The sequence below is a fragment of the Pseudonaja textilis genome, chromosome 3, assembly GCF_049901715.1.
Source record: "Pseudonaja textilis isolate UNSWEBS1 chromosome 3, rPseTex1.2, whole genome shotgun sequence".
NCBI classification, from domain to species: domain Eukaryota; kingdom Metazoa; phylum Chordata; class Lepidosauria; order Squamata; family Elapidae; genus Pseudonaja; species Pseudonaja textilis.
In genome coordinates, this window is record NC_141992.1 from 166,816,204 (window position 1) to 167,969,636 (window position 1,153,433).

Here is a 1,153,433-nt window from a genome sequence, read left to right on the forward strand (position 1 = left end):
CTCTTAAAATACTTTGGAAGGAATTGTGTTTTCTTTTCCTTCAGAATACCAGTTTTCCTTGTCTACTGTTTCTTTGCAAACCAAACTGAGAATGATTACTAGATTCACTAAGCATAAAGCAAGAGACCTATCCATTTTGTACATTATCCATAATACAGCAAGAACTATGGGTACTTCATTTAACCCTCTGATCTCAGTGTACATAAAATTGTACTCTTGTATTGAATCATGGCTATTTTGTTTCTACATTCTGGATATTTATAAGTAAGTCAACAATTATAAGCCAATCAGCTATACTATTGGTATAAATAAATAGGTTAAAGGTTAGTTAACTATTAAACCCATTTTCTTTCCTTGTTCATGAACCATGTTTTCCTGTTTTGGATAGGCTATTATGGCATAAAGAAAACAATGCAACTTTTTTCAACCAAGTAACCAGGAGTAAACAAATGATTACTCCTATTTCTAAACCTATCTCATAACCCAAAACCGTCTGGAAGAAAAAGCAAAAGACATTTATGTATGTTCTAAGAGACATCTTTTCAAACATTGTTTTTTTTTAAATGCTGTTGTAACCAAAATAGCTCCTGCAATTATGATACCCTTTAAGTGAAATTAAAAAGAACTTGACAAACTTACAAATGGAATGCAATTCAACATGGGTTCAGGTTGGGAGACATTTGTAGTCCTGCTGAGTTTTCCAGTCCTGAATAGAAGGATCTGCGAACCATTTGTCACAAGATTTCATGTTTGCTAATTGCAAAAAGAATTTATATGTGAGAACAAGTCATCTTTGGAATACATCGTGCTGATATATTTATACTTGCTGGTGCCAGCATGGGAGCCAGAACAGATAAATGGAATCACATAACTGAGTCTGGAGTTTATTTCCACCAGAAGCGGATTTGATTGTCAAGGCAAAGTGAAGTCATAAATAGTTAAATATACACCTACATACATATGTGAATGAGCATACTCAAGAGCCTTGGAATATTTGGTTCATTTTAAGAAAGATGATTACAATGTCTACCACAGCTACAACAGCTTTTCACAAATATAATTGCAGAACATAGCATTGGGAAACAAACAAAATGTATAACAGGCATATGCAGCTGAGATGCCATCATCACTGGATTATTTTTGTTGCTATAGATATAAATAGAGCAACATGAACTAAGACACTTTACTGATAATTTATGCAAAAGTGAAACTGCATCTGCTATCCTAAACCATTTCTTTTTATTCTTCTAGTGCTATCTTCTAAGGCTAAGCCAGAAACATCAAAGAATCAGCAATCAGTTATTCAAAATGGAAGACAGCTAACGGGGACCTAAAGTCTACCCCTGCACTGTCCAGACACTAGACTCAGGAATTAGGCTCATGAAAGATCTGGCGTGTCTAATTAGAGCAGGCAACATTTTTCAGACTAATGATCCCATTTAGCTTTTGATGATGGACTGGGAGTTGCATTTCCCAAAGGAAATGGTTCTAACAAGTACAAGTGAATGTGGCTACTTCAAAAATAAAATTTTATTCATTTAACCATTTTAGTTTGGGCCGCGAGAACACTTGGCCAAAATAATTTGTTCAAAATGTGGCAGCAAAACCAGAGTATCCGGTGCAATCTAAACACATTATGTTAAATAACAACAACAAATATATATATATAAAATAGTTGAACTATTCTCACAATATCCAATCAAATATGATGATGATGATGTCTAATAGGCATCATTAAAATTGTCCATAATCAACTTAGGCCAAAGAGACAATGGGAAAGGATAGTTTTCACTTGCTTGCAGAAAAGCAAGGAGAACAGTGCAGAGTATATATAGAAGAAGAGAGTTTCCCAAAAAGAGAGTACCACAGAGAAGATCTGTCATCTCATTCACATCTTGTTTACTTCAAGAGGAGATGGCAGTCTCAACAAGCTCTCTCCAGATGATAGACACAGCGTAGCAGATTCAATTTTGGCAGTTGTGATTAGAATTAAGATTAATACAGTTAATATGATTACACTTTATGTGTACTGTATGTGTATTTTTTCTGCATTTTGTGATTCTTTGACAATTTAGCTGAAATAACTAGAAGATCTATAAGTGTATCAAATACATTCCTGTGGCTTACATGAAGATTTATTTCTCTGTGGAATCTATGTATGATATATATCAGTGTTTCTCAAACTTTGCAATTTTAAGAGGTATGTGCTTCAATTACCAGATTTCCCAAAATTTTGGAGTCACACCTCTTGAAGTTATCAAGTTTGGGAAAAACTGGTGTACATCATGATGTAGTATGAGATAGGAGTCATTGCTGAATCTTCCTGTTACACTATTTGCATCCATGTGTGAATTAGAAAGAATAAATGCATTTGAATGGGCCTTTTGGTCACTGTATATTTTCTATTCCTGTTTCAAGTGATTTAGAGGAAAAAAAGAATGTAATTCTCATTTATGAAAATAGATACTCCCCCAACACTATATTTACAAATACCTTACAAAGTTTCTTACAGCAACTATTGCCAAAAAAATTTGGCCTCAAGCCTTTAGGTTTCATTTTATATCAGAGAGCATTTTCTGGGGTACTCATAGGAGCTCAAGCTGTGTGTTTGGGCGGTAATTCCAGGTGGGGTATTTAAATTTGCTCCAAACATAATACAGTCTGTTCATTTGAATAGAGGCAGTTTGCAGGCAGCTTATGACAGAACAGCTATTTTTTCAAACAAAAATACATTTGTGTTCAAACTCAAGGTTGACATTTGGCTGAATTTATAAGCTCTGAACAAGAGAAAAAATAAGTATTTTATCAACTACTAATATTTAAGGTGGCTGAAGTAATGGAGTTGCAGAAGGACCCAATCACACATTAAGGGAAATAACAGAACAAAACTGAAAGATTTACGGTAGCTTTTTTTTTGTATCATAGATATGTTTGCATATATTTGTTGTTTCACATTTTGAATTCTTTTTGCAGTAGGAAATTTGAGGCTATAAGAACTGGTTCCCATTGGCATACAGAATACATGTAAACTATGTTATTTTGTATTGATCCTGTTTTGAAGACAAGTGTACAAGTTGTTTGGGTGTCATGAAGATCCCTGCTGGGTGGCATCTTGATGCAGAACTAGTAAGACCACCAAGCAGTCTGCTTGCTAGAAGTAGCCAGCTGCTTTATAACAATTAGGGTCTGAAAACTGCAAGAGGAGAGCATCAAAGCCTAACAGTAGATTTCTAGAGACAGTACAGGGGTCAAATGGCAGAGATCCAACCAAGCCTCTGAGTTGTAACAAGTCTTTTTTGGCTTAATCTTTAATTGCTTTGGCTCTCTGGGATTTGCCAGAGTTTCGACCTCCCTCTCCGATATGGGCTAAGGATCCTTTGCCAAAGCAAGAACTGCCTCTTTCACAGATCAGAAGGATGCCATTGTCATAATATTATGCTATGATGTTAATGTATACCTGAGAGGTCTCTGTGCATGTTGATAAAACTAGAGATGTGTTGATTGTTGGAAGTTCCAAGAACCTGCTATATAAATAAGTCACTTTACTGGAATGTTGATATCCAAAATTATAACTGGATTCTATAAGGGGAGTGAATGTTTGATCAACATTTTAACTGAAATTACATAGCGCAACAAATCCAGGCAGATCTACCAAATATTGTTCAAAATACAAATAGTTTTTTCCATTGATTCTTAGAGGATATCTATGAATTAGTGGTTGCCAATTTGCTGACACGTGGTTGTTTTTTTTACTTTTTATATTCTTTGTATGTTTAGATATTCAAAAGCAATATACAAGTTCTTTGAGAGCAGGACCAATGTTAGACATCCATGTGCTGAAGCTTTTATTTTATATTACCTTAGAAAAGTATGTATAGGGGAATCCACACATACAACATCAATTTACCATTAAGGTTACTGCCAACTCTAACAAAAATCAGGAGTCAAAGCCAACAAGTCTGCATAGCAATTTTTTTTGCCCTTTCTCAAGATAGAAACTGGGTAGTCCTTGGGGTGATTAACAGTCTCTGAAAATCACTATGAGATGAATTCCTAGTGGCATGACAGAGAAGAATGTTATTATTATTTTTCTTTATCATGGGTGATTTGTTCATTAGTGGCACCTATACATTTGTCTACTGTCAGTCATAGTGGTTTCTCTTTCCCATTCTTGATCCCCATCTACTCTCTCTCTCTCTCTCTTGCTTTCTGGAGTAGGATGCAGGGACATATAGCATTATGGGACTACTTTAGGCATATAATTTTACATTTGAAAGAAATGCATCACTTTGGTAGGAATAATATGGACATGTTTTATTACCAGATCCTCTCAATGATTACATAGAATTTTTTTTTTAAAAAAGGATGCTGCAAAGTAATAGTAAAATGTCCTCATTCTGCATCATTATTCATTTGGAAAAGAGTTGGGATGGATTTCTTTCATTTTTTTTTTTTTTGCACAAATGTGTTTCAAAGTACTATCTGTTTATTTTGCAAAGCTGATGGTTTATTTAAAGAAGTCTCACTGAAGGCACAATGCATTCACCTTGTCGACTTTAATAGAGGCAGAGAGAGCGATTAGAGTGCAGCTGTACTTGCGCTGCCAGAAACCAAGCCTCAGAACGTTTCCAATGTTGATAGACTCGGCTCGCAAAACCTTGTCAAATAAATCAAACAGTTCTGGGGGCAAACCCATGTTGTTTTAAAGCCACGAAATGGGGCAGTGGGTGTGGTTACTCACATGGCGAGTGGTGAATGTGTAGGTTAAAAAGCATTTTGCTGCATTGCTTTTCAGCAGATTGTTTTGGCCAAGTGTCTACACTGCACAAGCCAAAACTGTGGCCGGTATTTTCACAACAGAGCCAGGAAAAACAAGAGAGGCTTAGCCTGTGAAAGAGAAATGGAGAAATGAAGAAAGAAAGAAAGAAAGAAAGAAAGAAAGAAAGAAAGAAAGAAAGAAAGAAAGAAAGAAAGAAAGAAAGAAAGAAAGAAAGAAAGAAAGAAAGAAAGATGCAGTGAAGGCAAAACAGTAGTCCTCCTGCCATTGCTTTACTCAATCCATATGTGGGCTTAAACACAGGAAATACCCACCAGTCACCGCAATCAAGCTAAAGGCCTGTGCACCAGAAAGTGCCTTGTGGAACTAATTGGATTCTATTAAGGTTGTCACTGACATGGGAAAGCCTTCTGAAATTCCAAATCAGAATGTTCAGGCTTCCAAGATGGAAAGAAAAGGATAGCACTTTGAGAGCCAATGATTAATGAAAATAGAAGAGTGATGTTCAAGTAGCTTGATTATGAATGTTTTCCAGAAGCAAACAAATGTCACTTTGCCCAACAAAACTTATCCTTGAGGGTACACTTACAATTTACGTTGCTCTTAAGCCATTTATAGGATTATTTGTATTTTCAAAAAGACTTTGTTACCAATCCACATAATCTTTTTTCTTAATAAGGGTACATGTTTGACTGAATCTGTCATGGGACAATTGTAAATATGAAGTCTACTAAAATTAAAGTCGAAATCAACACCTTTCAAACAATTTCCAAACACAAGTGTCTGCATGCACATATAAAGATGCAGATATAAATATATACCATTTTTTTAAAAAAAACATTACTAAAATAAACATTACTTTAAAAAAAATACATTACAGACTTAACTATTAAAAATTGAAATTAATTACTAAAAAGGTATATTCATAAAATGGTATCCAAACAGAAACACTCACAGTAATCCTTTGTAAAAGTACACAAATAGTTCTTACTGATCCCTGAAGTTTGTTTTGCTTTATTCTATTATGTTCTTGTTATTTAATCTATATTGTAGGAATACTTGATTGGATTTGACAACTGTTACAACTTTATTATTGCCAATAAATTTCAGTCATCTGGTGAACATCTAATCTGTGGATTTTGTTACTTTAAAATAGAAAGGGCCTATATCTATTTTGTCATATTTTCTACCACTGAACTTACACGGAAGGATACATTTTATTAATTTAAATCTATCAAGCATAAAAATAGATTTATTGCATCATTTTATGTAATCTTATTATATAAGTCTAGTTATTTTTAAAATGACAAACCTTTCTGTATACTGACTTATGTGGATATGTTAATCAACCTTCAGAAGTCCTCTATGACATTCTTGTTTATATGGGCACCCAGTGGAGGCAGTGGCAAAACATACACATGTTGCGAGGCCTGTGATTTTGAATGCAAGGCCTATGATTTTGTGCTAGGCATTGAGACACAGGACATAAGGTCAGAATTTGTTTATGACAGTGATGCCAATGATTGCAACTGGCATTTAATAATATAATCTCCCAATATATGTGGAAGAAGAAGTTCTCTCAGCTCAGGTCTATTTGGCCTTGCATTGATGGAAAAATGCCTGTTTCTGAGAATATCAGCAGATATTTTACAGTTATTTGATATCTGCCTTATTCAACATCATGAATTAATTAAATGAGTCTAGAAACTGCCTCATTAAGAAAAGTTAAAGAAACAAGAACTGATCTGAGGTGGATTGAATCACCCTGAATTATGACCGATTCTATCTTTTTGGAATATCATCAGGACTTGTTTGGTGATTTCCAGGGGAAGTATAGTGAACCAACGACAGTTCTACAAAAGCAGAGCCAACAACTACAGCAAAGACCAAAGGACTGGTGAGTAGATTGAGGCCTTGGAGCTTTTTTAGATAAGGAGAGGACAGGAGATCACCCACATGTGATCCTTGCTAGATTGCAGGATAGTAGTTTTCCACAGGTTTAAGTGCAGGAAGAAGGAGGAATCAGTTTGCAAACTTCATTTTCTAATCACTTTTGGAAATTGCCTATTAATCATCTAACTTGATCTTTGGAACAAGTTTGAAAAATCTTCATTGTGTAGGTTTATCTTCAACTCTGAAGATAGATTACCGGTAATTATACACTTAATAACTTTTCTTTTTTCCTGCACTTTTATTTTTTTATTTCCATTTTTTTCTCTAAGTTTAGTTTGTATTAGTTTTTACTACTGTAATTCAAATTCTTAATAAAAATTCTATTTAGAGGCTAAATTATTCAGTAATCTGAAATCTTTTTCCTTGTCATCAAAGTTAAACTGGATACTATTAAAATTAGTAGACCTGTCCACCTATTACAAATGATTAATGTAAGACCTACCGGTAGAAGGAATATAAATTAGGCGTTCAAACTTAGCACTTTGAATAAAGTTCACTTAATCCTGTTGACTCTTCTCATAAGATTTCCAGTCATATGTTTTGGCTTCTATACTGAGAAGACTCAATGGTTGCTGAGTTTTGTAGGACAAGATCTCATAGAAAATGTGTTGCCATGGAGGTAATGAGTTCAAGACAAGGCTGAGGAGTACTGGCAGTGAGAACAAATCAAAATAAACAGCAAGAAAAGTAAAAACAAGAGAATAATTGTAGGACTGCTGTACTTTATGGGAAAAAGAAGAGGGTCAAAGGCATCCATGATTTTGTGTTCAAGTCACTGGAATCTTGGGCATCTGCAGGAATTAGAGATTTTGTCAAAATGATAAAAACATACCCTGCAATACCATAACACAATTTTTGTGTGTGTTAAGCCATGATTCAAATTCAAAAGGAGTTTGCACTGAAAATTCAGAATTCTCATTTCTCATTTGTCCCCTTTTATTTCTCCTTTGATGCCCCTGCTTAGACTCATATATAACCTGTGGGTTGCCTATGTGGATAAATTTAATTGTGTAATAAGAGTTAGCATGACCTCCATACATTTATGAACATAGAAACAAGGTTGAAGAGTTCTCAGAATTTCTCCATGAAAAGGATAACTTAATCCCCATTTTTAAAAGATAGGGCCTCTTCTTGCTGAAAAAGCTCACATAAGTTCTTTAATGGTTACTCTCCTTATAATTTATTTGAACAATGGGAAAAGAGAAAGGTTGTTTATTACTAAAGAGAAGATCTTACAATAAAAGAAGGGCATTCATATATATATATATATAGTCCACACTATAGACCAGTGGTTCCCAAAGTGGTCGGTACCGCCCCCTGGGGGGCGGCGGGATGCCTTAGGGGGTGGTAAGAGGCAAGGGGGCTGGCAGGGGGGCGTTAAGAGGTGACAGGGGGGCGTTCGAGGTGCCGGCCCCACAGGCTCACTGACTGCCGGCTATGCAGCCCATTGACTCTCCAGCCAGCCGGGCTTGCACGCAGGATGCGGGTGGGTGCAGCTGCGGCTCTCCAAGGTGCGTGGCTCGGTTCGGTTCGCCTCTAGGTGGCCGTCCCAGACCTAGAACCTAGCCTCCCTCTTGCAGCCCAGTTCTTCCGACCGAGCCCTGTGCTTGCTTGCTTGCTTACTTAGTTTCCAAGTGATCGTTCCCTCCACCTCCGCCAGTCTGGGCTGCTTCCGCATGCCTTCCTCCCCCTGGGTAGAGCATAAAAATGGACGGAACGCTTCACTGAAGTTGGAAGTCTCTGAGCGTTTGCAGAGTAGCTCCCCTTGCTTGGCCCGATGGAAATAGACCTTGGGTTGAAGCAAAAAGGATGAGGTCATCTGCATCGCTGCCCCTGGGAGGTTGGCATTGCAAAATTGGAGGGGGCAGCTGCAGGGGGGTGGAGAAGGGGCAGGGGGGCAGCTGCATTAAGGAGCAGGAAGATCTTAGCCATGGTTTATTCATTGACTAAGCCAGAATCAAACAGCATGCTAAACTCTAAACCAGAATGGCTGGGTTGATATATTCAGCCTGTGTTTCTCAACCTTGGCAATTTCTGTGGACTTCAATTCCCACTCTGGCTTTGCTCTACTAACTTTTTCAAAGTGCCACTGCTGTTGCATTCTTTCTTTCGGTCCGTCCATTCATCCATCCATCCATCCATAGGTCTGCCTGTCTGTCTGCCTGCCTTTCTGTCTGTCTGCCTGCCTGCCTATCTACCTATCTATCTACCAATCTACCTACCTACCTACCTGTCTTTGTCTGTCTGTCTGTCTGTCTATCCATCCATCTATCCATGTTCAAAGCACCAGCCCTGCAGGCACACTGGGAAAGTAAAGCAAAGCCAGTCTGGGAGGGAGGGAGGGAGGTAGACAGAGAGAGAGACCTGATGCATCAGATTGAAATGAGGCCTAGTTTAGACTGAGGCCCTTTTCCACACTGAAACATTTTTGCCAGCACATTGAAACATCTTTGGCTTCTCTTAAAGGTTTTGCGGACAAAACATGGTCAAGACTATCAGGAAGCTCTCACATTTTGTTGAGGCTTTAAGCAGGATCCATTGGACCAGATCTCCATTCTAAAAATTACTTTTCCCCAATGTATTAATTAAAGTGGCAATTCTGAAGAAGGCAAAACCAAAATGTACTGGTAGATTACAAGGAGAATACACATACACACACACACTCCCTTCTAACCCTGCTGGAGCAGGTGATTAGACTAGAATAGATATCTCATTATCTTTCTCCTCCCTCCCTCCTTCTTTATTTCTTTTTCTTTCTGTCCCTTCCTTCCAAGCCCCCCTCTTCTTTGTCCCTTTTTTCTTTCTGTCCCTTTTCTCTTTCTTTTATTCTTTCTCTCTCTCTCTCTCTCTTTCTTTTCTTTCTCTCTCTTTCCCTCTCTCAGGCTCACCCCATTGACTTGACTTACTTGGGCAGGTCCCTCCAGTGCAGCAGGCTCAATGGGGTGGACCTGTGGGGCCAGCACCTAAAACGCGGCAGTGTCGGCATGTTTGAAAAGTAGAGCAAAGCCAGAGGTCGGTAATTTTTGCTGCAAAGAATCACAAAAGCTTCTGGGTTGTGCACAAGAAGGGACATGCAATTCAATGCAATTAAGCAACATAAAATAAAGAGATACAAATAAAACAAATCAACAAGAATCGGCAAAGCATCTCTGATTAGATTTTATTCACTGCTAGAATCTAATCAGAGATGTTTTGACGATTCTAGTGCAATGACCTGCTCCAGCAGAGTTAGAAGGGAGTGTGTGTGCATGTGTGTGCATGGCTGTCAAAACTCCAAAAACAGGTCAAGTATCTCTGGGGAGGCCAATCATAAATTAGAACACTTGCTAAGCAACTGGCCATAAGTGAGGACCACGTGTATTTGGATTGTCAATCACCTGGCCACACCCACCCAGTCACATGACCACCAGATCACACCCACCCAGTTATGTGACCAGCAAGCCATGCCCAGCCAGCAAGCCACGCCCACCCAGTCACATGACCAGCAAGCCATGCCCACCCAGTCACATGATCAGCAAGCCACACCCTCAAATTAGGCCACACCCACAGAAATTTGAATCCCACCCCTGGGTGGGGGTCACCGAGGATGAGTTTGTAGCACCAAGGGGGTGGTGAAAAAGTTTAGACGATCAGATGATGATACTTGTGAAGATGATCAGATGATGATACTTGTGAAGATAGTGAAGTATTGATGACACTTCTGTTGTGGCCCGCCAGCTGCCAGCAGAGCTCTTGGCAGACTCCGACAGTGAGGAGGATGTGGAGGAATTTGGGCCAGTCTTGGAGTCTGGGGAAGGCTCTGATGGGTGCTCTGTGTTGGAGGCAGAGATGGGGCTGGGGCTGTTTGATATTTCCCAGATGCCTATGGAGTCAGAGATAAATGGGGAGGAGAAGTGGCTGGAGCCCATTCCAGATGCCTAGAACTGTCAGGAGAGCAGAACAATTAAGGAACCAGGGCCAATTTGGAAGGAAAGGCACATGTGGATGCTGAATGGCCCCTCCCTGGGGAGTAAATAGAAGCAAAAGGGGAGTGGTGGTTGCAGGAGACAATTAGTTCATATTTCTTGTGGAAGATTTCTTTTTCAGAGTTTGTGCCTCACAGAGATTCCTTACCAGGTATTTAATTTACAGCTTTGTGACTGGAAGCTCTCAGCCTGGCAACTATCCAAGGACTGATAAAGTCTGTTCTTGCAATTAACCTCCTGGGAGAATTATTGCTGGGACTTTGTATGTGAATGCCATGAATTCACAGTAACTAAATAAAGAGGGGTTTTTCAGGACAAGGAGTCTGTTTCTTGGTTCTGTTAAGCCTGGTTTAGAACAACTTCCCCAAACCATGAGATGATCCACCTAGCAACTTTATGTAGATGTTAAACAGAAAGGAAGAGAGTAACAAATACTGAGCCCATAAAGGAGAGGCTGTGTATAGGATTTCTTCCCCACTATCAACATTGACTAGAACTAAGCCCAAACAAAGAAGACCAGCACAATACCTTGCTGCCTACCCCCAACTCCCAGATCAAAAGTCCCTCAGAGGTGATGTAGAACAAGGTTGGATACACAACCCCCTTCCTACTCACACTAGAGGTCATTCAAGAGTGCAATCAATGCCAGACCTCCGGTTTGAGCTTCTTCAGCGACGGACCGAAATCCGTGATCATGTGCAGTTTCGATCCGTGCTAGCCACTGGAGCTCCCCGAGCCGGCTAGACTCAGGGCTAAGCCATCCTATAGAGTTGGTAAAAAGGGGGGAGACCGCCAGCAGGGTTGAGGAGAGCTGCATCTCTCGTTAGCTGGCCATCACTCCCTTTCCTGAAGGCAGTTGCAGCGGTGGTCAGAAATGGCACCTCAAAGAAGAATTTGACCAGAAAAGAATGTGCAGGAGGAAGATAAGAAGAGAAAGTTTTGGTTGACCGGGTTAAACTGAAAAATCAACAACATAAGGTACCCTGGAATTTGAACTATAAAAAATAACATTGTTCCCAAAGAAGATTTTGAAGCAGCGAAGGAGAGAGGGAAGGGAAAGGATTTGGCTTTTTTTTTTTCCCTTCCTTATACTGATTTAGCTATCAGTAAGATTTAAGTAAGAAATTGACAAAAATCCACTTTGACATCAATAGGCATTTAAGCTGAAAATAAAATGTCAAAGGGATAATAAAGACTTTTGGATACTCAAAAACGTTTAAAAGCAGGAAAGGAGAGAAAAAGAATAAAAGGCTGGGATCTAGAAAAATGGAGGAGACTGCCTGGAACTAAAAGGAACTTACAGTGAAACTTTAACAAGATTCCTAAAAGATACATTCTAACTGAAACTTTGTAACCAAATAATAGAAACCCAGGAAGAGAAAGTGGAAAAAAGAAGCAAGAAGAAACAGTTTTGGATTATTTGGATTACTTGGTGAGTTTTAGATTTTTGGCTATTGGATCTAAAGGACTAAAACCAATTGGGTGGTTGTTTAAAAGTGTTTAAAATGGCATCACTTTTAGAAGAATTGAAAATTGAACTTAAAAAACAGAAAGAAGATTCACAAAAAAGAAGAGGTTCTTTTGGCTTCGTATTTCAATTTTTGGAAATGGAGATCTGGAACTATGAGAAACAACAAGAAACGCTTGTAGAACAAGAAAATTGGGGCAAAGAAGAAGTGATCTTTAATGATCAAGTAATTTTATGTGGGGAAAAAAAGGAAAGTGGGGGAAAAAGAGTGAAAAGTTTAACATTTAAAAAAACAACCAAAAAAAGAGAATAGTTTGAAAAATAATTACAATATTAGGAAGCAACAGAAGAGAGGATCACTGAAGAGAGAATTAGAAGTAAAGAGACAAGGGGGCAAAAGGGGGAGGGAGAAAAAAAGGGGGAAGAAGGAAAGGAAAAGAAGTTATAAAAGACAGAAACAAGATATAGAGAAAAAGGAAAAGGGTATAAAGTCTATTTAGAGATAATGGGTGAAAACTTAATTGAAAAAGGGATTCTGCAAAGGTACATAAGATAATATTGTTATATTAGAAATTTTAGAAAATATGAAACAATGTATGATTAAAATGATGGATAAAATACTTATTGTAATGCAGTGGAATGTTTGTTAATAAAAAAATGAAATAAAATGAATGAGAGAATGAAATTAGGAAAGGATGGGAACATTTTAATTATTAATGATTTATAAAAATATAAGTGAAGAGAAATATAAAAAAAATCAATTATGGAAAGTTTATAAGTGTTCACAAGGAAGTATGATATTCAATTGAAAAGAAATGTTAAAGATGTTAAGATTCTAACTAATATTAATGATAGAATTGAATTGGAATGGAATGAGTGTTTTATTTACTATTGTCATATATATATATAATTTTTTAAGAACATAGTGTGTATTTTAAGAATGTACCAAGCAGAATTCGATTGGAAATTATGTACTATATTGAATGTTATAATTTTAAAGGCATAAATTGAAGTTTAAATAAGAGTTGAATGGGTAAAATTAAAAAATATAAAGGTGTTACACTCCAGTCTAGTAACTACAGGGGAAAATTTGTTTAATGAGAAAAGATAATATGAAATTGAAACAGGACAGACAAAAGTATAAATATAATGATTGGAAAGACATTGAAATTTAGAAAAAGATATATAATTGAATTTAGATATGAGATAATTAAAAATAAAATTGAGAAAACCAAGGGAGGGGAAAATTATGGAGAAAATGTTAAAACAGTAATAAGATATGGAATAGAACACAAAGTTGAATATGAAATTGAGTTTGTGCCTGTATGAAGAAGTGATAACCCGGGATCATGCTATTCTCAAAAAGAGATGTTTTATTTGTATTATATGTTTTTTTGAAAACCCAAATAAAATTTATATCAAGAAAAAAGAGTGCAATAATGCCACCTCAATCCCATATCCAGACCTGAACTCCAGATAATCCACTTCTTCCGGAATCTAACCATCTTCTATCTACAACACAACCACTTTTTCTTAAACCTTCTTTAGAAAGGCGAGGTTGGAAACTGAATGACAATTGTCCATAATATTGGAGTCTAGTGATGGACCTTGAGAAGAGGGTGAATCACCATCTTCATAAGAAACAGAGGAATTACCCCATTGCTCAAATAGGAATTAATCATGTACTCACATCTGATAACAGGAATGCCACTATTTAAGGCTAGTACTGACATTGTGACATGACATTCTGGGAATGAATTCTGGGAATAAAAGATCATCTTCTAGTTGCCAAGGCTGAGAAATGCTTTAAGTCAAAATTAATGTTTATAAATCAGAATGGTTGCAAACATGCAAAAGAAACAAATCACAATATGGCTCTGCGTGATTTGAACCCTAATCCTTTTTTCTTCAGGGCCCCAAATTTAGTCACTGAAAGTAGGCCTGGAAAAACTTCCCTTGAAACACTGCTAGGCAGCGTCAGTGGTATCAAACTACAGCAAGCAGTGGTTAGACTCAGTATAATGTACATGTGTTTGTACAATTCATATGATCTTTGTTTACTTTTTCAGATTCAGAAGCATCAAATGTTAAGGAGGCCAACTTATTTACCAGCCTGGGAAAACCTGCATGCTTTCTGTCAGTAAGGAATAGGCCTTAACTTTAGAATCTGTTTTAAAGCAGGCAGTTAATATGATGGCATTATAAAGACTTTCCCATATAGTAACAGCTGCCATGATTTGGCTCATGAGTCTATTTGGGAAGGATAGAATTATGAAATTGGAGTCTCTGAATGTGGCATGATCAGAAAGCTAGAGCAATTACTGCACTTTCCTATTTTTGGATTTTAGCCATTTAAGGTTCAAGGCGAGGGAAATTATGCGATCATCTCTCAAATTAAAAAACATTTTTAAAAATTAAAGGACAACTTATGCTAACATTTTTTTAAAAAAAAATAGTGACTTAAAACTATGCTTGCTGTTGTTGCTTTCCAGGGCATATTTCTGCAATTGAAATATGTCAATATATTGCATTCCTTCTAAATTTTGCTGTATCAGGGCTTGCCAGAATAAAATCCTTGTAACAATATTACCTGTCAGTATGAGAATCATGTGGAAAATATCAAAAAAAGTTGAAGCAAAAGCCAAGCAATATGCTCCCTTGCTTGTGGAAAGTTTGCAACTGAAGCTTATGTAATATTTGAAGAAAATGCAAGGGGGAAAGTTTTTTAATCTGTGTTCCAAACTCTCTTACTGAAACTTTTAAATAGCGCTAGATAACACAAATAGGAGAAACAGTAGATATGCTACTGAACAATGTGCCCCCTTGTGGCATTAGATAGAAAGATGACAATGTAGGGAACAGCATATTTTGCTGATGTTTACAGTATGTTGAATTATAAGATATGTTTTTCCTTTATTTTTCTTTTTGATATAATATGGACATTAACCATATTTTGGTCCTAGATGAAACCCAGTTCTTTTTAATGATAGAAAAAATGCCAAGTTGTTTTTTGTTTTGTTTTGTTTAAAAGAAAAGTTCTGTTTTGTCACAAATAGACTAGAAGAATTATAAGTAAAAAAGTCCATTTCTCATACACCCAGAATAAGTAGGTATTGGTATGAACTTCACATTTTATATGAACTTTACATTTTATATTACTTAGATTTGTATCATGCAGTTCTGATATTATCAGTTTGATATGCTTTTTCCTATTTTTTTCCTTATGATTTCCTCCCTCCCAAATACGAAGAGCTTAGCTTTTTTCACAGCATGTGCAGATGCAGTTGATAAGCTACCCTTCACACTCCCCAACTGAAGTTTATTTTAAGTCTATGTTAATTCCAGATACGTATTTTATTCAGATTGATAGACTTCGGAGGAAATTAATGTGTCAAGATAGGTCACCAAGGATTTCATTGGTTAAATTGAGACCAGTTGCAATGTGCTGGGGTTTTGTGATCATCATTTGTGACCTTCCCAGCTGGCTTCTGACAAGCAAAGTCAATGGGGTAAACCAGATTCACTTAACAATTACAATGATTGACTCAACTCTGGCAAAAAAAAAAAGTCATAAAATTGGATTCAACTCACTTAACTACTTTGATTTAGCAATAGAAATGCTATTCTCAATTGTGATCATAGGTTGAAGATCTTTTGTACTGTCCAGAAGATTCCTTCTGAGCATTATCTTCACCTGAAAAATCATGAAAGTATATTCAAAAGTATATAGTTATATCATTTCTTTTTTGGCTCTCAGCCTCATAAAGCCTACCGACAATTTCCAGAGATTAGATTTTTTTTAAGCCCAAAATCTAGGGAAAATAAAAATGAATCTTGATAAATACAGCAACAAAAATTCAAATCTTGAAGTATAATGATCTACACTAAACAATTTTTTGTGATGGCAAGTAAAAAAACCTTTTTAGTTGGCCAGTTCAATTTCCCCGCTTGTAGAATAACTTTTTTTTCTTTTTACGAACCTGTTATCCCTTAATTTGGGGTAGCGTTGGCTGATTAAATGGAGTTGAGTGTTTATTGGCTGGATGTCCTTCCTGACACCTATGTGGAATTCACAGCAGATATTTTCTCTTTGTGTCCTGATAAAGAAATATCTGTTGCTACCTAAAATTGAACTCTCAACCTTCCTAATGGGAGATAAGCATCTTCATCTCAAGGTCACCATGGTAACTGTCTTGTAGAATAACTTTAAATAATATAAAATACTGTCATTCATTGGGGGTCTGAGAAACCTCACTATGATAGGCTTGAGTTTTTATATTGAATAGTAACAAAAACCAATAAGATGAGTAGTTTCAATATCTAACTGCTGCAATTTAAAACACAGTGAATGCCACTAAAGATTGGTTTTGCTTGCATTGTAGGGAATACTAAAACAAGTCTGTAGATTATTCCTATACAGCAGTCCTGTTTATGAATCTTTTAATTTAATTTCTTCTACAAAACTTTTATACTGCAGAGGAGATTACTGTTCTGTTGCACAATTCAGTCAGCTAATCTGATACTATCATGTAAAATTCTCTGATAGGAAACAGAATTTATGCTTTTTACAAAGATGGCAAATTGTTGAGATTCTGAGGCACTCTGACAGTCAGTTTGTATTCACTATTTGTTTTCTATAGGCAGAACAACACCCATGTCATCCCAAAAGTTTTATCCATAGAACATCCCTCTAGAAGTTTGGAAGTACAGATGCTGTTTGGCAAACCTGAAACAAGCATCAGTGTTTTTGTTTGTTTGTTTGTTTTGGTGAACAATGGTTTCTGCCTTGCTATTTTCCTATGTATCACATTTTTACATGGTGTGTTTTGATGTGGAGTGGTGAAAATTGACTAGCTGCAAATGTAGATCTCTGGTTAATGTCCTGTAATTCTCATCAATTTTATGCATTGCTCTGACTGATTTTGACAGCATGACTATTCTTGGAAATATTCACTGTGTTCTGAAATCTTATTCATTTAAAAAAATTGTCTGAGGAGCAATGACTCACAAAATTTCATAAATGATTCTGCAACTTTTATCAAACTGACAGGTAGCAATGCCTTTTTCTGACAAAGGTCTTTAGAAAATTTGAGAATAGAATGACCCAGATCTAGAATTTGCATAGTAAGAATTCTTAAGGACAAAGAAAGCCAAAATGTGTAAGATTATATGGAATAGGACTATCTCAAATCATCTGTCATTATTTAATGAAGTATTCGCACCTCTGGCCCTTGTTAACTGAACTGTTACAAATAGGAAATCACTTCTTTTTCACATTGAACATGACATATTAGATACTCGTTATAAACAAACTAAAAAGAGACAAACTTTGTTATTTGTTCATTAAGACTATACATATTTTCATAAATGCACACAAACGTATAAAATAAGAGATATTGAAAACAGGGATACCAATACCACAATACCACTGTATATAAATCATAGCGCAGCAATAATGCACAAAATCTGGTATATTATATTTGGGTCTGGCCAAATACTTCAGAAAGAATATCGTGGAGCTAGAAAGGTTTCAGAGATGGGCGACTAAGATGATCAAGGGGCTGGGGCAGTATGCTTAGGAAGCAAGATTTATGGCTTTTTAATCTAGAAAGCCTGGTTTGAGCCAGTTTCATGTCGTAGTTAAGGCATCAGCATAGAAACTGAGAAACCATGAGTTCTAGTCCTACCATGGGTACAAAGTCAGATGCGTAACCTTGGGTCAATCACTTTCTTTCAGCCATAGGAAGGAGACAATGGAAAATCACTTCTGAAAAATCCAGACAGGTTTCTAGAGTTGGACCTGACTGAATGGAAGAAATAGAAATCTAGAAAGAAGGTAAATGAGGCACCATACAGTACATGAGTTTGATGTATAAAATTATACACAAGGTGGATAAAGGCAGGGGTGGGCTGCTGGGGATTTGCAGGGGTTCAGGAGAGCCCCTAGCTATGATTCTATGCAGTTTGGAGAACCCCCTAATCCCACTCCTGTCTGGCCCTAATCCCACTCCTGTCTGTCTCCCTCCCAGGAGTCCCCATGCAGACCATTTTGGATGCAGGTAAGTGCAGGCTGTGCACGGAGGCTCGGAGAGGGCAAAAAAAAAGGCTCCTGGAAGTTCGGGAAGGCCCATTTCTGGCTTCCAGAGAGCCTCCGGAGTCCAGGGAGGCCGTTTTCACCCTCCCGGAGACTCGAGGAAAGCCCAGGGAGAGCAAAAACACACACACCCCGCCATGGTACAGGAGGCTGACTAGGCCACAACCACCATGGCCACACCCACCCAGCAACCGGGCAGAGAACCCTTTGCTAAAAGTTTTGAAGCCCATCCCTGGATAAAGGTTATTTTCCACTTCCCAAAATAGTGGAATGAGACATCACCTAATGAAATTAAAAGATCAAAGAATGAAGACAGACAAAAATAAATATATATTTTACACAGTACTTAACTAAACTTAACTGAAAATTGCTTCCATGAGATCTGATGATGGCTATTTCTTGTCTAGATTCAAAGAAGAGTTAGACTAATGTATAGAAGTCATTGGGATAAATGACTATTAGTTCTTGATGGCAACATGACTGCCTTTGAAGGCTACCTGCTGGGAAATTAGGGTGCTTTGTTTTGCAGTTGGTTGGCCACCGTGAGAACAGATTGCTAGCATAGAAGTGCTGGGGAGCCATTGGAACACTTCTTATAAAAACACCCTCTTACAAAGACAAACAAACAGCAGGAGATTAATTCTTAGAGAACTACTATTTTCCAGCTTTGGCAAACATATCAACAGCACATGCTGCTCCTAATAGTTATTGAGATGAATGTCTGGATTCCATGCTTTTTTTTTTCCCAAAGATTCTTTTCCTGTTTTCTGTCAGCCATTTCTCATTTAGAACATCTTTTTGATTTAACTTTTGTTGGCTAGAAGTATTTTCAATGATGATCATATACCAATGAGTAAACCAGCTTACTGGTTTAGTTGTCTCTTATCCAGAGGTCAAGATTAAATTTCACTTGATGGATGCTTCAGGAAGACACTCATATCTGTGAGACAGAAACAGCTCCTTGTATTTCTGTGCTTTTTGTGGGGAACTGATGAATTTTCCTGAACATTTTTTTGCCTGGCTTTTGAGGTGTATAATAAAAATCATGTTATTTTTACTTCCACATTACCACTGAAAGTCATATTAAATTCTTCTTTTTACTCTATCAGATGCGGATTGCCTGAATAATGTTCAAAGAAACATAATTTCCCACTTGATATCTATTAGTCTCATATCTGCATTTTATGGTCTCTATCAGTTGCTGCCACAATAACCAGGCTGGCAAAAAGGGGGTCTTAACAGTCTTGTTACCCTTTATGTTCCCTGCCCTATCTCAAATCCAAATGGATTTTTACATGTTGTCTTCTATGTGCATATACCTGGATACCCTAAGCATTACAGAGAGATGTCTTCAGTATGATGATGACGTTTTATTGTAATTTTTTCTTAAGTTTCAAATGAACCTACTGTCAACCCTGAATCTAACCTGGGTGAAGCTATCTTGGAGCTTCAGTGTTGCCACCTACCTTTCTGTACCATGGGACCATTATTCCATAAGCTTTTGTTTGAAGTTAGAGGATAGATTTTTATCTACTACATGATAACCTTTCAGGTATATTTTTAAAAAGTGATCATATTTCTTTTCAGTTATAATTTTTCAGAAGAAATATACTGGCTTGCTTTAGGCTTAGTTGTCAGTCCCTAATCAACCTCCTTCCTGCATCTGTTTCAACTTCTGTTTCAACATCATAATTTAAAAATTATTATCAGTCAGACCATATTTTCTTTTCAATGCTTTCCCATGCATTTTGAGCTGCTTTTCTCAACAGTTTCTCCTACCAGAAACATCTACTTTTTTGCCCTCCAAGAGTTTGATTGCACTATTCTTAATTTACCCTAATATGCCAAATATTTGGAAGAATTCCAAAGTCCCCATTGCTTCCAATTTGTCAAGAAAATATTTCTTTTTAGGTAGACTCTACTTAAAGACGATCTTTCTTCATCATTTCTAGAAGAGAGCCAGTTTGGTCTAGTGGTTAAGGCGTCAGGTTACAAATCCAGAGGGCATGAGTTTTAGATCTGCTTTGGTTATGAAAGCCAGCTGGGTGACTTTGGGCCAATCACTCTTTCTCTCAGCCCAACAGACCACACAGGTATTATTGTGGGAAAAATAGGAGGAAGGTGTTTTGGATATATTTGCTGCCTTGAGTTGTTTGTAAAAATAATAAAGGCAAGACATAAATATAATAAAGATACCTGTTCTGCTTATTACTGTCTGGATGACATAAAGCAGACAGAGTTAACTCCACAAAGCATCCACACAAAGTCTTTTTTATTGGTTCATCATGCATCCTTAACAACTCACATTTATGATGAGGTTCTTCTTAATGTCCAATCCTTTGCATATCTGCATTATGGTGTAGAAAGATAATAACGTCTCATCCCTATGATGATTAAAGCAGCCGCATGGTATGGTGGATTCAGGCAAGAGTGAGGGAGCCTCCCCCAACCCAACAAGGGTCAATTTAGTGACCAATCCGGATTACAGACATGACCACATGACATGGACTACATTTCCCAGGATTCCTTTACTACATTTACCATGATGCATTCCCTTAAGGGGCCAGCTCACAATTCCTAACTAACTATCCCAAATCCCATTAACTCTAAACTGTCTGGACAGCACAATACCAGAATTTTTTTTTGAAAGAGCTTGTTCCCTGGAACAGCTGGAATAGTTAAAGTCTCCCATTGCTACTACCTCATTTGTCTTTGAAAAATCCGCAATAGCACAATTTAAGTTTCCTTCCTTTCTTTTTTCCTTCCTTTCTTCCTTCCCTCCCTCCTTGTCTCTCTTCCATAGAAGAAAAAATTATCCTAAGATTGTTCATATAAATAAGTCTAACTATTTTCAATCCAATATTTTATGTAATATTATAAATGGTGTGAGAATACACCCATTAAACTACACCTAATGTCCCCCTGGGAGAGAAAAATGTTTTGGGACCAGCAGCGACATACTCTAATCCAGATTATTTATATTAGAATAAAAAGCAACATGCTTAAATTTTTACTCATGTAGAAAAGGTACATGGAAACTTCTATATAGGGTTCAGATGCCAGCTGCTGTTTTATGTAAGATTGAAAGTTTTTATTTTTATTTTATTTTATTTGGTTTGTTAATTGCTTACAAGATAATAGGTATAAGTAAGAACATAGTTATGAATACATGGATACATATAAGAAAAATAAATAACTTCTCTGATAAAATAAAATAAATTTTAAATATTTTAAATAAAATAAAATAACTTCTCTGATAGAGGGGAGGGAGTGTTCGAACACATTGTAAAACATATAAATGATAAATATGCAAGATTAAAAAAAGACAATAGATTTCCAATGAGTTCATAAACCTTTCAACTACTCTACATGGCAAATCCCAAAAATTTTACAGTGGCAAAATCTACCTACAATACATGTAGTAAGCATTTTTAGTAGTCTAAACTGAAGAATTTTTTTTAAAAAAATTAGTTTTTAATTTTGCAGCCATCCTCTGATCTAGACAGATAATCCTTTTGAGAGCTATTCCTTCTGATGGGTTCATCATATTTCCATTCCTATGTTCTGCTTTATAATTGTAATTTCTTCCTTGTTAGGATGATGTGATAACTTTAGTGGATGCAGACCACTTAGACAGTAGCCTTGAGGAAATGAGTTTGTTTTACTGCCTTGTCTTATTTATCTTTGTTGCAAATTACCCAATGCTTTGTTTATGTAGTTAGAAGTGAATTCTTTTTTTTGAGCTTTAATTGATGCCCATCTAATGCAATTCCTCCCCACCCCCCAAAAAACAACAGCTTCACACAAGTGACTCTGTCTTTGGCTTCAGATCCCTAGGGCTGTGAGAGTCTACTGCATAAAAATGGAGTGACTAAATATATCACACAATATGAAAAGGTTTGTCTTACACTCAAAAACTCTGGTAAAGCTGTTTTCCAGCAGGGCAATTTTGTTTATTTTCTGACTGTGGGAACACAGCACTGTAGTAGTTTTGCAGAATGTATTTAAAAGTATTTAATTGTTTTATACCCCAGCATATCAGGCAGAATTCTAATCTCACATTCAGTATTCAAACCCACTAATTCAAAACCACTAATCATATTGCATAATTAGCAAAAGAGACTGAAGAAGTAAAGACAAGCTAATAAAATAATTAATATTAGTACAGAAAGGAGAAATAGTTATAGTAAACTCAATAACAAATAAAGCTCTGCTGACATACTACTTAGACAGTTTAAAAAAATACCTGCACAAGCCTATAAGATGGCTATAAATGACCTTGCAATTCATATCCAGAATGTATTTAAGCAGGAAGTAAAACATTTTCCCAGTGGATGAAATAACATTGACTTTTGCCAATCTAAGCAAGGCTGATTTAAATTTTACATGTGGGTCCAAAGGCTTGTTCTCCCTCAATTTAATAACTTGCAAAGCTGGACACATTTCAAATGAAAGGGAATGCATAGTTCTTAAGCCCGGCACTGAATGTAGCTGCCGTGCATGTAAACAAGTAAACCATTATGTTTCTTATTGAGATAGAGAATACAATGATAAGTGGGGACTTTTATAAAACAAAGGGCTTCCTATTGCGAGTGTGGATAATCTTCCAGAAAACCCTGTGTTTTGGCAAATCACATCAGATTAATCTCTTAGGCATCTCCTTCCATTATCAAATTTCCGCTGGCTATCACAGTGGCAGCCTTATCAGGCACCCTCTTTTCAATAGCAAGTCCATTCCTAAGATTTCAGGTGCTAGCCTTCCATACTCCCCAAACAGGTGTCTCTACTGTTTTCAGGAAGGAAAGGTCCCTGCCGAGAAGCCTGGGAAAGGGCAGGGGTATCACTCACTGTTCTACCTGAAGGAACAGGTAACAGGAAACTGTTGATTCAGTGAATTGAACTTAATTGGCACACATTACTCAGCAGTAAGTGTTTTTGTGAATTAAAATCCCTTCAAAAATGTCCTGCAAATGCCTTTTCTTAAAAAAAGAAAAGGGGGGCGGGAAGAAGGGTAAAGGAAGGAAATCTTAAACAAGGGCTGTTATTCTTACAGTGGTATTTTTCCCAGATATATAATAATGATGCACTGAAAATATGACTGATGGAAGACATCATAGGTTACCTTGGTAGTATGAAGGATACAAGGCAGGTTGTTGAGTTGCAGAAAAAAGGTGGTTGATATTCCAATCAAACATACATGGTGCTCTCAGCAGCTGCAAAGTGTGTCTTTTTCACATTTCAGCATCCCTGAATGAAATTAATGAAATTGGGCCAATCAGTCTGTCTGTAGAATGATCTAAAATGATGAAGAAAGACAAAATAGATTTCCAAAAAGTGAAACAAGGGGAAATACAGGATGATTTGCTGGATTTAAAACAGCTCTTGTATTCAGTTCTTCTTCATCCATGTGATTATGCAAATCACATCTGACTGGGTGAACCAATCACTGTTTCTTGGCCTAACTGACCTTGTTGTGAGGAAATGTGCAGACAGGGAAAAAAAATCCATTTATTTAGCTTGATGTGAAGTAGTGCGAATACCAGGCCCCATCTCCCCTTCACCCCCTTTTCTGCCTGTTCCTTTCCAAAAGACTTTTACTTATGGCCCTGAATACGGCTTCTGAAAAATTGACATATACTTGAGTGTAATAAAACAAAGGTATTTGAAGACAACTGGAGTAGCTAGTCTGCTTTCAGTTCTCACTTTGACAGCAGGAGTACAAAAACACAAAGATGGGTCCCCAGTTATGCTTCATGGGTAGGAAACATTTGATAAACTCAGGCCTTGGCTTCCGGTGCTCCACAGCAAAAGCTTTGTTTCATCTCTGAATGATTAAATGCTCTACAGAGCAATTATGAACTGGAGGAAGGAACAGCCAACTCGCTCCAGGTTTCCTCAATCAGCCTGATTGAATTTCTCAAAGGACACTATCAGCAGTCCTCTCAGTGACTTCTCCTGGAAAAGGTTGTACCTTGGAAGTGTGCTTTTCTTTAACTGCTTGATATTTCATCTCATTATGCCCAAATGCATGACTTAGAAGAATTATACTTTCTATAAACTTCCAAAACGTTAGATTACGTCCAGTTAGATTCAAATGACCAGCTTGAATATAGCCTCTCAGATATCATACTGAAATGTTCTGAGAACACTTAATACTTTTGAAAAATACAGTACATGAATATAGATAAGATATCGAGATTTTGTATCACTTATTTCTTAGTTTAAATTAAATAAAGTAGATATTATGAAACATGCAATTGTAAAATAGTTGCAAACTTACATGTGTTTACTGAGAAATACAATGGAAACTCTGGTCACAACCGTAATCCATTCCAGGACTTCGGTTGCAACTCGATTTGGTCGTGACTGGAAGCAAGACTGACTGCACATGCACAGACAAAAGAAATGGCGCGGAAGGGGAAATCACCATGGCTGTGTTTGATCGCCACCCGAGGATGTGTTTGCAACCAGATGCAAAATTTTTCTGAAATTTTTGGTTGTCACCTGATTTGGTCATTGTCAGAAATGTTTGTGACCTGAGGTTCCACTGTATGTTGGTGTCTACTAGCACATCAGTACACGATTCTAGTTGTAATTAGTTTATATTTAATTGAATTGTTTTTAAAAAAATGCATATTATTAATTGCTGACTTGGGGCAGAGGATGTGTATTGATCTTTTGAATTATGCTTCCATAATTGTATTATTTTCAATTTATTGCTTGTATGATAAATTAAACATAATAGACTTTTTTTTTTACTGTGTGCTTTCATAGGCAGGGAAGTTTACAATGCTTTCTACCACAGAGTAATTCTAGCAACCTAAGATTGCTAGTTCAATTTGTTCATGCATGTGCACTATCCACAGTACACCACAGGGTGCACTACCTGGCTAGTAGCATTTAGCAGAATTTGGGTCATCCTGGCTTTCTTCTGTTGACTTTGTCTTATATCTGGGCAGGTCTAACTCCAGCTCCCACTTCTTCACTGAACGTTGCTCGCTTTTCTTGTATTGGTGTGGTACCTATTTATTTACTTGCATTTTTATATGCTTTTGAACTGCTTGGTAGGCATGACCTATCGGCAAATGATGGGAACTCACTCTACCATGTAGAGCTCAAACCACTGGAAAGCCAACCATCTCTGGGCCAACAAATTCAGCGTCTTCAAGCCACTGCCCCACCTCACCACCTCATAATAAACTATGAAAAATAATCTCAGAAACCACCAAAAGACTATTACAACCACATGGCATCACCATAGCACACAAACAAACTAAACCTTCAAAACAAAATCCAGAAGCAAATAGGAGTCATATACAACAGATTCAGTGTAAGGATAGCAACTGCCACTATGTACAGTGGGGGCAACAGAACAGAAGTGGTATTCAGCAGGTTCTGACTAGTTCTGGAAAACCGGTAGAGGAAAATTTGAGTTGTTCAGAGAACCAGCCAATACCATCTCTGACTGGTCCTGCCCCTATCTATTCTCTGCCTCCCAAGTCCCAGCTGATTGGCTGGGTCTTCTTTGGTTGCCCTGCACAGCAGAACGGAGCTGAAAAGCAAGTTAGTGGGGTGGGGAGGGAATGAGATTTTGCAATATCCTTCCCCTGCCATGTTCACTAAGCCATGCCATGCCCACCAAGCCATGGCATGCCCACCAAGCCACACCCACAGAACAGGTAGTAAAAAAAATTAATCCCACCACTGAGACAGAAGACTAGTAGAGTGCCCCCATGAACACTAACTAACAGAATACATGATGAAAACTCCTTAATTTCACAACACATGGACAGACTGAACTATAGTTTTAATTGAAAACTGTGAATATTCTGTCCAAAAATGGTAGAGAATTCCTGGAAGTTTGACACTCAGATAAGTCAGCCACCAATAGGCATATAGAAATAAACCATATCTACCTACCAATCAAAAGAGTCAGTCAAAAATCCAAAAAGGATTGCAGGAGGAAGTTATTAAGAAAATATTGGAATGTGCTGAGATGAGTAAATTGACATTTGAAATTAGAGAGCAAGAAGACAAACAATTTTATATAATTTGGGACCTTTTCTATCAATGGCTGGATGATGAAATACAAAAATAGAATATTTAGAATGTTAGGTAATAAGGAATATTATTGACTTTTCTTCTCCCTTTTCTTTTGCTACTTGACATTACATTTATAAAATGTTTTTTTTTCTTTCTTTTTTCTTAAGATAGAATTGGTATGATTATATGATTTGTTATAGAATAAATTACTTAAATTATAGTTATCTCATAAGGCATGATTGAATAAAAGTATAGTCAAATCTTTTTTTTTTTCAATAATGATATGTGGATATATAAGTTTGAATTGATAACAAGAGTTATTATGTAATGTAATTGTAATTGTGACTACGAAATGAATGCACAAAACTGATGAACCAACCGACACACTGTTTGTATATAAGTATTGAAGAGAGCAGATGTTTTTATGTTTTTGTTTGTTTGTTTGTTAAAAAACCAATAAAATTGTTTTAAAAAAAAAAAAAATCCAAAAAGGAAACAAAAGGACCCTCCTTACCACCAACCAACACCCAGGTAAGCAGAGATTAACAACTAGACCCACAATTAAGGAGCAAACAATACTCCAATCAAGCAACTAAAACAAATAATCTAACAGTAAATAACAGTTTAATCAAGAAATCACGAAGACTATTCCCATTAATACTGACAAGGTAGGCCAGATGAGTGCAAACCTCACTCCCTACCAGCACTGATCTTATCTAGTTTGGTAATGAAACATCTGCATGAAAACAACAAGCTCAGAGACCGCCAAGGACCCTGGAAGATTTTAAAAGATTAAGAAAGCATAAAAGCATATGAATGAAAGGCCTGTGCCAACACCTTGAACACTTTAAAAATATGTCCACTAAATCGATTAAGAACATGTATGAAGCACCTCTTATTAATAGTTCACTAAGCCTTTTCTAGCCTTGCACAGCTGTTTTTAACTTCTTTCACTTGTATGCATATGCCCAGTTCCTTCATTTCCAGTCAAGTGAGCCTAGGAATTAATGAGTCAGAAAGAGATGTTTTATTTAACAAGCCCTGATTTATATTTATATTATATTTCTAAAACATAATTATCTGTGAAAAAACAGCTGTTAATTTTATATGCTCTAATTAAAATTGATTATTTTTAAAGCAAGATGTGATCTGCTATATATCTCTGATAGGTTTAATTAAGTCAAGGTCCTCCATTTTATTGGAAATGAAAAATAGTGGCCTAATAGTCATTTGTAACACAGAACTGTTAACTTCGCTTAATATCTTTCTTAAAACTGATATTAAACCATAATTTCCTGCTGTAATAATAATAAAAAAACTGTTTAATTTTTAAATGGGATATAAATACTGTGGAACACTTTTTCATTCTTAGGTGATGAAATGATTTAGCAAGTGACTAATTCACATTTACAACCCACCAAATTCCTGCAAATCAAAATATTAGCAACACTTTCTATTTAGACAGGGAGCAATGACTTGAAAGTGGCAAGAGCTGAAACACACATGCCCAAAACAAACAAACAAATAATACACTGTGTAATTAAAACAAAAATAAAGAGCCTTGAGGCACTTTATAGGCTAAGACTAAGTTATAGGTGCTATAAAAGTCTTTGTCCTGCAAGGAATTTGGAAAGTTACCACAACAAGCTGTGTTCATAGGAAGGTTTTTTCAGTGTTAGAAAATAAAAGAAAAAAAGTTTTGGGCTTAATGCAAAAGCAAATCAGAGAGAGAAATAGACAGAAGTTAGACATATTAAATAGAATGGCATATTGCTAAAAATAAGACCTTAAAGCACACTTAACAAAAGCATCTTAACATTTGCCTTCACATCACACTAATTTTCTTAACATACAAAACAGAGTTTTTTTGATTATCAGAAACCAAATTCTAGAAAGCAAATTGATATTCTACCAATAAATTCATCATTATCCAAAATCTACTGAAGTCACTTATGGGATAAGTTCCTAACACAAGTACATTTTCTCCCACTGATTTTTAAACGAAGGAAAAAAAGTGCAATAACGATGACCCAGGAATTGTCTCACTTGTTAACATTTGCTGGGCTTGTAATTGGGAAACTGGTCCTTAAGGTGTTAACAAGCTGAGTTTTCTCTCATTCTAGAATGTTTATACCTTCTAGTTGAGTTGATTAAGGCCAGATGGCCCAAGACATTATAAGAATCAAGAAAGGTGGCACGTTAAGAGACTGTGTCACAGATTTAGGATTGTGAGAAACTAGAAAAGAGAAGAAAATTGGAAAGCACAAGTAAGAGTAAGAAACCAGACTGTTGAGAGAAAAATCCTGTCTAGTTTTAATCTGGAGTGAGATCTTGCTTATCTGACAGTGAGAAGGACTAGAATTAGGCTGTTTTACAGCATTCACCCTAATTCCCGAACAATTTATGAATGTTGTGAAAACTGTCTAATACTATCTTTTGCTGCTATTGTTACAGATTACATTGTCTGTTCTTTGCTGGGTCCATCAGAAAAGAATGCTTATCTTTCAGCTACTTGCAGTCCTCTTTTTACTGAGTTATGCTCACTGCACCTTTTAATAATTACATTCAGATGTGAAATAAGTCTTGAACAGCACTCTGATATAAACAAATGATGATGATGATGATGATGATGATGCCAAAAATCTGGTTTAATATTCATGAGTCATGGTTGGCACTCCAAGAATATATGTGTGTTTTCCCTCAAAAGGTTTTAGAAGCAAGGTAGAATTCCCATAATTATTTAATAAGAGCTCAGAAGATAGTACCTTATTTTTTGAGTTTTTTTGAATTGCACACATGCACACACACACAAAATTCTACATGCTTCTAGTCTATTGTATTGGCCCGTGGGAATTTAAGTTTCCTGGACAAGCTGTGGCACAAAGCCAGTTAGATATTCAATCAGTCCACTTACCCCTCCAACACAAAAACAACCATATCAGGGGATAGCAGCCTCTTAGCTGTGTGTAAGAAACAATTGAGAAAATTGACCCAAGGAGAAATTATACTCTCTTAATAAAATATTGCTTAGATAGGTGGGTGGGAAGTCTGACGACATAGTTCAATCAATGAGAAAGAAAGTTTATAAAATTTTGGGAGAGAGCCACCCAAAATGCAGGATTTTGATTCTACAGAAACAGTATTTGTTTGTAGTATAATAAGGTCATCTTCATTGAAAAGATTAATATTCAGAATGCAATTTTGGTGATATTATCCATAGAGATAATATCTTCTATATTATTTGTCTTCTTTCCATGTAGAAATTAATTATTTTTTCAAAATTCTTTATAAATAGGAATTATGGGGATTAAAATTGGAAAAAGTGAAGTAGACAGATTAATAAATAAATATAAGCTAAGAAGTTGAGCTTGTAATATGCTTATAGTTCTATATTAATGCTATCTCTCTTGCTGATCATTTCTTTTTTACTGGCATATAGATAATGTAATGCCAGATAATGTAATGGTGAAGTCAAATATAACTTATTCAACAAACAATATTTGTGAGCCAGGCTTTAATGCATTGTATATTATCCAAGTATCACCTTACTGGCATAGTCACTATTAGCTGAACAGATGTGTAGCACTGCAAGGCTGTTTTAAATTATTTTTATCTCTTAGAACTAGTTTGCTAGTTAGGCGTAGTATATGTGGCAGCAAATGGAAGATGCCTTGTGCTCAAGAACAGAATTTATTCTGCAAGCATTCAAATCATATAATCCAATAGTCCTTGTAAGAATATGTCTGCAGCACTTTTACCTTCCTTGCTGAATATTTATGAGATAGGAAAGATATTTTTGCTCTTTAAAAGTGGAGCTTTGCTTATAAATGGTTCTATTAGGACTCTCTGTGGCGCAGTGGTTAGAGTGCAATATTGCAAGCTACTTCTGCTGCAGCCAGCTGCCTACAATTTGGCAGTTCAAATCCCATCAGGCTCAAGGTTGATTCAGCCTTCCATCCTTCTGAGGTGGGTAAAATGAGGGCCCAAACTGTTGGGGGCAATATGCTGACTCTGTAAGCCGCTTAGAGAGGGTTGTAAAGCACTATAAAGTGGTATATAAGTTTATTGCTATTGCTATTTCATTTTGTTCCATTGGCTGAGTGACAATTATTTTCTGTGATAGCATATGTGAATAAGTAAAGAAACATCAATTTATCCAAAACAATCAAGGAGAGGAATCAGAAGCAAAGTGATCATAATTCTGAAGATAAGTCAATTTGCAGCTGCTTTCTTTCCTTTTATGAACAAGTGAACATGATTTGGGAAATTATTGCTGAAGAGGTGATATTATTCACCTGTTCAGAGTAAGATTGACTTGTGTTCTATTTTTATACATTTAAGATAATGCATTAGTTCAGTTTTAAGTGAAAAAGTAAATTTCTTATGATGCTCCTGAAGTATTTGGTTTCTTATGATGCTCCTGAAGTATTTGGTTCTTGTAGAATTAACCATTCAGTTCCAAATTAGTTCATATTGTATGCTTTTTGACCTCTGATATATAGATCGAATGCCTTCTTTTAGAAGTGTGCACCTTTTTACACAGCTGGCAAACATATTCTAGCTAGTAAGACCATTTGTAATTCTCGTTAACGACTCTATTTTTTAAAAAAGTTGGTTGAAAAGTGATAATGCCACAGATCTAGTAGTCATTAAGAAGGTTTTCATACTCCTTTAGGATTAATTTGCAATGACCCAGAGTTCTGTATTTGCTTAACACAAGCAGTGGACCACTTTGATGTTATCTCCTTCTATCAACAATAGCATTCAGTTCCCTCCTGGGCTAAAACAGCTCTTATTCTTCTGAGAATTAGCTGTATTAATCATTTTGAAGTCCAAAAGCACATGATCATAAATTTTGTGTTGTATGAACCTTACTTAGCAAATCCCTGGGCTCCCATTTATCAACCTTCCCCCCCTTCTTCCTGGATATTTAGTATATAGAGGATAATTTATTTCTGAGGCAGCACCTTGTGATATTTCTGATGTCCAAGCAAAGCTAGAAAACTTTCTATAAGAAATAACTACAGAATAACTATTTCCTTATTTCTGCATGAAAGATAGACAACACTTAGCTACAGTCTGATTCCCCCAAATGGTTGGAATGAAAAACACAGGGCAACCCTCTAGGGACTGAAGTTTCATTTTTACTTTAAATATAATATATTATTACAAGGAATACACTCCTTAAACATAATGTTGGTTAAACCAAATGTTTGTGACTTAACTTAGCTTTGCCTAGATTCACATACTACAATAGCTGAAACCTATGACATATTATGTCATAAGATACGTGTATATTGTATATAAGGTAGGTGTATATTGATTCAACAGCATAAAAGTAGAATAAATATTACAGAAATCTAAATAATGTGATTTGCTGCTTATACAGGAACCAAACTAATTATGCCAATTTGTTAATCATTTTATTATGGTGATGGTTAAAACAAATCTTATTCAGCATGATGTATGAATCCAGTTTTCATATATATGATTTTAAATTTTCTGTATTATGTATTGTTTACTTTGTATGTGGTCTCAAGACAGTCCATATTTAACATCTTAAACACCAGAAGCATAGCAAATAATATCTGGAAAAAGTAAATTTGTCAAATTAGTTTACAGTTTTTTTCTATAGAACCTAAACATCAGTAATCAGCCTACACTTCTTCACTGTTCAGTGATAGTGAATCAGAGAAAATATTCAGTCTATTCATTTCATTTTAAACCAATCAAGTCAACCATTAGCCAGATTAACAAAAGCATTTGGAACAGAGGTGGTATTCAGCCGGTTCACACTGGTTCGTGTAAACTGGTAGCAAGGATTTGGTATGGGTCGCCGAACTGGTAGTAAGTTCTGGCTGGCCATGCCCCCAACCCGGTTGCCCAGTCACCGCTCACTTGCTTGCCCCACCCATCTGATGCCCAATGCTCTCTCACCCTGTCCACCCGATGCTCGCCCGCCCAGTCACTCCTTAAGTTATTTTTTTACCTCCTGACAATCAATTCCCCTCGCTTCTTACTGCTTCACGCTGAGGCCCAGGAAGGCAAAAAATTGCCTTTCTGGGCCCCAGAGAAGGTTCCTGGGAGCAAAAATGCCCCCTCCCAGAGGCTCCTCTGAAGCCAGGAAGGCCCCGAAATGGAGCATGGAGGGATGCTGTGTGCCCTCCTATGCTCCATTTTTTGCCTTCCTGAGCCCCAGGGAAGCTTCTTGGGAGTAAAAACGCCCCCCAGGGGCTCCCCTGAGGCCAGGAAGACCCAAAAACAGGGTGGGGTGGGGGTGGTACTGTAAAAAAAGCTATGCCCACCCAATCACATGGCCACGCCCACCTAGCCATGCCCACAGAACCAGTAGTAAAAAATTTTTGAATCCCACCACTGATTTGGAAGACAAAAAAGTAGAAGTTAAATCATAAGTTGTAGTCATGTGATGTTTTGCTTAACTACCAAAGTGGGAATGGTGTCGTTAAGTCCATCATGATGACAGGAAATTTTGCTTTGCAAGCTTAATATTTAGAAATGGAGTTGTAGATCCCAACTGTTACTAAACAAGGACTAATTGTATTGCATATTAGGAAGCAACAAATGCAGCATGTCATTAATAACCAAAAGTTATAGAAATATGTAATTTCTGTGCCCACATACGGATACGTTTTGGGAACAATGTGCTATACCTTCTGCAGTCCTAGCTCCTAACATTTAATGGCCAACTGCAAGACCCAGCTCTCAACTTTTTTCTCTTCAATTAACCATACTAGATTAGGTAGATAGTTCTCAAGTAGAGGATTAATATAGTAGCATGAACAAAGATCATGTTTAATGTAGAATTTTGGGTGCACTTTGAGCCCGATTGTTTGCTTTCAGATGCTGCATTGTCCAGCTAGCTAACATCAGTACAAGTGAGTGTGGGGTTAGTTGCCTGTGTGTATATCTATATTCTAGTAGCTATAATAGTTAACCCTCAGCTACATACCGGTATATTCTACTTTATTGAAACAAAGATCATTTTACAGACCTTACTATTACTTAAATTTAAATTGCATTTTATCTCTACAATGTGGTAAATAGTTCATAATAAAGTACAAATAAAGAAAGTTTAATTAAGTCTCAGAAACATATTTCACAAACATATTTTAAAGTAGTACTATCATATTTTTAAAAGCTCTGGTTAATGTAGAACGTTAATTCTGTTACAAATAGAAACATAATATTTATATTTATTTTAAATAAGCTGAATAATTATTGTGTCTTGGAAAAAGTTTCATGAAAACCTAGTTGAGGAAGAATAATCTCAAAAAAAAAAATCAACAAAACATTTAAAGTTAATAGCTCTAATATGTACATTGTAGATTCCACTGGAGTTCTTTCCATCAGTTTCTGGGAGTTCCATTTTGAATAACAAATAAAAAGATATGACACTCTGCTTTTGGTGTGTGTAATGTAAATCAGAGATAGCAGCAGGACTGATATGTCAGTGTTATTCTCCAACATCTACACCATCATAGCATGTGATGGTGCAGCATATTTCCCTGAATTAGCAGAAAAACATTTGAAAGCACAGACATTACTCAACCTTTCTAGTTTCATGTTGGGATTAACTAAGGACTGTGTTTTTCAAAACTCTTACACCCATATGGTAAACATCTGGTTTTTGAAGAGTGTTCTGTTCTAAACTTATCTGGATATCACTTTCTTACATAGTAAATGCTTCAGCCCTCAAACTACAACAGAGACAACAAAAATGATCAAGAAGTTGCTGGAGTCAGCAGAATGAACTTCAGCATTTCCTTCAGAATGTAATTTATATAAGTTTAGAAAGCCTCACATGATGTGAAAATTGAACACTATACTATACAATATGTCTTGGTCAATTACTCTATTAGGATATTAAATGGGGAAAAATACATAATTTGTGACTTCTCTGAAATGCTTGTTGAAAGGCCTACTTGTATTTACTCCAGAGGTAGGATTATTTCTACAAGCCATCACTTCTCATCTATGCATATCCAGTTCTTTTGTTCTACATACATACATACATATGACTTACAGGTGCTTAACCTCTGCAAACATAGCCGGGAATGTTGCCTTGTGCATGAAACCCAGTTGTAACATTTCCACACTAGTGATTTATAGCACAACCAGGCATTACTGTATAAAACTAAAGGTTGTCTTTATTAGTGATTTCATCACCATTGTGCCAAGGAAGCTGCAGATAGACTTCCAAAGGAGGCTTGATTTGTTCTAACAGAATTGTGTCAAAGATATAGATTATGCAGTGATCTATTTATAACCAGCCTGACCTTTATTGATACCTAGAATTTATTTTTGAGTTTTATTTTTTTCCATCATCCCCATTTACCAACCCTACTAACTTATTTTAATTACTATTAATCTTCTCATCATTTCTATCACCCATTCCCTCCCACTTGTGACTGTATGTCTGTAACTTTGATGCTTGTATCCTTACAATTTATATTGACTGTTTCCTAGTAAGATTTGATTGCTTATTTGTAACCTATGACTATTATTAAGTGTTGTACCTTATGATTCTTGACAATATGCACCAAGCATATGCACCAAGACAAATTCCTTGTGTGTCTAATCACACTTGGCCAATAAAGAATTCATATTCATATTTTAATAAAAGCAATTCATTTCTAAGGAAACATTATAATCAGTTAAAAAGATTTCCCTTCAATAAAGTGAATGATGCTAACACCTTTCCCTTCTCTGCGATCTGTATGTTTTAATACAATTCCGTGTCCTTCAGAGCAAGTCCTACATGCTTGTCTGCTTTTATAAAGCAGATAAAATTATTCTAACAGGGAGCAATTACTTCAAAGTAAACATATGTAGAATCTAAATATAAGGCTAATATTTTTATTCTGCGACTTGTACAGAAACTGTGTGCTTATGTTTTTAAAAAAGATATCACAAAAATTCTGGGGCATCCAACCAGTAAATGCTCAGCTCCATTCAGTCGCTCTGACTCCACCCCAATAAAAAGGGATTACAGTGTCATTAAAAAAAAACACCTCTTTGATTATGTAACAGGGGAGGGGAACCAGATTCCTGATATGTAGTTTCAGGAGCTGATGTTAAATTCTAAGAGTGTTTGCCCACATTGTTATTCCCATATTATATCTAGGGAGATTCTCAGTCATCCAGGCCCTGGTTGTCCCAAAGGTGCTTTTTCAAGAGGCAACTGGACTTGTTTTTCTTTGAAGATGTTTCACTTCTCATCCAAGAAGCTTCTTCGCTGTCTAGTCAGAGCTGAAGAAGCTTCTTGAATGAGAAGAAAAATCTCATTTTGCTTTAAAGAAAAATTTCATTTCTTTAAAGAAAAACAAGAAAGTCCAGTTCCTTCTTGAAAAAAACCAACTTTGAGACATCACCATGTTATGTATGCCATGCACAGCTTTATTTATCTCTAACATACCTCCTTTATCTGTTTTGTTCCAACCTAAACAGCACAATTGATGTAGTCTTTTCTCAAGGAGAGTTGTTCCAACCTCAGCCTCAATTTTGGTTGACTTTTTCTAGATTTATAATATCCTTTTTAAGATACAGCAAGAATAAATGAGAGTAATACTCTCATATGGCCTCAGTGCAGATATGTATTAAAGCATTATATTAGAAGTTTTGTTTTAAATTTGTTTCTTAATAATTCTAAGCATGAAATTTGGTTCTTTTGTTTTACAGCAGCTGGAAACCAGATGGATGTTATCATCAAGTTGTTTTACTATGCCTTCAAGTTACTTACTTAGTCAGCCAGTGCCAGTTCAAATACCATTACTTCGTAAGTACAGACTTTTTGAATCGACCTGCATCAATTTATAAATGATTTATAGTAAATAATATTTGCTATCTTGAAGCCTATTTTTTTTAGTTAGAGTTCTTTACAATTCCCTTTTTTAAATCTGCCTGAACAGCAAATTTACTCACTTTACTGCTTAGCCTTGATCCTAGATACTTTATATGCAAGTAGGAAAAAAAAAATTGAGATCTCATTTTTCAAATCTTATCACTAGAAAATTACAATTTCCTTCTACTCTTTACTTCCTGTTTGTTGTCCATCCTTTGATTTGATTAAGGCTCTTTGAAAATCTCTTTGAAATTGTGCAGTATCTGTTGAATGATCCTTGTCTACCAGTTTATTGACAGCCACAAACAAATTTAAAAGGTTGAGATGCGTTAACTTAGTGAAAATCCTACTGATTCTTTTCTACATAGTCATTCTTACTCTTTAATAATACTCCACAGAACAAGATTAGATTAACTTGCTTCTAGTTTTCCACACTGTCCCTAACTCTTTAAAAACAGGCATATAAGTTGTAAAACCATGATGTTTCCCTTAGTGACTGCTTCGCTTAATGACCAAGTTGGTGTCGCAATTGTGGATGCTAAATAAGAACTACCTATGCTAAAATAGTCTTTCACAACTACAGTATCATTCACCCCATTCCAAACAATCACTGGAATATTATTTTAAATAGAAAGGGAAACTACTGCACTTTAGAATGCTAGCATATATTTTTAAAATATATAGATTCTGAGGAAAAAGACAGGAAACCAGAATACTAGGGCTTTACATGATTTTAAAGATAATTTGAAAGAATTGGCCTTTTAATATTAATGGAATTTTAAAAACAGCCATATTTAAAGTAGCATTTTTCAGCCTCACATGTAAACTGAAAAATATTGTGTTTAAATTTTAATTTATTATTTTATTTGTTAAATATATTTCCTGCTTATCTTGCTGTGAGGCTACTCTGGATAGCTTAAAACAACAAAATAGAAAAAAAAAGATAAAAAATCAATGTAGTAGAGATGTTATTCCCATATCAGTTCTGAACAATTTCTTTTGAATAATTTTTGAAGTTTGCACAGCTGTAATTAATACGATGATGTTAACAGTTTGTAAATATAAATAAATATATTTAAACATATTAAAATATATTGCAAGATTTGTACACTGAAGGAATTAACATTTAATTATTTCACTGGTATCTGGATACCCTGTGAGTAAAACTTGATTCTGAAGGATGCTATATTTTAAAAAGAAATACTGAAATAACAATGAGTTGAAGCAAAGGAAAGTGCTCCTATGGGTGCTAAATGGATTTCACCAGATAAAAACATGTGAGAGATGTTCCATTCACTTTTTCTCAAAAAGTAACTTTATTTATGATGACCACCAGACCTCGGGATAGTGTGTCTAGTGAAAGTTTCTCAAGCTTAACATCTTTGTGTTGTTTTTTTTACACTTGAAAAGAAAGATCGTAAGTTACCTATAAATCCAGTTTGGCAATGATACTGAAAGGTCACCTGTGTATATTGTTTATCATGGTATTAAGTTGACTCTAATGGTTTCAGTGATTCCCTGGCAAAGCAAGTAGAAGTTCTTTTGGTCACCATGCTGTCTCATAAATAATTGACCAGAGTTTAAAATTGGTCATAACCTTTGGACAGAATAAAGTTCTTCCTCTTTTACAAAAAAATAAACCATAAAACAGGCAAATAAAATACAGAGATTCAGAATAAAAAATATTCATTATTACATATAGTAAAACATTCATAAACTAGAGGAGACATAAGCATCTTACCTCCTTGTTTGCATCCATCGGAGAATTTTCATGATATTCTTTAAATTACATCTCCAATCTGGTAAAAAAATATCTCACAATTCCTTTGGCTAAAGTAATGGGTAACCTCAACACTTTTGAAAGATAATAGTTTGGGGGTCCTCGAGTAATTTGCTGGAGTAATTGTGTCTCGTTGTTTTGTCTGCTACTTTATACTTCTGGAGTAATTTTTGAAATAGAGTGAAATAAGATTTTGTGATTGACAAAAAAAAGAGAAATTCCATAATTAGCTGGATAGCCTATATTACATATTATGAAACAGGAGCAAAGTGTTTATGTTATATTATTGTATTTTTACTGAAAGGAAAATGGATAGGTTCTTCTGAGATGTTTGCCTCAGGTGTTAAAACAACTTGACTGGCCTTAGGAAAACTACACAGCTTGACATGGATTTTTATATCCCAGGTAGCAAAATGACCTGGAATAGCCCCGAGAGTCTGATTTCTAAATTCCATTCTTTGCATTTGGAATATAGAATGTCATTTCCTTGTAAAAATGTTATTCTTCCATCTGTTACCCTCACAAGAAAAGGGATAAATGAGTTAACACTGTACAAAAAGACAGCATGTCACTGGAGTTTGGGGAATGGATAATCTAGACATAAATATATAATTTGATATTTTTAAATAGGTAGTATTTATTTGTACCTGGTCCATCAGTTGTGAACCTGTCTGATATGAGAGTAATGAACTTTGCTAAATCATGTACTTATCACAACTTTCTTAGACAACTGCAACATGCTCTGTATGGGGCTGCATTACAAGAGTACTTGGAAGCTTCATCTGGTATAATAGGTAATACTTTGTGTAGCATCCAGCACTTGCCAGAGGGAACATAATGCATATGCATGATAGGCCCCACATTAATTTCTTATATCCTTCTGAATTAGTGGTGGTATTCAGCAGGTTCTGACCAGTTTGGAGAACTGGTAGCAAAATTTTGAGTAGTTCGGAGAACCAGCAAATACCACTTCTGACTGGAGATTTTACAGTGTGCTTCCTCTGCCACACCCACCAAGCCATGCCCACAGAACTGGTAGTAAAAAAATTTGAATCCCACCACTGTTCTGAATGCAATTTAATGTGCGGGTGTTAATCTATAAAGCCCATAAGTTATATTCAGGATAGCATTTGACCATTAGAATTGGCTGGATTGGTTTATCTTGTCAGGAGAACCAGGTGGTGGTTCACAATTTTAAGGAGGTGCAGGAGATGGAGAACTTCTAGGCCTATTATTAAAGGCCTATTAGCTATTAAAGATCACATTAGCTCTGAATTTTTCTGCCTTTTTCCTTTTCTGCTTCTGGAATCACCTTAAAACTGTTTTGGAACTCTTCTGACAGAAACTGAGAAGTGACATATACACTGCTCAAAAAAATAAAGGGAACACTTAAACAACACAATGTAACTCCAAGTCAATCACACTTCTGTGAAATCAAACTGTCCACTTAGGTGGCAACACTGATTGACAATCAATTTCACATGCTGTTGTGCAAATGGAATAGACAACAGGTGGAAAGCATAGGCAGTTAGCAAGACATCCCCAATAAAGGAGTGGTTCTGCAGGTGGTGACCACAGACCATTTCTCAGTTCCTATGCTTTCTGGGTGATGGTTTGGTCACTTTTGAATGCTGGCGGTGCTTTCACTCTAATGGTAGCATGAGACGGAGTCTACAACCCACACAAGCGGCTCAGGTAGTGCAGCTCATCCAGGATGGCACATCAATGCGAGCTGTGGTTTGCTGTGTCTGTCAGCATAGTGTCCAGAGCATGGAGGCACTATCAGGAGACAAGCCAGTACATCAGGAGACGTGGAGGAGGCCGTAGGAGGGCAACAACCCAGCATCAGGACTGCTACCTCCACCTTTGTGCAAGGAGGGACGGGAGGAGCACTACCAGAGCCCTGCAAAATGACCTCCAGTGGGCCACAAATGTACATGTGGCTGCTCAAACAGTCAGAAACAGACTCCATGAGGATGGTATGAGGGCCCGATGTCCACAGGTGAGGGTTGTGCTTACAGCCCAATACCATGCAGGACACCAAGATTGGCAAATTCACCAAATTCACTGCGCCCTGTGCTCTTCATAGATGAAAGCAGGTTCACAATGAGCACATGTGACAGACATGACAGGGTCTGGAGACGCCGTGGAGAATGTTCTGCTGCCTGCAACATCGTCCAGCATGACCAGTTTGGCAGTGGGTCAGTAATGGTGTGGGATGGCATTTGTTTAGGGGGCCGCACAGCCTTCCATGTGCTTGCCAGAGGTAGCCTGACTGTCATTAGGTACCGAGATAAGATCCTCAGACCCCTTGTGAGACCATATGCTGGTGCGGTTGGCCCTTGGTTCCTCCTAATGCAAGACAATGCTAGACCTCATATGTCTGGAGTGTGTCAGCAGTTCCTGCAAGACAAAGGCATTGATGCTATGGACTGGCCTGCCCGTTCCCCAGACCTGAATCCAATTGAGCACATCTGGGACATCATGTCTCGCTCCATCCACCAACGCTACGTTGCACCACAGACTGTCCAGGAGTTGGGGGATGCTTTAGTCCAGGTGTGCAAGGAGATCTCTCAGGAGACCATCTGCCACCTCATCAGGAACATGCCCAGGCATTGTAGGGATGTCATACAGGCATGTGGAGGCCACACATACTACTGAGCCTCTTTTTGACTTGTTTTAAGGACATGACATCAAAGTTGGATCAGCATGTAGTGTTTTTTTCCACTTTAATTTTGAGTGTAACTCCAAATCCAGACCTCCCTGGGTTGCCAAATTTGATTTCCATTGATAATTTTTGTGTGAGTTTGTTGTCAGCACATTCAACTATGTAATGAACAAAGTATTTAATAAGAATGAATTCATTCATTCAGATCTAGGACGTCTTATTTTTGTTTTCCCTTTATTTTTTTGAGCAGTGTATTTTGAGGTCTGGTATACTGTCCAGTTTTTTATTACTTTTTTTAGTATATTGAGAAACTGGGGCAGGGAGGGTGGGAGGGAGAAAAGAAAGGAAGAAAGGGAGGTGGAAGGAAATTTACCTCACCACCAGCTTTCCACATGAAAACCCATTGGGAAACCAAATATCTGTTGATTTATGGCAGACGTCCAACCCATGGCCCTGGACCATGGGTTAGCTCCACAAGGTAATAAAAATATATTTAAAATTATGTTAAAATTATATAAATGTTATTTATATACACTAACTGTATTAAATATTTTATTACATGAGGCCCAAGACTATTCCGTTTCACTCAGTGCAGCCCAGGCAAACCAAAGGTTTGGACAACCATAATTTATGGTATAGACAGAAAACCCAGATAGAAAAAAGCATGACTACCTGACATTACATATGTATAGTATGTACATATATGTGTATACAAAGAATCTATTCTATGTAAGACATCAGATTTTGTTTTCTGGCTCTTTCAGATATGCTTGCCGTATGTGAAAGAGCCATATTAGAAAACAAAATGTCAGTATCATAGAATATTTATAAATTATGCATAGAGCTTAATATATGAAAATCTTTATATCTTAATTTTGGCAAAAGAATTGGTTATCTGCCATTTCATATTTCTTTCCAATATTGCATATAATTATTATTCTTGGATTCATATATATTTGTACTCCATCTAGTGATGTCCAATTTCATCTGATTGGCATATGAATGTAAATTCAACTATCTGAAGTTTTCTGACATTACATCAAATCTTATCCTTTGAAATATTACTTTAAATTTCAGATTTATGCTTGCTTACTTACTTGACATACTTAGCAATAAACATTGACATCAGTAACAATAGTGACTGTCCTGCAGACTTACTATATTAAAACAAAATCATTATTGTTCTGGTGACAGAATATTCATTTTCTTGCTAACAGATTACAGAAATATAAGCCAGTTTACTCTTGAGGTAGGGTGTAAGCATATTTCTTTGCCATAAAAAGTTACAGGATTTGGTGAGGTTTCATAGATGCCACTAAGTTCTTTGCACTGTCAGTGCTTTGTCAAGGGAATCATTTCCAGGGCATACTCCACAGCAGCAGTGATATGTGAGGCAAATTGGCAAACAAGGCTTATTTTATTGCTGCTAATGTTAATCATGATTCTGGAAGCCTTTTACAATTCCATTTCAATGATTGATGACTAGTCCCAACAGTGAAATAGGTTGATGATTGTAATGTATGTTTGCCAAAGTGTGGATTATGATCCTACTGCACCATTAAAATCGTGTTTAAAATTATGAATCAAAAAGTTAGGACAAAATTTATGCATATTTAAATCTTTTTACAATTATATCTGTAAATTGCCAAAAGAAAAATATGTATGAATTAACAGTTAATAAATTTAGAATATTACTTTTAATTTAACTTGTAGATTAATGTTTGCTATTTGAAGTATGCAGATCAGCTTAGATCCAGTTCACATTTCAGATTCAAAAATGGAATGTATTATTCAAGATTCCAATACAAAAATAGCCTTGATTCAAAGTATTTATTAATTAATTGGCAGTTAAGATTTAATTGCAGACTATAATAAGAGGAGGAGTATAGCAACAGTACTTAGACTTATATACTGCTTCACGGTGCTTTACAGCCCTCTCTAAGCAATTTACAGCATGATATATTGCCCAGTGGTGGTATTCATCTGGTTCCCACCGGTTCCCACGAACCAGTAGCAAGGATTTGGTGTGGGTTGCCAAACTGGTAGTAACTTCTGGCTGGCCATGCCCCCGACCTGGTCGCCCCTCCCCTCCCCTCCCAGCCAGTCCTTATTCGACATGTGCAACATCACGTGCATGCCCACATCGCTGACTGCATTCTTCACTGCCCAGTTACACCTTAAGGTATTTCTTTTTTTCTCCTGACAATCAGCTGTTCCTATGATCAGCTGTGTGCGATTCCCCTTGATGTCTTACTGCTTCATGAGGAGGCTTCCCTGAGGCCCAGGAAGGCAAAAAATTGAGGGAGGGGGACACAGCCCCCCACCCCTTCGCGCTCTATTTTTTGCCTTCCTGGGCCTCAGGAAAGCTCCCTGGGGGCAAAAATAATCCCCCAGGAGGCTTCCCTAAGGCCCAGAAGGCCCCACAATGGAGTGTGAGGGGGTGCTGCATGCCCCCCTCCAGGCTCCATTTTTTTCTTTTCTGAGCCCTAGGGAAGCCTTCTGGAAGCAAAAATGCCCTCTAGGAGATTTCCCTGAGGTCCAGAAGGCCCCAAAATGGAGGATGGGGGTGCTGCATGCCCACCAGGCTCCATTTTTTTCCTTCCTGAGCCCCAGGGAAGCCTTCTGGGAGCAAAAATGCCCCCCTAGGAGGTTTGCCTGAGGCCCAGAAGACCCAAAAAACAGGGGAGGGGGTTGCTGCAAAAAAAAGCCACTCAGTCATATGGCCACGGCCACCTAGCTATGCCCACAGAACCCGTAGTAAACTTTTTTGAATCCCACCACTGATATTGCCCCCAATAATCTGGGTCCTCATTTTACTGACCTCAGAACAATAGAAGATTGAGTCAACCTTGAGTTAATAAAGATGGAATCCCTGGCAGTCAGCAGAATTAGTCTGCAATACAGCAATTCTAACCACTGTGCCACCATGGCTCCCTTGAATTATTTATAAAAATAATAAAGGTAGAATGAAAAGAAATAATGAAAATAAATAATTTTCTAACTGCCTATATCTGATCTTGGTATCCTTGATATTTTTTTATAAGAGAGACATCTCTAAACATCGCTTCTTAATTTGATTATATAGGATGAGCAGAATATAGTTTGAAGATACAGAAATTGAGCTAGGGTTATTTTTATTTTATTTTATTTGTTTGTCAAACATGTACAAGGCAACAAGTACAGGTACGAACATAAACATGAACAAAGAAAGTAAATACAGATGAATGGAGACAGTAAGACAGGGATGGTAGGCATGCTACTGTGCTTATGCATGCCCCCTTTATGGACCTCTTAGGAATGGGATGAGGTCCATGATACACAGTTTGAGCTTGAAGCTGCAAGGGTTTGAGGCTGTAACAACAGAGTTGGGTAGAGCATTCTAGGCATTGACCACTCTGTTGCTGAAGTTGTATTTTCTGCAATCGAGTTTGGAGCAGTTTACTTTGAGTTTGTATTGGTTGTTTGCCTGTGTATTATTGTGATTGAAGCTGAAGAAGTCATTGATAGGCAAAATGTTATAGCAGACAATTTTATGAACTGTGCTTAGATTGGACTGCAGGTGATGCAGTTCCAGATTGTGCAGGCTCAAAATTTCGAGCCTGGAGGCATAGGGAATTCTATTGTGAGTGAAGGAGTGGAGAACTTTTCTCTAGAAATACCTCTGAACCTGCTCAATTGTATTAATGTCCAATATACAGTGCGGGTTCCAGGCGGATGAGCTGTATTTGAGAATTGGTCTGGCAAAGGTTTTGTATGCCCTAGTTAATTCAATGTTGCCGTTGAAGAAGCTTCACAAAATAAGGTTAACAATTCTTAAAACCTTTTTTGGCAATGCTGTTACAGTGAGCTCTGGGGCTTAGATCATTTGAGATAAGTACTCCTAGGTCCTTGACAGAATGAGGGTTGTCTACGAGATCGCTTCCGCCTAACTTGTATTTGGTGTTCTGATTTTTTTTGCCAATGTGTCGGACAGAGCATTTGTTAGTTGAAATACCCAACTATTAAATTGATAGTATTAAATTGATACTATTAAATTGATAGCAGGCTCATGCTCTGAAAAGGTTTGCATGCTTACTTCCCCCACTATCTCCGCCACCTGCCTTATCACACGCACATGCATAACAACTGACACACCAATCCTGCTATCTCATTGTCAAACCTACATAACCCCAACAACATATCCGCAAACTCAAGCTCTACACCTGGACTTCCATGATCAAACTCTCAATCTCCATTCTCCAGGCACAGTGATATTACCTAGCCCACTTGCCTGTGATTAATGCTTCTTCTCTTCCAATTCATGAAGTTATTCCTCTTACTTGGACATCTGGTATCTAATGAATGTTATCATGTTGGCGGTTTGTCCCTCCTTTTCTTCCTGCCTGCCACTTATCATCCAATCTTACCCCATGCTGCAAGTTGTTCCATCTTTATTGCTCCTATTTTTCCTTCTTTTATTTTACTTACTTTATTGCTATGCATATTATCCAATTTTCTTCAACAGAAATCCATTCTACAACTACACACTCCATGTATTTCACAATTCCTCAGACTACCACTATCACCCAATATTTGTTTCAAGCATTAGAACTCCTCAGCCATTTTCAGTATTCAATTTATTGGCTGGATGTCATTTTTTAAAAAGACTATAAAAACCTTAAGTTTTGTTGAACCTGGGTACTAAGTACACTGTAGAAAGTACACTGTTCAAGTTCTTTAAAAAAAAAAAATCACGTTTTTCTCCCCGAACAGAGTTTTTAATAAAAATCAAAGAACCAGTTATTATCTGAGCAGTTGCAATTCAGAGCTGGCTGAATATTGATGACAAGAGCAAAACCTATCTTTTCTGGTAATGTTCCAGTTTGTAATATTTGTGCCACTTTTTTAAAAAAACAAGAAATGTATATATTAGGACTTTTGTGCATATAATACTTTACAATGTAGAGAAACACTATATGCAATAGCTGAACTGTATTATCTTACATTCACTCTTGCAATGAAAACTTTTGATTTAATATAAAACAAAACTAAGACAAAGGTGTAGAAGTAAAATGTAGAGGGATATTTTGTTTCTTGGTGAGTGGCATAAAAAGAAATGAAGGGAATGCCTAGCTAAGATTGGCAATTTAACTCTCCACCTCTGAGAGCCATTACCTGCTGCATACCTGAGAGAAGCACCACAGAAGATGACCAGAAGGACTGCTGGCAGCCTGTGGGTTGTGAGGATGAGAATTTTGCTTTAAGTTTTTAGATAAATAGTGTTGAATGAATGTTGTTTGTATTCGGTTGTTTTCTTTGCTTCAATTACATTTCCATAATTTACACTGCATGTGATTTTTTTTCTTTTCTGTTTGTGTAACATTATTTATATAGGGACATACTTTTGATTCTGTAACAAACCACTGCATTAAAGCTCTGGAACATATGAATACCTATCTATCCTAAAGAAATATTATCCATTCTGATCATGCAGATCTGGCTTTCATGGCACTCATGATTCATATTTCTATCTCAGATGACAAAATATGGGTTATTGTTGCCCTTAAATTTGACATCAGGTGAGCAATTATGATTTTAAGCTTTCTGCTCCTTTTTATTTGCCCTTTTTATTTTTTATATATTATAACATTTGGGAGGTCAACAACTAAGTGAAATCTGTTTCATAAATATCATAAAAGCAAGCATATGAAAGAAATCAAAAATGGGAAAAAGAAAGAAAATCTGCAATAGAAATCTCTGAAGCAGCAGAAAGTGCATAGATATAACACAAACAAAGAGACATCTTCAGCCAGTAAATCATGCAGCCCACTCTCCAGATAGATATAATTATTTGGAATATGGTTTACAGATAGAGATTAAAAATGAACAGCTAATATAACTTTGGGATATATGTTGATTTTAGAATCTGGACGTTTTTATATTGTCTCAACCTGTGTTCGTTAAAAGATTCAGTAGTACCTATTTTAATGTTCTTTACTGAATTTTTATATAGATATAATAAATACAAAGCAATATGAATATTGAAATTGAAATGAGCTTAAATGTAAATGTCACACTTCATTCTGACTAGTTGCTATACAGTAGTGTCATATTTTCATGATGAACTCCATTAAATAGAAAGTATATAACAGAAAAAACTTCATAGTTTAGATTACTTTAAGCTCCATTTTGTTTCACGGTTAATAATAGTAAATAATTTCAGTGTACTTTCTAAGGAAGAATTGATGCTGAGATAAGCTCTCAACTTAAATATCCCCAATTCTTACCCACTATTTAATTCAAACACATTAATGCCATCAAAAGGTTTGCTTGATATCCATAATTCACATAAACCTGATGTGGTGCTCTATTTCCAATTTAAAAAATGCCACAGGTACAAAACTAAGACAAATACCATATCATGGTGGCAAATTGCACAATTCAATACTGCTTAATTAAAAGAACCACTAATATCAAATAAATATCTAAAAGAGTTGGATTTGAGAATGTTTCCCAAATCTGAAGTAAATAATGAGTTAAAATCTGTTATTCATTTAATCCAACTGCCAAATATACTTTATTCTTTCTGCAAAATTATTCCAATACCCAGATAGAACCAGCTGTTAAATTTAAATGGAAACTGCCCATTGCACACTGCATTCTGAAGAGCTATTTGAAGTAATATAAATGTCCTGCCGAAGTGTTTACATTTCCTAACTGTTCTTTCTGCACTTCGTTTGCTGAATAGGACAGGTTTAAGTAGATTTAAAGTGGATAATATTTTTAATGGTATTGCGTCAATGGTTCCAGTTTTCTATACAACCTCTTCTATGGAAACCCTGAAATAAATGTTACAACATTGACAATAGGCTACTCCAATCTGCAAAATAAAAAGTATAATAAAGCATACATGGCTCTCTCCTTAAGCAATTCATTTCAAACAGATTTAATTCCAATATATTACTGACTGAACATATGCAATGCAATGTAATGACAAGATTAAGCAAATCAACTTTTTGGAAACATTTTTATTGTTACTGTTCAACTATCAATATCTTACAGTATCTTTCACTCAATTTCTTTCAACAAAGCTTTTGTAAAAATATCCATGGAGGACTACATTATTATGCAAGCACCTAGAAAAAGATCTATGGCAGTTTGATTTCATCTATTTTATGCATATTTTATGTTTATGTTATTTATTTCCAAATTCAGGAAGACTGGAATTAAAACACTAATGGGCAATCTTGTGTAATTTGAAGACAATTTCAATTTGAAATAATGTGATAAGGACTGAATTTTTAAAAATAGGAGGGGCCAAGATGAAAAATATAACAAAATGGGTACAGTTGTGGGATTCAAAATATTTTACTGCCCAGTTCTGTGGGCATGGCTTGGTGGGCATGGCGTGGCTTGGTGGGTGTGGCTTGGTGGGTATGGCAGGAGAAGTATACTGTAAAATCCCTATCCCCTCCCCACTCCTGGGGGAAGGTTACTGCAAAATCCCATTCCATCCAAACCCCAGTAACCTCCTTTACAGCTCTGTTCTCCTGTGAAGGGCAACAAAAGAAGACTGTTAGGAATGATAGTCACCTAACAGTTGGGTTGGAAATATACAAACCAGGATAGTCATTTAATACTGTATCTTTAAGAGAATGCTGTATGATTGGCTGAGGTTCCTCTGATGGCCATAAGATGGAGCCAGAAACCTGGTTCTTTCTCCTTGCATTTCCTGTTTTGCCATATTGCCTGATCGTCATTCTACTTGGATTGTTGTGAGTCTTGCAACTGTTAGAAAACTTCATTTACTGAACTCTGTTTATGATACTTGACTTTGTTTTTGGATTATCCCTGGACTGATACTAACTGCTTTAACCGTGTATGATTTGGACTGTTTGTTGGACTATGTTTACCCATTTACTGGAAGTAAAACCTACATTTTACTATTCAGTGTATCTGTGTGCTGGTTGTGTGTTATTCATCACCACTCTCACTACGTTTCCCTGAGTGCAATCATTCTCCTAATGGGGAATACCTCAACAAAGGCCCAGCCGATCAACTGGGACTCAGGAAGCAGAGAATAGATGGGGGCAGGGCCAGTCAGAGGTGGTATTTGCCAATTCTCTGAACTACTCAAAATTTCCACTACCAGTCCTTCAGAACTGGTCAGAACTTGCTGAATACCACCTCTGAATGGGTATTACCAAAGGAGAAAGTGAAACAAGAGCATGGATGAATCATGTAGAGATCAAGTACTGCGAAAGAGCACGATGAATTACAGTCATCAACAGTGAGAACAATTAACCAGCACAAGCAAGAGACCCTATACCATTTCAGACAAGTGATTATCCAGTCTCTTAAAAACTCCAGTGATGAAACACTGACAGCTTGCTGTCATAAGTTGTCGGTGTTTCATCACTGGAGTTTTTAAGAGACTGGATAATCACTTGTCCGAAATGGTATAGGGTTCCTGCTTGTGCTGGGGATTGGACTAGATGACCTCAAAGATCCCTTCCACCTGCATTCTGATTGATTGATTGATTGACTGACTGGGTAGCATCAAATGAAAAGGCAACAGTTTTCAACAGGCAAAATTTGGTATGGAACAGTATCATACCGAGGTTCATTGACACAGCCATTATTTTGGGAGCAAAAGAGGTGTGTATTCTACATATTCTAGAACCTCAGGGAATGCCACATGTAATCTAGGATCAAGGGCTGTCTTCCCCCCAAACTGTAAAGGTTAGCTAAACATTTTAATACATTCTGATTTGAATAAACTCAGTGAGAACTTGGGCAAGATTCCATGGATGAAAATCCTAAAGGGGAAAACAACTCAAGAATCTTGGGAAACTCTGAAAAGTATGATCATAGAAGCCCAGATCAGCACAATACCACGGAGAAAGAAAAACAAGAAATCCAAGAAGAAATCAGCATGGCTGCAAAAAGATCTCTGTGGCAAAATGAAAGAAAAAAACGACAAGTACAAAAAATGGAAAGAAGGACATACAGCTAAGGCAGAATATCAGCAGATAGCCAGAATCTGCAAAGACAAAGTCAGGATAGCAAAGGCTCAGAACGAACAAAGACTTGCAACAAAAGTCAAAGATAGTAAAAAAAAGTTTTTTCCAACATATCAATAACAATAAAAAAAATCAAGGAAATAGTTGGTTCACTAAAGAAAGAAGATGGCAAGGAAGTAACAGGAAACAGAGAGAAAGCAGAACTGCTTAACTCATTCTTTGCATCGGTCCATGCAAAACGAAACTATAGCTCAACCCACCAAAAACATAATTGTAACAGACAGACCAGAAATAAAAGTTAAAATAAGCAAAAAAATAGTAAGAGAACACCCTTCTGATATTGATGAACACAAATCACCAGAGCCTGATGGATTACATCCCAGAGTTTTAAAGGAGCTGGCAGAGGTCATCTCAGAACCACTGCACCATATCTTTCAAAAATCCTGGAGCACTGGGGAACTACCAGAGACTGGAAAAGAGCTAATGTGGTTCCCATCTTCAGAAAAGGAAAAAAAAAAACAGACCCAGGAAATTATAGACCAATCAGCTTAACATCAGTACCCGGGAAGTTACTGGAAAAGATAATAAAAAAACAGATCTGCCAACATCTACAAACAAGTAAAGTAATAACTAGCAGTCAGCATGGGTTTGTTAGAACAGATCATGCCAAACCAATCTTATTTCATTCTTCAACATAGTGACTAAATTAGCAGACCAGCAAAATACTGTGGACATAATATATTTAGATTTCAGCAAGGCATCTGACAAAGTAGACCACAACCTACTTCTTGGTAAGCTAGAAAAAAGTGGAATAGATAGCACCACCATTAGATGGACTCGCACCTGGCTGACAAACAGTACTCAACGAGTAGTCCTTAATGGGTCTAAGTCTACATGGTGGGAAGTAAGAAGTGGGGTGCCACAAGGTTCCGTCTTAGGCCCAGTACTCTTCAATATCTTCATTAACGACTTAGATGAGGGAATAGAAGGGGAACTTACCAAATTTGCAGATGATACTAAGCTGACAGGAATAGCTAACACCCAAGAAGATAGGCTCAGATGGATCTTTTTTTAATAAAAGTTTTATTTAAGTTTTCACCAAACATACAAATACAAATAAAATATCTTTTTTTAAGAACAGTGTGGCCCCGTGTTATCACTTCTCCATACAGACATAAACTCAATACATATTTATCTTATACATTCTAATTCACATCTCATAACTATTTTTGCATTTTTTTTCAATAGCTTTTCCCTTTCTTTACTTCCTATAGCCTTATTTTAAATTATCTCATTCCTTTCTTAATTCAATTACATATCTTTTTCTAATTTTTAAAATCTTTCTAATCAATGTTTTTATACTTTCATCTGTCCTGTTTACAATTTCATATTATCTTTTCACATAAAACAAATTTTCCCCTGTAATTACTAGACTGGAGTGTAACACCTTTGTATCTTTTTTCAAATCTTATTTAAAAATTTAAGTTACCTCTTTCCAGTTATAACATTCATTTCCTAACCTCTATTTTATAATACCTACCTATTTTCAATCGAATTCTGCTTGGTACATTCCCTTAAAATACACACTAAATTCTTAAAAGAAAAAAATATATATGTATGTATATCAGTGTATATATGTATAACAATAGTGAATGGAATAATTATTCTATTCAAGTACAGCTCTGCAGTACTTTTACATTTCTATTTCTTTTAACAAACATTACCTAGTAATATCAGTTGTCTTTCATGTTAATCATCTATATTTCATATTTTACTTATTACGGTCTTTAAATAAAAAAACCAAACAATCGTTATTAACAGTAGTCAATAAAGTTATTATTCTTATTCAAGTTCATCTTGTCAACTGATAAAAATCTTCCATGTTTCTTTTCAGTTTTTTTAAACGTTTTTTTTTTTAAATCATTGAGAGGCTTATTCTCTTTACAAACAAATATTCCACTACACATCAATAGAAATTTTTTCTATCACTTTAATCATCTAACATATTTTCTAACCCTTTTCTATTTCTAATATAACAATGCTATCCCATGCACCCTTGCAGAATCCTCTCCTTAAGTTAAATGTTAACCATTGTCTCTGTGTCTTTTAAATAGGTTTATACCTTTAATTCTTGTATGTTTTTCCTGTACCTCTATATCTTGTTTCTGTCTTTTGTAGATTCTTTTTCTTTCCCTCTTCCCTCTGTTCTTCTCCCTCCCCTTTTTATTCCCTTTTCTATCTGGTTCTCCCTTCTGTGATCCTCCCTTCTGCTTCTTCTTGATATTATGATTACTTTTCAAATTACTCTTTTTTTGGTTGTTGCTTCAGTGGTTAAGTTTTTAACTCCCTTTCCCCCCTTTCCCTTTTTTACCCTGCTTAAAATTGCTTGGTCATTAAAGATGGCTTCTTTGTTGTCCCGCCCTTCTTGTTCTGCCAGTGTTTCTTATTGTTTTTCATAGTTCAAGATCTCCATTTCTAAAAATTGAAATACAAAGCCAAAAGATTCTCTTCCGTCTTGTGCTTCTTCTTTTTGTTCTTTAAGTCTCATTTTTAACTGTTCATGCCATTTTAAAAATTTTTAAACAATCCCCAATTGATTTTATTTTATTTCATTAGGATCCTCCATCCAAAATTCCAGGAATCATCCAATAATCCAAAACTGTTTCTTGCTTCTTTTCTCACTTTCTCTTTCCAGGGGCTTTGTTATCTTATAACAAAGTTTCACCTACAATGTATCTTTTGCAAGCCTTGTTAAAATTCCACTATCAATTTTTTTTAAAGTTCTAGGTGGTCGCTTCCATCTTCCAGATTCCACCCTCTTTTTTCCTTTTTCCCTCCACTTCTTTCTTTCTTTTTTTAAAGAAAGTTTTTAAATTATCCAAGAATCTTTATCCCTTTGACACTTTATTTTCAGCTAGAAATAGCCTATTAATGTCAGAGTGGATTAGTATCAATTTCTTATTCAAATCTCTTCTTCTTAATGTTCCAAATCAGTTAAAGCTGTTGATATTAGAGGAAAAAAAGCCAATTCTGTTTCCTTTCCCTTTCTCAGCTTAAAATCTTTTTTAGGAATAGTATTAGTCTTTAAAATTCAGGTTCCAGGTACCTTAAATAGATGTTCTCCATTCAACCCGGTCAGTCAAACTTTCTCCTTTAAACTTCCTCCTGCACAATCTTGTCCGGTTGGGTTCTTCTTTGAGATGGCCATTTCTGATCACCACTGCAGCCGCGTTTGGGAAAGGGAGTAATGGCCAGCTGAGGAGGAGAAATGCGGCTCTCCTCAACCCTGCTGATGGCTCCCCCTTCTTCACCACCTCTACAGGGTGGCTTCAGCCCTGAGTCCGGGTGGCTCGGGGTGCTCCAGCGGTGAGCATGGATCAAAACCATGGACGATCGCAATTTTGGTCCATCACCGAAGAAGCCCAAACTGGAAGTCAGCTCAGATGGATCTTGACAGACTAGAACACTGGGCCGTATCTAATAAAATGAAATTCAATGTAGAGAAAAGTAAAGTCCTACACTTAGGCAAGAAAAACCAAAAGTACACATACAGACTGGATGAAACCAGGCTCAACAGCAGTAACTGTGAGAGGGATCTTGGAATCTTAGTGGACAACCAGCTAAATATGAGCCAGCATTGTGCAGCAGCAGCCAAAAAAAGCTAATGCAAACCTAAGTTGCATTAACAGAGGGATACAATTGAGATCAAGGGAGGTACTAATACCACTCTATAAAGCCTTAGTAAGACCACACCTAGGGTACTGCATTCAGTTTTGTTCACCACATTACAAAAAAGATGTTGAGACTCAAGAAAAAGTACAGAGAAGAGCAAGCAGGATGATTAGGGAACTGGAGACTAAAACATATGAAGAACGGTTACAGGAACTGGACTTGGCTAGCCTAGTAAAGAGAAGGACCAGGGGAGACATGATAGCAGTCTTCCAATATTTGAGGAGCTGCCACAGAGACTAAGGGGGCAAGCTAATTTCTAAAGTGCCTGTAGGCCAGTCAAGGAATAATGGATGGAAACTGAACAAGGAGAAATTTAACCTGGAAATAAGGAGAAACTTTCTGACAGTGAAAACAATCAATCAGTGGAACAGCTTGCCCTCAGAAGTTGTGGGAGCGCCATCACTTGAGACTTTCAAGAAGAGATTGGACTGCCATTTGTCAGAAATGGTGTAGGGTCTCCCGCTTGGGCGGGGGGGGAGGTTGGACTAGATGAGACTAGATACTAGGTCCCTTCCAACTCTGATTATCTGTTTTCTGTTATTTGCCAAAATTCTTCAGGACTCACATTTACAGAATCAGATAGTTAGCTTACTTGCTATAAAACTGATAAATCTATTTTCCTGTTTGCAACTCCTTTTGAAATTCTTTACCGCAATAATCTTTGACTATATATAACATATATTTTATAATGAGCAGAGAGCAGTGTATGTAATTTAATGAGCAGAAAAATTAGAAGCTAAACACATACAGTTTTTTCTCCTCACTGTGTATAGATTTTGGGTTTTAATGAAGAATATTAGTTTTCTTTAGAATTGTCTCAAGTGTAATTTTGGGCATTCCTTGCCTCCTTTCCTAGTAACAGAAGCAAATAGTTGTTTCTATGCACCATTTATATAAACATTCAGGAAAGTGATTAACGTTCATTAATGTGCCTTGCTCATCTGTGTTGTTAATATTCAGTGTACTACTTCAGGCCCGTTCATGTTCTGTGATATTTAGTAAACTGTTTTCACTTATACATGTGCAATTTTTATTATCTTGCAAAAATAATGTTTTTACACTTCTGTCCACCTCAGTATGAACTCTGTATATTAGAAAGCTTTTTATTATTAGTTCTTCATAGAAACATTATAAATGCTGTATTGTGTGATTTCATAACAGAATAATAACAGAATAAGGGAGTTGGAAGGGACTTTGGACACATTTTAGTCCAACCCTTTCAAGCGGAAAACCCTATATCATTTCAGAGAAATGGTTTTTCAATCTCTTCGTTAAAATCTCCAGTGTTGGAGATCCACAACCTCTGGAGGCAAGTAATTCCACTGATTAATTGTTCTAAATGTCAGAAAAATTCTCCTTAATTGTAGGCTGGTTCTCTCCTTGATTAGTTTCCATCAATTGCTTCTTATCCTGCCTTCAGGTGCTTTGGAGAATAGGTTGACCCCCTTTACTCTGGGCAATCAACAAAAGATACCAACTCCATTTTAAAAAATGTATTATTATGTTTCTACCCCACACTACCAATTAAAGCGCTCAAAGAGCTTTTCTTGGGGTCATCTCTCATGGAAGAGAGGCCTTCTCTACTCAATAGGGACAAGGTCGGGAGAGAAGGGAGGAGCTTGCGCTGTGACGATACAGTTTGCAATCGAGCTCCTCGATTGCAGCCGATATCTCCGTTATCGGCCGGTCCAAACGGACCTATGCTGTCCCGTAGGGACAGCTATCGTGAAGAGCGTATCCTGTGGACTCCGGGGATATCGCAAAATCCCTGGGAGACCCGGGAGAAGCTCTTTTTGCTGGCAGCGGAGAGGCAGCCCCCATGCTGCTGAAGTCGGGGCGGCTCCAGAAAGAACGGGTCTGAAAGAGAGTTTGTCGGTTGGGTGAGAAACTTTTTTTTTATTTAATCTTTTGGAGTTTTGAAAGTTCACTCTGATTATTAGAAGAAATCTGTGTGATTTTTTTTTTTTTTGACAAAACTGACTAAGCGGCGTTTTTTCAAAGGGAGACGTCAAAGAGAGGCTTTATTTGCTTTTTTTTTTTCTTTGCTTCTGGACTTCATTGTTACTTACTGGATAACTGGACTGTTCCTTTTTATATTTATACATTTTATTCTCCCTTTGGATTTTTCATATTATTATTTTTTTTAGGTTAGAGGCTCCCTTTGTTTATTTTTTATTTCTTTTTTGCCTTTATATGTTTGTGTATTCCTTGCGGGCTTTTTTTTTTTTTTTATTCTAATTGAGAGGAGGGGGGAAAGTGAGAACTAAGAAACTTTGTAACACTGCCAAATAGAGGCTTGGAAATATTTTATTTGAACTGGAAAGTGGTGAAAGACTTCTTCTCAAGGACATATGCTGATAAGATAGAGGAAAGCGCCTTGTAGAATATTATTACAGGTGTCTTTCTGGATTCTTGTCTATAATTAAACATTTAAGGCTTAGCCTTGAAGCTTGTGGGAAAGAGAAGGGAGTCATAATTAGAGCCTTGGACAATTAAATAGAGTGCAGTGTATTGTGGCTTACTTTTTTTTTCTAATCCCTTTTTTTAGTTCTGCCACCCCCTCCACCAGCATCAACCTATATTTCTATTCTAGTACCGATTTCTTTATTAAATGCAGATTATAAAATTTTTGCTTCAATATTAGCAGAAAGACTTAAAAAGTACTTGAATAACTTTATTCATCCAGACCAAAATGGGTTTCTGCCAAAGCGACAAATCAGAGACAATATGAGAATAATTTTGGATACCTTGGAATACTATGAGGCGCATCCTGAAAAGCAAATGGCTTTGATATTTTTAGATGCCCAAAAGGCATTTGATAACGTGAATTGGAGATTTATGTTACTTTTAATGGAACAGATGGGCTTTGCTAGAAGATTTATTCAGGCAATAGAAGCAATTTACAATGAACAAACAGCTATGGTAATGATGGAGGGAGAATTCACAGATCCTATTAGTATAAGAAAAGGTACAAGACAAGGTTGTCCTCTTTCTCCCTTGCTATTTGTATTGACTTTGGAAGTGTTGAACAGAAATATTAGAGAAGATAAAACTATAAAAGGAATGAAAATTAAAAAGGAAGAATTTAAGTTACAAGCCTTTGCAGATGACTTAGTCTTTATCCTGGAAGATCCTATAGAAACAGCCTTGAAGCTGTTAGAAAAGATAGAGGCATATGGGGAGGTGGCCGGTCTGAAAATTAATAAAGATAAAACAAAGATTTTGTCAAAGAATATGTTGCTAAGACAAAGAGAAGAACTGGCAGAATTGTTAAAAATTCAAGTTACAAATAAGGTTAAGTATTTGGGGATATACTTGACGCCAAGATGTAGTACATTAAAGGAGAACAATTATATTAAACTTAAACAACAGATAGCCCAAGATCTGAAGAAATGGGAAAACCTGCAATTGTCATTAATAGGAAGGATTTCAACAATTAAGATGAATATTCTACCCAGAATTTTATTTTTGTTTCAAACAATACCAGTTAGGCTTGGAAAAGACTACTTTGAGGATTTAAATAAAATGGTTTTGAAGTATATATGGCAAGGCAAGAAAGCAAGGATAAAGTTAAAGCTTTTACAGGATGCCAGAATCAGAGGAGGGTTTGGCCTGCCTAATTGGGAGTTGTACTACCAAGCTGCAAATTTGATGTGGGTTAAAGAATGGATAACATTAAGGAAAACTAGATTGTTGACATTAGAAGGTCATGATTTGTTGCTGGGTTGGCATGCTTTTTTATGGTATAATGGAACCAAAACACAGGGGTATTTTAGAAGACATTATATACGGGAGTCTCTGTGGTTAAATTGGGAGAAGACAAAGAAACAATGTTATTTGAAAATTCCAGTTTGGTTATCGACGATAGAAGCGTTTTCTTACCCTATAATTTATAAAAAGGAACAAACAGTTAGCTATGGGGAATTACTAGATGAAAAGGGTGAACTTAAATCGATACAAAAATTAGAGGAACAAGGTATACAGATGAATTGGTTTTCATATTTGCAAATACACACAAAGTATCATGAGGATTCCAAAACAGAGGGATTTTATGATAAACAAACTGATTTAGATAAGATTTTGATGGGTACTGATGAAAAGGTGATTAAAAAATTATATGGTTACTTATTGGAAATTAAGTTGGAGGAAGAACAAGTTAAAGAAACTATGATTGCTTGGGGGAGGAATTTTGGATATGGGATTGATTTAGAGAAATGGCAGAAATTATGGTTGCAAAATTACAAAATGACAATGTCTACAGCCTATAAAGAAAATTTGTATAAGATGTTTTACAGGTGGCATTTTCCCCCGACAAGGATAGCAAGAATGTTCAAGAACAAATCCGAAAAATGCTGGAAATGTCATCAGAAACCTGGTTCATACTACCATATGTGGTGGACTTGTGAGGATGCTAGAAAATACTGGACTAAAATCCACATGTGGTTGGAAAAAATGACAAAGAAGCACATAGACTTGAAACCGGAGTTTTTTTTATTGGGAATCTTACCAGATGTCTATAGTAAAGAGTTGAAATATTTGATTGTAAATGTATTGACTGCGGCTAGGATTGTATTTGCAAAAAATTGGAAAAATGAGAAAATTCCATTGCAGGAAGAAGTTATAAAGAAAATATTGGAATGTGCTGAGATGAGTAGATTGACTTTTGAAATTAGAGAGCAAGAAGATAAACAATTTTATATAATTTGGGATTTTTTCTATCAATGGTTGAATGATGAAATACAAAAATAGAATATTTGAAATGTTAGATAATAAGGAATAATATTGAGCTCATTTTTCTTTTCTCTTTTTTGGTATTGGATATCATATTTATATAATGGCTTTCTTTTTCTTTTTCTTTTTTTTTTCTCTTATTTAGGATAGAACTGGCATGATTATATGATTTGTTTTAGAATAAATTACTTAAAATATAGTTATCTCACAAAGGCATGATCGAATAAAAGTATAGTCAAATTTCTTTTTTTTTTAATAATGATATGATGATTTATAAGTTTGTATTGACAATAAGAGTTATTATATAAGGTAATTGTAATTGTGACTATGAAGTGAATGCACAAAACTGATGAACCAACCGACTCACTGTTTGTATATAAATATGGGGGAGCTGATGTTTTTATGTTTTGTCTGTTTGTTTGTATGTTAAAAAACAATAAAAAAATTTATATATAAAAAAAAATAGGGACAAGGTCATCCTGAACAGCATTTCTGAATGGATGTCAGCAGATGAAATAAGGATGGAGAAATATCGTCATTTTGCCACCTTTACTTCTATGAAGTAATCCCTAATATGGAAATCTAGTTAGACTTGCTTTGACTTTTCCTCCAACAGGCCCTCTTTTGATTGAAAACATTCACAAGAGGAATGGGAAATGAAGCAATTTTCATTCATTTTGTCATCTCCTCTATCATTCATCTTACATATCCAGAAATCAGCTCTGAAATATTTTTTTCTTGTCCAAGCAGATTTGTACAAACTCTGGGGAGAAACTTTTAATCCACATATTAGCTAATAGCATAACATGTACATTTTTGACATAAAGTGTATTTGACTTGAAAAAGCGTTCAAATGATTCCTTTTATATACATTTGGAGATGCTACAATTTTGGGAAGTGGCTACCCTACGTGATGAAATAGCTTTGTCACAATTCTTACATTCTCCTACCTGTAGCATCCATTTTGAAATTGTTTTCAGGTTGAAATTTCCAGTAAGCGTTTGGAAGAAATGATGCTGGAAAACATTCTTCATGCTTTCTTAAAATAATTCTGACCAAGCCCTGATGTAATCTACTGCTTTGTTTTCTAAATATTGCTCAAGCCTAAACCTCTCAAGGACTAAAACACTAAAAAGCCAGCAAAGCTAAATACTAAAATCATAAATTAAAACAGTTTAAATATATAAGGAAAGTGGGAGAAACAATTTATAATGGCAATTTTGTAACTTTAAAATGTTCATATAGCTAAAAATTAGAATAAATTTAGAGTTATATCATGATTTACATTCATCTCTTTGAATGCTGTCCCATTCCATCCTTGTAACAGCCTTATGAATTAATGAAGCTTTAATTTATCTAAAGGAAATTATTGTATGGTGTTAGGATACCTGTATTCACTGTTTTTTTATAAGTAGTCCTCAGGTCACAGTAGTAGTTGGGAGCAAAATTTCTCTTGCTATGTGGTGAAGTAGAAACTTAAGAATGGTGTTGGTTGAGACTATTGAAATTCCTAGCCTTCTACTTTAGTTCTGGTGCCACCACTTCCAACACTAATGAGGAATTGGCCAAAAGGACAATGATGGCGAATAAATAGGTGGATGGGGGAAGTTGTAACACCCCTGTGGTCTTAAGTGCGAGTCAAGCCACAATATTTTGATCACATGACTGCAGGGGACCATAAGAGTCATAACTTCAGGAATCTGGTGTAAGTAACATTTGTTTAGTGCTGACATATCTTCATGGCAGCTGAACCAATGGTTATTAAGCAAGAATGACCGATACTGTGTTTTTAAGTCTATAAGAATATTATTAGACCCTACCACTGAGATCTGACAAGTCCCTACTTTCCTAGCCTTCCAAAAAAACCTTGAAGACCTGACTTTTCCCACAAGGATTGAAATACTGGGAGTTTTGAGCCCAATATAGTTGTTCCTGGACATGCAGTAATGTGTTGAGTAGGGAGATGCAAGGAATTTTTATGTTGGTTTTTATGCTTTTTATGCTTTTTATTATTTGTGAACCACTCTGGGCTATGTCACATAAGGTGGATGGTTAGATAAATTTAATAAATGAATAAGTAAGTACCTTGAAAGGATCAATCAAGCATTCTGGTACAAAAATACTGTAGAATACTAAGCAAAGAAAATTACCCACTTGGTTTCTGAAGAAACTAATTCTGAAGCAGATTTTTGGCTAAGTCCTTATTAACCTTATCTTCCATTAATCACATGTTGGTTTCTAACTTCATCCTGTTGATGTAAATATTTCATTAAATTATAACATTATTTAAAGAAAAACTGTATTTGTGTACATTGGCATCTTTCTCCCATATGGAAGAAACAGCAGATTAAATAGTTAGAACATGGTGGTCTATTGACAGCATGATCATACATTAATAGTCTAGTGCAGGGGTATCAAACTCATGGCCCGCTGGCCGGGTGTGTCATGTGCTGGCCTCGCTCCCATCCGGTTTAGCCAAGAGGAAAAAAGCTCCGATAAGTCACATAACGCCGCCGTAACAATGTGAGTTTGACACCCCTGGTCCTAATTAAAGCTATTCCAAATCATTACATATCACTACATCTTGTGGAATTCATTTCCACAGAATAATGAAGCATTATATAAAGAAATATTTCCTTTTTGTTGTCCTGAATCTGCTGCCAAATAATTTTTGCCAGGTAATCCCAAATCTAACCTTGAGATGAAAAAAAAGTCTTCCCTTCAAATTTAATCTAAGAATTTTTTAGGAAATAAGGTTGCATGTTATATGTTTGTGTTCTTACTTCTTTAGCACAACATTTTTTGGAACATCTTCATAAATCCCTCAGTAAAATAATAAAATCTTGACTCATCTGTGGAATTATCCTGTGGAAATAAAGTAGGAAGATGGGCAAGGAGGGAGAAAAAAAAATCTCCAGATTTTGTCACCCTTGAAATATGACCAAATCTACTTTCACTAAACCCATTAAATAAAAAACACTTGCTATTATTAAAAGAAAGCTTGAAAGTGTAAATACACTCATTCTCAATGAAATCAACACCATCAACCTGATTTGTAACTATTCCCTTAATGCTGCCATAAAGTTTATTGCACTAAAAACACTGGTCTGACATATTGCTTTCCTCTTCCACAAGATGTGTTTCACCTTTTGTGGCATTGCTACCATAAATCCCAGGATCCAACAGCCCCTTGTCTGCAAGTGATTTCTAGTGCTATCATAAAAATGAAACAGACAGCTTAATTTGAGTTCCAGACTTAAGGAAACCTAACTAAAATATTAGCATAATTTCACAGAAGACAGAGGAAATTGTTTAAATGTGTGTATTAGAGAGTGTCTGCAATTCAATCCATTCTGTCAGTAAGCTCTTGGGTGCCACCCAGTGAATGATTTAACAGTATTGTTAAGGTGGTCTGTAGACCATGATAGACCATGTTTATATATACGGCTCTGAAGAGAGGCAGTCCAGAAAGAAGAAAGTAAGGATGTTTTGAAGATTCATGACATGTTCATAATAAGCTTTATATCTTCTCTGGAACATTTCTGCAAGACAAAGCAGTCTCTTTAATTTGTTTCATGCATCAATAGTCAGGACATTTTGTTCTTATACATGTTGTGTTTTTCCGGAGAAATTAATCTGGAGTTTTACACACACACACACACACACACACACACACACACACACACGGCTTTTTTGAATTCACACAGGAAATGAGAGATGTTGCAAAAACCCCAAAACTAAATCTGCTAACTTTTACTCCAACATACTATTTAGGGAATGAAACTCTCCTGTTTGGGTTCAATATGGTGGGTTTTTTTTAGGATTTACTAGTCTAAACATATTATATCTGAAAGAGAAAGTTCTTTTGGCATAAGAAAATTTATTATATTAATGCCTGGGCAGAGACATCAAAAGTTTAGAGAGGATTCTGTAGTAGTTACTACATTTACACTACAAAAACAAGATAAAGTAAATAGTATTGACTTGATTATGAAAATACTAGAACTAACACAATGGCAAAACACACTATAAAGAAAACACCAACAGATAATGTGCTATTTCAAAATTTGTGTTTTATTTCTAATGAGTTTCAGGCAGCAATGGATTGTTAGAGAACACTCTGAAGTACATAGACTTCATTGCTGTTCCTTTTTTTCAAGAATTTTATTAAAATTATCCTAATTTATAGATTAAAATAAAAATGACAAGAAAATGGTGAAAAGAAAAATAAGGAAAAAGAAAAGTGTAGGTATAGGGGGAAAGAAAAAAAGCATTGATATCCAACTTTTTTCAATGCAATAAAGTACAAAAAGAATTATATCTTTAACTTTTTACTTTAATAAAGTAACAAATATTATCATTTTCTGTAAAAATAAACTACATTAGTCAGCAAAATCCAAAATCAAGAGTTCATTTTTTTCAGTCTCGAGTTTCCAAGTAGAGTCAACATATGCAATAACAAAATTCCAAATATTTTTTGCAATTCCTTGTCTAGTAATCCTAAAAGAAAAACTTCAAGTTTCAATTGTATGTTACTTTTGAGAATCTTCTGCGTTATAACATGGATCTGGAGCTTCACTGTTCCATTCTGTATGCAGCACCAGTGATCAAGAGGGAGGGAGAGAGGGAGGGAGGGAGCGAGGGAGGGAGTGACAGAAAACAGAAAATATGAAGGTTTTATATAAGGTTTTGACTATTATGAAAAATATATAGATTATAGAAAAATGTTTCTAAGTGTACAATAAGAGGGTAATGTGCAGTGCAATTTCTGTAAAAGAAAATTTAAAAATACTTCTTTATATTTTCATTAATTCTTTTTTTCTGTACTTTTCTCTTTGTCTTTTCTTTTTTCTGCTTTTTTTCCTTTATTCTAAAAATTAGTTTCTTAGCTTTTGTCCACCTTGTTTAAAATCTTAATAAAGCCATTTTTTTTAACAAAAAAAGGACAATTGTTTTGTTTCATTCATGATTTACCTAGATGTTTCAAACCGAAGAAAAGTATTTCTGTTAATTGTATTAAATTTATATTTATAAATAGCATAATGTTTGTCTGGTAATAGAGTTTATTAATGTCAGCAAGTTATCAAAAGGTGTGTTGAGAAATATGGCCAAAATTAACATTAATATTGAATGTGTATATATTTATCTTCAGAATAGGGAGGAGTTTAGAAACCTCTGAAATCCCATTGGGAAACTAGAAATATAGAAAGTAAAAAGAAGATATAGGTTAAAAGTAAAGTGATGTACCAAGACCAAAAGAAGATAAGCACGATAATTATGGCATGCAAATTAACTGGTCTTGAAGGCTTTTATACCATATCAAAGGAATTTAAGCAAGACTACGGACTTTGGAATAGATGCACTGAGCATGTCCTGAAAGCACATAATCGTGCCCTTGTCATATCTAATTTAGAAAGTCTAAAAATTTCAGCTGGTCCCAAACCACCCATATGCTTACTGGGCAATCTTGATTATGCCTATTTTACCAGTGCTGCAGGAGCTGTATTTATTATTAGTGCATTCCAAGCACAATTTAAAATGCTATTTGCTATTTTAAAAGTCCTATGTGATTCAGGCCTTAGGGAATTAGCACACTGCTTTCCCCAGTTTAGAGAAGAAAATGATAGAGACTTAAAAAAAAAACATCTGGAAGCCTTATATGGATTTTTTGTTGAAAGACGAAACGATTGAATTGATTATTTAGGGATTAAGAAGCAAACAGTCTTTATTCATAAGTAGGTTGTATTTTGTTAGGAGGGATCTTTCCCAGAGGTGTTGTATTAACAACACAAATTTATGTCACATACCATGATTTCCCAGTTGCCCAGTAGCTTGATGGATATTCCAATGGGAGAATCTTGGCAGAGAAAGTAAGCACAACACCCTTGCCAATCTTGATTGAATCAGTCAAATTGAATAAGAAAACATGTATTTCTGTCCATTTTTGGTACGTATATTCTACACTGCATATAGTTAATGTGCTTCAAAACATCTCACATTAATTAAAGGAAGGTATACTATAAAGCTAATAAACAAAAAGACAAAAGACACATGAGGGAAGGAAAACACAAGCAAATATTTATCCTTCTCTAGACAGGGTAATACCATAGTGATCCTTTTAATAAATGGATGAAACGGGATGAAAAGACACTTTCCTTTTTGGTTCTGCAATTTCAGGACCAACAATTAGAAGGAAGAGAAAATTCTTACGATTGTTTTTTTCACTAATCAATGAATGGGTTAATATGTTCTCACCTTTGGAAAACAAGCACACAGCCTACAGTGGGGAATGGCTACAAAAAAGATAATTTACTTCTTGTTGTCAGGAAGGGAGTAGGGAAAGAATCCAAGGGAGTGCAGTGGGTGTTCTGTATAGAAATCTACATACTCGAAATCCGGCAACCGGATTGGCTAAAACGCACTGCCACGGATTGGCTGAGTGCGCGGCACTGATTGGTCGCTCGGGATCGCCCGCGATTGGCTGAGCCGATCGCGGGCGATTCAAACGACCCGATTAGCGCAGCACTCAGCAGAAGGTCTTTAAGCCGCGCTTTTTCCCCACTTCCCGTCTTGTGTTTTACCCGAATAAAGAGCTGAACCAAGTCACTGCCTCGGCGTCCTTTGTGCGTATGAGATATACGACACTGGCGGCGAAGGTGGGATCCTAGCAAATCCCACACCGCACGTGGCCCACGGAACCGCAACCGGCAACATGGCCAGCGGCAACGTGCCACCCGCTCCTTTCAACGCCGCTACTGAAGAATGGGAATCTTACATCGACCGATTCCTCATGTTCTTGGAGAGCAACAATCTCAAGGGACGCGAACGGACAGAGAAAACGGGCCGTTTTCTCACGCACTGCGGCCCCGCAGTTTTCAAAATGGCAAAAGCCCTTGCCAAGCCGCTCGATGTGAAGGTCATGGACTGGGACGACCTCGAACCCCTGCTGAGGAGCCACTATGCACCCGCTGTGCCCACCCTCATTCGTCGGCACGAATTCTACCGCCGCGACCAGAAGCAAGGTGAGAGCGTCCAGCAAGTATGTGGCAGAGCTCAGGGACCTCGGAGGGCTATGCGGGTTTACCGATCTAGACGAAGCCCTGAGGGACCGCTGCCGTCCTCGGCCTCCGGGATTCCGTCCTGCAAAGCCGGATCATGGCAAAAGGCGACATCTCCCTCGCGGATGCCCTCGCAGACGCCACGGCAGCAGAAGCGACCCGGAGATCCGCAGCCCAACTGAAGCAACCCAGCACCGCAGAACGGACCACCGCAGCCGCGACCGGCGACAACTACCGAACAGCCACCTCCACGCACCACGGGCGACCTCGAGTCCTCCTCAGGCTCGGAAGACGACGAGGAAGATGTCCATCGCATGCAGACGGGGCGCGACCGGCGCGACCCACGGAACCGAAGATCAAAGTTCCAGTGTGCCGGCTGCGGGGTGAGCATCCAAGGTCAGAATGCCGTTTTTTAGACGCGATCTGCCGCCATTGCGACAAACGGGACACATCGCAAAGGTCTGCCGCCTAAAGAGGAACCACAGCCCCGCCACCGAGACACAACCCCCGAAGACGCGACACCACCAGGCGCAACAACACTCCACCAAGAAACCGCGATCGGGACAGCGAGAGCCGCTGGAGCAGGGAAGCGAGGAACCGCCGTTTACACGGAAGCCGCCAGCGTGAGGAAACCCACCAAACGGTCATCGCCGGCCATTCCTCCAACTGGGACAGCCGGAAGGTCCACGTGGAGGTCGAGATCGAGGACCGCCCTGCAAAATGGAAGTCGACTCCGGTCGTACCTGTCCATGGTCGCATGGCGGAAATTAAGCGACTAGTACCTTCCATGAAGCGGCACGAGCTGGAGAGCCAAACACTCGTCCTCAAAGATTACCAGGGGAATCGCATCCCGTGGTGGGGACCGGGCACTTCAAGGTCACTTTTAAAGGGCGCACCGAAATACTTCCGCTAACAGTCGTCGAACGAGACCGCCCCAGCCTATTGGGACTACAATGGTTTGCGCCGCTGGGACTAGAAGTGACCGGCACCAACCATCGCGAAGCAGACTGGGAGGAACAGCTCAGTGCGCGACTTCCAGGAGGTCTTCGACGGGAACCCTAGGCAAGTGCCGGGGCCCCCAATATCGCTCAGCCTAGACCCCACCATTGCACCCATCCGCCTCAAACCCAGGCGAGTACCTTTCGCCCTCCGACCCAAAATCGATGAGCAATTAAACAAGCTCATCGAACAGGGAGTCCTCGAGGCCACAGATCATGCCCGATGGGAGACCCCCATAGTCACCCCGATAAAGCCAGGCGGGTCGGTGAGAATCTGTGGGGACTACAAGGCCACCCTAAACCGCTACAACAAAGCGCCTACCCGTCCCAGTAGTACAACACCTCTTGCACTCACTGGGAGGAGGCAGGGTCTTCGCCAAACTCGACCTGGCACAAGCCTATCAGCAACTGCCGGTAGACGAGGAAACCGCCGGCGCAGACAATAGTCACACACCGGGGGCCTTCCGCTGCAAGAGGCTGCAATTGGAGTCAGCGTAGCCCGGGGTATTTCAAAGCCTGATGGAAAGACTCCTCCGGGGCATAAAAGGGTGGTGCCGTGCTTTGACGATGTATTGATAGCCGGGCTGATCGGAAACAATTAGAGGGCCGCCTACGGGAAGTACTGAGGAGATTCCAAAACGCGGGGCTCAAGGTTAAGAGAGAGAAGTGCCAACTGCACACAACAAGGGTCGAGTTCCTGGGGTATTTACTAGATCAGCATGGAATCCACCCCACCGAGGGCAAAATAAAAGCCATTAAAGAAGCCCCGAAGCCCCGAAACAAAACGGAATTACAAGCGTTCCTGGGGTTAATAAATTTCTACAATGTTTTCCTGCCCCAAAAGGCGACCGCGGCGGAGCCATTGCATAGGCTGCTCGACAAGGCAGCCACCTGGACGTGGGGGAGACGAGAAGAGGACGCCTTCAACAGAACCAAGGACCTTCTCACATCAGGCGCTGTCCTCATCCAGTACAGCGAGACACTCCCCATCACGGTAACGTGCGACGCATCCCCTTTCGGAGTAGGAGCCATCCTCAGCCACACCTCGCAGACGGAAAAGAAGCGCCCATCGCTTTTTTCTCGAGGACCCTCTCAAAACCGAAAGAAACTACAGCCAAGTGGATAAGGAGGCTTTAGCCATCGTCGCGGCCGTAAAGAAATTCCACGAATACCTTTACGGCAGGACCTTCACCATAATCACGGACCATAAACCACTGCTGGGAATACTGGCAGGAGACCGGGCCACACCAATCATCCTCTCCCCAAGGATGACAAGGTGGTCCAATTCCTTGCCGCCTACAATTACCGGCTAATCCACCGCCCGGCAAAACAATTCAGCACGCAGACGCCCTCAGCCGCACACCGTTGCCAACCCTGGACGACGACCCAGCACCAACCACGTCTACCCTGAGCATCGAGACCTTACCCAACCTACCCCTGACCGCGTCAGACATTGCCCTAGCAACCAATAAAGACAGACGTCTGGCGCAGGTCCTGAGATGGGTGGGGAAAGGCTGGCCAGAAAAAGAGGAAGACAGCGAGTTCAAAGCTTACCGGAGCCGACAAACAGAACTGTCAACACAAAAAGGTTGTTTATTGTGGGGGACAGGGTCGTAATCCCGGAAAAATTACAAAAAAAGTCCTAAGCATGCTACACGAAGGGCACCCGGCATCGTTAGGACAAAAGCCCTGGCCAGAAGCCACGTCTGGTGGCCAGGGATGGACAAAGAGATCGAAGCCTGGGTAGCCTCCTGCAAGCAGTGCCAGGAATCAAGACCAAACCCCCCGCCGCCCGAGCCAAGAGTGGGAAACCCCAGGGGTCCATGGTCCCGAATCCACGTAGATTTCGCGGGACCAACCAAAGGACACACCTTCCTAATAACCGTAGACGCTTACTCAAACTGGCTGGAGGTAAGCAACATGAAGACGACCACCACAGACTCCGTCATCAGAGAACTCAGCAAACTCTTCGCAACCCACGGCCTCCCAGATGTCATCGTATCGGACAACGGCCCCCAGTTCACCGCACTACCGTTCGAGAAATTCCTAGCAGAACGAGGAATCCGACACGCATTAACAGCGCCGGCACACCGGCGGCGAACGGTAGAGGCGGAGAAAATGGTCCAATTCACAAAAAGACCATCCAAAAGATCGAAACCGCGACATACAGGACAAGATAAATCGAATGCTCCTAATTCAACACATAACCCGAGTACCACAACAAACAAGAGCCCAGCGGAGCTATTAATGGGAAGAAAACTGCGATCCCGCTCGACCGCCTGCACCCCACATACAACCCGGAAAGACCCCTGATTCTACCAGCAAACACAGAACATTCTCACCGGGAGACAAGGTTTACGCCAAAACCTCACCGGAGACCCCTCTGGGTACCGGCAACGATCACCCAAGCAACAGGGCCACTCTCGCACCGCCTCCAAACAGCTGACGGACGAGCGTGGAAGCGCCACATCGACCAACTGAGATCAAGAACCACCGCGGGAAACACAACCGACACGCAGATACCAGGTACAGAAGGGAACCGGCAGGACACCAACCAAGAGGGGAGGGAAGACCCCAAAGAACAAACCCACCGAAAAGGAACCAGCAGTACTCACCACCTGAAGAACCGGAGAACGACCCACTCGAAGCCTCGCCTGGAAGGAGCAGCCGAACCAGCTCAACCGACCCGGAAGCCCGAGCGGGAGCAGCCAAGCCAGCTCAACCAGCCCGGAAAAGCCGAGCGGGAGCAGCGGAGCCAGCAGCTCGACCGACCCGGGAAGACCAGGAGGAAGCCGCGGCGAGAGGCCTGACTCACCCTTCCAGGCGGTTCCATCAACGAGGCGGAGAGCGACAGGAGTCCCACCCGAACCGGCCAACAACCAGATGACAACTGACCAACGCAAGTCAAGTAGGAAAATACGGAGCCCGCCTACCTCACGGGACTACGTCACGTAGGACCAAACCAAGAGGGGAGGGGTGTTCTGTATAGAAATCTACATACTCGAAACCGCAACCCGGATTGGCTAAAACGCACTGCCACCGGATTGGCTGAGTGCGCGGCACTGATTGGTCGCTCGGGATCGCCCGCGATTGGCTGAGCCGATCGCGGGCGATTCAAAACGACCCGATTGGCCGCAGCACTCAGCAGAAGGTCTTTTAAGCCGCGCTTTTTCCCCACTTCCCCGTCTTGTGTTTTACCCGAATAAAGAGCTGAACCAAGTCACTGCCTCGCGTCCTTTGTGCGTATGAGATATACGACAGTGGGTGACAGTGGTTGACTCAAGAAAGAGAGACCGGAAGAGAAGCAATTCTGCTTCAGAGACAAGTTTAATGGACAGTTTTATTGAGGAAAAGCATGAGAAGAATAATTATGTAGTAAAGTGACTGTCTAAATACTTCTACATTAAGATTCGGGATAGGTTAAACCTATATGCTGTATTCTATAGATTCAGTTTTGCTTATATAATTTTCCAAACTTGCTTATTGAAAACTAATTTTTAAGTACCATATAAGGCTAACTATTGACTTCATGATCAAATTGTCAATCAGCAGAAAGATTTTTGACACAGATGCAGACATTCAAACAAATAGCACTAACTTTTGAATACTAGCTGACAATGAGGTCACTAAACCATAAGAAAGATAAATCTGGAATACCAAAGTATCATATACTCTAAACTATCTATCTTTACTTAGCAGCAATCATTGAAACATTTTGCCTTTTCTTCATTGCCTTTTTCTCCCAATATTTAAGAACACAGTGGAGTAAAGCTCCAGATAGTTTATCTTTGCCACAATAGATAGCTGGGGCTCCTAGAGCTGCCTGGTGGTTTCTTTAGATCATAGGAGAGAAGAAAATGGGACTTACCTTATGAGACAACACTTATCCGGCAGCAAAACCTCAAGTCTCGCAACTGAATTTGTAAAACAATTCCATTGTAAAATTTTGGGCTCAAAATTAGAGTAGCAGTAATTAGAGTAGAGTAGGAACATTCCTTCCCTTGGTATTAGATCCATGATGGCTCACTTACATTTAGACATGCAAGGCATTTTCTGTGTTCATAGTTATCATTTAATAAATATTCATGTAGAGCAATACATGAATGTTCTATCTTTCTCAACAATAAATTCAGTTATATTCTGGGGTTCAGTAAGTCATTCACATATATTTTTTAAAAAGGAAATGACAACATGCCTAAGGTAATTGAATATGAAATACTAATATGACAATCATATTTAATTGTGGATCCTTGTTGAACAGATCAGCCGAAACACCCTTGAATTGTCTTCTTCTCTGGTTTCCCATAGAAGCTACTGCTACACAAATATATTTTACTATGTGGTTTCCTAATGTGCTTATTTAGTATTACTAAATGGGGAAAAAAACTTGGCCTGAATGTTTATATTCTAGATTGTTATCCAGAAATTATATAATACCTTTTGTTATAATAGCCAATTTTTTTTTGGGGGGGGGGCAATACTAAATATATAAAGTTCATGAAGATGCCATTCTTTTCCTGTCCAAACAGCAGATAAATTTTTAAAATAAATACATAACATTTAAAAAAATGACAGGATTTTGTCAGCATAATCTCATTATGCTTGTAGCCATTACAGTCAAAATTAGTTTCCTTTGCCTTAGTTTGAGTTGGATTCAAAACAGCTCTTCGAGGAAAAGGATCATTATATTAAGGTAGTCAGTTACTAAATTGAGGTTCCTATTATACCAAGTATGCAAAATCATGTTTTCTTAAACTGTAGTGGATGAGATGAATAATCCAAGTATTGTTCAATGGCTAAATTAGACATTTCCTTCAGATAAATGAACTATAGATAGCTAATGAAAGGAAATGTACAACATTTGAACTAAACTAACAACTGTCTAAAATTAAAATTCTAAAGACTATATTTCCAAATTCTGGGACAATTCCCTATTGTTCAGGAATACCTCTAAAAATGAATGATTATAAATGAATGATTATAAATTATTTAGTTAGGCTAGAACAGTTTTACACATGCAGTCCTGATGTACCATAGTATTCCACATATAAGCATTTTATAATTCAGAGCTTTTTGTTTGTATAGTTTGGCACCTTGCCTCTAAATTCTTTACAGAGAGAATTTGAAATGATAAAATAGTAAGTTAACTCCAACATTTTGTTAGATTAAGAAAATTGTCCATCTATTTCAGATCAGAAAAATCCTAAAACAAACTTTCTCCTTGTCCTAGTAGCTAGAGGAGCAAATTCATTTTTTTATTCTTATTTATTGAACTAAAGATTACATGAAATCCTGTTCATATATAATAATATCACAGTATATTTAGCATACTTCCTAATTTCAAATGTGGGAGATGTTGCTCTTAAAAGATTGCTAGTTTTGTCATGCAATTACTTTATAAGTAATGCTACTTTTAAAGATCAGAATCATGCAACCCATAGTATTCTCTGTGATATTCTTTGGAAGTGAAAGTCAGACTTTGAAGAAGCAAAATAGCTTTTAAACTTTGACATTGGAGAAGATTCTGGATAGCCAAGAAAAGTAACAAATAACCATCAAACAAATCAACCCAGTTTTCTCACTCAAGGAAGAAATAATCAGGCTCAATTTGTCTACTTCAGACGTATTATGAAAAATCCTAGCTCTTTGGAGAAAGCTCTAATGCTGCAAAAAGTGGAAAGAAGAAAAGAGGATAACTAGCAGCAACCAGAGGTGGTATTCAGCAGGTTCTGATAGCGGAAATTTTGACTAATTCGGAGAACTGGCAAAACTACCTCTCACTGGCCCCGCTTCCATCTATCCTCTGCCTCCCAAGTTCCAGCCGATCAGCTGGGTCTTCTTTTGTTGCCCTGCACAGGAGAACAGAACTGAAAAGCAGCTTAGTGGGATGGGATGGGAATGGAGATTTTGCAGTACCCTTCCCCTGCCATGTCCACCAAGCCACGCCCGCCAAGCAACACCCACAGAACCGTTAGTAAAAAAAATTGAATCCCACCACTGGCAGCAACATGAATGTATTGTTATAGTAGCAATGAGTGCACCACTGGAAGACCTGAAAGAGCAGGATATAGATAGATTGTCATAGAAAAAATCTAATTCTAATAAAAGGAAAAGAGAAAATTACCAAATCATTCAGATTAGGTAGGCATCTTTTTGGAAACAATATTGTGAATGATAGCCATGGTTTAAAGCAGGGCTGTCAAAATCGTGGCCCGAGGGGAAAAAAGTCGTGATACATCATGTGACGCTGCCATGACGACATGAGTTTGATACCCCTGGTTTAAAGAAGCATGTAAATTATTGTATAGGAAATATAAGTTAGTTCATTTGAGGACTCAAAAATTGTTGCCCTATGATGCACTGTTCAGGTCATAATAGCAAGACTTTTAGTAATATAAGATGAAAAAGAAATTCTTAGTTGCAACTAACATTGCTAGGAAGATGACAATTCCACTTAGTCTCTGTCCTGTGTGAGAATTTCAATCACCATCTTATACAGGTAGTTCTCAATTTACAATTGAGCCCTAAATTTATGGTGCTAAACAAGACAGTTGTTAAGTGAGTTTTGTCCCATTTTACAACCTTTCATACCATAGTTATTAAATAAATCATTGCAATATGGTTGTTAAGTAATCTGGCTTCCCTATTGACTTTGCTCATCAGAAGACAACAAAAGATGATCATAAAACCCTGGGACATTGCAACTATCAGAAATACATACCAGTTGCCAAATTTTGATCATGTGACCATGGGGCTGCTGTAAAAGTCATAAATGTGAAAAATGGTCATAAGTCACTTTTTAAAGTACCGTTGTAACTTCAATCACTAAACAAATGGTTATAAGTTGAGGACTACCTGTATGTCACTGAATAGAGTGTTTGTAAGGGAAGTGGTACAGGGGGAAACTGGCAGACCAGTAAGACTTTGGAGCTACCTTCTTGCCTATTTTCTCTGTACTGTTAACTGTTCAGACTCATAGTTTGCAGAAAAAATGCTGCAGCTGAGTTAACTAGGCACTAATCTGAAGCAAAGTCTTAGTTGCAACTTAAGTTGGAGAACTCCAATTTCCCCATTGTTTGAACACCATACTCACTGTAGATCAGGGCTATCAAACTCCTGGTCTGTGGGCCAGATGCTTCACATGCTGGCTACACCCATGCCTGGTTTAGCGAAGGGAAAAAAGGTCCCAATACGTCATGTGAGGCCACTGTGACACCCCTGCAGTAGATGAATGGATGCATAATTATGATGCTACCAGCACTATGTGATATAAACACTTCACTGCTTTAGCAAGAAATTTCATGCCAACATTTCTGTACTCAGTATCTCTCATAAGTACTCATGGGAATGTCTTTAACACAGGAAGTTGTTCATGAACTTTATTATTCTAAAGCAAATACATTGGTAGCCAAAAAAAGAAGGGAAACAGCCAACTCTCACTTCTTTCAGGACATCAGCATTAATATTAAACAGGAAAGCCAAGACATGCTGCATAAGCAGAAAAGCACTAAAATGTAGGCTGGTATTTTCTTACTTTGCTATATAGGAAAAATTATGGAATGCTTCATTGAAAAAAGGGTAATGCAAGCTGATGCACAGTAATCAATGTCAGAGTTCATGGGAATTCAGCTTAGAGACTGAACCAAAGCTCATTGGATAGATTGCCAGGTATCTTTGATATTCACCCCAAATCTCTAATTCCTGGAAAAAGTATAATGAAATAGAGAAGAATGGTGTAGAACAAACATTTCTCCTCTAGTTCCTTCATAATTGAGCATATAGCCCCATTCTTTTTTCTTCTTCTTATCTCTTTTGGATTCCTCTGAGAGGAAATTTAGCTAAAATAATGAAATGAAAACCACAAGTTCTATTTCATTTGATTCAGTGAAAAACAAGAACTTGATTCCAACTTATTGACAAAGTTTTTCCTTATGAAATGTTGTAGATGGAAATGAAATCCTAGAATGACTTCATGGAATAAACAAACCTTATATAAGTGGATTGAGGCTCTGCTGCTGTACAGAGAAGACTAGATAGTTGAGGATGGCATTGAAGTTGCTCTACTAAATTTATTCTTGCCTTACTAAAAATAGTATATAATTATTCCTTCAGAAAGAAATAGCAGATTTTTCTCTTACTCTGATTCAGCTCATCTGGTGTTTTTCTTTAACCTAGCTGACTGACGTTGGGCCAGTTACTCTCTTTCAGCCCTAGGAAGCAACTAACTTCAACCATTTCTGAAATCTTGCCAAGAAAACTACAGAGAGTAGTCAAAAATCAATGCTGACCCCATTGCTCCCCAAAATGTATTCTTAATCCTGATATATACTTCAGACTGAAAAATAACAGATGATAGTATTGTAACTTAGACAATTGTGGACATTCTTAAATTTAAAAATTAAGATCATAAAAATTTATAATCTCAGGCAGAATTTCTCTGTGAAATAGTAATAAATTCTAGTGTATATTATCTCTCAACTATCCAGGTTGATGTGTGTATATGCCAACAGAGAGATATATTCTGATGGCTATGCATGTACATAAATATATATGGGATGGGGAAAAGTAAGTCTACTTAAAGCATGCATTATCAATTTCCACATTTACCCTCAAGAAAAACTACCCTAATTTTAAACAACCATCCTACAAAAAAACACACAACAGGACAAATACTATGTTTGTTAACATATTTTCAGGAAATCCAGGGTAATGCTCTCATGTTTAAGATAAACTACTCTGGAAAAAAATCAAGCTTTCATTTCAGATAAATTCACTATTTTAAAAATAATACTCAAGGGCTTTTTTAATGGTTAAGAAAACAATTATAAAAATATAGCAAAAATGTCATTGATAAGCATGTATTTTATGAAGGAGTGTTTTTAGGAATGATGAGTTTTGAGGAATTGGATGAGACTTTCTTCCAAAAGAGCAGATTTTTGGTAAGTTCTCCCAAAAAATAACATTAATACAATATTACCACTGACCAGATGGTAAGCAGCAAAGTTCCCCCAAACTTCTAGAAAGATATTGCAAATTGCCAGAGAGGTAGAAAATAAAGAGCAATAAAGAGCAGCAATCGCATATCAAATTTGCATATAAAGGTAAAAAGGCCAATCTCTCTAAGCTACTTATATTTAATCTTCACACTTGGCTTTCAGAGAACAAGAATATCAAGCTAATTAGAAAGAGTATCTTATACTCAATCGACATACATATCTAAAGATGATCAACATATTCTCAAAGTATCCCCAAGGAACAAAATTCAGTATGTGGCCTGTATTTTGCATATTGCAATTTAGAATAAGGAGTTAACCTGCCCTTGGGCCAATATGGTGTGTTACCATGGCAAATTACTTTCTGCAAAGGGTATGTCTGACTTTCTCTAGATTGCAGGCATAATATTTACTTAATGTTGCTAATTAGTGTTTTACCAAATCCTGTTAATTCGCCTGCTCACTCCAGAGAGTAGATAGCTCTCATGTAAACTAAGACCATATATTTTCTTCTACCTAACTTCAAACTCTTTCCAACAAGTATGCTGTCAATCATCCTTCTCTCAACACTTGCTATCTTAGATATTTCTGCATTTCCACACTGTTGAATCACAAAACATCCTGGCCGCTTGCATCAAAAAGATAGCTCTAACACATAGGGAGACAGACTTTGATCTTGGTTGTCCATTTCAGGGTCAAAGGCTTGTTCCCCACCCCCAACGGAACTGCTCAATTTAAATAGGTCTTTTCACTTACTATGAAACCAAATGTTTTAGGGACAAAAACAAAAAAAGAAAAATTTACATTTATGAAAATATACATTTCCTCTTCTGTGATTTCTACAAAGGTACACATTATATATTGATTCCCCAAATACTGTAATAATGGTATTACTACAGAAATTTGCATAGAAACCAAACAATCATATCTGAGACTCTGAGAAATGCAGAAAACGAATCAGTAGGTTTTGCAAAATATCATTGGTTGTAAACAAAAGATAAAACCCACAATAATTTAAGACAGAAAGGTTTACTTTTCTTTTTGTTTATTAAAATGGTTCTGAACTTCATTTTATTTTGTTCTACAGCTTTCAGTTCAGAATATATGCATCTTTTTGTATTTTGAAAAGACTGCCCTCCGGTGCATGACACAGGAAATGGCTCCTTCAGTATAGTTTGTCCTCCATTTTCCCTCTGCTATTTTAACATTAAAACTTGCCTACACTAAGCCTTATAGAACAGCATTTCTTATTTCCTTCAACTCTGTAGAACAGCATTACATACTTTTCAACAATAAGAGTGCTTTGGACAGGCATACCCAGTTCTTTTCCTTGGCTACCTGCAAAAAAGCAGTGTGCAAGGACAGTGACTACAGACATCCAGTTATAATACAACCAACATAAACCATTTGTATTAAACAATTTACAGTAATTTAGTATTATAACCGAAATATGTTTTCCCTCCTGAGTGATCTGGTAGATGAAGATAATTTCTTCCTATTTCTTAATCCATTGAAAATTGTAATGTTGTTGTTGACATTTTTAGGACTGTCAGTGAACAACAATATTAAGGGAAGTGAGTGCATGCAGCCTTGGATCAGGACTAGATTTTAGGTACATAGCTTTTATTGACATTGCTTTGGAATTAGCTACCTGTAGTCATTGCTTGTCCCCAAAGGGTTTATTGAAAAATAGTGGAATTTCTTTCTAAGAGGCTGATAATTATGAAGATAGAGTTGGCTTTTTTAAGGATAGCTATTCAGATGGAAACCAATATTAAACTCATTTCCATAATTCATTGTAATGCTTGATAATTGATTCCGTTTCTTAAAATGAAGAAATTTTATATATGCTTTCATATACGCTGATTTGTCTATGTTCTGTCAAGTTGTTTTCAGCTCCTAAGGACCATATAGATAGATTTATTTCTCCTCCTCCTCCTCCTCCTCCTCCTCCTCCTCCTCCTCCTCCTCCTCCTCCTCCTCCTCCTCCTCCTCCTCCTCCTCCTCCTTCTTCTTCTTCTTCTTCTTCTTCTTCTTCTTCTCCTCTTCCTCCTCCTCCTTCTCCTTCTCCTTCTCCTTCTCCTCCTCCAGCTCCAGCTCCTCCTCCTCCAGCTCCAGCTCCTCCACCTTCGTCTTTTTCCTTTCACTTTTCCCAGCTTTAGAGCCTTTTCCAAAGAGCTGGACTTTGCATACTGTGTCTGAAGAAGGATAGATCACAATTAATTATGTTGGGTATTTTGATTCCACTAAATTCATTGCATGATCCATGAATGCACCAGGATGCATGGGGAAGGGGGAGGGAAATGAGGATGTTTGGGGCCCTCTACTGTTAAAGTTGTTTGGGTCTGTATTAAGACTTTTTAAAACATTTAAAGGAACCACCTATCCTTATTTTTAAAATAAAAACAATCCCAATCCATTTCTTTTATATTTTTTTAAGCCTAGAAAACTTGTTGTATCTTTTTCTCAATAAAGATTGGAAAAGAAAATACATTTCCATGAAATAATCTGTTATTTATAATCTATATGCATTTTCTTTATTTTGTATACCTTGAATATTGAACAAAAAGAATTATCTATCAAAAAGTAATTGTGGTCAGATTTAAATAAAGATCAATGGTATTTGTTGGAAATCTCCACCAACTAACCTTTTCCTGTAAAAAGGATCCTTTTGCAAGGATTTATGAAATCAACTCTTCGGTGGCTATTAACAATTTTTTTTAGAATTACTTACGGCTCATTCTTAATTATTAATACTACATTTTGTACATGTTTGCTTCAGCTCTATTTATGGATAATGATGATACAGGTTTTTCTGTCGGCAGGAAAGATAAACTGAGTGTGGGCAGTTCTTTAGTCTTTCAGAAATGAGCAAATAAAACTTTCAAATAATAGAAATACATTTTATTTCTTAAAATCACAATGGGGTATATCTAGCCTTACTTCTGTATTACAAATTGTGCAGAAATAATTATTCATGTGTTCTTTCTCATAAAATTTCTTCAGGAAATTAACTGGAACTATGGGCAATTCTTACTAGAGTGTGATTTATCTGGATTAACCCACCCACCCCAAAACCCCCGCAAAGCAAAGCAATTTATAGAAATAGCAATTATAATGAAGTCCTTCCTTTGGCTCACAAAAGAAATAGAATTCTTTTTCTGGAATGGCAACATTTCTAGATATGTCCCATTTCTAGATATGGCATTGTGTTCAGGATGCCTGTCATATCTTAGTTTATTTAGGCTGCTAAAATCTGTCAGATAAATGAATTGATACCCGCTGTCAAAAAAAAAGAACATTACAAAAGCAATAGGAACATTTGTGAAGAGCTTTACAATAGATTGTGGCTTCGCGTTGATGGCAACTGTGTTCTAAAGCAGCAGTCCCACACTTTTGAGCACCAGGGCACCATGGAAAACAATTTTTCCACAAAGTGGGGGAGCGTGGTTTCACATGCTACTTAGATCCCATGTGTGCACAGTTGCTTACTTGCACGGCCCAGTTCCTAATGGGCCACAGACCAGTCCTGATCCACAGCCCAGGGCTGTGGGGCCCTGTTCTAAATGGTAGAATAATAAACAGATCAATGTCACTTTTTTGTGTAGAGAAAAAAAATACTAATGTTTCATTTTATGCATAGATCATCTATATCCATTTTTGCTAGAAATTATGATGTGAACAAATCACCTGGCCCTATAGTTAAAAATTGGAATGACAGCCCTGCAACATTCATCAATATTTACCCCAATCTGCATACAATTTCAAATTTCATTGACATTTAAAATTAATTGTTAATAGTATTATCCTCCATATATTAACTGTTTCCCCATTTATCATATTAAAAATTACAGGGTATTTTGAGGTTTCTAAGCTTTCTGGGGGAATGCAGTGGCCCTTGAACCTCAAGCTATAACACCTTTAAAATAATGTATTAATTTTCAAACAAAAAAGACTGGAATCACTTTTTGTGAAGTGCATGGTTTCTTTTGCAAATAGAAGAGACCAAGCTATAAAATTACTTTCTTTACTACCATTTTATTTTTCTAATCAGCTAGAAATGGCATATATTGCTTGCATTTAATTCAACAAGGCTGAGTTTGTGGAGAAGCTTCTGTAAATGTAATCCTTTACCATGGGTTTTGCATTAGACATTTTCTCAAACCAAAGAAGCAGCTCTCTCTATTGGTGATATTAGAATTTTAACATTTTTGTAATTAAAGTGATAATTTCATGCATCATTTAAACCCAAGTGCATATTGGCATTTCCATTTAATATTATGAATAGGATGGAGGAAAAAAGCTTCTTTCTTTTCAGTATGAATGGTACAGATCTGTGCACCATTTAATAATTATTAAGGAAGGAAAATGTTAGGACAATTTCTTCCCATAGTAGCAAACCTGAATTGTTGAAGTTAAATTGTTCAAGACTAATCAAGCTAATCCAAAAGAGAGGAAATTCACCCTTCAATTCCCAACAGATTCTCTTTAATTTTGCAGCTACACTGACAGGTGGCCTCATCACTCTTAGCTATACAGACCACCTTGAAGATATCAGCACCAGCAGCCTTTGAAGTCAGAATAATCAGCAAGCCATTTGATACTCTATCAGATGAAATAACCTTGTCCGAAAAGGCTAGCTCTCAGATGTACTGATTGTCTATCAGATGGGAGGTAGGGGGATTCACTTGATATACTTTACTAGTGCAACTTACGGACCTTATAGGAGAATGTAGCAGATGCTTCTTTACAGCCAACATCTTTTTAACATGATGACAACCGCAGATTGCAAGAGATTCTTTTAAACCAGTGTTTAAAAATAACAATGAAACGATAGTGGAGCACCTGCTATGAAACCCAAGGATAGTTGAAGCATAAGATGAAGTTTATGTGAAAGCAAAGAGGCAGGTCTGCATGTGTTTCCAAAAATGGATCAATAATTGTGGCAGAAATTAGCTGTAATACAGTACATGCAATAAATTTAATAACTGGTTCTCACCAACCAGGTTGATCAGATTAGATAACACCATGTAGCTATTTTTTTTTATATCCTTGAAGGTTTCTGCTGTCTGTTTCTTCTTACTACTTACTTCATAGTATGCCAGGTGAAGAAATAGACTTCACAAGTTGTACTGAAATGGTATTTTATTGATATAGTTGTTGAAATTGAATATTGAAAGCATGACTGGGTTTTGCCTTTCTTATGCTCTATTTCTACTGAGATACTAACTAATTGGTTGACATCATTTGGGAGGATCCTCAAACATTCTTATTTCAGCTAAAGTTCCTCTAAATTTGGCAGATCTTCATTGCCAACAAATATACATTGTTCTACTAACAATAGGATGACTTATTTAGCAGATTGCCTGTCAGCAGATTAATAGTAAAGATCAACCAGATGCACTTTTCCACAGAATCTTCAACCTAAAGTGGTAGGTTCATAGTGCATTGAGGAAGAAATTCTAGAAACAAATCAAAACATTTTTGCATGATTTCCGCAGCTTCCATTAAAGGCTGGGAACAAAGTATTCTATTCCATGAAGTGCACAACTTAATGAAGAAAAGCCAGTTAGTCAAGTCAAAAGCCAGCAAGACACTAGAGTCATGGAATTATTTAAATCAATTGATGGATCTAAAAAATAACTTATAGCAGTTACAGAGCAAAACTAGAAAATTTCATCTCTAGATTAAAGACCCATCCTAGGGAAGGTCAATATATTCAGGAAAATTGATCACAGTTCCAGGTCTCAATGTGTGTGTGCATGGGGTTCAAATATCCTTTCAAATATTATTTATAGCCTGTCAGCAGATCAATAATAAAGGCCAACTAGATGCAGGGGTGGGATTCTACCGGTTCTGTCCGGCTCTGTAGAACTGGTAGCTCTGAAGAGCAGCAGACACAGAACCAGTATGCAAAATGTAAATCAATGAACCAGTAGTTACACCAGTCGGATCCCACCCCTGTATATATTTTAAATTTAGATAATAATTTTTATTATTTTTGACATATAACAAGGTAGTAGCATCTTCTCTCTGAATTCAGAAAGGAATGATTGCTGTCGAGGGAACAATGAGTGCTCAGCCCCAGAAAGCTAAGTAATGTATTGGCAGCTGTTAGTACAATCTGAAAGTTACTGACCTTCTTTTCCTTCAGTGCCTGGTGCTTGCAGATGTTTTATATCATGAGGTTTCACATGAGTCCAGAACTGAGAGCTACTGTCTGATTTATGAGGACCAATGGAAACAAAATTTCTGCTATTACCTTCAAATAAATCCATGATGTGCTTGACAGCCAGCACCTGAAGCAGATACTTGAGTATTTCATCATCACAACTTTTGACAACTAAGAGGCATGTGTCTTTGATTAGCCTCAAATGAAGTGTTGTTTTAAGAAAGATTACCAAACATTTCAATGAAGGTAAAATTCATACTTTGACTCCTTGGAGTAGTCTAAAAATAATACGTGGTAAATGAGAAATGTTCACTTTATGATTAAAAATTGAGTTAATCCTGGGATTTCATGTAGAACAGACCTGTTAAAAATATATTTAATCCCTTAAGTATTTCATGTTATTGATGTTAGCCCTATAAGGTAGTCCAGATGAGAGGCACAACCAGAAGTAATAGTTCTGATTGTAAGGCTACATTAACAACCTTTTGCAACAGTAAATGCATTGTTCTGTTCCCTTTCCCTTTACTCTATGGAAATCTAAGGATGATCTGTTCCGAAATATTTCCAATGCCATTTTCCCTTCTGTGGACTGAGACATGTTTTACATGCCAGTTGTCTAGTGTGCCGCTTTTCTTCCTGTTTCCCTAGGTGATTCCCACATACTATTAGAGTGATTTGTCAGGCTGAGTTTTAAGTTTGCATTAGGTTGCTGAATCTTTTATCTCTTGATGAATGATTGCCTGAAATCAGACACCTTCAGATGGTCCAGCAAAAACTTGGTTTTTGAGAACTTATTTTCTAGTACTGAAACCATGACAAGAGTGTACTATAGAAACTATTGAAAAAAGACAGAAAACTTTGGACAGGTTTTATACTTCAAGAGTATAATAGAGTTGGAAGGAACCTTGGAAGTCTTGTGATGCAACCACCTTGCTTAAGGAGAAGACCCTATACCATTCCAGTTAAGTGGCTGTGCCCAGTCTCTTTTTAAAGGCCTCCAATGATGGAGTACTTATAACTTCTGAAGGCAAGCCATTCCACTGGTTAATTGTTCTCACTGTTAGGAAATTTCTCATTATGTCTAAGTTGCTTCTGTCCTTGATTAGTTTCAGTTTTCTGTCTTGAAACTTTATTGGTTAGATTTATATTTTACCTTGCCTTCAGAAGTATATATATAGTTCTGGTGCACCAACTTAACTTCCACACCCTAAGCACTTTCTTTTCCAATTATCAAAATTATGTAATTCTCTACTTTGGGGTGCCAGGTGGTCTTTTACCTGCAAGTTTAGTTCTTTCTCCATAGGCAATGTACTGTACATTTCACTTGAATGTGTTATTTGCTTTCTCTGCCTGATTTAATAAGAAATTATCTTTTAATCTTGTTTTTGTTTTTTCAAATGATTTAAATTTGTTATTGCATAAGTCTCATCCATTATGGTTATGTTATGTATTTAAAAAGTGGGTTAGATATATTTAAAAAAACTAGCCAAGGGATAAATCAAACAATATAGTACCCCAAAACATGTCCATCATCTGAAAAAAATAACCAAAATATACTCTTGTCAAACAGCTCCATGTACTCAATTTCTGAAGCCGGTAGAATGTGCTGCTTCTCACATTTATAGTTTAAGACCAGAGTACAAAATATATTTCAGAATCCAAGATTTTTCTTTGATTTTTGAATATCTACTTCCTTAGATATAAAAGATAGAAAAAAAGTGTTTTTTTTAAATAAAAAAAACTGATATAATTCCAGTTAGATATGCTCTTCCGAAGCAACTTTACCTTATAGCATTGTTCTTAAAACACATGAATTGAACCAAGATTTTCTCATTCATCCAGGCAAATTATGTGACTTTATTGCACTAGAGAAAAAGCTTTCTGGCTGATTTGTGTTACCTTAACTCTGTTTCTACTTTCTAAACAAAAATCTTCTGTTTTTATTGCTTTTATTAAACTATGAAAATTAATTTAGAATTACTGAAAAGGCAGAAAATAAAATGTATAATATGTAACCTCTTAAATACAATATATAAATGAAACACTGTGCCTCTTGAAATATATCTAACAGTCTCTCAATATCCAATGGGAAAAGGGGATTAATCATAGAAAATTATAAATGTATTGTTTCTTTCCAATTTGAAAATATAAATTAGATAATAAAGATGACTGGGCCAGAGTGCCCTTCTACTTTCTAATCCAGCCAAACTGTCAGATCCTAATTAATCACTGCTGTCAGCTAGAGAAACTTCACATTAGTGTGTCAGAATGAAAAGTGTATCATCACCATCATGTGGTTGGTTGTAGGCTACCAACCACTAAAAATTCCTCCAAGAATCCATTACTGTTTGTAGTAATTATTACTTATATGCAGGAAATGCTTAGATTGTCTGATCAAGACTGAACACATAAGGATGAAATGAAAAAATCTGCCTATTATAAGATTTTGCATGTGGAGCTTTATTCTTTGTAAATGTAAATGCGGCCCATTTCTGATGCTTGGATTTAATACTATGCACTTACTTCCCTTACACAGAATAGCCATCATTACTGTGTGCTAAGTTTCACTGTTGATGGATATTTCTTTTCTTTCATTGTTGCTAGAAAGCATTTTATAGAGGAAATTCATCCCCAAACACAAAGGATATGTGATCTATTTTTTTTCCTCATTAACAAAGCAATAGATTTGATGTAGCTAACTAAAAAGTATCACTTTTTTTCAAATCCTACAAATTTAGAATTCATGCATAACAGATTTCAGAAGTTGTGTAGTTACTGATGAGTAGAGCAACAAAATATTTATGCTACAAAATTGTCCTTTCTTTACTCAGAGTTCCCTATTAAATAGTGAAAATCAATATGCAAAGTGACAGCCAGTTTATATATCTCTTTCAGATGCCTCTAAACATTTACTGTAGTGTTTATTCTTCCTGTTCCCCACCACTCAAATTAACTCCCTTCTTTTAGACAGAACAAACTGTTAAATATCAATCATAGCACAGAGTCACTGGCAGGAGACAAAATATCAGAACATTTACAAGCTCCTGGATTCCAGTAAATGAAAGGATGTACCTTCGGCACCATCTCAGGCTACAGGCTGACATGTCTGTCTGCACCCCCTCAACCTGACCTTTTAATGTCAGCTGTAACAAAGGCTAGGTTGTCAGCTTTGCTGCTGCACCTTTGAGAAGGTAACTGTATCATCTTCATGAATGATATCTCAGTCACATTCATGGCATGTCAGGAAGTCTTTAAAACTTACCTGATCAAAACAGCAGCATTTTCATATTGACCTTGAAGAGCAGATCAAATATTGTCACTTAGGAACTACAGATTATTTCCTTCTTTAAGACTTGTCAAGGCCAGTTTTGAAATTAAGGATTTGCTGCTCTTGACAGACTGAATGGCCTTTGAACGTTGGTGGTTGATTTGTAGTTCTGATAGTAGGAGCAGGAGAAGCATGATTTCTGTTTTTCCATAATCCTGACATAGTGTTCCTAAATTACAGAAATACTTTAATCAGAAACAAATACCAGCCAGAACAGAAAAATTGTCTATGACTCTTGCATTATTATCTGTCATATATTCATGAAATGGAATGAAATGGAATGGAATGAAATATTTGTCATCATGCTGCAAGAATTCTTGGCAGCAGCAAATGGAAGGGAATGCAGTTCTTGCCTAAATCAGTTGCCTCAAATTACAGTCTATGGACTTTTTCCTCAGAAAACGACACATGTAAATCAGCCAACTCTCTCTGGATTGTTCTGTTTCTTCATATTTATTATTGGACTTCGGTTTCCATTCCATGAATAGCTGGTTTAGAACAGAATAGAATCTGGAAAGTAGTTTTTATAAAGAAGATGCTAATTATATGAAATTTCAACCTGATACTTTTAATATTTTATTGTAAGTATTTAATGTTTTCAAAAAAGCATTAAAAGCATTTACTGTACTGTACTATAAAAAGTATTCCTAAGTCTACATATATCTAAGGTATATTATTGGTGTTGGTTGGTTCTAAGTTAGTGTCAGTCCTTTATAATCAATCAAATATTTATTATAATGATAGACCAGCCTAAGGAGGATGGGATATAAGCAATTCATATTAAAAAGCCAAAAGCTAAGCTACTATTGAAATATTAAGAACCCCCCCAAATATTAAATTTTATATATCATTTTATATATAATTATATGTATGTGTATGTGTATGTACATATATATATATATATATATATATATATATATATTCATTCTTAAGTTTTCGCGGGTACTTACATGTATGGCATTCAGCTTTGTTCAGGTATTTTCCCACGTCATTGTAGTTGTGCTTTTAAAGTTGTAGCAACATTTCGGCAGAATCTCATCTGCCATCATCAGGCTTCTGTATAGTGTTCATCTCTGAGTCAGTCTTTTACAGTGGTTTCAGATTTAAATTTGGGGCAGCCTATTGCTGTGCCAGAATGGTTTTTTTCTTCATCCTGATTGGTTGCGAGTCTTGGTCTGTGTTTATTGGTCTTGGAATTTGCTGTGTTCTGCTTAAGAGGCAGTTTCTGTAAGCAACACCAGAAAGTTTCCTTCCTGCCTTCCTTACAGGATTAGGCCAGTAATTTCTTCTAGCTACCAGTTCTCTGAACTGCTTAGAATGTTAGCAACCGGTTCTAGTGAATAGGTGTGAACTGGTAGAATCCCACCCCTGGTTGGTTCTCTCCTTGATTAGTTTCCATTCATTGTTTCTTGTCCTACCTTCTGGTGCTTTGGAAAATAGGTTGACCCCCCCCCCTCTTTTTTGTGGCAGGCTTTAAGATATTGGAACACTGCTATCATGTCACCCCAGTCCTTCTTTTCACTAAAGTAGACACACCCAATTCTTGCAACTGTTCTTCATATGTTTTAGCCTCCACCCCGCTAATCATCTTTGTTGCTCTTCTCTACACTCTTTTCAAAAATTTAACATCTTTTTTTTATATTGTGTGACCAAACCTGGATTCAGTATTCCAAGTGCTCTTACCAAGGCAAGTACTAACATTTCATGTGATCTTGATTCTATCCCTCTGTTAATGCAGCATAGGATTGCATTGGCTTTTTTTTTTTTTTTTACTGCTACAGCACATTGTTTCAGTGTCATTGGTGAAATGGCCCTGGTAGTTATACCTTATTTTGAATGTGGTCCCTTCATGAAACATACATATTAGATAACAGTCAATCCAATTTTTCCAACAATGTCACTCATAAAATCAAATAAAATGAGCGATCCAAGTCCAGCCCCTCTTGAATTACACTAACTCATATCTAGCGTTAATTAAGTGTTGACCATTAGTTGACTAGATTTTTGTGTATAGATTTTTGTGTATAACTGGAACTTAATGCATGGTCCTGATTCTTTGTACCTGACAATATATAACTTTTTCTACATAGCTATTCATTAAATCATAAGCATTCTCATTCATTACATGAGTCCTCAATTACTCAATTATCCCTGAACTATTTATACTTAAGAAAAATAGTTTCTTTGATTTTGTATTCTGTCATTTATTGTGACACTATATTTTGAACAAGCACACAAGCTCCATGTGTGTAACATTCTAAAGCAAAACCAGATGTTGGACAATGCAGATAAAATGAAATGGTAGGTAAATCAGAAAGTAGTTGTCACATAGTATCATACTTTGATACACTTTACTAAAATCTAGGTTATTGCTATAATGTTCAGCAAAATTTAAATTTCATAATATATGTAAAGGTGGCTCTATGCCAAATATAAAAATGTAATCTAAAAGTAATTGTCTTGAATATGAATTGATTAGTTTATGATATAGTGAAGAGAAACAAATTTGAAGAACAAAACAAACATCTGACAACAAAAATGTGGGCATTACTGACATGTTTCAGAGTCTGGATATTATCATAAGTAATTCCTAAAATTCTCCCAGAGAGCTTTCAGATTTGAAATTTAGCAAAAGAATGGAGAGCAACACATAAAGAATCTATTTTAAAGGTTTGTCTAGTTGCCAGTGCTTGGGAAAAAATTAATTGTATGCAGAGACATGAAACAGTAATACTTCACACATGAAAGTTTATCCCTTCTTGCCAGAAAAAACAACAATAAAGCCAAGTAAGCAAAGATTTCTAATCGGTTCAGCCCATTTTTTCCCTACTGAACTGAAAACTAGTTGGAAAAGAACAAACCGTATGTGTTTCCATGGCAATGTTCTAATACAGAGAGATGGATGGTGTGCTAAAATCATAGGTCCTTATATTCTATTTGCATGATATAGTGGAAGGACCAACCCACAGACCTCCAAATATTGCTAAATTACAGTTCTTAATAGTGTACAATATGACCAATGGGGAGAATAGCTGGGAACTTTAATCTAAAAAGTTACATATTTCTTTCTCCAATATACAACCAAAGGAAGAATTAGGTAATCAGTGTTCTCCAAATGTCTTGGCCTACAATTGTAATAATGTCTGGCTATTGACCCTGTGGTTGGAGATTATAGAAGCTGTTACAAAAATCTTTAGAGTAAACCACATTACCTACTCTTCGCTTAGGAACCCCTAGGTTAAACATAAACTATAATTCACTACACGCAGCTTTGGTTGTTATATTTTATTAAGAAATGTTTAACATGGAGTATTATATAGTTTCATAGTGATAATGGCTTACCTGTACAATTTTTAATTGTAAGGACACAGTAAATAATACTATTTTCAGGATCAACTACTTTCATAAAGGATTTTGAAGCATATCTGAAATGCAGAAAATAAAGGTTTTTATTTATTGTCTTACCTGTTCAAAAGGGTTCTAAAGCTGCTTTTTCAGGAAGCAACTGGACTTTCTTGTTTTTTCTTTGAAGATGTCACTCCATTCCCCACTATCCTATCAGAGCTGAAGAATATTTCTGGATGAGAAGTAAAGTGTCTTTAAAGAAAAAAACAAGTCCTGTTGCTTCCTGAAAAAGCACCTTTGGGACAAACATGACCTGGATGACTGACAATCTCTATAGACTATTTTTTGAGATATGGTTTTTAAAAAAACCTCTCAAGATGACAGCATGATCAAAGGTCTGCTATGTTTGTTTATTTTGTGAATATGTGGAAAGGACAAATGGGCAGAACTTTGACTGCACTATCATGATGACCCTCTTGGGATTTATTGACCACACCTTGCTTCTTAAAGATGATCTGTGGTCTTCCAAAGACAATGGGTGCATAGTTGCAGCTAATGCATAGTGTTTTCTGCTACATAAACAAAAGGGTAGACTTAGTACTTTTAAAATAATAAGAAAAAGAAAAAGAGGGAAATGGGAAAAATGAAAAATTTTGATTTTCAAAATAATGAAAGAGAATTCACAAAATGACCTATGCAAGGAAACTAAAATAAACATGGCAGGTAACCAAATACTTGACTAATAAAAGATATTAACTAGTTGCCAGAAGACAATAGGTTATGGAATAAGGTCAACTCATATAGAGCAGACTGATTAGCATTCTTGGCTGTACCACTAGAAAAACTCATTTTACACAATTTGGTTCCATAGGTTTCCTTTTCATGGAATCAATGCCGTTATCATAGTTAGTCAAAGCATTGAGAATAACCCATAATATTTTAACTTTTTCTGGCACACATACTTAAATACTTCTAGCCACTGATAGTGCAATTAATAGGACCTATTAATCGTTTCATTTGCCAACTTTTTAATTTATTTTCTGTAATGTCTTCAACACATACACCTAGTAATAATGGTGCCTAAGACTATATCTTTTGGTAGACATTACAAGTTATCCCACAGTTGAAATGAATTAAATGCTCTGTTCAAAATGATTCCTAGGCTGAGGGAGCTAATGGGTTTCACCTGCAATAACTCCAAGCAAAGTCCATTTGGGACAACAAAATGTACCACAGCTAATCTACTTTTGCTATATCCCAGTTTTGTTTTGTTTTTATGCAAAATCTCCTGGAATGGAAGCATGTTAAAGAAACTAAAATTTTATTCAGTAATGTTAAATTTATGCTTCATTTATGATGAAAAAATATATATTTCAATTACAGGATTAATTTAAATAGACTTTGTAGAATGATGTGATTGGCTTAAACATTTCTTTTCCCCTCTTTTCCCAAGCTCTAGCTATGATTAAAACAACAGGATTCTTGGTGATAATTACTACCATGTCCATGCTTAATTTTTTAACATGGTTTAATGGCTGTCATCTTTACAGAATCAGAGCTCATGATACAGTGTCTTTAATACAAGACAAATATACTTTGCAGAGCCAGTTTCCAGAATATCTATATCTGCTTTGTTTTACATTGTCCTGGAGAAAGGATGTAGTTTTTCTTATTTAACAAAAATTAATACTTTCTGCCTAACCCTCCAAGAGATGGTATACAATATTTAAAACAAAGTAAGCCCCAATTAAAATAGTGAAGTCCTAAATCTGCCACACCAACAGCATCAAACAAAACAAAGCAGATGTTTTAATTATTATATTTAGGCTGCAACATTCCAGACAATTTTTGTATCCCTAGTTGTCTGGATTTATGAATATTTAATTATAATGCATATATTTAATGTAGAAGACAATCACCCTTAAAATTGCACCTAGAAAATAAAGTTGAGTGCCAGAATACATCTGAAGAAGTTATGGCATTTGTGCCAGGATCTTCTATTTAAATATACTTACTCACATGAAGTGAGAACAAAGATAGTTTCCTGGGGTGGTTGGGAGATGATTCCCATTCATTGTCTTTGGTCAGGTGTTCCTTCAATGGGATTCTGAAACTGTGTCTACCCTGCACTCAAAACAGTCTGCAGGATAGGTTATGTGCCACAGATGGCTCTACCCTCAGCACTTCACTGGATCCATTCCCTGCCCTTCCTGGAAACTGCTCAGAAAAATCCAACTGACCCGGAAATTTCAGCCAAGTAGGGGTAATATCCTTAAAATGGCTGTATCAAAAAAAAAAAAGATGTATTGTAGACAAGGTCTATGGTATTTTGAAGTTACCAAAAATATAAACTCTGATCCTTGACTTTAAGTACACTTAAAACTTTGCAACATGGAAGTGCATAAATGGAGACGCAATCTATATGTAGCAGACCTGCTGGAATGCATCTTTTTAAAAGTGCCATTATACTGAATAACAGGCATATCTTCCAGATCTGCTATTTCAATAGGGATTGCAACACTGTGGCAGAATTGAGATTTTGTACCTCTCTATATCTAGTGGATATATTCATTCTCTGGCAGACAAAGTCAGCACCAGAAAGTGAAGGCCCAAGCAACAGATATGGTAGAGGATCATCTAGCACATTAGAAGATCCAAAGTAACTTTAGGCAGAGACATTGTTTACTACAATTTGTTCTGGTTCATTTGCATGCATCCTAGTCCATCTGATGTTAAGTTTAGTCATTTATGAATTTTTCTCACTGGTGTTACGTACATGTCAGAAGGGGCACTGGTCTTGCCTGAGATGCACCTTCTCAGATGGTGGACACAGGATCCAGGCATGGGATATATTCAGCTCTGCTTGCCTATAGACTGAATAAAAAATCTGAAGACACACCCCGTCCAGGCCACCGTCTCCAGTTCTCAATAAAGTTGAGGTCTTCTTGAAATCGCTGTAACAGTTCCATCGTTTGGCACAGCCCATAGTTTGTACCATCCCATACACCCAAGACCATAGAGGCCTGTGAAAAAGGATGGGACTGGATCCTGTCTCCACCATCTGAGAAGGTGCGTCTCAGGTAAGACCAACACCATTTCTCCAGAGTGATGTCAATGGTCGTCTGTCTGCCTGGATAGTTTTGATGACTTGAGAAGAAAGATTGGTGCCCCTCAGTATCTGCTTCTCAAGTGTGAGGCGGCCAGTTGGAGCCACTGAGGTTCTGGATGTTGGATTGGCCCCTGGCTGAGGGAGATCCTGTCGGGGGAATCCTCCATGGTTGTGACACTGACAGACTGACCAAGTCCACAAACCACAGCTGTCTGGGCCAGTATGGAGCCACAAGGAGAATCTCTGCCTTCTGCTACAGGGTCTTCCTGATGACTGCCGGAATGAGGGGTAATGGAGGGAAAGCTTAAAGGAGCCCCTTCAGCCACTGACAGTGAAGGGCATTGACCCCTTCTGCCCCCTGCAATGGAAACCTAGAGAAAAAATGAGGCAATTGATGATTTGTTGCAGAGGAAAAGAGATCAACTATTGGAGGGCCAAATCTGTCTGAAATCTCCTGGAACAGAACTGGGTACAGGGTCCACTCAGAGTGATCTATTGTGGACCTGCTCAACCAATCTGCTGACCAAAGCTCCCTTGACTTCACTGGACAGTTGTCCTGTAGTATGGGGTACGAAAGGAATGACAATAAAAGGGTGAGAACCTGGTCTTTCCTTTCCTTGAAACTGACGGCAGGATCTTGCATTTGTCTTTGGACTTGACCAGAACAGGATCTAACGGGGCACCAAAGAGTTTGCCCCCTTTGTATACTGCTGACACCAACTTCCACTTCCTTTTGGTGTCAGCCTGCCAATATCTGAGCCATAACAAATGGTGAGCCGCTACTGCCGATGATAATGTGTGGGCTGCAAACTTCACAGAGTTTAGTGTTGCATCTGCTGTGTACTCAGCTGCTGCAATCACCTTGTTGAAATCCTGTTGGGCTCTTATGTTGCTGGTCAGTACCTGCCCCTGTATTTGACGTAGCCAGATTAAAGACACCCTGGTAAAGAAGGATGTCACAGTGGCAGTGTGTCCATGTTAGTTAGATTGATCTTTGTCTGAGGAGACCAGGGAATAAGGGTCAAGCAAAATCAAGTCAGTCCCTAGAGTCTGTCTTGTGTTATGTTGACTACGGTGGTGATGGCTGGAGCACCTAACTGAGTGGATGGGAAACTTTGTTGTGTTTCCCCTGGAAGCCTCTGTCTGATCATCTCAGCAAACCACTGTTGCACCTCCATTGGCATCAATTGCGCCCCTAAAGCTGGAGGGTGGAATGAGTCAGTGACAGGCTTGGGTGCCATGCCACCTACACCAGTCTGTTGCCATGATGTGATGGGTACAGGTGGAATAACTAGTGCCATTGGGGTTGAAACACCCCAATAAGAGCAACCCAGCATCTCTGAACTTTGAGGATCACCACCTGACTACCCCAAAGTATCTGCAAATAAGACTTCCTGCTGGGGGTCAACCAGATGACCTGTCTGATCCCCCTGGGCTCACTTATTCTTTATAAGAGGGCTAATGTGTAGCAACTTCTCCTGCTCTTTTGTGTTCTTTTCCACCTGTCTTACCAAGGCTTTGTGGCCCCTTTACTCAGCCTTCTCCTCTGCCTTGGATCTCCTGGTTGCCCTGGCTCTGATTTTGGTCACCGCCTCCTTAACTGAACCTCCTGAATGAGAAGACAGCCTCCTAGATTTGCTGGTCCATTTTCCCTTTCCCTCATGCTGGATTTCAGGACGTGCGGAGGAGAAAGCATGGTGGAAGGATCATCCATTGTTTTTGTGACTGGATGCCTTCACCACTTGTCTATCCACCTCTACTGTTGTGGTCTCCCTTGAAAGTGGAGACCTAAACACTATTCTTGCTATATAGGTAGATTCCAATCCCTATAAAAAATGGTGGGTGCAAGGCACTGAGAAGACCTAACCTGCACTATCAATGAATCTGGCAACCTTGAATTGACTTTAAAACAGCCAAACCGAAAGAAGAATATAAACAGTCCTGGCAGCTCTTCTAGCAGCCACTGAATGAAAGCCTGATGCCACTGAATGAATGAGAAAGCCAAATGTTGCACACTATGGCTGAGTCTCCATTGAAACTCAGGAGAAAGACAATCACAGGGCTGCTTCAAAGATTCATGGCCAGCTGCTGATGTCACTGAGTCTATTAAGCCTCAAAATGGCGTTCCCGGCAAAACTGTTCTAAAACTTGACAGACTGATGTTAATGCTGATTTCCCAGCCAGGCAGATAAACGGCAATAGCTGGGTTATTTTAGTCCTCTTAGCCACGGATTGCTTCAAATTAATAACAGACTACAGTGCTTTAAATTGTCCAGCTCTGGTTACTGTTATTTCGAATCTTCTTTGCTTCAAAATGGCGCTCCTGCCAAAATTAAATGCTCCGATGACAGAGTGAAGCCAGAGAACTGTCACAGGGAGCCACTGCTCTGACTAGGCAACACTCCCTTCTTGTGCAGGTGGCCTATCAGGCAGGTCAACACTAGACGCCCCCAATACCTTCCTCTAGACCCTGGGTGTATTATCGTGAGACTGTAAAAAATCCAAAAACCGGTGCTCCACTAGCCAGCAGACAGGTGTGAAGCCAGCATCTTCATTTTGCAGCCACTCTGCTCTCTATCTCTGTGCGAAGGAAGCACAAAGGCAAACCAAAGCCTCTCGTGCCTCTAGTCCCTTTAGGACTGTTGGTGGAATTTAATCCAAAGAAAATTAGCCTGATAGCATCTCTCTGTTTTTTAAAAAACAGAGAAGCTATCAAAAAAAGCAGTCTAGTTAAGCTGAGACTAAATAGAAGAACTGGAGATGGTGGCCCGGAGAGGATGTGTCTTCAGTTTTTCTATTCAGTCTATAGGCAAGCAGAGCTGAATATATCCATGCCTGGATCCTGTTGACACCAGTCTGGAGAAGATCAATGTCCAGCACATTTCTTTTCTCAAGTGATAATATAAAAACAAATATCAATCAATTCAGATATAGAATCCTAGAAGTTAATATTTTGAAACAACCATGAAAATCATCTACTTCAGTCTCCAGACCAGTGTAGATTACTACTACTATTACAGATGGTCATCCAACCTTTGTTTAAATACTTTTTTTTTTAAACAAGTTTTATTGATTTTACAAACAAACAAACAAACAAGACAAAACATCATTAAACATTAAAGACATAAAACCTCTTTCCATTGTAGATCCTTACAAGGCAGGTAACATATTGCTTTATATCACATACTTATAATTTATCCCATTTCCAATATTTCCCTCTGGCTTGTTTATAATTATTCTCATCTAGTCTTCTTCCGAGATTTTATTATTTAATTCTTAATTAAACACACAAACATAAAACACAGACATAAAAACATAAAACTTTCTTCTAGAAAGTAACTTAGCCCCAGATTACCTCTTTTTGTATGGACTCAATTGTATTCACGCTCTTCTTATATACCATTACCCATCTTATTTACCATTCTATATCTATTATATAACTCCTCTCCACTTTTGCCTCATCTTAATTCTGTTTTATATATTTAATCTTGCTTTTTTTTAAAAAAAAAATTTTTTATATCTTTTGTCCATTTCTCCATTTACATCCGTCTCATTTCCAATTTAAGAAAGAATAGTTTCCCCTGGAATCACTAATCGGAGTATGATGCCTTTCTATCATTCCCCTAAATTAAAATTTAAAATAACACCTAAACCCCAATCAGATTCTGCTTAGTACATTCTACTATTTCAAAAACCAATACTACAATAATAAATCCATAACAATCAACACATTAATCCATTAAACTCTATATTCAAACTAATATTTTAAACATTCCCTTTAGTATTTTATTAAAACTTATTATCATTCATTATTAAACCTTTTAAAGTTATACCTTGATATTTTAGCCTTTTATTAGATCTTAAAAAGTTCTGGTTATCTACTTATAATACAAATACCACTATTACAATACTCATGTGTACTTTGCAGAATCCCCCCCCCCTTTTTTTAAAAAAAACCCCATATATTACCCATTATCCCTGAAAAAAATTTCCTTATCTCCATCTTGTCTTATATCTTTGTAACTTTTTTCCCCCTTTTCCCTTTCCTTCTTAGCCCGCCTAAACTTTTTACCCCCTCCTCTCAAAACCTCTGCCTTCTTGATTTCCCCTTTCTGCATTCCTCTTTCCTTTTGCTTTCTAGCATTCTGTTGTTTTTGCATCTTCTTTTTCTCTTTCATAAACATTTTTTTATTTCTTAAGTCCTTCCTTTTCGCTCCTCTCTTTCTCCTTTCTTTCTTAGTCACACCGTTTAGTTCATTAAAAATGGCTTCTTCTTCCTCGGCTTCTTCCAGCTGTTGTTTAATTTGCTGGCACATGACAAGCGCCATATCTAGAAAACAAAGGGCTTCTCCCATAACATCTTTGCCTTCTTTCTTTGTTTTTAGATATTGTTTTTTTAGTTCATCAAGAGATAGAGCCATTTTAAACTGTTTCTTCTTCTCTTTCTGTATCCTCTTCTTAAACCAATCAGTTATTTCCAAGCTTAAAACAGTTCCCAAAAGTTCCAAAGTCCCACAGTCATCAAACAGTCCAGGCAGAGTAGAAGCTTCTTCTTTTTACAGTTTGTCTTCTAGGGGTGAAGTCAAATTAGGGAAAGAGAATTCTCTTTATCTTCAAGGCATCTCCTCCAGCAAAGTCTTAGAGTAAAAATTTGTTTTCCCAAGCCTCTCCCTTCCCACTTATAACAAAGGAGTTTAGGTTTTACCTTCTACCAAAAGGCTGGTTTCCCTTGTCCATTTGTTAATTCCATAGGGGAGGGAGAGTAACTTCCCCTTTTCGTCACTTTTCTTCGCAGCTGAAAACATCAATCGGGAACATTATAGCTTCCAAGTCATTACTTTCCCAGGTGTTAAATATATCCTTAAGGTCCCAGTTCAACCAAGAAAAAACTTTCTTTAAAAAAAAAAAGAAAACTCCTTCTCCCTCCTGCGCATTCTTTATCCAATTGCCGGCTTCTTTATGGTGGCCATAAAAAGACCACCGCTGGACCGTCTTGAGAGAAGGGGGTTATTGCTGGCTGGGGGGGGGGTTGCGATGCCCCTCATCCCCGTCCGGATCCCCCCTATCTTCAGCTGCCCCAACAGGGCAGCCTTAGCCTCCAAATCCATCAGGATCGGAGGCACCAAGGCGGCTAGCACAGCAGGAATCGCAGAGAAGGCGAATCCCTGCTGTCACCAAAGCCGACAACTGGAAGTCCTTTGTTTAAATACTTTTAATGAAGATAATTCCACCACCTTCTGAAATAACCTATTCTAATATTGAACAGCTCTTATCACTACATTTTTTTTCCATTATGCCCAACCAAAGTATACTTCCTTCTAATTTATAGTATTTCCTCTCATGCCTCCTGGAATAATTCTGAAATTCACCCCCATTGTTAAAAACCAGGTAGATAGATGTATGTGTAATAAGCAAGAATCATTATCAAAGGGAGAATTATCAAAATTAGAGAGAGGAGAAACATTATTTCAGTCCTGAGAAGCAAGATAATATTAGGAAGCAGATCAGGCAAAGCTTCCTTGATTAGTGGATTATAACAAGGAAGGAAGGTAAAGCACAATTATATTAACAAAGTACTGTTATTATCAATAAAATATAGTGTGTGTGTATATATATAATTCCTTGTTTGTCCTATCACACCTGGGCAATAAAGAATTCTATAGTTTATTTAGTACATATAAATATAGTAGATCTGCTCAGATATACTTATTAGAGCTATCACCTATTTTCCTTCCCATCCTCCCTCCCCTCCTCTCTTTCCCATTATCTATCCATATTTAAGAGAACAGGTAAAGAATCCTACAGAGGTTATCCCAGATGATATGCAATTACTCTTTACTATTCTCCAGAGCTTTCTACTTAACAAAACAAATCAGCACAATTGTGCAAGAGAGGTTCCATAAACATTGACAAAAGCCTGCAATTTTGTTGCCCACTTCATGCCTAATGGCCCTCCAGATGTTGCCGATGTAGACGATACTGATTGGGGTTGTGGAAATTATACTTCAGCAACATCTGGGTGAGCATAGGTTCCTATTCTTGAACTAATATGTTGCTTCCCTCCCCCATTTGATCTCTAACCAGATGTCATCAACTAAAACCACAGCAGCTGTAGCTATGACGAATCCAAGCAGGCAGAAAGCCAGACTGATTGCAATTCAGAAAGATAACTCAAAAGCAAATCCACTGCTCAGTTATTTAAAAAATTGTATCCACATTTTATTATTGGAGGCATGGAGAAAAACTATTCTAAATATTGCAATTTTGAAATAGCTGACTTTTAGTAAGTTAGCTTTCTCAGCTTGCTTTTTAACTTTCATATGAGGTGCACTTTAGAAACAAAATACAGCCATTGCACTGACCTTTTCAATATCCACTTATTTTCATGGCAAAATAAATAATACATGAAAGTAGGCTATATCAAGATACCAGTAGCATGATAATGGTGATCCTTCCATCACATATTAGATCTATCTAGATTTAGTCCACGTATTTAAGAATCTTTTTGAAAAAGTAGGGTGGAAGGCAGGCAACCCAGCCCAAAAAAATTATGAACAAATAGCAAATATTCTAAAATTCAATTTATAGCAGACATCTGTACTGAAAAATAATTGAAGAAACCATGTCCCAAAGATTTTGCAAATCAAGATATTTCCATCTGATAATGATTCGCCATGCCTTACATATAAGTTAAGTATAGGGAAGAAAATAATGGAAGTACATCTAAGAAAAAAAAAAGCCTTTGCCCATTGTTTAATTTATATGCTCTGTGTTATTATTCATTTTCAGAAATAATATAGGATATTAGTGCCGTGATAGTATCATTCTTATATGCAAATCATTTCTAAGTACTAAACTTGTATGTATGAATCAATATGTGTAACTCTCTGTTCAATTATCTTGGATCCTTACAATTAGCACATAACTATTACATGTTTGTTGCATTGAACTGAGAAGATCATGTGGATTTTGTAAAATGCTCAGTATCTCTATATCTCAGTACTATTTTCCATAGTAAATGCCCTTGGATTCTCTTAAAAAGAGTTGATGTTTTCCTTGGATTTCACAATTTAGAACCCCTTAATTTTGGCTCTTTTCCCTGTTTCTCTATCCCAGAGATTTAGTTCCCTCAAGTGCCTTGGTAAATGTTTAATTATTTAAAATGAAGTAAAAGCCGTTTGGGGCTTGCAGAAAAATCCTGGAAATATTGACTATTGATCCAGCTGCACAGAATCAAATGACTTGAGAAAACAACTCCTCCATTTTTACTTCACTGAGGCTGCAAGCAGACACTTTTAGGATCATTACCTCTTGTCGACAAAATACAAGCAATGTAAGAACATGTGCAGGTAGGTTTTGAACCCAATGAACTTTGTGCGGTTTGAAAGGAAAACAACACATGCACACACATACACACTTCTGACTTGTCATGAAAGCATCTCTTCCTCACTGTAGCAGCGATTTATGGCTGAATAAGGTACTTCAGATGTTCCTGTGATTCCAGAAGTCATCACAATCTGTTAGGATCTTACTGTCCAGGCTGTCATGATTCTGTGCAGGAAAAGGTAAACAACACACATTTCTGTATAACATGAAGAAGTCAACATTTTTCTAATTGTAGATGTCAGTACTGACAGCCAGAATTCAGTCCCTTAAGTAGAATTCTATGGTGGAAACAATGTAAACACATTTTAGACTGTGTTCAATTAAAGTCAAATTGCATAGGCAAAGAGAAAAAGGGATCCACAGTCTTTATTTTTCCTTCAGGATATCTGGCTAATTTCCAAGAAAAAGAAAAAAATATAAAATATGGATGAATGTGTCTTTCCATCCCTCTCCCAAATATAAGCCATAGTAGGAGCTACTGGACAGAAAGAATGTTGTTAGAGTGTTTGAAAGTAACACATTTTCCATCGTTAACTATGATAACTAATTGCATTTTGCACTCTTTACAAAATAAAAATGTCTCTCATAAGTTCTATCCTGAAGATTCTTTTGAAAAAGTGTTTGTATAAGGGATATAATGTAAGATTGTCTGGACAAATTATGAACAGCTATATAAGCACATAGCAATCAATCAATCAGTCAATCAATTGTATTAACACAGTAATAGAGGAATGAATGTTATATTCTCTTATTTATTTTACTAGTTGTTAGTATTCATGGATATTAAAAAAATCAACATGCTCTGTTAAAATGCCAGTTTTTTGAGATGTAAAAATGTCAGAACATGATAAATCAAAAACTTTTCTCACCTTTAATATAACATATAAGCTGTACAATTCAATTGAAAAAACAAACTAAAATATTCTTTGAGGGGAATAACAAGTAGCAAAAGTACAATGATTTATCTTGGCCTGATTTTTTTTGCATCTTTTTTACATCTCAAAAAACTGGCATTTTCACAATGGTGTATCGACTTAGTATATTCATTATATTATTTTATTCATTTGCTTCATTCTGTTCTTGTTTATGTTTTTAAACTTTGCTGGTCATTGACCAAAGAAATATTATTGATTGACTGATTCATTGATTTATATAAGCACATATTATATTAGCAGCTTCATATGCTAGAAACAGGTAGCCCTCAGGAGACAAAGGGAGAAAACTTATCTATCCACCTCATGCCCTTATTCTGGGAAGTATACACTGTTTCAGGTGATATACTAATATGGCATGATTGCTTCGATATCTTTGTTGTGATTGTTATTGTGACTAAGTTTATGGTGGATCAATGGTTACAATGCAGTACTGCAGGCAACTTCTGCTGACTGCTGGATGCAGTTCGGCTGTTTGATTCTCACCAGCTCAAGGTTGACTCAGCCTTCCATCCAGAGGTGGTATTCAGCCAGTTTGACAGGTTCTGGAGAACCAGTAGTGGAAATTTTGAGTAGTTCAGAGAACCAGTAAATACTAGCTCTGGTTGGCCACTCCCCCATCTATTCCCTGCCTCCCGAGTCCCAGCTGATCATCTGGGTCTTCTTTCATTGCCCTGCACAGGAGAATGGAGCTGGAAAGCAGGTTAGTGGGGTGGGCAGTGAATGGGGATTTTACAGTATATCCTTCCCTTGGAATGGGGTGGAAATGGAGATTTTACAGCATGTTTTCCCCAAATATAAACCACCCTTCTTCAAAAAAAAAACAAACCAAAAAAAAAAAAAAAAAAAAAAAAAAAAAAAAAAAAAAAATAAAAAAAAAAAAAAAAAAAAAAAAAAAAAAAAAAAAAAAAAAACCCAAAAAAAAAAAAAAATAAAAAAAAAAAAAAAAAAAAAAAAAAAAAAAAAAAAAAAAAAAAAAAAAAAAAAAAAAAAAACACCACCAAACCCCCCCCCCCCCCCCCCCCCCCCCCCCCCCCCCCCCCCCCACCCCCCCCCCCCCCCCCCCCCCCCCCCCCCCCCCCCCCCCCCCCCCCCCCCCCCCCCCCTTTTTTATCTCTTCTTCCCTGCCAATATTTTTTTTTTTTTTTTTTTTCCCCCCCCCCCCCCCCCCCCCCCCCCCCCCCCCCCCCCCCCCCCCCCCCCCCCCCCCCCCCCCCCCCCCCCCCCCCCCCTCCCCCCCCCCCCCCCCCCCTCCCTTCCATGCCCACCAAGCCATGCCCACCAAGCCACACGACACCCACCAAGCCACACCAACAGAAGCGGTAATAAAACAAATTGAATACAACCACTGCTTCCATCCTTCCAAGGTCAGTAAAATAAGGACCCAGATTGTTGGGGGCAATATGCTGACTCTGTAAACCACTTAGAGAGGGCTGTAAAGCTCCATGAAGTGGTATGTAAGTCCAAGTGCTCTTTCTATTAACAAAAAGGATACTGCATATTGTAATATTAACAGTACAATGTAATTTCATATTAATGATGGAGGGAGAAAGAAAAGGCATGGGAAGTGATATTAGAAGCAGAATTTGTGCTAGTCTATAGCATAATAAAGATTTAATTTGATAATTAGAATGGCTCTAAAAATAACTATGTTATTCAACATATATTAACAAATTTGTTAGTGAAAAAGGTGCATAAACATTCTTTCAATCATCCACTATGCATGAGAAAATCTACAGTTCTAGAGATCTTGACAGATTTTACATTCTAGGAATATAGCCAGGAAGAGCATACACACACACACACACACACACACACACACACACTGGTTGACCCAAAGTCATATTAACAGTCTATTAATTCCAGGCCCAAATGTCTCAATAATATGACAATTCCAAAAGAAATATGACAGCAACAAGCTTTTATTATATATTTGAGGAGGATTGAATCTATTAATTTCATTTTTAGATCATAGGAAATTGATCTGACATTGTTTTAAACATGCTTTGTTTTAAACCCAACCAAATATACTGGGTTTCATAAATTCTGTCAAATTAAACCTTTCTCAACACATAATTGTAACCTGTATAATGGTCTTTCTGGATGCTCTTGCCAAAGAAATGCACTGAATCTCTTCCTAATCTATTTAAAATAATGTAATTAAGTATAGGAAGCTTCCCCAATGAAAACCAACCTTTAATTAAATTAATCTTAATCATATTTTTCACCCCAGATATTTAAAGAAATTTTGATCTTGTCTAGATATTTTTCTTTTGATTTTATCAAAAAGGGGATACATTCATATTTTTACTATCTTTATGAGAAATCTTATATTAGTGCAAACAAAGAACACAGTCTAAGATCCCAACTCTAATTCTTGTCTAAATTCTTGCTATGACATTGAGTTTAATTTACTCCAATTTATAGGTAATCAGGAGATCAAATTCATGTGCTATTGAACCAAGTGTAGATATTTCTGATCTATATACTAGAATTTTATACTCTATCTCGACTATTGTAATTCCATTTGGTTTTTTTTTCAGAATTTCTGATTAGAGAAGCAAATAGTTGTAAATCCTTTTAAAAAGGGAGGGGAGGAGAAAGATGGCATGCTTGATATGTACAGATACCAAATGTGTTTGTTTGTTTGTGTGTGTGTGTGTACATACACACATACTGCACCAGTTATATGTAATGTAAATTGACCTAGGAAGAAGGCAGGCCATTAAAATTATTTGTAGTTTAGTGATTGGATAAATCATATCTCTTCAAATAACTTGCATAGATTTTTTTTTAATATTAAATACCAAAATTAAACCATAAAGTGCTTCACAGGAAAGTGCCTCAGTAAGGAGACAGCAATCATCAATCTGATTTGGGGGTGGGGGGGTGGGGGGGGGTCTGAAATTTTCTGTAGTATACCAGAATAAAACATTTACCTGGCTCTCAGATGTGTGGCTTGTGAAATATAAACTAGGACTGAAAGTGTGTGAATTACCAATAAAGGATAATATTTTTAGCTCAGGGTTGAAATGAAGGATCTTTAGTGCTCTCTGAATTTGGTTGTTTTCTTGCAGACATTTCATTACCCAAAGTAGGTAACATCATCAGTGCTGGTCTGACCTAACATCACCACTAGCACTGATTATGTTATCTAGTTTGGGTAATGAAATGTCTGCAAGAAAAAAACCAAGAACAAAGAGCACCAAGGACATCTCAATTATGTGAATTACAAGTAAATTAATAGTCTTCTCAGCGATAGTGTTCATCTATGCATTAGTAGGTTAAGACTGCCCTCTGTTGTACAAACGAAGGAATGCATCAAATATAAACAAGATTTGCCTTAAAAATCTGTAGTACTCACATTTATCAAAAATGTGATAAAGGAAATGTGGCAATATACTATGTGTGTATATATGTAATATATACTTGAATATTTAATAACAAAAATACAAGATTACAATTTAAGAACACTGTCGTTTGTCACTACTCTGAAATATATATTTATCTAACCAGGATTTTAAAAAACATTTTAGCAGGTAACAACCCTAGAATATTATCTTATTCAACAGATATCAACTTCAGTCTGAGTAAATCATAAATATTGTACAATATGAAAAATAAAGTCAGAAATTAAAAAAAATGTTTTTCCTTTTTTTCAATGTAATTTAATTGATGGGTATTTATCCAGAGGGCAGGTTTTGTGAAAGGGAAAGCATACTTCTTAGATCCATAACCTTGTTCTTGCTTCTTAATCCAGACATAAACACTGTACTGGGCATTTTTTCTTCCTGAAATAACAATAGATGCAGAAATAGATGCAGAACTCTGAAACTAATTGAAGTCATTTAGGTGACCAAAGATCTGCACTGTAGTCTATTTTATCTTCTCTGAAGAGTTATTTACAATGCTTGATTATGTACACCCATGGAAGTTCATTTTCTAAGTATGAAGATGATGGGTTGGAGGGTTCTGCAGATGAGATCTTTTTTATTTTTAGGACTTCTCATCCATGTCTGTTGCTGCACTTCTACGGACCTATTCAAAATATGTTGTTGTACCAGCATCTAACTAGACATCAGCTCCTAAATGCCTATAAAATGTGAGCAAAAAACACTGTAATATGCTATTCAATTGGCATGAATATGAAGAAGCCTTAATAAAGCCTTTTGGAACTCGGGTTTAATTAATTGAGTTATTGAGTTATTATTGCAAGGATACTCATCTGTGTTCATGTACTGGTCTACAAAGGAAGGAAACAAATTCTATACTGAAGAAGATGTAGAGAAACCCTGTTATATGCATTAATTTCAATATACGGAGACCTTCAAAGTGGATAGTACACCCAGTCCAGTGGTGGTATTCAAATAAAGTTGCTACCGGTTCGGTGGGCGTGGCTTGGTGGGCACGCTGTGCACACATGCACACTTTGCATGCACGCGCGTGCCAAATGTGTACTTTGCACAGGTGCAGAGGCATTCTAACTCTCCTGCTGCAAGCCTGCACGATGCTGGTCACTGCAGCAGCTGCCACGCGGCGCTATTGTGCACCGCGCAAAGCAGCTGCACTTTAAATTCTGGCCATAAAAGTGACTATGGGAGGCCGGACGGGTGGGTGGGCCAAACACAGAGCAGCAGAGAGAACTGGTTCCATCTCCACTGCTTATTGCCGCTACCAGCTCTCCAGAACCGGTCAAATGCCACCACTGACCCAGGAACCTAATAAGTAGATACTTCTATAAATATAACTGCATTAGATTGCTTGCTAATTTTTAGGCAAAAATCAATTTGAGTGCTACTATATATGAGTATTACTATATACAATAGCAGAGATATCAAAACATTTCTTTGATATATTCTATAAATTAGAATTTATGGAGAAAGGGACATTGATTATCTGTTTACAGTACACAAGAATATATATATATACTGTATGTATGTGTTTATAAAAATATAAAAACTGCAATTAACATAGGAGATACTTCATTCCAAATATCAGTAGTATAGGAGCTGTGATCAAACATTTTTTTAATAAATATGCATGGAATAAGCACCATTAAAATCAATTTTTACAACCACATAGGAAGAATGAGGTAGTTTTGAGCTACTACAGGTATTAGCAAATCAATCCACTGAAAATTAATAGTGGCTTTTCTGAAAAAGTAATAAAGGAGTAGGAATAGATTTTGACTAAGTATATAAGAAAGGAATTATTTATTGAAAAATCTCAATTTGACTTTGATTTCAGACTTTGAGAAATATAGGTTACTTTCCTCCCTTCAAATGTCCTCCCAAATTTCGGTTTATTGAAATGTCTTCATAACTCTGACTTGATTATTTTTTCATTATAAAAATGTATAAATGTAAGGTGCACTTGGATATAGTACCAAATCTCATCAAAATCTATAAATATTTTCCACTTCAAGAATTGTGTCTACTCACTTTCCCCCCGTGTTATGGGTATAATTTAGGCATCACATAATGCTAAAATATATTTTGACATGAATTTCTTAATTTTTTAATGCTATGGTGGGTGATTGTCAGAGAAGAAGGATATATGACTTTCTCAGAGGTTTAGAGGAATCTCATAAATATTTCTTACATTAATCCAGAGATTTTTATTCAATATATCAGGTTGAATGCAAATGTACCCACTAAATTATGGTATGGATCATTTATGAATTGGACCCTATCTATTCAAGGAATTCTCAATTCATTAAGGAGGCATAATTTTTTTATGAACAAGCTAGGTCTAAATCTCTGAAAAACATGGCTGTTAAGAAGAATTTTCATTCATTATCTCTAATCTGCAGTCATTCAGGCAGACTTGATTATATTGGCAATTAGTAAAATGAGTCTGATACAAACATTTGGCAGCAAATATATGTTCAAGGTTATTGTACACTGCCACATGTTCTTCACATTTTAATTTTGAATAGTTACATTTTGCCAGTTTATCTGCTAAAAACTAATTTTTAAAATATAGTTAGCTGTCAAGCCCAATCATTTCCATTCACATCTGAAGATGTGACATTTGTCTAATAGTTTTTTTTACTAATTGGTGCAAGCAATTAAATTGATTAAAAAAATAAAACTAAAATGTAATAAAACAATGTAATTAAACAAGAATTATACAATACACACCAGAGGGCAGTCTTGATTCATGATATCTATTGCTATTTACTCTTAATAGGTGATTTTAATCTCCCTGTTAATGGCTTTGAGACAGTAACAAGAACAAAAGTACCACTGAATGCACTAAAGATCATTATTTATCAGTATCCCACAATACATCCAAGAAAATCATGATTTCGAACATAATTCTTTTCTTTGTTTGGTGGTGGCTTATTATTCAAACCATTGTGAACTGGAACTCTGTGAATTACGTAGAAATATGGGGATTCAATCCAGGAAACTTCCTTGATATATAGCAATTTGAACTTCAGTTTCCAGAGTTTGAATCCAATACTTTAATTTACTACTTTAATTACTACTTTACACTTGTTGCCTTTCAAAGTTGCAATGTTTTTTTCAAAAGTTTGGCACATATCCAAAATATGCATGAAATGTTTAAAAATGATTGTTGTATATAATATGATTGAACATTTACATGCATTATTCTGCACCGTTGTCTTCTTTTCTTGTTTCTTAATGTTTCTTACGTAGTAGAAGAAGAAGACCATTTGGTGGGTGGGAATAAGGGTACAAGTGATGCTTCATGGATAATGGCATAATTGTGCAAGTGATTTGAATTATATAATTTGCATCAGTCATGTGGTGAGACTGACGTAAATTACTTCATTTACATGACTGCTATGATTTGTGTAGAATCACTATAGTTTTGTCCACAAGTCACCCTAATCCTAACCCTAACCCTAACCCTAATTTGCTTTTAATTTACAAGTTATGACTAGGTTTAGCCTTTTTTCACCTGTAAAGAGAACAACGACAATTTAGATATAGCTCCCAGTGACATTTCTCTGGACTACTCCCATTAAAAAAAACAGTACTGTGATAAAAGGGATATAGAGAACATGAAATGTTATATAATGAATATTATACAATATTTATTATTTATAAACAACCACCCTGTTTCTCCAACAATATGGCCTCCCCCAATAGGAAGTCTCAGCATGTTTTATAGGCATGAAATGAAATTAAGCCCCTCCCCCCAATTAAGGCCTATATTAAAACATGCGAAATGGGGGGGAAATGGGGGGGGTTTCCGTTAGGAAGTACTTTTGTTACACACCCAGATATGGTGCTGCCTGCATTGACCCCAATACAAAGTGCCTCACCAACGCCGAGGTCAACATCCAAGCCGTTGCCGCCCGCCCGCCCAAAGATGCAAGGGGGGGGGGGAATTAAGTCACCCCCGAAAAAACGGCCTAGCCATTTTTTCGGGGCTCAAAAAAAAAAAAAAAAAGACCCGGCCTTATTATATGAGAAACACGGTATTATATAGGTGCTCATTTTAACTGATCACTCTGCTGAACACCTAATTACCACAGTACAGTCTTATGTCTAAGGATATTTACCCATGTAATATGACTGTATTACTGTTATACTTCTCATCTTTTCTACTTTCTTCTCTTATTAGTATCTTATGATTATATTACTTTCTTGTTTGTATGTACACTGAAAGCTTATGCACTGGAGACAATTCTTTATGTGTCCAATCACACTTGGCCAATAAAGTTATTCTATTCTATTCTATTTTATTCTATTCTATTCTATTCATTTTGTTTTCTGATTTTGGTAGCATTGTGGTGCCATTTCTTTTGTTTTTGAATTTTTAATATATAGTATATAAAACAAACATCTTAGTATTATCTGGGTTAAAACTTTTCTTTGATGTTGGTTGTTCTTGTTTTTTGTTTAATTAAGCTTAATTAATTAAGCTTGGCTTAATTAAGCAATTGTATGTGGTATTTTGGTTGTACAAATGGCAGCTACTAGGAATGACCCTCAGACAACTGTGGATCTACCTGGAAAGAGGAATCTTGATTGATTGCAATTCTTGGTAGGAGCAGTGGAGGGTGGGGTCTCCAACATTTCATCTCAGCGTTCTATTTTGTTAAGCACATCTTGGTTTTAACTTAATTTTTTTATGATTTTTAAAAAAATCTTAAACAATTTTAATATAACTGATTTTCAGACAAATGAATAACAAAGAATATTAATCATTTCCACAGGTTAAAACATTTAGATTTGATTGTCAAAATCAGTCTTGCTAACTTACAGGACAAGAAATATGTTTGCAAATTTTTTTTAATCTCTGTAATTGAAGATGAAATAATATGTATAAGTTCAGAGTTATTTTGCACATGAAAGTTAGGTTTTAAAGATAAAACATGTTCAGATGTTCAAAACATTCATTTTTCACAACAGAGAAGTGGGTGGCAGCTTGGAATTGTGCTAGTAGACTGGGCTATTGAGGCTAAATCCAGTCCAGTGCTCTGTGTAGGAATCCAGGAGTAAATAGGTATCTCTTTTGGGCCTTCTTCAATATATTACACAAAATTCACCATTTGCTTGGAAACTATTTCCACAATGATCAATTAGTTATACTCACTATCTGATGATCTGCATTCTAGAGATGAAGGCTATCATAAACTCTTTGATTTTTGTCTTCCCTAAACATCATTTTTCTTGTTTCATAAGACTTAATTTAAGTTCCTAAAATTTGTTAAAGAAATGTCCTTGAATTATAGAATACGAACATGTGTTCCTCTTGTTACTTATGGGAATAAAGTGATTACACAACATAGCCATATAAAATACTCTACTCTATATATTAAATGAATTAAGAAATATATTGCATTATTTAGGCTAATGTGATACATAAAAGGAGAAGGTTTAATCTTTAATATTATGATGAAAAGTAGGCTACTTCATATAACTATGAACGACACATGGAGCCAGTTAGCAAACTGCTATGGAGCCTGCCTTCGTTCCTTTGTTCTTGTTGCATTTATCTACAGCAAATTATTGAAAAAGTTCGTGTTTTAAAAAAGGGGGGAAGGGTATTCCTACTGATAATTTATGAAACGCTGTTATTCCTCTACCACCCTGAAATGAAAAGCTATTTAAATAAATTAAATGTTTTAAATACGTTAATTAACCTAATCAAGAGCCTGGTTGTTTTCCAGCCTACTTTCTCCTCCTCCTCACTGGAATTTATTAATCATTTAAAACTTTTTGTATGACTTCTACAAGTAGAAGAGTTCCATTCTTTAACTTCTTTTTCCAGTCTCTAAGATTCATTAACCAGTTGCATGTGGATTTAGGTCCAGGTAATAGCCAAGGTGTATAAGTAATTGTTTTATATAGTGGTGGTTTTGGGGAAGCAGATGTCTCCCTTCAACTCATTGTTGAATCCTGGCATCTCCCTCGACAAATGCCTGAAGTTTCTTTGGCAAGATTTCAGAAGTCACAGCAGAGGAAGGCAGAGATAGTCCTTGATTTTTAACCACAACTGAGTCCAAAATTTTGGTTGCTAAGTGATTTGTCTTTGCTTTCTTGCTGGGCTGAGAGAGAGAGAATAACTAGTCCAAAGACACTCAGCTGGCTTTGTGCTGAAATTCTTGTTTGACTTGTGTCTAGTCTGGTGCCTTAACTACTACAAAGCATATATACCCTATCTTTTATCCCATTTAGTGTTTTTCTATCTTGTTGTACCTCTAATTTGAAACTCTAATGCAGGGATGTCAAATTCAATTTCATTGAGGGCCACACCAGGGTTGTGGTTGACTGGGTGGGTGTGGCCGATTAGATGGGTGTGGCCAATTAGATGGGTTGCATTGGGTAGACCAGGCTGAAGCAACAAGGGCCAGCCCCTTACATTTTCCAGGACAGCCTCCAGGTCGGATCCAACCACATAGCAGGCTGGATAACAGATAACAGATAATCAGAGTTGGAAGGGACTTTGTAGGTCATCTAGTCCAACCCCCCACCCAAGCGGGAGACCCTACACCATTTCTGACAGATGGCAGTCCAATCTCTTCTTGAAAGTCTCAAGTGATGATGCTTCCACAACTTCTGAGGGCAAGCTGTTCCATTGGTTGATTGTTCTCACTGTCAGAAAGTTTCTTCTTATTTCCAGATTAAATCTCTCCTTGTTCAGTTTCCATCCATTATTCCTCGTCTGGCCTTCGTGTGCTTTGGAAAATAGCTTAACCCCTTCCTCTCTGTGGCATCCCTCAAATATTGGAAGACTGCTATCATGTCTCCCCTGGTCCTTCTCTTTACTACACTAGCCAAGCCCAGTTCCTGTAACGGTACTTCATATGTTTTAGCCTCCAGTCCCCTAATCATCCTGGTTGCTCTTCTCTGTACTTTTTCTAGAGTATCAACATCTTTTTTATAATGTGGTAAACAAAACTGCATGCTGTACTCTAGGTGTGGTCTTACTAAGGCTTCATAGAGTGGTATTAGTACCTGATCTCGATTGTATCCCGCTGTTAATGCAATTTAGGATTGCATTAGCTTTTTTGGCTGCTACTGCAGACTGCTGGCTCATATTTAGCTGGTTGTCCACTAGGACTCCAAGATCCCTCTCACAGTTACTGCTATTGAGCCTGGTTTCACCCAGTCTACATGTGAACTTTCGGTTTTTCTTGCCTAAGTGTAGGACTTTACTTTTCTCTACATTAATTTCATTTTGTTAGATATTGCCCAGTGTTCTAGTCTGTAAAGATCCATCTGGATCTTGAGCCTATCTTCTTGGGTGTTAGCTATTCCTGCCAGCTTAGTAACATCTGCAAATTTGGTAAGTTCCTCTTCTATTCCCTCATCGAAGTCATTAATAAAGATATTGTGGATCTGGTCCATAGGCCTTATGTTTTTCACCGGGGCTCTAGTGAATAAAAGAAAAAAATTTTATGTGGTCTTTCCATTTCTGAAATGCATACCTTGCTAAGCTTACCTGTCACCAACATTATATTCCTAAAGTACCTTCTGAAAATATTGTTTCAGTTAGTTTTCATAAAGTAAAGTTGGAACTTCAAAATATTTATAAAGTATTAAGATATATTTAAAATAGCTTCATCCCTGTCATGCCCCCATTGGAGTTTGAATCCAAAGAGGAAGACAAACAGCTGACAGGAAGCAGGAGAGTGGCTCCATTGGCTGTGGAGGAAACTGGGGAAGGGCAAAGTCAGGCTGGACAGAGCAGGGGAGAGGTAGAACAAGGGAGAGGGGGTTCAGAGGAAGACCAAGGCCCACCCCTCTTCATTCTAGGGCACGCAGGAAGAATGGAGAAGAAAGCAATGTGGGTTGCGTGGCTTACGAGGAAGGAAATGGGTCTTCACAAGGCACACTTAGGGATTGAGTTTAAAGCAAAGGCAGATGGGTGGAGTGGTTGTCGGGAATAATTGCTGAGTTTATCTAGCCTTGGCGGCTGTTATCAGAGTTCCTGGCATTCTCCCAACTGGTTTTATTTACTGCCATGTTACTTCACTTCTGGAACTCCTTATCTTACCCTGCCGGATTTATTACTTTATTTTGCCTTGTTGGATTTATAATTTAAAGTTTTCTGTTTACAGTGTTTGGATTGGAATATCTGCAGTCAAAGGATGTTGCAGGTTTGTGCGGGAGTTTTTTTTTCCAGACCGGAAGGTAATCGAGACATTGGGGGAAAAGTTGGAGCTAATAAAGGAACCCATACTTAATTCTTTGGCTGAGTGGCCTTTGTGCCACGCCCTGGGTCATCACAATCCCCTTTATATTTTATGCTGTAATTGAATCTATATTATCCATCCTTAACTTAAACCGCAAATACAACTGATTTATTCCTGTGGTGACAAAGGATACCTGTGCTCATTCAAAGATTGCTGAACTGCAATTCCCATCATCTTTTACCATTGTTCATACTGCCCCCTGCTGGCATGGGAAATCCCACCATATAATATTTAGAAGGTCTGAACTTCCCATTATCTATAATAAAGAATGGCTTCTGTAAAAAAAAAAGTTGCTTCGGGATGTAATATAATATTTATTTGTTTGTTTGTGTATTGATTTGTATGCTGCTTCTATTCAAGTGGCTTACAGCAAAATTACAGTAGTGTCAAACTTCCTTTCTCATAAAATAGGTTTAATTTTGTCATCAAGAAAAAAAATCTATGTTTTTCATGAAGCACCATTCCAGAATGCTTTCTATTCCCTGCTTATCTCAGAGAGCTACCATTAAAAGAAAGAGAATAAGTAAGGGAGAGAGAAGAAAAAAAAAACCTCCTTGACCTAGTTGTAAACAGATTCATAGTCATACTGTATATAAACATAAACTTTAAAAAGTATTGAATTTTTCAATGATTTTTATCCAGCTATCACCAACCACTCAAAATATTATTGCAATTAAGGTTTTAATATAATGTATAAAAATATAATTATTTACATTTATAATATTGTTTGCATATAGAACAGTATACAGTTAACATTCTATAAACCAGAAAAGCTCAAGAAAAAACACTTGTGATATAAAAGGCCAACTTACATATAACTATCCTAGACATAAATAAAGAAGCTTGTTATTTCAGAATAAGGCAAGCTCACATTTTAAACTCTGTAGTACAGTACAGGAGTAAAATTAGTTGTCTCGATTCAACAAGAATATGCCTATGACTTTGATCCATGACCTACACATTGCCTGGCTATGTGTACACTTGTCTTAAACCCAAGTAATCTGATTTAACACTTTTGTGAAATAGACTGTGAAGGAGCAACCAGATACAATCTTTTTGTCTTTGATTTTTAAAAAGAAACTGTCTAAGGTGACAGAAGTAGTCTTGCTATTGCATAGCTGCCAAGAACATAAGATCAAATATATTATAAATTTGTGTTAAGGACTAGTCTAGAACACTATTTTCCTTTGGTATACAAATAACACTGTTTGGGATTACTTCATATATCATTTGGTTCATGCTATTAATTTTAATAGTTATCCACCTGTATGTCTTGTTAGTCAAAAAGTTTTAGGACTGTTCTTTAGAAAATGATGCAAAAATGCCTTTTTACAGCTACCATTTTTTCTGAGATTTGAAGAGCTCTCCTTCCTACTTCATATTACACATTGCATTTTAAATGCAGTTTTCTTTCCAACTGAAGAAGCAGTTTAATTGTTTTTCATTGTTTCAGTTTGCTTTGGTTGATAGAAGACAATGTAATTGCTAAGCACATCCAGCAAGAACAGTCTTTATTTTAAGCTGTAGTTCCACATAATCTGCTGACTGTTGGGACATCTTTGGTGTCGGATTCTGGTCTTCCTGAAACCACAAATGGCCAAGTCTGTGAATTTAAAATATGTTTCCATGTTAGAAAGAAAGATGACATTTAACAAAGACCAATTTGCTGCAACATAATTTCCACCCATATTTGACAAAACAAAAACAGAAGTGTTTGCTTGATCAAAAATCAGATGCGATACATTTGAATTTATTAAAGATGATTTATTAAATTTATTAAAGATGATTTATTAAAGATGATTTCCTTGCTATAGGATGTTAACAGCATTAAACAACATGCTAAGCTAATATAATGCATTAGAATTTTTACTGTATAGACTACAGCAAAGCAAAAACTCTCCAGAAAATACCTTGCTTAAGCCCATTATGTAGCTAATATTCTTGTTCTTTTATATAAACTGATTGACTTTGAAACAAGCTTTTGCTGTAAAATTATTATTTTAATCCAAATATATACATTTCTTTTGCTGAAACATTGCCAAAAGCCTTTAATGTGGACACTTTTTTGTCCATATTCTACGCACAACTACTTATGTAAGCAAGTTTTGTGGAAATGGAAATGAAACAGCTTCTATAGTTCCTTTATACAAAAGCAGTAAGAGGGTTTAATTTCTAGCCTATGGATGAGAGAAATATTGATTTGTTCAATCAGGCAGGAAAATAAAAATGACCAAAACGTAATTTTATTATAGCCATTATAATAGGAATAGTGCTTTTTAATTATACAAACAATGATTGTATGATTATCATTTTATTTATTTATTTAATGTTTAATTATCTATTTTAAATGAACAAATTGTCCTCGACTTATGGCCATAATTAAGCTCAAAATGTCTTTAATAAGTGAGTTAGTTAAGTGAGTTTTGCCCCATTTTATGACCTTTCTTGCCCCAATTGTTAAGTGAATCAATCAAATTGTTAAGTTAGCAATATAGTTAAGTGAATCTGGCTTCCCCTTGACTTTGCTTGTTAGAAGATCACAAATGCTGATCACATGGCCATGGGACATTGCAACCATCATAAATATGAACCAGTTGTCAAGGGTCCAGATTTTGACCTTGGGTATGCTACAATTGTTGTGTGAAAAACATTCATAAGTCACTTTTTTCAGTGCTCCGATAACTTCGAATGGTCACTAAATGAATACAAGTCAATCTTTATATACTTCATATTATATAAAATACGGGTAACTAACAATCAAATATACAAATAACAAAAGATACAGTGAAATTAGAAGTTCTTGCATGCTACCAGGTGCCATAACTCTCCACCTCAAGAACACAAATGCTGAGTTCATTTCCTATCCTGACCCAACACCTGGGGGAAAAGCTCAGTCTTAATGGCTGTCAAGGAAACAAGAAGGTTGGGGCATTCCTCCATATCTTAGAAGTGGGGTGCCTACTCCATAGCCACTGCTATGGGAAATTCTATTTCCTAGGTCTCACTAGATGCACTTAACGCCAGGAGGCCTGCAGACTATTAAATTAAACCATTCCTTAAGGTATCGGCATTTTCTACAATTTTGTTATATAAATTAGTTTAATTTGCATACAGCAATTTCAAGAAGCTTGTCCAATTCAAAATTTTCTAGAATGCCTGCCTTTTTTTCTTTACAAACTAATTTTTTCATTATAATATAAACTAATGTGGTGAAATGGGTTGCAGTGAGAAACCATTAAGTAGGAATCTTTCCAAATAAGGTTGTTTCAATAGAACCTAATGTATGTGGACTAAACCACTTCAAGGAAAGCCAGGAAATGAATACTGTATAAATTATGGTTCTCCTACAGTTGTATTGGTTATTGTGAAAAATTTACAGAATGAATACACATAGTCAAGGCCGCCATTTAAATTAGGCATTTTGACAATGCCTCTTCTAGAATAGTGCTTATATTTTTTAAGAGAGCATTCTAGTATTAAATGTATTCTCCTTTCTTGAAATAAGTTTTTGGGGCTTTCTTAGTTTGATAAAATACCGCAGTTACAAAATATTTCTTAGACATATTTTGTAGTATCTTCTGCTATATGTTATAATCAACATCTGCATAGCTTAAAAACTGCAATCATTAAATGCAAACATGTCTATGTAAATGTTGCTGTTACATAGATAGAAATATTTCTGGAATCAAATCTACATGAAGATATTAACTGTTTCTCTTTGGAATGTGTTAAATGCAGTCATGTATAATTGGAGATGTTTAGAGAAGGCCACCTGTATCTCCTATATATATTGTTAAATCAGATCCCATACAATTCAGATATGAAAAACCTGCTAATTTTCAGAAACAGATCACTGCCATGTAAATGAGAGTTCAATTTCAATATTCCTAGACTTAAGCTATCAATGATTACAATAGTCTTTTATTATTTTAGCCTAGAGAATAATCTGTTGTGTGCCTTTGGCATTTGAAGTTTTTAATAGATATTGGATTGCAAATGGAAAAATGGAAATAGCAGAATTGTCAAAAATATGAAGAAAGGTTATGGCAAAATGTATTATCATAGTTTAGCCATAATTAGGTACAGTCCCAATTGCTTCTTATCTCAAAATATGATGAAAGTTGAATAAGATATTTCTGTATGAGAAATAATTAAAAAGAACTGGACTTTGTAGTTTAGAAACCAATAAAAAACAATTTTTTTTGATTTCGAAGAACAGAAAACTAATGTTGCTCATCTCATCTAACAGGGCAGTTAGGTCTTTTTAGAAGCAAACTGGGTTGAGAGCCATAGATCCTTGCATTTGAGTCTACTGAAATTGTAGGAGAGATTTAGTTTCTCCCAGCCAATTGCTCTACTAACAAATAGATCAACCCTTCATTGATTCAAAAAAGGAGATCCTGCACTTGCAGAAAAATGCTAAGAAAACAAAAGGAAAACTCTGCTAACAAAAGCTGCAGCCACTTAAAAGCTGAGGGATAATTTTTCAGGCATAGAGGGATCTAATATTCTTAATAATACATGTTTAAAAGACCCTTGAAAGCCTCCCTCCAGATAATGTCAAATCCAATTAAGAGCTCTCCAGATATGCTTACACTTCCTATTCGCACTTCTAAGAGTGGCAGGCTTTTAAAAAGTGTCCTTATCTTTGTATACACAGTTGAAGTGTCTTTTGAAACATGTAGTTGCTCATCACCCTGGAGCAATTCTCATGTGTGGAACACGAGAAGGTGTTAATAATACTTGCAGACAATCAAAAATTCAACAGATAAAACCAATGCTGTGTCTACAAACCAGTCCTTTATTGAGAACTTAGGAAGCCAGTGAATGAACCATTCACTGACTCAACTTACAAATTCTTGAATGTCTCTTTTAAGTCAGATATTAGTTTATTAAACATTGATTGTATTTGGACAAAAGCAGGACGAATGTTTCTAAAGAGGGGAGAGCCAGATACATAATTTACAGAGTATGAGATACGTATTCTAAAGAGTATGTATACTGTATAGAGAATACAAATACTGTATACTGTACACATTCTGTATCCTCCCAAATTTCAGATTCCTCACTGACGGATTACAGAGACACTCCTTTTAGCCTGTCGTATTCTCCTGTCTCCTATAATATCTCTTATCTACAGGAATATTAACTTGAACTTTAAAAAATACACATTTATACAGAAACAGATACTTCAAGACCGGCCAACCTATGTATGTTCCAGGATTGCAGAAACACCCTGCCCGTGTTCGGAAAGCACCGCCGTCCTGCCAGTGGAATCGAAGTCAGGCTAAGCCTGCCTTCCGAATCTGATCTTCCTCAAAGGGTTCCGAGCCCACTCACCAGGTTGACAGGATGCACGTAGCCCTTCTCATAGCAGTCTTCTTGCAGCAACTGCCGCAGGTGGGCGATGTAGCTGGAGGCCAGGCGCAACGTATCCAGCTTGGAGAGCTTGGTGTCCGGAGGCACCCAAGGCAGGCTGGTTTTCAGGCGCGAGAAGGCTTTGCTCAGCACGCGCATGCGGGCTCGCTCGCGCGCGTTGGCCGCGTTGCGCTGCGACTGCTTGCACTCGGGCGTCGAGCTCGCGGCGCTCCGACCCGCCGCCGGGTGCTTTTTAACTCCGCCACTTTCTCCGGTCCCGGAGCCTCCCTTCGTGCGCTTCTTTTTGCTCGCCACCGCCTCCTCATTTTCCTCCTCCTCCCCACCCTCGTCTTCTTCCTCGTCTTCTTCCTCCTCCTCCTCCTCCTCTTCTTCTTCCTCTTCAGCGGCGGAGGAATTATCCAGCGAAGGGCAAGTTTCACCTCGGGGACGCCGCTTAGTGCGGGGCGCCGCCCGGTACTCCAGCTGCAGCTCCCTCACATCCATCCGAGGCTTCGGCAGCTTCTCGGAACCACTCGGGGAACCTGCAGGCATGGCCCAACCGCGGGACGCCAGAGACGGGCGCCAGCTAGAAGGCGCCCCCTCCGAAGAGGAGCTCCACGACGGCTTGCGCTGGTTCTTTGGCGAGGGGGTGTATATATATATATATATATGTGTGTGTGTGTGTGTGTGCCAGGGAGAGCGGGGCAAACCATCTGCGCTGGTCAAGGGGGGGGGGGCGCAAAAATGAGCAGCCCGCGTAGCGGCGCGACGAGGGCAGACTAGACTCTGCGCACGTCAGCCGTCCCTTCGACGGTCTTTGGATCTTTCCCAGCCCCTCGGGATCCGGAGAAACGTGCTGAGAGGAAGGAGGAGGTGGTTGGAAAGCGCCCAACGCTCGCCGTTGAAAAAAAACCTCGCCTTAGCCGTGGTGAGCTGCTGTCCATGTTCTGTCGGGTATGCGCTTACTGCAGGGGTCCCCAAACTTGGCAACTTTAAGACTTGTTGGAGTTCAATTTCCAGAAAGTGTCTTTTATGTTTTCTTTTATGTATACTGAGAGTATTGCACCAAGACAAATTCCTTGTGTTTCCAATCACACTTGGCCAATAAAGTTACTCTACTCTCTACTCTACTCTACTCTACTCTACTCTACTCTACTCTACTCTACTCTACTCTACTCTACTCTACTCTGGGAGTTGAAGTCCAACAAGTCTTAAAGACAGGTTGGACTTCAACTCCCAGAGTTTGGAGACCTCTGGTCTACTGGCTGAGCCTCTGAAATTTAGATGGGAGTCCAATCTAGTGGGCGACCAGGTCAAAGCGAAGAGGGGGGAATGCCAGCGTGCTCAAGCCGAACTAGAAGCGATCCCATTATTTAGCAAATTCAATTACATAGGAGCAAATGACGCTGGAGGGCGCCGCTCCTGAGATGATTTGAAGTGGACGGATCTCCCACTCCCAAGTTTGAGCCTTGTGGTGTTAGAAGTCGGTGGACAGATCTGTCTGGTCCTGTCCTGTTTCCTGAGACGTCGGGGCTTTTTTTTTTTTCTTTAGTCGGATTCGATTTCCTTCCTAAAGATTTAGGAAATCAAGGGAAATGTGTTTGGATGGAGTTTCCAAAGTCATTCTAGAAGTTGCAGCCTTTAGCCACGTCTAGAATCGACTGGATCTAGGGCTTGCATTGAGAACTGGAGGCAGTGGGCTGGCGGAAAATCCCTCACACTCTTCTTTGGATCATCATAACATCTGTTAGAACCGGAATGAATTCTTTGAACTCCTTCCTACTGTGGACAGGAGCGACTTTTGGAGAAACAATGTTAAATTTCATTGATATCATAAATTGATCTCAAATTAGATTCTTTAAAATCAACATCTGATTTTTTAAAAAACCAAAATGAACCTAACCTGTAGCTAAAGTACATGGAGGCTAATTTTTAAAGTCAGATTTGCATGTTATGGATATTGGCAGGCTGGAAATAATAAAAGGAAAGAAATGCGCAAGGCAATAAATAAATAAAATTATCAAGAAGCTGGTGAAAAAGAAGTAGAACCCTTGATATGCAATTTAACTCAATCGTTTTTATTGCCACTTTACAGATTTCCAAGAGTGTGGGAACTGTTCTTAAATGTATTAAACTTTATTAGAATAAAATGGGCTTTGTGTGAAAGCCTTTAAAAATAAGGGAGTAGGCACACAGAATAGTACTTAAAAGAAAACCCCAAGGAAATCAGTGATATAATTAATTTTTTAGTGATTGCATATAACCCAGGTGATCTATAATTGATCTGCATTCACTTAGATGGAAACAAACACTTTATTTCTAAATAAGAGCCATTCATTCCAAGAATACTTTACTTTGAGCCTGACTTCACTACTATTCCACCTGGCCAACATTTCTTAATACTGTAAGTAATTTAAACTTTAAACCATATTTTAAAATATGGGCTTCAGCAGCTGCTTAATGTAACACATTTGCAAGGTAAATTCAAGGCAATCCAGTTTATTTTCTGAAATTAAATTTCAGAGACTGGAAACTGAACTGTCAGTCTCTGAAATTCATCAGTGGCAGTTTCAACACTGTTCTTTGTAAAAAAAATGTACGTATGTTTTCCATATGTATTCATTTATTTCCATATAGTTGTGCCTTGTTTTCCACAACTGAACAAAATTGTAAAACTATTAGAACAATAGCCTCAAAAAACAAAGAAACATTCAAAAACATCAGCAGGAGCAGGCAAGAACCAAATATCCACGGTGCTGAAAAAGTTTTCAGAATCCCCTTGCAGGAAGGCAGTGAACTCTCAAGAGAAAAAGTTATTGAAGTTTTGGCGCTGCCAAAACTGCCCTCCCGAAAATGTTTCTTAATGGGTTTGTCTGAATCGAAAAAGTTGTAGAAGATCTCGCAACGTTTAATGTGGGTCTTGTTCCTGGCTATTTTCACATAGACCTGGATTCAAAACGAGAGTTTTCAGCGAAGATTTAATTCCACGTAGCCCTTCACTGCAATGTCATGGAGTCTCATATTGGAAATCAATTGCAATGGATGATTCTCAAGCATCGCAATAATATAAAAAGCTAATCTTGCTCCCCCAGACTTACTTACCTAATGTGAAATTTTATTCGCATGTTCCTTTTGCAAAAAAACCCCCAAAACAAAAACAAAACGGCTTGCCGATTTCACTCTTCCTACTTACATAGAACGGATCGAGGCTAAGCTTAGATCTAAGATGACATTGGGGTTTTTTTTGGGGGGGGGGTGAAACTTGAAAAACAAGTTTTTGAGAAAACCAACATTTCGGTGGAAACTAATATTGGGAATAAGGAACGTCCTGTTGACCCTCACAGTTCATCTCTCCAGACATTGTAGCTTGTCCTATCTGCTTCCGTCCAGGATTTTAAGGGATCGGTCTGCTAGCAATTCCATTTCATGCACGTTCCCCTGGAAATAAAGGGAACTGACTTCAGTGGGTTTATCGCAGTCCTGTGGAAATCCAGCAGCATATCTTTCTAATTTAGGAAGCAAAATGTGAGACTCCTCGAACGCGGTCCTGAGCTGTGGAACCAACGGTGGTGGTGGGTGGGTGGGACTTCTACTGAAAATAGATCCCTCTTTTCACGTCTGAAGTCCTCCGAGTCCCGTCACCAAAGCCCTGGGCTTGGATAAGAAGGATCCGACCATCCTCACGAGACTCTCCTTGGAGGAGAGCGAATGTGTTCCCGAAGAAAGAAGGGCACTCACAATGGCTGGCTTCGTGGGACGCACCTTTTGGCCATGTTTAACTGAGATCTGGCTAATGCCCGAGAGACCCAATTTTCTGGACTGAAGGAACAAGACTGCTGTTTGGTTCGTGGATGTACGTGACTTCATTAAGCCACTGGCTATTTATTGAATACATTGGGACTCACACAATAGAGCCAAGCTGGAACTGTGGCAGAGAAGCCACCAGGGGTGTTTCCCAGGAAAATCAGATGTATTTTGAAAGGGGGGCTTAGACTGATGGGCATAGCAGGTGAATAACGATGGGCCTCTGCAAGCCTTTCCTTCCACCCGCTCATCTTCCCACCAGCTTAGCGTTGGTACCACTTTCACGCCAGCTTTGGTTCCTGGCGCCCCTTCACGCGAGCTGGCTAGAGAGCTGGGGTGGGGAAAGGTGGCCGGGCGATCCGTGGCTACCGCTGGCAGACGCAGCCAAGCAGCTGCTCGGGAAAAGGAGCGGCCCCGTATCATCTCAAGTTCACCCTCGACCCAGCGTATCTAAGGAGCTTCCCCCCCACGACCTCCCCCACCCCCGCGCAACGCTCATTTTGGCTGGGAAGGGGGGCGTCGGTGAAGCAGAGGGAGGGAGAGCAGCAGCTCCGGGCACCAGCGGGAAGGAAAGAGAAGAAGAGGCTGCAAGCGAATCAAGGGGGGAATGTTCCGGAGGCAGAGGTAAAGCTGCAAAGTGAGACGAAAGGAGAGAGGAAAGGAGAGTGTGTGGGAGGAGAGAAGAGGAGCAGAGAGGAAAGGAGAGGAGAGGAGACATACCCAGGGTCCTTTTTGACTTGTTGATGCAGATGTAGCCGTGCTGCTTCTTCACAAAATGCATGGGAAGGAAAGAGCAGGGTGGTTTTAAATCCTGTTCTTGAATACTCACACATACGCACTTGTACTTATTCATTTACACTTATTCATTTACATACACATTCACTGCCCTTTTTACTACCTCCTGTGAGAGATCTGGACGAGAGTATGAAGCCCAGCTTGTAATGCCCGAAAAGGCAGGGAATAGACAAACAAGGAAAGTATGTGAGGTCTAACTAGTCTTCTTAAAATAAAATTTAAAATTTGTTGGATGGCAGAGAAAATCTAAAGGAAGGCTTTGCTTCCTGCAAGGGAGGAGGAAGGGAGACACACACACACACACACACACACACACACACACACACACACACGGGGGGGGGGGGAGAGGGAGGGAGGGAGGGAGAGAGAGAACAAGGATAGGGAGAGTATGGCCCCTCCTGTCCTTTAAAATGATAGGAAGTGGAGCTGGTCATTGACAAGAGTGGTCCTTCCAAAATGGTCATGGACATAAGCCTTTCTAAATTCAAACACCAGCTTCCACATTTGATAATAGTTCCAATGAAGACCCCAATCCAGCCACCTGAGAGGTCAGGTAGAAATCTTTCCTCCTCTTTCTCCCTAAGTTATAGCCTGCAAGGGGGGGGGGGGGAGTGGCAAAACAGTCCCAAGGAAAGGTGCCAGCCAGCCAAGTTTCCGTTTCATGGTATTTTGTTCCATTCTCTCTTCCATAATGATTTTCCCATTTCAGCTATTTAATTTGCTTATTCTTCTATCAATATGTTATCTGCTTTCATAAAAATGAGGGGTTGGAAGATATAGCCAGTCTATTTTGAAGTACTTTGGTAACTTGGGTTAATAGAATGAACTTTGGCTCAAATAACCAAGGATAAGACTGATGATAGATATTTTCCCCTCATAAAGCAAAGATTGGCTTGGGGACTTTCCCAGGACTTTAATCAGGATTCAGTTAATGTAGTCTCTCTCTACCTTAATTTTCCCAGTTATATGGATAAAATGGAATTCATTACCCTTTTTTTCAGTGTTTGATGTGTGGAAGAAAAAAAATCTACTCTGAAGTCCTTGAGCACAACGCTACCTTCTTTTCAAACCGCTGTCCTCCATGTGCTTTGAGTATAACCTGTCTCACTTATCCCAGACATACCATTGGCCATTCTGGCTGTGGAGGATTAGAGTTAAGCTTCAGCACTTCCCCAGTTGGGAAGTACAGCCTCATTCCTAAATACAGATAAATTGTTTTGATTTGGTACACATTGAGGCTTCTAGTCTGAGTACAGCAAAAAAAAAAAAAAAACCTGCAGAAAACTGGCTCTTACCTTGGGGGCACATGGCAAACAAGCTTAGGTAGGGGTGGTTGGACCAAGTCCCAGACACTTAATCCTGAATAAGGTTTATGTCACTTTGGCAGAAATACATGTGAATTCCCAAGGCATGAAGGTTTAGTAATTTTTGTACTTCTTTACCTAGCCTTCCTGGAAATTCCTGGAATTCTTCAGTCAATGTAATAAAAAAAAACATAGACAGTTGACTATGAGAAAAATATTCTGATTCCACCAATGTTTCTAAATGTTTTTAGATCAGCTATAACAGCGTAGATCCTCTCAATAGGGGCAAGATTTTAGTTGTTAAAATCACAACTGCGACAATGTCAAGACAGGTCAGGAAAAATTCCTTAAATCTCTCAAGAAATAAGGAGAGAGAGAAGGGAGGAGAGGAAAGAGGAAGAGAGAGAAAAAGAGAGAGAGAAAAAATATCTTGAAAGCCATATATAGGCATTGACTGTATGTAGTGCATTAATCCATCCTTTATTCACACAGTCCCTAAGCATGGTAGTAGTTTGACTTTGATAAAAGAAGGTTGTGAATTGGGCGAATGACTCTAGCCTTAGCCAAGAGTAGCATAATGCATACAATTTTGTTCTCCAGGATTTTTCCTTAAAGTCAGATATTATAATTGCAAACCTTAAATATGGAAGAAACAGGAAAGGCGAAACTGGCACCGATTGTTCAGCTATGGCTATACATTACCAAGTTACTGTTTTATTTGGAGAGAGAGAAGAATTTGCCAACCTACAAGTCAACCCCTACCAAATGCAGTGGCAGAGATCATTATGCTTTGTTCCAAGACCTCTTTGATAAACTTTGTTGGGAAGAATAGCTTAAAGAATGGCAATTATTGTGCCAAGTAAGAATGGCAAATAGAATGTCTGTATTTTTATAATACATTCAACAGCATATATGAACTCACCTCATATGTTTAAGTTGTGATCAAATATATTAATTAACTCAGAAAGTAAATTATTTTAAATTAACTACTAGTGAGCTTGTGCATACCCAATAGCTTAAGTATTATTTCATGGCTGGGCAACTATGTAGCCCACTAATTACAGTGCCCAACATCACAAGCTGAACTCCCTAAAATGGCGGGAAGTTGTTAAATTGTTCACAGGTCAATCCAGACTTATGATGAAATGAGCTGTAGCTCACAAAGTGTGTGTCTTTTAATAAAATATAGTCTAAAATTTAGTCTAAAAGGTGCTACCTGACTCCTCATTTTCGGCTACTATAGATGAACATAGCTGTCCTCCTGAGATATATTAATTGCTGAGAGTTCTCTTTCTACCCTAATTACAAATGGCCAGTTTTTCTCAGGTATCCCTAATGTTCAACACTCTTTCCCTGTGGAATAAGCAAGAAAACTCTTAAAATACTTCTTGGCGCCAGAAGAAAGCTCTTGTGTAATGGATATCTTGTGGTGTGAGAAAATGGATTCTGGTTTCATTGTCAGCCAGGATTGAGAAGAAAGAGGGTGAAGAAAGCCATTCCTTTAAAAAACCACTCTGAGTGTCCCTGAACTTTACGAATGATGCTCCCATTAAGACCCTTCCTACTGATGGTTAGGATGGCTTAGGATGGTTTGATAGATTTCCTTCCTTTTTTAAAACAAATTGTGTAAGGTGATAACTAATACTTAGCAATTAGATTTCTCTTCCTGAAGTTTGAGTGGGAGAGGGAAACTAGAGAGGGATTATCTTAATCCCTCTCTCAACATTGGCTGTCTTTGCACTTGGCTTACAAACTACAAGGCCATAATAAACCATATTATGCCTTAGCAAATTGTGCGAAACCAATATACAGTTTTTGTTTTAGACAAGTTCATAATGTGAAAATGAGCATTGTGATTCATGACTTATAGCCTAGTGTGCAAACGCAGCCATTTCTTTGTTTTCACTGGTATAGGTGGAGCTTGTTCAAGGCCCAATAATCCAGGGAGGATGGACAAGAATGACTCAGGGCCAGGCATGTTCATGATTATAGATAATAATTTTTGTCTTATTATTTTAAATCTATCTACAGTAAATGTGCTTAATATCAGGGCAACTGACCATACATGTGTTGACATATTGCACTTTATCTTTGTGTTTATATATTAACAGTTGTCAGGCATTAATTAGAAAGTGGCACAATGAGGACTAGATTAATAGAAATCTGGACCTTCTGAAATTTTGGCGTTGACTTCAAGGATACTACTTCTGTGGAGGACAATGCAATAATTCAGACTGGAATTGACTAAGGCAAAGGGCATAGGTGACTAGGAATAAAGGCTTCCTGATCCAGGAAAGACCCCAAATGTACACAAAATAGATCTGTTCAGATGTCCTGCTTACTTGCCCTTTAGGTGAAAACTGTAAGCCAAGGAGGCCTATCCAATTACAAACAGGGGAAGGCCAAAGGTAAAATATATCTGAAGTCAGGCCTTCATTTTCCAGAGATTATGTCTAAACTTGTTTATCTTTATCCAGAACCTCATAGCTTCCAGGTTGTGGAACAGAACTTTAACTGCATCTCCTACTTAGCACAGAACTGAGATACAGCTGGATATCTTTGATATATCATTCTGAGGAAGCTGATGATATTCCTAAGCAGTTTCATGTAGGTGCTAAACAAAAGATGTATAACAACTCTCAGCAAAGAATCCTAGATCTCAGTGTCTCACCCCCTTACTACCACTAACTGTAGCTGTTCATTTAGGAAAAGGGAAAACCAACGTAAAACAGTGTGCCTCCACTGTGTTGCTTATCATTGAATCAGAAGTACAAAAGAAATAATGGTATCAAAAACTGCTGATCAACTGAACAAAATCAGCAAGTTTGTCTACCCCTTGCACAGCTTTCACTATAAATGGTCAATCAGAGAAATCAGTGTAAATTCTGTTGAAATATCGAGGGTTGAAACTAGGCTGAAAAGAATCCAAGTAATCCATTACTTTCAGAGTTGTTTGTAACCACAGGACTATATTAAAGGACAGCTCTTAAGATTTCAGCCCTGAATAATAAAATGGCTTAACTTACCAAGATTAAAAATATATTTTAATATTTGCAAAATAATATTGAACTTAATACTTTCATAATGCTGGGATATTCCTCTAACATTTTCACTGCAGACACCATGGCCTGATGACAGGGATTAAATATGGTGCATAATTGATTTGAGTGCAGCAGTCTTGATACTGAGAACATGCACCTGTCAACCAGATGTGTGCCTTGGTAACAAGGCTCAAAAGATCTATTTTCTCTCTCAGATTTCCTGCTTAACTTTTCAATCCTAAATGTTTCAAGTTAAGCATAAAAAGCGATTTCATCACTGAATCTGTATATGGTTTTGCCTGGGATCTAGAAGCTAATGGGCTTCCCCTGATCATCAAGTTGTGGGATCTAGCAATTTTTCCCACTCAAGAGAGTACATCTGTTGCAGAAAGTCATCTTTCAGACTGCAGTATTTTATTAGCAGGGAGAATGACCCTCCCTAGGGATTACCGGTATCTGCCTGGTTTGGATGAACCCCAAATCTCAAACAGAAAACTAAGTACTGGTGTGAGACTCAGTTCATTTTCAAATCAAGGGTATTCAACCAGAAATAAAGAGAATATGAAGTCCAATTAGTGGTTTATGTTTAATAGTCTAATATTATGCCTAAACAGTATACAACTTCTGTAGGGAAGCTTTCAATAAGTGCAACATATGAGGTTAGGTAGGGAGGTGAGAAGGTGGACTTAGTTTTATGATTGATGCCTTGTCTTATGTTCCAAGCAGGGAATGCGTTGATAGGGTTTCCACTTAGAGTGCTTTTGGGGAAGTCACATTTGAAGCAGTTTATTATGAAGGGATTTTTTTTACCGCTCTTTGCATTCTGAAAAAAAGTTTATGGAGATTCTGCTATAACTTTTCCTTATTCCAAATTAAATAAACTGTTAAGTACAAATAAGTGGAAAGTCATCTCTGCTTTGTTGCAGTCCTACCAATTGATTCTATGTGGTTGTTACTTATTGATTTGTACTTTATATTATTGAAGTTATACAATCCATAAAACTCAGAATATATTTAAATGGTGGCAAAATGGTGCAACTGTCTAGGTCTTGATTTTGCAGATAACTCCAATAAATTGAAGAATTTGCTTATAACTTATGATTGTTTCTTGAAAGAAAATACGATTGACTTTCACAGCTGCAGGGAACATAGAACGTTAAAGAGATTGGGCTTTGATCTTAACTAAAACATGCTGTAATGGTGGGTGGGAATGACCTTGGAAAACAGAGAAAATAGCTACAGCCAGGGAAATGGTTGAATAAGAGACAGCCTAGCCAGCAGCAGGAATGTGGGCATGGCAAATGACTCAGAAAAGACCCCCACCTTAGTTTCTTATGTTGTAAAAGCAACAAATTAAATCAACCTTTACTGTCGGAGTACAACATGTACAATGAGGTTGGCTGAGTCTCCCTTCGTTCACCTACCCCCAACACAACTCACAGTGAAGACAAAAAAGAAAAAAATCCCTAACCCAGTGAATCCTACTAACAAACATACTATCTTATTGCACCATGTGAACTTATTGCACAATGCTCCGGCCCCACAAGTCTATCATACTATGTTGACATGAAGTTATTTTCCATTCAGGAGTCTGACAGCCCATGGGGTGAAACCGTTCTTCAGCCTATTGGTGTGGCAGGCTATGCTTCTATATCTCCTATCTGATGGAAGGAGAGTAAAGAAGTGCTGATCAGGGTGTGAGTCATCCCTGAGAATTTTCCTCACTCTTCTAAGGCAGCGAGCTCCAGCAATGTCATCTAATGATATCAGGGGACATCCTACAATGTTTTGTGCTGTGCTCACCACCCTCTGTAGTGTCTTTCTATCTGTGGCTGTCAAGCCAGCATACCATACCATAATGCAATGTGAGAGGACGCTTTCTATAGTGGACCGGTAAAAGGAGGTCATCAGTCGTTGTTCCACTTTGTTCTTTTGCAAGACCCTAGGAAGTGGAGTCTCTGTTGGGCCTTTCTGGCTACATGGGTTGTGTTGATTTTCCAGGTGAGATCTTCGCTGAGGTAGACTCCCAGGAATTTAGAGGAGGAAACTCTCTCCACAAAACCCCCCTCTATGTGAAGTGGGGCAGGTTCCTCTCTCTTCTTTTGGAAGTCTAACACCATCTCCTTTGTCTTGCTGACGTTCAGGTGCAAGTTGTTTTCTAGGCACCATGAGGTTAATTTTTGAACCTCCCTCCCCCCCCATATGCTGTTTTGTCTCCACTGTAATGAGACCCAATACGGTGGTATCATCTGCAAACTTAATGATCACAGTGGATGGGTAAGGACTGAGCACGCAGCCCTGTGAGGAGCCAGTGCTAAGCTTCAGGGTGATGGATGTGACAGACCCAACCCTCACTGTTTGTGGCCGGTCCCTCAGAAAGTTTTTGATCCAGTTGCAGATGGAAGAGGGAAAATCCAGGTCAGTCAGCTTTTTGATAAGGATGCTTGGCAGGATAGTATTAAAGGCCAAGCTGTAATCAATGAAAAGCACCCTGACATAGTTTCCGGGTTTCTCCATTTGGCTCACTACAGAATGTAAGGCAGTAGCTGTGGCGTTGTCTGTCGACCTATTCCCCTTGTAGGCAAACTGGTGTTTGCCAAAGTCCAATGGGACGCATTTCCTAAGGTGTTGGAGAACCAGTCTTTTGAAGCATTTCATCACTACAGACATTAATGCGATAGGTCTGTAGTTGTTAAGGCAGTTAATTGCTGTTTTCTTCGGGACTGGGACAATAGTGGCTACTTTCAAGCATGATAGAACACAGGCTGTTTGCAAGGAGATGTTGAAATCCTTGTCAGTAAACTTCATAATCTGATTTTTTTTGTACTTTATTTGTTTTATTATTTTAACATATGCTTTTATTATTAAATCTTCATTTACAAAATGCAATGGTTGGAGAAGGAGAATTTGAACTTGACTTATAACTTAAGTGAAGAGAGCTGTGAAATATGTACCGAAAATGGCATGTTGACAGTTAAACCAAGGTATCACTAACAAGATAATTAAGGATGCCATCCAGCTGAATTTCAGAACATGAGCAATTGCCCATTTAGTTGTAGAGACCGTTTTCATGGCTTGCCCTATTTTTCAATTTTTAATTCCAGCTTGCATTTTAAATTCACTTTCTTCATTTAGCATTTCAAAAAACCCAGAGAGATAGTGAAATTGCATATATCTGTATAGGTAAGGCAAGCTTATCTTCGGGAAATGTGTATTAATTAATTTATTATGTTATATTAAACCATAATAATAACTATTATAACAAAAATGTATAATTAATTTATATTTCAATGTTACACAAAAATTGGTAAAACTCGGTCCAAATTAAGAATGAGTTTATTAGTAATCAATATGATATCAAATTAATTATAAAACTTTTTTTTTTAAATGACACTTTTTGAAAAAGTTTGAATTCTGTAAACTCAGAGAGTTTGGGAATTAGAGAATAGCATCATTCAAAGATCTGGGTATGAATTGATAGCCGTTTTTGGGAGGAAAAGGATTTATAAAGTTTGAAGGGATTTTTAATGCAAAATCTATTTACCTTTTGGGGGGGTCTTTTTTTCTCCATACATGAGGGATACCCAATTAAAATCCAGGTGACCAGATGATAGCAGCAGTCAAAACATGAATTTCACTCTGTTGGATGTTTCCCGGTTAGTCTTATTTATCCATTTCCAATATAATGTTTTATTCCCATCAAAATGGTCTGTATTTTCTTTGTCTCTTTCAGTCTTCATTCATTGTTCTATTTGATCAAATTCTTTGGAAATAATAAAACAACAATAGTAATGGGGGACTTCAATTATCCTGATATCAATTGGAAAACTAATTCTGCACTAAATGAGAAATCAAATAAGTTCCTAATGAACTAGTTGACAACTTTGTTGTCCAAAAGGTAGAGGATGGAACTAGAGGGACAGCCATACTGGACTTAATTCTTACAAATAGAGAAGAAGTGATAGAGGGAGTTGAAACTGCGGGGTGAGAGTGACCATGTCATACTAGAATTCAACATAATACAAACACAAGCAATAGAACATAATGACACCAGAGTCTTGGATTTTAAAAGAGCTGATTTTAATAAACTCAGAGAGAACTTGGGAAAGATTCCATAGATGAAAATCCTAAAAGGGAAAACAACTCAAGAATCTTGGGAAACTCTGAAAAGTATGATCATAGAAGCCCAGACCAGCACAATACCACTGAGAAAGAAAAACAAGAAATCCAAGAAGAAACCAGCATGGCTGCACAAAGATCTCTCTGGCAAATTGAAAGAAAAAAAAAGGCAAGTACAAAAAATGGAAAGAGGGTCATACAACTAAGACAGAATATCAGCAGATAGCCAGAATCTGCAAAGACGAAGGCAGGAAAGCACTGTGCAGGTTGGAAATTGGCATTATTTCATTTAAAAACATAAAACAAATGGCTGATACACAGACACATATCAGTGCTTATGCATGCTGTATAATCAAGAAAGCCCAAGAATACCAACAAAAAATAAGCATATGATTTGATTGTGTGCCTCACATTAAGCTGTGTAATGGGCTTTGAAAAATGGGAAATCTAGAACATCACATTGTCCTTATGTGAAACCTACGTACAGGTCAAGCAGCCACTGTATGGCTTTCAATATGGTGAAATAGACTGGTTCAGAGTTGGTAAAGGAGTCAGATAAGAAGATATATCCTTCCTTGTTTATTTTACATACATGCTTAAACCATACATGGTTTTAGAATTGGTGGAAGAAACATTCATAACCTGTGTTCTATTGGTGACACTACTCTGATAATCAAAAATGCAAAGGAACTGCAAGTTTCAGTAATAAGTGTTAAGGAACACAGTGATAATAGGGGACTAAATTTAAATATAAAGAAGACCAAACTAATAAAAACAGATAAAACAATCAGCCTTAATGAGGCTGACAATGAAGTAGTGGGTAGATTCTATGTTTTAGCATCAACTATCAACAGTAAAAGAACAAGCAGTCAGAGAATATACCACCAGCTAGTACTTAGTAGAGTTACCCAAAAGGCCTTGGAAAATTTATTCAGATGCCATGATAGGTCTACATCCATGAAAATCAGTATCATACAAGTAATGATAATTCCTGTGACAGTCTATGAAAGATGAATAGAATAGAAACAGTATTGATGTTTTTGATGTTGGAGAAGACCTTTGAGAATATTGTAGACAGTCAAGAAAACAAACTAATCAAACAAATTAATTCAGAGTTCTTGTTCAAGAACAAATGACTGGGCTCAAATTAATCTACTCCAGACACATTATGTGAAAGTACAGCTCACTGGAGAAGGCTCTAATGCTGAAAAAAAGCAGAAAGAAAGAGGACGAATAGCAGCAAGGTGGATACCTTCAGTTACAGCAATAATGAGTGCAATGTGGGAAAACCTAAAAGACCAGATTGGAGGAAAAAATATCTGTGTAGTTGTTAAGAATTTGCACTGACTTTATATCAGTAGTACATAATTATTCAAAACATACACATGTGCACCTACCACTCAATACAAACTTGCAGCTGAGTTGCTTAAGGTAGCAGTTTTCATTTACTCCAGGGTGGTCTTGCCAACAGTTCATTGAATTAGTTAATTAATTTCAATTACTCAATTATCAGTAGATACAGGGAGAGTTAATCCAGATTTCCCACAGAATTTCATTTTCAGTTCTTCCTTCTCAAAACTGCATTGTTTTGCATTCAACTGCATTGAAGAAAACTTCAGTGATTCTTCTTCTTTCTTGGGATTTTTATGTATATAAAGTTCAAATATAAACATACTGATAGTGGCTGTTTGGAATAAGTGAAAGTTTCTTTTAGTGTTGCATAATGTATTGTCTTATTATATGATTAGATGTAGATTAGATAAATTGCCTAATAAAATAGATGGGAAGTTTGTTAAATTTATCACAAAATTCCACAATTTGATTGTTTTTAAACAAACAAGATTATAAATTCATAAGACAACTAGTGCCAATACAGGTTATAGTGCTTCTACTGTTCCTCATAAAAAGATATCAGTTCTGTTGATGTTAAAAATATGAATTAATTTAAATTTAAATTCATTATCTTGTTCATTCCAGAATAGAGGATTTTGAAGCATTTATAGGAGACCAAGTACAGTTTCATGATAGTTCATATTTCTTTTTGCTTCTCAGCAGATCATGTACTGTTTATAACTGTTTCCAATGAGTGCACCTGGAAACATAGGAGAAATATGAGAAAATAAACCAGTACTGAAATCATGTTATGGACACTTGGTTACAAGTATTTTAGCCACATAGCAAGAAATTAACAGTGCTGCATTTGTTTTCTTCTTAATATATCTCATATTTCTTACTCTCATTCGGTAGGAATGCATTGTAATCCAAGGACACATTCTCATACATTCATTAATCCCGCCGCAGTAAAATGGTTCACATGAAAACTGAAAATCAAATGGCTTTATGCATTCCAAATCAGCTTTAGTAAAACAGGGTCATCCTTGAACTTGTCATCTGTTGAATTCCAAGATTTGATTCAATTACAGGATCTTAAGAATGGGGCATTTTGCCATTTTTTCCTTAATTTTAAATGAAAATTATTACATCTAACATCTTACTCTTAGGTCCCAGCTCACTAACAAATTATCAATAAAATGTCTTTGCTTCTCTAATGTTAAGTAAATGATCTATTGGACTGTGCTATTTCTTAAAGTAAACTTTAACTCAATTCAGTGTATCTGTGTGTGGCTAAATAATTATTTATAACTACTCTCATAAACGTTTCCATGTGCATATCCTTGTTATTCAAGGATTATTCTGTACATATCATAACATTTTGTCTTTTCTGAAGAATATCTAGGTAGAAAAATAAGCTCATTAGACCAGCATAAATAAAGTTAATGCTACAAGAAGAAACAACAACAATAGCAGTAATAAGTAGTTATTTTGGATATAAAGGGACAATAATTAAAGGGTTAACTGTAATAATGTTAATGACTTGGAAACAAATAGTTCAGGACTAATTCAAAAATCAGTTTTAGTATTGTTAGTGGTTTAGAGATTCAGGAATGGCATAAACTACACTAAGTGGGCAATTTATTACTAATCAAAGGCTGGGTTCAAGTGCATACTCTCTAAACTAAGTGGACATATTTTGCACTGTTGAGAATTACAGGACAGTAAGTTGAACAGACCTTTAGATTAGATTACAGATTAGATTCAACTTTATTGTCATTGCACATGAACACAGGCAACGAAATGCAGTTAGCATCTAACCAGAAGTGCAAAACAGCAATGAAATATAAATATATATAGATAAATATGGACAAATATACAGAGTATATAACTATATATGGATATGCAATGTAGATAGTAGTAGTACATAGTAGATGAAACCACAAATTTTTAACAGAATAACAGAGTTAGAAAGGATCTTGGATGTCTTCTTGTCCAACTATCTGCTCAAGCAGGATATCCTATACTATTTCAGATAAATGGTTGTCCATTTTTTTTAAAAAAACTCCAATGTTGGAGTACCCACAACTTCTGAATACAAATTGTTCCACTGATTGTCCTTACTGTCACGAAATTTCTCCTTAGTTCTAGGTTGGTTGTCTCCTTGGTTATTTTCCATCCATTGCTTCTTGTCCTGCCTTCAGGTGCTTTGAAAAATAGTTGAACCTCCTCTTCTCTGTGGCAGCCCCTTAGATTTTGGAACACTTTTTTCTTTTTTCAAATTCCATTTTATTTTTCTGATATCTCTCTTTCTCTACTTCCTTTTATTTCTGACATTTCTTTTTGCTAACACTCTCTACACGTTCTTGTGGAAGAAATACAGTGTATGGCTATTGTCAAAAACCTACATTTATTGTTCATTAAGAGCAAGGACTGAAAAGACGGATGGTTGCATGAAACCCCAGGTCTGTATGATGACTAACCATAGCCCTCTCTAGGCACACTTCAAGACTGTTTTTGAGAATTAAAATGGCACTATGTAGCATCATCTTCAATGGAATCACAATTGTAATTCTATCTTTAACTGATTGTAGGATCAAAGAATTCCAGAATAAAAAGATCCTCAGTTAAGCCATATTATTGATAACCTCCATAATGTGATTCAAAAATTATTTATCAGCCCAAGAGTATATAGACGAGGACTACTTGTTTGAAAAATCATTAAAGGATATCTTTCAAAACAAATCCATCAATTTAGTCCGAGATGCAACACTGAGCTGTGACACAGAGAGGAAATGTCAACCATTATTGAAAACGTATCATAATTATTTGTCTATATCAGAACTATTTGTCTACTAAAATTCTATGGTGTAGAATTTTAGTCTCACTGGCATTATTAACCCTGATGGTTATTTATTATTATATGTAGTGTACATATTTATTACAGGCAGCATTATTAGGAAACAATTATGAAAGAAGGCTATTGCTTTTGTTTACAAGTTTCCTAAATGGCTGCTTGTCTGATGCAGAATGCTAGACAACATGGGGTTTTACTTACATTTTTATCTTCTGATCATAACTATGTATGCTTGGATCATAGTATCTGAAATAGCGCATGAACATTGGATTCAAGGGTCCTTCCCTGGAATGATGCAAATAGTCATATAAAATATAACTTTTCCACATTGATATACTTATGGAATCATTTGACAAAAGTAATTAGGTGAGAGCAAATACTTTGGTTAAGCCAACTGTGATGAATATTTCCCAATATGGTATGTTATTTACAAAAAGAAATGATTCAACAGAATAGCTATTTGTAGATGCTAATATAGATGGAAATACATTAACTGAATCTCAGAAGAGTTGAATCATAAATGTTTCCATTTCTCACTGATAAAATATTCTTGGATTCCATCTTAAATTCACAATGCCAAACAACTTTATTGAACAATGTAGCCTATTTAGATTATGACTGATTCTTCCATTAGGGCTATAATAATTTACACTCTTCTGTTTAATGAATAATCGCTGACAGCAATAGGGATAAATTAGTAAGGATATTTGCTTTGCCTTCTTTATGATATGATGCTTTATGTTGGTTATCCCCAACTACTAGCTCTGCTAATATCTTGACTCTCTTAGTATATTTTTTATTACTGCATTTTCCCAAATGGGAAATAGTATAGTAAAGGTAAAGGTTCTCCTCGCACATACGTGCTAGTAGTTTCCAGCTCTAGGGTGAGGTGTTCATCTCCATTACAAAGCCGAAGAGCCAATGCTGTCTGAAGACGTCTTCATAGTCATGTGGCTGACATGACTAAATGCCGAAGGGGCACGGAACACTGTTACCTTCCCACCAAAGTGGTCCCAATTTTTCTTCTTGCATTTTTACATGCTTTCGAACTGCTAGGTTGGCAGAAGCTGGGACATGTAATGGGAGCTTACTCCGTTACGCGGTGCTAGGGATTCAAACCACCGAACTGCCAACCTTTCTGATTGACAAGCTCAGCATCTTAGCCACTGAGAGTCCCTCTGGGAAGTAGTATATCAAGACCTTAATACATGTAGAAAACAAATAATGCATTTTACAGATTGTTCCACCCACACATACAAGTGAAATAAACACATTTCAACAAACTATCAAAACTAAAAGAACTGTTATCATTTGAATTGTTATAGGAAACTTTGGTTTCCATGAATTCCATTCCATACTATATACGGAAGTAGGTAAATGCGATATAAGAAAGAAAGAAAGAAAGAAAGAAAGAAAGAAAGAAAGAAAGAAAGAAAGAAAGAAAGAAAGAAAGAAAGAAAGAAAGAAGAAATCCACCTTTTTGCTGCAAGATCATTCTATTACCAGATCATTCTATTGGACAGAGTGGAATCCAGATAGAATTATCTTTCTTTTGTAACTGTTCTATATTTTCTCACTGGCTGCTTGGTTCCTCCCTGTCTTCCGTTAGGAAGGGGGAAACATTGTAGCTTCACAGTGCCTATAGATTGATAACTCTTAGCATTATTGGTCTGGAAATGCCCCTGATTTCTTAATGTTCATTGGTTAGATTAACATTTTCTTGATTACAGAAATACTGAAATTGGCAAATTTTAATAATCAAAAAATTTATTTCATGATACCACTATAAATTATACCAAGAAATATATACTTTACATCTAAACTTGCAATTCTGGTCGTTGATAATAAGCTATAGCTGCATTTCATACTGGGTTGTCTGTTCAACAACAGCCTTTTTGCCTTTTTTGGTCTGAATGTGCATTACTTTGTTAGCCAATATTTGATTTATTATCATACCCAATTCTGCAGTTCCAGAGTATTTAAAAAAGAAAAGAATTGTTCTTATCAGTATTGTGATCAGATTCAACCTTACTATTTCAATTAATGTGTTTTAACAGCTTCACATAGAAATGAGAACATGGATATTGAAAATATGAGGACTGTAAGAATCCTGTGCTAACAAAATAATCCAGAATACTATCAAGATTAAGTAACAATTATTTGGAGTCCTTTCAATCTAGATTCAGACCAAGATACAATGGTGAGGTAGCCTTGGTTGCACTTGGCAATGAATTAGCCTGGGAAGGAGTATATCCTCCTTGATCCTTTGATTTCTCAGTGGTCTTTGATATAATTGACATACTATCCTTCTCAGAGACTTGAGACTGGACAATATATACTACAATGGTTCTGCTGGATCTGCTCCTTCTTGCTTGACTGATTCCCTTAAGTGTTGGTTGAATAAAGTGGTTCAGTCATAGACACTGGTACGCTTGGCATTACTTGTGCCCACTTCTCTTTAACATTTATATGAAACTGCTGTGGAAGCCCCATTTTTGTGGTAGTGCCACTTCTTTTGGCATGATTTTCCCACTACTAGATAAAAACATAACTTTATATTCAGCCACCTGAAACCTGAATGAGTAGAATTCACATCTCCTGAGGTATATAAATGTGAGTCATGATCAATTATGTAAACCATCCAGGGTTGCAATGTTTGAATTGGGTGGCCATATCAATCAATAATAAAAATAAGAGTACAAAATTAAACCCTGCAGAACCTATTGGGATGCATTATCATTTCTAAATCTTAGCCTGGAAATATCTAGCCAAGCACGTTCTCTTCTAAAGCATGCTAGACATACCAGAGATTAAAACAGCCAGTTTCTTCTGGAAAGTCATAGCAATGATTACATGTGTTAATAATTATTAACATTTTTAAATAATTGAATGTCCAGACTGTATTGTTTATTCTATTTATTCAATTTAAATAGCTACCCAATCTCACACTCATCACTCTGAATGACTTACAATTAAACCATAAACAGTACCCCAAAAAGGAAAAACAACCATACAAACTACACACACATTAAAAACAAACCATTAAAAACCACAGACATTCAAGAATAGTTCATCCATTTTATGGGCTCCACACCACTCTGATACTCTGAATGCTGAAACAGTCCCTATGCTGCTATTGTTGTCTTTCAAATTGTGCTTTTATTCTAGTGTATGTCTACCTTAGAGAGCCAGTTTGGTGTAGTGATCAAGGTATCAGGAGATTGTTAGTTCTAGTTCTGTCCTGAGCACAAAAGTATCTGGCTGAACTTGAGCTAGTCATTTTCAGCCCTTGGAAGGAGGCAATAGTAAACCACTTCTGAAAATCTTGTAAGGAAACTATAGCTACTTGTCTAGCTAGTTGATCGTATACGGAAAAAATGACTCCTTCAATCAATCTATCACATTTTTGATATGTTGGTCTACATCTCCTAATACCAATCCAATTAGCAAAGAGACTTATTCTGGGTAACCGTATGTAGGATTTCACTACAAAAAAATTAATAGTACATGCAGAAAAGTACATACAGATAGCAACTGTTGATTGGAAAGCAATACTTTTTCCTCTAGCAAACATTTTGTTTGTCATGAATACTCTACAGGAGTTACCTACCTCTCTATCTCAAATACAGATTTTGTGCGGTGGATATGAATTGAAACCAGATGATTTGCCTTGCTTCTGGCTTTCTGAAAAAAATGTCATCATAGTGTGAGAGAAATTATTGTAAAAAAGCTTGTTATACAAATTTAATAGAATTGCTAATAAAACTATTCCCACCAAAGTAAGTATTAACCAATTAATGCTATATAAGAAGTATCTGATGCAGCTGGAATGTATAGAGTGTTCTCTCTTTTTAATGAATATTATTACTTTTGATAAGATTATACTTGTGTGGGGAAGGTTGTCTTCAATCTTGATGAGTACATTGATTGCATAGGCAAGTCCCTGCACTTTCTAGGCAAAATTTTCAGAAGTAATTTTCCATTATGTTCTTCCCAGGCCTGAAAGAGTGCAAGTTTCTGGTTGGCTTTCCTTTTAAGCCAGGACTAAAACTCAGAGGTTTCCCTACTCCTTCTCTACTCCTAGTATAAAGTCTTAACCATAAACCAAACGGATGTGCTTGATTAATTTAAATACTCTTAACTACTACAAATACTAGAAAATGTTGATGAATCTCCAACACATTCTACTTCTAATAAAATACTCTTGTGGGTGCCTGTATATGGTATTGAAAATAAAGTAAAACTGGTTTTATGTCCTGATTATTAATATTTTGTTTATAAAGAAACTACAGTCACCTGAAGAAAACAGTTATGGAAAATATATAAGAAAGGGAGAGGAGGATATATTAAGCAATTGTTCTTCTGGTTGGCTAAATTCCCAAAATTTAACCTCATCTGAGGTAATAGGAGGAGCTAATAATTTCTGAAAGGTTTTTTTTTTTACAATTCTCAAATTAAAAGGACACACAGAACACCACTCAGCATAAGTGACTATTACACATAAGTTCCCTCTCTCAGTGTTTAACTTATACCGACAGATAATATTTTCTTTTCAACAGACTTAACTGGTTTCAAAACTAGGGGACACTGAATTTAATATTTTTCAAGGTAAAAACATTACAGAATAACAGAATTGGGAGTGATATTGGAGGTCTTCTAATCCAATCCCCTGTTCAAGCAGGCGACCCTATACAATTTGAGACAAGTGGCTATCCAGTCTCTTCTTAAAAACCCCCAGTGATGAAGCAGCCACAACTTCTGAAGGCAAGTTGTCCCACTGGTTAATTGTCTTCGTTGTTAGGAAGTTTATTCTTAATTCCAGGTTGCTTCTCTCCTTGATTAGTTTCCATCCATTGTTTTTTGTCTTGTCTTCTGGTGCTTTGGAAAATAAGTTTCCCCCTATTCTTGTAGAAGACCCTCAAATTACTGGACTACTGCTATCGTGTCCCCCCTCAACAATCCTTTTCTTTAGACTAGCCGTACCCAATTCCTGCGACCATTCTTAATTTGTTTTTGTTTCCAGGCTCTTAATGATCTTAGTTGCTCTTCTTTGCACTTTTTCCAAAATTTCAACATCTTTTTTGTAATGTGACCAGAACTGGATGCAGAATTCCAGGTGTGGTCTTATGAATAAAACTGGTATAATAAAACTGGTACTAATACTGCAGGATCCGATCTGGGTCAGTCACTGGGACCAGAGGTTTTGTCTTCTTAGTTTTTGAACTTGTGCTGGAGTCCATCTTCAGGGGACTTCTCTCCAGCCTTCTCTCTCTCTAGTATTAAGTACTAATACTTTATGTGATTTTGATTCAGATGCCTCTATTTATACGAGCAAGGATTGCATTAGCTTTTTTGGCTGCTGCTAAACTCGCTCCATCCGTGTTTAATAAAACCTCTTCAAGTTAAACCTGAGTCCCATTCCACAGTGGTATCTCATAAACACTCAGCCAACACAAAATATGACGCAAGATTTCTCTTCCATATATGCATGCTTGGGATTTTTTTCTCTTTTGCTTCACTCATAATTTATTACATGTGTTTTCAGTAGTTGGCTCTCCAAAAGCTCTAATGGGGAAAAATAAATTCTACATTTTAATGTAAGGAACAATTAGGAATGCCAAACAATTTTCTCATCAATCAAAATATTCAGTTTTCTCTTTAAGGTCTCACTCCAGTTAAACAGGCTTTTCATCTGGGACTCATTAGTGGTGGGATTGTTTTTCTCTCCTGTTTCTAACTAATGCACTGCTGAGAGTCCAAGCCAGGTGTTTCTTTCAGGACTGCTTCCTTCCAGCAACTCTATCTGAAAACTCTATCTCCAGGCACACCACACTAATGTAACCTTTTCCCACTCATTCTATTTAATTAGTGCACCTTGAAATTCCATACTGGCAAATTGAAGTCTTAATTAAAATCTCTACACTGAACCTGCAATCTCGCAACCCTCTTTTGGAAACTGTTGGTCCTTCTCTGTGAGAATTGGCCAGTGTTATAGTTGGAATGTTTCTATGGGGAACAGTTAACTAGTGAATAATGGCTTCCTTTTGTCTTGGCTGTGATCTTAAATTAAATGAGAAATATGCTCGTCTTGATATTCTTAATCAAACCAGTCTAAGTGGAAAGTCTAAACTGAGTTACAGTAACTCAGCTAAATTCATATCAAGATTTCTACCTGACCTTTCAAAATAAGACAGGCTTAGTTTTAAGAACTTGTAGTCTGTGACTCCAAATAAATCAAATTTACACATCACACTAAGCTATACAATTTGTGGAGTCATACACTATGCTTAACCAAACCAAATATATTCATCTTATGCCTTATCATACTTTATGAATCCAACCCTAGAGTACATAGAAAAGGGATTTACTTGTGCAAAGATACATTTGCTTTATCAAATGTACCTTAGCTTAGGACAAGCAGATGTAATTGGAGAAAAGTAGTCCTGCAGGTAACCAGGACTTGAGTCATTATGGATGATGAACAGCACTTAAATTATGCTCAGATACTGACTAGCAATCAGTTTACTTCATGGAATACAGGTCAGAGAATATGGTAAGCCATAAACTCTCTTTGGTAGGTCTAAACCAGAGGTAGTATTCAGCAGGTTCTGACCAGTTCTGGAGAACCGGTAGCAGAAATTTTAAGTAGTTCGGAGAACTGGCAAATACTACCTCTAACTGGAGATGTTACAGTATCTTTGCCCTGTCACACCCACCAAGCCATGCCCACAGAACCGGTAGTAAAAAAAATTGAATTCCACCACAGGTCTGAACTGCATTCAACATTTTGGACAGGATAAGTGCCCCAGTGGGCAAAATAATTATGTGCTACTGGTAGACATATACCAATAAAACTAGCATGTTTATTTTGTTTCTGGAATTCTATGATAAAAACTTTGGTGTTTTTTTTAAACAATTGACATTGCAACATTAAATTATTTGTGGGAATTTGGATACCCCAAGTTTCCACTTTGGATGTTTGCATCAGGGTAAGTTCCATGATGACTTTTTTAGAATTATAATCAGAAAGTTCATATAGAACAGGGGTGTCAAACTCACGGCCCATGGGCCGGATGTGTCATGTGCTGGCCCCACCCCTGCCCAGTTTAGTGAAGGGGAAAAAAGTCCCGATCACTGGAAGTTTTTAAGAAGAGACTGGATAACCATTTGTCTGAAGTGGTGTAGGTTTCCTACCTAAGCAGGGGGTTGGACTAGAAGACCTCCAAGGTCCCTTCCAACTCTGTTATTCTAGGATACATCACATGGTGCCGCCGTGATGATGCAAATTTGACACCCCTGATGTAGAATATTGCCCTATCTATATTTGCAACTATTTTGGTCTTGCATTGGTGAATTCATTACATTAGTTAATAATAAGTGTGGTCAGTAGGCATCTATGATCAATTTTCATAGCTTCATAACTCCATTCTTTTAGGGTGAGCATCTTTTTAAGATAAATAGGTGGTAGGCATAATTAGTCTTTCCTGATCCCATAAGCAGTGGTATTATAGCACCAAGCATTAAAAATAAATGTTTCATTTTACATATCCTTTGATTTATCCCTTAGGCCTAAATAATATGTTTAGACTTGTGGGCCTAAATACAGAAAAACTCAGATAAATCAATGTAAACAAATCCATGTAATTTTACTGACATAAATTCTAACACTGGAATTTAATTCAGCAGTACCTCAGAGAAGTAGCTGAACGCATGAAGTAAATTACATTGCTTAAAATGGGAGAACCATTAGATTCCCACTGATATCAGCAGAAGGAGAATTGTTAAGAAGTACAGCAGTTATTCAACCTCCTAAGATTTAGGAAAAGTAGACATTCTACAGTTTTTGCTAATTACCACCAGCCCTTTTGGAACACAGCTGAAGACCAGGAAGGATTTTAGTGCAAGATTTTTAAAATTAGCATTAAGATTACATTATTGCTCTAATATTGCAATTTTTGCAAAAATATGATCAGCAACTGTTCTTCCTTTTTCGTTACATACTTATATCATTTCTGAACTGGGTGACCCCAAGATCTACCAAGAGAAACAAAATCCAGTGCTAAAAGCTAGTGGAATTATGTCACTATCTATATTTGGAAAGCTTATAAAATCCTTTTTTTCAATGGTATTATATAGACGAAAGTGAATTGGTAGGGAAGAGTCACTCATAAGTACTTGTAATTGCCTAAGGCCCTGGATTTTAATTCATATGCAACAGGGGTGGGATTCAAAATTTTTAACAACCGGTTCTCTGGGTGTAGCTTAGGTGGTGGGCGTGGCTTGGTGGTCATGTGACTGGGTGGACATGGCTCGGTCGTCATGTTATTGGCTGGGTGTGGCCAACTCAATATCACTCACATTGAGGCACGCATCTCCTTGCCTGGCCTCTTGTGACTGTGGAGATGCTGCAACAGTCGTAAGTGTGAAAAATGGTCCTAAGTCACTTTTTGCAGTGCCATTGTAACTTTAAATGGTCACTCCACACAAGCAAAGTACCAGCAAAGGAGGGGAAAAAAACTCCAGAGAAGTTCCTGAGACAGAAAGTCTAGTCCTGCCAAGAATATAATAAGAGTTAATGGAGAGGCAGTTTCTGTAAGCAACACCAGAATGTTTCCTTCCTGCCTTTCTTACAGGATTAGGCCAGTAATTTCTTCTAACAACCGGTTCTCCGAACTGCTTAGAATGTTAACAACCGGTTCTAGTGAATAGGTGCGAACTGGTAGAATCCCACCCCTGATATGCAAGTAGGCCTGTTATTGTGGGAACTGTCCTGTCCAATATGACGTGATATCCTTATAGGCATTACATGGCTGTTCAAATACCACAAGTGTCAAAATCAGTTGGAAACCCTTGCATGCGAATAGAAACACACAGTACTTCAGCGATGAATCAGAATCAGAATAGAGCTGGAAGGGACCTTGGAGGTCTCCTAGTGCAGCCCTCTACTCAAGCAGGAGATCCTATACCCGTGATGGTGAACCTATGGCATGCGTGCTGCAAGTGGCACACAGAGTAATTTCTGCGGCACGCAAGCCGTTGCCTGGAACAGACCCACTGCGGATGCGCGCACGCCCCCCCGCCAGCCAGCTGATCGTCAGGTATCTGCCGCACATGCAGGGAGGGGGTCGCACACGCTTGTACAGAGGCACGCAGTGCGCATGTGGGGGGGTTGTGCGTGCATTGCATTATGGGTGGAGGCATGGGTGTACGCACATGCAATTTCCAGCCACAACGACGAAAAGGTTAGCCATCGCTGTCCTATACCATTTCTTATTGACATATCTAAGAATTCAGTATATAGAGAAAATATAAGATTGAAGAAATAAAATGCGCACAAAGTGGGCAAGCTATGCATCAGAAGTATATTTCCAATTGCAGGTAGTCCTCGACTTACAAAAGTTCATTTAGTGACCCTTCGAAATTACAATGGCACTGAAAAAGTGACTTATAATCGTTTTTCTCACATCTGTTGCAACATCCCCATGGCCACATGATCAAAATTCAGGTGGTTCATATATACAAACCAGTTGGAGTGTCCTGGGGCTATGTGATCCTCTTTTATGACCTCCTGATCAGCAAAGTCAATTGGAAAACCAGAATTCATTTAACAATTGTGTTACTAACTTAACAGCTGCAGTGATTCACTTAACAATTGTGGCAGGAAAGGTCATAAAATGGGGCAAAATTCACTTAACAAAGGTCTCACTTAGCAACAGAAATTTTGGGCTCAATTGTGGTCGTAAGTTAAGGACTACTTGTATTATGATAATTTATTTAAAACACTTTGAATTCAGTGTTCTGAGTTTGCTAATGTGATAGTGTGCCACAGATATCAAATACAATCCAATATTGGCAAATTCACTGTTGTCTACTAATAGCAAGAAAACATTTGTGGCACCTTGATATATATAATTTTCTACCTTATAGAGTCCCACATAAATCATTCATTTTTCTCTGGAATATCACCGTTTCTTCATTAATCTGTTCATATCCTAGTAAATCCCTAGGTTTAGTCAGAAAAATAATTTATTTAGGTCAAAAGATCAATGGGACCATCTGTTGGCTGATATATATACTAATACTTCTTTATTTTTTAATATTTTAGACTAGACACTCTTTTAATTCATTAGTAATAAATACAGTGCATCCAGAAAATATTAATAGAACAAAGCCAGTGATAATATTTTAATATATAAATGGAAAAAAGATTTAGGTCAAGATATTACAGAAAATTATTAGAGCTGGATCAAAGAGACAGAGCTCATGTTTTTATTTCAATTAGATTTTCTATAAAATTATCTTTATGTAGTATAAAATTATCTTTATGTAAGATCTAAAAGATGCATATTTCAGAAGTAATTATTTTGGAAGTGCAAGTTTATGTGTATATGTGTGTGTATATCTATATCTATCTTTCTTGCAAATTTTCTTGGCAAATTTTTTTGGGAAGTGATTTTCCATTGCTTCCTTCATTGGGCTGTGACACAGTGACTGGCCCAAGCTGGTCTTGTGCCTAAGAAAGGACAAGAACTCATGGTTTCCTGGTTTCTAGCTTGATACCTTAATTACTATACCAAGCTGATGTGTGTTATTTACTAAATATTGATTTTGTCTTTTTGAAAAGGAAGGGCTGAAACCTCTAATCGCAACCCTCTAAGCTACATGACCAGAACATTGCTGCATAGATTTTTGTTTTGTTTTCATCATTATGTTTTAATTGCCCCCTTCCTTATACCCTTGGGGAAATGGGGAAAACACTAGGTGAGGAAGATAGTAGAGACAGCAGGAACAGCTCAGTTGCTAACTTAAATCAGGAAATGGAATCAGAGAGAAAACCCAGGACTTCTGAGGGAGGAAATATGAGGGATTTATCCTTCCAATCATTCTATGGGCTCAAGTAATGAATAAGAAAGATAATTGCTATCAATCTGTTTGCAAGCCAGACATTAACATGCTACACAAGAGAAAAAATATATAGAATTCAAATTTTATCATATTAGCTAATAATTGGAGAGTAATCTATATATTCAACGATATCCTCAAGAGATAGAAAATTATCTGTCTCTGGCGATAGGTTCTGCTAAATCTGTTATTTTCTATGCATATGTGAAGATGGGAATCAAGCATCCTGGATAGTTTTACAATAACTATGAAATTTGTCAATATGTTGATGTATAAGAAACACCAAATTTAATATACATCTAGTCCTTGACTTCCAACAGTTCATTTAGTGACCATTCGAAGGTACAATGGCAATGAAAAAAATGACTTATGACTGTTTTACATACTTAGCATCATTGCAGCGTGCCTGCAATGATGTGATCAAAATTCAGATGCTTGGCAACTGATTCATATGTATGATGGTAGCAGTGTCCCAGAGTCCCGTGATCCCCCTTGGAGATCTTCTGACAAACAAAGTCAATGGGGAAGCCAGATTCACTTAACAGCCATGTTACTCAACTTAACAATTACAGTGATTCACTTAACAAATGTGGCAGGAAAGGTAATAACAAGCTTAAGAACTGTCTCAACTAGCAACATAAATTTTGATTCAATTGTGGTGATACGTTGAGGACTACCTATAATTGGATCTAGCCTTAATTCAGATATTATAGTGGTTAGGGTAGTGGTTTTCATAAAATCTGGATGTAGATGCTGGGTCATCTGGTGGCTATCTGCTCCCTGCTTTTAATCACTGAGGTGTTGATTAGATTGAAGGAAGCTGATGCAGAGCATATCCAGACAGCCAGGTTAAAATGCTTAACGTAGCACAAAAAGAAGCCAGCATAATTTCTCTATTTAAAATCTCTACAGCACATCTCTAATAAGGACAGCAAAGGGAATTGTAGGATTTCTTTTAAATCCAATAAAACACAACCAGAGAGAATTGACTGCAGGGTTCCTTTGCTTGATGCCAGGGGTAAAACAACCATTTACAAAATGAAGGATTAAAGACAAAAGACTCAGCTAGCAGACTTCTTTGTTTATCTAACTTGGTGTTGACACTCCAATTATGCCATCAGACTTGCACACCTATTTAGTCATGTATACATCATGACCATGCTCAGTTTACTTTCCTCAGAACCAATTGAAATCAACTGTAGTATTGCATTGCTATTCTCTAAAAGTTGAAAAGTTCATATATCCAGTTTCTTCATACAAGAATGAAGAGGAATTGTCTTGGATTGCATATAAAATATCTAATATTGTTAATGTAAATTAATCACATAATCTTAAAAAAACATGATCTTGTGGGGCTGCATACTTCCTATGCAGGGCTGCATGTTGTTTATTCTGTGTTTGCTAAAGTCTTATTGCAGTAGTTGGCTTAATAACAACAATCTATACATTAACTAGACTGACGAAATAATTCAATATTTTGGTTTGGTTTACATTCCCATGATAGTTACACTTTATTTGGTCTCTGTTATGGCTGATATATTTGGGATATAAAACAGCAACTCTAACCCCTCAATTGTGCCATTATAACTTTGAGTACTTTGAAATATTGTTCATTTCTCAGGATAGACATGAAGGAGTTTAATTCTGGCTTTGCTTTGGTTCTCAACCCTTCCTTCCTTCTTGACATTTTGTTTGAACTATAAATGTTATCCTACATTTTTACAAATTGGGGACAAGACAAAGAGCTGGAAAAGCTGTGGATTTTATAGTCAAAAAGTCCCTCGGTGTCATTCATTTTTTATTAGGAGGTTCAAAATTTCTCCGTTTTGGAAAGAAACAGCTGTGGAGGATGGTGGCATGATAGGATTTGGTATCAACTTTCTCCCTGTGAAGATTTAGACCTGACTCCATCTCAGAGGAGGAAATCTGAAGGTCCCTAAGGGTGTTGAAGTGGTGTCCCTAGAGTTGCTGTATAAAGCATAAGAAGAAATAATAATAGGTATTGAAAAAACTGCTGGATAGTTTTTGCACTGCAGGATGGAATGAAGTTTCTCCTGTAATTACAGATTCACTAACAATTAACAATCATCTATCATAATCTATGCTCTTTAATCCGTCATTTGCAGTGTGCATTAAATATACACTTAAACTCTTGCTGATAGTTTAATGAGATACATACTTATCTATTACTAGCTATCTTTTCCCAAGGGAAAATTAAATGCTTTGTCTTGAAAAAAATATATTTGTAATACACATGCCATGTCTGATCTTGGACATATGTTTTGTCTTAAGGAAAGAAAAATGAACACAGCTACATCATTTGCTTGGAAAGTGTCTTTTGGATTCTGGCTTTTCCCGCAGGTGTATACTTCAGTGTCATTTTAAAAAACACCACACAATGTATGAACTCTCTTCACCAATGTGGAAAAGGGTTTCAGCTGCTAAAAGATGGTGAAAGATGCCTTTCAGAGATAGAACTACGTGCCATAAATATTTTCATTATCAGTTTCTCCCTTCTTTTTCCTTGTTTATTTTATTCTACCATTTCACTTTCACTTTGTTTACGTTTCCTTTTTCCTTTCCTTCATTTTATAAGGTTGTGAGCCACCTAGAGAGCCCCATGGTGGGATAGACAGCAAATAAATTTGATGATGATGATGATAATGACAATAATAATAATAATATGTATGTGTGTGTTGGAAAAAGCTGCAGAGACAATAATAGCCCAATTTATTTAAAAATTAATAGAACAGAATACAATAACAGAGTTGGAAGAGACCTAGGGGGTCTTCTAGTCCAATCATTTGCTCAGGCAGCAAACCCTGTACCATTTCAGACAAATGATTGTCCAATCTCTTCTTAAAAACTTCCAGTGTTGAACAAGGGTGAGATCCAACCAGTGTAACTACCAGTTCAGTGATTTATGATTTGCGCGTGTGCGAAACGTCGTGAGCTGTGTTGCCCGGACAGCTGAGCAGGGCTGCGTGTGGTTGCACAGCATTTGAAAAAGCACTATTTTCCTGCTTTTTCAACCGCAGCTATGCCGCGCAAAGCAGCTGAGGTTGAAAAAACAGGAAATAAAGGACAGGTAAGGATGGGCGGGTGGGCCAAAACAGCAGCAGACACAAAACCAGTTCTGTGTCTGCTGCTCTTCAGAGCTACCAGTTCTACAAAGCCGGAGAGAACCGGTAGAATTCCACCCCTGGTGTTGAAGCATTTACAGCTTCTGGAGGCAAGTTGTCGCGCTAATTGTTCTAACTGTCAGGAAATTTCTCCTTAGTTCTAGGTTGCTTCTCCCACCTTGATTAGTTTCCATCCATTGCTAATAAATTGCATTATCTGTGGACTTCCAATGATTATGAATATGCAAACTCCATAAGAATAGCTGAATGTCAATTCCTTACAAATGACATCATAATTCACTTTGAAATGTTGCACTCTCTCTTTTCTCAGTCAGTTCCTTTGTTTTGCTGGTTCTGTAGTACCTGTCTACTGCCATCATAAGCCAGCCTGCCTTACCTTCACAGCTTTGTCCAAAGTAGCCGCTCCCTCCTACCCTTTTCTGAATAGGCTTTCACCAGTTGTCTCAATAACACAAGGCAAAGTAGGAAGAATGGCCACCCAGTTAGCTGTTGAAATTTGGTGCGGTTGAAATTTGAATCTGTGGTTTCACACATCCAGCCCAATAGATTGTCCTTGGGCCCATGCTTACACACTTACATCATATTCACATACATTTTGTGTCTAGAAAAGGATTAGACAGTTCTACCAATTGGCCACCCACATTTTGCAGAAATCCTGTGAAAGCAGACACAATACACGTAAAATACCTATACTGCACACTCTAATGCATACAGGACCCATGCATTAATCAGAAACTATGTGTATGCTAAAGTTCACTGGATAGAATTTTTCTCAGGTCAGTTTAATTTTAATATTTGGCAATATTTTATTTTCTTACAGGCTGCATTAAACTCACTGTACTTCTTGTAAATTAAGAACACTTATATATTGTACTCATTTTCCCCTACAACTGGTTCCCCCAAAATCTTAGCAAGATAAGTTGAAACATAAAATATCTCATCACAAATGTACAATCTCTGTTTCGACTTTATTCATCAAAGTATTTAACACATTACAGGAGGTACAAGATATGTAGGCAGCAAACAGGTCCAACTCTTTCAAACAATAGAGGGGAAACCTTCTGATTAAATATTACTCATTGATGGCAAGAAGAAGGAAGAAACCCTATTCCACAATCTTGATTGTGCAAAAAGATACGTGTGTAATCCCTTTCTTGAGAAAGAAAACACTTGTGGTTTCTTAGCCTTTTTCTCTTGCTGTTTCAACTATGCAAGAATGATTGATTCAAGACACAACAGGAAAGTTCTTTTCTCACTGTGGGTAGTGTTACTGCTGCAACATGTGTGCCTTGTTTTAAGCAATCTCCATGAAAGCAGAATACAAAAGACTCATTTGGGCCACAATTATTTCAGATGGATTATGGAATTTACTGTATTTTACTTATAGAAAGAGGCTACCATCACAGATGTGAACTACTCAGATGGACAGAACTGATTGATTTCTCCACAGATAAATAAATTTCACACACAACTGGAGGAGAGGAGGATTCATATTTGAATAATAGGGATTCAACCTTCCTATCACTGCAAACAGATCTTTGAACACCTTAATAAAAATTGCATTATGCAAGAAAACTGTAAGAAGATTTGAGATAAAATTTCAGTGGTTGTCTGAGGCTAATCACTGAATGCCATAAAACAGTGCTATATCGAGCAGATATTCCAGTGACATTACACTAAACTCTAGAAAATTCTGTATTTCAATTATGCTCCATCTGTGGCTTATTTTGTATGCTATTTAACCAAATACTTTTAGAACAAACGGTGGCTTATTTTTAAGGCAGAACAAGCCAGCTCTAGTTTAAATGATCCACAACCAAGAGTTCCTGGTTTGATACTTACCACAGATGGATGTATAGCAGTCTGTATATCCATATGTTGATGGAATGGACTGGAGGCACATGGATTAGTACCCAGTTTGTATACAGCTAAGCCATAGTTCTAGTGAATTTTGGTTTGTTATATCATTCAAATATTGTCACTGGGATATTTTAGATAGGTTTATTTATTTATTGTCTTTATTATTTATATCTGGTGATCTTCTATCCCATTCCTAATCAGATCTTTACTTAGCTATTCAAAATTAACCCATAGAGTAAATGCTGCTAAATGTCTTAAGAAAAGGCAGGATATAAATGTAATAAACAAATAAATAAATATGTTTGATTTGGATCGTCCTTCAATCTTAAAAAGATGAGTCCACCATCATTCTTCATTGTCTACTTTCTGTTTTCTTTTGAAAATAATTAAAGGCAATTTGAGAAGCAAAAATAGAATAACATAGCTACTAGGAACTTCATTTCTATGTTTAACTGCCCTTGTGGTGAGTTAGTACTACTTAAAACATTTCCTGAACCATCAGACTGCTAAACCTTGGGACTTATATGGCTTGCTATTGGGGCTTGGACTTCGCCCGAGCAACAATATTCATTTGTTTGTTTATTAAATTTATACGCTACCATTTCATTCTGAAAAGCAGCTCTCCTTTTGATAATCTTTGTGTCCTCTTTCAGTGTCATTTATGAATGTGTCCCTCAGTTCTCACATAGTGACATAGTTGGTCCTTAGCTCCTGGCATTTGGATTTTTTAAAGTAGTTATCAAGTGGTCAACCCAGACAATCAAACATTTTTAATAACAAATTGCAAATGGAATTTCCTAGTGTAGTGCTTACCTGTAACAGAAAGATCATATAGTTTAATTTAACTTGCTCAGGATTTCATTCTTGCAGTTGGTCAAGAGAGGTCTGATCTTATTATGATATTATGCAATGTCCTACCTGTCAATGAATATTTCAGCTTCAACCATAACAATACAAGAGCAAACAATAGATCCTCTGCCCTATTGTTTCTTTTACTTTTTTATTTTTCTTGTATTCATAACTATTTTTTCTACTTATACCTATTATCTTGTAAGCAATTGACAAAAATAAATAAATAAAAAACATCAAATCTTTTGTAAACAGTGCTAGCTATACACTGATTATTTTAGTTTGCCTTAGAAATCAACATAAATACTAGTAATTTGGGGTTAATGTATAAGCCTGTAGAATGTGAGGACAATGGTCACACAGGCTGAATGCACATTAAAAAAAAAATCTGTATTCAGGGATATTAAGGACAGATGCTCCAGCTCTTCATTTTTAATCTTCAAGTTTATCTGTGTTCAAGCTGAATCACTTAGCCAGGACACCACTTCAGTTTTTTTAAAAAAGATATGATCTCACAGCTGTCCCCTTTATTCTGCCAACTGTTATAAAATACAGTACCAACAGACTTTATTTAGGTTTGTTTAGCATAAATAAGTAATAGCAAGGGGAGAAATCTACATCATCTGATGCTTCTTCGATTTTTTAGTTTTTATGGCTGTTTGGCATGAAAGTTATAAAAATACATGATAGATAATAATTTTCTTTTTTAGCTTGAACTTGGAAAGCCTAGAAAAAAAATACGGAGGGTTAGTAATAAATATTAATAGAATGCTTACACATTTTCCTTGAAATGCTTTTGGAAGCAAATGATTGATTTATGTATTTATTTAAAACATTTATATAGCTGCCCATCATATACCAAATTCTGTATAGTTTCCTGTCAAACTACCCTGTTTCACAGCTGCCAAATTAAGATCAAGTTTGAAACATATCCTTTTGACTGCACATTAATTTTTACAATGCAGTGTCTGCTTTAATGCATTTAAATACTTATTAAATGCATATTTTATGCTCTGATATGTATTTGAATGTTTATTTGTACTGAAATCTGTGCATAAGAATAGAATAAGTTATTCATATAATGCATACCAATTTTTGTAGTGTTTCCCCCTAAGATAAATAGCTACCAGTTCAGATCAGAAGAAAACTAAGTGTGTAAAAGGAATGTGAGAAGCAATTATAGTTCTCAGGATTGTTTCACTATATTTCACCAAGTGTGGAGAGGTTATAAAAAAAACAATATTAGCAAAGCAACTTTTTCACGTAGATTTTATCTCACTGTTTGGGGAATTAATCACAATACACTATCAAGGATGATGAGTCAGACCTGAGGGTGACCTTCTTGGAAAAGCTCTGCAGGATGAAACTAGAGAAAGAAGTTGAGAAGGAGAAAAATATGTTTCTCCTTCATCAGGATGACAGAGGATATTTGAAAAACAAACTCTAATCCAATCACATTTATGAGAAGTTTTCCTCTATCTAGATTTTTAGTCAGGTCAAAATTTGCTTCATTGCCCTCATTGGGGTAACTAAGGAAATGAATAAGAAAGGGTACATAGTGGGAGATGATGCGAAGGACCAAAATGATAACTTTTACAAAAGCACCCACTACAATGACTGGAAAATCTCCCAGAGCTCTTTGGAATTCATTGGCATCCATTAGCTTCTTAGCATGGATTTCTTCTAATGGATCTCCTATCCTTTGAGACATAAAATGACAGCTGCAGGTCTAAAGCTCAGCAGGAAGTGATTTAACCGTGACAAGTAGATAGATGTAAAATCCCCAACTTCAGCCCTTTATCCTTCAGTTTAGTAGAAGAAGACGTACAGTTTCAGAGTGTGTCCTGCCATGTGTGCTAGGTCAGTAACTAACTGGAAAATAACATGGTTTTCATGACTGTCATGGAGTCCTGATCACCTCTAACAAAACAGTTTCAGCTTATACTGTATATTAATTGTTGTGTCCCTGCCTAACCACAGTGTTATGTCCTGAGAACTCTAGGAGTTCTCACTCAGGTCCACTCACTTTGTGTGGGCGTTATTCCCCCATTCCCATTGGTTGGTTCTCTCCAGCAGCCAGCTATAAAAGCAGGCTGCGGGGTCCAACCAGTTGCTGATTGCTGCGAGCCAGTTCCAGGCGTGGCAAGCACGGTCAGCCCTTTATTGTAAAATAAAGTATTGTTGCACTCATGCTCTGGTTCAGCCTCTCATTGCTCAAACTTAACACTGGCGACGAGGATGGGATGGCTACCAGAAGCACCATGCAACCGCTGAGTCACTAGCCACCGATCCGCAGCCCAGAGAGAGCGATCGGCTGGCGATAAGGGAAACGCTGATCCGCAGCCAGAGAGAGCGGTCAGCCAACAAAACGAGCGATCAAAAAGAGCAAACGCTGATCCGCAGCCAGAGAAAGCGGTCTGTTTCAAAAGTTAGAAGCGTCTGTAGCCGCTTGTTAGCCCCCACTGGGGAAAGTGAAGCGCTGCGAGCCGCAGCCGCTCTGTATTTGGCGCGAAATTCAAACGGGTGTCATTTGAATTTCGAGCCAGTAGGAGACACAGCACAGCGCTGTAGGTAGTCACTAACGCCCACTTTTGGCGCGAATCAAGACACCTCCAACGGCTAGCAGCCAACGTGGTAACCCAGAGAGAGAAAGAGAGGGTAGCAAAAAACCTCTCCAGAGCTGATATCACTAGTAACTCACGAGCGCCCGTTGTCCCAGAGAGATTTTTCCGCAGGTAGCCCAGACGTTCCAGCACCATGAGTTCCAACCCAGTATTCCCGGCGTTTAAACCAGACGAAGAGAAGTGGGAATCGTATAAGAACCGCTTCAATCATTACATCGATGCGGTCGGCCTGGCGGATGCGGGAGAGCATCGGAAAAAATCCTATTTCCTAATCTACTGCGGAGCCACCGTTTACGATACCGCCGCAGCACTCGTGGCGCCGAGAGAATTGAAAAACGTTCCGTGGTCCGAGTTGCTTGAGATCCTCACTAACCACTACGCTCCCAGGCCTTCACAAATCGCCAGGAGGTTCACGTTCCGTATGAGGAAGCAATCAAGTAAGGAGACCATCAATCAATATATGGCCGCCCTCAGAACAGCAGCACTGCACTGCGGGTTTGGAACATACCTGGAGGACATGCTCCTCGATCAATTAGTTTGTGGGGTCAAGGATCTCAACCTACAGAGGCGCCTGCTAGCAAAAAGACCTCAACCTCGCGCAAGCGGTCGAGGAGGCCCTAGCAGCCGAGCTAGCAACAAACTCAGCCACCGAAATTCAGGGCCCAAGTGCCAAGTTGGCATCGTTCCCAGCCCATTCCGAAGAGGTAGAAGCGGAGGAAACCCACAACGATGAAAACGACGTCCACTGCCTCGCCAACAACAGACGGTCGCAGGTAGGGGCCAAACAAGAATACACCGGTCCACCCAAGCACATCACACTGTGCCTAGCCTGTGGGGGATCGCATCAAAGGGCCACCTGCAAGTTAAAAGGAGCCACTTGCAACAACTGCCATAAGAGGGGGCACATCGCGAGAGTCTGCCAAGCCCCTCAAAGCGCTGCACACAGACCCCCGTCCTCGCACTCGGGACCACAGAGGCAAGTATTAAACTGTCACACGCACCGCCTTGCCAGGCGTACTTGCCACACTGTTAGTAAAATTTCTCTCTCCGTTTCCCTAGAAGGTAAACCGTGCCACATGGAGGTTGACACAGGGTCAGCGCTCTCAATAATCTCGTGGAGCACCCTCAAGAGACTCCATCCCAGCCTATCTACTACCCGGCTTCAGAGATGCCAGTTCGGTCTGAAGGACTACCAGGGGAAGGCCATTCCCGTGATCGGCAGAGGCAAGTTCTTTGTCAGTTTTAGAGCTTTTAAAGGCCACCTACCTCTAGTGGTAGTTAACGGCAATCTACCCACCTTATTGGGGCTCGATTGGTTTCCCCACCTCGGCCTGGGGCTAACAGGAGTCCATGCTGTCTCAACCTCAGACACTGACTCCTTATTCGCTGACTACGCAGATGTGTTCAGCGAGGAGCTGGGGTGTTATAATGGAACCCCCATCTCGTTCACCGTTGACCCCCAGGCAGTCCCAATCAGATTAAAACCACGTAGAGTTCCATTTGCTATTCGACCTAAACTAGACGCTGAATTGGATAAACTACTAAAACAAGGGGTCATTGAGCCAACAGATTTTGCCAAGTGGGAGACGCCCATTGTCACACCCCTTAAAAAAGACGGTAGCCTGAGAATTTGCTCGGACTACAAGACAACAATCAATAAATATTTACAAGTTAGCGCCTACCCTGTGCCCGTCATTCAGCACTTATTACACACATTCGAGCCGGGCAGTATTTTTGCTAAATTGGACATGTCTCAAGCATATCAGCAGTTCCCTGTTGATAACCAAACAGCAGAACTTCAGACCATCGTCACTCACAGGGGTGCCTTCCGATGCAAGCGTCTCCAATTTGGCGTAAGTGTTGCCCCGGGTATTTTTCAATCCCTCATGGAGCGGATTTTACAGGGCCTCCCTGGTGTAGTACCCTACTTCGACGACATCTTGGTCTCGGCCAGGGACAGACCCCAACTCTTCCAGAGAGTGCGAGCAGTGTTAGAGAGGTTCAGACAGCATGGCCTCAAGTTAAAAAAAAGAAAAATGCGCCATTGCCACTAGACAGGTGGACTTTCTGGGTTATAAAATTGACGCCTCTGGCATTCACCCCCTGGAGTCCAAGGTTAGGGCAATCCACGAAGCTCCCACACCAACCTCCAAAACGGAGCTACAAGCTTTCTTGGGGCTGCTGAACTTTTATGCATCCTTCTTGCCCCATAAAGCCTCAGTAGCCGAACCCCTACACAGATTACTAGACAAAAAGTCACCGTGGCACTGGGGGCACAAGAAGACCAGGCGTTTAACGCCGTCAAATCACTACTTACGCCAGAGGCAGTGCTCATCCAATTCGACCCCAACCTTCCTTTAGTACTGGCAGCAGACGCATCCCCTTTGGAATTGGGGCGGTCCTTAGTCACAGACTCCCCAATGGCGCCGAGGCCCCCATCGCCTTTTTCTCCAGGACGCTCTCGGCCACGGAGCGAAACTACAGCCAAATAGACAAGGAAGCCCTAGCAGCTGTTGCGGCCGTGAAAAAGTTTCACGAATTCCTTTTTGGCCACTTCTTCGAATTGGTCACCGACCATAAGCCCCTCCTGGGCCTACTGGCCGGCGACAAACAGACACCTCAAGTCCTTTCCCCTAGGATGACAAGGTGGACACTTTTCCTAGCGGCCTACTCATACAAACTTATTCACCGCCCGGGCAAAACTCTATCCCACGCCGACGCTCTCAGTCGCTGCCCCTTACCCGCTCCGGCTGAAGACCCAGCTCCTGTCAATGCCATTTTCGAAATCACCCAGTTGGACCTGCCCATCACTGCCCTTGACATCACCGCTAAAACCAAGGCAGACCAAGCGCTCGCCCAGGTGCTCGACTGGGTGAGGAGGGGGTGGCCGGGAGGCAACGTTGATAACAAATTCGCACCCTTTAAGACTCGCATGCAGGAGCTGTCCAGTTTGCAGGGTTGTCTACTGTGGGGCACTCGAGTGGTCATTCCGACCTCGCTGTGTACCCGAGTCCTGGAGGCGTTGCACGAGGGACACCCCGGCATCGTGAGAATGAAGTCATTAGCACGCAGCTACGTGTGGTGGCCGGGTCTAGACGAGGACATTGTCAATTGGGTAAGTTCCTGCAGCATTTGCCAGGAATCCCGTCCTGCTCCCCCCATCGCCACCCCTACCAGATGGGAGAGCGCCAGCGCCCCTGGTCTAGAATCCATATCGATCTGGCCGGCCCGTGCATGGAAAGATGTTCCTAGTGGTCGTGGACGCTTATTCCAAATGGATAGACGTGGCACAGCTATCCACGACCACCACACTAGCAATCACCAACGTGTTAACGCGCCTGTTCGTTACACATGGACTACCCGACTCCATTGTCTCCGATAATGGCCCACAGTTCGCATCAGTAGAATTCAGCCGTTTTGCTGCCAACCTGGGCATTCGCCACATTTTCACAGCCCCATTTCACCCTGCCAGTAATGGGTTGGCTGAAAGGGCCGTCAGGACCACCAAAGAGGCCCTCGCTAGGTTTGGCAGGGATGACTGGCACCACAAACTCTCACGGTTCCTGATGAGCCAGCACTCAACCCCCTGTGCAGTCACCAATAAGTCCCCAGAGGAACTTCTGATGGGCCGGCGCCTGAGGACTGTATTGGACAGACTGCACCCACAATACTGCCCTGACTCTCCCTCGCTTCAACTTCGGGGTTAGACATTTTATGTTACAGGAGCCGGTATTCGCAAGGAATTTCGCTGGGGACCCACTTTGGATTCCAGGCGAGGTCATCGCCATCACCGGGCCGAGATCGTATAGGGTCAGGCTGGAGGATGGTCGCGTCTGGAGGAGACACATAGACCAACTTAGAAGGCGCCTCAGCACCCTTGCCAACAAGAATCCAGAGTCTCCAGTCGAAGAGGAACCACCTCATCCGCCGCCCAGCCACATCGCACCCAACGACCAGTCTGCACCAGCGGTCGCTCCGGTCAACCCAAACTCGGACAACAGCGCCCAGAGAGTTGACCAGCCTGATCCAACCCACGAGAGCTCGACCCCAGTAACCAACCCGGTGGTTTCCGAGGATGCCCAGTCCGGAGGGAGCGTTGGCGACACTATGCCGGCTCAACCGTCACAGACTGATACCGAACAGACAGACAATGTTCCCGAGCTGCGCCGTTCCGGGCGCCAACACAAACCCCCCGTCTACCTCAAGGACTATGCATGTTCGCATCTGGGGGGAAGGGGTGTTATGTCCTGAGAACTCTAGGAGTTCTCACTCAGGTCCACTCACTTTGTGTGGGCGTTATTCCCCCATTCCCATTGGTTGGTTCTCTCCAGCAGCCAGCTATAAAAGCAGGCTGCGGGGTCCAACCAGTTGCTGATTGCTGCGAGCCAGTTCCAGGCGTGGCAAGCACGGTCAGCCCTTTATTGTAAAATAAAGTATTGTTGCACTCATGCTCTGGTTCAGCCTCTCATTGCTCAAACTTAACACACAGTCCCCAGTCTGGTCTGCCATGTCCCTAGCTAAGTGGGAAGGGGTGTTGTGTCCCTGACAGTTTCCGTTATGTCTTTGGAACTGGTTGGGAGTCCCCAACCAGGTCCGCTGTTTGAGTGGGAACACCAGCCGCTCCCATTGGTTGGCTCCATTTGACAGTCGGCTATAAAAGCCGGCTGTCGAGCAGAGCCAGCCAGCTCAGCCGAGCTCAGCCGAGCTCAACCCAGTTCAGCTCGCCCTCTGGGCTGTCTGCCCAGCCAGGGCAGCAGCTCGCCCTCCGGGCTGCCTGCCCAGCCAGGGCAGCTCTCACCCTCCGGGCTGCCTGCCCAGCCAGGGCAGCTCTCGCTCTCCGGGCTGCCTGCCCAGCCAGGGCAGCCGCGGCAACTTGTTATGCTTCAATAAAGTGATGTTAGCCTTTCAGCTCCGTGTCTGCCTCGTGTGTCCTTCCGACTACATAACACTGGCAACGAGGATGGGATTGAACGAAGGAGAGGCAACCGGACTGAATCAGCTGAGCTAATCACGGAGAGCGAAATCATGGGCGCTGAAGCCGCAGCCGCCGGCGCTCACAAGGAGTGCGAATTCAAAAGCCTCTGTAGTTTGAGCTGAAGAGAAGCCACGGGCACTGAAGCCGCAGCTGCCGGCGCTCACAAGAGCGCGAAATTCAAAAGAGCTGTGATCACTAGAGAGCGAGGTCACGGGCGTTGAAACCGCAGCCGCCGGCGCTCACAAAAGAGCGCGAATTTCAAAGAGCCTCCTCAGCCGAGGAGGCTAACACTGCCTGACCGGCACAGCCGCAAAACGCTCTTCTCAGAGCGCGATTTTCGAAAGTCACAACTGCTGAGGTGACTGGCACCACCGTTGACACTACCGGGAGCACGAAGCTCTGAACCTCCGTCTGCTGAGGAGAAAACGCCCCCGCCGGGCACTGCCGCCGGCTCTACTGAGAGCGTGAAGCTCAAGCCTCCGTTTGCTGAGGAGAAAACGCCCCCGCCGGGCGCTGCCGCCAGCGCTACTGAGAGCACGACGCTCAAGAACCTCCGTTTGCTGAGGAGAAACGCCCTCCCGCCGGGCGCTGCCGCCGGGGCCACTGAGAGCACGACGCTCAAGAACCTCCGTTTGCTGAGGAGAAGAAACGCCCCCGTCAGGCATTGCCGCTGGCGCTACCAAGGGCACGACGCTCAGAACCTCCATTTGCTGAGGAGAAGAAACGCCCCGCCAGGCATTGCCGCTGGCGCTACCAAGGGCACGACGCTCAGAACCTCCGTCTGCTGAGGAGAAGAAAAACGCCCCCCGCCAGGCATTGCTGCTGGCGCTACCGAGAGCAAGACGCTCAGAACCTCCATTTGCTGAGGAAAAAAGAAAAGGCCCCCGCCAGGCACTGCCACTGGCACTACTGAGAGTGCGAAGTTCAAAGCCTCCCTTGCTGCGGAGACGAACGCCGCCCACAGGTGCCACTGCCGCCATTTCCAAAAGCCGCCGAGACGAGCCGGTCTACCTGTCAAACCTCGAGGAGCCGATCTACCTGCCAAAAGCAGAGACAAGCCGGTCTACCTCCTGAAAAGCCGATCTACCTGCTGAAGGCAGAGACGAGCCGGCCTACCTCCATGGGTCGATCTATTGCCGAAGGCAGAGACGAGCCGGCCTACCCCTGAGAGCCGACCTATCTGCTGAAGGCCGAGACGGGCCAGCTACCAGTCAAGCCCAGAGAGCCCGATCTACCAAGCAGCTGTCCAATGGGCCTGGTCTACCTGTCAAATCCAGAGAGCCCGATCTACCAAGCAGCTGTCCAACAGGCCTGGTCTACCTGTCAAATCCAGAGAGCCCGATCTACGCAGCAGCCGTCGACAACGATCCCCAGCCAAAAGAGCCTGGTCAACCCGACGAGAGTTCCCTGCAGGACCCGAGCTATCTCAACGACGCCGAGAGCTCCCTGCAGGTTCCGGTCTACTCATCCAACGCCTAGAGCCGGTCTACCAACGAAACGCATGGACTCCCAACCGAAGGGCCCGGTCAGCCTTTGTCAAACCCTGAGAGCCTGGTCTACCAAGCCAAGAGTTCCCTGCAGGGCCCGATCTACCTCGCCGACGACAACTCCCTGCAAGTGCCAGTCTACCAAGCCTAGAGCTCCATGAAGGACCCGGTCTACCGAGCCAACGCCGAACATTCCCTGAAAGGCCCCGATCAACTCAAGAGACACTGAGCACTCCTCAGCCGGACCCGGTCTACCGGCAAAGGACTCTACCCCAGCTAGGATCCCCTAGGACTGGAGGTCTATTTGCAAGTCTATGTGCAGGTCTAATTACAGGTCTACCTTGTCCCTGGCCAGGGGGAAGGGGTGTGTCCCTGCCCAACCACAGTCCCCAGCCAGGGCTGCCATATCCCTAGCCAGAGGGAAGGGGTGTGTCCCTGCCCAACCACAGTCCCCAGCCTGGGCTGCCATGTCCCTAGCTAGGGGGAAGGGGTGTTGTGTCCCTGCCTAACCACAGTCCCCAGCCTGGGCTGCCATGTCCCTAGCTAGGGGGAAGGGGTGTTGTATCCCTGCCTAACCACAGTCCCCAGTCTGGGCTGCCATGTCCCTAGCTAAGGGGGAAGGGGTGTTGTGTCCCTGCCTAACCACAGTCCCCAGTCTGGTCTGCCATGTCCCTAGCTAAGGGGGAAGGGGTGTTGTGTCCCTGACAGTTTCCGTTATGTCTTTGGAACTGGTTGGGAGTCCCCAACCAGGTCCGCTGTTTGAGTGGGAACACCAGCCGCTCCCATTGGTTGGCTCCGTTTGACAGTCGGCTATAAAAACCGGCTGTCGAGCAGAGCCAAGCCAGCCAGCTCAACCGAGCTCAGCCGAGCTCAACCCAGTTCAGCTCGCCCTCCGGGCTGTCTGCCCAGCCAGGGCAGCAGCTCGCCCTCCGGGCTGTCTGCCCAGCCAGGGCAGCTCTCGCCCTCCGGGCTGCCTGCCCAGCCAGGGCAGCTCTCGCCCTCCGGGCTGCCTGCCCAGCCAGGGCAGCTCGCCCTCCGGGCTGCCTGCCCAGCCAGGGCAGCTCTCGCTCTCCGGGCTGCCTGCCCAGCCAGGGCAGCCGCGGCAACTTGTTATGCTTCAATAAAGTGATGTTAGCCTTTCAGCTCCGTGTCTGCCTCGTGTGTCCTTCGGACTACATAACACTAATGTTCCCAAGAATCCTTATTCTAGGAGACCTTAGCAACACCAATGGAATCATTTTGTTTGATTCTGGCTAGCAAATACCACTAGAAATCATCATCTTACTGAGCGTCCAATATATTGGGGTCTAGGACAACTCATTGCAGCCAACTTGCTGCAGCCAAATTGCCATGGGACAACTTGCTGCGGGGCAAGAGTTATTCTATTATTGAAGAAATGATGGAATAGAATCATTAAAGAAAAAGATGCCAAAGGAGGGACAAAATGAAATGTGAATGACAAAAATCAAAATAATGTTTTAATTATTTTAAATAATTAAATTGAATTGTTGAATTGCCCTATGGTGAATTTTCTGCAATGAGTTGGCTGTGGCAGATTGTTGACCATTTAGAGCATTGGTGGCACAGTGTTTAGAGTGCTGTACTGCAGGCCACTTCTGCTGACTATTGACTGCCTGCAATTTGGCAGTTCAAATCCTGCCAGGCTCAAGGTTGACTTAGCCTCCCATCCTTCTTAGATGGGTAAAATAAGGACCCAGATTCTTGGGGGCAATATACTGATTCTGTAAAACCGCTTAGAGAAGGCTGTAAAGCACTACAAAGTCTAAGTGATATTGCTATTGCTATGGTAAGTTGGTTGTGGCAAGTTAGCTGTGGCGAGTTGTCCCATTCCGAACATATTATTAAGCAATCTCAACTGGTACAAGAATAGATGGGGAAAAGGCTGGGGAGCGGAGAAGAAAACATATCTATAACTTATTTGTCTATTCTCTTTGGCTGCACTAACCCTTTAGATCAGGAGTGTCAAACTGGGGGCCCGCTGACCAGATGCGTCATGCACAGGTCACACCTACCCTAGCTCTGCAAAGGGGAAAAATATCATGAAACATCACATGACAGCAATGTGAGTTCGCGAGTTTGACACCTGTGCCTTAGATACTAAGATACCTGATAGACTGTTTTCAAAACTGGAAATGTTGGTTTAAGATTGAAGTTTCTTACGCAAACTAATTTGAGCATCATAAAAATAGAGTTATTATTTGTTCAACCTGGCCTACTATATTATTCTTCACTAGCAGAACCTCAGAGAAAGTTTTCCATTTTTTGTTTCCTGATAGAACATAGAATAACAAGTTTGAAGGAAATCTTGGCAGTCTTCTTCTAGTCCAACCCCTTGCTCAAGCAGGAGACCCTATACCATTCTGGATAAATGACTGTCCAAACTCTTTTTGATTTATCTTCTGTACTTATTATTCTCCCAGAGTTTCTCAATGGTGAGATGGGCAGCATACACATTTAATAAATAAAATAAAATAAAAATAAACTTATGCTACTAGGGAGAACAATAACGACAAACCTGGGCAGAATGTTAATAATGGAGAGATTTCACACTGACAGCAAAGGTTTGTATTGTCAAGATTATGGTTTTACAGCTGCAACATCTGGCTTAGAAAGATCCAATCCAAAGAAAAAAGGTTGTCTTTAAATTGTGGTGTTGTAGAAATTTTGGACTTTTTTTTTCTTTTTTTTTGGAGATTGAAGCTGATTTCTTTCCTGACAAAGTAGTCTTCTGGAGAGCTACGATCAATTCCTTTTGGTGCATATTTCAACATACCTTGTTTCAGTGTGGAAAGAACTCATACAGGTTATGTCATTGCTATAATTTCATTTTTATTCTGCAACATCCATGAATTCCTGCAATTCCTATATTAAAACATCCACATTAGGTCTTCCCTTCAGTGTGAAATAAAGTGTGGAGTACCATGGGATATTGCTTGTGACCTGACAGTCAAGATGTTTCCTCCTGCCACCTGGCCATCAAAAGAAATTTCACTAAAGGCCTATTTGTGTTTTTTTATAAATGGGGAAAAAAGGTTTTCCAAAATAAAACTGAATTCAAGAGCCAGTATAGGCATTAAGGCATTAGGTTAGAAACTGGGAGACCATGAATTCTAGTCTAGCTTTGGGAACGAAGATAGCTGGGTGAAGTTGGCCCAGTCACTTTCTCTGAGACCTATGAAGGAGATCAAGGGTAGCTACTTCTGAAACACCATGCCCAAAAAACTTGTCCAAGCAGTCTCCAAGAAAGACACACAATTAATGAAATGAATCTGGCTTTCCCATTGACTTTGCTTGTCAAAAGATCACAAAAGTGATCCTATGATCCAAGGACCCAGTAACTCATAAACATGAGCCAATTGCCAAGCGTCTGAATTTTGATAATGTGACTATGGGGATGCTGTAACGGTTGTAAGTGTGAATAATGGTCATAAGTAACTTTTTCAGTGCCATTGTAATTTCAGTCACTAAATGAACTGTTCTAAGTGGAACAGGTTCTAACTACCTGCATAATATATAGTAGTTTAATGGTATTTGGGAATGACCTTGGGAGAAGCCATGCTGTCTAGCAACAATCAGATAAGAGGAAGCATAGCCCAGAGCTCCATAACGGCAGGGCAAGAGGCTTAGGAGGCTAAATTATTGGATTGTAAAGGTGATGCTGGGATAATTGTACTTTCAAACTCACAAGATTCTGTTAAAGTAGCTCTACAATAAAGTAGAATTTGCATTTTTGTCTGGTGTACTTAGTTAAGATTGACAATTTGCCATCCATTTTTCTACAGGACAAAACCATCTAAGAAAATAGCCAGGCTCTATCGTTTGGTTTTAAGTAGTAGGTTTGTGTTTAAGTTGCGTGGTGTTACATGGAATGAGAAGTGAAACCTAAATATAAAACAAATTTGTGAAAAATTGTGTATGAAGTGTGTCAAGGAAAAATATTAATGGTTGAAAACCTACAAGATTGCTGTTAAAATGCAGGTGCAAAATGGACATTTTACTCTTCCCAGAGAACAAACTTGTACATACTGTGAAATATCAATTAAGGTTTATAGTTGCCTTTGTTGGCTAAATATGCTTTTCATGGGAAATGTTAATCCTGAAATAATGAAGCAATAGTATTGAGCTTAAATGTACATTGAATTATATGGACATTTCTTAAGGAGTAGATTGCTTTTACAAGTAAACTATAGGGCATTCTTTGACTGTTTTTATGAGGTCATCTACATGATTTTCAGACGGGGCACATGGCCAAGTCCCATTCATACATCAGTTCATTAATTCACACAGCTGTCTTTATAATCTACCATCCCACACTCCAAACTATTTTGCAGCTACATAGAAGGATTTCAAAACTGTGTTTCAAACTATTCAAACTTTAAAAACTATGAAATATCTTATTTTAGTTTGCAAGCAGCAAATGCAACCTACGGAAGGAAATTCCACTTTAGGACAGATTTCCCTTCTATTTTTCAGATATTATAAATAGTATAACTAGGCTCAAGACAGCAGTGTCTGTTTATTATAGGAGGGTGAGGGAGAGTTGTAAATCAGGGATAATATATACTAATGTCGTAAGTCAGAGGTGATATATACCAATAATCTAAGACTGATTATAGCTCTAGAAAGCTCAAAATCTTAAGGCCAGAAGTCTAATGGAGTTCATAACTTGCTAGGAGTTCATCTTTGATTTATATCAATCAAGGCTTCGTTTGATTTAAACAGAAAACTACCAAGCCCTTGACCTTCTCAATCCCAGGGTGAAAATCTTGAACAGAAAAAAAAATCAATATACAGAAATATAGAAAGATAAAAATATCCATTCTGTTACCGCAAAGTTTTGATTCTTTTTACAGCCTTTATTTTGCATATTATGGTAAAAAAAAATCCATTCGAGAGTTTTAAATCTAAAAAACAACTAGGAGTGAACGTATAAGCAGCAGTAGATACTGCATTTGTATGTAGTAAAATGAGAAATGGTGAGCAGTCCTTTCTCTCAGTAAAGTCAATTCTTCATGAGCACACTAAGAAAAGCCACAGTGGGAAAACTTTCACATGTAGAATAAAAATGTTTCAAGTATGAAAGATAACCCAAGAGCCAACAGTTCTCAGGACAGAAATGTCAGTTCTGTCAACAAGAAACTGCTCTGCTTCGAGACTATGAAGCACACACCACTGAATCCTGGAAAGATTAAAAAGAAGCATGTTTGAACTGCCATGGATATAAGTTGAACTGAATCTTGATGCTGACAGAGGGCAATCAACAATATGGTTTCAGTCTAGCTTGTAGGGAAGATTCATATCTAGCTGTGCTGTATTAAGCTGAAAGACTTCTGCTGAGTTTGAACACAGTAGCTTACTTGAGCTTTGTAAAAGGGATTTACTGCTAATTCCTGGTCTGAAGAAACTTGTACATGCATTTGTATGACAGTCATAGAGGACCTTGGCATGAGGGTTCTCTAGCGTCTCAAGAAAGGCATTTCTAACAATGTGTACAATACATTTCCTGAGTCACTATAGCTATGGTCAGTTAATCAGTGGTTAATCAATGGTATTTAATAAAATAATATTGCTGGAGTTAATTCCTGCTGAAGGAATTAAAGAAATGCATAAAACTAAAATATGACTTATTTTTAAATAATGGATAAGAATTGGATTATTAATAATTGTTTACCTTATCTATGGTATCACAATCATTAAATACTTATCAATAAATTTAAAAAAATCTTCAGGTTGATAAAATCCAAATGGTCTTCTCTTTCCTCAAATTGCTCTTAACACGATCATGAACTATTTCTAATCAGAATATCTGTACTTCATGATTCTGTATTTCCTGTTTAATGACACTACTTAACATACATTCACACAAACAAATATCAGAGAAGGTTTTAGTACCTCAGATAACAGATAACAGATAATCAGAGTTGGAAGGGACCTTGTAGATCATCTAGTCCAACCCCCTGCCCAAGCAGGAGACCCTACACCATTTCTGACAGATGGCTGTCCAATCTCTTCTTGAAAGTCTCAAGTGATGGCATTCCCACAACTTCTGAGGGCAAGGTATTCCACTGGTTGGTTGTTCTCACTGTCAGAAAGTTTCTCCTTATTTCCAGGTTAAATCTTTCCTTGTTCAGTTTCCACCCATTATTTCTTGTGTGGCCTACAGGCACTTTAGAAAATAGCTTGACTCCTTCCTCTCTGTGGCAGCCCCTCAAGTATTGGACGATTGTTATCATATCTCCCCGGTCCTTCTTTTTACTACACTAGCCAAGCACATCTATAACTGTCTGGTTTGGTTCTGCAACCCAACAGGACAGACACAGACTTCAGAGGATAATTAGGACTGCAGAAAAAATAATTACTACCCACCCGCCTTCAGTTGAGGACCTGTATACTGCATGAGTCAAAAAGAGGGCTGTGAAAATATTTACAGACCCCTCACATCCCGGACATAAACTGATTCAACTTCTTCCCTCAAAACGACACTATAGAGCACTGCACACCAGAACAACTAGACACAAGAACAGTTTTTTCCCAAAAGCCATCACTCTGCTAAACAAATAATTCCTTCAACACTGTCCAACAATTTACAAAGTGTACACTACTATTACTGTTAATCTTCTCATCACTCCTTATCACCCATCCCCTCCCACTTGTGATTGTAGGACTGTAACTTTGTTGCTTGTATCCTTACTATTTATATTGACTGTTTCCTAGTATGATTTGATTGTTGATTGTACCCTGTGACTATCATTAAGAGTTGTACGTTATGATTCTTGATTCTTAACAAATGTACGTTTTCTTTATGTATACTGAGAGTATTTACACCAAGACAAAATTCCTTGTGTGTCCAATCACACTTGGCCAATAAAGTATTCTATTCTATTCTATTCTATTCTATTCTATTCTATTCTATTCGAAGGAATTATTACATTTTTCAAACTACCAAGTACACACAAAAAAAGAAAATACCCACATAGGTTCTTGCTATTTCTTGCTATTTTTTGAACAAACAAATCCTCTTAGCTGCATCTTTCTCTTTCTATTATGGTTTTATTTTAATTTAATACTTTATCTTGTATATTGTATTATCCACATACTATGTGAATGTATGTATGTATGCAAGTGTGTGTGTGTGTGTGTGTGTGTGTATGCATGTGTATATATTTGCTGGTGCTTTATTTTTATTTGTATATCAGTGATTGCATGACCTTGCTAGATACCACATGCTAAATAAATAAAATAAAATCTTTCTGCTCTATGAAGATTTTAACTACCAAACTGCAGCTCTGAAAAGACAAACTGGAATAATGTAAAATTTCTGCAGCTGACACAATGTGCAGGACAGTTATTCAAACAAGTATTGTCCCTTGTGGTAATGAGAATAAGAGTAGAATAATGGTTAAGTGCTGGACTAGGAAGACTGAGTTTCAAATATATTCTCATGCATAAAAAATTCACTTAGTGACTTTGGCCCAATTTTACTGTCATTCCAACTCCACACACAGAGTTTTAGGTTTTTGCCATGGAAATGGGATGAGGAAGAACTAGGTACACTGCCTTGAGTGTACACATACACACAGCGACATATGTGAAACACCTACATATATTAACTTATGTGCTCTATCTTTCATCTCTTTCTCACTGTCTCCCCTATCCATCATATGTCTGTCTGTCTGTCTGTCTGTCTGTCTGTCTGTCTGTCTGTCTGTCTACTCAATCCATCTATCTGTCTAGCCATCTAGCTTGCTATCTAGCTATTATCTATCTTGGTGTTTCTCAACTTTGGCAACTTTACAATGTGTGCACTTCAACTTTCAGAATTCTGGAAGTTGAACTCTATGTACCTTAAAAGTTGCTAAGGTTGAGAAATCAGCTAAATGCTGTTTTGAGGGGGCAGGTTTAGGCTTTCTAGGAGTTCTAGCCCAACATTAGGAAGTTGAACAACATCTATCTACCAACTCACTCTGCATCAGTATGGTAAATTATGGTACAAAATGTTCAGTGGGGATGCCAGTGTAATAGATAGAGTTTTTTTTAACATATTATTAAATATATGTGGATTAATCCATTAACCCACATTAAATCTCACCACATTTTAGTTAAGATATATGTCTATTTTTGCAAATGTTTTAAAAGCCAATCTTAAAGTTATCAAGTGTTGACATTAATGTAAGAGAAGTATGCCAGTAAAATGATCTGAGAGAATAAAAAAAAACACTAAATGTTAGCAGAGACTATAGTTTAAAATATAGTGAAATGACTAAAATACAGTTTGAAGCTTATGTATGCCTAAAATAGCCACTTGTTCCATCAACTTTAGGACTGAAACACTGCTGCACATAACACTGGCAACTGAGCTCATGATAGGATAATAAAGTCAGAGAGAAATTCAGAAAATATTGACTCCCCCCGCCACACACACACTTTAAGATAACTAAAGCAGTTCACTTCAGTGGCTGATGGGAGCTTCCAATCCATCCCATTCTTCTTTACTAGAAGATGCTAGATGACTCATGCACAGTTGCAGTGGTAGTTAACAGTTTTCTCAAGGTACATGCGAAGCAAAGTAGACTCACTGACAGAATCTTTCCTGAATGGCTTGCTTTTAACAAGAATGTGCAGAAGAACAGTCCAAAGTCAGTCCTTGGTTTTGAGATCCAGGTCACAGATGTCCAGAGTCAGAATTTTATGGGCAGAATTTACACAAATGTGTAGGAGCCAGAGATCATATAGTTGTTTCCAATAAAGAATCATGAGTCTGAACTTAAATCAGCCTGCAACCAACTGCCATTAAGAGATTTGTTTCCTTGCTTGGCAAGGAGTCTCAGACATCTCTGCTCTGTTCTCCATTCTATTCAATAGGTGCAGGGGCTGGGCAGCCTTACATCATCCTCATATGATCCAACTGATTAAGTCCCTGGTTTTGATTAGCTTTGTGGCTTTCTCTCTCCTGGGGCTGACATTGCACAGGTACAACTGAGGCAATTTTTCAGAATCAGATTCAGAGTCTGAGGCAGTGGTGGTATGCTACCAGTTTGGACCGGTTCAGCTGAACTGGTAGTAAAAAAAAAAAAAAGCTGATGAGCTGAGAGGAGGGAAAAAAAATCCGCAAGCTGAGAGGAAAAAGAAGAGAAAAGCACAGATCGGCCTTCCCACCTGCCCCTGTGCTTTTCTCTTTTTATCCTCTCAGCTGATTGGCACTGCGGGTCTCAGCTGGTATGGGAAAAGCTGCATGCCAGCATTTGGCAAAGCATGCCCACCAAGCCACGCCCAGTGAACCAATGGTAAAACAATTTGATACCCACCACTGGTCTGACTTGGACCTGGGCTTGGCCCTTGGCCTGTGTCATGACACTGTACCCCATAAATTATCCTCAAAGGGCTATCGTCAAGTGAAATGAAGATGGTATCCTATTAAAAATATTGAAGCAAAATAACTAGTCTATATGGACATGTAATTGGGCCCAATTATCTTGTTTTGAGGAAACAAACTCTTTGAGTTGGTCTGTGTGGGGACTTTTGGTATAGGAAAAAAATGATTGACTGGGATCAAAGGAAATTTTTAAATGGCTACTGCCATTTCTAGTCTTGCAATTTCCATGAAGCTCTTTTATCATTATGTGGTAAATTAGTGATTTTAATGAACACAGATTATTACTCCTCTTATATTTTCATCTTTCTTCTTGATTTTTTAAGGATTATTTTAGGGCATTTTGCATATTAATGGTATTGTGATTATGTATATATAATTATTTATTATTAGCTTCTTTTAACTTTTATAAAGGAAGAACTAAAATGTTTTAAATAAATAAGAAAACAAATAAAAGCATCTTTATCAAAATTTCCTGATCATTTAAAAAACTAATCAGAAACCACAGCAATGAAAATAAAGGAAATGTTAACTAAAGTATTTGTCAAGAAACCAGTTTTGGAACAATGTGGATAGCAATTGGACAGATATCTGGTATGATGGAAAGAAAATAATAAATAATTCATTCATATATTTTGTGAATCTATTTAATACAAAGTCATCTGGTGCTGAGGTTGATGTAGCATGAAGGAAAATGTGGTTTCTGTACTCAGTTTCTTGCATATGATATCAACTGTGGTTATATACACGGTAACATTGAATGATCTAAATGGATCTGTTCTGCATTTAATAGTTTAGGAAAGCATCTCAGTGAAGCATTTATATAATTTATTTAGCTTGGATATTCAGAGCTATGATATGCTTGTCTTTCTTATTATTCACATTGACAATGGGCAATTTTCATTTATCACTGAAATTGCTCCTGTCTTGTGCACATGCTAGCTTGAATCTAAATTGCCTTAAAAAATCTTGTATGTATGTGCATGCATACACACACACACACACACACACACACACAGAGAGAGAGAGAGAGAGAGAGAGAGAGAGAGAGAGAGAGTTAAATTGGAATAATAGCTATAAAATTAAAGTATCAAAATACACAAATACTTGGATCAAGTAGCACAATGATCAAGATCTGTCAGGTTCCAAAAATCAAGAAAGACATGTGAGCAGATTTCTTTATTGTTCGTCACCTATAGAAAGAATCTTGCCAAACTAAAGCATGCTAACACCTCTATAAAGCTTATACTCTGAAAACTATTTGGGAAGAGCCATCTTCACCCATTTTTCTCACACAAACTATTTGAACCAAGTTGTCTCCTGCTCCTCTGGAATACATTCCCTTTTCCTGGGAATCTGAACTGTATTCCATCACAAGATTGTTGTTTAGCATGGAGAAGCTTGAAGTATATGTAATACAATTTATTCATATGTATTCTTGTTAGTTCATTCTGAAAATACTACTTATAAACACAATTCACATTTATCATTCATTTTGCTTTAAGTAGTTGACAATTAGGAAAGAAATGGTTTTTTTATTCTCAGAAAAAACAGCACATTTCAAAAATAGTTTGCCAAATGATACCAAGATAATCTAGCAATATGTTTGTCACTACATTGCAAATGGTTTCAAAAGTAATGGGCAAATTCTACCTGTGATTTTTGGGATCTCCTCCTTCATTCTCACTTCAAATCTCTAAAGCATTCTGCAGTCTTCTGGAGCTCTTTTGAAAGATACAAAGGGAATTATAGAAAAACTAGGTGCAAAGGGAGTTGTAGAAAAACTGGAATGAAAATAAATCCTACTAGGGATGCCAAACCTCACTTGCAATTCTAATATTTCAATCCACATGTATCTAGACTTCTATTTAAAAAATTATAATATCATTGCAGTATGGAACTCTTCTAAAGATGGAAGTAATCTCATAGTAACTTTAAACTTAGTGGACAACATCAGCGGACACTAGCACTTTTCAACCAATGATGACAACATGCTCTGAGAAATCTACAGTTTTGCAGCTTAAATCCTGGCACCTGTTTTTAATTAATTTGTTAGTGATTGAGTTGTTCTTCCAAGTGCTGAGAGAGCACCTCGACATCTGATTATTCCCTAGTTGTTATGATCTTTCAAATCTTTAGGAATGTTCATCCTATAAATGAATGCAACAATACAACCCTTTAAAGTTATTTCACCCCTGTAAATGTACAATGAAAAATAGCTGCAATAAAAAAGATCCATCAAGGATCATAAAATATATATTTATTGCCAGGCACATTATTTTGAACCATATTTCAAGTACAAAATAAAAAAATAGTAAGAACAAGTATAATTCACACAATTTTACACTTGGAACTACCCTTTCTTTAAAAACATATTAATGTTTTAAGTATCTGGAAAAGTAGTTTGAAGCCAGAAATATAATCAAAATAAATATTTACTATTTCTGTTACTGAGCAATTTATGTGATATTGAAATTACATATATTAAATTATGTGTTCTAAAATTTTAGAGTGGAGTTGGCTCATGGTGTGTTCACTGGGGGGGCGGGGAAGTGACTTTTACAAGACTGAAAAAAATTCTGTATTTGCTTATCAAGCTATATCTTTCCACTAAAATATGTTTATATATAAAAATGTGTTGTTTTCTTTCATTAAACCCTAATGCATGTGGATCGGGATTTTCGAAGGTGGTATAGTATTTTATATTTCTTGATTTAATTTAGTTATATTGAAGTGCTATAGGCTTTATAGGGTCTACTTTGGGATATCTAGATTTAGGGAGATTAATACTGAGGCATTCACAAAGTTTTTGCAGGGGTTTCATCCTGTGTCTTTGCAAGGCTTCTTTAATAAAATAGTCCAGAAGATAGAGATGGTGGCATTATCTTCTGAAATGTATCTTTTTCACTGAAATTGAATGTGAACTCAACTCCCCACCTGCAATCACAAACCATGCTCCCAGTTTATTGATTTATTTATTTATTTGATTTGTCAATTGCTTACAAGATAATAGGTATAAGTATATACATAGTTATGAATACATGAAATAGGTACATATAAGAAAAACAAAAGAAACAATAGGACAGGGACGGTAGGCACATTGGTGCGCTTATGTACGCCCCCTACAGACCTCTTAGGAAAGGGGTGAGGTCAATAGTAGACAGTCTAAGGTTAAAGTTTTTGGGGTTTGGAGAAGAAACTACAGAGTCAGGTAGAGTATTCCAGACATTGACCCACTCTGTTGCTGAAGTCGTATTTCCTGCAATCAAGTTTGGTGCGGTTAATCTTGAGTTTGTATCTATTGTGTGCTCTTGTGTTGTTATGGTTGAAGTTGAAGTATTCATTGACAGGTAGGACATTGCAATGTATGATTTTATATACCATACTTAGATCAGACTGAAGATGGCGTAATTCAAGGTTTTCTAGGTCTAGAATTTCAAGTCTGGTGGCATAAGGTATTCTACAATGAGTAGAGGAGTGGAGAACTCTTCTTGTGAAATATTTCTGGACTTTCTCAACTGTGTTAATATCAGATACATAATGTGGGTGCCAGACTGATGAGCTGTATTCGAGTATTGGTCTAGCAAATGTTTTGTATGCTCTAGTTAGTAGTGTGATATTACCAGAGAAAAAGCTACGTAGGATTAGGTTAACAACTCTTAATGCCTTTTTGGCTATGTAGTTACAGTGGGCTGTAACACTTAGATCATTAGAGATGAGTATTCCAAGGTCCTTTACAGAGCTTGGATCATCAACAAGATCTTGACTATTCAGCTTGTATTTTATTTTCTGATTTTTTTGCCAATATGTAAGACAGAGCATTTATTTGTTGAGATTTGAAGTTGCCATTTGTTTGACCATTCTGATACATAGGCAAGGTCTTTTTGAAGGGTAGCAGTATTGTCTGTGGTATTGAACAGTTTTACATCATCAGCAAAAAGAACGCAGTTGCTCTTAATATGATCACAGAGGTCAAATCTGATGTAGTTCAAATATCATAAGGCATTTCCCCTTTTCCACTCTGCACCTTTGAGAAAACTTTGCAGAGACGGGAATGAAAACTCCATGGAAAAACTGATTAATCACCTGGATAACCCAAATCAGAGTATGTACAACAAATCTGCACTAGCACTGTTCTAAAAAAAAAAATAGAGTCTGATTTATTCTTTTGATTATAAAATCATTACTGGTTCACTATTCCACCATTCCCTTGGAATTAGAGTTACCTAGGTTGTGGTCTACTTAGTATTTTGAATATTATGGCTTAATCAATAGTACTTTGCGTATTCTGTGATCGGTTGTTAAGCATTACATGAATATTATTAATATTGAAGTGGGGGAAAAACTAGTTTCTGCAGAATATCACTTCTAACACTATTGACAAAACTATTATTAACCTTTGCTCATGGATTAATCCCAGCCTCTGGGATTAATTGGGTTGCCTGCCTTTGGAAATATTCATGTAGCTCCAACGTCTCCACCAACATAAAGTGTAATAGTATCAATGTAGTTTAAGAAATATTTGTAAAATTCAGTATTTTAATATGAAGTTCAATATTTTTATTCACTATTTTAAATTGCTAAACTTTTAAAATAAAAATGTTTATTTTGGATGATTTTTTTAAAAAAAGCTAAAGATAACCAATCTATCAGTCATACTGATAAAAGTCAAAGTCAAGAAAGTTTGTTGAAAATGTATTGGTGTTACAAGTGTTTTTGCTACTAAAGAATAGCCCCAGTGTGTTGTCTGTCAGAAAATCGTGTTCATTGAGTATATGAATCCAGGAAAACTAAAATTTCAGCTGGAAGTACATTATGCAAAAATACTGTAAAGTTCTTTTATTAATTTTTGTGATACAAAATAAAATTAAATCACCAAAATTAAATGGAATATTTATTTCTTCCCCAACAGTAAGCCCTTAGTGAAACTCAATATATTTACTTTATTCATAAGAGATCATACAAACAGGTTTCTGATTTTAAAAGGCTTCCTGTACTTGAAAAAAAAATCCTGTATGCAGGGAAACAATTCACCACACTGTGTTTTTATATATTGTATATATTGCATAGTCATAACGATGCAATATAGTTTTACATAGGCATGGAGCTGGCTGCTGTTTTTCTTTTCCACCTCCAGGATGGAGAGAAAGCAGGAACAGGCAAACACAAATTATATTATAGCATAATATAATGCTAGAAATTTTCCCATAGTGGGAAAAAAAATAAGCCTAAGTGCTAAGAAACTGTGCCTCCAATCTATGCTTGGCCATGATTAAAATATATATTTTATCTGTGCATTCTCCTTTATGGCATATGCTTCCTGCTGTACCTCTATCTTACTAGGATTAAAATTCTGCTGCTTAATCCTCGTCCAATCCAAAATTGACTCTCGGCACCTGTTCAAAATTCCCACTGCTTCCCTAGGATTCATAGACTAAAACATGAGTCAGAAGTAATGATACTTTGGTCCAACCTCTGGCTGACTTCCACAAGCAGTTTCCCATGAGAAGTAATAAGGGGGGAAAGGGGGGAGCCACCAGTGGAAGAAACATGCAAAAGACAAGAATGCTCTTAAAGCGCCAGGAAAAATCTGATCAGTGTTTTCTGCATTTGAAAGCCATTTTTGCTTAGTTCTTGAAATCAAGTATGACTGAATAAGAAAACAGCAGCACAAGTAGTTCTGAATGAAATAATTGTTCCAAAACAGGTGGGGCAAAAGTATTTCTCTGGTTAATTATTTTCCTCAAAAGTCATGAACATAAATTAATATTAAGAGTATCCAATTCCATATAGATTTGAACAGATCTTCCTTCCTTCCTTCCTTCCTTCCTTCCTTCCTTCCTTCCTTCCTCTCACCTACTGATCTACCTTCCTATTAGGAGTTTTTGGGAAAGGAAACTTGCTGATCACCACAATTCCACAACTTTTTCTTTAACCAGGATAGCTAGATGGAATGAAAGAAATATCAATGATCCATCATGTTCTACATAAACACTAAGTGATAATAAAAGATAAAAGAGGGTTCATCTATTAAGGATTTATGTCATTCCTTTGTACACAGTGAGCCCTGATTTTTATCATGTAGGCAATAATAATAACAGGTTATTAATATAATGCCTCTAGTTGACATTGATATAATTAATGGACCTCTATGGATCTAGAAGACAGCAGCCTAAGAAAACGATTATTGAAATAGAGGGGTTACAAGATTTCATTGGAGTAACACAAACTTCTAATTTTTTTCTGAATGTTTTCTTATTAATTCTAAAATGTGGTAAACATAGATTTAATCTATGACCAAGGACATCACTCACAATATATATAGATGAGAATTTTCAGCAGAGAAAGGGGTAATCAGATACACTCCTCTTGAGTTCAATTAAATATTTTTTGTCTGCTCCCTGTCTAGTAAACCTTGGTACTCAGTCAAATTCTTTTAATTCTTTAAACTGTAGGCAATTTAAATGTTTGTTCCACTCTTTAGTAGAAGGGCCTCACACTTTCTTCCAAATTATTAATAATGATCACAACAATGATTATAGACAATCCCTAAATTCAGGCATACCCTGCAAAAAATAAAGGAGAGAGAAAGAGAGATGGCAACATCATTCAACTACATGTTAACATCTTTAAAGTTTAACTTTATCACACAAAGCTGGCTCATTGTAGTATAAACCATAAAGATCCTTTAACTGTATAACTTTTCTAGTATATCAGCCATTTTTTTACTTTCATTGAGGGTTTAATAAATCCAAAAAATAAAAGTTATTGAACTAATGATTTTTTTTTGAATTATACAAAATATACCCATCCTGCAGCCAATGACATTGCAATACAAGATACTCCAATTCTCTACTCCAAATTTCTTATATATTTCCCAAGTCTGTTCTGTTAAACTAAGCCATAGTGTGGTTTTGATTTAGTTTACTGTATTATATAAACCAAACCATCTAGCTTTGTAAATCATGGCTTAGTGTGATACACATCCCATCATTAGCTCTTTTGCTGAGCAACAAATGAGACTTACATATAGACATGAAAAAATATACAGATTGAGATGAATATACATTCCATTTTACCAATAATATAATTTTGTTCATTAATCAGCATTACTGTAAAACATTATGGTCCTACACAAACTGAGAGTATAGCATAGAGCTATCAAATTCCATAGGTTCAGTTTCCAAAGAAAGACAAATAGTGGTGTGTGAATTGACTTTATGGATCATAAAGTAGAAGATAATGTCTATGGTCCAGGGTTGAACTATGGAGTTCTTGGTGTGTGAGAGGGCGGGATTGGATTTAGTTCATTTGTGGTTATGTAGTGATTTAAACTGACCCCTTCCCTAGCTCTGTCAGTCCTTGTTCTATAACTTTCTGTGTAACATTATCAGTGCTAGTGAGTGGGGTTTTCCCCATGTTTATATACAATAGTTGCCCTACCAATGTTGGTAGTGGTGTGGCTTTCTCCTTGATAGTTCCTTGATTAAAATATTGTTATCTACTTGATAATTTTAATCCCTTTTTATGTCAGTGTAGCCTGCTGGATGTGATGTGTTCAGGTCTTTTTGTTTTCTTCTAAGCTTTGTTATTATCTCTTTGAATGGTGTGCAAATGTGATTTGTCTTTATGTGTCTATTTCTGAATGCCAACCTTCCAGTTATTCCATATGATACCATTGAAGAGATATTTTGCTACAATTGTCTGTCTGAGACATGAGAAACATGCTGGAGACTTTCAAGTATGCTCTCTCTCTCTCTCCCTCTCTCTCGTTTCTTTTCTTTTCTTTTCATTGTATGCATTCTAAAGTGCCACAGGAAGAGGATATAGATAAAAAAGCTCAAGTGAGTAATTTGCTTTGAGTAAATGTAACTTCTATGGCATCATTTCACATAATTTAAATAGAGTTTCAAGTCACAGTTCATCTATCACCTCTTGAAAGACTAAGCTAATGCTCTTTCAAATATTATGTTTCTTGGGCAGCCCAGTGCTGTCTTCCATGTTTCCTGCTCTATATTGACATAAATAACCTTGTTAAATCATAGCATGAATTATGCCATTAAAAACACAAGATAAGGGTTCCATAAAGACACTCTGATGCTGTGTAGACTAGAAAATTCTGGAAATCAGAATTGTTTTCAGTCATCCTAGTACAGCCAATCGGCTAATTATAGTGTTTTATAACTATATGCCTTTTAACAGATGCACCCAAGGAAGACATCAGGAGAGGGATATGCCATGCTGACTCCATCTTACGTGTGAGTTCAGAGTCGGAGGAGGACAGGGAATAGGGAAAAAGTAGGAGAGACAGTGGAATGGCTGTGAAAAATGTCTGATCTTACCAAGGGTGCTGGCAGATTTGCAGCTGCTAACAAACATTACCTTTAACAAAATTGTAAAATAGATAAAAGACCAGATGAAAGATTTTCTGGGATACAACAAAGCTATTAATGAAGTTTATACAGAGCATTGCATAATTTTCATTAATTTATGGCTAATGTTTAAATCAAACCACAAAATAGATTAAGGGTAGGAAATTAATAGCCTTAGGTCTTCTTCATTCTTTGAAAATCAAGAATATTTCTCCTCCCCCTTAATTGCTTTTCAATGAATTATTTGGCCCATTCTTTTTTAAAAAATACAATTTAAAAAGTGTATATTCTAATTCATATAAATTAATTTGCTAAGAATTGGGTTCAAACATACTAGACAGAATACTGTAGCTAGAGAAGAATATGCTAGATGACCAGAAATTCGTTCTTTCAACTCTCCCAATGGTGTGCACTGTGACTGAGTCTATTCACTTTTTCCTTTTCTCTTTCCTTCCATTTTTCCCAGCATTAGCATTTCCAAAGAACAAAGTATAAAACAAACAAACAAAAAGTTCCAGGAAGATCAGTTTCCAAGTTAAGAAAATGTCATAAAATTTCAGCAGATAAGTTGTTGGGCTGTCTGGGATGCTCTATTTTGTTCCTTCGTTAAGCAGGAAGTTGGACACAGAGGCCTAAATGGCTCCTTCCAACTTTGGATTTCTACAGTTCTTTGTTTAGAATTATTCTGGTCCCTGAAAACTTGTTATCTGATCTTTATCAATTTATAATGTTGTTCTTGTCTATGAAACAGTATAGAGTTAAATATGTGCCTAACTTTTCCTAAAATCAGGGTTTTTTAATATGCTTAGTTAAGGCTGAAATTCACTTGAGATAGATTACATGGGTACAGTCCAGGGCACTGAATGACTAGTTCTAAAGGAAGGACCTGATGTATTTGTTTCCAACCATCAAGGTGTTTTTTTTGCAAATATCATTTAAAATTCCAAATTTCAACAGCAATATGCATTATTCCTTGACTTTGCTGTTCCACAAGAGGGAGGGTACCCACTGTGCTCAAATAATTGCTTGAATGCACTTAAAGTTGCTCTCTGGATTGTGGCCTATATATCCATTAGCTATAAATCCATTTCCATTTATTTGAAACCCATTAATAATTCTAAGTTTCATATCCTTAGCCCAAAAAGTAGGGGGCACATTTAGATTTAAATGTTTCCAAGGGCTTGTTCCTACTTACATTGACATGAGTTTCTCCAGATGGTATTATCAAAAATTTACGGTAGTTAATCTTTAATAAGAAAAGGATTTTATGCTGTCAACAGCATCTCTAGTAAAAAGAAGCAGTCAGCCAATACAATTTTAAGCCCTATTGCAACCTAGATCAAATTTATATGGGTAGTTGTTAAAAGTAGTACTTAATAATTGTAACTAAAACCTCAGTAACTAGCAGTTATACAGAACAGTCATTCTCAACCTTAGCAACTTTTAAATGTATGACTTCAACCATCATGTTGGTAGAGAATTCTGGGAATTGAAATCCATTAGTCTTAAAGTTGCTGAGGTTAAAAAACAATAGAGCATTCTGATTTTGTTCAAGATTCCAGTTCTTGTATGAGGCTAACTAATCCTGAAGATAGTAGGGTAGAAAGTTACAAAATAAATGCCCTTTATCAAGTTTCTCAATCTACCTGTGAGAATATCCAGTGAAATTCCTATCTGCTTCTTCACTAAGAGAGATCCATTTGATTGGTGAATAGCTGTCCAGCCATGATGTTAGATCAAGAAATATTCCTTCAGCTGGCCTCAGATTGCTTTGACTCATCAATCGGGAAGTAAAGGACAAAAGAGTTAAGAATAAGAAAGCACTGAGGTCCAGGAATGATATTCTTAATAAGTGAAAGAAGAAGTAAAGCTACTACTCATTTGAGTATCTCCAGCCCCATTGTAGTAAGGTTTAAAGTCTCCAGTATATTAAAGATTTGCTTCTCGGATCAAAGAAGATCAAAGTTCATTCTTTATCATTTCAAAGAATGGAATAATAGAACTGTAGACATAGCAAGAAAGCAAATATGTTGCGAAGCAGAATGTTAAGAAAAAAATTCCTAATCATAAGGGCAATTTAACACAGGAAATAATTGCAGAAGCTGCACAAAACATGAATGTTCTGAACCAACACTTTCATCAAATCATCTCAATGAAAAGATTTGCTAGGCGTAAACAGATTCAGATAACTTCAAAGGGCTTCATAGATTCAGTGTTTCTACTCTGCCTTTCAATCTACTTTGTGGCAGCAAGGCTGATAATTACTTCAAGCTCCGTTCATGTTCTCTTAGTTTCTTTAATGCGGGCAACTATATGTTTTAACTCTGCTGTCCTGTACTGACTGAATAATAAACTTTCATGTTAGGCCTGGCAGAGTAAATGTGAGCTAAGTTCAGCTCTCAGTGTTAAGGATGATTAGACTTCTAAATACTTTACAATAGAAGCAGATTTAATTTTCTTGACAATGAATAGCTCAAATAGAAGTGGATGGCCAAGCTATAAATGCCATTATCTCCGTGCCATCCTCTTTCTTTGCAGTTTGCTTAAATTTGTGCCATGGTTTTTCATTGTGTATTCCTGCTTCTAAGGGAAGAATACTGAGCAAGCTACAACCCTGATACAACCAAGTCCTACCAGGGATGAGAGGGTCTTTATCAGGCAGGTCAAACTTGCCAATCACCAATGCCAGTCCTTCTGGCCTCCAGAACAGCAAGTTATCAAAAGTAGCAAAGTACACTACTTTATATGGGGACATCGTTCATTTTTAGTAAAGCTTTTTACTACACGTAGTAAAAACTAATAGAAGCTAAACTAGAAGAAAGAAGAAAAGTAGAAAGTTTGTACTTTTAGACTTGCAAAAGACTGTTAATGCACCTTTTACCATAAAGTAGAATAAGTTGATCTAATCACTTTTTCTGTCTGGGTTGCCCCGGAGGGCTGACATCCTTTTTGCTCTATGGAATATAGACCTTTAAATCATTTCTATGGATTACAGGATTTGATCTTTCATCACTCTTTGGCATTTAAATGGAGCCTTCAAAATTTTCACCAGCCTACTTTGTAAATCCCATAAAGAACCATCGTCCAGGATTTCTCGTCACAGCTGTGCCATATCTAGTCTCTTTTCTTGATTTGTCTTTTATATTCCCATTTTGCTAAACTCAAGTTCGTTGTCTTCCATGCCTTCAAAATCTATAATGTCTATGTCAGATGAAAAAAAAGTTTCTCTTATCATCTTCTAACACTTTATCCTTGAAATCTGTATGCGTTTCAAGTTATTAGTTATTAATATATCAGTCCATTTTTCAAAAAACACTTTAAGATTAGAAAAGGGTACAGCCAGCTTTATCATTTTAATTCTTTTCTGCCTGGTCCTTTAGTACTCTATAGTGTCCATTTGCAATCTTCATCAAATCTCAGTTCCTTACATGGGTTTATTTCCAGTTTAGTCATTTCCTATTAATATATTATTTAATTCTGACTTTTTCAAATCTTACAGAAAACATAACCAATATTCCAAATCTCTATGCTGTCCCAATTCACTTATTTTTTTTAAATCAACACATTCCTTTTCTTTTCTTTTCACCAATTGTATATTATTTAGATTCTTAAGGCTCTGTTTAATTTGTTTTTTAATCTGAGAAACATAAAACCTACCAGATGCCAAATTGCATTTTCTGTTTTGAGAGTCTTTAATATTCATAAAGTAGTTAAACTGAACATTTCCTAAAAGGATTAGAAAGTGAGTTTGGCTGGCTTAGTGTTTTTATGAAAGTCTCTGCCTCTACTAAGATGTTGATTCTTGATTACCAGTTTTGACAAATTTAATAGTTTCTTCATTGTTACTTACTTTCCAAAAACCAAAACAATGCTCTGTGGCCATCATCAGGTAGAACTTGCAGAAATCTAATATATTATTGGTTAGAAGGAGGTAGAAAAGCTTAGTTATATTAGCAAACTGTAGCCAGGGTTCTGACTATGGAAGTGATCGCAAACTGCCCATATGTAAACTGTCATCCATGCTATATGGAGAAAAAAGAAAGCCAACAGGTGTTTAAGATATTATCTTGACATATATGTATGCACCATTTTCAAAAATTGCTTTGAAGTCCTGAACCTCATTGATAAGGATCTAGAAAAATATAGAATTAAATCAAAGAAATGGTTAAGGATGAATGTGAACAAGATTTGTCAAAACCCAAGAAACAGATGAAACAATTATCGATGTCAGAACAAACACTGGAAATTGGAGAATAAAAGAGATGGTAAAACAAAACAAAAAGAGAACGAACTCAGGAAGGAACAGAGTTAAGTTAGAGGGCTGTTAAAAGAAACAGGTATTACAACATCTGTAAAGACATCAAAGGTGGGAACAATCCTAGAAAATCAAAGAAGCTCGTCCACAGGTTGTCCAAACCCCAATGGATCCAATCTCAGACTGATGTGTTAAAGGACATCAGTGAATAGACAGAAACTGATTTGAAGAACATCAAACAAACAAATGGTAGTTCAATATATATTGAATACTGTACAGCAAATATCATTATCTTATATACATTCCCTACATATAAGATATTTTAGTATGAGAACATAAAATTAAATCAGCAGTTATTTCCAAACTACAAGGTAGTAAGAATTTGTGGAATATCTGCAGAAATATGGTAGCAGGAGAAAGAGATATTGATCATTCCACTTTGGAGCTTACATACTTATATATACGGAATGGATTTGAAATTTTTAATTTCAATTTCAATTTTAATTTTTCATTGGTTTCAACACAGGGCTGGGGTGTATAACCTTATGTAGTTAGAAGTCACGTTAAAAAAAATGTTGTGGTGCCTGAAAATTGAGAACAATCTGGATAGTCTGATCATGCAATAACATCACTAAATCATGAAAGCCAGTATTATTAGAAAGCAGGTTTGAATAGTTAGTGTTTCTAAATTATGGTGAAGATTATTTTGAGTTTGGGGAGGTTGTACTAAATGTTTCACTACACAAAAACCCAGAAACTGTTCAAATTTCAGAAATAGTTGATGGGTCCAAAAAAGGAGCCACTTGCCAGCCACAATAGTATGTTTTCCAGTTCAATTCTATACAATAAAAGTTATTTTGTAAAAATAAACAAACCCACATATAAGAAGGAGCTATATCTCAAGCACAGAAAACCAGGAGTCCAGGCAGTTCAAATGAATATATAGGTTTATTGCAAGCTTAAGCTCTCTACAAGAATCCAAACTAGCAACAGTCAAAGCAAATTGGTGGTAGATAAGAATTAACATAATTTAAGGTGGACTGAACCTTGACCAAAGGGACTCAAGACTGATGCCATGTTTGACCTCTCCTTCAGGCTTAGTCTGGTCATCTCCTACACTATCTCTCATACAATTCTCTAGGATTGTGATTCCTGGATAAGTTTCAAATGAACTTATAATATTTATCCTGTAGTTATATGCTGTAGTTAAGAGTTTAAGATGAGTTAAGAGTCTTTTTCTGCTATAGATATAATTAGAGATTCATCTCTTCAATTAAATGATCCAAGATTCGAGCTACACACGGTGATAGAATTTTTGCTATTTTGTTCACAATGGTCTCTCACAATATACTTATAAAATGAAATGGCTTGGGAGGGCACCAAAATAGTATATCTGCATTACAATTTTATTGCATCATTAACTGCATGTTTTATGAACTGATATGGATTTGTTCAAGTAAGAGGAAAAGCAATCCAGCTATTGGCAAAAAGGCTTCTGGAAGTAAGGATGATAGAGCTTAGTCGGAGTTAATATTAAATAAATAACACAAAATTGTACTGAAATTGTGTATTAGATCAAGATTTCAATCCACATGAAGTGAACCTAAAGTGAAAGATTTACTTATTTTTTATAATCCAATTGTCATACGAGAACAAAAAGTTGAAAAAATAGAAAAGCAAAAATCAATGTTCATCTTTTTATTTCATCTGAAATGTATTTGGATGGTGGTTTTACAACTCTGGAAGAGTGAAACCATGATTCACAGTGCCTATTTATTTTTATTTCTATCTTGCCTTTATTATTTTTATAAATAACTCAAGGCAGCAAACATATCTAATGCACTTTCCTCTTACCATTTTTCCCATAATTGAAATCCTGTGAGATGGTTTGGGCTCTGCCTGGTTGGACTTCTCTCACTCATACCTTCTTGATAGTTATTAGCAACATTTTTGTTTATCCTTTTAGAGATAAAAGTAAGCAGCCTCCTTGCTTGTTTCCAGCTCAGGCACCAAGTGATTAGACACCTGCACCTCATTATCTCCTCCACCCAATTTCCCCTTCCAGAGACTGATTTCATTATCTATGGCCCAGATTCAGGAAAGCACTTAAGAGTCTGAACCACATGAGTACGTGCTTCTATGAATCATTCCTTCTATATGGGATGGGAGGAAGATTCATACAGCTGGCCCTTTTTGAAGTATCACCCATCCCCATTTCTAGCCATATGTTCCTGAACTGAACCCAGCAGGTACCTAGATTGCAGGCTCAAACCTGCACAAAGCACCAACAGGAACCATAGAATCAACCAGGAATGACACAGAACAAGCCTGATTAAATTCTCTAAGCACTGAACAATAATACTGAGCAACATACTTCCTTTCAAATTCCCAGAGACTGACTGCCTTGTTTGTCAAAAATGGTAGCTGTTTCTCCATTTCATTTGCAGGATGCTTTGGAACACCTGTCAAGTTTCTTTGCAAATAGGAAAGATAAGTAGATTTTATTGATAAGAGCTGGCAGAGATTGTTAATAACATTTTTGTTGTCAATTTCACTCCATCTCCCTGCATTCTCTGTTCTAGACACTGCTTCCCAATTTGATAAACCCTCATGTCTCCCTTGAGACTTAATTGAAATACAGAAGCTAAATTACAACCTTCCTCTGAGAATTTCACCAAGTTTTCTTTTCTATAGGAACTTTCTTCTTTGTAGATTACAATACACAGCAAAAATAAAACTAAACTTTTCCATTAAATTGAAAGAGAACAATGGACAGGGTCTGGGGTAGGGGCAGCATTTATTAGAAGTGTTAAGGAACAATTAAAGGGAAGAATTCAATACCTATTAGTGGTCATAGTAATAATACCATGCTATACTGCAACAGTGAGGCCACATTTGAAATACTGCATCCAGTTCTGGCCACCTTGATACAAAAAAAGATGCTGAAGCCCTAGAAAAATGCAGAGAAGAACAACAAAGATGATAAGGGGTCCAGCTGAATTGTATTATGAACAGCTAAGGGATCTTGATATGTTTAGCCTAACGAAGGGAAGACTTAGGGAAGACCCGATAGCAGCCTTCCAAGGGCTTCCACGGGGAAGAGGAGGTGAATTTATTTTCCATAGCACCTGAGGGCAAAACAAGAAGCAATAGGTAGAAGTGGGTCAGAGGGAAATTCAACCTGGAAATAAGGAGGAGTTTCCTGAACGTGAGAAAAATAAATCAATGCTTGCCTCCTAGAGTTGTGAGTTTTCCATTGCTGGAGGTTTTCAAAGGAAAAAAAAGGACAACCATTTGTCTAGGATAAGGATTCTTGCCTTGGGCAAGGGGTTGGACTAGAAGTCCTTTCCAGACCCATGATTCCATGGATTCCAATAGTAGTTGTGGTAGGGAAGAAAAGTTGGTTTATTTTCTAACCACACATTAATCTACATATTTTTCAGAAGCTTTGTAAGCTAGTCCAAGCTGTTAATTATGAATAGCATTATCATTTCTTTTACAACAAAATTAAAAATCTCAAATTTTGCAGAAATATTTACTGTCTGAAGTAAAAGATAACATGACACTTTTGTCAATCTTTAAAGGGTGGTTAGAAAAGTAGCGGAACAGACATAAATAATAGGTCTTGCTCAACTGTAACTATAATTTGTAGAATTTTTTTTAAGTCTCGGTGCTATGTAGTGCCTAGTTGCTATCTATCAAATGATATCAAACTTTATTACTTCTGGAGAAAAGACTCACCATATTAATATGGTGAAACAGCTAGCCAATGGGTCAACAGTGAATTATATTTGTGAGCAGAGAAAAAAGGACTTAGAAGGAAAAAACAGAAGATCGTGTTGTTGTTACCAGCATCAACCATGATGTCCTGACTTGGCATACGAGTAGAAATCATTTGGAAGATCCAAGTATAGAATTCACTTTTATTTGTTAGTCAATGGGATTAAAAGACAGAATTTTGTAAGTGGTTGGTCCATTTGACATATGTCATGAATATATACGTCTAAGCAAAAAATGCCAATGAAGTGGCCTCTATCTTTATTTCTATTCATAAAACCACAAATAATTCTACAGAACTACTTAAAATTCATACTTTGTTTTAATTTTAAGAATAAAATCAGTAGAGAGATTTTATTCTTAAATCAAATTAAAAATTAAATTAAAATTAAAACAAAATTATTGCACAAAATAATTCCTGCACTTTTTATTCTGGCTGTGATATTTCAGATCAACTTGACAGTTTTAGGAAGGGGTTAGATTTGCTATTTTTAATGAAAAAAAATCTAATATTATATTAATATATTTTTCATTCATAAATTTCATGATTACAATCAACCAACATTGAGGTGGAACAGCACATTCCAGTCTTGAAACATGGAGAATGGCTGGAGAGATTTGTTTCCACTCCTTTGCAAAGACTTGATTCAAAAGAAAAATTGCTTTTCCTCCTACATAATGGAATATATTTAATTCATTTGTATCTCACTTTTGGATAAAAGTGTTTTAAAATTTAGCTAATTCAGTGGGAATTATAGCCTCTTATGAAAAGTTAAAGATAAAACATGAATTTTTTTCCTTTGAGAATTGTCAATATCATTTTTACTTTTTGGCAAAATTGAAAAACATTTCATGCAGAATGGCCTTTTCTAAGGAGATAAACCCTGACAAGTGTCAGATGATTAATTTTCAAGGTTTTTGTATTATTATTATTATTATTATTATTATTATTCTATAGCAGACACATGATATAACATTGCTTTCGGAAATACAAAATGCAGTGCTCTGTGGCAGTGTTTAACTCGCAAAATATAGTTTTAACTCTAGCAAAACATTTTTATTTTATAAATTTATGTTTCATAGCATACTGTGATAATTCTCATTATGGACAAACTACAAAACATTCTAATTTTATTAAAAACATTTTGTATTATTGTATGAATTGTGTGGTTCTTGTGATGATTGAATTTGAGACCTCTGCTTTCTCTATATTTAGATCACTATTTATCAACCTTAGCAACTTTAAAATGTTTGGAGCCAGAATTCCCCAGCTGAAGCCCAAACATCTTAAAGTTGCTGATCTAAAAGACACTGAGGATATTTTTCAAAATTATTGTTTGAGAAGACCCAGTGATCTAGCCAGGTGACTTTGGGCCATCCTGTGACCCTCATCCCAATCTTTATCACAAAGTTGATGAGGGGAAAATAGGTGGAACCTAATGCCATTTTAAGTTGTACAAAATAAAGGTAGGATATAAAACAAATAAATTCAAGGAGATTTATTTCTGAATAAAAAATAACTATGTAATTTTTAATATGGAGTTTTGTCTCCTTTTTTGACAATACTTATCTACAATATGCAGTAACTTTTTTCTCATCCTCATTCTTTTTCTGTGTGTCATAAAGAAGATCTTTCCTTCTGTATTCTATCAACTGTAATTTTTCTTAATTCCTATTAATGCAACTTATAGATTTTAAAGTAAGTTTATTCAATCTGGTCTGTTCCCAGGATCTTCCATATCCTTTTTCCTTATATCCACTTTTTACTCATATTGAGGAAAATTGTTCTATCTCTGTTTCTTTCCCTCAGAACCTGTATTTTTTGCAGTCATTATGTTTTATTCTAATTTCTTTCACTTTTCTTTCCTTTTTTTCTATGTACATTTTTCTCCCGGGAGTCATTCTTAAGGCTTAAAAAGTTATTTAGTTCAGAAAATCCCTCTTTAGGATCTATTGGACCCCTCTACAAATGTATTTTAAAAGTTGGTTCTCATCCTTTCTATGCTGGAAAGTAATAAATTCGAAGAAACTTTGGCACATGTGTTATGGGCGTGTTCATTAGTAAATATTATTGGTTTGTTATTATCAGTGTGGTGAATCAGATTCTTGGGAAATGATTCAGGGTTAAAGATGTCATATTATATGTATATATATAACATGTATATATATGCCAAAAATCTGGGATCTTTCAATTTATGAAGAACTTGGCCTTTCAACTTATGAAAAAAATTATTGCAAAAAGTTGTGATTATGTACTTATGCAAAAATGTTTGTATTCTAAAATCTACATGTGTAAAGTTGTGAACATCAGCTTTTGAATTTCATTGTACTGAATGAGAGCGAAGACCAGACAACATGTCCCTGTATGGTACAGGTATCAAATTTGATTGTGTCACATGCTTATCATGTGACATATCATGATGTTTTTTTGCCTTTGCAGAGCTGGGGTGGACATGGCTTATGTGTCATATATCTGTCCTGCGGGCTGCCAGTTTGACACCAGTTTGACAACTATATTGAATTCTATTGTATAATGTTATATTTAATTATGTTATAATTATATATACATACATATATATATATATATACATATACATGTATATATGTATGTACATCACTCACATATATATACATATCTCACATATACATACACTCACATATATATACATGTACATCACTCTGAGAAGCACAGAGCCGAAGACAGAAGCCTGAAGATGATGAATGAGACTTCATCGATACGTTGCCTAGATACTTCGAATCTTACGTGGGAGAAAACCCGAACAACCAAAGATCCATATACATGTATGTATGTATGTATGTATTTATGTATGTATATGTATATGTGTGTGTGTATATATATATATATATATATATATATATATATATATATATATATATATATATATATATATATATCTTAAGTTTTCGCGGTACTTACATGTATGGTATTCGGCTTTGTTGGGTATTTTCCCACGTCATTATAGTTGTGCTTTTAAAGTTGTAGCAATGTTTCGGCAGAATCTCATCTGCCATCATCAGGCTTCTGTATTGTGTTCGTCTGTGAGTCAGACTTTCACAGCCGTTTCTGTTTTAAATTTGGGGCTAGCCTACTGCTGTGCCAGAATGGTTTTCTCTTCATCCTGATTGGTTGGGAGTCTTGGTCTGTGTTTATTGGTCTTGGAGTTTGCTGTGTTCTGCTTGATTGGTGTTTCTAATATCTTCTGTCTGTTTTGTGGCTTTTGTGTGTGTGTGTGTGTGTGTGTCTTGATTGGCTGGCAACATTGTGTTCCTGTATTGGAGGCTTTTAGTGCAGCTTGGCTCCGAGTGAATGGACGGCTATCATTTGTTAGGAAGCTAGGTTTCATCTGGGTGCCTGGTTGGGGTGTGTTTGAGCTGGAGGTATCAGGGGGGATCTGTTTGTGCCCAGGGGTTTGCCTGGCTAGTGGTGTGGAGATTTTTTTTGTTTGTGAGTGCAGGCTTCCAAATAATTGACAGTCTGGTGGAATCATCTCTTCTATTCATGCTTTCAGGTCCTTTTTCAATCTCTATGGCTTCTCTGATAATTCTGTGGCTGGGGTTTTCTATAGTGGCTAGGGTTTTGGTGCCATTGAAGTTGATGCTGTGACCTGTGGCTTTCATGTGTTGGACTAGTGAGGAAGTGTGTTCCAGCTTTTTTACTGCGTTTTTGTGTTCATCTAGGCGGGTACTTTAAGGTTCCACACCTTGCTGTTAGTTGTTTTCCTAAATATTTAACCTTTTTTGTGATCTGGGTATTCAATCTATCAATTCTATCTTTTATTATTCAGCCATATTTTTCACTAATATCTTTGTTTTATCTTTATTTATTTTCAATCCTGCCACTTGCCCATATTCTTCAATCTCTTCTATTAACTTCTATTAACCTAGTTCTTAAATACTCTTTAACACATTTGATTTAGAATATATGCTGTAAAATTCTTCTACCAAATCCTTTAACAGCCAATTAAATGGTTCATAGGAAATACTAGCATTCACTGCCATCTAGTGTTATGATAGACTACAACACTGCCAATATTTCTTTGCTATAGTCATAGCCTCAAAAATACATTTTTAAAAAGTTGACACAAGTCATTTAAGAGGAATTGACACAAAATTACTAGGCTAAAAAAAGGGGGGGGGAATATTTCCATCCCCATGAAATATTTTCATCAGAGGCAATAGATATATGGGTGTGATATATTCCATATCTACATGTGATGGTTTGCTGTTAAATCCTAGCAATTTTGCTCTATGCAATGCAATAATATTGAAAATAATGGCATGTGCATCTCAAAAAGTGGCCATTTCTTTGTATCAGCTTGCATATAAGCCTGCTCTATATAAGTGTTCTGGGAATTTTGGTCCCAGTGCATCTGGACAGCCGCAGACTGGGAAAGGTGGCTCAGCCTGAAAACCAAAAACATCTGCAAATAAAACAACATTCTTTGTAAATGGACCTGTGACTTGTTTGATGATAACTGGCAATTCTAGAAACTATTCTCAACACAAGTGGAAAGTGCTAGATAACTGTGGAAATTGGGGGACATTAGGCAGATTCCAACTCAGAAAATAGACTAGAACTGTTCGTGTACTACGTTCTACAGAAGCAGGAAGATTGGATATTTTCAAATGACTAAATCCTCTGTGGCTTCCTCAAGTGGAATAGTAATTTCCTTACACTTTTAAAGAAAGCAGAAATTTACTGGATGGATAAAATAATGTTTAGATTTTAAAACTCACAGTCATTACTAGAAGAAGACACAATAAAATGCATAAAATTTATTACATTATGTTTTAGAAAAAAAGACAACTGGATGGTATAGAAATAAGATAAATTTATTGTCATTGTACTCAGAACCTGAGAACAACGAAATAAGGTGCTCTTTCACAACATACAACTGAACAACACCAAAAGACATATACAAATAACAATGTAAAACAAATTAAAACAAATAAGTTAAAAACTATACAACCAGGATATATATATGTTAAGACCACCAGATTCATAACTCTGCATTTAACCTGATCACAGCACTTGGGTAAAAGCTATGTTTAAATCTACTTGTCCTAGCTTTCAGCACTCTATATCGTCTTCCTGATGGTAGGATCTCAAACGAGTGGCCTGGATGTGAAGGGTCTCTCAAGATCTTTTGTATCTTCCTTCTACATCCCATGTTATACAAATCCTCCAATGAGGGAAGAGAGCATAAGCAAATAAGCAGGTTTATTAGGAGTTTTACTGAAACAGGAAAATGATTACAATATCTTTATTGTTCTTTACATCTGCACAAATTGTAACATTATTTTATCTGTTGAATAATATATCAACAAAGTCAGCCTTGGGTTAAAACTAAAGGAAGCATTAGTCTGAACTTCTTCAATACAATAGTTTAATATTTTTATTCTAATATTTTATTACTAGATAACAATGCTCATCATATATTTAGATTGTATTATCTTAACAAGTCCACTGAACTTTATGGAATTTATATCTGATTAGATCTGCAGTTATTTGAAATTTTAGCTAATATATGATATTTACTATAGTTTATTTCTGTTTCTATAACACATAATGAATGTACCACTGGATAGAGACATATCTTTTTACATAATTTACTCAATTAATTTCACATATGATATAAAAGCAAAGGTTTAGCATGCAAAGCATTTAAAAGTAATGGGCTATGGTGGCACAGTGGTTAGAGTGCAGTATTGCAAGCTAACTTGCCCACACACCAGGAGTTCAATCCCGACTGCTCAAGGTTGACTCAGTCTTCCATCCTTCTGAGATTGGTAATATGAGGACCCAGATGGTTGGGGGCAATATGCTGACGTTTGTAAATCACTCAGAGAGTGCTGTATAAGAAAATATATAAGTCTAAATGCTATTGCTATTGCTAAAAAAGGTGCTTTTAAAGTACATAAGCATGAGCAAAGCACTTTCTTTCAAAGCAAACACATCATTTGGAAGAGCTGAATCAAGAGAAGAGAATATCTGCAGTTCAGAATAGAACCGTGAGCCCTTGATGCTTTCTGAGCTTAGTTGTTTGATTTCAGACTTTTTTTTTTAACCAAACTTGTAATGCTCAAAGAGCAACAAGGACTCTTCAAGAGGTGAACCATCATACAAGATAAATCCTTCCAATGTACAATTAATGCTCCCTCTAGGAACATCAGCAAAGCAAATCAGATACATAGGTAGCCATAAAAAGCAACTGCATTAAACTTTCCAAAATATGCAGTTGCTTTATTGCTATAAGGAATGGTTCTTCTCTCATACCAACATTCTTTGTGAATCATTTCTTTCTAACACTTTGCACAGCCCTATGAATTTGTTTTGTTTTAAAATGGACTAGAGGTATTAAGAGAACTAAGTTTGGTTTGATGGTTAAGGCACCATAGTTCTAGTCCACCTTAGGAACAAAACCAGCTATGTAACTTGAACCACTCATGTACCTAGGGGGGAGGCAATGGTAAACCCTGTGCAAAATCATGCCAAAAAACTGCAGGAACTAGCCCAGGCAGTTATCAGGAGTCAACACTGACTTGTGTGTGCAGATGGATGTGCACCCACCCAGCCACCCAAGACATGTTTCTCAGTAAATTGATACACTCAGAATTAACTGAAATAAGCAGCAACCCCCAACCTGACATTTTCTAGATGTGTCTAGACTCAAATTTTCAGAGGCAATTCTACCACCTTTGAAGAATATTGTGAGAAAATGCAAGTTGAAAGAATCTTGAAGAATTTTAGATGTGACAAAGCAATTGCCCAAACCTAAGTATTTGTTAGATATATAAACAAAATTATTTAATTAGTTGATGAATTAAATGTTTAATCTGCCAAAAATGTTTTTAAAAAGCTTTAATTATCAAATTCATTTATTTATAGCCCGCTATAAATAAATGAATTTGATAATTAAAGCTTATATTTTAATAAAGCTGAAAGCTTTATTATGTTTACAAATAAGTCAAGGTGGTAGACATATCTAACACACTTTCCTTCACCTATTTTGCCCAAAACAACCCTGTGAAATGAATTGGGCTGCAAGAGAATGACTAGCCCAAGGTTGCCTAACCAGCTTTTATGACTTAGGTAGGACTTGAACTCACAGTCTCTTGTTTTCTAGCCCAGTGCCCCTCATATAATTATTCCCTACAATATGCATAGAGGCCAATCTTCAATATTCCCTATTACCAACTTTCAGGAAAACCATTTTTTTAATGTAAATGAGATTGTACTGACTCTGAGAAGCCAACTATAATATTAATCTTTTTGACATTCCAAAGAGATAAATTTGACTTAGTTGGCCTCAATTCAACAGCAAAGCTGCTACTGCATTAATTATGATATGTGTTAATATTTAAGAAACTAAGATTGCCTTTTACATATTGCCTTGTTGGAAACATTTTCATATATGGTAATAACTAAATTAATATTATACCATGCAGCTGGAGGAAAGCCTCTAATACAGAATACAACCTATGGTAGTTATGCTGAAATCGTTTTTGATTCAGCCAGGCATGGTTAGCCACTATTGGAACATTACAGTGAGCAATCATCTATAGGGAGCCAAGAGAAAGGGAATATCCAGCATTATATAGCTCAGTATCTGTTTATTAATCAGCTTGACTGGAATTGAGGGGACTTGCTAATCAATCTGCAAACTACATTGACGTACTACTGTCCCACAATGGTAACTTCTATCCCAACTTAAAATGCCATAGTGTTAACTTGTTTCCTACTAGGAAACTATTTTATAAAAAATATGAGGATAGTTGTAACCAAATTAGGCACATTTTGATTTCACTGCTTTGAGCACTGTATCCCATTTACTGCTCTTATGTTCCAACTGCTCTTTCCTAAATTTGTTCTGGAATAAATCATTTGGATCTTCATCCTCTGCCTCAGACATTATTTCCATCTTTTGTGCGACTAGTTTCAGGAGATTGTGCTGTTTTTCCACCAGAGTTGCAATGTCCTTAAGCCTGGAGACCAAAAACATAAATTTATTATAGGACAAGTTGGTAAGTTATACAAGCTACACCAGGATTGACAACGAGGACCTTAGAGCTGCATGCACAACCTTATATCTTGATCACACTCCCTGAATCCCTCTAAAACATGTTTGCTACTATTTAATTTTAAAATGAAATGAAATTAAAACATGTTTAACTTTTTTGACTTAACTTTATGACATCACTCAGAAAACCTAAAGAAGATGCACATTTTAATCAAGATATATTACTGTACATGTTAAAATGTATTAAATATGAAAAGATGATTAAGATACTTAATGAATCTTTTCTGAAGATGATGCACTTTAAATTATTTTGACAAGATTTACTTTTGCAGAAAATTTTTACTTTTGATTACAAAAATATTTACCCCAATTCAAAGTTACAAGAGATTTAAAAGAAATCGTACATAAATTATTTTAAAAGTATTTGATTTGAAACAAGCTTTTGTAATTCAAGGGTTATGATTGTGAGCATTTTATGACTTATTCCCATGCAGAAGGGAATTTTTCTTCCTTTTTTCTACATTCTCTTCATATTTTGGAACATTTTTGTAGTTTGATAAAGGTTCAAGTTCTTCAACCAATGCAGAATAATGATAGTTGAGAACAACTTATCAACTCCATTTTTCTTGGGTACTGTATTGAAGTTGGCATTTACTAAAAGTTAACCCTGTACATGCTATATAGAGAATAATAGCATTTTCCTTACATTAGGTCAAGTTCTTTTTTTGTTTCAAGTCAAATTTGAATCCATGCTGTTCGTAATAAATCCAGTTTGTCACTTGATCATTATCTTATCAATACATGAATAACAAAGGCCTTTCGATTTATATATTTAATAATATATAAAATATATAAATATTATTTTGAAAATTGAAAATATTGAGAAATTTTGAATGTTGTAAGATTGTCTTGATTGTAGCGAGGAACATAGCCCAAGATGCATGTGAGACTTTTACTAGCTCCAGGATTCTGAGAAATATACTATGAAAATTATTGAAAAATGGTTCAGTAAATGCTTGCTATTTTACTGTCTACAGTAAAAATACAGTTCACAGTAATTTATATTGTGTTTTAATAATACTATTGAAAATAAAATACTGTCCTTAGTCTACAAAGTCATAATTTCAAACTAATAGAAACTTCATTACTTTATTTCCTTAGCATAGAATTAACAAATACCTGTACTTCTGTTTCAATACTTCTAGTTCTAATGTTGTATCAGCACTCTGCGTATCAGCTGCTATATTATCCCATCCAAAGCAATATTGAAACACACTCTATAAAAAATAGGAATTAATAGAAATGATAAAATTCTTCTAACAAACTTAAGATCGTACCACACAGAAATCAAAACTTCTTTGAAGCTTGTAAAGCATCTTAAGTAAAATATTTTATTTCTTCTTTATTTTCCAAAGCACCCGAAGACAGGACAAGAAGTAATGGCTGGAAACTAATTAAGAAGAGAATCAACCTAGAAGTAGGGAGAAATTTCCTGACAGTTAGAACAATTAATCAGTGGAACAACTTGCTCAACAAGTTGAAGATTTTTAAGAAGAGATTGGATCACAGTTTGCTTAAAATGGTATAGAGTTTCCTGCTTGAGCAGAAGGTTGGACTAGAAGACATCTAAAGTCCCTTCCAACTCTGTTATTCTGTTATTCCAAAAACCAGTTATGAGTCTGGTTTGCAGTGGAGTTATTGTTCTCTGGTTCTCTTGGTGAACTTCAAATGTCTCTCCTTTTGGCTTACCTATTTGTCAGACCTTTCTGCTTCTTAGCTTCTCTGATGCTCTGGCAGGAGACTAAACAAACAGAAAGAGCAAAGAAAAGGTACCAGCTTCTTTCCTCATTGCATTCACTGTCAAAGCAACAATAAGGAGAGGCCAATTTCTCTTTGCTTTGAGTTTTATTGTCAGTTTAGCCCATGGAAACCATTACAAAATTGAAAAATTGAAGAATTGCATTAGTCTGGCCCTCTCTATTCTTCTCTTCCTGTTTCTGGGGCTTGGAGGATGGATAGAAATCATAAAGACCAGACATTCTTGTTTTTAACTTACCATAAAGCCACAATATCTAGGTCTATTAGGATACACAACAATGGATTCTTGATCAACTCTCCTGAGAAACCAATAAGGCAGTTTTTTTTCCAGGTTCGTATGAAGTTGAACCTAACAAAAATAAATACATCTTTAATAATCTTGCTAAATACATAAAACTAAAGAATTGTGCCATCAGAACTGGGCTATCCATTCACTTCCTAAGCTTAAATTTATAACATTTTTTCTACATTGTGTGTAATTCTACACACAATATAGGAAAATTGTTATAAATTTCAGCTTAGGTAATGTTGATTATTCTTTTGGGGTAAAAAGTTAAGGTTTTCCATCATCCCTCACAAATAGATGAATAGAAAAAATGATAAATTAATATCTGCTCATGTCATTTCTCATAACAGCATATTAAAAGCTTATGTCTTAAGGATAATGTTTCATATATTATAAAGCTTTAAAGTAATTGGAAATGCTGATAAAATTTCCAACCCTGGGAAATCCAAGATTAATCCATATTTGGATTAAGTATTTCAAAGATTAGCTGGGCATCATAACAGGCATTGTTAAAGCAAGAAAGTAAAAGGCACACACATATGTATAGGCAGGTAGCATGTCAACAAAAGTGTGTTGGATAGCAACACAATCTTTGGATTGCATAGAGTAGCATGAATGTGCCCAGGAAAACAATTGGACTTAGTTGTCCTTCTGCAAGCCTGACCAAAGTATACTCAAATTGATTGATTTGATTCTTATCATTAGCTGTGGATATTGTACATGGCACAGGGACAACTAATCTTAAAAACATGCTTTATATGAAGTCTTCAATTAACCAAGAGGAGTGGCAGATATCATTATTTATGAATTATCTATGCACAATTTGGCAAGAACTATTGCATAAGAGACTGTGAATTGGAATGTAAGAAGCAAATGTTAAAGAGCATGAATAGAGCTGCTGAAAAAAAGAAAAAAAATGAAGGGAGGGGATACTAAAAAAAGTGTTTTAGAAATAACATTTAGAATAACAGTGATGTGTCAAAGACTGAAAAGAATCTGAAATGCATATGCCATAGACTGGAATAAATTTATAGAAAATAAAGCTATAAATGATGTGATATAATTGAGACTAGCAAAGCTGCAGGTGTATATAGTATGTCTGAAGGACTATCGAAATATGCATGTACTTTCTTGTGGAATGGATGCATGACAGGTTTAATCTGGGTGCAAATTGGAAGAATGCTATTATGGTTTCCCAATACGAATAACAGGAATGTAGACAAAAGGTTTAGGATTAGTTATGGCTAGGAAGGTGTTAGGAAGAATTAAGGTAAAAGGATATCATGGTGGCACTGAACAAAATTTGGGTTTGTATAAGTCAGTTTGTGCAAGGCAGGGCATGTATAAATTGCATTTGTACTAGTCATTGAAAAATATATAAAAATGAGAAAGTTTACTGTACATTTGTTGATTTAGAGAAAAATCTTTGAAAAAAAGTATAGGTTACATTTAACATTTTATCACAAATAGTTACTCAATGGCATAAAATATATGATGGAGGTAAAGTATCATAGGATTAAATTGAGAGCTTAGTGAATTGTTTAACACCAAACAGAAAACAAATAAAAGATTTATGATGTTTCTTATTTGTTTAATACATTTATGATAAAAGGCTCTCCACAATTACATGATGCTTATGGATGTGAATATATGCCAATTATACCCATTAGATGAGAACATTATTTAAAATGAATATTAGCTAGACTGAAACAACCAGAAAAAATCATATGAACATTAATGAATCAAATGCTAAGTAAATTGTGTTTGACAGAAAAAATAGAATAAAAAAATTCATGATATAGCTAAGTGGTGAAAGACTAAAACAAACAGAAGAATCCATGTAACTTGGTAGAATGTTTTCTGGAAGTGAAAATGGAGGGACAAGTTTTAAGATGGGCAGATACTGGCAGAAAAGTAGTAGATTAGCAGTATGTGATCTGTTGTAAATAATAAATTTATCAAAAGAAATACTACTGCAAATATAAGCATGCTTTCACCACTTTGATACATGGAAACATGAGTTAAATTTGTAAGGGGAAATATAAAAATTGAATTTAGTTTTAGTGGGATTCTTCAGAATGTGGTAAAGGAAAACCAAATGCATCCTCAGGAAGGGAGACAATGAAAATTGTAACAACAGAAGGCACTGTCTGAAGCAATATTTAGACATGATGAGAGTAAGAATGATTTTCAAGGTTGAAAAAGTAAGGAAGCATTGTGGAAGTTCTTATTTTCTGATCATGCATCTTTAATTTCTTTGGAATACCATTTTTATGTCACATCTATGCTTTGCATAATGTTGCACATTAACAAAGGGCATAGTGTGATGGATATGTATGTACATATTCATTCCTGGATTTTAATACATTAAAGATTCCTTATTTTCCTTATCTTTAGGTTTCTAGAGTTTCATATAACTTGTCAGAAGAATAATTCAGGCAATTTTTCAATTTACTTTCCCACCAACAAAGGACAAAAATGAACTCCTATATATAATCAATATAAAATTGATCATGCACTTCACAAACCTGCATTGCTATTCTTTTCATTGCAGCAAACTTTTGTACCTCTGCAATGTCACCAACAGCCAAACCAATCTATAATACAGAAATCAGAATCAGCAAGGGTTTTTTTATGCTTTCCAAATATTTCAATCCTTTCGGTTAAATCACAGGTTTACCAAAATTAAAACTAAAAAGTCCTACCATCTTAACAGAAACCTAACATACATATTTTCTCAAAGGTGCTTTTTCAAGAAGCAACTGGACTTTCTGGTTTTTGAAGATGTTTCACCTCTCATCCAAGAAGCTTCTTCAGAGTTGAAGAGTTGAAGAAGCTTCTTGGATGAGAAGCAAAATGTCTTCAAAGAAAAACCAGAAAGTCCAGTTGCCTCTTAAAAAAGCACTTTTGGGACAACCATGACCTGAGAAACTCCATAGGTATCCAATATATATTCAATAAATCAAAATATTACTTTGCATACAAATCCAGGCAGACTTTTGTACAATACAAAAAACAAGGATGGCATACAATAGCACTTACAAAAAATTAATGCAGTAATTCAAACATAACTAAAATAATGAATTCCTTCGTATCCTAAAAAAATATCAAAAGTACCATGGAAATAATCAAAATAATAGATGTCCACCCATCCATTATAAGAAAAAAGAGGTGCAGGTTTAGACACTGACTTAATATCTCTTTTTTAATTTCAAAGCTGAGCAACCATCAGAAATGGACCTCATAATGAATTGATAGTCCAGGTGAAATAAGTAGAGCCTTGGATTCCTTCATCTGTAACCATTAAAAGCTTTTAATCTTCCCAATTCACTGTACCCCCAAAAGACTAAATTGAACAAATTTGAAATAAAATGCAAATAGATGTTAATTTCAACTATAATCAACCTAGATGCCATATTTTGAATCACTCAGATTTTCAAAGATGGTCCCAAGATACAACTTGCTACAGTAATCCTATATGGAAACGATTGGAAAGTAGCTTTTTCTGGTGCCCCTGCATTGAACGTGTAAAAGATAATGAGAGTTTATTGTTCAGGTATTTCAAGAAGAAGAATAAACATTCTCATAACACTTGGGCCATTTCTGGATGGCAGTCATGCAGTTTTGTTGTAATGTCTTCAGTGACTATAAGCATCATAAATAATACATTAAAGGAAATACAGGTACCACTAGCTGTGTGATTTGCCTGCAGAAATTCCTATGTACAATCTCTTTAAAATTCCTTGAATTAATATCTTCAGAAATACAAACAGTGGTTGATGTTTGTTACTCAGAATAGACCGCAATGGACTAAAAGGAGGGTTCTTCCCATATTAGGAAAAATTCCATATTATTTCTGCCCTCAACAAGCCCAAAAGCAAATGATGCTGATGCCTGTTATTTACTGCTAATAAATTACAGCAACTGCTCCCTCCATATCTGCAGAAATATATTTTCCATAGACAAAAAATAAATAAAATAAATTTATTTCCAAATTATGCTGTCAACATCTGAACTTAATATAGTTAATTCTTACCAGCAAGTTCATAAGGAGAATCGGGATAAGTAAAGAAAAGATAATGAGAATTATAAAACTCAGGAATGGAAAAGGAAGTTTATCAGTGAGCATTGGTTCAAGGAAGGCGTCACGGTAGTTGTTATCTCCTAGCATCATGGAAAATGTTTGCATTACTGAAAGATATGGAGTGCCATATGTTTGCTAAAAGGAAAAAGAGGAAAGATTGTAATTTATAATGTTCTGATTTCAGACTCATACATGATTTCCTGGTTTTTCATAGGTGTTCTATTATCTCAAATGTGTTATCATATTATCATATAATATATTCATGTTCTTTTAAATATATCTTTAATTTCTATTTAAAATACCTAATAAAGATTGTGATAGATTTTTAAATGCCCTCAGTGCTTACATTAAACAATCCAAAGAAAATTCATGGATATAGTTTTTTAATCTGCAAGCATTTATCATTGGTAGGAAACAAGTATATTTTGATTTTTAAACAGTAGGTACATTTGGATTTTGCAGAGTTTGATACCCTCAAAAATAGTCACTTAATCTTTCCTTTTTGTGGCTCAGGGTATCTATGCATGTTGAGGGATCTCATTTCCAATAAAACAGTGAGCTGTAGTTATTAGAAAATTAATTTTCTAATAAAAGCTATTTAATATCCAGAAACACCAACTTTATTAAGAAAATAAATATAATAAAGAGTGATTATTTATTTCTGATTAATTTAGTTAAAAGAATTTTTAAAATCAGATTCAGTATGTTTAGGCATTAAATTTATTAAAACACCTTCATGTTGTCTAAATTCATGCCTCAAATTCATGAAACAGTCCTATCATACTCAATTAATGAAACTTTGTTTTTGTTAACAGCCACTTGATGGCTTATAGTCAATCAAATCCATGTTTCTTCTATCCACCACCTCACATTTTAGCGCATCCATCAAGAGCTAGAGAACATCAGCCCCAAGGTGCTATTGTTTTCTTCTGTCACATTTAACTTGGGTTGAGTAATAACAATCCCACTGAACAACTCAGTTATTTTAATAAAAAAAAATTCTTTAAAATAATTTTGTAAAGTATATAATATGGTATTTCAAACCTGTGAACCAAGAAGAACATAGAAGCTTAGCCCAAACGCTAACATTAAAAAAAAGAAAACAATAACGATCCGTATCAGAGTCCTCAAAATTTCCCAAAACATCACAATATATATTCCATAATTTTCAAATCTGGGAAGAGAAAACACAATACTGAATTTTAAAAGGGGTGTATATATAAATTTCTTACTCTATTAATCACATGATGCATTTGAGAAGTCTTCTGTTTATAAAAATCACTGCTATTTTATTTGTCTTTACAATTTCCCAACCAAGAAATGTTTCTAGATAAGATTCTCATTTTAGTAACTGTGCTTTTTCATTAATTCTGATTCAGTCTCCAATACATTAAAAATGTCAGCATTCCAGCAACCCTCCATTCCGCTCAATAACTCTGAGACAGACATCTTCTCAAAGGTTCCTTTTTATTTGGATAGTAACTGGCACAATTGGGAAATCCCAAATCTGAAAGTTCCGAGCTTCCTTACAATAAGTGAAAACTACAAATCCATCCCCTAAACCCATCATCACATCACATGGCCCAATCACCATCAGTCCCAAACTAAGACTTCTTCTCACTTATGTGCAAAACAACCTGACCTTGAATCAGAAAAAGAATGTTATTATGTCTAACTAAATATACTCCAATAAATTCTCCACTCCCACTTTCCCAGGCTCAAATGTGGCAGTGTGGGAGCATCTGCTCTCAATATGGCTCCCAACGTTCACAAAAATATGTATTAGCTACGATAACTATTTATGTATGGTGTAAATTTCACATTTTCAAATTGAAGAAATATTGAAGAAGAATTTTTCCTTTTGTTGTAATATGAGAAACTAAAATACTTTAGTTGAATGTTAAAAGATTCTGCATAATTAAAGTATTTTTCATAAAACTGCTGCTGTCATATAGTAATGGGGAAGATAATGGCTAACAATGCCATCTAATTATACTCACTATTATTTCATTATTAGTTGAGAAAGTTAGTAGTTTCTGGAGAACATAAATACAAGTACAGTATGCTTTAATAACCATGTCCTATTTATGTATGTCTAATAGGCATTGGGTTGTCATTGAGGAAAAAATAACTGGACTATGTTAAGACTTTGAGGTGAATATCTAGAAGTCTCCCTGTCTTTGTCTGATGAGCTGCACCCAAGAAAATTGGTATCATAGTGAAAAAGCCCTCCTGTCCCTTAGGGAATCATTTTACTACAACTACGAGTCAAAGGATTGAGATTAACTTTCTCTTTTCCCACTATCCCAAAGGTGTTTTCTCAAGAGGCAACTGGACTTTCTTGTTTTTCTTTGAAGACATTTTGCTTCTCATCTAAGAAGTTTCTTCAGCTCTCTGTTACCTCTGATGCAACTCTTCAAGTTGCCTCTGGAAAAAGCATCTTTGGGACAACAATGACTGAGAATCTTCATAGACTTTTCCCACTATATTGGGATAATTCTTCAAAACTTGTCTCTAATAAAAGTAGTGTTTGTTTGTTTGTTTGTTTGTCCAGTTGCATGACAGGGGGAGCCCATAGCTTAGGAAAATTTGCTTCAATAATGAACACAGTGATTTGATTTGGTCCCACACAATTTGAACCCAATCTGATTTGAATTCAGCAACTTTACTTTAGCAACTTTACTTATTTAGGTTCCAATTTTCAGATATCGTATCAGGCTTATAATGTTCTAAAGCTATGTTATTTGCATATTCTTGAAATATTCCATTCTCTAAAAACAAGACACATTCACTGCTATGCTTATAAAAGCCTATGAATTTAAATCATTCTACAGTGGTTCAAAACCTAATATAGAATAATTTAAGAATTTGTAACTACATTCTTGCAGATTCTAACTTACCTTTGTAAATAGAGTAAGAAGTTTGTCCAAGCCAAGAGTATAGCAATTGCACCACAGTCCCACTGTAAACGGACTGGTAATGTCACAAATAAAGATGACACGAAAATGATACTTGTAGTATAAATTGTCCAGTCAAGAAGGTTAGAATAATCCAACAAGTAATTTAATTTCTAAGATATTAAAAAAAAGTATTGTTGAAAATGAAGCAAATCAAATAGCATATTATTTCTAATTAATTATATATTATTATATATAATATCTTAATTATATGTTGTTTCTAATTAATAGACCGATTCTAGAGAGTCAGTTTAGACTAATGGTTATATTTCTAATCTTGTCTTATGCTCAAAGCCAGCTAGGTGACTGTGGGCCAATCACGTTCTCTCAACCCTAAGAAGTCATCAATGGAAACCACTTTAAAAAAAAACCTTATCAAGGAAATTGCAGCAACTAGTTCAGGCAGATGCTAGATTACTAGGAGCCAAAAACTAACTCCAAGGAACACATCCACAGGAAAAAAAAATAGATCATAATGAATAATAATTTTCTTCATAAAAACATTATTTTATGTTTAACTGCACATAAAATACTCACATAATAATATTAAATAAAAACCACAACATTAGACAATACCTGTTGGAATAGCTGTATTATTTCCTTGCAGATACCAAATAAACTCATGATAAAAACTAAAGACATACAAACTTTAATGAAGTTTGAATCCTGAAACAAGCAAAAAAAACAGGAAATGATATTAACGGGTAAATAGAAAACTATTTTCATTTTGCTTTTAATGTATTATACTGATGGGAAAATTGCCCAATATCTTGCATTATTAGTAATCAGACATAATATACAAACTTGAAAACTGAAGTCTGGTGCTAGATGGTACAAGATAATCTTATACTATTAACAAATATTGCACAAATACAGAAATACAGAATCATGAAAGTACTCTTTAGAAAAATAGAAGTAGGTCAACAATGCTCAAATTTCTAAACCAAAACTATTACACTGTATTGCAAGACTGAAACTAAAACTCCCCAGTATCACCCAATCTCCTTAGGGGGCAAGAAGAGAGGTTTCTGAGGGCAGAAGGATTCCCTGGATCCGGCTCCAAGTACAGAGGAAATAAATTATACCGGTTACCCTATGAGGTATTTCTAACTCCACAGGGATTCTTTCTTACTTTCTTCAATTTAGTGAATTAATTCCCTGATTATTATCCAAATAGAATTTGTATAAAATGCAACCTATGGAAGACAGTAGCCAAAATCTCTAACATTGTGTAAATGCAGAGCCAAGTCTTTAACCAACCTTATTATTTATTTATTTATTTATTTGTCAAATGTGTACAAGATAACAAGTATAGGTATGAACATAAACATGAACAAAGAAAGTAAATACAGATGAATGGAGACAGTAAAACAGGGACAGTAGGCATGCTGGTGTGCTTATGCACGCCCCCTTTAAGGACCTCTTAACTATGGGGTGAGGTCCACAGAAGACATTTTGAGGTTGAAGCTGTGAGGGGTTGAGGCTGTAACAATGGAGTCAGGTAGGGTGCTCCAGACATTGATTATACATGTTATGTGAACTCAGCTACTACACAGCACAGTAAATATGCTGTAAGGGACAACATAACATTCAATTTCAGTTCCATCACTTCTCCCAAAGTGATGTTTTTGCTTTATCCATAATACTCAAGCATTACTCACTCTAAAATCGCTGGGAATAACTGTAGCAAACTACATGGAGCAATAGAAAAGAACATTTGTAGCTCAGGGTTGAAATGAAAGGCCCATGGTCATCATGGAACTTGGTTGTTTTCTTGCAGATATATTATTACCGAATTAGGTAACATCATCAGTGCTGATAGGGGCTGAGGTTTAGGTTGGTGGGAGTGGTGTTGGTGACCAACATTGACAAAGCCATTAGAATATAAATGAAAGTAAACCCAACTCCTTACTATCACTGAAGATGTTATCAAATGAATGTCTTTGGAAAACAACCAAGTTCAGAGAGTGCCAAGAATATATGAAACAATGTTGAATAAGCATCTTCTTAGTTATCACCTGGTTTTTTTTACCTTTCCTCTCTTTCATTAAAAACCTTGTTTCCTGAATGTTTGCAAACAGATACAATTAGGAACAAAGGTTCAATGTGTGAGCTTACATAAGATTACACAATTGTGTGCCTAAACCTTTAGCCCCAATAGACGAAATATTGGCTAGTGTAATCCCAAGTATCACTCCAAACATTATTGTCTTTTTTAATTATAAAAGAGCAAATCTTAATGGTTAGCAACATAAACTCAATTAATCAAATTTAAATTTATTTTAGCCTTGATCCCTCCCTAATTTCTGTCTAATGTCATTTACTTTTTTGGGGAAAATGTCTATTCACTTCTAAGGATAAATATGGCAGCATATCCCTGATTTAGGATCCAGTCAAGACCAAGGTAGCCTCAGGAAAGGTCACACTAAAATATTTCTCCAGAGTTCTAATGGTTGTAGAGACCTCCCTAGATTCCTAAGCTGTATACTGTAAGTAAATGCAGATATTGAAAAGAAACATATATTATTTTGACCTTTTCCACATGAAAGTTCTGAAATATCTATCTGAAAAGAGGTGGTTTCCATGTCAATAAAATCAATCAATAAATGCATCAGAATGCACTTTAAAATGTTAATGTTTTTACAGACTTGAAATACTACTTTACAGTTCTGTTTACTAATACTGTAAAATCTTAAGAACTGTTTTTCTAGATCAAATTAAGATCTTTTTTTTTTCAGAATTCTAACAACAATGATTTTTGGAAGATCACAACATAAATGAAAGCAAATTCATTTATATGTATTACTTAATCCTACGTTCAAGTTCATTGCTTTATTGATAAATTCAACTACAAGCCAATATAATGAATTAAAGCCATACCTTATTATCAAAAGGTCCATATTTAAGTGTTGCATTGAAAGAAACATCTGGCTCTAAATGAGTGATCAGGAGAGTAAGAGGTATTAAGCCAAGGGAATACACAGCCAGATTCAAAATATGTGCTCGGAAACCATAGGCCATCCTATAGAGTAAAATTGCATTTAGTATGACTTTCATAATATCAATGATAGCATTTTCTACTTCAACGGGAAGAAATGTAAACAAGGAGAGGCTCGGAGAACATATTTCTAATACTTATGTTAATATTTACTATATTTGCAAATGCTATAGTTACTAACAGATATCATAACTTTTATGTATTATTTCCATAAATTATAAATGTATTTATTAAATTTGTAAGTTACCCATTTCATCAACTAAAATAAAATAAAATAAAACCTGATTTAAGAGGTCAGATTTCAAAGAACCTGAATTAGAAGAAAATGTGAAAGAAAATATTTTTTCAAATGGCTACCTACCATTTCATCAGTAAATATTCTGTAGAAATAGGATGACGAAGCAGTTCAACACGATTGTGATGTACCATGGCCTGGGGTAAGATAGGAAAAAATACAGATATGCCATTTTATTATTATTTATTATTGTTTATATTAATAACCTATTATTTATATAACTTGGGGTTATTATTAATTGTGGAACAGTTTACAAAATTCTTAAAATTTGTATTTATACAAGTATTGGCACAAAGATGAAAATGATTCTACATCAACAAATAGATGTTTTGTAAGCCATGCATTCTGCCACCAGTTAAATATGGTTTTTACAATTTAGATTCTCAAAATGGATAACTTGAAAATATGTGATTATTTGGGGTGGCGTGAAAGAAAAAGAGAATCTCAAGTCAGTTCTAATGAACTGCAAATTAAGGAAATTACAATGGATCCTTACAGAATATTTCAAATGGTCCTAGATTACAGTGTCAGTCTCTACAGCATGGGTCCCCAAACCCCTGCAGCCTGTATGGAATTGAGCCACGCAAGCGGCAGGTAAGTGCATGAGCTCAAGTGAAGCTCCCATCACAAGAACAGCAGCCATCTTACGCTCACAGGTGAAGCTCCCCTCCCCGTCCACTTGCAGGAAACTATCCCCCACCCACCCACGCGCCAGGTCACCAAGTCAGAAAGGTTGGGAAACTGTGCTCTACAGTATTAGGTATGATTTCACATAAGCATAACTTACATTTAAAGCAACAAGTGGCTCATAAACTATTTCCTCATTCTCTTTACATTTCTTCTTAAGTTTCAGTGGACACTGAAGATATCTGAAGTTATATTCAATCTATGCAAATATGAATCAACACAGCTCAATTTTGGAATAAATTTGTAATACATAACACTTTTAAAAGATTTAGTTTAAATCTCTTCTAAAATCTCAGGAAAAATAGTCATAATCATGATTGCCAATGATTATGGTTTGCAAGCTTATTTACTTACTATGCCACAATTATTTCAATAAATATATTCAGGGTACAAGCATGTACACAGTAATGCACACATGTACCTGCCACACAAACTTTGATATTATAATTTCTTCAATTCAGGGAAATTAAGGAATTTAAGGGATTTGTGTGTTTATAAAGTTATGATGTAATATTTACTATTGACAGTATATATTTCAATTTGGACATTAGCGCTAAACTTAATTTACATTTTGGTGACAATTATATGTCATTTTAAATCATGGTCATATAATAATCCTGTAAACTATTCTTCAAAATTAAACAATTTTAATTAAATCAACATTAGTTAATTAAATTTAATATATTGCTTCTCAAACTTATTTTTATATACACACACATATATGCATATATACATATACATATATATGCATAATATGGGAATCTCCATTTCACTATGCTTCTTTGTAAAGGAGAACAGAAAAGAGCATGGAAGTACAAGCTTGTTTCTGAGATTTAATTTATAATAAACTATAGTTTAATGTAATATGCAAATTCAACTGATTTTTTTTCAGTGAATTCCAATTAAATAGTAGTTAAAACACATTATCTAACTTGATATATAACAACTGACTATAGGTTTCTTGTATAAGAATCAAAGATCATTAGTATATCAAATTGCTTTATTAATTCTAAAATTCCTTAGTAGATAAAACTGCTTTGGATTTTACTTACACAGAAGTCTTTAGATCCTTTTTCATCGGGTGATTCAATAATGCAATTGTCTAAAACCAACTAAGCAGAAATAGAGAAACATTTCTATGTTTTTTTAAAAAATTACTAACACAGTTATGCAACCACATTATACAGTGTGGAACATTCATTCTGAATGATGAAAAGTAAATCTAAACTAAAGTGGTTTTTAATTTTTCATATTCAAAAGCACATTAAGGATTTGTTTTTGTTTTAGGTTCAGAGACATATGGCAAAGATTAGTCTATTTAGAAGACATGTTTAGGATTTCAAAGTTTAATCATGACATTAAGAGCAGCCTTAATCTTTCCCTATAATAATAATATAAAGGGTAAGATGCACTCCTATTGCCTCCAGAATTAAAACTCCCATTAAAATTTAGGATAGCATTTCCATGGCCAATAACACAATGATGGAGGTAAGTTTTAATACACACACTCATCAACGTGTTTAAAATTTAGTTTGATCCTAGTTCCAGAAAATGGTGATTTTGAAATTTCTTATTCAAGTCAATCTATTTAAAGTATAAATTCAGTGATTGTATCTTAGAATGGTGAAAGTAAAACAGCCTGACAAACAGATTTGTTCAAAATGGGCATTCATTCTTCTCTGCCAAGAGAATAGTCTGGTGTTTTGGAATCATTCTTTATTTTATTATCAGAAGATTTGGACTTATATATGTAAAATTAGTTCTTTTTGTGGTGATGTTAAAAATGTACTACCAACTGTAATCAGTGATAGAAACAATAACATAGGAAAGAAATAGGACATATTAAAGCTTATTCATGGCATAAGGAACATCTACAAGTTGGATCAAAATAAACATGAAGAGAGGTATACTCAAATATGCACTAATTTCACACGATGCTATTGTCTCAGTCTTCTTCAACTTTATGCCCTTTGGGATTGTAGTTCCAGACTCTCCCAAACTGGATTGTAGCTCCAGATTTTCCCAAACTGGGGATATAACGAGGTCACAAATTGGAAAAACTAAAAACTTGATTTTTTTTTTAATAATTCAAGGGTTGAACTCTTGTATGCAACTCAATATTTTTAAAGAAAAACACCTAGGATTTCCTGGACAGAATTCTATTTTGTTTTTTGCATAACAATATGGAAGTAGCTTGACATTGCTTTAATTTTGGGTAGAGGGCGGTAACCTTCCAGTTCTGGCTTTCTTAAAAGTTACGTTACTTGCTAAATATAAGCTTACTTTTAAACATTCAGGAAGATATTCAACCATCTCTATTATTGCACATTTGTTTGTAGAAGAATGATGAGAAAATGTTATTATTGATTCTTCCCATCTGAAAAAGAAAATAAGTTGAAAGGGTTCAGAATAGGTATTTGTAGTGATTGAAGAAAAATACATTGCTGTATATTTGATAAGGATAAAGTATCATTTGAGGTAAGCTCCATTCAGGGTGATTCCATGCAGTTTTCTTAGAAACAGTATAGAAGTGGTTTGCCATTCACTCCCATCCAAATACTAAGCAGGCCCTACCCTGTTTAGCTTCAAAAGCAGACAAGACCACATGCCACTACCTGATCAAAACATGCATGTTTTTAAAAGGATTACTGCAAAAATGTTGATGTGTAGTTCAATTACAGACACTTTCATAACGAAGTGAAAATGAGTAGGCTAGGCATGCTGTATGATATAGCAAGGTCTTAACAATTCTTGAAGTCAAGTGGTATGTCACAGCTTTGTATAGTTATGTAAGCATGACATACTATTGCTATTATATGTTATGTGGGAAAAATTACTTAAATTAGCTAAGCATTGGCTTCCTACTCCTATGTCTAGCGCTTTGTGAGTATACTCTATATTATAACTATAACAGGAAGGGTGAAAAAACCTATATAGGTATATTAAGCTGATTCAGAAAGGGAAATTAATACTCTGAGTTGCCTGTGATCCAGAGTTGATGTACGTTCTTTAAATTGATTTGTATACCAATGGGACTATATTGAAATATAGCACAAAACTCATTTTCTTATAAAATGAGAAATGCTATTAAGTTTATACTATATTAGACTAACATTAAACCATAACACATAATGTAGGATTTTGAATTCTAAAAACATTTTCCATTGAGATTATAATAGTGCCTTTTAATATTCCTTACTTATTCTGGGGGGGAGGATGTGATAGGGAGGGGGATATGATAGGCATTTTCAGTAGGGACATGCCTTCTGTGGAAGAGCTTGTTCCCTTGTGTGGCCTTCTGCAACTGGACAAGTTCTTTTCTAGAAGATCATCAGAAATTGACTTGCGTCAGCAGCACTAATGGAGTTTAATTAATAAATAATTGGAATAAGAAATGGAGGGAAATAATAAAGGAAAAAAGGGGAATTAAGAGAAAGGACCAGAAAATGAAGGGAGGCAGAAATCAAACAAGAATGAAAAGAAATTATACAGTCAGGAGGATGAGAGACAATGGGTAGAAGAAGAATAGGGAGGGGGATTCTGCAAGGTAATTTGTTGAGTTATATAAGAATATGGATTTAAAAATAGATAAGATTGGAACTGATATTTTTTTCTTTAAGAATTATTGTTAAACAGGATATAGATCTTATTGAAATAGATATGGAAATGGGATTTTATTATAAGAATATTAATTGATATTTAATAAAGCAATGAATAAAGTTAAAATGAATTATGAGCATTGTAATGGAAAGATTAATATCAGTTTCTACAATTAATTGAATAGATTAATATTTTTGGAATGTATAGATTATTTATAAAGTAATTGAGAAAAAGAATACCATGCGGAATATGACTTAAAATATATATGCATATGTGATATGTAGTAGTTAGGATAATATTGTTAGTAATTAGTATGTGGTAATTTAAAAATGATAAACTATGGTAAATTTTTATAATGAATTAAAGGGAATAAATTGAAGGAATGTATAAGGTAAATAGGTAGCAAGCTCGAATTGACAACTTTTTGAATAAAGATGAAATTTATAGAATAATTAATGGAATAACAGTTTGTGATAAAATTGCAAATGTGACAGATAAAAGCAATATGTGTAATGAATATAGAAATGAAATAAGAATCTTAGATAATATTGTAAGATAAGATATGAGAATATTTTAAGAAAAATGAAATAAGTTAAGATATGAACCGGAATTGTGTAAAATAAGTGTAATGAATTTAATATTTGAGAATATTCAAAGGGAAATAGAATAAGTAATAATGTGATATGAAATTGAGTAAGAAAGATGAATATGCAACTATGGTCATGTTTGTATTGAAATGTAAAAACCTGGAACTGCATTGTTCGCTAAAGGAGATGTTTTTTAAAATATAAAAATTAAAAAAAATATTTTTTAAAAACATTGACTTGTGTCAGCAGCACCAGTGGAGTTTAATTTTTATTATAATTTCTGATATTACTGTAATTTGTATAATTATTGTTTTATTAGCTTGATTACCTATAATCACACCAAGAATATGTTAAAAACTGAGGTGAGCATAAATTTTATAAACAAATAATTCCTTTCAATTGTCTCTTTTGGAGAGTAAATCTTTTTTACCCATTTTTCATGGTTTCCGGGTCCCTTACCATTTTAGTAGTTCTCATCTGAACTTAATTAATATCCTTTTCAGCTATGATACCCGGAACCAGACTAAATACTGCAAGCGATGTTCAACCAGGGAAGAGTGGAATGGAAAATGACTACGCATGATCTGGACTCGATATTTCAGGTGATTAATGCATAGAAGATAACATTTGTCTTTTTAGTAACTATATTTAACTGTTGGCTCATGTTTAACTGAAGTTTCACTGCAATGAATAGAATTTAGCAGAGATAAATAGAAAGTTCTGCACTGGGTCAGGAAAAATATCAAAGAAAGAAATATAATATCAGGACCTTTGACTTTCAATAGGAGATGTTCAGTAGTAAATAAAAGTTGTAGTTGGCCTTCTTAATTATCTTTTCATTTCATGATGGGAATTAGGTAGTGGATTTCAGAGACTGGCTAGTCATTCGTTATGGGAATCAGCCAATGACACAGGACTGGGAAGAGTGACCAGTACTTTAGAAGAGAAAGAGAGAAAACTCCTAAACCGATTTAGGAAGGCTTACCTTTTATGTAAAATGATAGCATTTACAACATCTTTTCGACCATTGTGTATGGCTTCATGAAGGAAAGAAGCTTCAGCTCTGTTCAGGAGAATTTTGGCATTGTCATCAAGAAGTAATATCACTGCTTTTGCGTGGCCTTCACTGGCAGCAAGATGAAGAGCTGTGTTCTTTCCCCACATCCACCCCAAGAACAATTCATTAAAATAATGCCATTTTTCTATCAAACAAACAGTACATGGTGCTGAGACTGCTGTATTTTTTTTCACTGGTACATCACTGTCTTTGCTTCTATATTTTCATCTGACAAATTTCAAGCTTAAACATTCTACTGCTTAGTTGTGCAACAATCCTTCTGGAATGTCCACAATGCAGGAAGGTGGGTTAGAGATTCATTTTGAAATCCATCTTTTTAAATGAAACTCAGAATCGTTGATATCATCTGTAGCTTCATTTCTGTACATACTGAATAGCATTTACTTCTAAGAAATGAACAATTATTCAAACATTTTATTTATGATAAACAGGAAATTCACTGTTGTACTTTACAAAAAGTTAACTATATCAAAAATATTACTAATATATGGAAACTGGTATGAAATCTTACAGATATTAATAGATGGACAAAAATCCCATTACATTGATTAGGTGTTGCCAAATCTTATCATAATTAATAACATTTGGTTGATACATATTTAATGAAGGAGGTTTTATCTTACCATATTTCCAAAAATATAATTGAACATTTATCAAGCCATGGTGGTGCAGTGGTTAGAGTGCAGTATTGCAGGCTAACTCTGCTCACTGCCAGCAGTTTGATCCTAATCAACTCAAGGTTAATTCAGCCTTCCATCTTTCCAAGATCGGTAAAATGAGGACACAGATTGTTGGAGGCAATATGCTGACATTTGTAAACTGTTCAGTAAGAGGTGTAAAGCACTATGAGGTGGTATATAAGTTTAAGTGTTATTGCTATATTTATGAGGAATTAGAATTTAATAAATACCAACCTCTGCACGTTTTACTTGAAAGTTATTATGTATCTTTTTATTTAAGTCAACATACAGTAAATAAACTCCCCGGTTTACAAGTAGCTAGATATATTTGGGGCATGCTGAGACTGAGATTACATTTTGACTCTGAGTCTTCTAAATATTTAACTTTAACTTTATGAAAAACTCGACTTTAAAAATGTGTGTTAAGACATTCCAGAATTACAGTGGTTTATAAAGTATTATTTTAAGGACTTTCAACAGCAATCAGATTTAGAATTTTATTTGCCTTGCAATGGCAATGTAAACCTACAATACTTTGGATTGGATTACTCAAATAATGTACCATATTCAAAAAGAGAAAAATAGATTTTTCCCTGTTAGTAGTGTAAAAAAATTGAAGCTATATTAATACACATGTTTTGGTCATGTCCAGTTTTGGTTTCTTTTGGGAAGAATATAGTAACCTATATAAGTATGTGTTTGGGTAAATGCTTTCAAGTTAAAGATATCAGTTTTGGATTCTACTGCAAAATCCTGGAATCTGACTATTTTACAGGCACATTGGTTATATTGGACTATGGGAATAGTTAAGAAAATAATATTGTAAAGATTGTAAAAGTACCATAGCTCTGATATTAATGTTTTAACTTAATAAATATACAACATCTCAATTTTGGAAAGGATATATTTTCTGATATAAGTGATTTACATCAATTTAGTATATTATTTTTTTCCAGACACATGTGAACACCTAATGACGTTCTGGACATGGCTCTAATAGAAATAACTGAAAATAGTGGCATAGCCATTCTGGCCAAAAGAATGACAAGCAACTACAATGCTTTGTGCTCAGTTACCTAGAATCAAGGCAAGTGATAGAAAGCAGTCCTGTTTTAGTAATAGCTACATGCACCCTTGCAAGTATGTGATAACAATTGAAACAAATTATTTGAATTCCAATATCATGTAAGAGCCCACTGAATTGCATAGTTCTAAAGTAAACTAAAGTTTAATGTTACCATTATAACTAAAAATTACAGAGAGACTTACCCCTTCGTCATTTACTTTATCGGTGATTTTCATGTTAGTATTCAAAATAATCTGCATTGTGCGAGTATATCCACCAAAAGCAGCATGATGCAAAGCTGTCCAGCCTTTATAATCACTTATGAAAAAAAAAAACAGAATAAAACATTCTCACTTTGTTATAACAATTGAATATAAGTCCCTATGTGTGTGTGGGGGGGGGTGTTGCTATATAAAAGAAGTGGCAATAATAATGGTGTTTGACCCTCAATGCTAACAACAACCTACTTTTAAGAACTGCTAATGGACAGATGATTTTTAACTATGTCCTGAGTCCATGGCACTCAAAAGAGGATGTATTTTATTTATTTATTTATTTGATTTGTCAATCGCTTATAAGATAATAGGTATAAGTATATACATAGTTATGAATACATGAAATGGGTACATATAAGAAAAATAAAATAAACAATAGGACAGGGACAGTAGGCATGTTGGTGCGCTTATGCACGCCCCCTACAGACCTCTTAGGAAAGGGGTGAGGTCAATAGTAGACAAGTTAAAGTTTTTGGGGTTTGGGGAAGAAACCACAGAGTCAGGTGGAGTTTTCCAGACATTGACCACTCTATTGTGTGCTCTTGTGTTATGGTTGAAGCTGAAGTATTCATTGACAGTTAAGTCATTGCAATGTAAGATTTTATATACCATATTTAGATCAGACCGGAGACGGTGGTTTTTTAGGTCTAGAATTTCAAGGTTTTCTAGGTCTAGAATTTCAAGGTTTTCTAGGTCTAGAATTTCAAGTCTGGTGGCATAAGGTATTCTACAACAAGTAGAGGAGTAGAGAACTCTTCTTGTGAAATATTTCTGGACTTTCTCAACTGTGCTAATATCAGATACGTAATGTGGGTTCCAGACTGATGAGCTGTATTTGAGTATTGGTCTAGCAAATGTTTTGTATGCTGTAATTAGTAGTGTGATATTACCAGAGAAAAAGCTACATAGGATTAGGTTAACAACTCTTAATGCCTTTTTGGCTATGTAGTTACAGTGGGCTCTAGCACTTAGATCATTAGAGATGAGTATTCCAAGGTCCTTTACAGAGCTTGGATCATCAACAAGGTCTTGACTATTCAGCTTATAATTTATTTTCTGATTTCTTTTGCCAATATGTAAGACAGAGCATTTATTTGCTGAGATTTGAAGTTGCCATTTGTTTGACCATTCTGATACATAGTCAAGATCTTTTTGAAGGGCAGCAGTATTGTCTGTGGTATTGAACAACTTTACATCATCAGCGAAAGGAACGCAGTTGCTCTTAATATGATCACAGAGGTCATTTATGTAGAGTATGAAGAGAGTTGGTCCTAGAACACTGCCTTGGGGGACACCACTGTTGACAGGTACAGAATTTGATAGGACGCTCCCAATTTTGACTTTTTTTGTCTGTTTGACAGGAATGCTTCTATCCAGTTATGCAGTTGTCCAGAGATACCATAAGATTTTAGTTTTAGGAGTAGTTTGTTGTGTACCACTGAATCAAAGGCTTTACAGAAGTCTATGTAGAGTGTGTTTATTGTTTTGTCCTGGTCGAGTTGTGTAGTCCATATGTTTTTGCAGTGTAAGAGTTGCAGATTACAGGATAGTTTTTTTCTGAAACCAAATTGTTTATTAGAGAGTAGGTTGTTTGTCTCTAAATGGAGGATAATGGATTGGTTAATAATTGATTCCATGACTTTACAGGTGACGTAGCATAAGGAGATTGGTCTGTAATTTTCAACTAGGCTGGGGTCTCCCTTTTTGAAGATGGGGATGACCATGGCTTGTGACCATCGGTTAGGCATGGAGCTGGTCCTGAAAGATTTTTCAAAGATGATGCTTAGAGGTTCTACTATGGCAGTTGATAGCTTTTTTAGGAAGTAGGCTCATATTGTGTCCGGTCCAATAGAGATGGTTTTAGATTGCGTAGTGCTTTTTCAACCTTGTCTTCTGTAAAATCGATATGTATTAGATCACTGTAGTTTTCTGTGGTTCGGCTAGGAAATACTGGGCATGATCCATTGCTGTTTAAAAATACAAAGAATGTGTTAAAGATGTTGGCTTTAATGGTGTCGTTGTTGCAGTCTTTACCATTAGGTCCTATCAGGGGTGGGATGGGCCTTAAGTCTTTTAGTTTGTTGTTTACAAAATTGTAGAAAGCGCAGGTAGAATTGGTGCCTAGAAGGTTTTCTTGTTTAATGTGATAATTGGTGCATTCAATCTTTATCTGGTGGCATAAATTTTTGTATCGGCTTTTGAAGTTGGCAACGTGACCAGATTTGTTTTTCAGCCAGAGTGATCTCTTTTTGGATTGAAGTTTCCTTATTGTTATGGGTAATCTGGTTTTTTTGTTTGTTTGCTTTGGGAGTTGTTGTTGGTACATATAGTTTGATGACTCTTTTGACTTCAAGTAAAAATATGTTGTAATGGTCTTCAACAGTATTACATCCAGTGAATAGAGATTGCCAATCAAGGGATGAGAGATCGTTGTCTATAAGATCATAGTTGCCTTTTTTGAAGTTATAATTGGAGATTACATCATTGTGATGATTTTTGTGTGGGCGTATGTTGAGACAAAAGTCGTACTTTCTTACCCACGATTGTATTTCCGGAATAATTTGTTCCTTAATAATAAACATATGTATATCAAATATGTGTAATTGGGGGCCGAAATGTATAGATTGTTATGTCAGCCTCACTTAAGTGTAAACATCAGGAAGTCAACCCTACAGAAAGACCAGAACTATGCTTTATTGAGATAGGCCCATGATGGCGAACCTATGGCATGCATGCTGCAAGTGGCATGCTGTAATACTGGAAGTGATGAAATGGGCCTATAATTTGGCCTGAAAAGCCTTGCAGAGGCTGGGAGGCTGAAAAAGGCCTCAAACCAGCCCAAAAATCAGCTGTGAGGCACAGTACAGGTAAGGGGGTGGCGGGGTAGATTGTGCATGCATGCACAGGGGGCATGGGGAGGGAGGCACACAGTGCATTCTGGGTGCTGGCACACAAGTGCATGCGTGCACACTAGCACGCACACAATTTTTGACAAAGGAGCCCAAAAAGATTAGCCACCAGTGAGATAGGCTATAATAACAGAATCTGGCAATTTACCTACCAAAGAAAGAGGGCACCTTTCTTTAGGAGAAACTGGACTACCTTCTCATGTCCGTTTTGAGCAGCCAGATGTAAAGGTGTCATCCCCTTCTTGTCTCCTTCATTCAACAGTCTGGTATCTTCCATAGCCTCCAGAAGTCGAAGACACGTGTTGATTCGTCCATAGCTGTATGAAAGATACATGTCCGGTTATTAAGGATAAAGTTTGGAATAGAAAATGGTCAAATAGATTTTCAGTCTTACCTTGCTGCGAAATGTAATGGAGATTTCTTGTCTCTGCTTTTAGAGTATACAGAAACATTCATTTTAAGAAGGATGTTCACAGAAAGGGGTATGCCTTGTTTGGATGCATAATGTAAAGGAGTGCATCCTTCCTGATCCTCCTCATTTATAAGATATTCAATATGTTTCATCTGTCAGATATAAAAGTGGTATCTTTTAATAGAATTCTAGAGACATTAGAAAGTTATTTTGAACTTACATCCTAACTGATATGTTACTAAAGATCACAAAACAATGTTCCAGTATAAAATCGGCTGATGTTGTATTTACAACATGTTTTCAATGCTTTAGTTTGTTATAATTCCAAGTTCACTTTTGGAATGAATGAATATAATTTAATGCTTTAATATTCCAACAGAGTGATTTGCCATAAGGAATTTTGATATTGTTTACTGCCTTGAATTTGGAATATACCTTCCTAATGAGCTTTCGTACTTTCATGGTATAGCTCTAGAGAACACTTGGATTTCTCTGCTGAGAGGTATTGAAAAGTGATATTCAGTTGAAAAAAGTAGATTAAAACAAAAAATAAAAACCACGAAATGTTTGCAATTGAACTATATTTTTATATATAATCTGCAATACCAGCAGTAATATTTCATCCTATGTATTATTTATTTATTTGTATTCCGCCTATTATTTTTACAAATAACTCAGGGCTGCAGACATATCAAACACACTTCCCGCCTCCTATTTTCACCACAGAACAACCCTGTGCGGTGAGTTGGATTGAAAGAGAGTGACTGGCCCAAAGTTACCCAATTTGCTTTCATACTTAACACAGAACTTGAACTCACAGTCTCTTGTTCTCTAGCCTGGTGACTTACTCACTAGACCAAACTGGGCTTAAATAAATATGTTAAATGCCATGAAAAAAATAAAAATACAGGTAGTCCTCTACTTATGACCACAACTGAGCCCAGAATTTATGTTGCTAAATGAGAAATGTTTTAAGTGAGTTTTGCCTCATTTTATGACTTTTCTTGCCACATTTCTTATGTGAATCACTGCAATTGTTAAAATTAGTAATATGGTTATTAAGTGAATCTGGCTTCCCCATTGACTTTGCTTGTCAGAAAGCCGCAAAAGAGGATCACATGACCCCAGGATGCTGCAACTGTCATAAATATGAACTAGTTGTCAAGTATCCAAATGTAAATCACATGACCATGGGAATGCTGCAACCGTCGTAAGTGTGAAAAATGGTCATAAGTCAATTTTTTCAGTGCTGTTGTAACTTCAAACATTCACATGATCACTAAATGAACTGTTGTAACTCAAGGACTAGCTGTATTAGTTCTTAAAATATATTAGACAATTGGTTATTAATAGTTCCACAAATTTTCTTTACCTTCAAAAAATGTTCATTCAGATGCTGTAACCCTCCAGGTTGTAGGACAGTTAGATGTAAAAAATTCCGACCAAGCAAATCTTTTAATTCTACATTTGCTCCTAATACGAAAAACAGATTTCAATTTCAAAACTACTGACCAACAATTTTAATTAACATTGATATTGCTCATGAAGTCGGTTTTGCTTATTTTGTACCTTTTGAAAGTAACAGATTCACAATTTTCCATGATGCACAAGAAGTGGCAAGTAGTAATGGTGTACGACCCTCAATGTCAACACTATCAATATTTGCTCCCTGTAATGAAAAGTCCATCAAAAGTACAGTAATAGATAGATAGATACTAATGACAACTTAGGTAATTAGACTGTATATATGTATGTATGTATGCATGTAACTATGTATGCATGTATGTATGTATACACACACATTCAAACTTATATGTATATACCCACACCAGATTTATATCATCCTCATCATTATTTTAGCCATTGTTTATCCTCTGCAGGATGAAGGCCTGTTTCCAACCAATACGGTTGTGAGCTTTCTTTTGCCAATTGGGGCCACAATACTTGCTGATGTCATCAATTCATCATTTTAGGTCTCTTTCATGGACACTTTTTATCAAGTGGAATCAATTCTGACTGCCTTGGTCCACCTGCTATCAGTATTGTATATATTATATACAATATTATGTACAATATTATAAATAAATGGATTTATATTATGTATGTGTTTAAGTGTTCTTTGTTTTGAATGGCATAGTCTATTTCCCTACTCAAATTAATCATAACAGCAGACATATTAACAAAGAATAGCATAATATTATATTCAAGAAGATGTTTTTACTGACTTCTGTTGTTATTGTATTGGTCAAACCATTTAATTTGGATGCTGTGACAATGTAGTATAGTTTCTTACAACTGATACACTGGCAGCATTTAACCTACATTGATACCATAAAAGGGTATTAGCACCATTGAACTTATATATTCCTAATATTTGCATTCCTATTGTAATATATCAGCTAAACAGGAAATGAATTTTTAAATCATGTCTTAGTGCATGTTACAATGCAAACTTGCCGTAAGTTTAATATCAATCTTTATTGCTGTTCATTTAAAATTTCAATTAAAGCTAAATGTTTACCTTTGAAATGAGATATTCTGCCAGTTCACAGTGATCAAACAATGCAGCCCTAGCATAAAAAAAAGGAACGGCAAACCAAAATGTCACAATGAGCACATAATAGTGAAATAAAAATTATCTTTTGTTTTTGATGTACTAGTTTTTATCAGTTGTACTTTCCAATCATGATAGAATAAAAACTCTTCCAAGTACACAATATATGAACTTCCAACTGTAATGTTGTTCCCTTATTGTTGTTCAGCATGACAAAGGGCTTTTCATGATTATCATAACTAAAATCCACGAGCTGTTTAGTCCCAGTAACTTAATAGTAATACCAGTGTTCTAAGGATGCCTAATTACTATTATGACTAGTTGCCCAGTCAGCCAGATGTTTAGACTGGATTTGCATCTTTATCCAGCCAGCCAGTCTTTCCCAAGGATCTGGGACAGGCAGGTGTTATTTGATGGCCTTAAAAGTATAATTGCAGAATGTAAGCTGTTCCAAGTAAAGTTGCTTTTAGCAATTGACTAATGGTGATTTTGTCAATGCCGATGGTGCTCCAGATATTTTGGAATTGCCCCCAAGGTGCTTATCATTATTGATACTAACTTTGCTTTCTTTAGCTATAGTCCTTCTACTTCCGTTTGCATGACTTTGTGTTTTGAGATTTTCTACATTTCTTTTTCTTCTATTCTGTTATACAATTATTATTTGATAAATTTGCATCCTGCCTGATTCTCAAAAACTCGGGGCAGTTCATAACAATAATAAAAAAAAGAAAATACAACAAAATCAATAAAAGATGTCAATGAAATGAGGTCTCACCCTTGCCAAAGGCCTAGATCAGGAGTGTCAAACTCCCAGCCTGTGGGCTGGATGTGTCACACACTGGCCCATGCCCGGTTTAATGAAGGGAGAAAAAAGTTCTGATACATCATGTGATGCCACCATGATGACGTGAGTTTGACACCCCTGGCTAGATGATGAGTCCAGTGAAACATGGCTATTGAAACCAATGCAAAAAAACTTCACATTGTTGGGAAAAATTAGTAAGAAAATACCACATCATAAACAATATAAGGAACCTAAGTAAAATCCTTACCTATGGAGCAATGTTTCCTTACTTCCATCTAATGCATTAATGATAGGATCCTCTCCTGTATAAGATGACATCATTAACTTGAGAATCTCAGTAGCTCCTTGGGTAGCAGCAAAATGAAGAGCTGTGCAGTTGTCAATCTATAAGTGGAGATATATACCAAAAGAAAATTTACAATTAATCTCTATACCAAATATTTCTGAAGTCTTATTAATTATATAGAATTCAATTTTACAGAAGTAATCTAGATACTTCCTTTTTGATTCTATACATATTCAGTTTATAGGCAACATTTCTTTTTTGCAAAATAAATGTAGAATATATTGCTCTTCATATCTTGCTGAATTTCAATTCAAAAACTTCCAGCCATCATGCAGGATACTTAGAAATATCTGTTTGTTTGTTTTTACATTAAATAGAGAGCAGGAAGTGTACAAAAAAAGAAAAAAAAGAAACGCTATTTCAGTGTATGAAAAAAGAAATATAAAATAAATATATTTTTTCCTATTGCAGAAGCTTCCAAGAGTTACTAAATTATAAGGATAGAATTGGAATAACTAAACATACAATAAAATATCACAATGTATTAATTATGTGCAATATCTAATTCTTTCAACAGGAATTTAAAACTGTTTGTGTTTATCACAATCGATGTAGTGAAATAAACATTTGTTTTATTAGATTTTACCTGTTTCAGATCAATCTGTGCTCCATATTCAATGCACATTTTAATCATTTCCAAGTCTCTGCTTTGGACTGCTAGATGAAGAGGGCTACATTTCTTATTATTAGTAAAATTAATATGATTTGCAGGTGAATACCCAAGTTCTTCACCTTAAAAAATAAAAAAATGATATAGTTTTATAATAAAAGAAGAATAAAGGGTATTAATTAATGAATTTACTGATTTGGTTGTTCCTATTAAAATCATAAAATGTTTAATAATAAATATAAAAATTAAATTATATAAAAGTTTATTCAAATATTTGACAACTTCTGTGCATTTTACAAGATTTTATTCAGCCCACAAAGCTTATCAAAACTGTAAGCATTCTAAAGCAAGGAGTCCTGGCGGAGGTGCAGTGTCATCATAAATCCTCTATTAAGTGCTGTGTCATCATAAAACCTCTATGTTGTTCCTTCCTTCCTTCTTTTGTTTATAAAATCAATTGTACTACATACAAAAATACATTTTAATACAGGAGCAGGCAATAACTGTCCACTCCAATCTAGAACTAACCAACATGGGCTTTAAAATTCCAAATAACCATTAAAGTGTTAGCAAAGTGTTACATTTTTCTGTATGTCTCTCTGCTACCATCTAGTTACTTCTTTGCAATCTAGCTGTTGTACAGGTAGTCCTTGACTTACAACAGATTGTTTAGTAACTGTTCAAAGTTACAATAGCCATGAAAAAAGTGACTTTTTCACACTTACGACCATTGCAGCATCCGCACAGTCAACTGGTTCATATTTATGACAGTTTCAGTGTCTTGGGATCATGTGATCACCCTTTATGATCTTCTGACAAGCAAAGTTAATGAGGAAGTTAGATTCACTTAACAACCAGGTTACTAACTTAATAACTGCAACGATTCACTTAACAACTACAGCAAGAAAAGTTGTAAAATTACAACTGTTGCTAAGTGAGACACTTAACAAATGTCTCACTTAGCAACATAAATTTTGAGCTCAATTGTGGTCATAAGTTGAGGACTACCTGTAATCCTGTTCCAAGCTCCTTATTTTTCATTATTTTGAGTAGTAATAGTAATATAACTCTTATAACATTTTAACACTTTTTAAAAATAAAGTACTTTACCAATAGCAAAAAATTATGCGCATTAGGCAGCATTTCCCCTTTTGTATCACTTCCCTATTCCTCTTCCTGTCTCAGGAGTCTTGCAGAATAACACATGCTATCATCTGTTGCCCTTTTCATATTAATGGCTATTACACTCACATACTTTACAGCCACTTAAACCCTACAATGCTATAATATTTTAAGGGGTCATGTCTGAGTGCTACTTCAATTGTAAACAATATTAATGGATAATTCCCTAAATGCATTTACCTCGCTTTATAATAATCTCCAAACATAATTTCGAACCAGAAAAGGCAGCTGCATGGACTGGCATAAAGCCCATATTGTTCGCTTTAGCAATGTCACCACCATTTTCAATCTTCAAGAAAGAGAACCAGTTATGAAATGGCAAGAAAACTTTACACACACACTTATTGCATGCACGACCATAATAGATTGTAAGAAATGAAAATCTTAAACACTGCCTAATTGATACAAATGTGTTTTAGCTGGCTATCTCTCCCAATTGTGTAATTGAGGCCCACAAATGAGAAAGAATGGAGCAAGTACACCATCTTCAACAAAGAAAGATTATCCTAAATTTCCCTGGGATGATGGAGGAATTACGAGAGTTCCCATATAGTCAATCTCTTCCCTTCAGGCATGGATAAGGTGATCAAAATTTGCAGGAACAAAAGAACAAGACAAATGTGTAACTTATTGCAATAAGATGCCACTTGATTCAATTCCACCTGTTTAGAAGACTCAGTTTAGACCTTTTTATTTACTGAATTTATATGCTGCTCCAATTATTATGTGCTCTGAGTGGCATATGCAAATCAGGTTAAAACAATAATTGCAGTAATAAAAATATACCACAGAAAATACAATAAATCTCTAACAGCTATGTTATACTTACACACCAAGCAACATAGATCACATTACAGATAATCCTTAACTTATAGCCGGTAAATTAGTGACCATTTGAAGTTCTAACGAACCCATCCAATGGAATCGAAGTTCCAATGTCTCTCCCTCCCTGTGGGTCATTGACTGCAATTTATTATATTTTTCTGGAAACCTTAACAACAGCTGTGTTTGTTTAACAACTGCCACAAAAAAGTTTGTAAAATGAGGTTGTAAAAAAGAGCCACAGTGGCACAGTGGTTAGAATGCAATATTGCAGGCCAACTGTCAGCATTTTGATTCTGACTGACTCAAGGTTGACTTAGCGTTCCATCTTTCCAAGGAAGGTCAGTAAAATTAAGACCCAGATTGTTGGAGGCAATATTCTGATTCTGTAAACTGCGTGGATACTCCACTATGAAAAGGAATAGCATTTCAATATCGCAACCCTCAAGAACACGAAGTTATAAAAAGGTAATGTAAGTAGTAGACAAAGGATAATTCAAGCACACTGACAAAAATATATACACATTTGTTATACATACCAGAAGTTTCAGTGCTTCTGCATTATCTTTGTAACATGCTAGTAATATAGGTGTATTCCCAGACTCTCCTTCCAGATTTACATCCACAGTGCTGCATTCAAGGAAAATCTAAATATTCAAATAAAATGTAAATGTTTCCTGTCAACTCACTGTTATACTATTCTTGGAGAGAATATACTGTAACCATAACAAGCACTCATATGATCAAACCTGGCAGGCTTAGTCTTAGTGCATTCTCCAGTGATAGATCACTTGATGTTTCTGACCAGATTTGTGATTTAGGGTTGTGCCTTAAAATTAGTATGCAATTAGTAGAGTTAATGACAACCTGTTTTGATGTCTTTTACATCCCATTTCCAATGTTCACTGCGATACTGTATTACAGGAATATTCCAATATTGCATTTGAGTCTAGAAGTTCAAATAAATAGTAGCTCTTGTTGTAAATTGAGTGAATATACTCTAGACTTCCAGGATCCTATAGCAATCCAACGTTGTTTAGATATACCTTATATGTAAGTTACTATATAACACTGGCTTCAATTAAGACTGAGTTTTCTGTAGTGTAAAAAAAGTCAGAAATCGTTGTGTTAAACTCAGAGTTAGGCCTGAAGGTTTGTGGAAACCATTAGGGAACATCAGAAATCTTCCTGCTTGCCTACCGTTGTCCCACTCCGCCTACCACCTTTCCACTCTTCCCTTCCCTTCAAACCACAGCATCAAACTAACTTTCAGCTATACATATGCAACACCAAATGGTATCATCTTTTTTCATTAGAAAACTTTATTAAGGAATAAATCTTAGCAAGATCTAATTGCCTTCATTCGTGACAAATCTTAGCTTCCAGTTTGTCAAGATCACTGTGCTTCTTGATCCTGAGCCCTACCCCAGTGGTCCCCAACCTTTCTGGCTCCACCGACTAGTAGCAGTGGCAGCAGCACGGCAAAGGGGATGGTTTTGTGCGTGCAACCTAGACCTCGTACATGCACAAATGAAGCTTCGCTTCTGCCACTCAGTTCACAACAGGCTGCGGACTGGTACCAATCCGTGTCCTGGGGCTTGGGGACTCCTGTCCTACACTTTCTATCCCTTTAGCTTCATTACATCAGAACACCCACTATCTTCAATATAAATTCCTAATAGAGCTAGTTTAGGGTAATGGTTAATGGCTAGAAACCAAGAGACTGTGAGTTCTAGTCCCACCTTAGGCATGAAACCAGCTGGGTGACCTTGGGTCAATCATCTTCTCTCAACCCTGGAAAGGAGGCAAACCACTGCCAATAAAAAAAAAACTGTCCAGGCACTCACCAGGAATCAATAGGACTCGAAGTATCGAAAAGAAACTTTTTCCTGAAAGCCAAATTTTTAAAACTAGTTTTAGACTATCCTCTGTATTTTGCCTTCAATGAATAAAACAAAATTTCTAATTTCGGTTACCTGGTTGCTTTTAAAAACTGAAGAACAATATCAGAATTTGAAAGTTTAGCTTAGCTTCTACTTAGGAGTAGAGGTAATAAGAAGCAGCATATGTCATCTGGATATAGTTCAGCATTTCCAAAAATCAAGATATAGCATATTAATTCACATTTATTCACATTAATTCCTATAAATATCCATGAGATGATCTTATTTTTTAACTTCATTAACTTATATGCATATACATTTGGAAATGGAGCTTTACCTTAACTAAATCATTTAAAAGATACAGCACAGCCCAGTGAAGTGGAGAAATCAGATTGGAATTAAGGATGTTTGGGTTGGCCCCTCTGCGGAGAAGTAATTTAACACTTTCTGTCTGTTGTTCTTTTGTAGCCCAGTGCAGTGGTGTATTTCCAGATGAGTCTGTTACATTTAGAGCTATGCCAAGACAGGAAAATTGAGTAAATGTTGCTTCACACTTTTATTTTTCACTTTTATTTCACATAAAATGATATTATATTTTATATAATACTACTGTAATGAACTGTAAATGGAAATATAAATTTAAAACCAAGCTTTACAGCAAAAATCTTATTCTGTATGTATTCTCATGATTCTGCATTTAAACCATCAAATATATGTGCATGCTTGTAATCACTATGTGATGTGACTTATCATATGACCATGCCTGATTTTACAACCTTTTTTGCCATGGTCTTTAAACAAAACACACTGTCATTAAATGAATCCAAATTTCCATTTACTCTGTCCATTGTAAGGAACTGGCTGTGAAGGTCCCAAATACCAATCACATGATCCCAACTGCAACTGTTATAAATAAGTGCCATAACCAAGCACCCAAATTGTGATCACATCACTACGGCAATGCTGTGACAGTCATAAGTATGATAACCAATCATAAATCACTTTTAGCATCATTGTAAGTTAGAATGGTTGCTAAACGAATACTTGTGAGTCAAGAACTGGCTGTATATGTATTTGTGAATATATTATAATTTTCCATCAAGAAGCTATTGCTATGTCACATCGAACACCAGGAGCAATATTCTGTGAGGTGCTTCTATTTTCTTTTCTTGTTTCCTTCTTTTGCAAAACTACATGAATCACATATATTAAATTCCATACACTCGTCCATTCTAATAAGGAAATGTTATCTGCCTCCTACAATCCCTCTCTAATAGTCAGCCTCCAATATCATAATCTTAGTAGATAATCAGAATCTAAAAAGCTATTTCCTAAGTTCTGCAAAATATGCAAACATTTAAAATGGAAGGGAAGACCTCCAGAATATGCTAACAACTGGACTTCCACTAAACACACGGCTTTGATTATAGAAACAATTTACCCAGCTCCTTAAATTTGGAGCAATAGCAAAAGCAATGGCTAAACGTATCCATCATCTGCACCATCTCTTGCAATAACATATACAAAGCATGATGATTACTCAACAGATCGCTCTGTTTGGACTTGTTGATTTCCAGATCCTGTCAGATGGGAACTTTTCAGAAGATTATCAGATAACTGGTATAGTTTCTTTCCGCTTTCGTATTCTAACATTCTGTTCTCTCCTTAATATATTTTTCCCAATTGGAAAATTGTACATGGATCAAACAAGATTGGTGCAAATCACTGTTTCCCATTTTAGTAGTAGCCATCTCTCTGTGTGCACATGCAAACTCATATTTATTTGAAAAGTTTTGTAATTAAAGAAACTAATTAGAAAAAAGTTGCTTCATCTGAACATGGAGAGGTATGCACCAACCAAACTTGCATTGCCTACGTTTCTGATAACTTTAAAATAAAGAAGAATGCTTGGAGAAAAATATACCTGTCTGTGTGGAGATGAAGCAACTTTCTTCTGATTAATTTCTTTAATCACAAAACTTTTCAAATAAATATGAGTCTACAGTTACACATAGAGAGATACATACATAAATAGTCATTTTTGAGTGCAGCAGAATGATGTGTCCCAGCAGTGTGTGGTTAATGATTATCATGTTTTATGAGTCACAGTACTCAGCATGATACATGATAAATGATAATTTACTCTTCACTGTCCTCCTGAGCTACTGAATTTGCATCCAGCCTTAATCACAATTGATTTTGGCACCTTCAAATGAAGAATCATCCATGATCATTTGCATTAACTCAAGTTGACCTCTTCCTGCAGCATGATGCAATGGCGTAGCATTCTGCTGATCCACTTTCTTAAGTCCTTCACGATTCTTCTTAATGAAACTTCGAAATCTGCAAGTACTTCCATCTGAGATCACCTAATTGAGGTTTAAGCAATTTTAGTCTGGTACCACAGAAATTCCAAATTATATTAACGTTTCTAAGTAGCTCTTTATTATGTAACATGTTGGCAGTCAATTATTACTTAAATATTCATTCATCACTACAAAGGTTCATCTACTGCCGTGTTTCTCACAAAATAAGGCCGGGCCTTATTTTTTTTTGACCCCTGATAAAACGGCTAGGCCATCTTTTCGGGGGTAACTTAATTTCCTCCCCCACCTAGAGCAGCCCATATGCATGTACTTCGCCGTGAGGCCGCTTCTATCGGCCGATGAAAGCTCCCTGAAGGCAGAGTCCCCAGCTGCTTCAGGGCATGGCATGGCTGCCCGTGTCCCTTCGCCTTTAGACAGTCTCTTTTGGGTGATGGAAGCTCAACAAATGCAGTCACCAGCCACTTCAATCGGCCAGTAGAAGTGGCCTCGGGGCAAGCGCACACACACACACATTCCCCTCGCCGCGAGGCTGCTTCTTTCAGCAGACGAAAGCTCCCTTGAAGGCAGAGTCCCCAGCCGCTTCAGGGCAAGGCATGGCTGCCCATATCCCCTTGCCTTTAGGCAGTCTCTTTTGGGCAATGGAAGCTCCCCAAATGCAGTCACCAGCCACTTTAATCGGCCAGTAGAAGCGGCCTTGTGGCGAGGGGAGTGTGTGTATGTGTGTGCGCTCGCCCCAAGGCCGCTTCTACCAGCCGATCGAAGTGGCTGGTGACTGCATTTGGGGAGTTTCCATTGCCCGAAAGAGACTGCCTAAAGGCGAGGGGACATGGGCAACCACGCCTTGCCCTGAAGCGGCTGGGGACTCTGCCTTCAGGGAGCTTCTATCGGCTATTGGGGTATTCTAGCCTAGGCTACCTGCAGCGCACTCCTAAAGGCAAGTTTTCTCTCCATCCCCCCCGCCCTTCCCCCGCCCATTTCTCTTCACCTCATGTAGTTCTAACGAACGATGTGAGAAATGGCGGGGAAAAGCATGGTTTGAATAGGCCTAAATTTGGGGGGTGGAGCTTAATTTCACCTCATGCCTAGAAATCATGCTGGGCCTTCCTATTGGTGGAGGCCGTATTGTTGGAGAAACATGGTATACTAATAGCAGAGCTGCAGTTATTTAACATGACCTTTAATCTAATCACTACAGTTTGTTTTATTTAGGTCTAAAAGAACATGAAAATAGTTCTGCTGGTGAGGCCTAGCCCACCTAGATGGCGCCTCCCCCAAGAAGTATTAAATTTCTATGATGAAGCATATTTGAAGGAATATTAAGTAATACAACAATTAGATTGAAGAAAAAGCTATATTTTAGCATGAGATAGTAGGACATTAAATTGTATTATATTAAAAAGACAAAAATTCCAACTGTTATAAATGGCAAAAATATCTAAGTACATTTTAGATTGCATGTTAAAAAAAAATCTTTCAGCACTTTAGCTTTTTCTTGGTCCGACTATACAATCCAAATTATAATCCACTCTCTTAACAATGTTATATACGTGGCTGAAATCTCAATATAAAATGTGGAATACAGACACATCTATTTATCTATAAAGTTGGAACAAACACAGGATTAATATCAGTATTTTCTAGAATATTTTAATAATCAATTTACTATTGAGTATAGTAAATTATTTAATTTACTATTAATATTTAATATTAATACTATTCTACAGAAGATTTGGTACAAAAAATTAAATACGCTCAGCTTGTCAACAATTAAAATTCAACAATGTTAGCTAAGAACACTGGAAGCATAATGGAAGATTAGAATTTTGGCTTTGAGGCTACTCAGTGTTATGAATAAAAAATGATACAAGACTAGAAGATTTCAGCCAAGAAGTTATTTTAATTTAAAGCAAGGGTTTGAAGGATTTTTTTTAGTAAATTGCAGTAGTTTTCACTCGCTTGATTCAAGTAAAAATGCTAAGGAAACATCATTTTTATCTGCTAATTGTTTAATTCCTAGCCTCAATGTTTCATTAATGTACAGCACACGTAATCACTAAGTCATCATCCAGCATTTTTTTTTTTGCCAGTTTTGAAGTGTTAGATTCAATAGATGCAGTCTTTTCTGCAACAAATCATTTGTAGATTTTGCAGCTTGGTGGAAGTTTCATTGTCTTTATTAAGCCATTACTGGCATGGCTTTAGGTGAAAGATGGCATTAAGCCATCTACTGGCATTTCTGACATGGCTTTAGGTGAAAGATTTCATACAGTGTGCAAAACAGAAAAATGATATTGGAAGCCCGAAATCTGCTTTCCTAATACCATACCTAACGCAGAATCCCAGTATCTGGACCCACTTAGCTCACCAAATCCAACATCCTTCATCTACCTAGGTAAGGACCTGATGGTCCACCTACAGAACTTTCCAGGTGACTTTGGTTACCAATTCCCTATCAAACTGGGAAAGGGAAATAAAAAATCTGAAGAAAAATGAAGAAGACGGTTCTAAAAGGGACGGGAGCGATCAGGACGAAATAGTATATAGCTAAACGACCCTTCAATTTTCTCATGATCCCATGGATTGCTCAGGAGTCCGGCGCAGGACGGGGCTCTCGCTTGGTGTCTTCTCCTCCCCTGCAAAAGTGTTCCTCCAGTCTCTTCCCGTTCCCCGGCGCGGTCAGCATTCCTGCCCCTAGCACTCTCTTTGTCTTGGTCGGAACAAGCCATTCAGGATCGCCCGTCTTTTCCACTCGGTTCCCACCGATTCTCAGAGGCAGTTACAGTGGGTGTTGCGCGCAGGCACCTTACCTTAAAGACATCCTGCGAGGCCACTGAACACGCGTCGGCTTCGCACACCACCCCTTCGTAAGAAGTGGATTGCTTCTCGTCGCGGCTCTGAAACCACTTCAGGATCGAGCGCTTCATGGCTAGCGTGCTCCTGGCTGGCGGGACTTCAAGAGGCAACCTGAGAACCAGGACGTGAAAGGAAGGCAGTTGTGGAAACACTCTTTACTCGATTCCTTCCGATTGCTCGCTCGCCGTGACACGCCCTGGCGGGCGTCTGTGGGACCAGGAAGAAAGTAAGGTTGGAAGAGTGGGCAAGCGAACAGCGTTTGGGAGGCATTTCCTGCTACCGGAATTACTTTCTTCAGTTGGCAAGTGGCGACCAATAGTACCCAGGCAATTAGGAAGCTAGAAGTCCCATCTACAGCTACAAGTCCCATCCCTAGTAGGCAGTCTTGCCAGGGAGTTGAAGTGTCAACGCCTGGAGAGGAGCATCTTGTGAAAGGAGGAAAGAGACCTCGCCAGAAAGAAAAAGGCTGCTGAAGACCTTAAGTTCCAGCATTCTTCACATTTGACTTTTCTAGATAGAACTCTGAAACCAACAGCAAAGTGTCTAAAACTATTCCTCCCCAAAGAACAGCAATGGAGGATGATAGCTTTCGATAGTTTTTAATTGGTCCCCTTTGCAACATTTATCTTCCTTTACAAGTAAATCCTTCCTTCTATCTATATCTATTACAAGGAGGGGGGATCCTTTGCTACAAACAGCTGTCACAATATAAACATTAGTACCAGATTTATTATTTTAGCGTGGATGCCTTCAAGTCAGTCTTGACTCCTAACAGCTACCTAGCGAGTCATTGCCGTTTTCTTAGCTAAATTACAGAAGTTGCCTTCTTCCTAGGACTAAAAGAGTGGTCCAAGGTTTTGTTCCAAAGATGGGTCTGGAACTTCCAGTCTCCTGGTTTCTAGCTCAATAACTGCTACATCAAACTATCTCATAGTACCTGAATGAGTTGAGTTGTTTGTATTTTTTTAAAATAATGCACCCCCCCCCCAATTTTGGTAAATTCCAGCATTCCCTGCATGGTGCCATCCAGCACATTTGGATGGCAACAAGCTAGGGAAAAGAAGTCCAAAAGTTGACTAAAGTAGAAAAAAGTAGAGTCAAAAATAATTTGCCCATCATCCATTTGTCTAATTAAAATTCCTTCAGATTTAGCTGTTTTAAGTCAAAATTATCTCCATACAATTTTAAAATGTGGGAACCTGTTTTACCTTTTGTCCACATTTGGAATTTAAAAAATGGTTTAAAAGAAAAAAATAATAACCCATTCACATTTTTTTCCTGCAGTCCAAAACTGCCAGTCAACCCTGATATGATCTAGATACTTTCATAGTCTCTGGAGAGAAACCAATGGATTCTAAGAATGTTCATTCAATGAAAATTATAAGATTCTGTGGTTTTATCAATTTATCAAATGCTTTCAAGAGAAGCCACACTGTTTTGGACTCTTCAGTTCTTCATCACTGAGGAGTCTCACAGCTGGCAGTTCTGAAAACCAAAAAAGATGGAATGGAAAGAGAAACGGGTGGAACAATTAGGATGGAATACAATAGTCTCTGTCTTTCCATATTTAGTTTCTGATAGCATGGATATATCTGCATATGTACATAGTTTCATTTGCATGATTTGTTTGTTGGTTTGTATCCCACCTTCATTATTTTTACAAATAACTCAATGTGGTGAACATACCTAATATTGCCAAATCCAACGGGTCTGTCACCTAGACCAGAGGTTTAGTCTTCCAAGCTTTCAGACTCATGCTGATTAAGGAACTTCTTTCTACCAGAATGTGTGCTTTGGGCTATTCTATGTGTAGTATTTATGTGGTACCTGGTTCTGTATGGTTTTTTTTATTGATTGATAGGGTTTTTGATGGCTGGCTATCAAGTCATAGGCTATTGTTTCTTTGTGGTGTCAATGGGTTCCTTTCACCCTGCCTTAGGCAAAAAGCCAGCTGGGTGGCTTGGGGCCATCCACCCTCTCTTTGCTCTAGGAATGAAATTGCAAGCCATTTCTGAAGAAGCTGGTAAAGAGCTTATGCTCTACAGGTAGTCACACAAAGTTAAGACTGAGTTGAAGGCATACACAAAATTTCTAAAGTAAGAGTCTATGGGGTTAAAGAATTTTAATTAAAGTTATGATTTAAGTTTTATGACCTGATTAATATAAATATTATTTGTTAAAATTATAACTGTAATTGTAGTTACAAATAGTAACTTTTGCTATTATATATATGTGTTTGTGGATATCTGCATGTGTTACTTCTAATTATTTGTGATTTAGTTTAATTGAACACTGTCTGGAACAATAAGATCCCAGTTTCCCAGAATAACGAACATTGGTATATTGTAGTCTCTTAATTAGATTCTTTTAGACTGCAATTTTTTTAAAGCTTTGTGTGCCTGCAACCTTAAAGCACTATTAAAAATTTTGGAAGGACATTTTGAAAGGAATTGGTTCTTAAGAGAATCTGAAGCTTAATGACAAAACTTCATATATCTTTTTAATGTATTTACATAATTTAGTAAATCTAATAAGCAGAATAAAAAATAGAATAGTTTTCCCGAGAGTGGACTGAAAATGCTCTTATATGTGTTCTTGCAAAATGAGCTTGATAACGGTAAAACAATGAATCCATTAGGCTAAATTAGATTCAATGAAGATAACCTCAGAGCAAACCTTTGAAAATATGACTGTTTAATAAATGTAGTATATTGAAAAAGAAGAATCCTTTCAAAAATTAAGATTCTGACAGCACGATCTAAAGCATATTTATTTAAAACTAAATCCCATTGAATTAGTGGGAATTACTTCTGGGTAAATTACACATAGGATTACAGCCATAACAACCTACTTAATTAAGCTAAAATATGACACCTTAATGGAAGACTAATAGGAATATTTATTATTATATAACAGAAGGCATATGTAGCCTGTTGGACATTAAAATGTTCTGATTAGTTATAATTTGTTTTTATTGTTTTCCAAATGAGATTTTCGTTAAAAGTTCTCTGAAACATCTAGATAAATTTATCTCTATCAGCAATACCTTGGGAGTATTTATTTATTAGCAATAGTTCCAAAGTTCTATTTATAATTTTTTTAGCAGAATATATAGCATTTCTTCAAGAGAAAAATGGAAGATTTGTAAAAAAAATGCAGAAAGTTAATCATAAATTGAATAGCAGAAAATAATTTGTCCTAAAAAATGCTGAGTAAACTGGTAGATTAAAAAAAAAAACCTGGGACTTTAAAACAAAAAGGAGATAAAAAGAGCTTTCCAAACATGGCAGAATTGTGAGAAAAATACTAAAGACAACAATAAGGAAAACGAAGAATACAAAGAAGGCCAAATGATGTTAAAGAAAATATTAACCTTAGGAATTAAAGCAGTTGACAAAAGTGATTACATCTGTTCAGGTTTGCTAATTTTCTGGAGAGAACAATTAAATCAAATGTATGTCTAAAATATAAGGATTTTTTGTGGCAAAAAATATGTTTTCCTGTTAACAAATTAAAAGTAGCCCCTAGATTACAGAAAGCAATGTGTTACCTTACCTTTTGAAGAACTTTTCAAAGATGCAGCTCCTAGTCATTCAGGACTAACCAAATCCTGCTTTCTGTCTTGTTATCTGTTGTTTCTTTCAGATGGTTCAGAAAGTAGAGTGGTGGTGCTCTGCTTCCACTGAATGAAATCTCTCTTCCTGGGAGAGTCATTTATGGGAGGGATACTTGGCCAATGAATAAAGTGCTAAGACTTCGTTTTGATTGAATCCTTGACAAGCCAACCCATTTTTATGATGAACAAGCTTTCTAAAAAACTTCCAATATAATAGAGCTTCTTCAACTTTGTTAGGGAGCCATGGAAGGTCACTTCCTGATCTTTTTGATGAACTAATTGCTTTTAATGGATAGTCTAAATAGCAGCATACAGAAATGAGGTCTCTACCATAAGATGTGTTCTGATATTTTTTAAAGAAAAGTAGAGAAGAATATAATCAAAATGTATCTTAGTTCATCAAAATACATTACAACTTATCAGAAACCTTAGATGTCGTTTCTTGTTTACGATGAAAGTAAATTGTTTCCTTCTCTTGAATTCATGAAAATTGTGTTCAAATCCACATAAGTAGAATTGTATGGAGCATTTTATTAATTTAGCCCCAAATAAAAGCATATCCTAAAGAATCCCTTTTTAAGGGGCTTTTGCTGAGAACACTGTAAACAATTAGTAATTTCTTCTTCCTTATTTATTTGTTGATCCTTCTAGCTTTTTCTCTGAAAGATACTTTGTTTATATACACTAGAAGACTTAAAACAGAAATGGGAAACATTGCATTGTTTACAGAATGGTAAAAGAATACTTTGCACGATAGAGTTAAATATAGCTGCCACCTTTTGAATCATGCCAGTATATATAACAGATGTTCCAAATGAAAAAATGGCATTTACAAATATTTTACTATGTATTTTCCTGATTGATCCTGATTCATGATTAAAGTAAGACTGAATGATTGATTAGGTCTAGAAACTGAATTAAATACAGTATTCTTGTATTAGTTAGATTTATGTCCTTGTTTTATTCAAGAGCACAAAGCTGAACACACATGTTTCCTTATCCCATTTTTTAAAATAACAAATCACCTGTGAGTTAGGTTGGACTGCTTTAGAACAAAATATAAGTCTGTTATTATTATTTGTTAAATTTATTTACTGCCTATCATACTGCCTATGGGGCTACTTTAGGCAACTTATAGAACATAAAATAATTGGTTATTCTAACCTAATAGAATTCTGATTGCCAATGATTCTTTGTGGTTTAAGACAAGACTTTCCCCTCCTCTTACCTATGGCTGCTAGGGACTAAATCTTGGATCATTTGCAAAATATTTACCACTGAATTAAAACCTTTTCCTTTTCTCAGGCGGAGTAAATAAAGTTGCAGTCAGTTCTCATTAAGATTTTACTTTTTTTCAGACTTGTCACACTCAGAAATTTGTCTGCATTGTAAGCATGCAAGTACAATTACAAAGGCTAATGCTAATTATTTACTAACACTAGCTAATACTAACACTTTACTAATATTAGCTTATACTAATAACTATGTTATTGCATGTGTATATGTGTGTTTATGTCCATGTACTGTATATACATACCAATTAAATTAATCAACAATATGGTCTATAAAATAGTAAATTACTAGAGAAAGGGTGAAAGGCAGTAGGGAGAAGGAGGAAATGCATTGAAAGCATTGTATTTCTTGTGTAATGGTGCAGATGAAAAAAAACCAGAAAGGATTCTCTAGAAACACCTCTTTTTAATAAAAGCAAGCAGGCATGCCTGTTATAAGCTAATGCATATTAATATTCAAAATGTCCCGTATTTGAAACAAAAAAAATTCCCCAAATTTTACATGACAAATTAGAAAGTTAGTCATCTAATGGATTTTTAGAAGCCCTTACAATATAAAGATCAAAATATGACACATTAAAACTTAAAAGCTACAAAACAGACTCAGAAAAATGGAAATGCTAATTTTAAAAAGTATTAAAATGGATTAGAGATGATTTGGAGCAAGCTAAAAATAAGTAAGAGAAAAAATATCATTTGATTTGAACAGAATGTTCAGAATATAGCAAGACAAAAACATAAAGAAATAAATAGCATTTGTTCATACATATTTTTAAAGGTGGCACTTGGGGTCAGTTATAGGTTAGTTAGCTCAAGGATTCATTTATTGAATAATAGAGTAAGTATTTACTTTGGGTAGTTGGCTTATCAGTGACAGAAAGGTAAATATTAGAATGGAAGGAAGAACTGAAGAAAGAAGTAAAGAATTAGAGACTGAAAGAGAGAATTTGGTGTAGTCTAATATGGGGGAAATAACACTGGCATAGAAGTTTTTTTGAGAGGGTTTTGTTGAAGATAACGAGGGACTGATAATTAGATGAGAGAACATAGAATAAGAATGGAAAAGGACAAATCCATTTTGCCCTTAGGGTAAGAAAAGGATGTTTCAACTACCTTATTGGAACTTTCCCCATCCCCCATACACAAACTATATACCCCCCCAAAAGGGACAAAAGAGAAAATCTTTTTCATCTACTGACCAGATAAGAAAAAGGACATTGTGGGTTTTCAAACAGCTCTCAGATCAATCACAGCTTTCCAGTGCTCTGCTTCCAACTTTTATTCTCAGTGGAACATAATATCTGTACTGGTTTTCATCATAAATGTTTGTTTGCCACTCTGTTCCAATGTTGTACATTTTCTTTTTGTCTGAAGTTTCCAGTTTCTTTTTCAAGTTTATTTGTACTTGTCATGCAGTCATGATACATAGATGTTTCCACCAGCCTATTTCTTTTTGATCAGTTCTTGATGGTGACAATTGATAGTTTAGTCTTTATTCTTCCACTTTCATCTTTTGTTCTTCCCTTTGCTCCTCTTTTATAATTAACTAGCTGGATACCCATGCTTCAAGATGACACTATGTGATTGGGCTATGCAAGAGAAATCCGGTTCACAATCTGTTGGCTCAATGGTGGTCGGTGATTGAAACACATCAGTGAATATTGTTCCTGCCACTGAGGTAACAGAACTGAGGTAACAGAATATGAGACAACTGGCAGTGATCAGGCTATGCAGGAGAAATCTGGTTCACAATCCGTTGGCTCAGTGGTGGTTGGTGATTGAAATACATAAGGGAATATCGCTCCCACCACCTTGAGTCCGAAAGCAGTTCCATAGATGGAAGGTGTAGACATTTTGGTGAGGTACCAACATTTAGTACTTTAAGGAGTCCCAGAACCCTCCTGAGTGAAGGAGTGGAACGTCTGCCAGTTTGAACTGAGGTAACTGCATGTGAGGCAGCTGGCAGTTGGAACAGAATTATTTTCAGGCGGGGATGGAGAAAGAATGTCTAACTCGTTAGCATCAGAGCGTGTTAATAGAAGGCAACTGGCAGTTGGACAGAGTTCTTTTCAGGTGGGGAAGAGGAGTAGAACTCCTTAGCATCAGAGCGTTTTATTTACTATATTAAGAAATAGTAATGATCTGATGGTCATTTCAAAAAATCCTTTCTTAACGAGCACCTAGAAGCCAAGAGGAATATATGTGCCAAATTTCAAGTTTGTAGGCTTATGGTTCTGGAGATTTCATGATGAATGAGTGGTACTTGGCTTTTATATATATAGATTAGTTAATAATTAATAGTAATTAATTATTTAATAATAGATAATTAGTAATAGAAATACACAGTTATAGAATAGAATAAAAATAAGCTGTGGATATTATATAAGCAATGAATAAAAATGTAAACAAAATACAATAGGTGCCCTTGATAAATGCAAAATAATCCTGCATCCATTCAGAACACACTAGTGGAGGAATCCACAAACTTGGCATGTATTATGATATGTGGCTGGACAATTATGAAGATATATCCTCATTAACCAGCTGAGTTTCTGGTTCTACACTCTCCCAACCAGCTGAGTTTCTGGTTCTACATTCTCCCAAGACTAGGAGAATGGGTAGTTGTAATTGTTTGTGAGTATATGATCTCCATGGTGATGATCAGTTTTACACAGCGAATGGAAGCCCTTACTCACAAGAGTCTTGAACTGGTCCTCCCTTTAGAGCATATGAAGTGATAATGGAAGACATTAACATCTGTCCTTTGCCATAATAAGATACAGTAGCTTACCCCATTATATAATACTGTGAGTGGCCAAGTTAGATATGTTAAAGTTCTGAACTTAAATCTGTTTTTGGAAGCTGCAAGAATCTGGATAAGGTAAAACAAATTCATATTGCATTTTACTAAACAAAATTGCTTGTTATCAGGGTAATCTGGTAATATGTGCTCTGGAAGGTTACTCATGATGGGGTCATGCTTCTTCTTAAACATGTTGTTTTGTGACTTGTGGAGGGGATTGTCTCCTGGAGTTGTGGCTCCTGCTTAAACTAAGAGAGCCCACTCTCAGCATTGAATGATGCACCAAGTTATGGCCATAGCTACTTAAGGTCTCCTACTTCTACTCCAAATTAGCAACCAATAACCTATTCCAGTTTTTCCACCATATTGGCCAAATTATGAGAGATTGCAAAATACAGGATGGCTGCTATTGTTTCTACAAGGTATTAACAATCATATCTATTTGTCTCTGTTTATTCAAAGGGAGTAGCATGGTATTTGTGTATTATGCACTCCTCTGTCAATACAGATTTTCTTGTCACACCAGATTTTCCTCTTGAGCACCTGCCCCATTAATTTATTTTCCGTGTTTGGAAAATAAAATAGGTCTGGATCTTAGTTGCAGTTGGCTTCTGTGCTTAACCAACCTTTACATATCAAATAATCACTAGTATGTAAATAGATGATCACTAGCTTAGGTCACATGGAAAGTAAAGAACAAGAAGTGCAGGATAACACAAAAAATATTTGTTTCAATCATGATTCCCTGAAAGAGCTCCTTGTTTGCTCATTGTTATGAACTATTTGGGAAAGCTCATAAGCTCACTCAAATGTAAATTGTTAAGCGGTGTTACAAAACTAACCATATGCTTCATTAGATTTTCCTGTTTCTAATGACAGGAAGTTGTTATGGCTCTCAAGTGTAATTTCATTCTATTGCACATAAAAGTACAATTAGGTGACATCCAATCAACCTTATGCATATTCATTACCATGCAAATGTCTCTCTAGGTAGATTGTGGGATTATCATTTGTATGTTTACTGCAATGTGCTACCTTTCTGTCACAAAGCAATAGACCAACTTGTTTTCTTGCTATTCCAAGTCAGAATGAGTTGTCCATATGGGATGAAATAACAAAGTTTGCATGTCAAAGTCAAAGAATATGTCAATATAATAAGAAACTTATGACTCTCAAAATGTTGCTGAACTTTGACTCCCAAAGTTCTTTACCCCATTCTGGGTGGCTGGAACTGCTGGGAACAATTATTTGGAGGGCTGTATATTCCCAACCTTTGATCTGTAAGAATGAACAACTTAGATCAATTACAGGAAAATAATGAAATTAGTCCTTTGTGATAATATTGATTCATTAAATATCTAACTATGCTCCAGCATGGTTTGGTCTTGTGTGTAAGAGTTATCACCAGGATGTGTACCAGTGGTGGGATTCAAATTTTTTACTACCTGTTCTGTAGGTGTGGCTTGATGGGTATGGCATGGCTTGGTGGGCGTGTCAGGGAAAGGATACTGTAAAATTTCCATTCCCTCCCCACTCCTGTGGGAAGGTTATTGCAAAATCTCATTCCCTTCCCACCCCACTAATCTGCTTTCCAGCTCTGTTCTCTTGTGCAGGGCAACAAAAGAAGACCTAGCCAATCATCTGGGACTCAGGAAGCAGAGAATAGATGGGGTGGGGCCAGTCAGAGGTGTTATTTGCTGGTTCTCCGAACTACTCAAAATTTCTGCTACTGGTTCTCCCGAACTGGTCAGAACCTGCTGAATACCACCTCTGATGTGTACACAAATTTATTTATTATTTTATTTTATTTAGTTTGTCAACCATGTATGAGAAAACAAGTATAAGTATGAACATAACATATAAACATATAAGTATAAACAGGTAAAAGTATATACATAATAAATGAGTATGAATAAATGGGAACAATAGGACAGGGACAGCACGCACGCTGGTGCACTTATTCACACCCCCTTACAGACCTCTTAGGAATGGAGTGAGGTCTATGGTAGACAGTTTAAGGTTAAAGTTTTGGGGGGTTGAGAATGTAACAACACAGTCAGGTAGTGAGTTCCAGGCACTGACCACTCTGTTGCTGAAGTCGTATTTTCTGCAATCGAGTTTGGAGCGATTTACTTTGAGTTTGTATCTATTGTTTGCCCATGTGTTATTGTGGTTGAAGCTGAAGTAGTCATTGACAAGTAGGATGTTGTAGGAGACAATTTTGTGTATTAAGCTTAGATCAGACCATAGGCGGCCTAGTTCTAAGTTGTCTAGGTCCAAAATTTCAAGCCTGGTGGTATAAGGTATTCTATTGCAAGCTGAGGAGTGGAGTACTCTTCTCGTGAAATACCCCTGGACTTGCTCAATCATATTAATGTCCATTGTACAGTGTGGATTCCAGGAAGATGAGCTGTATGCAAGAATTGATTTGTTGAAGGTTTTGTATGCCCTGGTTTGCAGTTCAATGTTACCGGAGAAGAAGCTTCACAAAATTAGGTTAACAACTCTTAATGCCTTTTTTGCAATGCTATTACAGTGAACTCTGGGGCTTAGATTTTTTGACATGAGTACTCCTAGGTCTTTGACAGAGTGAGGATCACCTACGAGGTCATATCTGCCCAGTTTGTATTTAGTGTTCTGATTTTTGTTGCCAATGTGTAAGACAGAACATTTGAAGTTGTTGAAGTTGCCAATTGTTCAACCATTCTGACACATAGTCAAGGTTGCTTTGTAGGGCAGCAGTATTGTTAATGGTGTTAAATAGTTTTATGTCATCAGTGAAGAGGATGCAGCTGCTTTTAATATGATCGCAAAGGTCATTTATGTAAATTAGAAAGAGAGTGTGTCCTAAAATGCTGCCTTGGGGACACTGCTGTTAACTGGTGCAGGGTTTGATAGGTCACTCCTTATTTTGACTACTTGTTGCCTATCGGAGAGAATGCAACTATCTTGGTTTGATTTGCTATTCTGTATAGACATAACCTTTAAACATTTCTGTTTGATTAACGTGAACATGTTTATAAAACCTGCAGGTGCTGTGTGCTAATGGATTCAATTAGAAAAAGAAAGGCACCAGTTGATCTAATATGAATAGTAAAATACTTACTTTAGGTAGCTGAGCTAAAAATATTTATTGCAAGAAAAAAAATGCAGTGGTAAATTTCAAAAGGGCGCCTTTCATATTTCTAGTGTCTGTCTTTTCAATGAAAACGTAAAGGTTCCAAATTGGAGGTATATCTTTAGAAATTATATTACCAGGCACTATGAAAAATAAAAACAGTATTCTACATTGAGTGTCATGCACTCAATTTAGAAAGGCAATCAGGATTATTTCAGTTTGAAATTAGAATGAAATTGATCATTCAAGAATGTCTGTATAATTACCATTCACATTGTCCAGGGAAGATATATTTGCAACCCACTGAAGTTAGCACAATCCTAGGAATATTTTAAGTTAATCCTCAAGGCTATAATCTTCAAGGTACTGTTGTGACCACTGTTTTAATGAGGAAATATTAGCTATATCATCTAGCATATATTATATAATTTCCCATATTCTTATTGTGTTTAGACTAAAATTCTGCATTGGACAGATGAAATATTAATTTTTAAAACACATTTTAACAACATAAATGTTTTAAAACTAAAATTGTTTTAAGATGTTTTTTTTAAAAAAAAAACATAAATGTTTTAAAACTTCTCAAAATTCTTAATTACTAGGAAATCTAGGAACCGTGTTCCCAAAACTGGCATTACTTTTAATGGAAAATGGGTGAAATATTTAAATAAATAATAAAAACTGCCGGTAGAAAATGTTCCACTAGGAAGCCATCTACTGCAACTGGTCAACTCTCTTATATTACATGGTAATGTATAACATGGCATGAGACAATATGATTTGCCAAGAATGAAAAACAAGCATGTCTTTAAATGAATTTTTCTGTTGTGAGGAATGATAGCTTCTCCCCGCTTATAGTTATTTTAAAAAGAGTAAAAAATAAAGGGTCATCAAATTCTTTACTACATGTTTTCTAGAAAATAATCTAGAATTTAAATTCTAGAAAATAGGGAAATGAATGGTGGTTTTCCACAAATTATGCTTTATTTTAAGCTTTTAATCATTTTTATTCTTTATGTTTTAATGGCTTCTGTGGAAATTTTTGGTTGGGTTTTTTTTCTTTTTGGACTATCGGTTTTGCAAACCATCCAGAGTTACAAAAATGATATGGGCAGCTATATTAAATACATAGATAAATAAATAGATAGATAGATAAATAAATAGACAAATAGTCCCGTATATTGGTTTTGCCTTCAGAATATTATAGAAGGCAAAACTCCTGTGGGTATTTGTTTTTGTCTATAGTAAAAAGATTAATGCTGCTGTATTGTGACTATGAACTACTTCCAGTTCAGGAGTGTCTTCGAAGGAGTTGAAAAAGTCAAGACTTACCCCATGAACTTCCCTGGTCCAGAATAAGGGGTTGGAAATCTAGCATATCAAGATTGACAATCATGGCTGGTGTGAAGTAAATTCTTCTCTTTTGGTAGCATAGTGCCTTAGGCATGGACATTTATTATATTCTTTCTATTTATTACTGTCTCAGAAGAACAAGCTAAATATAACTAACTCAAACGTGGATTGTAAATTGTTTGAATTTATAGGATTCTGAGTTTGTTTTTTCACAAGCTTTACCAGTATTTTTTCAATAAGTCCTAAATATTTCTGCTAGAATTAGTTTTCCTCTGATGAAAGAATAATAAAAGCATGTTCTAATGGTTATAATAAAATGCTTATAATAAAATGTTTATAACAAAATGTTTATAATAAAGTATGAGAGTTTGAAGGTGGGGAGGGGATATTTTAAAAGAAAGTAAATATCAAATCCCCTGTCAATATTCCTGGGTATATTTCTCCCTGCTCTCTTGCACTTTGGGAAAGAGAGACAATGAAATCCATGCTCAAATTCCACATCATCACCTAATAACAGTAGTGGGCTTCAATTTTTTTTTACTCCCAGTTCTGTGGGTTTGTCTTGGTGGGCATGGCAAGGGAAGGATACTGTAAAATCTCCAGTCAGAGCTGATATTTGCCGGTTCTCCAAACCACTCAAAATTTTCACTACTGGTTCTCCAGAACTGGTCAGAACCTGCTGACTACCACCTCTGATAGCGAACTGGGATTTCTCTGACTCTATTCTCTATTCAATGAAGCCAACCATTTTCTAATACAGTGGGAAGAAAGGTTAAGGAAGTCACTGCTAATTAGGTCTAAATCATCTGAACAGTTCCATTTTCAAAAAGTTATTCCACCTGACGGCAATCAGAGACATCAATTCCTTTTAGCTCTTAATATTGGCATGAAATTTTAAAGCTTTTAATGCTACAAGATCATAAAGCACACCATATATTACTGTTCATGCCTTTGCTTCTGAAAATGCTTTTTAAATAGGAAATTACAGATTTTTGCAGGTTGCATTAATGAGCACTTAACAGTCTACATCTCCAAGCGCTGCTGAGTGTAAATATCTGCTTTTCCCATTCTCCTGACTGTTCTGGGATTTGGCTTCTCAACAAAGAATCCTTATCACCTTCCACACTAAGGTATTTCTCAACCTTAGTAACTTGAAGATGTATGAACTTCAGCTTCCAGAACCTCACAAACAGCTGTGGGCTGTTCAGAACTGAGAAACCCTGTCTTAGCAACAGATTGCCTTTTCCTCCCAGATTCCTTCCACTTCACATATCCTGACCACAGTTCTCAACAAATGCTGAAAAATGGAGCCACTAAGTCTAAAGCACTAAAACTGCTTTTATAAGAGGACAACACCATACCTGCTGTCTACCTCAGACTCTTTAGAAAAAATATATGTCTGCTGTTCTAACTTTTGTAGCATAGGCGATAAACATGTTCCACTCTCATTCTCATCATGCTCTGCTAAACGCTTAATAGAGAGCAGTGAATAGCTGAACTGTGAACTTCAGAGTATCCAGAATGTTCCTGAGCACATTTTTCCTTCAGGATGACTTCTCTCTCAACCATGTCTCTCCTAACAATATGGTGCAGTTGGTAGATTTGCTATGGTCTTGAAGACCTCTAAATTATCCTGCAGGGACTAGCAGACAATGTGAGCATTAACATTAAAAGCCACTGTTAACATCTATGTGGTCATGGCATGGTGTTATCACTTGTCTTAAACCTGCTTGCCACAACTTCATCAAGGCTGGATGTGTTCAATTTTTTTTTCCTTTTGTTCAATCATGTTCAATTCTCAGTATCTTAACTGGACAAGATCTTATACAGGTAGCCCTCGAGTTATGACCACAATGGAACCCAAAATTTCTGTTGTTAAGCAAGACAGTTGTTCAGCGAGTTTGGCCCCATTTTATGACATTCTTTGACACAGTTGTTAAGTAAATCACTGTAGTTGATAAGTTAGTAATATGGTTGTAAGTGAATTAGGCTTCCCTATTGACTTCGATTGTCAGAAGTTTGCAAAAGGGAATCAATATGACCTCAGGACATTGCAATGGTCATAGGTATGAACCAGTTGCCAAGGATCTGAATTTTGATCACATGATCATGGGGATACTGCCAAGGTCATAACTGTGAAAAATGCTCATAAGCCACTATTTTTAGTGCCGTAACTTTGAATGGTCAGTAAATTAATTAAGTCAAGGGCTACTTGCAGTTTTCTTGGCAAGGCTTTTCAGAAATGGTGTGCCATTGCCTACTTCCTAGGGCTGAGAGAAAGCAAAGTCATCCAGTTGGCTTTGTGCTTAAGGAAGGACTAGAATCCATGGACTCCCAGTTTCTAGCCTGATGCTTTAACCACTATACCGGATTGGCTGTCCAATATCCATGTTATATGTGTCCAATTTTACCTTTATAAATTCCTATTTCTTTTTTCTTTTTAATCATGCTAATTTCCAAGAAGTGTTTTATGTTTTATGTTTTATGTTAGGATAAGCAAAGCAGTTTCCACATTATTCCTATTGAAATGATGATGCCATTTTTTGAATTAGCAACATGAAAATGTACAGCTCAGTGCTTTTTTTAAAAATACAATCAGTCTTAACAAACTCACTTGTCTTGGGGAATCCTTTTTGCCATTATATGGAATATCGGTAGTCCTTGACTTACAACCACAACAGAGCCCAAAATTTTGGTTGCTGGGTGAGATATTTTTTAAATGAGTTTTGCACCATTTTATGAGAGCTATGATATGTTATACATAGCTTGACTCTATTGGCTGCCATTTTGCTTCTGGGTTCAGTTCAGTTGATATTGATGCCTTCAAAGGGGGGTGCTTCTCTCCATACACTCCAGTGAGCTTCTGGATACTATTTAAGAACTACTTGTCTCATGAGGTTTCACCAGTCGTAATATACAGGCCAGGAACGTGGTGGCTCATTGGCTAAGACGCTGAGCTTGTTGATCAGAAAGGTCAGCAGTTCGGCAGTTCAAATCCCTAGCACTGTGTAACAGAGTGAGCTCCCATTACTTGTCCAGCTTCTGCCAACCTAGCAGTTTGAAAGCATGTAAAAGTGCAAGTATAAATATAGGGACCACTTTGGTGGGAAGGTAACAGCATTCTGTGCGCCTTCGGCATTTAGTCTTGCCAGCCACATGACCATGGAGAGGTCTTCAGACAGTGCTGGTTTTTTGGCTTTCTAATGGAGATGAGCACCGGAAACAACTAGCACATATGTGTGAGGGGAACCTTTACCTTTACCTTTTAATATACAAGCCAATGTTGGTCAATTGCACTATTTTTTAAAAAAAACCTTTGTTGTGTTATAGATGAACATGGTTTTTAAGGAAGCATTTGGTTAAAATTAATAGAGTTTGTGTGCTCTTTTATTTTTGTTAACTTATTTGGATTTTTAAGATCATATTTAAAATGATTATCCATCACATTTTTTTTGAGGAACAGGTAGGACATGAGTTTTTAAAAATATATGCACATTCACATAAAATCACACATCTCTTATACATATAACATTTTTATTTTTATAACATTTACCGTGTTTCTCATATAATAAGGCCGGGTATTATTATTTTTTTTTGAGCCCTGAAAAAATGGCTAGGATGTCTTTTCAGGGGTGAATTAATTTCTTTCTCCCCCCCCCCCCCCATGCACCCTTGCCTAGGGTGCCCCGCCAGCAGCTATGCCTCACCACTAGCCACTCCTAACGGCCATTCATGGTGGAGCGCAGAGGGCTCCCTTACTCCCACCAAGAGCTGAAGACCTGGGTCAGCGGGCGGGGGGGATGCCTGCTGGCAGCGTTTCAGCCACTTCTCAGGCCTCTGTAGCTTCCCCGCTTCCCATCGGTGCTGGCGCATCTCTCGCCAGTGCCATCTCCAACAACAGCATCTGAGTTGCTCCCCCTATTCCCCTGTCCCATAACAACAGGAAAAAAGAACATTTTGAGGTACTTGGGAGCGCTGTACACTGTGTTTTGGTTTAATCCTGAGAGGCTGGGTGGGCATGAGAAGAGCCAAGTGAGCGTCTCTGCTGCTGCTACCCTTGGTGCTCCAGCCTCAGCCTCTGCACGTTTGCAAAAGTCCTGGTGCACAGCCCCTTCCTGAATTCCAGGCACCCGGGCCGAGCTGCAGCTGTCCCTCTCTCGCCAGCACCATCTCCAATAACAGCGGCAGCAGTGGTGGGAACCATGGAAGCATTTCAGCTGCTTCTCGGGTGAGGGAGCCGCCTCTGTAACTTCCATGGTTCCCACCGCTGCTGCTGCTGTTATTGGAGACGGCGCTGGCAAGAGAGAGACAGCTGCAGCTCAGCCTGGGCACTTGGAATGCAAGAACGGGCTGCGCACCGGGACTTTTGCAAACTTGCAGAGCCCGAAGCTGGAGCACCAAGGGTAGCAGCAGCAGAGAAATTCTCTCGGCTCTTCTCACGCCCACTCAGCTGCTCAGGATTAAACCAAAATGCAGCGTGCAGCATTCCCAGGAACCTCAAAATGTTTTTTTTCCCTGTTGTTACTGGGACGGGGGAAAAGTGGGAGTGACTCAGATGCTGTTTTTGGAGACGGTGCTGGTGAGAGGGGCACCAGCACTGGTGGGAACCGTGGAAGCTACGGAGGTCTGAGAAGCGGCTGAAACACTGCCAGACATCCATGCTGATGCCACCCGCCTGCTGACCTGGGTCTGCAGCAAAGGCGCTTGGTGGGGGTAAGGGAACCCTCTGTGCTCCATCATGATTGGCTGTTAGGAGCAGCTGATGGTGAGGCCTAGCTGCCCGCAGGGCACTCCTAATGGCAAGTTCCCCCCCCCCCTTCCTTCCCAATTTCGCATGTTTTAAACTAGGCCTAAATTTGGGGGGGGGGGGCTTAATTTCATTTTATGGCTAGAAAACATGCTGGGTCTTCCTATTTGGGGGGGTGTATTGTTGGAGAAACATGATAGGATGTTGTAAAATTTAGGATTGTGTTCTTATTGCACAAAATCCAAAGAAAATCCACAGAAAACATAAAAAGAAGGAAGCACCTATGTTTGGTTAGGACAGGTGTCAGAAATGGTAAAACATTGTTTAGAATATGTGGCACATAACAAAGCATATAACAACATGGAATCCCAAAGAATTGACAAGTTAAATACATGATGGTGGCATCTGCCTCATTGATGCAAATCTGTCATGTTTGATTGCCAACAATTTTAAAACTCTGCTTACTTGACATGAAATATTGAAATTATCTCTAACAGCATTAACTATTTTTATGAAATAGTTAATGAAGAAAAGAAAAAACCTATTTTTATGTCTCTGTCCCATACTGGCCAATGTTATAATCTCATTATGGAATTAAAGTAAAGAAATGGAAATATATTTTATTCTTATATTTTCAACCCAGGTTTTAAAAACCAAACAGATGGCTAAATAGACTTTGGAACAACTGACTCATGAGATGATCAGCTATATTTAAAAGAGCAAAGCCAGAGCAGGGATCATCAGATTATCTCTCAAGAAAGTCTCCATCTGTCTCTAAGTAAGTAATTATTATGATTATTGATGAACATATAAAGCATAGAAAATAGTAGATTATGTGCATTGAATTGTTTTACATACTGAATATACTTTCATCTGCAATTTTTTCATTCTTCATGAACATTCATAAATATATAGACCTTCCTGGATGCTTGGCCTGTGGGCACACTTACCTAAAATAAGTGTCATATACTGCTCATTATAAATGTTTATAATATAATATAATTAGCACAAATGCCATAGTGGCTATCAGTTCCATGTGGCTGGATATAATTCTAGTGTGTTACATACTAGAATTGATGTCCAAAACAGTCAATAAAATACATTTTATGACTTCTGTTGTTTTATTATAGGAAACTGTAAGCCTTCTATTTGCAGTAAAGCAATAATATTTTATTTGCACAGCAGTAAAATTAAACTAAGAATGAATTTTTTAAATGTAAGTTCAGTTCAAATCACCTATTGCTTTTCAACTCTAATAACCAATATTATGTCCTGAAATGTAGAAATAAAATAAAAAATAAAATGTAGAAATAAAATAATAAAAAATATTTTTTTAGTTTCTGTATTATTAACAAAGAACTGGATGTAACGTCACTCCCAACTTCCTAACTGATAATATAGATGAACAGTTTAGCAGTAACAAATATTATTATATAATAGATTGCCACTGATGTTAAGTACTCTTGCTTGGCATAAATAATTATACATAGATTTTGTGGTAGTTTGGCATAGAATATGTGAAATCAGAGCATTCTACAACTGAAAGATGAAAAGGCAGATTTACACTTGGTAAGCTACCATTATCACTTTGCCAAGTTGCTGTTTAGGGTGTCAATTGTGGAAGCAGTTCCTTCCCTACTATTTTTTTTTTGTCCTCCCCATCTCTTTGCTGCTTATACAGTATGACTAGATTATAGACCTAAGATACAGCCACAAATGAAACTCAAATAATTTGGCCATCTAATGAGAAGGAAAGACTCACTGAGAAGAACCTAATGCTGGAAACGACTGAGGGCAAAAGAAGGGGACAGCAGAGAATGAGGTGGATGGATGGAGTCACTGAAGCAGTCGCCGTGAGCTTAAATGGACTCTGGGGAATTATAGAGGACAAGAAGGCCTGGAGGAACGTTGTCTGTGGGGTTGCGATTAACAACAACAGCATAGCTGCAAATAGCTTCCTTTCTCTGCTGCTGGTACTACAGAACCTGGTGAGATTAATATTATTCAGCTTAACATACAGGAGATACATAAGAATATTATATTGTCATAGATGTGTCACTTTTTCAATGAAGATGTACATGTACTGTATAGATCCAAACTTTCTCAAAAATTATTCTCTTCCCAGTTTGGATAAGGTTTCTAATTATCAAGCATTTTAATGCAAATAAGCCAATTTTGAATAAGTAACACTTTATCATCTGCATTGGCTATCCAAATGTAATCCCTCTGGATGTTTTAGACTGCAAGTTCCATTCATCATGAGACAAATAGAACACACTGTGAAAAAATTAAAAATAATTTATAACAGATAAATACAGTAATTGTTTTAACAATTTGAAAATATTCAATTTGCAATGATTCTGCCTATAGTGTCTTCATTATTTTTATATTGATTTGTGAAAAATTGACTGTAGCTACTCCTTTTCATGATTATTTGATGGTTTGATTTTAATTTTGTATTTTTTTTAACATAGCCTGGCAAATAATTTTAATTTTGACATCCCCTGTGAGGTTCTGGGAAACTTAGGACCATGATCTTGGGCTAACTTTGTATCTTTTAAAGTTGTGGAACTAAAATTCCACAAATCAATCTAGACTATTAAAATGTTTTGTCAATCATAGACACTATAAATAGTGATTTCATAAACAACTGAATCTGGATAACCAATATGTCAGGAACTGGAAATTTACTGAATATATTCTCAGCAAATGAGGAACTTTCCTATTTATAGATTTCAAATGCTACTTTTTATTGTTTGGAGAGAACTATAAAATAGAGAACTGGAAAATTTCATCTCCAAATATCTCTTGTGTTATCAATATGCATTTTATGTCCATCTATATGTTAAACTTGATTCTATACACTGTTATCTATCAAATTTTACTTTGCAATACAAATAAATGAGAAAGAAAGAAATAGTGAAAACAAAACAAATTCTATGGACTGCTAAAGATGTTTCTTTTGTGAAGTGTGGGAAATATCAACCAGATTTCTTAAAATTTCTTAACGGGATTATTGCTACAGCCACCACCCGATAATACTTTGAATATTGTTACATAAATTACAGGAACTTGAAACATTAATGTCATCACAAGGTTAAGAATATGTGATTTTCTATTTCTTGCATTTCCTAACAGCAGTGTCTGAAGATGGCAGTTGTGATAGCCTAAACATAGTGTCTCTTTTGGATATGTGTCCATATCACAAGTGCATGCAAAAGGCTTTGACTTCATTGCAGTACAGTACAATGACTGCCCTCTTGACTTTTTCATGCCTACACAGATACACACCCCATTGTTTCCTAGAATCATTTTGGCAGGAAGAAGGATTTAGAGTCACAAATGGCTTCAATGCTGTTGCTGTGAAAACGAACGTGCAGTTTATGTTCTGTGTTTAAAAGAATTTTAGCAAGTCTAATAACAGATCAAACATTTCACGTCTGAAAATCACCTATCTTATATAGAAGGATGCAGAGACAGAAGCTGCAGATCGAGAACTGTGGAGTACGCTTGGAGCCCAATGTGCTTAGCACAGGACATGATCTATTAGTATTAGCTAATAGTAATAGTAATAACAGTATTAGCTCTTTTACAGAATGTTTTACAGAACATGAAAGCTGGAATCTTTGGAAAAATTGTTATATTGCTAGATCAAAGGATGTCTTCATCTCTGATGTTCTTAGTCTATCCAGCAAATCATAAATTATCTAGCAGTTAAACCCTTGGGAAAAATATTACAGGCAAAACCTTGTTTTCATCAGTTGTGCCATGATATAAATCGGATTTACACAATGCAACAAAAACATAATTGCATTTATTCAGGCTTCTCGGCATGAGAAAATGTATTAGGTGTTTTCAGGGGCATGTGTGTCATTGTTGTGCCATACCAAAACCTGTATAGATCACAGATTGATCTATACTGGGGAAGGCAGAGAAAGAGAGAATAACAGAAAATTGAAGCCTTGGATGAGCATTTGCAGAATGGATAATTTCCATGTGTTGCCTGTGCCTCGAGCCTCTGCTCCTGAAGTACTGAGCATATAGTCCCAACAACAGGATGCTTCTTGCTATATTTGCACATAATAATTCATTGATTTTTAGGACTTCCGGTTTGAATTTCTTCGCTGACAGGCCGAAACCACGATCGTGCGCAGTTTCGATCCGTGCTCGCCACCAGAGCGCCCCAAGCCAGCTGGCTTCGGGGCTAAGCCATCCTGTAGAGGTGGTGAAGAGTGGGGAGACTGCCAGCAGGGTTGAGGAGAGCCGCATCTCTCCTCCTCAGCTGGCCATTACTCCCTTTCCTGAAGGCGGTTGCAGCGGTGGTCAGAAATGGCCACCTCAAAGAAGAACTCTACTGGAAAAGAATGTGCAGGAGGAAGATAAGAAGTGAAAGTCTTGGTTGCAAAAGCAACAACGCAAGGTGCCCTGGTATTTAAACTATAAAAAAAATAACGTTGTTCCCAAAGAAGATTTTGAAGCAGCGAAGGAGAGAGAAAAAGGAAAGGATTTGGTTTGTTTTTTCTCTTCCCTTCTATATACAGATAGCTAAGAGACTTAAGCAAGAAATTGAAAAAAAATCAACTTTGACATCAACAGGCATTTAAGCTGAAAATAAAATGTCAAAGGGATAATAAACATTTCTGGATACTTAAAAGCTTTTAAAAGCAGGAGAGAAAAAGAATAAAAGGGCAGGATCTGGAAAAATGGAAGAGACTGCCTAGAACTAAAACCTCAACAAGATTCCTAAAAGATACATTTAACTGAAACTTGGCAACAAAATAGTAGAACCCCAAGAAGAGAAAGTTGAAAAAAGAAGCAAGAAGAAACAGTTTGGGATTATTTGGATTACTTGGTGATCTCTGGATTTTTGGTTACTGCAATTAATTGACTAAAATCAATCGGGTGGTTGTTTAAAAGTGTTTAAAATGGCACCACTTTTAGAAGAACTGAAAATGGAACTTAAAAAGTACAAAGAAGATGCACAAGAAGGGAGAGGTCCTTTTGGCTTCGTATTTCAACTCTTAGAAATGGAGATCTGGAACTATGAGAAACAACAAGAAACGCTTGCAGAACAAGAAGACTGGGACAAAGAAGAAGCCATTAAGATCAAGTAATTTTATGTGGGGGGGGGGAAGGGAGGAAAGAGAATGAAAAGTTTAAGATTTGAAAAAACAACCAAAAAGAAGAAGAATAGTTTGAAAAATAAGTATAATATTAGAAAGCAACAGAAGAGGGGATTACAGAAGAGAGAATTAGAAGTAGAGAGACAAGGAGGTTAAAAGGGGAGGAAGAAGAAGAGAGGGAAGAAGGAAAGGAAAAGAAGTTATAAAGGACAGAAACAAGATATAGAGAAACAGGGCAAAGGTATAAGAATTGAAAATATAAACCTGTTTAGAGATAATGGGTGAAAACTTAATTATAAAAGGGATTCTGCAAAGGTACATAAGATAGTATTGTTATCTTACAAATAGAAATAATCTTTGAAAATATGTTTAAAATGATGGATAAAATATTTATTGTAATCTAGTGGAATGCTTGTTAAAAAACAAATGAAATAAAGTGAATGAGAGAAATAAATTAGGAAAGGATGGGAACATTTTAATTATTATTAATGATTTATAAAATATAAGTGAAGAGAAATATGGAAAAAATAATAATTCTGGAAAGTTTACAAGTGTTCCCAAGGAAGTATGATATTTAATTGAAAAGAAATGTTAAAGATGTTAAGTTGTTAATGAATATTAATGATAGAATTGAATTGGAATGGAATGAGTGTTCTATCTATCTATCTATCTATCTATCTATCTATCTATCTATCTATATATAATCTTTTTTTAAGAATATAGTGTGTATTTTAAGAATGTACCAGGCAGAATTCAATTGGAAGTTATGTATTGTACTGAATGTTACAATCTTAAAGGTATACATTGAAACTTAAATAAGAGTTGAATGGATAAAATTAAAAGATATAAAGGTGTCATACTGCAATTAGTAACTACAGGAGAAAATTTGTTTAATGAGAAAAAATAATATGAAATTGAAACAGGACAGACAAAAGTATAAATATAATGATTTGAATTGAGATGAGATAATCAAAATAAAGTTGAGAAAATTAAAAGAGGGAAAAACTATGAAGAAAATGTAAAATAGTAATAAGATATGGAATAGGACACAAGAATGAGCATGAAATTGAATTCGTGTCTGTATGAAGAAGTGTAACCTGGGACTATGCTATTTTCAAAAAAAAGATGTTTTATTTGTATTATGTTTTTTTGTGAAAACCCAAATAAAATTTTCAAAAAAAGAATAATAATTCATTGATTTTTCTCTTTTCTCATTTAATGAGTAAGAGCCAGATTAAATACAAGTAATTAATTCATAAATCAAATTTCTTAATCATTTCCATTAAGTAATAATTACAGCTAGAGAGGAAAATTTCTTCCCATACTTGCTGATTTCTTTTTTACTCTAGTATTCATTTTTTACTGGATCAAAAGCTCACCAGTGCAACCACAGTTTCACCCTAAATGAGGAGGAAAAACCTTTTTGCTACATACCAAGGTATTCAGGTCATCTTAACTTTCCATTGTTAAACAAGGTATTTGTTGAGTTTTGTCCTGTTTTATGACCTTTGCCACAATTGTTAAATGAATAACTGTGGTTGTTAAGTCAGTAACAATGTCGTTAAGTGAACCTGACTTCCCCATAGACTTTGCTTGTCAAAAGGTTGGAAAAGGTGATTACGTGATCCCAAGACACTGCAACCAGTATAAATATGAACCAATTTCCAAGCATCTGAATTTTAATCATGTGACCACAGGGATGCTGCAACAGTCTCTGTGTGAAAAACAATCTTAAGTCTCTTTTTTCAGTGTCATTGTAACTTTGAACAGTTACTAAACAAACTATTGTAAGTCCAGGACTACCTGTAGTTCCTGAGCAGTTTTTTCCAGCCTTAAGAAAGATTTCTGGTCCTGCTTGCTTAACACAATACTTTCAAGGTAGAAAACACCTAAAAATTAAACTTAAAATAGATTTAACAAATAAAAGCCAGGCAACAACAACAACTCCTTCTCAAGGTCCTTACCAAATAACCAAAAGGATAAAGAAGAAAAGAAAAGATAATTTCAGATCTGTCTGCGAAAGATGTCACGCATGTTGCATCTCTGTCCCACCCTGCTACAAACCTCCAACCACTTCCCAGCAGTTCCCCAAATTAAATGCATCTCTTGGGAACCAAATATTGCCCGCTCCTTTTATAAAGGAAGATTTGAAGTATAATAGCTCCAGTATAGAGGTTTTTTTAAATCCCAGCAGTATCCATGTAGGTATTCCAGAACAAGTCCCTGATTTTAAACAACCAGCAATCAAAACAAGCTAAAAATATAACAGGACAATGTGATAGTAATTATTCTTGACATAATAAGATGTGTATGAATGGCAGATACTGATTTACAGATGATCTGTGTAAATCCCCATTTACTCTGCAAACGCAATAGCAGGGGAACAGAATGCTATTTATATACTAGCCCCAGATAATCTCGACTTAATTTTAACAGTTGGGCTTGCCATTCATAAAAAACATCCAGTTCTTGGAATCACTTCACAGCAGATCTGTGCTACTGATGTTTGATATCTCTCACAGGACTCTACTGATCTCTGGATTGTTTATGCTGGCATCTGGGATCCTCTGTGCAAATGTCAGTCCATTTCCTGGCTGCTGAGCATTTAAGAGCCTTCCAGGTTAAGTCCAGAGGCTGCAGTGAATTAGCACTGCCACAATAGAAACATTTTTTTATATATGTACAGCTCTTCTGAGGGCACCAAAGTTCATTTAGGGACCTTTTTATAACACAAAACCTTGGTGTGACCTCGCTTCTTTTGAAGTGGTCCTCCAATCTTTTCTAGCACACAAAACAGCATTATTACAAATCACTCAGAAAACAGGCAAACATATTAAAGAGATAAGTGCACCTGACAATTAGTCCAAAAGGATTTAGGGAAAAAAGAACACTGAAATAATCTTATTTCTCTAACTTCAAGATAACTTTTCTACACGCATAAGAGATTTGGCAGGTTTTCATAGGTGTGAGAAGGCACATACAAGACAATTTCATTTTCATGCTAATACAATTTCAAAAGCCCCCTCCCCTTTTGCTTCTCTTTTAATCCTGATTGGAGGGGCCACTCATTGTCCACCTGTGGTCTTACTCCCACGTTGACCCTGAGTTCTTAATTCCTTTTGGCAGCTCTGCACATGTGCAGGCTGGGAACTGGTTTCAGAAGCTCCCCCACCTCACTGCTGTCCAAGCCTAAAGGCAGGTGATGATTGCCAGCCTGCCCTGGCCCCATCCCTACCTCTGATGCAGAGCCCTCATCCGAGCCTTCCTCGGCCTCCAGGACTGGCCCAGGTTCCTCCCCAACCTTCTCACTACCGTCCCACTCTGCTGTCAGCTCTACCAGCTGGTGGCAGGCCACAACTAAACCTAGATTGTGCACAGTTTAAATGCAGGACTAATTCAATCCTGAGAAATAATGAATTTCATTAAACTGGTTTGGATAATCTAACATACGTACATTCTTTCCAAAGTACATAATTGCATCTTTCAGAACAATCCAAACTCAAATGCAGTACATCCAAAATCCTTCATAAATTGAGATAACATATCCCAGATAGTTGGAAAATAATTTAGAAAAAAAATGACCTTCTAAATCTCTGCCTCCCAAGTCCTAATTCAGCAGATTAATAATATTTTAACAATAAGGAATTTCTAGGGGAGGCACCATAAAATGTGCCCAAATTCCTTCAGATTTATTACAACTTTAATAAGGATGACAGACAACTTTTTAAAAAGATTATTTTAAGAATCTTTTAGAAAGATTTGCAGATCTGAATGTTTGAATTATATGAAACATTTCTAAGATATGTCTAACAATGACTGGGGAATATAGCGTACTTCAGTTCCTTAAACCAAGTTTCCAGTATATTGACCACATTCATTTTTGTAAAAAATAAATAATTAGTAAATCGTTAAATGTACCATAGTGGTAAAATGATGAGAGCAATTTGATGCAGTGGTTCCGGCATCAAGCTAGAAATCAGGAAACCACAAGTTCTCATCCTGCCACAAGCACAAAGCCAGCTAGGTAATCTTGAACCAGTCACTCTATCAGCCCTAAAAAGAAAACAAGGGCAAATCACTTGTGAAAAACCATCAGAAGAAAACTGCAGTGATTTGTTCGGGCAGTCTCCATGAATCAATGCTGACTTAAACACACTAAAGTATATTGAAGTAAAGTAAGCAAAACTCAGTGAAGGTAAAAGAAACTAAATGCTTAATGCTTCTCCAATAAGGAACACAATGTTCTTGGATTTTTGAAGTCACAAGGCAATGGATAGAAAACATTTTCCAACTTATATATGTCACAACATATTCTCTGTTGTAGCCCCAAAAGTATTTTTTCAAAAGGCAACTGGATTTTCAGTTCAGAACTGAAGAAGCTTCTTGGATGAGAAGCAAAATGTCTTCAAGGAAAACTAAGAAAGTCCAGTTGCCTTTTGAAAAAGCACTTTTAGGACAAATATGACCTGGATGACTGACAATCTCCATAGACAATGCTCTGTCGTAGCACTTGCCTTATGAAACATTGATATCTCCAAGTTCCAATGCTATTTGCTTTTCATAAGACCCTAAAGGTCTATCTGTTTCCCCAAGCCTTGGGTTAAATAGAAAGTGAGCCTGGTTCTTACAGCTTCTATGTTGGGAGATTTTTGAGTTAGACCATATGCCTTTGCACTGTATTGATGACTGCTATCTATGTTTGTTGATGGTGTTTTAAATTATTGCTAGCTATCCAGAGTCATTTGTTAAAGGAGATGGTCTAATAATTAAATAAATTTGGTAAGCAACTAAATTGAAGAAGGCATAAATAATATTTTCCTAGTGATTTAATACTCAGACCATCAACTGACTTTCCCCAACTTAGATACAAGTGACTGGATGCACACGTTGCACTAAGCCACTGTACATCATGATTCACAAAGATGTACAGCTTCTTTACACAAAAAGCAAAATCAATCTGACAGGGTAGCAGGATACCAGACCAATAATTTGCAACTAATCTAGATTATATGTGGGGTAGGCTTCCAGCTTCTATGACCTACTTTCTTTCCCCCACCCTTTAAAATCTCAAGAGCTGATAACCAAACTTGATAAGACTTAGAAACTTAGAAAAGGAATAAAGGGAGGGGGAAGGAAGGAAAGAAGGAAAGAAGGAAGGAAGGAAGGAAGGAAGGAAGGAAAGAAAGAAAGAAAGAAAGAAAGAAAGAAAGAAAGAAAGAAAGAAAGAAAGAAAGGAGTGAGGGAGTGAGGAAGAAAACGAAAGAAAGAAAGAATGAAAGAAAGAAGGGAAGAAAGAAAGAAAGAAAGAAAGAAAGAAAGAAAGAAAGAAAAGAGAGAGAGAGAAAGAAAGAAAGAGGAGGGAGGGAGGGAGGGAGGGAGGGAGGAGAAAGAAAGAAAGAAAGAAAGAAAGAAAGAAAGAAAGAAAGAAAGAAAGAAAGAAAGCTCATGAACTTTTCTGAGTAGCAAAATTATTCACTTTGAAGCCATTGCATCAGACATGGATGTAATGTTGGTGTAGAATTTTTTTATCTGTCAGGTTTCTTTGACCTAGCATTTGCTTTTCCCACTATATTTGTCCCTTTATTGATGATTCTGTCTTCTCCTACCCCAAAATTCTTTAGTCCTAAAAGCATATCCACAGAAAGTAAAGAAAGTTAAATAAAGAAAGCAAGAAAGATTCATCAACCCAACCCCCCCCCTCATACCCACCGAAAAAAAAAGGGGAAAAACGGTTCCCCCCCCCCCCCCCCCCCCCACCCCCCCCCCCCCCCCCCCCCCCCCCCCCCCTTTTCTGAGGGAAGCAAAATTATTCACTTTGAAGCCATTGCATCAACATGGTGAAAGTATGCATAATGTTGGTGTAGACCTTTTTTGAAAATCTGTCAGGTTTAGAACTTTTTTGACCTAGCATTTGCTTTTCCCACTATATTTGTCCCTTTATTTACTAAACTTGGCTGTCACACAATTCCCAATGACTCTGAGCATTTGCAGTGATAAACTCTTTTAGCCTGTTATGAGTTAATTAGAAGACAGTAGACATATTCTGGGTAGACATTCAAAAATATGAGGTCTGAAACATCACAGCAAATAATATAAAGAAAAGCAAGTTAATTAGTTTTGTAGTAAACATGAACAGGAAAAAAAATATAAGTCTTGGAAGTTCTAGAAAGGCTACAATAATTATTTTAAGAAGCCTTCAGCAATATGTTCAGAAGGCACTCAGAACTTAATATGATTGGCCATTAGTAATTCTCACATCAGAAACAGATAATCAATTGTAATCAGGCATCAAATTGTAATAGGAAAATTTGCCAGAGAAATAATTGGATAATTACTTGAATGTTAAATGAACAGTGAATCTATTACATAGAGAATAAATCAGACTTTTTAAGAAAGCTGATTGGATATTGAACTGAATGTATTGTAATCCAAACCAATAAAATTGCCAGATGAATAATTTAACTATATATAGATATCCCTAGAAAGGTATTTGTGTGAGTTTCCTTGCCTCTTATTTGTTTAATGCACATACCTAAAGAAAAAAAAAGCCCACACTTGCTTATTTGCATATATGTTCTTTTATGAGATAACCACCCTGATCATAGAAGAAAAAAGAGATGAACATCTGATCAAAAACCCTCATTTGATTTCTTTGTTGGACCATGTTAGGAACTAAATCAGAGGAAGATTATTTAGAAAGCATTACATGAATGGTTGGGCTTCTCATATCTGTTTTTGAATAATGGGTAGACAACTGAATGTGCTATGACTGGATATTCTCCTATTTCAGATACATCTACTCTTTAGCTGGGGAATAAAGTATTATTGGCATGGAAGAGAGACACACAGAGAGAGATACAGATATATAATATAGATGTGTCTGTGTATATAAAATAAAATAAGTTGAACAGGCCGCAAGACTAGTAGTTGCTGATAGCTCTATAGTCCGAGAATGAACTGAACTGTGACCATATCTAATGGCTCACACATTGCATACCTTAACTAGACATATACTGTCTGAATGCATACAAAATTCTTAATATTGAATAATAAATAGCTTTTCACTATGTAAAAAATGCTTAAGAACAGAAGCACTAAAGCTAGGAGTATAATTTTTATATACAGAATCATTCTTGAGGCTGGTACTTGCCTAAAAGAAATTAAAAATACATTTTGTCTCGGAAATATGCACATGTACACATATTTTGCAAGAATCACAAGGTACATAAGCAGTCAAAGCTAATGGTTAACAAAATAAGGCAAAATCAGGATTAATCAACCAATATTAACAATAACTGAATACAATAGAGTCCAATGAGTATCTCATTGTTAATGAAAGGCAGAGTTTGGATATACCATGAAGGAGCCCTAAGATCTGTTTCTAAGCACTTCTAGGTGAAAAACTTGTTCTTGTTGTTCAGTTGCCCAACTGTTGTTCAGTCATGCCCAACTCCTCGCCACCTCATGGAGCACAGCATGTCAGGCTTGCCTGTCCTCCACTATCTGCCAGAGTATGCCCAAACCCATAGCATTTCCAATCAAAAGGCAATCAGCAAATAGTCTATAGTTTTACCTTACGGGGAAAAAAGTAATGTACAACATAAATAGCTTATAAATAGACAATATCAACTGAACTGCTAATGCAAAACAGGTCTTAATCTACCTACAAGAATGGTGGATACAAGCAACATGGATAGATGATACATGCATCATAGGAAGAGAATACACACAGTTCCAATGGCTTTAAGTCCTCCAATTTTGAATAATTAACACTGGAAACTATGTTTTGCTACTGGTAATAAATAGCAATAATTTCATAACTGATTTTAGAAGATGTTAAAATTTATAAATTTTAGAAATTTTCTAATGATTAAATAAGTTTACTTATATATAAGTAAATAACTGTGAATTAAATTGAATTGAATACTTTTTTTGGCAAAGTTGATTAGACACAGAAGGAATTTATCTCCAGTACTGAAACATTCAGTGTACATGCAAAGCAACAGAGAGCTAATAAAAAGGAAGGAGTTAAAACAATTTATTTTCTGGATGTGAGAGGTTTGCAGATACCTTCACAGCTCTCCTTCTGATCCATACAATATACAGGTCTTTTATGGAAGACAGGCTGATGGCAATTATTCTTTCTGCAGTCTTAACTATCCGTTGGAGTCTATCCCTGTCCTGTTTGGTTGCTGTAATTATTTAATTTACTTATAATTAATCAAAATCACTTATTTATATTTTAAAGATAAAGGAAAGTAACATCTTGGAAGTGGCTAATAACTAAATAAATATCTGTCAAGAAAAAAGCTACTTAGCATATTGTTCAGAATTAAAAATTACTGTATTAACTTTTTCTCCATATGTTCAGCACCAAAGCAGAATTGAAAAGAAGTGCAACTATAACTTGGGCAGAACACAAAACTAAAGGCTACATTCCTATAATTGTTTCATTTAATTTATTACAGACCTTGTACCCAATAATAGTTTCATTTCAGCTTGGTGAGGAGCGCCAGAAAAGGCAGCGTACTGTGATATTCATATCTAAAAATAGACCTGGATCACTGTCAAATTTGTCCTTTAAATTCTCTGCCCTCCTTCCCCACTTTGCCCCTAAGGATTTAGTTTGTTAAGTATCTGGGATCAGCATAAATTTTTTAGCTTCCCGGCCTTCGAGTCTAAGGCACATTCAACACAAACTGAGAAATATGACTGAGATTCCACACTTTAACTACCCTCTGACCTGCAAGAAATACAATACCCTTATTAGACTTTTTAGAAATTTAAATATTTATTAAACATGTTGTTACATTCCGTACTCCCCCCACCCCAGGCCTTATATCACCTATATTACTATAACTATGATAGAGATGTAAATAGATCAGCATGTTTAGGTCTTCTTGACTTGTTTCAGTTGTTAGGAATATAATATAAACATACCACTTTTTAAAGGAAAGGTCTCAAATTTCATTGAGCTTTTCACTGAATAGCTTTCTTTAAGTTAAGACTATTAACTTAAGACTATTCTAATACAACAACTACTTTGTGATCACATTGAGAAATGTTGGAAGTGGCAGTCCCAGCATAAATAAAGTATTGGTTATATTAAGAAATGTATTATTCTGTAATAGCTATATACCTCAATTGCTATTTACCATTTAAGTACCATTTGATTTTTGTTTACTCCTAGGGCTGTGGTACTTGAGTGAGGGTACTAGGTGTATGGCTACCATGCAGCTAAGCTGACACTAGACTTTTTCCCTTTTCTTAATTTTTTAAAGCCATTTTTAACTTTCTTTAGCATATTTTAGGGATTATATCACATGCCATTTAAATGTAATTATTGAGACCACATATACATTATTCGGATCTTCCATAACTTAAACTTTATGTTTTTAAAGGTATATTTCATAGGCGCCTAGCATTAGAAGAAGACCTGTAGGCCATGCCCATTTTAATGTAGGAGTCCAAATTAAAGCATTTGAAAGACCTATTTATCTAGCTTTCTTTTATCCAATGAAGAGAAACCTAAAACCTTTTTGATGAAATTGGATCAATTGTCAAATTCTTTTTACTGTTCAGCGATTTCTTCAAACCTTCAGTCAGAATTTTTATAGAATTGAACGATTTGCTCCCTAAAATTTGGAATTATATTTCTTTTGCTGCTGCCTAAAATTTTTATTTATTTATTTACAGCCACATTTCATTGCTGGCTCATATTCAATTTGAATGTATTTGTACATGCATTCCTTCAAAAACCCTATATAAATTTATGTCCCTACTTTAATATTTTGATTGTTATATGCATTTGCATTCATTCATTCATTGCCCAAAATCAATACATGTTTTTATTGCATAGAGCTCTTTTCTAATGCTCTTTCTGAGTCCAACATTTTTCTTTAAAACTTATGTCCTCCTTTTATATTTTATGTAAGGTGCTTCCTGAATAAGCTTATGATTCTAAAATGTATTAGGCTATACTATTGTTGAAACTTTGGAAAACAAGTTAACCTTTTTTGTATTTTTGTTTCTGAAGAAACCAGATAAACACAGTTCATATTCTTTTTTAAACAAAGAAAGTGGGATATAATCAAGGTTGTGACTAGTGAGTCTTCCATATATTCTTCCTGGTCAAACACTCTATTTGTACACTCACTACTAGGTAAGAGCTCTAGACCTTGAAATATTTCTTTTTCGTACAAAAAGAACCCCTCAGCCAAATTCAATTTTGAAAAGAAAAGTTCCTACAAGTGAGTCTTGCAATAAGATTGAGTGAAAAAGTCACTTCAGGCAGCAGATTTCAAATGTAATGGAAAGTTAGCGATCGAAATGCAATTAATTGATTCTTTGTGCTCTCATTCCAGCTCCTTATAGTCTTCAGGCATTTGGGTTGGCCTTGGGTATAATGTCTCTCAATTTAGAAAATGACGGGCACCTTTACTGTTGTGGAGATATCTTTACTTACCATTTAAACCGCTCCTGTCCTGTGCTTACGTGGTTTTGGTAACAGCTTGCAAGGTATATAGTACAAACTTCAGATTACAAAACCTTCCATTGGACAATTCCCTGCTCTTCTATCCTGTTCATTTCTTCAGAATGCCCCCAATTGTGTTGATCCCCTTTCAGTGTCTGTGTCCGTTTGCGTAGCATTCTTGTTTTCAATAAAATTCTGGTTTTTGACATCAGATACAACTGGAATTGCAGATGTACAGTAACTGTCCAAATTAGAAATTAAGTCAAACATGAGAGGAGCAGCTGGAATTTAGGGTCAAATATATAGCCCACATAGCTCTGTCCCACTATCAGAGCAGAATAGCTGGATGACTTCAAGAAAAATAGACAACCAATGCTTAGTAATCTGAATGTTGCCTGAGAAAAATATGTCACCATAGCTTCATGGCTTGTCTTGCTAGTGCAAGAATAATTTATTACCCAGGTGCACCCATAGTAGCCACAATCTTGGTGCTTTATCAGATTATGCACAGAACTAGTGATTCCTGACACTTCCCAAAAAATAAGGTGACAGTAAAACTTGAGACCATAAGGCACTACCCTAACAAAATTGTCTTAGAGTTATACAATAACAACAAAAAACATTAACCTAGTGCCAACAGTTTTTTTAATTATCCTTTCACAAATGTCATCAAAAGGCATGGTTATTTTTCCCCCATTAAAAACTGACCTTTTCAGAGTATTTATTCATTTGGAACACATTAGTCTGCAATTTGAATTACAGGATCAATAGAAAACAATAAAACATCGACATTTTAATCCTATCTTTGTTTCAATCACTTTGTTCAGAGTTGGCATTAGATCACTTCTGTTTGCATGTAGCGAGATAGCAATTTAGCATCTTTATCTGCTGTGTTTGCTCTTTTTTCTTCAAATGAAATTTGAATAAAAGAGAAAACTTTCAAGAGTGAATGCATTCTTTTTAAATATTCTAAATGAAAGAGAACTTTACTTTATGTGGCCTGTTTTTCATTATTTATTTTCATCCTCAGAAACCTTTATACCATTGTGCTAGGTCATTATCCTGGGCAGTCTGCCAATACAAACTGAAGTGAAACTCTCTTCACAAAATGAGTGAAACCCACAAAACAATAATGAAACTTTACCTGAAACTCAAAAGCCAAATCTCCCTGTGTCTTTTTGTGTGAGATTTTCCAGAGAAAATTATATTCTACTTTGCTTTTACTTACAGCTAGAACATTGTGTTCTTCTCTGGATGAGTTCTTTTGTCCTCCTGTACCATTTAATGCAATTTCCCATCTTACTGTTGAGAGGCACTACTTGGCTTGATATCAAATGGTTGTTTGAAAACTGCAAGTTGAATAAGATCAGGAGGCTAGCATAAGTCAAACCAATATAACAAGGCACACATATTTACTATAATACCCTAAGTGTTGTTGAAAAATTTACATTTTTTAAAATCCCCCTCATGGCACAGGAAAGGGTTACTTGAGAGACCAGCTCTCCTTTATTTCATCTCTCCATCCCACAAGACCTCTACTAGCAAACCTAAGATAATGTAGATAAAATAAACTTTATTGACATTTTTTCATTGTGGGCACACTGGCATACATTAAAAATGAAATTCTGTTGCCTGCTCTCAAAAGAAAGTATATGCTACCCATACCCATACATAATACACATATACACATGATTAATTATATATATATATGTTCTGCTTTGGGCACCACGAAGACTCCTCCTGGAAGGAAAACAGGAAAACAGGTTGTGAAGAGGATGTGTAGTGTCCCAGACAACACTGTGAACCTGCTTATATACTATGTCCTGAATAGCAGAGATGTTATAGATTTCATCATCTAGGGAGCTACAGTTTGTGGGCCCCAAATGCTGGATTTTTTTCTGAAGTAGTACCCAGTTTATGAAATCTCTTGTCTGTGAGATGAGGATGACCTCATAACTTCTGAGCTTCTATTAGTCCCTTGAGATCTGGATGTGCAGCATGCCTGCACATCCTCAAGGGATGGTTGACTTTATGAGGGGGCTCCATTAACATCCCTTTGTATATTATTTGTTTTGGTTTGGGTTTTTTTACAGTATTTAATGTTTTTATAATGAATTACGATAGTATAAATGGACGGGGGAGAGAGAGGGAGAGGGAGAGAGAGGGGGGGAGGGAGGGAGAGAGAGAGAGACAGAGAGAGAGAGCGCTGTCAACCAATGGAACAGCTTGCCCTCGGAAGTTATGGGAGCGTCATCACTTGAGACTTTTTGTCAGAAATGGTGGAGGGTCTTTTGCTTAGGTGGAGGGTTGGACTAGATGTCTAACAAGGTCCCTTCCAACTCTGATTATCTTTATCTGTATCAGATCTATACTTGAAAAATTAAGTTGATAACTCTATAAGCAATAGCAATAGCACTTAGACTTATATACCTCCTGTTAGTGCTTTTCTATGTTCTCAGCATGGTTTACGAAGTCAGCATATTGCCCCCAACAATCTGAGTCCTCATTTTACTGCCCTCAGAAGGGTGGAGTCAGTCAGGATGAAACTCCTGGCTCTGACTGAGTCAGCCTGCTGTACAGCATTCTAACCACAGGCCACCATGGCTCTTTTGAGAGCAAAGAGAACATATTTTCTGTATCTCTTAACGGACATCTACAGATTTGGTGAGTTTTCCCAGGTAAGCAACACTAGACCTGACCAGAAACTGATGCCATAGACTGTTTTTAGATATTGTCTCCTAATAGACTTGACTAATAAAGGTTGAAGACTGCCCTCGTGCTCCCCTCATTTCATGCCATAAAAATATTCTTCTTTCCAAATGACAACAGGAATTTTTTGGATGGAAACTAGTAGCCAAATCAGAAACATTCTTAAATTCCCCCAAAAATGGAATACCACCATTTCAGTTATTTCTTTAATATTTTCTTTAACTCAAGAGTTTGGATTTATAAATGGTTTCCAAAATATTTTTTTAGTTTAATGTTGACAAAATCAAGATATCCCTCTTCCCTAACCAAAAAGATCATTTCTAATGTAAGTCCTGCCCAGAGCCTCAAATTAAATGCATATTTCTAGACACGGTCATGTGGGTTACTGCCTGCACATTACTTTCTGCATGATGTAATTGCATATGAGCTGTTCTTTGGTGTATTTACGATTGCAACTGAATAGCCTGATTCTATGGACTGGTTTAATTTAGCATCTAAAAAAGTGATCCCTGTCAAAAGCTTAGTCACATTCCAGTGCCAGCACACAGAGGCCAACTGTCTTAGCAGGGCAGTATGTAAAGAGAAATCAGATTATATGTTGATGTTTTATTCTTTCTCCTGCACAAATAATTTTCAATTTGCCACAGCTGTGTCAGATTTCTTCATGAAGGTAAGTAACTTTCTTTCTTAAAAATAAAAAAGCAGGCAGATCATTCCTTTAGTGAGAGGGTTTCATATATAATAATATTTTGGTGGATAAATCATTGCTTTTTTCATGGAAATCTTAACAAATCTCATTGATTTAAGATAATGTCCCATCAGTTGCTTTGGTAGAGATAAAACACTTCTCACAGTTTTCTTTTTGATTACACAGCCTCTTCTTGCCCTTTCCAAACGTTTTGTTCTGATGGAAAGCACATGTGTGTTATAACCAGAAAACTATTTGCAGTGGTGACAAGTATGAAAAGAAAGGGCAGGTGTAAATATAAGTCATACAGGAAAACATATATCTTGCTGGAGCAACACATTGAAGGCAGACACACATTATTCAGTACTATAACCAAATCAGAGAAAACATGCAAAAACTATCTGTCTCAATAAAGGTTACCCTAAATTATTAGATATTCAATTTGGCATACAATTAGGGATGGAGATGGTAACATTTATTTATGTTTATTTATGGAAATTTCATCCATAAATTTTTCAGTAAAGGTGGCTTTAAAAGTCTGTAAGATTATGGAGCTCAGGCTTCATTAAGGCAATTAGCAAGACATTTCAGGTTTCTTCTTCCAACAGAATTTAAATGTTAGCTCCTTTTAGAACTGTTCCATGGAACTATCTGTGTTTTAACTCAGCACTAGGACACTAATCCAGATGCAGTTGCTATGGCAAATGAGTTTTTCTTCCAAAAGTTAGCACCTATTTAATTATTTGCATTTCTTGTATGGCAAAGTTGGTGAGAGGATACATAAAATATTCATAAAGTTAACCCACTAATTTGAAGAGAAGCATTTTTGTAAAATATCTTATTTCCTGGCACATTCTTCCCGACTCCCTTCCCTTGCATCCCATTCATTTCCTAGTTGCTTAGCAGTTTTACTTGAGTGTAAATCCCTTTGAACTCAGTGAAGTCAGCTTTTGTTTAGACATGAATCAGATTGTCTTCTCTGCCTTCAAAAGGAAAACAGGAATGAATTGCCTTTGAAATCTCTGATTCTCCTTTCACATCAAGTTTCCTTGGGTCTTCTCTTCTTACAGTAGTTTGTCATTTTCTCCCCAAAAGTGATGGACTAAAATAATCCATTTCAGTGCGAGCAAATCAGCCTTGAAATTATATTTTCCATTTTAATGAACATGGTTTAAAATCCTGGAAGAAAACTTAGCATCTTAGTTTGTGTGATAGCAAAGAAATATTTGCAACAAATGAATTCTTCTCTGCAGACATTGGCAGGAAAGGATTATGGTGATGCTGCGAGAGAATCTCTGCTTCCCATGGCCTTAGACATGAAGAGGACCCCATCAATGTATGACTCAATTTTTGAAATAATCTGGTAGATCAATTCTTTTTATTCTAGGCTATAAAATGAATCAGATAAAATATACAATAAACCAAAGACTTTAGCATTTTAGCTTTCATTTTACAAACTTGTTTATTAATCCTTTTACTTCACTGGACAAAAAAGAAAAGAATGGAAAAAAAATATGGTACTAGAGAAAAAGAAGGTGTGTGAATATTCTCGTTCTAATAGATTTCAGGATATAAACCCGGATTTCAGGATATAAAAAGAAAGGTCATTTGCATATTAACCTATATAAAGTTTGCATGTGAACTTGCCTACTACTTTTAGTTATTTGTGGGAATATTGAATACTAGATTGTGGGAATATTGAAAACGAAGGGAAGGAGAATAAACATAAGTAACTGTGGTAGCTTATCTCAAAAATGGTAATTCAGTCCAAGTAGCAAGAAACTGAGAAAGCATTTCAAATCCTTCAGAGATTCCCTCTGAATGAACTCAATATAAATAAAAAGGAATCTAATTTTTTCTGACTAATAAGTTTTATTTAAATCAGTGTTGTTCAAATTTGGCTCCATTAAAATGTGGGGACATCAACTCCCAGCATTTCCCATCCAGCCAAAAAAATTAGCTGCATTCCTAATTGTCTTGGTGGTGCTGTTTTTTCTTTCTGATAAAAAAGCTTGGTTTGTCTCTTTGTTAAGTGTTTGCCAACAGCAATGTGCAGACTACAGGAGACTGAATAATCTTCAGATTACTATTCTACTGATTCTTATTATGGAGAGAAAGAAATTGTTCTTAAGGAAAAAATTAAGGAAAAATATTTTATTGTTTTGGCCGGGCTTTTAAAGTCTTTTTCTCTGCCTTTGGAAATGCTGGTGAAGCTTACTTCATTTATCCAATGAATCACCTTGTTCTCCCAGGCAACTACTAACAATTGAGAAAAATAATGGGAAAGAAAAGTATCCTGAGAAAGTAACTATTATTAAGTGTGGTGTAAATGCTAAACTAAGATTTTGCTATATTTATCAACTAACTCAATCTTATGGAGTGGTACCCAACACAGGAGAGAAAAACAAAACAAGGACAGTACTTAATAATATAGTAATAAAAATAAATAATAATATAGTAATAAACAATTAAAATACAACAAATGTGTAATGTATGGAAGAGCATCTATATACCAACAAGCAGGACCCAAAAGCTTATTGCAAAAGTGAGTTTTCACAATCTTCCTAATTCAAAATAAGGAAGGCATCCTTCAAGCTGCCAAGTTTAACATGTTCCACACTTCAGAGGCCACCACAGTGAAGACTTCCTACTTTACACCCAAGTACAAGAGAGGATTCTCAGCAGGCTTTCTTAAGCTGGCTGAAGTGGACAGGTGGAACTAATTCTGAAACTGAACTAAAATCAGTGCTTAATTAATTAAATTGTAATTAAATAGCATATTCTTGATTTGAAAAAAAGTATAGTGTTAAAGAAAGCATAGTAATAGATATACATTAGCATGTACATAATGGGTATACAAGAAACAAGCATGTTTTATAAGTAAGAAGGAGAGGGAGTAAAGGGAGAGATGTTTCATTTATTTCCAGTAATAAAGTTTCATAGTATATCAGTATATCTTCTGTGATTAGGAATGTGTGATCAAATATTTGAAATACCGTGTTTCTCATATAATAAGGCCGGGTCTTACTTTTTTTTGAGCCCCAAAAAAATGGCTAGGCCGTCTTTTCAGGGGTGACTTAATTCCCCCCCCCTTGCATCTTCAGGCGGGAGGCAACAGCTTGGATGTTGACCTCAGCGTTGGTGGGGCACTTCGTATCGGGTTCAACTCAGGCAGCACCATATCCAGGTGTGCAACAAAAGTACTTCCTAACGAAAAGCCCCCCACCATTTCCCCCCCCCCCCCATTTTGCATGTTTTAATATAGGCCTTAATTTAGGGGGAGGGCTTAATTTCATTTCATGCCTATAAAACATGCTGGGACTTCCTATTGAGGGAGGCCGTATTGTTGGAGAAACAGGGTATTTATACAAAAATACTAAGCATGAATTACAGTGAGAAATGTAAGAATGATAGTTGGGAAGGACAAGCATAGTGATACTTCCTCTTTTTTTGGTCAGTTTTAGATAAATCAATAAAACTAATTATTGTTTTTGTATTATTTTTATTTATGTGATACTGATGCAGCAGCTATTGCTAGTTATCTTTGGGATTATTGTTTTGAAAAAAAATCTTGTTGAAGCACATACTGACGTGAATCATAAATAAAAAATCATTACTAGATTTGAGTATGAAGATTCTATTGGCCGAACTATAGTAATCTTAATTCTAACTAACTGCTACACAGGTAACTTCAAAGTTCCTACTTTCCATTTCCTTCTATGCTTTACAGAAATTAAACAGATAGTGAGCCTGGATAGGACACACTTGTTAGAATAAGTGTTGGGATGGCAAGTTGAATGAAGGATTATTTCCAGTAGAGCAGAAATTATGGCAATTCCTCTTATAGCAGTATCTTTATAGTGATGAACCCAGAGCTACATGTGAACTCCAAACTACTATCTCTGTCCACCAAAGTCCCTCCTGTTGCCCTGTCAAATCTCATTTCCTGTTTTCAGGTGGGAAAAACTTTGAAATCTTAAGCCAAAGACTAAAACGGAGAATTTTTAAAACAGGAAACTTTCTACAGAAGAAAGCCTTATCCTGACTACTGCGTGTGTACAATGCAGCTATCCTCACTGCCAGCTGAAATTTCAGCCATGGATCAAAAAGGAGATTAACGATGGATCCTAATTCGTCATTAGCTGCTAACATGGTGAAGTCATGATATGAGTCATTCTTTCCCAAGATAATCCTGAAATTTCTTTTTTTTCCCCAGCTTTGCCTCTGTCCCTTAGTTGCACTGAAGGTCCATGCTTTGTCTATGTATCTCTGCTCCCAGATTTGTTAGCAATTTTATTGACATGAGCCTAGAAACTATCATTTTCTACACTAAACAACCATTTTTTTTTTAAAAAAAAAGCTGCTGATCCATTTCAGAACCAACAGAGGGAGCAGCGAAGGGATAAGTACCCAGCCATGCACTGAAAACTGCAAATGTTCTTTTCTAGTTCAGGAAGTTTCTTAGGATACATCCAGATATATGACATCTCCAGAAAGGACTGCAAAAAGGAGTGGAATTATTTCTACTATCTGTTTATTTTGATTACCTGCTGAAATAACATGGGCAGTTTAGGGTAATTGTTGTAGAAGTAAAAAAACTGGGGCTCAAATTTTTGTAAGGGGATTGGAATCACACAAGATAGCTTAGTGTTTTTCAAGGTTGGCAACTTTAAAATGTGGACATCAACTGGATGGTTGCTGGGAATTCTGGGATATGAACTCCACATATCTTAAAAGTTGTCATGTTTGAAAAACACTGATTTAGTTACTGAAGTTGGAAAAACGTTGCAGTAGAATTTTTGATTCTACTAAAGAGTTAGTGATCTTTACTTGTGTGACTGTAACTACAGTAATTAATATTATTTGCAAAAGTGAACAATTTGGGAACCATTTTAAAATCAAAATTTTTGCACATTCCTAGGAATTATTCTTTTTGAAAAACTGTATTGCATGTATAAATGTATCATTCACACATTAATGGGATGGAAGAGGTGGGGAGAGTAAGAGATTGTTATAAGAAATGTTTAATAACAGAATAACAGAATCAAAAGGTACTGTGGAGGTGTTCTAGTCCAATGCTCTGCTCAAGCAGGAAGTGTCTATACCATTCCGGCAAGTGGCTGTCCAATCTCTTTTTAAAAACCTCCAATGATGGAATATCCACAACTTCTAAAGGCAATCGATTCCACTAATTAATTTTGGGGAAATTCCTTCTTAGTTTTAGGTTAGATCTTTCTTAGATAAGTTTCTGTTCTTAATTCTTGTCTTGCCATCAGGTTGTTTGGAGAATAGCTTGATCCCTCACCCTTCTTTATGACAGCCCCTCAGATATTGGAAGACTATTACCATGTCATCCTTAGTCCTTCTCTTTGTTAGAGTAGAATTACTTAGTTCCTGTAACCATTCATCATATGTTTTAGCCTCTAGCTTTCTAATCATCTTTGTTGCTCTTCTCTGCATTCTTTTTAGTGTCTCGATATCTTGTTTGTATCACAGTGATAAAAATTGGAATGCAGTATATTCCAAGTGTGGTTTTACTAAAGCAGTACACAGTCATACTAATACTTCACATGATCTTGATAATATTCCTCTGTTGATGAAGCCTAGGGTTGCACTGACTTTTTTGACAGCTGCAGCACACTTCTGGCTTATATCTGAGCAGGTGTCTATTAGAACTCCTAGATTCCTCTCAGAGTCCCTGCTGTTGAGCCAGGTATCACCTAATCTGTACCTGTACATTTGGTTTTACTTGCCTAAGTGTAAAATCTTACTTTCTCACCTTTGAATTTCATTTTGTTAGATAGAGGCCAGTGTTCAAGTCTGTCAAGATCCTTCTGACCTAAAGTGTTGACTATTCCTCCTAAATTGGTGTTGTCTGCAAATTTGATGAGTTCTCCTTCCATCCTCTCATCTTAATCATTTATGAAGATGTTGAAGAGTACTGGGCCTTGAGATACCCCACCGCATAATTCTTTTTATGGACATGTAGATCAAGGAATATTAGTGTAGTTTCCAGCCAGTTATGAATCCATCTGGTGGTGATCCTGTGTATCCCACATTTTTTTAATCTTATGTTTAGGCTTGTTTGATTCAGAAAGGGAAATCATACAATATATTACAAAATTATATTTTTTAAAATAGTAGCTGGACTTGAATCTTTTGCTATTATTTTATTATTGGAGATAATTCGTTAAGCGATAGTGAATCCCAAAGGAAGAAGTTTATTTATATAAGAAACCAAGAACACTTTCTTAGAATGTGTCACTTTGAACAGAAGGGGATGATCTTGATACCAGGATTAATCAGATTACTCAAATGGATAAAATCTGGTTGTTCTGTACAACAGAAGTAGAAGATAATTTATGATAGCAAACAGTTTGGGGGGGATCTATTTTAGAAATGTTTGGAGTTATAAAAGGCAAGGTTTGCCAGGAGTAGAAGAATGTTTACAAACTTTAGATCTGCAGAAAATCGAAATATGCTTTTTATTCAAGTCTACTGGTTAACAAGAACAAAACGTTCAGATTAAAGTAGACACACTGTTCTGAGGTTAGTAATGAAAAGAAAGGAAATTATTTCCTGGAGTACATTATGCTCAATTGAAGCAGATCATCACAAGAGCTTTGTATTAGTATTTTAATATATTAATTAATTCTCAGAGATTCAGAGAGAAGGCATTCAGTAACCTTCCCTCCTTCATTTCTACAGTTACTAGAATAAGTTAGAGATACAAAAAGGAAAGAAGTTGGTAGTCAAGTAGTAAATATTGGCAACCAGGATGTTTCTTCCAGAATTGGGAGAAATGTTCCAGATTGTGGTTTATTTTGTTGTTATTATTATTTTTTGTTGTTTTGAAATAATGACTTGTGAGCCAGAACAAGTAGGTTAATAACCACACCTAACGAGGACTCAAGGCCAAATTCTGATGATGTTATTGGCTGAAGGATTAGGATTTTTAGCATCTTAACTGTGCTTACAATTTATGTAGCCTGTATTAAATTGACTTTAATATAAACAGAAGTCAGTTGGGCAGTATAGAAATTTGAATAATAAATAAAATAAAATGGCACCCCCAAAGAGAAAGAAACATGCTGATTAGGAATAATATTTTTGAAAACAGGGTGAATGGGTTGTGTGCAAATGTGTATATAAAATACTAACATCTGAAGGAAGCCTGGTTTAAAAGTCTAAGGCTTAATATGATTTTTTTGCCGCTTATATAATCATTGCTATAGATTTACTAAATGTTTTCTTATTTCTATGCTCTCTTCCAGTGTTGTCTTTTTAATCATTTTTCTTTCTTTAATTTTCTTTCATGCTTTTTTTGGTCCTTTTTCTTAATCTTCCCATGGTACCTAATACATCAACCTCACACTGACTGTCCTAAAAAACATATAGTATATTTTTGATTGAATTAAAAATCATTAATGTGAGTTTTCTGCCTAGATCATATCTGATTTTTTTTTTAGATTTAGGATGTTACATGTGGAATATAGTTTTGTATTGGACAAAACAATAATTTTCTTAAAGAGGCTGCCTTTCCTTTATCCTTGGTGAAAGTTAAATGCTCATAATAAGGAGAAGGAAGAATAAGAGGAGATATCTACAAACAGTTTGGAGGGCAGCAGAGATAAATGTGGTTGGCAATCATGGATTGGCTATCCTACTCATCAACAAATACTTCAGCATTTTTCATTCACTAAAGAAGATGGAATACTATATTGTAGAATAGAATAGAATTCTTCATTGGCCAAGTGTGATTGGACACACAAGGAATTTGCCTTGGTGCGAATACTCTCTGTATACATAAAAGAAAAGATACATTCATCAAGAGTCAAGAACCATAGATACAACACAATGATAGTCATAGGGTACAACAAGCAATCAAGTCATACTAGAAACAGTCAATATAAATCATAAGTGACAAAGTTACAGTCATCCAGTTACAAGTGGGAGGAGATGGATGATAAGGAGTGATAAGATTAACAGTAATAGTAGTGCAGACTTTGTAATAGTTGAACAGCGTTGAGGGAATTACTTGTTTAGCAGAGTGATGGCTTTCAGGAAAAAAACTGTTCTTGTGTCTATAGTTGTTCTGGTGTGCAGTGCTCTATAGTGTCATTTTGAGGGAAGGAGTTGAAACAGTTTATGTCCGGGATGTGAGGAGTAATATGGCAACAACAAGCTAATACAAAATTTGATCCGGTTTACCCAGAACAGCAAAGCTAGTAGATGGACATTAGGGAGTTATCACTTTATATTCATCAGACCACAACCCAGCAAGACTGTGTAAATATAACCTATGCAGTACAGGAGTTTTATATATATGGAAAACTCTGCAATCCTGGAACAATTTTCTTTGTGAATTTGTTCAAAAGACTACCTGCTTGGAACTGTGATATCTAGAATAAACATAGTAGAGACTGAAATTTATCTTGTTCATGAAAATATGGTAAATTAAAACAGAATGGCTGAATATATACATCAATTGGAATCATACATATATGCTTCAAATATGGGTGAAAGTATAGTCTAGATTTTTACCTCCATGTAACATTTAATAGGATGTCACTTTTTCTATAGTACATAATTTCTTTACAAGAATACAACTCTCCCCTGCAAAGTCTATGGTTATGGTTATGGTTATGGTTATGTAATATTAAGAAGAAAGATTTCTCTTGACTTTAACAACACCCAGTGGGATCTACTGAACTCATGAGAACCACAGATTGAAGATACAAGTAGTGTTTTCATATAAAAGGTTCTTTGAATGCAGTTATCAGAAGGTGATAATGTAATACATTAACATTGAATGTTTTATGAGGCCAGTTAAGTGTTACTTTAAAAACAGCTAAGATTGATTTTTTTAATATGTAGTTGGAATTTGATTTTTATTGGTAATCCCCACCGCATTTTCCATTAGATAAGGTGACTTAATCATCCACCATTCTTGGCATGATTTTGATGTTTAGAGGAAAAAAATAAGTTATATTGGGAATTCTCAGAGCAAAATTCATGACCTCAAGAGCTGTCCCATAAGAGAAGCCAAAAATATTAGCCTTTTTAGAGCTGGGGAGTTAAACCATCCATATCACACTTAAAATCCTGAACCTCCCTGATAAAATGGCTTTTGGTTCTGTCTGCTTTTGAAGAGAAGCTCTTGACATGTTGTATTTAGCCTGGTGTGGTTCACTCCTCCATGGAATGGAGTTGCACAACGATTGGTGGCTGGGAAAAGAAGAAGAAAAACCATTCCTGCCTGAGGAGTGGAGGAAGGAGTATAACAGCAATAAAATTAGATTGCCAATTGTTGGAAGAATGGAAATACAAATACTACTTTATGTAGGCTTGAACAGAACTGAAAGTGTTTGATTCATTATGTGCTATACAACATACAAAATACTGATAATTATTCATGAAAACCTAGGTAGCATTACCTATGAGAATCTAGGAGGTGCTCTGTTTAGCAAGATCACCGCACAATCATCAAGAAGCTGCCCTAAGGATCCTCAACCTTTAAGTGACCTGTATAAGAAAAGACCAGCCCAAAACCTTCTCAGCTGGTCTCCCATCCCCATCATCCCAGTCAATTGCATTGTATTTTCACTTGCAATTATTTGTATTCTTTGTAAACTGCTTTGGAGGATTGTGATACTGAAGTTTATGATATAAATAATTATGAATAAATATATTTTCCATTCTGTTTCTTTTTGTATTTATTTAGGGAACAGGTTTTCACTCCTATAGTTGTGTAGATAGATTATGCATGGATGGTTCCCTAAAAAGCATTTGTACTTAAATCATACACAAACCATATCATTGAAAAATAAACTTTAGTTTTATTTAAAATCAAAACTTAAATTCAAATTTAATTTTAATTTTAACTGGGTTAGAATGTGAGATCTAGATTCCAGTTCCCAATCCTCTGAGGAAATTTACTCTGAAAATTTGAGCCACTCTTCCTCTTTTATCCAAGTCTACCTCTCATTTAAGCCACTAGCAACTTGCTCTTGAAAGAAGAGAGTCATAAATTAAACAAATAATAAATAATATTAGGGAAGGTGGGCTAAGATGTTGAGTACAATATTTTATTTGGCCCTTTCTTTGCATTACTCAATTATATAGTTTAATCCTGCATATATGTGCAACTGTTGGCAAGCAATAATCAATAATCATATTGGTGTTCTTTATGTCCAGTTGCTGAAATAAAATTCATAATCGAAACAGAGACGAGAGCTAAGGACTAAGTGTTAAAGTAAGCACTAAAAGCAATCACTCTATAATGCATTTCAGGAATGAGCAATTGACTAATGCAAAGTTTCTATCAAGCTTATTTACTTATGCATGTATGGTATTTTAACATTATGTCACCATTACATGCCACAAATAATTATGATTGTACATGGTCTATAAACCCTGAACCATAAATATGCAGGGCCCATTCCTTAGGAAACTGAAGTTTGAAAGGTGCTTATTAGAACAACTTTTAGGTACCTATTCAAAATTCATTTCTTTCTCCAGACCTTCCTGACACAAAAGCTAGAAGAATGCTTTTTTGTTTTCTTTCCTCCCACCTTTTATTTATTGATGGATTTTTATATAAAACTTTTTAAATGTTAAAACCATATAAAATAACCTACAATATAACATGCTTATCAAATGTATGTTGTTTTCTGTTGTCTTCATGTATAATTATATTTTTACTAATCCTTTGAGATGCTTCTGCATAGTAAATACATAAGTATATTAATAAATGGATAATAAAGCCTAGCAAGTTAGCCAAAAATTGCCTACCCTAGGTGTGATGGGATGGGTCTGATGATGTGCATTTTCTGCAGTAATTCTGTCCCACTGAAATAACCTGCCTGCTAAGGAAAAGATGCTCTTGCTCTGCTAACTATCTGTCTCTTCCAGGAGGCCCTCAGGGACTGTCTGTTGGAGCCACTGGTACACATTTTGATGTCTGTGTTTAATGATAGTTATTTTATGTATTATTATCTGAAAACCACCTATAGCCCAAATTAGGAATGAGTCAGTTGCAATAAATATTGCACCAACAGCAGTTAAGGTAATACATTCTTAATATCAATTATATCAAAATAGTCAAAGGCATATTAAATATTAGCAGAATCAGATATACAGCCTTGTGGCTGTGATCCTCTGATTTGGTTTTCATGGTTAGCTGGTTAGCTGGAGAGGTTGCAAGCATAGAAAGACCAAGAAGATGATCTGAAGGATCTAAACCAACTCAGCTTTCTCATACCTAAAGAGGTCTAGACAAGCTGTTCATCTAATCTTCATACATTTCCATCTGTATCCAAAAGATGCTTTTCAAAAGACAACTGGAGTTTGTTTTTCCTTTAAGTCATTTTGCTTCTCATCCAAGAAGCATCTTGGATGAGAAGTGAAACATCTTCAAGGAAAAACAAAGAAAATCCAGTTGCCTTTAGAAAAACCAGATTTAGGATAACCATGATCTGGATGACTGAGAATCTCCATAGACATTTCCATCTATTATGTACAATGAGAAGGCCCTCATCCCTTGGGAAAGAAATCAAAATCTCCACAGACTAGCCCTTATGTTTTCATACATTTAGTTTAGCCTTTCCAGTCTTCACTTATGTTGGATTGTAATTCTATCAACCTTAGTCAATATTATTAACAATCTGTGCTGAACTCTTGTTCCCAGTTAATAGTGCCCAGAATAGATATTGACCATGGTGGTGAAGGATGCTAGAACAATCATTACATGCTGCCATGGAATGACAAGGATTATAGTGATCTAGAGGTCACCAAGCTGGGGAAGACAGCTTTTGTCTGAAGTCAAAAAAGAAGCATATGTAATTGGTGTGACACATTTAAAATCTAATTACTGAGCTATAGCATAGCATTTTGCTCTTACGATCAACTTGTCTATCAACTTTGGCTCATCTCCCATAATTCTTCATCATAATTAAGATGCAGTTCATGTTGAAAAATCATTAAGCCTTGGCTTCTGGGCAAAACTAGCCATCCTCATCTATTGAGAAACAAATCACTAGTAAGCCAGAATTACCATTCCTGATCTAGGGATGGAGGAGAAATTCATTCACCTCACATCTGAATGTGAACTTTACTTAATTTGAACTTTCTAAACTAATACACAAAGTAAAATGCTGTTATGCAGTACACTTTTTCAGAATTTTATGATACAACAGTACTTCGGTTTTAAAAATGAAATATATACCGTACATAAACATGTACATGACAAAACATCCAGAGAAATATTAATGCACATGAAATTAATATAGGAAAAGGATTTTAGGAATTAGGAAACTGAATAAATACAAAATTGGGAAAATATATTCATACATTTCAATATTGATGCAGATTTTAGCTAAATATACATATTGCAAAAATATTTAAAATGTGGTTTTTCATTTAAATTGAACTGATCATAATTGTTTCAATGCAGGGATTGGCAAGTTTATCAGTCAATATTTTTCAGTTTCTTGAATTCCTAATTAAAGTTTTGTTTTGGAACATCATTGTTTCTGTTTCTAGATATGCATGAAATATTTCTGCTAAAATATATTTTATGAATATTTCCTAGTATGCATACTTTTCACTCATAATTTTAATTCATTTCTGCATTTTTCTAAAGTAATATACTTATGTACACTATTTTTAGTATGGCTATACAAAACAATTATTTATATAATTTATTGTAGCAAATCGCTTTACAAAATTAATCAGGATACAAAGGTGTTCTATATACAGTAATGTGTTTATCGGCTTGTAAATTAGGTGATTTCATAAAAATTTTCTTTGGAGAATCTTCTGAAAGAAAAAGAAACCTAATTAATTTACAGTTCCATATTCAAAGATGCCCACATCTGAACAAATTAGCTTAGCAGATGCTTTTTATCATATTATTGGCATTTCCTATATACTTCAAAGGATTTTTGTCTACTTACAATCTCTAATTCATGCAAAAGTTTTTGTCCTTGCAGCATATTGCCCTTTTTATCCTGTTCTGGCTAAAAAAACTGAAAACTTCATAGTCTTCTCCTAGAACAGAACAAAGAACACAGGAATCAATTTCATTTTCTAAAAACAGCCCAAACCCTGAATATTGTGGTTCTTCTGAAAACAGCATCATGTCCATGATATGCCCTTCCTGGAAGGAAAGAGTATTTTCAGTGAGCTCCTCTTCTTGATAATCTTGTCTTATGAGCTTCCATTAATAGAACTGAGAATAGAGAAATCCAGAAAACCATACAGATGGTCTGGTTGAAGTAATTTATCTACTATTAGCACATTGACTTTATACCTGTGACACTGTGTGCGCAAATGCAAATGAGCACTGCATCTAATTTGGCCTGTGGATTAACAGCCTTCCTCAGCCTTGTGGCGTCCAGATGTATTGGATGGCTAGTGTAAACATGAACAGCTGGAAAGTTTACCTAACACATGGAGATGAGGGCATCCATTTGGTGAAGGCTAGTCTAATCACAGAAAGGAGAAAAAAGCTCCTTCCCAGTTGCAGAAATATAATTGGAATGGGTAGAAAGTGTCCTATTAACACTGTCCTGGCCCAGCCTGGCAAATAGACCAAAGCTTTTGTAAGGGAACTCAAGTGTTTTTACTTATCCCCCTCCCCCACCTCAAAAGTAGCTATAAAAATTGTCTGGGACTCTTTGAATAATGTCTTTGTTCATTTCCAATGTTTATGAACTGATGTATCAGCTGAGGATTTCTATATGCAACATTGCACTAGTAGGCTACTCACTGTCTCCCAGGGATGAAGACACGTCCTTCATTCTGAAAAGGTCCTAGTATGGATATATATAGTTGTTGAGAGTTGCCCGTGTTTCTTATCCTACAGTAGTGTGGCTGACATTCCTTAAATCTTCATAGAGGAAACAATCCTGCAGATACTGTTGAATTAAAACTTTCAGAATCCCTTAACAGTGATGATGATTCTTTTATTTCAGTCTTCCAACCTTGCAACCTTTATCTATCTCCTATTCGATTCCATTAATTCTATTCTGACTGAGACAAATGGCTTTGTTTTCTTCATAGGTAACTTAGTGGGGAGAGAAATTAGCTATGAAGTGTTTTAATGAAATAAGACATATATCTCTTGTATAATATTAGTGATGGAGATGAAGAGGGAAGTCATGGAGGATTTATTCAGTAATCCAAAACTGAAAAATATGAAGGACCATGAAACAAGAATAGCCAAAAATGGCAGCTTTATAATACCCATTTTAAAGGAACTAGTGAAGAAATAATAAAAGTAAGAGAGTATGCAAATTCATTCATTTGGTCAACTTCTAGGTCAACCAACCCTGAAGTTTCTGGATGGCCTAGAAATTAAATAACATCTACAAACAATGAAGTTAAAGAAAAAGCCAATCATTATTTTCCCACCCACATAGTGCCTAACCCAAGGGGAATATCCATGTTTTTAATGCTGTTTTAAATATTAATAAGGTGGGAGAGTCATTCCGAATGCTGTTCCAGAAGGCAGGTGATAGATATGACTTTTCTTCAGGGTCCTGCTACCGTAGATTGATTGACTGATGGGACTAGGAGAGAGGTAACTGTTTCAGATCTTATAGTAAGGGTAGAAAGCATAAGAGTTAACAGGTTCTCAAATAACTATTGTAGACCCCATGTCATATAGTTAAAGATGATAACTAGCAAACATACATGTAGTACCACTATATAAAAAACTGATTTAAAAGGCAAGTGAATAGGGTTGAAGTTATAGCACAAATAAGGTTTTTGCGGTTGTGCTAACTGAAGGGAAGAGATGGGCCAATCATTTTGAAGGTGTTTGGATGAAAATGTTCTTCCTAGTTAATAGTCTTTCCATAGTCATGGAAATAAATATCCTTATATATGTGTTTGTGGAGTGCATCCAGCATGTCTAGTGAATTATTCTGCAAGCACAGTAAGATTAACATCTTATTAAGAAAGAAGCCATAGGAAAATCAATTTGGACTTATGCCTAAAATGGTACAATAAGATCAAGTTGTAAGTAATGGATTGAGTGTGTTCCCCATACCAACCCTCAGGGGCAAAACAATTTTTTTTTTTACCCAATTGGTTTTTTGGCACAACTCGCATTATGAAGCTAAAGAAGCAAATGCCAGTTTGGCATAATGGTTAAACCATCAGTCTAAAAAACTGGAAAACCATATTCTAATACAGGGGTGTCAAACTCAAGGCCCGGGGGCCATATCCGGCCTGGAGGACGCTTAAATTGGCCCATGGGGCAGCCCTGGAAACAGCAAAGGACCGCCCCACAGTGGCCACGGGTGGTCCTCCTGAGCTCCGTTTTCTCTGGCAGAGGGTTGCAGGAGGCTGTTGCAGCCAAAAACAGAGCTGAGGAGCCCATTTTCGCTGGCAGAGCACTCAGGCCACCACAAGCACCCCAATACGAGTGAGGTCAAGCTGGCTATGCTCCCTGGCCACGCCGACCTCATCCTGCCTGCCCAGGTCAAACACAACCCTGTTGTAATCCCATTTAGGCTCAAAGCCATCTCCCTGACCTTGGGCCAGTTAACTCTAGGAAGAAAGCCACTTCTGAAAATCTTGTCAAGAAAACTGCAGAGCCTAATCCAGACAGCTGCCAGGAGTCCACGCTGCCTTGAAGGCAACTCCCACCACCACCACCAAACACAACAAATCCACACAATACAAAATGAAAGGAGTATACAATTCCCAACACCTTTTTTAATAGGTCAGAAGTTATCATTTCTCTCCATGATTTCTGAAAATTGATAGCAATGATTTCTATAAATTTGAGGAGAAAATACATAAGCCCTAAAATAAGTCTTCCATAAATTTAAATAACAAAGAAGCCCAAGTCAATTCCCAGAAAGAATTTAAACATCACAACCCCAACAATTATGTTAAATGTTTAGTAATATCCTCTTGGCACCATTATTTCCCCCAAAGAGCCAGTTTTGTCTAGTAATTAAGGCACCAAGCAGAAAGCAAGAAACGATTCTTGTTCTGTCTTAGGCATAGAAGCAGGCTGGGTGACTTTGGGCCAGTCATTCATTCTTAGCCCAACTCCCCTCACACAGTTTTGGGAGGTGGGGAGAGAGAAGGAAGGAAGAATAGGATAGCAATGAAAATGTAAGGATAATGAAAACAACTCTGCATGTACTTAAAAATTACTCTCACACTTTGACATTCTCTTGGCAAAAAAAATCATGATTGTTTTAATTGTAGTTGTCAACAGATAATTCTATTCTTAAGGGCAACTTAATTTTTTTTTACATTTTTCACACATAGCAAAAAAAAAGAAAAGAAAGTAAGATATTTCTGGCAGCTGTGTGGAAAGAAATAGTGACAATATAAACTCTGCTGCACAGCAGATATAAACACACCCACCACAAATGAAAGCAGAAACAAAGCCAGCCACTACTGGCTGAATGCATGGAGGCCTGTTGATGACCGAATGGTGAGAGAAAGAGGGCTTACACATATCCCAGCACTCCCCCACCCCCCCAAATGCAATACTAGCTGGAATTAAAAACTTGGCAGGTGGGTGGCTGGTAGTGCAAAGACCAACCTAGCTCAACCTGAGTCAATTACACCTGCAGGGTGGGGGGACTATGAACCCTTTGTTGGTGAAAGTCCAGGAAGCCCGCGCCTAAGTGGTTCTAATGTATGTCTGACTTTTGGCCTTTGCACCCGTGCCCTGAGGAGAAGGCGGTTATATGGGCAAATATTGTGCGTGTCCGTCCCCTTATAGCGCTGGGTAGAAAACAGCTGCTTGCTCGGTTTACGCGGCGCATCCACTTGCTGATGAACACCCGAACGCGCACATAGAGACTCGCTGGCAGTGGCCACCAGCAGCAGCAGCAGCAGCACCCAAATCCCATTGCAAACAAAGGGAGATGACGGCGGGGCTGCTGGAGAGCTTTCTCGCCCCCTTCGTTTTGCAAGCGGCGACCGCCCGCAGCCTTCCCCTCTCCCTCCCCATAGCTGTCCTCCTCCATCCCGCAGGCGGTGGTAATTCGGGAGCCGGGATTCAGAGCAAGGCGAGAGGGACGTCGTCCGCGAAGGAGAAGAAGTGAGCAAGGCGAAAGATTCTCATTTTCTCTCTCTCTCTCTCACACACACACACACACACACATGCGCGCGCGCAGGGACTCTCACAACCAAAACAAACCTCGCCCGCCTTCACCTCGGCGGATAGTCAACAGATCATTTGCAAAAAGAATCCGAGAGCAGGAGCAGCAACCGGCGGGGAGGCGGCGGGGGAATTCCGGGCGTCTTTTGTGCTTTCCCCCGCCGGTGTTTATGCTGAACGCGGTCTCGCCGAGTAAGGTAAGCGAGAGAGAGGGAAGGAAAGGGGTGGGGGGGGACGACAGAGGATTTCTGCCTTTTGGCAGAGTCTAGAAAGAAAGAAGGCGATGCATGAATCATCTCTGCTTCTTCCTACCCGTTGGATAGTTGACATATGGTTCCAAGTAGCAGCTAAGTGCGGGGAGATGTCTTCAGGTATGGTTTAGGAGCAGGGAGTGTGAGGGAGGGGGGGGTTCTCTTTTTCTGTCCCACCCCCTCCTCATTTAATGCCCAGAAAAAGTGTTTTGTTTTGCTTTTGGGGGGGTGGGGGGGAGGTGGAGAGAGAGACAGTTTCCATGCCCAGAGAGCTGGTTTGACAGATATCACCTGCCTCTCTGAACGACTGCCGCGGTTGGACTGGGTGATTTCCTGTGTAAGGTGGACCCCTAACAAACGGTGACATGCATAGTGTGGAAGACATGCTTCCCAACCTGTCAAAAATGGGGAAAATAAGCCCTCGTGGCCATTGAGGTTGACATTAAACATACTACCTTTTCTTCATCCTGTCGCGGATGTTTCAGAGAGCAGGAAGAGGGGGGTGGAAATATCTCTCTTCTCTTCTTAAGCCAAGGTATGTTAAAGAGAAATAATTTTGTCACATGCCCATAGGAGTGTTAGATGTATATACAAACTGTGTTGTTGAGTTGTATACTTTTAAGGGATGTCTTCCTTTCAGTATTTATTCAGTTGAGCATCTTTTTGCTTAAAACAAACTTGAAGACCGGGAGTACCACTTGCTATACCTTTGGCCATCTTTATGGTATTTCTTAGATTTATTTCAAGTTGAACTACCCAAAACATTCATCTAAAAAATAAATAGTGCCTTTTAAAGCTCCTTTTGACATTTTAATTTGCTCCCCCAGAATCCAGCTGCTTCTATCCCTACAAATAAAAAGAAGAAGAGAAACTCCTGTTTGCTCCCTTGCCTCTGAAGGCAGCATTAACGCACTCAAGAGGCAGGACTGTCGCTTTGCAAATAAACAGCAATCAAGCTCCTACCTCTAAGAGAAACAGACTTCAGTCAATAATCCTTCCCCATACAGTAATGCAGAAAAGCTGTCGGGGCCAGTTTAATAAGAGAAGAAGAGCAGCAAAGTAGGCTTCTGAAGAGAGAGACCAGCTGGAGACTTGCGAGACTTTGGCTTGTAAGACAGAAGGACTGACTCTGTTCAAGTTTGCTTGCTTTCCCAGAACTCTTAAGTGAGGTTCAAGAAATAAAAGGAGGAAGTTCTGTCCTCAGCTTTTCTTCAAAGCACAATCTGAGGTTAGTGTCCCTGTCATGGTCATAGGTTTGAGTAATGATCATAAGTGGGTGTGGTAAAAAGCATGTTCTGAACGACCCAGTGAATAGTTTGATCAAAACAGTGAGATACAGCCTAAAGCCAAACCCCCTTTTTAACAAAACACATGCAAGTTTATCTTTAAAAACCCATTATGCATTTTTAAGCTATTTTATTAAATGTTTTCAATGCGCCAGTCATTCCCTATTCAATGATTATAACAATCTTGCTATACATAAGGATTTAAGCATCTGTAAATGGCTTTTTCTGATAATTGTCAAAACATCTTGCCATTTGCACCAGGAACTGAATGATGCTATAAGCACGTCTATGTTTGTTTGAATATTTAGGTTTAATAATGTTCACGATGCCTATTTCTATTACCACTGTTTTTATAAGCTTGATTGGCATCTTGCAGTTCAGCATCCAAAAATGTGAAGTTAAAAAATATATACACAAAAATATATTCACTGGGGTACTTATAGTTCAAGTTGCTTGCTTTGTTCTCTGATTTTCAGCTGATAAATTTCATGGTTAGCATGCATTCATTCCTAAAGGAAGAACATTTCATAAACTTTTTTTTAGCTAGAAGCTCCTTGGAATTCTGCATTTCATTTATGTCATTATAATACTTTAGAAATGACTGTACAGTTCACTATTCAAAACGTAGACAAAGATTATATTTTCTGAAAAACAGTGAAGAAAGACCTAATATTATTGCTGACCACTCTAGAAAAGATTATCTCCTTATGTATCTACAGTCCTTTTATATCTATAAGATATATTACAGCAGGTACAGAGAAACAAGTAATTAAAGAGTCTAACATTATAACTTATCAATATATGTATATATGGCAGTTATATTCTGTTGCTGCCTCTTTTTCTTAATATGCATTCCCTATACCTATACTTTGATTTGAAAATTAATTCAGAAGGTTTGACCTGAATCCTTCAGATCTTTGTTTTGATTATTACAGATTCAATAATTACTTCAGAAAGCACTTGCTGGAAATTTTAACAAAAGAAATGCAACTGAATTCATACATTTTCAACTATAATGCTTAGTAGTAATCTGACAATAAATACTTATCTCTCTTGTACTATCTGACTCACCCTTATCAAAAAAAGAAGATTCAGTGCTGTTAAAACTTGTTGCATCAGATGACATAATTATTACAAGCATATTATTTTGCTTGTTGTGGTATAGCAAAGACAAACAATATTTCTTCTGGAGTTATACTACCCATATGACTTGCATACAGACCTCACCTGTAATTCAGGGCACCTCACCTATAATTCAAGGGCTGTTCTGGTTATCAATTTGTTTCCAGTTCAACATGGTAATGATTATCTTTAAAGTCCTTAAGAGCTTAAAACCAGAATATCTTAGAAGAATTGCCTTTCCCCATGCTTGCCTTCCTACAGTTCAATACAGAACCTTTTTTTTTATAATCCTGTTGTGAAATCCTGGCCAATAGTGTCTTTTTCATGGCGGTACCTCAAATATACCAAAGACTATTTAAGAAGGCGTTTGCTTTACTGGAAATGCCTCATTTTCACTTCTGCATCTGCCTACTTCTTACTGCCCATTCTTAAGAAGGCGTTTGCTTTACTGGAAATGCCTCATTTTCACTTCTGCATCTGCCTACTTCTTACTGCCCATTCTTTACTTTTAAATTCTACTTCTCCCTTCTGACTTAGTTTTATTCTCTTATGTTGTAACTTCCCAGAATGTTGTAGAACACAGAAGTTTGCTTGAGGTTTGATGGTTGAGATTTCCTTCCCAACTTTTGCAGCAGCCAACAGAAACCTCCCAAACTTGTTAATAATAGCAATACTATTTAATATGATCAAAGGGGGAAATATTGAATAGATGACTAGAGAATAGTTAAATAATTAAGAGTTAAAGATAGTTTTTTTGTCGCTCCATCCACTACTTTTTGGAAAGGGGCACACCACTCAAAAGCCAAGTCCTGTAAGTCTGGAAAAAGTTGTACTTCACAAATATGAAACTTTGGATTGGTATAAATAAAAGAGAATCTCTTGATTTTTTTTAAAAAATGATTTAAATAAATATACATTATACTTTTAAAATATTTATTATTTCTAGTTATATGGCTCCCCATTGCACATTCATGATTCTAGATGGCTAACAACACTAAGAACTGTATGAATATATAATCATATAAAACCATATAAAAACCTTAAAAACACAAGCAGCAATCTGAATACAAAAACCACCACCACTGATGAATTGCCTTCTAAAAAGCCAGCAAGGCAGAGACTAGTGTAATCTCCAAGGGAATGAAATTCTAAAGGGCGGGTACCACAGCAGAAAATGCTCTCTTCCTAGATCCTAATAGATGGAACCCCAGGCAAGATTCTTCTGACCTAACAAGTAACCGGAAGGAGGTGGTGTTTCAAATAATGCATCCCCCTGTATTGAAGAGTTCTATGGATTATTACATGCACCTTGAATTGAACCAAGAAGCATTCTGGTGCAACTTGCAAAAGAGAATTGTAACATGCTCGGCCATTGCATTCTCCTCTTGCTGCAGCTCTCAGATGCTGTTCAAAGGTAGTCTCATGTAAAATGTTTTCTCCTTTTAGTTGTTTTTTTTTACTTTACATTCATACAATTATATTGTTATTTAGAAGCTTGATAATATAAGCTTGATAACCACCCCTAGCTCTTATGTTGGATGCAGTTAATCTGTATGACAAGATGTATAGATATGAAATCTGTACTGATCAGTAACCATCTATTACTTTTTTTTGCCCTCTATAATCTCTGTATCACATTTTAAAAGCTTCTGTGACTGCTTGTCTTTGGGTTATAATATAGAGTATAAACTAACAATATGGTCCTTTAGGTAACAAAAAGTTAAGTTTCATGTTCAAAAGAGAGAAGCAAACACAGTATTAGGGCTGTGCATTACTTTGAAAATAGTTTACAAAAGGTATCCTGGGGTCGGCAGAAATGCTCACATAGCTCTTGTCTGCCATTCTTTTTTAAAGTAGTTCTCTCTTTCCCAGGATCATATGGCTGTCCTTTGCAGCTGCCATGTGGAGAACTCTTTTGGAATCAATTCTAAAGCATCATATAACCCTAATGTACTTTAGGGAAAAAGATAAGAAGATAAAGAACAAAAACAGCTCCGTCATGACATGCTGACTGATGTTTAGAACAGATGAAAACTGTGTGGGAAAACACAATAAAAGATCCTAGAAATTGGGCATGGCTACCTGGCTAGAATTTTGAATAGAAACATTGTATTATATGTTGCAACGTTCTATTGCAGATTCCTCCACAATAGATTGAATTTTCATTTTAACATCTCTTTTTGGGAAAATTAAACAATAGCGGCAAATAATAATTTTTTTGCTGATTTTTTTTTAGAGGAAGCGAAACAACAGTTGGTATAAAAACTTTTTTCGTTTTGCTGCTTTATAATAATTGTACTAATGATCATACACGAATATGTTTAGGAGGCAAGATAACTTTGAGTAATTCTACTTCTCCTTTTCCTGCTAATAAAGTTGAAAGACTGTATTAAGTGATTGTATTAATGGAGGGCCATCAACATATGTATACTTATGATTAATGGGTAGATGCAAGCCAGGAAAGATCCTGCAAAGTTTACCATCTTCATCCTGTGAAGAAGAAGCCTAACTTGAGACTTTATTCAAACTGAGCTGCCTTTTTGATGAATGCTTTTTATAAGATTTGATTGAGCTTCATATGGATCACTGCTTCTACATTTCTGAGTAAGAAACCCATTTCTAGTAAGGTTGTAAACCAATAAATTGCCACACCGCCTCCTATCCCAATACAGACTTGTGCCTTTTCTACAGCACTTCCATTCTCTGGTCTGTGATAAACTGACCTCTTTGCCAGCCATAATGATATACATACATACAAACATACCTGTTGTAGCTTCTTCATCCTCCTTCTCTTCTTCCACTCTCCCTCCCTCGCTTTCCTCCCTCCTTTCCTCCCTCCCCCCCTTCCTCTTCTCCTTGTTATACATTTTGTAAACTGCTCTGGAGAGAGGACTTTTTAAATGGGTGGGGAAAACATAAATCTTAGGTAGAAAGAGATTGGATATAAATATTACAAGATAGGAAGATTAGACAGAAGAAGGGGCCATAGCTTACCGAGATAGGAAGCCTCTATACCAGAGCCATTTAACCAGGTGTTTTGACACCACTTGGCAGAGCTAGAAAGCAGATAAGAATTTTCTGCTTGAAGTTACTGGACTTTAAACTTGGAGAGGTCCAAAAGACTAATAGATTTATAACTCCTTCTGTAGTTTTAAGATCCAGGAAAGGGAGGGGGCAGGAGACAGAGGGTAAATTTCCTGCCTGATTCAATGGAAATTTCATTTATTGTCATGTGTTCACCAAGTATTTAGTCTTGAGAACATTAGCCAATGGGCACAGAAACAGCTGCCAAATGTTCCCAGTAATTCAAAGGCCTCTAAAAATTGCTTGCCTTTTCAGAACTGGAACAATCTTCAGAGTTCAGTCACCAGAGTTCCGGTATTACAGAGGTACCTGGGGCTGTAAAAAAACACTGCCAAGATAAATCAGTGAAAAGGAGACCATGACTCAGAGTGTAACATCCGAATGTTTCCCATATCATACTTGAACTGCCCAAGTTTTTAGGCAGAGATACAAAGATGCCTTGGACAGTCAATTTGAGAGTGTCATGGAAGACTAGCAAATATATAACTTCACTAGCCCAGAAATCCTCAACTGATTTTTATCAGGGATGGGGTGTTAGGATTGTTGGGGGGTGGAAAGAAGGGGGGGAAAAAAACAGAAATAAAAGAAGGAAAAGAAGAAAGGAGGGAGGGAGGGAAGAAGGAAGGAAGGAAGGAAAGAAAGAGAGAAAGAGAGAGAAAGAAAGAAAGAAAAAGAAAGAAAGAAAAGAAAAGAAAAGAAAAGAAAAGAAAAGATGTGGACGTCATACCTTTTTTAGTACAGAATTTCCAGCCGCCCTGAAATTAACTACTTTGATCAAAGAAAAAACTATTTAAAGCCATCTAATAAAATGGACTCCCATTGATTTCATAGGGTTTCCTCTCTCTTTTTCCATAATTACTGCATTCCAAACTACAGAGGGATGGATTTTCTAAAGTTGTGTATCTTTCATTTATATTAGTTGCTTTAGCATTTTTTTGTTTTTTGTTTTGTTTGTTTTTTACTAAAATAAAGTAAACCAACAATATAAAATTTAAGCAGATAATAGTTTAGTAATGATGTGTATTTTTCATAGTACCAAAAAATCTATTCTAAGTTGCTCAATTTATATTAGAGTAGCACACCAATATATTTCACTGTAAATCTGCAGAGTTCTTAGGTATAAAAGGACTGTGATTCTGTAGGAATAAGAGCAATCATTGTGGTAGCCACAGAAAATGTAGGAGTGGTTTTAATTTGCCACCAATCAAAATTCAATTATGTCAGCCTGTGTCTACGTCTTACTATAATCTAATGTATAAAAATTGGGTTCTGAAAATAGAATAGCCTTTATTTATATGCTCTGTTCTAGGTTTTAACAAAGGATGTGCAATTGATGCTCAAAAGGTAGCAATCTCAAAGGATCAGTTTGCGCCATGTATCCTGCTAAGCTATTCCAAGTCGGAGTTCCAGACAAAGTTGTTGGGTTTTTTTGTCACCTCAAAATTTTAACAGCCAGTGGTCTAGAAATAATCATGATTAAATATTTAAAACATCTGTGTGTATACATAGGTAATCCTCAACTTAACCAGTCATTAGCAACATTTGAAATTATCTTGGGATTACTTACAAAGCAGATTCAAAGTTCTATCAGTTGCCGCCCCTTCCAGCCCCCTCCCCCCCAGTAGTCACATAAGCAAACTTTGGGATCTTGGCAAACTAGGTTGCATTTACGGCCATTTACAGCGTCCTACTGTCATGTGACCACATTTTATGATCGTTTTGCCAAAACTTTCCATTAACATTTGGTACATAGCTACAGTGTGTTTGCTTCATGAGAACTGCAAAAAACCCATAAAATTGTTTCATGACTGTCATGCCTTACGATCATAACAGGCAGGCTCCATTAAGATAATAAGTCAAGAACTATAGATATGCATGTCTATACATACTGTATAGACTATAATATACATAATAGTCATAAAGGAAATTAAAATGCCAGGGTCTTGATGTTATATCAGAGCACGGGAACCAAAATATGTAGATTTCTGATCGCTCATATTTTAGAATAGGTAAGATAAAAGTAAATTGCATATAGTGAGGATAGAGTATGCCATGTGGTAATGCACTGTTTTGTACCTTCACTAATTTTAAATTGTATAACTTCCACTCCCAGAATTCCTCTGCCAATATGGTAGGAATTCTGGGAGTAAAAGTCCACACATCTTAAAGTCACTGTGACAGAGAAAGGCTGATATAATTCATGGTGGTGAAGGTGGTAGGAAGGTGTTCACTTGCTTAATAAAGGAACAAATATGAATGATAAGTTGGACACAGGCAGCCAAGCAACAAAATAATTGCTTTTGCAAAGTACGACTTATTGTTACAACTGTGTCTGAAACTAGATTACTGTACATCAAATAAACTAAAAATTAAAAATTAAATTAAACAGGAGCCTTTATTTTTATAAAATATTTTCATAAAATATGAGAAGCACAGAGCTGGAGACAGAAGCCTGAAGATGATGAATGAGACTTCATCGAAACGTTGCCTAGATACTTCGAATCTTACGCAGGAGAAAACCCGAACAACCAAAGATCCACATACAAATACCCGCGAGAACCTCAGAAAACAAATATATATATGTATATATGTATGTATGTATGTATGTATGTATGTATATGTATGTATGTATATAAATGCATATATGTGTGTGTGTGTGTGTGTGTGTGTGTTTTCTTAAGTTTTTGTGGGTACTTGTATGGTATTCAGCTTTGTTCGGGTATTTTCCCACGTCATTATAGTTGTGCTTTTAAAGTTGTAGCAACATTTCGGCAGAATCTCATCTGCCATCATCAGGCTTCGGTATTGTGTTTGTCTGTAAGTCAGACTTTTACAGTGGTTTCAGTTTTAAATTTGGGGCTAGCCTACTGCTGTGCCAGAATGGTTTTTTCTTCATCCTGATTGGTTGGGAGTCTTGGTCTGTGTTTATTGGTCTTGGAGTTTGCTGTGTTCTGCTTGATTGGTGTTTCTAATATCTTCTGTCTGTTTTGTGGCTTTTTTTGTCTTGGTTGGCTGGCAACATTGTGTTCCTGTATTGGAGGCTTTTAGTGCAGCTTGGCTCCGAGTAAAGCTCAAATCCCCCGGCAACTAAGACTAACCTGAGCACAACCAAGCCCCCACCTGAACAGAACACACCCCCAGCCAATCAGAACACAGCCAAAACCCCACCCAATCAAGTCACACCCCCACTAGCAGTTAAAAGGAAGAAGCAGCTGCAACCTCACATTACTCCGAGAAGCACAAAGCTGAAGACACAAGCCTGAAGATGATGAATGAGACTTCATCGAAACGTCACCTAGATACTTCCAATTTTACGTGGGAGAAAACCCGAATAACCAAAGATCCACATACAAATACCCGCGAAAACCTCAGAAAATAGATAGATAGATAGATAGATACAGATACAGATACAGATACAGATATAGATATATATTTGTTTTCTTAAGTTTTTGTGGGTATTTATATGTATGGTATTCAGCTTTGTTTGGGTATTTTCCCACGTCATTGTAGTTGTGCTTTTAAAATTGTAGCAATGTTTCGGCATATATATATATATATGTTTTCTTAAGTTTTTGTGGGTATTTATATGTATGGTATTCAGCTCTGTTCGGGTATTTTCCCATGTCATTGTAGTTGCCACAACTTTAAAAGCACAACTATAGTGACATGGGAAAATACCCGAACAGAGCTGAATACCATGCATACATACACACACACACACACACACACACACACACAAACACACACAAACACACTATATAAATGCATGGAGTGTGGAAATACCTTTGCTTGAGGCAGGAGCCTTAGAAGCCACAAAATGAGAAAGTCCAGAAATATTTCACAAGAAGAGTTCTCCACTCCTCTACTCGTTATAGAATACCTTATGCCACCAGACTTGAAATTCTAGACCTAGAAAACCTTGAATTACACTGTCTTCGGTCTGATCTAAGAATGGTATATAAAATCATACATTGCAATGTCCTACCTGTCAATGAATACTTCAGCTTTAACCATAACAACACAAGAGCATACAATAGATACAAACTCAAGGTTAACCGCACCAAACTTGATTGCAGGAAATACACCTTCAGCAACAGAGTGGTCAATGTCTGGAATACTCTACCTGACTGTGGTTTGTTCCCCAGACCCCAAAAACTTTAACCTTAGACTGTCTACTATTGACCTCACCCCTTTCCTAAGAGGCCTGTAGGGGACGTGCATAAGCGCACCAACGTGCCTACCGTCCCTGTCCTATTGTTTCTTTTATTTTTCATATATGTATCCATGTATTCATAACTATGTTTTTACTTATACCTATTATCTTGTAAGCAATTGACAAACCAAATAAAATAAATAAAGAATTGAAATCCATTTAAAAACAAATCTCCACATTTCAACATATTTTACATTTATATATAGTATGTCTACAATGACATGTATAAATGAATATAAATATTAATTCTAAATAATTTGTGATTTTACCTCTTAAGCTATCAGCAACATTTTCAGAAGGCTCGTTTCTACACTTCAAAAGACCTATGTGCCCCCTTCCATCAGCGACTTGGAACTCCTCCTCACCTGGCCTTTGGAGTAGAACTAAAACAAATTGATGCCTCACTCTCCTTTGTTCTTTTTTCTGTGTTTATTTTTTAATGGTGGCAAGAAAGAAGTGAAAAAAAAACAACTCCTAGTAACTAGACACTATGGAAGAACTAAGGTTGTAGTATTGGGAATTGATGGCAAGACCCCTTGGCACTCCTGCTTTAGAAGGGAAGAAAAAAATTCAAAAGATGGGAAGCAAGACAGTCAGGATTTCCCACCGTGGGATTCCAGAGGAAACATAACAGAACCATATTCAGTGTGAGTTTTTTCTGTAGCCTCAGTTAATCAATTAATTTCTGCAATTGTCTCAGCATAAGAAGAGTGCTGGAAGTGAAGGACATCATAGGAACCCACAAGAACAGTGCCAATACCCAAAATCAATGCTGATTTCCTTTGAAGTAGCATTTTAAAGAGTGAAAACAATAAGCTTTTGGTGAAATAGCAACATAGAAATTTACTGAATACTTTTCTTTGGAGGTTTACTCTTTCTTGATTTAATCATATTCTTGTAGGGTAGAAAAGGGACTGCAAATAAGAAATAAACAAATCTGAAAGATTAGCAAAGCAACATAGAATGGTAGGGTCACAGTGGTAAGCATTTCCCAAATCTTTTACATAATTATTCTTCTCCTTTCAGAATTTCCAGGTTCAGAGCATAGACCTTCTAGACATACATAAGTAGACTAGCATGTCTATAGCAACTTTTTGCAAATTGAAGTTCTTCAGATAGGTTGGGTGGAGCTCCTGTTACCCATGCTGCTTCCAATGATGTAAACTTTTACAAAAGACGTGGAAAAATCTAGGTTCCATGATCTATAATATTCATGCCTTCTCGAAAATGACAACTCCTTCAAAGGAAAGCAAGATTAAAGTTAAGAAAACTATTGTACTGATATGACATTTATTTTACAAGATGTCAAGTGAAGATCAATGTAAATAATTAAGTTCTATGTATAGTTAGATGTTTTAGACATTTTTTTCTTCCTTTTTGTTAGAAAATTCAAGATATGTCACAGAAGGCAGAATGGACCTTTGTGTTTTACAACATTGCAAAGACTATAAGGAAGAATAAAACAGCTACTGATATTTGCAACTGAAGGTTCACAACAAAAACATAGCTGAGTTTTATCATGGCTTTTTATGTCTTCATCTGTCCATTCACATTGAATGAATAGTTGTATTATCTGAAAATAAATGTGATTAAAGTCATTTTCTTACACTCATCATTGATTGATGGAGGTCAGTCTTTACTAATTCTTAGAGAAATGGAAATGATTTCTTCTCATAATATTAAAACAAAAATTTTTTTACGTTAAATAAAGTATTGCTGTTCATCTCTTTATTTATGAGATTATAGGTTTCCCCAATGTGTTGCAATGTTACAAAATACAATAAGAAAAACACAGTAGAAACACAGACGATATCAAAAAAGAAAGTCTAAGGGGAAAAATAAATTATAATCACACATCCAAACCAGAACTTCACATCATCCACTCTGATCCAGAGTCTAGGGATAACCACTGGTAAGGGCTTCCTTAAATAGGAACAATTTTGTTTAATATAGATGAAAAATTATCTGTTTTTCTCCTAAATCTCCTTCAGCAAATTATTGTTAAGTATGCAGTATGTTTGCAGTTCTACCTAATCATTCTTCCATAATAGCATTCCACTATTTGGGGGGACTAATTTTTCAAAAAAATTTCAGCATTGCAAAAGTTGCTTTCTCTTTTTCTTAACAATACATGTAGTCAATATAATATTACATGATCCTATAAGAGTATTATAAGAAATGAATGCTCCTGGTTAAAATCTTTATTTATTATAGCATTGAGAGTTGCTATTTTGCTGTACTAAAATGTGCCTTTTTCTCACCTTTTCAGCTTCAGAGATGGAAGAACTTATCTAAGAAGGACCTAATTTACCGTATCAGTCAATTTTAATTCTCTTAAAGACTCTGGCTTTGTTGCCATTTCCTTATCAGGATGGCCGAAAAGGCTCCAGGCATGAACAAAAATACATCCAGGTCTACACAGTCTCTTCCACCAGAACCAGTGGACATAATCAGAAGCAAAGCATGTTCTAGGAGAGTGAGAATCAATGTAGGTGGACTCAATCATGAAGTTCTATGGAGGACTTTAGATAGACTTCCACGGACACGTTTAGGGAAGCTCAGAGACTGCAATACTAATGACTCTTTACTAGAAGTATGTGATGACTATAATCTTAATGAGAATGAATATTTCTTTGATAGACATCCAGGTGCTTTCACCTCTATCCTGAATTTCTACAGGACAGGAAAGTTACATATGATGGAGGAAATGTGTGCTCTCTCTTTTGGCCAAGAATTAGATTACTGGGGGATTGATGAAATATATTTAGAGTCCTGTTGCCAGGCAAGGTATCATCAGAAGAAAGAGCAAATGAATGAAGAATTAAGGAGAGAAGCAGAAACAATGAGAGAAAGAGATGGTGAAGAATTTGATAATGCTTGCTGCCCAGAGAAAAGGAAAAAACTCTGGGACTTGTTGGAAAAGCCCAATTCATCAGTGGCTGCAAAGGTAGGAACAAATACTTTAGAATTTGTTTATGGTGCCTGTTTATATCAATTGAAAGCCATCCATATAATTCATTTAATATATTATAATAAGTATTACATCCCCTGAAAAGTGTTTCTTAATTTGGGGTGGGAAAAATATATTTTATTTCAAGACATTATATAAGTAGTCTGTACTGTCAATCAGACTTTTGAAGTTTGTCACATCAGACTTTTTTCTATATATATTTTAGTATATATGACACTATTTAGAATTTACGGTATGCTTCCTTCAATATAATAGGAGCAGTTATAATCAGCAAGATAATAATTCAGAATGTTCATGACATCAAAGACATCTTGATGTATTATGAAGTCAGAAATATTTACTTTTATGATGTACAGTTTAATTCCTAAGTACATTCTTTTGAACTCAACAAAACTTTCAATATAATTTGATTAGCATAATTTGGCTTTCATGAATCTTTATACAAACGAAGCTTAGAACAACAGCATAGTATTATGATAATCCAGAATTGCTAAGCATCCCATTTATTGTTAGTATTGAAGATTAATATTGATAAAGGTTGTCAGATTGCCCTTACTTGTAGGAACAATGAAACTCACCAGAAATGGAAATGAAAGCAATAGCTTCCTTTTGAATCAAAAAATTAACCCTGGAGACTCATTTCCCTAGTAAACCAAAGAAACAGAAATTAATTTCATCATTCCAGTACGGAGTCTGGTTTGCTTGGAAAAATCATGATTCCAGTTTGGAAAAGTTATGGAAAAAAATGGGCTTTCTCATTGGTTTCTGCTTAGATTTATTTTTTCTATGAATTGGAAAAGTTAAGTGGGGTTTGATTGGGTTTTTCATACAAATATGTCCTCATCAGTGATGAGCAACATTTTCAGCATTCTGTATTATTGTTATTTCAAATATTATTAAGTATTAAATATATAACATATTTCATTGTATCTTATTAATACAAAATGCCTCCCCACTTAGATCAGTTGTTTATGATACACTAGCTGTGTTTGTTATAGTTTTGTGATTTTGGTTCATGTTTCCTTTGATTGAACCCTATAGAGGTGGAATTGGTTAGGATGGGCTGTTGAGTCTGAGAAATCTTTTTAAAAATAAATATGAATTCTGCACATTTTTCTACATCTTTTTCTACCACATGCTTAGGCTGATGATAAAGGATCTGTTCCAAACTGGCAAGCTAGTAGATCCTTTGCTTTTGTGTCTGAGAAGGACAAAAATACTTTGTTGTTGTTTGGTGTGAAAATGAATAGTACTGAAATCTTTTTAAACAGGAAAGTTTTGGACATTTTATCCTGTGTGAAATGCAACAAAATTTGGTTTTTCCTGTAAATAGAAAGAAACATATGTCCATTGTGACTTGTGTGCATTATAAATACAGGGTCAAGTCACAGGTTGTCATGAGAAAACGTAAAGAAGACTTCTTTAGCTGCTAAACAAATAAAAAAGAACCAAATTACAGCATCCAACCCTCTGGATAGCAGGCTTCTTTTTGTGTCTTTTAATTGTATGTACCCTTACCCACACCCACACAAATTTAAGGTATACTGGCTTAATTTCCAAGGTGAATTTTTGCAAGAGCCGCCTAAAAATCTTCCACATTGATCTGAGAACTCTGACAAGCATATAGGAGTTTACCAGTGGATGGGGAATCAAGTAATTCCAGGGGTATCTACAAGATGTGACAAAAAAGTCAGTCGTTCAGTTGTACAATAGAAGCTCTATCTGTTTCTTATGTGTGATGCATGTACAACACACACACAAACAAACATGTAACATTTCTATCACATCATTGTAGACACTGTCTTGATTATTTTGACACAACTTGCAGGAATGACAAATGTAATCCTCTTCTAGTTCAAATGTCCTTCTGGTAATAGAATGGTATATCTTTTGTCATTCGTAGATTAAAAATTGATTCGCTGAAATTTTATTGTGAGGAAAATTTGGAGATGTATGGCTAGTTTAACAGGCTACCCTAGATTCTTAGGCCCATTCAGAACTAGGTTACAATCCTAAAAGGAATGACAAAGGCAGTGTGTGTGTGTGTGTGTGTGTTAGTATGTATGTTTATAGTGGTTAAGACACCAGGGTAGAAACCAGGGGATTGTTCCTTCTTAGACACAAAGCCAAATGGGTGATACTGGGCCAGTTACTCTCTCTCATCCCTAAGAGGGAAGGAATGGCAAAGCACTTCTGAAAATCTTAGCAAGAAAACTCCAGGGACTTGTCCAGGCAGTCACCAGGAGACGAAAGTTGATTTGAAGGTGCACACAGACAAGGCCACAGATTCCTTACTGGTTCTTCCTTCTCCTGCTACTTAGGATCAATTCATTTTGCTGTGAATATTTTTTCTAAAAGCATGTTAAATAGTTCGCATGTGTGTTTAGGATGCATCTCATAGAGTTCTGGCAGTGAATTGAGGTTACGTGTGTATTGAGGGATATCTTTTTGCACCACAGAGGTAAGGCATGTATGTCAAAACTGAGGGACTTGTCTTTCTGGTACAGTAATTCCATGCATCAGATTAGCAGTTTACTATCTGAAAGCAACAGGTGCCAGCTTTTATCTTTGTTGTATATGATCCTGCCAACATTTGTTCTGACTGTTCAAACAGAACTGGAAGTGCTGCCACTGCTTAACAGAATCCCTCCTATAATTTGTTATTAATTAATCGTGCACCTGATCCCAGAGACTAGTCTGTGGGAGATAGGCCATGTCATTGAGCTGATGCATGAAATCTATGAAGCAAGGCAAGATCAACATTCTCTGCAACATAGGCAGCTCAGTGATCCAAAATCTGCTGATGTTATGTTTTCAACATACTGCTGGTCTGCTTTCATTGCATAAGGAAAGGAGGGCCTTTGAATGAAACCAGTCTTGTCTGGGAAATGAAATTGTGTGATTTTTACATCATCTAATACTACTTTTCTTACTCTAGCTTGGAAAAATGCAAGGACAAAGGATAATTTTGCTTTGTCACTTAAGGGGGTCCTGTATATCCACATCTCGAGCCTGTGTCAGTTTTATTGGTTTTGGCTTCCTTTAAAAAAAGTCCTTGGAAAGATGCTACAAAGAGAGTGTTGAGGGAAATACTGCTTCTTCAGAAAGCTGACTTTTCCAGGGTTTCCTATGTAAAAGAAATGATTAATGTACCAATTTAATGTTTCAGTTTGAACAAATGGTTTGAAAGAAATAGCAAGATGCTGACTAATAGATACAATTATAAAGCATCAGGAACCTTAATGCCTATTAGCCAGTCTGTAGCTAAAGTGAAAAACATAGTGCAATCTTTAAGACCTGGCATGAATATACTCATCTGCATTTCAGAGTATGGAGGGAAGTGATTTATTATTGATTTATTATTCTTTAGCTGTAATTAATGATTTATTATTCTAAACTTGTGCATTCATTGTTCAAATATGTCCCCAGACTTAACAAATAAAAAGACACAGAACTGTAGCTGCTGATTTTAAATTTTACAATCACAGCAATGACCCTAGCTTTCCATTTCTGAAATATAAAATAAACTTTCCAATCAAATAATTTTCCAACCTATGCCCTCTTCTTGTGTTGGAAAATGTGAATGAAATATTTAGAAATTGTTTGGAAACTTCTTGCCTTTGAAAGTGCTATTGGGTCATTTATTGTTTTGATGCATGGAGCACATATTTAGAAATAATTACTATAATTCTGAATATTAGTGTGAGCTGTAGTATTCCACGATGATTTGTACTATATCTGCTGAATTGGGATCATGTTTGGAAAGATTTATAAAATATTCCAATTATAACACTGCCTTACTATTTTCATTGTATTTATTATTAGATTTATATCCTGGCTTTATTTTGTACAGCTCAAGGTGATGTCCATACTGCTCCCACTGCCTATTTTTTCCATAATAGAAAGCCTATGAGGGAAAAGCACTGAGTAGGAGAGGCTGGCCAAAGTCACCCAGTCAGTTTTCATGCCTAAAGCAGGATGAGAATTATGATCTCCTAGATTCTAATCCAGTGCCATAACCACTACACCAAACTGGTTCTTGGCTATAGTTTGCATGGGCTAAAAAGCTGTAGATGAAGTTGGAAGAGCTCTCCTAGCTGACCTTATAAGATTGAGTTTGCTTTCAACATGATGGAATTTAATGCTGAGGTTTAAGCTTTTAGTGATGCCGTTGGCATCCTGATATAATATCGAATGAAGGAAATTGATGTATGCTGGGACTTGATGACATATAATCAATCCATCAAAAGAAATTGTAAAACCTGATGCTAGATGATAATTCTCAGTATGTCTCACCATTGGCCATGTGCTGCTACGAGATCAGGGGCATCTGGAAGGCCACAACTTCATTATTTCTAGATTATCAAATGATCCTGAAATAGTACAGTGAAACATCATTTTATCAGACCTTGATACAAAAACCTCACATGTACTGTCCAAACATTCACTGTGATTTGTGGTATTTGCATTGTCATTTCTCAAATGAAGCAAATTGTCATTTGTATCATTTTCCATTATTTATAAATGGGATGCCCTATTCTCCAATTTAACAGCTTTCTTAATATGAATACATGAGAATAAGAATTTACTTTATATTAACACTGCACACATCCCACAACATATTTTTGGATTGTTTGCTATTAGTTTTAACATTTAAATCCATATTGTACATAGATCAGAGTTTCCCAGCCTCTGGGGAAGAGGGGAGACAGGGATGCTTTCGCACGAGTGGCAGACAAGTGTGCACTCACAGCTCCATTTGCACGAGTGGTGGTCACTCATGCAAATTTAGCAGGGGTGCACTTGCCCACTGCTCACACAAGTGGCGATACATGTGCTTATGTGCGCTCACCCACCACTTCAGTCCAGTTCCAAATTGCTCAAAGCTCAGTCGTTGGCCGCGGCCCAGGGAATGAGGAGCCCTGAGTTAGATTATGCTTCAATCCCTGTTAAAATAATTCAGAGTCTTTCCTTGTTTCAACTGAAAGAAAGAAAGAAAGAAAGAAAGAAAGAAAGAAAGAAAGAAAGAAAGAAAGAAAGAAAGAAAGAAAGAAAGAAAGAAAGGAAGGTAGGTAGGTAGGTAGGTAGAGGTTTCCCCTGTCCAGTCATGTCCAACTCTAGGGGAAGTACTCATTGTCCGAGCATGCTTCCATGGTCATGTGTCTAGCATGACTGTAAGCCCAGGGCCACAGAAGACTTCCCATTTATTTATCTACTCACAGTTGCATACTTTTGAACTGCTAGGTTGGCAGGAGCTGGGGCAAGAATGGGAGTTCACCCCGTCATGTAGTACTTGGGTCTCAAACTGCCAACCAATCAATAAACCAGTCAATAAACCCAATATCTTAATTTATAATTTTACAAACTTTAAATTCTGTTAAGTAGCTTGAGATATATTAGAGAATAGCAATTGTTTTAGCCTTGGTTGATGAGTTCAGTTAGGTCAATGTTTTTGTGACAAACCAAATGAGACGAATAACAAGGTTTTATTTGAAAGTCTGCTGGCAATAAAGCAAGCCTCATAATAAAGCAGATGGAGCACTATAAACAGTGTTACAATCTTTCTTTCCTTCCTAGTTACATATTATTTCACAAAATAGATATGTATTATGAAAAATGGTTCTGTCAGCATTGTACAAAAAAATTGTGGCTGTGCCCCAAAAGGAAAATACCACTGTTGAAGCAAGTTGATCTCTAATGAGACCATGCACTCTACTTCTGACATTATCTGGTAGAGATCTTTGGGGGCGGGGGGGGGGGTTCAATAGGGGGTGGATAATGTATGCATTCCTAGATGAACTTTCTTCTTTATTGTGACTTCTAAATATAAATTCTAGCTTAATCCAAGATCAAGTAAAGCCTTGCTAATGGATTTGTCAGGTATCCAGGCGATCCCTGCTAAGACAAAGCTCAGAACAGCAATGTACAGATGATGCATATGGAAATGAATAGTAGAAGTGCCTGGTAGTAATCAGACCCTTAAGTATATACTGAAATTTTTATTTTGTGTCTGTGTATGCGTGTTTGTATTTCCCTCCCAGATGTTTACATACAGAAAGAATTTGGAAATAGGGAAAGTTCATTATCAGAATAACAGAGAACAGGAAAGATATATTTTAAAATGGGGAAGGGGAAAGATATGTCCTGAGGAATCTTTCCTTTTGGCCTTTTTCTTGAGAGTAAATATCTTCACTGGATTCTTGATAAAAACATTCACAAGTTCATGGTCTATCGGGTTTTATATTTGGTTCAGCTGTAAACCTCAGCTCTCCGGACATTTTACATGGTCAGGATTAGCTTACCTAGCAGAAGGCTCTGAGATTTGATCCAGCTCAATTAATTCCTTTATTGCAAATTAAGCCACATACACACTGAGGATTTGTCCATGCAATACCCCAAAATCAAACTCATTGTATAGGTTTATTTCCCAGAGTTTAAGTTCTGCCTTTTCCCTCTTACCTTTCCAAATCAACAAAAGTATGCTTTGTGGCCTTGAAAGATATTCATCCTTCTCTTGCCTTGGAATCCCAGGTTTGTGCCTTGCCAACTTCATTCCTTACATCCTAATATGAGTATTGTAGTACTCTATTCATTAAATATCCCCACAATCAAAATCATTTCTATTTTACCTTCTATAGAGAAGATCTCTTGGCAGCTTCCCCGAATTATTACATTTATTCTTAATAATTAAAGTGCAATATGAATGTATTCCTCATTATTGGAAATTACACAAAAGTTTCTTGTGAGGTCCACAGATTATATATTAAGAATGCAACAGAATACCAGTTGATAATTGATTTTGTTTTAAAAGCTGTTGTATCTATGGTCTGGTAAGTCAATTATTAAAATATTATTTACCATCTGTGGTTTCTAAGCAAGGTGTTGTATAACTAATGATTCAGCATTATTTTTAGCTGGCACAACTATGAAAAAATAAAACCAGTATCTGAGCTATCTTATCTTAGCAACATTTTAATGCCTTAGTGAATTATGTATAAGGGTTCTTTTTAAGTCATAGCTTGGATTATTTGCTAATATAACAGGGCAATAGAATTGTATTGCTGCATATTTTGGGGTGGAGGGAGACATAATAATTGCTAAAAGTAGCCTTAAGTGTAGACAGTTCTTCATAACTCAGTTACTGTAATACCCGGAACTCTGAGCCATAACACTATTTGTGACCTCCAACAACCAAAGCAATGACTCTGCTGTTCATCAAATTTGTCAGAGGAAGATATATTCTACCATAAGCTAGGAGGATTAAAGGGGCTGCATTGGTTTTGCAGCTTTGGATAATGACTTATTTTTTAAATTCTGTGGTAAATTTCATTACCTAGATTTCCCAAGCCTAAAATCCAGGATATCTGTTTTATATCATGAGCTAAATGTTAACAAAAGTTCCTGATTGAAAACTGAGAGACCTAATGGCTCCGTCCCAAAACTTTCTAGACAATGTTTATTACTTTTTGCTGCTTTAATGAATGATCCTAAATCTAAGATATGTCAAGTAGTTTAGCATATTATAAATGGATCTTTAAGTCATGTGACATTTATAGTAATTAGACAAGCATATTTGATGCTTCTTTTCACAGAATGGCGTTGTTGTCTTACACATTAATTTAAGTAATTAGTTACTCATTGTTTGGAACAGTGAGGTAAGGTTATAATGCAATTACTAGAGTTTTTAGAAATAATGTTCCAGGAACTTCCGAGGAACATAGCGAATTCACAATATGTTCCTGGGTGCTGTCTTTTACATGGTGATTGCTGACTTGCCTGCATGATGTAATAGCACACTTGAGCAGACAAATCCCCAAAGACAACATGGTTGAAGAAGTTTGTGTGTGTGTGTTGTTTATACCAGCAAATGAATGCATTGTGAAAACTGCATGCTATTCCACAGGAATATTTTGACATGGGGTGGAAACCTTACAATTCTGCAACCCTCACTGCTATGATATATTAAAGTCTGATTGCATCAAGATGTCACAGTTGTGGAAAGAAAAAGAGAATGTCTTATCAGAAAGGTCTGATCCAATTCTTAAACAGAGAGCATCTCTCTCATGAACTCAGATGGATCAAACAGAAGTCATATGGGGTAATGCTGTTGTTTACTGAATCCATTGAATTAATCAAGCCAAATCATACATTCAGATATGTCTCCAAATGTAAATTACTGAATTATATTGTATATATTGTATTCCCTATATAATTTAATATATTGTATTCCCTATATAATTTAATATCTAACATATATCAGTTTTGCTCAGCAATAATAAGAAATAACTGTTCAGTTAGATGACAGTTGTTTTAAGGACTGCCTTTCAAAATATAGAATGGTAAATTTGGATAAACCCTTAGGGGGAGAAAAGTATCTTTGAAAGGTGGTTTTATTAGTTTCTTTAATGTGGGAACTGATATCTCTAAATGAAAAATGACAAGATAGAATATACCCTTTTTTGTTTTTTTATTCCTACAACATGCTGCTTTTTGCAACTTACACTATTAATATAAGAAAATTAGAAATAAAAAATGATTAGAGAAGGGGAATCTTCTCTGAAAAGCTGTAGAGTTCTTGAAGATGGCATTCCCTATTTATGGGGTGCTTTCTTCCCATATTGGACAGCAGATTTTACTCAGAGCAGGTGAATATTGAGACATTCAGATCTTGAATAATATGATGTTTTGATGGTGCAAACCAATGCTTTGAAATCTACCTGAAAACTGTCAACTGGTATCACATCTGTAGTAGTGATTTTATGTAGCAAACCTCAATGCATCTATAAATATCCAGTCCATTGTATATGGAGATCCTCAGTCATCCAGGTCATGGTTGTTCCAAAGGTGGTTTTTCAAGAGGCAACTGGACTTTCTGTTTTTTTCTTTGAAGACATTTCGCTTCTCATCCAAGAAACTTCTTTAGCTCTGACTGGAGAATTGAAGAAACTTCTTGGATCAGAAGTGAAACTTCTTCAAAGAAAAAACAGAAAGTCCAGTTGCCTCTTGAAAAACCACCTTTGGGACAGCCCATTGTATGTTGCATCAGCCAAAGTTTCTTTGTTATTTTCAAGGGCAATCCCACCTGAAGCACCTTGCAGTAATTCAGTCGGAAAATGACAACGCATCCTGATCCAAGGCTGCAATTGTACAATTGCCCATAATTGTACAAGCCCTCCTGACAGCCTCTAATTTATATATTTTATTTCCACTGGTATCACTCCTAAAAGTTGTCATGTGAACAGAGGACTCAGAATAATACTTTATTTCCTAGATAGGGTGCTTCCTGCTTCCAAAGAAATCTCAGTCCCTAAATAAGCACTTCATATGTGGTGATGACTGCTCATTTTCCAGATATTGTTGTAATCAAAGAGCGGACGACAAGATGATGAACCTTTTGTATGATATTGGCTATTTAATCTTGTTTTTCTAAACAGCAAGCAATAGGAAACTGAATCGTAGCACGTAAGGTTGACCTGCTTAAGATTAAGAATCACATAACTCATAGGAAATATGTTTCTATTTTCTACCTTATTGAAAGCTGGTCAACTTTATTTGCCATAAAATGGTGATGCTGAGTATAATAAATGTTATAATCAGGGAAACTATATTTTTTCAGTAGCATTTGTTGAAAATAACACTAATAATGTACTCTTCCCAGAAAACCTCACAGGGTGATTCTGAACCAGTTCACTCTCTGTCAACCAAACCTGTCTCACAGGTGATTGTTGTGGAGAACGTAAGAGCAATAATGCCTCCTTGAGAGGGAGGGAGGGAGGGAGAGAGAGAAGAAGTCATCTTTTGGCTTCACTTTGCACAAGTTCGGTGTTCTTCCCTGTGTGATGAAAATCAACTATTGCAGTAACCTAACAACTGCAAAGATCTTCCCCACTTCCGGTGATTGTGTCCCCCAGATTTCAGATTTCACTTAGCTTACATTGAGTGCCAATTGACGCAACCACAAAGGTTTGGTAGTGCTTAAAATAGCAGGGGGTAGGACATGCTAGATTTATCCCAAGGTCAGCCAAGTAACAATAATACAGTTCCGGATGTCAGCAGTCAAATCTAGGATGGACTTTTGGAAAAGAGCTGGCATTCTTTGCATTGCCCTGCTCCTTTTAATTTATCTTTGGCTGATGTAAAACTATGCAAGCCAGAATTTTCCATGGTGTGACATATATGGAAATCAAGATCTGAAAAATTATTTACGTTGAAATACATTTTTTAGAAGTTTACATTTCTTTTTTAAAAAGGTACATTCAGTCCTCTAGTCTTCCCTCTAGCCTTTTTTTCTTCCTGATTTCAGATTTCAGTTTGTTCTATTATGGAAGAACCTGTTCAATGTTTTTCTTGATACTTTTGTTCCAGAGTATTATAATCGCATTGTTAGGTTTGTCAATCAGTCAGCTTTACTGATATGTAGGTTCTACTGAAGAAAATTATTGTAATTCATTGAATATGATGGCTTAGGGTTAAAATGAAGAGAGTAATCTACAAATGATTTCTTAATTAGATTCATTCCAATTTATCCTTTCCTAGTGTGATACCTTCCCATATGTTAAATTTAGGGGAGTTGAATGTTTTCCCTTTTGGAAAGTATTTATTCCAAAGTACAGGTAGTCCTCAATTCATGACCACAATTGAACCAAAGCAAATCATTACAGTTCTTAAGTTAGTAATACGGTTGTTCTGTGAATCTGGCTTCCCCATTCACTTTGCCTGACTAAAGGTCGCGAAAGGTGATCACATGACCCTGGGACACTGCAACCATCACAAATATGAACCAGTTACCAAGCATCCAAATGGGGATGCTGCAATGGTCATAAGTGTGAAAAATGGTCATGAGTCATTTTTTTCAGTCCAGTGTAACTTTGAATGGTCACTAAGCGAACTGTTGTAAGTTGAGGACTACCTGTATTAGAACACAGAAAAGCCTACTTAAAATATACTGACTCATCTTATTTTTTTGAAGGCTTGCATAGCCATTGATAGTTTAGACAAATCTGCCCTTCCAGTCCTAGTCTTAAAGCTGTGCAAAAATGGTTCTTTAAACAATCAAGTATTTACTATGTTATTTTACTGGTTTCAGTTTTTGTGTTTTCATTTTCACCTTTCCATTTTTATCTCCATATATGGCTTAAGGTAGTTAATATAAATCAGTCGAACAATCATTTGTGTCCCATTACATATATTGGAATAACATTGGGCTGACAAGTTGTTATCTTGACCATGCAATAGTTTCTCTTTGGCAAAGGTATTTGCATAGACAAAGAAGAGTCCTTGGGATTTTGTGTTCTTGTTCTGGAAGCTGAGAGACTGTGGAAGCTGAATGGAAGTTGAAGTTCAACATTTATGAAAAACAATGCTTGCATATAAAATGCTTAGTTGCCAAATGTTGTATGCTGTCAGATAGAACATTAAAAGTTATGAAGGGTCTTTAATCAGAAAGAATAAGTGAGTACAGAAAATAGAAAGTAGTGGAAAACGCTAAGAGTATTCCAAATATAACTGTAACATAGGCAGTAATGAAGGATGTGTTCAATAATTTAAATCTGTCACAAAGATGTTGGCATTTTTCTTGTACCTTCCATCTAGCAGGAGTGAAGAAAGAGCATTTCAGAAAACCATGGTAAATGTCCTTGTATGATTAGGGACTTCTAGTTTTATAAGATATGCTGTACATAAACTACTAAGTACCTTTCACTTTCATTAAAGTTTTGGTACTCTGCTTAGGTCAGATTTATGCTCCATGGTTCCATATATATTTTTAGAGAGAGTAATTGTTTCTTCTAACTTAGAAAAAGTTAATGGAGTAGAAGAACTCAAATAATGTTAATTTGTCAGATCTAATTTTCTTTCAAGTGGTTTGATATTTATACACCAGCATTAAGGGTCTAAAACTGTTATAAATAGCAAGTTTTGTCAAAAATACTCTAGCCTAAATAGTATCTGCTTCTATTCATAAAGTTGACACAGTTGACACAGATTGGAGCATCTGAAAAAAATGTACTTTAAAAATTAGATTGCTAGAACAGGGCAAAAACTTGACAAGAGGGCCAACTTGGCTCCACAGGGATGTTGTGCAATTGATTTAGCTTCATAGTGTTTAATAATACCTTTGTTTTGTTCAAGGCACTTTTGATATGGCAGCAATATAATCTTTTCAGGGCTTTGTGTTTTAAACACAGTATTTCTATTGGCCTTCTTATTATGGCCTTTGGGGTAAGATAAAGAACATAATGGTACATATATATAAAGAAATATAAAACTGCTTCCTTCTGTCTTCATTACTGTGTGTGTGTTTGTGTGTATGAATAAAATGTATACTGTCATATATTTTTGATAAGGTATATATATATATCATAATGGCAAAGATTTATTGTAAAAATTGAAATGTCAATAAAAGCCATAAAACAATGGAGCTATTTAATTCTATAATTTTTAATTAATTAAACAGTAGTGAATTAAATATTTCCTATTCTAATAATTGTTGCTGATATTATTGGCAATTTTAGAAAATGTAAGCATCCTTAAATATCCTTTTTCACTTTCTGCCTAAATATACAACCTGATCTCTTGGGTAGGAGGTGAGAGAAGGAGGAAGAAGAAAAGAGAGCCTTGTTTAAATGAATCAACATTTCTTTCTTAAGGTTTTAGTTTGTTTTTCAACACGAACATTTTTTTTGCTTGATGGGGTATGAAATTGAAAACACTAAATTGTTAAATTGGTCTTGTAAAAATGCCATTGGTAAAATGTATTTCTGATTCTATGTAAGATTTGTCTTCTAGCATTATTAAGCTGCATGTAAGATGGTCCTAAACCAGTGGTGGTATTCAGCCGGTTCTCAACGGATCGGGCAAACCAGTAGCAAGAATTTGGCATGGGTCGCCAAACCAATAGTAAGTTCTGGCTGGCCACACCCTCCCACCCGGTCTCCCTCCCGCCTGATGCTCGCTCACCCCACCCACCTGCCTGACATTCTCCTAAAGTATTTTTTCTTTTTTTCCCCTCCCGATAATCAGCTGTGCCGGGATTCCCCTTGCTGAGGCCCAGGAAGGCAAAAAATGGAGGAAGGAGCTCAGCCCCACCCTCTCTTTTTTGCCTTCCAGAGCCCCAGAGGAGCCTTAGGGGAGCAAAAATGCTCCCCCAGAGGCTTTTCTGAGGCTAAGAAACCCCCAAAAATGGGTGGGGGCTGCTGCAAAAAAAAGCCATGCCCACCAAGCCACACCCACAGAACTGGTAGTAAAAGTTTTTGAATACTACCACTGTCCTAAACATTAATTAATTGTAATCCAGGCATCACAAGTATTTTAATTCTTTTGCATCAACCTTACCAAGTCATTAGAAGACTGAAAAATATAATTGCATTGAACTTTTATAGGAAAATATTTTTTCTGCATGTCTCCACACTTTCTCTTTTTTCTCCAAGAAAAGAATTCTCCCAGGGAAAACCGACCATTCAAAAGATCTGCAGTAGGGTAGCTAAGAAAAATACCATCTTTGCTATGATTTCCAATAAATTAAATAAGAGTCATAGATTACTCTTCAAAAGGATAACATCATGATAGAGTATCAAATGACCCTGCAATTGGTAATAAATTGGTGCAAAAAAGTGATACGGAAATACCTTTTGAATGTGTTACATTTCTGACTGCAGCTGATTCTACTGCCCATAAAAAAATTATGAATTTCTCTATCTCCAGGTTGAAAAAGTATTCTTCCAGTTATGTACATTAACTGTTAGGATAAGAAATTTATAGTTTCAGAACAGTATTTAATTGTAGAAAAAGTGAGATCAGTAACATTTTTTTAATTAATTGGCTTTCAGAATTGCATTACCCATCAAACTGTATTCCTTCCTTCCTTCCTTCTTTCTTTCCTTCCTTCCTTTATTAAAATAGTTCTGCATTTATAAAGTAAGCAGGCACTGACATTTTCAAAATTAAATCAAACTAAAAGGGAAAATACATCAAGATAAATTCTACTGAAAACTACATGTCCATTTTGAAAATACCAATTACCATTTAGGTCAATACTTTTGTTTCCAGAATAGGTTGGTGTTATAAAAGTCAGATAGACATGCTGTTGGAAAGATGGAGAGAGGTAGGTAGGTAGGTAGGTAAGTGGATAGATAGATAGATAGATAGATAGATAGATAGATAGATAGATAGATAGATCCCTTCAATGCCAATGGTTGTTATCCCTGAGATCTTGGAGTGTCTTCAGTGACAAGATTTTGCTGTTTAACAAAAAAAATCAGTTTTCCTATACTGTGTGAAATACTTCCTTGGAATCCCTGCACCAATCTGTCTGAATGTACTAATTTGCATAGTAATACTTTCTTATTCAGAGGTACTGGTGGTTACAGAAGAAAAGAAAGGATTAGAAGGGAGAGTGCTTTCTATTGAAATGCAAATAATATACACAACTTACTGCAAAGAACTTGATGACTCAACTATATTGGGAAAGTACAATTACAGAGGTTTCCTTTCATTGTATACTCTCCAGCTCTCCTATGCCTGCTACAATTGGCTCTGCTTTACTTTGTGTGTTATCTAGTGAAAAAAATAATAGAGGGAAAGAGCTCTAGGCATTTCAGCTTGTGTGTATTCAGAAGAGGAGGAGATTTGAAAAGTACCCTAGCACAAAACTCACACCAGTAGTGGCTTTGCATGCTGCTATAAGTGTAGCATACCAGGGTTTTGTTTCCCTTTTATGAAGTGGCCAAAAAAACCACGGTATTTACATTTTTAACTGTATAAAAATGCACTCTATCAAATATGGTGGACTACTGGCTTGCAGAAGATTTTATTCAGAAATTTAAAAAAGGCAAAAGCAAAGAGGAGACTAAAATCCATATTTTGTTTATGGATTTATTGAAATGAATCACTGGTAGAGGATGGAAAGGTCCAAGACTTTCAGGATTCAGGATGAAAAATACTCAGTAATTTATGGATGGTTTAGTGTTTGATGGGAGGAAAGTAGATAATGGTTATTCATAATTAATTTATCTCTTTTTCTGCTATCATATTTTTCATGAGTCCTGACTAGGAAAAAGGAATGATTAATCACTCCCTTTCTTTGAAACTTCTGGCTAAATGATGGTTTTGTATTAATCCTCAGTTTCAATAAAGATGTAACCTTTGCTGAAATTTTACAGTAATCCAGATTCATTTTTCTTAAAAGTACATTTTTTTCATGGAGGAGTTATGTTTGTCACATATCTTGAAGCCAAGAAACAAGAATGTCTTTAAAACAATAATTTTTTTTATTTGTCAGATTTATATGCTGCTCATCTTGCAGTGCGAGGAGACATTGAATAGCTTACAGCATAATAAAACGTATGGAATAAAAACAATTATGAAATATAAAAGCAGATTTAAAATGATGATGATGATGATGGTGATGATGATTAAAATTGCAGAAGATTAAAACAAATTAAAACCCCGTGGATTTGGAATGGGGAGGTAGTGTTAGCTTCTCTGTTATTACACTAGTCATCTCCAGCCACAGCTTCTCCTTCAGGGCCCCATGCCAAATAGCCAAGTTTTAAGGCATTTCCTGAGGGGCCAGAAGGGTGTGTGAAGACCTCACCTCTTGTGGCAAACTGTTCCAAATTTAAAGTGATGAAGATTCTACGATGAGTAAAATCTGTTCACTTACATGGTTTAACTGGAAGAGGATGCCATGGATGTTCACCTTAGAGACAACGACTGGCTTAAGACCTAGCAAAGGTTCCTTTAAATAGCTTTTCCCGGATGGTAACTTATCTCCCACCTTTTGGTTTTTAGTTAGATACAATATTCCTGTCTCAGAGGGCGTTCAGTGAGGAACAATTTAGCTTCAAACAGAAGAGATACAGTTTTAGTGTGATCAAGAGTATATGGATGTTTTAGTTTTGCACAACCTAAGTTGCCTAGAATTGCTTGGGTAAGCAGAATATAAATAATGCTAAAAAAAAGAATAGAAAGAAATTTAGATTTATGATATTCTAAGTGATTCCCCCACACATTGTTCTCAGAAGATTTTTGATCAGCTTCTTTAATCAATGGTTTTTTTAAAAAAAGTTTAGAGATTGTGTGAAATTTTGAACAGGAAGAAAATCGACATGCTTGCTCTATCTCTGATGCCCTTTTTTCAAAAAAATAGAAAGCTCTACAAACAATTTTAAAATTATTTTAAGATATTCCTTTCTAAAGCTATTCCATTCCAAATTAAATTCATACATGTCTTGGTTATTCCTAAATTTAGCAATATTGCTGGATTTTTTTAAAAAAGGAGGGGAAAACAGCTGCATAGTTTATGTTGAAACTTTTTGGATTAAGAAAGAAATATTTTTATATTGCTGATAGGTCTTGTTCAAAAAAGCTGAATGATTCAAGTGTCTTTTAATGCAGCTTTTTATTGGTTATGACTAGTTAGATTTTGTATGATTTACAAAGGAAAAATAACTCCAAAAATACATTATTTGAAATTGTTAGGGTATATTTGTTATTATTATTTTATTTTATCCTTTTATTATTTTTATAACTAAATCAAGACGGTGAACTTCCTCACTTCCCTCCTCCTGCTATTTTCCTATAACCAACCATGAAGTGAATTGAGGTGGGTGAAAATGACTGATTCAAAGTCACCCAACTGGCTTGTATTCCTATGGTAGGACTATACATCCATTTTAAAGTATTTTTTTTAAAAAATTGATTAGTAAAAAATTTCTATTGATACATTTAAATCTTATAAAACAGGCCATCATTGTACCGGTCTGCTTTTTACAACTTCCTATTTAATACTTCTAAATGCTTCCATGTTTATATTTATTATGTATTTTCTTACTAGCTAGTTTATGATTTTTAATACCTTGTCCAATTACAATATCAATGATTATAAGTGATTGATTAGGAAACAAGACAGATTGTTTCCTAAATGATCCTTTACATTGTAAATGATCAAGAGACTAGGAATTTATATTTTCTAGTCACTGCCCATTTCTAATATCTACTTGCTTTCAGAAAAAAGCCAGGAACAAAAACCAAATCTAGTCTGTATCAAAGCATAAGAAGAAACGTGATCAATTTTTTTACAAGAAACTTAGGGTAGTTCTGATCAGTTTACATTTGCCAGTCAACTCATTTGCAATAGACCTGCTCTTCTTCTAAATTCTCTATTAGCATTGATAAAACATTCACATATATATCTGGCTGAAACTCAAAAGCAATCAGTTGCAGAGTTAGGAAATCTTAAACTAGATTTAAGTATTTGTTTGAATAAATAAATCTGCCATCTGTTGATTCTCCAAATGTAGACTTTAGAGATTATGATCCCAAAAATTATTTCCATCAGAAGAACAGTAACAGTAAAGGTGATTTAAAATATCAGTACCTATTTCAATAATACTGCTTCTTGTTTTCAACACATCCTGACCATGTTTTCTGTCCTAAATATCCTAATGAGCTTATTAGTAAATGGTTACAGTAAGTTGTGCCAGCAATGATGGGATCAGCATGAGGCAAGGTTGTTGATTGACTCTCAAATGTTTGAGAACTCTGTTTGCTATTTGGCAATATTATTTTCTGTGTCACAGTTTTTTTACTGAGAGGAGATCAATATAGCTATATACTTTTAAATTATTAATCTTGATTATGTTCTGTTATCATGAGATCTTGGTTGGTTTCTGCAATATTCTGCATTTTTTTTTCCAGTAACAATTGTTTCAGGAACTAACTGAGATCCTTGGGGGGGGGGCGCAGGGGGGGAATTGTATTTTTATCTTTGACAGAAAAATATTTTATTTCATAAGGTGGTTATAACAGTTCAGGACTTTGTGATTAGTGTCTGTCTGATTATCAGGTTGATTTGCATAATAGTTTTGTACTGGACATACACCCTACTTCATGTGTATAGTATGAAAAGAACTCACACATCTCTAAATGTTTGAGGTCACACCGAGATTGGGCAAATCAAACAAACATAAGCCTACTGATGTATTTAGAGATCTGCATTGGCTTTTTACATTTTGCTTGTTTATTGAGAAAAATGTTGATATATGGTCACATATCATTGATAAAATGTATCACATAGTTGGCATGTCAGGAATGAAAGAAATGTTATAAAGAAACCTTATACAATGGTTAAGCAAGAAGGAAATCTTTTTGCTTTATTATAGGAAAAAATCTCCATAAGATAAATTGTGTATAGTACATGGATTTCTTTCCAAAGCAACATAAATACCATGCAAAATGCATCTGGGGCTACTTGCAGCTACTTACAGTACAAGCTTTTGATATAGTCAAACTGTGTATCATGGACATTCCCAGTCACTTTGGGTTGAACTGTGTAAGAAAGAAGTTTTGTCAGTATGGTTGTTTTGGGATTTGGGCAACAGCTTGTTTTTCTCACAGTGAATTTGGAAAACAAAAAAAAAGTCCAACTAACAATATTCCTTGGCTTAATTGCTGAGAGAACAATATGTTATGTTTCCCACCATTTCTTCAGTTCTTACATTATTACATGCATGCCTGTATTATTATATGCTTCTGATCTCTAAAACAGGCATAGTCCAGAATTGCATTTCAGATGCATTTCATTCAAAATCCTATATGCTTTCACACACATCCCCTTCTTAAGCCAAAGATTCCAAGTATGTGTCCAAAACTCTTACATTTCTGAAATATTGAACTAAATATGTCAGTAACACTTATCTCACAACTAAAGGCTTTATCACGATGATTGATCTCATCTAGATTCCAGAGACTTTAGTATTATTATTTGTTTACTTACTTACTTAAGTGTATTGCCTGACCAACTCTGGTGACACTATAATAAATATTTGAAATTCTTATTGGATTTATATTGAAGAGGTCTTCTCAATAGATTCAGGATGCCAATAGAAGAAAGACAAAATTATGAAAAGTCTTTGGGAAATTAGTATAAATTACCAAATTGGTTACAAGTTGCACCTTATGAAGGGATAATGTAAAGCAAGGGGATTTGGATTATACATGTGGGCAGTGCCCACATTTTACTTTTTCTGAAGGTTTTTTTAGTGTGGGGGATGGAGTTTGATTTTGTTTCTTTAAAAAAAAACCTAAAAAACTTATCTCTAGGGATTGCACTTCACTTTTCATGTGTTTCCGACTTAAAATTGAGAGATTGCTGTGTTAATCATTTTAACACTTACTGTAGGAAGTGTTTCCCTGGCTATAAAATGAAGATTTGGGGAAATGAGAGGTAAGTGCTCTTGGGGCTCAGAATGCCATGCTTTCTGGAAGTGGACAAGCTAGATTTTATTACAGCATCATAGCAAAACCAAATCAGATTCTTGTAAGTATAGATACCCAGATATTTAATTCTTATATTCTCCCATGAACTGTTCAGAGCATCCAGAAGTGGGAGGTGCTTCAGTCTCTTCTGGAAAGGCTGGATTTAAAACTCCGGGACACTCCTCCTCCTCCATGGGACACCTCCTCAGCATCCCCCTGTTTTAGCTCAGCCTTCGTGGTAAGAGGTTGTGCACTCCCTGATTGGAATAGTTTCTGATACTTTGCGCATATGGGACATCATCAAACTCAGGTATTCCCCAATATCTCTGACATACCAGCCCAGGGTCTTCGGGAGGAGGTGGAATTAGATGACCAGGATGCTCCCATGGAGGTGGGGTCAATCCATCAGATGGACTTGGGGTTGTCAGAGGCTGACCCACTAAACAAGGAATGTCTGATGATGAAGGCCTCATTCCAGACCAACCTACCTTATCTGGCCTTTTTCGTCTGTACCTCTTTAAATCTTTACTGTTCAAAGCAAAGAACACCGCTAAACTAGGCACATCAAGCCCTCATCCATTGTCAACAGGGTCTCAGGACGAATCTGAGGATCTGATATTCTCACAACTGGCTAATGAGGCAGAAACTATTCCTGTCCCTGGTATGTTTGCTGAATTAGTACAAAATCAATGGGTATCAGCAGCATCCCACCCAGCCCCAACAGGGTACGATAAACGATATTATAATTTGGCACCAGAGTTTTCAAATTTTCTCAAAATGCCGGAGGTGGATGAGCCCATTGTGGCACTGGCCTCTTCTTCAACCTTTCCCAATGAGGCCGAGGAAGGCCTGAGACTGGAGGAAAAGAGAGTAGAGTTGGCACTCCGTAGGGCGCATGTTTCTGACGCCTGGGCCATTAGGGCAGCTACATCTGCATCCTTTTTTACACGGTCCTCCCTAAGATGGCTCTTCCACTTGAGGGATATATTGCCAGCGTCAAATGTCAGAGCCCACCAGGACATTGCTAAGATTATTGCAGCGGCAGAATTCTCCGCCGATGCCACATTTAATGCAGTCAAATTCTCGTCTAGAGCCATAGCATCTCACGTATCAGCACGGAGACTGCTATGGCTCAGACATTGGCAGGCGGATACCAAGCATAAATGCAAGCTGGCATCAGCCCCAATATCGGGGGATAAATTATTTGGCAGTGTCTTGGAGCCCCTGCTTATTGAGAATAGAAACAAGAAAAAAGTGCTTCCCCCTCTTTTTCAGAGGTCTGAAAACAGAACGCCCCAGTCATTTTGAAAGGGTTCCTTTCGGACCTACTCTCAAGGCCCATACGTTCCCAGATCGCAAAGAACATCAGGCTACAGACCCAGTTTTAGACAGGATAGGTCAGAATCTTCCGACAGAGGTCAGTGGGGAGGCCAGAACAGAAGAAACCCCAGAGGCTGATTTTTTTGTTGCCCTAAGTGAGTCCTTGACAGCAGCTCCCATTGGAGGGTGGCTAAAATTGTTTGCTGATCAATGGGACAGCTCCACCTCTGATGCGTGGGTCAGGGACTCAGGTTTGGCGCTAGAGTTTCAATCCTCCCCTCCGAACTTTTTCATTAGGAGCCCTAGGTCCACGGACCCCATTAAACGAGCGTTGATGCAGGAGGCTATCAATCATCTTCTGCATATTCGGGCCATTAGAGAGGTCCCATCTGAACAACGGGGTCAAGGCTGTTACTCTCTATTGTTTGTGGTCCCAAAGAGTTCGGGGGGCTGGAAGGCAATTCTGGACCTCAAACGTCTGAACAGATCATTGGTTTATCGAAAATTCAAAATGACTACTCTCCATTCCATTCTGCTCAGCATCAGAGAGAACGATGTCCTGACCTCTATAGATCTGACAGAGGCTTATCTACATATACCAATTAGACCTGCTCACTACAAATACCTTAGATTTTGCTATTGTGATCAGCACTACGAATATATCACCCTACCATTCAGTCTGGCTTCAGCCCCTAGGACTTTTACCAAGGCCCTAGCAGCTTTGGCTGCCTCCCTCAGGATCAAATCTATTCGTTTACAATGTTATCTGGATGATATTTTAATTTTGTCATCTTCCAGACATCAAGCAAATTTGGATACCAAGTTTACTCTAGAGACCCTTCAAGGTCACGGCTTTTCCATAAATTGGGATAAAAGCCATTTGATCCCTTCAACTAGGTTAGTTCATTTAGGGGCAGTGATAAATACCGTGGAGGGCAAGGTTTTTCTCTCTCAGGACAGGTTGAATAATATCCAGTCTTTGGCCAGAGAGATCAGAGCCTTAAAGAGGGTTTCCCTGGCAGTTCTGTCTCAACTGTTAGGGAAATTGATTTCTTGTATTTTCATTGTGCCTTGGGTTCGATTCCATTCTAGAGATCTGCAATGGTTCCTGCTACCTTTCCAGTGATCTGGAAGAGCCACTTCCAACGTCTGGATAAAGGTACCGCACAATGTTCTCCGATCGCTCCGCTGGTGGTCGGAAAACACGATAAACAAGGGGTGTCCTTTCAAGGAACCTTGCAGGGCAACGATCACAACCAATGCCAGCCTGGGGGGGTGGGGAGCTCACTTCCAATCCCACACTGCACAGGGAATTTGGACTATTTCCGAACAATCACAAAGCATCAACCTGTTGGAGCTGTGAGCAGTTCATCTGGTGTTATGCAGTTTTCTACCCCTTTTCCAGTCATGCCACATTCTGGTCTTGACAGGCAATATCACAACCAAGGCGCACATAAACAGACAGGGGGATACCCACTCCAAACTTCTGATGCTGGAGACAGCCAGGTTGTTCAAGTGAGCCGAGGCCAATCTGTTGTCGCTCAAGGAAGAGCACATAGCAGGGGCCTTAAACATACAAGCGGACTGGCTCAGCAGGGCCTTGATAGATCAGGCAGAGTGGCACCTACACCCGTCTCTCTTCCAGAAAGCAGTGCGGAGGTTTGGGCAACCGGTGATCGATCTATTTGCCTCTCCCCGCAACACCCAATTGCCCCAGTATATTTCAAGGTACCCAACTCAGGGGGCGGAGGCCGTCAACGCTCTGCGATGTCAGTGACCTCCCAGACTTCTATATGCGTTTCCTCCACTCCCTGTAATACCCAGGTTGATCCAGAAGTTATTGGAGGAATGAGCAGAACTGATATTGGTCACCCCTTATTGGCCCAGGCAAACGTGGTTCGCGGACTTATAGGACCTGTCGAGAGAACAACCTTGGAAAATACCACTGTTGAGGGTTTCCCTCTCGCAAGGGCCGGTACTTCACCCAGACCCACAATGGCTCAGCCTAGCCATATGGAGGTTGAGCGGAACAGTTTAAGGATCCAACAGATTTCAGAGGATGCCATTGCCACCATACAAGCATCCAGATGGTCCTCTACAAATCGTATATATGAGGCTACGTGGTCCGCTTTCTGTCGCTGCTGCCGGGGGCCTAAGATCGACCCAACTGTCCCATCAATAGGACAATTATTGGACTTTTTACAGGAGGGGTTGACCAAGGGCCTATCTCCAAATACTTTACGCAGACAGGTGGCGGCCTTAGCCTCGGTGATATCCTGGGGTGACCTTCGTTCCATAGCGCACCATCCACATATCCACAGCTTTCTTAAGGATGCTGCAAACTTACGACCTCCTGTAATTCACCACTATCCCATTTGGGAGCTCAACAAGCTCAACTTACAAGTTCGAGCCTTTAAGAACCGCTAATCTCAAATTTCTGACATATAAGGTGGTCTTCTTAATTGCGATCACATCAGCAAGGAGGATTTCTGAGTTGGCAGCATTGTCGATGAGAAAGGACCTGTGCATGTTTCATGTGGAAAAAGTGGTTCTCAGATTGGATCCATCGTTCATCCTTAAAGTAAATTCAGCCTTCCACAGAGCGCAGGAGTTGGTACTTCCAAATTTTTGTCCGAAACCATCTCATAGACTGGAGCATCAATGGCATCGACTTGATGTTCGAAGGGCATTAAGCATCTATCTAGACCACATGGCGGCATTTCAAAAATCTGAGGCTCTATTCCTATCCTTCAACCAGGACACAGGGTGTCGTTGACGACCACTGGTAGATGGTTGAGAGCCACCATAGCTAAAAGTTATGAATGCCAGTCCATCTCATTTCCTAAGGGCATTACAGCTCACTCGACAAGGAGTACAGCAACATCAGCAGCATGGGCCACTCAGGCTTCCATAGATGGAAATCTGCAGAGCGGCGACTTGGGCTTCACCATCGCCCTTTGTCAGAAATTATAAAATTGATGTCTATGCCTCAGCAGATGCTTCATTTGGCAGAAGAGTCCTGCAGAGGGTCCATAGAGTTAAGGAGTGGATTTCGATCCAGATGGAGTCCCTCCCTAAGGACAGGCCAAGCTTTGGTATGTCCCACTTCTGGATGCTCTGAACAGCTCATGGGAGAAAGGGCATTGGTACTTACCTGATACGCCCGTTCTCTGTGAGCTGTGAAGAGGATCCAGCCCACCCATTTCTTTTTGTCTGGTGGGGTTCTGTTCTGGTCAGGGATCTAGATTAGGTGATGAGTCCAGGACTTTAGCACTCAGTCAAAACTGGGGAACGCTGGGGAGGTGTGCCTTGGAGGAGGAGGAACATCACGGAGTTTTAAGCCCAGCCTTTCGAGAAGAGACTGAAGCACCTCCCACTTCTGAATGCTCTTCACAGCTCACAGAGAACGGGCATATCAGGTAAGTACCAATGCCCTTTCCTTGACATAACTTGCTTAGGTGAATATTATATGATAATCCTGCAAGTTGTTTGACTATCTCATGTAATGCATTAGACACAGTTAAACATGTTCTCATGAAATGATTCTCTTGAAATCTAAATGCACATTGGCATTAGCTATGCTACAAACGCAGCTGGTGCTTTTGAGGGAAACGGAAAAGCTTGTTTTAATCTGGAACAAATGATTCAGATGAGAGCTCTTAAAATACAATCAGATTGTCTTCTACTAAATCATGCTCACTTGCAAAAAGATTTGGGTACAAGCAACATAACAAAATTAAAAACAAACTAAAATATGACAGCTAGTTAGGGCCTGTTGTGACAATAAGTGTCTCATATGCCAACATTATAATTTGCATCCAATAGTTGAACACCATAATCACGCCATTAAAATGCTGGTGAGAAATTTTTCATCCAAATTTTACTTGTGAATGAGAACACTCTTCCTTTCAGATATAAATATGTTGCCATTGAATCTTTTTGCAAAAAAGTCAATTTCCCTTTTTAAAAACTTTTTTGCTTGTTCCTCCTTTCTATATTCTTCTAACCCATGTTGAAAGTTCAGAATTGTCAGGCCAGCACACAAAAAGAAAAGTTCATTCTAATACTCATCTCTAATGATCTAAGTGCTAGAGCCCACTGTAACTACATAGCCAAAAAGGCATTAAGAGTTGTTAACCTAATCCTACGTAGCTTTTTCTCTGGTAATATCACACTACTAACTAGAGCATACAAAACATTTGCTAGACCAATACTCGAATACAGCTCATCAGTCTGGAACCCACATTACATATCTGATATTAGCACAGTTGAGAAAGTCCAGAAATATTTCACAAGAAGAGTTCTCCACTCCTCTACTCGTTGTAGAATACCTTATGCCACCAGACTTGAAATTCTAGACCTAGAAAACCTTGAATTACGCCGTCTTCGGTCTGATCTAAGAATGGTATATAAAATCATACATTGCAATGTCCTACCTGTCAATGAATACTTCAGCTTCAACCATAACAACACAAGAGCACACAATAGATACAAACTCAAGGTTAACTGCACCAAACTTGATTGCAGGAAATACGACTTCAGCAACAGAGTGGTCAAAGTCTAGAATACTCTACCTGACTCTGTGGTTTCTTCTCCAAACCCCAAAAACTTTAACCATAGACTGTCTACTATTGACCTCACCCCTTTCCTAAGAGGTCTGTAGGGGGGCGTGCATAAGCGCACCAATGTGCCTACCGTCCCTGTCCTATTGTTTCTTTTATTTTTCTTATATGTACCCATTTCATCTATTCATAACTATGTATATACTTATACCTATTATCTTGTAAGCAATTGACAGATCAAATAAATAAATACATAAATAAATAAAATAAATTTAAAATACCTGTAGTTCTCTCATTGTCATCATTTTACAGATGTATAAAGCAAAAAGTATGAAATAGGCATCTCTATGCCACCATAATATTTTTTTAGTTTTTCTCTTTTAAAAAAATTCCCCTTAATATTCCTATGTTGTAAAGAAAAGGCTTAGTCTTCATTTAAATACATAAGTCTTTTTAATTAATGTCCATTTATCCCAATAGTTTCAGTGCCATCAACAACAAGAACATTTGGATTGTGGTCAGTGTTTTATATAGATAATTTTGTAAAACATTAGCTACATTTTTGGGTAAAAAAGCTACATTCTGCAGCTCTTTTGAAGAGATCACATTTTTCAGTCTCTGAATTCTTTTTTTAATAACCTCTACAAATCTCTATAGTCCATATATTCAGTCTTCTCCAAAGTTTCTAAAACTATAACGTATTCCTTAATATTCAGAAATAATAGCACTGTTCATATCTTGTTTGCTGATAGCACATGAAAGATATGAGAAGGTCCAAGGTAACGTACCGCTTTACATCTCACATGAGTCTTAACCAATTTTTGTTCAAGTTCAGTCTAATCTGTTCCATAAACCTGTACTTCTCCTATACATACATAGACAGCTCCTATTCACTTGCATATATAGTTGATGACCTTTATTTACCTATAGAGAATCCTCTATATTTTGAATGTTATTATGTGTGAGTAATCTACAGTTAGATTCATAGTCTAAGACTGGTGGAAATTTAATAATTCAAATCCTAACTAAGTGCCCAAGTATGATTAAGATAGGGTCTAAGAATATAGATAGTTCCATGCAGGGTGATTCTTCTGTAAAGTTAGGGTTTCAGGTCTGATGAATTCAGTATTTCCAGATATGATGAATGTCCTTTAGCTGTTGCTATAAGAACTCCAATCATAATTGGTATAACAATAGATTTCCAGAGGTATTCAACTTTGATTTGCAAGTCCCAGTATTTCATAATGTTTTTCTATTTTTTTTCTTCAGTCTTGCAGCCCCCATTGTACAACAACTTTATTAGACTAGATTTTCTTCTTTTCAATAACTATTACACTAGACTTGTCATTAACAAGATGCTTGCCTGTTTGTATCTTAAAATCCCATATGATCTTAACCTGATCATTTTGCAAAATCTTCTCAACTTGTATCAATATTTTTACTACATTTACATTTTTACTACATTTTTACTACATCTAAACCTCTGGCAGAGTTTCCAGTGAATAATTTTGGCAATGTGGCCTTTCTCAGTTTGTAAAATTTTGCTGCAGTCAAATGATCAATTGTTTCATCCTTTTCACTACAAAGATAACATTTGCTATTGTTTATTACAAGTTGAATGTTCACCTTCATGCAATAATTTAGCAAAGCTTGTTCTTGATCCACTAAAATAAAACCTTTCACTTCTTTCTTTAACACTCCTGGCATTAAGAAACTCCATGCAGAGGTGGTATTCATCAGGTTCTGACCAGTTCTTGAGAACAAGTAGTGGAAATTTTGAGTAGTTCGGAATATCATCTCTGATTGGCCCTGCCCCCATCTATTCTCTGCCTCCTGAGTCCCAACTGATCGGCTGGGTCTTCTTTTGTTGCCCTGCACAGGAGAAGGGAGCTGGAAAGCAGGTTGTGGGGGTTGAGGAGGGAATGGGATTTTGCAGTATCCTTCCCCTGCTACACCCACCAAGCCACACCCACCAAGCCACACCATGCCCACCAAGCCATGCCCACAGAACTGGTAGTAAACATTTTTGAATCCCACCATTGACTCCATGTGAGATTTTTTTATCAGCTTTCCCTTTTGCATTCTTGTCTCTTTTCTATATTCAGCTTTGCCTTTTGTTGTTTTCAAGAATTTTCTGATTAACTTCCTTCAGCAAGGGTTCTTAGCTTTTCTTAATGTAGTTATTCAGACCATGCTTGTTGTCCTCCACAATTTGTTTCTTCTACAGGAATCCTCTACCCATTCTGAATCTTGGAAAATATTATTATTATTCCCACATTTTTATATATAACTGAAGATAGAAAAGAAACCTAACATTCTTGCATCCTGTCTTGCCCACAACAACAACCCTGTAAGATGGGTTGGGCTGAGACAGTGATTGACCCAAAGTTACCAACCAAATTTCTTGCCTAAGTGAGGCCTACAACTTAGAGTCTCCTGGTTTCTAAGCTAGCATCTTGTCATGCTCCTGGTGGAGACTGACTCTGAGGGAGAGGAGGAACAGCCAACGGGGAGTGGAAGTGTGGCTCCAGAGGTGGTGGAGGAGGCTGGGGAAGGGCAGAAGCCAGCTGAGCAGGCAAAGGTGGACCCAGGCCCATCCCCTATCCATCCTAGGGCATGCAGGGAGGAGAGGATAAGGGAGAGACGTGGTCTACTCTGGAGGAGAGGGCCTTGATCCTCTTCATGGGATGCAGGTGTGAGAATTGCATAAGAGTTTTGACCTGCATGCTAGCAAATGCTGGAAACAAAGAGTGTTTTATTCCTGGATGAGGTTTATCTTGATTGGCATTCTTCTAACGGACTATACCTGGTTATCTTCTTGAAGTTTGTGGAACTTTCTTCAGTGCAATTTGTTTTTCTTTTTTTACTGCTTCGTTATCTGCTCTTTGAATTTGGACTATATTTCTTTCGTTTGGAATGTTATTTTGGAAAGAGTTTAATCTCCAACTGTGAACAATTGAACAGTGAAGGCAAGTTGAAAGCATTAAAGAACATTTATTTGCGTTTTGATTTTTGTTACATTTGTGGTACCCTCCGGATCATCACACATCTCTATTTACAACTCCAAACTGACTTTCTACAAATCTGACCTTAAATTATTTACCATTATGTGATCTTTGTCTATTAGTGATCTTTGAACTATTATTTTCAGTATATTTATTAAGCTACATGGCTGAAGAATAAGAATATCCTGCCTGGAACAAGCCAAATCACATCTTATTCCAGCATTCATCTCACAGTGGCCCACACACCCTCAGGGTATTCATAAGCAGAAAATGGAAATGTATTGATCTCTTTTAGTTGTTCCCTGCAATTGGTATATGGCTGTTCCCAAATTGGAGATAACATTAAGTTCCAAGATTAATATTTCTTGATAGACATGTACTACATCTTTATGTTAATGAATTCCACAGGTTAATGATCTGATATGTGTAGAAATGCTTTTTTGTCTGCTCTAAAACTCCTTCCAACTCCTAGCTTCATTGGATGACCTTTGGTCCTGGATTTTTGAGAAAGAGGAAAAACTTGCTCCTACTCATTGTTTACATGCCATGCCTTATTTCATATATCTCAGTAATGTCCCCATTGCATTTCCTTTTTGACAGCCTAAAAGTGTCCCAAACATGACAGCTTTTGCTTTTAATGAAACTGTTTGAACTCCTTGGCCATTTTAATTGATTTTTTTCTGCACTTTTTACACAGGTCTGTTATAGTGTGGCAACCAGAATTGCATAATATGCTATCCCACTAGTTTCTCTGCATTAAAATTAAAACAAAAATTATGTGAAATAACCTCTTGCCTGCCACTATGAGGAAAGCAAAATAATCTAGCCTAAGGTGTGCATCCAGAAAACTTACATGTTTCCATCAAATATGTCTACAATAGTCTGTGTGGGTGTATATATGTGTTGACGGGAAGGCAGTAGATAAAAAGTATTTCTCTGTTATGTCTTTAGGCTTTTAAGCAGCTCTGTAAGGAATGATTAAATTTTGCAAACAGCCTGGTCAAATTTGTGTGGAGCTTTAAAAGTCAATATAACCTGCCCAGAAGTTGGTGAAATGTATTAAAGATTGTCTTCTCTGTGGGTGTAATTGAAACATGGTAAACCAAAGAGACTGCAGTTTCCTGGAAAATTAATTGTGCAATAAAATACAAGACAATCTGGCGCCTCAGAAATTAGGTATACCCGTAAGGCAGAAATAAGGTATCCATATATGATTCCTGAGGATTGAAGTGAGATTTTTTTTTCTGTTTTATGCAAGCAATTGTTTTCTTTAAGGTGAGCAAGAGAGTCAAGAGAGACCAGAAAAAAATAATCTCAAAAAATGATTGCAGCATTTGTTTATATATTTGTTTTTATATGTATGTGTCTGTTATTTGTCCATATGGATGTAAGTGCTGTGGCTATATTTACCCCAATATCCTGATCTCAATGTCCTTCCTGTTTCTGCTTCATCTCATTTCAAGGATTTGAATCAGTTATGGTTAAGACACCAAGATAAAAACCAGGACATGGTGAGTTCTAGTCCTATTATAGGCATGAAAAACTGGATGGGTGACTTTGGACTAGTTACTCTCTCTCATACTAACTCATCTCACAAAGTTGTGAGGAAAATAGGAGGAGGAAGGAATATTAGATATGTTCATCACCTTGAATTATTTATAAAAGTAATAAAGATAAGATATAGGTAAAGGTTTCCCTGTCGGTCATGTCTGACTCAAGGGCACAGTGCTCATCTCCATTTCTTGGCTGAAGGAGCTAGCATTGTCCAAAGACAATTTCTGGGGTCATGTGGCCAGCATGGCTATAGACTAAAGGCACATGGAACATAGTTTCGTTCCCATCAAAATCAGTGGTGGTATTCGATCGGTTCTGCCAGGGTTCTGGCGAGCCGGTAGAAGTGATGAGCAGGGGAGACCGAACCGGTTCTCTCCACCACTCTGCTGTTGGGCCCACGCACCCACCCTGGCTCAAATACTCACTTTTATCCTCTAAATTTGAAGTGCAGCTGCTTTGCGTGGCATAGAAGAGTCCCGCGGGGCAGCTATTGATGCAACTGGGGTTGTGCAGGCTTGCAGGAGGAAAGTTAGAATGCCTCTGCGCCTGTGCAAAGTGTGTGTTTGGCAGGCATGTGCACGCAAAGTGTGCAAGCATGCAAAGTGCGCCCACCAAGCCACGCCCACCGAACCAGTGGCAAAAATATTTGAATCCCACCACTGATCAAAATGGTACCTATTACTCTATTTGCATGTGTATGCTTTAACACCGCTACGTGGGTAGGAACTGGGGAAGAAATGGGAGATTACCCAATTTTGTGGTATTTGGGTCTCAAATCCAGGCTGGCAACTTTACAGCTGACACGCCTTAACATCTTTAATCACTGAGCCATCACATCCCCTTAAACGTGGGACATAAATACAGGCATATATTTATGGTAAATGTCAACAAAATGTATAAATCCTCTTGTTATGCTATTCAGTTTTTTCCTTAGCCAGATAAGATTGCTTTTGCAAGAATAGTTTTGTAAAAATCGTTTTCACATATTGATATCTTGAGAGTTACACTTTAGTTTATGTCTTAATTGTACTCATTTCAAGCACTGTTAAACACATCCTGAAAACCAGTATAAGCACTGAAATGAGTAAATCTGATAGCATGAAGGCATATATCCTACCAGCAAATCTGTTCTTTAGCTCAGTGTTTTATCAGAGCTACCTTTTCTGAATGGATTTTCATTGGGAGAACTCTCTGTGTGACAACAAACAATCTATTACACAATCTATATGTTTTCCTTATTCATATAGTGCTTTTAAGACAATACTCTATACATTCTCCAATAAACCACCTGAAAATATCACGTTTCATGATACTACAAACAAGCAACAATACACGTACCACCTCTACATTAATTGGACAGTTGATACTTTCTTTAAATAATATATTAATGAGTAAATATGTTTAATTCAATAAGAGATTTATTAACTGACTAGGTATCTTATGGGCTTTCCTGATTTTTACCATTCACATATCTGAAATGGATGCAACTAATCTATACAGCAAGGACTAAATCTAATTAGGAAGAGTGGAGTGGAGGAAGGTACTCAAGATAAATATCTGGAAATCTTCAATATCTTCCAGGATCGGTGTAACTCAACTTCACCTGGTCAAAGGCTGAAACATTATTATGTTTTAGCAATAGCATTTAGACTGATATATCTCTCCACAGTGCTTTTCAGCACTCTTTGGGTGTTTTACAACATCAGCATATTACCCCCAACAATCTGGATCCTCATTTTACTGACCTCAGAAGGATGGAAGCTGAGTCAATCCTGAGCCCGTTCTGGATTGAACTCTAGGCTGTGGGCAGAGTTTGTCTGCAATGCTGCATTCTAACCACTGTCTGCAATGCTGCATTCTATCCACGTGTTTTTCTTTCTGACAGCTGACCTCACCTGAAGTAGGCATGCAGTGTCCTTTTGAACTCTTTTTAATCCTATAGCCTATTCCATGATTCTGCTGTTTCAAGGGAGAGAGGAAAACTGGATTGTTTTAAAGTAACAAAATGCCCTCCCCCCTTGGAGGCAAAGGACATCACATGTTAAGTATTTCCTCTGATTGCTCCAAATAAAAACTGCAATTAAATCAGGAAGAACTTCTCCTCTGAAACTTAGAGAGATGAGGACAAAAGAAGGTCTTTTCCATAGCTACCTTGGTCTTATGGGATGGCTTACCCTTGAGGCTTGGATGTTCCCCTCACTAACTAATCCTTAGAAAGCAAAAAATACCATATGGTTTAATGCTGATTTCAGAGTTGAGTGTTAGCTTTATTCAACTTTTACTTATCTAATGAAAGGTATTATTGTTATTATTTTAATTTAGTTTCTAATCATTCACTTTTATTTTTTTGTTTGATTTTGCTCTGTTGTAATCCATCTGGAATCTATTGGCTAGACAGAATAGAAATGAAGTCATATATTAAAACATGCTATATTCTTATTTATTTAAATAAGTACTGAAACAGATATTCAATTTGAATTGTCACAGATATTATAAATAGTATTGAAATGATTATTTATAAGTTGCAGAAGATACTGACAAAACTACTCAAAAATATTTCTTTATCATATGATGAAATGGTTGGACAGCTTCTACTTTATTGCAGTTATACAGACAAGTAAATTCATTTGATGGGCAATTATCCTTTATTTCCTCTTCCTTGTCATAAAAATATGATTGAATGAAGATTAACAATCATGCAGAAGGAGATGAAAACTAAAGAGAATATGACACATCAACAGTTTCTCAACATTACTATGTGAGAAAATAAAAAAATTGTGGAAATGTTGCATCTAATATTTTGAAAGCAACAAATTTGAAATTACTTTTAACATAATAAAAGGTGGTATCTTGGAATTTTCAAAATTGTGGCTCTGATTATTAATATGTCATTTTTCATTGTTATTTAGTGAGATGTTTCCCCTCTGTACAGTTTTGCTATATTTGTTTTTAATTTATGAAGGCAGAAGACAGAACTTTACATTGCAGTGTTTCCTTGCTAACTCTTGAAAGGAGAATAAAAAACATACGTTTGTGCTGATGAAAAATAAGATTATTTCACTTGTCTTCCTACACTATCCAGTTATCTTGTTTTATTGTTTATTCTTGCACTACCTAGTTACCTTGCTTTTATTAGTCCAAATTCTTAGGCTTAGCATACTAACTTTAAGGATAGGTAGTAGAAAGCCACAGTGAGAGTCACTTTGGTATAGTGGTTTAGGTCCTGGGCTAGGTGACAGCAAAGTCTAATCCCAACTCCACTAAATTGATAGTATAAAAGATAAACGTGATATTTATTGCATTTATGGACTGAAATAACTGTAACTATAGATGTTCAATCACATTAAGGGAAAAGGAACTAAATATGTATTTCATGGCAGTAGGTTAATCATACAAATTAGGAACTTTTCATGTTTTCATAGTTGTAATGGTATCTATAATTTCTTGTAAAGGTAAAGTAACTTGATCATGTAATAGTAGGAAGAGTGGTTTTTATGTGATATACAAATTTATTGATTTCTTCCTCAATTACATTTAACTCAGTATTACACATGATATTCTGGGTTATTGTTGTTTTGTTGGGTTTGGGGTTTGTTTGGTTTTTTTGCAAATCATAACATAATTTATGCTGGCTTCCCTTAATTGAAGATATAACATAACATGGTTGTAGCTATTTCAGCTGAGAGGTTAGTAATTTATTTCACTTCTAATATATTTAATTGATATTGTTCAGTGAATAATCTAAATATTCACTGAATAAAAACTAATTTAAATAAGTTTTATTTTTGTATATTTAGCATACAGTAGTCCTTGGCTTATAACCACAACTGGGATTGGAAACTCCATCATTGTAAAGTGAGCCATCATGTCACTGGTCGATTTTATAACCATTTTTACACAGTTGTTAAGCAAATCCCATGGTTCTTGAGCAAATCCAGCTTCCCAAGTTGATGCTTTTTTGTCAGAAACTGACTAGGAAGGTTGCAGGGTGACCTAGGAAGAGTTTGAGCCCATGGAACTTGAGGAACAAGGATTTATTAGCTGCTGGTTCAACTACTTGTGTATTAGAGCCCATGCCATTCTTGACTTATAAAGTGCAGGAGGGGATGCTGGATGGGATCTTGTTTGAAAGAAGGACTTCTCCTACCAGCTCTTAAAGAGACAGTGATGCTCTCCTTCTCAAAGAACCATCACTTGGTCCAACAAAGCTGGACGGTTTTCATTCAGTTTCCAATCTTCCTTTCTGAGTAAAGATTGTGTAGAGAGTTGTGGCATGGCAGCTGCAGAGGAGTTTGGATGAAAAGGATTAGCTAGATTTCTTTCAGGTGAGGTTCAGGCCAGTGCTTGGGACTGAGAGGACATCGATCACACAAATGGATAACCTCTGACAGTAGCGATATGGCAAAGCACATCCATTCTTGACTCTCAGCAGCATTTGATACCATCACAATCTCCTTCTGGGCCATCTCTGGGAGTTGGGGTGAGTGGTACTGTGTTGTGCTGATTCTTTCTTTCTCCAGGATTGGTTCCAGTTGATTTGATAGGCAAAGAGAGATCTCCAGGCAACTTTGTTTAGTTTTTAGTTTATTTTATTGTCATTGCACCTCGTACAACGAAATCAGGCACCATCTTCAGTGCACATCCATGACCATGAAAATAAAACCAAACACACATCCTTCATACATTGAACCGGAAACCCTTGACACCACACCAACACTGCACTATATAGCAGAATTCAAAAGAGCTACTGCCCTGTGATAGAAGCTGCTTTTCAGCCTATTTGTCCTTGTTTTTTGTCTGCCAGATGGTAATAGTTCAAAAAAAAAGGGTGCCCAGGATGAGATGGATCTTGAGAATGTTTGAACTTTCTTAAGGCAGCGGGAGTTCTTCCAAAGAGGGGAGAGGGCAATCAATGATCTTCTGGGCAATGACATTAACCCTCTGGAGTGCTTTCCTGCAATTGGCAAACCATACAGAGGTGCAGTTTGTTAAAATGTGAGGTGGCCAACGATTCTGTTCCCGCTCCTCTCCTATTTAACATCTACATGAGGCCACTGGGTGAGGTGATCCAGCTTTATATTTCTACTCCAGGCCCCCTGAGTGATGCTGTGGATATCCTATCCCAGCGACTCAAGACTGTTGGGTCTGAATGAGGCAAAATGGGCTCTGACTCAACTTCTTGTCTTTTCAAGTAAATTAACAATTCCTTTCTCTGTTGGAGGAAATCATCACTGCAGTTTATTCTATGTAGATTTCCCATATCAGTTTCAAGTAGTTACTAACCCTCCTATTCATAAAGAAAGAATTAACAAAGGCTTAGCATCTTGAACTAAAGCTTAACTGTCCTATTCAGCTGCTTGTATTTCATTTTGCTTGCTGAAAAAAAAATGTGTCAGGATTAATCTGTGTTTTCTCCCATAGAAACTGGGAATGAAAGTGAAAGCTTGTTACATTATATGTAAAATGTTATCCAAGCCATAATAATGGGTTTCCTTCATCATATTGGCAAGGCTGTCCTTCAATACTATGTAGAATTTACATTAAAGCCAAGTTTGATTTCTTTTTTACATTAAATTTCTTATTTGGCTTTTCTTGCCGTCAAGCTTTTGTCTCAGTGAAATCAACATGTAGGGCACAGTTGTAGAGATAATTGTAATGTATTTTAAAAACAGCAGTAGTAAAAGCATCAACAATAATGTGATTAGTACAGGGAAACGTAAAAATATCTGCATTTCTGCTGCTTTGAAATAGCATAGTTAACTGCAGAAAATAGTATTTTCTGTGCCTAAATATTGGAGTTAACAATAATTAGCTGCTTTCATTCTGTACATAATTACATAATCTTGATAGCACACAGTGCGTTTATTTGTGTAGTGCAGATTCTACCACCCAGCCAACAGAATTTGAAGAATTCCTTAGAAATGTATTTGGTCACTGCCCATGCGAGTGATAGACTATGCTTACTTCTGCAAGAAAATGTTAGGATCAATTAGTAAATAAGAGAGGAAATACTTTATATTTCTATTTGTTAAAAAGTAACTTTCATAAATATGTGAAAGAACTACCCAATCATCCAGTCACCACATTATAAAAAGAGACTCTAGAAGAAGTACAGAGAAGAGCAAACAGGATGATTAGGGGACTGGAGGCTAAAACATACAACGAACCGTTGCAGGAACTGGGCTTGGCTAGTGTAGTAAAGAGAAGGACCAGGGGAGATATGATAACAATAATCCAATACTTGAGGGACTGCCACAGAGAGGAAGGGGTCAAGCTATTTTCTAGAGCTCCTGTAGGCCAGACAAGGAATAATGGATGGAACCTGAAAAAGGAGAGATTTAACCTGGAAATAAGGAGAAACTTTTTGACAGTGAGAACAATCAATCAATGTAACAGCTTGCCCTCAGAAGTTGTGGGAACCTCGTCAATTGAGACTTTCAAGAAGAGATTGTACTTCTGGACTTCCGGTTTGAAGGGCTTTGGCGACAGACAGGAATCTGCGATCGTACGCAGTTTCTGCCTGGGCTCACCGCTGGAGCACCCCGAGCCAGCTGGCTTCAGGGCTAAGCCACCCAGTAGAGGTGGTGAAGAAGGGGGAGACTGCCAGCAGGGTTGAGGAGAGCCGCATCTCTCCTCCTCAGCTGGCCATTACTCCCTTTCCTGAAGGCGGTTGCAGCAGCGGTCAGAAATGGCCACCACAAAGGAGAACTCGACCGGAAAAGAATGTGCAGGAGGAAGATAAGAAGTGAAAGTTTTGGCTGACCGGGCGAAGTTGGAAAAGCAATAACTAAGATACCCTGGAATTTAAATTTTACAAGAAATAACATTGCTCCCAAAGAGTTGGAAGCAGCGAAAGAAAGTGAAAAGGGAAAGGTTTGACTTTTTTTTTCTTCGTTCTCCTTCCTTATATTGACAATTAAAAATAAGAAATTGGAAAAATCCGCTTTGGCATCAATAGGCAATTAAGCTGAAAATATTACTAAATGCCAAAGGGACAATAAAGATTTCTGGATATTAAAAACCTTTTCTTCTATAAGCAGGAAGGGAGAGAAAAAGAATAAGGGCAGGATCTGGAAGGGAGGAGACTGCCTGGATTTTAAAAGAATCTAAAGTAAAATTTCAATAAGGCTTCTAAAAGATACATTTTAACTGAAACTTGCAACTAAATAGTAACCCCAGGAAGAGAAAGTGGGGGGAAAAAGAAAGAGCAAAAAGAAACAGCTTGTGTGTATTTGGATTACTTGGTGACTTTTGTATTTTTGGCTATTATATTTGAATGACTAAAATCAATTGGGTGGTTGTTTAAACATTTCTACAATGGCATCACTTTTGGATGAATTAAAAATGGAACTTAAAAAGTACAAAGAAGATGCTCAAGAAAGGAAGGGTTCCTTTGGCTTCGTTTTTCAATTTCTAGAAATGGAGATTTGGAACTATGAGAAACAACAAGAAAAGACTGCAAAACAAGAAGACTGGGACAAAGAAGAAGCCATCTTTAATGAACAAGTAACTCTTTGTGGGGAAGAAAAAGAAAAGCGGGGAAAGAAGATGGAGAATTTAAGACTTAAAAAAACAACCAAAGAAAAGAAAATTAATTCGAAAAATAAGTATAATACTGCAAAGCAACAGAAAAGGGGAATACAGAAGAGGCAAATAGAGGTAGAGAGACAAAGGGGTAAAAAGGGGAGAGAGAAGAAGAGAGAGAAGAAGGAAAAGAAGAGAAGTTACAAAGGTCCGGAGCAAGATATAAAGAAACAGGACCTATTTAGAGATAATGGGTGAACATTTAACTGAAAGGGGGATTCTGTAAAGGTACATGAGATTGTGTTGTTATATTTGAAATAGAAATAATTTTAGAAAATTGGAAACAACATATGATTAGAATGAGGGATAGAATGGTTAGTGTAACTTAGTGAAATGTTTGTGAATAAAGTAAATGAAATAAAATAAATGAGAAAATTGAATTAGGAAGGAATGGGAACATTTTAACTAGTCAATGTCTTATAAAATATAAGTGAAGAGGGGGGGAATTGATTATGGAAAGTTTATAATTGTTCCCATAGAAGTATGATATTTAATTGAAAAGTAATGTGAAAAATGTTAAGACTGTAATGAATATTAATATTAATGATAGAATTGAACTGGAATGTTATGTTGTTTTAATTATATAGATTTATAATTTTTTATTTTCTTTTTCTTTTTTTAAGAATATTGTGTGTAGTTTAAGAATGTACCAAGCAGAATCCGAATGGAAGTTATGTATTATTGAGTGTTATAATTTTAGGGGAAAGATATAAAGGCATCATATTCCAATCAGTAACTACAGGAAAAATTTTGTTTAATGAGAAAAGATAATAGGCAATTGAAACAGGACAGAAAAAAAATATAAATATAATGATTTGAATTGAGATGAAATAAATATAATAAAATTGAGGAAATTAAAAGAGGGGAGAAGCCATGTAGAAAATGTTAAATCGTAATAAGATATGGAATAGAACATAAAAATGAGCATGAACCTGAATTTGTGTCTGTACGAAGAAATGTAACCCGGGATTATGCTGCTTTCAAAAAAGATGTTTTAATTGTATTTCTTTTCTTTTTGTGAAAACTCAAATAAAATTTACAAAAAAGAAAAGAAAAAAGAAGAGATTGGACTACCATTTGTCAGAAATGCAGGGTCTCCCGCTTGGGCAGGGGGTTGGACTAGATGATCTACAAGGTCCCTTCCAACTCTGATTATCTGTTATCTGTTATCTTTTAGTTTATGGATTTCAATCACTAAAATTTTCAAGACAAAAATGATTATTTTGCTGAGAATTTTGGAAATTGAACTGTTTGTACTTTTTTGTCACTCAGGCTGTGAAAGTGTGATGCCAGGAATAAATTATTTTGGTTTCGTTGGAATGTACTGAATTTACAGTTGTTTGGGTCTTTTTGAAATCATAGCTTCCAATTGATTGTAATCTAGAGCAGGGATTGCCAACCTTTTGGACCTCAGGGATCACCAAACTCATAATTTTAAATCCCAGGGACCACTAACTGGTTCTGTGGGCATGGCCTAATTTGTGGGTGTGGCTTGGTAGTCATGTGACTGGCTGGGCATGGCTTGTATGTAAATATTCTAAATATTTATATAAATATTGATTTTTTTTATAAAAAAAGAGCAACTTTTACCCAAAATCAGGCAAAGCAGGCAGGCAGATTGAGTTGCTCATAGAATCATTCAGTGATCTATCTATCTGCCATTGGCTAGCTCAGTCTCTCAAATTTGCTTGCCGTGAATAATAGAAATAATAGAAACTTCAGTCCTAAGCGAGGTTCGGCTGTGCTTAAAAGCAGAGCCGAAGATCTAAAGACTAGCTAGAAAGCAAGAAATCCAACCATTTCCTGTTTCCTAGCTAATCTAAATCTCCTGGCATAGCAGAAGAGATGATGGTTGGGAAAAGGAAAAATAGCAATTTAGCAGGCAAGTTTGCCAGGTAAGGAGTGAGTGGGGGGCAGGTTTCCTGCGGGCCATGTGGGCTGGGCAGCCTTGTGTTTCTGTGCAGCCTGGATTAATTGTTTTTTGGGGGGGTGCTCTGGGGATGAGATTTCTCTGCGGCCCAGCAAAATTTTCTCATGGCCCACCAGTGGGCCACGGCCCACCGGTTGGTGACTGCTGATCTAGAGGAAATTTTATGAAGATAGATTATTTCTGTCTTTCTGTTGTCTGTCTTCACTTTTGCCAACTTGAAACGCTGAGACTAAAAAACTAGTATCACTGCTCACTCTGAGCTTGTTCTGCTCCTGGTGTAACAAATATCCCTCATACCATTTCACATAAAAGGAAAATAAAAGAAATGGGATAAATCCAAAATCCCATCTCACTCCTACTTGTTTGACCTGGACAGATGAGGAAGAACTGTAAAACTATTAAAGTAGCAATTGCTTCTTTGATAGTACAGTATTTGACACTGTGGAACTGAAAGAATAAGTGTTTAGTTTTGGAAAACACATGTACACAATCTCAAACGAAACTTCTGTAGACACTATCAAGACAGTTTCATCTCCTCCGTGATTCTTGACTGTGTGTATAAAAATATTTTTAAAACTGTGTCCCGCAACTGCATTACTTTACCATAAGTGAAGGAAGGTACTGTATGCAAGCTTTAGTGTCATAGGACTCCTATGCTAGAGATGGATTAGGATTAGGATCATACAGGCTCTGGTCTTTCCTTGATACCCCAGCAATCTCTCTCAAATACACAGGGCGACACACAGAGCCATAGCTGATGGATGTTCTGAAGTTAGGGGAATACTGATTTGCATAAGGAGTGTTGCTACATTCTTGGACCAGGTGAGATTTGGATAAGGGATTCCTGTTATACAATTCATCTTTCTAGCTGCTGCATGAATAGCAGCTATCCTTATTTGCCAAATTCTGTGTTTGTTTTATTGTATTATGAATGAGTACATCAGGTGAACAAATAGTATCATCATTTCTGTTAGTTGCATACTTTATTTAAGCTCTGTCTCTTGTTTCCTTGCCAGAGGGACAACATCCAGTAATTACAATCCTAAATGATAAAATCAGTGCAATAATGAAACATTGCAAATTACTAAATCAAGGCCAAATTCAGCACTAGTTATAATCAGAACCTAATCAAAGGCAATGTGGCAGAAAGAGAGGCCAATTTATCCTTTGTGCCAAGGAAATAGTGTAAGCCCAGGTGCTGGATTGTAGCGGTCTCTGAGTGGTGATGTTTCAGCTGTCCCTGCTTTATTTCCTGAGCATTTCATTTTCATCCCAGCCAACTGTTTTGGCAAGGATTGTTGCCTGGCAACTTCTGGACAGATCCCCCCCAATATTGGCATCAAAAGGGCTCCCGCCAAGGACAGCTGAAAAGGATTCTGAACATTGAATATTTCCTCAAATGATGCATCCTACAGCCTTCTTGTTTTAAGTTTTTTTTCTGTATAATGTGGCATTCATTTACCAATGTCAAAGTGTATCTTTCAAGATGAAGACCTGTGTTATAAAACAAAGAAAGACAGGAAACACCTAAAATCCAAATGTTTCTGTTTTGATCAGAGTGACCTAAAGTATATTTCAGGAAAGGAAGAGTAAAAATCTTTTTCCATAGGTGGAATTTTTCTGAAGGCAGCAGGCAGTTTTTTAAAATGTCATAGTGCGCGCAATACGATGATGACTTCAGTGGTGGTTATGAGTTTAGTCTGCTTCTTGTCATTTTAGAATCAAAATAGATAGTACACTACTAATAGATTCTAGAGGCTGCCAACAATCTAGCTTTGGAGGGAAAAAAATCCAACTAAATGCCTGTCAACATTGCCAAGCTCATTTTTTTAAAAATGCATTAAATATCATTACAGACAGCAATATTTTTGTATCTATAAAGCATCTGAGTATCTGCAAAGTCAAGTCAGGGAAATATTTTATTAGTTCTTCAGTAATAAGCATTGTAGACCAAGTATAGGTAATTTACCTTTTACTTTGATAAGTCTCCAGATAAACACCACTTATAAGAACTACCAGGCAATCAATATATATGAAGTTGCTAGCTATGACAGAGGACTCAGACATCTTAAGACACTTATGTGATGAAATGGCACTTGCCTAGCAATCAAATTTCATCATGTGTTTCTGTTGAAAATGCAACATGAATTGCTGTCCACACAGCAAGTTAGTTTCCTTCATCAGTGTTTTAATTTGATATGCTCTGTGAAATTTGCTTATATTATTTCTTTATTTATTTGCATTCCACTTTTATTAATTTTATAAATAATTCATGACGACAGATATATCCAACACATCTTCCTCCAGTTTTCCCCACAATAAACAATAATCCTATGAGGTAGGTTGGGCTGTGAGAGTCATTAGCCCAAGGTCACTAAAATAAGCTGGATTTTATGCCTGAAATCCTAGAACTAGAATTCACTTTCCTCCCACTTAAGGCTGGTGCCTTAACCATTAGACCAAACTGGCTAAGGTGATATTTTGCAACCTTAGCAGCTTTAAGATGTGTGCACTTCAATTCCCAAAATTCCCTGGCTAGCATGGTGAAAAATACTAATGTGGAATATTATTTATCACAGGGTGATAAAAATCAATTCTTATATTCAGAAGTTAAATTACCTTTCTCCAACCTTGCATTTATTACAAGTTCAACTTTCAGAATTGGGAGTTGAACATCCTGGCTAGGACTTCTGTGAACAGTCTCAACCATTCTGAAAGTTACTAGGGTTGCTGACTTATACCGTACTATTGCAGCACACTAATTCTTGTGTTTGTTTTAAAATAATAAACACACTATATAAGAATAACAGGGTTATTTCTGTACATATTAGTCTATTTGTTCACATAGCTTTCTCCATATGTATTTAGATTATTATTTTAATTTAAACTGTTCTGTGCAGTGCATTTCTCCAGGGAACAGGTCGTGTGCAAGCATATGATTAGTATTCTTTTAGCAAAACTATTTTCTATATATCCTATATGGTGATTCAATAACATTGTGTTTGTGATGGATTGAGATTATTATTCTCTGTAAAAGCCCTAAACTGTTGAGTTATTAGCTGTCAGAATAATTATATATGCAGTATACTTTGGGTGTGCTTGATTGCTAGGATTCCCCCTTCCCCTTTTCTCTCCTTTGACTTGGGAGATCCATATGTGCCTATGTGTGTGTTTTAAGTTGATTACAAAGATAAGATCAACACTGGGAACAGACTTTATGCAGCTGTTGCATTTATTCAGTGCAGCCCTCATCAGCTCCCTGTCTGCAGAGATTATGGGTTTATACTCCTACACTATTCCTTGGATAATGACATAAAATGTAAGTGTAAATGTAGATTATCTAATTTTAGTCAAGCAGCAGTAAATTATTTTTCAGAAAATGCAGTCAGTATATTAGCTTTCTTTCAGGAGCAAACGAAGCCACAGGATATGTACATTTCAGCCAATCATTTTTCGACATGAACAATCATTGTTCAAATAAGGAATCTGTGAACTCCTAGAAGCAAACAAAGTTATAACCAGAAGCCAACAAGGGTTTCTCAAAAACAGATACCCGACAAATTTTACTGCATTCTTTGACAAAGTGACAAAATTAATGGGCTAGCGAAATGTTGTGGATATAATTTACTTGGACTTCAATAAGGCATTTGACAAAATAGACTACTACCTACTACTTGATAACATAGAAAAATGTAGGTTAGACAGCATCAGCACCAGATGGATTCCAAACTGGCTGACCAACCATGTTTGACATGTAGCCCTTAATGGAATTGCATCTACATGGAGGAAAGCATGCAGTGCTTTCCAAGATTCTGTCTTGGCCCAGTACTCTTCAATATTTTCATTGATGATTTAGACAAGGGGATAGAAGGGGAACTTATCAAATTTGCAGATGACACCAAGCTGGCAGGAAGAGCCAACAGTCCAGAGAATAGGCTCAAGATACACAAGGATTTTGAGAGACTTGAATACTGGGCCCTATCTAACAAAATGAAGTTCAATGGTGAGAAAAGTAAGGTTCTACATAGGAAAGAAAAACCAAATGCACAGGTATGGGTAGATCGTACCTGGCTCAACAGTAGTAACTGTGAGAGGGATCTTGAAATCCTAGTGGACAATCACTTAAATATGATCCAGTGGTGTGCTGCAGCTGCCAAAAAAAACCCCAAAATCCTAGGCTGCATTAACAGAGCAATAGAATCAAGATCACATGAATTGTCTATAATACCTTGGTAAGACTATACTTGGAATATTGCATCCTGTTTTGATCAACACTATATTAAAAATATGTTGTGGCTCTAGAAAAATGCAGGGAAGAACAATAGAGATGATTAGAGGACTGGAGGCTAAAATATAGTAGTTGAAGCATTTGGGTATGTCTAGTTTAATGAAATGAAGGACTGAAGTGACATGATAGCAGTGTTGCAATATCTAAGAGGGCTGCCACAACAAAGGGGGGGAGGGTCAAAGCAGCTGAAGGCTGGATAAGAAGCAATGAATGAAACTAACCTAGAACCAACCTCGAATTAAGGAGACGTTTCCTGACAGTTAGAAAATTAATCAGTGGAACAATTTGCTCCGGAAGTTGTGGATAATCCAACACCGGCAGGTATTAAGAAGAGATTGGACAAGCATTTCTTTGCAATGGTATAGGGTTTCCTGCTTAAGCAGGGGTTCCCTCCAAGGTCCCTTCCAACTCTGTTATTCTCTTATTTGGAGACCCATGATAGTAAGTGCAGCATAAAAAAGCCTATTTTTCTATATATTAACTGCAGCATTTCTTTTCTGTGGATTGATAACTGGACTATATTATTTTTCTATGGCACGGTAGTTAAATTCTGAGAATTGGCTTGTTTTTCTGGTCAAAATATTTTATACTGAAATTGTATTAGACTAGAAATCTGCACAGTAAAAAGTCTCAGATAGTGATTAAGGCTTCTAAAAGAATCTTATCCATATATTGACAGATGCTGAAATTACGCCCTTTGTAGGAAAGATACATAATGATCCCAATTTAACCCAGGAATACCAGCATCCTTCACCTCACTCCATTCTTTCTAATGTTCCCTCTGCAATGTGATTGGCAAAAAAGCTCCTCTATGTCTGATCAATAACCATAGACTTCCAATATGACATTTATTACAATATGAGCCAAAGTTACTACAATTTTCATTACTCAATAATTCAATTTTTCATTCAAAGTGGATACCACACAACACTGACCTTGAAAGTTAATGTTTTATTTAAGAGCTGAACAGACACACACATACCATAAAGGGACATTATTTTTCTTTACTTAAAATACACATCTTTGCTTAAAATATTTTAGGAGGAAAATGAAAGTATGGCAATGATAGGGAAAAGTGACTATTTGGCCAATAAGGTTATTTTCTTTGTTTGTTGAAGCTGTGCACTGGACATTGCATGCAGCTGCAATCTTCACTGATGGTGTAAAAAGTCAATAGAATGAATGTTAAAATTACTGATGTCCTCAAGACATCAAATGATTTGCTTTGAAGAACTAAGTGACCTCAGGTCATGAACCTGGAGGCCGGATATACTGCAAAGGAACAAAGCTTCTACAATGTCTGGAGAAACTTAGTTAAGTCCACTATGAGATTAAAAAACCACGTCAATGAAGCTGACAGCATAGGCTGGTTCTGCTGTTTTGATTTGGCAGAATACAAATGTTTCTTTGGCTCTCCACAATAAGCCTTATTCCATATGTATTTTTTTAAATACAAGCATACTGCAGGAAAGTATGCTGATGACTATAGCCTCAGACTATAGTCATGATTACAAATATGTAATACTTTATTCACAGTAAATATGCATACATGTCTTGCAGGACATTATTTAATTCACAAGAAGTTTAAGAATATTAGGCAACGAATATTACATTGTGAGCCTAGAGACTGTGAGCAGAGAGCAATGGTAGTGCGTGGTACCAAATATGTGGTGCTTTACCCCAATTTAGATCCTACAAACACACACTAGTCAGTCTACACATATGATGAAGTTTGCTTCTATAACTCACAAAAGCATGACATTTGATAGTCAGAATAGGTGCTACAACACTCTTTTTAACTGTGGATATAAAGCACCTTTAACCATTTTACTGTCCCCCAGCTCTCAGAATTCCTAGCCAGTCTTGTTAAGGATTTTGGAAATTAAAATCCCAATATAATGTGATGAAGCCAAATTAGAGATGCTGGCTTTGTATCCCTTTTTGAGGGGGTCAGAATAATATGTAGGGGAATTATAAATAATATTACATTATTGATTGTAACACTTGTACAAACAAGATTGTTTTTCAAACTTGCCAACTTTAACAAAATCGACATGCTGGCTGGGGAATTCTTCGAGTTAACAGTCCACTGATCCTAAGTTTGAAAAATACTGATATCCAGTTAGTCTCTGCTTAATTACTTTCATTGAAGAAGAGTGTGCTATTTCTCATGACAGACTCTATTCTATTGTCACTCATTATTTCCAGTAAGCACTATTGAGCAATGCCATATATTTCTAAATAGACATGTAAGGTTGAGCTCAGATGTGTGTCTTTTAGAACCTGGTTTTAGCTGTACATTCTTTTTTAGTGAAGGGAAAAAAGGGTAATAAAGTTAGATGATGGTATTGTATGCTAGGATTGGATTGTTAAAAACTAGATTTTGTTAATTATTGTTATAATTAAACTGTTATCTTCCCATATTCTCTTACAATTTTTTAAATGGCATGGGTTTTTTAAAAAAATTGCCTGTGTTGTAGAACAAAGCATTATAAAACTTTTTATCCAGTTTCATGTTCCAGAATGCATTGTCTGTTGATAAGAAACTACTTTTTAAACAGTTAACCAAAGTTATCTCTTTTTAAACTAGTTATTGAGGCTGCTATTCAAGCCAGGGAAAAGACATGGGTGCTTTAATCATTTGAAAAGTGAGTGATGCTTTATATGGGCACCCATATGTTCTGAATGAATTCATTCAAAGGATTTTCACAGTACTAATAAAAACTCCATTGCTAGCAAACTCAAACAAATTTGGCTGATCTCTCTGAGTGAGATTTTCAGATTTACAGCCTAGCTTAATCAGAGAAAAATCCAGCTGCCTTAGCTGATTTGATAGAGCTTCTTCTCTGTCTCCTCTCCTATTTAAAAAATGCTATAATCTGTTAAGTCCCATGTCATAATGAAGATTATGAGATACAGTACGTCAGTGGTCTGTGCATGACAGCAAGGATTCTCAGTTGTGAGCTGGGAATGACATTGAAGCAAAGTATTGCCTTCCCTGAAACAAATTCTAATTTTATGGTTTCACAGTGGCTTGGTTCAGCACTCCTTTCTTTTGCTTTTATTTAGAAATTTAGAAATATCTACGCAAATTTCTACTTTAGAAATCTCTAGTCATATAAGTGACTGCAAAAAGGCATAAAATGCCATGTCACAACGTCCAAAATTGAGTCAGTAAACACTGCAAATATTAGTGGCGGGGAGGGGTGTGTGTGTGGACACAGCACATTGTTTTAAGCCAAAGAAATTAAACTAACATTTTTGGGAAAACATAGCAGAATTGTTTCTATTGGGACTTAGATTTCAATTTAGAAAGCTTTGTCCTTATTGACAGCTCATTCCGCTTTCATTTGAAATTTGTAACAGATAAATGTACCCATAATTTACTTTTAGATAGTGGGTGATAGAAAACATACATACAAAGTCTTTAAGAAAAATATAAGGTAATTAAAACATCTTTTAAGGTATATCTTTAAAATATTTAAAAACTATTTATCTTTTCTACTTAAATATAGATTAGGACTAATGTGCAAGTAATGTTGGTTTCAATATATGCATTTAGGTGTTTAATGTATAGCTTCTTTGCAAAATGCATAAGTATATATTTAATCAATTTTTATTCTGCTTGTCGTATCAGAAACATCTCAAAATTATATACATAAGGAAATGGTTTAGAGATATATTGACATGTATTCATTATATTCCTGCTAATTTTTAAAATTATAGCTATGTAGTAAATAAAACTTTTTAAAAGTACAAGCTAAAAATACAATATATATATACACAGCCAAGCCCCCACCCAATCAAGTCCCACCCCCACTGGCAGTTAAAAGGAGGAAGCAGCTGCAATCTCCATTACTCTGAGAAGCACAGAGCCGGAGACAGAAGCCTGAAGATGATGAATGAGACTTCATCGAAAGCGTTGCCTAGATACTTTGAATCTTACGCGGAGAAAACCCGAACAACCAAAGATCCATATATATATATATATATATATATATATATATATATATATATATATATATATATATAGATCTTAAGATATATAGATCTTAAGATATATATATATATATCCTAAAGACAGACCCCACCACTTACCTAGAAAAAACTACCAAATCCAAAATAAAGCCTCCCCATCAGTGAAGAAATCCAGCAACGAATCATACCCAGAGAAAAATCATCCAGATGCCCCAAGCTTTATGGTCTCCCAAAATACACAAAGAAGGAACCCCACTCAGACCAATAGTCAGCTCCATAGGCTCACCTCTACAAAACCTAGCCAAATTTCTCGCCAAACAACTACAACCCTATGCAGAATCCATCAACTCACACGTAAGAAACTCATTCCAGTTCATCGAGATCATAAAGAAACAAAACTTACAACCTAGCGACCTACTAGTAAGCTTCATGTCATATCCCTCTTCACCCAAGTGCCAATAAAAGAAGCCTTGACAGCCATCCAAAACAAATACAACCCCCCCAAGCACATCCTAGATCTAACCAACCACTGCCTATCCAATACATACTTCACCTACAATGGACAAAAATACAAACAAATAGAAGGAGCACCCATGGGATCACCCCTCTCACCTGTCATCGCTAACCTCTACATGGAACACTTTGAAACACAAGCTCTAGAAAATACGACCACAAACCCAAACTCTGGCTCAGATACGTAGATGACACCTTCATAATCTGGCCACATGGGAAAGAAAAACTGAACAACTTCCTCACACACCTCAACAGCCTACACCCCAAAATACAATTCACCATGGAAACAGAAGCCAACAACCAACTTCCCTTCCTAGATGTCTTGGTATACAAAAGATCCAATGGCTCCCTAGGACACACCATCTACCAGAAGAAAACACACACTAACCGCTATCTACATGCACTCTCACACCACCACCCAGCACAGATCAATTCCGTAGCCAAGACACTCATTTCCAGAACAAAATGCTTAGCCGATGAACAACACCAAAAACCGAACTACACACTCTCACCAACGTACTTACAGCCAATGGATTCCAAAGAAAGAAAATTACCCACCTAATCCAAAAAGAAACCCCAACCAAAATCCAAGACAGAGAACAAGAAAAACGGCAAAGCCCTCCTCCCATATATAAAAGGCACTACAGACAAAATCAGCAAGATCCTCCAAAAACACAACATCAAAACAGCATTCTGCACAAACAGAAAAATATCCACCATCCTAAGAAACCCCAAAGACAAAATCGAATTAGAAAACCAAGGAGTATACGAAATCCCTGCACTGCCTGCCCTACCACATACATTGGACAAACTAACAGAAGAATAAGTGCACGCATTGAAGAACATAAGAACTCAATCAAAAAGAAGAAGCGACCTCTTCCCTGGTCCAACACCTCAAAGCCACAGGACATGAAATTGATTTTAAAAATACCAGAACTATCGCCAAAACCGAACACTTCAACAGCAGAATAATCAGAGAAGCCATAGAGATGAAAAACGCCCACACAGCATGAACAAGCGAGATGACACCTCCCGCCTTCCAGCCATTTGGAAACCCGCCCTCATGAACAGGCAGTACCTAACATGAAGAAGGACACCAGACCCACACCCATGAGAGCCACACAAGATGCCACCACCACACTTCCATGTAGAAAACAGACTCCCACCCACTCAGAAGATGAGACACGACCATGGACCAGAAGCTGCACTGCAGCTGCATCACTACCCACTTCAAACCCTCCGAGCCATACATGAAGCAAACCGACACCCACTATGAAGATGCAACAGGACCACGAACTAGAAGCCAAACAGCAAGATCACAACTCACCAGCTCAAATCCCCAGCAACTAAGACTAACCGGAGCACAGCCAAGCCCCACCTGAACAGAACACGCCTCCAACCAATCAGAACACGGCTAACCCCCAACCAATCAGAACACAACCAAACCCCCTACCAATGAGAACACACCCCACCCAATCAGAACACAGCCAAGCCCCCACCCAATCAAGTCCCACCCCACTGACAGTTAAAAGGAGGAAGCAGCTGCAATCTCACATTACTCTGAAAAGCACAGAGCCGGAGACAGAAGCCTGAAGATGATGAATGAGACTTCATCGAACGTTGCCTAGATACTTTGAATCTTACGCGGAGAAAACCGAACAACCAAAGATCTACATATAAATACCGAGAACCTCAGAAAACAAATATATATATATATATATATATATATATAATATTTAGCAATGAATTCACTATTATAAAATGAAAAATAGAAGATGTTATTGTAAGGTATCTTAGAATCTCTGCTGTAGTAAATCATACTACAGCATCATTTGATTAGTAGAAAACACTGCTTTTTCCAAAACAGATGGATCATACATTTCCAAGAGCCATTTTCTGACACCTGGAATAATATCACTTTTCCAATTACTTATTATAATTTTTTTGCCACTGTTCATGGTTGAGGTAACTCCAGTTCCTGATTAACAGTCAAATTCCAAACTTTGCATATAATCAATATTACATTAATATTTAATTATTTCCCCATAAATCTAGCAATAGACATTAATATACCATTCCGAAAGAAATATTAAATAATCACATGGCCATATCATATGGCTCAAGAAAGCCCTCAAATTTCTTAGATTTCTGTCTTTAAAAGTCTGATGTTTATCCTTTCAAATACATTCCTCAAGGTATCCCTAATCATATTTTGTTGTTGCGTTAAGCTACCATCCGCAGCCAATACCAGAATTTTTAGATTGTTTACCATTTTTATTCTTAAATTTTATGCTTTAGTTTCTCTTTTAGAGCATTACACCTTCTATGTAAAGCTTACACGCTTGGTTGGGCTCTACTCACAACCAAAATATTATTACTCTTTGGGCTTTATTGCTCTTGTTAATAAATCCTTCATCTTCTTCTATGACACATTTCAAACTATAGATTGAAAATTTAAAGTACTTTTTTTTTTTGCTTTCTCTTCCTCTACTCTATTTGGCAGTAATAGTTTTATATCAATAATCCTATGTAATATATTGCTAGGATCAATTCAGTCAAAAAGGATTATAAATTATGACCTACTCTTTCATATTGTACAGAGACCAGTATTTATAGTTATAAAGGGTACAGGTAAGATTTTTATAACTCCTTATAGATGAGAAATCATTTGTCCCTTCTGTAGATCATTGTTCTTGACAGTGAATTGGCAAATATTGCAATTCAAACTGTCATTGTTGACCCTATTATATTATATAGATTCTTTTCTAAAAATTTTATGTTGGTTTATCTCTGAAATACATCTTCCCCATTATAATTGCTTGTCTTTTGTGATCTGAACCAAAATAACTGCTGACTGAGAATTTAGGAGACTTTCTCCATAGGTTTTTTCTTTCTTTTCTGAATTGGTTTTGAAACTTGGAACAAGCAAAGCTTTTCAATCAGTATTAGTGCCATTCTAAAAGGCAGTCATAATCTTTCCAGAGCACATTTTGTAATAGTGTTGAATAATTTGCATGACAAAAAGTGCTTTGGCCATATATAAAAGACATTGTTCAAATGTTGATTGCAGCAATTAAATTCAAATGCTAATACTCTTTCTTATACATGCCTCAAGTTACTTCTGTATACCCATACTATCAAAACTTTCTCTCTCCATCTCTCTTTTTTGTTTGTTAATTTTGCTTTGGTTACTGCTTGCTGTTGTGAGGTTTAAAACCCTGGAAGTATAACTATCATACTTGCATTAACCAACTATGTTATTTAAAGTTCCTAAAATATTTGTCATGTTGTCAAATATCACAACTTCTAAAATCAAACTACAATTGTGACTGTTAAATATCCAAAATACTTTTATGCTAGACTGCTATCCAAACTGTTAGACATTGTGATATTCAGCAAAAACAACATTTGGAAATCCTTTGAGCTATAATATCTGAATAAATTCTACGGTATTATACACTGACATTCTAGAGTTCTAAATTTATAATTAGGAATTATTTCTACCAGTGTTATATTTATCAATTTTGAAAATGAAAATAAGACTGTTGCTTAAGACCAGGTGCAGGTTAAATATCACTGGGGGAAATAAGTTAGAAGGAAATTCTGGAATCTGAATTAAATATAATTCTGAATAAGATTGTTCAGAGTTTGCAAAAATAGTAGTTGGGACAACTGTAACCAGAAGTACCTTTATCCACTTTAGACTGGTGTGCTAGTTGCAAATTTTCCAGAAAACTGAGTCCTAGAATTTGGATCATTGTAGAGCAATGTTTCTCAAACTTGATCACTTTAAGATATGTGTACTTCAGTTCCCAAAATTCCTCACACAATCATGCTATCGCCTTCCTGACCCCATGCTGGCTGGAAAATTCTGAGAGCTGAAGTCCACATTTTTTAAAGTTGCCAAGGTTGAGAAAGACTACACAGTATACAGTATACGATACAGTACACTGCATAGACATACATATAAGCTGGCCTAAAATGTAGTCATAGGGATGATAATGAGACATGGCTCTTTGGAAAGACATTTGGGCACATTTGAAGATTATGCTATCTCAAATGGTGACAAATCAGGGCTTTCTTTGTTGTGTGGTATTGTTGCATTTTCTTTCAAGTTGTGTTGTAACAGTATTTATAGACCACTTTTTCAATGGAGCCGTATATTAGCCAAACTAATCAGTCAGCTGGCCCTTATGATTGAAGAAGGATAGGTAGTAGGCTGTTCGATGTGGGACAGTAATAAAATTCCTGGTATCCTGGACCCAAATAATTTAAGGTTTTTAAAAATACCATTATTTATTTTTATTTATTTATTTTGTCAAGCAATTATAAGATAACAGGTATAAGTATAAACATAGTTATGGATACATGAAATGGATACATGTAAGAAAAATAAAAGAAATAAAAATGAAAAAGAAACAATAGGACAGGGACAGTAGGCACGTTGGTGCGCTTATGCACGCCCCCTACAGACCTCTTAGGAAAGGGGTGAGGTCAATAGTAGACAGTCTGAGATTAAAGTTTTTGGGGTTTGGGGAAGAAACCACAGAGTCAGGTAGAATATTCCAGACATTTACCATTTTGTTACTGAAGTCGTATTTCCTGCAATCAAGTTTGGTGCGGTTTACCTTGAGTCTGTACCTATTGTGTGCTCTGGTATTGTTATGGTTGAAGCTGAAGAATTCATTGACAGGTAGGACATTGCAATATATAATTGTATATACTATACTTAGATCGGACCAAAGGCGGCGTAGTTCTAGGTTTTTCTAGGTGTAGAATTTCAAGTCAGGTGGCATAAGGTTTTTTGCAACGAGTAGAGGAGTGGACAATTCTTCTTGTGAAATATTTCTGGACTTTCTCAACTGTGTTAATATCAGATACGTAATGCGGATTCCAGACTGATGAGCTGTATTCAAGTATTGGTCTAGCAAATGTTTTGTATGCTCTTGTTACTAGTGTGATATTACCAGAGAAAAAGCTACATACGATTAGGTTAACAACTCTTAATTCCTTTTTGGCTATGTAGTTACAGTTATCAAACCTTTCATTGTCAACTAAAAAATGTGTCAGTAGTTCCTAGATAATTCCTACTTAATTATGTCTCTTTCTCCATAGAAAGTTTTTTTTCTCTGTCAACTTAGTATAGAGATAAAGTGTTTGCTTTAGCAATTAACCAAAAAAAAAAACCCACATCAACAAGTTAACTCTTACGGGCAAAGAGATGAAAAAAAAATTGTCTCTGAATTCTGCAGATTTTGTGGCTGCTAAACACAAGGATTAGTACTTGCACTTAGAAACAGTTTCCAGAGAGAAAGACATGTTAGTCTATTTCAGTATATCAGCTTTTTGTGTCATTTTCTCCTTTCCAGAGTTGCAAGGCAGCAGCAGTGATTATCTGGCAGTGCCTTGTGCTCTACAGACCTTATGTCTACTCTGAGTGCCAAGGGCAATAAAAGGGTGGAAGGAGAATTTTGCTACCCTTACAGACTACCATCTCCCTTAGTTACTTTAGGGCAGGGATGTCAAGCTTGCATCGTCTGCATGATGTACCGTGACTTTTTTCCCCTTTGCTGAACTGGGTGTGGGCGTGGCCAATGTATGATACATCCAGCCTACGGCCCGCGAGTTTAACTCCCTGCTTTAGAATATCTGCAGCTGTAAAGCTATTTAAGCTATTGAGCATGGAACTTAATATTTAAAGCATGTGCTACATGTGTGCTTTAAAACATTTGCATTTGAGGAAGGAATGAAAATCATATGGGTAATTTTTTCCAGACAAATATCAATCCTTCAGGAAACTTTCAACTATAAAAGAATGTTTAAGGAAGGGGGAATTATAGTAGCAAGAATGTTGTGCAATATGGCCGATTACCAGAGAATATCAGCACATTAGCCCTTGTTGCAGTCCAAAGTCTCTTGGATATAACCCTGTTGATCTAGCAGACTGTGATACATGTAGGATGTTAAAATCACAATATATGCTACTTGTGAAACTTGATTCCAGCTGTGATTGGTAGAAAATTCATTTCAATCAATGATTTGCTATCTGATATCCAATAATAACCTCTATATATTTTTATCTGAGGACCTGGTAAATAAAGATGACTGGGATTTCTGGAAATCTGCTCCATGTTCCATAATTTCAGCATGATATGAATTTAACAATTATGATCACTGCATCTTAAGATTAAGAAGTTCTTTGCAGTTTTATACAATCCACTGGTTATTTTTTATTTTATTTGAACACTGTCTGTTCAAAATAAAGAATGAATGAGAGGTCAGCTGCTCTTAATTCTGAATATAATTAGCATTTTATAAATATAGCTCAGCTATATAAATGAAGCTGCAATAATTTAAGTCAAAAATAAGTATTGGATGTTCTACAAATGCAAAGTTTTGCTTATGGATATATTTTTACAAACATTTTAGTGAAAAAGAGAAAACTTTAACAAGCCACAAATAAATCATTTCTTATGTAACCTAAGATATACTTAGTGATCCTTTTTGTCATCTGTACTAATGAAAATGTCCAAATACATCAAGAGTCACTCTCATTTCATCAGTCCATAAAACCTTTGAAAAATCCGTCTTCAGATATTTCTTGGCCAGTCTTGCTGTTTCAACTTATGTGTCTTGTTCAGTAGTGGCTGGATTTCAGCCTTCCTTGCCTTGGCCATGTCTCTGAGCACCGAACACCTTGTACTTCTGGGCACTCCAGGTAGATTGCACTTCTGAAATATGACAGCACTGGAGGATAATGGGTTTGTGGTAACTTCATGTTTGATTCTTCTCAAATCTTTGGCAGTTAAGGTGTGTCTTTTTTTCTCAACACCTTTAACCATATTGACTATTTGCAACAAAATGTTTGATGGTTTTGTGATCACACCCAATATCTTAGCAAGACTGCTGCATCCCTCTGAAAGACTTTTTATAATTTTTGACATTTCAGAGTCAGTTAAATCTCTTTTTTAGCCCATTTTGCCTGAGGAAAAGAAGCTGCCTAACAATTATGCATAGTTCTCCTTAGGCCATACCCTCCCTCATTGCACAAATACACATCACCTGATCTGCTTATAGCCACTAAGCATTTAAGTTTATACAGCTTGAAGGTGGAAAATATGCATACAAAGAATGATATGGCTATTTGGGGTTTACTGATTTTATCTTTAGGGACTATTTGGGTGTCAATAATAATATCATTGCTGGATTCCTGTTCCAGTTTATCCCACCCAATGTGCTCGAGAAATTTTGCACTAGCACTACAATAAACATGAGCTGTGCCTTGATCCCAAAATCTAAACGATCTATGGTTGGCCTCATAACCCACAAAAAATAACTTCTTAGCTCTGTGTTGCCCTTTAGGTCTTACTTGTGAGGGAATATGCACCCATGCTGGAGCTCCAAATGTGTGTAAATAACTTAAATTTGGTTTTCTGCCATGCCAACGAGTGAATGGCAATTCTCCAGTTGTTGTGTTAACTACATTGTTTAAAACATAGTTACTATATATGGCCTCACCCCACAGTGTTTCAGGTAAACCTGAATCAGATAACATAGTGTGAGCCATGGCTGGTAATGTTTGCCCTCTTCGTTCTACAAATGAGTTATGTTGTGGTCTGTAAGGTGCAGAACATTTATGCTCAACACCAGCCAATTTCAGCATAGTTTGGAATCTTTTGTTAACAAACTCAGTCCCATTATCAGTAACTAAAGTAATTACTTTACTTTTCATTTTTCTCTCAGCTAACCTTAGCCAGTTAAAGAAATGTTGGAATGTTTCTGTTTTGTTTTTCATAAGATAGCAGAAACCATATCGTGAGTAATGATCCATAATACTCAAAATATAGCAGGCATCTCCTAAACTTGGTTTCTTAGGACCAATTATGTCAGCAAAAACAACCTCTAAAGGTTCTTTGGTCTTAAACCCGTTAAGTCTGTTTGCAGGAGTAACCTTGCTCTTCTCTTGACTACAAGCATTACAGTGTAAATACTTGCTACAGGGTTTCAATTTTACTCCCTCTGACAATTTAACAGTTTGTTTGAGCATTTTGAAATTAATGTGCCCCTGATGTCTATGCAGTAAATGTATACATTCATCATGTGGCTTAACATTGTTATAGGGTTAGCCATCTTCAACTGGTCATCATGTATCACAAAGAAATCATTTTCTAATGTAGCAGTAACACTTTTACCCTCTTTCTCTATTATACAGTTATCTCCCCTAAAGTTTACTGCATAACCAAGATTAACTAAAGCCCTTACTGATAACAAATTAAGTTTCAGTTTAGGTACATATAACATAGTTAAATGTTCAAGAACAATATGCAGTACCTTCACCTGATGTGTTAGTCTTCCATCCATTTGCCAATGATACATATTGTTTACTTGTGGACATCTTTACAAACCTTTTTCTATCTTTAGTAATGCATTGCGATGCTCCACTATCAACAACCCACAAATCATAGTTTACAGTTGAATTGCTAGACATAGCTAAACTAACATTCTTCTTAGCCTTCTGGTGTTTACTAGTATTCTGTTGTTTTCTTTTCTTACAGAATCTAGCTATATGTCCCTTAGCCCCACAAGAAAAACATTTCCTAACAGTATAGGCAGTTGAAGATAAATTCTCTTCTTGTGGTTGTTTCTTCCTCTGTTGGTCTCTATCCAGCTGTCTTGCTTCTTCTAACAATCTTCCAGTTATTTCAGTCAATGTCAGTTTATCTCTGGGCAGGACTTCCAGTGAAGATACATAATCATCATAACTTTCATCCAATGAGGAAAGAATGATGTAAACTTGATGCAGCTCTAAAAATATCAGTTCTTTTTCATGTAGCTCTTGAAAAGGTCTTTTCATGAAGTTTAAATGAGCTAACATATCTCCACCTTTCAGAAGACGTGCTCTAAACAGTTTACGTGTCAGATGTATATGTGCACCTATACTGTCACGAACATAAATCCTCTTCAAATTCTCCCAACACCTAGCAGCAGACTCTTCTCCATGAATATGGACTAGCTGCTGGTCACTCAGTGTTAGTCCAATCATACAAAGAGCTCGTTTGTTGTTCTGTTTAAAGTCAGCAAGCTTCTTAGCATCATCCTCATTATTTGGATCCCAAGCATTTACATCCAGTGGGTCTTGAACTACATTCCATAAACCTTCTCTATGCAAAAGTAGACTGCATTTCATAGACCAGGAAACATAGTTTGTTCCATCCAACTGGGTTGTCAGTGATAGACTTGTTGAAGTGACTTGTGCCATCTTTATCAGGATAGCAAACCACAATTAAACAGTAAACAGCTGTCTGTATACAGTACTGTGCATTCACACTAATCTCAGTTATCTAAGCCTGGTAGAGCCTGGGCCCATAACCAGTGTTGAGGTAATTCCCCGTTAGGAGAATGAGCGCATACAGGGAGACGTATTTGAGAGTAATGTTTGAATAATACACACACAGTACACAGATACACTGTACAGTAAATGTAGGTTTTTACTTCCAGAAACTTTAAGCAAAGTCCAAACAAGCAATCCAAAGTCATTCACAGGTAAGATCAGTCAGTTTTCAATCCAGGGATAATTTAATAACAAATTCCTGTATCAAAAACAGTTCAGTAACAAACTTATATCAAATCCAGAAATATCAGTCAATTAGGAAAAATGGAAGAACGGCAATACTTTCCAACAGAAGGAAACAGAAATATACTCTCTTCTGAGACTAAGGCCAAGACAAACCAGGTTTCTGGCTCCATCTTATGGCCATTTGAGAAACCACACCTAATTACAGTTTTGCATTTTCTTAAAGATACAGTTTTAAAATGTTTATCCTGGTTTATATATTTCTAACCCAAATAGCTGTTAGGTGACTCATATTCCTAACAATGTGTGTGTGTGTTTTCGTAGATTTTCACAGGTACAGGTATGCAGGTCTTGGCGTGTTTGGCTTTTGGAGTTGGTGTTTGCAGATTGGTTGGCTTTTTCGTAGGAAAATGTGTGGCTGAGGTATTGGCTGTGTGTCTATCAGCCTCCTGTGTTGTAACGACCTGGGTAATGGGCTGTGTGATGACCTTCTGAGTTCTAATGTTGTGACATCCTAGGACTTGTGCTGTAATCTCCTGGGTTGTTGGCTGTGTTGTAACATCTTGAGGTTTTGTGGTGTAACTCCTGAGTTCCGTGATGTGATATCCTGAGCAGATGGCTCTGACGTGGCATTCCAGGTTTTGGTTTGGCTCCGAGTTTGAGGCCTGGACATTGGCTGTGTTGTAACATCCCATAGACGAAAGGCAACCACTATCCAGAAACCAGACCATGGCTGCATCACCAGCTGCCACACACCCCGACTCCCAAACCAAGCAAACTGATACATGCCATGAACACATAGCCAGGCCTCAAACTCGGATGAAGGGAAAAAGAAGTAATAAGAAACAGAAACAGAAAATAAAAAAATATGAAAAACGAAGAAAAATGAAAAGAAATTGTTTATTTAAAAGACAGAGAGACAATGGTTAATTAAGAATTAAGAAAGGGGATTCTGCAAGGTGATGAGATGTAGTATAAATGTGTTAGAAGTAATAAATTATTTAGAAAGTAGGAAAATATAGATTATTAAAATGAAAGATAGGAACTGATACTTTCTTGTTATTGGAATACTTGTTTTTTATTAAACTACATATAGAGATAAATGGAATAAATGTGAAAAAAGAGAAATTTTGATAAGTTTTATTAATTATGTTTAATGAATTTTAGAATATAGTTGAAATGAATTATGAGGATTGTTGTAATGAGATTAATATCATTTTTTATGATGAATTGAATAGATCAATGTTTCTTTTTGAAATTATAAATGTTTTTGATGCAATAGAAGGAGAAAGTACCATGCGGAATCTGACTTAAAAGGTATATATGTTATGTAGTTGTTAGGAGATTATTGTTATAAATGTTTAAGGTGATAATTAAAAAGTTAAATGATTATTGGGATTTAAAGGGGAACTAATCAAATGATATATAAGGTATCGGGGTGGTACACTCTAATTGGTAATTGTGGGGGAAACTTTTTTGAAATGTTTGAATTGAGAGGGAATTTTTGAAATGATGAAATAAGAAATCACAAACCTGACAGATAAAAGTATAAAACACAATGAATATGAAGATATGAGAATTATTTAAAGTTAAAAGAAAATAGGTTAAGAAATGAATTGAAAATTTATAAAATTAACTTGAGGAAAGTATTTGAGAAACTTAATAGAAAATATGTAAAATAATAAGATATGAAATTAAATGTGAAAGATGAATATGTAATCAAAGTCATGTTTGTATGGAAATATGAAAACCTGGAATCATGCTGTTCACTAAAAAAAGATGTTTTTAAAATGTGGAAAAATAAAATAAAACTTTTTATTAAAAAAAGAAGAAGCCAGGACTTGTCTTCCCAACAACTCTTGGTAGTCTCTTGTAGCTACAGAACCAACCAAGTAAGGTCTTTGAGGCTATGTAAAGACCCCGAAATGGACAATTACATTATATTTCATCTTGTGAGAAAAATCATTCCTCCAACTATCTCAAAGGAGTAAAGCACAGCCACCTTGTATTTCTGTACTGCATTTGGTGATAATATTAAAACCTATAATTAAATATTTATATTTACAGTATATTGTGCTAATCTATAGTTTGAATAGATGAATAGCGTTTGTGTCTATATGTTAAACAAACTATAATTTATAAACCATAGTGACTAGATTCACATATGCGAAAGATAAATAACATGTGTGTGTTGCATGTACATTTGTATCTTATTGCATTTTTTACACTGTCATCATTGCAAATATTTTTAAATCACAGTGCTATAATAATTTTCTAAAACATTAGACTTACTGACAGCTGCTGTGCTGTGAATACTACATTTCAGTGAGAGATACTTACCAACAGGTATCTTTTGCCCATGTAACCATTTATGGTTGCTTAGGTGCATTCAGATCACCTTGTCTTTGAATCTTTTTAACACCCAAGCTTGCTTTTTTTTTTCCTCCTAACACCCACACATTTCTGCACAGATGGAGAGATGTGATAGATCATGGAATTAGCAAACCCAAACCCTTTTTCCCTTGCTACATTTTTAATCTACTGGAGACTAAGCACCCCCACCTCTGCAGTCCTTTGATCTAAAATTTTATTCAAAGTGAAAGAAGTACTTAACAGGACATCTGTTCATGGCATGTGCTAGTTTTCATCCCTGAAGTTGACCCTTCAAATGTTGATTCCTTACAAATAGAAAAGCTTAGTTAATGTATGTTCATAATAGTTGGTTTATATACATCAACTCCATTGGCTTATTTCTGGCAATAGAAATAACAGCAGTGCAAGGGTAGCTGATGTTTCTATGTGCCTATGTCTACTAAGATTTACAAACAATGCTGTTGTCTATGGAGACCTCTTACCTACTCAGAACTGTGCCAGGCTTGTAAAGATTTTTATGAGGAAAATTCTCAGTTCCAAATTTAAAACATGATGCATAATAAACCTATAATTTTGGCATTATCAATCATTCATTTTAAAAGAGTCAGTATCTTATAATTATCTAATGATATGATAGAATACAATAGGAATAGGTTCAGGTCTGGTTTCTCTGTATTTTTTTAAAAAGAAAAATCCTCCAGAAAAAATATTTTCTTAATTTTCTCCTTTAACTTTTTTTAACTTAAGAAATTTCCCTAAAAGGTCTAAGTTCAACTCATTCAATCAGATTCATCCAACCAAGAAGTTGAGCTGTTTCTTTCTTTTAGCTTTCATTCTGGCTTTGGCCTGTCCTGAATTGGAATTCTGAAAATCTCTCTCTCTCTCTTTCTCTCTTTCTCTCTCTCCCTCCCCTCTCTCTCTTTGAATAATCAAATATTATGTACTCAAATTAAAAATCAAAATCTACATTTTAATAGGTAGCAGGATCAGTTCCAAAATTAAAAAGTTGAATATGATTATTCTCAAGCTGAAACTAGGAAGATATTGGTCATTTAAAATAGAATAAATCAGTGGCATGAAAATGAAAAAGTGCATATCCTATGACATTTAATCTCTGTATTCATTTGCAGACACAGATATGCAGTTTCAATGGATTAACAATTGTATTTGTTACAAATAATTCATAAGATTGCTTCCTGTGAGAACTTTTACATCAAAGCGGACTGGCTGCCACAATACATTGTAGTAAATGCCATGCTTTAAAGCCGAGAAATGTTGTAGAATCTGCCAGCTCTGTAAAGGCTTGGGAAACAACAAGAACTTTGGGATCAGGCCAGAGAACAGGCACACTTTTAGAAGAAGGTCGCTTAAAACCACATACTGTATTTTAAAAAGAGAAAATATTCTCATCAGGAACAAAGGGGCTGCTATTTTCCATTTAGAAATGGGTGAATTGCTGTTGTTTGCATTTTTTTTCCATGGCAGAAGCAAAAAATCAATACTATTTCAAAATAATTGGTGTTCTGAAAGAGGTCCATAATTATGGTTGATTAAACATTCAAACTTAATTTTATTTTTTAAAAGTATGATGAGCAAATATCATCCTGTTGTCCCATTGCTTGAACAACTGAAAATACTCTTTTCAGGGATGTACTGTAAAACAAAGTACCAATTAGAAGCCCATATAAGTTCTTAGAAATTCTTCAAAGCAAAAATGTAATTTTGAAGAAATGGGTACCTTTTTTTTTTCCAACTAAGATGATTAAAGACCTGGAGACAAAAACATATGAAGAATGGTTGCAGGATTTGTGTTTGTCTAGTTTGGAGAAAAGAAAGGCGGGGTGGAGGGCATGATATACCAGTATTTGAGACAGTTGCCACAAAGAGGAGGGGGTCAACTTATTTTCCAGAGCACCACAGGGCAGGACAAGAAACAATGAATGGAAACTAATCAAGGAGAGAAGCAACCTGGAATTAAGGAGTAACTTTCTAATAGTGAAAACAATTAACAAGTAGAACAGCTTGCCTTCAGAAGTTGCGGATGCTTCATCACTGAAAGTTTTTAAGGAGAGTCAGTCACTTATCTAAAACAGTATAGGGTCTTGGACTAGAAGACCTTGAAGGTCCCTTCAACCTCTATTCTGATTGATTGATTGAGTGGGTAAGAGTATCTTTGAATCTGCTGCCTATTATTGTAGAGTCATCTCATCAACAATCTCTCTGATTTCTACTATAGGCAGAGAGGGATCCTCAGTGTGCTAATTCAAGGACTGGAAACTCTACTTTAATTTGACACTGAGGAAGAGACTATAATCACTGATGATACCTAATTAGATTTGGGACTATGTTGTCTAACATAGGGTCTCAAACCTTGACAACTGTAAGACGTATAAACTTCAACTCCCCAAATTCCCCAGTCAGGATGGCTGGGTGAAGAATTTTTTGGAACTGAAGTCCACAAGTCTTAAACTTGTCAAAGCTGGAGACTCTTGGACAGATTACCTTTGTTTCAGAGAATGGCTACGTAAGAATAGTACTATCCAACATTCTATCTCATTCACTGTAGTTCACTTGAATTTGAGACAAAGACATTTCCTCAAGTTTCTCTTTCTTTTTTTCCTATTCACCCATTCAAACCTATTAAAGAGTAAAGTATGAGACAGATACAAAATCTGAATATCTTTTCACTGGGAATACCAACTGATGTCTCTCTGGAAGAGTACTCTTCTGAAAAATCAATTTGTCATTTTTTTCAGTATTCTGTGTTGGTAAAAAAGGCTCCTGTCTTCTTGCGACTGTGAAACTTCTTACATTTCTGAAACTTATTCTGATGTTGGGATAAGCCTGATGGATTTATGATAGCCATGAATCAGATGTCTATAATTAATAATAATTAACTAAACACTGTTAATGAGGATAGGACAAGAACATCTGTTGAGATTTTCAGATCAGGAATTATGAACAGTCAGAATGACAAGAGGGTAATAAAGAGGTGTACCTCAATTCTTCACAACCTCAGAAAATTATGGTGAACTTTTGAAAATGTCATCCAAATAATTTCTAAACAAATACTTAAGCACCCTGAACATGAGGTCATAAAATAGAAGTTTCAATTTCACTGGATATTTTATGCAGACGTGGGTGGGAGGCATCTATAATGTAAGGATTGTATTAGATAAAGTAAAACCTTCTAATTTTTTTTCTCCAATTAGTAATTTGAAATTTGAGATAAAATCAAAGATGCAGTGGCATTGGGAAGATAGCCTGTTTCTCAAGAGGCTACATTTATCAGAGAGTAATTTGACCAGGCTGTTTCTTACAGTTTCCTTAACCCCTTTTCTCCCAGGATGCTTTTTTTTCTAAGCTTATAGGCACAGTTCCAAACAAATCACTAAACCACTGTGCTCCATTATTATATGCACAAATGGTTCTTGAGACTATTGCTTTCTTTTGCAGCATGCCAATTTCTTGTTCAATTTTGTTTTAATAATAATAATAAAAACTTTAAGAAATGTTAAAGCACTTTACTCATTATTAAGCATGTGCTAAACTAGTTGAAGGGGGACTTCATGAAGTAGCAGTCCAGATGGAAATATCTATGTAAGTGTGGAAATTGCTCAGGTGATCGCAGGAACCTTTAGAGTATTTGCATGGAACCTTCAGGAGAACATAGTGTGCATGCTGAAATACCTCTATAAATTGTTTTGTGCTGCCCTAAACCATACCGGGCTAACCTACCATGCACTGATTTTATTTTGTTGCTCCTTTTCAATAATAAGTTATCATTGCAGCCAAAACCAATCAGCAATATAGCAACAAGGAGGAAATAATTGGCTTGAAAGAATAAAGTGCTTGCTGGAAAATATACAACTTACATTAGATGATAATGGGCTTGCTGGGATTTTGCTGGTAGTGTGTCATGAATATTTTTTTTCTTTTTTAAAACTTAATTAATTAAATTCACCCAGACTCAATGATCCACAAAAAGACCCTTGACAGGAACAGTGTGTGTGTGTGTTTGTGTGTGTGTGTGTATACACACACACACACACACACACACACACTGTCTCCCTATAAGGATTGTAAATATGTTTTATTTTATTTTGAAAAATTATACAAGATATAAAAGTGAAATGTGAACTTACAAATCTATATATAACTATTATTACCATTATTTCTCTCCTATATTCTATTTTATTGATATTCAATTATTGATATGGAATGTTTGTTCTGTAATATACTTTATATTATACCTATTCTACTATTAACATATATTATTACTATTATATAATAATGTTTTCTTTTACAAATCCAGTTCTGCCTTAATTCCTCTCTGTGATTTCTTCTGCCTTTTGTTGTCTTCTCTGTTAATGGACAGCATTACTTGCACCTTTCTACTTTGTGTTTTGTTTTAGCTGTGCCTGTATTTTTTTTTCCTCCCTGGGTCACCTTTTGAAGAGGAAAAAAAATCCTACCTTTTATTGGGCTGTTTTTCTCTTTGCTGGTGGCTTCAGAGCTTGAGAAATGCATGTTTCCTCCTGTCTTGTGCCACACTTGTTTGAAGGTTGCAGATTTATTGATAATGCTACCATGCTGATGTTGGGGAAGAGGCTGAAACCGGAAGGGAAGAAGGCAGCAGAAGTGTCTGCAATTTTTCTAAGCAGCTTGCTTTCACGCAACTAGACAGTTTATTATTTCTACACATAACTCAAGGCACAATCCAGCACATCTTCCTCCTCTTATTTTCCCTCCAATAGCAACCCTGATGTGAGCTGGGCTAAGAGAGAAGGACTTGCCTAAACTCTCCCTGCTGGCTTTTTAGGGATGGGGTAGGACTTGAACTCATGGTCTCTCTCTTTCTAGCCTGGTGCCTTAACGACTAGATCAAACTGCCTCTCATAATATATAGTATGCTATTCTCTGTTTTGTTTTTACTTCTTTTGAATAAATCTGGTTTCTCTTGGTAAGAATCATTGTAGTGAATGCACCCATGTGCAAAGAGGTATTAGATAAATTATCAGCAAGTAAAGTAGCTTGGTTACCTTTAATCTCTGCAGAAATTAACAATCTATTTTGAGCACAGTTTCCATTATGTGGTATGGAAGATAGGGAGATATATTGAGCTACTATCACTTAATCACGTAATTGAACATAATCCTTTAGTTCTGATTCCACAATAGGAAAATGGTTATTCATTACACATCCAGTGTGTATTTAGCCTCCTGACAAATCAGACAATATTCACTGTTAAATTGTTTAGTTATAAATGCAGATTCTAGGTTATACTTCTCCTTCCCATAAACATTTGTCAGACAACTGTATAATTTGGAGAGGAAAAGAAGTTAATGTATTGTATTGAAATATCTGTAGGCTCTTCGATAACATAGAATTTCAGGACATGATACTGTCAGGTATACTGTGGACACATACACATACACAAGTTTATATATGGAATACTAATACTTTAATTATTTAAATGAAAACTATTATTTAAAACATCCTCTAGACTGCTTATTGAAGTGAGGGTCATATAACTAAGCAAAAACATGCTGCTGTACGCTGGGAGAACACTAAGAATCCCTATCTGGCATTTCTGCTTATAATGATCAGAGTGATGAGATGGGAACGGCTTCTGTCACTCACAAGACACACAATATAAAACTTTAGACCATCTGTAAAAATGGTACGACTTAAGATAAAGCAAGATAATAGCTTTTGAAAGTATGATTTTATTAATAACCTGTGCTTTGTAGCTCACTATGTAAAATGTGGAAATATGCTATATTTTTCTAAATAAGTACATAAATATTCTAATAAATAAATATTAGTGTTTTCACTTATTAGATGATATCTTCGAAGTTCTACTCCAATAAAAGAAACAGATTTGACCAACCAGACCCAAAATTAGCACTAAATACAAGCAAAGTCAGTGTTGAATAGGAATTTTGTACAACTGAATCATCTTTCCTTCTTTAACCTGTTTCTTGTGATACATAGAAAAGATACATAAACAGAAGATGCCATTGTCCGTGTCCCTATACAGTTATTTGAATGGGACAGATTGCAGAACAAAGGACTCAATTAGAGTCAATCTTCTTCTTCTTTGACTGTGATTAAGTTTTAAAGTGATAAAATTGAATCCACCAAGCGCCAGTGGGTAATTGAAATAACCACTTCCTCTTCATAAAACATATTGGAAATGGTTAGGACTCTGGAATGTAGCTATTGTCCAACAAGTAGTCAACCTTCTACCTGATACTAACCTGGAGGTTTCACAGGATTATTTCTACAACTTGCCTTAATGTTCTTAGGAATGGATAATCTGAAAGCCTACTCCTAAAACACACACACACACACACACACACACACCAGCCTCAATGTCCAGGTGCTGATACTCATGACTTTTGTATACATCTAACGGTTCCCAGACCACCTTACACAAGTTTATTTTGAATACTTGGAAGCGTATTCAATAAAATAGAAGTCAGCTAATAATACAATGCAGTAGAAAAACAGTGAATTAGCATTGTATGCCAACATGAATGCAAACTAAAGAAAATATCATTATTAACTTTTTTAATAAATGCCAAAATAATTATTCGCTACCCTATAATTCTCTCTCATTTTGCCAGGTTGGAAATCAGAGATGCAAATAATTTAACAGATTGTTAGCTGAAATTGCATGCCTAATTAATTTTCCATGCTCTTGCTTGGAAAATTGTTCCTGATATATTAAATGCATTTTAGTCTTGATGGAAGTACAATTTTCTTGCAGCAGCTGCTTAGTTGAAATGGTTAAACAAATTTAAAGTGATATAGAAGTTAGAAAGCAAATTTACTAAGCAAATGGAAGGCTACTTGAACTAGCAGTATTCATAATGCTGCTAATAGGATGGACAAAATACTTTTTTTAGAAAGAAAATGTTTATTAATAAACAGTTGAAAAAACTTGTATCTCATGCATCTGAAACTTTTCTTGAACTCCTTTGACAGAAATCATATGCTTGGATGCAAGTAAGCATAACTTCATTGGTTATAAGAATCCAGACTAGACTAGAAGGAACAAATAATAAATACTATTTATTTATTTAATTTTATTTGTCAATTGCTTACAAGATAATAGGTATAAGTAAAAACATAGTTATGAATACATGGATACATATAAGAAAAATAAAAAAATATAAAAGAAACAATAGGACAGCGACAGTAGGCACGTTGGTGCACTTATGCGGTAGGCACGTTGGTGCACCCCTACAGACCTCTTAGGAAAGGGGTGAGGTCAATAGTAGTCAGTCTAAGGTTAAAGTTTTTGGGGTTTGGGGAAAAAAACCACAGAGTCAGATAGAGTATTCCAAACATTGACCACTCTGTTGCTGAAGTCGTATTTCCTGCAATCAAGTTTGGTGCGATTAACCTTGAGTTTGTATCTATTGTTTGCTCTTGTGTTGTTATGGTTAAAGCTGAAGTATTCACTGACAGGTAGGACATTGCAATATATGATTTTATATACTGTACTATACTTAGATCGGACCGAAGGCGGCGTAGTTCTAGGTTTTCTAGGTCTAGAATTTTGAGTCTGGTAGCATAAGGTATTCTGCAATGAGTAGAGGCGTGGAGAACTCTTCTTGTGAAATATTTCTGAACTTTCTCAACTGTGTTAATATCAGATATGTAATGTGGGTTTCAGACTGATGAGCTGTATTTGAGTATTGGTCTAGCAAATGTTTTGTATGCTCTAGTTAGTAGTGTGATATTACCAGAGAAAAAGATTAGGTTAACTCATTAACTCTTAATGCCTTTTTGGCTCGTAGTTACAGTGGGCTCTAGCACTTAGGTCATTTGAGATGAGTACTCCAAGATCCTTAACAGAGTTTGGATCATCAACAAGGTCTTGACTATTCAGCCTATATTTTATTTTCTGATTTTTTTTTGCCAATATGTAGGACAGATCATTTATTTGTTGAGATTTGAAATTGCCATTTGTCAGACCATTCTGATACATGGTCAAGGTCTTTTTGAAGGGTAGCAGTATTATCTGTGGTGTTGAATAGCTTTACATCATCAGAAAGAGAACGCAGATGCTCTTGATATGATCACAGAGGTCATTTATGTAGAGTATGAAGAGAGTTGGTCCTAGAACACTACCTTGGAGGACACCACTGTTGACAGGTACAGAATTTGATGGGATGCTCCCAATTTTGACCATTTGTTGTTTGTTTGACAGGAATGCTTCTATCCAGTTATGTAGGTGTCCAGAGATACCATAAGATTTTAGTTTTAGGAGTAGTTTGTCGTGTACCACTGAATCAAAGGCTTTACAGAAGTCTATGTAGATCGCGTCTATTGCTTTGCCCTGATCAAGTTGTGTAGTCCATGTTTTTGCAGTGTAAGAATTGCAGATTACATAGTTTTTTCCTAAAACCAAATTGTTTATTAGAGAGTAGGTTGTTTGTTTCTAAGTGGAGGATGATGGATTAATATCAAACCTGGACTGCACATGTTTATATAGCCAAAGCTAGGCTAAGTCTGCAGCCCTTGTAGCAGCCAATATTTTAAATAAATTGCCCAACTGATTCGTGAACTGTATATCCAGCCCAAACAAAAGATAATAGCAGACATAGGAATTCAGCTTTGTGAATTAGCCCTGATTCAATTCAAAGTGGAGATCTGTATTTTAATTCACTATCACGGATGATAAAAATTAGATGATGCATGTAAAATACATGGTTGAAATTAGTTTTGTTTATGTAGTTGTATCTGAAATAGCTTTGTTTGAGATGATATATTCATATGCAGATATATTCCCATTGCTGGAGGTGAAACCAAAAAAAAAGTCTTAGCTTTTAGACCTATGGCTTTTTGCTGCTATATAAGAAAAATAATGCCTGCAATGTATTTGTAATTCAAATAGCGTCGTTGATTGCATGACAATGTGATGATTCTACAACATGATAACCAATATGAATTGGACAAAATCTTTCATAGGCCAGGATAGAGAGGTTGCTATTATGGGTCCCAGTTAAAAAAAAAAAAGAGCAATGAGAAAGAATTCATGGTTAAAAATTAAATAGACTCTTAAATTACCATTTTAACAATTTTCTGGCATTATTGTAAGCATTATGGAAACCACTATGGAATAAATGTGTTTATAATCAGATCATAAAAGCTCCAAATTCACTATCTGGAAAATAGGATCTGTATTGTTCACCATGCTCATGTCTGTCTGTTGGGTTTTACATGCTTTAAATATTATCTTGAGGTAATACTTCAGGTTAAATTAGTCTTCTCAGCTTTTTTGTGAGCATAAAAAGGTGCTAGTATTTTAAAGAATCTATCCAATAAACTTAATGATCCAGTGGTGGGATTCAAATATTTTTAGTACCGGTTCTGTGGACGTGGCTTGGTGGGTGTGCTGGGGGAAGGATACTGTAAAATCTCCAGTCAGAGGTGGCATCTGCCAGTTCTCCAAACTACTCAAAATTTCCGCTACTGGTTCTTCAGAACTGGTCAGAACCTGCTGAATACCACCACTGTAATGGTCATATTAAAACTTTTCTTCTTGTTAGTTAGCAGGCCTTGAATTGCACAAGATACGCAAACCTCTGTTGTGACAGCTTCTTATCTACTACTTTATGGTAATTTGCAAAAGATGTGTGATCTAGTTAAATCTGGAAGACATGAGTATTTTTCCTGTTAAAATTGTTATTCTTTAAGTTGCAAACTGAATGTATCAAATATATGAATCAAAATATATTCTAGAATAAAGAAAGCTGTAGAAAAATAAGCCTATTCAATTTTGGGGGAGGGTTTCTCTAAAGGAATATTTTGAATGGAATTGATATGCAAAAATCTTCAGGAGGCTATTTGTTAACATGTAGTATATTAAATTATGTCTAACTAGCTCAATATCCGTGCTTCACTACAAAACTATGTGGTTGGGCTTATTTTTTGGAAAGGAAAAGAAGGAAAAGAAAATTCTGCCTCTGCCTACCAGCGTCCATCGGTATTCATTTGGCCAGCGTCCTGTCAGTGTGTGAGAGTTGGGGGCTGTTTGGAAACTGAAACAGTATTTGCTGTGTGAGCAAGAAGAAGACAGCAAGGAGCCTGAGTGTGGCTTAGTCAACTGTTCTGTCCTAAAGCTGCTTGGTGCTGTGAAAGTAAAACTGAAACTGAAACTCCTCTCCTCTGGTTGTGTTTTGCATTTGGAACAGATTTCTTTTCAGGTGGGGAGTAGAACTCCTTAGCATCAGAGCGTGTTAATAATAATATACAAAATACTAATGCTCTGATGGTCATTTCAAAAAATCCTTTCTTGGTGAGCACCTAGAAGCCAAGAGGAACATGTGCACCAAAATTTGTAGGCTTTACGGTTCTGGAGATTTTTGTGATGATGTGTGAGTGGTATTTTGCATATATATGAGAGGGGGGAAAGGGTTATGTTACACATATAGGGAAACTCTGTTTAAAGCTGAATAAATAAAGAAATCTGCCATGAGCTAACAGGCAACCCATTCATTTCTGTCCACAAGTGTGTTATCCAAGGGAGGATCGCATTGCTTCTGATTAGTGGTAATATCAAGAAGCTCTGAACCAGATATCCTTTGCTCTTTCTTTCTTTCCCTCCTGCCCAACTCCCCCCCCCTCACTTTTCTCCATCTTTCTCCCCCTATTATTGTTCTTCTGTCTACATTATCAGGCACCAACATGATCGTTCCCTTAGTTGAGTTTGCTACACAGCATAACTGCCTTTTCATTTGTTTATTTTATTTGTTTACTAAGGTTAGATGGCCACCCATCTCAAATACGTGAGTCTAAATGGCTAAAAATACTTAAAAACAGAATACGAACAGTATTAACAAAATTATAAATTGCAAAATTATAAATAACAACCTACAGCCACAGTTAATATAACCATATAACAAGCTCCCCAATTTGCTGTCCTCATTTAATAGAGACTGGGGAAGAAGTCAGATAGGGTCTGTTGTTGTTTTTTTAAGAAAGTATATAGCATTGAATAATGGGTCCCTCATGGCTGTGGGGTCTGGACCTAGATTATGTACTGTGGGGGCAGGTGCATCAGAGATAGACACAGTGGTCAGAACTATATCAACTCCAAAGTGTAAATTTGGCTGCTAAAAATTTGAAACTCATTCTAGTGTACATGCTGAGTGTTTACAGTCACTCATGCCCTAATCACCTTCAGATTGGACTACTGCAGTGTGCTTTACATAGGGCTGCCTTTAAAGAGTATCTGGAAGCTTAATATAGTATAGAATGCTGCAGCATGGACACTGCTAGAACAGCACATGTTATACCTCTGCTACTTGAGCTGCATTGATTGCCAGTTTGCGTCCAGATCCAATTCAAAATGCTGGTTTTAATCTTTAAAGCCTTTGTGGCTTGGGGCTGGGCTATTTAAAGTACCATGGTTACATCAGTTTACCCCAGACAAGGCAGGCTGTCGGTGCTATCAGCTAGGGTCGTGCAATTGGGGGGCTTCCGGGAGATGTGCTTTCTCTGCTATGGCACCTGCCTTATGGAACTTCCCCTAAAATTAGATTAGCTTCATCTATTTTGGTGGTTTGGAAGTCTTTCCAAACTTAATCCAAACTGATTAAGTATCCTGGCCTGCAGTTCCCTGGGAACCAGAGTCAGGCTTAGAGGGCTCCATTACTGGGACGACCATTTTTATATTTCTATGTCTGTTGTTTTACTGATTGTTGTACTCTTCCTGAAGTCACTTGAATGAAATGGGCAACTATACAATTTTAATTAATAATTAAACAAAAAACTAAGGAAAGGAATAGAGAATTGAATTTCCTTCTCTCATTTCCAATTGTTGAATTAATTTCATCCTTCCTAAGAGATAAAGTCCTTAAGAAGAACTCTTGGAATTAAAGAAAACGTAGGGAAAATATTCAGCTTCTGTCTCCTACACATCCAAACAGAATTTCTCCATTATCTTTTTATAAGGATCAAGGTTACATCATGTCGTAGCACTTTCATCTTTTGTGATGTACAATTATCTTTTTATAAGGATCAAGGTCACATCATGTTTTATCACTTTCATTGTTTGTGTTCTACAATTAAGTACCAAAATGCAAAGTCAGTATAATAGTGAGAAATGTTTTTAAAAGCAGAAGTCACTAACATCCCTCTTGTCATTTTTTGAAGAATTCAACACATCACAGGAATGGCCTTTGAAAACTCTTGAATTTGCCCAGCAATCATGAGGTATTTCCATGACAGAGAGCAGCAGTTGCTTCATTTACCTATTTTAAGATGTATTTTCAGAAACAAGTATTCCAAGAAAATTGATATTCTTGTTTAATTCATTATTGATGATTATAAAGAGATAAACAAGTCATGATTGCCTGATCCTTTGGGATTTGCTCAAAGTTATTGTGAGCTTTCATCTGCTGCAATACAGCAAATTCAGTCCAATAAGTGTTGTACTTCAAGTGAATAGCAATAGAACTTAGACTTATATACCGCTTCATAACGCTTTTCCGCCTCCTCTAAACATTTTACAGTCGGCCTTTTGCTCCCAACAATCTGGGTTCTCATTAACTATCATGCTTAAACTTTAGTGACATTTAAACTTTACAAACAGAACTCTGTGGTCCTAATCAGCTAATTTTATCTCCAGTTGTATCATCTGAAGTGAAGATATAAAATATTCATACCAGTCATAGCAAAATTAATGAGTCATACTAGTTCCAAAAGTTTCCACAGGATGTAATCATGACTTTATGTAGATCACATGAACTTTATGTTGATCACATAATACATATATAATCTTAGCTTTCCTCAGTGGGGCACTTCTTAGTTATGTTAGATCAGGGGTATCAAACGTGCATCATCATGGTGGCATCATGTGATGTATTGGGACTTTTTTCCTCTTCGCTAAACCAGGCAGAGGTGTGTCCAGCATGTAACACATGCAGCCCGCAGGCCACAATTTTCACAGCCCTGTGTTAGATCAATACTAACCAAATTTGCCAAAAGTTGGTTGGAAAAGCTGAGATCTATAGATATATTATTCTGATGGACTCCATATTGAAGAACCAATGAAAAAAAATCAGCCTTTAATATTTTGTTAATGTCATACATTACAAAATCAACTTGAACTTCATAGTGATATATCTTGCAAAATTTGCTATATATATTTGCCTTGGGATGTTTATTCTTGTAGTTTATTCTAAATCTTATATTAGCAATGTTCTAAGAATTTCTTCTGTCTTTCCTGTTAGTAATATAATAAAAATATTTTTTCAGTTTGTTCCTTGCCAGATTAGTTGTTGATCTTTACCGTAGCCTCAAGACAGAAATTAGAGTTGACTAGAAAGTTAAATGTTTGCTTTTCCGTAAGTAATACTTAAGCATTTGTTGTTGTTTTCTGTATATATAAGCATTCAGTTGAAGCATAACTGTGTGTGGACTGATCTAGAAAATGTTCATATTTTCTCTTTTCTACATTAGGCTGCATCTGGATAAAGCTATTTTGCTAAATCCAGCTGCCATTTGTATGAAAAGTTATCTATTCCTGATTTAAATGCTACTGAAATTATTAGGAATCACATGCAGCAAAGTTGTTTGATGTCCAACCCATTGCCTTATTTTGTTTTCACACAGGCAAAGGGTTTACATTCTTAACGTGAAGCATTCTTCAGTGTAGCATAAGTACAATGTTTTTAGTTTGCTGAAATACATGCTGCAGGAATTATCTTATTTAAATTCTGTATATTGTTGTGATTTAAGTTAAAAAATTAACAATGGTGAAACTGTAAACCAGGATATCTTTTATCTGTATAGAAATGCAACAAACAATATATCAAACTGTTTTAAAAGCATAAGAGGATTGGTATTCTGTGGGCCCTATTGACACTGTTTTCATTGCAAATGAAAGCAAATATACAAGCAAATATACAAATATAAGGTTGCAGGATTCAATCTGAGTTGGTCAACAGGACCAAATGTTTATTCTTCTAAGCCTTCGGGTTCATGCTGGAGCCCATCCTTTAGGGAACTTCTGTCTCTCCAGAATGACTCTGATTGGATACTGTTTGCATTAACTGAAACATAATATTATACTTTTAATCAACTCTCTAATGGGACTGTTTCTAGCCTATGCTGTTATTATCCCATAACTTCTAGTCCACACGGTGATTGTGCATGGAAGCTAGGAGTTCCATAGCTCTGGGGGGAAAACACCAGCTTGAGTTTGCATGTCAATACTAAATAGTTTCTCACTCTCACACAATTTTATCAAAATACCAAATTTCATATTCCATACTGAACAACACTCAGTATCCAAGCATGTTTTCCCCCCTATAAATCTGGCTCATTTCCACTCCAAGATCATGTCTAAATGTAAATTTGAGGGAAAGCCATTTGTGGCTTAGTTTTGTTACAAACAAAATATATTTCATACCACTGAAATCCATTTGAATGGTATTGTTGTTAGCAAGGATGAAAATATCAATATAGAACAAAAGATTGAGAATATTTTCCTAATATGAAAATAAGAGAGATTGCTCAGCCTATCTTTTTCATTTTGATTCTTCTGCTATAAATTTTCTGGAAATGGGCTGCTTTCTCTTACTATTGGTTTTATTGCACTAATCTGTTGTGATTTGTCATTCTGGATCCTCAAAATGTCAAAGAGAAGCAAATCAGTTTAATTTTCCCAAATGATAAGCTTATTCCGCTTACATAGAAGATTCCTGAAGTTATTAAATACATGATCAGAGAGTAATCCTATCTATTAAATTTAAGTAAAGTCCTGGCGTGGCCTTCAAGGGTCACATAAGGTGATTGGCTTCGAAAAAAAATGCACATTCCTGCCCAACCTCGTTCTATTTTTGTTTTCTTTAGTTTAAAAAAAACATAATTTAGGCTGGAATACTACATTCAATTGGTTGGAGGAAAGTCCTAGGTAGGTAAACCCAGCATTGAGTTGCTATTTCAAAACAACTTTTTTCTGCTCTAGAATATTTCAGGTTCAAAACACCAGATATCTTGGCTTGTGTAGTTTCTTATAGAGGACTCTTAACAGTTTAAACCCTCAAGGTGATTATTCCTATGTTGATATGCACTGTTTTCCTTATGTTTCCATAAATGAAAAAGATGATTAAGAGAAAGGGGTAGATGGTGGATTGCAGGTGTAGACTTTTTCATGCTGAAGAAATGTCATTTTTGAAATGTTACCCAAATACCAAGATGACTTGTAAAAGGGAGCACAAGATTGCTACTAGAAGATGACCTCAAAAGGCCCAATTACACATGGTCTCATTGCCAGATTGTCTTACCTTCATTCTCCTCTTTTCTTGGTTAGTCTTGTTGTGACAGTGTTCAAGATACATATGAAGGAGAGAAAAATATCACAGAACTTGATAAGTTACACAAGATCCATTCTAAAAGCAGAAACTATAATATACATACTTAAAATGATGCTCTTTATTATCAGCTTTTTTCTGTACATTACATTTTTTGTTTAGTTCAGTGAAGTAAAATGAACTGGGCCTTCTGATCCTATCGTACCCAATTATATTCTTGAATATGTATCAAAGTTTGGATTTGCTTCATATGCAGATATAAACAATTTATTTGCCATTGAGGTTTAGATTGTTTATTTTCACTGTTTGTCTAAATAACTTGTGCTCCAAAGGTGCATAAAACTTTACTTCTTAAGAATGAAGCAAAGGTTTAAGATTGAAACTTTTATGGTATAACAAACATATGATGCAATCTGCTGCAGTATCTTTTATCTAATGATATGCTCAACTTTGGATAAAAGATGGATAAATGTCAAATAATTTTATTCTTATAATTAGACATCTTAAACTGAAATTAATATTGATAGAATATTTTTTTCTCTTTATTTCCAATACTTTATCTAAAGTAGAATGCCAATAATTTTAACTAATATTGTATAAAATCATTGCATTTAAACAATATAATGTATCAAGATTTACAATCATGTAGTAAAAAAGGGGGGTAGGATTTTTTTTTAAAGAATGAAACAAAGGTGTCCACAATATTTGATGCCTTTATCTGTTTTTAAATTTTATTGGTGAAATTTAATGAAATAAAATAACACATAGGTGACTATATAATTTTTAAATCATTAAATGCATACGATTATAAACTAAACTAGAAAAGAGGGGAAATCAATAAAAATCAATTCAGACTATAAATTTATTAAATTTAGACCATGTCCCATCTTTTCATTTTTAAACTATAGAGATTTCATAAATTGATAATGAATACATGTCTTTAGTTTATTCCATTATATTAAGGGAATAAGTTATCTCATCTACGTGAAATAACAGTCTGTTGCTCCTCAAAATCAAGGAAGCCAAAATTCTTCATTGAATATCAAATTTCAGAGGTATAACTCAACATTACACATCTTCAACTAGTATTTTTCCACAGATCTATATTAGTAGATGCTGCAACTTGGAACCAAAATGTAGCCACACTGGAAAAGACTAAACTATACAAAACAATGAACTCTCAATTTTTTTTGCAATATGAGCTCAAGAAATCTAACATTCAAACTTTTTTTAAAAAAAAAATCATTAGGCAGACCAGTTATCAGAAAGCAAAGTATGCTGATGAAATAATTTTTATTTTCAATTTAAGCTTTAGTAAGCTAATGAATTATCCAAAATAGCCAAAATATTTTTAATGTAGAGAAAAACTTCACATTTAGTATCTACTGCTATAACTCCTTCAATGTCTTAAGATTCTGTTAAAAAAGCTAAAAGTTCAGAATTAAAATAGAAATTAAAGGGGGCAAAATACTTTAAATACTTCAAAAATAAAAGGAAACTGGTGTCATGATATAGCTATCTCTAATAACTTAGACATACAATATGATAGAAATATATTTAGCCATGTTTGTGTGTGTGTGTGTAGTCTGATTTAATGATTAAGACTTTAGGCTATAAAGCCAAAAACTGGGATTTCTAATCCTGCCTAACCCATGAATGCCAGCTGTGTGACCTTGGACCAGTCACTGTCTCTCAACAAATTCACGTTACAGGGTTGTTGTTGTGGGAAAAATAGGAGGAGAAAGTTGTGTTCAATATGTTCACTGCCTTGAGTTATTTGTAAAAGTAATAAAGACAGGATATAACTAAACAAGCTTCAGCAAAAGGATGAAATACCAAATTGTAATCCAGTGTACAAAACTTGGTAGAAAACTTTGTATTTTTAAAATACACTTCAAAAAGTTGTCTGAACTATAACAAAGACCTCTTCAGTCTGTAACAAAATTAAGACAGCCAAATCTGATTTATCTGCCATTATAAATGAAAGTCCAATAAAAACAATTATCATTTGAATATTATAGAACCCTGTCTATTTGTTATTTGTTAGTAATTTGAACTGACATAGACATAGACAGATATTACATTCTGTGATCTCCAGGCTAATGTTATTGTTGTACCTTGGCATCACAATTAAACAGCAATATTGGTCTTGGTTTTGCACATCTGGTAGAATCTTACCACAACACAATAGCAAAGTATCTATCTATCTATCCTCTATCAGTCTACAACATTCATATAGCACCCCCCCCCCCATTTTCTAACTAACTGGGTGGCACCTAATCAAAATGGGGCTATGGAGCTTATGTTGAGATGGTGCAACATTGCTTTTGTCATTTCCCGACAGACACATGGATGCCTCTGCACTGAGGGAACACACAGAATAATCACAGAAGCTATGTCTGGAAACCAGTGGTCATGCTCACATAGTTTATTTGAATCAAAATTATTTTATCTCTAACTGTTAAAAGAGATTTAAATAAAATAAGCACCTTTTCTGAATTTCATATGGTGCACTTGAAGGGGTGAAAAAATTCATGTGCTGAAGTTGCTGGCTTGGCTATCAATTTGCTGTTACAAAACATAGACTGTAAAGGTTAGAAATTAACTGTATTTCAAAGTTTATTTGTGGGGATGCTATTTTTAGGCAGGGGTTTCTTAGACTTGAAAATTATTTCAAGAGTTTTTGAGGATAAAAAGATTGAAAAAAGCTGCTTTGGACTGACGGGAAAAATCGTATTATTTTGCTTGGCTACGTTCTTTTAATTCTGATCATGAGTCCATATAATGATCTACAAGAATTCTTTTGCTTTGCTTTTCCTTCTATTTATGTGGAATACTTTAAACTACATTTTTTTAAAAAAGGTGGTCAAGATTTGGATTATTTCTTTTTGGGGGGTTTGATTTAATCCCACAATTTAGGTCTCCTCAAAATTCTAACCCTGCAACAAGTGTTATATTTCTCTGCTGATATGCTACTAGAGATGAGAAAAAGGCTATCATCATCAGAATTCACAATTTTTGATACTGATAGTATCCTTTTAATTTTCTGTGTCTTCACTATAGGCCAGATAATATTTTTAAAATTAATTTTGCATTGTTTTGCACGATTACAAAGAAAGACATTATCAGATCATTTAGATTTCTCACCCAGACTATTTTAATGAATACTGAAGGAATTTACCAGCTGAAAGGGAAAAAATAATATTTTTCTTTCAGGAATTTCTAATGAATGTGTTGAAGTGCTTTGTTCTGTAAATAAATCTCTAGTTTAGAAAAGTGAAATGATTATAGGTAATGATTATGTCATTTTAATATTAAGAATTGTTTCAGAATCCCCAGAGCATAAGATTACAATGTAAACAATAATTATTTTTCCAAATGTGTAATCTTTCCAAATAAGAACTAACAAGTCGGGACTGACAGGAGAAAATAATACAAGTGCCAGTCTACATAATGATTCATCTGTCAGAGAAAAAAGATTTAGAAAGGTTGAAATCACAACTGCACTTTTTCTAAAGACAAAGCAAATAGCATTATATAGGAATATAGGAAACTACTAAAACACAGTGAATAAACACTTTCAGTTTGTCTAGTCTTGCCAAGATGGATGAAGATGGACTGTCCCATTTCTATTCGATTCAGTTCTCTCCATCAAAAACATATGTGTTCCACCAAGAAATTGTGAAGGGCAGAATAAAGGGGCACAAGTGAGAAGTACAAAAGTAAACTTTGTCAAGGATTATCCCTCACTTTGAGTGGGTTTATAGTCCTAGGAGTAAATTAATTCCACCCTGGAAAGTACTGGAGAATTGGTGAAGTGCCAAATGGGCAAATGTTATCTCTGTCTTCAAAACAAAAAGTTCTAGCAAACTATAGAACAGTCATGATATTATCAGTATCTATGAAGATGTTGAACAAATCATATGGAGATTTATCTGTAGGCCTCTTGAAACAATGCAGTAACTCTCAGAAATTAGAATTGATTTTTCAAAAAGTAAATCTTGCTAGACTAATGTTACTTCTTTTTTGATTGGATAACTTTCCTTATAGATTGATTTCAGCAAATCATTTAACAAAGTACCACGGGGCAAACTGATTAGCAAATCAATTAAGAGTGAGTTGGATGTCATTCATTTTTATTTATTTTATTTATTAAAAAGATTGATATAGCTATCCAGTGGATATATCTCACCCCAAAATCATCTGACAACCTATATTCCCCATCAAATTGGACAGAAGCATTAGGTAGATTGCCACAAGGATCAGTTCTAAGTTTTCTGTTCTTCAGTATTTTCATAAATGATTTCATGATGAAGTAAGGGAATGCTTATCAATTTTGCAGATTACAAAAGTAAAATTTGAAATATTTGTGGAAATTCTCAGTTATCCAGGTCATAGTTGTCCCAAAGATGCTTTTTCAAAATACTTTTTTCCCTTGAGGAAGAAGAAAATGTTTGCTTCTCATCCAAAAAGCTTTATCTGTTCTGATGGTGGATTGATACTGATATTTGAGACTGGATAATGTGGAGGGGGGGGAATGGAAGGATATTTTTTAAATTTTAAATTGAAATATTTCAATTGTTTACTTTAAATATTTGAAATTTGAAATAATCATTTCTTCTGCTTTGGTCACCATAATTGCAAGAATTCTGTTCAAATGGCAAAGTTTCCAAACTTGGAAAGTTTACTTATTATTCTCCTCCCATTCATGCCAGGAAAGCAAGCACCAAATGGTTTCTGTTCTGTTTTGTGGGTCTTTTGAATGCTAGTGAAGAGAGAGAGAAAAAATCAGTCCTTCCTGTCATTTGAGCTAGAAGGCAAGGCTTGACAGTACTCTTTGTAAATTTCACCCAATGAAAACAGCCAGCATTTCCTAATTCTGCTATTGAATCTGTTTTTTAAAAAAAACAAAAACTGTCATGACAGAGGCAGCCTGGTTTGAAATATCTGTCAAAATTGGTTGTGTACAAGGGAAGACAGAGTGTTGAATTAATGGCCTAAACAGCCCCTTCCCACTGTAATTATTCATAGCTGTGGAAACTATATTCGCTCTGTGCAGTATGAAAGGATGGTTTAATCTTTCAATATACGTTCATCCCAACTTTGCATATTTTTTGCCTTAAATATACTACATCCCTATTTGTCTGTTTGTTTGTTTCCTATCACATTAGTATAGCCACCCACTTAACATAGTGACTCTGGGTGGCATAATAAAGCAATCCAAAACATAAAACCCCTTAAAAACAACCAATTTAAATTAAATAGCTAAAAACAAAATAAAAACAAAATAAAAACAAAATGGCAGAAAGTCATACAAGAGTGTACACCTATCATATAACCAAGGCTGGGATTTACCGGTTCTGTCTGGCTCTGTAGAACCGGTAGCTCTGAAGAGTAGCAGACATAGAACCAGTTCTGTGTCTGCTGCTGTTTTGGCCAGCCCGCCCACCCGGACTCTTATCTGACCTTTATTTCTTTTCAACCTCAGCTGCTTTGCGCGGTACAGCTGCAGTGGAAAAAGCAGGAAAATAGTGCTTTTTCAAACGCTGCGCACCTATACACAGTGCTGCTCAGCTGTCCATGCAGCACAGCTGATGACGTTTCACACACACACGCAGCGTGTGAAAAATAAAACACCGAACCGGTAGTTAAACTGGTCGGATCCCACCCCTGCATATAACTGTCCAGCAAACTGCTACTGTATTATGGATCCCCAAGCCAATTGACATGTTTTAAGAGCTTTTCTATTTCAAGCTTGACAATTACCAGATATTTCTTTTCTCTTCCTGAGAAATTCAGAGTACTCACCCATCGAATTCTTCTGCCCAATTCTAATTTCCATGCAGTGATTTTGAATTATAACTCTGAAATAACTTCTTGAAATAATAATTTTAAGTGATCACTTCTTGAAATAATAATTTTAAAAATCTTTCTATTTAACCTATTGGGAGAAAATCAGTATATCTACCTATTAAACCCAGGACATCAAACCAGAGTGTCCCTGCTTCTTGGCAGAGGATTGAAGAATTACAAATGGCAAATGTCATCTTGGCATTCAGTTTATGAACCACAGCTGACAAGTAAAAGCATCTAAAGAACATTTCAATCACTCAGTCTGACACCTTTTCAGCTTCTTTGGCTGTCCTCTTAAACAGAAAGAAATACTTCACAACATTTTGTTGTATTTCTAGAGTAGAACAGAACAATAAAGGGCAAATCACTAGTTTTCTTGAAACAGCCTTTTTGCAATTGTACTGTGGATTTTTGCAACACATTAAAATGGTACTGGTACACATTAAACTGGTAATATCAATTATCCTTGGTTTTTTAAATTTTAAATTTAAATTTTGGCTTTTTAAATGTTTCAAGTTTATAGGAATTGTAACTTACATGAAACTGTTATTTTTATTCCATCTTTATTACTTTATAACTCAAGGTGGTGAGCATATATAATATTCCTTTCTTATCCTATTTTTCTCAATAGAGTAACAGCCCTGTGAGTTGAATTTGGCTGAGAGACTGGACCATGTTACCCAGCTGGTTTTCATGCCTGGTTTCTAAGCTGGCATTGTTACCACTGTTAGGCACAGTTCTGTTTTCTCTGCAAGCCAGAATAAAAGCTCTGGAGTCATATGAGAGAGAATAATCTTGTAATGGTATAACTCTGTCTTCACATAGAGAAGGGCTTGTTCCATTTTCAATAGGAAGCACTTATTTCCTGCCAGATCATATTGATCTTGCTCCAGCCTGCTTCATGACTGTCTGGTGCTGAAATAGAGGCTCCATAGTGAGGACCCACACTCAAGAAACAGTAAGCCAGCTGTCTCAGTGCCACAGTAAAGAAGGTGCGTGGATGTGTCCCACTATCCAAAGGTGCAAATGTGACAATGTATGAGTGTGCTTATGTATATTTACAACTTTTATCTTTCATTTTGTTATGTTTGTAATTGATAATAGATCCAGAAATATGAATGTAATACATTGAAAGTCAAACAGTTTTGACAGCTTCTTGTCAAATGGTTGACAAGAAAATGAAAAATTATGGTAACTACCTGGAAGGAGTATCTGCTTGTCCCAGCTTTTAAGGGTTTAAGCAAGAATGAACTTTTGCTTTTATTTTATACAGAGAGGAAGAAGGTGAGATCTTTGCATTTAAGGCATCCTTGAATGTTGCTTTCTATTTTGTAGAAGAGCAGCAATTTGAAAGACAGTTAAGCTGTAAAAGGAAAAAGAAAGATTCAAAGAAAAGAGATATTGGATATCTGTTACTAAAGAGATTTCTGTATTGCCTATTTCATACACCCAATCTTGACTAATTTAAAGTTATATTATTTTTCAGAATATACCTGAATGTTTTGTACTATATATCAGTTCATGAAAATAAGGCCAGAGTTCCCTTTTGATATCTGATTTCTTAGTTCACATTTTGATATCTAATAATTTAGTCTCAAAATATGTATCTTGAATTGGAGTTAATTTACATTTACTCTTTAAAAACAGCAGGTATCAATAAGAACATTTTTCTGTGTCTTGGCAAATATTGCATTCAGTTGCTTGAGGTGGGAGATCTATTTATCTATAGAAGAAGAAAAAAAACAATTCCTATATCCAGAACGCCATATTCCAATACAATACATCTACTGTAGGGCAATATACAGTTTAGTCTAATTGATTGTTTATCTAGTAAAACAAACAAAATAATTTTCTGGCTTTTGTTGCACTCTCTCTTCTATTTCTCCATTTCTGATCTCTACCAGAACATGAGCCTAGAAATACATTGGATGTGCTAATGGCCTTTTGGGTCTAAGGGAAACAACCATTTCCATTTGCTTATATTTTTGGGAATACTAAAAAATACAATACAATTTTTTTTTAATAGAGTCTTTGCTGCCAACCTGTAAGTTTCAATTTGTCTATGTAAACGCTCCCCTTCATTGTCAGTGTAGCTAATTATCAAAAATACTGACTTTAATAACCACATTTTCCCATCTCCCTTCCCTTTTTCTTTGACTCCATAGATCAGAAAGCAACTACCATCCTGTTGGTAGATAAGAGTTGCTATAGCAAATTGTTCATTGTTTACTAATAAGTTGACAAGTGCACTTCATAATGCGGTGTTTCCCTATGAAGCCTAGCTCTTGGTTATCTTCATGACTAATTCTGCCAAGTGATATCTACCTACCCTGAGGTGTCGGTACAGAGGGATGCTTAGGGGGTACAGCAAACGAGAGATGCACGTGTGGGGTACAGCAAACTTGCCTTTGCCTTTCATTTTTGACATCTTCCTTACTGAGTTTTTAATTAATATTATTTGTTACTATGTGATTTTACTCTATGTTGCTGGTTGTAATCCACCCAGAATCTTGGGCTAAGCAATATATCCATTTTTAAATAAATAAATCGTTGTGGTTTTAGGGGTGCAGAGCAGACCCATGAACATTTATCTTCAAATCATTTGGAACATAGTTGATGGTAGAATTCCTTAGTTGCTGACTGGGCAGAGATTACACGGGGAACTACATTTCAGTCTTTGCACTGGCAGAATCATACATTTTGAAACAGCTCATTTAGCAACCTTGCATGTTTCATGTTTCTTTCTTGTTTATGCTGACAATATTTTATAGTATAATTTGAATGAAAAATGTTGGTTGTTAAAACAGTTGTGATTATAAAAATGCTTTATCTCATGGATTCAAGATGCTCAGCTTGACAAAGCATTGGGGCCCAGTCAATTGATTCAAGCAGAAACCTCTATTATCAGTTACATGGTTGAATTGTAATCACATTTTCTGATCATTAAAAACATCTGGTTTAAAATAAATTAATAAGACCTAAAAAGCAGTGCTATGCAATGTTGTAAATTGCTGAGCTTTCAAACTGGCATGAAATAATAGTGATGGGGACTAAAGCCACATGCTGTGAAGATAACGAATGGTCACAAACAACAAATAAAAGGCCATTCCTGGGGAATTGTGAAAGCAATGAAGAAAGACTGGATATGTCTAGTTGTGTGTCAAGCTCTCAGTTCAGAAAGTGAGGAATAGGGAATGCAGTTTGTATGTGTGTGCACTGAGTTCTTCTGAAGAGTTCTCTGGAATGCAAGAGCTGTGAAAAGTGGTCAGAATCCAAGATATGAAACACCAACAGCAGATTCTCTGTAACAAGGGCTGAGTTGAAATTGTCTGAACAAGCTGTAATCAATCATAGTCAGGATAAGAACCAGATAGAAACCACTACAGCAAGCCATTTGTTCTTTGAGTAAAAAAAAAAGCACTACAGCAATGTACTACTTTGTTGAAGGTATAATAATAGAGTCTGATAATTCTGCCAGGGTTTTCTTCTCTACCCCACTGCCCTTTCTTTCTCTGCATGTATTCAAGTAAAAGCTGAACAGCCATGTGTCATGGACAGGTTCATTTGGATTCTAGTATTAAATGGGGTAGAGAGGTTGGATTAAATAACCTCAGTGTCTCCTGCCAGCTCTGTAATTCCATAACTCTATGATTTATAGTTTAGCTGTAACTGCAGACTCTACTGAATGTAGATATGGCTTTAGTAACTTGGTTCATTTTTTAACAAAAATTTGAACATGGGATAAAAGTGTGTCACCTTTTGAAATGCTGTAAAAAATATACACCATATTTGAGAACCTTGTGGATTTTAGGTAAAAAACACCTCAAATATTTATTTATTACATTTGGTTACCATTGTAATCTCCAAGGTCTCCCTAAAACTAACACAATATACAGCAATGTCCAAACATATTGTCACCATAATAGTCAAATTTAGAGAAACAAATTGATTATATGCCATCAAGTCATTTTCATATATCACAAGTCATATATATTAATGAATGCATAGATTTTTTTCCATGACAATCTATCACTAACCTGTTGTTTCAAGTCTCCAGCTGTGCACTCATCACCACTATAAATTAATCCATGCTAATTATCTTCCTCCCACCTTTCCCAACCTTAGAACTTTTCCAAAGAACTGGGTTTTTGCATAATGTATCCGAAATCAGATAATTTGAACGTTGTCATTGTGCCATATGTGATCTCCAAGCTGATGTTGTTCTATCATACATTAGTTTATTTTCTTGGCTGTCCACAACATATTCAGGAATCTTCTTCAACACCAAAGTTCAAAGGCATCAATACTCTTCCTATCCTGGTTCTTTGAAATCAAACTTTCACTTCCATAGAATGGAAACACTATGGCTTCCATGATTCTTATCTTGGTAGATACAGACAAAGCACAGTATTTGAATATCTTTTCAAAAGACTTCTTGGCTTCTCTACCAAGTGCAAGTCTGTGGTGTATATCTTGACATCATGTTCATTTATTGTTAATGATTGGTTCAATAAGGTATTCTATCAGCGTGGGTTGTTAATTGGTTCAATAACTTGGATACAAGGTAGTGAATCTTTCAATTTTGCTTTTGCTTAGATTCTTCTTTCTTATGGTAGGTCCTTGGTACTCTCTGGGCTTGGTGGTTTTCTTGCAAACATTTCATTACTCAAACTAGGTTACATCATCAGGAACATTCATTTCAACCATTCACTCATTTTAGCATTCTGAATTGCTTTGACTACTACTTTGGAAAATGGGAAAATGAAATATATTTTTGTCACAAATACAGACCCTAGTTACTGTTTTAAATTTCTGAAATAGAGTAAGCAATGTGATACTTTCCAGTTTTTTCAGATCAGTGAGTGGTCATGCTGGTTGGGTTGGATGGCTGCCAAAATGTATTTAAGCCTGGGCTTTGTTCTTCGAAAGGAGTACATTTTGAGATTCTTTTTCAAAGGCATTAGAACAAGATTTTCTCAAAATCTGCACTGGCTTTTGAAATACAGGAAAAGTCTTTGTGTAGTTCTATAATCTTTTATAGAAGCAGAGCTTCTATAAACTTATATAGTGCAGTTATGGCAGCCATTTTGACATTTTTTAAACCCCCCGTCTTTCCTAACCGATGTATTCATGGAACTAAGCTCCTGAAGAATAAATTGAGCCCTTAGAATGAGTTATTGTGAGCTGTACATAGTGGGTGCCTATGCAAGAAAATATTACATTTGCCTTACAATGTAGCATTTTGAAGATCTCTAAGTAGTGAAACACACACAGATGTAGCAAGAGTCGTTGACTGATGACAAGACTTTCTCCCATAGATACAATAGATTTCAACTAGGACAGTTGATTGGGTGGACATGATATGAGACCTAAGTACAATTTCTAATCATCCTAATCTTGTGGTAGTATCATATCTGGGATGTTTTTAATGCATTGCCCTTCTGCTTTATTGCAGTTTTCATTAATGCATTGGAACAGTTCCTTTTATAATTAGTTTTAATTCATTCCACCATCATTTGGTTGGCTGCCTATTCCCTTCCCAACATGATAGCAAGTTTTCTTTTCAGAAACAGTAGGACAGGTAGGGATAGGAAGGCTCAGCTATGTCTCAGCTGAGCTGATGAATGAAGAACTGTGGCTTTGCAGTGCTTTGGTACTATTTGAAAATTCATCAGTAGCACATAGAAGAGGCAAATATGCCTTTCAACCTTACTTGTAATAGACTGCCAAGGAGCAAGTGATGTAGTTTGTCTTCACCATTCCATAAAGGCTCCCAGCTAACTCTAGCTAGAAAATGTTTTGCTTATGTAATCCCTCCTCTCTCCTCACCAAACTGCTACCAATATTTAACTGGAAGTATTACCTTGTCTGGCTTCTTATATAGTCATGTGCAACTTCTTCTGGGTCAAGGGAGAATGCTGAAGGCCAAGTTCCAAAATAAGTGACAAAATTAAGTTTCATTTTACCTAATTTACATTTTAAGAATATTAAATATAGTCAATAGAATTATTCTCTAGTGATAAATATTATAATTTCTCCCTTCTGCTACACTTCACTAATAATATTAGAACTCCTCTGGGACCACCACTTAAAGCTTTTTGAGATTGCCTAAGGTTCTGGGACTTGAGATCTAATGTGTAAACTTTGTAGGATCCCCAGAAAGTGGTGCCTATGAGTTGTTTGCAGAATACACAAAGGGATTGGCGCTACTGAGAAAAATGCAAGAAAGGAATCCATAGAGCATGGTAACAGCAGGGGTGGGCCGCTGGCATTTGGAGGGGTTCAGGACATCCTCTAGCTAAGATTCTGCATAGTTCAGAGAACCCCCAAATCCCACTCCTGGCTGGCTCCACTCCACCTACGTGCCCCTCCCAGGAATCCCCATACGGCCTGTTTTGGATGCCAGTAAGTAAGTGCAGGGCATGCATGGAGGCTTGGAGAGGGCAAAAAATTGGAAGTTCAGGAAGGCCGGAAACGGGCCCGCTTCCAGCTTCCAGGGAGCCTACGGAGCCCAGGGAGGCTGTTCTCGCCCTCCCAGAGGCTCAAGAAAAACCTCCAGAGCCCAGGGAGGGCAATCCCCCCTCCATGGTGCAGGAGGCCAACTAGGCCATGCCAACATGGCCATGCCCACCCAGCAACCAGGCAGAGAACCCGTTGCTAAAATTTTTGAAGCCCACCCCTGGGTAACAGGAACAGTTGCTTCTTTTGCCAAAATAGACAGTGAATCCTTCCCGGCTTCTTGTCTCCAGAATATACTTTGTTAATTGTTCCAATTTCTGACAGTGCCAATCCGTATGGCAAGTGGTCAGAGATGATGAAAATGTAAATAAAAGGTGTCTGGGAGAATCAAGATCCTTTCTGGGCTGAAAGAGAAGGCAATTGGCTCCATGCATTATACTCCCATGGTGTCTTGAGTGTTGGCAAAAGAAAGCTATTAGCTTGGTCCCAGTTCTACTGCAAGAGCCCTTTCAAGTGGCCAAAAGCTGTCATGAAAAGCCAAGAGAATGACTGACTTTGGCTTGGCTCCCCAGTCTAAACAAATTGTTGTTTCAGTGATGTTTACACTGCTCATATATTTGCTCCTCTGCTTGTTCCTTTGAGAACTGCCTTCCTGCTTCTGTTGAACTGTCCTTCTGCCTACAAGCCATCAGTCTTTCAACTAAACCTTTGAATGCATGGAATTAAAAATAAATATTTCTTGTGATGCCTTTTCTGGGCTGCACTAATGATAAATGATTTACTCTTTTTACAGCTCTTTCAGAGCTTGTATAGAAATCTCCAGAAAAACAGCCTTGTTTAATGAAATCATTTTCAAGTGTTTGTATTATTTTCAACTTATGCTCAAAGCTGCTCATGATTCACACTGGTAGGGTAATAAGTGTTACCGAGTTTGCTACTCTGTCTCAATATGTACATATATGTATGTGAAACAAAGGGGGAAAGTGTGCTTCCTCTCCTCCAGTTCTCACATTATTAGCAAGTCTTTGACTGTGGAAAGTTTGCCCTGAGCAGAAAGAAGACCTACTTTCAAAAGAAGGAAATAAATTTCAGCTCCTTAAAGATGGAAATTTACAGTCCATTTTTTCCACTTATTCTAGTGATACAATACTTGTGTATATTCCATATACCAGTCATTCATCCATTTCACGTCTATTGCCTCAAAGGTTTCATATGTGGCATTGGAAGAATAGCCCACTTTTCTAGTGGAAATCACAGTTTATAAAAGAGGAATATATTTTAATATTTAATTGTATACCACCCCCAGAGTCCCTCCGTGAATTGTTTAAAAAATGTAATAAATATATAAATTGCAGGGTTATGTTATTGTTACTATTATTTTTAAATGCTTTGTCATATTCTAGATTAGTAAATGAAATAATCATAGCTAGGATTTGACTGTGCTCTTGTAGACAAGGCAGCATTTCAACTAGAGTTAAACATGGCCAGAAAAGTCAACTCAATTCTACTGAAAGACATTTGATCCAGCCCCAGATTTTAAGTTCTTGGTGCCAAGATCCACATGCTTTTTCACAACCAGCTTCTAGTATTAAGTGACTGAAATATATGGCTCCTGCTCTAGAATAAGGCAAACTGGAATATTTGATAGAGAAGTAATGGTGCCTTACATAGTAAATATGTTTATGGATCATGGCAACAAGAGAAATTTTTGCTTATTTATTTATTTTGTTCTGCCTTTATTATTTTACAAGTAACTCAAGGTAACAAACATACACAATACTCCTTCCTTATCCTATTTCCCACACAATAACCCTGTGAAGTAGGTTGGGTTTTGTTTTGCTTTAGAAGGGTTAAGACGCTTGATATTGACAAGATATGCTGCATTTGATATATAAGTTTCCTTCTCCTTATAGTAATAATTTTAAACCTGATTGTAAAATATTTTGAAAAATATTGCTTTCTGGATTTAGTAGCAAAAGAGTGCATAGGGTATGGACTTTAGAAAGTTTAACAACGGATTAATAAGAGCTCAGGTGGACTTGGAATGACAATTTTAAGCTTTTCACAGAATTCCTTCCTTGAGGAACTGTTGTTGTTTATCTTTTCTTCAGTCAGAAGAAGAGACGGTGACTTTAAGAGTTGGATACTTGAGTGAGTTAGAGATCAAGAAAAGAATGGAAGGAAATATTGTAACAGTGAGCTTCTTAATGGAAAACGATGAAAAAAATATGAATATTTGTGATATTTGAAACACTCAAAAATAATGGATAGATGTAAGCTAAATATAGAAGAACAAGACATCCTGAATAAGTTTGAAATTAATGTGTATCAATATGGCAAATAATGGAAGAAATGTAGAAAAGGATATACTGGTCTTTCAGCAGGATGATGCTTAAATGCCTACAGGAAACATACAACTATAAAATCAGAAAAGAGATGTACTTTTTTTTTTTTTACTGATTGTACAAAAAAGATGTCACAGCTACAGCTGTATAAGGATTTTTTGAAAAGTTGAAAAAAAGGTTGAATTCCTCTTACTTGAATTTACAAATGAGACAAGCTAAGGCTCTGAAAGATTTTTGGGAGGGAGGGAAACAAAGAAGAAAAAATAACAAGTAATCAAATTGTAGGACTCTATATGAAAGGTTAATAATTAAGTTTGAATAAAGAACTAAATGTAGGGAAGGAATACAAGCTGGGGTTATTCGGCCATGGTTAAGATAATTAGATATATCTGACAACCCTGACTGGACTTTTACTGATAAGGAATGAAAGATGAGGATTTGGATTTTGTTTTTAGCTAAAAGGTGAAATTCAAGATGAATATATTGTAATTTAAGATACGGCAATAAATTTACTTAAATTATGTGCATTTGTTGGAATAAAGAGGATTTTTTTTCTTTTTTCCTTTTATCCCATGTTTCTTTTTATATTTTTGTAGTTTGTATAATTTTTATTCTTTTTGCCTGTAATTTCTAACAAAAATATTTGAAAAAATGCAAAAAGGGAACCAGATAGTCTAGGTTGGGAACAAGAATGAGCTACAAAGAAGATTGAATATTATTTCTATGAATAGGGATTTCTCTGCAGCCCACCAAAATTGTCTCACGGCCCACCAATTGGCGACTGCTGCTGTATTCCATTCAGCAGCTCAATAATACAAGAAACAGTGAATGCAGGAGCAATACATTCCTTTCCAACAAATTCAAGAAAATGTTTGCTCTTTCCTAACAGTGATCATTTGTTCTCCTTCTGTATTATGCCTGATGACTATTATATACCATTGCAAACCTCAGACAATTATTTGCAGCCCAAAATGTAATTGTGTCATGAAGGTTATTTTTATGTAATTATTATTTCCTGACAGTGTATGTTAAAGTATTATTTCCTGATCTAGTACATTTTGATAACTCAGCAGTTAGGATATGGCCAAATGTTATGAGGAAATAGGATTCCTTTTTCTGATACCAGCTAAAAACTGATATCCTAGGGGCATGTTGGATGCAGTAATAACCATTTGGCTTTTTTTTTCTTGTATTATTGAGCTGCTGAATGGAATACAGCAGCGGTCGCCAACTGGTGGGCCGTGAGAAAATTTGGGTGGGCTGCAGAGAAATCTCACCTCCAGAGCACCCCCCCCAAAAAACAATTAATCCAGTCTGCGCAGAAACACAAGGCTGTGCAGCCCACATGACCCGTGGGAACCCTCCCCACCCATTCACTCCTTACCCAGCAAACTTGCCTGTTAAATTGCTATTTTTCCTTTTTCCGACCATCATCTGTTCTGCTGGGAGATTTAGATTAGCTAGGAAGCTGGAAATGGTTGGATTTCTTGCTTTCTAGCTAGTCTTTAGATCTACAGCTCTGCTTTTATGCACAGCCGAACCTCCCTTAGGATCAAAGGTTCTGTTAATCAGTGCAGACTCACGGCAAGCAAATTTGAAAGACTGAGCTAGCCGATGGCATATAGATAGATCTCTGAATGAATCTGTGATTCTGTGAGCAACTCAATCTGCCTGTCTGCTTTGCCTGATTTTGGGTAAAAGTTGCTCTTTTTTTATAAAAAAAATTCAATATTTATATACATGGTGTGTTGTGGGTTAATTTTGTCAGTTTGCTTGCTAGCAAATTTTATGAGTTTGCTTACAAGCAAATTTTATGTGACAGACTGAGCTAGCCAATGGCAGATAGACAGATTTCTGAATGAATCTGTGATTCTGTGAGCAACTCAATCTGCTTGCCTGATTTTGGGTAAAAGTTGCTCTTTTTATTAAAAAAAATCAATATTTATATAAATATTTATAATATTTACATACAAGCCATGCCCAGCCAGTCACATGATCACCAAGCCACACCCACAAATTAGGCCACGCCCACAGAACCAGTTAGTGGTCCCTGGGATTTAAAATTATGAGTTTGGTGGTCCCTGAGGTCCAAAAGGTTGGTGACCCCTGGAATACAGTATGCGTATATATACACAAACATGGAAAGGGAGAGAGGAAGGACTGGAGGAGTAAAAGGTTTCATTCCCTTTCTTGTAAATCAATGCTGCAGTTTCCATCGAAAGGAAAACCACATCAGATACTATCCCAGATAACCCAGACCATCTCCAGTTCAAGCTTCTGCCAGAAAATAAAAGTGTTGCTGAGTTTTGCTATTTCCTTGTCAGTTGTAGATAGTCCCAACCAACAGAGGCACAACACTTACCATCCAGTTAATGATGGTAAGTTTAACAGAGAGTATGTTGCTGTTAAATCAAGAGAAAAGACATGATGATACATCGTTATATGCAAATAATATCCCCTTTTTAGTTTCTTCTGTAGTGGGGAAACAGATCTGGCATTTTCACTGCAGCCTTTATTAATACTCTATAGTATAAATAAAGAAAAGATTGCAGTAGATAATTGATATATTATTTAAAAGCTTGTACTTACAACTCTGCTTACTCATTAATTTTAAAAGAAACTCTTGACCAGCTTTATAGAACACTTGAAACTTGACTGGGAGAACAGTAAGTCCCCATACATTGTCTGTTTTGTTAAATCAATGGCACTTTAGTATGCAGTGCTGAAATATTGATTCCTTGTAATACTTGCAATGATTACTTTATATAACTTCTGCTACTTAAGTCTGCTAATATTTAGATTGGTTTGCATAGCAATATTTTTAAATGTAGCTGTTTGCTAAAAATGTACACCATAAATTATACCATTTCCCTTATCTCTTGTATAAAGATAAGTTTATTTTTATTTAATGTAGCTCCCTTATGAAGTCCCAGACTCAATCACAACTCCTGAGAGTTTATATAAAATACAAAAATATGTTTATGAAATTAGATGCAAAATTATTTTATATTATAAAATACAAAAATAGTTTTATAAATATAAAAAAAATGAAAACAATAATGGTCCCCCCCAAAATCCTGTTAAAAACCTATTAAATCCTATTAAAGTTATTAAATCCACTCAAACAAAATGAGTTGATTTGCCAATTTCTGGAAGTTTGCAAAGGAAGGTGCAGAGCAAACCTTAATGGGTGAGGTATGTAGACACTGCAGAGAAAGATTGAATTCTCATAGGGACTGGATGGTCGACATCTTGTCCTTGCATGTAGGCGTGGAACAGGCAGATTGTACTTGAAGGAGAATCAGTGGTGGGATTCAAATTATTTTACTACCGGTTCTGTGAGTGTGGCTTGATGGGTGTGGCAGGGGAAGGATACTGTAAAATCTCCAGTCAGAGGTGGCATTTGCCGGTTCTCCGAACTACTCAAAATTTCCACTACCATTTCTCCAGAACTGGTCAGAACCTGCTGAATACCACCTCTGACGGAGATGTCCTGTGGTACTCTAGCATTAAGCATTATGGCTTTAAATGTTAAACCAGCCATTTGAAATTGATCTGGAAGCCCATTGGCAACAAATGGAGAGACTGAAGAACACAAATAACACTTGCAGTAGCAGTCGATCACAAAGTATACTACAGTATTCTGGACAAAGTAACTCTGTTCTGGTTGAGTTGAACTTGTTATTAATCTGTCCAAACCCCAGCAGCCTCCAGACATTGGTTCAAGGTTTTCACGGTATCTCAAACTTAGCATAGGGTAGAAACTTAAAGTTCAGCATCATCAATGTATTGAAGATATCTTACCACAAACTGATGAATAACTTCTTCCAGCAGCCTTTTAAAAGGAGGGAGCTTGCCAATCTCTCTAAATTGGTCAGTAAGAAACCATGATGGATGTTATTAAAGTCTTCTGAAATGTCCAACAAAACAAATGGGTTTCAACTTTCAAGGTCCTGATATAAGTCATCCACCATGGCAATGAATGTTGTTTTCATCCATTCCTGTGTCTGAACTCCAATTGAAAAGCATCTATATAATATACTTCCTAGGACCCTTTGTAGCTGATACTCCACTTTCAACAACTTTTCCCCCAAAGAGGAGACTAAAGAAACCTAGTTGTTAAATAAGACTGGATTAAGAGATGGCTTCTTTGAAAAAAGACATTGCTTCTTTCAGGATGCCAACCCAAAGAAATGTTAACTTCCCTACAAAACTAACCCTATGTCGATTGTACTGTGCACCATCCAGAGCCCCTCCTGTGGGATGGAGGTGGTCTAGAAACATGAAATATAAATAAATAACCTCTTGTGTTCCATTCATTGTTCAGAAGAGCCAGGGATAATGTAGATCTAAATCAAAGCTAGTATATTCATATTGCAGACAATTATATCCACAACAGTTACTATCATCTGCTACCATCCACTATCACTTTAATTTTCAAGGCTTTAACCAACATTTTTGGTGTATCAAAAAAAAAAAAAAAACTTATCCAAGTGAATGTCTTATTTGTGTTTCTATTTTAGTTGTCTTCTCTGTATTATAATCCATGTTTTTTTTTAATTTTTCAGTATTTCAAGTTTCAATATTTCTACATCAAGCAAATTTCGCTTTGCCTCATTCTATAAATTGAGAAGGAAGAAGAAGAAGAGAGAGGGAGAAAGAGAGAGGGGGGAGAGAGAGAGAATAATAGATAAAAATCCTGAAGTTGTAGAAACATAGCTTTGAAAAATGACACTTCTCTTTAAATTCTGATAAACAAACTTGAAGTAGGCCTATCTCAATCCAATATTTAGTTAACCTTGAGGAAATTTGTCCAACACAATCAAAGAAGTATAAGTTTGAAAATGTTTGAATGCTTTTGATGTCATAGCAAATATCAGGATTAGTTAACACAGATTTAAGAACGTTTTAAGGATATTAGTTGTATACTTTGTTCCCTTGCTAAAGATCACTTAGCTACTCCTGCCAATAAATGTAAGGGCCCCCTCTCTAATTCTGATTATCTTCTATTCATTTTAGTAAGCAAAACAACAACAACTACCATTTCAATAATCAGAGAATGTCCACTTACATCCATTATTTTACTTTTCTGAATACTGCAACAATTGAACAATATATACTGAATCTCTTGGGTAGAATAAGCAAAGCACATTTTCACCACCCAGAAAGAACATATGGATATAAAGTAAGGAAGCTTAAGTTCAAAATCCAGCTCATCCATGAACTGATGGATCTAGCTAAGTACTTTATCTCCTGGATTCAATTTTTCATCCTCAACTTTAAACTAAAAATTTTAATTGTAGGACTGAATTATTAATAATTGACATGGAAGAATTTCATTACACTTACAAATAAATGACAAAGTAGACTGAAAAACATTTTTGTCAGCTTGTGGACTTTGCTAATCATGTGAAACCGATTGAGGATTTATACATTTCTCAACTCATGTTTGTTCCTGAGTACAGGTAGTCCTTGACTTACAGCTGGTTATTTAGTGACCATTCAGAGTTGCAACAGTTTGAAAAAAGGTGCTTTTCAGTTGATAAAGCCTTTCCAGCTGTCAAAAAAAAATATTGTGGCACCCTCCCCTGTGAATGTATGACCACATTTTGAGTGCTTGGTAACCAGCTCATCCTTATTATTGGTTGCAACATTTTGTGGTCACCTGATTGTGATTTGTGACTTTTTTTGCCAATTTCCAGCAAAGAAGATGATAGCTTTGGAAAATAGTATCAATCTATGCAGTAGGTTTCATGGTTGTAATTTTTATAGTTTTTGCTTCCTCTGCTTTTCTTGCCTGATGGAAAATCTTCTGGAGAATTCTAAAGGTTTTTTTTATCGTCCTAAGAAAAGCATTACACAGCAGCAAATAATGTAATATGTATTTAGACATTTGTAGTCATGAGTATTCAGCTATCATGAAACCACAATACTATCTTAAGCAACAATATTTAATGCAGCAGTAGACATAGAAAGATTTGAGACAATAGTATAGCTTGAATGCACATTATTCTAGAAGCAATCTAGAATCTATCCACATCACAGATCAATCTCCAAGAAAAAGTTAAGCCAAGCAAGTCTTCTTTCAAAATTCATGCACTACTGTCCATAGATATATACTTGTATTACTCTGTAGTGCGTCTTCTGTTTTCTAAATGACACCTGGCTCAGAAGCAATATAAAACAGACAAGACAAGCAGAGATTAATAATAAATATAGAAAGGTCTATATGGATGGGCTTTTTTATTATTATTATCGTCTTCAGCAGAGCTTTAGGATTGTCATCAGTCAGAGCCTGGCATCCATGTGGGTTCTTTCAAAGAAAATACCGTATATGTTCTTTTTGTGTCTTCTCCAAGTTACAATAGCATTGTGAAAAGAACAGGACTGCTTCCTTCGGATTGTCCTGTTTAGCATATTGGCTTTCCTTTCCACCATGTGTTGGACACTGAAGGTGCGAAGCACATACTTGTTCTATGAAGAAGACAGTAAGGATGAGTAATGAGAATATGACTGGGCGGGTGCAGCAGAAATATCCTGCTGCTTCCTCTCAGCTGCTGTAAGACATAAGAACAGATAAATCAGTTAGAATATTTGGTATTTTCAAGTGAATAGGGCCAGAAAATTCCTGAGAAATACTATTGATTTTATAACAGGAAAAATTATTATTTATTAGACATATTTATATGGCCACCCAATTTACACATGATGATTCCAAAGCAGCTTACATTATGTTTTTGAAAGGGATAACCAATGAGGGTAAATCTATCTGTAAATTTTTGGTTCCTTTGCTTATGATGTCATAATATAAAATAAAAATTCAAGATTGCTTCATTTTCACACACACACACACACGTCTTAATAATGACATATCCATGACTTCTGGGATTATAAAGTTTTAACTTGGCACATAACTAGAAGGATAAGGGAGCCAAGAGTCAAACTGACATCCTGAGCTAGCCCATTTGTCATCCTGAGTATATTGTTTCATCACTATGAGAGTCAAAGAAGAGTGGGAAAACTTAGGGAACAGTGGAACAGTTGTAGGAGAAGGTATCTTCATGAGTTAACAAGATGGAATTATTTCTTGGCTTTTAAAAGCAAACAATAGCACTTTGCTCTTCAGTAGCAGTTCCTTTGGACGATTCTGGTTCAGGAGCTATAGAATAACTTTTGCAAGTTCCTAGCTCATTGACTTCATTGTGTTCAAACATATGGTCCAATTTTGATGGCTTTTTAAAAATAAGAACTTACAAAATATGCAAAACTTTCATAAACAGTATAGACAGGGTTTTTTTAAAAAAAAAGAAGACGAAAGAAAGTAATGTAAGAAGAAGGCAAATAGACCCAATTCATTTTTCTATGGAGAAGGCATTAGCTGTGAAAAATTTGAATCCAAATTCATGTGTATTTAACTCTTGGGTGGGGTGAATTAAGTACAAAATATGTATAGAAGGCAGTTCCAACATGATATCCATTCTGAGCAGAGTTGATTCTCATGTTTAGGGACAGCTGATTGGCTTAGGTTTATTTACAATAACTTTTCAAAGTGCACAAATATCACAAATGGCATTAAAAAACAGGGCTATTTGTTTTTAAATATAGGAGGAAACAGGTATCACTTCATATCAGAGTCTAGTCCCTTTATCCCTGCTATTGGCTCATCTAATCTGTCTATTTTCTCACCTGTGAACATCTGGCTGATGTTTTTCATGTTAGATTGAGATAGAGAAAATATTATTTTTAGGGATTATAGTTAAGTAAGGCTTAGAAATGATATGAATTGGCTATGCCTAGAGGCTTGATTCTAATATATTATTCTTGTATCTGATAATTTGTTCTTATCTTATAGTACTAGGGAAAAAAATAGGATTTTCAATTAATAATTCACTCACTGGAGCATTTTGCACTGTTCCTGTGTATGTTATATTTAATGATGAAATCAACAGAAACATGAAGAACAACCTAAAAGCCAAAAATATCTAATAAATATACAATAAACAATTGTGCATTAATTATAGAAAAAAATCATTTTCTTCTATTCACATGATAAGGCATTCTCTCAGATAAAATGATTTTTTCAGTATGTATGTGGAAAACAATATATACTGTGATTATGTCAATGTTATAAATATAATAATAATATATAGTAATGTCTGTAGAATAGCATAATGTTCTTTTGTTTCATCCTTTACTGAGAATTTAGATTCATATCAGACCAATATCAAATCATGATGCGGTTTAACCCAATTAGCTTTATCTCTTGCATAGAAATTAATAGATAATTTATAAGCAAAATTTGAAAATAATGGTGAAAATGGTGAAAATAATTTGCTAGCAAACTACCTAAATTGTTAAACAAAAGTCTTTTTTTAATTTTTGAAGGTCATATGCTCTATGAAGCATATACTGGGTCAATCTTTCAGTACATCTATAACTGTGATGGCAAACCTATGGCACGCGTGCCACAGGTGGCACGCAGAGCCATTTATGCCAGCACGTGAACTGAAGGCAAATTTACCTCACTGGGCATGCGTGCTTGTCACTGCTGATTTTCAGCTAGTTTGAGGCCTTTTTCGGCCTCCCAAAGGCTTGAGGAAGGCTTCTTCAGGCTTTGCAGGTCGAAAACTAGCCCCATTTCATCACTTCCTGTTTTTCCAAAAATACCAGAAGTGATGAAACAGGGCTAGTTTTCAGCCTACAAAGCCTGAAGAAGCCTTAGATCAAAACTAATCCAGCATTCTGTTCTTACAATAACCTATGAGAAATAGGACATAACTGCAATAGTGCCCTTCTAATGTTCCTCAGTGACTGTATTTAGAGATAAACTTTTATCTGATGCTGGATGTAGTGATGTATGTTTATTAATAATCCATGAATTAGTCCAATTTACTTTTAAAGTCATCCAAATTGAGAACCATTCTGCATCTATCAAGAGTTTAATTTGTACATGAAGCATTATATTTCTGATGTGACTAGGTCTTCTTAATAACTATCTTTATCTGGGCAAATCATCAATTCTTCTGCTTACTTTAATAATTTAGCTTGATCGTTGTGGTTAGAGTATTATTTTTAGTGTTCTACTTGTCTCTTAATGCTATTTTCAACTACAAACTTTAAATTTCATTTTGGATTTATAAGATTATTTTTGCTATGTTCCCTTTTTTGATAAAGTTTCTGATTATCCAGATAAATACATGAACACTTTTTAATTTGCATTGACTCTGCCACTTGGATTTATTAAATGGCTTGGATTCTAAGGAGTTCAGAGTAGCAAAGTGTTCTGAGATCCTTTTAAATAGAGATGTAAATAGTTGAACCTTGTATGTTCTTTACCACAATGTGTCTACTCTTTCCTAATCTCTCAAATAGCTATTTTGTAATTTAAAGCCTAATTTTCTAATCTGGTGACTTCCATTTGTGGACCTCAGTTCCCAGAAATCCAACACATTAAAAGGATATTTGGCTAGGGAAACTGATCCAGTTGCTCGCAAGCAAAGGCTTGCAAAAGAATTGTACAAAACAGTGGCCCAAATATGTGATGAAGATTAGTTGATCCTAGTTGCAAAACATTGCTTTGAAAACTGCTTATTCTGAGTCTGCATTGGCTGAAGTACACACTCAATTTATAACGCTGTTTTGTTCTGATTAACCATCTATTTTTAGTCTTTCATATGCTGTGGGTCCAAACATCTTTCAAAGAAATGCTGTCTGTTGTGTGTGTTTAAAAACTGACTGTGGAGTCTTTGTCATTTAAAATGAAATTGGCAGTGCAACGGAAGGAGAATTTCCATCCCATTAGGTGTTTTTAATTGCAGTTATTATGAATGGTCTGACTCTTTCATACCTGAGTTGCTGCAAAGAGCAAGCTATTTTTAGCATTTTGTAGCCCAAAGCTACTGTTGCTACCCGACAGACACATGCTTTCCATTCTGCAGTTTCAAGATGAGCAGGTAAATTAAGTGCATTACCTGATGTGTCAGTATTAAAAGAAATTAATGAATATTATACAAATAGACACTGGGATATAAAGAAAGCATGAAAAATGCAGAAGTGGAGACAGAGCTTAAAAAGCACACAAATATCAAAATGTAGAAAAATTATTTTAAAATTTATCTTAAATAGAAAACTGTCTCCCGTCAGAATATTATAAAGCATTTTATAATTTTACACACTTGCAAATAAATTTAAAAGTGAAAGTTATAGAAGTGGCTTTTGTTTCCTCTGTGTATAGAATTGATCTCAGTCAATTATATTTAATTAAATGATATTTAATTAAATAAATTGTCCATGAATAAGCAAAATTATCACATAGAGGTTGATTAAAATTGGTAAAGAGAAGGGCAAGCATTGCATTTTGATTCACATCAGAATTAAGTCATTTCACATTCTCTTTTAATAGCAATGTTGGTGCATCACTATCTTGGCCTAAAAGGAACCAGTATGTCTGTTCAAATTACTTTGGCTTCCATTAGTACATGAAAATTTAGGAATATGGATATATTTCATCTTCATTTAGCACCCTTTCATAAATATTTGATTTAATGTTTAGCTATCACTTACCGTTTCCTAATAATATGGACAGCCTGATGGTATTTCTAAGTATTCCAAGGTTATGCCAAAGGCTCTTGAGTTTTATATTTACTTTATGTTTTCACCTAGCAATGTACAGTGACTCAGCTAGGAACCAAGATATTTTGTTGCCTGAGGCAAAGGACAAGATATCATTATCTCTCTTTTAATACATAGAACTGGCCAGACTGGCAAATTACTTTTCTCTTTTTCAAATTTAAACAGGTCCCAGAGTTGATTGAGTACAACTTTGCTCTCTTCTAGCATCTTCAACTCCTTGTTGTCTGAACCAGCTTTGTCACTCTGTCAAAGGTTAAGGCTATATCTCTAATGAAGGGCATAAGGTAGGAAGACCATAAAAGATTGCTAAACTGGATTCCAGATATTCAATCTAAGATATTGTCAAGTATAAAAGAGTAGGGAGGTTATTGATTAGTAGATATCTGGTACCCTACATATGTTCAGTTCCAAGCAAAAGTAAAAGAACTGTTGTCTGGGCAATAATGAGGATCTAGAAAACAGTCCTGACATTTTTTTTCTATATTGTGGAGAAGTCAACATAGTATAGGACTTAACCACCATCTCCTCTACATAATAATACAATTTTTCACATTTTAGAAAATGTTATGAAGAATAAGGATAGATTCTATGGAACTAAACAAAAATTCCACTGTAAAGATATGCAGTGTTGTAAATTTAGGAGTTCCATTTTTCTTATATTTAATTCAGCAAAAAAAGTTTTAATTAATTTCATTCATTCCAATCATCAGGTATTTTCTCCATCTCTTTTAATCATAATAATTTAAAACAAAAACAAGCAAGTGGGTACACAATTGAACAAATTACTGAAAACACTAATTTGACAACCATCTTTTACATATAGGATATTGAAAAATGCTTCTTATGAGTAAGATATGATCTAATTCAAGAGCATTCCTCTTTGGCTAATTTTGCTATCCAAAACAATGAAAAGTATATTGGAAAATAGACTGTGATAGCAATTGTATTCACCATTTTACCTTATGATACTTGAATAAAGCAAAGTAAAGTTTCAGATTAAATAGTTAAGTGTTGATTATACCTTATGTCATGCATAATATATGCATATATGTGCAGTGCACACACCCCTTTTCACTCTTACAGTAATAGGAATGTGTGCTTACACTTTCTCACTTTTTAAAAAGCTTATTTAATCAGTGTTAATTAAACTCAATAGTAAAAAGGCAAGTGTATTTTTATCAATGCAATCCAAATTTTACAATTTATGTTCTTGATCTTCAAATCAGGACAAAGATATAGAACTTTGTGTCAACTACTCTGCATTAAATATTAAATACTGTGATTTTGCATGTACAAATTCTGTGAAGTATTGAAAGGCAAGCCATAAAGCTTGCCTGGGGAAAAGGGAGCCGCTGAGAAGCAAAAGTCCATGAAAGTCCAGAAATTAATAGCAGAGATCAACCAATCCAAGAGTCAAGGAGCATAACATAATGCAAGAGCACTAAAAGAGAAAGTCCAGGACAGAAGAGTTGTTTCCAAGTCACTAGCAGCTGGTCTTCAGTAAGGGCAGCTTCAGTGGTATCTTTATTAAAGGTGTTGCCATGTTTCTTTCTCAAGGAGGCCATCAACAGCTGTCACATTTTGGGGCTAGGCACCTTTCCAGCATAAGCCCCCCCTTCACCTAACTGCAATCTAATCTGCTTCTGATGATTAAATGCTGATTGTTTACCAACTCTTGAGGCTTGTAACTTGATGGACCAGGCCCTTGGGTTCAGCCTATGACCTGTGAGCAGTTGCTTCTTTGAGTTCCTATAAGATTATGCTTGTACCATCAATGATAATGTCTAGCTCTCCTGTTTTCTGCCAGCCTCTTTTTCAATTGCATTTGATTTTTTCCAAGCATCAAGGTCTTCTCTACTATTACTTTTCCAGTATGTGTCTATGTTGGTACTGTATATTAGGAAGATTAGACACTTTCAAAATCACACCTTCAATATCTTGCAGCAATTTCCCTTTTTATGACATGCTTGAATTATGCAGTTTTTTGAAAATTAATGTTCACTGTTTCCATTACTGTTGTTTGTCGAATTAGAGACAATATAGTTAGAACATCTATTACAGCTGAATATAGAATGTTATGTTTCTTCTCTATGTAGTGTAGCATTTTCCTTTTCTTCTTTTTCCTTCTTTTTCTATATATACTTTCTTATGTACTTTATGACTAAAGGCTTAGCAAATTTTAATTGTACATTCATGAATATTATTAATGCATGAAGAGAAAAAAGGTGTCATCAAGCAGGTTTAATGATTGGGCTCCAGTTCCTTGAAAATACCTTATTTGCACATCAGTTTTGCTACTGTTCTTTTTTTTCCCCCAGTCATGTCAGTGACAGAAGCCATGAAAACAAAGCCAGAAAGGGAAAGACCTAATCAGGGGAACCTTTATGATCACTCAGTGATAGAGATGATAAAATATATAGCTCAGGGGAGTTTTCAGTGAAATCCATCAACCTTGCATCTGTCTCTGAATCTCTTTCCAAATCTGAAAATATGTAGACTTGAGCATAGCAGAGAGTGCAAGAAGAGAAAGTTCTATTAATAAATATTTTTGAGGGGTTGCCACAAAGAAGAGGGGGTCAAATTATTCTCCAAAGCACCAGAGGGCAGGACAAGAAACAATGATTGGAAACTGATCAAAGAGAGAAGCAACCTGGAATTAAGGACAAACTTTCTAACCATAAGGACAAATTAACCAGTGGAACAGCTTGCCTTCAGAAATCGTGGAGGTTTAAGTAGAGAGTGGACAGTCAGTTGTCTGAGATTGTATAGGTTCCCCTGCTTGAGCAGAGGGCTGGACTAGAAGAATTCCAAGGCAGTGGTGGGATTCAATTTTTTTACTACCGGTTCTGTGGGCGTGGCTTGGTGGGCATGGCAGGGGAAGGATACTGTAAAATCTCCTGTCAGAGGTGGTATTTGCCGGTTCGCCTCAAAATTTCCACTAACTGGGCAGATCCTGCTGAATACCACCTCTGCTCCAAGGTCCCTTCCAGTTCTTTTCTATTCTATTCATTCAGTTTTCCCTTATTTCATTTTTTTCCAATTTTCAGAGCACACTGGTCTCAGGAATGGTCAATCCTATATCTCTCAACTTTCATTATACTAAAATTTGTTTAATATAATTCACTTGGGAGAAGGAAAAGAGAATAAGACAGAAATTCATATTTATTCTACTATTCTTTTTAATATGCCTTGCTCATATAATCTTAGACTTTCACCCAAATTTAGATTTTTTTTTCTTTATTTTTAACCTTATTCAGTGTTTTTTCATTAGACATGTAATACAGCTTACTTTCTGTATTGAGATTACCTCTGTTGTTTTAACTCTAACATTGCTGCTGAAACCCCCTTTAATTTTTTCTTTCCCCTCCAAATTGCTTTTTAAAACTCTGCTTTCTTTCTCATCTCTGTCCTATCCTAACTAAATGAGTCTTTACAATATGTGTGTATGTTCTGAAGTGGGCTTTCTGCTGAATTATTGTCCATGCAGAACAGTGGTGGAATTCACATTTTTTTACCACCTGTTCTGTGGGTGTGGCTTGGTCGGCATGGCAGGGGAAAGATACTGTAAAATCTCCAGTCAGAGGTGGTATTTGCCGGTTCTCCGAACTACTCAAAATTTCCACCACCTGTTCTCCAGAACTGGTCAGAACCTGCTGAATACCATCTCTGATGCAGAACTATCGTATCTGGGCTGTGCCTGGATAACCGCTAAAAAGCAGCATTTTCTGGTCATCCAGAAAGCAGTGCTTATCCAGATTTTTGCAGACCAGACCTAGAAGACTAGTAGTCTTAACAACCTGTTAACCAATTCTACTGAATAGCAAATTAAAGAAACGCTCTATGAACTCAGGAGCTGAAAGAACCAATCAAAGTATGAAACCATCATGAAGAGTCATCAACATTGAATACATCTTTACAACAATCATTGTATGTAGCAAACACATTTTTGAATTAAGAAGCTGTTTTTATTATGTTGCCATGGCATAATTCCTTTCAGATGCCATGGAAATGTATCTGAACAATTCATAAATAAATTATGTAATTTTATTGAATAGATATTCTAATTTTAAAAAATGATTTACACTACCAGAGAAAAAATTAAAATGAGTTAAAATAAAATTGAAAAGCACTGAAATAGAATGAGAGATAATTGTAGAGAACCTTTGTAGTCGAGTATGGAATGTTTTCTTTGTTAACACATTAGTATGAAAAAGAACAAAGAATTCTAATTAATTTTATTCATTCTAATAAATTTGCAATGACCGTGCAATATGAAAGTAGACAACCAAGTTAGCAGAGCTTTCTAATGTATACATATGGATTCCTTTGAATTAAGAATTTTGTTGTGTAAAACAAAAATAATGATTATGACCAATTTATGTAAATATCCATTGGGCACAGCAGTGATGCATGGCATCTAATCTGCTTCATTTGCTTTCAAGATAAGTAAATGAGTATATTTTTCTATTAATAGATTTCTGGCATTTCATCCAAACTTACACTGTTCCCTCACTGTGTTGAACATTTATCCTGTGCTTCACTAAAACACATATCATAGTTCTTTATCTTTTCTTCCTTTCCAATGAGGCAGATAACTCTTTCTGATTTTATAAACAGAGTGAAGCATATGTGTTGGCAACCAATATAGTTTTATCCCATGTCAGTGAGATTCCACAATCTTCATAAAAATGTCTCTATAGAACTAAAAAGAGCAACCCTACAATAAATCATGTGATTTGAGCATCAGATCTACTTGAGACACGTTTTTTCTCTTTAGGAATAATGTATTAATTTACATATTTGTTTCTAAGCAAAAGCAGACACTGAGAATTCCAACATCACCAGTAATAACAAAGACAGCTGTTTTATGAAAGGATTTATATTGGAATAATCACCAAGGAAACCAATTGTCCTTTCATTTTTTAAGAGTCTGATCATCTTTAAGATAAGAGTTTTTCAAGCCTTTTTATTCCCTTATTTGGCATTAACTATTTTTATTTTAACCAGCTTCTTCACTGGTCCTTTCTGACTTAGTAAACTCCTTCAATAGAAAAATGAAACCAATAGAAAAATGTGGGAACTGAACCAAACTTTAAGGTGGTATTATAGGAACTATACAGAATAACTTGTATTCAAAGACAAGCCAAGGAAAGAAAAATGCAAACTAAAATTCAAAGCTACAGGTTCCATGAGATGAGCTTGGATATAACCCTAAATCAACATCTCTCATATTTAATTATATTGACAGGAAATTATAGATATTAGAGTTTGACATATATAGAGGTGGGGGATAGCCCATTCCATTTCCTCCTTTTCTATTTTAAACCAACAGTGACTTCTTACTATGTCTAAATCCAAATAAACTGATTGCAGTGTAGGTTTTGCTCCCAGGAGAAAAGATATAGAAATCTAGGATTAAGTTTTAATTTTTCTTTTAATGTTTCTATTATATTTACTAAAGGGTGTTCTGGTGCCTGATTTCATGTGGGAGATATGAATCATTTATAAATAAAATATTTGAGGATGAAAAAGCAGATGGGGAAGACATTTTTGAGCTAAAATGAAATATGTTGCCTAAATCTGTTTTCCAAAAGTATTGTTTTTTTCCCCTCCTCTGGAAAAAAAAGAGCTTCTGTATTTTTATTACATCAAAGGGCTTCTGGTTTTTTGTGTCGTGCTTTCAAGTTGTGAAGGTGGTGTAGAAATTATTTTGTCACATACTTCACTGTTGTCTCTCTTGTTGCCTGCACTTCCTGACCTAAAGAAGCCCCCTTGGAGGTATAGCATCCTTATATCTTTCCTTGGGATCTAATTGAAATGAGGAAGCCAGGGACACTGAAATCCCCTAGAATGTTGGGCTCCAAAACCCAAGAAAAACACATAGTGATTCTTCCAAGTAGACAGAATCTTGTCCAACTGAAGGAAACTATTACGTACATGAAACATATATTCTGGGGACTATCAGGGAGGGACTGTTTTCACCCTCTTTCTCTCACACAAACTATCTGAATTGAATTGCTTCTTACTCCTCTGGAATGCACTCTCTACCTCGTGGGAATTCACACTACATTCCATAACATAATATGATGATAATTTAATAAATGCAAGTACCCTCCTCAGATATACTCTGGCCCATTGTAAATAAATAAGTATAAGAACACTCTACTTCATTTGTAGGAGTTATTTAATTGTTTATTAGATTTCTAAGGCTGATTTCTAAGTAATTCACCAATTACTTTGGGTAGTTTATAGGGGTTAAAAACAGTAGAAGCCAAATTTTAGATTAAAAGAAAACCATAAGGAGTAGGAAAATCACTCACAAAATGACATATTTGTTCAGTGATTAGCCTTAGGGACAGGAATTGGATTTTAAAGTGAAAGCAATCCAGTTGCTGCAATTTGTGTTACTTTTTCTTATCCTAGTTCTATTTTTTTTTTTTAAAAAAAAAGGGAAATCTTGCTTCTCTGCTTTCCAATTCTTAACATACTTAACTGTTAAAGCAAATAATTTTTGTTGAGTATGTATTAGTTCACAAAGTCAGGGCATATCAACTGAAATTCCCTCTTTCTTTACCCACCATGTTAGTTGGGTTTACATGTTATAGTAAGTCACCATGCATTTGTTTGCTTTGCCTTAATACTATTTGAAAATTTAACCAAGTATGATTAGTAAACCATAACTGATGCTGAGCATAATGTGGGAATCTAGCCATTCTGGCTTACCAACTTTGTTCAAACTAACCATGGCCACATATTGCATATTTTTAATCAACAATTGTTACTTGATTTCTCATCCGTCTGCTGCAAAAAAGTAAGATAAATTAAAACATAATACTATCTAAGTTATTCATATCATGCCCATGATCAGTTTATTGTTCTAAGGTGTTTTCATAGCTATCTCTAATTTTGTTTTATGATTGTTGCCAAGAGTTAGAAATGCATTCCAACAATTTATTTTTGTAATAAAGCATCCAAAAGCAGGTTTTGGAAGGGCTAATGGATACTGAAAGAATGGGAAGCTAAAAATAATTTCAATTCTATTTATAAGAATGTATTTTTCCACTTTTCTCTTGGGAAATGCTAACATAGGTTAATTATTTATATCTATAAAGATGAAATTGGGGGAAAAGAGCTTTTGGGTTGTTGTTTTTTTCACTGGTTTGAACAATTTGGAGTTTGAAAGAATATATGTCTATGGAGATTCTCAGTCATCCAGGTAATAATTGCCCCAAAATTCAAGATTAACAGGACTTTCTGGTTTTTCTTTGAATACTTTTCCCTTCCAGAGAATCGCTTTGCCCACCTGGAGGCTTGTTGTCAGGGTCACAGTCATTTCAACAGTTCCAAGAAGACTCCACGCCTATTTGCACTGCATAGATGACCCTGATGATATAGATAAACCTTTAGGTAGTCTCACTAACTCTCTAAAAGAATGCAAATGACCAGCTGTCTGCAAGGAGTATAAATCCTTCCATTCCCCACCATCCAGTCAGAGCTGAAGAAGCTTCTTGGATGAGAAGCAAAACATCTTCAAAGAAAAACCAGAAAGTCCAGATGCCTCTTGAAAAGCATCTTTGAGATATTGAAAGAATATAAGTCTGGTGCTATCTTTTACCCTGTCAAAAGTTAGATGCATGCTGACATAGATCCTTCTGTGTTCCAGACAACTTCACACAAAGGAAACAATGGAAAATTTGAGCCTTTCTATTCTATACTTCCTTTGAAACAGCATATTGTGGGTGGATCTAGGACTGTACAAGCAAAAAAAGCTGTAATCATATACTTAGCATTAGGAACTGAATCTTTATCATGATGTTATACTAGCTTAGGGCAAAAATTGGCTATTAAACTGAAAGTTCCATACTTACTTAGGGATATGCTCACTGAATTCCATTGGTTTTATTTCTGAGTAATCATAGATAAGGTTACAGTCTTTTTTTTATTATATTTAATGTATAGCAAGGAACACATTAAGTGTTTTCAACTGTTATTCATAATGAGATACCAGACTTTATAGAGAATTAGTATAACTGGTAAATAAACCGGTTCAAATATATATATAAACCTTATAGATAAAAACCATATGCAAAAACTTATATGAAAAACCTTATTCTAGAAAGTAGATAATATATTTCCTATTCATGTTGCAGTAAAAAGAAATGAGAAAGAGTTATCTGCTTTAGATAGGTCAAGAGGAAATTTATTCTGGAGAGTCCCTGCTTATATTCTTGATTGTCTGAGGATATTTAATTTAACCTCAGTACAGTTTGATGTTCAGATGTACAAAGCAAAAAAGACGAGGGAAGAAAGGAAAAGCCATTTTACAATAAAATGCTTACCTCTGATTGATATGCACCTGTCTTCCACCCTTATGTTAGGATGCCAGTGAAATAATAGCTGAAATGAAATCATGATGGAAAGGTTCATGTTAACACAATTTATTACAGCTGAAATAGATTTTTCTTGAGGGAAAAACAGTTCCATTAGCCAAACTTCTACATTTCATCCTTTTTATTTCAAAGGGCTTGGATAGATTTTTTAAAAAAAATTAATTTTAGGATGTAGTTTGAGAACTTTCTGCAGTTTATTATATATTTTAGTGTTTTTAATACAATATTTGTAATAGTTATAATGGGAGTGAATAACATTGTTTAGAATTTGTCATTTGTTATAGTTAAAGATTGATATTCACTGTTGAATTCAATGCTTGTATGATAAATTAGATGAATTTTGCATTTAGTAGGACAAAAGATCCAGTTTGGTGTAGGGGTTAAGCCAGGGGTGGGCTTCAAAAATTTCAGCAATGGGTTCTTTGCCCGGTTGCTGGGTGGGCATGGCCAGGGTGGGCATGGCCTAGTCAGCCTCCTGCACCACGGAGGTGGTGGTGTTTTAGCCCTCCCCAGGCTCTGTAGGCTTTCCTTGAGCCTCCAGGAGAGCAAAAACAGCTTTCCCTGGACTCTGGAGGCCCTCCAGAGCCCAGAAACAAGGCCGTTTCTGGCCTTCCAGAACTTCCAGGAGGTCCTTTTTTTTGCCCTCCCTGAGCCTCCGCGTGGACTCTGCACTTACCTCACATCCCAAACGGGCCATGTGGAGACTCCTGGGAGGGCTGGGAGGGGCCAGTCAATAGTGGTATTTTCTCCAAACCATCCATAATGTTAGCTATGGGTTCTCCCGAACCCATGCAAACTCATAGCAGCCCACCCCTGTGTTAAGATACTAGGCTAGAAAATGGGAAACTGTGAGTTCTGCCTTAGACATAAAGCCAACTGGGTGACCTTGGGCTAGTTATGTTCTCTCAGCCTTAGGAAGAGGGTAGTGGCTAATTTCTGAAAACTCCTGACTTATCCAGGCAGTTTTCAAGAATCAAACACAAATGAGTGGAAGAAATAAATAAAAGGAGAAAATGCTCTGCTCTTTTTAATGGGTAGCCATGTTAATAAATACTTCAATAATTAAGCTAATTAAGAAGGGAAAGATACAATGCCCAAAGCTGATAATCATTAAAGCCTTAGGCCTTATTTAGAACAGTTTATGATATGGTCTGTTAATTTCATACTAATATAATATAGTAGAGGTTGAGAGAGGATGAATGCTGGTATTCTGTTTTTTAAACAAACAGCAAACATTATGCTGTTTTAATATATTGCACTATTTAAATTTGTCTTTAAGCTATTTAAAGGAGGCAATTGAGAAATACTGGCTAAATCTGTTTTATCCCAAATGCCCAGATGTTCTAAGGATAAAGGTGGATTTGCAGTTAAGTCTCATTCAGATGGCCATCTCCAATAGCACAGGATGATTCTGTAAAAGACACTAAAATGTATGCACCTTCGATATAAGTAGGATCCGCTTAAGCATGCATAGCATCTGGCTTTGCAGTGCAAATATTCCATATCCTGAAAAGGAGAAAAGAAAATCTCCAACACAGAGACAAATCTATTTAATAGAGGGGAAAATGTTTTTCCAAGCCCAGTTCTGCTTAGTACATGACATAATCAAAATTAAAATGAGATGATTTGGAGATTATTTTTGTCCGCAACCTATAGAGGTATTTTTGTTCCTAATATTGCAATAGCGTGAAAAAGAAATTCGGGCTGTGTTCTTCACAGGCTTCTATAGTCTCCAACATAAAATATTCTACAATGCAACTAGAAATTATAAATGTGGCTGATAGACTGGAATTTGGTCTTTAAGATGCTCAAAGACCAAGATTTCCTCTGGATTTATGAACTCTTCTCAGAAGCTTGATGAGGTTCCAGTGTGCTCATATTCAAAGAGCACTAGCATAACATGCAAAGTTTTAAATTGATGGCCTGTAGGCTGGATACATACACTCCCCAGCTCCACAAAGGGGAAAAGCATCATGAAATGTCACATGATGGCAATGTGATGCCACAAGTTTGATACCCATGTACTAGAGCATTTAGATAAGATTCAGACCAGAAGTCTCAAAATTACTCATGGTATCCATCATTCCTCAAAGTGTTCCTTCCCCAAGCTGGTAATGGGAAAAGATGTCAACTTCATTGCTATTTGCAATCTGCAGTTGTGGCCATACAGATTCCAAATAGCAGGAATTGAAATAAAATATTTAGAGAGCTCTGTGTATTTATGTTCCTGAAAATGAGACAATGTCAGGCCTGCCTCTGTTCAAAGTAAGAAAGAAAACCCACAACTCCATTGATTTGGAGATGTACTTTTATTACATTTGAAATGATAGCAGCGAAAGCAAGGCAAGATCTGATTCAAAATGTGTGAAGATTACACATTGAAAGCCACCTCAAATTCCTCTCCCCAGGGTCCAGGACGGAGAGTCCAATCAACATCCAATATGATGTTATGAGAAAGCTCCAGGTATTTGTCACATCTGGAGTCTGACCACTCAGTCTGGCCAGTCAGCAGCACCATAATTCATGAGTACAAACTTCCAGTTCTCACACCAGCTTGTTTCCCCATCACAAATGCCCATGCCCCGCTCCCCATTTCTATGGCAGCTGATAGCAACAACATTGCAGAAATCCATGCTGGAGATCTGGTTGATTTTCAGCAGAGTGGGAAAGATTGTCTGGCCAGCATAGCCAAAAGCTATTCTACTTGGGAATTTTAAACAGTGCGTCTGAAAAGGGATTCCTGCAAACATTTTGGTCATAGCTTCTCATAGTCTTTTCTTTACAATGCTGCCATTTATCAACCAATGGTGTGTCTTGTAGTAAACAGCATTTATTGCTCAGATTACTTTTTAATACTTGGAGCTTGAATGAAAGAGAAAATGAGGTCATGGCCTGTCTGAACAGATAAATGAAGTATTCATGAAAGGTTTCAGACCACATCGAGCAAAAGCAAAATACTTGTGTTGCCTAATTTATACAAGCTAAATACAGTGTTGCAGCTTATGAAAACACAGTTCAGTTCAAGGTCTTGTTTCCTAAATACCCTTATGGAAAAAGGAATATATATTGGGAAGCTTAGGTTTATTTATTGTGTGCATGTATATTATTTCAAAATGAAAGTCAGTTTGATGTAATGGTTAAAGGCATTGGATTAGAAGCCAGGATGCCATGGGTGCTAGACCTGCCTTAGGCAAAAAAGCCAGTTGGGTGAGCGCTCTCTCTCTCTCTCTTAGTCCTAGGAAGGCACTGACAAAACTATTTCTAAAAATAGTTGCCTGAAATTGCTTGTTCTCATAGTTACCTGATTGACTTGATGGACAATAACAAGCAGAATTTAAAAATAATTCTCATCTAAATTAGACTATATTGGTTTGTAAAATGTTCATAATACCAACTAGAAAAGAATACCTATACTGTAATTAACATACTACATTCCCAAAACTAAAATCTTGCTGCAAACCAAAAATCCTTTTTTAAAATTGAGCCATGTTTTTATAGAAAGTGACAAATTTTACCCTAAGGAAAACTGTTTTCAGACTGCCTGCTGTTTTCAGCTGCTAGTAAAATATAAGCTTTTACTTTAAAAAAAAACGAAGAGTAAACCTATGTTTTTTCTGCTTAGTGAGATATAGTAAGGAAAATACCAAGTTCTACCAAAGCACTTCTTAGAATCTGGCATAGGTCCTTCTTTTGCATCCAATATTTCTATCAGTATTTTATCAATTACTGTAGTGTTCCAACTTGGTAATGACTCAATAAGATTTAATTTTATCTTCTAGTACAGGAGTGTCAAACTCACAGCCTGTAGGCTGGATCCATCACATGCTGGCCCCACCCCCACCCGGTTTAGTGAAGGGGGAAAAGTCCTGATACGTCACGTGATGACACCATGATGACGCAAGTTTGACATCCCTGTTCTAGTACTACAGCTTCTTACTAAAAATGAATATTTTCTAAGGTATCTTGGATGTTCATATCTCTATTATGATATATTATTATATAATTTCAATTATATTCCTTCTATCTTTGTACATTGGCTTTTTTAATGTTATCAATTCAAGACTGGAATCTCTTATTCGGTTTAGAGATGTTTTGGATGTTTGGAGAAGTTTTTTCTTTGTTTTGCTGTGTCTGTTTCTGTTTTTGATGTCTTTAAATATATATATATATTTTAATATCACTTCTTCTGTCTTCTAACAGCCCTCTGAAAGTCTTTGTTAAGTTCCTTTCTGAGATCTATTTCTTTGTTTTGGTTTTTCTTCTCTTCTTGTCAATTTCTACCATATGTTCTCTTGTCCAGTTTCCTGTCTTCTCCTTCTTCATCTTTGGCATTCTCTTTCCACTTTTACTGTAGCAACCTTGGTTTCATTCATAGTTCTTTTGGTTCTCTATGAGGCTCAAGACTTCAAAGAAATTTTGATATTCTCCTTGAAAATGGTGGATATATTCAAGGTAACATTGTGGAATCTGGTTGGCTTACTTCTTCCACTTGACTTGACTTGTAGCTTAAAGATGATCAGTTGTGATCTGTTCCACAGTCAGCTCCTGTTCACATCTGCAGCTATAACTATCTCTTTAATCACGATTTCTTTGTGTTCTCTGTGTTCTCCATCTGGTCATATTTTGTTAGAAACTAATGAGTCTTTTTTTTTCTGCTTCATTTTAATTTTCTAGTCCATACAGTTGAAATACACTTTCTTCATTATTTTCAACTCTGATATTCTAGTCTCCAACTACAAGCAGCATATATTGCTTGCAAGTTCTATCCATTTCAAATGGATCCTGATCATAAAACTCCTCCACCTTCTCTTCTTTTGGAAACTAATGGATGGAAACTAATCAAGGAGAGAAGCAAATTGGAATTAAGGAGAAACTAACAGTGAGGACAGTTAACCAGTGGAACAGCTTGCCTTCAGAAGTTGTAGGTGCTTCATCACTGGAGGTTTTTAAGAAAAGGTGGACGGCCACCTGAAATGGTATAGGGCCGTGATGGCGAACCTATGGCACATGTGCCACAGGTGGCACGCAGAGCCATTTGTGCTGGCACGCGAGCTACAGGCAAACTTACCTCACTGGGCATGAGCGCGCCTCACCACTGATTTTTGGCTGATTTGGGGGCTTTTTCAGCCTCCCAAAGGCTTGAGGAAGGCTTCTGCAGGCTTTGCAGGCTGAAAGCTAGCTCCATTTTGTCACTTCCTTTTTTTCCGAAAATACCAGAAGTGATGAAATGGGGCTAGTTTTTGGCCTGCAAATCTGCAGAAGCCTTCGAGAGGCCAAAAAAGGCTTCCCAAAAAGGCTTCCTCAAGCCTTTGGGAGGCCGAAAAAGGCCTCAAACTGGCCAAAAATCAGCTGTGAGGTGTAGTGCAAGTAAGGGGGCGATGGGGGTAGATGGGTGGGGATTACACGTGCATGCATAGGGGGCATGGGAAGGCGCACATTGCCTTCTGGGTGCTGACATGCGAGTGCAAGCATGCAAGCACACGCACAATTTTTGGCATAGGAGCCCAAAAAGGTTAGCCACCACTGGTATAGGGTCTCCTGTTTCATCAGGGTTTTGGACTAGAAAACCTACAAAGTTCCTTTCAGCTCTATTCTGATTGATTTATCCTTTTGCATCAATCTTGGAACATGAACTTGGATAACTGTTTATTAAAAGGTTACCTATAAAGTCTAATTAATATTATTTGGACTTAACTTGCATTGTATGCAATTTCTATTTTATTCCTGATTATAAATATAATATCATTCTTTTTTTTGTTTTTGGTAAGATGGAATCTTGAGGGTTTTGTATCTCCAGGGTCTAGTGACATGTCATCTTTCCCCTGGATGGAGCTGGTTTGCAATTTGGGGGTCCTCCTAGACTCACAGCTCCTGCTCAACGAGAGCTCCTGTAAACTACAATTGTTCCAGGATACAGTGGTACACACTGTGTTGAGTATCTATAAGTTTGACCATATTACACCCCTGTTGCATAAGCTGTGTGGTCCCTCAGTTCCTTCCCAGATACAATTCATGGTGTTGATTGTTACGTTTAAAGACAACATGACATGGGACTAGATTAACTCTATGATAAAGTTCAAACAAGAAGCACAACAATGAATATTAGCTCTCTCTTTATTGTAGAGTTTCATTCATTAAGTCTTGCAAGTCTATAAGTACTCCTCCCTTCCTTTTCTTTTTACTCCCTGAAAAACTTGGGAGGGGACCTTCTGAAATACCTTCCATGCCTCCTCTGCTTTAATGAACTGAAATATCTTTTGCATGACAGTTGTTTAGTTTGCAGGTCTTCCCAAGGTTTGCCCCTTCCTGACATTTTCCCACCAGAGCAGATAAGATGGGCATGCTCCGGGTCCCTTACTATAAACATTGCTACCTTGTAAGTCATTTGAAGCATACCTTTTCTATTGCAGCCCCTGCCTTATGAAATACCATTCCCCATAATATATCACCCCTACCCTTTTAACCTTCAGAAAAGCACTCAAGGTCTGCTGTTCCCCCAAGCATTGGAAAGGGTAAGGTTAGGATGGGAGAGATTTTGTGGGTTGCATCAGGGCAATGTGACTTTGGTGCCACATTTTTTTCTGGTGGTGGTGGTGGTGGGGGTATTTGTTTTAATGTTTTTGTGTCTTATGGTTTTATTCTTAATTGTAAGCCACCCAGGGTTTGGTTTTAAGATAAGTATCTATGCAAATATTTTAAATAAATACATAAAAATGCTTCAGAGATTTCATATTTCCAATGTACTTCCCTTTGTAGTTTCAGATTTTCTTTTCCTGAATGCAAATTTCAACAACTAGATTACAAAAGACTTGAATATAGCTGTGTCATAAACACCATTGGTATTGATAAAATAATAATAACTTTTCCTGAGTAATGTATTGAGTACCATTCAATCTGACAGCTCTGTCATTTATTTATTTATTTAAAAAGTGTATGCCCCAACTCTTGCTGTCTGAGGCTATCATCCAGCACTATGTTATCAATCACTTTATATTGCCCATCTATGTGTCTTTCTTGGTTAAATACAGGAGTAGTTTATCTTTGCCTTTCCTTAATGCAGTATAAATGGATATCTTTGCCATTGTCACTAAAGAGATTGTGCACTTCTGACACTTTCCTGTATCATTTCTGCCCAGGGTATGTGCTGATTGCTTTAGCCATGCAGCTGGTATGATCTTCATGCCTTGAGTCACCCTGTTGAGATTATATTATATTCATTGTGTTTCCTTTTCCATGTCAGTAATAGATTGCATTCAATAAGAAGATTTTAGTGAGTTGTGGAAAGGCAGAAACTTGACCCTAAAGCCTTATCTAGGTATTCATTTTTCTTGTATAAGGGCTAAATGTGCGGTAGGGCATTAGGAGCACATTGTCTTTTCTGCCTTCACTGTCAAAGTTGTTCTTTCGTTCAGCAGACAGGTCTCTTAAAGGTGTGTAGATGGCTTATTCAATTGAATCTCCTCACGACATAACATAGCTGTCAGCAATGCAGCATCCACAAAGCAAAATCCACAACTCTTCCTCACAGATTTACTGTATGAGCAGAATTCAGAATGTTGTATTTGAAAGGAGGAGGGAGAAAAGATGGCTATTAGCCAGTGCTTGTCTCTCTAATCTGCATTATCTTGGAGCCAATTTTAGTCTGAGTACTGGAAAAAATGAGTTCAATTATATAATAGCAATACGTAATTAATGCATTATTAAATCATTACAATTATTACAACATTATTAAACCCATAAGTATAATAATTATGGGATGTCCCAAGTGACAATAATATTAATCTCCAAGGATCTTTCTTAACAGCACACTTTAAATGGCAGTAAACGTCAAGAGAGAAGGCACCATTCAAATCTCCAAGGAAACACTGTTCCCTGAAGTTAAAGCCATAATTAAAAAGACAGTGATTTCTCATTTTCCCCAAATTTTCCTCAGGGAAGATGCCCTCAGCATTCCTATTCAGGACATGTATACTGCAGGGATAGGTTCAATTAGAAGCACAGTCTTGCAGATAATTCTACAAATATACAGGTACCTAATTAATTAGGGCTTGATAAGTCAAAACCAATGCTTTGAATTGCCCCCAATAGCCTATTAGTGACTGTGGAGAGTAAGGAAGATGGCTTTGACAGAATTATGTCAGCTCTATTTCCAAGGTAACTGAGGCAAAATATATTTGAAGTGCACCACAGATGGATTGTAGTCTATTTGAAAGAGATCCATCTCCCTAAGTACAAGAGCTTGCAATGCTTGTATTATGTATGAGTGATAGATATGAGTGCCAACAAGTATGCTTCTGCGTTTTCTACCGGTTATAGCTTGCAAATCATCTTCAGACCAGTTCATGTAGACCAGTACTATCATGTATTATAGTAATCTATGTAAGAGGTAACAAGGATATAACTTACTCTTCAGCGCTTCTTTCCAAGAAGGCTGAAACTGGTGCATTTTCCAAAGCTTGTGAAAGTCTTCCCTAGGCACAGCGTTCATCTGGGAAAATTTCTGATGAGTTTGAATTTAGAACTAGTGTAATATAGCACAAAACTGAACAGCATTATCATAGCTCAGTATTTCCAATTCCCAACCTTTGAAGGTGGACCAGAAGACATCATGATCAGTGGTTTCAAATGCCACTGAAAGACCCAAAAGGACAGGAAAGGTTCAGCCCACCATCCAGGATCTGATAGAGGTCCAGCATCAGGACAAACCACTGTGGCTTTGGCCTCTGAAGCTAAACTAAAAATGATCAAGGGAATCTATTTCATCTAGGTCACTATGTAATTCCACTACTCACTCCCCAACCTTTCCTACAAAGGAAAGGTTGGAGATTGCTTGTTGTCCAACATGGCCAATATCAATAACACAAGAAACTAAAAATTTTTTTCCAAATGACATATAAATAACACCCCTGACTAATAATCAATCTCCTTCATCAAGTTTTTAATGTTTCAATGTTCTATAATGTCCTTGTGGTCAGGCGTGGAGATCCCAGGGAGTTAGGAATATCTTTAAATGGCTCTAATATTGTGTTTAATCTACTCTCCCCTGTACCACCTAGCTGTATTTTTAATAAGACTATTTTAATAATTACTTTTAATTAATTTATTGTTTTATTTAATAACTGTATGCTTCCCAGTCATTTCATGTGAGATTGACAGTGATACAAATTTACTAAATAAATAAATAACATGTAGCAGTGCTTGTATTGTCCAGCTGAATATCTACTACTTCACCCTCAGAATCCAGATTACTTTATAAATATCTCAAAGTGGCAAAACATACATAATACTCCTTCCTCCTCCTGTTTTCCATACAACAACCACTCTGTTTGGCCCTAAGTCACCCAATCAGTTTTCATGCCTAAAATGGAACTAGAACTCACAATCTCCTGATTTCTAGCCTGATGCCTTAACTGCTTGACAAAACTGCCAGAAATTATTTTATATTAACTTGGCCTAGGAATCTCTTCTGCAAAATTATCTGAAGTATAACAAAATATGTTGAATGAGAATGCTAAGAGTTTACACAATTTTAGATGCTGTGGAGGTAGTTTTGGGATGCCAGAATTACAGGATTGCCATTGGCCAAACAAACCATATATATTATATACCTCCTTAATCATTTAGGCCTGAAGTATAAACTCCTTAATTTTTTAGGAACTCAATTTCACTCAAACTCACATATAACAAAAAATGTTCCTTAAAAATTGAAGAGAATCTCTATAGAAATTTGTTTTTTGTCAAAGAACAAATTTATAGAAGGCAATTTAAGGTGACGTTCTCCCTAATCTTCTGTTTCTTACTTGTTCTTACAGGTTCAAAAATGTTAATAATTTAACTCCATTAACTCAGATTTTGAATTTATGGAATTAAATCATAACAATAGGCAATATATTTTCTAAAATATGTTTTAAATCCATCTAAGTAAGTATTTAACCATATCAGTCTCATGAGCATAGACACATCCGTAAAGATGTTATACCCTGCCTACTACAAAGTGTTGCACTGTTACTGAAATTTCTCAGTGGGATTTGAGTAATCATTTTAGTCACTAAGAAGCAGGTCAAAGGTCACCTTCAAAAGCTTACTGTGATTCATTCATCTTTTTCATGTGTCAGCAATGCATGTTGTCCTGAATGCTGCTTTTTGGTTTGATTTGAATTTTATTTTTGTGCTCCTCTAATTTTGTTGAAATTCACAAGTCAAAGGAAAGACCAAAGGCTGCTAACTTTCAGTATTTATCTAAATTAAGTAATGTGGACATGTTACAAAACAGCACATTTTCTTCCATCTGTTTGCCCATTCTAATGACCTGTTTTCTAAAAAGAACTGAGGCTTTATTACATTTGAAATTGAAGAATAAGGAGCAGATTTGGTGCCAAGCTGGGAAAAATCTCTTCAAATAATAAGTAACAGAACATAGGTTTGAACTCGGAATAAATCACTTATTTTGGTCAAATGATATTAAAGTATTGAAAAGAATTAATTTCTTCAGCATTAATCTTGAAAAAGAGCTTTTGAACTCTTGCTCTTTAAAACAACTTGTAAACTTTATGATAATTTAACATGTGTGATAGGTTTGTGGCTTGTCCATAACATTTACTACATTTTTAGTACATGAAGTCATTATTGCCTTAGCAATACCATTTTATGGTGTTTACCATTTTATGTCAACTTCATATATAAATAAAACAGTGTAAATATTCAGTATACCATAGAGAAGAATGATTGATTCTCTAACCAAGAGGTGGAGGTGGGGGTTATTATTTATTATTATGTTATTATTTATTATTTTTATTTCTTTTACATTGTGCTTTTATTTTTTGTAAGCAACCTGGAGTTGCCATGAGCAAGTAGGTGGCTATATAAATTTTCCAAAATAAATAAAGAAATTGATGTGCCATTTTGTCAAATCTGTTTAAGTTGCTAACTTATGCATGCCTTGATGGGCTAATATTATATTTCTTCCATGCTTTTTATGTTTTAAAAGAAGAGGGGGGAGCCACACTCCCATCTAGCACTGATGTTATTACCTGGTTGGTTAATGAAACACCTGGAAGAAAACAACCAAGATCAGTGAGCACCAAGGGCTGCTAGAAGTAATAATATATTTTGCTTTAATCTTGATCAAATAAACCAACATATTCTTTTCTTTTTATTTCTAACAGTCTTAATCTGTAATTCATTCAACTAATGTCATAGGATTTTATTTCTCTTTTGTTCTTATTTGTCCCATTCTGCAGAGTTCTTTAAGGTTTTAACAATGCTCTTTTGTAAATCCAATAGGGAAAATTATCTACTCTCTTGATTTGTCATTTGTATTTCCACTTTAAATTTTAAAACCTCACCAATTTCTTTTGTGGGTCCAGGAAAACATCATTTCTAAAACATTGTCATGGCTAGTCAGTTGTAAATTCATTTTCAGTGCCATCTCTATCTTATCAGATAAAATTTGTTCCACATTTGTTATTTCTTCAGTAACATATTTTGGACATAGTCTGTTCATAGAATCAGACATCCTTACTGCCATTGATGAAATTGTGGTTACTAATTTCTGATTCCATTTTTCAAAAAGTATCCTTCAGTATTTTATCATTATATTGTTTTGCATCACTGTATAGACTTGTATATCTTTCCTCTAGCTAATATCTTTAGCCTTCCATAGTTGTCGAAATCATGAAATTGCTTGTGTTTTTATGCCTTGTAAAAACAAAAACAGGATACATTTCCCATAACTACACATCTACACTTGGCTAAGTGCAACTGAACAAAATATGCAACTGAACAAAATTTATATTTGACAAAAGAGAATAGTTAGGCTGTATAATTCTCAGAGGATAGCTTCTGTTTCTTACTTGTTTCAGTTGAAGTATTAGAAATAAAAGTCTTTTTTTTAAGCAAATTTTATTAATTTTACAAAACAATATACAAACAAACAAAACATAAAATATGATGACATAAGAAATCTTTTTCTAAAAAAACCAATACAACATCTTATTTAAAGACAGAATTATTCCAAGTTATCACATTTCCATACAAACACAATTTAGTATATATATTTACCTTATCTGTTCATCTTCATATCTTATCCCGAACTTCTCTTTATTACTCCCTTTCCTTCTATTTATTCAAATTATATCTCTTTAACTTTAGATTGTATACATTTTTTATATCCATCTGTCTTATACAATTTCATTATTCTCTTCCAATACAAAAACAGACAAGACATAAAACATAAAAACATAAAACATCTTTTCTGAAAGTTGCTTGATCCCGGGTTAAAACTCATCGTACAGACACCACTTCAAAAATCATGTTCCTTTTATATATCATTCCATATCTTATTACCGTTTTCTATTTTCTATATAGCTTCTTCCTTTTTTTAACCCTCTTAGTTTTATTCTACTTATCTCATCTCAGTTCAAATCATAATACTTGTCATTCTTTGTCTGTTCTCAACTATCCATTCATCTTTTCTCTTTAAACAAAACCTCTCCTGTACACTGATTGGAGTATGACGCCTTTAACTCTTTCCCCTAACCTAATAATACTTAATATCACACATAACTTGTATTGGGATTCTGTTTAGCACATCCTAAAGTTACACAATATATTATATAGAGAGAAAAAGAAAAAAAAAGAAAGAACAACAATAACAAAGGAACAAATTTATAACTATATAATGTAGCTAGTACCCCTGTCAATACCATTTTATTCATACATATTAATACTCATTTATATCTTAAACATTTTATTCTAAAAATGCCTATAATAACACAATCTTATGTACCTTACAGAATCCCTTTTTCAATTAGATTTACCCGTTGTCTCTAAATGAATTTTGTTTCTTTAAATCTTGCTTCCCATCATTGAGACTTCTCACCCCTTCTTTTCTCCCTTACTTATTCTTTTCCTTACCCTTTTTACCCCAATAAAAGTCTTGATGTAAAATATTGTATATCATTCAGAGATCTAAATTCAGAGTGGGTCTTTTCTGACTTTGTCATCTGGGCATGAAACTGTTCTTTCTTCTCTATTTTATTAGAATTTACAATTTAAATTATAAAAGTCTGACTTTTTTCATGTTCCCTTTTTGTGTGAAGGCTTTAGATTAGTTATTTCAATCCTTTTTCTATTAATTATTTAAATTATACCATTACAAAACTTTCTGTCAATTACTATAAAATATTTTCTTTAAAATGGTGATTAAAATTTCAATATTTAGTGTGAAAGTCACATATTATTAATCACATATTAATAAATTCATTTGAGACACAGAGCCTTATATTTTTATGGGATTCTAATTTCTTTTGAGAATGATTGGTAGTTCTTTCTGTTATAAAAATAGTTTCACAGTGATTTAAAGAATAGCATAAATAGATCTGTGTAGAGGATTATTGAAAATAATATTCTGGTTACAAAAAGGAAAGTTTTTTCCTCATATTTATTCTTATGAGTACTTTAATCAATTAATCAATTAAAGTATCAATTGTTTACATTAAAAGATTCACTTCTGGTTCTGAATGAACATAGTTACTTAGGGCAGACTTCCTTAAATCAGTGTAAATTAATTAACTGAATTCTCATTGATTCAATGGATTAACTTGAAGTCTAATTAACCTAGGCCAATTGAAGTATATGTAGGAATATTTATAACGAAAACACAATCTTAATATTCAGTTGAGAAGTCTTACTGAATTTGGTGATGTTACTAACAGACAGGGCAATTACAATTGTAAAACTAAGATTATTTATTTATTTATTGCCTTTGAATAAGTCTTTACTCCTTTGACTGCATAGACAAGGTTAGGAAGTTTTCTTGGCAACATTTTCAGAAGTGATTTGCCTTGTTCCTAAAGTAGAGAAAGGTCATTGTTGCAAAGTAATCCAATTGGCTTTGATGCCTAGAGCAAGCTAGTTTCTTTTATATCTAATCCATGCCTTAACCATTAGATCAAGCTTCCCTTTTAAGGACTATAGTTCATGCTTCCTATCTCAGCATTGGGCATACCAGTTGGAATTTCTCAAAGACATCTGTCTATGGAGATTCTCAGTCATCCAGGTCATGGTTGTCCCCAAAGTGGTTTTTCAAAAGTCAACTGGACTTTGAAGACATTTCACTTCTCATCCAAGAATCTTCTTCTGGAAGTCATCACGCCAATATAAAAATACACATGCTTGAACCCAAGGATGAGGTTTATATATTTCACATAGGAGATTGATGTTGTTTATGAAAGCAGATTTCAATTATTGTTAATGGGCACCTTGCATTTCTGAATAAAATCAGTTTCTGCTTTATTAGAAATCCCTATAATTTACATGTTAATTTAGATGCAAGTCTCCTGTGTTCAGTGAGATAATATTTTTAAGTAAATCTGCATGGGATTGAGGATTTTATTGTGAAAAAATACATAAAAGTAGAAAGACGGGCATAAAGGCTCAATTTAAAAAAAACTAACATTCAGGAATATTCCCAAGCATTATTAAGAAACACTACAGTTTTTCCAGCATTACTGAAAGTACATTGTGAATTGGAAAGTTTGAAGTTATATGGAAAATATTTGTTCTTTCTGTTTTGAAAGATATTTTTTCATGTTGTTATGTGCTTTAGGGAAAGAACAGAGGATTCTCCTGGAAAAAAGCTGTTCTGTGGGAAAGCAAAGGACAATTAAGACAAATTGAATAGGATTCTATATATAGCAAGGATGTACATTCATTGTTAGCAGTTTATCCTTTTTCAAGCTGGTGATTTTCTCATGTTCCCAGGTACATTTAGAAAAGTTTTACATCTTTATTAAATTGACTCCTAAATGGCATACAGACCTCAGAATTTACTGTTAGTATCTATGTAAATATATTCTGAGATTTTCAAGTCAGGGATAGTTTGAACATACATTTCCACAAGTAGTAAACAGTGAAGGACTATTAGTCTTCCTATCTGGCATGGGCAATTTAATGGAGATAATAGTTTGAGGACTGAGCTTAGTGAAGGTAGGCATGCAGATTATGATTTGAGGTTAAATGTCATTTTTCTTGATCAGTTTTAGCACTTTACCCTTCTGAACAGCCATTGTTTTAGGGATTCCAGTTGCTCTTTAAAGGTTTAATTTTAATTGTTTATATCAAAGATGATGTGTGGTAGAGCAAAAAATGTAGCAGAGACAGTTTTTTTTAAGTTTGCATATCCATATTACAATAATTGAAACAGAAAAAATAACAATACTATGAACAATTCAGTTTACCAAATAACAAATTATTAAGCTACAAACATGGCTTGTATTCTTCATTTCAACTCTTCTGATTTAATGCATTCCAGATGCATTGGAGTAATAACCCCAAACTTTCCAGTCAGTATAACAGTGTTGTTCAAGAAGAAAGAAGCCAAGATAAAGAAGACTGCTGAAATCACAGAGGACCTGTTGAACTCAATGGGGCTTAGTTCAGAGAAAACATATTTTGTGAGGTCCTGTGAGTCTGCATGTAATTTCTTGTCAATATGTACAGTAGTGCTGAAACTAGAGTGCTTATTTGCCTCAATACTTGATTAGCCAAACTGTCTGGCTATTTATAATAAATGAATTGTGCATGTTCGTAAGATATAGCCATTACCGTTCATCAGTTTTCAACATTTCAGGTATGTAAATTAGATTTGAAAGCTGTCATCAGTCAACTCAGCTCTTAATCACAGGTTGGAACAGTTTTCCACCGATCTCAAAATAAACAGATTGAAGTACTGTGCTCAACCAAATGTTGAAACTCAGTTTCAGTTTCTGGATTTTGTTGGGGGCAATTGAAAAAAAAAGAATGTAAAAAATTCAGTTTGAACCTTCTTACTATGGGATTTACATTGACACAGAATTGACAAAATATTTCCAATGTATTGTTCCAAAAGGAGAACCATTCTGGATCCCCTTATGCAAATCAATAATAATGCCCACTTGATGAAAACCCACAGAGCCCTAAGGAACTATTTGCTGCTATTGAAGTACAAAGGAGTATTATTTGAAAGCTAATTAGAAGTCAATTCAAATAATATCTGACATACCTACGTACAGCCTTTATACTATAATATCTTTCCTTTGTATCTACTGTAAAGGTTTAGAAGCAATGTTGTAAGGAAAGGCTTTGAGCAGGTCTGTTTCAGCATTCAGCATAGATGCTTTCCTCAAACATTTGTCACTTGTACTTTATAGCGGACAGATTTTATGGCTCAAGGCAGAGACTCTCAATATGCTTGAAGTTGTAACAGAATGTGCTCTGTCAACTGCACTATAGCAAGTTCATCAGACAAGATGCTGCTTCTGGAGTAAGCACTTAACTAGCTGTTTGATATTTTCATGTCTTGTCCTGACATTTTAGAGAACAATTATACTGAGTTTACATCAACTCAGGAAGAATGAAAAGCATGAAGTCAGCCTATATTCTAAGCACAGAAATAGCTTAGTTAGGATTTAGGCTGAGCAATATTAAAACTCTTTTGCTACCTCATGCACAAGAACTGATATGAAGGAGGACAGCATACATTTTGACAATGTTAGTCCAATTTGGGATTTAAATTCTAGATAACCACTGAAGGACAGAAAAGAGGTACAGAAAACTTTTAACTCTTTGCTGCCATTTATGTCCTATATTTGGGGGGAGAACCTGAAATGTGAACAAAATGGGGGGTAAAGAGATCTCTTCTTAACCACCAGATGTTTCCAGCCATCATTCTATTTCTTTCCCAAACTCCACATGGGAATACTATTTTGTGATAATATAGAATTTCTAGGAGGAAAATAGAACATTTTCTTCAGAGAAGTGTCCAGGGAAGTCTAAAATATCATTGCACTGCATTTGCTCCTAGATTGATTCTAAGTAAAGGCAATTGCCGTCAGCAAAAAATGACAGAGGAATCTGTTTCTCCAAATGAGCTGTTCAGAGCATCCATTGTTTGGGATGATGCTTCTATCGTTCGTTTGATAGGCTGGACTTTAATTGAGAGGACGCTCCTCCTCCTCCATGGGACTCCTCCCTAGCGTCCCCAGTTTTTGCTCAGCCTTCGTGGATATAGGCAGCTTAATTTCCTTTCCCTTGGCCAGAATAGCAAAGGCTTCAAAAGGAGTCAACAAAAAGGTTTGCTTTTAAACTCTAAACAACTCCTTTAAGGCTTTTAGTTTCAATGAGTCAAGCAGCTCCCTACGATATATAACTTGAGCCAAGGAAGCTCACCGTAACTTCAGATAATGATCTCTCGCCCCCAGGACAATAGGAGGTGATAATGCCTCAGCTGCATGGCTAACAACTCACATTACGATCTTTTCAAGCTGAGCCGCTACGATTGCTTCCGCCAGCGCCCGATGGGAGAGGCTCCATTTTAAAAGGGCCCAAGGCTTTTTACTCTCCGCTGGGAACACCATCTGGAGTGGGGGCATCAGCATCCATCTGCCCCACCGTGCCTTTTTATTCAAGGGGAAACTCTGCAGTATTGACTCCTCACAAGGCGTGGAAGTGCTGCTGAGCCAATTTAACTCATTATACGCCTAAAGAGATAACGGCTGGCGCCATTGCAGACTCACTAACCATGCGGTAGTGATCTGCATTTTATTTCTGGAACTGTGAGAGGCTTTTCTTTCCCCAAGCAGGGGTCTCCTTCCTGGAACCCGAGGGAAATCACCCTAATACATATGTGTGTGTGTGTGTGTGTTGATAGATAGATAGATAGATAGATAGATAGATAGATAGATAGATAGATAGATAGATATAGAGATAGATATTCAGATATAATTATTCTATTTTGGACCCTTATTCATTAAGGAGGAAACTGTTGGCTTATGCCCTCACAGAATTAAACAGCAGCACCACAGCGAGCACCAAGGCCCATGTCCGCCTGTGCAGGAAGCTGTCGCAGGCCTACATCTTATTTCAACAATTCCTCCTTTCTAGGCCTATGAGGTGTTCCAAATTTGGTTAATCGGAAATAATAATATTAATAATAAAATAATAATAAAGATAATAATAATAGGAACAGGAATAAGAATTCAATATTCTTATATAAGATTATACAAAACTGGGGAGCATTGTTTTAGGGTTCCCTGGCCATTGCTGGTTCAGGATTGTCTTGCTTCAGAAGAAATGAATAAGTTCCCAGAAATGGGGAAAAAATAAAGACTTATTGGAGCATTAAACATGAATACAGTATATAAGGGAATGGCATCAAGGTAAAGTTTTTCATACAAATGACAAATGATGTCGCCTCCTGCTATCCAGGCAAACAAAATATAAGTAGAAGAGATTGGTTTGAATACTGCAGCAAAAAGATCAGTTATTGTATACATAGGATGCATCAGTGCAGAAAGAAAAAAAGTAAGTAGTGAATCCAGAAGGATATTAAATGCAAAAAGCACACGCTGACAGTTACACTGAAGCTACTGATAGATTTTATTGCTTTCCGTGACTGCCCACTTTAAGCTTATGAATAAGAGGGTCGGGAGGTGCTAATATGTTTTCCCACAGGTTTAGAATAGCACTTAGACTTATATAGCAATAGTACTTAGAATTATATACCGCTTTATAGTGCTTTACAACCCTCTCTAAGCAGTTTACAGAGTCAACATATTGCCCCCAACAATTTGGGTCCTCATTTTACTAACCTCAGAAGTATGGAAGGCTGAGTCAATCTTCAGCCAGTGAAAATTGAGCTGCTAGTTGTCGACAGAATTAACTTGCAATACTGCATGCTAACCATTGTGCCACCATGGTTCATTGCCCATTCTAAAACTTTGTTCATTTATTTTTTCTTATTTGAATTAGTCTATTTCTACTAAATAAATAAATAATAAGTTGTTTTGCTCATCAAGATGTCTTTGTTCAAACATCACAAAAAATATAATTTGTGTTATTTCTACAATGGTAATATGACACCATCATGGTTTGGTCAGATGTGTATGTTTGTAAGCAATCCTAACTATTTGCACTATTTGCATATACTAGTTTTATTCTTTTTCAGGGTAAATCATGTTCTGCAGTGCATAAAAATAATATATATAAATCAATGGCATGAGATTAAAAAAATTAAATATAGTTAAAACTAGTTTATAATAAAAATAAAATAAAATATTGCTCCATATAGATTAAAACGCTATGTAGAATGGCTCCAACTTTAACATCAGGAATGGTATATGGTTTACTTTAACATTGATTCCTACATCAGCCATAATGGGTTGAGTTGACATATAGCATAGCTTACAAACCACAGTGCCTTGATTCTCATAAAATACCAATCTAAAATCAAATAAACCACATTCTATCTTAAATGTGATTTATGAATTTGAAAGGGTATTTTTCCTTGACATGATCAATAAAGTGATCATTACTAACAATGTATTTGGGGCTTGTTGTTTTTCAATATCTCTGCTCCATTGTGTAAAAGTTTGGGTTTTTGCTATTCAGACATCCTAATCCTGATATTAAGGGTTTTCTTGTAAGTAGTTTTCCTTTATAGAACACTTTTTATGTTACTTTCTTATTTTAAAAAATATACATGTTTTATTTGCACTTGGAGAAGTACATCCTATGTTTCTCCAAAATGTATATAATGCAACCTGGTTTATACATTCACATGAGACCCAAATATTTAATACAATTTTGTTGCAAAAGGATATCAATAAAATTCTCCCTATTTATATAGCTGTAGGGCTTTATTGCAGAGAACATTAGAAGCTGAACTCAGGCGGTGTCTATGGTAGTCAGATTATGCTCTAGTGTTTTCTCTTTGCCAGACAGAGCTGATTGTCACTATTTTCTGATCAACTCTTCATATAAAATGTAATAACTGTAACTAAATGGTACACTCAGGGGCTTCTTTTTCTTTCTGGTTTTTCATAAGTATTTTTAAAAAGTACTTATTTAAAAAATACACACCATCAGAACCTAGAATTGCATTTATTTCTGAAATATTGGGAAGAAACGTAGTTTCTATTGTGCAATGATATGTGGGGATGATCTCGGAAGATCTGGCAAAGATAGATTGCCTAGGGAACAGTCAGATAAGAGGGAAGGTAGCCCTCAAATGCGTAGCGGTTAGAGCTAGAGGTTTAGGAGAGACCCACCCTAAGTTATCGGGCTGCAATGGTAAATGGCAAGAGAATTGTGAAAAAAGGAAACGAACTGAACTTAAGCTAAGAATACGGAATAACAAAGTTGGGACCTTGGAGGTCTTCTAGTCCAACCCCCTGCTCAGGCAGGAAACTCTATACAATTTCATATAAATGGTTGTCCAATCTCTTCTTAAAAACTTCCAGTATTGGAGCATAGACAACTTCTGGAGGAAAGTTAGTCCACTGATTAATTGTTCTCATTGTCAGGAAATTTCTCCCTAGTTCTAGGTTGCTTCTCTCCTTGATTAGTTTCCATCCATTGCTTATTGTCCTGCCCTCAGGTGCTTTGGAGACTAGCTTGACTCCTCTTCTTTGTGACAGCTCCTGAGATATTGGAAGACTGCTATATAGACAGCATGAGTTTTCAAATTTGTTAGGATCAAGAGCCTGGCTTGGCTGCAAATATCTATCCATACAAATCTCCTCGTTTCAACAGTTCGCATATAATTTTAAACCCATAATTAAGAGTTACAATGTATAGTAAGTAGAAATGAGACTCTTCAAAGCACTGAATTCATGTGCTTACCTCTTTTTCTTCTTCCACACAATCAGGAGGAAAAGAAAAGTCAGAATTCGGTTTTTGGTTTTGCAAATGTTTAGTTAATTGCTATATGAAGACCAAATATTATAGTTCAAAATAAATTCTTCTCCATAACAATATATAAATTTTGACCTATATATAGTATTATATCCACTTGTGGTGACATGCCAGAATTGGGGAACATAAAAGTCAAATCAGATTTGTAAGTCAAAGGGATTTTACTTGGGCTTCTCTCTCCTTGCAGAAGGAATACTAAAATATAAATTGATTTTCATCTAGCAATCCCAATGTTGGCTTATGATAGAAAGGACTGGGAGGTATAGTGTAACCACACCTGGAATTGTAGGCCCAAAGCTGATGTGGCTGGGAAAGCAGCCGGATGACTAATTTCAGTGGCTAATTGCAGATGCCATAGTCCAAGTAGGGTTGTTTTGATAGGACAAACTGGCATGTCAAGCAGAAAGTCAAGCTTGAGAGACCATGCAGGCACAGGAGAAGCATACATGAAAATGAATGGGATGGCTTCAGTAGGCAAAACAAATTTTCCCAACAATGAGGATCTATCTTGGCACAGGCATAGCTTTGTCCAGGACCATGCTATAATCTCTGTTGCTACCATTACAATAAATTGAGCCCCTTCATATATGATATATGTTAGAAGGCTATCTTTATTTTTTTAAAATCATGATAAGCCAGACACTTGTCTATTTTAAATCTTTAAAGGAAATCATTATTGGTTCAATTATATTTTCAATTTACTAAAAAAAAGACAAATTATTTAAAAGACATATTTATTGTTGGGTTTTTTCTTTGAAAAATGACTTCATTTGTGGGTTTCTGCCAAAGCCTTTAACTTCCTGCCCTGAAATTCTTTCCTGCACACCAGGATTAACAATCAGTAACTGAATATCTAATGTTTACGAAATGGGGTTAAATATATTGATTGTAAAGTGCTTTTAAATTTTGCAGCTCTATAATAAAATTATGAAAATGGGAATAACAGCTCAACTTTGGATTTGATTCTCCAGAGATTTGTTTGCCTTGTTACTCATAAAGTAAAGGATAGTGTGCAATATATTATTGTATCGTAACTTTATCAGGACATGCTTATGGTCACTGATGCTCTGGTTACCTTCCATTTGAATTACTACAATGCACTTTACATAAGGCTGTCTTTGAAGCCCACTAGGAAACTTCAGCTGGTCCTGAAAGCAGCAGCTCATACAGTAAAGTTTGGCCATGTAACAGATTAGTTGCTGAGCAACCCTGCCCTATATGGAATGTTCTTGCCCTCTGAAGTTTGGCAGACTTCCACCCTCTTAGCCGTCCATAAAACCTCGAAGAACTGGATCTTCCTCCAAGTGCTGGGGTAAGATTGGAAAACACCATGTTAGAGGGCAGAATTGGTGCCAAGACTTCGTTGTGTTTGTTGTTTTTAATGTTTTAATATTCTAATCTGTTCAGCTTTACAGTTTTAATATGCTTTATATGTTATTTTAACTCTTGATTGGGAGCTTCTTGGAGCTGGTAGGCTATATAAATATTTTAAATAATAAATTATTCCTAACTTTTCTTAAAAGAGAAGGCTAGGTAATATCCTGTTTAATGTTCTATGAGTAGAAATCAGCTTTTCATTTAAGATAATAACACTTAAAATAAAATCTCAAGACACTGGGCTTGGCCAGACATTCCCCTTTATAGTACTAGGCATTAACTGGAATTGACAAAAACAACAGAGAAGGCAAGGGCACACCTAAGTAGGCCTTCTCTTAGGGCACACCAGTCCCAATACCCCAGATTTATCATACTATCAAAGGTTACATACAGTACAATATTCAGAAAGATGGACAATGCTGTGGTGCAGGCTAATCCTCATACAACTGACTGATGTAATTACATGACAGTTTAGAAGTCTTCATTGTCATCTTATAAGTTACATGGTTCACATGTTTACTTATCTATTTAATAAGATACTTTAGTCATTTATGAGGTACAATCCATGAGTGACATGCAGCATATATTCACATTTCAATTGTCTTCTGGCTTTGGCCTGCTTAGTGGCTTGGTCAATCCCGCTGAGACTTTTGAATAGGCATATAATGTTTTGATGGAACTCTAAAGGGAGCAAAGGGGTTTAAAAGTGTGCTCCATTCAGAACAGAGCTTGAAATGGCATATTCGTTTGAATGAAGACTACTTAGCTAATTACAAAGGCCGCTTTATAAAAATGGATTGGCCTTAGAAGGCAACTGGTTCAATTGAAGAGGCAGCCGTGATACAGGTAAGGGAAACAGAACATTTTGAAGGCTGCTCTGCTTTAGCATTAAGGAAATAGTATGGGACCACAGATTATATTGCAACAGTAACAGCTGCATTGGAAGAAAGAGGAAAAAGAAATTGGAATAGTAGGACAAAAGAGAAAACGGATGGCACAGAGATAGATAAGCAAGAAAAAGAAGAGAGAAAAGGGGGAAGTTGAGCTTAGTTCCACCCACTGCTTGGCTCCCAATAGATTTTTTCCTATGCTTTATCAGTGATTCATTCTTTCAAAAAAGAAAAAGAAAAAAGGACCCAGTCTTGCCTTTGCAAGCTTTTGAGTTAAAGGACCATTTTATATTCTGTTTCATTTTCCTCTTTCTTGTTAAAATCTGTGCAGTGCAAGGAAATCAAATTCTATTTTTGAGGCTGTTTCCAGGCTTTGCATCTAACTACATAGATTTAAATAGAGCTGTATTGATGTTCACAAACTGATCCAACCAGACAGCTCAGTTGGTTAGCCTTTAAAAGACTGTCAGTGGGAGACATCACTGAGGATAATATAAGCAAAGAGGGAGTCTTCTTTTCAAAATCTGGCTTTGTTTTCATACATGCAAGACTCTGGAATACTGTTACTTCTGGAAGATCTTTTTTTTTTTTAAATAAATCACATACTAAGATACCTAGATATTTGTTTATTTCTTGGCTTAAACCATTGTCATTTTCCAGTTCAAAGCATTAAAAATGTTATGATAGATTCATTAATTCAACCAAGGATGTCAGTGGAGGGATGGTTAAAAAAAAAAACATGATGGAAGTCACACCCACGTGACTGAAATCCTGCCTCTTTCTTATGTGCATTGAAGCCACAAAGTGCAATCCCAACCAACATCTTGATTGTTTTTATACACATTCAAAACCATAAAGCAGAGGTCTCCAAACTTGGCAACTTTAAGACTTATGGACTTCAACTCCCAGAATTCTCTAGCCAGCCTAGCTTAAGTTGCCAAGTTTGGGGACCCTGCCATAAAGACACCTCAAATTAAGTTGTTTTTTTTAGCTTAATTACTTGGAATTGGATAATTCCAAGTAATTAAAAATTGGAAAATATTTATTACCTAGAATGTTTACTATGGAGTAGCTGTTTGGAACAACCAAACCAGATTCAGAGCTTTTATTCAGCTTGGCTCAGGACATATTGATGTATGCATCGTATACATCATTTTGTGCATTTCGTGTTTTTGTTGTAGTAGAGGCACATCTTCATGAATGAGTGTAATATAAGAAGCACTTCTTTTTAGTCTTAGATAATAATATATCTTAATATTATAGTATATTATATATGTTCAATTGCACATAGGATGTGCCAATGAGGAAAAGAGTGCCAATAACAACAAGCAGGCCCCAACTTCCCCAATGACTGCTCAAAGTTACAACAGCACTAAAAAAAACACTTACGACTAATGCAGCATCCTTATGGCCATATGATCAAAGATTCAGGTGCTTGGCAACAAGCATGTTTTTACAGTGGTTGTAGCATCCTGGGGACATGTAATTCATCATTTATGACCTTCCCAGTCAGCCTCTGACAAAAGTCAAGTGGGGAAGCTTGAAGTCACTTAACAACAGTGTAATTCATTTAGCAACCATGGCAAAAAGGATCCTAAAATTGAGTGTGACTCATTTAACAACTGCCTTGCTTAGCAACAAAATTCTGGTCCCAATTATGGTTGTAAATCAAAGACTATCTGTATATCAGATTATATATCAAACTTCTAGTGGTTAAGGCACTAGGCTAAAACCAGGAAACTGTGAGTTCCCTTGTTGCCTATCCTGGTGCAAAGCCATCTGCTTTTCTTGCATCTCCACGTGTGTTGTGCAACCATTGAGTCCACTGTCAGCTCTTCTGCCACAGACTGACCCTTTGGACAAAGCTACTTGCCTGCTGCTTTGAAGTCAGGTCCTTAAGGCTACTGGAAATAGGGAAGACGGTGTGCTTGAACCTGGCTTTGGGAGAGGGGGTAAGAACCTGCAGAAGCTGAGGTAAGTGCTGCAGTGCTAGATTGTGACAATTCCAATTTCTCTGAGCAAGTCAAGATTTACAGCAGGGATGTCAAACTCAAGGCCCATGGGCCAAATCCGGCCCATGAGGTGCTTAAATCTGGCCCATGGGGCTGGCCTGGAAATAGCAAAGGGCCAGCCCATGGTGCCTCTGACAGCCAAAACAGGGTGCCTGGGGCCACATGCGGCCCCCACACCCTGTTTTCAGCCTGGACGGAGTCTTGCAGCACTCTGACAGCCAAAACAAGCAGATGTGGCCTCCCCATGCCCCATTTTGGCCAGCAGGATGCTGCGGGAGGTGTCTGTCCTATCTCTTTCCCCACACCCCACACCATCAGACAGCCTGCAGAGGAGAAGCACAATGCTGATCTGGCTTTTGAAGAAATCCAGTTTGACACCCCTGATTTACAGTAACATCCTATTAGGAAATGTAATGTAGAGTATGCAGAAACCACACAGACCTGAAGTAAAATAAATGCAGTAGCATAATGCAATAAAACGGGAGAAGATAAAGAGAGAGAGAGAAGTCTTGCTGCACGATTAGCCGTTATCCCATTGCAAAACAATATATATATACGCATTACCTGAACTATACCTACTCAGCCCATCTAATTATTCAGAGTCAAGGCGTGATTTATGCTGGTGTTGCTCTGTGTTTGCACAAGATAGCTCTTTCCAGTTTGTCTGTAGTCTGCAAAAAAAAATGAATTTTTATGTTAACACACTAGAATTTTGGTTAAGTTTAGTTTTTATTGCCTTCCTGGGATGCGTGTACATGTGAGGAGTGAGAGCAAGCAAGAGGAAGGGAAGCATGACATATCATTTTAAGCACAGTCATCTACGTATTTAATTGAAAACAATTATCAAGTCCCAGAATTTTTAAATAACATCTGAATGAAAGGTAAATACTATTTTTTTTTACTATACTGATCCATGTTCGAAAAAAAATGAAGTGGAATAAAAGCAGCTTGAAGAAAAAATTCAGGAAATAAAAAAGCAACATAAAATTTTTTTTTTATTATTATTCTTTCTCCACACAATCAGAAACCCTCAGTTCTCCTACTTGATGAAGACAGATCTCTGAGATACAATAAGGGCTTCAGAATTAATAGACTGCCTAGATAGGTATGTGCTGGTCTAATATTATTTAGATGGAGATGAAAATGATTCCTATCAAAGTGAAGGTTTGTTCTCTGAGGTTGTGGGTTGGTTTTCAAATATTTCGTTCTTCTTTTTATAAGAATCATCCCTATTCAGCATTTATTGATTTCCTTTCTTTGTTTTTCATACCAACCTACAAAGTAAGAAAAACATCAACATAAATAAAATCAATAAAAATGGATAGTGAAAAACAATAAAGGCAACAATTTAAGTAATAGATATCAGATTTGTAGAATGATAAGAAACAGGGAATTTAAGACTAACAAAACCAGGTTGAACAATCTGAATAGAGATGGATGGCAGTAGAGAGTTCGTTTTTTTAAAGACTATTTATTTTTAAAAGTGGACATGGCCACCTATCTTAACCAGTTTGGAGCCAGGTTAGAACCAGTTTGGTCTAGTGATTAAGGCACCAGGCTAGCAAGCAGAAGACCATGAGTTCAAGTACCTTAGCCAGGAAAGCCAGCTGAGTGACTTTGGACCAGTTACTCTCTCTCAGTCCAACCCACATGACAAGGTTGTTGTTGAGGATATGTTTGCCACTTTAAGTTATTTATAAAAATAAAAAGGGCAGGATACAATTAAATAAATAACATAAAATAAACCTAAGAACTCTAGGCAGCTAACAAAACTCATGCATAAAATCACTGTATAAAAGCCATAGAAAAGCCATCAAATCTCCATAGACATATAAAAGACCTAAGACAACAAATAATTTAAAATAACAGAGGCTCCATGTTATGTCCTAGAAGGCTTCACCGATTAAAGGATCATCAAACTAAAAGACAGATGGCTTCACTCCACTCAAAACTTCAAAGACCCTGTCCATTTGCTTACGGGGTAACAGTTTCAAACTCTTTTCAGAAACCAAGAAAGACCGTGCTTCAGTCAATTACATAGGACCTTCATAGCTAGAGTTTAGTTCCAAGGAAATCTGAATGACATTGTGCATTGTCAGATTCACTCTTTGCTTCCTCTGGTAATGCTCGTCTAGAGCAGGGGTGTCAAATTAACATCATCACAGCAGCATCATTCACTAAACTGGATGTGGGCCTGGCCAGCACATGATTCATCTGGCCAATGGACCAGGAGTTTGACAGCCCTTCTCTAGAATCTAGACATCTCTTGTGCTGTTTCATCTTTGAATTCCTAAAAGAACAAAGAGGTCCTCTGGGATCCATGCACTCAGAGAATCCACCCAGACACAATCTTATCCAAAGCTGTCATCATTCCAAGGCCTCAGTCAAGCTAAAACTTTGTTATAGAATTTCAGGTCTGCTCCATGTTCCCTCTGGTACTCTGTCTGGCACCTGGAATGGATAAATTGGTCTTTCCTTCCTGCAACTACTGAAAACTCCGAGTGCACCGAACAGTAAACATGACAAGGGACTGGTAACAATATCTTCCACCTTCAGTTCATATCACCACTGTCAAGATCTAATGTCCTTCTCCCTCTGTCCCTCCCCCCTCCACAAACTGTAAATTGGACCATTGATTAAATCCATATTTCCCATGGTGGCCGTGAACTTCTAGATTGACTTTGATTCAGCCTTCTCCCCTATCCCCCCACCATTTGTGCTGGCATGTCTTTTTCGGCCTCCCAGAGGCTTGAGGAAGGCTTCTGCAGGCTGAAAACTAGGCCCGTTTCATCACTTCCTGTTTTTCTGGAAATACTGGAAGTGATGAAACAGGCCTAGTTTTTGGCCTGCAGAAGCCTTCCTCAAACCTCTGGGAAGCCGAAAAAGGCCTCAAACCAGCCAAAAATCAGCTGTGAGGTACAGTGCAGGTAAGGGGGCAGCGGGGTGGGTGGGGATTGTGCACGTATGCGTAGGGGGGGGCACGTTGCCTTCTGGGTGCTGGCATGTGAGTGCGAGCATGCAAGCATGCACACAATTTTTTGCACAGAAGCCCAAAAAGGTTAGCTACCACTATCTTAGACCAATTTAGCAGACCTCCTTTTCTGTTCTTTAATCGTTTTTCCTAAAAATCATCTTTTTCTTATCCCTTTCATGTCTAATTGGGCATTTTCAAAGGGAAGAAATTTCTAAATAGTTAACATCATTTTTATTTGGGATCAGGTTTGTTTTCACAAACTCTCATTCAACCTTTAAATTATTATACTTCAGAACAACAGATAAATAGTAAAGCTTTCTTTGGGAAGTATTCTTCTCCAGCTTGTATAATGTGTATAGTTTTATCACAGTGCTTCAGAAATGTTCTGTTAAAGATTATAATAAATTGTTTCCCCCCCGCCCCCAAAGGGGCACTCCATATAAAGTAGTAGATCCTGCAGGGTTACTGCTATCAAAAACGAAACCGAGGGGACTTTATTTGAATGCATGAGAAACATAATTAATCAATAGATACTAGAACTTTAACAGATAACAGATAATCAGAGTTGGAAGGGACCTTATAGGTCATCTAGTCCAACCCCCCGCCCAAGCAGGAGACCCTACACCATTTCTGACAAATTGCAGTCCAATCTCTTCTTGAAGGTCTCAAGTAATGGCGTTCCCACAACTTCTGAGGGCAAGTTATTCCATTGGTTGATTGTTCTCACTGTCAGAAAGTTTCTCCTTTTTTCCAGGTTAAATCTCTCCTTGTTCAGCTTCCATCCATTATTCCTTGTCTGGTCTACAGGCACTTTAGAATAATTTAAAGAAATACTTTAATACTTTAAATACTTTAAATAAAGTCACTCTCAGAATATGCCTTAAAACAAAATGCAGGGAATGATTCAGCTGCTGGTTTGAAAAAATCCTGTTGCTTCCATCATTTGACAGACTTTTTCATGTTCACGTAGTAGTGAGCAGGACTTTTTTTCTGTCTTGCACTAGTGTTGCAAAGCAATTATCAAACAGTTGATTCATCCCTTATCATGTTTCCCTAATAACACTTCTGGGCTAAAGAAAAGTAGAACTCAGGGATGAAATGAAAATGATGGTTTCTCATTCATTACTTGATACTTTATAAGACCTATCCCAGAAAGAAAGAATGCTTAGAGACCAGCTTATTTTAATTGGTCTATAGACTTCACCCTACCATAAAAATTTTTATTAAGCATTTTCATTTCATCGACATTTCTATTGATTGTTTTATGTGATGAATTTATTTTCACAGTTCGGGACTGCATGTTTCTTTTTAAATTAAAAGCTTACTGAATTGTAAAAGCCAATGTACTAAAAGATTTTTCTTTCCCTTGTTGACTTACCTATGAACAAATTCCACTGAAGTCACTGAAGCTTAAATTCTATTCAGATATAAATAACTGCTGAATACAATCCAGTTGTAAAGTGTAATTGTAATGACGTAGATGTCATTGAGCTCAGTTTTTTTGTAACATGCTGACTGTGGTATTCTTGAAGTCTACATATCTTAAAGTTGATAAATTTGAAAAAAAAATTATTGAAAGCTTATGCCATAATACATAATGAGGGACATCTGAGACCTTTATGTGATGTATATCAAAAGTAAGAGAAGCTGGTTGGAAAAAAGTAGCAATAGGAAGTTGACTAGCGTGTATGGCTAGGGAACCTGGCACACTCAAAGTTGTAGTTCAGGAATTGATTACATCTTCCAGAATCCCTCACCATTGGACACACAAACTGCAACTTGTCAGTGTTAGCAACATTTAGGAAGGCATGATGCAAGCCAGTAAAAATTGTGAATTGAAAGATTTACCATTCTGTCCTTCATTTATTAGAATGTTTAAAGCTGGGTCTATGGTTAAGGGCTTTATCATTACAGAGTGTCATTTCAGGTCCACTGCAGGTTATTTCCATGCTCAGCAGTTAAAGATACTGAGTTGTCAACTGGAAAGCTGAGAGCCCAGGTTCAAAACCCAAGCACCTTTGCCCCAGCTCCTGCCCACTTAGCAATTTGAAAACATGCAAATGCAAGTAGATTAATGGGTACCACTTTGGTGGGAAGGTAACAGTATTCTGTGTGTCTTTGGCATATAGTCATGCTGGCCACAGGACCACAGAAAATGTGTTCAGACAATGCTGGCTCCCTCAGCCAAGAAATGGAGATGAACACCACGCCCAAGAGTCAGACACAACTGGAAGAGAAACCTTTATCTTTACCTTTGCAAATAAGCAAAAACATTTAACTTTATTCCAGGTGTCTGTTTTCCACAAGTTACTCAAAGAAGACAGAATACATCAGACTAGCTTAGCTGAGCATCCTGCAGCATCTATCACTTGACAAGTGCATAGTTTAGTCTAAAAAGAGATTTTGTGTGTGTGCCTATAATGATAAGAAGTAGAAAAATGCAAATGAAATTCAACTGCTCAAAATCAGGTGAGTCTTTAGTGACAGTCACAGTTTCTTATTATATTTTATGTTTATAAGGATAGAAGAATCAAAGTCATATGCAAAGGGCCTATTATAATAACCATGCAGGGATGTCAGCCAACAACTTCTGTCAGGTTCTTAAGACAGAAAATAGAGCAGGGAGGGAGGGGATGGAGGGAGGGAGAAGAAAAGGGGGAGGGAGGGAGGGAGGGAGGAAGGAAGGAAAGAAGGAAGGAAGGGGGGAGGAAGGAATTTTACTGGGAATCAGGATAGCAACAGAAATACAAGCTTGTTTTCTTTAGTTTATATTTTTTTATGAAGTATTTACATTGCTGTAGTAAAAATGAATACATACGAAAATTAAAAAAGAGGAAAAGAGTAATAAGAAAAACAGTGTAAGAAAGAAAGAAAAAACAGAAGAAAGAATATGATAAAAAGAAAAATGTTACTTCCCACCTTCATTATAAGTATACAAATTAATACCTCTATCTCCCCTATAAAGTTGCAGATATATCTTCATCCTTATCCCATCCCTTATCTATAAGCAAATTTATAAAACCTCTAATTTTTAATCCTAGTATCAGTAAAAAGTCTGCAATTTTTGTCAGAACTTTACAGATAAATGTCTTATTTTAACCTTGATCAAATAAACCAACTTTATATTCATTCCTTTACTTCTAATAGTTGCAGTATTTACCTAATTTAAATATTGCTGTAGTATTAATTTCACTCTTCTGCACAATTCTTCAAGGGTTTAACAAGTCTCTTTTATATATTCAATAGACAATATTTTCATTAATTCCAGGTTTGCCATTTGTATTTCCCTTTTAATTTTTAAAATTTTAGCCAGAATATCCAATAAAGTATCATTTTCCAAATCATTCTCTTGGCCTGTCATTTGTAATTCCACTTTAGAAACCTTTTTTTTTCTTCTGTCAAACAAAATTTGCTCCTCATCTGTCATTTCCTCATTAACATCTTCTGGATGTTATCTATCAGACATCATTCCTGACACTGATGATAATGGTAGTTATCAATGTCTGGGTCCATTTTCAAAAGGTGTCCTTTAATACTTCCAAAGTTACGACATTATATGTCATTTTGTAAGCCCCTTGTACAATTATACAGTAACTGACACTACAAAGAAGCTTCTATTGTTTTCCCTTTAGTTCCATCTAGTGTCCATTTTCTAAAATCATAAATATGCTTATCTTTGTTATTGAGCCAAGATAGCGAAAATAATAGCAATAGCACTTAGACTTATATAGTGCTTTATAGTGCTTTACAGCCCTCTCTAAGTGGTTTACAGAGATTATAATTCTAATAATCTCACAAGAAGCTATTAATTGTTTATATTAATTCCAAAATCTCATAGTAAAAGACAATATTCCAAATTTAGCTGGACTCTTAATCCATTTGTAACTTTATTAGATCAAAATTTTATTTAGGTTTTTTTGTTGTTTATTTAATGTTCTTTAAGCTCTTAAACTTTTGATTAATCTTACTTTTGTTCAGAGTTGAAACTACCAAAACTCAGTAGGCAACTTTTCAAATTTATCATCTTAAATAACACCTAATACTTTTAAGATGGTAAATAGGCAACTCATCAAAGTGTTTAGAAAATTAGACTTATGCTAAAACATATTATTTTCAAACATGAGGTTGTAGTGTGCATTATTCATGTTACATTTTCCTATGCAGACACTTCAATCAGAATAAAGCTGGAAGGGACCTTAAAGGTCTTCTAGTCCAACCCCTGCTCAAGCAGGAAACCCCATACCATTTCAAATAGGCCCTTAGTTTCTCTTTTTTTGCACTTTTTCCAAAGTTTCAACATCTTTTTTGTAATGTGGTGACCAAAAGTTAATGCAGGATTCAGGTGTGGTCTTACTTAGGATTTATAAAGTGGTACTACTTCACATGGTTTTGATTTCATGCCTCTGTTTATACAACCATGCATTATATTAGCTGTTTTGGCTGCCACCGCACACTGCTGGCTTATGCTTAAGTGATCTTCCACTGGACTCCAAGGTCCCTCTTACAGTGGCCCGGTTTCATCTAACCTCTTTGTTTTTTCCTGCCTAGGTGTAAAACCTTGCTTTTCTCCAAATTAAATGTAGTGTTATTGGATATGGACCATTGTTCAAGTCTGTGAAGATCTTTTTGGATCCCGAGCTTGTCTTCTGGGGTGTTGACTATTTCTGCCAGTTCATTATCATCTGCAATTAGTCATGGAATATTTAGATTTGCAGGGGATGGGAAACAGTAAGAGATATTTCTGAAACAAAGTATTTTGAAATTATTAGAGATGTGGGACTCTGACACAGAATTCAACAAAGAATCCTTTGAGCAAAGGCAAGGATTGATAGGCTGGTGTTAAAACAAAAGAGAGGGCACTAAAACAACATCATTAGTATGTACATCTATACAATTTCTAAGTGCTTGGTATTCAGATTTCATGTTTCGTTCATGGTAGCAGCTAGGAAACTTGCAATTTGCTTTTTTTAAGGAAAACATTTTTTCCTGGGGAGAAGAGAGAAAGAGATGCATTATTATAATTGCTATTTTTCCAAGGCCAGCTGCTGTCATGAATACCAGGATGGTATAGTAGAGACATCTTCTGGTTAAAATGGGAAAGGCTTCAAAGTAATTCATGAGAATTCTACTAAGAGAGTGACATCATTTTTGTATGGTAACAAATAATACTGGAAGAAGATTACATTATTTTCAAAAAGTGCACCATGAAAATGGCATAACTGGTTCTAACGTATTGGTTTTCTATGTGCAATTGAGTCGTTTTCATATATTTTTGTATTCCAGACTTAAACGACATGGCACATTTGCTAACAAGAGCTTCATTGCATGCAACAAGATTTTTCCCACAGTTTTTCTAAAGCATTTTTCTATGTCTCATAACCAATAGTTTTAGAAACTAATTATTCATGGTTTACCACTGCAAATATACAGATATTCAATCTATTCAATCCTACCTTTGAATGAATCATATTGTCTTCATTCTTCTGTGTATGTGCATAGAATGTAGGCTTTTTACAGTGAAATGAGGCTTTGAAATCAGCCTTAGTATTGCCAGGCAACTAAGGAATCAGCCAAGGGTAAATCTGAAAAGTAATGATAGTTTAAAGCCATCATATATTCAATATGTCATTGAATAAGAAAGCCTGATGACAGATAATGATAGCTATTGTAATAGGAGAAGTTCCACTTTTGTGCCCATGTTATATTATTATGCTTTTGTCAAACTTACAATAGTTAGAATTTTTTTTAAAAAAATAACTTTGGTTTATGATGCCTTGAACTACACTGGAAATGTAAAACTAGAAGCATGCAAATTCTGATTCAAGTGGTAAAAATAAGGCCCAATTAATAATACTTGAACGCCAGTGTTTTTAGTGGTAAGGATGCAGTAAATTTTTAACCTATTTTGAAATATACATGTTGGTGCAGATGTTGGACCATACAATAATTATTCTAGATAATATGGATATTTTGCATCATACTCAATAAGGTTTTTAGAATAATTATTCCTAAGTTTCCATAAAATTTTGTGTGTGTGTGTGTGTGTTTCATTCTATTAATGTACAATGTCTTCTCAGATCTGCAAAAGCTTCAGTACTTACTTCAGTACTTACAGTACTTAAAGGTTAGGTGATCTTAAAGTTTTTATCTGGTAATTAATCTGTTTTAAAGGACTCTATAAGATTTATGTATCTATACATTCATTTATTAGAAGTATATTTGTAGTGGAGATCAAAGCAGGATACATAGTTTGTCTTCCCCTTCATTGGGCTGAGAGACGCTGGCAGCTCCATAGAAGATACAACGTTAATATAGATGGGATAGGCTCACCAGCAATAAATAAATAAATAAATAAATAGTCTAATTTAACGACATTTTATCAAAAGTTAAAGTAGAAAATGCAAAAGATCCCAACCTGTTAATATTCCATTTTTATGTTATTAAGTAACACATAATGTTGCAATCTATATATATTGCATTCATCTGAGCTTATTTTCGTATTTTACCTGGAGACAGCTCATTCATAAATCTCTTCTTACTTTTAAACAAGATTACTGATGTAGTTTTTAATGAAGTTATTAAAAACATAACTTCATAAAATCATATACAGCATTTGCTAAACTGTAAGTACCACGAAGTACTAAGATTAAGTCCATGGGAATATTCAGCACCACAATTGTGGACAGCTCAATCAAATATCTCTGTTTTTCTTTTTAGCATTAATAATGAACTTTGCATCTTACAGATTTGTCATTACTTTTCATGTTAAGTTAAACGTTTTAAAATTAGAAGTGCAGCCAACAACATTTAGATGGCAATTCCTAAAAAAGTCAGTCTCTCTAAAATAATAATTATCATGTTAATTTTGGTTTGTGGCATTTTTTTCTATTTAAGAAAGTTGTATCTTTTAATATTCCTATTAAGATTATATTAAAATGATGCAGAAGTCATAGTAGATTATAACCAGCCTTCATTAAAGCGATTTCTTTGACATCTTATACTTCCCCCTCTGGTCAATGTAGCCATGTACACAAAACAAATTTGCAGGCTTCCCTGGAAACTGACTCTCAACTTGCTTTTGAAAGATGAAGCTTAGTTAGTATTTTTGTAATTAAAGATATATCCAGTATGCATTTAACAGAACAAATTCAATTTGCTTCTTTTGTTACATCAAACATTTACTGGGCACTTAATTTAGGATAACAATTAGGAAAAGAATCTCATCTGTCTATGAATTGAGAGTTGTGGTCTAATGTGCTATTCTTAGAAAGCAGCTGATTGAAAAAAATGCTGAACTGTATAATTTAATTAAGCATCTGGAATAATTTGAGTTGTATTAATGTATCTTATTCCCAAATATTCCCTTTGAAATTATTTAGGATAGCATTGTCATATAAATTAGGTTTTCAGTGGAACTATTACTGTGGACCAGCACTTCAGATGAATTAGTTAGGGGTACTGGCAATAAACCAGCATATCTTACTGCAGTAAGTCAAGAACAACAGCCTGTAATTCTGTTATTGTGCTATTTTTTTGGTTGAAATGTAAGCATTATTTGTTATTTGTTAACCACAGTTTTCTTATTTATCTTTCTTTTTAACAGATTTTGGCCATTGTATCCATATTGTTCATTGTACTATCCACCATTGCTTTGTCACTCAACACTCTACCTGAGCTTCAAGTAATTGATGAATTTGGACAACTAAATGACAATCCTCAGCTTGCACATGTTGAAGCAGTGTGTATAGCATGGTTCACTATGGAGTACCTTTTGCGTTTTCTGTCCTCTCCAAACAAATGGAAGTTCTTCAAAGGTCCATTAAACGTGATTGATTTGCTAGCCATTTTGCCCTATTATGTCACTATTTTCCTCACAGAGTCCAACAGAAGTGTGCTGCAGTTTCAAAACGTCCGCCGTGTAGTTCAGATATTCCGTATCATGAGGATACTGCGGATCCTTAAACTTGCTAGACATTCAACTGGACTTCAATCTTTAGGATTTACCTTACGAAGGAGTTATAATGAATTGGGTTTATTGATACTGTTTTTAGCTATGGGAATTATGATATTTTCCAGTCTCGTGTTTTTTGCTGAAAAAGATGAAGATGCTACAAAGTTTACAAGTATTCCTGCATCATTCTGGTGGGCTACCATCACCATGACCACAGTAGGTTATGGTGACATTTATCCCAAAACTTTACTAGGTAAAATAGTTGGTGGATTGTGTTGCATTGCTGGAGTGCTAGTAATAGCCCTCCCCATTCCCATCATAGTAAACAACTTCTCAGAGTTCTACAAGGAACAAAAGCGGCAGGAGAAAGCTATTAAAAGAAGGGAGGCGCTTGAACGAGCGAAGAGAAATGGAAGCATTGTCTCAATGAATTTAAAAGATGTCTTTGCTCGCAGTATGGAACTGATTGATGTAGCTGTTGATACTGATAAAACTGAGGAAGCAGCCAATTCAAAGGAAACTCCCGATGACAACCACTTGTCTCCAAGCCATTGGAAATGGGCCAGAAGGACCATGTCTGAGACAAGTTCTAATAAATCCTTGGAGAACAAGTACCAGGAAGTGAGCCAGCAAGATTCACATGAACAGCTAAACAACACAGCAGCAACCTCCAGTCCTCAACACTTGAGTGCTCAGAAACTTGAAATATTATATAATGAAATTACAAAAACTCAGTCTCAGCCTAATCTGAATTCCACCTACCAAGGCCCTTCAGTGAAACCTCCCCTCTATGAGGAGGAGATAGAAATGGAAGAAGTTACTGGACAAGGAGATGCATCTATAACAGGACCCAAAGAAGTCATTCCTGATATGAGAAGCACTTCTAGCATTGACAGCTTTGCCAGCTGCGCCACTGATTTCACAGAGACGGAGCGGTCACCTCTTCCTCCATATTCCAGTTCTCATTTGCAACTAAGATTTCCCATTGAGTTTTCCCACTTAGAAGACCAAACAGCAAAAGATTCCCAGCTTTTACCATTTATGAAAGATAAAATATTTGCTCCCAGGGATACCTGCTTTGATTACTCCTCAGTGAATACAATGATGAGCTCTGAGAGCTGTCCTCATCCTCTCCTTCATGGTCACTTTCACTTTGACAATGCCATGGAGAGTCCCAAAAGTTCTTTCAGGGGAAGCAACCCTCTAAAATCAAGGTCCCTTAAAGTTAATTTTAAGGAAAACAGGGGTGGTGCTCCACAAACCCCACCAAGCACCACAAGGCCATTGCCAGTGTTGGCAACAGGAGGCTTCCTACAATATACCCCTCAGCATATCAGCACTATCCTCTTAGAAGAGAATTCACCACAGGGAGAAAGACCCCTGCTGGGTGCAGATTCTTCTGGAGCTTCTAAGCAAGCATGCCCTTTGTTCCCCAAGCAGAAACGTTTTTCTTTCCCACCCAAAGAGAGAAGTTTCACTGAAATAGACACTGGTGAAGAAGAAGACTTCTTGGAAATCCCTGGTATAAGGCACAACAGGCAGTTGGATATCAAAGCAAACTGCTTTGGGGATAAACTTAAGGATGGGAACTATGTAACAGAAGATTCTGAAGTCAGTTCTTCTTCACCCAAACATTTGGGTCATAATTGCACTCAAGACATTTACCATGTTGGAAGGGAAATAACAGGGGACAATAATCAAGAAGGTCACAAAATGGAAAACCATTTGTTTTCCCCAGAAATCCATACAAATCCTAGTGATCCTGGTTACTGTCCCACCAGAGAAACCAGCATGTGACTAATTAGGACAGCAATAATGACAAAACTTATTTCTTAAAACTGGAATTAGCAATGCCTATGAAGGGAAGGGAAGGGATGCCTTGAAAGTAAATAAAATATTTTTGCATGGCATGAAGAGTTGCTTAGTTTAAGTACAATTTAATTTAAAAGCAAACTTTTTTTCTAACAAAAGATAAATCAGGAAAAATGCAACAAGAACTGAGTAAAATAAAATGCTCTTTTCAGATATGATCTTCTGCAATGCTTAACACTGTTAATACTTTCATTTATGGTTGTAAATAATTTTAATTAACTTTTATTTTTTCCTTTTGAATTTCAGAATTTGCACATGAAAGAATGAAATGTTGATTCATATGTTAATAATAGTGTGAAATAAGGTGCTTTGATTCTGCAAAATGCACATTTTGTAAATAATTTGGATTTGCTGGAACATGTCCAGTTATCAAGGATTTGTAAAAGAAAGTTTCTTGGGGCAGATACTTCTTTCAAGTCCACTGCCTGGAGGATTTGTATAGATTTATGTTGCAGAATTGCAGCTTATTCTTAGAGCATCTTACTTATCTTGTTTTCTCTTTAAATCCACATCCAATGTATGATATTTGTTTAAGCAAATTGCAGTGTTTTTAAATTTCTTTATGAAGTGAACCATAGCTTCAGGTATTTTTATTTGCATAGATGTTGTGGATGCACTTGCAGCTTCTTGGAAAAAAATTCTTAAGACTGGGCAAGATTTAATGACCAGGAATTGAATTTTTGTTATACCTGCCAAATTGAAAGCAAACAAAAAAAATTACAAGAAATACAATTATTTTTATGGTAATAAAATGTGCCAAATGACATGAAAATTGATTATTTTATCCTAAGACTTTAACAATGTTGTAATGTTGCACTATTGTTAAAATCTTACTATCTGTAGATTTCTTGTTATTGTATATCTGCTGTTTTCTTTAACAGTAGTGTGTCATTTGCACGTCATTTTTCATCCCAATTTAGTTACTATTTGGTTTCAGAATGCTGTACCAATATCATTTCATGAATCAAAGAATTGTCACATATGAGAAGTCAGAAAATGTATATTTCAGAGGAGATTATTAAGGTTCACACATAATTATCACCATTTCCATGTAATTATAGCAATTAACACACAGAAAATGGAATATTTTGAAACCTCCATTGTTCATCTTCATGATCTCTCTCCCATCCAAGCACTCTAGTCAATCTTTTTTTTCAGATTTCTATAACTAATTTTGCTAATAAAGATCTAATTCATTAATTATTTTAAAATCACAAAATTCAGTAGGTTTAAACAGCATTTTAACTGCATTACATTTTTAAAAAAAACTTTACATATTTCTCAGTTACACTTATTCTGTAGGGCCAGGGAGCAAAATTGGAATTTTAGGAACTTGTAGGAATTCAGAGTGGGAAATAGAAGAACTATCAGCTAGTAAAACTCACTTAGGTCTGTCATTTTCTCTAAGTCCAGCTTACAACTATGCAGTGTTCTCTTGTGGGATGAAGTAAAGACAGATCCCTGTGTAACTCTAGGAGAAACAAAAGGATATAAATCGAACAAATAACATAATAAACCACATTATGCAAATGAGAAGATATCTTCTGTGGCTCAATTAGATCTCTTTAGAATTATATATCAATTTTCCCTAATGACAATAGGCAAGTGACACATTTTCAAATAAAATATAGCCCTCCACCCATGTTACTTTCTGAGAATGACCAATCCAAAGCTCTTTTTATGTTTAAACAATGCATGATACGAAAGGCCCACACATGGCTTTGCAAAGTGCCAACCCGTGTTCTTCTTTCCAGTTAAAAGAATGTTTTTAAAGCACATGAAGCACTGAGGAAAAACATCTATTGCTGATTTTTTGTATAGATAAACAAAACTCCAAATTTTCCCTAAACTTTTTTAAAACACAATTTTTATTTTGTTATTTGCACCAAAAACGCTTTTAGTGGAGAAAATATACTGTACAGGTCATGAATTTTACTTCTCCTAAATACAGTTCCACAACTGTAAACTTATATTTCACACTTTGGACCAAATATTAAGCACAGGATATTATCTGTTTCAAAAAAGATGTTGTTTTGAGTTCCTCTTAAGATTTCCTTTTTCTGTTAAATTATATATCTTCAGATTCATATTTCATTAATTTAAATACTGGGGCTAAATGTCGTTTCTAAAGCAGCCCATGTCTGGTCATTAAGTCTCAAAGGATTTATTAGTTCTTCATGAAAATCAAATTAGTTTTAATTTTGCATAAGATTTGCCTTAATTGCATGGCAATCCACATGATCTAATTCATTTTTTTTTTCATAAAGCTCCTTTATTTGTTTTTTTTTCTTTCACAGTTAGATATTCCCATTAATGGAGAGCAAATGCTAGCTAATACTTTTTAGAGATGTTGTTTTATTATTCCAGTTTATTTGTTTGTTTATGTCCCACATACAGTTTCTGCCTTTATTTAGACAGTTGTATAACAGTCAAAAATAAAGGCTAAATGAAATATTAGCCTTAGATTAAAGCAGCTTGCTCAGTAATTTCAATGAAATCATGATTTCCTTCATAATGTCTACTCAAAGAAAACTCTTAGGAGCTACCATAACTTCTGAGATCTAAAAATCTAAAGTCCAAAAATGAAAAGTTGTGTTTCTCTGATTGAATGATAAATATCTTTATCTTTATGGTCCTGATGTTGTATCACATAACATGGACATTTTAAGTTGCTATCTTATAGATCAAAAAAAGAAACTCATGTATTTCTTTAGATGCACTGAAATATTGTAATCTGTTTCCCACACCAAGTCAGTTCAACTATTGTTTCAAAAACATCTGCTACTGAAAATATAGTTTTTAAAATCTTATTTCAAATATGTTTGCAAAGTAATTCAACTGCTGTTACTGAAAGCTGATAATCTGCTTAGGAAAAAAATGAAAATTTATGAATTGCTCTTATAATAGTGGTAAAATAAAAGATGCTTCTTTCATTCTGTAGAGAAACTGCTACTAAATGCCATGTGCTTTCATTCTAAAGCAAGTGTTAGAACTAGCACCTAATTAAAACAGTGACTGATTTTAAGGCAGAAATACAGGATCTATGACTTTCCTATCTGCTGAATTTAAATTTTCAGTTCTTTTTTTTTGGCCAGAATGGCTAGAATTGCTGAAATTGTCTAGTTTCCCCACCCCAGCAAAAAAAAAAAAAAAGTAATTTGGCCCGATGATACAGAATGGCACCCAAGCCACTAAGAAAATATAGATTGTTGACTTAATTGTTTTATTTTCACAATCGCAAGCTTATGAAATACATTAATGATGAGCCCAAAGTTATTAAATGGATAGAATCCTGTGGAGGGATTGAATCCAAATTTGTCCCACTCTATACGAGCTAGCTAGCTAGCTAACCAACCAAGTAACCAACTAACTAGCAAACCCTAACATTTTTCATTCCCTATTGTCTAAAATAGAAAATTCTCAACATATTCACCCAGAAAACTTTTGATCGATTTGGATATTTGTGTTCCATAATCAATCAGTCAATGAATCAATCACATGTGTAGCAAATATCTTAATTCACCAAGGTTCATTTTTCATTTTTATTTCAAAAGCAAGCCACATTAAGCTGAGGGAAAAAAAGAATAGAATGTTTTCTTCCTTTTAAAGTATAGGATATTTATCACAGGAAGTGATTGTAGTAGTATTCAGCTATGATGGATGGATATCTGTTTTTCTTGTTTAATTATGCTGTAATTCTGTAAAATATTTGATCCACTAAATGTCTTGAGGAAATTGCTGAGCCAAAGCCAGTATGAAAAAAAGCAGAAAGAAAAATAGAATTCTTGTGAGTATGCGTAACATGTTTAATTTTTTAAATATATTTGCTTGTTAATTATTGTAGTAAAGAGCAATATTATTATTTTTTCATTCCAATCCTCTTACATATCAGTTATAATTGAAACCACCCTTTCAAAAATATTAATTAATTACAGTGGTATATGCTTGGCCATTCAGGTTCATTCTTCTAGCCAAGTTCAGCTGAAGTCAATGGTCAAAAGAAAGAACAAATAAAAGTATCATATGTATTATGTTTATGTGAATAAATAGATATGTCCACTTCATAGCAAATTTTCAAGGAAGGGAAACAAAAATTAAGTATAATAAAAATATTTACAATCTGGTCTTAAGCATTTCCCTTCTACTCTAAAAAAAAAGGTAAAAGCAGTTTCCCCATTCTTCACATTCCACCGTTCTATTGACAGGCTTCTCAAACTGTCAGTCTAGCTCATTTCTCAGTAACAACCATAGTTGTGCAAAGTAGAAATCAGTGATCCTTCAGATGTTGCTGATACAATCCCCAGCAACTCTCACGAGGCCAGGTTGGCTTGGGTTGTTGAGAGCTGCAGTACTGGATTGGTCAAGTTCCCCAGCTTATTTCTTGCTACTACATAGTAGAAGATAGAAAAACAACTGTGGATTATGCAGTTCCTCCTCAACCTGGTGCCCTTTATAATTCAGTTTATTGCTCATCCACATAGAAGGGAAATCCTGACATTGGATTTACAGTAATAGGGTAGGACAAAAATTTATTCCACAAAATGTACTCCCAGACATAAATGCTGCTCAAAAAAACCACTGCTCTTATCCTCAAAACTGATTAGGAAGGGTCTGGTGCAGCTAGGTGAAAAACTGCCATACCTGCATGGAAAATATCTTTTGCTCACACCTATGGCAGGAAAAAAGCAGCTTATGGTGGTTTTTAAAATTATTATTATTCACCCAGTCCAGAGCACTAAAAAAAATTGCATCCCAAGTCCCTGGATGTGGATGAGAGATTGAGACTTACACTTCTTTATATTCTCAGCAAAATATGCAAATCTCACCCACGGACATGATATACAAGTCAGTAATGATTATGCTAGTGATTAAATACTTAGGGATAAGTTTCCTGAAAAAAATATTGCTTGTTACATTGAGATAACTGTACACAAATATTAAATGATGAAATCCGCTCTCATGTTTATAGGTAATATGTTATAACTGATGTTTGTTTCGTATACAAGTATCAGGGATTCCATTTATTTGAATTTAACATTGTTTTCTTCTGAATGCTGTGAATGCTGAAAGGGGAAAAAGCACAACAGTATTTGATGATGATGATGATGATGATGATCACTTCTTTTGCCACAATATGTCTTTACTATTCAATTTCAAGGAATGGCAGCATTATATTGTCAATTGCTAAATTACTGCAACAAGTTCTCCTCGTTTTTGATTTTTTTTTTAAACTAAGAAATGTATTTTCAGTGGGAGATAAAGACATGCAGATCTTGTCAAATGCCCTGCTACTGCCTTTATAAATGCCCCATATTTTAAAATGGAAAATTTTGCTAGTTTTGTTGAGCATATTATTCATCTTTTAAGGACGGCTGCTGGGCTGAAAATAATATTCATATAAGACACGGCAAGACTACTTGCTTGCATTATTTATTAGGAATGACTTAGTTTCATCATTTTGTATAGAAATACCAGCTTACCCCTTACCTTCTTCTGTCGTAAACCATTAATAGAATTTCACATATAATAGTATTCATTATCAATGTGTTTGTATGAATGTTTCCATCTCAGCTGCATTTTAACATCATGAAAAGGAAACGTGATGTTTCAAATTTTTCCTTTCCTTTACTATCCTTTTTTCCCTTTCTTTCTTTCTTTCTTTCTTTCTTTCTTTCTTTCTTTCTTTCTTTCTTTCTTTCTTTCTTTCTTTCTTTTTTGAATTCTGTTACATTTGCTGATCAAGTAAATATTTGTGCACAAATCAGCATATAAATATGCATGTTGTAGCTGTATTGTACAATTGTTCAGCATCAAGATACTTGTTTATTTTCTGTCAAATGTCTGTAAAATAAATTGCATTGTTCTCCATTTCCGTCTGCCAGAGCAAGCAGAACAGTAAAATAAATGTGTAAATGAGTCATCTGTGTCTCATTTCAGTTCTCTGCATGAAGCCCCTTTGCCTTCAACATTACATACATATCAAAGTCCCAATCCATAGCAATTTTTAGTTTCATCTCAAGGAGTGAGGGAAGCTGTAGAAAGAAATATTCAGAATGCTGAGAAATAAGAGAGTCCTACCATTTTCATCACTTGCCTTTTCTTTCAATGGTTACGTTTTAGACTAAGTATGTTTGGCAGCAATTGCCATGAGACTTTTCTGGAATCAAGCCCTGAGTCAGGCAGCTAAGCCTAATGATTTGAAACAAGGCTTATTTCACCATTCCATTTTACAATAGCCTTTCTTTTTTAATAATTGCGGTCTCACATTCTTGACCTGTGTTTGCTCTAAAGCAGCACCAGTGGGACTGCAGAATATTGCTGATTCTACCGCATGAATTTAGCTTTGAAGAAAGGCTGACAGGACATCTTTCTCAGAAATGGCACTTTGATTTGGACTGGTTGCCATGTATCAGGCTGCTGCCTTAGGACTGGGGTCTCAAGTACCCAGTGTGGCATCCCACATACCTATGGCCAACTCTCACCAGGCTCCCCATCTGATTTTAAAATAAACTGACTATATTCCAGCATCTTCATCATTCAAAAATGCCTCTATTAATTCCATGAGCATATTTTGATTTTAATATTTTAAAAGATCCCTGTCCATAGCCTGATATTTGTAAGTATGTTCAGTAGCCTACAAAAATAACAAAACAACATTAGAATATAGGGGAGAAAGCTATAACATTACCAGTTAATAATGCAATGAAGTCATGTTTTGTAACCATGTTGTTTCCTATGGCAGTCATTTCTTCAATGACAGGGCTCAGGGACTCCTGTCCTAGGGCTTCCTCAGTATCACTGGAACTTGTGTAACTATCTCTTCAGTCCTCTGGTACAACAAAGACCTTACAAAAGCATAATTATTTTATCTTTACAATACTGTATTTTTTTTTGCAATGTACCTTGAGGGACAGGGGAGGATATCTGGAAAGATTCGGGATATTTGAGTATTTTCTACTTATTAAGCTGTCAATGGACATTTGAAAGAAATTTGGGTCTTGGATGGATATTAATGAACACAATACACTGGTGACAACATGATTCAAGTGCATAGCCTCAGTGTGATCAATATTTCTTGAGAAAAACATTGTCCATAACGATATTTAATATCTTAAAGTCCTCACCAGCTCATGCACCAGCCCTTAACTAATTGTGGATGACTCAAGAATAACTAAGCAGAGTTGGACTTGATTAGAATTTAGGTTTGATTGGGAAGTCTATCAAACATCCCTTAGGGAGGCAGTGGCAAACCAGCTGTGGGCACCTCATGAATGAAAGCAAATATATGTGTCCCAAATAATGTTGCGAGACCCAATCTGGGTTGGTCACTGGGACCAGAGGTTTAGTTTTTTGAGCTTTCAGACTTGTGCTGGAGTCCATTCTCAGAGAACTTCAGTCTCACCAAAATGTTAACGAGACATATTCTGATGAGAGAAAAGTTTCCTGGATTGGCTCCAGCATGAATATGAAAGCTCAGAAGACTAAACTTCTGTTTCTGGTGATTGACCCAGATTGGATACTATTTGCTTCTGTTCTGAAAGCAGAACTGAAGTCACGCTCAAGAAAGTCTTTACCTTAAAACTTATATAAGATTCTGTTGCTGTGAGTACCATAAATTAATTAGTAGTATTTTTTCTTTTTGGTGCCAGGAATTTGTTAATTAGGTGGCACCCCCTCTCCCCACTCAGTAGCAACTGATCAAATGCAAACTTAGGCAGTCAGGATAACAAATAGAAATATGCCTCAAAACCTATTTTCAATTTAATCTTCCCATTTAATTCAATCCATTATTCCTGCTACTTTGACACTGCAATATTGCTTAGTTGCGTGTTGTTGCAGGACTGTGGATTTTTCTCAGGAGATACATTGTACAATGTGGCTAGTAGTGTTGGACAAGATCTCTATTGCCCCTCACCATTGGCCATTCTGGCTTCAGTCAATGGAAATGAAGTTCAATATCTGGATGATGCCTGCATGCTAAACAACTCTGATATATCATGTTTAGGAGTTATTCTGAAGTTCACAGTTTTAAAAGGAGTCCACATCAGCCACTGCCATTCTAGAATTTCTAATGAAATTAAATCTGAAAGAAAGCATTTTTGACATTGCAGAAACATAAAACCAGAATGCTTCTGTTAATACTTAACCCAACAGCCTGCATTAATATGTAGTTTTCAGGTATATAAGATATATATAGTTGAGTAAAATAAGTAGATAATTAATTATTTAAGGCTAAGAACAATGATATTTGTAGTCCAACTCATCTGGAGAATAGGAAATTTGATAGTCTACTTTGTTTATTATTAAATGGCAATTCATAAAGTATCAGGCTGACCAGTGGTGGGATTCAAATTTTTTTACTACCAGTTCTGTGGGCATGGCTTGGTGGGCATGGCAGGGGAAGGATACTGTAAAATCTCCAGTCAGACGTGGTATTTGCCGGTTCTCCAAACTACTCAAAATTTCCGCTACTGGTTCTCCAGAACTGGTCAGAATCTGCTGAATACCACCTCTGAGGCTGACTAAAATGATCCTGAAACTCATGTATTTCACTAAAATTCAACTTGATTTCTGCAAGTGCTCAAAGTCTGCCTTTTACAGCTATAAAAAAAAGAAAAAGACATGAAGTAATCCTAGCTGTACCTTCTATCTTGGTAAACATTCTAAGTAATGAATGGAATGAGATAAGCATCTTTTGTAGATATGTATTGGTTATGCTTTATCTTAAATATATAAAAATGGGATTTATTTAAATGCTAAAAATATTGCATATACGATTGGGATCCTCTGAAGAAAAACTGTTAAGTTTATCCTGGTTAGGGGAAAAACAGAAGCATAAGAAGACATAAGGTAGGTGATTTAATTTATTTATTTTTTATAATTAGATGACTGAAAGAAATAGTTTAGCTACCTCACTCCTTTGGATTTTCAAGACATAAAGAACTACATTAACTATACAAATTCATTTTATAATGTAATTTTGAATTCAAAATGTATTCCATGACATTTATTATTGCCATTAATCTGCAGTGCCTCGCATAACAATCATGGCAAAAAAAGGTCATAAAAACTCCCTTAACAACTGTCTTGCTTAGTAACCGAAATTTTGACCTTAATTGTCATTGTAAGTTGAGGACTACCTCTATGACAAATATTCTGAGTGAGAAAACAATTTGAAGAAGGCCAACAGATATTCATGGATTAAATTTAAAAGATATTCATGTTTCCCACATAAGGGAAACACTTTGGACCCAATTTCAGTGCCCTGGAATAAAGCATACCCAGCCTCACCTGTCTCATTTCAGAGCTAACTGTCCACAAAGCTCTCATTCCCTTTGGATTTCTAGAGTGTTGACATCCTAAGATTGTGCTGGAAATGATCAAAAAATAATAGAATTATATTTCAGTGGCTGGAAGCATCCATTCAATTGGGAGTGTCTCTAGTGATCAGACAAGAAAGTCAACCCTTTGATCAAAGTCAATTTTTGGTTGGAGGGAATATAATGCCTTTTATTATAATTTGCTAATATGCCTCTATGTTTTGTGTCCATAACTGACTGCTTGCTATCTTGTCTTGTTGTATTAGGTGATTCTTAATTGTTAAATCGATTGTTCCTTCATATAATTTAAAAAAAAGTTTTGCTTGATTTTGCTTCTTCCATTACAGACAAGCAATATTATGTTATTGTTTGGTATTATATTGGTTATTGAATATATTGGTAATGTTAGCATGTTTTCCTGATTCTCCACTGGTTAAATTCACTTCATGTAGTACAATATCGAGTTTGGCCTCATGTATAATAGCAGACATTTTGTATTTGTTTGGATTATGTATTTTGCCTAGATATCATCTTACTTGGGCTTACAATAACTCCAATTAACCCTTAAGCTAATTGGCAGCAAAACACCCTTTCCCCATTGTATTCCACAATATATCATATAAAGATACAATTAACATAAACACCCTCTCCCCATTGTATTCCACAATATATCATATAAAGATACAATTAACATAGCCACTATTCTTCTTTTGGCTGCTACCACCTCTAGTCAAAGTGCAATCTCACTTACTTGTAATTTGGCATTGAGGGCATAACATCCTGTAGCTATAAAAGTCCAACTAATTATAGTATTACATCATCTCCTGCTGTCCTGGATGCAACCCCAGTCACTTGCAGTCAGGATATTAAGACTATACTAAGATACAGTCTAGCTGTTCAACTTCTCTAGTTATTTCTCCATCTCCCCAGAGGTAGCCAGAGATAATATCTGGGCAAACAATATGTTTTACAAGTTCTTAGATTCACACTATTGAGAAATTATTGAAATTTTCTCTTTTACAACAATCCCTCTGCATTTCTGTCTAAAATTTGATATTGTGGTCAGTGGAGTTAAAAGATACATCCCCACCCCAACAATGATTTTAAAAACTGCGTCATTTTCAGTTAAATTCACTAACTTTATCTTGCAAAGTGGATGCAAATCCCATTTTATTTGTTTTGCAAAACTATAGTCTTTATGTTTTTTTTTACTCTAAACAAGGCAGATCAAGCATCAGACTGAATAAGAAAATATGTTATGTATTTAACAATGATTCAAGACATTCCTTAAGTATCACATCAATTTTCTGAGTTACATTTATGTTAGGTCAGTGCAGACATCTACTACTATTCTCCCAAGCAAGTTGTAATTAATAATTTCAACAATTTGCCACTAGTTGTATCTTTCCTTGATCCCAATGTCATTTTTTAAAGTGAAAGAATTGTATCTTGTTGACTGCTTTTCTTTATTTAAGGAGCACATTTCTATAAATGTTAACTGGGACTTCGAGGGTTCTTAACCCATGTAAAAGGCATAATGTCAGATAGGTCACATAGTTCCCAAGCTGCTCTGTCAAAAGGCAATTGGGCTTTTTTTTCCTCAAAAATGTTTCTTCTTCTCAAGAATGTCTTCAAAAAAACCAAAATGAAGTCCAATTGCCTTATGAAAAAGCATCTTCGGGACAACCATGACCTGGATCTCTATAGACACATAGATCACATCCAACATAGGTGTCATGTTGAATTATGAAAAACCTATTTGCTATTTTTTTTTAAAAAAAAATCTGCTTTCAGATACATAGGAGTCAATGTCCTCTTGAAATATCGGACTATACAAGGTCCTTCAAAAATTTCCAGGTGGCAGCTAACTTAATATTTTCACTTGTTCAAAAACTAATTCAACCATTTCTCTATTAATTAAGTATCTCTGGTTAGACATATGTGATCAAAATAAATGCCTGGCATTCTTAAAGAGTTTAACATATATTCTTACTCATACCCAGGGATCATAGATATTAATTTTTGGACATCATATTATATGTGTGAATGTCCATATTAAGAATCATTTTTATAAAACCCATCCATTTCTTTTTTCTAATTTGATTCCCACTCTCTATCTAACCAATTCACTGTCTCTACCTCATCTAATTTCATTTTTATTTGCTTAGCAAAAGTTTATGGCAGCTGAGGAAGAGGCATTGCAAGAGGTTAAATATCCTGGGAAAGTAATTTTCTCTCTTTGCAGCAAGTAGCTACAGATAGTCATTGACTTACAACCACAATTGGAATCAGAAATTCCATCAATGCAGCCATAAGTCAAATCAGACTTGATGTTATAACAGTTTTTATAGTGGTCATAAAACAAATCCAGTTTCCCTAATGGGTATATTTTTTGCTAGAAATTGCCCAAAAAAGGTTGCAAGCCATGATCATCTGACTATAGGATATTGAAACTAGTCATAAATGCGAGCCAGTTGCCAAGTGCCTGAATTGCAATTATGTGACCATAGGAATGTTGCAATGGTTGTAAATTTGACTACAGGTCATAAGTCTCTTTTTCCAAGGCTGCTGTAACTTTGAACCATCATTAAATGAATGGTTGTAACTCAAGGACTATCTGTAAATGGAGTAAAAGAAATGTTTTGATCAGCAATTGCTTCAGCAATTCCTCAAACAAGAGGTGCATGTTCCCCCTATGAATTTTGCAGAATGGCTGCTTCAGGCATAATTCCTGTGCATCCAAGTATGGGGTGCAAATATTATCCTTCATTTTGGAGGGAAGGACCTTATGTGTTACTTGAAGTTGCAACCACAAATCATTTTAACCAGGTCATTTCAACCAATATATAATATTCAATTAACTATAATTGAACATAAAATGATCTTTTTTTTTTTGTTTTCACATATCAACCTATACTCACTTATTTGTATCATCTTTATGTGACAATGAATCACTTAGGTAGTGTTACAGTTGGATTTTTACAGAAGAATATGTCGAATATGTGGAGTGAAAACAAATAACATCACGGTAGGGCCTGAAAATATATTAAACTATACACTTTGGTGCTAAATTTTCTTTATGTTTGTACTTATAATGGTTACAAAGTAATAAAATTTTCTAGTATGCAATATTCTTGTCCTATTATTTCCTCTATTAAAATTGTGGTGATATTTTAATGGGAATTGCTAAACTGTTCAGTTGCCAAGACACCTATTTTCATCTTCAATGGATCAGAGAGGTTACCCTTCATGTATAATTTAGGTAGTGTTTTCTTCTGTCGTAGTTACATTCACAGCTGCTATGTTATTTTATGTTATTTCTGTTGTTTTATTATGCTTTTATTCTGTTTAACTTTTACTACCAGAATCATGCATAGGAAATGGGCAGCCATATAAAACTATTAAATAAACAAATACCTAACACTTTTGTCCACGATAGGAAACCTTGATGGAAATTTAAGCCAGCTGAGGTTTCTTCTGAGTAACGTACAAGATTGTTCTGTTCATCTGGGTCTGTTTTTTATGTTTTCAAGATTTACTGCTTTTGTCTATCCAATAGGAATGCTCAGTAGTCACTTTTTATATAAAAAGCAAGCATTCAATAATTTTCAGTCCCATGGCTGTTTATTAGTTTCTCAGGTTTAAGTATACCTGACTCTAAACATTTTATTAGATCAGTACATAGGGAAAAACATGGGTATGAAGCAGAATATATATCAACATGTTTGTGGCAAGTAAATGGCTCATAATGAAAAGCAAATACTATTATATTTATGGAATAATTCAATAAATAAATACTAATTGAAGAATTTTTAAAAATGACAGATTATGAAGCTAAACTAATCTGTATTAGAGACAACAAAGAAGAAATGGTGGAAGTCACATAGCAATTGTAAAATGACAATGTTTTCATATTTTTATTTTATTTTACTTGAGGAAGGGGTACAATGTAGATTACAAAACAGGCTTTTTAATATTGAAAAATTAAGATGTTGAACATTTTTACTAAAATAAAATATTACTATTATATTGTTATCCTGCCTTTTTAATATACAGAGAGTCTTCATTTAATGTCCACTTATTCAGTGACTGTTCAAAGTTACAATGGCACTGAACTTATGTGGGTTTTCGTACTTGCAGTTGTTGTGGCGCTCCTGTGGTCACATGATCACAATTTGTACTTGGCAACTGGCTCACAGTTATGATGTGGTATGCCGTAATCAAGTAATGAGCATTTGCATCCTTCACTGTAGACTTAGGTCAAGACAAGCCAACAAGGAAGCTAGCACGAGGGTTGCAAATGGTGATCACATGACTATGGGAAGCTATGACCATGCAGGATCTATCAAACAACAGCAACTGGGACTGCCAGAAAAGCTGATATAAACTGGCAGTCATGTGACATCATGCATTACAACTGCATTGTTTATTGATAGAGTTCCTGATTTCAATTGCCAACAATAAGCAACTATTGTATAACTAATATGCCAGCCTCTTATTTTCCATACAACCCAGGTGCATTAGCTCTTAGGCAGCCTAATATTTAAATGTTAAATTTAAATATATTAACCATTGTTTTTTTAAATATTTCCTACACAAAATAGATTTCATTTATTCAGCTATTTCCAAGTTTAGGAATAGATATGTGGTTGCCAGAAAAAGGCAGGCAGGCAAGCAGAGAATTGGTGTCCTTGCCAATTTTCATCTCTTGAAAATATTATGAACCTCCTTACAGCAAAATCATATTATAAAGAATAGGGTTTTTCCAATAATAAGAAAAGAAAAAAGACAAAGGCATAGAGAACACAGACCCTTGGGAAGCCTTAGGAAGGAAAGATTTTATTAAATTGTAGGATTCCTAAGGGATCACTTTGTAATGAACCTTAAGAGAGAATACTGTTTTTTCAAACTATTAAAGCTTCTCTATATATAAATGGTATCATTCTTCATACAATCATCATCATCATATGTTAATGGTGAACATTCTGGAAACAACTGAAAGAGGTTGCTAATCTTGACTGAGCAAAAATTCAAAATAATTTATAGAATATTATTAGAATGACAGTCATTGGACATAGCAGAATTTCTACTGGATCAGTACATTGATAGGCCATTTATCCGTTGTACTTAATGATTATTTACAGCTCTTAGAGCGATTGCACACTCAGCATCTCCAGTGTGTAAAATCGTGGGATCGAATAGGATACACCTTCCCGACATCTCTAGGTGCACTCACATTTTCCACGCATTTCAACCCTTTGTGTAATCTTGATTTAGCTTCGCCCAGGATCAGATCAGACCTTCAAAGAGCTTCTCCGTCCGTTGACTCGCTCTACCGCGATTTCTTTGTGCAATTCCCTCCAAAAAAGTGAAGTGTAACTTGAGATCACCCTCGTGCCCCCATCCCGCGGCGCAAAAGCAGGGAAACATTCATCCCTAAAAGGCTGTCTTCAGGAAGGGCAATTACGCTCCTCGCATGTCCGCTTCTTCCAGAATTATTAACGCTTCCCACAGCATCGTGAGGAATATTTGAACTGAGATGAAGACGTTGCTCTTTCCAGAAGTCGACGTCCGTCCTGCATTTGTAGTGCATCTTCGGTTCATTTTAGCATGGTTTACCCAACCCCATGTACCGATTCTCATGACACACACACCAAACCTTCTACTAGACAACAGGTTAAGTTCGCCCAGACCGCTAAAATTATCTGAAGTTGGCTAGTTTATAACTTATTGTATCCCCAAACAAAAGGGTTTATTTTCCAAACTTTCAGGATTATCGTTCATTTTGTGATTTTAAGCGAGTTCCTTCCCTCAAGCCTTCCCAAAGTAGGGATTAGAAATGCGCGCGTGGAGATCACGGTATACGCTCTTTTGTGTTAGAAGCGACGATAAACCGATTTAAAAAAAACGAAGGGAACACGCATGTACAGTGTAAACCAGTGTTTTCAACATGACGGTTTGTAGAGCTGTAACAGGGAAGAGGGAGTCGATTTATTCTCCGTAGCAGGCAGGACAAGAAGCAAAGCTGGAAGCTGGTCAGAGGGAGATTCAACCTGGAACTAAGGAAGAATTCCCTGATAGTTAAAACAACAATGGAACGGTTTGCTTCCCAGAGTTGCGGGTGTTCATTGCTAGATCAAGAAAAGATTAGACAATCATTTGACCAGGATGGTATAACGATTCCTGCCTTGGTAGAGATCCCTTCCAGTCGTATAATTCTAAGCTGTGGGGACTTCACCTCCCATAATTCCTCAATCAGCATACCTGTTGGAGAATTCTGGGAGTTAATGTCAAACCTGAAAAACACTAATGTAAACGTTCGCGTTTCATTCTGCGATCCGACAGACGTGATAAATCGCAAATGACGCGGGAAAAGAGGGAGAGATTTAAACTGAGCTGGTCAGCGATCCTTGCAGCTTCCACTCGCCTCACCACGAGAATCTGCAAGCCGGACCCAAAGAGCGCTCCGTAGTTCTCCTTCTCCACCGACCGAAAAGCGCGAACAAGCCACGTGACGAGAAAGAATGGGACCCGCTCGACCAATCGCTCGGGGAGAGGGTGTGGCCAGAGTGGAGCATTTCGTGACAGGGCCCTTGTCATAAATGGGCGGAGGTTGGGAAAGCGGTGTGCGAGGTTTAAAAATGGAGCGGGAAAGCGATTTCACTGCCGCCTCCATGCCACAGATGACGGCGAAGGCGGCCTTTGTGGATTGTGGCCCCTCAGAGGGTTGTTCTTCGGACGTCTTCGCTGAGATCGAGTCGACAGCCGCTGGGTGGATGCTGGATTTTGCCTGTCGCTGCCTGTGCCGCCATTTTTGCGAGGGCAACCGGATCGACTTCGAGAGGAGCAGAGACCTGGCCCTGGGTAATTGGCTGTTTGGCGGGATGTGGGAGGGTGGAGTGGTGGCCCCTGGAAACGCCCTTTGCTGGTGCCGGTGCCCCAAACCCATAACGCATGGCTCAGCAGACTGTAGAAGCTGCCCGTTTTCTCCCCCCTCGGCTTTCTCTGCAACTAGGGCAGTGGTTCTGCCAGCCAGATGTTCCTTTTCTATCATAGTGATGCTTTTTACACTTCTTTGCTTTATTTAGTGCTGCATATGTGCTGCTTTTAAAAGAACTGTTTTTCGGAGCAGGTTTGTTTATATGGTGGCCGATCTCATACAATGGCTTTAGGCAGCTCTCAAACATCGTAAACCCTTTTTTCCCAGGCACTTTTCAATTACAATCGAGAAATCCATTTTTTGGGTCACAACTTCAGTAATTTCTGTTGAATATTTGTAATTTTTTAGATATATGTTACAGAGCATTACAGAATGACAAATATTTGAAGAGTTCTATGTTCTTTCTCCATTGATGTTCATTAGTTATTTATAGTTCAAAACAGTAGTATCTAAGACACCAAAATAATTTTCAGATTGTCACATTGGGAGACAGATGGGTTTACTAACTAGCATAAATATAAATAATCAGTGTAAACTGGTCTAAAATGCTCCAATCCTAAATACAATTATTGGGGAGTAAATTCTATTATATTTAGCATTCTAGACAAGGTTGCTGATTACCACAGAGTGGCACTGTAGGAACAAAATCATAACTGATATTGCCTACTTTCTTTTTTCAGCTGTTATTAAAGGATTGCACAAAATAGAAACTCATCAAAGGGAAACAGTGTGCCTCTGTCAGCTGTTGACATATATTGCAGAAGGAAAAATATTTGGTAAAACATTTTAATCTGAATTCTTAGCTAGTTGATGAAAAACACATACTAACTATATTTATAGAAAAAATAGATTCTTTTAACCAAAAATAAACTTGCAAAATTATATATACATAATCTACACATTTGTATTTGTCATTTATCTTTAATTGTTAAAATGTAAACTAAAATTATTACAAATAACCACTGTTAATAAAAGCAAAAAAGATCCAAAAAATTGGTAGCAACAAACCACATGTTTTCTGAAATATGGCCTTGTGTTCTTATGCTCAGCAATGACAATTATCTGGCTCTGCATTAGTGGCAGCTTCAAGTCAACAGCATATTTTAGTATTTGTAAACAAATTCTCAACCTTGATATTGAGGATATCTTGCCAACTTGCTACTGAACCAGTAACTTTATATATATACTCCACAAATACTGTGCACTCATAAACCTAGTCCAAGAAGTGTGCATGGAACATATAGAGGCAAAAGATGAAAAAGCCAGGCTACATAAGTTTTTGGCTAGAGACTAGGCATTAGTTCTTGATGAGCTTGATTGTATATTATAGTTCTTTGTGTCTTAAGGAATTACAGTCTGTGAGCACGATATGGCATGATTTTGATACAGTGATTGCTGTTGCTAAGTTGCTCCATTTTCAATAAAAATTACAAAAATTATTTTATCCTGATTGCTTGAATAGACTGCTGTGGCTCTTGAATTTCTAGCTCAAAGAAACAGAGTTGTAGGGCTATTCTTGTAAAATAATATATTTAATATAAGTTCATGTTGTATTTAATCAAGTATAAGCCTATGTCTTGTTTAGAACTATTGTTCTGAGCTGAGGACCCTAGATAGTTTATTGTAGTTTTTGAAATACTGTTAACAATGAGTAGCAAAATAAAATTTAAAGGATCTTTTTCTCTGCTATTTTATTTGCTCCTCTAAATTATATCCACAGTTTGGCTTGGTGTTTGACCAGGCTCTGCATAACATGATATTCAAAAGGACCTGAGGATAACCTTTCAAACCAGAGATTTCCCAAGATTGTTCAGTCATCTTCCTAACCATCTCAGCTGAATCATTGATGATCTCTATTTAACAAGCTTTCTTCTGTGAACCAAAAATCAAAGGGAGAAATTGACTTCTAGTATAATGACTGATATCTTTTCAGTATGGAAGTTTAATTTTTTGATCTTTAAAATACTACGCTGCTATTTTTACTTCTTCTCATTTCTCTTAAGGTTCAGATTTTGGAGATGACCAAAGACTTTCACCACTGGAAAATGCTTTGTCAGTTTGGATTTCATTTCTAAAAACACAAAGCAAACAAGATAAATTGCATAAAGATATCAAGTGCTTAATTCAGATTCAGGTTTGTTTGTAGATCAATATATTCATCTTGATTCAGAATGCCATGCAAGAAAATTAGACCTTTGTTTATGGTTTCTCATGGGTCAGATCAAAATGTGCATGCCATAAATTGAGATAGGACAGGCAATGTTTAATATTTTAAGGTGTTTTTTTCCCCTATGTTAGAAACTACTTCAAAACAATCACTATGGGTAGGTTATCTCCACAATAATTTCCATGGAAACTGTACCATTCACAAAATACAAAAAATAATTCTTCATTTTCATCAAATCCATTTTTGTGTCTTCAACATTCAGTTAGGAATTTAAAAATTTACATGAGTTTACAGTTAATTGGCAGAAGCATGAAATCTCATGACCATTTATAGCCTGTGGCAATAAAAAGATTACCACAGAAACTCTAGCCAGTTGTGTAAAAGAAGAGTTGCTTACTTGGATTACTTGGATATTGGATGGCCAAAAAGCATAGGAGAGAATAGCACAAGGGAAATATGGGAAATGAAAGGGTTGAATAAGATACTCACAGAATCAGTTCCAGTTATTACACTAAGGCAGCTGGACATGCAGGAGTAGCAGCCGTCATTGTCTGCTCCATTCCATAGGCCAAACATGCTTCTTTTTTCCCATTCATTGTCAATATTGCTTGATTCACTTACATGTGGAAACTCGTGTATCCACACTGAAAATCAGGAGAGGAAAGGATGAAGCTGTCCCCAACAAACAATCCTATCTGTAAGTGTTCTTAGTAGTAGCAGTGGAGGAGGATTTTCCTGTCCTCCGTACCAGTTAATGGAATTAGTGAAATATTTATTTCAGGAGTGTGAAACTGGGTTTCTTAGAGGACCAGATCAGCATTATAGTTCTTTGTGGGCTGGCAGGGATGGGGGAGACAGGATGGACGGATGCCTCCTGCAGTACCCTGCCTGCTAAACAGGGTGTGGGGTGGCATGTGTGCCCCCCATGCCCCATTTTGGCTGCCAGAGGCACCACAGGTTGATCTTTCACTCTTTCCAAGCCGATCCAATGGGCCAGATTGAAGTACCCCTGATTTATTTGGATGATGGATGCCTTCATTGTGCTGAAGGGGAAGAACAGAGTAAATACTCTTTCATACATCAAGATGAGTTGCTAGAACGAAAAGTAGAGTTGATCATAACATTAAATTGCATAAGTTGTCTTGTTCCCAGATTTGTTACAAAGCATGGAAGTCATTACTTAAAAGTTGTCTCTTTGTAGGCAGTCGCTATATATATGGAAAAAGGATATTTTCAGGAGGCTGCAGAAGTGATAGAAAGACTTTTTCCAGAATCTTCCTCCAAGGAGGTAGTATGTTCAATATTGAATTAAATTAGACAATTGTTCTGAAGCCTTATGAAATAAAATTTAAGTGATATTCTTAAATGATCCATATGCAGATTTACTAAGCTGATAAAACATCTTTCAGGATTTAGTCTCTTCTATTCATTACTAATTTACAATCTATGAAGGCATTAAACTTTGTGCAAGCAACCTCTGCCCCTAACCTGGTTTTTGTTACCTTCAGGATGCATTGCTGAAATCTGATTAAAAGTATTTTAATTCTGCAATATTTTCACTGTTTTACCTTTTAGATTTTGGGCAGTAAAATAGGTGCATTACATTTCTGGGACACTGAATACAGCTACTTGCAATAAATTTGTCCAAATGTCTAATAGTAAAAAGACTAAAATGTTGGCTTGACTGATTGTAGTTATAGTACACCAAGCAGCCTTTTGAAATCCAACAATGAAAAGTATGGCCTTGGTCAAAAATAAAGTTGTCCTCTATTCTATTAAGGTTAAAACAGACAATAAAACCTCCAAGAATTTTCAGTAGTCATACCCAAATTAAGGTTTCTGATCCAATTTCATGCCTCCTTGTCTATTCAATTTCTGCAATAATTCCAAATATTATTTTACTGCCATCTAAACTTCATCCAATTCTATCAAAGTTTAAGAAAGTTAGATTGTGGGTTTTTAATTTTGTAAACACCTGGAGTCACCATGTGTAAGTTGGGTAGCCATATAAATTTGTTTAATGAAATAAAAATAGGAAAATTTATACTGGTGACATTTGGCATAAGATTTTTTTCATTATAGATCATTATATTTAGCTACAGTAAGTTGTATAATTTACTGTGATTAAGATTCCTTCACTGCTATAAAATCTTGGAAATTGGACACCATATATTTATTGCTATGTTGGAAAACCAGTTGAAGAAAATAATTAAACTTAGAGGCAGAAAGAAAAACAAAAACTAATACATATGATATATGAAGGATGGGATGTTGAACTGAGATGTGGGTATTTAAAAAAGAAATAATATGGAATGGATGAATGTAAAGGAAGATTAGAGGAAAGTGTTTGCATTGCTTTGGTTGCCCAGGAGTTTGATTAAAGAGAATTGAGAACCCTGAGCTAAAGAAACTGTTACCATTGTTGTACCATCTTATCTATGCACAGTTGTGTGAAAATCATAAGGAAATACTGAAAACGTTTACAAAATCTAACAAAAGTGAATTTGTCGAGCCTCACATTATTAGGAAAGATAATTTGCACGTATTTATCATTTATGTTATATTATATTATTTATAATGGAATAATATAGATTTAATTTCCTACATTTTGGTTTCAGGGAGCAAAACGAATGTTCTGCTTCTTTTAAAATATAATTGGCAGGATTACAAGCACAATATGTAGTATTTATTATATTCTGACTTTTTTTCCCTGTAGCCTTTAAGAATGAAGCTTTCTGCAATATTAAAACAAAAAGATCCATATCATCCATTTCTTCGATTTTTCAGTTTTAATCTTTTGACTGAGAGAATTAAAACTTATATCAATATTTTCTTGAAAAAAGAAACCAACAATTTTTTAATGAAGGTATGTTGAAAACCATAGTAAAATAGAATAAAAGTAGTATATTCTATTTCAATTAGAAAAATGTTAATTATACAATTAACATTGTATACTGTAAAAGTGACCAATGTCTTACTCATTAAAATAGTGTAAAGTATTGGAAACATTCTAATTATGAAAACTATAATACTATACAAACTACCAAATTTTGGGTAGTTTGCTACCAATTCTAGTGATTCAATCAGTAGATGCAACCAGATCCTTATCTTTTGAGGCTTTCTTTGCATTATGTTCAGTTCCCACCTGATGTGTTGACTAAATATAGCCAACCATTTTTGCTTGCTCCTTGCTCCTCATAATTGGTAAGCAGTTGTAGCTAAATCCAGGAAGTTATAAATTCCTCTCTACATAAAAACAACTCACTAAAGTGATTATTATTTTTGGAAGGGGAATAGTGGAATGAGAAAATCTAATTATTTCCTACTTAATAAATACCATGTTGCTGATGGCTGATTCATCTTGACTATTGGTCTGAATCTACAGTTAATAGGCTTTGCCTTGCTTTGGATATGATTTACAAGAGCTTATTGAGGTAGTAGCAGGAACACAGGACTTGTCTCTGATTCATTATATTATCCTGGGGTGAGAATACTTCTTCTGAACTGAAGCATTACACTGTTAATTATGTTGCTTTATATTGCTCTTTATTTTACATTTTTATTAATCTTTTGTTTTAAATCCTCCCTAATGGTATATGATAATAAGTGTTTTAGGTAGACTGGGAAAGATATGAAAAGTATTTCTTAAGTAAACGTTGCTGTTTTACAGGAAGCTACAAAAGAGGTGAAAACAAAAAGTTTGGAAAATATAATGCTACCTGTACAATGCAACAGTACAGTTGAAAAAGAGAAAGAAAATCATTTGGGAAACACACCAAACACCCTGCTAAAGTATGACTTTTCCTGCAATTCTCTAGTTTTATATCACAATGAATAGTTATCTTGGATGTGTCAGAGTTTTTATCTTTAACAAATTCTGGTAAATAAATGGCTCTTTTCCTGGTTATTTTTTTTTAAATGTTAGAAAAATAGGCTGATAGTGGAACTTAACAAAGAATGGTATAATTCAAGGGGAGAAAAGTTTCAGCAACCATATAGGTGTTCTCTATCATATCTCCTTTCTTTCATCCTCTCATAGATTACATAAACGTTCCTGTTTCTTACCTGATCAGTCATTTTGGAAACCAAAGCAGATACGGATTTCCCCCATGCCTCAAAGTATAAAACGAAAAACTCTTCAATGTAAGTACTACATGATTTTGGTATATCTGAACAGGACGGATATATTGAAAATATGAGGGGAATCAGATTTCCTTCCCATAATCCATGCTTCTAAGTCCTGCCTTTCACTTAAAAAAATAGTCTCTCATTGAAAGCAAAATACAGCTCAAGGTATCAGTGATCATTCTGTAGCCTAGCATGCTTTGTGCTTGATGTATTTCCATTTATTTTGACTAAGTTCAGCTTTACTTGAGCTAATCTTCATACATCTTCAAATCTTAAATCTTATACAAGACATATCTTTATTCAGAACGTTCTTTAACAGGCTTTCTTTTTCCCTCTTAAAAATGATATCCCTTTGTTTTATTTTTTATTGATTCACTTTATTCTATTTGTTGTATATGTTGCAGTCCTGCTGCTTATCCCCTAATTAAGTTTAATTAGTATTTAGCCATTAAAAATGCACAGTACTTCAGGGTTCAAAAGAGATGTTTGTATTATTTTTCTGAACCAGGTAAACAAAATCTGCAAAATACTATAGATGCTCTACAAGATGAGTCTCTGCCAGCTTGTCAGAAAAAACAGGTATAAAAGTTCAAAATAATGTATTAGTATAAAATAATATTGGTGAGATTAACCAAAGAACAACATTTTTCCAAAATATTTTCTTGCTTGTCCAAGAAGACTGCCTGTCTGTAAGTATGGTCTGATATATACAAGATCCAAGAAAATAAAAGTTCCTTGTTATTTCCAATCCAGCATGGCCATGCAGAATGGTCAAACCTTATGTAATAGGAAGAAGTGCAATAGTGTTCATATTTACATATTTATTTACTTCTTTACATGCAAGTATTTCTTAATAATACAAATTTTTGGGATGGTTTACAGTTAAAAAAATGAGGCTAATATAAAAGTAGGACATAAAAAGAAAACCTAAAACTGTTAAATTTAATAAAGGACAGAGAATATAGTGGAAGGAATTGTTCCAAATGTCTGGAAATTCCATTTGTATAATACACAGCTAATATGTCTGAATATTGTTGGCTTGGCTTATTGGAATTAAAATCCAACGTATCTAAAGTCACCCTAGAAATGATCTACAACATGCTATTGAAACTGTGATCTTTTCATGTTGCCTAAAAGGTTGTGTCTTAACTATCACACAAGCCAAGCTAGTGTGATATATACCAGTGGTGGCTAACCTTTTTGGGGTCCTGTGCCGAAAATTGCACCAGAAGGTAGTGCACCCCCCATGCCCCCTTACCTGCATTGGGCATGTGCACTCCTCCCAGCTGATTTTCAGCCTGTTTGAGGCCTTTTTCGGCCTCCCAGAGGCTAGAGGGAAGCCTCTGCAGCCTTTGGAGGCCCAAAAATGGGCCTGTTTCATCATTTCCGATATTTCAGGAATGCCCAGTGAGATAAGTTTGGCTGAAGCTCACATGCCTCAATACATATCCGTGATATATCCATCACGGATATATACTATATAATAATAGTGTATATCTAGCCAATTATCAGTGAAGAAGCCAAGGTGCCTTGTCTCATTCAGTACTTCTATTACAGCTGGGTAGCAAAAAGAAAAGCAAATAATTTTTAGTTCTCGTATATTCAGACCCACAAAATGCAAACATTTGTTAGTAATGTTGGCCCCTCCAATTTTGGAAACTGGTTGTCTCTGGCTTCTTTTATCAGCTTTCTATTTCAACTATCCCAAGTTCTTTGGTATTAATGATATGATATTACAAGGAAATTGAACTTGCTAAGTAAAAGGTATATATACACATTCAAGAGAACTCTGTTCAGAAAAGTGTTAATGTTTTCATTTTATAATACAATGCATATAAGCAGTGATCTTTGTAGACTTCTTATTGTCCTGCTCCTTTCAAATAATTATATTGGAGTTTGTATTTTGATACAGTATAACAGATTTGCAACTCATATTCAGATTGTAATTTTAAAAAATCATGACAATCACTAAATTGATATTGGAGATAAGATTTATGATAAATACAGAAATCAAGAAATTGCTATATCTAAAGTAAACAATATTGCTATAATATGCAAGTGGCTGTTTTATTAATATGAACAGATGTCTGTGTTTGTGTTTAGAAGTAACAAAAGTACCTAATTTCTATTATTCCACTGTAATTCTCACATCTGAAATAATCATTTGCTTGTCAGAAAGCTTTTCATTCTTTATAATGGAAATAGAATAGTTCTTAAAATGCTGATTTCTTGTAAAATGCAAATGCTATAGGTTTTAATTGTGCTTTCAAAAATGAAAGTTAATAGAAATAGAATGTCCTTTCAGCAATTGCTAATTAGGCTAATAATTAAAGTGCTTGAAAAGAAACATGTTATAATATTTTATTTTAATTTTCTATAGCCATGGAAGTGGGAAGAAGACCAGAAATTAAAAAATGGTGTACAGAAGTTTGGAGTTGGAAACTGGATGACAATTCTTCAGAATTATGACTTTAATAATAGAACCAATGTTATGTTAAAAGACAGATGGAGAACTTTAGTTAAGTTAGACTTGGCCTAAGTTGTTTTTTCCTCTAATACTCCACCTATTACTTACCTCTTTATATTTTGATGATGATGTGATGAACTTACCAGGTTGTGTCTTAAATAAATATAAAACAAACTATTTTATGCAGTTATAGTTCCTAAAAATAGTTTTTGATGTCTTCAGTTGATTTTTGAAAATTTAGAGGTGATAAGATGTTAAGTTGAAAGTCTATTACCTAGTTATCATCTGAATAAAGTTGCTTAAGACAAGCAACTTCAAATTGATTTAACCTTTCATTCTGGAGAGCTTGTAAGAAATTCAGGCTAATACCTTGCAGGATCAAAACTACTGCAAAGTTAAGACATAAGTAGAGTCTTAAGCAGACAAGTTTAAAATTGATGTTGGATCTGTTTAACTAAGGACATCCTCATTGTTCTATGCAAAGGGGACAGGGAGATTAAATTTTTCAGTGCAAGAAATACTTTACCAAAGAAATCATGCTTTAGGGTATAGGAGTATTTCTGCAACTCCTTCCATAATCTTTTTTAGGGTTCGGGGACTGATAATTTGGCTCCTGCAATGCTTTATTGAGTTAACTATTCAAATATGAAAGCATTATGTTCAACTTGTGAGCAACACTAAAGTGAAATGTAGAGATTGTGCTTCTGGTCATTCTAACAAATATATTGTGTTTTTAAGTTCAATTCAGAGTGCTGCATTTTTAATTTGTTAGCTGATGACTTTTAGATGATAATGCTGAGTATCAACACTGAATACCAGTTACACTATCCTATCCTACAATCTGCTTCTGATTTTTTTCCTATCATGCAATGGAGTCTTGCTATCCTTTTAATTCACATGGAGCAGACAGGCTGCCAATGGCTTAGTCCTAGATTTGCTTTCTAAGGAGCTGAGGAATCCAGTTTGATGCAATGATTAAGACACTAATCCCAAAACCAGGAGACTAGGAGTTCTAGTCCTGCCTTAGGCACAAAGCCAGCTAGATCACTTACTCTCAGCTCTATGAAGGAGGCAATGGCAAATCACTTACTCAAAAAACCCTCCCAAGGCAACTACAGGAGTAGTCAGGATACCGTAGTTGTCAAGAATCAAAAACTGATTTAAAGGGACTCTCCCTCCTCCCCCGCACCCCCCCAAAAGGAACTGTTATGTTACTAAACATACATCTGATTTAATCTCAATAACTTCCACTTCAAATATTTATTTTCAATTATAAATAAAGCACATACTTTTCAAAAGAACAAATGCCACATTACAGTTGATTTATATAAATGATTATGCGGCTTAACTGTTTTAAAGGCATTGCACAATAATTATACTGAATTCAGGGAAGACCAATATAACACTATATAGTTCATTTAACTTTATTCACTCATACAAAAGACAGTGTAATGTCAAAAATTGATTTCTCATTTATTTAATGCCTAAAATCTTTACGTAGGTTCAGTGCTAGATTTCATGTTTCAGGTAAATATATTAAAGTATATATTCACTCTGCTATGTAAAAATAAAACTATGTACAAGAGGGCAAGAACATTCTTTCACTTGCTGAATTTTCTTCCAAGTTCCATAGCAGGATGGATTTCCAACTGCTTGCCAGTGGAGAATTGCATTCCTAAAATGGAATGGAAATATATTGTCTTAATGGTATAGATAGATATTCCTTCATGGAATGTTGATATACTATTAAGGTGAGGAATGGTATAAATAATGACTTCCCTATTTGAATATTCTCATAAATAACATAGTTACAAAAACACTGCAATAATTTTCACTATCCACATAAGAGCAAATAGCATTTTCTTGACTGAAAGAGTTGCAAACATGTAACAAATACAATGGGATGCAAACAGTGACTTGAACATAAAGATTCCTTCTCTCAGGATTCTAGTATCTAACAGATGGGCTTGGAAAGAGAATCATAGTACACTTATATGTCATTTTGAAATGGTTCTGATGACTTACTTCAAAAGGCAAGGGAATGGCAGCAATTATTCACAGCAATTACTGATATTTCTCATACTTCTCTGAATGGTCTTCCAGTTTTCCAGCTTTTCAAGAAACGCAGGTGGAAGGACAAATGGTCCCCCTGCCCATTTCAATATTAGCAGAACTCTTCTAATGGATACATTTAATCTAACTATATTTGTGATGGTATGTGGGAACGACCTTGGGAGATGGGTGGAAAGATGCTGCCTAAAGAATGAAGAGGTAAGAGTGGAGAAGAAGCCCATAGCTGCCATAAGAGAAAGGTGAAAAAAAGAAATCCAGAAAGGATCCTCTCTTAAATTATCAGGCTGTAAAAACAGACAAACTGGTGATTTGTACTTTCAGACTTGCAAGATTCTATTAATGTAGTCTTACAATAAAGTAGAATGAAGTGGTTATATTTTTTGTCTAATCTACCTGGGAAGGCTGACAGTTCTATGGTTTTACTGAACCAGAGTACTTCCTGAATTTGCAGAAGAACTGCATTGTTTTCTGAAAATACAGAAACAATTCACCTGGAATTCATACCAAACTATTTTGTATGAGCTAAGGTGTCCCATGGTAATTAAAATATGGCTACTAAATTGTCTTAATACAATTATGAAGATAAAAGTAAAATGAAGTGATAGAACAGTAAGGCCAAGAAAATAATTAAAGACTGAGATACTGGAAGCTGCAAAGCCTAAGTTCTCTATGTAGCCAAGCTATGGAAAATAGGTCATTTCCAATTGTAATTTGATGGAACACCATTCTTAGATTTTCATGAAAAGAGAAGCACAGCCATTATTTTCTATACTTTTGTTTAAAAATTACAATGTAAATCTCACGTATACAGGAAGTTCTCAATTTATGACCATAACCGAGCCCAAAATATTTATTGCTAATGAAGGCAGTTAAATGAGTTTTGTTAAGTGAGTTATGAACATTTTTGCCATAGTTGTTAAGCGAATCACTGCAGTTGTTTAATGAGTCTTGCGACTATTAAGTGAATCTAGCTTCTCCCACTGACTTTCTTGGACTCTGGCTGGGAAGGTTACAAATTGTGATCACAAAGCCACTGGGACACTGCAACTGTCATAGATGCATTGCCAATTGGCAAGGGTCTGAATTTTGATCAGATGACCATGAGGATGCTACAGTGGTCAGAAGTGTGAAAACTAGCCCTAAGTCACTTTTCAGTGCTGTTGTAATTGAATGGTCACTTAACAAATTGCAAGTTGATATCCAAGACCAGATTCTTATATTTTGTCCGGTTTCCTATCTAGCACAAACCATATCCATGCATTCGTATCCTTGTAATAGCTTGCTTTAATCTAATTAGAACGGGGATAATTTACTAATGGGACTCTGTCAACTGGGTAAGATTATATCAAAGCCTTTACCATAAGAAATTAATTTCAAAGAGATTTTTGCTTCAATATCTGTCTAAATGGGGGAAATAGGCTACATAAGTCAATCTACTCACTGTTTAGTTGAGAAATCTAAGCAAAGACATAAAAGCTTCAAAACAAGTACTAAGTCTAACTATTTAAATTTACAGGCTTGGGGAAAAAATTGAGAAAATAAAGCTATACACACAACTGATTTTTAAAGGGAAAAAAATCATAAATGAAACTATATGGATGCTCAGGGCTAAGGACTTTGTATTTAGAGATTCAGATAAGAAATTTAGTTGCTTACCTATCAGTATCAGTGCCATCTCCAGGACAACGATAGCTATCTCTGTGCATTGCTGGCTCCTGGCACATTACACATACTGTATAGCCTGCTCGAAGGTACTGCATCCATCGAGCATACGGGCGAATTTCCATAGAGCAGTAAGGAGACAATGATTCTGTTTTAAATTCCACACAGTAACTCCTTTAGGGAGGAAGTGTTTGTTACTAATGCAAGAATAAATCTGAAAGGTAATTATAGCATATATAATCTATGATGTTGTTAGCCAGACAAAGTAGTTTCCCGAAAGTTAAAAGTAATCATTAGCAGCTATGGCTCAGACTCTGATGTGTAATTAAGACAACTAAATGGGGGGAGACTAAACTCCCTATGCCACAATCCTGTGAATATCAGAGTGAGCAACTTTCTGTTGAGTCACATCTGCTAATAGTCAGGCCAACCATTTTCTTAATAAAATACATTTGTTTTTCTATGCCTCTTTTGTTTTCTTTTTGCCTTTCTCTATTCAGCAGCAGACTATTAGGATGCCACAAATTGCCTTTATTAATAGCATGAGATTGTCTAACTTCAAAAGTCACTTGCAAGTAATAAAGGCCATACTTAGCTAGACAGACATGGTTTGCCCATCTCTATACTACATGAAAGATAGTGAGGAAGCCCACAACATCTTTAAAATATGACTACTAGGAATATCATCATTGGGCTTGTGTTACTGGCATTGGGAACTGCAGTTCCCATATAAAAAGTCAGGATATAAAAAAGTCGTGTTTAAAGCTTACATAAATGAATGATAAAATTTATCATTCCTTACCTTATTTTAAATCAGATAAACATTAAAATGGCTTTTTGTAGAAAAAAATATAATCATTCATGCTTTGCAAAAATGTTGCTTTATTTCACTTTGTTATAGGTACTGCTACAAAATCCTATTTTTCAATAATTAATGCAGTTAACACCAAATGAACTAAATAAAATTATATATGAAAAAGAAAAGCAATGGCAACATAAGACATTTCAGAATTATACTTTTAGTATGGAAACTGTTTTAATCCCTCTAGTATGGATAGTTAATACAAAATTACCTTCTTTCAATTGAAATATCCATATGTATATTAAATGTCAAGATTGTATATATGTGTTCTGACTCGGAGACAAATTCAACAGAATTCAAAGAAATTTATCTCCAGAAGCTGGTAAAAGTTTTAGCCGTAATTACCTAGAATCTTTTGTTTCTGAAGACCACCTTGGATGTATAGCTGTATTTTTTCTCTCTTTACTATATTCAGAAGTAGTTATGAATGCAGGAACTAGGAAGAACACAATTATTAAAATAAATTTGTAGAGCTTGTATTGCTTTTTAACTGAGAGTAGAAGATGTATAAAATAATATAAAACTGGACAAAGTTAAAACTCCCTGCTCCATCCTTTGGTATATAGTGGTGCTTAAAACTTTGTGAACCCATTTGAATTTTCAATATTTCTGCATAATATGTAAAATATGAGTTCAGTTCTCTACACAAGTCCTAAAACTAGATAATCCTAGTTTAGAGAACCTAATTAAGGAAATAAGTAAAAACATCATATTGCTCATTCATTAACAAAAACTATCCAAATCAACATATTTTTGTGTGGCAAAAATATATGAACTTCTAGGATTATTAGTTCATTTAAAGGAGAATGATAATCAAGTGTGAGGGTAGGAGATGCTGCCTTTTTTAAAGAACAGAATTCAGGGTATTTTAATATCAAAGTCTTCTCAATACGGGGATCTGAAAGTGGCAAAACAAAAAACTACAAATAAAATATAAGCTCCTACAGGATGCTAAAGAAAGGAGTTATCCTTTTACTAGACCTCACATTATATTATGATGCCTGTTGTTTGATATGATTATAAGATTGGATAATTTTTAGAACTTAGCTTTATTAGATTTTGAAGGTTCTGATTTGGAATTTGGGTGATATGCTTATTTTGGTACAATAAAGTAAACATTAACCCTGGTTTTCAGACTCATGTTATTAAATAATCAATTGGGCATATATGGTGGAAATATAAAAGAAGATTGACTGACTTTGGCTATCACCTATGAAGCATTAAACATAAAAGAGATGGTGTTAGATTCCAAATGGATGACATCGAGATTTACTAATATTTGAAGAAGTTAAAACAAGACAACCATTAGTAAATGAAGGATTTGTTTGTGATTATAGAATTTTGGAAAGATTTAAACTTGATTTTTAAAAAAGGTTTTGTATCTGCAGGAATTAAATCTGAATTGAACATGAATGCATGTTCTGGAGATGATCATCTGATTGCTAAAGTTTAAAAAATGTTACTTATGATAAATCTGGAAGATGAATTTTAAAGATAGTAAAATGGGTGATTTTTTTTAATAATATAATGTTAGACCAATGGGTGAATGTGTGGACCAATGATTTAAAATTCACTGTGAAAGTGAAAGAAAGCTTGAAAGAAAGCTTTTATAAGATTATGAACTGCTGGTATTTGTCTCCAGATAGACTTCAAAAATGTATAAAGGGATTTCCAACAAGTTGAAAATGCAATCAAAATCCAGGTACATTCTATCATACATTCTATCTTGAAAGTAATCCAGAAAATTTATCCAGTAAATTATATTGGATAAATATAATATTGACAAAGAAGAAAATATTTAAATTACAAATAATAATGAAACCAGAAGTTTTTATTCTAGGTATTATGGACAAACCAATTGGAAAACAGTTGGAGCCTTATTTCTTTACATGGTGACCGCTAAGAGGATTGTATATGCTAAGCATTGGAAGGAAAAGGGAATGGTCACCGTCGAAGAGCCGATTTTAAAATTGACTGAATTAGCAGAGGTGTCAAAATTAACCATCTGATTGGAGACAATGGATTAAACAAGTTTATAAGAAACTGGAAGGCATTTGATAAGGATGCAAATTGTAAAAGAGAGAGAGAAATGGGAAGCATGTGTACCATCTCCACAGTCTTTCCCTTCATGACTTGCATATTCCAGGCAGCCAGCTTTTTCTTCTATCGGAGGACAAGGCTCCCCACCATTTTTTGGCTCTTGATGTATAATACGTGTACGCATCCGGAAGGCGGGTTTACATTGCTCTGCACAGCCACTCCAGTGATTCCATTCCCCAACAACACATGAAACAGCTGCAAAAGAATTGTAAAAATACTGTCACAAAGAAACTCATGGAGTCATTGCTACTGTCAAAGATTTATCTTTTCTCTATAAACATTTAGCAAAATTTAATTTAGTAGGTTACATAGCCTGCTTTTTCCTGAAGAAATAGATTAAGAATATCAGAAGTTAACACGGATCTGCCATTTTTAAAAGTACTGTGGAAATAAAGTTGCTTTACAAAGCAATTGTCCACCTGCTTATCCATCTGGGCCCCATACTTCAATAACTTTCCTCTTCTTTCACAAAATAATACCTAATCCATAACTTAAAATATTCTTGCCCATAAAATGATTTTACAGTTTCATATTCAACTGTTCTAATCCTAACTCTTTTTTTCAGCCTATCATATAATACATAAGCAGTCTCTAAAAGTTTAAGTGATAGCTATATCAATACGTATGTTTTTCAGATTGACTTCAAAGTCCACGTTTTGAATAATAGGATAGGAACCACACCAACCAATACTATATTGACATAGTTGATGACCCTGTAATGATTCCCTTTACCTTCAATTTATATGGTCACCCATCTCACTTTTATATGGTATGATACTAAAATGGAAGAAGGAAAGTTATATTGAAGAAGTACTTCATTATTTTCCCTTGTTTCAAAGCAACTAAAGGTGCTATAAAATTTAGAGTAAGGGGTACACATGTTACTTGTTCTGCTGTTAGGTTCTCAAAAACCTACATGACAAGAAACTCTTGAACTTTTTGCAATTTATAGAAAATTTAGAAGGAAGCAGATGCCAGAAAGGAGATATTTTCTGCATTTTGAGTAATGCTATGTATCCCTGCTGACTAGTATTCAAGTGGAACATGCTTTCTAACATTGCTAAAAGTGCTTAGGACTCAGGATTAAATAATTGTTTATAAACCTAAGGTGACACTCATATTTAAGCATATAATATCTTCTAATAGATTAGTTGAAAATTCCTGTATGTATATTTGCATATGTTAATATATGTATGTAGTTAATATTTGTACTCTAATCCTAAATTTGCTATTTCCCAAACACACATGCTAAAGTTCCATTTTTTGGTTCTGATGTCACAAATTCATCAGCTGCTTGAAATGCCTCCTGAAAATCCAACTGCAGCTAAAACAAGACAGTTTTCATTCAGCTAAGCCAATAGCCCATGGAGGAAAGAGAAAAACAATTTGAGGATTTGTTTGGCATACAGGCGTAAAGCCAAATTATTGTTTACTGACATTTACAGATGTCAAGCATGGCTAAAATACATTGGATAAAAAGTCAGAATTGGAACAAAAGTGAAAAGTTGGAATTTTGTCTTTTAACAAAAAAATAATGACAATCTTATCCCCGTTATCACCAAATCAGTGATAGCTGACTACCAATAATCTTCCCCATATTCCCCTCTGGTTTTTTTCCCTTTGGACAGCACAAAAAATAATTCTGGGAAGAGAAGAACAGATAAAAAGGAGGATTAAGTTCCTTGTGCAAGCAACTGTAACATACAAATGTGCCCATAGTACCATTAAGAGGGAAATCCGTTGCTCCAAATTCTACCTTTGCTTTTTGTCTTTCTCCAGCTAAGATCCAGCCCTGATTAAATGCATCCTGTCTACATGATTTCATGACCATGCATTAATGAATTCAGAGAAGCCACTTGCCAATCAGATTCTGCTCTTCTCTAAGGCAGGATCCTTCCTCTGTGCGCCACAGATTAATCCATATAATCTATTTCACAATGCACCAATTAGAGCAGAAACAAAGCTAGCACACCACTCCAAGATGCTGGTAAAGCAGACAGCCCCTAAAGTTTTGTGCCAACAGTGCAAAGGGGAACTCCTGATTGAGAAATAGTGTACAAAATGAAAAGTTCCTTCAATATGCCTTTTGAGCTGCAAAAATTGCCTCTAGGATTCTCATTTGACAGGCATATTCCTGCTTCCCCATCCTTGCAAAAAAGAATTAATGCTTTATGTTCTTTTTTTAAAAAAAACTGTTCCAGTGAGAGGGCAAGGAGATTTTGTTTCTGCAGCTTGGATCTTGCTTTTAAAATGTACTTTTAAAAACGCAGAAAACAAAACTTCTTGCATATATTGACTCTTCAGTACTACAGAATGACTGAATTCTACAGCTAGGCTGCAATACTTAATGTGTTTGGATCGTCCCTATTTTTATTTTTAAATGACTATAAGGTTGACTATCATGAGGGGTCCAGAAGTAGAAAGACAGGTGGTCTTTTGAACTCCATTATGGCCCCTATCATAGTGGAACTCACAAATCAAGTAATTGTACTGAGAAGAAAACCACAGAAGGAAAGAAGAAAACAAATCATTTTATTGGATTATTAATATGTAGGGTATCTATAAAAATCCTTGTGTAGTTTAATTGTTTATATCATATACAGAAGTGGAACTATTAACTATATAAATGCAAAAGAGAAGGAGATTGAGCACATTTATTTGTAGGAAAGTCAATTTTCAATATATCTATTATGATTTTGGATACAAAGGATAGCATGATTTTGAAATTCTCTGAATGCAGTTGTATTTCATATACCACTGATCACATTTATTATTCTGGGATCCAGTATCCATTTTATTTAAATTTTATACCTTACATAGAAATGACATTGTTATCTATTAAAACTGCACAAGGACTTTAGAGAGACTGTATTGTTACTCTTCTCCCCTCCCTCTTCAAAAAAAATCATAAATCCAACAAAGCTATTGCACTCAAACATAGTTACACACTTTTTAATAACTTGATTCAATTTTCAAAGGAAACCATTGCCTTCATTTTTAAAGTTTAAACCTGCCCTCCGGATACTCATTGTATTTTGCTTGAGTCGTTTCCTTACATTTTTGTCCTTCATTTGGATTTCCATATTCATGAAAAGTCAGGAAAAATGAGCGGCTTTAAGTTTTGCACCAAGTTTTCTTTATAGAACTTTCCTTCCTTCGGGGAGCAGGAATAAGTGGGAAAGAAAGGAAATAGCAGGAACAGCTGAGTTCCCACGACAGGGTGGGGCAGAACACCACACGGGACTGGGTAATTTATGGTTCAAGCTATTGGGGAATAACGGCTTGGCGTTACATTTTGTGAAGACAGTGGTTCTGCTGTCAAGATTCCGAAGTTGCATAAACCCACCCCGCACTTGCCAAGAAGCAGCCACTTATCTGGAGTTTAAGAGATGCGTTTTATTCTTTATGCCAATTCCAAAAGCAAAGGTTAGTTTTCCTCGAAGACATGGGGGGTGGGGGGAGGAGAACCACATAGTTTCCTGTACTTCTAGGACCACTGAAACCCGCCCCCCACTACCGCCAGGAGTGTTTTGGAGGCAAAGCATCCCAGCGTGGAACCTCGCTCGGCGGCAGGTGCTTTCAGGCGTTCGCAGGGCGCCTCCCTTCTTCCAGCCTACCTGGACACGCCTGGGCGTAGTCGTGGCAACAGTCGCCGGTCTGTTCACACGCCTCGTCGCAGAAGCAGGTCCCGTAAGTTCTGTCCAGTCGCCAGCCGGTGGCGGTGCATGTCTGATCCCGGCCGAGACAGCAGCGCCTTTCCTCGACGCAACCCGCTCCGGCGAGGCGGCCGAACGTGGAAAGCGCCACCAGTGTCAGGACGCCCGGGGCAACTCTGATGCCCATTTCCCTGCCTTGAGGGCACGGAATTCGCCAGTGCGTGGTGGGGACGCCCTCGTGTGGGTCGTGTCGAGGGCGAGCCGTGAGTGCGGAAAAGAAAGTCGGACCGCGAGAGTTCGTGCAAAGTGCCCGCTGCTCTTTCCAGGAAGGGTGGAATTCTGCGCCGCCGCGCGCTTCTGTCCCTCCCTCGGGAGAGGGCGAGGGATGCTTTGAGCCGCTGCCGTCGACGCCCGTCCTCTCACAGCAGGGTCGGGGACGGGCGCGGCAGAGAAGCGCGCCAAAAGCAAAGGGCAGCGTCGCTCCGCCTCTCTCTGGCAGCTGCGGCTGACCTCGTTCTCCGGGTCGTTAGACCTTTCTTATCAGACCGTTCATCCTAACCGGGAGTGAAGCCTCAGCTCTGCATTTATCTGGAAGGCCCTTAATTAATTGCAGAGTTGGGTGGCTCTTTTTAACCTACGAAGCCCTGCCTTTAAACCATGCCCGTTCACAAAAGAAAACTGCCTGGAGGTTGCCAAGGAAAGGTGAGTGTGATTGCCTTTCAGAATACAACCACCTGTCCAGCTGCCTCCTCAATGGCATTCCAATAGCCAGGAATTTACTTATTTATTTATTGAATTTATATTGCCGCCTATTTGCCCATGGCGACTCAAGGCGGTTTACAGAACATAGATCCACATTTTAAAAAATAAAAACTAACAAAAAGAATCAAATAAATTAATATAGTACAATATAATGGGATTTGGGATAGTTAGTTAGGAATTGAGAGCTGTCCCCTTAAGGGAATGCATCATGGTAAATGTAGTCAAGGTATCCTGGGAAATGTAGTACATGTCATGTGGCCACATCTGTAACCCCGATTGGTCACTGAATTGACCCTTGGTGGGTCGGGGAAGGTTTCTTCACTCTTGCCTGAACACACAGCCTTGTGGTAGCAGCTCTACCCCCTGCCTCTACAACTATGGGATGAAAGAGATAACCACCTTTTTACTATTCTGCCTGTCCTGTACAAATACTGTACAAATACTGTACAAAGGCAGATAGATAACTCCAAAAAGCATCCATACAAAGTTTCTTTTATTGGTTCAACAGGCATCCCATCAACTCACAGTTATGACGAGGTTCTTCTTAATGTCCAATCCTTTGCATATCTGTCTTTATGGTGTAGAAAGATAATAAAGTCTCATCCCCATGATGATTGAAGCAGCTGCATGGTATGTTGGATTCAGGCAAGAGTGACAGAGCCTCCCCCAACCCAACAAGAGTCAGTTTAGTAACCAATCCGGATTACAGATGTGACTACATGACATGGACTACATTTCCCAGGATACCTTAACTACATTTACCATGATGCATTCCCTAAGGGGACAGCTCACCATTCCTAACTAACTATCCCAAATCCCATTAACTCTAAACTGTCTGGACAGCACAATAACAAAATCACTTCCCAACTCCTACCCTGTCAACAGCAAGATCACACGAGCCATTTAATGGGCTCCATCCACTCTGGTTTCCCCAGGCCCGCTGGCAGAACCAGGCCCGCTGGCAGCGCCTTCTGGAAGTGTATTAGAGTGAGCCTGGAAATGTGAAGAGTCAGGTAGGCTTCAGCATATACAGGTGCGAAACAGATTAAAAATTAAATAAACTTGAGAAAACCCGAAAGAAGTTTCAAGCATTGTGAAAATTAGTAGCAAAAAAGCCTTAAAAAGAAATCTGTTTTAAGGAAGTGAAAGACAGATTCCAGATTCTACAGTGGCTGAGTTCGTACGTGTTCAGACGAAGTGTGGCTTACTTCTATGTGACTTAGAAGCTATATAACACTAATGTTTTTATGTTATAATTTATGGTTGTGAGTGAGATTAGGGCTGCAAACATGTTACATGTCCATCATCTGGCAGCAAAAAGTTGAAGCTTCTATATATTTTTCGTGGCCATTTATGAGTTATTCCACAAATTGTGGTGTTACGCAAGGCATATGATCACATTTTATATGACGGAGTCACTGTTTTTTCTAAACTTGTAAAATAAGTCCTTTTGTTAGCGCAATAAATTATGTGGATGTATTTTTATTTTCTGCAAGGAGTTCAAGGCAGAATACAATGAATGATTCTTAATTAGCAACTCTGAACACCAATGAGATAGCGATTTCCAGTATGTTTATTTTTTTTCATCAAAAAAGGAAAAAACAAAACAAACATATTTTGCATTAGATAAAACAGTTTATTATTCACCAAAGTTTACATCACTGTCAGCTCTACAAGTAGATGAGATCAGAAACTGACTCCATAGGAGGATTAGCTCTATTCTGTACTTCATTGGAATGCATCACAGTACAATTGCAGAATCTTGCAAGCCTGACTACCTTCCCTCTCTCTTATACTCCAGTGAGTCTGGGATGGACCTGCTTGAGTCTCTTCTGAATACTATTCTCTTTCCCAGGATGACTTAAGGAATGTTTCAACCTCCTTTGCTTAGATAATAATTTTTCCTTCTTTCCCTCAAGGTCACCTCCCTGACCTTCTACAGTTAGAAATGAACAACCCTTTGATAGCCAAACCTATAAAAAAAACACTCTTATAAGAGTTGTAGTGGATGAACTAATGACACATGGAAGTTGAGACTCATCCATTTTTACTGGGTTTCTTGGGAGAGGTTCCCCCCCCACTTTTAAAAAACTTTTCAGAGCAAAGGGAAGAGAAAAAAATGCAATAAATAAGTAATAATTACATCTAGGAAGTCCTTGTATTACGACTGTAATCAAACCCCACAATTACAACCTTGAATTGTGACAGTTGTAAAGTGGGTCACCATATACCAGACCCAATTTTACAAAAAAAATTGTGGTGGTTGTTAAGCGAACATGTCATCAAGCAAACACCATGATTGTTAAGTGAATCCATTTTTTCTATGAGGCAGTTTTTGTCAGAAAGCAGAAATAAACACAAGTTTCTGGCAAAAACATTGCAAATCGTGGCCATGTAACCACAGGGCTCTGCCAAGGGCCGCAAATGCAGGCCAACTGCTGAGCATCCAATATGTGGTAACGGGAAAGGAACATCGAAATTTCGAAACTGGTCATAAGTAGCTTTCGGGTGGTTCAGTGTAATTTCAATTGCTCACTAAATGACCAGTCATATGCCAAAACGCATCTGCAATGTAAAGCCTATTTTAGGGTGTACCAAGTATTTTTTACCTTTCAATTTTGGGTAATATGTCCTAATTTGTCAGGGTTGTGTGAAGAAGAGAATTACAAAGAATCAGCCAAATGAAGTTCTGGGCTAGCAATATTTAAATTTAAATATTACAGTGGCACTAAAATAATACATCATTGATGACGAGCATATAGTATATGAATGTTTACCTCTGTCATTCAGCAATAAATGGCAATATATGGAGTAACAGTGTTCATGGGCAAGAGACAAATGCTGACATAATTTTCTAAGTTATTTTATGAAAAATAATCTGTATTAAACAGTTTGTGGATTTATTTTTCTCCAATGCTTTCTTCCTCTTAACAGAATTTATAATCTGAGGCTTTAGAGGAACAATGCAGTCTCTGAAACCTCGGGGTGAAATCTTCCAGAAACTTCCATTACTTATCACCAAATTGTCATTTTTAATGTGACAGAATGGGAAAGCGACTAAATGTGTGAGTGGAGAATGATAGTTGCTATGCTTTTTAAATCATTATGAAATATCCTGCCTTCCAGGTTAAAAGATCAGCAAAGTACACACTAAATAGTTTTAATAGTAGAACTTTTAATTAGGATAGCTACTCACTAGAATCTCCAGGGTATAACCTAAGTTTAGGGTAAGAGTAGTACAAATAATTCTCAACTTATGACTAGTGGAATCTATCCATTATGAATATGAATTATGAGAGTCGTAAAGTGGGTCTGAACTGACTTATGTCTTTGGGGGTGGTCATTAAGTGAATCCACAGCCCTTAAGTGAATGCCATAGTCATTAAGTGAACCACGAATGCTCGCTATGCTCGCTATGGGGCATTTTGGCCAAAAATTGGAAGTAAATGCTGTTTTCTGCAAAAACATCACAAAATTTGGTCATGTGTTTGTGAGACACTGCAATCATAAACGTGGGCTAGTTGCCAAGTGCATGAAATGTGGTCACATGACTGGAGGAAACTGACAGAACTTCAAAACCAGGTCCTTTGGGAGAGGGGTCAGTCATAATTTTGAACATTCACTAAGTGACCAATCATAAGTAGAATAAAATAGAGTAGAATAGAATAGAATAGAATAGAATAGAATAGAATAGAATAGAATAGAATAGAATAGAATAGCGATTGGACACACAAGGAGTTTGTCTTCAGTGCATTAAGCTAAAGTATGTTTAATTTAGTACAAATTCTGCCCACTTGGTGTGAACAAATAAAACAATGAACTTTGGCTGGATTGTTCTATGTCATTCTTGAACTGGGCCTGACAGCTGTCATTCCCAACTGAGCTGTTGCTTTGGCAGCAGATGCACCAGGTTCAAGAAGCAGAAGCTTAAAGAACTCCCCTGGCAATCTCTAGTATTCACCTCCTTCCTCACTGGTTGTGAAGGATTAGGAAGATAAGAGATAGAATACTATAATTGGGAAGCAAAAATCCAATAAATGTCTGCAGAGAAATACCAGAAAATCCAACTACAGGTTGTCCTTGACTTACAACACTTCATTTAGTGACTATTTGAAGTTACAACATCACTGAAAAAAGCGACATGACTGTTTTTCATAACAGTTGCAGAATCCCATGGTCACTTGATCAAAATTTGGATGCTCGGCAACTGACTCATATTTATGGTGGCTACAGTGTGCCTAGGTCATGTGATAACCTTTTGCAAACTCAGTGGGTAAACCAGTAACCGTGTTACTCATTTAACAACTGTGGCAAGAAAAGTCGTAAAATGAGGCAAATTCAATTAACTGTCTCAGCAACAGAAATTCAGACAACTCAATTGAGGTTGTTTGTCAAGGTCTATCTGAAGAAAACAACAATTCCATACAGAAAACTCTTTGACATCATCTTCTACATGATATACATCCTCTAGTTGTCTGTTGGATCTTTGCAGCTCAGCTACAATATGCTTGACAAAAAGATTTTGAGGCAGCTGAGTGACGACTCTTCTGAGAGCACTGAAAATAAAAAAGAACAGGTATTTAGGTAACAGAAAGTGAAGGGAGGCTTCAAGACAGGTACAACTATCCATCTCTGTTTTTCTACAAATTTATCTCTGCATTCACGTATTCATGAATAGCAGAAACCTCAAGGACTCAGTACTACTAGGTTAGTTGTTTTACTGAAGACAAAGAAAATAGTCATACAATGTAGAAGATTTATCTGATATAGAGCATAGAAATAAATCTGCCCACATCGTAAGCCCTTCCATCTTTTTGGGGTCAATAGAATAATGGTCATTTTTCCCAGCCATGAAACTGGAATGCACCTGTTCTGTGTTTACGCAATCTATTGGGTCTCAGAATTGCTGCTTCCTGCCTCATCAGCTTCATCTCCTTCACTCCCTAATTTCTAACTCCCTTCATTCAACCTGGAGGTACCAGGTGCATCCTCCTCTCCTCCCCACCGAATTGAGACTGCTTCCTCATGGTTTCTGTTGACCTTTGTTCTTCCAGAATATGTGCTGCCCCAAGAGTATTCAGCAGCTCCTTTCAAAGGCATCATTTTCTGCCATTTATGTTGCTTGGCATCTCCATCAAGTCAGCTGTCTTTGATGAATCACCAATAGTCATCCTGTCTAATAAATCTTAATAGCCAGCAGTTCTTAGAATAAAACCAGAATTTTTCTCTTTACGCCTACTCTTTAAATCTCTTCTCTGGGCCAAATAGTCCCTTGTGGGATAGTGCAGAAAGAATGAACAGAGAGAAATTCTAAAGCTAGGAATATAACTTTTATCTGAAAGCATTCTTGAGTCTACTACTTGAGTGAAAGAAAAATAAAGACAAGCTCTGTTTAAGGAATAGCATAGTGCTAGGAAAGCCCAGGTGACTTCAATCTATAGTATTTACAGCTCCTCTAATGTGATCTCCTGCATTAGGGAGAGAGAAGAGATCAGATAAGTACTTGACCTGCACAGGTCAGTGTCAGAAAAGAAAGATGACTGAATTGTGGGAGGAAGCAATAAAAGCTCTGGAAATATCAGCTTAACTAATACTGTAGGTGGCTTGTTGGACCAAAGTGCAAAATAAATCTTTTAGACAAGGACATGACAATAAAGTGCAGGGCCCATCTACTAAATGTCTCTATATTTATTGCTGTAGTAGTGAAGAGGCTTTGAGATGTCAAAAACTGGTGTATGCAAAGTTGAATTCCATCAGCTGGGGGCTATGGTGCTCCTTCCATTTCTGTTTCTTTTTCATTTGGAATCGACAGAGACCCCTGCTTTGGAATTTCTGTTCTTTTCTCTTCCATTCATCATCATCTTCCATTTCTTAATTGGCTGAAGTTTCAGAGCTCTCATCCTGCCCAGGGATATCATAAGAGGAATATGATTGCCGTCTGTTCTCTAGGAGAAATTGCTAGTGGTTTCCCCTGTTGAACCTTTACTTTGTTCTAACACCAAATTGCAAGAAGAGGTAGTTCTAGTTTACAGTGTGTGTGTATATATATCTTCATCTGGAACTCCCGCGATTCCAGAACACTCTCCCTGGACTTCATTCAGGGCAGTCTCCATCTCTCTTTCAGTGGTCATATAAGTACCTCTTCCTCTCTGAATAATTTGCTCTCTCTCCTCTCTCCCACAGACACAGTACCTCATAACCACAAACAAGTACAGGATTTTTTCCATCCAGGTTTTTAGACAAACATGCAGAGTGCAGAAATGTGGTGGAAACCAGAATAGTTCACTAACAATCAGCCTTGAGCAGCTGCAGTTACTGGAAAAAATAGATCGCCCAAATGGGGGAGGATTGGAAAACATTTTGTGGATAGATAGTGATATCCATGGGTAAAATTGCAACATTGGAGTAGAAGACTGAATTGAATATAAATAAATGCAGCCCCAAGTTTTAAAAAATGGACCAATTAAAGGTATTGTTCTTAGGTAACATGTCATCTATTCCAATTCTGAATTACGGAAAGAGGACAGGTGGAACTCTCCATCAATTGATGAAATATTTTGCCTAAATAATGCCACAAATTAAGGGCTTCTATTATAAATATGAACAGGCAAGGCAACAGTTCTGGAAAACATGTTGAATAAATATATGAACTATCTCAAAAGGATAGCACTACAAGAAATAAATAAGTCATTTAGAAAAAAGTAAGATGCCACTTAATTATGTCTAAGTCTTTGGTCCATGATAAATCTTTAATAAACTACAAGGAAACTATCTCAAGGCCCTGAATGAAAGTTCCATCAGTCTACCTAGCTTATTAGTGAAAGACATGACACAGTAACTAAAGTGGCAAGAAATGCATAAGTCTTGGCATCTGTTTTAATGCATACCCACCAAACACAATAGAGAATGATGCATAATTTGAAATATTCCAAAAGGTCCAGCTAGCTTAATGTTGGATTATAGCTGCAAGGGTTTCACTATCAAGGAAGATGGAACATATAGCTGGACAGTTCTTTGCAACAAAGAGGTATATTGAAAATGATATCATATTCCTGGAATTTGAGAAATAAAGTGAGAAAAATAATTGCACCCACCTCACCTGTTGCTGTTTGCCAACAAATCAAACTAGCTGGTTGTCATTGCATCTTTTACCCAAAGCAGGAAGAATTGACTGTATGGATTATGTATGATCTCACAAATAGACTACTGAAATTCGAAGATCATTACTGGTAAACACAGCCGCCTGCTTGCTGATAGGGGAAGCCAGTACAACGAGGTGATTCTGAAACTGTAGGATTGCACTTGATTAGTTCCCAGGTGTGATTCAAGGTGCTGAATACTGCCAAGCCCTCTATGGCTCAAATCTCCACTGCCTTCAGAACCATCTACTCCAGGAGAATGAAACACAGGTAGAGCAAGAGAACATGTCACAAGTTTACATACACATGCACACACTCACACAGGTAGGCAGACACTAGCTGGTAAGTAGTCTGAAAACTGGCCCTCTCCATCATATACTCCTTGCTCTGGGATAGCTCCCCTCCCCGCAAAATCAGAATAGCTCATTTTTTGTTATTCAGGAAAAGAATGGAGACCCTGGTTTTCCATAGAGCTCATGGAAGAAAATGCCACAGAAGTCTGACAGCTCCTTATTGGCAGATGATATTGGGCTGGCAGACATGATGTTGTGGTGGTTTTAGGTATTTTAGGTATCTTTTTGTCTTGTGCAAATAAGGAATCTAGAGTCTATGGAGTAGGCTGCACACAAATAAATGCAAATAAATAAGAACTTGGGGAGAATCTGAACTCCAGGAATGAGACTGTATCTCAGTGAGAGAACTGGTGGGAGAATGCAGAGCCTGTTCTTCACCCTTTCCAAACCCATCAGCATCATCTACATAGTTGGCAGGCAAAACAGGAGAGAGTTCCACCAGAGGAGTGGTGAGTGGTGAAGATTTCTGGCTCTTCAGGCATATTTTTTGCTTGCCAGATAATCAAAAGTTACACTGTCTTCATCTCAATGTATATGTGGATTGTGAACTGATATTGATTCCCAGGTCCGTTTGGAATTTATAACAGGGTGGGGAGGCTAATTAAGATTGCAGATGGATCAGATTTCTCTTGATACTGCTGCTGCTTCTTCATCTCTTTCCATGTGCTATTTTAGCATAATTTATGTTTGTTTAGTACTTCATAGGGGGATTACTTTATATGGGTTTTTTAATGACTTTGTAATTGTTGCAGTGTAGCAACTCATCTTACTCTTCTCCTCAGGTCTAATGCTACTTCATTACCCCACTCAATTTCATCAGACTGTTTCTGCTTGCACTTCGCAAGAAGTTGAATAATACCAGTGTCCATTGTCTTTATGATTCTGATTAAAAATTGAGTTTTGAAAAGGAAGTTCGTTATGTCAAAGAAGTCACCCAGGAAGTGAACATGACTTTAAGAACACTTTGCCTAAAAATATTATCTCTCCATGTAAAATTATCTATCTGAATTTCCAAGAGACATCTTGGCAATGCCTGGTGTTCATTAAAAACTTTACTATGCTGGGAAGTAGGAATTACCCAAGTATTGTTTTAACATTAATTAAATGGTATAAAATATTCCTGTCCTCAAATAGTTCGTTTCTGGTTCTGCAAGATGCATTTTATTCCTTAAGCTAGAAATTTTAAAAATAGTTTTCCATTGCTGTGGGTTCTGTAATCCAATTCTAATTTCTCAGATATGGACATAACCAACATACTATAATTATAAACCGAAAGTGTATGTTATTAAACTACAAAGAGGCCATAACTAGACATCTGCATTAAGAAGTTTCTTACAGGAAAAAAAATTGAGCTTCAATAAAAAATACCTATAGCTCTTGCAATCTAAGATTACTAAAAGAATCTAAGTTTGAATCAGCATGAAGTTTGCCTTTAGTTCTTTCTGAGGTTGTTCTGCAGTAATTGAAAAGAAACAAAGCAGAAATAAATGGAAATGATGCTATTTTGGAAATGTTGTTGAAGTTTTGTTTAATGATTAATAACTTTATCAGCTTCCATCTTTAAGTTTATTTCAAGTTTCAATAGCCACAAAAAATACTGAATATTCAGCATAAGGACCACTCAAGTCAGTTTTAAAGTATGTTCCCTGTATAGTAACTGTTAGAATTCCAGATCTAAATTCCCTCTTCATATGATCAAACCAAACTTGCACAAATACAGTTAGTTCATTCCTGTTTGCTTTTGAAATATTTAGCTGATGGCACAAAATGAGAAGTTTTCAAAGGTTCTTTGTTTCATGTCTTTTTTCTTCCAGGCTTGTTTGCACACACATTTCCAATAAAAAGAAATTGGCATTCTCAGGGATAGAAATAAGACATCAACATGAATTTGGTATTATAATGTAAATTTTAGAAAAGCCATTCATTTCAAAGACATGCAAATGAATTGTAGGTTTGCGAGTGTGGAATAAAAATATCAGAAATGCCCTTCTTTTTTCTATATTGATTTTGTTTTAGAAAAAGTAGTCATTCATCTAATTTCCATTAATCCTGCAGTTACAGTTAGCTAAAGAATCATTGAGGAAAGCTTGCAAATGAGTAAAAGTATTTGAATCACAGAAAACATCACATCTATGAATAATTTTATAGAAAATCATTTTCAGGGATGAAAAAAACATGGACAATTCTAACATTAGAAATCTAAAATATCTTTCCAAATCTTTTGAAAAAGGTTTATAAGTAGTTCTTGAGTTACGACCATGAAAGGACCTAGCACCATGGTTGTACCTTGTGATGGTCTTAAAATGAGTCAGTCATGTGTCTGACCCAATTTTATGAACTTTCTGGCAGTGGTCATTAAGTGAATGCAGCATTTGTGAACTTAATGAGTGCAGTTTTTTCTAACCTGTTCTAAAATAAAATCATGGGATCATGGGATACTGCAAATGGCTGTACAGGTAGCCCAGTTGCCGAGCACCTGAGTTTATTTATTTTATCCAACATTCCCAAACTCAGCCATATCCATCTCTCAGTCACTGGACTGTACCAACAACTATATTCTACCTAATAGTTCATATGCCACCATGGGCAATTGCAGATACTGAACCCAGTTTTTGTAGCCTATTATTCTTAAAATCACTTATGCAATTTCCTGACATTCAGAAGCAGGAAACATGCAACAAGAGAATACAAACCTTAGAAAAGCTTAATAGTTTAGAAATAATTTAAGTAGGTGCTATTTCCCATGTATATGACATGACTCCAACCAACAAACCTGTATATTCAATCCATAAATATTAGAGAACATGCATTAATTCAATAAATAATATTTATATTAAGGTATAAAATATTTAGATCAAATCTCTACATAGCCATAAAACCTAGGGGTAAGCTCTAATTATATGTATGTTAATTATACATATCCTGAATTCCTTTGAGAAACAGAAACTTAATGTGTAATGTACTCAATTTTGGTTTTCCCCAAAGTTTGAATAGATGTAAAGTGGATTACACGATTAGAAAAAGAATCAGAACAAAACAAAATTAAGTGAAGGACAATGAAAGATATTCCAAATATATTTAATTCTAAATGGAAGCTCTTTGTAACCTGACATTCACAAGATGCACTGGGATTACAACATCCAGAATTCTCAGGGAGCATGGCAGTAAGCTTTCATGGATAATAATTAAGTGTCTCACTATAATATGGATTATAATGTCCTTTTTTCCACAAAATTGTTTGCTTTTGAATATAATTTTCTTTATCAAACTAGTACATAGGGTTACAAAACAAAAAGGAGGAAAATACTCTAGTCCTAATGCGTAATTCAATGTGAACACCCTGTCTCCTTGAAACCAATGTGTAATTAATAATATATAGAATGATTGATTATATTCCTACAAGGATATTTCAGAGAGAAATTCCAGTGATTTTTAAATGGGTTTTCATGGATTCCTCCCAAATTCTTATATCTATGAAACATGGGTAATTAAGTGTAAACCAATCGATTTTAATTCGATTGCAGCAAAGCATTTCCAGTGTTACACTGAATTCCTGACTCAGGTTGAATCATACATTATTTTCTATCAAGCCAATGATATGATTGGGAAAATGGATCCCAAGAGGTTTGCTGATAGAAATGCAGGACCGTGCTCTCCTAGTGAATACTTATTGGATGAAACTAACCAACAGTAATTTATTAAATAAATGATTAAATAAAAGATGTTTAATGTAATGTGAAAACCATATGATAAACTACTGGTTGGCTGGCTTTTCTCATTACATTAAACTATGTTTTGTTATTTAATAAATTACAATTGGTTAGTTTCACTCAATAAGCTAAACTATGTTTTTTTGTAACTCACAATGGCAGCTCAAATAATGTACTGATGTATATATATCACACAATTTATATATCTAGCAATTTTTTATTGCAATAATAAGCTGATCAAACTGGACTGATATCTCAAGATACAGAAAGTGGTTCTCAAGATACAGAAAGACCTTATATCATTATTCTTTGTAAATGAAGATGTCAGGAATCAATTTTGAGATCATGTACAGGTGAAATAAGTTTTCTTCTATTTAATATGGTTTTTCCTGTGGGTTCTAGTGTCCTTAACTGTCATGTAGAACCCGTATTTATTTATTAAATTTGTATGCCACCCATCTCCCCTATAAGATGACTCTCAGCCTTACTCCACAACTCTAGTTTATAATCAGATGTAATGATGAGGAAGTTTGGACCTAATTACAAAAAAACACTGAAACTTTCAGCTGGAACGTTAAGAAATATAGAATAGATCATTAAAGTTGAATATAGAAGCTCCAATGAGTAAGATTATGTTTTAAAAAAGAGTTTTCAGGTCCAGCATCCAACCTGATACATGAAATTTGCTCAAATAGATAGTTGGGTTGATGTGTACCTATGCATACAGAAAGAGACAACACTGCTGGAAAAGATGGATACAAGCAAACTATATCTCATTAGACTTCGTGAAAGGAGCAGAGGTTTTCATAATATTTATATGAACATTTATTTAAACATCAGAGACCTTCAACACATGTAGTTTTAAATGTAGTATTTCCCAGATATTAGCTGCAGATTGTCTAAACTAATTCCCTCTGTTCACACCATATGTGGAACAATGTGTGAGATTTTATAGCATAGTTCTCATTTTGTTTTTTTACTGGCTGTTTAAAATTACACACATATATGTGGGCAGAGTAAAATAGAGTTAACTATACAATTGCACCATTGGAAACTATGTTCCTTTTCAACCTTAAAAGGAAATCTTTAAAGTTCCAAAACTGAGTCCAAAAATAGAGAGAAAAAGAAATTTGTGCCAAGTTTGTGGGTAGTTATCTTTTTTCCACTCTTTTTGTTTAGTTTAAAAAGGCTTTTAACTGAAACAATGATACCGACACTTTTCATTAAACACCAATTCATGGAATCTAAGCCCATGAATTTGCAAGCTTATGTTTTCTTTAATTGAGAATGTCTACTGAATTCCATATGATTTGTTTCTAACAAGCTGCATGTTCTAAAGTATACATAATTTAAGGGACGCTCCTTTTTTATCAGTATTTATTTAAGAAACTGATACCCTGCTGTTCCATTTTTCGGTATTAATCAGAAAGCTAAGAAGTAATACCAATAAAAGAATAATGTAATATAATTAAATATTAAACATTCCAGAACAAAACTACAAACAAGAATACTATACCTCCTTGTTCTTCATTGCAATGTTGTACAATAACCTAAAAACAGATGATTTAATGCATACTAAATTTAAATTTAGTAACAAACATCAGTCCAATGTCAGAAACTATGAGTTTATGCTTCTGCTTAAAGGGCTTCACGTCATCTGTATGGGCAGATTTGTCACTATTCATTTCTAGAATGCAATCCTAGGCTCTAAATAACCTTGCCAGAGGCATTGTCTCATGCTGAATCCCTGATACTATCCAGGTCTTGAAATTCATCTTCATTAAACCAATATGTTTCACCCTGTCAAACCTCAGAGTTTCTGGAATGTCAGCCCCACCTGTTTTTGGAGGACATGAAAGAGGGAAGAGAAGCCCTCTCCTCATGGTACTGAATGGTACATTGAAAGAGTAGGCTGTATCCTCATACGAGCCCTGGGGAAAACTCTGCCAGCAAAACACCTGCACAAGACCAGTTTCCTAGGTGAGTTCATACACATTGTGTCATTGTGCTTCACTGAACCACAGTCAAAACTATCATGTAACAATTATAACCTGCTTCTCAATATAAACCTGATAAAACCTAAACATGAGGTTAGTAAAGCCATTTGTGAAAGAATACATATCCTTGAAAAGCTTTTTAATTACCTACATCTAATAGAAAGCTGCAAGCTCAAAGTCATATAGTGGCACCAGTTTTAATTTGCAATAAAGGTCTTTACTTTCCAAAACACCTGTACTATAAGACTGGAACACAGCATGTGGCAAATATCTTTACAAGATCATACAGATGAAGACCACTGTTAAACTACAAGTCCAGATCTGGGAGTATGGAGGCTTGTTATTATAAGAGCTTTCTTTGATCTGCTAGATAGGATGGAATTGCAACTTTCCAAGTTTCTAGTTTGTGGGACTGTGGTCCAGTCTGAAGCTGGACTGAAAAAGATCTAGATAATCTTTCTTCCAAGATGCCCTGGAGTTGTTTTGCTACCACCCTGGTTAGGAAACAGGCCTAAAAGAAAAGCTGTGTCCCCCCCCACACACACACAAAAAAAGGGAATGCGGCATCACAATTTTTCACGTCTGACAGCATCTCTCCCTTACTGAGGAACAATTGAATAAACATGAAAGTTTCTCTCCCTCCCTCCTTTTAGAACAACTAGCCAAGAGGGAACAGGTTTGATTCTTCCAGAAGATGTCCTTTTCCTATCTTTTGGATACAAGCCTTCTGGAATATTCCTTCCCTATTTAATTTTGGTTTGGAGATATGGGTACATTTAAACACTGTAGATTAGTTTCCTAGCTCAGAACAAGTCAAGGGACTGTATACTCTTTAAATTCCTTTCCTTACCCATTTTTCCCTGAGTACTTGAAGTGCCAAAACTCTTCTCAGAGAACAGACCTCCCAGTTTGTTTGTTTTTTCTTGCTTTCTTTCTTTCATATACATAGGTCAAAGATCAGTTCTGATCATTACTCACTATAGTGAAACACTGTTTTAACACCTTTTCTGAAATATGAAATTTACTTCATACGTCAAGAGAAAGTAAATCCTTAATGGCATGAAGAAGTCAGAAACAAAGATTATAAAAAGGATTTGCAAAGGAATTCAAAATTAAGAGGCACAAGTAGGGAAGTGCACTGTCTACTATATTCTCCATATAATGTCCTGCTGAATTCCCGCTAGAGGCAAACTGCTGGGCATCAGCCAATTAACGTACTATTTCCAATTCATTGAAAGTGCGGAATAAAGTTTGAATTGTACACCCAAAGAGAAAATATAAACATAATTGCATACTACTTAGCTTTTAGTGGTGACCAAGGTATTTTATACAAGAGTCAGTTTAGAGTAGTTGGTTAACGTATCAGCCTAGAAATTGATAGACTCTGAGTTCTAGTTTTGCCTTTGGCACAAAGCCAGCTGATGATCTTAGGCCAGTCATTTTCTCTCAGCCCTAGGAAGGAAGCAATAGAAAACCATTCTGAAATCTTAACAAGAAAACTGTAGGGACTTAGCCAAACAGTTGCCAGGAGCCAAGACTGATTTGAAGGCATGCATGCATCGATACATACACAAAAATAGAAAAATATTACATGAAGCTTTACTCTGGTTCCAAATAAATCAGCGCAGGGTCAGATGGCCCAGCATCTTAAACCAACTAACACTAAAGGTCAGATTTGCTTCTGAACTGCCTCAAAACCCTTATTTAGTATGTTAGATAAACCAAGTTGTTAGATATTAGCATGTAAGGTTGTGACTGGCTAAACCGCAGAAACGGAAAAAGCAAACCTCTGTCAATGGCTGAAGCTGCAGAGAAGCTCCCTTTAAAAGGAGCTGCCATGGCTTGGGTTTCTCAGTTCTTTTATGAAGCAAATAAACTGTTCTACTGATTGGAGCATCTTCACTCCACCCACAATACAACACTGGCAACGAAGGTGGGATTCTGAAGCAACAAAGGACCAGCTCAACCAGTAGCCATGTGGCATCATCAGCCATTATACAATGAAACCGGCCAAACAAGATGTCTGGATCAAACATCCCTCCAGCACTGTTCAACCCAGCAGAAGAAGACTGGGACTCATATGGACCATTTCCACATGTTCCTGGAAGCAAATGATCTTCTCAGCCTCTTGGAACAGAGGAAAAGAGCCATCTTCTTAACCCACTGTGGGTAGGTATTCAAGATGGCCAGGTGTTCAAAATGGCCAAGACACTATCCTCGTCCAATTAACTGAAGACAATGGCCTGGCCATACTTGGAGCAGATCCTGTGGGCACATTATGCCCCTCAAGCATTGTCCCTAGTGCGGCGACATGAATTTTACTGAAGGGACCAGAAGGAAGAAACCATCAATGATTTCGTGGCTACCCTATGAGAAATTGCTGCCGCTTGTTAATTCCTCAACGTGGACGAAGCAATGAGAGATCACATGGTCCTAGAACTCAGAGACCTCACCCTCCAGAACTGGCTACTCGCAAGGCCAAAAATAACATTCAAAGAAGCCCTAGAGGAAGCTTCCGCAACAGAAGCATCAGAACAGTTGGTAGCAGCCATGAAAAAGATGAATAAACAGCAACTGCCAAAGGCAGCGGCTGCCGTACACTACAAAGATGCGGAATTGGAGCCAGAGACAGAGGAAGACAAACTACGGTCACCAACTACAGTCAGAAAGAGCAATAAAAAGTCAAGAAAAAGGAAGAAAAACTTGGTGTGCCAGGTGTGAGGAAAACAACCCTCAATCAGAATGCAGATTCCAGGATGCAATCTGCCAGAGGTGCGTCCAGAAGGAACATATAGCAAGAGCCTGCAGGGCATCCCAGCCAGCCAGACGATGACAGAGGCCACCAACTTCACCACCGTGGACCAGGGCAAGCCAGACTGGGAACCAGAGAAATAATTATGACTGGAACAGAAGGAGTGAGGAGCCAACAACTGAAAGAGGAGGAACGCACCAGACCGTGACCATGGGCCATACCAGCACAACCAATGCAGGGAAGGTACATGTACAAATAAGCATAGAAGAGTGTTGTGGTTCTCTGGCAGCAGGTGTGGATGGCTGAGGTCTCAGAGAGCGAGAACTCAGATGAGGGGCCAGCGTGTGATGAAGGGATGGGGCCAGGACCATCAGGGAGTGCAATGCTGCCTTTGGAGATTGTGGAGGCTGGCAGCAGTGATGAAGAGGTCCCTGAGGAGTCTGTGCCCAGTGCACATGTGCATAGGGCTGCTCAAAGGAAAGAGCAGCTGCAGCAGCATGGCCAACTTGGGAGTAAGGCTGCAAGGTAAAGGCCCCTCCCTTAAGAGATAAAAGCCAGTTGAGAAACCGGAGTTCTTTGCAGGAAGCAAAGAAGATTTTGCACTCAAGCCTGGTGGAATACCTTGGTTGGTGTTGGAGACTGTGTTTGAAATATTTCTTAGTAACTATCTAGTATTCTTGGCAGCCTTGCATAACCTTGGCAAGGCTGTTCTTATCGGAGACAATTAGTTTGAAACTGCTCCTTTTAACCATGAAGGAACAGAATTCGTAAAGAATCATTAAAAGGTTTTGCTGTTACCTCTGTTTCGTATTTGTTTCCTTGGAACAAGATTTGGATCAGAACAGAAGGGAAAAATTGGCACCTGGAGGTAGATTCAGGGTCATACCTACCTATGGTTTCCTAGGCAAGCCTCAAGAAAATGCTCCCTAAGATAACTAAAACTGAACTCAAGCCACAGAAATTAATTCTAAAAGATTACTAATGGAATTGCATCCCGATAATAGGAATTGGCAAGTTCAAAATACAACTTAAGAACTTCTCTGGAAGCCTACCACTGATTGTAGTAGACCGGGACAGGCCCAGTCTACTGGGGCTCAAATAGTTCCAACTGTTAGGAATAGAGGTCGCCGGAATCAACTGGATCAATGAAACCAAGTGGGAAGACAGCCTCATCGAAGAATTCAGAGACGTCTTCAATGGACAGCTAGGCAAGTACACGGGGACCCCTATTTCTTTAAATCTAGACCACAAAATTGTCCCTGTCCGGATAAAGCCAGGGCGGGTCCCTTTTGCTCTACAGTCCAAGATAGATGAGCAGTTGAATAAACTCATTGCACAAAGGATCTTGGATCTCAGATCACACAAAATGAGAGACCCCCTATAGTCACCCCAATTAAGCCAGATGGGTCAGTGCGCATCTGTGCTGATTACAAAACAACATTGAACCACACATTATAGCAAACCACTTATCCCATCCTGGTGGTCCAACACCTTTTACACTCCCTGGGCCGAAGAAGAATATTTGCTGTGACTCAGGTTTCTCAGTCCTGCTCTGAAGCAAATAAACTGTTCTATTGATCGGAGCATCCTGTGCCTTCACTCCACCCGTGATCCAACACAAGTTAACATCTTTCCTCTTTTGCTGGACACTTTTCTTGCAGGAAAGCTTGTGTAAGAGTATAAGCGAGCAGACCCCTGGCCCATCCAGTCTGGCAATGTTCTCACAAGGCCAATCAACTAAATAAAGCCCACTAGTTGGTGACCTTCAGAAGCAGTCATAACTGCCATCAAGGCTAATAAACAGTGAGTTCTATGAATTGGACCTAGCTGATGGGTGTCCAATCTTTTGATTTGCCTGGGCCACACTGAATGAAGAGGAACTGCCTTGGGCTGCATATAAAATATATAATACAGTTAATATATATAAAATCACATAATAATGTTAAAGGTTTACCCCCCTTGTTGGGCTGCATTTGCTAGCTGTTCATGGGTTGAACATGCCTGGTCTAACTCTTTTTTGAAACCAGCTTAGCTGGTAGCCAGCATCACATTTTGTGGTAGCAAATTCCAAAGCTAAATTACATGTCCTTGTCAAGCATGAACAATCAGATCTACATATAAGAGTTCAATTAGCTATTTTATTGCTCATGCCTAAAGCACAAGAAACTTATCAGATTGGTGGTTTGTGTCTGAGCCAGACTAGCTTTATGCTTACATAAGCAAGAGGGGTCAGACCCTACCCTCTTGTGCCTATGTAGAGATTCCAGACTAGTTTCCTGTTTGACTCCTGCCTCTAGCTCAGGCTATCTCTCTCTGAAAATATTTTGTAAAAAAAAAAATACATTTCTTTTTGTCTGTCCTGATTCTTTTAGACTGTAATTTCACTGGGTAACCTCTGCATGTAGTATATTGGGAAGGGGAAAATAGCTTCTTCTTTTCTACTTTATCCATACTGTACATCCATACTTTTTGTATAGTTTAATCAACTTTTTTCTTAGTTGTCTCCTTTCTAGACTGAAAAGATCCAAATGTTGCAATTTTTCCTGATAGGGAAGCTGATCCAGCCCCTTGACCATCTTATTCCCTTCTTTGACTCTTCCTTAGCTCCACTACTTCCTTTTTGAGGTTTGGTGGCCCGAAATGCACATTATATTCCAGATGCAGTCACACCATTTATTTATCTAAATTGATGTATATAAAATCCTGGCATCTCTATTTTCAGTATCATCTCTATTATTCCTAACATGCTGTGGGCCTTTTTTACAGAAAAGTACTGTGTGACACCTTAATTGAACTGTTTACCATTAATGTAGCAGAGGTCAATTAGAACAAATTTACCTGAAGAGACAGGGTAGCATAGAGTCTCCCAACTTTGGTGACTTTCAAAAGCATTGCTTTCATTGATCAGAATTGCCCAATCAGCAGGGCTATTGCTAAGAATACTAGAACTTGAACTGCTGAAAGTCTGAAACACTTGGGCAAAGGAGGTAAATTTTATATTTTGTTTGGATATCATAATCAGGTTTTCCTCATCCTTCTGCCATATATGTGAAAGGAGCAAAAGTGTGAATGAACAAAACATGAACTATTTTATTAAAATATTACAGATGACCAAGTAAAGAAAGTACTTTTCCTCAAACAGAATGGTGGTGGCTTGTTTTACATACTCTGTTTTAATTCCAAATTTCTTAACACGATGTAGGATCTTAATCATTTTCCATTAAGTTCTTGGCTCTGCATATTAATAATGTATCCTTGTTCTTGTTGGACCACCCAACCTGATGGAGCCCTATTTCAGATAGTTTTAGAACTGGATCCATGGGCAAAAACATCATGGTTCTGGTTTAACTGTGAACCATTCAGGCTGGAGAAATTCAATTGAAATTCATGCTAGGGCAAGGCCAAGACGTTTGCTTGGAGCCACAGGCAACATGGCACACTCATTCCCCACCTCACTTACTCTGCTGAATAGATGGGTGGTTGGATGGTATTTATAAATTGGTGGGGAAAGAATCCAAAGACTGTAAATTAGTTTAAAGGGTTAGCCAGTGAATCTCCACAGGCTGCACTGAATATTCCTCTTTGTCTTCTTGAGTGCTGTTGTCCCGGCTAACTTGGTAATTTGCTAACTGGAGGGACAACTTCATTCAGCATAACAGCAGAGTTATTTATAACCCAAGCTGTACAAAAATGTGTTTTTAGCCTGAAATATGTATGGAGTTTTGTTTTGCTGTTAATTTGTATTCTTCGGCTTTCATTAAGGTAATTTAACTTATTCTAATAATATCTAGAATATAATTATATAAACCAAACTTGATTGCAGGAAATACGACTTCAGCAACAGAGTAATCAATGTCTGGAATACTCTACCTGACTCTTGGTTTCTTCCCCAAATGCCCAAAACTTTAACCTTAGACTGTCTACTATTGACCTCACCCCTTTCCTAAGAGGTCTGTACGGGGCATGCATAAGCACATCAATGTGCCTACCATCCCTGTCCTATTGTTTCTTTTATTTTTCTTATATGTATCCATGTATTCATAACTATGTTTTTACTTATACCTATTGTAAGCAATTGACAAACCAAATAAAATAAAAATAAATAAATAAATTTAGGATCTGCCTATGTGCTGAAGTTGTATATGAATATCATGGACAGCCAAGAAAACAAACAAATGGATCATTGAACAAAAGCAACCCGGAGTTTCACTTAAGGTACAAATGGCCAGATTCAAATAATCCTTTGGATACATATTGTGAAGACCTGACTCTCTGGAAAGGGCTCTAATGCTGGGAAAGATGGAAGGAAGGAGGGTGACCAGCAACGTGATCAGACTCAGTTTCAGTAATGATAAGTTTACTGTTGAAAGATCTGAAAGACAAGGTTGGTGACAAATCATCATGGAGAAAAACTATCTATATGATCGCTAAGAGTCTGCACCAACTTGATGGGCACACAATCAAGAAGAAAATGGCCTGGATATTCAGAAGGAACAACTGGAAAATTGAGAATGCTCCCTAACACCTGCCATCTGAAGCAGTTGCTTCATTCTGCTTAATGGTAGACTAGAGCCTGCTTGGTAAACTGAAGGGTTTTGAATATAATGGCTTAGATTTATATAGCAAGCTAATCCTTACTCAAGGTAATCCTATTTTGATTTAGTGCATGCTGACAAACAGGCCGGCATGTACTGTATTTCCAGAAATACCAAGTAGATATTCCTTTTTTTTTTTTTTTGCTTTTCAAACACCATCAAAATCTACCTTTTCTGTAAATACTTTGGATAATCAATCTAGTTTGCTTGCCCTAATGCAACTTTGTCTCTAATTAATCTTATAGCTGAAACAACTGCATTTTGCTTCTTGGTTACTTGTACTGCCCCTCGTTTTAGAACTGGTTCACACAATGTTTTGAACCATAATGTAGTTTTTCATATTTTGGTTTAGTAACCAATTGTAGCTCATTCAATAAATCATAGAAAAACAAAACTATGTCATCATATGATTCATGATTTGTGTGAAAAATTCTCATAATCCAAGTTTAATTCTGGATATTAATCACTGGATATTGCTGAAACACCCATCTGGATCCCTTGAGGTATACTCCACACTGAGCAAGACTGGGGGGGTATTTGGTTTTGGCTCATGGTTTAGCATGTTGAATGGATCCAGGCAAATGTGGTTTATTCACTAAATCATGGTTAAATAATCATGGCTTTATGCAAATCCAGCCAAGGTAGAAAACAATGAACAATCATTTCATATAAGGAAACTATTTACATTTCAGTTCCAATCTGAAAAGTCAAGAAAGGAGTTTGCCTGTAATTGCCAAATGTGTCTTGGTTGTAATTTACAAAGGAAATGACTTGGCATGTATCCTCTTACTCATTAAAATGATGCAGTTGAAACATTAAGTAGAAATCATCACTATTATGGGATAGCTATTTCCTGAAGGCATTATCCACAACTCTGAAAGGGCACCATTATCTTATGAAACTGTTCTTTGCAAAGCTCTCGATTTTGAAGAGAAGTCTTTTAATAGGAGACTGAATTGATGGCATTGACCTTTTTGAGTGTTTAATCTGTTGTCGGGAATGAGCAATTTGTGCAACAAGTTTTAAAGTCCTTTTAATATACACAATACTCCATTTTCTGTTCAATAATAACATTAGCTCTTTGGAGAGAAGGGAACCTGTTTTGACCAGGGAGCAAGGAGGGCTTGAGTCTTTCATCCACAGGGTAGTATATATTTTACCACCCACCATTCATGTGAATCACCCAAGGAACAGAAGCCAAGAGCGTCAACAAGGGTCATAAGTGAAAGCAAACCCAGAGCATACTTCTTTGTGGGGGATTAAGCATTTCTCAGTATGCTACTCCTGTACAAAAATCAGTACAGGCTGCCCCAAACACTCCCACTCTGTGGGCTGAAGCATAATAACGCTGAAAATTCCTGAAGCCTGAGGAAATTCATAAGTCAAGTGTGCTGCATTTTAGAACATTTTACAATTGCCCTTGTTCCACCTCCAGTGGAGTGATCTTATTTTGCCAGTAGGAATGACAAAACAAGAATATTTTCTGCAAGGAAGAGTTTCTTTATTGCTTGCAAGGGTTCTGGATCTAAGTCTGTATTTCTCGATTTTGCCTCTCAACTTCTTTCTCAACCTGGAACAACTGCTAAACATAAATCTCCTACCTAGCTCCTATGGTATGGGAACTCTGGGTGTGGCAATCATAAATCTTTCTGGATGCTAATGTAATTACCTTAATGGCTCAGACCCTGTATATATCAGACAGTGGTATAATATTTCAAATGTAGGCTGGGACCAAGGAAATCCAAATTTAGTTCTCCAGTGGACCAAGGAGATTCATAGATGATTTTGGCCCAGAGATTATTTCTCAGTCCCGCTTCCTTCACAAGGTTGAGAAGATAAAATTTGGAAAACTCTGATGGATGCTGTTTTGAGTTTGCAGAGGAAAGGCTAAATATAAAATTTGAGTTTGCAGAAGCTTGTCTGTCTGCAAAGGATCAGGTGCTGCCATGTGTATTATCTGCCCCAGTAAAGTTTGATTGTTTATTATCAATTCCAAGACATTTGCTGCAATTTTATTGACTATGGGGATGCGATGTTTATAACTTTTGTAAAATTGCAGGGAGATTGCAACATATTATATAATGATATAGAAGTGAAATAATATATAGTAATGAAGCAAATATTTGTAGAAAATTATGCATGGTTGCATATTTTTGCCTACTACCAATTTAATTACATTGAATATTGTGTTACCTCTGCAACATCTATTTTGGATTCATGTCAAAATTAATTAAAACCATAATAAATAAATATATAAATATAAATATATATATTTTCGCGGGTACTTACATGTATGGCATTCAGCTTTGTTCGGGTATTTTCCCACGTCATTGTAGTGGTGCTTTTATATATATTCTGAGGTTTTTGTGGGTATTTGTATGTGGATCTTTGGTTATTTGGGTTTTCTCCCGCGTAAAATTGGAAGAATCGTGGCAACCTTTTGACGAAATCTCATTCATCATCTTCAGGCTTATGTCTTTGGCTCTGTGCTTCTCAGAGTAATGTGAGCTTGCAGCTGCTTCTTCCTTTTAACTACTAGTGGGAGTGTGACTTGATTGGGTGGGGGCTTGGCTGTGTTCTGATTAGGTGGGGGGGGTGTTCTGATTGGTTGGGGGTTTGGCTGTGTTCTGATTGGTTGGGGAGTTGGCTGTGTTCTGATTGGCTGGGGGTGTGTTCTGTTCAGGTGGGGGCTTGGTTGTGTTCAGGTTAGTCTTAGTTGTCAGGGGATTTGAGCTGGTGAGCTGTGATCCTGTTGTTTGGCGTCAGTTCGCTTCATGTATGGGTCGGAGGGGTTTGAAGCGGGTAGTGATGCAGCTGCGGTGCGGCTTCTGGTCTGTGGTCGTGTCTCATCTTCTGTGTGGGTGTGAGTCTGCTACCATGAAGATGCGGCACGACCACAAACGCGAAGCCAAACAGCAGGATCACAGCTCACCAGCTCAAATCCCCCAGCAACTAAGACTAACCTGAGCACAACCAAGCCCCCACCTGAACAAAACACACCCCCAGCTAATCAGAGCACAGCCAACCCCCCAGACAATCAAGTCACACCCTCACTAGCAGTTAAAAGGAAGAAGCAGCTGCAAGCTCACATTACTCCGAGAAGCACAGAGCCGAAGACACAAGCCTGAAGATGATGAATGAGACTTCATCGAAACGTTGCCTCGATACTTCCAATTTTACGCGGGAGAAAACCCGAATAACCAAAGATCCACATATACATATACATATACATATACATACACACACACACACACACACACACACACACACACACACACACAGATTTTTATATATATATATATATATATATATATATATATATATATATATATATATATATATATATATATATACATACATATATATATATATATTCATATTCCTTTTGGGGAAGGTGTATAATCATATCAATTAGTTTCCTAAAACAAATAAATTACTTCTCAGCACTTTATTTCAGAGTGGTTTATTTTTTAACTTTTTTCGTTTTCTTTTTTAATTTCAATGGAACCGAATTCTTATAAACATTTCAAGGCCCAAAGTCTTGGAAAAAGATGAATTCCATACTGTTCTCTGCCTCCTAGTGGACAAAACCCCTATTTTTAACTATGCTGTCAATGAAGAAACTTTACTTTCATTCCTCCTAAATGAAAGTAACTCAAATGAAGTTGTTCCTATTTTATTCTCTGCAGAATTTATGAAACTTGCTTCTTTCTCCACCAGAGAAGTCATGATTGGATTGCACAATTCCTACTCAAAAAAACCCCACAATTTACTGGATTTCATTGACACTACTTGAGGTCTATGGAGGGGCATGCTAGTTTATGGTAACAAAAAAAAATCAGCATAAATATTTTTCAACTAACAAATTTTACTGAAAGACATAATGTTTTTTTAATGTGATATATGCTGTCACCTGCCAGCAATGCTTTTCTAGATCCTACACAGGACAAACTTTGCGCAAAAAAAGCGATGGACACAAATTTGTCCTTGGGATTCAAAACAGAACATTTCAACCTTTCAGGACACTATAACAGACATCAACATGGATGGTTTGGAAAAGCAGGACTTTGGTGCTACCATTGAGAACAGACTGCAGAACATCAAGAGATTTCAGGCAGTCTCAGAAAGTCTCATCAAATACCACAGATTTTTAACACAAGTGTTCATTGATAAGGTACTGGAAATCTGTTTCCTATGGATTCATTTGCATAACCAACATGTCATCGCCTCCCTCTCACTCCCATCTACCTCATCAGGCTAACCAGTCTATGTACCTGATGAAGTAAATTGCATATCATGAAAACTTCTGCCTTTAAATAAAACAAGTTAGTTATAAAGAGTTCCCAGACTCCTTCTGGTTACTAGAAGTTCAATTCCTCTTCCTTTAATTCTGCCAGAATTTCTTCTTCTCTTGAAGAAACATTTATCCTTGCTTGATCATACTTTTCTGCAGTTGTTATAAGCCATGATAGGAAAGTATCCAAGGAAGAGAAGCTAGGCCAAATCACTCAGAATACCCGTGTCTCTGTTTTCAAAATGCAACAAGCATGGACCAAGGATCCTCTGGCACAACATGAATCTGAACTAGACAGTATTCAATCAAGAAGATGAAAGCTATTCTATTCCCAAGTGCAAGGCTAAGGGTTCACTGTGTTCAGTTCTTACTCTGCATTACATGAAGCTTGCCCAGGTAGTTCAACAAATTTGCAGGGCTTCTCTGAACAAATGTAATGCCAAGTCACATAAACACAGCAGTTAATATAAGGCATCCAAGACCACAATGAAAATAATAATCCATATAATAAAAAATAATAATTATTGCTAGCTGAACAAAACAAAAAAATGTACCTGGAATTTTAAAGAATAATATTGTTGGGATCACACTTCCTAATAAGATAAAGGTTCACATACGCTAATATAAAACAAATTACACTTTGGTTTATTGCAATATATAAACCTTGACCCACTGCCAAGACAAAATTGCCAAAAAAAGGGCATGTTTTGTCTTACAACCACTGATAAGACTATGCGCTAGAATGTAGATGGTACCTAAAGCCATGTTCATTGATAGCTTCCAGGTGTTTGAAACACCTCCCTCATTTCCTTTCCATGCTGTTGAGAAGAGGAGAATTAAACATTAAGCTAGAATACTTTGTTGTATTCCCAGATTTTATATATTGTTTTTCTCTGATTTGTTGGATTAATTATGTGTTTTAATCTGAATTGACAAAAATAGAAATTGGCTGCTGCTAAAAATTAGCTTGTATTGGAATGGTTTATAAACCAACATACCTAGTCATATTATTTTTGTTGTTTTGTTGTTTTAATGAGACCACTTATTAATATATTATAAATTAAATTATCTAAATAAATGCATATGACATGATATTCTATGGAATTTGGATTTATCTACTCTGCTCAAGTCCAAACAATGTTTCAAATATTTTGTATATTGTTTCATCAATTGGTTGCCTCTTTAGTGATATAAAGATTAGAATTGCTCGATAAAGATATAGTTTGTCTCTTAATTAACTCAAATATGCAAAACTAAGATTGTTGCAAAGTTGTCGTTTCATTAATGAACTCTAAAGCCTAGTACCAATAAGCAAACAGGTAATTAAAAGTCAAATGATTGCAAGCTCAAATGAAACCAAGCTCAGAGAGCACTAACTTCACAGTTCAACTATGAGCTACAGATACTCTCTTCTGTTGGAACTACCATAGCAGTTACCAAACATTCATTGAAACGGGTCTGTTTTACAGGTCTACAGGAAGTTTCCTAGTTCTGGATTTAATGTAAAAAAGCAGTAACCCAAAGGTAAATAAAAACCCAATATAACTCTTTGTCAAGATTCCCTTTATATCATTAGAATGTACCTATCAGGTTGCCAACACTAAATTAATACTGCATCATATTTTTAGTGATTTCAGCAGTTTTTCTGGATGTTCAATTAAATATATCTTTTGTAAAGTCCTGGCTTCCCCATAGGGGAAAAACTGCAATTCACATAACAGAAGCCTAGTTCTAGTTCATACAGCGGTCAGGTAATGTAAGCAACTGATGGATTCAAGAGCTTCTGAATGTGTTCTATTGTTTATATCATTGCCAATATCTCCCACAGTGGAGAAACTTGTTTCTAATTAAACACCCATGCCACCAAATGAGATGTAGAGGAGGGCAAAGATGGCTTTGCTTCCCTACAGTTGAGAGTCCTAATTTTTATAAAACTACAAACTTTTTGCTTTCTTTTGGCCAAATTATCATAAGTGGAAATGAGATTATACTCTTTCCATAAAAGAAAGGAATTAGGATAAGGAAACTCCAGGCTTTCTATTTCAAAGCATATCCTTTAATACTGGTCTATTGATATTATCTTCCACTGTAAGTTTTTTCCTTATTGCTTGAATTGTATTTGTTGGATTGTTGCCTAATGAGTTTTAAGAAATTTAAAAAGGAGAAGAGGAAAATGGGATGTGATTTCATTCAGCTAGTTTGTCTTTAAGACTAGCAAAATCCATCATTGCCTTACCATCTCAGGATGGTTTACTAGAGTGGTCAAGGTAACTTTGTAATTCAAGTTATTCCTGAATACTGCATTAGTTTTGGCCTAATATAACTTTAATCAGATCTAAACATCATGGCTAATGTTTAATGAAATGATGTCTTTAATACTGCACTAACTCTGGAAAACTATGATACATTATTCACCAATAATTATAATGCTATTTTACATTAGCAAGTTTTAGAATCATAGATAAAATGTTAAATCTATAACAAGTATACCCTTGTTTGAAAAAGTAATGTGTACACATATAGCAGGAAGAATTATATGGACTTTCTCCATTTTCACTGTTTGAATAGAAGAGGTACATATATTGTACAGCATTATGCTCTTAGTAGAGCTATTGCAGACATGTCCAAATATGTTGGTCTTTAATGTATGGCCAATATGAACTTTTGCCCACCTGAGAATTTATTTGGCTTTATTCTGCATTTACTACTTTATAATTATGTTGTAAACTAATTCAACATAATTCTTCCGCCTTTGATTTTTCTGCTAACAACTCTGTGAGGTGGGTTAGACTAAGAGTGACTGGCCCAAGGACCCGCAGCTGCTTTTCATGCCTGAAGTGGGATTAGAACTCAGAGTCTCCTGATTTTTAGGTCAGCACCTTAACCACTAAAGCGATATGAAGAGACCCAAAGTCCAATACATCCATTTTTCACTGTTATGAAGGCTGCTTTATGGCAATCAGCAATATTCTGTAGCACACCCAGAATATTAAAAAGAGCTATGTAAAATATAGGGAGGAAGATACAAATATAAATTGCTAGTCAAAATCTGAGATTGAGGTATCTGTAAATGCTGCAATATTATAAGCAGTTTATTCCTTTGCCCCACCTGGCAGCTAATTATATAACTCAACAGGTTTCCTAAGAAGGAAGTGCCTTGCCTGAAAACGTGCCTAAGCATCTTGCCAAGTACAAATTCAAGATATGTCAACAGCATAATAGCCCTGGAATGACATGAATCTTTTTGGAAAATTAAGTCGGACATTAATGTATAATAAAAGCAGGAAAACAGTTCAAATGCAACCATATTGTGTTATGCATGTCCAATTCTAACAGTTGGATGCTGACCAAATGTTAACAACTTTGAACCTAGTTTGGAGTTCATTTGATCTTGGTATACCAACAGAGACACTGTTGGAGTTGATTTTAGGAGAGCACAATCACTGTTGAAAGACAAATTTTAAAAAAAGTATTTTCAGAAGTCAGGCAAACTTGCTGAGTTTCCAGTTTCTGAAGGACAAATAAATTGCTACTTAGCAGAAGGACCCTAACATGAAACCCAAGATATAGTATCACTTTTACATTTGATCTCACCAAGCACTTAAAATATAATGGGATTTCTTCTTAGTATCTCTTCTTTAACTTTGACTAAAGTAAACTCAAAGCTTTTACACATTCATGCTTTGAATGCAAAGGTCCAAGATAAAGGCATGTACCATAGATTCTGTTCACCCAACATTCTGTTCAAGATTGAACACTGCGGCAACAGAGAAAGAAATGCTCCTATTACTTCTTGAAACACTCAATTCACCTATTGAATTACAGCTTAGTTGTAGCTTTCCTTATATGGCACTCAGACTCATTCATTCTTCTGTTCCTCTTCTACAGTATTTAGCTAATCCTCCTAATTTTGCATCAATCAGATCTCAATAATCACCCTCTCAACTCCTAAATCTAGATCTTTAACAAAAATATTGACCAATATACTTTGTCATTTTAACTTACACATGATGCAGATCCATTAATGTCTACTTTTTTTGCAGTAATTCAGCCAATTATTAATCAAGCTAACAGATGTATAAACTAGTCCATATAGTATACAATATTATAAATGAGGATATTAAGGCATTTTTTCATACATTTGTCTAAAATCAGAGTACATTATATGCATGACATTCCCCAAAACTATTGCACTAGTAATTCTTTTAAAAACGAGATAACAAGAGATAATTAACAGGCTGTTCTTGTTGATTTTTATTTCCTAAGTGCAACGAATACTGTATGTTAGTTAATAATCTACTCAAGAACCTTGTGTAGTATAGACATGAAATTAGCAGGTCTATAATTTCCCAGGTCCTCTTTCTTCACTTTTTGAAAGATAAAGAAAATACTTGGGTCTCCTTCAAGGACTTCATCAGTTCTCCAGTTCTCTTATAGATTACAATTACTTGTTCTCCAATCATCTTCAGGAGTTCCTGCAGTACCCTAGACTGTAATTCATCTGGCCCTGGAGCCTTGAATTCCTTAAAATAGGCTTTGATTGTCTTTGTCAATTCTGAGCTACAGCTCTCTTCTTCCATTGATGCAGTAATGGCTTTATACTTTCTTTCCCAGAGAAGACAGGTATAAAGTACCAGAAAGACAGCAGTATAAATTGCATAAATAAGAATCTTGTTTTGAGTTATAATCAGCAAACCACAAAGGTTTTTACAGCATGTTATCCCTTTTTAAAAATGGGTCAAAGAATTATGTACAGTGTTGAAAAACAGCCTCATGCACTTCTCCAATTAGGTTATTGAAACCAGTGGTGGGATTCAAAAACTTTTACCACCGGTTTGGTGGGTGTGGCTTGGTGGGCGTAGCTTGGTGGGCACACTTTGCACACGTGCCAAACACACACTTTGCACGAGCGCAGAGGCATTCCACCTCACCTCCTGCAAGCTTGCACTCTCCTGGTTACTTCAGCAGCTGCCGCGCAGCACTCATCTGTGCCGCGCAAAGCAGCTGCGCTTCAAAAGCAGAAGATAAAAGTGAGTATGAGAGCCTGGGCAGGCGGTTGGGCCCAACAGCAGAGCAGCAGAGAGAACTGGTTTGGTCTCCACTGCTTATCACTGCTACTGGCTCAGCAGAACTGGGGAAACCAGTAGCATACCACCACTGATCGAAACATAGATGTTTGTGTTAAGATATGTCAATTCTGAAATTCTAATGGTGTCATTCCCCCCCCACAGTCATGTGACTGCATTTTGGCCACTCAGCACCTGCCCCACAATTATTGCTGTTTGCAGCAACCCATGGTTACATGACCACAATTTGTAACACTTTTGCCAAAAATGTGCATTTCTGGTTTTCAGCAAAAACACCCCACTGCAAACAACAGATTGCTGAATGATCACTGCAAAAATATCATAAAATCAGGTCAGTCAAATGATGACCTGCTTTATGACCATCAAGAGTTACATCTGTAATTGCCAGGCTTAATAATAGTCATCAGTTGAGAACTACCTTGGCAGTATGTTAGAATTATATTGGTACTGGAAATATAGTACCTAATTTAGATTTAGAAAGTATGGTATGTGGTGCTATTAGATCGTACCAGTTATACTTGATGTTATGAAGCATGAAAGAACCAGTGAAATTCCAAAGAATGGAGAAACAGTTGTCAATAAATACTAAATGATACAGAACAAAATGACTTGTGAAAAATAACTACATTTTATAAGACAAGCACTGTAAGCGAACAATCAATCTCAGAGGATCATACAATTTGCCAAATAGTATTTTATATCTTATTTTACAAAAAGATACATGCATTGAATATTGATAGTACTAGTATTGCTTTTTCCACAGCTTAGGTGTGGAACGGGATGGAAGAAAAGTACTCTGAGATTCTGGGATATGGGCAATTATTTTGTACATATTTTACCAAACTATTTTATTAAACCTTTGATTAACCTGTCAGACAAAAAGCAGACATGTGTACACTGCTTGTACAGTTTGTTTCTGCTGTATTTGATCCAGACTACAGATGGTCTCATGCTGGATAACTACAAATCTTGTTTCCTGCCCAGAAGTGATTGTCATTATTGAATCATTTGTATGTTAAAGTAGGTCAATTTTGTTTTCCTCTTCTCTCAAACCATCATTTCTAGATAATTGTGTTTCTGTTTTTCGTAATGATCACAAATACACAAAGATATTTTCAGCCTCAGCCTCACGAAAATAATTTTTATGCTTTTGGGATTCCAGATTTTTCACTGCAGGGCAGCTCTGTATAGCTAATCCTTTCAAATAAAGTAAGCATGAAAATGAAGACTCTACATAACAATCACAAGACAGCCAGATGGTATATTTCCAACTGGGAAACATTTGACCTTAAATATCGGAGGCATGACAAAATGTTCTGTGTCTGCTATCATAAGCTATAAACCAATTCTGGACAACCATTTGTAGAAAGTGATGTCAATATATATCATTCCAGTGAGTGTATATAACCAGGAAATTACATAGAACATGATATTAAATCAAAATTTATGTATTATTTTATTTATTTTTCACTTCTCCCTCAGATAGGGATTCTGGGCGGTGTACAATAAAATCTTAAAATATAAAACAGCATATATAAAAGTTAAAAATTTAAAAAAAATTAAGAGAAGGAAAGAGATCAACATTAGTTAAAAAGTGATGGAGAAGCCTTTTCAGGAGGCTAACCAGCCTTTTTGGAAGGCCAGGAGAGTGGGGGCCTGCCTCACCTCCAGGGGAAGAAATATTCCATAGGGCGGGGTAACAGCAGAGAAGGCTCTTTTCCTAGACCCTTCCAGTCGGAATTCTTTAAGTGACAAAGTCTGAAACATACATTCCTTGCCTGACCTGGTAGGATGGGCTGATGTGCAAAGGGACAAAGACAGCTCTGTCACCTTGAATTGGACCCAGAAACAAACGGGCATCCAATGCAGCTAATAGAACAGAGGTGTATCTTTGGTTTCCTAAAATTGCCCACACAGCTGCATTTTGTGCCAGTTGAAACTTCTTGATACTTTCCAGAGATAGCCCCATGTAGACTACAATTGCAATAGGCCAAACAGGAGATAACCACAACATAAGTGGCTGAGTGGACAGCCTCCCTATCCAAGAAAGGGGGTAACTGACCCACAACACAAGGTTGAGCAAAGGCCCTTCTAGCCACAGCTGTCATCTGCTCTTTGAGGAAGGATCATGAGCCCAGGAACCCCCACGTTACGTACCGAGTCTGTCTGGAGTAATGTAACTCCAAGACCAAAGATGATAAATTCCTGGATACGAAGGGGACTATCCACAGCTACATCATCTTACCAGGATTCAGCTAAAGTCTGTTGATCCCCATCTAGGCCCCTGCAGCCTCCAGGCACCATAAAAGGATGTCCACTGCATCACTCACTTCACCTGGTTTGGAAATATATATTACCAGTGTATGTGTGATACCTCATCTTGCAGTGATGGATGATCTCACTCAACAGTTTCATATATATGTTAGAAAGGAGCAGAGAGAGCTCTGAGTCTGTGGCACCCCACAAAGCAGGGGTCTAGAGCTGGATTCCCTATCAACACTGATTGGGACTGACCTCAGAGGAAGGAAGGAAGTGAACCATTCACCCCCAACTCCCTAAGTCTTCCCAAAAGGATACCATGGTTGATAGTATCAAAAGCTGCTGTGAGGTCAAGAAATTCAAGGATGGATGCGCTGCCCCTATCCTGCTCCTGCCAGAGATAATCCATGGATGGAACTAATGCCATTTTGGTACTATAGGATCAAACCGTTCCCAGATAACTGGGTCAGTCTGCCTCCTTGGCATCTACACAGGACTTGTAACACATTTGGTATACAACTGGGAATGAACCAAAATTCCTCTGCATGATCCTATAGAAAGGCCTCACAATCAACTTGGGGATGGTGGCAGGATCTATTCAGCACTTGCTCTCAGCACAGATGGAGCCCTTGACTTACAACTGTTATAAGTCAAGGACCATAACAACAAGTAATCCTTGGCTAAACTGTTTAACAATGATTCAAAGCAACAGGGGCCTTGGAAAAAGTAATTTATGAACTGCCCTTGAAGTTCTGACCATTGCATTGACCCTATAGTCACCTAATTGAAATTTGAGTACTTGGCAAATGGCTAACATTTACAATGGGTTGCGCTGTGTAGTGGTCAACAATCACAACTTGCAACTTTTCCAGCTGATCTCCAAAAAGTGATGTCAATTGGGAAAGCTATATTTGCTTAATGACTGAGGTAAAAATGGTCATAAAAATCATGTCTGGTCATGTGATGACTTGCTTACTAACTATATCAGGTAGTCCAAACGAAGGAATATCCCATATTTGCTCAGGTTTATGTTGTCACAAAGTGCCTTTGGATTCTTTTTTCCTGTATTATTAGTATGTGATTAGCATTCTGGAACTCAATTGTAGAACTACCCATAATGGAGAAGTCAATGTGGTGGGCTGAACCATGGAGTGAAGTCCTGTCCTTTTGTATGTGCACATGAACCTGGGTCATCCTCTCAGATGATTTGCGTAGGGTCAGCATTTTCATTCTCTTTCAACATGCTTAAATTTAAATGGTTAGATAGTATATTTCATGGGAACTTTGAACTACTTTAGCCTTTAATTTTAAGTTAATTTAATTAATTTTGAACAATTTATTTTAATTAATGCTTGTTAATGCTATTTTATTCATTCATTAAAATGTCTTTCTGTGCCTTTAACATTAAGCTGACTTGGAAAAGCCTGTTTTTTAAGGCAGGCCTAGAAATAAACAGTGGTGGGATTCAAAGTGTTTTACTACTGGTTCTGTGGGTGCGGTTTGGTGGGCGTGGCTTTGTAGGTGTGGCAGGGGAAGGATACTACAAAATCTCCATTCCCTCTCCACCCACTAACCTGCTTTCCAGCTCCCTTCTCCTGTGCAGGGCAACCAAAGGAGACGCAGATGATCAGCTGGGACTTGGGAGGCAGAGAATAGATGGGGGTAGGGCCAGTTAAAGGTGATATTTGCTGGTTCTCTGAAATACTCAAAATTTCAGCTACCGGTCTCCAGAATTGGTCAGAACCTGCTGAATACCCGCTCTGGAAATAAATAAGGCAAATACCTTTCCCTATAAAGTACCATAAAGACAAAAAAGCCAATACAAGGCTAGGCTGCATAGAGGGATAGAATCAAGATCATATGACTTATTAGCACCACATTACAAAGCCTTAGTATGGCCACACTTGGAATACTGCGTCCAGTTTTGGTGACCACAATATTAAAAAAGATGTTGAGACTGTGGAAAGAGAACAGAGGAGAGCAACAAAGATGATTAAGGGACTACAGGCTAAAACAAGAATTGGATAGTTCTAGCCTAGTGAAAAAAAACGACTAGGGGAGATATGACAGCAATGTTCCAATATTTGAGGGGCTGCCACAAAGATGAAGCGGGCAAAACATTTTCCAAAGAACCAGAAGGCCAGACAAAATGGATGGAAACTAATCAAGGTCAGAACCAACCTAGAACTTAAGGAGAAATTTCCTAAGCTGAGAACAATCAACCAGTGGAATGGTTTGATTTCAGAAGTTGTGGGTTCCCCATCACTCGAGTCTTTCAGGAAAAGACTGAACAGCCATTTGTTTTAAATGGTATAGAGACGCTCCAGCAGGGGGTTGGACTAGATGACCTCCAAGGTCCCTTTCAACTGTTATTCTATGTATTATTCTCCTGCCATTTCATCAACACAGCCAGGATCTAGCACATGCCCCGGAAAGGACGGGGATACTGGGCAGGAGAGAACCGCGTCTTCGCGGCCATCTTCTCCCCGCCCACCAAACGTAAGACTGTACCCGGAGCTTCACTTTATTGCGGCTTTCCGGTTGCCTAGCGACCGGAGGCCTCGGTTCCTTGCTTGCTTGCTCTGGCCGGCGACGCGGCTAAAAAAACCGGAAGGGCAGGAATGGTAACGCTGCCGCTGCTATCGCCGGTCCTGCCGCCTTCGGGGTGCCGGTGGCCGCCGCTGGGGACCATGAGCGTCCCGGATAGCTTCCGTCTTCCCAAGTTCTGCAGAGACGAGGGATTTGGGTGTCGGTTCGCCCCTCGCCCTCCGTTGCCTTTCGCCCCCGGCAGCGCGGTACAAGGGCCGCTATGAGTAGCAGCCAGCAACGCACCCACTTCAAGCCACGCGGTGCGTCAGGGAGCCGTGCGTGTGCGGGACGCGTGTGTCTGGGGTAGCTCGAGGGGTCTACGCGGGGGACCCGCCGCCTAATAAAGGGGAAATTCGCCAAAAGGGTTTGGAGGTGTTACCTGGCACAGGTTTAAGAATGGCGGAGTTTTGCAACATTTTGAGGCACGAACTGATTTTAGTAACAAAAGGAGGCCTCGCATTAAAGGGTACAGTGGAGTTGAGCTGGAATACTAACGACGTCGGGATGTGCTGTACCCATGTTGCTTTCTTGCCCTGAAGACAGGGTTTTCTTTTGTATAATTTTTATAGAAAAATAAATTTGGACAGGATTAAAAAACTACAGAAAAATAAAGAAAAAATGGAAGGGAAAAGATATGAAGTGATGAAAAAGTGAAAAGGAAGTGGAAAAAAGAAAAAAAATATTTAAAGAAGTAACTTCCAAACTTTTTTGCAGCATTTGCAAAAATAGTTATTATCATTTCCATTCTCCCAAATTGTGTCACATGGTTCCATTCTTCCCAAATAACCCTTTTAATCAGTAAATTCCCATATCACCACTTTTATCCATTTTCAACAACAAAAAATCTGTAAAAGGTTTCCAGTCTTTTATAAAATTATTTATAGTTCCTTCCTAAACAGATAAGTCAATATAGCCATTTCAGTAAATAAATTGCTTTCTAACTTCATATTTTTAATAGTCTCCTATCTAAGGACTAATTAGGTCAGACCTTCTAAAGACCAAGGAAGAACAAAGCAAAATTCTTGCCCTTACTCATCTCACTTAACTGCAGCCCTCAGGCCCCTCCCAAATGCCAAATATAGCCCACTTTGGATAGTGAAATGAGCAGCATATAAATTTAATAAATAAATAAAAATAAGTAAGTGAAAATGTGTTTAATGGTTTGGAATGTGTAAGTCCAGCTATTATGATATGTACCTTCTGGTTTAGCCATGTCTGTGAGTCTGGTCAGTTCAAGAAGCTATGGTTGAAACAAACCAAGGAATAGAATAGTGTTTGAGTCAGAGTCACAACTTTCACTGAGCTAAATAAGACTGATACTCAAAAGCATGCAGGTAGTTCTCAGTTTAAGATTATTTGTTTAGTGACTGTTTGAAATTACAATGGCACTGAAAAAAGTGACTTAATGACCATTGCAGCATGTCCATAGTCATGTAGTCAAAATCCAGGAACTTAGCAAGGGGTATGTATTTATGATGTTGCAATGTTCCAGGATCACGTGTTCACTTTTGCAACCTATTCACAAGCAAAATCAATGGAGAAGCCAGATTCACTTAACCGTGTTAACTAACTTAACAATTGGGTTGATTCACTTAACAATGTGACAAGAAAGGTTGTAAAATGGAGCAAAACTCATTTAACAACTGTCTTGTTTAGCAACAGAAATTTTGAGCTCAGTTATGGTCAAGGAGTACTGTAATTGATCTGTAGCCTAAAAATGCCAGATGTCAAAAAAAAAAACTAATTAGTTGCAAAAAATAATGTACTGATGCTTAAACATATTTTTTACTGTATTCACTTTATTTTACATAAAATTAATGCAAGAACAAATTTCATTTTGCCAGAATGAAACTTGACAGAAATGAAGCATTAACAAAATCAGAATGGAACTAACAAAACTGATTTAGTAAAGTATGACAGTAATGTAAAAATTGGGAGTACCAATTATTTGTAAGGGGTAATGGTAATAGGAATAATTGTACTGCAAATGTTGGTAATTGTTATGTTGAACTCTCATGTATTAAAATGTATCATTTAGAAACAATGTGTATCATAATATTTGAGAACCCATACAGTAAAGCTGAATAATGGAAGATTCACAACATATAAAAAGCAACATTCTTATAAAGAATGGTCTGCCAAAACATGTACAATTTTAAAAGGGAATTAGGCAGAAGGATCACCACTACCTATATTAGTGTTTCTCAACCTTGGCAATTTAAGATCCAAATGCATCAATTCCCAGAATCCCCTAGCTAACGTGACATTTGATTGGTCAATGTGAGAATAAAATGCCAGAATAAATGGGACTTGGATCTTTTCCTACTGGGTTTTTCTTAACAGCCCCCTCCCCCCCCATATAAATTTTAAAAAACTTTAATGACTAACCATGGAGCTAAAAATTATCTATTATCTAAAGTTAATAGAGTATGACTTTCTAGTTGAAATAACTTGAGCAAGAATATGGATGGTGTGATTATGCAAATAAAGACATTGGGAAGCTTGAAATATGCTTTGAGAAAATTGTTGATTTTGTGAATTTGAATGATAGCATTGATTGGAACACAAAATCAGAAAGTTGGAGATCTAGCCTTCTTTTGGGTTGGTTAATTGTTTTATTTTGAACATTTGTAACTTGAGAAAATGCTGTAATAGCAAGGTAATCCCTCAAAAGATTCATTAACTGTACAGGTAGAACTACTATGCATTGGTAAAATCCATCTATGTAATATACTACTAAAATTTTAAACAATTGCTAAACAAATGGTTCATCAGACAAAGACATAGAATCTCTGTACATTAGAATCTCTGTCATTGTTGAAGGCATTCAGAAGCTTGCTAAGGAAATAACTCTGAAATAACCCAACAACACATAGGTTGTCTAGCTATACTATATAGCCAGGTGTAGTTCTGGTAGCTCCATAATTATCCATTCTCATATTTCAGTGCAGCTTTAAACAACTTGCTTGTACTTGTAAACATTAAACCTGGCAACTTTTGAATTGGACTAATAAAGCTGCTGGATCTGAAGTCTGCATTTTTTGTTTATTTCTCATGATCAAAGATTCTGCTTTGCATTTTACATGATTTCTCCTAGGATTAGAGGCTGAAGAAAAATCTCATTAAGCCACAGCATTCAAAGCATAGCCTTAAGATATGGCAATTGGGACCCACTGTAAATCTCTCTTTGCTAGGAGAGTGTAATCTTTTCCTCACGGCTGCCAATCCCAAGACAAAGTAGTAAATGCTGTGCATGTTATATCAAATGCCAGAACCAATATTTGATTTAGTCTCTTCTACAATTATTTTATTTTATTAGTCTTTTTATACTATGAATTTATAATAGAATCATATATATTCAACATTATTAAGCATTACATCTCTTATGGGTATGTGTCTCAGTTTTCTACACATAGTTCTCACACAATTGAGCCCAATATTTCCATTGCTTAGCAAAATAGTTAAGTGAGTTTTACCCCATTTTATGAGCTTTCTTGGCCACAGCTGTTAAGTGAATGAATCCAATTCTTAAGTTAGTAAAATTAGTTATTAAAGGAATCTGACTTTCTCACTGACTTTGCTTGTCAGAAGATCGCAAAATGACCCCAGGATACTGCAACCGTCATAAATACATGCTATTTGCCAAGCATCCACATTCTGATGACTTGACCATGAGAGGCTGCAACTGTTGAATGAAAAATAGTCAGAAGTTACTTTTTAAAATGCCTTTGGGTTGAAAATGGTTACTAAACAAGTGGTTGTTAGTTGAGAACTACTTTACATGGTATTTAATTTGGATAATTTTAATTGTAAAAATATGTACTATATTACTGAGGAGAGAAGAAAATATATAAATCTATTAAATCAATAAATAACTAGTTCATACAGAAAGACATGAACCTCATATTTACACACATTCACATAGGCGGTCCCTCCTCCACACATACTTACCTGTCAGTACCGGTACTTATAACTCATTCAAAGGATTCAATCATGGGGTATCCTGCTTTATGACTGCATTGCTTAGTGATGGAAATTACATTCCCAATTACTATCATTAAATGCAGATTATTTGTATTATCTGATAAATTATGTTAAATACATCATTGTAAGTTTGGAAAGTATGACTTCCTTTTTCTACTATAATAATGTAATATTGTAACCAAAACACCAACATCCAATTCACATATCCTCCTTTCATTCATTGCTGTAGTAACTTGACTAGTCACTGATTGAATGATCATAATTGATCTGTATTACAAAATGCAGTGCATCTGGCCAACTAACTGGAGACAACTCTATGCATATGTAACCAATGTTTACATAGCTGGGTTATTGTTCCTCTAACTCCATATACAATCAGTGTCCAATTATTGTCCACAAAAATGGAAATGGTGTGAAGCCAGGCCTAGCCAGCTGAAATAATATATTTTATGGTACATGAGCTTGGCTGAACTTTTATTTGTTATCTGAGGTTATTTTTTGTGTCTCTTGACACTCTATGTTCAGCACAGAGTGACCAACCTTATCTGAGTATTGATGTGTAATGTCCTCCCTAAAAAAGTACACATAGTGCCAGTTATGATACCTTTGTTGATCTCAAGAAAACAATTATTTTTATGGTCCAGATATTTCAACATGTTTTATTGCTAGTTTAGTATTTTATTTTCTCCAAAGGTTTGGGGCTAGGGTTGATGTGAATAGTCATCCTCTTTATCCAGGGAGCATCAGAGCTGGGAAAGTTATGTTATCGCCTTGCAGAAAATGTAATGAGATAGTTTGGGGGGGGGGTTGTGTTTTACTGATTTTGATTATTTTGTTTTGTTGTGTGGAATCTAGATATAGGCATAGATATATAAAATATTTCAGTAAGTATGGATTTGTTAAACAATTTAGATCTCTTTTATAAATAGGCTAAATGCTTTAAATTGCTTTCTCTAGTACTTGCAACTTTATTACTGGTAGTTAATGTTCTATGTTGTTATTATATTTATTTTAGGATGCCAATACTACAGAAAATGTTTCATTACTAAAGAAAATCATAGCTCTCCTTTAATAAAATATCTCTTTCCCCCTTTGCTTAACTATATATCTTAAGATTTTGATTTGAATTATTTGCCTACAAAAGAAGGGGAAAATTATAGCTATGTTTAATACAAATATTTTTTTCATCATTCTATAAAATATTTACTGATTTTTTAAAAAAAGTAGTGATTTTTTTTACATTTTCAAATGAAAGCAAAATATTTCATTGCAGATTTACAGGTAGATAATGGCAAACTCCCAAAGATCTCTTGTGTTCCAAAATGGTAAGTATTTTAAACCAGGATCAATTAAATTCTTTTTTTTTTTAATCTTAAAAAGTTTTATTAGTTTTTTTTAATAGAAAATGGGATGCTTTTAGTCTACTCTAATCTAGCATTTCCAGATAAATATATATCTGTACCTCTTAACTGAGGCAGATAATTCACTCTTTTTTATAAGTGAGTGGGATAAAGAGAGGGACTCAAAGATAAGTGGTATGAGAGCATTAGAGTCTCCTAAATTACTATTTGCTACATCTGATCAAGAAATACACTGCAAACTAGTACTTGGTAGAAAACATTTGTGAAAGCTGTAGAAATGATACTCAAATGCGATGATAGGTCTATAACTACAAAGATCATATTCCATATGACACTCTATGGAAGCAAAAGTTGGATTTTGAAGAAGCAAAATTGAATACCTTGAGCACATTTTGAAATTTTTAGAGAATACTCCTGATAATACCATCAACAGACAAGAAAACAAACTAATGGATCATTGAGCAAAATCCACCCAGAGTTCCCACTCAAGGCACTGTGAGCACAGTATTTACAGACCAAACTCTCTGGAGAAGCTCTAATGCTGGAAAAGGTGAAAGAAGGGAGATCAGAAAGAAAGAAAGAAAAGAAGGAAGGAAGGAAAGACCAGTAGCAAGATAGATTTAGTTACTGCAGCAATGAGACATTGTTGGATGATCTGAAAGATTGTGATGGAGGAAATCTGTTTATGCGACCCCAATGCGTTAACAACAGCTTGACGGCACAGACAACAATCAATCAATGCCTAAACCAAAATAATAATAGGTAGAAATTATTAGCAAAGTATTTTTCTATTGAATATAGTCATGATATAATTGTGGCATATTTTTCTTGGATTTTGATTTTGAGAAAAACATACGTTCTTTTTTATTTTTTTTATGGCACATTGGAATTTATAATAATTATTCTTAAAACATATTTTGGTAGGTAAGAACATTTAGGATATACCATTTGCTATTTTAGGGTAGAGGGAAATTGAACAAACTGAAATACCTATTTGGAAATGTTAAAGTTGAAACATATATAAAAGAATCAATAGCTAAGACAGTGATAGCAATGGTAGTATAAGACCTGTTTCTTTAATAAAACAATTTTTTGCTTTTGGAAGATTATTTTTGCCTAAGACCCATGATTTCTAAAGAGAGTCATTAAACTTCTTTAATAAATTAATAAAAAATGTAGTACTGAAATTTCTGAAAGCCATCTTGCCTACTCTTACTAAATGTCTGAAATGCTCTTTGTATGGACTACATACAAATTACATACAAAGTGCAAGAAAACTACCCTTGAAGATTTTCCACAGTTCTTTAATATACCATGTCAGCCATGGCTGATGTTTAGGAGTTTCACATAAAACTATTGATATAGAAACGGATTCCTAAAAGTATAAGGTTTAAAACTACCCATGATAGTGTATAGAACCTGTCAGTTAGCCAAAGCAATATTGTTTAGGGATGATCAGTTCGGGAAGTTTTTATAACTTGGTCCCTTCAAATCTATTGGGAAGTATTTCATCCTTCATTGGCCCTGTTTGTCTTGGAATTCCAGAAGTTGTATTCCCACCTCTAAGAAAGGTCCTTGGTTACCAAAAGCTGAAAGAAAGTGTGTTTGAAATGAATGGTAGCATTGTAACCAGATTCTTTATTGACTTGGTTATCTGAAATACATTTGTGCTTTATAATATTTGAGAATCATTACATATTTGTTGTTTTTACATATGCACATGGTGTTCCATTTTTCTGTCTGAAATAGGAAACATACCACTTTTCAGCCAATCCCAAAAGAAAGAAAATTGCCATTCCTGACACCTGATAATAAATTCCTGGATGGTAAAGGAAAATTATTTGAAAGTGAACCATTTATGGATAGTTGGAAAAATGCGGTTTTAAAGACAAAAAGAATTAAACAAGGTAAAACATATAACAATTTTGCAGGAACTTTGTTAAAATATTTATTAAATATAGTTGTGTAATTTTATACAGGTGTTGCCATGACATTGCATATTTTTAAAAGATTTCAAAGAGTCTTTCTTCCACAGATTTATTAGTGTTTTTGAATTCTTATTGTTTTGTTTTGTTTGATGTTACATTTGAACATTTGTTTGTCAATCGTTTGGGAAGCAGGCCTGAAGCCAATTATATAATTTTTTAAAATGTAAATAAAATTAGTTATATTTACAGTTTAAATCATAATTATAATAATATTAGCAGCATATGGTTAAGATTAACATATTTAAATTTTTCTATAGTTCTTTTTTGGAGGTTTTTTTCCTTATGTTTGGGGATATTGTCATTCATAGCTTTCTGAGATGGATGCATTTAAGTCCATCTATTAGGAGGATGCAGTTCTATATAGACGGTGCTCTAGTTATAAACAGGTTACATTCCGAGAGGCTATTCAGAACTCTGTTTTCTTTGCAAGTCCAATAAGCATAAAAAGCATACCCAGTTCTTACCTTAACAGTATGCAAGTAGAAGTTTGGATAGGGTGGGAAAGAATTAGTTTCTGGCACTGCTAACTGTTCTCCATCTTCTGTTGACTCCTGGGACCTTCTAAGTTAGAGTTGTGGATAGATACATGTGCATTAGCAAAAGTTCGTAACTTTGTAAATAAATTGATTTGCACATACCTGGGAGTAAGTCTTATGGAAATCTGTGGAGTTTATTTTTCTGTTGCAGCTGTCTTGCCTGCATGTTTCAAGCAGAAAGTGGGAACTGACAGTGTATCATAAGGAACATGTTATTCAGTCTCTACATTTCTATGTGGAGTTGTCATGATGAAGACAGCTTTTAGTTTTTGTTTCCTATTTTGTTTCTTTTCTATTTTATAATATCTAAAAATAGTTTAATAGAAGGTGCTCCCATTGTTGAGCACTGTTTCTGTTGTGATTTGGGTTTTTTTTCTCTAGACAGCCAAGTTGAGTATCTCTAGGTAAACATGTCCTTATTTATTCTGGACGTATTTCTTCTATTGATTTCAGTGCTTGATTTCTGTGCACTTATAATTAAGGCTAGTGTATTTGAAATTCTTGTCTGATATTTCATGTTTCCTATTTTGAATTATTCCCTTAAGCAGAGTATGCCTCTGCATATGGCTTGAGTGATTCCAATGAAAATACTGCAATGCAGTGTCTTTCTCAGAGTACGGAAGAATATCCTGCAATACCAAACTCCCTTCCTGTTATACAAAAGACACAAAGTTGTGCTGATCAATTTCCAAGCAGGTATATTATTTTATTTTGGGTTTTAATATGAGGAATATGCAAATGTTATTTCTCAGATTGTACTGCACAAAATAATTTACAGAATCATAAGTGCCATTTCATTCCCAAATTATCCTTGTTTGCATTGTTCATTTGATGTCATCAAAATACTTTACAAAAAATAGATATGAACAGCTCCCATGATGCATGGATCAATAATGATCCCATTATTGTATTATTTGTATTTCTGAGGTTGACTGTGACAGTACTTAGAAATTATAGCAATATAAGGTTAGCACCCAGGAGTCGTTATGATTGTTGTCAAGATGCTATTCCTGAGTAAAATATTTTCTTATATATTCAGATTATTACCCATATTCCAGAGTTGGTCCTAATTCTTGTGTTTTTAAGAAAAAAAAAGTGATAAAGTGATAAATACAAATAATGTCCTGCCTGTGCCATAAAGGGCCTCAGTTTAAGGCTTTTACTCTTGCCAAATTTCCAGTAAACAGTACCCAAAGCAGTTCATGATAAGCTATTAAAATGCTTTTAGAATAACTTCTGAACAGTCTGTGACAAAACAGTGAATAAAATAAAATAGGATAGCGGTTCAAAAGCCACCAGATTAAGGCAACAATAAAGCTAATTTGCAATATTCATTATTGTCTACATTAGAGTAAGTAGGAGTTTACTCTGGTGACTAGATCAAAGACAAAGAAGGAAGTGGGACACTGATAAGTTATCATTGTCAATTTCCTAAGTGTTTCAGCTGCTAATGCTAGTCTGTAGGGCAGTACCTCTATTGAATTCTACTGTATGCAATAATGCAATATCAGGGGTTTTCATTTCAGTGTATAGAATATGAAGGATGTGTGTTTGTTTATTTTCATAGTCATAATGTACATTGAAGATGGTATTTAATTTCACTGTACGAGGTGAAATGACAATACATTAAACTAAACTAATTTAATGTTATTATTTTCATCATTTAGCTCTGATAGTAATGAAGATTCCAGATTGCCACCTTTATATTTGCTTCCAACTACTCTTTCCCAAAGTTTTTTTGAAGGCAACTACAAAAGCAGGTAAGACTTAATTTCTTATTGAAAGGAATTAACTTTACTGTAATATTATATTCCTTATGTGAGCAATCTATAGGCCACATATATTACCTACATACCTATTTTATGGCTTCAGAATATCACCCGCATGGGTGAGGACAAGTTTTTTGTCCCTTTTAGGAGGAGGCAGTTGTTTCTGGAGCAGCTGGAAGAGTTTAGAAAACTGAAGACATCTGTTCTGATCCTTAACATTTTTTGTCTTCTAACTTCTTCAAATTTGGTCAATTGCAACCTTTCAAAGATTAAGATCAAGAGGCAGTTTGGTGTAGTGGTTGAGCTAAAAACCAGGACACTTGTGAGTTCTAGTTCCAGTTTAGACAAAAGGCCAGCTGGGGATCTTGGACCAGTCATTCTCTCTCAGTCATAAGAAGCAGGCAATGGCAAACTACTTCTGAAACACCTTGCCAGGAATCAACATTGACAGTGTGTTTCTGGTACACATTATGCTAAAAAAGCCAATACAAGGGCAGAGATGGTATTCGGCAGGTTCTGACCAGTTCTGGAGAACCGGTTGCAGGAATTTTGAGTAGTTCGGAGAACCGGTAGCAGAAATTTTGAGTAGTTTGGAATACCACCACTGGCTGGCCCTGCCCCCATCTATTCTCTGCCTCCCAAGTCCCAGCTGATAGGCTGAGTCTTCTTTTGTTGCCCTACACATGAGAACAGAGCTGGAAAGCAGGTTAGTGGGGAGGGGAGGGAACAATTTTGAAGTAACCTTCCCCCTGGAGTGGGGATGGAATGGGAATTTTGCATATCCTTTCCCTGCCACGCCCACAAAGCCACGCCCACCAAGCCACACCCATAGAACCGTTAGTAAAAAAAAATTGAATCCCAGCACTGTACAAGCGGTAGCTTGAGTAAACACAAGGCTTCCATCAGGCTGACACTTGGAATCAGATCATTTAAATTTAGAAAAAAAATAAACATTCTTCTTTCCCATGTACCCCTATGGACTTAGTTTATTACTTTAAAAAAAACCTTACCTGTCATTTTAAATATATAGAAGTATTCCATGTTATTGGACAAAGCAAGAAATATGTAAGAACTCTTACCTAGGCAAAGAAGCAGATTAATAGAAAGAACAACAGAGTTGGATGGTCCCCTGCTCAAACAGGATACTCTATGCCATTTCAAACAAATAGTTGTCCAATTTCTTTGTAAAATAGTGTTAGAGAACCCACAACTTCTTGAGGCTGAAAAGTTCTAAAGTCCTGGGAAGCAAGCTAATACTCATAAGCAGCTCAGGCAAGTACTTCCCTAGTTATTTCAGGTATAAGGAAGAGAGGTTAAGCATAATCTGACTTGCAAGATCCTCTTATTTTAGCCAATCTAAATAAAGTGCAGTACCAGTCATCCTGTGGGGTTGGTTTTTCTGGTCTGATCTACTTAAGCACTTATGAGCCTTCTAGTTTAAAAGCAGCTCATATTATTTCATAGCACGATTAATAGAAATGCATTTTTAGTTGTTTTCTTTCATGTATTGCAGTTAGTGATAAGCACATAATAAAAAAAACTATTACTATTACTGCAACAATCTAAATCAGTGGTTTTTTAAAGTGTGGTCCAAAGATCCCTGGAGAGTCCACAAAATCAAATTACTTTCCAGATCTTGAAGGTATTTGCAAAAAAAATAAAATAATGTCATTCTTATTTTTATTTGTTAAAAATAGTGTTTTTAATAAAAATATATTAATATCTCTTGGGTTTAATATTGGTATTTTTACATGATTCAATAAATAAATGTTCCACAAATACATGCTTTTTAAAAAAAAAATTGTAGCCAAAAACTTCTAGCTCTGAAAATATATTTGTTGAGAAAAGGAGAATACAGAAAACAGGGGAAGACAAGTACATAAATAGGATTTCAAAACAAATCAATAGTCAGTTTAATAGAGCTATATTACCACTTTTCCTAAGCTCTTGGATTTCGGCATACTGTATGTTCAAGGTTCATTTAGTGTTGGAGAGAAAGAACTGTTGCTTTGCCAAATTAAATAAAACGTATTTCAGACGTCATGGGTCTGGCCAGTGGTATGCTAGTAAAGAACCAGCTACCCCTCCCAATCCAGTGCCTCTGGATCTCCCCAACATTGCTGACTCCACTGCTGCTACTGTGCCTTGCCACTGACCACAAAACGGCTTATCTATTCAGCAATTCTCTCTATTGCTTCAAAAATTCTAGAAAATTTAACAATTGGCAATGGCTCCAGCTCCGGGTCTAATAGGGAGATCACAAAGTTATTTGGCAGTTGAATCCATTTTTCTAATAACTTTGGTTAGAGGACAAAAGTGCACGCTGGTATTTTTCAGTTGTGTTATTGTACATTAAATAAGATACAAGAGTAGTACTTTGAAATAACTCATTATGACTTATCCAATAGATGGCAGCACCTAACCAATTGTGGCTGATGTAATTAGATCAGAGTTAATCAATTAATCAAGATCAAATTTGATTAGCATTTGAATAGGAAACCACCAGGAAATTCCAGAACTATAGATTAGACTGGTAAATCAAACAAAAACTGAAAAAAGCAATAGCAAACTGGACTATTTTCCAATAAAACTATATAGACTTGCCTATGTAGTTATCAGAAGTCTAGGTTACCTTATGGAAATCATTATCTCCAAAGACAAATTTTATTTATTCAAGCTTCTCAGCATATGGTTCCTTTACCAAATATTTTAATTGGTATTGATTTGCAATACCAAAAATTAGGGGATGGTCACAGTTGAATTCAGTGTAGCTTAAGGTAAAGAATAAATTTTATATAATTGAATATGCTCATAATACAGTTTTCTCAGATACTTTGCTTGGTTCTTCTAGGTATATTGTGTTTCAATTTTCCTTAATCTTAGCCAGCACTGCCAGATGGTTATGCACTCTGGGAGCCATATCTCAAGCGTCTAGATTAGTGTTTCTCAAACTTGGCAAGTAGAAGATGCTGGCTGGGGAATTCTAGGAAATGAAATTTTTGAGATAGAGAAACATTGATCTAGAACAGGGGTGTCAAACTCAATTTCATTGAAGGCGGCATCAGGGCTGTTTGACTTCAGAGGGCCAAGGTGGGCATGGCTGGAAGTGGGCATGACACAGGACTTGTGTTGGTGACACCTGTGGTGGCCAAGTGCTAAGGCAGGACTTCCCTGAGACCTTCCCTCACTCTCATTATAATCTCCCTCCTTCCTTCCTTCCTTCCTTCCTTCCTTCCTTCCTTCCTTCCTTCCTTCCTTCCTTCCTTCCTTCCTTCCTTCCTTCCTTCCTTCCTTCCTTCCTTCCTTCCTTCCTTCCTTCCTTCCTTCCTCTCTCCCTCCCTCCCTTCACTTCTTTTTCTTTCCCTCTTCATTCTTTCTGCTTCCTTCCCCCTTTCCCTATTTTTCGTTTCTTGCTCTCTTCCCATCTTCCCTTCTTTTTCTTGTCTTTCCTCTTCTGCTTTCTCTTTTCTTGTCCCTTGCATGCCCAAATGCAAAAGGAAACATTTCTCCTTTTGTTTTTAGTTTAATAGCCTCTGCCAGCAAAAAGGAAGCCTGAGGACTGCCTGTGGCCACCCTGCACCCCATTTTCAGCCACGACTGCCTCCTGCAGCCCTTTGCCAGTGAAAACAGAGCCTGGGGGGGCTGTACCCACCCACCTCAAGTTCTGTTTTTGCTGGCAGAGGCACTGTGGGCCGGTCCTTTGCTGTTTCCAGGCCAGTTCCGCGGGCCAGCTCAGGCCCACAGGCCTTGAATTTGACACCCCTGATCTAGAAGATGCAAGGCCATAAGCACTTTCCACATTACCAAGAGTAAAAAATAAGTTATTTTAGAAGGGAGATTTAATACACCCACACCTGTGATATATTATCATTCTTTACAGGGGAGACATTGCCATGGGACATCCAACCAAAAAAGAGGTGCCTTGCATATCAGCACCTCTGAAGAACTCTGAACCACACCGTCAAGCTGGAGCGTTGGATGCTGTGAGGTAAAATGGTTTGAAAGGGCAAAGATAGCTAACTAGTGAAATGCTGAAAGTTAATTTTTTAAAAAACTAGGCTATTACCTAAGTGCTATTCTTGAATGTGCCATTCTTGATTAAATATTCGATCTGGGAGTAAATCCCACTGACCAGGAAGCACTGAATGACTTTGGGATAGTGAATCGTTTTCTTAAATTTAAATGATTTTGAGCTCTTGAAATAAAGGCAAGAATGGAAATGTAGTAAAGAAATGTAAAGAAAATACCCTACCTAATGAAATAAAAGTACCATTTTCAGCAATATTAAACCTTCAAAATGGTTTGTAACCCATAGTATGTCTACATCTGATTTGATATGATAATTCTGTATCTCCAACTACAATTTCAGTACTTAAGAATGCAGTACCATTTAAAATGTGGGTAGTGATGGCTACTGAATCATATCATGAGAAATATTTCTGTATATGATTATTAAATCAATATTTTAATTTCCTGCCGCACCATTGACTTCATACAAACAAATAAATACTGGCAATTAAAATATGCTATCCAATATGTTCTTGCACATTTATAGGTTGAAGAAACTCAATAGGTGTTCCAGACTGGCTTCATTTCCAGGAAGGGTCAAGTACAGGACTGGTAAAAGAGCCATTTCCTACTTCTGCCTTTATTTTAAAAAAATTAAGCAAATTAGTATTCACTGTATTTTACTGTATCACAAGTTGTTTTACATTTACCCAGTCAGTGGGCTTCAAATTCCAAAAGCCAATACAAACACACAGGTCCCTTCGCAATACACAAGCACTCAAAGGCTAGTACTCACTGCTCACTACTCCATTCTTTCCTGCTTCTACCACAGGCTTGAAGAGGACAGAACAGTAACACAGGTGTTAGCCATTTTGCAGGCAACCTGTCCTCTCACACATTGTATTTTACATTGAATGTTATTTTCTCCACAATATGGGCAAAGAATGGAATCCAGAATCATTTCCCTCATACTGTAAAGTGTAGATTGTCTGGGGGAGAAAATATTCTGATGATCACAGTAGGCTCAGACATAGCTGTGCAGGTGTTTACATTGTGGATGTCTGTTCTGCCTTGACTTAAAACAAAAACCTTAAAGCAATACCAGAGTAGGGCTTATATAGGTTGCTCCAGGCACTCCAACTGCCATATTGAGGGCAAGACCCTTTACCTAGCACTCAAGACTGGTTCCCTCCCAAAGATTACTGGAGGATAAAATCAAAGAAACAAGTCATTTAGGCAGAACTACCTTTGGGGTCTTTTTGCTGGAATTCTATGAAGGAGAATTCTTGCCAGCTTTAGCCACTTTGAGCAGGGAAAGTGGGGATGAGCTGCATTTGTGAGAACTCAGTTGGAGGGATAGTAAATGCATCAGTTTCTTTTGCCAGCAAAGAGAGCTCCTAAAATGTGAGGTACTGGCAATCAATATTTAGCAATATCTTCACATGTACATTTCATTAATTGCAATTAAAAACTTGGCATTGTAATTTCCCATTTTGGGAGTTTGTTTCTGTTGCAGTTGATATGTTTGAAAGAGCAATTATTTGTGGTAATAAAAATATAAATGTATTTTTGAATTTTAATAACTGTTACCTCTAATTTGATAGTCACTCATACAATTCCCTTATACACCTACCACAAATCCTGGAAATAATTATGATTTTCAGTTTCTGTATTTCTCAGAACATCTGGATTGCTGCTATGGAGATTTTAATGTATATTGAGTGCATTTATAGTGATATTATCCATTTTAGATAGCTTGTAACACACTTGCATTTAGTTGGTAACAAAAGTGGCTGAATTTTGACAATTTCCCCCGAAAGTTAAGAGCAGAAATGGAAGATATTTCAAGCTTTCCACTCCAGATTTATTGTTTGCTAGGGAAGAATTAAGCCCCTGTTCTTGCACTCTTGGGCATTGAGGCACCTTGCCTGTTAAATTCTGCTTTTCAGTCTACCTCCAGTTCTAAATATGGACAGAAAAACACATGGGCTGGCAAAGTCCATCTCATTCTGACTGATAGCATCTCACCACCAAAATACTCATCTAAAAAGGGGAGGATTTAAGTTGCAACCTGAATCAAATGTTGTCCAATGTTGTTTGCATGCTACATCAAGCCATAATTTACTGAGTAAATCACACTTGCGTGTCTCTTTGTTATATAGAGTGGATCAAAATTAAATATTTAATACAGTGAACCTTAACTGACTAGCTGGGGAAAAGCAATCTTTATTGTGTTACCAGACCTAAATCACAACCAACATAAATTCAAGTCCTTCATCCAAATTATACAAATTATATCATTGCAAAAATCACTCTGCTAGCATGCAACTTTGTTAATACACATTTGTGCAATTGTACTGTTATCATCATGCATAACTGCATTAATCAACCTTTGCAGATCTCAAAAATAGCAACAGCACTAGACGTATACTGCTTCACAGCACTCCAAGTGGTTTACTTCAACATACTGTCCTTAACTGGGTCATTTTACCCACCTTGGCAGGTTGGAAAGCTGAGTCAACCTTGAGTCAGTCAGGATTAAACTCCTGGCAGTGGGCAGATAGTCTTGTAGTTGAATATGGTTATACATTTGAATGGGAGACCATAATGAAACCTGGAGTTATATACTTATCTTAAAAATGCAAAACACGCCAAAAAGCACTGATAACCATTTCTCTGCTGTGACTAAAAGGACAGGAATGTCAGTGGAGCCTTCAATTATGAGCCAGTTTGTATTTTCCACATGGTTTTTAGACATGTATCATTAAATGAAAATGATAGGCAATCAAGTAGAATCTTTTTTCTTCTCTTAGGTTACCAATTTGCTGATCCTGTCAGTGGAGCCACATCTCAGTTCCTTCAGAGGCTTGCTGAATTAGCCGCTCTTGAATGCACAACCATTCATGAGGAGAAAACCAAAAAAATAAGGAAGACTAAGAAACAAGAGACATAGAACTAGATTGTGCAAGGAGCAGGCTCCTTTGCAATTAGATGTTTTTGATCTCCTTTAACATGTTGTGTTGATCAGTGAATCACAATTAATGTAAAAGAAAAAATTGATGTTTAATAAATATATTATCATGATTACATTGTCCAAACTAAATTGTTTAAAAATTGGTTACTCAAAAATGGAGGAAAAAACCCAACTTTCAACCACATCTAAATGCATACATCCTTCTCTAAACTACATTCAAAGCATGTTTCAGACTCCCAGCAAGCATGACCACCTAGCCATAATACTATGCAAACCTAGTCACTGAAATTAGCTAAATATGCAAATTTATTTTTATTCCTGGAGACTGCCAAGGCTAGTTTTGTTTTGTTTCAGAAATGTTTTTCCACTGTCTCCTTCCTAGGTGAAGTGATTGGACCAAGGTCACCCAGTTGGCTTTGTGCTAAGGTGGAACTGTGTTTTGGCTTCCAACTTTATGCCTTAACCACTACACCAGACTAGTTCTCTACTAAATTATAACTTTGGACAGCAAGATGGGCAGCATAGAAATTTAATAAATAAAACTTATCTATAGATCGGTCTTGCCTGCAATAATGCAAAGATCATAAACCTAATCATAAATCTAGAATACTGAATATGAGTAGATTTTCTTGTCCATTTCCTGCAATTAGTTGCTTCAGATCTCTAAATCCTGAACACATTTCTGAAGTATTCCTAACCATTCCATTGCTAATGGCTTTATTCATGCACACCACCATGGTTGAGCTTGCTAAAGCAGCCTAGGGATAGAAACCATAAACTGGAATGTGGTTTGATTCTAATTTACCATGTTGTCTGAAATCAGCTGTTTATTCAACAAGCCATCATTAAAATATGAATAGTCATTGTGATTATTTCATTTAGAATGCCAGGGTTTAAACTCATTTGTTAGCAAAAGTAATTATAGATTAGCACCTTTATGAAAGCATAACACACAGGAATGGGCAATTGATTTTCCCAACTGGCTCAATGAGAAAATGAGTGTTATGGAGGACAAACCAATAAGCTGAACTTAATTCCATTCAATTGTAAAATTACAATTATTTATTCACATTTAATTTTTAATTTACCTCATGGGAGCCAGGTAGGGACAGCCAAAGAGCTGGATGTGGTATGCAATCAATTTCATTTTACAATGTTCTATATTTAAACATTTAATACAAAAGACCATTCCTTTCCTTGCTTGTTCCACTGTGGAACTTTTTCCTTACCTCATGTCCAAATATGGAAAAAAAATCCTGGTATTCTTACTCACTTAATAGCCCAATGATTGACAAGCAGTTTAATCAGAATTTAATTATACTGTACCATTTTTTACTTTATTTTCCCACGGGATGCAGCTCCATTTGTAGGCAATGCCATTTGGACACCAAAAAGAAAAATACCATAGCTAGATGCCAAACCCTAATTAGAAAATAATTTCTTGACTAAAAAGGTGTATAGTGAGAAAATATTTATGGTATTACTATAGGGGCTATTCAGCAATTAAGTCAAGCCAATAATATAAAGCATATATACTTTCCTTCCAGTAACCTAATTATAGTTCCATTAACTTATCCCACTGGTTTATTAAAAGAAGCAGGACTAAGTGTATGTGTTTGAAATGCAGAGGCAATGTATGGTATCAGTGAGCAAGTTACTTAACATAATGGCACATAACTTAGCTAAAACTCTGGCAAAACAGGTGTCAACTGTTAGATAACTGAAGTCATCATGTGCCTTTTTATGCAATGTACAGATACACCTTGTATTCACTAAAATTATCTTATGACTCTTAAGTTATTTAATGGCAGTATTCACTTTGTTATTGTACTACCTAATCATATTTAGAACAATCAGAATATTCAGAGGCACTTCATATATCAGTAAAAGAATTTAACAATGCAAGCAGTTTTCATAGTTCTTTATTAACAATGTGTAGATCAGTCATCTTCTGAGCCTGTAGAAGAGAGGAGATATTAACACATTAAAAGCAGAAAACAAATCATGTTTCAGAGAAAATATTGAATACAGGTAATGTATTAAAATTTCTGAAAACCACCAATGTACTATATTGCATTTACTTCCCCATTTCTGAATTAAGCAGCACACAGAACCTTTGGTACTTTCAGGGCTCCATTCTACAAAGCAGATGTCAACTAGATGAAGGATTAGCTACAGCCAGCTAAATTTTATTTTTTAAAAATTAGAATATACTTAAAGAGTGTAAATGTAAGATTAATCATTTTATCTTATGCCCCAATAAAAATTTAATTCTCTCTTCCCTTACAGCCCCAGAAAGGCAACATTTAAAACCCATTAAGGAAAGAAGCTAATTCCTTTTCTGGTATTTATTTAAAGTGTAGAATTAACAACATAACAGCACTAGTAAAAAAAAAAACAACCAAAGGATCAAAACCCAGTATGTTGGAAATGCAATCATCTAATTGTATCTTACCATTAATTCATCCTCCTAATCATTCTGTTAATCTGGTCCTCCCTGTTTCCTGCATCACCACCTTCTACAAAATGAGTTGTTTTTTTCTTCATTCCACCCCTTGGAGAAGATAGCTTGAATGGCCAGAGAAAGTTGTTTGCAGCTTTGAAGTTTTTGCCAACAGTATAGATTTCATGGATCAAGTCTTCCATGCAAATAATGCCATATTTTTCTGAAAATTAAAACGAACATCAGAAAATATTCAGTCTGCAAAATGCTCTTGCTTGCTCATGAAAGGCATATTAAATATGTGGAGTCTGGCTATTTCTACTATGCTCAAAATATTTCAACTTTCCCATCCCAGCAGGTTCAGAAATAGTTAAAAGGAAATCTGTCAATCAAATAGATCTACACCATCAGTAAAGATAGTGTCCTGAGAACAAATGAAACTGAAGAACCAAAAATAGGAACATTCCTGTCTCTGGTGGCCTTTAAAGAAGAAATAAATTTCTGCTTTGCTTTTGTTGTGCCTTCTCCGAAATGATAAAAGCAAAACAGGTTTTTTCCAGGCAGCAAGAAGCCAGACAAGCAAAGCCCCAAATCCCCCCCAAAACTATAAAATACAATACAGGTAGTCTTCAATTTATGAGCATAATTGACCCTGAAATTTCTGTTGCTAAGTGAGACAATTAAGTGAATTTTGCCCCATTTTATGATTTTTCTTGCCATACTTATTAAGTGAATCACTTCAGCTGTTAAGTTCAGAAATTGTTTGAATTTGCACGCTTTTCTAGGAGGACTTAAACTGCAATTCTACTTTTGAATCTCCCTGGGAGGGTGGGAGGTTGCAGCAGAAATGTTTCAACTAGAAATCTAGAAACTCCAGTGCAGATGACAGGGAGCCCAGTTCACCACAGACCTCCTTTTCATAAGCAACTACACATCCCCAAAACAAGCCCACATGAAATGTATCTTTTGTAGAAATCAGAGGTATTCTATCAGTCAATTAAAAACTCATAACTATCAATGTTTCAATCATACCATGCTATTTGAAGAATACAGACTTTGCTTGCTCTTATAAAGTCCTGGAGTCACTATAGCAAAAAACAAGCTACAGAGTCCCCAGGTGAAACAATAGTTCAGGCACTTGACCCTTTGACAAGTCACCTGCTCTGTACTTTTCTGACTATTTCTATAACGAAATCTGTCCAGAGAACTTTAAAGTAGTGAAAGATTAAATGTCCCAAGTATAAATAAATACTATAATATACTGTAAAACACATTCACTTAAAATTTGCCAATTATTTTTAAATAATGGAAATGTGCAAAATGTTTTAAAGTCTAAATCATACCAACTTGAAAGCAATGGTGTCAAATTCCAAATGGATTGTTCTGGTCATTTTGGAAGTACTCATTTCAAAAGTGCTCATTTTGCACTGTTTTGAGCTCCAAGTGGTACTTTCTCAACTTTGGAACACTTTTTAAATATTTGGAATAGCTGTTCAAAACTCAGAGCATTTCAAACTTGTCTTACAAGTTCAAAACGTTTCAAATTCAAAACGTTTTGCATATAACTATTCTGCTTTGATTAATACACACACACATACACAAAATATGACATCTGTGATCTTGCAGCATTTAAATACAAATATACCAAATTATTGTTTGGATTAAAATATATATTTATAATTAAAGATGTGCTATTTTAAATCCTGCTGTATTAAAAAGTACATACTGCATATTTTAAACTTCTGGAATTGTCTTTACTGCTATTCTGACTCTAATTTGCTAGATCTCCAATGGATCTAATATTTATCATTTGGTTTCCAAAACATAATTCTTCTAAGCATTTAAATCTTGTCAGAAAATATAATTTATAATATTAGAACTTTTCCAGTAAATTTAGATGTTTATAAGGTTGAAACATTTTGATCTCAGATGTTTTGCACACATGCAAGAAGAAATTGGAATTCTAAAAGCTTATTCTGAACATTATATATTGCTATGTTCTGAATGCTTCTATTTCATGAAACAATAAGCTACCAAGATTTGAAAATATGAGCCAATATACATTATACTGCAGATGGATTGGGTGAATTTTCAAGGAAAAGTAGCCTTTATACACACACACACACACACACACACACAAAATACAACTGACATTATTCAAATCAGCACACCCTGTTGTGTAGAAGAGTTACTGAAACTATCACTAGGTTAAGCAGAAATGTGAACTACTTACTCAGGCTTTTCTTAATCAAAGAGTTGTCGGTCAAAGCTATACGCTGCTTGTTGATCTTCCCATAACCACGTTTATAGATCAGCTCGTGCACAGACTTTAAGTTAGGATATCTAGAAGATAAGCAATTGCTTTGGTGTAATTACAGACAATTTTATTTCTATCACTGATCAATAAAAACACAATAAAATGAATACAAAACCATATTTTGCATATATTTGGCATCTATTCCTCTTACATAAAAAATCCATTTGGGATACAACATTTAAAAATCTGTAGGTTGAAGCTTCTGAAACTCACACTTTCTCCAGTGCACTGAAATTAGTTATTAAGGAAAACCTAGCACTGTCTAATCTGGAATAATATTTGCTTGGAAAATTTAGACTGAAAGATGGCAAGGGCTAGGGGGAAAATCCTGTAATTGTGTTATATATTAATTTTTAAAAAATGTTGCTACTGAAATCATGAAACACAAGATAGTTCCCAACTTTAAAATTGCATATATGAACAATTATTGCCAATTATTTTCTAGCAAAGTGTCTTATTCACAGGCAGATCAAGACAGAAGTCTAGCCAAATCTTCCAGACTTCTATAGTCTGTGGTTATCACTGTCTATGTGTCAAATTCTATTTTAAATCATTGCAAGGACATTATGAAAATTTCCTTCTGTAGTCATTAAAGAATGAGCATGTACACAAGAAGAAATTATACTCTTATGCTGAACCAAAACCATCCTGGCAAGTTTCTGAGGCATTCATGAGTATAAGAATGAGGTGTATTTGTTGGTAAAACCCCTAGTTTCTCAATAAATAAGAAAAGTTTTTAATCTTATAACACTTGTAGCAAGGATTTGACCATGCTTCCTATCACCATATTTAGTAGGCCCCAAGTGTTATTATATAGTCTGGTATAATAAAACGGGGTTGTCTGAGGACCGGGTTGCAAAATCTCTTCTAGATCAAACTCTCCAAATGGCAAATCAGCAAAGACACTACTAAAAAGTGAATGTGAGCACTAACAAAAAGTAGATTTCATCAGATTTTAATAAATGATATATCCTTTTAAAAAAAACCAGACAGAGATCGCTAAATGTGATTCAACTTACCCCCAAGCAATGTAAGGTTCAACAATTCTCAGCATGTTAATGGACGCCTTGTTGAGTTTCACAAAGGTCCCATTAAAAATCTGCCGCAGACGAAGGAGCTGCAGTACCTTACGAACTTTGGGACTGACGCCATTAATTCTAAACAGCAAAATAGAAATTCTTTTTAGCATATACATTCAAATGTACTTGCTACTAATAAACTTGCATCTATAAGGTAACACACAGTACTAAATGTTGCATACTATATATATATATATATATATATATATATATATATATATATATATATATAATTGTTGCCCTACATTAATAACCTGTTCTTTAATTGAAAGATAAAAGTCCATCTATTTCTTAGGAACGTTAATATGCTTGTTCCAAACTTATTCTGGGATTTTTTTTTTTCAATATTCCAGCCTACCTACACACAAGATTTTTAGTGGTTTCTCATTTACTAGGTCCAAGCCTACTTAGCTTTTATGGTATCAACCAAGGTAATCAATTCCTGTCATCTAGCTAGGAACTATGTAAAATGCTCTTCTACAAAATGTGAATACCTATACCCTAAAAAAGCATTTCTTGATCTAAAACTAAACTAAAAAGCAATCGGAAATTAATTATGAAGATCTAGAAGATTAAACATCATACACTGGTTATTTGACTATTGGTTGACAGCTGCAGATATTAATTCATAGTTTATAGAAAAACAAGGTTGATCTCAGATCTGTTTTAAGAAATGCAAACATGTAGTGATCTACAGAACTGATTTGCGCGTGAAAAGTTCCAGAGAATTATTAAATGTTTTATTCAGTGTTGACCACACTTCCAAAGGCAGTTTCATAGCCTCCAGAAATAAAAGCTTAGAAACAGAAGCTGTTTGAGATATCCTAAAAAAGGGGGCCTATTTCAGGGCTGATTACCCCATAACACTTCAAACTGCTTCCAGTTTGGAGGATTTACTTCCAGCAGCTGCAAATCACCTTCTCAACAGCAGCTTGGTTTTAAAGGACACTTGGCAGTGTCTAGAGGAGGAACAGAAAGTTCTAGATTTTTGAGGAAATTTCTATTTCTGCATCAGTGAGTTTTTCACATCCCTATTGACATGTTATCTTGTATATTTTTCTCTATACTTCTGCATATAACATTTATTTTCTACCCAACATTTGTTAATTTACAATTCTTCATCAACAGATCAGTAATACACCATCCTCTTGTATGCAAGAAGCTGAACTTCAATTCTTAGCTTATTAAGTTAAAAAAAAACTTGTCTGAAACCTTTCAGGCAAGTGTCAAAAATGATCCAATGACTTCAAAGTATATAATCAGTACAATACTGGGATAGAAATAAAGCATTAAATTCTACTTAAAACGTGTATCTAAATTGAATATGGACGAGGTAAATGTGATAAACAATCACAATCTCCTTAATAAAAAATACTGACATCTAAATAAAATTCTCTAATTAGTAATGGCTTGAATTAACTGTTTAACAGTTGCTTTCCTATCAAGGCTTAGATAGTACTACACATAGGGTTAGCATTACACTTGTTTACCTTACCCTCTGATCCTGATTACAAATGCCAATTTGGGTTCAGCAGGTACATAGTAATTGCCAGCTTTGCGAGCCATGCGTGCCATGCGAATCTCACGACGGTACATCTGCCTATATTCTTTGTGGTAGGCCTGGGCTCTTTTATAAATGACTTTTCGTTCCTCCTTTCGCAACTGAAATGAGAATGTTATATTGAGAAATTTATTTTTCTCTCCCCCACCCCGCATCAGAATTACCAGTTATCCTCCATTTTAATGTCACAACTATATTGACAGGTAAAATTAGACATCAAACCAAATGAATATTGATTTCAATTTACACTTCAAGGACAACATAGCCCCAAGACGGTAAATTCATCTTTTAAAAAATATTTTCTCTCATTTCTAATCAACTTGTGCTTGTTCTCAATTTTTTAAAGGCCCTTGTTTAGAAGTGAATGCTTATTCTTTTTAATCTTTACCATCTTTACCTTTTTCTTGCAGGGAAAGGCAAGTTCCCAAATTTTGGTAGATTCAAGCCAAAGACAAAACTAAGGCAGAACTACAGCATTAGAAGAGCGACTTTTCTAGTCCAACCTTCTGCTCAAGCAGAAAACACTATATATATGTAAAGCAGGTGATGACAGGCAAGGATTTTCAATGATGACAGTGAAAGCAGAAATTATTTTAGCAAAGTACAATATAGGAATGGCTGAAAAATCCTGAGTAGTGGACAGTTTTTTTAGCATATATCTTGCTAAGTCATGTAAAATTAAAGTGCAAGATATATATTAAGAAAAAAATGGATCCGGGATCATGTCTATTAAGAAAAACATGTTAGAATAGAAGCTAGAATAATTTGGAAATGAACAAAGTAGTATATGAATCCCAAATAAATCGGATGTATTTAATATACTATATTGAATGCAGTCCATTCCAAGGAAAAAAGCAGAATTCAGAATAAAAGCAGTATGTTTAAGATAAGCTGCTCTGTTTTGCTTGAAATGGGAAAATCTTGGGGTTCTGTAGATGCCACACTGCTACAAAACACTAAAAAAATAATAATTCAAACTTAAGTTAAAAATAAATGCAGTTTTTGCAGGTTCATAATTGATCATTCTCTTCAGATCAAAATGAAACATACCAGGGCAATAACTTAAACCTTTGACTTTAAATTAAAAGTCATGAACTTGCAATTTGATAGATTTACTTGCTAATAAGCCAAGTAAACATGTGTCTATACTATGTAAATGAGCATATAATTAATTATTAAATCATACTGGAATTTGAATTTGTTTTACTGTACTTTTATGTAAACTGTCATAGGATGTATCTAATGGGATAAATTAAAAATATAGTATTTACCTTCTTTTGGACCAACAATCTCTTCATACGTTTGGCCTTTAAATCAGCAAAAGCCTTCCTTTTCTTTAAAAGGCTTTCTGGCACTGAAGGCAACTTCTTCTTTCCTCTAAATTATAAAGCAGCAAATTATCAAAAATTGTATCAAAATATTTCAAATGAAAATGTTTGATAACTAGTAAAATGTACCCAATTTTTTTAAAAAAATCCTAGAACTGCAAGAACATCAGATAATTCAGATATGTTGTTCTTTATTTGGCTCATTTTTGTAGCTATTATGGTATGTATTCTAATTATCCAAATATGCATCATCAACAATTCTTACACTATCAGTCCTTCAATTCACTCTGCCTGTTACTATTGCACATGTTTTTTGCCCACTGAAATAATTCTAAAACTTAGAGAAACCAGGTTTGCTACTGATTGTCACAAGTTGGAAGACATTTATTTTCAAAAATAATGGAAAAAGCAGGAAGAATTCCAAGTTTTTTCGCCGACTGTCAACGATGAATACAGCAGAGTTTCGGATCCCTGATTTCGAGCGAAGGACCACATTCCTTGCTGTCTTCCATTCAGCCCCCACTGTATGCGTGTACAGTACCGGAAGGGAATAACTTGGCCTCGGATTAAACCATTAATCAAAGAAATGGTTAATCGCCATTAACCAATCACTAGTGAACCTGGGAGGCCTCAAATGCTCTCCTCCATTAGAGGTCTCTCGGTCTGAAAAAATAAGCTTCTACAATACTCAACGCGATTCATTACAGCAGGGATCCGGTTCTCAGCCACATCTCCCTAATTAACCCTTCCAGACAACAGTGGCACGAGTTTAGGGGAAACCTTCCAAGTTACAAAGCTATGATAATTTTTTTTTTAAAAAGAAAGTCTTGCAAAGAAGATCTTAACGCAGCAGATGGCAACGGATTGCCTCCCAAAAGCATTACTTACTCTTCGGCCGCCATGGTCTCTACCGGAAAAAGAGAGACCGGGAGCATGCGCAGAGATCATAAACTGTCGCTTAGAGGGCCAATAGAAGGGACTGTTGAATGAGAAGCCCCTGTTCCCACTTAGCTGTCTAAATTAATGCCTGTACCAAGTAGACCAGCTTGGTGACCTGATGAGTGCTGAAACGAACGCGGAAGCTGTCATGATTCCTTCAAATGGTGGAAGCTTTTTTTCATGCTTTCGTTTTTACTGCCAACTAGGGTAGGTGATAAGAAGGGATGGTGACATTTAAAGTATATTATTTTATCAGTGTATTAAAGTAACCTATTTTGGAATTTGACTGATGGTACTACCTGTTTTTATCTCTTCGCATCTCCTTTTCTAGACAATCAAACAGAGTGTCGTCTAAATATAAATGATGTTTACATGGAATAGAATCCAGTATGCCATTCTTACTGTATATATGACCTAGGTTGGTTAAGTGGGGCTTTCTCCTAAAGCTTTTTCCAAGTGCCTTTTTCACTAGGCTACTATATGGAAATTGGAATACTTCGTGGTATTCGTAAATCCATTACATGGATTTACATTCTCTTTTATTTACTCCATGTAAATTACAATGTCCGTGTACGAAGAGCATTACGTGGCTGGGTTTGAAAGAATCTGTTTTGTTTTCATTTGGATGAAAGACTGGCCGGAAGTTTGGCAAAGGCAATCTTCTTTCGTTTTACTGCCAAGTAAATGCGGACTGTCCATCGTGTCATCGGGAATCAAGCTCCACTTGAAAGATGCTGTAGTTTACAGTAGATCCTGTTCATTACGAGTACAATGGGTCAACTGAATCCGAAGCATCGGAAAGCCTAAAAGACGAGAGAAAAGCCAAATGCTTATGTAAAAACTACATTCCCCAGCATACATTTCAACCTTAGGAGGGCAAAAGAGTTAAAATGGAATTACAACATGCTACGGGAGCAAGTCTTTCTATATAGAGGCATTACAGTCAGGTGCATTCTGAAGTTACATCATTTGGACGGTTAGGAATTTTGGTGTCTGTAGGTCACCTCCTTAACTTCAGCCTTCCCAATCCGGTTGAATGTGACCGGTGTGGCGTCACATTCGTACAGAAATCCTTTATGAACTTGATCTTTCCCAATGTTTCGTATCCGTATGTGTTATCTCGGCCGTAAATTCCATGGGAAATCACTGTTTTGCAGATGTCGAGGAAGTTTATGTGGGATAGGAGTAAATCAACTTTAAATGTCCTCCAACTTAATTGATCAGATCTCCGGTTTAGGAGGGAATGATGATGGGGAAAAAATGACACGTCGAGGTGGTCCTGCGGACTAGACAACGGAAGCGGTTTCAAGTAGAAAGCAGCGCGCCTTCTCCACTTGTAAAGAAAATTAGGAGTTCCGCTCAACAATGTTCCCGATTCACATTGTTTCCGGCAAGGTTAGTCTTTACCGGAAAACAGCAATCTCGAGCTACTTAAAACCCACTCCTTTTGTTCTGGACTCAGATTAACAATCTGAGATACGTTTATGCGATAGTAACTTTTGTTCCAAGATGGCATAGAATTCTTGACGCTAAACTAAGTCCCGGTTCCTTTTTGGGTACATTGTAAGTATTGCGTGAATTTAGCCACGGGGACTTCTACTCCCTGGTGACACCATGGGACATGGTGCTATAACTCTACTCAGGTGTCTGGTGACTGAAATGGGAGTCGCTGCCAAAGGACGCGCGGCTAGGCTTGTTCGCCCACTCCTGGGCCGAATCCGTGGACGGCGCCAAACAAAAGAAAAAAGCCGCGAGCTTTTTTCTCGGGGCTGTTGGTAGGGAAGGTCCCGCGCGTGACGGGCTTGTCCGCTTGGTCCAGTTCGGACCGTCCGCCAAATTGCGAGGGTGGCGCTGTTGGGCGAAAATGTGTGGGGAGAAACTGTTCGGAATGCAAAGTGGGCGACGAGGAGGAGGGGGCCGGGCTGCGAAGCGCAGACGGAGGGGAGCTTGGGGGCGGGCTGCCGTTCTCGCGCCGGGGCTATATAGAGCCCCGAGCGGTGGGAACATGCTCACTTAGCGGGCGCTGCGCGGAGCCCTGGCGTAGGCGCGAGGTAAAGGTTGCAGGTAGGGCTGGGGAAGGAGGCGCGGAAGAGCGGCAGCAGCTCCCGTAGCAGCCTCCTCTTAGACTCCTTCGGTATTCTAGCTGAAGCCGGCAAGGTGGTCGCAGCTCGCGCCCTTTTATAGGGGAGCCCAGCGGTGCGCGAGCGGGTGAGGCAGGACGAAGGGGGATCCTTTTATCTGAACTTGTACTTTGCTCCTCTACTTTGCCGACTTCCCCTCGTCGACTCGCCGCGCGTAGGTTTGGCTTCTCCTGCAGGAGAGGCAAGGTGGGCCGTTAGGTAACAGGGCTTGTGCTCGCCGCACAAAACAAGCGCTGAGTCAGAGGCGGGGAGGAGTTGCACTCCCTACAGGTCCGTCCCGGCCAGCCAGGTGTCTTTAGAGAGTGTCCAAAGTGTGTGTGTGTGAGAGAGAAAGAGAAACTCTTGCCTGCCTCTCTGAAGAGTGGGAGCCACTCTCCCGAATTGCTCGGGGCCAGGCGAGCCAGAACGGGCTCTTCCTGCTTTTGACTTGTCGAGCCGGTGCTGGGAACCCAGCGCGTTCCCCCCTTCCCCCCGTCGCTCGCGCCGCCGCCAAACGGGGCTCCCCGAATCCTCCGAGGCTTCTCGGTCGAAGGGAGGCTCGGCAGCCATGAACATCATCCTGGAATTCTTCGTGGTCACCTTCAAGGTCCTCTGGGCGTTCGTGGTGGCCGCCGCCAAATGGTTCATGCGCGCCAAGGAGAAGAGCGTGGCCGGGCAGGTGTGCCTGATTACCGGCGCCGGCAGCGGAATGGGTCGGCTCTTTGCTCTGGAGTTCGCCCGCCGCCGAGCACGCTTGGTCCTGTGGGACATCAACACGCAGAGCAACGAGGAGACGGCGGGCATGGTGCGGCACATCTACCGGGAGATCTCGGAAGAAGCTGTGGTCGCGGCTCAGAAAGGTAACGGGCTTGGCTGAAGGCGGGCGGACCCTCCGGGGTTGGGCGCTGGCGCATGAGGCGGCCGCCAAATAATCCAAGTGGGCAAGGAAAGTAGGCATCGAGCCTTGCTTCGTTCAAAGGAGGAAAATTGGACTGTGTGGGTATCGTTAAATCCTGACCTGAGGTGCGCTGAAATGAGAAGGGGCGAACATTAGGAGTATGACCGCCGCGGTTGAAACTATTACTCTTGGTAGTCCCAAAGGTGCTTTTTCACGAGACAACTGAACTGTTTGGTTTTTCTTTCATCCAAGAAGCTTCTTCAGCTTCTTACTCTTATTCTTTATTCCTATTCTTATTCTTGATAGCGCTTGGAATAGACCTTTCCTGTTTCACTAAGTTCAATGTATAGCCAAATGAACCTTCAGAAGCAATATTGTATCTAAGCTTTCTTTGCTTAGAATAAAAATATTCCAGCGCTAAGGTAGGGATAACGAGATGTTTTGCAAGAGACATTTCCACAAGTCACTAGGAGGTTCAGTGAGTTGTGTTGCTGCTTTGTAGCCTCTCCAGCGTGACTTTTTCTGCTCTTTAAGTGCTGCAGACTCGAAAATATTCAAATGTTTTGGGTTTAGAAGTGGAGGGTGGAGGAGAAGCATTGAAGGGTATTCTTGAAACTGTGGCTCTTAGGGAAATATTCTCCATTCTTGCCACCCAAGAAGTTTAGGAATTGGGGCATTTTGTTCAACTGACTGCGGCTGATAGCATTGTATCATGATGTCTCTTAGCTATATGTAAATCCTTTTATTTTTATTCTGTTTTAAATGTTTCATGATCGTTTGCATCCAGAGTCACTGGTTGGAGATGGGTAGTTGTACAAATTAAATAAATAAATTTCCATGTCATTCTACTCCATGACTTTGAATGACTAAAAGACACCGGATAAATAATTGAAAGTGTAAGGGTTCAAAGCTTACAGAAAAATGATAGTGGTGACAACAAAATTTGTTTCTATCATAGTAGGAGCTAGGCTTTTTAAAATAGATTATTACAATTTAAGAAATAGACAGTTGCTATAAAATAATCAAAAAGCGCTTATGTCAAGTGCTTTCTTTGACATAAGGTTGTATGAAGTGGCATAATTTTGTACAATGATATAAATAATTTTAAATAATGTTTAACCTATTTAGTAGGAAGTCTTAATAACCAGTAGCAGTTATTCCCAGGTAAATAACTCAGATTGCACCCTGCAAAAAAATTAATGGTACTCAATAATGCTTGTTTCTGAACAAATATGGAAAGAGTAGGTCTACATATCCCTATTGAGTTTGGGGCATTTTTAAATCAGTAATGGTGCATTCTTCCATTGTGTTACTTTCCATTTGGCATCAGTAGATCACTGCTGAAGATTAGCACTGTAGGGCTTGGTACTTCATTGTTTTGGTATGTAGTTGTCACACTTTATTTTTTGGAACAGGACTAACAAGAATCTTGTCAAACTGGGTAGATTAATAATTGCCTCTTATTTCCTGGTATGGAAACACTGAATATATATTTAATTAAATTCTTATTTGTCCCTCTCCTTTGCTTTTCTGGATTTCTGTAAGCAGCTGGGCATGGCGAAGAGGAAGTGCTACCTCCCTACAATTTACAAGTTCATGCATACACTTGTGATGTGAGCGACAGAGAGAATGTGTACAAGACTGCTGAGAGAGTCTGCAAGGAGGTTGGTGAAGTCTCAGTCCTTGTGAACAATGCTGGTGTTGTTTCCGGCCACCATCTTCTGGAATGTCCTGACGAGCTTATTGAGAGGACCATGATGGTTAATTGCCATGCACATTTCTGGGTAAATATACTTATTTCTAGTGAGATGACTGTATGACTTGGTTATAGGAAGCTCTTATATTCTGAAGATGAACAAGGCTATTTACTTATACTTAATTCATTTTCATGTTTCCATTTTTGCTTTGTCTTTTCTTTTAAAGTTAAATGATGTTTAAAATTAGTAACATTTTTTGCATAAGACTGTAGCTTCAAGATGGTTTTGCCCTAGACTGTTGTGCCTTCTACCTTTTTGCTGATCTTTGTACGCAGTGAGTCTGATCCATAGAAACTATACTGCTATGAAAATAGTAATTAGTTGTTTGTCAAACCAACTTCTTTCCTACAGTTTTCAATAAGGGTTGGGAATGTTATAGATCTTCTAGTTCAGAGATATTATTATAGAAATAACATTTACTATTATATCCTACTGCTGGCTCTTTAGAAGTTGTAATATAGTTAATGTGTTATGACAATGAAAAAAGGCATTTCTTTTTGAACATGCTTACAACCTCTCTGATTTATCTAGTTGAAACTCGTTACAAGAAACTATTGTCTCAAAAACATGAAGCTTCACTACTCTGACTATGACCATTGCTCAACAGAATATTTTGTCTTTTGAGTAGTAGCAGCTGTCTGAAGTCCCAAGCAGAAGTACATTTTAGCTTTGTTTTCAGTCACTGGGCTGGTCAATGTTTAATGCTATATTCATAGTCTACTTTCTGCTCTTTTGCTACTTGCTACTTTGAATGACTGTGGCTTTCACCACCTATACTGGCATCCCCAGAGGGGCTTATTTCCCAGGTAAGTCTATAGCCAATTGAATCTAAAGAGTACTTGAGTAATGGAAATGGTTCTTTGGCCCTCTTTGCTTTTTTGGCAGTCTTAAATCCTCTAATGTTGAGAATGCTTTTTAAATTTCTGTTACTAACAAGTATCATTTCATTAAATATGATTTTTTTAATGATTCACTCACCATTATACAGTAGTCTCCATCAGAGAACCTGCAATTTTGATATAGTTTGTAGCTCTTTGCTATTGAGAATCTTAGAATAGAATAGAATTCTTTATTGACCAAGTGTGATTAGACACACAAGGAATTTCTCTTGGTGCATATGCTCTCAAATCTTAAATACATACTGAACATATCTTAGGAGAGAAGATGATCCTTTTGTCAAGCATACTCTTTAGATCCATACTGTATCCTGTTTAGTGACTTGATCTAAGAGACCATTTCAGCCCATACCAGTTGCATAATTCAATGACATTTACCTTTAGTATTTTACAAAGGGAAAGTATTGTAATTAGAAACTTTTTCTGCTAGAAAGATAAACATCCAGCTGATATTTAAAAAGGCAGAAACAGTGCTAACTTCACAAATTTGATTAAAGAAAAAGTATAAAAATGAGAGGCATTGTCATTTATTAAATTCCTGAATTATCATCTTCTTCATTTCGGCAACTAAATCAATTATTTATAACGTGTGGTTTAAGGAATCATTTCTAAATCTCCCACTAATAGAACATTTAGTTGTAATCCTATAAGAATTTATTAACAAATAAGCACCATTGTGGTCAACAGAATTTGAATAATGTATGTAAGATTATTGCAGCAACTTTTATCTATCCTTATTTCTTTTTCTCTCTGCTCTGGAGCAACAGTGTTTTATTTGAAGCAGACAGACCTAATAATACACTAAAAATGACTTCAGACCTTGTTATACAATTTTGTATAATTTTAGTTAGCTACTACAACTTCATTAGTTCTATGTATATGATTTCTGTAGTTCAATGAAAATATATTTTGGAAGAAATTATTTTCTTATGTGGATACTTAGGCATCTCTTGCTTTCCAATCCAAAATACCAAGAGTACAAAAACAGTTAAAACTAAAGAAGTATGAGCTATTGACATCTGCTACTGATGATTATAAATACACGTTATTTAGTATAGTACTATAGCAAGTCTTTATTGTGTGCATAGTGACAACAATTGGTCATCTACAATCTTGAGTTCCATTGTTGATTAAGCTACAATCTTTATTCCAAAGAAGTTGGGTGATAGACCAGGCTTCCACTCATCTATACCACCTAATAGAAAGGGTTTCTGCAGATTTCTTCCCTTGCTCTGCACAAGACCCCCAGAATTATTCTCATAGGAGAGTCACTGCTTTTTCTGTTGATGGATGGCTTTCTTCCACAAGGAAGACACAATGGTACACAATCCTTAGTGTTATTTTTAGATGCAGTGCCATTCATGAAGTATTTTATTAAATACATGGGATTTTTTAAATGGTACTTACAGTTGTACTCTACATTAGAATTCACCAGTCTTCAGCTATTTGTAAACATATAATTCTCTCACTGTGCCAAGTGAAAAAAGATTCCAGATCTCTTTTTGGTCATGTTTGAAATCCATTATGACCCCCTCATAATCTGTTCTTTAAAATATTTTGCTGTGGTAGCACAGTGGTTAGAATGCAGGCTGACTCTGCCCACTGCCAGGAGTCCAATCGTGCCTGGCTCAAGGTTGACTCAGCTTTCTATCCTTCCAAGGTGGGTAAAATGAGGACCTACATTGGGGGACATATGCTGACTCTGTAAACCGCTTAGAGAGTGCTATTATGTATTTAAAATGTGATGTTCTGTAATATGCATTTCATCTGCAAACCAATAAAACAGCTTAATGTATCTCTAGCAAAGGTAAAGGAACTAGAACTTTTAAAACACCTATGCACAACATTAAATATATGTATTTGTTTTCATGCAAACATTTCTACCCCATTGAGCTTCAAGAATTGTAACACTGTCCATCTACTAGGATTATTCTTTCTTAATTATAATATGAACAAGCAAAGGTCTTGGTGGTGTGGGGTAAACACTATTATTCTTGTAGAAATATAGTTCAAAATAGGGCTGCTAATAAGTCTAACAATTTCAAGAGCAATGTTAAGTACATCTTAACTTTGTTCATAATAGTCCATTCTAGTAAAGATAATGCACATTAACATAGTTTTTTTTAGTATCGGTATAGTAGAAAATACTTTTGAGTAGTTACTGTCTTCATGCCATGCTATGATGCACCTTTGAGAACATAACCAACTTGATTTTATATATACAACATTAGAATAAGCAGTGCACCATATGTTCACAATTTTTTGCGATGTGGCTGAAAAGTATATCTAGTTATTCTGTTATTGCCTTATTTATTGCTTAGACTGCCTTAGAATCTGATTCATCAAATTTTGTTTTAGCTAATCTACTTTAATCTCATGCTGTACAAAATCTACCCATTATATTTTTCAGGGAAACTCAGAGCTATTAGTTGCAATTTTTGGTTAGCATAATTTTTCCTACCTCTTTAAGAGGATTAGCAGTGAAAGTGTACTACCAATTCAAGTGCAGTTTTAGATGAAATTATCGGATCTTTTAGTATTCATTTTATGTATTTATCATGGTTAAGATTACCTGAGTCATCCTGGTTTTACATACATCCCTCCCAAAAACTGTTTTCCAGAACTAGTGTTGATATGTATTCCTAACATCACTGGGATTGAAATGAATGGGGAAATTCATATAAGAAAGAAAAAGGAATGTGGGCCCTTGTGACTTTCCTGGTCTCCTAATCTAAGGTTTTATAGACATTTTTACAGCTAAGCTAAAAAGAGCTTTGGAGTGCCCTGTATAATATCAACCCATGTTTAGACTGTGTACATTATTTCTTTATCCTTTCCAGAGAAAATTGAGATGATTCCAAGGATTAATTTAAATAGTCTCTATAATGTTCTGTATATATAGGAAAATGCCCTATAGTTTATTAAAGGCATGTGTTGAATTCAGTGATAAATAGTGGCTCTACTTCTGTGCAAAAGTTTAAATATAGACCAGTTAGCTTTTTAAACATGCTTTTAAGTATGCCCCCAAGTATCTTTTAGACAATTTTTCTCATCTCTGAATTTTAAAAATGGCTGGAAGTAAGTGTATTTAAGTTATTTCAGTGTGTGCTTTTTCATCAGCAATCTTAATTCCAATTTTTATATGTAATAACTCAGCAAGCTTGTCCACAGATATATATCTTCATTTTATGTATAGTTTTTGAGCACTTAATGTACAACCTCCTCATCAGATGCATCATTTGATCTTTGATTAAGCTTGAATTAAACTAAGTCAACTAGTGCTATACATCAAATCTAAGACTTCAGGTATGCTTGTTGAATAGAAATGGAAAGCCATGAAAGCTGATGGTTAGTAACACTCTTTCAAGTTGATAGAAGTTGAAGTCTTTTGATACTCAATTGTATGCTTGGATTAGTTTGCGCTAGGTGCTTTAGATTAGCAATAAATAGTTGGAATGTAAAGCCCAAATATGATACCGTAATATAAGTATATATTGCATAAAATATATACACTGAGCAGTTCATAAGAACTCCTTAGGAGTGAATTTGTTCATCATTAAAATATCTGATAAGTGGAAGCTGGCTTTTATGGCTTGCGTAGCTTTAACTCATAATTCAAAACATTTTATACCTTTGCTCCCTATTTATGTAGTTTTGAAAGGCCCTTTTTTCTGATTTTTTCCCTTATCAGTCTCTATTTGCAAAGAATTAGATTCAGTTGACCTAAGTAGTATTGTGGATCTCACTCTTGTGATACTCAACAATGGTATACAGATGAAACTACCCTAAGTTAAAAGAAATGAAACTTTCTATCTCCCTTTTATCTATTGTGGTTGTCTATGGCCCTCCAAACTCTTGAACACAAGTTTTCTTCCCCAAATTCTCTCTTTGGAGATGCCAGAATTGAATGTACATATTTTCACATATCTACAATATGAAGATAACATAATAGTATCTGTTGGCAACAGTTTATTTTTTCAAATTTGGAAAACTTCCTAATGCCATAGCAACTGTAGGCAGCATGCAGTATTAAAAACAGGTTATAACCATTTTTAAATGACAAGGAAAACAACATTCTCTTGCACAATGCACTCACACATGGGGCCTAGCACAAGGCACAAGGGGGAAACCATGCTTCAACATCCCGTTCCATATCACTTTTTTGGACTTTTTTACTTTTTCTTTTGGAACAATCTTCCGTTGTAAACTTTATGAGATCTGTATCTGATGACAATCAGACATACAGAAAGCTCTGAAATTGAAACTAATGACCTATGCTTTCCAAAAGTGGGACTATACACTAATGTTCTCCATTTGGTGACCCCCAAAATGCATTCAAATTGCAAATTCCAGTGTTTCCTACCAATTCTATCTTTATCTATATCCCCAAAGTTTTTTTTAACTTACTATTTTTTCTTGTCTGCTAAAAATTACTTTTTACTCTAAGAAAGGCTTTGAGTAAAAGGTATTTTTGTTATTGTTTCCAATTTTTCCTTTTGCTGTATTTTTAAATACTTCTGTTACATTCTTCTGCAGTACTTAATAAGGTGCAAATGCTTTTCAGAATGATTCAGAAAACTTTAAAAAAATCAATTGGTGATTCCTTGTAATGAAAAGCAATGTAGAAATTACACAAAATTAACAGCAGAAAGAACTAACGTGTTCTATTTTTTAACTTTTTTAGGGATGAATTTCCTTATTATAGTAAGATATGTGCATATCCTGCTTGTTCCCAGAATCAAATTAAAATGAGAGTGATACACTAGGAAGTATGTAGCATAATCTGGGAGCAATATTTTTCTTTTGGGGGTGGGGATTGTGAATAAGAAACTTATTCTGTCACTAGCTCATTATGTCAAAGATGTGACATTTTATTGTCACCACTTGGCCTATATATTTAACTTAATCTACTCATTACAACTTTTGGTCTGGTATATATTTGCATACACTGATTCAATTTACAAACTGTTCTGTTGAACATAAGAGTGTTTTCTTCTGAAAAAAGTATAGAATGGTGTCAGATTTTCTTTCCTAGGGTCATCTCCAATGGAATCTTTTGAAACAGAATGGAAACTAACAGGAGGAGCTGCAACAGGGATTCCATTCTCTTGTATTTACAAGAAGTCTTTGGAACATTTTCGTCCATAAATGGAAAGGACAATTCAAAACATTGATTTCATTTCAACTTTTAGATCAATATTGTACTTTACTAGCATTGTATAAAAGTGATGTGTCCCATTCTTAGATGTATTGAAGTAACAACCCCTTGGATGTTTTCTACCTTAGTAGAGCTACAGAGCTAGTAGGGGTCTTCCTTTCACTGTTCTCCATCTCAGTGAGGCCCATGCTGGAAGATGCCAGAGGTATAGCTGGTCCAGCATTCTTGCATCTCCTGGGATCAGCATATAAAGATTCCAGAAGCAGGACATGAACACAGTAATGTGCTTACATTTCTCAACAATGGGTATTTAAACCGAGTCAGATGATAAATGGCAAGGTTTAAGTATTTGCATTACTCATTGAATTTTAACCAAATGGTAACAAGCTTCAGTGCTAATTGAACAGAGGTGAAGAATTTTCACAACTAGAAATTGAATGTGTTAGTAGGTGAGATTTAGGATTTAGGTGCTAGGAAACTTCTAATGTGTAATGAACAACTAAAGACAAAAGGTGACTTTTTTTGCTGGAACTCGGTAGTTTAAAAAGCTTTTGATGTTTTCTTTGTTGTTCCTTAGTAAAGTCTCTGCCAACTTTCTTGTTTTCCTTCCTTTAACATCGTGAATTAAAGTGTGTGAGAAATATAGACACAAAGTTTTCTAAATCCTTAATTTCTTAACACATTTTCCATTTTGACTTATTTGTTTTCTTGATGGTAAATAACCTGTGTAGATTGATTATGTGTCATTGCAACCACATAGATCTTTTCTCCAGAACAAAATGGGTGTGTTTAATTAACTTGTAAGGCTTTTAGTCTTTGACTGGAACTCTCAGAAGCTGTTGGAAACCAAAGTTTCTCAGGTACGGTTTTAGAGAATTGTGGAATTGAGACTTGTAATATTTTTCTAGGGCCCTGTCCTTTACATTAATTCCACAATTCTCTTAAATCGTACCTGAGAAACTTTGATTTCTGAGAGTTCCAGTCGAAGACTAAAAGCCTTACAAGTTAATTCTGGAGAACGCTGCTTGCATCTACATACATATTATGCCAATACATAACATCATAGGTCCTTGGGAAGAACTCAATGCGTGTGAAGGCTAATACCATCTGAAAAACTGGCAGATGTGGCTTTACATTGCTCTGTTTACAGTAATAATGGAAAATATTATATGGTTATATATTTATATTTGACCTATACTTTCATCCTTTATTTTTCCTGACAGTTGAAATGAAGATTAGATTGACCAAGATGAGATTACTTGACAGGCTAGCAAAGCCTTGCTTTAAAGCTCATGGTTTTCTTAATGCATTTATTGGGTTTTCCCCATTTTAACATTTCATATTATCGAATATACAGTCAATAACATAAAAATACCACAGTGCCATTGACTCATATAAATCCTTGTAGTTTGCTAAAAACAATTGTACTGGAAGTAAATGAAAGAAAATTTTGTGATACTGTCCCCCAATACCAGTGTCTTAATACAGAATCATAATTCCATATCATTACTACCATTTATATTCTTCTGCTTAATAGCAATAAGATCTGAGTTTTCTTGACACACAAGTTGGCTTTTTTTTTTTTTTGTTAGACATAGTATACAGAGTTAAAAGCAATTTCAATGCACGTATCAAGGAAATTTCTTATATGGCTATAAAAGTAGTTGATCCAGTTCCTTTGCAACTATGCATAGAATATGGCTAACGGTGGTTCTCCTAGTTGCTCCGTTAATAGATACTGGTATTGGAACCATACTAGTTATATCACTTTATAGACTTAAACTTGGTTTTGCTCCATATTTCATTTTTTTATTCATATTTTCATATTTCTCAGTTGAATTTTTAGTTCTGTGCTTGTATTATGTTGTTTTATCCTTTCGCCTAGCTTTCTTGATATTTTTAAAACAAGAACTAAAGTAATAATGGAGCAGGATATTGGAAACTAAGTTTTTCATGAATAGAAATTCCTTAGCCCTCACCTCATAAAACAATATATTTGCTCAGTTTCATTAGTTTCACTAGGCTTTTCCCTCCCAGAAACTTTGTAAGACTAATGTAGCAGAAATAACAGCTCTTTTTTAAAAAGTAAGATTAAGATGGTGACTAAAATTATCCCAATGTTATGGAAACTTGGTTGCCTCTAATAATGATGCTAGGGTATGTTTTTAAAATGATTTTTTTGATGATAGCCAGTTCATAGCTTCCCTCTAAATCTAGATTGGTGCTTTTTCATATATTAGCTGCATTTCTCCTCCATTTTAGTCAAAGACTCAGTCAGGAGCAGGCTGAAAAGTTTGGTGAAGTGGTTAAAATTAGAAACCAAAAGACTGTGAATTCTAGTTTTCTCTTATGCATGAAAGGCAACCGAGTCGCTATTGGTGAGTCTCTTAACCCAACCCTGCTCATAGGTTTCTTGTAATTAGGAGGCAGAAACATACATATACTACCCTGACTGTACAAAAATAAAAACAGGATATAAATCTTAGTGAAACTGTGTTTATGTGTCTCTATTCATATTGCAAGTTGAAGTATATAGTGTTAAGGAAAACTTTGAGTCATAAAAGGCAAAATTGCTTCATTACTTTTATTGATTTATTTGGTATTATTTATCAAATAAACACCATTTTTTTCTTATGGTAATATTGTATGCTTATTTATAATTGGATTGTGGAATGTTTGTAGTGCAATTCTTCCTCAATGTATTTTTTATTTTATTTTTTAAACTCTCACATACTAAACAAGTATTAAAACGAGAGTTACTTAAAGAGATATTAAATCAAACTAGTAGTCCATTTAGCTCATTATTGAAAGGCAGCAATTGTCCAAATCTTCTCACATATTGAGAAATTGAACTTGAGATTTTCTGCAAGCAAAGTTTGTTCTTTCATGGCAGTGTAGTCCTCTGCCTCATTGTGTATTTTATAAGCAACTAGGCAATCATTGACTTACAATAAGTTGTCTTTAATCATGATTTAACAAGCTTGACTTTAGAGATTAAATGAAGTAGATCCTCTTTTCTTTCAAGACACATATTTGCAGATACCTTTTGCTGTAAATGGAGTGACAAGCACAAAATAAGAAACTCTATACTAAATTTGCGAATACAGAGCTGTGCATAGAACTTTGTATTAGGTGCCAAATCTGAGTTTTCAGTATGATATGTCCTTTTTGTAGTTTATAGATCCAGAGAAATTATTTTAAAAAACAGTTTTTTTTGTAAAAGTTCCTAAAACAAAGGAGCATCTATACATTTTATCAGCTGCTGCATCTTTTTATGTTGACCAGTTGGTCATTCAGTATTTTCCAGTCATAACTTCTGGACAGGAACTGGGGCAAACACAGGCATAGAACAAGAAGGATTTACCACATACCATCTTTCTAGCTTCAGATCGTTAACAAAATGAATACTCCAGACATTACTGGGAAAGTGATATCACATTTTGTTTCCATAATATATATTTTAATTTCATAATTGAAATCTGGAGCATGCAACTTTTAAACCAAGTGCTACACTTGTATTGTATTTTTAAATAGTCGAAGTAAAATGGGGTGAGAATGAAAAAGCTAAATTTGATTTTATGTCATCGACATTTAATTAAAATTGAATAGTTAATAATACATATTGTTAAACTGCTTTAATACTGTCAAATCATGTGCTTGTTACATTCCCATCTCTTACATTAAAAATTGCAAGTTGATAACAACTTTGCGTATGGACCTTAGATTTTACATTTCTAATTAATGTGACTACCTGCTCTGCAATGTTTTTTGTTTTCAAGAACTCCAAAGGAAGATGGACAGATCAAACAAGTAAGGTTAATTCTGAAAAACATATTTTAATCAGTAGAAGCAAGAACAGAACAACTTTAATCTTCTGTCATCCAACAACTGCACATAAAATTCTTTGTGTGGTGTTCAGAGCTCAGTTAATAACTGCAAGCAAAACTCTGGTTCAAGGAGCATGTGAAAATTGTTGTCATTTCTGAAAAACAAAGAGTAGTTATAAAATGAAATTAGATTGAGTCAGCTGTTAGTAAAATTATTTAAGCCAACAGTTATTTAGAGAACAAACTTAAATGGCAGGTAATTTAAGTTGGGGAGGACAAGGGAGAAGAATCCACATGTGTGTAGAATTGATATATAGCAGTCTAAAACTGAGCCCTTATTTTGGCTTACAGATACAATCAGTTTGGCAGAAATGCAATTCTAGCACATTATCTCTTACTGCAAGCACATGGCAGCTGCAATGTGACACCTTATAAATGTTTTACTATTTCAAATGGATTTCTGTATGGGGAAGTTCATAAAAATCCACAGAGGCATATCCAGGTGTTGTGAAATGAGATTATAAAAGAAACCTTGTGGAGAGGTTGTTGTGAACTTGGGTACTGGTAGGAGGGAATTGGCTAAATGTTGATCTGAGAGGCTGCAAATAATTATAATTTTTTAAATGCAAACAATAAGACAATCTCTTTGGGAAAAGTTCCTGCATTGTAATACAGCTTTTCACTCATACAGTAACATACAGATATGGTCACTGATATCTAGCAGAAGAGATCTTCAGAAATTATCTTACTGCTCTATAACCATTTTAGAGAATGTTCCTCCCTTTGAATATGTCCTCTGTCTGAAAGGCTGATCCATGGTAAACCTCATTTTAAAGTAATTATTTTAAAAAAGCAAGGCTCTGGAAGCTGTCATCACTATTGACTCAGAACATTACAGGCCTTTTATTATGATAGCATTTTTATCTGAATTATAGTAATTGTTTTTACATATGCATCAGAACATTTTAAGTAGAGTTAGCTTCTCTCTTATCTATTTAATTTGATGACGTGCATGTTTAAGAGATTAAAGTGCATTTTCTGTCAAGAATCCTGATATCTATTATGTTTATTCAATATTTGTTGAGTAATCCACAGTTGGATATATTCTCCCCTCCCCCAGCTGCCAAATCAAACGAACTATTTTACATTATAATTACACTTAGTGCGTTAAATATAGGCTTAATTTTTCGTAAAGTAATCCTGTAGAAGTGTGACAATACAATAACTGAATATTTTCAGTAGACAATTAATTAGAACTACATCCTGTATAATTTTATGTAAAGCACTTTTGTAAATTGATTTTTACTTTTTGCTTCAACAACTTTACTTAAAATAACTTTTATTTTTAGTTATTTTTCGCTTAAATTTCCATCTTGGTCCTGAAATGAAATAAGGAGATTTCAGATTGGAAGACTGCTTAAGTTTGACAACTTTGACTTACCTTTGGGTCAGCTCATTAAAGATTAAGGCATTATTTCTTGTGTTCTTCTTTGCAGACCACTAAAGCATTCCTTCCCAAAATGTTGGAACTGAACCATGGGCACATTGTTACTATTGCAAGCTCTCTTGGCCTCTTTAGTACTGCTGGAGTAGAGGTTTGTTCAAATTTCTTAAAGCATATTTCTTGCATGTTGAAAGAGTTTGCTTTTATCATCAAGCTTGGTGTGCAAGATAATATGTGCAGCACTTGGGCAAAACAATCCAACTTTTGAGGAATCCATCAGTCAGGAGTAACTAATTTAGTTTCTTTAGAAAACTAAATCATCAGTGAATTAAAAGCAGTAGACATTTCAATGAGACTATCACTAGCCTTTTCAGATCTTTTATAGAAACGTTTGTTGTAAAGCTATCACTATAGAAGAAAAATAAGAAAAAAACAGCCCTTAGTTTATGAAATCTCAATGATATGATAATTAAATTTAGTATCTCAAAGTATTATTAGGGTATATTATAAATTTTAAAGCACCAACACACATTTTTTTCCTATTAAATGGCAGCATATCTCTAGCTTTATCTAGTGCTGGGAGATGCTAAGAAACAAACCTTGTCACTGAGCCATGTGTCATTTAAAGATTCTAGATGTTGTAGCAATAGCAATAAGACTTATATACCACTTTATAGTGCTTTACAGCCCTCTCTAAGCCGTTTACAGAGGCAGCATATTGCTTCCAACAACCTGAGTCCTCATTTTACTGACCTTAGAAGGTTGGAAAGCTAAGTCAACCCTGAGCCTGGTGAGATTTGAACTGCCAAATTGCAAGCAACCGGCAGTCAGCAGAAGTAGCCTGCAGTACTGCATTCTAACTACTGCATCACCAGAGCTCATTGTAATAGAGCATTCCTGGTTCAAAAGACATTGCCAAAGATATACCTAGATTTGAAGTGAAAGAATGGATTTGATAGTAATTAGTAATTTGGTAGAACTAGAATTGGTAACTGGGAGAACTAGAGCCATTTCTCCTTCCTTCCCTTTTTCCTTCGTTTTCTCTTTTCTTTATTCTTTCTTGAAAAGCACAATTGAATCGTTACGCCTTTTGTTTTCAATTGTTTTGTTGTTGCTGTTTGTTTCTAATATAATTATGGTTACATTTTTTCTGGCTATTGATAGGAGATAGCAGGAAGATGCTAAGATAAGGTGATCTGTTGGCATGTCTATTCATCATGTATTGTCTTTAGAGTTGCCAGCTTATTTCCTCTGCATCTCTGTTGCTTAAGGCAGGGGTCCCCAACCACCGGGCCGCGGACCGGTACCAGTCCGTGGATCATTTGATACCGGGCCGCAAAGAAAATAAAAATAAAATAAAAATGGCGGCTTTCTTCCCCTTCGGTGAATGCTGCTGGGATCAGGGATCAAGGACACAAATGAAAGAAGGGGAGGGAGGAAGCAACCAAAGCCTGTCCTGCTCTCCGGCTCAGCGACTTCGGTTTCCTCCCTCCTCGTTCCTCTCTCACTCGCTCTCTCGCTCCTCCACCAGCCCAGGAAGAAACTGCTTCAAAGAAGCCGGCAGGGTGGCTTTTCCTGTCAGCGCAGCTCCTCCGAAGCGCCCGTTCACCCCCACCCCACCACCCGCGGTTCAATCCAGTGCTCCGTTCTGCCTGCCTGCCTGCCTGCCTTCGTTTCTGGTTGTTTCGGAGCAGCTTTGGCTGAGAATAATAACTATTCACCTCTTTTACTCATCCGAAGCTGCTCCGAAACAACCAGAAACGAAGGCAGGCAGGCAGGCAGGCAGGCAGGCAGGCAGAACGGAGCACTGGATTGAACCGCGGGCGGCGGGGTGGGGGTGAACGGGTGCTTCGGAGGAGCTGCGCCGACAGGAAAAGCCACCCTGCCGGCTTCTTTGAAGCAGTTTCTTCCTGGGCTGGTGGAGGAGCGAGAGAGCGAGTGAGAGAGGAACGAGGCAGACACCTGAGGGATGAGGCTGAGGGAGGCAGGGCTGAGAGGCGGGGCTTCTCAGCCATCCTGCAGGGACTTTTCCTGAGCCTCCCTGAACTTGGTGGTTTGCTGGCAGACGTTTTATTACCCGACTAGGTAACAACATCAGATGTTATCTAGTCAGGTAATGAAACGTCTGCAAGCAAACCACCAAACTCGGACTCCTCCCCCCGCTTGAAAAAGTGTCTCCTCCCCCTCCCCCCCTGCCCCCGGTCCTTGAAAAAGTGTTTCTGTGTGAAACTGGTCCCTGGTACAAAAAAGGTTGGGGACCACTGGCTTAAGGTGCTTAAAACATCTGATCAAAAGGAGGACATTTCTTATTTTAATAGTGAAAGCAGCTGGAATCACAATGGGATGGAACATTGTGGGACACTGCCAGTGGGACAGTCTTCTGTCAGGGATGCTTCAAACTGGATTCCTCCTATGATCATAAGGGTTGGGCTCAGTAGCCTGAATGCAACTCTGGTTCTATATTTGTCCAGGATTAATTTTAGTTGGGCCCATAAAGAAGGGATAAATTAATAAATGTTAGTGTTTTAATCTGAGGTATACCTGACTTTTGTGTTATAAGCTCCTTCCTTCCTCTGCTCCTTCCTTCTTTCTCAGTACCCTGTTATTGAAGCTTCCTAAGTTTTAAACTAAACTTTATACTATGGATTAAGATTCTGATTTGTCCTGATACTGCTCAGCTACTGATGTGAACAAAGTCCAAACTTTCCAGTTTTTGGAATCAAAACCATTGAGCAAATCTAAGAAACAAGATGCTAGTTAGTGGCTGTTTCTCCAAATTGCCTGAGGTAGCTCTTTTTTCTCTAAAAGAAAACAATGGCTGAATTGAGAAGTGGGTGGGGTTTTTTTTTTAATGCTCCTTGAAAGGCAGAGGGCTTTTTATTTCTTCAAAAAGCTACATCAAAGAATGTTGTTTAAGTTTAATTTTTCAAAAAGACATTTTTATTTAATAAAAGTAAGATGATCGGTTTAAGTCTGTTTTTTTTTTTTTTTCCAAAACTGTGTAACTTGTTTCATGCTTGTTTTTTATATTGCCAATTTAGGATTATTGTGCCAGTAAATTTGGAGCTGTGGGATTTCATGAGTCCCTGAGCCATGAACTAAAGGCAGCTGAAAAAGATGGTATTAAAACAACACTGATTTGCCCTTACCTTGTAGATACAGGAATGTTCAGAGGCTGCAGAATTAGGTAAGTAGGCAAGTTCTCTAAAAATATTTATATACAGATAGTCGTTGACTTACAACAGTTCATTTAGTGACCAAAGTTACAATGGCACTAAAAAAGGGGACTTATGATAATTTTTCACACTTAAGACCATTATAGCATCCCCATGGCCACATGATTTACATTCAGATGCTTGATAATTGACTCACATTTATGATGGTTGCAGTATCCCAGGGTCATGTGATCATCTTTGGCAGCCTTCTGACAAGCAAAATCGATCAGAAAATCAGATTCACTTAACAACTGTGTTATTAATTTAACAACTGCAATGATTCACTTAACAAATGTGGCAAGAAAAAGTTTAAAATGGGGCAATACTCAAAACAAATTTCTCACTTAAACAGCATACATTTTGGACTCAATTATTGTAATTTGAGGACGACCTATATATATAAAAATAATGCAGATATATCAAATACATTACATATAGCATCACTCTACTTGCATTAAAAATTTCTTCATGAACAAAATCATAATAAAAATATCTATTATATTTTCTATCTTATATAGAAACATGGTCTAATATATTTGAAAATATATTGGATCGGATTCTAATGTAATGTTTAAAATAGTTCATTAGACTCCCATTGCTAGTTCACCACCTATGGTTCTGCTGTAATTGTAAGGTATTATTTTTAGTGTAGCATAAATGCCTCTTATATACCTCGGTTATTATTTATATGATATATATGAAACCTTTTAGATTAAAAGGCATTCAGTGTTATAACTCAAAGTTAAGTCTGAAGTTTGTAGTCATGATATGTGACCCTTATTATGACTCATATCCTAAACAATTCTAGTTTTATAATTTCTTCTCTAGGTAATTTAATTTGACTTCATTATTAGTATTTGTACTATGCTACTGAGTTCCAACTATAATGTATAGTACTCTTATAATGTATATTATTTGTCTTAATTTTTGAAGGTGCATACATTGTAGGAAGGATGATTTGTACTAAGCAAGGACCTCATCCTACTGAATTAGTAAAACAAACATGCTTGACAGTGTATTCTGTCTTTATGTACTTTTTATCTGATATATTTTTAAAATGTGGTTTGTTTGTTTTTATTTTTTCAGAAAAGAAATAGAGCAATTCCTTCCACCTTTGAAACCAGATTACTGTGTAAAGCAAGCTATGAGAGCTATACTGACAGACCAACCTATGATTTGCACACCTCGTTTGATGTATATGGTTACTTTAATGAAAAGGTTAGATCTCAGTAAAATGTACATCTTTTAGAAATAAATGGGCAATCAGATTTTGGGATAGATGTCCAGCTCTTCTTTTAATTAACTCAAGTATTATTGCTTGTCAAAGGAAAAGTGATAGCACAGAGAGGTCCAGGAATCTATAATTATTCATAATTTATGGGATTGATACAACCAGTTCTCAAACTTGGCACAAGGCAGTGTTCATTCTATAAAGGAGAATATTTGTAGCTCAGGGTTGAAATGAGAAGTCCTTGATGCTCTCTAAGCTTGACTGCTTTCTTGCAGATGTTTCATTACCGAAATGAGGTAACGTCATCAGTGTTAGACAAAAAAAACAGCCAAGCTCAAAGAGCACCAGGGATCCCTCACTGTTCATTCTTTCTGTCTTTGCTAGCATTGTTTCCTCTTCATTAGCAAAATGTATGAAGTAGAAGTCCTTCACCATCTACTAGAGATTTTTTGGGGTAGTAGCAGACATTGCATGCAGATTCTTTCAGGTGCAAATCAAGTTTCTACCACTGAACTACTACAACAGCTCATCAACACAGGAACATCAATAGGGCAATTGTATTTCTTTTGAAGAAATAGAAACACAAAATAGACTTCATTGATAGTTTACCAAAAAGGAAAGTATCCAAAATTTTTGAGCCTGGAGAATAATAAGGGCACATATTCTGGCCTTACTGGCTTAAGAGGCATGAATTCAGCACAATTATAGTTTTAAGTTCCATAGAAATAAATGATAATATCTAACTAAACCATTTCCAATCTATTGCTGATGAGTCCTGAAAGTTAATAATTTCATTTCATTTATTTATTTGTATCTCACTTTTATTACTATTATAAATAATTCAAGGTAGTGAACATGTCCAACACACCTTCCTCTTGCTATTTTCCCCACAACAACAACCCTGTGATATAAACTGGGCTAGGCTCAGATCCCAAAGATGCAAACTTTGTTATCAATTATAAATATGAATAGATTGCCAAATATTAAGATCATGTAATCATGTGTGGCACAGATGGCAAGAAGTGTACCTTAAAGCAAAGTGAAACCTTAAAGCAAACTTTCCGAGTTAACTTTGAACAGCCATCAAACAACTGGTTGTAAGCTGAGAATGACCCATAACAATATTGGTCCCCTCCCAAATACGTTTGGAAGGAATCATAAAAGTGAAATTAAGAAACAGTGCATCGCCTTAATCAAAGGCATCTGGACTGTTACATTCTATGATATTCTCCCTGTTTTGATTTTATGGATTATTTATTTCTTGGAAAACCATCTTTATTTTCAAGGAACTTCACAAATCTGTATAAAGTCTTATTAAATTCCTCAAGGGCTCATACCATTTCCAATTGTTGAGGTCTCTAGATACAGTGAAAATAGAAACAGTAACACATGAAAACAAAAGCAAAGTACCAAGGAAAGAAAGAATGAGGTATAGCACAAGTATTTTAAAGTAAAAAGAATGCTAGTAAATGTTTCGATGTGAGGCCCTTTTTGAGTATGGAATCCAGCCAAATGGTCCTTCTGGTTTTTTGGCCTTGATGTCTTGAGTAGTATTAAAAAAATTAGCTAAAAATGAGTAAAATTTAAGAAAGGAAATACATACTGGTTTTAAAATAGGTAAAAGTTTGATGAATTGTTATTGCTGATAAAATTACTGTATTACTCTACAGAGGCATTGTCAATAACTCATTAGTTAAAATAGTCAAAAATGTGTGCAGCCAAGACCAAGCCACCCTGGGAAGCATTATTCAGTGAAAAATAGCAGGTGGGGTTTGTGCTTCAGAAGAAGCCCTTTAATTGTCCATAAAACACATTATAGACTTGTACAGAATAGTTTTATTAACATCCAGAGCCTGTAACTCTTTGGAACAATGTTAGGATTTGCACTATTAAAGTGCAAATTTTGACTCATTATATTACATTCAAAACATTTAATAATAAAGGATGCTTTCATTATTTTAGCCTTAGGAATTATTTGTTCCCTGATTTGTTGATTTTGTAGAAGAGAAGCAAAATTTTAGAAACTTAAAAAACTTTCTATCCTTAGCCTGTCATATTTGAGGGAATCTGCTCTAGATAGTATTTTAATTTTTCACATTTGCTTTTGCAATTTTGAAAAGCAAATAATAATCATTCTTATCGCTATATTTATAATCCTATTTATCTGTTTCCTTGTTTTAGCATCCTACCTTTTGAAGCAGTTGTGTGCATGTACCGGTTTTTGGGAGCAGACAAGTGTATGTATCCTTTCATTGCTCAACGAAAACAGGCCACAAATAACAATGAAGCAAAGAACGAAATATAACATTTTATAATGGACTGTTATTTGTAGCAGAGTTATTATCAAATGCTAGAACTGTATTCTGGAGTGCACTTGCATTTAGCAGGAGCAACTGTTAACATTTTATCATGACATTCTCTTGGATCCTATACCTGAATAGTGAACAGGAAAAACATTTTTTTAACATATTGTATGTAGAGTAATCAGAATTCCTGAGAACCATGACAGGCAAATTTATAAAAAGTAGTGGTCACTCTTGTTCTTTTTAAACTTTATTAGATGTACAGTAATATGCTACTCTTTTTATAAAGAGAAACTTTGTATGATTTCTCTTGAGATGGTCATGCAATTAGACGATTCAATTGTTTCATCAATTGTTCATTTTCTTGTGAAGTTTTCATGGGTTTTCATTTACGTTATGTAATGTAGCAGGGCAATGCTTCAAAAGCTCACTCAGTCTGTGTGGGATAATAAATTTTAATTAGTTTTTATTTTTCAATGTTGCATATATTGAACCTAAATATGTCTTCATTAGCAGGAAGTTTGGAATGCTTTCAGAATGGAAAGTCATAATCCATACCATTTCATTCTGTTACTTAGATAAGAATTATATGGCTTGTATTTAAAATCAACCATTATAAAAGCCAACTTTAATGGAAATGGATAGGCAAAGGAATATACAGCTAAATAGTCTTTCTAGACTAGATAGTGAAATCCACTTACCTATCATTGATTACTGTCCAATAATCCAAGTTTTTTCCTTAAAATTCAAAAGCAAATTGAGCTAAGAACAAAACTATTGGTCCTCCTGCCAATTGTCATATTAAAGAATTACATAAACAAAATGTAACATTAGCTGCAACTTGACCATTAGAAAAACTGTAAAATGTTTTTTTAATTGCATTATAGAGCAGAAAACATTTTTTTACCTTTTTTTGTAAGAACAATTTTGTGCCTTGAATTTGGTGAACTGTATTAGTAGAATATTGTAAAGGTGAACTTCTACCTCTATATCTAAATGTATACCATTCTTTTGTAAATTTGTTTTAAAAATTGTGACTTTTTTTAGAATGTCATGTTAAATACTGACCAACTTTTGTGGTTATTAAAATTATCCACTTGTTCTTTATGACATAACTTGGTTTGATTTTTAAAAAATGCTGTTCAGGTTGGAGGTACTTTTTTATACTAATTATGTTCCATTTCAACACAGGACAATATGTGTTTTTATATTCTGTTCCTATGGTAGTAACAGTATCAAAAATATAGTTGTAGTTAATGACTTGGCCTCTTCAATCCTGATATTTCCACTATTCCCAGTGACTTTTAGAGGAGCAGTGCATTAGTTTCCGAAGGGAGGGTAGCTTTAGTATGTACTGTTGTTCAATTCTTCTACAATATGGATTCCATTGCATATATATTCCACAAAATTCAGATCAAAGTTTTAAAAATAAGAAGCAGCTGTAGCAAACTACTGAAATGATTATCTTTATCTTACACTCTTCCGACAAAAGGAATTTATATACAGGAATTATACAGACAATGCTGTATATTTCAAACACTTTTTCTGGCCACTATGAAGCACTATATTCTGCTATCCAATAAATAACCAAAATTAGTTGACATGTATGATGGGAATTATTTTTCCCAGCTTTGGTTCGAGTATGGCTATTAAGTTCCACCTCTGTCACTGGAAGTTTCCTGTTGTCCGTTCTACAACATAATTTTTGTCATGTCAAAATACATGAATAAACAGTAGGATTATTCTGATATGGTTTGCTATATCTCTGTTAGGACATGTAAGAGAAATTACCTTCTGAATAATATTTAGCACTTGGTTTAAAAGTACTGAATCTCTGTCCAGAAAAAGGGAAAATCCTTCTCAACTCAGTACTAATCAAATACAAATTTATTTCTTAAGATAACAAAGAGATTGTAAAAAAAAAGATGATTATATGTTAAATATTCAAAGCAGTCAATATTTTAATGCATAAAAAGCTAACAAATTGTGAAAGGATATTATTAATGGATATTAATCAGAAAAGAGAGCTAGCAGTGCCCAAACGTAGGTCTTCTAAGTTCAGTTTTTCTATTACATGGAATTAATACTTGGTTCACACATTATATAAAGCCATAGTCTGATTAACTATAATTTGATTAACCTCTTGACTAGATTTGCAAATGCGTTAAAATCAGAGTTGGGCAACTTGTAACCCTAGCTGTGTAACTGGCTCTTAAAGACTTGTTTTTTTTCCTAATAGTTGCAAGTCATTTCCAATTACTTTGATATATTTCAATTTCCACTGTTTTGAATGGAAACCACATGGAAGCTGTAGCACAAGTTTAAAATGCACTTCAATTCTTATTTTATTCACATACCTTAGATGCTTATCGTCCTGCCTACTGTACTCCCTTAAAATCATTAAGAGCAATATCCGGGCCAAACGGCCATAAGCACCATCTCCATTACTACCTTACATAAAGATTCTCTCAGCAGGTTTTCCATTGTCTCAGATTTTAAGCTACAGTCTCCATCCCATTTTGAAGAATAACACATATACCCCGGGTGTGAAAACTTGCAGTGTCATGTTGCCGTCACGTGATGTTTCACAACATGTTTCCCTTCATGGAGCTGGGGTAGACATGGCCTGCACATGGTGCATTTGGCATATGGGCTGCCAGTTTAACACTCCTGAAGTATACCATTCTCCATGCTCTTTTTTCATACATCACATTATTCACATCAAGATAAAATTGGAAGATTGTATGAGAGAAATTTTTAAGTCTCTTGCCAGGTAGATCTCTTGCAAGGTAGATCTCTTGACAATTATGATTAACAAAGTCACAGTTCCAAACAACAAATTGTTTTCTAGAATTCAAAAAAAAGATCAGATTTTATACATATATACCGTGTTTCTCATATAATAAGTCTGGGTGTTATTTTTTTTGACGGCTAGGCCATCTTTTCAGGGGTGAATTAATTTCTCCCCCCCACACACACCCTTGCTTAGAGCGCCCTGCGGGCAGCTATGCCTTGCCACCAGCCGCTCCTAACGACCAATCATAGAGCACGGAGAGCTCCCTACCCCCAAGCGCCTTTGCTGCAGACCCAGGTATGGTGTTGGTTGAAGGCCGGGTTGGCAGGCAGTGGCGGTGTGGATGTCGGCTTTGGCAGGGCACTTTAAATCGTGAGAACTTCGGCACCCGCCACTGCTGCTTCCTCCGCCACTCTTGCTTTCCCTTCGCATTCCTTCTCCAGCAGCATTTCAGCCGTTTCTCGGGCGGGTGAGCTGCCTCGGTAGCTTCCACGGTTCCCCCCAGCACTGCCGCTTTTCTCTCACCAGTGCTGGCAGGAACTGTGGAAGCTACGGAGGCGGCTCCCCTGCTCGAGAAGCAGCTGAAATGCTGCTGGTGAAGGAATGCGAAGGGAAAGCAAGAGCGGCGGAGGAAGCAGCAGCGGCAGGCGCTGAAGGTCTCGCAATTTAAAATGCCCTGCCGGGTGACCCGGCCTGCAACCAGCACCATACCCGGGTCTGCAGCAAAGGCGCTTAGCAGGGGTAGGAAGCACTCCACGCTCCGCCATGATCGGCCGTTAGGAGCGGCTGGTGACAAGGCGTGGCTGCCCATGGGGCTCTCCTAAAGGCAAATCCCCCTCCCCCCAATTTCACGTTTTAAAATAGGCCTAAATTTAGGGGGAGGGGCTTAATTTCATTTTATCCCTAGAAAACATGCTGGGTCTTCCTATGGGGAGGGCGTATTGTTGGAGAAACATGGTATTTATGTTTTAAAGAATTTAAAACAATATTTAAAGAGTAACCTATATAATCCTCAAAGATTATAGATCACTAAAACTGATTGATTGTATTTTAAAAGTGCCCATATAATAAATGTATTCTCAGGCAGGATATATCCAACTTGCGCTTTTCCTCATTCTGTTAGACACCAGCTGTGTTTACATAATGTATTTAACCAGATCAGCTAAAGGCCTAACAACTACAGGTGCACATCATGTCAAGTTTGGTTTGCAATAGAGCTTTTAAAAATAAAATATATTTTGATTTGTTCAACTGCTGGTTCTTCTGTAATAATAGTGTAAAATGGTGATAATTTGTTCCGCTAGATTTTTCTTTTCACAAAAGGTTTGCTTTTTTTCTGCAGAAAAAGGTTGGAGTTTGAGCCAAGTATGGGTTTTCCAATTTTGGAATGTGTAGACAATATCATCTATTTATTATTAAATCTGCATGCCACCCAACCTTTCCCCCCTCCCCAATTGGGTTGCTCCCAATAATCAAAGATAATACAATTATTATATTTAAAAAGAAGGGAAAAAATACTAAAACTGGCAACAATAAAAGATACAAGGGATCCAACTTTCACTTACCAAAGGCCTGAAGGAAGAGTCAGATTTTCATGGCCCTTCTAATTAAACAACAGAGCTGGGGCTCTCTGGATCTTGAGGAATCTCATTCCAAGGGATAGTTACTGTTACAGAGGGTGCCACTTTGGGGATCCTGACAGATTGCATTGCTTAATTGAAGGAACCTGGAATTTGCCAATCCTGCAAGTCTGAATTGGCTGGCTATATACACACAAAATATATCACCATTTTGCAGAATTCATACCAAATGGTAAGTCTAAAAGAGATGATGTTTGGCCAATAACCGGAGAGCATAAATAGTATAAATCTTTGGAACTATATTTGTAATATTTAAGGACAAGGCCTCCACATCTTCACTTCCACTCTCAACTCTAGCACAGAAAATCGACTTACTCCATTGACTTTTATATAATCTTCATCCCAGCACACCTATCAAACAAAGCCCACTTAGATGATTTTAAAAGTTTTATTACAATTTTGAATTAAATAATAAACTGATAAGCACATGATCACCCCAATATCCACCTGATCTCATATCTTAATTCTCACACCATAAGAGAATTACTGATCTCCCACAACCACCCTTAAGCGTCCTTTACTAATGTGCCTCTAGAAGTTCCTGAAAAGTATCAATACACTCCTTTTCATTGCAGAAGGAATGCGTGCATGTAACAGAATTCCATCCAAATGGAATGGAATCATTTCAGAAACCCTGGAAATGCTTATTTAACACAGCTTCCAATTGAAATGTGAAGATATCTGTTCATGATGACTGGTTATCCTCTCCATCTGTGATTGTTTCATTGATTGGTGACCAAAACTGAGCCAAAGGAATTAGACAATTCCTTGAAATTAGGCAATTTCTTGAAATCACAAAAGACCTACAGCTGCATTGAAAAACAGGTCTATTTCTCTGCCACACACAGAAAAATTTAAATGAGAAATGTGCCTGAAAAAAGATTAATGGGTACTATAGCATTAACAAATAGATAAAAGGAAATAGCCAAACTGATTTAAAACTTTTCAGGGATCCATACATACCATTACATAAGAGAGTGAACACACTACAATTTTTTATATTTATACTTAGTGTTTACTGCCTGTGCTGAATCTGCCAGATAGCTGAATTAATAACTCCCTCCTAGATTTTAATTTAACATTTAGTTTAAGATGGGAATATTATGCTAAATCTTTGGAGCATTTTATTCAAACTGTAGACCACTGTGATTCAGAACAAAAGTCAGGGTATGTGGCTGCCCAGACCAAAATGGTGTCTAAACACTGTAACATTACCACAAATTGATATAATTCTACTCTTGGTGCCTAGTTAACAATGAAACTATTTGATATTCCCTCATCTCCTCCTGATGAATCATAATGCGTGTTTGTAGAATTTTTTTACATTGGTCAAGAACCATTATAACTAAAGTTTGAGAAGAATAATTTATCCCCAAAGGCTGACAGAGGGAGAAGATTTTCTAAATGAGATTGTGTAAATACTTAACTGTAAGCTAAGATTTAAATGACTGAGACTTAATATTTATGCCAACTACACTGAAATCAGTATACCTTATTTTGAGGAGAATCTGGAAGATTGTGCTGTAAACCTTTGGGCCTTTCTATTCTGCCCTCAAAAAATTTCTATAGATAGTAGACCTATAAATGGGTTGAAAGTCAATCTTGAATCTAAAAGAATAACAACATATTTTAAAAAGCTGTAAATATGAGCAATCAGAGCCCTATTAAAGATCACTGAAAGTTCCATGACAGCTATAATTGTACTTCCTAGTTACTATTCAGCTAAACTCTTCTGAAAATCCTATGGTTCTGCTGCCATGTTCCATTCCAAAATTTTACTTTAAAAGAATAAGGAAACATGGATGTAGCAGAGGTAGTAATTCTCCAACTTCCTTTAATAACATTTGAACCCAATTTTAGTGTCATTTTCAGGATAGAAAGAACTCAAGAGTATTATAACCACGTATATATTTTATTCTAGTTTAATTGCAGTGCCTCAAACCTTGAAAATTATAATTTGCAGTTACTCTGTCTCTCTTTCACACACACCTGGCACATACAGACACACAAGTCCAGTGAGATGCCAACCAGGTGAAATCTATAATTTTAGATGTGTCTTTTTGAATGATAGAACCTTAAATAAAAAGATAATATGTTTAGTTTCTTTATCACAAGATGAACCTGTATCAACCTTACAATTAATTAAATAAAACCACTGTTTCAGTCTGGAGGCTTGTAAATGGAAAAATGGAAATGAACATTACACACTTTCTATGATTGTAAGCTCCCTTTTTATGAGTCAGGGTAACTGGATGGAACTCAGCATTTACTGGCTGGATGCCCTTCGTGATGCCTATGCAGAGTTCACAGCAGAATTTTTTTCTTTGATTGTAAACAAGTATTATTACTTGGTTAAGGGGCAGCGACTCCCTATTACTCATACTAATGGCTATCTGAAAAACTCACCTCTTTTTCCATATCTTAATTAATCAGTGGAATGACTTCCTCCAGAAGTTGTAAGTGCTCTAACACTGAGGTTTGTAAGCAGAGATCACACTGAACCATTTGTCTGAAATGGTATAGTTTCCTGCTTGAGCAGGGAATTGGACTAGAAAATCTCCAGGGTTCCTTCCAACTCTGTTTTTATGTTACCAATGGAAATCCTAAACTTTTTAAAACTTGGATTGCACCTGCTAATTCATATATCTAATTTATATCCAGTTTAGATCCTGATAACTGATTTAATTTTTAATTTAATTGGAACATTAATACATATGTGAGACTCATTTTTTTAAGATATGAGAGATTTACACTTTTGCATTTTTTTCTATTCCTCCTTTCCACTTCTTGTTTCTATTTTCATGTATAATAATAAAAGGTTTAACTGATCATTAAGACATAAGTAGCACTGCTAAGTACTCACAACTGTCAGATCTTTCTAAAATTATCCTTAAACTGAATTCTTATAAAGAATATGAAAAGTGACGATGCTATATATTCAAGCTGATCTTTTTAATATATTTCTTACTAAATAAGCTGCTAAATGCAGCAGAGATTAGCATCATGCAAAACAATTGATTGAAACAACAATGAATATAGGACATTCAAATGGACAAATGTAGATCAATGAATTTGAAAACCAGGATACCTTGACTGAAAAAAAGCCTCTGTTCTGGTTACCATATATCATAATGTTAAGTCTTTTTATTATTTGGTATTTGGAGAAAGGTCTCGCGGTAAGATAGAAGTGAAATAAGTACACCTTGAGATACTAGTTTCATACAATATAGGGCTTTATAATACAAGTTGAGCACTACAAATTCGGCTAGAAGTACAGTTAAAGCTGATGAAATATTTCAGAAGAGTACAAAGTGTTCAAATTTGGTAAGAGCCCTTGCTAATCTTTTAAAACTATGTGCTTTATAGCAGCCAGTTATTGAAAGAAAAATGTCTCATTAAAAAAAATTAAGAAAAAGGATAAAACAAACTTAAAAGTCGGGGTGGAATGCTACTGGTTCAGCCCAGTTCTATAGAACCGGTAGCTGCGAAGAGCAGCTGACACCGAATCGGTTCGGTGTTTGACCCCCCTGCCTGCCTGGGCTCTAAGCTGTCCTTTATTCCCTGCTTTTCCCTCCTCAGCTGCTTTGCGCGGCACAGTTGAGGCTGAAAAAGCAGGAAACAAGAGGATTTTCAAATGCTGCGCACCCGCGCGCAGCGCTTGTCAGCTATCCAGGAGGCACAGCTGATGATTTCTTGCAAACGCTGCACACACGTGTGTTATGATTATCTGCAGTTCGGAGAACCAGCAAATCGCTCCACTGGCTGGCGCCTCCCCTCCTCTCCCACTCACTCCTTACCTGCATGTGAGCCATCCAACTTGCCTAGTTTGGTAAGTTGCTATTTTTCCTTTTTTTTTTCCCCCAACTATCAACTGTTCTGCTCTGCCGGGAGATTTAGATTAGCTAGAAAACAGGAAATCCTTGGATTTCTTGCTTTCTAGCTAATCTAAAAGCAGAGCCGAACTTTCCTTAGGACTGAAGCTTTTCAGTGCAGACTCAGGTAGCCGATTGCAGATAGATCTCCAAGTGAATCTGTGATTCTATGGGCAACTCAATCTGCTTGTCTGCTTTGCCTACTTTTGGGTAAAAGTTGCTCTTTTTTATTAAAAAAAATCAATATTTACATCAATATTTATAATATTTACATACAAGCCATGCCCCCCAGTCACATGACCACTAAGCAACACCCATAAATTAGGCTACACCCACAGAACTGGTTAAGAAATTTGAATCCCACCCCTGCTTAAAGTGATGAATAAAGTATATAAATATACTTTAAAATAAATTAAAAATAGTTTTAAAGCATATAAATGTAAAGCAGTCAAGCTGAAAAGCATGTTATAAATATTTTATATAGCTTTTTAAAATCTATTATATTGAGTGACCACAATATAGGTGCACCATAGGTTTGTATAAAGCATTACAATGTTGATAGCCCCATTTCCCTTTTCTACAGATGCCTAAAATAAAATTTGCTTACTGACTCCTTCTCTATTCATTATAGTTCCCATGAACTTTTTTCTGGTTAGTTACAGTTAACCCAGGCTCCATCTGTATATATAAAGTTAGGCAGTTTCTTTTGATGTGTATCATTTACACTTACCTAAGCTCAATTGTATTTGCCTTTTGCTTGCATTTGTGAGTGTATGTGGCTTTCAAATTAGTCCTGACATCTGGTGACTTCCAAGGTAAGTGTGCACTTTTGATGGCAATATCTTGGTAGTGGTTTGTCAGTGCTTCCTTCCCGGGGCTGAGAGAAATTAATTGGTTTAAAGATACTCAACTGGATTCATGTCCAAGGTGAGAATCATTACAGCATGGTTTCTAGCCCAATGCCTTTAACTACTACACCAAATTGGATCTGTTGGTTGTTAGAAACCATTCTGGAATAAGATCCTTCTTCTGGATAATTTCAGTCAATTTTGGACTTTACAATCCTGAATAGTTTGATTATATCCATCAAATTTCTAGCTCACTGCTTATTTCAAAATTAAAGCAATTTAGGAAGGTTTTTGTACCCTTATTTCCTCCATTGAGAAAAAAAAATCCCTCCATTATTTTTAATATTCTATGCTTTCTGTTTTTAATCAGGTAACAATCTATAAAAGGACAAATCCTCTAATCCGTAATCCTTAAATTTATGCAAGAACCTTTTCTTAGGAACTTTATCAAAAGCTTTTTGAAAATGCAAGAATACAGTAAATTGCAAGCTCTCTATCCATATGCCTAATGAAATTCAAAAAAGTTGTTAAGGTAAAATTTATCTTTGCAGAAACCATGTTGATTTTCTTTCAATGTTGTTTTTTCTTCTTAATGCTTAGTTTTTCTTTTCTATAATTTCCACAATTTTCTAGAAACAGTTTTAAAATCTACAAATTCCTGGATCAATTCTAGATCTCTTTTAGAAAATGGTATAACAATACCTATTTTCTAACCCAATTTTAGAGGCTTTTCTTTTTTTGCTTTCAGGCAGTGGTATCAACCTCTGCAAGAATTGTCAAAAGCACTTGTGTGTCAACTTGTTTATACAAACAAAGGGAGAGAGCTTCCATGATTGCCATCTTGACTTTTTGATATTACCCCTCCCCCGTTTGTAAGACATTGCTGCTGGAAGATCAGCAATTTCAAAATTGAATTCTTTCAGAATTCTTGGGTGGATGTCTTCAGATCTCATTATTAACAATTAAACAATTAGTAAACATTTTTGTCCTGTTACTTTAAGGCCAATTTTATTTGATGATTGCCTCAATGTCCTGTATTTCATTAAAACAGCCAAACTTGGTGTGAATCAGCAGTTCTCCTACAATTCACACATAGTCACATTTCCTGAAAACTGGATTGGCAGTTTCCCATTTTACTTCTGAATCCTAATCTGACCAGTTAAATAACATAGTATTTTTCAAAGTTTTAGGATACACCTAGGGAGTCTAAGCTCTGGGCCTAAAGATAATTTAGGAGGACCTTTTTGGGCGGAGGAATGGTATATAAATACAATTCAATACAATTAGTTATATTACTAAATATGTCCTTTCACCTAAAATCCTGAAGGCAGTCTAGTATGCTGAACACTCTTGAACTAAACAAGTTGAAGGACAGAGATACATTGGAATAACACAAATTAAATCTGCACCAGGCCTGAGAAAATGAGCAAATGCTAAAAACCCTTTGGGAAATTTTGATAGCAGCTGGTGCTTCCTGTTCCTGCATGTATGTGTGCGGGTGTGTGTTTCTTTCCTGGTTTACTGTCCAAGAGGAGTAATTCCATCAGGCTAACACAAAATAGAAATGTTCACATGGCTTTTTTCCACATGAGACGCCTGTACCTCCTTTGCATATGACTATAATCCTATTTGGGATCTATTTAGTCCAGGTTCTGCTCACCAAAGTTGATTTTTAAAGTATGCTGCTTTACTTGCCCGTAATTTAGAAGACAGTAGTTAGTAATTAATAGTGCATCCTAAATGAATTGTCCACTTCCTTTTTAAGACCAGCTATATTTGGTGACTATTGTTGTTAAGTTTGGGTAATGAGAGGCTGGACCAGAGCATTAGTGCAACAATACTTTATTATAACAATAAAGGACTGACTGTGCTTGCCAAGCCTGGAACTGGCTCGCAGCGATCAGCAACTGGTTGGACCCCGCAGCCTGCTTTTATAGCTGGCTGCTGGGGAGAACCAACCAATGAGCGAGGGGGGAAAACCGCCCCCGCAATGTGAACGGACCTGAGTGGGAACTCCTAGAGTTCCAGGGACATAACACCCCTTCCCCCCAGATGCGAACACGCATAGTCTTTGAGGTAGGCAGGAGGTTTATGCTGGCGCCCAGAATGGCGCAGCTCTGGTGGGTTGTCTGTCAGTTCAGAGTCTGTAGGGGAAGGCAGAATCGGAAGAGTGTCACTAACGCGCCCCTCGGTTCGGGTTGGCTCGGGACTCGTAGAGCTGGTCACTGGGGACGTGCTCCCGTTGACTGGTTCGGACTGGTCTGCCATCTGGACGTCGCTGTCCGTGTCCGGATTCCTTGGAACGGCTGCTGGTGTAAGCAGGTCACTGGGATTGATGCTGATGTGGGGTTGATGCTGAGGCCTCACTCCGGTTTGTAATTCTGGGTCACTGCTGACGAGGGTGCTGTGACGCCTTCGCAGCTGGTCCAGGTGCCTTCTCCATATTCGGCCGTCTTCCAGTCTGACTCGATATGACCTGGGTCCGGTGATGGCCACGATCTCGCCCGGGATCCACAGAGGGTCTCCAGCGAAGTTCCTCGCGAATACGGGTTCCTGTAAGATAAAATGTCTAACCCCCGATGTGGAAGCGAGGGGAGAGTCAGGGCAGTAATGTGGGTGAAGTCTGTCCAATACAGTCCTCAGGCGCCTGCCCATCAGGAGCTCAGCTGGGGACTTATTGGTGACTGAGCACGGAGTTGAGTGCTGGCTCATCAGGAAACGCGAGAGTTTGTGGTGCCAGTCATCCTTGCTGAACCTAGCTAGGGCTTCTTTAGTGGTCCTAATGGCTCTTTCAGCCAATCCGTTACTGGCAGGATGAAATGGGGCCGTGAAGATGTGGCGGATGCCCAGGTTGGCAGCGAAACGGCTGAACTCGGCTGATGCGAACTGTGGGCCATTGTCGGAAACAATGGAGTCAGGCAGCCCGTGTGTTACAAACAGGCGAGTTAATACCTTGGTAATCGCTAGTGTGGTGGTCGTGGATAGTTGTGCCATGTCAATCCATTTAGAGTAGGAGTCCACGACCACTAGGAACATTTTCCCATGCAATGGGCCGGCTAGGTCGATGTGAATTCTGGACCACGGAGCGTTGGCGCTTTCCCACTTAGTAGGGGTGGCAATAGGAGGAGCTGGACGGGATTCCTGGCAGGGATTGCAGGAGCTTACCCATCTGATGATGTCCTCGTCGAGGCCCGGCCACCATACGTAGCTGCATGCTAATGCCTTCATTCTGACGATGCCAGGGTGCCCCTCGTGCAACGCCTCCAGAACTCGGGTACGCAGTGAGGTCGGGATGACCACTCGAGTGCCCCACAGCAGACAACCCTGCAAACTGGATAATTCCTGCAGGCGGGTCTTGAAAGGTGTAAATTTGTTTTCAACATCACCGCCCGGCCACCCCATCCTCACCCAGTCCAGTACCTGGGCGATTGTTTTGTCTGCCTTGGTTTTGGCAGCAATGTCAAGGGCAGTGATGGGGAGGTCCAATTGGGTGACCTCAAAGATAGCGTGGACAGGAGCAGGGTCTTCAGCTGGAGCCGGCAAGGGGCAGCGGCTGAGAGCGTCTGCGTGGGACAATGTTTTACCTGAGCGGTGTATGAGTCTATACGAGTATGCCGCTAGGAAAAGGGTCCATCTCGTCATTCTAGGAGAGAGGACTTGAGGGGTCTGTTTGTCCCCAGCTAGTAGACCCAGGAGAGGCTTATGATCCGTGACCAGCTCGAAAAAGTGGCCAAAGAGAAATTCGTGAAATTTCTTCACTGCTGCAACAGCTGCTAGAGCTTCCTTATCGATCTGGCTATAATTGCGCTCTGTTGCAGAGAGCGTCCTGGAGAAAAAGGCGATGGGAGCCTCGGAGCCATTGGGGAGCCTGTGGCTTAATATTGCCCCAATTCCAAAAGGGGATGCGTCTGCTGCTAGCACTAATGGAAGGTTGGGGTCGAACTGAATAAGGACCGCCTCTGACGTGAGTAGTGATTTGACGGCGCGAAAAGCGGAGTCTTCTTTGTGACCCCAGTGCCAAGGCGATTTTTTATCCAACAGTCTGTGCAGGGGTTCTGCCACTGATGCTTTATGGGGCAGGAAGGACGCGTAAAGTTCAATAGCCCCAAGAAGGCCTGCAGTTCAGTTTTGGAGGTTGGAGTGGGTGCCTCGTGAATTGCCTTAACCTTGGACTCCAGGGGGTGAATGCCTGAGGCGTCAATTTTATAACCCAGAAAGTCCACCTGTCTAGTGGCAATGGCACATTTTTCTTTTTTTAATTTGAGGCCATGCTGTCTGAACCTCTCTAATACTGCTCGAACTCTCTGGAAGAGTTGGGGTCTGTCCCTGGCCGAGACTAAGATGTCGTCAAGTAGGGTACTACACCAGGAGGCCCTGCAAAATCCGCTCCATGAGGGATTGAAAATGCCTGGGGCAACACTTACGCCAAATTGGAGACTCTTACACCGGAAAGCACCCTGTGGGTGACAATGGTCTGGAGTTCCGCTGTTTGGCTGTCAACAGGGAACTGTTGATACGCTTGAGACATGTCCAATTTGGCAAAAATGCTGCCAGGTTCAAAAGTGTGTAATAAATGCTGAATGACGGGCACTGGGTAAGCGCTAACTTGTAAAAACTTATTAACTGTGGTCTTGTAGTCCGAGCAAATTCTCAGGCTACCGTCTTTTTTGAGGGGTGTGACGATGGGCGTCTCCCATTTGGCGAAATCTGTTGGCTCAATGACCCCTTGTTTTAATAGTTTATCCAATTCTGCATCTAGTTTTGGCCGACTCTACGCGGTTTTAGCCTGATTGGGACTGCCTGGGGGTCGACTGAGAATGAGATAGGGGTACCGTTATAACACCCCAGCTCATCGCTGAATACATCTGAGTAATCAGCGAATAAGGAGTCAGTGTCAGAGGTTGAGACAGCATGGACTCCTGTTAGCCCTAGGCCGAGATGGGGAAACCAATCGAGCCCCAAGAGTGTGGGGAGATTGCCGTTAACTACCACTAGAGGTAGGTGACCTTTGAAAGCTTTAAAATTGACAAGGAACTTGCCTCTGCCGATTACAGGAATGACCTTCCCCTGGTAGTCCTTCAGGCTAAACTGGCACTTCTGGAGCCGGCTTGTTGATAGATTCGGCTGTAGCCTCTTGAGGGTGCTCCACGAGATAATTGAGAGCGCTGACCCTGTGTCAACCTCCATGCGACACGGTTTACCTTCTAACAAAACGGAGAGAGAGATTTTACTAATGGTATGGCAAGTGTGCTTGGCATGGTGGTGAGTGCGACAGTTCAATACTTGCCTCTGAGGTCCAGAATGTGAGAAGGGAGGGTGCCTTTGTGCCGAGTTTTGAGAGGCTTGACAGACTCTCGCGATGTGCCCCCTTTTGTGGCAGATGTTGCAGGTGGCTCCTTTGAATTTGCAGGCGGCCCTCGGATGAGATCCACCACAGGATAGGCACAGGGTGATGTGCTTGGGTGGACTGATGTTTTCTTGCTTGGCTCCTACCTGTGGATGCCTGGCGTTGGTGAGGCGGTGGATGTCGGTTTCATCACTAGGGGCTTCCTCTACTACCACCTCCTCGGAGTGGACTGGAACTGTCGTTAGCTTGGAAGTTGGACCATGGATTTCGGTGGCTGAGTGTGCTGCCAGTTCTGCTGCCAGGGCCTCCTCGACGGCTTGTGCGAGGTTGAGGTCCTTCTTAGCGAGTAGGCGCCTTTGGAGGTGGAGATCCTTGACCCCGCAGACTAGTTGATCGAGGAGCATGTCCTCCAGGTAGGTTCCAAACCCACAATGGAGTGCTGCGGTCCTGAGGGCGGCCATGTACTGGTTGATGGTCTCTTTGTCTGATTGCTTCCTCATACGGAAGGTGAATCGCCTGGCAATCTGTGAAGGTCTGGGAGAATAGTGGTTAGTAAGGATTTCTAACAGTTCGGACCATGGAACGTTTTTTAACTCACGTGGAGCCACGAGTGCTGTGGCAGTGTCAAAGACGATGGCTCCACAGTAGATCAGGAAATATGATTTTTCCGGTGCTCCCCTGCATCAGCCAGCCCAATTGCGTCGATGTAATGGTTAAAGCGGTTCTTGTATGACTCCCACTTCTCCTCATCCGGTTTGAACGCTGGGAAGACTGGATTGGAATTCATAGTGAGGAAATCGGTTGTACAATCTGTGGACAAAATCTCTCTGGGGCAGCAGCAGAAGGTTTCTAGTGCCTGTGGCAGGCAAGTGATTTCAGCTCTGGAGAGGCTTTTTCACAATCCTCTCTCTCTCTCTGGGCTAAACACGAGGTTAGGCTGCCAGCCGTTGGCAGCGTTTTGAAATTCGCGCCTGCGTGGGCGTCAGTGACTTGACTTACAGCACCGCGCTGTACTTTTTAGGTTTGAAATTCAAATGACAGCCATTTGAATTTCGCGCCTAAAGAAACGAGCGGCTGCGGCTCGCAGCGCTTCACTTTTCCTGTAGCTGGGCTAACAAGCGGCTACAGACGCTTCTCACTTTCGTTGCTGGCTGACCGCTTTCTCTGGCGGCGGATCAGCGTTCGCTCTCGTTGCTTGCTGACCGCTCTCTCTGGCTGCGGATCAGCGTTGCTCTTATCGCCGGCCGATCGTTCTCTCTGGCTGCGGATCGGCGGCTAGTGACTCAGCGGTTGCATTGTGCTTCTGGTAGCCATCCCACCCTCGTCGCCAGTGTTAAGTTTGGGTAATGAGAGGCTGGACCAGAGCATTAGTGCAACAATACTTTATTATAACAATAAAGGACTGACCGTGCTTGCCAAGCCTGGAACTGGCTCGCAGCGATCAGCAACTGGTTGGACCCCGCAGCCTGCTTTTATAGCTGGCTGCTGGGGAGAACCAACCAATGAGCGAGGGGGGAAAACCGCCCCCGCAATGTGAACGGACCTGAGTGGGAACTCCTGGAGTTCCAGGGACATAACAATTGTCATACTTGATAACGATAAATTCCCTAGTTTAACTGAATTTCCCCAGACTTAGTTTCGATGTAGGAACTTAAATTCTAAATTAAATTAGAATAACAAGACTGGGCGGGAACATATATTTAGGCTATCACCAACCTATATCTCCATAGAATATAAGTCATGCATGTTTTATGAACATTTTTAAAGTGCTTCCAGCAATTGAAACACCTCTGAGTTCTTACCTACTATAGGTTCAGAAAAGAAAAAGAAAGAACTGCATAACACATCGGGCTAGAAAGCAAGAGATGGTGAGTTCAAGTCCTGCCTTAGTCATGAAAACCATCTGGGGGACTTTGGGCCAGTCATTCCCTCTCAGCCCACAAGGTTCTTGTTGTAGGAAAAATAGGAGGAGGAAGTCCTGATGGATATATTTTCTGCCTTGAGTTGTTTGTAAAAATAATAAAGGCAGAACACAAATGAATAAATAAAAATAAAAAAGACATCCTGTTTAAATGAAAATTACCCTTAAAGATAGACAAAGTAAACTGTTAACATAGTTAAGCGGCTCTTTTAGAAATACAGTAATTGATCAAACAAGTTTATATCAAGAATTAGGCGGTAGTTATACTCTGCATTGGCCTATCCATTTTTGTCAATATCTTATTAATTCTGACTGGGATCAAATTAAAACAAATAGATGTAATTAATAATAAAATGTTAAATGTTTCAAACTTTTTATTAATTTACAGTTTATACAAAGTGACACATTTATGTTTGCAATTTGCTTTGAATTTCCTGGCAAAGCATTCATCACAATGAAAGGTCCTGGAGTTACACACAGAAAAGTTCTAAAACAAGGATAGCAGTCCTTTCCCTTTATGGCTAGTCTACTGTTGCAAGATAATGTCAGTAGTGGGCAGGGCTGAAATAAATGAAGTAATGTTAAAAAGTGGGTGGAAATATGCAATTTGGTAATACCTTTTTTTTTCCATGGAGAAATTCCGTGGAAGAGGCAAATCACAGTGATTGTGAAAGTGGGCTGAAGGGCATTTGTAATTTGTAAAGCTGTAAGTTGCATAATTGGCAACATGGGAAATAACAGTTTATCTTCATTCTGGACCCCATGTCTAGTATTGAGTATTTAACAATGGGATCATTTGTCAAAGGAAATAGTGGAGATGTGTTCAGATAGTGTGTATATTGCCATCTCTCACACCAGCTTTAATTTAGATTTCTGCACTGAATAGGAGTAGGAGGTGGGATTTGATGGTTTAAATAGTCAATTTCAGCTCAGATTCTTTGATTCTCTATGAATTTAGGACTATTGATCATCACCTCTGCCTTACAGAGAAAGGTTATGCTATCCAATTTTCATGGTGATAATATTATCTAACCAGTACTGTACAACATTATTTCCAAATACAACATGTCATAGTTTCTCTCACAACAGCTTCCATTTAAGATTTAAGAGAAAAATATTATTTAAGATACATGTTATGAAAAGAAAGGCAATCTATCATAAATTAAACCTTCTTGCTTCCTCTTGTGTAACATTCCTTCTTTCCAAAGTTATATGCCATTTATCACAGAAGAGCATGAAATCCATATCTAACACAAATTATCCTTCTGTAGATATATATGGCTGGCCAACCTAAAATAAGAAATACAGAGGTGAGCTGGAGATTTTGTAACATCCTATGTTATAAAATCTATATGTAATGGTAGTGTAATAAATGAGAGAGAAAAAGTATTACTTCTATAAGGACTGTGATGTCACTGTTGTGCATATAGAGCCAAACTATTTTTTTCCTATGTGAATTTGTTGGTATCCCATGAGGATCTGTGGAAAGACAGAGGTGAAAATAGAAGTATGAATGAATTCCTAGCAATCATTTTATAATTTTGTAAGTGTATAGCAGAACACCTTGTGTCATACTAATTTAGCTCTGATAGTTACAGATGATTTCTATTAAACCTGGAGTCATATTTAAATTTACATAAAGCTAATGACTATATTTCTTGAGCAGGAATTGAAATGGCATTGAACAAACTTTTCTAATGAAGAATTAAAATCAGTGGCAGCACAGGAAATAGAGGGACACAGAGCTGAGTTCTCACTGTTCCACTAGAGTTTAGATCTTAATTTATATGTCAATAAGTAGAGTCTGTTAATTTATCAAAGTACTTCCACCTAAGAATATTTAACAACATAACTATGCAACTACAAATTTACAAGAAAATGGAGAATTCCACTCCACTTGACAGGATTATAGTAAAAGCAATGCTATTTAATTGGTTGCTGATGATTCAGAAAAGAAAAGACAGCATATTGTCTTTTGGCAGGATTGTTAGAATAGACCTTGGCCTCTATTCTGAATAAGCAATGACTGTATCTTCCAACTACAGCGTGTGTGGGTGTTTGTGTGCAGTTAAGGAGGCAGAAAAACGCTTCAGCTGGGTTTTTTTTTCACATTACAGAAAATGATGCAAAACTATGAATGAGCAGCAAAGTGATAATACAAATACTGGAATTTTTCCTGCCTACTAGACAGTCTGGTATTTTGTGAAGTAATATATCAGTTTCTTTATCACTGCATACAGTGACAAAAATTCCTCAGTATCTTAAAAAAAGTTCTGAGTAAACTCTCGCTAGTGGAGTTTGTTCCCATGTGGTGCTTAGCATTATGACAAGATGCCAAATTTAAGATAAGCTCCATAGACAAAGATATTTATCTTCAATGAACAGTCCAAGCTGGAATGTGAAATGGGGGGGGGGGGCATTTCACCTCCAGCCAATTGCTCAGGAAACTTCCCCAGATATTCGTCTGAGAGGAAATGTGTCAAGGAATCTGGGTAAGGGAATTATTTAAGGATGGTAAAGGAGAATGAGTTGTTTATGGTTGTAATAACTGGAAACTTCCAAAGGCTGTTTTCCACATTTTATTATTGTTTTGCAATTACTACTTTATCTGATGTAGGAATATTTATAACTATGGAGAAAATATGCCTATAGAAATATATTGTCATATCATTTTCCCCAACATAGGTATTAAATTTCAATTGCCACCTCCCCCCCAAAAAAAACCACCATAAAGGTGTTCTCATGTATAGTCGTGAGATTTGTCTAGAATGTTAGTCTTCATGCTAGGCATATGCATTAAGTCTTAATACTGCAAATATTCAATCCTTTATTTAGGAACTTGATGACTGCAGAAGCTTCACAAACACAACGAGATGAATTGCTGTATTTTGCCTAGAAAGACGCCTTATGTGCACAGAAAAAATACCTGTCTACTGGAGAACATCGTAAACGAACTCATCTGCTCATTGTTTACAAGCAATTCTTTCTGGCCCACAAAACCGAATCTCCAAATTTCTAGCTTCAACCATTACAAATAGGGATACTAAATTTGAGGTTTACTTAATGTACTACTTTTTCTTATATGTGTATTAATATCTATATACAAAAATCACAAAATGATAATGTCAAAATTTCAGCTCATTATATAAATAGGAACACATAATTTATGCTAACATTTGAGAAAAGGAAATATAGCTAAATATAATTTACACTAACACATTCACCATCCTTTTCCATATTACAATCCATCAAACATATCCATAAACTTCTTAATTTTTGTTTTACTTGCTGTTGCCATTTGTCTTACAAACTTCATTTTTGTCTTTTTTGAGACTCTTATCCATCCAAAACTACAACTTTTTCAGTCATCCTTTTCCTTTCAACCTATTCATTTTTTCTTTCATATATTTATCACGTGATTCTCAAAGTACTCCTTTTGTACTAATTATTCCGTTTTCCCTTTGGTGCACACTAAATTCTCACCTTTCAATCCATTTCTTTTTGTTTTATAATATAAACTTCCACTTTCAATGCATTCATTATGTTTCCCCAATATGGATAGCTGGATATGAGAGCCATTCTCTCTCTGTCCAACCCACTTCACATGGTTATTGTTGTGGGGAAAACAGGAGGACGAAGGAGTATTATATAAGTTTGTTACCTTGAGGTACTTACAGTATTTATATACTAGTATAAAACTCTTCTATTTTAGCCCTTGACTAGTGAAATAGTGTACTACAAGGCAAAATATTTTCAAGGTACTTCAAAGGGGCTAACTTACAGAATGTCAACTAATAAAACATTCCTATGCCTGTTTTAGTAGCTGCCATAAAAAAGGGGGGAAAGTGAAAGTGCATTCCAACCGTTATCTTTAAAAGATTGTAACTAAAATACCAGAGTTTTTGCTCAGGAATATAGTTAATTGGAGAACGTGAATAATGACACCCAGCCTGCAACAGTGCTCAATTGGAGAATCTGGTTTATGAGACACCCAAGGAGGAGGGGAGAAACAGGGTCACAGATGACTGTAATTTACATATGCCAGAGTTGGCTTCATACAGGGCAGTACCAGTATGTCGCCTCTAATGAATTGTTTGAAGTTTATTGAAGTTTAGCTGGAGAATCATGATTTAATTAGAGTGATTGCTGGAATCCTGACACAGAATATGTCCAAAATCCAAGTCCCATAACTCCAGTTAAATTAAAATTTGGCAAATGTTATAAAGCACTTTATGATGTAAAATTATCATAAAGCAAATCTCACAGAACATTTCCTGTGGCCAGCTCCTGGTTGACTATGCTGTACAGTTCAACACAGACTACTTCCTAAGCAGATATCTCTCTGAATATCTGAATTCCTGAATTTTCAAGAATTTTTTTCAAAAACATTAGAAGCTCTAATGTTTTTGAAAAAAATTCTTAAAAATTCAGGGAAATATTCAGAGATGTAGCCATTCTGCCAACAATGGCAGAACCTCTGCCATTGTTGAAGGCACTAAGAAATCTGGTAAGATAATGTCTCTGGAACAGTGACCCAATGGGCTAGGAGTTTAGTAAATAATAAAGGTGGGTTAAAAATATTTAAAAATTAAATAAATGCTCAGAAGATGATACTGTACATATTACTCTATCTACAATCACCTAGATAGATAAAGCCTATAACAACAAATGCCAAAATAAAGGAGTCAAAATAAACATTTTACAGCAGATGATGTTCATGGCTATATTTTAGAAATACGCATATTTTATCCAAATTAATTCTCAGAGTCTCAAACCTGATTCACATGAAAAAAAAGCATGAATGATGTTAAACTGTTTTTGACATTAGCATGGAAAATTGAATGCAGAGTAATCCCATTTACTTTAAGTTCCTCACCATTCATACAATATTTGAAGTATTTCACAATATATTGGTTAGCTATTTGATAGTTTTTCAGGTGACTAGTTAATTTATTCTGAAGATCCAATTATTCACACTGAAAAGATTTCAATTATATTACAGCATCTTCATCAATTGTACTTGTATTTAAAGCTGGAGAAATGGGCCTTTGATCTGCCTGCTTGGATTATATGGGCCACCATATTTCATCAGAAAGTATTCAGATGGTTCTGCCAAAGCAGAATCTATTTTATCTTGGCCCCTGGTTCCTTGGATTTTCAGGGATATTTGCCAACTTTACTCCTGGTTATTTATTACTTTACTCCTGGTTTTGTTCATTGTGAAGCAAGATTCTTACAAATCTAGGAAAGTTAGCTTCTTTACAAGGAATTCTAATATTAGCACAACAGTCTTACTCAGACTTTTGTTTCTCAATCCTCTCTCAACCTTCTTGATCCTACACATTGATTTGACTTCATTCTATATATCATATCTCTAACATTGGTTTTAATTTCTGAAACCCAGAAAGCAAAACTATTCTTTAGCAGTTGAAGCAATTTCACACCTATACGAACAGGATGCATACTGCAAGGTTCTATATATGGCCTTCAAGCAACCTCCCCAATTCAATCTTATGGAGGGAACTGTCCCAAATAATTATTTTCATATTTCTTATTCCCTAAAGGAAGATGTCTCATAGTTCTGCAATGATAGTTAGTCAGCTGAATATTTTATATTATTTAAAATTATCCACTTCTTAATACATAATTTCTGATAGCTCCATTTTTGAGGAGATATTAAGACCTAATTTTCTCCTCACCACACCTGTTGTAAGAAACATCCCCCTCCCTTTCTGCATGAACCAGGGGACACAGTTTTCTTGGGTTTTATTTTGTGGCACAGCCTTCATGGGAATTTTATTTTCCTAAAATGACTTGATTTATTTCTTGTCATGGTTTCCTTTGCACTTCTGAGAAAGCTCAACTATTATCTTTGAGCAAGACTTCAATTGCTATGGAAAGGAAGAAAACAGGTATTTTGCTTATGATTGAATTCTCTTACAGTAACTGAATTTATTTTTCCACTTGCATGTCACATTTTACGCCTCAGGTGACTACCATCTATCTTTCCGCTTTCTCTAGTAACTTTAACAACACAGAAACTCCTGAAGGAACGATAAGATCTTAACAATCTTCCTACAAATAAAATGCTGACTGACACTACCACAAAGGCCACCTACATTGCTATTGGAGATCACATATGCCTTTCCACCATTCTTTCAATCTTAGACAACCATCCAAAATGCTGGATGCCAGGTTTATTACAGTGTTCTTTGTAACTGCACTGGTTAATTCAGTCATATTTTATCCAACATTTCCAGCTGCAATGAAGATTATCTATAGAAAAATTCTAGAATCCCCACTCCTATCTTCACTTTATATAGGAGAAGAGTACCACTAATATTTTAGTATAAGATTCAGCCTTCATGTAGGCATTGAAGTCACTATATATGTATCTGGGGAAGGAGGCAAGTGGTGAAATCACTCAAATGCTATGAGTTAAAATACTTTTATTAGATGTCAGGATGAAGTACATATTGACAGTATTTGAATGATGAAGCCATGACAAAATCCATGTTGTCATTTTGACATAATTGTGGTTTGCTATGGATGCCACTGGCTCCATAAACAAATAACATTCCATATTTCAAGATTTCTTAAAATGTAATATTTGTCTAGCTACCCCAACCAACTTGCATCCTTACCATTTTTCCATTTTTCTACAATGTTTTCAATTTCTTTTTCCACCTTCTTCTTAGATACTAACAGCATCAAGGTACACTGTGCCGTGCTGGCACAGTGGTTAGAATGCAGTACTGCAGGCTAATTCTGCTGACTGCTGGCTGCCAGCAGTTCAATTCTCACTGGCTCAAAATTGACTCAGCCTTCCATCCTTCCAAGGTCGATAAAATGAGGACCCACATTATTGGGGGCAATATGCTGACTCTGTAAACCACTTAGAGAGGGCTGTAAAGCACTGTGGAGTGGTATATAAGTGTAAATGATATTGCTATTCCTATTCCTCCTTGTTGGTTGACTGTAAACTGCCGTCCAGCAAGGGTGGCACTGAGCTGAACATGGACTAACCATGAGCCTCAATCAACAAACTGCCCTGTCAATTTTTATCTGTAGGAGAAGGAATGGCAGAATCTGGGTCATAATGAAAAGGGGGATCAGCCTAGAAACCCTACATAAGCACAAGTGATCAAAGTCCAACCCTCCCTTGAATGCTGTTGACCCTTATCTAACTCTAATCAGGTACTGACTATCAGTTAAGATGATTCTTGTGGATAGGCTTTTAGCAATAAATCAGCTTATTTGAACTTTCACACATGGACCTGATCTTTCATGTCTGACACTGACACAACCAATGGATCAATAGCCATATAGAATGCTGAATGCTAGGGTATCCCCTGGAGACAGTGCAGATTATCCTCAACTAACCACCACCACAAGTGGGCAAGAGCTACTGGTTCAAGCATAGAAATTGCTAAAAAAAGAAGCATCTTATATACTAACATTAATATCATTTGCTTAAATTCCACTTTTTGTAGAATTCTCATAGAAATTCTCAGAGAAATTTCTAAATTATCCTTCCAATCACTTTAGTTTCATCCCAAATCAAATTTTTTTCCAATTTGATTCTTAATTTCATACTCTACTGGAGTCTCTATGTTTTGGCTTCTCTGTCCATTTACAAAACATTGTAAATGCTGTGCATTTTTGTTGTCTCTTTTAATTTTAACATTCTTCACTCTCTTTGACAACATTCTTTGACCAATTTTATTCTCTGTACAATCAGTTTTCCTACTGATTATTTTTGGTGGCGTTACCAAGGGATAACACACACACACACACACACACACACACACACACACACACACACACACCAAAGTCAGGGCCGTCTTGTTCTCACCGAGTATGCTGCTTCACAGAGCAGGCACTATAAAAGAAAAGACACATCTCAATTTCATCAGATGAAATAATTTAATAGAATAAATTTCTGATCTATTCAATCTTATAGGATGAACAGAAATCATCGATAGGATCTCAAATAATCTGGTTCTATGCTGTGAAGAGCTATATAACTGATAACTGCATCTTGAATTGTATCGAGAAGCCTACTGGAAGCCAGTGTAGTTCATGAAGCAGTGATGTTATATTGGCATATCTTAAGTACCCACACCATTGCACTAATTTGGAGCTACATAGAGTATATTGGCACACACTCAGAACACTAAATATTCAGGCCTTGACTATTGCTTAATATTGAATATTTTAGAAGCAATTATTAGATGTATCCTTTATTATTTCAATTTAACAAAAAACTTCAGTTATCCTTTTTTTGTTTTTTCCTATTATGTTTGTTCCTTATTCTCTTAATATAAGAATATAAGGCCTAATGGACAATCTAATTAAGGATTCTATTCTTACAATGGCCCTTAATGGTGACTCATGGGAAGCCCACAAGCAGAACATGATGGCAAAGTGCTTCTTCACAACAATGGGCTTTCAGAGACAAATTGTCTTGACTCTGGAAGCAACAAATAACCGTCATAACCAGTAGCTGTTAAAAGATTGCCCCCCCCCCAATTAATTTATCTCAGTTGGTAGCTATCAAAGGCATTCAAACTGGTAGCCAGCTAATTGTCAACAGGAAGCACATGAACAAAACAAGGATGCAACTGCAGTCTCCGAGGAATTTGTGTCTTTAATTTTAAAGCTTGTGAAAATAAAACATTAATTTTACTAATAAAAAAATAGCATTTGGACTGCATACTTGCGTGCTTGCATTTCTTTTTACAAAAGCAGGTCAATAATCCAGAGTTCATGAAATATTCTCCTTTCTAAAATATTTATCTGTGAGGCAATTAACTTGTATTCTTGAGCAAAGAAATTCTCAAAGAGTTTTGACCTCTTTAGCTAACGATTATGGTTTGTTAAATTCCCATATTTATGACTAAGAGTTATAACTCTAGGATCAAATTCCACTCAATTTGCACTGAATATGTTAGTAAAACCTAAAATGACAAAAGAAGTTCCTTGACTATAAAGGAGGAGCCCTGCTTTTGCATGGCTATGTGATAAAAGGTTGTTAAAATCATTTTCAAATATAATATTTTCAGGAATTTAGAGTTAGAAGGAAGACAACAGGAAGTATCTTTTTCCAAGAAAAAGGAAGCCAGATGTCATTTGTTTATTGACCAAAATATGGGAACTTGGACCACAGAGCATGACGCTGAAACTCCATAAGAAAAACAAACATGATAATTTAAAATAATTAGATTGCAGTTACTGTAAAAGCAGTCTGTGGAATGAGGTCTTTCTTTGGAAAGGAATAGAAAAACAAGGTAACACAGAGAAAACAAATTGAAAGAAGAGATACTGAAATATATATACAAATGTCTTTCGATAAATTAATAACTCTTGAGTTCTTTCTCAATCTTTTTCTCATCACAATACTATTTATGCTACTAATGATTTATCTTTCTCAAATACACATTACTTTTACTCCAAATTCTTCCATTATTAAATGCTGACTCTTCCTACTTCTTTTATCAAATCCTCCATTTGATTTCTGGCTTATTATTAAAAGCATTCTGCAATATCTGGGACTCAACATTGTGTGAAAGGCACTATACTTTATTGATGCTGAGAAGTAGGAAGGCCTGACCCCACCTGTGGCTTTATTATCATGAAGGGTTAAAAAAAGCTTGTAAATTAGTAATTGTCATCGACCACAGACTTAGTCCTGGACATTAAGGTGGGCCATCCTCCTAATGGAGCCTCAACTGAGAATCTTCCTAAAAACAGGGGTGGGATTCTACCAGTTCGCACCTATTCGCTAGAACTGGTTCTTAACATTCTAAGCAGTTCAGAGAACCGGTTGTTAGAAGAAATTACTGGTCTAATCCTGTAAGGAAGGCAGGAAGGAAACATTCTGGTGTTGCTTACCCCTTCGTTAACCCTTATTACATTCTTGGCAGGACTAGACTTCCTGTCTCAGGAACGTCTCTGGAGTTTTTTCCCTCTCCTTTGCTGGTACTTTGCTTGTGTGGAGTGACCATTCAAAGTTACAATGGCACTGAAAAAAGTGACATGACTGTTTTTGACACTTACAACTGTTGCAGCCACCCCACAGTCATGAGAGGCCAGGCACGGAGATGTGTGTCTTGATTTGAGTGATATTGAGTTGGCCACACTCAGCCAGTCACATGACCACCGAGCCACGTCCACCAACTAAGCCATGCCCACAGAACCGGATGTTAAAAAATTTGAATCCCACCCCTGCCTATAAGCTCCAGCAATGCCAAGTAATATTTACCACTTTGTCCAACCCCCTATTTTCCCAGGTAGGAGGAAAAGTATGAGATGGGCTAGAACTAAGAGGTGACACAGAAAATGACAATGATGACAATGATGATGATTTTTGCAGAGGAGCCAGAGATTTTCCTCACTAAGGATCAACTTAATCTTATCCAACAGAGCATGAGTGGAATTAGATTGGCACTCTCTTTAGATTCAGATCGCCATCTTTATTGAAGATCATGTCTAAGAATATTCCTGAAAACTTCAGCAATATCTCCTACTGTCTATAGTTGTGTTTCTCAACTGTAAGAACTTTAAAATGCACTTACAGGATAGAGAATCCTAGGAGTTGAATCCCAGATACCTTAAAGTTAGAGATCAACATACACTGCTAAATAGAATACTGTTCTATTTGGCAGACTGTTTAAATGTGCTATTCATTTAAAGGGCTCTCTAATCCAAGTTATCAGTCAGCTGGACAATAACAGGCACAGGGATTAATATCTTCCTTTTCATGGATAGAAAATTGGATTTATATATAAATTGCCACAATTATTTCCAAATTTATACCTGTGAATTACACTTACATTTATATATTAAATGTACTATATGCAATGTATACTTTATGCAATGCTTGTGTACTTCCTTGTCTTCTTTATTGAATGAGTTTTCTCATATTGATGATCCAAACTCTGTCAAGGACCTTGGAGTACTCATCTCTAATTATCTAAGTGCTAGAGCCCACTGTAACTACATAGCCAAAAAGGCATTAAGAGTTGTTAACCTAATCATGCGTAGCTTTTTCTCCAGCAATATCACACTACTAACTAGAGCATACAAAACATTTACTAGACCAATACTTGAATATAGCTCATCGGTCTGGAACCCGCATTACGTATCTGATATTAATACAGTTGAGAAAGTCCTCCTTTTTCTATATTTTTCCAACACTATATTTTAAGGGCACTGGAACATTATCTAGAAGAAAAGTAACTGTGTGGACATTGGAAACCAAGTCCTATAAAGAATGGTTGAAACAGCTGTGCAAATTTAGTTTGGAAAATAAAAGGGTGCTTTCTTTATCTCAAGGATTGGTGGGAGAAAATAGAAGAAGCATATTCCCATTGCAATGATCAGAAATTCATTACATTTGAATATACATTTGGTATATGTTCAAGTTAATTTCTTTTGCTGTTGTTTGGATGATTAATGTCATATTATGTTTTTTAAATTTTTTAATGGATTGCTGTTTTTAATTGTTATAAGATACCCAGAGCCACTGGTGGCAGGTGAGATAGGCAACAATATATACCAGATAAATAAATATCCTACCTTTTTGCTCAGAGAACACTCAAACCTGCTATTGTAAAATGAAACAAGAAAACACTTAAAAAGCTTCAGGCAGTCCTCGACTTCTGAGAACAATTGGGATGGAAATCTAGATGTTGCAGTCATAAATCAAGGAATTCATGTGAATGGACTTATTTTTCTGACATTTTTCATGGCAATTGTTAAGCATATCATAATTGTTAAGGAATATGGTTAAACAAACCCAATCTTCCAAATGAATTCATTCCATTGCAAATAACAGTCATAAGGCTGTAAGATGCTGCAGCTAGTCTTAAGTGTGAATCAGTTGCCAAGCAACCAAAGTGAGCATGTGACCATGAGAGAGAAGCAACATTTTGCCATTGCTGGAAGTACAAGTCATAAAGCACCCATTCTAAGGTCATTGTAACTCCAAACAGTCATAAAATGACCAGTTATATGTCAAGAACTATCTGTATTCCTTTACCTTAATCATCCAGTTCAAGCTACTCCTCAATGTATCACAAAGAAATAACAGAATTGGAAGACAATTTATTTAAAGTAAGATAATATCCTTTTAAATATTAATTTTAAAAACTGGGATTTTTCACCAATGATTCCCTGGAGTGCAATAATCATTGCTTAATAATGAGACTGTGATAGAATTAGTCACATATCTTCATCACATACCTCCTGAATTAATTATAGTTGGATGCCATTTTCTGCTTGTTCATTTTAACCTTTGAGGTATTCAGTATCATGAACCAATTACAGCAGGAGCTAACATAAGAACAACTATGATCAGGGTGATGATTTAGTACACTGGATCTCCTATCAGGGTTAAAATGACTCAAAATGATGCCATGGTTAGATAAAAAAGTGAGATTTCTTTGGCTGCCTTGAGCCTTTGCGATTACATCTTTAACACATCAATAACTTACCCTCGGGTTATTGAGGCTTGCAGGGGCATGACTAATCGGCAGATGAAAGTGTCTTTCTGGGGATTAGCTCTAATGAAAAGAAAAAGGATAGTTATTTTGTTTGGTTGAAATCTTCCATAAATCAGAGCAAATACTGACAAAGCAGGTTCATACAGGAAGAATGAACCTTTTGTAGGTGAAATTAAGGGAAAGGAAAGTTTTAAATAAATCACAGGCTGAAGTTAGCATTTGTGAGAGCCGATGAGAACAAAACCATTTAATGTCAGGTGTTAAAAAAGATGTTTGGTAATTCTTAAAGCATCCCCTTTCTAAAATAATAAAACAGATAAATGGGGCATCATTATTGCTCTTTCTCTCTCCTTCTCTCTCCCTCCCTTCTGTCAGAATTACCACCCAGATTTTGCAGTAGATAATAATAGCCACCATGTGCTGCACAGGGGATTGCAAGCTGGAGGTATTGTTGGTGTTAAGATTTAGAGATTGCCCAACTCCAGAATTATGGCTTACACTTTAAAAACAGAAATATATTAGAGAGATAACCTTAAGGGTTATCCATATATCATACATTATACCATACATTATATACCATACATTAAAACAACAACAGCAGCATGTTCCGGGTTCCACAAACACTCAACCCCAATGTCTGACAAGACAGTCATATTTTTAAATCTACCCCCAAAACTTCTGGGACATCATTAGCATGGAAGCTACATGGATTTTTGCGGGGTTACCATTTCAGAACAAAAGAATCACAAAGAAGCTTTCCTTCCCAATCACAATCCCCATTGTTTGATTGAAGGGATTCAAAGCACATTGACTCAGCCTGATCTTACCAAGACAGAAAGCATAGGACCGTGATGGAAAACTTATGGCATATGTGCTGGAGGTGGCATGCAGAGCCATCTCTCCGGGCACACCAGCCATCGCCTGTTGCTATTCTGGGTTTCGGTGCACATGCACTCTGGACAACTGGTCTTCACACACGTGGGAGTGCCAGAAACCAAAAGAGCATCTCCCCAGCATGCATGCACTCACCGGGAAGTTGAGCTTCCAGTTTCCAGTATGTGCATGCATGCTGGGAAGCTGCTCTGGTTTCTAGCCCTCACCCGCGCATGCGCGTTCCCATTTCAGCACTCAGTGACGAAAAAATTCACAAACACTGGTATAGGAGACAAGTTGTCCCTCAACTATCTGGCGCTATGCCAGTAATGATAACATAACATGATATAGAAAGTTGATTAATATAATATGAATATAAATCTAAGTCTAAGAGGGAAAGACGATAGATATTGTGCACAAGAAATATGTATCAACCAACACACTGTACAACTGAAAGGTTTTATTTGTTGTTTTGTGTTTATGTTTGTTTAGGTTCATTGTCAAAAAAATTTAAATTTTTTTTTACAAAAAAACAACTATCTGGCGCTATGCCATGAAGCACAACCAATACTTGAATTGTACCAGGAAGCTTACCAGTAACCAATGCAGCTCATGGGCAGTAGTATCAGTATAAGTAGGGCTAATTTTAGCCTCTAAATGATTTTCAAGAGCAGGTCCATATAGAATACTGCAATAATTCAACTGTGAGGTAACTAAGGCATAAGTGATTATCTAAGGGGTTTCACAATCAAGGAATAGGTACACAGTTCAGGAGTAGGCACACCTGGCATCCAACTAAAGCAATGCAAAAGCTCAATTGGCCACAACTACTGCCTGCTCTTTGACCAGAAGTTGCAAGACCAAGATTCCAAACATCTAAATCTGTTTCACTTCTAAGCCTAGAGAAGTTCAGCCAAGGAGACTCACCTACCGAGATTCCCAATATTGAGTTATAAAATTGCAATGTTTTTTGTTTTAAACTATGGTTGACTAATTCCATATGTAAAGGAGTAACATTATAATAATAATAAATGATTAAGTAATATTGATCAATAGTCAATATGTCGACTATTGATCAATATTACTCAGTCATTTATTATTATGTTAACATTTTTGTTGCACAGGAATATACTTCTTGAATTCATAGCTTGATTTCATAGCTTGTAGATTAAAACAATAAATTGACCCGCAGTACTGCAACTCTTAGAACTGATAGTGTATGACTGATATGTTCATGCCTTTTTCAAAATGCCCACCTGCTAAATGTCGATTTGGTTTTGTGTGTCTTTGAGAAATTAATTTTAAGCCATCAATTATGCATACCATAGATAATCATACTTCTTCAAAAGAATATTGTAAGCTAGAAAAAACACAATCAAAATAACCAGGAGTTATAATGAAAAAAATATACAAAATCTGAGCTATTTTAGATTAGACAGGAGGCTGATAGAGGTGTAGAAAGTTTAAAAAAAAAACAAATTTCTCCAGTAACGTTATACTCACATTGAAGTAAAATGTAGGAAGACTAGGATGTAAGTAATTAGGTTAGTTTTAAAAGTGAATCAGGCAAATTTATAGAATAAAAGACCATATAGCACCTTGTTTTGATGGTTATGTTCTGATTGTCAGGCAACATATATTAAAATCAGCTATATCAGGGAAGAGTGGAATTTGTATCCCTTTGTCCTATTTTAGATGGAAGAGATGACCATTCTGGGATGCAGAATGCTGGACCAAATCACTCACTAGAGCACTGATTATTATTATTTTTAAAGCAAGTAATGTTTTATGTCTATAATGTGAACAAAAGCTTACATAATGTTTTTGTATCTGTGAAAAAGACTAGTGATTGTCTATTAAATGTAAGAGAATGGACAAGTACTGTTGTTCTCCCCATTCTTTTGTATTTCCATTTAGGGACTCTAAATGTCAAGATGGCTAAATGTCAAGATTCAATCACAAAGTTGACACCTTAATTTTTTAACCCAACCACAGATGTCTCAGATTTTCATGAATCTCAAATGATAGTAAAGTTATTTTTTCTTGTAACTGGCTCAAAGATGTATTTTACACCCAAAAAGTTTCCAAGGGTGAATTGTGATTACATTTTGGTTAATTATACAGAGCTGTTAACAATCAAAGGATTTTGTTTTAATGTGCCCATGCTTTTCTTAATATTAACATATTGTCATGTATAAAATATTTGATGAAAAAGATGAGCTAGCTGTTTTAAAACCAGTTCTGTACATGTGGCATGAATAACTATGAATTCTTAATAAGAGCATAACACAAGTCACAAATAAACAATTCCAAGATTTTAACAAAGCAGCCAAAATAAATGATTATATTATATATTCCTAACACCTTCTACATTTAAAAATCTGTTTTTGCAAGTTTACACTTTGGTTTTAAATTACTTGGATTTAACCATCTGAGTCAGCAAAGAAAGAATCTACAACAAAGAGGATTTCTGGAGATGTACCGCCATAGCAAAGGCTGAAACAAGCTGCAGTCCTGTGGGAGAAATGCATATTCAGCATCCTGTCAGTGTGCTTTGCCATTGACTTTCTGGTTGCTAAGGAACAGCTTTGGACAAACTATTGCCTTTCTGTCCTAAGGGTGGGATTCCCAGACTCCTTTAGTTGGACACTGTAAGAAATGGAAGGTTAGATAACATCCATCTTCAAGTAGAGTTTTTGTATCCAATTTGTGGATCCATGGATAGTGTTCTCACTGAGATCTTGGTTTCTAAAGAACTCGGCTTTATTGTTTCTTTCTCTGAGTAAGAAGTATTGGCTTGTCAGGCCACATTTACCCCACTTGCCCACATCTATGTTTCTCCTGGTCATCGAACCCTGAAATAGAAGAAACATTCATGCATGTGCGCTCTACCCAGTTAGTGGCATCTAAGCTAAGCATCATGTACCTCTTTAGTTTGGGCTTAGTATGTAAGCTCAGTACAAGTAATTAAAAAAATATAGAATATAAATTAGTATAACACAAAATATAATAATCAGCACAAGACATTTCCTAATACTATTTTTAGTACTGTATAAACCCATACTGATGAATGAGAAATATGTAAACATGTTTTGTTCAGAAGGTTTATAATTTGGGATATATAATAAAATATCCAAGCACTCATGAACTGATTGAAGAGATGAAGAACTCTTATATCTACTCCACTCACTGCAATGGATTAAACACATATAAGCTTTGGGATAATACAATTCTCTTTGGGGGAGAAAACTGAAGCAAATTGGTATTGATGAATTCCTAGGAAGAGGCTTATGACTTCCTTTTCTGTCCTTTTACAACTGACACAGTCAGGAATTCCATTTTGTTGCTTTTAGCTTCCCTTGAGTTCCCTTGCTTTTAGCTTCCCAAGTTACTTTTTACAGATATTACTACTTATTTGTACAATTCCTTGGTGATCATGCCTATTTCTCATATCCTATACTGTATATGTTCCTTTTAATTCTTAGTTCATGCAAAATAAGAAGGAAGGAAGGAAGGAAGGAAGGAAGGAAGGAAGGAAGGAAGGAAGGAAGGAAGGAAGGAAGGAAGGAAGGAAGGAAGGAAGGAAGGAAGGAAAACAATATTCTAGTGGTTTCTTAAACTGGCTCCCAGCTTCACTTTTATTTGTTAGAATGACATGCAATTGTACTTCCAATATCTCATTTTTTAGAAGTTCCCAACCCTCCTGTATTCACATTTCCTTTGACCTCAGAATTTCTGTCCACGGGATCTGACCCAGTATTTCTCTACGGTTGTTGAACTTGGATATTCTGAAATGTTATGTGCATAAAATAACTAGATTCCAATTTTAATTTCAGCAGCATTTGACCCAAGATGACACTTCCTCCCAATGTTCATGCTGTCCTTGCCTCTTGAGTGAAATCTCAGTTCGTTAGGATCACATGCAGGAAAGCCTATTTGCTTCTGGAAAATGAGACATTGAACAAGACAACCACAGAGGAGTTTTAAGGATGTGGTAGTTTTGACTAAATTGATGTGGATATTTTGATATTATCTACCAAATTAAAATGTTAATTTGTAAAGCAACTATATTTAAAATAATTTATTCTCAGCAACTGAGAAACAGTAGACTGCTTTATGATCTTAATTTCAAAATAAAATATATGGATGGACACACCCACACTCACATCAATTTATCATGTGAGTGAACATTTGTTATTGTAACAGGAGTCTCTTTTGCTCATGTTTGGAGATGATTTGGGACCAGGCACATTACCAGAAGTGAATGTGAAGGAGGAATACAATCTCCCAGCAATTTCTGTTCTGCCACAGGAGATAAAGAACTAGATTCAACCCACACAGTTAGATTCTATGACCTACAGGCACTTGCATATTGCATCCATTTGAATATCTTGTTTCAGACTGGCATGGGGAAAGCCAGGACATTTGAGACTTATCTTCTTAGCCACTGAAAATTCAGCTTAGTGCTGGTTCTGAGTGCTGAGACTTTATTTCCACGTGTCCAATGAAATTCATATTTAATATAAATTGCCATACAACAGTCTTAAAAATATAAATACAGGTGTTTTTAACATGCGGAATTATACTTGAAAGCTTTGCAGCTGGATAGCAGGGCAATCTATAGGTGTGTGTGTTTCAGGCTTCAATAGTGGGCATGATCTGACAAACAAAGCCCCACCACTTTTTACAAAAGAAGTTTCAATTCCTGGCCACACCTGCCATTTTGACCTTCTTAACCTTCCTTGAAAGATAGTATATTTTTTATCTCTTTTTAATGAAGTGATTCTCCTGTACTTCCAAAATGACACTAAAATGCCTAAAGTGCATGATTCCTATACATTCTTCTGCAAACGGTATAGTTAATGATTAGATGAATTTTATAGGAGTTACTTGGCTACACTGACCTTTGAAGGAGATATTCAAGCACAATAGCATACATGGTATCACTTCTATCTGTGCATTTTCTGTGTTCAGAATTGAAGCTTGTAGTCATGACATTGAAGCCCTAGCCATTAATTAATTAATTAATTATTAATTTAGTTATTTACTTATTTATTTATTTATAGTTTATATCAGGGGTCTTCAAACTTGACAGCTTTAAGACTTGTGGACTTCAACTCCCAGGATTCCTCCTCCAGTCATGTTAGCTCAGGAATTCTGGGAGTTGAAGTCCACAAGTCTTAAACTTGCCAAGTTTGGAAGACCCTTGGTTTATATGGTCACTCATTCAACATGCTTGTACAACACATGTAATAAAAGGAACTTTGATGATATGTTTGTGGATGCCATCTTGACTTTTTGACATCTAACCCTACCCCTTGAAAAATTCTTACTATATACTACATTTTACTGGGATTTTTTGTTCGGCAAAAATGCCTATCTATATTTTTTAAAATAGTATTTGAACATAAAAAAATAGGACTCCAGATTACAAGAAGACATCCCTTTCATTGCAGACAGCTGCTGGATGGAAGGTACACTTCTAATTTGAGTTCTTGCTATTAATAGCAGGTGATATAAGACAAATCTGATTTCAGTCATTTACAAGTCAAGAAAGAGAAGAAACAATTGCTGTATAATGAATTGATGAGATTTTACTGCATTAGGAATGGATCAGCATACAGTGATTAAAAACACTCAACTGACATAATGGTGAAGCAAATAAAACCACATAACAAAGTATATATGTGTTTTACACAATGGAGAACAGAATTGAGGAGATAAATGTTTTATCAGTCAATAAAGAGAAAAAGAAATTTAAAAGCACCACAGTTTTCATCTGAAATATATGTTGAGACTAATCATTAATATATTCTGGAGAACTGGTAGCAGAAATGTTGAGTAATTCAAAGAACCGGCAAATGCCACCTCTGACTGGAGATTTTACAGTATCCTTCCCCTGCCACGCCCACCAAGCTAAGCCCACAGAACTGGTAGTAAAATTTTTTGAATCCCACCACTGACTATAATATAATAGTAGGAACAATGTATAATGCTGACATAAGAACAATCTATAGGAAGACAACAACTATAATTATCACAGCACTACCCTTGGTTAATCTGAAAATACTAACATTTTCTTTTTTGAGGAGAAATCATGCAGACCCAAACTGGATCTGTTTGAAAGAGTTGATACCATAGAAACACGAATAACATCCCTTGACACCATAGTAGCATCCCTGGATGCTTTAAAAGAAAGATTATCCAACCTTGAAAAAAAAGACACAACGCAAAAACCTGAAGATCCAATAGTTACAAACCACATCTCTACCCAACAACCACAACCCAATCCACAAAAAAAATAAATCAGACAAATAACGATATCCCAATCCTCATCAGAGAAGCTGTTGAGCACGAACGGAAACATCCAAACGCCATCTTATTTGGTCTAGAGGACATCAATGACAATGATGACATCACAGCTGTCCAAAACATCATCAGTAATTATCAAGCATCAACCATCTCCCCTGGTGAAATACTTGACATTTCCTGCATTGGCCAAGAGCTCAAAAACAGAGACGGCTCTGTGACCCCATGCTTCTGCAGGGTCATTTGCAAAAATGAATCAAGCAAACGTAAATTCATTTATACTATAAATTCACTTGCCAAAAGCAACACCAACCATAAGAACCTCCGTTCTCGCCCTGACTTAACTACACAGCAACATGCCTGCTCCCGTGTACTCCGCACTGAACTCAAAAAAATGTCTAGACAATGGAGAGACGGACCTGTACATTGACTACCGTGCTGACTGTATCAAAAGTAAGTCACACAATCCGCAACTCAGCTTTAACCTTCAACCACAACCCTACTTCAACCAATCCATCATCAGCCAAGACTAGGCACACACGCCCCTAACTACCTCAATTCCAACTACTGCTGGCCTTAAATGCAAGCTACTCAATGCAAGAAGCCTTGTGAATAAAATACCTGAATTTCTCCTCTTACTAAATATGGCTAAATTCAACATCATATTTTTCTGTGAAACATGGCTCAACGCATCTCTCCCTGACTCCATTACCACAGTAAGAGACTATCATGTTTACCAATCAGATCATGAAATTCGTAGAGGAGGTAGTGTTGCTATCTTCTATAAAAAGTCCTTACATCTAAAAAACATCCAAGTTACCCAGGAGCTTGCTCTTCCTGAGACCATCATCTGTGAACTATCCTTAAATATCACATTTCGATTCTTGCTATGTTACAGAGCACCTGATTATCACATCGAACATGTAAACAAGCTAAATTCACTACTAACATGGGCAACATCCTGCCCACACGCTTTTATCTTTCTTGGTGACTTCAATCTACCTCATATTTACTGGACCCTAAACGAATGTACAACGAACCCATACATGCAACCTTCTACAATGTTGTTACAAATCTGGGACTGGAACAACTAGTAACCAACAATACTAGACTTAACAACTGCCTCGATCTCATCTTCTGCAATAGTTTGAATTTAATTTATGGAATACAAACTAAAGAACCCTTTTCCAACAGTGATCATAATATGATTGACTTTGTCTCAACATACGCCCACACAAAAACCATCACAATGACAAAATCCCCAATTATAACTTCAAAAAAGGCAACTATGATCTTATAGACATGATCTCTCATCCCTTGATTGGCAATCTCTATTCACTGGATGTAATACTGTTGAAGACCATTACAACATATTTTTACTTGAAGTCAAAAGAGTCATCAAACTGTATGTACCAACAACTCCCAAAACAAAACAAAAAACAGATTACCCATAACAATAAAGAAGCTTCAATACAAAAAGAGATCACTCTGGCGGAAAAACAAATCTGGTCACGTTGCCAACTTCAAAAGCCGATACAAAAATTTATGTCACCAGATAAAGACTGAATGCACCAATTATCACATTAAAAAGGAAAACCTTCTATGCACCAATTCCACTTGCGCTTTTTACAATTTTGTAAACAACAAACCCAAAGACACAAGGCCCATCCCACCCCTGATAGGACCAAATGGTAAAGACTGCAACGACGACACCATTAAAGTCAACATCTTTAACACATTCTTTGGCTCAGTATTTGTAAACAGCAATGGATCATGCCCAGTATTTCCTAGCCGAACCACAGAAAACTACAATGATCTAATACATATCAATTTTACAGAAGACAATGTTGAAAAAGCACTACTCAATTTAAAACCATCCCTATCTATTGGACCGGACAGAATATGTGCCTACTTCTTAAAAAAGCTATCCACTGCCATAGCAGAACCTCTAAGCATAATCTTTGAAAAATCTTTCAGGACCACTTCTTGCCTAACCTATGGTCACAAGCCATGGTCATCCCCATCTTCAAAAAGGGAGACCCCAGCCTAGTTGAAAATTACAGACCAATCTCCTTATGCTGCATCACCTGTAAAGTCATGGAATCAATTATTAACCAATCCATTATCCTCCACTTAGAGACAAACAACCTACTCTCTAATAAACAATTTGGTTTCAGAAGAAAACTATCCTGTAATCTGCAACTCTTACACTGCAAAAACATATGGACTACACAACTCGATCAGGGCAAAACAATAGACGCAATCTACAGAGACTTCTGTAAAGCCTTTGATTCAATGGTACATGACAAACTACTTCTAAAACTATAATCTTATAGTATTTCTGGACAACTGCATAACTTGGTTCCTGTCAAACAGACAACAAATGGTCAAAATTGGGAGCGTCCTATCAAATTCTGTATCTGTCAATAGTGGTGTCCCCCAAGGCAGTGTTCTAGGACCAACTCTCTTCATACTCTACATAAATGACCTCTGTGATTATATTTAGAGCAACTGCATTCTCTTTGCTGATGATGTAAAGCTGTTCAATACCACAGACAATACTGCTACCCTTCAAAAAGATCTTGACTATGTATCAGAATTATCAAACAAATGGCAACTTCAAATCTCAACAAATAAATGCTCTGTCTTACATATTGGCAAAAAAAATCAGAAAACAAAATACAAGCTGAATAGTCAAGACCTTGTTGATGATCCAAGCTCTGTAAAGGACCTTGGAATACTCATCTCTAATGATCTAAGTGTTAGAGTAACTACATAGCCAAAAAGGCATTAAGAGTTGTTAACCTAATCCTATGTAGCTTTTTCTCTGGTAATATCACACTACTAACTAGAGCATACAAAACATTTGCTAGACCAATACTCAAATACAGCTCATCAGTCTGGAACCCACATTACTTATCTGATATTAGCACAGTTGAGAAAGTCCAGAAATATTTCACAAGAAGAGTTTTCCACTCCTCTACGCGTTGTAGAATACCTTATGCCACCACACTTGAAATTCTCAACCTAGAAAACCTTGAATTACGCCGTCTTCGGTCTGATCTAAGTATGGTATATAAAATCATACATTGCAATGACTTACCTGTCAATGAGTACTTCAGCTTCAACCATAACAACACAAGAGCAAACAATAGATACAAAGTCAAGGTTAACTGCACCAAACTTGATTGCAGGAAATACGACTTCAGCAACAGAGTGGTCAATGTCTGGAATACTCTACCTGACTCTATGGTTTCTTCTCCCAACCCCCAAAACTTTAACCTTAGACTACTTACTATTGACCTCACCCCTTTCCTAAGAGTTCTGTAGGGGGCATGCATAAGCACACCAACATGCCTACCATCCCTGTCCTATTGTTTCTTTTATTTTTCTTATATGTACCCATTTCATGTATTCATAACTATGTATATACTTATACCTATTATCTTGTAAGCGACTGACAAATCAGAAATAAATACATAAATAAAATAAATAAAAGCTGAATTTGTTCCACGTTACAAAAAGTATAACGCAGGGTTGACTTCTAGTTTTCCCTGAGTTGGATTTAACTTAACTGAGTAAACTTAACTTCATCTACCTTCTGGGTCAACTGTTAATTACTTGCTTTTTAAGGACTCCAATTATTGGATTAAATTTTTAATATCTCTGGAGCAGCCTAAATATTTTTTTCCCTGTCTGGGTAGGAAAAAAAAAGTCAATATTTTCTTTCTTTTTCTCTTGCTCATAAACAGTACCATGAATATTATGGTACTGTCTCCATATAAGACTGAAATAATAGCATTAATAGTTGATTTTATTCCTTTCTACTTACACATCAAGTTGCTTGATGACAGGTTTATAAGGATGCAGTGACAGTCACAGGTGTTGGGATGTTCCTAGATAATGGCCTTTGAATCTTTGCACTTCTGAGCAATTGTGCCTGAATTAGTCTGTTTATTGTCTAAATTTGCTCCCAGATGCTTGACGCTTCTGAAAGATTAATACATTAACAACAGCAGTAAAGTCCAGGTTTGCACATCTTCAAGACAATTTTATTAGCAAATGGCATATGAGATTCAAAGGTCACCTCAAGGGAGACTTTTTAAAGTTGAACAACAATATTTATGTTCAGATACTATGCTGGTGAGATCATGTGGTAAATGGTTCTGATTAAATGAGCTAAGACAACCACTACATATCAATTGAAAATTCCCATCCAATTCTTGCTTTCTTTTGCTTGGCAATACAGATTTTAAAAAAAAGCAGGAATAAGACCCAATTATCTCATCATAACCCATGCTTGAATAATTTTGTTTATATGGGCAACATGTAAATTTAATAAATTAAAATAAATTAAAAGTGGTACCAGTTGGAAGTATCCTCCTCTAAGAATATACAGAAAAAATGTATTTTCATATTTCCATTATTTTATTAGCTACTCATTAATTTGATGTGTTTCTATTATATATAAATATCATTCTGACATCTGATCAACAACTTGGAGTTTCATAATTATATACTTTAAATCAGAAGCTAAATTTTCATAATGGTATATAATAGTGATCACTTCCCCAGGTAGATGGAAGCAAAAATAAGATTGTGAGATTCCCTATTTTATTAATGTCCTAGCAAAACAGTAACTCTGGAAGATGGTGATGAAAATAAGCATTATGTTGCAAGGTTTCCTGAAGAAAGACCATCTGGAAATCATTTGAATGTCACCCTGAGCTTTCTGAAGCAAGAACATGGCATAGGTTTGCTAAATAAAACTTTTCAATAGGCTGATCACTTCTTGGAGAGAACTTTTCTTAAATATTCTCACAGTTCTTTCTGGTGTTACTTCCACAAATGATGACAGCGAATACATTTTTTAAAAAGGGAATTAACATAAAACAGTTTCATTGTCACTTCAGTTAAGTATTTTTGAATTTGTTAAGCAATTTTGTAACTCCTTAATGAAATATCAACCTAGTTTCTCACGCATTTTGAAGAATTCATTCATGGGAACCTCTCTTTCTTTCTTTACCCACAACATGTATCTCTATTTCTTTGAAGAAAGTATTACAACAAAAGCAAGTGATTCTTTTGAATAAGAGCACTAGTTCCCATTTAAGGAATTCCAAGGATAAAAAGGTGAAACACATGTATCTATCTGAATTCTTTCCTAAAACAAAATAGTAAAATATTTATTGCAAAATATTACATGGCAGAATAAAATTACAGTAAATAAAATTGCACTAAAATAAGCACACACACATGATATATAATGTATATCAAAATGATAAAATGGTGCCATCTGCATTGCATCTTTCATTATAATATAATTTCAGGGAGCTTTACAGACACACAAACACACACAAATTAGAGAAATCTGATTGTGATAGGACTGAAAAGAAATGAATATTCTCAGTCTCAGAATGAAGGCAATTATATTTATTCTAAGTAGCATTACAGAGTCCCATCTGATTAACCACATGGCTTTGAATTCTTATGTTATTTTCTAAATAAGCCCTAACTAGATTGAGTAACAATTCAGGATGAAGAAAGACCTTTATTAAAATAATGAAATGGCTGTGAATTAGTTACAGTACTTTTAATCTCTATAAAAGCACAGTGCTAAAATGCAAGGAAGCATTAATGAAAACACATTTTGTACTGTACTGTTTTTTTAATCATGGAAAGATTAGGGAATAATGTGGCATGATTTTAACAATAAAAACTATAAAAGCTATAAAAAAACATTAAGACAACATCTACCTCATGAAAGCATTAGCCTTCATTCGTTAACAGTATATGATATATCACTATGGTAATCGTTTAAAAAATCTCCATAATAGTGAAAGGTTGAATAATACCTATTCTTGTCTTCTATAAGAGGAATGTGTAATTTTGGACCATTTTGAGTTTCTTGAAACATCACAGGAAATAATCAAAGAAATAAAAAAAATGAAATTCTCTAAGCAGTAGAAATTCTTTATTTGAAAACTGCAGAATCTAAGTAGCAGAAATGTTTGGGATAAATTGCTGGGTGTCCACTGAAGTCATGTTGGATGATGTTAGATTCCGAGATCATTAGATTCTGGAGATTCTTGAATCTTGATCATAGAAGCATATCTAATTTCCTCCAGGATATTTCGTGCCTCTAATAGGGAATTGAGGATTGGTTCTTAAAATCAAATACTAGAGTGAAAGAATTAAACAAAATTAACTTAAAAGAATTAAAGCAATGGGTGGAAATTCAAGGAGAGAAGCAACTTAGAACTAAGGAGAAATTTCCTGACAGTTAGAATAATTAATCAGTGGAACAACTTGCCTCCAGAAGTTGTAAATACTCCAACGCTGGAAGTTTTTAAAAAGAGATTTGTCTGAAGTGGTGTGGGGTTTTCTGTCTAAGCAGGGGAGAGGGCTAGAAAACCTCCAAGGTCCCTTCTAACTCTATTATTCTAATCTATTCTATTCTATACTGTTCTGTTCTATTCTATTCTATACAAAACATTAAAGTTTTATAATACATTTTACTATCTTTTAACTCTTCCCCTGTGATATGCTGAAAGTCTTTTCAATATATTTGGGGGGAGGGGAATGAATAAAATCATGTCCATTAAGTGTTCCAAAGACAATGAATTTAAACTAAGCATATTTGCAATGAACTAGGTCAGAAACTTAATGATTTGATGCTAGTCAATTTTTGTTAATCTGAAGATAGACAGAATATCAGACACGGACAAATTCTTTATCTAAAGCCTCTTTGAATGATTTTTTAAACAAAAGAGCATCTGCATAAATGTACAGAAATATTTCTCTCCCTCAGAAGATTTTATAACTGCGAGAAAAGCCCCATAGGTTATGAAACAGATGTCTTTACACATTTCATGTATTGCTTGTTTTCTGTACAGATATAGCAATGCCAAAACACAATGCCAACAGGATGCACAATTCCATTCTTTATTTGTCTTGGCTCCTCTTGTTATTATAAATATGTCTGGATCTGGCTGGAGATGCATGTTTCCAATCAGCTTGGTGGTTTTTAGTTTTCCTTAAGCCAATTAGAAATTAGAAAATCATACTGAAATTTGTTAATTTCTTTCCCTTTGGTTCTCTTTTGTGGGAAACTGGATAGCGTAATGACAATTTAATAACATCAGGTCATTCTTACAAAAACAGTTTGCATAGAGGCTACTCTAGAGAAACATGATTTCAGTTTGATTCTTATGATGACAATATTTTTCATTTTATATGTAGTGGCTGTCCTAACTAATTATTTTAAGAGCATCGTTCTTATTATAACAGCAATGCTTTCCAATTTCTTTCCAATTGGTGACTCAATAGTTCTCCCGTTTATATGTGACATTTATCTTATGACTAGCACACATTCTGAAGACTGGAAGGAAGCCTAACCTATATAACCTTTCTATATAGTCTATAAAAAGGACAATGTTTATTTATTTCTGTATTTATTCATTCAGCTAAAACATACCTATTTCAAGATTTAACCTAAAGGTTCTCAGAATCAAAGCTACACAGTCCTGCCTTCAGGCTTATAAACTAAAGGATGCAGTACATTAACATGATGATGGTGGAGAAATAAAACAAGATAACTTGGCCATGAGCTCTTAATGTTTTATGAGCAGTTATTTAAAAAAAAAACCTTGTTATTAAAGAAAAAATGCTCCTAAACCTTCAACCAATCCACTGTTTTGGCTTACAGTTGTCTATTTCTAAATTAATTCTGAATTCTTATGATCTTAAATGAATGCTGTTAAGTAAATCTTCCCACAAATGCTGGAGCATTTAGGTGTGAGCAAATAGCAATGAGCTAAACGGGACTTATTTCTAGGTATTATATTGTTAATTGACTTAAGTTTTTTTGACAACTATGTAAAGAAGCTTACAAAATTAGCTGAAAGAATAGAAGTCTCATTGTTGGGTCCACATTATGAGCTCTAAATTGCAACTCAAAGCCCTCTGAATATAAAACTTATAAAACAGTAAAAGGGACTGAGAAAAGCAAAATGCCAACAAAAATATTAACAGTTTAATACTGGAAGAAAAATCAATCGACAAAAAAAGAAAGAAAGAAAGAAAGAAAGAAAGAAAGAAAGAAAGAAAGAAAGAAAGAAAGAAAGAAAGAAAGAAAGAAAGAAAGAAAGATAGATATGTGTGGTATGGTGGTGAATACCAGTAACAGCCGAAAAGGGCAACTGAGCACTGAACAGATATAATACCACCAAAGCAAACTATAGAAATAATACTACAGAACAAAATGTATAATTAGCATCTGGAGCAACCAGACTTCTCTTGGGAAGGTCATCAGAGGTAGATGAAATGAAATGACTCTACACTGCAAGGCTACTTACGGACCTTTGGGTAGGCTTGGGAACATGGCATAAGACCTCAGTTACTGAACAGAAAACAAGTGAGGGCTATTGTACAGTGGGGCAGAAAGTTCTCTTCAAGGAAGTAATTAACAGATCATAGACTTATGGGACTCACTAGATCCATAAGACCACTGACTGGAGTTTGATGCAAAAATGGCTTTAAAAGGCAGACACAGAGTTGCAGAACAACATGCTGCTAAACAGTTGCACATGATGCTGTTCTCACTCTAGAAGTTTCCACATAAATTATTTCACAAATTAGTTTCTGCTGAATTGCTTCTTTCTTGATTTCACTAGCCTATTTTAGAAGGTGCAATTGTTAAAACATTGCAAGCCTGAAATCCTTCCTGATGTTACTCCAGAAAGTTTCCTAATCTATAATCTATATCCTAATCTACTTTCTGTCTCACTGAATTAACATTTATTACCTTTAAAGTACCAGTACTTTGAAACAAACAAACATTTAAACAGATTGTAAGCATTCCACCTGCCACAAAATGGTCCAATGGCAATACTTCAGCCTAACTACAATCTGTAGATGTTTTGGAAAACATAATTGAAACTTGGTTCATTACAACAGTTAAGTATGGAGATTGAGAAGGCTCAGAGTTTTTTTTCTCCAGCCCCCCACCCCTCCAAAAAAGTTGTAGTTTACATCACTAAGGGCTTATCTGGAAGCAGCTTAGATTAAAATACATCCCAACAGCAAATACAGCAAATCTGTATTTTAAAGAAATTTGGAATTCTATGCAGCACAGGCATGTTTAAGCTTGGCATAACTGAGATTACTTTGAGTTTTCTATCCTTTAAGGATTATATTTTAGTTTTCTATTATTTAAAGATTATATTCCTCACTAGCCCCTGGCTTAGGTTTCTGCCTACTTCCTGAAAATCTAAACAACCTACTTAGCAAAACATTAGCATATCTACAATTCTTGATCTCAGACCTGCATAAAAAGAGATACATACCTTCAGTATGTAAGATAAAATGGATACCCAGGACAAGCTTTGTGCAATTAGTTGAGTACAGGAAACTTTTGGTTACAATGGCAATTGGGACTGGGATTGCTGTTGTTAAATGATGTAGTCATAAAGCACAACATCATGTGACCACATTGTTTAGTAATAGCAATCCCTGGCAGTCCTCATTGCCTTTGTAAATCCAAAGTGTGTGGGATTACAGGAAGCAGGGAGAGGCAGGAGTCCCAGATAATGAGTGTAGGGGTGCTGTGAGGATGTGTAGGTGTGTGGCCTGGGAAGGCGTGGTAGAGCTGATGCCAGTTACATGCAAGCCAGGGCAGGGTGGGTGGAGGATTCATGTGTGTGCGCGTGCGCGTATGCTGTTGGTGGGAGAAAAAGTGGGAGCAACCTTACTAGAGCAACCTGCAACCTTCCCTGCTGGCTTCCCCATTGACTTTGCTTGTGGGAAGCCAGTGGAGCTCACCAATGTTGTCATGTGACCACAATTCCCTGTGGCATTATAATCATGACCCGAGCACCCCAGTGTCTGGATCATGGTTATGAGACCATGAGGGACCTTAGATGGCTTGAACTTCAAGGGTCAGTCATATCTTACTTTTTTCCAGTGTTGCTTTATCTTTGAATAGTTATTGGGTGAATGAACACAAACTGAGAATTACCTATAGTATCTCCTAAAATAATTTCTCAAAAAAATAACCCTTGATTACCCTTCCCAATAACCCTTGATTATCAGTGTCTTTTTGCTTTATCTCTAGGAGGTCTCAGGAAAGAAAAAGCTTATTTCCCATCATATTCTGTCTTTTCCAAAATATTTATATATATATTTATATATATATGTATGTATGTATGTATGTATGTATATATATATATATAATGGATATTGACAACCATTTCATTGTAGGTCTCTTCATGGTTCTTGCTCCTGGTCATGTGACTCAGATCACTGCATATACAGACTAACTTGAGCTTCCCGTTGGAGACAGACACATGTACCATATACACATAATAGATACGATATCACTACATGGAAGAAAATAAAGATGCTTCTATGACTACTGCCTATACTAGGCTTTAGGTTTTTTTTTTAATGTTTAAAAAACATCTTTGTTCTTGCCAATTTTTATTATGGCTATCAGAGATTCTTCAAAATCTGGTAACAAATCATAATCTATAGTGTACAAAAATGAGTTATTAAATACTCATATTTACTATGTTAAACTAATTAAGTTTTAATTATTTTAATTCCATGGAATTCTCTTAGTGACATTTTTCAGAAGTGCTTTGCTGTTGTCAGTCCTGGCCTTAACTACTACATCTGACTTTCAAACCAGGGATTATTGATATCTATACCATAGCTATAACATAACTTACATTTTAAACTAGTTCACATATAGAAATTTTTTTTTTAAATGGGAGGTATTTTTTTCTAATGTGGAATAAAATTCTTTGAAATCTATATATTACTAAAACTCTCATTATCATGATATTTAACTAAGCAAAATGGTGTATACATAGAACAACAATTTTTGAACCAAGGTACTTCAATTAGGCTAACTTATAGAATATGTTCAAATCTAGGAGATGTTTTCCAAGAATGAAATTTGGGGAAAATGTGGCTGTTTCATTGCTAGTGGCTGCTACTATGTGGTCACATGATCTTCATTTTCAGTGTTCTGTGACAGTTTCTCAGCCAGTCTTGCAATCCCTCCCTTCCTCTCCCACTCAGCAACAGTGACTTACCTGCTTCAAGGAAAGGAAAGGAAAAGGAAGGGATATTTCCAATGTCTCCTGCCACAAATATCATGAGGAAACTTAATGGGAAAGCCATAGGAAGCTGGGAGTTACTCCTACTCCTACTGCTTTTTTGCCTGTCCTTGGTTATTCTATTTCTAGTAAGGAAATATCTCTGAAACAATGGCCCAATGGGGCAAGGATTGTCTGGTAGATTTATATTCCTTCCTAATTCTATCAATTGCTTTTACAAATTGATATTAACATTTTGAAGGCTTTAGAATTGGTAGGTTCAAGTTTGGCTTAAAGATAAGGAAATATATAAGTATTACCTGTTTAATTTTTGTTTAAAAAGTCTTCCGATTCATTCATAATTTATGTTAGAGTTCAAGCACTTGGTGAAGTATATAAATCTAACAGATGCAATAGATTGATGAAATGTCTCAATAGGACTGTGACCCCACATGAATACCAAACTAATATTGTGTTCATAATACCTCTTAGTTCCAGTCCAACCCTCTTCCCATTGGCATCCATTACATATGATAATATGCAAAACTCTGCAAAATGTATGCAGATGGTGGATATTGACTCAGAACAGTGCTATCTGTGAGTAAATAATTTAGAAATAATACTTCTATGTGCTCTAAATCTTGAACTCATTCTCCTCCCCAACCCCCCAACCCCCGCCATAGACTTAGGTGGAGAATCATAAATCAAATCCATTTGTTTTGCTGGGATGGTTTACAGAAAGAGATTTCTACTACTATTTGTTTTGCTTTTCTTGAAAGATAAAAAGGAAAACATCACACATACACATTTTTTTTTACTTTAAAGACAGGCAGGATATAATTTCAAAGGCCTGTTTGTTTAGCTACAGATGCTTTTGCTTTGGAAAAGTCTTTGAATATCACATTTATTTCAAGAATATATTAAGAACAAGAAAAGCAAGGTTGTAGTACTCTACTTCCACAACAAAAAATGTTTACATTTAAGTGCTTGTCGATTCATATATATAGCCTGACATCTTACATTATTTGACAACAGCAACAAATTATTTGACCACAGCAAATAGCTATCTCTTAAACTGTAATTCCAGGTTAGGCTACCCATTTAGTGTAATTTATAAAAAGTGCTTTAATAGTCACAGTGTAATTACAACTATGCAACATTAATGTATAAATCTACGCATTAATATGTATTCTCCTTTTGAATTGTTGCGAGGTTTTTCAGAGCTGATAAAGGCTTTGAAAACTATACAAAACTACTCTATGATTGTTCCATGGTCATTTTGTCTCCTTAGAAATCCTAATACACACTAATAGGCCAACTTGTTGAAGGACTTTTCTATTTATATTGCTTTAGAAGGCAGATTTGTGGATATAAATAAGTTTATATTGTAGGATCGCACTCCCATGCAATATTAAAAGATAGACCACAGTCTATAGCTCCCTGTTTAATGGTCTGTTTGATTGATGGGTGGTATTTAGACCTCCTTTTAGTCATACAACTGCCAAAGAAACTTACCATCAACCACTATTTAAACGGGAAAAAAAACCAAACATAAAAAAGACGAGAAAATAATCAGTTCTTACAGTTTCAATTAAGAATTATATGGAATGGAAATAATTTAGGATAAAGGAAGTCGAAGTCAGCTAATAAGTATTCAAGACAGAGATGGTGTTCAGCAGGTTCTGACCAGTTCTGGAGAACCAGTAGCGGAAACTTTGAGTAGTTCGGAATACCACCTCTGACTGGCCCCGCCCCCATCTGTCTCCCAAGTCCCAGCTGATTCTGGGTCTTCTTTTGTTGCCCTGCATAGAAGAGCAGAGTTTGAAAGCAGGTTAGTGGGGTGGGGTGGGGAGGGAATGGGGATTTTGCAGTATCCTTCCCCTGCCACACCCACCAAGCAATGCCATGCCCACTAAGAACCGGTAGTAAAAAATGTTGAATCCCACCACTGATTCAAGAGCAATATAATCCTCTCTGCCCTTTTCTCCTTCCATTGCAGTATAATAGAGTGTCTGCTTTTGGATGTCCATATTTGGACTGAGGAATCTGATATAATAGAGAGATCACCCTTTCACCAAAGTTCTTTATATATGAAATACATCTTTCTTTTCCTAAGATGATCATTTATTTGGCCAACTGTGGGGCTCACTGCAGCATTTTCTGATCTGTAAAGTAGATCTTCCAAACTGTCTTAGTTTATCATCAAAGAGATGTAACATTTTCTGTATTTGTTTTTCTTTTGAACACTGTAACTTACTGTGATTCCAAACAACAGAACCTAAAAATGTGAAACTTACAATAAATGAACAATAGTAAATAATGACCAAAATATACAGTTTTATGAATATTTAAAATTTCTGTCCTTTCCTTTAATTCACACTGGAGTACAACTGAGTCTCCTTCAAAAACTGCTAGGAAGCCATTTGTAGTGCAATTTTGTCCCTAATAACAGCTGATGTCCTGTCCACATCCCATTCCAAACTCTCCTAGTTCCTTTAATGGAAGTGTCTATAAAGATCCTCCTTAAAATATGCTTTTCAAGCACACTTAATGTCTTTTAATGTCTTTCCAATTAAATCCAGATGTGAAAAGTTAAGGAACAGTTCTCAGGACTGAAAAAGATGACATAAATCTTGCAGCTGACAGAGATCCCACTGAGCTTCGTTGGGGAAATTCACAGAGGACTTGTTGTGGGCCAGGAAAGCTGCTGGGTATAAAGACAGATGTGCACACTTCTATTGAAAATGCTGAAATAAAGGAAAGTCTTTTGAAATAGACCAGGATACTGCAAATCCTACAAGATCAGCCCAATCCTGTGGGTATCGCATGCACCCAGTGAGCCTGTGATCTCTCACAGTTCCCCTTACCCCAGCAGAGTTAATTAGTACAGTGAATGCTACACATTTCACAGGAGGAAGTCCTTCCCCTCCTTTCTCTCTTAATGAATAAAGGATCTCCTCTTCTACAAGAACATCACATGCTGTTTTCAGTGGGAGTCAAAAGGACTGCACATTTTGCAGGATGTGTTCATCACCCTACAGAATCCCAGCCAGTTTCCTATCCTTACCCAAAGCTGTCCACAGCCTGTTTTTTGGAGATTAAAAGAAAATGTCATATTAATTACAGATTTGCACTAATCTGATGAGAATTTATTTACTCCTCAAATTGAACAATGTTGCTATACTGTTTATGCAGCTGGCAACTGCCATGATTTCCCAAAGTAATTTCTACAGAATGTTTTTTCCTCAATAGGTGGTAAAAAGTGGATTTTCCTCTATATTATCCACTTAAGGGAATTGAAAAGAATGTAGTGGTTGATTCTAAAGCTACCAAAATTATTCTGAAATCTTTCCATATTCAATTAAATATAAAGGTAAAAGGTAAAGATTTCTCTGTCCAAATGTGTCCGACTCTAGGGCAGGGTGCTCATCTCTGTTTCTCGGCCAAGAGAGCTAGAGTTGTCAGAAGACATTTTCTGTGGTCATGTGGCCAACATGGCTATATGCCAAATGCACATAGAATGCTGTGAATGTTCCAACACTGGAAGTTTTAAAAAAGAGATTGTCTGAAACATTTGTCTGAAATGGTATATGGTCTCCTGCCAGAGCAGGGGATTGGACTAGGAAGACCCCCCCAAGGTCTCTTCCAACTCTTCTTATTCTGCTATTATCTTCCCAGCAAAGTGGTACCTATTAATCTACTTGCATTTGCATGCTTTGAACACGGGCAGGAGCCAGGGCAGGAATGGAACCTGACCCTTTTGTATGGTGCTTGAGTCTCGAACCCAGGCTATCCATGTGAGAACCCACTTGACAAGCTCAGTTTCTTTAACCAATGAGCCATTGCACTCCATATAGATACATATTATTTATATAATAATATAAATTTATAAATATATATAATTGTATATAAAAGTAAAAATAAATAAAATCTAAGCACGAATGCAAATATAGGTGTTCCAGATAATTTTGCAGGATTCAATCTGGGTTGGTCACCAAGACCAGAGGGTTAGTCTTCCAAGCTTTTGGAGCCTGTCCTCAGAAACTTCTCTCTCACCAGAATGTCCAAAAGCTCAGAAGACTAAACCTCTGGTTCTGATGACTGACCCAGATTGAATTCTGCAAAACCAAACATTGTTTTTATAAGACCTATTATATTATAGTGCATAGGACACGTGAATGAGTGAATTTCCAAAAGAAATATTTTAAATGGTATTGTGGATGATCTCAGCAGAAATACTCTATGGCAAATGAGGCATTTGGCTTTAAGTGTCTTAGCATTACAAAAAAGCATAATGAGCCACATTATCAAGCATGGTTAAGCAGACTTTGACATATGATGATACATTAACTGTTCTCAAAGATTAAGGACTGGGTTTTGCAACAATTTTGCTTTATGCAGTATCATAGCCTGATCATTACTGAAAGGAACAAGAGCTCTCTTGTGGCTCTAAAAAATTTCTAATTTAGTCCCACTGCACAGAACTTCCTCAACAGTTTCTGTGCAATGTAATTTAATGTGATATCTTTTTAAAAGGGGAAAGATAATCATATTAACTACATTAATCACATTCATTTGAAATTTTAACTTCATCAAATTTAATATTTCTCCAGTCCCTGCCATTTCTGTGTCTTTAGTCTTTCTTCCCTTGGAGGTGCTGTCCTCCCTTCAAAGACCATGTCTTACCCCCCAAATGTTGTGTGCCTCTTAAATTAAATCAAGAAATTAATGTTTGCAATAGTAACATCAAGGGATATTGCAGATGTATGTATCCCTTAATGTTACTATTGCAAACATTAAACATTATTGCAAACACATATATATATATATATATATATATATATATATATATATATATATATATATATATATATATATTTTTTCTCTTAAGTTTTCGCAGGTACTTACATGTATGGTATTCAGCTTTGTCATTCAGCTTTGTCAGGCAAACACAATATAGAAGCCTGATGATGGCAGATGAGATTCTGCCAAAACATTGCTACAACTTTAAAAGCACAACTATAATGACATGGGAAAATACCTGAACAAAGCTGAATACCATACATATATATGACTGTAAGACTGTAACATTGTTGCTTGTATCCTAACAATCTTTATTGACTATTTACTAGTATGATTTGATTGCTTATTGTACGCTATGACTATTATTAAGTGTTGTACCTTATGATTCTTGACTCTTGAGGAATGCATCTTTTCTTTTATGTACACTGAGAGCATATGCACCAAGACAAATTCCTTGTGTGTTCAATCACACTTGGCCAACAAAGAATTCTATTCTATTCTATTCTATTCTATTCTATTCTATTCTATTCTATTCTATTCTATTCTATTCTATTCTATTCTATTCCATTCCATTCCAATATCACACTGAAAGTATCTATGGCTCAGAAAAAATAGAGTGCATGGGTATGGGCCAGTAAGGTCAAAAGCAATAAACTGTACTCAGAGCTTGGACAGGGATATGAAAAAAAGGTCACGTTTGTTCTTGGTCACTGATTTATTTACCCCAGGTTGGCTGCTCCTGCTGTAAACTCTAATAAGTTCACAATGCCAAGTAATCCAACTTTCAATGTTTGGCAGCTAAGAGTTGAACATCAAGAAAGTGCTGGTGAAAATAAAACAGGAAGATTGACTGTAAGTGTTCAACTCTATCACTGGAATGCACTAAGACAGATCAGTTTTGAAATTGTTAGAAAAGGCTTGTTTGATTTCTCTCTGTTAGATTAAACATAAAGTCTGATTTATCTTTTCTCTCTTGAAAATTTCTGGCAATATGAGGGACCAAGAGAGTGCTAATAAACCTGGTGGGTGCTGTTGTCTTTTCAAGAGGATGTAGTACTACTTCATCACAGACAGGGATAATACATCTCAAATTTCAACCTCAAGACTCTTTAGTAGTTACTTCATCTGGTGCAGAAAAGAATATTTTTTAATAGGGAGAACAAAGAGAAACTATCTTTTTTTACAGTTTTGTATTTTTTTTAGTAAACTATTATTATCTAGATTTCAAGTTTTAGTTTGATTATATTGTGTAATTATAGATAAATGATATGTTTATAAGCACTTCAGTGACTAAACAAGCTGGTCCAAACAGTTAAAAAAAGCAGAAAATCGTAAATTCAACCAACAATTTTTTTTGAAGTACGGATATTTTCTAGATCCACATGGGGTATCTTTAAACTCAGTATTACATTTTAATGGACATGAAAGCAAAAATTATATTAATTTTTAAAAAAATGTAATTTCACATATTTAGAAATATAAGCAACAATGTGAAATTCTAAGATACATTTTCATGGACTCTGAAACTCTAAGCTATTTGAATAGCACTTGATTGATGGAAAATTTTCCATAACTAAGGACACAGGAAACTAATTGCTTCTGCTCCCTATTAGGAGAGAACTAGATAATGTGAACACAAACAAGAATTGTTGATGGACAATTATTTGCTACCAGGCATTTTTCCATCTGGCTATAACTTATTTGACACTGCTTAACCCAACAACTGCAGCCCCGCTTTTTCTCCAATTATCCAAGAGCCAATGTGGTGTAGTGACTATGATGTTAGAATAGGAACAGGAGACACCAATTATAGTACAACAATTATAGTATAGGTAGGGAAAATTGGTTGGGTGACTTAGGGCCAGTTACTTTCTCCCAGCCCTAGACTGGGAACTTGAAAAATCTCTATCTGCTAACCTGCAGTGGGCCAGCTTAAGTCAGAACAGGATCCAGTGCTTTTCAGTTAAGCCTCCATCCCACTGTAACAGTCATCTCTCAGAAACAGATATATTGCCCTTCATTTTGATGTTCCACAAAGCAATCAGGCCCAACTCTTTCACAAAGGTGTTAATTGTTAAAATTGTTGCCAGAGGAGGGATGCCAAGGAATACTTTATTGAACTGTATAATTTGATTCTATTTCACTGCATTTGTTAAATTTTGGCTGCCTTCTACTTTGCCCACAACAACAACTCTGTTCAAGACTATGTTATAATCTAGTCTGGTCAAGACATTCAGCTGCTCTGCCTGGTAAAAAAAGTGGTCTTCCAGAAAGTGCTTTGCATTTTGTTGGGGAAGTTATTTCTGTTACTCATTTATTTTTTAAAAGCTTGTTAGTGGCTTTTGCAGTTCAAATGACAGAGGTTTAAATGTAAAGCCTGGGGCTGAAATTAGCCCATATAATCTGTATATAATATGCATATTCCCACAAGAAATCTGGTATGATTATTCACATTTGTCCACCACCTGGTCACCATCTGGTCATCATCTTGCTGCATGTTTATAAAATTTGTGTATGGCAGATAGACCCTGTGAATATACACTAAAATGTGTGATTCCTTTTTTTGTTCCTCAGGATTTTAAACCACAAACATCTGGTTTATTTGCTCATTCATTGAAAAAAAAATTGCTGGTAAAATAAATTTTGATTCAATATGTTATAACCAGTACATTATTATTGTGACAATCTAACAGGTGTTTTGAAGTTCAGTTGCATCAACATACCTACTTACTTAAATACCAGACTATTAAATATATCAGAGAATCAGTTGTCATATGCCTTCTTTTCTCTTGCAAGCCAGTCTAAGTATAAAACCATCAACCACAACAAATCATATGGAATGTGTATTTGTATTTGTGGAAAAAGAAGAATTCTGGATGAGTAAGAAGCTGACAAAATGAGTATGAACCTAAAGTTGTGACTTGGTATAAGGCGGCTTCATTTATTCACAATAAAGATATTATTATTAAAGACAAGGAAGTGATACTATTTGTTCAGTCTACCTACGAAGGTCAAGCAGGTTGTGGAATATGTCTCCACAAACAAAGTCAACTCAATAACTTCTGAGAACATAAGATGATGATTTAAAACAAGTCAAGCTATGGTTCATCTAATTCAAGACTGGACAATCTTTTGAAACTGCAGCACTTAGTATTTGGAAATAACTTGAAGACTACAGTGGAGACAATGATGATGAAAAGAAATGGGGCTTGGGTTGTTAAGTTCTCTGGTTTGAGCAAAGACTTCTGAAGTATGTTTGTAAATTACTAACAACCTGCCTTCCATTTAAGACTTGTATACTGCACGAGCTAAGGTGGTATTCAGCAGGTCCTGACCAGTTCTGGAGAACCAGTAGCGGAAATTTCGCAGAACCGGCAAATACCACCTCTGACTGGAGATTTTATAGTATCCTTCCCCTGCCACGCCCACCAAGCCACGCCCACAGAACTAGTAGTAAAAAAATCTGAATCCCACTACTGTGCACAAGTCAAAAAGAGGACTGTGAAAATATTTACAGACCCCTCACATCCTTGACATAAACTGTTTCAACTCCTACCCTCAAAACGATACTATAGAGCACTATACACCAGAACAACTAGACACAAGGACAGTTTTTCCCCTGAATGCCATCATTCTGCTAAACAAATAATTCCCTCAACACTGTACAACTATTTACAAAGTCTGCATTACTATGACTATTAATCTTCTCATCACTCCTTATTACCCATCCCCTCCCACTTGTAATTGTATGTCTGTAACTTGTCACTTGTATCCTTATGATTTTTATTGACTGTTCTTAGTATGATTCGATTGCTTATTGTACCCTATGACTATTAAGTGTTGTACCTTATGATTCTTGATGAATGTATCTTTTCTTTTATGTACTCCGACAACATTTGCACCAAGACAAATTCCTTGGGTGTCCAATCACACTTGGCCAATAAAGAATTCTATTCTATTCTATTCTATTCTATTCTATTCTATTCTATTCTATTCTATTCTATTCTATTCTAAAAGCAAAGTTAAACTTAATTTTAGAAATTATGACAAGAGGAGACTATGGGCTTTGATAAACAGGGCTCATGAGCTACATGCAGCCTTGGGGTAGCAGCAGATCAATATTTTTTTGATCAATATTGTTCAAATTGACTGTCAGATGATCTTCTGATTTTGGCATCCCAACCGTATCAGGAAATGATACAGATTGGATACTTTTTCCAGGACCAAGCCTCACTGTAAATGGTATTCTGTATCAATTGTTCAATTGTCTTTTGTAAGGCTCCTTTGGTTGCTGACTAACTTCAACCACTATTTTGAATTTCATGCACAATACTAGCTTGGCCATCTTCCTTATGGCATTATTTGAAACTTGGAACATTATAAACCTTGGGAAAGTTCCAGAGAAAATGTGTACATAAGTTAACAAAATACAAACATTTCTTGGAAACATGCCTCTGTTTTCATCATAGATTAGAATTCTCTCTAGATAATATGCCAAGTCACTGGATCTGATCCAACAGGGATCATTAAAAGCTACCAGAACACCATGCCTTGATTATGTGCTGACAGAAATCTCCCACAAGTCTTTGTTATCTCCTGCATTCCCTCTAGAAGTAACTAGCTTTTTGGTTTCACAGACTCACATTAACCTCACTGTCTAAAATATAGGAAATAGATGTTATTTTCTACTATAATAGCAGCTTCTTTGGTTGTAGATGAAGTTGAAACTGCTCCAAGAACTTGTTTTCTGGATTGCAGAAAATATTCTAATCCTAAAGGGGTGGGAACTGTTAAAGACCACAGAAATTTAAGGCAAGATTATCTCCCAGACAAAAATTACCCAAATAGAATAAAACATCTAAAGCCTGTTCCTACTTATTTTGTCAATCATTAAACTATTTAAATCTCATTTATCAGTGGTACTGATAGGTAACAATTACTGAAGACATGTTGGGAGTCCCATAATTTCTCCAGGAAGTGCCAGGTATCCCAAGAACCTGACTGCACACAAGTATTGACAAAGCTTCATAAAATCTTCACCCTGGGTAAGCAGGATCAATGAGTATGAAAGCGAAAGGGAGAAGGAAGAAAGGATAACTAACAGGAAAACTGGCAATATTCTAAAATCCTATTCATATAAAAGGGTTTACATCCCATTCACTTCAAACCCTATTCAATCTCACACAATTTTGGAGTTCCTGTCACATGACTGACCAGTTTGCCTAATGTAGCATGACTGGATTTGTTTGGTTCTAAATCTAACATAGCTGACCGCTTTCTAGGATTCCCACAACATATTTAATTTCCAGTCAACTTAAAAACATTGTAGGAACATGGCTGAAAAAAATTGTGTAGCATCTATAAGACCCAGTCATTTATTGCAACATAACCTTTTTATAATGTAAACCAGTGGTCTTCAACCTGTAGTTCACAGACCCCTGGGGGGTGGAATGTTATCACACGAAGTCTTGAAGAAATGTTATAATTTAAATCTTTTGTTACGTCTTGGGGGTCTGTAACCACGGTCCATGGCCACAAAAGATATTTACAGAGGGTCCATAGTAAAGAAAAGGTTAAGAACCACTGACACAGTGGTTCTACATAGTGGCAAAGGCATCAATCTAGACACTGGGAGCTTCTGGGTTCTAGTCCTGCCTTAGGCACAAAGCCAGCTGGATGATCGTGGGCCAGTCACTTTGTCTCAGCCCTAGGAAGGAGGCAATGGCAAATAAACTTCTGAAAAACCCTGTCAAGAAAATTACAGGGACTTGTCTAGGCAGGCTCCAAGAATCAGACAGGAACAACAGAAGAAGAAAACTGAACATAACAAACATCATAATGTATTCTTAATCTTTGAAGATAGCAAAGAACACATTGGTGTTTCTCTTGCAACTAACTATGTAATATGGTGAACCCCAGTGGTGAGATTCAAATTTTTTTACTACTGGTTCTGTGGGCATGGCTTGGTGGGCATGGCAGGGGAATGATACTGTAAAATCTCCAGTCAGAGCTGGTATCTGCCAGTTCTCCAAACTACTCAAAATTTCCGCTACTGGTTCTCCAGAACTGGTCAGAACCTGCTGAATACCACCTCTGGTGAACCCTTGCTAGAAAATATTGAAAATATTACCCTTACTTTGAATAAGAAAAATAGAAAAGTAAGCAATGTATTGTTTAAAAAATATTTAATAAATTTTACAAGGTGTAGTGGATCAAAAGACAAATCAACAGTAAGAACCATGCTATTTGTACAGATTTCAGATGAGATTGTATCTCCTTACAGTCTAGCTACGGTACCTTTCTGGAAGGGGCAGGAATTTCAGAAAATTTGCATAAATATTTTGGGATGATATAAACAGAAATAAACAATGTATAAGAGATCATGCAGTAAGTAAAATATTAAATTCTGGAATAAATACAGAAAAACAGTAAGTCCAAATTCTCTTCTCTTGCTTTGCTGTTAAATGTTTATTTCTATGAACATAAAAGTATTAAAAGCTCGGTGAAGAATTAATAAGTCATTTAGTTGGCAAAGTTTAATAATTAATAAGACAAAGATAAAATATTTTCAGAGACTTAATATACAATGGTCCAGTCTACCTGACTGATTTCAATAATTTTCAGATAAGTAGTATTGTACTAAAAGAGTTGCAGAAACAAGTCATTGAATTTAAAAATCTCATAATATATTGGAAATTTGGAACAAGTTTGGAACATTTGCTGGGCCTTATCTATAAACTGTTGGCAAAGTATGATTAACTCAACTGAGAAAAAGATTGTATGGTACACATTGATGTAAAATTTGAATGTAGTAGCAGAGAAGCAACACTAGAAATTTCAATAGGAAAAGAATATTAAATCACTCTCTTTCATGTAATGTTTTTTATGCCACCCAATTTCATTCTACTCTGATGAAAAGTTCTGCACTGCAGATTCCAATGATCCCTGAATCCTCTTCCAATGCTGAAAAGTGCTCCTGATTTGAGTAATTTATATTATTTCTAATGTTACATTTTCTAAAAAAGAAAGAAATGCTTTGGTCATCCACTAATTTCATTTTCTAGAATATCTCTGTGTTATTCTTGTATGTGAAAACTAGAATGATAGTGGGCAATTGAACCATCAGTCTATTGTGAAGTATGTATTTATAAAAAGATTGTGTAAGACGATCAGTGCTATCAGCCCAAAAGATTTAAGACTAATGGATTATTGTATGATTTCTAAATGTATTCAAGACCCTTTGGAAGGATATTTCAGAATCCAAGTGTATTTAATCTGTTCCATCATTCTATCGTCATTATCAACATATTAATTTCTCCCTGTTGATATCTCAAAATTTTTGTGAGGATTTCCTTCTTTAAAAATAAAATATATTCTTGGCAGAGCATTTTCTTCTCTATGTTTAACAACTGTAGCTTTAATAAGTTTCAATCTATTTATACAGATGTTAAGTTTAATGTTACAATAACTTCGAAGTATTTTTTAGGAAAAAAAATCAATGATCTGTTGGTAAGATTCCAGTCCTCTGATAAGGAAGCCAATTTTAGTGACATCATATCATTTTGATAACTAATCAATATTTTCACACTGAAATTCATTAAGAACTGTCGAGTACATAGTATGCAATCTCAGTAATGTCTTGATTTTTAATCTTTCAACTAAGAACTCCACATTCAGGATTTTTTTTCACAAACCAAACTTATTTTGCATATCTTATCCTTTATGTTCTGCAATGTGTAAAAATATATTCAGCTGTTCTATCTTTGTTAGCTAATACAGGTAGTCCTTGACTTACAACAGTTCACTTGGTGACCTTTTGAAGTTACAAAAGTGCTGAAAGAAGTGACTGATTACTATTTTTCACACTTATGACCATTGCAGCATGACTGTGCACCCATGGTCACATGATTTACATTCAGATGCTTGACAACTGGCTCACCCAGGGTCATGTGATCCCCCCTTTCAACCTTCTGACAAGCAAAGTCCACTGGAAAATCCAATTCACTTAACAAACCTGTTACTTATTTAACAACTCCAGTTAAATGTGTCTTAACAAATGTGTCATAAAATGGAGAAAAATCACTTAACAGATTTCTGACTTAGAAACATAAATTTTGGGCTCAATTGTAGTCCTAAATTGAGGACTAGCTGTAGTTTGTTATTTATTTACTATTCACTATTGCTCTTTGTGTTTCAAGAAAATTGTTTATTTATGCAAGTGTATGGCCATAATAAAGATTGATTTGAGTTTGAACTGCTCCCTCTAAACATTTTAGCAAATATGGGATAAAGATGTCATAATAGTAACAATGTATACATATGTTTTTAACTGACTAATTATTAATGCTCATGTCCTTAGTAAGCTATAATATTTTAGATTTCCTGAATTGTCCTAATGGTTTGTATTGCAATAAAATCTTGGATCAGTATCCAAAGTCTAACCAGAAATTATATTGCTCATAATGAACTTTTTCCTTATAGTATATATCCCAAAGAGAAAAGCAGTCAAAGTATTTTTCTTAACTCCAGGACACCATTTCAAGCAAAACAATGGTTCTGTTGAAGTATTCTAATTTGTTTGTTTTAATTTTTTCAAGTTGTGTCATCCATAGATTGAAAACTTCCAACTATACAGCATATACACTGTTCCTCTTCCCTGATCCTATAAAGGCATTAGTTTAAATGTTGTAGTTTTCTTCTTCCTTCCTTCCTTCCTTCCTTCCTTCCTTCCTTCCTTCCTTCCTTCCTTCCTTCCTTCCTTCCTTCCTTCCCTTTCCTTCCTCCCTCCCTCTCTCCCTCATTAGCCTTAGTGCTTTTTTGACTAATATATAGTCAATTAGTCTGAGATGGGCCATTTGATTGAATTAAAATCTTCTACCGCATTCTTGATGACATGTATCGCAGAAAACATGTAGGTAGCATCTTCCTTCAGTGGTTAGCTACAGTGGACATGCAGAAAGCATTGGAGAATGCTAAAATACCATAACAAAATTTATGCCTTGTACTTAGAATGTTTTGCTTTTAATTCAGAGGAGGTGCTTCAGAAATCATGGATGCATATATTCAGCACTTATCAGTGATTAATTCAAGCAGCCTTGTCTATTTCCAGGATTGTGTAGATGTTATGATCATGAAGTTCTGGGAACAAGCATGGTTGTTTTAATGGGTCACAGACAATGCTGTGTTCATGCTTCTTCACATTCCAAAGCACCTTTTAAAAACTGAATCTGAGGGATTACACAGCCTCAGTAGAAAGACTCCAAATAAAAGATTATCAGATAAAGGATTTTAAGGAAAATATTTCTGCTACAGAAAGACAATACTGCCTAAAATTGACTGATCTGTCTCAGTAAAAATCTATTTCATATACTGCAGAAAAAGGAAGAGCCATTATATTTTCAATATAAAATGTCAGCTGACTGTACTGGGCATTTGTGTTAACTTGAGATATAAAATAAAACAGACTAGTGCAACCTAGAATATCAATCTGCTTAAATCTAAATAAACTGCAATCATAAATTCTTTTTAAAATACATTTTTCCTTAAATCGTCCTACCTCTAGCCTTAGTTGTCTTTATAAGAGGAAAGTATCTTGGCAAGGTTATTTATTTCTAATTTAGATCAGGTTTTTTATGTACACTATTAACTTTCATACTGTACTACTTCCACATGATTGCTTGTCCAGCAGATATCTCAGCAACCAAAACCAACTCTTTTCCTAATTTAAAGATAGGATTCTTTGTCTTCAAGCTTCTAAGTTTAACTTTTCTTTCAACAGTAATATTTTTAGTGATGGGGAAAATGCACCTACTATTCAATTTCAGCGTTGTCTTAAAACCCAAAATAAAGCTCAGAACTCATTAAGAGCTATGGCTATTATTCAAAAACAAAGAAGGCACATGTTATGAAAACAGCTTTTAAATACTGAGATAATTTATCTTCATTATATCAATTTGAATGCATTATACTTGAGGGAACTTGAGGGAACACACTTAAAATCAAGTAAAAGGAGAAAATTATGTGAAGATTATGTCTATGAATAAGGTATGTAAAATACGTAGATATGTAATGAGGTACATAAAAGTATGTAGCAATGTGTGTTTGTTATTAAGAAATTTGTTATAAATAGGCTTAATTTCTAGATTTGGTAACAATAAATATGCCAACACTTTAAATCTTGTTAAAATGCTTCTTTACACAATTCATGGTCCTAAAACAAAGCATGCACATTGTTGGGGGCTGGAAATGAGTGCAGTTAAGTAGAAGTGACAATCAAGTTGCATCCAAAAATAAGAATATTTAATGGGGAACTCTGGCAAACTCTTCAGAGGCATGGCAGGAAAAAAAAACAATGTGACAATGACATGCCCCACAGTTCTGATTCACAACCCCCTCTGAGATGACAGCCTTCCTTTTTGTACACTGCAGTAGGAAACAACAATAATGAGCAATTCAAAGGAAGTTTGTCTTTCCTAATAAATTTATATAAAAATGACATGGTTTAAAAGAAGCAACACTTAATTTAACAGAGAGAGAAAACAGACTGCTCATTAAGCAACTGATTCCGCAAAATGCTATGCTAGTAGCTCTCAGAACCCAGCAAATGTGGTCTCAAAGGTAACAAAATGAACCTTTCTCAAACAGGTCCTACTGGTACTGCTTTGCATTCGTTTTAGTTTTCTTATGTATGTATACAGACACATAACAAATTAAAGGCTTCAACAAGATTGGCGCCTGTATTTATTCATGCACAAATGGCTAATATATGTGACAAATATATATAACTTTTTAATTGAAAAATTATTAAAACTTGAAGTCCCTCAAACAAGGTTGCGAAAGTAGCAGTAGAAATAATACAAGGGTAGTTTTTAATTTTTTTGCTTACCAAATTCTTTTTAGAGTCTGTGAAATCTTGTTAAACCTACTTGAATTCTTCCTCATCCTAGATGAAGAATTGTTTAGTTTCATAATTTAGTTACATAATTCATTGCAAGTAGATGATGATAACAACAACAACAACATTATTCAGGACAAGAGTTTAATTTTTTTCCACTGCAAAAATACATTCTTCCTGAAGTTTGCCTTCTCTGTGTAATATCTGTTTCAAGAAAGAGGTTAGAAAAAGCTATTGGAGGGCTGGAAAATGCAATAATAAAAGTCTGAAAAGTAAATGTAAGGTAGTATTTGTAAAGGTAGTTTTACAGGCAATGCTGCTGGATACAAATTTTCTGCCAACTTGTACTGTAAACTAGTTGCCCTGATCAATATGAACAGAGCTTCAACCTCATATGTTTAACTTGCCTGAACAATCTGATGAATTGCCCATAAAATCTGCTGAATGAGGTGTTGGGTACTCATTAGATTACTGCCAGGTAAAGGCTGTTTTTAGCATCTTTTCTCTCAATATTTATCAGAGATAGGTAATTCCAGCAGTTATCCGTCATATGCCCAAACCTCCTAATTCTTGTTTTTACTGGAAAATCATGCACATTTTGTTCTAATTAGAGCACTTAAAGTGGGCAAAGCAGTAGAGGTAAATGCTATGCTTTGTTCTTGCCACATTCTTAGACTGAAAATTGTTGGGACAAATTTATCCATAATATAATACAACTAAAGTCTTATGCCCTGGAGGAATCAGGCCCCTGAAAGTTCAGGCAGCCAATTCCAGGTTTATTTGATCATATGAGAGTGCTTATTCACCCGTTAGGAATCCCATAACATTTTCATTCAGCAGAGAAATTTTTTGCTGGATTCCCACCTCTCAACGAAGAGAAATTAACATGCAATCATGCATGAAGATGTCTGAGCCAGCTGCCGTGTATTTGAAGTACGCCCCAGGTTAAGATTAAAGCACGGTATCGAGCCAAGTAAATTGACCTAACCAGCAGTTTTCTCTAAAAAGAACACTGAACAGAAACGATAATACCGCTTTTAATTTCCTTGCGTCAGCAGCAAAGATAACATTTGATCGTAGGTTCACATCATTTACAAAGGAAAAGAAAATCACTTACACACACATAAGAAATTTTATCTACTCATTAAATTGGCAAGAGAAGCAATGAGGTAGCTAGAAATTTACAGGGAGGAATTAGATACACAAATAATGAAGATTTTTTTCCCCTTGCTTCTCTTTCTCTTGAAGTGTGTGTGTCTCTGTGTGTGTGTATAAATCCTCACCCACTACTGATCAAAATACTGCTTGAACAGCAGAGATTAAAGGAAGGCACAAAATATTTATCATATTATTTTATGTTTCGGTCAGTTCTGGGATGTAATCTTGAGATATTTGGAGGGAAAGAAACCTACAATATACTTACAAAAGAGGTGTAGCCTTTATACTCCTTTGCCAACTTTCCTTAGATATGACCTTCAAGCTCCATTTGCCATGCAATCAATACTTTACCATGAAGATTCATGATAAAGAAAGCATTTTTGTTACACTGGCATCTGTCCGCTACGCATTCACATAAAAGCCTTTTCATACATTAGTTTCAGGTGTATAGTCTAACATATATTTAGAAATGTAAAGCACATGGGCAAAGAACAAAGTTTTTTTTTTAAATCCCCAAATCCACTATACAAGGTTGAAATTTAAACTTGTTTATGAATTCTAGTTCTAAACCTTGCTATATATTTTCTCACAAAAGAAGTAAAACCTGCGGTTTTCAAACTCATCTTTACCCAATGCTGTCAGTACCTACATGCATTCTTTCTTAACATGTTCAATACCCTCAATAAGTTACATATTATGCCTGATATAATTTTATGTATTTTGCATGAAAATCCTGGGCTGTTCTCTATGAATTATACAGTATCTTGCAATCTGTTCTCTTTTAAATTTCCAATGCTATTGGTTGAGCCTTCTTTAGCAATGAATGCACCAGGCCTTTCTAATCATTCCAAGACAATATTTTAGTGGCCACACCACTACAAGACATGAAGTGATAGATGAGAAGGTCCTCAAAGTGGCTGCCTTGAGAACAGAACATTTCAATGTTTTAAGGAGTAGAACTCTTCTGGTTTTGTATGGCTAATAAATAAACTGATAGAAAAAAAATCATGAGAGTTCTACTTTTTAACTATAACATCCGTTTCATTATATATTTTCTCAAAAGATGCTGACACCTTTAGGGAATAGGTGATTCAGTAGTTACTAGATCCAGGAGATTGTGAACACTTCTTTAACAAAAGGAGCATTACATGCACTTGAAGGAGGCTACAGTGCATATTTTCTAAAGAGGCCCTTACTTTGTGTGGTCATATTTGACAGCTATTATTACTTCTGTGCTATTCAGTAATAAAGGCTCTTCCAAAATGTTCGTTGAGAGAGAAGCAAACAAATTTTAATGAATACAAATCCCAGTGTTAAAGTCAATAAAGTCTGTCCTACCAAGAAACATGAACTACCTAGGTTATAGAGTCAATGAAGTAACAAAACCTAATAAACTATTGTACTGGGTGAGGCTGTGAAAGCTTATGGATCCTAAAAATACATTTTAGGATATTTTAAAGTATTTTAATGGATAGTTTCCCCTCAGGTGTTATTAATTATATATATAAGTCAGATATGCAATCACTTATTAAATCTCCCTATATATAAGCATTCTTTTATACTTAGTACTCCTGTCTCCTTCCAAGAAACATTTATGGGCATTTGCTGTGCATTTATAATTTCAGGAGATCAGGGATATGAGTAATAATGTTGTATTGTGAGACAAAATGGGGATCATACTATTTCAAGGGAAAAAAAGGTCACATTCTGACTTGGAATACTCATGCATGTCAGTTCTTCAAGATAGACCGGACTAGGAAATCAAGGTCTTGTAAGTCAATGCTACTTTTATTGTAAAGTTACAGAAACAGAATCGTGTAAGTCTGAATAGGCCTCCCTTGCTTTATCTTTATACGAATTAGGAAGAAGCTTTGTATGAACTAGGAAGGGCTGAGATGTCTGTCAATATTACATTGTTATCCCTTTGCTCTATCTGTTGCCTTGGCAGTGGCTTTTGTTTCTGTCCCTCAAGGCCATTTCGTCTTTCCTCTACCATGGATTAAAGTGCTATCCTTTTAATTCTTGTTATAATTTTTCTACTAAATGTTTTTAGAGATCAACAAACTTTTTACTTTCTTTCTTTGAACCATGTTTTGAACAGTCCTAGATATAGCTAAGTTCAAATTCATAAAATTAAATGAAAAATTTATGAACAATATGACCAATATCAACATTTTAAAAAATAACTTCTAATTTTACTTTCATTTCATTTACAGGAATATTTTTTGGGGGGTTAGTTATTATTTGTTTAAAAAAAAACAGTTTCTAATTGTACAAAAATTAATAAAAATTTAAAATATCCATTAGGATATTTACATGATTTGCTATAGACTTAATTTGTTTAATTAATACTTTTCTAAGTTATGAAAATGTAAAATAGAAAGCTGACTTTAAAATCTGAAACTCATGTTTTAGGATGATCAGTTGCATATAAATCTGATCAAAAGTAGAACAAAGCCATTTAAATCAGCCATACTTCTGGTAGTCATACCATTTTGCACGATAGCTGTACTCTGATTAAGCTAGGATTCCACCTATTGTATATGTTAAATAGTCTTATAAATAAATATGATACAGAAACATAGATTTTGTTCTTCAGAATACCAGTACATAACATTATAAATTGAATGTGGTTTGGAGAATATTGTTTCTGCCTTTTTTTGATCAAAAGAATTTTAGAATTAAAATCACATAAAGCAAGGAGCCTTGTGGATGCTGATCAGTGAGCATACTTGTGCTCATGATACATTGCTAGGTCTAGACCACAGAACCAGAGTGGGAAAAACAGCATATAAGATCCCTTAATTTACCCTTAAATTAAGGGATATTACACTGTTTTTTCTGACTCTGGTTCTTTTGTCTGAACCTGTAGAAAGTATTGTTCATCAAAACCTCACACAGAAAAAGCTAAAGTATAAACTCTGAAAGTATTCTATGCAAAATGTACATGTAATTGTATAGCCAATTATAATGCAGGTTGTCTTTGACTTACCACATTGAGTCCTTGACAGCCCACAATTTCAATGATAAGTCGAGACAGTCATAAAGACAGTCATAAAGTAGGTCATCATGTGACTGTGACTGATTTTGCAATCTTTTTTGCAGCAGTTCTTAAGCAAATGTGACAGTCATTAAACAAACGTGATTGTTAAGTGAATCCATTGTTCACTATGGGGTGATTTTTGCCAGAAACCAGAAATAACCCTAGTTTCTATCAAAACATTGTAAATAGCATTTATGTGACTGAGGAGTGCTGCAAGTGGCCATAAATGCAGACCAGTTGCTAAGCACCCAAAATACAAGTGACTCAGGCATCAGAACTTTGAGTTCTGGTTGTAAGTCATTTTTCTGCATCTGTTGTAACTTTGAATGATTACTAAGCAACCAGTTTATTAAGTCAAAGACTACCTGTGAGTTTTCCTTAGCATCTAGGCCAGGGGTGTCGAATTCGCATAATCACAGTGTCATCATGTGACATATCATGACTCCTCCCTCTAGGCTAAACCAGAGTGTGACACATCCAGCCCCTGGGCTATGAGTTTGACAGCTCTTTTTTTTAAAGATTCTTTTTTTAAAGTTTGTTTATTTTTATTTTGAAAACAAATCCATCTTTCAGTTATAGTGTCGACTGAATACATATATTTTCTGCACATATTAATATTTTGTATACATTTCTTACAGTTTACCTACATATTACAACCTATTCAACATTATATATCTTATCATTATAATAGTATCATTTAATTTCTTACTTTATTTTCCAACCATTTATAAAATAAATCCCATATCATATAATATTCCTGCTCATTTCTTCACATTCCAATATTTTCTTAACCACCTCCTCCTGCATCAGAACCTTTTCATTTTTCCAATTTTGAACAAATACAATTCTAGCTGCTGATAATATATGTATATTTTTTCTTTACTATAGTCCTCAGGTAAAATCCCCAATAGAAATATCTCAGGCTTTAAATCTATATGTTGTTTTATCATCTTTTCCAACCATGTATATATTTTTGTCCAATATCTTTTAGCTTCTGTACCTGTCCACCACATATGGTAATATGATCCCGGTATCTGATGACATTTCCAACATTTCGCTGATTTGTCTTTGAACATCTTTGCCAGTCTTGCCAGGGCAAAATGCTAATTTTGCTAAATGCCAGGGCATTGTTAATTTATAGTTTCCCATAGTTTCTGCCATTTGTCCAACTCTATCTCATAACCAATTCCCCCCACCCCCAAGGCTATCATCATCTCCTTGACTTGTTCTTCTTCTAGTTTCACTCCTAGTAAATACCCATACAATTTCTTAAACATCTTTGCTTCCGTTTTTGTTAAAATTTTATCTAGTTCAGTCAGTTAATTATAAAACCCATCTGTTTTAACATCTTTTTCATATCTAGAATGTATTTGCATATATGAGTACCAATTCATATCAATCCCTTGTTCATTCAATTCTTGTTTTATTTTGAGTTCACCCCTTTCATTTAAAACATCATTATATCTAACAATATGTCCCATTTTAAAAACATTTGAATATATAAACACCTCCATTGTTGATAACCAGACTGTTTTTTTCATATAATGCTTTTCCCTTGTTTTCTCCCATATTGACAATAAAGCATATCTGTCTTTGAAAGTAACCATGTACCTTATTTTTCTAATACCATAGAAAAGCATGCCAATCTAATTGTAAATCATGCTCCTGTTAAAAGTCTTGTATTTCTTAATACAATCCATTCTTTCACCCACTTCAATACCAAGGCCTGATAATATAATTCCCAATTGGGTAGCCCAAATCCTTCTCTCATTCTTGCATCCTGTAACAGTTTTAACTTAATCCTTGCTTTTTTTCCCTTGCCATATATATTTCAATATTATTTTATTTAAATCATCAGAATATTTTTGGAATAAGTATAGTACTCTTGGTAATATGTTCATTTTGATCATCACTATTCTCCCTATTAATGATAGTTGTAAATTTTTCCATTTTTCCAGGTCTATCTTAATCTGTTGTTTTAATCTGTAATAATTATCTTCTTTAAGTGTCCCACACCTTGTTGTTAATTCACTTTTTTGTGATCTGGATATCTAATCTACTGATCAATAATTTTTTTTTGCTTTTCAGTAATATTTTTCACTAATATCTTAATTTTCTCCTTATTTATTTTCAATCCTGTGACTTCCCCATATTCTTCTATCTTTTCTATCAATTTGGGTCCTGTTTCTAATGGTTCTTCTAGTATAAACACCAGATCACCTGCAAATGCCTGCAATTTGTATTCCTCCTTTTTTATCCCCATGTCTTTTATTTCCTTATTTCTTCTAAAGTTTCTATTTAACACTTCTAAAGTCAGTACAAAGAACAGTGGTGACAAAGGGCATCCTTGAGAGTTTGACAGCCCTGATCTAAACTATAATACAGGTACTAAAAATGAAACATGTATAGATGAAATACACAGTTAGAGCATAAATTAATCTTATTAAGGCTTTCTTTACTTAGAATATTATCATCCTCTTGCTACTTCATGGATAAAAACCCATTGCAAATTGCTTTAGGGCAGAATTCCTATGCTCCAAATAAGGCTGTGCAATTAAGCCCAAACTCTACCACTGACCTTAAATAAAGAAGAATTATGAGGTAGCAGGGTAATTTAAAACTCAACATTGAGTTTAAGCTTTCACTACATTGCAGATTAAGTTACCCAAATACTTTTTCACAGTTTTAGTGCATAAGCTAGAACAATATCATTCCTCTTCAGAAGAATAAGGAATGCTATCAATAACTTTAGAAAGAAAAATAATCATGGATTGCTCTAAAGGAGAGCTGTGATATCTATGAAGTTCACATCCTATGACAATGTAAGATATTTTTTATTTAAAAGAAATCACAGCATTTGAACAGGTTGTTGGGTTTTTTTGGATCACGCCCGCTAGCCACTGGTTTAGATTTTTAAAAGTATGGAACTTAAAAATACAATATTAGCAAGTATCGATTACATATATGCTGTACTATTATGCTTAGTTTTAAAATATATTTTTTCTTAAGTGGTACAGCTTTAGAGTTTGTCTCAATCTCACAATCTTAGTAAAAAAAGGAGAAGATTTACATGGATTTCTAACTGCTCTTAAGATCTTTTGTGCTTGTCATTTGGAATTCCTAGTTAAATCATGGACAATAGCAAGCAGATTAGATCATTCTAACATCACCCCTGGATTTCCCCTCCTCATAGTTATTGCTTCTAATGTCTCACATAGCATATCCCAGTGCTGGCCAGCCTCTGATTACCTTTTTGTCCTTTTTTCACTCAGTCACTGTTAATTTTGGTTTCTAACTTATTTAATTTCTGTGAATTTTAATATTCATGTTTTAATGTTCCTATCTGGAAGTGAACTTTTGTCTTTTGGGGAGAATGTAAGGAAGATAAGGGAGCTGTAAGTCACGAAAGCTTACCCCTTTGCTCCTTCAATATAACAGAATAACAGAGTTGGAAAGGATCTTCATGATGTAAGCTGCCCAAAGTTGCATGACAGTGAGATGGCTGGCACATAAATTTAATTAATTAATAAATAAAATCCCATCGAGGCATATCCTACTAGCTTGCTTGTCCTCAATCTTCCTAGCCTCTCCTTCTCTCCCTCAATTTCTTTTTTGTATTGCCCTCACCTTGGCCCACTTCCACCTGGAAGAATCCAAGCAAGTGTGGAATTTTGTGCATATTGTTTTGCACATCCTTACCAGGGGTGGGATTCTACCAGTTCGGGTAAAACCCTTGCTCCAAAGATCAGCTGGCAGTGAGCTGGTTCACTGTGTGGAGCATGAGGGCTCGCCCACCCACCCCTGCTCTTTTCTGTGCTTTATTTCCTTTTTTAGAGCACAGCTGATTTGTGTGGCAGAGCCATGCCTCGGCTGTTTTATTCACAGGGACTGCAGTAGAAGGTACATATTGAAGCTTTTTAAAATACGGAGCACACACAGAGCGCATGTTTGATGCATGTGCGTATGAAGCGAGCGATCACCAAACCAGTTGTTATACCTGTGGAATCCCACCCCTGAAATTCCTTACTATTCAGCCATGTTTGAGCTAGCAAAGAATTATATGAGTGTAGAATTTGCTGTCTGCTACCAATCCTTATTCTGATTTAATTTCATTGTTCTGATTCAGGTCCTGTCCTGATTATTCATGTGAGCTATAATATAGGCAAAGTGTAAATCTAGTATCTCTTGGAAATAAAAGTTAAAAAAATATTTATACACCTATCAAGAATACTGAAATCAATGTACAAATGATTGAATACTCTCTGGTTACAGGAACAAAAAAGAACAAAATAGACAGGATGTCTTCTCTTTATGTTTAAATTGTCCTCCCTTTACTGCAGCTCTATTCCCAACTTTCCACAATTTTCTGCTCCACTAACTTAAAAGTAACTTCCTTTTTTAAAAAACAAATGACAGACAACTTGAGTGACTGATTATATTGTGCCAACACTTTGTTTTTTTTTCTTGGAGGCCTTGGTTTAAGAGGATGGATGTTAGTGTAAATGACAGAAATGGAGCTTCACATAGGATTTCACTCCTGTTCAAAGACAAGCAAAGGCAACCTCAGTGAGGAGCAATCAACTTGACAAATGGATGCTGTTCAACCCTGTGCCTCCCACTGAAACTAGAGAGCCTGATTTACACAATTTTTTTTTGCTGTAAACTTAAAGAGCAGCAAATTCCAGACAGACTTAATACTGCTTTGCCATACAATGGGTTGAGCTGATAATTCTACTCATATAATGAAATCTGATAATAGTAGGAAGGAAAAACACATCAGAAAGAATGGAACAATTAACAGTCTTATAAAAATACACTTAAGATTTACAAGTCTACAATAAAAAGAAAAGCAAATTGGTTGTACCAAGAACATTTTATGTGGTTATATTACCTAAGGTTAAAACAGTTCCCCTGATGGTATTTACAACTGACAGTATATCTAGCAAATAAAAGCATTTAAATATCAAAAACGTTGAACACATGAATGTGTTTTCTGACCACCACCACCCCGGCTGTATTGATCAATGAAATAATGAAAAAGGAACAAAGGCATTCATATTTGGACTTCTTTCCTCAATATAGCATTTCTTAACTGTTTAAAGTGAAACATATGTATTTGAGGCATTAAGACTCATTAAACTTAATAGAATATTATCAAAATGTACAGATTCTGCTGTAATCTACTTCATTTTAGCTGTTCTCTATTATGGGCAGATCAAGTTTGGAAAGGAGACTGAACAGAAATCATAAGAACAGTAGTACCATTAGTACATTGGCATCAATAATTTTCACCTTTGTAAAAACTGAATATTGTGAACATTTCAGTTTCCTATTTATTTTTCCGTAGTCACAAATAAAATAAATTGGGGGAGGACCCTTTATATAAACATTTCATGCTGGAGTGAATGGACCTCAACAGCTGCTGATTTGGTGACACTGAGAACTCCAGTGGAGCTGTCCTGCTGAATTAACGTCTTGGAACTGTTAAGAAGAAACTTCAAACAGACCTTGTTTAGCAGGTGGTCAAAGCTTTCCCTCTGTGGGGATCATGTGAAGACTAGCAGAACAGTCACTCAGTCATGAATCAGGCCTGTCAATAGTTGCCTATTTTCTCAACAGGTTTCTCGATCATACTCCAAAAGCATTCCTCCCACAACATCCTACTCTTCTATGTAGCTTCTTACAAATTACCACCAATTGGAGACCAACAATTTTGCTTGTATTATTAATTTCAATTATTGATTTATATTTAATGAAGAACAAGAGTCAAGAAGCGTACACACTTTTAAATAAGGTAATTTGAGACTTATTGCACGTTGCTGCAAACTGAATATTATAAGTTGCTAATCCCAATCAGTAGACTGTATTTGAGAAGATGTTTATAAAATATATTTCTGATGTTCAAGTCTTCACTATTGTTCAGGATGTCAATAGAAAACCACAAAATACTCTCCCACAATTTTAATTTCTATTTTTTTTTCTGATGAAGTTCATTAAAAAAAAACTTTTGCATATAGAAAAGTAGATGTCAGGTTTTTTTCCAACACATCAAATTTACCAACTAGTGGAAAAATTATTTTGAGAACTGCATTAATCATACAAGTCATAGACTCAGCAACAGCAGCCAATGAGAGAAGCATATCAAAAAAGTTAAGATGGTGGCTACAACTGCATTACCAAAGCCCTGACCCTTTAATGCATGGAACTATGTAAAAAGGTCAGGGATTCAATCACATGGCCATCTTAGTTTTGTGATATGCCTCCCATGCAAATATCCCTGATGTAGCCGGAAGTTATATAATCCAAACCTAATTTTGGTATCAACAGAAAAAAGGGAGAAAATAATCATTTCCTGGATAAAACTAATCATTTAATGGACCTCTTTTATAATTATTTCAAAGACAATTTTCCCTGAGTTCGGCTGATTTGTTGAAGGAATTTAAGCAATATTTACAGTATGAATTACTATTCAATTCATGTAAAGAATGGTTGGAAAACCATTATCCTAATACAAAAAAAATAATTTTGCACACAATATAGATCTATTTCAGCCTAAATACTTTAATAAGTACATCAAAATGCTAAACATTTTTATTTTAATATAGAGCAACATGGAGATTCTGTTTATGTAAAAAACAAATACAGGATCTTTGATTTTATGTTAATTAATATAATGAACAGTGTAAATAGTTTGGAGCTCAATTTTCATATACATTTTTGCGTACCTAAAGAATGTTTGTTTGTATGTGTTTGCTTCTATCTATCTATCTATCTATCTATCTATCTATCTATCTATCTATCTATCTATCTATCTTAGTTGTATATGTAAATTGGCACCTGACTGAAAGTGGGTTTTTTTTTTTTTTTGAGAATGAGTAAATCACTATTAATCTTGTTTCAAAAGCATGCAGGGATAGATGCAGCAACAGCAAACTATCCATTCTTTCTTGATAGGTCATTGATATTACCATTTCACTAGTAAGAGTTTGTGTTAAAAAGGGGAAGAGCAGCTGAGTAGAATAGTATTTCAAATCAAAGAAAAATTTCTCCACAATGCTTGTGCAGATCCCTGAAAGTGTATTTTTAAATAATTCAAAGCAAACAATGCTTTTTTTACTTAAAAGTATTTAAAATTATGGGGTTTTTTTTGCTTTAGAGAACATTGAAGAAAATAATTTTTAAAAGTGCCCTTCAAAAATAAAAGTTGCAAATCATAAATGAAATATCAGAAATTAAAAACAAATGAAGGATTAGAGTTTTTACGGAAGGTTTCTGATTTTAAGTGCCTTCTTATAATTGTTTGATAAACAATCTCCATGGGGAAGTTAAATTGACCTTACTTACTGCAGAGTTTAATAACTTCCAAGGGCTCTGAGCACCATGTTAAATCAAACTAGAAAATAAAACTAGTTCAGTTTGATCACTTTAGTTGTACATCAACATTTCTTCGACACCGCTAAAGAACATGAAGGTATAGCGGTAGTTCCTGTCATTTTGCTTCTAAAATGTATAGCATATTACTTCAGTGCAAAGACTTGTTTAAATACAACGTGTATCATCATTGAACTATATATAACACCTGCTCTTAACTTGGTTTTGCAGAATAGAGATTACATACCATAGAAAGATTCTGATTAAGTATACAGCTATTCATAACCTAATTTTATAATGCAGTATAATAATGGAGATAAGCATTTCAATATCTCCTTAGATATAACAAAAAGAGAATTCTTTTGAGATTCAGAATAGTACTCCACAACATGCCACACTGCTGCAAATGCTTATCTAGGGTACAATAGAGAGTTTCAGAAGTTTGTACGTAAGGGACAAAACAGGAAAAAATATTTGGGACTTAAAACAAAAGCATCTCACAGTATAATATTTCAGGCAATCACTTTAATGGTCAGACAAATGAAAAGACTCCCTTCAGTTTACCTTCACTCCCACCTGACTGAAAAAAACTAAGATCTGACATAGTTAGTATTTGGATGGAGACCACCAAAAAATCCATGGATTGGTGGGTTGGTTATTTCTAAAGTTGCCCAATTTCTTGATCACTCAGTAGTGCACAAAGGTAAAATCAAAATAACAGAACAATACCAGGTAGGAAGAGGATTATCTCAGTTAAAGGACATAAAATGTTTCACATAGGAAACCCACACCCACATCTTAGGCCAATGCCTGGGAAAGGAACTCATTTTTTCAAGGCTCATTTAAAGAAGAGTAAGATTGAGGTCATTTGAATCTCTGAGGTAAAAGCTGTTCCAGAGGACAGGCACTATGACAGAGAAAGCATGCCTCCTGGGTCCCATCAGATGGCACCGTAGAGAGTAAGGAAGATTACTATGATAGAGATATGCAAAATTTATTTCCAAAAGGATCAAATATATTTTAAGTCCGTCCATATATAGATAGAAAACATTCGGGAGAGGCTCAGACAGTACAATCTTGAAAGCTTCTGTCATATGTAATAAAATCTGTTTTAGCTTTCCTGTGGATTTGATTTCTTGATCTGGACTATTTGGCAGGATGTGTTTAATGAGTAGGATATAAAACATGATGACTCAGGGCAGAAACAAAGGAAGAGAAATAATAAGATCTATGCCATGGAAGATGATAAGCAACACCTTGAGCTGCAGCCAGGAGTCTATTGGTAACTGATGAAGTTTGCTAGAGGTTAGAATGCAGTATTGCAGGCTACTTCTGCTGACTGCTAGTGCCTGTAATTTGGCAGTTTGAATCTCCTAAGGCTCAAGGTTGACTCAGCCTTCCATCCTTCTGAAGTGGGTAAAATGATGACCCAGATTGTTGGGGGCAAGATGCTGACTCTATAAACTGCTTAGAAAGGGCTGTTAAAGCACTGTGAAATGGTATATAAGTCTAAGTGCTATATGGTGGCATGCTCGTAATTGCTCTTGCTGTTATATTCTGGACCAACTGAAGCTGCCATATGGTCTTCAAGGACAGCCACATATAAAATAAATTGCAATGTCCATGTGTGGAATAACCTAGGCAGGAATATCCATGAGGAGGGAGTCCCAATGCAGGAAAGAGTGCAATTGTACACAAGACAAATCTATATTAAGACCTTCTTGGCTAAATATGTTACCTGTTCCTTAACCAGGAGCAGAAATCCCAGGAAGACATAAAAAGGTGCAACAGTTCTGTCTGTGGGAGTGCAACCCATTCAGAGCTGGATATGAAAATCCCAGAATTTAGAAGGTCCATACATCTCAATTTCCTGGGTATTGCTAAGGATAAATTTAAGTATTCTCTTCCCCATCCAGATCCCCACAGTTTCTAGGCACTGAGACAAGATCTTGACAATATTATTCAGTTTGCCAGAAGTCAGGATATACAGCTGAGAATCATCAGTGTACTGATTATACCTGACCCCGTGCCAACAGATGATCTCACTCGGTAGCTTCATGAACATGTTAAACAGGAGAATTAGTTTTTTAGCCCCATGTCACCCTGCAAGTCAGGGTCTTTCAATCTGATCTCTTCTCTCTCATCCACACCAACTACAACTGGATACAAGGAGAAAAACTAACACTAAAGCTGTGCTTCCTGGCCCCAATTCTCATAACTAAATCAGAAGGATACATATAATTAAATCTAAAGCTACCAAGAACTCAAAGACAGCAGAGACAGTTGTATCACTATATCCCAGCTCTGCTAGTGGTTATTGACAAGTAGATCAATGTCATATCAGTGTAATATCTCACTAAGAATCCTGGCTGAATAGGGTTTTCTGAAGCTGCAGCCTAGCCATTTTTCTGCAACCTTCTCCATAAAGAGGACATTGGAAGTTGAACAAAAATTTAGCAATGATCTATTGAGCCCCTTCGGCAGATGGAACCACCTTCCTTTCAAATAAATCATTACTGTATGGATGTGACCATATGTCACCCCTGGATGCCTTCAACAACCAAAAGAGACATGGTTCTCCCAAGGATCCTGTCTACTTTCTTAGGAACTAAATAAACTGAGCACAATTGTGCCTCATTTGCCTTGAATGGGACCCACCAAGTCAATCAAACCCTGCGAGTATCCAAATGAATTTTACAGTCATATTCTTAGAATTCTGCACAAAAGCCCTGTAGATGTTCCTGTGTCCCATCCTTCTCTTATATAGGGAAGGGTCACCTTAAGGGAAGGCTGATGAATGGTTATCTACAGAGACAGTAAGCACATAAAATCGATATATTTTATCACTCTTTTTACCACAGCACAATCCCTAATGTAAGCTCTTCCAATGGATTCATTCTTCATATTTCTTCAATAGTGCCCTAGGCATCTCTTCTGTTTCCCATTGCTTTTTAATAGATTATTATTATTGATCATTGCACAGCAGCAAGATGTTCAGACTGGATTTGACATTTTTGTTTACCTATCGAGTCCTTACCAAGGACCTGGGACAGTCAAATTATTATAAACTTTATTTATTAAACATGAAACTTGGTCAACTGAACATTTATATCATTGACTGGCTCTGATGGTTGATACGGATTGCTGCCATAGGCAAATTATACTATTATTATTAACTTTTATTCATTAAACATGAAACTCAGACAACTGAACAAAAATGTATCACAATTGACTGAGTTTCATGTTTAATAAAAGTTTATAATAATAATTTGCCTATGGCAGCAACCCATAGCACAGCAAAGCTATATTATTATTATTATTATTATTATTATTATTATTATTATTATTATTATTATTATTATTATTATTATTATTATTATTATTCCTGACTTCTGACTATAACCATTAATCCTCAGATTTCCTGGTGCAATTCCTGAGAGCTGCAAATCAATGTCAACCATTGTTGTGCATTGCCTAGAATCATCTGTGGGGAGATGGGCAGTTGTGCAAATTCGATTAACAAAATAAATAAGTAAATGAAATCTTGGCAGCTACAGACCACATTCTGGGCAACTCAGTCTGTGCTATTTTGTTATTAAGTTTATCTACACATAACCATACCTTCTGCATAAGCAGCTCCCTAACTTCACATTTTACAATGTGCAACAATTAAACAAGAAAAACTCTATCCATATTTTCTTGTTCGTTTAAATTGAAAAAAAAAAATGATTACTAGCTTTGGGACATGTCAGAATATTAAGCTGTCTTCTATTTAAAAATCCCTAAATATTCTAGTTTGTTCTAAAGCTCTGGATTTGAAGAAATGGAAATGTGATTCTAGTTTAGCAGTTGCACACAAAAGGAAGAGACTGGATATATAAGCAAACAACTCAAGCCTATTTTAATTTATTTAGAATTCAGTTATTTCAGTGCCTATACTTCCTAAAATGTCTTAAATATGATACATGCTTCTTTGTACCTGCAAACAAAACTAAATGATCTAATGCCCAAAGAAACATATCACTATCTTAATTTTAAGTAGAAGCTGGTAGTAATTACATTCATATGACAAATTTTACTGCTAATTTCTAAAATGCTGCTTACTTCTTAAGGTGTTTATTTTATATCTATACATTAATGCTTATACTTTTTCAAAACTCAACATAGCAGTATAGTTTTAATGTATAAAGCATACTGACAATAAACTTAGAAAGTAAATTTAATGAATTTCTGCTAGAACTTTGCTGACTGTAAGCACACATACAGGCACCTGGGAATACTTGTGAGTAAATATATATAAGATTAGACACCTATAAAAATTCACAAATATTCAGCAAGTTTAATAAGGAAAGCATAGCATCTCTGCTTCAACATTGAGCTGAAGCTCTACATCGAGTATACTTTAACTTTTCAATGGCTATTACTTATTAGTATGGAGGCACCTGGAAAATATTAATTCCTTATACCTGAAAAATTATTCTTTCTTCTGTATATGCTGAATGAAGATGTTAGTTGGTGCCAAAATGGGCGTAGGAGGACATAAATCCCTACCATTGGAGGATGAATAAAAGATTCACATCAATATATTAAGGAAATCATCAACATCATCCTTTAAACAGGTAAAGTTCAAATCTCCCTTGAACTTGAGAGGACTAAATTGTAACCTTTTTTAGAAACAATCAAAAATTTATTTTAATATACTTTTAAATGTCTTAAATGTAAAATATTTAAGAAAAAAATAAAGGGAAAAAGAATAAAACAAAAAAGAACATAGCAGATGAAAAATAAAATACCAATAAATAAATTGATAATTTACAATTGGAATGAAATTTAACTTTTATCATTTAATTCATATAAACTAAACTCATTATATCATTTTAAGAAATAATTGATAATGACCACAAAACACTAATGTTTATATTACAATGTGACACTAAAATTTATCAGTTCCTAAAATAAATGCACTTAATCTTCTAAAATTAACAATTTAAAAAGCACAGTAAAAACAATATTATGTTCTAAATTTTCTTCCATTGTACCTGACTGGTACTAAAATGTTTATACACATTAAAATGGCTTCAGGCTATTAATATTACATTAAATACATTAAATACTTCCATCTTAAAAACTTGAACTGAGTATTTGAGTGTGCTAGATAATATGTCCAGAAGTCATTCTTGCCTAAATTAAATCAAAATTCTGCTCTGGATTATACTCTTAATTTTGCCATTACTAGTATTCATCAAGCTTGATTTCCCTATCTGCTATTATTAGCAATGTATTTATTTTCTAATGTGGGCCAAATTTGTGTTACCATTAGAATATAACTTAATAAGTAGTGATTTTTAAAAAAATATTTTATCTAGAAAAATTCTAGTAGAAAAAGACTTTCTTTATGCATTATTTTTATTTTTGTAATAATTCTGTGTATTTCTTTCCAGTACTTTTCATGTTACTGTGTGACCATCACGTATATAAGGTACCTTGTGCATCAAAAATATTTTCCACATTTATTATTATATGGTTTTTAAAAATACTTTTGCAATCAGGTAGTTATGTATTACTCTACAACATCTTATACCAATTACTTCTCAAATTATATCTTATGCTAAATTTTACTGAATATTTCCATAAGTTCTCCCATTGTTGTAATGAAACTGTTTTTTAAAAAAATTGCAACAATTTAATCATACAGTCTTTTATTTATTCTATCTCCCTGTCATACTTTAAGAGCAATTTTATACACGTCCTAACAGGAGGTCTAACTTCTATGTTTTTCAAATTCTGACATTTGACTTTAAACTCGCCCCCTTCCCCTTCTTTTCTGACATTACTTTTATTCTTCCAGAAAGGTATTTCGTTATCATTTGGTTTTTTAAAATTAATTTTATATCCTGAAATTCAACAAACCGCTTAATTGTCTTCATCAGCTTTCTTGTAAATTGAGTAAGTTTGAGGATGTCTCATTTGGTAGAATTTATTTATTTATATTTTTTATTTCTAAACCACCCACTGCCTCACAAGCACAGATCAAATTGCTAGCATTCTTAATTTGTAATATCACTATCTTCTAAAGATGCCCTGAGGTAGGGATGGGCAACAAGCAAAACAACGGGTAAGCCAAGCAATCTTTCCATCCAGCCAATCCTTGCTGGTATCTACATCCACTTGAAACATGAACTTTGTTTAAAAGTTTCCTTAAAGAACACAGTTGTGGTAATAAATACTGAGAAAATAAGAATTGCCCAAATCTATTTTTAATGTTTTTTTTACAAGTTGTAGAAATATACCAGAAAAAAAAATACATACAAGAACACAAAACATAACATGTAAATTTAAGCAATGTACCAAGAACAAAGATAAAAATTATTTTTACCCATTGTTAAATGTGTTAGTATTAAAAAAAACTTGCTATAAATATGGACAAATTATAAAATTTGTCTATTTGGCTCTAAAATTATAGATATATTATTAAAAAGTGTATTTTATGAAGAAAAGGTATGTCATAATAGTTTGAAAGGCATCCTAGGAAAAGAATAACTTATTTTCATAATTAAGCTCCAAAAAGAAATTAATTTTTTAAAAAATCAACAAATGCACGACATTTTTTTTTTCCACAGTCCCAAAAGTGTTGTTCATATTATAGAAACCAGCTGCTATTGTGTCTTATTAATTATATACAATTAAATTACATTAACTGTATGTTTTTAATAAAAGGGAGGAAAAGAAATTTACACAACAGATCTTTTTCTATTCCAAATTAATCACTTTGAAATTTCTCTCAGATTACATCAGCGTTTTACCCATTGTCAAATTGTAAGATGGCATCTATTGTATATCATTGGTGATGCATTAAATTAGTTGTTTATATTATAAAGTCTAAACATAGGAGAATCTTTTGTGTGGAATTCCTTGTCTAATTTAGCCTCCCAAAGCAAATAGCTGTCTTTTTTGTTTAGTTAATGCACCACTGGAGAACCTAAAGATGTATAATCTTGTTACCATCTACATATACACATCCATACACACCCATCATGCTATTCCTTTCATGATAAGCAGTGTTTTCAGAGTACAGAACAGAAGTACAAAAAATGAGAGGAAGAAATTAAAGGTGCGAGGTAAGAAAAAGAAGTAGCCAAAACTAATTTACACAAACCATATTCATAATGCCCCGTAATTGCTTTACAAACTATCCTGGCTTTCCCAATTCCAAGCACGACTTCATTAAATTTCTCACCTCTCTCTTTTCCACACTCTTGTCAGCTCCAGACAGACAGCCTGCCTTGATTGTGACGACCAGATTCAACGAGGTGTAGAGGTTAAAGTGATGGATTAGGAATGGCAGGATTCTAGACTTTAGTCCGCCTCTAGCCACTCAAGGTCACTGGATGACTTTGGGACAGCTCGAAAGATGGTTATTATGAGGAGTAGAGGCCTTGTTCTGTGCTTAGACATAAGCATATATCAAGTAAAAATACTAATTAGTAATCCTACTAGCTCAGTCTTGCAATTCCTCTTGAGCAGTGACCCTTCATGTATCCATTTTGTAATTCAATCCTCATTCATTTTCTAATAGGACTAAATCACCTCAATGTAATTCTTTCATACTGATTATTCACTTTTGTATTCAATCCACATTCATTTATCCCCTTCATTCTAGACCTTGCTATTTCTTATTTTACAAGACACATTTAAATACCCCATTGCAACTGCATTATTATTATATTGCTAATAGCAAACCTAGCCCACATATTATAGCCCTATATAACAAAGTGAGCAAAGCAGTAAATACATAATGTTTTATTTTCCATCCCAATTAGTCTCATTTTTGCTTAACTTAATTTTGTACCTTGTTGTCTTCAATTGTTTTCTGCAATTGTTGCTCTCTTTCCACATTATACAATATTTCTTCTCATTTTTTCAACAATTATATTATACTTTCCTCATTCACAGCTTGTCTTATTTTACCTTTGTACTAATCATCCATGTTATACTCCACTCAACATAATTAGCACTACAAAACTCAACTTCTTTAGCTCTGCTCTAAGTAACTCTCCATATTCCCCTAGCCTATGTCTAATTTCTGTTCACTTTGTTAGGACATTAACTTAACTTCTAATCTTTTAAATACAGGGCTCATATTTTTCTTTCTGCAGTTCTTCCACTTTTATTCTTGTTTCTTTTATTCTGTCTCTCCAATATTTTCTCCCCAAGATCCACTTTTGGCATTACCAAATAATGGCTTGAACCACATACAGAATCACTCATCACTCTTTATCCTTCACCAAGTATCTCAATATTTTATCATAAACAACCATGGTTTTAGATTTATATTCTTATTTTTCCCTGAAAAATATGAATACAATAAACTTATATTTGAGCCATTTCCTAGCTCAAGACCTTTTTCACTTCAAATATCAACAGTCACCATTAACATTGATTCTTGGATTTTGAAATGATGCAATCACCGTTAATGCTCTTTATCATTTTTACGATCTAAGCATTTTTATTTAACAAAACAACCTTTTCTGTTGGATAACATTAATTCAAACTTTATCTTTAGAACATGTATTATTACCATTTGCACACAATAGCATTCATTAATATCTTCTCACATATGTACTTCTGACATATATTTTACATTTATAATTATCCTTACACTCTCTCTTCCCTGCCTTTGTCCATCAACTCCATTCCCATATAACTTCATTGAAATCTAGTAGATAAATAAAAATAATAATTTATTAAATTTATCTGCTGCCAACATCCTGTGACTCTGGGTGGTTCACCCTAAGTGTAAATTAGAAACAAGACAAAACAAAAACAGCACAAGAACAATGATGGCAAAGAAAACAAACCTAGAGAAGAACAAGAAAGGAAAAAAGGGCATCAATCATCTTCATCAAAGGCCTGAGCAAAGAGCCAGATCTTTAGCGTTCTTCAAAATACCAGTAGGATAGGACCTTCCTCCTTTATTTAGTTTCACAGGAACACAATGTAATTTGTTTTTTTTTCCTTTTTCCCCACTTCCTTTGCTAATTTATAATCTTGCCTATGATGTAGTTCTCATCACATGGGCCCACTAATACTGATTTCTGCTGTCCATTGTGCTTTGGCCAATTAAAACTTTCAGGTAAGTTTTTTTCATAAACTAGAGAAGGTATAGATAACTGTATCTGTTAACATCAACTTCTGAAAACACAGTAATATAAGGTGATTTTTATATCAATGTATAAAGTTATAAAATTATAGTGTACAGAATTACATTGCTAAGACAGAAAATACTTCAAAACTGATCTTTTTAAAAGCATATACTTTTGTGGGAAAAAAAATGAAAAAAGAAGAAGCCAGAACAAACTTTGATTTACCTTAAACTATGTATGACTTATGCAATCATAAACAGTTTACAAAACAAGAACATCCATACAATTAAAACATCCACAATAAATATAAATTAACTACAATACAATAAATCAAAATATGTGTGATAATTAAAATAAAAAAATCATAAGAAATAAAATAATATCAATAATTAAACCCATATGAGAAAATAATAAACTATTCAAGCAAATGCTCTTCAGAAAAGTCCTCTTCAATAACTTCTCAATATAGAAAGGATTATTACCTTAATATTATTTTATCTTTCTAAGGATGTTTAGCTTGGCTACATGACTGTTACTTGTAAATACTGAGTAAATAAAACAAAAGAGGATATATATACACCAATGATTATTTGTTGGTATTCTTTACATTTTATAAAGAGGATTATCCATATGTTTCTCATTTCCTAACTGTATTAAGAGTGCATATATTATAGCCAAGTTTTTTATACTGGGAAAGAAGTTTGTAATAGTTTAGGTATCAAAAAAGATTCGTGTATACATTTATCATACAAATAATGTCAATTTTAATGAATTAATATTTATTTGGATAATAAATATATAGTGCACAGTTCTACATACTACTGACCCCAAAATACTTCTAATCAGATATTTATTGACTTAAATTGTAATATACTGTCTCTATAGTTTTGAATATTTTCCAAATTTTAAGTTTTATCCTCAAAAGATATTAGTTGGTAGACCAGATCAGGAAACAGAATACAGATTTGGAAACCTGAAAGCCTGAAAAGTATTTTCTGCCCCTCTCTATTATATTCAAGAGTGTTAAGATGGAGTAAATTTAAGTTTCTTTTTAGTATTTTCATCTTGTTCCGGACTTAAATCACTTTTGTATAACTGGCATCACATACTTTTTCCAAATCTGGTTCCTGACAACATGCTTCTAATCTAAGGAAATTAAATTATTTGGAGAATACAGAATAAAAGAGTTGAAAGGGACCTTGAAGGTCTTCTTGTCCAACCCCACAACCCTTCTCAAGCAAGATACCCTGTACCTTTCCAGAAAAATGGCTTTGCAATCTCTTCTAAAATACATCCAGTGATGGAGCACCCAACTTCTGCAGGCAAACCATTCCACTTGCTGATTAACCTAGAACTAAGGATAAATTTTCCAACAGTAAGAACAAGCAATTTGTCTTAGATCAAGAAATAAATTACAACACAACATTACATTTGCTTTGAAATGATTAAGAATCTATTGAGTCATACTGTAAATCTGATCTAAGTATGGAAGAGCACTTGGTTCTACAATCTTTGCAGTTAAGCCTTTGATCTTTTAATGAAATTCTTCCATTTCTTGGGACAGATAACAAGAACAGAAAGAACAGCCAAAGTTAAACTTTTGCAGGAGACTGCATGATGGAGTGATGGAAAAAATAAACCCTGCTCAGAAAAGAACTTTGAGCAAAGCTACGACTGAATCTGTTTCAGAAAATATCCTTGGTCAGCATTCAGAGGAAAGAATTAAGAACTCTTGGTCAAAGTGGCATTTTGTATTGTTTTCTCTATTGTGACATACCAACTTGGTTTATTGAACAAAAGAATAAAAGTACAGAGAAAGCATTTCAGAATTACGCATACTTTACACAAAACATAAAAACTTACTAATAACTAAATTCTAGAATATATTGCAGTTCCACTCTGAACAGGAGGTTGCCATTAGTTTGTTGTTGTATATACTGAGATGACACACTTTGCATATTTTAAATAGACTGAAAAAATGTACAACTTCTGCTTTCAGTTGTCTCTGATTTCTCTTCCTTTACATTTTATGCACATGTAACCCAAGACATTTTATTATGTATCTTCTCCACTCTTATCACATTTTTCTGCCTGATGGAGTGAGATAATAAACATTTTAGTTCTGTGTTTACTTAGATTTATCTTCTCCAATCTAGTGCCTTCAGATATAACAAGACTAAAACTCCCAGCTTGAGGGCTGGGAATTTTGGAAATTGTAATCTCAAAGTATCTTGGATACTTTGGCCATTGAAAAGATACATAATGTTAGCAATTCTGTTTTGTAGTCCAGTTAAATCATTCAGTTCAAATTCTAATTGCATTTGGGATACAATTAATAACTTGTACAGAAAAAAAAAGACATTTTATGCAAATAAATTGTTTTTATTGATTGTGTGCCAGAAATATCTCCAACTATTGCCAGAAAAGTAAACATTCTGTAGTATATTTCCTACACATGAGAAAGTAACTTAATATGAAACAGAAGACAAAGAAAGGATTGATATATAATAGTTTCTATGTAAAAAAAAATAAGAAAAATGCCAAATCATCAGAAAAAAATATGCCATAATCTTCCAGACACATGTAAAACCTTATTGAATGACTATAATAACAGAGACAGTATGATTGAACAACACATTTTCATGGTGAAAGATTAGATTTGTTAACTACACACTTACATTTTGACAATGAAAAATGTGACAATTCTTATATATTAAAATGAAATATTTTCTGAATTTAATTTAGTATTAGTAAATGCATGTTAAATATGATTTAATTAGTTTTTCAAATAGAGGAAAATAAAGTTATCACTAGTGGACAGAAAACTTAATAACTATTTTTGCAAAGGATGTAAAGTATAAAGAACCATTGTTTGGCATTCATTTACATATTATGAACACTGAAAAATAACATCTCATTTTCTGTTGTAGTAAAAAAACACTACAATAAACATTAGGAATAAGTATTGAAAATGAAAGTCAGAATCACTATACTATTATAGAATCCTCCACAAAGTTTAGTTTATAATATGGTATATAATTTGTGTTACTACATACAGTATCAAAAGGATTTTATAAGGAGAAAAAGATACACAGGGATGGGCTTCATAAACTTTAGCAACCGGTTTTATGCCCGGTTGCTGGGTAGGCGTGGCCTAGTCGGCCTTCTGCACCACAGTGGGGAGAGGTAATTTTTACCCTCCCTGGGCTCTGGAGGCTTTCTTCAAGCCTCTGGGAGGGCAAAAACGGCCTTCCTGGGCTCCAGAGGCTCTGTGGATGCCAGAAATGGACCCATTTCTGGCCTTCGGGAACTTCTGGGAGGCCCATTTCTCACCCTCCCTGGGCTCCAGAGGCCTTCCTCGAGCCTCCAGGAAGGAAAAAATGGCCTCTCCAGAGGCTGGAAACAGGCCCATTTCCAGCCTTCCAGAACTTCAGGAAGGCCCGTTTCCCCACAAGGCTCTGTTTTTTGCCCTCCCAGAGTCTCCATGTGGGCCCTCCGGGGAGTGGAGGAGTAGGTGGGGCCAGCCAGTTGTTTCAATTACCGGTTTGGTGAACCAGATGTAAAATTAACATCTGGTTTGTCAGAACATCTGGTTTGTCAGAACTGGTGCAAACTGGTAGCAGCCCACCACTGAGGATACTTTTAAAGGGAACTGTAGATCAAGAAAAGGTCCAGAGAATACTAAGCAGTTAATAGTGTGTGGAATATTTTATATATAATGGACAAATTCATATGACAAATAGTCAGGAAAAGATCTATTTATAAATCTGTAAAATATCATGAATTTGTGTTTGTGTGTGTGTGTGTGTGTTCAAGCATTTTAATAAAAATGTACTTTTGACTATAATTTAAGAATGTTATGTAAATGTATTTCTGCTTCTATAATATGTTTTAATATTTGTTTCTTATTCTGATTATTTCTTGAAATATATCTATAAAGCTATTTCTGTCATTAAGTGCCTTAAATATGGTTTCATTTATATATATTCTGCCTCATCTAGAAATTATTTGTGTTATTATATATTACTTAATATTTGCCTGAGAGATAATACACCAATAATTTCAGAAATATTTATACTATTTTAAAATAAAGTAATAAAAACAGAAGAAAGAGAAAGAAGAAAAAGATACAGTTATTAATCTTGCTAAACCTAAAACTACATTAAAATATTGCATTCTGGGGAGTCTTGTGAAAGCAGCAATAGATTTTCAGTTGATAACCCAATAACAAATAAACAACTTCTGAAATTCATTACCACAGGATGTAAGATAGTTATGAGTTCATGGGGCATTCAAAATGATTAGCTATATTAATAGATGACATGACTATCAACAGCTGTTTTCTATGATAGCTAAGAAAGGAACTTCCGTGTTGTAAAGAAATATATGTAATTAGCAGATGTTGGAGACAAATCACGGGGGACATTTCGCATCTCAATGTGCATTGAAAAAAAATATCTGAACAATGCCTTATATCATTCTGAAAATATATGAAGAGTCTCTCAACTCACACTGCTGATTCAGACTGGAACACACACCTTTATGTGTGAACAACCCTTCATATTTTCAATTTTAAAATGCCAGCAGAATATTCATGTTTTTACTATAGATAGAACTGAATTAATTTTTCCATTATCATGATGAGGCATTCAAAATTGAATAACCACAAAATTCACATATTTTGGAACAGACAAAAAGAATTTTGGAACAAACAAAAAGAAATGGAGATCAATTAAATGTATTCATATCTGATCATGGCTAGCTTCAGTGGAGCTTCCAATTCCATGAAAAATCCTTTTTACAGGAGACAGAATCAAATAGGTAATGCATTCTTTGCCATTTTATCACTGTAATGTATCCGTAACAGAATAATATATACCATTTGGGTAAGTTCAGGGCAATACAATAATTCCAAAAACAGATAGAAGGTGTATTGTTAGCTGGTTTCATACCTGCCACAAATGGAAAAATGAGAAAAATGGCAAATAAACTTAACAGAATGACTTCCTAAGGACTTTAGCTTACAAAGATTAGTAAGAAGTATTGAAATATATTTATAATTTTAAATAAAGCAATTTTATCAAATCAAGTTTAACACACACTGGTAGAAGTAAATAAATTGATATTATTACTGATCAGCTACTCATTCCAATACTTCATTTTAAAAGTTTGCAGGATGGCTGATCTAAAACAATCTTACCAGCAAATATTCTTGTAAGAAGAAAACGTATTGGAACTATACCTAGAGAACTTCAGCATCACAAAGTAACTGAAAGCTGATATGATTTGTAGGTGGGAGTGCCAATATATTATGGTCACCATATTTTCTTGGAAAAAATAAACTGAAAAAGGCACAGTCTAAAAAAAGTTCATAAGGATAAAAAGCTGTTTACCTTCATCACTTTGCTTTACAAGTCTTTATTTTAAAATTCAAGAGGAAAACCAAGAAAAATTCATATTCTAATAAACATGTGTAAAATCAAACAGTATGTGTAAATGCATCTATTTATTTTATTTAAAGTCAATTCAATTTCGATATTTTTCAGAAGAATGTGAAAGATTGAGCATTATGTGGTACTATTTGTACAATAAAAGTTAAATGACCAAAATAAAGGGCAAAACTAAGTTTTTGAAAAATAAATAAATCTAAGAGTTTAAATTAAGAACTGTCCTTTATAAATAAAGACATATGGTGACTGTACAATATATACATGCTATAACATGCAAACTGAAGTAGAATTCTTATTTCAGCCTATATTTGATTACTTTTTTTGGCTTCCTTCACATGCTCTCCCTCATCATATTCATACTACGTAGACAAGCTAAATTGCATTTACATTTTTTCAGTTCTTCCTCTTCCTTATAGAAAATATATTGCCTCTGTTTCCTTCATAGTCTTTTTACTAAGTGCCATCAAATCAGGTTTCTTTTTACCAAAATATTGTTATAATGTTCTTTTTACTTTCAGTCTTTCTAAAACAAGTACTTTTTAACACGTTACTTAATAATTCCTGTTTATTACTTAACAGCAGTTACATCTCTAGTTATTACATTATATATGTGTAAAAAAATGTCTGTATGTGACAAAGTTGCTCTGAAAATACAAGCCTTTATTCAGTGATTTAAAACTGATTATGTCTAACAGATACGCCTTTGAACTATGACTTGTTTTTTGTACTAAAATTCCTTCTTGGTTCCCACTCAGTGACATGAAATATAATCTAGAGGCCCCCCTTCCAAGCAATGTTTCTGTTGCCAAGATATCAGATTTTCCCAGTACCCAAAAGACAGTATTTTGCTGCTGAAAACAACTATCTTTTAAAGTTGTTATAAAATGCAGCTTGGTCTGTGTATCCTAAAAAACAACTTTGTGTTCTTTTCAAAATTTCAGTTAACTACTAAAAACTTTTTTTTAATTTCATTTATTTCTTTGAGACTGAAAAATAGTGGAATCTATTAGACCCACATTTGTCTTATACAGCAATTGAAGGACACAAATTTAACTATACTTGAAAAAAATGATACATTTCACTAAAGTCAAGGAAGGAAGCATCTATTGAAATGCAGAGAGACAGATGCAACCATGTAAAACCTTAAAATACTACACATACTTGCTGTTATTGGTATTTCATACAAAAGCCACTTCTGCAATAAGAAAAATGTGTTCTTGTGATTCTCTGAGGAAATCAATGGTGGTGAGCTACCCAGAGTTGTGGTTTTAAGATAGGCTATCCTCTAAGACTTTAAATAAATATGTAAATTCCCTGTATATTTTTATTTGTAGAAAGGGAGCAACTTGGCCCCAAATCCTCCCCCAGTTCATAGTGCTTTTGGAAATATCTTCAGTGCATGTTTGAAATCTTATATACTTGTCATCTGGGTATGTGGGATTAAGGCATCTCTCCTATGATGAAGTAGTACCTATTTCCAGGAAGTGAAAGGGATCCAAGACTCCCATGATGTCCCTGTTCTCTATTATGGACTTTCCTTAAAGAAAAGATTGGCTCCATCATTAAAACGCTTCCAAATTATTTTAGAGAACTTTGGGGTGAATTTATGATATCATCAAGATTGTGTTAACTTGTAACTCTGAATAGCTTACATTCTGATTTATCATGAATATTTAATTGTTGTATTTTGTAATTGTTGTAAACAATCAAGCTATGAGATGGGGTGAATATCCAACACACACATCTGACAAATCAAGCAAGAAAAAGAGTATATTTCCTCTACACTAATTTAAAGGGACATATTTAGAAACTAGAGCGTAGTCCTGAAGCTGATTCAATGGTTTTCAACAACTGTGCTGCAGCACACTGATGTACCTTGAAAGGTTTACAAGTGTGCTACATGAGTTAGAGTCCCACCTTTGTGACATCACCGGGGTGAACTGCCTTTATGTCGCTCCTGAGCCCTAGTAACATGTAACATCATGGGACCTCCATTTTTATGACCCAGAAGTTCCACCTATGAGATGAAAATTGATGAATTGGATGGTTGCTGAATGCTTTTGTCACTTTTGCTGAAAAAACAAAGGTACAAGCCTGCTCAGGAGATAAAAAGTCTCAAGGAGTTTGGATAACTTGCAGCTTCAAAACAATATAATGAAAATTCTATTTTCTATAACATTCAGTATGCTAAATTTCTATTGGGTAGAAAAGGAAAAAATAGAATTGTAAGGAGAGAGTGACTGAACAGATGTTTCTTGAAGCAAAGTGAAGTTTTATTTTCTTCCTATGCTCTATCTATTCAAATTATGTCTCAATTCAGTTTACTAGCAATATTCTGGAATTATATGCTCTTGCTGCATGTAACACTAACCAAGAAATATTCCTTCAAATGAAGATATTAAGCCAGAAATAAATAATACTGTGTTGTGATTTCCATACATTATTCTGTATAATTTGAAACATTTTCTATAAAAGTTTTCTAGTTTAAATTTTAGCATTTTAATTTCATGCTTTGAATTATGCTCTCAACTATCATTGGAACACTTCTTGGAATTGCCAGAGATGTAGAATTTATTTGTGCAAGGCAAAAAGATTTGAAATTCAAAAGAGGGAAATTCTTAAAAATGTTACCTGGTTTCCAAATAAATCAAAGATAGAGAAAGAAGAGTAGGAAAAAAAATACCAAACGTAATTTACAATCCTACGTTTTCTTAAATCACTTAACTTAGTGAAATTTACTTCTAGTAAACATACATACAACAGTGTTGTCTGTTGGCCTATTTCCACTGGAAAATGCATAAATAAGACTTGAGGAACAGAACGAATTATTGTGCCAGCTTGTCAGGAGTTTTATATTACAGGAATGATGGGCTAATGTTCCAAAATTCATTAATCTATCCTTTAAAAATAAAACTTCAAATCAAATGTTGACAATTAACAGACTGTGCTTTCATCCTTGGATTTCAGAATATTAAATAGCACTCAGCTTTTCAATGGCTCGGGGAACTAAAGGTTTTTCAGGTGGTGACATCAACTGATTTGCCCATTCATCTAAGTACATTACAAAGCTGGATATAAGCATAGAGAAAGAGGACGACACCATAACACCGTATTGTGTTGAAGCTTACTAAAAAAGATGTGAGACTACTGATGTATAGAAGTTTTGCAGCAGCAAAAGGTTTCTCCTGACCTGTCACGATCAACTCAAGTGAGCAGTGCTCATCCCTGATTCTTAGCTGAGAGAGACTGCATTGCCTAATAGATGCTTCCATTGTTATCTGCCCAGCATGAAAATGGAAAACAGTAATCTTCCTGCCAAAGTGGTACTTATTTATTTATTCACATTTGCATGTTTTTGAACTGCTAAGTTGGTAGGAATTGGGACGAATAACAAGAGTTTACCCCATCATGTGATCCTTGGGTCTCAAGCCTGGGCTGTCAGCTTTCCAGCTGACAAACTCAGCATCTTAAGATGCTGAGACATTTCACTGCACATTGCAGCAGCATAATAAACAATAAATAAATGAACAAATGAATAACATATTTTAACCTCAAAGAGTTTCAAAAAATGAACCAGAAACATGGCACAAATTCTGAGTTAAGCATAAAGTTAATTTTGCCACCCTTCACAGTTTTTTGCATGCCAGATACCTGATTTCAGAATTTGTGTACCCAGACCCATCGTCCCTTGGAGAAGGTAATTCTTCAATCTCTGTGGTAACCCAAATACATTTATTCTACTTAGCTGCTTTTTAACTGAGGTTCTTTGAAGATTTTTCATTTACAGTCTCAAAATGCTCAGGGATTCAACGTAATGATTTGTTGGTTTCATTTTCCGATTCTCTGTATTTCTCTCTCAGTCTGTTTTTAGATGCTCTGCCATGTCTCTTTATTTTTATATTCCTGTCCTAGAATTATGTCCAAGAAGACAACTGGCAAACTAGAAGCTTAGAACAGGAACTGTAGGCAAAGGCTTTTAATCTTTTAATCTTAAGCAGCCGTTTATTATTTAGCTATTACATCTATTGGCTGTAAATAACTAAAACATATTTTCTGTTTTATTTCCATGCATTTCTATGTAAAATGCATTAGTCTTTCATTAAGCAGATATCAATGAGATTAAAAACGTAATTACGTGAAGAATTTTTCCCACACCAAAGGTTTGCTGCTCACAGTTTGAAAACACATTTCTGTCTGGTTAGATGCTTTCTTCCTCTAATATTTATTAGCTTTAAAAATCATTTTAAAAGTGATGGGTGACAGTGAAGTTCATGCATCCAACCCATGAAACATACCCTGTGTGACTCAAAACACCAACAGGGGTTTCAGAAGGTCAGACAGAAATAAACTAGTAATAAAATACCTCTATGTCCCTGAGTGCACAAATCCCAACAATTGACAACATGCTGCCATTTGCCAAGGTGAAATCTGCTTAAAATAATGTCTCTAATATTTATTTATTTAAACAATGAAAAAAAAAATCTCTAGTTGCAATTTATTAATTTGATACTGCTTCTGATTTAAGTCAGTACAAGACTTGTTAGAGAACCCATACAATTACTTAATGGGCAATATAGTTACAGGGATACTCATAGGTTGTAAACTATTTTGAATTATTTCTGCATAAATGTGACCTAAAATGTGATCTTTTTTCCACACAAGTCCTAAAATTCAATCAAAGACAGCCCATTTAAACAAATGAGTCATCTTCATTTATTCATTTAGGAAAATTATTCAAAGCTCATTGTGGCAAAAGTATTGAACTTCTAGCATTTCAAGCTGAAATAAAGTCAATCAATGAGACGATAATCCCATGCAAATCTGGGAAGCCCTATTTTTTTAAAAAAATTCAGGGTATTCACGATCAATATCAATTCCATACAATACAGAGGTTTGGAAATGTGTTGTGGCTTAAACAAGAGAGATTTTTGAGAACTTCTGAAAAATGACGATGCTCACTAAGGTTACAAAACTATTTGGACTCTACCAATGCACTGTAATTGAAAGGATTTTAAAACATATGATTTGGTCTTGCTATAGAGTAACTCTGTTTCAGATGGAGAATTAAATATTTATTAATATGATTCTACCAAGAGGAATAAGATTTAAATAATTTAATGTTGTGCTCAATTATATATCAAATTCAAACCTTGGAATTTATCTATGAAGACTTTTGGATTTCTTGAACTTGAAGCAGAGCTAAAACAGTGGCTGTGCTTTGGGAAAGAAGCTACTACTCCAATTGAATTATAAATTTTTACACTTTCCATTTTTGAACTGAATTACTTATCAATGCATGAAAAGATTGATGAGTATGATTCTATGTGGACAAAATATGATTCTGTACAGGTTAAATCTGATTTGCCTAGATAAAGCTTTTGTAATATGCATTATGTATTTAGGATTATTTTGTCATTAGTTTCTTTTGTTTCTTTTTTGACATTTTTACACACATTGTATGTTTTGTATTTTTAATTCTACCTGTTGGTATATAATAACAAATCAAAAATATTCTGGTACTTATTTATGTCTACCAAAAAAAGCCAGATTGGTGTAGAGGTTAGGTTTAGGTTTAGGTGATTTTGCCTAGGTGATTTTGGGTCAGTCACTTTCTATCTCTCGCGCAGGGTTGTTGTTGTGAGGAAAAGAGGGGGAGGAAAGTGTTGGGTATGTTCGCTGCCTTGAGTTTATTATAAAGTATTAAAGGTAGGATTAAAATCTAATAAATAGATTAAATAAATAAAGCATTTTTACAACTGAAGTAAAAATTAATTCATCCATACTTTAGTGTTTGTCTTTTCTTGAAGCTATTATCTTTTAACATTCTTATCCAGTTTTTTCTTCCAGAAATATTAATCATATGTTAATATTGTAAGTTTTATTATGCTATACTATTAGAATGTATATTCTATTATAGTATAATTGTACAGACTATGATTTTAATTATCTCTATAAGATTCACTTATTTCAACAGGACTTTCTAAAGTACTCATAACATATTCTCCATTTGGGTTATAAGAATAGCACAATGAAAACTTTCTAAATGAAGATATCTGAAACTATTATATGCTATTTGCAATTAATGATAATGTGCAATAAATACAAGATAAATGCCAAAATCTTAATCTAATTTCTCTTAATATGACATTGAAATATCTTTAATAACCCTTATTTCCTGTAAATACTGGGGTTTTTTATTTATAGTGCAATTAGATATTTTGCTAATCTCACAAGGGAGCTGCTAATGATTCAATCTTTGTGAAATAAAGCTAAGTAGAATGCAAATACCTGTATTTAAGAAAGACCACTTCCAAGATCATTAACCGTAGGTAAAGGCCTGTACATTTATATGTGATAGATCCATGATAGCAAACCTGTGGCACGTGGAGCCATGTCACCTGGCACGTGTGGTGTCACCCATTCCTCTTCTGGGTTTCTGGCACGCATGCACGTGTGAAAATCTGCTGGCCTTCATGTGTGAGGCAGTGCTGGAAACTGGAAGACCAGCTCTGGAAAACCGGCCAACTGATCGCTGTGCATGCATGCATGCCAGAAACCAGAAAACCAGCTGACTGGTGCACATGCATGTGGCAGAAACCGGAAGTTGATTTCCCAGTGTGCACATGCCCCCTGGGCTGCTCCTCTTCCAGGTTGTGGCCCCGATGAGCGTGTGCATGCTCCCTTTTCAGCACTCGGTGCCGAAAAGGTTCGCCATCACTGTGATAGATAATACAATCACTATGTCAAGAAAACATGTTTGATTATTACTCCTCAGACTCATTAATTGTTGTGTCTGTCTCATAGTGGTGAGCAATTGAATCAAGGAGGAGATACAAAGTAGCTAAATACTGGCAACAACTTGCTAGAAAAGCTCCCTGCTTGAAAAATCTCCAACTCAGCAAGTGTAAAATAGATTTAATTGTTCTTTATAATACACAATGCAGAAACAAAATGAATACTCTCAGTTGTATGAAACAGTTCAGTTACCAGTTTGGAACTGCAAGTTAGCCAGAAGAAAACTGATGACATTGCATAACTTAGAGCTGTGTAGTTAGGAATGACCATAGAAAACTATGCCAGTCCAGGTGGATCTCAGTTACCAACTGCCTCATTCAATGACCATTCAGAGTAACAGTGGTGCTGTAAAATAAGTTTATGAGCAATGCCCTCATTTTCAACTTTTGCAGTGTTCCTCAGTCACATGATTGCCATTATATTCAGCACATGTTGTCCTTGCCGGATCTGTTTTTCTTTTCTTTTTCTCCTATCCAAGTGCAGAGATTGGAGAGATTACAAAAGAATAAAAAGCCACATAATGAGGAATAAAGGAATGCAGTGGCTCTGGGATCCCTGAGTGCACTTGGGCTGGGAACCACCAGCATGCTATGTAAACAGACCAGTGTATTCCCCATTGTGTGCTTGCTTATTACTCTCTTGGATTCCCTTTCCCTCCTAATCTCTCCATTTTGCTGGGGGGGGGGGGGGTTAGAGAGAGAAAAAATGGGTCAGACCATTGCTACAGAGGTCATTTTTTCTTCCTCCCACCATCGGAGAGTGAGAGATTGCTTTTAAAAAGGGAAAGGGATAAATAAAAAGCAAATAAGTTTTTTTCAATATATATTCTTCATTGTATACCATTTACCTGTTGCAATTCTTCCTTCTCCTCAAAATATAAATACCAACACTATTTCCCCTCCTGCTAATTATTCCAGCACTGAGGTAAGCATACCAGAGAGGGGAGGTGTGGAGGAAAGGCTGAAGTAAAATAATTTAGGAGGGGAAGCAAACAAAAGGGCATGTATGAAATTGATTAGTTTTATCAATTACAGTCAGGAGCTACAAGCTGCCTATCCTAGTAAGCATTCTAAAGGGTGAGGGGAGTAGGAAAAGGAAAGCACAGTCACCATCATGTGAATTCCATTTATTGGTTGTTTCACTTAGCAATGGAGCTGGTGGTTCCAATTATGGTTGCTAAATGAGGACCTTTTTATAATATCATCCCTAATATATGATATTACAAGAATTTATGGAAAGAAAACATAAACAGTCATAGAAGAGCAGAACAACATAAAACAAAATAGATTATTAGAACCAATGCCATATGGACATTATTATGAATGAATTAAATCTACATCACTGCAAAATGTTTTAATGTACTATGTAGTATTAATTATACTTTGAAATGTACAAAAATATTGAATAATGTTCATATTTGGCTTTGGCATGAAGCTGATAAAAATCTCCAAACTTTTAGCCTGATGTAATTAATTACTTATTTTCTTTTTTGTTTTCACGGTTACAACAATTCTGTAAAGCTGTTTAAGAAAACAATGTGACTCACCCAATACAGCTTCACAGCTGAGTGAAAACTAGAGCTAGGTTTTATTCCAGTATGCTAATTTCAATCTGCATCCTCCCAGACTTTAGATTACAGTTCTTTACATTGGTGACACTTTCCAAACTATCTGGAAAGGCACAAAATAGGTAGTATAGTACTAGAACAGATAGGCACAAAAACATGTGTGAGGCAACTCTCCCAAATATGCACACTGAAGGCACACCAATGATAAGGAGAAATTAACTAACTATGACTTAGTGTAATCTAAATTTAATTCAATGTTATTAATATGATATTGCTTAGTTATCCATTTTTTCATTTTCATTTTGTCATGTTCAAAATTAGAATTTAGTAACTCTAGAATAATTCTAGAGGCTGTTTTTGCTGGCACATGTTCCTTTAAAGCCACCAATGGTACATTCTTATCATACATTCAACTGTTTCCATTAAGTTGAATGATACCCAACATCACTGTTTCAACTTTAAATTAGTAATATGCATCTAAATCACAGCTATGCAATCAAACTAGACAGGCTTCACTAAAATGAATGAGAGCAGAGAGAGAGAGAAAACCATTTTTTTTATTCTGTATGGCATGAATTCTGCTTAATATATCCACAAGCAAAATTACAATTTTTTAAATATTTATTAATAAAAATAGAGGTTGCCAAATATACATAGAGAGAGGTCTCAATTACCTCCTATTTCATCATAGGCCAAGTAAACACCCCAAAAGATTTTTAAAAATCTAGTTCAAAACCTGCTAACCCTCTACGTATAGAATACAACACATTTCTTTTCACAATATGTGTTCCTGCTGAATAACTGAGCAAGCTGTATCCAATCTCGGTGAAGAATTAAGGTAGGTTTAGTTAATAAAAAGATCATATTTCAAATAATATTTTGTTTTCTGCCTCAGTGAAAATGTTTTTCACCTGCTACTAATTTTCTTCTTGGTTAGTAGAACTGTTATTTGTCTGAAGTGAGAATGAAGAAAAATTTTATGCTTGCTAGTGAAACCAGATCTGTAATGCATGCAAACTAATGGGCAAATGGTACTGATCAATCTATTCAAAACTGTTGAAAATTATAATGGTAATTCAATTATAGCCTTACAATATGACGCGGAACAACCAGAGCTATTTCCATTTGTGCAAAAAAGAAAAAGAAAACCTCTTTCATTCTCCATATGCTGAAAGTGTACAAACTGATACTCTCCAGTCCAATTCTTTCTTTCCCCTCTCCATTTTAATCAAAGTTTCTGGCTTTCTTTTGAAGAAATATTTTTATAAATTAAATGCACTGAATTTAATTTTGAACAAGTATCACCCGACAAACAATTCAGCATTATACTTTTGCTGTTCTGTCTGTAGCAACTTAAGCTTTTTGAAGTGTTGGCTTCGCTCCAGTAAAAGGTTGGCATCTAATTTTATCAAAGATTTGCTTAACAGGAATTTGGCAGAAAGCACAAGCTGCTTTGTTTAGTACCGGTTACATTATTGTGAGAGGTTCTAACAGTTTTACAGCTATTTTAAAAAACCAAACTCCAGTGTATCAGTGAAAATGTCACTTAGACTTCTCCATGTGTAAAAGTAGTTTCAGGAATGAGTTATATTGTGAAGCATATTAATAATTAAGAATTATGCTATTGAATTAATGATCACTACACCTGTATTGTCTTATATAATCTTTCTATTTTAAGTACCAGTACTTCCATTCCATTCAGTGCTCTGCCACCAAAATGAGCTCAAACAAGGGAGCACCTCTTTTCTTCTTTCAATGGGCCTATCCCAGATATCTGTGGAAAATGCTACACATAAAATTGGGATGCTTCCTGAACAAAATTAAACGACAGCATACAGAACTCAAATGAAACAGAAAGGTATCCCAAAGTTGCAGAAGAATTAGACTAATGAACAATAATGCTTTGTATGAACATGTGACATACTCAAATATTTTAAAAATACAATTATTTCTAAATTTTTAACAATCCCGTTCAACCAGATGCCTGCTGCTTACTAGTCTTCTCAATTCCGATAATTATGTAAAAATGCATATGTGCATAAAAAGCTAATTTCATATAGAAACCCAAATTTAAAAGGCCTTTTCTGCTATAGGAAATAGGTACTGCAGATGACAACAAATGTGGTTCTTCATTGCATCAAATGGTCTACTAAGACCTACCAAGTTTCAAAGGGAATCAAAGCTGATAAGGGAGAATATGTGTAAGGGAGAATATGTGTAGCTCAAGGTTGAAATCACTCTGCTAAACAAATAATTCCCTCAACACTATCCAACTGTTTACTAAGTCTGCATTACTATCATTATTAATCTTCTCATCACTCCTATCACCCATTCCCTCCTACTTGCTTGCATCCTTACGATTTATATTGTTTCCTAGTATGATTTGATTGCCTATTTAAACCCTATGGCTATATTAAGTGTTGTACCTTATGATTCTTGACGAATGTATCTTTTCTTTTTATGTACACTGAGAGCATATGCACCAAGAAAAAATCCTTGTGTGTCCAATGTGTGTCTAATCCCACTTGGCCAATAAAGAATTCATTCATTCAAATGAGGGATCCTCTCTAAGCTTGATTGTTTTCTTGTGGTTGGAATTAGAAACATAAATGGAAAGCAGAAAAAAGCCCAGGGAGAGCCAATCCAATTTATGTTGTTTTCCTCATCTTAATTTGGATCATAGGCAAATTATTAGGTAAAAACTGACAAGACCAACCAAATCCTATTGCCAGACCAAAGAACATAATCAACTTCAGACCTTGAAGAATAGATTTACATAGAGCTATAAAGATCTAGACTGGAAGAGCCTGGTGAAGATAACAAAACTTGCAAAAGGAAAGACCTACTGAAATCAATGGAACAAAATAGTCATACCAGTTAGGGTTTACTAAATCTAATCTAAACATGACTAGATTTGGAAACTATAAATTTCAAGAATGCATGGCAATATCTACAAGAAAATACCACGCTATCATTTGCAGATCAGGTCGACCTTGAACTGAGAGCAGGAGAGAGGCATAACAACTTCAAACTCTACTTAAAGAATATCCACATACAATTTATCTGATCCTAAATGTGTTGATTTTAAAAGTTATGCTACAGAAATTTGGATTTCAGAGGCTCGGTGCCAGTGCTTTCCCTATCTTTAGAAAAAATCAGCACCAATTTCATGCAACTTTCAATGTCAGTCCAAACACTTCAATATTCTTCCTTGTAAATATCTGACTAACTCTTGTTTGTTTTCTGAACACAACTTTTCAAAGCTAAAAATGAGAAAAAGAGAGAAATCTCTCCTTAAATGCTGAACACAATTCAAAATGAAATACTCTGGGGCAACTAATGGAATAGCAGATTACCAGAATAACAGAGTTGGAAAGGACCTTGGAGGTGTTCTAGTCCAATCCCCTGCTGAAGCAGGAAACCCTATACCATTCAAGACAACTGGCTGTCCAGTCTCTTCTTAAAACCCTCCAGTGATGGACCACCTACATCTTCTGAAGGCAAGCTGTTCCACTGGTTGGTTGTTCTCACTGTTAGGAATTTTTTCCTTTGGTCTAGGTTGTTTCTCTCCTTGATTAGTTTCCATCCATTGTTTCTTGCCTTCTGGTGCTTTGGAAAATAGGTTGACCTCCTCAAATATTGGGACACGACTAGTATGTAATCCTTGTAATAATTTTCACTAAAAGATTAAACCAATGACTCTCTATATTTTGCTCTGGGAGAGTATTATTTAATTAGATTCAAATAGAAAGGTTGTTTTTTTGCTCAGTTAGTGTGAAGTCACCACAAATATTCAGCAATCTGCACATACAACGCACCCATAAACTTATGAAAGAAGGTAGTTTACTGACTAACATCAGTAGTAATAACTAGTATAGAAGACTAACCCAAACTCTTGACTGTGAACTGACACTATATATAATAATAAATAATAATCTATCACTGAAAAGTTCAGCCTAAAATCATAAAACTACTCAAACTCTCTAATAATATGAAAGATGACAGGGGAGTTATAAAGGTATAAAAGTCGTTTCTATTCATCTGCTTTAAAAGGTTGGAGAATTCTCCAGTGAAGGCGTGAAGGATAAATAAAATATTAATTTAGGGAGAAGAGAAGGTGGGAGTTATTTGTCTCTGGAATGCATTTTAGAGATCAAGTCATCTGCTGCATTTTATTTCTCAAAAGCACTTACATATTATGATGACTAAGATTTATTATTAGGTATAAAACATCAAATAAATGTGCTTAAATGCTTTCAAACAATTTATGGTGAATAACTGTTGACTATGAATCTATAGTCCCTCCTCTTTCTCAAGTTAAGGATATTACTTGGCCATTGTTACCAAGTGACAGACATGCACATAACATGTGAACACATCCTAGATTATATTAATATAGATTTTTAAAACAAAAACATGCAGGCTTCATTCATAAGAGCAATGCAAGTTTTCTGAAAATGCAGCTTAATGAAAATAGTTTCAGAATGCCAATCAGAGAAACAGACTTGTTTTATAGCTCAAGAAAGGTTAAGGAACTTTTTCTGAAGATGGTCCTGCTATCAGAGGCCAGGGTTGGTTTTTTTTTTTTGGGGGAATACAAGAGCATTTTTCTGCATTGTCCCAGGCTATGTTTGGCTCCCACTGTGTGCTTGGCTGTTAATTGTTAAATGATTTAGGATTTACATTTACTTTGCTATTATTTTTAATCTGCTTTAAACATCTTTAAATTCTGCTTTTGTTTTTAAAGTTTGTAAACTACTATGAGTACATGACAGCACAAAAATATGAGATTAACTCATACAAACCAAATAAATACACAGACGTTTTACTTAAACAGGTGTCATTATGATACATGCACTCTGTTCAAAAATTATTTTACAGGTGATTTTCTAAATCATGTCACAGTATGCATTCAGCCTGAGTCTTCAGTTTATTTCAGACCAAGACAGTCTGTGATAGTAGAATATTCATAGCATGGACAGATCCAAACCCAACTAGCATATTCTAAAGAAAATAAGAGTGCCATTTGTTATTGCATAAAACATAAATATATCTAAGAATAGAATATTATCTTATTTATTTTGAATCATAACCGGCTTCTGTATTCAAAATGTCTATTTTAAAAATTAAAACATAGATAAAAATGTATATACAAATTCAGTAGAATAGAATAGAGTACTTTATTGGCCAAGTTTTAATATGTATTGATTTATATGTGCTACACATCTCACAACTGTGATTCTTATTTACTATAAGACCTTACTTTAAAGAAAAAAAAAATCCAGATTAGGTTGATTATTAGATTAACCCAAGTTCATAGATCTTATGTACTGATACTCATATTACCAGAGTTGTTAAAGTGCACCAAATACAGATAATCTATCTATTTTCTGATAAACATTTGCAAAAAGTGTCAAAAAAGCAAAAACACTGCAGTTGCACTGCGGGGCATATTGTACGTATTAAACATAAAACTAATCTTTGCAGGTAGAGAACTGAAAATGGTTTACTTAACTTTATATAGACTACAGTACTTTTACACTTCCTACTAGTTAAACGTATTGGTGAGAGGGGAAGTAAGTTTTGATAGAACTTTGAGAGGTGGTACTAAAATTTCACAAGAAAAGGAAGTGTCAATGCTCAAGATTGTCAAGGATATCTTCCAACTAGGACACTAAAATTACACATACTTTGATCATCTAAAAGCAATACCAGAACACTGGTAGGTTTGAGTTTTACTAAAATAATAATAATCTTAAACTTCATCTGAGTACGCTATAATATTTGTTTATCACATTTACAAACTGCCCATGTCCCTCACACCATGACTTTTGTTCGTTCTATTCGCTGTCAAGTATTCTGCTCTTTACATAATTTCAAGTGATGGAGATGCTGCTCTAAATATATTCATTTAATAAATCCACTTAATTAACCTAAATACATTTTTATTAGCTACTTGTTTGATTAGTCATTGTGACAGTATATACATATGTCACAAGGAGGAGCTGCAGTAACAGTTGCAACATATAGGGAGCTCTTGGGGTTATGGTAGGACCTCTGTCCTTGGGATCTCACATTCCATAACAGAAAAAGTGGTGGGAACAACTTATGGAAGCAATTTGCTTGTGAGAAGTTGGCAGGGAAGCTTGCAAATAGCGATCATGTGATCAGAGGACGCTGCAATTGTTGTAAGAGCGAGCCAATTGCCAAATCACCCAAATTGTAATAATGTGACTGGAGAGATGCTGTGATGACTGGAAATTCATGGACTGGTCATAAGTACTACATGTTCAGTTTTTTTCATAACTTTGAATGGTTGCAGAATGACTGGTTGTAAACTTTTTTTTTAAAAAAAATCCTATTTAAGTGTTTTAACATTACAAATTGCAATCTAAATTGCATATAGCTAACATGATTTTGCTGTGGAGAAGACTCCTGTGAATCCCTTGGACTGCAAGGCGATCAAACCGGACAGTCTTAGAGGAGATCAACCCTGACTCCTCTTTAGAAGGCCAGATCCTGAAGATGAAACTCAAATACTTTGGCCATCTAACGTGAAGGAAGGACTCACTGGAGCAGAGCCTAATGCTGGGAAAGATTGAGGGCAATAGAAGAACGGGACGACAGAGAATGAGGTGGCTGGATGGAGTCACTGAAGCAGTAGGTATGAGCTTGAATGGACTCCAGAACATGGTAGATGACAGGAAGGCCTAGAGGAATGTGGTCCATGGGGTTGCGATCAGTCGGACATGACTTTGCAACTAACAACAACAACAACAACAACATGATTTTAAAGGTAATCTCTAAAGAAATAGTTTAAGTATTCAAGGCAATCTGAATTATTACATGGTTTATTCAGTATTGCAAAATGTTGTTAAATACTTGATTCTACTAATTTGAAATTAATCAAAGTATACTGCCAATGCATAAGTATATAAGTATATGCATATAAGTATATAAGAATTGCTAAAAGAGGAAATTAATATGTTGATATATTTATCTAGCAAAAATAAATATAATCAGAAAATATTTCCCATAATAATTATTGCTTGAGGAACACGTGTTGTTTTATAAGTAATATGAATTAAGAAAAATTCACATCAAATAACCATCTTGAAAAAAATGGTGCATTTTCTAGCTAGAGATTAATTATGAATTCATATGATTTTTCCCCTTTATTATGTGAATAATGCCCCCTGAAGGTAGTTTTTGAATGTTTACATTTTGAATAACTTAAAAGTGTATAACAGTGCATTGAACTGTACATGCAAGGATTGTCAGTAGAAAACAAAGATAGGCTTATGATTTAAAACATGGACAAGTTAATGATTATTGCTTGCAAAAATAGAAATTTCTTTTTATTTTATTTTTGAAAAATATAGTGAAGCAGATGTAGTTTTATTTTTTAATTGGAAACCAGCTGGAATACAATAACTTATAAAGGAAAAGGCTTTTAAAATCATGAACAGAAAGTGCTTTCTGTGGTGAGAAAGTGAAGAGACCAGCGACAAGCATTTGACAACTCACTAAGCCATTTCCCACAGAGATTCTGTTCAACTTTCTCCTTGGTGCTCAGTGATCCAGCACAGAGCTTCTTGCTCATTCCAAAAATCCAGGCAGCCAAGATATTAAGCTGAACTCTACAAAAGAATATGGGTAGGAAGCCAAAATCACAAGCTCCTTGAAACTCTAAAGGTATAAGTGAGAATTACAGATAATATCTACTGAAGTTCAGTAAGAATGAAGCAAGCGTGATCAGCTACAATCTTGGCAAAAAGAAAACAAAGCTTCTGTTTTTCAAGCTCAAATAAATAATGAAGGTGGGAAAATAGGAAAGGCGCACATGATTGTTGTCTAGTAATTGTATCCCACAGCTAGGGTAGTATGGAAATAACTTGGAAAAATATTATCTTGAACAGGGGTTTGGCACAATAAGAATAAAACATATCCTTAATGTGTGTCAGCACACTGCATATACTTCCCTAGCAGACAGAATGTAGGCTGCAATATGTCGCTTGCAAAGTAGGGTGTAGGTATTTAGCTTGCACAGAATAGTATCATCACACTTGGGGTAAACTGGGCTGTTGTTTTTGTTGTGCTTGAGTCCTACTGGCCAAAATCTGCCAACAATGACTGGTATTATCTTTACCATTAAAAGGAATGTAGCATGTACACAACTAAGACAAAGATTCTAGTTTATGTATTCTCAATTTTATTCAATAGCATTCTATGAGGTCAATATCTATGGCTCATTTAGCATATGGGATATTTTATTTTGTGCCCAAACCTTGAGACTCTGGGCAATGTACAACAAATCACATTAAGACAATGAAAGACAAAAAAAATCAATATCACATAATATAACAACTAATATAAAGTCACTCACTATCAATCAAGATCAAAGCATGTTGGAAGTGGATAATTTTAATGGGCATGAAAAACCAAGTCCATGTGAAGGTTCAGTTTAACTGATTATTGCTAAAAGCCTATGCACAGGACTCTTCTCAATTAACAGTCAACACCAGTTAGAGCTATATAAGGATCACTAGCAATCAAGGGGGTTTGGACTTAGCTTTTTGTGGGTATAAACTCTAAATAGACTCTAAACTGGTCCCTCTTTTTAGCCCTTCTGCTGTCTCTGCCAGTCCTCTTACAGGACCTTCTATTTAAGAATAAAATAACAGAATTGGAAGGGACATTGTAGGTCTTCTAGTCCAATCCCCTGCTTAGGTAGGAAACCCTTCATTTCAGACAAATCCTTCATTTCAGACAAATGGTTATCCAATCTCTTCTTAAAAATTTCCAATGCTGGAGCATTCACAACTTCTGGAGGCAAGTTGTTCCACTGATTAATTGTTCTAACTGTCAGGAAATTTCTCCTTAGTTCTAGGTTGCTTCTCTCCTTGATTAGTTTCCACCTATTGCTTTTTGTCCTGCCCTCAGGTGTAGTGGTGGTGTTCTACCGGTTCGGCCCAGTTCTGGCGTACCGGTAGCACCAAAGATCAGCTGGCAGAGAACCGGTTCGCTCTGAGTCTTTCCAACGCTCTGCAGTTGGGCCCAAACACCCACCCCTGCTCCTAGGTCCTTTTAAACCTCTCAGCTGTTTGGGGCGGCAGAGTGGATTGCTGTGCTAAACAGCTGAGAGGCACAGTAGATTAGTTTTTATGCATACGCAAAGTGCACATTTGGTGTGTGAGATCACACAATTGCACAGATTGTGTGAGTTGCGCGATCCCACCCCTGCAGCCATGCCCACCAAGCCACGTTGACAGAACCGGTGGTGGGAACTTTTGAATCCCACCACTGCTCAGGTGCTTTGGATAGTCTTAGAATATTGGCTAGGTTTACAAATGCTGTGCAAGATTTGTTTTTATTTAGATCACAATTATAATACGAAAATATCTGAGTATTGGTTGTAAAGGGTAATTTATTCCAACCTACTATACCTGCCATGTATTTCAGTTATTTTAAACGCTATTCTATGCAACAATGGGATTTGAACGACACTCCTTTTAGACCTTTAGCGTTATCACTTGAGGATGTTCCATTTATGAGAGTTCCCTTGCAATTGTAACTGTATTCTTAGTGGCAGAGATATACTGAAAAAACAAATAGATGTCTGGCTCATTTCCTTGGATATCAGATAGTTTATGGAGGCACTGGGGGATCTTTTGTTGCAGCTGGTTTCCATTGATAAACATCAAGAGGCAAATGAATGGTTCCCTTAGATGTCAAAATTAAGAACAAAGATCATTCAAAATTTTCATGTGATTTTAATATGTATTTAATTATTTATAATTTTAAACAATGTCTTTCCCTCAGTTACTTAAGGTAGTATATACAGTAATCCCTCTCTGTTTGTTTAGGTAAAACACTCCAAACCAAAATATGTAATCAGGGAATTTGTGTTTTCTTCCTAATAGTCATCATTGTCTATCAGCTATAATCATCCCATAAGTATATCTGCTTTTTACAAAATATAATTAAATTTATTTTTAATATGATTCAATAGACAGAATGTCAGATCTGGGTCTATGATTCCTAAGTTCACCATCTTGTCTGGGCCCTCTTGCTGAAGTGGAGGGCCCATAAGGTTTACTTCAGTGAACTTCAACTTTGCACATGTACAATCCAAGGTCCAATCCGCAGTATTTAGCTAGTAAGAAACATTTCTGCTTCAAGCCTTAGAGAATTATTGCCATCTATAAGATTATTTTATAGTACCGTTCAATGTAGCAATTGTCTAGCCTCCTTTTTATTACATAAATAATATTTTAACACATATATTGGTTGTTGATAATATGGAGTCTCTACAATTGTAGATCTAGACTTAAGAAAAAAAAACCTCTACTTTAAGGGCTTGAGCCAAGTACTTGGGCCAACAATTTATTTTTCACAATATGACTAAAAAAATGTGGTGTCAAATCACATTATAAGAAATAAAAATTCAGACTGAGAAATATGAAAACATCGAAATACAAGTATGAGATTAATGGATATCAACCTATATTGTTTTCAAAAGTGTTATATAAATGTATGGATGCTGCCACTAATATACAGTAGCTAACAACGTGATAGATATTATATAAGTATTTAATATGTGTGTCAATATAGTTGCTGAGGAACACAATTGCACTCAATATGCTTTTCATAAGTACACGTAGATCACAATGTGAACAGAATATAAGACTGATGGGTCTTTGGCCTAATCCAGCACAATTCTTCTTGTATTTTGGGGTGAAATCCAAGCTGGGTATCCATGGAAAACTCAGCTGGCAGCTGCAAGCATTGTCCATAATGCATAACTTATTGAATTTATTAATTTCACTGTGTCTTACCTGCCTCCCACCTATTATAACCAGGAAAATACTCATCTTTTTGTTCTATAACAAGTAGTGAACTACAGTGGCAAAGCAAGATTTTCTTGATATATCTACAGAAACAAAAGGCAACACCAGCTCAGGGAAACTGGAAGTGCTCATATTTCCTTTGAATTGCACCAGCGCAAACTCAAGTTAACATAAAAGCACTCCAGATATATAAGGATGCCACATCTTTAATAACAGCATTGAAAAATACAGAAATAATAGAATTAATATGGTGAAAGAGCGCCCATTTAAAATTCCTGTACAATACTATAAATGTTCTAAAACCACATCAAAAAGTACAGATGTCTTGCTCACTGATGTAATATCACTTCAAACAAACATTTCACATGCTCTCTCAGCCTTTTCAGTGTTTTTACATGATCCACCCAAATATCTAACTGCTGTCTGGAACAATAGTTGGGAATTGTTCCAGATTACTAATCTCTTTAAAAGTTAAAACAACTAATATGCATCACAGGATGAATAAAAAGCTCTCTGTCATAATATCCCATATGTTTCTAAATTGCACCCACATTATTGTAATATGATCATTCAATTAGCAATAATGACAAGGACTTTCCACGTACGTAACACCTTCTATTTTGAGGTTTTTGGAACCTATACAGTATACACAAAAACAAATTATGTCACCCAATACTCTTTTGAGGTTTCTGCTGTCCATATTATTTAGAAATAACATTTGAAATATATTTATCTCAATCCCTATAGTAAATAAAGTTTTTTTTACTTCATTGACATTTTAAATACTGATTTTTGAATTCTCGTTTTATATCTGTTTAATGAATGAGAAAAGTACAATAGTGTAACACATTAATTTCAGTTCTGCTTTTCTATTACATTAACCTATCTCTTTCCATTTTAAATTATCAATGCTATTTAATAAAAATAAGTGAATTTGTTTCCACTTTCTTGTTACTATGTGTGTTTGCTCCATTTTATAAAGAATGTGAGCAACTATAAAATAATTATGAAATCCCTTGCAAAGCACCCTGATGTTACTGTAAATATTATCCATTTATCTCTGGAATTAATTTAATTTAAAAATCTAGTCCAATTATATTACACCTTGAAAAGGAATGTATACATGACTAGTTCTGCTGATTTGTACAGCAAGATGTATATGCATTCCATTGAGAGAAATGCTCTGTAGAAAAACAGTTATTACAGCCCAATGTGTATTTTGGCATGCACCTCTCTTAAAAGAATTTCAATGAATAAACAATATGCACACCTATCTGCTTAACTGGAACAATACACACACACACACACACACACACACACACACACACACACACACATATGTTTTCGTGGGTATTTATATGTATGGTATTTAGGTTTCTTCGGGTATTTTCCCACGTCTTAATATTTGTGTTTTTATTATAGTGACGTTTCGGCAGAATCTCATCTGCCATCCTCAGGCTTGTGTGTTGGGTTCTTTTTAATCATGGCTTGGCAGCCGTTTTTTCAAAAAGGCTCAGAAGCCTGATGATGGCAGATGAGATTCTGTCAAAACGTTGCTACAACTTTAAAAGCACAACTATAATGACGTGGGAAAATACCCGAACAAAGCTGAATACCATACATGTAAGTACCCACGAAAACTTAAGACAACATATATATATATATATATATATATATATATATATATATATATATTTGTTTTCTGAGGTTCTCGCGGGTATTTATATGTGGATCTTTGGTTGTTCGGGTTTTCTCCCGCGTAAGATTACATACTTCCCACTATGAAGATGCAACAGGACCACGAACTAGAAGCCAAACAGCAAGATCACAACTCACCAGCTCAAATCCCCCAGCAACTAAGACTAACCGGAGCACAGCCAAGCCCCCACCTGAACAGAACACGCCTCCAACCAATCAGAACACGGCTAACCCCCCAACCAATCAGAACACAACCAAACCCCCTACCAATGAGAACACACCCCCACCCAATCAGAACACAGCCAAGCCCCCACCCAATCAAGTCCCACCCCCACTGGCAGTTAAAAGGAGGAAGCAGCTGCAATCTCACATTACTCTGAAAAGCACAGAGCCGGAGCCAGAAGCCTGAAGATGATGAATGAGACTTCATCGAAACGTTGCCTAGATACTTCGAATCTTACGCGGGAGAAAACCCGAACAACCAAAGATCCATATATATATATATATATACATATACATATATACACACATACATACATACATACATACATACATACATATATATGGTATTCAGCTTTGTTCGGGTATTTTCCCACGTCATTATAGTTGTGCTTTTAAAGTTGTAGCAACGTTTCGGCAGAATCTCATCTGCCATCATCAGGCTTCTGTATTGTGTTCATCTGTGAGTCAGACTTTCACAGCCGTTAAGAAAACATATATATATATATATACACATACATACATACATACATACATACACCATCTTACTCTCAAAGTGATTTGTGGCGGTGTATAGGTATACACACACACACACACACACACACACACACACACAGAGAGAGAGAGAGAGAGAGAGAGATACCTGTACACCGCCAGGAATCACTCTGAGAGTAAGATGGGTACCTAATTCTCTAGGTTCTAATTGATAAAGAATAAAGAAATCCCAACTAAATTCTCTGAAACCCTGACACTCACTAAATCTGCTAACTGAAATTGTAACCAAAATACATCTTGGAACACTATCTTATATATTATTAAATTTTATGACCTAAAAGGAGAATAAAGAGGCACAGCTAATGGAATCAGAAACAAAGATGGAAACTCAGAAGTGCGAATTACAGCAATGATAAATTACAGCTAAGTATCATAAAATGCTTTCACTGATAATATATTTGCATTATCACTTGAAAACGTACTATGGGCCACAAAAACCTCGTCATAAAATGGAGGATTCAGTGTAAAAATAGATACTAAGCATAATAGGTATTAAGCAATACTAAGCAATATTCATAACAATATTCCCATTTTTAATCCCAGAAAGAAAAATCTCTTCAGCTCAAGGAAGGGAACAAAAAAACCCATGGAATGTTTATGCACATGTCTTTATGGTAACATAAAGATATGATAGCAAACTTTAATGAAAATATAAATTGACAACCTTCAGATTCTCCAAATTATTTTGCATCTGTTCACAATTAGCCTTGGACCAGGAGTAGAAAATCAATGTTTTTCTTAATGCTATCAAAGGGCAATCTTATCTCTCATATGACAGATGGCCAGTTTCTTAACCTTGTTGATGGATGTTGCTGACACAAAGCCAATGATAAGTGAACAAATAGCTTAATATGACTATAAATAAAAATATAAATGAAAAAATTAAATTAATTCCAATTATTGCACTTTCTAGAAAATGCTACTGAGAAAATTTTAAAATATGAGGTATTCACCCATCAATAGTTGGTAAAGATTTATTCTGGTAAAAAGTGGTAAATCCTTTGACTGAAACATTGTAGCTTTGTTCAAAATTTGGATAATTTTTGCTGAATTCTTTTGTAAATGCAAAGAATAAAGAGACGTCCATAAACATGCACAAAAATGTCAAGTGTACATAATTTTCAACAACATATTCAAACTCAACAATTTCTGTGTAACAAAGTTGAAGAAACAGAGATCAATATTCTTTTTCTGTTCTCAAAAGTTGTCCAGCAACTTCACAGTAAAACAATTCCTTGAGAAAAATTAGAACATTGTACAAAACGTACAGTATATCAATTCGTAAAACAATGTCTCTCCTAAGTACCAGATCATATTTTAGCAGATACAAAATATAAGGAAGGCATTTTATTCAATTTTACAGTGCACTTATTATTCATGGAAAATTCACAAGTGTTATATTAGCCATAGTAAGGCTCAACTAACATTCCCTTTCCCTCGATCAAAAGAAACATGTGGAGATATGCAAGAAAGAATTCACAAAATTATTCAACACAAGGTCTATAAAATGAGGGTCTCATTTCACATAAAATACTTGCAAGTATGCTGTATTTCATAGTATCTGTCTTGGTGTACTTTGTTTATATAAAACAATGAAGTAAATGACAATGTGTTTCTGGGAGATTTAGTCAACTAGGGATTAAAAATGTTTTGACATGTTTTCCTACCTGGTGCTGTCCAAAGATCAGAAATAACTATATTCATGCAAACTTCAATTTGTTTAAAAAAACCCACAACTATGACATGAATATCTGTTTTCCCCATGCTTTTTCTTCTTTGTTCCTTCGAAGTTCATTAGATCCTGCTGGTTGTTCACCACCTGAAATCATAATCATCTGTTTGTGACATCACAATTAGTTACTGTGAAAATGATTAGTGTGTCACAAACAGATGATTATGATTTCAGATGGTGAACAAACAGCAGGAGCAGATGGACTCCTAAGGAACAAAGTTCCTGGTTTCATGCATAAGTCCAGAGTAATAAATGAGTTACGAAGAAAAACAAGTGTTTTGAAATAAAAGGATTTCCATGGTTTTGATTTTCACATGAATATTTTAGATGTGCCCAGAATTTATTCCCAGTGCATATAGAAAAAATATACATCCCAACAAGCTTGGTGAATTATGTTCAATCATTATTTTAAAGTTCAAAAGATAATTTACTTGATATACTTGGTTGTCTGACTGAAAATATATTATTTGGAATTAAAAATATTTACTCTTGATTTTTTGATATTTGTAATTTTTTAAAAAATATTGGGGAAAAACCAATAATATGTTTCTACTACCAACTGGTTTCTCTCAAATTATTTATAATTTTATTCCTATCCAGGAATAGTTCTAGGCATGTAATATTATTCATAACTTTAATCAGGGAAGCTTTAAATATAACACAACTGATCTTTATTACATTATATATTTCTATATTAATGGCACAGATTTAAAATAAAAATATTCCATTTATAACAGAGCCAGAGGTTACATCAGAATACTCTCACATTTTCCACAAGTAACAACCCCAAATTTGGCTGTTTGGGGTTGTTCACCTTGAGAAAGATCTCTAACCGATCTGGGAAGATGTAATAATAAAAGTGAAATAAGCTCCATAAAATTATCCCCATAAAACAAGTGAATGGTTTTGACTGCTCTAATCAGAGCGCCAAGCACACCCATTATTGAAATTGTCCTGTTTCTGAATGATTTCTCTATAAAAACAAATCTCAAGCCCTCCATTCTCAAAGAAAGTGAACTTTTCTCTCTCTAACTCTGATATTTGATAAGAGTATGGCTTCAATAGTGTTCTGACATTGGCATTAGTCTTAACTTTCTCTCACCGTTCCATATTGCCCAGCTGATGCTGCTCTTCATCTAACACTGGGTACTACGCATTCCTTAGCTGGGAACTTTGCTTCTCAGGCTGTGCTCTGCCCGATCAATTCTATCGTATAAATAACTTACTTCACATTCCACCAGCCCTGAACCTTTTCTAGATGACACATTTTTCCATTTTCAGCAACTTCTGACATTCCATCTTCTGTGTCTTCCCTTCTTTCTATTTCACTCCACTTTCATAATTTCCTTTAATTCTAAAGCTAACTCCTTCACATTTCCAACTTTTGCATTTTATCCTAACAGTTCCTTAACATCTGTAATTTTGTCACAATATCTTTCACACTATTCTTCATACTCAGTAACTCGCCCACCAAAAGGCAAGGAAGTCTTGTGGGAATCTCAAAATCTACGTGGATCTTTCTCTCCACCCAAGAATTCTTCTCCACAATCTCTCTCCACAGTTCTGCAACCATAAATAAGGTCAACTAAGGGGAACCCAAACCAATCGCTTTTAAAGAGAATTAGCAGAGGGGAACAGCTTCCCTACTGCTCACAAATTTTCTACTTAAAATACTATTCTTCCCTATGCCAGAATGTTAACTGAGAAATCTGTGCATGGAATACAATTTGTCTTGTTTTATAGATAAAAGTAGTTCCTCTAGATAATCACCTCTTGCATAAGTAATCACAAACGGTTTATTCTTGCTGTGTTCCCATGACAGGCTTAATTAGGGTTAATGTTTTGTGGGAATTCTTCAATCCAGTTGGTTGTAGACCATTTGATTAAAATAGTCCTGGATTTGTTTTTAGTTAAAGTTTCGCTCCAGTTGCCCAACTTAGATACCCTGTCCTTCAAGAAAAAGGATTCAGAAGACTGGCCAGAAAAGCCAGGATATTTATTTTAAAATTCACTCTTGACAGCGACTGAGCACATATCCCTAATGCTTATTGGCTGCCAGGTCAAGTAGCCATGCTACATCACACAGCTTGCAAATACAGTACTCCTTCTGCAGGGATTTACTTACAATCAATAATTCCAAAAAACCCTTGGCAGTCTCTTCACACCTAAGCTGTGAAAATACTCACAAACTCTGCAATATACTTCAAAATGTAAACAACAAAGCTCCAAATAATACTGTTTGGAGAACTGCTTGCATCCGGCATAGATGATGTGGCCATAATGATGACCCTCCTATTTTAGAAATCCTGGTGCTAGGGATATAGCCTAAGGTACTTGCGTATGATTTGCTTCCTCCCTTTCTGCTTCTATTGGATTACTTTATGCTCCTTGTGGGGCTTGTGATATGTTACATCTGCCACATTTGCTGTTGCTTTTCTTCTGTAATAAAAATTCTGCTTTCCTTGCCAGAAGAATACATCTGGTTTATAGGACATTTTGTGGAGATTAGCCTGAAAGTTGAATGGTGGGGGAGGAAATGCCCTTCCTCTGGCAGCTTGCCTTCTGATTTGTGTGGCCAAATTGGGGAAAGGACAAGGGGAAAAAATCATGGAGAAGCTCATGATGAACAGAGGAAGGGTAGGGTAAGTGATGGCCTGAAGATAAAAAAAGGGACAGTCGGCCAGAGTAAGAGAGTTGTGGGCTTTTGTGTAGATTGCAGTAATCAGTTCTTCCATTTGTACTTTCTTCTATACCCATTGCTGCCTGCCTGAAAATATTGTTTTAGTGCAAAACCTCATATGCTGCTACAGCCATAAGCAATGAGGCACGATTGGGTCATGCAAACATTGCCCTGAAGATAGATATTTTTCTAAAGATAAAGTCTTCCAGGAATCTAATACCAACTATGATATATCCATAGAATATGTTTTTGTATATATAATTCTTAATATTTAAATATTTGTCCCAACAGATTTTGCAAGATGGAGAGTGAGAATGTACATACTTTTGCTTCCTTTACATTCAGATCAATAAATATTGATAAAATATTTCAATTAAATATTGACATGAAAATATCTGGATGGTTTCCATTGTAGAGCTGAGTAAATTATCAGACCAAAAGCTAGATTTTGGGCTTTGGATAAAAAATTGGCTACTCTTCAAAAACTGAAATGAGACAAAACAGATACTAGAACAGTAGGACTCTACAAGGACAGCCTGACCTGCTTCAAAGCAGAACTCTTATTTGTGAAAACTGCCCACTATGCCTTAGTCTTGGCTTAGTTCATTCCAACCAATCTTATTTTTGAAACCCATAGTCTACCCTTTCATAATCTAGCATGGGAAAAAACATAAACAAATGGTTATAGTGCTGCTTCTTATCAGGTTATGATGACATTTTCAGAGATGTTAAAATATTTTACATACATAAACCATGCTCAAATGTCACAGAAACGTCTGCAGAGCCTTACTGAACTACAGTAAAGCTACATGCCTTTAATATTTCTTTAATGACCATAACTTTATTTTGAAAAACAATGAAATTTGTAGAACAAGCAGAATTATCTGTGATGAATTATTGGATGATAATCTTTGAATGTTTTGCCTACAGTGCTGCTGATTGACAAGGATAAAGAGCATGAAAAAAGATATAGTCCTTAGGTTAGTAAACAAGAAGGTTATGAAACTTATAACTTCTGAAGGGTAACTTGAATAAATTTTCTAAAGTTCTTTCAACTCTATTTCTCCCAAAACATTAGTGGCACAAACCAATGGTGGCAAGGGTCACTTGTATTTTGCAAGCTAGCCAGTTAGTTACTGAATTTTATAGTACCTTTCCTATAGTACAGTAGATATTGACTTACTACCATTCATTTAGTGACCATTCAGAGTTACAAATGGCACTGAAAAAGTGAATTATGACCAATCCTTGCACATACAATTCTTGCAGTGTTCCTATAGTCACATGTTCAAATGTGGGCCTTCAGCAACAGATACAGGGGTCACATGATGACCATTTGCAATTGATTCTGAACAAGTTATCATCCATAATTTTGTTGAAATGATAATTTTGATTCAAATATTAAAATGATTCATTTTAAGATGCATTATTGCATCTTATTATGATGTAAAAATGGATGAATACAAATATTTCACTATTTTTTGTGGTTCCAAATAGCCAACATTTTGACCATTCCATCCCTTAGCTAATAAATATACACAAGAACAACATAAAATGTGCATGATACAAAAGAATACAATTACTATTAGATATTATTTATGTACACATAGGAGATGCGATGCTTTGAAAATAAGGACACCAGATTGTTCAATGAGAACAGTTGAGTGGTATGTGCTTCTACTGTCCCATTTCCCCCAGTAATCAACCAGATGGTTAGGAGAAGGCCATACACGAACAGAAGGCAATAACCATCCAGGTACTCTTCAACTTATAACCACGATCGGGGCCAAAATTTTGATTGCTAAGCAATGCAGTTGTTAAATTAATCATCACATGACTGGATTGATTTTACAACTATTTTACTGTGGTATTTAAGGAAATTATAAGGTCATTAAGCAAATCCAACTTCCTCAATTTACTTTGCTTGTCAGAAGTCGGCTGAGATGATTGCAAATAACTATACTAGCAACTGAACTAAGCATATTTAGAAAACAAATATTGAAGAAGCATGAGGCAATGGCATTTTTCTTCTTATAGCTGAACAAAACCTTACCGTTTCTGGCTGTTCTTGAAGTAGAGGAAGAGGCTTTATAGCCAAGCTGTAATAACATAGCTTCAGATGCATTCCGTTTTGCTATTTTCTTCTTGGGTCCTGTTCCAGTTGTAATTTCATGTCCCACTTTAACCTAGTAGAATGAATAAAAAAATAACATTGCATCACTGGTTTTTAAGACAACATAATAATACTCTAGTCATTCAACTTCTGTTGCTGAACTACAAGGCAACTTATATCTGAGGAACTTTTTGTTCAGATCTTTTTTCTCACATTGTACATTAGGCAATTGCTAGGATATATTATTGATTAGGTTCCAGACAGACTGCAAAGTTTTCATTAAGGTATGTAGCTTCAGAGTGACTTTAAGCTAGCTACTTTGTCTTAGCCTAATCTAGTTATGATTGCAAGGAATATTTCCCATATATGATACCTACATTCTATGACAATAGTATAGCTTTAATTATGGTTCAATTAATAAATTATGACCAGCTTCAAATCAGAAGAAAGGTAGGGAACTGGAAAAGCAACAGATAGAAGAGCAACAACACATTATATAGCTAGGTATGAAAGCAACTCTTGATATTTGTACAGGTGGCAATTGGTTCCCAGATTGCCATTACTAAGCTATTCAATCATAAAGCATATCAAGTAACTACATCACTTGGTGATGGTAAGTCCCAGTTGCTGTCGTAATTCTAGGACTGTGCAGGTCATTAAGCAGGGAAGAGGTGGGAGTCTCAGGCAAGGAGTGTCAAGGATTTGTAGGTGCTGGGGAAATGGGGAGCGCTAGGGCCAAGCACTATAGAGTGTGATAGAGTGCTGCAGGCAGGTGCTAGGAGCAGGTGAGCCAACAAATGCCACCAGTAGGTGCTAGGGAATGCAGGCAGTGTGTGATTGTGGTGGGCACACACTAGAGTGCAAGTAGGCAGGATGGGTTGGAGAGGGAGCACTACAAAGTATGCAATCGCTGTTATGGAATTTCTTGGGAGAAAAAGTGGTGGAAGTGACTTACAGAAGTGTCTTGCAACCTTTTCCCCTTTGACTTTGCTTGCGGGAAGTTGGCAAGGTTCCAAATGGCAATCCCATGAGCACTGGATTGTGATCATGTGACTATGAGGACACTGCAATGGCCACAATTTCACGAACTGGTTATAAGTCTCCCTAGTTCAGCACCAGCAGACTTTTGAACAGTGGTCATAAATTAAGGATTACCTGCAAATGCCCAGAAACCAACTATGTACTTGAAGGTGGATTTCTTATTTTCTATTCAGCCTATGTGGTACATCAATGAAATATTAGAGGTAAAAAGTAAAAAAAAACAACCTGATGTTTAAATTCTTGTATTTAATTTATGTCTAAATTCTTTCAACCTAATACATCTTGCAGATTAAATTATGAGATTAAATTGAGATAAACACATGAAAATAATAGTAATTATAATAATTGTGAATTTGAATTAATTTTAATTAGATATCTATTCTCTAAAGTATATAAAACTGGTTAAGGCACCAGGCTAGAAGCACAAGGACTGTGGTGACTCTGGGTCAGTCACTCACTCTCAGTCCACTTCCCCTCATCTCACAGGATTATCATTATGAGGAAAATGAGGGGAGGTAGCGTTATGGGTTTTTACATACTGAGTAATTTGTAAAAATAATAAAGGTGGGATATAAATAAACAAATAAAATATAATCTGTAAGAAAATGAGAAACTTTTTATGTGACTTTTTTTAAAAAAATACAATTACTTTTATGGCTATTAATTGTATAATATCCAAATTCAGTCATGCTTAGAATAGATAAACAAAAAAGAGTTCTGAATTACTTATTATTGACAATTACAAATTTAATGTAGATATTGACAAAGTCTCTCAGTTTTACGGAAAATACAATATTTTCTTATAATATATGAAGTACAGTAACAAAATAAAATGTAATTAAAAAGTTAAAATGAATCATTTTTTAAAAATAATGCTAATCAGCTCAAGGTTGGCTCAGTCTTCTATCTTTCCGAGGTTGGTAAAATGAGGACTCAAATTGTTGGGGGCAATATGCTGAAATTGTAAACCACACAAGAGAGTGCTATAAAGTACTGTAGAACAATATAGAAGTCTAAATGTTAAGTGCTATTGCTAAAAAAAAATAAAGTCTTAAATTATAACCAAATGAACAGAATTATGAGCTGCCAAAAAATAATCCCCCCTGAATTCAGTAGGTCATACTTGCTAACAGACATGTTTATGATTGCACTGTAAATAAAATAACATTTAAAATAAATAGTGAAGTGAAAATTCAGTGCCTCATATATGGACTGCTATTTCTCAGACTCATAGAGCTGATTTAAGTATTATTATAACCTCTATCGAGGATTAAAGGTCTGACTACAAAGAAAGAGTTTTCTGAAATTAACTTTGGGAACAAAACTTCAACTAATGTCATCAGAGGTTTTCTTCTGTTTATCTAACAGTCAGCATAAGTAATTGGATCCATTTCATCACATCTAAGCTTGTTCTTTGTGTGACAGATAAAAATGAACATATTATCTCCAGATATTTTACTTCCACATTCAATTAAAACAAATGAAAGCAAGGTTTAAGTACTTTATACAAAAGTCATTTTGCTTTGATAAGTTTTTGAAGGCAGTAATAAATCTACCAAGACTTTGTTTCTGTCAGATATGACATGATTTTAGTGTGAATATTTTGAAAACAGTCTTATATGTCTCAAGCCATAAAGTTTATTTATAACTACTAAAAGCAATCAAACCAGAAACAATAGTGTCCAACAACATTAAATCATGTTAATTCCTCTTGACTTTTATGGGAGCAATTAAAGCCCATGCTTAATTCCCTGACTGAAATCAACAGGACATGAAAGTATTCAACACTGATTGGATTATATCCCTAGGCCCAACAAGAGATTTGTTTAATACTTGCAACAGCTAGCTATGTTAAATTGTTTTTCCTTAAATAATTATAAGACTCTTATTGGGAAATGAAGTCTATCTCTTCAACCCCCTTACTGTGATCAAAATGGGAATCTTTCTTTTACACAAGAGGCTCTAGAATACCTTCTGTAGAGTTTGGGTTTCTTTGCTGCCTGCCACACAGAATCGCTTTTAGTGAGATGGGCAGCTATATAAATTATAAATCAATAAATTTAGAATATGATTCATGTTATATAAATCAGATAAAATTATTCAAGATGTACAAAAAGTTTATGCTGTATGTTACCAAGCTCTATCTAATGGTAAAACTTTAATTTTAGCCTATCTATTAAACCTGCAAATCTCACTTCTAGGTAAATGCATCACAAAGTATGTTTTTTTTAAAAAAAAAATTTAAATAAACTTTATTAAAGATTTAAAAGAAAAATATATACAGTGTATAAAATACAACTTTTCGTTGCAAACAAAACCAACATACAAATACAAATATTGACATAAAACATATATATTTCTTATCAGCTAAGACCATGTGATCATTTTTTTGAAAACAATTTTACTAATATTCATTTTCTATTTTCGGTTTATGCTCTTAATTTAATCACTTCATTTTTTTGAATCCTTATCTTTTAATTTCCTGGTTTTTCTCCATCCAATTATACCATTTTTACCAAGCTGTAGTATATTTTGAGTCTACCTTATCCCTAAGTTTTTGTGTAGGTAGGTCCATTTCAGTGCAGTCAAGAACTTTCTGAATTATCAAATTATTTGTTGGCATTTGGTCACCCTTCCAGCATTGTGTCAACACAATTCTTGCTGCTGTGATTATATGGAGAATTAAGTATTTCATTTTTTTGCATAGTCCCCTTTTAACATTTCCAACCAAAATATTTTGGCCTTATATTCTAGTTGTATATTTGTGATTTCTTTTATCCAAATTCTATTTTTTTCCAGTACCTTTTACTTTTTAGGCAAAGCCACCAAGCATGAAAGAAGGTACCCCTCGTTTGCTTACATTTCCAACAAGTCAGATTTAAGTTTGGGTACACATTCGCTAACCTTGAAGGTGCCAGATACCACCCGATAACACATTTTGTATTGTTTTTCTTTATAAACAACTGGTTTTGTTATTTTATAATTTTGTTTCCAGACTTTTAATGTTGTGCCCTACATTCCTTGCCCATACAATCATTGGGCCTTTAACTATTTCTTCCGCCATTTCAAATTCTAATAGATAATTGTACATTTTAGAAATTAATTTTTTATCTGTCCCCTCTAATATTTTATCTAATTGGTTTGGTTTTACCTCAATTCCAAATTCTTCTATATCTTTTTTATATCTCATCTTGAGTTGTAAATATGGCCAACACTCTATTTTCACCCCTTGTTCTCTGAGTTGAAAGGGAAAGATTAAATGAAGAAATCACTAAGAAGGAACTAAAAGAGGCAATTAGTAAACAAAACAACAAACCCCCCAGAACACATGGATTACCCGCAGAATTATATAAAATTTTATGTGAAATACTAGATCCAATCCTTTTAGAAATTTATAATGAAGTACTTACAGAGGCAAAGCTACTAATGCCGTGGAAAGAAGCATATATTACATTAATACCAAAGGAAAGGGCAGATACCACCCACATAAAAAATTACATACCAATTTCTTTATTGAACACCAATTAGAAAATATTTATGAATATAATGGCAGAGAGATTGAAAAAAAATATTAAGTAAATATATACACACAGATTAAAATGGTTTTCTTCCAACAAGACAACTAAAAAACAACACAAGGACAGTACTAGATATCCTGGAGTATTATGAGGCACATCCAGAAAAACAGGCTGTACTAGTTTTTCTGGATGCTCAAAAAGCCTTCGATAAAGTAAATTGGCAATTTATGAGACAACAAGTAAAGGAGATGAAATTTGGGAATAAATTCAAAAAAATGTTAGAGTCAATATATTCAAGCCAAAAACCACGGGTAATAATTAATGGAGAAACGACAAAATTCATTTGAAATAGGAAAAGGAGTCAGGCAGGGTTGTCTACTTTCACCTCTGTTCTTTATCATGACACTAGAAATTTTGTTGAGGAGAGTTAGACAGAATTTGGAAATAAAAGGACAAAGAATTAAACAAGAAGAATACAAGGCCCAAGCATTTGTGGTCGACTTTGAATTCTTTGTAGAAGAACCAATTAAATCAGGACCAAATTTAATTAAAGATACGGAGAAGTAGCAGGTTTAACAATCAATAAGGACAAAACCAAAATGATAACAAAAAATCTAGCAGAGAAACAACAAAAGAAATTAGTAGAAGCACTGGGTATACAAATTGTTAAAAAAAAAATATATCTAGGAATTTGGCTCACAGCAAGATATTCAACAATAAAAGAAGATAATTATGTAAAATTGGTATTAGAAATAAAAAAGGATTTAGAAAAATGGGGGAGATTACAATTATCAATGTTAGGAAGAATTGCCATTATCAAAATGAACATCTTGCCAAGAATACTATTTCTCTTTCAAACCATTCCAATTAAATTAGATAAAAAATTCTTTAATGAATTAAACAAAATTACCATGAAATTCATTTGGTCAGGGAAAAAAAGTGAGAATAAAATTAAGTTCACTACAAGATAATAGATGCAGAGGTGGATTTGGATTCCCTGCCTGGGAAATTATACTATAAAACAGTAGTCTAACATGGATTAAAGAATGGGCCTATCTGAGAAATAAAAGAATCTTAACCCTAGAAGGGCATGATTTAAAGGCGGGGTGGCATGCCTTCATGTGGAACCCTGGAAATAAGAGATACACACACTTTAATAGACATGTAATTGGAAGCTCATTATTAAAAGTGTGGAAAGAGATTAAACATCAACATTATATGAAGATTCCAGGGTGGGTTTCCATCATGGAGGCACTGATCCACCCCAATGCTTTAGAAACCAGAAGAAAGATTAGGTATTATGATGTCCTAAACTCCCAAGGAGAATTAAAGACGAACCAAAAACACAAAGTAGTTTTTTCTCTGGAAAATAATTATATATCTGACTATTTTTAACCATTTTTAAGGTTTGTCTGAAACTGCCCATGCCCCAGAACAGCGCTGAACAAACCAATATACAAAGCCCATGTAGGAACTGTTAAAAATAACAAAACAAGTAAGTCAAATACAATTAAACAAACAAATTAAATGCTTGGAACATGAATATAAACACAGGGATGTTTTCAAAGTTGATTAATTATACGTGTCTGAGAAGAAACTGTTGACTTAGGGGTCAAGCTAGAGCTTTTGAAGCTTTCTCTGGGAATCCCCAGAGCTAGCTTCAAAATTCGTACTGATGTGGCTTCCTTTTCCCATTAGAGAAGTGTATATATAAAAGTGTACATGCTTAATATTACAGGAATTTCATTATTAGGAGAAAGAAGACAAACAAAGGAAAAGAATGTGCTATTAAATCTCAATGAGCAGAGTATTTGCAGTGGAGAAAATTAAGATGGAATAGAATGCAATAACAGAGTTGGAAGAGACCTTGGAAGTCTTCTAGTCCAACCCCCTGCCTAGGCAGGAAACCCTACACCACTTCTTCCTGTTATTTGAAATGAAAAACAGCAGATAGATTTTCTGCATGATCTGTCATAACAAGACCTTACAGCTTTTCCAAGAGTCTATTCCTCACCACCATAACTGAGTCCATCCACCTTGCTACTGTCATTCTCTTGCCCTCTTTCCTTCTACCTTTCTAAGTATTAAAACTCTTTTCCAGAGAGCTGGGTCTTTGCATAATGTGTTAGAAATTGGATAATTTGAGCCTGGTCATTTGTGCCTCAAATAAGAATTCTGGATTGATTTCTTGGATGATCCATTTATTTGTTTCTTGGCTATCTGTTCAATTCTAGCATTTTATTTTATACACACATACATGCGTAACACAAATATGTACACATACATATATGTTTGGAGAAAAAAAGAAGGGCAATTTTTAGATTTTTATTTCCATATTTCTCAGTGAGCTTCTGTGATCTGCTATCTTAGGAATTCTTCTAAAACATGGTATATTGATGAATACAGTGAGTGAGACAGGAAGCTAAGAATCTTTTTTAAATGGACTGCAGGAAAAGACAAGAAGTTAAAATGCAAACAGCATTTAACAAGATGTAAAGCGTTAGACATGAAATGATTAAACTGAAGTAAGAGGAAAGTAACCACTATTACAGTTTAGCAGTCACCATGACTGACTTAGCTATACATCAGAAAATAACATAGTTTTAAAATAGCAAAACCCTAGAGAGTCATTCAGTTCCTACTATGATAAGTCAAGAAGAAAAATTTCTGATCTGGATAGAGAAACTGCATAAGCCCATTCTAGAAAAAAAAGCCTCTTACAAATACAATACACATCAAACTAATATTTCTAAATTTCTTAACTCACAGGAACTTTTCTTCCTCATATCAAGGAAAGTAAGTTTCTTGATTCTAAATCCTCCTCCATTATTTATATACCATATGCTTTAAACAAACAATTTAACAGCAAATCTATGATCCTGCTTTATTTCATCTGGCTGCTTCATATCTTGCAACAATATTATATGATAGGTAAATTTTATTAAATTATTTTTGCAGGTAAAAAAGAGAAGGGTCAGAGAGATTAGCTTTCCTAATATTACATAACTAGATAGAATCAACGTTTGGGCTGACACACATCACTCTTCCTCTAAACAATCTATACAAAGGATCCCTCATGATAAATGAAAAGTAAAAAAAAAAATTAGTCTTACAACTACCGTAGTTATTTACATTGATAGTACAGAATTGTATGCAGGTAATTGTATGCAAGATAGAGTAGAAGACATATTTATAAAATAGTAGAGAAGAATCTACAGGTGACTCAAAATAAATAAAGACTGCAGCACTAATATATAAATCAGATTTCAGGAGTGATGTATCTAGCAGTATAACAGATAAGATAAAGTTGTTGGATTTAAGCAACTCAGTTATCCAAAATGTTCATTTGGGTATATGTTACTTTATTAAATAATGAGCCACTATAGAATAAAAACTGCATAGAAACCTAGAGAAAAATACACAAAAACCAAATAGAAAGCGAAGAATTTAAGTAAAATGGATTACCTTAGCAGAGTATACTAATTAGAATGCGATTTTTAGATTATGAACATACATTACATTCCTATCAAATTTTTGGACAAGATATCCATTAATTCCAGTGAAAGTAAGTAAGTTTTCATTCACATCCCATGGATTGATTTTTTGTTCTTGATCAGGTATAGTTTGTAAAATGAGTTATAATGAAAGAAATTGAATTCTGAAATAAGTTGCTTTGTATTGTGTTGCTGTTTATGACTTAACAAGATGTAAGGAAGCATCACTTATGGTTAAAGAGTTTTAACTGCTTCATTCCATTTCTTCCTGACTCCTAAACAGACTTCAATAAAATAACATAAGAGGGAATTTGTACAAAACCGATTACTTAGCTGGGAGGCTAAGAGTGGCTTTTATGATAAAGACCAGAGTGGTAATGTTTCACAAATTATACAGAGAATGGCATGTGGCTGACTTACACACCTGAGTTTGATCAGAGTCAATGCAGATAAAACTAAGTTTATTCCTTTCCTCCATTTTCAAAAGGAATTTCAGATAAATACACAAATTAGGCCCAGCCCCGCGAAACCAGCTCATGAATTACAGAAGTGGCAATAAATCTACTGTCACCAGAAATAAACACTCCATTTAGGAAACTTGAGCTCACAGGAATTTAGGAGGTTTAGAAAGAAGCTACATTAAAGCACAGGAAAGCACACCAAAATTCAGTAAAAGGAAAAAAAAAACATCTTTGTTAGATAAGCAGGTTATAATTCAATGTGTATTTATAGACAGAATAATTATAAGGCAACCATGAAACTCCAATTTAAGTTTTCAGATTTTAAGAATTGTAACCAACAGCTTCTTGTAATAATTTTTAAAGGATAATACCACTTTCAAATATTAGCATTGCTAGTTTTTTTTCCAAAATATCTCTGCCTAATCTCAAATATGGCAGTTGCCTATATATGAAAGATTAGGAACACAAACACATAACAAGATGGAATTGCTACATGTCTAGTAAGAGCAGAGGATTGTTCAATGGTGGGTAAGTTTGTGAGCCCTGTTTCAATCGTCAGTACTAATCTTTAGATCAATACTCAGCCTCACATCCAATGGGGACACAGATAAGCATTAGTTGTTGCTTAGAACTAGCTTTAATGTTTCATATATTGATAGTTATCTATTTGGTATGATTTATTGATTTACACAGTAAGATTATGTCCAGAATATAATTTGGGAAGGAAGGAAGGAAGGAAGGAAGGAAGGAAGGAAGGAAGGAAGGAAGGAAGGAAGGAAGGAAGGAAGGAAAGGCTGTAGGGGAAACACTTCAAAGAGAAATCATTAAGTAGGAGAAGAGTTATAAGTCTTTCCCATTGCTACTGCTTCAGGGCTTTGCAATTGTTCAGAAGTGACCAGGGTTCTCAGGCTGCTATTGAATAACTGAACATCAATTTCCTCAGTTAATTTTGGAGTGGGAGGAATTATATTGGTGGAAGTGTGATGCAAAGATGATAAAATATGTGTTTGCTTTGAATATTGCTTAACTTTGACTATAAGCATCATTAGCCCATAAGGTCTAACTGGATGCAACCAGACTCCTTTGTCTCTGTATCAGAGATCTTTAAAGAAAAGACAAAAGTAAAAACAGAAGAAACAAAGCTACTCATCATATGGGAGCCATTATGTGAGAACTATTACCCTTTCATAAAAAACATTCTGGTGGCCCAGGGTCTCAAAAAAAGCAATGATGAGCTAATCTCAATTTATATTAAGCACATGATATAACATATGGCAAGCTTTTGAAATGACTATCTTTCTATCTCATTCCTTTTCTTAATATTAGATGTGGGCACTCCTCACTTACTGACCACCTGTTCAGCAACTGCCTGAAGTTGCAAGGACACTGAACAAATGATCAGTTCTCAAAGTTCTGGCTGTTGCAGCACCCCCTTAAGTAATATGATTATGATTCAAGCACTTGGCAACCAATTTCTATTTACAACAGTTGCAGCATCCCACAGTCATGTGATCACCATTTACAGTATGACCTTCCCTTTTGGCTTTTCACAAGCAAAGTCAAAGGCAGCAAAGGTAAGACCCACCAAGACTACCTGTGCTCCACGCTAACCTGTGTCCTCCTTCCTTCAGTTTTCCTGTACCAGGGAAACTGTCTTTACAATGCTAAACAGAACAGTAGACAACAATAGAATTGGAAAAACTATGACAGAAAAACAGACAATTTACTAAGGAGTTCTATGACATTCTTTTTAAAAAGGTAAATAAAACTCAAGTCTATTTTATAAGACAGAGTGAATGGGATAAGGTGACCGCATAATCTCTTTGGACTTTTAAGATTTTGCCCCCGGGCTGTGTTGCTGACATCACTGGGCAGAACTTGGCTTCAAGTGACACTACACACCCTACCCATTCATCAAATATTGTGCAAGTCCAAGAGGTTGTTTACATGAAACTTCAAATACTTTAACTGTTTGCTAACTTATGTAACAGTGATGATATAATATTTTCTGCAGGTCTTGTAACCTAAAATAAATGCAAGCCACTTTGTAAGTACCATGTAAAGAATATTTGAAAATTTGTATCTGTGCTTGATAGGAAATAATACTGAAAGTTCTTAAACTAAAATCCTATTAACAACAGCAAATCTTATGGCAAATTCCAAGGTAACATATCATTGTATGTAATAAAATCTACCAAATATAACACCTGGATCAAAACTGAATCCTAGTAACAAGTGAAATCGGTTCTGCTTTCTGTAAAGTTTTTACTTGAGAATGCCTCAAGTTAGCAGGTAAATGTGTTCAGAGGAAGCTGCTGCAAAGTGAAAGCTATGCCTTAAGGTAGGGATGTCAAACTCGCATCATCACGCCAGTGTCATGTGATATATTGGGATTTCCTCTCCTTCGCTAAACTGGGCATGGGTGCGGGCAGCGTGTGATGAATCCAGCCTTTGGGCCAGGAGTTTGACAGTCCTGCCTTAAGGTAATTATCACACTGGAGGAAGCCCATATTATTAGTCTATTTCACCTTGTTCTTACTCGTCTATCCCACCTATAAGATCAACTATAATTCTGAAGAAAACATTCTGTGAAAATTTGCCACACACTTCTTCAGAAAATACTGCCTGCAAAATTTTCCTGTAGTCATGTTGTTATGACTGTGATCTGCATGAAGATCTTTTTCAAAAAGTCAGAAGGATAAAAGAGAAAGGAATGAGCTAGAAAGAAGTAAGAAGGGAACCAATTTTCATTTAGTGGCTGGAGGTCAAACCAAACTTTATCCTGCTCTACCATTCTTTGAATCTCTACCAGACTACTGTTCTGAATATTAGTCTTAGCATGACAGAGGACCTTTTTTGGTAATTCATGGCTGAACGCCAAAGGAAAGAATTTCAGCAACTGTCAGGACCAAACAAGAAACTGAAAGCTGAACTAACTATGCTAGGGAAGACAATGGCTACTTATTTGCTGCATTTAACTGTTTCTTTCCTTTCCTTTCCCACTTTAGAGTTATTTTTGTTTCATGTTCTACTTTGACATGAACTTATATACCGTGTTTCTCATAAAATAAGGCCGGGTCTTACATTTTTTTGAGCCCCGAAAAAATGGCTAGGCCGTCTTTTCGGGGGTGACTTAATTCCCCATCTTGCATCCTCATCTAGAGCGCCCTGCAGGCAGCCTCACCACCAGCTGCTCCTAACGGGTGATCATGGCAAAGTGCAGAGAGCTCCCTACTCCCACCAACACCTTTGCTGCAGACCCAAGACTTTTGGCACCCGCTGCTGTTGCTTTCCCTTCTGCCCATTCCGCCATGTTTGGAGCTGCCGCTTCCATGTTTGGATGCCACTGCCATTTAGAGTGCCACCGCCACGTTTGGAGCTGCCACTTCCGGGTTTGGAGTGCCGCTGCCATTTGGAGCACCGCCACATTTGGAGCTGCTGCTTCCGTGTTTGGAGTGCCACTGCCATTTGGAGTGCTGCCACCATTTGGAGCACCGCCGTCATGTTTGGAGCTTCCACTTCCATGTTTGGAGCTGCCACTGCCATTTGGAGTGGTGGTGGCGCTCCAAATGGCGGTGGTGCTCCAAACAGCGGCAGTGCTCCAAACACGGAAGCGGCAGCTCCAAACGCGGCGATAGCTCCAAATGCAGACATGGCAACTCCAAACAGTGGCAGTGCTCCAAACAGCGGTGGGGTTCCAAATGCGGAAGCAGCAGCTCCAAATGCGGTGGCAGCTCCAAACACAGAAGCGGCAGCTCCAAACACAGCAGCAGCTCCAAATGCAGAAGCGGCAGCTCCAAACGGCAGCGGTGCTCCAAACAGCAGTGGTGCTCTAAACGTGGAAGTAGCAGCTCCAAATGTGGCGGTGGCATGGACAGAAGGGAAATCAACAGCGGTGGGTGCTGAAGGTCTTGGGTCTGCCGCAAAGATGCTTGGCAGGAGTAGGGAGCTCTCCGCGTTCTGCCATGATCGCCCATTAGGAGCAGCTGGTGGCGAGGAATTGCTGCCCGCGGAGTGCTCCTAACAGCAAGTCCCCCCGCCCTTCCCTCCATTTTGCATGTTTTAAAATAGGCCTAAATTTGGGGGGAGGGGCTTAATTTCATTTTATGCCTAGAAAACATGCTGGGTCTTCCTATTGGGGGAGGTCGTATTGTTGGAGAAACACAGTATTTTTTTTACAAAGGAGCACATATTGATTTGGACAGAAAATTATATCCATTTAATATTCACTAAAATCAGCAGGATACAAGGATATGACCAAACTTTTCCACTGATATCAGTGGAAATGGTGCCAGTAAATTGACTTGAATCCAATCTCTATGCTTTATGTCTTGAACCAACATTTTTCTCTTGATAAAAGATAGAGACCAACACTAATGGAATAAATGTTGATGTGAGAGATAAGAAGATTGGTGGTAAGTCACTTGAAAGATCACTTCAGAAATGGTAGTCCAGGTGCTGAGAGATCTGGAAAAAACATTCTACTAAGAGGCTCTGCCTTAACTAATTATGAGTGAGGCTGGGAGATTCCTATTACAGATTGCAAGATTTTTTATTTAACCCAGACTAACATGAAAGCCCTTACTGAGATCCAGGTTATTCTTGCTTTTTTGAAATCCATATTTCCTTGAAACCTACTTAATTTTTTGCCATTAAATCAGGCTTGGCAGTCCTTTATCAATTAAGCCATGAGATAAAAACGAAGAACTACTACTACAACTTCTCCTCCTCCTCCATCATCATCATCATTGGAAGGGACCTTGGAGGTCTTCTAGTCCAGCCACCTGCTCAAGCAAGAGACTCTAAGCCATTTCAGACAAATAGATGTCCCGTCTCTTCTTACAAGCTTCCAGGGGTGGAGCACCCACAACTTCTGAAGGCATGCTGTTCCACTGGTTGATTGTCTCACAGGAATGACATTGTCATTTGCCAGCATCCTTCCTGTTGCCATGATTCAGTTTCACTTTGTCTTTTGTTAATTTAAAAGTAGCAGCACTCAAATAAACTAATATCTGAATATCATTCATTACATGTACTTAATCTTAATGGAAAGTATTAATTTTATTCATGTATGTAATCATGATTAGTTCATGAACATAGTACATTTTTAATGTTGTTCTTAGTAGTTTTGGACACAGCACAGAATTTTTATTAATTCACACACGGGGGGAGACATCTTGTAAAACATAACTTCCAAACTTGTAGAAATGTTGTGCTTCAGTGCAATTTGAAATACTGTACTGACTTCTGACTTATTTGCATCTTTTTCCTTCTTCCATTTCATTTCCTGTCTGATCCATTCTGATCAAACATGAGAAGTTATTCTTCAACCATCTTTCTTCTAACAGCTAATTAATTATCTAGTATTTTTCTTCAAAACTATGCAAAAGAATGCAATTTTATATATGTTTATATTCTTTAAATTTTTGACTGTTAATGTATCTATACAGTACGGCCATTTTTAAATATCTCAGGTTTGGTATCAAGATAACAGTTGATCAAATATCTGTGCCTTCTCTCAGGCAGGGAGTCAAACGGAATATCTTCCTAATATTACTTCCTTCCCCAGGGATAAAGGAATGCCTCTAGTCTGTTTTGTTTTTATAATAGCAATAGCACTCATACTTATATACCACTTCCAGTATTTCCCTCAAGGCCATCTCCAGAGTTACTTCAGCTACTTCTGAGTTATGTTCCTGATCTTCAAGGTTAACAAGGACCTCCTTTGGGGTGGTGGGAGCTAGGATCCAAGCAGCAATTAACACTGAATGAGGAATGTTTCCATCACTTCTGAAGTAAATGGTGTTACATTTCAGACTCAAGAATCCTTCATATGACCTAGTTATCTTGTAAAAGGGTAGACATATCTATACTTGCTTTTTTCCTGTTTTTGGAAAGGTGGTTAAAAAAAGCGGTGGTACTACAAAGGATCAGCATGGAAACTGCACTGATTATGTTTGTGAACAACCTCTGTTTGGAAAGACTGGAACTGAATGAGTATAATCTTTCTAGTCCTCCTTGATATCCTAGTGGTTCTTGATACCACAGAACATTGTATTTATCTGGGCAACTTCTGAGAGACTGGGGAAGTGACCTGCAGTTGAGTCTGTGAAGTGACATTGACTTTTTGATGGAAGTTATAGTTCCTCCTGCCTTGAAAGAGACAATGCAATAGCTCCTCCTCCAGAAGCTATTCTTGGACTAATATTTTTGCTAGCTATTGAACAGTCTCCAACTATCCAAGTTGGGGAAAGCTATTCAAGAGGTGATTGGTCTGCAGCTGATGAGAACCTTGGAGGAAACTGATTATCTAGATCATTTTCAGTTGGTTTTCAGGCTGGGACTTTCTGAGATAGTTTTGTCACACTTACAGATGACCTGTGGTAGAACCATAATGATGGTGGTACAACCATCCTTCTGCTGCTTGAACTCTTGGCAGCTTTTGATATTTTTGACTAAGGTATCTTTCTGAGACAGCTCCACAGGTTGGGAATTGGGAATTGGCATAGTTTTTTGTCCTTTTCTGGAGATGATTCCAGACAATGCTGGTTGGGGAGAGAGATTGCTTCCTTTGTAAGGTCCTTCAGAGTTCTACTGTGAGGTCCTTCTTCGTGAGGTCCTTCAGGGCTTTATTTCCTCCCACCTCCTTTTTAACACATACATGAAAATTCTGGATTAGATCATCTACCACTCTGGAGTTTGGTATCATCAGTACATGGTAATACCTAATTAATTAATTCAGACCTGTGCCATCCAAGTGAGGCTGTCAAGGTTTTGTCATAGTGCCTGGAGGCTGTGCAAATTTGGAATAAATCTTTCAATCTTCCTAATTTGGGTGTTTGGACAGCTAAGTCTCACAATATCTTATAACTAATCTTATATGGAGTGACACATCCCCATTCAAGAGTGATACATGTTTTGGGATATTCCTGGACTCACAGTTCCTGCCTGATGAGCAGGTGGAAGCTGCACTAGAAAAGCCTTTGCACAACTTTGAATGGTGTAAATTAAAAATGTTCTTGCATTTAAGTATAAACAGAGTTATAATCACAAATCAACAAAATTTTCTTTGGATACAAACTTATTTCTGATTCTATGCAGGTGCACTAGTTCTTGAAACCCAAACAAAGGTTAGCTAAATGAAAGACTGCCATTTATTATTATAAAAATAGCTGAATTTGCTACTGGAAAACAACACATTCCACTTGTAACTGAGATAGAAAACATGCATTTACCCTTAATATGGCCACTAATATACAGTGGAATCTCTAGTCCCACCCATTAAAGATATTTGAAATGTCCTCAATTTTGGAGTTGTTCAGGTGAGGAATAATGATTATTATTACTATAAGCAATGGTTTGCAAACCCACATTAAATCATGATCACATATCCCAGATACTGACTAGCATGATATGCAAAAGAATGTCTTCATAAAACTTAAGCAACAGAAATTCCATTGTTGATCTACGTGAGAACATCTGTACACCAACATTATATTTTACTAAATAATCAAATGCAAGTAGAACATAAGTTCTAAGTTAGTGAGTAACTAAATTCCTTACACTCAAATTGTTATAATTATAAAAATAGACAGTAAAAGTCAAGCCAAGAGTAAACAGGAACACAACTCTTCTGCATTATTTATTGGCATTGGCACTGAACAGTAAGTCTTTGAGACCTTTTCACATCAGCTTCCTAGCCATTGTCAAAAATAAAGGAAAGGGGATGGATGGATGATTGGTGGTACTGAGAGATCCCTGACTTACGTGTGATCTCATCACAAAACGAAAACTCTTGGCGATGTATTCCCTTCTCAGGCTTCACTTTGGTTGCTTGGCAGGGGTAAGCTGGCAACTATACAGCAGTTCTTTCATGAATGCAAGTTTGTGTTCCCACACACTCACTGTTTTCATCACCGCTGTTTGCATTGTAATTTTATCAAAAGTCCCAATAAATATTCAAACTCATAAAGTTCCACCATACAGTACTTAGAAAGACTGTGTGTCCAACATTAAGCACTTCTTCTTACTGTTTGCTCAGTTAGAAGTTTGTTTCTAATGCGTCTCACATTCAACAACACAAGCAAGGTGATATAATTTAAAAGATCTACTACCTCCGTTGCTCTATTATTTGCATCATGATTGTTCTAATCAGCTGCAAAACAAGCTACTATGGGGCAGCACTCTTTATAATAATTTTATCTGTGGGTCACATGGAAGCAGGTTTCCCAGAATGCATGGATTACTAAACTAACAATGAAATAATCTAGGAAATTGGTAATACTGTTAGTTTTATTAATTGTTACAAAGTTTACTGTGCTAACATGTAAAGAATTTTAAATATTAGGAATGAACATAAACATTAAATAGGATTAAAATAGATAAGGATCGACAACACTTACTACTGAATGCAAGAAAAGAATAAACGTATTTCATCTACTTCCTTCCAAAGCAGACTCAGTGAAGACTATTGTCCATTTCTCTTTGGGGCACTGGAAAACTGGAGATTTAGGATTAGTTCTAAGGGCTAAATTTTCATTAGAAAACTGTAAGATATTTTCCCTTTCATAATTAACTTTCTTTGTTTTCACAATGTCATAAATTTATAAATGACATATTTGAAAAAGGAGTGGTATATATTATTATTGTGGCTTTCTGAAAAGAAAAATATTCAGGGTTGTATTGCACTATATGCCGAAAACAATGAATTTAAATTCATTTTATTTTGTTCCATTGGTATCCAATTTTCTTCATGCTAACTGAAAAATGAATCCCAAGATATGAGACCATTTAGTCAATGCTGATATAGTACAGCTCAGGATATATGTGTGTTTGTGATGTGTGTGTGTTTGTAAACAGTATAAATATATTTTAAAAATCCCTTCTTACCCCTAGGGGTAATAAGGCCTTGAGCCTTTTATCAGACTCTATCTCAAGTTGTGAGAGCAGTTTCCTCTTCACTATATTGACATATGGAATAATTAGGTAGGTCTTCTATCCGTCCATACTTCCCTCATATATTTGATGTGTTCTTTATCCTTAAATCTACCATTGTAGTGGCATTCCCTCAATTCGAGGTTACCTTGTCTCATCCGTGTATGGTTACTTCCAGTAGCACATTTATCATCAGATTGTCCCTGGTTCCCAACATCTGAGGTAGACCTTGTTAATCCTGGTGACAGCTGAAGCGGCATTACCTTCTTGATTTGTGTCACTGTCATATTTGAGGAGGCATGTGGAGTGTTAGATCTTTGCCCAAGGACTCAAGGTAGATACCAACTAGGATTAGAATCTCCCACATTGAAGGTGATGCTCTAACCACTATGATATCCAGCCACTATATATAGTCCATGCTAGATGGAATACAAGAGATCCATGTTCAGAATTTAGTATTTCCAGTTAAAAGCAGCCACTCAAAGTCAGGTAAGTTGTACTGAATGCTGAAAGAAAGGTGCTAGTTCTCAGGGCTCAGACTCACAGCATGCATGCTACAGCAGAAATGTGTTTTGCTAATTGTTTTTGAGAGATGTGTCCTTTTAACCTTCTCTTCATGTCATCTCCAATACACTGCTAAGGCAGCCTAGAGCCATCCTTAACAGTAGTAATTTAAGCCGACATTAGGACAAGCTTGGAGATGAGCTAGTCAGGGACAGTGATCTGTCAGACGACTAAAAATGTTCCCTCTCTATTGGATTGCCGGACATTGTACTTCCTTGGGCATTTTTGGTGGCAATGAGAGTCTTTTTTTCTTTATTATGGAATAACTCTTAGCAATAAATCAGTCAGAAAGCATACTGTTGGCTGTGTGTATAAGTCACATGCATGTATGTGTGCTGAGATGATCATCAATTCAAGAAAGTCCTTGAAATTCACACATTCAAAGGAAGAACAGAAGTGAAAAAGGAAACGAGGCCTTTTGTCTCATCAAAAGGGTTTTCCTCAGAAAACTGATCTCAGATAACATACAAAGATAACATAGATCCAGAGAGTAATAACAGCACTGAGAGGGTTTTGGTTTTGGTTTCTCTGCTTTCCATTTCAAATCAATTATTTCAATTATTCAGACATGGGGGGGCAGTATCTATGAAAATTTACAAAAGATTTACAAAATGAGTATGCAACAATAACAACAATTAAAACTGAGTAATTTTTTAAAAAGGTATTTAGTTCCCAACCCTGATGTGCTGCACATTCAGGAAAAAAATGGGTGGTTGGGTTCCGTGCCAGCAGGTGATGTTGGGTGGAATAGGAAAGGACAACATGGAATCTACCCTGCATTACCCAGGTGAAACAATTCCTACTGATTTATCTGAGGATACCAATGCTGCCCAGCCTTGATGCTGAGGCACTTAAAATTAGGCTGTAGGATCAATACAACTTATGACAATATACATTCCTTCTGACTCAAGGATGGGAAGAATTAGCAGGGCTATAAGGAAGAGTTATCCAACTCCTACCAATCTGTTTAGCAAACATTCTGTCCCTTTCAACTTCATTTAAAAAGGTCTGATAAATATAGAAATGCTATTATTCTAGTCCTTTTATACAGATAACAGATAATCAGAGTTGGAAGGAACCTTGTAGGTCATCTAGTCCAACGCTCTGCCCAAGAAGGAGACCCTACACCATTTCTAACAGATGGGAGTCCAATCTCTTCTTGAAAGTCTCAAGTGATGGCACTCCCACAACTTCTGAGGGCAAACTGTTCCATTAGTTGATAGTTCTCACTGTCAGAAAGTTTCTCCTTATTTTCAGGTTAAATCTCTCCTTGTTCAGTTTCCATCCATATTCCTCTCTGGCCTTCGGGTGCTTTAGAAAATAGCTTGACCCCTTCCTCTCTGTGGCAGCTCCTCAAATATTGGAAAACTGCTATCATGTCTCCCTGGCCCTCCTCTTCACTAGACTAACCATGCCTAGTTCCTGTAACCGTTCTCCATATGTTTTAGTCTCCAGTCCCCTAATCATCCTGGTTGCTCTTCTCTGTACTTTTTCTAGAGTCTCAACATCTTTTTCATAGTGTTGTGACCAAAACTGGATGCAGTACTCTAGGTGTGGTCTTACTAAGGCTTTATAGAGTGGTATTTGTACCTCCCTTGATCTTGATTGTACCCCTCTGTTAATGCAACTTAGGATTGCATTAGCTTTTTTTGGCTGCTGCTGCACAATGCTGGCTCATATTTAGCTGGTTGTCCACTAAGACTCCAAGATCCTTATGTAGTCCTATGTAATGCGAAGCCAAACAACAGGATCACAGCTCACCAGCTCAAATCCCCCAGCAACTAAGACTAACCTGAGCACAGCCAACCCAACTAATCAGAACACAGCCAAGCCCCCACCCAATCAAGTCACACCCCCACTAGCAGTTAAAAGGAAGAAGCAGCTGCAAGCTCACATTACTCTGAGAAGCACAGAGGCGAAGACACAAGCCTGAAGATGATGAATAAGACTTCATCGAAACGTTGCCTAATATATGGTATTCGGCTTTGTTCGGGTATTTTCCCACGTCTGGGAATACCTGGACGTGGGAAAATACCCGAACAAAGCTGAATACCATACATGTAAGTACCCGCGAAAACTTAAGAAAATACACACACACACACACACACACAGAGTGTGTATATATACGCAAACAGATACACACACACACAATATAGTCCCCCACAATATAGTCCCCTAGCTATATAAACACATTAGCTAACAATACAATGGAGATCTCAACATTAGGTAATTAATTCACTGATACCTAAATGATAATTAATCATGATAGAATTTTTACTTTTTTCTCTTTTTAGGTTAATTAATGTTTTTAAATAGTAGAATGTTAATAATTTAACTATATAAACATTACTGAATTGAATTGAAATAAAAGTATATATCTTGATTTTTTACATTATAACAATAAAAATGACCATATATAGATCTTTATATGAAAAAGCAATATTTTCCACATAGAGTCCACCATCAGTTTGGAATGCCACATAACTGACATATAAAGCATTCTTTTTCAATCTGGTCTGCCCCATGCATGGTGGGGAATTGCAGTTCCATGCTCCTAATGCTAAAATCAATAGTGATTAAGCTTAAGAACAACTGGCTTTTTTTCTAGACGAACCTTTAGCATGCTCATAGAAATGGAAGAGTCAATCGGGACACAGAACTCTAGCCACATACCAAAGCACTAGACTGACACTAGTGATCTATAAGAAACATGATATCTGACAAGGAAGCACAAAATTAAGATTTGAAACAAATGCTGATAAGGGAGGCAGAAGACTTGGTAGTAAATTTAATAAGAGTATGGCTCTAATCCAACATTCCACTACACTGGCTCATGTGTGTCTATGTGTATGTACATTTCCCCTGAACAGTAAAGTCCAAATTCTACTCCATACCATTACATAATTTAATTATATAAATTAAAAATGTGTGCCTACTGTGTTTAGTGGTCAAAAATAAATCACTCACCTAAGATAATTTTGGAGGATTTGAAAAGTTTGATAATTTTGAAGCTCTCATTCTGAAGAGCTTTATTGAAGCATTGTGTCTAGCAACTTGTAGATTCTTTCCTTCACCCAAAAACTCACACTCACTTCCAGTTAACTGAACATAGAAAACCATTGAGTAGTGGTATCTACAGGAGAAAAATATGGGGAAAGTGTCTTAAACTTTAAATCCACATACTAAGCAATTTGTATATAAATTATAACTGAAATTTATCACGAAGAGCTAAGATCTGGTTATAATTTTTTGATTGGATACGTTAATTTAAAACTGTATATTTTTTTTCCAAACTACATTTCGGTGTATAGCGAATTTTTTTTTTGCAGCTGTAGTTTTATCATTCTGTTCTTCTAAAACATTCAGGACAGACAAATTTTTAATGTTAGACCCAAAATACTTACCCAGAAAATTTCAAGATCAATCTGATCCAAACTTTTCTGCAGGATCCAATCTGAGTTGGTCCCTTAGATCCACGGTTTATTCTTCTAAGATTTCAGACTCATGCTGGAGCCCATCGTCAAGGGAACATCTCTCTCTCCCCAGAATACAGTATGTGTACCACATGTTGTATTTTTATGGTGCCTGGTTGTGTGTGACTGTAGTTGTTAATTAGTGTGTTCATTTTTCCAGTATATGTTTCTAATCAATCCAAGCAGTGGTTTTATGAGTAACTACCAAGAAAACTATGGTAATATATAAGTGAACTGTGACTCTCTTGAAGCCATTACTCACAGTATCTTAATGTGACATTTATGAAGCACTGAAGTGGCAATAATGATCAGACACTTTTTTCTGTGGCAAACCTACTAGTATAATTGAAAATTTCATCAAAGGGGGTTTGCCTGGGTAAAATTCAAAGGTCCCAATGCATTTAGCAGAAGATTTATAAATATTTTAATAAGATTTCAGATAAATTCTCCAAGTAGGCAACTATTTTGGGAGACCACTAATAGACCATTTAAGAATTAAAAATATTAAACTGGAACTCAGTTTCTAAGCTATGAAACAATGAAGAATGTTTACAACTAGTTCTTAGCATCTGAAAGTGGATTTATAATATGCCTTCAAGTTGGTGTGGTTAGGCACAATTGTAATTAAATAAATTGTTATGGTCTGTTGGCAATTACAAAACTAATTTTGGTTTGCCACAGAGGCAAACAAAATGTGTGTTTATTATAATTTTAATGGAATATGAAGTCATATGAAACAAACATGTGAATCAATCCTATACTTTATAGCCAAATATTACTTGCATACTAAACAAGCCTTAAGAATTTTCCATGCAAGGCCACTAAATATAAAAAGTAAAGTATTATTATATGAAATAATCTATTGCATTTCTCATATTTTTTCAGATCCCTCTAGGGCATCAACATTCCTTGAAGAATAGATGTTTTTACAAACCTTCTAACAAAATGGGTAAAATTTCAAAGCGGTATGAACTGCTTGTATTTAATTCCATTTTCTTTGTATATTATAATTTGCAATATAAAGCTAGGTCTATGCACTGTTTGCCTCCTTTAGCTTTTTTTTTTGAATTGCCTATTAAGTTCCTGGATAAATATATTTGTACCATGTTATTTCTGAGGTATTCAAAGGTTCTCCATTTTTACTACAAAACATTTATTGACAAAACAGAACATAAAACATATGTCCTGAAAATCTTGTTTTTTAAAAAAATATTATAACATTTTTAATCAATCTGATGACAGGAGTTCTGTAAGTAAATTACATTAGAGACAGTCCTCACTTAGTGACCATAATTGGGATTGGCAACTCAGTTATTAAACGATGTGGTGTCTGAAACCACAACTTGCTTATAATCTGACTTCAGCTTTCCTTTACTTTATAGACCTGCAAAGGTTGTAAATACGAGGATTGGTTGTAAAGCTAGTTTTTCCTCATCACTGTAACTGTGAAGAATTGCTAAATGAAGCAGTTGCTAAACTGCTTTAAAATAGCAAGAGAACTTTAAAAAGTATCCATATTAATTTACCTATATGACAGCAGCTTTTACACCATGGATTACCTGGAATCTAAAAGAACTTGGAATCCATGCAAAACATCTCCACTTTTGACCATTGCAGCATCCCATGGACACCTGATCAAAATTCAGACACTTGGCAAATGACTCACATTTATGACAGTTGCAATGTCCCGGGTTCATGTGATCAGCTTTTGTGGACTTCTGACAAGTCAAGGGGGAAGCCAGATTCACATAACAACCATGATGCTAAATTAACAACTGTAGTGATTCACTTAACAATTGTGGCAAGAAAAGTCATAGAATGATGCAAAGCTCACTTAACTGCCTTGTTTAAAAACAGAAATTTGGGGCCCAGTTGTGGCCTTAAATCAAAGACTATGTATATTTTAAATGAAATTAAATCCTCTTCCATAAATTAATTAAAGTTATGTAAAATGTCTGAGCAGGCTCGCAAAGTTGCTCTAGAATTCATGAACATTTTCTCAGAGTCTGAAATAATATGTACTGGCATCATGTCATACTATATTAATTTTTGGACTTACTGGTTAGGATATATTTAAGAAGCACACAATCCATATAATGCAGAGATATACCTTTCATAAGGTGGTAGAAAATTACAAGGAAAAATGGTGTATTCTCATACCTGAGATAGATAACCATACACATTTACCCTTTCAAGTAAATTCATGCGTTTGAATGCATTATGTAGTTGTATTACAAATTATGCAAATGTACTTTGAATTCAGATTTACTATGTGTAATGCTTTTTTTAAAATGCATCTTATAAAGGTAGTCCTTGAGTTTGATAGCAGTTGGGATCAAAAGTAAAAGTTTTAAATTTAAAAGTTTCTTTTGCAAACTAAAAAGGCAAAATCTATGTCATAATTATTCAACTCTATTTCAGCACACAAAACTTTTCCATGAACTAGATTCATGCCAGTGGTTAGAAAGACAATTTTCCAAATATTTCAAAATTTTTGCAATAGAAGAATATAAAAATATTGAATATTTTACTACAGTATCATCTTCATACCCTAAAAATAACATTGTATTTGCCACTATACTGGCTATCTAAGGAAAGAGAACAAAGTATTTCAACCCTTTAATTTAGCATTATATTTATCCCTATTGACCTTATATACATCAGGCTCATTTGGACAACTTATTAAGATGAATGTCTTTTATTACATAATGTTTAAAAATTAGAATGAACAAGGGCAAGCATAGGAAGCCCAAGTTTTGCATGAGAAAAAATTAAACTGTAGAGTCAAAAGGTTTAACAGAGGGGTTTTTTTATTACACATAATACTCAATGATCTAGATATGAAAAGTACTATAACACTGAAAGACAAAATGTCCTAGAAAAAAGGGTTATTGTACTGAAATCATGTTCTAGTTTTGTTGTTGTTGTTAACTTTATTTATTTACACATGTAACTGCAACCATATCAACATTCTATGCCCACTGAGAGTACTCAATATTTATGAGCTATTTCAAGATCTCCGCCACTGATGGATTTTTTAATCATGTTTTATACTTCTGAAATCTTGAGGCCAGATTCTCTGGCTTCACTGCTCTCTATTGCTTAGAAATTATAGTAGGATACTTTAATTTACATTAATATATGCAATATAATCTATTAATAATATTACTAATGTTTATAGGACATTATGTAAGTCAAAGAAACAAAAAAAATGAAATAAAAAAAATCCTAGGCAATTCTTCATCTCAGGTTTAAAATCTGCCAGTAGCAAAGACAAGAAAACAGAAGGAGAAAAAAGAAAATCAAGGCAAGTGGGGATAAGTAAATATAAATGATATTCTACATTCATAAATGTATTTTCAATTGTGGAATAAAGACCAAAATATTAATGCAATTTTTCACAAAGAAGATTCTCTTTTTTTAGGAAGACAGAACATAAATAGCATAAATTCTGGGCTAATCCTTAACTTTTCTTATAAAAGTACAACTCTTACAATCAGTCATTATTCTTTACTTATCTTCATATTTACTTCCCCAACATACTACCCCCTCTGATGTTATGAGAACAAGCTCCCAGAATTCTGCCTGGGAATTCTTATGTATTTGCCCCAACTGCAAGATTGCAAGGGCAATACAAAATAACAATCTTAAAAACAAAGCCTCACATTATATCACCCACCCCACATTTAAGCAAGCTTTCCCTTTGTATATACAAGATAGAAAACAACATAAACAACTAGGTTTCAGCTTTGAAGGTTGAGTGAAAAAGAAAGGCTTTGAAATTATTCTTGAAATCCACGAGTGAGGGAACCAAATAATTCTGTAGTATGAATCATAATCAAGAAAGCTTAGATTCTAATCTTCATACTTGTTACCTATTAATGGGCCAAAACTCTCAGTAAATTCTCTTTAGATAAACTGATAGGGTGGGCAGATTTATTCTGAACAAGGCAATCAAACTTGCCATCACTCTCTCTTAGCAACCACAACTGGGACCGGTAACACTGTTGCTAATGGTTGTTAAATGAGATTACATGACTGCAACACTTACAACCTTTCTAGGTGTTAAGTGAATCACCTAGCCATTAATTGTGTGACCACAATTTGCCATTTTATGGCTGGCTTCTACATTGACTCTCCTTGTCAGAAGCTAGCTATGAAGTGTACAAATGGTGATCACATGACTGCAGAATGCTATAAATGTCATAAGTGGGTAGACCAGTTGTAATTTTCTCAGTCCCTCCGTAACTTCAAATGATCATTAAACAGGGCAATCCTTAAGTGAGGGCTATCTGTACAGGGCTTTATAGGCAGTGGTGGGATTCAAAACAAATTTACTACTGGTTCTGTGGGTGTGGCTTGGTGGGCGTGGCAGGGGAAGGATACTATAAAATCTCCAGTCAGAGGTGGTATTTGCCAGTTCTCCGAACTACTCAACATTTCCGCTACCGGTTCTCCAGAACTGGTCAGAACCTGCTGAATACCACCTCTGTTTATAGGTAATAACAAGTACTACTGAATTGAGCCTGGAAGTCTATTGAAAGCCAGTATATCAACCATAAAAAAGCTGTTATTCTATAGCAATGGATCCTACCGGATAACAGCTGGGCTGCTGCATTTTGCTCTGAGTTATCCTCAGTCCTATAGATTGAGTCCAACTGTATTACATAAGAACATGAGAATTGTTGCCAGGGGCTTCGCTGACCAACCATTATCTCATTAAAAGGCACTGATCTCAATTTTCCTGAACCTGATATCTTCCAAATGTGCTGAACTTAAAATCCAAAAATTCACAAACCAGTCTAGCCAATGATGAATGCTTTCATTTAACTATAAAGGATATCAGGCTGGGGAAATCTTCTCTGAATCCAAAGTTATTTTATGTTTCACCTAAAATCCAGTTTGGGTTATGATTCCAGCTATCAAAACCACAACCCTCTTTCTCCTTTATGCTAATGGAAGTACTTCCACAGATTTGGATGCTTTCTAATTTAGCCTTCCTACCCTCTGAGTGAAGCTCAACAGAATCTACTATTTTACAGACTAGAGTTAAAATCATTGCAAGGATTTGGAGAAAATGACCACTGTGTATTGTTCAGCCACAGAGTTTCAATGAAATATGTTGAGAAATGAGAGAGCATGGAAGGAGGAGAGAAAGAAAAGAAAGAATTGTATAGGTATGGATCTAAACAGCATTTTGCAGGAAAGGTCATAGGTTAAAAATACCTCTGTGGTAAATAGGCCATATGATGTGTTCTTTAACTTTTCTGACATCTAGCATAAACTCAACATGCCTTTAAAAACAAAAGGCTGGACTTCCGGTTTGCTGGGCTTCGGCGGCAGCAGGAATCCGCGATCATGCACAGTTTCTGCTTGCGCTCAACGCTGGAGTGCCCCGAGCCAGCTGGCTTCGGGGCTAAAGTCACCCCATAGAGGTGGCTGAAGACAGGGGAGACCCGGCAGGGTTTTGAAGGGAGTCCGCACCTCCCCTCCTCAGCTGGCTTAACTCCCTTTTCCGAAGGCGGTAGAGCGGCGGTCAGAATTGGCCGCCTCAAAGAAGCACTCATCCGGAAAAGAATGTGCAGGAGGAAGCTAAGAAGTGAAAGTTTTGGCTGACCGAGATAAGAAGCAACATTCAAGATATCCTGGAATTTAAACCCTAAAAAAGATTCATCGTTCCCAAGGAAGATCCGGAAGCAGCAAATGAAAGTGAAAAGGGAAAGTTTGTTTTTTCTCACTCTCCTTCCTTATGGTGACAGCAGATGAATGAGAAATTGGAAAAATCTGATTTGGCATCAGCAGGTAATTAAACTGAAAATCAAAGCCAAGGGGATAATAAAGATTTCTGACCATTGAAAAAACTTTTTTTTCGCTGCAAGTGGGAAGGGAGAGGAAAAGAATAAAGAGTAAGATTTGGCTGGAGGAGATTGCTTGGAATTTAAAAGAATCGAAAGTTAAATTGTAACAAGACTTCTAAAAGATACATTTTAATTGGAACTTTGTAACTGAATTGTAACCCCAGGAAGAGAAAGTGAAAAAAGAGAAAAGTGTTAAATGAAACAGCTTGTGTGTATTTCGACTGCTTGGTGACTTTGGGACTTTTGGAAATTATATTTTAATGATTAAAAATACTTGGGTGGTTGTTTAAAAATCTTTTTTATAATGGCATCACTTGTGGATGAACTGAAAATTGAATTTAAAAAATATAAAGAAGAGGAACAAGAAGGGAAGGGCTCTTTTGGCTCTGTTTTCAACTTTTTAGAAATGGCGATTTCTACCTATGAGAAACTACAAGAACAAGAAGATTGGGACAAAGAAGAAGCCATCTTTAATGAACAAGTAACTTCATTTGGGGAAGAAAGGGGAAAGAGGGGAAAGAGAATGGAGAATTTAAGACCTAAAAAAAACAACCAAAAAAGGGGAAAAATAAGTTGAAAAGTGGATATAATGTCAGAAAGCAACAGAAAAGAGGAATACAGAAGAGGGAAATGGAGATGGAGAGACAAGGGGGTAAAAAGGGCTTGAAGAAGCAAGGGAGGAAGGAAGGGAAGAGAAGCTACAAGGGTTTGAAACAAGATGTAAAGAAACAGGATTTATTTAGAGATAATGGGAAAAAATATAACTGAAAAAGAGATTCTGCAAAGGTACATATAGACTGTGTTGTTGTATTTGTATTAGAAATAATGTTAGAAAATTGGAACAACGTATGATTATAAAATGGGATAAAATATTCAATGTAATTTAGTGAAACTTTTTCTTTTTTGAACAAAATAAATGAAATGAAATATGAGAGAATTGAATTAAAAAGGAATGGGAACATTTTAATTATATAATGTTTTAAAATAGAAGTGAAATGGGGGGGAAGTAACTACGCAAAATTTATAAGGGTTCCCATAGAAGCATGATACTTATTTGAAAAGGAATGTGTAAAATGTTTAAGATTTAAATGAATATTAATTTTAACGATAGAGTTTAACTGGTATGGATTGTTGTTTTAATTATATTATATATTTATAATTTTTCTTTTTTAAAAACATAGTGTGTAGCTTTAGAATGTACTAAGCAGAATCCGAATGAAAGTTATGTATTATATTAAGTGTTAAATTTAGGGGAAAGATATAAAGGTGTCATACTCCAATCAGTGATTACAGGAGAAATTTTGTGTTAATGAGAAAAGATAATAGACAGTTGAAACAGGACAGACAAAGGATATAAGTATAATGATTTAAATTGAGATGAAATAAATAAAATAGAATTAAGAGAGTGAAAAGAGGGGAGAAGCTATATAGAAAATCTAGAATGGTAATAAGATATGGAATGGTATATAAAAGTGAGCATGAATTTGAATTTATGTCTGTATGAAGAGATGTAACCCGGGATCAAGCTGCTTTCAAAAAAGATGTTTTATGTTTTTATGTTTTGTGTTTGGTCTGTATGTTTGTTTTTTTTAAATTAATAAATTTTTTGGGGGGAAAAAACAAAAAACAAAAGGCTGTTACAAAATGTTAAAATAGTCAATGAGTTAAATTTTTATCCCTTTTTAAAAACAACATGGAACAAAATAATGTAGTTTAAAAAGAGTGTAAAGAATAGTCTGCTGAAAAATGCCTTAGCTTCTGTAGTAGAAGCTAAAAACAAATAATAAATTCATACTGCCCTCTGGTGGCCAATAAGAATTATTTTAAGTTATACTATTTTCTAAATCTAATCAAGAGTGGCAATTAATCTTGTAAACTCACTTCTTGCATGGATAAATGACCATTGTTTTCAAGGTTTTTTTTTTTTCCACAGATTGACTTTCATATTATTCTAGGCAAATAGAAACCATGAGCACAAGCTTTGTGACAGCACTTTCATGAGCTTCCCATATCATCTCCTCAAGCTATACTGAGTCTCTAGTTCTTTGGGTGTAAGCAGATATTCACTGATCTTGAACTTGAAATGTGCAATTTTTGTAAAACATATATGGGTAGATAATCTTGAAGTTATGACTCCAGGTAAGAGCACAAGGGTTTTTAATATACTGATCACATGAAGGCCAGACCATTCCCCACCCGTGTCCCACTCCCAAATTTATTTAAAAATATGCTGGTTCTATACATAGATAATTTAGTAAATTAAGTTCTTAAACTGAGTCCTATGTGATCATGATAATGTAGCACAGGTATTCTGTGTTACTGTCATGATATGCAGCCTCAATTTTTGTCTACAAATTAATAATTTACAGAAAAAAGCATGCAAAGGATTAAAGGCCTCGGGTTCTTAAACCTTCAGTACAATTCAAACTGTTTTTCTTATTTATTTGTTATAAAAATTGAGGAAAATTATGAATATTATATTTATATTAAAGTCCTGGCTTTTCAATTTCTTTGTCCCCAACTTCTTTTTGAAATGCAACTAGCCTACCACTCAGAAATCAATTGAAGCCTTAGTTTTGTTTTGTCTTTGTTTTTATAAGAGCTGTACAGCCAGCTCTGTTTTAGATTACTAAATTACAAACCATACCGACGATACAGAAACTCCTAACTGGCTCAAAGTGCTGAGAAATCACATGTCATCTGATAGCAGAAAAGGAAACTGAAATATGTTCTAAACATTCTCTATTGTCACATTTGCCTCTACAATTCACTTTGGTAATTTTTTTTAGTGTAGAGATTAGTCAGGAAGGTTATCTATTCATATATACAGTGACTACATAGCTCATCTATTTCCACTAATGTCTTGAATGGAAGGATTTGTAAAATGTGAAATGAAGAGATTTTAAAAAAAATAAATAAATAAACCAAGTGCTTTCAAGAAACAACATTTGCAATCCAAAGAATGTGACAATATATCTATTGAGATGGAAAAATTGTTTCATTTTGTGCTAATTTTCCACATGTATTCTCTCACTGTAAAGAAAAAATCAGAAATTCAGAAACTAAAGCACACCTGAAGTAGGTATCAAATAATGAAATTCAGCATACAAAAATTAAAAAGTTAAATCTGCTGGCATTTTAAAATGCTATTGGAGCTACAATAATTAAAAATATAATTAAAATGCACAAACCTCCAATTGTATATACCACAAAAATTATAATTTGTTCTGTAGCTGGGGCTGGCTTTTGATCTAATGGCATAGAGATGGCAGGCTCCCTCTTTTCATTGCAAGACCATTCAATTTCACTGTTGGAATAATACTGCCTATAAAAACAGAAATGTATATCTATATTTAACAGGCACAACAGAAACACATGGTCAATATTGTTTCCATTTCCTATCTTTGAATCATAAAATATCATATCCAAAAAGTACTGATTTAAAACCTTCAGATCTAAATTTACAAAATCGTAAAGTGTTAAACCTGGAGATAATCTCATTCACTCCTGAGGCTACTCCAGACAATGTTAAGTATGTTAAAAATTAAAGTTTATATTGTCAAACTGAACATAATGAACAGTGCCTAAGATAATATGAGTGTTTATATTAAGATGCAGGCTATTTATTATATGTATAAACATTGTATGGCAAAAGATGCTAAAACAATAAAATTAAAACTTCAGAGGCTTATTCACATGGCATAGTATATAAAATATTAATCATCAATTACTTTGAGAAGGAATAAGTAGGGACTATTTGGGGGTGATGGCTGATGGAGACACGAACATTCTTACAGAAAATGTTTGTGCATCTGTTTCATTGTGTTTCACAAAATCACCCTCACAGTGAGGATGTCAATCATAAAATAAAAAAGGTAACCTTCTCGGATTAAAAAAAACACCAAAGTTCGTGAAGATAGAGATAAGATCCAAACATACAGCAACTCTTTTGAATACACAATTTTCTATTTTAACATACATTTCAGATGCTGAAATATTCACAAGCTGAATATTAGAAAAATCTGACATCTCAGAACCACAATGTCTAATCTCACGTTTGTTCTCACAAATCACAGCTACTTATTTTACAGAAGTAAAGCTGGTGGTCCTCAAGCACACTATTAGAAGGGGGGGAGGAAACAAAATGCTCATTACATATAATTTTGCTTTTTATTCCTCCTCCTTTTTAACTGTGTGTTAAATTGAGGACCACAAACTTTACTTCTGTAAAATAAATAGTAGTGATTTGTGACATATATATCACAACATATATTTAGATATAATAAAATCCAGAAAATACACAGACACTTATTACACCTCAGTCTAAATATAATGTGAGGCAAAATGAATCAAAACTATTGCCTGATGGAGCAAAATGGTTTGGTTGAGATCAGCATATGTGGGACTGACTGGGGTAGATTTTAAGGGTGGCACTGAAATATAATTTTATCGTATTTTATTTATCCATATATTATTGTATTTTATTACAATCTCATTTTAAATTGTATATTTATTCCAATTCAATTTTAAATTGTTCTTATCAGATTTTAGTAATAATTTGTATTTCAAACTCTGCACTTTGATATAGCCCATGGGCTAATCAATAAAGCAAACTAACTAAATTGCCTGATGATATACACACAAACTATTAAAAATTTAAGCAACAAGGCTGAATGAAAAGCAACGATTCCACTTCTATATCTTTAATTTAAAAAGGAGTATTTAGTTAAATGAAACAGAAAAGTAGCTTGGATCAAGATCTTTTGTTATTTGTATTTACTTCTCCACACATACAGACCACCATTCATTATATCTTTCTGCCAATGCCAGACAAGCTTCTTAAAACCATCATGAAAGAGCTACGTGCTTTGTGTCTTCAATTAAGATACTGAAATTATTGCTACTTCTTCATTTGAGTCAAACAGATGCCCTTGAAGGTATTCTTTCAATTTTGGGGAAAGGTGGAAGTTGCATATTTCCAGTTCTGCACTAAATTGGGATGGGTATAATGGCAAGATCCAACTTCATAATAGCCTATCGGATGGCTTGAGGTGTAAGATCCAGCATTGTTATATTATAACAAAAGCTCCTTCTGTTTCAAAAGTTATAATATTCAATATTCTGAGTTGATAAACATACCAGGTTCAAAGAAATCCGTACTTCATTTCAGGATCATAATGAGCTACTGTGTTGTCATCATGATGTCAGAGATTCTTCACTTTCATTCTCCTAAGGTGGCAACAATTGCTGACAAATTTCAGTTCCTGAAGGTTTCATCTCTGCAGTCAACATGCTAAGAATCTTTTGGAGTTGGGAACTATATTACTTAATATAATTATCTATATGTTTGACTTTAGTGGGTATGAAACCAGTACACTAATAATATGCTGTTTTAACTCTTATTTTCTGTACAATGTCAATGTCAGAGTTTGTCAAGTTTTGAGGGAATAATGATTATGTAGGTATATTTTTGTTCCTTATCTGTGACATTCCTTATCTGTGATGTTATACATTTCAAAATAAGTTAAATATGCTCTAATTTACTAAATCAAACGGGACATCTCTTAAGTTAAATGGGACCCTGTCTGTATGTAGTTGTACTGCATTTTTAGAACCTCCAGAAAGTGAAGGTTTTTATTACCTCAGATGAATGTTGGGTAATCAATATAACTTTCATTATTATTACCAAACTAGTCCTTGATATTTTTCCTGGACATTCCCTGATTTGAACCTCTTTTCAAAACCACCGCGAGGCTCCCAAAGTGGAGGTCTCACCTTGCGCTCCTTGCCCTGCCGGACAAGCGGCTCCAGGGGGGTCGATGAGAGCCTCCCTGCCGTCCCATCTGGAAGCCTTTTAAAAAAAAACCGGACAGCCACTTGTCTGGAATGGCATAGGGTTGGACTAGAAGACCTCCGAGGTCCCTTCCAACTGTTATTCTCTGCGAAGCCAAAGAGGCGGGGCTCGACCTGCGCATCTCAATCCCTCTCCACCGGCCGCCTTCGCCGCAACAGCCACGGGGGGAGGTGGAGGAGGCTCTTTTTTTGCCCCGCGGGAGCATTTCCAGCAACCGTCCTCGCGTTGCCTCGGTCCCCGGGCAGGCCGTACGGCACAAGGTTACCTGGTGCCCGGGACACTTTGGAGACGTCGTCAAAATCGGCAAAGACTAGCAAGAAGTGACCCCGCCGTGGAGATTGGCTCCAACCAACCGCTTCGCCTCCCTCCCACTCTTGCCACACGTCGCGGAAAAGCGCCGCCACCATCGCGGCCCGCTATCCGACTTCGGGCCCGGGCCCGGGCCTAGCCCATCCGGCCTGGGTTGAAGCGGGGCTCCTACCGCCGCTACTCCCCCCAGCCCCCTACAACTTCTGACCGTGCAAAGGGCCGCCTCCTCATCAACTTTCCCAGCGCCTCCCAGTCCCAAACCGCAAGCGGTGTTTCGCGCCCCCCTGTGGCAGCTGAAGGCACCGCCGTCCTCTGGATTCAATCCCAGGATGGAGAAAAGATGCTTCTCTTAACTGGCAGTACACCTTGCTGGCATGTAATATTGTCTTATCTTTTTTTTTTTATTCTGCTTGTGCTCTACTTTTTAACTGCTGTGATAGCGGACATCGGCAAACCTGCACATGAGGCACCTTATCTGTCAATTATTAGAATGGGTGATATAAACCTGAAAGAGTACATGTCATGTTTTTCTGCTTTTATTGGTGCAAAACCATAAACAAGTGCACTTCAGTACTGGATTTTCTATCATCCTTCCCCCAGCCACCCACCCTGCCCCCAATGCCAGGTAACTATCTGATCTTTTCTTGCATTTTGGGGCATCATGGATTATCTCTCTAGCTAATTACTTCACACTGCAATATTTTATCAAACAGATACAGCTATTTCTCAGAATAGAAAGTAGAAATCGATTTTAATTTCCTCCTTTATTTTGACACTGCTTATATTTGGCCTTTTCTATCCTAAGTCTGACTTTTCATTTTGGTCAGGTAGCTCTTGCTTATCACTCCTGAGTTACTATAATAACATACATGCCATTTGATTAAGTAACTAGCTTTCCTCCACTTCTTTGCACCCACCATCCATCCAATCTTGCCCCTTGTAAGTATCCTCCATTCCCTGCCATTAGGTTAGATCTGATTATAGGAGTATATAGAAATTTGGACTTATCATGTAAACACAGCCCTTAGTAACTGTTAGACTGTTGTTGCAAGAGTTTAAGCTAGAGAGAAGGGAACATGGACACTTTCTTTTCCTTTGCTACCACCCTCTGTTATTTTAAAAAAAAATAATTTTATTAAATACATTGTTTAAATACATTGAACATGGTAAAATCATTTTTGACATCTTTTTGCCTTACATCTTATGAGATACACACACACACACACACACACACACACACACACACACATTTATACGTATTGAATCTTTATACATCTAGTTTTCCTCTATTTATGTTATTGACTGCTGCAATTTTTCCACAGCTGAACTTCCCATTCAGGGTTTATTACTACAAGGTGCATGTTTTCAGGCCAAGAAACTAGTAAGCAATTTATCAGCCTTTCCCTACCTGACACTTTTCTGCTATCACATGGACCACAGTGGGCAGAGATGTTGGCATCCTCTTACCATCATATTTTTCACTTCACAAATGACTTCTTTATGATTTAGTCGTTGTCATGGAACACTTGTCTGCCTCCATGATCAACTGTGAATCTGTGGAGCTTTCAGTTGCTTTTATACATAGATCAGAGGCTTACTGTTTTGCAATGGTGTAACGAGCAGTCTGAATATTCTGCAGGAAGATTTACTTAGTCAATATCTAAGACTCATTGATTCTGGGCAGTTTGCAGTGTTTCAAAGCAGTGAAAAACAAACATTAAACATCAAAGTATGACCAAACTTAGGAAAAACCAAACTACTACATTCACCTGGAAATTAGCAAGATTACACATTACCCTTTCCAACCCTGTGGGAGCAGCCAGGTCTTAAATGTCTTCCTAAAAGCCAGCAAGATTATAGAGTCATTAGGATTTGGGGGGTGGGGTTTAATACCATTCCAAAAGGCAGCAGCAACAATGAAAGCATACTTGGTGTGTCCCCTAAGATGGCACTCTTTATTGATGTAATCCCAAGCATGCTGATCCTGATATATTTCTTTTAAAGCAGGCAGAAACAATAGGCAGAAATGGTCCTACAAATATCTAGACCCTGTACCTTGAAAGGCTTTATAGATGACCAATAGGACCTTGAATTTACTTGAAAGCTCACTGGTAACTAATGCAGTTCACCAAGTAGCAGCATGACATGGATATTCAATGGTGCACCCATACCAGTTTGCCCCACTGTGCTTTGGACCATTCTAAAGGGCTTGCAGAGCAGCCTCAGTGTATTGCAGTAATCCAATCATCAACTGATTAAAGCATGTCTATTCCATAAGAATATTCTCATCTAAGAATGGCACAACTGGCACACAAGACAAATTTGGAAAATCCCTCCTAGACTATTTGCTGTTAAGCACAAGCTGTGAGTCAAGTGATTTCTACCGATGTACTGTAAATTTTAAATATAATTGATTACATTTGATAATTTGTCATATATTTAAAAAGGCTTTTTTCTCCAAAATGTGAGTCATGTCATTTATATAAATTAAGCTATGTATCCATAAAGAGTCTTTAGCATATTTCAAAAGGATTTTATATTTAATAGGGGAGAAAACTTTCCAAGGGGAGAGAACATTTAGTCTATATCTACCTCAGTAAACTTTAGAAAAAGCAATTGGCCACATCTTCTCAATCACAACTTTTCAGTTGTTTTAGAACGTTTAATGTTTATATTTTGTTTTATTTTGCTTCCATTTGGCTGCCTTTCCTGATACTAATGAATGAAAAATTATAGTATCCACAATAAACAAGTTTTTAAAAAGTGGATATAAAGGGAAATCATATAAAGTACAGATAGATGCAGCTTTTAGACATTTAGGCAGATTATGTGTGTCACAATATTGAATACTAAAAATTAGATCTATGTCATTTGCATCTAGACAAAACTGGTGGTTTGAAAATGCTGAGAAATAGGAATGGCTTAATATATAAGCAATTTTATCACATTTTAATAAATTACCAGCAATAACTATATTATTTTATCCTGGCCATTATTCATTCTTCACTGCAAATATTGTAGACTATATTAATAAAATGTAAAAACCAATTTGTCTTCCTTGTTCCAGTTTTTAGTAATTCATGAAATAATTAAAATAATTTTTACAATAATCAATTTAAGTTGTTTCGTTCTGGGCCAGAAAATGAAGATTTGGAACTACTGTAAAACAATTCATATGCTTCAATTGATGAGTTTTGGTAAGTATTCCCATCTTAGCAACCCAATTCAAATCAACAGCAATAAGTGAAAATAGATTCATGTATTTGCTTATCTAAAAACAATAAGCATGAGGTATAATTAGAGAAAAGATGTGCTACTGCAACATTAAAAAACATACTAAGTTCAGTCAAGGTCTAAGTAGAAATCTTCAGACTGTTATCAACAGAAGAGTCTGGGAAATTAAATGCAATCATAGCTGTCTATTGCTACAGACCTTGAGGCAAATTTCCTAAACAGATTAGAAGAAAGTGGACTGCAGGCAAACTGAATTAATTCACAGCATCCATCTTCACTGAAAAAATAGGATATTAATATCCAAACAGCATTGCTGAGCAATTTGACTGTTTCATAACTTTTAATATATTATTTGTCTGGACCTTCTGAGAAAACTTCTCATGGAGGTAAGAGAATGTCCTTTTCATACACCAACATCATATTATACAACAGAAATATATAAACTGACTTTTTTTTTACCATGAAGGGCAGAAAAGATAATTCAATTAAGAACTGATACCAAGACAGGTGGTTATTTGTTCATAACATTAGAAAAGATAGCCTAGGCTACTATAATACCAAAAATAAATAATGAAGAAAACATACAAGTGACTATAAAACTTTAAAATGATATTGAAGAGAGTGGTTAACATTAACCGAAACCAAGGAATTCAATGACTGAGTTTAGATCAATCATTCTCCTTTAACTCAATCCACCTCACAGGTTGATAACTAGGATAAAATTAAGATCTCTATGTAAGTTGCCTTGCATGTTTTAAGCAAAATACTGCATATATAAAATGAATAATAAACTGTGATGTTTGCTACCAAGTGCAATTGATAAAAATGGGACAGTCTTCAGGGAAAAAAACAAAAGGGCTTCTTCTATGTATATATTGCAGACTGAACTGTGATTAAGTAGAAAGTAGATCCTGAACTTCTTGTTGAGAGCACAGAATAAACTTGGCATGTACCAGTTGTAGGGAACATATTTTTCAGTGACACCATTTTTATGGGGAAAAAAGGAATGATCATTTGCATCAATCCTTCATTTTCACTATGTGATTCATATACATTTGCAGTGAGCTCCTAATTTTTCCAAAACAGATTTTCAGATGACACAGAATTTTAAGGGTAAAGTGAAAAAAGCAAACTTGATTTCTTCCTCTGCCTCCTAATGTGGGATCATACAATTTATGAAAATACAACTTATGAAAATACAATTCTGGTTTAAAATCCTTATTACATATTTAAACAGTCTCCACACCCAAGAAATAGTATAAATAGTAGTATTTTGTTGAGCAATTTTGATTTAATCCAAACTGAGAAATCTATAGGCAAATAAAATACATGCAGGACTAAAGCATGGATTATGTAACTGATCTTTAAAAATTAGATATTATATGGAAACAGTTGCATTAATCTTTAAGATGGACAAATTGAACTTCCAGACATGAAGGTCCTTCATAGTGAATTACAGAACAGATTAACATTATCTAAATGTATGAATACATAGTTTCTGTGGGTTGTGGAACTATGAAGATTCCATTTAAATAATTAGTGGTACCCTTCATGTATACACTTTTTAACGTGTTCACAATTTAATTTACAAATGGAAAAAGAGCTAGAAGAAAATCAAGGATACAAACTTCAACATCAACATTATTTTTGGCTTGAACAAAAATTACCATAGTAACATTAATAATGCAATGGAGAAATACACACACACACACACACACAAGTTTTCCCACAGTATCTTAGTTTTGATTAAGAGGCCAGTAATCTTCTTCAAAACAAAAAGGTAAAATACCCTTATTTAAAACTGCTCTACCAATAATTTGGAATTCAGTGCCTGGACAGAACACCTCTTTTTCTTTCATTTGATTTCTTCCCACCCCTGAGCTTAGCAAATATATTGATTTTAAATATTATAGCTACTGTAGTATATACATATCTATAAAACTTGTAAGATTCAATGCAGCAGTTAAAAAAAAATCCATACACACTTGAGTATTTTCAGCCAATCCTGGGAGATTTGTTTTGCTTATATGATTCTTACTTTAAAAATCAAGTAAGAAGTTTACTCTGCAGTTCAGACATTCATTTATTGACTACTAGATTTGATTTTTTTTAGTGCAACAATAAGGCAACATTAAAAAGAGCACTGAAATAGAAAGTTTGCATATGTGTAAAGGTAGCAAGTTTATAAAAGACACATCATTGCTTCCTAAAAAGACAGCCTAGATCCAGTATCATAAAATTACATATAGGTGAAGATCAATTCACTATTGTTTAACAATTGTTTTTCTGTATAAAAGGTAAATCTACTTTTTGTCGTATCTTTAAAGAAAACCTGGAAAATTGTTATGGCTGTATGGGACAAGTAAGGTAAGAAAAATATATATATTTATATATATTTGTCTTAAGTTTAAATAAAAAGATCCACACTTTTTGTCAAAACAGTTCATCTCTGTCCAAAATGTATTTCTTCCTTTATGGTACAGAAAAGACAAGATAAATGTTAATAAAGAAATAATTTACAAGAAAATATCTTTTGATAGCTTTTCAGTGAAAATATTGTTTTGTAACATTCAAATATGACATATAAGACCACAAAAGAAACGGTGAACTCAAAAATTTCTAGACATATAAATAAATGAAGTATTGTGTAGGCAACAGGGCTCATGCTGAAGGCTAGTATGAAATAACCGTGTGCAATCTACTTGGAAAATAGCTCTAGTATACATATTAACAAGCCCAATCATGGACTGCAGCAAATTCAGTTTTATCCTGCTACTTGTTTCTATTTCATAACATGGGTTTCCTTGATTAAACCACTTCTGCCTTATTTATTCATATCTTCTCTTCAGAAATATAACATACATAAATAAAAGATATTTATTCTACCATAGAACGTACCTCTCTGCTGACATAACTTGAAAAAACTTGCTTGTCAAGACACTGACAGTTCAGTAGATATGCAATGTTCTTATTAATTTCTTAGTTAAGCATGTTTTAACTTATGCTGCTAGTTTTATGATCACAGTGCACAGAATCCATATCTAAACAAATTAGGTGGCTTTCAAAGTAAAAGATAGGTTACTTATCATCCTAATATACTTAAAACCTTTCATAGGCCCTATCATGCATCTAAACTATTGTGTGGAAAGCATATATGTTTCCTGATACAATCTTTTATGGCAATGGATATGCCAAAACCACCAAGAAATTCATATTATTGCACAATACATGAAGACCTGGAATTCTTCCAAATGTTAAAATTGAATGACATTTTCCAGCATTAACATTGTATGACTACAAAAGGCATGTCAATAGCATGGTGTGAACCAGCGATCAACATGTGCCCAGAATGCATACTAGTAAAAATTCAGTCAAAGGAAGTAGTCTTCACTGCCTATTTATCATTTCCAGTCAGGAGGTTAAAGTTCAAAGACTGAATGATCAAAGTGCTCATTTTCTCAGTAGGACTATCTTCTGTTAGGCGATTCATAGAATGATGGTGTCAACAAGTGTCATCTTTAAAGAAAAACAAAATGTAAAGTATTATATTCTGTACATATACATTGTTCAAATCCTATGAAGATATTTATTGTTGGAATATCCCTTAACAGTACCACTTCAACAAATTAAAATAAGGATTAAAATTATAAATTTGGAAGAGAAATATAATTCTGAACCACTGACTTGCTTTCTTTTGTTTAAACAAATCTGACAATGTACTAAGGCTCAACTATCTATTTAGTAAACTAGCGCATTTTTCAAATAAAAATGCAAATATACAAAAAGCCCAAAGGCTCAGAAACCGTAGAAGATTTAGAAGAAAAGAAATCTGTTGCTGTGCAAACACCTTCACATCATAAAATGGTTGAAGGATGAGAGGTGGTAGAAAACTCTCAATACTATTTTGTCTTGATATTTCCATGCAGAGTAAATGAATTGTTATATTTTAAACTATTCATTGCACTTTATGCTAGCTTTGGCAACCTATTTCTTCAGTTCAATTCCATTTTGTTAATGATCTATTCATTCAATAGATTTCTATACCAAGCTGTAAGGTTATTCATTATTTCATTCTATTGATATGATGCACTGCTTTACACTAAATGTACTAACTGGTTCATTTATTCATGTCTATTCTCAATATGAGAAAAATCCTTAAAGCTCAACATATGCATTACATATATGAAAGCCTGTTTTCAGTGCTTTTGCAGTTCAGAATGCCAAAACTTCATTCCCTAGCAGATTTCTTGTTCTGTATCTGAAATTTTCATATGCCTATAAGATGTAGATCTTTCTTATCTGAATTCATTAAGATAAGACTAAGTAATGTAACAGTAGACTCATTTATTGTGTTATTTGTGAATATTAAGAAACTTATTCAAGGATCATACAGGAAGTTTTGTAAATTAAGTACTAATTTCATTACTTAGAATATTGTTTTCAAACTAAATGCTTACCGTGATACCACCATTTTGTTTTCTTTGGATTCTTGTTACATGTTCTTACATAAAATGAATTATCTGGTGGTCTTCTCTGTAATAAAGTAAAACTATATTAAATTATAAGCTGACTTCAATTGTACAAAACTGTAAATCAGTGGCTCAGTTGAAAGTAGGATATAAATCTAACAAATGAAAGGAAGGCAGACAGGAAATTTTAGAAAAGCATTCATTGAAATAAAAGAAAAAATTGTAAGTTCCTTTTCCAAGATTTTATTCCTGGTTTGCAATATTTTTGACTGCTCCTCAACTCTTACACAACTTAAGGGAATAAATTATTAATATTTCAGGTGATTTTATAATTCTTGATGTACAGGCATACATATTTAAACAAATACCTTCTTAGTCATGTTTGAATAAACTAGAGAAAACTAGTATGTTTTCAGCACAGGTTTGGAAAAACACTCAAGTTGTGTCAAAAAATAAACTGGATAAAGAAATAAATAAGTGAATAAGTGAATAATACATAAGTAGACTAAATGATAGAAGAAAATATTTCTCTACCCAACTTTAAATAGCATATTCTAGAGGAAATAATAATCAGAAGTCTTCCTCCTACTCTTTCCGCACCACACACTTTGAATATATGGGAAGAAAATGTGCTTCCAATTATCTTCTGCACATAAGCCATCTAGTATTTATAATGTACGTTAGTAAAAGATGCCTAGTATGAGTAGCATATCAGAAAGATTGCTATATTGCCTGAATGTGTTTAATATTAGTTCTTTTTAAGCCATACAAGAACAGTCTCAATCTAAGTAAGACATGTTTTAGATATTATAACACTGCAAAATATACCAAGGAAATTATCTGCAACTATACAAAGAGCCATCATAATTTCATTGTTGCCCAAGTGTGCTCTGCTAAATGATGAATTTTATTTTAGAAAGAAAACCATTAAAAACCAGGGTTTTTAAATATCTGTAATTTGCTTTGAAGACAGCATTCAAAATGTTATTAATATCAAGCTTACTAAGTGTACAAATATCTCACTAAATACCTATTACCAGCATGTGACTTTCATAAGATGACCAATGAACTTTTCAGGATTTCTTGAAATAACAACTCTATGTGAATTAAGAAACGTGAAAACATGAAGCAGGAACTTCACATTAATTTAAGTGAAACTAGGTAATAAGCTTTCATTTGAAGACAATTATTCTGTTTTGTTGGTCTCCAGAGGTTGGAAAGAAAAATCGTTGGTTGTTATCTAACTAATTTGCATTGTAATTACATAAATTAACCCTTCTGAATTTTTTTGAAGTGCATTGTTTAACAATGTACCTATTTTAGGGTCCACTAAATATTATTAAAGAGAAAAAGAAACATAATTGGTTTAGAGTGGGGCATTCTACTACTATTAAACTTATAACATTCTTGGAATATTATTTCTTAACTTCATACCTTTTCTTTGCAGCTTGAAAGCATGCTGATAATGCTAAGACAAACTGATTGCACTGAAAGAGCTGGAGACCAGTCTTCTGTTAGAATAGATAAACAGATATGTCCATTGCTATAAACGTGAGGATGAACAGGAATATTTTCACCAGTAAACACAACCTATAAAGTAAAAATCAAGTTAATATTTTATTAAGATAATAGATCAAAAAGTATACTAATGCTATTTGTAAAATATTCCATTTTTATATAAAAATATTTCAATTCAAATGTGGACATAATCTGTAAAATAACAGATGTTAGAAGGATATGAATCAAATTTGCTCTTTCATAAAGCACAGTATGTCAGTCTTGAATTTAATGAAACTTTATCATTAAGTATGTTGCACAGGTATAGAATAGGTGGTGCCTGCCTCAATAGCAATAACTGTGAGGGATTTAGGAGTTCTATTGGACAACCACTTAAATATGAGCCAGCAGTGTGCTGGATCTACAAAAAAGCCAGCAGTCATAGGCTGCATTAACAGATAGAATAATATGAAATGCTACTTTATAATGCCTTGGTAAGACCATACATTAAATATTGCAGTTTTTGTCACCATGATATAAAAATGATGTTGAGACTCTAGAACACATGCAGAGATGATGATTTGATGATTAGGGGGTTGGACACTATAATATATGAAGGAAGGTTGTAGGAACTGAGTATGTCTAATCTAATGAAAAGGGCTAGGGGTGACAATGACAGCAGTTTTCCAATATTTAAGGGTTTGTCACAAGGAAGAGTGGGTCAACCTATTCTCCAAAACACTTGAAGGCCAAAAAGAAATGAATGGAAATTAATCAAGAAGCGAACCACCCTAGAAATTTCCTGATAGTGAGAACAATTAATCAGTGGAATGGCTTGCCTCCAGAAATTGTGGGTGCTCCAACAATGGGCAGCCATTTGCCTGAAACGGCATAGGGTCTCCAGGACTAGAAGGCCTCCAACATCTCTTCCAATTCTGTTTCTCTGTTACATTCTGTTATGTACATTCTGTTACTTCAGCTGCTATTGCCTAATCAGGTTGTCCTTACCACCACAATTGAGCCCCAAAATTATGCTGCTAAATGACAAATGTTAAGTGAATTTTGTCCCATTTTATGATCTTTCTTGCCACAGTTGTTAAGTGAATCACTGCACAATCACGATCTCCCCACTGACTTTGCTTGGCAGATGGTCACAAAAGATGATCACATGACCAAAGGACATTGCAACCATCATAAATATGAGTCAGTTGTCAAGCATCTGAATTTTGATCACATGATCATGAGGATGCTTCAATGGTTGTTAAGTGTGAAAAAAGTCGTAAGTCATTTTTTCAGTGCCATTATAACTTCAAATGGTCACTAAATGACATGTTTTAAGTTGAAGAGTGTATGTACTGTTATTAAACAGCTGGTAATAAAATGGTTCAAGGTTTTTTTCCTTACTCAATTTTTCCAGATGAGCCCAGTTTATGGTCATAGAGTTTAATAATGTCCTAGTTACTCTAATTTCCATTATTTAGTTTAAAATCCAATACATTTATATAAATGTTCCTGTGACATGGATAGCAATTTCCCTTTGAGTAATCGCCAATCGTCCTAGTTCATCAACCATTCTCAAATGAAACTCCTCAGCTACTTCATTTTTGATCACATACTGTAAATCACAGATGTCAAACTCGCCGCATCATATTGGTATCACGTGACATTTCACAGCATTTTCCCATTCATGGAGCTGGGGTGGGCGTGGCCTGCGTGTGACGCTTCCGGCCCGCAGGCCACCATTTTGACACCCCTCCTGCAAATCAACTCTTCCCAATTCACCATCTTTATATGTCTTGGTTCAAGAACACATATTAAAGTTAATACAGTCATCAAGATTTAAAAAATATCTACATTTAGTGGTGAATTTCAGTTGGAAGGACTCAATCAACAGTCAAAAATTCAATTGCAACACATTGCTTGAAGCCTGCCAACAAGTACTCACTGCAGGTTTTCACTTTACAAACAATAGCACAGCAACTTCCTAACAACTGAAGTGAAAGAACTTGCTAAAAAAAAAACCCCTCAAAGCTTCTACCATATATTATTACTATCTTTTAATGTCCTACAAAATTGGACACAATGCTTTTCATTCAATCCCTGCAGGTACCAGATATGTGATTAAACCATTCTTGCTGTTTTCTTAAGAGCTATCACAGCAAAATTTCAATAAACATTCAATGTTACCAAATATTTTATAATTTAATTGAGCATATGATAAATTACCTGAGGAGAATCAAATGGATACCGACTACTGAATTTAAATAGCAGTTGAAATTTCTCCCCTTCATATAATGTTCCAGAAGCCCCTTCCATGTCTACTATCCACCTTGGGAAAGAAAATGGTTTACAATGTTGAAAATATATAACTATAGTATTTGATCTTCTGTAAGTAACTTGATGTTGTTTGCAAATTGCTAGTCCCCAATTTCAAAAACACCTTAAAAATCCTAGAATTATGGGCTCTCTTTTTTATTAAAAGGTTATTATATGTACTTTACCAAAAGCAATATTCTCCATAAATATTCTCCTTTGAAAAAAAAATGAAGTTAGATTACAGAAATATTAACAATTGGACTGTTGAATTCAAGGCAGATAATTCTTCAATTTCTAATTCCCTTTCTCTGAATCATTAGGCTGGTTTACCATTTCCCAAACAACAGAGCAATGGATAGCTGTGTACTGGTATTTTCTTAACTGCCTCTTGAATCATTCTCAAATTATCATCTTTCCTCTTAGAAATTGTGAGGAGGTTGAGAAAGAAATGGAAAAATAGATACTGACAATCAAAAGAAATAAGATAAACCACCAGCATTTCCAAAAATGGCAGCCAGGTGGCAAAAAAGTGTGAAGAAATATTCTAAATCATTCATAGGCTCTGCTTTAATGAAATAATTATAAATGAGGGTGGAACATTCCTGTATAGTGTATAAGATTCTGTATTTATTCCAGACTAGAATGAAAGATACCTTACTCATATTTCTTGCTTCCCTGATTGTGTCCAACTAAGTAGGGCTTCACAATGGTCACTAATAAAATTCTACTTCTTGATCATTCAGTAAGTTTTTAACCCCAATTCCTGTTTGCATTGAATGTGTCTGTTATTTTTTTAATAAACGCAAATACTGCATACCGTAATAACAAATCAAACTAAAAAGATTAAAACTTTTTACAGCCTTTATTAAAGTTATCCAGTGCTTGTTGCTTGCTTATTTGTACACTGTTGTTTGCTGCCTTAGCGAAGGAAGAGGTTTATGATTAGCTGGTATTTCTGGAGCAGAAATTCTTGTAAGGAGTGAGTCAATTTGATCTAGTGCATGGTTGTCCAAACTTTTGGCTTGCCTGGGACACACTGAACAAAGAGGAATTGTTTGGAGCAGCATAAAATATATAATACAGTTAATATATTTAACTTTTAATTATTTTTATTATATCTTGTGGGGCTGCATATTACTAGCTGTCCAGGGCTGCATGTAGCCTGCAGGCAACAAGTTGGACATGCCTGATTTCGTGGTTAAGGCAACAAGCTAGAAAACCAGAAGATTGTGAGTTCTAATCCACCTTAGGCATGAAAACCAGCTAGATGACTTTGTGGCAGTCACTGTCTGTCAACCCACAACAGCAGGCTCAGGCAACAAGCTGGTCACTCAAAAATTCTAGGAAGAAAGAAAAAAACCCTCCTTGTGAAGAATGTGGTTCTAGTAATGAAACAATTCTAAAGCTAGCAGAAGCCAACTCGTAATATTTTCCTGGAACATATTTACCCACTTTAACTGAAGAATTTTACTTGTCTCTAGGAACAAGCAATCTGGTGCAGATTATCTGGAATTAAGCTTCCAGCATCCCTTACATAGGGCACATGTATTGATGCTGACAGGAATTTGAATTAAAATATTGCTTATCTCACTCTTATGTTGCATGCAGTAGTCTCCTTCAACTTACTTCTTACAAGTATTATTATAGAGCATATCACTTTCTTTAAAGTCATATATTCCTCAACCATCCTCCTTTTGCCAAAATGGTACAGAACAATATGTGGCTGATTCACCAGCTACTACTGAAATAAAAATCTCAATAAACTCAGCCAACGTAGTCAATAGTGAAATATTTAGTGATATAAATAAAATTACAAAATATATAAATATATACACAATAAAAGTATAAAACAACAACATATACACACATAAGTGCAAAGGGGAAAAAAAAACAACTAATGGGTAATACCATTTCTAGAGCCAATGTCTGAGGGGAGAAAAAGGCCTTTAATGCCTTTTGAAAGGCAGGTAAGGTTGGGGTACACAAGTCTCAAGAGTATGCTGTTCCATCTGAGGGCCTTTATGGGAGAACACAAAACCTTGAATTGCATTCAAAGGCACTCTGGTCACTGGTGCAGCTCACAAAGTAGAAATGTACATAAGCATATCAAGAGGCAGGCATAATCACCAGCTCCTTATTCAAGTGGTGATTAAGGCCTCAGCAGCTGATCATCAGAATTCTAGCTAGTACCTTGTGAAACTCAACTGTATTCATCTGGCACTTGCTGGACCAAATTTTTATTTATTTCCTTAAATAAATTTATATGGCCACCCATCTTGCAATCAGCAATTCTAGGCAGCTAATAGAATTAAAAACACAATAAAAACAAGCTATCATAATAATATGCAAAAATGACAATTGGGAAACAATTCCTTCATCCATAACCACCGTATAGGCCCCCTTGTGAATCGGTCCTGCCATCCTGTAGTAGAGAATGGGTAGAACTTTACAATAATCTATTCATGACAAGGGGCAAACAAAATTTACTCCCAATTCCCCAAAACAAAAAAGATCTCACCCACACAGAATAGGTATAAATAAATTCATAAGTAGAATTTAAGGATTGCCATTTATTGCCATAGGTATCATATTGCCTATATATGTTACAAAGCAGTATTTCATGACCTAGATTGTTTAAAACTGTGATAAAATATCACAGCACTCTCCATGCCTTACTGAAATAAATAGGAAGTATTTTTTTATTTGTAAAATTTAGCTGTCCATTTTGCCACACGGTAACTCATGGTAAAAAGGTATCCTTTTTAAACATGCATCTTATTTATATCCAAGCAACGATAGCAATGTAAACAGAATAAGTGGATCAAACTAAGTATTTAGTTTTATCATAATGGCAAATATATTTGCGTTTTCCTACAAATCATATCTTTCACAACTGTAATAAAAATACATATACTTACTGTGTAATTGAATTTTGTACACTCTTTTCATTCAAGGTCATTCCTGGTGGCGGGTCATTCTGTAAAGCTAGCAGTTCTTTCTGTAGCCTCTTCTAAAGAGAAAGAAAAATCTTTAAACGTTTCATAAAGTATTTGAATAGTCCTTAAAGTTGTTATCTATATAGCATAAGACATTGCCCAATCTGAATGGCCAAGCCTATTATTTATGCCTTAAACAGCAAAATCATAATGTGTATTATTTGCTTTGCATTTTGTGTAGCAAGTCAACAGTAGCTTACATTTTATTCTTAATTATATTTTGTTCTAATCTTACCTACAAAGGTAGGTTAAGGATACATAAGCTGCTAAGAATTGGTAATGACTCAAATAGCATATAAGCCTAGTAGAGATGAGTAAGTAAATAAATAAATATCATGCTGGTTATCATCCAGAGAACTGTTATTTCTGAACAAGATTGGAACAGGTAGGCTGTCCTTCACAAATAACAAAATATGTCATATGGAAAATCAGTACAGCACGAGAAACAGATATCCAACAGAAAATGTTTATTGATGAAGTTCAACATTTCTTTAGCACAATAAATATCAGAAAAGTAAAGAAACTTTAAACTATCTAAATATTCTTCTAAGAATATCTAGCAAATTGGCTTGAGCACCAATTAAATTTATGATTAGTACAAAGACACAGTTCAATTTTATCTGAGCAACTGTTCACATATGTAGCATGACTTCTGAACAGATCTAGACTTGATTCATCTAATTTAAAGCTGCAAATATGTGAAACTTACTTAACAATGAACCCAACTGAATATACAGAGATAATTCAGAGGAAACATACATCACATCATACTATTAATATATTGAGAGGAAGCTTGGTCTAGTCGTTAAGAATTGGGAGACTGTGATTTCTAGATCTGTCTTAGGCACAAAGCCAGCTGGGTGACTTTGGGCTAGAGTCACAATCCCTCAGACCTCTCAGAAGGCAAGGGCAAGCCATTTTGGAAAAATTTTGTCAAAAAATTGCAGGGACTTGTCAAGGCAATTCTCTGAGAATTGAACACATTTCAATGGGAAAAGTAAATTAATGTGTGAAGGTACAAGAAAGTTGTAGAAATGGGTTTTTATTATTTACAGTATTAAATCAAATAGATCAGTGGTCGCCAACCAGTGGGCCGTGGTCCAGTGATGGGCCGTGAGAAAATTTTGGTGGGCCACAGAGAAATATCACCCCCAGAGCACCCCCCCAAAGCAATTAATCCAAGCCGTGCAGAAACACAAGGCTCTGCCGCCCACATAAACCCTCCCCACCCATTCACTCCTTACCTGGAAAACTTGCCTGCTAAATTGCTATTTTTCCTTTTTCTGACCATAATCTGTTTTGCTGTGCCAGGAGATTTAGATAAGCTAGGAGGCAGAAAATGGTTGGCTTTCTTGCTTTCTAGCTAGTCTTTAGATCTTCGGCTCTGCTTTTAAGCACAGCCAAACCTCCCTAAGGACTGAAGCTTCTATTATTCAGTGCAGACTCACGGCAAGCAAATTTGCGAGACTGAGCTAGCCGACAGCAGATAGATAGATCACTGAATGATTCTGTGAGCAACTCAATCTGCCTGCCTGCTTTGCCTGATTTTGGGTAAAAGTTGCTTGTTTTTAAATAAAAAATTCGATATTTACATACATGGTGTGTTGTGAGTTAATTTTGTGAATTTGCTTGCTAGCAAATTTTATGAGTTTGCTTGCAAGCAATTTTTATGTGACAGACTGAGCTAGCCAATGGCAGATCGACAAATTTCTGAATGAATCTGTCATTCTGTGAGCAACTCAATCTGCCTACCTGCTTTGCTTGATTTTGGGTAAAAGTTGCTCTTTTTTATAAAAAATTCAATATTTATATAAATATTTATAATATTTACATACAAGCCATGCCCAGCCAGTCACATGATCACCAAGCCACACTCACAAATTAGGCCATGCCCACAGAACCGGTTAGTGGTCCCTGGGATTTAAAATTATGAGTTTGGTGGTCCCTGAGGTCCAAAAGGTTGGTGACCCCAGAAATGGATGTTTGATTAGATAAGAGTAGTACATAACTAGGTAAAATTATATCCCTGCACCTAGCAGCTTAAAAAAAAAATCAAAATATTCTCCAAGTAATCATGAGATAACTATAGATTTCCATTACTTGGTGCTTTCCAGATTTTTTAGATTAACACATACCATCCATAGTCAACCTGAGGGGAAAAAAATTAACACGAGCTTCTCATAAGCATGAGCATAAAAAGTAGAAGTATACTTTTAATTGAAAGACATGAAGCAGATGCAGGAAAAGCAATCTACAACTTACAGAAAAATGCACTTTAATGAACATTCATATTTAAAAAAAATTACTACATAATGCATTCCCCTGAAGTTTCACAATATTCATACACTGATGAAACTCTTATCAGCCCAGAATTTCATTTTCCTCTGGTCATTATGGAGATTAAGATATCTACAGGGGACCAATATGTTGCCAACAGTTCATCACGTATTTAAACCTCAAAGTTTAAGGAGACAGCTTTAAAAAAGAATATTAATGAGGATTGGAAAAATGTATATAAATATCTGACCAACAGTGTATCCAGAATAAAATGTGGCAGTGTATGCTGATAAAGTACAAGAATCCTTCTTTTCAGGATTTCAGCCGACTTCATTCTCTCCTGAATATTTCATTTCACTCTCACTTCCTATTTTCCATTTTTAATAAACCTTTTAAAATTTTGCATTAATGGGCATGCTTATTCACTGTCATCATATGAATGCTCTCCTATATTGTTATTTTGCAAGGGAGTTACAGAAGTTGATATTTTGTGACTTTATTTTAGCTCCTACCCCATTAAAGCACTACTGACATAAATTTATAGAGTAACAAACAAATATGTACTTATAAATTACTGCCTTTTATAAAGCTATATTTGGTTTATTAAAGATTGACATGCTTTTGCAAAGCATGCTAATTAAATATGTGAGCTCCAGTTTATTTACAGGATAGTACTCCTAAATCTATTCTAGAATTTCAGAAAATAATGATAGAATATAATGTATTTAGTATCCTAGTAGCTCCATAGGAAAATTTGGGGTAGATCTGATGTGAAAATATGTCTGTTTGACCAACAGAACTCCCTTCTACTTTCTTTTCTCATTCAGCTTGCCGTGTGCCTTTGAGTCTTCTTCTCAAAATCACTCTTGGATTATATCCCAGGAATTTCACCAAAGGATAATCAAGTTTTAAGTTATGTGTAGAAGATGACAAGAGAATATTTATTATGTAATAACATTAAAGACTCATGTTAAATTAAGTTCTGTACAATATAATTTCAAACACATGGAAAGTGTTTGGCAGTCCTTTTGTTATATGTTTTGTTATATTTTTTCCTACTTCATTTTGTTGCTGAGAAATACTTTTTCCAGAGAATTTAATAAGAAATGCTTGAAAAATAGAGTTATTATTTTGAAGTGAATATGGCAGCTTCCGTAGAACAGTCATAAGAAATTATCAGGCAGCATATAAGTTAAATACCATTGTTATTTGAAAAGAGGACGGCCCTGAATTTAGGACAAGGGTCTTCAAACTTGGCTAGTTTAAGACTTGTGGACTTCAACTCCCAGAATTCCTAAGCTAACATGAGTAGAGGAGGAATTCTGGGAGTTGAAGTCCACAAGTCTTAAACTTGCCAAGTTTGAAGACCTCTGATTTAGGACAATACTTTGCCCAAAACAACTGAAATAAAAAATAATCCTTTGCTATGCACACTTTCCTTATCTTGTTAATCCCCTAGACATTTCACCCAATACATATTTATAGGTAATTCCCTTACTCTATGTGAGTCTGAATGTATGTGTTTGTGTGTGTGTATACACACACATACATATATATTAGTCTCTGCAGTTTTCTTAGCCAAGGTTTCTTTTTGGAAATGATTTGCCATTGCCTCCTTCCTAGGGCTGAGGATGAGTGACTGCCTCAAGGTCACCCAGCTGGTTTTATGCCTAAAGAAAGATTCATGATCTCCTGGTTTCTAATCTGATGGCTTAACCACTACATCAAACTGGCTCTGCATGTAATTTTAAGGCTATGCAATATTTCAGATTCAAATGCCAAACATTATCTTTTCCTTAGATCATAGGGGGTAGCTATGTGAATCTGGAAAAAGATAGTTGCTTTGAATTTATCACAGTTGGCTTGAAGAATATTCACTGATATCAAGGATTTTTATTTGTTTACTAAGGTGGAGAATATTGGCAGCATTAAAACTCTTTGATGTTAAAACCCTTGCCCACATCCTATATGGCATACGCTGCTCTAGGCTGCTTGCCATGCTGCTGCTCAGGGACTTCTTGATACACCAAAGGTCTGGAGCTGCAACAAACCCCTGAGCCATCGCGCAAAGTTCTTTACAACATGAAGCCAGCTCCAACCCAGCCTAGCAGCACAACATAGAGAGGCTTCTTGGCACAGCACAACTCTGGGCCTGCTAAAAAAACCCATGTCATTCTCCCAAGTAAATCAGAAAGGAACCCCAACTAGATCAGCTAATTTTTACTGTAACACCACATTAATAGATTTTTGCAAATCTGAAAGAACAAACTTTCCACTGCCACTTTTAACTGCTTTTGGTCCATTAGGAGAGGTCCTTCCTAAGTTTTCTTCCTCTGACTGTTAATCCATTAGGACCTCCTGCCTCTTTTTTCTGACTACCCCCAAGGTCATCCACATTCCATTACACCATGATCCCTAGCACACAGCAAAGCCCTTCACAGCACAAAGCTTGGCCCAGCAGTGTGGCTCATCCTTGACCTTCAGGGCCCCTGCTAGGGTCCTGAGCTTTGCCACCCCAGCTGATATTCACCATCCTTCTTACTCCCACTACTAACAAAGCATACCCACTCTGGCCTTTCACAAGGCACCTGCTGGCCACATGAGACCATCTCCCCCATGTCTTATGAAGAAACTGCCTCAGGAAAAAAGCCTCCTGTGTCTAGCAGCTGCCTCACAAAGAGTCAGGCCAGGCATGCGTGGTTAGCAGTGGCAACAAGAAGACAGCAAAGGACAGTTACCCTGGCAGGGGCCTCAGAATGCTGGGAGCCAAAGGGGGCATAGATGAAGGAAATAAGCTGATGGGGGGTGTTGAAGCACCCCTGTGGTCATACCAGGACATACCTACACTTGTATAAAAAGGGGAAAAGCCAATAGTTAAATATAAGGTGTTACAAGATGCAGAGCAAAATGTAGGAGAAGGAAAGGCAGAGCCTAGAAGCAAAGTCAAGAGAGGAATCAGCCTGGAGTCATTAGGTCCACAAAAGCAGTTCAAGGGCAGCCCATCGTGAATTCCATTAACTCTTATCTAGTGCCAATTTGTGCTGATTCCTCCTCTTGATTGCCTCCAGGCTCTGTCTCTCCTTAACTGATTAGATTAAGGTTAGGCATAAAGAATCAGGTCCACATGTTAAATTCTAGTTAAGCTGATTTATTGCTCATGTTGGTAAACAAGAATCTAGTCTAATAACAGTCAGCACTAAATTAGCCCAAGATAAGAGTTAACAGAATTCAAGAAGAGCTAGACTTGGACCAACTGTGGGAACATAATGACTCCAGGTTGATTCCCGTCTGGACTTTGCCTCCAGCTCTGTCTCTTCTTTTCCTACAGAAAGAGCAGAACTGGGTTTACCTGACCATAATAGGATTTTTCTGCATACTGTTTAGTTTGGGTGAAAGAGTGGGCATTGCTGAGAAATAAAAGACTTTTGGAGCTGGAGCTAGATGACACAATTTATTATTTGGATGGCATGATTGTCATATGATCAAACTAAGGTTAATATAGATTTTTAAAATCATGTTAGATGTACCATATTGAAAATATGGAATAGATATACACCCATAATATGTATAAATATTATGAACATATAAAGACTGAATTGGAAATAGAACCCTCTACAAATGGAAAATAAATGGTCAACAAGATGATATTTACATTTTGTTATAACCTTAAAGAGAATTTCTATAAAGTGATGGATCATTGCTATATGTCACCAGAAAAACTGCACAGGATGTAACTTTGTACTTTAAATTTATGTTGGAAATGTAAACAACATAAAGGGACATTTTATTATCTTTATAGATGTGTAAAAAAAGCCATAAAATTTTGGGTGCAAATGAATACACTATTGCAAAAGCTTTTGATGATTAACATAATTAATAACAGAAAACAGAGGTTTTCTTTTGAGACTGATACATGAAGAACTGGAAAAAAAAGTCATACAGCTTTATTTTTATACAGTTGCAGCAAGAATATTAAATGTACAAAAGTAGAAAGACTCAAGTTACCTACAATAGAAGAATGGTTGATGAAGATGATAGAATTTGCAAAGATAGCTAAATTGATTTAATTAGAAAAAGGGCATTATATTTACTGTTGAGTGGAAGCCCCTTAAAACTTTTTGTGAGAAACAGAAAATAATGAATGTATGACTTACAGATTTGATAATTATACAGAAATGGGTAATATAATAAAGAGAATGATTTTGTAATCATAAAGTAAGAGGTATTTTTATTTGTAATTATACTTGCTGAAAAGAAAATCAGCAACTTTGTGTTTTTTTGTTTGCATTTTTACTTTTTCTTTGTCATTGTTCTTCTTTCTAATTTCTTTTATACTTTGTATTAGTTCTTGTTTTTATATTGTTTAAATTTTTAATAAAATTATACATATATAAAATTTAAACATTTCTAATTGAAATCAAAATATTACACACAACTAACTAGGTAATAAATTGCCCTATGCTAAGCTGAAAACTATTGAATACATGTACCCTGTTTCTCCAACAATACGGCCTCCCCCAATAGGAAGTCCCAGCATGTTTTATAGGCATGAAATGAAATTAAGCCCCTCCCCCCAAATTAAGGCCTATATTAAAACATGCAAAATGGGGGGAATGGTGGGGGGGCTTGCCATTAGGAAGTACTTTTGTTGCACACCCGGATATGGTGCTGCCTGCGTTGACTCCGATACGAAGTGCCCCACCAACACTGAGGTCAACATCCAAGCCGTCGCCGCCCGCCTGAAGATGCAAGGGGGGGAATTAAGTCACCCCCCAAAAGACGGCCTAGCCATTTTTGGGGGGCTCAAAAAAAAAAAAAAAGACCCGGCCTTATTATATGAGAAACACGTTTTTAATTGGATGGACTTGCTATGACAGTTTGCAAAACTACTAATTCTTCATATATCTTTTTAAAAAGAAAAACAGGTTTAATGTAAGTTATATATGTTCCTAGGTGTTGATAGAATTAGGGTTAGCCTCTCGTTATGGTTGCTAAGCCTTTCTGAAGATCTAGGTAATCTGGGCACTTATAATTCTTTGGTTTCATCAACTACTTTAAGGATGTCTTCAGATCTTTGTTACGCATAGATTTCAGTGTGAAAGTATGTTATTTTAATTCTGTAAATCATTTTAAGGAGCAGAATACAACTTCAACAATTCTTAAATACTATTAAAAACACAGCATGGGAAAGTCAAATATGGAAAGAGCTTAGAAGCAGGGATATTGACTTTGGATCAACTGATGATAATTTTTTAACATATCCTATGTACAAAGATAAATCATCTATCAGATATAAGTCAATGGCAATATTTACAATTACAGTATTTGCTAACATTATTCAGAAGAGCAGCATTTTCAGTTTCTATGACACTAGAATAACTTGTTAAATTCTTTAAAACTAAAAAACCTATTATTACTTTTTATATAGTTGTTATCAATAAATCAATTCAACAAGAAAATGTTAAAAAATGAAGGGAAAATATAATTAGACGTTCCTATATTATCTAGATAATGGTAAAGCATCTTAACTTCTGTAGCAAGAATGTCAGAGGAAGTGGACCTCCAATTACAATTTATACAACAAAAATCACTATTATTTTTGGGGTATTGTGTTGTCCTTTTATTAATTTAAAAAGCAATAAAAATAAATACTAAACTGTAGAAAATGGTTATGGTGAGATTTTTCTTTTTTCTTTTTTTAAACAAACTTTATTCATTATAGAACTAAAATATCAAACAAACACATACATAACACACAGAAAAAAAGAAGAAAAAGGAAAAAAGAAAATGATTAAAAACTAACAATTCTACTATCAACAGCATGGTGAGTTTTTTCAATGGATAGAAAGCAAATATTACAAGATTTGCAGTGGCCAATTAGCTGGTTGACTTCCTGATTCCAACACAAAGAGAAAACAGAAATGCCAGTTAGAATTTCACAACTCATACATACTTGGTTTTGAATATGCCTGCCATCAAAGTGTCTAAGATAACAGTAACAAACTACTTCGTGGGGAGAACCGATCATCCTGGACCTATTTCACCTCCCTCCACCACTCTTCTGAACTTGGCTCCCTGGGTGATCCGGAAATCCTGAGGTTACACAGGCATCCCTGAAGTCAGAGTAACTGATGTATGGGACCAGAACTCGATCTTCATACTGAGAATGATAGATCCAATGGTAACTGCAGTGGCTACTGTCACTCTTACAAAAACGAAATATGCCCTGATTGACGTACAAACAAGAAAGCACACCAAGACTTCCTGACCTCTCCCTCTTTCTCAAACCCTCACACGCAGGCGCTCCATCAAAACTCCTTCTCCTCCCTACTTCCAGAGCCCCGCAATTCTTCCAAGGACTCCGAAGAAAGGGGCTTCTGAAGACATTTCATTTCCTGAAGCAGCCACAGCCCTGCCTCAGCCAGTGGGCGCCTTTTACTGCCCCTTCCCACATTCACCACCAACTAAGCCAGGCCGAGCACAGCCCAAGTCTCTGAAAGCCACACCTAGGAAACAGCCACCTGCTCTCACCCGGTGAAGACCAACCTGGTCCGCCGCTTCCACCTCTGCCTTTCTTAAGCTTGCGAGCCTCAGGACAACTCGGCTTTCCCCTCCCGTCGCCTGTCCCTTCCTCAGCCTTTCTCAACCTCTCTCCTTCCTGGCCTTCTCTGCTCCCTCGCCCGGCTTCTCGCCCGGCCGTCCCTTCAGGACGAAGTTCCTCTCTCGGCGCTTTTTCGAATCGCTCGGGCAAGGAAACGGCAGAGCAGCTCCAACCGCCGCCGCTTCACGGAAGTCAGCGGAAGCGAGAGGGGCGACAGAGCCTCCGGTCCAACCTTCACCGACTCTTGCTGACGGCAGCGCGGCTCTCCGCCCCACTCTTCTTCTCCGTAGTCCCGAGAGAGTCACCTGGGGACGAAGGGACGCGCCACCTCCAGCCTGCCGCAGGCTGCTCACCTGCATAGACGCCATGATGGATCCGCCTCCCCACAGTGTCCGCTCTCGGCGCCGCCGGCCGGGACCGAGAGAGAGAGACGCAAGGCGGCGGCGGCGGCTGCGGCGGCGGCAGTAACGCCGGCACTCTTCCCCGGTCGCTTCCTTCTCCTCCTCGCTTCTCCCCCCGCCCCTACGGGTCACGTGGGAACTCCGGCCATCCTGTGAAAGGCGCGCATGCGCCCCGAAGCCCTGTCGTAGACGGTGCCAGGTGGGCACGGGACGTCTTCGAGCGGGTTGTTGAAATTCTGGCCTTCCTTTCAAAAAAAAAAAAAAAGGTTCAAAGCAAACCGTAGCTCCTCTCATTACGGCGTCAGAACTCGGTAAGATCGTAGGCCACGTGCGTGCCGTGCTGAGTTTCCGATTTATGGTGCCAGGCGGTTTTTATATATATATATATATATAAAAACCGCCTGGCACCATAAATATATAAATAGGTGTATATATCGTCGTGGACGCACCAGACATCGCATGCCCATTAAGTGTTTTCTCCGACTGCGGCCTTGCATCTGGAAGGGGTGCCCAAAAAACCTCACGGACGATGTGAGGTCACCTATTGTAGAGGCACGACTTAGCTTGGCGAAAAAGCAAACGCATTTTGGTTGCCATCTGGAATCTCGTCCATATCGCCAGCAATGACATCACAAGTGACCTACGTTTCAAATACAGCATATATTTAGATAAACCTACATTCAAAATGTGTGCTTACGTTTGACAGGCTATAAAAATAGCTTTCCGTTTATTGGAGACAAAATATATTATCACAGAACTGAAATAATTAGATATGTATAGGAAACCAACATCATGCCATGATAAATAACTGCTTATTTTCTGGTAGTCCCTGGTTTTTCGTTACTCAAGGAAAGTTTAATCTAAAGTAAAATCTTGCAAATATACCCTGACAGATTCCCTCTGAGCAGGGAATTTGAAATCCTAATGTTTTTTCAGAAATAAATACACGATTTTACCAATTCATGAAGGGCATGTACTGATCTATTTATAATGAAAATTAATATTTACATAAGCAACTGGAAGATGATTTTTCACTTCAGATTTTCCTATCATCTTGCCAAGTGACATCCACAACTATATAATTCCCATTACGGCCACAAATATTTTTTTGTCATACAAAACATTTGCTAATGTGGCAAATGATATACAGAAACATAGGCTAATATGGATCTTGAACTTGGCATTTTAAAATGCATTTGCCATAATCTTTATTGAAATTCCAGTGGTTAATAAAGTAATTTTGTATAATGATTAAGGGAGACTGAGTTCTAATTCCACTTTAGGAATGAAACTAGCCGGATGAACTCGAGGCAATCACTCATTCTCAGCCTAGAAAGTAGGCAGTAGCAAACAATTTCTGGAAAAAAATGCTAAGAAAATTACAGGGCCTAGTCCAGGAAGTTGCCAGGAGTCAACTCTGACTCAAAGGCACAAATACATACACACACACACACACACACACACACACACACACACACACACACACACAGACACACGAGACACAAGATTAGGCTATTTGGACTTTGTGTGGGAACCAATACAAGTTCTCTTCAGTCTTCATGCTGTGCAAACTGTTATTGTTTGGTTTGGAATACAAGAATTGCTAAATCCTATTTTCATTTTCAAGTTGTTTTAAAATATTTTGATTTCATTTTGTACAAATAAAATACTTTATAACCTGTATAATAATGTATGTTCAAAATGTCAATTTCCCTCTTTTTAACTGTTTTAAGTAAATCAATGACATGTTTATAACATACAACTCATGACTGTTTTCCTTAGAACTGAAATGTCATTAAGGATGGTGTAATATATTGCTAACATTTTACTAAACTATGATTTTCAAACTTATTTAGATATATGGACATTAATATATGACAGGAAACCATTCATCTAAATAGTATAGTTAAAATAGAGTGCTTTAAAGAAGTGAACAAAATTAGAGAAGCATCTATTAGATCACTGAGCAATTTTGAATAGATTGCCAAGGGTTTCTGACTTCCAACCATCTGGACAGTTACTAAACTAGTTTCATTTGAATTAGAAGGAAAACAAGGATTGGAATTTTGGGTTAAAGATTTTGTGAGCATGATTTTGGAATTTGTCATAAATTTTAAATTGAGTGCATACCCAGACACATTCATTTCCTTAATATACGTATATCTGTCTGCTTACTATTTTACACCTGAACTTTGGCTAACAGACCCTGGGATTCTAGTAGAGAAACAGATTCAACAGATAACCTTCCATAGGTCTAATATGACAAGAAACTAAATTAATTTAGATCAGATTATTTTTTTCAGTTTCTCTTGTTAAAACTATTACATAAAATTATATCAGTTATCTCCCTATATCATTAGTTCGGTGAGAATTGTTTCTGAACTTACTAATATTTCAACAGTTCAGACTGGTACTTTGTTTATGGAACAAATTAACTAGGCTACTTGAGGGGCATAACTGCCTTACTTAGGAAAAGGCATATATATTTCATTGGTCTACTAAGCTGTCTAAACAAGAACAATGCTGCATAATCCAAAACATACATAAAATTTCCCCTATCCAGTCGTGTTCAACTCTACGGGGCAGCGCTCATCTCTGTATCCTAGGTGAGGGAGCCAGTGTTGTTCAAAGACACTTCTATGGTAATGTTACATACCTAGAGGATAACTGACTGGGGAACACTGCATTAGCAAGGGACTTGATTACATACTGTATTAGCTAGGGGTTGTTTAATCATATTTTGTTGAATGAACCATAACTTGGTTCACATTATGTATTAAGCTGTAAATCATGATTTATAAGCCAGAGTTTCACACACTGTTCTTCAATCAAAATAAGTCAAACTATATAATTAGGCATATGAATCCAATCAATGTGTATTTAGGACTCCCTGAATATTTTGAAATATCTGTGGAATGTTTTCAATACCAGTTTTATCAAAGTCAGATTAACTGTAAAACAAGACTAAGAAGTGTTATTCTTCTCTTTCAAATCTCTTGGGTAGTTTGTTGCAATTTTTTTTTTAATTCCAGGGAAACAGAAACATGTAAAACTATTAAATTGCAGGGAATAGACCAGGCAGTTACCGTTGACTCAAAGGCACTAAAAAGGGTCTATCTGAAGAAGGAAACAATTAAAACTGAGTGCTCTGAAGCATAATTAATTTTAAATATCCATTAACTTACATTATTTAATACTAATCTACAACTAATCCTGTAAGCATATGTCACGTATACTGTCACTATACATTGGGCAGATTAATAACAATAGACTAAAATTTGAAAATAGCATGTTTCATAAAAGACAGTATGTGGTTCCACTTCAGTATTGAAATACATCCCTATGAATATTTTAAGTGGAATAGTTTTGTAATGTAGAAATAACTCTTAACTTTGTATGTATATACATACAAATCAGCTGTAAACCTGAATGTTTCAAATTCTATCAATTTCACAATTTATTTTATAAATAAATGAATATTTGAACATCTTATATAATTAACAGGTTTCTGTATTTTCCTCACAGCATAGTTGTCTTACCCAATGTAATGGAAGATTTATATTCACATTCTTTTGTTGGACCAGTTGCATAGCAACTAACTTCTGCAGTATCAGGAGGCCACCTCACTATGAGTAGTAAACCTTAACAGAATTATTCCAGTTTCTCCTATCTTCAGCATATGCAAAACTAGAAACTACTGACAGTGGGAGCATTTGGAAACAAAACTGAAATTCATGGTGTACTTTTTGTTTTCACTAAGCGCCTTTTCTATATATCAGTTCCTTCCCCATTTTTTAAAGAGAATAATACTAAAATAAACACATTACACTATACTTTCAGAATACAAACACAAATGAACAATATTCAGAATAGATTAAAAAAAACTTGACTTGTGTATGACAAATAGAACAGGAATATTGGCCTGGGAAAGAACAGAAGATCAATAAATCAAGACAAATTGACTAATATAAGGTTCTAGATCAAATTGCACCAGAAGACACTGTTACTGCAAATTTCTACTTGGAATATAAGTAGTATTTGCTTATGTTTACTTACATCAGTTCTATATGGGGAACTAGTATATGCAAGAGTTGAATGTTAAGTCCAATTAGAAAAGCAGAATCTCTAGATTTCCCCCACCCCACTATTACGCTTGTTCTGGCCTGAATAAGTACATTATGAAAAGTATATAAAATTATGTCAAACTATATTTATCAAGATCTTTTACTGACCATGCAATTAGTATTATAACTGATTTAAGTCACCAGATTAGAAACTGGGAGATTGTAATTTCTAGTTTTGCCTTAGGCATGAAGCCAGTCAGTTGGGTGACCTTGGGCCAGATATATTCTCAGCCCTAAGAAAGCAGCACTGGTAAGCCACTTCTGAAATAATTCCAGTAAAATTGCAGAGGAGTCACCAGGAGTCAAGACTGACTCAAAAGACAACAAAAAGAAAAGATTTTTTATTTATTTCTTAAGTAAGGTCACTCTAAAAAATTAAGTATTTAAGGCAATCTTTCATAATTCCCCATCCCATTTTTAAAAAACTGAACAGATGCCTTAGTTCAAACATATATCAAATCTGTGAAGCTTTAGTTTCTTTTTACCTCTGATTGCACCCATATGTATAAATTTATTGTAGTTTTGTATTCAAAACCATTTTCTTTTCTGTAAATGCTTGTTAGACAGAAGTTTGCAAAAAAAATATATTGAGGCTGGACTAGCTCTGATGCAGTTAGAATGGTCTGATTCATGGTCAGAATAGGATGGCAGAATGTTCCTTGAAATATTTGCATACCTCTGTTGCCAAACAGCAATAGCAGAACTTATTGTAACCAGCTCTCAAACAACAAAAACAATGCTGGATAAAAAGTGTTTAACTCATACTCTATACTTTCTAAAGATTGTGGATAAACTGCTACACAAAATAATGTCCTAAAATATACTGTCCCATAATATGTGCCTAGCTGGTTCAATCTGGCAGGATTGGCATGCCCCGGTTCCATTGATTAAATAATGTTGTATTTTGGGACCCTGAAAGTATGTTTCCTCTGTAGCAGCATGCCCTCTGAAATAAGTTCCTCCAAAGATTTGAACAGCCTCCACCCTAATGAGATTTCAAAAGGCCTTGAAGACATTGATCTTCATTTAGGGATTTGATGAGGACAGTTGATGTCTGTTTTTTCCTTCCCTTGTTCCCATCTGGATTTGTTTTCTCTATGTTAATTTCTTTGATTTTTATTTCTTTCACTGTATTGTTATGTGTTTTTTAACAATTTGTAAACCATCCAGAATTGCTGGGATTCAAGTGGCATATGGATTTAATAAATTATTTACTGCACAAAATGAAGTCGTTATGATTGAAGATCTTATTATTTAGGATGAGGTTTGCTCATGTTAAACTGAGAAGTGTCATTCTGTCACAGTCCTCCGTTTTACATTTGACAGTATAGTTGGGAATCATCATTTTTATAAAGCCTATAGATGAATGTATAAAGATTACTAGAGGTAAACAAGAACTGGAAGTATGGGATAAGTTACTATGTAAATGTAATAATGCCTACCAATAATTTGAACATACAAACTAAATTCAGTAAAATATTGCAACAAATGTGTTATAAGCCATTTTTACAATTACAACATAAATCCATTTTATTATTAGCATAATCTGAAAATATGCTAACATAAAATTCCATCCCCCCTCCCTGGCACATTTGTAGCATATCCCAATATAGAGCATTCCAAATGAGCGAAGTTGGATTCATCACCAGAGAGGATTCAATCTTTAACTGTGATCTGTTCTCAGAAAGAAGTAATTTCAGCAAATTCATAGCTTGATAACATAATTATGTTTTTGCTGGAGGATAAGGCAAAGGTCATGCATAACTCGGCATGTTTATTTATCAATTGGTAAGAAGTCCGTACTTGTGTAAGCAGCAAAACAAAATCTTGAGCATGAATGATTCCTATGCAAAACCTCGGTGAGAAATATCCTCCACAGTGGTGAGTACAGTTCTTGGCCAAACATATAAAACATGCTATACGAAAAAGTTGCTAACTAAACATATGTATTAAATACTGGAGGGGAAGGGGGTTGGTTTACATTTTTATTATAATTTATTCTATTTAACAATCTAAGAAATTTGCAGCCATCAGCAGTTCCAGTGCAATCTCGGGTGCAATTGGAAATTCAGGAATCTCTGTGGAACTGTTAGTGTAGCGAACCTTATAGGTGAAATACATGCATACTTTAGATAGGACGTGAGAAGGAATCTCTCTGAAATTCACTTCGTTTGTTTCATTTTCAGCAAACTGTCCTGTGCACATAAAAAACAAAGATAACTCATCAGTATATTTTTGACAAATATTTAATTCAGAAGTGTGTGTGTGTGTGTGTGTGTGTGTTGCATTTGTATGTATATACATATAATTTAATGAAACCACTGCTACTTGAACTTCTGCATTTTAGATTTGTTATGCCTTCTTTATCTTTTATAATTATTTAAATTTGATCAACCTGAACAAATTCAGAATGAGTTTTCAGAGATATTCATTTGACCTTAGGTATTTTTTTTTATAAATCCTGTCAAACCAATCCTTATTGAAACTTGTTTTAATTATACCACTAGATCTAATCAGATTAAAGTCAGTTAACTTCTTGAATATGATGCACTAACAACATTGCCCTTTTCAGCCACTATTTTTACACACACACGTAAACACATAGCACCTCACATGTACATATAGAGAAAGCTGAAAACTGCATTATTAAAAGTTATATTCTGTGACCATTTCCTCTGTATTCACTAGCCTTCTGATACATACATGCATTTCCTGGAGGAAAAGCCAAGAGAGAAGTATCTTTCACGCCTTGACTTTGTTTAGTACTTGTAGTTTAGAAGATAAGCCTGTATTTACTCATTAGCCCCCACTAAATGCTTGGGAGGAGTGGAAGCATCTTGAATCCACATAGCTGATTGGTATTTGAGAAGATATGTGAAATATTATTTTCTATTGTTGATCTGCATCCAGAAGTAATTGCTACATTGTATCTCCAAAATTTTGAGAAGCTGTTTTTAGTTATCCTAGCTTTCTAATAAGGAGTTGAGAAAAACATATTTGTCTGCCCCCATTTTTATTCATAATTCTACGGTGTTAATTAGCAAACTGAGAGATAATGGTTGAACCATTAATTGATCAGTTAGCTTTATAGTTGAGAAGTGCCTTATTTAGATATTTTCATTATTTTATTTGCAGATGTAAAAATATGATTGAAATTAATTCCTATCCTAAATCACAAATTATAGTTAGGAATATGGGAAAGCATCCAAAAAAGTAGCTAACAAGACATCAACGTTCAGATATCTTTTAAAGTTCTGAGCAAATCCTGTACAAATTATATCTATAACTGCTCAAAAAAATAAAGGGAACACAAAAATAAGACATCCTAGATCTGAATGAATGAAATATTCTTATTAAATACTTTGTTCATTACATAGTTGAATGTGCTGACAACAAACTCACACAAAAATTATCAATGGAAATCACATTTAGCAACCCATGGAGGTCTGGATTTGGAGTTACATTCAAAATTGAAGTGGAAAAAAACACTATAGGCTGATCCAACTTTTATGTAATGTCCTTAAAAACAAGTCAAAATGAGGCTCAGTAGTGTGTGTGTGGCCTCCATGTTCCTGTATGACCTCCCTACAATACCTGGGCATGCTCCTGATGAGGTGGCAGATGGTCTCCTGAGGGATCTCCTCCCACACCTGGACTAAAGCATCCCCCAATTCCTGGACAGTCTGTGGTACAACATGGCATTGGTGGATGGAGCGAGACATGATGTCCCCGATGTGCTCAATTGGATTCAGGTCTGGGGAATTGGCGGGCCAGTCCATAGCATCAATGCCTTCATCTTGCAGGAACTGCTGACACACTCTAGCCACATGAGGTCTAGCATTGTCTTGCATTAGGAGGAACCCAGAGCCAACCGTACCAGCATATGGTCTCACAAGGGATCTGAGGATCTCATCTCGGTACCTAATGGCAGTCATGCTACTTCTGGCGAGCACATGGAGGGCTGTGCGGCCCCCTAAAGAAATGACACCCTACACCATTACTGACCGACTGCCAAACCAGTCATGCTGGAGGATGTTGCAGGCAGCAGAACATTCTCCACGGCATCTCCACACCCTGTCACGTCTGTCACATGTGCTCAGGGTGAATCTGCTTTCATCTGTGAAGAGCACAGGGCGCCAGTGGTGAATTTGCCAATCTTGGTGTTCTCTGGCAAATGCCAAATGTCCTGCACGGTGTTGGGCTGTAAGCACAACCCCCACCTGTGGATGTTGGGCCCTCATACCACCCTCATGGCGTCTGTTTCTGACTGTTTGAGCAGCCACATGCACATTTGTGGCCCGCTGGAGGTCATTTTGCAGAGCTCTGGCAGTGTTCCTCCTGTCCCTCCTTGCAAAGGCGGAGGCAGCGGTCCTGATGCTGGGTTCTTGCCCTCCTACGGCCTCCTCCACGTCTCCTGATGTATTGGCCTGTCTCCTGGTAGCACCTCCATGCTCTGGACACTACGCTGACAGACACAGCAAACCTTCTTGCCACAGCTCGCATTGATGTGCCATCCTGGATGAGCTGCACTACCTGAGCCATTTGTGTGGGTTGTAGACTCCATCTCATGCTACCACTAGATTGAAAGCACCGCCAGCATTCAAAAGTGACCACACCATCAGCCAGAAAGCATAGGAACTGAGAAGTGGTCTGTGGTCACCACCTGCAGAACCACTCCTTTATTGGGGATGTCTTGCTAACTGCCTATGCTTTCCACCTGTTGTCTATTCCATTTGCACAACAGCACGTGAAATTGATTGTCAACCAGTGTTCCTACCTAAGTGGACAGTTTGATTTCACAGAAGTGTGATTGACTTGGAGTTACATTGTATTGTCTAAGCATTCCCTTTAGTTTTTTGAGCAGTGTATATGAGGGACCTCTTTTCTGTAAGATGTTGCTGCATAAATCCATCATTTATAACTTTGTTTCTGTCCTGAGAGCAGATTAGGCCTCTACATTTTAGAGAAACTTAAAGTCATATTTATCTAATTAAAACTTAAAAACTATTTCTTTGGCAATATTAAATGCAATTTTAAAAATAACAGTACAGTTTTGTAGCATTTAGTATTTCAATTTCAGTCAAAGACTATGTGTCCAAACAAAAGTGAAAATGATTTTGGCAATCATAGGGATTTTCCAATATTACCAAAGGAAATTTTTTTTAAGCTTTAGGTACATTTTAATATCAGTTTTTGTTTTTATGAAAAAGGATCAGTTCAGATTTTAAATTAATCAGATTTTATTTCCAAAAAGAAATGAATTGGGAATCCATTTCCCATACTGATGTTAATTATTATGAAAGTATTTGTCATAAATCTGAATTAAATCTGATGTTTAGCTGTTAATTATCCCTGAATTATATTCCTAGAATAGTAAGCATGATTGAACATATGTGAAATATAAGTGAATGTGATATGAAATATAAGCTCCTTCGCCCCATAAATCTGGCTTGTAGTAACCCAAATCTATTTTATGGATTTAGTGGGCATGACAGGTAGAATAATATATTTGTTAGGAAATGGCTACAGTGAGGAAGGGAAATTAATCTTATCAGTGATATCCCTTGTATTGACAAATACACTCTCAGTCTCTATAGAACTGTATAATTATTATCATTAGCAGAATGATTATGGAAATTATTTTTCCATAATATATATAATTGACCCAAATTGGTGTTATGGCTAACTCAAAACTGATCCTTTTTCATAAAAACAAAAACTGATATTAAAATGTACCTAAAGCTTAAAAAAAATTTCCTTTGGTAATATTGGAAAATCCCTATGATTGCCAAAATCATTTTCACTTTTGTTTGGACACATAGTCTTTGACTGAAATTGAAATACTAAATGCTACAAAACTGTACTGGGTTTTTTTTTTTTTTTTGAGAAACTGGTTCCAGAGATTATTCTAATATTATAAAACAAAGAAAAAACTCTCAATCCCAGTTTTTCAGAAATGAGTGTTATACCAACCTGGGCCACTCAACATTGCCTTTATTGTTCCTGATGTGAGTGCATGCTCTCGTTTAACAATGAATTCATGGCCATCAGAAGATATCAACTTCACGTACATAGCATCGGGGCCTTCACACCCACCATATGTTTTCTCTTCTCCATCTAAATGAAATGAATGAATAATTTCATTCAATAACTATTACACGGTTTAACAATGAAATAATAAACAATACATTAATTATTATATAAAGTTTGCCATGGAGAACCTGTTTGGTGTAGTGGCCAAGGTGTTGATCTAGAAACTAGAAGACTGAAGCCTTAGGCATGAAAAATGGTTGGGTTACTTTGGACAAGTCACTCTCAGATAGTGAGTCACTAACTCACCTGATAGGATTGTTGTTTGGGGGAGGATAGGAGGAAGAAGGGGTATTAGATATGTTTGCTTCCTTGAGTTACTTATAAAGTAATAAAAGTGGGATAAAATCAAATAAAGCAAATATATTTGAGAATGGTAGCAAGTTCAACATGCAAATATGATACTGAAATATATTTTGTTTGGCATAAATACTGTAAGAGTTCTTATGTCAAGTTGCTTTAATATTAGATAGTTGATAATCTACTAACCTGAAATCTTTCAAAATACTATAGCATTCCTTGGTAATATATAAATCTGATGAACTTTAAAAAGGCATCCTTATCAATGTTTTGAGATAGTTATCTAAAATACTTCATAACAGGAAATAAATTTTAAAAGATAAAATTTAAATATAGATATAATTCCAGCACACTATAAAGGAGAATGAATTCTAGTGTTTTCTGTTATACCCACCCTTCCTACAGGTACTGGCAATCTTCGTTTTTTTAAAAAAAATATTTCACTTGTCAGGATAACAATACTCACAACATGGCTTATAAAAAGACCATATAAGTAGAATTCTTTCTATGGGTTGTTAGTGGAAATTAGCTTCATGAAGGAGAATGACTGAAGGAAAAGTTCAATTGTGCAGGCTTTAAGATGGTAATTACTTTCCTTCCATCTCCAATTTTCAGAACTGCTTATACTGCCACTTCCTTCCTGGGAAGCATGTTTTCGTGATGGTTTGTCACTTGCCCATCTTTCTTCTTTGTTCCTATTCAGTTTTTCAAGATTTTTAGAATCCCCATTTCTTTTCATTCGTATTTTATTCATATTTTAATTTTGTGAAAACTTGATTTATCTCCAAATAACGTGACAAAAAACAATTTTGAAATTTTAAAAGGGGGAAGGTGTTGAAGAAGTGATACACATCTCCAAACAATGTAAGATTACAAAAGTGTCATTTTGTCATTCAGCAATCAAAATGAACCTTAAAAGATACTCCATGACAACAATTGCAATCACAAGTATTATATAAATTACTACTCTCACCCATGTTTTCATTTAAACATGACTGGAAGTAAAATTAGCACTTTTATGATATATTGAAAGTGTTCTTAAAAAGCAAAGATACTTCTAAAAAATATTTTTGTCAATATCCTTACCCATCTCTTCTTAACAAATGCCTTTGGAGCTTTTAAACAGGACCTGAAAACAAATGGAAAAGTACATACATATTCAAGTTCATTATGAAAAAAAAGAATATAGTCTAGTGGCAGTACAAGGTCACTAACAGCAGTCCTTCCTACAGTTGGTAGTGACCTCAAAGAAAAACATGATTTAGCTATGTTTACTGTACGATATTACCATACCATATATAGCATTGTGTTTACATTACTACCCCTTAATTTGATGCCAATGTTATCTAAGGATCTTTAATGCACAATTATGAATTTGACTGGCCAATCACATCCCTGGCTAAAATCTTATCTAGGTATTGTATGCCCTGAAACATTTACAATAGGTTTCAATATAGTTCATTTACAATGTCACAGGCAACCACAGTCACAGGATCACTATTTCACTGCTAGCTTGCCACAAAGTGAGGAAGCCAGCCAGGAAAGGTACAAGTCACTCTGGTAAGTTGTTCCTATCTGCAACGGATATTCTTGCCTGGGCATAACCTCTACCAGCCCTCTCAAACCTCCATTAACTCACTTCCTCATCTCACTCACAGCATATGCTAGGCCTCTCAAGCTCTCCCCACCCTCTATGGCAACTCTGCGCTCCTTACCTGAGAGTCCCTCTGCTTCCCCCTCAACAACCTACGTCTTCAGTTAACAAAATAGCCACCAGACCTGCCAAGATTGCCATTGCTAAGTGATGGTCATGTGACACTACATTTTGTGTCTGCATCATTTAACAATGGCAATCCCACTCTCGATTGCTGTCATAATCCAAGAACTATTTTATACTAAATACATTATTCTATGACGTTATCTGGAGATTAACTGAGTAAAGTTTTCCTGAAGGCCTTTTAATAGACATTCAAATTATGGTAAATGTTATCAAAATAAGAGACAAACTGATAAATGAGAATATGTATAGCTCAGGGTTGCTGCTTTCTAAGCTTGGTTGTTTTCTTGCAGATGTTTCATTACCCAAACTAGACAACATCATCAGTAACAAGCATGTTAGATTATTTAATTTAGTCTTCCAGAACTTAATACCTATCAGATATATTGGATTATATCTCCTACAATCTAAAGACCAAGGATAAGTGTTTAGAAAGGTAAACATCCATGGCATTGCTTGCAGAGAGTGCCCAGGTGGCAAAATGATTGGATTAAGTGTGGCTGGGTTCTAGTCATAGATGTCACTTTGTGAAAGTAGCCTATAGAACAGTGATGGCTAACCTTTTCAGAACTGAGTGCCCAAAGCATACGCGCCTCCCAAAAATGCAATACGCACATCCCACACATGTGAGTCCCCCCACATGCATGTGCATCCCCACCCCTGAGCATCCCACCCCCATGTGCCCCGCCCCATGCATGTGTGTGCGTCCCCAACGCATGCACCCTGCCCCCATGCATGCATGGCAGAGACTCTAAGATCAGCTGGCTGGCGGGAGGTGCGTGCACGCATGTGCAGCAATGCTGAGCTGGGATGACAGCTCGCGTACCCACATAGAGGGCTCTACGTGCCACCTCTGGCATGCGTGCCATAGGTTCTCCATCACAGCTATAGAACATAGAATATACCTGTAAATTCAAGAATATATCTATATTTATATAGCTATGTAAACACATAAACATAATATTGATATACTTTATGTAAAAATATAAGAATACAAATGTTCCTTGTTGGTAATTATGATAATATGGGCAGTATTTTTGCCAGAAGGAAGATTCATTCAGAAAATCAAGGTTACACCTGGTCAAAAAAATGCAGTTAGGTATTTTTAATAAAAATAGTATGTGAAAGATTGATTGACTGATTGACTGTCTATCCATTTACTTTATGGTGAAGTGTACCTTCCTGTGTTCTCCTAATGGGAATTACCTCAACACTGGTTATGGGCCCAGGCCATACCAGGCTCAGATAACTGAGAGTTGATGTGAATACACAGTACTGTATACACACAGCTGTTTACTGTTTAATTGTGGGTTACTATCCTGGTAAAGATGGCACAAGTCACTTCAACAAGTCTATCACTGATAACCCAGTTGGATGGAACAAACTATGTTTCCTGGTCTATGAAGTACAGTCTACTTCTGCGTAGAGAAGGTTTATGGAATGTAGTTCAAGACCCACCGGATGTAAATGCTTGGGATCCAAATAATGAAGACAATGCCAAGAAGCTTGCTGACTTTAAACAGAACGAACAAGCTCTTTGTATAATTGGACTAACACTGAGTGACCAGCAGCTAGTCCATATTTGTGGAGAAGAGTCTGCTGCTAAGTGTTGGGAGAGTTTTAAGAGGATTTATGTTCGTGACAGTGTAGGTGCACAAATACATCTTACACATAAACTGTTTAGAGCACGTCTTCTGAAAGGTGGAGATATGTTAGCTCATTTAAACTTCATGAAAAGACCTTTTCAAGAGCTACATGAAAAGGAACTGATATTTTCAGAGCTGCATCAAGTTTACATCATTCTTTCCTCATTGGATGAAAGTTATGATGATTATGTATTTTCACTGGAAGTCCTGCCCAGAGATAAACGGACGTTGACTGACATAACTGGAAGGTTGTTAGAAGAAGCAAGAAGACGGCTGGATAGAGACCAACTGAGAAAGGAAAAACCACAAGAAGAGGATTTATCTTCAAATGCCTATACTGTTAGGAAATGTTTTTCTTGTGGGGCTAGGGGACATATAGCTAAATTCTGTAAGAAGGGAAAACAACAGAATACTAGTAAACACCAGAAGGCCAAGAAGCATGTTAGTGTAGCTATGTCTAGCAATTCAACTGTAAACCATGATTTGTGGGTTGTTGATAGTGGAGCATAGCAATGCATTACTAAAGATAGAAAAAGATTTGTAAAGATGTCCACAAGTAAACAGCATGTATCATTGGCAAATGGATGGAAGATTAAAGCATCAGGTCAAGGTACTGCATATTGTTCTTGTATAAATGAACATTTAACTATGTTATATGTACCTAAACTGAAATTTAATTTATTATCAGTAAGGGCTTTAGTTAATCTTGGTTATGTAGTAACCTTTAGGGGAGATAACTGTATAATAGAGAAAGAGGGTAAAAGTGTTACTGCTACTTTAGAGAATGATTTATATGTGATACATGATGATCAGTTGAAGATGGCTAACTCAGTTTATAACAATGTAAAGCCACATGATGAATATATACATTTACTGCATAGACGTCTAAGGCACATTAATTTCAAAACGCTCAAACAAACTGTTGAATTGTCAGAGGGCGTAAAATTGAAACCCTGTAACAAGTATTTAAACTGTAATGCTTGTAGCCAAGAGAAGAGTAAGGTTACTCCTGCAAACAGACTAAATGGGTTTAAGACCAAAGAACCTTTAGAGGTTGTGTTTGCTGACATAATTGGTCCTAAGAAACCAAGTTTAGGAGGTGCCTGATATATTTTGAGTATTTTGGATCATTACAATGCAGTTTCTGCTATCTTATGAAAAACAAAACAGAAACATTCCAACCTTTCTTTAACTGGCTAAGGTTTGCTGAGAGAAAAATGAAGAGTAAAGTAATTACTTTAGTTACTGATAATAGGACTGAGTTTGTTAACAAAAGATTCCAAGCTATGTTGAAATTGGCTGGTGTTGAGCATAAACGTTCTGCACCTTATAGACCATAACATAACTTGTCTGTAGAACGAAGAGGGCAAACATTACAAGCCATGGTTTGCACTATGTTATCTGATTCAGGTTTACCTGAAACACTGTAGGGTGAAGCCATAATGTGTAGTAACCATTTTTTGAACAATGTAGTTAATACAACAATTGGAGAATTGCCATTCACTCGTTGGCATGGCAGAAAACCAAATTTAAGTTACCTACACACATTTGGAGCTCCAGCATGGGTGCATATTCCCTCACAAATAAGACTGAAAGGGCAACATAGAGCTAAGAAATTATTTTTTGTGGGTTATGAGGCCAACCATAGATCGTTTAGATTCTGGGATCAAGGCACAGCTCATGTTTATTGTAGTGCTAATGCAAAATTTCTTGAGCACATTGGGTAGGATAAACTGGAACAGGAATCCAGAAATGATATTATTGACACTCAAATAGTCCCTAAAGATAAAATAAGTAAACCACAAATAGCCATTAAAGAGGAAGCACAGGAGGAAGTAGGAGAACAGGCACAGGAGGAGATAGAAGAACAGGAGCAGGTGGCACAGGAAAGTCCACCAGTTAGCCCTGTATTACCAAGACGTTCAACCCGAGTAACACGACCACCTGATAGATATCAGGCTAGTGTTGTATGCCAAGTGAATACAGTTCCAAGTAATTATAGTGAACTGAAAATGTATCCTGCTAAGGATCAGGCTGCTTGGCAGAAAGCAATGGATAAGGAACTGGAATCATTAAAAAGACTGGAAGTATATGAAAACGTTAAATTACCACCAGGTAAACAGGCCATAGGGTGTAAATGGATATATAAGCTAAAGACAGGTGTAGATGGGACTGTTACCCATAAAGCCAGGTTAGTAGCACAAGGATTTAATCAGACAGCAAATGACTACAATGAGATGTTTGCAACTAGTCTGAAGAGCGGCATTAGTGTGGAAAGCTAAGGAAAAATACATTATAAATCATTTGGATGTAAAGACAGCATATCTGCATGCACTGATGCAACACACTATATATTTAAAGAAACCTTCAGGTCTCAAAAATGATAATACAACTGATTGCTGGAGATTGAAAAAGAGTCTCTATGGTTTAAAGCAATCAGGATATGAGTGGAACCAATGTATAGTTAAAGAATTAACTGATAGGTTTTGTAGCTGGCATGGCTGATCCATGTTTGTTTAAAAGAGAAAATAATGGTGTAGTGTCATTGTTGCTATTATTTACTGTTGACATAGCATTAATCACCAAAACTGAACAAGAAGCTACTGAGATAATTTCACTATTGGAAAAGAAATTTAAAATAAAACAATTAGGAGAAATCAAACATTATCTTGGTTTAAAGATAGATAGAACTAGAGGAGGATACAAGTACCTCTTATGTAGGGCAGGACAGCTGTTCCATAGGTCTGTTCATCTTCTGGGTCTCTATTATGTCTCAGTGTGTTTTTGTGGATCAAGCCGGTGATTTTGCTTTTGTGGAAGCCGTTGGCTATCAGTACTTTAGTCGCAAAAGCAAAATCACTGGCTTGATCCACAAAAACACACTGAGACATAATAGAGACCCAGAAGATGAACAGACCTATGGAACAGCTGTCCTGCCCTACATAAGAGGTACTACAGACAAAATCAGTAAGATACTACACAGGCATCACATCAAGACTGCCTTCAAAACAGACAGAAAAATAGCAGCCATCCTTAGAAACCCCAAAGATAAAATTGACCTGGAAAACCAAGGCATATACGAAGTCCCCTGTGCATCATGCCCGGCCACATACATTGGACAGACCAATAGAAGAATAAGTACCTGCCTGGATGAACACAAAAATGAAGTCAAAAAGCTGGAACACATTTCCTCACTAGTCCAACACATGGAAGCCACAGGTCATAGCATCAACTTCAATGGCACCAAAACCCTAGCCACTATAGAAAACCCCAGCCAAAGAACCATCAGAGAAGCCATAGAGATTGAAAAAAGACCAGAAAGCATGAATAGAAGAGACGATTCCACCAGACATTCAATCATTTGGAAGCCTGCACTCACAAACAAAAAAATCTCCACACCACAAGCCAGGCAAACACCTGGGCACAAACAGATCCCCCAATACTTCCAGCTCAAACACACCCCAACCAGGCACCCAGATGAAACCTAGCCTCCTAACTAATGATAGCCGTCCATTTACCTGGAGCCAAGCTGCACTAAAGGCCTCCAATAAAGTAACACAATGTTGCCAGCCAATCAAGATACAAAAAGAGCCAAAAAACAGACAGAAGATATTATAAACACCAATCAAGCAGAACACAGCAAACTCCAAGACCAATAAACACAGACCAAGACTCCCAACCAATCAGGGTGAAGAAAAAACCATTCTGGCACAGCAATAGGCTGCCCCAAATTTAAATCTGAAACCACTGTAAAAGTCTGACTCACAGATGAACACTATACAGAAGCCTGATGATGGCAGATGAGATTCTGCCGAAACGTTGCTACAACTTTAAAAGCACAACTACAATGACGTGGGAAAATACCCGGACAAATGTATGTATATGCATATGTGTGTGTGTGTGTGTGTGTGTGTGTGTTATGTGTTATGTATGTGTGTGTGTGTGTGTGTGTGTGTGTGTGTGTGTGTGTGTGTGTATGTATACATACATATATATATGGATCTTTGGTTGTTCGGGTTTTCTCCCGCGTAAGAGAAGCACAGAGCAGAAGACTGAAGATTAATGGTCCTCGGGATTTAAAAGTATGAATTTGGTGGTCCCTGGGATCCAAAAGGTTGGTAACCCCTGCTCTATACAGAGACAGGGATCTTGTTTAAAATTGAAATACACATAGAAAGAGAACTTAATTGTTTAACATTGGTTAAGTCTATGATGTTCCAAGTTGGGAATCAAAACACAAGTCTTGCTATCGGCTAATTCCATGATCTACCTATTGAGTAAAACAACTGACATTAAGAAATGCCTGTCCATACCTATATATTACATCAATATCTGCTTTGTCAATTGATCAGTATACCAACACAACTGGCACTGGGCAAAGAAAATGACTTTGAATGCCACTTTGCACAAAACCCTTCACCAATTTATTTGAATGTTTGGAAGGTATTATTCCTGTAGAATAATACTACTACTGAAATATTTAATCTAATTTTGCACAAAATTATACATGTTGCCTTTTAAATATATAAATGTATATCAGATAAACATTTTTAAAATTTTAGTTATTTTGGGTTGCTCTTCCTAGTTCACAAGAACTGTAAAATTCTTTTTGAATTAATTAGCATAAGATGTAATAATGCCCACTAGCCTGGATAGTTTAAAAAGGATTTGGATAACTTCATGGAGGACAGATACATCCAGGGCTTTTAATCTTGAGACTCAAATACCTCCAAAATACCAATCTCAGAACAATGGCGAAAAGGGTTATTCTGCCATCTCCTGATTGCAAGAAATCTAAAGGCACTGCTTGCCATTGTGAAAAACACAATGATAAACTTGGACTGACTTGTGTTTTTATGAGATTTTAGATGTCTAAATCTTGGGTTGTAAATTGCTAATTTAATCTGAATCAAAATTAGTTTCACCAAACTGAATCTGAAAAGATGTTTTTGTTGCTTGTGCACACACAAAGGGACACTATATAGGTGGTTCTTCCTTTTATGGTACTATTCAGATCTGTAATTCTTAGAATTTTTACCTTGCACAACAAACAGCTACATTAGCTGTGGAATTTGAAGCAGTTCAGTCCTAATATTATATACTTAGAATGATCTATATTAAGAGAAGGGTGATATGTGTGATTTGGCTTTGATACATAATCTATTACTGTATCTAATTTTCTAGCATTATATGTACCATAACAGTCAGTTTGGTGCAGTGGTTAAGGCACCAGACTAGAAACTGGAAAACTGTGGTTTCTAGTCTTGCCTTAGATACAAAGACAGCTGAGTGTCCGGGAGGATCACTTTCTCTCAGTTCTAGGAAGAATGCAATAGTAAACCACTTCTTAAACCTTGCTAAAAAAACCCGAAACCCTGCAGAAATCCAGGCAGTTGGCAGGAGTCTGGAAGGCTCACGTATAGTATCTGTATTCTTATTGCATGGATCATATGTTAAATAATGCTGAAAAATATTGGGAATTGTAGACAAAGAACATATTTTAGAAGAGTGAGATGAATACTATCACATTATCAAAACCACCACGCTTGATCTCTAAGCTACACCAATATTTGAGTTATGGATATCTTGCTATCAGAGTGGCTCATTTTATTTTAATCATAATGGGAGTGGGGGAGCAGAGAAGAATGCTAGACAATGGAGGAAAAGAAATGATAGAAAAAATGTGTGTGGCGAGGTCAGCCCGAGGAAAAAAAATCCATCCAGGTGTTTCACAAACAATAAAGAGCTGAAGCCAACAGAAAAATTGACATTAAGTCCTCTTAGTTCTTACTAAAAAGGAAGAAGGCGGGGCAACTCTTACAGGGTGCTTTTCACAAACAGTTGTCTAGAGACGTGGCAGCTCTGAGAAAAAGAAGTAATTTTCGGGAGGAAAATAAGACACGGGGTGCTTTTAAGAGGGCATCTATCACAGGCAAGACCGTCTTCCCCAGAGCAATGCGAAGCACCGTTGAGGAAGGCTGGTTGAAGAGATTCAAGCCCGGGCATTAAGTGACTTTCCGCCCAGCATCGACACCAGCCCCTTCTCACGGCGAGTTCTCGTGACGAACGAAACACGCAAGAAAGAAACGTGTCTAACCAGGCCGAGCGCTCCAACAACTCACCGCTTCCCAGCCGCAGAAATCCGCGAGGCAGCTGCTCAGGCACGACACCACTCCAGCCGGGACAATCCTCCGCAGAAACCACTTCCTGTAGGTCACCGAAACGATTTCCGGTTTCCGAAACGCAAGGAGGGAAACAAATACGATAGAGATATATAAGGTAGAGTAACATGCTGTGGGAGCAGCAACTGGGAGAATCCTTTCTTCAGTAACTCAAATGACTGGAGGGTTAAGTGGAGTTACAAAACTAACGGTATTGTAAAATGCCAACGAATGGCCCTATACAGATTCGAATTATTGGACCTACGTCGGGCTTGCTCGCTCTGTAAGGTAGATAGAGTGATCCCCTTCCCTGCTGAAAGCAGAGCCGCACCTGAGTCTCTCGGGTGCTCATCCGACACTTCCCACCACTCCATCCCAGTATGTATATGTTGTTTAAATGTCATATGGATATAAGCAAAGGCACTTATTCTTCCTCACATGGGGATCTGCTGACAAAAATCTGGGGCAAAAGACTTGAATAACCTCGGTCTTGTGATGAGAATGTCACACTATAAATTGTAATAGTTGATTAATTTCCTTATAACGTTTAGATCTGTTTTTTTTTTTCAAACTTGGCAACTCTAAGATGTGTGGATTTCAACTCTCAGAACTCCCCAGCCAGCATGAAATGTTGAAGTAAACTTGTTTTATAGTTGACAATTTTGAAAAACATTGTTTTAGACTAAGAGAGGAATCTGTGTACTGGATATAACGGGAAAAGACCGTCCCCTAAAGTAACTAGATGCGGATTCTTATGGCGCCACTTTTAATTTTTAATTAAATGAATTCGTTTTTAATTAAGTTGAATCATTCCATTCTGAGATCAGCGTTAAATTAAAACTCCATGAACTCGGGACAATGTGGCGGGCTCTCGCGAGGCTCTGAGCAAGTTATGAAAAGGCGGAAGTTTGAATTCCTCTCCACCCTCGCCCGCCAAAGCAGTGCAGCTCCTCTTCCCCGAGGTTGGCGCGGGTTGCTTTGGTGCGCGAGTGCTCTTCAGCCTTACAGATCCCTTTGAATCGTTCGCGGGTGGATTCTTGCGATCACCAGGTAATAAATCTAAGGAAAGACACTGGGGATTAATGTCAAGTAAGGGGAGAAGTAAGAAAAGGGACTTTAATAAAAAAAATGCGTAGAAAGGAACTTTTTTTTTTGTTGCAGTTTAAAGCAATTTACTTGTCTCCTAGAAAGACTCAGTGGGTTTTTTTCTTAACTCATCCAGTTTCATTTCTGCATTATTTTACTACTGACTATTGAAATGCTTTGTTATCAATATGCAGAATTCTAATTGATTTGAAACTATGCCAGGGCTTTCTAAATAAATTGACAAAATACAGGTCTTTATAAAAGTAATTTATTTTCATTATCCCGTACTTTTCTTTACTAGAAACACTTGAAAATGTGGTAGAGAACACCTGCAATATCCAGCATCAACAAGTTAAGTCAGTTATGGATGGTGGAGCTAGATTTGTTGAAATTCTAAAGCGGACAGGATACTTTAAGGCAAATTCACTTAACGGAGAAGACTTTGACTGGTTATTTGAAACGTTGGAAAATAAGTCATTTCTGGAGTGGTTCTGTACAGCTTTGAATGAACATAATGTATTATCTGAAGAGGAGTTGCAGGCATTTAATGCTCTCCAAAAATCATCAAAACCTATTTTAGGAGAAGAAGCTCTCAATGAAGTTCTCAAGATTTCCAAGCCTCTTGATTTGAACACTAACAGTTGTGAGGAAGAAGAGGAAATCCTTAAAATGTTAGAAAATGAATTTCAAGCTCTTAAAAAGATTACACAGATAAAGATTCATCGTCGTAACAAACTTCAAATCATGGCTTCGGCTAATAGTTTTCTCTCCTTAAAGGTTAAAGAAAGAGGTGAGGAAGAACTTAAAATCCTGAAAGATGGTCAAGGGAACTTTACAGCCATGAATATAAAGATAAACAATGAGCTTCAAACCCTAAATGAAGGAGTTAAGAAACTTGCTTCTTTTTTTGCAGCTGGACAAGACCTGGATTCTCATCCTGTGCTGCTAACCCAACTTCCTTTATATAATTATTTGTATCAAGAAGAACAAAGCACTGGAGCTCTTACTTCCTATACAAAAAAACAGTTTTTCCAGGGTATATCTGAATTGGTGGAAAGTTCTAATGAAGAAAATTTTCAACTTGTACATATAAGTGAGTCCTCCAATTATGAGGGAAGCAGTGATATATGTGATGAAAGATCAGAACTGGCTAGGTTGCAAATGGCATATATTTGTGCCCAGCATCAATTAATTCAACAGCAAGCTAAGAACCTAAGTATGAGATCAGGTCTTCAGTGGGCAGAGAAAAATATCAGTACTTTAAAAAAGGTAAGGTGGTTTTTGCATAAGGCTTAATTAATACTATTACCTTAAAGATACGATTTTAAATGGTATTTTAATTCATAGTGAGTTATTTGAACATGTCATCCTCTTAAGTATTCCATAGGTTGGCACTCATTATTTTGAGCAAACTCATTTGGCATTTTAGAATAGATTAATCCTGAAAATGAAATATGAGTTGCTCAGATCCATGCTGAATTGAACTTGGCTGATTTTGAGGTGTGAGCTGGAATGAGTTTGAATCAGTGATTTTTGAAGTAAATAGGATTCTCTGTGGCTGTGCCATTAGAGAATGGTAATTGAAGGAGGGGGTAATATCAAAAGATTTGAAGAAGGCAGTGGTTGGACCCCTGCTTAAGAATTCATCCCTGGAGCCAATACTTTCAAACAGTTATCTCCCCTTTTTAGGGAAGATTGTTGAAAATGTAATCTGTAGCTGTAGAGCGCCTTGGAGAAAGTGGATTATCTAGGCCTGTTTCAGTTAGATTTCAGGCCATGATTTAGTACAGAGACAATCTTGGTCATACTCATAGATGACCTGTGCTAGGATGGAGGAGATTCATTTATTCTTGTGCTCCTTAATCTCTCGGGTTTAGTACATCAACCATGGTTTCAGCAGTTGGGAATTGGAGAAACCATTCTCTTCCTTTAGGGCCAACTTCAGTGGATACAGGGGTGGGAGAAATAGCTCCCCAGGCCCCTCATTTGTGAGATACCACAGGGCTCAGTGTTGTGTCCCTTCCTATTCAATATCTACAGGAAAACTCTGGTGAGGTCAGTATCAATCAGTAATATTGGAACTTGATGGGTGAAGTGAGAAATATTTGATAAAACAAAAGACTTCTAAAAGTATCCATCCTTATATGGCTGGCTGAATTTGCTTCACAGAATAGTTTTTGTTGCAATCTATTATGGTGCCTTTCAAAAACCCATTAATACTAAAGTCCATTATAGTGTGAATAAAATAATTATAAAGAGATTGATAAATGAAGTTCTGAAAAACATTTCTCACTATCTCAGGTCTACAGCAAACACAGATTTTAAAGATGGGTAATTGTCCTTATACTTCAAAATATAGTATGTTATGGAATGTATTCAATTAATATAGTGGACCACTTGTCAAATGATTCTGAGCAGCTAGTGAGGGTTAAATACGTTACCATATGTAAAGAAGGCAATGAAAATAAAACACACATATTTAGGGAAAACCACAGACTTCAAGTAATTGCAACAGACTTATATATTATCCTGACTCAGAGCATGGTAGAAGAGCTAGGTCTTTGGGGAATTTTTAAAGGCCAGAATTGGGTTAGGATGTATTCCATAGACCAGGCATTGTGATAGAGAAGGTATGCTTCTTACAAGATGACATTGTTCAGTTGTTGACCTAGAGCACCTCAACTCTGTTGGATGCTGTGAGATAGGCAGAAATGAGAAGGAAAAGGAATGGAACAGTATTGTAAATATGTACAAATATATTTATCCCCTCAAAATAATTAGAGGGGAACTTCTGGAATTCAAGACTTAACCAATAAGAATTCATTTATACAAAAACTCAGAAACCATTTCTCTATTTTGCAGATTCATGGAAAAGAAAACTTTGAAGCTAAAATTTCTAGCTTGAATAATGACATCGCAAAAATAAAAATAGATTTATCACAAATAAACAGTGGAACCCTACCTTCGCTGATTAAAGAGAACGCAGAGCTCTTGAATATGCCTGTGGTTAAAGGGGATTTTGATTTACAAATTGCTCGACAGGACTACTATATATCTAGGCAGGATCAGATCTGTAACCAGCTTATCAAGCAGAAGGCATCATTTGAATTTCTTCAGTTGGCATATGAAATTGAATTTCGAAAACTTAGGGAAAACAGCCGTCTGCTGGAAAATACGGTGCAAGACCTGAAATTAAGCAATGACATTTTAGTACGGACAGTAGAAACAATGTCTGAGCCTTCTACAGCCCTTCAAAGGACACCAAGAAACACTGTTGAGCCAAAGGATATTGCAGCACATAGGTAAGAAGCTGGGTTATTTGAAACGTAAGGCCTGTTGTCAATAAATAAATCTCAGGCCGAAACATAAAAATAATTTGTTTGAAATTAGTGAGTCTTATTGGTAACTATTCTAAGCCAGCATATACTATACATCTAGTATGTATAGATAGTCCTCGACTTACAACAGTTCATTTAGTGACTGTTCGAAGTTGCATTGGCATTGAAAAAAGCAACATGACTGTTTTTCACCTTTATGACTGTTTCCACATCTCCATGATCATGTGATGAAAACTGAGATGCTTGGCAAGTGATTCATATTTATGATGGCTGCAGTGTCCCTTGCTCATGTGATCACCTTTTGTGCTCTGACAAGCAAAGTCAATGGGCAACCCAGATTCACTTAACAACCGTGTTGCTAACTTAACAACTGCAGTGATTCACGTAACAATTGTGGCAAGAAAGACAAGAAAGGCCATAAAAGGGGAAAAACTCACTTTACAAATGTCTCAGCAACAGAAAATTTGGGCTCAATTTGTGGTCATAAGTTGAGGACTACCTATGTTTGTATGAACTCAAAATAGACATTTACTTTCTTTTTATTGTACAGTATTTTAAGTTGTTTCTAGGTAAGCAGTTATTAACCTGAATACTTGCATGAAAAACGATTGTCAGGTGAGTAGACGATTTTTCTATAGAGGTATATAGAAAGCTAAAATGGAGATGACCTTCAAAATCAATGGATTCATCTCACTTCCCATCCAAACTTTGCAGATAAACAGTTTCTGAGTTCACTTTTAATATACAAGTATTTGGGGATTTTGTTATTTGGATTGAAGAATATAATTTACTTCCTTCCTTGAATAAAAGAATATGTGGATGTTACATTTTGCATCAAATGTACTTTTTCATCTAACTTTGGTAACATTTCAACCAAGAACATTGGATCATTTAATGTTCTCCCTGTATTAATATATACAATACAATAGCTGCCTGATATTGGATATTTTCCAAAGTTAGCCCTACTTTGCCTGGGTTTGGTCTTATTTATTTAAATTAATGAATTCCAGTGGTGGCACATGAAATAATGTCAAGCATGACTCTTGAACCAAGGATAATATAGATGCAAAGGCCCAACCTTTTGTACTGCTATATTTGCACCGGACTTTACAGATTTTTTAAAATAATGTAATATGTTATGCTTTACCGTTGCAGAAATACTGGCATTGTTAATTTTGTTGTATTTTTATCCCACCTCTATACATATTTTTAAGGATGTGTCAACTTCTGGAAGGAAGGAATCCAAAACAATTATTTAGAACATATGAAAGGCTTGAGGAGATGGCTGAAAAGTTACATTTGGATTCAGTATCAATGCTTGACCAATTAGTGCTAGCTGGCCAAGAACAAAATCATCTTTTGTCAAAGATGGATGCTGATTTAACAATTCTTCATGATTCTATATACTGCAAAGGAGAAAGAGTGTGCCTTAGTAATCAGGTAAGTAATTTGATTATAATCACCTGTGATGGGGGTTTCATGGAGTATTCAGCAGTACAGTTAATACTGTAATTATAAGAAAGTACCTTATTCACATAACTTTGATGTGTCTAATCTAAAATATTTAGTGAGCTATCACAAAGCTGGTAGGCAAAATTAAATCCTTCCAAATCTATGACACACTGTGGACCATAGCTTTTTATTTAGCAGAAGATTCTTGCCAATGACCAGTAATAGTTGGCCTATAGAATCCTATTAAAATTTTCATATTCCTGATTTACAGTATAAATGCCAAGAATTCCGAGTTTTAATTTTAAAGAACCATATTTCAAAAAATATGTGGGCAGAAAAAGCTCACGATTGCCTAAATAAAAGACTTAATATGAAAAAATTTCTAGGGTATAATGGGACAGACGTGTATTGAACTCACTGTTGTATTTCTCTCATGTTTAGCAACTGTCTGAACAGTCTCAGCAGCTGGAATTCCAGTTGAATAAAATAAATCAGCTTATTACAGATTTTCTTGCTGATATAAAAGCTAAGAAGGACATCTTGGAGAATAATAAAGTACAGGAGATGGAAAGAAAACTCTGTGTGTTCTTCTTCAACGATGAAGAACGTTTGAAAAACATTGTGGAAACATTGGAGCAACGGGTTCAGGCTCAACCCAACCTTTGAAGATTATATGTTACATGATTAACATAGGGGTTTTGGGGGGGAGGGGGGTGTTCATAGATTATTCAATTTTTTTGCATTGAATTTTAATCAGAAGGGCTATTGTTGCAGCACCAGAAAGTTTAAAGGAAACCATGAAACCACCTCTTATGAGTCAACAGCTATTTGGCAAACTAGATATACTATATTATTGAACTTAAAGTCAAAACATAATATGGGAAATATTCTCATAAAAAAATTAAGTCAAAATAGACTTGTTGCAAGGACTTCCTAGTTTATTTCACCAAGTAGGAAGAATATGTAGAACATTTATTCATTAGCCAATAGTTCCTTCATTGTTTTTTAATCCTTATATTCAATATATTTCTCTCTAACATTTCATCCTAATTTGGCAAATATTCCAAGTTACCTTCCTCAATCTGATGCTTTCTCATAGTGCGATTAGAATAGTTGTGAATTAGGACAGCAGAATATTGGGCTATGAAAAGCTGTTCTTTCAGGATAATTAAACCTACATTTCTGTAACCAATAACACTTTGTGTATTTGTGTGCTACATCCTTCCACATTTTTATAGGTGAAACTCAAAAAATTAGAATATCGTTCAAAAATTCATTTATTTCAGTAATACAACTTAAAAGGTCAAACTATATATGAGATAGACTCATTACATGCAAAGCAAGATAGTTCAAGCATCATAATTGAGATTATAGTTTACAGCTCATGAAAACCACAAATCCACAATCTCAGAAAATTAGAATATTGTGAAAAGGTTCAATATTCTAGGCTCACTCTAATCAGCTAATTAAGCCATAACACCTGCAAAGGGTTCCTGAGCCTTTAAATGGTCTCTCAGTCTGGTTCAATAGGAATCACAATCATGGGAAAGATTGCTGACCTGACAGTTGTGCAGAAAACCATCATTGACACCCTCCATAAGGAGGGAAAGCCTCAAAGAAGCTGGATGTTCTCAAAGTGTCTATCAAAGCACATTAATAGAAAGTTATGTGGAAGGGAAAAGTGTGGAAGAAAAAGGTGCACAAGCAGTAGGGATGACCGCAGTCTAGAGAGGATTGTCAGGAAAAGGCCATTCAAAAGTGTTGGGGACTTTCACAAGGAGTAGACTGAGGCTGGAGTCAGTGCATCAAGAACCACCACACACAGACAGATCCTGGACATGGGCTTCAAATGTCATATTCCTCTTGTCAAGCTGCTCCTGAACAACAAACGTCAGAAGCATCTTACCTGGGCTAAAGAAAAACAACTGGTCTGTTGCTCAGTGGTACAAAGTCCTCTTTTCTGATGAGAGCAATTTTTGCATCTCATTTGGAAACCAAGGACCCAGAGTCTGGAGGAAGAATGGAGAGGCACACACTGCAAGATACTTGAAGTCCAGTGTGAAGTTTCCACAGTCTGTTGATTTGGGGAGCCGTGTCATCTGCTGGTGTTGGTCCACTGTGCTTCATTAAGTCCAGGGTCAATGCAGCTGTCTACCAGGAGATTTTGGAGGACTTCATGCTTCCTTCAGCAGACGCGCTTTATGGGGATGCTGACTTCATTTTCCAGCAGGACTTGGCACCTGCCCACACTGCCAAAAGCATCAAACCCTGGTTCAGTGACCGTGGGATTACTGTGCTTGATTGGCCAGCAAACTCACCTGACCTGAACCCCATGGAGAATCTATGTGGCATTGCCAAGAGAAAGATGAGAGACATGAGACTGAACAATGCAGAAGAGCTGAAGGCCACTATTAAAGCATCCTGGTCTTCCATAACACCTCAGCAGTGCCACAGGCTGATAGCTTCCATGACACACTGCATTGAGGCAGTAATTGCTGCAACAGGGGCCCAAACCAAGTACTGACTGCATCTGCATGCTTATACTTTTCAGAGGTCTGATATTATTCTATGTACAATCCTTGTTTTATTGATTGCATGTAATATTCTAATTTTCTGAGATTGTGGATTTGTGGTTTTCATGAGCTGTAAGCCATAATCATCACAATTATGACAAATCACGGCTTGAACTATCTTGCTTTGCATGTAATGAGGCTATCTCATATATTAGTTTCACCTTTTAAGTTGTATTACTGAAATAAATGAACTTTTGCACAATATTCTAATTTTTTGAGTTTCACCTGTATATTCAGTTGTAATAATTAATTTTAATACCTGATTTAACAAAGTTGAAGATTAAATTGTAAATATTGGCCCTACCAGAGAGCGGAGTTTTGTAACTAAAACATGTAAGCTTAATATAAATGTTTAAGATCTCAAAGGCCATGTTTTTTTATTTCCTAGTCTTATTTTCCCCCATTACTAAAAAAACCCATTTTATTCCAGGTACAGAACAGACGGACTCCCTTGCAGCAAGTTTACATATTGGGGAATATTGCCAAAGTTTGTTAGTTTCCCCATGGTGCATTTTTGATTCATTTGTCATTGGTATTTTTTATTTAAACAGTCAAATTGCTTCTTCCACCATCTTTCCATCGCCTCTCGAGCTCCTTTTTCCCCAGAACCACTTGAAGAGTGGCACTTCATCCGAGACTCCCATTTCCTCGGCTGGGAAAAGGCGGGTTCTTTGCCTTTTATCGGGATGCCAGTAATTTCAAACGCCTTTCAGCCCCACCTTCAGACAGGGGCGCTGAACTTGAAACGTCGCGCTCCTCCCACAGCGGCGCGTTGCAGTAGCTTTCCCAACGCCGCTTTCGGCCTCTGTAGACCCGGAAGGGGCGGCCCTTCAGCTGTGTTCGGTTTGCTTTCCTTAGTAGCTTTGGCTTCCTTCGGCCGAGATGTTGCTGCTGGTCGGGTTAAGGCTCCACGCTCCCGGCCTAAAACTCTGGCAGCAAAGCGCGGGAAGATGTAGGGCGCTCCAGTCGGCTAAGAGGTCGATAGGAATCCCGGAGAAGCGCCAACCCTTCACGGTTTCCCATTGCAAACTGCTAACGTCGCTTAGTTCGCCCCGAGCTTTTGCATCCCGGTTTTGGCTGGGGAAAAACAAGCAGGTAGGTGCTGCAGCGAACGGTGCTTCCTTACACGGCGAGGGAGGGCGAAGTTTCCCGTAGAAAGCCTGCAACGGGTTTAAACCGTGGCTCCTGGCCTGCAGGTTGTTGCACGTGTGGATTTATAATCAGTGTTATAATCCGGTGATTCTGAACCTCGATAGCTTTAAGATGTGCGGAGTGCAGGTCCCAGAATTCCTGAGCCACCAAGTGGATGATCCCTGCTGCCTGTGCTCAACCGAAGAACGCTTGGGATAAAAGAAATCGGGGTTTTATAGCTCAATAGTAGCAGGAAATTGGAAACAAAATCTGAGACGTGTATCTTATTTTCTTTTTCTACCAGGACATATAAGCAAACAGTTTAGTTTTAATTTGGTAGGAAATACTTCAAAATGCTTTTGTTGCTGCTTATTTGAAATCCTAGTAACAAACATGTTCCATAGAGTGGAAATTGCTAATTATTAAGGAGGTTCATCTAAAAGGTGTTTGTAGGTGCTTTAATTTTGTTACGTTTTCTTTATTGCAGTTGTTGGCTGCCCAAGATTATATTGCAGAAGATATGTGGCCATATAAGTCTTAACACAATAAATATATCTGAATCATGGACTGGGCATCTTAATTTTTCATGTGGTCCATACATCACTCACATAACGAAGAGAAACGTGGTTAGAAGTAGGGCAGTAGCTTGCCAATCTCAGGATCGTTATTTAAATTAGTTGCTAGAAGAAAGCGTGTCTCCATGCATGCATATGTGTGTGTGTGTGTGTGTGTATGTGTTAATATATGAGTAAACTTACTGGAAGAGATGTTGATACAGATGATTATATGGTATTTGGCCCCTAGGTTCCATTTCTCCATGCAGAGTCTTTATGTCGCTTTGGTACATCATCCCTGGAGGAACATTCAGAATATGGAAAATTAATTTATTCTGGAAGTTTATCAAGAACTGTATTAGGTAAGCGTGTTGGGATTTGCTGTGGTTTTTTTAAAACAACCTTTTCATGAGTGAGAATTCTTGTCATACAGAAATGCATGTAAAGTGTGTAACTATAAATTTGTTAATGTATTTAAATATCTTACCGTATTTCCCCATGTATAAGCCACCCCTTTTTTTCAAAATTTTCAAGCCCAAAAAGTAGAGGGGTGGCATATACAAAGCAGGTACACTTTTTATACGTGAAAAATGCATAAAATAATAAAGTAGGAATAAACTGGTTTTCCAGCAGTATGCTATACTTTTTTGTAAAAATTGTACGTGATGATACGAGTGCGAGTACGCAATAGAAATGCATACGCTAGGCATCGGCCTGAATGCTTCGTTCCTACTCTCGTTCCGATGCATAGATTGCTAGTGTCGCCCGCACCGCTTTCGGCGTCATGACCGAAGTTGTAGATCTAGATGTCGAATTTTGTTTCTTTGTAAATTTTCTTTCTTTATAACTTGTTTCTCTAATAAAATATTTTTTTCAAAACTTCACAGTCCAAAAATTGGGGGGGTGGCTTATACAAAGGGGGTGCTTATACATGGGGAAATACGGTATTTAAGTACTACTAATTGTAATAGCTTAAACCAGGCATTTGTGACTGTTACATGTTTCTCCTGCCTAAACATTCTTTTGGAACATCTTGATGGCTCCTCTTAGTCTATTGGGGAACTCAATGGCTGGAAGGAAAAATGCTGGTGGATAGAGAGGGTTAATCTAGGAAGTATTTGAGTTTAAACAAGGCTCTCTGCTGCCTTGAATTAAACCTAAGTAAAAAATAGAAATGAATTTCCTGGCATCTTTGTATGATATAAATATGTTCTAATGTTCTGAATATAAGTTTTCTGTTTTGTGTACAGTCACCTGAAAAATGAGCAATAGCTAGATGGGACTCCTCTCCAAACTGCATTATTATTTCTGGGTTTTTGAGATACTGCCTGGTATCTTATTCCCAATTTGATGCTCTCTAGATTCAACTAACTACTACTCTCTCACCCTTTATGGCCATGCTTTTTGAAAATTATGAAAATTCATGTCCAGTTATCTGGAGGAACAAGTTTCATTAAAGTGATAAGGACTTAATTCTGAGTAGAACATACAACTCTTTAAAACTTATGTTACTTTTTGTAAATGTAAAGCAAAGACAAAACGAGTCTTCATTTATTGAACTATGCCAATCTCCGGCCCTCATTCCTAATCATAGCTATCAGGAACTAATGCAAGTTCTTTGTTGTCAATATGAGAAACACCAGCCGGCTTAATTGCCTTCCAAAGACCCCTTTTAAACAAAATATTTGGTTCTTTTTTCATCTATTCTTTTATGCTGTTATTAAATATACATGCCAACTATATTATTTTATAATAATATAAAAACATAAAACTTTAAGGATTGAAACATTAAAATTAACCAAGGGTAAATAAAAAGGGACTAATATATAAATTGAATGGAAATGGAATCTTCTCTCAATCTAGTAACCGCCTCCAAAGTGAAAGGCCCAAGTCAGCTGGCAGAGCCAGGTTATCAGCGCTTTTTTAAAGGCTAAGCGGGTAGGGCCAAACCTCACCACGAGGAGCATGATGTTCCAAAGTGTGGGAGCCAGGATAGAAAAGGCTTTTCTCCTGGATCCTACCAGCTGTATTACTTTGGCCAATGTGGTCTGCACCATATTCCCTCCAGGCCAATCCCACTGGGAGAAGACAGTTCTTCAGATAGGCTGGATCCATACCATAAAGGGCTTTAAAGGTGATAAGTAGCACCTTAAATTGGACCCAGAAGCTAACTAACAACTTTTTAAAACATTCTTCATATCAGTGCTATATGTCTTAGATGCCTGGCAGGGTAACAATTTGTAGCAAAAAAAAGTGGAACTTGATAACAAATGAGCGCTCTCTTGTAATCCCTTCCACTCCAGTGTCTCTACTCTGCATGTTGGGAGGGAAAACTAGTCAGGCCCAGGAGAAATTGCTTTAGAAATTGCTTGTTTCCCCAGAGAAGGAAATTAGAATGGAAGGGATTACAAAAAGTTAAGCAGGCACACAATGGGCAATATATTGGACTATTTGCATAGTATGCTCATTCCAGCCATGGAAGCCCTGGAAAAGCTGTTTTTCTTTACAGGAGTGATGACAGTTGCAGCAGGTACCTCTTTTTGTCTTCCCATTCAAACTTCTGCAGTGTTATTGTAGAAATATTGTTAAATATTTCATTTAGCTCTGTTAACCGAACTATATCAATTCAGGAGGAAGATGGCCCTCCCAACAAATGGATGTAAATGGATCTCAGTACTGCATAGTTCTTGAATTACTGTCTGGGTGTATATCATATATGTGGTTGGGAGCCAATTTGAACCTCTTTACTATTAAGGTGTTTTTCTTTTTCTTGCAGGAGTGAAAATTTTCTGTTTTACCACCAGCATAATTACTGCTTCCATGTTGTTTGCCATCATACACAAGTATGGCTTAAATTTTGACAAACTCTACTCGGAAATTGCTTATTATAGTGCCACACTATTCTTTATTTTCCTAACACCACTTCTCTTACATTTATTTACTAGAAGGTATGTTATCCGTCTGTACCATAAACATAAAACAGATACATATACAGCAATTACATACAGTGGCATTTTGAGAGAAAAGCAAACGTTATTCCATCAGAAAGATGTAACTGTTCCAGACATGAGCAAGACGTTCACAACATTTTATGTTAAAAGAAGAGCAATGTTTGTTAACCCATTCCATTTTAATTATGCTGAAGACTACAGTCACCTTATGGGTTATGACAAACCCTTTCAGTTTAATTTGAAGGACTCAAAAATATAGAATTCTAAAATGTCAGAATCTGTATATATTATCTGATTTCTCTTGATGTTCAAAAGTCTTTTACATATTCTAGATGACCTAATATTGCTTTTTTTCATCATTACTCTTGTTATTTTAAATATTGATAAGCATGATTAAAAGTGCTTTTATTGGCATGGGCATTTAGTCTACTGAGCAAAAAGATGGTCTTTTGTTGCATCTTTGACCCCTCTTTAGAGTCCACTATCTGAAGAGAGGGGGATCAAAGAGGCCATCTAGGTTAACATTGGAGACCCTCTCTCAACTGGGGGGGGGGGGAATACAGCACCACTATTTCCTGTTTACAACACAGTTCCAAGAAGGCTCCACACCCATTTGCAGTCTGATTCACGTGACTCTTATAAACCCCCAATTGGCCTTAACAACTAGAGAAAGTACTAATGACCAGGTGACTGCAAGGAATATAAATCCTACCCACCCACCCCCAGTTCAGTCAGAACTGAAAAAGCTTGTATGAGAAGCAAAACGTCCAGGAGGTGGGACCAAAGTACGTTGCCTGTTGGAAAAGTACTTTTGTGACAACAGCATTTATTTCACAGATGGATCAATACAATCTTCAAAGAATCCTCACCCAGTTCTAAGAACTAGCTCAGTTTTAAGGATGTTTTTTATTTCTTTATTTTTAAGTTTCTTTTTATTGAGATCATCTTCAATTTTCTGAAAACGATTATTGAGGAAATTGCAATTCACAATTATGGGTAAATAAAGAATGGATGAACTTCAGTACTGTAAGGGAAGTGTTTTTACCACTAGAGGGAACTGAATCACAATAGTGTGTGACATTTTTAAATGCAGGCCCCTCTAATGGAGTGTTCAAAAAGCATGTATTGTAATATACATGGAGCCATAATTGGCTTCCTAGTAAGAAATGACAATGGGGCATACACAATTTTTTTATTTTAAAAGAATGTTCATAAGGGTTATTCTGTTTTTGGATTGTTGACGCCGATTTCAAATTTGAGCATTTTTTACAATTTCATATGAAATATCACAAGAGTTCACTAGCTCTGGCATAAGCGACAACACTGGCAAGATTTGTTTCTTTGTAAGACTGATTAATAAAAATAATTAAAAATTATATCCTTTGAAGAATGGATTTTACAAACTTGGTCTACACAGTCACATGCTTTCCATTCTACATATAAATGCAAACATAAACTGCCTGCTCCTCCAATGCACGTACAGGTTCTATGACCTTTGACCATTCTTGAAGAGTAAGAAGTTTAATTTTCAAAATGATTTCTGTTACATGGGAAGAATGATTAATCTTACTATGAAGAATATTACAGCTATACCCAACAGTTTTATCTGGTTAAGTAGTTTACACGCATATTTCCTCAACTTGTAATGATCACAGCCAAATATTGTTTGATGATCACTTTCACAAAAAGAAAGGTTGAAGCTCTAGCAATAATGCATTAGACAGGCATCTTTCTAGCTATTTTTTGGAAGTGTGACCATAACATTTAAATCTAGACACAGAAGATATAAGGTTCTTCCCAAAAATGATTGCCCTGAAAAGGAGGCAAATGATTACTGTGATAGGCAGCTACAGTCACAAAACTTTATGAAAACTTGTCACACCTAGGCTGAAAAATGTGAATTATCTCCATTATGAAGACTGAAATTGTATGATTTTGTAGCAGTTTTCCATTCATTTGTGGACTGAATAGAGCAAATAGAATAACTCAATAAACTTGATTATGGTCACTCACTAATTCAAAAAGAAGACAACAAAAATTATTTAAAAATTAGATAATTATAAAAGTTATGTGTTGAAAAAGAAGCACCACCTGCTAGAGTTGGACATGACTGGATAGGGAAACTTTCACCTTCATATGAAGCAGGTACCTCTGGGAATAATAGAAATATGTCATAGGTCATGCTAATTTCTGTGATTTTTGAACAATATATTCCATATGTGCTCTGTCTGGTAAAATATTCCCAAACACATGATTTTAACCCCTGCAGTAGAATGCCTATTTAGTTGCCAGGCATGAATTTTGGCAAAATCCTAAACTAGCTTTTGTTTAATTTGAATGCATCTGCATTGCAAGGGATAACTCACTTTTGGCCAATTAAAATTGAGATAACAGATAACATCTACATACCAGAGGAAATTGCAATATATTTACTCTTCAGTTTTGGAGAATGACACATATAATTATTCATCTTGGCCAAGGCTGTCAAACTCCATGCTCAAGGGCTAAACTAGAATTTTTGAAAAGTTTATATATACAATAGTATAAGAAAGACTTGCCTGTTAGATAATATTTGTCTATATAAAATTCCTGTAGTTACACCATAATTTATATCATTTCTAGATATAAGAGCTAGATTTTAGCTAGCCCTATTATTTTTAGGATCAGAATCTTATTGTATAAATGTGAACAGGAAGGACAACAGTAATCTACCAATCCAAATTATTCCATTTTTTTAACTGGCAGGTTTTGATTAATTAAATTGCTATTTCTGAGCATATTAAGGAGGGCCACCATGGGAATAACTGTTCATTAAGCTCTAGGTCAGGTTTGTGTAGTGGGTTTACTCCAGCTTATATAATGTCCCAAAATGGTCCATTCATGCTTGTGAATGAAGGAAAAGGTGGGTGGTTAGGTGAGGATTATGAAGCCCAAAATAAAGTTGAATTGAGAAGCCAATATTTCTTGAGGGTCTGCCTCCTGACAGCCATAATCAAATCAAGCTTCGGTGAATATAGTGATCCTCCTCACTCTCTGTCACTTTACACAAATGAGATTCAGATAACATATTGCGTGTCTTCTGTAACAACAAGCAAAACATTAAAAAGATTTTCAGATAATTGTTTTGGTATCATTTGAGATAGAACATAGCTATTCCCCTTTAAAAAAATTCTCATTTGAGGATGACGTAGCGTAACATTCTTCCTCTTTTTTACTGAAAATGAAGTTGCTTTGTTGCTGGCAAGATGGTGTTGAGATATCTACACTTCTTCCAGCTTGTTATTATCATTCTTTCTGTTTATGGCTTCACTGTGGCACTGGAAAAACAACTGCTTTGTACATCCAATGACATTGATATTTTATATTCCTATTGTGGTAAGTAAAGAACCACTATTCCTTTGTTTAAGCAGAGTTTGCAAATCCTTTCAGATTAGTTTGTCCCTTCTTCGACTATATTGTTCCGTTTATTTAAAATAGCAAGAAAAATGTGTCCTGGAGAATACTTGGAAACAGATCAGAAGAAGGGACATCATTTTGGGGAGGCTACCATTGAATCTTCATTCTGGTGAACTAGATTTCTCTCTGTTTGCTTTACACTAACCTAGAGCTATTTTGCATAGTATCTCTGCTTCCTTGTTATATATTTACAAAACAGCTATGTTTAAGTAGAGAGCCAGTTTGGTATAACTTGAAAAGGGAGACAAATTGGTGTAGCTCTTAAGACATCAGTTCTGGGAGGCAGGAGACCCCGAGGTTCCAGTCATCAGGGCCTCCGGCAAAATTAACTGGGTGACTTTGAGCCAAGTTCCTCTAGTGGCAAACCGCTTCCCAAAAACCTTGCCAGGGATTGGTCCAGGCAAGGTAATACTGATTCACACAGAGAAACAGACACACACACTCTTACAGACACTTGAAAAACCATGTCGTCGTAAAGTGAAATTCTGTTTTCTCCATTTGCCCTATTTTTTGCAATAAAGTAACCCTGACAAAACTAGCTTTAGTGTCATGTACTAGTATGGTCATTACTCTTAATGTGATAACTTGCAATCTAGGATGCACAATTTTACTTAGAAAATAGTACACACATGCTTTTGAGCTGAAAAATCTCTTTGATTTGCAAAAATTTACAACAAATTTTTAAAATTAAATTTTTAATTACATTAAAATTAAAAACTTTAATTTTTTTCCTTTTTATTTCTTTAGGTAATTTATCCCTCAGTCTGAGTCAAACAACTTCCTCATTTTAAGACTATTGTATATTGCATTCAGTTTCTGCTATGCTCTTCATTAGCAATTTCTAAGCTGAAACAGATTTCTGTAAAATCAAAACAATAATCTGATGCCTTATGATTTCAGGTTCTTAGTAAAAAAATATTATTGGTATTGGTTAGAAAAATGAAACTAATCATTAGTTGAGCTCAATAGATTTTTAAACTTCAAAAGTGAAGTTACTTTCTTTTCATCAAACAAGAATGAAATAGAAAAATGCAGTAGTTAGAAAGACAAAATTCTACTCTACTTCAAATGTATTTCCAGTATTTGGTTCATGGCTAAACTAGTGTCAGATCTACACCTATAAGCTTGTTGTTTTATGACTGCAGCATCACAGAATGATTTTCAGATTTTAAACAGGTACCCCAAGTCTTTTACCCTAAGATGTTGTAATTTCCATTACATTATCATAACATCAGTGTAATAACTTCTGTAGAAATTCCTATCAAGTAGCTGTGAAACACAGAAAGTACAATTCTATTTAGATCTATTCTAGGGTTGACGGTGTCATGGTAACCTTGAATCTTCCCTATTCAGGAGTGAACAACCTTTGTTATCTTCCTAGATTGTGTGTGTGTTTGTGTGTGTGCGCGCCTGCTTATTTATTTATTTTTCACATTGCTGAACCATCCATATTTCCCAAAGAGGGTCTCTGGGCGATGTACAATGAAATAATAAATAAAGCAATAAAAATGCTCATTGACTTCCAAAATTAAGGCATAAGCCCTGAAAAGTATCTGAAACTTCAGCTGATGTAGAATACGACCATGCAAGTAATATTGGGTCCTCAAAGAAGGGCATAGGTAACTCTACTTGGCTCCACAAACTACAATGCCTTCAATATCTGGCAAAAATTTTGGTTTTGGTTTTCAGAACTCTCCAAAGCATCCATGGGCCACACTTAAAACATGGTTATAAAGCAACATGCCTATATGATTTTTTAAAAGTCCACCTTTTAATTAAAATACGTCATCACATTTTATGTAAATATATAAGTTGAATTGTCTCTGATTATGCCATTACATTTGTGCCTTCACTTGTGTCTTTGTTCTTTCATGGATACTTTTGGTCCCAATCATTTGCTAATGAGTTCCTTGTAATATTGGCACAAAAGTTATTTTTCATTTTGTAAATTAGTTTAAATCCTGTGGGATGACCATAATTTCTTCTAATTTAAATAAAATGAACTAATTAATTAATATCACATTTGAGCAAGCAGTGGGGACTGAAACATCTTATTTCTACATGGAGTAGGCCTGCCTTTACATTTATTTTGCCACTTTTTGAAACCTACAAAGCTGAAAGAGAACTTATTTAAATATTTGCTTTGGAGCAGAAAATAATACCATATTAAATCTGTTTTGGTGCCATATGAAAACTGAGAACTATTCAGAAAAGTTCAGCCAACGTTTTTCTTCGCTTATTGAAAGCTCTGGCATGTCCCCATTTATGAGAAGTGATTTCTTATGACTTAGTGGGTCACATGCTTTGTGGAATATCTTGACAGGTGAGCAAAAATAGAATAATCTACAAACAACATGGCCCCAAAGATGAGAATCAAGGAAATTTTGAAAGCTCCAGAATACTATGTTTACATAATCCCTGTTGCAATCTCAGCTACTTCAGTTAGCTACAGATGTAGAAGAACTCTTCAACTATGCATTTCTTTTTTATATGATGTTTTTCTAGATGCAATTGCTCTATATTATTCTAATTAAGTATTGTCTTGCTAGTTTCTTCCATACCGGCACAGACTCAACGTATTGGTTGACACATATTTTCAAAAGTGTGTTAGTTGTGTACATTAGTAGTCCAACAGGAATGGTAAAAGATTCATGTTGTTTTTAAATGATTTTTCTTTCTTTACTAAATGTATTTGCCTCATAGGTTCCGGGAGAGATAACTTCTTATTTTCAGTGGAGCCTTGTTGGTTACGGGATCGTACAAACTGGCAGGGTACTATTTTCTGGATTCCAAGTGAGTTTATTGCCTATGTTTTACTACACCAGACTTAATTGTTCTCCATTACAGGTGGGTCTTGCTTAATGATCACTCATGAGGACTACCTGTCCAGCAAATATACCATGCTGACTATTTTTTTCCTGTTTTTGGATTGGATCTGATGGTAAATTTCTTTGGGGATGGAAAGTGTTTCTTATTCAGGATCAATACCCAGACTTGTCTGATCTTTGCATCCATAGCAGCATTTCATTGGATTGTATATACAGGTGGTGCTCAACAAACAACATTAATGGAGCCTATTCATGACAGTTGTAAGTAGCGACAACTGTTAAGTTAGATTGCCTTGTTTAACAATCCCCAGGCCCTACTCTCTCTGATGCTACTGATAAACAAACGTGAAGGTCATTAAGCGAGCATGGAGTACCTTATGAATGAGGGAGGCTGGTCCATAAAGGAAGCAGACAAGCAGCAAAAAGATTTTCAAAGCCAAAAACAGTCCAGCAGGGGAGAAGACCCCAGTTAGATTTGGGCCTAATGCCTCATTTCAATGCAGAGAGGCTTCCAAGCAAGCCCCTGAAGGGGCTGGGCTGCCCTGATCAGCTGGCATTCAGGAAACTGCAAACCTTTCCTGGCCCATGCTAGGCTTTGTGGAAGCCAGCTGCCTGCCTGCAAAGGTGGCAGCTACAGCATGAGCTAAATTTAGCAAATTAAGTGAATAGAATAGAATAGAAAAGAACAGAACAGAACAGAACAGAACAGAACAGAACAGAACAGAATAGAATAGAATAGAATAGAATAGAATAGAATAGAATAGAATAGAATAGAATAAACAGAGTTGGAAGGGACCTTGCAGGTCTTCTAGTCCAACCCTCGGCTCATAATAAACCCTAAGCATTTCAGACAAATGGTTATCCAACATCTATTTAAAAACTTCCAGCGTTGGAGCATTCACAACTTCTGGAGGCAAGTTGTTCCACTGGTTAATTGTTCTAAGTGTCAGGAAATTTCTCCTTAGTTCTAAGTTGCTTCTCTCCTTGATCAGTTTCGATCCATTGCTTCTTGTCCTGCCCTCAGGTGCTTTAGAGAATAGCTTGGCTCCCTCTTCTTTGTGGCAGCCCCTGGAACACTGCTGTTTTATTGTAACAATGCTATCATGTCATCCCTAGTCCTTCTTTTCATTAAACTAAAACATACCCAATTCCTGTAACCATTTTTTTTAATGGTTTAGCCTCCAGGCCCCTAATCATCTTTGTTGTTCTTCTCTGCATTCTTTCTAGAGTCTCAACATCTTTTTTACATTGTGGTGACCAAAACTGGATGTGGTATTCTAAGTGTAGCCTTACCAAGGCATTACAAAGTGGTATTAACACTTCAGTGGTTAAAGGGGATCAAGATTAGAGGGTAGAGGCAGAGAGTTTAATTTCAGCACCTAATTTTTTTTTGCGGGGGGAGGATCAACAAGTCTGACCCTCTGAGCTGTTTTTGTTTTCTTTATTGAACAAACGTGAGTTTTTGGAAGAGCAGGGGCTAAGTGAAAGGGTAAGGTTTGGGGAAGCTGGTCCTAAAGCTGCCCCGTTTGCATGATTGGGACTGAAAGTTTTCTTTTCCTCAAGGGATTGTCAGAGCACTGAAAATGGTGTCTGGTTCCAGTAAATATAGGTACCAGGCTCAAGCGCTGTGGAGTCCTGTCAGGGCGGGATGGGGGAGAAAGGTGGGGGATGTTGCAGCATTCCTATGGTTGTGGTTTTAAGGGCAAATGACTACAGGGGTATTGTAGCCTCTGTAAATTTGAAACACACTTGTATGCAGGTTTTTTGGGGGGGGGATGTATGTCTGTCATGAGTTTGGTCATTAATTGACTGGTGATATTTTAAGAACTACTTGTATGCTAATTATTCCAGGAGGACTGACTTTTAGTATTCAATAGCTGTTATTGGAAAGCATGAGAGAGAGAGAGAGAGAGAGAATTGAGACTGACAGTGTTTTTTTAAATAAAAATCTGAAGTGCTGTCAACTACAGCAAAGTTAAAATTCATAAAACTCACTGCTATGTCTATATATCACAGTGGTCCATATTCATTTCTGAATATGTTTTTTTAATGACCCTAGTTAGATTCACACACAATGCATCATAGTAACCTTAAATAACAATAGAAGAGAATATGTGTACCTGGAAATAACCTGGAACTTGGAAATAGGGAGAAATTTTCTGACTGAGAACAATTGACCACTGGAACAGCTTGCCCTCGGAAGCTGTGGGAGCACCATCACTTGAGACTTTCAAGAAGAGATTGGACTGCCATTTGTCAGAAATGGTGTAGGGTCTCCTGCTTGGGCTGGGGGTTGGACTAGATGACTTACAAGGTCCCTTCCAACTCTGTTAATCTAATGTGTAGTTCAGAGTTGTACTATGGAGTCCTTAGTGCTCTCAGAATCTGGTTGTTAATTTAATATGTTGTTCAGGGTTGAATTGTGGAGTCCTTAGTGCTCTCAGAATCTGGTTGTTTGCTTGCAGATATGTCATTATAACATACAGAGGTAACATCAGTACTAGTGAATGTGGGGTTTGTTCCTTGTTTATATGCTTACATAGGCAACTTCTTATAAATACAATAAAGCAATCATAGATTACTCACAGAAAGATGAGCAGTTAAAGTGATAAAATATTGATAAAAACGATTGCTACCACTCTTTTATGCCATACAGTTGGTTCTAGTGAAATATTTGTACAAAATACTTAATTGATATGTGAAGGTCATGGAAGTACAATGAAGTACACTTTTGATAATCTTTCTGTGTTTTTCATATTATCAGCACACATCTCATATGCCTGAGGATTGTTGGAGTATTAGCAATCAAAGCAACCTTATGCTTGTTTTTTCATAGTCATTAATGTTTTTTGGACAGCAATTTCTCCTAAATGGGAAATATTGGCTCAAACCTTTCATTGTATACATTTAAGTCCTGTTTGGTTTAATTGGCTTATTCCCCAATCAATGACTTGTGTTTACATTCTGAACTGCTGAGCCATCAATTTGTTTGATTTTCTTTTCTTAGACTATCATGTGAACCTGTTCATTGTACCTTGTAATGCATAAATCATGGTAGTTTCTAAATCAAGGGAGTCACAAGGTATTCTGTTGAAAATGATGGTAGGGGTAATGTAATATAACTGGAAGTAACTGAGTTAAAGTGCAAGAGAGAACCTTTAACCCAGAGAAACAAATTCTAGTTCTTTCTCATGCTGAGTTTGTATATTATTTTTTCTCTCTCCACTTTTGGTAGGTAAAAAACTACTAAGCAATCAATTCACTTCCCAGTTTGGTGGAAGGTTTCTGATTAGTTAATTTCATTATAAGAATGATAGTGTATAATCTGACACAATAAATGATAAAGTATAATAAATATCACTCCTCTGGCTTTGTTGTCACCATTTATAAATGTCTGTATACATGTGTTTTTAATTAATGCCTCTGGGATACAAAATGTTTTGTGAAATCCCATAGACTTAAAAAGAATTTTAAAATGATCACATTTTCACTCTTTCTCATACACATATAAGGAATATGTTATAGAGATATATTACATTATTGCATTATCAATAATCTTTTTGTAACATATTTCTGCAGAGGCTGATTTGACAGTTGTCAATGCACGCATACAGTTGTGGAATGGGCCTTTTAAAAGCTTAAAATGGGAGGGTACTGTTTGTCATGGTGTGGATGATGCCTATTCATATTGTGGAGCTCTGAAAGGAGGTAAATATGAACATGCAGTCTTTAACAGACCTATGACATTTGTTCTGATTCTTGTACTCTATTTATCCAGACTTCCAATGTATCTTTTTGTGAAGAAAGCAGCAGAAAAGGACATACTGAGGGTTGATAAACTTATGTTTTTCTAAATTTTGTAAAGTGGATTGTGTTCATAAAAATGCATGCTATCAGTTGGTGGTTCTCAGGATCAAACAGATAAAATTACAGTATAAAATTGTGCTTAATTTCTTAAAAAATGATTATGGTCCAATATTAGCAAGGTAAAAAGAAAAAAGAAACAATGAACAATGAACAATGAACAATGACCAAATACAGCAAAACAATGTAATAGTAAACCCTCCTAAAAATACAGACCTCAAAAAACAGTATAAGGGAGAAACTGAATAAAACACAATAAAAATACAAATCATAATATAAAAGAGAAATTCAATCAAATGTAAGAGTGAGAAGACTTCACTTAAATCTTTTGTTATCATCCTAGATTAAAATATCTTACAAATTGCTCTAGATAAAATCTTAGCATTTCTATTGTTGATGACAGGCTGCTGATCTATGATAAATGGACCCCTTTAAAAAGAGTGGAATTGTTAAAGTACGATAAGATGTGTCTGCTCATAAACTGATCTAAAAAGCACAGAAGAAAAATGCATAAGACAAAGTATCTGGTTTATCTTGACCCAAAGAATGTCATCTAGTGTTTTTCTCAGATCCCCAGCTTGTTACCTGCAAGTATAACTTATATGTCTGAGAGATCACATGCTAGGATGGCAACCAGTGTTTACCTGACCTGTTCTGTAGTATTGATAGTCTTATTTGATATAGACTCATTCAGCAACTATTCAAATTTCTGAGGGTGCTGAATAAGTGCTACTTACAACCAGTCTTCAAAATCCCAGCTGTTACAGTATAGTTGCAGCCATATGATTGCCATTTGTGACCTTGTGCCAGCTTCCTACAAACAAACTCAATAGGGAAGCCAACAAGAGTTTGCAATGGCAACCACATAACATCCTCATTTAATGACCATGGTTGGCCAATGTCGACAACTAGGAAATGCCAGAACTGCCATCCCTAAGTGACTTGCTCACGTGACATTGTGTTTTACAATCACATTACTTAGTAACAAAAATTGCAGCCCCAACTGTTGTTGCAAACTGAAGACTATTTATCTATATCATAATAAACATTCCATAAGCCTGCTATATTTTGACTAGAATTCTTTAACTAAACAATTCTTAATACCTTTAGTAATAGGAAATTATTATTACTATTATTGTTGTTATTGCTGGTATGATTGTTGTGGGTCAGACCTCAAAGAAATGAAGCACCAAGGAAGATCCTAGGATACTTATAATTAAGAATGATGTATTAAAGTGACCCCAATAGTTACAGCATCAGAAAGCATACCTGGATCTGAGTTGTGACAAGATTAGTAGTCCATGGACATGTCTCATACGGATTTGCTGTGTGGTTAAGACACATGGTATCATGCTTCATGACCTCGACAGTCCTGGTCCCTACTGCCATTGAAATCTGAGGATGTGAAGAAGCACATACTGTCTGATGATTAAATCACATACTTCACCTAAGCCTTAGGTGCAGCCTAAAAAAAGTTTTTCACAGGCATTGCTGCCAGATTATATAATTTTAAGGTGGTAGAAATTGGGAAGGTCCAATCAAATTATAGTTTGGCATGTAATAGAAAAGAGAAGTCACTAATTTTTTTTAAAGTTAATCATATTAATTTTAATGTAATAGGTTTATGACAAGTACAAGTAGTCCTGCACTTATACACATTTATTTAGTGACCATTTGAAGTTACAACAGCACTGACTTATACTTGTTTTTCACACCTACAGTAGTTGTAGCATCCCCATTGTCACCTAATAAAAATTCAGATGCTTGCAACTGGCTTGTTTTTAGGATGGTTGCAATGTCCCTGGGTCATGTGATTATGTTTTTGCAAATTTGCTTGATTCACTTAACATCTGATTCATGAATTTGCTTGATTCACTTAACAACTGTGTTACTAACTTAACAACTGCAGTGATTCACTTAACAATTGTGGCAAAGAGGTCATCGAGTGGGGCAAAGCTCTCTTAACAACTATCTTACTTAGCAGTGGAAATTTTGGGCTCAGTTGTGGTTGTAAGTCGATGACGAACTGTAAATTTTCATTTAAATAAAATCACACTGAGGTTGTGTTCTAGGACCCTCTCATTTTTGGGATTCTGAGCCCTGACAATGACCACCCAAAAGTTGTGTACTCCTGCCTAGGAGGTGGTATTATAGACATCACATACAAGCTGCAATAATGTTATGTGTGTCATTACATCATCATGCAGATTATACAATTTTTCAGTATTTGTATGATTATATCATGATGCATCTGGCATCACTTTGCCACAGGGGTGCAGCAACTAATATAACATTCTGTTGGAATGCTCTTGCATGGCCAAAGTATTGGCAGCCAATTTTTTGTTTTTTTATTTCTTGTCATTTGCAATAATTTGTCCAGTTGTTATGCTTCTAAATTTATTTTTGATACGCCACCTATGGTATGTGTTAAAATGTGGAAAAATAAAAGAATAACTTTTATTTGTGCAAACTCTTGATCACTGTTTCTTTTGTGCAGAAACAATCAATGCAACTGTGAACATCAGTGGATCGGGGCCAAATTACACGAAGTTTCTAAAGGTATAAGTTTCAGATAACTTGAAACTACAGGCAATCATTGAAAATATTTTAAAAAATGCCTTTCTGCAGCTGGTAATTAATTTTTTTCTCTTTGTTATAGGGGGAATTCATTGTATTTTTAGAAATATTCACAGGTCTCAAGGAGTTGATAACGTGCGTGAATTACACACTGATCCTTAAGTAAGGATTATTTTGGAGAGGAAGCTTTGGTAAATCCTCATGGCATCTGATCCTTGAAATTGTTGAATTGTATCATGAATATAATTAGCCAAAAACAAATGTAAGATGAAGAAAAATATTCATTATATATGAGACAACATGAAACTTAACATAACATAAAGTGTATTGCTTGACAAAACTCCAAAACAGCCAGTCTATTAAAACTACTTCACAAAGCCATGTTGTTCTTTTGCTTCCGAGAATGAAGTAAGTTGATTTGATTTCCTCTGCTTCAGAGCCCTTCCAGACCTCAAAGTTTGCACTGGGAGGACCCTGAGAGAAGCCTGTGTACCAAGGAACATTGTGGGCCATTGTGAAGAACAAATGGTGTTTTTTTCCTTACAACATTTACCAGAAGCAACTTAAAAGACATCAAACCCCACTCAAAAATGGAAGGGAAAATACTTTTAGTGGCTATTTATTTCTATAAAAAAAAGCTTCAACCATATCATGAAGATGTCAAGATGCTCTCTGAATCTGTAATGTTTGCAGCAATCTCTGCAGGAAACTAAATGGCCTCAGTAAGACCACACCCACAATATTGCATTCAGCTTTAGTCACCAAACTGTAAAAAACATATTGAAATTCTAGTGAGAGTGCAGAGAATTGCCACAAAGATGATTAGGGACTTGGAGGCTAAAATGTATGAAGAACTGTTGCAAGAACTGGACATGGCTAGTCTAGTAAAGAGAAGGACCAGGGGTGCAGGGGTGGGATTAAGCTGGTTGGGCCCAGTTTGGGTGAACCGATGTTAAATTTACACCTGGTTTGCTGAGCCAGTAGTTGAACCGACTGGCTGGTCCCTCCCACCCTGCCCTTCCCCTCCCCGGATTCTCCACATGGCCCATTTTGGATGCAGGTAAGTGCAGGGTCCGTGCAGATGCTCTGGGAGGGTGAAAAATGTCTGAACTGGAAGTTCCGGAAATCTGGAAACGGGCTGTTTTCGACTTCTGGAGGCCCCCCAGAGCCTGGAGGGGCTGTTTTTGCCCTCCCAGAGGCCCGAGGTAAACCTCCGAACCCTGTGGAAGGTGAAAAATGGTTGAACCGGAAGTTCCAGAAGTCTGGAGTCATTTTCACTCTCCCAGAAGCCCAAGGGAAGCCTCCAGACTGTGGGGGAGATGAAAAATGGCCCTCCCAGAAGTTTCAGTAGGCCATGCCCACCATGCCACGCCCACCCAGTAACCAGGCAGAGAACCAGTTGCTGGGATTTTTGAATCCCACCCCTACAGGGGTGACATGATAGCAGTATTCCAATATTTGAGGGACTGTCACAGAGAGGAGGGGGGCAATCTATTTTCCAAAGCACCCAAACGCCAGACAAGGTACAATGGATGAAAACTAATCAAGAAGAGACTTAACCTAGATTTAAAGAGAAATCAACCAATGGAACAGCTTCCTCTCGGAAGTTGTGGGTTTTCATCATCGGAGACTTTCAAGAAGGGCCATGATGGTGAATCTATGGCATGTGTGCCAGAAATGCTGTCTCCCGTTGCTCTTCCAGGTTCCAGTAAGCCAGCTGGTCTTTGCATGCGTGGGAGTGCCAGAAACCAAAAGAGCAGTTCTCTCGCATGCATGCGTCCACCGGAAACCAAAAGCTCGGCTTCCCGGTGCATGCATTGACATCATGGGAGCTGCTCTTCCAGTTTCCAGTGCTTCCCCCATGTTCAAGTATGCACACGCTCCCATTTCGGCACTCGTGCCGAAAAGGTTTACCAACACTGGTCTCTGTCTCCTGCTAGAGCAGGGGGTTGGACTAGATGACCTGCAAGATTCTTTCCAACTCTGTTTTTATTCTGCTATTCAGGTGGAGAAGGGATCAAAAAAGTCGACATGGCAGATATGGCTGCACGATGAAGGCTATTTTAACATTTTGGCCAGACTGATTATCCAACAATTGCTTCTGAATATTTTCAAAAGACAATAGCAAAACTGGAGAGGAATGAGGGAAGGAGATACACTGGGCAGAACTTTCAGTGAGAGAAACTTTAAATTATTTCAGGAAACATGTAGTGGCCTGCAGTCAAATAGCAAGTCAGTCTTAAAGTCATCTGAGGCTAACATAACATTATCTGATGAAATACTTTTAAATGCGGGGCAGATGGTGGGCCAGGCAATGGATTTCAGATGATCTAAAAGCAGCAATAACTTGATATGTGCAAGAACAGACTGAGCTTCTCAAAACTAAAATGAACATCCACAAAATGAACTTACTGGTAGGAGGATGAGCTGTCTGTTATTGAAGAAAATCCACTGAATCAGAAAATTGGGCATTGTGAGGATTTATATCATTTGTGGGATGGTGTCACAACAAAGGTTGTAAATTAATGCAAATACTGTAATTTATCTGCAGAATAACATCATTTGCAAATGAGATAAATCACAGCAGAAATTGAATCCACACTATGTCATGCACGTTGCTTCGTTACTGCTTTTAAAAAAATGAAAACCCTATTTGCAGTTTGGATTTTAAAACATGTTGAAATTCATTTTTCTGTTGTGTTAGTGAGCTACTACATTTAGATTAAACATACAACTTCTGACTCTAGTTGCTCTCTTAACTTTCTTACAAGATTGCAACAAAACTAAAATGACTTACTAGTTAAAGTCATAAGCAGCTCCCTCAAAATATCTCCCCGCCCCCCGAGGCTTCCAGGGATGGAATGATGGACTGAAGATGTCTTTATAAAAGTGGAGTTGATAGCTTCAGCAAAGAATAAAGAACCTGTGAATAGACTGACTGTTCAGAACCTCTTCAGTCAAGGAAAGAATGGGAGACTGTCCACATATGCTCCGGATAGAGACTGTCCACATACGCTCCGGATAGCTGTTCCTCATGAGGAAATCACCAGACAGTGGTCTCCCATGGGTGTGAACTCAGGGATATGATGGAAATAACCATTTTGCTTGCAAACACAATTGGTGCCTTTTAAAGGACACTTAGTTCCCTACCTAACTTTATAATCACTTTCAGGAATTTCTAAATTGGCATTTTTAAGTTGTTCAGAATAAGAAGTTTGGAAATGCCACATGAGTTTGCTTTCAATCTTAAATGAAAGAAAAATTTATTCATAAGCGTAAGAATTTAGAAAAGAATTTGAAATAAAAAATTAAATAAGATTTTGATTTTAGAAAGCAATAAAGCTAAAGCAGGAGTCCCGAACCCCGAGGCCGCAGCCCACTACCAGGCCACATACCGTTCGGAACCAGGCAATGCAAGTGGCGGGTGAATGTGCACAGCTCCGCTTGTGTGAGTGGCAAGTGCTCACATGCGAAGCTCAATTTGTGCTTGCAGCAGGCGCTCATACACAAAGCTTCATTTGCACTTCTGACAGGCCCATGCACCTGCTGCTCATGCAAATGGAATTGCGTAAACAAGCATGCACATCTGCCACTTGCATGGAACCATCCCCTCTCCTCACCCCCGCCAGTCTGCCAAGTTGGAAAGGTTGGGGACCACTAAGTACTAGATAAATTTAGACGATAGAAACTTTTACCCAAAGATTTTGAAATTAATTATAAAGAACAAAAGCTTCTTATAGAAAACAAATATGTTATTTTTTGCAAAACATAGTAAAGCTAAATAATGTTGTGATTTTAAAAACTAAACACTAGGGTGGGGTTAAGGATTCTAGGCAGAGTGAAAAAACACTAGCCTACTTTTTGTATTAACTAATGGGATCTACAAAATAATGCAAAATGTTATATCACTGAAAATAGTACCGGAGACATTTGAAGAATTGAGCCAAAAATTAGTAGCCACAATATCAATAGTGTCAGTCATGATGTCTGCCTCTGTGAATGGTTATGTTCAAAAGATGTTGCTGAAGAAATAACAGATACGGAACAAATTTTGTCTGATAAGATAGAGATGGTATCAAAATTTGAATTTCAAGTGACAGGGCAAAATAATGGAAAAGGATGTCTCTAAATGTACAAAAGAAACTAGTTGATGTTTTAAAAATTAAAAGGGCAACCCAAATGATTAAGAAAGCTAGTTAATGTTTTAATGGAATTACAAAAGAGGCTTTTAAAAGACTTGAAAATTCTACAATGGAATAAAGAAGAAATGAATAAAAATCAAAAACTAGGGCAATATTTGAATGAACTAAGGATTAAGAAGGAATATAAAGTTGATTATTTGATCAAGGTTAAAACATGATATGTTGTTATTTCTGGCAACCCTGGACTTTCTGCTGTAAAGATGATATTTTATGGATTTGCCTATGGATAAGAGATGGGATATGGGATGAAGAAATCATTATTTGTAATCTTAGAAGGAATAAGGAATCATTAAATATGTTGATATTTGTTGTGATGAATGTTGGAAATACTTTAAATATTTGTTCTTTATTATATTCTCATTTTTCTGTTTTTATCCCTTTTCTTGCACTTTGTACTCTTTTATGTTTAGTTTGTATGAGATTATACTACTATAATCAAGAATATTAATAGAAACTTTGCATCTAAAAATTGTTTTTCCTGGTTCCTCCACCTCACAGCTGCAAGCAACATTTCTAATTGTGTGTTGCACCCACCTTTAACCTGGCTATTAGATGGATAAATCCCTGTCTTTCACAGGGCTTAAGGGATGTTTTTTTTTTTAAAAAAGACATAATTTTCAAGATGATCTGATTATGTTTCATCCCAGAAAATAAGCAGGCAGGTTTTGCTCATCTCTGGGGGCACTTTGCATATCCAACAGTTTGGTGCGGTGCAGAATTCATAAATCAAGTATACCAAACACTGGATATAAAACCCTAATTGACAATTTCCAAAAATATTCTTTTGAATTTTACTTATTTTTCTGAAAAATGCTAGGAATGTTCATCACCATGAACACAGTGATACTGAAATAGTGGAGAATGCAGCTATCAGGAGTTCCATTTTCCAGCCATTTATGGAAAATTTCAAGAGGAATTATTGGCGTTTTTCTTCAGGGCTCTCTCTCCCCATTAACAGAAGGAGCAATCTGTGAGGTGTTTAACATAAAAGTGCCTAAGAAAAAAATATTATGTGTGAAAATGAATAGTCCTTTTCATTTGGAAAGAAAACAAAAAGAAATGAGGGTGAAGGCAGAAAATTAAGGCTTACTCAATGAAGACAAGATAGTCCTTGTCTACTTTACTAAATAAACGTAAGTGGCCATTTGGTTCATAACAAATGAAACGGCATTCATTATGGACAGTGAATGGTTGAAAATCTCAGTCCTTTCTTCTAGAAGCCCTCTGGGTTCTTGTTCTCCATACACAGCTCCATTTCTTACTTTGGTGTGCAGCTAAGGGGTTGTCACTGCCACTACCTTTTTTTCCGTGCAGTGACTCATCTGGTGATGTCTCCACCAATGCCATCCTGTGAGATTCTCTCAAATCATTGAGAGAATATATAGCATAAATTTAAGAAAAAGTCCCATATTAAAACTTAAAGGAAAATATAAGGCTTTGAGTAGACCATAATATTATGCTTGTCTTTTCCTAATCTAGAGACACCTCAGCTACAAAGAGGTTCCAGTTACATAAAAACACTCTAGTACAGAGTTGGTAAAGATAAAATAAATACAATAGCAAAAGTGTTTTTCTCTGATTTTAGCCTCACTTCCCTTGATTCTCTTATCACACACTTTCCAAACAATACCACGACTGTGTGCCACTCCACAATATCCATGCCAGTTCCCTAATTTTAGGGGCTGATCGTGGTACCCCAAAGTGGGTGAGAAATTCTAATTTGTAGCAGAGGATAATACATTTTATCTGAGGACAAGCTGTAACAAAGCATGTTTCTGCAGGCATGCAGATGGAAAATCACAACATTCCATCCTGTTCCGCTTGGGGAAAAAAAGCAGAAGTTGGCAATTAATTTCATTTATTCAGTGTTTCATGTGTCACAGTACAAAAGGATGAGAACAAAAGGGCATTGTCTCAAAGTACAAGAAAGCGCTAATGTGCTCTTTGTGTGTCTTCCAGCAGCACAGGGGTTGCTGTACCAGAGTGAAAGGTGGGCCTCATTTTTGCATATTCTTATTTCACAGCCAGGTGGTTTCCATAAAATAATCTTTTAAGAAATAGTATCGGGATTTTTTCATGACACACAAAAAAGTCCTATGATACCTGAGAAATTTATTGACCATAAGCTTTTAGGACTGCAGCCCAGGCTGTTGGATGAATAACATGTTATGTTCAGCTGATACTGACAGATATATGGCATAATAACAATGAGCAGAAGTCAAAGGGACATGAAAACAAGTAGAACAAATCTATCTTATTCTATACAATGTTCAAATATATATGTGGTACAGCATGGGACTAAAATACCTAGAAAATAGTTTGCTCTCAGATTTAACTGAGTGTAAGAATGATTTGGGAGTTTACCTCACCTTGCCCTTGTGAAGCCAAGCTACCATTCACACAGAAGCAGGATATTTGGACTAATTCCAATTCAGATTTTTGATGCACAATGACTTCCCTTCCCCCACTAACCCTTGCTTATTTTATATACAATAAATAAATCATTGTATACTCAATATTGACTCATTTGATTGACACAAATGTTACCATATAGCATTTTAAAATTGTGATTTTAAGTTTATTTTTATATTATCCAAATATGAAATAGAAAGGCAAGATAAAATATTTTAAATAACTTTGAATAAAGCAGTTAACAAGCAATTCCTGAAATTGGTTAGAATAGGAAGTTTGCAGATCCACCGTCCTTTTTTTGTCTTCTAAATGGCTGCCTCAGCTAGCCAATCAAAGTAGCCAGAAGAGGGTTATTGATGAAGCCTATGGGTGGCAGAAAATTCTAGACACTTCCTTAGGTTCTTCACACGCAACTGTCGGCAGCTTTAGGTAGACTAGAGCAGGAAATCAAGTCCACACAAAGACTACTGAAATTGGCTGTAGTAATAGAATCTTGCAAGTCTGACTGTGCTAAACTCACAGCTCATCCCATCGCCATATCCCAGTGAATCAGCATCTGCCTGAGCTGCTTCCAAATATCACTGTATCACCCAGAGCTTAAAAAATGTTTTGGCCCCCTTTTCCCAGATAATGATGTATGATGATTTACACATTTATACATAAAATAATGTTAATGCTTCAAATATTTTACCATTTTTAATTTTTTTCTATTCTTATTTTATTCTGTTGTGAGCTACCCAGAGTCGCTTTGAGAGTGAGATAGGCAGCATATAAATTTAATAAATAAACAACCTGTATATTTCTGTCAAGGTCATCTTCCTTACTACCTATAGCAGGGATATGGAACTACGGCCCTTTTATGACTTGTGGACTTCAACTCCCAGAATTCCTGAGCCAGCCATGCTAGTTCAGGAATTCTGGGAATTAAAGTACACGATTTGGATTTGCATCACCATTGCCACCTTCTCAGAGATCAGCCCCAATTTTTATTCCCTTCCATCTTCATATGCCCTTCTTCTTCACTCATCCCATCAGCATCAGTTGTCATTTTGAAGATTTTACTCTCTATTCCACTATCCTATCATACCTAATACATTTCTAATGGATTCATATGCTTCCCAGCAAAATGTATACATTCTAATATGCACCACAGTGGAATTTTCATACATTATACAATGCTCAATGGGTAAAATGTAATAATAAAACAGAATAAAGATGCTGTAGAAAAGAGACAAAGCAATTTTTAAAAACTAGAGAAATTTTTGAAAGTATTTTCATTTTGTGATTAGAGATATAATACCAACATGACTTATGCATCATATCATTCAAATGGCATGATTAAATAATGGCATCATGACCTTTAATGCAAATATGTAAGTTATATCATTTATGTGATGGCCAAATAATGCATTTATCTTTATTTCCCCTCCCCTACCATGGATGTTAGGTTTTCACAGCACTGGAAAGATAAGAACATATGAGTTATTCTGAGAACAAATTTATAGAAATAAAATATGTGATCGAAAATAGTTTATGGTAAAGATCTTACAGTGAAAACAACATCAGCGGATAATTTTAGCATTTCTAAGTTCTAAAAATGTTAGAAGTTCTATACTTTTAGCAGGTATTGTTCACTCAGACAATTGTAGCCTATTTACACATTGTAGTTAAATGTATTACCTTGGTTTAGCATGATGTAGGCTATGTAGGCTATTGGAAGAGACCTCTGTTGGTGGCATAGTTAGAATGTATCAGGGTTTCCAGGAGTAGAAATCTGTTCATCTAAATGTCTTCGTTACATGTGTTGGTTAGGTCAGATGGGTTATTGGTAACTAACCAAACGAAAATACTACTACTGTACTTCTTTGGATTCTGATCACAATGTTCCTAGCGTTACAGCTGCACTTTAACTTGTAGCCACCAGGCTGTGATGTGCTTCACTGTTTGAAAAAGGTTATTCAATCACCATTATTCTGTAGACACTGAAGAATACAAGTTAGGAAATTAATCTGAAAATTCATCGATGATATATAGTATACATATATATGCATTAGTTGACCTTAATGTCAAATCTGTTGCTTGAATATGCTGTATAAATCTCTTTGTCTTACTGTTCGAGAAAGAACAGTAAAAAAAAGAATTAAGAAGGGCTTCACAGTTTAATGGTAAACAGGCTACTTACTTACTTACTTAATTTATTAATTAAATTTATATAGCTGCCCATCTCACTACTTGTATTGGTTATATGGTAATGTGTGCTCAGCTTAAGAATTAGTTATTCTTTCTTTTAAATACACACACAGTGAGTGCCTCTGTGATGTGGGAAAACTGGGAACCAGAGTTTTTTGTGTAATGTAATCTGGCCTTATCTCCAAAACGAAAATTACTATACCCAATTTTTGTGGCTTGATTTATTACCAGGACTGAAATGATTCATAACATGTTCCATAGATTTCATTAAACGCTGGTGGGAGGAACCATCCTGCATTTTCTCTCTTGAGTCATTGAGTACTGGAAACTTCTGCTGGTTTCATACATCTGAATAATTTCTGTCAAAAAATGAGCAAAGGAAATCAGCCACCCCAGATTTCACAACGTGCAAGTTGTTCCTTACAACCTTATGTCACTAATGGGGCTATGTGACAGTCTGCTATATATTCACTGCCTTTTGCTCCTTGGTAAAAATACTCCTCCCGCAATTGTGGGTCATTCAGGGTGACTGGATTTGAACATCTGAGACGTTCCATATATAAGAACAAGGAGCTAGTAGGAGAGGGGAAACTGGGTTGCCTCTGAACACAGGGAACTAATCAAAATGTTCCTGTAGAATCTTTGGGCAAGAGATGCCTGTGATACTTGTGGAAACTAGATCTTCATACCAAACATAGGATGGATAGATGTAAAAGATGACAGGGCTTCTGCACCTTTAATAGGCATGCAGAAGAAGGGAATTCAAGCAATCCAAACCTACTGAAATCTCTTGTCCTGGGCTGTTAGCAAGAGCAGGGAAATTCTTTTGCGCATGCCAAATGCTTTGGAATTAAGCAAGCTCATGAAGAAGATGCAACACAGCCAGGCTAAACAAAGCTGGAAACGTCACAGAATCCTCTATACAGTGACTAATGCAACCAAAAGGAAACTCCCCTCTCCTGCCCCACCCCAAACATGACAAGAAAGGCAGACCAAATAATGAAAGCAATAAATCTATTTCTCTCTTCTCAGATTAACATGGATCCTGTATGTCAAATGTCTTGCAGATAAAACTGCTGCGCAGCTGACTCAGAACCATCAACAGACTATTACAACCACATGGCATTACAGTAGCTCACTAACTAAAGCTCTCCAAAACATCCTAAGTAAACCGAAAGACCCAGCAGCCCCAGAAGAAAAAGCAGGCATCATCTACAATATAGAGTATAAGGATTGTAACCACCATTATGTAGTACAGGCAGAAGACTGGCAGAATGCATTTATGAATATCAATATGAATATCAACTTGCAATCAGAAGACATGATGAAAACTTCTTAATTTCACAACAAATGGATAGACTCAACCATAGTTTTGACTGGGAAACTGTGAGCATCCTAGATCAAGCCAAGGTCAAAAAGTCAGAATTCCTGGAAGCCTGGCACATAGACAAATTGGCTATCGCTGGGCACATAGAGATAAACAAGATCTACATACCACTCAAAAGAGACAATCAAAAAGCCTGAAAGCAAACAAAAAGACCAAAACACCTCCTCCCAAGCAAACAATACCCAAATGAATAGAGAATAATAATACCAAGTTCAATATTTGACCAACAATCAAGAAATAAATAATATCTCAGTCAAGGAACTACTAACTCAGACTAGTAATAAAAAGAGACTGTTATCTATGCAATTTACATTTGTATGTATTTTATGTGCTGTTCATATAACCCTAATCCAGCCTGTAAGACTTAGCATAACAGTCTCTGATCGAGAATATTTTCTGATCATGCATGGCTAGACTACAAAGCATCCAACATACCAGACATACTTTACATATTGTATTGTGAGACAGCTGCATAGTCACCATTTCCGTCTGCTAACCAGGCAGTGCAAATAGGTGCACAGGCACTGGGAATCAATAAAATGCTGAATGCATCTTCTATTCCTTTGTATTTTATAGGAAGAACGCTCAATAGAGGGTGTGTCTAATTTGCCTGCAACTTTAGAAGCAATACTACAGTTCTGTTGATAAACTGGAGATTTAAATGGACATAGAGATGGTTTCGTGTTCTGTTTTGTGAGGTGAGGCAAGACTGTTAATACATATTGCTAAGTTTTTCATACTTTATACCAAACATCTAAGGGATTTTCTAAGTTTTTGGATCCAGAATGAAGGGAATACTCTATTTGTTAAGTTTTGTTTATGTAATATTTCATATCCTTCATAATAAATATTTTCCCAAGGTGATGTAAAACATTTTAAAATCATTATTGTCAGCTCTAATTCCTCTGAACTATTGATCCAGAGTTTGGACACATTTCCAGTGTTTGTAGCCCTTTTCCTTGTCTTCTCAATGTTGGTCTTCTCTCTATACAATGTACCATTTTTCCACCTACCAGCACTAAAAGACAAGTTAAATTGGAAACGTAACTTGATGATCAGCATATTTCTATTGTAATAAATGCTATGTAAAATAATATTTCTTTAATTATCTTTATATATTCTATTCTAGTTTTCATGATACCTGAATTAAAGTAAATATATATATATGAAATGATCAATATTTACCATCCTTTTCAAAAAATTCTACTAAACAAGATATAGTATGCTGGGTTATTGTATCAATTGATTAAACATGTCTATATTCTTGTAATGTAACTTGATTCCTTTGGACTGCTCGTATATGAAGTCTTGCAAACTCACCAGAGCAAATTCCTCCTGAAATTTCAGTAAAGCAAGCAACAGAATAACCTACTTCTAGTTCAAGTGTACTTTATATTAACTCTTATTAATTTGTATACCCTACCCTTCAACCTTCAATTTCATAGTGGAGTCCAGATAAGGGACTGCAAAATTAATTTTATGTGAGCTATATAAAGGTTAGACATTACTGGAATCCTTTTGACCTTAGCAGGAAGTAAAATAAAGTACAGAAATTATATCTCCTTAAAGCCAAACTGGATTGCTGATCTCTTTGCAGTTTCCCCGGCAGCAGCATAGAAATGAGCCTGTCTTGCCACGAGGATTACTTTTTGTTTAAATTCTGTCTGAATTACCGTCATGTTATTTTCTGGTGGTGGTGTCAACCCAAGTAATCAGGTGTGACTCTGCTTAGCTTTTTGAAATCAGTTTGGCCAGCTGCTACTTTCCTATGGTATCTGGCTTCTGAAATGCTCTCCCTTTTCCTTGCACCTATTTTGCTCTCTGCTCAGTTCCAAACTTAGATAATCTTTTTCTCTCAAGTATTTAGTATTCTGAATGTTTAAGTATCCACATTATTATGAGATAATGTCTTTAATATGTTTATTCCAGTTTATTGTGCTATTTGTGGAACATTATATTGTGTATAAAGCACAGTGTACGCACACTCTATAGTCCTAAGATGGCGAAGCTATGACACATGTGCCGGAAGTGGCATGCAGAGCCACTTCTGCTGGCACGCAAGAGGTTGCCCGGAAGAGCCCCACTGCTCATGCACACGTGCCACCCGTCTACCAGCTGATTGTCAGGCACCCAGTGGGATCGCATGCACATGCATGGGGGGGGGCATGGCTCTCCCGCAAGCATTGCCTTCTGGCGTACATGCAATTTTTGGCACAGGAGCCCCAAAAAGTTAGCCACCACTGCTATAGTCCCTCTGTATAAATTCTGTTAATCAGCAGGTTAAGCTATAACAAATACCTGTCTCGATCCAGTCCAGGAAACATAGATAGAGAGGTTCAATTACATGGAATTACATGATGATACTTTGCTTATCTGAAGTCATCTGGAATACCTTCTAAGCAGAAAGACAGGAATTGAATTGTTGTTATTATAGTTGTTTAAATAACACATTCCCAGATCAGCTAGAAACTGAATATTTTTAAATATATTTCTTTAAAAAGCAACTGTTTTTCCTCCATAGTATTTTAATTTTCAGTTTGATTTACATTAACAAAAGAAGCATGCTGTATTTTAAATATTAAATGATTTGTTTCAAAATTTAGAAACTACAACTTTTAAACATAGATATTTCCTTATGATCCATTTCATTTTCACCCTAGCAAGATGCATAGCTGATTAATAGGCCCCTTCACATCTCTCTATACTTTTCCCCGCTAACATTTCAACATGCATCCCTCACTGTCCTTCATTATAGTTCTGCCAACTCCAGGATTTACCTTTGAAAAAGTTGCATCTTAAATTAATACAATAAAAGTTATGTATATTAAAGTTTAACATAATATGAAATTAATGGAACTCTTTCAAAAGATAACTGAATTGGAATTGTTAAAATGTTTCTGTTGGTATTTCTGTTAAATGAGATATAAACAAATAATTATCTAGAATTCTTTTATGGATAACAACAAAATATGTCCTGCTAAACTCTGAAAATTCAAACTCATCAAGTTCTGAACAGAAAGATAATTTACATGAGCATGCTGTAATGTTAAAAAAGATTTAAAAGATTGGGTGAACTTTTAAAAAAACCTGTCTTAAATTATTAAGTGACAAAGAAACACACATCTTAGACATTTAAATTATGTGACATTATGTAATAGTGTTATCATTATGTTTTATGTGATATTGTAATAAAATATTTACAGTGTAGCATTTTAATTACAATTAGTCAGGATTTTTGTGAGAATTACATAAAATGAAATGTTATACACTCATAAACCCACTGTATAAAAAGCAAAATTGTTTTATTAAACACATTTCATTTTTTTTTTTAGTACAAAAACCAAGCCTCATCTTCCACCCTCTGACACAAGCTGCTATCCTGTCATTGTGTTGTGTAGGATTTGAGTTGCCAGAGGAACGGCTTGGAAGGAGATAGGGTAACTTTAATTAGACAAGGAACATTAAATCTGTCTTTCTTGCCATTTCTAAATATGGAAAGTTGAATTAAACATTTGGAAATCCTGAGGATTTGGAAACCAAACAGGCTATTTTAATTGGCAAGTGGATTTGTTTCAGCCTTTTATAACATTTGACTTCCCTCCTTCCCTCTCACATGATATAGAGGTATATAACAGAAAAACAGACACCACCATCCTTAACAATATTGTAAGCTCAAAACCCCAGCAAAATCAATTCGGCGGTGTTCTGAAAATGAGAGGAAAGAACTGAAGACTCCTTTCTCTGGGGAAAGAATAATTAAGTGGATGTGAAGGATAGATTTTGCTACCCTATAGTATGCCATTTGAACTAACTGATCTTACATGGCATCCCCCCAACAATCTCTTACAATGAGCTACCTATAATGTCATATAAGCATACTGTACTTCTATATATGAAATAGGATTTCCTTTTGCCCCTTTCCCTTTTCTTCATCTCAGCTGAAAATCTGATAGATGAAATAAAGAGAAAGAAACTATTCAACATTCTGATATCATGCATTCCAATATAATGATATCATTGGTATAAGTGCCTGGCTACATATGATTATTTATTCATTACATAACTCTTGGTGATTGTTCTTTTAAACAACCCAACTCTAATATAATTATAGTCATTTAGAACATGGTTGTCTACATTTACATTTAATTGTTGTATATATCTTGCTTGTAATATAGTCCTATGTATCACCAAGTTCAAACACTGCTCCCCCTCATCGTAGCTATGGATGTTTTTGTTTAGCAGATGTCCACTCTTGCTCTTTGTCCCTCCTCAGAAGTGGTGCTACATTTCTCTGTATTAGGGACCTGTTGTAAGTCTTGTACAGGACCAAGGTTGTGCAACATCCGAGTATAACCTATCAAACGAGTGCACTACCAATTTCAATTTTGTTGGCATGGATGGCATCTTTGCTAATACAGAGCTATTTGTTTTGGGTAACATAGTATTTTCTGATATTGAGAATGACCATATGGCAGGCTGTCAGCATGTACTGGAATCTGAATTTCCAAAGTGCTGTGGAAAGCTGGTCTATGGGAATTTTATTTTAGAGAGTCAAGTCGTCAACTGACTGAAATAAATTATACAAGATCATATCCTGGTAGTATGATAGGGGAGAAGATGGGAAAGTGAAATAAGTGGAAAGGAATGTCAAAAGTGGAAAATGTGTTGCAGAATCTGGTGATGAACCAAGTAAGAGTTTGACTAAAACTATATTCAGGATCATAGAAAAAAAGTAAATAAAATAACTGCATCCATTATGAGGATCAAAATTAATATGCTTTCCTGAACAAAACCCATTGAAAACTTAATTATATCATCATTATTATCATCATCATCATATAAATGTACATGCTCCCCAACTCCCAGGGACATTTATAATATGTTTCTAACCTCTAGATCACAGCTTGCATTGGATTCTTGACTTTCAACTTGCTACTCCTTGTACTTTCTCTAAAATCTGATGGCCAGAGCAGAACATTTTAAATACATAAATAAGTGATTGGACCTACATTTTCATTTTGAGGTCTTCTAACATTTCATTCAAAATAAAAAAAGGATGAATATTACTTATTGGGCCATCAACATGGCTCTCAAATGATGAAAAAGAAAGTAAAATGGGAATGGACTCTATATCTAAATTTTGCATTGTATGTGTCAGTCTTCCCAGGTAGGAAACATGACCAGATGTGCTAATTCCACTCATTCTACTTTATTGTAAGGTTACATTAATAGAATCTTGCAAGCCTGAAAATACTTATTTTTCACTGTCTCTTTTTACAGTCTGATAAATTAGGAAGGATCCTTTCTGAGTTTCTTTCTCTGCTCATTATGCAGCTGCAGATAGTTTCCTAGGCAGCATATTTTCCTTCTCTCCCAGGGTTATTCCTACATACCATCACATCATGATTTCTGAATTTAGTATGTATATTCACAAAATGCATTTTTAATTTCTTCTTAACAATTTCTCCAACAAAGATTGGAAATGGAGAAAACTCAGGGGATGAGATATTACAGATGAAAGGGGCAGTGGCAGATCCTATTTGCCGCTTGGCAAATGGCCTCTTAGTTTTTTGTGCTGATGCACTTATGTAAAGAATGGTGCTTAAAAGCTTTCTAATTTTTAATGGTGCTCAGTGTTATAAAATAGCATGGAAAATGCACATGACAACTATGTTCTCATGGAAGAATCTGAAATTATGGTAGTATAGCCTCACATTTCCCCCATTGCTCTCTTTAAACATTTGAATAGTCTAAGAAGTAAAGTCTATTCCTGCATTTTTACTTTATATTTAAATGAAGAGCATTATGTTTTCTATAAACTGAAGATCTTGTGGGTCAGCTTGAAAACAGTCAAGGAATTATATGAGCCAAAGTTTGCACTTTATTATAGCCCAGTGACCTTATTATGTGTTTGTGGCGAGCTGTCAGGAGCCAGTGTTATGCTGTAATTACCTCTAAAGAGCTCTGACAGGATCAATAGTTTGCACATTGATCTTTTGCTTTCATTACTTTACGTCTCAGAGCTAGCTGGTACGCAGAATTAACTATCAAATGAGCTGAATTGCATCCAGTGAGATCTCTGGAACATTTTGAAAAAGAGAAAGAGAAAAAAAGAAATGCAAGTGAGGGAACATGTTGTTTTTCATGGCCTGGAGTTTAGATAAGTTATTCTTGTCACCCGCTTATCTGTGGTTGCCAATAATCAACTAGATTCTGGCTTTTCCACTTTTAATCTAACGTTTGACTTCTATCTTTTCAGATCCCCAGAAATCCAAATAATACTTAAATTTGAGATGTGTTGCTCCCTGTTTAGAGGCTTTTGGCAGGAATGTAACTTTTAGAAGACTCTAATGGCAGGAGAGATGAATGAGTGACGTGTGTAATCAAGAATGAGCCCATGGCAGAGACAGTTGTCAACCAGCAGGAGTTCAAATGAAGTAAAAAACCAAAGCAGACATCAAATTAGATGAAAGACTATGAAGCAGATATTCATTTCCTACTCAAAAATCTAAACCACAGAAGACACAAATTTGGAAAGTATAAATTAACTGCTATCTACACTGGGGTCTCTATTCCCAGGCTAAGGTTACATTCTATGCAACTTTATCTAAGGTAAAGTACTGGGAAGTACTGGGAATTTATACTGGGAAGTATAAATTCACTGCCATCTACACTGGGGTCTCTATTCCCAGGCTAAAGTTACATTCTATGGAACTTTAAAGCAGTGGCACCTTTTTCCTTAGCTTGTACAAAAGCCTGAAAAAAATCTATTTTAATGAGCAGCAGAGAGATCCTGCCCTTGTACTGGGATCCAAATTGCTTATTCTGAGACACTTTAGAAGCATGCACAACTCTTACAAAAATGTCATTATTTGTGGGTGGGTTTTCACTTTAATATGGAACTAACTGTCTGAGAAATTGTATCTCATTTTACAAATAGTCCAGATGTTAAGATTTGCAGTAGAACTTCTGCTAAATATACACTACAATCAGATTATACAATCAGAGAGATTTTTTAAAATCAGCATCTTCATTTATATGTCTCAGAGACAGTGAAAGCATTAAGAATAAAGACAAAACTTAAGTGGAATCAGTCTGGTGTAGTAGTTAAGGCATCAGACTAGCAACAGGGAGAATTCTAGTCCTACCTTATGCACAAAGCCAGCTGTCATTCTATCTCTAGCAAGAGAGCAATGGCAACTACTTTTGAAAATTTTGCCAAGAGAACTTTAGGGACTAGTCCAGGCAGTGGTCAGGAAGCAACATGAATTTAAAGACACACATACACCAAAGTTTAAGTATTTTAGACATAATGCAAATACAAATCATTGAAAGAAGCCAGACAGATGCTTGAAAATATCCAAAGCAATTAGAAAAAAGCTAACAGGTGTTGAGATATTGTGATTGATGGCATGGACATGAATTTATAGCATTAAACTTATATGGACAGATGATCAAGTAAAATTATGTCCCTCAGATAACAGAGAATGTTAGAAACAACTGAATGACTAAACAACAAAATACTGTATCCATTGGGTTTATCAGATCTGCCCCAAACCATGATTTAACTTGGATTAAATATATTGAATATTGCTGTATCATTAAGTCATAACTCATTCAATCAAGGTTCACTGAATAAAGTACAATTGGCTGGATTCATACAATATGTTAACAAATCTTAATATGGGTTAGCATAGGTGAATCCAATCATTACATTCAAGAATTTCTTCCTAATGTTTACCTAATACCCCTTTCCTTGTAATTGGAATCTAACATTTTTCAGAATCTCTTTTAACACACTTCTAATAGGAAAAACCTGTGTAACATCTTGCTTTAATTTGGAAATTGCATCCATAGCCACCATGGCAGTGGAATACAATGTGTGTCAAAATTGGGAGGAGGATTGTGATTCAACCCTCTTCCTTTGTGTTGTTGTTGTACATATGTTTAAAAGAAGCATAGTGTGCATAGCAACGTTCTGTCTATCATCCTGCTAATTTTAACCTCTCCCAAAGATTCTGTTGTCCCATGGTCTCTGCTAAATCATCTGAAATAATTGTTTCAAAAAACAGTGGTGTAAGAAGTATAGAAATGTATTATGAGAACAAATAATTCTAATAACAACTACTTTACACATTTATTCCCTGGCAGCAGTTTTATGAATTGGCAAAATGGGTCCATGTTCACCATTTTGTAAAAAGAACACCACTGATTGATCTACATATTTGCTTACTCAGTATAGTATCAACTCAACATATTGTCAACTACTCAATATACTAAATATATATTGTCAACTACTTAGATTTCTCAATAGTTTACAGTGAAATATAAAATCCAAAGTTAAAATTAGAGCAATGAAAAATTAACAATTAAATACTTTTTAAAATTGGTGTTTTTAGGGCTTTTAAAAAACCTGTCAATAGCTTTTTGACTTCAGAACATAAGCGTTCCAAAGAACTGGATTTGCTGTAGAAAAGACTGCTATAAATATAATTTTGCAATTTCAACCAAAGTTAAATGATCATAATGAAGTGGGAATAGAGTTTATGAAGAAATGGTTGTCTTGATACTCTGTTCCAGCTTCATAGCTTGTTCCAGCTGCACATTTTGTTTTGTTATAATTAATTTGTTTCATTTCCTAGAAGATAGTAATGGATTTGGAGTTTTAAAAAATGCAAACTAGATTGTAACTGAGCTCAGTAACTCTTTTAGATTAATAAAACAAATAGGAAATTACATGGTATTTCAGACTGGCCTCCTCCAGATATCCTGTCTCTGAAAATAACTCCTACTTCAGCTTGACTGACTGAGGAAGTTGAATTTATTTAGCTCTTGCCACATTTTGTACTGTGGTGATCAGAAGCACAGATAGAAAATAGTAAGTGTTGAAATATTGATTTATTTTATATGATAAAGAATTAAAAACTATGTAGGAAACTTGTACCTTCTCAACGGAGGGGTAGGGATATGTCCAGTCTATAACAGTCCTTTCAACAATTTCAAGAATGCTCCACCCCCATTTGTCACCTTGTGACCCTGATGACACAGATAAACCTTCAGATGGCCTTAACAAGTCTCTAGAAGAATGCAAATGACCAGCTGTCTGCAAGGAGAATAAATTCTTCTATTCCCCACCATCCAGTCAAAGCTGAAGAAGTTTCTTGGATGAGAACAAAAACATCTTCAAAGAAAAAAACAGAAAGTCCAGTTGCCTCTTGAAAACAGCACCTTTGGGACAACTATGATCTGGATGACTGAGAATCTCCATAGATATATTTTTCTGATGTTTTCTGGTTGTTGTCTATCCTACCATTTTGCAAGCTACTGAGAATATTCCCTGCTTTCTGTGTGTGGTGCATTAAGTCATTATAGTAATTATCTCATTAGCAAAGTTGTGATAGTTGTTTAATGCCATGATCTGTAAGATGTTCAGTTGGTCAGGTTATATGCCAAGGAAAGGGGAAAAGAGAATATTGGTGCTCTATCAAGATAATTGTGACAATATATTTCCACCTGAAAAGAATCAAACAGTGCTGCCTCACATGTTGTCAAGTATAGTTAGACAAATTGTGGTGCTTAAGTGAACTGAAATGCTGCTGGATGAATTGACCGTATAGAGTTGGTTTCCTTGAACTCTCATCTGATTCCACTTTTGTCATCATTCTTGAGATTTCTTGGTATGTCTTTGTCTTAACCCAGTGGTTCTCAACCTGGGGTCCATGGATCCTGGGGGCCATGGTATCATCACAGGGGGTCTACAAAGACTGTAAGAAATGTTACGATTTAAATATTGAGTTAAGTCTTGGGGGTCTGTGGCCATGGTCACAGAAGGTATTTAAAGGGGATCCATACTGAAAAAAAGGTTGAGAACCACTGCCTAAACCCGTGATGGCGAACCTATGGCATGTGTGACAGAAGTGACATGCAGAGCCATTTCCGTCAGCACATGAGCCATCACCCAGAACTGATCCATACTGCGCATGCGTGTGCCCCTCCTGCCAGCCAGCTGATTGTCGGGGATCTGCCGCACAGAGATGCAGGCGTGGAAGATACATGTGCATGCACAGGGGGTGGGTCACATGGGGGTCACACACACACATGCGCTGGGGGACATGCACACATTGCAGTATGGGTACAGGCATGCGTGTGCACGCATGTGTATGCACACAACACTTTTGGCACATGACGACAAAAAGCTTAGCCATTGCTGGCCGAAACCATGTCAATAGCCAACCAAACTTAATATAATTCCTAAACCAAAAAAAATGGTATTGGCAGAAGTAGCCCTGTATTTTCCTATAGCAGCTTTATCCATTCCAACGTAAAAAAATCCCTGATTAATACCATTCAGAATAAATTCTCTCCCTTCTCCCACACCAGAAAAGGCCAAAAGCCATGAAGGTAAAAAAATAATAATTCACATTTGGATGGAAATGAGATTGGAGAAAGATATCTAGTCCATAAAGTTATTGCTATAAATATTGGTCATTTATATTTATACTTGTGTCTTGTTGGGAAAAAAAGACTCAATAGCTGGAAACATAGTTTTGTAAAACTTCTGCTGTTACAAACATGATCTTCGAAAGAGGGATTTATACATTTATACCAAGTCTTAACAAAAGATAGCTGCTTTGATTTGCATTTTTCAGCTTAATTTGCACTGTGTATAAAGGAGATCCAAAATCCAGACTATGCTTCGTGGTGTAAATGCATGTGCAAATGGCAGATATATTACCAAACAACTCAGCACTTTGTAGGTTTAAATATGATAGGCAATAACAGGTGGCTGCTGTGCCAATTAACCTTGGAAAGATGATCCACTAAGGAACTATTAATTTACATCTGATGGTTGCAAGATAAAGTAAGAGTTAATTAAAGAAAACCCAGAGAGACACCAGAACATTCAGGTAAAAAGAAGATAGAAGACTAATAAAAAAAACAAAATTGCACTGAGATGTCATCATGATTTAATGCTTGGCATACATACAAAATATCTCACTGTTGGGAGAAATTTCACATTAGTGATGCTCTGTGGTCTTACAGGTCATGCATAGAAGAAATCTATAAGTATGGGGCAAAGTACTGTACCATCTGCAATCAAATCCAGATGTGGTCCATACAAGAAAATAGCTTCAACCATAACAATACAAGAGCACGCGATAGATACAAACTCAAGGTAAACCACACCAAACTTGATTGCTGGAAATACGACTTCAGCAACAGAGTGGTCAATGTCTGGAATACTCTACCTGACTGTATGGTTTCTTCCCCAAACCCCAAAAACTTTAATCTCAGACTGTCTACTATTGACCTCACCCCTTTCCTAAAAGGTCTGTAGGGGGCGTGCATAAGCACACCAACATTCCTACCATCCCTGTCCTATTGTTTCTTTTTATTTTTCTTGTATGTATCCATTTCATGTATTCATAACTATGTTTATACTTATACCTGTTATCTTATAATTGCTTGACAAATAAATAAATAAATAGAGAAAGAAAGAAAGAAAGAAAGAAAGAAAGAAAGAAAGAAAGAAAGAAAGAAAGAAAGAAAGAAAGAAGAAAGAAAGAAAGAAAGAGATGCCCAGCAATAATTGGATGTATTCAGTGGTGGGATTCAAATTTTTTTACTACCAGTTCTTTTGGCGTGGCTTGATGGGCGTGGCAGGGGAAGGATGCTGTAAAATCTCCAGTCAGAGGTGGTATTTGCCAGTTCTCTGAACCACTCAAAATTTCTGCTACCGGTTCTCCAGAACTGGTCAGAACCTGCTGAATACCACTTCTGGATGTATTGGAATTCTGTCAGAAGACCTCTGATGAGGGAAATCAACACTCAGTTCCCATACTGTATTTCTGCAGTCCTTCCCTTCTTAAAGTTGGAAAAGTAGTAGAGAGTATGTATGCCATGGATAAATCTGAAGAGGTGCTATAATTGCAGGATCCAAATTTGTCTTACCTGCTTACTGAGCCCAACGCTTAACCTATTTTTGTTAAAAACAGCAAGGAGATTAGGAAATGTCAATCATTTTTCTTTTGCATCTTGTGGCTCTAAATTAACAATAGGATCACCTTTTTAAATTAATATAATTACAGTTCCAAATAGGTATTGCAGAATCTGTGTTAATGTCTAGCAACTATTAAAGAGGCACTCTGGTGTAGTGGTTATGGCACTAGGCACGAGACTAGTGTGAAGCCAGCTGGGTGAACTTGGGCCAGTCACTCTGTCTCCACCCTAGAAAAAAGAAATTATTAGCAGTTAACACTGAAAGAAAGGTCCCCTTTCTAAAATAATATTGTATTGTTGGCTATTTTCTGTAATTTAAGCTATGTTAAATTTAGGTTGTATCATTGGAACTTATTTCTTAAAACATAACTGTGAGAGTTAGTGGTGCTGCTATACTAAGTTGCACAACATAATAAAACAAAACCATTTATCCATATAAGTTGTCAGCTGCGTTACTTTGTCACCAAGTTCACATTTTCAGACAGCATAGAAATCAAATTAAGACTACTTCTGGATTATGTTAGGGCTATGTATCACTTCAGATCTGATTACCCAAATATGTTTACGCTATTTGGGAACACCTTAAGCACCTTAAGTAGCTGCATCTTTTCATAGAATTGCTGCTGCTATGGGGCAGATGTAATATTTGTGCACAGGTAATCTTTGAAATGTTTTGGGGAGTCTGAAATCAAAATATGACATTTTGTGGTGATATTTACTTCCTGGTTTCAAACAGAGCAATTCCATATGTTTTATTGATTCAGCAATATTTGGAGAGGGAGGAAGGGAGGGAGGGAGGGAGAAAGAGAGAGAGAACCCTGTTCACATGGCAAGTAATTAATGGCTTGTAATTTTATGACATTGATTATTTTTTCTTATCTTATTGTCATAAAGAAATGCAAATACTGTTTTCAGCACACCATTCCCTATAGTTAGAGGAAATGGTATTATGAATAGGATTATATTTATTGTTATATTTATTTTTTTATATTTATTTTCCATTTACTCAGAAACAAGTTAGAATTCATAGCTGAAAGTTTACATGCATTTTAGGAAAATATTCTGTAAAATATTGAATATGTTTTCCTAAATAATTTCTACATTGTCATTGTTTATCATCCTAATATTTGTTTTCTAAACATATTGACAGTTTGATCTAATGGTTAAGACACCAGGCTAGAAACCAGGAGACTGCATTCTAGTTCTGCCTTACGCATGACAACTGGCTGGATAACCTTGGAGCAGTCACTTTCTCTCAGCCCAACTCACCTGTCAGGTTTGTAATTGGCGAAAATAGGAGAACAAAGGAGTATTGTATTAGGTATGTTTATCATAACTATGACAAACATTATAAAAATAATAAAGAGGAGATTCAAATAAATGAAAATTAAAAATAAATATTAAAGATTTCCCACAAAAACATTTGGAATAAAAAAAAGGAACAGAAATTTCTGATTAAAAACATAGCTGTATTTCAATAGATTGTCAGGCATGAAATACCAAGTCCACAAATGAGGATTCAGTGAAGCTGATTTATTGCTAAAGTCCTCAGGAGTCTTTGCAGCTAATGGTTAGAGTAGATACAGGTTAATGGCACTCAAGGGGGGTGGACTTAGTTTATTTGTGGCTATGTAGGGATTCTAGGATGATTTCTAGTTTCACTCTGCTCCCAAGTTCTGCCAATTCTCATACAGTTCTACAATTTTGCATGAACTAAGTACATCTTAATAGAATAGAATAGAATACTTTATTGGCCAAGTGTGATTGGACACACAAGGAATTTGTCTTGGTGTAAATACTCTCAGTATACATAAAAGAAAAGATACATTCGTCAGGTGTTGAGAATCATAAGGTACGACACTTAGTGATAGTCATAGGGTGCAATAAGCAATCAATCATACTAGGAAACAGTCAATACAAATCATAAGTATACAAGCAACAAAGTTACAGTCATACAGTCACAAGTGGGAGGGGTTGGGTGATAAGGAGTGATGACAAGATTTAACAGTTATAGTAGTGCAGACTTTGTAATAAATGAACAAGGTTGAGGGAATTATTTGTTTAGCAGAGTGATGGCTTTCGGGAAAAAACTGTTCTTTTTTTTTTCAGTTCTCTCCCTTCCCACTTGTAACAAAGAGCTTTAAATTTTTACTTTCTATAAAAAAAGCAGGTTTTTCAGTGTCCATTTGTTAACTCCGTAAGGGAGGGAGAGTAAACTTTTCCTTTCAGCACTTCCATTCGCCGCTTTAAAAATCTCCACTGGAAACAATGTATCATCCAAAAGATCATGGTTTTCAGGATATTAAAGATATTCTGTATTGCATTGGAACAGTTCTACAAGATCACCATCAAATCTATAATTAATCTATAATAGCTGTCATTAAGGCTTTCAGGAGGTAGACTGGGTTATTTGAAGTCTACATATCTCATCCTCTTTATTTTGCTTTGTTTCAAATGTTGGGATTTATGCATTATAATGACTGATATATGCTTTAGGAATGACATTTTTATGGAAAAATGGGCTTTCAAGAAAAAGTTTAATGTGTGTTGATGGATGACAGTATGATATCACATATACTACTATTGATCTGTGTTTCTATTCTAAAAGGTTTAGCATTTAACTAAACAACCCATGACTCATAGGGTCATTCTTCTATCCACATATAATATAGGCTTTTCATATATAATATCAACAGCCTAACTCCATGAATAATTTCAAATTTTGGCCTTGGTTCCAAAGCAGCCAATTGCTGTTTGCCCATTTGGCCTTGTGCCAGCTGATTGGGTGCAGAGCCCAGAGGAAGGCAGGAAAGAGAGTGGGAATGTAGCCTTCCCATCTTTCCATGTGCCATGCAGCCTACAGGTTTCTGGGATATGTAGTTGGAAGATGTGGTGGCACTAAATTCTAAGGGAGTCATGGATGCTGAATTTTGAATGGATTATACCTACTAAAAATGTCTCAGGAGCTATTAGGTTCTGTTGTTTCCACTGAAATGGTGGGACTATGGTAAAGCAATTTAGAAATCAGACTACGCATTTATTTATTTACCAAATTTTGAAATCGTCTATTGCCCTCACAGCGTGCAAATAAAATATCAATGCATAAAAACACTTTATAAAATTTGAGAGGCAATGATAAATTAAAAATCAGTATTAAGTTTTAACAAGGCAGGGGAAAAGTTTTCAAGGTGCTTACCAGCCCCTTATCCTCTGTGAGTCGCAAGCAAGGCCTCAGAGCCAGTTTTTACATTTTGCAAAAGGCCAGGAGAGTGGGGACCCACTTCATCTTGGGGGGGAGGGGAGTTTCACAAGTGGGGGCAGTGGCAGAGAAGGCTCTTTTCCTGGATCATGCCAATTCTTTAGCTTGATACCTTCCCTGCCTCAGCAGGTGGGATGGGATGAAGACTGTTCCACAGGTAACCTGCTCCGCTACATCATGTAATGATTAATTAATGACAGATGAATTGCAGAGAAAATGTCACTGTGAAAGAATTAAATAGTCTTTAGATGAAGGTTTGGAATAACTTGCTGGGTTAATGAAGTTCTGTGCTGATTACTTTACTGCTACAATAGTGGTTTATAATAAGTCAATATTAATTTAATATGCATAACATTTGATTATCTTACAATTGTAACTAGCAATCATTGTTGATTGCTTTTGTATATAATTTTTTAAATAATTAAAGTAGCAATCCTAGACCGAGTTCCAAGTTATCATGTGTAAAATTGAATTATGAGTACTAAGATGTTTTTAGTGCCATGTGGATGCTGCATTGAAAGAGTACATCACAGGGAAAAAAGATTCATAGTCCTGTTAAATTGAATGGGATCTGCTTCTAAGTGAATTTGAGTAAGGTTGTATGGTGAACAATTATTTATCTGTCTTTCAAAGCATTATCATAATTTGAAGGCGCTTCTGACATGAATAAAAAAACATCAGAAGTAGAGGCACCATAGAAAAATATTTCCAAATTGCAGAATTCTAAGATATTCTAGATAAAGCCACATTCTACAAGAGATCAAAAACAATTATGGTATACAAAATCCTTTTCTTGTTCTAAAAAGCGGAGTTTGTTTTGCAGGAATACCTTTTCTATGCTATATTTTATGTGTAGCATTTGGCTTTGATGTACACCTTGTTGGATCCAATCTGCTCAGGCATAATTGTTGCTCAGCGACCAGAAGTATATGACTGTTTTTGATAAATAATCAAGAGCATGATATGAAAATACAGAAGCAGAAGTCATCACGTCTGTTTATTCAAGATCCATAAATGTAATTGGGGAAGTTGGATGAAGTTAAGATTCTCAAGGTATTTTCATAGAAAGGTCTATTCATTCCTTATCTATTTGAAGCCATTTCTTAAGCAGAAAGTACAAATTGAAAGAAAGCATTTTGTTCAGCAAAGTAATTCTTGCCCCAGGTCCTATAAGCTATATAGTCATAGGGACATTTATTCTAATGACAAATGCAGATTGATAGTTCATGCAATTATAAGTTGCAAGCCTAGAGGCTACTCAAAGCCTATTTTAAATAAGTGAGGAAAGTGACTTGATGAAAGAATATCCACATTCATTTCCATTCCATTCTGGAACAGAGAAATGCCTATTGGCATTCATGAATACAGAATGATTCCCTGCCATACAAAAGAGTGATCATTCATATCTACAAGTATTATGCTTATTGAGAAAACCTATTGATATTGTGAATCAAGGAAGTTTTCCAAAAACAAAAAGGAAATACATACCAACATCATTTTTGCTATTTTTTTCACTTCTATTCCTTTAGAAAACCTTTGATGGAACCATCAATTTCCATCCAAGTTTGAATGGCTGCAAAAAGGATCCTAGCCTTAGTAGAGTTGAACCATAGCATTTTACCTTTTAGCCTCTAGAAGTAATCTAGGACCATAGTTTATAATCTTGTAGCCTAGATGCATTAGATCTAGGTAATTTTTATCCTTTCCTGGTTAGTCTAACCAAACAATATTGCCAGCCAGAAGCAATCTGAAAGAGGAAACACACTTGAATATTTGCAAGGGTCAACATAAGACAAGTCTAAGAATTATTATTGTAATTTGACTCCTTGGCTTCGTACTTCTTCTGAGTTTGGGACAAAGAGTTGATTTAGGCTATTAAATTATTCTGCAAATGGAGTCAGGTTTTATATAGAGGGCCATATATTCTTGTAACATAGAATATATGGCCACCTAAGCCTAGCAGTACCTATTCAACTTTGGTTCAACTCATTTTACTGATAAACACAAAAGGATGGCAAAGTAATGGCTGAAATCTCTCTATATATTCACAATTTATGGATGAAAAGATGAAAGTTGGTTATGCTCTCGATCTTACACTTTTCAGTGGCCTTTTGAATGAATATGACCATTCAACTAAATAAAGTTGAAGCAAGCCAACAGTATACAAATGCTAAGAGTTGTAATTAAGCAATATTTGGAGAGCTGAAGATTCCCACTATTGGCTCTAAATTCTGGATCTAGTCTTTCTCCTTAGGCAAGTAATCCTAGCTTTGCAGATGGTGTATGCTTCTTCCCTCTTGGAACATGTTTATTCATTATTTTTCAGTGAACAATTTATCAGTATAGTGAGATTCTCTTTGAAAGCAGTGAACTAGAGAATAATAAAGACTTCTTCCAAGCTGCTGGAGCCTTAAGTAACATTATCAGGTTGAATTAACCAGCATAATACAGTGGTAACTACCTACTGTAATCAGAAAGAAAGCCAAGTATGCAACTGCTGAATGGGCAAGCCTGAAAAGTCAGGAAGAACCTCACGGAACAATTGGCTACATGTCATGCTGTATTCTTGCACCAATGACAACAGTATATATTATTGTTTTAAAAAACACAAGGCATGTCTTTCAGTTGCCATGGCACGTAGCAATTAGGAGATGGGGGCTTTGCAACATTTGCTGCTCTCCTCAAAGCCTAGACTCTAATTCCAATTGACACTGCCTAAATTAATTGTACTGTATCACAATGGAGCTTTAGAAGTCTTTTAAATGTTGCCTTTTATATCTTTTAAAGTGTACAGAACACCATTAAAAAAAAACCTTCTCAGCAGTGAGCCACAATTGTCTGCTCTTCTTTTTTGATGTGCTTCTCCAGTGCTGGGAAATCAAGGAGGTCAACTTAATAGAGTGTAGGGGTGTAGTAAATAAAACTTGATAAAAGGCATGCAATGCGTGCATTCATGTGCCACCATCTCCTAGCAATTTGGGCTCCTTCCAATGTATTGAATTTAGACGTGAGAAGCACTCTGAAGCAGGATACATTTGAAGTGTGTTTTCAGGTTGTTAGTGGTGTGATTCCATACGTATCATTTCATGGTTAATTGTGGCTATCTACGTCATGCATATGTAGCAAAAGAAGATCATTGCATTTTCTCACAGACTGGCTGATATCAATAAATGGTTATTTTTTTCCTTTGAAATGTTTGTTTGGAGGAATTGCTAGAATGCCTAGATCAGAAGGTCTCATAATGTTTAGGTCTCACTAAAGACTGTCAAAATGCTAATAGCTTGCATTCATTTCGAAACATATATGGCCACTTATATAAGATAATCCTAGGTGGTTTGCAACAATAATAAGACAGAATAAATAAAGTTGACCAAACCTCTAAACATCAGTACAAACCTCAGCCACACTGCTGCGATATCTCATAGATGTTACATGTTGGGAAAAGTATCAGATCTGGAGGACTAATAGGGTGAATTGTTTCTTGCTGAAAGAAACAAGCTTTTATCATGGAAATATTTATTTTAACGGTTTTTTTCTTTCTTTCCAAACTCTGTCACACTTTCAGGCCATTTATCTCCAAATCCCTACTCCTCTTCTGCCTGGAGGTATATAAAAAGAAATTCAAAGATACATCCAGGGCAATGAAATGAGATTCAATGGTGGGTCTTAAATCCATAATTATAGTTTACAAGAGAATGGTTGCACTCTATGGTCTATGAGCTTGGCATGCAAAAGCTTCTTCATAGTGGATTTGATAAAATCTTCTATTATTTAGCAATCCTATGACATGATCTTATACAGTTTAGGTCTTTCAACCACAATTATGATTTCAAGCCATAATATGTATGGTTTAGAGTTACATACTGAGATCCATATCCACCTTAAATATTCCTACTATGTTTAATGCAAATGTACTAATTTGGTAAAAGATTTATTTATCCTCTTTAACTCAAATAAAAGTTATGCACTTACTGTATGAAAAATAACCCAGATGTTTCTAAAAATATCTTAGATTTTATGTTCTTTTTATGGATTTATTTTGATTAATGCCCATTATAACTTTACAAAAAAGTAATCAGACCTTAATTATTGGTCAGGCTGGAGGAAAATCTTTAGTATGCCAGAACAGTAATCCTTTTTTTACATTAAAAAAAAAATCTTTATGGGTAGGCACAAGTTTTTTGGGGGGTGCTTAATATCAAGAAGGACAAAAAGCTTGGAAAACAGATCCATAAATCTTTAAAGATCTTAGGCTTGCACAGATATCATACCCTGCTATGCTGACAGGCTGTGAAATATTATCTGATGATGTACCACAGGAGGGTATGTGAGCTTGATACTTCACTAATCCTAGGAGTGGGAAAAACTGAATACTAGGTTAGAAATGGGAACAAAAACTGAAGGCTTGTGAATTGACAGACTGACTTCTTGGGATAGACATCCATTTGACTGACTGACAGCCTACTTTCTTTGATTGAATCTGTTATATTGTCTGAAACTGAAAATTTGCTTACAAATTTAGGATATAGCACACTATGAAATATTAAATATTAACAACAAAATACTGGAAATGTTAAAATATTTATTTATTAAATTTCTATGCTGCCCATCTCACTATTACAGTGACAAACATTAATGAAAGAAAGCAATTAGGATAGCTTTCATGGCACTAATGTGCCATTATTTTCACTGCTTTCACAGGTAAAAAATGCCACTTGTGCAAACATCTAAGAAAGCAATGGAAAAGAATGTGGAAAAGTGAGGGAGGAACAATCACTTAAAGGACTACAGGAGGAAGGTACTGGTAGACCTAATGGTCATTCAACGAAGCTTGTCTATTTTACATAGATGGGAAGGATGGGAGATAGGACAATGGGTGAGGGCACCTTGCAATTTGTCCCAGAATTATTTAAATCAATTTCAGAAGCAGCCAAGTGTCCCACAAAAGACAAGCAACTTAAGCAGCTATGCATAATTTATCTTAATCTGAGAATAATAGAATAGCAGAGTTGGAAGGGACCCTGGAGGTCTTCTAGCCCAATTTATCTCTAGAGTAAGTTTTATTATGGGGACATGTCAGTCTCCTAAGTAAACCAGATAGGAAACACAACAAGATGAGCTAATTCTACTTTATTGTATTATTTATTGTATTATTAGCATTATCTTGCAAATCTTAAAGTACAAATCTCCTGCCATGTTTTTACCAGGTTAGGGTGGATCCTTTCTAAATTTCTTTCTTTGCCTGTTACAGTATTCAGCTGCAGGTTCCTTTCCCTTTTATCTGATTGTTTCCTAGGCAGCATCTCTTCCCTTTATTTCCCCAGGTCATTCCCACATACTATTACAGGAAGACAAACAGGAAGAATTTTGATCTACATGTAGTACAGACGCAGATCCTCTCATCCTCAAATAAGCTACTGGCTGACTCAAATAAGGTCAGAGATAGCAAAATGCCAAGAAATGAGAAGGTGAAAAAGTAGAAGTAGCTTACCTGGTGTAGACAGTTGGCAATGCTTGGCAATCAGATTTTAATAAAAGGGGATCCAAATAAGATTAGTCCATGCAGGACACCGTGGGTTCTTCTAGGATGAGAATGCTCCCAGGTTCAGATATCAGATGAAAACATTTCAGGTTATAGGTGGCTATGAAGTGAGTGATTAGAGCCATCACCATAAACAGGACAAGAGATGCTAGGCATGTGCGGATAGATTAAAAGGAGAGGCAGGATAACTCAGGATACTTTGGGCAGAACAGGGTTAAACAGCTCATTTTATCAATTAGCATTATTGTAATGATTGATGAATTCCCTCTGAAGAGCTAAAGCAATAAAGAGAAAATCTAGGCTCCCCTAGCTATTCAAACCATCTGTGGTCAATGTAGAATAGTTGGAAATAATACAGAATTACATTAAGTCCTATGAAAGGTCTCGTTGTATTTTAATTTTGTGATGGTTTATTAATAGATACAAGTAAATATTTGATGCTACTGCAGTCAGAGTTCAGAGACAGGGAGATTATTGCACTGATTAATATAATTGGCTTGTGTTTCTGCTATTACGCAAAGCTAAGCTTGTTCTGCAGGTGGTTCTTGGCTTGTGATCACAAGTGGGACCAGAATGTCAGTAGCCACGTAGTCATTAGGTGAACTGTGCCTGATTTTACAACTTTTTTTTTTTTTGCTATGATTGTTAAGTGACTCAGGCTTTCCTTGTTGACTTTGCAACGTTTGAAGCCTGCTGGGAAGGTTGCAAAGGACATCACATAACCCTGAGATGCTGCAACTGTCACAAATACATACTAGTTGTCATCTGTCTTAGTCAAAAGACTACAGGGATGGGTTCAAAGATTATAAGTGTGAGGAACAATTGTAGGTCACTTTTTTCAGCATGGTTTTAACTTTGAATGATTGTTGAACTAATGGTAATAGGTCAAGCATTATCTCAGTAAGATTAGATTACCGATAAAGCAGTGTGCAAGTCCTGTTTCTGAAAGCACAGCATTAGTACTTGGATTTCACAAACCACTGGACATAGGTAGTTGCTTAAAAATGTAAAACTGGTTCCTCCTGGATAAGGTGCAAAAAAATTGAATTACAACTGGGTAAAAATGTGTCTTGTTTTCCAGTTATTTTGGAATGGCAACTTTCCCTTTCTTCATTTGAGATCAAATTTTGACATAGCACATTTGAAACATAAAAAATAAAATGGGAGTAATTTATGGGAGTCCACAACTTTTTCCCACAACAGTGTGAAAAAGATTTGTGGTGTAGCAGTGAAAAACCTACAAATGCCAATGATTTATGTATGGATCACTTTCCCCCTTCAGGTTATTATATTGTGCATGCATAAATCAGGGTGTATTGTATTTTGAATGGGTTCTATGCCAGGGATGTCAAACTCCCGGCGTCACATTACCGTCACTTGATGTATCACAACTTTCTCCCCTTTGCTAAACTGGGGGTGGGGGTGGCCAGAATGTGATGCACCTGGGCAGCCGGTTTGACACCCCTGATCTATGCTGTATATCAGTGGAATCATTACATTGTTTCTCTTGTAGCATTCAGCCATCCACTGTATTCTTGAACTGAAAGTTGTGAATTTTGTTTCCAGTGTAGCCTTATTCTATAGATTAGCAACTGTAATTCTTTAGCATATTGTATGTGGTCAAGTAAGGAAGTATAATCATCATAATATGAGAAATATTTTAAAGGGAATATAAAGGTAGCTTTTCCCCAATGTTAGGCCATCACTTACCATACAAGTTGTATCAGACTAAAAACAACTCAAGATGTGAGCGTGTGTGTGCTTTGAATCAATATTGACTCCTGGCCACTGCCTGGGCAAGTTTCTGTAGTTTTCAGAAGTGGTTTGCCACTGTCTGCTTCTTGAGAGAGAAGAACTGGTCCAAAGTCACCCTCTTTGCTTTGGCAAGATTAGACAGCACTAGAACTCATGTCCTCCAAGTTTCTAGCCTGATGCCTTAATCTCTACACCAAACTGGCTCTTCAGAAAAATAAAAGTTTTCATTAATGTGTGAAATAGGCAGGAAACAGAAGAGGAAGTAATTGCAGTCTTGTATAAAAAAGACTTATCTCTAGTCTTACTAATGGGGTTCATTGTATAGATATCGTGGTTTTGCATGAGAAAGGCAAGAGGCAAGGACAAAGACACAGGTCATAAACCCCTCTGAATATTAAAAAAGGAACTATTGTCTTTCATATTATATCACATGCATACTGAAATACACACAATGGCCCTCCATCAATTTATTATCAAAACAACACTACAAAGCGGGATTTAGTGACTCAGCCCAATGGTTAAAGAGGGATTTGAACATGAGTTTCCACTATTGTAATGTAGTACAGTACTCTATATGCTTCCCTATATTACAAATATTTGTACATAATCCTCCTACATTAAAGCTGCTCTCTTTGCATTTGAGGGTGGACCAGAACTTCTAACAAAAGGTGTCAAAACAAGCAAATCTATGCTGAACTTTCCCAGGTAAAGCATTTTATTTATTTAGATCTTTGCAAGAGAGCTGTTATCAGATAATAATTTTAACCACATTTTCGTGGTTTTAGCAGTAATGGTTATTTTCATTATGTTAGGTATTTTATGGTTTAATATAAAACCATTATAATATAACAGTAATTGAGAGTAGAAACATGCAGAAATTAAATAGCACATTTCCCTGACCTTTCTGCATCTGAGAAGCGTACAAAAGCTGAGCACATACAGAAGGAGAACTTAATATATGGCTGCCATTTTGGTGGCAGTTCTGTCCTGATTATAACATTGAAGAGCATGATCTCCACATCTTGGGCAGCAGTTCTTCTTTCTTATAGCACATATTCTTCTGATACGTGCAGAAGAGCAATTTCTGATACAAGAGTGATGCAACTACCTAGCAGTAGCAAACATCATAGCTGCTATTCAGAGTTCTCCATAATTAGCAGTAAGATTATATTCAGTTTGATTTAACCCTAGATTACCTTTGGCAGGGCTTGCAGTTGGAGTTCTGAAACAATAGACTTATTGTGCTTGTAAATCAAGTGAGTATCCTGAAGTATAACTATATCAAAATAAAATAGGAAATTTTACTTGGCAGCACTCACTCTTATTTTTGGCTAGGAGATAGGAAAATCAAAAGGGAAAAGTGCTGGGCTGGACATGTGATTCCATACAGCTATTGATGTGGTTCTCATCTTCCTGACATCTTCTGAATATCAGTTCATAATGCCCAAAATCTCCTACTGTTTTACCGTATTTGTGTTAGTGTTCCTGCCATTGTTGAGATCTAACAAAAAATGAACCCACAAGAATTACATCCAGCTAATCAATGTTATTATGATGTAGTAATGATAGAAAGCAAGCCAATAAGAACTTTAAGAAGAAAATAATGTTCTAAATTTTTATTGTTTTAAGACAAATGTCCCAAAGATGCGTTTTTAGGGGACAACTGGACTTTTTTGTTTTTGTTTTTAATTGAAGATGTTTTGCTTCTCATCCAAGAAGGGATCTGACGGGATAGTACGGAATGGAAGGATCTGAAGGAATTGAAAAATGACTGTCATTCTCACTGTAGGATTCTGCAAATAGTCCTAAATGCGAGTCACTTGCCAAGTGTTTGTGCAGTGTATGTGTGTGTGGCCATCAGAATTTTGAAAGTGGGTCAGAAGTCAGAAGGAAAAGTCCATTATGTTTTTGAATGGTTTCTGAGTGATTGGTTATTAAGCAAGAACTTCCTCTAGATTTTTGTATCCAATTGGTAAGAAACAACTCAGAGCTTGAATACAGAAATTCCAAATGTGAAATATTGCTATTCTCCTAAAATGCAAATGTACAAACTATTTGCAATAGTTCATGATTGTTTTTGATTGTTTGACTTTAGTAACAGCAGAGGTTTATATTTCTTCCCATTACCTAGAATACATCCATTGTTATCTCTGACTTTTAATCCATTCCATGTACAAGTTATGACTGGACGCTTAATGACAGTTCAAAGCTATAACAGAATTGAAAAAAAAAATCCTTGAAGTTACAACTGCCACATTACTCTCACCATCACATGACTGCATTTTGGGCCCTCGGCTACTAGCACGCATTTACAACCAGTTGCAGTATCCCATGGGCAGGTGATCAAATTTTGCAATGTTTTTGTTATTCTCTAGCAAAAACACTTTTTGGACAGCTAGATTTGGATTTAATGTACAACCACGTGATTTGCTTAATGAACATTATAAAAATCAAGTCAGGTCATGTGATGACCAGCTAATGACCGCAATGAACTATGACCAAAATTTCTGGTTCAATTGTAGTTGTAAGTTGAGCACTACCTGTATTGTCTTAAGCCAGTCTATTTTCTTCTCATACAATAAGTTCTGTATTTACTCTTCTTTGCTGTACACAAAGTTACTAATTGAATGTTAATATATGCCTGAGGTAGTTCTTTCATGATGTTTGTTTTTCTTCTTGAGCTAATGATACTGCACTGTTTATAAGTTTTGAGTGTGAGTTGAACTAATTAACCCTTATTTGTTACTCAAAACCAGACATCTTCCATATACCCAAACTAAAATGCATAAATGTGCTGTTTACATGCTACTTTATGTAATTTGTTCTGGTGTTGCAATATATTTATGAACAATTCAGAAAGCGATATATTATTCACAAACTTACATTTATCAGCTACTGCATAAATTTCTTTTTTGATACAAACAGCATGTGACAGGTGCATATAGTTTTAAAAGGTAGTGGATCAAGAAACCCACAAAGGGAATTTTTATTTGTGTCAAGTGATTTATGCTTAAAAGCATGGATCTAGCAATTAATGCTGTAGATTACATTTAAGATGATTTATTTTTATAGGTGCAGCATAATAAGGTATGATTGTACCTTAAAACATAGCAAAACTAGTCATTGTTCTAAAAAAGATTCTAGTCCTTTTAACAATGTTTCAGATACATAAAGGTTAGCTGAAAGAACTGGATTAAAGAAAACAGCACAGACCATCTGGCAGAAAAAAATGTTCCAAATTTTAATTTAACCATCTGGGAATTTTTTCTCAGATCATTTAGAAATCCAATAATCCACTAATTTTGGCTCAAGTGTTTCTGCAAAAATTCCTCCTGCTTTTATCAGAATTTTTTTAAAGGTACAACCAGTCATCCTGTTTGTACTTTGTTGGTTTCAGAGTTTATAAACAAAACTTTATTGATATGGAAAGCAAAAAAAATAAAAATGATTGGGAAGGTTCTAGAATGTATTGGCTTGGTGGTTATATAGACGGAAACATATATTGTGCAAAACTCTCAATGCTTATTTTTCTGAATTCTGTAGTCTCAAATTTGAACATTACTTATCGATTTCTGTTCTTTACCACAGCTTGCTGTGCATAACTGGCTAGTGAGACAAAATTCTTGGACAAAGCATTACACTCTTTTCAGTATCATAATAGCCCAACTTTGATGGCCATATAGTTTTCAACAGATAGAATCTGACAATTCTGAAATCTCAAGATAAATGGTCCTTTGGTGGCTTCCAGCACTGAATAAATTCTATATCTATGAATCATTATCAGAGAATCAGCCATGTGGAATGAGCAAAAAAGAATAATAAATAATTGTAGACTTGAGTACAGGAAGAAAAAAAACAGGTACTTTTTTATTAAAAGCAGCTACTTCAGGGCCCTCCTAGAGTTTGCATTATTCTACACATGCCTAATTATAATTTGGCACAAGATGAATTTTTGGTAGTTGAGCTAAGAAATGAACAAGTAAAAGCTGCTTCAAAGCATGTTTTGTATCAAGCTGAAAACTTATCTCTTTTGGAATATTATAATTTCAAAGTAGGAAAATCTCTTGAGTTGAAAGTACTTCTCTCCAAAATAATCAATCAATACAAACAAGCTCAGCAACGTGCACCATTTAATCTAAACTTTATTCTAAGGCTCATAACCTCGTTTAAAACAAAGTGCTTTATGGAACATCAACAATTAACATCACTGCCCTTTTAAATATTAATGCCAAATACCAGCTTCACAGGCTGGACTTGCCTTTCTACTATTTTTTTCAGGGAAGGGAGAGGTACTATAAAATACATCCCATATAAGATCAGGACTGCTGAAGGGAAGTTTGAGCCTTGTTTGTTCCTTGTTCATTCAGCCTAGTTTTCTTAGATATAGTCACATCAGCAGATCTCAGTGTGCTTTGATTAAGAAGAGCAATACAACTTGTTCCTAAACAAAATCTAACTCCACTTCCATCAGAGGGCAGTCTATTTATCCACTCAAGAATCTCCTTGATTAATACATGTATTAATTCTGGTGTATCTCCAACATAGAATGAAGTTCTCTGGAAACTCAACTGGCCTTTAGCACATTTCATTTGTCTAGGAGAACAGTACATTTTTCTCTTCTCATTCAAGTGCTGATTTGTTACTGTGTCCCATCTTGAAAAGGAAGAAGGTATTTTGAATGTGTCATGTAGTTATAATCAGCTAAGGTGTCTATTTGTAAGAAGCAGCAATTCAATCAAACACTTCCAAGAAAAGATGTGGCTGCCTTAAAGCATTACAGATCTTCATACTCTTATATACTTGAAACATTTTTTGTAGAAAGAATGTGAAAGGCTACACAAAGATTCTGTTTTCTCCCATACGTTTACCTCGTGACAAAGAGTGAAGATATATAGAGCGAGTATAACATTCACTCAATGAATCAATGCCAATTTGCTTCACTGAATGTGATGAAGATAGCATTATATTTTGAAAAGTAGCATTATAAAGGTCTATTTCTGTCCCTTGTGGATTGATTTTTAAGGCATATTGTCTATATAACCAAAATAAAACTGAACTTGTAAGATAGGTGTGTTTTATTTGTAAACTATGTGTTTTCCTTTAAAAAAAGCAAGGAAAATACAGGAAACATTAACAGAGAAAATAAAGGACAGCTATACATTTGTAACCAATACTATTCTTTAATTAGAGCAAATACAGTTATGAAAACTGTACATTATCCATTTTGGTTTCCAGAAATTATAAATAAAGCAGCTCATTAGATAAAAGTGTTCATTCACAGCAAGAAATTTTAAATAGACAAAGTGACATATTTAAATACATTGGCAGGATTATAAGCTGTCCAAAATGTAGTGTACAATATTACAACCAACTATAAATAACCTTTATGTAAAATACAGCAATGCACATTTTAGAAAAATACTAACAATTTTTATTGGAGCTTTACTCTTAAAAAAGCTTATAAATCATATTTATAAACAGAAACAACATGTTTAATTTATAAATTTTCAAAATCCATACGTTTTGGATTTTTAAATACACATGTAATATTGTGTTACAAAATTAGCATAATCAACAACTTAATTGGGCCTGTTGTAGATAAGCATGTTTACATAAGGCTTGTTAAAATTTAATGTCCTGATTCTTAATGAAGAAATATTTTTCTAAACTTGTAAGTAAACTATGTTTTACTTCTTTAAAAAAAACATATAGTTGTTACATTTCATTTGCTGCCTTTTTGTGTTCTTCTCAATTTCATACAGGTCAAAATACAGGACTGTCAACTCATTTCTGCAAAAATGCCACTATATTATTTTCCTGCACTAAGCAGCTCCAATTTCTGATAACTATTCCAAACCATTTCAATTACAATGGGCTGCCTTTTGTGATAACTAATGTAATTATGAGAAACCATTCTACTAAACCATGCAAATAATAGTATTAGTAATAATAATCATTAATAATAATATACAATAGGATTAAATATCTATTGAAAAGCATAATTTCTAAGAGCTAGAAATAAAAGAAAACCCAAGTCCTATACCTTTTATTTCAAATTAAAATGCTGACTTTCCAAATGATCACACAGTGTACAGATTTCTGTTAAATAAATGAGCATGCTCCTTTACTATATTTATTTCAGTGGGGAGCGTAAAACATGGATCACATCATCAAAACAAAGGACTATACATCTAACTGACACAAAGAATCAAATTAAAATTTGAGGCTTAAGTTTTGAGTGGCTGAGGTAAGATGACAGACTTTGTTTAGCAACATTAAAGGCATCAAGCTGATAGTCATTGTTAAAGATTTAAATGCTCTACCTGAATGTATTCAACATGAATTAAAAATGGTTATGTATGATAAGTTAAATTAACAGGTTTCACTGTATATTCAGGAAAGGCTTTAATCCTAATAGAATTTGAATGCAACTGGGCAAAATCTTACATTGCTGACTAACTGGCAAAACGCTTCTCAAAGTCTCCCAACTTTGCTAATTCAGCATGCTGCTATAGCTTGATAAACCCTACAGCATTTTAAATAATTCAACTTGCTGGTATCACCAGGAAGATGTAAATTATGGCTTAAAAGTTCATCATAGTGTATTGCCTGCTAGTCCTGAAAAATGACTTTTCTATCTTACATTTTTAAATAAATATTATGTAGAAATAGATCTTGCCAGAATTCTCACTATGGTTGTAGCACAGGCTTTACTAGTTTTCTCCAACACAATTTAAAAATCAGTGAAGTTTTCCAGGCTGGTCAACATTATTATATTACTGCTGTACAAAGGCTTTAAATAAATAGCAAGTGAGCAGAAATCATGCATAAGCAAATGAAATGCAATCTCCCAGAAAATGGCAGAGATTTTAAAAGCAGCAGGTAATGGAATAAGACTGGTGAGTGATGCTGCTAACTATTTCTTCTAATGAGATAGGAGTGAATACTGGAATCTCTTCCACAGCAACAGAATCCTCTGAACACATTCCTCTGGCAGTCATTTTCCCATCTCCCCCCACCAAAAACATCAGACAGCAAAATAGTAAGGCAGCTGTTCGGTTCCATCAACAAAAGTGCAGCTCCGTACATTTCCAGTTTAGTTACACTCTCTGTTCAAACAGATGGAGTAACCAACACACTTTATTTGTTGGAGTGCTTCAGAAAGCTGGTGTGTTTGATGATGATTTTCCCCCCAACAGTGGCTGCTTGCTTCAGCTTTCAGAGGACCTCAAAAGCCCTTGGGCTGAATTTTCCAAGTTTCCTCATTTCTCGTGTCCCATCCTAATTCCATGCCTCCTTCCCTGTGTCTGAACATGACTCGTGCCATTAAAAAGGCTGATGACACAACTGCTGAGAACTGTGGGCTTACGCCACTAGTTGTCATGACTTCACTGAAGGATCAAAACAGTTATATCATTAAGTAACTATGTTGAATCACATTCAGGCATAGCCAAAATTAAATTGGGGAGACATGAAAGTTTATAAATCATTTTAAAATGGAAAAATGTTGGGGAAGGGTAGAATTGCTGTATGGGAAGTACAAGAGCATTCTTACCTTTCTTAATTCCAATCAAGTTAGGAAATGGACAAAAAGAATGGCTAAGCCAATATTCAAGAGCATTACCATGGCAATCATGATTGAATTAGGACCCTAAAAACGAAAAAAAAAAATAGATGTGATTACACTTGCAAAGTAAATAAAATGCTTCAAATTATCTAATGATGGCAGAATTAAAGTATTCATGGACCTTACAAAACCTTTGAAAAATGAAAAATTTTGAAATCGAAAGACCTTGCTCCTGTTTAAAAATTTACATTACATTTATTTTCTGAGATGTCCAAATAGCTACAATCTCTGTTAAATATAAATAAAGCAAATAACTTGAGAAGTCAGGAAATGCTGTGAAAAAAATGAATAGCTCTATAATTTCAAATAGTTTAAATAGTAGATGTAAATAAAGGTATGATTTCCAGATGCTTTTATATCTATCAACATCAAACTATTTATCTCTACAAATATTAAAACAAAAGATTTTGGAGAAGGCATGTATCATAACTAAATGCTGGCCTTCTAACTGGCAACTCTTAATAAAGTAATCCAATTTTCCCCAGTCTGTTGCCAATCAAAGGTGTTGAACCTCAACTGCCTAATCCTTACTCAGCAACACATTCAGATTGTATCAGATGGGGAAGGCACCTATATACAACAAACTGAGATGTTAATGAGAGCTTAGGAAAAAAAAAGAGAAGGGGAGAAACTTACTGTACTTATATACTTAACACATTTTAACATTCTACAATTCTGCAAGTGGACAGACTGCAATTCTGGACATAAATTTCTTTCTGAAGAGAAAGAAAATTCTTATAATTCAGGTATGTTATGTAAAGGATCTGAATTCCTTCATAATACTGACATTTGTTCTAACATAGATTTTTATTCTGAAGAGCTTATGTTACAAATACAATATAGATTCATTACAATTAACAGAATACTTTCAAAGGACTAAGTATCATCTAACTTTCATTTCTATTATTCTGGTGTTTGTTATGCAATTGTTGTTGTTTTAACCATTTAGTTGTATCCAGCTCTTGGCAACTTTATAGGCAAGTGCTCTCCATGCTACCCTGTCAAGCACAGCTTCTCAGTTGATGTTCAACTTTGTATCAGATTTGATGTTATCAAGCCGGCATATTCTTTGCTTGCCCCTTCTTCTTGTTCCATTAACTCAGGAGCTCCCAACCTTTTCTATACCCCACTCCTAGAATGCTCCTGATATATTCTTGCGCCCCTTATAAAAGTAAATAATTATATGCATATAATTATGCATATACATTATAATTTTGAAAACTTCTAAACCCAAGTTTTCGTACCCCCTGGAATATCGCCTTGCACCCCCAGTTGGGAACCCCTGCAAACTATTCCTAGCATCATTGCCTTCTCCCACAAATTTGCACACATGACATGGCCAAAATAAATTAGTTGTCTTTTTATGATTTTAGCGTCTAGTGATATGTCCAGTTTTATTCGATTTAACATCTCTCTGGTAGTTACTCTGGCTGTCCATGGTACATGCAATAATTTACCCCAGTAGCACAGTTCAAAAGCATCAATTCTTTTTTGATCAGCCATTCTTAGTGTCCATCTCTCATACCCATACATCATTATAGGGAAGACTATTGCTTTAACTAGCCTGCTTTTTGTATTTATTTCAATATCTCTGCTTTTCCAGATTGTATTCATGTTAACCATTTCATTGTTATGAAATACTCCCATGTTATTCATAAAGATAGCTGACACTGGCTGACATCTCCATAGCCCATAACAAACTCTTTTGAAGAATGGTGTTTCATATTATGGTTCTGATAAAATGATGAAATCCATTCATTCATTTAGGACAGTACTTGTTATTGATTACTGTTATTTGGTTATGGAGATTATAATGTTACAGGTGGTTCTCAACTTACAACTGTTTATTTAGTGGTCATTAAAAGTTACAAAGGCACAGAAAAAATCACTTATGACAGTTTTTCACATTTATGACTGTTGAAACATCTCCATGGTCAAGTGAGTCAAAATTCAGATTCTTGGCAACAGGCTCATATTTATGATAGCTGCAGTGTCCTGGTGTCATACAGTCACCTTTTCTGACCTTCTGACAAGCAAAGTCAATGGGAAAGTCAGATTTACTTAACATCTAATTTTACTAATATTTAACTTAACAACTGCAATGATTCACTTAACAACTATGACAAGAAAGGTCATAAAATGGGGCAAAACCTACTTATCTGTCTCATTTAGCAACATAAATGTTGAGCACAATTGTGACTGTGCATTGAGGACATACTTGTATGTTATTATACAGTAGATATTTTACTGGTATATTTTAAGTCTGTTTTATAAGCTGCTATAAGCCTAACTTGATTTGGCAAAATTTAATGATATCTGTAATACATGTTTCAGCCTCAACTCAGCATTAACCACGACCCCTGCTTGAGGGTACACAAAATCAATAGACAAATGGCAAAAATGGTTATTTTTTGATGCTCTCTGAATTTTGCTATTTGCTTATGGACATTTTATTATCCAGCTAGGTATTGTCAGTGTAAGTTTAAAGTTTGCTGTTTGTTGATGTTACCTAGTTGGGTAATAAAACATCAACAAGCCAACAACCCAGCTCAGAGAGCCCCAGGGATTCCACAATTCAACCCTAAGCCGTAGACATTCTCTTTTAATGGTAATTTTTGTCAGATTCCTAGTAGATAATGTCAGTACTACTAATGATAGTAAAGGATTGATATGAGGCTCCTGAAAGTCTTGGGTGAGGCTTGTCTAAAACTCTGTACTACTTTATTAAAAGAAAATTAAAAACATGGGAAGCAATACCATCCATGCTTTAATGAATTTAATTATAATTTAATTATATTTAATTAAGCTCTTGCCTTGCTAGAGCAACTTCAAATTTAGTAATTTCCTCATTGTTTCCTTCTTTGTTTTATTCTTCCTATATTTCCAAATGTGGCCTGTGTTGAATAGCTCAAGTATGACACTTGCTTCAAAAAAGCTTGAGAGCTCTTTGATTCAACTGAAATAGAAATATAACCACCTGAATCAAGAAGAAAAATAAAAGGAATGCTTCACACATCAGGAAGAACAGAAAAAGACACTCATATTATTGGAGGTGCTTTAAACGATAAAAAAACTGCCAACAAATTGCTCTATAAAATCCAAAGTGCAGTTCAACTTGCATTTTTGAAAACATTAACAATGTGACTCCAGAATGGTTAGGGTGAAGCATCATAAATAAGGGCTTAGTGATCAGCCCTGGCTTAAAATAGAAAAAGGCAAAATTAGTCTCTGCTTTCAGTGACTGATTGGAGCAGGTGTTTATAAGGAAGCTATAATAGAAAAGCTTTATTCATGCCTGGAGAATTGTCCTTGTGTAACAGTAAGCTTAAGGTGTACAAAAGAGAAAAACACAACATTTAAGTCTTTTTTTCTAATAGGCATTAGGATACGTTAGCTGGTAGGAACTATTGTAGATGTTAAAAGAGGGTCAGTTGAGAAAGAACAGTTTCCTTGCTGATTTTAGTTGCAGGTGTATTTTATGAACAGAACCTCACTATTTATGAAGTATAACGAAGGGGAAGGTTCTGAAGGGCTATGCTCATTTCATATCTTTTTTTATCATTGTATGTCTGGGCTCTGAAATACGTACAACATGCTGTCCTCTTTCAAAAAAAAAAGTAACATTATGCAGAATGCAAAAAAGAAGTAAGAACTAGTTAAGACAAAGAAACTAAAGGCATGAGACAAGGGAAAAAACATAGGTAAAATTAGTTTATACAAACATCGTTCTATCTAACCATAACTTCCATATGACCTTCATAAGCTCCTTCAGATGGAGACTTTTCAACTATACACTTCTGTCTTTTAGAGGATATTAACTCTACCTATGATTTCCATTGTCTTCCTGATTTCTCTTCCGTCATGCATTTGTTTTGCAATTGATTCCTCATTCATTTTCTTGATATACCAAATCATCTCAGCATGCTGTTTTATACTGATCATTTATTCAAACCACATTAATCCAGTACCCATTCATTCTTCGTCCTATCTTTCTGTTACTGCACACTCAAGTACCAGATTCCTGCTTCATTCAACTTTTAAGTTTTATGTAGGCATCTTTCACTTCTATACAGAAAATAATTTATTCTTATACACAACCATTTTAATTTCTTTAGGGAACCGTAATTTCTCATGTTCCCATTTTACAAATTTAAACTATTTGTTTATTAAATTTATATGCTTCCCATCTCTCTCTGCTGTCATTTTTTTACCATGTATAAATAACTTGGAATTATTCACATAATTTTCTCCTGTCAAACATAATTACCCTGGTTTTGGATACATGAGCCATACTCTTGTTCCATCATATTGTCTAATATTTGCTGAAAATCATTCAGATTCTCAACCCACAAGCTGGAGTCATCTGCATATAAAAGCACATATCTATTCATATTCCCTGCAGACCTAACATGATCAGAAGTATTCTTCATGCACTTATCAGTAAATATTTCAGATAACTAAGAGGACTTCACAGATACTTTTATCCGACATTGCTCAGAGCCTCGGTGGTGCAGTGGTTAGAGTGCTGTACTGCAGGCCACTTCTGCTGACTATTGGCTGCCTGCAATTTGGCAGTTCAAATCCCACCAGGCTCAAGATTTACTCAGCCTTCCATCCTTCTGAGGTGGGTAAAATGAACATACAGATTGTTGGGGGCAATATGCTGATTCTGTAAAAACCTGCTAGAGAGGGCTGTAAAGCACTATAAAGTGGTATATAAGTCTAAGTGCCATTGCTACTATTGAACCATTTGCTAAACCTTTTGTTATTTACTGTTCTTTCTGTATTCAATAACCAGCTTTCCACTCCACATGCATGCACATAATTTTCAATATCATGTGGGTTCTTTAAATCAACAAACACATTTTTATTACATTAATAAATTTTGTCAATGATCTTCATTAGTAACCCAAACAAGGAATTAGCCTTGGAAAGATCTCTTCTAGTGAAATTGTGGGCCGGAACGATTAGTTGCAATATCTAACTTATTAGACAATTCTCTTCATTTCAAGCCTAAATAATTTTATTTACATAGAGGGGGAGAGGAGACAGAGAGAACTCTTTTATATTTCATAAATGTCACAGCTCATTGGATTTTATCTTTTTTCTGCCGAGGAATGGCACATGGGATAAACTTTTTACTGAAATGTCCTAGGAAGAGGTAGGATGAAGATAATTGCTTTCTTCCTACAGCTGAAAAAAAAATGCAAACAGCAAGTAAAAAACTCTATGAACAGGATACTGAGTAGATATGAATTGTTGAAAATAATGTAATTGGTGTCTGTATGACAGATATGCCCATAATGTGCTAAAGACTGAAATTCTCCATTGTTTGAAATAAACAAAGCCGTAACACTTATGATCTTTTAATTTTTTTAAAAAAGAGGCAAGCAGGCAAACACAAATATACTACTCTCTCTAGATTACCTATATAGCAAATTACATAAGTCTCTTTGACAGCTAGTTCGAAATCCTTTTTTTCCCCTTCACTCTTAGTAAAATCATTACATTCAGGTTACCAACGCAAATGTACATGCCGTAATTCAATTATTCTAAGCTGGTATCTTGCATTTCAAAAAAATTATTTATGAGATATGTGCATAAATATGATTTTTACAATGCTGTCTAAATATGAAAAAGTTCTGAGAATAACATTTGGTAATATATGCATATGTATGTTTTTGTGTTTGTGTGCATGTGCATGTGTAATCTCCCTCTCTCTGTGCTAATGCTTTTATATATAATTCATCATTAAGTGGTGCTATTGTTAAACAATGCATCATGTGACCACACTGGATTTTACAGTCCATAATTGTGATTTGTGACTTTTCCTGCTGATTTCCCCATTGATGTTGCTTCTCAGAAGCTAAATGATCGTCACAAATGACCACATGATCCTTGGACGTTACAACCAAGGTAAATGGCAGCCGGTGTGCCAGTGTCCAGATCATGGTCATATGACCATGGAAACACTGCAACAGTTTTAAGTATGAGGATCAGTCGCAAATAACTTTTTAGCACTATTATAACTTCAAATAGTTATTAATTGAATGGTTGTAAGTTGAAGACCATCTCTATAAAGGTTTAAAAATTTAAAACACTCAAGCATTTCATTATGTTCCCCACTGTGTACCTGGTTATTATCTTGTACTCCCTTTTTCTCCAATCTCATCTTAGAATGCTTTAATATTTAATTGAATCCATTTTCCATCTACACAATAGTTCCTCTGACATTTGCTGTCACAAACCACAAAATAATAACACTAACCTCAAGCTTAATGGCTGACAATGTATTTTTTTTTCAAATGCTTTATCGTTTTTTCTCCAAATAAATTTTGTGTGACTGAGCTCAAACAGTTCATTTTTTAATCATTCAAAATACTTTATTCCCAAACATGTCACATATACTAAGACTTTATGTCCATTATTTTAGATAGCGAACTTTGTGATTATGTTTCTGGTAAGATTTTCTGTTTACAATCCTGACAGTACAGACAAGTAATGAGCTAACCTTGAAGAAGAAATATATTAGTAGTTAAATGAAGATTAATTTAGCCCAGGAAAGAAACAAGAAAGAAACTCAACACCGCACAGATTTTCTTTGGTATAAGAAGTGCAGTGGGAAATTCTGTCAGGGCAGAATGTACTACAGTAACTCTGACAATTAATTATCCAGCCTGTTTGAAGATCTCCAAGTAAGGAGATGTCACTTTCATTCTCAGCTCATGTGGCAACTTTTTCCACTGATTGATATTTCATATAATCAGGAATTTCCTGATAGAAATGTTAATATTCCTTGAAGTTTTAACTTACTAGTTCTGGTCTTTGGGGCAACAAAGAACAAGCCCACTTCCTTTTCTATAGAATAAGCCTACAAATATTTGAAGGTTACACCATCTCCTACACCAAGTCAATGTGGCCAACTCGCCACAGCCAACTCCTGCAGGACAACTCAACAAATACAAAAGTTAAATTAATTTCAAAAGAACCATGGACAATAATAATAAAATAAAGTCAACCCCAAAATGCAATAATTTAGATGAAAATGTGGTCACCGGTAATAAAAGTGACTGAGTTTAATACAGTACTGAATTATCCCCTGGTGAGCTGTCCTGTGGTGAGTTGTCCTGTGGCAAATTGGCCGTGGCGACTTTTGCTTATAGACTAAACATTCTTTAATCATTCCTTATAGTGCTTTCAGTCTACCATACCTACCAAACTGATTTCATTTTCCATTGAAGAAAAGTCATTATTAGCTGGAGTCTTTGGTGCAGAGGATTCCAATTTCTTTAATGATTCTTTGGCATCTAATTGATTACCAGCTCTGGTGGGGCTTGGTTTTTGAGATGGTGGTGATGGTTTAACTGCTGAAGATGATGGGTTGCTATGGTCCTCGTCTTCCCCAAGCTCATATGGATACACTGTTGGATTAGTTTTCACATAATACCCATGGTAATGATCGTGCAACTCTCCATTCTCTTTGCTTTTGGGATTGTTGCGAGGTGACAACTTTTGGTGGTGTTTGGCCATCATTTCCTCTTTCACAACAGGTGCTTTAGAAAAAACAGGTTTGTGGACTACTGATACAATGTTTTCACTTATTAAATTCTTTTTTTCTTGAATAAGTCTGTCTTCTGGGGTGGAATTCTGTTTTCTTCCTTGTTCTGCAGGAGAAGGCTTGGCAGAGGAGGCTGAGCTATGCTTATGGCTTTCTTCTGGACTCCCAGGAGGTGTAGTGCCCTTTCGATAGAAATGAGGAGATTCTTTTGGTGTAGGAGGATTTTCCTGAGCTTTTTCTTCCAGTTTTTCCTTAATTTCGCCTTCTTGAAATCGCTGCTTAATATAATCAGGACCTGAAATTAAAAACAAATCAAGAATAACTTGAGTGATGTACTAAATTATTGAAGCAACAAGAAGGCAATCTATCGGCTTTCTTACTGGAAATCCCTTTTTGTCCACGTAACAAAAGATACTTATAATGTCCATAATAAAAATGCAAAAATCCATAATAGGAATAATATCCTAGTAATATTTTAGAATTGTTATTTTTAGTTTGTTTTGTAATTATGAATTATTTTCCTTAAGAATTAAAGATTTCCATATTTTCTTATTATTGTAAGAAAAGAGAAACTTGGTTATAAGTATTTTTATATTTGTGCTTTTCTTTCAATAATGACTGCTACTGATAGTGAAATACACTTCTAAAATTATTGGTTTCCTAACCGGTGTCAGTATACAGTATTTAGAATTTTATATCAAAATTTGTATTTCTGAACTCAAATAACTGCCACTACATATCCATATCAGTAAATTACATTCACTTGTGAGGAGATGGGTGCTTTCTAAATAGGATAAAAAATAAATAATTCACAGATACTATTTAACAATTAAGTCCATATATGTCGATTATTATATCAGAAATAAAAGTTAACTTTAAAAATAGTTATCTGTGAACAATAAGAATTGTTGTAACACTGTCAGTAAAAATTAAGTTTTCCACTATTTGAAACATGTACAGTAACTTCTGCAAGGCAACACAGGCTGCAAGATCATTTTTCCAAAGCAGCTTCCAGAATGAAATCTCACTTGTACCATTACTATTACTTTTAATTCCTTTCACCTTCTCTCCATCTTTTCAGTACTGCAATTGCCAATATCCAATGCAGACATATGCAGAGAAAGGACTATCACTTTGCTTCTCCATGACGTTCTGCTTTTCCATACACAGTCTAAAATAGCATTAGCACTTTTGCACTTGTATCACATTTCAATTACATGGGCTGAGCCTGCAGTGTTTCACAGTTAACTTTGATGGGTGCAGGATCAGGTTTCTCATATAATGTGCTGACTTCTATCACCTCTAAATTAGTTTCACAGCATTAATTTTGATTAATTTAAGCTTCTTGCTTTCCCCCAATTGCTCTTTCTTTCTATTTTTCTTTTTCTTTTGTTTATTAAAAGCATTAAAATTCCCAGCATCTCCTACCTTTGTATAATAAAAGCAGTATAGCTGATATTATTTTGGTACTGTTAACAATCTGTCTCTGTGGTTTTTGGAGGTGTTGTGAATTTCACCGGCATTTAATCAAAATTCACTTCTAATTAAACCCTAAGCTATGCATTTCTGCAATGATGTGTCTGTGTGCACATACTCACACACACCCAGATTAGCTAAGCAGCATTCCTTTATCTTACAGTTTGTGTCTTTATTGAATAATTAGTGTTGTGCTATTTTTTTAGTTTATATGTCATGATCTGCATACCCACTATGCACTGCAAAAAACCCCACCCCAACTATAAACTAATTTTGCCCTGTAAGGGGCTAATTTAAAACTGGACAAAAATTTGTTCTAAAAATATACAAATACTGTGTAGCATTAACTATGAAACACAAATACAGGTGGCAAAAAATTGTCCAGCATTCATACATCAAACTAACGTGCATATTTTCAGAGCAATTCTCCCTGTTCCTGAATCTATTAGTATCAATACAACAGCAGGTTTTAAAAAGTATAGTATTAATATAGTCTCCCAATTACAATGTTTCCTGGTGTTCTCCAGAAATGCTGGGCTGTCAGTCCAAGAGAAAACATCAGTATAGCCTAAAGAAATCTAACACTGTCCTGGAAGACCCGAAGTAGAAAAAATGTGCACGATATGTGGCAGAAGGCAGAAGGAATGCTGTAAAGAGCTGGGTCTTCTCCCAGGCATTGGGCTAAGAAGTGGGTTGAGCTGACAGGCTGTTAGATCTGGTGCCAGGTGGGGAAGGGTGGTTTTATTTTTTTTTAATCTCTGTTTTAACTGAGCATTGTAAGCTGATTAAGAACCATTATAGTTCCTATTGTCTTTATCTTAAATATCTATGGGATGTTTATATCACCTGGCTGGTGATGCTGACTGGGAGAGAAATTTTAATATTAAGATTTTTACCATTGCAATCTGTCAAATTCCATTTAAAGGAACTTTAAAAAACTGTATTTTCTTTTCTGGTTTGGTTTTAATTTGGGTATTATTTTATAGTCTGTTTATTTTTGCAATTTTCACAAACAAAGTTTTATTTTAAAAAGATACAAACCTTTGAAATCATTAAAATGTAGCGTAAGATAGAAGACAGCTTTTAGTAAATTGTTAGAAATTATTGGATTGAATACAACTAAGATATTCTGTTAATGGAATTGCCTCTTCTCCTACATTTAAAGGCTGTTCTAGAAAACTAGCAGATCAGGTGTATTATAGGATTCTTTCCTAATTATACGGTCTAAAATGTATAGTTTTAAGATAGGTTATTGGTAATCTCCCAATGTCAATAAAACTATGACTGACAGATCATCTTCAATTAGATTTGGACATGGATTTACCTAGCAAGTCTTCCAGAGCACCTCTGCTTTGTCTACCTATTGGATATCTTGGCAGGTGGCTAAATCTCAATTCGAAGCAGTTACCTGTACTTGCCCAGGCCTGCCCCACCACATATTAAGGAGAGTGATTAGTGATGCTTTTTCCCACTGGGTGGTGATGCTGACTGGGAGAGAAAAATGAACTCCACCTGATCTTAAATTATTCTGCAATACAGCTGTAAGGAGTGAACCTCTTGCAAATAACTTTACTGTACTGTAGCAGATTAGAGCCTGACCATTGGACGGTACAACTCATACAATGATATCTTTTCTGTTGACTCAGGCTGGAAAAGCACACATTAACATGGATATATAGGAATCTTTGACCTAGCATGTTTTTTTAAAGTTAGGATTATGAACATTTTGAGACTAAATTTATGTGAAACTTAAATCAAATGGGCTTTAAAGAATGGTTCCCTCTTTTGTTGTTGAACTTCAGAACATCTGCGGAGTTGTGCTGGCTGAAAATCCAATGTTTGTGAGTTATTTCTGTTGAGCCCAAGATAGATCTGCTCTCACAACTTTGTACAATGACAGTTACTTGCGAAAAATGGCAACAAAATGCCTGAGTCATATTGAATAAAGTAAAATAAATAAAAGTATATGCATTGATAAAAAACTATGTTCTTGTTACTTTTTAAAACACAAGATAGAGAATAATTTATAATAATTATAATATTATTTATAGTAATAATAACATAATAATTGTGACCTTATAATTTATAAATTGTAATAGTTATTAATTATAATAACAATATAATAATTGTGACCTTGTCTCAAAGCAACCGTGAGAAGGACCTTGGAGTCCTAGTGGACAATCACTTAAACATGACCCATCAGTGTGTAGCAGCAGCCAAAAAAGCTAACACAATCCTTGGTTGTATAAAAAGAGGAATAGAATCAAAATCACGTGAAGTATCAGTATGCTTTATAAATCCTTAGTAAGACCACACCTGGAGCACTGCATCCAGTTTTGATCACCACATTAGAAAAAAGTTGCTGAGACTCTGGAAAAAGTGCAGAGAAGAGCAACTAAGGTGATTAAGAGTCTGGACAAAAACATACGAAGAACAGTTGCAGGAACTGGATATGACCAGTCTAGAGAAAAGGAGAACTAGGGGTGACATGATAGCAGTATTCTAGTATTTGAGGGGCTGCCACAAAGAGGAGGGGGTCAACTTATTTCCAAAGAACCACAAGGCAAGACAAGAAACAATAGATGGAAACTAATCAAAGAGAGAAGAAATCTGGAATTAAGGAGAAACTTCCTGACAGTCAGGGCAATTAACCAATGGAACCTTTTGCCTTCAGAAGTTGTAGGGGCTTCATCACTAGAGGTTTTTAAGAAGAGACAGGACAGTCACTTGTCAGAAATGGTATAGGATCTCCCGCTTGAGCAGGTGTTGGACTAGAAGACCTCCAAGATTCCTTCCAGATTTATTCTGATTGATTGATTGGTGATCTGAGTTTGGTTATTTGCTTACAGACATTTCATTATATGTACTCCTCAACTTATAACCACAATTGGGACCAGAATTTCTGTTGCTAAGTAAGGTAGTTCTTAAGCAATTTGCACCCAATTTAATTATCTTTTTTGTTGTGAACTGAGTCAGCACAGTTGTTAAATGAATCATGCAGTTATTAGGTGATTCTGACTTCCCCTATTGATTTTCCTTGTCAAAAGCCAGAGGGGAAGGTCACAAATGGCGATTACATGATTCTATTGCATAGTTGGACCAATCATATGGTCACTAAACAAACTGTTATCAGTTGAGGACTACCTATCCCTGACTATCAGACCTATGTTATCCAGTCAAGTATTGAAATATCTGAAAGCAAACAACCAAGTACAGAGCACAGTAAGGACTCCACACTTCAACTCTGAGCTACATACAGTATATTCTCTTAAATTATATTGAATACCATTTTTAGACAAAATGTACATGCACATATCTATAATTAAAAATAGGTTATGTTTTCTTATTTCATTACACATTTTTTTCTGTTATAGCACATTCAGCTGAAATTCTCAGAATATTTTGCAGAAATATATATCACAAAACAAACAGTAAAAGAGGCTAAATCATTCCAAAAATGGCAAGAAGTAAATACGGTTTTATCTGTAAAGGGTTTCCTCAAAGTAACTAATGTGAGAGAAAGCTCACATTCAGCCTTAACAAAGGATACAGTATGTTTGACTCAAAAGGTAACTGAATCCTGCACTTAATTTAAAAATAAACAAATAAAAAGTTTTAAAATTAAACAGTATTTTACAAAGACCATCAGTCTTGCAGTGTTCCTATCCTGATGTTCCCTACTCATGCTGGATAGATGGAAATTTAGTAGGACAGCTCAGAAGGCATCAGATTGGAGAAAGCTGAGCCTAGACTCCAGTCCAAAGGTAGACCAGTACTTCATTAAAGAGAAGAAACACTCATATAATGCAGAATTGAGGATAACTATGTCTTACTGGAATTTTTTCTTTCCAGACAGTTCTAGATTTATAGATCCCATTTTTGATTTTTACTTGTACAGACTTATCCTATGATTGGCCATTAAATGTCAGAAATCTTGCTTTTCATGTTAAGCTCTTTTCCACTAGAATAATGTTAAAATTATATTTTCCTACAATTTTGACTTTCAGGACATTTTAGCCCAAGAAGAGGGCAGTGCTTAGCTGCAGTTAGGAAATGGAGGGAACTGCCAGAAAAGGAACTACCAGATCTTATTAACATACAATGTGCTCTCAAAGCTGCTGGTTGTAGGGGTGAGCTGTTGTAAAGAACTGAATCTTTTCCGAAAATCCCCAAAGTCTTTCTCCAAGCTGATTGATTGGTGGCCAGGATTATATTTACACAGGGATGGCCAGTACATTAGCAATATACTAAAAGGTGAAGTATTTTTTCTCTCTTGGAAATAACTTATAAATGCACAAAAGTTACCATAACTTTCTGTAATAAAAAGATGACCACCTTAGGGATCTTGCCCTCTTTCCCAGGACATGCATTCTTACAAGACATTACTGTACACATTATCTCAAAGCTATTCATTCATGAATTTTAAAAAGCAATATTATGCATTGTACTACATAAATAAAGCAAGGATTCCTTCTGTCACCTGGTTGATAGAAACCTGGAGATAGTTCTCTGGCAACTGCTCTAGCAACATCACATTCCTGACGAGCAGACTGAGAGGCTTGTTCTGCAGCATCTGCTTTAGCTCTTGCATGTGCAGTTCTGTAGGGGACATAGAAATGTTCTTGAGCATAAGTGTTCTGGTACAGGAAGATCTCTCCTTCCTGGAAAGAGATTATATAGATGTGTATTTAGGCATCCTATAAAGGCTGCTGTTGTTAAATAATTTTGAAACTCTTGCACAACACACATCAACACATTTCTTAGTATTTTCTGTAACAGAATATACAGTTATATTAAAACAATCTGATGTTTGAAGAATTTTGACATAAGTGAACTAAATATTGTAAAGAGAAGGGTACCTATGACCCTCCAGATGTAGTTGAATGGCAACTTTCTGGCTCAAATAATCAATAATGAGGAGACTGCTGGGAAATCTACTTTAGCAATATTTGGAAGACCACAGGGTCCAGATGTTTGGAGTTTTTAGTTCTGAAAAAAAAAGGGGGAAATGATAGAAGTTTAGAAATCTGTCATGGTATGCAGTTAATACAGCATTTCTTTTCCTCTGATAGATAACAACTGAAGTGGTCAGATTCAGGCAGACAAAAGTACATCTTCAGAGAACCATTTACTACCATCCAAACTCAGCTTCCTATCATGTTCCTAAAGGCTTTCAACAACCATGAAGAACAGGGATCTAAGCTTCAAATTAGTAGAGAACTTTGCCCATTTCTTTAGAACTGGCATATTCATACTCATCCTTGATAACTGCAAGAAGTAGCCCCCAACATAGTGCTAGTTCTGCTTCAACTAATGTTCACCTCTGAGCCATTTTATTGCCTAGATGTCCTGCAAATTCTTCACATGGCCCAGTAAATGTCTTCTGGTCCATTTCTGTATATAGTTAAAATAAAACTAACAAGGAAGCTATATAATCAAGTCCTATTATACATTTTTTTTCTGGAAAAAGATTATACAGTGTATTAAATATCAAACCCAGTAAATTAAAAAATAGCATTTTGCAGATTAAAAATTTACAACAATATTGTTCTTACAGCATTTGAGGTAACGTTAAGCTTTCGTTGAGGACTGGTTTCCTGCAGAAGGGAGGACCTTTTAAAATAACCACCTCTGCCTTCTGTACTTAAAAGAAACTCAACTTGGTTCATGTCATATAAACATGATATAATCTAGTAGTTCTTAAGATGAATAAAATCAACATTTTATTAGGGAAGTATTTAAATGAAAGAATAAAGTAACAGATCCCTTGTAGGAGAAGGATTGCCAACATTTTCAGCTACTTTGACAGCATGTTATAATCTTGTGGATCAAAGGATTCATTCATTCGTAAACTTGTTGCCAGGATGGTACAGCTCAATGGAAACCAGAAAAGTCAAGTGTTGAGGATCTTTCAGCACCACATAGGAATCTCTACTTCCGGAAAACAAAAGAACCACAAACCTTACTGATTTATCGAATTAATATGAATACCATCAGCAGCTGCATAGATGTCTAAAGACAACCCATAAATTAAGTAAGGTTGATTGTTATTTTAAGAAAAAAACCAGGGTAATATAAAATCTATTGAGATGATACAATTCTTTTATCAAAATATTTTACATAAAATATTAAAAGACTACTGACCAAATTAATCTTTGCTCTAAATACTTGCATGTCTGTTTAAAAAAGAAATGAAGCAAAACAGCTAGCACACCAAAAAGATGAATGAATTTCAGAAACTTATTCAACCGTGCAGCAATTACTATTATCTCAGTCATTCTGATATTCTTTATCCATTGCTTAAAACATGAGCAAGAAGTATATTGATGTGGGAGTAATAAGAAGACAAGAAGTATACTGATGTGGGAGTAATAACTGTCAGAAATAAAATATGAAGATAGAGGCAAGTAATATCACAGGAAAATAATAGAAAAAGTGTGTATGTTTCAAAGCACAATTTACCACAGGGCACATCCATGCATGTGGATGTGTAAAAAACATATCAAAATAATTAGCTTTAGGGTTACCCAGTGTTATTAGAAAAACCCCTACACATTAATCTATTTCCATTCATGCATGGTAATGTAAGTCTTACTCCATTTTTTAAAAAATATATAGCTCTAGTTTCTAGGAATTATTTTATTCCACAATTTCTTCGATTACTTCACCTGGAAATTTCTTTTCTGTTATTTTTCTTATTCTGTTTTAATCAGATTATATTAAGACATAAACCCCAGCCTTTAGTAAGGCATTAGTAAATAGAAAATCATAATACTGCCTAAATTTTCTAATTTGAAACAAGTTGGTTTAAGCCAGCATTTAGATGGAGAATACCCAGCGAACAGATTGGTAAATAAATAATGATGATGATGATTATGATTATGATGATGATGATGAGAAAGACAGGCAGCAAGAAGAAGACGAGGAATTATTCTTCTACTCCCATATTGCTATCAAAATGTTCCCCAGAGCAAGCCTGACTTAAAGGAGACTTTATCTTAATACTGCATTTGCAAGTTAACATGCAGAGGCAGACAAATCTTCCTAACCAGAAAATTCCAAAGTCTGCATTTAGCAAAAGAAATGGCTGCAGAGATTCTCAGTCATCCAGGTTATGGTCATCCAGGTTATGGTCCCAAAGGTACTTTTTCAGGAGTCAACTGGACTTTCTTGTTTTTTTCTTTGAAGGCGTTTCACTTCTCATGCTTCTTCAGCTCTGACAGGATAGTGGGGAATGGAAGGATTGATATTCCTTGCAGACAGATGGTCATTTGCATTCTTTTAGAGCTTCTTGGATGAGAAATGAAATGTCTCAAGAAAGCTTTCTAAAAAAGCACCTTTGAGGCAACCATAACCTGGATGACTGAGAATCTCTACAGACTTTAGCTATACAATTTGGGATGAACACCTTTTGAATCGTGTGGGAGGAGGAATGGATTTCCAGAGAAAAATTGCAGATTACAGGAACCAGGAAGTGACCCTGAGGACAAAGATAAACCTCCAAGTGCTTCAAGGACCTTTTAAAAGGATGCAAATGACCAGCTTTCTGCAAGGTTTATAAATCCTTCCATTCTCCACTCTCCTGACAGAGCTGAAAAAGCTTCTTGGATCAGAAGCGAAACATCTTCAAAGAAAAAGCAAGAAAGTCCAGTTTGCTCCTGAAAAGCACCTTTGGGACAAAACAAAATGCTTTTACTTTTTCATATGACAAGAACACCTTTAACTTCTACCTAGACATTTCATTTTCTTCTTTGATAAATTCAGGTAAAGTTAATCTTGAAAAAAAATCATCATAACTAATTATCATAATTGCCAGTTAATTTATGTATTTTTTCCTATACAACTTCCATAATATGAATTTAAACTGAAATAGATCTGCTGTTTTAAATGTTTCACAAGCAATTTACAAGCAATTTCTATTTTACATATTAAACTTGATCTGTGCATACATACATCTGGGCTACCCAAAAGATTCTAGTTGCTCAGCATACTTTGGATCAACAAACATGTATGTGTATTCAAGTGCCCTCCATCTCTGCTCTTTTGGCCACCATGAACCACGTAGTTCTGGGGCTACTTGAAATGCCCTGGAAAGCTGCCCAGTCCCACCTGCAGTCACCCTTGCCATCCTGCACCCAGAGACCCTTACCACTTTGTGCTTTGTTGCCTGGTTGACCTTCATTGTTTGCTTGTTCCTGCTGTTGATGAGGTGTACCCAATTTGGCCTGGCTGCTGGACCAAACTGGGTTGGGCTTTGACTATAAAAAAAATAATTCAAAATTTGGTAAGGTTTACCAAACGTCCTTGGTCATGCTGGGCATTGCTCTGTGACAAAAAATATCAATTTCTTCTCCTCTTCCACCTCTTTTGTGGAGTGCAAAATCCAGCCTTACCTAGGAGCTCTTTGCAAAGGGTTTTTTTGGGCCCCTTTGGGTATTTTTTGCACTTTTTTGCAGCTTAAAACCCAACTCCAAATTCTGTCCCAGCAGCCAGTGCCTCATCAGCACTGGAAGAATGAAAATGGTGGAGAAGATCAGCTGAGGTGGTAGAGCACAGAGTGACAAGAATGTAAAGAGCACAGATAGGGGAGAAAGGTAAGTATGCAGAGTTGAAATGCACCTGCAATTTATAAGTGCGGGTGGCTGCCAAACATCCAAAATTTGATCATGGGACTGCGAGGTGCTGCAACAGCTGTAACCTCAGGCACAGGTTTGGAAATCCCATTGTGACTTTGAATAGTTGCTAAATCATTATGGCCGTATGTTGAAGATTGTCTGTATGAAAAAGCTAGACTCCATGCCAAAATGTTTTGGACGATTTGATCCTTGTTTTCCAAGTACAATATTGCTAAAAGGGTGTAACTGTCTCTTCTTGGGCCAAGCAAATACTTGAGAAATGGCGAGAAGGTAAGCAATATAACATCATGGTACAAGATACAATGCTTGGTCTTGCTTTCTAACCCTAGCAGTACCAAAGAGGAAATTACTAGCACTGTGTTCCTATGCATGGTTTATCCTTCTAATGGCAAACTCCTACACATGGGGACATTTTTCAGTTATTCGTGTGTCACATCTTTGTGGAGAAAGTGACTAACAGATGGAATAAGAATGTGCTGTTTCTGTCATCACAGTTATGAATCTAACTATACTTTTTTATAAAAAGAACCTCTCCAGTGTTCACTTTTTAAAATAGAGCTGGCATTCAAAGCTTTTGAAATTCTTTTCAATATGCTGAATTAGTTGGTATATATCATTAACAGAGGAAAAATTGGTAGATAACAAAAGCCACATTGTAGTATGTGATTTTTTTTAACAGTTAGGATTGAATAGTGGCGTACCATACAATTGGGTCTGAAATTAACTCCTTCAAGATACCTAGATCAAGGAGAGGATAAACTGTTTAGAACAGGGTATATATGACCTACCCCACTCCCAAGTGGCCGTCATATCATCACTAAAGTTGCCATTAAAAGAATGCAAAATGTGGTGATAAAGAAAAAAAGGATAGACAAATAGATAATTTCATTAAGTGTATTCATGTAATGCAATTATAATACAATTAAATTTAAATTTAGTTCTTACCCTGATCCATATCTATTCTTCTTCTATTTAGTTTTCAGTGTCCTCTGTTTATGTTACAGAAAGCAGTATGGCTTATAGTTATTTATAATTATTTATTTATAAAAATATGCACAACTGGCTAAAATGTAATGGAAAAATTAGGCAAATACTTCAGTCAACAAAAAAATGTTCATACTAGATTAGGTTGTGGTTGATTAGTAACTGTTGACAAACAAAGAACCAATCAGGAATCAGCAGTCCAAAATAACTAACCAGAGGCTGGCATAAATGAAGAAGGACCAATTAAGAACAAATGTTACAAAAATGACCAATTAGGATCAGGTCTCAACAGCCTGCACCAATCAGAAATGAGTTCAACTAAAGATAATCAAAAGTCAGGTCACATGACTATAAAGATAGGAGCCAATCAGCCTGCAGTCTGCACAGTAGGTTATTTTGCCTCTGAAGATGTCTGCCAGTGAAGAGTCAGAAAAATCTGTTATTTAAACCATGGTCACTAGAAGCTCAAAACTGACTTATAGTTACCATCTAAGAAAGCCTATGGAGCATGATATACTGGTGTCAAATTCTCTCATACAAATTAGATTTCACATGTTCTTCAATTCTGGTAAGTCACCTAGGTTCTGAGGCACCAAAGCATTCCTAAACCATGATATGTTTGGCTGTTGAAATAATATCTGGAGGATCATTCAGAATCTTTGACAAACTTAAGAAAAAGTATAAATGCTGTTCTTAAGATACATACTTTTCAGATAGCTATTATTTTAACCTTGATAAAATAGATCAATGTTGTATTTCTTCCCTTTGCCTCTAGCTATCTTAATCTTTATTTTATCAAGTTGCTGTCATAGGGTTGAATTGCAATTCAAATGTTATTTTTTCCAGCACAAAGTTTTTTTTCCAAGCTTTAGAAACTTTTGTAAATCCCATAGTAAGTACTATCCAGGTTATTTGAATCGACAGAAGAGAATATTTGTAGTTTGGGGTAGAACTGCGGGCTCCTTGGTGCTCTCTGAGTTTGTTTTGTTACAGGTATTTCATTACCAAACTAGGTAACAACACGAAAACAACCAAATTTACAGAGGAGCAAGGACTTCATCGGTTGCATTTCTACTTTAACAATAATTTCTGTTACACAATTTCTTCATTTTCTGATATATTTCAACACTGTTTAGGACTTTCTTTTCCACATCTAATAGATTTTTGACTTCTTTAAAATTTTCTTCAAGAAGTATTTGGCAAGTATAGAAATTATTGCTGTCAGTGTAGTTTCTTCGTCGGTCCTTTAAATATCCTTTGAAATTTCTTGGACATCACATCAGGTATCAACACACTAACAATGATGAAGAGGAAAATATCCTAATAGAATTTAGGAAAGGTGAAGAACAAAGGAGGAATTACTGGATGATCTTTCAGGAATATTTTATTATTTTGAAAAATTGGTGTTTTTTTAAAAAAATATAATTTTATTTTGACTGAGAGTCCTGATTCAAAGATTGGTATCTGTTACATTTATTTTATCTAAGTTATGATACAAAAGCATGCCTTGAATTTTTTTTTCCTGAGAGGATATACTGTAAAACCATGAAGACAACCATTTGGAGATGGAAATTAAAGTTTCAGGGCATGTGCAGGCACATTTATATGTACATGAAAACTTTCTTCCATATATAACTTCCACAAACATACATAGACTTTTTCTATGCATAGGCACGTATGTCTGCACAATTTTAATAAACATGCAAACCACCCTTAAATATAAACATATTCTCTCATATACATATATATGAACTGTATTCCTAAACTAGGTACAATTTCTCCCTTTTACAATTGCTCCATTTCATTAATAGACCCCATCTGCTGCTAACGAAGTAATTTTGAACCTTTTGTAGAGGGGGACTATAAGTTTTATGACTTGTGTTTTCCTATCAGATAAGGCTTCAATTTTGCAATTGCCCCTATAATTTTTTCTCTTCCAGCTCATTCTTGCTCTGTTTCTTTCATATGGAACTTGTTTTCTACATGATGACTAAATATATATTGAACAGCAGATCAAAACTGTTGAGAGCCATCTCAACTGAGACCTTTCTAGTGGGTGGCCTCCCAACAGATTAATTTGCTCATATATTGATCCTAAAAATAAAACAACAAAACAATGAAGATTTATATTGAGACAACTGAAAATTTTTGGCAATACTTGCTAAGTCTGAGTTGCAAAGAGTTCTTAAGATAATTAAATGAGAATGGGCAGATTCTATCAGGAAAGGATGAAAAGCTGCTACTGCTAGTTAGTATAAAATGACATCTTCATCCCCTAAAAGGGTGTCAAACTTGCTGTGTCTCGTTGCCATCAGGTGACGTTTTGCAACGTTTTTCCCATTCACAGAGCTGGGGTGGGCATAGCCTGCCTATGATGCATGAGGCCCATGGGCCACCAGTTTGACAACCCTGTGGGCCTCAAAGAACATGTATCTTGAGTTTGGATATATACATAAGTATCAACTCATAGTAGTATTATAGAAAACTTACAGAATAAACTTTAAAAAAGATAAATAGTGAAGACAAACTGTTATCAGATTTTTCAATAGCTGTTAAATACAGAACTTTATGTAGCTAACGTTTTGCTTAAATCCTGTTTTCAAACCATTTGCTTTTCATAAATCATTACATACTTTTAAAAAATGCACTGCTCGACCCTTAACTGGCAATATATTGAAACTATTTTATGGCAATTATCTAGAAAGGAATAATAGTATTTAGTTCTTGAATTGGAAGAATGGTGAAGGAAAGTGCCCATTAATAAGCATTTCTGTAAATAAGTGTTATATAAATGAACTCACAGATATGAATAGGTAAGACTGGAAATTTATGAAACTTTCCAAGGTATTTTTCATGATCCTACAAGGCAGACTGGCTATCTCTATTTTAAACACAGTTTGAAATTTATGTCATACTTTAAAAAAATAAATACTTACAGATTTAATATTTTATCCAATGCAACAAAATAAAAACCTCATTTAAAGAAAAATAAAATCAATCTATCTATCTATCCATCCATCTAATATAACATCACACTATATATATTAGCATCTAATCATATCGCAGAGTCAGTAACTCTGTATCTAATCATATCACAGGGTCAGACTTCCAAGTAAATTTGGTTTTTCAAAATGATCTCCCAGTAAAGATTTAAAAATTCCAGCATGGTTTATATGGTAGAAATATGAACTTATTTTAAAGTACCTGTGTATATGCTTGAGAGCTACTACACTGTATACACTACTAGGCATAAATACAGTATATTGATTCCCAGTGCAACCCTAAAACATTTTTTAAAAAACTATGTGCATGGATACATTTGAAACCAAAATTAAATGGTTTTTTTAGCTGCCAGAAAAAGGGAATGAGGGAAAAGAAGGCATTGTTGAAATACCTAGATAATCACCTTGGCAGCCCAAAGTTGTCTGAGCATAAGAAGGTTATTGGGAGAGCATGATGGATGACTCTTGGAGATGGATGGGTCCATTGGAGAAGTCACATCGGGGAGGGGGGGAAGACTAGGGTCAAGGGAGAAATGTATGATGTAATTTAGTATTGGCTGCACCCAGCCACGTACCAACATGGCAATTTCTAATAAACCAATTTACTTTTCTCTGAGATGCAGCTAGAGATTTTTAATTTGAATGAGGGTGAATTTGTTGGAGCCCTGACAGCGAGGTCTGCAGGCTATTGGCTTGAACTGGCCAATGCCTTCTGGCCCTTGGCATATTTCCCAGCCCATGTTGTAGAGGGCAGTTGCAGCAATTCCATGGTTGTAAGGGCAGGAGTGGTACCAAATGTCTTGAATTTTAATCACATACTGCAATAGTTAGAATTTTGGCCAGGGGTTGTAAGTCTCTTCATTCAGTGCCATTGTAATTTTGAACAGTTGCTGAATAAATATAAGTCACGGACTATCTGTATTATTTGATATGATCAAAGTTTAACAATATGTTTTTTTAAGTTGTTTTCCAAGTGTATTATATTAAAGCAACACACTATAAAAACAAGAGTCCTTGTAGCAGTGTGATTTACAGGTGATCCCTGGCTCAGAAACATTCATTAAAAAAAAGACTAATGACTGGTCCTCACAGTTATGATTGTGGTAGCACCCCCAAAGTCATGTAATCAAAATTTGATGCTTAGCAACTGGCATGTATTTATGACTGTTACAGCTTTCCAGGATCATGGGATCATCATTTGTAACTTTCCCAGATGACTTCTAGCAAGCAAAGTCAATTGGGGAGATAAGATTTGCTTAACTACTGTGTGATTCACTTAACAACTGCGGTGATTCACTTAACAACTGTAGCAAAAAGGGTTATGAATCAGGTATAACTCACTTCACAACCAGCTTGCCTGACAGCTGAAATTCTACTCCCAACTATGGTTGTATATCAAGGACTAAAGCAGTGGTGAGATTCAATTTTTTTTTACTACCAGTTCTGTGGGCGTGGCTTGGTGGGCATGGCAGGGAAAGGGTACTGTAAAATCTCCAGTCAGAATTGGTATTTGCTGGTTCTCGAACTAGTCAAAATTTCTGCTACCGGTTCCCCAGAACTGGTCAGAACCTGCTGAATACCACCTCTGGACTAAAGTATACTGGGGTTAAGGTGGAAGTGTATGTCGATTCCATAAACTACTCATGGATACCAACTCCTCCTCCTTTGTTTTGAAGGAGGTTGGAAGAGAAAGTTCAGGGGGATATGTGTGCACTGTAATTACAACTCTGCCTCTGTGTCCATCTTTCTTCCACTAGAAATGTGTGAATCCAAACCCACTCCATCAATTGAGGACAGTGGAGATATAACTTTCACAGAACCAAGAACACAGTATTGTAACGAAATAATGTTTCTTCTCCCAATGCACTGGGATTGAACATTTCTGATAAATAATTGCCTGTGATTAGATAAGTTTATCATTCAATAACTGCTCTTTTTCCACCATTCTAACATTTTTAATATATGGCACGCAAAGCAAAGCAAACAAATATTCCTTTAGTTAGGTTGTTTGTTAGGTTGTCTGAAACCCTGAATAGTTCACATACCTTTGTTTGATAGTCTTTGTGTTGTTTGGAGGAAATTCCACTTCATAATGTGGAGTCTCCAAAGTGGCCCAATTCAACCTAGAATTCAGCTGGATCCAAAGCATATCCATAAATAAGCACAATGTTCAGCGATTTAGTTGATGTGGAAAACTAGATTAGATCTGATGAGATGGAAACAGCAATCACCATAGCAACTATCTTTCTTTTAAGATAGGAAGGGGAAAGAAGAGCATTATAGTCATTTCTCATTATACATTTAACAGTTTCACTCTAATAATTATATAACCTGAGGATGATATTAAAAAAAAGATCAAAACCACATTAGTGGAACATACGACATAACATTTTGTTGTTTCTGCCTATAATACATTAATACAGATCTTGAATTGAAAAGAAAACAATGAATTGAGTAGCTGCATCGATATCAGAGTTTCTTAGGCTATGAATATGTTATATGTGAAGACTGAATACAATCATAGCAGAGCTCAATGCAGAATTGTGTGTTGGCTTTATCCTTATCCAAGACAGAATGAATTAGGGTAACTCTATGAAGTAAAGGAAAACTGGAGTAAGTTTATAAGCACAATTATGGTTTCGCTTAGCGACCACCACAACAACATTGTTAGTCCCAACTGTGATCACTAACATAAAAAAGCAGTTGGGAGACTGCTGTTTTAAAATAAAAAAAATATAGTCTCAATGTTTTATTTGTAAATATAGTCTCCTATATTTTTAATTAATTAATTATAAAAGGTCTTCTCCATGGTAGCTTCCTCCCTCTGGAACATCAATCCCTCTCTAACATCTTTTGGAAGGTGCTGAAGACATGGTTCTGTCAGAGGACCTGGCAAACCCAGAGCGGGATGGAGCCCATTAAATGGTTTGTATGAATGTGTGTTGTCACTGGGGTGAGGGGTTATTATTTTACTAACTTATTATTTTTTATTTTTCTTTTAATTATTATTTGTTTTATATGTTTTTTTTATATCCGTATAAGCCGCCTTGAATTGCCATGTGTGAGCAGGCGGCAATATACATTTTCTAAAACAAACAAATAAACAATTCTAGGCCATTCCAGAACAAATCCTTGATAATGTTTCTGTATATTTCATCATCTCTGACAATTCCCAGTAGGCCTGAAAACATTTTCCCACATGTATTATTTAGGCGTTTATAAAAATTTTATATCCATTGATGATGCCATCTAATGCCATCAAACAACGTTTGCTTAATCCAGGTTCTTGGGAAGGACTTGATTGGTGGAAAAACATATAAGACCCAATCTAAACATCTGGCTGATTGTGTCATCAACCATAATAAAAATAAAGCAGCAACCACACCATCTCATGTAGAAAGAAAGAAATGTTATTAAGTTATATATTTTACAAATGTAAGAAAATGAATATCTTAATTTTAAATTAGTAAGCCCACACAATTAACAAACAGTACACATAGCAGCATAAGAAAAAATAATGACACAGCAATTTTAGCTTAGTGTGAATTAAATTCAATATTGGTATAATCCAGATAAGATGCATTTAAAATTTAAGGGAGATTCTCCATCAGAATTAATTGAAAAACAGATTCAAGAAGACAGCTTGTTCCTTTCTCCTGGAACTCTGCTCCTTGGAAATGTGAAGTTCTACTTTTAGCTCACTAATAATGTTTTTGTACTTAAGGATTAATGTTTATTACAGTATAATACATCAATCATTTCATGAGAAGTGCTTAATATTATCTCATTTGGCCTTACTAATTCCGAATACCTGAAAAATGACCCCTCGTTATTTGCATTTTTATTCTCAAGGAGAAGTCACAGGGTTGTCTGCTTTGGGCTAAGCTAAGTTGATGACTCCTGGCTTGGATTGGAAGACATCACTATTTATTATTCAGCCTTAAGAAAAAAAAGAAAAAAAAAGATCAGCCAAAAAGTGTGGTTAATATAAAAACTTAATCTGAATTTGCTCTTTACAAAGTTAATAAAAAAGTGATCAGCAATTCAGGATGTATCCCTTTTTTAAAAAAACCATGTTGCATTATGGATTCCCAAGATATAAGGTATTCCTGAAAGATAAATTTTCTTTAGCAGACTTGTGGGCTGGGTTTATATATTGATTTTTCAGAGTTTTTAGCTCAATAAAGTTTGAATTTCCATTACAACTAAACTGGACAGGTTATAAAAATTTAAAAAATTCTAGTATCAAGTAAAATATGAATATATAGCACGAAAATGTCAACTTGTACATAACATGTAACAAAGGTAAGAAAATGGGCATTGCTAGAAGTTACCGTGAACGCCCTTTCTATCTATGCTGCGAGAGAGCCCAGGATGGGTTGACTCCTTCCTATGATGTCATTTAGCTGAGTCTGTACTAAGATATAAAAGCCAGCCCCCAGGAGTGACCCCAGCTTTGGGAAAGATACTTGACAGACTGAAAGGTGTCTCTGAAAGCCCAAAATAAATACAGAAATATGACTTACCCTCTCCGGATGAATCAAGGGAGGGGCTGGGCTCTCTTGCAGCATAGATAGAAAGGACGTTCAGTGTAACTTCTACTAACGCTCATTCTCCTCCATTCTGCATCGAGAGCCCAGGATGGGACTTCCAAAGCTTGCATGTCCATGGGCGGGTCCTCGTCCAGCTCATCACACTGAATGTGGAACCACTCGTTGAAGCACCCATCTGCCGAAGGCTGCAGTCATCGAGGCAAAGACATCCAGATGGTAGTGTCTGATGAAAGGAGATGGGGATGTTCACGTGGCTGCACGACAAATCTCCAAATATGCTTGGGTCGCCCAGGCAGCAGAAGTGGCTGTGCTTCTGGTAGAGTGTGCCGTCAGACCTCGGGGAACTGGAAGGGCCGCAGCTTTGTAGGCCTGCTCAATGCAAGACCTGACCCACCTGCTAATAGTAGGAGAAGAGGCCTTGTGCCCCAAGTGAGAAGGGAAAAAGGAAACAAACATGGCTTCCGATTTCCTGAAGGAGGAAGTGCACTTAATGTATATTCTAAAAGCCCTTCTTACGTCTAGCATGTGCCACTGCCGCTCTAAGTCATGGTGCGGGAGAGGACAGAAGTCAGGCAAAACAATGTCCTGGGACCTGTGAAACCAGGTGTTAACCTTCGGAATAAATGAGGGGTCCAGATGAAGAACAACCCTATCATCGTTAAAGGAACAAAGCTCCTGTCTGATGGAAAGCGCAGCAAGCTCGGAAACCCTCCTGGCATAAATGATGGCAACAAGGAACACTAACTTCAGAGTCAGGAAACGGAGAGACACTGTTCTAAGGGGTTCAAAGGGTGGCTTTGTAAGAGCATTAAGGAACATATGAAGGTCCCAAGAAGGATACCTGTGAACCATCGGAGGGTGCAGGTTGGAAGCCCCTTTCAAAAACCTCCTGACTGAAGTGTGATGGGATAAGGAAGGAAGCAAACCCCATGAAAGGACTGAAGAGAGGGCCGCAACCTGCCTGCGTAAGGTGTTGGGGGCCAAACCTTTCTCCAGCCCATGCTGAAGGAAGCTAAGAACTTCTGCCAACTGGGCAGAAGCAGGAGAAAGATCCTCCCTGAGGCACCATCGGGAAAAAGCCTTCCAGATGGCATCATAGATGGGCCTTGTAGAAGGTTTGCGAGATGCCAGGATAGTGAGGATGAGCCTTTCTGGAAGATCAGACACCTCTAGCTGCCGCCGCTCAAGTGCCACATGGTCAGCTTGAACCACTGGGGCTCTGGGTGGAGCAGGGCCCCCTGGTGAAGAGAGATTAGATGGGCTGGGATCCTCCAAGGAGAAGCCACCGACAGGTTGACCAGGTCTGCAAACCAGGGCCTCCTTGGCCAATAGGGTGCCAGGGGGAGGAGATCCGCACGTTCCTCCAACATCTTTTAAATTACTGCCGGAATGATGGGAAGCAGGGGAAAGGCATAGAGGAGACCCTTGGGCCATCTGCACTGAAGATCATTGGTCCCCTCCGCTCTCTGGCAAGGAAACCTGGTGAAGAATCTGGTGACTTGGGCATTTTGAGGAGTGGAGAAGAGATCCACCTCCGGTGCTCCGAATCTGAGGGAAAGATCCCTGAACAGAGAAGGAGGAATGGACCATTCTGCCTGGTCAACTAGGCTCCTGCTGAGCCAGTCAGCCTGGGAGTTGCCAACCCCGGAGATGTGGTCCGCCGAGATCGACAACCGGTGTTTCTCTGACCAACGCCTCTCTCATGAGGGCTTTGGACCTCTTCCCCCCTTGCCAGTTGACATGAGCCTTTGTGGCCATGTTGTCTGTAAGGACTAGAACATGAGAGCCAGTCACTGATTGCCTGAAATGCTTGAGAGCCAGAAAAATGGCTCTGGGCTCTAGCCAATTTATGGGAAGGGCCTGCTCTGATCTGGACCAAACGCCCTGAGCTATCTGGCCCTGCATATGGGGACCCCAAACCAGGAGGCTGGCATCAGTAGTTATCACTAGCCTGTCTGTGACCCTGAAAAGGAGTCCCTTCCAGATTAACGGGGAACACCACCAATTGAGAGATCTCCGGATTTGTGGCAGGAGCGGGACCTTGATGCATGAGTGGCTGGTTCCTGCTCGTTGGTAGGGAAGCAGGAACTATTAGAATGGACAGGAGTGGAAAAGTCCATGGCTCTGGAGATATGACAGGGTAATTTGCAGATCCCGATGGGCTGCATGGAAGAAGGAGGACAGAATCAAAATGTTGTCCAAGTAGCATGGGATCCTCACTGGAAAAGAACGCAGAGATGCCATCAATGCTGCCAGAACCTTCGCAAAGACCCTTGGACATGATGAGAGGCCAAAGGGAAGTGCTCGATACTGGTAATGGGTATCTGATAACAGAAACGGAGAAACTGGCGATGATGAGGCCAAATTGGGATGTGGAAGTAAGCCTCAGTGAGATCAGTGGAAGAGAGGAGATCGCCCTCCCGAACGCTCTCTAAAATAGAATGCAGAGTCTGCATTTTAAATAGCCTGTATTTTACAAATTGGTTGAGAAATTTTAGATCAAGGATGGCTCACCCCCCCCCACCCCCCAGGCTTTGGGAACGATGAAAAGGCAATAGTAAAGCCCACGTACCCGTTGAGAGGGGGGAACAGGTTAATAGCCCTGATTTCAAGAAGGTAATGAATGGCCTGATTCATGAGGGCTTGCCTAGAAATGTCCCGAGAGACAGGACAGATCAAAATGTTTTTGTGGGGTGGCATTAGGAAGTCCAATTGTAACCCTGACCTAATAGTGCTGAGCACCCAGGCGTCCGTCGTTGACTCCTCCCATTTGGAGGCAAAGAAGGCTAGGCGACCTCCGATGGGTGGGGAGAACGAGGGATTACTTAGAGCGATGGAAGGAATGACCCCCTCCCCCCCGAAAGGACCATTTACCAGTAGAAGGTTGTTGCCTGCCATATGCTTCCGCCTGTTGTTCTTGGCGTTGGGAGTATGGTCTGTGAGAGTGGGGGAAACGAGACGAGGTCTCCACTCGGAAGGCAGGTGGGCGATAAGGAGCAGGGCGATAGTCGGCTTTCTTCCCAGAGGAAGAGAGAATTTTACGTTTATCTCTGGTTTCGATGAGATAAGGTTCCAGAGCATTGCCAAAAAACTTATTGCCTGCGAATGGAACTGAAGCCAGCTTCCATTTTCGGCGTGACTCCACCTGCTAATTTCGGAGCCATAAAAGTCTTCTTGCTGCTACAGAAGATGCCATGGTCTTGGATGCAAATTTGGCGGAATTGAGAGTGGCATCCGCAGTGAATTTCGCTGCTGCAATAATCTTATTAAGGTCTTGATGAGACCGAAGGTCAGAAGCAGGCAATCTATTCCAGAGTTGGCGCAGCCACCGTATGGATGCCCTCGTGAAAAAGGATGCTGCTGTTGAAGCCCGAACAGCCCAAGTAGCAGCCTGGTGATTGCTCTTGAGGGTCTGTTCGGAGAGTTTATCATCCGGTTTCAGTTTATCTTCTGGCTCTGTGGGAGTGCCAGAAGAGGAGAACGAGGCCAGAACCAGAATGTCAACAGAAGGCACTGCCAGGGAATTGTCCAGAGCTGCGCTGACATTGTAGAAACACTTATCCAGAGAAGATGGGCGAGGACCTGCTGAAGGAGAAGCGCACTGTTCCAGGAACAAAATGGGAGAAGGCAAAACCTCTGCATGCACTACAGGCTTGGAGAAGAGCGAATCCCCTTGGCTAGAGGGATTTCCTTGTGGCTCAGGAGCCACTTCCTCTGGCGACAGCCTGGCAGTGACCAAGGCCATGCTGAGTAATGGCCTGAAGAGAGTAGGTTTGAAGACCAATGCAGATGTCTGCTCTGGGCGAGAATCCTCTTCCTCTGAAAGATTTTGGTCAAAAATCTCACCCTCTTCACACTCTGAATGAGAAGAGTAACTGTGTTCAGATGGTGAAGGCCTTCCTTCCTCATCAACCTCCTCCCATTCTGGTAGAGAAGAATGGACCCTGAGGTCCTGGGGCCTGTGTAAATCAGGATGATGAGGCAAGGAACTTACAGATTGAGAAGGGCGTAAACCCTTTCCAGAGGTTGAAGAATTTGCTTGAAGCCTTCAGCCAATCCCTGTCTAATGGCTAATGAGACAACATCTTGGATATCCCCTGGTCTATGCTCAAAGGTAGAGGCTGAAGGCCGAAGGCCCATTGCTGTGGGAGAGAAGGTGGCTTCAGGCTTAGATTGAGGAAAAGTTCAAGGCCTGGAGGGAGGGGGAGGAGCATAGGGCACAGAAGCCTGTTGGAAATAAGGCCTAGATCTGCTTAGATCCTGAGGATATGACTGTACAACAAGAGCCCCAGGAGACCAGAATGGAGGATGGAAAGGTTCATAGATAACTTCTCCTCCCTTGGGAGGGCTTGGTTGGGGCCCACGAGTATCACCTGAAACATGCTGTAGTTGCACTCCCTTCTCTTGAATAGTTCTATTGAACTGCCTCTCTAGAGCTGCATGTCTGAGCTTCTCTGCCCTCAATTCACCCTGAGTTGCCTTCTTAGGGGCAAGAGCCTTAGCTCTGATTTTAGCAGCCACCTCCCTCTGGACTGATTGGGTGCGTTGCCTACGTCTTTTTCTCTTAGTGGGCTTAAGAGACTGTTCCACTGGGGGGGCGGGGGGAGCTCTGCCTGAGCCTTATCTTGCTCCATTTGTAGAATAATGGCTCTTGTGTTGGAAAGAAGCTATTTTAGAAATTTTTCTATTAAGCCCTTTAGGGTATAAATGGCCCCCGGGCTTACAAAATGGCCGCTCACCTCGTGGTGGAAGGCTTGAATCCAAGATGGCCACTGACTACAGGAAACAGGCTCCAAGATCGAAGAATCGCTCCTTAGGCTATAAAGAGCCCCGAGCGAAGTCAGCAAGGGAAAACGGAGCAACCAGACACATGATCAACTGGCTTGTGCTCTGATCAGTTTGCTGATCATTTTTACGATCGCTCCAAACTGCAGGCATGGGAGAGGTCTACAGACGCTGCCCAGCTTGCCTGCATAGAGCTTTGTAATGCTGCTCTCAACGTTTCAGGAGAGAGAGGCCTGCTCTCCTGGAAGAGCAGCTGCCCTGGGAGCTGCTTGAAGCGAGGAAAAAAGTACTGAAGATCACTGGTGAGTGCTGTCTAACAGAAATGCTTTCAGAGACACAGCTACTGACTGAAAGGAGCTGAGTCAAAAGCTGGGGTCTCTTCCAGGGGCTGGCTTTTATATCTTAGTACAGACTCAGCTAAATGACGTCATAGGAAGGAGTCAACCCATCCTGGGTTCTCGATGCAGCATGGAGGAGAAAGTACCATTTCTTTTTTCTTGCAACCTATCATTTTGTTCTTGTAGGCAGAGTAGTGATATATTTTTTTGGAGACAATATAAATAATTACAATTAAACAATATAATGAAGAAATTCTGGTTTATATGATTTTACCAATGGATATTTAACCCTTAAGAGAAGCAAACAGGACAAGAGCATAAGATTATTAGCCAGGAATCAACTTAAAAGACAATAGGGGGAATAGGTTAGATTTTTATGGTAGTATCTAGTGCTAATGATGATCTTGAGGTAATCAAGATCTACCTGAATCACATAACTTGCATTTGGTGCAGGGCATTAATTACATTATAATACAGGTACCCCTCGACTTATGACCACAATTCAGCCCAACATTTTTGTAGTTAAGTGGCACTTTTGTTTAGTTAGTTTTGCCCCATTTTATCACCTTTCTTGCCACAGTTGTTAAATGAATCACTGCAATTGATAAGTTAGTAATCTAATTGTTAACTGAATCTGGCTTCCTCATTTGACTTTGCTTGTCAGAAGGTTGCAAAAATTGATCATATCACCTTGGGACACAGCAACAGTCATAAATATGAATCAATTGCCAAGCATCTGAATTTTGACCATATAATCACAAGGATGCTGCAAAATTGTAACTTGAAAAACAGTCTTAAGTCACATTTTTCAGTATTGTAACTTTGAATGGTCACCAAACAAACTGTTATAAGTTGGGGACTACATGAATTTTAACTGATGAATAAGTTATACAATAGGCAAGTCTATAGTACACACAGTGACTATCTGTGAAGATGCAAAAATATAACATTACTTTTGTACCTTGCTTTACTTCTGAAGTCTCAAGACAATGATCTTGGAACCCATCACATTTTATTTGAACTCACACACTTTTTGAACTCAAATACATTTCATTGAATTCACCATGTTTTATTCCCAAATAATAGTCAGGACAGATAGTTTGTATTAATAATTTACCCCAAATCACCTAACACAGTTGAATGGAGCTTGAAGGCTTTAGAGACCATGTATGGATGAAAATGAACAGTCACCATTTCCAAAGAAAAATTCCTCAAAACTGTTCCTCAATAACTTGCAACAAATGGAAGGCATGATGTTGAATATAGGGAAAAAATCTTTCCTGATTCTTATCCAGATCTATGTAAAATGTACGTATGGAATTAATTCCGACAGGATCTTAGAGATTACTACTCTTGCATACTTTTTAATCACTTAAGAAATTTCCATAGTATCGAGACTGATAGGCAACCTTTCAAATAACTAGAAATAATTATTAAAGCAATATTTCTTAATCTTGGTAACGTTAAGATGTATGGACTTCAACATCCTGAATATCCCAACCAGCATGGGGTTGGTCCACATATCTGAAAAGTTGTCAAGCATGAGAATAAATGAAAAGAACACAATAAAGCATTAAGTGTGGAAGTTTTACTATTTTGCAATTTTTTTTTCAGCTGGAGACTCATGCAGGGATTTTATTAGTGGACGGTGGCCAGCAAACAGCAAGAAATGTAGTTTTCTTTGGCCATGTTTTGATAATCATAGCTTGATGTAATGAAACAAAATTTAAATTATACCTTTGTCAACATATGTGGCCCCTTTACCATATTAAGAAACTAACAAGGAAACCTCTAATTAATTATAGTTTCCCATTTTATCCAAATTGGGAACCTACAATTACCAGGTTTAGATCTTAAATTGCACGTGAAATAATATCCTGGCAAGTCCCTAGCTTAGCAATCATAGTTTTGCCATTTAGATGAAATGCAGAAGCTATAATTAATTGAACATTTCCAGATTTGATTTTGTGTCAAAAGGAAGAACAAAGGGACAATTCACAGGCAAAAGATCTATTTACAGACCAGCAATGCATGGGATGAGGTTGTGGCTGAAAATCTTGTAGATTTCCCATTGGGTGAATGGGTTTGGGTGGTACCTGGAAGTCAGGGAGGTTTGCCCTGAGCTGCGGGGGTTGAGGATGCCCTTGTTGTTGGAGAGGACCTAACATCTGAGACCTCATCTGGTAGGTCTGTTGCACACCCTCGGCGATGCCATGTCTGATTGCCTCTGACATCCAAAATTGCATAGAAGGGGGGATGTCCAGAGGGGGGAATTCCTCTGCACAGAGCCCCACTGCAGTTGGGGTGAAGGTAGTCTCAGGTGCTAGCCTGAGTCTCTTGATTTGGTGAGCCTGTAGTCCTGTTAGAATAGCAACAGGGAACACTGAATCCGTCATGTTGCTGATGGCTTGTCTCAGGGCCTGAGGAAGGAAGGTCTCAGGTGCTCCTCTTGGTGACCAAGGAAGAGCTTGGGACTGCTCCTGTTGGTGACCGAAAGGTCCAAAGGTAGGGCTGAAATGGACCCATGAGACATTACCACAACTGCTGGGGAGGCTGATTGTCAGATTTTTTCAGCCTCCCAAAGTCTCTTCTCCAGATGTTTCTCTAGTGTCTCTGGGCGGTGTTTCTCATATTTTTCCGCTGCCTTCGAGGGCTTTTTGGAATGAGAGGTCTTAGTTTTGTTTCTTGTCATTGCTCTGGCAAATATTCTGGACCCTGACTCGCTGGAACAAACAGCCTTTTTCTTCAATTGCACACCCGGAAAATAGGTGTGTTTAATAGGAAATTAATTGAAGATAGTGGCCATTGGCTCATTTGGGAGTCTGTTCCGGAGTGCAGGCAGTGACTCCTATTAATATTAGTCAGGTCCTTGTTGACAAAAATAAATTTCAAAAATAAAAAAACTTCTATTTTTTTCCCCTGAAATTTAAATTTTAAAAACAATTTCCAAAAAATAACAATAAAATAAAAATTCAGAATGATTTGAAGCTGACCTGTCATGGCTGAAAAAAAAATCAATTTAACCCTCAGGCTGCAACTCCCTGCAAAATTGCCTCTTAACAAAGACAGTTTTAAATGTGCATGCTGACAATGGCCTAGGCATGAACTGTTAACTGCCCAGATGGTGCTGGCTGTAAAAAGCCTCGGTGCGAAGTGCCGATTTCAAATGGCCTTTGAAATGGCTTCACTGCAAATTTCCAGTCTGTCCTGAGATGAGTTGATGCCACTTGATGTCTTTAATAATCCAGCCGATTGAGGAAAAGGAACTTCACAATGTAAAGGAAGGTGCTTTTTTGACCATTTGAATTTTGGTGTGAAAAAAGCCGATCCAAAATGGCGCCGGCTGTTCAAACCACTGGTGCCAAGTTTGAAAAGTCTTTGGGCAGTCAAGGGAGGACTTATTGCAAGCGTGGAAAAAAAATAGAAAAAAAAGGAAATTTAACACTTGAGGAATGCATCAAGAAGCGAGGTTGCGCTAACACGCTTCCCGTTCAGGTCAGCCATATTTGCGAAGTCTCTCATTGAAAGAGAAGCTTCAGCAGCGGAATCAATCTCCCGGTCTTCACGCTGCTATGGCCTGCTGTTAAGGGCCTGCTGCAACTGATAATCCTGGTCAACAATACACTTCTAGCTTGAACGACAAGCTGAGCTAAAACTGGGGACAAGTGGCCACGGGGTGGATCCTCAGAACTTTACTCCGCCTGTTGAACGGCAGACAGAAGTAATACCCTGACCCGGATGATCGGAACAGCTCACTGGAGAAGACAGAGTCCTATTATCATGCTATTAAAATATTCTGTACATTTTAAGCTGCTTTGCTAAACAAAATAAGCATTGCTCATAAGTATACAAATATATATTTATAAATTTATAAAAATAAGTACTCTTCAGATGTTATGCTGATTAAATGAGGCAATTGCCTTTCAATATGTATGGAAAGCTAATATCCGCTGTATATATGCAAAGCTATAGAAAAAATGAAAATTCTTTTAACATATATTAACATGGTACATGCAAATATAGGCATATATTCTAATACAATGTGTCACTTAATTATACAAGACACTAACTAGCAAGGTATATTTCAAATTGCTTTAATTACTCAACAGCTTGATAATTTTAATATAACTGTATTACACCTTCCAAAGCTACATTTGGATTGGGCATATTTGTTTAATAATTTCAGATCCAAAATAGCTCGCCACCCCCAGAGGTCTTTGGAATCACGAAGAGGCGAGAGTAGAAACCTTGCCCTCGTTAATCCACAGGAACTGGTTGAATAGCTCGTATGTCGACTAGATGTTGGATTGCCGATTCCATAAGAGCCCGTCTAGAGCTGTCCCTTGACAGCGGACAAACCAACATGGAGGTGGGGAGAGAAACTCTAGCTGGAGGCTGGACCTCATCATCTCACATACAAAGGCGTCTGATGTAGACTCCTCCCATCTGGAGGCAAAGAAAGCCAAACAGCCTCCGATGGGGGGGGGGAGGTGCCGCTGTTCCTGGCAGGCAGGGGAGGACCTCTGACCTCTGGAGAGCCGAGGGCTGGTATTGGATCTGAAGAACAAGGGACAATAGTAAAGCCCGGGATGATACTCGGGCTTCTTCCCCGCCGAGGAGAGGACTTTCCTCTTGTCCTTGGTCTCCATCAAGTATGGGTCAAGGATGTTGCCAAAAAGCTTATAGCCTGCGCATGGATTTGACGCCAATTTCCATTTTTGGCATGAGTCGGACTGCCAGTTGCACAGCCAAAGCAGTCTTCTGGCCATTACTGAAGAAGCCATGGCCCTGGAAGTGAACTTGGCTGAGTTCAGGGTGGCGTCTGCCATAAAATCCACCACTGCAATTATTTTATCAATGTCTTGGTGGGCCTTGAACTCAGTGGTCAGAAGCCTCTGAAGCTGGTGAAGCCACAGCAATGAGGATCTCATAAAAAAGAAGATGGCCGTAGATGCTCTAATCCGGGGTCGCCAACCTTTTGGACCTCAGGGACCACCAAACTCATAATTTTAAATCCCAGGGACCACTAACCGGTTCTGTGGGCATGGCTTAATTTGTGGGTGTGGCTTGGTTGTCATGTGACTGGCTGGGTATGGCTTGTATGTAAATATTATAAGTATTTATATAAATATTGAATTTTTTATTTAAAAAAAGCAACTTTTACCCCAAATCAGGCAAGCAGATTGAGTTGCTCACAGAATCAGATTCATTTAGAAATCTATCTATCTGCCATTGGCTAGCTCAGTCTGTCACATAAAATTTGCTAGCAAGCAAACTGACAAAATTAACTCACAACACACCATGTACGTAAATATTGAATTTTTTATAAAAAAAGAGCAACTTTTACCCAAAATCAGGCAAAGCAGGCAGGCAGATTGAGTTGCTCACAGAATCAGATTCATTCAGAAATCTATCTGACTGCCATCGGCTAGCTCAGTCTGTCACATAAAATTTGCTAGCAGGCAAACTTACAAAATTAACTCACAACACACCATGTATGTAAATATTAAATTTTTTATTTTCCTCCCCCAAAACTAAGCCCGATCACATACAGTAGTTTTATAGCGAAGCACTGGTATCCAGCTAGTACATTATAGGCATAGTCTATCTACAAAAGGAAATAGTACTGGCATTTCTCATATTGTAGCTACTAATATCTGACCCTGTTCTTCAAAAATTCTCATAATATTTCTAATGATGTAGTGTTTGGTGTCATTTCTCCCCTTTTCCACTTGGAATCTTTAATCCATCCTAGTGTGCAGCTTTTTGATAATCATAAAGTTTCAAATTACAGTTTTAACCCAAGATAGACAAAACATTCTGGTTCCCACAAAGTGTTACTTATTTTATTTAATTATTTCCAAACTCTTGTAGTAAAAGTCAATATTCCAAATTTAGCTGGACTCTTAATCCATATATATTATAACTTCCTTAGGTTAAAATCTTATTTAGCTGTTTGCCATTTATTTCCATTAACTTCTTAAATTTATAGTTATTTTTTCTTTTGTTCAAAAAGAATGATAAACTTACCATATGGTTTTTCAAGCATGATGTTTTATGGATCTCTAATAGACTTAAAGTAGTAAATACGCAACTTTTGAATGTTATTACGAAGTGAGTACTAGCTGACAAATGTATAAAATTAAAGTACTTTTAACTAACCTCAAGATTTAATATTCTTTAATTTTAAAAATTCAGAAGCTTGCTATTTCTGCGGAGCTATCCCATCTCCCCCTGGTCCACAGAGCCAGAAAAGCAGCTGGACTGCTGCTTTATGTAACTGATTTTAAAAAATAGTAAAAAAAAGCTATGGCTAAATTTGTTAGACAAGATCAATATTAAGAGGCTTTTAGATATGTTTTATGATTATGTACACATCTTAGGTTCTGGCTTCATTTTGGAAATGATGTCTATTCATAAAATATTAATAAGCACACTTTACAAATATTCATAGATCATTTGTCATATTAGAACAACTCAAAGTAAGCATTTTAGTACTATGTTGAAAACTGATCACATATATTCAGAAAAAAATGTTAAGTAATACCCACAGAATCAATACTCTCATTGTAATTGTACACATTTTGAATAAAGAATCCTTTCATAAGCTTTCATTCTTTTTTGTGTTGCCATTAGCAGAATGGCAGTGTTTACAACATTCTGCTACTGGACAACAGAAAACCATTTTGTAGTACTGGTATTTTAAGGTCAGGTGTTTTTTTTAAAGTGATGCTTATGCCTGTCTCAATTATTTCTATTCTAAAGTTTTCACATTTGAGAAATTCAAAGGCATTATTCAACATTTCTCTCTAATATTGTTCACAGTTAAAGATCTACATAGACATATATGCACTCTGTATTCCTAATCTTGCAAATGTTACCCTCAATATAAGTGCTGGAATGTCCATTGTTGGGATAATAAAGTAATACATTAAAACAATCAAAAAAAGGATTGCAAAATGTTATTACTGTATGCATTCAAAACTCTTGTGAAAAGATGATGAATTTAAAAACCCAGGCTTCAAAACTACATAGAAAAACATTCTTAAATTGTAAAATTATAAAAGCTACAATATTTTCTAAATATTCATATATTAGAAAATATTATACGCCCTAGAAAGATACTACCATTAGGGAAAGAAAAGCCCAAACCCAGCAGAAACCAGTGGAATTTGAAAGCGTTTTGAATAGTTACAACATTATAACATTAAAAGATTAGAAGTGAAATCATGTAACATTGTTTGATTTAAATGAAATTTAAAAAGGGAAGCTATATTTATTTTTTTATTTTGATTTTTTTTATTTTATTTGGTTTGTCAATTGCTTACAAGATAATAGGTATAAGTAAAAACATAGTTATGAATACATGGATACATATAAGAAAAATAAAAGAAACAATAGGACAGGGACGGTAGGCATGTTGGTGCGCTTATGCACGCCCCCTACAGACCTCTTAGGAAAGGGGTGAGGTCAATAGTAGAAAGTCTAAGGTTAAAGACTTTCTACTATTGACCTTACCCCTTTCCTAAGAGGTCTGTAGGGGGTGTGCATAAGCGCACCAACGTGCCTCCCTTCCCTGTCCTATTGTTTCAAATATCAGAAAATCTTTTCCCAACTAAAGTACATTCAATAAATTATCATTATCTTCCCAGGTACTTTTAAAAATGAGGTCACTATCAAGATGCAAGGTTTGAATGTAGTTCCCATAGATATCTTTCCAACTTATCTGTTCTGCTCAGCCAACAATTGAGCACATATTTGGGGTAGGGTGACAGATGAATTTTAAAGCTGTCATAGGGAGAATAAACAGGAATATGGAATTCATTCCCATAACCAAGCAGATTTGACTCCAATCTGTATCTTTAAACAAATTGGTCAACACCTCTTTTTCTCTGGATCTTTATTGATTTGCTATTCTGAACTGTAATTCACATTCCATGTTTATTTCAAGAAGAAAGGTGGGACATCAGCCAAATGTAAATAAATATGAAAAGCATGCCCCCAAGTAATATTTCTAAAAAGGGTGCTTATTAATAGTTTATGAATAGTCATAGTTTCTAAGTGGAGTCAGAACATAAGCTGTGTACATAATCATAAAGCATAAGTGAAAGCTTCTTCTTGTCTAACAAATTTAGTCATAGCTTTTTTTTTACCATTTCTTTTTTATCTGTTGAATAAAATTAGTATGTCCTCTCAGAATAGTGGTATATAAAGGCACTATATCTGGGGTGGACTATTTTTACCCTTCTCCCATGGAGTCTCTTCATTTAATCTGCTGATTAAGCCTCCAAGCAGATAAAAAACAACTGTTTGAGAATCACCATAAGTGGGAAGAAGCTTCATTTACTGACATCATGTACTGACTTTTGCAAAAATATTTCTCCCTCCTGTCCATGTGTCAGTGAATAATTATATGATTCGTCTGAATAATTGTATTGCATTAAAGTCTGAAATTTCTGAAATGCAAAATTTTGTTTATTCTTTGACCTGTCTTTATTGTTTTTATACATAATTCAAGGCACTGAACACAACTAGTTCTCCTTCCTCCACAATAATAACTCTGTGGGGTATGTTGGGTTGAGAGAAAGAGTGAGAGGTACAAAGTCACACCCCAGCTTTCATAGTTAAGGTAGGTCTAGAACTCCCATCCCTTGGTCTTTAACCTGAAGCTGTAACCATTAGATCAAAGTGATCTATTATTAGGAATATTCTAATTTCAGTATATTGAACGGTTTCACTTACCTGTGAAATACTAATTTTTAACAGGGGAAAGACTGGATATTTAGTCACCATAAAAAATAACATTCACCTTGTCAGTTGAGACCCTATAATAAAACTGCGATGGTATACAACCAGCTACAACAAAAATGTTCTTGACTACGGAACAAAGTCATCTTACAAAGACTGCCAGTGTTTTCAGTACAAGCCGCTGACTATAGCCTCAGATGCCCAGGAATGAAGTAACGGCATCAGATGGCCCCGTATTACAGTGGTGGGTACAATGAATAAGAGAATTCTGTGTATTCTGATTTAATCATTACTGAGAATTTTACTGTTAGAATATGTGATCTAGATATTTCATGGCATCTGCAGGATAAACATATACAAGGAATTCCTATAAGTTTTCAGTATGGTCTGGCAATAAGATTTATTTGTTGAAAAATAAACTTTTAAAACTGAATTTACAATGCTTAAAAGGCAGCATTTTTTGCTTATTTTAAAAATGCAAAGTATGTTTTAGATGTAGCAAGCAATATTCTTAACGTGAAAGTCTGATAAATGCCTAGCCAGCAAAAATGATGGTTTATCGTTATCAACTAATATTCCTGTCACAGGCTGATAGGGAAATGAATAAAATTGGCTATTTAATAAGACTTCTCTATGATCCACAACCAGTAAACCATTTCAATGCTGGGGAAACCAACCAACCAACCACAGGTTCTGTTTAAGTTTATAGATAAACATACTAAGCACTAGAAAAAGATCTTGACTATGTATCAGAATAGTCAAACAAATGGCAACTTCAAATCTCAACAAATAATTGCTCTCTCTTACATACTGGCAAAAAAAATCAGAAAATAAAATACAAGCTGAATAGTCAAGATCTTGTTGATGATCCAAGTTCTGTAAAGGACCTTGGAATACTCATCTCTAATGATCTAAGTGCTAGAGCCCACTGTAACTACATAGCCAAAAAGGCATTAAGAGTTGTTAACCTAATCCTACGTAGCTTTTTCTCTGGTAATATCACACTACTAACTAGAGCATACAAAACATTTGCTAGACCAATACTGGAATACGGCTCATCAGTCTGGAACCCACATTACGTATCTGATATTAGCACAGTTGAGAAAGTCCAGAAATGTTTCACAAGAAGAGTTCTCCACTCATCTACTCGTTGTAGAATACCTTATGCCACCAGACTTGAAATTCTAGACCTAGAAAACCTTGAATTACGCCGTCTTCGGTCTGATCTAAGTATGGTATATAAAATCATACATTGCAATGTCCTACCTGTCAATGAGTACTTCAGCTTCAACCATAACAACACAAGAGCACACAACAGATACAAACTCAAGGTTAACCGCACCAAACCTGATTGCAGGAAATACGACTTCAGCAACAGAGTGGTCAATGTCTTCAATACTCTACCTGACTCTGTAGTTTCTTCCCCAAACCCCAAAAACGTTAACCTTAGACTGTCTACTATTGACCTCACTCCTTTCTTAAGAGGTCTGTAGGGGGCGTGCATAAGCGCACCAAAGTGCCTACCGTCCCTGTCCTATTGTTTCTTTTATTTTTTCTTATATGTACCCATTTCATGTATTCATAACTATGTATATACTTATACCTATTATCTTGTAAGCAATTGACAAATCAAATCAAATAAATAAATAAATAAAAACCAAAACCCTTTAACTGGTAGGACAAACACTGAAAATGTACTTGATTTGTTCCCTAAAAAAGGCCAAATTATGGCTTCACTATAATCATCCTTAACATGCATAAATAGAAGGAAATGACTGTTTCATTTAGAAATTACATTGATTTTGATGTAATTATGCAACATACCACTATACTGTAGATCAAACAGAATTAGTAATGGGATCTCATTTGACATAGACTTAATATTTTTATTAAGTTTTATTATAAGAGAAATTGTGCTGTAACAGAAAAAGCTAATTGTACATAAATGTGTGGTGTTTCGTAATTACTGTACTTTGCTTTTTACTGTTTTGATTAATGATTTGTTTGTATTTTATTATATTACTTAAATTTATAAGCTTTTATTGCTTTGGGGAAATAATAGAAAATTTAAGAAGGCAAAATATAAATAGTTACAAAAATATATTCAAAACCTGTACTGCCTTCTTATAAGTAAAATTGGATAAAAATAGAAGCATTGCTTCTCTGTTTTACTGTGGATTTTCTCTTTTTCTCTCTTATAGTAGATTTTCTCTTTTTACACAGACTTAGTAAATTCCCTGTGGATAAAAGGAGAAATGAGGGCCAAATAAAGCATGTGAAAAATAAACACATCACATTTTACATGCATTTGTATAAATTTACATTTGTTCTGTGCAGAACTTAGAAATCCCTTTCATAAACAGCTGGGCCATTTTTATTATAAGATTAACTTTCCTCAGTTTTTTTTCTGCAAAGTAAGTTATTTGCTACGTGATTATAATTATAAATTTAGGAAGAGAAATAATGTTCCAACCGTTAATTAAATTGAAAATATGAAAGTAAGGCAATTAAAGGATTTTTAAAAAAAAGAAAAGCTAGGGTTTGGTGTTTGAGAGACCTTAATTTTCTGAGAAAGAGGCCCCCAAAGGAATGAAATCAAAGTAGACCTGGAAAATGGTAGAAATGTATTTTGAGAAAGTGTTGTACCTACATATATATCTATATTGTTTCTGTAGAATCCTTAGTGCTTGCTGAGCTTGTCTATTTGCTCACGTACATTTCATATTTTTTTCTCCTTGGTTCCTTAATTAGGCTGTTGTTCACTGCTTGACTGTTTTTCCGGTTTTAATCCAGATGTTAATCCTTTCTTATCTAGGTACTGATTAAGATAAGGAGGTATTGTGATCTTTTTGTTTCCTTTTAAACCTTTTTATTAACTCTTTTGACTCCCTTCTACCATTGAAGATACCACCTGTTTGGGTAATAAAGTCTGCAAAGAACCAAGTTCAGAGAACACAAGAACTCTAGTGTTCAAATCTGAGCCACATGTATTCTCTCGCTTATTGGTACTTTATTGTTTCATATTGCTCCAATCCCTAAATCAACAGAAGGAGCTTATGAAATCAACGTGAACGTTCTTCATGGTAAATTCACACAGAGACAATTCCCCAGGAACTGCATTTGACCTGACAGTTTAGAAAATATTTAAGGTTGCATCTTTTTTGGTCTGGCCTTTAATTGTTAGGGTTTATTTTTTTAAATTAATTTTAACCTGTACTTTAATTTTTAAAAATTCTTTTTATGTTTTAATTTTTGTTAGCTATCATGAACGCTTAGGATGGAAATTATCAAAATCAGTAAATCTGGACATAGTTCAGACTGGGTCTTATGCCAACTGAATGTGGGGACTGCCAATCAAAACATTGCAAGCAGGCCACCTCTTTTCACCTGTACTGCAGTGAGGGAGGAATTGAGGAGTGATGGTTTTGTGAAAACCGACAAGAGCTCAGAAAGCCAATGGAGCAAAATGAGAGAGAAAAACAGCTTGTCAATATATTTAGAGTTAGGAAAACAAGTACTGGCAGAATATAGCTAAACCCACAGTATCAAAGGATGTTGTTTTGAATTATTTTAGAACAATTCATTTATCTCTTAACATTAAATAGGGACTGTGACATCCAATATCTTCCCTGTGTTCTACCTGATTATGGCATTCAGAGATTCTGCATCTTAAAGGATCGTTCTCAAAAATCCAGAACGCTTGTGATTAGAATCTAAATAATTCTTGAATAGCCAAAATATTGCTACATTGAACAATTGTTTTCATCATTTCCCCATCAAATCCATGCATATTTAACTCTTTTTACTGTAGTGCTGAATTTCATTTATAAATGAATCACCACAAATTAATCACATGGAAAACGCTGGTATAATGTAAGTTTGGTATAACCTCCAGAAGGTTGAGTAAAGAAGTGTAGAGTAATATGCTAATTAAGCCCTGTTTATAAGTGAAAAACTGTCTTTCATTTTGATTAAATTTGAACATACCTGCATAAAAGTAATTTGAGTGACTCAAAAGCAACAGGGATTTGCCATCAAATGTTACAGTATGGAATGCTCCTATTTATGATTCCATGCAGCTACATTTCTCCTTAAGACAATTCGTTCCATTCCTTCTCCAATCTTTTTTCCTTCTTCAAATAGATGCTGTGTAATTCCAACCCGTTTAAAAACTTAGAAAATGGTATTACCATAATTTGTGCCCCACTTTGCTCTGCAGCACTTTTTGGGAATTTCAGATGTTGCAAACCCTTGCAAATATATACGACACACAATGTTGTAGCTTTGGATGGAAGAAACACCAGAAAGAAAATAAACCCTTACACTATCAAAAGTGTTAAGTCACCAATATGCATATGGTTATCCTTAACAAAATCCTGAAATTTCCAAAACTGTTATACTTACTTTCAGATTACCAACTGTTTTAACACATGTAAGTATAGTAATCCCGTTATCTTCTTGAAATTTATGTAATTGGAAAGAGAAAAAAGAAAGCAAATAGTAAATAATGAGTTCTGTTTGTCTAAAGATATTAATGGAAAAAGCACTAAAATCCTTAAACCATTAAGGCTAATGGCATGATAATGTTATTTTGCACAAAGTAAGAATAAAAAGCAGAACTGACAGTTCTTGAATAATATTATTCAAATATAGTCTATACTATTGTTAAAATGTGAATATATTAAGTACACTATAGACTAGAGTCACATTTCTGAGATATGTGACTTACTAGTCACATTAAAAATAAAAAATGTCAACTAATTGTACTATAACAATGCTAGGATTTGAATAGAATTTTACTATTTTAACTATTTAATTATTCCACAAATCCATGAGTAAAAATCGACAAATCTTTCATTACTTTGTTTATAGATCATTCAACAACTGAATTTTTTTACATGTTTTGCTTGTTTTTGACATTGTAATGTCCTAGATGCACTGTATTAAATGTGCTAGCATGGTTTACAAGACCAAATACAGCAAAGCTGTATTAATAACATCAGCACTAGTTGAATGCTATTCCTCTGCATAATGTTCATACTGCAACTATAATAAGTAAAGCATTTTAATAATTTGTTTGGCACTACTCTTGAAAAAGTGACCAGTTGCGTTTCTTGCGTCAAATAAAACTATCTTGCCAGCTTAATCCATAGTGGAAAGTTATTTGCTCTGCTCTGTGCATAAATTCACATCATTTGGCAGAGTGAGCTACTAACAGTCATTGAAGGAAGAGTGTGAAATAGGATCTCAAACAAAATTTGTCCACAACTAACTCCTACAAGTAATCAAAAACTTTTTAAATCTCTAAAAAGACAGCAAGTGATATTTTCCTCTGCAGAAATCACTAAAATAAATATATACAGATACCGTATTTATCGGCGTATAACACGCACTTTTTCCCCCTGAAAATAGGGGGCAAATGATGTATGCGTGTTATACGCCGATGTCCCGTTCCCAACAGTGCCTAGCGGCGGCGCAGCGTCGTGACGCTGCGCCCGCCGCATATTAAAGGGGATGCGTGTTATACGCCTGTGCGTGTTATACGCCGATAAATACGGTAGTTATTATGAGCAGCTTAGTTAATGCTACCATGTATGAATTGAAAAATTCCACACAAAAAGATACAGAAAACTTATAAAAGTACATTTGTATTTTTGCTGCCCAAATATTTCTCCTACAAGTAATTTGAAAATAAAGCATACCAAATTGCAAACTGAACTTACTTGATAGTTCATCTGTCTTATTAATAATAAAATAATGTCCATGATAACTATGAGACTGCCCAGGATGCTGATTGTATGACCAATTCTGGTACCAGTTATGTAATATTCCAACTCTTCTCTACTCATTCACTTTTCCTTCCCTATGTTGTTCATTTTTTTTCTTCCTCCACCTGTCCCCTTCCTCCTTTTTTGCCATTTTTTTAAAAATCACAAATCCTTATAATCACAAAAGATATAGTCTTTTTGACTATCCTGAAATCAAGAAAAAAAAAACAAGTGGAGGAGAGGCAATGTATTGGGAGGAGGATAATGCAGTGACTGCGCCTAGCTTATACTGAGGCAGGGTTGAAAGGCATCCTTGATGCTTCTAATCACTCTTCATGAATGGTCTACTACAGGGCTGTCAAACTCATGGCCTGCGGGTCAGATGCAACACGTGCTGGCCAAACCTATGCCTGCTTAGCAAAGGGAAAAAAGGCATGATATGTCATGAGATGCTGCCATGACGAACGCGAGTTTGACACCCCTGGTCTACTACATACCCAACTCCAGTATTACTAGAACTTGCCTATCCTCAGAAAACTGCTTAGATTAAGTATGTTTAATACATTAGGCCATTAGGTTACACTATTGTACTTCCCTTGCCTTTGTTGAACAGCAAGAGAGCAAGCAGGATCTGCCAGTATTGCACCCGCAGTTTCTCAGCCAACATTAATATCATTTTCAGAAAGATATAGAGACCACTTTGATGCACAACAAGCTACAGATAGTCCTTGACTTATGACCACAATTGAGCCCAAAATTTTTAATGTTAAGTAAAATATTTGTTAAATGATTTTTTCCCCATTTTACAACCTTTCTTGCCTCAGTTGTTAAGTGAATCACTGCAGTTGATAAGTAAATAACCCGGTTGTTAAATAAATTTGGATTTCCACTGACTTTGCTTGTCAGAAGGTCACAAGAGGGGAATTACATGACCCTGGGACACAGCAATGGTCATAAATATGAACCAGTTGCCTAGCATCTGGATTTTGATCACATGATCATGAAGATGCTGAAAAGGTTGTAACTGTGAAAAATGGTTGTAACTTTTTTCAGTGCCATTTTAACTTTGAACGGTCACAAAATGAACTGTTGTAAGTTGAGGACTACCTGTATTAATCAACAATAACACAGAAAAACTATCAATCAGACATGTAACTGTACAATTCTAAAGGGTATTTTTTCTGATAAGTATTAAGAGATTAGGGACTTTCTTATTAGTGCACATTTTCTTATTCAGTGTTGCAGCTTCTGAGCTAACAAAATATAGCAATTGCCATGAACTTCTTATTTTTAGTTTTAATCAGAGTACTGTGTTCAAGAACATGAGATACTATTAACTTGCATGTCCAACACTAGGAAATAATACTATTCTGAAACTGCCTCCTTCGTCTACTACCTATTCAGTGTTACAGTTCTTGGAGGAGGATGTAGCTTTGTGGAAACATGCTAAAAAGGCTAATTAGGAAAAGTACAGTTTCCACTAACAAGGACAGGAATGGGTATGACTCATTTTATTTTTGTGAAAGCTTCCTTAAAAGTGTGGGCACCTTCACTTAAGCCATATAAGACCATATAACTTACATGGTCTATCATAAATTAAATTTACTCTAATTAATGCTGGTATAACATACCAATATACCAATAATAAAGTATCATAATCTTGTACCATCTGATTTATATAGGAGGCATATCAAAACATTGATATGAGAGCTGTGGTGGTACAGTGGTTAGAATGCAGCACTGTAGGCTACCTCTGCTGACTGCCAGCTGCCTGCAATTTGGCAGTTCGAATCTCACCAGGCTCAACATTCCATCCTCCTGAGGTGGGAAAACGAGGATCCAAATTGTTGGGGCAATATGCTGACTCTGCAAACCACTTAGAGGGGGCTGTGAAGCACTGTGAAGCGGTATATAAGTCTATATTCTATTCCTATTGTCTCCCAAGCTACTTTAAGACCCACTGTTGTTCGTTGCAAAGTCGTATCTGACCTATCGCAACCCCATGGACAATGTTCCTTAGTCTAGGCCTTCCTGTTCTCTACCATACCCCGAAGTCCATTTAAGCTCACGCCGACTGCTTCAGTGACTCCATCCAGCCACCTCATTCTCTTTCGTTCCATTCTTCTTTTGCCCTCAATCGTTCCCAGTATTAGGCTCTTCTTTAGTGAGTCCCATATCTTCCTCTAATTCCATTTAAACTGTACAATCCACATAAAAGCTTGAAGGACACATATATAACAAGGCTCCTTCTTTTTTCACAAAGCTAGTTTCTGCAAATCTGTAATTGCCATTGAATTTATGATGGGTTTTCTCAGTCATGTCTTCTTTTTCTAACTAGTATAAACTTTATACTAGAAAGTCCTACTTACATCCAAACATGGATATCTAGTCACACCATATACATACGTTTGGTGTGTCTTTATCTAGCGTAGCCAGATTAGCAGTGAATGAGTGTGTTGTTCCCACCAAGCAAATGTGCATATGTAATTATGCAGATATTACACAACTTATGGGGAAGCTGGAGTAGGCCAAATTAAAGTGGAAAACTGGCAGAGGAAAATTAAGAAACCCTTTCCATACCTTTGCTTTTCTGCTTCATATACTCTTTTTCAGATAAGCTTTTCTTTAAAGAAAATCTGGGTTTGCTATCTATACGCAATAGCTCTCAGTGAGATTTAAGCTCTATTAATACAGTGCCAGTAATATAAGTAAGCACTTGCAGCATCCACTTTAAAGGCAGGCATGTGGAGCCTGATCTGTGTGGCAAGCAGATGTACATGAAGAGCTGACCACCCAAAATTCCTTGAGAAAAGGTCTTGGCATGAAGTGTTGAAACCGACAAATGTCTTAGCAAATGGCCTCTATAACCAGCAGTTTCTGCACTGCTTAGTTACTAATTATTTGGGATTAGGACACAAAAGAAAAATGCTTCTTCCATATTCAGTACAAACTACTACGTTAGAAGACAACTGATGAAAAAAAACAACCTTATACAAAAATAGGAAAGACTTTGCTTCTTTCAAGAGGGAATTCCAAAGTGTGGCACAGATCTGCTACATTTAAGTCACTTTCTTTTCTTGGTTCATTTTAGAATGAAAGCCAAAAATTTAAAGGATGCTTTAGATTCCAATTTTAGAATCTACTCCCAAGCAAATTTCATCTTGTGTTTATTTTATTGTTCCTTTGATACCAGACAAAGGGCTGTGCAATTCATATGCTGTTTTAATCTTTTTTTAATTGTCTCACTGTGGCCTCCAAATTAATTTCACATGGTCTCCTAATTAATTTTATATCTATTCTTGTAGTTTTTGCTTTTTAATAGCTTGTTAAACTGTCTGGTTGATTTGCTCTTTTTTTGTCTTTGTATTCCACATTAAGAATGATTCAAATTGATCTGGGAGTTAGAAAAAGGAGAGCTTATTCATGGATCTGCTTTAAGTTTGCCCATTTAAAAATCCAGTTCAGAATCCAGTGGGGGAAAATGATTGCTATTTCACAACCTCCTCCTTTCTCTTGAAATTATATGTTTTAAAAGAACTGTGATTCACAATGGGCAGACACAATGTTTAATCTGCACCGAGTTCAGTCATTTTTATTCATTCTATTTCTGTTTAACTTATTATATTTTCGTACATGTTGAGCGTAATTCCTATACAGTTTTTAAGAATGATATGGAAATGGTACGTTGCAATCTTCTTCCAGAATGTATTGACTTCCCTGTCTACCCAACCAAACTGGTTTTCTGACAAAATGGGCGTTGGTAGAAGTTACCCTGAACGCCCTTTCTATCTATGCTGTGAGAGAGCCCAGGATGGGTTGACTCCTTCCTATGATGTCATTTAGCTGAGTCTGTACTAAGATATAAAAGCCAGCCCCCGGGAGAGACCCCAGCTTTGGCGAAGATACTTGACAGACTGAGAGGTGTCTCTGAAAGCACAAATGAATACAGAAATATGACTTACCCTCTCCGGACGACCAAAGCTAGCATGTCCACGGGTGGGTCCTTGTCCAGCTCATCACACTGACTGTTGAATGACTTGTTGAAGCACCCGTCTGCCGAAGGCTGCTCAATGCAAGACCTGACCCACCTGCTAATAGTAGGAGAAGAGGCCTTGTGCCCCAAGTGAGAAGGGAAAAGGAAACAAAATGGCTTCAGACTTCCTGAAGGAGGAAGTGCGCTTAATGTATATTCGAAGAGCCCTACCTACGTCTCGCGAGTGCCACTGCTGCTCCAAGTCATGTTGCGGGAGGGGGCAGAAGCCAGGCAACATAATGTCCTGGGACCTGTGAAACAGGTGTTAGCCCTTGGAATAAATGAGGGGTCCAGACTGAGGATAACCCTATCATCGTGAAAGGAACAAAGGTCCTGTCTGATGGAAAGAGCAGCGAGCTCGGATACCTGGCTGGCTGAAGTGATGAAAACGGGGAATACTACCTTCAGAGTCAGGTAACAGAGAGACAATGTTCTAAGGGGTTTAAAAGGGGGCTCTGTAAGGGCATAAAGGACCACATGAAGATCCCAGGAAGGATACCTGTGAACCACCGGAGGGCGCAGGTTGGAAGCCCCTTTCAAAAACCTCCTGACTGAAGAGTGATGGGATAACGAAGGAAGTGAACCCCATGAAAGAACCGACGAGAGGGCCTCAACTTGCCTGCGTAAGGTGTTGGAGGCCAACCTTTCTCCAGATCATGCTGAAGGAATCTAAGAACCTCTGCCAACTGGGCTAAAGCGGGAGAGAGACACGCTCCCTAAGGCACCACCGGGAAGGGCCTTCCAGATGGCATCATAGATATGCCTTGTGGGAGGTTTGCGAGATGCCAGGATAGTGATGATGACCCTTTCAGGAAGATCAGCCACCTCTAGCCACTGCTGCTCAAGTGCCACATGGTCAGGTTGAGCCACTGGGGCTCCAGGTGGAGCAGAATCCCCTGATGAAGGGAGATTAGATGGGCTGGGATCCTCCAAGGAGAAGCCACCGACAGGTTGACCAGGTCCGCAAACCAGGGCCTCCTTGGCCAATAGGGTGCTAGGAGGAGGAGCTCCACTCATTCCTCCAACATCTTCCGAATTACTGCCGGAGGACTCTGGACCTCGTTTCCCTCCCCGCCGGTTGACATGAGCCATGGCGGCCATGTTGTCCATAAGGACTAGAACATGAGAGCCGGTCACTGAGTGCCTGAAATGCTTGAGAGCTAGAAAAATGGCTCTGAGCTCTAGCCAATTTATGGGAAGGGCCTGCTCTGACCTGGACCAAGGTCCTGAGCTATCTGGCCCTTCATATGGGAACCCCAACCCAGGAGGCTGGCATCGGTGGTTATCACTAGCCTGTCTGGGACCCTGAAAAGGAGTCCCTTCCAGATTAACGGGGAAGACCACCAATTGAGAGATCTCTGGATTTGTGGCAGGAGCGGGACCTTGATGGATGAGTGGTTGGTTCCTGCTTGTTGGTAGGGAAGTAGGAACCATTAGAGTGGACAGGAGTGGAAAAGTCCGTGGCTCTGGAGATATGACAGGGTAATTTGCAGATCCCAGTGGGCTGCATGGATGAAGGAGGACAGAATCAAAATGTTGTCCAAGTAGCATTGGATCCTCACTGGAACAGAAAGCAGAGACACCATCAATGCTGCCAGGACCTTCATGAAGACCCTTGAAGCCGATGAGAGGCTGAAGGGCAGTGCTCGATACTGGTAATGGGTATTTTGATAACAGAAATGGAAAAACTGGCAATGATGAGGCCAAATGGGGATGTGGAGGTAAGCCTCCATGAGATCAGTGGAAGAGAGGAGATTGCCCTCCTGAACCCTCTCTAAAATAGAATGCAGAGTCTGCATTTTAAATAGCCTGTATTTTACAAATTGGTTGAGAAATTTTAGATCCAGGATGGTTCGCTACTCCCCCGAGGCTTTGGGAATGATGAAAGGCGAGAATAAAGCCCATGTCCCCATTGAGAGCGGGGAACAGGTTTGAACAGCTCGGATTTCAAGAAGGAGTTGAATGGCCTGATTTATGAGGTCTTGCCTGGAAATGTCCCGAGATACAGGACAGATCAAAAAAAATTTCTTTTTTTTGGGGGGGGGGGTGCATTAGGAAGTCCAATTGTAATCCTGACCTAATAGTGCTGAGCATGCAGGCATCCGCCGTTGACACCTCCCATTTGGAGGCAAAGAAGGCTAGGCGACCTCCGATGGTGGGGAGAATGAGGGATTACTTAGAGCGATGGCAGGAATGACCTCCACCCTCCCGAAAGGGCTGTTTACCAGTATAAGGAGCTGGGCAATAGTCGGCTCTCTTCCCAGAGGAAGAGAGAATTTTACATTTATCTTCGATGAGATAAGGTTCCAGAGCATCACCAAAAAGCTTATCGCCCGCGAATGGAACTGAAACCAGCTTCCATTTACAGCATGACTCCGCCTGCCAATTTCTGAGCCATAACAGTCTTCTTGCTGCTACTGAAGATGCCATGGCCCTAGATGCAAATTTGGCGGAATTGAGAGTGGCATCTACAGTGAATTCCGCGCTGTGATAATATTATTAAGGCCTTGGTGAGACCGAAGATCAGATGTAGGCAATCTGATCTGGAGTTGCTGCAGCCACCGTATGGATGCCCACGTGAGAGTGCCAGAAAATGGGAACGAGGCCAGAACCGGAATGTCAACAGAAGGCACTGCCAGGGAATTGTCCAGGGCTGAGCTGATGTTGTAGAAACGCTTATCCAGAGAAGATGGATGAGGACCTGCCGAAGGGGAAGCGCACTGTTCCTTGACCATGTCCAGGAACAAAGTGGGAGAAGCCAAAACCCCAGCATGCACTACAGGCTTGGAGAAGAATGAGTCTCCTTGGCTAGAGGGAATTCCTTGTGGCTCAGGAGCCACTTCTTCTGGTGACAGCTTGACAGTGACCAAGGCCATGCTGAGTAATGGCCTGAAGAGAGAAGGATTGAAGATCAATGCAGAGGATGTCTGCTCTGGGCGAGAGTCCTTTTCCTCTGAAAGATTTCGGTCAAAGGTCTCGCCCTCTTCACACTCTGAATGAGAGGAGTAACTGTGTTTAGATGGTGAAGCCCTTCCCTCCTCATCAACCTCCTCCCATTCTGGTAGAGAAGAATGGACTGTGAGGTCCTGGGGCCTGTATAAATCAGGGTGATGAGGCAACTTATAGATTGAGAAGGGAGAAGGGCCTGAACCCTTTCCAGAGGTCAAAGGATTTGCTTGAAGCCTTCAGCCAATCCCTGCCTAATGGCTAATGAGACAACATCTTGGATATCCCCTGGTCTACGCTCAAAGGTAGGGGCAGAAGGCCCGCTGCTGAGGGAGTGAAGATGGCTTCAGGCCTAGATTGAGAAGAGGTTCGAGGCGGGAGGAACATAGGGCACAGAATCCTGTTGGAAATAAGGCCCAGATCTGCTTAGATCCTGAGGATCATTGTACTGCAAAAGCCTCAGGAGACCAGGATGGAGGATGGAAAGGCTCATAGATAACTTCTCCTCCCCTGGGAGGGCTTGGCTGGGGCCCATGAGTATCACCTGAAACATGCTGTAGTTGCACTCCCTTCTGTTGAATAGTTCTGTTGAACTGCCTCTCTAGGGCTGCATGTCTGCGCTTTTCTGCCCTCAACTCAGCCTGAGTTGCCTTCTTAGGGGCAAGAGCCTTAGCTCTGATTTTAGCAGCCACCTCCCTCTGGAGTGATTGGGTGTGTTGCCTACAACTTTTTCTCTTATTGGCTTAAGAGACTGTTCCACAGGGGGGAGGGGGGGACTTTGCCTGACCCTTATCTTGCTCCATTTGAAGAATAAAAGCTCTTAAGATAGAAACTGTTTGTAAATTTTTTGTATTAAGCCCCTTAGGGTATAAATTGCCCCCCGGGCTTACAAAATGGCCACTCACCTCGTGGTGGAAGGCTTCAATCCAAGATAGCCGCTGACTATGGGAAACAGGCTTTGAGATCGAAGAATCGCTCCTTAGGCTATAAAGAGCCCCGAGTGAAGTCAGCAAGGGAAAGGGCAGCCTCTGGCCACACAATCAGCTGGCTGACGCTGGTATTCGTTTGCCAATCTCTTTTTACGACCGCTCAAACTGCAGGTGTGGGGGAGGTCTACAGACGCTGCCCAACTTGCCTGAACAGCACTATGGCAACGCTGCTCTCAACGCTGCAGGAGAGAGAGAGAGCCCTGTTCTCCTGGAAGAGCAGCTGCCCAGATCCTGGGAGCTGCTGAAGCGAGGAAAAAAGGTACTGAAGATCGCTGGTGAATGCTATCTACAGAACCTCAGCTGGCTGAAGCTGTTATTGGTTTGCCGATCGCTTTTTACGACCACTCAAACCGCAGGTGTGGAGGAGGTCTACAGACTCTGCCCAACTTGCCTGGACAGCGCTCTGGCAATGCTGCTCCCAACCTTGCAGGAGAGAGAGAGAGAGCCCTGCTCTCCTGGAAGAGCAGCTGCCCAGATCCTATGGGCTGCTTGCAATGAGGAAAAACGGCACTGAAGATCGCTGGTGAGTGTTATCTAACAAGCTTTCAGAGACACACCGACTGACTGAAAAGAGCTGAGTCAAAAGCTGGGGTGTCTCCCGAGGGCTGGCTTTTATATCTTAGTACAGACTCAGCTAAATGACGTTATAGGAAGGAGTCAACCCATCCTGGGCTCTCGATGCAGCATGGAGGAGAATCTTACATCCACATTAAAATCAGGTCAATCCTGCATATTTTTCCAGATCAACCAAAATGTTCTCATACTCTTTTCTTGCCATAGTTGTTAAGTGAATCATTACATTTGTTCAGTTAGTAACATGGTTGTTAAGTCAATCTGGATTGACTTTGCTTGTCAGAAGATCATAAAAGGTGACCACATGACCCCAAAACACTGCAACTATCATAAATATGAACCTGTTGCCAAGCTTTTGAACGTTGATCATGTAACCATAGGGATGCTGCAACGGTTGTAAATGTAAAAAATGGTCATACGCCACTTTTTTTCAGAGCTGTTGTAACTTTGAAATGTCATTAAATGAACTGTTGTAAATTAAGGATTACCTGTATCTGTTTCTTAAAATGAAATTTAGAATCTTTTCATTTGGAATGTGAGGTGGGACATTTTCAATTTTAAGACCCATATAGATACCAGGTTGGTTATTAGGAGTTCAAGTATCTTCACAGATATCTAATTCAATTCCTTTCTTTCCAATGTCTACTGTAGAGTGCTGATATCCTGATGCCATTGGTGGCAGGAAACCAGTAATATGATCCCCACCACGCAAATGATCACATAGTGCTTGATTTCATGCTATGAATGGCAGCAAATTGCCTCCCTCTACTCCAGCAACCAAATTCCAGAAGACTATTTGCTCAGACTGTTCAGCTGGCTAACAAAGAGAAAAGAGCAGAGTGTCTCTAGGACCACATTTTTGGTCAGGATCATATGTAACACCTATGCTTTGCACACATGAATTAAACCTACCTCTCCAAGTACAAGACTATCATTCACAGGATGAAAATATGGTTTTCAAAGGAAAGCTACTAGTTTTGTTTTGACACCTTTGGGTTTTTTTTAAAGGTGCCAGGAGGTATGATTGAAAAAGACTACACTTTGAACATAGTTCTAGGTTAGAAGTGATCCAGCAAATTGCATTTGAAATTGACTTCTGCATATCAACTGATAAATAAGAATATTTTAAAAATTAACAAAATAAGTTTATTATTTTTAAAAATACAAATTTCTAAATACAAGCACTACACTTGATCAGGAAAAAAGAGTGCACGATTCATCTGCCATCTAGTAAAGATAAAATGATTTTGAATACATTTTAGACTAGATATTTATTTTTAATTAATTAATTAATTTTAACTTTATTTTATATATCAATTTATATGGGCACCAATGCAATTCCTGGTGGCTAACAAGAAATAAAATACAATATAAATACCTGGCTAAATTAATAAAGTCAGGAAACACTATTCCTAGCTGAGTAATACAACACACCATTCATCCTAGCATGGGCTTGATCCTAGCCCCCAGGTCTGTGAAAACAGCAGTCTTCAAGACATTCCAAAGATGAGTAGATATGGGGCAGTTAAACCTCAAGCAGTGTAGTGTTCCAGAAATCAGGCACAACTATGAAAAGGTATGATCCTGGGCCCACTATGACAAACCCTAATCTGGAGCCTGTCCCTCATGTTCAGTGTAATGGCACAGGTAGAAAAATTGGATTAAGGCAATCCCTCAATCCCCACACCATGCAGGTAATAACTAGCATCTTGAATTGCATCTGGAAACAAACTTGAGCCAACAGAACTTATGCAACATGAGGTGTATTATGATCAAAGTGAAACACACCCAAAATTGCTAATGCTGTGCATTCTGGACCAACTGAAGCTTCTTTATGTTATTTAAAGAGAGCCCCATGTAGAATGCATTACAGTAATCTACTCAGGAGATGACCAAAGAATGAATGACTGAGTGAAGACCTTTCTAATCAGGGAAAGATACACAATGTGAAACTGTGAGAAGGCCCCACTATCTATGCAATGCTTTGCTAGCAAGTAATATTACCAAGCATTTCCTTATAAAATCAAGCTATCGTGCAACAATATTTATATAACTATGTACATTCAATCTCTAGATGCAAATTTAAAAGGATTTTTACAAGATAAATTTACTTATGACTGAGCTAAATCCTGCCAAGACTCCTGACTCAAACCTGCTACATGTATAGTTAAGCCACACTTAAAAAGTATAACCGATGAGATTTATTTAATCTAAATGTCAGGGGTAAGTTGCACAAAATCATTTTACATAGGTACCATAAACATATCCTTACAATTTATACTGCAGAATGTTTTTTGCCAAGATTACAAATGCCAATACTGATTTTCCTGAATTTTCTGTATAATAATTATTTTACATCTGAACAAGAAGTCGGTTGTTTCCTAAACCTGTTTGAAAGGTTTATCTTCTCATTAATAGATTTTACATTCATGTCAACATAATACAAAAGTTAGATAAATACTGAGGAAAAACTACATTTACCACATCAAAATAGCAATTATTCAAAAACTGAATTGACCAATATGAGCTACCAGAAAACACCCAAGAAGCTTTAAAAAGTCTAGGCCATTCCACTGATTTTGAGGGCTCTAATTAAATCTGAATTTAAATTTTTGCATCTGCCTTTGTATCCTACTTTTAACACAATTATTACCAAAGCTGTTAACAAAAGTATAAGATTAAAAATAAATGTCATGCTTCACTTAAGTATCCAAGATGCTCACATGACAAATTTCATGGTTGTCAAAAAAATGTATTCTTTGATTTCAGCATAACCAGTACATCCCACATAATTCCTAAAATCAGTCTAATTCACATAAATCTTCAGAATCCTTCAAAGAACACAGGCTAGGGAAACTTAAGAGAATGCTCAAGAGAAAAGGCTTTTAATCAAGTTAGCAGATATGCCCTTTATCTTTAGTGTCAATTGCAGGTTTAGTCAGAAAAAGAAATCATGCAAGAACCAATACAGGGGAAAAATATATATGACTTAGTTTCTAAATAGATTAATACATTCTAGAGTGTCAACGATCAATGCTGTCAATATTGTGCAACCTCATTTCAGCATGATTGTACAGCTTAAACCTTTTGACCCCCTTTCTTTCTTTCTTTGATTTCCAATTTAATTGAAGCAAAGAAGTTCCACACAAGAAAGCATAAGCTATAATTCCTAGCTATCAAGATCTTTCTAATCTGTGTCATTAAAGCCAAGAATGAACCTACCTGGAGGTTGCAATTTCCACTTTAGTTCTAGCCATGGCAGCTGCACGCTGGGCACCTTCAAGTGCTCTCTCCACCTTTTCTTTAGTTTTTGTGTTCCTTATTGGTATAAGCTGCTTCCTTATTCCACGGACCAAAACATTGTTTTTATACTTTCCCTCTTCCTTGGTGCCATCTGGAAGCATAGTACATCCATACCCATGTCTCTTGTTGTTTAGCCACTCGCCTTCATATTTCATACCATTTGAACGCTCACTAATACCAAAGCCATTACGCTTGTCATTCTTCCATTCACCCATATAGGTTTCTGTGGTGGTAGCATCAACATGGTCTTCTACTGGAGAATAATCACAGTCCATATCTCCAAAACTAATGGTAGAATTGGCATCACTAGAACTAATCCTGCTCATGGCAGCATCACTTCTGACAGAGCTACGTTTGCTAGATATTGATGATTTTGATTCAGATTTTCTAAGTTTTATACTACCAAGAAGAGATCCTCTTCTGAACAAGCCTCCTTTTTTCTTACTACCAACACTATCAGGATCACTGTGAAAATTCAACACAAACCCTCCTCTAGTTCCAGCAGGACTGTCTGCAGTGATATCATGTAGAACATTGCCATTGCTCTGCTCGCTACGAAGTGAAGCTAGAGATGTCCGGAGGGGTGAACGGATCACAGTCGCCATGCCATAAGGAACACTTTGCCGCATACCATAGCCATGTCTCATCCCTCCTGTCCATTGTCCCTGGTATGTACCTTGTCAAAGAAAAATAATGAATGAAATAAATAAATATTTGAAACTTTTATTCAAATGTATTCATCATCAGCCCTCAGGATTCAACGTTTGTATTTTTCAGCACAAGTATTTTAAGACAATCACAAGCATGAACCCATAGAAATAATTTTAAGGAATTCAAGCAACATTTTACCATCTGTATAAACTTTACAAAACACAGTAAATATGAAAGCAAGATTTTCCTCAATAGTGGCAAACTACAAAAGGATTTGAACTTTCATTCTATATAATGGGTTTTTTGGTAGTTTTTACAATTAACATTGACATTGTTGAAATGTTGTTCATTGTACTTTTTGATGGCTTTGATAAAATTATTATCCATAGGCAGCACTGAAAGTAACAATTTATACTTTCTACTAAACATTTTCCACAGATGAATCTCAGCACACAACAATAAAAATCCCTATTTATAAGAGCCGTGGTGGCGCAGTGGTTAGAATGCAGTATTGCAGGCTACTTCTGCTGACTGCTGGCTGCCCAGAAGTTTGGCAGTTTGAATCTCACCAGCTCAAGGTTGACTCAGCCTTCCATCCTTCCAAGGTGGGTAAAATGAGGACCCAGTTTGTTGGGGGCAAGATGCTGACTCCGTAAACCGCTTAGAGAGGGCTGTAAAGCGGAATATAAGTCTAAGTGCTATTGCTATATAAAAATACTTGGTAATTCAATACTGTAAATTATACTGCTATGTAAGATTTTGTACAAAGTAATATATAAGATTGTAAGGACTTAGTGCTCTCAAAAAGTCTACAATACTGGGAAAGGTAGAAGTAAAAATAAATCACTAGCAGCAAAGGAAATGGACACAATTCCAGGGACAATGGATGTACCCTTGGTAGACTTGAAGAATCAGGTTGGGGATAGAGTGTCCTGGACAAAATATATCTGACCATTAACAGTTAAAAACAACTTGATGGCATATAATTAATTAATCAATATTGAACTGGAAAATGACCTTTTGAAAAGAATTAAGAAACTATAATTTTTTGTCCATTTACTTGAAATATGCCTATTTTACTTAATATTTTACATGAAATATATTAAGAATGTCTTAAAAAACTAGAGTAGGGCTGTGAGATATGAAGATTCGACATATTTTTAAAAATCTTAAACATTTTAAAACATTTTACAGAAAAGCTTATCAATTACAGAATATATTGAATATGACTTAATTTGAAATCATGTTTACCACATGGTACATAGCTATAATCACTGGGATCATGGCTGAAAAATATGTATATATTTATATTTTCTGGATCTTCCAAATCAGAAGCATTGATCGTTGGATATGAATGAAATAAAAGAATGGGCTGCAATGGCTCTTAAGTAAATGCTGAAAAAAGTTCACTACATATGTACACACTCACAACAAGTACCATCTGGACAGTTATGCACCAGCAAACAGAGAACTGAGCTGTTAAGCTATAAATGGGTCTTTCATTTGAATAAGAATTTGCATAGCATTTGGTCATCACACAGTTCTGTACACAGAGTGCCAAGACAGAATAAGATAGCTTTAAAAATACGTTTTTTTCTCTAAATAGATATAAATGATATAAGGAATTGTGAAATAATCTGCAAAGTACATTTATTGTACATTATTTATGAAATGTTAATTGTCCATATAAAATAAATATTCCTATATTCTATTTACATACGTATTTTTATTTTGTTTTTCCTTAAGTGTGAGAGGACTATGAGATTAATACTCGTAACATACAACGTTAGTAAAATATCTTTAGGTTAGAATATGTCAAAAATGGTTCTATAGCCCTTTATAAATGTTGTCACTGGAAACAAGCCAAATGGTGACTAGTGTTTAAATGACACAAATGGTGCCGTTGAAAGAATTATCTGAACAAGATGTACTCTCTCCTGAATATGCTTGTTTGATATCCTTACAATGTTCACTTTGAAGCCAGAAGAAATTGAAATATTAATTGCAAACATTTTTTTTTATTGAATAAAGTCATAGGATTAGGACTGGATATCTTCATGTTCAAGAATATTATTTTTGTCATATTCCTAATATGAAATAATTATATTAAAGAATTTTTATAACAGAAATATGCAAGATTCACTACAAGTAAGCCTGCACATCAACTGCCGACATGCTAAAATTATCCTCAACTCTTAAAGGGAAAAAACACATGACAATTTTTTTATCTGGCCTTATCATAGCTTATATTAAATTTTAACAAGGAATTAATTCATGATATCCAAGAGAACATCAAAGCACAATCCTATATCTAAATTCTGTATGTATTGTTGAAGATGAGAATTGTAATCCTTTTCCCTAATATCTATGTCCTGCTGGATGAGAACTATCGTGGGGAAGGGATCCCTACATTGCGTGTTCTGATCATGTTCTGTGCCCCCAGTCTTCCTACCATTTCAAATTTTCAGCAGGTTTGGGGCAAGTACAATACTTAAAGTATTTACAACTTTCTGTGTTATTAGCTTCTTAAGCCTACCCACTGCTTATTGGTCATGACTGCTTCTTTTAAACCATAAAGAGGCAGGTGTGAAGGTGAGATTTTACCCTTCTACCTAGATATAGCCTTCTATCTGATCCTGGGGCGGGGGCACGACTCACAATCCAGTACTGTTCTGGGAAGCAAGAACCAGAGAATTGCACTCTAACGTTTTTATTAAAATTCATAATTAACTAATTCCATGTAAAATGATGTTTTGTTCATTTAAAGAAAGAAAATAGTATTAAAACTATTGATAACTAACAAAGACAGAGAATATTGCAGATATATTTCTATTCTCCCTTTAAATGTCATTTAACAGAAAAAAAAGGGGGGGAGAACAAGACAGTCCTAAAGATTCCTAATTAAACCCTTCTTAATTCCAGATGTTAACCATATAGACTGATTTCAGTTATCTACTACTACAGCTAGATACCTGGAAAAATGTCATGCATCCACAACTTCATATCTATATGAAATTTTTTTTCTGAACCTATTTGATTTCAGACCTGAATAACAGGGCCTTGCACACCCTGAGGTGTAGTGAGAAAAGAACTGTAACCTAATTTATATTTCTGGATCTTGTTATCTACATGGGACCCGTTCAGTGGGATCAGCTGAAGTTTTACAGTCAGGTGCCATCAACATGCTTATAAAATCCATATTACTTCTTTCAGCATGGCAGAAACAGTGAATCAATGTTTGAGAGTATTGTAATATTATACCATATTGAGGCAAGCCTACTGAAGCTTAACTCCAAAAGGATAGACATTATGTTGATAGTTGATTGGCTAAAAACATCAAACATTAAATTCCTTTTTATAATTTATTTTAACTCTGGTTGGCTTCATGGTTTCCATTTCTTTTACCCTTATTTTTATATTTTTATTAAAATTGTATTGTTGATGGGTGTGCTCGCCATAAATTTTCAGTACTTCTGTTAAGGATAAATGCATAGTTGACAGCTCTGCTGGGTGTTCTCTCATCCTTAAAAAGTTGGTTGGCTGGTTGTGTGGACTCTACATCAAAGCTATTTTTATTGAAACCAATAATGACTGTCGAAGTATGGTTGTATATTGCATGAATATATCAGTATTCTATCAATAATAGCCGGAGCAATAAATTTCTCACAAATAAAAAATCTTGATGGTATTTCCTTTTAAATTGGCATATTTCTAAGAACAAAGAGGCTCGGCACTTTTGTAATTAACTGTGAGAAAATTTTGCACTTACAGTGCAGCTTAATAACTCAGAAATTCTTTGGAAAGTGTCCTGGGGATGACTTAAGTGAAATTCCAAACTGAAATCAGAGTAGCCACATCTAGTTCTACTAATGGAAATAACTGCCCAGGGAGAAAGTGGGATGAAGTACTTTGGAAATTCCTGGTAAATTTCTAGTTGATGTCAAGCAAATGTTTTTCGACTCTCAATAGTTTAACCATGGCAAAAAGTAAAATGATGCTGAAATACTTCTGTAAAAGTGTAAAAGATCAGTGAATGATGCTCAGAACTGTTATTATATCCCCAGCTTTGCTATCATTTGAACCCATATGTATTTCATCGCAACTGCCTTATTGATTGACAAGTTTATTCCAGCAGGGAGTGTGTAAAATATTTCTTTGCGAACTACAGGTCTCCAAGTCATTTGAATGCGTTTATTCACAGTAGATGAGCCTTTTTTTTCTCAAATAAAATAAATAAAACTGAAAGCAAGAGAAGCCAAACGCATTACCTGCTGAGCGCACCTTCACACTCTTGAGCCCCGCGGTTGCACACGCCCGTGTGGAAGAGCAGCGCTTTGCACGCCCCAATGTGCGCCGGCCCCGGGCGCCCCCTAGCGGCCGCTCCTCAGCTCACCCACTCACCTCCGTCCCCGTAGGTCTCGACGCCGTAGCCGTCCTGCAGCCCGTTGCTCCAGGTGCCCTCGTAGCGGGCAGGGCTGGTGAGGCTCTGGCGCACGCCGTAGCGGCCCTTGAAACCATGCGACCACTCGCCCCGGTACATCCATTTGCCTTTCGTCTCCACGCCCAGCCCGTGGCGTTTGCCCTGCGCCCAATACCCGTGGTAGGTATTGCCGCTGGGCCAGGTGTAAGTGCCCACCACCTCGAAGCCGTGCGCCCACGAACCCGCGTACTCGCCCTGCCCTTTGGGCCCGGTGCAAATGCCGTGCCCGTGGGCTTTGCCGTCTTCCCAGCCGCCGCAATAGGTGCCGCCATCGTCGAAGTCGAACCTGCCGCCCGTCATTCAGGGGGAGCGGGGCGCGCCCGGGCCGAGATTACTCCTTCGCCACCTCGCGCTGCCGCTGCCGCCGCCGCCGCGCGCTGCGTTCCCTGCCAAGGTGCCCGCGACAAATGCCGCGGCTCCGTCCTACTCAGCGATCTTCGCCTCGGCACTGACTCCCGCCCTCGGCTCTGCTCCTCCCCTCCTTGCCCGTCCCCTCCTTCCGTCCTCAGCCCTCGCCGTCCGGCTCTACCCCGGGCGAAGGAAACGAGCAGGAGGCGCGGCGAGCGAGGCGGAGCCCGCAAGGGCAGGTGTCTCAGGAGGCGCGTGAGAAAAGGATGGTTCCGGGAACTTGAAAGCAAAAGCTCGCCAGCTCCAGTCCCCGGGGTTGCCATCTGGCCCTAGCGAGGGCGAAGCTGTGGCTGGGCGTGTATGTGTGTTTGTGTGAAAGAGAGGGGGGCGAAGTCGGGAAATACGCTTGCGCAGCCTTTTGGCCGCCTGAAACCCCCGGGGTGGTGTGGCCCCCTTCTGGGTATTTGGCCGTCCTGATTTAGGAAACGTTTGACAAACCTCTTAGACTTCTTTCTCTGAGCATGGGGCAGAGTTCCTTTCTTTCCCTGCATTTGTTTTTGAACAAGTCTTCCTTGGGGGAATCTTGCTTAGCCAGTTCCAAAATTATGGCTTATAAGACTGAATTGCTTCAGATTGTGGATGAGATAGGACGATTTTAATTTAATTCTCTGGGTGCAAAACAGTAGCAAAATGTGTCTTGGTGAGCTGAGGACTACAAGTCAATAAAGTTAGCTATTGCTGGAACCTTGCTAGGTACTTGGAGTTATAGAATTAGAAGTATATTCTTACAGTGTAGCATTAAACATCTATCTCATGCATTGTGTAGCTTCATTCTTAACTTCATTTTGCTCTGTGTGGAGATCAGAGCGGACTTGTTTCAGGAAGGCAGAGTTACTATCTTTGTTCCTTGCACGGGCAGAAATTATTCAGGTCCACCCCAAAAGTAAACTGTTAAGGACATCTGCATCTTTTGAATGTTGAACTATTATTATACTTGTTTCAAAGTATAATAATAGTGCAACATTCAAAGGATGCTTAGATTGGACAATTAGATTTTGGTGCCCTTGGGCCAGAATCTCTTTCCACCTAGCCTCCCTTTAGAGGAGGCTAAGATCTGAAGAACTCATATCCTGCCACAACTTCTATAGCTACAAGAAATAAAGCTCTGAGCATAGTCTCGGTCTAATTCTACTTTTAGCACAAAAAGGGATATAAAAAATAGCAACAGGATGGCTTCTTCCAAATCTAAAAGGCAATAGAAATAAACAAGGAGGACACAATTCTATATGTACAAGGCCTTTACTCCAGTGGGTATGGCTTTTGGCCAACACAAATAAGTTGCCTTTCCCAGGGGTACTTCCTTCCTGGGGTGTAAGGTTTTCTACAGAAGTCAGAGAAAACACAGCTTTGAAGTGGAATTTCTGCAGATGACAAGGGTTGCCTAGTTAGAGCAATGGATTATATAGAACAATAGAAGAATGTGGTGGAGGCAGTGGCATGCCGAAAGGAAAAGTAGGAAGTAAGTTTGACGGGCAAGGAGAAAAATAGAAATAAAAACTACAGGAAGGGGGCCTTGGAGAAACAATAGAAAGATATGTAGGTTGTCATAGGAACCAGCAGGATTGAGCGTTTGGAGAAGAATAGCAAATACATGACAGATCCATAAGTGGAATGACAATCAGTTGGAATGTCCATCTGCCATCCCCAAGGAGAAATCATGGGGTCCAGGGTGAAACTACAGCACGTAGAATGGAATAACAGCTGTATCTGTTCAGGCAGATACTGAAGAATAACAGTGAGAGCTGATCCTTGCCTTGCCAGCTGAGCGAGTTGTGAGAAAATCCTCCATTCCAATCTTAGCTCATTTGTAAAGTTAAAGATAATCCCGAGAATATAGGATTTAATTACATTAGTTCTGACTACTTTTATAGGAGAATAAAAATGCTATATTTTCAGTAGGCACACAATCTGCTTTATCCTAGGGGTACTTTTCTTAGAACAAAGAAGCCATATTTTATTTTATTTTATATTTATTTATTTATTCACATGCACACATACACCCCCACATACCAATTTTGAACTAGAAATATCTTCTATAAGCATATACTATAGTCCTTGACTTAGGACCACAATTGAGGCTCAAATTTCTTTTGCTAAGAGAGATATTTGTTAAGTGAGTTTGCCTTGTTTTATCTTTCTTACCCCTGATAAGTGAATCACTACAGTTGTTAAGTTAATAACATGGTTGTTAAATGAATCTAGTTTCCCCATGGACTTTGCTTGTCAGAAGCTCTCAAAAGATGACATGACCCCGGGACACTGCAACTGTCATAAGTATGAGTCAGTTGCCAAGTTTCTGAATTTTAATCATATGACCATGGGGATACTGCAATGGTCATAGGCGTGAAAAATGGTCATAAGTCACTTAATGCTGTTATAACTTTGAACAGTCATTAAATGAACTGTTGTAAGTCGAGGACTACTGATAGGCATAATATTCACTTGACTTTTCTGAATAAATAAAGTCACAGAAGTTAAACCGGGAAGATATCTCCAAGCAGCGGTGTAATTCTTGGTTTTCTTGCAGGTGGATTTTGGGCCAATTCTGATATACGTATTTATCAGTTACTTTATGTATATCATAGCTTTCCACAGCTGACAATAAATAGGATGAATAACTTACCAGAGCAGGTTGAAATGAGATGCCTAGAATAGAATACTTCAAACTCAGTATTTGGATTCAGAGGTTATAGTAATGTGCTAATGGTAATTATTTTTATAAAAGCCTTTTTAAAGAAGGAGTTGATTGGTAGGAAATATTATCACATTTTTCAGATGCATAAGAATATATTAAGTCTAATTCAACTATTTCCACAGTGCTGATGTTTACTTTTATCCAGTCCTTATTTACATTAGCTTGCCTAGGCATGTTTTCCAGTGGTTATTTTTATAATCTCTGTGTTCCAGTGGGTGTATTATATGAATGCCCACTTTCTTCTTATGACTTTGGTTCTTTTATTCTTACAAGAATCCTGTGAAGGGAGTGTGAGTGAGCAATAAGAACTGATTCAAAATTAGTCAAGAAATACTACAATTTAATTGGTGTAGAATCGTGATTGACAACCCCAGATATTGCTACAAGATAGCTCCCAGCATTCTTGCCATTAGCCACAATTTTTAAGGAATGCTGGGAGTAAACTTTTGCAACATCTGGTGTATCATCAGTTTTCTATTCTTGTTATAACTAGCAATACATTACATGGATTCATGGTGGTTCTTTTTTGGCACCATATGTTTCTCCAATTAAAGTGTAAACACACACACACACACACGTACACACACACAGACACACAATCTTCAAAGTATCATGTCTCCCTGCAATCTTCTCTTCTGAAAGCTAAACATGTCCAAAGGTGCTTTTTCAAGAGGCAACTGGACTTTTTTTTTTGAAGACGTTTTGCTTCTCATCCAGAAAGTTTTTTCAGTTGAAGAAGCTTCTTGGATGAGAAGCAAAACGTCTTCAAATGAAAACCAGAAAGCCCAATTGTCTCTTTAAAAAGCACCCTTGAGACAACCATGACTTGGATGACTGAGAATCTCCATAGACATTTAAACCTCTTAATGTTTCTTCCTAATTGTTTCTTGCAGAGCTGATATTCAGACCTTTTACCATCCTGATAGATTTCTGAATTCATTCCACTTTCTTCATTTTCCTTTTAAAATGCAGGTAGTCTTATTTAGTGCATGCCTTGTTCATAGTGGTAACAATGATGAAAAAAAATAAATTTACAAGAAATCCTCACAGTTTATCACTTTTGCAAGTCTGTAAAGGCAAGAAAAACTGAAGCAAGATCATAAATACAGTTGCAGCTTCATTTAGCAACCACTTTTCTTAATGACCAATTTGCTGGTTCCCATTGTGTCCATAAACAAAGACTTCCTGTATAATGTTCAGAAGTGGACATAGTATTTTAAGCATAGGGTACCGTATTTATCGGCGTATAACACGCACTTTTTCCCCCTGAAAATAGGGGGCAAATGATGTATGCGTGTTATACGCCGATGTCCCGTTCCCAATAGTGCCTAGCGGCGGCGCAGCGTCGTGACGCTGCGCCCGCCGCATATTAAAGGGGATGCGTGTTATACGCCTGTGCGTGTTATACGCCGATAAATACGGTAATTTCTGCTGAGTACTGGGAAATTATTATTTCCATAATCTAAATAACATGCTTCTTGTTAATATAAATTGCTTTCTATATTTTGTCTGAAAACAAAAGCGGGATGACTATTGTTTTCAGTATTATAAGCCTTGAACATAGAAAGCCCTGAAACTTGGGTTTATGTAGAAAATCATATGTTGCTTGCAACCAAATATGGCAATCTCACGTATCCCAACGTTAATCTACTATAAACTATGATCCACTATAGCTTTCTTGTATAGAATGGATTGCCTGTGGTCTCTTTCTCTCTTTCTCTTTCTCTCTCTCTCTCTCTCTCTGCTACATTTGCTAGCCAGCCAAGATATGGTAGGTGATGATAAGCCAATCCAGCTTTGAACTTGTATGAACCAATACATGAGATTAACTGTATTTTATACGAACAGGCCGGGAGAGGATTAGGTATAGGTATAACATGCTTAAATATAAGAGCACCATTATTATACAGTTATTGCCACATCAGATTTAAACTACATTATAATTAAGATACTTTTTAAAAAAAAAGTCTGATGCATGCAAGCTGTATTTCTTTGAGTAAACTGTACATTTTATTTCATTCTCTCCTGTGGGCTGTGAGTGTTGAAAGACGAAGGGGCAGGCAATGTGCTTCGGCTGCCAAGAGAGCACAGGCAGCAACCTGCTGCCCCAGAATAGCAACAGCCATAAATATGGTCATGCTACTCCTCCACTTGGAAATCCAGATCACATTCCCGGTACCCAATGGAGCCATTGGCTGCCAGGCATGGAAAGGCTTTGATAAAACAGTTGCAAATGGGGCTATAGTTAAGAGAAGCTTAACTGCCTTCCCAGCCAAGCTGACATCAAGCAAAGCAAGAGGCTGATGCCTCTGGAGCACAAAGTGCCTTGGGCTGTTTGATGCTAGGTATTACGGGAGCAGCTGACTCAGGGATTCGGGGACAGAGTATCTTTGACATGATAGCTTGCTGTTATTTGTGGTCTTGACAGCAACGTGCCTCTCCTTGCATAATGCAAATGGAAAAGCAAGACCATGGTATTTCTGAGTTAGAATTCCTTTCAAGATTATCTAAAACAGCCTTTGGAGAAGGTGAATGCTACCATACCATGCCACAAAAATCCAGACGAGCAGTAGTTTTTACTGCTACTTAGGGATTGTCTGGATTTTTTTCAGCCAATATGCAGCCAATATTGAAGATATCGACCTGCTAATTTGTAATGCATGACTTAAAATTCTATTGTAGGCATTGTGATTGTCTTTCTGATTAATTTAAACTTTAAAGAAGAAACTTAATACCAGGTGTCCATATTTTGGGCATGGTTTCAGATTGTTCACAAATGCTCATTCAAAAATTCTAAGAAACACACACACACACACACATGCACACAGATGCGCGCACACATACGCACACACACACACAAACACACAAATAATATAATAACAAAATAATGTTCCTTTTTTAACAATCATCATTAAAAACATTAACTCTTCTTTCCTTGATTTGATTTTTCCTAAGGTAAAGTACATTCTCCAAACCTTCTCCCCTGAACTAAGCTATTTCCTACTTAGCTAAACTTGAATCCAATACTATACAGAATGAATCAATCAAATTAAAATAATTACACTGACTTTTGAATTTTCAATTAAAAGGGTCTTTTTCTCCTAACCAGAAGTGGGAATCATCTTTTTTAGCCAGAGAAATGATTTCCCACCTCTGAACAGGATTTCCAGAGAGGATCTGTGCCAGTACGAGGAGGCATTCTTAAGTTCTGACTCCACCTACTTTAGCCCTGCTCCAGCCCTGTTTAGGGTTGGCATTGTTCAAGTCCAAACATTTTAGAAGGCGTTCCAAATACTCCAGCTAGTGGCTGCCAGAGGAGATATTTGGGGTAGGTAGAGGAGAGTGACTTCAGAGAACAGCCTTCTGAGAGCAGGGCCCTTTCTTCCCATGCTCTGACTTTTCATTTAAGAGGCGCTATTTTTGGAGAGGATACTAATCCACTGGTTAAGGTCTGGGCATATTTCCCAGTGGTAAAACGAGAGCACAAGGATCAGAGTTTTACCTTTCTTAAAACTTACTACGATTGCATTGTGGGATGGCCTCTGTTTAAAAATCTATTCAGTTCTTTTGCAGGACAATGGTGGCAAACTGAGCCTCTTTTAGTAGCTTTCAACAATCTTAGGTCTAAAGAAACAGTTTTTAAATTTCTCTGCAACTTAACACCAAGTTTGACTTACCTCAGAACACTTGGTGAAATGATAATCTGCATTAGTCATCCGTGGGTTGAAGCATGCTATGTGAAAAATATTTCTCCCAATTCATTCCTGGGTAGAATGGGTCTTTAAAAAAAAGCATTTTGAATTTTTTGCTGTCCCACCACATGGTTTTTGTTTGAGTTTAAAGTAAGTTACATAATTGCATCCCACATGTAGCTTGATGCACATATTCAGTAATTTTGCTTTTAAATATTGAAGCTTTAGTATATTCAGTGCATTTCATATGGAAAAACTATTGTTCTGGCACGAAAGTTTGTTTCTCTCTGTGTTATATATAGGTTCTGGTAGCGGAGTATTTATAATAAATCTTGATCTTAAGGAGAAAGAGAACATTTTTATTTTATGCATTATGTCTAATTTGGGAAAATGTTTTGTAATTTGGAAACACAATTAAAAATCATCCACAAATATCCCTAAAGTAGCTAAAACACACACGATAGAAAGATAGATTTATGAGATGAAATACAAACTGTTAATGTGAGAAGGAGGGACGCTTTATCTCACCATATAGACCTTTATAAACCTAATTCATGGGTTTTTGTTATGGGAAGGTTATACGTGTCCATCATTTTTCACCATGCAATATTATTAAAGACAATAAGAGAGAAAAGTAGTAAGAAGTAAATTTGGCATATGTTCCAAATAGACTGGCAGAGTTTGCAGCCATAGCTGGAGGACATGAATTTTCCATCTTCACATAAATCAGGTTTTGTGAAGTGTAAAGATAGGGCAAGGTTACACCAAGAAAGTAATGAAAATTTGGCCTCATTTTTGGAAACATGCTAAGTACTACTGTTGGCTTAATTCTCTTTCCAGAAAAATCGATGCAGTTTATTGAAAATTAGCTTTGGTTGGACTGCTTGTCCTCCAGTTCCCTCTAGTTGCCGTGTTCATGGTTGACTGCTATTGATTTTGTAGCCAAACCAGTATCACCCATGCATGACAAGGAAGCAAACAAAATAACCAACAGCATTATGAAAGGAACCCAGGCAGGCAGGGACTCAGCCCCCACCTAAAAGTAGTACAATCAGAGCTTGTGACTACAGTGTCTATTTTTCTACTACTTCAAATCTCAATTTTTTTCTACCCCTGCTGATAATTCATGCTTGTTCACCAGTAATGCTGTTTTATCTCTGCTAGCAAATGCAATCACAGCTGAACATTTGAAAAAAAACACAAATAAAATCAATAGCTGAAAGGGAGCAGAGACATATGCATGCCATAGGAAATTAAAAGATCCAGGGCAGTTGTCACCTTTGAAATTTTAAAAAATGATATTTCTAAAAATTAAATATGCCAGAACAATATATTTGATGCATGAAATTTATGTAGAAAGGAAAGGAAGATAAAATACTTAATTTTGCTGGAAGTAGGATTATTAACTGCTAAAGGTATATCATACAGTTGGTAAAAGTTTTTGTTGCTGTTGCTGCTGCTGTTAAATTGTTGTCAGAAGTAGCAGAAAAATCCTTCTACGTTCTTCCTAAACTTCTATATAGGTTATTTTTCATTAAGTTTCCTTAGTTCACAACCACTTGTACATAGTTTTTCCATGTATACAAAGAAAAATGGCAGTTTGACATTGATGGGTTTTACATTCAGGTCAGATTAGTTGAATGAAATTAAGCCAGAATCTAAAACATTGCTTTATAATCAATATTAGGGTGAAATGAAATGGAAACAAAATTAAAGCATTTTATATACTGAAAATATTCCATATTATATACTTAAGTACTTTTATTCCAAATATTCCAACAATCGGTTTGAAAAAAATCGGCCTCTATTTCTCTCTCTCCTCTTTCAATTAAAAAAAATTGACCCACATTTGGTACTGGTAATCAGAGGCAACAGATCAGAATCCGAGATGTTCCAGTTTTAAATATCTCTCTCATATTGCCGACATAGCAAAACCTTACGTGACTTGTACAGATTACAAAGCAAATGAGTAAAGGCTTTGTAACAATGTTGAACCATTGCCTAGTTCTAGTCATAAAATTTGTGAACCCATGACTAATTATCATGGAATGTAATGGATGTGTTCATTTAGATTACTTGCAGTAGTGATATGCATGTGGGTTTGAAGGGCAGGAATAAGTAAATGCATGAATTCCAATTCTTTTTCACTTTTATTGGTTGAATTCAGCAGCCAGGTTGTCATGATGAGAGGTTCTTAAAATAAAACAAACCTCTTTGATCTATGGTGGACTTCATGAAAATATCCAAAGTAATTTGTTTTCCAATTATTCTCTGTTTCTCTTTCTTCAGCGAACATACCTAATGCTCTTTTCTCCTGCTATTTTCCCCACAACAACCTGATTAGGCGAATGATTAGCTCAAAATTATCCAGCTGGCTTTCATGTTTAAGGCAGGACTAGAACTCACAATCTCTTGGTTTCCAGTCTGGTGCCTTAACCACTGGACCAAACTGACTTTTGGCATTTTCTAGTCCAGATTAATTAGTGAAGCATGCCTCTATAACAGAAGGGAGATTTATTTAGAGGAAATACATACCCTATACATTATAGTAATAGGCAAAGCCTAACCTCTAGAGCATCAGGGAGGAAGGCAGAAGACTGACCTCAAATTAACGGTCTCTTAGACAAACAACAGACAGGGTGAAAGACAAGAGACATAGAGTTTAACCCTTAACTAGTTACTCCTACCGGCTACTGCCCTCTTGTGGTCAGTTGGTTTGGCAAACTAAAAAAATCAGTGCCATAGAATTTGGACCTCCAGTATATTAGCTTATTAGTCTAATCTACAGTGCTGACATTTTTGAAGGCCTTATCTATAAGCCATGAAAAAATGTCTGGCGCTTGCCCTATATAAGCATCGCCCTTTCTTTGGTTCATAGACAACTGATATCGATGGTGGTTTTCAGTTCAGTCTCAGAAATATATATTTCTCATTTCCATATTTTTTCTTTATACTGTAATGAACAGCTATGAATACCAGACGTATATTCCCAAATGGTAACTTTTTCTCCCGTTGGGATATTCCTGACTGATATCATATTAGAAAAGATAGTTAAGTTTGAGGTGAAGTTTGTTTTTATGGTTTTATCGTCAGCAGTCTTTCTCCAAGGAGTTTAAAAAAATATAAAAGAAAATGTGAACACTTATATCTACACTGGAAACAAATTTTAAAATAACAACAACAACAACAATAATACTGAATTCACATCTGGCTGATTGTGCTACCAACCATAATAAGTACTTGCTACATAAATCTTCAGACTTAACAATTGTCAATAAAAAAAGACAAAAAAGTTTGGATGGTCGGTGTGGCAATACCTGGAGATAGCAGAACAGAAATGAGAGATAACTAAATACAAAGACCTGCAAATAAAAATAGAGTAGCAACAGAAAGCAAAATAGGTGCCTTTGGTGTAATCTCAAAGCAATTGGAGCAGTTCACTTGAACACTATCAATATTGACAAAGTCACCATCGATCAATTGCAAAAGGCAGTTTCACTTGGAACAACTTGCACCCTGCTTTAATACCATTAAACAACACCTGCCTATTCCAGATCCTTAGGAAGAACATAAGTGGACAAAAATGCCAAATCCAGTCAAAACCTCTGGCTGACTGTGCAACCAGCCATAATAAGAAAATATAAACTCAATATAACCTTTCACTTGAGGAAGTGTAGCCCCACTATTTCTAGAACTATGGAGACCTCTTGTGGTCATTCAGAGTTAAGTGATTTAATTTGTTAAGAATTTTTCAAGTGGTGTGAATTAGTGATGGTTCCCTGACACATTTATTTTGCTGTGCTCATTTATTGACAAAATCCTCTTATTTTTAAGTGATTCCTTTCATTAATTATTCTACAACTTGAAATATTTCTTTATTTTTTCTGTAATCAAAACACTGTAAAATGTAATTTTCTAAACAATGTTAGCCATGTTAAGCACACTTTTCAATCTTTGTTATAAATTATCTTAAGGAAGGTTAATAGTTCTAGCATGAAATGCCTAACCCTCATTTGAATGTTTGCATGATTAATTTTTACTTTTTGGAAACTACAGTTTATGTAGTCCAGCTCTTAACTTAGTTTCCAAAAGTGTATTTGTCATTTCCATGATACTATTAGCAGTCTGTATTTTTTTTGAAACCAATTAAACATATACTTATGCTAAAATATGGTTAAGATGTTCATGTCTGGCCTCAGCCATAAGGGAATAAAAGTGAAAGAAGATTCTCCAGTTAATCTGAGATGAAGAAAAGCTAGAATATACATTTCAAATATATATTTTAAATACAACAGAAAGTATCACATCTACCATTATGAAACAAACACAAAGCTAATTACAATGGAATACACTTATGAGTCACTGAAATGCCCAGGAGTTTAATAAAATTATGTATGAAGGTGAGTTGAACTAAAAGAAAAACATGGGAAATACATAACAAGCATGCGTCTCAGACACATTTTGAGGCAGATATTAATATACTATTGAAACATTGAAGGCATATTCATTTGATTCCATTATCCTTCATTATATAGGTTCAGATTCCTGTCTTGAGTTCAAAGAAGCTGCTTTGTATTTTAGTTAAATTAATTAAATGTATCTAGAATATTTATTACAAACTAGAGAAGAGATTCAGGAAAAAAAAACATTTTCTTGAATCTAGATAGGTAGTGTAGCTTGGTTATCTCTGTGTTGATCCTGAATACCCAAGATTTTAAACAGCTTCATTTCATGAAATCCTGTTGGAGAGTGAGGGCAAAACCAGGAAGGCAGCTTCAACTGCTAATAATGAGCATGCTCAGTTTATGGAGCAGACTCAGTAACAGAAAGGAGAGAGAGTGAAAAAAGAATCAAATCTCATGGGCAGAATCTCGGAGCAGTGAATGGAGCAGGAACAAAAACGTGAAATGGCAGAAGTAAAGGAGGACCAGATGGCCAGTGAAGCACCCCCAGCTGAAGTGGAGGTCAAGTCAGAGGCTAAACTCATCCTCTATCACTGGACACAGTCCTTCAGTTCCCAAAAGGTGAGCGTTTCGTTTGCAAAAAGGAATGTTGTATTTCAGAACCTGGATAGCTCCCCCTGCCCATGTAGCCCCCTTAAAACTGCCTATTTGCCTCGTGGGGACAAAGCATTGTATTGAAGGCAGCTCTGAGTGGGTGCCCGAAAGAAGAAGGAAAAAATAATAATGAAAAAAAATGGCATAGTGAAGCCAGGAAGCTTCACAAATAGGCCCAAACCCTTTCCACTATTGTTACATTTTGTGCATTAAGAATTGGGGCTTGGCTAATCCAATATACAGTAAAGGAATGAAAAATAAGCAATAACAAAACCAAGTGAGCTCAATTTATTTTACAAGGAAAAAGTGTCCTATGAAGAGCTGATATTTAATATTCACATTAAATGGTTCCTGCAGGTCTCTTATTGTTTCTCTGGAATAGCAGCATGTTTATTTAGCTATTTATTGTCATAATCTCCCAATGTCCATAGCAAATATCCCAGGGCAAGTTTGGTATGGCACTCTAGAGATTCCATGACCAGGTTTGGCTTTGAATCCATACAATATGTGATAAACTGTATGCTTTTTAAAACTACCTTCAACCGGAAGCTCATCCATTTGTTTCAGGTACGACTGGTGATTGCTGAAAAGGGGTTGAAATGTGAAGAGCATGATGTAAGCCTTCCATTGAGTGAACATAACGAGCCTTGGTTTATGCGGTTAAATGCATCAGGAGAAGTCCCTGTGCTCATTCACAAAGAGAACATAATTTGTGATGCAACTCAGATTATTGACTACCTTGAAGATACTTTTGTGAATGGTAATAAGAGTATTTGTGTGCTTTTTAAAAAATGCTTTAATGTGTGTATCTTATTTCATATGTCTGTGGAGATTCCCAATTATCCAGGTCATTGTTGTCCCAAAGGTACTATTTCAAGAGGCAACTGGACTTCGTTTTTCTTTTGCCTCTCACCCAAGAAGCTTCTTTAGCTCTTGACTGGATAGTGGGGAGTGGAAGGATTTATATTCCTTGCAGAAAGGAATTGAATTATATTCCTCGTGGCCTCAATGACTCTCTAAAAGAATGCAAATGACCAGCTGTTTGAAAGGAATACAAATCTTTCCATTCCCCACCATCCAGTCAGAGCTGAATAAGCTTCTTGGATAAGAAGCAAAACATCTTCATAGAAAAACAAGAAAATCCAGTTGCCTTTTGAAACAGCATCTTTGGGACATCATATTTCATAGAAATTTATTTATGTACTAAATGATTATTTGTAGTATACATTGTATGTTTTGTGTCTTATTTATACACCACCCAGAGTCTTTCTGTGAGGGAGATGCTTGGTTTCTAAATGTGATAAATAAATTGCAGTTTGAGAAAGTTTTCAGGAGGGATACATAATTTTAAGTTTTATTCTTTGAAAGACATAGAAAAGACACTTTGAAAGGAAAACATTTTTGGAGTGGGATATAGATATGTATAAATCTTTTTATCAACAACTCTTTTGTAGAGAAACAGGAATCTACCTTGACCAGAATTATCTACTTTAATTGGCAATGGCTACCTGGGAAGCTAAAGGATTTCTTTATTTCTTATATGATCCTGTTAACTAAAATCATATCAAGAATATGTCACTCTGTATACAGGTATTCAACCGGGTGGAGCTAAATGATAACCTATAGCATAGTATGGATTCCTATACTATGCACCTAAGCAGAAATCCACCAGTAGTAACTTGTGGAGACAGGCATTTAAGTACAAACAAACAAAATTATCCAGATTGATTGAAAGAGTGTCTTGAAAGGATACCATAAGTAATAATATTAGTCTAATGGAGTGTCATCTACAACACATTTAAATAAATATTAACTGAATTGAAAGTATTGAATGGAATTGAAATAGTAACTAAAAGCTGCTGAGAGTTTTGAGAGGGTAAACATGGCCTCAATTTTTCTTCTGGGCTACCAAATCATAACTCTGGATGAGTATGTGGACATGAAGTTGGCAAAAGTATCAAAATAAGTTTGCCATTATCCTCTTCTAGGCTGTCTTTTGATTTCCCAGACTGCTATCCAAGTACTAACCAGAAGAGATCTTGTTTAATTTCCAAGTTCAGATAAAGTCACCCTTGATAGCGCAGCCTGCCAAAACAAGGCTAAATCCTGGTGAAAAAAGGTAACTGGGGTAGAATTTTATCAGTGTCTATACTTTTTCAGATCTGAAGCCAGTGTTAATTTTTTTTCCAGGAGTTACGCTTTGCTTTCTTTAATAGAGATTGGCTTAAATATACCTTCTTGGACCCAGCTGAACATGAAAGCAAGGATGAAGGAAATAAAAGCTGCTTCACAAGTCTTTTATTCACATTCTACAGCTTTAAAAATGAAGAAGGAAACTTCCCGTAGTATTCTATAGACCAGGCGTGTCAAACTCACATCGTCACGGCTGCGTCACATAACGTATGGGACTTTTCCCCCCTTCACTAAACCAGGCGCGGGCGTGGCCAGCATGTGACTCATCCAACCCGTGGGACGGAAGTTTGACAGCCCTGCTATAGACAGTCCTTAAAATATGATGCTTGATAAACTTCTGACAAATTTGTTTCATTTCTACTGAGACAGAAGTTAAAGGCCCTAAACTAATGAAAGGTTCTTTTCACTATAGGTGTGTTCTTGACTTACAATGGTTCATTTAGTGACCATTCAAAGTTACAGTGACATGGAAAAAAATGACTTATGACCATTATTCACATGGGCATCATCCCCATGGTCACATAATCAAAAGTCAAATGCTTGGCAACTGACTCATATTTATGATGGTTGAAGTGTCCCAAGGTCAGGTAATCCCCTTTTGCGACCTTCTGACAAGCAAAGTCAATGGGGAAGCCAGATTCACTTAACAACCATGTTACTAACGTAACAACTACAGTGATTCACTTAACAATTGTGGCAAGAAAGATCATGAAATGGGGCAAAACTCACTTAGCAACAGAAATTTTGAGCTCAATTGTGGTCGTAAGTTGGGGACTATGTATATTAAGAAAATGCAGTTGTGGAAGAGAACATTGGTCTTTTTCACTGTTACTTTTATCACGAAAGAGGTTCAATGTTGCTATTTCTCATTATGACAAAGCAAAGAAAGATTAAACCCTAACTCAAATCTCCTTTAACTTGAATAGTTCAAGAGGTATTGTATTCCAACTAGTATGAAGATTCTTAGAACAACAAATGCTGCAGAGATATTTACCACAGAGATTTATGATTTTGGGGAATGAGATGCAATCTTTGGGAAAAATCTCATTTAAATTTTAAGGAAAATATTTATCATTAAGCATCAATTAAGGATACTTGATTCCAGAAGGACCAGAGATAATGATTGTGGTGGTTTAGGGTAGATAAGAAATCTTTCTGCGAGTTAAATATAATTACAGATTGTTAACAAAGAGATTTGAAGTTTAACTGCTGCTGTTTTTTTCTTGATGTTTTGTTTTGCTTTGTTCTTGTATTTTTTCTTACTTTTAAAAGTTGTGCTGTAATGTTGTGAATAAAATAAAAAAACTTGTTGAAAAACATAAATTCACTAATTCAGCTTTTCATTCACAATCAGATCATATTTGAAATCTCTTTTATTTTTTACTTTCAGATGTCAGGGCTGAAGTGGGTAAGAGGTTATAAATATCTAAAACAACCTTTTATTATTATTATTTTTTAATTAACTTTCATCTATGGATATTCTTCTCTGTAGAAAATACTCCAAAATTAATGCCAGAAGAAGGAAGTATGTATTATCCAAGGGTTCAACACTACAGAGAACTACTAGATTCCTTGCCTATGGACGCATACACACATGGTTGCATTTTACATCCTGAATTAGCAGTAGACTCTATGATTCCTGCATATGCCACAACCAGAATTCGTAGTATGTACAAGAATTTTATATGCCCTAGTTATCTGTGGTGTTCAAATTCATTTTAATTTTCTTATTTAAATGATTTTACCAAATTTATAATGATTAAAAATCAACTTATCTGTCTGTTGAAATAAGCAACATATGATGTTTTAAGAAAACCATTTGTAAAATAAATATTAATTGACTTTCAGTATTAATTTTGCATTGCAGATGAGGGTTCAGTGAACTGTTCACACAAGATATTGTAAATCCATACATTTGGTTAGGAAGCAAAACATTTTAACATGATAAACTTTACTTAATTTATTTGAAAGTTTGGTGATTAATAACCTTAACTGACTTATTGCTATTTTGCAAGGCCAAATAGGTAATACTGAATCTGAATTAAAGAAACTTGCTGAAGAAAACCCAGATCTGCAAGATGCATATATAGCAAAGCAGAAACGACTCAAAGTAAGAACAGAATATGTATAATTAGTTAAAATGGATCCTTGGATTGCTTGGAGTATAATATTAATGTGAAATAGCATATATTGTTATTGCATGCTTTTCTGCTTGGAATAATTCCATTTTAAAAGGAATTAAATACATGTCATTTTGTACATGTCATCTTACAATTGCTTACTCAGATTCATAATATTCAAGATAACTTATCATTTTTTGCAAGCTAATATTTAATCTATTTATTTCCTGTAGTCTAAATTGATGGACCATGATAACATAAAGTACTTACAGAAAATAATAGATGAGCTGGAAAAAGTTTTGGATCAGGTTGAAACTGAGTTGCAAAGAAGAAATGAAGAAACACCAGGTAAAATATTATTTGCAGTCAATTCTGTCTCATTTTCTTTTGATTTTACAATGTTGAACGATAGCTCCATTAGTAATCTAGGCTGTTTCAAGTCAAGTAATGCTCCTATTTGCCAAACCATTGCAACAAGTAATCTAAAACTAATGGTTACACACATTTAATAAGAATATTAATTGCATGCATTAGAGGAATCTTTGCATTGTATTGCATTTGATTGGTCTCTAATTATTTATGCCTTTATTTTTGATATCAGAAAATGGACATCAGCCTTGGCTCTGTGGAGAATTCTTTAGCTTGGCTGATGTATCCCTTGCTGTAACACTCCATCGGCTGAAGTTCATTGGACTAGCAAGGAGAAGTTGGGGAAATGGAAAGCGACCTAACTTGGAAGCCTATTATGACCGTGTCCTAAAAAGACAAACATTTCATAAGGTTTTGGGACATGTCAACAACATACTAATCTCAGCAGTTCTCCCAACAGCGTTTCGAGTAGCAAAGAAGAGAGCACCCAAAGTTTTTGGTACAACTCTTCTGGCTGGCTTTTTAGCAGGAATTGTATATTTTGCATTTATGTGTGCTCGGAAGAGGTTTGCTAACTTGTTATTATCAATAAGAGGAAGGCAGAGTTATCTGTAGATGCTTCCTTGCTTTATCGAGAGCAAAGTACTTTATTTTCCAAAGAGGCTGATTTGAAGAATAATGGTACAAAATATTGTCTTCCATTATTAGGCCTTTTTCTGACTGTAGAAATACATTAGTAATGTAAAGAATCTTGCAAATTTAAGGGAAAAAACATCTTGCTAAGCTATTATATATTCAATATTATATGTTCAGTATGATTTTGATTTAATGTTAAAATATCCATCAAGCTATTAGTATGTATCATAAACTATTGTTGATGGGTTCCCTGTTGTAAGCAGTGTTTCAGTAACCTATGGGTAAAACAATCCACAGCTCAATGTGTGAAACAGCTAGTAATTTGTTCGTGAAACTGTGGAAGCATATTTTTGTTCCTTCTTGCACCATGCTGCCTTTATTTTTTCTTTTTATAATATATTTATTAATTTTCAACATTAAACTTTAAAATACAAATTAACAGAAAAGGGAAAGGGAATTAAATTAAAATTAAAACTGACAAAAATATCCAACAAATTTGTAACAGAAATGACCTCTATTTTACTTTTGGTACAGCTATAATAATACAACCACCTCTTAATTTAAATAAATAGCACCAATATATGAAACATTTTAAAATACTAATAATCAACTTATTAAAATTCTCAATATGCATAAAATATTCTTCTCTTAATTTTATCTAAGAAGTAGTAAATTATTAAATACAAATCTCTATGTTTAAAAAGCTGCAATATTTCTCTACTCAAATCCAGTCTAATCTTCAGATCTCAAAGTCAAAGGTTGATTTTTCTCCTTTTTGCATAAGAAATCTAATAATGGTCTCCAACTCATAAGAAATTTAGTCAAATCATGCCACCCTTCTTTACAATTCTACAATTCTACAAAAGAATTTATCTGGAGAACAGAGCTAATCCTCTGAGTAGGATGGGCTGAAGGATGCAGAGTTGTGGGGTAAAGCTGGATTTATACAAAATTGGATAGATTGACGTTTTCTTAAATTTAATTCTGTGCAGAGCCCTACATATAATTTTTATTAACTTTCTTCCCATATCACTTTGCATATTGTCTCATTATGTTAAGGTGAGTCCTTATCCCTTCATTTTTCCTAAACATTATTTCTCAATATTATTTATTTATTTATTTATTCATTCATTCATTCATTCATTCATTCATTCATTCATTGCCCATCTTGCCAATAAGCCAACTCTAGGTGACTTACAAATGATAAAAAAGATAAATACAGAAACGATTACAATTTAAAATGCCACAAAAAGTTGTGTCATTTATAAAAGTCACAATTATAAGTCATAATATCTTAGCAGTGAATTTGTAAACAATGGAAGTTTATGCCTGTTATTTTCATAGATTATTGTACTGTGATTGGCTCATGAGGCAGTCAGTTAAATTTTGGCTGACACAGTGGCACATGCCTCAATTACAGCCTTAAAAAGATATGACTAGATAGATATTTGATACATAGCAGGCAGGATTCCAAGGCACAAATTACAGTTATGCTTATCAGATTCTCTTGATTGATTGTGTGATTTAGAAATGTTTATGCTCAATAGTGATCTATAATCTATTCACTTAGAAGCAGTGTGCATTTTATACTGGATTTTGTGCAGATAATATATTGGTAATGTTTTTTTCTTAATGTAAACATGTTTTGTGCTAGTGTATTAATGCAATCTATGATGTACTTCAGAAAATGTATGTTCCACAAATACAGCTTCTTCAGAACAAACATGAGCACAGTGTTTTGACTAATTCTTTCATGTTTTTAAAAAAATAATTGAAATGGGTTAACCAAACATTAGCTTAATTGCTAAACACGACTGTGATAGAATCTTGAATTTCCATCACAGGTCATGATACATTGCAAATCATATCAATAATGAGATCAACCTGATTTAATTACCTTTTTTGTGGCAGTCTTTAAGTGAATGCAATAATTGTAAAGTGAATGCTGCAATTGTAAAACAAACCCATTGTCTGTCGTGGGCATTTTTTACCAGAGACCGGGAGTAAATGTTGATTTCCAGCAAAATATTATAGTCCTGTGACTGCAGGATATTGCAAATGGCCATTAATGTGTGCTGATGACAGTGAAGTGGTGATAATCAGAACTTTGAATCTGGGTTCTAAGTAACTTTTGGGGGTGGGTCCCTCATAACTTTGTGTGGTCTCTAAGCAACTAGTCATTGAGGACTACATTATATTACAGTGTAAGACATTGTGCACCAAAGTCAAGAGGAGACTTTTCATTTATCTTTCCCTTTATCCAGTATTGGAAGCCCGGTTGTACTAGAATCACTCATTCACTCAATAGAAGAACGCTTAGCAACACATTTTGAAACAACTATACAAGCAAGCCTAATCTCTCTTGAAAAAAAATATATAGCACAGATAAGTGATTACCTATCAGCTCAAAATCAAATCCCACAACTACCAAACCACTACCTCAACTACAAAAATAACAACCAAACCACAGCCTCAAACAATTACTATCCCATCAAATAATTCCACAAATAATATCCCCTTACTCATCAGAGACATCCAAATGCCATCTTATTCGGTCTTGAAGACACCAACGAATCAGACGACATCACCAAAGTTCACAATATCATAAGCAACTCAAATACAACAAACTTCTCTCCTGAAGATATCATTGAAATAACCAGAGATGGCCCTGGGTACAAATACAATGATGGCTCTGTGGCCCCAAGATTTTGTAGAGTTGTTTGCAAAAATGAGTCCAGCAAACGTATATTTATTCATACAATAAACGCCATTGCAAAATCCAATCCCACCCATAAAACTTTTCGCTCAAGACCAGACTTATCCATACCGCAAAGAATCCGCTCCCGTGAGATCCGTGCAGAACTCAAAAGCCATCTAGACAATGGAGCAAAGGACCTATACATTGACTACCCTGCTGATTGCATCAAAAGAAAGTCACACAACCCACAACTCCGCATCCAACCCCACCCCATCCAAACCAATATCACTCAAAATTAGGCACGCATTCCCCTAACTACCTCTATTCCAACCACAACTGGCCTTAAATGCAAGCTATTCAATGCAAGAAGCCTTGTAAATAAAATACCTGAATTTCTCCTCTTACTAAATATGGCTAAATTTGACATTATATTTGTCTGTGAAACATGGCTCAATGTATCTCTCCCTGACTCCATTACCACAGTAATAGACTATCATGTTACTGATCAGATGGTGAAATCTGTAGAGGAGGTGGTGTTGCTATCTTCTATAAAAAGTCCCTACATCTAAAAAAAAACCAAGTTACCCAGGAGCTTGCTCTTCCTGAGACCATTGTCTGTGAACTATTCTTAAACATCACATTTTGGTTCTTACTATGTTACCAGAGCCCTGATTATGACATCGAACATGCAAACAAGCTAAATACACTACTAACATGGGCAGCATCCTGCCCACATGCTTTTATCTTTCTCGGTGACTTTAATCTACCTCATATTAACTGGACCCTTAACGAATGTACAACTGAACCCACACATGCAACCTTCTACAATGCAGTAACAAATCTCGGTCTAGAACAACTGGTAACCAACACTAGACTTAACAACTGCCTCGATCTCATCATCTGCAATAGTTTGAATTCAATTTATGGAATATAAATTAAAAAACCATTTTCCAACAGTGACCACAACATGATTGACTTTTGTCTCAACATACGTCCACACAAAAATCATCACAACGATGGAATCCCCAATTATAACTTCAAAAAAGGCAACTATGATCTTATAAACAAGGATCTTTCATCCTTTGATTGGCAATTTCTATTCACTGGATGCAATACTGTAGAAGACCATTACAACATATTTTTACTTGAAGTCAAAAGAGTCATCAAACTATATGTACCATTAACAACTCCCCAAACCAGAAAAAAACAAATTACCCATAACAATAAGGAAGCTTCAATCCAAAAGAAATCACTTTGGTGGAAAAACAAATCTGGTCACGTTGCCAACTTCAAAAGCCAATACAAAAATTTATGCCACCAGATAAAGACTGAATGCACCAATTATCACATTAAACAAGAGGAAAACCTATGCACCAATTCCACCCGCGCGTTCTACAATTTTGTAAACAACAAACTAAAAGACTCAAGGTCCATCCCACCCCTGAAAGGACCAAATGGTAAAGACTGCAACAATGACACCATTAAAGTCAACATCTTGAACACATTCTTTGGCTCAGTATTTGTAAACAGCCATGGATCATACCCAGTATTTCCTAGTCAAAACACAGACAACTACAGTGATCTAATACATATCGAATTTACAGAAGACAATTTTGAAAAAGCACTACGCAATCTAAAACCATCTCTATCTATTGGACTGGATGGAATATGTGCCTACTTCTTAAAAAAGCTATCCACTGCCATAGCCGAACCTCAAAGCATAATCTTTGAAAAATCTTTCAGGACCAGCTCCTTGCCAAAACTATGGCCAAAAGCCATGGTCATCCCTATCTTCAAAAAGGGAGACCCCAGCCTCATTGAAAATTACAGACCAATCTCTTTATGCTGCGTCACCTGTAAAGTCATGGAATCAATTATTAACCAATCCATCATCCTCCACTTAGAGACAAACTCTTTAATAAACAATTTGGTTTCAGAAAAAACTATCCTGTAATCTGCAATTCTTACACTGCAAAAACATATGGACTACACAATTTGATCAGGCCAAAACAATAGATGCAATCTACATAGACTTCTGTAAAGCCTTTGATTCAGTGGTACACGACAAACTACTCCTAAAACTAAAATCTTATGGTTTCTCTGGACAACTGCATAACTGGATAGAAGCATTCCTGTGAAACAGACAACAAATAGTCAAAATTGGGAGTGTCCTATCAAATTGTGTACCTGTCAACAATGGTGTCCCCCAAGGCAGTGTTCTAGGACCAACTCTTTTCATACTCTATATAAATGACCTCTGTGATCATATTAAGAGCAACTGCGTTCTCTTCGCTGATGATGTAAAGCTATTCAACACCACAGACAATACTGCTACCCTTCAAAAAGACCTTGACTGTATCAGAATGGTCAAACAAATGGCAACTTCAAATCTCAACAAATAAATGCTCTGTCTTACATATTGGCAAAAAAATATATCAGAAAATAAAATACAGGCTGAATAGTCAAGACATTGCTGATGATCCAAACTCTGTCAAGGATCTTAGAGTACTCATCTCTAATGATCTAAGTGCTAGAGCCCACTGTAACTACATAGCCAAAAAGGCATTAAGCATTGTTAACCTAATCTTACGTAGCTTTTTCTCTGGTAATATTACACTACTAACTAGAGTATACAAAACATTTGCTAGACCAATACTCGAATACAGCTCATCAGTCTGGAACCCCCATTACGTATCTGATATTAGCACAGTTGAGAAAGTCCAGAAATATTTCACAAGAAGAGTTCTCCATTCCTCTACTTGTTGCAGAATACCTTATGCCACCAGACTTGAAATTCTAGACTTAGAAAAACTATGCCGCCTTCGGTCCGATCTAAGTATAGTTTATAAAATCATACATTGCAATGTCCTATCTGTCCTATCTATCTTCAGCTTCAACCATAACAACACAAGAGCAAACAATAGATACAAACTCAAGGTTAATCGCACCAAACTTGATTGCAGGAAATGTGACTTCAGCAACAGAGTGGTCAATATCTGGAATACTCTACCTGACTCTGTGGTTTCTTCCCCAAATCCCAAAAACTTTAACCTTAGACTGTCTACTATTGACCTCACCCCTTTCCTAAGAGGTCTGTAGGGGGCATGCATAAGCACACCAACGGGCCTATCATCCCTGTCCTATTGTTTCTTGCATTTTTCTTATATGTACCCATTTCATGTATTCATAACTATGTATATACTTATACCTATTATCTTGTAAGTGCTTGACAAATCAAATAAATAAAATAAAATAAATAAATAGTTTTAATCTAACCAGTAGTATTGTTATGGCATCAGTCTATTTATTAATTTTGACAACAACAATTATTCTATGGAGTTTTATTCACTATATGTGTTAATTCAGAAACAAGCCCTCTGAAGTCACAGAGAATAAGCAAGTTAGAAGATAGTTTTAGCTTCATAACGGTCTTAGCAAATAGAATAGAATTCTTTATTGGCCAAGTGTAGTTGGATACACAAGGAATTTGTCTTGGTGCAAATACTCTCAGTATACGTAAAAGAAAAAATAAATTCATCAAGAATCATAAGGTACAACACTTAATGATAGTCATAGGGTACAATAAGCAATCAAATCATACTAAGAAACAGTTTAATATAAATCGTAAGGATACAAACGACAAAGTTACAGTCATACAGTCACAAGTCGGAGAGGATAGGTGATAAGGAGTGATGAGAAGATTAACAGTAATAGTAGTGCAGACTTTGTAATAGTTGAACAGTGTTGAGGGAATTATTTGTTTAGCAGAGTGATGGCTTTCGGGAAAAAACTGTTCTTGAGTCTAGTTGTTCTGGTGTGCAGTGCTATATAGCATTGTTTTGAGGGAAGGAGCTGAAACAGTTTATGTCCAGGATGTGATTTGTAAATATTTTCACAGCCCTCTTTTTGACTTGTGCAATATACAGATCCTCGATTGAAAGCAGGCTGGTAGTAATTGTTTTTTCTGCAGTCCTAATTATCCTCTGAAGTCTGTGTCTGTCCTGTTGAGCTTCAGAACCAAACCAAACAGTTATAGAGGTGCAGATGATAGACTCAATAATTCCTCTGTAGAACTGGATCAGCAGCTCCTTGGGCAGTTTGAGCTTTCTGAGTTAGCGCAGAAAGAACATTCTTTGTTGTGTTTTTTTGTGACTTTTTTTAGCAGTAGCACTTAGACTTATATATTGCTTCACAATGCTTTACAGCTCTTTCTGAGAAGTTTACAGAATCAGCATATTGCCCCCAACAATCTGGATTCTCATTTTACCAAGCTCAGAAGAATGGAAAGCTGAGTCATCCTTGAGCTGGTCAGGGTCGAACTGCTGGCAGTGTGCAGAATTAGCCTGCAATACTGCATTCTAATCCTTGTGCCACCATGGACATGAGACCAAGGAATTTTCGAGGTGATGAAGGATTTGAATGAAGTATTTCCATATCTAAGCTCTTTTGTTCCAATATGAATATTTTCAATCTTACTGAACTCTTTCATTTATATTTGGGGATTCCCCTCCATCTATAGAAAAAAATAAAAGTAGCAAAACTTGAGAAATACCACAGCAGTCATACAAATATTTCAGTAATTTTTCATACACCTAAGCTCTTATCCCTAGATCCTCAAAATTCAATTTATTTTAGGCTCATCAGAAAAGAGATTAAGACCTGGTTATTGTTTTTTGTGTTGCATCACATAGTCAAACAGAATCCCCTTGGTGAAACCTGATAATGTCCCAGGTATTTATTTATTTAGACAAGTCTGTTGCAAATGTTGTGATTCTTTCCACTGTAGGTAACAATGGCAGCAGGAAGGATGAATAGACACTGAGGCCTATTTGTTTATCAGTGTTTTAAATATTGTTCTGGTGCTTGGGATAGGCAATACATTTGCGATAGGCAATACATCATATTCTTTTCTTGATTTTTACCCAGTTGGAAAGGCTGAGATTTTGCTTTCTAAATTAATCATTCAGCTAAAATTGCTGATCAGTTTTTGGCTATTGAGGAACAAACAATAATCCTTCATGCATCCCTGAAGATTATTCATGTCACTGAAGAAAAAAAAACATATCACCATTGGGAAGCACTGTTCTTTACCATATCATATTGTTTCTCAGTATAATCATCTGGAATATTGGCTAAATAATCATCTGTTTCAGTATCGTTCTACTATCAAAGAGGGCTTGGATACTTGGATCAGGTCTGTCATTTTCATGTGAACATATCTATCGTAGCCAGTGACTCAAGACACAACCATGTCTGTTTCTTCAGAAATGCTAGAGCTGAATCTTATTAAAACACTGGCATGCACTTCCAATTGTAATACAATACATGCAATCAGCTGAAACAGACCATAGTACATCATTATAGTTTGGGTCCTCAAAGAACACTTTGGGGACCCAAACTATAAGGTCATTGCAAAAAGTTTGAATTTGTCTTACTTTGACACATTTTTCAATTGCCGGTAAACACAATATTTTCCAGGATTATTTTTCGCCCTTTAAGAATTTTTGAATGTTGTTGTGAACCACATCTGATATAAAGTTACAGTAGAGCCAATAAATTAAAATGCATTCTATTAGTTTTTTTCTGGGACTAGATCTTCGGATGGGGCTAAGTTAAAATTATATATAAAAATATAGTCAAACTTAAGGAACATATACTATTTTGCACGGTATTGTTAGAAATGCTAAATTCCCAAATCCTTATACATTTTTCACAGAGTTCAAATGTTTTAAAAGCTATGGCTTGATAGAAAATGAACCAACATTTCTGAAGAAAGTAAGTAGACAAAACTTGGCCAATGCTTAGATATAAACATACATTACCTTTAGTTTTATGACAGAAGAAAGCTGAGAATAAATAAATGGACTTACGCTGCAACAGCTTCTATTGAAGATTAGTCATCTACGCACAAGATTTTGGATGAATTTTTGTACCAATGGAAAATATCTATTGAAGCCAGCATGATAATTTACTTGCAAACATGGCAAATTAGTGTGTGATACTTCTAATTTTTTAATAGAAACTTAGTCTGATTCTCTGCTTAAACCATAATAAGAAACATATTTTTAAAAACTTAGAAAACAATGCTTTTTAGGTTTAGTAGGTGGTAGAAAACAGATGTAAATAATTTAACTTCATGACCCAGATATTCTGGCAATACTAACAAATTGGACATGCTCTGTTTACCACAGATTTTAATTTAACCAAACAATACTGATTATGTACTGGCATCTTCTTTATTTTCCAGTACTAAGCAGATTTAGATGGAAGAAAGCCCAATTGTTCTCAACAAAGGTTACTTCCAGGTAAGAGTAGAATTAGAACTCTGCTTTGGCATTATTGCTCATTTCCTTCAGTCATATTTAATATTCAAGAATGGGAGACCAAAATTGGAGAATATGTAGCAATGAAAATAATTGACTGTATAAATGCTTAACAGAGGTTCATCTATATTCAGTGCGTCATATATCAAAGCAGGCTTACATATTGGCAATATGGTTTTTAAGAAACAAAACATTAATTAACATATCAGATAAAATGATTTGATAAGCAACAAGAATGATTTGATATTTCAAGACAATGGGAAATACTAAAGTAGTGATGAATGGCTAGGGACAGTGAAGAGAATGTACTATCTAAAGTCCTTCCTTGTTTTTTATATTTTACTTTTTGCTTTGTGTCAGTAAGTGGATAGCTGCAATGGTGCACATTCTTGATTAAGGACTCTGTAATTTATCATTAAAACATAATCTGCTCTAACAATGATAAAACTAGAACATGTTATTCACTGATAGTTCTGATAGAAAAAAAATAAGCATGCCATTCATTGTCCTCACTGCTTTTTAAAAATGTACAGCATGATTTTTATCTTGTTTATAGTTCATGCTTTCCCAAATAGTATGATCTACAATGAAAATTTCTTCGAATATATGATGGCATTTGATTTACTAGGTATACAGCAGTTCTTTGAGATACTGTATAGGAAATTGTCCACCAAATGACCACCAGATGGCAGTGTTTTCCTAAAACTACATGTTAAAGGGGGAAAAACCAACTCTTTTCCATTTTTTAAAAATTTTATTTTAACTATTACCCATTGGCATTACTATATCTTCTACCTACAGTATGAAAATGCATATGGGAAAATGTGGAACATCAAAGAAATGCATTTCATGCATGCATAAAGAAGGCAAAGTTACTCCTGATTGATCTGTGTGAAAGATCTGGCATTATCTTTAAGGGAGAACTTTTTGGCTTCCTGGTATAACTTTGAGCTCTGGATTTCTTAGATAGTCTCCCATACAAGTTCTTACCACGCTCGAGCAGCTTATCTTTGAAGGTCAGATAAAATTTCGTAAGCATATTGTTGAGGCAATTCCCCGTTAGGAGAATGAGCGCATACAGGGAGACGTATTTGAGAGTAGTGTTTGAATAATACACATACAGCACACAGATACACTGTACAGTAAATTGTACTGTACACTGTACAGTAAACTTAATGTTTCCAGAAACATTAAGCAAAGTCCAAAATAGGCAATCCAAAAACATTAACAGGTAGATCAGTCAGTTTTTTCAATCCAGGGATAATTCAATAACAAAGTCCAGTGAAAAAATCACACCCAATTGCAGTTTTTGCAATCTCTTAAAGACATAGTACTAAAACGTTTATCCTGGTTTATATATTTCTAACCCAAATACCTGTTAGGTGACTTATATTCCTAACACATATCCATTGCATGCCTACAACCACCTGAATAATCTGACAGAATTTAAATGTAACAAGAGCACTTAGACTTATATACTGCTTCACAGTGCTTTACAACCCTCTCAAAGTGGTTTATAAAATCAACATATTGCCCCCCAAAATCTGGGTCCTCATTTTACCGACCATGGAAGTATGGAAAGCTGAGTCAACATTGAGTCAATGAGAATCAAACGGCTGGCAATCAGCAGAATTAACATTAATATTGCATTCTAACCACTGCACCACTATGGTTCTTTATTGGGTACAATTTTTGATAAGAAACAGATAGAACAATTAAACCAGTTTCAGAAAAAATCCCAAATAGTAGAAACAGAAAGACAAAGGATCGTTTGTATTATATAAGTAACCCTTGATAGGACAATAAAATGCTTCTGTAATACTATATACTATACTAATAGAGTTTGCAAACTTGTTTCTTTCTGACTCATAGTCTTTATAATTCTCTGCACTGCAGACTAGGGAAGGGGGGGGCAGTGGAAAATGGAATTTATTAAGTATGGGAAATAAGAGGCTGAACCAGGGCTTAGTGCAACAAGGTTTATTTACAAGGGCTGAACGTGCTTGCTCAGCCTGGGACTGGCTCGCAGCGAACAGCTCAAGGGCTGGACCCAGCAGCCTGCTTTTATAGCAGGCTGCTGGGGAAACCCAGCCAATGAGGAGGGCAGCCGCCCCGCAGCGCGAACGGACCTTGGTGGGAACTTCTTCAAGGTCCAGGGACATAACACCCTTCCCCCAGATGCGAACACGCATAGTCCTTGAGGTATACGGGAGGCTTGTGCTGACGCCCAGAGCGGCGCAACTCTGGTGTGCTGTTCAGTGGATCAGAGTCCGTTGGCGATTGTTGGCTCGATGATGAGTCCCAGTACCACCCTCGGTCGGAGTAGGTCCGGGGTCAGTAGGGCTGGACGCTGGGAGTGTCCTCACGCCGTCTGGCTCGGATGGGTTGGACGCTAGGTCGCCGCAGTCATCATTTGGATTCTCTGGTCCGGCTGGAGACGTTAGCAGGTCATCGAGTCGATGTCGCTGTGTGGAAGTTGCAGCGGACTCTCACCGGTCTGTGCCCCGAGTCGCGGCTGACAAGGGTGCCCTGGCGTCTCCGAAGCTGGTCCAGATGTCGTCTCCAGACCCGGCCATCTTCCAGCTTAACCCGGTATGATCTGGGTCCTGTGATGGCTACGATTTCTCCTGGGATCCACAATGGGTCGCCAGCGAAGTTTCTCGAACACGGGTTCCTGCAAGACAAAATGCCTACTCCCGATGTGGAAGCGAGAGGAGAGTCAGGGCAGTAATGTGGGTGGAGCCTGTCCAATACAGTTCGCAGGCGTCTGCCCATCAGAAGCTCGGCCGGGACTTGTTGGTTACTGTGCAAGGGGTTGAATGCTGGCTTAACAGGAAACAGGATAGTTTGTGGTGCCAGTCATCCTTGTTGAACCTGGCCAGGGCTTCTTTAGTGGTCCTAACAGCTCTCTCTGCTAGCCCATTACTGGCAGGATGAAAGGGGGCCGTGAAGATGTGACGAATGCCCAGGTTGGCCGTAAAGCGACTGAATTCGGTTGACGCGAGTGGGGACCATTGTCGGAAACAATGGAGTCTGGTAGACCGTGCGTTACGAACAGGCGAGTCAATGCCTTGATGACTGCTTGTGAAGTGGTCGTGGATAGTTGTGCCACATCAATCCACTTTGAGTAAGAGTCTACGACCACGAGGAACATTTTGCCATGCAATGGGCCCGCGAGGTCGATGTGAATCCTGGACCAGGGTGCGTTGGCACTTTCCCACTTGGTGGGGGTGGCAATTGGAGGATGGACGGGAAACCTGGCAGGGATGGCAGGAGCTTACCCATTTGTTGATGTCCTCATCAAGGCCGGGCCACCAAATGTAGCTTCGCGCCAACGCCTTCATTCTGACGATGCCAGGGTGGCCTTCATGCAACGCCTCCAGCACTCGGGTACGCAGAGATGTCGGGATGACCACTCGAGTGCCCCATAGCAGGCAGCCCTGTAAGCTCGACAGTTCCTGTAAGCGGGTCTTAAATGGCGTGAATTTAGCTTCAATGTCACTGCCCGGCCACCCCTCCTCACCCAGTCCAGTACCTGGGCGATCGTTTTGTCCGTTTTGGATTTATTGGCAATATCAAGGGCAGTGATTGGTAGGTCCAGTTGGGTGACTTCAAAAATGGCGTTGACCGGGGCAGGGTCTTCAGCTGGGTCAGGCAGGGGCAGCGGCTAAGAGCGTCTGCGTGGGACAATGTTTTACCCGGGCGGTGCACAAGTCTATACGAGTATGCTGCTAGGAAAAGGGTCCATCTGGTCATTCTGGGGACAGAATTTGAGGGTCTGCTTGTCACCTGCTAGTAACCCTAAAAGCGGTTTGTGGTGGGTGACTAGCTCGAAAAAGTGGCCAAAGAGAAATTCGTGAAATTTCTTCACCGCTGTAACAGCTGCCAAGGCTTCTTTATCAATTTGACTGTAATTGCGCTCTGTTGCAGAGAGCGTCCTGGAAAAAAAAGCGATAGGGGCCTCGGAGCCGTTGGGCAGTCTGTGACTTAAAACTGCCCCAATGCCGAAAGGAGATGCGTCTGCGGCCAGTACTAATGGGAGGTTGGGGTCAAACTGGATAAGCACTGCCTCTGATGTGAGTAGCGACTTGACTGCGCGGAAAGCGGAGTCTTCTTTGTGTCCCCAGTGCCAAACCGTTTTTATCCAGAAGTCTGTGGAGGGGTTCTGCCACAGAGGCTTTATGGGGCAGGAATGACGCGTAAAAGTTCAAGAGCCCTAAAAAGGCCTGCAGTTCTGCTTTGGAGGTTGGAGTGGGTGCCTCGTGTATTGCCTTAACCTTGGACTCCAGGGGTGAATGCCTGAGGCGTCAATTTTATAACCCAGAAAGTCCACCTGTCTAGTGGCAATGGCACATTTTTCTTTTTTTAACTTGAGGCCATGCTGCCTGAACCTCTCCAGGACTGCTCTAACTCTCTGGAAGAGTTGGGGTCTGTTCCTGGCCGAGACTAAGATGTCATCAAGTAGGGTACTACTCCAGGAAGGCCCTGTAAAATCCGCTCCATGAGGGATTGAAAAATGCCTGGGGCAACACTTACGCCAAACTGGAGACGCTTGCACGGAAAGCACCCCTGTGGGTGACAATGGTCTGAAGTTCTGCGTTTGGTCATCAACAGGGAACTGTTGATATGCTTGAGACATGTCCAATTTGGCGAAGATAGTGCCAGGTTCAAAAGTATGTAATAAATGCTGAATGATGGGTACTGGATAAGCGCTAACTTGCAAGAATTTATTGATTGTGGTCTTGTAGTCTGAGCAAATTCTCAGGCTACCATCTTTTTTAGGGGTGTGACGATGGGCGTCTCCCATTTGGCGAAGTCTGTAGGCTCCAGGATCCCTTGTTTTAATAATTTATCTAATTCAAGGTCTAATTTAGGCCGAATGGCGAATGGAACTCTGCGAGGTTTTAACCGAATTGGGACTGCCTGGGGATCGACTGAAAATGAGATAGGGGTGCCATTATAACACCCTAACTCATCACTGAATACGTCTGAGTAATCAGCAAACAGGAGTCCGTGTCAGAGGTTGAGGTAGCATGGACTCCTGTTAGACCTAACCGAGGTGGGGAAACCAATCAAGTCCCAAAAGTGTAGGGAGGTTGCCGCTCACTACCACTAGAGGTAGGTGGCCCTTAAAGGTTTTAAAATTAACAAAAAACTTGCCTCTGCCGATTACAGGAATGGTCTTCCCCTGGTAGTCCTTTAGGCTAAGCTGGCACTTCTGGAGTCGGCTTCTTGATAGGCTGGGTTGAAGCTCCTTGAGGGTGTTCCAGGAAATAATGGAGAGCGCTGACCCGTGTCAACCTCCATGTTGCAAGGTTTACCTTCTAATAAGACGGAAAGAGAGATTTTACTAATAGAATAGCAAGTTTGATTAGTGCGGCAGTTTAATACTTGCCTTTTGGGTCCGGCATGTGCGAATGAAGATGCCCTTTGTGCTGCGTTGTGTGAGGCTTGGCATACTCTTGCAATGTGCCCCTTCTTATGGCAGTTGTTGCAAGTGGCTCCTTTGAATTTGCATGTGGTCCTCAAGTGGGGTCCACCACAGGAAAGGCACAACGTGATGTGCTTGGATGGCCCGGTGTTATCCTGTCTGGTTCCTACCTGAGGGCGCCTGGCGTTTGTGAGGCGGTGAATGTCGGCCTCGTCACTCGGGTCTTCCTCATTGATCACCTCTTCTGAGTGGACGGAAACTGCTGTTTGCTTGGTGACAGAACCTTGGATCTCGGTGGCTGAATGAGATGCCAGCTCCTCTGCCAGGGCTTCCTCGATGGCTTGAGCGAGGTTAAGGTCTTTTTGGCGAGCAGCCGTCTTTGTAGGCGCGGGTCCTTGACCCCACAGACCAGCTGGTCTAGGAGCATGTCATCAAGGTAGCTGCCAAACCCACAATGGAGTGCTGCAGTCCTGAGAGCAGCCATGTACTGATTGATGCTCTCTTTGTCCCCCTGCTTCCTCATTCTGAAGGTGAAACGTCTGGCAATCTGTGAAGGTCTAGGAGAATAGTGGTTAGTAAGGATTTCTAACAGTTCTGTCCAGGGGACATTTTTAACTCACGTGGAGCCACAAGAGCTGTGGCTGTATCGAAACGATGGCTCCACAGTAGGTCAGGAAATGTGCTTTCTTTCGGTGTTCCCCTGCCTCAGCCAATCCGATGGCGTCGATGTAATAATTAAATCGATTCTTGTATGATTCCCACTTCTCCTCATCTGGCTTGAATGCTGGGAAGGCTGGATTGGCGTTCATGTTGTAGGTCTGCTGGTTAACCTGTTGGGGAAAAATGCTCTCTCTCTGGGTAGCAGTAGAGGTTTGGTGCCTGTGCTAGGCAAGTGCTCTCTCTCTCTGGGGTAGCAGTAGAGGTTTAGTGCCTGTGCTAGGCAAGTGACTTCAGCTCTGGTGAAATTCGCAATTCCCTTCTCTCTCTCTGGGGATCAGAAGGTGTTTAGACTGCAACGGTCGTTGGTAGCGTCTTTTGAAATTCGCGCCTGTGTGGGCGTTAGTGACTTCGTAATACAACGCTGTGTTGTATTTGAATGTGCTTCAGCTGACAGCTATTCGAATTTCGCGCCTAAGCGGCACAGCGGCTGCGGCTCGCAGCGCTTCTCACTCTCGCTGGCTTGTTCACTGATCGCTTTCTCTCTGGGCTGCGATCAGCGTTTGCCTATTTTAGCTGACCGCCCTCTCTCTGGGCTGCGGATCAGCGTTATAGTGATTCAGCGTTCGTTCTCATTTCGGGCTGATCGCTCTCTCTGGGTTGCGGTCAGCGCTTGCCCTATTTTGGCTGATCGTTCTCTCTCTCTGGGCTGCAGATCAGCATATTAGTGATTCAGCGTTGCAGCTTGCCTCTGGTAGCCATCCCATCCTCGTCGCCAGTATTAAGTATGGGAAATAAGAGGCTGAACCAGGGCTTAGTGCAACAAGGTTTATTTACAAGGGCTGAACGTGCTTGCTCAGCCTGGGACTGGCTCGCAGCGAACAGCTCAAGGGCTGGACCCAGCAGCCTGCTTTTATAGCAGGCTGCTGGGGAAACCCAGCCAATGAGGAGGGGCAGCCGCCCCCGCAGCGCGAACGGACCTTGGTGGGAACTTCTTCAAGGTCCAGGGACATAACAGAATTGATTAATTTCATATGAAGTCAAGCGGTTTTTCTTCCTATCATGCAAGTTTATAAGCATTATGCCAATCCATATATTGATCACTAAATGGATTTGGCTTGTGAATTTCAGGTAACAATAGAAATGAATGCATTACGATATAGCTCACAGTTGCACTGATGTTGCCTAGTGTTAGTCCTTTCAGTTAGACTACATCAGGAAATCAAAGTATTACTTTTATTGTAAGATTACTGTAACAGAATCTTGCAACTGTGAATATACCTCTCAGATAACAGATAACAGATAATCAGAGTTGAAATGGACCTTGTAGGTCATCTAGTCCAACCCCCCACCCAAGGGGGAGACCCTATACCATTAGTGACAAATGGCAGTCCAATCTCTTCTTGAAAGTCTCAAGGGAAAGCTGTTCCATTGGTTGATTGTTCTCACTGTCAGAAAGTTTCTCCTTATTTCCAGGTTAAATTTCTCCTTGTTCAGTTTCCATCCATTATTCCTTGTCTGGTCTACAGGTGCTTTAGAAAATAGATTGATCCCTTCCTCTCTGTGGAAGCCCCTCAAATATTGGAAGACCGCTATCATGTCTCCCCTGGTCCTTCTCTTTACTAGACTAGCCAAGCCCAGTTCTGCAACCATTGTATGTTTTAGCCTCCAGTCCCCTAATAATCCTGGTTGCTCTTCTCTGTACTTTTTCTAGAGTCTCAACATCCTTTTTATAGCGTGGTGAACAAAACTGGATGCAGTACTTTAGGTGTGGTCTTACTAAGGCTTTATAGAGTGGTATTAGTACTTCCATTGATCTTGATTGTATTCCTCTGTTAATACAATTTAGGATTACATTAGCTTTTGGGGCTGCTGCTGCACACTGCTGGCTCATATTTAGGTGGTTGCCCACTAAGACTCCAAGATCCCTCTCATAGTTACTGCTATTGAGCCTGGTTTCACCCAGTCTATATGTATACTTTTGGTTTTTCTTGCCTAAGTGTAGGACTTTACTTTTCTCTACATTAAATTTCATTTGTTAGATATGGCCCAGTGTTCTAGTCTGTCAAGATCCATCTGGATCTTGAGCCTATCTTCTTGAGTGTTAGCTATTCCTGTCAGCTTAGTATCATCTGCAAATTTAGTAAGTTTCCCTTCTATTCCCTCATCTAAGTTGTTAATGAAGATATTGAAGAATACTGGGCCTAAGACGGAACCTTGTGGCACCCCACTGCTTACTTCCCTCCATATCAACTTAGACCCATTAAAGACTTGAATATGGTTTGCCAGCCAGTTGTGAGTCCCTCTAGTGGTGGGGCTATCTATTCCACTTTTTTTCTAGCTTACTAAGAAGTAGGTTGTGGTCTACTTTGTTGAATGCCTTGATGAAATCTAAATATATTATTTCCACAGTATTTTGCTGGTCTACTAATTTAGTCACTGTGTTGAAGAATGAAATGTGATTGGTTTGGCATGATCTGTTCTTAACAAACCTGTATTGACTGCTAGTTATTACTTTACTTGTTTGTAGATGTTGGCAGATCTGTTTTTTTATTATCTTTTCCTGTATCTTCCTGGGTATTGATGTTAGGTTGATTGGTCTATAGTTTCCTGGGTCTGTTTTATTTTCCTTTTTTGAAGATGGGGACCACATCAGCTCTTTTCCAGTCCTCTGGTAATTCCCTGGTGCTCCAGGATTTTTGAAAGATATGGTGCAGTGGTTCTGAGATGACCTCTGCCAGCTCCTTTAAAACTCTGGGATGTAATCCATCAGGCCCTGGTGATTTGTGTTCATCAAGATCAGACAGGTGTTCTCTTACTATTTTTTTTTTTTTTGCTTATTTTAACTTTTATTTCTGGTCTGTCTTTTACAGTTATGTTTTTGGTGGGTTGAGCTATAGTTTGTTTTTGCGTGAAGACCGATGCAAATAATGAATTAAGCAGTTCTGCTTTCTCTCTGTTGCCTTTTACTTCCTTGCCATCTTCTCTCCTTAGTGGACCAACTGTTTCCTTGATTTTTTTTCTTGTTATTTATATGTTGGAAGAAACTTTTTTTTATTAACTTTGACTTTTGTTGCAAGTCTTTGTTTGTTATGAACCTTTGCTAACCTGATTTCATCTTTACAGGTTCGGGCTATCTACTGATATTCTGCCTTAGTCGTATGTCCTTCTTTCCATTTTTTATGTCCTTCTTTCCATTTCCATTTCTCCTGCTACACTTTAAGAAAATTAGGTTGAGTCAAGTCTGAGATACTTTCTTAAACTGCATTTCTGTCAGACTCAAATTACTTTTATCTGACTGTTGCCTTAGTTGCAGTTGTTCCTCCAGTTTCTCAGAATTAGAATAGGATAGGATAGAATGAATGGGATGGGATAGGATGGGATGGAATAGAATAGAATAGAATAGAATAGAATAGAATAGAATAGAATAGAATAGAATAGAATAGAATAGAATAGAATAGAACACTCTATTGGGCAAGTGTGACTGGACACAAGGAATTTGTCTCTGATAGAACACACTTTCAGTATACATTCATTCATCTTTTTTTCTATTTCCAACACTTCAAATTATCTAAGCAATAGAATGTCAATAACTAGTTAATACTGTACAAATATCTTTGTATTGAAGTAATATATTTATGATTTATTATAATTAGAATGAAAAAGTTATTCCTACTGATCATTACAATTAGCTGGGTAATGAAATGACCAAATTTCAGGGAGCACCAGGACCTCCATATTACAATATCTGAATATTTGCTAAGGTTTTATTTAAATGTATATTTTTGTTCCTTTTTCTCCTTAACCCAAAGGGCATTTGTGAAAAGAGGAAAGGAATATGCTAAGGCAGGGCAATCTCTGGACTGCATTGGATTTTTCCATCCACTTTTTTGCAGCCTAAAGAGTGCCTTCAGATTTCTGAATTTTGACATCAATACCACGTTTTGTGGCCTGATTTTCTGCATATATATTGATGGTGAGTGGTGGGTATGACAGATGTCCTATAAAGGAGCAACCTAGGTATATTAACAGAATGCTTCCAAGTGCTGAACATTTTCACCTCTGCCCATCTCCCTAGAGATATGCCACCTCCTGAATCCCTCAGATGTTGTGTGTGTATGTTTTTTTTTAAATGATCCACATAAAAAAGAGCAAAGAACTAAGATGACAAAAACACATTCCAATGAGGAATAAACATTAGCATTCGACAGCATCAGGTGGCTTAGTCAGTCTGAGAAAGCTCTACTGGAATTACCCTGTGAAGCAGATTTGTAAATTGAAGGGGCGACTTGCTTTGAAAGAATGAATGGAACCTGACGACTTCAAAAAAAGCTTTGGAGCTTTCAGAAGTTCTTCAAAGAATCAGTGGCCTTTCTGTTGCTTCTAAGACTCTGTCAGTTCATAACATTACAGTTTAAATTCTTCATATAGAGAATGCAGGAAGGGAGGTGTTAAGAGGTATGATTAGTTCTCTGACATTACTATGGGTAGTTTCAACTTTTCATGTGACTAGCCACAGGCTTTTTTTTCTTTCTTTCTGTAGTTCTAATCGAATGTTACATTTTCATTTTGGTTCTGCCAACACAACTGAACTCTGCTTAGGTCTCAACATTCTTAATGTGGACTCAGGGCTGGGCAGTCCAGTATTATGCAATCTAAAATCCATTGGATGTTAGGTACTAATAAATTCAACTACGTAACTAAATGGTGAATTCTACTTTCACATTCTCCTCACTGGAGCAGGTTGAAGTACATTTTCCTTACAATGAGTTACTATGTTCCAACTTTACACTGATGAGTACTGATTCAAACATTTACTACCTCCAACAATTAGGACTGAGGTGGGGAGGAGCCTGAAGAATGCAAATTTTCCATGAATTATGACCAGTCTATCTGTGACATAGTATGTACATTTACTAGCCTGCTTCTGGTATTATTGCTAATAAAGAATATTGCAAGAAAGCAGAATTTTGATACAGCAAATCCTGAGAGTATTGAATAGGTCCTTCTAAGAAAAGGCCCAAAGAGTAGTTTGGTATAGAAATCAGCCTACAAACTAGGAGACTATGAGTTCTAGTTAGTTCTCAGGCAGAAAGCCAGATGGGTGACCTTAGGCCAGTCACTCTGTCTCAACCCTAGGAAGGATGCAATCCACTTCTGAAAGCTTGCCAAGGAATGAAGACTGGTCTGAAGGCACAGCAAGAAAAAAAAGGCTAACCTTATTAAACAGTTATGCTAGCCCTGTGCATGACCTAGTTCTGCCTGTGCAGATGTTAGGGATTCCCAAGGTACATGGAAGTATAGAATTGCTTCCAAGTCTCATTGATGGTCCTCAATGGAACAAGTTAGCCATGCCTAACTTAAGTTAAATTGCATTTAATTAAGTGTACTTAGTCATGGCTAACTTTTTGCTGGTTTACAGAACTTGATTACAATTCTTGAAATATTTAAATGGTAAAAGCTGTGGAAAAAGCAACCTATTCTTTCTGCCAATAGTCCATTAGAAGTTGAATTTGAGGCTGTTTCAGTCAGTTTTCATTTGTGTTATGATATCAAATTTTGGAAGGAAATATATGTCCATGCCCTCTTTCCCCCCATTATTCTCCTTCTTTGATAAAATAAATCAATAAGACACATTGTTATTTGGTCATTGGAAAAACTTAAGTACATGGTGCATTGAGGGAACTGTCAAAATGAAAATAACCTGAAAAGTCAAATTTCATAGAGGACAAAACTTGTAGTGTAGGAGAGTTGGGATACTTATTTATTTTTAAATTGCTTTGGAGTGTGTGTGTTTTTAAAAAACTTTACATCTCACAAATTCACTGTGAATGTTCTTACAACAGACCATTAAGGTTACTTTTGCCATTAATCACCAAATACTGTTCTTTGCATGAAAAAGTATCCTTTAAAAACAGCCCAGTTGGATCTGAGTAATCAAGAGCCTCACAATATTCCTGTTTAAGAGAGGGATTGCATGGTAACCGTTGGGTTAGCTTGTTTAAGCTTTAAATATGGGCATAATGTTCTGAACTTTGGAACATGAAGTTGTTTCCTTGGGAAAAAGTCCATTTAAAAACAATTTGTGAGTATGTTTAGGACTGTTTCCAGGATAGCATCATAAAAGTACATGTGTATGTTTAACACAACAAAAGAATAATAAAATTTAACAGTTTTCTTCTCAATCTCTAATCTCTATAAATGGGAGATTTCAACTGCTCAGAGGAAATGTAATTTATTGTACAAGTAATGTGCTGGAATAAAGGGCCTGGTTACTTCATATCACTGAAAACTTCCAGGAAATTATTGCCACAAAAACATCAAATACTAATAAGGTTATAGCATCAATTTCAATGTGCAATACTTTCAGCTGTCTAAACAGACTTGACTCTGACTGCTATTAATTCTTAAAAGCTGAGATATGATTCCAAGGGGGTAACTTTAATGTTACTTCAGCACTTAAGTTTTATATTCAAAACCATGGTAATGTTGTTTATACCAGAGAAGTTTACAATTTATCCCACCAGTTCTTAGCTCCATAATTATGGAAAAACATTTGTAAGCTTTTTAATTAAACTTCTAATTCAACATCAATGGCATTGGCTTTCCATTTGCTAAGCATACTCTAATTTTGATTATTGTATTGAGCAGCTAATTAATGACTAAGCTATGATTCTGATACTTTGTGATTCATCCACGTTTGCATTTTAGAGCTTTTTATATGTTACAAATGCTTGAAAGATGCCCAATGTATTTGTTTATCATTTGCAACAATGACAGAGATTGAGGAAAAATTCATCAATATTTCTATTTGGCTCAGTATTGTGGTACAGAGATAAGGTCAAATGAAATATGACATAATCCAGCATCAGTTAATGCCACGATTAAACTCTGATTCTGGATTGAGAAGAACAAATTTCTATGTAAGTTATGCATACACTACATGTTCCATTCAAACCAATGGGATAAGATTAGGTCCATTTATTTTATCAGTCATAATCAATCTGAGATCATTATGCCAAGAATATGACCTTCTGAATGAAATGTGATTTTTTCTTTTTATCAAGAGAAACAGATTGGCTTGTTGAGTTCTTTCTTTGATGGACATTTTATCCTACTCTTTGTCATAAGATAAACATGGAAGGGCAATACTAATATTTATTGTTTTGTTTGCTTTCACTGTAATATTTGCTATTGCAATATATAGCCTAGACATTCTATAATAGCATTCAGCTTTATAGGAAACTACGTTTGAATAAATCATTTTTCTTGGTATATTTGATGGGCTCCCTTTTTCTCAAGCATCTTCACTCTTCACTGTGTCCATTTAAAAGAGTATTAAAGGCAGTGTTAATTTGTCCATCTGAAGTTCCATATATTTGATCATGAATACTTTTTTATTTGCATATCCAGGATCTTATCCATAAACTTGGTAAAAAACAATTTGATTTCCTTCCTTCCTTCCTTCCTTCTGTTGTGGTAATCACATATGAAGAAATGCATTCAAAATACATCCAAATTCTAGAAGGTTATATAAACATCTGTCTGTTTGTCTGTCTATCTATCTATCTATCTCTAGAGATATCTATCTCTATCTGTCTATCTATACCTCTATATCTAGAGATATTGCCTGCCTGCCTGCCTGCCTGCCTGCCTGCCTGCCTGCCTGCCTACCTACCTACCTACCTACCTACCTACCTACCTACCTATCTATCTATCTATCTATCTATCTATCTATCTATCTATCTATCTATCTATCTATCTATGAGTACTACATATCTACTGGAAATAAATGTTTTTCTCAAGTTTTGGCCTAAACAGGCAAAATGTTTATGACCAATTCTTCTGTAATATTAAGGCATGATAAATTGTGTCAACAGCTCAAACTTCCCCTGATAATCTTTAGGTACTCAAGGTATTTTACATGCTATAATTTCTCTCATAAAACACATGGCCAAACATCATAGGTTTTAGGAATATTTTTAATATGACTTCTTATAGATATTTTCAGTTCCTTTCAGTAAATCTCATGTACTACTAAATTGCAGAATGCCAGCAGTAATATTTTGATTACAAGATTAGAGATCCAAGTTCACCTGGTATGACCACGTTATGAATAGATCTGATTATACTATGCTTGTGGCTTACTGCCCCATATATGTTGTGACTGATATACTGTCCCTATTGCTAGCAGACAATGCATTTGGCTTGAGATGACTAAAGCTGAATAATCCATCCACATCTTTTCTATCTTACTAGAAAGCTTTTAAATGGAAACTTGAATATATCAAAGGCCTGGTAGCCAGTAGAGGTCAATAATTAAAAGGCTATCTGGTGATGATCATACATAAATTTTCTATTTGGAATGTAAGAAGAGTAAATGATAATCAGCATGCATTAACACAAAAGGAAGAAAAGTACGTAGGACCTACACTTTCTGGAGTTGGGATGGCAATTGAGGTTTCCTGGATTACCAATAGTAAGTGATACAGTCATGTGGCATTGCATTTTATGACCATATCATTTAGCAATGTCAATCTCCATCACTCTTTGTAACCTGAAGTCTACCAGTAAGTGAATGAAAAAGAAAAATTCATATATGGTTCTTCCATTATCATTTTCACTGGAACATAAACCCCACCCCATTCTAGCCCTCTTGTTGCCTGTAGCAGAATTCCTCAGAACCCAGGAAGCCTGCCATTCACTCTTTTGTCTAGTTCAGACAGTATCTCCATATGTTGAAATATGCTAGACCAGTTCCCAAACTTTTTCAGTCCACCGTCCCCTTGGTGCTACAAACTCATCCTCGGTGCCCCCCACCCAGGGGTGGGATTCAAATTCCTGTGGGTGTGGCCTAATTTGAAGGTGTGGCTTGCTGGTCATGTGACTGGGTGGGCGTGGCTTGCTGGTCATGTGACTGGCTGGCATGGCTTGCTGGTCACATGACCAGGTAGGTATGGTTTGGTGGTCATGTGACTGGCTGGGCATGGCTTGCTGGTCATGTGACTAGCTGGCATGGCTTGCTGGCTGGGCATGGCTTGCTGGTCACGTGACTAGCTGGCGTGGCTTGCTGGCTGGGCATGGCTTGCTGGTCACATGACCGGGTAGGTGTGGTTTGGTGGCTATGTGACTGGGTGGGCATGGCCAGGTGACTGGCAAGTGGTCCTCACTTAATGGCTGGTTGTTTAGCAAGTGTTCTAATTTATGACTGGCCTCTCCAGAGTTACTTGACCTGTTTTTGGAGATTTGACAAATGCACACACATACACACACACTCCCTTCTAACCCTGCTGGAGCAGGTCATTGGACTAGAATTGGCAAAGCATCTCTGATTAGATTCTAGTAGTGAATAAAATCTAATCAGAGATGCTTTGCTGATTCTTGTTGATTTCTATTATTTGTATTTCTTTACTTTATGTTGCTGAATTGCATTGACATGTGTATCCCTTCTTGTGCACAACCCAGAAGCTTTTGTGATTCTTTGCAGCAAAAATTACTGACCTCTGGCTTTGCTGTACTTTTCAAATGTGCTGCCACTGCTGCATTCTAGGTGCTGGCCCCGCAGGTCCACCCCATTGAGCCCGCTGCACTGGAGGGACCTGCCCAAGCAAATCCAAGTGGAGTGGTGCACCAAGTCAATGGGGTGAGCCTGAGAGAGGGAAAGAGAGAGAGAGAAAAGAAAGAGAGAGAGAAAGAGAGAAGGAAGAAAAGAAAGAGAAAGGGGAAAGAAAGGAAAGGGACAGACAAAGAAAGAGGAGGGATGGAAGGAAGGGACAGAAAGAAAAAGAAATAAAGAAGGAGGGAGGGAGGGAGGAGAAAGATAATGAGATATCTATTTTAGTCCAATCACCTGCTCCAGCAGGGTTAGAAGGGAGTGTGTGTATGTGTGTTCTCCTTGTAATTTACCAGTACATTTTGGTTTTGCCTTCTTTAGAATTGCCACTGTAATTAATACATTAGGGAAAAGTAATTTTTAGGGTGGAGATCTGGTCCAATGGATCCTGTTTAAAGCCTCAACAAAATGTGAGAGCTTCCTGATAGTCTTGACCATGTTTTGTCCACAAAATCTTTAATAGAAGCCAAAGAGGTTTCAATATGCTGGCAAAGATGCTTCAATGTGGAAAAGGGCCTCAGTGTAAACTAGGCCTCATTTCAATCTGATGCATCAGGTCCTCTCTCTCTCTCTCTCTCTCTCTCTCTCTCTCTCTCTGTCTCCCTCCCTCCCTCCCAGACTGACTTTGCTCTACTTTCCTGATGTGCCTGCGGGGCTGACACTTCGAACATGGGTGGATGGATGGATGGAGAGAGAGAGACGGGTATGTGTGTGTGTGTGTGTGTGTGTGTGTGTGTGTGTGTGTAGATTGATAGGTAGGTAGGTAGGTAGGTAGGTAGGCAGGCAGGCAGGATGACCTTTTGGATGAATGTATGGATAGGTAGGTAGGTAGATAAATAGATTGGTAGATAAGTAGGTAGGTAGATAGATAGATCTATATTGGTAGATAGGTAGGTAGATAGGGAGGTAGACAGAAAGACAGGCAGGCAGGCCGGTAGGTAGGTAGGCAGGAAGGCAGGCAGACAGACAGACAGACCTTTTGGATGTATGTATGTATGGATAGACAGACAGACACACAGACAGACAGACAGACAGAAAGAATGTGACAGCGGCAGCACTTTGGGAAAGTAGAGCAAAGCCAGAATGGGAATTGAAGGCCACAGAAGTTGCCAAGGTTGAGTAGCACGGGCTGAATATATCAACCCAGCCATTTTGGTTAGAGTTTAGCATGCTGTTTGACTCCAGCTTAGTCAATAAACCATGGCTAAGATTTTCCTGCTCCTTAATGCAGCTGCCCCTCTGCCCGTTCTCCAGACCCTTGTCCCAATTCTTTCTTTGGCATCCAATTTTACAATGCCAACCTCCCCGGGCAGCGATGCGGCCAACTTGACCCTCTTTGCTTCGACTCAAGGTCCACTTCAAACAGGCCAAGCAAGGGAAGGCGCTCTTTACAAGCTCAGAGACTCCCAACTTCGGGGAAGCGCTCCACCCATCTTTATGCTCTGCCTGGGAGGAAGAAGGCACGTGGAAGCAGCCCAGACCAGCAGAGGTGGAGGGAATGTAAGCAAGCAAGCAAGCAAGCGCAGGGCTCGGTTGGAAGAACCAGGCTGCAGAGGAGGGATAGGTTCTAGGTCTGAGCTGGTCACATAGAGCCAAACTGAACCGAGCCATGCATCTTGGAGAGCCACAGCTGCACCCATTCTCATCCTGCGTGCAAGCCTGGCAGGCTGGAGAGGTGGAGGCTGGGTGGGTGCTGCACAATCCCTTGTTTTCCTCCAGGGAAGGGGCCCCTAATGCCGGACCACCCACCACTTCCACTGCACCCCTTGGAAGGAGTTTGCTTTTGGGCCTTCTGGCATGCCTCTGCCACTTCCACCGGAGAGGGAGCTTGCAAGCTAGGGCACCCCCTTTCTGCCACCTTCCACCTCTCCCCCCCAGGCTTGGCAAGGCTCGCTGCATGCAGGTTCCACATTTGAGGTGCCAGCTATGGAGCAGTGAAACAGTCAATGGGGTGAGCTTGCAGGGCCAATGCCTCGAACGCTCCCCTGCCGCTTCTTAGCATTCCCCTGCCGGGCCCCTTGCCTCTTAGCACCCCCTAAGGCATCCCACCATCCCCAGGGAGCAGTACTGCCCATTTTGGGAATCACCGTGCTAGACCTTTGACCTTTGCCCATTTATTTCAAAATGCATTTGAAGAATTGTACATAATGCTGTGTCAGGTTTTAGGAGGCACTAAACTAGTCTATGGTGTTGGAAATCCTGAAGTAAAATTGCATTTCTGAGAGCTTACTGAGAACTTAACCAGATGGGTGAAATTCTTGGATTAATGGGAAAATTCCCTCCAACTTCAGTCATTGTTGACATGATACAGCTTATAATCAACTGACTCAAACACATATTCCCATATGGGAAAGCTCTACTTACTTCTCTTTGACTAATGCCACAGATTTGTAAGTGATATGTTTATTGTTATGAAAAAGTATATAGCAAGTGTTAAGAGCTGGATTTATAGGAAGACAACAATGTAAGCAAAATGCTTACACATGAAATTCAACTTTAGTCCAAAATCTGGTTCAATGCAAGTTGCCAAATGAATTTTTTACTAGCAGTAATGAAGAAAGAAAGATTATCTGATACTGTTTATTTAATGTCCATCATTATTTATTTTGGATGCTTCCATATAAACATATGGAAATTTTTTTAGGAATCCTGACATAAAATAGTAAACCCATTGGATATTGAGAATATTTTAACTAGAAAAGTAAACCGTGTAATTTACATTGTGTGAAAGCTCACATCATGTACACAAAACTGACTGTTCTAAAATAGAAAAATGTGGAATTAATATAATTCTAGTAACAAAAGGGTTAAAAATCAAAGTTAAATGAATGTTCATGATATATGTACTATGTGTAGATAAGCCTGACAGATGTGATTCCCTTTTCAAAGTCTTTTTTAACAGGATGCCAAAATTGAGCTCATCTGTTGTTTGGCTACAATGGAATATAACGTCAGAAGTCACAAAATAAGTTCCATCCTTCTTTAATTAAAACAGCAAAGCATAATTGATTGCTAATGATTAAATGTAGTAAGCTGTCATTCTTAGCCATTACCTAGGAGTAACCACCATTATCCTGAAAAAGACTTCATAGAAACGTAGAAAATTGTACAGTTCATGATTTACAAATCCAATGATTTTAAATAGATGCTGGCATAGCAAAATCAAAGTCTTTTCAAGATAGTGATAAAACCTGAGCAGGATTTTCATTAGATATTTTTCTTTTTCCTGAATATATTCTATAGATACATTTTTAAACCCATAATCTAATCAACAGAATTTTTAAAAATATCCCTAAGTACTGACTCTTAGTTTTATTTTAATGACTCTCAGTTATATTTTAACTGATTGGTTTTACAGTTTTGAATGAAAAGTATCAACCTTTCTCATCAAGTTCAATTTCAGATCTTACTTTGGAAGAGAAAGACTGGGTGGCCTATATTTCTGTGCTTAAAATCTTGAAAAGTTATTAAGGACACATTTTTCCTGATATCTATTTGGGGCAGTCTTTCTCCCCAGAGTTTTAAAGTATACTTTCAATAAGCCTAACTGAAGAAGTAATAAAACTAGTCAACCTTTCCAAGATGGAACATTTTCTCCCTGAATGCCCAGAGAATTCTTGGAAACAATTATTTCCAATAACAGAGCAACATTCATGTATCAGCACCAATCAAATCACTAATTCAGTCTTACAAAAATCAGGCATTTAGTAGCCCTCCAATATTTGATTGAAATCTATCATGGTTTACTGCTAGAGACTCAGCTCTTCCTCTACCCTGGTTTGAATACCAAAAACTACAATAGAGTTCTTCTAAAGCTGGAACTATCAAATGGCAAGCTTAATCATATCAGTTACGTAAAATATATATTTGGGGGGGGGGGGTTCCAAATAAAAAAGTTGCTTTTTTATGACCAGACACTAGACTGTGCAAATGTGCTCTATATATACTGTATTTAAATATCCACATATATCTTATTAACTGCACTTCCTATTTCTATAAGAGCTTGAAAAACCACTACCAAAAACCAAATATTCATGCAGCTGGGTACCAGATCTTCCCTTTCATTGAATTCAAAGGCTGCCAATGGAATATCAAATCAGATTCTGACCTGTAAAAGTCATCAATATAGCACTATTGACAAAATAAAAAAAACAGTAATTTTGAGGTGGTAAATGCTGTAATCAGATGTAGATTAAAGATTAAAGACCCATTAGGGTAAAAGTTACCCTTGATACCCTTTTATCCGGGTGAAGAGTTCCAACAAAAAGGATGTGATTCAGAAGATTAGCAATTGTTAAATGAAACTTAAAGAACTTAAAATCCAGCATTAGTAAAGGAAGAGCATCTGTCTTCCTTTGAGGGTTTCATAAGATATGTTCTTATCAATGCCAGCCAGGTTTGAATGGCTTGAAGTGCCAAATTCTAGGTCTAATTAGTGTTGCTTTCCCCACACATTTCATGTTGATCAGATCACATTTATGCTGAAATATAGGTTTCTCCTCTTCCCCCCTTACATCATGGATGGAAAAATGCCAGAGCATAGAGCAAAATCATGTGCTACTTGAAAAGCAGTCAACTTCTCTGATACTTATCAACTGCTACACTTTCTTGGATTGAGCAATGATAAATGATAATTTGCTAACCATCTTCCAGGATAGCTCAGCTCATTGTAAGAGGACACCGAAGTTCAGAAACAATAACTGGTGAGCCAACAGCTGTGGCTAGTTAAATGGAGAAGATTAAACAGACCAGCTGGAAGAGAATGCACAGTTTATAGGCAAAACTTTTCAAAATTTTAAACACATCAACAAAACTGAAATCATGAAAACTCTGATACCTTATGTAATTGATTACTTTAAGGGATTGTTTAGGTTATACCTCAGCAAATCTAAATTTTTCATGGGATTTGTGGTTGGGATGAACAAAGGAGGAGTGGAAGAAGTATTTTAATTAAACAAAGCTTTGATTGAAATTGATTTATAGAAACACCTTAGCAAGTTGAAATGGGGGACTTGCTTGAAAGCAATGAATTGAATTAAATGGCTTCAAAAAGCTTTATAGTTTGTACTTAACTTATCCAGTGGTTTTTTTTTTTTTGCCATTTCTGGCATTCCTACAGGCAAGATCTAAGATTACAACTTCATTTCCATTTATGAGAAGCGGTGGGAGGTGAAGAGATGTGATGACTAGGATGGTGGGCTTTCTAACATTAACATGAATAGCTGGCCAATATATTTTATTTTATCACTTTATAAAGCTGCCTATTGGGGGTTCCTCAGGATAGAAACATTGTTTTGGTATTCGTGCCAACATGACTGAAAATTCAGCACTCCTAATATGGCTCAGGAGTGACTAAACCAGAGCACACTCTTGGATCAACTTACTTTTAAATTGTGCTTGTCCAGGGGTAAATTTAAGTCTGTCAACAATGAGTAAATAGGTGCTGGCCTAAGATGAACTGTGCTGTTTTTAACTCTTCACTGTTTTTTAAGAACAGAAGTGGCAAGTCCACAAATCCTACTTTTTTGTGCCAGCCACTTTCTTTGTCTTCTGATTATCTCTCTTGCATTGTATCTCATTGTGCCACCTTTGCTGCATCTACTAACCCAAAGTATTGCCAGCAACCACAACCCTAATACAACTGTATTCTGCCAATAATGAAAGGGCCCTTCCTGGAAGGCTAAACCATCAACCAACCTTGCCATCTCTTATGATACTATAGAAAACCCAATCATCTGAGGCAGAAAAACACCCCACCCCATTAGGATTATACAATATTGATTATTCAGCAACATATTAGAATCCTAGCATTTCAGAAAAACAAAGTGAAAAGCAAGAACCTATTTTTAAAACTAAATATGAATGTTTTTATTTGAAGTTGTATAATACTTTGTGTTAAGGACAGTTTTGAGATCTGTTGGACTACATGCGGTCTATAGTGAGGTCCTTTTCCTATTTTTGCTAGCTCTGTGAAGAGTTTTCCCTTGAAGACTTCTAGCTGAAACCTGACATGCTCTTTTTAGGTCCAGTTCTACCATTTTCATTTCATTTAGTCCCAATGTGAAGCATAGAAGATGTGAGCATCCAAACTTTGCATAAGTTCAGAATTGAATGAAGTCCTGTATTTTGATACACAGCCATGTTTTGTTTTTGAACAGCTATAAAGAGGGGAGTTGAATCTTTTTGTTTCTAGGTTTAGATTTTTATCATATTAATCACCTTGATTAATGCATTTTGTTGGAATTGTTTTATCTGCGTTAAGTTGTACCCTTTTGGAATGCAGATCAGATTTGTACAAAAATCTTCTTGTGGTTTTTAGAAGCATGTGTGTGTAGTGTCATTTGGTCAAAATATATAGCAATATGCAGAAATTCATCCAGCTTTATGGTCATGTTAATAAAGTTTAGAGACAGTGAAATTAAAGTAGTTTCATACATTCCTGTCTACTCCAGACTTCACAAATGTGGTGTTTTGCTGGCCATTATGGGGATTGTAGTCCAAACGTATCTTTAGAATAGTAGGAAAAGCAACTATATCCTCTGTAATATAGCAGAATTTATTTAAGTTTTCTAATCTAGAGATGTATATAGAGAATACCATTTACTTCAGCTGGAATATTAATACAGAATTGTCTCTTGGTTAAGGACAAGCACAGTAGAATAAGTTGGTATCCATACCACAAGTAATTGTTAAACTAACACTGTCTGACATGAAAGTAATGGAATCATAGATTTGGAAGAGAACATTATATTCAACTCCATGCTCTGTGCAAGAATCCAAATTAAAGTATCCATAACAGATGCCTGTCTAGCCTCCAACACAGCAAAGAGGACCCTACTACCTTTCTAGTTAATTAGTTCCACAGTTAAGCTCTTTTTATTGTTAGACATTTTTTTCCTAACATTCAGTCAGAATCTGTTTTTCTGTAACTTAAATTTATTATTTTCTGTCTTGTATATCAAAACAATGGAGAATTGATCATCAGTGGGATATTTTTTTCAGGTATCTGAAGACTGTGGTTATACAATATTTCTCTCATCATCTAGACCTGTTATAATTATATGAAAGCACATTTAAAGTTTCCAGTATAGTGGTAAAATGAGAAATATTACTAAGTTCTCAATTCAGAATAGGAATTAGTTCAGTTATTTTATATTTTAGTTATTTCTCAGAGCAAAACATATCAAATGGCATCTCCCTACCGAGGTCATAGTGTGAATCTATTCATTAATGCAGCTGTTGTAACTATCCCTATTACATTATTCATAAGTAAATAAGCTACTAGTTGGCTACAAGCAGTTTGGGTTAATCTTCATGTTGAGTCTTATTGCTGCCTTCATTTCCCCTCCCCCTTGAATTTCTTTGAGCTAATTAAATTACTTGGTGCCATTGTGACTCCTGGATGAAGTGTTCATTCCAGCTTTGGATGTCTTAGCAGAAAAGTTAGCTTAACTGCAACAGTTCCATAGTCAGAGAACATTAAATAGAGAAAAAGAAGACCTGCTCATAGAGGAGGATGAGCAAGAGGAGGAGGAGATTTACATTTCAGAGGAGTGCATCCCATTATTTAAACCAGATGTGTATGATCCAGAGGCTCATACTGCTTGGTAATTTTAGGAAAGACTAGGGCCATTGCCCTTTTCTTTTGGCTGATTCGCATAAGGACGCAATCCTGGATTGTATCCTACGAAGTTCATTACTGATTCAGATTCCTATGTTGTGGTCCACCGGAAGCCTGTGGAGACAGCAGCCAAGTCGGCCAGTGGGAAGGAACCTGGGCCAGGCTGGGAGTCTGGGGATGACTCGGACGAAGGTCCTGTGTCCGATACAAAGATGGGGCCAGGGCCATCTGGGAGTTATGTGCTGACTCTGGAATTTGACAGCAGCGAGGCAGAGGAACATGGGGAGCCTGTTCCCAGTGCACATGTGCATAGAGCTGCCAGAAGGCAAGAACAGTTAAGACAAAACGGGTGACTTGGGAGTAAGGCTTGGAGGTGATTGGCCTTCCCATAAAAGAGGAGCAATGGGACATGAACCTTTGCAAGAAGCAACTTTGTTTGTACTGGTCAGTTTGAAACCTGAAGCTCTGTGTTGAATTTGTGCTCCATTGGGCCTTGTATAACTAATTGGAAATTTAGTCGTTGGCAGCATTTCAAGGAAGATAAACGTGTGTGCTTATCACACTTATCCTGAAGGACTTTGGCAGACTTCCATGGGACTATTTACAAACTGTTTGAGACTCATTACAGGCTGTCAATGAATAAAATTCACAGCCATTGAAATAAAGAAAAAAAGCGTTTTAAGACTAATGTGTTTGTTAGTGTCTCAATAAGCCTTGGTCAGAACATCCTAATTCAATTGACTGGATCACAAATCCCTGTCTTTGTAAAAGGAAGTCCTTCACCTGAAGTATGCTAGACATAGCAGGCAGAATGTCTTAGGAAATGTGGGTTACTTGAATAAAGGAAGGATGCTTGTCCCGAGAACCATAAATGTATGCAACACAGTTTCAGAATCAAGATGAAAGAGCAGCATGGAGAACCCAAAGTAATCTATTTGTACATAATAGAGCATGAGTTGATGTACAAGGATCTATTTTATCTTCAATTCTCCATATCAATCGGAAACAGAAAACATTTCTTGTTATTATGTTTCTACTTATCACTTGTTGAGGATATATTTGGAAAGGTGTTTTCCAGAGGAAAAATAACCCTATGGAAGCAGTTTGCTGTTCCCTTGTTAAACAGCTCAGAGAGCTCCTGATGATCTACCACCTAAATACTAAGCTTAGGGTTTTTCGGGGGGCGGAGATCTTCATGATTGAATTTCCTTATCTAAGAGCTATTTGACTTAAACCCTTTAGAGGGCATGTGGGCCAATTTTATACCAACTGAAGGCACTCAGAAGGCTACTACAAGTGACAGTTCCTGAATAACTGTTCCAAAATCTGGGCATCAGATACTCAGAACATAAAATATATTTATAAGAAGATTGCTATTCAATACTTTTAGGCCAGTTTACATAATATTTATTATTATTTCATACAAGAGGACTGAGATTCAAGGTACCATTTTGAACTAAATCTTCAGAAGACATATGAACACATAATATTTAAAATATATTTTAAAATATACTTACTTGGTGGTCCATAGAAGTCTTAAAATGAATCATAGCCTTTTTATTGTTACAACATTAGCCAATTTAATTTGCATTTATGATAATCTTTTATAATATTAATCTATTCTGAAGAGTTGTATTTACTGTTTAATTCATAACAGTTGTATGAGTCAGCAGGAAAAATAACTGAACTCATTACTCTTACTAGTAGCCAGAAGAAATCAAACTGCTGGGCCTACAATTTTTCTCTAATAAATACTGCAGTAAGACCACACTTCTTTGGTGAAAGTAGTTTATAGCCTGATTATAATAGGAGCTAGGATAATCACAAAGCACACACACAATTATTTCTTTCCATGCCAATGCTGTCTTAAGTCATCTTGGCAGAGAACCTTGGATCTTGAGGTTCCTTTCTCTTTCTTAATAAATGGATATAATCCAAAGGCCTATGTGGATTGTTCTTGGAAACATTGTTTTTTTTACTTCTATCTAGGTACTTAGTCATGACAGAAATTAAAACGACCAAGTCTTTTAAAAATAGCATCTTGCAATGGCAGCCTCTCATCTTTGGGGAGTTTCCAAAATTTATTGTGTGGCTTATGGCCCAAGTTCTGAAAACTCTGTTGTTTACCGTGGGTACCTCATGGAGAGGGAAAGCTAATTTAACTCTTGCTTTGCCTCTGTGATGCATTAATGCCTCAATTCAGCAATTAAAATCTTCTCCCTTTCTACTACACTAGAACAAAGACTCGTCTTTGTTAAATTTTGATGAAAAGCTCAGCTAAATTACATTTTAGATATGCAACCTCGCTTTAAATTCCAACTGTTGCCAATTCATTTTGTGGCCCAGAATGTCTTCACTTTAACTGAAGTCCCTTTCAAAAGGAACTCTGTTTCAAGGGAAACTATTGCATTTCAAAAAGGAACAAGTCAATTGATTTACTCAAAGAGATCTGCTTGTTCATTCTGAAGAAGGGACACCCTTTGATCGGCTGTCCTTTGCACCTGCCAATTGGCTCTGTTGACTGAAATCTGTACATCAAGAATTTGAATCATATTTAATAAATCATAAGGGCTAACAACAGGAATATATGGGAAAATGCAGATTAGAACTCTACCATTAGATATTGAAACATATGGCCAAAGGGAAATAAGACAATTCCAGAGTTACTTTTGAATTCTTATAATGGCTAACTGAAATGTAAGGTGCTGCCCTGATATGCTTAGATAACATTGTGGCCTCCAGAGCAGGTGGATAATTATGTTGCTTTTCCACAATGAAAGGTTGCTTTGCTCAGTCAACAGCTGCAGCAAATTGTCAATCCTTCATTATCTGCTATCATACTTGGGTAACGAAAATCGGGATGATTTGTAGATGACATGAAAAGAAAAGTCTGTATGATCCCACAAGCTTCTAGAAGGAAAGACAAGATATATATATCAAAACAGCATATGACGAAAAGAACTGTAGAACACATTTTTACAACTACATTTAATTTTAAGTTAAATTCAAACGATGCTACCAGATTTCTGATTGTCAGAACCAAAGTAAATACAACAGTATAGACAGCTGTGGTCTAACAAGACACACTCTCAAGATGGTTTTCCTGGAGTCATTTGGCAAGTACAGAAACTAGTAGATTCCAGATCTGATATGACACTCCATGTATTTTTTCTTTCCATAGTAGTCAAAACACTTTGCTTTTTGCCTGGAATGAAGTTTTATAATAAGATTGTCTCAGGGTTCACTCTGGTGGTGGCTGCTGGAAAGGCTGTCTGTAGTCTTCCATAAGAAAATAGTAAACAAATTATAAAATAACTGCAGTATGCCCATAAAATATCAGAGTTATTTGCTGATAAATGAACAATAATTCTAACAATTGCACACAATATAAAATATGTTAAAATTGGGTATTTTTTTCAGTAAAGATGTAAGTTTATTTACTCAATAGGATTTAGAACCCACCCCATCCCAAAGGACTCTGAGTGTTATTGCCAATTAAATATTGAATAAATATGTAAAAATAAAACAGAAATAACCAGATAATTTTCATAGATGTTTTTAACTACATAAATAATACTGCAAAAGATGAACATTGAAAATTAAAATTCTTTTGCAAAATTCTTTTTTTTCCCAGTGTATAAAATGGGGTAGCTGTCTCTTTGTAGTTAAGGCTGAGGTTTTATCTCTTTTTTTAAAAAGCTTTTTTTGTTTCTCAATACTTTTCACATTCACAGTTATCTGAAAGATTTAAAAAGGATAAAAGACTTATGGATAAAAAGACTTATGGTATGGAGCAAAGTAAGTCAGGATTTGAAATACAATTGTGCACCAATGAGGAACTTGAAATTACTAAAATTTACAAACATTTATTGCATTTAAAAACCCTGGAAGAACAGGTTAGAAAATATATGATAATGTAGGCTAACCATTTCAGTTATAATATACCAATAGATTAATGGATATCTATGTAGTTAAAAGGGTTGAAATTTATACATTGTGTTATGTTCTCAAAGAATTTGAGTAGGGAGTGGAAAGAGGAAGCTCTCCAACCAGAATATTACTAACCAGAAAAGTATGTTTTAAATACAACCCTCCATGTGGATTTTTTCAGTGAATCCTAACCAATGAGCCTACATGTAGAACAAGACAATTTTTCTAATCAGTGGTAGTATTCTACTGGCTTGGCCCAATTCTGCCGAGCTGGTAGCACTGATTCATTTCTGTCCACTGCTCTGCTTTTGGGCCCACCTGCCTGCCTGGGCTCAAATACTCACTTTTATTCCCTGCTTTTGAAGCGCAGCTGCTTTGCACGGCACAGCAGAGGGCTGCGCAGCAGCTGCTGAAGCAACAGGAAAGTTCAAGCTTGCGGGAGGTGACTTGGAATGCCTCTGCACCTGAGCAAACACCTCTGCGCCAGTGCAAAGTTTGCATCTGGTGCATGCATGCATGCAAAGTGTGTGCAAGTGTGCAAAGTGTAGAGTTGTAATTGCAGGAATGTTCTAATCTTGGATGGCAAACCTCAGGTAAAGAATGTTTCCAAGCAAATACAATTCAGGCAAACAAAGTCACTAATCTAAAGGAGGATTAGAGAGAGGAAGTAAACATATGTTAGACTTTAACTAGAGATAATTAATTGTGTTATTTACTATGCTAAACAATAACGAAAGTTAAGCAGTGACAAAAGTTAACCAATGATTGAGGATAACTAAAAATGTGTATAAATGCAAGACTAAACTCCAATAAAGTTCATCATGATTCAGTTGATCATGATCAAACAACTCGACTGCCTTGTCATTACAACAAGTGGCACCCGAACAGGGACCCTCTTACTTCGTCCAGCAAGGATTTGGTGCACCTTCAACCCTTTGTGGTTTCTTCAACCTTTTGGTTTCTGTAAGTATGGGGTCTTCGCTTTCTGAGGAACAAAGGAAGCATATAGATGAATTAGGCTATTTGTTGAAGAAAAATAATACTGAGGTACCACAGAGAAATCTCTTAAGGCTGGTCCGGGAGATTGCTTATGGTATCCAGAAAAGGGGTCTTTAAAATTAACTGATTGGGAACATATAGGGAAAACATTGCATACTGAACCTCGAGCAAAAATAGAAGTTTTGCATGTGTGGCATTTATGTAGGTATGCAATTGAAAAATTTGGTCACAATGAACCTTCTCTTTTAACACCTCCACCTTCACGTTATGCTAATGCTGTCATTTGTCCCCCTTCTTCATCTGAATATATGTCTTCAATTCCCTCAGCTCCTGCAGATACACGGCAAAAGCCTCCTGACTCTATTGTTCAGTCTTTTTTTCAGAAAATGGTTGAGACTTGTAAAAAGGATGCCTCTGTCTCAGGAACAGAACTTGCAGAATTACTGTCTGTTTGTCCAGTACAATATCGCCCTGGTCAGGGGCCACAGCTTGGACTGCAAGTATGGGAGGGTCTGCCTTATCAGATCTTAAGAAAGTTAAAAAAGGCAGTTACAGACTATGGGATTAGTGGTAATTTTACAAGAGAACTTGTAGAAGGAGTAAAAAATGGTTATATAATGATCCCTGAAGATTGGAAGCAAATATTTCGCATGATTTTAACATCCATGCAATATGTGGTTTGGGAGAGTGAATATATGAGACATGCTCAAGCTGCTGCTTTAGGAGGAGGAGGAGCATATACAGTTGAGCAGCTATTTGGTTCTGGACCATATGGTACAATTCCTACTCAAGTTGTTCTTCCTCCAGCTACGTTAACTATTGTTTCTGAATGTGCCTTTCATGCTTTTCTTAAGGTACCCCAAGCTGGAGAACCTAGAGCAAATTTTTCAAACATTTGACAGAATGCCAATGAGCCTTATGCTGATTTTGTTGAGCATCTGTCCAAAGCAATTAGACAGCAGTTTGATCATCAGGAAGTTGCCGGTGAACTTCTTCGCCAATTAGCTATTGAAAATGCTAATGCAGATTGTAAAAGAGCTTTACAGCCGTTAAAGGCTACTGCTCATTACACTCTGGCAGATATACTGCGAGTCTGCCGGGATATTGGATCGCAAACTTATAAAATGCATATGTTAGCAGCTGCTATTCAGAAAGGACAGCAACCAATTGGTAACTGTTTTAAATGTAAGAAGCCTGGCCACTTTCAGAAGGACTGTTGTTCTACACCTTCTATGCCTCAGAACCGTCCTTCTAAGAAGTGCCCTATTTGTAAAAAGGGATTTCATTGGGCCAATCAATGTCAGTTTTGGTCGGGAAACTTGCCAATGTGTGTGGCACCCACCCAGAATCCAAAGAGTGCCTTTCCCATCAATCTGACTCCTTCAGCAGTCTCTCTCACTCCTCCCCAGCCACAGCCAGCAGCACTGGGATCAATTTAATCACTCAAGAGGAAATTGAGTTTAAATTTACCATGGAAGTTAAAATAGTTCCATCTCAATTTAAAGCCCCTTAAGTTGGCTTAATTTTGCCTCGTTCTTCTGAAGACAAAAAGGGCTGTTTTGTTGTGTCTGGGGTAATAGATTCAGATTATACTGGTATCCTCATGATTCAGATTTGGGTGAATCTTCCTCAAGTTCCTCCTTGTAATTCTTCTGTTGCTCAATTGCTTCTTCTTCCACATGAAATTCCATCTCCTGTTATAGGTAATCGTGGGGATGCAGGATTTGGATCAACTTCTTTATCTGTAGGCTTACTTCCTCAGCTGAACTCCTCTCATCCTTTGTTAACACTCTTCCTAAATAAACAACCATTTCAAGGGTTATTGGATACTGGAGCTGATGTTACTGTCATCTCCTCTTTACAGTGGCCAGTACAGTGGCCAGTACAGTGGCCAAAAATGACAGTTTCTTCATTGTGGGGAATAGGAGGTTCTACAGCTGCTTGGCAGAGTGTTCAAGAAATTAATGTTACAACATCTGCTGGTAAGTTCTTTTTCCTACAACCATACATTCTAGATATTCATAGTAATATTTGGGGCTGTGATATCCTTTCTCTTCTTAATGCCCATTTGATTCTTGATGATGGCTCTTCCTCTTAAATGGCTCTGTTCTACGCCAGTTTGGGTGGAACAATGGCCATTATCAATGGAAAAACTTGCTGCTTTACAACAATTAGTTCAAGAACAATTGGCTGCTGGTAATATAGAACCTTCTACTAGTCCTTGGAATACTCCTGTTTTTGTTATAAAAAAGAAAAATGGTGCCTCCTGCAGGATTTAAGAGAAATTAATAAATGTATCCAACCCATGGGTCCTTTACAATGTGGTCTACCAAATCCTAACTTAATTCCTTTTTTTAATAAATTATTGGTAGTTGATCTTAAAGACTCCTTTTTTACTATACCTTTGCAGCCTCAAGACAAAGAAAAATTTGCATTTACTGTCCCAGTTTTTAATAATAGCATGCCCACAAAACGATATCATTGGTGAGTGTTGCCTCAGGGAATGCTTAATTCCCCTACACTTTGTCAATATTTCGTGGATAATGCCCTTCAACCCTTTCGGAATAAATTTCCTTCCTATTTAGTCTATCATTATATGGATGATATATTGATAGCAGCCCCGGATTTTGATGAATCTAAGTTGTTAAAAGAATTAACGGATAGTGTGGCACAACAGCGATTGTATATAGCTTTAGACAAAATTCAAAAGGTAGAACCTTATACCTATTTAGGACATAGAATGTTGCACAATTTCTCCATTCCAATTCTTCCTGAATTACAAGTACAGAAATCATATACATTAGTACAATGACAAAAATTACTTGGCATTATTAATTGGGCATGCCCATTCTTCTGCATTACAACTGGTGATATGTTGCCCTTATTTCAGTCTTTGAAGGGAGCACAATCACCAGGAGATCTAGTTGTATTAACTGATCCTCAAAGAACATGCCTTCAAGAAATATTGAATAAGTTTAAGCATCGATATATGGACAGGATAAAATCCTTAACAATAGCTTAGCTATTCTTCCCACTACACCTTTACCCACGGGATGTCTTTATTCTTTTTTTTTTGAAAAAAAGTTTTATTGACTTTAACAACGAACAAAAACACATAAAACATGAAACATAAAACATAAAAGCATCCTCCTCCTTCATAAATTTACAGACAGTGTATCGGTTGGTTTACCACTTTTTTTTGTGCATCCATTTCATAGTCTCCATTGTAATTATATTACATAATAGCTCATATTATCAATCAACAATTATATAGCCTGATGTCTTTATTCTAATGCGTCCCTGCAAGCGGTCAACATTCATGAATGGATTAATTTGTCAGCTACTCCACCTAGAAACATTTATCCTTATCAATCAGCATTAGAGGATTTGATTATTAAAGGTCGTAAATGAGCCTTACATCTTACAGGACAGGATCTCATTAGCATAGCTTTCACTCGTACAAAAGTTGAACATGAGCACTTGATGATGATTTCAGAATCATATCAGATAGCCTTTTCTCAATATGTGGGAAACTTGTTGTATTCTTTACCCAAGGATCCTAGAATAGTGGTTACTACTACTTTAAATCCGGCCTTTTCTTCCATTTTTGTGCGAAATCCTATTTCTAAAGCTTTCACAGTCTTTACTGATGGATCACCTACAAGGGGTGTGGTTGTCTGGCAGATTCAACAACAATGGTATTCTAAATTTACTGCCACTCAGACTTCAGCTCAACATGCTGATCTGGCTGCTGTGATTTTGGCTTTACAATTGTTCAATGACCAACCTATTAACTTGATTGTTGATACTCAATATGTGTGTTTAGCTATGCAATCTCTTCCCTTTTCTTATTGTGCTCTCTCTTTGGATAAGAATTCGTTATCCTTGTTTTTATCTTTAAAGAATAGTTTGGAAACTCGCTTGTATTCTTTGTATGTAGAACACATTCGAAGTCATACTTCCTTTACTAATGCCTTGACTGAAGGAAATCAGAAGGCAGATGAATCCTTAAAGGATGTTGCATCTTTGTTTGCTGATCCTGTTGCCAGTCATTCTTATTTTCATCAAAATGCCAAATCGCTTGCAAAGCAATTTAAAATTTCATTATCTCAAGCCCGGGATATTGTCCGTGCTTGTCCAGCTTGTCAACAACTGCCAGTTCCCTTTCCAGTGGGTGTCAACCCACGAGGAACCCAAGCTAATCAAATTTGGCAAATGGATGTAACTCAATTTTCAACCTTTAAGCCATACTGTTATCTTCATATGTCTATTGACACTTATTCACATTTCCTTTGGTCTACTGCTTCAAAACATGAACGTACTTCAGATGTTATTTCTCATTGCCTATCCTCTTTTGCTATAATGGGTCGGCCTCCTCAGTTTAAAACTGACAATGGCCCCACTTATTTTACTAAGGAATTTCAAACCTTTTGTCAGAAATGGAATATTACTTTAGTGCATGGAATTCCTTACAACTCTCAGGGTCAAGCTGTAGTTGAGCGAGCTCATTATACTTTTAAGGCATTGCTTCAGAAACAATTACAAAATGAGTCTGGCCCTTACCATCTGTGAAAGATTCAAAATCTCATTGCTGTAGCATTATATACTTGGAATTATTTAACCTTTTTAGATTCTCTTGCAGACTCACCTGTTAATTTGCATTTTCGAACTACTGAATCTTTAGCAAGGCCTTTGGTAAAGTATTGCCAAGCTCCAGATCCAACCTGGAAAGGCCCTACACCACTGATCACCTGGGGTCATGGTTACACCGCCTTGGAAGATCCTTCTATTGGACAAGCGGTGTGTGTTCCAGCACGCTGTGTTCATCCGTATCATGGCATGGCATCAGGGCCTTCACAACCCGATTCCAGATTTCAATCTTCATCTGAACACGGAAATCCGTCTTCCAAGGTCAACACGTCCACAACCCATCACTTGGGGCCAGGTTAAATCTACTACATATCAAGCTCAACAACAACTGCAACAGGCCTCATTACCTCAGACTGCTGAAAATCTTGTTGCTGCTGTTTTTGCTATTATTACTGCTAACTCTGTTACCATTTTACTTTGTATTTTCTTGTTTATGGTTAATGGTGTTTCTGCTCAAAATGACACTTCTGTGGTTCGACTTAACCCTAATTTGTGGGTTTGTCATGCCCAATACATGTTTATAACCCATGGCACAAATATTACCTTATACTATGAGCCCCCAATGGCATTTGGTCAAATTTCTTTTACCCCTAACTTGATCATGTCTTCTACATTTATTGTCTCACAACTACAATCTATTTCACACTCCTGGCTATTTTCTAAACCCCCATGCAATTGAATTCTGTCCGTTGGCGTTACTTGAAAGTTAGTCAATTTACAAGGGGTCTGTGTGTCTGCTGTCACGCTAAACACACTTGGCTTCATAATTGGTCTGATTAGCACATATTTAAAAAGCTAGGGAATTATAGTTATTGTTCTGACTACTATTGGTTGTCAGGTACCTTTAATTCTTCTTTGCATGGAATTGATATAACTCCTGATATGTATCCTGACAATTTTCCTATTTTTAATGCCTCTGATCAATCTAATAGAGGATCGATATGCGCTGGTTGGCAGCTTAAGGATCCTAATATGTGGTTCTTTTTTGATAAATATGCCACTAATGTTCATCCTCAGAATTATCAATGTGCAGCTATAGGTTATTTTACTCTACCTGTTCAAATAGGTACGCTCCCATCAACTTGACAGTGGCATTCCTCTCTGGGGCTTACATGTAATGATGAAGTCATTATTGACACACAATTGTCTTCTGGTTCTACATTTGGCCGTGCATTGGCAGGGGCCGTTACAGGAGTCCTTACTCTAGGCTCTTATCCTAGCATAATTGCTCAAGAAAACAGACAATCTATTCTTGGTCTCACCTGCAGACTTTAAAAATCCATCAGTGCTACCGCTGCTATTATTCGTGATTTGCAGCATGAAATAGAAGAGTTAAATAAAGATGTCTTACAGCAGCGTTTTGCCATAGACTATCTTTTATCCCATCAGGGAGGGTACTGTAAGTTAGTTGGACACTGTGGATGTGCTGTGCATTTTCATTCTTTGAATAAAACTATTGAGGATGAGCTTGCCAACTTACAATCATTCATTCAAAATAATATCCATGCTCATTACTCACCTTTTGAGTGGCTAACCAATTGGCTCCCTGATTGGTCTTGGTTCAGACAGTTTTTTTTTATGTTATAATTATTATTATTGTACTAATTGCAACCTGTTGTTTTATTCAATGTATTCCAAATTTATTTGCATTGTTTCGTACTGCTTCCCCTCTCTTACTCCTCTACAATTGTGATAAATTCATAAATCTTTGAATCCTCCATTTAAAATAAAAAACGAGGATATGTAGAGTTGTAATTGCAGGAATGTTCTAATCTCGGATGGCAAACCTCAGATAAAGAATGTTTCCAAGCAAATACAATTCAGGCAAACAAAGCCACTAATCTAAAGGAGGATTAGAGAGAGGAATTAAACATATGTTAGACTTTAACTAGAGATAATTAATTGTGTTATTTACTATGCTAAACAGTAACAAAAGTTAAGCAGTGACCAAAGTTAACCAATGATTGAGGATAACTAAAAATGTGTATAAATGCAAGGCTAAACTCCAATAAAGTTCATCATGATTCAGTTGATCATGATCAAACAACTCGACTGCCTCGTCATTACAACAGCAAAGCACGCCCACCAAGCCACGCCCACTGAACCAGTGGTAAAAACCTTTGAATCCCACCACTGTTTCTAATACTTTTACAGAAGCATAGCTTGTGTATATTGTATACAAACTGTAGTACATCTACTCTCTTACCTGCTTGTCTTTCTGTTGTTCCTAGTATTTGGATACAGAGCTGATGGAACGTGTAGTGCCTTTTCCTGGCTATGGATGATTTCTTTCTCTCAAAGCCCATGGCTTGGCACTAGCAGACACATTTCCTTTAGTTTTCTTGTGGTTAAGTAATGCAGACTGCATCAGAGATGGTAGAATAATTCCAATCCTGGCAAAGTAAGCTGGGAAAACTCTTCTATTCAATGGATTTTTCTAAAACTATATCATTATCCTGAACAGACATACCAGAGCACTATAGATTATAGCAAGTACAGTATATAGGATGGTCTCTATACTTTGGATTGGAGCCGATTGCCATGTCCTGGACAAACCATAGTTCTTCTTCCGAGAACATTTGAAAATTTCTGACCTCTGGCATACAAGTTATATAAGCAACAGTAAATCACAGTAAATAGCAATGTTGTGCAGCTATTTTTGAACCATGAAGAAGGGAAATATGTTGGGCTATTTTTATTATGAATAAACCATGAAGTGTATATTTTTAAAATCCTATCTCTCCAACATATACTTTAAGATGTAAAATTTCTTCCAAACCAAATGCTTTAAATATGAGGTTACTAAGGGCCTTTTTCAAACTGTGATCCTAGAGTAATGATACATTTGGCATCAGGAAAAAAAAGTATACTCTGGATCCTTCAATCAGAACATTTTACCACAAGTAATAAAAAGTAGCATTAACATGCGAGCAAGAATATGAGTTAAGTATTGATTTTATATGTTAATCATGTACCATTAATAAACTGTTTGGTAAAGCTATGTTTTTTTCATTTTTTTACAATCTCATATTATATATATATATTATTATATATTATTATATTATTTTGTAAGTATTGACAAAACACTTGTATACTTTACAAACCCAAAAGAAAAACAAATATAAGACAGTGAATCAGGAAATGACATGACTATAAATCTAGAAAGTTTTGTTGATGAATTGAATTAATTTTCATGCCTTTTTCATGACTTTTGTCACATATCAATTCTAGATTAGAGTAAGTTTTTATTCTCATTTGCATCAAAAGGCTAATTAATTGGTGTCATGTTCTTGTTTATTTTGCTCATGGTTCTTTAATTGATTTACTGTCCCTTTCATCATACTGCTAGATAAAATATCAGAGGCATGGAGAAGTTTTGGATGGCAATGTTTAGTTCAACTTTCCAATTCAGTATCTTCAGAAATATTGGGATTATTCTAAATGTTGCAGTTTTAGTACATAAGAATCTCATTTTTTTTCTGAAGCAACAGACATGGTCTTTTAAGAGCTGAAACATTAAAATCTCTCTCTCACACACATGTTGATTAGCAATATATATAGCAAGTAATCACTTGAAGTCTGAATAGTTTTAAAAATATGATGCTGAATTATCCGAATCAGTGCTTTTAATTGGGGAAGGAAACTAACTTATTTCTTTTATGGTACTGATGAACTGCATATTTCCTGATACATGATCAATAACTTTATTTTCAGCTTATACATAAAATTTGCAGAGTAAGCTTCTTTATAACCTCCCCTTGGTAGTATTTAGTAACAGTAAATGCCAGACAAGCTTTAAGTACATGTGTTTTAATGTAATTGCCAAATTTCCCATCTCTTCAAATGTGATTTGCCATTACAGCATTTTGTGAATGCATGGAAAACAACAATTAGTCAAACTATTCCTGTATTGGATTACAGTGCACAAATATTTGGTAATGATTTTAGGGAAATAGCCAAAGGTGGCAAAATTCAATTTCAGCTGACTCTTAAGATACTCAAACAGCCTTTAATCTGTTAAAGGCTATTTTGATATCATTGTGGCTGCTATTACAAATTGTATTCCAAGCATCCTATTATCTCCTATACGGATCAAAGTGCGATTCCATTCCTTATATTGAGTGCAACTGGATCAAAGTGAGGACAGAACACTGAATTTTATTTTCTTAACCAATACCTCCCTTTCCATTAAAGATGAAACACTGTTTCTGTTGAGTGCCACCAATGTGATCAGATGGGGATTGAGTCCAGAAAAGTGGTGTATGGGATCAGAGCCCATAATGGGTGAGGCCTTTTTTTGACTCCTGGTTTTGAATAAGACTTTCTTATAGCCTTTTTTTTCTCTTTCACATACTTCTATAAGGGATGGATCACTTAGGACAGCAGTCTGAATTGTTTATGACTTTTATTAAGGGATAAAGCTAGGCTATGGACTTCGTAGCTTCCTGTTTCTATTTTAAATATCAACTGCACACAAAACTAAAGAAAGCTATGTGAAGAAAATAGTCTTCATGTTAACTTCTCTGAAGGACCCAGGACATGTATCCCCACCAGATGTTAAATGTTCTGCTTTTTATTGGACTTTCATATACATTTTTTTTGGCTTGCTTTGATTTAATTTGCTAATTTGGCTTCTTTTTCTTCTGATACTTTTCAGAGTTTAGTGCATATTTAATCCCCCCCTCCCACACCTTTGATTTTGGAGAAGACTATAATAAATTATTGTGATACATTAACAATAAATAAGGGAACTAAATTACAGTTGTTACACTAGTCAATCAGCAAGCTTTTGATTAAACTAGGATTTGAAGCATTTTTTTGTTTGACCTTTAAAATTCTTTGCAAAAAAACCATGCACATTCGGTTGCATCACTAGTTTACTAACAGTATAAAGAAACAATGATTTGATGCAAAAAGTCATTTAGAAATGTGTGCATTGATTTCAAAAGATTGGACTTTCCTACTTGTGGATAATTCCTTTGACGTCTTTTCTTGCTCATATGCTTCGAGGCTGTAATATCCAGGAAATCCACTGTGTCTCTAAACTTCCTTGACTTAGGCAAACCATTTATTTAAAGAAACATTGTGATAAGCCACTGCAATAATCTACTTATATAGCTAAAAACAATATTCTAAAGACCATTACTGATTGTCATCTGTAAACCCACAGAGAACTGCAGGAAGAGAACAATATTTCAAAATTGCACATTATTAAAGAGTCTCCAGATTAATTTGTTAGAAAAGTGCTCATTTGCCAGGTCATGCTATTCTCTTCTTTCCAACCTTGGCCTCCCCCCTCCCCCTTTCCTTTCTCTTATAGCCAAGAAAGGTATGATTCAGCTTTCAAAATGTTTTCTGTCTTAACAAATGGACTTGTGGGTAATTTCAGAGATCTTGGAAGAATCAAATCATCAGCCAACAGCTCTTGAAGTCTGCTGTAAAGAATCCATCTGCAATTGGATCATAACTTAAAACTACTGCCAAAAGGAAAAAAAAAAAGAGAGAGAGAAAGGCTAAGCTAGTTCAGCCTTGGCTGTTTCTGAGCGTCAGGGTTTCAGAATGAAGCAACGGAATTAAAGCCTTTCTAGTGGATTTTTCTATGCTCTTGATGATGAAGGAACACATTTTAAACAAACAAAAATGGTGAAACAATAAACTGTTCAGTTTCATTTTATGCAATCAACCATTTTACAAGGAATTTTCTTTACTATGATGAAGCATTGACAAGGTTGTGTAAAAGGTTCTGGATATTACATAACAATTTTTTTCCTAAACAGATCAGTTGTTAAATAAAACTCAGTATGCAATAAAATAAAATAAATGCTAAATTTAAAGGGACATGTCTTTCCCCCCTCCAACAAGAATAATCTTTCATGTGCCCTATTTAAATGATAAGAGTTGACAACAAATCAAACATCAACCTCAAATCAAAACATCAAGTTAAATACTAATATTAGTATTAATATTAATAATATATAATAGCTTTTTATTCAATCTGCCATTAAATCAATTGGTAATTGAAAGTGCTATTTATTTATTATTCATTATAGCATGCATGATAATGTATATTAGAAATAATGAAATAACTACAGTACTTTACATGAATACCTTTTCAAAAATATAGTTGAGTTAATCAGCAGAATCTCTGTTTATACTCAACTAGAAGAAAGAAAAATTAAACTAAGTGGTGATTATTTCTGAATAGATATAGTCTTTGGTTTGTAATGAGAACCAAGGGTTCTGCAGAACCTCAAACATGAGCTCATTTTTCTGGTATAAATTTTTGGACAAGAACAGTTTGGTCTTTGGGCTGTTTATTAAGGCTCTCTGTGATTTCAGTGCAAATACATAAGGTGCTTCAAAAGTTCTACAAAAGAACATTAATAGTAATGTTCAGAGGCTACTCATCGGGGGATGATGTACATAAAGGGTGATACCTTGTATGCCTTTTAAAATCTTCATCTACTGTATGATTTGCATGACCAGTTTGGTGTCATGCTTGGGTCACCAAGTTAGAATCAGGAAACTGTGGCTTTGAGGCCTGTTTTAGGCATGAACCCAGTGAGATTAACTAGGGCCAATCATATTTGTTCAGCCCTAGAAAGCTGAAAATGAATAATGTCCTTTGGTTGAATCTTCAATGGAAACCACTACGTTTTCCTGATAACTCCTTGACCACACTAGTCTGGGTAATGGAACATCTGCAAGAAAACAACCATGCTCTGAGAGTACCAAAGATCCCCCAACTACTGCCATGTCAACAGTCACTAGTACTTACTTACTTGACTTCATATGTGATCAGAGTTTATGAATACTTACATTTATAGCCTATCCACTAGTAATGTTTATAGCCTATCCACTAGTAATGTTTACTCAATAACCTTTGATAGATGCTGAAAGTATTTAGAACTAAGAAAAATATTCAAGGGACAAATTACTTTACCTAGAGGTAAGGTAACTTTAAGTTCCTTTATTTAGAGTCTTGGTAAATGAGTAAGTTCTCTATTGCATAATAACAATGACAAGAACGGTGTTTTCAGTGCAGATATCCCTGCCAAACAATAAATTGGGCTCTTAAATTAGATTTCTATTTCTAATTAAGCCACAAAAGAAACCCTACCGAAAACTAATCAAAATTTGAACACCAGGCAACTGAAGTCAATGGTTGGATATCTTCTGTGAATGCAGCTCTTGAATCTACTCCTTCTGCAGTTCCTAGAGCAGGATTGTTAGTGTTTGGGGATAAACCCCCAAGCAGAGTATGCAGCAGCAGTCAAGCCAGGCAGGCAAATGAGAGAGAGAGTGGGCCCAAGAGTATACACACACTGGAGACAAAAACACTGTTTGTGGTTTTAAAATAGTTATTTAATACACACAGAGATTAAGAAGTGTCATTCAGTCCATATATCATTATCCAGTATATCCATCCAGTTATCAAGTCCATTAACAGTAAATACAATGTCTTTATCTGCTTGTAAATCTTCTCCTCCCGATACCTTTCTCTCAAAGACAACGCTGAATCCTCAGCTCACCAAGCAAACAGTCTTTGTGTTCAGTTGAAATGGTATCTGGCACAGTAGCCTCCAAAAGCAAGCAGACGTTCCAAAACAGCAGGCAGCAGACCAGGAACAGAACCAGGTGCATCCAGAAGCCGGGTCTATTACGTTTCCCTTCCTACCTATATTGCTGCCTGCAACCGCACCCACAATGACATTGCAGTTTCTTGCTTAAAGCTACAAGACACTTAATCCTAGGTTTACATATTTATTCAACCCAAACCTGGTTGGTGTATCCATATACCCAACAAGGATATTTGGTTTTGAATGATCATATTGCATCTGCTGAAATTGTTGATAAACTTTGTAACCCTGGCAGTTTTTGAAAAACTTCAGAAAAAGGAACTACCAAACACCACAATATTCATTTAAAATGTACACTACTTAGCTGCTTTTAACTTAAGAAAGGAGAGGATAATGTGAAAGTCTCAGGATTTCTATTCTTTACACCGCTGTTTTTCTTTCTTTCTTGACCGCTTATTTTTAATTTTGCAGATCTCCTAATCAGGGGTGGGATTCAATTTAACAACCGGTTCTGTGGGCGTGGCTTAGTTGGTGGGCATGGCTTGGTGGTCATGTGACTGGCTGGGCGTGGCCAATTCAATATCACTCACATTGAGACACGCATCTCCTCGCCTGGCCTCTCATGACTTGTGGGGATGCTGCAACAGTCGTAAGTGTGAAAAATGGTTATAAGTCACTTTTTTCAGTGCCATTGTAACTTTGAATGGTCACTCCACACAAGCAAAGTACCAGCAAAGGAGGAAAAAAAACCTCCAGAGAAGTTCCAGAGACAGGAAGACTAGTCCTGCCAAGAATGTAATAAGGGTTAACGGAGAGGCAGTTTCTGTAAGCAACACCAGAATGTTTTCTTCCTGCCTTCCTTACAGAATTAGGCCAGTAATTTCTTCTAACAACCGGTTCTCCAAACTGCTTAGAATGTTAACTACTGGTTCTAGAGAATAGGTGCAAACCTGTAGAATCCCACTCCTGCTCCTGATCACCTTTGTTACTGACTTGAAAAGATGACTCCTGGACCAGGTCTTTGGATATCAACTTACCTTTTTAACAATTGAAAGAGACATTGACTCAGGAACCTCTTCTGGCCTTTAAAATTTGGCTGTCCTTTCCTCTTTGATGAGTTGTACTAGCTCTGCAAAACTTGATGCCACTTTATTAAAAGACTTAAGAAGATGATTTCCAGAAACGTGAAACTTATGCCAGGTTTTTTGCTTTCTGTTCCTGAATGTTTATAAACTGAATATGAAATTTCAGCACATGAAGGCTATTTATTTGTGGAGATGCCCATTTCTGTTGCAGTTTAGCTTGATCCCAAATAGCTGCTTCACTTGCTTCAGCTACAAAGGGATTAATTATCTCTTAGGTAACACTGACAACTATTCATTAGGAGACAATTATGCTGTTGAATTGTTGGTCCTGCCGACTGCTTGTGAGGTTCTATTCCTTTAGGATTTGTATACATATACAGCTTCTCTGTGTGAATTTTCACTAGTTAAATATAAACTGAAATGTGGAACTTTTAAAATCAAGCACTGTACTTATTTTATATGCAGGCCCAATTTTTATTTGAGTATCAAACCTCTTTAAATACCACTGGGTCAAACTGGTAATTAACATTCAGGACCTTCAGAGCATGTCATGCCCTTCCCATCACTGATTGTTACGCTACTTATCAGATTATTGTTAGGGGACTGTTAGATATTCTTGATTTCAGTTATTCTTAGCTGGTAATTGCTCAACAGATTGGGCTAGCAACCTTCACAATGTTTGCCTGCCTCACTATGGAATATGCAGAAATGCAGCGGCTCATTCTCCCAGCTTGTAAAAATAGTCTAAGTACTTTCCTTTTTAAACATACTTATATCTTATTTGAGAAATGCTTTTTTTTTTTTTTACCATTCTCAGTTGTAAGGTGGATGTTGGAGGGCATTTCTTTTACTGCCATTGTACACTCTCTAGAATTTTGGTAGTATGATGATGTTTTTTGTTTTTGTTTTTTGCAAGTTTTATTGGTTTTTAAAGACAAACAAAAACAAAAAAACATAAAAACATCCAACTTTCTTTCATAAGTGTACAAACAGTGTGTCAGTTGGTTTACAAATTTTTTGTGCATCTATTTCATAGCCTCAATTACAGTTACATTGCATAATAACTCATATTATCAATCAAAAATTGAATACCGTAGTATCACTATTAAACAATCATTTGACTGTAATTTTGTTCATTCATACTTTGCGAGATAACTATAATTTACTTAGTTTATTTTATAACAATTCATATAATCCCCCAAAATCTATCCTAAAGACATTTTATATATATAATAACAAAAAAAGAAAAGAAATACATCTTTATATATTCATTATTTTCTAAAATTCTACATATTCTATTATTGTATTTTAGATAATAAATAAATAGAAAAGGTCCCAAATTTTGTAAAATTGTTTATTCTCTTGTTCTCTAATTTCAAATGTCAATCTACTCATTTCAGCACATTCCAGTATTTTCTTAATAGTTTCCTCCTGTGATGGTATTTTCTCATTTTTCCAATTTTTAGCATATACAATCCTAGCCACTGTTAACACATTTACAATCAAATATTTTAAATCTTTACTGTATGTATCAGGTAAAATTCCCAATAAAAATATCTCTGGTTTCAAGTCTATATGTTTCTTTGTCATTTTTTCCAACCACATGTGGATTTTAGTCCAGTATTTTCTAGCGTCCGCACAAGTCCACCACATATGGTAATATGAGCCAGGTATCTGATGACATTTCCAACATTTTTCGGATTTATTCTTGAACATTCTTGCTATTCTTGTCGGGGAAAATGCCACCTGTAAAACATCTTATACAAATTTTCTTTAAATGCTGTTGACATTGTCATTTTATAATTTTGACTCCACAGTTTTTGCCATTTCTCTAAATCAATTCCATATCTAAAGTTAGTATGATGATGTTGATCAATGAGTCAAGTCTAACTTTTGGTGATTCTATGGGTCAGATCTCTTCACGTCTTCTGATGTTGCACTATTTCTTTGAGTTTTTCTATGCTCTGGCTGGTGTCAGCTTTAATAGCTTTGTCCAGCCACTGTGTTCTTTGATAGCCTGGTTTCCTTTTACCACTAACTTCAAAACACAATTGTTTTCTCTGGTGAATTCCCTATATGACATGGCCAAAGTAAGTGAGATGCAGATTTTGTATTCCTTCAACAGCAAAGGTGATTAACAAGCAAATACTGGAGTAACACCAGAAGTGTCACTCCAGTATTTGCTTGTTAATCACTGTTGCTGTTGAAGGAATACACAGGAGACTTTCCCAATGGTACAGCTCTAATGAGTCAATTTTCTTTCTTGTTCTTTAAGGTCCAACTTTCACAACAATCTAGTAGTATAGGCAGCTAGCACCTCTATCTATCTATCTATCTGTCTGTCTGTCTGTCTGTCTGTCTGTCTGTCTATCTATCTATCCATCCATCTTGTCATTTATCTATGCATACGTTGTATTTAATTGTTATTTTTGAGACTTTGTTCTTGTCTGCAATAAAAACAGAAATATCTAGCCAAGTCTTGTGTAGGAATCTTCTGTCAAGGCTGTATGTAAAACTAAAGTAAGGATTAATTGACTAAAGTTCTGTGATTTGCTCCTGAGCCCATGCCTGAGGATTGACAAAAACAACACTTACTTTATTTTGAAGAAATTAATTACACTTGATTGCTAAGCAACTATTGTACATCAACTTCTTTTAAGTGAGTATGACTCTGCCTATTAATGAGTCAGTCTGTGTAATAGCATAATAAATTCCAAAAAATCAGCATTGCTTCTTTGCAATAACAGGGCTAACTAAAATACATTTGTTCTTTACAGAGTATTGATTTATGTTATGCATATCTTTATATTGTTCAGTAGCACAATACCCTTACAATATGAAATTTGTCTTGTTTCATCGGTGGTTCTATATAACCATACTATAAAATAATGTTGGGACTTCAGGCTTTTTTTCTGTTAAAAAGGAATAGAACAATAGACAGCTGACAGCTGGGAAATCTTGAATGCAAAAGTACTATAATCATGCAAAGAACAACCTGTTCGGGTCAGTTCAAATTAACCAACTGGCCTCATGCCTAAGTCATAACCAGAATTCATAGTCTGCTGCTTTCTGGCCTGATGCCTTAACCACTACACCAACTGTCTCTTCTAATAGCTTAAAGCTCTACTAAATATGTCTTATTAGTGTTCTACAAAGAACTTCTACATTTTTCTTACTGGTCCTTACTTGATCTTAGGAAAACAATTGCTTTCAAATTTAGTAAATATAAAAATCACCTCTGTTCTCATGGATGGAGAGCGGTGCATAGTTAGGAAGTGTCCAATGGGACATTTCATGAACAGCCTATTGTACAGTTACCCCTCCAGTAATCTGTAATCAGCTCTTAATTTCCCAGGTTTCTGTTGGGTATATGGATACACCAACCAGGTTTGGGTTGAATAAATATGTAAACCTAGGATTAAGTGTCTTGTAGCTTTAAGCAAGAAACTGCAATGTTAATTATGGGTGTGGTTGTAAGCTGCAATAAGAGGCAGTGAGAGACACGTAACACTTCCTGGTTTCTGATCCTGGTTTCTGGTTCCTGTTCCTGATGTTACCGGTCTCTGGTCTGTCTGCTGTCTGCCTACTACTGTTTCCTCCTGTATGAGATGTCTACTGTGCAAGATACTTCTCTCAACTGAACACAAGGACTGTTTGCTTGGTGAGCTGTGAATTCAGCATTGTCTTTGAGAGAAAGGTATCAGAAGAAGAAGATTTACAAGCAGATAAAGACATTGTATTTACTGTTTAAAAGACTAGGTAACTGGATTGATAAACTGGATACTGACATATGGACTGAATGACTCTTCTTAATGTCTGTGTGAATTAAATACCTATTTAAAACCACAAACAGTGTTTTTGTCTCAAGTGTGTGTATACTCTTGGGCCCAGCCTCTCTCTCATTTGGCTGCCTGGCTTGACTGCTGCTGTGCACTCAGCTCGGGGGTTTATCCCCAAACACTAACATTGGTTATGGGCCCAGCAGAGTGCACAGTCTAGCTAACCAGGTTATAGCAGTGAGAGCTGGGGTGAGTTGCACATTACTGTAAAGACAAACTGTTTGTTAAATAGTTATTTTTCACAAGAGCAATGGCACAAATAAATTTGCCAAGTCTGTCCATGATAGCCAGACTAGATGGAACAAACTATGTTTCATGGTCAATGAAATGTAGTTTACTTCTACGAAGAGAAGGTTTGTGGAACATAATAACAAACCCACCAGTTGTATCTAACTTGGATCCTACTGTTGATGAGGATGCCAAAAAGATACAGGACTATAAACAAAAGAATGAACAAGCTTTGTGCATCATAGGACTGACTCTCTCAGACCAGCAACTGATACATATCCGTGGAGAGGAGAGTGCTGCCAATTGCTGTAATAATCTCAAGAAGGTTTATGTTCGAGACAGTGTAGGAGCTCATATCAATCTTACACGGAAGCTGTTTAGAACACATCTTGAGAAAAATGGAGACATGTTGACTCATTTAAACTGTATAAAAAGCATTTTTCAAGAATTACAAGAAAAAGAGCTTATATTTAATGAGTTGCAACAAGTATACATCATACTGTCTTCTTTGGAACGAAGCTATGATGATTTTGTAACTGCTTTAGAGGTGTTGCCAAAAGACAGTTTATCAGTAACTGAGATAACCGGCAGGCTATTAGAGGAAGCCAGAAGAAGGAGTGAACGTGACCAGCTGAGAGCAGATAAGCCTAATGAAGAGAAATTATCTTCAAAGCCTGAAAGAAACCAGCTATGCAAGGTAAAGCACCCGGAGGAAGAGAAGTTATCTTCAACGGCATACACAATTAAAAAGTGTTTTAATTGTGGAGGCAGAGGACATTTGGCAAGATTCTGCAGAAAAGGAAAACGCCAGAATGTAAAGAAGCCAAAGAAATCCTTTGAATTAGCCACATACAGCAACTGTGATATGAAGAATGATATATGGGTGGTGGACAGTGGAGCATCCCACTGCATCACGAGAGATAAGACAAAGTTTATAAAAATGTCTACAAGCTCTCAGCATATATCACTCGCTAACGGTTGGCATCTCAAGGCCAAGGGTGAAGGTATTGCTTATTGTCAATGTTTAGACCAGAATATAAAAATGTTATATGTACCACAGTTAAAAATGAACTTACTTTCTGTAAGAGAATTGGATAAACTAGGATATGTGGTTACATTTAAGAATAATAAGTGCATACTGGAAAGGGATAACAGGAAGGTAACTGCAGCTTTAAATGGAGCATTGTATGTCTTACATGATAGTAAGAAAGGGGAGGCACAAACTGTATTTAACAATACCAAGCCTCATGATGAATGTATCCATTTATTGCATAGGCGTTTGGGGCATGTAAATTTTAAAATGCTAAAACGTACAGTAGAGTTATCTGAAGGAATAAGGTTAAAACCTTGTGATAAGTATTTGCGTTGTAATGTCTGCTGTGAAGATAAGAGTAAAATAATGCCTGCAAATAGGCTAAATGGTTTCAAAACTAAAGAACCTTTAGAAGTTGTATTTGCAGACATTATAGGTCCAAAGAAACCCAGTATGGGGGGTGCTCGATATATACTGAGCATTATGGACCATTACTCTAGATATGGGTTTTGCTACCTAATGAAAAGCAAAACTGAAACATATCAACATTTCTTCAACTGGTTAAGGTTTGCTGAAAGAAAAACCAAACGGCAACTTATAACCCTGGTGACAGATAATGGCACGGAATTTGTTAATAGCAAATTCCAGAATAGGTTAAAGTCAGCTGGAATAGCTCATAAGACATCTGCACCATAAAGACCACAACACAATGCATATGTTGAAAGGCGAGGCCAAACATTGCAGGCGATGACCCGTACTATGTTAACTGATTCTGGGTTACCTGATTCTTTGTGGGGGGAGGCAACAATGTGTGCTAATAATTTATTAAATAACGTTGTTAACTCAACCACTGGTGAAATACCATTCACCATGTGGCATGGCAGGAAGCCTGATTTGAGTTACCTGCACACATTTGGTGCACCAGCATGGGTGCATATCCCTACACAACTCAGGCGTAAAGGGCAACACAGAGCTAAACAATTTTTCTTTGTTGGTTACCAAGCTAACCATAGGGCATATAGATTTTGGGAGAAAGGCACATCTAAGGTGTTATGTAGTGCTAATGCCCAATTTCTAGAGCACGTAGGATGGGATAAGTTAGAGCAGGATAACAATAACGAGGTGATTATTGAATCCTACAGAAATCCCATTAATTATCCCTGTAACTTTAAAAATAATGTAAAGGAAGAAGTACAGGAAGAAGTACAGCCCCTAGAAGAAGAAATAGCTCAGCAAGATGAGGAAAAGGACCAGGTAGTAACTCAAAAAAGTCCTCATACAAGCCCTGTAATTCCCAGAAGGACTACACGTATTTCTAGACCGCCTGATAGATACCAGGCTAATACAGTGTGCCAGGAAAATAGAATCCCAAATACTGTGGATGAGATAAAAAGATATCCTTCTAAAGAGAAAGAAAATTGGTATGCAGCAATTAATAAAGAATTGAAGTCTCTGAAGGATATGCAAGTGTATGAAAACGTGAGATTACCTAGTAATGAAAAACCCATTGGCTACAAATGGATTTTTAAAATAAAGACAGACAAGGATGGAAACACAATCCATAAGGCAAGGCTAGTAGCCCAAGGCTTTAGACAAAGTGCAAAAGACTATGATGAAGTATTTGCACCTAGTCTTAAAGCAGCAACTTTAAGGGCAGCATTAGTGTGGGCAGCAAGCAAGCAATATATAGTTAACCATCTAGATGTGGAAACTGCTTACTTGCATGCTCCACTAAGACATACAGTTTATATGAAAAGGCCTAATGGATTTAAAGATGACAATAATAATGATAATGATTGTTGGTTATTAAAGAAGAGCCTTTATGGTCTTAAACAATCGGGCTATGAATGGAACCAGTATATTGTAAAGGAACTGAACAATATAGGGTTTAAAGCTGGTTTAGCCGACCCATGTCTATTTAAGAGAGAAAAGAATGGGAAGATATCATTATTATTGTTGTTTACTGATGATATTGCTCTGATAACTAAGACTAATGATGAAGCAAATGAAATAATCGCATCATTAGCCAAGAAAATAAAAATCAAGCAATTAGGGGAGATAAAGAGATATCTAGGATTGAATATATTGAAAACACAGAAAGGTTTTAGGATATCTCAGGAAGATAAGATATCGAAATTGCTAATAGATTATAAGATGGAACTTTGTAAGCCTGCAAAGACTCCAATGAGTCAGGATATTTGCAAAATGGATACACAAAGTCCCAAATGTGATAAGGAACTGTATCAATCTTTGGTTGGTAGCTTATCATATATTAGCAATTGGTCAAGGCCAGATATTGCTTTTAGTATTAATCAGCTGGCTCGACACAATAATGATCCGCTTCAATGTCACTGGATAGCATTGAAAAGAATCCTAAGGTATCTTAAAGGTACATTACACCATGCACTGTATTTAGAACCAAAAGGTGATCTCATATTGAGTGCTTATGCAGATGCTAGTTTTGCAGCAGAAAGAGATACTAGAAAGTCGACTTCAGGAACAGCCATAATGCTGGGTAAGACGTTAATAGGCTGGAAGTCTATAAGGCAACAGCATATAAGTTTGTCTACTATGGAGGCAGAATTCTCCTGTTTATCTTTATTGTGTACTGAGTTAATTATGTACAAACAAATGTTGAAGGATATGGGTATAACTGTAAATTACCCCATAGTTGTACATGAAGATAATCAGGCAGCAATTCAAATGGCCACTAATATTGCAGTTAAAACGAGAAGTAAACATACAGATTTGAGGTATCTTAATGTAAGACAATCTGTACAGAGTAAATTGATACAGCTGGAGTACTGCATGTCGGAGGACAATGTAGCTGATCATTTTACTAAAGCCCAAGGTGCTATTAAGCATCTAGAAAGTTGTGAAAAATATGGGTTTAGAATGTAAAGGCATTACATATTTATGTCACCCAAAAGGGGAGAATGTTGGGTATATGGATACACCAACCAGGTTTGGGTTGAATAAATATGTAAACCTAGGATTAAGTGTCTTGTAGCTTTAAGCAAGAAACTGCAATGTTAATTATGGGTGTGGTTGTAAGCTGCAATAAGAGGCAGTGAGAGACACGTAACACTTCCTGGTTTCTGATCCTGGTTTCTGGTTCCTGTTCCTGATGTTACCGGTCTCTGGTCTGTCTGCTGTCTGCCTACTACTGTTTCCTCCTGTATGAGATGTCTACTGTGCAAGATACTTCTCTCAACTGAACACAAGGACTGTTTGCTTGGTGAGCTGTGAATTCAGCATTGTCTTTGAGAGAAAGGTATCAGAAGAAGAAGATTTACAAGCAGATAAAGACATTGTATTTACTGTTTAAAAGACTAGGTAACTGGATTGATAAACTGGATACTGACATATGGACTGAATGACTCTTCTTAATGTCTGTGTGAATTAAATACCTATTTAAAACCACAAACAGTGTTTTTGTCTCAAGTGTGTGTATACTCTTGGGCCCAGCCTCTCTCTCATTTGGCTGCCTGGCTTGACTGCTGCTGTGCACTCAGCTCGGGGGTTTATCCCCAAACACTAACAGTTTCTATGAAATTCTTAAGGAAAGACACCAAGAAGGAAATGTGCCTATGAGGCTTTTTCAGATAAAGTGTAGGTTATCAGGAAGGCTCCAAAATGATTGAAAGATGTGTATCTGGAAGAACATAATCATTAGCACCCTTCGCCATTCTCAAGAGTAAGTTGAGAAATATAAAATAATATAAAATAGTGAAGCGCCCTAAGGATCAGATAGAACAGGAATAGTTGTTTGATCCTGAGAAATAAAAAATCCTCCAAAATTGCAAGGAAAATTTCATCACTGGATTTGATGCCAGATCTGTTAGATTCAGAACTAAAACCATATTTACCACTATACCACATGGTCTTGATTTATATGTTTGAGTAATCTGGAGCTAACTCCTTGGCAGTTTTCATGCCATGATGTATTTCATGTATTTCTTTTCTGACTTGCAGCTTTTTTTTTAACTGGGTACAATTTGATTTCTCCTTCTGGAAGTATAGTAAATTCAAATATATTTCACAGTTTGGTCCAAATGCTAAATCTAAAACTTCCTTATAAACAACACAAGAATTTATTTTGACTTACTCTACATCTACCTACAATCTTTTAAAAAAGCACTAGAGAACATTTGTTAAGGTGGTTATCAGTTACAGGCAATCTTTGCTTAACTATAGCAATTGGAATTTTCATTGCTAAGTGGTAAACTGCAAGATTACATGACCCCATCGCTTAGTGACATCAATCCCAGCAGACCTTGTTGCTGTTATTAAGCAAGGATTGTGGTTAAGCAAAGATCTCAGATGACTATGGCTTGTGACTTCCTGTAGGATTCTGACATGCAGAGTCATGGAGAAGCCAACAAAAAGTTGCATTGCATGTCCTGCATGGCTCACAAGCAGGCTGGGTGTGGGTGAGTGTTATAGAGGGCGTTTGTGGAGTGTCTCAGAACCATGTGAGTGGGTTGAGTGGGGGTGGGATGTTGTGGCACTGCACAAGTATGGATGGAAGGGAGGGAGTGTTGTGGCACCATGTGAGTATGGTTGGGTAGATGAGATGAACTGTGGCATTGTGTGAGTCACAGCAGGATGTGGATGGGTGTGCTCTGACACTGCAGTGTGGCTGGGCATCCATGCCTGTACTATGAAGTGTGGTGGTGGTGGGGTGCTATGGGATCTCATGCTGCATAGGAGGCTTCTTGAGACAAAAGGCAGCAGAAGTGACTTACAGGAATGACTTGAAAATTTCCCTGCTGGCTTACCCATTGAGTTTGCTTGTGGGAAGCCAGTAGGAAGATTGCAAATGTCAGTTGGGAGACTGTGGGACACTGCAACTGCTGTAAATGCAAATTGGTTGCCAAATTGCTGAATTGCAATCAGTTGACTGCTGTGGTTCTGCAACAGACAGAACTTTGAAGAACAATTGTAAGGACTACTCATTCAGTGCTGTCATAACTTCAAACAGTTGTTGAATGAGTGGTCATTAACTGATGATCTACATATATTTGCAACAATAGCAATAGCATGTAGACTTATATACTGCTTTACAGTGCTTTGCAGCCCTTTCGGAGCGGTTTACAGAGTTAGCATCTTGACCCCAACAATCTGGGTCCTCATTTTACCCACCTCGGAAGGATGGAAGCTTAAGTCAACCTTGAACAACTTTGGAAACTGAATGAATGGTTAAGAGTCTTAAAAATATCAGTTTTATGATTATAACAAAAGATTAATTATTGGATTTTAATAGACATTTCATTGTCATTGCTTATGATTGTCATCATGTCTTCTGACTGCCATTTGATATAGGTCAGAAGACATGATGAAAACTGTTTAATTTCAGAACATACTGATAAATCCAAACACAATTTCATTTAAGGAAGTTTTTTATTTAATTTCATTTTAGACCAGGCCATATCTAAACATAGACAATTCCTAGAGCTTTGGCATCTAGCCAAATTAGCTATTAACTAATGCATTGAGATAAGTTCCATCTATGAACCATTCCAAAGGAAACACCCCCCCCCCCCCAAATTAAGGAAAGGAGCAAACAGTCCTTATTACATCCTTCCTTATCATGTAACTCTTAATCAATAACCAGGCAAGTAGGGAGCAGCACCAGACAAGCAGGGCAATCAAGAAGCAAAACCCCATTCAAACAGCAATCAAGAAGGAAAGTATACTGTAGTCAAGCTAGTAGGGCAAATTAATTAATCCCCTGCACTAATGAAGTTACCTAACCTGATAATGAAATGTCTGCCAGAGAAAACAAATTCAGAGAACACTGAGAAGGCAACAACTTAACCTCAAGTTGCCTATATTCTTCACTATTGTGAAGAGACTAATTCAAGAACAATAACAAAAACATTATAAAGCAATAATCATTTTATTGGACACTTCAGGGGATGTTTAAGGATTGCCTCCCAATTTTATCATACTGAAAGTGTAAAATAATGATATTGCAAAAGATATGTTTGACTTATTATCATTCAATCTTAGTTTAATATCATTCAATTTGGAGAATAGTTCAAGCACATGATTTTGAACTGTACACCAAAACTTTGGAACTTACTTTCTAAACTCTAAATACTTTTGTTTGGAGATTTATGGATTTACTCATCTCCCATGGATAAAAATATTTGTAAGTAAGATCAAGTTATTGACTCAGTCTATTTTATTCTGATAATAAGATTCCTAGTTCAATTGTGTTTAAAAATATGGCAAGCTAACTTTCTCCAATTTGGTTTCCTCTTGAAATGTTGGACTCTCATGGTCAAAGAAGGATAATACCCAGACAGCATAGCCAGCATATCCAAAAGACAGCAGCTTGGGAAAAACTACTTTATATAATATCTATCTATGGAATGAAAACTGATTTTTAAATAAAACCAGAAAGTCTTCTGTTGTGATTGGCTGATAGCTCCAGTGGTGGTTCTCAGGACAAAATAGTATAATAGCAAAATGGACTATTTTAATGGATTTGGCAACTTTTTATATAGCTGCATTACCAAACTCAAAGGTGCAATAATTCTGTAACCAAGTATATCCCACCAAGGGATTCTGCATTATTGATTGTCATATAGTTTGCTCTTTGCAAGCCAGGATTTTTTTGTTTAATTTGGTGTTTTATTATTTTGATTTTCTGAAAGAAATGAAATCTGTTGGCCTTGAGACTTGTATATTATAGGTCATCCTACTAGAAGTGGCCCAAGAAATCTCTGTCATTTATTTTAACATTGTCTGGTAATAGTAGTCTCTTAGGTGTGATTGTTGGCTTCTGTTCGTAGCTGTAGATCAAAAAGTACTAGTAGCCAGACAGTCTATGGTGATCAAAGAGAGGGTAGCCAAAAATAATCGGCAGCTGCCAATGACTTCAGAGGTTAGTAAAGAAGAAATGGAATGAGAGAATTGCAGTACTATTGAAGCTTCAAATGGTCACAGTTCAAAATGCTACTGGAGAAAAAGCTACTGCTGGTGAAACTGAACTTAGTGTCCTTCTCTAAGATGTTTAAATCAAGTAAATACAAGGATAACATGGCCTTCTACACAATGTGTGTGTGTGTGTATGTATGTATGTATATATGCTCAACAGTATAGGACCAGCTTCAGTGATGGGATTAAGCTGGTTCACACTGGTTCAGGTAAACCAGTTGTTAAATTACCTCCCGCTATCGAAGTGGATCCTGGGCACTGTGCTGCAATGGAGAAATGGGCAACAGAGTGACCAGCATGAGGAAAGGAGAAGGCTGCTTTCCCTCTTTCTTCTTCCTGCTCCTCCTCCTTCCCTCATGCCAGACACTCTGTTTTCTGTTTCTTCTTTGCAGTGCAGCACCCAGGATCCACTTTGATAGCATGGGTGTGTGTGTTAATTTAAACACCGGTTCACCCAGGTCATGTTGGCCATCGTGGGATGCTCGTGTGGCAGAGCTGGAGGACAGGGATGGGTAAGCCTCCCACGACAGCTAACCTGACCCTGCATGAACTGGTTGTTAAATTATTTGAATCCCACCACTGACCTGCTTCATGGGTGTCATAACATTACACTACTTACATGATGGGACCTGGACTATGCCCACTCCACCTCATCATATCTTGAAATAGATTGCAGTCTGCAGATTAGCAGAAAGCAGAGCCAACTGATTGATTGTCACTGCTCAGTCATGAAAACTATGTGTAGGAGGTAGCCCATATGCAACTTTTCCTTGATAGATTTCCTGACAGATTTCTCACAATCACATTTTTCTTGACCTGCACAAGGTTTTTGTATTTGCACAGGAACAAGAGGAAGATTCGTTCAAATTACCATTTAATTATGAAGTACTGCAAGATCCCTTTTGGCATACTTTAGTTCTTGGATTATGAGATTAAAATAGAGTCTTGTACTTGTATCTGAATTATAAAGCTCCTGTGAATTTTGCTAAGATGGCCTGTACAATATTAGAAGGGCAAGAAGTTGGACAAATGGTTTTGAGAACTCTTTCACCTGTATGATTCTACATTCTGTATTAACTGCTTTCCATTTTGGGAAATACATTATAAAGTAATATAGATATGTTTGCTAGTACATTTCCTTGACATACCAAATAAAGACAAAGATTGGATTCACACTTTATAATAACTGATGCTACAGCATTTATTCTGTAGGCACCATTGAGGCCTCAGTTTCTATTACTTCCCTCATTTTTTTTCATACTCTTGTTACATTTACCCATATTTTGAAAGTGAAGAATTCGTGTGCCCCAAGATCCAGCTCCAGAACATTATATGAAATGCTAATATGTATCTACATTTCATTCTCTCTCGAAATGATTATTTGAAATATTTAACAGATTAGGGTAGCTGCAGACATTAGGTCCTCCAAGTGGTGGCACCCTATACATAGTAAAAACGCAAGGAAAGCCAAATAGCTACCAGCACTGCAAAAGCAGAGTGCAGATCTTCTGCAAAGCAAAGGGCAAAATATTGATAAGAAAAAGCTGCACCTCTTTAAGATGCCAACAGAAAGAACCAACAGAGACTCTGAAATGTAAGTCAAAGGGAATAGAATGACATCTTTGGGGAGTGGCATTCCAACTGACGTGATATCTATTTGCATATTTATTTTCATGATGAAACTACCCAAAACAGCCAATTGATCAAAATACTTGGACATAACCATACACAAGTTTTGTCCATCTCCATAGAGAATAATGATGCATTACTCACATGGAAGAGCACATATTTTATTACTGATTGCTAATACATTTAGCTCAGATAATTTTCTTTTCTATTTTTGTGCCTTCAAGTCAGATTTTTGACTCCTTATTACTGCATGGATAATCTTTGCAGTTTTCTTGATAAGAATTTTCAGAAATGGTTTTCCATTGCTTGCTTCCTAGCGCTGAGAGGGAGAATGGCTGGCCCAAAAATCACACAGATGATTTTGTGCCAAAGTCAGGCACAAAATTACATGATGGGTATTCAGATCTCTAGTTATTTACCTACTATGCTTCTGCCTGTCATGTCAGTGTTTTCAAAGATTCATATGGTAGAAACCAACTTGGTTTGCCAGGGCAAACTATGAACTTCCATTTATAGAGCTACTGCTCGATTTAATAAAAGGAGCTTACTTTGCAGCTCTGAGAAAGTCTCTGTTTTTATTTAGAGCACATCAACTATAAAGCAGAAATATGACCAACAAATCTATATACAAGTTTTATCTCAGATATACTCTGAACTTATAAATGGTCATGCTTTCATTTTCTCACTACTTCCTTTTCATGAACTCCCCTCACCACAGTAATAAAGTTGCCTTTCTCCACCAATCCATCAAAGAGGTTGGCTTGCTCTTTGCTTCTTTTTCTGTTGTTTGTTAAGTCTGACATAAATGCCAAATGTGAGTTTGAAAGATGCAGTGCAGAACTGCAGTTAAAGTTTGTTTATTAAGAAACCAGATTCACAAAGTGACACTATTTTTATAAGCCTGGAAAAAATAGATCATTTTTATAAATGAGTTATATACTAAAACAGCTGATCTATAGAGGAAGATTGAATTTGTCATTTGTGTAATAACTTTATAGCAAAAAGAAAGTTTTGGATTACTGAAACAAAAATAGTATTCTCAGATAGGATTTGAGACTATAATCCTCCCTTCACTAGGTGAAGTCAAATTAATTCTCTGTATATGGCATTTATTTTCAGGGTTTGGGCATTTTAAAATATTGTGTTGCTCCACTCTCTAAAGAATATATGCTTCAAGAAATGTCCAGTAATACAGACAGCATGCTCTCTCCACCTCCCATGGAATTTTTCCATAAAACCTTTGGAAGATCATGGGAGAACTGTGCAAATTGTATAACACATTTCTTCTTGATCTTAGTTTTCTTTAGCTCAGTTAATTTTTTTGGCAAGTCATAAAATATGAATATGTTATCACATGCAATACCATGAATCTTCTGTTTAAAAAGATATATGACCCCTGTCCAGTTAAGTATAATCCATAATATAGGAGAACAGAGAGCTGAAATTACTATCAACACCTAATAGGTGGACAGATGATCCAGCAGACACAGTTTGCATCTTGGAACTGTTAACATATCCAAACATTAAAACTAGCTGATGATAATAGGTGGATCTCTGTAAGAGTCATGGAGTCAAGGTCATTGCTAGTTAAAGCCTTCTCTGGAAGCATTTGTTGTTATTAAAAGGAAGATATAATACATAAGTTATAATATGCAAGAGTAACAATTTTCTATTTGTACATCATATTGATTTCAATTGCCTCTTATAGCCATAATTTTCAGTAAAGGAAAACATATACATGATTAAAAAAAGAAATATTTTCTGTTTATATCCTTGGTGGAGATTTGTCAACATGCAAATTTTTTCCATCTGCGTGATGACTAACATTTATTGCTAACACTGATATCTCTTCCATTGGATAGTAAATTAATGTTTCATACAACTATAATTGTGGTAAGTTGTTGCCTACTCACATTTAACATCCCCAAAACTACAAGGTGGTTGACTATGTGCCTTATTCTATCTATTATCTTATATTAATTCTCATACAATATACTATTTTCTGAAAATTGTGATACATTTCAGCATAATTTTAGGTTGGGTTTGTTCATTACAATAAGCCATAGAGCAGGAGTCTTCAAACTTGACAGCTTTAAGGCTTGTGGACTTCAACTCCCAGAATTCCTCCTCCATGTTAGCTTCTGGGAGTTGAAGTCCACAAGTCTTAAACTTGCCAAGTTTGAAGACCCTTGCCATAGAGGTTTAACCAAAGGTTAGATACTCCCCCTCCCCCAAGAAAGCAGCTGAGTCATAAATCATGGCTTGAAAACTACAATACTAATGCTTAAATAATTTCAATATGTAAATCAAGTAAAGCACATTATGACTTAATATGCTTTACATTCACAACAATCTACATTCTTTAGAGCAAATAGCCTACTTGTTCAGCCAGGCTGCTATTTCACATATTCCTGTATTTTTTCATTTTGCAGTCAAAACATGGGATGGAATTATAACTAAATTGGTTTGTTTTGAAAAGTCTGAAACAACTCATTATTTAGTAAAAATAAAACTTAATGGGAAACAGTATGTCATGAAGATTTGGAAAAATATGATCTTGGCCAGGTTAGAGTATAGCTGCCATCTTTTTCACTCCTGGGGAAATTCCTACATATTTAAGATCTACATGTCATACAAATTTTTTCCTATGCCATGTTATAAAAAGCGGAAGATTCAGAGTTTCTATCTATAATACAATTGGTCCTGCCCAGTTGTGTGTCTGTTTTATGTCCATGTTGCAGATTGAATCCATTTGAACAAACCCAGCAAACATTGCAATAATACAAGAATTGAAGCTAAGTGTCCATCACCAAAATGAGCCCAGCATTTCAAAGGAAATGGGCCAGGAAGAGGGGGTGCACACGAAGGCCAGATGTTGAGGAAGCAATGCTGAACTGGGAATGGATGGAAGTCAAAGGCTGTGGTTTGGGTTGCCTCCATGAAACTAAAGATGCTATCTGGGGTCCTAGTATCAGAAAATAAAAGGCATGAGTAATAATGAAGGGATCCCCCCCTCTTTTTTTCTTGATAGTGATTTTTTTAAAGTAATTCAATCATTTTGCAAAGATAGATGCTAGAAGCTGTCCTTTAAGACAGAAACATCTGTTGTGCTTTATTAAAACCAGAAGTTGGAAAATATTAGACGTTTGAGAGTTGGGGTTTTGGCTTCATATAGATGTATGTTTGTCATAGTGCATATTACGGCAGTGGTGTCAAACTCATGTCATCATGGTGGCATCACATGATGTATCAGGATATTTTGCTCCTTTACTAAAATGGGTGTGGGTGTGGCCAGCATGTGAAACATATGGCCTGAGGGCTGCAAGTTTAACAGCCCTGCATTAGGGTGTCACAGTAAAGAAAATGTCAGAAAGAGACCTCTAACCTTCCTTCAGATCCTTACTCATCCAAATGACAGCCTGAATTAAATGCACCCCCCAATACACATAGTAAACCAAAGTCAAACCCAGCTTTATTTTGTAAGTATGAATTATTGTTTAATGTGATGTGTGAACCCAACTTTATTCAATACATTTTATGGGTGTTGGACCAATCCAAGATTTACATGTTAAAGAAAGACAGCATCTTCAATTGTTGCATCTAATAAAGCCTTAACAATTGTTAAGCTGTTTTAGAGAACAAGCTGTGGGTGCAGACCAGGCAGAAAAGATCATGGCCTGGATGATATGATCTCTATATCACCTATCCAAACACAGGATTAAACTATCAAAAGGATAAAAACTTGCAAGATGGTGGCCATGATTACATAATTGATGTCTTGCCATAATTCACACGTAAGAGGTAAGGCTTTGATTATGTTGTTGCTACTGCTGTATTGATGTTTTTGATGTCCTTGGGTATGGCCTCTAGATATTTGATACAAATGAATCACAAAAGGATGAATTTTGCAGTTGAGGCAAAATCTTATAATACTATAATCCAGCTGAAATTTGGAAGCAAAATCCTACTATTTTAAGTATTTTAGCCTTCATTTATGTTGCCAATAATTTCATTAAGCTATTTATTTGCAATGTGACAGTATTAATCTGTTTTTAAATCGGCCTGATCATCTGCACAAATAGTAAAGTGATAGTACAATTATACCCTTAGTTTTCTCATAGCTTTACAATATTAAATTAGAAGATTGCATCTTTTAACTCAGAGATTTTTAAAATTGAACACACAACTGAAGTCAGAAGCTTATCTTTTAGGCTTGATGGATAAACATATTTTTAAAAACACCATGGAATTTTGTTTTTATATAGAAGCACAGGAGGAAGGCTTCTATATATTCAGAGGTGGAAGGATTCACGTGTAGCCACAAAAGGAAGAATGCATGGTGAAATTAATGGAGTTAGCAGAAATGGAGAAATTAACTACTTTGATTAAAGAAAATGCTTTACCTAACTTCATTTCTATTTGGAGACCATGCTTGAAGTTTTTGATTGAAACTGAAAGAAATGAGATGTTAATTTTGATGATTGTACTAGAACTGTTACCAGAGACCCAAATAGGATCAGGATATTTAATTGTCTTAGATATTGAGGTGTTCTAAAACCACCATGATTACAATATTGTATTATTTATATTTCATTGGAAGTAAGTATTAAGAAAACCAAGATGTTGCCTGAGTTCAGCTTTTTTTATTTTCGCTTTCTACCAAGCATGGTAGAACATTTCTTCAAGTTGTTTACATTTCCAACATATATTTGTAATGCCTTTATACGTTGTAGATAATTTATGTGGAGTAATGTACTAATGATACACAATTTTATAAATATTCTCTTTATGATCATAACATAATGTAAATTTCAACCTTTTTGATCAGATATTTCCCATCAATCTATTTATAAGCAAAATTCTCGGCCCACTTTACCATACATTCCTCAATCTTTTCTTCTTTTCAAATTTCAACAAAACTTCATACATTTTAGCAATTACATGTTTACCAGCTATACACAGTTGCATTTCAAATTCTTATTTCTTTGCTCCATATCATAAGTCTTTGTATCCATTTTAAACCTTTCTCATAACTTATAAACTAATAAAAAGCATTTAAAACTTTGAAATCTTGCTTCAACTATAACTTGGCTTTTAGCTCCATTAGAAATTACCAACAATATGTATTGCTGACATGAGGTTTGGTCTGCATAGTCAGCAGATCAGTTACATTTCAGCTTTTATGATTGTTGAAAGGCTGGAAAATGCCTTTCTTCTGAGGGCTCGCTTTTCCTGCTGGGAGAACTCCGGTGCAAGGACACAGACAACTGCTTGGAAGCTGGTTTATTTTTCAGGAAGGCAAGAGATAGCAAGAAGTCTGCGTTCCTGGGGCTAGCCATCTTTGTATAATAAACCCCTGATTTTTATACCTTTTTTCCTTTTGTGTGTGTGTGCTTGTGTTTGTATTTCTTAATGTTTTAATCCTGTCAGGGGTTGTCTTCATTTCCGCCAGAGGGTAAACTCCGCGGGGTGGTTTGATTGGATTATCAGTTTCATCCTAATGTTTTCTTATATTTGTTTGGTGGCAATCTCCTGTCTGCTATGGAATTTATTTCGTGTCTTTTGTCTATTTGTTTTGCTGATTTGGCATGACCTGTTGTTTGTAAGGGATTTCTTTTTCTTGTTTCCCTAGCTTTCTTAATTACTTGGCTTTTGTCTAGGGGGCTTCTTTCAATACCTTTTATTAAATCTCTTTTCCTATGCAAGTTTGTTTTATGGCTGGCCTGATGTTCCCTTTGGGCTTTTCCTGCTTGGGTGTCACCACTGTCCTCATGAAGTTCCCTTTCCACATGACGAAGCTGCTTTTCTAAGTGCCCAGACTCAAAATGAAGGAAGGATGGCTTACATAATCAAGACAATTACAGTACTGCTCATTAAGTTTTAATTTCTAGTAATGCTTGGAATTGGATCATGCCTTGAAATTAACTACTATAGGATTAAAATGCTTGAGGAAACCTCAAGTGTTGGAAAAGTAAAACCCAGCTTTTGTTGAGGGGGGGTAAGGGCAGTCCATTTGACCTGCTCATTAGATGCTTATTTAAGAATCCTTCATAGTGAAATACCTGGTTAATAGTCTTACCTGGACTATAACTAATGGACAAACCTTCGCAAGAGAATGTGGGAAGCAAGCAGTAGAGAAAATCAGTTGGCCTGAGGATACTCAGTACAGCCTTGATATGGGGGTCATCACAGTGAATATTCCCACCTTCTCCCCATAGTTCCTCACAGCACTGGAAATGAAATTCTTGAGTCTCAACTCATGGTGAGCAAACTCTACTGCTCAATTAGAACTGGGCTTGTAAAACTTAAGTCATTACCAAAAAAAGTAAGGAACCAGCCTTCCCTTTTCCTGAATTATATTTAGAAAGTAGTTGTGTCCAAATATGTATCCTACCTAATTGTAATTTCCAGCTTCTTATGAACAGCTCTTCCCTTCTCTATTCTATCTATTCCCCTAGTCCATATTATTTTATTATATTTAAATTGATCCACAAAAGTAAGTATAAATACGTTCAATACTCAATAGTCAATGGAATATTCTTTTTCTTTTTTACATTTAGCTTTATACAGTAGGTGGAAGATGGGTAAAGAGAAAAGGCAACACAGTTCTGAAACCGCTATGAACTTTGTGCTGGATGGAGCCTTAAATAACCAATTATTTAGGAAATTTTAGATAGTAAACTGAAGACAGAAGACAACTTCTAGCCTAGCTGTGAGTGAGCTTTGGCTATGATAGAGGAAAAACATCTGCAGCCTTAATAAGGTTATTTATATAGTGAATGAGTACATTACAGATGGGGGATCTAGTGAAATAAACAATTGCAATGCTCATAAAGTAGATTTTAGAACACTTTAACAAAAAGATCATGTGAATATGTAGATAGTTTTCTTTCTTTTCTGTTTTTATTTATTTATTTTATTTACTATTTAGCAGAAATGTAGACATTGAAAAATGTTTGTGTGTGAGCGTTGGAAGGTATTCATCTGTCTTCTTAGTGATCCATAATACTTTGGCTTCTGGTAGAAATGAATGATGGCAAATTTGAAATTTTGATGCAGTGTTATATCTGTTTTCACAAAATGGCTGTAATAGTGGTTATATATAGTCACAAAACAGCTATTTAGAACAGGAAAAACAATTCTGTCTCATGCTGTCCAGCCCCCTGATCTTATCATGCTCTTATTTTATGCTTACATTTCTAAGCAAGTAGGCAGTGTTTCAGACAAACACAAGTTTTCATTCAACCATCTTTTCATTTTTTAAAGTTTATTTCACTATATTGTCATTGCACCTTATACAACAAAATTAAATGCCATCTTCAATGTACATTATAGCTATAAAAATAAAATACAAACTCACATTCTTTGCATTCTATACAATTGAATTGAAAATCCCTGATATTGAATTAATATTGCATTATAGAATTCAATATAGTTACTGCTCTGGGAAAGAAGCTGTTTTTCAGCCTATTTGTCCTTGTTTTTATTATCCTGTACCATCTGCCAGATGGTAATAGTTTAAAAAAAGGGTGCACAGGATGAGATAGATCTTTAAGAATTTTTTGAAATTTTCTAATAAAACCAGTGGGACTTCATAATCAACTCAACCAATCCCCTTTCAGAAGGCATACCTGGGAGCTGAAATTATTGAATTCTAGCCCAACAGTAGTGTGGTCTTTCTATATGCATCACATAATTAACTTTCCTATTGGCAGAAATTCTTGCCTGACACTCTTTGTCACATTTTTATATGGTCTTTTCAATGCAGAAATGGAATGATGGCTTAATAATTCAGCAACCAGATAAACTCACATGTTAGGTAACCAAAAATAATTTTTAAAAGAATAAGGAAGGTGGTAGAGATTAATTTCTTTCCATTTGGGGAGGTAATAAAGTAGGATGTTTAGTCTTTGGAACAATGGTAGCTTGAATTGAGGCACTGACTTAATGCCAGCAAGGACTGTGATTTTGATGCTATTATACATCTTGGTACAAATGATCTGTCCCAGAAGGATGTACTTTCTGTTCAGAAAGACTTCCAGAGCTTGGGTATGAACTTAATAATATGGGCTGTAGGCTTATCTTTTCAGAGGTTCTACCAGTATACAAGGAACAAAAAGGGAACGGGCAGCGTGTAGCAGAGTTTAACGTGTGGCTAAAGGAGTGGTATAAAAGGGAAGGCTTTGGTTTTATTAGTCTTGATGTCTGCAGCTGATCCAATGAAAAACTGTACAAAAGAGATGGTTTGCATCCATCAAAGAAAGGGACTGAGTTACTTTGCATTAAATTCACAGATTTTCTGGATAAACATTTAAACTGAACAGCAGGGACAGAGAATTAATGGATTCAGAACATTTCTGTTCCCAGCAACCTAAAACTAATAAGGATACCAGTGCATGCAAAATAGATGTTTGTGCAGGTAAGATTATCAACCTTGATGCCAACCAAAACCAAGCATTTAATAGTGAGTGCTATACATGTGCAGTAATCAAACAGGTGGCAAGAAAGTAGGGATAGGCAGGCACAACACAGGTTATGTAGACAGTAAACACAGTGTCAGACATAAAGATTTCAAGTGCCTATATACAAATGCACAAAATCTGTGGAACAAACAGGAGGAACTCGAACTACAAATACACGAAGGTAAATATGATATAGTTGGCATAACAGAAACTTGGTGGGATGAAACCCATGACTGTAGAAGGATACAAACTATTAAAAAAACAGACCCCATAAAAGAGGAGGTGAAGTTGCAGTGTATGTAAGGACCACTATATTGCTAAAGAAATGCATGAAACCAAAGATGAAAACCTCCCAGAATACATATGGGTCAATATAAAAGAAAAAAAGAATGACATGGTCATAGGTGTATATTATAGGCCACCCAATCAAGCAGAAAAAATAGATGTCCTTTTTGCCAGCCAACTAACAAACATATGCAGGAAACACACAACAATAGTAATGGGAGACTTCAATTATCCTGATATCAATTGGAAAACTAATTTTGCACCAAGTGAGAAATCAAGTAAGTTCCTAACCAACACAGCTGACAAATTTGTTGTCCAAAAGGTAGAGGGCCATACTGGACTTAATTCTTACAAACAGAGAAGAAGTGATAGAGGGTTGAAACTGCAGGAACCTTGGGTGAGAGTGACCATGTCATATTAGAATTCAACATATCACAAACACAAACAGCAGAACATAATGGCACCAGAATCTTGGATTTTAAAAGACCTGATTTTAATAAACTCAGAGAGAACTTGGGAAAGATTCCATGGATGAAAATCCTAAAGAGAAAAACAAGTCAAGAATCTTGGGAAACTCTGAAAAGTATGATCATAGAAGCCCAGATCAGCACAATACCATGAGAAAGAAAAACAAGAAACCCAGGAAGAAACCGGCATGGCTGCACAAAGATCTCTCTGGCAAATTGAAAGAAAAAAAAGGACAAGTACAAAAAATGGAAAGAGGGACATACAACTAAGGCAAAATATCAGCAGATAGCCAGAATCTGCAAAGACGAAGTCAGGAAAGCAAAGGCTCAGAACGAACAAAGACTTGCAACAAAAGTCAAAGATAATTTTTAAAAAGTTTCTTCCAACATATAAATAACAAGAAAAAAATCAACAAAACAGTCAGTCCAAGGAAGTAATAGGCAACAGAGAGAAAGCAGAACTGCTTAATTCATTCTTTGTATCCATCTTCACGCAAAAGAAAACTATAGCTCAACCCACCAAAAACATAACTGTAAAAGACAGACCAGAAATAAAAGTTAAAATAAGCAAAAAAACAAAAAAAGTAAGAGAACACCTGTCTGATCTTGATGAAAACAAATCAACGGGGCCTGGCGGATTACATCCCAGAGTTTTAAAGGAGCTGGCAGAGGTCATCTCAGAACCACTGCACCATATCTTTCAAAAATCCTGGAGCACCAGGGAATTACCAGAGGACTGGAAAAGAGCTGATGTGGTCCCCATCTTCAAAGAAAAAAAAAAAAAACAGACCCAGGAAACTATAGACCAATCAGCCTAACATCAATACCGGGAAGATACTGGAAAAGATAATAAAAAACAGATCTGCCAACATCTAGAAACAAGGAAAATAATAACTAGCAGTCAGCACAGGTTTGTTAAGAACAGATCATGCCAAACCAATCTTATTTCATTCTTCAGCACAGTGACTAAATTAGTAGACCAGCAAAATACTGTGGACATAATATATTTAAATTTCAGCAAGACATTCGACAACGAAGACCACAACCTACTTCTAGGCTTTTTTTTTTTAGAAAAAAGTGGAATAGATAGCACCACCACGAGATGGATTTGCAACTGGCTGGCAAACCGTATTCAACGAGTAGTCCTTAATGGGTCTAAATCTACATGGAGGGAAGTAAGCTGTGGGGTGCCACAAAGATCTATCTTAGGTCCAGTACTCTTCAATATCTTCATTAACGACTTAGATGAGGGAATAGAAGGGGAACTTACCAGATGATACTAAGCTGTCAGAAATAGCTAACACCCAAGAAGATAGGCTCAAGATCCTGATGGATCTTGACAGACTAGAACACTGGGACATATTTAACAAAATGAAATTCAATATAGAGAAAAGTAAAATCCTACACTTAGGCAAGAAAAACCAAAAGTATACATATAGACTGAGTGAAACCAGGCTCAATAGCAGTACCTATGAGAGGGATCTTGGCGTCTTAGTGGGCAACCACCTAAATATGAGCCAGCAGTGTGCAGCAGCAGCCCAAAAAGCAAATGCAATCCTAAATTATATTAACAGAGGGATACAATCAATATCAAGGGAAGTACTAATACCACTCTATAAAGCAGGCTTGTCCAACCCGTGGCCCGTGGGCCGCATGCGGCCCAGGTCACCTCGTAATGCGGCCCAGTGCTCACCCCAACCTTCATGCCAGAGCCAGCAAGGAGGAGGAGGAGAGGCAGGCGTGAGGCGGGGCGAGCGCCAGGCCAAGCAGCAACAGAAAAGGCGGGTGCGGTCAGAGCGCCACCTCCTGCTGTTGCCGCCACCGCCACCACTGCCACTTCTGCCCCCGCCGCTGCCGCCGCTGCCACCACTTCTGCCCCCACCGCCACCGCCGCTTCTTCCTCTGCCACCGCTGCTGCTTCTGCCCCCGCCACCGCTGCCACCGCCACCGCTTCTGCCACCGCCACCACCAGCGCTTCTGCCCCTGCCGCTGCTGCTGCCCCCGCTGCCGCTGCCCCTGCTGCTGCTTCTGCCTTCCAGTCCTTGCCTCATCCAGCCAGGCCATTTGCAGGAAGAGAGGTAGGTGCGAGGTGGGAGAGCTTTCTCCCCCCCCCCCCTGCAAAATTTGGCCGGAAAATAAACCGTGATAAAAAAAACCGTGATAAAAAATAAATAATTTTTAATAAATAATTAATAATAAATAATAAAGACATCTCACTAACTTCATTTCCAAATAAATTTAATATGTTAACTATGTTTTCTATGGTTTTTTTGGATGATCAGGTATCGTTACTGTTATTTTATTTTATGTGCGGCCCAAACCAAATTTTCATCTTCCAATGTGGCCCAGGGAAGGTGAAAGGTTGGACACCCCTGCTATAAAGCCTTAGTAAGACCACACCTAGAGAATTGCATCCAGTTTTGGTCACCACATTATAAAAAATATGTTGAGACTCTAGAAAAAGTACAGAGAAGAGCAACCAGGATGATTAGGGGAATGAAGGCTAAAACATACAATGAACAGTTGCAGGAACTGGGCTTGGCTAGTCTAGTAAAGAGAAGGACCAGGAGAGACATGATAGCAGTCATCCAATATTTGAGGGGCTGCCACAGAGAGGAAGGGGTCAAGCTATTTTCTAAAGCGCCAGACAAGGAATAATGGATGGAAAGTGAACAAGGAGAGATTTAATCTGGAAATAAGGAGAAACTTTCTGACAGTGAGAGCAATCAACCAATGGAACAGCTTTCTCTCAGAAGTTGTGGGAGCGCCATCACTTGAGACTTTCAAGAAGAGATTGGACTGCCAGATGACCTACAAGGTCCCTTCCAACTCTGATTATCTGTTATCTGTTGATTAAGTTCCATTCTTTGCACTCTTCTACTGATTAACTCATTGGCTAATTGGTTCTGGGTTTTCAATATTTCTAACATTCAACATTTCAAAGCCACTAGTCAGTTCAAAGGATATTTAAGAGATCAAGGAGTGGGAATTTTGTTTCAAAGTGGCCTTACATCCAGTCCTATCACCTTCATTAATGGAAAAGGATTTTACAAAGTCTTAATGTTGGTATAATTTATATAAGCAATATGTTACTCTTTTTTACTAGGCCTTTTAAGTTAGCAAAAGTCTTCTTGCTTTAAAAGAGAAAGGGAGGGATTTCAGTTAACTTATAAGCAGATATGTTATCTCTCTCTGGTTCTCTCTACACATCCCTTTCATTCAAGGTTACTCTCACATATGATTACATATAACAAGTAAACGTATCATTACATATAGTAAGGAATTTGGCAACATGATGGAGAAATCAGGGATGCAAACATGTTTTTCTTGTGGGCTGCACTTTTATTTTGATAGAGTCTTCAAGGGTTTCAGGAGATTGATCATTGAAACTGTGATGTCATAATTTGGAGGAAGTTGGGTAGGTTATCATGGCAGTAGAGCTGTGTAAGTAGAATGAGGAATAGATTTCTTCCTTTATCTTCAAATACTGTAGTAACTCTACTGCCAGTGTCAAATCCCTGGAATGGAATAGGCTACAAATTATGTATCCATTTCTAGGAATTCTCTGATTAAAGCATTTTGTTACTAGTCCCATGCTGTACACAGGATCTTGCTGTACACAGAGAGCCTGGCTTCGTTAAAGTGCCTCACCATTTATTGGCAGTTCAGAGTCAGAGAAAAGTAAGCAAGAGAAAACTCTGCCTAACTGTGGTAAAAAATAAGCAAGAGAAAAGTCTGCCTGAATGCAGCATTTATTGCGACTGAAACAAACGTCAAAAGGAGAGATTTTACAGATGACTATAAATTACTGATGTGTAATTTCATTGTAACCGTTTAGAAAACTGGTTAAAAAATGGCCATGGAAAAATAGCTCCTTTAATCCTTAGGCAAAATTCAAGGAATTTTATGTTGGTAGAAAAAAAACACCCCAAAGCGGACAATTGTGTGCGTGCACATTCCACAAATAATTTCATATTGGGTATTTTCTGGAAAAGAAGAAACAAATTCAGCCTGTAGCATAATTGGTCACTATACTTTCAAAAACCTTAAAATCAATAATTCAGAGAGTGAGTTAGAAAAAGTGACTCAGAGGATGAGAGGGTATTTTGTATTGAGTCACTTCTTATGGACTTCAATCATCACAGCTGCAAAATGATTTAATCAGCAGATGTTCATTATTTGTTTATTTATACTTCTTATTTATTCCTATCTTATTTTTATTCCAAACAGAATTGCTTTGTCTTGGAGCTAAGGGCAGGAAAAATAATATTTGTATTGTTTCATGACCAGATATATTTTATCTATATTAAATGGAGCTTTAAACTCTAAAATACAATCAGTGTAGGTCACCTCCTACAAGAATTCTGTACCAGGTTTGATGATTTACAAAGTTGAACAGATTAATTTCCAGTTAAACAGTAGTATAATTGGTGCTGCAGCTGGTCTTTTTTGTGTGTGTGTGAAGTAAATTGAGACCTTTCACTTAGGCTTTGTCTATCCTGCCTGCTCTTTTTGAGGTTGGAGGTGAAGACAAATGTAGGGTTTACAAAGTAAAAAATGTGGGGATATAAAAGGGACAGTATTAAAAATAAATGGAGTAATCCATTGTTTCTGCAAATACTGATGATCTTCTGATAAATCTAGCTCCAAATCTTCAAAAGTTTTCTTATAATTTTGGGAGAAAGTTAAACAACTTTTTGATTCAGTTATATAAGTCAGCAGTCACTGGTTCCAGAAAGTAAAAATCACATCATTTAATTAAAAACTGTTACAAAGATTGATATTACTTCAATCCTTTATTATATTGGACATCTGTGTACAGAGTACTTGTACTAGGAAAAGATAGTTTTAATTATTATTTTCCTAGATATTTAGAGTCTTTGAGATTAAAAACAAAGAATTTATGGGAGATCATCTGAAATTTTATATGTAACACATAACAGATAACAGATAATCAGAGTTGGAAGGGACTTTGTAGGTCATCTAATCCAGCCCCCTGCCCGAGCAAGAGACCCTACACCATTTCTGACAGATGGAAGTCCAATCTCTTCTTGAAAGTCTCAAGTGATGGTGCTCCCACAACTTCCGAGAGAAAGCTGTTCCATTGGTTAATTGTTCTCACTGTCAGAAAGTTTCTCCTTATTTCCAGGTTAAATCTCTCCTTGTTCAGTTTCCATCCATTATTCCTTGTGTTCCTACAGGCACTTTAGAAAATAGCTTGACCCTTTCCTCTCTGTGGCAGCCCCTCAAATATTGGAAGACTGCTATCATGTCTTCCCTGGTCCTTCTCTTCACTAGACTAGTTGTGCCCAGTTCCTGTAACCATTCTTCATATGTTTTAGTCTCCAGTCCCCTAATCATCCTTGTTGCTCTTCTCTGTACACTCTCTAGAGCCTCAACATCTTTTTTATAGTGTGGTGACCAAAACTGGATGCAGTACTCTAGGTGTGGTATTTGTACCTCCATTGATCTTGATTGTATCCCTCTGTTAATATAATTTAGGATTGCATTAGCTTTTTGGGCTGTTGCTGCACACTGCTGGCTCATATTTAGCTGCTTGTCCACTAAGACTCCAAGATCCCTCTCATAGGTACTGCTATTGAGCCTGGTTTCACTCAGTCTATATGTATACTTTTGGTTTTTCTTGCCTAAATGTAGGATTTTACTTTTCTCTATATTGAATTTCATTTTGTTAAATATGTCCCAGTGTTCTAGTCTGTCAAGATCCATATTGTGCAATTTCTGCACATTCTAGTATTTGTTTTATTATTTTCTCTTCTGTAGGGATCTCCGCACCTTTCCAATGTTGTGCAAATACAATTCTGGCCTCTGTTTACACATGCAATATTAGATACATAGTTCTTTTATTATATTTTTCTGGTATGATATCCAACATAAATATTTCTGGTTTTAAATATATATGTTCCTTTCTAAGTATATATTTTTGTCCAGTATATTTTTGCTTTTGGACATGTCCACCACATGTGGTAGAATGAGCCTGAAGTCTGATTATACTTCCAACAATTAGCTAACATACCTTTAAACATCCTGGCTAATCTTGTGGTGGGAAATGTCATCTGTAAAACATTTTATATAAATTTTCTTTGTATGCGGTAGACATTGTTAACTTATAATTTCGATCCCACAACTTTTGCCATTTATCCAATTTTATAGAATAATCAAAGTTTTTAGTTTAGCAAAGTTTTAAACACTGGAGGTTTTTAAGAAGAGATTGGATAACCATTTGTCTGAAATGGTATAGGATATCCTGCCTAATCAGGGGGTTGGACTAGAAGACCTCCAAGATCCCTTCCAACTTTGTTATTCTATTCTATTCTATTCTATTCTATTCTATTCTATTCTATTCTATTCTACTCTACTCTACTCTACTCTACTCTACTCTGCTCTACTCCCTGTTTCTCTCTCTCTATGTATGATAGCTGTTTATATATCGGAAGTCTGTTATCAGCCCTCTTCTGCATTTCTCTTCCTTGGACTAATATCCAGTTCCTTCAACAAGTCTTCACATCACTTGGTTTTTAGTTCTCTCACCATGTTGGTAGGCCATCTTTAAGCTTGTTCCATTTTCTCAGTGTTCTTTTTAGGCTATGGTATTTAAGCTTGATGCAGTATCCCAGATGGGGGTCTGACTTAGATGATGTAGAGAACAATTATTTCCCATAATCTGAACTCTATTCTCTTGTTAATATATCCCGAAATATCATTTGACCTTTCAGTAGCTGTGCCACACAGTTGGCTCATGTTCAACATGCTCTACTAGAGCACTCAAATCTTTTTCAACTCACCAGCTGTAAAGTCCCCAGTCTATGATTTCAGTTTTTCCTCTCTATCACAGGACTTCGTTTTTTCTGTTGATTTCATCCTATTAATTATGGGCAGTTGTTAAGTTCTTCTTGGTTTTGTGTCATGTGCAAATTTGAACATCATGTTCTCAACCCTTTCATTCAAATCATTAATGAAAATGTTAAACAGGGACCAGTACAAATCCCTGTGACACTCTAGTTGATCATTTTGAGAATAGTCTCAGCTCATTCATCACTTTAGGTTTTTGATACAATCACTATAATATATGGCAATTGCCCTGTACTCTTCTCTGAGCATGCTGTTCTTCCACTCCCCCAGCTTTTCAGAACCTCTGTTTATCCACAATAGACTTTTTAGAATTTCCCTATTTTTCCTTCAGTATGAATTATTTGTCATTCTTTCCTCAGAATATATCAGCATCTCTCTCTATCTTGGAAGAAAAATATCGTTTATCCTCTTTAAAATAAAGATCAGTAAAGAAAAAAAACCCTCTTGATGCATAAAAAAGTCTGACGTATGAATAATACATAACATCAATACCTCAACTAAACTAATTCACAATTTATTGTTTTGATGAAGGATATTGCATCTGTAATATGAAAGAAAACAGGTCAGTAACATATGTTGTAACTGAATTTCAATTTGACAATTGTGTGTTAAAAACACAGGCATTTGCTAAGAGAAAACAAGGATATTTTTACATATTTGGCTAATAATTTGTAGATTTCTATGTTGTTATTAAATTTTAATATGTGCAACAGATTTTCTTAGATAATTTTCTGTATTATAGGTGTTCCTCCCAGGTCTAAATAACATATATTACAATTAAAATCTGTTTCTTATGCTCAGGGCTTTCCCACAGACTATTTTTAAATAAAAACATTTGACAAACTGTACTGGCTGAAATTCAAGGGCTTAAAGGAATACTGAACTCCTTTTGCTCAGTGTAGATGTTAAATTTCTTGAGGCCTGCCAGCACTGGTAGTCTGGAGTGTTTGGAAATATTGTTTGTAGAGACTTGGCTGCTGGAATGGAAAATGCAAGGCCTTGTCTTTTTGGTTGTCAAGATTGGATTTAGCATGGAAGATATGAGGGTTAATTGATGGCCAAATGCAAGATAAATTCAATTATCTTGCATTTCAATCATCAATACAACCCATCACCTTACATCCATGAAGACATTACAGCATAATCACACAATATGAAGAAATAAGATCAACAATGAAGTTGCACACAAATTGGGAAGCAGGTTTTATGTATGTTTCAATTTGGAATGGTTTGCAATGAAAGAAAACAGGCAAACCAAACATACTGGCAGGTTTTGTGACAGTGTCTTTGCTAACTGTATTTTAAATTGTAATGATCACAAAGCAGGGTGATACAAGGGGGAACAGAATTCCTGTTACTTCAGCATTATGCTGGGCATTCTGTCTATATAGGAGAAAGGAAAAATTAATACCTTAACTTGCTCTTATTGTTTCTCATAACTAGACATCAATGGATGCTTGCTGCTATTACATTATATTCAATATATCATTCTAAACCAGCTGAGATTGTTCAAAGAAATAACAAAAGAAATAAATTTGTTGAAAGAACAGGATAGAGTGAAAACAACTTTTTCCAAACATTAGAAACACACATACAAATAAGAAAAGAGATAAATAAGAGGAATTTTGGAAGGTATGCCCTGGAAGTAATATCTTCTACTTCAGTTACTAAAAGATTAGAATAACAGAGTTGGAAGGGACCTTGGAGGTCTTCTAGTCCAGGACAGTTGTTGGGACTGGGTATGTCTAGTTTGATAAAAAGAAGGACTAGGGGTGACATGAGAGCAGTGTTCCAATATCTCAGTTTCCTGCTTAGGCAGGAAATCCTATACCATTTCAGACAAATGGTTATCCAATCTCTTCTTAAAAACTTCCACTGTTGGAACATTCACAACTTCTAGAGGCAAGTTGTTCCACTGATTAATTGTTCTGTCAGGAAATTTCTCCTTAGTTCTAACTTGCTTCTCTCCTTGATTAGTTTCTACCCATTGCTTCTTATCCTACCCTCAGCTGCTTTGGAGAATAGCTCTTCTTTGTGGCAGCCCCTGAGATATTGGAACACTGCTCTCATGTCACCCCTAGTCCTTCTTTTCATCAAACTAGACATACCCAGTCCCAACAACCGTCCTTTTTATATTTTAGTCTCCAGTCCCGTAATCATCTTTGTTGCTCTTCTCTGCACTCTTTCTAGAGTCTCAACCAGAGGTGTTATTCAGCAGGTTCTGACCAGTTCTGGAGAACCGGTAGCAGAAATTTTGAGTAGTTCAGAAACCGGCAAATACCACCTCTGACTGGAGATTTTACAGTATCCTTCCCCTGCCATGCCCACCAAGCCACGCCCACAGAACCAGTAGTAAAAGAAAATTGAATCCCATCACTGGTCTCAACATTTTTTTTACATCATGGAGACCAAAACTGGATTCAGTATTCTAAGTGTGGCCTTACCAAGGCATTACAAAGTGGTATTAACACTTCATGTGATCTTGATTTTATCTCTCTGTTTATGCAGCCTAGAACTGTGTTGGGTTTTTTGGCAGCTGCATCACACTGCTGGCTCTTATTTAAATTATTGTCCACTAGGACTCCAAGATTCCTTTCACAATTACTGCTATTGAGCAAGAATAATTAAGCATTATTCACCTGGATAATTCTGTGTGATTAGGCTTATTGTATTCTTTTATTTTATTCTATAATTTGTGTGTGTGTGTGTGTGGGGAGAAATTGGCTTTCAGTAAGATGCAGTATCAAGGTCAAGTTTTAGCACAGCATTACATTAAGCAGTTTATAGCCTGGGTAAACACTGTATGGGCAATTTATCAATAGAAAGAAGAATAATGTGTTAGTTGACAAAAAGACAGTGTTTTGTTTTCTTTTACAATACTGCTGTTGAATTATTTCAACTACATTAATCATTCTAGGAAATGTTATTTTTATCTGCTTCCAGTATGATTTTCTTTTCCTGAGAATACTTCCATTTTAAAAGAGAAGTTTGACAGAAGCATTAATTGAAATATTGGGGTACATAATCTCCCATCTTAGCAACCATTTTAAATATGATTATTGGTAAAGGATGACAATGCTTTTCCCACATTTCATCAACTCTGTTCCAGTTCACCCACTGCTTTCCCTTCTATCCCAACAAGACTGTTTGCCCTAAACCATTTCAAGATTGCTGCTTTTGGCAATAGGATGCTGTAATCTTAAGGGGAAAATAGGCCAATGAGTATGCAGCAGTCTCCTCTTTCTCAAATATCCTGTTAAAATTGTTTCATGTTTTTGCTCTAGGAAAGCAGTCATCAGTTTCTTGGAAAAAAGAGATTGTACTCTTGAGATTTCACAAATTACATTTGCCTACCATGATCTTGGAGAAGTGGTGCAAGAAGCTAGCACCTCTTCTTAATTCAAATTATAATTCATAAAAAATAGTCAAAGAGAATTTTTAATAGGATTGAAAAGAAGAGAAAAGGAGAAAAAACAAATAATTGGTACCCTGTAAAAAACAGAAGAGTTACATGTAGTAGATATGAAAAATAAACATACATTTCAGAGAGATATTTTATGGACTACCCACTTACTATTTATCTGTCACCAATAGGTTGACTTCTCAGTACTTCAGGCATACATTCTATCTCTGAACTTGGCTGCCTATCTAGACAGGAGGAGGAAGATGTTACAGTCTCTCTTAGTATACTATTTTGTTTCTGATCATTTGTGCTTAAAATTCATGTCACAGTTAGAAAGCCAAAATGCTAACTGGATATATTTCTCAGTGTACTCTTTTATGACAAAAACATTATAATCTTTGCTTTTGTGGCCCTTTGCTCTTTTAAAAACATGAACCATGTTGTTTTGGTACAAATATGTCTGTACCCCTAAAGAATTCCTTTACTTGGTTCACACTTTCAATGTCATTCAATCTTCTTATCTTGGCTATAGTCCTGTATTTTGAATAATGTCTTTGCAGATGATCTATCCAAGCTATGAAATTAGTTACAAGCTTCCCTTGGCAGGATGCTGGGACATTTGATACCATGTGAAGATCTGCTATACATTGCTTTATAAACTCTGGATGTATTCCTTTAACAGTTTCTAGCTGTACTTGCATTTTGAAAACAACATTGGGCTCTAGCATGTTATTTTCTCTAGAGCATTAACTGAAGGATATTTTAAAACAATTCCAATCAGGACCAGTTGGAGAAAAAACCAACCTTATATCTCAGAAGTGGTATTCAGCAGGTTCTGACCAGTTCTGAAGAACTGGTAGCAAAATTTTGAATAGTTCAAGGAACCGGCAAATACCACCACTGACTGGAGATTTTACAGTAACCTTCCCCTGTCATGCCCACCAAGCCCACAGAACCGGTAGTAAAACTTTTTTTGAATCCCACCACTGTTATATCTCACACAATAGTGGTCAAACATATTGTTGCTTCATAGCATTTATTCCATGGTGACTCTGAATGGAATTGTGCTCTCCTATTCTAGTTTGACACCCAAACAAACAGCTTGAGGTGTAGGTGGCAGAAATAATTTTATGCAGTAATATGAGTCATGGGTACCAATTGAAGGACCTTTCTCCCAGTTGCTCATGCCCTAGATTTTTCCTGTTTGAGACATTCTAATATGTTGTACATGGAGCTGCTCTTGAAAATAATTCAGAAACGGTAGATCAGGGCTGTCAAACTCCTAGCTTGCAGGCTGGATGTGTCACCTGCTGGCCACACCCGCACCCAGTTTAGCAAAGAGAATAAAAGTCCCGATATGACATGTGATGCTGCCATGACGAAGTGTGTTTGACATTCTTGCTGTAGATAGTATGCCAAACAGTGATCACTCTATCCTAATGTGATTGGACAAATCCAGTACTTTGGAAGATGCACTGGCTTCCAGGCAATTCGTGGGGGTAATTCAAGGTGCTGGTTGTTCTTTTAAATACCTACATGGCTCTCCATTGTTTATCTGTGGGACCACTTTCTCCCATATTCAACTGTCTATCTGGGCCACATCTTCCAAACATCACAGGTCTGAGAATGCCATACTTTTGAGTTTATTTATTCTTATTTATTTATTTATTTTATTTGTCAAGAGCTCACAATATAACAGAAACAAGAAAAAACATAAGTTTAAATACAAGAAATAGAACTTATAATTGGGGACAATAGGACAGGGATGGTAGGCATGATTGTGCGCTTATGCATGCCCCTTACAGACCTCTTAGGAATGGGGTGAGGTCGATAGAGGTTAGTTTGAGGGTAAAGGAGTGGAGGTTTGAGCAGGTGACAACAGAATCAGGTAGTGAGTTCCAGACATTGACCACAGAAATCGTACTTCCTGCAATCAAGCTTTGAGTGTTTTACATTTAGTTTATATCTGTTCTGTACTCTTGTGTTGTTGTTGTTAAAGCTGAAATATTCATTAACTGGTAAGACATTGTAACATATGATTTTATGAAAGTCTAATTTTAGATGGTGTAGTTCAAGATTATCTAAGCCTAGAATCTCAAGTCTGGTGCTGTAGGATATTCTGTTGCGAACAGAAGAATGTAATACTCTTCTGGGAAAATACTTCTGGACTCGCTCAATTGTATTTATGATATACAATGTGGATTCCAGACAGCAGAGCTGAATTGAAGTATTGGTCTAGCAAAGGTTTTGAACACCCTAGTTTACAAATCAGTATTACCAGAGGAGAAGCTTCGTAAAATTAAATTTACAAATTTGAAGCCTTTTTGGCAAGTGAGCTTTGACGCTTAGATCATTTGATATGAGAACTCCAAGATCCTTGACAAAGTGAGGATCATCAACAAGGTCATGTCCGCCTAGTTTGTATTTGGTATATAGATTTTTTTTTTTTTACCAATGTGTAGGACAGAGCATTTGTTGGTAGAGATTTGGAGTTGCCAACTGTTAGATCATTCAAACACATAATCAAGATCTTTTTGAAGGACGGTAGCATTGACGGTGGTGTTGAATAGTTTTACATCATCAGCGAAGAGGATACAGCTTCTAATACGGTGATCACAAAGGTCATTAATATATAGTATAAAGAAAGTGGGTCCTAGAACGCTTCCTTGTGGGACACTGCTGATAACTGATATAGGGTTAGATAGGGCATTTCCTATTTTTACTATTTATTGCCTATTTGACAGGAAGGCAGTATTCCACTTGTGAAGGGATCCAGAAATAAAAATGTAATTTTAATTGTAGTTTGGCATGTACCACTGAGTCAAATGCTTTGCAATAGTCAATGTAAATAACATCTATTGATTTACCCTGGTCAAGAAGTGTAGTCCATATGTTTTTGCAGTGTAGAAGTTGCAAATTGTAGGACAATTTTTTTCTAAAACCATATTGTTTATTAGAGAGTAAGTTGTTTGACTCTAGGTGGAAGGTAACGCATTTATTAATAATTGATTCCATAACTTTGCATGAGACACAACATTATTTATTCTCCCCTCCCTCCCTCCCTCTCTCCCTCCCACACCTCTCTCTGTTGATTCTTATGCTATTCTGAATGTTAGCTACTCAGAGCTTCAGCAATGGATGGCATAGTAGCAATGCAAGTAAATAAATAGAAATTTTTGTGGCTAATAATTTTCTGTATGTGTAATAATTTTTAATAATCTGTATAAATGTTTGCAATTTATGAGGGTTTTTTTTCCTTAAAGAAAGGGTTCCTAAAACAGTGGCTAGTTAACTTTCCTAGCATAATCATGCAGTTCTGAGTCAATTTAGATTTAGTATATTATACTATATTGAATACCAGTTATTTGGTTTCTTGCAAGAGAACAATTTATTCTAATATTTTTGTCTATTAAGACTTCCAAGTATTTTGTATTTCACAGAGCCAGCTGTAGCAATGCAAATTATTCTGATTGTTTATTGATTCCTGTCCACTGTGAAATGTGATACTAGAACATCATATCTGGAGTGAGAATAATAAACTGTTTAGAGAAACAATTCTGTAATTAAAAGAAAGTAGAAAAAATATTAATTTTGCAGAAATGACATATTTAATCACTTTAAATAAAATGAGGCAAATGGAGAATATATTTACTGAAATTCAAGTGACCTAGAGTAGATATGTTGGATTAAGTACAGAGCAGTGTTTTTCAACCATGGCCATATTAAGATGTGTGGAGTTCAATTCCCAGAATTCTTCAGCTAGCATAGGGAATATCCCCAGCCAGGATATTTGTAGTCCAGTCTCAAGGCTAATTAGCAGAGTCGTGTTATTTCACCTCTAATATTTGTTTTCACTGTTTTGGGAGCTGTCCAAGTTTGTGGTTCATAATATCTGTGGCTATATAAGACAAGTTAATGAGTTAGAGTACTATATTGAACATTAAACGATGTTAAAAAAATATGGTGTAAGTCATGGATTAAAGATCCCCTTAAAGATCCCCTCATACAGAATATTATATTTATGGTGGAAAACGAACTTACAAAAATACATTTTATTTGTTCACAAAAGACAAATATTAGTCGTACAAATGTACTCATTGTGAGTAGATAGCTGTCCTAGTGAGGAACAGGACAACATGTTCAATATATTTAGAAAATGGTTGAATAAGTCATGTTAACCATTATTTTTGATGATATATGGATAAATACAATGAAGTCATGCAGTCATATATAGCCAATCTTGTTGTAGACTCCAGGCCTTAAAATATTGCTTTTAGAAAGACCTTTGTCCTCCTTGAATCGTATCACCAGAAATTCTATCTTTAAGGGTATTTTAAGTGACATCTTGTTGATTAAGAATTTTATTGTACAGGCTGCAAAGCCAAGGATTATAAGAGACAGGGGCAGGATGACATGTTCCTCCAGAAATGTAAGGACTTTTTGTTTTGAAATATAAACCTCTAGCAAAAAGTGTATAACTAATTCAAAGTGAAAAATGTTACAGAGAGTGACCATGTCTAGAAAAACATACAGTTTAGAAAAATAAGATAAGCAGTCCTAACCATAGTGAAGAATTATTATAAAAATTATGTTTTATTTATGTGTCTGAACTCTTTAGCAGATATCTGTCTGCCTTTTTAGTTTTATTTAAATATACTGTGAATGCTACCATACTAAGCATTTGTATCATGAAATATGCACCCTCCCAAGGAATTAAAAAAGCATTTAACTCCATACATCAAATGAGATATAAATGTAATACAGCCATACATATGCACACTTGTCAAATTGATTTATTTACTACAATAGAACTTTTCTCCTATTGGGAATGGAAGGATGATATGGGGCTTAATGTATTAATACATTAACTCAGTGCACTGATTTCCCAGAATGTGACTTGTAAAATTCACTTTTGACAGTTGCAAACATTCGTTAGGCTTTATTAAGCTTTTAAAATGCATTTTTTGCTATTATATTGGATGATTTTATAATGTGAGTACAGATAATTATATTTTAGTAATATATCAAGGGTTGTTAAGCATGATATCCTGACCTCCATTATGGGAGGCACTATGCAGTACTTTGGAATAGCTGGAAACAGCGTAAAGCTGTCTCTAGCCTGCATATATTTGTAGATACAGTATATAAATGCCTACTGGTCTCTCTGCTGTAAAAGTCCTGAAAAAGGGAAGTAAAATGTGTAGCTTCTGTATACTGTTTAACTCTATTAGTCTTAGTCAATATGATAAAGTCAAAGATGATAGGAATTATAGTCCACCAATGTTTAAACAGAACATATTTGCACTGTGTGCAAGTCTTCATTCTAGAAGACACCTATGTGCAGAAATCAGATTTCAACGTGGAAATTTTTTTTTTAATGAAAGTTTTAATATTGATTTGTACTGTGGGCAAAAATTAACTCATCTGATTCACCAGATAAATGCAGTAGTCTATTTTCTAACTTCATGGTTTTTTTCAGCTATTATATACCTACAAACTGTAGGTACTATAATATTCTAACATTTTATTTCTCTAAAATTTAAGGTATTTAGAGAAATATTTTGAGGGCTAATAATAAAATCTTTTCATTTATTTCTTTACAAAATGATTTAATGCAATGCAAAATGATTTCATGATTTATGCAAATTATGCTGGAACTAAGGTAACATTGGTCAAAATAATGTTTGTGAAAATGGGTATTTTTTCTTCTCAGTTTGATACATAAAGAAGCAAACTGACCTTTGTTGGACACTTCCAGTGATGGAGTACCAAGGACTTCAGGAGTCAGTCTGCTAGCCTACTTAATAATTCCCATGGTCAGCATATTACTTCTTACTTTGAATTTGGATCTCTATAAAGCTTTCACCCACATGTTCTGTCTTTGGGTATCAAGAAGAATATATCTCCTCTTCACTGTAATAATCCTTCAAATATTGGAAAAGTCCCTTTATCTTTCTTTTTTAAGCTAAACATAGCCAGTTCTTTTTATACATGTTTAATGGCTAAATATATCCAGTTGCAGGATCCAATCTGGGTTGGTCACTGGGACTTCTCTTTTGTAGGAAGATTTTGGGTGTAGTGGTTAGTGATAAAAGATTCCAAATGAAATATGTTATCTAAACCTCTTCCATTAGATTTGGCTTATTTGCTTTGGTCAGTCCGATGAATAACCACTGGGACCTAGGTGCAGCAAATCTAATCAGCTTAAATGGAATCTACAAGATACAAATAGAAAGCTTTTATTTCTCATAACTTAACAGTACTCATGAGTTAAAGACCTCTCCTTTAAATTCCCTCTGAAGTTCCTTTCAGTGAGGTTTCTTCTTAGAACTTGGCTATCATGTATTCTTTTGCAGATTCTGCTTACTCAACAAGAATCAGTCCTCAATTTCCTGCTATGAGAAATTAGCACTTCAGAGAACACATTTTGTGAAATCAATGGTTGCTCTTCCTTCTTAACTGATGATTTCTTTTGTAGGATATGTTGAATTCAAGTGAATAGAAGTTCCCTCTTTCTTCCCATGTTTAGGAAACATCCTGTTGCAAGTTTAAGTTGAAAAACTTTCCAGATATGGCAAATGCCACTGTTAATGCACCTGATAATCCCTGGTGCCTAAATAGACCCTGTTTTTAATAGTCAATATTTGGTAGCCTTTAAAAGACTTCAGAAGTTCTTCTACACTTTATATATGGCAAACCCTTTTGCACCCAGTGTGATCAAAGTAATCAGAGAAATTCCATATATAGAGGGATATGTCTGTGTGCAAAGTGTGACTTTTGACCCTCATCTAAAGACTTGACTTTGTGGCAGCAATGCTATTGAACAAACTATTGTGGCAGATATCCATTCTGTCACCTCTTTTAATATACAGTCATACTACTGTGATTTGCATTAGAATTAGCATTGGAGAAGAAATAACTTGTTCTGAGCTTTGAGACATAATTGGTGTGCACTTGTTTGCTCTGGTACAGCTGTCTTCCTTTTGAATGGCAGATTTCATTGGTCACGTTTACAGTTGGAACATATAAAAGAGCAATGATCTTATATTTTGTCTATTTTTTGGCAAGTCTGTATAGACTAGCTGCCAAAATATTTCCTACGAAGATTAACCACAAACATACTGATTCAGTAGAGAAGAATTACATGTTGTTGAGCTTATTAGCTTTTGCAATTAATGCTGGCTCTAGAAAAATCAAATGTTTAGCCTGTGCCACAGATTGAGGTGAGATCATGCTAAACTTATTTCTATTTAATTCATTAAAGAAAAACTTTCTGTAGAGTTGGCATACTTCAGGTGACACATAGAGCCATCATATACTTGACTGCACACTTCTCCAATTATTATTACTAGACCTATATTTTGTATTACCTCCAGTTCTGTGCTGTTGCTTTATTCTTCTTTGTTTTACCTTTTCATTGTTTTGCTTCCAAAGTTTTGAGTTCAGCAAGTCTGTATCCAGATGTTTAATTGCCTGGATTAATTTCAGGATGGAGGTCTTATCTGTTTAATGTGTGGTATAAGAAAGAAAAACAGTTGAAAAGCAAAAATCATTAGGGTTTTGGAAGGGAAAATTGTTGAAATGAAAAAGATTATTAAGAATTATCAAGATATTGTATCACAATAAGCAATTTCACATCTCTTAGAAAACTGAAACTCATCAGCCATAAGACAGTATTTTATAATTAAAATGATTTCTTAAAAGAAGATAGAGTATTAGTTGGTAACATATTAATGTTCAACATCACAAAGATGGAGGTGGAATTTAACCCTTTCCCTGTTTGCTATGGTGCTGAGAAAAATTCTTCCTCTGCAGCTAAGCATTTGATTTGCTACCTATATAGTTCAGACTATATAGAATTTTTCTTTGTAATTAGTAATTAAGAAGGCTTAATTTTTTATCTCTAATCCAATATAATAGGACAATGAGAAGGAAAATAGATAATAATTTGCCCTTTTTGAAAAAATACCCTATATTTTTATTTTAAAATTGAATTTAGAATACAGCCCTATTTTCTACCTGCTGGAATCCAGGGATTTGTGGAATATTTCACACAGCCACTCTATTGACAGACCTTAGACAATTGCCTAGTAAGGGTTTCATATATTTGGATTATGTTACAAATGCAAAGCAAATCTGCCACCATCTGGCGCAGTCTTTGAAGTATAGAACACAGTCTTTTGATCATTGTAGCAAAGTTTCAACTATAATAGAACCATTAACATTTTTTGATTCAAAACTTGAGTTTGAAATTGGATAATTCTCCCAAATCCAAATGCATATGGTCAGCATTTCATATATCACCAGGTACTATCAGCAGAAGTGATCAAATAATTCATTCCCATCTTCACTGAATTTTTCAACAATGGTAAATCACACCTTTGATTAATTCTGTCTTAGCATTAGGGAAATGAAAGGAGTCTGCTTGTAAAAGTAAGTCTGCAGATTAATTCAGATATTTTTCTCTAAAAAAAAGTTGCTCAAGAGAGTGGACAAAAAGGTAGAGCAATTGGAGGATTTATTTTATCCAGTTTTAAGATCTCTCCATGCTGGTCTGATCAGACAGGTTCAAACACAATGTTCCTCTTTGCCACATGGCAATTTAAAGCAGGGGTGGGATCCGACAGGGTTAACTACAGGTTCGGTGATTTATGAGGTTTGGTGATTTATGATGTGCTTCCCTGCATGGAGCACGTGCCTATAAATCATCATCAGCTTGGTGCCTGGACATCTGAGCAGCGCTGTGTGCAGAGAAGCAGCCTTTTAAAAAGCATTTTTCTCCCTGCTTTTTAAACTGCAGCTGTGCCTCGCACAGTAGCTGAAGTTGAAAGAGCAGGAAATAAAGGTCAGGTAAGAGCCCAGGCGGGCGGGTAGGCAAAAATATCAGCAGACATAGAACTGGTTCTATATCTGCTGCTCTTCAGAGCTACCGGTTCTACAGAGGTGGACAGAACCAGTAGAAACCCATCCCTGATTTAAAGGCAGGATGAATGTTAAGTTTGGGTAATGAGAGGCTGAACCAGAGCATGAGTGCAACAAATACTTTATTAGAATAATAAAGGACTGAACGTGCTTGCCAAGCCTGGAACTGGCTCGCAGCGATCAGCAACTGGTTGGACCCCGCAGCCTGCTTTTATAGCTGGCTGCTGGGGAGAACCAACCAATGAGCGAGGGGGCAGCCGCCCCGCAACGCGAACGGACCTGAGTGGGAACTCCTTAGAGTTCCAGGGACATAACACCCCTTTCCCCCAGATGCGAACACGCATAGTCTTTGAGGTAGGCGAGAGGCTTATGCTGGCGCCCAGAACGGCGCAACTCTGGTGGGTTGTCTGTCAGTTCAGAGTCTGTAGGGGAAGGCTGGATTGGTAGGGAGTCACGAACGCGTCCCTCGGTCTGGGTTGGCTCGGGACTCGTAGGGCTGGTCACTGGAGATGTGCTCCCGTTGACTGGTTCGGACTGGTCAGCCATCTGGAAGTCGCTGTCCATGTTCGGATTCCCTGGATCATCTGCTGGTGTAAACAGGTCACCAGAATTGGTGCTGATGTGGGGTTGATGCTGTGGCCTCGCCCTGGTCTGTAATTCTGAGTCACTGCTGACGAGAGTGCTGTGGCGCCTCCGCAGCTGGTCCAGGTGCCTTCTCCAGACTCGGCCGTCTTCCAGTCTGACCCGATATGACCTGGGTCCGGTGATGGCCACGATCTCGCCCGGGATCCACAGAGGGTCTCCAGCGAAGTTCCTCGCGAACACGGTTTCCTGTAAGACAAAATGCCTAACCCCCGATGTGGAAGCGAGGGGAGAGTCAGGGCAGTAATGTGGGTGAAGCCTGTCCAATACAGTCCGCAGACGTCTGCCCATCAGGAGCTCAGCTGGGGACTTATTAGTGACTGTGCACGGGGTTGAGTGTTGGCTCATCAAGAAACGGGAGAGTTTGTGGTGCCAGTCTTCCTTGCTGAACCTAGCTAGAGCTTCTTTAGTGGTCCTAACGGCTCTTTCAGCCAATCCGTTACTGGCAGGATGAAATGGGGCCATGAAGATGTGGCGGATGCCTAGGTTGGCAGCGAAACGGCTGAACTCGACTGATGCGAACTGGGGGCCATTGTCGGAAACAATAGTCTGGAAGCCCGTGTGTTACAAACAGGCGAGTCAATACCTTGGTAATCGCTTGTGTGGTGGTTGTGGATAGTTGTGCCACGTCTATCCACTTCAAATAGGAGTCCACGACCACCAGGAACATTTTTCCGTGCAACGGGCCGGCTAGGTCGATGTGAATTCTGGACCACGGAGCGCTGGCGCTTTCCCACTTAGTGGGGGTGGCAATTGGGGGGGCTGGACGGGATTCCTGGCAGGGATGGCAGGAGCTTACCCATCTGATGATGTCTTCGTCGAGGCCCGGCCACCATACGTAGCTGCGTGCTAATGCCTTCATTCTGACGATGCCAGGGTGCCCCTCGTGCAACGCCTCCAGAACTCGGGTACGCAGTGAGGTCGGGATGACCACTCGTGTGCCCCACAGCAAACAGCCCTGCAAACTGGATAACTCTTGTAGGCGGGTCTTGAAAGGTGTAAATTTGGTTTCAACATCACCGCCCGGCCACCCCCTCCTCACCCAGTCCAGTACCTGGGCGATCATTGTGTCAGTCTTGGATTTGGCCGCGATGTCAAGGGCAGTGATGGGGAGGTCCAATTGGGTGACCTCAAAGATAGCATGGACCGGTGCAGGGTCTTCAGCTGGAGCAGGCAGGGGGCAGCGGCTGAGGGCGTCTGCGTGGGACAATGTTTTACCTGGGCGGTGTGTGAGTCTATACGAGTATGCCGCTAGGAAAAGAGTCCATCTCGTCATTCTAGGAGACAGGACTTGAGGGGTCTGTTTGTCCCCAGCTAGTAGACCCAGGAGAGGCTTATGATCCGTGACCAGCTCGAAAAAGTGGCCAAAAAGAAATTCGTGAAATTTCTTCACTGCTGCGACAGCTGCTAGAGCTTCCTTATCGATTTGGCTATAATTTCGCTCTGTCGCAGAGAGCGTCCTGGAAAAAAAAGCGATGGGAGCCTCGGAGCCATTGGGGAGCCTGTGGCTTAACACTGCCCCAATTCCAAAAGGGGATGCGTCTGCTGCTAGCACTAATGGAAGGTTGGGGTCGAACTGAATAAGGACCGCCTCTGACGTGAGTAGTGATTTGACTGCGCGAAAAGCGGAGTCTTCTTTGTGTCCCCAGTGCCAAGACGATTTTTTATCCAAAAGTCTGTGCAGGGGTTCTGCCACTGATGCTTTATGGGGCAGGAAGGATGCGTAAAAATTCAATAGCCCCAAGAAGGCCTGCAGTTCCGCTTTGGAGGTTGGCGTGGGTGCCTCATGAATTGCCTTAACCTTGGACTCCAGGGGGTGAATGCCTGAGGCGTCAATTTTATAACCCAGAAAGTCCACCTGTCTAGTGGCAATGGCGCATTTTTCTTTTTTTAATTTGAGGCCATGCTGTCTGAACCTCTCTAACACTGCTCGAACTCTCTGGAAGAGTTGGGGTCTGTCCCTGGCCGAGACTAAGATGTCGTCGAAGTAGGGTACTACACCAGGGAGGCCCTGCAAAATCCGCTCCATGAGGGATTGAAAAATGCCTGAGGCAACACTTACGCCAAATTGGAGACGCTTGCACCGGAAAGCACCCCTGTGGGTGACAATGGTCTGGAGTTCCGCTGTTTGGTTGTCAACAGGGAACTGTTGATACGCTTGAGACATGTCCAATTTGGCAAAAATGTTGCCAGGTTCAAAAGTGTGTAATAGATGCTGAATGACGGGCACTGGGTAAGCGCTAACTTGTAAAAACTTATTAATTGTGGTTTTGTAGTCCGAGCAAATTCTCAGGCTACCGTCTTTTTTGAGGGGTGTGACAATGGGCGTCTCCCATTTGGCGAAATCTGTTGGCTCAATGACCCCTTGTTTTAGTAATTTATCCAATTCCGCATCTAATTTAGGCCGAATAGCGAATGGGACTCTACGCGGTTTTAGCCTGATTGGGACTGCTTGGGGGTCGACTGAGAATGAGATAGGGGTACCGTTATAACACCCCAGCTCATCGCTGAATACATCTGAGTAGTCAGCGAATAAGGAGTCAGTGTCAGAGGTTGAGACAGCATGGACTCCTGTTAGCCCTAGGCCGAGATGGGGAAACCAATCAAGCCCCAAGAGTGTGGGGAGGTTGCCGTTAACTACCACTAGAGGTAGGTGGCCTTTGAAAGTTTTAAAATTGACAAGGAACTTGCCTCTGCCGATTACAGGAATGACCTTCCCCTGGTAGTCCTTCAGGCTAAACTGGCACTTCTGGAGCCGGCTTCTTGATAGACTGGGCTGTAGCCTCTTGAGGGTGCTCCACGAGATAATTGAGAGCGCTGACCCCATGTCAACCTCCATGCGACAAGGTTTACCTTCTAACAAAACGGAGAGAGAGATTTTACTAATGGTATGGCAAGTGTGCTTGGCATGGTGGTGAGTGCGACAGTTCAATACTTGCCTCTGGGGTCCAGAATGTGAGAAGAGAGGATGCCTTTGTGCCGAGTTGTGAGAGGCTTGGCAGACTCTAGCGATGTGCCCCTTTTTGTGGCAGATGTTGCAGGTGGCTCCTTTGAATTTGCAGGTGGCCCTCGGGTGAGATCCACCACAGGATAGGCACAGGGTGATGTGCTTGGGTGGACTGATGCTTTCTTGCTTGGCTCCTACCTGTGGTTGTCTTGCGTTGGCGAGGCGGTGGATGTCGGTTGCCTCACTGGAGTCTTCTTCTATGACCACCTCTTCGGAGTGGACTGGAACTGCCCTTAGCTTGGAAGTAGGGCCTTGGATTTTGGTGGCTGAGTGTGCTGCCAGTTCTGCTGCCAGGGCCTCCTCGACGGCTTGTACGAGGTTGAGGTCCTTCTTAGCGAGTAGGCGCCTTTGAAGGTGAAGATCCTTGACTCCGCAGACTAGCTGATCGAGGAGCATGTCCTCCAGGTAGGTTCCAAACCCACAATGGAGTGCTGCGGTCCTGAGGGCGGCCATGTACTGGTTGATGGTCTCTTTGTCTGATTGCTTCCTCATACGGAAGGTGAATCGCCTGGCAATCTGTGAGGGTCTGGGAGAATAGTGGTTAGTAAGGATTTCTAACAGTTCTGACCATGGAACGTTTTTAACTCACGTGGAGCCACGAGTGCTGTGGCAGTGTCAAAGACGATGGCTCCACAGTAGATCAGGAAATATGATTTTTCCGGTGCTCCCTGCATCAGCCAGCCCAATTGCGTCGATGTAATGGTTAAAGCGGTTCTTGTATGACTCCCACTTCTCCTCATCCGGCTTGAACGCTGGGAAGACCGGATTGGAATTCATAGTGAGGAAATCAGGCTGTATAATCTGTAGGAAAAATCTCTCTGGGGCTCACACGAGGTTAGGCTGCCGGCCGTTGGCAGCGTTTTGAAATTCGCGCCTGCGTGGGCGTCAGTGACTTTGAATTACAGCACCGCGCTGTACTTTTAAGGCAGAAATTCAAATGACAGCCGTTTGAATTTCGCGCCTAAAGAAACAAGCGGCTGCGGCTCGCAGCGCTTCACTTTCCCTGTAGCTAGGCTAACAAGCGGCTACAGACGGTTCTCACTTTCGTTGCTTGCTGACCGCTTTCTCTGGCTGCGGATCAGCGTTCGCTCGTTGCTTGCTGACCGCTCTCTCTGGCTGCGGATCAGCGTTGCTCTTATCGCCTGCCGATAGTTCTCTCTGGCTACGGATCGGCGGCTAGTGATTCAGCGGTTGCATTGTGCTTCTGGTAGCCATCCCACCTTCGTCGCCAGTGTTAAGTTTGGGTAATGAGAGGCTGAACCAGAGCATGAGTGCAACAAATACTTTATTAGAATAACAAAGGACTGAACGTGCTTGCCAAGCCTGGAACTGGCTCGCAGCGATCAGCAACTGGTTGGATCCCGCAGCCTGCTTTTATAGCTGGATGCTGGGGAGAACCAACCAATGAGCGAGGGGGCAGCCGCCCCCGCAACGTGAACGGACCTGAGTGGGAACTCCTTAGAGTTCCAGGGACATAACAATGAACATTTAAGAAGTAAATAAATTTGCCTTTTAAAAAATTTCTTTGGGGCACAGTTGCCACAATGCTACCCTTTACTCCTCCCATCACTCCTCCAGAGAAACTGAAATAGAACATTACTTTATGGAAGCCTACAACTGAAATGAGTTAGATTTAGATTTTTAAATTAAACTCAGGACAAATAAAAATCTATTCAGATTCCTTTATAATTATGCCCTGATTTTTGATTCAGTTGAATCTAATGGACATCCTTTGAATACAATAAAACTAAAATCTAAATATTGTAGTTATATAACAGTAAAGAGAAACCACATTTGCAATCTTCCTCTTGTTTACAGAGGCACATGACCTAAAAAAACCCATCCTGGACAGATTCTGGCAACTTTTCCTTTAAATCGGCCTTTTTTCTTCCATTCTCTGCATTTTCTCAGCTGTTCATCTGGATTCAGATTTGCTTTTGGAAATAAGATCACAATACTGAAGTGTGTTTTTAATTAGAAGCTTGGCTCTGCCCAGCACAAATGGTCAGGTCTCAATACTTCCTCTATGAAGCCCACACAACTTGCTTGACATCACTTTCTGCTTGACAGTTCCTAGAAATTCATTTTAGAAAACGCAAATATGGTACACTTGTCTACTGACTACCCAGTATTAGGGCAAGTAAGAGCCTATAAATTTTCTGACTATTATGAGAACCACCTGTATTTGATATCGTTTGAAAATGATCCATTTAAATGTAAGACCAAATCTTATCAGTAGGGGATAGCAAAACCTGCAGCCAAAGGACTTCTTAAAAAAAAAAATCCTATGCAGTCTCCTTTTTATAAATGCAACATGTATAAAATTTGAAATGTTGGTATAGCTGCTGCTCCTAGAAGACTTGAAATAGTAATCAGCACAGGAGTATGAAATCTTATGAGACAAAATCTCTTTGTGTCCAAGGATTTGATATATGAAGAACGCTCATCATTATTGTTTTCTTCACCTAGTTTATTTAAAAGCTTAACAGCAAATTCATGAAAGCAATAATGGTAACTGTTTTTACTAACTAAAAAAGAACACACCTCTATGCAAAAATGTCACTGCAGTGTTTAGGAATGAAATGACTTTCTAAGCAACATTTCATTCTTGCCCACAAGTTGTTTGGGCTAGAACTTTATGGATCATAAGACTCTATTTCCCAATAGGTGAGGTTATTGTCCATTGGTATTAATGGGCATGTCAGAGGCTGACTTGGAAAGCTTGGCTTAATACTTGTAAAACAATGGATGCACTCTCTCAGAGTAGACTTTTATTTCACCTAAGGTAGTGGAAGGGGAGAGGTCGTCTTGCTTTTTAAATTGGTTTTAAATTTGTGATTTGGCATCCTCCATCTTAAGGCTAAAAGCTTGTTTTAAAAGAAAACTCTGTTTTTAAAATATATTTAATACATAGTACTTCCCCTAACTGGCCCAATTGTCTAATCACAATTGCAGCCATATTTGCTTAATATCCAATTGCCAAAAGGGCACATGCTGTGTTGGAGGGCACTAGTGAGTATATAGGGTACAGATCTTAGGAATTAATCTGCTCTGGTCTGTGTTGGCCCAACTTCATTTGAAGTATTGTGTCCAGTTCTGAGCATCATAGTTCAAAAGGGACAATGACCAACTGGAACAGATTCAGAGGAGGGCTAACAAAATGGAGAAGAATTGAACAAGCAAGCTCTATGAAGATCTGTGTATGTTTAAGGTTAAAGGATCTGAATATGTTTAATTTACAAAAAGGCAGCTGCGTATATTGCCCCAGAGTGCAGGGCCAATGCCAATGGATTAAAACTATAAGGAATGAGGTTTAGGCTAGACAACAGGAGGAACATCCTGGCTGTACAAGCTGTCTGCAAGGAAAGCTGACAAATGGCTGGAGGAGCTCTCCTTCACTAGAGGTCTTCATAGAGAGATTGGATGTCCATTTGTTACAGATGCTCTAATGGATATTGTTAGGGATTACACTAGTGGACTTTAATGTTCCCTTCCCACTCTATGAATCTATGTCTGTAAGATTTCTCTAGCCCATGATAGATTTATGTTATACTAATGCTTAAGAGATTATGAAAAATAACACCCAATTACTTACTGTGATAAAAAAATGAAGCAAGATTCTTAAAATAGGGGCAGACTTAATGTGATCTTGAAAAATACCCTGTTATCCATTACTCTTTTAAATGGTCATGTAAAAGTACAGTCAGAATGGTTAAAAAAAGACATCTTTTTTTCCAGGAGTATTATGATAGCCAAGCAGTGAAAACATACAAAGAGAAAGGAAAGCATGAGTTCCCCATCTTCCCAAAACATAACTCATCCCCCTGCCCTACAAAACCATTGGCACTCCAGTTCTCACAGATGGGGTGGTTGGAAGAATCCAGCTGGATCAAACTAACATCCATCTAGTCCAACATTGTGTCACATGGTGGCCAGATGTTTGTAGGAAGTTCTGAAAAGAAGTTGGGTTCAGCTGAATCATAAACTAGCCAGACATCTTTTAGCCTAGTGTGTTGGGCTAATAAATCCAGGATAGCAACTTTATGTTTGCATATGTTGACTAAAACTAGGTCAATTCTATAAACTATGTTAACTGAAGCTAAGCATGTCATGCAAATGTAGCCAGCAGCTGTCTTCAAATGTTCAACATTTGTAGTCACAGAGAATTAATACACACATATAAAATACATATCACATGGTAGTCACCCCATGAGAGTATCTTGAAAGGTTTGAAGTAGAAATGTTCCAACTATCTAATACAAAAGAAACAGCAAAGCAAGGAAGAGGGATCTTGGCCACCTGATTTAGCAAGGAAACATAACGCTTCCAAACTTCACTCAGGTATTCAAGGATTATTCCAGAGTTGTATCATTTAATCTATGTCTTTTACTTTCCTTTGCATCCACAATAAGATGGAAGTCTCTACGGATTACTGGTAAAAAAAAACCTTAGCCTTCCACCCTTCTGAGATTGTAAAATGAGGACCCTGATCATTGGGGGCAATTTGTTGACTCTGTAAACTGCTTAGAGAGGGCTGTAAAGCACTATGAAGCAGCATATAAGTCTAAGTGCTGCTGCTACTGCTAATATGTCATTTAGAAAAAAAAATCCTATAATTTAAACAGAAAACTATGACTCTTGTCCAGTTAACCTTGGCTCCACTGATAACCTTGGATGAAATTGGTTCAACATTTTGGTCTCTTTTCTTATGGTTTTTGGACTCTAAATTGTATTTTGCCAGATATTCCTTTCAACAGAGGGTTGTCACTGATAGAGTGACACACATAAACCATCTAAAAACATAGAACTAATTTGCTATATGCAAAATAACATTTTTTAAAATGTATAAATAACATGGCAGGTCACTAAAGTGTCATAGAATCTTTGTTTCTTTACTTCTTTTTTACAGCTACCTCTTTAAAAACTGAAATGAAAAACAACAATTAAACACATGTAAATCAGACATATAGGTTAAATGCAGAAGTAATATACATACTGTCACTGTGAAAATGTTTAGCATAGAGTAAAAATTGTTCATAAATATTATATCAACTGATTTCATTTTTAATCTCAATTCCAATCCAGATTCTCAATCTGGATTTGAATTACTGTGTTTGTATATGTTATATGTATTGTGTTGGGAAAGGGAAAGGAGGTTTATATTTTCTCTTCTGAGCTCCATCTGTCTCAAATTTTCCCCTCTTTTCAAGGGAATCTAAAAAAGATAAAAGCTTATCAACCCCCTTCTTGTTCTTCATTTTAAAAAGTTCATACATGGAATATGTATCTCAGGGGGAAATCTTAAAATTTAATTGGCAGAAGTGATAGATTAAAATCATCTTGTTCTACATACAATGATTGTAATTCAGATTGGAGAAAATGGGAGAACGAGCATTATGTACACAGCCTTAAGCTATTGAATGAAAGTTGGGATAGAATTTCTATCAAACATACAATCAAATAAATAATAGTGGAATTTCCTTCCTTCTTCCCCACCATTTGAAGATTAAAAAAAAATTGGCTGAGCATAATGTCCATATTCTTGCAGCTCTGGAGCATGCAAAGGACAGCTTCAGCCAAATATTGCTCAACCCGTTAGCCAACTGAGTGCAGAGAATGCCAGACAATCAGTACTTCTCTTTGAGGAAAAAAAAACCCTTTGCTAATCACTGAATTTAGAACCTGTCCTTTGCAATCAGTTTTCAGAGCGCCATGAATTAAAAACATAAGAAGAAGAACAATTATGTTTCCAATTGCCCTTACTCAAAACATAGTCTTTTTGGGACATGATTTGTGTGCATTTGACTGTTGATTTGCAAAACATTTTTCCTAATTTCTACAGAAATCTGAAAAGTCAAAAGTAATAGGAAATGCACAGGGAAACCTAAAAACTTTAATCATTCTACTGTATGGTAAAAATCCTCCAAATAAAGTACATTTTCCCCATAACCCTGAAGAATATTGGGAAGCTATTATGCCAGAAATACTATTTGAGACTGTTCCCTCTAAGCTAAAATGGGGAAACCAGGGTTGGGAACTAGGGTGTGGTCTTTCCAACAAAAAAACAAAGGTCCACAAATACAGAACAAACTCACTAGAATATAAAGGCCACTTTCAGTGAAGTGCTGGAGAGAGAGAGTGGAATGGAAATACTGTAGAATTTCCTTAAAGGAACACAACCACCTGGTAATGAAACACCAGTATTACGGGGTTCTTGATGCTCTCTGAGCTTGGTGGGTTTTTTGCAGACATTTCACGACCAAATTAGGTAACATCATCAGTGCACAGTCCAACACTGAGTTAAAATATATTCTTCTATCAGTTATCTTTATGTACTTGTTCTTGGCTAAATCCAAAAATGCCAGACAATTCCTGGAACCCCGGCACTCAGACAAATCAGCAATCAACAAGCACATAGAGATAAACAACATCTACATAACACTCAAAAGGGAAAAGCAAAAAGCAAAAAAGGAAATAAAAAGACCAAAACAACTCCTCATCAGCATCTACTGATCTGTATATGAGTAGACATTAACACCTATTAAAACCAACAATCAACAAGCAAACAGTATCCCAATCAACTACCAACTCAAACAAACAAGCTAACAGTAAACAGCCCAATCAAGGAGACATGAAGACCACTCCCTTTAACACTGATAGGGCAAGCCATTAGTATATAAATTGAGAGCAAACCTCATCCACTTATGTTAAATTGAGAGCAAACTAGCACTTATGATGTTAGCTAGTTTGCTAATGAAATGTTTGCAAGAAAACAATCAAGCTCAGAGAGCACCAATTCAACCCTGAATAACAAATACTTTCCTCTATTGAAGCACTAGTTCTCCAAATCCATCTCCTGGCATAGCAAGGGAAGGACAGCATGAGCCATAATTTTCTAAACTCAGAGGAGGAAGTTATATATTGAATAATAGTTTCTTATGTTTGAAACAGTTACTATAGGTTTGTGTTATAGTGGTTAGAATGCAGTACTGCAGGCTACTTCTGCTGCCTGCTGACTGCCTGTAGCTTGGCAGATCGAGTCTCATCAGTTCAAGGTTGATTCAGCTTACCGTCCTTCTGAGGTTGGTAAAATGTGGACCCAGATTGTTGGGAGTAATATGCTGATTCTGCAACCCACCTAGAGAGGGCTGTAAAGCACTATGAAGTGGTGTTGCAGTCTAAGTGCTATTAGTATTGCTTTTGTAAATGGCCAGAGCAGATAGTCAGGTTAGCACTACTAGCAGTTGGGGATTATACCAGATTACCAGTATAGGAAGTAATGGAGTACAGATGAGTAAAATTTTGTTTCTATATGAAGTAGCATAATATACATATCAGCAAAGTTTTCATGGATATCCTTCAATTCTCAGGAAGGAGTAAGGGAACTGTAGACTCACCTGGCTATCTAAAAAGAAAGTGGTTCAAGCTTCATGAACAAGCCAAGGAGGAATTATTAAAAGAGGTAGTCCTTGAGTGATTATTCCAGGTGTTATCTCCAACTGTACATTTTAGTATAGAAGAACGTTACCTAGAGACAGGAACAAATGCTGTGTCCTTAGCAGAAAATGAAAGAATTAGATGAAATCTTGCCCCAAAACAGTAACTGTGAGAGGGACCTTGGAGTCCTAGTGGACAATCACTTAAATATGAATCAGAAGTATATGACAGTAGCAAACAAACAAACAAACCCTAATCCTCTGCATTAGTTGCATAAAAAGAGGCATAGTTCTCACAAAGAAAGGAATCTCTGTAAGGCAGATAAGCATAGATGTCAACCAATAGGGAATTTATCTTTGCCTTGGGAAATAGATATTAGCCATATTAAAAAACCCCATATTTGAAGAAAGAAATGGAATATTATATTGGGTTAGATCCAATGCATATTCCTTAACTGAAGCCAAGCTTAAACTCATAGAGATGCCCCAAAAGTATAGAGAGCAGATTCTCCAATTAGCTCATGAGAATCCCCCAGTCAGATCCCTAGAGAGATTCTATTGGCCAGGCATAATTACAGATAGCAATCACCACTGCAAAATCATGCATAGAGTGCCCCAAAAGTGTTTTTCCAAAAGACAACTGGACCTTCTTGTTTTTTTTCTTTGAAAAAGTTTCACTTCTCATCCAAGAAGCAGTTATGAGGTCTTCTCTTGTGCCCCTGTGTCACCTATGTGAGCTGCATTGGCTATCAATTGGCATCTGGGTGCAATTTAGGGTGCTGAATGAAACAAGTGGGTGTTGGTTGTTATCCTTAGAGCCCTTCATGGCTTAGGACCTGATTACCTGAGGGACTGCCTTTCTCCCACTGTTTCTTTCAAATAGAGTAGTGATCCCTTCTATAAGTAATTCTTAGTTATTGACCCTTGTTTAGCAATGATTTGAAGTTATGATGACACTGAATGAGGAGGTTTATGTCTGGTTCTCAAAGTTGCAGTTGCAGCATCTTTTTGGTTATATGATTGTGATTTGGGTCACAGCTCACAATTCTGATGGTTGTAGCACTCACATGGCTATAATTTACTACTGCCACCTTCCAACAAGCAGTCATTGAGGAAGCCCTCAGAGGTGGCAAATGGTGATCCCATGATGTCACACATAAAGTGATCACCACTAGAATTGCCAGAACTGCCAATATAAGTTAATCCAACTGTGCTGCTTAGTAGCAGAGCTCCCAGTCCCAATTGCTGTCATCAAGCAAGGAATATGTGCATTAAATATTGTGATCTTATAGGATCTTGGAAGCATGCCTTCTGTGTTACAGCTTCACCATCTAGAACTTCTCCCTGCCCCTCCAAGGTACACATAGTAGTCTCTATTTTATGATTCCCAAAAGCTCTTAAAACTTGGCTTTGATTCCAGACCTGGGGTTAATGTGGATGGGGTTTTTGGGGGGTGGTAGTGGGGAACTCTTATGTTTAATTTAGTATTATATTTTGCAAGCTCTCCAGAATCTCCTGAAGTGGGCTGCTATATAAAAAGGAAGAAAGAAAGATGAGGCACCATAGGAACCCTAGATATTGGTTAATTTCATAAACCATGAATAAATATATAACTGCTTATATAAGCATTGTTGGTTGTCTTGGAATTGTATCATTGGACAGAAGCACGGGAAAAGACATACCCATGGATCTGAACAAATTTCAGTTTCTGAGAAAAAGCAGACTTGTGATGACACTGCTACATTTTGCATTGCATATGAATCAAAAGTCCCTAAAATTCCCAAAATTTACAGGAACTGTAAAAAGAGAAAACAAAAAAACCAAAAACATAAATTACACAACCTTTCTTATGTCAACCAAGATGAGTGATTCTTAATAAAAACAGTGATGCTGGGGAAAAAAGAAGAGACTAAAATGTAGTTTTATTTTGTAGAATTATTATTAATGTCAACAGAGTTATATTCTTAGATGTAATTCATTTTTCTGAAGGGGGACGAGCGGTCTGCTACCTCCAAGTGGTGTCCCCTGGATGCGCGAAGCCGTCAAACGCTGACCGTAACTGAGAGCAGACCCTCCGACGACAGGCCCACGCGACAGGCCGGCTGGAGTACTCAAATGCCGCATCAACATGATGGAAACGTCCACTACAAAACACACGTCCAATGCTACCGCGTTCGGGGGAACTGACGGGCGCAGGAGACCATTGGCCTGCGCCAAAAATCAACGAAATGGTCCACGCGGAAAGCACGGCCGTGTGAAAAAACGCATAGCGGGGAACAGAGGACTGCCAGGCGCTCAAGGTGGCCACCTGGAACGTGGATTCGCTGACTGGACGCTCGACCGAGATCGTCAGGGCCATGCGGGACAGGAAGCTGGACATCTGCTGCCTCCAGGAAACTCGCTGGAAGGGCAACAAGGCTACGACTATAGACGGCTACAAGATCATATACACCAGCTGTAAGGAGAACCGCGGCGGTGTAGCTGTGGTTGTCAGTCCAAGCTGGCAAAGTTCCGTCGCAGAAGTTAAGCGCCTCACAGAGCGACTGATGATAATCGTCGTAGCGACCGAGAGGCAGCGCCTACACATCTTGTCCGCCTACGCCCCTCAGACCGGATGTCACGAGGAGGAGAAGGATACCTTCTGGGAACTGCTCGACATCCAACTCAGGCAGATCCCACACGAAGACGACATCATCATCTCGGGCGACCTGAATGGTCATGTAGGGCGGGACAAAAACGGACACCAGTGCCACGGTGGGCACGGCACAGGCGATACGAATGAGAATGGCCAGAGGATCCTGGACTTTGCCGACTCCCATGATATGACCATCACGAATACCTGCTTCATTAGGCGAGAATCTCAACTCCTCACCTACCATAGCAGAAAGCGGGAGCCACCACACACAGATCGACTACATCATCGTATGACGAAGAGCCGCTAAAACGTGCTCAACGCCAAGGCGTACCGCATCGAATCGAGCAGTCAGCACAGGCCGCTGATGGCGAAGATCAGGATCAGCAAGCCCAAGACCAGGATTGACAAAAGAAATGCAGACCAGCCACGAATCAAGTGGTGGAACCAGAAGAAGATGGCGGGACCCCTCATCAAACCGGAGCAGTTCCCGCAGATGGTCGACGGGCCACAGGAAGCGTGGTCCATGCTGAAGAGCACTGTTCACACTGCCGGCTGCCAACAGCTTGGTTGCACCAAGCCAGGACGGAGACGATCGAGCGAGATACATGGCTCTGGACACCGGAAGTACAAGATGCCGTACACCTGAAGAAACGGCTCTACAAGGCCTTTCTTCAGGACAAGACCAGCGAGAAGCTCTGCGAATACAAGGCGGCCAAAAGGCAGCCAAGAAAGCAGTAGCGACAGCCAGAAGCTCCACTACGATGACATCTACGAGAAGCTGAACACGCGAGAAGGCGAGAATGAGATCTACCGCCTAGCCAAAAGCAGACACAGGAAGACCCTGGACATTGACCAGTTTCATGGGATCAACGACGAAAGGGGAAATTTGATCGTCAACCCCAGAGGCGCTGCGGAGAGGTGGCGGCAATACTTCGAGAAGATCTCCACCGAGGAGTTCCACACCCACGAACCCGCAAGGTGACCCAGTTGAAGGCCCAGTCTCAGGCATTTATGCCAGCGAGTCGCCGACGCCATCAAGGCCATGAAAAACGGTAAGGCAACAGGACCAGACGACATCCCTGCCGACTTCTGGAAAAAGGCACTACGGGCTCGGCATTGTGGCTGTGCGAGCTGTTCAACAACATCGTCTCCACGGGAAAAGTGCCACACGACTGGTACCGCAGCACCACTGTTCCGATCTGGAAGGGAAAGGGCAGCCCAGCGGACTGCTCCAACTACAGACCGGTCAGGTTACTGTCACACACTATGAAGATCTTTGAAGCGCGTCCTTGATAAGCGCATTCGGGACACCGTCGACATCAGCGTCAACCAGGCTGGATTCATCAAGAACTGCGGCACCACCGACGCCATCTTCGGTGTGCGGATGCTGATGGAGGCTCACAGAGAGAAGAAAATCCCGCTCCACACCGCCTTCCTAGACTTGGAAAAGGCCTTCGACCGAGTCCCCGCACGATCTCATCTGTGTACGCACTGCGAGACCACGGCGTGCCTGAGCTGCTCGTACAATGGGTCCAACTCCTATACAGATGTCACAAAAGCCGTAAAAGCGGCAGCTGGGATATCAGAGGAGTTTAATATTACCGTCGGCGTACACCAGGGCTCTGCTCTCTCACCACTGCTGTTCATTCTGGTGATGGACACAATTACACACGACCTGTACACGCCCGCCCCATGGACGCTGCTCTACGCGATGATGTGTTCCTGGCCAACCTGTGCAAGGCTGAACTAGAGCACCGAGTCCAACAGTGGCACGACCGCCTCGAGCAGTTCGGGCTCCGGCTGAACCTAAAGAAGTCCGAATACCTGACCACTGACAATGAAATGACAGGCTCCATCCACGTGAGCGGGCAGGAGCTACCGCGCGCCTCCACCTTCAAGTACCTGGGAACTACTCTTGGGGAAGAAGGCCTACTACAAACTGAGGTGGCAGCCAGGATCAATGCAGCGTGGGGCAAATGGAAGTCCGTCACGGGCGTCCTCTGTGACAAGAAGATGCCGATGCGCCTGAAGGCGAAAATCTATAACTCTGTGGTGCGCCCGTGGCCATATACGGCGCAGAGTGCTGGCCGGCGACCAAAGAAGTCGAAAGCAGACTCCAGATAATGGAGATGCGAATGCTCCGATGGTCGGTAGGCCTCACCCTACTCGATCCGTCAGGAGCGAAGAAGTGCGTAGACGGTTCAGCGTCGTGCCCATCCCCACGGTCATGAGGCAGTCCCAGCTACGATGGTTCGGCCACGTGAGCCGCGCCAAGGAAGAATCCATCATCAAATCTGTAATGAAGGTGACTGTCGGAGGAGCGAGACCGCGTGGTAGACCTAAACAACGCTGGATGGACACGATCAAGGCCGATCTAGAGATCGCGAAGGCAGACCCGACACACGTGGCAGACAGAGAGGTGTGGAAGCAGTACTCAAGGACATTAGCGGACCTCGCCCGAGCGCGAGACAAACGCTGAAGAAAAAGAAGAAAGAAGAAGAAGAATTCATTTTTCTGAAAACTTTTAACTCTAATAATTAAGCAGCACAATTGTATCATAATATCTTAGACTTACAATACCATGCATTCAGATGATTGGGAAGTACATAAAATTGGTGATATTAAAGATAAGGATGGATAATAATAAGAACCCTTATTATTATCTTTTAACAGACATTGACAAGATCACAATGCCCTCAATTATAATGTGGCTTTTAAAGTTCTGGTTTAAAGAATATGTGAAACAGCTATTTATAAATGATAGCTTATTATTTAGCTTTATGAATTAGCTGGACTTCCTGTGAAGTGTAAAATCCCAAAAATTTTTTAATCTAGAAGTATTCTTCTTTTCAACAACTTAGATAAAAAAATACAGTGTGAAATAAAAGTAAAATAAAAGCCACATATGAAACTTCAAAGAAATTTACTAAGACTTGGTCACTATGCAGACATAATTATCTCATCTCTATTGTCATATTTCAGGGATGACTGGAACCTAAAAAGAGATAGCAAGCTGGCTACTATGGGATTATTGTTTGGCATCACTTTTGACAGAATGTTTGACAGAATGGGTCACTCGATAAGTCTTCAAAAATATAAGGACTAAGCATTGAACATTGTCAAGAGCAAACTAGGATCAAAGGGAAATCAATACTGAAAGACAAGACAGTAAAGAATATAATAAGGAATGAAGAACCATCACATTCATAAGCCAAATCAGAGACATAAACCTAAATGAGAGCACTAAATGGATTTTGTTAGTTCAATACCTTCAAAGGGAATTATCTCACAAAGATATTTCCATCAATTTATCTCTAGCTTTTCCTTCACACGTTCTTCATTCATGTAATTATAATAAAAATATAATTATATATACAGATAGGGTTTTCTCAGAATCTACAAAAAGACTAAAAACACAACAAGAAATGAAGTCTAGAATACTAGAATGTCAAGATGGCAGCTATTACTCCGTGACTCATTTTTTTATGTGCAACACATAAAAAACATTGCTTCAGTTGTGGCTACCATATTGATTTTTTTTTTCAACTATATCCTGCAGACAACCCTGTTTTCAATATTTAATATCTATGACTCTTAGAAATTTTTAAAAAGCTATATATTTCTGGTTACAGAAATACAGAAAATTACAATTTTAAAGAAAATGTAGTATCTTCTGAGCAATATTTTTCTTCCACTTTTTCCTTTAAAGAGAAAGTTAATTATTAAAATTAATTATGAAACAGTGGGCTTTTTAAAAAAAATATTGCATTTCAAATGAATTCATTATGTTTATAAAGTGATAGGATATTACTGTAACCATAATTCACAAGTTAATTTTCTTTTTGTTGCATTCTTTATTTTTCTATATAATTGTACATACAGTTTCTATTAGGGTTTTTTTTAAGTATTAGAAACCTAGGAAAATATATGTTTAGTCTTTGCAAAAGACCATGTGACTTCTTGAATAATCAAAAGAAAGAGGCCTGATGTAAACAATAGTTGTTACAGCATTGCATGAATTCCTTTTCAACCCCTGTTCCTGAAAAGTACAAATGGTGTGTTGAGGTAATTCCCCATTAGGAGAATGAGCGCATACAGGGAGACGTATAGAGAGTAGTGTTGGAATAATACACACAGACCACACAGATACATTGTACAGTAAATGTAGGTTTTTACTTACAGAAACGTTAATTAAAGTCCAAACAAGCAATCCAAAGTCATTCACAGGTAAATCAGTCAGTTTTCAATCCAGGGATAATTCAACAACAAATTTCAGTGTCAAAAACAGTTCAGTATCAGACTTACATTAAATCCAGAAATATCAGTCAATTAGGAAAAATGGAGGAACGGCAATACTTTCCAACAGAAGGAAACAGAGAGACTCACTCAGACACACTCTCTTCTGAGACTAAGACTAAAATAACCCAGGTTTCTGGCTCCATCTTATGGCCGTTTGAGTAACCACACCCAATTGCAGTTTTTAGCATGCTCTTAAAGAGACAGTATTAAAATGTCTATCCTGGTTTATATATTTCTAGCCCAAATACCTGTTAGGTGACTTATATTCCTAACATGTTGCTATTGTTATTTTATTTCTTGGTTCTTTGAACTGAACCCTAAAGAAGTTAATGGTAGGTATGTGTAATAAGTGTATAACTATAAATATCTTGGCAAGAGGCTTTGTATAGTAAATCAGAAAAAAAATATTTAGACTAGCCTAGAATAGAAAGTTATGTGACGAATTCCTGAACAACCTAATAATAGTTGTTGAATACTAAGGATAGCAAAAAGAAATAAATTTTGTGGAAACCAAATACAACACAATAGAATTATGGCAAAAAACCCTTGCAAAAATGAATATTGAAAGAGTTTTTTTTTTAAATTGTTTTAAATATACACATTAAATATTTGGGGTCAGACTTGCTGGGTTAGGCTTGCACCACATTTATGTAGCAAATTTGGTCCAAACAAATAATTTTGTTAACAAAAAGCACCCTTTAGGTTCTACCAACTGAACCATAGTGAACTTTCTGACCAGACCCGCAGCATGAGAAGGAAATTAAAGCTTTGCCTAGAAATGCCAGTCTTCATCTCTGCAAGTGACTGGGAGTTAAATAAGTAAGTAAGCAAGAAAATAAACATCCTAAATATAATCAAGCAAGTTTAAAATTGTCCTATTATTTCATTTACTCCAAAGGAATTTGATCCTGGGGATGACAGGCTCTCTGAAAACAGAGTATTGTGCAAGGAAAAAAAAAGCCTTCTCTTTTATTGTATTCTTTCTGGATGTAATTTATCCATTTTAAAGGTACTATTTAAAAAGAGTGAAGGGGGAATGGCTTCACTAATCAAGAGAGTGACTATTTCAACACAATTTCTTGCTAATGATCCTAATTGATGGCATTGAACCCTCATTTTCCACATAGTTTAAGATGTGGAAAATTGTTTAGCTAAGCATTTTTTAAAGCTTGTTCATTTTTCAACGTCACTATGATAACAAAAGAACCAACCCTATAGAACAGAGTGAAAGGAAATACATGTACTATGTCTCCAAGGAAAATATTGCTCAGAAGTTACTAATAAAAGGGTCAGCAATAGGTGGCCTAGATCTTTAATTTTACCAGTGAACGCCTTAAATGAAAAAGGGTAATCCTAGATAATTTCAGAAACAATTGTTTTAGTAAAAAGTGCTGCAGGAAAATTCCATCAAATTATTCCATCTCACAATATCTTTTGCAGCCAATGACCACTTACTTTGCAGCAGGAAATAATGTTTTCAGTCAAAGACAATGATCAGATTAACAGTATGAAAACTGGTGGCAATTTGTGAGTTCTTTTCAGATCTTTACTATTTTATCTATTTTTTGCAGTCATTTGTAACTCCTCATCTTATTAACTTTGAGAGCATCTTCCATGATTCAACTGCTTCTTTCAGAATACACAATTTACCTTTTATCCCATGTAAATTTAAATTAGAATGTAGTTGGTTGTTGATGAATTATGAAGCAAAAATGAATATGAAGAACAACTGCAGGTTTTGGGTTTGGCTCGTCTAAAGAAAAGAAGAATTGGGGTGACATGATAGTAGTATTCCAGTATTTGAGGGGCTACCACAAAGAAGAGGGGGTAAAATTATTCTCCAAAGGGAATACAAATTGCAGGCACTTGCAGATGATCTGGTGTTTATATTAGAAGAACCATTAGAAGCAGGACCAAAATTGATAGAAAAAATAGAATATAGGCATGATGCAGGATTGAAAATGAATAAGGAGAAAACTAAGATATTAATGAATAATATTACTGAGAAGCAAAAAAAGAAAAGAATTGATGGATAGACTAGACAGCTAGATCACAAAGAAAGTGAAATATTTGGTGATCCAATTAACAGCAAGATGCGGGACACTTAAAGAAGATAATTATTACAGCTTGAAACAACAGATTAAGATGGACCTGGAAAAAATGGGGAAATTTACAACTATCACTGATAGGGAGAATAGCGATGATTAAAATTAACATATTACCAAGAGTATTATACTTATTCCAAACAATTCCAATAAAGTTGGAAAAAATACTTTGATGATTTAAATAAGTTAATATTGAAATATATATTTCAAGGGAAGAAAGCAAGGATTAAACTTAAACTGTTACAGGATGCAAGAATGATTTGGGCTACCCAATTGGGAATTATATTATCAGGCCATGGTATTGATGTGGATGAAAGAATGGATTGTATTAAGAAATACAAGGCTTTTAACATTGGAGGGACATGAATTGGGTTGGCACACTTTTTAATGGTATAAGAAAAATAAGATACATGGATACTTTCAAAGACATTATGTGAGAGATACTTTATTGTCAGTATGAGAGAAAATAAGGGAACATTATATGAAAATACCAGTCTGGTTATCAATAATGGAGGCATTTATATATCCAAATGTTTTTAAAATGGGATATTGTTAGATATAATGATGTTTTAAATGAAAGGGGTGAACTCAAAACAAAACAAGAATTGAATGAACAAGGGATTGATATGAATTGGTACTCATATATGCAAATACATTCTAAATATGAAAAATATGTTAAAACAGATAGGTTTTATAATTAACTTACTGAACTAGATAAAATTTTAATAGGAATGGAAGAAAAGATGATTAAAAAATGGTATGGTTATTTACTAGGAGTGAAATTAGAAGAAAAAAATCAAGGAGATGATGATAGCCTGGGGGAAAGATTTTGGTTATGGGATAGACGGATAAATGGCAGAAACAGATTTTGGTTATGGGATAGAAATTATAAATTAATGATGTCAACAGCTTATAAAGAAAATTTGTATAAGATGTTTTACATATGGTATCTTCCCCTGGCAAGACTGACAAAGATGTTTAAGGACAAATCAGTGAAATGTTGGAAATGTCATCAGATACCTGAATCATATTTCCATACGTGGTAGACATGCACAGAAGCTAAAAGATATTGGACAAAAATACATACATAGTTGGAAAAAATGACAATACAACATATAGACTTAAAGCCTGATATATTTTTATTGGAGATTCTAACAGAATTATAGTAAAGACAAAATATATTTAATTATACATATATTAACAGCTTCTAGAATTGTATTTGCTCAAAATTGGAAAAATAAAAAGATTCTGATGGAGAAGGAGGTGATTAAGAAAATATTAGAATGTGCAGAAATGAGTAGGTTAAACATTGGCAATTAGAGAACAAGAAGAAAAGGAGTATTATATGATTTGGGATCTATTTTATAAATGGTTAGAAAATAAAGTAAGAAAAAAGTGATATTGTTATAATGAGATATAATGTTGAAAAAGTTGTAATATGAAGGTAAACTTAGTAAGAAATGTATACAAATATTAATATGTGCACAAGATACATGTACCCAGCCGACACACTGTATAACTGAAAGATGGTTTTGTTTCTGTTTTTGTTTTTAAATAAAAATAAAAAACTTTTGAAAAAAAAATCTCCAAAGCACAGGACAAAAAACAGAAGTTTGGTATAGGGCCTCTTGCTTGAGCAGGGGATTAGACTAGAAGACCTCTAAGGCAGGGGTGGGATTCTACCTGGTCAGACCGATTCTATAGAACTGGTTGTTACAATTCTGTGTAGTTCAGAGAACCAGAAAATCGTGCCCTCTCCCCTCCCCCCTCCCCTCCCAGTCACTCCTTACCTGGCATGTGCATCATTCAACTTGCCTGTGTTGTGCCTTCACTTAATTTTTGGCAAGTTGCTATTTTTCCTTTTTTCCCCAATGATCAGTTGTTCCACCTAGCAGCTGTGCTAGGAGATTTAGATTAGGTAGAAAGCAGAAAATTGTTGGATTTCTTGCTTTCTAGATAATCTAAATAGCTGTTGTACTGCTTTGCCTTTGCTCAGGAGGCTTGCCTGAGAGGCCCAGTCAGGGGTTGTATTCAGGGGGTTGTTGGGTGGGTGGGAGAAGTGGTCTGAGAGCAGAGCTGAACCTTCCTTAGGACTGAAGCTTCTATTTTTCAGTGCAGACTCAGGTAGCAGATTGCAGAAAGGTAGATCTCTGAGTGAATCTATGATTCTGTAAGCAACTCAATCTGCCTGCTTGCTTTGCTTAATTTTGGGTAAAAGTTGCTCTTTTTTTATAAAAAAAATCAATATTTACATCAATATTTATAATATTTACATACAAGCCACGCCCAGCCAGTCACATGACCACCAAAGCACACCCACAAATTAGGCCATGCCCACAGAACTGGTTGTTAAGAAATTTGAATCTCACCCCTGCTCCATGGTCTTTTCCTACTCTATTACATTGTTACTGCAAGTTTGAGATATCCAGTAAAATAAACATGTTTTTAAATGTAAGTTTTTATGCTTCTCTGCATGGGAATAGCTGGTATATTGTAGAATGGTTTAAGATCCTGTTCAAAAACAATATTTAATTTGGAACTCCTTTGTGATTTACACCTAATGTTGGTCTCATTCTGATAAATAGCCAAATTATAAGAAATTAAGTAAAATATAACATTTAAAAACTGTCTAACAAGTATTAAAAGGTAATAAAATGTATTCTTGCATTTGAAAGGTATCACACACATATCCATCTTCTTGGAAATCTAAAAAAATCAGATTACCTCTATTGCATCTTACATAACTAAGTTATTTTCAGCATATTTATGTAGAAAATAACACTGATTTAGAATAATGGCAATGAAGAATTTTCTTGGATGAATGCCAGACTGAGATTGGTACCTACATTTCTTAAGTTTTGCATTATATTTCACAATATTTCAATGTCACCTTATTATGATTCATTAATTGGAAAGACGGAGACCAAACCCTAAAATAAAAGTGCATTGTTCAGAACTAGCTTCAAATGTAAAGTTTCAGATATCAGAATAATCTAAAAGTAACAATCCAGCATAATTTCCATCAAAAGGACATATGACAAGCTAAGATATAAAAACCAATTCAGTTAGTATTAATATAATATAATTCAGTGACTGAATGCTAATAGCTTCCACTCCCATAAAATAAACTAAAAGCCAGTTGGATGCTGGAACAGAACTGCTTTAGTTTATTTATGAAACTCCAACAGAGTTTGTTTTATTTTTACCTCCAAGGGTAGAGTCTGCCATAAAATAGAGGCCACTACTGAGATCTATTACTTAGTTCATACTCCATTACTTTGTCAAAGGTGGACGTACAGAAGGCCCTGTCTCAATGACAATGTCAGATGGGCAGATTCAATTATGTTAGGATGTTGTGTGATACATTCTAATCCTTTCAGTTTTAAAGTTAACCAGCATTTTGATATGGCTTAGAAAGCTTTTGGCAATCAATGCAGCAACTTCAACATTGGTGCTATTCTAGCCTGCTGGAGTTATTCTAGAGCAGGGGTGTCAAACTCACGTTGTCACTGCATCGTCACGTGACATATAACTGACTTCCCCTCCTTTGCTAGATTGGGTGTGGGTGTGGCCAGCATGTGACGCATCCAGCCTGTGGCTGCGAGTTTGACAGCCCTGTTCTGGAGTGAGTCAGGAATTTGACTACTTTATTATTATTATTATTATTATTGTTATTGTTATTGTTGTTGTTGTTGTTGTTGTTGTTGTTATACCAGTTATAGCTTCTGTTTCATCTACAAAGGCAATGCATTACAATAATCAAAATAATGGGAAGTTATGACATGTCTCATAGTCTGCCTCTTGTGTGTGTGTGTGTATTTGTGTGTGTATGTGTATGTGTGTGTGTATGTATGCATGCACATACACACACATATTTCATATGACATAATAGAATACAGTATTAATGCATAAAAATTCATAAAGATAACAGATAACAGATAATCAGAGTTGGAAGGGACCTTGTAGGTCATCTAGTCCAACCCCCCGCCCAAGTGGGAGACCCTACACCATTTCTGACAAATGGCAGTCCAATCTCTTCTTGAAAGTCTCCACTGATGGCACTTCCACAACTTCTGAGGGCAAGCTGTTCCATTGGTTGATTGCTCTCACTGTCAGAAAGTTTCTCCTTGTTTCCGGTTAAATCTCTCCTTGTTCAGCTTCCATCCATTATTCCTTGTCTGGCCTACAGATGCTTTAGAAAATAGCTTGACCCCTTCCTCTCTGTGGCAGCCCCTCAAGTATTTGATGATTGTTATCATATCTCCCCTGGTCCTTCTCTTCACTAGACTAGCCATGCCCAGTTCCTGTAACTGTTTTTCATATGTTTTAGTCTCCAGTCCCCTAATCATCCTGGTTGCTCTTCTCTGTACTTTTTCTAGAGTCTCAACATCTTTTTTATAATATAGTAACAGCATATAAAACAGCATATAAAATGTTCATCAAAATATTTAACATCAGAGCAGTGAATCATTTTAAAACACACAGCATGAGTCATGAATAAAATTACTGTATGTATGAAATTAAATTATGTATGAGTAGTTACTGGGGTGACTAAACCTATGGTTGAATATCTACATTGTTTAGTCGTTGGAAGCAGTGCCCTTGAGATGAGGTATTTCATGCAGGGATCCTTCTGAGAGGGATTGTTCCATCTCAGTAGGATTAAAGTTTGCAGGACATTACCACAATCACAGTCAGCTGTGTCATACTTCCATCTGCCCTTTTTAAGCAGGAAAACTTTTGCCTGGATGATTCCCAGTCATGAAATAATTCTTTCAGTGGGAATGTGAATCTGTAAGGAGTAACAATCAGCTGATGTTATTAGATTGTGTCAAGACTATCTAAAGCCTAGCAACTTCATCTCCTTGATTCCTAGCAACTTCATCATCTCCTGATCTTCTGGAAAGTAGTGAAAACATGGCTCTGGATCTTGCAAGGGGAGCCAGAAAAGCATGCAGCTGTGGGGCTAGTTAATGCACTGAAAGCCCTCCCTTTTCCTTTCAATGAATTTTTAAAACCATTCTTGGGTTTTTAAAATGTTTAACCTTTTATAAACTTTTTTATATTACAATATTTTACTATATACCGCCCAAAGTTGCTCTGTGAGGGAGATGGCAATTTTAGAAATGTGATCAATAAATACATAATAATCACCTTATCTAGCTTTAACTTAATTTGACATGACATCATAAAAATAACAATAAATAAGAGTAGAAAAAATATGTATAACATTTGAACAGTTTGCAGAACTGAGGCTGAGTTTGAGGTAGAAGTCAAATGTGTCATCACCAGGCTCACCCTGAGGGAGAGCTCAAACATGTCATCAGTCTCGAGTCCCTTTGCATCCACAAAAGACCTAAATCCAATCCACCTTGAATTCTGTTGACTCTTATCTACTCTCAATTTGTTTTGACCATTAGAAGTTCAGATTCTTGTAGAGTGCATGAATTTGCAATACATCTTTATATTTATTTGAATTTCCTGGACTTCTGATCTCCTGTGCTTGACACTAGTCTCCATATTTACAGTGAATAAACAACATTGTTTATTTCTCCTTGTCAGGATACCTTAACAGCTGACTTCATAGTCATAATAACTGTAGAGAATTTGGAGATGATGCCTTAAAAATCGTCACTTCTTTATTAAGACAGTTTTGTACAGTACATTCATTCTGAATTGGTTGTAGAGTTTTTCCACATATATAGATGGAAAACAATAAGTACTCTATGACTGTTACGGGAATTTTTCTTCTGAACTAGAGAAAACAGCCACTCAAGTTAATAGATTATGAGAAAGTTAGAAGAGCTAAAGTCAACATTTTTACTGCTGGATTTCACATGACATTGATGACATTGATTTCTCTCAGTTCCATTGTTATTTTAAATGATTTGTTTAGAAACATTTCAATGTAATGTGACAAGGAGCATTTCCAGTCAAAGTAAGTAAAAAAAATTGGGACTTTTTTTTTTGTCTTGGCTGCTGTATGCGTCACACAGTTTTAGACTGTGTAGTTTCCAGGGTGAGTTACGATCTGCTGAAGTGAATCTTACTTGGCATATGTAAAACTTGGAAAGTTGTCTAGAGCGTTACGAACATTGCTGTATGAGTAAATCTATCCCATATACTATGAATGCTGAACTGTTGTTTCTCTGGTATCTACAGATATGTCAGACTGTGGTATCCATAGAGCTTCATAATTTGGAGATTTCAGGCTACAAAACACAAAAAGCTTCATTATTTCTTTTAATAGTTTGTGGAAACTTCCTATGATACTCTTACCCCATATTCATATTAAAAACAGGTGTTTTGATATAGCCTACTACTTATAATCCTGTATCTTCTAAATAGTTAGTCTCTGGAAGTCATATGTGAATGTATTATTTGGTGCTAATCTGAAGAGCTATTTCGAATATATAGTTTATCACTGCAACTTCACACGATCTTATATAACTTTTTGTATTTGGATATGTAAATAAATTATCTTGGTGAGATACATCATATTAAGAAAATTCTAGAGTCACAATCTAAACTCAGGTATGACAGATGCATTGTAGGAGAAGGAGTGGCAGAACCTGGGGGCAGAGTCAAAAGGCAAACCAGCCAACTGCTCTTAATTTCTGCCTTTCCTTATCTAGCACTAAACTAATGCTAACCATTAGTTGGCAAATTCCTGTGCATAGGCATGAGTAGTAATAAATCACAATAATAAATAATAAAGTAATAAATTTGAACTTCATGTATGTTCCTGGTCTTTCATGCCTGACATACATTTATCTTTACAAATTAACATCTGCAGGTTTTTTTGGGTATAAATGGTAAAAATAACGGACTAAAATTTGTGGATGTGATATTTAATATTATTCAACATATGGCATATCAAAGATGGACTAGCAATATCATTAATATTTCACCTAGATTATTAAACATAATAAAATATAAATGTTAAAAAAGATCTGTGTTCAAATACCAATGTCTGGGCCATCTAATCATTGAAGTGCAGCATCATTTATATTAAAAAAAAATAAATCAGATACTGGACCAGTGTATGCCCTTAGTTTATAGCCAGTCATGATGTGATCTACAGTTTGACCTGAGACCCCACAGACACACTGAGGAAAAGATACTATGCCCCACTTATACAGAGAGTCCTAGCAGACACTTTGTGAGGTGCGAATCCTGTTCAGGATTGACATCATTTCTGACATCTTTTTTGTGTGGTCATTTCTGTGTCTTTCTATGTCTGGGAGTTCAACAACCCATTTACTTTCCATTGGGAATTGATGTTAACATTGTTGGGCAGATGTTGTGCAAGTGCCAGTGGGGGTTTCCTAGATTTGACTGTTCCGGCTGAGAAACAGCGAAGGTCACTTCTCCCGGGAAAAGCTTCATTCCACTGACTTCACAAAATATTCTTCTTTGGAATGTTTGACGGGCTGATTGGAAATATTTCCTTAGGCTTCCAGACCTGGCACTGCTTCTGTCTACTGTAATACTGAAGGACCTCTAAGCTATAAATCCATGATATGGAATTACTGGCTCTGGGTCACTGTCAACCCTCATAGCCGATGGCCCATTTGTCATGGCGCTGTTTAGTTATGTCCTCAGCTATTTGCATTTTGTGTCAGTGACCTAACCATTCCCTACTTAAAGAATTCCATCCCCCCTTCCAGCAAATGCAGACCAGATGTTTCCCTGACCCTTTTTTTTTTTTTTTTTGCTTTCAAGAGTATTCAGCTTCTGTTGCTATTCAGAGGAATGAATTCAGGTGACAAACGCCTTTTTCCAGAGTAACACTTTCTCCATTCTTGCTTCATAGCTGCCTGAATAAAAGCAAACAATTGACAGCAGTGTTCCAAGTGTCAATATGAAACAAATTGCTTTTCTGTTTCTTTAGGTCTCCTGTATTTTTCCATCTGGATTGATGAAAAATAAAATGTGTACCTTATTACTTATAGGTAGATAAGTATTAACATCAAGAAATTAAACTATGAAAAAAGAAAGCCGAATGAAATAAAACCAAAGGAGGAGACAAAAAGCTGAATTTTCCCTTTTTGTAGTCAGGATGAAAGGGGTGTTTGAAACAATATCACAATATCCTACAGTAAAAGCCCAATCACTGTGTTTTCTGCACAAAACTCCACCCCTAGGGTGCATAAATCTCGAAAAAAGAGTTGCCCTTTGTAGTTTACTATAACATATAAAAGCTGTTAGCAGTTCCGTAGCCAGCAGCTAGAAAGCTTGCAGTTTTCCCCACCCTCTTTCTTTCTCCTTGTAAATTGGTAATAAGATACACTCTTTTTTTCCAAGGTTCACACTAGAGCACAGAAGAGAACTGTTTAACTTGGAAGAATAACACTAGGCTTTTTGGTTCTGCAAAGAGGTAAGCCACTGAGCTGAGTTTCTGTTGCATGTCTTTTTACTATTATTATTACAGATCTGATGCTCCTTGAATCAATTGAATGGCAAGAGGAAGATAGTGGTTTCCATGCTCCCCCCCTCTCCCTCCCTCCCTCCCCCCCTCTCTCTTTCCCCCTCTCTTTTTCTCTCTTTCTCCTGTCCTGATTTTTCCTTTGATTATGTCTCTTTAGTTTGAGTGCAAAACTTACTCCCAGTGATCAGAACCTTTTTTCAGCTTGAAAATACTGCACTGGATTCTTTTTGTAGCTTTTTGAGCTGTACTAAGATAGTCACATATGTTACAGGACAATTTGTGTGCATGGTTGCTAGGCAACATAAGACATCAAAGCATTTCAATTGACTATTTGCAACCATCATACATTTGTGCTTTGCTGCACACATGAATCTGCTTGGGAGATCAGCTGGGAAACTCAACTGGAAGAAAAGATTTAGTCTGATCCCAATAATATTCTTTAACCTTTTCTCTTCCACAGTTCCTCTCTTTGTCTCCTGCTTTAAAGTAGACAGACCCTAAAATGACAGTCATTTCTGCCATTAGTGGGACTCTCTTAATTACCATTCTCTGTGAAGCAAGTACACTAGTGTTGCCCAATTCCACTGACCCATTCCTGTCAACTAAAAATTACACTGATGTTGAAGCAGCTTTGAAAACTCATCTGGATTCTTCAAGCCTCCCCAAAGTCAGGAAAAAGCGTTATATCTCACAGAATGATATGATTGCCATTTTGGATTTTCACAATCAGGTCAGAGGCAAAGTGTTCCCACCTGCATCCAACATGGAATACATGGTAAGCAGCCATGTCTTTATTCATTTCCTCATGTCTGAATTTGGAAGGATCTTGCAAATTAAAAAAATGTATAATTTATTTAAGTTTAACATTGCCAAATATTTTTTTTCATATAAAAACCACGCCAAGAGCTTTTGAAATTACTGTAATAGATTGCATGTGCTGAGTAATTCAGGCCATTTTTTTCTTCCTCTGTCTATGGTGCAGACATGTCATAAACTAATATACCACTCTAACAGTCTACTTTGGATATATAATCTGAATGTAGCTAAAGTGCTTGATTAATTCTGTATTTGATTAATCCTGTGTTATATGAAAGCAGAAGTTGACTATGATAATTATTCTGGTTATATAGAAAAATGTAACAAAGTTTTTTAAGGCTACAGTCCTGCACACAGTGATCTCACTGCATATAATGGCCTTTCTGAATCAACATGCAAAGGAGTGAACCATAAATTTTAAAATGTGAAAGTATGCATCAAATATTTTTTATCACTTGGAGTTCTGAGGAACTCCTCCACTCTGCCTAAAATCTGGCCTTGGTAAGTCTAATATGCATGTTTTTTTCCCTTTTCCTATGGCCAATTTTTGTTTCTCTTGTTTGTTAATAATTCTGTTAGCTTTCTTGGAACGGTATATCTGTGATATTTTTAATGTCACTTAATATACCATACACATTGAAGTTTATTTTGCACAATTGTCAAATGTATCAAATGTTGATATATAATTAAAAACAGAATGAAATCTTCAATAATATCAAAAAAGGAATCATTGAACCATAATGGTGTCATTATCAAATCAGACAGCGTAAACATTAAAATGACCTCTTCATATAAATGTACAGTATAACAATCATATATATTACCCAGTTTTGGATGATGTTCAGTTTCTAATGTTTGATAATAAGTGAAGTATATTAGTAAATTCCTTTTTATTGGAATATAATAATTATATCCTGAACTGTAGACACCCTTCTGTGGGAGTACCACAAGGTTTGGTTCATTTACCACTACTTTTTCAATAGCTACATGAAATTCCCAGAAAGTTTATCCATGGTTATGGATGAAATACCATCTATATATTGATGATACATGAGTGCATATTGAGCTGGGCTTGAGATGCCATGGAGGCCTTGATTGGTTGCTAAAGAAGCCCAGATGGAATGAATCAGGCAAAATATCAGCACATTGCTTCTGGTCCAGAAAACATCTGTTGTTCTGTGTGCTTCAGTTTCAATTCTGATGGGATGTCACTTCTCCTGAAAGAGCAGATCTATGACTTGGAAGTTCTAGACTCGCAGCTACTGCTGGATTCACAGGGGAATTCAATGGCCAGGGAAAACTTTGCCTGCCTCAGATCATGTGCCAATTATGCTCCTACTTGGAATGATAGCTCCTGACAATAGTAACTCTTCTATGTGCTTTACATTATTTGAAATTACATTTACATTACATTTACCCGAAAAGGCTGCAATTGGTGAAAAATGCAGTAGACTAGAGTTCCTACAACTAGATAAATTACATGCACTACATTACCTTCCATTAGGTTTCCAAGTAAGGTGCTTACATGACTTCACTTCCTGATATATTTGGCAGCACCTCCCTTCCTCCTAGTGGAAACAGTCCATCCTATGTTTTTTTCAGGTGGGAATGCTTAGGGGTTCCTCCATATGTGAAGTAAAAAAGTGAGGGCTTATAAGTTAACCTTTAAAAAAAATAATCACTACTTATACCCCTCTTCCCAAGGACTGAGTAGCATCTACTTGGCACTGTTTAAGTATTCTGTAAAAACAGAAATTTTCATTGGCATTCAAGGCTGAATTGCTATTATTAAGTTGGACTTGGTGCCATGATTCAATATAGTTAAATTGTTTTATTGTTTTTGTCCTTAGATTTTATTGCAAGTTTGTGTTTTATTTATTTTGTAAACTGTGAGAGTTAAGGTTGATTACAATAGTATACAAATGCAATGAATATATAAATATGAACCTGTGTGACCATTTCAGACTAATTTGTAGGACTTTACAGGATTATATATAAAAAATAAATGAGAGAAAATGTCCTCTGTTATCAGAGATTACACATTTTGAACTAGTAGAGAGTTCTACCTGACCCAGAGCCAAATTATATGCAGGGGAATACTTAGTTGTATCAATATTTGCTGCAAATTTTTTGATGGTTAACCTTTAGTGTGTCTGAAATGTAAAAAGTTTGTTGTCAATTTGGAGGGTTATTTTTTCTGCAAATTCCATCACATTCTCCTCCAACAAAAAGTATGGTTTGTTTAAATCTTGGTTTGGATGCAGGATATGAATCAGATGGGTTTACTTTTGGAATGGCCTAGACCAGAATGAACCATGTTGTGTTCCAGCTTGGCTCCCTAAATTGGATCAGGTGATTCTGCACACTAATTTTTAATTCACATTAACTCTTTCAGACTACACCTTTTCTTTCAACAATAAAATCCCATAAGCAAAACCTCTAAGTAAAGAACCAATGGTGGAACTTGGTACTTCCATATGGAGTAAACACACGAAAACATTGAGGGAATAATAGACTAGATGGGAATTAACAACATAAAAATACAAATGGATTTTCCTTAAAAACATTTGAATAAAATTCAAGAAAAATTCAGTGTGCAATGCAATTCTTACTGTGGATTTGTACGCACATTTTGAACTGATAGTATTCTTACAAACTATAAGCTGGTAGTTTACTTTCAATTATTCCATGTACAAACTAATAAGAACTATAGGGCTCTCTCCATAGCAGTGTCTCTAAACCTCTGTAACTTTAAGATGTTTGAACTTCAACTCCCAGAATTCTGTCTGGAGAGGTTGTGAAGCACAGCTATACAATAAGAAACACATTTCACACTTTTGGTTAGTGTGGGTCAACTTCAGTGATTAATATTTTGGTTTTCTGTGATGAAAGAACACATTAATAAAGGAATTCAGTTACTATTATGAAATAGCAGAATTTCTACTATTGCATTTCCCCCCATACCATCTGATTGCTCAGTTTCCTTACCTTCCCCGCTACATGCTCATAAACTCTAGAATGGGGAGAAATAGCGTGAATATGATGAAAAAGTACAAGGCTCCTCCTATAACAATCCTTTAGAGAAATTGACTTATACGTCAATATTTTGCAACTATCCAGGAGTTATTTCTTAGCTCCATATTGTGATTCACACACAACTGGGATTTTTTATTTCTTTATATGGCCAGCATCTTAAATGCATAATCCTAAAATAACAAAAACAACCATGCATATGCACGCATGCGCGCGCACACACAATAAAACTCCAAAATACAAATGCAAAGTAAGTTAAAAGTTACCATAACACAATAGCCAAGTATAATAATAAATCTACAATATAGCTGCACCTGTTTTGGCCTCAACTCTTATCCCATCCCAGTACCTGGGGAAAGAATCCTCTTCACAGCTTTCTGGAAAAGCTTTGGGGCCCTCAGGAGGAAAGAAAGAAGCTCAATATAGTAAAAATGTCCACAAATTGGCTATTGCTTGTCATAGACGCCATCTTCAGTGGCAGTTCAAGGATAAAAGATCATGTTCAATGAATTAGCTTTTAATTTTATTTTCCTTTATTGGCAAGCAAGCCTGCATTGTACTGTAAAAAATAAAAAATAAAAATAAAATAAAAATAATCAGGAACATGAGGCAATTGATTGGGCCAAACCCCGTGTACTGAGTGCCAAAATCAAACTATGGAAGGAAGGATCAGCTTCCTTGGATTATTCCTTCTTTTCTTCTTCATCTATGGCTCCCCCAGAAAACTGCCAGAAAAGAGACAGACTGCTTCTGTCCAGAGATTGCACAGCCTTTTGAAATTGGACCAACAAATGCAGGAAATTAAACAGAGGCCTGCATACATGCCTTGAACCACAGATTGCACACTTTTGTCTTAGGCCGTATAAAAGGATTACACAGTCAGTGAAACTATTTACTTTCAAGTTCTTAAAAGGAAGTGAAAGCATTAGCATAGGAATGGGAAAAAATCTGGAAAAGTGCATTTGGAAAAGTTTATTATGATTTTACATATTAAAATCCAACATACTTCTGAATATGATAATACTTCTTGAGATACTAATATGCCAATTTAACACCAAAAATGAAAGCAATACTGCTTGTCATCTGAGAAAGAAAATATGTAGTTCTGCATATGTGTATGTGTGTACATTTTTGCAAAGTAGTTAGGGAAATGATAGGTGTTTCATTACTTCAGATATAGTTATGTCAATCTGGGGAATAGCGCAATATGCAATTTGCATGTATCTAATGTTCTAAGAGATGGCATTTATCCTTGAATGTCTTACCCCTTGAGATCACAGCTGAATCAACTGTCCACTTTTAAGACTTAAATTGATAAAAATAGTTCACTTAGTCAGTGAAGTGACTAATGCTGACATCAGAAGCATAAATTTTAAAATAATGCCAATCATTTTAAAGCTACATAATCTAGCACTGACGTTTGTAACTTAATTGCCTGGAAAAAAATCAAGATGCTGTCTGGAACTGAGGATGAATTTCTCAACAGCTTAAGTTTGTTTTTATTTTATATGTAAACAAGATTACAAGTCATATCTTTTCTGAAGCATTGACATTTTTTTTTTGTTTTAGAAAATGGCCCTTGTACTTCTGGACTATTTACTGTATGTTAACTCACAGCTTTGAAAAAGTAAAACAATCAATCTCAATATTATAATTATTTTTAATATTTAATTTATCAATCAATCAAATAGATAGACAGTGTGGTTCAGTGGTTAAGGTGATAGACTAGGAATGGAAGCCTCAGGGTCATCGAAGCTAACTGGTTAACTAACTGCTTTCTTTCAGCACTGGACGAGGGAGTTAAGAAAATCAATCTACTATCCTAAACTGGACTAGTGGGTAGACTGTAGTCCATACTTTCAAGAACAGTTCTTTAATCTTTATCATTCAAATAATAACATAACTTTATGTAGATGAGAAGATAAGCAGCCAAAGTGATCAGTTCAAGTTTTTTGGAATAACGAACATGTTTTAAGAAGTTTTCTTAACAAATGAAGCCAAACCCAGCAGACTTTGGTAGAAAATGAGCCTCCTTAAGGTTCTTTAATTCAGTTTAAACTATCCCTTGCAAATGGCACTAGAGTATTACCTTCTTATTTCATTAATACCAAATGTTCGGTGCAGTAGATAGGAATTGCCTTGCTTATAGTTATTAAGTCTGGAGAGGCCATAAAAGGTACACAAATATTTTTTTGAAAAGAAAATATACAGTGCACCATAGCTGCACTTGAAATCAACTTAGATTTAAGAACGTTGAGTTAGTAGGAAGTTACCAGACACCAGAATGGATTATTTACTATCTAGCTTTGCATTGTATATTTTTACTTTGATGGAAAAAATCATATCAAGTCCAGCCCTTTTGTATCAGATCATCATATCCACCATCTTGTGTGTTTGATCTCCCAATTTTCTATCAACAACACTGTTACAAGAAACGGGTCATTACACCTTCCTAGACACAGTGCTTTAAAGAAGAATATAATGTCCTTTGCTAAACATGTCAGTTGATTCTAACTAAAATAAAATATTCATCATTTTTCCCAAATCAGACTTTATAGCCATACTATGAATCTTCTCACCTCTTTTAGAATGGTCTGTCATATTTTTAATAAAGGAACAAAAATAAATGGCTACAATTTCCAGATGAATTTTCAGAAACTACAGGAAACATAATTTTAAATTATTTAAAAATATTAATTTATCTTTAAAAATATTTTAAGAAGACACAGTTTTTGTGATAGGCACTGATCAGTCTGAAACTGGGCAAGATTGATTCCTCAAAATGTCTAATTTTCTCCAACATTGAAAATGTATAAGCATATAGTCTTAAAAATGTTTGTAATGGACCCTACCCCCAAACCTTCTGTACTACTCTATTTCTGAGACAGAATTGACTTCATTTTCTCTGAAGGATATTGTATCTGTGATTTCACCCTCTTCTATGAAAAAAAAATAACAAGTAAAAAAGGTTAAAATCCATTTGTGGTTTTCCCATGACAATTACTGAAAGACAGGAAGCTTCATTTTCCAGTCTTATTTCTGAGTCAGATCAGGGTCAAAGCTGGCAGGCTTATAGGGCCTGAGTTTAATCAAGCAATTCTCCAAAGCATCAAGTATAACATGAACTCAATCTGGAAGGAGATCTCTTGTATTCATATGCACTTGAGTACTGCTGAAATGGGCCCTTGATAAAGTAGTAGTAATATTAAGTTATATTGGTAGCTGTACTCTCATTTTAGGGAATCCAGATTAAGTCTCTACTTCAGATTTTTCACCTGAACACAGAGGTAGGACCACCCAATTTTCTTATTCAAGATTTTGAAATGTTCAAGCACATTCAGCTTCCTTGTGCAGGTTTCTCTTTAGCAGTAGCACTTAGCACTTAGACTTATATACAGCTGCACAGTGCTGTACAGCCTTCTCTAAGTGGTTTACAGAGTCAACATATGGCACCAACAATCTGGGCTCCCATTTTACCCACCTTGGAAGGATGGAAGGCTGAGTCAACCTTGAGCCTGATGAGATATGAACTGCCGAAATTCCGGCAAGTGGCAGTCAGCAGAAGTAGCCTACAGTACTGCACTCTAACCACTGTGCCACCAAGGATCTTTGGAATGAAAGAGATAACTGCATATTGTGATAATTGCACAGAAATATATCTATGCAGCAGTGATTTAAAGAAATACCAGTGCACATCTAACTACAATTAATTTCAATACTCTTATGCTTTGCAAGAGTTGGGAAAAATCTTGTGGGTGTTTTTTTAAGGCAATTATTAATCTAGTAGCAATCCAAAACTATTTCCAACTAAGCCTAACAACTACCAGAATACTATCCTGCAACAGCAGCATTTGTAGAGGTAATATCCTGGTTGGAGTTTGTACATTTTTTTTGGATTATGTATTCTGCCTTTCTTGATCCTGTTAATTAAGAACCTACATTATCTTAGCAGATGGCACACCTGAAGAACCTTCAAGCTTTGAAGATAAATCTCATTAGTACTTGGACGAGAGATCACCCAGGAAACAATTACAGACTAGGTTAGGAAGGTGATAAAAGACACCAGAAGGTATAAGTGCTAAATGTATCTGCATTAGTTTGCAAATAAAAAATATAGCTAGCCACCCATGAAATTTGCCTCAAAGGAGTTGTGTAGCTGTGCATTAGTAGAGTCATGACATCTCATTAGTGATTAGCCTTACAAACACCATGCACCTTTAGTTTACTCCTCAGCAGAGGACATAGTGACAGACACACACAACATAATTTTATTATAATTACTTTCTATTTTTGTATCTCAGTGTAGGAAATTAAATCAAGGTCAGTTCATTAGTTTAATATCTACTGTTTTGAAAATACATGCAAGAAAAAAGACAAAACCACAATGCATCTCCCAAAATAAACAAATAAATGTATTTATTTCACATATCTCTAGGCTGCCTAAGTAATATGTTTTGACCTATAAAAAAACAATAAAATCAACAAAAGTTCAATGTGGAATGTCATTCAGACGGTACAGTAACCAAACTCTCCCTCCCCCATGAGGAGAGATCAAAAGGCCAATCAAATCTCACTAAACCAAGGACTGGGAATCATGTTTTTAGTACTCTTTTAAAGGCTAGTAAGGTGAGAGTGCTCAGAGAAATCCCTGGAGGAATGCTATTCCAGAGATTGGGTCCACTTCCTGGATCCTACTAGATGCCAGTTCTATCAAATCTTACAGGATGAACAGAAATCATAGGAGCAGGCAGTTTCTCAGATAACTAAGCCCTATTTCATGAGGGCTTTTAAAGATGACAACCAGTACCTTGAACTTTACCTGGAAGCCAATTGGTAATCAGTGTAGTACGTTTTTTAATAAAAATTTTATTTGGGTTTTCACAAAACATAATACAAATAAAATTTCTTTTTTTGAGAATAGCATGGTCCCGGGTTATCACTTCTCTATACAGACACAAATTCAATTTCATATTCATCTTTGTTTTCTATTCCATATCTTATTACTATTTTAACATTTTCTCAATAATTTTTCCCTTCCCTTAGTTTTCTCAATCTTACTTTTAATCATCTCATTCCTTTCTAAATTCAATTATATATATCTTTTTCTAAGTTTCAATACTTTTTTAGTCATCATAATTATACTTTTGTCCGTCCTGTTTCAATTTCATATTTTCTTTTCTCATTAAACAATTTTTTTTCCCTGTAGTTACTAATTGGAGTATGACACCTTTGTATATTTTAATTTTTATCCATTCAACTCTTATTTAAACTTCAATTGATGCCTTTACAATTATAACGTTCAATATAACACATAACTTCCAGTTGAATTCTGCTTGGTACATTCTTAAAACACGCACTAAGTTCTTAAAGAGAAAATATAAATATAACAATAATAAATAAAATACTTATTCTATTCCAATTCAGCTCTATCATTATTGTTAGTTATAATCTTTGACATCTTTAACATTCCTTTTCAATAGGATATCATACTTCTAGGAACACTTATAATATTTCCATAATTTTTTCATGTTTCTTTCATATTCCCCTTCACTTAAATTTTTATAACACATTTATAATAATTAAAAAGTTCCCCTCCTTTCCTAATTTCATTCTCTCATTCTCTTTATTTCATTTATTTATTAAACATTCCATTACATTACAATGAGTATTTTATCTATCATTTTAATCACACTTGTTTCATATTTTCATTTCAGTTTATTTCTATTTCTAATATAACAATACTATCTTATGTACCCTTGCAGAATCCCCCTTTCAATTAAGTTTTCACCCATTATCTCAGTGTCTTGTACGTTTTCCCTGTTTCTCTATGTCCTGGTTCTATCCTTTATAATGTTTTTTCCTTTCCCTCTTCTTCCTCTTCTTCTCCCTTCCCTTTTTGACCCCTTCTCTCTCTAATTCTGATTCTGTCTTCTGTAATCCTCTCTTTTGTTTCTTCCTAATGTTGTAATTACTTTTCAAACTATTCTTTTTTGAGGGGGTTTCAGATCTTAAATTTTTCACTCTCTTTCCCCCCTTTCCTTTCTTTTCCTCACATACAAATACTTGGTCATTGAAGATGGCTTCTTCTTTGTCACGCCCTTCTTGTTCTACAGGCATTTCTTGTTGTTTCTCATAGTTCAGGATCTCCATTTCTAAAAATTGAAATACGAAGCCAAAAGAACCTCTTCCTTCTTGTGCATCTTCTTTCTGTTTTTTAAGTTCCATTCTCAATTCTTCCAAGAATGATAAAATTTTAAAAACTTTTAAACAACCACCTTTAGATCCAATAGCCAAAAATCCAAAAATCACCAAGTAATCCAAATAATCCAAAGCTGTTTCTTCTTGCTTCTTTTTTCCACTTTTTCTTCCTAGGGTTCTCTTATCTTGTTACAAAGTTTCAGTTAAAAGGAATCTTGTTAAAGTTTCACTGTTAATTCCTTTCACTTCCAGGAGGTCTCCTCCCTTTTTCCAGATCCCACCCTTTTGTTTTTTTCCTTCTTTTAAAAGTTTTTGAGAATCTAGAAATCTTTATTATCCCTTTGACATTTTATTTTCAGCTTAAATACCTGTTACTGTCAAAGTGGATTTTTGCCGATTTCTTTCTTAAATCTCTTAGTTGTCAATATAGGGAAGAAAAGAAAAACAAAAACAAATCCTAACCCTTCCCTCTCTCATTCGCAGCTTAAAAGTCTTCTTTGGGAACAATATTGTTCTTTATAATTCAAATTCCAGGGTACCTTGCATTGTTATTTTTCCAGTTTAGCCCAGTCAACCAAAACTTTCTCTTCTTATCTTCCTCCAGCACATTCTTTTCCGGTCGAGTTCTTCTTTGAGGTGGCCATTTCTGACCACCACTGCAACCGCCTTCAGGAAAGGGAGTAATGGCCAGCTGGGGAGGAGAGATGCGGTTCTCTTCGACCCTGCTGGCAGTCTTCCCCTCTTCACCATCTCTATGGAATGGCTTAGTCCCGAAACCAGCCAGCTCGGGGCACTCCAGCAGCGAGCACAGATAGAAACTGTGCACAGTCACAGATTTTCGGTCTGTCACCGAAGAAGCTCAAACCGGATCTCCCATCAGTGTAGCACTTGAAGTATGGCTGTTCCATGAGAATTGTGTGATTTCTCATCATTGCTTGTACTGCTCTAATCTTGACATAGCTTCCCAGTGGTTTTCAGCCACATACAGAGCACATTGTAACAATTTATCTGCAAGATAATCAGATATAGTTTTTATATGTATAGCACGGCATCCCCTGGAAAGTTCAGAAAAGTTGAAATGGCAACCATGACTGCACAATAGAAGTACTTCTCCTTTTAAATGTGCTTTAATTATGAGGTCATGGTCCCTATCTTGACTTTCTGTTACCTCCTCTAGGATATTCCTGTTGGCAGTTTTCATTGAAATACCACCATATATATATATTTAGTTTTCAAAAAGGCAAACAAAAAGGACATAATATATGTATACTATTGCACATGTTTGAAAGTGGAAAGTAGCTAAAGGGAAACATTTCAGTGCATATTTAAATTATTAATTTAGATAAGGTTGTTCACCAAGTTCAGTCTGTTTCAAAATAATGGTGTATAAAGCAGTTAGAGCTTTTAATTATGATGGCTTTGTATTTCAGATATCTACCACAAGTTTAACCAGAAGAGATTAATTTGTTTTCATTTGCTGGAGAAGGAACAGAGCTACTTTAGGTTCTAATTTTCAGCGTAAATTAGCTTCAAATGGTACAAAGTTAGTATCAAGGCTCCAAAAAGACAAAAACTGTTTTTTTTTATGCAAGCCTTGATTTTATATATAACTGCATGATGGGGAAAGGAATTGAGACAAGAAGAAGCCTTGCATTTCAGGGACCTAAAGCCCTGCCTTTGTATTTAATTAGGCCACTGCTGATCAGTCCAATTACACCATTTTGGACAGTAGATAGATGATGAAGATGAAAAGATCCTTAGTTTTACCATTTGGTCCCCATAGTGCTAAATGTTTCCTGCAGCTGTTGTTGATGAATATGATTTATTCACACATCTAGCCTGCTCCATTCTCTGAGTCTTAGTGTAATTCAAAACATTGAGTACTTCATCCATCATTTTTATAGCACTGTATTCAATAAGAGTAAATGGAACAGACTAGTAAGTTGATTGCTTATTCTTTAGCCAAACCTCTAACAATCAGTTTCACAGCATTCAGAAAAAGGCGCCATTATTTCTTACAAATAAAAATCGGTCAACCTACTTATTTTCAAGTATTTTTTTTTAAAGGAATTTAGATTGGAAAGCCTCACACTGATTTCCCAGGCATGTTTTATCCACTCTATTTGAAGTTCTTATATTTCTCATACCCCATTTGGTAACAGATAAATGATACATAAACTCACTACTATTAAAACAAAAAAATTGAAAATATTCCAGGAGAAAATAAAACACAATGATAAAAGTGCATAAATTTTGTAAAGTGAAAGAAAAAAGGGAAACAAATGCTAGATTACATAGACTTTAATTTGCTCAAGCTGGTCTTTTCTTAAGGAAAATAGGATCTCAGAATAGACCTCAATTAACAATCACAGCCAAGAAACAAGAACAAAACCACAAATATAATATAAATCTTATACTTATTCTGTCTTTGAGTCAGATCTTTAGAAAAACAGTTTCCAAAATAAGCATGGGCACACACAGTATACATGTGCATCAAGAACTAGTAGCTTCTTCAATATACAAGAGTAGAATCTATTAAATGTTCATATTTCTAAAAATCAGACTTGTCCCTGTGAAGTTTTAATAATTTATCGACATCTGTATATGTGTAGACAATTCCATTAAAAAGAAAAAGATTTCTTCACCCACTCTCTTGACATACATAAACCAAATAATACAATTCATATAGTGACTTTCTGTGCAAGAACAGATCCAATGCAGAATTAAAATTTAATTGAAGATATTAAAGTCACTCAAGCCAATAAATGTGTTAATAATTAAAAATCACAGACCATTTGAGAAATAGGCACTGGAAATGATCTTTTAGTACAAAGTGTTTCCAGTACAATTTTAAAAAGAATTGCCTTGGAACGGTTGCTTCCCCCCCTCCCCCACCAAATCTTCTAAAAATGGTTTGATTTGTTGAATATATACCATATACACATTTATTAATGGAAATTGTTTTTTAAAAAATGATAATCCCAAAATAAATTCTGCAAGGTCTCTTGTGAAATACAAGCATTAGAATTAGGCATATGTTATTACTTTAATGCAGTCAGTTTTCCACTAATCTCTCAGTACTAAATGGAGGAAATCTCCACTTTATGAGATGATATATTTATTAAAGTAAGGAATTCAAATTTTATATAAAAGTGTGTAAAATAATCAGTATTTTTTTTTTACCACTGCTAATTTACTACCCTTTTGGATATGCTACATCATATCCATCCTAGTTATCCTCATCAGCAAAGGAAACTATCCAAATGCTTCACTACTAAAGTAATAACTAACATTCCACAAGAGGAGTTGTGGGAACATTATTCAGATGAACACAAATACAGTGCAGCAACCCTGAAAGTCAGAAAAAGAAAACTGATCACTTATACTATTCTAACAAAATAGATATCCCTGCAACTTTATCAATAAGTGCCTGACCACTCAACTCAACTCACTATAGAACAATGAACACAAGCCACCACCATACATCATAAATATATAGACAGAGTCTTGAGACCAGATGACTTCACCTTAGCATGCCAGCTAATTAAAGCCCTACAAAATATCTTATGTAAATCAAAAGACCCAGTAACCCAAGAAGAAACAATAAGAATTATCTACAATATTTAGTACAAGAACTGCAATGGCCACTATGTAGGCCATACAGAAGACTAGCAGAGTGCTTCCATGAACAGCTACTAGCAATCAGAAGACACCATGAAATCATCTTAATTTCACAACACATGGACAGACTCAATCATAGTTTCAACTGGGAAACTGTGAGTATCCTAGACCAAACTAAATCAAAAACATCAAGGAATTCCTGGAAGCCTGACTCTCAACTCTCAATAGAGATGTAGAGATAAACTGCATTTACATATCATGCAAAAGAAACAATATAAAAACTGAGAAGGAAATGAAAAGACTAGAACACCTCCTCTCCAGTAGCCAACACCCAAATAAGTAGAAATAAAACTAGACAAAAAGAGGAGACAAATAGTACTGGAGACAGATAAGGAGACAAATAAATAAGAAGACACTCAAGAAGAAAACCAGGATCTACCAAGGAGAAAGCCACACCCATTAGATATTTACTTCATTTGTGTCTAGGTTTTTTAGTCTGATGTAGAAATCAACATGTAATACAAGGGTTACATGAACAAATGCTAGTTCAGTGCTTCTATCACAAGAAATAATGTTTCCTTTTTATTATGCATTGGTGAAAATCTGTATTAAGTACTGTGCTGATTTGTAGGTATCACAATTGAAGGATTCTGAGAAATTAGAATAGATTGAGTGTTGGAAAATGCAGATGATCAGAGAATTAAAAACTCAGTTTCTATTAAGGGAGATCAAAGGGGTTTCACCATGACAGAAATTAAGGAAAATAGTTTGATCTAATCATTTAGGCAAAAGGCTAAAAATCAGGGAGTGATGAGTTTTAGTCCTACCTTAGGCATGAAAGCTATTGGTTCTCTTCCCTAGATGGGTTGAAGCAAACTCTAACTGTCTCTCTGCAAAGATTTACCTAGGATTTTTGTTCTGGGTAAGTATTGAACTCTATGATTAAGGAGATCCCTTCATCTGGATGATAACCTCTGCATTTCTTAATCTGATTAATGTGAAATTTCAACTAATAAAGCCAAGGATATGATACATAAATAATCAGTTTTCAAACTTTGTTTCTTTATAATTATTTATTATTGATTCATTTAGAAAACATTTTGACCACATTTAAAATAAAATTAAATGCATTTAAACATAAAATTAATAGATTTCAGTGTAATTTAAGTTCAAGCTATTGCTCCCAGATTAAATTTTATTTAAAGTGCTGCTTTGTCTGAAAGTTGTTTTTAGTAATCATTTCCAAAAATGGCCTTTTTCTCAAAAATCAAATTAAACGTTATTTTACAAAAAAATTATTGGGGAAATAATTTATATTTTTCTGGGTTTAGTTCATTAAGTGCAAGTATCCATATGAAGAAAACAATAAACTGAATAGAAAAGACAAGACCCATTAAAAATTGGTATATAGAACAAAGGAGATGGAGATCCAATTATATTAGCATCATGAGCAAACACTCATTGGGTGGCTGTGAACATCTATTTCTGAATTTTGGTTTTCTCTATGTAAAACTGGAGTAGTAGTAAAAAATCAAGGGTTAATTATTGCAAAGTTTTTGAATAAGAAAGTTCAGTACTAGAAGGGGTGACTTTGGTGGTGTAGTGGTTAGAGTGCAGTACTGCAGACCACTTCTGCTGATTGCCGGCTGACTGCAATTTGTCAGTTTGAATTTCACAGTGTCAAGTTTGACTCAGCCTTCCATCCTTCCGAGGTGGATATAATGAGGACCCAGATTGCTGGGGCAAGAAGGTGATGCTGTAAACTGTTTAGAAAGGACTGTAAAGCACTATGAAGTGGTATATAAGTCTAAGTGCTATCGCTATTTCCAAACCAACTTAAGCCCAAATAGTCTCAATATAAATTCTTTTTTATAACATTTTTGCCATAAGTGGAACTGTGAATCAAGAAGAAAGATGGTTCATATAGAAAAAAATGATCCTGGCCCAGTGACCCCTTTTCTGTAGCAGCTGACCACTGATACCTAACAGGGATATTTTTAGAGTGAAGCGTATAGTGTTCAAGAACTACACCATACATCTTCATGCTTCCTATGTGGATTCTTCAAGGTGAACAGTAAGGGCAGATACATTGTTGTCCTGTTTAATACCTCCATAATATCATTGGTCTTTTTCCAAGTTTTTTATGCTTCAAATATCCATTTCTTTCTCACCATTATTACAAGGTTGATAGAAATACAGAATCTTCAAAATCCGTGTTTGATTAGAAATTTCTTAAGTCAGTCAAGGATTGTTAGGATACTATGCTAATGCTTCGAAGAAAGACTATTTGTTAACTAGATAGAAGTTGTGAGGTTTTTTTGGTCAATGTAAAGAGTTCTTCATTTAAGTTTATTTGAAGTTAATATTGGTGATGTGGAGAAACTGGAAGAGGCGCAAAACACTCAATATCCATGTTTCCGGTTTGAATTGGACTAGTCAGTTGCCTTCATACAGAGGAGTATGCAGCTTGTGTGCAGTTTGAAAGATGGACAGAATAAAATTAAATAAACAGTCTTCAGAAGTGTAACTTTCTAATAAATTGCCTAGGATCGAAGCTCAGCCAATTCATAATATTTGATCAGGTCATCAAACTGGACAAAGAAACATGGAAGAACTGACTAACTAGGTTTTTGGGTATTCTGCCACCAAGTCTGCAATAGCATAATTTGATCATTATATGATTCAATCCACTTCATATTTCTGAACGCCTTTTCAATATTTTCAATAGGATAAATAAAAGAATTATATTTTCCCAGGTCTGGGATGATAATCTAGCTAAATCTGCGGAAGCTTGGGCAGCTACCTGCATTTGGGACCATGGGCCTTCTTACTTGTTGAGATTTCTGGGACAAAATTTATCTGTACGGACTGGAAGGTAATTAAATTTCATATATATTTGTTTCAAGTCACTAATCTTCAAGCATCTTTTATTCTGCAAATGTATGAGAATGATGTAATTTACAAAAAAATAAACAAATAAATTATACACACCCACACACCCACACCCACGCACACCCACACAAGTAATACTGAGCATTCAAAAATACCAATTTATCTTATTTTAATTTTACTCAGATATCGATCCATTCTCCAGCTGGTGCAGCCCTGGTATGATGAAGTGAAAGACTATGCCTTTCCATATCCTCAGGACTGCAATCCAAGGTGCCCAATGAGATGCTACGGGCCCATGTGCACACATTATACTCAGGTGATATAGGTTCAGTTTTCTTGTATCATTCTTCAGTTCAAAGCTTATGTCTATATGATAAGTATATGTTGCTTTTCAGGCTGGACTTTTAACAAATAAATCCTACTATTTCTTTAGATGGTTTGGGCCACTTCCAACAGAATAGGCTGTGCAATCCACACATGCCACAATATGAATGTCTGGGGAGCAGTTTGGAGCCGAGCTATTTTTTTGGTATGCAACTATGCCCCAAAGTAAGTTTTTCTGTTTTCATTTAATCTATTGTTTCATATTGTCTCAGCACACAAGCCATCATTGTTACTCATTTTCTAATTCATCCATGTTATATCTATAAAGTTATAGGTTGGATTTGTTGGTATTCTATAAAAGTAAATCAGGGGAGTTATAATTCAATCTAGCAAAGAAATATAAGATTTCCCTGTTGTTAAACCTTATATCACGTTTTTAAATGACTGTAGCAAAAGGGGTAAAGAATTGTCATCAGGAAAAATACTTAACATTTTAAAAAAATTGGTAGCAAAAAGCATTGAATTTTAAGAACATGTGATTTGGTTATAAACAATCTACAATCCCTGAATTTTATTTCTTAAATCAGCTAAACAAAGGAGGGATCTCAGTCCATTTATGTTGTAACTTGTCTTCTCATGAGATTTTTCTAGTTCTACCCATAAATATCTAGTCCTATGTCCATAGGAATTGGGGCTAAAAATGTAAATGAATTCAAATATCTTGGATAAAGGTAGACAGACTCTGCTATGCAGATTACATATGAAAAAAATATATTTTATGTCATTTTATAAAGATGTTATGAAATGATACTAAGGACATTGTTTTTTCCCTCCTTAGGGGAAATTGGATAGGAGAAGCACCATATAAAGTTGGCGTGCCATGTTCTGCTTGCCCGCCCATTTATGGAGGATCATGCACTAACAATCTTTGCTTTCCTGGAGTGACATCAAACTACTTATATTGGTTTAAATAAACGGTACAATTGTTCTAATGAAATGCATTCAGTATGTAACAAAATCTTGTATATTTAAGTTTGCATATATTGTATATATAATGTATTGATTCATTAATATTATTATGGACTTTATGTAATAATATGAAGATTAGTTTTTTAAGGATATAATGTATGTTTAAATATTTCCCCTTAAGTGACAAAGTTACTATTTTGGACCACTGATAGCTACAGATTAATAATGTGCCTTAAACAACAAAGGCAAGGAAAATTGGAATAGGAATTAAACTGATTAACTTTAGACCCTTGAAGGCCTTAAAGGAATGTATCTTCAAATATTTCATATTTATAGGTCTGGATACAAGATGAACTCTAGATTATTATATCTAATCCTTTGAGTTTTACTTGTGTGCATATGTATGTGTTTTACAAAAATCAGGAAACAAAATATATCCTGGCTACAAATTGAAAGGTTTATATAACTCAAATTGCTAGAGTTGTGATACAAAGAAATATGGGATATTTCTTTGTATCACTGCTTAGAATGAGCAAAATTATGATATTTTTGAAAAATATGCCCAGCCAACTGTAATTTTATAAAAGAACACAAATTTCTCCAGAAAATTTAACAGAAGAAAAAAAAAACCCTGAAATTATAATGGTATATATTTGTACAGCTTTATCCTCACAGCTAGTGAGCAAAAAAAGTCCAAACTTATTCCTTTGCTTGAAAATATGTGTGCAAGTGTGGCAAAATTCTGTGGACTAACTTTAGTTTTGTATTTAGAAATATATTTAGTTATGTTGCTATAGTTGAACAAAGTCCTAAGTCAAAGCCATGTGATCATCATCTGTGGGTCACAAACAGTCTTCTTCCTGTTTGTGATACTTGAGGCGACTATTGTTTCTGGGTTTTGCATTGTGAACTACTTGACTCTTATCAATGATATTCTTTGTAGATAGAGTGGAGCAGATAGGTGCTGCCATGCTAATGTGGATCCCAGGTTCATTAGAGGATGTACAATAATATCAGACAGTGAATTGTTTAGTTTTGATGAAGTTAGGTTTATTATTAGCTGAATATTCAACACGGGCCGGACTGTAACAGTAATGCACTCTTCTATCCACATATAAGCTAACATTAATTTAGAGTCAAACCCGTTGACCTCTCATCACCGTCAAAGTAGCAAGGGACTCATCCTGCCATAGGGAAAAAATACTTGGGTCCTGTATGATTTTAGTTTGTGGAATAGGTTATAACCCTTTCTAGGTACTAGAAGGAGTGGTGAGCAAAAAAATTGCTATATATTTAATTTTTTTTAAAAAAGGAGTGACATTTAAAGTGCAATCACTTTCAGAAGTAGTATAGTATGCTTTCTGAACAGTAATTGTAATTCAATACAGTAATTCTGTATTGCAACTGAAATTATTACAAAGAATATACATGCATTTATATTTTAGTGATAATTATTCTTCTACATTGATATAAATTTATGCAATATTATCTTTTAATATAACTCAGACCACAAAACTTTACTAGAAAACTGGTGCATATGACTTTTTATAATATACAACATGGTGCTACTCTAGGGCAAAATCCTGGCTCTGTTGAAAACGATGTCCATTTTTTTCATTTTTCAGAGAAACTGGTTTATCTACCTATGCATTCTATACACACTGTTAATTGAAACAAATACAACATAAGCTATTTCATACGAGCAGCTTCTTAAAACAGGCAGCAGGAACTTTCTTCATAGACCTAAAGGACTTTCATTGTTCAGAAACTGACTTTTCTATCTTAATTCTATAATGAAGTTATTAAATTATCTATATGGTTAACCCAAAATCACATAATATTTATCAGCTATGTTGGTTTCTGCCAAAGATGGTTAAACCGCATTTCCTAGAAGTTTAGGATTTCTCAGTGAAAAAATTAGTAATGACAGAGAAGCATTTAAGGAAGGAATCTGATTACTGTCAACTATTACTGGTCTTCATCTGAGTTGTAAAATATATCTTGGTTATATTCTAAGGTACACAGATCTAGTTTGTAGGAGTGGCAAAACTTAGCATGTCTGGATGATGAGTCATACTTATCACCTTTTGGCAGATGTAAATGTTGCCTGGCAGATGCATCTGGGTTCCTTGGTAAACAAAAATATGTGGAAAATATTCTTTGAGTTTACAAAGTTTGAAAACTGCCAGTTTACATCAAAGGAAGGCTGGAAAATGCTCATTTTCTTACATAGCCAGTAATCTCAATGGGTGCTTAATCAAGTAGCTCAGCCTTAAGCTAGATTAAATTGTGCTGATTAAATTACTGTGGCCTTAGACAATCCTATAGTAGATATCTGAACCATCCAGTCACTATTTTTTTCAGCCAATGTACAAAGTCCCAATTTGGAAAGTGTAAATTTGGCCAACATGTGAAGACATTTTAAAAGGAAAATTAAAATTCTCTCAAAAAAGACAAGATATTTGTGACTGGGCCTATGGCCCATTTTCTGATTCCAACAGAATTGCTAGTCTCTCAGTATTTTTTCTTCTTCCTGCACTTGGAAGTGCAGGGTCTAGTTTTGATCCACTGGTTGTGACAGGCATTAACAGAATGACTTGCACCTGAACCTGATGTGCCAGGCTGAGGCAGGGGGATGGTCCAAAGGCAGCCAGTTGGATTTTATGCCTAAGAAAAAAAACTCATGATCTCCTAGTTTATAGCTTGGTGCCTTAACCACTAGACCAAAATGTGTTGGTATATTGTCATACCAATTTAACTCTGAAGCTGGTGCTATATTATATAACTAAGGTGCTACATTACTTTATCAATTATCTTGTACATTTCAGTTACTCAAAAATAAGGCAAGCTGGCTTTAATGAAATTTAAGTGGTTTAACAATAGCAGCAGAGCTGACCTACAACAGTGAGCTAAGATTATGACATTAATCTTTTGACCAAAGTGCTCATTGATATGGTTATCAATCAATTGTTTAAAGTTAGTGTACATTGCAGAGTGTCATTTCAACATGTTTATACAAAAGTGTAACAGTCTTGGTTGCGATGAGCTTAAATACACATATACAGTGAGAATTTAGAATAATAATTTAAAAAGAATGGATGTGCACTGAATTCAAAGCATAACCAAAAGTCAAAAATAGAAACAAAACTTCATTAAACAAGGTGCCAAGAAATCAATCCTCTATATATCTCACCACAGATATTACTGCACCAAGGAACAAATAGCTTTTCATGTGGCAATCTAAGATATTTCACTCATGAAGTCTGAACTCATGAAGCAATATATCAAAATGTATGAAACTTAAGTTTTAAAAGTAACTTGTGGATCTAATAGATACACATTTGTAAATATGTATATCACAGAAGTCCAGCCATCAGAAAGCTCTGAATGACTTTACTTGCATATATGCACACTGTAGAAAAACAATAGTTTGCTGCTGTATAAGCAGGCTTGATTAGCACACTAATGCAACTTAAGTGATAACACATTAGGCAATTGTTGCTGTTGATAGTAAAAAGATTAGTATCTCTTTTTTCCCTTTCTGATTGGAACACAGTGCTATGCTTCCCTTAATGCAGACATCTCCAAACTTGGCAACTTTAAGACTTATGGACTTCAACTCCACAAGTCTTAAAGTTGCCAAGTTTGTGGACTCCTGCTTTAATGGGATGAGTTTTCAGCTGAAGAAGAGGTGGGCTAATCCTTCCTCTAAACCAGTGTTTCTCAATCTTGCAGGGTGAAGATTTCTGGGTTTCAACTTTCAGAATTCCCAATCAGCATGGCTGTCTAGGGAAATCTGAAAGTTGAAATTCACATAGCTTAAAGTGGCCAACGTTGAGAAACACTGGTCTAAACTTTCCCTGCTGTTCTATCGTATTAAAGAAGATTTAGAGAGCAGGCCAGGTAGTACAGGAAGGAAAAGAGAGGAAAAAATCCTATTAAGCTAGTGGAAATTTACTAGTGATATATTATACACCACTCTTTATATTATTAGAAAAGTAACTGTAAATTATCCTCGAATAGCTACAAGGAAGACAGAAGATGCATTTTCTTCCATTTTTAGCTAGCTACAGTTTATCGCTTTGAACTGAAAACTAAAATTAGTCTGATTTACTTGAGCAACCTGAAATTGCCTTTATTTCACAAATCATAGTTAAAACTAATATTTATACATTATGTTTAATTAAAATGGAGTAAATGTCTATGCCTTTTATTTTTGTCCATGTATGAGACGAATGAAAAGTCATCTTACGCACAACAATGAGATAGGTAATTTGAAGAATGCACAAGACCTAGGCTCATTTGCCCATTGCTAAATCATAGCTTAGTGTTATATTTGAAAACAGCTAATATCTAAAAGATTGTGAGATCAACTTTCCAACTTGTAATATGATATTGTTATTATCTGGAATCAGCAATTAATGTATTTATAAAATAAAACAATCAATTTTTCTTCTATGTTTGGCTTATTTTTGTGGTTTGTTTGCCTGAAATTATAGTTCATTGTCTGACTAGGTGTCATAACAGGTAAATTTACTTTTTCATATCATTATAGCTATATTAGAGACTGCAATAAATATTACACTATTCCTGTAGTAACACAAACATAATTTTGCTTGAGAACATTTAAATAACATTTAAATAAAAAAAAACCCAAAGTAAGAATTCTTTTTTTCTTCTCTCTTTATCAGAACTTGGAATTTGTTTTGATATTTTGATATTTCTAAATACAGAAATTAGTATGTATGCATGATACTGAGTTCTTTAAAAAAAAAACTTTAGCAGCATTTCCCATTACACATTCCCAAGAAAGAACCATCTGATATTGCCTTCGGTATCTTTTGGGAGTCTGGCAAAGACTTATTTTCCTTAGCCCTTTGATCATTATGGTTCCTATGTTACTATTCAAAGTAATTCTATAAATGTAACATTTTTAGATTTTCTTTTTAAGGTTTTGGTATTATTTTTCAATGCTATTTTAAATTATTTTAATTGACTATTTTGCTTGCTATTTGATTTTTATTGATTTTCTTATTCCCATTATTATATGACACCTTAAAAGTATTTGGTCAGAGGAAAACCTGATCCTAGAAATAAATATATAGAGTAATGCTTTGCTTCGTAAGTAAGACTTTCTGGCAAGTTCTAGTAATATTAATGCTAATAAGAAAGTGAATAATCCTCAGTACTTTCATCACTTTTTCCTTGATACTTCTCAGCCAGAAACACCACTTTTGCACTAGGACCCACTGACGAAAGCCAGCATAACACTGACTTGCTGGGAATTTGACCTTTCTCCCCAAAGTAATAAATCTAGTTTGAAAGAAAAAAAAACCCTGCTTGTTTTAGAATTGTTATCATTTGCCTGATTGCATATAATCTTACTGAACAACTCTAGTATATTATTTGTTTTCATATAGATGACATAATTTTGAAAGAAGCCAACAGTAATGATCAAATATTCATCACTAATGATAATGTTCCCATTGCGAAGAACAACTAACTGGGGAGGGAGAATGTTTTCTGATTATACAAACCAGTCCCATTTCACAATTCAGCAGTAAATGGTTGCTTCTATGTATGAGTTAAATAGAAACAGTTGCTATCAGGAAAGGACTCCATGAGCTAGAATAGTCTTCATATGAATTAACAAGATAAAATTAAGTCAAATTTTTACTGTGTAGTAAGTTCATGACAGATAATACTTTGAGAAAAACTGTAAACCTAATTATATCCAAACAAAAGGTACTATCTTAGTTAACAGTCTTAAGTTGTAGCACCAGAAGCAACGTCCAAGGAAGCATACAAAAAACAACAGGTTGCATAATCTAAACAACATTAACATTTTTAGAATCTACATTATAATATATTTATTAGACAAGATCAAAGAGATCAAATAGTGCATGTGCTGCAGTAACCAAAACTTTACATCAGATTAACAACACTTGGAAAGATGTTTTACAAAAGCATCAAAATGAAGAACCATATAGTAGTTTTCACCAAAATTCAGAATGAAGAAAGACTCAGCAGATTACCATCAAACTGTTTTAGGGAATTTGTGGGCATTTATGGTATAAATGACTCAAAATGGATGCTTTAAATAGACTTGACAAATAACTTGGAACTACTGATACTAAAACAGAACTGGCTTAATTTCTCAGTTGAAACTTCTATTCGCATATTTTGCGGCAACTGCATTTTTGATCATTTCTGATGTACAACCAAAGACATTAGCATAGATGGAATTATTATTATGGAACATCAGCAAGCTATGAATCTCATCATTCAGAGGAAGTCTTGGTAACATAAGACTCAATCTACTGATTCTGTCTTAGCTTGAAATCGGAGTTTGAATAACATCTTTTCTGATAAACATTTATTAAAAGATATAACCTTTCATAGACTACATTTCATTTAAACAGATGCATAATCAGATGCATACTATCAAACATATGATATCAGTTTGAGCTAAAACAGGATTGCTTCATAGTAAATCCAATAGATTTGAATCCATTCTGATCAAATCAATTTGCATCTGAATTCTCAAACATCCAATATCTTAAACTTTCCTACCATCACAGCAACTGTAGAATAGTACATTGTATTAGATTTTCTCCAAGGATTCCCATTTGTCTACTGATACTTTCTTGGAAGATGCAGAAGACTGCTCTGAAGAGAAACAGATGGGAAAGCACTACTGGACGGCTGGATGTCTACACACATACACATTTGGTTACAAGCCAGCACACATACAATATGGGAAATATTTTTCTACTCCAATAAAGGGTAATTAACTTTGACCACATATAAAAAGCTATTTCCACCACAGGGAACTTCACAGCTTTATTATTAATTATTAATTAAGTATATTTCTATTAATAATTATCAATTTATGACAGGAGAGGTTAAATATTATGCCAAACATGATAGACTGTGAAGTGCTGAAGTTGTGTTTCCAATTTGAGAACAGGAACTTAGGGTTAAAGCCAAACCAAATCAACATACTTTTGTTTGCAGTGATTTATATAAATAAAATCTAATTCCTATAAACTTTGGCTACCATAGATATGGTAGTCCTTTAGGTTGGAAGAAGGCACAGAGCTATGCAGTCTGGAAGCACAAAGTCTAGCAGAATGGGACGACTGGAAATCCATTGTTGCAGTAACTATGTATTACTATTCTCTGACGCCACTCATGGTTTTCTACCAATTTTTGACAGCACATGTCTTCAAAGCCAGTGAAGGTTTTATAGCACAGGACTCGGCAACAGGTTTTGTCAGCAGCTGCAGCTTCTCATTGCCTTGGCTTGATGTCACAGTGGCATAAAGTTTCTTTCACGGAGTCTTTGTAGTGCTTTGTGGTTGACCTTGAGGTCTCTTTCCAGACTCCAGTATACTACAGACTAACTGGTTTGGCATACAGCAGTCATACATTCTGTCCCAACCATCTTAACTGTGATCTCATAAGCAAGGATTCAGTGCTGTGGACTCTGCACAATCCAAGTCTCCCATACTTTAGCTGCAAATATACGGGTCACCACAAGATGGGAGCATAATCTTTATTGCCATCTGGAAATCATCTAGAGTTTTACACCCCAAAAATATTAATCCCGTCATAATGATGAATATAACTTGGTAAGTACAAGCATTGTATAACTGTATCCATGTAATTATAATGTCTGAATTGGAAAGTTATGTATATCACCAGGATGCAAGTAAGAAAGACAAATTGTTGTCTTGAATAGTAATTTTCCCATGTGTCATCAATCTTATTGTATATACTCATGGTATCTTCATACAGGAACTGGATTCATGCCACTGCCCCTTCCAACCTTCCATGCCAGTTTTGTGCCACATGGAAATATCCTCATTGTTACCATTGTTGCAATGTGTAAACCTGTTTATAAGATGATCAAAACACCTCCCAGCCACACAGCTTTTGAAACAAACACTGACAGAGTCAGTGGCTTGCTATCATTGTCCTTCTTATGTTCCAGCCTTTATTTTCTGGCCAAAAAAAAATAAAAATGAAGTGGGGATGGAATTAGGGAGGGAGACAATGGTGGGAAGGCGGGAGGGGATGACTTTCTGCTTGCTATACCATTCTACCACAAATGATTGCAAAGACCAGGTTTGCCTTCATTCCTGCAGAGAGACGGAAGATCCAAAGAGACTGGCAGAGGGAGAAGACAAAGCCTCTCTAACCCAAAAGCAAACAGCTCTTTCTGCAGATCTAAAAAAAAAGGTGCAAAATATGCTACCTTCATGAAAATTACTCTGGAGTAGCAGGCAATAAGGCAAGCTACAGAAACACTATCAAAATATGATGGAAGACCCAGGGCTGCATTGCTGATACCACTTTGATATAATGCTATGGTGTGGAAATATTTCTTTAAGCAGAAAGCATTTCATTTACCTGCATCTGTATGAAGAGATGGTGGCAAAGGATAGACCTTTTAGTGAATGTTTTCCTTAGAGAAGAAACATGCTCTGATTCATTTTCTGATCCTGCATTGCCGGAAGCTCTGAAATGAATAATTTTGATCAAGGAAATAAACAAAACCCCAAACTTTATAAAATATTAGAGGAAGATTTGTACAGAGTTAGGGATCCTTTAATTTTTTAAGTTTAATCAATACCTTCGTGGAGGTGCTTGTTATGACTGGTTCTGATGTAACTGCAATTCTGACAGGCTAACAGATCGAGGGACGTTCTGTTGATATAGCTGCATGGCTCTTTGTGGCTTGTCCATTTGAAGGGATATATTAAGGCTGGTCCAGATTACAAATGTTTAATCTGGCAAAGATATAGTGGCCACTAAAGCAAATATTGTGTCATTAATATAGCACTATCCACAAATGGGCCTGGCAACATATAATGCTGTGTCTGTGGGCATATTCAAATTGCATAGTAGGTCCTTAACTAACCCCATTCTGCCTAGGTACACTCAACTATTGAATACCTAAGCACAACAGAATGAATTGGAGATGTATTTTTAGCTTTAATGCTCAATCCAAATGGCATTTGTGGTTACTTTGGATTCTAAATGGCATTTGTGGTTACAAATAAGATTATTATACCAGGCAACTGAAGTTTTTCTGTGGGTCAGTGAAAAGTGCAGGCTTTTACATTTCAGTTTATTGAACTGTGTTTTTTTATACTTCTATTATTGAAAACAGAAGTATGTTTCAAATGCACGAACTGAAATGATTGACCACAATCACATTATGCATGTGTGTGTGTTTTTGTATAGATACACACACACACACAGAGAGAGAGAAACAGACACACACACACACACAGACAGACAGACAGAGATAGAGAGAGACAGAGACAGAGAGGCAGACAGAGAGATCCACATACACATGCATTTCAGAATACATCTACATGGAGTGAAGCATACGGCACTGGGCACCACTGCTTTGAGGCCAGTGCTCTTCAACTTCTTCACAAATGATCTAGATGAGGAGATAGAACAGAAACTCATCACATTTGCAGGCAACACCAAATAGAAGGAGAATTGTTAACATTTTGGAGGGTAGATTCAAGATTCAGAAGGTTTTTCACAGAGTTGAGTATTGAGCTCTTGTTTACAAGATGTAGTTCAGTGGTGATAAAAGTAAGATCCTGCACCAAGGCAGGAAAAAATCACAGTAGGCAGTAGCTAGTTCAACAGTAATAAATGTAAGAAGGTTCTAAGTGTCCTAGTGATCCGCTACATAAATATGAGCTAGCAAGTGTGCTGCAACTGCCAAAAAAGCTAATAGAGTCCTAGGCTGCATCAACAGAGCAGAAGGATAGCATCAAGATCATCAGAAGTGATAGTATTACAGTAAATTGCACTAATGACGCCACACTTGGAATACTGCATCCAGTTTTGGTCACCACAATATGAAAAAGATGCTGAGGCTCAGAAAGAATATAAAGAAGAGCAATTAAGATGATAGAGGGTCTGCAGAGGATATTGTACAATGAATAGTTAAAAGAACTACCGTAGCTGCATCAGGCCTAATGACAAGAGCAATTAGGATGACATGATAGCTTTCTTCTGGTACATGAAGGACTGCTACAGAGTTTGACTTATTTTCCAAAGCTCCAGAGCAGGGGTCTCCAACCTTAGCAACTTTAAGACTTGTGGACTTCAACTCACAGAATTCCTCAGTCAGCTTTGCTGACTGAGGAATTCTGTGAGTTGAAGTCCACAAGTCTTAAAGTTGCTAAGGTTGGAGACCCCTGCTCCAGAGGATAAGAACTAATCGGTGGAAGTTCTTTAAAGAGAGATATCCAACCTGGAACTAAGGAGAAACTTTTTGACAGTGAGAACAATTAACCAATAGAACAGCTTGCCTCCTGGGGTTGTGGGTAGTCCATCGCTCAAGGTTTTTAAGAAGAGATTGGGCAACCATTTGTCCTGGAATGTATAAAGTGTCCTTCCATTAGAACTAGAAACGGGGTGGAATAGAAGATCTCCAATGTTCTTTCCTGCCCTATGATTCTATGACTCTAACAATATCTTAAATAAATGTACAGAAACATAGCTTTAAACAGCTTGAGCAGCTTCAGGCTTTGACTTTTAAGAAACTACAAGGAATTTTTAGAAATATTTCAGCATAGTATGATGTCTATGTGACTATGATTCTATTGTTTAGATCTATGTTGATCAATGTTTTATTTTGGCCAAATGAACCAGTTCTGGAATGAACTTTATAATATTTAAACAACACAAATGATGATTAAATGTATATAAGTTTCTATGTTACTTTGAAAATTATTTTGTCTTAAAATATAGTAATTTTTCTGTTTCTAAATAGAATAAGCAAATAACAGTAGCAAGAAGACTGACAGTGTTCCACTGCCCTCTGTTGGATTTAAAAGGAAACCAAATGTACACAAAACCAAGACCTGAGACTGAAATGAAAAAAAAGAGAAAAAAGTCCTATTTTGGAATAACTCCTTGACCAGCATGAGTACTACTTAAACATCAGACATAGGGAAACAAAACAAGAGAAATATATAAAACATACATTAGACTTTATCATGGTTAAAAGATGATCTTTTGCAAGTTTTCTAAATCTGCTGTCTATGGGCTAAATATGCAGAAATGTTTCAGTATTTCTTTTTTTGATGTTCATGATAATTCAAATTTTCAAGGGTGTAAATTCATTTGATTGATGGGAATTCCTTCTTCATTTTTGCCACCTGCATCCTGGAGAGAGTATTTGTGGAATGCTAGAGCAATAGAGCATATTTTTTATAGTGTGGAAAGAAGGAGAACACCAAGAAGAAATAGTCTATTTCATAACTGGAAATCACATTCAGTGATGGAAATCTATAATTAAATTCTTCCCTGTGTTTTGCCTGGATAACCTTTCAAACAGGGTGTTTTAAAAAGAGCAAACATATAGAATTGTCCTCTATATGGCACAACATGTCATCATCCTATGTCCAAATGTTACACTTTGCTTTTCTGAGGGTTATATTCAGTAGTCATTCTTCATGGCTCTTATCTTCTCAACTAACATTTCTTTAGTTATTTTTTTTCTACCCGGTAGCCCATCTTTGATAATAAAATGTAATAATAGATTATGGCATAGATATTTGTCTATTCTACCAGATCAGATAAAGTCAGAACACTCCAGGTCCTTTCCCTTAATTGTTGCCTCTAGTGGAATCTAGGAAGTTCGTCTTTTCAATTGCAGGCCTCTACCTTCTTATCTTCCAGAAGGCCATTAGGAGCTGGACCAAACTCTGGAAAAAGAGAAAGTTGGGGCCTGGAGAAAATGGAATGTCAGGTTTCCAAGTGATGAAATCCATTTTAAAAGAAAAAAGCAAAGTCCATCTTCCAAGACAATTTCTTTTATTTAGGAAAGCATCAAACTGGCAAAGTTCATGGTAATTTTGAATCTGACACAACCCGGAATGACCCCACGATATTAGAAGTTAGAAACAATTCCAAAAAGTCACATTCTCCAATAGAAGTAATTCAACGTTGCTTCATGTCATAAATCTCCACGTCAAGATGCTTCAGCATGGTCAGCTCATGTTCCCACAGGAAGAAGAATCACCTAGTCTAAACAACTCTTTCTATCTCCACTCCTCCCTCTTTCGGAATGTGGCAAGTCGGAAAACTTTCCCCCATAGCCACCAAAGAGAAAGAATATATACTAAGCCTAACTAAAATGGCTACACATATGTCAATTTTGGGCTTGACCTGGAAAGCTTGAAGATTGTGGTGTAGACTGCGTTAGAGAAGAATGGCTTGGGCACCAATTCTGGCTTTTTGCGTTTATTAAAGAATTTTTGTTGTTTGTTTTTATTGCCATTGTTAGCTGCCCAGAACTGTGCTTTTGTTAAAATGGGCAGCCAAATAAATCTTATTAAAATAATTTGAGATATAAATTCATATATCTGAATCATCTATCCCAGTCTTGACACATTAACAATCAAGTCCATAAAATCAGCTATATGAAAGTTAGTTGGAATGTAGCCATTAAAACTGGTGTGCTCATGATTAAACGTTAGTTTCTCACTATGATTCTAGTCTCCTGCACAACGGAAAGAATTCCATGTTCCCAATGGCGTTTTTACTTTAGGGATTTTTTTCATTATAGCTTTACTTAGCTGTAGTTTCTGTGATTCTTTATATATGTTTTATTTTTAATTTTTCTTTAACATCCATACATATTTTGGAGACAGTGTATTGACTGGGTATTGATATTTTTTACACAATGCTAGCAATAAAAATACAATTTGGTATACATAATCCTAGTCTTCTAACTTCTGACCTTAACCTGAATATTGTACTTATAAGCTTCAATAACATTTCTTCATGCAGTATGTTTGTAATTAAAATCATTAGTATTTAAATATTTTAAAAATTACTCAATATTCCACCATAAATCCAATAACCCAATTGTTTAAAAACACCAATAGGAGCAATCATTAACCAAATTTAATCAATCCCGGGACTATATCACCAATCCCCTAAAGTTATAAGTTTCAATATATTTTTACACATCATTAATAATAATAATACAGTTAGGTTATCACATCATAGTCTTCCACCTTCTAACCTTAATTTGCTTATGGTTATAGTAAATTCTATTATCTATATATGTTCCACTGTTTCAATATCTTAATCTTCTTGCAATTTGTTTTGTTTTGTCTCTTCCCCCACTTCTTGTTTCTCATCTGTTTTCTGAGTATAATATTCACACACACCCTTTGTTGAAGGTCTTTTTCTTTGGACAATCCCATTATCTCTTTATGATTCTTTATCACAGTATCATATAAACTTTTAAGCATCAATAACATTTCTTCATACACCTCTGTTGTCCCCTGATCAGTCATTTTGCAATAATGTAGTATATTAAAAATTATTTCATGCACCCCTAGGGCTCCAATGTGCCAATATTTGAAAACTCTAAAATTACTAAAATTTAATCCATCCCCAAATTGTACCTCCAAGTCCCCTAAATTTATAGTCCTTAAAAGTTATTTCGTGATTTTCCAATTTGCTTCTTCCCAATTGTCCAAATTTTAAAGTCTTATTTAGTTTTTCTTTTTTCTTATATCACCTTCCTTTTTTTGATGTCATAAGATATTCTATCAGGTAGCTTAAGTAATTCAAATCCATATTGACACACCAAATTTCCTCCAGTCTTTTAATCCACCATTCAATAACCAGTTTTAATAGGGATCTATTTATTTGCAGTTTGTCTTAGAGATTTTCAGAGAGCTCACTAAATGTTTCCAAACATCCAAGTCGCCTACCAAAATAGAATCAAGGTCAGGTGGCCTTCCACATGTTGTTTAGTTTGTCTTCTTTCATTTATTTGTGTTAAACAATTGTCACTTTCACTTAGGTTCCCACATTGTAATGCTCTTTTTCCTTCAGTAGATGGCTCCCTACTCCCAATTCCAGCATTAGACAGTGTCAAACAGTTGATTGTCAAACAAACTGAAGGGAATTAAAAATAAAAATAAAAAGGCAATGTCTCCCAATAATCTCTTTTCAAGTAATTGTTGAATCTTTCCCAAGCTTTCTATGTTTTAAATCTTCCATTAAACATTTCTTTCACCACTGGGTCTTTAATCTTTCTCCTTGTATCCTATTGCCACTTTCTTGCTACTTAGAAATTATTTTTGGGAATTTTTAAACTTGGGTTAGATGTCTAGTATAAAAGTTGGAGGTTGTCTCACCCAGTTTCAATGCTCTGTCCTCATGCCGCTCAAGCACAAATATTATTGTCCCGTTTGTGACTTGCCAAAATGGCTGTCATCTATGCTGCCATTCAGGAGAGCTTTCTTCGGACCTAACAGAAATTGAAGTTTTCCTTATGGTTGATGAAGCACCTCTTCTTTCTTCACCACCCTTCCAGCAGTTCCCAACTGGTTTTCACAGAGGTTGGTGGAGCTCTGCTATTTTCTATCTGTTCGTGCTATGATGCCAACCGGAAGTCCTAGTTTCTGTGATTCTTAATATTCTCCTTAGCATCTTCATGCTCACCTATATGTGTGTATCTGTGTATTTTTCTTTTGAGGTTCCATTTATATTAAAAAATATCATTTTCTGTGATGAAAGCAGTGTTGCACCCCATGATGAAAGTATTATATTACCCTCATCATGATGTTCCATATGTGCATACAACATCATGATGCATGTACAAGACAGGAGGGCCTGTGTTACTTCAGCACAACTTTGTTTTCATGCTTTGGCCCTTATCATGGAGGCCTTGAAAAGAAACATATTTATTTATTTATTACATTTATATGCACCCGTTTCACTCTGCAGAGTAACTCTCATTCCTGCAGAGTGACAAAGCAACAAATAAGGACAGCCTAATTATATATAATCTTTCTTTGGCAGAAGATAGGACTGAACCTCCCAATGGATTTTCTAATGATATGTTTATTAATGCGTAATATTAGCATGATAAAAACAAGCGTTAAAAAAAAAGCCAGTGCTGTACTCAATACATCATCAGATTCAATTATCCAGATCATCTCTGTCAATCTAATCCTAAAGGCTTTCAGACAAATTCAATTTATTATTCTAGTGCATAGTGCCTGATTCAGCTTTGTAGCATTTGGTTTAGCTCAAAGTTCAATTGACTGAATCAGTCAACCTCACTATTACTGCTCAATTGTCTTTGAAATTACACAAAGAAAATACATTTGTTTTCATTTTTATGTAAAAAAAGAGAAAGAAATAACATAAAAAAGAACTTGATTTAACAATATAAAAATCATGCTCTTCACAGCTGCTGGATTCTATAATATATTATTAACAATGGCAGCCTTTCAGGTATGTGTTGTATATATGGAAAATATATTCAGTTAAAAGAAAAGAAGGCAGTTAAACTTTTAGTCATCTGGTCTTTTACTTAGCTGTCTATGTTCACTAATTCTGGCCTTATAAAACCCCTTCCTACCCATCTATAAGTTGGTCTCAAGCGGATAGCTAGATAGGTAGGTATTATGTAGGTAGGTAGATAGATACTATAGATCAGTGATGGTGAACCTTTTTGTTGGGATGTGTCGGCACCCACAATGCAATGTGCCCCATTCCCTTGTGCATGTGTGCGTGCATGCAACCCCTATCCCTTTACCCGCACTGCATATACATGTGCCTCCCAGCTGATTTTCGGCCCATTTGAGGCCTTTTTCGCCCTCACGGAGGCTTGAGGGAAGCCTCTGCAGCCTTTGGAGGCTGAAAAAGGGGCCCATTTCATCACTTCCCGGGCCTGCAGAAGCTTCCCTCAAACCTCTGGAAGGCTGAAAACAGCCTCAATGAGCCAAAGATCAGCTGGGAGGCACACACATTCGCAGTGCAAGTAAGTTGGGGCTCCCATGTCCACACAAATAGCTCTGCGTGCCACCTGTGGCACGCATGCCATAGGTTCGACATCACAGCTATAGATAGATGATAGATAGATTGACAGACAGTTCTCTTAAATAGCAACTGCAATTACCTACACAACACACACTAAAAATGTGGAGGATTATATTAGGAATTCATTGTGTGAGGTCAAGCAAGGGAAAGGATTTTTTTGTGTGACTCTAAGAGTTTTAGTAGTCCATAAAGCATGGCCAAGTTTGAGTCATCAACATCTCAGGTGGGAGAATAAAGGCAGGCAAGTGACCAAATATGTGTGTGGCATTGTGACACAAATGATACAGGGCAGAGATGGTATTATGAAGTTACAATGCATGAATTGCCATATTGGCAACATTGCTTTTAGAAAAAAATCAGGTGAGAGTTTGCAGCGTTTTAAATTTGGCAGGAGAGAAGTAGCTAGAGGATTAGACTTAGACTTAGAATAACTTTATTGTCACTTTAAATGTACACTAAGTGGCATACATTAAAATGAAATTTCATTGCATTCAGCTCTCAAAGGGTCACTTCCTCCAATATACATGACATGACAAAATAAATAAATACAAAATTATGCATATACCCACATATATTATATGACACAGAAAAACAACACTATCCAGTTTGGATATGTACATGGCGAGAAAAATGAATCTTGCAGTCAGATGGCATAGGGAACAAAACTGTTACAGAATCTTGTAGTCCTGCTAGAAATACTTCGAAACCTCCTCCCGGGGGGAGCAACAGAAACAGGCCATGAAGTGGGTGTGTGGGGTCTCTAACTATGCTTTGAGTTCTAAGCACAATGCGCTTATAAGTAGTATCCTGAATGACAGGAAGTGAGCTTCCTATAATCTTCTTGGCTCTCCTTACCACTCTCTGAATGGACTTTCTCTCTGAGGCACTGCAGATTGTAGAAGACTGGAAGGTTGTAAGAAAACAGAGCAAAAACTGGACTGTGTGAATTGCCCTCAGAATTAGTGTTGGTTCCTTTTTTTCTGATTATTGTGTTATACATGTTTAAACTGGCAATATATCATAAGATTCATAATGGCACTGTTTGTATTGTGAAGTTGTGAGCCAAATTTCAGAAAACATTGTCATATAGGACTCAGTCATAGAGCAAAGATTTTAAAGCACATGAAGACTTTAATTAAGATAAGAATATGCGATGAAATTGCAAACTTGACAGATAAAAGTATTAAGTATAATGAGTATAAAGATATGAGAGTTACTTAAAGTTTAAAAAAATAGGTTAAGGGATGAATTGAAAAAATATATAAAATAAGCTGAAAGAACGTATCTGATAAAAATAATACAAAATATGTAAAGTAATGGTGGGATATGAAGTTAAATGGGAAAGATGAGTATGAAATTATAGTCGTGTTTGTAAGGAAATGTGATCACCTGGAATCATGCTGTTCACTAAAAAAAAGATGTTCTTAATATGCAGAAAACTGAAATAAAACTTTATTTTTAAAAAAGAAGCCTTAAGGCGTCTTAAGAGTTGATATACATGAATGAAACTTCTATTTAGGAAGAGTCTTCATTTTAGGCTACTTGAAAATGGGTTTAAAGGGCTGGTGGAGATGGTAGGGATGGGGACATTATTTGATCATGCTGAGGAGGTGAAATGTGCTGCTGAACATTTTTCTAGACATCTTTCTACTGCTTTCAGGCTGCCCACATTTTTCAATATGTAAAGGCCAAATGAAAGGAATGCCATTGGACTTTTTTTCCCTAGACTTCATCAGAAATATGAGGCTGCAGATAACCAGAAGAATGATCTTATAATGAAAGACAATACCTTTTTAGCAGCCAATTGGGCCAATTTAGATAGCTGCTAGAATCTTATACTGCACCCATAATTATGTAGCAATTGTTCTGCCCAGAAGGACAGTAAGTAATTAACATCTGGAGCACTTATATGCTCCCCACTATGTCTCATTATTTGCCTTTAGGCAACAGGAAATTAATAATGTCCTTTGTGTCCTTAACTAAGGGATTTTCCAGACCATCTGTTGTATGGAACTGAATATGCAGCTGTTCTCTATTTTTTGAAGAGAACCAGACATTCTTCTTCAAGGCAATGGTTCTGCTGCAGGCTTATTGCATTTTCCTAACATCTTGCCAGTAGACTGAATGACTATGAAAATTGAAAACACAATACTTTCCCCAGTTACAGTGTTAGTTATGACTGTTAATTATTATAAGAAACAATGGTTGAAGACATGTTATATAGACACATAGCAGACAAAGCTAGTAGCATCATAAATTATGAGTTCTGTTATCTTTTCTCTCCCTTTTAACAAACTGTTAAAATGTTCCATGTTTCTGTTGCAAAGTGGCTGAAATTGGTAGCATTCATGGAAAGCAGAATGAGATGGATTTCATAATACATCTAAAGAGCTATGCATACTGTATATAATTAGAGTCATTAGGCTTGGGGAGAATCCCATATTATTAGACTGAAAGTTTGATGTGATAACACAACATACTGGAAATGAAAAAATGATGATAAATTAAAAGAATGGGAACATTGATCAAACTGTGATGAATATATTCCAAGATCCTGAACAGGTAAATAGGCAAAACCTTGCCAATAAGGATAATGTAGGAACATAGATTGTTATACAGTATTTAATCTCTTTTGAACAACCATTTAACATGAGTCAATGTATAGTTAGCAGTGTTTTTAAAAATGTTGCTTATAGGATAGCAAAAGTGGTAGTTTTATTTTAAGAATGTCGGTAGATTTAAGATCTTTTATTATAGACTGCTTACTTATGTTTTGGATTTAAAATGTAAATAGTTTAAAATACCCTTTTTCCTTCCAAGCAATGAATCTTTTGTGAGCAATAAATGTTTAAAGTATTCTTGAATATTTTGAACATAGCTCATCCAAAATCAATATTTCTTCTTAAAATTTGTAGATGTATCTATATACATGGTACACTTGTATTTCTTTCTTTTTTAAAATTTATTTATTCAACGTTTTGACAATTAAAAACAAATTTCCACATTTTGCAACATTACTATAACAGTGTTTACATTTGTAAGTGTCATCTATTAACATGTTATCCATTTCTGTATTTGCTTCTTCGCCATTAGGCATTTTATACATATATACCCTTGTATTTACATTTATTTACACCTTATTGCTTTATGGTATTTCATACATTATCATTTGATGCCTTTGCATTTTTTCCTTATCCATTCATACCAGATATCCCATATCTTATAGTATTCTTCTTCTACATATCCTTTAATAACTTTGTCAGTCTGTCCATCTCTGTGCATTCGTATACCCTGTTGATTATTGCAGTTTCGGGGGGGGAGGGTCAGGACCTGTTTCTAATGTTGAGTGAAAGAGATTCTGGAAGCCATTATAATATGGAGATTAAGTATTGGTGTTTTTTATTCATATTAGACTCTAACATGCCTAATAAGAAGGTTTCTGGTTTGAATTTAATTCTCTGTTTTGTTAGTTCCTCTAACCATGATTTAATTTTATGCCAGTATCTCCGTGCATGGGGGCACATCCACCACATGTGGAAATACGTTCCCTGCTTATGGTTGAATCTCCAACATGTAGCTATCATATTTGGGGACATTTTAGCTATTCTTGCTGGAGGGAGGTGCCAATGGTAAAACATTTTATATAGGTTCTCTTTGTAGGAGACTGACAAAGTTAGTTTGTAATTTACTTGCCAAATACATTCCCACTGTTCCAAATCAATGCTATGGACCACATTTTTGGCCCAGATTATCATATTTTCTTTAACAGTTTCCTCTTTTATTTTATAATCCATAGGTAATTATATATTTTGCTAATCATTTTTTTCTACCCCTTGTAATATTTTACCCAATTCTTGCTGAATTGTATAAAAACCAAATTGTTCCTTGTCTTTTTTATAACATGTTTGGACCTGGAAATAAGGCCACCATCCTATTTCAATTCCCTGGGATTCTAATTGGTTTTGTATTTTTAATTCCCCCTTTTCATTTAAAAGATCTTTATATTTTACCATTTTGTTGAAATCTAGAGTGTTGGAGTATATTAGTGCTTCCATTGTCGATAAGCATAATGATACTTTCACATAGTGGTTCCTCTTTAGTTTCTCCCATATAGATAATACAGTATTTCTCACCCAATGTTTTTGGAAATAGGTATGATATTTGCTTTTCCCATCCCAAAGAAATGCTAGCCAAGCTGTAGGTCGTAACCCTCTATCATTAATATTCTTTTAGCTGCCAGATTAATCCAATCTTTGATCCATGTAGTTATTGCCACCTGAAGTCTGGGAGGGGTACACTTGTATTTCTATTGGCATACTTAAGATTTTAAATGGACGCAAGGAGAATTGCGTTCCAAATACAGTAGTGTACAAGAGGGAAGAAAATTCTTAAACTGAATATGTGAGCATATTGATCCACCACTTAAGCTTGGGAGAATATTCAGTATTTATGACAATCTGATTATAATTACACAAAGACTGTTGCATTAACTCATAGATACAGATAGTGACTCCGACACTGATATATAGAAACACAGATGCACACAGACACATGTGGGGTCCTTGGTGCTTTCTGACCTTGTTTGTTTTCTTGCCAATGAAAAGAAAGAAACAAGCAAGTCTTTTTTTCTTTTATGTCTGATCATATCACTATGGTACCAGTGTGTGATCAACAGAATTGCTGAGTTGGAAGGGTCATTTTAAGCCACCATGTTCAACTGTCTGCTCATTCAAGAATCCAAATTAAAATATTCTAGTCAGATAGTTGCCTATCCTTTGCCTAAACAAATCCAGTGAAAGGAAGGTCACTATCTTTCAAGAAATTGAATTTTTTGTCAAAATGCTCTTGCTGTTTTTAGTGTTGAACTGGAAGCTAGATTTCTGTAGCTTATATCTATTATTCCATATCATCTGTACTGACAAATAATAGAGAACACACCTAACCTTTATATGCTAGAGTCTTTCAGATATTTATAGAATAATAGCATGTTCCTTCAGCTACCTTTTGAAGAACAAACATATCCAGCCCCTTCTTTATGGGCTGTAGTTTCTCATGTTTATTATGTCCAATATAGTAGTTTCAATTTCCTTCTTGAAGTGTGGTATCCAGAACTGACACAACACTTGGGGTAGATTCTGGCCAATGTAGAATACAATGGAACAATTAGTTCCATTTTGAAATCTTTGTTTCTATTGAAAGTGCATTTGTCTTTTCTTTTTACAGTATCAGTTTTGCTATTCCAGGATTATATTTTTCCATAATTACTATTCCTAAGTTAGTTATTCCCCTTTCCAATTTGATGTTTGATTCTTCAGTGAGCAATATTACACTTGCCTCTGTTAAATTTCATCCTGTTAGTTTCAACCTACTTCTCTAGCCCAGGGATTGTTACACAAGGTTTGCGAAAAAAAGTATTTATATTTTTTGTTTTAAAATGTCTCAGGCATGATAGCTGAGTTTGAACTTTTGAGTATTGCTAAACTTCCAAACTGTTTTTTCCCTTGCTTCCTTTTTAGCACACAAACAAGGACTCTATGAACTTCCAAAAACATTGCATTTAAAAATGATTATGTTACAGAATGTTATTTTCAAATGAACTTTTATAGGTGTGTAAGTGAAGTTCAATAATTCAATACATTGTTCTAGATATCTAGACTTTTAAACATGGCAATGTTTTAGTGGGTGGTGAAAGAAAAACTAAAAAAGTCTATCTTCTAGTAGACCTGGAAAAAAATATCAAGCCTGAATAAAAAAAACAAGAGGAAATTATTGTATCTTTTGATTAGACAAATGTTTTGTTTTTATTGGAAAAGGAATGTCTCAGTGTGCTATTTGTTAAACATACATTCTTACAGCTAAACAATTTAGGATCAAGCCTACATGGTTTGATAGTCTTTGAAGTTATTGGTTCAATGAAGATTCCTGGCTTATGTGCATCACACACTGTTACTCTCTTGAATTTGCAAAGTGGTACATAGACTGAATCACATTGATATTCGCTGAGGCCATCCGGTGCTTACATTATTTTTCATGTATAAAGCGATCCCTGTATTTTAATAACGTACCCAATAAACCTACTAGTTTCTTAGAAAGGTTTTATTAAAAACATATACAACCTAAAAGCACATTTATCCAAAAACTGCACTATAATGTATACTGTATAATTCTTATAACTGACTATTTCATACTAAAGCAAGTTGACTATTCCAAAATATGTATTCATAAACAGGAGTTTGGTAATTTATAAAAGTATTGCAATACACTAAATTTTCAGGAGAGGGAGACCTTTCTTAATTTAAGTGAACACCATTGCTAGATGCTTACTTAATTTTGAATTTTGGCTACTCAGATCCAAAGCAGGAAAAATTCTGCTTTTAAAAAAAGTTTTAATATTTTGTACAAAACATACTTTGCAAAATTCTGATAATCTTTTAAAATTACATATATGAGAAAGTTAAAAATGTTTTAAAAGTTCAATTTTATCTGAGAATATATTATATCTGAGATTGCATAATAATACCCAGTAAATCAATATATTGCGCAATCCTATATTTATTTGAGTGGGAATAAGCAGAACTGAATTAAAATGAAATTATAGCACAATCCTATGTGCTATAAGAAGTAAATCCTCAGAAATAAATTCTGTTATGTTCAAGGTAACTTACTATCTATTAAGTGTAATTTAGGATTGAAGGTCAGTTTTTTCTTGCATCATATAGTCCATCAATATTTGACCTGTGTTCATTCTTGTTGTGTAAAATTGTCCTCACGTAGACTATAAAGTATATTAATGTGTGTGCATACTATTATCTATCTATCTATCTATCTATCTATCTATCTATCTATCTATCATCTATCATCTAATCTACGTTGTTTTTTGCTAATAGTATTTAGCTATGATTTACTCATAAAACTATACATTATCTATCTCAATATATTAGTCAGTGATAAAGTTTGATACATGCCTGCTTGTACCATCATGTAGTTACTTATTCATGGAATATCACTGCCTCCATAGATGAAGTGTACTTACACTGGTGTGCTTATTTAATTTGGTATTATGTGTCACTTAACAAGCAAATATATGGATCAATACATTCTTATAAAGGAACAAATGTCACTGTTTTGATATTATAATTGTCTGTCTCATCCTCTTACATTATCACTGCAGAGAATAAAGATGATGGCCTTAATGTGGAGATTTATTAAGAAAGCATTAAGGAACTAAACATGAGTTGAGTCCAAAACAAGAGGAGGAATCTGTAAACCTCTCAGGTTTAGGCAAGCCCCTAATTCACAAGTGTGTAAGAAAGTACAGTCAGATTCTGTTAAGAGTCCATCTTAATAAAAGTAGTCTTAGATTTCATTAGAGCCTGTTTTCTAGATTTCTGGAGTCTAGTCAACATTTAGGGGTTGACAGTAATACTCCAGGCAAACCTGTGCATTATTGGATCTAGTGTTTGAAGGATCCTTGTGCTCTCTAAGCTTGGTTGTTTTCTTACAGAAGTTTCACTTACAGATGTTACCAAACTAGGTAACATCATCAGTGATAGTACCAACCAAGCTCAGAGAGCATTGAGGACTTCTCATTTCAGTCCTAAGCTAGAAATATTTTCCTTTATTGGTATGTTTGTAATATCAAGATACGGGACAGAAAAAACTAGATTTAATCCATATTCTTTTTTATACCTTAGATACTCCTGTATCTTCAACTAAAATTTCCAACCTGATTATCTTCCAAATTTATGAACATCAACTCAGTCATGAAAAGCCATAGGGTATTTGGAAGTTCACACATCAGGAAGATTGACCTAAGTTATCTCACATGTTTATATGAATATAAAGCAGCTTGGAAACGTATACCAGTTAATCATAACAGATGTGAGCAATGGTATTTCTTATAGATTGCATTCCTTGTCATCCCTTTTGGGGGGGGACAAATGGATAAAGATAGGGCAAAGAGTACTTACTTATTTATTTAAATTTATTGACTGTCCAACTCCAGTGGATTCTTGCATCTCCACATTTAACTCTTCTGCAATTGCCACCTAAAGTGCAATGTACGAATGGGAGGTCTGTATACATCACAGGACTTAGGAATAGATAACTTCCGTCCATTTGAGGGCTGCAACAGGTTTTCAAGGCAAACCGGCATGATTTCTCAACCTTAGCAATTTTGAGATGTGTGGATTTCAACTCCCCAAATTCCCCAGTGGTCATGGGTTAAAGGTAAATAGATGCTTACATTTCAGGGACCTTCATCTTCTTTACTTCTTTATCCCTCTCTCAAATACTGAAATGGTGAGCCCAACCTGAGAGTAGCAAGAGAGACGTTTGTGAGTGGCATGTTCATTCCAGGCAGCATCTTTTGCATTTTTGATTTAAATGTTATAGACACATTTGAATTATCTTGGATACATATAATTGGGATTTACCAGCTTGTCCATAACACATTGAAAAGGAATATTGGATCGGATAAGAGAAAGAGTTGAAATCCAAACTTCTATGGAATTGGTGGGTCTCATCTTTTCTTCATATTGTCTTATGTACCTCAGTAGGCCAAATTTTCATGACTAAAATACTCCTTAAAATATTATTGTTCTTTAACAGACTATAATAATGACAGCCACCCTAACAAGCATTCACTTCTCCTCTACAGTTGTTATCCCCATTTGATGGCCATTATTGCTCCAAGTTTTGATAATTCTAGTTAGTAGGCTTCATATTTAAAATTGGACTGATATAGATATGCCAACTAAGGTCCTTAAACTTTCTTTTGCAACTTTCTTTTTGCCTGACTTTATGAATCAAATAAAGCATAAACCTGAGTATTTTTGTATAGACTGAAATATAGCTATAATAACATTCTTGGCAACTCTTTTATTTTCATTTAAATATATATTTATATCATTGTTATCCTCATATCATAGCCAAAAAATTGGGGCTAAGGATGAATGTTTTGCCTGAGGACATTAATGAAATTAACTCTAAGGGTATATTTGCATTGGTGACCTACCATGTCACGATTCATATATATAATCATGCATTGTATGAAGACACAATTCATAGGCATGAAGGCTCTTCAGATGCTTAATCTCCCACATGCAATTAGAAATGAAGCTGGCTTAAAAAATCCATTTCTAGATTTCAATCCTCTCATTCATTTTGACTATAATAATGGCCCAAGATTGTATCTGGACTACCTTATATACTTTTTAAATAGTGATTTTGCCTGCATTTTCCTGACTGGCTTGCACATGCAAGTCAAAGCAATTGTTGCTTTCTCTTCTCTAGAATGAATCTTCTGAGATACTTTTTGAAAATGTAATGCTATTCACAATGTTAGATGATCAAAATACATACATTTGCTCTCAGCTTTAGAAGGAAAAAAAATGTTTTTCATTGCTCAAATTTGGCCTTCTGTTGCAGTTATATATCTACAGAACTGTTCCAGTAATATATTGGTTATTAAGTTTGCCCCATGTGTGAAAGGTTCCCAGTTTAAAAAACACCTTTTTTAATTGCTATTTTTCCCCTTGAGCTACCAACTTTCTTTCTTTGGTGTTGTTTTGACTGTTCACCAGTGGACCGTTTCATCACTCTTGCTGTCACTTAAGATAAAGGGTTTGGTTCCAGCTGCCAAGCAGCCCAAATAGATAACTGCTGCCAAGGACTTATCACAGTATCTACCTGAGGCCAGATAAAAATTAAAGAAAACAAGCTGCAATATTTCAATGGTCTCCCTGAAGACTTTTTTTTTTTTAAGCCTAGTGGAAATGTGAATAGCTAGAAGAAATATTATTTGTAGTTTCTTCCTGGTTGTGAAAGACAAAAAAAAAAGTTTTATTTAGAAGCTGGTTTTTGTATGTGCATATATATATGTGTGCATTTAGTAAACCAAAGCAAATTACTATTTTGACAATGAGTACCCATCATCATGAATAACAGGCTGTATTAATGCCCACAAGTAACCAGGTCAGTTAAAGTTCTTGCAGTTTTTATACATTTGTCTTATTTGGGAAAATTAGTGATTCTATCGTTCAATGAAACCTCCAAACCCTAGGAAGTTTCATTCTGAGCAGAGCATTTAGCTCAGTGGCCTAAGCAGAAAAAGGATGTGGTAGAGTTAGAGAAGGTTTATAGTGGAGGGCAGCTGAGATGATCAAGGGGCTAGATAACCTTCCTTTTAAGAAAAGCTGTGATGTTTGAGGATTTTTGTTTAAAATCTAGAAAGAAAGGAGCTGAGAAAAAAGATGACTGAGATGTACAGAATTCTACATAGTATGGAAAAAGTCGACATGATTTACCTTACCCAAAATGCTAGAACCATAGGCTGTCCAATGAAGTGGAATTCTGAAAGAGGGGTACATGTTTATGCAACATGTAATTATTTGGAATTCACTACTGTGAAATATGATGCTGACCACCAGCTTGGCTGGCTTCAAAAAAAGGTTGAACCAGTCCTGGGGATCAATAGTAGTCAGATTGATGGCAGTGTGACTGCCACAGAAGGCCACCTACTAGGAGACTAATGGCTTCCTTGTGCAGTTGATTGGCTACTATGAGATTGCTGGACTAGATGGGCAGGGATCTAATCCAGCAGAGTATTGCTTACGGTTGTATGTTGAAATGGACATAGAGAGCACTGACCAGGGAATGGAGGACGCTACTCCTGACCATAACAGTGTAGCCAATCACTGGAACTATTTCACTAAAAGTATGTGAAGTGCAGCAGAAAAATTAGGTATTTTTCTATTAGCAAGAGGAAAATGTTAGTTTTAAAACAATTAATGATGTCTGAGAGGAGGTGGCATTTGCTGCAGGATGTGTTGGGTTTAGGATGATACAGTGTCATTCATTTCTGTCCTCCTAAAAGGTAAGGGGCTCATACTTACACTACAGTGCAAGTTTCCCCATAGTTTCTTTAGCAAACTCTTCTTTCTCTCCAGCTCTCCCTAATTCAAACCAAGTGCTAATGTTTTTAACAAAACTGTTAATGTGTTTAACGGATCTGATTTCCACCCAGTTTTAAAAGTTTTTTTTAAACCTTTCACCAGTACAAAGAGACTATATTATTAACTTAACCCAGATTTCAATATCCAGCCAGTGTAAATAACCGCACCTCTTGCCCTACTATTATGACATTTCTTTGTACATTTGGGCTTCCTGTGTGGTTCAGGAATGCACTGCAGGGCTGTTCCTAAGAATGTCTTTATGCATGCTACTAATTATACACAAATGACCTGTATATAACATGTCTTCCAGTTTCCTTTCCCCACTGTTTATGCAATCAGTAGAAGGTTACAAAGGTGACTTACATGGTATGATATTCATCATATCATGGTGGAGACCACTAGCTGGCTCTATGTAGCCTACAATGTATAGATTAGTATTTTCATCCTGTAATGCATACACTAAAAGTGGGACCCTAGGTTTAGAGTAAATCTAGAGTAAAAGTCACTGAAACCTGTATGGTAAAATTTAAATATAATAACAGAACATCTGTCCATGCTTGCAATCATATAGATGAAAAAGTTCACTTTTTTCCTATGATGGATGTACTCAGACCAAAGTAACTTAAGGGACTGAAGAATATGCAGCTGCACTGGGCTCCAGAAATGTGGTGGTGACTGTTAAGCAAGTACCCTCCCAGCTCCCCAAATATTCATGAGATCTCCCTGCTACAGTCACCCCTGCGTGCTGTCCCTGCCAAAGTGTTCTGCACTTTTTTTTTTGCACCTGCGCTTGCATCCTTTTTTGTACGCTCTAAATGCCTGAGATCAAGCAGGGAATGGAGGAGGGACACAGTAGCAATGTCAGTTTTGTGGATATGGAGGACCTTGAAAGAAAAGCATTGTGTTCTGGCAGAGACCACTGACAGATATTAAGCAAACAATCCTGCTGGCCAACTGCTCTTGGTGTCCAAAATCCAGTCTGTTTGTCCTAGTCAGTGTCTACTCTACAACATCTTAGATCCCAATGGCTGCTGCTACCCAACCACTGTCTGGCCACTGTTCAACTCTTCCAGCAGCATGCTATCCATACTAAATTTTTCTATTTTACTCTTAGAACTGGGAAGAATGCTTCCCTTGCACTTCCTGCTGTTTAGGCACACGGGGAGTCATTATATAGCTTCTTTCCATGTTTGGAAAAGGGATCGAGGGTCTCCTTATCTGAGAGTAGACAGAGATAGATGTGGTCCAGGTAGATACAGTCTGTATAAACTGAAAAAAAACTTTTGATGTTTCTCACACAAAGATTATTGAGGAAGTTTAATATTTTCAGTTAAAAGGACAATCCTTCCAAGCAAAGATACCTGACTAAGGAAAGGAAAATAGAGAGTAGGAATAAATGCACACTAAGATATTCAGTTATAGGAGGACTCCCATGCTCTTTTATAATGTGTGTGTCTCTCTGTGCGTTGTATGTCTGTTTCTCTTTTTGGGGAGTAGTTGAAATTGTGATAGAGGTTTTGTAGAAGTGTGGGGGACAGAGAGCAATGAAAGTAACATTTCAAAAATAAAACTAACTTCTTTTTCTCTTTGCCAAAGAAAGTATGTCACCCTCTAATCAAAATAATTTGATTTTTTTAAAGGATGCAAATAAAAGCAGTACTAAGAACTTTTATTTAATAAGTTTCTTTCATTTTAGTTTGGTGGATACTTCATTTTGAAGACAAAGTTTATAATCTCTTTTTTGTAAGACTCCATCTTGGTATTAACTGAGAATCTTTAATAAGACTGATCCATGGGAAGATGGAAAAAGTTCAGAAATAATACTTTAAGTTTCCAAAGACCTATTAGCAGATTAATTATCTGGAAAGACTACATGTGCTCAACTGCAAACATTCCTTCTTTATGTCCTAATAATGTTAATGTAGGGATAGGATTTTAAGTATTTTCAGGATAATACAAAGTGCTGCTGATTGTCTACATAAAATATATACAAGAAGGTTAGGAGATACAATGTTTTTATTTTGTACCTGGGTTTATCTTAACTCTACATACCACTGAAGTTTAAGTGCTCCTTTATAATTTACATGCAGAACAATAAATCATATCATGTTAATTCAGACCTCGCTTTGAGATGTTATACCTTTGAAGATGCTGGTGCAGTCAGTATCTCCCAGACCCCAAATCTGTTTGATATGCCATGTGATAAAAAACATTTTATTGAGAATTGACCAGGTAGGACAAATTTATACAACAATAACAGGCACTGCTGATTTTACTTTTATAAATCTTCCTCTCTGTCTTTGTTGTATATACAACGAAGCATGAAATTCTTTTCAAATATTAATGGAAAGCATTTAAATAGCTGTATGTGATAAATACTCACAACAAATATGAATTAATTGAAAAGTGTAAGAACTTCTTGGTTCTTTACCCATTTTTTCCAACATTTAAAGTTGTTTCAGTATATTCTTGCAAGTTTATTTATGAATCTGATCAGCAAAATAGTCTACATTTTGTTTAAATGTAATGCATTTAATATTTTGAAGAAGCATGTTTTTCAGTGTGGGAGTTCTTATGAGGAAAGTGAATGTTTTATGTATGCAACTTTTGTGGTTGTGCCACTGTGGGACTGTGGTTTTGGTGGTGATTACTAGTTCTCTTCATTGCCTAACATGCCTCTTTTACCACTTAAATAAGCAAGCTGATGTTGTGGTGAGGCCAGCAGCCAAAGGATAACGAGTCAAGTCCTATCAATATACAAAAAGCAATTCTGTAAATATTTTTTTTTTACCATATCAAGCTATAATTAGTATTTTGGAGAAAGGGTACTTTGTCCAGAGTTATGATTCTAGTGGAAAAGAATATGAGAAGAAATAATATTGCAGTAATCAACTCTTAATGATAAAGGACAATTTTTTTCTGTTTATATTTTGTAAGTTAATTTACCTAATTTATTCTTAAAACTATTCAATTATATCAGAAATAAAATAATCGGTGTTTTACTATCTTAAAGATGCTTATAACCATATATTAGAAACAAAAATACAAAAATATACTACATTGAAATTTGCTTTGCACAAAATATACATACTAGAAAAAAGTGGCCACAAAATGTCCTATTATGAGAACATTTAATTATAATGTTCGATGCAAATATAGAATTGAATGAATGTAAATTTGGAAAATGAAAAACTTAACAAAATCAGATCTGATAATTTTGCCTATCCCTATAACTTCTGCTACTGTACCACAGTAATGAACTTTTTATTTTTTGCACAATACCATATTTTATAAAATCAATTATTTTTGTTACTTTTTAATTTCATGATTATATACTTCCTTTTAAAAGCCATGAATACTGAACACTGAAGCGCTGAGCTTCCAGTGGGGCTTAACTGCAATCTAATCATTACTGAAGCAGTGGAGATGGTATCATGGTGGAGATCAGGGTCCAGTGGGTCATTGCTAGATCTCCAGATAAAGGAGAGATTGTGTAATAACATACTTGTTCTTCAGACAGGATTACCTGTAAGTACGTTGCAAGAAATGAGAATTTTGTGGTTCACTTGCAAGTTCTGTGGCTGGGAGGTATGAAATTCCATTGATGTTCTTAGCATGATGAAGACTTTATGGACAATTACCCCCACCAAACTTACATTTATTAAATTTAAATTAATACTTGGGGTTATTTTACAGGTTGAGACAGGGTCACCCTTGTTGCAGGTAAGATTCCACTTGGCAAGTTTCATTTTTTTTTCTAGAATACAAAATGAAAAGAGAATTTAAAGATTTAAGAATATTTGGCAAAAGCATTAAGATATGATTTAAGAACGCTTGTTCTGGACACGTATTTTTAAAATATTTTTTTCTACAAAAATACATTGGAATATCTGTAACTGAATTAAGCAGTTGACATAGACATTTCATGGACATAGACATTTTTACTTATTACTAAACAGTGAAGGCAATTGGTGAGTTGCAGACAATTTGGTTTACAAAACAAAAGATACAGGTAACATGAACATACTGTGCTTCTGATTGAAACCATAGCGATGTGAATGTGATTACAGCATTAAAGGTGCAGGAAGATAAAAGAAGAAACAGAAGTATTCCTTTCCCCTTTTCTTTGTTTGAGATTTCCATTTTTGGATTGTAACTAATGGCTGTTTGAGATTGCTAATCCTGTTTGGTTCACACTCATGTGCTTCCCAAGTTATGCCACTGTGGGTGAGCTAGCCAGAAAGAAAGAAGAACAGCTTTTCTACAGTGTCATCCAGAGCCCTCTTCCTCTTCCAAAGTCACCTTGCAAACAGCCATTGAAATCAAGAAGCTCCAGTGCCCACAGGATTCTAACTGTCCACATGAAGCTCTGGCTCATCTCCCACTAAAGTGTTACCTATTTATCTACTCACATATAACATGCTTTCAAGCTGCTAGGTGGGCAGAAGCTGAGGTAAATGGCAGGAGCTCACCCCACCATGTGGTGATGGGATCCGAACCACTGGAATAAAGACCATCTCCAGCATCATTAAGCCACTGAGCCACTGTGCCTCTGAACATAATAGTGACAACATACATTTGTCATTATCTTTTTTGAATAAATGATGGAATACAAAACAGCTTATTCCCAATTATTCTAAATAATGTTATACTTTTTAGCCTTTCTCAGTCTACAGATTTCCAAAGGATTGTTGATTTCTCAAGTATGAGAAACTTTCATGATGAACTTTCAGTATCTCTAAATCTTTAAATGTGCATAGTAATGTCAAGCTATTTACATGGAATTTACTTGTTCCATGACGAAATTATATTCATGTAAACATAGTAACCATATCAGCATTCAAGGCATCACTGAAAAAGGAAAAGCTGCTATGCAACTGAGAATTTTTACACAGGAAAGAAAAGTGTTTATTTTGCCATGGTTTCCATCAGAGATGCCGAAATCCAGTTCCAAACTAAGTCTTTAGCAAAATACCTCTGTGTTGAATACAATAACAGGATTTTCTAGTTCTCACTTTTCTGTTCCTCCTCGGTGCTCACTTTCTGATCTTTACCTGCTTATTTATTGGATTTCCTTTTTGTCTGCATTCTGTTTATTCCTCTTGAATTCCCACTAATCTTGTTCTAGTCTTTTTCTTTTGTGAAAGTATAGAATTGTCATATTTTCTAAGCTTCATCAAAGCCCAGAAAAACTGATAAACAGTATATATAACCAAGTCTGCATTAGCTATATTCCAAAAAATTAATAAACTAGAATACATTTTGATAAGATAGTTCATTTCATTTAGTCCCCATGTTTCCTTTTCTTACTCCACCTGTTCATTTACTTAACATAGTTTGTTCCCTACACTTTTGTCATGTTCCTGTCAAGTATGCATTAAAATAAATTGCTTTTCTAAATTAAAAAAGATAACATTATTAAATGTTTGGAATTATTGCTTTGAATGACATTTTAAAAGAATCCTTTAACATATTTGTGAACATAAAAAGTTAGATCTTTTATCCAGATTGCTAACAAGCCATTAAAATATTATTGCCTATGTTATTAGGTGAATAGAATCTTTAGCATCTGGGGGGGGGGGAAGTAGAATTCTTTAATTTTACAATATAAAGGTTCTATGCATAGATAATATGGTAGGTTTTTTATGTGTGTAACATCTAGTAAGGAACTCAAAATGAATAACATGGAGAAACTAAGGCAACATTAGAGATTAACATTATTTTTAATGCAAATGTATGAACAGCTATACAAGGAGAGCCAATTCCATAAATATTGAGACCTGCCTTGTGACTAATTTCTGATTCCTGACAATAAGTAACTTTAATTTCTTTCACCTATCATACTAAAATGCCTAAAAAGTATCTATATGTTTTTATGGCTTTAAAAAAATTGAATTGGATACAAGTTGCAGCAGTTACATTATTATAACAGGATAGCATATATACATTTAATACCAATTGGTACATAAGATTTTTAAGTTACACCCCTTTAAGCTTTATTAATGTGCCAATTTTTTTTCATCAGAATACATGGAACTTACAGACCAATGAGGTGATTAAAGTGTGATGAAGCAAACCAAAGTAATGAAAATTAATGTAGGATTTTTCAGTTTGTGGTACAAAATCTTTTGATTCTAGTAACTGCTTGCTCAGACAACTTCCCCAGTAATGCAAAATAATAAAATGGGAACAATATAACAAGCAAAAATAGAAAGATTGACACATGCAACTATATACATACATACATACATACATACATACATACATACATGGTATTCAGCTTTGTTTGGGTATTTTCCCACGTCATTATAGTTGTGCTTTTAAAGTTGTAGCAACATTTCAGCAGAATCTCATCTGCCATCATCGGGTTTCTGGCAGATGAGATTCTGCCAAAACATTGCTACAACTTTAAAAGCACAACTATAATGATGTGGGAAAATACCTGAACAAAGCTGAATACCATACATGTAAGTACCTGTGAAAACTTAAGAAAACAAATACATACATACATACATACATACATATATTTTGTGTGTGTGTGTGCGAGAGAGAGAGAGAGAGATTGAAGTTGAAAGAGTAAGAGATTGAAGGAGAGACAGAGAGAGAGATTGAGGGAGAGAGAGAGATTGAGAGAGAGACAGATTGAAGAAGAGACAGAGAGATTGAGGGAGAGACAGAGAGATTGAAGAAGAGACAGAGATTGAGGGAGAGACAGAGAGATTGAAGAAGAGACAGAGAGATTGATGGAGAGAGGGAGAGGGAGATAGAAGCTAGCTAAGAATTTGCAAGAGGAATAATGAACAAGAAAGGTGACTAGGGAAAAATGCATAACTGAAATGTAAAACCATTAGTATAGATACTATAAATGGTTTGGTGGTTTATAATTCTATTTCATATTTGGATTATTTTTACTATCTTTGACTACCATCACCATTATTTATTAATGAAATAGCTTTAAAAATCTGAATAATTTTAATTGCATGGTGAAATCTTATGCAGTAATGGTTGAAATATTCAATCAATTTTCATATACAGCAAAACAATTGTTATGAATGATTCAAACTGTAATTGAATCTAAACAATATAGACATAATACTTGTTTAGTTCCAGTTATTGCTCAGAGAGAGCACTTTCCTGAAGTAGCAAGCCCATAACTCACAACTCTGGCTAGAAAAGTAGGTAGAAACCAAGGAATTTTCCTCCAACTTAGACAGTTGCAACTCCTTTTGGTTGGTAAGCCTTGGTGATAATGACTAATATGACCACTACATGTTTAGGCTACTCATAATATGTATTCTTTGTGGATCTGCTTTTGCAAATAACCCAGTAACTACATCCAGTACACAATCTAACAGCCTGCCTGTTGGAAAAGAAGCCATTGCAGATTTACCCCTGTACTCTAGTTATTGTACTGGTTGCTAATAGCTTTCCTAGCCCAATTCAAAATGCTGATTTAAGTCTCTAAAGAACCTCACAGTGTGAGTTATCTTTGGAACCATTTCATCTTATGAACTCATCAAGAGAAGAGACACTTAGAATTCCAGCTGCATAGAGTTGAAGAAACCTGGACCTGATGGCAGACATTCCCAACGTTTTGGAAATCCTTTGCCTTCAGAGATGAACCTGGCCCTTCACCATAGTGCTTCCACAAGGCACTTAAAATTATACATTGCTCGGGTGAGTTGTTGAATTTTTAGTAAACATGTCAATGCTTGGATTTGCAATTTTAACTTGTTAATCTGGGTGTGACAGTACTGATAATGCTGTTTGTGTGTTCTGTTTTTCATGGGATTTTACTGTATTTCTTATGCAAGGGGCAATGTATAAACACTTAATACACGATTCAGTGATGTGAGTCATACTTATTAATCGTTGTTTTTCACCATCCAAAAAATGATATTGTATCTGCTATAGGAGTAACATATACAGGAAAATATAACATTGTTATTTTAGTAAATTAGATGTCATACATTAGAGTTCTGTTACTTTGTCATAGTGTTTAAATGGGACACGGGGCAAAAGATTACATTTTTATCTTGAATATTTTACTGTGAAGTTAAATAATGTATCTGAATCCTGTCTTATCTTGACGATCATTAAGTGGACTTAGTTACATTATCAGTCTAACCCACCTGAGTGGGTTCTTGTGAGTATAAGATGGACGAGATGTTTGCTCTGTTGAAGGCAGACTATACATGTAATCCATAATCTACACACCAGCAAGCAACACAATCCACCAAGTGCAACGTGGCTCTGGCTCCATTTCTGTGCAATAACATTTCCGTTGAAATCTCCTCAGGTTCTCTCCTTCCTTCCAGCCTGAATCCATTGACCTGTCCCTGAGAAGAGCCTGAGTGACACTGGACCCTGCCGTGCAAGGGGAGGGGGATGATGATGGTGGGTGGCTACGGAATCCCGTTGCCCACAAATCTTACCCCGCCTGGGATACTGGGGAGGAGTGAAGAGCCCGGGCGCGTCACGGTGGGTGTGCGCGCCTCGGAGCTTGGGATAAAGGGCTGGCAGCGAGAGGCGCTCCGCTCCCCAGCAGCCGCCTTCCCCTTTAGAGACGCGAAACTTGCCAGTGCTATCCTGGGAGAAGGAAGACTAGAGACATCACTGTGAACTGCCACTTGGGCACAAATTTGGGAGCGCACAAGTTGGCAGCAGGCGCCTACGCGCTCCCAGCAGGGCCGGAGGTAGCTCGTCCTTTTCTGCCACTTTGCTGCAAACTTCAACGACGCTCAGCGACCTTCGAAGTTGTGTGGCTCCACCGCGACCCCATTTCAAAAAGAGGACCGAGGTAACACCCTTCTTTTGCTCTTTGCCGCAAACGTGCGCCTGCGCACACTGGCCAAAGTCCCAATTCCCAGCGCGATTCCTTTTCTGCCGGCTGTTTGCATCCTTGTGAAAGAAAGCAGTCCTTTGAAACGGAGGGGCGAAACTGCCTGTGAATTTTTAAGCTCCTCTCTCACCCGGTGGCCTCCCTGGAGTTCGGCGTCGTTCCCAGAAACAGGAAAGAAGAGTCATTGTCCCATTGCAGTGGGGGCTTGGGGGCTTTTGCGAACAAGATAGAGAATAAAAGAGAACTGGGGACGGGGGGAGGGTATTGAGGGACTTTGATCCTTCTATGAAAGTTGTTGAAATCTATGGATTTTTGAAAGTATTTTACAATTTCTCGTAATAGAGATGTGATTATGCAAGGCAAGAGAAAATACATCATGCAAAAGTACACAAAAGCTGCCTCTTTTATTTTTCATCGGTTTGTATTATTGTGCCCACTTTCCATTTATTAATGAAATGCTTGTAAGTTCCATTGAGAATTATAGAGAATTATATCTTCCTTACTGCAAGTATGCAGAACAATTCAGATTATTTTTTTTACTACAGTTTAGAAGGAACTCTAACTGAGGGGTTACTTGCTTGTTTGCTTTGTCAAATGCCATGAATATGAATTGTGACCAAAGGTTTGAAAATGCTCATGAATGTTGTTATAGAAAAATATTAGTTCTAAAAATAGAATGCTTTTGTTCAAACTTACATAAAGTTCAGGTCAGTGTTAAAATACTTTGGTGTCTTAACTGAAATTAGCATTTAGAACAATGCTTCCCAAACTTTTTCCTTATTACCCAAAACCTCTTACCAGAAAATCCTCTTTATCCAATGTAGATAAAAATTTAAGCCAATTTTAATGACCTTGAGTAATGGGTGCCTATATCCTTAATCAAAGAAAAACCACCTTCCCCAAATTTGGGATAATTCAGATTTGGAAGCCACTGAATTAGAGAGTTCATCACAAGTTTAAATATCAGCTGAATGACTAAAAGGTAGAAATAAAACCTGTAATGTGTTGTAAATAAATGTATTTGGCTTGCAATTTAAAATGATTATTCTTTTTACAAAAATATTTTTCTGCAAATCTTTTTAGATGAGGTGTTTTCTTTTTCTATGGTTTAAATTCATAGTTCTTTTTAAGTTACAAAAATTTTTTCAGAAGAGGTCTTTGGAAGACATAGAATTGTCAGCTAATTATATGGCTTTTTCCTTTTAAAGTACTTTTATAGGAAATATTAGTTTCTTTCAAATAGAGCCATAGTTATGCATTTAAGTAGTCCAACATAATGCTAGTGAATGGAGATGAAGATAAGTTGCCATTCAGAATCAATGCAAATATGATCTCTTTCCTCTTTAGTTATGACACGGAACAGCTGTACTTTCACTGCTGCAAAATAGTTTGATTCTCTTTTGCCATTTCAGCCAACAGATCTGAAAGAAGCTTTTGGTTTGGAATTAACCCAGAAGAGTTTTGACATCATTCATCATGAACAGTGAAGAATGGTTTAGAGTAACTGCTTTGCTAGTCATAGCTCAGGCAGTTTCTACTATGGTGCTCCCCAATTCAACAGTATTTGAGGACATGCTGGAAAAATACATGGATGAAGATGGTGAATGGTGGATTGCAAAGCAAAGAGGAAAAAGAGCTATCACTGACAATGATATGCAAAGTATCTTGGATATTCATAATAAATTACGGGGTCAAGTTTATCCACAAGCTTCCAATATGGAACACATGGTAAGGGTCTATTGTTGTTCTTCTTCAGAAATTGTGTGGAGGGAATGGGTGTGGAGAAGAACAAAATGGTAGAATTATTCTATCTTTGAACAACATAGAAATATTACCTACTTGACATTGTATCTGCTTCACAGTGATTTCTATTTATCTTTCATGAAGTTATAATAACGAAGTAGAACTTCTTTTTCATATCAATTTCATGGTTTGTTCCAGAACTCTTAAAACGTTTTCTCAAATTCACATTTTTAAAATTATACTTGGCTCATCCTTTCAAAGATATTTACTTATCTAAGCAGATAGAATGATTATGAGTGGATAAAAAAAGCAGTGGGAATAGGAGTGATTTCCATCTTACTGTTGACTTCCCCATTCATTTTAATTTTGGGAAGCTGGCAGGGAGGGTGGGAAATTATGATCACATGACTGATTGACTGTGGTGCACTGCAGTGGCCACAACTAAGAGAACTTAACGGTGAAGAAAAAGGCAGTTGATAGTTAGACTAAGACCTGGAAAAGGAGACAGTTAGTATATGTGGACAACAAGAAAGGAGGGGAGGGAGGAAAAAAATGGAAAGGAATGAAAGAGATGAGTGGGAAAGAGAGACTGTTAGCATTTGTGACATAGTAAAAATTTTGAGGAAAGGGTAAAAAGGATGAAATATTGAATGAAATGAATGAAAACAAAGTGTAGTTTCTAAGAGAAAGGGGAACAGATATAGTAGATTGAATAGGTTTCATCTTATAGAGTGGAATTAATGAATATATTCATGGAAGTGAAAGTGAAATATGCATGAGAGTTAAACTATATATCAGAAAAACCAAATTGGTTATTATTTGGATGGTAATGTAGAAACCAGTAGGAATGTGCATGTTGGTTAAAAGATTGTATACATTAATTCATGCATGCATTACTCTATGCATAGATTTTCCCAGGTCCAAACATTGGTGTGTTCCTGTGTTGCAGGAGTCCCCAAACTTGGCAACTTAAAGACTTGTGGACTTCAACTCTCAGAATTCCTCAGCCAGCTATGTCTTAAAGTTGTCAAGTTTGGAGACCTCTGCTTTGTTGACTCAGAAACTATGACTGGTCTGGAAAGATCAGTGGCTGAGCTAGGAGGAGGGAGCATAAAGGAAAGAGGAATACCAACTTTAATTTTTGAGCCATAATGTCTTTAAGAGTCATAGTGGCTCAGTGGTTACAATGCAGTATTCAGCTCACTGCCAGGAGTTTGATTCTGACCTGCTCAAGGTTGATTCATCCTCCCATCTTTCTGAGGTCGATAAAATGAAGAGCCAGATTGTTGGGGGCAATATGCTGACTCTGTAAACAGCTTAGAGAGGGCTGTAAAGCTCTATGAAGCGGTATATAAATCCAAGTGCTATTGCTATTGCCGTTGAATATATGGAACAAAACGTATTTACCGTGCACACCTCTAAATTGGTTATAATTACATTTTACATTCTAATGCAGGGGTGTCAAACTCAAGGCCTATGGGATGCTTAGATCTGGCCCATGGGGCCGACCTGAAAACAGTGAAGGACTGGTCTGTGTTGCCTTTGCCAGCAAAAACAGAGCTTGGGAAAGCTGCGGGTGGCCCTCCCGATCTCCGTTTTCACTGGCAGAGGGTTGCAGAAGACAGTTGCACCCAAAAACGGAACTCAGGAGCCCAGAGGCACTCCCAACACAAGTGATGTTGAGCTGGCCATGCCCAGCCTGGCCACGCCTACCCTGGTCCCTGAGGTCAAACACAACCCTGATGCGGCCCTCAATGAAACCGAGTGTGACACCCCTGCTCTTGTGAATGGTGATAACAAATGGTGAATCACAGGTTTTGGAAGAAATGGCTTAAGGAAAATGTTCTGAAGGAAAAATAATTCTGTTAGAGGACATAACCAGAGAGATCAGACTGCAATGAAAGAGTACATAAAAATGATTGGGCCAGAAATTCTAGAATGAATTAGAATGGCGACTGGTTATTTATTAAAAAAATACTGTTTGTATTTAAAACATAATTTAACCTCATTTAACATAATTTAACAACTTAGAGGGATGTGATGGCTCAGTGTTTAAGACTCTGAGCTTGTCAATCAGAAAGGTTGGCAGTTTGGCGGTTCGAATCCCAAGCACCACATAATGGAGTGAGCTCCCATTACTTGTTCCAGCTTCTGCCAATCTAGCAGTTTGAAACCATGTAAAAATGCAAGTAGAAAAACAGGGATCACTTTGGTGGGATGGTAACAGCATTCCGTGCGCCTTTGGTGTTTAGTCATGCTGGCCACATGATCAAGGAGACGTCTTCGGACAGCGCTGGCTCTTCAGCTTTGTAACGGAGATTAGAACCACCCCCTAGAGCCGGAAATGACTAGCACGTATGTGCGAGGGGAACCTTTACCTTTAGCTAATCTAATTTAAAAATATGTCAAATTATTATCAAATGCCACAGAAGTGACTAAAGTTTTGCTGGCAAAATATTCTTTGTGAAGTTCCTTGTTAAACAAAGTTCTTTTAAGTTCTTGTGAAATTTACAACATTCTTTATGAATTTATATGTAAGAAGCTAGGATGAGAAAAAATACATAAGATAATTGCTGCAAAAATGAAGATGGTATGATGTGCATGAATAGAAAATACTGTTGGAAACAATATTGTCAAAGGATGGCTAAGATTGAAAAAAACCAAACAAACACAAAAACAGGTCATGGATTTAAACAATCATTTTGAAAATTAGTGAAGAAGGCTAAACAAGGAACTTTCAGCAGAATGAATAGAATTAAAAATAAATGTGATAAAATAATATGGGATAAAACTGAAGTAAGGAAAGGATTATTTCATAGATATGTATGGAAAAGTTAGGGATATGTTGAAAAGTGCAATTCGAAGCAAAACAAAGAAATAATGTAAAGATAAAAAGAAAGTTATAAATGATGTGAGAATGTTGAGAAGTGGAAAGGCTGCATGTGTTGATGGTATAAGAGAAATGTTGAAATATAGATGCATTTGAGACTCAGTTAATATAAGTGTGAAGATTGTGTTTGTTTCTGATGATTGGACAATAGTGGTGACACTGAAAGTATGATTCAAAGATCATTAGTAGTCTGCAGATGCCTACAAGATATCCACTCTCCCCACATTCTTGGGCCAACGCCAGTTCACTGACTCATCTGGTGAGTGGTCATTGCTGCATTGCTTTCTGCCTCCATAGAATGCCAACACTAGAATTCGTGACTGAAAACAGTCATTGATGCACTAAAGTTACAGTACAGATAGCTATGTGAGTACATTCAGAAATCATACAAGAGTGGATTGGTCAATAACAAGTACAATAGCAAGAACAATAACTGTGAATGACACAATCAGATCACGAATAGAAGGGTAAAAATAGGGTTCATTGAACTGAAGATCATTCATCCCTGATAGCTAAATAATCATATTTAGAAACAGGAAGTTTGTAGTCAGAATTATTGTAATGGCCATAGTATGTATAAGTTAAGTGATAAATAGATTGTTAATTTTGGTTTAAAGTTTTTGGACAAAATTTATAAGAAAGCACTTAAAATGGCAAAACATGAACCTGAGTCCTCTTAAAGATACAAAAAGGAGAAAATATTTTGGGATATACCGGTAGTTTCTTAATTTTATGCATGTTTAGTTCTTCTATAGTTGCATAAAATGTAAGATATTCTTTATACCAATGATAAGGTAGCAAGCAATAAAATAAAAACTACGGAGATATTTTTAGGAAATGTATTTTAGAAAGAGTTTGGAAAAAGTCTCATGAAATAAAAAATGAAATATGATTATGATAGTGAGCAATATTTGAAAAGTAAATGGCAATTACATAGTCAGTAGGCAGGTACAATGCAGTTTTTCCCTCTTTAACAGTTTATTGTGAAATGAATGAATGTAAGAGCTTATTGTATATATGCTGATTTTTTTAAAAAAGTATGATAAAGTGAGTAGGCTTTAATGATGGAATGTTTTGTGCTGTATAAAAGGTTGGTTGTGGAATGTAATAAGATGATATACAATCGAAATAAACTAGGTAGAATAATTAATTATATGCTTAGCCCTGATTCAACATTGATTAGGGAAAAAGACATAAATAAGTGCTATCCCCTTGATTGTTTAGAACAGGGGTGTCAAACTCAAGGCCCATGGGCTGGATCCTGCCTGCAGGGTGCTTACATCTGGCCTGCTAGGTAGCCTTGGAAACAGCGAAGGACTGGCCTAAGGTTTCTGCCAGCGAAAATGGAGCTCGCATGCAGCCATCGCTCCTTGGCTCCATTTTCACTGGCAGAGGGATACAGGATGATATAAATAGAATAAAAGGGGAATTGGAGCACAAAACAAATATAGGAAGGAGGAGAGTGGACATGGTGAAAGAAAACAGAATGGATAATAACATATGTAGGAACAGTGAATGGGTTGAGAAGAAGTTGCAGATAAAAACATCATGCTTGGATAGAATTAATGAGATCCTCAAAATATATATATATGAGAAATTGAAAGAATGAACTAAAGATTGTAGCCTTGACAGAATACACACACACACACACAAACATCAGAATGTAATTAGTTTATTTACCTAAATTAATGAACAGGAAGAAGTGAGCTAAACTCAAAAAAGTAGCAATGACTTTCACCCTACATTGGTTTAAGGGGGTGTGGTGGCCTAGCAGTTAAGATGCTGGGCTTATGGACCAGAAGGTTGGCAGTTTGAGACCCAAGCATCACATGATGGGTTGAGCTTCCATTCTTGTTCCAGCTTTTACCAACCTCGAAAGCATGCAAATGCAAATAGATAAATAGGTACCAAATCAGTAGGAAGGTAACAGCATTCCATGCTTCTCTGCATATAGTCATGATGGCCACAGGGAAGTATCTTTGGACAACCCTGGTTCCCTTGGCTAGGAAATGGAGATGAGCACTCGCCCCCTAGAGTCAAACACAATTGGACAGGGGAAACCTTTCCTTTTTTATATTGGTTTACTTTCAGAGTTTTCAGTAAATGTGCGGGAATCAAAATAATAGCTGTAAACACACAATTGAAGCCTCTCCCCTTTTTGATCTGTATCATGTATGATGCCTGCTTGCTTTGTGTTCTTCAGTACAAATCGTACTGAATATTGCTATTCCAAAACCTAACTGGTTGCATGGATTACACCAGTTGACATGCCAAAAATATGTTTTGTCTCTAGGGTACTTTCGATTTTGCTTCTTTATTTGTAACTCCATCATTGAGGAATCTGATATCTGGAAAAATTCGGTTTTCAAACAAATTTCAAAATAGTTTCTAGAATATATTTTTGTTTATCCCAGTTAAATATGGATTAATGCAGTTAAACGTTGTATCTCAAATAAATTATTTTAAGATATTGCCCTACATATTCTGAAGCACTGACTTAAAACATTTTGAGAAGTGAAGACTCCAACAAGTGAGGTGACCAGTCTCTAGGCTAGGGCATACTTCACTTCTGCAATAATCTTCAGTCTGGCTAGTTCCTCAAGGATCACAATAAACTTCCAACCATTTGTTTAGTGACCATTTAACTTGCAACAGCACTGAAAAAAGTGTTCCATCACTGGAGGATTTGAAAAAGAAACTGGACAGTCTGGAATGGCATAGAATCTCCTGCTTGAGCGGGGGTTGGACTAGAACAGCAGTCGCCAACCGGTGGGCTGTGAGAAAATTTTGGTGGGCCGCAGAGAAATCTCATCCCCAGAGCACCCCCACAAGGCAATTAATCCAGATTGTGTAGAAACACAAGGCTGCGCAGCCCACATGGCCCGCAGGAACCCTCCTCGCCACTCACTCCTTACCCGGCAAACTTTTCCAACCATCTGTTCTGCTGTGCCGGGAGATTTAGATTAGCTAGGAAGCAGGAAATGGTTGGATTTCTTGCTTTCTAGCTAGTCTTTAGATCTTCAGCTCTGCTTTTAAGCACAGCTGAACCTCCCTAAGGACTGAAGTTTCTATTATTCAGTGCAGACTCACGGCAAGCAAATTTGAGAGACTGAGGTAGCCGATGGCAGATAGATAGATCACTGATTGATTCTGTGAGCAACTCAATCTGCCTGCCTGCTTTGCCTGACTTTGGGTAAAAGTTGCTCTTTTTTGAATGGAAAATTCAATATTTACATACGTGGTGTGTTGTGAGTTAATTTTGTGAGTTTGCTAGCAAATTTTATGAGTTTGCTTGCAAGCAAATTTTATGTGACAGACAGAGCTAGCCAATGGCAGATAGATAGATTTCTGAATGAATATGTGATTCTGTGAGCAACTTAATCTGCCTGCCTACTTTGCCTGATTTGGGGTAAAAGTTGTTATTTTTTTATAAAAAAATATTTTTTTATATAAATATTTATAATATTTACATACAAGCCATGCCCAGCCAGTCAAACGACCACCACACCCACAAATTATGCCACACCCACAGAACCGGTTAGTGGTCCCTGGGATTTAAAATTATGAATTTGGTGGTCCCTGAGGTCCAAAAGGTTGGCGCCCCCTACACTAGAAGACCTCCAAGCTCCCTTCTGACTCTGTTATTCTGTTATTCTATTCAGTTAAGTGACGTATGGCTGTATTTCACATTTAGGACTGTTGCAGAATCTCCATGGTCATGTGATCAAAATTCAGACACTTGACAACTAATATATCTTTATGTTGCATGCAGTGTTCCAGGGTGATTTGATCATTTTTTGCAACTTTCTGTCAAGCAAAGTCAATGGGGAAGCCATATTTACTTAATAACCATGTTATTAACTTAACAACTGCAGTGATTCCCTAAACAACTGCGGCAAGAGAGATGATAAATGGGACAAAATTCTCTTAACAATTGTCTGGGCTCACTTGTGGTTGTAAGTTGAGGATTCCTGTAATAATATCCAGGATAAGGTTTTTGTTCAGATTAGATACAGTTAAAGTAAATGAAAACCATTTATCAGAAACAATAGTATTGAGCAAAGCAGAGTAGTCAATATATATTAGAACCATTATTTTTAACAGTGAATATTTTTTTGTTTGCTAAGATTATTTTAATCCATTTGGGGAAGGAATTTACCACAATCAGTATGAAGTATTAATGGTAACATTTTGATAACTTTCCAAGAGTTAGGATTAGGCACATGCATTACAAATGAATACTATAGCCGCTTCTGTTCACCAGTGCAGCTGCTTTGTTTTTTAGAAGGAGGCAATCTATTGCTTCATATTTTTTCTTCAAAAAGCTATTTGGTCAAACCTTTGACAAAAGCAAAACACCACACAACTCCTATTGTATGAAGTAAGATGAAGTTTTTGTATTTTCTAACTGCTTTACTGAAGATAGGCATGATGTCAGCAGATCACATTTACATTTACCCACTACACCTTAATTTTTATCAATGCAAATTCACTGGCCAGTGATCTCTTGAACCAGGATCCTACTTTAGTTGTCATGAAATTGCTGTTTGTAGTCATAAATGATCACACAGGCATTAACATCACTATCCTTATTGTTTCTTTTTTACAGAAAAGCAATGCCCTTATCATAAAATTAATGCAAGCTTTAAAAAGAAGAAAAAGAAATGGGTGCTGACAGCTGACAGCTGGGGGTTGGTAGGCCAAATAATGTCTCAATTTAAGAAAATATGTAGTTTGCACAAAATAATGGATCAGTGGAATGACTTGCTTCCAGAAGTTGTGGTTGTTCCAACACTGGAAGATTTTAAGAAGAGATTTGGACAGCCGTTTATCTGAAATAGTATAGCATTTGCTGCCTGAGCAGAGGGTTGGGCTAGAAGACCTCAAGTTTCCTCCTAACTCTGTTACTTTGTTAATGGTAGTGAATAGTGGGATCATTTGTTCTCCTAAGTGACATGATAATCAAAAAGGTAAGTAGTGGTCACTTATCAGCAGTGAATTTATTTACCCCTGCTCCCCACTTGAATTATAAGAGCAGCAAGTTGTAATATTCCCTATCCATGACTGTTATTTAATTTCTCATTCTAGTTACTTATGCACAGCAAAGTAAAAAAAAAGGCAAGACTTTAGATTGAGGGAAAGGGCCAGTCAAGGAAGAATAGTGAAATCAACTTGTGAGAGGGTAATTGGGATTAACTTTGCATTTGCTGCCCATATTTTTACTTTTTTGTGAAAATCTGCTGACATCTGTATGTCAGAAGAAGAAAAGAGAAGGAGGGAAACTTCATAGGTAAGGCACACAATTTTTTTTAAATAAATATAACAAGAGACAGCTCAGAAGAGGCAAAAGAAACCCCAAAAAGGAGATATGAGGCAACTGAGAAAAAAATAAAAATTAAAATCAACTATAGTTGCTTAGGATTACTTTCAGAGTCATCATCAATCTGAGGGAAGTCTAGAAAATATTGTGGTCTTATTTGAATATGAGAATATCAGGAAATCACATGCTATAGACTGTAGCTGGAGTGCAACTTTTTATAAAAAAAATGTACTTTATAGACCACTGGAATCTAAGTAAAAGTGGGGTGGGGGAAAGAAATGAGGAATTCAATAAAAATGAGATAAGAAATAGGGGATCAGGTAGGAAATTCAGGAAAGCAGAGGATATAAGTAACAATAGAGCAAAAGGAGTATGACATAAAAATGGGAATTGGAAGCATTTCTATTGATATTTATATTATTAGAAGAGTAAAATTACAGCTGAGAGGAATTCAGCATAGGATACTGCTTGATGTAAGTAGATAAAACACCTTTTTTGTATATGTGCTTTACTGTATCAAAATAGTGTTTCTTCTTCTTCACACCATCTCTTCCTGGCTGCGAATACAGTTCCCATTTTTAACTATTCTGGCCTGTGAAGTGACTGATTTTCATATGTGGCACATTTAACCAGAAACTATTTCAAAGTGAAAATTATCTTCCTCTTGGCTTTCTTGTTTCCTGCTCAACTTTAAAGCTTAGTGGAAGTGAATGAGATTCCATGCTTGAGTCTAGAGGCTATTGACCTAGTATCAAAGAGCTGAACAATATCAACTTCTGTTTTTATTCTTATCTTGAACTGTTCATCTGTACAGTCTATATTAGATGGGTGGCCAAGAAAGCAAATAGATACTCAGTCTTTGTTGTGATATCTGAGGATACAGAGGCATGAATGGTTTAGAGAATATAAATACAACTAAGAAAAATGTCAAAGCAAAAACAGGACTGTAGACACAAGGAATTCAGACATAATTGCAATAGTTCCACAAGATAGAGATAACTTCATCATATTTTATTTTTGCAGTTGTTTAAATTAATTATGATAATAAAAGGGACAGCTGTGAACTTTATACAGGAACTTCTTTAATTGAGATTCATTACATTGGCAAATATTTATTGGAAATATTTACAAGAGTTTTCTTGTTTTAATTTATAACATTACTGCTCTAGATAAGGGAATAGAATCAAAATTGCAGATGACACTAAACTGGCAGGAATAGTCAACACTCAAGAAGATGGACTTAATATCCAGAATTGGAAGAATTGAACACTGGGCCCTATCTAACAAAATGAAATTCAGTGTAGGGGAAAAAAAAGGTTTTACACTTAGGCAAGAAAAATCAAATGTACAGGTGCAGATTATGTGAAACCTGGCTCAGTAGCAGCAATTGTGAAAGGGAACTTGGAGTCCAAGTGCACAGTCACTTAAATATGAGCCAACAGTGTGTGGCAGGAGCCCAAAAAACCCAACACAATCCTAGATAGCATTAACAGAGGAATGGAATCAAGACCACACAAAGTATTAGTACAACTTTATAAAGCCTTAGTAAGACCAAACTTAGAATACTGCATTGAGTTTGGATCACCATATTATTAAAAAAATGTAGAGGCTCTGGAAAGAGTGCAGAAAAGAGCAACAAGGATGATTAGGGGGCTGGAGGCTAAAACATGAAGAATGGGTGCAGGAATTGGGTTTCTCTAGTCTAGTAAAAGAAGGACTAGGAGTGTTATGACAGCAGTGTTCCAATATTTGAGAAAAGGATATTAATCTATTTTCCAAAGCACCAGAAGGCAATACAAGAAATAATGGATGGAAATTATGCAAGGTGAGAAGTTGTGGGAACAATTAACAAGTACAACAGCTTACCTTCAGAAGTTATAGGTGTTTCATCAATGGAGGTTTTAAGAAGACACTGGATAGTCACTTGTCTGGAATGGTATAGGACAGTGATGGCTAACCTTTTCGTTGTCGCATGCTGAAGGTGTGTGCGTACATGTGTGCCTGCACCCATACTGCAATACATGCACGATCCCCCCGACCCCATGCACATGCATGCATGGCCCCCCATGTGCACCTCTGTACATGCATACAACTGCTCCTCAACGCCACACACCTCTGTGCATGTGTGGCAGATACCCGACAATCAGCTGGCTGGCAGGAGGCACGCATACATGCGCAGTGGATCTGGCACGCATTCCAGGGGATGGCTCGCGTGACAGCAGAAATGGCTCTGCACGCCACTTCCGTCACACATGCCATAGGTTCACCATCACAGGTATAGGGTCTCCTGCTTGAGCAGGGGATTGGACTTAAAGACTTCCACGGTCCCTTCCAACTCTGTTATTCTGTTCTGTTCTGCTTTCAGTCATTGGAGCATCCAATTTAACCCTATGTTTCAAATGTAGGAAATTATATTTCTCAAGCCTGTTTCTATACTTTAGATAAATGTATAATTAAAAGTAGTAGTGTGATATTTAGCCTTCTTTATATTTTAACAAACAATAAAGGTTATAGTGTGTTATTAAAAAAGTAAATACCAGCCATACTGTACTGTACTGTACTCTGATATTTACTTTACCACTCTATTTCTTATATATAGAATGAATACAACATTGAGGCCTTATATCATGCTACAGTAAATGTTTACTTCTGTTGGTGCCAACTGTGTGCCTTACTATACTAGGTATGAATCTTACCTTTTTATTATAGTTTGCTCATTTTACATCTACCTCTGAAACTGTTCTGTTTCTGTTCTATATTCCAAAGACTTCTTTGTCAGAAATACCTTATATATAGATTAAAAGTTGCTGCACTCACATTTTACAAAACTACTCTGTATGGACATCGTCTTAGTACTACTATATAAATAACTGTGCAAATATGACATATATAATATCATGTGTATTTTATTCACAGGAACATTCATTACAGGCTGAGAATTCATCAAAATGACAAAAAGGGTGTCATGATATCATACTGTAAGCTTCACCACTTACATCTGTATGTGAGACAAGCATGAAAGGGATGGAATTTGAATCATATTATAACAGATTTGTGTCATTTGCCTTCTCTTGACCTCTCCACGGATGCCTTTCTCTATTTTGTAACAGTGCTTAAAAGATTTTTTAAGTATGTCCTACTTCAGAGTGAAAATTGTGACCTTCGATAAACAGAACGTAACTTGGTATTTTAGGATCTTGAGTTATTTTAGTAATTAGAATGGTAGTATTTTAAAGGCTTTTCTACATAGGTAGTATAGAATCTATTTGAATAAGGGTTGCCCTCTTTACATCAGATTTTTTTTTAACTGAGTAAGATGGCTATTGAGTTTTGATATGCATTTTATCCATTTACTAGATCAGGAGTGTCAAAGTCGCATCGTCATGGTGTCATCATGTGACTTATTGTGACTTTTTCCTTTTTGATAAACTGGGCATGGGCATGGCCAGCACAGGACGCATCCGGCCCGTGGCCCACGAGTTTGACACCCCTGTACTAGGTCATAGCCATATTTGCATGTATTACAAGGCAGCCACCAATCACAGCTAGTAAGGCTATACTGAGACTTTTACTATCAACAAATCTCAACACATTGTTGGAAATAAAACAATCAGTTTATAAATAAATAATATAAATAAAATGTAGCTTTTTCTCTAGATGTTTTTGGTCTGCTTTTACTATTTGTAAAACTTGTAGGCTCTCCTTTCAGCCAGCATCTTCAGTTACTTCCTTTTTTTCTCCTCTGTTCTTCCCAAATGCTGAGAACTACAGGATTTTGATTTTAGTATCTGATAGAACTTTCTTATATTGTTTTATTTTTAAAAAATAATACCAGGGGAGTCATGAATTTACATGTAAAATCTTATATGTTATTATGCATATTTAAATAATGTGAAAACACACATATTTCAGAATAACAGAATAACAGAGTTGGAAGGAACCTTAGAGGTTTTCTAGTCCAACCCCCAGCTCAGACAGGAAACTCTATACCATTTCAGACAAATGGTTGTCCAATGTCTTCTTAAAAGCTTCCAAAGTTGGAATGCTTACAACTCTTGGAAGCAAATCATTCCACAGATTATTTGTTCTAACTGGAAACTGGAAATTTCTCCTTAGTTCTAGGTTGGTTCTCTCCTTGATTACTTTCCATCCATTGGCTCTTGTCCTGTCTTCAGGTGCTTTGGAGAATAATTTGATTCTCTCTTCTTCATGGCAGCTCCTTAGATATTAGAACACTGTTATCATGTCACCCCATAGTCCTTCTTTTCATTAAACTAGACATGCCCAATTCCTGCAACAAGAAGAACAGAGGAGTAAAGGTTAAAACATATTGACAGATTGTTCTATCAATTTGTTTTAGCCTTCACTTCCCTATTCTTCTTTGTTGCTCTTCTCTGCCTTCCTGCTTTTGCTTTATAATTTTAGTAATTATAATGTTAATATAATTTTAGTCCTTTATAATTTTACCTACATTTATTTAGCGTATTTCAAATGATAAAATGTTAGCATTATAAAGCAACTCAGTAGTGGAAACCTGGCGACAAAGATCAATCCTGTTATCCCATGTAATAGATGAAAAATTATGTCTCATTTACATAGACATTTGGAAGGCACATGTCTGGAAAAAATATAAACTGAAGTTCATAGCCTTGCTTATTCACTGAGCTGAACCATTCCTTCATTTCAGAGCTGGCATTAGGAGATCTTAATGAAATAAAATTAAATCATTGTTGTAAAACGTTTTGCTCAAATAGACAAATAACTGGTTTGAGGTTGCTGTGTGGGTGATTTCTAATTTTTATAAGAGAGTGAGTTTGTTATGAAACTTGACAGTTTAAAAACTGCACCAATTTTAAAGAAACATTGTTCTAGAAGCTACCTACTGTTATGACTCATAGAAAATTTGTGTAGAAATTATGAAGAGGGAGGAAAAAAATAATAATTTTTGTGTAGAAATTATGGGGCAGCAGGGGTGTCAAATTTATGTCCTCATGATGGCGTCATGTGACATATCGTGATTTTCCCCCTTTGCTAAACTGAGTGTGGGTGTGGCCAGCATGTGACGCATCTGGCTTGTGGGGTGCGAGTTTGACAGCCCTGCTGTAAAGGGAAAGACATAATTAAGAGTCAGAATGCTTCCATTATCTTCTCAGTCTCCTCACAATCTTTTACTGGATATTAAACTTCACAAATTAAACATGGATAAATCAGCCTAGTTTTAGGCCAGGTAACATTCCGTGAATTGAATCATTTGAATACAAGTTTCATTCATTCATATTTGGACATCATTTTAATATACCACTCACCCATTGGCTAGCCTGCTATATCTTGGCAGCAAAGATCCAGATGATCATTATATGGAACCAAAAATATGTTTTTTTGTCCTCTGTTGATGGTTTAGAGTTGAACAGCTGAAGTATCACTGTTCATCTAGAAGGAAATGATTCCCAGAAGGAAATGTTCATGGATAATCTATATCTATTTTCTTGCAACTCAGAGGGATTCTGATTTGGTCTCTTAATCCAAATGCCAACAGCTTTTCAAACAAACTTGCAAAAAAATTGAGCATAGATACGGAGTCATAATTGGGGCATGAAAAAAACTTGTAATTAGGTTATCTATTTTTGCCTTCCTGTTGCAGCACACAAAACACACAAAAATTTTCCATTAGTATTTTTCAAAAGGCAACAATATCCTTGAGGGAGGAGCAATGTGGAACTATGATATAAGTCTTACCCTTTTTTATATATGACATTATATTGCACAAATATCCAAAAGAAGATGCACAACAATATGAGTCTGTAGCAAAACTGCTGAGAGAAATGGGATTGTTGACCAGATTCTCAGTCAGGCTAAGAGAACATAAACCAGTTACTTATATTCAAGTTGGATAGCAGAGAGAGGCATGCAGATTTTATGGATGTCATTACACTGTGTCAAATTGGGAAGCCTTGACTCTAGTTCTCTTAAGACAAAAGTCTCAGTTTGTTGTTGGAATGGATCTAATCTGCAAGTTAGGTGGTCTCAGTTATTGTTTAATATGTATCTGTTTTTGGAAGCATTTAAAATTTGCCATTAATGCCCACTAATATATGTATATATATTTCAATTAGCATTGGTCATGGATCAATATTCAGAAATCTTTTTGTGTTTGTGTATATTTGTGCCAGCTTCATACCTGTTGTATTTGCCAAGTTAAGAAATTCAGGCTCAAACTACTCTGTAATTTACAGAGGAACTATAAAAAATAAAAGTATAAACTTACTCTGAAGTTGTTGTTTTTGCATTAACAAATTAAAATATTTAATATCTTGTGGTATAGTTGCAGGAATAATCTTCAGGGGATCTAAAATATAGGGGCACATTTATGAAAAAAGTTACTTTTTTTCTTCTTTTTTAATTTAAAAAAGTATTTTAGGGATGAGTAAAGTATTAATAATGTTAACATATATTAAAACCACATCATGTTTATCTTTTCTCTTAATCCTTATAATATAGACATGGGATCCAGAGTTGGAAAGATCAGCTCAGTCCTGGGCTGAGACATGTCTTTGGGAACATGGACCTGCAAGTCTTCTTCCATCCATTGGTCAGAATTTGGGAGCACATTGGGGAAGGTAAAAAAAAACCCCATCATGCTACTCTTAGTTTAAAAGTGAAAAAAAAAAGCATTGTTTCTTTTGATAATATATACCCGAATGATTTGGCAATTTCTTCATTTATTTTTTATAGATATAGACCTCTAACATTTCATGTCCAATCATGGTATGATGAAGTAAGAGACTTTACTTACCCATATCCTCAAGAGTGCAATCCTTATTGCCCCTATAGATGTTCTGGTCCGGTATGTACTCATTATACTCAGGTGAGTGTGGCTTAAAAAAAAGGTTTGAATTCATCACTTTATGTTGGAATGGTAGAATCAAGAGATAAATGATAGGAAATATGTAAGTTACATGGAAGTTGTATCTGTGTTTAAAAATATTTTCCCATTTTTAAAAAAAATAGTTTGTATTATCTATTCTTTATTTCTATATGTTACCATTGCAGATAACTTTTTTCTAAGAACACATTTTGATATGAATTTTGTAGAATATATCAGGATATTTATGTACTAGTATTTTGGTTGATGAATGAACTGATTAATTTACAGACTGGGTTATTTTCTGAAATGAACCAATTAGCCCTTGGATAAAGCTTAGATGTATGCTTGTGTGCTTGGACCAAAATACAAATTTAACAATTTTGCTAAAGAAAACTGCCTTAGTTCTACAGTTACTCACACAATAGCTGTTTCTCATCCCTAAATCTGATTAACAATGTAATATTCATATTAAACAATATTCATATGTACCAAAAGCAATAATAATTTAAAATGGAATTAATATTATTAAAACATGTATTTTAAGTAAAATTAATTATTTTTCAAATGTATAATTTCTTCCATTTTAATAATAAAAGTTTTCCTGATTTAGCAACTGCCTTACTTAGAGACTGTTTACAGTTGTAAGAGTGATAAAAAAGTAACTTTACGATCAGTCTTCACATCTATGTTTGGTGTTTGATTATATTAGTGGGTATTAATGGAGATCACTATATTAAACTTGTTTTCTCTTTTTGAAATAACAATATAAGTATTCCAACATTTATCTATTACATCCAATTTGAATCCTTTTTATATAGTATAAATATATATTATTATAAATAGATTTATTTATACCCTCATTTATATTTAAACAGATCCCCTTTCATCTCTTCAAATAGTAAAAGTCCAGTTCCTGTCCAAAAGCAATTAAACATTATCCAAAATAGCCATCATTCCCAGTCCCAATCAGAAAATAATTAAGCACTTCCAGAAATAGAAACTCATTAATTTACTCATGAATAAATAAATGTATTTTGTATTCTTCCAATGATGATTTGTTATACTCTCATTGTCTATTCTCCTACAATTGTTGTCATCTTTGTCAGGCCCCTTTTGTAATTTTGCATCCCCAGCAAATCCTGTTTCTAAATTGAATATAAAATATTTATCCACTTCACTTTTCTAATTTATTATTTTTCAACCAAGTCCATCTGAGCCCTTGATCCATTTAAAGCTTTCTAAAGCCAACAATAATCATAATTTTGCTGTATATTCCAAAATCTTTTATTATAGATATTTAAGCTTGTAATTGAACATTTTAAAAAAAATTAAGGAAATTCACCCACTGTTTTCAATAATGCTTGCCAATCTGAAGATATAAGGGAATGCATGTATAACCTTAAGGAAAGGGAAGAGCAGATACTGCCTAGGAAGCCATCGGATAAGAGAAGCAGGAGGCTACAATCATTTAATAGTCAAAGAAAAAAAACATAAGAAGGAACTGTCCTAATAGATCTAACAATTAAAAGTAATGGGTGGAAAATTTGTACTTTCAGAGTTGTAGGATTCTGATAATGTAGCCTTACAGCAAAGAAGATTTAGCTCATCTAGTTGTGTTTCCTGTCTGGTTTACTTAGGAAAGTCAACATAACGTTATCAATCTTTAAAAACCAAACAGTAAACGGAAAAAATTAAATTCAAAGTTATTAAGAGATGATCCTTTGTGGAAGTCCATGTAGGTGACATTAGTGGCTATAAGCACAATGAAATCCATGACTCCAGCCAATTACTAAGGTAGCTCACCACAAAAATCCAGTTTATGCCCTTAACTTAAAACGCAATTGTGCAGAATTCATGTGGATAATCTTGTTACTCTGGACAGATTTCAGTAGCCCCATTTTGAGGGAAATAATCTTGTTACTCTGGACAGATTTCAGTAGCCCCATTTTGAGGGAAATTTTCAGGTGCAACGTGTTCCTTTTTTTCCAAAGGAATATTAGTTTTCTATGGCAGCTCATCAGAATTCAAATTTGGCTAAAGTTTTAAAACTTTTCCTTTTTCCCTCCAGGTGGTATGGGCAACAAGTAACCGAGTAGGCTGTGCAGTCAACCTGTGTCATAATATGAATGTATGGGGACAGATATGGCCAAAAGCAATTTACTTAGTGTGCAATTATTCACCCAAGTAAGTATTATGGTACAAGATGTTTAACATAAAAGCATATCTAACTCCCGACTGCCACTATTTAATAAAATTATTTAGGATTGTGTTTTGCTTTAGATTGGAATCATGATAGGAAATCAGTATTTAAACCTTTTGCTTGGAACAGCCCTAGAATTGGCCATAGAATATGTAATTATCTTGAAATATAAACTTTAAAAAATACAAAATGATTTTGTTGATGCATTTCTGCGCTGGTTTCTGCTTTCTGCACAGTATCTCCTTAAGCCTGCTTCAGGAACTCTTAACACAGAGTAATGCTAGATATTTTGAATTTTCAGAATGCTAGCCAATATAAATCAGTATAAACCAAAGCACAATATTCAGAGCATTCATTGTAATCTGTAAAGCTAGCAGATAATAATAGAAGATAATTGACTGGCTACTGTTCAAATAAATTTGATACTTACATTCAGTGACATGCTGCTGGTCTTCAAATAGTATATTCAAAACAATCCAATATTCCTTTTATTTTATTCTAAAATGAGCACAGTAAACCTGCATTGTATCAATGCATTGTGCTCAGTTAACGACTGCTTCATTCAGTGACTATTCAGTCTGACAATGATTATGTAGATTTATGACCTCAGTCGTCAAACATTCAGCTATTGCAGTCTCTAGGAAAAGCAGAGGAAGCACTAAGTTACAAAAAAAAAAAAAGCTTGCATTCACATTGAAGGGATGTCAGAATGAAAGTCTAAACTAAAATGATGGGTAGCAGTTTATACCCATATTTCAATCATATGCTTCCCTTGTGTCCTGTTGCATGCTGCTTTTAGCTTGTTGAACAAGTCTTTCCAAATTGCATCTCAGCAAACTTTCTTATCTTTCACCATCCCACTTTTTCTTCCCTTGTAAATCGATTGCTGAATAAACCCTGGCAGAAGTCTGCTACCAATCCAGAATAAGGATAAGTGAATGAATGAACCAATAGCTTGCCTTCCTCGAGGCTCTTTCTTGAGAACAACTGACACCAATTCATACTAGGCTGCAGGAAGAAATTCCAACCATAGAAAAAATAAATAGTATGCAGTCTGAGATGATATTGTTTATATCATTCATTTAGGCTGTCCTTCTATGCCTCAGAGGCAGAGGTGTGACAAATCAACAGGAATAGTGTTTCTCATGGCACTATGGATCAGGCACTCCATTCATTTCATTATATCACTTTGTTTTTTATTCTTAGGGGCAATTGGTGGGGACATGCCCCATACAAACACGGCCATCCATGTTCTGAATGTCCCCCAAGTTTTGGGGGAGGCTGTAGAGAAAATCTTTGTTATAAAGGTATGTAATCAGAAAAAGAATGTGTTTTCTGCCAGGTATGTCATTCGGCTGATCCATTAGGAGGCAAGCAGTTGTTTTCTGATTTTATAATGAAACTTAGATATTATGTAGGGATTCTAGGGTTCTATAATGGTTCTTTTTTTCCTACGAAGAACATTGGGTATAACAATACAAATAATTATGTTTTTGTAAGCATTTATAAAATCCTGAATCACCAACTCTGATGAGTTAAGAATCAGTATATGAATTATTCTAATTCATAAATTGCAGTATCTGTTAATCAAACTGCAAATATTTCATCCAGTTAAACAGATTACTGTTTTGTTAGTGTGGCATGGATTTAGTAATTTAAACATAAATGCTTTTGTAAACAATTTTGCAAAATATCTCTATAATTCCATCTTGTCAGAACCTCCATGATTCATATAAATTCATTAATAAAACTCTTAGGTTTCTTTTTCTGAATGCAACCAAAGCTCATTTCACAAATTAAGAATAATACATTTGGTGTATGAAATTTGATCTATATGTATTCATTAGAACTTTGGTAGGGAGCCCCCTTTTGAACCACTCAAATGACCTCATATGTCTCCATTTGTCATTATGTTGCAGCTTGTATAAGTGTTTTTATATTGAATACTAAGAAAAGAACTGATAGTTTTGTTGCTTTTCTAGTACTGTACTTCGAATTCCGTATATCATTTTTTGTGTGTATCATTCACTTAGTGCTATGACTAGATAATCTCATATCATTAATGATGGCTGGTAGTAAAACAATCACAAACCAACCAGCTCATTGATTTCAGTGGATTTAGGCATAGTGGGATCAAGAAGCACTTAAGTCTGTAATCCTTTAAGTAAGTTCCTAGGAGTAAATTCCACTGACTACAGTAGAGTTTATTTTCAAAGAAATATGCACAGGATTATTCCTTGGCCTTATCATGTCTAACAAAGATTAAACATGTCATATTTATGCCATTCTTAATTATAACTATTGAATGAAGCCATTGTAAAAAATAGCACTTATTCCTTTCAATTGCTTTACCAGAAAGTTCAGAAAGGAATTACTTTCCAGAGATAGAAACCAATGAAGTTGAACGACATCAGTTACATGTTCAGAATGCATTACAAAATCAAGTGCAATCACAAGCATCTCCCCGTGATGATAGTGAAAGAAATGAAGTCATAAGCAAACAACAGATGTGTAAGGAAATTTCATTCATAACATTTTTTATTGTTGTCAATTGATTCACCAAACTGTCCTAAAACACTGCAGTAACATCACTTGCTTTTCCCTTCAGCTCAAATTGTTTCCTGTGAACTACGGTTAAGAGACCAGTGCAAAGGAACAACATGTAATAGGTAAGGTATTTCATGGTTATCCATCAATTCTGGTATTGTGTATTTTATCTAAAAATCAAATTTATTATCTACTACTCTCAAATTGTTTTTTTTTTATTCTTTAGGTATGAATGTCCTTCTGGATGTTTGTACAGCAGCGCCAAAGTTGTGGGAAGTGTCTATTATGACATGGTACAGATATTGTAATTCATAGCATTTTGCTTTGTAATTTACTAGGAAATTTAACTAATGTGTTACCCTTGACAAAGTGTTTGCTCAGTAAAATGGCATCAAATTGTTAATTTTGGCAGCTATTTGAGGTTCTCTTATTTTTATTAGTTTTTATTCAATGTATTGAAAACCTGGGCACTAAATGTCTAAAATAATCCATGCATAGAATCATACTGGAATACTGATTTTTACATAATTTGTTAACTCACCTCTCTCAATATGGAATTAATGGTGAACCTTTCATGCTTCCAAATTTAATAAAACACAAATATTATTTCTACGGTAATAGAAGAATGTATAAAAATAATGGTTTGATTGAACTTAATTTCTGTTTCTGTTTTTCTTTTCTTCCTAGCAATCAAGCATCTGTAGAGCTGCAATACATTATGGTATCCTAGACAATGATGGTGGCTGGGTTGATGTTACCAGACTAGGAAGAAGAAATTACTTCATAAAGTCCCAAAGAAATGGAGTCCAGTCAGTTGGGTAAATAAAAATGAAATACTCCCTCACAAATTGGTTCTCAAGTTTTCAATATAATATAAACAAATCTAGGGAATTGTTTATAAATAATTATAAAACATGTACTATTATATATCTTCAGAAGTGGTCATTAATGAAAGCTGTATTGCATGATGTTATAAGAACTATGAAAGCTTGTCTGAAGTCATCTCCATTGGTTCTCTAAGGATCTTTCTATTAACTGCATTATTTCTACTAGTCTTTATAATCTGTTTGTGATTTGTTAGATTAAGGTATTTTAATTATATATTTGAGTTAGTTGACCATGTAAGATATTGTTACTCGATTATGCAGAATGTTTTGAGTCCATTTAGAAAGACAGACTTAATTCATACTAAATAAATGCAGCTCCCACAGATCCACTTTTGAAATCCTATCAGCACAGTAAGATCATGCTCTCAGCAGTATAATTTTTGTTCCCCTATCTCTAGAAATTAAGGGAGCTAATTCTTTATGCATGCTTCTGAATTTACAATCCCCCAAAAGCAAACATTTCATTTATCCTAGGCCAACAGAAATTACACTTTCCTGATGTAGGCTACAAATGGCCAAAATATAATCCTTAAGTATATGGACTTAAGAACATTTCCAATGGTTTTCATCATTTATTACCCAATTAATATGATGATCTGGGTAGCACAATATGGACCACTGGCTTTCTTTCTCAGTTAAACTAAACAGTGCAGTATCTGCTATCTAGCTGATTAACTTGAAAGGACCAAGTCAATCTTTGATAAATGCAATTAATTGTAGGGAACCAATGACTTAAACTGCGACTTGGATTGATTTACAGTTGATTCGTAAATCAATCCAAGTAGCAGATTAAGTGATAAAAAGGAAAGAAGTTTGAGTGTTGAAAATTATTAGTGTAGGAAAGAATACATGTTTGTGGCACAAATGCATGTTGATTGCGCAATACAGCAAGCTACATAGACCTTGGGGCTGAAAACATTGCCCATTCATGTTTTAGGCTATGTATCAATGATATAAATGCAATTGATTGTAGATTACAGTGCAACCTCGGTTCGCGACCATAATCCATTTCAGGTCTACGGCCGCAACCTGATTTGTTCATGACCGGAAGCACAACCAACTGTGCATGCATGGACCCCCAAAAATATAGTGCTGAAGAGGAAATCACCATGGCAGGAAAAAGTGCTGTGGCTGTGTTTGGTTGCCATCTGAAGATGTGCTCACAACCTGAAACAAGACTTTTCCGAAAATTTTGGTCATCATGGACAGCTTTCGCGACCCGAGGTTCCACTGTATTTCTTATGATAGCTGTTGTATAATAGTAATACTAATAGCATAAATACAAAGCTTTACACTGAAAAAAAATTACACAATAAGAGATGGGCAATACATACATATATACATACACACATACATACATACATACATACATATTCTTAGATCATAACTCAGTTGTCTCCGTTTTTTATTCAGATTGTGTTATATAGTTTTATTGAATTTGAATAGCCCTATTAAACATTATTCTCACTTTTGTATTTTTTGTTTCTCTTATTTCCTTGTCAAAAATATTGTACAAGATTGTAAGATAATGGCATTACTGCTAATAACAGTATGTTCTGTTTTTGCTCTAGGAAATATCAATCGGCTAATTCATTCACTGTCTCTAAAATAACAGGTGCAGATTTATTTTTATGATAGAATATTCATATTGATGAGTCTCTTTATAGCAAATATCTGTGTGCATTTTTTCTTGTTTAATTTCAGTACAAGCTATCACTTGCGAAACTACGGTAGAACAGTTATGTCCATTTTATAGGCCAGCCACGCATTGCCCAAGGTAAACCTTTTCATTATTGTTTCCATCCTGTGAAAAGTGTTTGTAACTAATCACACAATAATGCTAAGCATTCAATATGATTATTTATTTTTTCAGAAACATTAAATTTTTGTCATATTTTGAATGTCAAACTGCTAAGATGTAAAGACTGCTATACTTTATGAGTATAATACAAGACATTAAACTGGTCAATCTCTATTTTACAATAGGATTTTCCCATTAATTGCAAGGATCTACTGTACTTATGTGCTTCAGTGTATATATAGTTCTAAAAGCTGGTAGCAAAGCAAGATTTGTTGGAAAATCTTCTAGTATCCCATGATGTGCTCTACTGAATTGATATGACAGAACAACACTTTAACAAACAACGCATTCTGTTTTAAATGTTTTATTCATTTGTCAATAGAATTGATTACCCAGAGTAGTGATAGGATTCTTTTTATTGGAGGTATTCACATAAAAACTAGACAGTTTTCTGTCAGGTATATTTTAATATGAATTACTGTTCTTAGTAGAGTATTGGACTTGATAGTAGAACTGGCTTCTGTGATTCTGTTGTCAGCATTCCAGCAAAACAAAACTCCAATCAAAAACTCAGAGACAGGCATTTTCTCAAAGTTCAATTTTATTAGTGTTGTCATACTGGTACATCTGGGAAAACCCAAATCTGAGAGTTCCAGGTTTTCCCTCAGTAATTCAAAAAGCCAAAACCAACCCCTGTACTCATCAGTTCATCACATGGTCCAATCACCATCTGTCTCAATTTGAGACATCCCTTAAACCAGCGGTTAGCAACCCTAAACACTCAAAGAGCCACAAAAGTCCTAACCCTAACCCTAACCCGTGCAATTCTGGAGCCGACCAGAAGTCCAGTTTCCCCACCACAGAGTCTCCTCCTAGTGCAGCATCTTTTTTCCTCTACCTATCCTACCTGAAAGCCCTATCAATTGTGGAGCTGACTGGCGACAGGGAACTGCAGCAGAAGGATGAAAGAGCCACATGCAGCTCCAGAGCCACAGGTTGCTGACCCTTGCCTTAAACCACTCCTCATCCAGGTGCAGGAAAACCATGACCAAAAAGAAGAATTATATTTATATCTAACTACATACACTTCATGATATCCCCCCTTCCCTATTTCCCAGGCACAGGAATGTGGCAGTGTGGAAGCTTCTGGTATTAATATGTCTTCCAAAGTTGAAATCTGTTTTTCTACAATATTTCATTGTTTACATTCAATACAATGTTAACATTTGTTTTTTGTTATTATAGTATACATATAGAATCCTTAATCTTTGTCTTTTCTCCCAATTTTTAAAGGGTCCACTGTCCTCGTAACTGTATGCAGGCAAATCCACATTATGCCCGAGTGATTGGAACTATAATTTATTCTGATGTAAGTATGATAACATGTTTTCCTCTGGAATGTGATTTTAAAAACTTAAAATATATGGTCATCAAATAAATGAAATAATGTAAAAAAACAACAATTCCCACTCTTCCCAGAAAACGGAAGCCACACTAAAGTGAAAGAAACTGTATGGCATATATACACATCTTTTTGTAATTTAAGGAATGACACACCATTTTGAACATCAATATTTATATCCAGAGACATAAAGGTATTTATACATTTTGGGGGAGATGTATGAATACTGAAGGTATTACATGAAATATTAAAGAATGTTGTATTTTTCAGTTTCCTGAAAATCTTTCAATCACAGTGAATAAGCCAACTTCTAATTGATAAGAGCATTTGAATTCAAAATGCTGATAGTTCTCAAATCTTTGGCTAGCTGAGATTGGGGAATTTGGGAAAGATTCTTTTCCTTCCCAGCATAATTTTATACTTGTGGAATCCATATACAGATAGTCTTCAATTTACAACCATTCATTTAGTGACTGCTTAAAATTATAACAGCACTGAAAAAAGTTACTTACATCTGGTACTCCCACTTACAACTATCACAATATCCTCATGATCACATGATCAAAATTCAGGAGTTTGGGTGCTGGCATGTATTTGTGATGGTTGCAGCATTCTGGGGTCACATGAATGCCATTCGTGACCTTCCCAGCCAAGCTCTCCTCCTATTGCAGGGGTGTCAAACTCAAGGCACGGGGGCTGGATCCAACTCACTGGGTGCTTAGATCTGGCCCCTGGGGCTGCTCTGGAAACAGGAAAGGACTGGTCCGCAGTGACTCTGCCAGTGAAAACGTAGCTTGGAAGGGCTACCCACAGCCCGCCCAACTCCATTTTCATTAGCAGAGGGTTACACAAAGCTGTCTCAGCCAAAAACAGAGCTCGGGAGCCCATTTTTGCTGGCAGAGCACTTGGGCCATCAGAGGAGGCCCCAACAAGAGTGATGTTGAACTGGCCACACCCCCTTGGTCCCTCCCAAGGTCAAACACAACCCTGATGTGGCCCTCAATGAAATCGAGTTTGACACCCCTGTCCTATTGCTTAGGACATTAGGAAAAACAAGATACTGAATAAATTCAGTTAATCATTTGTAAGTCAATGCTACTTTCTAATATGGGAATTCTTCTATTCTGTATTTCCTTCAGATGTCTAGTATCTGCCGAACAGCAGTACATGCTGGAGTAATTCGCAATGAAGGCGGCTTTGTAGATGTCATGCCAGTGGATAAGAGAAGAATGTACACTGCTTCATTTCAAAATGGCATTTTTTCAGAAAGGTACAAAGCATGCCTTTATAGTACTCCTGGTACTTTTTATTGCATTACTGGAGAAGGCATTACTGTATTATCTCTTTTTTTATTTGATTCAATTGTGTGATTCTTGGAGACTGCTTGGACCTACCCTGCAGTTTTCTTGACAAGTTTTTTCAGAAGTGCTTTTCATTGCCTTATTTCTAAGTGACTGAAATTCATCCAGTTAGCTTTGTGCCCAAGACAGGACTAGAATTCATAGTCTCACAATTTAGCAATCTACAATTAAGAATAATGTTAATTATCATCCCATCAACCTATGTTGCCCAATTAGCAAATTCTACACGAAATCTTTCTATCATAAATTTGCCAAATGAATGATCCAGAAGAATAGCTAAACTGCAGAACAAGTAGGCTTTCTTCCAGATTATTCAAGTGTTTATCAGTGTGTAATCCCAGATCACCCAGTTGAGAAATTGTTCAGTTTCCTAAGGGACCCTCTGTTTATTTGGAGGTGGTTTTTGACTCTTCCCCTGACAAAGATTGTGGCAGATGCCACTGCTTCATTCACCAGTGCCACTTTCAACTGATAATGTTACACAAAAATACTTTTATGTGGAATTCTAAAAGAAGTAAAGCAGCTGTATTGTTTTCCTTTTATTGTTTAATACAGTATTTACAATAGTGACATAATATTGACCCTTACAGAAACCATATTTTATTCTCTAGTTTTCACCCATCTCTACATACAGATAATGTAGTTAACCTTTACCAAGTCAGTCTGTGTGAACACTAGAAATGTGGGCATTTCTGCCTTAGAAGAAAATTAGAAATTAACTACTAGAGTGTGGTTTTGTTCCTACTAGGACCCTTCTGATGTACATTCTAGCTAAAACAAAGTTTTTAGATCAAGTCTTTGGTAATCTTCACTTTTGTGATAATTACATTCAGAGAAAGACACAAATATACCTTAATCTATCCTATTGTGCCCTGTCTCCTTCATATATACTCTGACTGCGAACTATGACAAAGCTCAAATTGAAAATTCTAAATTTAGGCATCCAAAAAGATAGATTCCAAATTTTATACTTCCATTATAGAATCCTTATAAATGTCCCTTCATCACACCTACATATTTTTATGGTATTGTCCATATGCAAAAAGCACATTTAAATAGGAATGAATCAATACCTTGCTTTCAGTGGTATTGATGTGAAGATACTGTAATATTCCTTAATAAGACTGTCTCTGAGTGTCTTCAGAACTGACTTTGTGATTTATATCAAACTTAGATCTTGAGCTCACTGTACTTCTTCTTAGAATAGTAATTATAGATAGGCTTTTGTGAGATCAATCAATGAAAATTCTAGAAAGGCTATTTCTAATTAGTGAAAGAAATAACTATTGCTTTTTTCATTAGATATACAGTAAATTAACTTGTAACTTGACAATGCTATCCAAATATTTATAGGTCATCCTTCTGGTAATGACATTAGCAATAAATATATAAATTTAATAGAGACATTCATATGTAAAATGGGAGTACATAAGATTAATTTTTTTCAAACCATTTTTTTACAGTTTACAGAATCCTCCAGGAAGCAAAGCATTCAGAGTATTTGCAGTGGTTTGAAGACAAGAAAATGGCTTCTATAATATCAAATGCAAATTTTTACAAGAAACAAAATTCATTTTGATATGCTTCAAGTTTGTATAATAGTGTAATATGGTTGTACAGAAGATATATACTATTTGGTGATTAGAAGAGTGTTTAACTACATGAGAATCTTAATGAAAAACAATTTAAAATGTTAAACATTGAAAATTGCATTTGAGAAGTGATGACAAAGGAAAAGTATATTAATCCTGTGTTAAATATTGCTATATTTTCTTAGCATTTATTTCTATACGGTGCATTCAAAACTCATAAACGTTCCACATTTTGTTTTAAAAAAAGATTACATAATTAGTACGGTTAAGTTTTATATATGCCACTAACATTAACTGGAAAAGTATATTTGTGATAAAAGCTATAACTCTTGTATATAGAATGTACCATTGTTTAAAACTTTAAAACTAAAAAGAAGTCCTGAAGCAAGGTATAAAAACATATAAAACGATTAGGAAATGTTGCCAGTTTTACATAATTTTTTTCACTGCCTTACAAGTAAGTCTTTTTACAAAAGAATTTCATTATCTTTGAATATACAAACACTCATACTAGCAGGTTAATTATTACAGAAAATTTTTAAATTGCATTTTAGTTGATGAACTTTTTTAAAATAGGAAAACATGGTTGGATCCCACTAATGTCTTACTGAACAGTCATTACATCATAAAATGCAAGCATACTCATGAATTGATTTTAATGTTATCTATGTACAGACGTCAGTAGGAATGATGTTTGAATACAGGTCATCCTTGAGTTACAAATGTAATAGATCCTGCCATTTACATTTGTAACCTAAGGATTCGTTGATTGGATCATGTTCATTTCCCTGCTTTCCTCAATGCATTCATTAATCAAATGCATAGGTTGTTAAGTGCAGCTGAACTATCTCATGGGAGCCCAGTGCTAGAACATGCCATCTGTTTCTGAACACCAAAGCCTCTCCCAACCCACTGAGATATCTCATGCTCCCTTGGGGTCCCCATAGTTGTTTTCCCCCATCTTGCAACACTGGTTCTCCACAGGTCGGGGGAGAAAGAGAACAGGCAAGGGGCATGTTGCAGTGTCTCTGCAGTCGATTGTAACTTCATAACTTCGGGATTGGGTCATAAGTACTTTTTGTGGGAGGGGCATTGTAATTTTGAATGGTTGCTAAGTGAACTGTCGTAACTCGAGAAATACCTTTAGAACTGAGTTAAAGTTGATTAGAGTTCCTTTTAGGTCCCCTAGGTCATTGTTTAAAATGTCTTGCATAACCTTGCAAATAGTATTGAGTAGATATTAATTAGGTCATACAAGTATTGATTAATTGTAAGAATGTATGATATTGTGCGTAAGTATACTTTCTTTATCTGGCATACATTCCTGCAGGGCAGGACATGATGCCAAGGATTATAATCCCAGTATTATATTTTTCTATCAATGAATTTAATTTCTTTCTAGCAACAAGCACTGTTCATTAAATAATGGTATTGTGGTATATTCAGAATATATTCTAAGGCTGCCCCAAATTGCTGTTGAGTTGAGCAGTCTTAGAAATCTAAATTATAAATAAATAAAGCTGGTGACAATATTAAATTTTCTAAGAAAATTGTATTGTGAAACACTGTAAAATTAATAAAAAACTTTATATGTTTTGTTTTTGTAACTTTATAATTTGTTATTGTTTTTTCCAGTTATTTTCAGAATTCCTATTCATATATGCTTCTTAAAACAGCTTTTTTGTGTGATTTTTCCTACAGATATTGCAGTATTTGTTTCACTAATTACACTACCTCTTGTAGTTAGGCAAGTATTTGTAAAAATTTTTGTAGACATCTCAGAGTTGGGAAGATACCTCTGGGACAGGAAAGATTTCTGTAAAGTATACAGTTCCTAAGAAGGCCGGCCATCTTATCCACACCCAATGAAAGTTACAAGGAAGGCGAACTTTGAAGGTCATCTCTTGATCACCAGACTTGTGAGATAATTCTATTCTGGCAAGGCAATGACATGATATTTGAATACTGCTCCATGAATGAGATAATGTTTCAAATCCTGAGTTATATGAACAGCTGAGCAATTTTACATTTTTAAGGCAGGCCATCCTCATAGACTGCCAGGAAAAAGAATAATTCAATACAATCTTTACACTTGAAACCACATACTCCCTATAAAGGTATAAGGCTCAATTACCATGCAAATACATGCCTCAATACTATTATTTGTTTGTTTGTTTGTTTATTTATTTGATTTGTCAATCACTTAACAAGGTAGTAGATATAAGTATAAACATGACTAAGAATACAGGAAATAGGTAAATTGGGACAATAGGGCAGGGATGGTAGGTACAATGGTGCACTTATGCACACCTCTTACAGACCTCTTAGGAATGGGGTGAGGTCAATAGTGGTTAGTTTGAGGTTAAAGGAGTGGGTGTTAGAGGATGTAACAACAGAGTCAGGTAGGGCATTCCAGGCATTGACCTTTACTAATTACTGATTAACCAAAGACTTAATGAACAAATCCATCCACACTTGATTGGTGGAGCCTTGCAGTCCTTTCAGAACAATCATGAAATATTTCAGATAGATACCTCTGTCACTTCTTTGCAGCACTTGCAATTTCCAGAGCAATCTCTGGATAGTGTGTTATATTAACTCAGATTTGCCAGTACAGTACTTGGTTATCCTTATCCAGAAATGGCCATAATGGAAGTGTAGTTTTGGCTGCTGAGTCAGCTGAAATTGGGTAGAGGGACTTTTGGAGATGGAGGCCATTTGTGCTACAACAGTTTTGTCTTCAATGGAACTACCATGAATTCAGTGTGTCTCTTCAGGGACAGAACAATTTCATCCAATTATAGGACACTCGACAAATTCCTGGATAAAGTAGCTGCCTATTCATAGTGATTCTACTTTCTTAGGATTTAGCCTCAGCTCAATAATCTCAAAATTAATTTAGTGTAAATATCTGATTCTAAACTCTGTGTTGCTTACAATATAATAGACCATAAAAACAAAAGATGGATCGATACAAAAATATAGGCAAAAGCACATCAACAAAGACCTCCATGCATCTCAACCCAAAGTTCAGGAATGTATCACCATCGCACATTGTTTAAAAGTTGGGAAGTGGCTTTTTAATATAGAAATATGAACAGTAACTTTCTTGAAGTGATTTAAGGCTTTCTTAGGTGAGAAGTGCTTTCAAGCGTAGCTTGTCTATTTCAGTCTATTTCAACACACCATTTGGAAGAATCAACTCTATTTTCAAATGGAACTAATAAATAAAGCAACCTGAGAAACAGAATGGTCAATTTCACTAAATAAAACTTGTGTTTTAAACTATAAAGTCTTTGTCCATTATTTGTTAAAAGCCATCTGTTTCTTATTTTATTTTCATTTATTTTGGAAGTGTTGGGCTTCTGAATAAGCAGTTCTATTACTGTTCTACAGCAGATCCAAATCCTTTTGGTCAGAAAGCAGCATTAAACACAGAAACAGAAACTATTGTCTTTCTTTTTTCACCGAAAAAGCTTAGTTTCCTATTCCAAAATTATCCCAGTACACAAAGAATTTTTGTAGAAATGGATTTAATATGTTTGCACTTGAGATGATAAAGCTACCTTGACATAGCTATATCTGATCTAGGAGCTAAAGAAATACCGTATTAAAATATTCTGCTTCTCTCTCACTCATCTAGAATGAATTGTAGATTTAATTAAATGCTTGTGTGTCTATATTTTTTGTGCATATGTTTATGTGATTTAATAACTAAATGATTGATCACAAGTCTTTGGCTTCAAGACTACTGTATTCTAGGGTACTTCATATTTGAAATATCATAACACAGAAAGTGTTTTATATGAAATCAGACATAATTTACATATTGCACTAAATCATGGATAGGTTAATCATGGTTTATTGAATAAAGGGTAATTGGCCAGGTTCACAGAACATGGAAAATCAAAACCAAAATAATGTTTTAGTTTGGTGTGAGGAATAAACCAAGCCATTTTAATATCTACTGGATAATCCTTTTCTTTATATTTGTTGGCCGTGTCTTTCTACAGGGCCATGTATTCTAGTTCTTGGTCATGATTTGTTTAAATAATGTCATCCAGGACCAGGCCTGAGACATTTTGCAAAATATGCATTGAACTACAGTAATTCTGTAGCTAATGGTTATATACTGAATGTGGAAGCTAGGCTTAATGATAGGACATAACTAATAAGTGATTTGTATCTTATAAACTGCATCTGCATTACCAAGCTGTTGCAATAATATTTAAGCATTTTTGGAGCTTAGTTATAATTTGCATTATAATAGAAGGCCAATTCCTGTTAGATAATATAACTTTTTCAGAATTGTCAAGCAGTCAAAATATTAAATCACCCATAACTTTTTAAATTTCACTCAGACTAAGCCAACATTATTATAAGGCTTCTCATATATCACTCTAAACTTGGAAAAAAGAGACAACTGGACAATTCACAAATAAATATGCTAGCCAACAAATAATTATACTTCAAGAAGAGTTATGTGTGTATTCTACAAATGAATATAGAAAATATAGACCCTAGAGTCCTTTGGGATTAGGGAAGATAATATATCTTATAAATAAATAACAATGTGTCCCTATGCAGATTAATAAAACTAGGAATGTAAATCACTGTAATTGTGAAATAAAAATGTCAATAAGCAGCATACAATAGAAAATATATAAAAATAGTTGTGATAATCTAGGCTCTAATATCTCTGAGTAGTACTAACATGAGAAAATAAAAGCATCAAACCTCCAAAGGGGGTCCATAAATAGAGTACTATAAGTAAAAAGATCCCCCATTTTGCACCACTCCGCCTAATTTTATTAATTACATTTTTCAATGCCTGAAGATAGGTTTTTGCAGATGACCAAAAGAGATTAGGTTTATATCTGCCAGCACAGAAACAACCTAATTTTTAATGTTTTCTGCCCTACCATTTTAAAAAACCAAATGCAATAAGATTTTAAAAACCCAAATGCAACAAAATTTTCCACAGATCTAGCACAGATATCATGTAACTAATGAAGCACTGGAATATCATAAGCATATTCATATCTATAAATCCTGGTTAGTAACATTGCTATGCTGTTTTTTATTTCTCTGAAGTTTATAGATCATTTTCAAAAATACTATTTCACAAGCATTTTTTCCAGTATGGCAGAATTTGTATCTGGTTAGTCACTAAGCCTATCTTTTTTAATAAAAAATATTCTGTCATACAACTGCTATCAAATCAATAACCAACTTTAAGTCCCAGTATTCTATCCATCTCTCTTATCTATGGCTTTTTGTACCTCCAGTGTCTTTTTAGAGTTGTAAGATATATAATGACCAAAGACACAACATTGTGCTCCCTCTGAAAGATTTTTGAGGTTTCTTTAGTTTTCATTCATAAACTCCTTCTTGCTTCCATTTAAAAACTGATATGCTTTCTGGATTTGGAATAAGAATCTTTAAACTGATTTTAACTCATTATTGATAAAAACAAGGAAAAGAATGTTTCTGAAATAATACATTTATTTTAGGCATGTGGATCTCTTATGAATAGGTGAAAGTGATTTGTTTCTTTTTGCTATTATGTAATCATTTTACATAACTAATTCAAATCAGAATATTGTTGCAAGAACATGGATCTCATGCAAACTTATGTTAATAGGACAATAGGCCTAACAGATGAAGGAACTAACAACAACAGATAATATCCATTGCTGGCTTGCTGAGCCTCATTAGGTGGCCAAAGTATTTGAATTTCATCTCAGGATCTGGCCTTCTAAAGAACAGTCAGAATTGATCTCCTCTAAGACTTACTGGTTTGATCGCCTTGCAGTCCAAGGGACTCACAGGAGTCTTCTCCAGCACCATAGTTCAAAGGCCTCAATTCTTTGGTGCCAAGGCCGGATGCCATGATATTAGTTTTCTTAATGTTGATTTTCATAGATATTATATAGCTATGCAAATCCAAATGAGATATAAACAAATGAGAAACAACTGAAGCAATGTCAAAGGATCAAAAGGTAGAGTATTCCACTTTACCTAGAAAATATTCTACTCATTATTATTAGCTTTTATTAGTATCCTAAATGTTGTCTTCCGAAGCTCAACTGTCCTCAGAAAAAGCATCAGCGGCTTAAATTGTACAAATAAATAAATTCATCAGGATACAAAGAATATTTGCACAAATGTTTAAAAAAGAAAATGTTGCTTTTCTTGAAAAAGCAAAAAAAAGAGCAGTAAAGAAATAATAAAAAATTTTCAGAAAGAGACAAATGGCATTTTTATTAATTGAAAGAACTTGCTGTGCTCTTGAACCCATGCTCCCTGCCCAACCCACCACATACAGTTGTAGTGGGGAAAATAGGAGCAGAACGCATTACATATGGACACTTTGAAGGTGTGATATAAATAAAATAATAGTTGATAGGCAGGCAGGCAGACAGGCAGACAATTGATTTCATTCTTGATTACTTAATTTTTGAGCATTGATATCCTTAAATGCTTTGAGCATGCTGGTTAGTGAATTCTGGGAATTGAAGTCCACACATCTTCAAGTTCCAAGGTTGAAAAACACTGGCTTTAAGCCTAATAGTTCTCTTAAAATAAATTAATCCCTGAAAGCTTTACCTTCTTTCTGAGAGGAGTATTCAGTGAAGATGTTTTAAGCAATTTCATTTATCCTCAATATTAGTTCTCTGGCAATCTGAAGAAAAAAAATTGTCTAACTACACACTTTATATAAACAGCAAAAATAACCTTCTTAATGTGTGTAGCAAAAGTAAATAACTGTCGTCCAATATAAGCAAACCAGTTTGCCAGCAAGCCAGATAGTTCCTAATAAGGTTTAAGGAGGGAAAAAGATTTTCTTTATAATAAATGGTATAAAAACTAAATCCTTTTTCAGAATTTAAAAATAAATCTGATGTTACAGTAAAAACAGTTCAGTTTGTTGTTAGAATTAAAATTTCTTGTGTAAGCAAAAAAAAAAAAAAAACCCTCTACCATAAGTGTCCTGATTTTACTTCTTATTAAAGTATAAAATATTAGCACAATCATGAGAAGTAGTTTCATAAAGCCATATTATATTGTCCTGTCATAAATCAATTGTTCAAAGAGTCTGTTGCACAAATATACTGTTCCTGAGCTTAGAAAATAAAAATGGGGCCTAAGAAATAACACCAAGGATTTCATAAGACCTAGGTCATTTATATTCTTACAACCTTACAATCTATGTTCAAACTTAAAGTTAAAAAAATACATTACTTTTGCAAAAGGGTGTCCCAATTTGCAACATTACTTCAAATGATTGCTGTTTGTTTTCTCTCGCATTTCCACATATTGGAATTATATAGTGAATTGATGCATATTCTAGATGGTTATGTTCAAGAAAAGTTATCCCTGCCTAACAGATGGTTAATTAATGGAGTTCAGTCTGTTTTAAAGAAAAAGAAACAAATCCAACCATACATTACAGGTAATCCTCTATTTCCAACTATTTACTTAACAACCTTCTTAGATGGCTTCCGATGAGCAAAGTTAATGGGTGAAGCTGGATTTGCTGCATAATGACTGCATGGTTCACTTAACAATTGCAGCGGTTTGCAACAAACATGGCCCAAAAGGTCATAAAATCAGGCATGACTACTTAACAGCTTAGCGATAGAAGTTCTGGTCCCAATTGCAGCCATAAGTTGAGGACTATTTGTACTGAGTGTTGCAGAAAAGATTCAGTGCATTGACTCTTTCCAGAAAAATTCCTTTAACACCCAAAGATCTGTATTGTTTCACATGTGCTCTTGTTTCAGGATCTCTTATAGTTTTTTTGACCAAAAAGCAGTATAACAAGCAGTATGTCAACTTCGAACCAAACCTGGCAGCAGCCATTTTTGTGTTCCTCAGTTGTCACACAGAGTGGGAAGAGGGGAAGGAGCATGGAATGCCTTACTAGACACAACAGAGAGTTTTCTCGTGAGAACCAGGGTCATCCCTATTGGCAATGAATAAGGTCAGGAAAGGAGTGCCCGGAGAGCCCACCAATTAACCCAATTGGCCAATGTGACATGTGACACTTGGGGAATGGGATTATTTCCTTTTTTAATTATACTGAAACCATGGGAAAGATTTAGAGTTGGTATTCAGATAACAGATAACAGATAATCAGAGTTGGAAGGGACCTTGTAGGTCATCTAGTCCAACCCCACCACCCAAGTGGGAGACTCTACACCATTTCTGACAAATGGCAGTCCACTCTCTTCTTGAAAGTCTCAAGTGATGGCGCTCCCACAACTTCCGAGAGCAAGCTGTTCCACTGGTTGATTGGTCTCATTGTCAGAATTTTTTTCCTTATTTCCAGGTTAAATCTCTCCTTGTTCAGTTTGCATCGATTATTCCTTGTCTGGCCTACAGGTGCTTTAGAAAATAGCTTGACCCCTTCCTCTCTGTGGCAGCCCCTCAAATATTGGAAGACCACTATCATACTTCCCTGGTCCTTCTCTTTACTAGACTAGCCAAGCCCAGTTCCTGCAACCATTCATTCATTCCTTTGAAGCAGTGCCGATATGATTTACTTAATAAAGAAGATTTGAGGAGGATTCTAGTCTCAGAGTTCTGATTTGCTTTGGCTCAGTCAGAACCTTGATCTAGCCATAGTTTATATAAGTTACTTATCATTTCACTTTCAAGTCTGGAGAAGTTAGTTTTCTTTCTAATAGCTAGCAATGGAGTGGGAATGAAATTTTTAATCAGAACTGACCTAAATTTTCTTGGCATTTTCTAACTATTCCCTTCCCCCAAGATAAAAGGCTACTTTTCCAAATTAATGACCCTTCCCATTTTTTACACAACTGTTTTGTGTGTGAGCTGAGGTTATTCCTCTCTAGCATCACGGGGAAAGCAAAATAGCTGCCATATTTCCATCATATATCGTTAAGAAGCTGATGAATTTTGCCTTATTCTTAGCCTATGGGAATAATCTTTTGAAATGCTTATTTATCCTCTACTCTCTTTGCCTTTTGAGGAAAACTAAGGTATAATTCTTTTACTATATTTAATATGCCTGCCAATGAAGTAAGAGACCAAGATAAACAAGGTACTTTCCCCCCTGGATTTTGACTTGGATTGAACACTAGAAAGGAAACGACATGCTTGCCTGTTTAGAAAGCTAGTTCGTTAAGAAAAGAGCCTTCTATATTAATACTCTCTCTTTTTAAAATGGGAAAGGTACTCTCTTGTTCTGAAATGGGAGAGATCAGGAAAGAAAATGAGAAAAAAATGAGTGACCAAATCTTATTTCAATACTGAAGTCGGCTCCATTTCTTAAAGTAAATCTGAGCTCAAAGACTGAAGCACAGGCAATATGGCACAGATAGTTCTGCTGTTGCTTCCATGAACCTTTCCAAGAAGGCATGGTTTGGGAGCTTTCTAAATAAATGAATAGGAGAGCTAAGTCACATTTCTAAATCACCAGCCTAGTTAAGTGGGGGTGTGTGTGGAAAGTTCTATCATAATAGGAGCCATTTACAGCACTACTCTAAACTTTTCTCAGTTAAATATTTCTAGCATTTAATATTATAGTTTGAAAAAAAAATCTCTTTCAGCCCTTTCATACAAAGGTGAAGGCATAATAAATAGGATTTCAACTGTGAGAGAACATAACGCTAAACAAGATGAGAGGTCTTTATTTTTTAATGAATGCATGAACTCTGGAGATGATCCAGCTTTACTTTCCAATTGGTGACATTGTCCCTTGTCTCTGACCTGTACAGAAATGGGATCAAGATGTAGGAATGCTGTGTTGTTTACATTCCAGTGAACTAAAGAGACCCAGACTGCGACAGCACTAATTCACTCTAAATATGTTAAACATTTTACTCCATAGACTGGTCTTAGTGACGGAGAATTATAAGTAATCTGATGTTCAAACATCATGCAGGAAGAAAGAAGAACAAATATACCTGACAGTGGGAATTCATCTGAATGGATGGATACATATGGGCATATATTCTCATAAACGAACTCTTAATCTACTGAATGTTTTATTGTGATTTTTCTTCTGACACATATAGAAATTATCGGAAGAGTTCATATAATGTTTTGAGGAGGACATCTTTCAGATTTTAAAGACTTAAATAGTTAGGATAGTCTCCAAAGTGGCTAAAGATTAGGAATTTCATATGGACAGCTTGACATCTATCTATACACTACTAAAACTCTCATTTTCATACCCTTTATCTGGATGAAGTAAATAATAGGGCAACATTTTTTGACCCAAGGGACCATGAGTGGTCTAACTTGAATGTGTCCAAAATCTGGGAATGATGTCGCCTGAAGAAATAACATTTGGGGAAATTGTTGCTACTTCAGTGCTACTGGCTGCTGTTGAGTTGACATGATCTTTATTTTTAACATTCTGTGACAGTTTCCCAGCCAGTCTCATAATCTCTTGTTGCCTCCCAATCCCATAATACTTATCTGGCTGCTAGAAAGAGAAAGGAACGGGAGAAGGAAAAAAGACAAGAAGAAAGGGAGGAGCTGGAAGGAAAGAATCCCTGAACACACTTCCCAGCATATGCTGCGCCCCCCATTCACTCCCCAAACTTTGCTCTCCCCCCCACATGTCTTCCCCAACCCATGTTATCCTAAGCATACCTTCCCTGACCCATGTAAAACCTCTTGTGTATCCCAGTGTACCCTTTCTGACCCTGGCCTGCTGCACCTTTCTTGATCCCCATGCACCCTCACCAACTTGCATGCCTTCCCTGACCATGGAGCAACTATTGTATATCCCCTTATGTTGACTCATGCCATCCCTTTATGCTGTCCCTTACTACACAGCACCTATTGTATACTTCCAAGCACTCTCAGGTACACTTCCTAACCCACACTATCTGACCTACATGTCATCTCTGACCAGCATGGCACCTCTCACACACCTCTGTGATCCCATGTATTCTTATTGATCTGCATCACTTTTCTATTCATCATACTCATGAATGCAAGGTTCAAGGTTGACTCGGGAATTCAAGGTTGACTCAGACTTCCATCCTTCTGAGGTCAGTAAAACGAGGACCCAAATTGTTGGGGGCAATATGCTCACGTTTGTAAACTGCTTAGAGAGGGCTGTAAAGCACTGAGAAGCAGTATATAAGTCTAAGTGCAATTGCTATTGTGCTAATATGCTAATATCTTTGTGCACTACTGTGATGCCTTCACACACTTCTTGACATGCAATGCACCCTGTGCTCTCCCAGCCTTCTATGCATCACTCACACATCCCCAGGCATTTTTTCTGATGTGTACTGCTCACCTACCTATGCAGCACTTTTCAGGCATTCTGATGTATCATTCCTGACTTCCAAGGCCAGCAAGCAGGTAAGTGGGGGAAGGAGCAAGGACCAACCCCATACCCTTGGTCCTTCCCCCCGCTTACCTGCCTGCTGGCCTTGGACTACAACTTCATGCAGTCTTCACTGACTTTTTCCCTTCAAGCTTTCCAGAAGAAAATGAGGAAGTCAGCAAGAATTTAAAAATCATTCCCACATCCACTGCTTTTTTGCCACCTGTGGTGATTTTGTTTTGTCTGTTTAGGTAAAGGAATATCCTTCAAACAATGACCAAATGGGACCTGGGTTGTCTACTTATTTAATTTATTTATTAAACTTATATGCTGCCTTCTCACCTTCAGGTGATTCTAGAAGTAGAGTCTAGAAGTAGGTAGACTTTCATAGTGAGACTTTTTGTTATGTTTTTTTTCTGTATCGGTTGAAATAGAGGCAATTACTACAACAGTTCTATAGAAGTTTAGATACAAAAGTAAGGAAAACAGCATTTCAAAAGCAGTTTTCTTTTTCTGTGCCAGGTATGGAGGCTGTGCCATGCAGAAGAATTAGGCTGTTTATTAAATTAAGAATTAATAAGAATAAGAAGAATTTAAAAGTATTAAGATTTTGTATTTAACACATTTCTTCTAGAAACATGTTTTATTTATTTATTTTTTTTATTTGAAGGGCCACCTTCTCCCAGATGACTCTGAGCAGCTAACAATTGAATTGAGAAAAAGGCAATTAGAAAAAAAAGTACTTATATGCCCAGATAAAATTACACATTTTATTACAAAAGAAAACTGCAAAGAAAACCAGCAAATAAGTCTGGTAGCAAAGCATGTTTTTAAAATTTGTAGAACTTTTCTACGATATTCAGGTTCTGTTAATCTTTAATTTTAATATATTAAACTAGTTATGTAGTTGTCCTGAAGTGACTTCTATTTCAAATTGTTCATTTTAATACTTCTGAACACTTTAAAGTCAATCAATCATTTCAGAATTTATTAAATATTCTGCTTATTCATCTGGTTTGCAGATGAAATGAAGAAGCACATAATTGGCCAAACCTTAATTTGGTAAAAAAAAATAATAATAACAATAATTTGAACTTTAGATGTTTGGTGAAAGCCAAATACTACAAACATCCAGTGACTATTTTGATTTAAAGTTTCCAGACCATAGTATAGATCTATACAGTTATGGATAGAAAAGATTTTTTTGAGATTCCTCAATTCAGATTTACAACTTTCTATTTAAATGTTTGGAAAATAAATAGTGTTACATGGAAAATGGCTGGAGAAATTGGAAAAATGAGAGAAAGGTTATGGAGATAATTTTTAACCAAAATCATCCAAGTCTAGTGGTTAATATTGCAACTGTTCCAATAAAACATTTCTCTGTTCCAAGAGAAAATGGCACACTTTAGATTGTGCAAAGCATTCAAAACAGGTGTTTTCACAAAATGTAATGGCATGAATGAAACCACCTCATTCTGAAGTATCAGAACAGCTACATGCATTGCAAGGCTAATGCAGCAGCTTCATCTCCAGCTGTTTTGCACGTATATGCATATATGGTGATGTCAAATCACTGGCAATACCAGTGGAAGTGTTGAGGCAATTTTGCATTTGTGATTAGTTACTGATAGTTTGCTCTGCTGAGATCTAAGATGCCAAAATATTGATTGCATTTTTATAGTCATGCACAAATATTCACATTCTTTAAAACTTTGAAAAGCACCTATCCTCACAGTGGAGAAGCTGTTGAATGGTGGAACAGCTGGACTGCTTTTCCTCTTTGATATAAAGTTCGGTCTGACTATACAGATTTAAATCAGTTGAATTTATGAACTGAACATACATACATATACATATACCTATACATTTTCATATACCTATGCCTATACCTACCTACACACACACCTACTTGGGAAGAAGACTCATTAAACCCAACAAGACTTTCTTCTGTACTGCTATGTTTTTGTATATTATAGCTGCCAAGTTAACTTTATTGGAAAGTAAGAAAGAAGAAAAATATGCTGATAAATTCTTTGGCCTTCACCATTCTCTGCAACCATATCTTTCAGCCCTGAGCAATAGGCTATACTGATACGCCTCCACACTGAGACATCTATCCTGAAAAAAAAAATCCTCTATGTTGCCTAATATTATGTCTTACTAATATAAAGTGACCTTCCTGAATGACATAAATAGAAGGACATGTCACCACATGCTGCGTCACTGTGGCACATAAGAACAAATATGCTTTCAGGACACTGTTTAATATGCTTATAATGTGTGATTATGACAATATTTATTTTTCCAGCGTAGAATGATTTTCTATCCACATAAAAACTGTAGACTACTTGAAGATCAGGATGTTCCATTGCAAATCTTCACAAGTTCAATAATACTTGGCCTTGGCCTTATATGATATTATTGAATCTAAATGTTTTATTTAACGTAATATGAAAAAAATCATATTGTTTAACACCATAATGAATGAAACCAATCAGTGACAAACCTGCAGTTAGCTGAAGCTTTTAATTCTGGATCATTGTAGAGATTTGGATTTTTTAAAAAAGAATATATCACTATAATTCTGCAAAATCTCCTGTTTTGTTCTTTTTTGGTTCTGTTGAAAACCTCTCCAGTTATTAACCAAAAAGATATGTGCAGATGTTAAATGTGTGTGCGTGTGTGAGGGGTCAATGTACTGTAGACATAAAACTGTGTAATTATGTATTAAAACTGTACGGAAAGGAATGTGTACTTTTCAGAGAATTAATATAAGCATTCTTATATGCTTATAATGATATAAGAAACATAGCTCTAACATCCTATATTCTATAAGTTCTGAACTTCTGATACTTCCTGGTTTTGAGAGATAGTCCTTTGCCATTATTCTATCATCTTCTAAAATCTGCAATATTCTACATTTTGTGGCCAATATACCTGGAAATTGCTCCCAGAACATCTGTGTAATGTTTCATTCATTCATTCATTCATTTGATATAATTGACAATCTCAAGCATATGATTTTGACTGGCTAACAGGGAATAAAAACTAGATAAAACATCATAAGAAAACAATAAATGACAACTATGGAAACCAAGGTAAAACCTAACAGCAAAATTAACATAACCATGATATGGGATCAACTACATAATCTAGGACCCATGCTTGGTTACAGAGCCAAACATTTAAAACCTTATGGAAAGCCAGTAGGTTTGCAGCAAATCTAATTTGGGGGTAATTACGTTGATGAGGGTTGGTACAAGGATAGAAAATGCTCTCTTCTGGGGATCTGCCAAATGACTTCTCTAATGGATGGGACTCTGAGCACGCCACTCTTGGCAGTATGGGCAATATGGGTAGATACAATCGGAGAGACATAGTCTCACAAATAACCTGGCTCCATGACATGAAGGACTATATTTTACCACCGATACCATGAATTGAACCTAGAAATATACTAACAGTCAATACAGATGGAGGACAAGAGGGGTCACCTGTACTGAAGACAAATCATCCATAATTGTCTGCACTACTGCACATGATGAAACTTCTGGATGCTCTTCAAGGGCATCCCCATGTAGAGCACATTACAGTAATCCAATCCAATGTTCCTGTTCAGTTTCCTCCTTGAGTTTTGTTTTTGCTGAGGCTTGCTATCACAGAATTGCATCTCTATCATATGTGGTGCTGAGATATTGCTGGATGAAGTACCTCAACAATATTTGAGATGACCTGTAGTTGCCTTGACGAAGATGTGCCCAAACCTACTTATGTATACAATGGCATCTCAGCAACAGCATAGGCTAGGTGTGCAGGATTGAATTATTATTACAAATGTTTGCAGAAGGTCTGTATTCTATTTATAACAGTGGTCCCCAATCTTTCTGGCTCCAGAGTCCAGTTTTGGAAGAAAAAATGTCTTCCACACACTGGGGAGAGGAGGATTTCAGGTGGACAGCGTAGATCCTGTGTATGCATAGATGAAACTTCATGTGCTTGCTGCTGCTTGTGCAGCCCAGTTTCCATCAGGCTATGAACCGGTACTGGTCTGTAGCCTGAGGGTTGGGGACTGTATAGACTGATATGTATGTGTATATGTTATATATAAAGTATGTTATATAAAATCCTTTAAGGAATCCTGTTGTTGATATTTATATACTGACAGGTTAAAATATATGTTGAGCTGTAATAAACAAGAAATTTGTGGTTAACTCAGTCTGACAATCTTCTGGGCAATTATAGAAACCAGCATATACTGACAGAGCAAATGTTATATCTCTGAGTTAAAATGATTCTGAACAATTTTTCTTAATTTGCTGCTCATATATGCTCTACTATAACCCTTATTAACACCAACATGCCCATGCATTACTCATTGGGTATAATAACATTATAATCCAATATACAGTATATCAAAACACAGGCCAGAGGAGATTGATTCAAAGGCAGATCAGCTTTTTAAAATTTCTTTACAGGTGCACACCCTGCTCAAATGACAGCCACCCTATACTATTGAATGGGATCACAGAAACTGTGTTCCAACAAGAGAACAGAGCAAGGACAAATGTAGAAACAATTCAGTGTAATAGTCAGGGATAGTTAGGGTTAGGACAAAATTTGGATAATTTTAGAGAGTGTCTAATCTATACCCAAAGCTTTGTGAGAATAAGACAACTTGAACAACATATCCTAGTAAAATAAATACATTTTTTTCTCCATAGCGGGAAGCAGGGAGGAAAATATGAGTAAAGTTTTAGTAGGGACAAATATCAGAAATGGATGACTATCCTGATAAATGGCCTGTTGGAGGAATTGTCCATCTGGGTTCAGTTCCAAGTGGGAAGAAAGACACTGGAAACATGGAGATTGCTTGGAAGGATGGTTTTAATGGTGGAACAGGACTACATGGCTTGAGGTTCTGGGCAAAAAAAAAAGCACATGGGTGAGAGAGGGAGAGAAATTTATATCCTCTGTTGGACTTTGAACTTGCTTCCTGTTCATGTGTCAAGAAATGTATCCTGATTGGTTGTCAGACTCCCATGGGGCCATGGAGGGGTAACTTTGTAGGTTGTCTTGTGTCCCAAGCTTGGTTGAATCTTGCTGGGTGATGTAATCTTCCCAGATGCCATGTGGATAGATGGGTATAGGGCTAATCCTATCATGTCCTAAGGGCCATGTCTTAATCCCATCACCTGGAGGAAGCTGCTTTGTCTTTAAAAACATGTTTCTCCTTTTCTCATCCAGGGAAATATAATATTCTGCCTTTTTAATATTTCCTAGAATATTTCATTCTTCTAAGAGAGAGGTAGTGCTAACTTTCTACAGGGCCAATGTGTCAATATGATTTTGGGGGGTTGAAGTGAGAAAGAACAAACTGTTTATGGTGCACATACTCTGTACCACCTATGTCTTTACCTGGGTTAACAAAGAAAAAAGACTTGTTGAAAAGTTGGCTCAGATAGGAAATAGGTCTAGTCCATGGATTTGAAGACCAGCACTTTCCGTTTGACTGAAAAAAAGAAGATAATGTAGACTTGATATAAGACAGTTTAAGTGTCAAAGCTGTTACTGTCCAGGATGCTATGTTCTATACCAACAGAAGTTTCCAAAACTACTTCAAAGATAGATACAGTTCTGCATATGTATCTAACTCTGTAATCACAATAGTCTAGCTTGCATGTAACAGTAAAAAAAAGCAAGCTAGTTTTCATCACAGCTTTTGCTGTAATTGCTATATCAGCCTTAGCCTGCAAAATAATATACAAGCTGCTGCCTTCAGCTGTGCTTCCACCATTACTGCTGAGTCTCAATTTCCCACCGAAATTATTGTTAATTGCTTCCTTTGAGGAGAGAACGGAATGAAAACCTAAGCAAATTGTAGTTAAAAGCTGTTGGATTTGGCCAAAGTATCATATCCATGAAAAAACCAACCGGTAAAACAAGTATAATTATTGCCATTTAACTTCTCTTTAAAATGTAAATATATTGTTCCTATTGCATTGTACCTTTCCCAAACAGTATTAAAACTATGTTTTCTGTATACTGTTTCTGTTCAATAAATGATTAAATGTTAAGTGATTTATCTGAAATATGAAGTCTATCATGAAAGTATTTTTCTACTGCCCCTTCCTAATTCCATAAGGCTGTTAAAACACTTTTGTTTTTCATTTAAATTCTAATAGTATGTAGGAATGGTCTTGGGAAACTGAGGGAAGAGCTGTAGACTGAACAAGCATAGAAAAGGTATCTCAGTAAATAGAAGATGAGAGAATGTGGGAAGCATTTCAGAAATGACATTCCTTAGTTTTCTAGGCAAGAGTCCAGAACAAGAAACAAAGTAGAGAATATTAGAAATATCTTTATTGTAAAGTTGCACTAGCAGAATCTTGCAAGTCTGACAATATTTCTCCTTGCCTCTCCTTTTAATGACTGAAAAACTAGAAAGGTACTATATATTAATAGAAAAATCTAATTGTGTAGTGGATAACTACATAGTATTTCATTTATATAGAACCTTATATTTTTTGAGAAAGCACTCAGTCTTTAATTTTTCTTTCTACATATTCTTTACATTGGGTACTGAATGAATGACTTAATCATACATTATATTGCAAGACTTTATTCCAGACCAATACCGGATCCTTCAGTAGAAGAAAAAGACAGAGAAAACTTTGTAGAAGGTGGGCTGAATTTTGAAACCGGTGTGCTATATACTATATAAACTTCTTAATGAATAGTCTGGAAACATATAATAATCTGCTTTTATCCTGGACTATTTGTACTGTGGTTCATTAATGTATCTCCCTAATGTGCTATTTGTCCTGGTGACTAATTCAGAAACCACATGTTTTAAAAGAGAGAGATGTGGTTTGAATCTTTGCTTTACTTCGGTTGAAAGCATGTTTTACAATGGGAAGATTTATGGGAAGAGTTTATTTAATTATTTAAGAATTGGGAAAGGGACTGTGTGACTGATAATGCCAGAGATGGGATGTCTAGCAATCATGATGTCATAATCCTGAATTGAGTAGAAGATTACTATTTCTTTTCCATCATTGTAGCCATGAATCCTAGCTTAAAGAGCACTTTTGTGTTTGCAAGTATCTTTGTTAATTAATTCAAGTCTGGTTTAAATATGGAAAGGGGAAAGAGCCATTTGAAATTATCTATAAGCAATTTGCATTTGCAGAGGCACATACAACCCTGATCATTATCTAATAAAGGGTGTATGTGTGTGTATCTCTCTCTCTCTCTCTCTCTCTCTCTCTCTCTCTCTCTCTCTCTCTCTCTGCCTTCAAGTTAGCATGAACTCTTGGCAACTGCATGAACAACTCTATGTAATTTTCTTGGCAAGATTTCAGAAGTGGTTTGCCATTGTCTCCTTCCCAGGACTGAGACAGAGTGGCTGGTTTGAAGTTACCTAGTTGACTTTGTACTAAGGTGGCATTAAAACTCATGGTTGACTGGTTCCATTTCTTCTCCCTTTACTTGTTACTTATTTTGTTGTTGGTTCTAACAGAATTATGAGACTGTAAAAGCATCTGAAATGCACATATTTTGAAGGACAATTGGAATAAAAACAATTAAATAAACAAAACTCCGAAAATGTATGTTTACAGAAAATTGTACTTTTTAATTGGTTACAGATAACAGATAATCAGAATTGGAAGGGACCTTATAGGTCATCTAGTCCAACCCCCAGCCCAAGCGGGAGACCCTACACCATTTCTGACAAATGGCAGTCCAATCTCTTCTTGAAAGTCTCAAGTGATGGTGCTCCCACAACTTCCGAGAGCAAACTGTTCCATGGGTTGATTGTTCTCACTGTCAGAAAGTTTCTCCTTATTTCCTTGTTCAGTTTCCATCCATTATTCCTTGTCTGGCCTACAGGCACTTTAGAAAATAGCTTGACCCCTTCCTCTCTGTGACAGCCCCTCAAATATTGGAAGATTGCTATCATGGCTCCCCTGGTCCTTCTCTTCACTAGACTAGCCATGCTCAGCTCCTGTACCTGTTCTTCATATGTTTTAGTCTCCAGTCCCCTAATCATCCTTGTTGCTTTTCTCTGTACTTTTTTTAGAGTCTCAACATCTTTTTTATAATGTCGTGAACAAAACTGAATGCAGTACTCCAGGTGTGGTCTTACTAAGGCTTTATAGAGTGGTATTAGTACCTCACTTGATCTCAATTGTATCCTTCTGTTAATGCAACTTAGGGTTCGAAGTTACTGCTTAGGGTTCACAGTTACTGCTATTGAGCCTGGTTTCACCCAGTCTATATATGTATTTTTGGTTTTTCTTGCCTAAGTGTAGGACTTTACTTTTCTCTACATTACAGTTTAAACTGTGATGATTGTCAGGTGAGTCAGTTGGATATAATGAGATTTCCATTGGTAATGGTTGGAAGTAATGAGAGTGATGAGTGTGATACAGTGATTTTTGATGGGCCAGGTAATTTAGCTGTAAATTGAAAACACATTTCAGATTGTGTTCAGACATGCCTAGTATCCTGTTTATCCTTGCTATTTGGGAAACTGTCAATAAACTGTCCAGAACATCCCCTGTACAGTAAGCTTTCAGTAAGCTTTCAGTGGCAGCTATCCTGGGCCCAAATTCAGTCTGCTGTGAATAAATTTTATTTAGTTTTTCCTTAGCCTTCACATACTGCAGACTCAGTATTCAGGATCCAAATTTTATTTTCAGTTCCTTTCTAATACAAACAAAACCCGAAACAGATTCATGTACTGTCTTTCCACTTTTAAAACCATTCCTATTAGTGGCCATCTCCTTATATGAAGCTAATAAAATCTACTCATTAATTTTGTGCTGAATGGAAGAACTTCCTTTCGTTCTAAATCATCATTGGATATTCACCCCTTTATAGAAACTGTGCAGTTTCTCCAATTTTTGTATGAATTGCTGATCACATTTTATGTGTTTAACTGCTTGTATTGATTTTTTTATTTTGCAAGCTATGTAAAGTATAGTGGAGTGGTGACTATAAATATTTAAAATATGATTTTTACAAAATAAATTTTCACTACAAAAAATCAAGGAGATAGTGTATAAAGATAAAACCAAGCAATTGTTTACAACTAAGACATAAGAAAATAAATTGAAGGGTTGATTTAGGCTGCTTAAGAGCAAGATATTCAAGCTAATACAATCAAAATAATTAAAAATTATCAAATGATCCAAAGTGCAGATTGTGCAAAGAAGCAGAAGAAACAGTAGATCCTATGCTCAGCTCATGCAAGAAAATCACAGAAACTGATTACAACAACAACATAACAGAGTCACCAAAATGATTCACTGCATCATCTTTTATAATTGGCCAGCAATGAAAAATTGATAAGAACATATAGTTGAAAAGTAGTAAAATATGGTATTCTTGCACTTTCTTAATTTCAGCCCAGTGTTTTGAATCCTAAAGGGAAGACATCATAAAGGAAATTCCTTTTACTGGGTGTTTTCAGTGTGGCCAATATAGTCAAGGAGGCTTAAGAGTGATGGAAATTTGTTTAAGAGAAAACATCAAGACTATCATCTTCTTGCACCTCCAACAAAAATTTCAAAAACTCTAAAAGAGAAATGTAGAAGTACTAACTTTGAGAGTACATTAAAGAAAAACCAGAGGTTTCCTTCTTTAAAAATGAACAAGTGAGGCAAATTTCAGCATAGCATAGCCATTAATATTTATATTTATATTCTGCCTTTCCATGAGGATCTCCTTTTTAAACCTACCATTGAATGTATTAATGGCTCAGCTTCAGTTCAGTGAATTAGTCATCAGTTGCAGTATGTTAATATAGTGAGAAAAGCTAGTCTCTTAGTTATATGACTAATATAATTGATGTAAAGGAATAAGTAAATATAGAATTTTACAATAGTATTCGTGTACTTCTGATGAAAATCTGTACTTTAATTAAAAATCCCAAAATGTAGAAAACTAAAATCTTGGGCCTCAAAAGACACTGGTACAGTTTTAACAGGTCAACAGAACACAGGTTCTTATATCCCAAAGCCAAAATAATCCCTGGCCAAACACTCTGTAGTTCAAATGTAATATTCCTTGTATTTGGTTGGAGAAAGGACAGTGAGGAATCATATAAAATATTGAATGGAAAGTTTGTAACAGCTTCAACTGTATTCTTTGGCATGTTGAAGTTAGTCTTTTTTTCATCAAATGATTTGGCAAAGTTGCCTACCAAACTTGGTATAATATTAGCTGTTTGCTTCTTCCATTTTGCACTTTGCCAAATCAGAGTTTAATCATTTATAAATCAAATGTATCCCTATGGTAAGATGCTATTAAATTTTCAGTATTATTTCATGTATGACAATGGTGGAGTTCATTACTCTAATTTCAAATTCACTTAGAATTTTTAAAAAGATATTCTTGGAATATATGGAGTAGGAATGTTAAAAAACTCAAGGTATCTTTTTTAGCATTTTGTCTTACAATATTGGACAATAGAGCAGGATGTGTTTTTAAGTAAAACTTTATGAATAAACATACACACACAAAAAATTGGGAAGTTGAAACAAGAAGAAAAAGCTATAGAAAAAAATAACTTCCAACTTTCTTAGATACAGTTGCAAGTATAAAATATAATGACTCTTTGAGTTAGACAAAAACATAACATAGTACTTTTATAATCATAAACAAATTTAATTATTAGATACTAAGGTTAAGATGTATCCTTTTCAATTTCAAGCAAAAAGTCTACAAGTGCTTACCAAATAGAAACAAAGCTAGACAAAGTTTTTTTCTTTAACCAAAGCCAAAAATTTTGTCTACTCCGCCACCTTCATTAATTTCAGCATCCATTCTTCCATTCTAGCTACTGGATCTCTTTCCACCTCTGCACATAAAGAAGACTTGCCGTTGTTGTCATATATAAGAATAAAGTTCCATTTTTTAATGACTATCTTTAAACATAATTTAGATTATACACCCTTTTAAATACATTCAACTTTCAAATAATAACCTTTTCCAGAACTTATAACCAATAGTAAACATTTATAGGTTGAATCAAAAGTAATCCTACCTTTAATCCAGAATTTCAGTAAAAATACTATATGAATTTTGATGTTGATTTTCTTTAATAGACACCTTCAGACCAATTATCTAGAGGCAATCTGGAGAAACTAGCTCTTTGGAATTGGTATTATAAATATTATCTTTAAAATATTGATATTTAATTAGTCTGAGAATATTCAAATATGCTAATAAATAGAGTAGCTTGGCATGTCAACTTGACTATATTGCAAATACAGAACTGAATTGGTAAGAAAAGTGGTTTGCTTTAGGGCCATGAGAAGCAGATGCAAAATTTTAACTGGGTTGCTTTGGTTTACAACACAGACTTGGCACTAATTTATGCTAGTTTCCATGTGGGTTGGAATATCACTGGGCACAACCAACTTTTTTCAAGTTTATGTGCTGAGAAACTGGATGCAGATTTCTCTGAATTTGTCCAGATAAGAAATTTTTCAAAGTTTCTCAAAAATGGAATCACAAGTGACTACAATGTTAAATGGCTTCAAAAAAGCAGGTATGTCCAGTTGATCAAAGCTCTGTATTTTTTACATCCATGTAATCATGCAACATGCATTAAAAGAAGGAAGGCTTTTTTCTCCCATTCATAGCTGCTATTATAAAGCCATCGACCATCACTGTAGATGTGCCTGCTGTGGAATTCTTGTGAGGGAAGGAATTCTTTCATAATGAATGGAAACTAATCAAGGAGAGAAGCAACCTGGGATTCAGAAGAAATTTCCTAACTGTGAGAACAATTAACCAGTGGAACAGCTTGCCTTCAGAAATCATAGGTGCTTTATCACTGGAGGTTTTTAAGAAGACACTGGACAGCCATTTGTCTGAAATGATATAGGGTCTTCTGCTTGAGCAGGGGATTGCACTAGAAGAGATCGAAGATCCCTTCCAGCTCTATTCTGATTAATAGATAATGCTTTCGTTATTTATTTGAAAGATTAAAAAAACAAAGGAAGCTAAAGCATGCTGGGTAGATAATCATACAATATCCCAAGAAAGACCCCCTTTTATGCATACCCCTTAGCACTTTGTTGAAGGCTAAGTGCAACAACTTCATATACTGTTCCAGACATGAGGATTTTTCCTTTGAAATAATTTCTGAAGCAAACTATTTCTTAAAATTGAATGGCAACTTGTATAGAAAATGCAGGAAAAATTTACTGGGCAGCACTATGTAAAGTCTGTTATTTCCCAATGAATCAAATAATAAAAGCAGTAGTGTGCTTGGATATTGTTGTATATTTGGGGTGCATCTAAATTAAACTGTTGCCATTCTGAGATATTAAGTGTGTTCCTGCTTGATTTGGGACCTCCTTGCCTATTAACTATTAACTCTGTTCCCCCAAATTCTAACCTGGACTTCACCATTGTATATGACATAAATATTTAGATGACAATTTTCTATGAAGAAAGACAGTCAAATAGCTCTTTATACATATTACAGAGCATCTGTGTGAAAGCTGAGCCATTGGCAACTGTCAGAGGTGACTCATGGAATTGAACTTGAATGTCGAAGTCAAGGAAAAAAATCAAGAAATGCATCTCAGCCAAGAAGATTTCAATGTTCAGATAAAAACCCAGCCCAGAGAGGAAAGATTTTGTAGCTCTTCCTGTGTAGATAATTAAGAATGTGGAAATAACCAAAAACTATAAAAAAAAATCACAAACTTTTGATTTGATAAATTCCCATGCAGGTTAGCTGTACAGAAATCCAAGCATTGGATATTTTTTTTACTAACATTGGTTTCATCAAATGAATGGTTTTCTTTTATTAGCAAGCAAATGGTATGAACAGTGAATCTAGGAACCCAGTCTTCTAAAGCAGGATTCATAGGTCATTCAGATGTTTCCAGTTTCCAGAATCCCTTAAACTTATGTTGTGAAATACAAGGGCAAATGTTACTTTCAGGGATATATATATATATATATATATATATATATATATATATATATATATATATGTATATATATCTTTGGTTGTTCGGGTTTTCTCCCGCGTAAGATTCAAGTATCTAGGCAACGTTTCGATGAAGTCTCATTCATCATCTTCAGGCTTCTGTCTCCGGCTCTGTGCTTCTCAGAGTAATGGAGATTGCAGCTGCTTCCTCCTTTTAACTGCCAGTGGGGGTGGGACTTGATTGGGTGGGGGCTTGGCTGTGTTCTGATTGGGTGGGGGTGTGTTCTCATTGGTAGGGGTTTGGCTGTGTTCTGATTGGTTGGGGGGTTAGCCGTGTTCTGATTGGTTGGAGGCGTGTTCTGTTCAGGTGGGGGCTTGGTTGTACTCAGGTTAGTCTTAGTTGCTGGGGGATTTGAGCTGGAGAGTTGTGATCTTGCTGTTTGGCTTCTAGTTCGTGGTCCTGCTGCATCTTCATAGTGGGTGTCGGTTTGCTTCATGTATGGCTCAGAGGGGTTTGAAGTGGGTAGTGATGCAGCTGCAGTGCAACTTCTGGTCCATGGTCGTTTCTCATTTTCTGAATGGGTGGGAGTCTGTTTTCTACATGGAAGTGTGGTGGTGGCATCTTGTGTGGCTCTCATGGGTGTGGGTCCGGTGTCCTTCTTCATGTTAGGTACTCGCCTGTTCATGAGGGCGGGTTTCCAAATGGCTGGAAGGCGGGAGGTGTCATCTCGTTTGTTCATGCTGTGTGGGCGTTTTTCTATCTCTATGGCTTCTCTGATTATTCTGCTGTTGAAGTGTTCGGTTTTGGCGATAGTTCTGGTATTTTTAAAATCAATTTCATGTCCTGTGGCTTTGAGGTGTTGGACCAGGGAAGAGGTCGTTCCTTCTTTTTTGATTGAGTTCTTATGTTCTTCAATGCGTGCACTTATTCTTCTGTTAGTTTGTCCAATGTATGTGGTAGGGCAGGCAGTGCAGGGGATTTCGTATACTCCTTGGTTTTCTAATTCGATTTTGTCTTTGGGGTTTCTTAGGATGGTGGATATTTTTCTGTTTGTGCAGAATGCTGTTTTGATGTTGTGTTTTTGGAGGATCTTGCTAATTTTGTCTGTAGTGCCTTTTATATATGGGAGGAGGGCTTTACCGTTTTCTTGTTCTCTGTCTTGGATTTTGGTTGGGGTTTCTTTTTGGATTAGGTGGGTAATCTTCTTTCTTTGGAATCCATTGGCTGTAAGTACGTTGGTGAGAGTGTGTAGTTCGGTTTTTTGGTGTTGTTCATCGGCTAAGCATTTTGTTCTGGAGATGAGTGTCTTGGCTACGGAATTGATCTGTGCTGGGTGGTGGTGTGAGAGTGCATGTAGATAGCGGTTAGTATGTGTTTTCTTCTGGTAGATGGTGTGTCCTAGGGAGCCATTGGATCTTTTGTATACCAAGACATCTAGGAAGGAAGTTGATTGTTGGCTTCTGTTTCCATGGTGAATTGTATTTTGGGGTGTAGACTGTTGAGGTATGTGAGAAGTTGTTCAGTTTTTCTTTCCCGTGTGGCCAGATTATGAAGGTGTCATCTACGTATCTGAGCCAGAGTTTGGGTTTGTGGTCGTATTTTCTAGAGCTTGTGTTTCAAAGTGTTCCATGTAGAGGTTTGCGATAACAGGTGAGAGGGGTGATCCCATGGGTGCTCCTTCTATTTGTTTGTATTTTTGTCCATTGTAGGTGAAGTAAGTATTGGATAGGCAGTGGTTGGTTAGATCTAGGATGTGCTTGGGGGTTGTATTTGTTTTGGATGGCTGTCAAGGCTTCTTTTATTGGCACTTGGGTGAAGAGGATATGACATCGAAGCTTACTAGTAGGTCGCTAGGTTGTAAGTTTTGTTTCTTTATGATCTCGATGAACTGGAATGAGTTTCTTACGTGTGAGTTGATGGATTCTGCATAGGGTTGTAGTTGTTTGGCAAGAAATTTGGCCAGGTTTTGTAGAGGTGAGCCTATGGAGCTGACTATGGGTCTGAGTGGGGTTCCTTCTTTGTGTATTTTGGGGAGACCATAAAGCTTGGGGCATCTGGATGATTTTTCTCTGGGTATGATTCCTTGCTGGATTTCTTCACTGATGGGGGAGGCTTTTATTTTGGATTTGGTAGTTTTTTCTAGGTAGGTGGTGGGGTCTGTCTTTAGGGGTTTGTATGTGGGGTCTTGGAGTAGGTTGGTTAACTTGGTTTGGTAGTCAGATGTGTTCATTACCACTGTCGCGTTGCCCTTGTCTGCTGGTAGGATTATTATGCTGGTGTCTTCTTTCAGGTTAAGTAGTGCAGTTTGTTCTTCTTTGGATAAGTTGCTTTTGGGTGGTTTGCCAGCATAATAATCCTACCAGCAGACAAGGGCCCCAGATGGAGAGGGAGCAGCCCAAAGAGGAATGATGGCAACTCCACCACACAGAGGGACCGCCCTAGCAACCAGTGGAACCAGTAGAGCAGACCCCAAAGGTTTAACGGCACACCCAGACGAGAGGAGGCTCATCAAACCATCACCATTGGCCACGTTTCATCACTTGACCCTAAAAAAAATCCGAGTAAAGGTCACCATTGAAAACAAACCGTGCATCATGGAAGTCAACTCTGGGTCATCATTATCCATGGTATCCTGGAAAACACTCAAGCAGCTGATTCCCAACATCTGACGCCAAGACCTCAGCAGTCAGAGACTCATACTGAAAGACTATCAAGGCAACCGGATTCCAGTCGCAGGTACCCGCCATTTCCAGGTCTCTTTCAAGGGACATAATGCAATTCTACCACTCACCATCGTAGACAGAGACCGGCCAAGTCTATTGGGCCTTCAGTAGTTCGCGCCATTAGGAATTGGAATGGCTAGCATCCATCATACTGAAGACGATGACTGGGAGGCGGCCCTCATCCACGACTTCTGAGAAGTGTTCAACGAAAGCCTAGGCAAGTACAAGGGGTCCCCTATTTCGTTTAATCTTCGCCCCGACATTGCACCCATTCGCCTAAAGCCACGCCGAGTTCCCTTTGCTCTCAGATCCAAAATTGATGAGCAACTGGACAAATTAATTGCACAAGGCGTGTTAGAACCCATTGACCACGCCCGATGGGAGACACCAATTGTCACCCCCATAAAGCCTGACGGGTCCATAAGAATCCGCGGTGACTACAAGGCCACCCTCAATCATGCGCTACAGCAGAGCGCCTACCCAGTACCAGTTGTTCAACATCTCCTGCATTCACTTGGGGGTGGCAAAATATTCTCAAAATTAGATCTGGCCCAAGCGTATCAACAGCTGCCAGTTGATCCCGAGACTGCAGAAGCCCAAACTATAGTCACACATCGTGGTGCATTCAAATGCAACAGGCTCCAGTTTGGTGTAAGCATAGCCCCAGGCATCTTTCAAAGCCTGATGGAGAGACTATTACAAGGTATAAAAGGGGTCGTGCCCTATTTTGATGACGTATTAATAGCAGCACCCACAAAAAGTCAATTAGAGAAACGCCTCAGAACAGTCCTACAAAGGTTCAAAGATGCTGGCCTCAAGGTTAAGAAGGAAAAATGCCAGCTTTGCACAGAAAGGGTGGAGTTTCTTGGCTACCTCCTTGACAAGCAAGGAATGCACCCCACAGAAAAGAAATTGGCAGCTATCAAAAATGCCCCAAGACCCCAAAACAAAACTGACCTCCAAGCCTTCCTGGGACTTATTAACTTTTATAACATCTTCCTACCCCAGAAGGCGACTGTTGCTGAGCCCCTTCATAGACTACTCGATAAAAGGGCATCCTGGATTTGGGGACGTCGGGAGGAACACGCCTTCCAGCAAGTAAAAGACCTCCTTACCTCAAAGGCAGTACTAATTCAGTATAACGAGACACTACCTTTGACTGTCACTTGTGATGCCTCACCATTTGGGGTGGGGGCCATCCTGAGCCACGTCCTATCAAATAGCTCAGAGGCACCAATTGCATTTTTTTCAAGAACTCTATCAAAAACAGAAAGAAACTATAGCCACTTAGATAAGGAAGCCCTTGCTATTGTCTCTGCAATTAAAAGGTTTCATGAATATGTTTACGGGAGACCATTTTCTATTATCACGGACCATAAGCCACTACTTGGCATTTTGGCAGGCGACAAACCTACCCCACACATTCTCTCCCCCAGAATGACGTGATGGTCGGAATTTCTAGCTGCCTACGACTATCAATTAAAGTATTGCCCGGGGAAATCTATTCCTCACGTAGATGCCTTGAGCCGCTCGCCACTACCCGAGCCACAGGAAGACCCAGCTCCCACGCTCCCAGTACTGCAAATAGAGACAATGCCCTCACCTCCACTAACGGCCCAGGACATCGCCTTTGAAACCAAAAGAGACTCTTGTTTGGCACGAGTTCTTGGCTGGGTGGAGAGGGGATGGCCAGATTACGACCCTAAGGAAATATTTAAGCCATTTAAAAACAGACAAACAGAACTTTTTTCACAAAGAGGGTGCATTTTATGGGGAGACCGAGTTGTTATACCAACTAAGTTACAAAAAAAAAGTCCTGCAAATGCTACACGATGGACACCTGGGCATCGTGCGTATGAAAGTGCTGGCAAGAAGTTACGCCTGGTGGCCAGGTATGGATAAACAAATTGAAACCTGGGTTGCCTCTTGTAACAGGTGCCAGGAAAACCATTCAGCCCCACCAAAAGCTCCACCAGCAGAATGGGAAACACCCAGGGGTCCCTGGTCTTGCATTCATATTGACTTTGCGGGACCTACTAGAGGCCACACTTTCTTAATAACTGCAGATATGTATTCTAACTGGCTTGAGGTCAATAAAATGAAAGTAACCACTACTGAGGCAGTCATCAAAAAACTGAACAGAGTCTTTGCCACACACGGCCTACCAGATGTCCTGGTCTCTGACAATGGGCCCCAATTTACTGCCTTAGCCTTTGAACAGTATTTAGCGGAATGGGGCATCTGACACGCACTCATATCGCCGTCTCATCCTGCGGCGAATGGCAGGGCTGAACGAATGGTTCAGTTTACAAAGAAAACCCTGCAGAAAATGGAACAAGGTAACATCCACGATAAAGTCACTAGAATGCTGCTCCTGCAACACATCACACCAAACAGCACGACCAACAAGAGCCCAGCTGAACTCCTGATGGCCAGGAAACTCAGATTGCCTCTAGACCATTTGCACCCTGCCTACACCCCAGAAAAGCCCCTGGGTTCCAGCAGCAAGCACCTTTAAGGTAGGAGACCTTGTATTTGTGAAAAAATTTTCTGGGGATCCCCTCTGGATTCCTGCTCAAGTAACTCACGTTACGGGTCCCTGCTCCTACTGTCTACTCACCACTGATGGCAGAGCGTGGAAATGCCATATTGACCAGCTACGCTCCAGACTAACCACAACTTCCACCCCTGACCCTAACTTTGACACCAGGGGGGAAGGGGAAGCCGTGAACCCAGAATTAGAACCAACACCTGTTTATTCTGATCTAACACTGAGATCACCACACTATAGCTTGCAACACTCACCAGCTGTATTTGAGCCTGGGCAGTCGAACGCTTCGCCAAGAAACGGCAGCCAGGCAGGTTCAGCGAGCCCAGGGAGCCATGGCAGTAACAACGAAGCTGAGGACTCTACCACCCCGGGAGCACCAGAGGAGAGCCCTAACCATGGCACCGGTTCACCGTTCCTGCTAGATCCAGCAAGCAGTCCATCTGAACCTGAATTTGAACATGGACAATTGGAATTGTGTAAGTCAGGTAGACAGGTGCGAAGACCTGCCTACCTGCGAGACTATATTACTCCACCCCTTAAACGGAACCGAGAGGGGAGGGGTGTTCCAGACTAGCAGGCTCGAAAGCCTGCAACTCTGATTGGCCCGCGAATAGCCGATCGTGATTGGTCGCCATAGACTGATGCGATTGGCCAGTAAACGGGCTGCCATGATTGATCCTGCCAAGAGCGGCAAACTCAAATTGCCTTCATTGGCTGCCTAGTCACAGCCAGCCCTATATAAGGGGCTGCTGCGGCTGGGATATTTTGCTCAGATCTGAAGTCACTAATAAAGAGCTGTTGTTGCTATCTGAGTCTTGCCTCCGTTCTTGAACCATCCTCCCAGATCTAACAGAACTTATAGAAGATAGATAGATAGATAGATGGATAGAAAGAGGGAGCACATTATCTCCTTGGTAGATAATTGCCAAACAAATTGAGTATATTCTTTGAAACTGATTACGCTATGCTAAACCCAATCATTTCCTTGAAATATATTAATTTCCTGTGGGAGTTCACTGTATTTTATAAGAATAAATTTTACTGAGTGTTTGGTGCAGATTTAATAGCTTTTTCTTGGTCTTAAAAATCTTCATGATTTCTACTATTACTCCATAAAAATTTATAGAAAGTGTGGCACATATTTCTGGATTGAAGGAAATAGTCATCTTCCTTTTCAAGTAGCATAACTGCCATTATTGTTGCAAGTCAAATTTTCAGTAAACTGCAAAATTCCAGATGCATATACTTTCCATCTTTGTGGCCTCATTGGGTAGAGATGTGTGAATAAGCACGTTGTTTTGTTCTCTATATAAGAAAAATTGCTACACATCAGTAATTTTAATTAATTTCAACAACTAATTAGCATTGTTATACACTTGCTTTATTATAGTCAGATTCTCTTGTAGATTGAGTTGATTTGTGTATTCATTTCCAAATAAAAGACAGATTCAAATACAAAAGCATGTTTTAATTATAATTCCAACCACATGACTTATTTTTTTTAGTATTCCTGACTATGAAAAAAAATCTTGCAAATGCAATTCTCCATAAAGAAAAGGCTCTTCAGTGCTGTATTTTCTCCAAATACAAGTGATTGTATTATTTTCTTCATCATAAGGTAAATATATCCAACCTTTTGTTGGAATGCAGATATCTCTTAACCAAGAATGATATTAAAGAGAAAGTTTTATTTTTATTTATTTTGCTTGTTTCTATAATTTATATGCCACCTGACAAAAGTAATTCTAGATGTCTTAAATAAACAAGAATAATGCAATCATTAAAAAATATTTAATGTCTCACAGCCCACAGGGGGAAGAACAAATCAAAACAAATCAAAATCAGCACCATGATAGATGGTGTCAAAAGCTGTTGAAGGACTAAGAGAGTTGCATCACTTCATTCTTATTCTCTTCTTGTTATCCACAACCATGATGAAAATTATCTTATTGCTGCACCCCAATCTGAAATCTGAGTGAAAAAATATTGATAATCTGCTGCCTCCTCACTCTCCAGAATCCCAGCCTCACCAAATTATCTGCCAACTTAACTGGAATGGCAAATTTGAAGACAGGTCAAAAAATTCTCAATACTAATGGATAGGAGAAACCTTCACCTTTACCTTTAATGGTTCAAGTGAGGGCTTTTTCAGGAAGGAACAGCACTTACCACCTCCCTCCCTCAAGGCTGGTGACTCACAGATGAATATACTGTCACTTGAATCTAGCCTCTGGTTATTTCCTCTTGAGATGTTCTCGAAGAAAGTTCAAATCAAATGCAATGTTGTTTGGTACAATGACTAGAGGAAATTCACTGCTAAGAAATATAAGAATTTTTCACATAACATATTTAATACTGGGATAGTCATTACTACAAGCAATGGAAGTTTAGACAGCTTTTTTATTTAAAAAACACTATTTTTAAAGGTAAAGCATAACACTATTTAGTGACAGTTTCCGGGTCATGAACTTTGCAATACATATTGGATTGGCCAAACCTGAAGACAAACTCTTGATACATGATATCAAAGGACTGTTGTAGTAACTTCTCCAAATCAAAAACTTTAAGATCTAATTCAGTCCCCACCACTTCTGCTATAATGAAAATGGCTTCCATTTACATATCTGTGGCATGATACCCAGTCATACCAAATATGTTAATCAATACTAGATGGGTTATATTTTGCTTTCCCCTATGTTGGAATCAAAGTCTTATAATAATAATACTCTTCAACCACATTTTAAAAGGTTGGAAACCACATCAGTATTTACCCCCCCCCCCCAAAAAAAAAGGTCTGGTGGATGGTAATCAGATTTCTGAGTTTTTCCAGTTTGTAAGTTCCACAGTCTGCAGTTTTAGCAAAAACAAAGCAATATTTTTTAGTCTATTCTTTTATAAATGTACTGTTCAAATATTGTCCCCACATCTGTTCTTATTTTTTAAAACATCTGCTTTGGGATTAATATTTCTGCTGCTTTTTAGAGACAATCTTCCTTTTCAAAACTGTCTACTTCTTAACAAGTCAGCTCACCATGAGAAATCTGGTATTGGTTACCATGCTTTTACAATAGTCTCTTATAATTTTTGTAAAAAAATTATCAATTTTCTGGATGCTCTCAGTTTTTCATTTTGACCTTTTAGATTCAGAAAGAGCAACAGACACAAAATCTGGATTCTCCTTATATATTTAATTTTGGATTACACAGGCTATGTGTTCTATAATATTTCCATGCAGAAATACAGTCTTAAATCAATCCATGTGCACGTGCCACTATTAACTATACCAATCTAATTTACTCTAGCATATATATTATTTTGTGAACTTTAGGGAAATATCTCTTGTTTCCTTAAAGGAAATGACTTTGTTACATTTATCTTTCTATCATTGTGTAAAAATGTAGATTGATTGATCGATCACATTTTTGAACTGCCCATTGAATGTCACACTCAATTCTTCCATTTTTAACAGGAGTTAAAATATATTTATATTTCCATATCATAAAAGACATAACCAGCTGAATGATGCCTCTGAGATGGCTAATCGAAGAACAGTAGTTAGTATTATCGTTTCCTCTGTCCTCAATTGTGGATTAACTTAGACTTTAACCTGACCTATCATGGATCTCAATTAATAAATTTAATGAGATAATTCTAAGAAAATACCCAGAGAAACAAAACATTTGGGCTCTGATTTTCTCATTATTGAATTATTTCTATATTATTGCAAAAGATTTCTCTTCCTAAATGTAATACTCAACCTGTGGCAAACACATGCCTTTAAAGTCTTTAAAATTGCATTTGTTTTGACAAAGTATACATGTTAGTAGACAGATGGGTGTTGTTTTTATCCATTTGGTGTTGCGTTCCCTGTTTGAAATAATAATTATGTTTCCAACTATCTTTCCTTTCAAAATTGTTCCAAGCTGTTCCTTCCCACTCTTTTATTCCACAGGGTAATAAGTTATAAATTTGGTGACAGGATTAGGCACATTTTCCCCTTTGGGTATTTTCTTTATTTACAGTCGTTATTTCCTGTTATTTCTTTTGGGAGGATGATTGTCATAATCTAGTTAATGTAGCAAACTTTCTATGATTTTTTTTAAAAAATGTAAAAAAACAGATGGGCTAAAATTGATTAATGTGACAAGTAAAAATGGGCAAGGTTGTAGAATTGCAAATTACTATAATGGTGCAAAAATATTTCAAAAACATTACAACCTGAGTAATATGATAATGAAATGATCCCTTTTTAAGCCAATTAACGATTACACAATGGTTATATAATTGTGGTTATCAAAAACATAAACAAGATAAAAGGCATTGAGAGAGAAAGGGAAAAAAAACAGATTCATCCATCTAGGGCAGTGTGTCTGAACTTCAGCAACTTTAAGATTTGTGTATTTCAACTCCTAGAATTCCTCAGCCAATAAGTTGCTGAGGTTGAAAAACACTAATTTAGAAATATCTGTGGAGATTTTCAGTCATCTAGGCCATAGTTGTCTTATAGGTGCTTTTTCAAAAGGCAACTGGACTATTTTTTCCTTGAAGAAGTTTTATTTCTCATCCAAGAAGCTTCACCGGTTGATGAAGAACTGATGAAGTTTCTTGGATGAGAAGCAAAACGTCCTTTGAGACAACTAATCTAGACAAATGACTCCAAGAGAAAAAAGCTGGTTTTAAATTTCTGTATGTTCAAGTTATTAGTTGGAGTATTTTTTTTGTCACATGAGATCGATATGTGTGTGTGTGTGTGGTCAGTGGTCAGGATTCAAATGCTAGCCTGATAAGTTATTCAAATTTAGTTGCTTCCTGACATCACTACTTTGTTGAATATTGTAAAATACCGAATAGGGGCCATTCTCAAGCGGAGCTCTCTCCAGATTCATCAGATTTGAATTCACAGGAATTTAAGCAATAACCATATTGGCTGGGGAATTTTGGAACTGATTTACATGTTTGGGAGTCATATTAGTACATATGCAAATAAAGGAAATGGCTTGTGCCATATATAGACTTCTTGAAAATAATATGAGGGAAATAGCTAGCTTCTAAGAAAGAAATATATTTTCCAAGGATAAACACTTCCATTGGTTAAGCAGAAAGGATCAAGATCAAGGATCAAGAAACATTTCTTATATTATTCTTTATTGCAGATTTTACCTATTTTAATAAGAGAACCTTATTAGAGCTAATTGTCTATTCTAGATCTGCATAGATCTAAGTTACATAACAAAATTGGCCTGTAAGGCTCTTTAAAAATGCAAGCAATATACTCAACAGGTATTATACAATAATTAGTTCAAATAAAAATTCTAACTGCTCTCATGCAAGAGTCAGTTCCAATAACTATACATGATTATATTATAACTAGGCCAAGTTACATATTAATAACAAATAAGAAATTAATATATATGTTGAAATTCTTTCAAAAATGTGAATAGTACTAGCATTACTAGAATAGTACAAACTAGAATGTGACTTTTCCAAAACAATACAAGGCAAATGACAGACAGTTGAAATAGCATACATAGAACTAAAGTTGACCTTGGTAATATAGCATCTTATTGTCCCTTTCTTTGACCTTCTACAGTGAAAGCTATCTTCCCTTTCTCCATGGTTTTAAACCTTTAATGCTTTATAAATATTTGGTGTTGAAAAATATATTTAAATAAACACCAAGATGTTTTTGTTTGTTTCTTTATGTTTTTGTTTTAAAGGAAGTGAAACTTTGTTTTGGAACTCATTCATCCCCACTGGTCTGGTTTCAGTCCATAGGATATCCATGCTACAGTCAGGCCAAATTTAAAACCACTTTTTGCACTGGGCACATCAATTTTGCTTGTGGTCCTACAGTATCAAATGCTTCAAAGTGCAGTTCAGTCTAATGCTTTGTCAAACCTACCTATGTCTACAAATGCGAATACTTGGGGCAAAAGATTAGCTTTGCATTGAGTATCACTTTATTTCTCTTAAAATAGCTGTAAAAAAAAGACCATATTTTAGTATTGCTACAGTACAGAATTTGAAGACAAATTTGGGAAAAAATTCAATGTGCATAATTATGGTAAACTAGTCTTCTGGCCCTTTATCTGAGCTTTCCAATGATTCAGAGCAAACAATTTCTTGTTTCTGATTCTGAGCTTGTGCATCATACTCTCTGTAAAGAGTAAAGATTTTGGGAAGGCTTTTAAGATTCTGTTAGCATATCCTACAATAATACAGTACTGCAGCTTTCCTGGAATCCCTGCAGTATCTGTTCCTTGGGTTAACCTACCTTACAGGGCTAAAAGTTATATATCTGAACTACTATCTGGCCAAGTGCTTGGAAACTTTGGGATCTTGAGTGAAGAAAAGCACACCGCAAGACCAACTAGCTGTGGATGTTTGGCTCTCTCAGTTCTGGGGACTTTCCATCTTTGGTCCTGAATCTCCCATTTGAGACTAATGTATAATTTGAAGATTTTGTGAACTTTTAGCTTCAGCAAATCACAGCTGTATGAAGGAAGTCTTTGTACAAAATCAAGTTGTCCACCACATGTACTTGGTTCTGGACCAAGAGGCTCTCCTCACTTATGTCTTGGTTAACTTGTGAATGGACTATTTCAGCATACTCTATATGAGACTACCACTTGAAGAGCACCCAAAAGTTACAACTGGTCCAGAACACAATGGCATGAATATTGATAGGCAGGCTCACAATGCCTATTAAACAAGTTTCTGTCATGAATTGCACTAATTACCAGTAAGGTGCAGTTCAAGGTGTTGATTATTATTATAAATCTCTACACATGATAAGTCCTGTTTATCTGAGAGACTCTCCATATTCCATGTTATCTGTTTGTTCTATACAATAAGACAAGGTAGGTTTGCTTTAGATCTTGTTGGATAAGCAATGTCATTATAGTAGTCTGAACCCTTGAAAATTTGTTTGGCTTCCACTCTACCACTTTCAAGTGGCTCTAAAACCATGGCTCTTTCTTAGAACTTGGGTTAGATATCGGACAAGCCCTCTAGGTTGCATCTAATATGAAAAATGTTCTTTTAATTGTTCCCTTGGATTAAAAATGGGTTTTTATATGTTATTAATTTTCTGGTTTTCAATTTTGTGAAGCCACCAGAATCATTTTTGGAGTTGTATGATATTGGATAGTTATAGAATGTTTCTGTTAAATACTTGTACAGTTGTGCAAAGATAACAATTGTAGTATTTTGCTTAAATGTCTACTTTATGCATACAGTGCAAAGAATATAATAATTTGATTGTGTATTAGTAATTTTTAAATGTTATCACCTTTCAGGTTTTGAACAGTTTCTATATTATTGAATAGTAGTTTTTTATATTATTGAATAACAAAAGTATTCAGTTTTATGTCAAATTTTAAACAGAAATATAATCTCATAACTACTGGTACTTGCCATACTTTATAAGTCACTTTTACTTCTACTAAGAGCCTTGGTGGTGCAGTGGTTAGAGTGCAGTACTGCAGGCTACTTCTGCTGCAACCAGGTGCCTGCAATTTGGCAGATTGAATCTCACCAGGCTCAAGGTTGACTCAACTTTCCATCTTTCCAAGGTGGGTAAAATAAGGACCCAAATTGTTGGGGGCAATATGCTGACTCTGTAAACTGCTTAGAGAGGCCTGTAAAGCACTATTAAAGCGCTATATAAGTCTAAGTGCCATTGCTACTGTAGTATGGAATTTGAGAACATAAAGTAAGACTATTAGGAATGCTGTGTTTCCTTTTCCTTTTCCTTTTCCCTTCCCTTCCCTTCCCTTTCCTCCTCCTCCTCCTCCTCCTCCTCCTCCTCCTCCTCCTCCTCCTCACCTACATAATTGTTTTCTGTTACTTGGTACAGTTTTAAAAAGATCTTTTTATTGTGCATTTCTTCTCACCCTGAACTTTTTAATTTTAAATGTATCAATATTATTTTATTTATTGAATTTCTCCTTCCATATCATTTAGGTTACTGATAGTTCAGCAGTATATTGGGTAGTGATTATTTAAAAAAATAATATTTGTAATGTTATAATAGTCTGATTTTTTTTCAGCTGAAAATGGAAAATCCCAGCTTAATGAGTCAAGGCTCATGCAGCTGCACCTTCTCAGATGCTCTTTTGGCAACTGGGTATCTAGGGTAGTCTATGTGCCAGTTTCACAGTTTTGAGTTATTGCACTGACATTTTAAACTGATTTAAGAAGAGGAAGTGGGTTCTATGTAGACTCAAATGAGCTGTCTTCAGTTACTCATGTTTTACTAAGAACCCATCCCAAAAATATTTTGTCACCTGCTGCAGAGGATTTATTTGTTTGTTTATTTGTTATTTATTTATTTCACAGTTTTTAACTGTCCCTCTCCCTCAGATGATGTGGCGTGATTATTTATGGTGTGTTTTTATATTCAATTGGATATAGTTATGATTTAAATACTTAAATCATTTTTAAATAATTAAATATTTAATTTAATACAAATCTACATTTAAATATTGTTTTCAGTTTTACTACATTTAAATGAATAGTCCATTAATTGAAATATAGTTACCTTTTCACCAATTTGATATATTTTTTTCTGGGTAATTATTTGTAAAAATAATAAAGGGATTATTATTATTAATTCTGGAATATGAAATAAATAATCCCCCCCTTTTATGACTGTTTTATCCCTCTTATCGGGTAGAGTCAAACTGAACAAGTGAATGGAGCTGAGTGTTTATTGGCCAGATGTCCTTTCTGATACCTATGCAGAGTTCACAGCAGATACTTACTCTATGCTCTGATAGATAAACATGTGCTGCTGCCTAAATATAAATAAATCTACTTCTTTTCCCCAGTAATCTGCTTCTTCTCTACTAATATCCTTAATAATGCATGATTCACTTAAAAACTATGGCCAAAAAGGTCACAAAATGGGGCAAAACTCACTTAACAACTGCCTTGCTTAGGAATAGAAATTGGGGGTCAATTGTCACACGGTCATGAGTTGAGACTACCTCTAATATTTATCTTTACTAGAAGCCATAAAGAATGCAGACATTTGACTTGCTAGTATCACTTTTTATTAATGAGTATCACCTTTTGTATTTCAAAATTAGAAATATCACATATTTTTGGAAGAATTTGCAGAGAACATTTTGTTCTCAGTTTTTGAAGGATGTAGGAAACACTTAGCCCTCAAGATCTGCCCTCAACTGCACTTCACACATCTTTAGGCTTGACTGTCTTTGAATCTTCTACTTCTCAGGAACTAAGAGGCCGTCAGGCAATAGCTTCTTGTCATGATTGATGAATGCTACCACACAATTTAAATAGTATTTTATTACCTTTAAATGGAGTTTTATTACCATCATAAGGAAAGGGGCAAAAAAGGTAAAGTGGTAGTCAAAATAACATGGTCAAAGCCACACCACTTTTACATGTATGTGACATTGATGCAGATACAAAGTTGTGGGACTTTAACCATGATGCTGTGATTATTTTGGGGCCTTTTTTTTAACAAAAAAACATTCTCTAGATACTGATTTGTTTTACCCATGCTGATGAAAAAGATGAATCATCCTGCCAACCTAACTATATAAGGACCGTGATGCTTATGATTTAAAAAATAGCTTGAAAAATTATGTAAGCAGAATCACAGCAGATTAGTGATATTCCTTAAATTAACCTTAAATCTCAAACATGAGCCTAAAAAACTGCTTTAAAAAGTTGACTTTTTAAAGCAGCTGCAGTTTTTTCCAGGCTCACAAGAAAGCTTTGACAAAACTGCAGGTGTTTTAATGAATAGCAAAGAAGTTAGCAAGGAAATTGCTACACTCATATCAGGTTCAAAACATATCTTCTGAATTAGTTTTGAAGTGTGCATTGAGTTGGATCTAGGCTTTTTTATCTCTTTGTTTAAAATGAAACCCTACGTTGAAATGATAGATACATTATCAGTGTAGGACAATTCGTATGTTACAGATGGCTTAAAAAAGAAAAAGATACCTGCCTAAAGTGGGTGAATTTGTTTTATTATAAGTTGTTAGGGATTTTTAAATTAAAAAGATGGATGGTAATGGCTCCATAATGCAAACTATCCCTCTGTACTAGTCCACTGAAAAGATTTGAGATAAACAATCAAAGGTTCAATTACCACCTGGGAACACTCTCCAGTGAGATTGCCTGTCATGGTGTAGAAGTTAAAGGTTCTATGATTACTGGATTCAACAAATATTAACAAATGGTTCTGGAAGGCCAAGCAACTATCAATATTGAGTATGACCTAGATCTTTTTTTTAACCATGGCAACTTTAAGATGTATGGACTTCAACTCTCAGAATTCCCCATCCAGCATAAAGTCCAGCTTGCTGTTTGTGGAATTTTGGAGGACCTGAGACCCACACATCTTAAAATTGCCAGGGTTGAAAAACACTGATTTAGAGTCATCAACACATTTGTTATCCCACAAAAGCAATGATGCTAAAAACAAATCTATGTATTTAAAGTAGTACCAACTTTTTTCTTTCATCAATGCTAAACATGAAGGAAAATATATTAAATATACATTACCTATAAGAAATATGCAGCATAGTTTCCACTTCCTAGACAAATAAAATTCCTTCTATTAAAATGATATTGCCAACAATAATTTCTGCTTGGAGAAAGAATTCCTAGAATTTTCAGTAAGTTTGATGTCCAGCTAAACTCCTCCACAAAATAAAACTATTTGTAGAGTTATGCATGATTTGTATGTGATCTGATCAAATGTTTATATGTAAGAAGTTCTTAAGGAAATAACAATTGTGGCTTATTAATAATAAATTCAAAAATGTTGTTTCATACTAGCAAGCAGTTGTAAATGGCTACATGGGTTCACATCTTTGTATTTAAGCTGCAAACACAAGACAATTATAGAAGAATTTTTCTATGTCTGTGCTTCATCTGGTGATACCTGGAGTTTTGCAGCCTGAATTTAAGAACTAGCCATGCTTTTTGCAAAATATTATAAAATAAGTGTCTTTTATTCTAGTTAATTTAAGATAGGATTAAAGAAGAAACTGATTGGAAATTACTCATTTGTCCTGATGAATTTCTGTAGCTATATCTTGAAACATTTCAAAATGGTCTCTTTATTGTTAATTACTCAAGAATATGCATTTTTGGATAATTAAAGGTGTGTGTCATGTGCTCTCTATAGACTTTCGTAGTAGCACTGTAAAAAATAAAGGTTTGATAGAGACAGTTTTATCAAACCATACAATTTCCAGAGATATTAGGACTGAAATAAATACAAGCAAAAAGATAGAAACAGTAATAAATCTGATTAGAATACTATACCATTCCCAATCTCACACCAAAAAAGCAACATAAACAAATTCTTTTTGATACTGTTTAGGACGATGTTTGGAGAACATGGTAGACTTTGTACCATTAATACTGTTTTCAGTTTCTATACTACATATATTGCTGCAGATGGTAATATCCCAATTACAAACACTGTTTGAAAGAGTTAATGAAAAAAATTCAGTAGTAGCAAAGGTTCACAGGACTAGCAGCCCAGCTTAGCCAAAGAAAATTGTGGTAAATTACAACCAGGTGCTTTTATTTCCTGGATTTGAATTCAGTCTTCTGAATAGAAAAAGCAACACGTGGTTCTTTCTGTGTATAGTTTTAATCTGTTTTGCTTACTTCTAACAAAGCCAAGGAAACCATACCAAGTTACATAAACCAAATTCTTTTTAAATATGGCCAGTGTAACAAAGCTGAAGGATATTATGCATTTCAGCATGTTATTTATAAGTCTGGTCTTATTTATTCATTTAATGCTAAGCTATCTGGCTTTATAAACAGTCCGAGCCTAATAAAAAAAAAACATGCCCCTTTTACTTTTTATGCTAGCACATAGTAATAGAAAGAAGCAGCAATAATTAATTTCTTCACAACTTCATTATGTCTTGCTTGTTTCCTTGTTCCAATTACAAAGGAGAATACCAGCAACCTCACTCTTTATTGAAATGATGGTGTCTTAGCACCTATTTATCACCTGTTACTGAACTCTTTGGAATAATAAAGTCAATCTTTTATATACATCAATGTAGTTAGGGGACATGATGGTGAGGCATGATGAACTGATGACGTCTCTGTAGAAGTGGGCCCAATGACACAACAAAGTTGCAAAAAAACTAATAAGTAGAGGACATTTTGGACAGAGAAGACTCTGGTTTGAAAGACGAGTCAAAGAGGCCACCTATGTCAAAACTGAACAGCCCTCTCTCAACAGAGGGGGACAGATATGACATCATTTACCCCCAGTCTATGACACGGTCCTTTCAGGAGTTCCAAGAAGGCTCCACATGCATTTGCACTACTCAGGTGACCCTGAGGACACAGACAAACTTCCAAGCGGCCTCAATGACTCTCTAAAAGAATACAAATGACCAGCAGTCTGCAAGGCATATAAATCCTTCAATTCCCCACCATCCAATCAGAGCTGAAGAGTCTTCTTGAATGAGATGTGAAACATATTTAAAGAAAAACAAGGAAGTCTAGTTGTCTTTTGAAACAAGGGACAATCATGACCTGGATGTCTGAGATGACTGAGAATCTCCATAGACAATGAGAAGAAGAGTTTTTTGGAACCTTTGTGGGTAAGATATGGACAAGAGATCACCCTCATAAACCCCAGATGTCTGTTCCTCTCACCAGCATAGAAAAAGGAGCCTCATATTTGTACTCAGGTGTTCTTACAAAAAAATCTTTTTTTTTTAAGAAATACCTTGTTGTTTTACCATTGTGAAAACTAAGAATGGATTTAGAATAAGCTTACATTCACAATAAAAAGGCACATTTGGAAATGTATGAGAAAGTTCCAAATGAAAAATAAGTGATTCCTAAGCAGAAACATTGGGAAAAAAAAATAGATTTCAGAAAATTAAATCTATGAAATTACCAAATTTCTAATGATACGACCATCATAATCCTTTGAGGCAGATATCTGTAACAGAGTTTAGATGAGCTGGGATTTTTTTTGTTTTTTTTTTACAAAATTTGGAATTCTTAGAATTAAGTACTACCAGTAAGTATTTATTTATTTATTGAATTTATATTGCTGTCTATTCGCCCATGGTGACTCGACATGTACTTAGTACTTAAGATATAAGTATTTAACATTTGCCCATCATCATAAGTGGCTGTTGTGGAATTTGGTTTCAACAACAGGAATGATGTTGGCATTTTTTAAGTGATTATTATAAGTAAATAAACAAAACCTGTTTTGGACTTCTTAAAAAACAGATGCAAATAGTAATCTAATTTCACTCTTTCCCACTGATCCTACTATTAATATACAGGTTGAAATGCAATAATCAATAAATTTCTCTCATAAAAATGACAGAATCACTATAATGGACACACATGGTTAATCTCTGCAAAGATTTTCTTAGCATATGTCAATAAATTGTTCAGCAGAAGGTGAGCAGACAACAAGCCAATGTAAACTCAATTGAGAAAAAAGGATTGCATTCTATTATGTCAATGTAAGATACTTTCCAAGCATGAAGCACTTTGGAGAGAAAAAATGAAGTTCAAATGGAAACTACTGAAAAACCGGCTTACTCATATAGAAAAATCCACTAAAAAGATTATCTGTCTGATCTTGTTGACATCAGTGGCACTGATGCCTTCCATGAATGATAGTATTCAACACAGCTCTATCCTTCATTCTATACAATTACCCTATTTTTCTTAAAAAAGGATAAAGTCTGTAAAAAGATATGTTGAACTGGTGAGCCTATATTTTAGGTACATGTTTTCTGTTTATTTATGTATTCATTTGATACATTTATATAGCTATCAATCTCTGGATGGCTTATAAAGATAACCATATGACCAATGTATCTGAAAAAAGGAAGTTAGATATTGGATGAAAATTCTCTAATATGGTTGTGTCTAACAATGGCTTTGTGAGGAGGGTGTGTGTGTGTGTGTGAACCAATGCTTCTTTAAAGGGTGGAGGAATCACCCCTTCACTCAAAGGATAATTTATCACTACTAAAACCCAACTACATGTTATCTCCTGGAAAGACTTTGCCAGTCAGGCAGGGCATGGATCTAATAAATAGATGGTCAAAGTTATAGTTGAAGGTTCTGTCTACTTCCTAAGGTTCAATAGCTTCAAATTCCTCCCAGATAGCATGTCAGACCTCTACCTCAGGTATCTCTACAGTAACACCAACGAACAATTGCTTTCAAAATCCTTCATACAGCCCTATAGGTACAACCTTGAGTCTTTTAAACTCAAGAGGACTCTGGTTACCCTCAACAGAAGTGGAGACGGCTATGCATAGGTGCAATGAGGATGAATTATTGATGCTTTACCATCACAAAATAGACCTTAATAGGGAATCTAGCCCATGTTCTCCTGAGTTTTTCTTCACTGACCTCTAGCAAGTTTATAGTAGTAGTGTAAAAGAACCTTAAATTGTTGCCAGAATAGGCCAATGGGTGAGCAAATTTTGGATCTCACAATATTGTTAATTTCAGTTCCTTTTATTCCGTTGGCAAACAAATGGGATATCGCAAGTCATCCATGTCTTTGCTAAAGCCACAATGAATGCAGCATTAAATTTTCTAGGCTTTATTATTGAATTTGCTGGGGATCTCTGTTAAATGGTACAGAACTATAGGTGGAAAATTCAAGCATCATTTGTTATGTTTTTATTTATTGCATGCATCATAAACTATTTTTATGAATATAATTTAACACAAAAAATTATACAATAAAATCCCAATAAGATGGAAATATGCAGTATAAAAAAGTAGACATGCTGACATAGCATCAAAGAATACAAATGCTAACAATAAAATCACCTTTAAGTACAACCATAATGTTGGATTTAATATATTAAAGACTTTTAAAGAGTCATAGAATTCAGAAAGTAAAAACTACAATATCTCTGTGGCTAACATGAATTCTAAGGAAGCTTCCCAGAGTATACATATCTAGATGTGTTTAGAAATTATCTTGGCTATGAATTCTAGTTGCAACAAATGGGAAAAATATCTGAGGGGAAGGTTAATCTAGGGAATGTAATTTTTATTTATTTATTGCATCTCACCTTTATCATTTTTTAAATAATTCAAGGCAATGAACATACCTCTTTCCTTCTCCTATTTTACTCACATCAACAACCCTTTAAGATACATTGGGCTCACTTCCAGTTTGAGCTTCTTCAGTGAATGACTGAAACCTCGTCTCTGTGAGGAGCGCCCCAAGCCAGCTGGTTAGAGGTGGTGAAGAGGTGGTGAAGAGGGGGGAGATTGCCAGCAGGGTCGAGGAGAGCCACGTCTCTCCTCCCCAGCTGGCCATTACTCCCTTTCCCGAAGGAGGTTGCAGCGGTGGTCAGAAATGGCCACCACAAAGAAGAACTCGACCGGAAAAGAATGTGCAGGTGGAAGATAAGAAGAGAAAGTTTTGGTTGACCAGGTCAAACAGCAAAATCAACAAATAAGGTATCCTGGAATTGAAATTGTTAAAAAACAATAACATTGTTCCCTAAGAAGATTTTTAATCTGTGAAGGAGAGAGAAAAGGGAAAAGATTTGGTTTTCTCCTTTTCCTATACTGACAGCTAAGAGACTTAAGCAAGAAATTGGAAAAAAAAACCCACTTTTACATCAATAGGCATTTAATGCTGAAAATAAAAAGTCAAAGGGATAATAAAGATTTCTGGATAATTAAAAGCTTTTGAAAACAGGAAAGGAGAGAAAAAGAATAAAAGGGAAGGATCTGGAAGGGAGGAGACTGCCTGGAATTAAAAAAGAACTTACAGCAAAATCTCAACAAGACTTCCAAAAGATACATTCTAACTGAAATATTGCAACAAAAATCCCAGGAAGAGAAAGTCGAAAAAGAAATAAGAAGATATAACTCGGGACTATCTGGATTACTTGATGATTTCTGGATTCTTGGTTATTGTTTTGAATGACTAAAATCAATCGGGTGGTTGTTTAAAACTGTTTAAAATGGCTCCACTTTTAGAAGAACTGAAAATGGAACTTAAAAAGTACAAAGAAGATGCACAAGAAGGGAGAGGTTCTTTTGGCTTTGTATTTCAGTTTTTAGAAAAGGAGATTTGGAATTATGAGAAACAACAAGAAATGCCTGCAGAACAAGAAGATTGCGACAAAGAAGAAGCCATCTTTAATGGGGGAAAAAACGGAAAGGGGAGAAAGAGAAAGGAAAGTTTAAGATTGGAAAAAACAACTCCCCCCCCCAAATAGAGTGAAAAATAAGTATAAAATCAGAAAGCAACAGAAGAGGGAAATGCAGAAGAGAGAATTAGAACTAGAGAGACAAGGGGATAAAAAGGGGAGGGAGAAGATGAGAGGGCAGA

The 1,153,433-nt window shown here is 36.4% G+C and overlaps 18 protein-coding genes, 1 long non-coding RNA gene, 1 other non-coding gene and 1 pseudogene across 46 annotated transcripts; 12 read left to right on the top strand and 9 right to left on the bottom strand.

The window, feature by feature from the left end:
• Positions 1-111,427: 111,427 nt before the first annotated feature.
• On the bottom strand, positions 111,428-117,069 carry MSC (musculin). 2 transcript variants are annotated; one of them, XR_015743233.1, is made up of 2 exons: positions 116,283-117,069; positions 111,428-112,679 (listed from the first exon to the last, which is right to left on the bottom strand). XR_015743233.1 is itself a non-coding variant. In XM_026705880.2 (2 exons), the coding sequence occupies exons 1-2, from the start codon at positions 116,984-116,986 to the stop codon at positions 112,593-112,595; spliced, it is 657 nt and encodes a 218-aa protein (XP_026561665.2). In that variant the 5' UTR covers positions 116,987-117,069; the 3' UTR covers positions 111,432-112,592. The 2 variants fall into 2 exon arrangements, 1 of the variants encoding a protein (XP_026561665.2); XM_026705880.2 differs by having other exon boundaries at positions 111,432-112,679; positions 116,417-117,069.
• Positions 117,070-190,166: 73,097 nt separating this feature from the next.
• TRPA1 (transient receptor potential cation channel subfamily A member 1) lies at positions 190,167-234,147 on the bottom strand. The gene is made up of 28 exons (XM_087931380.1): positions 234,033-234,147; positions 230,432-230,588; positions 227,504-227,666; positions 225,635-225,810; positions 223,954-224,061; positions 222,773-222,881; positions 221,387-221,532; positions 220,702-220,838; positions 219,617-219,665; positions 218,665-218,764; positions 218,468-218,568; positions 217,078-217,247; positions 216,836-217,000; positions 213,703-213,817; positions 211,661-211,827; positions 208,772-208,865; positions 207,541-207,600; positions 206,589-206,687; positions 205,868-205,938; positions 205,389-205,530; positions 203,085-203,174; positions 202,452-202,621; positions 200,596-200,725; positions 199,504-199,686; positions 197,996-198,064; positions 195,420-195,530; positions 194,543-194,640; positions 190,167-193,328 (listed from the first exon to the last, which is right to left on the bottom strand). Exons 1-28 carry the CDS (start codon positions 234,068-234,070, stop codon positions 193,130-193,132), a joined length of 3,417 nt encoding a protein of 1,138 aa, XP_087787506.1. The 5' UTR covers positions 234,071-234,147; the 3' UTR covers positions 190,167-193,129.
• A 32,115-nt stretch (positions 234,148-266,262) lies between these two features.
• Positions 266,263-449,146, top strand: KCNB2 (potassium voltage-gated channel subfamily B member 2). 7 transcript variants are annotated; one of them, XM_087931381.1, is made up of 4 exons: positions 282,920-283,734; positions 284,616-285,016; positions 295,763-296,440; positions 441,009-449,146. In XM_087931381.1, exons 3-4 carry the CDS (start codon positions 295,865-295,867, stop codon positions 443,151-443,153), a joined length of 2,721 nt encoding a protein of 906 aa, XP_087787507.1. In that variant the 5' UTR covers positions 282,920-283,734; positions 284,616-285,016; positions 295,763-295,864; the 3' UTR covers positions 443,154-449,146. The 7 variants fall into 7 exon arrangements, with proteins under 7 accessions (XP_087787510.1, XP_087787507.1, XP_026561674.1 ...); XM_087931382.1 differs by lacking the exon at positions 282,920-283,734 and adding an exon at positions 283,797-283,908; XM_087931383.1 differs by lacking the exons at positions 282,920-283,734; positions 284,616-285,016 and adding exons at positions 293,959-294,140; positions 294,520-294,753.
• Positions 316,172-317,029, top strand: LOC148126403 (lamina-associated polypeptide 2-like). The gene has a single exon (XM_087931387.1). The coding sequence runs from the start codon at positions 316,172-316,174 to the stop codon at positions 317,027-317,029; it is 858 nt and encodes a 285-aa protein (XP_087787513.1).
• Positions 449,147-455,363: 6,217 nt separating the features above from the next.
• Positions 455,364-468,993, top strand: TERF1 (telomeric repeat binding factor 1). Its single transcript, XM_026705895.2, has 9 exons — positions 455,364-459,412; positions 460,169-460,264; positions 461,492-461,622; positions 462,857-462,943; positions 464,372-464,521; positions 465,326-465,447; positions 465,695-465,798; positions 466,292-466,362; positions 468,164-468,993. The coding sequence occupies exons 1-9, from the start codon at positions 459,151-459,153 to the stop codon at positions 468,320-468,322; spliced, it is 1,182 nt and encodes a 393-aa protein (XP_026561680.2). The 5' UTR covers positions 455,364-459,150; the 3' UTR covers positions 468,323-468,993.
• A 497-nt stretch (positions 468,994-469,490) lies between these two features.
• On the bottom strand, positions 469,491-479,241 carry SBSPON (somatomedin B and thrombospondin type 1 domain containing). Its single transcript, XM_026705899.2, has 5 exons — positions 478,565-479,241; positions 474,954-475,142; positions 473,193-473,283; positions 471,980-472,159; positions 469,491-469,925 (listed from the first exon to the last, which is right to left on the bottom strand). The coding sequence occupies exons 1-5, from the start codon at positions 478,788-478,790 to the stop codon at positions 469,808-469,810; spliced, it is 804 nt and encodes a 267-aa protein (XP_026561684.1). The 5' UTR covers positions 478,791-479,241; the 3' UTR covers positions 469,491-469,807.
• A 34,846-nt stretch (positions 479,242-514,087) lies between these two features.
• On the top strand, positions 514,088-530,870 carry C3H8orf89 (chromosome 3 C8orf89 homolog). 4 transcript variants are annotated; one of them, XM_026706090.2, is made up of 8 exons: positions 514,088-514,400; positions 519,398-519,449; positions 521,235-521,392; positions 522,558-522,705; positions 523,677-523,769; positions 527,659-527,766; positions 528,334-528,398; positions 530,600-530,870. In XM_026706090.2, the coding sequence occupies exons 1-8, from the start codon at positions 514,361-514,363 to the stop codon at positions 530,737-530,739; spliced, it is 804 nt and encodes a 267-aa protein (XP_026561875.1). In that variant the 5' UTR covers positions 514,088-514,360; the 3' UTR covers positions 530,740-530,870. The 4 variants fall into 4 exon arrangements, with proteins under 4 accessions (XP_026561875.1, XP_087787519.1, XP_026561874.1 ...); XM_026706089.2 differs by having other exon boundaries at positions 514,127-514,400; positions 522,555-522,705; XM_087931391.1 differs by lacking the exon at positions 514,088-514,400 and adding an exon at positions 518,674-519,008.
• A 1,796-nt stretch (positions 530,871-532,666) lies between these two features.
• Positions 532,667-540,410, bottom strand: RPL7 (ribosomal protein L7). Its single transcript, XM_026706091.2, has 7 exons — positions 540,377-540,410; positions 539,432-539,537; positions 538,095-538,261; positions 536,540-536,677; positions 535,437-535,546; positions 533,216-533,426; positions 532,667-532,717 (listed from the first exon to the last, which is right to left on the bottom strand). The coding sequence occupies exons 1-6, from the start codon at positions 540,388-540,390 to the stop codon at positions 533,218-533,220; spliced, it is 744 nt and encodes a 247-aa protein (XP_026561876.2). The 5' UTR covers positions 540,391-540,410; the 3' UTR covers positions 532,667-532,717; positions 533,216-533,217.
• A 1,420-nt stretch (positions 540,411-541,830) lies between these two features.
• Positions 541,831-564,383, top strand: RDH10 (retinol dehydrogenase 10). Of its 4 annotated transcripts, XM_087931388.1 has the most exons (7): positions 541,831-541,990; positions 543,155-543,407; positions 544,994-545,229; positions 556,580-556,678; positions 559,569-559,714; positions 560,829-560,960; positions 563,155-564,383. In XM_087931388.1, the coding sequence occupies exons 2-7, from the start codon at positions 543,194-543,196 to the stop codon at positions 563,276-563,278; spliced, it is 951 nt and encodes a 316-aa protein (XP_087787514.1). In that variant the 5' UTR covers positions 541,831-541,990; positions 543,155-543,193; the 3' UTR covers positions 563,279-564,383. The 4 variants fall into 4 exon arrangements, with proteins under 4 accessions (XP_087787514.1, XP_087787516.1, XP_087787515.1 ...); XM_087931390.1 differs by lacking the exon at positions 556,580-556,678 and having other exon boundaries at positions 541,859-541,990; XM_026706087.2 differs by lacking the exon at positions 541,831-541,990 and having other exon boundaries at positions 542,410-543,407.
• On the bottom strand, positions 555,073-714,403 carry LOC113439836 (uncharacterized). Of its 6 annotated transcripts, XR_015743236.1 has the most exons (8): positions 714,022-714,403; positions 680,500-680,632; positions 648,154-648,254; positions 644,995-645,198; positions 603,219-603,376; positions 592,196-592,264; positions 559,900-559,951; positions 555,073-556,935 (listed from the first exon to the last, which is right to left on the bottom strand). It is a non-coding gene; the product is annotated as an uncharacterized LOC113439836 (transcript). The 6 variants fall into 6 exon arrangements; XR_015743239.1 differs by lacking the exons at positions 603,219-603,376; positions 648,154-648,254 and having other exon boundaries at positions 714,022-714,391; XR_015743237.1 differs by lacking the exons at positions 603,219-603,376; positions 644,995-645,198; positions 648,154-648,254 and having other exon boundaries at positions 555,073-555,238; positions 556,525-556,935; positions 714,022-714,316.
• Positions 714,404-719,373: 4,970 nt separating this feature from the next.
• UBE2W (ubiquitin conjugating enzyme E2 W) lies at positions 719,374-738,033 on the bottom strand. 6 transcript variants are annotated; one of them, XM_026706082.2, is made up of 6 exons: positions 737,809-738,033; positions 728,500-728,591; positions 725,492-725,594; positions 723,203-723,358; positions 721,757-721,832; positions 719,374-720,815 (listed from the first exon to the last, which is right to left on the bottom strand). In XM_026706082.2, the coding sequence occupies exons 1-6, from the start codon at positions 737,821-737,823 to the stop codon at positions 720,802-720,804; spliced, it is 456 nt and encodes a 151-aa protein (XP_026561867.1). In that variant the 5' UTR covers positions 737,824-738,033; the 3' UTR covers positions 719,374-720,801. The 6 variants fall into 6 exon arrangements, with proteins under 6 accessions (XP_026561867.1, XP_087787520.1, XP_026561868.1 ...); XM_087931394.1 differs by having other exon boundaries at positions 737,761-737,983; XM_026706083.2 differs by having other exon boundaries at positions 728,500-728,588; positions 737,809-737,982.
• A 5,450-nt stretch (positions 738,034-743,483) lies between these two features.
• On the bottom strand, positions 743,484-758,030 carry ELOC (elongin C). Its single transcript, XM_026706084.2, has 4 exons — positions 757,916-758,030; positions 749,457-749,499; positions 747,954-748,097; positions 743,484-744,175 (listed from the first exon to the last, which is right to left on the bottom strand). Exons 2-4 carry the CDS (start codon positions 749,458-749,460, stop codon positions 743,985-743,987), a joined length of 339 nt encoding a protein of 112 aa, XP_026561869.1. The 5' UTR covers positions 749,461-749,499; positions 757,916-758,030; the 3' UTR covers positions 743,484-743,984.
• HAUS3 (HAUS augmin like complex subunit 3) lies at positions 758,019-765,025 on the top strand. Of its 3 annotated transcripts, none has more exons than XM_087931399.1 (5): positions 758,019-758,072; positions 759,342-760,309; positions 761,903-762,342; positions 763,593-763,818; positions 764,272-765,025. In XM_087931399.1, the coding sequence occupies exons 2-5, from the start codon at positions 759,404-759,406 to the stop codon at positions 764,494-764,496; spliced, it is 1,797 nt and encodes a 598-aa protein (XP_087787525.1). In that variant the 5' UTR covers positions 758,019-758,072; positions 759,342-759,403; the 3' UTR covers positions 764,497-765,025. The 3 variants fall into 3 exon arrangements, with proteins under 3 accessions (XP_087787525.1, XP_026561864.2, XP_026561865.2); XM_026706079.2 differs by having other exon boundaries at positions 758,029-759,004; XM_026706080.2 differs by having other exon boundaries at positions 758,032-758,332.
• Positions 765,026-767,204: 2,179 nt separating this feature from the next.
• TMEM70 (transmembrane protein 70) lies at positions 767,205-772,415 on the top strand. Its single transcript, XM_026706078.2, has 3 exons — positions 767,205-767,498; positions 768,339-768,450; positions 770,865-772,415. Exons 1-3 carry the CDS (start codon positions 767,286-767,288, stop codon positions 771,296-771,298), a joined length of 759 nt encoding a protein of 252 aa, XP_026561863.1. The 5' UTR covers positions 767,205-767,285; the 3' UTR covers positions 771,299-772,415.
• A 1,748-nt stretch (positions 772,416-774,163) lies between these two features.
• On the top strand, positions 774,164-784,141 carry LY96 (lymphocyte antigen 96). Its single transcript, XM_026706077.2, has 5 exons — positions 774,164-774,414; positions 777,199-777,288; positions 780,903-781,031; positions 783,685-783,746; positions 783,847-784,141. The coding sequence occupies exons 1-5, from the start codon at positions 774,285-774,287 to the stop codon at positions 783,928-783,930; spliced, it is 495 nt and encodes a 164-aa protein (XP_026561862.1). The 5' UTR covers positions 774,164-774,284; the 3' UTR covers positions 783,931-784,141.
• Positions 784,142-804,910: 20,769 nt separating this feature from the next.
• On the bottom strand, positions 804,911-817,955 carry LOC148126404 (uncharacterized). Its single transcript, XR_015743240.1, has 2 exons — positions 817,831-817,955; positions 804,911-806,183 (listed from the first exon to the last, which is right to left on the bottom strand). It is a non-coding gene; the product is annotated as an uncharacterized LOC148126404 (long non-coding RNA).
• Positions 817,956-821,671: 3,716 nt separating this feature from the next.
• JPH1 (junctophilin 1) lies at positions 821,672-887,625 on the bottom strand. Its single transcript, XM_026706073.2, has 6 exons — positions 886,883-887,625; positions 881,750-882,506; positions 837,653-837,771; positions 831,354-831,991; positions 824,067-824,162; positions 821,672-823,902 (listed from the first exon to the last, which is right to left on the bottom strand). Exons 1-5 carry the CDS (start codon positions 887,259-887,261, stop codon positions 824,082-824,084), a joined length of 1,974 nt encoding a protein of 657 aa, XP_026561858.1. The 5' UTR covers positions 887,262-887,625; the 3' UTR covers positions 821,672-823,902; positions 824,067-824,081.
• Positions 887,626-898,580: 10,955 nt separating this feature from the next.
• GDAP1 (ganglioside induced differentiation associated protein 1) lies at positions 898,581-905,858 on the top strand. The gene is made up of 6 exons (XM_026705888.2): positions 898,581-898,780; positions 899,381-899,573; positions 902,499-902,672; positions 903,022-903,116; positions 903,360-903,474; positions 903,728-905,858. Exons 1-6 carry the CDS (start codon positions 898,640-898,642, stop codon positions 904,108-904,110), a joined length of 1,101 nt encoding a protein of 366 aa, XP_026561673.2. The 5' UTR covers positions 898,581-898,639; the 3' UTR covers positions 904,111-905,858.
• A 40,344-nt stretch (positions 905,859-946,202) lies between these two features.
• On the top strand, positions 946,203-949,294 carry LOC148126405 (uncharacterized; annotated as a pseudogene).
• Positions 949,295-1,025,113: 75,819 nt separating this feature from the next.
• Positions 1,025,114-1,044,465, top strand: PI15 (peptidase inhibitor 15). The gene is made up of 6 exons (XM_026705902.2): positions 1,025,114-1,025,311; positions 1,025,823-1,026,137; positions 1,041,787-1,041,905; positions 1,042,106-1,042,238; positions 1,042,356-1,042,471; positions 1,043,085-1,044,465. The coding sequence occupies exons 2-6, from the start codon at positions 1,025,865-1,025,867 to the stop codon at positions 1,043,218-1,043,220; spliced, it is 777 nt and encodes a 258-aa protein (XP_026561687.1). The 5' UTR covers positions 1,025,114-1,025,311; positions 1,025,823-1,025,864; the 3' UTR covers positions 1,043,221-1,044,465.
• A 34,033-nt stretch (positions 1,044,466-1,078,498) lies between these two features.
• Positions 1,078,499-1,109,110, top strand: CRISPLD1 (cysteine rich secretory protein LCCL domain containing 1). Of its 2 annotated transcripts, none has more exons than XM_026706071.2 (15): positions 1,078,499-1,078,864; positions 1,080,319-1,080,634; positions 1,095,358-1,095,476; positions 1,095,592-1,095,724; positions 1,097,793-1,097,908; positions 1,099,131-1,099,231; positions 1,100,280-1,100,435; positions 1,100,533-1,100,593; positions 1,100,698-1,100,764; positions 1,101,159-1,101,289; positions 1,102,930-1,102,973; positions 1,103,063-1,103,135; positions 1,104,453-1,104,528; positions 1,105,701-1,105,831; positions 1,107,386-1,109,110. In XM_026706071.2, the coding sequence occupies exons 2-15, from the start codon at positions 1,080,383-1,080,385 to the stop codon at positions 1,107,435-1,107,437; spliced, it is 1,512 nt and encodes a 503-aa protein (XP_026561856.1). In that variant the 5' UTR covers positions 1,078,499-1,078,864; positions 1,080,319-1,080,382; the 3' UTR covers positions 1,107,438-1,109,110. The 2 variants fall into 2 exon arrangements, with proteins under 2 accessions (XP_026561856.1, XP_087787527.1); XM_087931401.1 differs by lacking the exon at positions 1,078,499-1,078,864 and adding an exon at positions 1,078,960-1,079,323.
• The last annotated feature ends 44,323 nt before the right edge of the window (positions 1,109,111-1,153,433 follow it).

What these genes read in the sequence shown, in the direction of transcription:
- MSC (XM_026705880.2), bottom strand. Translation starts at nt 116,986, where the DNA reads ATGCCTGCAGGTTCCCCGAGTGGTTCCGAGAAGCTGCCGAAGCCTCGG. An exon ending in ACGTGCATCCTGTCAACCTG is followed by an intron (nt 112,680 to 116,416) that starts GTGAGTGGGCTC and finishes TTAAATTCACAG; the next exon opens with ACTTGGCCATTTGTGGTTTC.
- TRPA1 (XM_087931380.1), bottom strand. Translation starts at nt 234,070, where the DNA reads ATGACTAGGAGCTGCATCTTTGAAAAGTTCTTCAAAAG. An exon ending in TTTGAAAAGTTCTTCAAAAG is followed by an intron (nt 230,589 to 234,032) that starts GTAAGGTAACAC and finishes CCTGGTTCTCAG; the next exon opens with GTTGCCTCTTGAAGTCCCGC. An exon ending in TGAATGAACATTTTTTGAAG is followed by an intron (nt 217,248 to 218,467) that starts GTAAAGAAAATT and finishes TATATCTGACAG; the next exon opens with ATGAAACATATTGAATATCT.
- KCNB2 (XM_087931384.1), top strand. Translation starts at nt 295,865, where the DNA reads ATGGCCGAAAAGGCTCCAGGCATGAACAAAAATACATCCAGGTCTACA. An exon ending in ATTCATCAGTGGCTGCAAAG is followed by an intron (nt 296,441 to 441,008) that starts GTAGGAACAAAT and finishes TCTTTTTAACAG; the next exon opens with ATTTTGGCCATTGTATCCAT.
- LOC148126403 (XM_087931387.1), top strand. Translation starts at nt 316,172, where the DNA reads ATGTCTGATGATGAAGGCCTCATTCCAGACCAACCTACCTTATCTGGC.
- TERF1 (XM_026705895.2), top strand. Translation starts at nt 459,151, where the DNA reads ATGGGCGGAGGTTGGGAAAGCGGTGTGCGAGGTTTAAAAATGGAGCGG. An exon ending in AAAACGAAAAACTCTTCAAT is followed by an intron (nt 465,799 to 466,291) that starts GTAAGTACTACA and finishes TTTCTGAACCAG; the next exon opens with GTAAACAAAATCTGCAAAAT. An exon ending in CAGCTTGTCAGAAAAAACAG is followed by an intron (nt 466,363 to 468,163) that starts GTATAAAAGTTC and finishes AATTTTCTATAG; the next exon opens with CCATGGAAGTGGGAAGAAGA.
- SBSPON (XM_026705899.2), bottom strand. Translation starts at nt 478,790, where the DNA reads ATGGGCATCAGAGTTGCCCCGGGCGTCCTGACACTGGTGGCGCTTTCC. An exon ending in CTACGCCCAGGCGTGTCCAG is followed by an intron (nt 475,143 to 478,564) that starts GTAGGCTGGAAG and finishes ATTCTTTTGCAG; the next exon opens with CTGTTTCATGTGTTGTTGGG. An exon ending in GATGGCACTGATACTGATAG is followed by an intron (nt 469,926 to 471,979) that starts GTAAGCAACTAA and finishes ATTCCATTTTAG; the next exon opens with GAATGCAATTCTCCACTGGC.
- C3H8orf89 (XM_087931391.1), top strand. Translation starts at nt 518,885, where the DNA reads ATGTTATCGCCTTGCAGAAAATGTAATGAGATAGTTTGGGGGGGGGGT. An exon ending in GCTGATCAATTTCCAAGCAG is followed by an intron (nt 522,706 to 523,676) that starts GTATATTATTTT and finishes TTCATCATTTAG; the next exon opens with CTCTGATAGTAATGAAGATT. An exon ending in GAAGGCAACTACAAAAGCAG is followed by an intron (nt 523,770 to 527,658) that starts GTAAGACTTAAT and finishes CATTCTTTACAG; the next exon opens with GGGAGACATTGCCATGGGAC.
- RPL7 (XM_026706091.2), bottom strand. An exon ending in TTTGTAATCAGGATCAGAGG is followed by an intron (nt 536,678 to 538,094) that starts GTAAGGTAAACA and finishes TTTGCTGTTTAG; the next exon opens with AATTAATGGCGTCAGTCCCA. An exon ending in TTTGATTAAGAAAAGCCTGA is followed by an intron (nt 533,427 to 535,436) that starts GTAAGTAGTTCA and finishes TTTAATTTTCAG; the next exon opens with AAAAATATGGCATTATTTGC.
- RDH10 (XM_026706087.2), top strand. Translation starts at nt 543,116, where the DNA reads ATGAACATCATCCTGGAATTCTTCGTGGTCACCTTCAAGGTCCTCTGG. An exon ending in TTAGTACTGCTGGAGTAGAG is followed by an intron (nt 556,679 to 559,568) that starts GTTTGTTCAAAT and finishes TTGCCAATTTAG; the next exon opens with GATTATTGTGCCAGTAAATT. An exon ending in ATGGTTACTTTAATGAAAAG is followed by an intron (nt 560,961 to 563,154) that starts GTTAGATCTCAG and finishes TCCTTGTTTTAG; the next exon opens with CATCCTACCTTTTGAAGCAG.
- UBE2W (XM_087931394.1), bottom strand. Translation starts at nt 737,823, where the DNA reads ATGGCGTCTATGCAGGTGAGCAGCCTGCGGCAGGCTGGAGGTGGCGCG. An exon ending in GTACAAAATTCAATTACACA is followed by an intron (nt 725,595 to 728,499) that starts GTAAGTATATGT and finishes TTCTTTCCCAAG; the next exon opens with GTGGATAGTAGACATGGAAG. An exon ending in TTTCAAGCTGCAAAGAAAAG is followed by an intron (nt 721,833 to 723,202) that starts GTATGAAGTTAA and finishes ACTTTATTACAG; the next exon opens with AGAAGACCACCAGATAATTC.
- ELOC (XM_026706084.2), bottom strand. An exon ending in GGCAATGTTGAGTGGCCCAG is followed by an intron (nt 744,176 to 747,953) that starts GTTGGTATAACA and finishes TTATGTGCACAG; the next exon opens with GACAGTTTGCTGAAAATGAA.
- HAUS3 (XM_087931399.1), top strand. Translation starts at nt 759,404, where the DNA reads ATGGATGGTGGAGCTAGATTTGTTGAAATTCTAAAGCGGACAGGATAC. An exon ending in ATATCAGTACTTTAAAAAAG is followed by an intron (nt 760,310 to 761,902) that starts GTAAGGTGGTTT and finishes TCTATTTTGCAG; the next exon opens with ATTCATGGAAAAGAAAACTT. An exon ending in GAGTGTGCCTTAGTAATCAG is followed by an intron (nt 763,819 to 764,271) that starts GTAAGTAATTTG and finishes TCTCATGTTTAG; the next exon opens with CAACTGTCTGAACAGTCTCA.
- TMEM70 (XM_026706078.2), top strand. Translation starts at nt 767,286, where the DNA reads ATGTTGCTGCTGGTCGGGTTAAGGCTCCACGCTCCCGGCCTAAAACTC. An exon ending in GGCTGGGGAAAAACAAGCAG is followed by an intron (nt 767,499 to 768,338) that starts GTAGGTGCTGCA and finishes TTTGGCCCCTAG; the next exon opens with GTTCCATTTCTCCATGCAGA. An exon ending in TTTATCAAGAACTGTATTAG is followed by an intron (nt 768,451 to 770,864) that starts GTAAGCGTGTTG and finishes TTTTTCTTGCAG; the next exon opens with GAGTGAAAATTTTCTGTTTT.
- LY96 (XM_026706077.2), top strand. Translation starts at nt 774,285, where the DNA reads ATGGTGTTGAGATATCTACACTTCTTCCAGCTTGTTATTATCATTCTT. An exon ending in TATTTTATATTCCTATTGTG is followed by an intron (nt 774,415 to 777,198) that starts GTAAGTAAAGAA and finishes TTTGCCTCATAG; the next exon opens with GTTCCGGGAGAGATAACTTC. An exon ending in TACTATTTTCTGGATTCCAA is followed by an intron (nt 777,289 to 780,902) that starts GTGAGTTTATTG and finishes ATATTTCTGCAG; the next exon opens with AGGCTGATTTGACAGTTGTC.
- JPH1 (XM_026706073.2), bottom strand. Translation starts at nt 887,261, where the DNA reads ATGACGGGCGGCAGGTTCGACTTCGACGATGGCGGCACCTATTGCGGC. An exon ending in CGAGACCTACGGGGACGGAG is followed by an intron (nt 882,507 to 886,882) that starts GTGAGTGGGTGA and finishes TTCTTTGACAAG; the next exon opens with GTACATACCAGGGACAATGG. An exon ending in GTGGAAATTGCAACCTCCAG is followed by an intron (nt 837,772 to 881,749) that starts GTAGGTTCATTC and finishes TGTCCCCTACAG; the next exon opens with AACTGCACATGCAAGAGCTA.
- GDAP1 (XM_026705888.2), top strand. Translation starts at nt 898,640, where the DNA reads ATGGAGCAGGAACAAAAACGTGAAATGGCAGAAGTAAAGGAGGACCAG. An exon ending in TGAAGATACTTTTGTGAATG is followed by an intron (nt 899,574 to 902,498) that starts GTAATAAGAGTA and finishes TCTTCTCTGTAG; the next exon opens with AAAATACTCCAAAATTAATG. An exon ending in TGCCACAACCAGAATTCGTA is followed by an intron (nt 902,673 to 903,021) that starts GTATGTACAAGA and finishes CTATTTTGCAAG; the next exon opens with GCCAAATAGGTAATACTGAA.
- PI15 (XM_026705902.2), top strand. Translation starts at nt 1,025,865, where the DNA reads ATGACAGTCATTTCTGCCATTAGTGGGACTCTCTTAATTACCATTCTC. An exon ending in CATCCAACATGGAATACATG is followed by an intron (nt 1,026,138 to 1,041,786) that starts GTAAGCAGCCAT and finishes ATATTTTCCCAG; the next exon opens with GTCTGGGATGATAATCTAGC. An exon ending in TGTGCACACATTATACTCAG is followed by an intron (nt 1,042,239 to 1,042,355) that starts GTGATATAGGTT and finishes CTATTTCTTTAG; the next exon opens with ATGGTTTGGGCCACTTCCAA.
- CRISPLD1 (XM_026706071.2), top strand. Translation starts at nt 1,080,383, where the DNA reads ATGAACAGTGAAGAATGGTTTAGAGTAACTGCTTTGCTAGTCATAGCT. An exon ending in GTGTGCAATTATTCACCCAA is followed by an intron (nt 1,097,909 to 1,099,130) that starts GTAAGTATTATG and finishes TTTTATTCTTAG; the next exon opens with GGGCAATTGGTGGGGACATG. An exon ending in CACTGTCTCTAAAATAACAG is followed by an intron (nt 1,102,974 to 1,103,062) that starts GTGCAGATTTAT and finishes GTTTAATTTCAG; the next exon opens with TACAAGCTATCACTTGCGAA.